The 1119688-nt window shown below is 42.4% G+C and overlaps 13 protein-coding genes, 5 long non-coding RNA genes and 2 other non-coding genes across 57 annotated transcripts; 13 read left to right on the top strand and 7 right to left on the bottom strand.

Annotated features, from left to right (window-relative positions):
* Positions 1-6311: 6311 nt before the first annotated feature.
* On the bottom strand, positions 6312-26492 carry LOC116445956. Its single transcript, XR_004240965.1, has 3 exons — positions 26420-26492; positions 16240-16397; positions 6312-14754 (listed from the first exon to the last, which is right to left on the bottom strand). It is a non-coding gene; the product is annotated as an uncharacterized LOC116445956 (long non-coding RNA).
* Positions 25379-52116, top strand: TMEM86A (transmembrane protein 86A). Of its 2 annotated transcripts, XM_032113145.1 has the most exons (4): positions 25379-25475; positions 26065-26208; positions 41903-42167; positions 46274-52116. In XM_032113145.1, the coding sequence occupies exons 2-4, from the start codon at positions 26188-26190 to the stop codon at positions 46699-46701; spliced, it is 714 nt and encodes a 237-aa protein (XP_031969036.1). In that variant the 5' UTR covers positions 25379-25475; positions 26065-26187; the 3' UTR covers positions 46702-52116. The 2 variants fall into 2 exon arrangements, with proteins under 2 accessions (XP_031969036.1, XP_031969037.1); XM_032113146.1 differs by lacking the exons at positions 25379-25475; positions 26065-26208 and adding an exon at positions 26397-26519.
* LOC116445955 lies at positions 35194-62468 on the bottom strand. The gene is made up of 2 exons (XR_004240964.1): positions 59638-62468; positions 35194-42464 (listed from the first exon to the last, which is right to left on the bottom strand). It is a non-coding gene; the product is annotated as an uncharacterized LOC116445955 (long non-coding RNA).
* On the top strand, positions 55890-65177 carry LOC116445957. The gene is made up of 2 exons (XR_004240966.1): positions 55890-55960; positions 62462-65177. It is a non-coding gene; the product is annotated as an uncharacterized LOC116445957 (long non-coding RNA).
* An 18425-nt stretch (positions 65178-83602) lies between these two features.
* On the bottom strand, positions 83603-161018 carry PTPN5 (protein tyrosine phosphatase non-receptor type 5). Of its 6 annotated transcripts, none has more exons than XM_032113138.1 (14): positions 160227-160405; positions 138414-138524; positions 116273-116454; positions 115226-115345; positions 113327-113410; positions 109507-109745; positions 106650-106839; positions 103444-103528; positions 100995-101074; positions 100365-100502; positions 96558-96668; positions 90949-91109; positions 88140-88253; positions 83603-85473 (listed from the first exon to the last, which is right to left on the bottom strand). In XM_032113138.1, the coding sequence occupies exons 2-14, from the start codon at positions 138511-138513 to the stop codon at positions 85380-85382; spliced, it is 1698 nt and encodes a 565-aa protein (XP_031969029.1). In that variant the 5' UTR covers positions 138514-138524; positions 160227-160405; the 3' UTR covers positions 83603-85379. The 6 variants fall into 6 exon arrangements, with proteins under 6 accessions (XP_031969029.1, XP_031969035.1, XP_031969031.1 ...); XM_032113140.1 differs by lacking the exon at positions 160227-160405 and adding an exon at positions 160899-161018 and having other exon boundaries at positions 85380-85473; XM_032113141.1 differs by lacking the exon at positions 160227-160405 and adding an exon at positions 160727-160790 and having other exon boundaries at positions 85380-85473.
* A 15130-nt stretch (positions 161019-176148) lies between these two features.
* Positions 176149-208294, bottom strand: LOC116445173. The gene is made up of 3 exons (XR_004240680.1): positions 207856-208294; positions 182870-184589; positions 176149-176418 (listed from the first exon to the last, which is right to left on the bottom strand). It is a non-coding gene; the product is annotated as an uncharacterized LOC116445173 (long non-coding RNA).
* A 49-nt stretch (positions 208295-208343) lies between these two features.
* Positions 208344-283505, top strand: PTPRJ (protein tyrosine phosphatase receptor type J). Of its 11 annotated transcripts, none has more exons than XM_032111461.1 (24): positions 208344-208504; positions 255941-255959; positions 257007-257147; positions 257911-258165; positions 258712-258975; positions 261351-261614; positions 263614-263710; positions 265167-265336; positions 266215-266478; positions 268746-269033; positions 269278-269412; positions 271975-272185; positions 272332-272447; positions 273018-273105; positions 274375-274416; positions 275254-275262; positions 275357-275444; positions 276551-276641; positions 277445-277518; positions 277667-277801; positions 278275-278394; positions 278748-278908; positions 279380-279515; positions 280226-283505. In XM_032111461.1, exons 1-24 carry the CDS (start codon positions 208436-208438, stop codon positions 280382-280384), a joined length of 3396 nt encoding a protein of 1131 aa, XP_031967352.1. In that variant the 5' UTR covers positions 208344-208435; the 3' UTR covers positions 280385-283505. The 11 variants fall into 11 exon arrangements, with proteins under 11 accessions (XP_031967352.1, XP_031967353.1, XP_031967355.1 ...); XM_032111462.1 differs by lacking the exon at positions 263614-263710 and adding an exon at positions 262212-262475 and having other exon boundaries at positions 265070-265211; positions 266354-266478; XM_032111456.1 differs by having other exon boundaries at positions 208345-208504; positions 263614-263874; positions 265070-265336.
* A 13232-nt stretch (positions 283506-296737) lies between these two features.
* OSBPL5 (oxysterol binding protein like 5) lies at positions 296738-499579 on the top strand. Of its 8 annotated transcripts, none has more exons than XM_032110746.1 (23): positions 296738-296759; positions 410443-410599; positions 416325-416398; positions 417451-417513; positions 426400-426480; positions 427138-427239; positions 428828-429031; positions 434745-434829; positions 454281-454452; positions 467127-467346; positions 475938-476122; positions 477466-477547; positions 478226-478324; positions 479205-479301; positions 480231-480329; positions 481533-481630; positions 483616-483705; positions 486365-486501; positions 489362-489547; positions 495150-495288; positions 496416-496533; positions 497130-497232; positions 498255-499579. In XM_032110746.1, the coding sequence occupies exons 1-23, from the start codon at positions 296745-296747 to the stop codon at positions 498388-498390; spliced, it is 2742 nt and encodes a 913-aa protein (XP_031966637.1). In that variant the 5' UTR covers positions 296738-296744; the 3' UTR covers positions 498391-499579. The 8 variants fall into 8 exon arrangements, with proteins under 8 accessions (XP_031966637.1, XP_031966640.1, XP_031966641.1 ...); XM_032110749.1 differs by lacking the exon at positions 296738-296759 and adding an exon at positions 334982-335374; XM_032110750.1 differs by lacking the exon at positions 296738-296759 and adding an exon at positions 335410-335472.
* A 108-nt stretch (positions 499580-499687) lies between these two features.
* Positions 499688-511512, top strand: LOC116444943 (tumor necrosis factor receptor superfamily member 23-like). Of its 2 annotated transcripts, XM_032110753.1 has the most exons (9): positions 499688-501214; positions 502515-502608; positions 503913-504044; positions 504191-504302; positions 504894-504967; positions 505625-505714; positions 506704-506738; positions 509960-510006; positions 510813-511512. In XM_032110753.1, exons 1-9 carry the CDS (start codon positions 501182-501184, stop codon positions 510829-510831), a joined length of 636 nt encoding a protein of 211 aa, XP_031966644.1. In that variant the 5' UTR covers positions 499688-501181; the 3' UTR covers positions 510832-511512. The 2 variants fall into 2 exon arrangements, with proteins under 2 accessions (XP_031966644.1, XP_031966645.1); XM_032110754.1 differs by lacking the exon at positions 506704-506738.
* A 148-nt stretch (positions 511513-511660) lies between these two features.
* On the top strand, positions 511661-546549 carry CARS1 (cysteinyl-tRNA synthetase 1). Of its 2 annotated transcripts, XM_032112500.1 has the most exons (23): positions 511733-511837; positions 516722-516967; positions 519817-519908; positions 520729-520817; positions 521113-521209; positions 521671-521769; positions 522722-522871; positions 524125-524265; positions 524994-525082; positions 525688-525809; positions 527670-527782; positions 528316-528444; positions 528654-528783; positions 529083-529186; positions 530202-530299; positions 531737-531926; positions 532418-532486; positions 536086-536167; positions 540584-540664; positions 541107-541174; positions 542524-542583; positions 543864-543947; positions 545045-546549. In XM_032112500.1, the coding sequence occupies exons 1-23, from the start codon at positions 511810-511812 to the stop codon at positions 545177-545179; spliced, it is 2496 nt and encodes an 831-aa protein (XP_031968391.1). In that variant the 5' UTR covers positions 511733-511809; the 3' UTR covers positions 545180-546549. The 2 variants fall into 2 exon arrangements, with proteins under 2 accessions (XP_031968393.1, XP_031968391.1); XM_032112502.1 differs by lacking the exon at positions 516722-516967 and having other exon boundaries at positions 511661-511837; positions 545045-545359.
* A 4274-nt stretch (positions 546550-550823) lies between these two features.
* On the top strand, positions 550824-579132 carry NAP1L4 (nucleosome assembly protein 1 like 4). Of its 4 annotated transcripts, XR_004240690.1 has the most exons (16): positions 550824-550931; positions 554793-554824; positions 555936-555997; positions 557429-557528; positions 558462-558603; positions 558706-558792; positions 560347-560466; positions 561050-561121; positions 564838-564977; positions 566906-567051; positions 568915-568937; positions 569569-569688; positions 569982-570011; positions 571242-571319; positions 572489-572526; positions 577850-579132. XR_004240690.1 is itself a non-coding variant. In XM_032111553.1 (15 exons), exons 1-15 carry the CDS (start codon positions 550839-550841, stop codon positions 577886-577888), a joined length of 1263 nt encoding a protein of 420 aa, XP_031967444.1. In that variant the 5' UTR covers positions 550824-550838; the 3' UTR covers positions 577889-579132. The 4 variants fall into 4 exon arrangements, 2 of the variants coding, with proteins under 2 accessions (XP_031967444.1, XP_031967445.1); XM_032111553.1 differs by lacking the exon at positions 572489-572526 and having other exon boundaries at positions 571263-571319; XM_032111554.1 differs by lacking the exon at positions 550824-550931 and having other exon boundaries at positions 571263-571319.
* On the top strand, positions 558999-559126 carry LOC116446230. Its single transcript, XR_004241096.1, has one exon. It is a non-coding gene; the product is annotated as a small nucleolar RNA SNORA54 (small nucleolar RNA).
* On the top strand, positions 562325-562444 carry LOC116446229. The gene has a single exon (XR_004241095.1). It is a non-coding gene; the product is annotated as a small nucleolar RNA SNORA54 (small nucleolar RNA).
* Positions 579133-596224: 17092 nt separating the features above from the next.
* Positions 596225-597713, top strand: PHLDA2 (pleckstrin homology like domain family A member 2). Its single transcript, XM_032112408.1, has 2 exons — positions 596225-596801; positions 597279-597713. The coding sequence occupies exon 1, from the start codon at positions 596370-596372 to the stop codon at positions 596766-596768; it is 399 nt and encodes a 132-aa protein (XP_031968299.1). The 5' UTR covers positions 596225-596369; the 3' UTR covers positions 596769-596801; positions 597279-597713.
* Positions 597714-599157: 1444 nt separating this feature from the next.
* On the bottom strand, positions 599158-669633 carry SLC22A18 (solute carrier family 22 member 18). Of its 2 annotated transcripts, XM_032112406.1 has the most exons (10): positions 658361-669615; positions 656878-656975; positions 654727-654872; positions 653454-653586; positions 623007-623122; positions 622453-622557; positions 617178-617278; positions 608274-608375; positions 604397-604517; positions 599158-599446 (listed from the first exon to the last, which is right to left on the bottom strand). In XM_032112406.1, the coding sequence occupies exons 1-10, from the start codon at positions 658532-658534 to the stop codon at positions 599259-599261; spliced, it is 1284 nt and encodes a 427-aa protein (XP_031968297.1). In that variant the 5' UTR covers positions 658535-669615; the 3' UTR covers positions 599158-599258. The 2 variants fall into 2 exon arrangements, with proteins under 2 accessions (XP_031968297.1, XP_031968298.1); XM_032112407.1 differs by lacking the exon at positions 608274-608375 and having other exon boundaries at positions 658361-669633.
* A 6178-nt stretch (positions 669634-675811) lies between these two features.
* Positions 675812-677536, top strand: CDKN1C (cyclin dependent kinase inhibitor 1C). Its single transcript, XM_032113211.1, has 3 exons — positions 675812-676488; positions 676581-676707; positions 676842-677536. The coding sequence occupies exons 1-2, from the start codon at positions 675849-675851 to the stop codon at positions 676700-676702; spliced, it is 762 nt and encodes a 253-aa protein (XP_031969102.1). The 5' UTR covers positions 675812-675848; the 3' UTR covers positions 676703-676707; positions 676842-677536.
* Positions 677537-712598: 35062 nt separating this feature from the next.
* KCNQ1 (potassium voltage-gated channel subfamily Q member 1) lies at positions 712599-1049420 on the bottom strand. Of its 5 annotated transcripts, none has more exons than XM_032112787.1 (18): positions 1048962-1049420; positions 1007183-1007273; positions 969414-969540; positions 967609-967687; positions 966582-966678; positions 965853-965993; positions 958830-958940; positions 956270-956365; positions 953937-954059; positions 952804-952945; positions 951482-951508; positions 949052-949117; positions 945767-945887; positions 823374-823449; positions 816788-816882; positions 816050-816096; positions 815178-815239; positions 712599-714680 (listed from the first exon to the last, which is right to left on the bottom strand). In XM_032112787.1, the coding sequence occupies exons 1-18, from the start codon at positions 1049357-1049359 to the stop codon at positions 714477-714479; spliced, it is 2103 nt and encodes a 700-aa protein (XP_031968678.1). In that variant the 5' UTR covers positions 1049360-1049420; the 3' UTR covers positions 712599-714476. The 5 variants fall into 5 exon arrangements, with proteins under 5 accessions (XP_031968678.1, XP_031968680.1, XP_031968683.1 ...); XM_032112789.1 differs by having other exon boundaries at positions 953943-954059; XM_032112792.1 differs by lacking the exon at positions 816788-816882.
* Positions 769961-777823, top strand: LOC116445796. Its single transcript, XR_004240882.1, has 2 exons — positions 769961-770193; positions 775940-777823. It is a non-coding gene; the product is annotated as an uncharacterized LOC116445796 (long non-coding RNA).
* A 22790-nt stretch (positions 1049421-1072210) lies between the features above and the next one.
* On the top strand, positions 1072211-1110157 carry TRPM5 (transient receptor potential cation channel subfamily M member 5). Its single transcript, XM_032112209.1, has 24 exons — positions 1072211-1072373; positions 1073343-1073523; positions 1074645-1074811; positions 1077566-1077746; positions 1080191-1080255; positions 1082076-1082267; positions 1083554-1083656; positions 1084525-1084643; positions 1085257-1085607; positions 1087679-1087810; positions 1089068-1089185; positions 1090683-1090828; positions 1091572-1091684; positions 1093061-1093156; positions 1095468-1095726; positions 1097215-1097333; positions 1097754-1097886; positions 1100326-1100500; positions 1102488-1102656; positions 1103345-1103523; positions 1103945-1104077; positions 1105991-1106063; positions 1106902-1106992; positions 1108034-1110157. Exons 1-24 carry the CDS (start codon positions 1072257-1072259, stop codon positions 1108132-1108134), a joined length of 3513 nt encoding a protein of 1170 aa, XP_031968100.1. The 5' UTR covers positions 1072211-1072256; the 3' UTR covers positions 1108135-1110157.
* Positions 1110158-1110353: 196 nt separating this feature from the next.
* On the bottom strand, positions 1110354-1114823 carry TSSC4 (tumor suppressing subtransferable candidate 4). Of its 5 annotated transcripts, none has more exons than XM_032112207.1 (4): positions 1114678-1114823; positions 1114202-1114328; positions 1113218-1113353; positions 1110354-1112246 (listed from the first exon to the last, which is right to left on the bottom strand). In XM_032112207.1, the coding sequence occupies exon 4, from the start codon at positions 1112156-1112158 to the stop codon at positions 1111118-1111120; it is 1041 nt and encodes a 346-aa protein (XP_031968098.1). In that variant the 5' UTR covers positions 1112159-1112246; positions 1113218-1113353; positions 1114202-1114328; positions 1114678-1114823; the 3' UTR covers positions 1110354-1111117. The 5 variants fall into 5 exon arrangements, with proteins under 5 accessions (XP_031968098.1, XP_031968094.1, XP_031968096.1 ...); XM_032112203.1 differs by having other exon boundaries at positions 1113281-1113353; XM_032112205.1 differs by having other exon boundaries at positions 1113281-1113353; positions 1114598-1114688.
* Between the last annotated feature and the right edge of the window lie 4865 nt (positions 1114824-1119688).

The following is a 1119688-nucleotide window of genomic DNA, read 5'->3' as shown; positions in this document are numbered from 1 at the left end:
ATCTACACCTTGAGAAAGCTGTTGCTAAGATCTAACCCAGATCTCTGTTGCTGACTGAGCCTTTTCAGCTGATGAGAAGACCTTAGTGTCCTCTCCTTCAGACATACAGCACACATATTTAGGGCCCTCCTACTAGGTCTCCCCTTTCTCTGGGATAAACCACTCCAATTCCTCCAATGCTTCTTCATAAAACCTCTAATTCTGTATTCTATCCCAAGCAGAATACAATACCCCAACTGAAGGTTTTCTAGCCCCAAGCATGACAGAAGAATGGCTTCATTTGCCTGGCAAACAATATTCCTTTTTATGTAGCTCCCAGTGCTATTTGCCGTTTTTGCAGTGGCATGGCTGATTCCTGTTTGGTTTGTAATCCATGCTAACCACCAAGAGAGTTTGTACAGTGATGCTATCAGACCAGTAATTCCACAACCTGCATTTGTGATGTTGGTAATTCTGCAGAGAGTGAAAGCCCATCCTTTTTACTTCCTTTCCCCCAACTGTAATTTGCCAAGTGTGTTGAGATCCTAGCCCTGTGCTCTAACACTTCCTGCCCCTCCCAGCCAGTGGGGCTGCCAAGAAAGTTGTCTGTTCTGCCATCCAAATTATTTTATGAAAATATCAGATTCATGATACTCCTGCAGAATTCTGCTTGCTGTGTCCAACCAAGTTAACAACATGCTCTTGTTAAATATTCCAGTCCAGTTTACAGCCAGTTCTGTACTCATCCATTTGTGTTTTTCTGGACTTGCTTGTGAGATGGATGGCCATGTAAGACAGTGTTAGGAGCCTTTCTAAAACCAAGAGCTGGAAATGAGCCTGCTTGACATAATTTATTCTAGGCAAAGTAATCTCTGTGACATAAATTTCTTTTCTAGGTACTTAAATGTGTCAGTGGAGGGAGAGGTTTAACTCCAGCACCTCATTGTTTAATGACTCAGCAGGTCACAAAACAGATACAGCTTCCTAGCACAGGAGTGCAAGCAAGAGAGAACTTGAATTCCTCTGTATGTGATCGAAAATTATTGTCATCTAAAATGACAAATCCAGAACAGTCACAAAATATCACTTTTACATTGCTCTGCACTGGGGACAGAAACAAACTGTCAAGAAACAAACTTCCCTAGTCATTAAAAGTGATTTCAAGTAGCTGTCTTGGATTCTTTTAGGACAATTTTCAGCTTTGTGCTTTAAACAAAGGCAATGAAACTTTTTAGTCCAGGCATAAGTGCAAACAAACACAGCTGCACCCCACCAAGCAGTTACCTGTGTTACACTGTGGCTGCCTGTGAACACTCAGCATGCCCCAAGGATAAACTGTACCATGAGAGTGAAGAAACAGGCCCTGTGGACCACCCATCAAATCAGAACTCTACCGATGAAAGTACTGACATCTTCCTGAAAAAATCCCCACACGAACAAAAAGGAGATCTGGCAGAAAGTGAGGATAATGATACTGAATAACATCAGCTGGTGGAATAGCTGTATTTGCCAAATATTCTCCCAATCAGAGAAGAAAGAAGGTTAAGAATGGAAAAAAACCCCCAAACCTGTTTAGCCTATTCAGTATTTAAGTTAACCAAAGTGTCTTTATTTTTTTGGCCTATTGCCAAAAATCCCAAAGGATAAGTGTATGGGAAATAGACAAAAATAACCCCTCTGTAATATGTAGCCATGCTGTTTTATGAGAATAACCTCCTTTCCAGAGATGCTAAAAAGAAGGCAATGAAAAAAAAACCACCATTGCAGTAAATGTGGAAAAAACAGTATTTAAATATTGAACAGCAGTCACATGCCCAGATATTATAGAGTTAATAGGAAAGCAAACAACACATGTAAGACAGACTGCAGAGCAGTAAGGGCTTTCCTCTGTGACAGGATTAGGCTGATTTTAGATTGCTGGAGAAACATGAGACATTGGGAAGAGCATCCCAGATGAGCAAACAGGTACTGAGAGACAACTGCCTCCGTTCAGAAGCTGTTTCCACCAGGTCCATCATTCAGTGCTGGCAAGCTCTCTGCCCTGGAAACTACCCTGAACCAACCCCTCTGCGTGCATTTCATCCGAGCTCCCAGCTAGGAGACCAACTGGAATGTAATCTCTGAGAAGTGGGTATTACAAGAGCATGGAAAGCCATCGTCAGCACTACTGAGCAGCTGCGAGTGCCACATGTCCATACAGAGATGTGCATATAGGCTGGCTGCGCAGCTGCTTTGGCAAGGTGTCCCCCTCTGTCCCCATCTCACATGGCAGGCAGCATTCCCTGAAGGATGTCGTGCAGAGTCACCGCCGGCTGCTCATCCACTCGCCAGCTCATATAAGCGGCGATAGGAGTTGGTTCCCTCGGCTGGGGAGAGGAGCAATAAATCAGAGGTAAGAACTGAAAACAAGGCTAGAAGTGCCCCCGTTGCAGCTGGGAAGTGAAGGCCCCGTCCCGTGGGGGCCGCTGTTGGGAGGGCGGGGGAGCTGCTGCCCCTTCCCGGCGCTCCCTGGCTGGGCTGGGCTGGGGACAGCAGGTGGCGGTCGCGTCCCTGGTACAGCGGCAGCTGGAGCCCGCACTGCGCGGGGATGCTGCACAATGGCGTGTTCAGAGCAGCATCTGTGACCCTCTGCTGGTGCCAGCCGTGGTTACTCACGTTGGCTGCTTCTCAGGCACTTCCGAACCGCTGAAAGGCTCAGCAGAGCCCTCCCCCGCAGCCTTCCAGGAGGAGAGCTTCCCACAGAACGCTGCTGAGAGATAAGTAAACAACAAAAAGAGCATCCCAAAGGTTTATCTATTTTATTCGAAGCTCTTCATAATCATACATGCCTGCGAAGCTGAGAAATGTGTCTTTGCCACATGCAGTTGCAGATGGTTGTGGCATCCGAAGCAGATCAAATGGATTGTACATTTTCTCATGTTGCTCGGAAGCCAAAATATCTTCTTTTCCAAACGCACAGAGAATTATTTGGATTTATTTCCCAGCTGAGAGCCTGATTTGAAAATCTACTTTGTTTTTGGAGAAGGGCTATGTAATTTCTGAAAGTTAGGCTCCTAAATGTTTTTACAGATCTCTACTATATTACACATGTAAATAAAAATAATATACAAAGCTGCCGAATGAAAGCAACCTAAAATAAGCTGTTTCTTGAAACTGTGCTCCTCTACGTATTGCACCCCTTCATCTCATCCTCTCCATGCCTTGAAGAAACTCATGCCCTGATGACCAAATATCCTCCAAGATTAACCCTGCACCTCCCTAGCAATCAGTGTTATCATGAGTGTTTTCTTTGCTTATGTTTGGCAAATGTAGCAGAGTTCAATGCAAAACCAGATAGAAGGGGAAGTTTATTTTATTTTAATCTGATTTCACACATACTGTCTCTCACAGACTGTTTTCACTCCTTCTTTCTTGTGTATGAGGATGGAGATGGTTGTGGCCATGCAGCCTCTGTGGTGCAAGTCAGGAGCCAAGGGAGTTCCAGCACGGGCAGTGCCTTCAGCGACCGGGTCCAGCTCCTGAACATGGCACACAGACCTGGATACTGATAACAGAGTCAATAGCCCCAAACCAGACAAAGTTAATGAATCAGGTCCAGGGGGCATTCAGGAGTAGCAGGAGAACAAGGGCACCAGAGACGAGCTTGACACAAAGCTGCAGCGTATGTCCTTTGTCCACCCAGGAGACGGGGCTGAGGACAAAGCTGCAGCCTAAGTCCAGGGTTCCCCTGGGAGTCATGGCTGGACTGGACACATGCTAGCTCCAGTATGGATGTGGGAGTCAGGACTGGGAAAAAACTGCCTCCAACATAGGTCTACAATCCACCCAGGAGGCAGCACTTGGTTTTCCAGGCCCCGCTGCCTTCAGAGGCTCCACATGCCATTCCTTTGCCCATTCATGGCGTTTCCCGATGATTTCACACTTCTATACCGCCATTCACACCCCATTCATACCAATTTAATATTTCAGTGTCAAATCCCTATGGCTGTGGTGCCACGCCAGAGGAGGACTCTTTACCTGCTCGGGTTGTAAACAATTCAATGCAAACTGCTTCAATCGTCATCGGGAAGGTCATCAAAAGCTGGTGCGGACTGAAAGCAGCAGTGTAAGACGCTACCTGTGTGAGGCAGACTGTAGCAAACAGGCTGCTGCCTCCTACGTGAGCTCTGTGTTTTGAGCGTAGCCCCCATATCGAGCGCTTCACAGTAGCGTAATCTCACACACAGTTTCCTCAGCAAGGTTCTCTGCAGGCCTGAGCTGTATTTACCGTGCAGTTAGCATAGTCAAAGATCGAGAGCGTTATATTTAAACCAATAAAATAGATTCCTGATTATCATCTCCTGGTAAGTCTGGCTTTGTGCAGTGTGCTGAGTCTCAGTGCAGGGGTTGTGGACTTAGAAATAAAGAGCATAAGGTCATTGGGAGCAAAATAGGTTCAGTTAAGCAAATGTAAGGGTATTTTCATTCCAATACACTCTCAGCAAATAATTTGGCTTAATATATTTAAGCTTTTATGAAATTTCTTGTTAGCTAAACTTATTTAACCTCTATTCGGCAGATATATCTCAGATTTCCTAGAAGGAGGTTGTAACTTGTGGAGCATATTGTACTAATTTGGTATAACTTTGAGAAATAAAAAACATGTGGCATTGTAATGAATAATATTATAATTTCTGACTTTCGTTCGAAAAACCTATCTCATTAACAGTACTACATTGAAATAGACCACCATCTTATCCCTGGCACAAAAATTCAAGGGAAAAGCAATCCATCTTATCAGAGCCTACCTTGGTAAATCTAATTCCATTCCAATAAATGAACAGTGCAAAGAGGATTGGAACTTACCAGGAAACACTGAACGAAAGGTCAGATTTGCAGCGAGCATAAATCAACATTCTTGCATGGCTTTAGTGATTTATGCCCATATATACTAGTCAAGAATCTGGCTCATTAACGACTGGATGAATTACGAATAGAGCATCAAGCAGCAGTTTGAGTCTTAGCACCTATTTCCTTGACTTGTTAGCTTAAATCAGATTCTAAATACTCTGAAGACTTTTTGTTCACTGTAGCTGAGGAGCAAGCTAGTGTGGAATTTGGTTAAATTCCCTCTCTTGAAAGCCCTCTTTTCAAGCAAGGTCTGTGCAGTGCTTCTAAACAGCTTGAGCAGAATGAATTGTTGTCAGCTTTTCCAATCCATACATTTCAGATTTTGAAATGTAGCCTTTAGGGCAACTTAAATAACGCAAAACCAGTTGATTGATTGTCCAAGGTTGCGATGACTTGGTGATGCTCAGCAGGAGATGATTTGGCGTTGCAGACTCACTCCCCTTTGAAGCACTCTACTCCAGATAGTGCTCTGTGAATGTTTAAAGAGCTGCAGCACACGGGAATTGGGCAGAGGAGGAGTACAGGGAGGAGCAAGCCCATGCTAGGATTTGTGCAGAATTGCAGGAGACCGAAAAATCATCTCAGAGGGTTTTACATCCGACATAGCTGTGCCAAGCTTTTCTTGGAGCAGGCATCCCACAAGCATTTGTGGATGGCCTAAGCCAGCACAGCTGCCGGGAGAAGAAACCTCTGCTCAGCCTGTATCTCTGGCTTATTTGTGCTGGCATCAGGATTTGTAGAATTGCGCAATAAAGCTGACTGGGAACCATCCAGCTGGAAACAAACCCAACAACAAGTTCGTTCCCCTGAGGCCACGGCTTTCAGCAGTGCAGCCAGACTTGTTCATTGAGCTCTGCTCTCCCAGCGGGCTGGAGAAGGAGGTTAAGGTCACTGCTTCGCAGAAGGACGCCTACCTGCCATTTTCCCTGTCAGATGGGCTCAAGTGCAGCTGGGACAATACATTCCAGGCCTGGAACACTTCCTTGGCCCGCAGTAGGGTGTGAGGGAGGAGGGAGAGGGACACGCAGGAGAGAAACCTGGGCCATAGGGAATCTCTGCTGATCGAAGACAGAGGAGATCATAGATCAAGCACTTCACCTTTGGGATCTTTGCCAGGCCCTGGCAAAGTCAAATTTGGTTTGCGAAACCCAAAAACTGCTCACAGGTTTTTTCCCCAGGGTATCGCCTGATGAATAATGAATGCTTTTGTGCTGTGCCATTCTCTCAATTTCCGTTGATTTACTAAAGTTGTCTGACTTAGACGGGTTTTGTTCTGTCACCTTGGTGTCTGTAGGCAGATCCTCTAAGAAAATCAAACTCTTGGATATCATTCACTGCCACAGGAAGTGCAAAATCACAGTGTTTACTGCATATTGCTAAAAGTGAAGAAAACCTCTGAAAAGAAACACCATTATTGATCAAAAAGGTCCTTTTAAACTTGCAAAAGTGCTCAAAAGTATTTTTATTGAAGCATTTGCAAGAACATGCGTATTTAGGAGCAGAATAGCCTAGTTGCAGGATTGTGCTATTTTATCTCAGAAACATAAAGGCAGATCTGTGGCTGGAAGGGAAACTGTGTGGAAAAGCAGCAGCCACTGCAACAAGCGGTGTTGATAAGCAAGCAGGAACTCCCTCATGGCATCCCTTGCCCGCCTGATCTTTTAGATGAATCAAATAGCAGAGGCCACTTCCACTTCCAGATGTAAAATCTCTCTTTCCTACAACCATAGGAGTTTTAGTCTTCATGTCTGTCTTAGCTAAATGCTCTTATTAATTCTGTTTCACTTGTATAAATTCCCTGGCAGTTTTCAGTTCAGTTAGTTAAATAAACCATAATTTCCTGCCTGAAATGTCAACTATTGTGGCCCAGGGTTCCCTAAGGGTCTCACTGCCTTTAGATCAGCTGCTTCACAATCTGAGCACATTCACCTCCTTCTTTAAAGCATTTTCTCTGCTTGTTTTTAACATGAGGACTTCCCCACACAGGAAATCCAAGTTTTAAAAGTAAAGATAATAGAGAAGTCATTCTCTTCAGCATCAAAGGGATTACAGGAAGCAGTGTAACTATGGCACTGAATTGTAGATTCAGCGAGAACCAGTTTATGTCACTGAAAGGAGACATCCTTTGGGATGATGGGGGGGTTTCAAATGGCTGAGGGACATTGCAAAGTTATGAGTCAATATTTGTACTCTCTCTTGGAAGTTGGAAGCCTCCACCATGTTACATCATCTATTTTGGCCTGTATTCCCAGGCTGCCTCCCTATATGGGTTTCTGGACCTCTGCTTTTTGATAAACAACTCCAAAGCCTTCTGAAGATCTTTGGACTTTCCTCTACAGGTGAGGAGGTCAGGGCTCCTTTATCAGGCAAACTGCTGACCCAACAACAAGGTGCAAATAGCTGCAGATTTTGAAGCTGCAGTCACAATCTTAACTCTTTTCTGAGAATTAGCATGCCAGAGGTGGGGAATGCATACCGTTCTTCCTGGTAAGTAACAGCTGAGGTAGTAATCTCTCCTATACATTGCAAATACTACTTAGCACTCAAATAGATAAATGCAGCTTTCTACCGAAGTGCTCCTGAAGGTGCTGCAGTGTTTGAGCAGTGGGGCAAAGGAACGGATCCCTTTTGGGTCGAATGCTAGAGAAATGCGGTGTCTGACATTGACTTTTCACTCTTAAAGCAGCTCCCAGTGTGGTTGTTAGCGCCGGGCTCAGCCGGGCTGCAGGTGCCCTCTCTCCCTGCCTCCCTTCGGATCCACACAACCTGAGCCTGGGAGCAAAGGCCACAGAGCTGCTGGCATGTTTTGAAATATGATACAGGCAGCAGCATTAATCCAAACATTGATGGCGGTTCTTACATAATGCAGTAGTGACACTGCACGCCAGGAGCACCAATATCTCTTTCTTAAACAGGGGAATGAGTGACTCTTGGACATTTTTCCGAATGCTCAGGTACACGAAGATTCCAGGCAAAGGCTGTCCTCCGGAGGGACCTGCGGAGTGCTTGGGGCCCGGGCCATAAAGCTGGGCAGCTCCCCATCCCCCTGTGTAGTAGGATAAGAAGGTCTTTCCCCCAGAGAAATCACCAGGCCTGGGTGTTGTCAGAATGGCCTCTCCCTGCTCCTCGCCCCCAGGTCCTTTCTTGAATGCGTTCAGTGATGAGCGTAGTGCAGACGAATTGTGATGGCTTGTTTATACGGTCAACATGTTCAGAATTAAAGGTCAAATCCCAAGGTCCTTAGTGAGGCAAAGCTCTTGGCCAGGTGTGTGTTTCACAACCTAGGCCACACTGGGTAACCAGTTTGTAGTGGGAAACCTCCCCGACTTCTGCAGTTACCTGAACAACACCTGACTTAAATTCTGTCACTGTAGAGGGTCCTGTCAGATGCAAAAAGATGACCTTCCTGATGCCTGCTCGGTATAAACTCTTGTCCCAAAGTTTTCCCAAAGCCCCCACAAAAGATCAAGCCACTGGATCTTCTAATTTATGCTTTTTGAATCTAAACCAATGAGAGTTCCTGATGAGCAGAGCAGAGGGTCCTCACAGGGCTGGGGAGCTCTCTGGGTCTGGCCATGCCTTCTCCTGCACTGCTCAGGGGAAGGGAGCTGTTGGTCTTTCTTTGCTGGTTTCTAGAAGAATTCAGTTTTCTCTACCTCACCCTAGCTGACTTCAATTTTATGTCACCTCCTGGCAGTTGTGAGCTGCTGTGATATTAAAGAAAACACACTCCAGTGACAACCTCTTTCTTTCCAAGCTTGAGTGTTAAAGAAGGTTTGCTTCTTCTTGAATTCTCCATGTCAAAAAAACCTCACCAAAATCCACTTAGAAGCCCTATCACTTTTGCTTGTAGAGAAAAAGATTTGAGGTCTTACATTGCTGTATAAATGAACATTATCAAATAAAAACTTGGTACTAGTTCTACTGGCATTGGAATTCAAGTCTGTGTCATGTGGGAGACTCGGCTTGAGGAATACCTGTAAGTACTTAGGGAAAATATTTATTTTTATTTGGAATAAAAGGAAAATTTTATGACCTGGCTTTGTTACAGAGAAATTTGTTACTGGAACTAAAACTGTGCTATGGACTTGCTATTGTCATCTCTTCTCATTCATCTTTTTACCTGAAACTTGAGGGAGAAAATCACTTACAACCAAGCTGGGCCATGTTCAAGCATTTGCTGATAATGCCTGGGGGAAATTCACAACTCTGACATTTAATGAGCACAGCCAATGGCTCTAAGAAGTTTGACTGGCTGCCAAATTGATATGTCTGTGTATCCCATCAGTGGCTGCTGTATCTCATTTGAGTTTGGGTGGTTTTTTCCCTCTGATCTCTGTTAAATTGATTTTTAGCCAGTTTGTTTGGCAATCGTGCTGAAGCACTGCAAAGTGGACACAAGATAGGAACAATGCTAAGCAACCAGATATAAAAAGACTGGAGCAATAAGAAAGCATATTTGTTTTTCACTGTTTAAATATGATTTACCAGCTGGGAAACCATCTTGCAGGATATACTGCAGTTCCATGAAACCAATCCAGAGCACAAACACATCACACAATGTGGTCTTCCAAACACACCTCCTGCAATACCCCTGCATGCAGGAAGCGATACAGCAGGAACAGATTAGGTGACAGTCACTGGAGACACACAGATGGGAACGAAGGACTGCCTAGGAGGACTGGGACATTATGAGACATAGATCAATTCTAGGTAGGGCTACATTTCGCCACGTGTAAGGGATCTCCATCCACCTGTCAGCAGCTGCTCTGAGATCCTGTGGTATCAGCAGAGCACTGGCAGACCCAGGTCAGAGCTGGATGAAGAGAGAGATGAGAAAAGTGCCAGGAAAGAGGTGATGAAGACAGGACTTCAGCTGATCACCTGGAGTATTGCATAAATGCCCCAAAATTAGGGGCTCTAAGTACAAAATTAAGACCCTAAATATCGGCAGCTAAAAACCTTAAAGCCCTGCTGTGGTGGATCATGACAGATATTGCATTGTTCACAACTGGAGCTGCAGAGCCTGGCCCTTCTCTGCTGTACTGTTGGGCTCCCCTACAGTAGCCAAAACCTTCTGCCTCCCCTCAGTGATGAGGGAGATGGGGACTGTCAGAGAGCGAGGAAACACAGGCTACCTTCTGCACCACTATTGATTTTACTGATGAAGCTTCTTGGACAAGTAACTTTAGCTCAACATCACTTAAAAAAATTCAGAGAAGCCCATTAATGGCAGAGGTCTCTGCTGCATCCCCTCCCTACTGCCTGGCATCCTTCCGGTCAGTAAGTCAACAGTAAATGTTGCCTTTCCTTGCCAAATCCAAACCCTTCATGCTTTTCATATGAAAGCTTCTCCTTTTCCTGGTCTGAGAAAGAGAATATACCAAGCAGAACAGTATAAATTGCATTACTAGGTGGGATAGCATCTCCCAGACCTGCCAGTCAGGAAACTGCTCCTAGTTACAGGATTAGAAAGTAGCTCCTGAAGCAGCAGGTCATTAATTGGCCTTGCTCTGGCCTCTCCTGCATCTGCTTTGACACATGTCCAAGATCAAACACCTCCACTGCCACTATTTTAGCCCTTCACTCCTTCAGCCTTTACCCCACCTCTTAAAGCTGTCCTGTCCCTCTTGTCCCAACACCCTTGCTCAGTAGCTGCTCTCCTGCCTCTTCCAGGCCACCTCTTCAGCTCAGCTATCCAGAGGAGAGCAAGGAGGGAGTCAGGAAAACACTGTCCCTGCCACAGCCAGTCCAACTGGAAAGATCCCTGGCTGCTCCCTGACCTGCCCCAGGGCAGTGACCTCTGCTCAGGGTTTGCAGACCCCACCTGGAGCTCCTCTGACCCAGCAAGGTGGGACAAACCCTGTACAACGCAGCCCTGGCTTCAAGGGCTTAGGTGAGGTTACTTCCACCATCACGGAGTTAACAGATCTTCTCCAGTGCTGTTTTATACCTGATGGTCAGAAAGTTTTAGGGATAAAAATGGCTATTTCCCCACTCTTGGAAAGGAGAGAATTTTTACTTTGCTTTGTAGGATTTATTTCTAGGCTCGTGACTTTGCAAGAAAAAGAATCGATCGAAATCGCATCATTCTGATTCCCATCACATCCTTTTTGTTCTTTTCCCTCTTGACTTTAGAGGCTGCTATTTTAATAACTGTTTGCAGTTGAAATCAATGCCATGCAACACTGAAAAGGCTGAAATCCTGGCTTTTCTGAGGGAAAATATTTCCCCACACATCCCTATGGGAGAGATCAGAGTTCAGCCATGTGTCCAGCAGCTCGGGATGATTCTTGGAGATGCTTCATCTTGTCTCCTTCCCCATGTTGCTCTGGACATGGTAATTCACAACAACAGCCTTCCATGCCTCCAGGAGTGTGATGAAGTACAGGGGCTTCAAAGAGCTGAGGTACAGGGGAATGTGGTGGTTAAAGGCTGCTGTGTGTTTTACATTTGTGTGGTCTATTTTTAGCAGCTGTGGTTGCTGTGTATTGCAGCCCTAAGCCACCTCTGAACTTACAGTCACAAATATGAAACCGAAAAACAAATTAATTGGATCCACAGACTGGCCAGAAAGGAATCCTCTCTCAATATTTATGGACTAAACAAACATAAACAACTGTAAACATGTCTTTTTGTTCTCTGTGGCTTAACACAGGCCTCATCTGCTGCTGATCCTTTGGCTGTACAGTAAAACATCCCAGCATCTGTGCTGTGAGTGGTTGTTGCTGGGACTTTAAGGGTTTTTAGGTCAGCCCCACAAAAATGTTAAGGCTGTTACAAAGCGCTAGGGCTGACTGCCAGGCTTTGCACCTCTTCTTTTGTGCTTGAACTCTTTTTTCACTTAAATCTTTGTTATGTCAGTGTACCTGTGCTGAAATTAGTTGCTTGAGCATAGTTGCTTGTGATTTGCATCAGTGAAAGTCAGAAGAGCATCAGTCCACTTGTGCTCTGTTTTCTTGGCCAGCTTGAAGGAGAGTCAACCCAAACCAACACACTTCTGTAGCTGGTGAAGCAATGCAGTATCTCATCTTACAGGTTGCTCTGTTCCTTTTGTTCTTTGCTGTCTGTGCATGCAGAGAGGCTTTTTCCCATGTTTGCTATTTGATTTTATGTTTTCTCCTGCCCAGTCTGACTGCCTTTGCTTTTCAGTTACTGTTTCTCAGAATGGTTCCAACCCCTCTCTTTTGCCATCTCAGAGGAAAGGCACAATTGCATTATTGTACTGAGTGAATGCATTTTCTCATACATGTAGCTGAATGGGAGATTATTTAAATATCTTAAACACTCTCCTAATTGGAATAATGACGTGCTAGGAATGGGAGTCTGAGGAGAATTTATATTCAGGCTCCAGAATTTCAGTGAATGAGTAATCAACACTCCATTACTTTCTACAAGGTTAAACAAATTTTTTTAAAAACAAATGGTTACTGTAAAAACACCATTTGACTGCACTAAAACAAACAAACAAACAAACAGAAACCCAAGTATGGGTATTCCTGGTGATCTTTAGATCACGTGAGAGCTTTGTGGATCCCTTGGCAAAGGAGAAGCTGACTTGAAATGCAGCTGGCTGGTGCCTCAGGGCTGCCCACCAGCCTCTGCCCTGTGCTTGCCCCATTCATCCTGTCACTACTCACCTTGTGCTATGCTGGTGCTGGTGTCAACACCAGCACTCCAAAGCCAATGCTCCGAGCCAGATCTGGGGGTGATTTGGGTTAAAAAATAACCCCGCAAAGTGTGTTTGCTTGTCTCTGCGTGAGTGTTTGAGAGGCTCCATTTCCCTGTGTGATTCATGGAAAGGCTGTACCAAGGTCTGTGCTGGCAGGAGGGCAGGCAGGAGCAAGGGGGAAACGGAGCAACCCCAGGGGAGAAAAATCTCTCTGACTGATATTGCTGCCAAATATTGTATCTTCTGAAGTCACTGCCTTAGACCAGAGCAGTCGCATTGGTGCCTGTAGCCTGTACTTTAGCAAGGCTGGCCTGTGGTTACATCTTTGCTTATTCTAATCAACAGGCTGGTCATTTTCTTGGCAGTTTATTGCTATTTATAGCAATAATATAGTCAATTATATGCAGTTACTCAGAAGTCAGTGTGTAGTGGTCCAATGTAATCTATTTTCTATATGAAATCTAATTTTCCTGTCATCCTGCATATTCACAATAATTACATAACACTCTTAATCATTTACCTAGAAGAGCCTTTAAGCAGTTCTGAGTGATTACACATTGTTCCCACTACTCTCTTTTGCATCCTCCAGTACTATTCTTTTCTTTTCACTATTTCTTTCCTGCCAATTGTTTCTGTAATTAATTTCATTGGGCTTGATCTGAAGCCCATGGAGGTGAATGCACAGACTGTCATTAACCTGAACAGGCTGCAGATAAGACCTCCTGTAAATGCTTTAATAGGCACAGGTCAATGACTTGAAATGCAGAACACCTGTTTTAATCTGTGTTTCTATTGCTGTTTCAGCTTGCTCCGTCAGGTATTTATGCAGAAATGCAAACTCTCCTAGGCACAACACTGGGAATTAGAAGTCTACACTACATTTATTACAGCAGTACTTAGAAATGCCAAGCACAGCACAGGTTGCCCTGTGCCTCACTCAAGCACCCAGCAAGAGACAGATGGAGAGAGACAAACAGGTTTGTGGCAGAACTGAGGCTTAAATCCAGGTAATGTTAGCTGCAAGTTTAATGTCTGTTCTCCTCCCTGCTCCCAGTTAGGCCTCTTGTTCTGCTGAGGCACAACAGCACATGTACCTGTGCAGGTGCAATATTCTCGAATCTTGTCTGCCTGACACAGGACACAGGAGGCAGAATATGAATCCGAAAGGAAGGGCTGACTCTTGGGTGTTTCCATCAACCCTGATGCCCTTTGCTTGCACAGCAGTAATTACGGACTCTGTCACAGACAGCATGAATGAGTCTTTCTAGTGTCTCCTTGATAAGAAGATGCTGGAAGAGATCATGTGCATGTCTCACAGAACTCTAACTTTCCTAATCCTTTTGCAATTCCACTTTTCAGCATTATCAGATGCACTGCAATACCCAGCCTTGGAGGAACGGCTTGAGCTGAAGGGACTTTTGCTGCCCAGTTTACAGATCTTGCTTGAAAGTAGCCACCTGTGACCAAGGGTAGTAAAAACATAAAAAATTCCAGCTCAACTTGGAGCAAATCCTTGTTCCCACTAATTACTTAAAACATGAGTGCTAGTGCACTGTCCCTGCTGGAAAATATACCACGCTCTCACGTTACGAGAATTAACTACAGAGTTAGTTTAACTGCTAAAAGAGTTGTATTTTTTTCACAGCAGCATCATGAACACACATGAGTTATTATGAGGTGAAAAACAGGCACTCAGCAGCAGACCCTGAAGTCAGCAGTTCTAGACAGACATCTGAGCTGACCTCAGCAAAACTACATTGTCGTCTTCTGACTGTTTCCACCTCATTAAAAAAAAAATAACATTAACCATCCAGAAGCTTTAAAAACTAAAAGCTTAAAAACCCCCCACCAAACCCTATTTTTAGAAATTAATATGTCTCAAATCTCTTCTTTAAGTTTCTCAAACATTTGTAATTCACCCATTGATCTAAATGCAGATTCAGTTATTTATGCTGGATTTATTGTACATTATGCTCTGGCCACTTGCTGACTCTCTCTCAGAGACTACATGAACTTTGGTGACAAACAGAGCTTCCTCTGTGCCAAACAGGAAAAATTTAAAACTATTTATCTGATATGACAGTATTGATAATAGCACAGAGAAGCACTTTGGACTTCTCCTAAAGGGCAGACTGATCTTCATTATCTTCTGTTTGCATTTGTTTTTGCTCCATGGAAGAAAGATTAGGAGACAGCCAGCTCAGCTTGGTGTTCTGCAAGAATATAGAAGATGATAACTGCAAGGATACATTACTTACTTGATCAGTAAGAGTGACTTTGGAATGCAGTCTAACTTGCTTTCTGAATAATTGTCTTAGACTTCAGTTCCCAAATGCTGCCTAACTCTCAATTGTCCAAATAAGGATTTTTAAATTACTTGCCTCCTACAGCTGATTAGTAATAGGGACAGAAATTTGTAGGCAACATCCAGATTTTCCTTTGTGAAATATTTTTCCTTCTTTCACTAAAAATCTTCAATTGTCTAAATAAAAATCCCAGTGTAGGCACCTCAGTTTTGCAGAAGGTGAGACACAGGACAAGCAAAAGGATGATGGAGATCACGCAGATTGTGCAAGTTGTATTGCATACTACAGTTGTATTCTTTCCTAAAATGAAAAGTGCTTGCTAGAAAGCAATCCTCTGGTAAGGCAGTCAGAGACAGTCAGGCCAAGAAGGGAATCACCAGTAACCAGATTTTTATGTTTCTCAGGGCCTGAAATTGTTTTTCAAAGACAGCAGTTAATGTCAGCTTTGCCTACTTCTGATCTTGTTCCTAACATTCCGCTGTATTTTGCCCACAGACAAATGTTTGAAGCTTGGAGATTTTTAAGGGATAGCTCTAGAGGAGCTGGAAAAAATCCCAAATGAGTTTAAAATATTTCCATACTTGACAGAACAAAATTAATGATTGAATTACCTCACATCCCCAAGTTCCTAGAACAGAGCCTTTACAGGGCAAACATGACCTTTATGGGGCAAACATTTCTCTGCCTGCTGTTGTGGGAGTGTGAGGTGTGTTGGGATGCAGTCCAGCAAGCCTGGTGCTAGCCTGGTGCTACCACCCTGCTGCTCAACCTAAAACCTCTTCTTGCCTTCACTCTCTGCTCTTGGCACCTGTGCTAAAGCCCTGGTGCAGATGGAAAGGGCAGGTGCCAGCACCAGCATTTCCCCTTCCCATCAGGACGCTCATGCCCTCTATTTGCAGCCCTTGTGCAGATGTGGGAACCACAAACTCTACAGTGCTTTGAAGTCTAATGGCTTGGTAGCACAGTGAGATGTTAAAAAGCCCACTGAGTCTGTTGGGAAAATCCTTGTCTTTGAGGCTGCTATCACAGGCATTTATGGTAAAGAAATGCTGGCCCAAATTCGAGGCTATGCCTTCCAGATTGGCAGCTGAAAACAGGTGAAGCAGAGGGGCAGCGTGGCTGACCAGGAGCTCTTCCCAAGCTTTGTACTGCAGCACCCAGAACATTCACAGACTGAAAAAAATGCTATTACAGGTAAGGGGGCAATGCTAATAAATTTCCTAAGCACCTCTCCAGTCTCTCCTTTCCTGGTGAGTTGGCATACTGGCAGTGTCTGAAAGGAACCAAACATGGATCCTGCCTCACTTCTCCTTTCTGAACATCCTTCTGATCAGAATGAGCAACGAGTGTCACCCCAAATGGCTGGATGGGTGTGTGTCTGTCTGCACTCACCTGCTGAAAATGGCCACCATGCGGTTCTGGCAGGAGGAGACTGGAGTCACCACGTTGGGAGCAGGAGTTCCCAGGCTGGGCCATGGTGTGACCAGCAGTGCTGAACTGCACTGCTGGCAAAGTTCACAGAGCCTGACAGCCCAGGAGGAGAGAAAACCCTAGGGGAGAGAAAGCAAAACAGAACAAAAATCACTGCAAGTGGAAGGGGTGTGCAAAAGCTTCCTTACGTGGGCTGGTAGCTGCTGCCTCATGCCTTCATCCAAGGGCACCTGGGGCTCAGAAAGTCCTTTCCACCACTGATTTTGTCCTCTCCAGCAGCCCCTGACTGTGTCATACAGGTTCCTGCCTGCCATGGAGACAGTGTGTTGGTCTTGGACAAGGGGCAGCCTCTGACATTTGGGCTGGGGATCATCCCTGTGCTCCAGAGTAGGGTCTGCACTATAACTCTGCACATGAGCAGGCGCCTCCCCATTGCAGTGGCACCTTCCCATGGGGACTCACTCACAGTTCTCCCTGGGCTTCTTGCAGGTTCTTAGCAGAGCTGTGGGCTGACACATCAAGTTGGAAGGGATGGTGGAAAGGCTTGAGAGGTCTAAGGAACCCAGCATGGCCACAGGATAACGGACCAGCAGTAAGTTTGTTGGAAAAATCAAGCCCAGCTGCTTACTTCTACTGGTTTTACTGAGTCAGATCTGGATGAGTTTGTAACATTCTGCTCCTCCATTTCCTTGTCTTAAACATGAACATTTTGTTTCAGGACATGAAAAGGGAGTGGGGTTTGGGTGCTGAAATTTCAGAAAGAACGAAACACAGTGCCTTGTCTTTCCAGTTCTTCATAATTACTTGGCTTTCTGGGTCTTCCCTGGGGGACTCTTCACTTCCTTCTGCCAATTGCATACAGAAATTAATTACTCTGATTCATATCCTGGACCCTGGCACCTGCTAATTAGGTGTCCATATGGGCCACAAGTGGGTATGTCTTACATAGGGCTTCCAGAACTCATCCCAGAAATGTAAAGTGAGGATTTTCTCCAGTGCCAAAGTTCACTCAAAAACTTCCCTCCCTCATTTCTCTACCTCAAGCTACTCATTGCCCTGCTCCTGGACCTCTCCAGCCCTAAAGGTTTTCTTTTTAGCATAGCAGAGCTCCACAGAGACTTACATGGGCACAATTACGAAATCAAGGAAAGAAGCAGGAACAGCGAGGAGACAAGTGTCTGTCCTCACTGAGCCTCTGCAAAGGACTTTTAGGTTCCAGTGCTGTCTCCTGGGCTCCTGTATCTAAGCTTTGGCAAGACTGTAGAGAACACAGCAATTCAAAGAATGTCTCTTAAGTGTTTAATGCTCTCAGGAGAACCTGTCTGAGCCATACACAATTTTATGGCACAGCCTGTGGCTGTTTCCAGTGGGCCACGGAATGCACGAGGGACAGACCACTCTGTGTTACTTTGACACTGGTTTTGGTTCCTCTCAAGCTATTCTGGGGGTCTTTCCTGCTGACTCAACAGCTCTTGGGATTCCTGTCTGTATCTGAGGAAAAACCAGTCGCTGATTCAGCTGTGGCTCTCTCAGGAAGAGGAACCTGAGTTTTGGTTTTGAGGAGGCAGGCCAGCCTCCAGGAGCCTTCGCCTGTTCCCAGGGGAACCCCAGAGCCAGGAATGAAGACAGAGCACAAGTTTTGGTTTCAATTCTCTTTTTAAAACTAGTGCCTTTTCAAAAACAAGTTGCCATAGTGACAGGGAACTGTGGCACCATTGTGAAGGTCCAAAAAGCCCCGGCTGGGTATTAGCCAGAAATTCAGTAGTGCGGCCAGCTCCGGAGCAGCCTTCCCTAGCCCCTGCTGTGCTCACAGCAGGGCTCTGCTTCAAACACCTTCCTGCCCACCAGCCACACTTTTAGCTGCCTGTGGGCTGTGCTACTCCTGAGCACTAGGGCTTAATCATAGGTGAAATGATGTTTGTCCAAAAAAGGAATATGCTTTGGTTGTGTTTAGCCCTTTCCTCTAATGGGAAAAGCCAGATTTGAAGACAGCTTTCAACCATTGTTTCCTTTTGCAGAATGGTGCAGAAACCATGAAATGTGCTCATGATCATCCATCAAGTCAGCAGAGGAGCCCAGCTGAAAGCTCAGGTCCTATTTAATGCTTCTTTATTGGAACATGCTGCCTCTCACCTTCCCTTTTGCTATCTGTCTTATGGGGTACTTCCACCCATGCTATAATCCAGACTTCCCAAAAGGGCCTAGGAACTCTCACACAACCATATTGTTGTCCTGGTCCTCACCACAACACGCAAGAAGTGTTCCAGAGAGAACATCCTCGCTGCTGGGCTCAGTGCCAGGTGGTGGAGGTGACAGACACCACCACTTCCTCACAGTGCTCTGTGGCCCTCATCCTTCGTTATCTGCTGGATTATATTGCAGTCTGTAGTATGCAAAGAAATAAAACCACAGCACTCTTACAAGTTAAGTCTCAGGTAAAGTTACAGGCACCTGCCAAGTGCTTGTGTTACCTGTGGCTTTTAGGTAACGTGCATCATGCATGTGTAGGAGGCAGAGAAAAGGGTAGTTGTGCTATTTGTACAGATCTCAGGAAGCCTTTCAGGAGGTCTGAACTTAACGTCTTTCCTCAGGAATAGCTGGGACCGTGGGCTTCAGTGAGGGTGTCTGTGTGCCATGCAGAGTGCAGAGCCAGCCTGCCAGGCGGGGTGAGGACGCCTGCCCAAGTGACACAGGGATGTAACAGCCCCGGCAGGAGCCACTGTGCATGTGGCAATTCCAGAACAGAACCCTGGCACTGAGGGCAGGGCACCAGCCTGACTCAAAGCATGCACCAGCCACCTCCTCCCACCCCAAACCAAGCACTATTATCCCTTTCAGTTTTATGAAAAACTATAATTTTTCTTAAACATTTAACAATCATTGTTCCCTTCCTACTCCTCCTATTTTTGCCTGTGTATCCATGCGACACTTTTGGAGCTGAGATCACACGCAAGAAAACAGAGTGAAAATGGCAACTAACGTAGTTTTTGAGAGAGAAGATGTTTGGCTTCCTGTTAAACCATTGGAAATGGCATACCCAAACAATAAATTGTCCTGGTGCAAGACCTTAATTCAGATGAAAAAGACCAAGTTCCATAGAAAAGAAAAAAGAGAGGCATGTTTGGACCAGTTCTTATGCCAGTATTTTCAGTGTAAGGGTAGATGTACTGCACCAAGCTAAGGGTTTGTCTATCCTAAGACTGCCAGTGCAGCCCCAGAAGAAGCCAAGAGGCCAGACATATTTGCTTTGTATTTCCCAGCTTCCAGCAACCAGCAGCTCAGGAAATTCATCAGACAGAGGTGAAACTGTGTCTATATTGGCAGGGCAAGCTGAATAAAATAAGAACTGTGTATGTCTTGAAAATTAATCATCAGGATTCACCAAAACTTGAGAAGCGCACCAGTCTGACTTGTGATTGTGAGTGAAGGTACTGTTTTAGGAAGGTACTTCCTGCAGGAGACAAATTTTTCCCTTGCTTCCTCAAGACCTTCAGTTGACCCCACTAAATTGTTAAAATTCCATTAGAAAGTGGCTGCTGGGAACATGTGCAATAAATAGCTGCTAAGATCAATGGCAGTCTTGCTGATTTAAAATCAATGTATTGCTTGCTGACAGTGCTGGCAGTGTTTTCCTCTGGGAAATGTAACAGCAATTGGCTTTAAATAAACATAGTGGTAAAAAACTTTATCTGAACTCATTAGTGACTCAGACTGATTTTAGAGTAATCCAGAAAATGCCTGTTGCCCACAGACAAGACTTGGAAGGGATGAGTGACTTTGGAGACTGCCATTTATGGTGGGCCACTGGAAAGCATCCTGGAACGGAGCAGAACTTCTGAAAATGCTCTCTGAAAATTAGATACTTAGGGTACCTAGACCATGGTCTCTGAAAGCCACCAGTCACTTTTGAAAACATGACATGAACAGCATCAGGTTACTATGGCTCTAATGACCACCATCCACCTTTTCCAGGCCAATTCCTTGTTCCCCTCCCAGCTTCTGGCTGGCCTTCATCCCATGTGACACCATGCATTCATGATGGAAATAAGCCTACCAAAACCTAAAGTGCCACCACAAGTTGGTCTCATCCTCCAACCACCAGCAAGCAGCTTTGGCCCGAGTTGGGATCCTCTCCCTCTTCTTCCTTAAACCTTCTCCCCCACCATAAGTTGATTGCTTTAATGAAAATAGGCATGAAAGCATTTGCCCTGCCTACATTCTGTTTTGTAACCTAATAATTTAATTGCATCATGCTTTTTCCTACAAATCATCTGATGATGATTCCCAGGACAAGCCTTTACCTCTTTTCCTGCATGTTTTAATACTTCAGCTATTACTACCTCCTGCTTGTAGATATCACTAAATCACAAGGGGATTGGTCACCAGATAAATCAGAGCTCTTTTTGGTGAGTTTCTAACCCGGTACCTGAGTAAGAAACAGAAACTGTAACCACATCAGAACTCTGCAGTCAATGCCTACAGACTGTCCAAAAGGCACAGGCAAGGACAGAGTGCAGGGTATTTGCCCGACATGTGAAAAAATAGATCAAACACACAGAACTATCTTTAAAAACCAGTGATCAAGAGGTTGAGAGCTTATAAGTAAAATTCAGGGGCAAGCCAACAAAGGAAACCTCATGTTTGGTCTTCCTGCAGGGCACCAGCGCAAGGGAAGCTGTTGATGAAGATTTTTACTTTGACCCCAGGAAATACTGTGCTCCCATGCTCTGATCCTGCTGGGGCACTCCTTGGTACCTCTTGGAAAAGCAGCACAGTAAGCTGTAAGCAATCCAGCCGACTCTTGGAGGGTGTTGAGGATGATTTCTTAATCCAGGTGACAAACAGCTTGACCAGAGGAGAATCATTACCAGTCCTGTTGCTTATCAACGGGGATCAGCTAATTAGAGAGGACAAAACTGGTGATAGATCGGACTGCAGCGATCCCGCCCTGGTGGAATTCACAGTCTTGAACACCTCTCCTGTGAAAAAAAGCTGAGGAAAGTTGGGTTTTTTCAGCTTGCAGAAGAGAAGGCTCTAGGGAGATATTACTGCTGCCCCTTAGTTTATAAGAAATATGGAGAAAGACTTTTTACTGAGGCCTGTAGTGATAAGAGAAAGGGCAGTGGTTTTAAACTGAAACAGAGTGGACTTAAATTGAATATACAGAAGTTTTTTTTTTTAATGATTAGAATGGTTTTGAACAGGTCCAGAGAAGTGGTGGACGCCCCAAGATGGGAAGTGTTTGAAGTCAGGAAGAATGGGCCTTTGAGCAACCTCATATAGTGGGAAGTTCCCTGCCCATGGCAGGGACTTTGGACTAGATGATCTTTAAAGGTCCCTCCCAACCCAAATCATTCTATGGTTCTATGATAAACTGTAAACATTTTAGATTTTGTGATTTACTTCCATGTTGTAGAATATAATATTTTTTTTTAAATGGAGACTGTTTTTCCTTCTCTATTAATGTTTTTTTATAAGATTATAATGTACTTGTTTTGATGGTGACTAGGATATAAACCAGTCACAAACAAGCAAACTCTCATAATGGACCTGCACTCTGGATCCTTCTTAGCTATACACATACTCATCCCTAGAAATACTAACTTTTCCATAAACATGGACACACACAGAGAGCATTTATTAAGTCCAAACAGCAAAGTGGTTTTAAGCCTGAGAAGAAAACTTTCAAATACAAAGCCTATAAATAGATATGTTGCCTTTCTGGTTCAGTAAATAGCCTGAAAAAGTGACTCTCAGGAGACATGAATTTGCAGTGTCCCCCCCTTTATTTCACTGAGATGTTAATTCTGCTGTCTAAATTTAATACTTTATTGTCAGTATGGAATTGCCATCACGAGGGAAGCAAAGGCACTTTCTGCATTTCTTTAGAGACCAGGAAATAAATCTGTACAGAAAGAAAACAGCCCAGTATCTCCTCACGTGAAGAAGAAAGCACCAGGTTACTTGACACGAAAAGCATCAGGAACTTGTGCAATGACTAGTACACAAACCACAAACAGGTCCAGACAAGTTTTGATATGACAAAATGGAAAGCCACACTGGATGTATCCTGCAGCAGCTGACATGGACACTGCTGCCCCAGGAACTGGGATGCTGTGTTTAGAGCAGCAGCAAGAAAACTGGCTCAGGAGCATCTCACAGAGATGAATTCAAATAAAACTTCTCCAGCCCTTAATAGTACACTTGTTTTCTGGTTCTTGAGTAGTTTAATTCCCAGTCACTTTTGTATTAATAGTAAATCTGAAAGTGCAAAACAAAGCACATGTCTCCATGACCCACTGACAGAGCCCATTCCCTCAGAGGGAGAGAAGACACGAGCCCTCATTCCAGAGGCACCTGAATGTGAGAAACGTTTTGCAGCTCTTCCAGCCATTGCTGGAGGTAGGACAACCTCCCTGCATAATAAAACACACTTCTCTTGCTGTCTTTTCTCCCCCTGCACACCACAAACATGGCCCAGCAGAAGTATTTTCAAGCACAAACATGCACAGAAATACTTAATGCTTTGTGTTGCTATACCAACCCCCATAAATTTATGCTCATGTAATTACTGCTCTCTGTTTGCCTACTGACAGTGAGTTAAAAATACACACACCCCCCAAATTAGAACTGGTTTCTATTTTTGTTCAATTCCTGAAGTTGATACAGAAGAAATGTTGTGATGAGCCACATGAGATCCCTCTTGCCTGCACTAGTCAGGACAGGAGACGGCAAACACTATCAATAGAAAAACCTCACCAAAAGCATGGCATGCACAGACCAAGACAAATTTGACTGTGTTATGATGGCATCAATCCTGTATCCCTTCTCCTTTCCTCATCTGATGCTTGGTGTTTCTACAGCAGAAATGGATTTGAGCTGGGTCTTTTCTATCAGAGCCTGCATTTTAAACAGAATGTAAAATCTTTCTGCAATAACCAAGTTCCTAGTTTATATTCAAAGGTACTCCTACCTTAGACTACATGTAAATATTTCTGTTATTTAGACAAAATGTAAAATGATATGCAAACCATTCTGTTCTATCCAAATTCCTAATTTATACTCCGAGGTGTCTCTCACTTACACGGAACTACTTACCATTGATGTAGCACTTATTTCTGTAGTAGAAATATGGACGTAGTCCATGAATAATCTTGCAAGTCACATGAAATTAATTTTAAATAAACAACAACAAATTTTCAGCTTATATCCAGTTTGTAAAATCTTTGTCATATGAGCCATGTCTTTATTACATACAAGTACCCTATTTGCCATTTAAGCTTCTGAGTCCCTATTTTTTGTGGAAGGAACTGTCTGGAAATCCCATAAGGCCAACCCCTTCCCAAGCAAAACTAATGAGACTGAGTTTCCCAGTGGCTGTTTGAGGTGGGGAAGTCAGGACATGCACACAGTTTCCCCTTCATTTCTGACAGGCTTCTCTGAGATAATAACATCGCACGAAAACCCCACCCTGAGCTGTTAATGTATTTTGAATGTTTTGTGTCAATGACACAGAGAAAGACCTTACATGTGAGACCAGGCAAAGCTTCAGCTGGCAGCCATTAGAGACAGAAACTGCATTAGAAATTAAAAAGCATTTATCTAAAGCTGCATTCTTCCCAATATCCTCTCACACTTTGGAGCAGAAGAGACAATACCAAATGCAAACATGCCCCTGCTCACTGCACAGCCCTGGATCATCACAGAGAGGCCAGGATAAGCAGATGAACAGTTTGGCTAGGGACCACAGAGCACTTTTTTTTTTTTTTAAGATATTGAAAAGCCAAGACACAATCAAGGTCCCAGAAGGATTTCCAAAAGCAATTAGGAGCCCAAGTTCTGTGAGTTCATTGGTCCTTCTGGAAATCCTGTATAGTAGCAAATGAACTGCATCACTGAACATCAAATACCTCTGTGCTCGTGCTGCTTCTGCTAGGGACCTTGATTTCAGAAGGGCAAGTCTTTATCATGAAAAGGTTAGAAATTTCTTCCCTTTAGTTCGCCTAGCTTCCCCCAAAATGGGAAAGCTACCCTCCTCTTGCTTACTGAAATTGTTACTGCCCTATGAACTATTTTAACTGAAATTGTAAGATCAGCACTCAATCCCTTGGCTGTGGCCACCCAGATCTTTGCTTTACAGAGAACAATTTGCTTTCATTTGATTGAGGTTTACCTGCCACAGATTTCACTGCAATGCCTCTCTGATCTGATAGTGCAGAGTTGCAGGGTCTTTTTTTTGGGCAGAATCCCTCTTGGGTTGGTAAGTGATGCAGAGGCTGCAGCATCCATCTTGGTGCCATCAGATGGTGGTGGGCCAAACGCTGCCCTTTCTATTTACACATCTCTACTGACAGGAATAGTGCTGCCTGTGTGGGACCTCAGGACTGCTGTTCATATGCATTTTGTCCTCAGAAACACCAATCTATTGCACAAAGACTGCAAAAGAATTGCACTGATTTTTTTTTTACTTTATAGAAGAAGGTGTTCCCTCAATGTGATAAATACTGAACGTGACTTTTGCTCAGGCTGCAAATAGCAAATTACTTAATCATCTACTATTTAAGTACCTGTTTGTTTTGTCATGAAGTGAAACCTGTGAGCAAGATCGTATTACATGTAAAGTGGCTTCCTGCATCCTTAAATATTAATCCTCAAGTAAAAACAAACTGAAGGTAGTCCCAGGGTCACTTTAGTAAGTCTGAACTGATGCACCCCACTCTCTCGTATCCCACATTAAATGTTCCTTGCCTTGTCTTTGTGCCAACACCAACATTTTTGCAGCCTCTGAACGACCTTGGCAGAAGGCTGGGGATGGGGATGTAAGGTGGGAGGGTCCCAGTCCTGGGAGGGCACAGGGGCCGTTACCAGCCACTGGCAGCAGGAACGCAGGAACAGGGCTGGAAAATACAGCCAGCCCTGCAAGGGAGAGGGTTTGCTAAGGACCTGTGGTCTTAGAATGGAGATGATGGGAAGCGTTGTGAAATTGTGAAATGAGAGAAGGCCCTGAAAAGCAAAATATATGGAAACATGGAGTGGTGGAGAGTGAAGGTGGAGGAGAAAGAGCGGAAGGCCGCAGAGGACTGTAAAAGAAATAGGGACGTGAAAGGAAGGGCAGGAGCAGGAGCGGCAGGCGTGAAGCCACAGGAAGGGAAGACAGAGGCCGGGACTGGGGCGTGCGGCCACAGGCAGGCGAGCAGGTATGCGGAGCGGGGAGCCGAGACGGGCGGGGCCTGGGAGAGAGCGAGGGGCAAGGGCTGCGCTGCCTCTCGCGCAGCGCCTGGTACCGGTGAAGTGCGGGAGCGAAGGACGCGGTCCCGCCCCGTGTGCCCGGCCCGGGGCTCCGCACCCGCGAGGCGCTGCGGGGCGGGAGCCCCCGGCGGCGGGCGCTGGACCGGCCCTAGCGCCCCTCGGCCGGGGGGGAACCCGCGCTGCTGAAGGGGCCGCCGGTGCCTTCGGGCAGCGCTGGCGCGGAGCAGCCCCGGAGCTCCCAGGGCTCGGCACAGCCCCGCTGCGGCCGCCCCCGGGGAGGGGATGCGGCCCGGCCCGGCCGCTGCCGGCTGCGAAGGGCGCTCGGCCAGGAGGCGGAGGCGCCGCTGACGCCGCCGGGGCCGAGCGAGGGGCGCATCCTCCCGACAGCGGGCCCGGGACCGCCGGGACCGCCCGCCCCGCTCCCCACCGCCCGCCCGGGGCGGGCCCGGGGCCGCCCCCTCCCTCTCCCCGCAGCGCATTCGCCGCGGGGGCCCCGCTCCAGTGACGTCAGCTCTGCCTAAAAAAGCGCCCCGGCAGGCAGGCAGGGCAGCGGGCTGGGCAGCGGCCACAGCGGCGACGGCCACAGCGGCGACAGCAGCAGCAGCAGCAGCAGCAGCAGCAGCAGCAGCAGCAGCAGCAGCAGCGCGCCCCGCCGCCGACATGGTGTCCCCCGTCACCGTGGTGAGTGCGGGCCGCGCGGCGGGCGGGGCGGCGGGGCCCGCGCCCCCTCCCACGGGCACTCGGTCGGTGTCCCCGCTCCCGGCCGGAGCCCTCCCGGCCGGTGCCCGGGCGCTGTTCCGCGGTGCTGTCCCCGAGTGCGGCGGGCGCTCCTCTCCTGCCGCCGTCGGGAGCGCGACCGCTGGCGGGTACCCCCGCCCCTCGCGATGCTCACCCCGGCCTCCCCCGGCAGCTGTTGCTCCAGCGGTGCGCCTGCCCGGGCGGTTCTCCGCCGCGTCCTCCTCTTGTCATGTGTGTTCTTAAAAACATCCACAGTACATCTGCTCTACGTGCACTGCATCTGCTCAGAGCGGCGCTGCCCCAGCTGCCCTGGGCTTGCGCCGCGGCAGCATCCTCCTGTCCCCGCGGCCTCCCTTGCCCTCCGGGCACCTCTGCCTCGCCATCCGGAGGTGGCTTTGCTGTCCAGGTCCTGGTTCGGGTTGAGGCATGTGTTGATCCCCGTGTGGGGCAGACCTTTCCATAGGTTGGGTGACCTCTCGCTGAGACCTCGTCTCGTCTGCAAGTCAGTCTGGCACTTCCACCACGTAAGGACATGAAATTGGGATTGATGTCACCTGCCTGTCTCATGGGGAGTCACGATGCTTAATTAACATAACCAGCAATAAGGTAGCAACTCACTGCTTTCCTGTCAGTAGGTGATGTGTGCAGCAGAACTCTTGGATTGATGGAATCAAGCTGGTAACTGAAGGAGCTGTGGCTTGTGCCAGTAATACAAGGAACTGCCCCTGCAGGTGAACAGGGGCTGTTTCAATGCTGAAAGAACTGCCAGAACAGCAGAGAAGCTGCACTGTTAGATACGCTGCTTTGCACTTCCCCTTTCTAGAAAGTGAGCGATTTGTTGGAATACCCCAGCAGCCATAACACATGCTGTAAGGATAACTGTTGGTGGGAAAGTTTCCTGGTGCTTTGCTGCAGCACTGAACACCTACTGCTGGTATCCTGGTTCCCTGTTGATCCATTCTCATCTTGTTTTGAAATACTTTGGTTAAGGGCCAGGCAATTGCATACTCTCTGGCAGGTGGAAATCTTGTCCTGATTTAACTCACAAAGCCGGCATTCAAAACTTTTGAATTGCTTTGCCAGTTCTGCACAGCAGGCTGTGTTGTCTGATAGTTCAGATCAATTTTCCCCCAGTTATTAACATGTACCTGGTAAGTTCATCAGCAGCCTGGGGACGACTTTTATCTCTAGAGACAGAGGGAAGTAGCTTGGAAATTATAACACTGTAGTGCCCAACATTTTTTTTTGATGCTTTTCCAAAATAGTTTAAAAGGTTTGGTATCTTTGTGCTTCTGTGCCATAAGCTAAGTTTGTCCTTCAGTAATGCTTTTGGTTATAGTGAATTGTGTATGTGTATCTTGGAAGTAAAATCTCATGTTGGGACAGTACTGGAATGGCTCAAAACCAGACAGGATTTGTTTCACAGCTTGCAGGAGGCAAGGATAGTGCATCAAGGTGGTCTTGCAGAGTGTTATTTCAACCAAGCTTTGAGGCAAATCACTAAAGCATGAGTACGTGTTGGGAAGGGTGTACAGAGTTCAGACTGGAAGGCTTTAGGAAGGTAACTTGGGAAGGAAAATGAAAAAAACCTCTTCTTTACTCACTTGCCCTTTTGACACGTAACAAAGCACATTTCTGCTCTGGCTGCATCCCTGACATGTGAACAATTTACTTCACTGAAGGCAACTAATGCAGGTGGAAGCTGTGGGGAGCTGGAGGGACAAGGAGACTGGAGCTATGATCAGAGCTGCAGCTGTTTGCCATTGCTGTGGAGGTGAGAGGGTGAGGGCGAATGATCCTGCACACAGCTCACAAAAAAAGATCTGGAAGCCTTCAGTGTTCTGAGGAGCATTTTTTTGCACATCTCTGTCAGTGGCTGTCATGTTGCTGTTCCTCTGAAGGAGGGCACCGTGCTGCTCCACGCAGGCTGTCCCGTGGCCTGGGAAGGGTGGCTGGAATCGGTGTCGTGCGGCAACCTGTGCTGCCTGTGAGCGTGGTGTGGCCTTTGCACAGATGGGGGTGAGGAGCAGGGTGGCTCTACAGCTGGTGGGCTCCCCTCCAGCAAGTCTTTGCTGAAGGGAGGGCAGTGGCCATCGGTCTGGCCACAGCCGGGTGCTCACCCTGGGGCCCAGCCCTTATCTCTGTGCTGCCCTGCCTTTGCTGCATAGATAGTCCAGGTCTTTGGAGCCAGCATGGATATTGCTGCCATGACATGATGGGAAGACTCTCTGGAGGGGCAGCACCTGAGGCATAATCAAATTAGCCAGAGGAATTGATTTTGTCTGTAGTGTATGTCCTCTCCCAGCACACTGCAGCATCAGCCTCAATGGGGAGAACACCAGAAGAGCATGTCTGAGAGTGACAGGATTTTTCTTCCTGTTCTCAAAGCGATGGCCTTTGTACAGTACTGCAGCAGGTAGCCCTGGCTGCTTACACACAGCCTGCTCTCCTGCATCTCCCCTCTTTCCTTCCTTAGGACACTCTTGTAACAAGAGTCAAAACCGCTGAGCTCCAAATCTGCTGTACAACTGATAGCTGGAAGGAACCACGCAAGGAGGCACGGTCCATGGAGAATAACGTGGGAGAGATCACAGCTATGACTGCTTGTTTGTGCCGGCTGCCAGGTGTGCATCATTGCCTGCAGGGCTTGGAATGTCTGCCTGGTGCCACGGCGAGACCACGGCATTGTGCAGAGCTTGTCAAGCTTGTGGTCTCCTGATGCTGCACAATTCATACGTGCTGAGCGGGGACCGTGCCTACAAATAAACAAGCCTGGTGCCAAAATACCTTTTAACATATTGTGCCAGGTCCTCAGCTGGGATAAAGCCCTGGAGTCCTGCTGATGTTAGTCTAGACTTGCATGGCGCTGGGCTGTGGCAGGGAAGATGCATTTGTCTGCCATCCTGTTGCATCTGGTGAGCGATGCTCACTCCGGTAGGAAGTCACCTTGGAGGGAAGCTTTCACTGCTTACACTGCTAGGCAAGCAGGAGCATCCTGTTTTAAAATTGTTCTTCTTGATACTGCTCTCATTAAGAGCTGTTTTTTCTGCATAAAGCCATGTGGGCTGAGAGCCTGCAGTTGGAGCACAATATTGATAACACAGCACATTTGCTTCATGAATATGTGAGGTTTAATTCCATTTTTGTTCAGTCATCACTGCTCCCACTGTAATAAAAGAGCACTTGTTAGTGATTTTTGTCCAGCTCCCCCCACACCCAACACTGTTGTCTAAGCAGTTTTTAGTGTGAGCTTGTTGGAGATAGCTCTTGCCCTAAGGACCTTTCTGCCCAGCAGGTACCATGATTGCGGGACCCACAAGTGTGTGGGAGATGAGCCTGGAGACATGCAGTCATTCTGATGTTTACGTAACGCTCCCTGCTCAAAGGGACCCTATTTAGTCCCTAAAGTTAGGGCTAAACTTAGTGTAGGGCTCCACAGCACTTTGAGGAAAACAGGGCATGGGAAATACAGATATTAATTGGCTGAGGGTAGGTCTCCTGGGGGGGCAGTTATAGATGTTATTGGTGTGTCTTTTAGAGCAAGATGAACTAGGGGCTCTCATCCCTACAACATTCCCTCTGCACCCGACTTGTACTTGAGCTAGCACAGCCCTATATGGGGGAGACAGGTGAAACACTCCTCGGGACAGATTATTGCCCAGAATCCATATCTTAACAATCCCTATCCCTTCCCTTTCCTTCTCTGGTGTATTTGCATCTTTAAACAGAGATAGCTGGGTTGGGAAAGGATACGATGTTTTGACTGCATGAAGGAAGTGGAGCCCTTGACCCTGTCCCTTCTGAGTGGGAAGCAGCAGCACCCTCCTGAGAGCAGCCTTTGTCAGCCCTCGGGGTAGATGCAGGACGTCACTGGGACAGAGTATAAAGGTGACTTGCAAAAACTGGGCAAAATACCTGAAAGGTGTGGTCTGGAAAGATATTCACCAGCAAGAAATATGGAATAGGGTTGGAGAACTGGGTGGGTATCATTTGTGTTTCTGAACAGGGTTCAAACCACACTGATCCAGATGGTATGGAAAGCTGATGTACATCATGTTGCTTAGAGACTCTGCACTATGGGCAATTGTAGCAGTAGTAGGTCTAAGCATAGTTTTAAACATTTATTATTAGAAAGGGTGCTCCATAATCCTCAAACTTCTGCTGAAAACAAGAAAGCCAGATCACATTGGAACTATTTCAGCCTTTGCTTCTTCAAGAGAGGATGTATTGTTTGCGCATTAATGAATGAAATGTTATCAACCACCTAAGTTAGAAGTAACTCTTACGGTTAATTTAACTTGTTCTCTGTTTATATGCAACGTTGTTGCTTTCATTGAAATTTCCCCCATTACTTAAATGCATCATAAACTGGGATTTTATTATGCAGGAGGCTTGTAGACATGCACATTTATATACTGCATAGACAGTTATGGAAATACGGCACTACTGTAAAAAACAAGCCAATGTAAATGAGTGATAGAAAATATTTCTAAACGTGAGCTCACTGAAGAAAGGGAGGGAATCATCACCTTAGGAAAGCTTAGCTGGATCTTAGTAACATTTATGTCAGTCCCACCTTTTGAGAGAAGTCTAAAAACTTTGGTCCTACTGAGCAAAAAGCTGTGCTTATTTATGCCAGCTAAAGCCCAGGCATAGTGTTACATGCCACGATTTATTTTCTCAGACTGAACTTGTGCATTCTTGCTGTGACATTGACATTCTTTGCTGTAGCTGTTGCTAGGGGAGGGTGGGCTAGCGGAGCCTGGAGAGTGCGGGCTTCTCTCACGCTCTTCCCAGTGCCAGGGAGGGAGCATTAAGCAGGCAGTGCTGATCACTGCTGCAGGCAGTGCTGTGGATTAAAGGCTTCATTAACCCAAGTATATCACTCAAGGCACACGCGCCTGTTGTTCAAAGCGTGCTTTGTGCGTTAAGACTGTGGGTCCAGCTCAGAAGTCTGTACTTACACATAATTCCTCTGAAAGGACAGAGATGCATTTCTTCCGTTCCCTTTTCCTGTCCAAGTATCTCTATCCAAATACACTGCGTGCGGCAGAACAGCCAAAGTTATCTTCTCTGTGGGTAACTTCATAGTGCTGAGGAAATAATAACTCCAGGGAAATTAGACTCTTAGAAAAAGATGGCATCAGGAACCCATCTTCTGCTAGCATATGGGAACTCTTGAACAGCAAAAAGATTATTAGTTACATAACTCCCCTCCTGGAGGCCTAAGTGGTTATTATATCAACACTTAATTTTTCTACTGTCCTTCATGTCACACAAAGCCCAGCAGATTTGTCATTACAACAGAGATGTAGATTTTGCTTACTGCAACATACACAAAATTAGGGTGATGGTTATTCCTTCTTCTAGCCTGCTTGTGCCCTTCCTATATCCATTTCTTATACTGCCATAATCTAAATAGCATTTCAGCTAATGACAGGTTTCTGTGTGACAGATGTGTCAGTCCAGAGCATCACTCCATGTAATGCTGGACGTGAACAAGTATCCAGGCGACACGGCACAGAAAACTATGTCTAGGAATTTACACACCACCAGAGCTGAAAGGCAGTAGATGGGCTGGGCAAGAGCTTTCCTGAAGATTTCAAGTGTGCTGGGGTGGGAAGGATTTCAGACACCAGCAGAGCCCAGGGGCTGACACCGCAGCCTGTGACTCAACAGTTGCACAGATCCAGTTTTGCTCTGGATAAATGCAACTTGCATCTCTTCTTGCGTTTAGTCAGTGTTGCAAGGCTGACTCTTGTATTGCAAATCTGCCTGTTAGTGAGGATGGTGGTTCTTTTGATTCACCTTGCTGTGATCCTATGGAAATGCCGTGTTTCTACCAGCAGGCTAGTCTTCTCCCAAACACTAATTCCTGTAGATTACTGCAAGACGTTCTTGCCAAAACTGAGGGAAGATGAGACAACCTGTGTTACCAAATTGGCCTTGAGGCTTTTGTTAAATTTGAATGAATGGTAAAGTTTCATGTCTTGCTTCTCACCAGATACCAATTTTGGAGGCAGATATGGCATCATTTGGCATCAGGCATTAAATTTCCTATTATGTATCAAAATGAGTGCATTTCTGCTGGTTGCAAGTAGCCTCTGATTGAATCATTGCTTGAGACTGAGAGAAGTTTGACATTAAGCCAGCTGCTCATTTTTCAGGACACTCTAGGCACACCAGACAGATCCTCAGATTTACGTGCTCCCATGGCTCCAGCAGAACTGGGCTGAGGCCATGGCTTGGCTACTGTATCCTTATTTGCTTGTGTCTTTTGGGTTTTTTAGGGCATGGATATTAGTGCTGACTTGTGCTCCATTGCAGGAGGAACTAAGCAAGTTTCATGGCTTTTCCCTACAACCCTGATATAAAAGGAGTGTGATGACAAGGTTATCACTTAATTGATATTTATGAAGTTTCCACATCACTTGGTTGCATCTCTGGATTTGCACCTTCAATATAAAGGGCATAACCCTGGTAAGCAGCTGCACACTCATATGTGAGTGTGGTCTGCATTTGTTCATGCAGCCTGATTACAGCAGGGGTTTTGCAAGTGAAAGCCTTGGTGTATCAGTGTGAGTCCTGGGAGTGCATGGGTTAGTGTTTGTGCAGGTTAGTGTTTGCACCTGCCCATTCCACATCTGTTGAGACTGGCTGGGAAGATCCAATTTGTCTTTAGGTAAGTTGTGTGTGATACTGACTTATCCAGGTCACAGAATCTTGACACAAGAATAGATATTGGAAATAAAATCTGTGGCTCTGCTGTCATCCTTTGACCTTAACACCTTCCTGTCTCATAAGCATATCGATCCCATGATAACATGAGGAGGGCTGCTGCTTTTTCGTAAGGTACCAGAGCAGCACCTCTCTAAATACACATCTTTATTGGGATGCATTGCTATTTTTCCCTTCTGATTTTCTTTAATATCAGTATTTCACAAGCTTTCAAGCTGCAGGACATGATACACAGGTAGAGTAGAGCTTTTCATTCAGTTTCCTGATAGGCATAAGACAAGTTGAGCAGTCCCTCCTGGGCTTCCCAGCACAGCCCCACTTGCTTTTGCTGGTATTATTGCAGCCCCTTGTGAGGATTCACACAGTGAAAGTCTCTTGTGCAGAGCCACCAGCTTTCCCAGTCACTGGCAGCTGCCTTCCCCTCCTGTTTCAGCTCTTCCTTCCTGTTCTTTTTGCAAAAGCCTCACCTCTGGCAGGTGTGCAGCAATCTGTTGTGTGAGCCAGAAAGGTGAGCTGCAAAAGTGCCTTTTGAATGCCTGAGGCGGTTTCACCCTGGGCATGTCTTTGGCAATGGCTGATAGGGCTGGTACAGCCTGTTGTGTGCCACCTGCCTTCTGGGCTACACTAATGGCTCTTTAGCTGTTCCTGCAAAGGGCTGTGGCAGCACCAGCTCCTGCAATGCCCTTCATTTAGACCCACATTATTCCCCACAGATTGTAGGTAAAAGGACATTTCTCTGCTGAAGAGGTTGGTTCTGGATGGAAGGGCCTCCCTTCCCTCACAAATACCAATCCCTGGTGGCAAAGCAGCATGGGGCAGGGTAGAGCTTTGCCGAGTGCCCATTTTCCCTGGGTAGACATTCTTCCATGCATCCCCCCTGCCACAGCGAAATGACAGTGGCTGGGGCCCTCCAACAAGTACATAAATGTTGCAGTGGTTTGTGGGGTGCAAATAGGGCTGGAGATGGGAGATGCAGGCAAAAGATGGACTTCAGCCCTGGGAACAAAGCACTGTCTATGCAGATCCCTCTCTGCTATTACCTGGAGATTCAGCCTGCCCTTGGTGCTGGCAAGGAAAGAACTGACAGCACTCCCTGGGGTATTTTATTTTGGGTCTGCACCAGAGACTGGAGAGAGGCTCCAGTTTTGCCACACAGCTCTGAGGCAGATGTCAGTGGGTGGCACTTGTCTGTAGCAATGGGCATTGTACGGGGGTGCTGCTTTTTGCTCTGGCTCTGTGCCTTGCAGCTCGCCTGTTGGGCTCACCTAACACTGCTTCTTCCTGGGCAACAGAAGTCTGCACTCCTTTCACAGAAAAGTGTGATATAAATAATGATGAGTCTCCTGAGAATGCGTGCTTGTGGTCTGGAAGCCCTCCCCAGGATAAGTTGTGCAGACTTTTCTGTAAGCTGTAGAATTCTTTTATCTGGATTCTAGTGTGACAGGCTAAATAATTGCCCCTTCCCATCCTGAGAGGAATTGCCTAGGACAGGTACCAACTGTGCATTTCAGGGTGCTGGCTGCCTGGCTTCTGAAATTCCCTGTGGCTTCGCAGCCTGCTCCTGATGTCCAGGGTAGCAGTTGGGATGTGGCTCCACCTGACCTCACTGAGGAAGGGTGTGTGCCCTTGCTGTGGCAGCACTGCAGCTCTGACAAGCAAAATGAAAAGACAGACCCATTGTGGTTCAGGTTTTTAAGCATTTGCAAGGGGTTCTTTTGTGAGTGTTACAGCAAAGGAAATGTTTGGAGAGGCTTGCTTTCTGCTACACAAAAGGGAAGATCTGGAATCTCAGGAGAGAAAAGCAGTCTTTGCTCTGAGATAAGATGCTGGCAGGCAAATACTATATTTTTGCTTTCATTTCTGAGAGCCATTGAGCTACCCTGAAAGCACTAGTCTCTGACAGCCCCTGCAGGCCTGAAGAGACTTTTGAGCTCTTGACTAGTTGAACATTGTTAGTCCTTGGCAGTGGCATGTTATTGACCATACTCTCTGAAACTGCTGACAGCTATAGGATTGCTACAGATGCGGGGTCAGTCATTAGTACTGCAGGTCAAGAAGAGGTTTTTAAAATAGCCCTGCTTGTGGTCGTGTGCCAGTTTGGTAGACAGGACAGATGACTGGTAATGGAAAAAAGAAAAACCACCCCCCAAAACCAAACCCCAGCAAAAATACGTACTTCCAAGCTGAGTCTTGAGTTCAGGGTGAAATGTATTTGTCTGCAATTTTTGTGAGTTAACATCAGCTAAAGAAAGGCTTCACCACCTTGAAGGCTTCCCTGCAGTCCCAGAAAGCCAAGGGCAGGTACCCTAGTGAGTTTGTAAGGTATTGGTGGGTGTAGCAGTATCTGACATCCTTGCCTGGCCTAATAGCAGTAGGTCCTGGGTAGTGCAGGAAGGTCCCAGAGACACTGTTGCATAGCTCATTAGCTGAGCTAACAGGATTCGTCTCTATCCGTACAGGAGATAACTTTATGGATACTGTAACTTCCTTAACTGCTGGAGGGAACACCGTGGTCCAGTGTCTCAAGAGAGCTTTGCGCAGTCACGGTTTAAAAGGCAAGAAGTAGGAGTGGGCTTCTCTTGCAATACGTGGCACAAGCTGTGCCCTGGTGCAGTGGGGTGATTTCCTTGGCTCCAGAACCACCTAAATCTACTTCAGGCTCCTGAGGGACTGTTCCCTACATTTCTAAAGCCTCCTGCAAGGAGTCTTTTGAGGGCGAGACCCCAGTTTCCCATTTGTGACTTTTTTACATACCGGGTGTCTGCAGATGCATATTTTTTATCTTACAGGTGTAGCAGCAGAGAGCTGCAATGTCCGAGAGCTCCCAGGTCACAGCGGCTGCTGAGCCAGCCTGGCCTCATCAGCTGCCCTGTGAGTGTGGTCAGTGTGACTGCTCAGCACCCAGCGTGTTTTGCATTCTTCTCCCTTAAGCATCTGAAGACAAGACGGGGCTGCTGTTGTACTTACACTGCAAGAGTGGTGTCTGCAATCTCGTGTTGCCGGCGCTGTCACAGCACGAGGAGCCTCGTTCATGTGCTCCCCGGCTCTCCTGGCACAAACCACCCCATTTTTGATGCTCAGCTGGGTGGCTGTGCCGTGCCCTGCGGTGCCCGGGCGTGCTGCCTCGCTGTGGGGAGTCAAGCTGCCATTCCACCTGGGAGAGGCTGGCACAGGCAAACATTGCCCTGCTGCCAGGCATATGCAGGGAAACTCGTGCTTCTCTCTGCATCTGAGGGGAAGTCGCTCGTCTGGAAGGTTTTAACCTCGGTGCTGACAGCTTTTCATCCCCTCCATTGTTAAACTGGAGATTAGGTTGAGTGTTAATGTAAATGCTAGTTGGGTAGCATTTTGGCTTGGTGGTGAAAATAAGTTTTGTTGTGGTTCTTGTTCCTGCATGCAGCTGTGTCTGGAGCAGCCCAGGGCTGTGCACAGGGGCCCTTGTTAGATGCCAGTTTGATTGATCCTCACCCACTGCCTGCTCCTCTGTGCCTCCACCAAAGGGTGACTTTTCTGTTGCCAAGAATTTGTGCAGCAATATAGCTGAGTTCACAATCCAAGAACTGTGAGGGCCTGTGCCAGTTTTTTAATTGTATTTTTCTGGCAAATAGCCATTGCTTGGTCTTAAGAAAAAGAAGTCAGGTATTTCTAGCTCTCAACCCTGTGTTTGTTGTGGAGCAAAGCTTGGAAGTACAGCTGGACCTTATTTTGCTTAACTGAGGTGGGGAAGAGAGTACCCAGGCTGCTGGAGTAGAGGGAGGAATGACAAAAACCAACAAATCAGCCCTATTTTGCAGGAGTTGAAGAGACCCTGGGGGCGGAAGAGCTGCCTTGGACACTCATGTGTCTGAGCTGGGAGGAGAGAATGGTCCTTTTGCAGGCTGGAAGTATTCAGACAGAGTCCTGTTATTTTGGCTTGTGCTGAACAACAGAGGCTCCTGTCAGACAAAACCATGATTTTTTGACCCCTTGCAAACAGGTCTGACTGAACAGTTGAGCATGAGCTGAGTTTCACTGCATTACCCCTGTGGGAGAAACAGAGGCCTTGAGTTGTGCTGGGGAGTGCCAGAAGCTGCAATAAAGACCTGGCAAAACTCATTGCATGGCATAAGCACGATGAAGACAGGATTATCAGCACACAAATTCTTCCAAAGGCAAATCATGTACCATCTTCTGGGTGATTTATTTGCTGTTTTACAAATCCATTTTAGATGTAGCCTCTACGATCTTGTTTCCACTTGTGGGGAGGAGGGTTCATCTATCACCCTGAATTTCCTGCAGCGTGTGGAGCCTGTTCAGGAGCCATCTGCCTTGGATGCTTGGCCCTTGGCATCTCCAGCATGAACATAAACCCTCTTATTAATTGCGAAGATACATTGCACTAACACAGTATTTCAGGCAGGTTGACTGGCTGGTTCAGTAACTCTTCGCCACCCTTCATAACCAGCACTTATTTTCAGTATTTTATTCAGGAGCAACTTGGGACATGTACAAGCCAGTACCTTCCTTGACAAATGGCAATAGGCAATCGGTTGTCCCCCTGGAGCATGTTTGCTCCTGCAGGAGAGCAGAGCTGGAGAGGCTTGCAGAGAGCCACGTATTCTGGACATTGAGAAACAGGGGCCATGGGATTGCAGTGGCAGCAAACATGGCAACAAAGCCAAATAAAAATTTATTGGCACACAGCTGGGGGTGAGAGCTATTGTCACAGTAGGGTAGAACCAAGGCAGGATCCATGATGCTGGATGCCAAAAGCCAGGAGGAGCAGCTCAGACACAAAATGGTGCAAGGCTGATGGGAGGGCTGGGTGGAGGACAACAGCCCAGCTTTTTTTGGCCAGCACACACAGTTGTGCTTGAGTGTTGCTCAGTGGAATAGCTGGGGTATTATTTTTACAGCACTTTTTCTGGAAAGCAGCATTTTGCAGCCCAGTGGGTGTGAGCCATATCCCCACAGCAGGTTGGCACACAGCTGGTGTCTGTATACTCATCTTCTGTGCAGGCTGATTTAGGGGACTTTGCAGAGGGAAGAGCATTAGTTGATACTCCACATTGTTTCCTGGGATCAGTGCAAGGCTTAGGAACAGTGACCTCTGTCCAACTTAAGCATTTTAATGCAACAAGCTTCTGATGTTCTTCTGTGCCTCAGGAGGAAGATGTCTCCCTCCCTGTGGCAGCTGGATTTGCTTTCCCACTTGTGACATAGATACAGACAATTGTCTCCAAAATGTTAAAGAAAATCAGGGCACTGTCTTATAAATGTCTCTGTGGATGGGGCTTATTCTGGAGTAGAGGAGCCAGGTGTAAATTTTGGCTTGGTTACGTACCTGCAGCAGTCAGCACAGGCTGTATGCAGCAGTATTTCAAACTGGAGCAGAATGAGTACAGACAAAACAAGAAGGGGTGCTGTAAACCTATGAACACCTAGGAAGGTGGATATCCAAGCCCTGAGCCTCCAGAGAGCTCCATGTGCCAGTACCATGTTCTGTTTGAAGATCACAGAATCACAGAATAGTTGAGATTGGAAGGGTCCTCTGGAGATCATCTGGCATCTTGGTGAGAGCCAAGACACAACTTCCTCCTAGTCTGCCCAAGTCTTGGAGGGTTTAATTGGATTTGGTTAGATACAGATAATTTAATAAATAATACTTCTACTGTAATTCTACAAATACAGAGATAGTGGCTTTACAGCAGTTTAAACTAACTTTAAATAAGTAACTTAGTAGTCATAGCAGTTAAGAAAAAGCCCTGAATTTTGCTCAGTTTAGAAATTCAAAACTTGGAAATACTGCCTTGTTATTGCACTCAAGATACTTTCTGTACTGCATTTCAGCACAGAGTAAATTAGCAGTGGCAGGAGAAAAGAATTGGGAAGAAAAATGCAATAGAATTTGTGACAAAATGGTGAAACCCAGCCTAAAGCCATGACAATCACACACATCAGCAAAAAGGATCTTGTCACCTCCATCAAGTGCTTCCTTTTCCAGCCCCATCTCACATTCTAACTCTGAGACACAGGGACAAAGGAAATGGGTGGTTTAATCCAATTTATCCACACAGCCAAGAAATAATGTTCCCTTCCCTGTGGTACAGGCCAATCCCGTCATGGATTATATGCTTGGCTTTCCTCAAGCCACAGCTTCCAGTCATGTTGGTACATGGTTTTCCAATACCAGTCTTGACTTGTCCTTCAGGTGGCAAATTGCCGCATCACCTCTTTCCAAGCCTCTGCCACATGACCAAATGGAGGACAATCTCCAGCCTCACCCTCTGGTTGCCTCAGTTTTTCTTGGAGGATTTTTCCAAAGTATTTCCAGTGCCACTCATGAGGCTCTCATCTTGGTCAGAGCCATAGAAGAGGCTCCAGTGAGCTGCAGCATTCAGTGATGGGCAAGGGCATGGCTGGGAATAACTCATGTGGAGTATACTTGGAGAAAAAAGTGTAAAGAAATAAAGTGTCAATGATTAGAGACCTGTAGCCCTTACAGAAGTATGAGGTCATTCTTACACGAGGGTTCTATAATTCTTATGCATGAAAAATTCCTCAATTATCATTAGGATGGAAATAATACAAACCATTATTCTAAAATAAAGCTTCTGGGCTTGCAAAATTCACATTCAGATAGTGAGAAAAGGTAATTTTAAGCTTACCAAGCAAATATAATAATTCTGCATAAGTGTGTACCTTAGCTTCAGTAAGGCAAGGTTCCTGGGGAAATGACAAGTGTAATTAAAACCATTAAAACCAAGCCTCATCATGTGTGCACACAGGGGAGGGCAAGCTGTGATGGTAATGGTAACTGCTCCTAGCAGATGTTTTTCTGTTAATATAAGTATTAAAATAAAGCTTCCCATGTTTATTAACCCAAATACCCTCCTGTATGCTTCTACGCACTCTCTCCCCTACAATACTTGATAGTTCGCAGGCAACCCCAGTACTGTGAGACTAGATGTGCTTCTATGACTTTTATTTCAAGTTCATTTCTTATTTGCTGCCAGAATTTTCCCAAGGAACGCAGACAAGGAGTAGTAAATGGTGATTAATTTAGACAGCCTAAGTAGAGGACTCATGACAGCTCCCCATGTAATACAAGAAAGTTAACAGCTTGCTGATGTCCTTTTGTTAGGGAATTGTGTAGCCTGGTTGTTTAATGGAGTGTTTAAAAATTGTGTTGGCAATAGCCTATGAATAATGTATGATGAAATACCTTACTGCCAAGAAACTGCTGATATGCTGGGGAAATTTCCATCAGATGTGAGAAAAATTTTGAAGGCACTGTCTTCTTGGGATGCCCTTTATTTATAGCCTCACTGCTTCAGAGATTGCATTCCCTTTGTAAATACTGCATGTGAAGATGCCCTCCATTGCCTCTGTCTCTGTCTTCCCACTCCACCTGACTCTGTGTGCTTGTGCCCGTAAAAGCTCTGGAATTTTTATGAGATTATGACCTGAGCACTGTAAGCATGGAATGTTTCCTGTGCAGTCTCCACCTGTTCTAGGTATCTGCATCAAGGCACCCTGCATCAAAGGAAGATGGACTCTGGTCATGGCAATGTCCCATGATGCAGGAAGCAAAAAAAGGATCAAGTTATTTGGGAAAAAACCAAAAGACCAGTTTGGACTTCACAGTGTGAAATCACTTTGGATGCCAATAAATTTTCCCGTGTCCTCCTCCACGGAGGCAGGAGGCCTCTGTGGGCTCTGGCCATGAGTAGTGGGAAGTCATTGTGATATGAAGCAAATAAATCTTGCTTGACCAAAGAAATGAGAGGACTGAGAGTGAACCCCTGCTTGCAGGGGAGCTCTGGGGGTTGCACTGCCTTAGGTGCAAGAGAAAACAGGCCGCCTGTAAGACGCCAGGACACAGCTCAGGCAGGCATGGAAACAGTTACAGTCTTTTCCTTTGCTCCTTGTTTTGGCCCTCAGCTCTTCTCCAGGGAGCAAATAAAATCATAGCTTTGTTTCTCATGTGGCATTTTCCCCACCTGCACTGAAATGCAGAAATGTGAGGAGGGCAAGTGAACACAATACGTATCACTGTGCAAAGTAGTCTCAGCTGAGTGTTTGTCAAGAGCAGACCCAGCTTGTGGAGTCTGTAGCTCTGTGCCCTGCCCCTGCTTCATGGCTTTGTTATGAGTAGCCAAGTGCTTGTGCTGCTTTTTTGTGTCTGTATTTACACAGTAGAGCCCTGAGTCAAAATATTTCCTGCAATATAGGTACTGTATTATTAGTGTAATGCTAGAACAAAGCCACATGTGGTTGATGTTGGTATTAGTCAGCTGAGGAAGTTACATCCTCACCTGGGAGGTTGATGTGTTGGGTTTTGAAGCTCGTGATGCCAACAGCAAGCCCCAGGCATGAGGCTACAGGGCAGGAGAAAGAATGGGTTAGGAGAGAGGTTGTATCCTCAGGGTGATCTGCAGCCGGCTAAGCAGGTGGATTTGTGAAAATGGGAGAGAAGATTTGTGCCTTTGCTGGCTTGTTTGCTGCTGGGATATATCTGGGCATGCAGTATTTCCACAGCTCCAGGAAAGGTGTATAAAAAGGGTTAGTCTAAACACATGATAGGTGACACGGAGCACCGGAGCAGTTTGACTGATGGCCTAAATATTTTCAGTGGAACAAATAAAGAGAAAAGGTATCTAAAACTTCTTCCAAATCCACCATCTAAAGCCCATCCTGCCAACCAAGAAGTGTTTTTAGCAGAGAGAGTCACAAAGGTCTAGGCAGAGGATCATGGTCAAGTTCAACCAGCATTTCTTGGGGTAGGAACACTGCCAGCTGACAGTATATGGAAGAGCAACTTTCAAAAGGAAGGAGACAGTTCTGTTATGAAGTTTATTCCAGTGATGCTTCTGATGATCCTATTAATTTATCTTTTTTCAATGTTTGTTTTCTTTAGGTGAAGAGCGAAGGCCCCAAACTGGTCCCCTTCTTTAAAGCCACTTGTGTCTATTTTGTCCTCTGGCTGCCAACTTCCAGCCCCTCCTGGTTCAGTGCCCTCATTAAATGTCTGCCCATCTTTTGCCTGTGGGTTTTCCTTCTGGCTCATGGAATTAACTTCTTAGTGTCACACCGGAGTGCCAGCCGCATCCTAGCGGGACTCATATTCTCGGCAGTAGGAGACGCCTTTCTCATCTGGCAGGAGCAAGGCTACTTCATTCATGGTGAGTACAGTGTCAGTCCTAAGGGGATGCCATGGAGCCCAGCTGTTACCCTCTTTATTTAGTAATGAGTTGCTGGGCCACATGTTTTGTTTATTCATGTACAGCTTAAGCCCTGGGCGCTGGGAAGCACTCACCCCTTGACTAAAATCCATCATGGTTAGAGGAATCACATAATGGATGAGTCTTTCTCTTGAGCTTCTCTTGAGGTTAGAGAGGTAATTGGGTCAGGTTTGGTTTCCTGGCATGTGTCACAGCATCTGGGCTGGCTGGAGTTGAGAAGGTGGCATGGCAGAATCCCTGGGGAAGAGAAGGAAATGCTCATGTCACTTGTCTGCTCCCATGAAGCTACAGGAAGTATTTACCTCCTATCTCTCTGCACGAGATCTGTCAGCCGTTTGCTGTAAGGATTGGGAATGGGACACCTTGTGCAAAGGTCCTCAGTGGAGAACAGGTGGAGAGGACATTTATGTTTTGATAGACAAGCCCATAGCCTGAGGGAGGCATTAAGTGGATGACAGAAACCAAAGCAGAAGAAATCTTGTCCTACTTGCATGTTCATCAGTGTGAATTATGCAGCCTGTTGTACAAGACATGTCTGTTTTGCAAAACATTTAAATGATGGTCAGTCAAGGACAAACCTTACCACAGTGGTCTGTCTTCTCTACAGAAAGATCCACATCTCTCAGAGCAAAACGAGCTTGGTTTATTTTGCTAGTTTGCAGACTGGAACATAATGATTCAGATTAATCATTTAAAGCCACGTTGAACCTGCCTGCAGCAATGCTCTCCCTGGCCTTGGACTGTCACAAGAAATCAGCAGCAGTTGAGTCCTTCACTGAACTGACTGGTGGGGTTCCTAAAGTTAATTTAACCAGCACAGGGATCTCACATAACACCCACCATGAACTGACTGCTGTGACTGTCCCACTGGAAAATGTGATGAGACGAGGGACTTTTTCTGACTTGTGCTGTTGTCAGCTCTGAAAGTCAAAGGCTTATTTTTTCCCCTCTCTCATGAGGTTAGTATTTAGTTTTATTCTGGGATTCCCACAAGCTCTTTCTTTATGAGAAGGAAGTGTGTGCAGTGCCAGATATGAAAGGCCAAATGCTCTGAATGTGGTTTTAATTCTTCCCGAAGGCTTATCCCCATCCCATTAAAAGTTTATGTAAAAATGTTTACTGATTTTGCTGGGGTTTGGATTAGACACTGAGGATTGGACCTATCTGGCTGAACCTCAGCCACGTTGCTGAGGAGCGCCAGCTTTCTCAAGGTGCCATCCCTTTTGTGCTGAGTGCTGACATTCCCACTGATGGGCCTCCTCCCAACAGGAGTACCTGGCTCAGTTGCCTCAGACCAACTGGTTTTGCCTCCTGGAGTTGCTCCTTAAGCTATGGCTTGGAAAACATTCAAGGCCCAGATCTCCCCATGACCATTTTCATATATGGACTGTTCTGCACTTCTCCATTCCTGTGTAGCTGATATATCTCAAAGTTCCATCTCCAGTTTACTGCTAGAGGAAGGTTAACCAGTCACAGCAATTCAGCATCTGTTTGATGTGTTTTAATCTGCAAATGAGTCAGATTTTCAACCCTAACCTCACAACTGAGAAGTTTTGCTTTGTGGGTTTAGACACATTTTTTCTTCCTATGGAGAAGAGAAGCTCTGTTGGAGCATTTTGAAAAAATCAGCCCACTGAGCTACTGCCTTCTGTAGGGAAGTGTTAAAATTTGTATTTCAGATATAAGCAGATAAAGTGCACTGCTCCACTTCATCCTTCACCTTGCCTGCAAAATGTATTTTCTCCTATTTAAAACTCATCAGGTTGCTGTTGCTGACAACAATATTTTTGACGTTGTCAGTTGTGAGAATTTGAAGTTTCAGGAGAGAAGAGGAAATACTAGATAAAAATGTACATTCTGTTCAATTTCTGCAGTTTTTGGACTGAAAAGGCTTGGAAACTGGGCTCATTTGAAAAGCTTTTGAGACAATGAGTTTATAAAAGGACGTTTGTTCATTACTTTATAGGGAAGCGAGAGCCTGGGAACCTACTCCTGGCACCCTTGACTTTTTTTCATTTTTGCTGTTTCAGTCCATTAATAACATGCTGTTTCCTGACTAGTGTCTTACTGCATGTAGAAGATACTTTACAGTGTTAATATCCACCTCCTTTGATAGCAGGCACTTAGAAACAATTTATGCATTTGGTGAAGAAGGCAGGGACTAGCAAAAAGGCCTTATTGCCAGCCTGAGGAAACCCAGGGGAAGAAAAGTGGACAGAGAGAAGGGCTGATCTCCGTGATGTGGTTGAGAGGACCAAGCTAAAGTCTGAGAAATGCAAGAGAAACGCACCCCCTTCCCCGTGCAGCCATCACAGATTTCCCAGGTCCTGTCTTGATTTGTGGGTGTTGAATGAGTAAACCTGGGAGCTGACTCCCTTTTTTGTGACCAGCCTCACCACATATCATGAAACTCCTCCTGCCTTTGCAGGTTTTGTTTGCCTGCTGCATCCTGTCCTCTCCTCCTCCTCCTCCTCCTCCTTGCTGCCAGATGCCTGCATGAAGGATAACACATTCTTCAGTTCCCTGTTGCAGAATGCTCCATATAATGCCATTGAAGGAAAAAACATTCCTTAGTGCTAGGGTGACATACCTTTCCTATCCTTACCACCTCCCTGGGCTCTAACCTATCCCGCACTATAACCATATAAAAAGCTCTTGTCCTAAGTCCCTTCTCAGTTTCTTCAGTGCTGTGCCCATGAAGTGCAATAGCTCTGTGAAACATCAGCTTCTCGTTGCCCTCTTTTGTGCTTCTCTTCTTTCCCCTTCACCCTGTCCATTTTCTCCAGCCTCACCCTGCAAAACAGATCCCCACCAGCCCCCTCCCTCCTGTGGATTTCCTTTGCATCCCACCATGGCTGAGCTCTCAGTGAGTGTCTGGTCTGGTCCTCCCCAAAGGCAGGGAGACACTTCCACTTCCTTGAGCTGCCTCAACACAAGAGCAGTTGGATGAAACAACGTCTTCCAGCTGCAGGTTTTTGTGACTGCCCTTTACACCAGTGCATCATGTGTTAAAAGTGAGCAAGTGTACTGCTGAAGGACTCAGCTTCCCAGATCCTTTTCTCCATTTCATGCTTTTGAGCTGCATGAAAACTTCCAGCTCCTCTAATAACCCTGCCAGGATAAAGCTGGAGAGCCTGCAGCTGCACCATGTGTGGGTCTGGGAACCAGAAGACCCAAGGAGCTGAGCTCTGTTTGTGGCCCATTATCTACAGTTGTCATGACAGCTTGGAGGCAGCAGCTGTACCAACACATTGGGACATATTTTTGTCAAATGGATTAGTGGCAAGTGCATAATATATGAGCAGCACCTTCCAACACCCACATCTGGCATTTCTCAGGGGTGTTGCACTTCAAAGGGAAGCCGGCATTTTATTTTCCCTGTTTGATTCCTGGTAAGGTTCATCTGAATCTTGCAAATAGCCATAAAATTGTTGGCAGATCACATTGGTGCGGTCTCTGAAATATGCCAGCTGCTTCTTTCCAGCTTAGGTTTCTCCCAGCTATGGGCAGAGATGGAGTAGAAGCCAGATTTAGTCCTTGAGTGCCTTTGGGTTTGTGGCTAAATACGGGCAGGCTTTGTGTCTGGGTTTGGAGGCATTAGTGTCTTTTGTCATGTTTTGTTCCTACACTGCTCTGATTCCAGTCTTCCTGTTCCACTCATGACCTATGAGCAAAACACTATGGATAGTTAGAGGGGGTGATTTTTGGTTTGCCTTGCTCCCAACCTTCCGCCCAAAACGGGAAGAGGAACTACCTGAAAAACAAGCTCAATTCCTTCTGCAGCAGTTTAGTTCACCCGGCCTCTCAGCAGAAAGGCTTTTATCACAGCAGAGCTGTACCTGGCTGTTGTGCTGGGGCTTTTATTTATGTTGGGGGCTTGGTGCTATCTCCATGTATGGATTTTCGTAATAAAATAGTCCTGAGTGGTCAGTGTGCTTCTCACTGGTAGTGTTAACGGGGTAACACTGCAAGGAATATCTTCTTCTGCTACTGACCGCCAGTCACTGTTGAAAGGTCACACTTTCTGTGTCACTGCCTCTCTCCAGGTCTGCTGATGTTCGCCATCACACACATCCTGTACTCTTCAGCCTTTGGCATGAAGCCTTTGGACCTCAAAGCCGGCTTGCTGATGGCCGTTGTTTCCAGCTCCTGCTATGCTTTCCTGTACTCCTACCTCTCGGGCCCGTTCACCTACCTGGTGGCCGTCTACATCGCCCTGATCGGCTTCATGGGCTGGCGGGCGATGGCGGGCGTGCAGCTGTGCAACGACCTGTGGACATGGACCAAGCTGTCGGCCTGCGTCGGCGCCATGCTCTTCATGGTGTCCGACCTCACCATCGCGCTCAACGAGTTCTGCTTCCCCGTGCCCTACTCGCGCTTCATCATCATGGCCACGTACTACGCAGCCCAAATGCTGATCGCGCTGTCGGCTGTGGAGACCAGAGATGAAGAGGACTTCAGGAAGAGGAGCTAGGCAGAGTGCCAATAGGCTGTGAACACATGGGTTATATCTCAGGTGCTGTAGCTGCATTCACCCCTGAGAGAGATCTCCATTTCTCTAGGCACACTGGTGATGTTGATTTTGCTTCTTTGAAGCATTACCTTTGGGAATTACTTTTTTTTTCAATGGCTTTCTCTGAATACAGCTTACTTCAGTGTGGAGTCCACATCAGAAAGCTTAGACTGCCCCTGCAGTAGTTACTCATTCAAATTTTCCTCCTTGGAAGTGCTGTACTACTGCATTTTACTTGTTAAGTCTTGAAATTGATGCCGAATATCTGGGAAGAGGAGGGCTGGTGGAAGGAGGTTTGGCCATGCATGGTGCTAAAAGGCTTGCTCTTGAGTGTAGGCAGACAGGCACAGATCTCTGCTAAAGTCATAGGTAAAAATTAATTTAACTGATGTTTGTCTCTTTTTGTGCATTACAAACTTAGTATGCAAACTGGAGCCATGGAGGGAGAGTAAAACCAGCATATCCAGCTGGGAGCTGAGCTCTGGAGTCAATGACAGTGTGTGGGTGCAGTACCCAGCAGAACCAGCATGAAAGTAGAACCCTAAGCTGAGGGCACAGGGCAAGAGGTGTGCTGGCAGTGCTGTGTGCTTTGACTGCAGTGATCACTGCTCCAGGGCAGGTCTCTAGGTGCAAGTCAGCATTGCTGCAGGTGGCAGAACTGTTGAGAGCAGGAGTTTGGTGGGATTTCAGGGACATCTTGGTAGCCAGGCCAGCGTGTTCCCCCTCGCCACATGCACACAGTTACACAGTGTCTGCAGCCACCAGTGAGATGTAATGGGCACACGAGGAACTTTGATTTTTACAGCAGAACTTACTCATTGTCTTAATGTATGCCCTTAGTGTGGCAGACAGGCGTCTAATCTTTATGCCTTTTTTCCCCAATGTCCTAACAAGTAATATTCCATGTACCCATTAAGTTTTAGTAGCACTTTCAGTAGTACTTTTTAGTACTGCTGCCTGCAGTATCTCAGATCTTTGTGTGAGCATTTCCTGTGATCAAGGCCCTGATTTTGGATGTAGTTTGCCTTGTTTTGCCAGCTGGTGGTAGACGATCCTCCTTTCACCACTTCTTTTTTTTTTAGAAAGCCCCTTTTCAGCAGAGCTTCCTGAAAAGCACTGTCCTTTGTGTTCAAAACGCCTGCCACTTCCTTCTCAAACTCACATGGACTCACATAGAACCCTGCTAGCTTTTCCCTTGTGTTGAGAGGTGCTGAGTGGGTCTCCTGCTCCTCTCCAGCCTCACCTGGAGTGCCTGGCAGGGAATAGGCATTGCCTCCCCATGAGTTCTCCATCAGTGCAAATGCAGCCAGTATTACAAAAATCGAGGTTAACCCCCCTGACCCCGTGGAGGCATCTGCTGCTTTTCAGACAGGGATCAGAAAGGTCAGCTGCATTATGGAGAGGGAAATCACTGTAGGTAGCACAGCCCCGTGTAATCCCTTCCCTTTAATGCTGTTATGTAATACTGTCAGTATTCATTCACTGGCACATCGGGGCCTGCCTGGAGTAAACAGCTAAGGGAATTTAGAGCCATAAACCATCTTCATTCATCAGCATTGCTTATCTCGTGGCCACAGATTGAACCCTGCAGTGTAGCTCTTTGCAGATGTCACCTGCTGTTACTCAGCTCAGCTGTTTGCAAATCTCCTCCTGCAACAGACTAACCCAGCTAAGAGGAACTCCAAGCATTTGGGGTGAACCCCACCATCCTCCCAGCATGTGAGCAAACGGCACACTGAAGTCTTTGAGTCACAGCTCCTTGGCATGGGTCAGTCCTGCACACTCAGTCCTTAGCTGGCAGTTCTTCAGAGGAATCCCCCACATCCTGAGCTTCCCTTTGCTTTGAGGGAAATGCTTGTGTGATAAAGTAAGCTTTATTTAACAGTCTTGAGTTTTGATTCTCTTTGTTTTCTCTCTAGAAATGAGTAGTCTTCAACTTCCTGAAAATAGCTGAGTTGCTTTTTTTGTCTGCTTTTTCTTCTTGGCTTGCTTTCTGTCCTGCTCTACCATCAGGCGCTGGCTACTTGCAGAATAGAGTCTTGATGTGTTATTAGGAGGCCTCTCCTCTCCACTGGCCATCAGAGGTGCAGTTTCTGGTGGCAGAGGTCTCTGGGTGGGACAGCAGAAACTTGTGCAGCCCAAATGGGCTGTTGTTCCCTTGCGATCCTGTAACAGGTCACCTGGAGTGACCTGGCTGGGACTTACTGGCCAGTCACACTGGCTCCATCTCTGCTCCATCCAAGGTGCTGCAACAGCTTCAGCCTTCCTGGGAATGAGGCAGAGCCCTCAGCATATGAAGAGGGTCCTGACTGGCTTGGAGGTTTGCCAGCAAAGGCTCTTAATCTTCAAAATCTCCCTCTGGCTCTGCATTCCTCTTTCTAATTCATATTACTTGAACGAGACCATTTTCCTGGAGGCTCTTTCCTGCTGGGAAGAGACCAGCTGCTGTGGACAGTGATCTGACACAATTTTGAGATGCCTAAATCCCGAGAAGCACTAAGCAGTTGCTGGCAGTCTGTTAAATAACTTTTCTTGGGATTAAAACTGTTCCCTCAACCCCAGCAAGGGTAATCTTCCCTCTGAAATAGAGCAAACAAGGGGTGCTCTTCATATGTAACAAATGGCGTTGCTGTCTGTGGCACTGCCTTTGTGGACCTTCCTGTTGCGTCTTTGCACTGTAAAACTGGGAGGTTTGATCAATTCTTCTCCTTTTCAGGAGTACAGTCCTTGAGAAGCCCCCAGTCTTTGGCTCAGCAACATTACAGAGGGAATGAAGCCTCCCAGGTGGTGTAGTGTTCCTGCCCCAGCAGGCAGCTCCTTTTGTTGCTAAGCCCAGAGGCTTTCTTTTCACACTGCTGTATCCAAACATCCTTCTGCAATCCCTGTCTGTGGTCACTTGAGCTTACACACGTGTCTGGTTTACTTTCTGTAGTTATCACCCAATTAGAGATCCTTTGGCTCTTTATTTGGACTTATAAAAGATGCAGCACGTTTACTTCAGCCTCTTTGCCTAGGCAGATCCTCCTTGCACAGAATTCCCAGGGAAGTCAAAGAAGCAGTGCTAATTGCAGCTTACTTTTAAATGCTAGTAATGCTTCTGCGCTGAGTCACAGCGTGGTGCTCATGAAGAAATGGCAGGTCAAGAAGAACAAAGCCAGGGGATTTTCACAGCTTTACTCTTACTCTGTTTGTGCTGACTACCTGGCTTCTTACTCCTCCATAGTGAAGCAACTGTAAGACTGATTGGTTTAAGAATTACTCTAACATGGCTTTTGAGTAGATTGCTGAGGGTTTCATATTGTATTCAGTGGAGGTAATTAATATATTTTTACACAAGTTTATAAAATTCCCAGGAGGAACTTTGCAGAGTTTATAGTGGCTCTTGAAAGTTTTCCAGTCCCGTAGTTTGACACTAACACCTGTATTTTCAGCTTGCTATTGTGGTATTTCTGGGAGCTGTTCTGGAAGAAGCAGATCAAAGCAAACAGCAACTGTAGAGCTCAGTGGGCAGGTGCCTCTTTGCTTGGTTTCTGGATATAGACAGGGGGTCTTTTAAGCAGAGGCATCATAACTGTGTTCTTGGAAGAGGATGGGAAGTTGCTGACTTCTCATGACAGAAATCCTCCTGGGTAATTCTCCTGCCTTTTATCCGTACTCACTCCTTTTGTGGCCTTTGGTAAGTCACTTAAATTTTCTGGGGCCAGGTCCATATCTGGTGTATGAGGGCCAGTGCTATGCCAACTTATCACAGCAGGGGACCAGGCCCTCACCCCATTCTAAAATGGATATATTAGCCCTTACCTGCCTCACAAGGATATTGTGAGGATTGATACTCATGCAGCATTCTGAAGATGTAAAATGCTATGTAAATCCTAAGTATTATCCAACTTTAATGTTAAAATTGCTTTTAGGGATCTGCGGGACTTCTCTTAAAGCATGGAATATGTGACTGCCCTTTAAATTTGCATCAGATAGAAAGAAAATGCAAAATATTTATTCATGCTGGTTAACAGGATGGGCTCAGCTACACTTGAACTCTAAGGAAGGTTTAGCTTAAAAATCGCAACTCTCTAATTTCAGTTTTGCAAATGGTTTTTAGGTCTTCTAAAAGCCTTGACCAAATTCTTAGATGCCAACCTTGCATCCAAATTTTGCAGTCTGGTCTTGTCCCTGACTGTTAGCAAGAGTAAATATAATCCAGGCAAAACAGAGTACCTCACAGTCTGCAGTGGCTGTTGAAAAAACTGGAACAGAAAATGAAGTCATTCTGTTCATCCTTCAGTCTGCAGAAGGTCAGATGGGTTTCGTGAGACAACTTTCAAAGGGATGTGTAATTTCTCTGTAAGTTTTACTGGCTTTAAAATCAGCAGAGAGGGAAAGCCTTGATAGAATCAATAAGGTCGGCACATCCTTCTTGAATTCCTTTCTTTTCACCCGAATTAAGGAAACAGTGGGTTTTGTAGCAAAGGAAGTGCTTGTACCACCAGTCCTATAGCCCAGAACAAAAGCTGATCCAGAAATATGGCACTCAACCATCACCATGTTCTCAACTAGGATAAAAATGCCACTGTTCACTGATCTAAATCTGGACCACAGCTAGAAACTACCTAGTTCTTGTAGCACTAGCTGCTGTACAAACACAAATGAAGGTAAGGAATTACACACCAAGGAATATGAGCTGTGTACATGTGAAATGGACCATAATTTTGAAGCAGCTGCAGTAAAATCTTAATATGAACTCAGAAGCAAACACAATGCAAATTTTTATGGTTTCTTTAAAATATTTGATGGGTTTTCATTTTCTTAGTTTGGAGAAAATTTTCTTAATATTATTTTATTTTTGCTCTTAGCGTAAAGAATAAAAATACACAACTCGAGACAGACTACAAGTGAAAAAAAGGTGGCCAGTTGGCAGGAATGCCAAAACTTCTGTGGCTTGTATTGTTTCTGTGGTGACACTATGCTGCTGTCAGGTGAGCTACTGGAGTGGTGTGATGGCTCAAAAGTGAGGCTGAAGCACAGGATGCAGGGGTTGAGCCACCAAGACTTCAGTGGGAGCATGACTGGGCCAATTTGGATCAGTCAAAAGATAGAGCATCAGGAAATAGACACCTTTTCCTGAGAGAAGAAAAGCAAGAAACCAAAACCAGCCCGTTGGGCGATGGTGCTGAATCACTACAAACATATTTATCTAGACCCTGCTAGTGCAGGTTCCTGCTGGACCAAGCCTTGCTCCTAATTCAGCTGGGGAGGCTTACTCCAAGCCTATGGTGCTAGCAGGGTCAGGCCAGCAGAACCTGAAGCTTTGTTAAATAAAACTCAAAAATCAGAAAGCAACAACAAAAACAAGAACCTAACCCCAAAACCACAAAAAAACAAGGAAGGAAAAAGCAAATGCCACTGGGTAAGTGGCAGTTCTGCCTGCCTGAGAATGCAGAGTGGCTGGTCTGTCCTGAACGCTAATCTCTATGTCTTGGACCCATGTGAGTCTCTTGCTCCAGCCCCTCTCCCACACATTCCAGGCAGAGTGCACTGAAAGATGTGACTGAAGCAGCTGCTCTCCTCTGGGGAGTCCAGCACTTTGCCATGTTTGAAAGTCTCTAGCACTTACTTTCTTTACTGTGATTGTAAAGGTCACCACATACAGTACAGCCAGTTGATCTGGGATCTTTTCTTAACACATTTTTATGCCGATTTTACTATTTTAATTCTTTGTTCGGAATGTATTTTTTTTTCTCATTTCTTCTATGTGTAACAGCAATTAAAAATATTAATTTACTGGGTATTTTTACTGTGAAAATACAATGTCTCCTTGCTCATTTTCTGTTTCTTTGACTGCTTCAGCACGGAATATGAGGCCTCTCTGTGGTGGGCAGCTTTGTGCCACTGTTACACTCTCCAGCATGATTTATGCTGGAAGTGCTCAGTGCCCACACAACCTGATTGTCACAGTCAGCCACAGCATTCCTACCTGGGGAACCCTGAAAAACACCCACATGCACCCCACAGAGCACATCCAACACAAACCAACCAGACACCTGGCTGGTGTTACACCAGCTCCCGGGTGCCCTGGGATGTCAGTCTCTGGAGCAAGCTTGCCCCTTGCTGCTCCAAGCCAGTCCCACATACAATGGCCATTTGTCCACACTTCCAGGGAGAAGGCAGCTCCAGAAGGACTGCTCCAGGAAGACTGCTCACTGCCAGGAAGTCCCAGACAAATGGCCAAATCTATCTCTCCCCCCTCGCCCCAGGAAAAATTTCCAGGAGGAAAGAAGTAGAGTAGTCTGCACATTTTTCTCTGGTTGGGGATCCAATGCCAGCTTCTTCAGCTGTTTGATGCAGTGGCACAGATATTTTTTTTTATTAATCCTGAACCAGGCCATCTGTCACCAGTGGAAGAGGTTTTAAGGATTTATAGCATAGAAACACAGTGTGTGTAAGTGCTCCCAGTCAGTTAAATGGATCTGCTTGCAGGCTTAATGGAAACTCCTTCATACTCCCCTTCTGAAGTGGTTCCTGATGTGAGAATTAATCAGTACCAGGCAGAAATACAACCAAATTATTTTCAAGGCAGCCTAAAGGGGTTAACAGGAGGCAAAAGCGGGCGATTATCTCCTCTTCCTTTTATTTGGTCTTTCACAATTCCTTTTAAAAACTTAGAGGCCTGCTGGGAGGAGCATCCTGTTTCCTCATACCTCCTTCCTAGCTCCAGATGGAACAAAAGTGACACAATATTCTCAAAGTGAATGTGTCTGAGTGGCTGGCCACTGCTGTATTTTTATTCCACAACTAGCTCGGAAGATTTCAGTCTACATTAAAAGACCCAGCACCAATGCATGTATATTTGTATTGATCTACTTGTCAGCCTGTTAAGTGTTTCAGGTACTCTGTAATCCCTTATCTAGGCTTGGCCACCAGCAGTGAAATTCCTGCACTTTCTGTGGCCAGCTCTTTCACAAAGTGACTCCCTCATTTGCAAAGCTGTATTTACTTTCTTGGTATTGTGAGGATTTAAGTATTTCAGATTTATGACTTACTTTGTGTTTATATACAATCTGACATAAGGAAGCCTAAAATATCTCAGAGCTCCTGCTGGGCTATCTGGACACAAGGAGGCAGAATCCAAGTCTCTTCTTGAGCTTGGAAGCAGGATTGTCTCCAGTCTTTGGCTCCTGTTATTGCCATTAAGATACATTAGCAGAGGATATTAGAAATATCACCTGTAACACCCTACTGTAAAAAATCATTTAGAGGGAAGGAAGATGGAAACACTGGAAGTGCCCCTGCTGAGCAGAAGCCCCACTCTACCACCTGGTCTAACTGACCTTCATAGAAGCCAAGGGCAGCTGCATTTTGAGTCACATGAAGACAAACTACACAGCCACAACAATGCTCTTCTGCATGCCAGACCAGGCACAGCTAGTTCCACTAATTATATCTTGTGTTTCAACTTCTGCAAACTTCCTGTCCTTGTGTCCATCTTTTTCTTAAGGAAAAGAAGAGGACTAAGAGCCATAATTAGTGCAGTCAACCCTATGTTTTCAGTGCAAGTCTCACAAAGTTATGGATAAAAAGCTTCATAAAATTTTTAAAGCTCTATAAGGCTTTCTACTGTATAAAGGAAAAGGTTGTCTGGTCGCAGTTTTTGTAGGAAGTGACAGTTAAGATTTAGAGAGTTCTCATTTTCATTCCCATTTCCCCTTGTTCACTTCAGCACTGTTCTGAATGGGTCTAATAGTCTTTGTGTTCTCTGAAACCTTCCCACTCCCAGCCTAAAGAAAATTACATTCACCCCTTCTGAGCTACAACAGCAGCAAAGCTGCTGCTGTGTTTCACTGAGGTGGTGAAATGTCCTATTTGTTTTTGCAAATATTAACAAAAGGGCTAAAACTGAAATACGTGGCTAAGCAGAAGAGTGCAATTAAAGAAGAGAAATAGAAGAGCATGTAAGTATTGGGTTTGCATGGCAAAGCTGTGATGGCAGGGGGGGATTGCAGGGGTGGTTTCTTTGAGAAGCTGCTGGAAGCTTCCCCTGTGTCTAACAGAACCAACAGGTCCAAGTGCTTCTGTGTCAACACTTTTTAAAGGGGAAAAAAATTGCAACAGCAGTTGCAACCTAAGAGAGGAGTTGAGAGCATGTGAGAGCAGAGGAAGGAGGGGCAAAGAGAAAGTGTGATGAACTGACCACAGCCCCCATTCCCCATCCACCTGCACCAGTGGGCAAAGGAGGTAAAGAATTCTGGAGTAAAGTTAAGCCCAGGAAGAAGGGAGAAGTAGGGGAAAGATGTTTTAAAATTTGGGAATTTACTTCTCCTTACCCTACTCTGATTTGATTGGTAATAAATTAAATTCCCAAAGTTGAGTGTGTTTTGCCTGTGACTTGGTGAGTGATCTCCCTGTCCTTACCTTGCTTTATAAGCCTTTGGTTAAATTTTCCCTCTCCTGTCCAACTATGGAGAGTAGTGATAAAATGGCTTTGGTCTGCACCAGATATCCAGCTGGGGTAAACCCACTGCAATATATTAAGAGGAATTGAGACAGAGGTTTAGTTCCTGTGGAATCATCACAGAAATCAGCTACTGCTGCACAGCTATTCCAATCAGCAGATTTGCTAAGCCCTTAGATCCGTCCTTACTCCTTTCCCCTAGGACAGCCTGTCACCAGGTAAAGACCACTGAAAGTCTCTGAAAATTGTCCCTAAAGAAAATCTTTTAAGTCCTGGTCTGAGGGGCTCCTGGCCTAACAAGAGTGCTTGTTTTCACATGAGGCATGGTGCCCTCCAGCCTACAGTGCCTCACTCCAGGCAGTAACTACCCCTCTTCCAGAACTAAAATTATCAAGAATAGGATTCCTAAAATAATAAAAATAAACCTGCAGTTAATATCTATTTGACATGAATACCTTATCTGCTAAAGTCAGTTTTACAATCTCTTATTCTGACTCCTGCTTTCCCACCTCACTCAGCTGCAAACAGAGGCAGCAGAGAGACCTTACCCAGAAACTGCCTGGGTCAAGATAGGGAGGAGCCCCAGGAGCCCTCAGACATAGGCTCCCACTGAGGAATCTGGGTATAAATCAGCACCTCACCTGTACAGTGCTTTTGCAAGCCTCATTCCTCAGCCAGGTCTGCTGTAAACAGGCCGCTTTGAGTAACTTTGAAGAGGTGTGTTCCTGCTGTAACTGTGCTCACCTCAACAAGCTCTGTGTGGGAAGGCAGAAGGTAAGGGCTATCCAGCAATCAGATCCTGAAGGGGATGGAGAGCTGCTCCTGTGCCCCCTTAGGCCTGTCTGCCTTCCCTGAACTGGGTGAGCAGCGCTGGCAGAATTCCTTGTGTCAGCCTGGCTGGCAAAAAGAAAAGGCTCCCACTGATTTTAGGGACGAGGAAGCTGCATTCCAGCTGTGGCTTCAGGAAGGAGTGTATCGGTGCATGGGAAGTGGGGCACACGGTAATGAGATGAATTATTAGAAAAATGGTAAAGAATTGCTTTCAGTCTTTTGGGTGGGCAGTTGCTGACTTCAGTGAAGAAGTGTATGGATTGTACACACAAAGACAGAGCAGTTCGAAAGTCAGAGCAGGAAACCCAATGTGTGCATCCTTTCCCTCTGCTGACCCCCTGTGAGCTATTTCCACCTTAGCAGAGAGAATCAAACCCTGGGTGGGATGTGTTTGTGTGCTCAGCAGTTGTCAGCAGGCTGTCCAGAAGTAATGAACTCCGACAAAAATAACCCTGAAAGATCTTTCCAAATATAGTCCCTCATTATTGGTGCTGTATCAGTTTCATTTCAAGCTGTGCCTGGCAGCCTCTCTCTCTTGTCGTCTTTAAGAAGACACTAACAGGCCTGAGGCATCAGGGCCTGTCTCTAAAAAGTGTTAGTAAAACTTCACCCTATGCACCTGGAAGTGTCCATGCTCACACCACCAATTCGAGCCAGCTGGAACCAAGCTCTGTGCTACAACCTGATTTAAAGCTTCATTTGGTTTAACAAAACAGGGAAGGGAGAGATGAAATGTCTGATTTTCTTGCTTTTTTTGTCTTGGAAACCTTACTAGCTGTCATACAATGCTGGCAAAACCCTTCTATTTTACAAAAGAAGAGAACAGATGTACCCAGTGCAGTGTCTGTGCAAAAAAAAATCACAAGGTTATTTTCAGAGTGCACCCATGGACTGCTTGGAAGTGCTAAGTATGCCATGGATGCAGAGCAAGCCTGGTTAGGGACTGAGAAATGGCCATGTTTGCTTCTGAGCCATTTAGGGAACTCATGAGGCCTGCTGGCCAAAATAAGCCATTTTTAAGGGATGCAAGACTACTTTAAAGCAACTGAAGATAAATCTCAGTGACTTTGAAGGAAGACAGATGCAGGCTGGTTTTTTGGATATGAAGGTAAGCTCTTACAAAGTGGCCCTTGCAGGTCCAGCCCCTACACACTGAGCAATCTCCTCCTCTGTGGACAAGGGTGAGAGCCAGACCGGCCCAGAGGAGTGTGATCCACAGTGCCAGTCCCAGCAAATGTGCTTGCCCTGGAAAATAGCAGGGTGTGAACTACACTCAGGCATGAAATCCGTGGTTACTCAGCCTAGAGTGAATCACCCCCAACAAATCCCAGTGGCTCCACATCTGACCTACCACAGATGATCAGCTTGCAGCTGCAAGTAGTAGAGGTCATAAGCAGGCAGGTGCTTCTTGTTGAGGCCACGACTTAGGCTTGGATGTGATGCTAACACTGCCGCTGTACTGGGGTCACTGGTGGTGGGGGCTGCTGATGAAAGCCCAGCTCAGGGCACCATTGCTATGACATGCTGTGGTTCCTCAGTGGGGCCATGAAGCAGGAAGCACAGTCCTTCCTGGGATACTCCATCTTGAAGTCAAAATGCAGCTGAGGACAGTCGCTATGGGCTGCTTCCCATTGCATACACAAACATGCAAACACAGGGCCAGCATCATCAACACAGAGAGTCTTCTCATGCATGAGTACAAATCTTAAAGAGCTTGGGTATGACATCTCATGACCTGGACCTTACTTCCCATCAGGGAAAACCCAGGGAGTAGGAAAAATGAGCAATACACCACATTTCTCTTGGCATCTGACCAGCATACCCGTCTCAACATGCAAACAAATGCAAACTGAAAAGCAAGAGGGGAAGGAACTGGAAATCTCATTCTCCCATTAATCTGCTATGCAACTGTAAGCAAGCAATTAATTTCTCTGTTTCTTGGTCTGTAACTAAGGTGTCAGACTTTTGCTCCACAGGGATGTATCGATGCCTTCTCTCACTAATGCCACTAAACTGTAAATTGCTTTCGGATATTTGGCTCCCGAAGCACTTTAGAAACGCATGATTAAATTACACCCAATTATAAACCAAAGCAGGTGATCTTGTAGAGGAAGGGATATTGCTCTGCTGCTGTTGCTCTGAGGCATTAATAGTCCACAAAATGCTCGGGGGAAATCAAGGAGAACTGCGTGTACAATTTAATTTCCAGTGTCCACTGCAAATCTTCCATTTTCAGCCTGTATTTAAACATATTTCTTCAAGTATTTAATACTGCTTGTTGCATTGACATGGGATCCCATCAGGTAAATCCCGTGGATTCTAAATGTAGCACTGTGTGGCAAAATTCATTCATGAAACTTCATTCTTAGATAAGAGCTTATCTCCTCATTCTTCTTCAGAGTTTTTCTACCATCTCTCAGGTTTATGCAAATAAACCCTGTGACTTGCCATTTATAATGGAGGACAAGAAATCAGTTCACATCTGTGTCTTGCTGGTCCTGCCTGAAGACAGGTAGGCTGTTATCAAAGGAATGTTCAGGGAACATAGTGCAAGGCACAGCCAACCTAACTTTCCTCCATTTACTACTCTCCTATGCTTGCCTACGTGCACAGAAGTTATGGAAGCCAGTTCAGACTCTGTAAAATCCAGGCCTACAGCACTTCCACAGCAGAACACAACTACAGCCACATAACTGGAAGTGCTCTTTCTCAGCTGCACACATAGCCAAAGTAACATACCTATGGTCTAATCGATCAGGAAAGGCTGTTTGGTAAATACCAATACACCATGTGACATCTCATTACTCCTTTTAGTGTACCACTCATTCTGTCCATTTAATGTGTAGCCCATTACTCTTAATGGGCTTAGAAGACTCATAGCAGCATGTGGAAAGGCTTCTGAAAAAATACATGCCTAATCTAGCAATATGTATTAATATATAATTTCTTTTCTATTACTACACCAGGCATAGGCCAAGCCAAAAAATTTGTCTTTGATCCCACCATTTAGAATCACTGCATTCTGCAATTCCCCAGACTGGGCAGAAGGATCACTTAGCATTTTGACTTGATGACCCATGTTCAGTTATGTTTGGGAGCACTAGTGATTAGACATCCATGTTATGATTAGGCATGTGTAGGAAGCAACTGCACAAGGAAGGTGACATTTACCTGACAGGATGACCTCTAAATGTTTAATTTAATGTGCTTTCAGGGACTTCTGGTCCAGAAAGACTGTCACACAGTCTCCTATGTGTCACAGATTTCTTTGCTTCTCATTTAGGGAACAAATCCTAGTTAGACTGGAAATGTGCTACAAGACAAATGACTTGTAACACCAATCTTCTGTTATGTGAAGACATGATAATATCAACTTTGTGCACACGGATGTCCTGAATTTTGATTTAAACAGCATCTGCATAAACTGCTATATAATGGGATACATACACATGTAGTTAAAGGAAGCCTGGTCCTGAAGAGATTGCCAACAAATGGACAGGATAGAACAGGAGGCATTCTTGTATCTAATCCCCACGTGGGCACCTGAGGTGCAAAGCAGATTAGTGACATACCCAAGGCCACACAGGGAGCCTGAGCTCAACCCTGAGTCTTGTGCTTACCTCTGTGTCTGGAGATGTTCCATTGCTCCTGAGAATCCAGAGGGTCAGTGTCTCCACTGTCATTGCAGACAATGACTCAGAAGAAGTATTTCCTCCCTGGGAGCAGGCCTGTGACACTGTATTTATTGCTGGAGACCTTCTCTGTGCCTGTGAACCACATGTCAGTACTGACATCACATTGCAGGACACCATAATAAGTCTCCTAGTTGTCTTCTGCATCTGAGCTGTGGTTTAGGGTCATGGTGTCTGGGACTCCTTCAGCCCGCTGCAGATTACTGGGTGGTCAGGGAAAGCTAAGATTTAATGAACCCATTTAAGTACTAGTTTATTCTGTTTGGCTCCCTCCCTCTGTCCTTTTCTAGGGCAAAAATGTTTCACTTCCAAAATCACTGTGTATCTAGGAAAGTACTTCTTTCCTTGATTTCTTCTACCTTGAGCAACCCAAGGGCCAATTTGTACTTTGTAATTACCTTCTGATGAAAAAACAAGGCTGTTAGTTTTGAAAAGCATTCTCTGAAAGGATGACAAGCACATAGGTCTGTAACCTCAGCAGACCATTACAGTAATAGGAGTTTCTCTAAGGAGCCAAGCCAGCCTGCCTCCACTTGGCTGGCACAGACCCACTGGCAACGGAAATGGTGTCACCAGACTGCTGAGGGGACAGACACTGTTGGATCAGTACTGTTATGGGGATTTTCCTGTTCAAATAATGGCATGAAAAACAAGGTAGCACTGGGAGTGTCTGGAGCAATAACTGCTTCACCCTTTCCCTCCACATTGGACAGAGTAAACAAAGCCCCAGCAGTACCATCCTTATTCCTTGACTCTGAGCCATGCTGCTTCCAGGCTTGGCTCAGCTAACATGAAGGAGGGAGTTGGGAAACACAATGACAAGAAGTAGGAAAGTCTTTTCTGACCAGGGAGTCTTTCTCCTCTTGAATGGAAACATTTTGGATTGCTCCTGGGGCGTTTTTTGGATAAAGGGTTGTATCATTGGAAACTTTTTGTTCTTTTTGTTTTGTTTCATTTTTAAGAAAAAAACCCCAGCCTTCCTCACCCTAGTATTGATGTAGAAGTTGTGTCTAATTTCCATCATCAGAAGAGAGCCTCCTGTCAGTACCCCAAGGTGATGGAGGTGCTCAAGTTTTCTCTATGCTGTACCTGCAGCTTGCAGGTGGATGTTGTAAACGATGTCTCTGCAACCCTTCTTGAGGATAATGTGGTACAGGTCAGAAACAAATCACTCGGTGCTGTGGATCAGGACTGGGAATAGTTCTTGTCCTCCCTCTTTTTGCCACACCACTGGTGGTGAGCACTGGCCAAAACAACTGCAATTATAAAATTCTGCTTCCTGCCTTGGGCAGCGTCAGAAACAAACCCCATCTTTGAGCACAACAGGGATGTCTGTGGCTACAGGAGCTACTTGAGCGTAATCAGCCCGTGAGAAAAATGTTTCAAGGACACCAGTCCTGGAGATTTCTTCAAGCTGCAAAGGCAATGGCAGGCTTTGTCCCCAGCAAAGTGCACACATCTGTCATGGCCTGGGAGATTCCACATAACCCCATGCTACAGTTCATTAGTTTGATCATCTTGAAAGCTGAGGGAAAACAGCTGGTGTGATACAGATCAACTTATACAATTTAAACTGAGAAGTACCTTCTTACAGCAGGGTTCATTCTGCAAGGTCATGTGGAGCCTGAGCTCATGTAGTAGTCCAGGCTTAAAAAAAAAAAAGGAAAGCACATAAATTGCTGTTAGTATCTACAGAAATGAGCTCAACATCCATGTCAATATAAATTGTACCTCAGACAGGACAGTGTTGGGACCTCAAGCATTGTCTTTACAACCCTAGGTCACTCAAGGTTTAATGAAGAATGATTTATCTTCACCTTACCTGAACTGTAGTTGCATGCTTGAAAAATTCTGCTTCTCATGGTGAATCACAGATCTTCCCCAATGTTTTATGGTTTGTTGAGCACTGATGCTCCCCCTGTGAAGGGCTGGGTTGTGCAGCTGAAACTTGTGTGCACAGAAGTCCCACATAGGCCTCTACCACCACAGGGAGGCCTATAAAAAGGCTTGCCATAAAAACAGTGAGCAGTTATGCAGGACTTTGTGAACCTGAAGTTCTGCATGAGTTTTCTCCAATAGTCAACTTTGAAACCAAAGTGACAGCTTGTGATAAAGGCCAAAGGATGACTCCAGGCTCTAAAACCCTGCAGGTGTATTTCACCAGATACCCAAGAAAACACTCATTGCAGGATTGCTGCTCTGGCAGGACATAACATGGAAGCTCACAGAAAAGATGTGCGAAGGCATGGTGCTGTCCCAGCACAAACCACCATGTGGCTCTTCAGCCTCACAGTCAGATCAAACCTGGGTGGGCAGGAATGAAAGAAAACAGGGAGAGAAAAAACGAAAAAGTAAGAGAGTGAGAGATTGCACAGAAAATTACAGCCATTCTTCAGCCTGTTGAGTCACCTCAGAGACTGGAAGAAGAATCCTTCAGGCCGTTTTAGCAGAAGGCAGTAAAGTGTAAGGGTTAAAATGTTGTCAGCTCTTCTCTTAAGCTGTGCAACCACAAGAGAAACATCAATGCAATCAACTGCTTACTGATGAGCACCTACTCAGGACAATTTCAGGTGAGGTGGATGGAACAGGAATATTTAAAGATAATGGAAAAAATGTGCCAAAAAAGTGTAGTTTACATATAATACATGAGTGAGAACAAAGGAAAGGGAAAGGCAGGTCTAATGACTCATTTGATGATTTTACTGTCCAAATCCTGCCATGAGCAGTTTTGTATAATGTCTCTTTCTTACAGGACTTCTCAAACTCTTCAGCACAGTACTGCATGTTGCCACCTCACACCAGAGAAGTTTGTCTGGAGCCTATGGTCTCTCTGGGATTTTTCGGTGTTTCCTTATTTGAAGATACAGTAACAAAGCCATGCTGCATGGATGGGTTATGTAGTTTCAAAGTGGAGATTGAGAAGAGAAATGATCAATATGAAAAACGGTCACCTGGATGTTGCTTTCTGAGACTTCCTCAGTCAAACCTGAATGTCCTTCTGCTCTACAGGAATAGGTGCTATATAACATGACTCATGAATCATCTGTTCCTGCTGGCCTTACTGCTACTGAGGACAGCCAGCACCATGCTTTGTCACCTGGGACTATCTTAGACAAAACGCTTGAATTTTCTAATTAATAATTAAGCAAACAAGCTCTAAACAATAAAGATTTAAATGCTTTTCTACCTCAATTAGTGAGGTATCTAGGGATTTCATGGCAGGTCATTCTCATTCATATCTTCATTCTCAAGACATAATTAGTGTACTTGAAGCATGACCTCTGCTAATATTACTTCAGCTTTAGGGGCCAGAATGCTGAGTGCTCACTGAGGGCCTGAAAGGATTATTATCCTGTCTCAGTAACACCACATATTTACAGCAAATGGCTGTTTCAAGCATGATGATTTATTTACTGTAGCATCAACTGTCCTAACCCATACTCGGACTACTGAATCCATGTTAGGAATCAGAGAATCTTCCAACAGTGACCTCTGTAACCACGTGAGGCGTGATGTGAGCAGTCATATGGTGGAACAAACAATTATTACACCATTATACCTGACACCCTCATTCAGGGGACATCTTAGCAAGAAGGATGGCAGAATGATTTAAATTTGGCTCAAGGACTGCACAACTTTGTGCTGCTCTCCATCTCCTCCCAGAATCTCTGAAAACTGAACAAAACCCAGCAGAGCTGTGATGATAAATGCTTTTTTTAGTGCAAGATGAATTTGATAAAACTTTGCAAAATGTGGTATATGTTAGAAACAAAAGAAAGTAACAGCTAACAGGTAGGACTTCCAGCTAGATGGATACTGCAGGCCTTACCTGAAGGTGGCATTGCTAGAATTCCTTCCTCTAACGACACTGCTTCTCCCATAACAGCTTCACTCATGGCTTGGGTTCAGAAGCAGTATTTGTCACTCCTGCAAGCTTCCCACACTGTAAGTGGTACTAGAGATAGGGACCTTGGTGCATTTTGTCCACTTTTTGGTGTCCTCAGCTCATGTCTCTAATGCATATCCTGACAGCACATCCCTCTGGTCTGGTTCCTGCCACGCTAAGCCAAGGCTGGAGCCGAAAAATCCACCACCTTCAGCAGTTCTGAAGGTTCTGTGACAGCAGGAGAGTCCACAGCTTGCAGATGTGAATGCAGAGCTAGTCCCATTTCAAGATGCCAACCGAACCTGCAGGGTATTGGGGTATAATAAGAGCCTTAATAAACAGAGCAAATTCTGTCCAGCAAAGCAATGTGGTTCCTAACATGGCACATAATGGAGACACTGTTTCAAGGTTGGCCATTTAAGAAAAACTCACTCTATCTGGCACAGAATCATCTGGGAGTCTGCTATGAGCACTGCCCACCACTCATTTTCCACACGTGTTTAGGAGAGGTGTTTGGCATTAAAGGTTTGCTTCTGTCTCTTGCTAGCTGGCTGGTGAGCTCGGCAGTACATTTCCTACAACCTGTTTTCTATGACTTTGAGTCCCTTGTGTCTCTTCTTGTTTAATAAATCCCTCCTACAGTCCTGTGGGAAGTAGCCAGGTGCTATCTGGACTGGGATTAGGGAACGTGCTTACTGACTTGCAAGATCCTATTAGTGTTCTTCAAGTTTATTTGCCAAAGATTACAGTATTCCTAATTAATAGTAATTTAAAAAAATACAGATCTTGCTTTCTGCTATTTAGCCCACTTTGCAGCAGCCCCCATAATACAGGAGAAGAGCAAAAGATGGACTGTTAAAAAAAGCCATGTTTTTAATCAAAAGAAGAGGGAGTTGTGTATCCAAATACAAGTCCTGCTTTGAAATTCTCAGCTAAAATGCAACAACCTTCCCCCTGGCACCAAAAAAGTCATGCAGTGCAGCATGCCATAACAAACTTGATGCTAATGGCTTTTATACAGGGCTCCCATTTGAGTGCAGGGGTCATAAGGAATATGGTGCATATGGACAGAGAGTATTCTCCTCTCCTAAGCCTAATGTGAGATAATGCAAGTCTTCAAATAGGAGAAGAACTGTAGCTCCAGGCTTTAAATTGGTTTTGTGTTGTCTTCTGATGTAAAGTAGCCTGAATGCTTTCCCATCTGAGTAACTATTTAACCTCGAGGCTTTTATCTACCACATAGAATTCTTTGGTTTTTTAGCTATACTGGCTTCCACGCTTGGCCATTTTTTTTTTCTGAATTTTGTGCAGCTACTAAGGCCCACTTCAGTATCTATTACAGGATTCCATCAATAGTTTAGGCTATTTATTGATGGCACCTGACAGTCTTTTGTTTGCAAAATGCTTTAGTCATATAGAGAAAGAAGTCTCTGCAACTGGCACTAAATAAAACCTGCCCATTTCAGCATTTCTGAGGCTGCTGTAATCCTTTGGAGTTTGTCTGGGGTATTGATCAGTTCAGAACTAGGCACAGATTCTTTACTACTAAAAATCCAATATTAAAATAAAAGAATGTAAGCAACTTTCATGAATCCCACGAGAGTTTTTTCTTCTTTTAAAAGGGTTGATGGGTGGCTGATGAGCATATGTAATGTCAAATTGTATTCTTTCTCATACATTAATGGCCTTTGGCAACCTGTATGTGAACCTTAAGTACTAAAGCTACCTACACCTCAGAGCACCTTCATCATGTTGATCTCTGCTATTTACAGATACTCAATTCCCCCCAGCTGGGAATCTCTGTCTCCTTGTTTTAATAGTTCCACTTCTAAGGCAAATAATACCACACTTCCGGGTGCTTATACTATAATTACATTTATAGCCAACAGTATTAAAACAGTATTAAGGCCTCTCCTAATCTTTAGTTGAGCTATTAATACAATGGAGTGGATTACATCGAACTCACATGCCCTCAGACATCATTCATAAATACATGGACCTGGACATTGCATACATGTTTAGGAAAACCAGACATTGAACAGTGGAAGAGACATATCGATGGGAGCCTTTGCAACAAGAGGTGTAGGGAATTCTGGGGACTCCAGGGCCTGCACAGTTCACAGCTCTCACAAAGAACTCATTCTGTATCCTCCAGAAAACCATACACTCTGGTACCTAGAGACACACGTGTTGTAAGTACCCAACTCTTTCTAATCCCACATAAAAGTATTCCCAAGGGATCACTGATTTAATTTTTTTATTGCTTTTGGACTGTGATAAACCAAGAAGATGAAAAGGAGAGAAAGAGAGAAGTAAAAGCCAAGAGATGGCTACAGTTGCTCATCACCCTCTGACTGAGGCTCAGTCTGTCCCTGTGCAGTGACTGGCAGCCCCCAGCCAATTCTCCCCAGTTTATACACTGAGCATGATAGTCTATGGTATAAGAATATCCCTCTGGCCACACTGGGCCAGCTGTCCTGGCCATGCTCCCTCCCAGCTTCTTGTGCACCTGCTCACTGGCAGAGCATAGGAAACTGAATGGTCCTTTAGTGGGAGAAAACACTACTTAGCTACAAAACCCAAAACATAGCGTTGTACTAGCCACTAAGAAGAAAACTAACTCTATCCCAGCTGAAACCAGGACAATAGTGTGAGTGATTGCAATTTAATTAATACGAAATCCCAACATTTTGGATGGTATAGAGGAAAGAATCCAAGAAAGAACCAAAATATTAACAGAAGAAGAGCAGCAATAGTCTCGTTAGTCAGATGCTGCTGCTGGTAGGAACACTCCCATGTGTTGCACAAGCTGTGCTAAGCATGGATCACATGGTTGCTATCTGATGGATACAACAAAATCAGCCACTTGTTCAAGTCAGTTCTGGTCTAATTCAGGAAAAAGCAGTCAAAATTAGGCACCCAAATCTGTAGGTGTGACTTTCAGAGGTGCCGAATGTTCTGCCCTCTCATTGTTGCTTTTGGTAACAAGCCACTCAAGCAACTTCTATGAGACACTTCTCTCAGAGGCTCTACACAGAAGAAAATCAAATTAGCAAAGAACAATCACAATTTATTGACTCCAAATTGTGTGCATGTGTGGTATTTGCGTGTATAAAGAAATATATGTATGTAGAGCAGGAAGCCAAGGAGGGTAACTCGTATGTTTAAATTTATCCATGGTCACAACACTTTTCCAAAAACTATTTCTTTGCCACCTACTTCCCTTGGTCACTTCAAATGTTTAAACATTTCAAATCTTGCACTTATTCTGAAAATGAGCTCTTTCTGCAGTGCATTACAGAGCAGCTCAGAAACATCTTCTCTAATCCATAGGATGTTTGGACAAAAAAGCAAAGCTTTAGATGAAAAATGATAAATATTAATACAAGCTGGTGATTATCTTTCTCAAGTGTTTCAATAGGCCAGACTCGCTTGTTTGCCTGGTATATTCTGTGATGCACTCTGGACTTGGGGAATGGGGACTATAAAACTGCTTTCATTCAGGATCAAATATAGGAACAAGAGGTATCACAGAATAGTTTGGGTTGGGATTTTTAAGCTCATCTAGTCCAATCCCCCTGCAATAAGCAGGGACAGCTTCAACTAGATCAGGTGCCTGAACTGTAACTCCCAGAAGACAGTTCAGCAGTGTTTTCTAACCAAATTAGTTTTACACAGAATGGTTCTGGTTGGAAGGAACCTTAAAGATCATCTCCTTCCAATCCTCTGCCGTGGGCAGGGACACCTTCCACTGGACCAGGTTGCTCAGAGCCCCATCCAACCTGGTCTGGAACACTTCCAGGGATGGGGCATCCACAACTTCTCTGGACAACCTGTGCCAGTGCCTCACCACCTTCACTGTATGGAATTTCTTCCTAATGTTAACCTAAACCTACCCTTGAAGCCATTGCCCCTTTTCCTCCTGCTACATCCCTCCCCAGACAAAGTGATTTTTCAGATTCAGCACAATGGCTCCACTCTTCTCTCACCAAGCTTTTGGTGGTAATGCAGTCATTGGCTTTCTCCAACACCACATTCTCTTCCTCTGTCTCCTCCACACTGTCCTTGATGTGACTTTGGGCCTTGGCTTTGCCTTGGAAGGGACCTCGCTGCTTGCAGTGCACTTGGTCTTCACAGGGATGCTGTGTTCAGGAAAAAGCTTGAGGAGAGATTCTTCAATAACTGGAGAATCTGGAAAGAACAGAAGACATTTGAAGGCTGGAGATGTCAAATATACCTTGACATCTATCCCGAGTTCCTAGAAAAAGTGGTCCAAAACTGGGCCCCTCATACACTCCTTCATGTTTTTACTATCAGAATTTGGTATTTTGTGGAAGTCTTTAGGGACATTCAAAATTTTGTCTTATGTTTTTGATCGTGTTTTGATTCAGCTGATTTAGTTCTGTTTCTTATACAGTGAGTCACCTGCCCTCCTTTAGTTGTTCACCTCAGCAGAAAAAGAGGGAGCTCTGGGAAATAGCAAATCCCAAAGCCCCTCACTTCCCCAGGACCTGGAGATTTGATTCCAGGCAGTTTCTCAGTTTTGTAAAGTACCAGAGGCAGCCCATTTTGCTATTCTTCCCTAAAGTCCCATGGAGATATGTACCTAAGATCATGACAAAGATAGAAGGATCAAAGTTAGGTACTGCTAGTAAAGAAAATTCTCTCTCATTTGTTACAGAGTAATATGGGGGCATGATAAGGACGTCTTGCACAGGATAATAAAACCCAAACCAAAACCAACAGGTTCCCAGTACCTGAAGGAAGCCTCAAGAAAGACGGGGAGATATTATTTACTAGGGCATGCAGTGTCAGGACAAGGGAGAAAGGCTTCAGACTGAAAGAGAGTAGGTTTATATTAGATATTAGGAAGAATTCTACACTGTGAGGGTGCTGAGGCACTGGCACAGGTTGCTCAGAGAAGCTGTGGATGCCCCATCCCTAGAAGTGTTCAAGGCCACAAGAAGGATGGGGCTTGGAGCAACCTGCTCTAGTGAAAGATTGGAACTAGATGATTTTTAAGGTCCCGTCCAGCCTGAGCCATTCTATGATTCTAAACATATTTGTTGGGTTTTTTTCTTTCTTTTATTTTTGTTACACAACATGTCGTTTTAGAAATCACAATTCTCTGCTGACATCCAGGAAAACAAACCCTCCCCATACCAAAGTTTTGCCGTGGATGTATTTTTACTGCAGCACAGGTCCGATAAATATTCAGAGTGGCAGACACAGCACCCGTACTCCTGCTTGTCCCGCCAGCGGTCTCATCCGCACTGCCCCGATCCAGCCGGCAAGAAGAGGCTTTTTGCCACGCCGAACGCCCATCTGGCGCCATCTGCCTGCCAAGAGACGCAGTTTTCTGCTTCTGTTCAGCATTTCGGAAAAGGTGTTTTGCTTGTTGCTCATGACAACAACGTCTGAAGCAAAGGCTCAGGCCAAAATTCTTGATCACTGACTTAGAGACTTAAAATCAACCAGTACGACTGTTCGATTTTCTCCCCTCGGGGAACAAAGAAGCAGAAGGAAGAGGTTTTGCTTGTGCACACAGATGAGCCTGTAAAACGCCAGGTGAGGAGACCTGGTGAAGCACAGATTCTGCAGGTGTTTGTGTACACCTGGTAAAGAACAGGAAGGACACGGGGTGGCTATGTCCACTGGCAACTCTGCCCCCCTGCTCCTCTCCCAGTCTGTCAGTGATGAGTCAGTGGATGGTTCCCTGCTTCACTATCCAAATCCTTTTCAAGCCCCTCACCTGACAAAAAGATTGAGGCAGGAAACAACGCACATTGCAAAGAACATAATTTCCAACCGTGTCCCTGAATCCTCTGATCAGAGTTTCCTGCCCTAAGATGTCTAAGCTGTCAGGATTTCTGGCTCCTTCTCTGGTAAATTGATCCACGGGCAAAATGAATTCAGTATTACGTGATCTGTGCATCTGCCTAGATGAGCCACATGGTATGTACTGAAGGGTGTGCATCACATGCAGAGGATACATTTACTGATTACTCTGGAAATCAGAGGCCAGGAGAGGGAGAAGGGTGGGTGGTGAGAAGCCAACCCTGTGGGAAAGAGTGCGAGCCTACAGGCTGAGAAAACGGGTGAGCAAATGTGACAGCATCTTCATAGGAGACTGCAAAGGAAAATTTTGACGAAGCCAAGGTCCAAAGCCAAACCTTAGTAAGACAAAGACAGTAGAAGTCTGGGAAAGATATAATCTGTTCTTGTCTGATCTGTCCATCTGTTTGTCCTTAGTTAGAAGCTCTTTATTAACACCAGGCCAAGTCCCATTACGGTTTTGCGGCCTTTCATTATACTGATCATCCCATGGGCATTTTACCTGTTTGCCTTCTTGAGCCATATTCCTTTTACCTCTGCATCATTCAGGACAACAGAGCTTGTCAGGATCCCCAGTTAAGAGTATGAACATCACACTCTTTATGATTGCAAATGTCACAGAATCATAGAATAGCTCAAGTCAGAATGGACCTATAAAGATCACCAATTTCAATTCTCTGCTCCTTGCAGGACTACCCAAAACTAAACTATATGACTAAACATCAACCAGACACTCCTTAAACTCTGACAGGTTTGGTACTGTGTCTCTGGAAAAAATCCCAATGGAAGCATATGAACAAAAAACTGTTCAGAATTGTCAGTTGAGCACTTCAAACACCAATGAGGTGTTTAACAGCAGGGAGATCTCCTAACAAAATGGACAGATCACAGGATGAAAGCGGTTTAGTAAATTGGAAGAAATCCTAGAAAGAAAAGGGGATGGAAAAAGGCTGTTCCTAAGTAGTTTTTACCCTCCTTTATGTGTGTTCACTGAAGGGAATGTAGCTATAGGAATCCAAAAGCTAAAGCAGAAAACTGCCCTTGGCACTGCTCCATTCCCACAGCTGGTCCAGAGGAGCTGTCACACCAGCCAAACACTTCCTCTACTGCCTGCACAATACTTGTATCTGAACCTGGACTCTGATGAGCAAAGAAGAATCAGTAACTAAGACACCAGACTACAATTCCACTGTGCACAGGAATCAGAGGCAGCTCAGACACATCTTCCAGGTTAGCTGTGCCACAGAAGTGGCTTCTGTCACAGAGGAGTGACCAGGGATGGCCCCCACCCTACATTGTCCCTTCAGACCATCCTGGCTGTGGCCTACAGAAGGCACTCAGAGACCAAGCCTGGTACCCATCCTGCAGGAGCCTGACACAGAAAATGCAGGACCAGCCTCACAGAGACACATGCCAGGGGTGGGCATTAGGGCAGATCCATCCTCCATGTGAGAAAATCTGTCTGCCCTCACAGCTGAGCTTCTTTTGGTGCCTAAAGTTTCCTTCCTACCATACCTACCAACAGAATGTTCAGAACTTTTTACTGAACCTGTGAAGGATACACTGCTGTCATTTTATCCTCCTCCCATGTAGTTCACTTCAAAATGGTCCTAAAATGCATTTAATGGAGAGCACCTGGGCACAGTTCAAAGCTGGTCCACATCAAACAGAAGTCATCACAAAGACTAACAGCCACTAAAATCCACACCCTAACTTTGAAATTCTCCTCCAGCCTATGCTGAGAGCACAAAGCTAAACTTTCCAACTTTTCTTCCTGGCTTTCTTAACAGCCGTGTGTGTATCTGTAAAGATCATAGACTTAAGTTTACAGCATCAATAATGCTACTGCAAAATTAATTAACAAAACAAATGTGATATTAAATATTTACCAGCCTCATGTTCTGCTGCTGGTCCTCAGCAGACTGCAGTCAAATGTCCCGTGGGTCACCTTAAAGAATCAGGATAAGAATTCATTAGGGCAACCCTGACTAAAATAAAACACATGATACATTTTACTAGCCTGGTTTAGGTTACAGGTGTTAAGGACTTAAATGGGAGATTTACTGCTTTATGCTTCTACCACTTCATACAGCAAAGGGAAGTCCTTCATTATTACTTTCATACTAGCAATAGGAGGTACAGACTAACAGCTTATTCCATGTTAAACAATAAAAAGACTGCAGATCAGTGTTATTTTACAAGTTTCCTAGGTGTTCCAGCAAAGCAGCACTGCTCCATTGGAGAGTTCACTGAAGAACAGTGTAAAGACTAAATATTCCTCCTCCTCTTCCTCTCTTGAGTCATCCACACTTACCTCCCACAGCTGCACTGGCACTGCTGTACTGCCCATCAAGATCACTGTCTTGTGTATCCTGTGATCACTGTGCAACCTCTCCAGTCACTCAGCTCAGCAGCATTAAATGGTAAGCTCTGCTCTCTTCCCTTCTTGCCTTATGGTGTACTCTGGACACTGCTCTATCAGTCATCCATCCTTCATCCCCTCCAGGGTGACACCTTCAGGAGTTGGCACACACTCCAGGCAAGCTTTTCCCTTCCTCTTCATTTGGGTGTTCTTGAGATTGCTGACAAACTGAATTGGAACCCCCAGGAAATGGGAAGGGATCAGCAAGAAAAAATGGCACATAGCAGAAGGTATGTTATAAATCAAAACAGGTGTCTTTGGAGGATATAACATGGGCTCCTGTGCAAGAGAGATTCCAGGCTTGGGACTTTACTTCCAGTGTGAAAAGGAGGTCTTGATGCTCCTTTGCTTGCCTGTCACACTAGCTTTACGAGACTGTGGATGCCAATTTAGTCAGCCCAGGCTCTGGGGTTTTGTGTTTTTGCTTTATGGATTTTGCAGCTCAAACCTTGCTGTCTCACATTTGATCCACCCACTATACAAAGATGTTTACTTTCCATCACTTATGATCAATGAAGAGCAGAGTGTTCTGTACTAGATCTCCAGTCTTAACACCTGAGTCTTTAAACTAATGGGGCTGAACTCCCTTAATTTTCACAGTGTGGGCCAATCCATCATTCATCATGAATCATCATTCACACTTACCATTTGACTCTTTCCCATTGAACTTCTAAAGGAAGCTTTGCACTTTCTTTGCTGGGGGGATTTCAAGCACTGCTGTCTGTTGTTCAGTTACTTTCAGTGGTTTCAGTTCTGTCAGGAGTTAGGGAGTATACCTGTTCATATACCAAAAAGACAAACATTCAGTCTGTTATTTTTAGTTCTTGATACTCAAATTCCTACTCTAAATAGCAAAATGTCAGCAAAATACTTTTGATTTCTCAAGTGGTAGCAGAAAGATCAATTCACTCCTTCAACTTCCATAAAAATTAAGTTAGCTACAGCTCATAATTCTCACTGAAAGTTGCATGTAATCCTACAAAGCTGATTATCAAAGACACACCACTTTTCTATTCAGTTCTCCTGTCCCAGCTCTGCTCTTTCTCTCCTTGTCATTGTAAAGTAAATGGTTTCAAGCAACTGCAGATGACATCTGCAAGCATACCTGGAACCATTTGACAGGTTGAAAGATGACTGCCATATTACTGCTTTACCTGTCAAGAATGCTGCAGTGCCTGGCACAGGATTGCTATTTGGTTAAGTAAGGTAATCTACCCCACAACCAAACAGCCTGTGCCCAGGCCCTGCCTAGGGCTTAATCAAAAAGCTAAGTATTATACTTAAAAGATGATGCTTATGGCAAAGCTCTTCTTGAAGAGATGGTCCTGCTGCAATAGAAGGTGAGGCAGCATTACTGTTACTCAGCACTGATTAAAAGCAAGTTTGCTGCATAAAATGTGGTTGGTTTTCTTTCAAAAAGCAGACACACATTTGGCTGGTCATAAGAAGCACATGCAGATGAAAAAAAAGATCATTCTCATTATGCCTAGGTCCATCCACTAGCTCCAAAGTGCTGCAACAGTGAGCAGATTTCACTTGCACTAAAAGGGCAGTGCCAAGGTGCATTTTATCATTCCCATCTTCTCTGCTAAAACTGGTCCAAATTCAGTAGTGACTCACAGCCCTTCCACACTGACGTCAGCAGAGAATTTGGCTTATTATGTGTAATAACCAGGCTTCAAACTGAAATCTGCTCTCTCTTGAAAGGTGTTTTCACATGGGCGCTGCGGTAATTGAGGGTTGGTTTATGACTTGGAGAAGTTAGATTTCTGTTCAAGCCTAAAAAGACCAGTGAATCATGAATGTTGCAGAGACACGTAAGAAAAGATAGTTACAGGTTGGGCCACCAGTTCTGACCCTCAAATGCTTGTCTGCAGCCGATGTTGACGTTATACAAAGAACCTCATGGGTCTGAGAACAAACATTCCTATCATTCACTGCACAACAGAGTTTCCTGTCAGCCACAGAAGACTGTAGGTGCCTAGGTCTGTCCCATTCCCACTGGAGATGCACGGCACATTTTTCAAACCTATATGCTTTGTGGTTTTTTTTTTCAGGGAATGCAGGGAACACAAAGGCTCTCCTCCATAATAAGCACGATGCTTGCACCTTTGAAGACACATCCTTCTTTTTGTGCGTGGGCTCAGAGGGGAAGAGCCATAAAACTCAAAGTCAGCAGGGGGTAGATTCTTCCATCCTGCTTCACCTCTCTCTATTTGCAGCTAATCTGCCCTTTGCCTAACTTTAAAATTCTTACAAGCTTGGTAGTTAGTAACTGACCTAGCAATAGTCAAGCCAGACCTCTAGAGCTTATCTTTAGTCATGATCAAGGACACTGTGCAGGTGGCATCAGTATAGCTACAGGACACTGCAGACTTGTAGTTATCTGTGTCATCTCAGGAGCAGCGTTCAGATTGGAAAGAGAAAAAAAAAAAACATGGAGAAACAGTAAGCAAAACCTTCCCAGTAGGCTGGGGTGGTAGGGAGTGGGTATGACAAATGTATTAGTGAATTCCTCTTTTTATTTGTGTTTACATTAGTGGTTTTTAATCACTAAAGAAATTGACCTGTTGAAAATCCAGAATCTCTGAGGGCAGAAATTTTAAGGCCAAATCCAATTCCCCCTCCTCCCTAAAGGTTCCTCACAGCCTTCCTAAAGCCCCCAAAACAGACAGAAGTCTTTCCACTGATAGTGATGTATTTTGGATCAGGTGCATTCTCAGCCTAAGGCAGAAAAATGAAGCCATCTTTCTTCTCAGAGACATCCTTTTATTCTGCACTGGAAGCGAGCATTGCCCCTGCACTGCATGAGGAAAACAGAGACCAGAGAAGGCTGAATGGAAACTCTTGCACTTAAGGCTCTGAAGTATGGTAGGAAAAGAAGAGTTTGACCTGGCCTGACTGGCAGATTTGCAAACAAAGGACTGCCTGAGAGAAGAGGTGAATTAGGGTGAACTAAGAATTAAGGAAAGAGGAGAGAGAGGGACAGAGCAAGGAAAGGAAAAGAACAGAAGAAGGGCAGTACTTTTGCAAACATGGGACATCACAAATTAAACAGGGATGAACTGGGATATGTGTCCTGAATAATACTATGAATTACTAAGATTTAGTATTGGTTTTACCTGAATGACACTTGAAGGAAGGACATTGACCTGTTGGAGTGAGTCCAGAGGAGGCCAACAAGTTATTTAGACAGATGGAGCACCTCTCCTGTGAGGAAAAGTTGAGGGAATTGGGATTGTTCAGCCTGGAGAAGAGAAGGGTTCAGGTTGACCTAATTGCGACCTTCCAGTACCTGAAGAGAGCCTACAGGAAAGATGAGGCAAGACTATTTACAAGGACAGTAATATAGTGACACGACAGGGGGGATTGGCTTCAAACTGAAAGAGAGCAGGTTTAGATTAGATATTAGGAAAAAAGTCTTTACTGTGAGGGTGCTGAGGCCCTGGCACAGGTTGCCCAGAGAAGCTGTGGGTGCCCTGTCCCTAGCAGTGTTCAAGGCCAGGCTGGATGGGGCTCTGAGTAACTTGGTCTAATGAAAAGTGTCCCTGCCCATGGCAGGGTGGTAGAATGAGATGATCTTTAAGGTCTCTTCCAATCCAGGCCATTCCATGATTCCATGACACAGAAGAGGCATTAGGGCCTCACTATGCTAAACACAAAACTAAGTAACAAAAATAACCCGCTCCCTCTTTTCTATGTTACATTTAGGGCTTAGTTTGCTTTTAACTTTAGCTCAGACTATTGCTTTGTCTCCTAAAGTTCAAGAAGAAACATCGGAGTTAATGAATGAATGAGTTAAATAAAGCCAGTTACTTACTTTCTCTGTTTGAGTTTATTTTAAATCATGGTTTCTTTTCCTGTCTGCTTTATGGAAGAGATTAGATTAACTTTGCTTTATTTTACTTACTGTACTTCTTACAACTTAACATCCATCACAGATACTACTCCAGAATGAAATTCTTTCATTAGCAGCTCTCTGCACATTGACAGGAATGATTTGTGGCTTTTTGCGATAATATATCTCAAAAAATAAAGACTCATATGATCTTTCTGTCACTTTATACAGTCACAGATCTATCATATGGGAGAGATTATAGATGACAGAAAGGCTTATTTACTTATGCATTAAAGGTCACATTCTTCCAGCCCCAGCCAAATCACTCAATGACGAGTTTTGCATAACAAGAACTGCTGCATTTAAATCAATAAGAACGAGTTTCCAGCAGCTAAAATGAACAGCAGCTTTCCCACTGATCTTACTGATCCATGAAAAAATCTCTAAAAACAGTGAAGATGGATATAGGTGCAGTTTGCACCTCTTTTTATTTGCCCCTCTTCTGGTTATGACAGAGTGTATTTCCTCGCATGAGGTGAGTGAATATACCTGAGAGCACCTGGAAATACAGTCAGTTATTGGCATTTACTAGCTAAAGGTCTTCCAGAAAAATATTTTTTACTCACCCTTAGGTGTTTTCAGTGGAGGTTTTTCTACAAATTCAGGAAGGCCTTCCCCAGCAAGGATCTCAAAGGAGCATGTCAGCATGCTACAAGACTCCAACAAGGCAGAAGACTTCCTGGAAAACAGTTCTTTGGTTGGGGAAAAAGTATGTTATTTAAGTGAACAGCAAGGTACTCTTTACAGGATTTATTTACCAGGAATGGGAAAGAGTAACCAGAAGCCCCAAAACACAAAGTTACACAGAAAACTGCTCGTCACCTAAAACTCCTGAGAGAGAAATGTTTGTGCAGCAGGAAGAGTGCTAGCTGTCTGTAGGAGGCTGCTGATCAACTCCTTGCTTTTTCCCTGGATTTCTGCAGGATTTTGGGTGAGTAATTTGCTCTCTCTATATATGTTTTGTCATCTAGACAATGAGAAAATGGGGCTGCCTTGCTGTGCAGGAGTGCTGTAAGGTGCTTTGATGTCAGATGTCATCCAAGAAGGCATCACAATGGGGTGTATCAAAAAGCCCATTAGAACTTCCTCCGTTCTGCACAAGCTGCATTAAACTCTTCAGTGTTGCTCATGCCCCATGTCTATGCAAATGTCCATAATTTAGGACAAATGTTTCTGCTGTGAACTGTTTAACTGCAGAAAGCTTCAAAGAGCTACATTTCTATCAAAAAGAAGCCGTTTAGTTTGGTTTAGTATTAACTAGTTGTTAAGTTCAAGTAAAACCAGCTTGGGGTTTTTTTCCAAAAACTGACCAGTAAGGAGCTGTCCCTGAATACTAATTTCTAAAGCTCCATGAAAACACCTCTCTGAAGCAGAGTTATTTTTCTGTGGTTAATAGCAAAATGTCTCCATTTTACACCAGGAAAATCAACAGAAAATTGACTACCAGCTTGAGTTATTTCAGCTTATTCATTTAGTCTATTTCACTGCACTTCTTTCTAATCAAGGACATCCCCAGCTCTCCTAAGTATATCACATACAGGGGGATTTGTGAATTCCATAAGGGCCTGTGCACACCTGTGCTCCCACTGGATGTGGCTGGGAACTGTGTCATTGTCCTCACTGCAGCGCCATGACAGTAGGAAGTCTGCTCTAAGCCAAGATAATCAAAGCAAGACAAAAAGTTTCTAATAAAAGGCTGATGCAGGAGCTGATGCAGTCTTGCAACAGCAGTGCTGGCCTGTGAGAAGAATAAAACTACACGCTCTCCCACTATGAGAACACAAAACTCACTGCACTGATGCATCCCACCTTTTGTCAGCTTGGTGTGCATCATCTGGGGAGGCCATGTGACCCTGCTGTAGGAAGAAGTTCTGTCACCAGATAACCTGTTTCCAGTGGCACCTCTGCTCTCTCTAGCTGTTCCAAGATTGGTCCATGTGCGGAGGGCAGTTTGGGGAAACTGGATTATTTGGTTGTAGTTCTTGAGGGATGAGTATTAGTCATCTAGCAACTGCAGCTCCCTAGTTCTGTGACAAGACAAATGCAGTAAGGAATTGTAGTCTCTGAGACAGTTGTTATGCTGCTGAAAGATCTTGGGGCAGAGGAAAATCAACCCAAAAGACTTTCCAAGATTTAGGGGCACAAATGATAAAGCTAGGGTTATGCATGGCAACCTAGAAGATACAGCCCACAGGAAAGATATGTTAAGACCACATGACCTTGAGACTTTGCTTTGTTGCCAGCAGGAATTACAGATATGCCAAAAGTGCTCTGCTTTGGGCATCCTCCCAAGGAGATAGATCCTTTTCCTTATCAGAATATACAAACCCTGATCTCCATGCTCAGCTGGCTTTTGCCTCCAGGCTGCCTGTATGATACACAAATGTTCTGTCTCCTTATGCCTGGTCTGCTCAAAGGTGTTCCCACCCCCTTTGCCACCCTCTCTCACTGTCCTGTTCCCACCCTGTCACTCCCCTGTACCAGGGGTCATTGGTGTTGGTGACAGGACTGATTTGAGCTGGTTAGGAAGAGATCAGATGTTACCCTATAATCCCAGAGGCCCTTGAAGAGAGTGTATCTTGCCCATAGCCATTATGGGGCAAATCCACAGCAGGAGCACCAAGTGCTAAAATGAGAAGGGATATAGGATGCTGCTTGGCTCACCTACTCCACTGCTCTCTATGTCTTCAGATTTGGATTTTCAAATCCTACAAAAGCTCACAGTGACATGGCTTAAAAATCAGCCAACCACCTTTACAGTTCCTCCTTTCACCTTAAAAATGGAATTCCCTTTACTTTGATTTCTTTTGCCTGATCAAAATTTTCATCCTTGGCCACAGACTTTTTTGAACATGAAAATTAGTTACGCTTCAGAGTGGTACTTTACAAGGTTCCTTTCTTGGGAAGGAAAGGAAAAGCAAAGCAGATATGAGTCTAAACGTGTTGGACTCGCACAGCCAATTTCCATCCTGCCTGACTACAGCCACAGAACACAAAGTATTATGACACTCTTGCCAATATATGTTTATGTAAATGTTACCTTTTTATCCCAGCTGATAAGGTCCTGGTCATTCCTACCAAGGGACAGGAGCTTTCACGACCATTACTGACCCTTCTGTGTCCCTCAGCTCACATGACTTTGTGCAGCTTGTTGCATTCCTAGGAAGATGCCAGGGTCCCTTTACACTGGACAAATACGGCTCTGAGTAGTTCAAAATTTAAATACATACTGGCCTCTTGTGGGCTGTGTTGTTACATCCTTTACACTGGCTTCAGCAGTCTCTCCTTCTTGGAATAACAGGACGACAAAACTTCAAGTATCATGCTAAAAGGAATAAACCTTCTGTGGGTCAAAAAGATACATTTTTATTTAAAAATAAATATTACCTCCCCAATCCCAGGTTTTCTCATGATTGATTTTGACACTGTTTCAAAACTTTGATCAAAGGCAGATGATGAAACAATTTACCAGGTTTTTTTTTTTTTTCATGCTAAAACCAAAATATGTGGGTCCAGGTTTCAAACAGTTAAACATTCAAAAAAATCCTGCTTTGATGTTTAAGTCATTCCCCAGTGTTGCTTTCACACCTCCAGGCTTTGGCTTTGTTTATTTTAAAATTGTACATGCAGCACTTTCTATCATTTCCAAGTCCAGCCAGTTCATTCAGTTACTCAAGCAGGGACTTGGTGCTTCAGAAAATCAGTTCACAACTTTAGATTAGAGGTCACTCTTTAATCAGCTCTCTTCTATTCCTTAATAAGTCTGAGATTCTGCCACACTTCTTCATATTCCCAATGGGAAGGGTACTTCTCAAGGAGGGAATGAATTACACATCTCAGCTCTTTTTTACTTTACTCATGTTAACCACAGCATTGCTGACATAGTGCAGGAGATTGTTTAGGTGGGTAAGGCCTATCCATTCTGCAGGACACAAACTACCTATCTTGCTTGCAACAAGATATAGTGGCAATAAACTGCTTAACTGACCACATTTGATTTGTGTTTGGAACAGAATGCTGTTACCTACTCCATATTTATGTTAAATTCAGTTGAAAAGGGAGTCTAGTGCAGGAAGCACTTGGGTTATGCTCTGCAAAACACAGGAACTGAGAAAACCAAAGAACATAAAAATCTAGCCAACTTCCACAGGCTGATGGGAATAGTTCTACGGGTAAACTCTGGAAAAAGCAATGGACACCCCAGCCTCCCATCCCCCTCCAGGAATATACCACATTTTCCTGATGACCTTTCGGTGATTTCTGCTAGTCTAGGAAAGAAAGAGCAAGGTGAAAAGTTTAACAAAAACCAAGAAAAAACAGTGCAGACGTTGAAACATTGTCAACTTTTCCAGAGAGCAAAAAATACCACATACAGACAGCCAAAATAAACATATGCTGTTTCACAGGCTAAAGAAGGAATCCAGCAAGACAGACACTCTCTGCTCCCCTGTCTGGAAGCTTGTGTTCTATTAACACAGATCAAATCAGAAGTGTGTGGAAATGGGACTGGTCCCATTGTGAAGTGGATAAGGTGTTGTTTATTGTTTCTTTAATAAATGTATGAAGAAACCAACCTTCACTTTTCTCTTCAGTATTCTACTTCAGGAACAAGAGCCCAATTTAGCTACAGAGAAACCTGTTTCTGGACTGGAACTTGTGTTTTCCCAAGAGAAAAACAGAACACTGCCAACACAATCCAATTCCTCCCACCTATCCTAACTGACACCCTGACCTTTGTGTTGCCTGAGTGTTTGCTTTCTGTATTCCTCACCACATCCTAAATAACAAGAAGACAACAGAGAATGTAGTAAAACTAATCACACATGGCTTTCCTTCTTTTGAGATAGAAGGAGTCAAAGCTAATTTACAAGAGGAGGATCCCATTGTGCATTATTAGTTTTGACTTAACTCCTGACAGTCTTCCTTGTGTCCACTTCAGAGGCAAAAAAGCTAAATATGCAAGGAGATCTATGTAGGATTTTTCCCCTCTGATCCCTGGAGAGAAATGTTGCCTTTGCCTTTTCAGAGGAAAGTTGCACCTGCTACTGGGACTAGGGGAGTTAAGGTCAGACATAATATGTTTGCTCAGGCAAACACAATGGTTTCTCAGTGGAGAAATGCCATTAGTAAGATGCACATAATGGCAGATTTCTACCCCCAAAATTCTGGGATGAAGACGTATGCAAAAGAGGTTTGAGTCCTCTGAAGAGAGTCTAGCAAGACAGGCTTTGCCCAAGGAAAGAGATGATTTCTGGAAAACATTGGCTATCAACATATTGGATTAAAAGAAGTGCAATACAGTGACCTATTTAACTCTATTTTAAGCATAAACAGCAGCAGGCAGGTAAGAGATAAAGAAGCAATAGGGAACACGAGTTGAGTAGCATGGTCCAGCAGAGAAAGGGCCAGGAATTGCAATACCTGAGTCCTTTGCCAGACTGTTTAAGCTTTATGTTCTCCAATGTTCAGAGCCATATTGCCAGCTCTAGTGCCAACATGGCTTTTAATTCTGAGTAAATAATTCAGTCTTTCTCTTCATTCAGCTTTGCTGTCATCTGAGTAAACCTGACACTGCTGCCCTGCTGGGGATTACATGGCCCACAAGCTTGGGCAGGTCTAATCATAACCCCTTCTGTGACTTTCACACCATGCCATGAGAATGCAGCATCTGTTGTATTCAGGTGCTGGAGCCTGATCTCTATCAGTGCTCAAAGGAGAGTGGATTCTTCTCTTTCCTTGCATGTAATTGAAGGATTTAACCTCTTTGTGAATATGTGAAATTCACTTTGAGACACTAGAAATCAATGCTTGTGTTGCCTAGAGCACGCAGTTCTTTGACTGCCTGTACCTTATGCACAAACCTGCAAATGCTGCTTTCATTCACATATTTCTTCTGTGCTTTTGAATGGAGCATTTTTTTTTAACTTGCAGGAAAAAAAGCTTCCTTGAGCTGCCCTACTTTATCCTAAGGTGACAGTCACTCTTGCAGACACTAGGAAATATGCATCTACAGACCTGGCAGAAGAAACAAGGTTATCTGCCAGGGACTTCAGAAAAAGTGTTTTGTTTTTTCTCCATAGCAAATTTATAAAGCATGACCATCTATGTGCAAGCTGCACGATTCCTCCACTGAAAAGACAGCAGAGAATTGACAAGAATCAAGGTCCAGCTTTGTTTTGTCTTCATTCTCAAGTCCATTTTGCAACTGAAAATTTACATGTTAATATTTTTCCACTGTAGACTAATTACAGAGGAAAAGTCCAGAATAAAGAGATACTTTTGAAAGTCTTGGAAGAAATGCAGTTCTATTCCCTACATGACTATTAGGTATTTGACATTTAAGAATAATTTGACCAAACCATCTTTATCTTGATCCTTCAGAGAGCGAGTTGTGCTTTATCTGGGGACAGCTCTTATGCTCAAGTGCAATCTTAGTTTTTGTTTTTACATAACTTTGATATCTGCTGATCTCGGACTACCTGCATGAGGACAGACTGTGCCATTAGTCTGTTACCATGACAGAAATAGAAACAGGATAAAACTGCTTAAGTGTGGTGACCATTGACCAAATGACCAGCAAACAACTGAGGCACTGAGCTAGGCTCTGACCTGTTCAAAGTGTGAAAAAGCTTATGAAACAGAAGACATCACAGTTGGTTCTAAATAAAATCATCTCATATTTGTTATATGCTTACCAACCTGCAGAGAGGAGTTCTGTCCTCTGAGAAACAACTGTGTTGTAGGTACTAATGCTGTGGTCTCTGGTACAAAGAGTCCTGGGCAGTGAGCAGGAGAGAGTGGATGAAGTATGCTTGGAATTTTCATTTAATAGAGAAAGTAAAAAGACAAGCCTAGCAAGAGACATAGCTTAGCTTAGTTCCTATTGTCAGCTCAGTTGCAAACACACTGATTACAGAAGCAGCAGCCCCACTCATCTCAAGTGCTTGCACACGGCCAGAGCTCCTTTCTGCTAATCTTAAACACTTCTTAAGACTCCCTCTGCTGCCAGAAGAGATGAGAACAGCTGATAAAAGGTCCTCCAGATCTCAAATTCTATTAAAAAAAAAAAGTAAAGAAAAAAAGAGAAAGAAATATGTTAATTATGATAAGGCTAAAGAGTAAATAGGAGGATTAGCTCAGAATCTGTTAGACAAAATAACGCTTCAAGAGGCATTTGAATATTTTGATCCTGACCAAGTGGTATTGCTCTTGCCTGGTATCAGGTGGCAGCAGTGCAGCCCTCACCACCAGACCATGCAATGAGGCTGACATGTGCTTTGTAGCAGTGAATTGATGCCAAACAACTTGATTTTATCAACAACCACACTCTCAGGACATTCCACACATGCAGAATGGGAGCGGACAGCTTGCCAGATTTCCGTCATTGGTGTAAACCATTCACTTCTACTCAAGTCAGTGAAGCACTGCCAACTAACACCTGCTGAGGATCTGTGCAAGGACCTCAAACTCTGCCTTAGAGCCCTTTATACCTTGTTTGCCATAGAGCTATTCTCCTCTAGAAAATCTCCTTGTGCAGGAGGCAACTTATACATTGAACTTACCTCCTATATGTAGACTGCTCTCAATCATCAAAAAATATTCTTTAGCAGATGCATGGGAAGCTGATGACAGAGCAAGTAATTTTAGTCACTGAGTCAGTTTTGACATGGAAGGGCACTGAAGAGCTGAAAAGTATTTATAGGGAGTTCCACTTTCAATGTTATTCAGAATATCAGTGGTTATTTTGCTATTTTTAAGGAGTGCTTAGATGGAATAGCGTTACCCCTTTGAAAAAGTTGGTAGCACAGAGGAGAATATAGCTATCAAGATTTACATAAAACTAACAGTCGTGTTATGCTCAAAAGCTTAAGTTTATTGCTCTCTTTAATGACTATCACCAGTATTTTAAAAAAGAATGCCAGTTCTTTCTGCTAGCTTCTCACTGAAGGAAATATTTTAAATACAGCAATAAAATCAAGTGGTTTAAAGATAACACATTTTGCCACACATTCATGCAAACCCTGCAGACAGGATTTTTACAGGTTCATGGATACAGAATAAACACAAAGATGTGTACTGAAATATTGGGAAACTTTCCCCACAGTGATGAAGTTGTAGGCGTAACATTTGAGGCCTTACCCTGCACCTGCTGACGTCAATGGCAAAACATCAGTGGGAGCAGGATCAGCCCTTATTGTTCTGAGTGCTGCTTTACCTTCTCCTGATTAGGAAGTGCAGTAAATTCGCAGAATCTTCTGCACTAATAGAAGCAGTGGGTTTTGGTTATTGTTACAAATAAAGAGAAGCAAGAATACTTTTAGTAGATCATCAGAGCTTCTATTCATGAAACACTCATCTTTCATGTTAAGAATTCTGTGTACCTCCATTTTTCTCTGCTCAGTGGAGCACTAAAACGTGTGCTTACCTCTAAGCATTAAACAAAAACTACAGTCTTCCCAGCCTGATTGAAGTCTAAACCAAAAAGCACAGGCAGCAGTCTGTATTACTGAAAAGGAAACGCTGCTGGACTGGACCAGTGGTTAGAATGGGCTAATGATTGTCTAAATTTGGTTCGAGGGCAAATTTGTCACAAAGAAGCCAACAAGTTCAAACTGATTTTTTTTTTAAAGCTGCCTATAGGATTTGCATTAATTTTCATAGGCACTGGACACATGGTTACCCTCAAAGCTTTGAAACAAGTATAAATTAATAGAATACAAGCGATTTTATTATTAGATTTTTAATAAAGATGAACTAAAAAAAATTCCTCACCTGATTTTGAATCTCAGATTTCAGGAGAAACCGTATTCAGATTGTGTCCTATGTAAAAGTAGAAACTATTTGCAGAAATACAATCTGGTTTTTTGCCAGATGACTAAGATGCCCAAATATTGACAAAGAAAAGGTAAAGCGTGAAGCATTTATGTTCAGATTAATGTCTACTCAGATTCACCCAGCTGTCATGATACTGGGGTACACTGCTGGTAAGAATTCGAGGCAAGAATTTGACTCATGTCGTTGAAATATCTTTTCCCCCTCAGTTCTGGTAACACTGGTAGTGGACTGCTTTAGAAAAAATGAACAAGCAAACATGATGTGTGACACATCATTTCAATGTGAATCTACTTGAGTCTTTCAATGCAGAGGCTCAGAAGGTTTACGATACACACAGTATTCGGTAATTTTATATGTAAAAACAATCAGAAAGAGGCAAAAATTTACTTTCAAGCTTAGTCAACATACGGCACATTTCAGCATGACAATTCAAAAAGTTTCACACTGTAGTTGGATATATTAGCAATGACCTTTTAAAAAATAGCAAACTGAAGACAGTGGATTTTTTTTCTGTTTTTTTTTTCTTGCTTTTGTAACAAATGAAGCTACTATTATTATTTACAGTATAAATATGCCTTTTTTGGTGAAGATTATGTCCTGTCACATATGTTTAAGACAAGGCGTACCTCAGCTCTTAAATGTCAATGCAAACAAGGGCATAAAAGCAATATCAAAGTAAAATATCTTTCCAGCTAAGACAGCTGGGTTACCATGTGTCTCTTATCATATCTGAAATATATCTGAACGCAGTCAAAAGTTCTCTGGGCTTTAGCCTTTAGGAGTATCATGAACACTTATTCTTCTGCTGCTCTAGAAAGCTGTTTTCCATACAAGCTCATGACATGATGAACAAATTGATACTGTTCACAAGTCTGGATCATTCCTCCCCTGAAAGGCAAGAAGAAAAGGGGAGGGAAACAGAAGTCTTATTACTTGCAAACACATGAGGAAGTAGCACAGCTAACATGAAGCTTGTGCTCCACACCAAAGGTCTATTCCAAAGCTTTCTGAAATGAGTGAGAAGTGCCCCTTGATTGCAACCAGCTTCAAGGCTGACCTCGAGCTCCATTTTCAAAGTCTCTGCTAAGCAGGGAACTGAGGGTAGTGGGAACAGGAATGGGCTCTACATACTTTCCCTGGCAGAGGCTCTCCTCCAGGAAAGCATCACCATCATCATTTACTCTCGTATTACCTGAGCACCTGTACTCCAAGAACCCTTCAGTGAAAAGCAATTCCCACCCCAAAGCCCTAGAGAGATAGATGGGAGCAGGGGAATAAAGAGGGGAAGTAGCTTATCCAGGAATTCACAGCTGCACTAGGGACTGAATTTGGGACCAAAGAGGGCCAGGCCAAGCCAGACCAGCCCAGACAACTGATGCAACTTTCCCATTCTGTAAGGACTCTTTCCTCTGTACCATCCCCCATGATGCTCCACAGAGCACTGAAATATATCTGTGTCAGCCTGTGACACACAAGGAACATTAGTCATATCTGACAACTTCTCCCCAAGCAATTCCATTACCAGTGGGGTTGTACCCTGAAGTTGTAGCAACAGAAACACCAGGGTGGCCATTGAGTTTCAGACCACAGGAAATTATTTTCCTTTTCTATCCCATTCCCTGCTATGTGGTGGCTTCCTCCCTTGCCACACATATGCACACCATGACATGTGCTTGCTGTCCAGGCTTTGGCACAGAATTATGTTTTCACCCCTATTTGCCAGAGAAACCTTTGAAATCTGAGTTGCATTGTGGGCAATGACAGCAAATGTCTCTCAGCACTGTGGGAAGGATGCAGGAATGATTACTTCCTCTCCTTAGTCATATTAGGTTATTTTAGGACCATCTGTTGGCCACTGATGCAAAGCCCAATGCACAGAACTTTTCCAAGGGATTTGTGAGGGAATGAAGGGGAAAACATATTTGTTCTCTCCATACCCATGGCAACCTCAAATGTGGTTCTCAGGGCTAATGTCAATCTCTCTGTTTCTGTGTGAAGCAGGGAGGTGCATTTCTTTACACTTCTGCTCTGGCCTGCCTCAGACCTTCTTTCCCTAAGTCCCTGGTGACTCCTTCCCATCCTAGACAGTAATATCAAGCAAGAGGAGGAGACACAGAGTCTTTCTTCCTATAGCAGCTTGGACATTGTCTCAACCTCTCATGATACTTTTGAAGTCTCCTGGAGATTTTGTGGGGGGGTTAGTGAAAATGAGAGCGGGTGGCAGCACGACTTCCAAGAGACTACAAGCCCCATTTTTCAGTCCTTGAAGAAATTAAGGTTTTTCTGTAGGAAGGATGGTGATCTGCTTTCCATCTTGAGTATTTTACCCCATGACATTTAAATGGCTTTTATCTATCCCATCCCACTCTTGAGAGCTACATGGCAGCTACAGAGGTTTTTGCAGTCTTCCTTTCCCCCCTTAAAGTGCCCTTTAAGTGCGATTTTCCTTCTTCAGAATCTTAAAGTGACTGCCAGTTCCCCTCTCCCTTCAAAGCTAGTATTTGCAATTGGCCTGCTGTATCACACACATTTGTAAGCAGGCGCCTTCAACCTTCATTTGTGTGGCGATTTTCCTGTGAAACACTAGTTACAGAGACAAGATATATCACACCCAGACAGATATTTCACTGGACCATGGATAATCAGCACTCACTATTCATATCCTAGTTTTCTTTTTCTCAAGATGCCTTTCCTCGTCTGGGCTAAAATCCACAGAAATAGCCAAATCTCTAAGCCCCTGCAGGTCCCTGTCTATCAGAGCCTCAGCAGGGCAGCAAGCATTTCATTTTTTGCCTCCCACTGAGCATAATTTCTTCTCTGACATAAAGTTCAGCGTGGGGTTGAGGTTCTTTTTTTTCCCTCAGAAAAATCTTTGGTATGTTTTTCGTGACATCTCTTCCCCCGACTACATTTATCATTATCATTAGAGAGAGCACTGAGACATGTTTTGATGGCACTTGAAACCAGTGGGAGAGGAAAAATAACATCTCTGGTACAAAATTCAAGTCTGTTTACTTCATAATCAAACTCAAGGTGGTGTGTTAAGAAATGCTTAACTGGAAACCATCGAATTTGTGGAGATTTTCACAGCTCCTTTCATATGTCTGCAAACACTCCAGGTTGTGCACTCTTCCTCCCCAAGCAATGTCTCTCCCACCATGGCTCACAGCTCCAGCATACAAGACCAGTTTTCATTACTCCTCCTGGGAGGAAAGTGATGATCTGTGGCTCTGAACTTAAGTACAGCAGATTTTTGAGCCTTTGCTTCTGTATGAACATGGGGCCAACTCCTCAGCTGGTAAGAGGTCAGCCCTTGTTGCATGGAGATGGGCAGCTGTGCAGACTTCAACGCCAGCTGTGAACCTAACTCCATTCTAGGGCTGTTCATTAAGGTTTACTGCTCAGGCAGAGATTACAAGTCAGAGGACCATTCTGTCTTGGCCTCCTCTTGGGTTTGTTCTTCCCCTCTTCCTATTTGTTTCTTCTTAAATAAGGGGAAATATTACCCTTTTTCTTTGTTTTTTTATTTCTGGAAAGGAAACGAGCTTTCTTACCTGTCTAACCGTAACTGGCAGGCTGTTCGCAAAATGTCAACTATGCCCTCATTCTTCAGCTGTTTACAGCAGACACTTGTGGCAATAAAGCAGCCAGTCCTCCCGATGCCTGCACTAAGGAAGGGAAAAGCAGAGAGAGGCAGCGGAGATGTCAGAAGGACTTTGGAACTTTCTTGTCAAGCAACTGCCACTAAACGCACAGACCCCATCACCCCTTTTGTCCCTCCGACCTCTGCAAGCTGAGTGCTTCCAGATGGATAGCCATAACTAGGAAAAGATAGTAACTTCAGTGGGATGACATGATTAAGTGTGAGCCCCTCACAGCAAACGGGTGAGCATTGCAGATACAGTGCTAGAAATGGACTACAGGAGACTGTTTGACCCAATATGTTGTTGAACCTCACACTGAACCATTGAAAAAAAGCAGTTAACTGTATTTCTTAGTAAGATTTGGTTTGATGGCAATCCTTGCTTTGATGGCAAACTTTGCTTTGAAATTCTCAATTCTAACAGCTTCTTTGAAAGTTATTTTCATTCACAGGTACAGTAAAAATCCCCAACCCTTGGTTAAATAATTAGAGCTAACAGCAGTATAATAAGTGTGATGCCATTTGCTGATCAGATCTACAATCAAGTAATTGGAATTAGAGCAGGATACAACAAATTCACTGTCAAAACAATTTCTTTAAATTTTCCTGAACTCATTTGTATCTGATACAGTCCTTGGTTAATGACGAGAACTGAGTTTGTTTTCAAAGGCACGGTGCTACAGAAACTGTGAATTCTTATCACCTAACAAACTACCAGCAAATGCTGGGAGCCCTTCTTATGCATAAAATAATTAAGTGAGCATACTCAGGAATAATTACTTGACACAACTACAAGAAATCCTGCTTTCATTCACAGTAATGCAAAACCACTGGCAACAAACATTTAAGCAACACCGGAGTTCATAGTTCACAGCTGCCCACAAGTCCTTCATCTTCCACTTGACCATAACCAAACAGACCATAGCACACAGCTCCTGACACTGTTTCCTGCCCAGAGACCTCAGAGTGTTTTGCAAAGGGAGGGAACAACACCCATTTTTAGATAAAGGAAACAGCACTTGTCCCAGGACAAGCTGCAGGTCTCTCAGTGGCTGAGACACCATCATAATCCCTCCAAGACTGCCCAAGGTGGCACATTATCCACATAGAACACTTTATAATCTTATCACCGTGTTTCTTAGTATTTTTTTTTTCAAATAAAAATGCCTCATTTCTCCCCAGATTAATACTGTGTCATGAAGATGACACCATACAAGAGGACAAAACAAATATGCAAAGCTGGAGTGACATGGTAACCAGCAGCAGATACTGTAGTGCTTCAAGGAGCTCCTAGGGAGTCACAAATTTCCATGGACAAAGAAGACAGTCTTACAAATAATTTCTTATTTTTATCTGGACTCTCCCCAATTTTTCAACATCTGTTTTAAAACACAGGCAGAAAAACTGGACATGTGGTATCACACAAGCATTTTAATAGTGATTACTCCATACTAGCTTATAGTCAGATCTTTGATGACACCAGGCTACCAGCCATTTTGTGCCAAGAGGCTCTTTAAAAACATTCTCATTGTATAATACCCATTTACTATGGCTTTTGGAGAGCAACCATCTGCTGTTTCCTAGAAAACATTATGCAAAATTAAGCAAAATTCTGTACAAAAATAAATTTGGCAAAAATGTATGTTATTGAAATTATGGAAGATTACCCTGGCAAGATAAACTGCATCTCTTACCAGGCTTTCTGCTATTTACCTGTAACAACTGTTTTGAGGACAGACTGTAGTTTCCAAATAATCACATTTAACCTTTCTAAACACTGGCAAAACAGGGCGTCCTTTTAGACCTCTGGAACTTCTCCAATTTTCCAAGAATAGCAATTCATCTATACTAGACTTTAATGGTTTACAGTGTAAGAACCAACTTTTTAAAAACACTTTTGGATGAAAATCAACCAGCATATCTGATTTAATAGTGGCTGCTGATGCTTAACACGCTCCCTAGTTAGTAGTGCAAAAGAACGTACTTCATCATGTCTACAAATGGTAAGTACATCATCCCACTTCTTTCTGAGGACAGAAGAGAAGTATCTATCCTCATCCATTTTTATTCTGCTCTGATTGATAATTACAATTTTCTAATCAGGCATCAAACCACTGTAGACTTTTCTCCTTCCACAGAAAAAGCTTTAATCTTTGCCAGGGATTTTTACTGATACTTCAGTTTTACTATCAGTTACATACATTTCCTGACTATTGATTAGTACTTGCTGTAATCAGCTTTGCCACTCTTTCATTTATGTGTTACATTTAAATTATTGTCTTTGGCCTAATAATGATTTAAAAAAAAAAAAGCAAAGAAGGGATCCACAAAACAGGGGGATTTGATGCTTAAAGTTGAATGCTATTATTTGTCTGCTTGCATGTGTCTTCCTATTCAATTTCACCTGAAGTATGTTAATCTTTGCTAACCTGGCCCTTAAAAGATAATTAAAGGCATATATTACTGGTAAGGCAAATGAAATGGAATTGTTCTTGCAAGCAACTGAGCCACCGCCAGCTCCTGTGTTTAACTCAATCTGTATCTGAATGCAACACTTGGTAATAGAAAATCATTGTCATTAAGGCTTTGAAGTCCCAAGCATATTTCAGAAGCAATTGGGCAAGACTGCGCATGTGTGACTGACGGCTGATATGGCAGTCTCTGCACTATGTCACTGTATGCAAAGAAGCCCTTAGAATTCAGACACAACATTCATTTACCTGCAGTGAACAATCACTGGGGCATTCTTCTCCTCTGCACTCTGCATGGCCTCTTCCACTTCCAGTACTAGCTGTAACAGAGGAGGGGCCTGGTCTGGTGTCTTCTGGTCTGGCCAAGATGTGTACCAGTAATGTTTCAGGTTTCTGACTTCTTCTCCTTTCTGCAATCCAGTTAAGACAAACACCACAAAAGTTTTACAAGAACTTCTCATTGTAAATTGATACTGAAACATGGCCTTCCTTTTAAGGCTGAGATGATTAAATCAATCTGCTGAAAAGACAACACAGCTGGGCACACACAGTCCAGGAGATTGCTGCAGAGCAGTGATGAGATCTTTTTGACACAGGTGGTGGAGGAGCCAACAAGAAGACCTTGTATTAAATACATGGTTGGGCATGTGATGTTTGGGGGCAGTGACCAAGAGACAGTGGAGGATCCTACACAGAAGAAACAAGGGCAGTAAGTAGGATACAAGCCTGAACTTTGGGAGAGATAACTTTGATTCCTTCAAGGACTTAATTGCAGGAATCTCCTGAGTTAGGGCTCTAGAATAGGGGATCCAAGACAGCTCATTAATATTCAAGCATCACTTCCCCCAAGATCAATTTTGGTGCATCCCTCTGGGTAAGAAATCATGCAAAGAGGGCAGGAGCCGTGCATGGATGAACAAGAAGCTTCTGGCAAAACTCAAGCACAAGAAGGAAGTTTATGGAATATGAAAAAAGGGACAGGGCACTTGGGAGGAATACAGGAATGCTGTCAAAGTGTGCAAAGATGAGACAAGAAAGGTTAAGACCCATTTGGAATTAAATCTGACAAGGGATGTCAAGGACAACAAGAAGGGTTTTCTTCAGTTGCATCAGTAACAAAAGGAAGAGCAGGGAAAATGTAGACCCTCTGCTGAATGAGGTGGGAGCCCTGGTGGTGGAGGATACAGAAAAGGCAAGAATTACTGAATGCCTTCTTTGTTTCAGTCTTCATTGCTAACACTGGCCCTCAGGAATCCCAGACCTTGAAGGCAAGAAATTCTGGAGAAAAAGACAACTTTCCTTCGGTTGATGAACGTGGGGTTACAAAGCATTTAGGTAAACCTGACACCTGCAAATCCATGGGCCACAATGGGATCTACCAATGAGTGCTGAGGGAGCAGGCAGATGCTACTGCTAAGCCACTCTCCATCATCTTGGAAAGATCATGGAGAACAGGAGAGATGCCTGAAGACTGAAGGAAAGCCAATGCCACTCCAGTCTTCAAAAAGAAGACAAGGAGGACCCAAGGGGCTACACACCAGTCAGCCTCAGTTCCATCCCTGGAAAGGCAATTAAACAGTTCACCCTGGATATCTCCTCTAAACATGCAGAGGAGAAGACTTATCTGGAGTATTCAGCATATATTTACCAAAGGGAAATCATGCTTGACCAATCTGAAGGGTTTCTATGATGGCATGACTGGCTGGGTGGATGAGGGGAGAGCAGGGACATTGTCTACCTTGACTTCAGCAGGGCTTTTGATCCTGTCTCCCATCACCTCCTCATGAAGCATAGGTTAGATGAGCGGACAGCGAGGTGGATTGAGAACTGGTTGAATGGGTTCAGATGGCTGTGATCAGCAGCAAAGAGTCCAGTTGAAGGCCTGTAGCCAGTGGCCTTCCCCTGGGATTAGTACTGGGTCCAGCACTGTTCAATTTACTCATCAGTGACCTGGATGAAGGGGCAGAGAGTACCCTCAGCACATTTTCTGATGATGATACAAAACTGGGAGGAGTGGCTGACACACTCAAAAGCTGTGCTGCCATTGCATGAGACCTGGGCAGGCTGGAGAGTTGGACATAGAGGAGCTGATGAAGTTCAACACAGGCAAGTGCAGAGTCCTGCACCTGGGGAAGAATAACCCCAGGCGCCAGTACAGTTGGGGGGCTGACCAGCTGGAAAGCAGCCTTGTGGAGAAGGACCTGGTGGACAACAAGCTGTCCATGAGCCAGCAGCACCCTTGTGGCCAAGGAGGCCTATGGTGTCCTGTGGTATCTTAAGAAAAGCAGGAGTCAGGTTGCAAGCAGTGATCCTGCCTCTCTAGCCAGCCTTAGAGAGGCCTCACCTGGAGTGCTCTGTCCAATTCTGGGCTCCCCAGCTTGAGAGAGACAAGACACTACTGGAGAGAATCCAGTGGAGGGCCATGAAGATGCTTAGGGCACTGCAGCACCTCAGAGGGAGCAGGGCCTGTTTAGCTTAGAGGAGAGACAACTGCGAGGGGACCTTATCAAAGTCTATAAGTATCTGAAGGGAGGGTGTCAAGAAGATGGGGCAAGACCCTTTTCAGTAGTGCCCAGCTACAGGACAAGGGCATTGGGCACAAACTGAGATACAGAAAGTTCCATCTGAATATGAGGAAAATAATTTTTGAGGGTGACACAGCACTGTAAGAGACCGCACAGAATGGTTGTGGAGTCTCCTTCTCTGAGATATTCAAAACTCACCTGGACATAATCCCATGCAACCTGCTTTAGGGGAACTCGTTTTAGCCGGCAGGTTGGACCAGATGATCTCTGGTGGTCCCTTCCAACCCCAACTATTATGTGAATGCTAAATGGAACAGAAATCCAAATCGGAAGCCACACAACACAGAAATCTGGACTTCAAATATCATGACTGCATTTCAGTAAACTGCCTTACAAAAAAAAACAAACCCAAAAACCAAAAAATTCCTCCCCCCGCAAAGTATTCTGCTCTTTTAGTGCCAAGAACTGTGTGCAAAACACTCCAGGCAGTCTGTTCCCTCTTGACAGATTCATTCAGCAAAGCCAGAGCTGTGCTTGTGACATAATTGCTTTCATAATGTATTTGACAGACAGAGAGCCAGGAGCCATATCTCTGTCTCTGATAGCTAGATAAATAGATGAGGAAGAGAGATGAGAGCTTATTTTTCTATCTCTTCTGACAGACAGACTTATATCGGTCTCCTGTCAATTCTATTCTTCTCTTAAACATGGTGAGAAATTCAGAGGCAATACAGAAGGTGGGAATTGTACCTAGCTGCAGTCCAGGTCTTTTTGAGAGACACAAATTCTGATTCTCTGTCTCAGCATGGTTATGAATATTGCAAATGTGCTGTTTCCTTTTTGGAGTGCCAAGTAGCACTGTGAGCTTCTGATTTTGGGTGTTCAAAGTGATATCCTTCTGTCTGGTTTCTAAAGGTGCAAAATAGTAACATGGCGCTCAGGGAACTGGCCTCACCCTTGCAGCCATTGCACAAGCCAGCTGGCACAGGGCAAAGTAAATGTTTTCAAAAGGTCCAAGAACAGAAGTGTTAGCTTCCACAACCCTCCCTTCAACACATGGCTGGCTGAGTTGAAGAGAGAGGAAAAAAAAAAAAAAGACAAATTTTGTTCCTTCTAAAGAACAAGGCACAAAAATCTGAAAATAGTTTGTCATCTATACTCCCAAGTCCCTCCCTATGCTTGTCAGTCACTGGATGCTAAGAGTGCTCTGTGGTTGTGCCATTTTCCATCCTTCTCTTTGGATGACAGAGCTTTTGCACAGCTTTACAGTGAACTAGACTGGGAAAGCAATCACATTAAATCTTTTTCCTTTCTTGCGATGGATTAATTTTTGGATAGATCAATCAGTTTCTCCCTTGGCTTGGCACACAGTCACAGACACTTGTGAGGGCACATGGGAGATGGCACAAGGGTCGGAACAAGAGAGCCGGACAAAGGGAGGCTCAGCTTCATTGAGATGCTGTTCCATCTTGTGCTGGGTTTAAAGTGCTCACTGAAGTGTAGCCATAGGATCCTTAAGGCTATGTCTAGCTCACTTCAGGAAGAGAGAGTCTTACTATCATAGCACAGAGTCTGGCCTTAGGTTATTTACCCTAGGGAGAAAATACTTTAAGAGAGCCTAACTAGTTTGTCATGAATAGCTCACTACAGTAAATCCGATCAACACTGCTCTGAAATGCAGTTGCTTTTGAATGTGTGACTATGTGTGAGTCACAGAAGTTATGAACGCCCAATTCTTAACTCAGTTGTGAGAAATTATAACAAAAATGTTGTCAATAACACTGAGAGAAAAGCAAAAGTCATCTGAAGAAAAACATGAATCACTACCTAAATCATTTAGTTGACAGCAACAGGAAACAGACAAAGTTCTACTGATGAACTCTGGATGCCTTTAGTTTTGCCTACGGTGCTAGAAGTTTTATGCTTCTGCTTAGAGAACCCTGACTTCTGTGGTTCTGTACACTTCTGCTTTGACTTGAACAAAATATTCTCTATTGATGGTTCCCTGAGACTGAGAAGGCTTGGGAAGAGCTAGGAGGAAGCAAGATTTAATTGACAGTTTGAAGTCTACCATCACATATGCTCTAGCTGAGATCCTGACTCAGTGGCTAGACACTGGCAGCTTTTTCTGAGAAAGGAAAACAAGCCATCCCTATAGCCTGAGCTTTTTCCAAATTCCCAGAACTTGCCAAATCTTGTCCCCTATACTGAGAGAAAAATGACAGTCTGCTCTGTAAAGCATGCAGTAATCATGTATTTGTGATCACTCCTGTTTAAGGGCAAACTGAAGCCAATTCATGGCTTTTCCAGTTTTCAGTACCAAGTCATTTAATATATGCATGGTTCAGAGCTGCTGCTCCACTATTGCGATTAAATGACAAAAGTACAGCTCTAGGGAATGGTAACTTAACAAATGGAGTCTTTATTTCATCTTTGGAACTCAGCAGTTCACATCCTGACATTTGCAGATGGGGGAAAGAGACATTGCCCCACTAGCACTGAAAACTAAACCATTGTCTAACTGAAAAGCAAAACCAGATGAGCTGCAAGTCTGTAACATGTAAATATTCTTCACTTCCCACTTGTCAGGGAGTATGATATTCTCCTTGCTGCCTTTGCCAAAAGCATGAGTGACAGACTTTCTACACTCTGAATCCAGACATAGGATGTCATATGCTGGCTTTCTGCCCATTAGCATATGGCTGAAGAGACTTGAAACTGGTTGGATAAAAGGAGAGTTTTTTCAGCCTGGAAAACAATTTTCATGTTATACTGAGGTCGGGGTAGATCTGGCAGATGAAAGATGTATGAAGATTATGTAAACAGACTGTTACTAAAACATGTAGCTTGATATTCTAGAACATAGCAATGAAAAGAGTTGTAAAATAGAACTCTGGGGCTTTGGATTACTTAAAAAATTAAACCAGTGCTAAAACTTTCTATTCACAAGATGACAGAATGGTTACTGGTATATCAAACTACACTTGCAAAGTAAGAAGCTCTCTGCGAGTTTCCATTTAATTCTAAATGATCAATGAACCCGGAGGACAAAGGCACAGAATGAGTCACTGGTTTCTTACCCAGTGAAGCCCCTACTACTACAGCTGGCCTGGTGGCTTTCAGACTGTACACATGCAGCCTAAACCTCTGACTGCTTATTTTCCTGCAGCCTTCATGCTGGTGAGCTGGGCAAAGCTATGACGACTTCAGTAACAAAAAGATGTATTTGTACAGCAGTACATTGTGCAGAAGCTTTCTACACAGCTCCCCCTGAACATCTGCATTTATAGGTTTAGACAGCTAAGCTACTGTGAGTACATTGGAATGATTTACCTTTAGGGTGATGAGCCTTAAACGGTAATCGTCTGCTTGTATGACTCTGTTAACTGTGATTTCTATTCCTTCATAGGTGACCTGTTCCTCTGGCCAATACTCTGTGCATTTCTGTGTGCAATATAAAACAAATCCAGTTAAGCAGGTATCGAGGGAGGTTCCGTTTTTTTCTCCTCTGAAACTGAATATAGCACATGCCCAGACAAATATGAATAAATTTTGTTTCTATAATAAGAACAAGTTTTCACTTACTAAACAGGGACCACATTTCAGCTGATTTTTGCTGCATCCATAATAGCCTGATTGCTTGATTAAAAATGCACAAATCAAGTAATTACTAACCAATGCTTTTAAATACACACATCCTTATTTATCTTTATGCAACTGATGTGCATTTTGAAGGTTCATTAGAGAGGCTGGTGGCAATGTGCTTGTGTTTTTAAATTAATTCTTTTCTTAAGATAATAATGATTAGTGTAATATACACTAGTTACCAATATATCTGTGCTGCATATATACTGATGTAGAAACACAAAGTATAGCTTTTCTATTTTTTATAAAGGCTCAATGTTCTCTGAATATAAAATGATCATTTGCATATGTTTTTGCACAAAATAACATGACTGGGGATGTTTGGGGAAATAGATTATGTATCAAAATCCACTTAAAATTGTCAGTGAGACTCTTTCAAAGCTAGGGAACTAAAAGGCAGCAATAGCTGTGAGAGAGATTGGACTACTACATTTGATTTTGCCAAAAACCAGTAAGAGATGCAGCCAGCACAACCTGACACTTAGAAACACAGAAACTATAGTCCATTTGCAGACCTACTTTGTGGTACTGATATACTAGAGATGAGCCAGTGAAAATCTGTAAGCACACCTATAAACTGTTGATTATCATACAGAAATCGGGTACTTCCTCAACAAAATGTGCATAAAGACATCAAATCATAATAAATGCCAGATAAGGCAGCAACAACTCTACTGATTAAAGATGTTCAACCTTAGCAATTAAGGGGTACTATTGCTTTTGATTCCTTTAGAGAGAACTTCCAAGGTTGCCTGCAAATAGAGCTGGGTTAGGAGAGGTTTCAGGTCAGCTGGGAGAGGAAAATGGTAAAACCAACAGTAGGAGAATCAGACAGCAAAACAGGACTTGCAGTAAACTGAATTGAAAGAAAGGCCCACATCTTTTCTGAGCCTGAAGAATTTAATGCTGGCTCTGACTGCACAGGCCACTGAACTAGGCCACTGAAGGAGAGCTAAAAAAGACGGTGGTTTTGTATGCAGTTTCTCTAAACTAATCAATATGCAAAGGCAGAGACAGGCATTTCAAGATGGTGCACAAATTAGTTCATGGGCAAGGAATGACGCGAATGAGGCAGTCTGAGGAAAAGGCTCCCTTGTGATAATGCAAGAAGCTATTTCATTATCACAGGGGAGTAGGTATCTGCTGTTCAACAAACCTCAGGAAAGATGATGCTTGTAAGATTCCTCTTTTACACAGCTGTACACAGTCTTGAAGGAAACAAGTTGAATCATTTTGCTCTCCCCCACCAAATGTAATTCCACTTGAGGAGAAAGACTAACAACAGAAAAGCACCTTGCATAGTTACTGAGTGAAAATTTTTGTGTGGGAGAATCAAGTGTTGTTCCATCTGCACAGTACATCAGTTAATAACCCACTGGGAGTGTGGCCCACCATGTCTCTGTAAAGTTTTTTATGCAGATTGTGTTTTTTCTTCTTCTACTCATAAACTGCAGAATCCACTGCAAAAATTGTTGAGAGTGCTATCAGCTATCAATAGCACAGACATTGCTCTGCTTAAAGGAGTAGAGTAAGATTGCCCACTCATTTCTGTGGGCTGTCTGTCAGTTCAGATTAGAAGTGACAGAGGGCTGAGGTGCAAAGCTTTTAATACTCACATCAGCGAAGTCATTGCACTGAGGAGAGACACAAAGCCTCTCTTACTAGCATCATTGCCGAACAAAACTTTTGGGTTTGAATCTATGTACTTTGAGTCCTGTTATTCATATATTAATATATGTGTTGCAGGTAAACGGCGTGAATATAGAAGACATTTACATGAAAGGACCCTGGATTTATGGCTGAGATTCCTGACACCATTAATTTTTTGGCACAATATGTACCAGAAAAGACTCAGCAGCTCTTGTGATATACAGGCCGTAGCAAGCTGCAGTTCTATAGTGCATCAGCACTGCAGTGCACTGCTTCCCAAGACTGACAAGAGGGGTGAAACACTTGGTCAATGCTGGTAAGAGGCAATTCAGACACAAAGGTTATTTTGCACTCCTGTTACACAATCTTGCTATGAAAACTATAGTGGAAGAACATATCACCAGATATGTCATTCAGGACCAGCATTTCCTCTGCGTCTTCTTTAAACCTCAAAGTCCTCAAAAAATTCTGGGGCACTGACTGTGTCATGACATTTTAATGTTGTATGTGCCAGAAACCGGCAACTTTGATTAATGAACAAGTTATTGCTTCAATGCTGCTGCTCAGATACAGGCAGATGCAAGTTTAAAACATTAGTGAAAACAAAACATTTAGATCAGCAACATACTCTGCTGTGCATCAGCAATGCCTTGACAGGACATGTCCAATGAGCCAGCTGTAATAACTGACCATTTTTAACTTGCAAAGTGTGATAATTCTGTGTCAGTCTTGTTCATGTCGTCTTTTCAGTGAAGTTCAAGGTTAAATTAATCTACTTTATAACTATGAAAAGCTAAAGGTTTGTGCACATGCATGATTATGGGCACTAAGCTTCCAGCTAGCAGATAAGCCATTATAACTCTGTCTATATGCTGGATGTATGCTCATATTCTTTGGCTTCTAAGCATCTAAAGCTTCTTCTCCAAAGCAAAATCCCTCACCTAAATTACTAATCCGTTCTCAAGGACAAGCCTGACATACGCTGCTGATGCAGCTTAAACTTTGGATATCTCCACTCAACCTTGCTGCTAGTGGTGAGGGAGGATGCAGAGTCCAACACATGACCAGACCACTTTCTCACATCCTACACTGCCATTAAAGGCACATGTGAGCTCAGCTACCTGTCTGTGAGCTGAAGCCCAGGCACAAAGTTCTTGCAACTCTGCTATGGGGGAAAGATTTCAGCAGGTAAGTAATGAACAGCTGGAGGGCTGCAGTATTATAAACTGCAAAAAAAAAAAAAAAAAAAATTCACTTAAGGTAGATTAGCACAAACACCACTACAGTTTAATTTCTGGAAGTAGGTGGCAAATATAAAATTTCAGCATCTTAATTTCAGTATCTCATACACATTCCCTAGCCACATTCAGGGAAAGGTCCTCAATATCCAAGTCAGTTCTAGCTGTTGATTATCATACAGAAATCGGGTACTTCCTCAACAAAATGCGCATAAAGACATCAAATCATAATAAATGCCAGATAAGGCAGCAACAACTCTACTGATTAAAGATGTTCAACCTTAGCAATTAAGGGGTACTATTGCTTTTGATTCCTTTAGAGAGAACTTCCAAGGTTGCCTGCAAATAGAGCTGGGTTAGGAGAGGTTTCAGGTCAGCTGGGAGAGGAAAATGGTAAAACCAACAGTAGGAGAATCAGACAGCAAAACAGGACTTGCAGTAAACTGAATTGAAAGAAAGGCCCACATCTTCTCTGAGCCTGAAGAATTTAATGCTGGCTCTGACTGCACAGGCCACTGAACTAACTTCTGTTTGCTGGCTTAGTGTCTGTGCTGAAAATATCTGCTGGAGTACGGATAAAAATACAGACTGGATGTAACAGCATTACCTCATTCATCTCTTCTATATTGGTAATCATGACAATGATGGGAGAGCGCTCCTGCCACACCATTCTCCAGAAGTCAGTGACAGTGTTAACTATCGGTCCCTGAGTAGCAATATATACCTTTTCCTGTCCTCCATAGCCCTGCCAACAAAACAACAAGAGATCAGTTTTAACAGGGATGTCCACCACAACCTTGCAGGTTCACCCTTTAAAACAGAGAGCTATCCTGGTTGAAATGCTGACTCCATGGCACCAGCTCTCCTCTCTGTCTCTCTCCTGCACACGTGCACATGGAGCGAAGGCACAGTACGGACTCAGGTAATTCCAGCAAAGAGTGTCCAACAGCCTTGAGGTGACTCTGGCTAGGTCATGAGCCTTATTCAGGCTGATTATCCACTGCCTTGGTTAGGCCAGCTGACAAGGAATTTGCATCAAGAACTGCAGAAGTATGTTTCTGTCTGGTCTGAATCTGTACAGGTGCACTTTGAGATTTGGGTTTCAGCTAATGTAAGCAGGAGAGAAGAGCAATCAGATCAGCTAGGATGCCTTTAAAAGCCAGGGTATGTTGCAATTCTGTTTACATTAACAGGCTGATAGAGGCCGGGCAGACACACTGGGCTACGGAGCTCTTACCCTGATGTAGTTAGCATTGATGTAAGAGCTGAGGGGGTCGTCCTGATCAGCTGAGGTAAGGCACACTCTGCTGTGAGGATCTGAAAGGTGTAAGGAGATAAGGAATAGTTTATCAGTTGCTCAGAGGAAAGAGACACACGAAACTATTTTGTACAGCGAGACATTTACATGCATTTGTGGCCATCACAGCAGATGTGAGTGGCCTTGGAAAGCCCCCATGTTAAAAGTTACCATTAAAAAAGGGAAAGGATGGTTGGGCTAATTTGCAGCCTTCTGACAGTTTCACCCACTCTCTGAAGCCTGACTTAATTGGTCCTGTTGCAGAGTCAGTGTCTCAGCATGACTCTGGAAAAACACTTTTCTGCTCCAGGAAATTATTTCTCCATCAGTTAGGTCAACAGACTCATTCTGGCTTCAAAGACATTAGAATATTTTTTGTGAAATGACGGCGAACAGCTTTTCTCCCAAAACACAAACATGCATTTCTTGCACCCAGGCAAGCCAGATGACAACAACTCTTTCCATGTTTCATCTTGCAATGAACCGAACTCCAAGATGTGCTATTACCAATTACAATGGTTATAGAGAAATTAAAGAATATTAACAGTCTCTTGCATTTTAAGTCACTTCAGTACTTGAGTCTCCTTCATTGAGGCTGTTTATGAAGCATTATTCTTGTTCTAGTAAGATGACAAAAGAAAACATTATTCCACTTAAGAAGTTCAGTCCAATTCCCACTGAAGTCAATGGCTGTTTCACTGATTTTAATGGGAACTGACACAGGCCCACGTTCATCCACTTTGACCAATGCTACCCAGTTTGTTACCATTGACAAGGAATACTGTCCTGACAGAGGCCTCAGCAAACAGCAACAGTGTATATCACCAAGATAATATTAAAAACAAACCACAGGTGCATTTTTGATTAAAAAATTCAGCTGGCTTAGAAAGCAGAATAAAATAAAATCTATGCAAAAATTGTGCTTTACCCAATATCATATTAAGGACTAAGCACACAGTAATTTTTACAGTGCTACAAACACAGACTCAGCATGAAATGCTGCCCTCAGACAGACCAGATTCATGTTTACTGGGATCTTTGCCTTTGAAGCATAAAGCAAATGTTTAGGTCTCCTTGCTACCCCTCTTTACTGCTAGCACCAAGCTCAGTGAGATGGAGGCAGTGGGATAAGAGTGAACACTCAGCCCTCACCTTCCCTCAGCAATATCAAGCCATCCTGTGGCCACAGCCAGGGACTAAAGTTGCTGAAAGTTCATTCAGAAAAAATACTACAATCATAATAAGGCCAGAATAAGGTTGTTAACCTTTAGAGAGATGGTTGGGTAGAAATCAGTTATGAGATGAAGAGGTCAAAGTGACAACAACGGGTGCTAGCATATACTCATATGGCTGAGATGAGGAGATACCAAATTCAGAATATACAGATCACTTAGAGATCTGGCACCTTGAGCATCTGAAATCAATATCCACTTTTACAATCTTCCCATTCCGGCAAAACCAGTGAATTAATACTTGAACAAATCACCTCAGCCATTAGCACAGCAAGAGTGAAAGGTGGTTAAATGCTTTTACACTTCTGGTCTGAGGTAGAGTACAAAGTCATCCAAAGAGTTGCACACATTGGGCTGCAGCTGCTGGAGTTTTAAGACATTAAAAAATTCTCTTTTGAAACCATTTCCAATCCAGATTCATTGACTGTTAGGTACAGCTGAGGACAGTTTTGACTTCACTGCACTTATATTTGCTAACCTGACATTGGATGTTTTGCATTTTGCAAAAGACTACTGTGGATGGTGGCACCATCTTCCAACATCAGCTTAGAGAGAGGAAAAAAAAAAAAGAGGTATGACATCCAATCATATCACTTTTCAAAGTATCTTAAAGTATGAGAGAGGGAAAAATGATGGCACTCGTAAAAATTTGTACCAAAATGTTTCTCAAAACTCCTACTCCTGCCTACAAATAAAGTTAGTGTAATAGAAAAGAAAAATACTTTTCTGTGTCATCTAAATGGCATCAGGCCAGTTCCTAATATTCTCAGTCTGCATTTGAAAAAACCTCAGGAAAATATGGTTGCTAGAATTTGGTCTTTCAAAAGGAATTTAATCAAAGAAATCGCTAAGTAACATCTGAATAAACACACCAAGTTCTTGGGTACAACTTTTAAGCAGCACCAAATGATGCAATTCTAATAACTAAAAAACCTACGTTTCCCTGAGGATCAGCAGCATTTTGGTTCTTCATGCTCTGTACCTCTTTGGAAATTTGATTTATGCTTTGAAGCCATGCTGCTGCTCCATAAACATGGCTTTTGGACAATACATCGTGGTGGCAGTACACTTCATGCACTCTGGAAAGGAAAATGTAAAGCCCTCCAGCATGTGGAATAAACCACCCTGCCTCAGTGACTTAAAAAGCAGAAACTTACTTGGGAGAATTGTTTTGTAGCGATTCTTACGCACTAAGCCTGGAATATCATATTCCTTTGGATCAACAAAGTTCATTGGAATTTCCTATTAAAAAAAAGAAAAACAGAAAACCCACGAAAACATAAGAGACAGTAGGTAGTATTATTAGATTCACAGGAGGTATAAAAAACCCCTAGCCCATTATGTCCTCCCTGCGAGGGAGGCAAAGTGACGAAGTCAGCTGGGACATATTGTACAGTACTTCTACCAACTTACCACCAAAGTATGATTGATGTTTCCTTTTACTGTCACTGGCTTTCTTTTCTGCAATCCTTCATGTGAAAAAGCTCCTAGTGACTAATTCATTGAGTAACACGCATGACACGTTCACTCCTAATATTATTAGAACTGAATTGCAAGTGTAGGCACAGAGCAATGCAAGAGGTGGAACGCAAGACACTGCTCCAAGAGGATGGACCTCAGCACCATCCCTTCTGACTCACATCGCTTCCTCTCTGAGGGTGGAAGTTAATAATTTGCTAGGGACTTGCACCAGCGACAAAGTATGACACACATTATGACAGGCTGGCGTGCTGACCTAACTCCATGGAGGTGGGGGAGCATCACTGCTTTGCTCACCGTGCTGTCAAACTCCATGGAAAAGGAAAGCAAAGGGGAATTCAGGGATTGCCTGCTCTCCTCATCGCTGATGCACAGAACACACAAAGATGGAGGGGCCTCCTGTTCTCCACTGCTCATCCCCTGCAAGAATCAGCCAACGCCAGGCAGGAACAAACAGGAACCTTCTGCCAGTTGGAGTCAGTGGGCAGGCGAAGAGAAGGGATGTGTTCACCAGGCTCAGCAGAGATAAGGCTCACGGGGACTGGCAGGCAGAGCTGGTCATCCCAGCTGCTGCACACTGGATTTGAGAGACCACTACAGGACTCGAGTAAGACAAGACTCACTCTGAGAAAAATTAAGATAGCAGAGCTATGGACTGTAGAAACATAAAATCATTAAGGCTGAAAATGACCTCTAAGGTCATTGAGTCCAACCTTTCACCTAGCACTTCCACATTCACCGCTAAGCCATGTCCCTAAGTGCCACATCCACATGTTTATGAACACTTTCAGGGATGGTGATTCCACCACTTCCTTGGGCAGCCTGTTCCAGTGCTTCACCCTTTCAGAGAATAATTTTTTCCTAATATCCAATCTAAACCTGCCCTGGAACAACTTGAGGTCAGTTCTGGAACCTTAGAAGGCTATCTCTGCTCTATCTCTTACAAAGCACTGAGCATACTGTTGGCTTTACTGAGGCAAATAAGGACACATTATTTGCTGAAGTAATTTCCTATCAATTTGGAGAACTGCATAGGAACAAAATTTTCATATTTTTCTCAATTGTTCCTTGGTATTTAGTCAACCCAAACTCTTCTTGAGCCAAGCTCCATGGGCTGTTTTTGGGTCTTAAGTCATTCACCATGCTAGCCAATTCTTGGTGAAATCAACAGGACTCCTGTCTGAGTAAAAACTTTAAATCTAGTAAGAATTTCAGGATTTAGCCCTGCAAACGTCCATTCTGACTTTTCTTCCAAAATGAAACAGCTACTTGCTTCATCAGGGATCTGGACTTTGAAATCCAAGTAGGTTAGACAGAGTGAAAATAGAGGATAAAGAGCTAGCTGGTGGTAACTGTTTCATAAAAAAAGAACTAGTTTACAAATTTTAATTACAGAAATGACATTTTGATTGCACAGAGTTTTGTGCTCTTTCAGGTTTCATTTAAAAATGAAAATAGCTTGGGATGCCTTGGCTGTTCTATGAACACCAGGACACCTAATTCAAAATCTCTCACAGAAATGAAACATATTTTTTTCCTACTTCAAACATTATTATCTTTGCTTGAAAGCTACAGTGTAGCTCAGAGACTGATTAAACTGTGTGTGGACTAGTTTAGCAGTCAGTTCAGACACCAAGTGAACATTCCCTCCCTAAAAGAGCAAGAGATGCTTTAAAGAATCAGGGCTTTGCCTACACAAAAGCTGCTTTCCTTCAACTTGTACTGCACTAAGTGAATTAAGGACCACAGATACCTCGTGTTCTGTTTTAAAACAGAGGCCCAGACTATCCCCTTCTTCTTGTAAAGTAAAAAAACCCCTGAAACTGCACAAGGAGGGAGGACAGCAAGTGATAATCAGTGTGTTAGTCTTTCCCTTTCAGACACTTAGAGGTCATGAAGAGGACAGGCTGAAAGGGCTGTAATGCTGCAAAACAATCTTCCTCCTGCTCTACTGAGATTTCATGCTTAAGAGAATATTTGACATGGCAGTATTAACTTCAGTAGCTTTTGATCACATGCTCTGAAACACCTCAGCATGCGAAGTCTGAGCCTTGGTTACCTCCCATCTTGAGCAGGAATCTACAGCCCTGACTAATACACATAATGCAGCCACTGCAGCATTTTGCATACTATTTTTTTTTTTTGTCAGGTATGATAAACATGACAATACCTATGACATGGAACTCAACCAATTAGGGAAGAAACTAAATAACATGCAAAGATTAAAAAAGCTAGGGTACTCACTACTCTAAAATGTATCTGACCTTTATCCTAACCTACGTAGAAATCAAATTTGCGACTGCTTGCTTCAGCTGTGTAAGTGTATTTTTTCCAAAATGAGGCAAAGAATCTTTTTGCCCAAGTATTAGCAGATACAGTGAGCCAAGGAAGCATTTTCAGAATCCTAAAAGCAACTGACAGAGAAGCTTACAACTAGTAAATTATTTTTGTGCAGAAACCCCCCCCAGTAATACATACTTTCTATAGCTCCTGCTGAATGACAGAGCCACACTGTGTTTCAGGTAACCTAAGAACATTTAGATTTGCAAAGTAGTTCCACATTAAGCATTCAACAGCAAAGAGGGTGGATTAGCACTAATTTCATCCCTAGGGCAGCTCCAGACACATTTCAAGAAGTTGTGCCTATAGCAAATGTGGCTTTTCTTCTATACTCTAGTGATTTTTTTTTTTTTTTTTTGTTAAAAACGTAATATATGTCAGCAAGGGACGACAAATTTGGGAATTGCATTAAATGCTTCACTGACAGAAGTGGAGTTTGCATGTACTACTTTTAGACCAGCAGAAAATAATACCAAGGTCTTCTATGGAGAGAAAACATCCCATTTTTATTGATGCTCCTAGAAGAGAGAGGTCAGACACTCACAAAGAACTCTGCCTGGAGTATGAAAGGATCCAGTGCCTTCTTGTGCAGCTCCTCCTCAGTAAGGATGTTCGATGCTGTCTGGAGGTATTCTCGGGCTGACTGTTCCCGTGGGGACATGACATAGCCAAAGCCTTGCTCAGAACAGCCTGGGGTGCACATATCCAGTGTGAGTGAAACATTTGAACCTCTCCTGCAAAACAGAGCGGCCAAAGTTTGCTTACAACAGACCCATCACTGTCAGCAATGACAAATGAAGAACTTCAGAAAGCCACCCAGCTGGTTCTATGGGGATATTTTGGTCAGTATCTGTAAGAAAATGGGTGATACTTCTTGAGTAGACAAGACCAGAAGATTATTTTGTGCACCGAAACATCCCCAGAGTAAGATCTTGGGATAAACTACCAGTTCAACGTTACTAAAGACAAGAAAAGCCAACCACTGCAGTGAATCGTTTTTCTATCTTAAAAGTGTTCTTTCCACAATTGTACATCATGAAAAATGTAAAATGAAGGTCCCGACGTTTTAACAGTTACATTAAAAGCAGAGATACTCTTTAGCGTAGAATTATTAGTGGGTTTACTCTAAGTCAGCCACACAATAAAACAAAGAAATCAAAATGCCTATTATTGAATAAAGTTTTAAAGCATTTCTGAGCTTCTGTTAATCTCACATATGATAGACAAAAGTAAGATTCAAAAGCCATCAGCGAATCTATATTTAAATATCTTTAACATAATAATAAAGCTACACAATATGATGATTACTAGGTAAAGGTTCTATACATCCACACAGTAAACCTATTTTTGATGAATCTCAGCTTGAAAAATCTAGTTAGAAGGTGTGTGCAGGAGCTATTAAAAACCCTGTAAGCACACAGGCACGGCCAGCTCAGAGAGGGGACAGAAGTCATTACTTGGATCACAGCCCTTTCCTGGACGCAAGGAGTTTGTCCAGAAGAATTTGCAGCCAGCCTCCTGCTATGGTTTACAGCCATGGGGAAATGCCACTAGTGGCAGGCATGGAATCTTTAGTGACGCCTTCCAAAGGATTTCGACCTTACCCTCCTTTGTGCTATTAAGCAGCTACCATATTTCTCCCCCAAAACACATGCATTTGACAACGATTGCTTTTGGTTCTTTCAAGGTGGAAGAGGCTACCTACATAAATAGTTCTTCAGCATGAGGAAATGAGATTATTTCTTCTTCAGCAACATAGAGTGGTGTTTGAATTTAGCTGCTGACCACCCTTTTAATTGCACAGGTGGCTAAAGAATGAGAGGGAAGTAAGACAGAGAACCAGAATGGATGCCAAAGAGGCATAGGTGGGTAATTTAACAAAACACCAAACAAAGGGAAAGTGACCAACGTGTAATGTAAATGAAGTTTGTCAGGGCACAGCTCAAACCTGAAATGATGTCTGTCTTCTCAAGGACACGTGTATGTTAAAAACTAGTTTGTATCTTAAGTGTACACTTTGTATCTAGTGTGAGAACTTCAAGCAATTGCTTTCATTCTTCCACTTCTTGTTATTTGACAGGTTTTTCATTGTAATTCATTACTTTAACCAATTGATTATTCCCCAAGTGATACTCCCCAATTCTCTTGATACAGTGAGTATCTTTCGTGTAGGCTAGCAGTCATCTGAGGAGAAATGTCACATCTTCAAAGTGACAGAAATGGAATGAAATCAGGGATAGTGAAGAACACAAATGACTCATGTATTTCAAGCCCCGTCTTGCCTATAAAGAAAAACCAACAGAACTCTGATAGCAGCAGCTTCAGGGATAAGCCCCAGAGGTTACTGTGATCTCATATAAAGGTAGAATAAAACAATAAAAGGTGTAAGATTTTAGGAAAATGTTATAACAAACCATTAAGTGAGAAAAAACATTCTAAGCTCACAGAGTGCAAATTGAAAGCCGCTTCTGTAACACTCCTTTTTACTGTGTCCTGAGGTGCTTTGGAAAGTCAGCATCGTATTCTTAAAATAGAAGTTCTGTCCTTTGTTTTAAGCTTTAGAGATGAGAATTAACTATGGTTAGCACTCCAATTAAGCTTGCAAACTGAGAAATAAAGAAAGGTGGTACTTTGCTATGCTGGGCCCTTCAGTAATTTCATTCTTATTCATAACATCATCACTTTTGCACAGTTTCTTTACAGGAATTCTATCAAGACCATTTTTCTATTTCACTAAGACAAAGAAAGGACACAAAACAGAAAAAGATTTTCTTTTCATCTTGAAACTGCCCTTTCCCAGCTGTGAATCTCTCTGAGATGCTCCTGACTTGCCTGAGAAACACCTCTTTTCAAGTTGCCCTTATGGTTCAAGCAGTGAACACCAGCTCACCCCAAAATTTCATTGCTGGGTTCATTTGAATCAAATTCATTTACTTCTGAATTAACTCTTTTATATATAATAAAATACTGAAGACTACCACTTTTTCTACAGTTTGCTTCCTCCAGCATGAGTGACAGGGAAAAAAACAAACCAACAAGACCCACCTCTTTCAGAAGTAAAAGCTTTCATTGCCCTATAGGGGAATTTCATGCTATGCAGTTGCTGTCTTGATGAATGGTGAGAGACTGATACAACACAAATAGATGTATTCAGTGTAAAGAAACGATGCTTTAGAAGAGCACTTGTTGACAGCTGTCTAAGAACTGTGTGTTGTTTAGCTTATGCACTTGTATTTATGACTGGACTGAAAACAGGACGGGAAATAAAGCAGGTGCTTGACTTTAAATCCGCATTTTAAAGTGACATACACAAAGGCAATGAAACTTCCTACTAGGCACAGAACTCCTAAACCCACCAAATCTGGGAGCAGACTTTTCCCTATTAGTCACATCTACCCTACCTTTCTTGCAAGCCCACGGATTTAACCGTCAGAGTAGCTGGGTCTGTCTCCGCTTTAATGTCCATTACGCAGTCAAAGACTGGAGTCTCTGGTACGGGATCCAAATCTAGGAAGTCATCCTCATTTTTATCCTCTGTCCACTCTGAGTACGTGAAGGAAGGCTGCCGGCTCACAGATTGGCGTCTGTCCTCTTGCAGCGGAAAGGGAGGGTCTGGTTGGGCTCTGAGTAGATGCCAAAACTGGAGGAAACAAACATTTAAAAAAGTTTCTGCTTGTAGCCAGCCCTTCCATACAGCCTAGGGCATGGGCCTTTAGGACAGCATCCCAGGCCTCTGCATTAGAATTGGAGAGTACTGAAGAGAACAGGAATGTTCCATGCAGGAGCAGCTTTGTGGTGCACGTTACAAGGATTCACATCTACCCATTCAAACCTGCTTTCAGTCACAGAGGTTTCCACAGAGCTGGCCAGGCTTAACTCAGGGATACAGCAGAAGTGGAATGTGCTTGTGACCATCATATGCAAGCCAATGTGATACCACTGTCCTTTTGTTCAGTTTCTTATCCTTCCCAGGCTTGTTTACAAAATAAAAGTCTGCTATTGTATTCTACAAATCATACCTCTCCTGATTTAATGGCTTTCCATCTGAAATTTACATACAGCTGTCTTGAGTACATATAATTGAGCTAAACATCTTTAATAACCTGGCACTGTATCCTGAATTTATGTATAAACCCATCACTTTTTAAAGAGGCCTAAATTTTGATGTACCTGATCCTGAGACTCAGAATGCCCATATCAGCTCCTGGCCAGGGGGAAAGACTGTGCTATAATCTAATTATCTGATTTAAATATGGTATAACATTAAATAATTAATCCTGGGAAGTTATAGGACACAAATGCAATATCAAAGTTTATATTACAAATTAACGAAAGGTTTGAAATTGCAGGAATATAAAAAATTTCTTTTTGTATCAGTTTGCACAGATGCTGCGGTAGACTAGATGATTTGGAAGTCACATCAGTAGAGTACAAATCCTCCACATAGACCTCAGTTAAAACCAGTTAAAAATTCCATCTCTGAATTCCAGGATCTGGAACCTTAGGCCAACTTCATCCATCTACCATAGAACTAGGAGCAATATCACTCAGGCTAATGCCATACAAACTATACTGCACTGTCATGCATCCCTTTGAGACTAAGAACAGGTCTTATTTTCCACAGTAAAAGCCCCTTCTGTCCTCTTCTTACATAGCTTTAAAATGCCCAGTTGAATTTAGAAAAGTGTCACTTTAAGAGGTCAAATTTCTCTTCCTAGGCTACTAAAGCACATTAGGAGGTCACACAGGACAGTGTCAATTTCAACATTGGGAAAGAACAGTTTGGTCACAAAGGCACTCCTCAAAGGAAAAGATCCCTTCAAGGTCTCTTCTAGGTAGCACATGGCTTAAAACCCATTTTAAGGGGAGAGGGGGAGATAGATCACTCAGCTGAGACAAAGGGGAAGATAAAGAAAACTGTCTTCATGCAACAATCTGTTGTCCACCAGGCTGGGACTGTAGAAACTCTGCCTGGTTCAATCACCATTTTCAATGTTCTGCCAGTGACTATGTTATACCAACTTCTGCAAATACTGATAAAAGCAGATTTTAGCAAACTGCAAAGCAGCACAACCTCAGGCATCTGAGAGTAAGGTAGCAAGGAGGCGGGAAGGGACAAGGCTCATGTCCTGTCTCTGAACAGTCTCTCCTTCCTAATCTCCATGTTAAAGAGAACATACTGGGCAAGACTGGTCAGAACTCACAGGACACTTCTTGTACTCTGCTGCCCAGCCACTTATCCAAAGAGCAGGGTGACACAGAGTGACATTCGTGCCTCTACTGCAGCTAGAAAACTCTTAGCACAGACCACAGGAATAGAAACCAGTGCAAGCTTGCCTACATGGAAACTGTTAGAAAACGTTTTTTTATACACAAGTTTTAACCAACACAAAAATGTGCAAAGTCTACCTTAATCTACACTGGTATTCATGTTCACTTGTAAGGAGTTCACATGCAAAGCTGTCCAAATAGAGATCAGAATTTTTGGCCACAGAAAGCTTTCATGTAATTTTACCTTCTCTGCTACGAATGGGTCAGCAATAAATGTTTTCATCCACTGAGAAATAGTTGAATATGCAAAAAAAATCACACCCCTGCTATTTAGATTTTCAGCCCAGAATGTCTTGCAGCAAGATCACCTGGAAAATTCTTAGATGGTTTTTTTTTTTCTTTAGCATTTGCTATTACAGAATTACCAGAAGTTTATTTTTGAGGACAAAATTAATCTGGATAAGGTACAGCAGCATCAAAAAAGCAGAAAATTGCATAAACCTGGCTAACTTTCTTGGCTACATCAGTGATCACAATAATGGAGGCATTAACTATAATTACTTTGCCTTGTGAATGGTTTTTAGAAAGTACATTTTTCCCGACATGTTAAACAGAAGATTTTGCCACTGTGCTGCCTCTGAGTGAACTTAACCATGGCACATAATATGGCATTACTTCCCAGCAGGGAGTGTGGCCAGCAAATCAAAGGATGTATTCCCCTCTCCTTGGCACTGATGAAACTGTACCTTGAATACTGTATACAGATTTGGTTCCTCCAGTTTAGGACAGATATGGAAAAACTGAAGTGGTCCCAGTAGAGGGTTGCAAAGGAGGTCAGGGGTGGAAAAAGGTAGAGGGAACTGGGCTTGTTCAACCTGTCAAAGAGGAAGCTGGAGTGATCTAACAGTGGCCTGCAACTACTGCAAGGGCAGCTCCAGGGATGCAGCCGACACCACAAGGGACAATGGCCACAAGAGCCTGCAGAAATTCAACTCGGACATTTATGTTTGTGAAATTTGGAGAAGACACTTGGAAAAGACTATTCCCCAAAAGTGCCATGCAGCTGTGGCACAGGCACACACAGAGATTATACATCTCCATTCCTGAAGGTTTTAAAAACCTGTATGGAAAAATTCATGGCTGACCATACTGAGTGTTGGCAACAGCCCTGCTGCTCCAAGCAGGATGTTCCATTAGCAATCTCTTCCCACCTACTGTCCCATGATTCTAGGATGTACTTCATTATACTTTGCATCACTCAAACAGCATGTGTGTAGCACAACTCCAACTTCCTGAGCTACCTGGGGTGCACCTCTGTAAGGACAGGAGGTGATGCTCTGCCTGCATGTTCAGTAGCTGCATTCCCACTCTAAGGGAACAGCATAGAGGGGTTTGAAAAGCCACATCCAATTAGAGCTCCCTGACAAGAAAGAGTTCTCCACAGCTCTCCCATCTACCACACAACTTTGTGCCAGTTACACAACCAATGGAGAAACACAATACACTGCTGCTCCCCAACAGCTGACAGCTAACTAGATTAATTGTAGTCATGCCACTTAAGCTTGTTCTGCAGCTGGGGCCTTGGCCTACATCTAACAGGACTTCACATTCAGAAGTACATTGGCACTCTGGAACAGCTCCTTCTGCCACTGACATCAATGGATGATGGTCCTGTTAATGGACCACATCCCTCCTACTTCAGAGCAAACAGTCTGCCCATCTGTGGATGGAAAGAATAAAAACCATCAGTGCAATCCCAAATTCATCAAGAAATTGAGTAAGATTGATTCCTCCACATAAAGCAAGGAGATAATTATATAGAAACAGCTCCAAAACCAGTGCTTTACAATCAACTTAGGCATAACACCAACAACTTTGGATGAATTAGACATCTTCTAAAAACTCACTGAAAAAGGGCGTGAACATAGTTTGTGCTGTATAACAACTTACCAGAGATCCTACAAATAGCAGTCCTAGAGAAGCCAAAGACAGCAGGATGTATGATACCACAACACTCCCAACTGTAGTCAGGCTCTGTGAGACAGCAGAATAGACAATGATTCATTTAGGGGCACAGTACAGTGTCTGCATGCATGTTCTTGGCAAAGTGTGCATTATGTCCCATGAAGATTTACTGATATCATACTCACCTGTGGAAAAGCTGCCATCACCACAAAAAAAAAAGCCAGGCTTTGGAGAAGACTGAAAGTGAAACCACCTCTAAGCCCCAGCATCTCAGAAGCTCCAAATCCCAGATTTCACTGCTAAGGCAAACAGGAATTCTGCTTCCTACCCTCACGCTTTGCCAAAGCTGAGATCTGAATCCACAATTCAATTTTGCAGACTGGATTAATGCTTCATTGCTACAGTCAGCGTGATTTTATACAGTGGCAAAGGGCTTTAAACAAAATTTAGTACTGTTCCTGGGTTTGGGGATCTTTAAATAGAATCCAGCCACAGAGGAGTTTTCTGTGTTTTCTATGCATTCAGTGAAACACCATCAGGTTAATTCACACCACTGGCAGTGGAATTAATTCTGATGTCTTATAGCTCAGCCTGTTCTCAGTAGTAGGTACAAAATTCAATTCTAATGGGCTTCAGTGAGCAAGGAATTTTACTCTGCTTTTCTCCTGCTAGTACAGCTAATGAGAAATTTGGAGTTAAGAGCTTCCATTTGCTTATTTTAACATCAGAAGATTTATTTGCCTATACTGTTTTCAAGTGTAAATTTGCACAATAAATAGTGCTATAATAAACAGTCCTCAAACATATGCATGAACATCTGCACAGAGTCATACTTGGGGTGTTCTTGTGGTGCATTCTAGGAAACAGTTTCCTCTGTGAAGGACAATTATTGTAAGTCAAAATTATACAAATCAGTGGTTTTCTGTAAGGAACAACAATTTGTTAATGATTGAGCCACTGCAAATAAGACACAGGCAATAGTCTTTGAAGAGCTCTGTGCATAATAAAGCCAACTGCAAAAGGGCAAAGAAAAAGTGCTTCTTTCAAGAAACCCCAAAAGAGCAGGTGACATGCAGCTCATAAACACTGATATGAGAAAACAGTCTCCACTGTACTTCAATCACAAGAGGCACTGAAACAGATTTTCTATTAGCACTGCAAAGCCTCTGCCTCAAAGATTATGTACAATGGATCTAAGCATCCTGATAGCAAATATATTTAATCTGATTTTTGAAAGTAGCTGTTCACCACTTAATTAAGGTTCTGTCCACACTAGAAAAATCTGCACTAGGTATAATTACCAGTAATTTATCAGATGAATCATTCTGGTATACATGTCATCATGTCATGGTGAGAAGCTAAGCAATTTTACTGGGGTAGCTCTGTAAATATAACTGAATCTGTGCACCTAGTACACTTGAAATACATTTACTGCACACAGATATGCTCTAAACACTCAACAAAAACAGATTTTTGAGACTATGGTATGATTAGCACCTTTTATGTGGGTTGATCTGTTCTTCCAGAATTTAAGCTTCTATTCATCATAAGAAATGAAGTTTCAGCTCTCCCCTTACTGTGGGCTAAACCTTAATGAGATGACTTCTTATTACTTTGTTTCATTTTCAATAATTTGCACATAATGGAAACTCTACTGTGCTGACCTAACATCATAGCCAAAAATTTAGCTCAATATCTCAAAGATAAAATATTCATCTATTTTCAGAACACTCCTCTACCATTTCAGGACATACCCACAGTGCAAAAGTCACTCTAATGCATGAAATAAATGTATACTATACTTTTAATCAGAAGAGACATTAGAAGCGCCACCGAAGGCTACTGACATCAGCTATATAACCAGAGAGCAGCACAGGGACTTACCTCCCCTTGATCTGAAAAAACCTGTTTAAATGGGGTAAGCAAGTAAGAGAGCAGGTCGAAGGCATTCTGAGCTGCTGGGATGGCCCCGTAAGTGCTGTACCACAGCATCATGCAGAGAAGCTGTGCAATCAATCAGAAAAGACGTAATTAGCATCTCTCATTATACACACATTCATTTTCATTTCAAGACTGCATAATTAACTAATTTAGTTAGCGCTGATTTCATGTTGATTATCGCTTTTGCTTTAAGAAGTCAGGTATTTTCTAGGCTGTAGCTTGACAGGAATAAAAAGACTGAAGGCTCCAAGCTCAGCCACTATTAACTAGATGTGCATCACTGAGTTACACAGGCTCCCTCCTACCCTCACTAGCAAAAGGGCTGCCCAGAAACAGCAAGTTGAGCAACACTGAAAGAGCAACATGCTCCTCTGACTTCTGAATTTTCGGGATTATTACTTTTAGATCCAAACTAGTAATTGCATGGATTTAGGATGTTATTAAAAACTCTTAAGGCCTCTCTCAAAGCTCTCACAAATAGCCATATTTCACATAGGCATCACCATAAATACACACACAACATACACACATGGAAACTTTTCATTTGAACCACTTAAGGGTGCTGCACACGCCACAGTTAGCATAAACCACAAGAGCAATGATTTTATACTTAACACGCTCACAGAGAGGTATAACCTCATCCCCAACTGTGAAGGGCGCACCACAGCTTTAAAGGATACACCTCCTGCTCCATTTGTTAACAACATGGGTCTTTACCCCCATACACATCAGCCACAGAAAATGGATTTGGTGGGATATCGGTCATTCAGCAAAGGAGGCATTTGCAGAGAGGCAGGAGATGGGATGGGAGTCTGGGACATCAAAAGGCAGGGGCTGCTCTCAAGGCAAAGCCGTGAGAGGTGGCTGCAGAAATGAGGACTGCACCTATGCCCACTGCTACATCTAGAGTGAATAAGGAGGAAACCTCCCAAGCCAGTGCAGCCTAAAAGAAGGGTCCCAGCATCCCAAAGCTATGGCAAGCTGCCTTACCAGTATCTGTGAGAGGACAAACAGATACATGCTGTCTCCAGGTATTAATCCATTCCACCGGGGAGGCCAACCGAGCACTGCCGTTTTCTGGGAGGCTTTCAGGGACTGCTCCTTCCTGTTCAGCTCTCCTTGCTGTCCTTCAGCTTCATCCACTGACTCCATAACAGCTGGACGGGAACAACCTTCACGTGAAAACGACATGTGCAGGGGATGAATGGGATGTGACCCCGCAGGCACCGCGGGGGCTGCAGGGCTATTGTTTTCCTGGAGACGATGGTTACCTCTCAGTTCCGCCTCAGCAAGCGCAGCTCAGGATTGTGAGCGTCACACTCTATTAGTGCAGCTTTATTCACCTGCCTTCGTCAGAAAAAAGTGAGTGTGGGCGGATAAATTATTTTCCCTTTCTTTCCGGAGGTGCCGATTCTGGGCTTTGTTGTTAACAAATTCTCATTTACATTGCTGCACTTTTTCATTTTTACTTTTTAAAAGAAGCTACCTGTGCTATTGCCTAGCTACACACTTCCCAGCTACATGATGGCAAAGAACCCATTTTCCGGAGGTGCCGATTCTGGGCTTTGTTGTTAACAAATTCTCATTTACATTGCTGCACTTTTTCATTTTTACTTTTTAAAAGAAGCTACCTGTGCTATTGCCTAGCTACACACTTCCCAGCTACATGATGGCAAAGAACCCATTTTGCCCCTTCCCGTCTCAATTTTTCTATTTCTTTTATTTGTCTGCTTTGTCTAGTTCGATTATAAATTTCTGAGGTAGAGACTGTTTCATGTTACGTGTCTGAATAGTGCTCAGGGGCTCTAGGTTTTAGCTGAGTGTCCTAAGGCACTAATAAAATAAACTTTATTCCAATAACCTACTTCTTGGATGAATTCATCCTCAAGAGCTATTTAATAATGTTGCAATGCTGTTCTGTTCAGTGGAAATAACCACTGGTGTGGCTAGTCCCTCAGAAACAGTGTTTTGAATAGAGTCTGTGTAGATATAAATTCATTTACAAGAGAAAAGGAGCGGAAGATCAGACTCACTGGGTGTAAGTACTACTGACTTACATCTTTGTACATGAGGAATGCCCCAAGGCTGCCCTGTGTACAACACTGTAGCCTTAAGTCTAAACCAGCCTCTTGTGTCCCAGGGAAAGGCCACATCATTGGTCCTTCCATGGTTTGTTGAGGAAAGGTTTCTATAAAACGTTCCTCTCAACAAACATTTCTCTACATATCTCACAATAGTAACTCTAAGTCAGATAAGCACCCATTAACTAGCCAGAGCTCTAATTAGGCAAATAAAATATATCTGTGTATCAGCTGAGGGTCTGGCCATAGTAAGAATTCATCTTTTAAGGCTGTTTTTTTAATGCTAGAACACAACCACTTGAAAACAGCACTTTTCCAAGAAAAGCAGGAAGTTTCTGGAATATAGCTCAAGAGATCATGGGAACTCTACCTCTCAGTCCTTAATGCTGAAAATTTTCAAGCTTTTAAACTGCTTCACGTCTCACTAGATTTGAACAAAAATTGAGAGGAAAACACTTGTTAATGATTGCCAATTTTTTCCTGCTATTTTTGTGGGATGTTTATGTTCTGTGTTTTGGAACAGGAATTTGAAATTTAGCAGGGACAGAATCTTCGTGTCAGAAACTATTTTTGTCATCCTCGCAGAGAGACATGTACCTGTGGCTGAGATCTAAAGCTTCAAAAATATCTACTTTCTTAGAGTTTATTATTGTTTGCTCCTGAAGTCTCTAACCTTCCATTTTCACTAAACATAGTTTAAGTTCTTCTTTTTCTTTATCTGCATTAAATAATGTACCTGTGTCCCTAAGAATGCTTAATGAACATATTTACTGTTTTTCCAAGTTCTGATGATTTCCTGTCTTGCATACTCCTCCCCAAAGCTCAAGATAAAATATACACAGTGAAAAACTAAAGCAACACTGGGAAGACAACCAGACCAAGAAATGCAAGGAGCCAAGGAATGCAGATTTCACGCTCAGCTTTCAACTGGTTTTTATAAGTCATAATTTTTCATATTTCAGATTTTTTTTAACTGACCAGGTAATGTATGCCTTATGTAGCAGGTAAACAGCATTTCTTTGTTTTGTACTTGTAACAGCCTGAGATTTTACAAGGTCATTTCTGGTTGGAAACAAACCCCTGACTATAATACAACGATGTGAAGGCCACTTAACTACATCTTCTGGAAAAAAGATGTCAAAGTTAGGGCACTGCCCTGTGTCTGTAACCATGGGGATCTGTGCCTCTCCACAGCCCAGAAGTCCAATTCCTGGAATTCCAGCGTTGTCTAATAACACCCGTACAATTGTAGGGGTCATATTCTCCTCCTAACAACTGCCCTGTATGAAGGACAATAGACCACTCTTACTTTCAATTATTTTCACTGCATAAGGTAGAGAGAGACCTGGTCTGTGGACATAGGAGCCCAGGATCCCAGCTCCGCTGAATTGACACTGTTATCAAGAGTTATTTTCCCTAACACAACAGAAGGCAAAAGGTGCAAGAACTAAAATAATGGGGAACTGGCTGAATCCATACATAAAAGTGAACAGATACATGTCTTGGATATACAAAGAGAAGGTCTAGTATTAACCAAAATCCACGCAAACTTTTCTCCTACAGATGCCAAAAGATTAGATTCTAACAAACATAATGATGCCCACCGAGGCTTCTGTATTGGTTTAACTATGCCAGCTTTACACAACACTTCAATTAGCACTCACACATCATTTTGCAATCCCATATTCCTGTATTGTTTGCCCTAATGGGCCCAGGATTCTTTCAGTTGCAGATGAGGTAATGAGTGAGACATCAGTGAAGCTTTCTCGTGTCAAGGTGAATGTGAAGGTCCTGAGAGAGCTGCATCCAGGAGTGAATTTAGCCTCTCCTCTGCTAGTGATTTGACTGACAGTGAAATGTAGCATCCATGTGATAGCCTCCTTATTTCCTGCATCATGGAGATGGGGATTCAAGTTCCATGAGTACTTCTGCTTTGGAACAAGACTACACTTGCTAGGAAAAAAAATCCTTTGGCAGAAGAATTAAAAGGTCTCTGACATCTGTAGCAGTCATATGGCTTGTGAAAGCAAGTTGAAATTTCAAAACAGCGCCATAAAGTTAACCTCATCCTTGCTGTTCAGGGAGAAGCACTTTCTGGATCATGCCAGGGATCCATTCATCCTGTATTCTTTCCTTAAGCAGTGCCACCAAAACAAGCTGCCAAAAATACACAGCACAGCACTGCATATTATTATATTATGGAATAATATATATAGGGAAACATCTTTCTTCACTCAGAAGGTAAAAGCTGGCTTCTTAACTGGCAATGCCCATTTTAAATTTCCTGCATCTCCATATCTTTTTTTTTCTGACTTCATGTGCGGGTACATAACAGGCACAAGAAAGAAAAAACACCTATATAACTCTCAGAAAAACAAGTGCTTAGAGTACTAGTCTTAGCTGAAACACTAAAAGGCACTGTAGCAATAATAAGCGAGTCAACAAAGCCTTACAGTAACAAACATGCCACGATCCCATCAAACCCTGCTGTGGGTGAGGCATTAGCAGCTCTGTAACTCAACTGATTCATACTTAAAGCCTTCAGAGAAAAACAAAAAACAACCTCTTAGAACCTCACATCCTGGCTGTATTTCCTAATGAAGTTAACATTTTAGAAGGAACTTGTGTCCTCTCTTGTGCATGGGTGCTAATGCTCAAGGAATTGGCACAGCTCCATTGGCAGACTTAATTTAACAATGTATTTTTGAGAGAAAGACTTATTCCTCAACAAAATTGTTTTTATAACAGAAAGAAAATGTACCCCAGCAGTGAAAAGACAGTGCTCATACAGTTATTAGACATTTATGCACATCCATCTTACTGTCCTTGTGGGAATTATGCTTCTGAGTTGGACGGTGCTGCCTCTTCACTGGGAAATACAGATTTTATTAATGGTGGATTCTACCTTCCAGACACACAAGACAGGAGAGCAAAAGGGGCCTCACCTGTTCTGCCAAGTCTCAAGCTGCAGCAGCCAACATACCACAGCAGCTCGGCTGCATTGCCCCTAATTGTTTTAGGTGTATTGAGGTACATTGCCCTCTGAACCTGTCCACATCTTCATGATGGTCGCATGTGGTGAGAATTTATAGGAATGGACCACAGTGTGGAAGCATCACAAAGTATGAACATGCCAGCAATACCTCACATCCATCAAGATTATCAGCATTTCAGACCAGAGTCTTAAGTCCATTTATGTCTTCTGCATCTTCAGATGTCCAAATGCAACTGCCTACTGAAATCTCAGCCTCTAATTTCCATCTAACTGCTAGGGAGAACTGCTACTGATGAAAGAGCAGTAGATGAAAGCACACTACTGTGATAGGTCTCAAGTACACTGCTTCTTTTGACGTGCACCTCAACTGTACATGCAGGACACAGCCCTTGGCAACGTAGTTCACAGATCTGGTCAAGACCTTGTTAAATACACACATTATAAGACATCCTGATCGCAGGCAAGTCCAGGTGTTGGAAAGACACATCAAAGCTGAATGAGCTGCCTCAGAGTGCACATGAACAAGAGGCAGCTTGTGCTAGAGGGTAAAAAGCCTGTCTATCCAAAGAATGGGGCTTTAGGAGAAAGGTATTGGCTAAGAAAACATTCTCTTTTTTGGTTGCCACTGCAGCATGACAAGGATGGAAACTGAATATTTAGCTTTCTTTTGGCCTGCAGTGGTATGGAAAGAAGGGGGTAAGAGGAAGGGGACCTCTCATACTTGCATGACAAGCATAACTTGTGTACTTAGGTTCTTCACTCTGCAGACTCAAACTTCTACCAAACTTCTTCATGAACAGCAACCTAATTTATTAAGTACTAAACATGACAGGAGCTGCATCATTACTGTTTACAGACAGATAAAATTCACCACCAAGGAAAGTCTGTTTCTTCTTGATTCTGTCTGCACTCCTGACTCATCTGATAAGTTATGTTGAAAATTTACACTAAAGATATAATGATCTGTGTTGAAAACTGGGGATGCTATTTGCTGTTACCCTAAGAATGCATCTCTCTCTCTCTCTAGCTCCTCCATTATTAATTTTTTTGACCTTTCTGATCATGACAACTGCTACTTTGCTTGATCCCTGACCCGCTCTGTTTACAAGAGTTCAATGAATTCATGTTTTCCAAATGGCTGAGTAAAACGCTGCTCAGGAGGAGAGCATCTAGGCCTCAAAAGTATCCAGATTAAAAGTTGCAAATTAAAACATCCCCAGATGCACCCCAGAACTACCTATTACTGACTGACTGGAGATGGAGGGGATTTACAACTATGTAATTGCCTCAGTACTTTCAATTCCACTCTGGATAAAGTCCAAGTTCTAGGTGCCAAGAGCTTGTGGTTGGTAGATCTTACATTTGTAATGCAAAACCACATCGAGAGCTACTTCAGAAAGTATCAGACAGCTTAATTCAAACACTAGCAACAAGCCAGGCAGATTCATGGGTCCCACTACATTTACCACTAAACACTGCAAGGCACCAAAGCAACCCTAAAATCACTTTGGTATCTAACTGGAAGCCAGTTAGATCCATCCTGTGGTCCTCTGTAGGACTGCAGACTGCAACTGCAGACATCAGACTCCTCTCTGTAACAGAATTTAAAGAAATAAGCCTGACATACCACCAATCTAAGTAAGAGGTCCAAGAAACTGGAGCTACCCTCTCTGACACATTAGGGAGGAATGGAAGATTCTTCACCAAGACTTGGCCTACACACCAGCAACGCAGGTGTCAGTCTCCTATGTTACTTAATCTGAGATGAATTTCAGCTTACAACTTCTAATGCTCTTAGTTTGCACTAAGTTTATTTACCCCAGTCTGTAAGAACAAGCTGAGCCAGGCAAGAGGCTGTGTGGGGAACAACTGAAATTTCTAACATTCAAGGATTCTATTCGGGAAAGCTGAATATTTTTGCTAGAAAGATCACACTGGAAATACCTGTGTTTCATTCACTCTGATTCATGGGTTGATATGCCCATCAATTCAGCTGCTCACAGCTCTCCAGAGACATTGTTTCAGGCTCTCTGAGATTCAAGAGAACACCACCTCATGCTTGTTTTTTTTGTGTGTGCGTGTTGGGGAAATTCAGTGACAATGATGCACACTATAGCTTTAAAATCGAGATTTTAGTAAGTACAGCCACTGATTTAAAATGTCTACCATTCTCTTGATTAGTCTATAGAGAAAAATCTACTTCGGTCCTCCATTCTCAAAGACAAACAGAATTGGTAATAAAATACCACAACTTTTTGCATCACTACAAAACTCCTTACGAAGGCTCTGCAATGGTCCCTCCCTAATCCTGAACAAGAAAGTTAATTTATCCTTGTGTGACAGAGGATAACCCACAAATACCAACTTTCCTTTGCACTTACTTGTGCATGAGTGGCATGTAGCATGGGGAAAGCCAGCAACCTCCTTCTGGGGAAGGCAAGCATTCTCTGTGGAGTTCTTTGATGGTGCAGAGAGGAAAAGGGGTGTCACCTACTCACCAGGAAAAGTACTGTAGACTTGCACTTCCCAAGCTCAGCTGGTGGAGTCTGGCTGCCACTTATGCCAAACTCCAATTACCAAAAGGGACAGACGCATCAAGAGAGAAAGAAAGGAAAGGGTAAAGTCATGCAGAATATCTGTGAGCGAGGCATGCAGAGAACTGAGGTCTACGTATTTCTAGCTGATGCTTCGCCCCTTTCACTGGCAACATTTCTAACAAACTTGAAGAAGAAACTTTCCTCTTTACTTGAAATAAGTTCTGCTGAAAATAACACGCAGTGCCTTTGCCATGCTGGGGGGCTGCACAGCTCCATCCGTAAAGGGCCTCTTCTCATCTCTGAGGGAACAGCAACCTGATGCCAGAGTGCGCAAGGAGAATAGTTGCCTTTCCACTCAGCAGCTCCCTGCTGAACTGCTGAGTCACATGTTTTCTCTGCATTCATTTCACACTGCTCCCACTCAGTCCACCTGCCACTTCATCTGGGATGGGTGGGAGGAGAGAAAGAGAGGTGAAGGCAGAAAAAATGTTCGTGTTCACCCAGGACCATTATTATGATACCGCGGGGTCACATATAAAAGCAAGCCTGCAAGCTGCTAGAGAGGGATGGAGAAGAGAAATATCAGACTGCAAGACAAGCTGCCTCCCCCTCTTCTTCAACAGGAGGAGACTGGCCATCACATAAGTTGCAAACCTCATCTGATTCCCAATCGGTCAATGATGTTAAGCGCTTGCTGGTAAGTTCTGTGAATCTCAGGCTACGGACAAGGCTCGTTGCTGTGATTTAGAAGAGCCTTCAAGTTGCTGTGATTTTTTCAACAGTCCAACAGCTACTGTGTTGTAATTGTCTGGCTGCCACAGGGAAGTGCCACAATGATAAGTGAAAATATCATCTGGATAGATTCCAGTTCCTAAGGGCATCTTCAGCTGAGTTGCTGCAGTGGAAATGTCTACCAGCTCCAACTTTCATCATTAAAGAAGATGAAGAGGAAATCCTAGCCATTTTATTGCAGGTTCCATAACGCTCAAGCCTAACAGGATCCATCTCCTACTACCTGTTAAATTCTTGTACAGAAAAGGGACTCTATTATCAACGGTGGGAAACATGTTTATCACGGTTACAGAGGGTCCAGATTACCCTTAGGATGGGCTGTACACATGGAAATAAACATTTAATTAAATTACCACAGTAGTATTTTTTCTGTGATTAGAATTCTGGGACAGTACATTTTATAAGTCATGAAAAAAGAAAATGCCCAGAAGTTTCCTAATTTATTAAATCAATTTCTGAAAAACTGCTTTTGAAACTAACTTTCAGACTATATGAGGACAACTGTGATTAATTTTCAGACTAATGTTTAACCCACAGCTACTGTTAGCAGAAAAACTGAGGGCTTGTTATGAGCTAAATAAGGATTTTGTTTTATTAAACCAAATTAATGATTCAAAAAAGAAGCCTGTTTTTCCCTGTGAGAAGGAATCTGTTCTTAGTTAATGTCTTACTTAGTTAATAGTCTTACTTTTTAGTGACTCTAGTACAAATCTCTGCAAATGTGCTTGCACTCTACAGATCTGAAATGCAAAGACAAAATCCAGTCTCAGAGGGTGAAGTGATACAGCATTAAAATGCCTTTCTATATCAACTTCCACTCCCCACCCCACAGAGTAGCTCACTGTGGTGTTGTTCAAGAAGTAGTTCAGGAAAAAAATGATAACTGCAGAGGAAAAGAAACATGGGAAAGAAAAAAGCAAAACTCACAATCTTCTCAAATTCCCCTGCCTCCATAGAGTCTTTTTTGTTCCAAATAATCAAAAGATTTGCAAAACACAATTTTAAAAGACAGGATGCTGGCCTACAAAGTCATCCCCTGGAGGGGGAAGGATGCAGCCTGACACCAGAGATTTTGTTTTACTGAAGGGTGGGTCTGGGGGACTTCATTTGATCTGTCACCAACCCCTTCCTTTCTGGAAGAAACCAAATGTTCCAGACAGCATTCCTCTCATACTAGGTTCCTACATACTGGTATTGGCTGCTTTACAATATACCTAACCCACCTAGTAGGAGAAGGTAATTTACCTGATCCTCACACCAAATCTCTAATCCACAACAGCTCATATGAAACAGACCTGCAAGGGAAAAGCAGCTCAGGATACCTCAGTTGACACCACTCTGAATTAGGTGTGAGCCTCACTCAGATGGGAGCAAGAAGAAAAAAATCCTCAGGCCCTCTGCTCTGGAAAGACAGCAAAGAGGAACTGCTAGGAGCCATCAGAAGCAGTAAGGGACTGTCAGATAAAGCAACCATATGGGAAGTATATGGGAGCTACTGTACCATCTGCAGGGTCTGGCAGGGTCTGACTGCCAGGGTCCTACACTCAATATAAACTGCTATGTCTCTACTAACAATGGGGAAGTTGCTCTTAATTCCCAATACAAGACTAGTTATGCCCTTGTCCACATCTAAATCATACTCCCACTACTAAATCAAATGCACAAATGGTTTATTCTTAATGGCTCTCCTAATGCTTACAGGTCTTAAACACAAGATGTGTTGTTGGGCAGTGTCATTTTTCCTTTTTCTCCTGTGAAACATCAAGTTAAATGAAATGCCATTTCTCAGGGCAGCTAGGGCCCCTCGAGGAGAGTTTGCTTCAAAATAAAATATTAAATATGGTGTCAAATTACAGCTCTTAAGCGAATGCAGACCCTCAGAGGGCAGAGACACTGAATATTAACTTCTATCACACCCACACATAATTAGCAATTGCACTCTTTCAATCAGGGCTCAATTCAAAGCTGCTTTGGTTTGATTTTGTCTTTTCTCCTTTCCTCTTAACCCTCTTACAGAAGGTCCATCCGATTACCACTGAATATTAGATACAATTTAAATTTTTCTTTTCATTAAAGAATAGATTTCTTTGTTATGCTGTTTTCTTCACTGAACATTTTCAAGTGCCTGGTGATAATTCGGGAGCTGCCTTGAGCTTTTATAAACAGACTACAAGTTCACTTCCAGTGGAGTTGGTTGTCCCAAATTAATCCCAGGCTGCAAATTCCCTTTAGCACTGAAAATGGAAATCCACAAAGCAGCTCTGTAATTCCACAGTTCAAGAGATAAAGGCCTAGACTGCCCATGCACAGGCCACACAGGCAGGGAGAACTGTCAGCAGCACAGTGATGCAGATCGAAGTGTACAGGTTTGAACTCTCTGAAACAGGATAACCAACTCTCCGCTCCCAAACCTTAATAATAATTTTTGTGCCTTTACACTTTAGCTATAGGATATACTTAAATGTCCCTGAGTGCATAATCAAAAAATGGCAATAATTTACAACCAGACAAACAGCCTCTTCAATAAAAGAGTGACTCTGACAATTAAAAGAAACAAACACATTCTGGTATCACACACTTTTGGAAGTGTTTACTATTCATACCACTATAATCTGAATTGGTGTTGTCACACTGCTATTGTTGGGAAAAAAACAAAAGGCATATTTCTTTTGTTAAATTAATAACTTCTACAGTCATAATGCTAATACCACTGTGTGTTTCTAATGTCTCCCCAGTGACTGGCCTGGCATTCTGTAGGTATTAGATCTGCTCTCATGAATGAATGGGTTTGCACCTTGAAGCAGAGGGGTGATTTGTTGGCTTCCTGCCAGGTTCAAATGGGAACATTTTGATGTCATTCATTTGGGGATAGCCTGCTTTACTAAGTGACTCAAATCTTATGCCCTGGAGCCTTCACAAAAAAACATTTAGGAAAGCCACTATCACATTCATTTCAAAGACAGTAAATTATATCAAGACCAGTCTCAACAATCATCTTCAGCCACAAACCTGATACATGCCCCAAGGGTATTATGCCAAGTATAAGCATTTTGCTTTCTTTCATGCATTTAAAAAGGCCATGCTTGCACTGCTCGGCTTCCTCAGAAAGCAATAGTATCCTTCAGACCCTCTAATTTAGGCTTTGAAATAAACACTTGTAGAGATAAGGGTGTGGACATCCATAGACAAGATCAATTTTATCTCTGTCTTAGAGCCCTATTTCCATCCAGGGCTACACCATTATGGGCCCTAATGGAAATCCTGAACAATTAAATATCATTGTTTCCAGTTCAGTGCTCTGCTACCTCTCTAACTGCAGTCCCTTCATGTTAGAGGCATGCTTAGATTACTGAAATGTCACAAGTATAAGAGTTTCAAGCTCTCCTTCTCCCTAGCTATCCACACAGGTGCATAAAAAGTGAACAATGCAAGTAAAAAGTGGTAACAGTCCTGCTTTTTAGTCTGTCTGGGTTCCTATACTGTGCTCATCAACATGGATACACAGCCTTAAATAGTAAACTAAAAAAGATGCAACAGCTTGCCTTCTCATCCTCTTCCCAGGGAGGGAACATGCACTGAGCAATGTTTTGTCTAGACAGATAAGCAGACATGCACAAGTTGTTACGGCTCTCTGTTGGAGAAGGTGACACAAAAAAAGCACACACTGGTGATGAGCTTTGCAATTATTCCGGGAGGATTTTGCATCACTTGTCTGCAGCCATGAGCTTCACTCTACAAAACAACCCGAAGAAACAAACCTCTCATGCTCACATGTATCCCAAGGCTCCACTCCACCTCACACCACACAGCCTCAGGCTGAGTTACCGTGGCAGGAGCTGACATTAATCAACAGGTCCCCACAGTGGTAAGCAAACACCATTTTGGATCCTGCATAAGCAGAGAATTTCTACTTCTAGCTCCAGAATGGGGTCACAGATAGATTTTCATTGTGTACTCCAGATAATGCTGCAGAAATGATGATGATCTGGGGTGGCATGGAAGCAGGCAGCGGTGCACTTGCATCTGTGGGAGGCACACCTCAAAACCTCCCATTGCTTCAGGTATAAAAGGTCTCATAGTATGTCCTATTCTGAGGATGAAAAGACAGTGATTTACCTCCTCAACTATGCAACACGAATTGGGACTATTCAAAAACATTGTCTCATCAGGTCTTGATTGAAGCATTTCTTTCTTTTCAGAAGCTCCTGATTTCATAACATTTATAATTCAGGTCACCACAAAGGCACCAAACATATTCTTATGGACTCCTAGCTGCCCCACAGTTTTGTATCCATGTTGAAACATGCTGTGTACATAACATATTTTGGAATATGAGTAGTCAATTCCTTCCCTTAGGATGCTCTTTATGAGGTGTGGGTGACAGTATGTGTCAATGGGAAGCAAGACTTCATCCACAGAGCTGTATTTCTGCTATGCTATCCAGAACACTTCATCTGCCTTAACAGGAGATGCCAAATGCCTCAGATCAAGTCTCCTCCCACACTTGACTTCAATATGAAGAATAAAGTACTGAGTAATCTTGTAAATCTCATTCTTAGCTTCTGAAGACCAGTGTGGCACTTTCAAACCATCCCACCTCTGTCTTCCTCCACATTACTTCAAGATTCTACTAAAAGAATTTTTTTTGCTTGCACCCCTCATCGCCCAATGCCAATTATGTACAACAAACCTGCTTGGTACTTTCCTGAAGGGTTTGTGTGGCAAGGCTTTGGTAGCAGGGTGTGGGGGGCTATGAGGATGGCTTCTTTGAGAAGCTTCCCCACGTCTGACAGTTCTAGTGCCAGCCAGCTGGCCAAGGCCAAGCACATCAGATGGTAGGAATGCCACTGGGATAATCTGTTTAAGAAGGAGAATAAAGTTGTGGCACAGAAGTAAATGTGGCCAGAGAAGAAAGGAGTGAGAATATGTGAAAGAAACAGCCCTGCAGACACCCGGATAAGTGCAGGAGGGGCAGTAGGTGCTTCAGGCACCAGAGCTGGGATTCCCCTGCAGCCCATGGAGGAGCAAAGATCTACCTGCAGCCTCTGGAGGACCCCATGCCAGAGCAGGTAGATGCCCAAAAGAAGGTTGTGACTCTGTGGTAAGCCCATGCTGGAGCAGGTTCCTGGCAGGGGGACCTGCAGACTTGGGAAGAGAGGAGCCTGTGCTGGAGCACCCCGTTCCTGAGGAAACACATCCGCTGGAAAGAACCCACACTGGAGCAGTTTGTGAAGGACTACAGCCCGTGCAAAGGACTCACGTTGGAGAAGTTAACGGAGGACTGCCTCCCATGAGAGGGAACCCATGATGGAGAAGGGGAAGAACTCTTTTTCCTAAGGAGGAAGCAGTGGCAGAAAAACCATGTGATGAACTGACCATAATCCCCATTCTCCATCTCCCTGAATCATTGAGAGAGAAGAGGTAGAGAATAAGGAATGAAGTTAAGACCAAGGAAGGAAGGGTAGGAGGAAGGTGTTTTTAAGATTTGTTTTACTTATCATTATCCTGCTCTGATTTTGATTGGCAATAAATTCAACTAATTTCCCTGAGTTTTGCATGTGACAGTAACTGGTGAGTGATCTGTCCTGGTCCTTAACTCATGAGCCGTTTGTTGTATTTTCTCTCCCTTACCCAGTTCAGAGGGGGGTGACAGAGCGGCTTTGGTGGGTGCCCGGCCTCCAGCAAAGGTCAAACCACCACAGTAGCATTAATTATACTGGGAAGATCATAAAAAGAATGGACAAGAGCTACATTTTACCCATGGCCCAGGTAGAAGCCCTGTGATCTACTTCCGATATGCTGAGCAGAGACACAAAAAGACAAAAGAGGAAACAGGGCAGTATCAAGTCCTATTTTTGAGGGGTAACTCAAAACATCATAGTTCATCCTTTCATCTCCGCAGATCTTGAAATGACCTTATCAGCTGAACAGACAATAGCATCCCCAAATCCATATGTGCATCCAATAGGAGTAGCACTTTAGTAGCATGTAAAAAAACCCCTAAAGAACAAAGGAAGCTTCACCTTAGAGCTGTTGCAAAAGTGTTCTTCCGTACAGAAAAATAACACATGCTCTTCACTGTGCTGGCAAAGGACATTCAGAACCTATCAGTACCAGTGAGCACACAGGATGCTAAATGGGGCCATTTTGAGAACGCCTGCACAAACCTGACAGAAAGAAAAATGACCTATTCTGAAAAATAGATCTGTATTTATCTTTGTCTCCCACAGAAGGCATTCAAAATGGAAGGCATTTAGTGTCTTTCAGGAGTGCCATCCCTCTTATCAAAAGGCTGCAAAATTGGTCAGATGAAACTTTTACCCGTTTCAGCAGGAATGTTGCCTGTGCAAGGAAGTTGGGGCCAAGACTTACAGTCTAACCAGCTTCCCTTCGGTTTCTGTAAGACATCTCTTTGACATACTCAGAGGGAAGGTAAAGGCATTCAAACTGTGAAAGACTCTGCAAAGCAGCTGCTTTGGACTGTCATTTGAAGGTCAGTCTCCAACACACAGTATTTATTTTCCTATTGTCAAACAACCTGAGCAGAAGGGACTTTTAACAGAATATGTTAGTTAATTGAATCTGGAACATTAATAGGTTTTTCACAACACTGTAGCATTTTTTTCTATGAAAAGCAATGAAAAAATGGTTCTATTTAAAAGTGGCAATAGCTGTAGTCTTTGAACATATGCTTAATGAATAAATCTGTTAGGAAAAAACCCTTGTGTGTATTGGAGGGGGGTAGTATGTTTGTTCTCACTTAAAGCGTGCCATGATGACAATCATCAACAGCAAATGGCATCTATTGTTGGGACTAAAAAAAATTTCATTTGGCCATTTAATTTCAGGTGAAATAGCTCTTTTCTTTTAAATAACACATTCTTTTAGCTAAGCAGTTGAGTTGAAAATAAAGCAATAGCAGATCCATGTCATTAAGGACACCTGATAAGCTCTTTGGGAGGTGCAAAGAGCCATAACACAGTAATATCCAGGCAGCTTACTGCCACATCATGGGGTGCAGCACACAGAAAGCCAACAGCCTACAGGGAAGAGGAATTCAGATCCCAGGGGGAGAACAGCCTAACAACCCAGTGCTACCACATATTGCAGTGGTGGGCGCGATCCCAAGGATGAAATTATATAGGATACAGCAAAACACAGGAACTGAGCAGAATAGACTCTGCAAAGCTTACATGACAACCAGAAACCTGTGATGAAAAACACATGAGAACAAACTGAACCTACTGCATTGCCATTTGCATGAGCAGGTGGATAAATCTAATAAGCTGGAAGATTTGTTTGTGAAATTAAAATGCCAATTCCATACACTGGGAAGCGTGAAAAATATCCACAGTCAAGCCAGAGCTGTCTGGGTATTTTTAAAGGAAGCTTGACAGATGTTGTGAAAATGTACTGCAAAAGAGTCAAACCTGTCAGTATTTACTCAACTCTTCTGTTGAAGAACTCCACGTTCCTCTCATGGAGCGCCCAAATCTCTCCTTTCTCCACTTAAACTGAGAGTTTAAGCTCCTCAGTTCCACTCTGAACGCTCCAGAGGAAGGTTCACAGAGGCAGATTCCCCTTCCCATTATTTTTTTAATAACATGCTTGACTATGACTCTCTTTTGACAACCCAGCCAGATCTCAGTTGGAAGGCTCACTTTGTGGGGAAAGAGCCATGGGGAACTCCCAAGTTACATTCAATCAAATCTCCCGGTGCAACACACTGCAGCTGGAAATCTAACAAATCTAATGGGTGACACCATACCATGATCACCTCTTCTTTGACAACTCCTCTCAGGTAGCAGGGTGGGGACACCCCTCCAGCCAAGCACAAGCCAATGCCTGCTCTCCATCAGTTTTTTAAAATTCTCAATCCTTGCAGTCCCTCCTCTCTCCTTTTAGAGTTTTTCTTGTGAAGATGCAGAGCAGGCCCAGATCTTAACAAAGATCAGACACCATGTGTAGGCGGAAAGAGATAAGAAGATTCACAAACAAAGCAAGTCTTAGGTTCCCAAGACTTCTTTCCCAAGAGAGAACAGTGATACAATGAAGAAAACCTTCCACCATTAAAACCTCCAATTCTTGAGATTGGTATTCCGCAACTACTCACCCCTTAATGCTATCCTTACTGAAATATTTTCTTTGTTGAGGTTTCTTGCATTTCCCTGATGCCATGATCATTTTTTGCGTTTTCTTTTATACCCCTTTTATATCTTTTTATAATTTCTGTATTCTTAGTGTTTTTTAGCCTATATTCTTACATGTATTTTGTCAAGCTAGGAGACTAAACATCTTAGAAGCCTCGTAGTTAGGGATCAGAAAGCCCCAGACCCCAAGGTCTTCTCCAGAACACATTTTGTAAACTAAGATAAAACCATCCAGGGGAAGGTTCCTTAGGGAGTGGGGCTCACTCGAGCCTCTCCCTGGGGAATCTTTGATAGATATGCTAATTAGTAAGACCTATAATGTTATACCAGATCTATTGGGGGGTGCATTGCGGTGTGCACTGGGGTGCATTCCACCTGGACGTGTGCACCTAAGGATCATGAAAATAAATACAGAGGTAAAACCCCTTTTTCCCTTCTAACCGTGTTTAATTCTTGATTTTAAGACCAGGAAAAGGCATCATCCCCATGGTGATGTCACTAGCAGGCACAAGGAAAGCATGAAACCTCAATCAGCAAACTAGTAGTAGGCAGAGGTCAAGAAACCATGATTTCCAGAGACAGTAGAGGTTTGAGATACAGTGACAACATCAGACTTCCAAAGGGTGGTTTGCTTCAGCTGAAAGAAGTTTATAAAACTGTTGCAGACAGACCACATAACACATCAGCAAGGTTCTGCTCTCAAAAATGACTAGTTGTCTTACCTGGCTGATTTTCAGCTAATTTCAGCTATGATATTAGTTTGTCTACTCATTAATCAGTTAGTCCACCAAAACAAACAGTGACCACGAGCTGTGCATATAATTCATTATGTAACAACATGTCCAGTTCAAAATACTGCACTGTTTTGGATCTCACATCCCTGAAACAGGCTCTTCAGTATTTTTGACTTATATAATGTGTGTTCTGTGGCATTAAACTGGGTCCCACAAAACCACTCATCATTTAAGCTAGACAAGGGACTAACAGTAGCAAGCGGAGAATGGAGTAGATAAAATACAGACGACAAAAGAAGGTGTATGTTTGGGAATAATGGAAAGGAGAATATCCGATAAAAGAGGAAAGAAGAAAAATAAATACAAGGCCATAGAAGAGAGGCCCACAGGAGGAGGAGGAGGAGTGTGAAAAGTCTGACAGAAGGACTGAGTGGAGACTAAAAACAGCATCTGGCAGTAGCTCAAATCAAACAAGGTAGCATATGCAAGAAGTACAGCATACTGAAAACTTCCTTCCTCTTGGGTATTAAATAACCTCAGAATTAGACAGAGAGTCTTCCCTTCCTTTCCTCTGAAATATCTTGCTCTAAACTCTGAAACAGAAAAAAAATCTATTTAAACTTTATGGTGATTGCCATTTCCCAATTACAACTGTGAGCTCTTACTGAAAATTTTCAGACATAAGGCTGCAGAAATCAGACACGGATTTTGATTCATTTTTCTAGTGGGAAACATGATGGTGGGTATCTCATGCCTAACAGACTTAGGGCATCAAGAAGCCAGATTTTCAAAAGCCCCAATCCCCCTAGACAGAGCCCGAGTTCTGCTGAAATAACTCTAATTTTTCTTCAAAAGATGGGCCTAAGTTTCATTGTCAAAGGCAGCTTAAAAATATGGATTACATTTCACGCTGACAGTGAGACAATACCGTGCAGTTGTTTTTGAAACTGAGACTGACATGGTTTTCAAACTGCTGCCTACCATGTGCTTTTGCTTCCTTTAATTGTGTCTGTGAATACAGCACACAAATGTGTCTGTTGTCACTCACAATTAAGAAAATACAGGTACAGTTGTGAGAACATCAAATACTACAAACTGGGCAGTGTGAGGACAGCCCAGCTCTCCAAATATTACACTGCAAGTGATGTTGATGGTATTTGCACCTGCACAAAACCTGAGAAAGTCCCACATGGGGAAGGGTTACAGTGCTGGCCAGCGCCTAATAGAGCTTCAATTCTGTCAGCTCTCACTGGGGTGGAACATGGCCTTACAGGCAGATGTGCCAAGCCAAGCAATGCAACTTCAAGGAATATCCCCCCACGCCCCACCTGTTTTCTGTCATGGTGCATAGGCTGCCACATCTACATCTGACTGCACAGCAGGAACAAACTACAACCACAGTCCTCCATCCTGTGACCATCTGGAGCTGGAATTTGCTGTTGCTCTCCTCAGGTCCATATGCCCATATTTCCTTCACCAGAACACAGGAAAACAAAGACAAAAAGTTGATGCCATCCAGACTTCATTCTCACAAAGAGCATGGGGTCAAATTCACCTTCTGTGACAGCCCCTATTGCTGAAGAAAAAGCTTAAAAGGTAGGAGCTACACACAGAGAGGCTTGAATAACAAGGAGAGAACTGTCCTAATATGAATTGTGAAAGAAGGATTGACAGAACAGCCCTGAATAACCTTGGAGGGGAGTGACAGCCCAGAGATACTATTTTGCTGCTTGTGTGGTAGTGGAGATACAGAAGAATGTACTTTTACCTTGGATTTGGGATCCCAATCTCCATAGGGACTGACAGAAACTGTTTTAAAAACCCCAAACTCTGTGGTCTACCTTTGAAATACAGCTGCCTACCTGCTAGAGGTCCTGAATCTTTCTGTATTAAGTATGCCCCAATGTCCTGTCAGTGTATGTTCATGATTCTCTATACATCTTTAAACTTTTCAAGTGATATTCTTGTATTAAGGTTCAAAGACTGAAACCCAGGAACATATCAGCAACTGATTCTGTTATCTTTTCATGCAGTATGCTCGAAAGGTATCAAAAAACTCCAACTTTACCTGGAACTTCATTGGAAAGCAAATAATCAGTTCCCTTAAATGCCTCATGAAATCCCAGTCTGAATAACAGAGTATTATCTGTGGTATTCACCAATAAGATGTCCTTGATATTGTGACTGCTGTGCTGGGCTAATGGAGCTGGCAGAGGAGTAAACATACATCAGGGGACACCATTAACAGGGCCAAGCCTTCAAATTACAAATGCCAGTTTACCAATTACCTTTACTTGGTGTGAAGCAAGATAACCATTTTATGCACAGCACAGAAGGAGAATGAAGAGCATCAGGTCAACTCACCACCTGTCCAGCTTGATAAAGGATCAAGTGTAAGAAGAATTAACAGGAAAAAAACCCAAAAACCTAAGAACTTATCCAGCCCTTAATAAAGATATGATAATACTGAAAGAAACTGTATTAGAACTAAATCAATAAGGACCATAGAACTAAAACTGGCACATGATAATTTACCAAATAGATGCTTGTCAAAAAGAATAGACTGAATTTTAATTTAACTCTTTATTGAAATCAGGGTCCCTGATAGATTCCTGTAGATAGTGTACCTTGGCACTGCAAACTGCCTCACCCTCATCATCTCTCAGATTCTTAAATGCCATTAAGACATGAACCAAGATTCTAATCAGTTTAATTTTCTACAGTATTTTGTGTACACACTGCAGAATAAACTTGCTTTAATAAAGGTTTAACTGAAAGGCTTCAACTTCAAACTGTCAACCCAAGTGCACACTCCTTCAAAAATAGCATTTTAATTTTGCTCATCTCCACAGACTCATGTGACCTCTTTTATCTGTATCCTGTTCTCCACCCTCACAAGAGCAGCTCTTGGCTCTGTGGTGCAGCTACAGCAAAACTTTTCAAGCCTCCAGAAACACCATCCAGTTTCATTTCACTCTCTATGTTTTTTGCTTCATGCGCTGTGTTGGACGTGAGCATGTGAACATGAGGCAGTTCTGTGAAATAAATAGACTTCTGGTTACTTAAAATGACCATTATTCAATCAAGTCCATCATTTTATGGTTTCACCATCCCTATTAATTGGCTGGCATAAACATATCCTAACAGTTTCCCAAGGAATTTTTCAGAATTTGAATCTGCCCTCCAACCTACCCTAATCAAACCACACCTTAGAAGTTTTTCATTAGCTCCTATGCCCTGCAATGAAAGCAGTATTTTCTCTGTATGACTGTTATTGATTGCTCAACTTAAGCACTACAACACTGAAGACCTTTGGACACATTCTACACAGCATTTTATGCAATACTGAAGTTTATTATTGTCTTTGTGACAGCTGAACAGAATGATATCTTTTTCTTTGCCAAATTTGAAACATGGACGGGTCTACAGTCCTATGCCAATGCCTGGAGAATGACTTTTACTTCAAATATTCATTGGAGCATCTTTCATCACATTAAAGACATGGATTTGAATTTTATACACCTGAGCCTTTCCTGAAATTAGCACTACTGATACTTTCTAAGTGCCTTTGCCTCTTGTGCCACAACCAGCCTGTTCAGCTACCTCAGACTGAGGCCTTTCCAGAGTACTTTTCAGCAAGCACACTTGCCAGGGGTAGCCTATAGACACAGAATTTCTTCCAGGGTACTTCAGCAATGCTTCCATGATGGCTCTATCAAGTTAACATGAAGGCAAGTGTGTGACCTTCAGCTCACATTCAGTTGGAAAGTTTTAGCACAGTCTTTTTGTTGGAACTATTCCACTTTGATGTCACATGATAAATGATTGTCGATCTTTTCTTTCTCCCCTCCCACACCAGGTTTTTCCGGGCTAAGCTTTTCTGCAAGGCAGAACTACCCACGCCTTATTTTGCAATGAAAACAAAACTGCTTGAAAAACTTCCCTTTGTATTGCCCACATATAAAGTGCAAGCCAGGAATCACTGCTGGATTAAAGACCTTTTCGATGAACAACCTGCAGGCTCTGTGCATGAACACGGGGTATTTTGGCCTCGAGATGAGAGAAGGGCAGTGTCAAAGCCTAAGCAAAGACACAAGGGAAAAAGTGAAGTCCCTTATAAACCAGGAAGGGGGAAAAGAATTAACAAAAGCATTATTATTCTACCAGAACCATTCACACATTTCGCCCCAAAAGCAGCCATATTGGTGGACAGGAAATAGAAATTGAAATGTGAAAGATCTCTGAATATACTCAGTAGCCCTAAGAACCATATACTGGATTTATAGCACATACATTTTTTCTTTTTAGCTATCCAGCTAAAAACAGAGGGGTTGTGGTTTCTGTGTTGGTGGGTGGAACCAATTTACTTTAACTCCATATTTTAACTATGTTTTACTACGAGTTTCAGTGAGGGGATAAATTTGATGAACATGGCAAAATGACTTCTGAATTCATTATTTTGTATAACCAGCAGAATGGTGCTCACATCTGGCTTTGAAATAAATATAGTCTGTGATGATAAGGGTCAGATAACATAAAATATCATGCTTTTATTTATGCCAAACTATCAAAAATAACTCCTTTGAGGCAAAATGTGTGTTTGCCATTTATTGTATGTTTGTACATGTCCTGACACAATGAGGCTTGCAATTATTCGGCACAACTACCCACCACATCAACAAAAAATTAAATAACATTAATGTTTCATGGCCTAGATTCAACACTGGCCTCAAAGGATCTGGACAATGTTGTAAAAAACACCAAAATGTGTAACACTAACATGGCTCCCTGAGCTTACAGAAAAGACAGCACCTCCCTTCTGCCATCAAATGAGTGGCAGGCATTGATTTTCAGCTGTCCAAAGCTGACCACTTATATCTAATCTGTAAAGATGATGGGAATGCCCAGAAAAAATAACTGTAGGTTACCTGAAGTTTTTCAGGATTCCTACATAAATAAGATTACAGCTCATAAAGGGCTTTTTACCAGTAAATTATACAGCATGTGGAATGAACTCCTTCGCCTTACAGCTTATTTGCATACAGAACATGTTTTTGCCCTTCAAATACCCCCTAATAAAGGTTTTCAGCATCCTCTTTTTGCAAGCTGGGCCTCCTTTGCAGCATGTTGTTGATATCAAAGGCCCACCCACGTCAGATGCATTGGCTCCTCCAGCATAAAAACAACCACAAACTGCAACAGTCTGCAAGAAGCTACCAAAGGCCAGGCCAAGTGCAGCATCAACTGCAACCAGTAAATAAATCAGGTAACCAAAAAAGCCAAAAAAGGTTTATCTACACTGGATGCATGCTCCAAGAGCCCTCACTATGCAGACAGGAGACACTTTCCTGTAAGAGACAGAGTATGTTTAGGAACAAGTCCAGAATGACTTGGAAACACCCACTTCCTCGATGATTAAAAAGAAAAATCATCATTCCTCAATGATTAAACAAAGCTAACTTACTTACTGTTTACCACAAATCAATTAAAAAGAAAAACCCACTTGAGACAGCTATGGATTGGATTTAAAAGGACTTCCTCAGGAGCTTGTTGGAGACAAAGGCTCAATCCTTTAGGCTTCCTTAGAAATCCAAGCTAGTCACAGACATCAAGCAGGCAATGGAGGTAAAATAGACTCTGAATGATGTAAGAACCACAACTAGGTTAAAATATATACTCCATCATGAAAAGATGTAGCAAAAACTACCTGCCATGCTCACTGGGCTTTGCAAAACACTTAAAACCTGAAAATTAGGACAAGTTCTGGAAGAGTGTATGGAGGTATTTTTCATCTGTACTGAAGTGACAGTATGATATATCTTATCTTCCTTGTCTTACTTACCATCTGACTTGCACTCAGCCCTTTCAGTCACATAGTAACTTGGTTCCAATGCCTGCTCCAGGACAGATGGTCCTCTGGGATTATCATTTACGTCCTTCATGCACTAGAATCCTGAAAAATAAAGGGAGAATCTAAGCTTTAACACTATCAGATGTCTAAGAACTATTCAGGGCTTTTACACACAGTTCTTCTTGACAATAAATTCTGAAAGACCGTGACAAGCTGCTCAACCATAAAGAAAGTGTCGACCCACTGATGTGTGGGGTGATGTGAAACATGGCAAGGAAATGAAGTATATTGCCATATTATTATTGATGAACTTGCTTTTGCTTATTACCTGCATAAAGGAACTGGAATCTACCAGAAGTCTTCCAGATATCTGAACGGTTTGTACCATAACATCTTTTAATATTTAAGGAAAAGGAGGTGATCCATGAACTAAACTCCCTTAGGAGCCATCTGCAGCATACAGAAAAAGCCTTCAGCGGAAATCATAATGCCCCTTTTCACTAAAATCTCAGAGAGGGCTTAAAGGTCTGAATACAAGACAAAACCCCTTATTTGTGAAGGACTGCTGAATGTGTCATACCTATCACACAGTGGCAATAACTGAACACTTAATTTGGGAACAGCCCGTCATAACCTCAGAGACCATGTGCCCAACATGCCACTCAAAGCATGGCAAAAACATGGGCAAAGAGGATCATGCAGGCACGTGGAAAGACATTCACCCCTAACAAACTGCAAGGACCTTTTCCTCCTTCACACATTCAGCTAAGGGAGGTGCCAGGGATGCCTTTTTTTGTCCAGATTATGAAGTACTCTGCCTTCATATCTTATGTGATTTGTGATCTACATCTAAAGGACCTTGCACTGTGAACATCAGGCCAGTTCATTCACAGCCTCTTCCCAAGTCCACAGAGACAAATAGAACTCTTTATATTGATGCCAATACACTGTGCCCCACAAACACAATCAAGAAGTCTCCTGAAGAACACGAGTTTAAAGGGCTAAACTCTGCAAGTGCCCTCTCCTACAGAGGTACTGCTGAAATCTTGGCTAGAAAATGATCTTTCTGAACAGGCTAATAAATCCAGGACTATTTAGATATGCAGACTTTACCTCTGTCACCGGGACATGAGATGATCACTGCATAGAGAGAAGCACATATGTATGTAACAGAAAAACATATTTAAAAGCAAGCCACATTCTTAGAAGACACTAGGATATAAGAAGACAGCATCCAGGTAAAAGCAAAACAGCACAATAATGTGTGAGGCACTCCTCAAAAAATCATCTCATCCAATATAACACATCTTAGCACTAAGCAATCCTCTGCTACCCAGGACAAGGGATTATTAAGGAATGAAACTGGCTGGAAAGGCCTGGATACATGTCTCTTTCCCTTAGAGTAGTACAAACATAGTAGATAAGTCCAAGAATAAGAATTACTGTCTGTATACAGAGTGTGTCTCAAAACCTAATCCAAAGTTATTCGTAAAACCAGAAAAAATAAGAATACGTCATACAGATGGTATTTATACTTTTATAGCCGCTTAGAAACACCTCTCCCTCCTTCCCAGGAAAATATGACAACCAATTCTTTACAGCTAGATGTTTTTATTAAGTTCATTTTCTGATGAGATTTCTTCAGACCAGGCTCAAAACCAGAAAAGATGTCTTGCAGGCAAGCCCTGAAGAAAGTCAACCTTCTTTTACAGAGCAAGTGCTGCTCAAAGCAACTAACAAACACCATAAAAAGATGGTGTGGATAGTTCTGAGTCTACCATCAGCACCCCCACTGCCCCTCAAACTTGTCAATGACATAATTGCCAGTTGTGTGCAACAGCTCCCAAGAAACAGGCGTCGCAATGCAGTCATGTCACTCCAGAACAGCAATGAGGTGCAGAACCAAGGAGTAACTGGATTTCGTAAGGGACTGCCACAGGATAAAAGGAATTGGTGTCTTTTGGCTCACTATTGAAGGCCAAATTATATCCCCAAACTGCACCAAGTGATCTAACAAAGGATGTTGTACTTCTCTATACAGATCTTTTGTCTTGACACGAAGGGCTCTGGTATCTGAACAGGTTGCCCCAGCAAGCAAAGCTTATTACTTCTGTTAAGTGGAAGTGTAATTAACTCTGCACGCTCTCAGTCCAATGCAAGCAAAAGACAAGAGCTAAAATTCAAGCCAGAAGTGGTTCACACTTTTGAAAAAGTAGACTTAGAATGTTTACATAGGGTTACTGTGGTTCAGCTGACACAAGGTAACCTGATCGCACCTAGCTTTTAGCACAGAGCTGGTTACAATGACAGTAGCCCCAAATGCTTTCTTTGACCTCCCTTAGTGTCTACAGCTCATCACAATATTCAAATGCTGGTATAAAACTGTTTTCTTTACACACAGTGAGCAAAGAACTTGGTATCACAACATTTCCAGAGAGGCCAAATGAATAAGAATTAATGCTGAAGCTCTATACTCTTCTATAAAGAGAGAGTGGCCTCTTCTTAAACTATGTTCTACTGTTGTAGACTGCATTCAGTGCAGATGCTTTGCCAGACTCCACACTTTATTCCTTTCTTTACACTGCCTCCAAACTCAAGCATTCCTCCTCTACTCCCTCTTTCCCCATCATGTAATTTAGGGGCAGGTGTAGTTTTACATTGTTGAAAGAAATACCCATCTATTGCCTAATATGCCCCATCTTTCTGTCTCTCCAACAGCAGATATTTTTCAAAGGAAAATGCCACTAAAGCAAGACAGGAATCACTCCTGCCTCTGAAAATGCATAAAGGCTTATTCTCAATTAACTTACACCTTGCAGTTATTATCAGTGCAAAAATGATGTGAAAACAATGCTAAGATTTGGCAGCATTTTACACCTACTGTACACTGATGAATGAACACTGATGAAGACATAATTCTATTTGCCCTTGACCACAAGGAAAACCTTCAAGGCCAATTAGTTTTACAGAAAGGAACTCACATTAAACAATAAAGGCAATACAACTGCATGACCTTCCTTTCAAAACTCCGTTGTGTCCTTTGTTATTCTGGGATGAGCAGCTAAAACCAGAGTTAGAGGACTACTCACTCGTGCAAAAGTGCCAGCAAAACCAGGCTCCAAGTTAAAAGAAGATTTTGGCACCTAACTTTGAGCTGTGTGAAACCCCTAGAGGATGTGTCTCAGAGGACTGAGAAGCAATTGCCCAATTTCTGGTAGCAAATACTCAGAAGCACATTCAGACTACTTCATGGAAGCAAGAGTGACTTTATCTTGTGATATGCACGAGGAAAATCCCATGTTTTTAAGCTACCACGTTAATTTTTGCTGGAAACAATGACATGGTCTGCCCAGACGCAAGTAAAAATTGTACACACAATTATCTGTATACATACCCTGGCTCTGACAGGATAACAAAGCAGTTTAATGTGCAGGAGCATCATCACAGAACAGTAATGTACACAAAATGATAAAATGGTTTATTGCTACTGATAATTTTCTCCCTCTTCTGGGAAGGACATAGCATCTATTCCAAAGCACACATCATTCAGGCAATCCGTAGTGATGCTGTAAGATGTTCCCTCACTCCATCCACAACCCCCAATCAGACAAGACTATTTGCCCAAAATGAGACTACATGGAGCCACACACTCTCCTTTTGTCCTTACATTCCCTTTTCTCTCTTGAGAACGGACAAACCGGGAGACAGGGCTAAGACTCCAGGGGCAGAGGAACAGAAACACGTTATTAAAAGAAGTGTGCACATAAGCAATTTCTGTCTTGGGATCTGAACACCAAGTTTAATTAACCACCTGGGTAGAGAGCACAGCTTATATAATGCAGACTATCTGTCGACTGCCATCCCAGTCATTCCACACAACCCCTTCTAACTGCTAGTCCACGTAAGAGCAATTTTTTACTGGCAAAACCAACATAACTGGGATGAGGGATCTGGATGCCAACTTGGAGAGACATCAAGAAAGAAGAAACAGGTTTTTAAAACAGAGTAAATATTATCCAGACTACTACATAGCTCTGTAAGGGAAATAGGGCTTTGTTCCTTCTCAAAAATTAGTTTTTCATCAGACATTCACTCAGTGCTAAATAGATACTGACAGATTCTGCCACTGTCCATGAGAACGTGTCCTGGAAAACATCTGAGGACTTCAGCTCTTCTCTACCTGTACTCCGGAAGTCTGCTTTCTGCAATACTGTATACTTAGGAGATGTCAATAATAAGCATGATAAACATGAAGAATTTTTAGCTCTGGGAACAACAGAGGTCTGTTCATTGAACGCCAGATCAGCTAGTTGTGAGGCCACAGAACTGTAACTTGGTGGTTTGAGAGTCTGTCTTTGGTTTCCTGTTTCTCCATTTTTTAAAGATTCAGCTCAAGAGACTGCCTACCATTCTGTGGTTGTAGAGTTCTTATCTCAGAGGATCCTTAATATTTCTTGGGGAATTTAAATAAGTCCACCTTATTGAACAGTTGAGGTTCACTTTGTGTTGCATTTAGCATGACCTAACCTTACACTGCTGCAGAAAGAGAGGGGTTTGCTTCATCCTGTTCAGTTTCCTCTACTGCATCCTATCCCCCAGTCTTAGCTATCTATGCAGCAACAAGGCTGCTGCTTCAGCTTGCAGAACTGACAGAAAACTAATTAATTGGGTGGGGTGTGGAATAGTCATCACTGAGGGAATGAAAAGGGGGCCCTCTTCAGTGGAAGCTCACTGCTAGATTAAATGCTAAAGTGAACTGCACTCTGCTTACAGGGATTTACAGGACTTCCCTGGGGGTTCAGCTCATTGTACATCCACATGTACATTGTAAAACTAAGGCTAAGCAAGTATCAACTCCTTTGTTACAGCATAATGATTTTTGTGAACACCTCCCACCAGTTTTACCCAAAAAAGAGTAATCAAAACTCAATCAGGGCAAAAATATTAATAAAAATTCAATACAAACCCAAACATTAAATACAAAACTTTAAAACAATATTCCCACTGCAAAAAAAAATATTCTCCCTTTCTTTAAAAAGCTATTTTCTAGCCACTAAATAAAGGTAAACTCAGAAAATTACACATGATATGCACAGCCATCCTAGAGAGCATTTATAGCAGTTACTTGAAATTCTGATGTCACTCACAACAGATATATCAGCCGGTAGTTCTAAAAACTTGATCGTATATTAAAAGCTATGACCAATATTGTTTTCTGTGCATAGAGATAAACATCCTGCTCAAAGATCTGAACTCCTATTTAAAAACAAAACCAAACATTAAGAATAAAAAGCAGCTGGTGTGGTTCTGAGACACATATTGGCTGCATTGCATATTCCCTGCCTACACTGGCAGTGTGGGAGCTGTTAGTCATCTAATGCGCATATTTGCTTGGCACGGTGCCTTTACTTTTGCATGCAGGAGAGAAAGATGATCACCCATTTATCGTATCCTTACATCTTCACTGCGTGCTCATCAGCCAGCATGACCAGGCCCTCCCAGTTCAAACTGCAGGCTGTTGGGAGGCAGTGTTCAAAGTGAAGCCCAAGGTCTGGGAGGTTGTTAAGCACATTTGTAAAGAAAAGGGCAACTTTTAAATTCATGCTGTTTAGGCATGTTCTCTGTTAGGACCTAACATGTTTATTTAAGAATAAGGACCTTTTATTAAATAGAGGCCTAATTTAGTTTTGTTTTCAACCCTGCCACAGATCCTTTTACTATTTTCAAGGGCATTAGAGGTTCTCAAGTTGGTTTGCTTTAACTGTCCTGCTCTGCCTCCATTCCGGAGGGGTCTGGAACAGAACCTAAATTTAGTTTTCAAGTAAGGCTGTCATAAAACTCCATCACCCAGACTACAGCAGGATCAGACACACCCCATCCTTTTGGAAACCCAATTTCATTTAAGCCCTACAAAACACATACAAGAAAAGTGTGTTTTTTAGTGTAGTGTTGATGGTGTAATCTGAAGAGTAAGGGTGCCTCAAAGTTGTCAGACTTTGAAGGAATAGCTCCAGGCATTTCCCTCCCGATGTCCTTAAATACTGCAAACTGGTATTTTACCATGAGATACTTCATGTTACAGCCTCCTTTGTATAGAATTAACAGAGCACCAAAGCACCTGCTTTCTGACATACAAGGGAAGAAGTGTTTTGAGTGGAGGTAGCTCAATGCCACTGCTTGGATATCTCAGTGGTGAAACCACACTGACTACTGCGCTTATGCCAAGGAGAAGTCTCACACTGCTCCACTCCACTGTAGAAACTGGCAAGGCCAGCCTTCAAGGCTAATCTGGGAGTACCTTGCAAGACCTCTCTAAACCCCTCGCTTATTCTAATTGCCTTCCGCAATATGGGCTGCCATGCCCTGGCTGGTTTGACCCAAATCTGCACAAGTTTAGATTCCTGAGGACTGCAGTGTACTGCAGTTACTTTGTTGGTGTAACGTCTGCTGACTGCACTCGAGTGTTCGTATCTAGCTGAAGGGAACAGCTTTTGACAAGCAGGAGTTCAGAACAGGTAAGATCTGGTCTGATCTAGTGGAGCTCTGTCTTTAAATTTGATGACAGTAAGAAGAAATATGTGGGAAGCATCCACAATAATCAACCATCTCAAGTTAATTAGCAATTAATTTAGTGAGCCACTAAAGTCTAGCGAAGATGAATCCTGGGAGATTCTGGTCACAGTTTCCCTGATGTAAATCTAGATTAACTCCTAGAGAGCACATCAATCTCCATGACAGTTACTTCAGATTTACACCCAGCTACTCTGAATTTGTGCACTTGTTTTCACAGCCGTGTGGGAGATCTGTCTCAACACAAATCAGCTCTGCTCTCATGCAGATTCTGCAAGGTACACAGAGTTACAGTTCTGTAAAAATCCAACCTTGATGAAACAGGAAAATTAAATTCTCCACTGGTGAAACCTAAGCCTCCCATATAACAGACGAAAACTCTGCTACAGAGCCTGCCACTACAAGTGGTCACAATAGCTTCCTTAGCTCTCAGTCTTCACACAGAAAGGATAATTCCCTCTCACTGGATGTCACAAAGCTCAACAGCAAGCATCAAAATTACTACATTCTTTTGCCGAGGACTATTAAGAATATCAGATCCACAGAGTCAGTTTTGAGTCCAGTCTTGCAACCCCAGCAAAATCCATACAATCTTTCAAGGTCATCTTTCTAAGAGGCCACAGAGAGCTTCTGGCCATTGGCACTGACACTTGTGATGCAGACCGCAGTTGCATCAGAGAAATTCGATATGAAAACGAGATATTATCCAGCCACATGGCCTGTCACCCTTTTACTAGTTTTACTCAGTTCTGCATCCACCTCTCTGCACAGCCACAACTTTCCCCTTTCTTTATCCATACATTAACCACTGATATAATGCCCCTTCTCACCCACATGAACCTCAATCCTAGTGGTACAGCCCTGGTCTTGGAATTCTAAGCAGATTCAGAGAAGGTGTATGCCTGCCTGTGTGCTTCCAGGTGAGCCAGAGTACAGATCACAAAAGTAACAAAGAGCAGAGGTGCATCACAGGCAACATACAAATGCAGGTACTTGAACTTGAATTCAGCATACGTCCAGAGAGCTCGTCAAATGGTTTGTGGAAACACGGAGAGATACTTAGAGGCACTTTCGCTAGATGGTTTAGGATCACATTAAGAACTTGTATCAAACTCATTCACGTGGGGATTTTATTTCTTTAAAAGGGACAGTTGTTTTTAGAGTGAAGCATTTTAAATGACCCACTAACTCATTTACTCTCTCTTAAAAAACCAAAGATTTTTATAAGAAATATTGGTTCTCACTTAAGCATTTAAATTAAGTGACTGGAAAGTATTTGACAAGAAACAAGCTGAAAACAAAGTGATAATTTTTAAGGGGGGTTGATCTTATAAAAGCTGATATTTTATCTAAGCAATTCTACACAAAATAATTTCTTCTACACAGGCCACTTTGGGTCTTACAGCTGGAGCTCCCCAAAACTATGTAACATTTATAAATTTTCCTACAGATACAAGTTATGTCACAGTATAAAAGGGTGAGTATTTAAACAATAACTATTCCAGACTGACTATGCCCATATATGAAGTTATGTAGAAAGTTGTTACACAAAAATGCTCTATGGACAGTGTGTAAATACTGCTGAACACTGCAGCATGCCACAATAAAAACAATCCAACACTTTAATGTGATGAATCAAAATAATCTCCCCTCCAGATGTAACAGGAACTTAGTAAATCCCATAGCACTCTACAATTCTTATCTCAACCTCCATAAAGTTATTGGAAAGAAATAAAGCTAGAATTACATACAAGTCTCAGGTGCCTTTCCTGAACTTAACTGAACTTCACCAATAGGTGAGATAGGAATTCAACTGCTTACAGATGGCTGGGCATAAATATCCTTCTTAATTTCTAGAAAAGTAAGTGGACTCAAAGAAATCTTTCTTTGTACTATTTCTCAAAGATCGCACCAGCTGACTCATCCTCCTGCCTAAAGTACAACATGAAAGTAAAGCAAAGCAAAAGAGAATTTCTCAAATTATCAGAACCAAAATTGCTTTCTATAGTAGCAGGAGATAGACTAAAAACAAAATTGGATGCCAATTCACAAACTGCCATTAAATTTCCAGGAAGCCAATCCACCAAGGAACATACTGCACCCTAGAGAGTCCTTAATGAATAGTGACACATTTGTAATAGGCTAGTTAAGGTTTTGCCAGCCTTTAGGTTTTAAATCCCTCCTATGTTAGCAAAACAAACCTGGAACATACTGAAAAATTATACCGAGGGTTCCAGTCCAGGAAGAGTGACTCTGGGAGGGAGGTGGGGAGAAAGTGTTAGTACCACAGTAGAATGGATTTCTACTGTTTTAATTTTAAAAATTAAAAAAAAAAAAATTTGGAAAAAAGGAGAAGCTTTGAACCATTGCAAGTTACAAAGGCAGAGAACATTTTGGCAGGCATTTAAGGCTGAATCCTGCAGGTAGTAAGTGCCCTTGAGTCTAATCTCAGTGGGACACGAGTTGACAGCATCCCTCCAAAGAATGAAGGATCCCCAGTGTCTGAGTACACATTTACATCCATGGGTCTTAAAGCACAAAGCTGTTTCTGTGGTCTGGATCACTGTCCATCTATATTTTCTCTGTTATTCTTGGATTAAAGAGCTTGATCTTTCTTGAATCACAGGGCTGATGACGTTTGCAGTCCAGAGCCTGGAAGATAAGCCCTATAAACTTGCAAACATGATGAAATATACAGCACATATAAGAGCTTTATGCACTGAATATAATTTGCGTTAGATGGAGCATTATTCTCCCCTTGATGTTTATATGGGGAGTATTTCACGGTATCTTGGCATTGTTTTTTTAACTAGAAGCTATATAGCATCTAATTTGGAGCCCCTACTGCTTCCAACCCCATCAGCTGGAACAGACTGCACACTTCTGACTTCCAGTTCTTGGAAATGGATTGCAATAGTGCAGAGGGGAAGAAGCATTAGACATGGTTAAGAGAATGGACAGACCAGACAGAGGCACTTCACAACCATCCAAATCTGCATTAAATCGTCTCAGTACTCAGGTAAGGCCAGTAGGGTTAAAAGTAAGGATGGTAAGCTGAAAGTAAAGCCAGTAAGTGCTTTCAGTACCAAATGGAGGTTCATCAATTAGCTGCCTCCACGCTTCACTGTCCTAAGTGCCTCTCAATGTCCTGTATCCTTCAATACTCCTGGTACCTTCACAGCTGAGCACGTGTACCCAAGAACTGCCTGCAGAATGCCTCAGGCCCCGGCTGCAGCCAGGTCTGTCCCACTTGTGAACCACAGCCCCAACAGTGGGGCATGCAAGGATCCCCCTTTTATCCTGCTCCATGCATTGTGGCTATGTGACAGGTGACAACAAACTGGTACCAGGACTCCAGGGCCGTGCCACAGCCTTCCCTGCTTGTCAGGACTCAGGAGCTCCCCACCCTGTCTGATGTAAGACTTCCCACAGTAGGACAGTATTGTCTTAATTTTACTTGATTTTGTTAAGTATTTGGACATTTCAAGCAACAAAAGGGCCATATATGCATGTACCTGAAACATGACTGCCCTTAACATATCCACATTTGGAAAGCTTATCCATTTACAATATTAAGACCCTGTAAGTCAACAAATCAACACTCATCCTGACTAGCAGTTGCTCAGGAGAAACCAGTGTCACTCAGAACCTTATCTTTCACAGACTATTGTCTCCCTAGCATAAACGATGGTGAGCCTCACCTTCTTGTATAAACCCCTTTTCTACAAACAGGTGGAGTTTAGTAGCATGGTAAATTAATCTTAAGGAGGATTCAATCAGAGAGAAGTCAGTGCTCTAAAAAGAGCACACAATGCTCTAAAAACAACAGTTTTCTTGTTTCCATTATTATAGCAAATGGCATCTTCCTGTTTGCTAAACAGCTGCTTTCTCAGGTTAGACTGACCCAGCAATCTTGGGGTGACACAATCTCTGAAGGGAGCAGAACTGCTTATCCCAAAAGGATGAATGCACTGTCTCAAACCATCAGGGTATCACTATTGTATCCATTTAGCCTACTGCTACCACAGCCTTAAAAATTAATGAGTTCTCCAGGGGATAGACAGACATAATGCTCAAAGCAAATGAAGCTGCTGCCAATACTGTTTTCCTCTTCCCTAGACACCACTTCAAACCAAAACAGAAGAGCAGATTTTGCCCCTCAGCTGAGTATCAGAATCCTTCCAGACAGAAAAAAATACCTATGCCTTTGTGGACAGGCCTTGAAATTTCCCTACTTGCCAGCCAACACCACATAATCTGACCTTGTTCCCTCTGCCATCCAAGTTCCACATGAAGAAAAACCAAGCTTCATTTTGGGGTAAATGTCTGAAGTTATCTTGGTCCAAATTTTGTGAAGATGCTAAACCTTGCTTAGAAATGATGACTCACATACAACTAAAAGGGGTGCTTACTTTCTCCAGCCCTGGAACTGACTTGATTTCTCACTTTTCCTTTTCTGTGCAGTAGTTAACAACATGTCCACAGATAGCAAAGTCATTTATGTAAGACCCCCTTCTTTGAGGAGCTATCTCACATAAAAGGGAACATCAGCAGATGGAGCTCTGCTTCTGCATCATACTCTTCAAATATGAAAGCCTGGTAGGTGCAGAGGGGGATTGGAACAATCACTCTCTCACCCTTTCCAGCTCTTGCTTTTCATGGCTCCACTGCAACAAAAGGCACAAAAGAGAAACAGCTTCTTCCGCCTTCCAATCCCTTTGCTTCCCCAAAACCATTCCCCGCATCAACCAGTGTCACTGAGTCTGCCAGAAAAAGGTTTAAGAATCCTCAGATAAAATGTGTTAAGCATCCAGAATTACCATCAATTAGCAGCTCCAAAACAATGCAATGAGGGATTAGCACAGCAGAGAAGCTCTGAAATTTACACTGATCTGAGGTCTGAGACCTGTTCTCAAACAACAGGAAAAAAATGCTTCTCTGGGGAAAAAGACCAATACCATGCAAATCACTATGACAAGCAAGCAAGGCTTTATCTAGCCTGACACATTAGCAAGATCGCAGATTTTTGCTCATCTCAACCCCTCATAACTTATGAAACATCAGCTCCTAAAATCATGCAGCAACCAAGGAAGAAAATTAGCAATTGCAACCAGGTAAATGCAATGCTTAAGTTCAGTATTCCGGGAAAAGGCCTAAAAATGGCTGGATGGATTAATGAGGCATTTTCCAGGATATCAGGATGATGTTTCCGAATACCTGCTGTGTTCTCAGAATCACAATGATGTCCATAGCAATCAGTTGCAGAGGAGGAACAAAAAAACCAGAAGCAAATTACTCTCATATATCCTGTGGTGGTGGGCCATCAGCTCATTTCAGCCTGCGATGAAGTCCCTTAACAACCAAGGGATTCCACAGCTCCTGGGGAAAAGCTGCTTCTTTCATATTTGGCAATATCACTATCAATCAGAAGCTGCTAATCTGACAGGATGTAGTGGACAAAGAGGGCAGTTTGTACTTCCCTGGTTTGAAACCTTTGTGGCAGAAGGTTACTCAGCTCTTTCTGAGAGGAAGAGAAATACAAAGCTACAGGAGCTGACACTTGGGCTGGAGAGGTGACGGACACAGATGGACAGGGTGGAAGCCATGCACAGAGCAGCAGAGATTGGTATCAGCTGGGAAAAAAAGAAGGAAGAAAAGCTTGTAGACAGATAGGAAACTCTATATTCCAAAAAGGAATAAACATCTGGTTTCAAGGACAGACAATAAATTGGCTTAGAGACCCTACCCTCAATTTCTGTTCAGCATCAACGACCAAGGGAGTAAGCTGAACGCCTTAATAAAGCAAATTCCCAAATGACAGCAGATACTATCCCAGCTAGCTTTGGACTGCCTTCTCTTCCCAGTGTAATCAGCAATCTCATAGGCACAGCTTTACAAATCCCAGGCCATTAGACTGTGACAGAACATAGTGAAGCCAGAGTTAGCATTAGCAGGACTTTGAAGCAAGCTTGCCAAGCAGAAGAGAATCTTTTTCTAAATCCTGGATGCATAGACAATAAGCTCTTCTGTCTAAACACTGGAACCAGCATCGTGCCTAAATCAGTATCTTACCACTGGCACCATTTTTTGGGGGGGTTAAAAATCCCCTTTATTAAAGTTAGTAAGTTTAATGTTAAAGTCATGCCCAGGGCTAACACAAAGCAACAGTTCTCAATTTAAACTAATATAATGTAATCTAATCTACTCATGGATAACAGACTGAAAAATTGATGTTCTGAGTTGCACAGACTACACTGCAGATAAAACATGGTTGCTTAATTGCTGGTTCATTATTTAGCATCACTACATAACTTTAGAGCACTGAATCTCCATTTGTGATCTGCTGCCCACTGGCAGCACACAAACCTGTGACCATGGCCAAAACTACATTCCAGATCTACAGCACTTCCAATCAGGAGTCTGAGGGGTTACAGTGCTAGAGAGCTCATAGGAAATTCAAAGGGATCATGTTTTTTCCTACTTGTAAACGATGCAAAAAGCTCAAAGGAGATAAAAGAGCAAATGGCAGTGCCTGCTTTGGGGACCCAGTTAAGAAATTAGGGATGATAGAAAATGTACATAGCATGGAGAATGTTACACGTGCTTGCAGTAATTTACCACAAAGAACAGAGCACCATCTGATAACATGGTTTAAAACAATAACTATCAGGCTAAAATACAGACAGCATTTGGGCACTCGGCTCCTTGTGTCTGTTGGTGCAAGTCAGGCATCATGCAAGTATGAGAGAAGTCCTCTTCTAATTTAAAGGAAAATAATAACTATTTTAATTACGTGACCATTCCAAACAGACTCTGAAGCGCAAAAGCAATCACCAGCACAATAAAATAGCCATTACATGCTTTTTAGTCACAGGATTTGTTACACTAATTCTTGAAGCTCCCAGCAGTTTCATAACAAAGTAGTCACATCTGCAGTTTCGCAGAAATTACCACGTCTGTGCCAACGTTTCATCTTACAAATGTTTGCAGGCTCCGATTTCCATGTTTAGAAGAGGAATGAAACAGGGCAACTACTTAAATTATTCCACCTCTCTGGCTTGCTATTCTGAGACTTAAGGAGCAGAGACTTTGGTCAGGGTAATGGAATGGTGGCAGCGATCTCCACTGGCAAGGGAGGCTCCTCTCCTGAAAGAGACAGCTTCAGCCAAGCCCCAGTCTGGTAACAGACACTGTTACTGATACTGAAAATGAGGGAACAGATGCTGTTGGAGTACCAAATGGAAGGCATTCTGGAAAAGAAAATAAACAAATCTAGCCATACTCAACCAGTCAAGGTACAGGAAGGAAGCAGCAAGTCTCTGTTCCTAAAAGTAAAAAGGACTCTGCAGAACCACCAGAAAAAAATGCACTGCCTGATAAATAAAATTAATTCCCTTCCTCAGAATCCCTGGATGATGCTAGGAAAAAAAATATTAAGCATACTTTATTTACCTGCATTAAAACACAAAACAAAACACACAAACCAATCCAAAATAAAAAAACAAACAGGCAAGTGTAATTCAGTGAACTGACAGTAAATTCAAAAGTGGTATCACATATCCAAGGAATGCTTCAAATAACATCTCTGGTAAAACAAATACTCTCTTAGGGAGGCTCAATCAAGATGCCTTGCTTGCTTCTAAGGGTCCTGACCTCAACATTGTGACCCAAATCTTGCAAGAGTGGAGAAAAATGAAACCTCAAGCCCATATAGATTCTCACTGCCATTAGCAGGCCTGCAATGGTCTGCCTTCCTTACCATTTTATGGGAGTATATGCCTGTATTTTAATTATCCCAAACTTTGGTCAATTCCAAGACACCAGTATGAGCTGCAAAATGAAACACATGGAATGCATCCAGGGAGATCCAGCAGCCTGCCTTTTGAGTAGGTAGCTAATCAACAGCTAATTGCAAGAACAGGTCTCCAGAGTGTTTGTGTTGAAAAGCTGCTGCTGTTTGTGTTAACACCACAGCTGCATGTGAAAACTGCCAACCTACAACCCACGGACTGCTTGTGACAACCCAAAGTTCAGAGACCAGCTGGGGTCAGTGAGCAGGTTCAATAGGCTGTTCTGCTCCCCTGGACTTCTCTCAACCAAAGAAGAAACTTCTCAAGTGCAGTTCTCCCCATCCCCTAACGTGCACTTAACCACTGTCATTTTATACAAGTGAAATAAGGCTGTGCTCTGGCTGGGAGGCAGGAATGGGGCTACAAAACCCACGGTAACTGTTGGTTTGGCCTTTAAAATCCTGCCTTCCCAAAGGACACAAAACTTGCTATACCCCAGTGGAGCCTTCCTCTTATCTTGCACCCATGAAGTGGTCACATCCACCTAAAAATGCCTGCAATGCTGTTGGATGCTAAAAATCTCCTGCCATTGAAACAGCAGGAAGAGAAAGAAGGTAATAATTGGAATGACCTGCTTTTACAGACTGCAAGTCATCTATTATGAAAATGGTTATTATTTATAGCAACTGAGAGATAAAATTCAGAACAAATACCCTCACTGTGCAAAATTCTGAGCTTCTTTCCCCCAGTGGTTTTGGTTATTCAACAATATCCAGAAGACTTCTTTACCAAATGCCAGTGTTTGTATTTTCTAACAAGCTCTAAGATACCATTAGAGGCTCATCACTGATGTTATGAACAGAGTATGGCTTCCCACTGAAGGGGAGTAGCAACTATCTAGAGGGGAAAAAAGGAAATGTTTGTCTCAGGGTAGATACCACAAGGATTGCTATTTTCTGGAGTGTGGAATTAGGGGGAAAAAAAAGATACAACCTCACCTTGAAAGTGATGTGTACTCTGGTCCAAATGAAGTCATCACCTAAATTTATCTAAGCCACCCTCACTAAGAGGTGAAATCAGAAGGGAATTAAGCAGTAACCTAAGTAGTATGCTATAGTTTCAAAATGAAAGGAGCTGTGCACAAATGTAGTATTAGTAAATACAAATAGTCCTGTTCAGTGTTTGAGAATGTGAAAGTTTCAAGTCTCTGCTTCTAAGAAAGCCAGAAGCAATACAGGTAGGTTGTTCAAAAAATTAATTAAATAAGTGAAGGTAAACAAAACATCCCAAATTATATCTCCTCAATAAAACCTTCTTTTATAAAAGATTTTCAATTTTAATTTCAATCACAATTTTAGAATATATTTTCTCACAAGCCAGACTGAATTTGTTGTAATACATCTTTTGACTCTTTTTTCAAATGAGTTCATAGGCTGATGTGGTCCCACAGTGCAAATATTCCACTGTCAATTACTTTCAGACATGAGAAACATAACTTAAACCTTGGGCACTATAAAGAAAATCTAAACTGCTAACTGATTTTCAACAAATAATTCACCTTTTTTTTGAAAGGACAATTTCCTTCAAGCATCTTGCTTGTTCCCTGATATCAAAAGCCCCCATTGTCCCATGTCTGCTCTTCCTTTGCCATTTATTTAAAACAATTTTATACTTTACTGACTTAAGTTTACAGACTAGTGCTATTCATACACCAATTTTCAACAGCTAATTCTTAATAGCACATAATGTGAGTTATCTTTATCTGTACCCCTTGCATTTTAATAAAGATGTACACATCTCCAGACACACAGAACTCGTGGGATCTAGGGACATTGGGATTTCTAGGTATAACTGTGATTTCATTAAACATGCATTGCAAGAAGTAACAAACCTTATTTATCACAGAATATTCTGAGTTGGAAGGGACGCACAAGGATAAAGTCCAACGTCACAAAGTCACTTTGCTGCACTAGCAACACAAGATACATCCTTACCTGAAGAAACACCTACAGCTGCAAATACAAAGTATTCCTTTAAACAGAAAATATTCTGTTCACTCAATATATACAGAACAAACAAAGGAGTGGATATCTAAGAGGATTTTTAACCTTAACTTCTCATATCGGGTTCACAGATGAAATTGTGTATCTTTGCCAAAGCACATGTACCTCAAAGATCTTTGTGCTCTTGCTACACCTCTACTTGCACTCTTAAAGGGCTCCTTTCATTGTCTTATTCTCCTTTAGGTTTAGATTTGATTTCACCAACTCCTGCAACAGTAATTCAAACCTAAGAGTCTGTCTACACAGGGCTACACACCAGAATAGCCATTCCAAATATTTAGGTGTATACATTTCCAGTTCACAGTCTGATTGTATAAGGGCCATGCATGTGTGGAAAATAAGTTTGGTACGCTAAATGTTAGTGAATTTCCATATGTAAATTAGCCCTCCATTTCCCAATTAAATAAATCCATCTCCCACATCTCTCAGGGTCACATAGGAATGAGAGACAGCATTTGATAACTGCCTACTTACAAACAGAAATGTATTTCACAAGATTCTTTCTGCATTTGTTGTTTTTTACTGTGAAATGAAGATGAAAGGAAATGGAAGACAGAGGTAAGATTCTTCCACTTTTTGAAATGGGAAAATCTTAGTCCACTGGACTTGCCCACTAAAATATCGAGTGATTTTTTTTCCCCCCAAAGTAGTGATCAGTCAGTTATCTGCCAAGAATTGTGTTGGGTTTGTATTTAATATTGTGGTTACAACTGTGGAATGTATTTCAGGGCATCATGTGCAGTCTTAGTGTCCTGGCCTCCCAACTTCCAACCTGTTCCCTACTGACAGGAGCCTACACTGCAAAAGGCCTCAACAATAAAAACAGATTTTGCAAGAGTATGGAAATCATTCATATGAGACATTTTGCATATTTCATTACATCAAGGACTTCATGACCTTTGTCAACTGCAGGTTTCAAAGAGCCTTCTACAAGTGAACCAACAGCTTTGGAACACACAGCTTCCAAACAGAGACTCCTTTGGAACCAGTTATGTCATACAGCTTACACCATCCATCTCCCTGATTTCCAAGCAGTTCAGGAAACAAAGGCATTCAGAACTGATGGGTGCAGATCACAGGTTCACCAGATAAATAAAATTTCTTCCTCTAATGTACCGTGCTTCAATCCACACTCACTTGTAGAGAAAACCTAATTGCTCCAGTCATATTAGTGGAACTGAACAGAAACAAACATATCTACACAGGTCCTGAAAGCAGTCTCTAACCCACTATTAAGTTTCTTCAGTGCGAAAACTTCCTGTAAAGTCAAGGACATCCAATTCTCCTTCAGACATACAATTTCAGACTAGACTACAGTGACATCTTATGCTGTCAGCGTCTGCCAGGAACTCTGGAGCTCTATCCTCCATCAGTTTCTTTAAGGAACATTCTTATCTTGCACAAAACTGCTGCCTTCAGAGTCCTGGGTGCTCATCAGCACTTTCAATGAAACATGATCTGCACACAACGAGGGGCGGAACAATTCTAGAGATACATGGACTACAACACTGAATGATTTTTAAAAAGCAGTGTAATTAAGACTAGCTGTGTCACAGCTTATGCAGCTTGATGAAGCAATGTATCCACACAGGCACCAGTTTAGATGGTGACGTGAGCTGTGGGTGTGGCAGTGGGCAAAACTAGCGAGGAGCAGGCTCTGCATACTGCTATAACTTGTGGTTGGTAACTTATCATTGAAGCTTTCAAAACCTGCCAGAAGCTCTGGCCCATCTGGAGGTACCAGGTTTGCACACACAGGATTATGAAGACAGTCATCATCCTAAACAAATGCATGTACATAAAATATATTACATGTCGTTTTCACTCTTGCTGGCACACACTGCTGTTTGAGCCCAGCCTCACATATTTAATTCTTTTATAAAAGATGGTCTAAATGGATTTATTATATACTGCAATAACTAAAGGTATTTATCTGAGGATGGATAATGGAGGTTACAATCTCCCTGTAACTTAAGCAAGTTGCTTACACCTGAAGGGTGAGTTTGTGTCAAAAACGAGTTCCTGTTAGCACATGCAATTGTGTCCACAGGACGGAATTGCTATAAAAATACAGAAAGTTGCACTGCCTAGCTGTTATACGCATACACACAGAAGTAAAAAACAGAATGAAACTGGTTATGATGCTGAATCACAAAGGAAACAAGAAACAAAATTTTTAGAGATCCAAGTCCTAAAAATACTAAATATTTTGGGCAGCTACTCATGACCCTAAACCAGGGTCAGACTGTTACTTTCTATTACAGCCATCTCTTAGAGCTGCAAACAAGGATCTGAGCCCAACTGAAGCAAGGTAGGAAAGGCTGCTCCTGCCCCAAACAGGTTAGGAGTCAGGTTACATGCAGCAGGTCACTAAACGAGGAAGGACCAAGTAAAAAAGATACAAACCAACAAAATACAACTTATTGTCATTCTTGCTGGTCACAGATCAGGGCTCTTACAACACAGGAGCTTGAATTTTATTTCTAAAATGTGAATTATTACCATACTAGCTCTTTAAAGTTGCTCAAAATCACAGGACAATTTGGTTCCATAGAATTGAGGAGTCTGACAAGACCATGAGCTCCATCATGAGATAAAAAATACTGTGACCTTCCAGAGATGTTCAAAACCCTTGCCCTTCTTGAGTATCATGGCATGCTCTCTATGTGGTAGCATGGATACACGCAGCACACACACACCCTGCATCTCTGCTGGCCTTATTCTGCTAAAGATGCTCTAGTGCAGTCGGTCTTTCAGTTCTTAAATTTCACTTGCATGTTCTCTTTGCAAGGAAGTCTCAAATATTCTCTAAAGTAGAAACACATTATCTCTGAAAACTCAAGATAAACTCTCTAAGCATCAGTTTAAACCAAGGCTGTATCATAGGTTTAATCTTGGGTCACATCAGTTACACTTTGCTGTGGCCTACACAGGGTAAGCACGGAACTGAAAAAGAACTGTGAGAGCACAATTCCCAGGGGATTCTGTCACGCACCTTTTAAAAAGCTACAAGTCAGAAAGGCTCTTCTACAAAAGCCTACAGGGCTCTAGTCTCCACTGCCTCTTCCACCTTTGGACTCAACATTCTACAGGACAGAGTGATCTGGGTAAGCAACTAACAACCCACCAAACCTAGGAAAAGTCCCTACCTTTCAGCAAGGGCTGGTTTGTGGACAATGGTGAGGTAAAGCCAAGCAAGTGGAATTCTTCAGTGCAGTTGGTTAAGCAAATTTACTCATTTTATTCCTGAAATGGAGATTTCCTACCTGTACATTACTACACTCCCTTTGTTGAACAAACTTAACTTCCCCGTCTCATCTCTTCTATTTACAAGCCCACACCAGAGCTGCATGGCTGACCTTTTTAGACAGAGGCAGAAAGAACAGATTATTTTTTTACTGTACTGCAAATCAGTGTAATTGCTCCTGCTGCAGCAACATCTGCCTTTCCAGATACTGAGAAGGCAGATACTGGAAAGCATCCTGCTACATAATGGAATTCTGAGATCCAGAAAACAAAATAAATGCTCATAAAAACTTCTTTGATCTTCTCCCCACCCCACACTTTTTTTTTAAAGCGTAAACCATGTAACAGAAAAAAACCAGAAAACAGCTTTTCCATTTTAAACCAGTTTAGGTGCTTAAAAGCTGTATGTGTTTATTTGCCTTTTGTGCTTTGCACTTATTCAATATTAATACCAAAAGATGCATGCTATAGGTGTTCAGATTTGCATTCTTTTTGTGTATTCTGCCATTTGCCACACTAAATTGTTACTAAATTGATGGTTTTGCTATTTAAAGGCTCGTGTTCTAGTTTTACATGCATGATATCCAGTTGGCAACTCTTTCTGCAGTAGAGTGACAAATATTTTAAAGCCCTTAAACTATAATACTGCTAAATAAGAAATAAAAAAAAAAAATCTAAAACCAACAGCACAATACCACAAAGAGTAATGCCTGTACAGTTATAACAAAAGGAATAAAGCAAGCAAATGTGATGTGCTCACCTTTCTGCACATACCTACTGAGAATGTTTGGACTCATTATATGCAAATGTAGAGTTAGAGTTCTAGTGTCCATTTTATCCACATTCAAGTCAACTGGCTAAATTTTCTCTCTCAATGGGCTCATACTGCACCCCTGAACAATCCTTGGCTTCAGATGCACAACACTAACTGAAATATATCAATGAGAACATTGGCAAAATCACTACATTCTGCTACTCCAAAGGAACAAGCTGTAAGTGCAGAGCAAGCAGTGAGAAAATTTACTTCAGCTATCCCACAGAGTAAAATTCAGCACTCTGTCATGTACCCCACAACTTGTGCCGAAATCAATGTGAGCTCTGGGTCTGCCTGAGATTTGAACTTGATCCATTAACTGCACAATTTATACAACAAGGAAGTTATTATCTCAAACTGACTAAGAAAACATTGTGATCAAACAAAAAAAATTGCTTCCTCGGTATATGCAACATTTTGGAAGTAAAAAAATAGTGGGTAATGCAGCCACATTTCTTCTGAATCTGCGATTTGTTGCACTAACACAAGCACGGAACCTGATCACCAGCTGTGAATCATTGCCAATCAGGCGGCAGCCAGAGGAGCTGGATCCGAACCTCGGCAACTTTGTAAATAACGCTGCAATAGCACGGCTTAACCTACTAAATTTGTTTTTCCTTTCTCACATAATGTAACAATCACAGTTTCACCAAAACGTAATTGCACAACAAGATAACCATACGTAAAGTTTGAAGAAAAAAATTTGCCTTAATTGCAAATGAGCTCACAGGGCACATGTGAATGCTCTTCTGTTCCATCCATAACTACAAAATCCAGCTGCACAGGTCTTCAGGTTCCGAGCACTTTATTGCCTACACCGGCAGCTCTCCAGCTCTCAGCACTGCCATCTAGGAGAGAGCGGCGGCGTACCGCGAGCCGCCTGGAACATCAGCTCCCAGGCAGCAGCATTCTCGGAAAGCATCGCAAAGCTGTTGCTGCTGCTAAAATTTTAACTGCAGCCGGCAGTTCACTACCGGCTGTGCCGGTTCGAGAGCAGCCTCCCCCACACCCCCCAGCCCTTCCCAAGCGAGGACCGCTAAGCGCATACACCAGCATTCGCTCCGCGTATCTCGGCGTTCCGTGGCGGGGAAAAACGGGGGAAATGCCCAGCCTTGTCCGCGCCCAGGCCCTGCGGGTGCGGAGCGGAGCGGGCGCCCCGGGAGTGCGAGCGGCGCCAGAGGAGCCGGGCTGTGGCCGCCCTCAGCGCTCCGCGGGGACTGCGCGGACACCGCGGGAGCGGGAAGGCACCGCCGGCTGCTCCCTCCGGCCCCTCGCCCGGCAGCCCCACCGTGCACTGGCCGGGCTGATGCGACTCGCCCACCTCCGAGCCCCGTCCTTCCCCGGGGGACCGGGCTGTCGCTGTTGCATCTCTCTGTGTGCAGCAGGACGAAAAGGGAAACGGCTGCAGGCAAAGCCGAGCAAGGGACGTGCCCTGCCCGCCGCCCCCGCCGCCGGCCGGAGGCGCAGCCCTCAGCTTGCAGCCGCCCCCCGCAGCCCCGGGAGCGGCCGCCGCAGCACGGCACAGCCTCGCCTTACCTCCCCGCCCCGGCTCCGGGGATGCGCCGCCGCTGCTGCCGTGCCCGCCCCCACCTGCACCGTCCCTCCCAGCCCGGCGCTCAGGTGCGGAGGGAGCACAAAGGCAGCGCTGCGGAGCGGTGGGGGGCAGCGGGCTCGCGTTGCACCAGAGCCCCGCTCCCGCCAGCCGCCCGCTCCCCTCCCCTGCCGGTACCGAGCGCCAGCCCACCTCGGCCCGCTGAGGGGCCGCCCTCCCGCCCAAAACCGTGCAACTTGCCCCAAGCCTCCCCTCGAAAGCCCCCTCACCAGCCCCCAGCGCTGCGGTTGGTGCCGGCACTACGGAGCACCCCTCATCCTGAGGAAGTTCCCCGGTCCTGCGGGGAGCTGAGGGGGACACGCCGCCCCACGTACCCCCCCGCAGCTGACACCCTCCGGCCTCGCCCCCCTCCGCCGTCCCGCCGCCCCGGCAGACACGTACGGGCAGCCCCCACAGCGGCGGGGGTACGGACCCTGCGCCCGGTGCTCGCCAGACAGGGCGGCCGCCGCCCCCCGCCCCGTCGCCGCTGGGTGCGTGTGCGTGGAGGGGGGGACAGGTGACGAGCGGCGGGAGAGAGCCGCTTCCCCGCGGTGGGAAGGTCTGTGGCGCAACACCGCTCCCGCCTTCCCCCCCACCCCGTCTCTGCAGATGCCCCCGGGAAGGGCTGCGAGGCTGGCAGCCGACAACAGCCGCCCCCTCCCCCGGGAAAGCTGCTCTGCCTCCTTCTCCCTCGCTCGCCTTCTTTTCAGCTCGGCCGCTTGACTGACAGGGAGCCTTCCAGCGGCCGCCCACGCGCGCTCCCGTTTCCCCTCAGTCGGAGAGGGAGATGGCGAAGGAGAATCATGAATGAAACAGCCGGGCAGCGAGCGGGAGCAGCTGGCCCGGCCCCCGGGAGCGCCGGGGCCGCTGCCGCAGTGATGCTCGGGGGCGGTGGGCTCCGCCGGCCGGCCCAGGTGGGCGGGGGGGCCGCAGGCGCTGTGGGGAGCCCCCGGTCCCTGTGGGCTGCCCCCGGTCGCTGTGGGCTCCTGAGGGAGGGGAGCCGGCGGCCGCTGACTGCCAGCGGCCCACCCCCGGCATCTCTGCTCGGAGGGAACTGAGAGGCCGCTTGAAGACACTGCGATGCCTCTGCTGGGTTTGTTCCCTCAGGGCAGAAGGTGGAAGGTTGATGCCTTCTGAAGCCGGAGACACGACTGTGGCCTTAGAGATGCCACAGGAACTGGTTAGTTCCTCATCTATAAACCCACTTCGCTCCACCAAATGCAATTCACTTTCTACTCATAAAAACCCAGCACCTAATACCTGAACTAGGACTCTTGTCCAGAAGAAATAGGAGGTAGGAAACTATCTCAAAGTTCACTTTAACCCCACTTGGTTTTCCCAGTGATTAGTTGATACTGTGGGGTAGCCTTGTAATCCTTTTTTTCTCTCAGATCAGTTGTCCCAAAAATGCTTGTGACTTGTTAAACACACACTTCACAATCTCTGGCTGGAGACCAGAGGTCCCAGTGCTTTGACATGACAGTTGTTGAGTTTTGTTTGTGGTGTTAGTTTTAGTAGCCTTACTGCACAGTCAAAGGATTAAATGTTCAGGTAGTGGGGGACTACAGAGTTAGTGAAGTTACCTCAGTATTCATTCAGTGAAGATCAGTAATTCCTTTAACTAATATTTTATGTATTTTCTTGATTTTATTCACTGGAATTCTTGATTTGAATACCCAAAAGTATTTATTTATTTATTTAAATCTCATACAATTTAAATTGAAAAGAACATTTTTCTGCTTCTGAATATGCATGGAATATTTTGTTATATGCTGGTACATACATTGCATGCTGCACTTGAGACATATCTGCATTTGCAGTTACATAATCAATAAACATGGGGTTTCGTCCCATGAATCTAGAATCGCATTCTGAGTTGTTTTAAACCAGTATGCCTCCACAAATTTAATGCCTGCCAGAAAATTTATACCAGCTAAAATTTTAGCCTCTGAATTTTAAAAAAAGCTGCTTTGGATTTCTGTGGGGAGAAGTGTCTTAGGAACTTGATTTATTAAATTTTGTGTTCCTGAAAACTGAGCACACAATAAAGCATTGTCAAGTCTTTTGCTGTAGAACAATGAATATATCATTATAATTTAGATAGGTCAGTGCAATCCTTCATGTATTTGTTTTATAAGGTTCTTATGTTTGTGGTAATAGTTCAACATGACTCACCTACAGTACATATCACTGCCACAGCTGTTGTAAACCTTCTTCTGAGTCAGAGAATGACTTTATGACCCAGAATTCTGGCAGTGAGTACTATCCTAGTGATTCTCCCAATTAAGAGAATTGTAAGTTGGTATCAGTGCAGAGTGAGTCAGTTTGATGTAAGGCAAAACTAAACTCATCAGTTACTACTTCTCTAGGTCAGTATCCTCTTCCCTTCCAAAAGTCAGTGTTATGAAAACCTGATATCACCTTGTGATGGGACCTCCTGTGAGAGTTCAGAAAGACTGCAGTGGACCATGGAATCAGTTCTCCTTATTCCCAAATGGTCCAAGCTACTGTACCAGCCATCTATTGCTCACTGCTGTGGGGTGCACAGTAGCTTTGCAGGGTTCCGGGGCTGGCAGCAGCAAAGAGCTGAGAGGCAGCAGGGCTTCTCTGCTTTGTTCTGAGAAATCATTTTGCTTCTTGGGTTTACCAAAGTGCAGGAGGTCTGACATTAAAACCACATGTGGTTCTTGGCAATTTTTCACTGAAAAACAACCCAAATCTGCCCGAACTGATTTTGAATAACAAAATTTGGGTACCGTGTACTCCACCAACTGTTCTCTGCAGAGAAAATGGTGGAATTGGTCAACCACCTACTTGCTGTTAGAATTGTGTCAGAAAAAAAAGGGCCATAATTTGGGGTTGGGTACATGGCAGGTTTGAAGTAGTGTGCAGAAGATGTAAATAATTTTTGGGCACCCACTGGTACAGCTATAGAGCAGAGGCTATTGGTGAATTTTGTATAAAAGTCTTACCTTGCCTAGAGTGAAGCACTTACACTGTACTGTGTCTGAGGCAGCTGTTAAGGATCCTGGTAAGGGTTAAGGTAGGAATAGCTGGGAATTTGTAACATTCGAAGTTGATGCGCTGCTGTATTTGTGTCCTTGTTAATAGTCTATGTCCATTTGATTTCATGGTCCAAAAAGAAATAGAAAAATCTAATCCCTATGGTTTCTAAATGACTTTGGGTTTTGTTTCCTGTTTGACCTGCTGGACATGAGACCCATATGACTTTGGCTGACCTGCTGGAAAGCAGCTCTGTGGAGAAGGACCTGGGGATCCTGGTGGACAACAAGCTGTCCATGACCCAGCAGTGTGTCCTTGTGGCCAAGAAGGCCAGTGGAGTCCTGGGGGGCATTAGGAAGAGCATTGCCAGCAGGTCAGGAAGGTGATCCTGTCCTTCTGCTCAGCCTTGGTGAGGCCATACTGTGCTGAGCTCTGGGCTCCTCACTACAACAGAGACATGGAGCTCCTGGAGTGGGTCCAGTGGAGGGCTACAAAGATGGTTAAGGGTCTGGAGCATCTCTCCTATGAGGAAAGTCTGAGGGAGCTGGGCCAGATCATTCTTAAGAAGAGATGACTGAGTGGGAACTTCTTTAATGTCTGTCAGTATCTGAAGGGAGGGTGTCAAGGGGATGGAGGCAGGCTTTTCCCAGTGGTGCCAAGCAATAGCACAAGAGGCAATGGGCAGAAACTGATGCACAGGAGGTTCCACCTGAACATGAGGAAGAACTTCTTTAAAGTGTGGGTGACTGAGCACAGGACCAGGTTGCCCAGAGAGGTTGTGGAGTCTCCCTCACTGGAGATACTCAGGAACAGTCTGTGCAATGTGCTCTGGGATGGCCCTGCTTGAGCAGGGAGGTTGGGCCAGATGACCCACAATGGCCCCTTCCAACCTGTCCCACTCTGGGATTCTGTGACTTAGTCTCCTATAGTATCCTTGCAGACAATTGGAGAGGTATGGAATAACAGTCAGGTGAAAAGTTGGCTGAGCCTGAGGGCTTGAGGGGTAGGGGTCAACAATTCAAAATTTTTCTGGTGACTTATTAGCAATGTCCCTCTGGGGCAGTTGTTGTTTAATATCAATGACCTACATGAGGGGACAGACTGTCCCCTCATTTCACAGCTGAAACCACATTGGGGCTGCTGTTCAGAGGGATGACAACCTGAATTATTCTATGGATTTAGGGGAAATCTTTACAGTTAGTCTTTGACAATGAGATTGTATGTATTCTGATTTTCCAAAAAAGGTGAAGGCAACGAAAAAGGAAGAACTGTGTGAAACCAGTGGGGTAAACCCATTGGATAGTAGGTACTGAAAAGGGGCTACAATAGAAATGTTATGGCCAGAATCTTTAGGAAGAGCCTGTGCAGTGGATTTTGGTTAGAGGAGGAAGAAAATGCATGTGAACCATCTGCAGGAAGTGAATTGGGTTGGTGTGTGTTATGATCCAGTTTTAAGGTTCTTAGAAGTGCCTCCGCCCAAATTAGGGTGCAAACAAGACCATATGCCAGTGACAATAGTAAGGGTTTTATTTGATGGTAAATATGAGAGAGAGAAAGAAAGAAAGAAGATAGGTGGGGGGACAGAAAGAGTGACAGGGACAGAATAAGGAAAATATCACCACTCTGTGGATCCCAATGATGTTGGCTGATCCTCTCCAGCTGGTCTCTTGGTGGCGAAGGTGCCCCCAGGAGGCACAGAGTCCCATGGGTGTACATGCTCAGGCTGGGTGGGCACGTCCGGCCATGGCCCCCTGGGGTGGGGTCAGTCTCTCACAGCAGACTCTGGGTCTGTTGCACCACGTGCAGCCCTGTGGGGCCAAGCCTCTCATGTAAATGTTCTGTGGTTGTGGTCTGTGGGGTTGGGGGTTCCACAGCTGGGCCAGTTTGTGCAATCAGAGGATGGGTGTTTATTGCCTCTCACCAGAGGCTGCACCAGGCACCCAAAACCTCCTCCTCCCCCCTCGGCTGGGGGGAGTCTGTGTAAACCTGGCTTCTGTGAGCTGTGCTCTCCCCCCATCCCAAACTCAACTGGGGATAGTTGCAGCTGGTGGCTTTGGCCTTTTGTGGATGCATAACTTTCCCTCAGCCTGAAGTGACTGAACAATGCATTTCCCTTTATCTAATCATCAGTTTGACTTTCAGTTCAAAGTCCCACTCTTCAGGGAAGCTTCTTCGGTTGTAGCTTCTTTATAATGAGCAAAACTTCATATCAGTGTTGAGGCATGAACTATTTTCAGTCTCTGACAGTGTGGAAACACAGGCAGAATGCAGGGAGCTTTTGTATGAAATGCTGCCTGCTTTGTTGGCCCCTTTGTTCTGTAGTACCTTCCATGTCTTTCCCTCTGACCAACTTTCTTATATCTGTATGCAGAATAAAAACCCAGAGTGCTTTACTGAAGTGAGCAGAGCCACGCCACATTTGTTTTGGTTAAATATGAAATTAAAACTAGAGGGTTGTTTTCATGCAGTAAACTTGGTAGGAGCATAAGGGAGAAATGCGACTTAAAATAGCATTTGGGAAATATATATAGCAAAATGAACAAACAATATGCAGTGAGTCATGTCCAGCGGTTCTTGCAGTAAAAGAAAGAGGATCTTCTCTGAGGAAACTATCTGGGAATGGCTTTTGCTTGTCTGAAGCTGGAGCTACCCTCTGGGTACAGAGTTTTGGCAGTGGGCAGCAGATTCCTTTGTGGGTGCAGAGCACTCTCTGGGCAGAGGTTATTGCAGGACTGGACCACAGACAATCATGCACTGAGAGACCCTGTATGGGCTAGCAGAGAAATCTTCTAGCACAGTTAAGTAAAAATGATTTAAAATCTGGTTTGTCTGGCAAATGGAGACCAAGAACTGCCATTTTACACATGGCCAAGGGCTATACTGGAGGATGTCCTAGGGACGTGACAAATGCCACTGTCGTGGGGCAATCTCTTACAACAGTTATCCTCTTACCTGCTGCTATGCAGACCTGTCTTATAAGCTGGTGGCACAGCTGCCCTGAAGCAAAACTGACTGTACCAAAGTGGAAGGCAGCAGCACAGGGCAGCTTTGCTTTTATGAACTTTGAAACCATGAAGGCAGATAGAATTGGCCAGGCTGGGTGGCAGCAGTTTGGCCGTCTCTATTAAATATAAAACTCAATACACAGCAGAGAGAAGGGGCTCTGATGACACTATTTCAGCTTTGTTCTCATGGTAACCATTATGTCATCAGGATACCATGGTTACTATAATACTACTTATATTTCAAATGTTAAAAAAGGCAGAAGGAGGAAAAAAAAACTTTTCCCAAAGTTGAGAAAGAGATGTGTTTATTCAGAATCAAGTAGTCACAAGGAAGAATTAACCAGCAGTTACTAATACTTCCTGGAAAAGCCATTTTGAAACCGTGAAGGATTGTTTTATTTAGTAATTACTATTTCTTACTGTTTCTGTTGCTGTCCCTGTCACCATATGGTGCATGTCCTGGGGTTTCCCTTCTCAGCTTTGTCACCAGCATCTATTTTGATAAATGCACACTGCAGAAGGTTAACACAGTCGTATTCAAAACTTTGGGAGCAAAATTTCTGCTTGAGTTATAAACCTCAATTTGCACAAAAGTCAGAAATAAAAAAAATCCAGAAGTATAAGATTGGGACTGTGAGGTTATCTCATTTCAGAGGTTTGAGCAAAGCAAAGGAAGTCTTGGCTTGGATGCTTTCAAGATGCCGAAGCATATGGCTCAGAGGAAATCAGAATGGCAGCTTGCTATTCCTTGTTTGAGGACAAAAAGTATACTGATGGCAGGATGCTTTCAGGGGATCAGGCCTGCAGACCTCTATAGCTACAGCATGAGAGACCTTTGCTGCAGGAGAGAACAAGAGCTCTGACACTGTGAGAATGTATGATTTTGAAAATGGTCTGATAATGAGAAGTGAAAGAGCTTTAGATCATTGTATGTGTGAATCTAAAAAGGAACTAAAATAAACAGACAATGCACATACTTCCAAAAGCAGCTGGTGTTTGTGGGACCGTTGGTGCTAGTGGCTGCTCAGCTTGAGACTGCTTACAGAAATCACTGGGTGTTCTATGCTTTGTCGGTGTCAGGTACTGGGAGGTAGTTTTGAGACAAAACCCACAAATGCATTGCATTTAAAATTTCAAAATCACTTTTTGGCACTCTTGAGAGTTCAGGACTGCTCAGTTGGGCAAGGCTGATTTTGAAATGGTTATTAAAAAAGATTAACAAAATATTAGGTATTAAGATTTGATGGGGAAATGTTAAAATCAAAGTAATTTTGTTAACTTATGTAATTGCCTGATCTTATCACCCGTATTGTTCTTCCTCTTCCCTCTGATATTTGTTATCACTGATTAAAGTATCTTTTTCTAAATTGGAAAGTAAATTTCTGAGGCCAGGACTGTAGTTTTCTATACCATCTCAACAGGGCTCAGTCATAACAAAGCAGGTGAGACTTACAAAATCATGAAACTACAGGAGCTGGATTTTAGATGGAATCTGAATTGAGCAGCATATTATCTCACATATATATTTTTTTATATATGTATATACTCACAGCAGTGAAAATGTGTTGTATTAGCCGATAAGAAAAAGCACTAATGGCTGCTGTGTAAACCTAACCATGAAGAAACCAACGAGATGTGTACAGTCAATTCTAAAATGTTGGCCTTTAATACACATCATCTTCCTGAAGAATTAAAGTACCCCACTTATCCCTAGATTGATTTCATCTCTCTGCAGGATCCCTCCTGTCCATATCTAGCATTGAAAACATTGTCTCTGCATGCATTTTCCCTTCTTGCTCTTGCATATTTTACATACAAATAGTCAAATCACAAAAGTTTTGGCAAAACCAACAGCAATCAGCAGCCAGACCTTCCTATAAACAAAAATCCATAGTCCAGCTTCAGCGATTTCTGGGGGGCAAAAGCACAAGTCTGAAAGGAAGGGATGATGCTGTAGCGAATATTGCTCTTGACTATAAAAATTTCCATGCCAGCAAACAGCTAGTGGTGTTTCTAGCAAATTCCCTCTCTCTAGATTAAACAATCAGCTGCCCTTTCTTAATGTTCACTGTAGCCTAGCTCATTTTGTACATCTGTTGTAGTCTTGCAAATATTAGTAAACAAGCCTTTCACAGCATGCCTTGCTGCTAAGCAGCACTGACAGACACTTGAGATAGCTGGAGTCTCTATAGCTGGGTAAAGCTAAAGATTTTTACCTGTTTATCTGTCTGATTTAATAATCCTCTTGAGGCAGAATCGAGAAAATTTATGTCCAAAATCATCCAAAAAATGCAAACAAGTACATTTGGTCCAAGAGCACCATAGAAAAATGTTCCATAGAAAGTATTTCTGACTCAAAATAGCCCTAGCAAGGTCAGAAATATTTGAGAATATGGGAATTCAGATAATTTGTTCAGAAAGTGATAATTTCTAAGTTTTCCATGTGTCTGTGATAAATGTTCTTTGCTACTGAAGTTCATTCATTGCCAGTATATAGCAGCAATTATAGTTGTACATAGAGATGTAAAGGATGTATATGAATAATGGGGACCTTGAGGGACGGCAGGCTAAAATACTGAACCAGGGAAATCAGATTCATCAGGGCCTTATGATCAATACCCTGAGCAGAGATAATTTCAGTATTGTATTTCTGTGAGATCACCACCATAGAAAATAACTCCTTGTGTTTTAATAGTATCTTGATGTCTTAGAAAAATGCCTTTAGTATATTGGTAAAAGACAATATTTTTCTCTGGTTTAATTAGGTTTCAGGGCATATAATCAGCTAAGAATTTTAATTTATACATCATGGCAGGTAATATAAAGACAAGATATATATACCCCTTTGCTGAAAATAACTTGATTAAGAAACCAAGGACCTACATATTATGTGCAGTCATCAGAAGTTGGCATATGCTCTGCAAGACTGCTTTGTCTGGCACCTGAAGCTGTTGTCAAGCTTTTTCTTTGAGTTATTCTAGTTGGTATTCGTTGCCAGTCTCGTTGTCACTTAGCTCTACTGAACTGCCAGCCGCAGCGCCCTTTCTTTCTGCCTGTTGTGACAAAGCCAGTTCACCAGGCACTGCTCTAAAGTTACTCCAAGCTGTGGCATAAGGGAACTTATGAATCAAGCTTTCCCCATTTGAAAAGTATTAATGATCAAGAATGACAATGAAAAAATCTAAGTAAGAAGAGCCTTATTGCTATTGTTTAACAGCCCTGTCTGCCATGCAATTTATTACCTCTCTATGTGCAACATATGAACATTGTTAAAGTGTATACACTGCGAGAAACATAGAATTTTAACTTTTTGTGATAACCACATGAGAAAGAAATAAGCCATTCCCATTATCCAGTGCTTGGGAAAGCACACCAGTTGGTGCATGTGACACAGTAGGAGTAGCTGACATGGGATCCATATGGCACTTGAGCATGGAATTCAGCAAGAGAAACTGAAAGGTCATCCAAACTTCAGCTGGAGAGAGAGCTTCATCTTAAGATTTAAAAAAATGGGTTACCTTTGGTCAACTGTTGTAGCACTACATACAGTGATATAACATCTATATCCCTACCCTGCATCTTTATCCATACTCAGTTGCTTTATCTTCTTAAAATGAAGCAGGGGCGGACTGTCACAGGCCTGAGTAGGAGGAGGCAAGAAGTAAATGGGTATTACGAAAGAAAGCAAGTGCACTTTCTCTGAGCTATGCAGCTTTGAGAATTACTGGTTGTGCTGGTTTTGGCTGGGATAGAGTTAACTTCTTCACAGTAATTGCTGTGGGGCTGTGTTTCAGATTTGTGCTGGAAAGAGTGTTGGTAATACAGGGACGTTTTTATTATTGCTGAGCAGGGCTTGCACAGAGCCAAGGCCTTTTTTTGCTTCTCAGCCCCTCCATCAGTGAGGAGGCTGGAAGAGCTCAAGAAGCTGGGAGGGGACACAGTCAGGACAGTTGACCCGAGGGACATTCCTCACCATATGGCATCAGGCTCAGTTATAAAGCTGGGCAAGAGGAAGGAATGGGGGGATGTTTGGAGTGATGGCGCTTGCCTTCCCCAGTCACTGTTACGTGTGGTGGATCCCGGCTGTGCATCCTGTGCTGAGCACCTGCCTGCCCTTGGGAAGGGGGGAATCCATTCCTTGCTTTGCTTTGCTTGCGCATGGGGCTTTTGCTTTACAAATTAAACTATCTTTTCCTCAATCCATGAGATTTCCCACTTTTACCCTTCTGATTCTCTCCCCCAACCTGCTGCGGGGGGAGTGAGGGAGTTACGTTTCATCTTTTCATCTATTTCCTATATAAAATAACATCACCAGAACAAAGCAATAGCCAAGCTTGGAACTGTGAGCCTTGGTCATTAGGGCCTCTTGCAAAGTGCTACTTTGTCCAGGGAAATTGGGCTTGGTTAATTGAAAATGGGCTGTTGAGAATGGTTTTGGTTTTACCTGGCTTGTTAATGCCCACCTGATGGCTTGGTACTGTAGGAGAAAAGGGAGGGATTCATTCCAGCACTGTACCTCCTAACTATAACTTGTTGAAAAGTCTCCCTCTGGCTGCAGTTGTCAAAGGGAGAAGCCTTAGTGACTGTCTCTGGGGGTGTAACTTGACTTTCCTGTAGTGCCACCTAGCTCCTATGATGACTTGGATAAATGGCCGAGAGTGAATCACTGGGTATCACTGTGCTCTCAGGCTTCACCAGAGAGGGCTCCAGGCACTGGGACTTCACTGAGAGTGGAGTGGATGGGATATGAGGGAAGAAAAGGGCCTCACAGCCTGAGGACTCTCTCTCATTCCTGGTCTGGAGGGTCAGGATGGAACATTGTGTGATGACACTGCAGTACTATTTTGTGTATTAGTGTCATTGAAGATTCAAATATATCAGCAAAATAATATATCAGAATGTTAACTGAAGCAATAGGCAAATTCCTTCTAAACCAAAATGATAGGTCAACACTACTAAGTATTTAAGTTTCTTGAATTCTTCAGAGCTCACTTTACTTCAACCTTTTGTAATTTATTTAAATTGTATGGCTGTGGACAAAGCTGTCTTACTGCCTCCTTGACCTCTTGCTCCAGGCCTAACTTTACAGGGGCTATTCTGAGCTCGTACCTGCATGTGTTTGAGTTAGTATAGAAAACAAACATGCTCCAAGGCCACACTCGTCCATGGCATAAGCCAGGGCAATTCCTTTTGAAGCTGGTGCAAGTTATGTCTACTAGTATCCAGAATGGACTAAGTCTTAAAAGGCCTCAAGTTTGATTTTTCTCTTTCCATATTCTTCATGTGACTGCCTAGAGCTGTTTGAATGCAAACAGATATCGGAACAGTTCAACAATCACGAAACAAAAGAGTTAATAACAAGTTCCTATTTATTTGCCAAAGTATCAACTGAAAGATCCCTTCCAGTTTCCCTTTCAATGTGATGGTGAGACAATTGCCTAAAGCAGCACTGAGGCATGACTAGACCCATATTTCAAAGTCAGTTCTATCTGAGATCCATTTTGCTTGTTAAATTCACAGTATTTTAGTCCCTTCATTTAAATGTCAATTCTGTGGACATTAACTCTTTTACAGCGTGGAAGTCCTGTCTATATTTATTGATGTAATGCCTCTGAGAGCAGGAGAGAAACAAAAGGTGACCTTTGGTTTCAATTTAATGCCACCCAGGACTCAAGTGACCCGGTGTCTCTCTTGTTGGTTCAGAGCAGTGACACACATCACTAATATATTGCAAACACACACAAAAGTGACACAAGAGATGCTCTTGCTTGTGGTATTACTCACTTCCTATTTCCAGCGTAAGAATGTGCTAGTAAAGAGTGTTACACAAACTATTGATACTGTTTTAACAAGAAATGTACTACAATGCATTGTAGGAGTATAGAGTGATACAATTTCCCTCTGTGGGTTGGAGAAAGTATTTTTTAAAGTGTTTGGATTACACAGACTACATAAAATTAGCCTAGTCGTTGCTAATTGCAGGTGTTCTAATGCCCACCTTCTCCTGTTATATGGTTTTATCATGGCTGGCATCATTATTTAATCATTTCAGCAATGGACAAAGAGTCAGAATTCCTGGCTCCTGAGAGTAATTTGGGTGATTTACTAGGTTTTTGTGTGCTTGGATCAGTCAGAGCTCAGTCTCTTTGTGCCTCCATCCCTCTGTCTAAAAGCAGAAGTATTATGCCTAGGATTCTTTCCCACTCTCTTCAGTAAAAGAGAAGATAAATGTAAACATTTTGTCCCATGTCAAAGTCTGGTGTTTGAAAATTCGCGTTTATCAGGAATTGGGCCAAACATAGTAATATTGATATGCTTTCCTTTCTGTGGGTTGAAAAGTTACAGTAAGTGCTGATTAGGAAATGGAGGCCTCAGATATTTCTGTAGTCCCAAAGTGAATTGGCTGTACTATGTTTCCTGAACTTCTGATTTTTTCATTTGAATTCAGTTTCACTTGTCTCTGGTTTTGACTTGTATCTGTGTCACCTGAGTAATTTGTGATTGTCATGACAACCCACTGGGTCTCCCTAAATTGCCTAAGCCCAGATGAGTCCCAGGGCACACTCTTGGTTGTCCTACCTTGTGCCCATTCAGAATTAACAGAAGAACTCAGCTGGGACTGAATTGAAAAAGCGCAAGACAGAGCTACTGAAGTTCACAGACAAATTAACATTGATGTGACTCGGAACCGTTCCAGTTTGGCTCAAAAACATGAAGTTTATTGGTGAGAAGGAGCAAAAGCCAGGGCTCTTGGCATCAGGAGACTGAAGCAATCTCCTCATCTACCATGTTCATGATAGTGGTGTCAGGGAGAAATCCAACAGAACGTGTGGCAGGACAAATGTAAGAATGCAAGATATACAAGAACAGTGTGTTATGAGTTTGGAAACCTGGGTGGGGTAAAATGGTTGTGCCTTATGAGGAAAAAAATAGTTAACGTAAAATTCCAGAAGCCTGTGATTCTGTCACAAGCATAAGTGGTTCATGATGCCTGAAGACAGACTATATTTTTATCTGGAAAATGCCTTTTGAAACCTAAGCCAATGACTTTAGCAAACTGTCCCCATCCCAAGGGACATCTGGTTACCAGTTTAGAGATGTTTAAATAGGTCTAATAAGAGCCTAAATTCAGTGAACTTTCCTGCTGTCCAAATATTTTCCAATATGTCAAACGCAGAGACCTTTCAAGAAGCTTGCTTAGAGTTACCAGAACTACAGAAACCAGCTTGGACCTTCTAGAAAACTAACATCTAAGGAAAATATGAATATAGGACATGATTTTTTAAGAAAATAATAGCATATTTTCTTGCAATACAAGGTTAGTTTTTGGCTGCCACTTCAACTTCTTTGCAGGAAGGCAAAGAATTGCACCTGGAATGGATGGGATTTCACTGAAATATTTGAAATTTGGTTCTCAGTTCCTACCTCCTGTCTGAGGGGGGCTGTAATCCTGCGTCTTGAGGCACTCTGAGCTCTCAGCTGCCCCTCCAGTGAGGCGTTCTAAACCTCCTGGTTGTTCTGCCTGCATCACCTCTGGCTCTGAAAGCCACTTAAGGTACTTCAGGAATGCTCTCTCAAGGCAGCTGTCACCTCCTGGGAGAAAAAAACAGCTTCCAGTGAATGGCACTGAATGATTAGAAAAGACTCAGAAGGAGAGCGGGGGGGAGGGGGGGGAAAGGCATTTGTCAATATTTTTTTGTCAGTTTGGTTTTCGGTTTTTGTTGTTGTTTTCATTAAAGTGTGTGGTTTCATCCTGTGTTTGAAGGATGTTGTACTGGATCAGAGCAGACACTGTGAAGGTGCTATATTTTATCACTGGTACATTTAGGAGCATGATCGAGAGCCAGTGGGGGATTTTTATGTGGAGTTATTGATACGTGTGACCAGCGATGAGCAGATTACTTCAGAAATTTTGAGAAGCTCTTCAGTTATCAAGTAATGTTAGTATGTGGTTTGTTTGTTTTGGTGGGGTTTTTGTTTGTTTGTTTGTTTTAATTTGCATAGGTAGACGACATTCTGGATGTTCTTGGGACCTGCTCTGTTTTGGTCAGACTGCTTGACCTGGGTACTTCTCCCATATATTTTTGAAGAATTCCAAAATCTGTTGTGATTGGAGAAGTTGGAAAATTCTAGGGTGTTTAGAAACATGACTGCTTCTTGATGCATGGGGTTTTTTTCACCCCAGAGGTCTGGATATTCTATTTCTTTTGTATTACTCTCTCAGTTTTGATGCAGGCTCTAAGCAAAGGCTACTACTGTGTAGGTCTACTGGTTTTATCTTCCTGTTATACTGTGCTTTTAAATAATCATCAGGAGTGCCTAGAGCACAGGATGGGCACCTTTCCCATCTGGTTTTATAAGCATAAATAAATACTTATAGAAAAGACAGCTGTGGCAGTTCCCCCTCTTCTCTGATAGATCTCTTTTCAAAGCTGTGGATCAAAAGAGCAGTGCAAATATTCAGCAGCAGGGACCATGACTCTTGAGTACTGGCACGGAAAAGTCACATGTGAACTTCTAAGCCTGCATAAGTAACCTTCCAAAATGCAGGTTGAAAAAATAATAAACACACTTATCTTGCCAGCAGGGAAAGAAAGCGCCTCCTGTCACTCAGAGCAACTCTCAGAGGCATTGCAGTCATATATGGAAGCTGAAGGAAGCCTGTGTGAGGCCCTCTACCTTCAGAAATGTGACAGAAATGCAAGTCTGCTTGCACTGAGACACTAGAAATGGCACTGCAAGAGACTCAAGAGATACAAATTAAAATTCCATCTCTGACGTAGACCTTTGGAGTGTATGAGCAAATTACCATGTCCCTCAGTTCCTTCTAGTAAGAAAAAAGGATGATAATAGTTTTTCTCTCTGTCTTGTATCAGAGCACCCAGACTGAGGCCATTTCTCACTAAATAGATGTATTGGAACCCAAACCCTCCTGGGGCAGCTAAGCAATAAATACAGAAGTAAAAATAGGTGTAAGAAGGTAAATAAATTATTTCTAACACCTTGAAATTAATGTGAGATGTGCTGTTACTGCTTTTACAAAGTAAATATGTAAAATTTGTCTTTTTATGAAGACAGGTGAGCTTTTATTGAACAGTATAAAATTTACTTGGGAGAAATGCAAGTAAACAGACTTGACTGTAAACAACTATTTTCCTCATATAAAACCAATGATGCAAGAGAGGATTTTTTAACTGCATATGCTCACAAAACAGCTCAAAAGCAGCTCATCCACTATCCCACCTTTAAGCCTAGTGGCAGATCAGTAAGGGGAATGATCAGAAACTCCTAAACTTTACTGTTGTGCTCTAAGTGTTGTTGTTTTTGTTTTCAAATCTCATTTCAGCCTCTCTTTGGGTGTCAAAGGATGATGTAACAAGATATCTGCTGCTGTCCTGAAACTACATCTCTGATTGGTAAAATTTACTTTGTTTCCTTGAAGTTGGTTACTAAAACTGGTGTTTTACAGTAGAGAATGTATCTCCTCTCCAGTCAATACTCGTCACTGACTTGGACTAAACAAGCCAGGTTCTTTGCTGTCTGGCTGTCCATCTGAAAAGAGCATGCCTTAAAAAACATTAATCTGCTTATGCAGGATTTTGCATGGACATCAATAAATGTGTGAGGCAGTACAGGACAACAGATAAGCAGACCGGTGTTTTAAGTGTGGAATCCCACGCCGAGTAAAGGGTTGTTTCCTATCCCGAATGACTGAGGAAAGGGGAGGGCAAAGGAAACTGCAGTAACTCCATAGCTCCATAGATGTCACCAGCTTTTCGCTCCAGCCTTCCCCAGACGTTTTGGTTCGTACCTATCTCCCTCCAGCCATTTATTCCATAGCCCCAGAGGGACTGTTTTTTGGATGATGAAGTACTGCAGAGTACAAATTAAGAGCTGCCAGCAGTGAGCTGTGCCTGGACAGGAGATACAAAATGGAAAATGTAAACAGTAACACAGTACTTTTGCAATTACATCTTAAGCAAACATACTTACTTAACAGGAGTCATAGAACACTGTGAACCTCTTTTTTAGATATTGAGAGCGAAATCATGATGGCATTTCCTCAGCTTTGTTTCAAATGATTTATGAAGGTTATTTGCAACATTTTGCCTCCTTCTGGAATTCTCAAGTAAAAATCCAAACCATGTAATTTCCGTTCACATAACACCCACAGCAGTTATGCACTGTTCTTTTGGAGTTGGGAACTTTCTGCAAAATGGCAAGGGCAGTTCCAAAAAGGAAAAAAAAAAATAGTACAGAAGGAGAAAGACCCCCTTACATCCTCACAGAGAATAACTTAGGTGCCAATTTCAGATAAGGAGCCAAAGGTGTGAAGATAGGACAAGGTGGAAGGGGAACAGAGAACAAGGAGAAGGATTTGCATGTTGAAATGAGATTTTTGGAGCATAAAGGAACCTCTTTAATTAACAGCTCAATCCGTATGAGAGATTGATTTGTTAGTTAAAGAGCAGCACTGCAAAGATTTCAGATTTGAGTCCCAAGTGGAGCAGCTGCCGCTGCACTGGAGAGGGTGGCTCTGCATTAGCTGTGCTACTGTCCCACCACACACGCCTTTGCCTGGTGATACTGGGGTCCGTTGTAGTCCTGCTTAGGGCTCTGAGCCCAGCTTCTCTCTATTACATCAGTGGGGAAAAGCTGTAAGTGATTCCTGTTGTGTTCATGGGAAGATGCGGATGGATTGAGGGCAGGATTATAGTACAGTGTTTGGCTGGAGGCATGGGGAGGAAGGCACCCTGATGTAGCAATGCTTTCAGGGAAACTCCTTTAGTCCTTGTAGGACAGGTATCTGCAAGGGGCTCTGCCAGCACAGCTAAAGCTTGGCCATGGCTCCTGGAGGCCAGCCCTGGCCAAACGGACTGTGGCCCAAAAGTGTACACTCACCAGCCCCAGCCAAGTGTTTTGACACAGGCTTCATTCAGTCCCTTGTGAGATTTATTTTCAAGACTGCCCCAAAGAGTGGTACTTTCCTGGCTTGAAGTTTAAGCAAGGCACAGGAGGCAGGATGGAGAGATCAGAGAGTGAGGTTAGGAGAGGTCATGGCAGGGCGGCAGTAGGGTCTGGCTGCTGGGGTCCTCGGGCCAGAGGTTTGTCCAAAAGATCACACAGCTGACTAGCTCATTCTCCTGGATTTTGAAGAAATTTCTCAGAGTAGTGGGGAGAAATGCTAAAAACCAACACATGCTTTCTTTAGGATTTCCATTTTTTAAATTTGTATCTTAAAATGTATTTAAAAGCTTTGTTAGTAAGTGATCCTCAGGAACTTGAAAATACATATTAGCTCAGCTGGTAGTGACCCTGCAGCACTCCACTGTTAATAAGTAATCAGCATTTTTCATACAATGCCTTTCTGCTTTAGATGGAGGACCATCCCCTAATTTGATATACAAGGCTATACTTCAGTGCAACATCACCACCAGTGCTATTGCTGTGAATTTACATTGGTGTAATAGCAAGTAGAATTTGTTCCTAAAAGAGAGGCAGTGAAAAATGAACATATACTATAATTTCCCAAGTGGTAGATTTTCATATTATTTATGTTCATTCAGGATTTGAATCTCAGAGATTGAATTAATTTCAGATCTCCTACCACCTGACCCAAAACAAAAACCAAACAGCTGTGTTTGTGACTGCTTGGTAATATATTTTTCCAGGAAAACACAGCTTAATCTGGGCTCTGCTGAAATAGCTGTCTGTTGTTTGTGCTTTACAAAACACACCAGTAACTGAAAAGAGAATGAGTATCTGCCTACCCCAGAAAATGTACCTTTTAACTTTGGTGCAGTGCAAGAGTGTGACAAAAATGGGTTTGGAACAAATTTTTAAATCCTGTTCAATGTAAAGAACGGAGATGGTAAAACTAGAAGAGTACTGTGAGGAAGTGCTTAGTTTGGTTTAGTGTTAAAACCACACTGTTCAAGAAAAGGGGCAGTGACCCAAGAGTGCAAATGTGCAGGCAGGAGTAGAAATTCTGAGAACAGAAGAGTCCACTTTCTGCAGCACTTTGTAAAATAGGGACCAAAACCAGGGGCTCATTCACCATATTGACCATAGCACATGACTTAATCCCTGAATGACATCAATTACGTGGATCTTTGTCTGAGCTCAAAATTTGAAAAACGAACTTGGGACTCAAAGCTGAGGTTTTGGAAGGAGTCAGCTTTTTCTGAACACCAGTACTGTCAGGCTGGGTCCTGTGGTGGCAGAGAGAAGTGTTTTGGCCTGCTCTAGTGCAGTCAGTCCTTTGGGGATTCAGCCTTGTCTGCCTGAGAGCAGTACAGAAGGTGTCTTTTATGCTGAGCTCTAAAGGTAGAAGGCAGCTGAGATCTCAAATAGCTTCAGCTGTTTTACATGGGGGGCAGAATGGCACGGTGGCTGGAAATGGAGCTTGTGGATGGACAGACACAAAGTGCTGTGCTCTCTTGCATATAGTTCAGTAAGGTATCTTGGGACTGCTCTGGGCCGCTGCTTTCTGAACAGAATAGTTCCTTTTTTTATCTGCAGTGATGCTTGGAGATGGAGATGGGCACATGTGTGAATGGGAAATTCACAAATATTCACATCCATCTATATATTTAAATGGCAGAAGAAAATAAGCTTTTCATCTCTTTTATTTCAAGAAACAGAGTTCTGGTCGATTCTTTTCATGAAACTTCCTAATGAGCAGAATATGAGACTATTACATACTTTTGTAATGAATAGATTATGTGGTTGAAAAAGAAAGCATTACTTCAATTAGTTATGCCAGTTGTGAATTATAACACAGTTTTAATTGAAGTAAAGGGAAATCCACATGAATATTCACTGCATTAATCAAGATGAGATGCCTTGCAATGAATACTGAATGAATAATAATGAAACAACAAGAATAAAATGTCACAGTTTAGAGATATTGTATCTCACCTCTTCCATGCACCAGACCGTCAGGATTAATTGAGCCAGCGCAAAACGTTATGGCTGGTGGCATGTTCATTGTTGTGAAAAGGAAATGAAAGTGTAGGTGCAATTTAGATCATTTATCAAAAGCTGGTTCGTCTGGAACTTTTTACAAAACTCAGCTGATGAAGTTTCTTGAATCAATTTTGCCAGTTTCTATTTACAGTAGCATGGACCCATCTTCATTGGATATTCTTGTACCACAGTTCATGCATGTGAGGACACAAAGACAAACATTTTGAAACTGTATTAATTGTTTGGAGAGAATGATATGTCTTTTTGATAAGAAATGTTTTTTAACTACCTCACAGGCTTTGCCATCTGGAAGAGCTGATGTGCAAAGGGATCTTTGAGACTGCTATTATATATTTTGAACTTTCAAAATTGTACTTTATTGCAGAGAGAGGAAAATTCTACCTCAACAATTTTTGTCCATCTCCTGAAATTTGGCTGGAATCGTAAGTGGGATTAACCAGCAGAAATGCAAGAATAAAACAGAAGAGTTGGGGTCACTGATTTTGCCTGTAAATTAAGCTTTATCCTGCTTATCCAAAATCAGAGCAAAGGTACTAATTCCAAAAAACAGGAAGATAATTAACTTCTATTATAACCACTTTAGATGAGCTAATATGAATTTCAAATTACATGATTACACCAGTAGATGAGTTATGAAAAAATTGAACTTTGAATTCTGCATTGCAAATACACCAGAAGCTTGGTCCACACACCCACTTGGGAAACAATAATGCAGGGCCCAGTTCTCCTCTTATAGACTCTGTTACAGATTAATAGAATTAAGAGCCAGATTAAATAGTATGTTCTCTAATCACAGATCTTAGGCTGCTGTCTTCACAATGAGCTTTGTGTGTCTCCCTAAAACACAGCCTGCACAAAGCAGGCATCCAGTTTGGGCTCAGAAACAAGAGAATCTGCTGCTTCCCCTGCTAGTCTGTTCCAATAGTTAGTCACTCTCACTCTTAAAAATGTGTTATTTATTTCCCATCTGGCAACCAGATATGGGAATGTATGTCAGAATAGCTCTGCTGACTTTAATCTGCTGCTCCTGATGAGAGGAGAAACAGGCTGGAGGTCTGTTTGCTCCTGATCCTGACTTGGAGAGCCCATTAGTGCTGCAGGTCTGAGTGCTTGGTGCCAGCTATTCCAGCCAGCAAGCTGGGATGTTCCTTACTGTCTTATTACTTTCTTCTGCTTGTTACACTAAGTGAGCATTTGTTCACTGAGTCAGCCCTTACATGACTGTTCTACCCACTCCTTTCCCCCCCTTTCTCTCCCAGCAGAGAATTGTTGCAAAGTACGGTGGTGCACAGTGCCTGACATTTCCACGAGCAGGGCAGGAGTTCATTCTGCCCATTCACAAGTTATTCTGACTCTTTGAAACACACATGTGCGTGTGCACACAAAACCACGAGCAAACCCACTCAGAATCTGTCTCAGAAATTCCTGCTGACAGCTGTCAGTTATCCCACACCGACGTAAGCTCCCTTTTGGTCTTTTAAAGGTCAAACCCATCCTGTTGCAGAGGATCAGGAAGTCAGTGCGTGACAAATCAGGCAGTTGCTAGAGAGTGATAAAATTTTCATTTTGGATCAATAATGATATATGACAGTGTCTAGGAAACAGTTTTAACACTTCTACTACAACATGATTTTGTAACGTCGCAGCTAATCTTGTAATGATATCGCCACCTGGTGCCTGCTGCATCGTATACCAAGCTGAAGGAAACGCAGCGTTGCTATGACAATTTCTGTGGCAGATGCTATGGGCTTCCTGTAAAATATTTGGCTCAAAACGCTCCTTGTGAGAGGGGCAGGATGGGCACAGCTGATACCAAAACGCTGGAGCCTGGGTATGTGACGATTTTGGAATATGGTGGTTGCCACCACAGTGCCATTTGTAAAGCCAGTGTAACCCTGTAGGGTACTGCAGGGTGGGTCTGCTGGGGGACACCGAGGTGGTGGCTGTGTCCCCTGTCAGCACTATGCAATGCAACGGGTGCTGCAGATCGGTGTACTGGCAATACCTGTTCACCTCTTCATCCCAGTGCCCAAGAAAATTTCTCTTTTTTGAATACTCTTCAAATGCTGAAGAGTTCCTTTTCATTTATATGGCTTTGGTGTTTAGCAAAACATTGAATCACTTATCAAGAGCCAGTTTCTGCTTCCCTTAAAGTGAGAAGTCCCACAAGGTTCGGAACCTAGGATTTATCCTTTGCTGTTTTGCACATATAATGAGGGCTGCAGGAGATAGACCTTCAGGACAGCACTGTAATCTCTAGATATGCTGGGCAGATGACACCTAGAGATCTGATTTTATTATATAATTTTATTTCATGGTTTAGCATCACCTCCTTGTGGGTTCAGTCCAGAGAAGACTCCATTTCCGTGCCCTAATATGCTGTGAATCCTGCATCCACACCAACTTGGCTGAAGGGGTCTGTGCTGCTGTGACAAGCAATTCTGTTCCTTCTGAGTCAAGGGAGTCCTGGAATGGCCTCTTCCTCACATCCTCTCTGCATATTGTCTTGGAGGGAGTACTTTTGGACAACACTGGGACACCATCCCATGCTTTGCTGAGCTACAGAGTTTCACAATTGCCTCACTGTGCAGAAGAGAACCAGGAACTTGGCCACGACCGTTTCCTAAGCTCCTTACATTGTGCTGTGGTTTGCAAGAGCTTTTCTGTCCTAGGCCAAGAAGGGGTGCCAGCTCACCCTTCTACCCCAAAATGCAGGCTTCAGGCAGGAGAAATGTTCCCCTGCATGCTGTTGCCACCAAAAGCACAGGTTGCATGAGGCCATATGATGTCAGGAGAAGGGTGAGCAGGGCAGTGGGGTTGGCTGAGCAGCACGGAAAGGTGCAGCAGCTAGGAAGCCTGGCAGAGCAAAAAGTCCTGGAGCACTATGACTATTTCTAGTGGATTTTCCTCTGCCAGGAAAGAATGAGTCAGACCAAGATATAGAAGGAAGAAGGTTGAACAGAGCAGTGAGGGCTAGAGGAGAGAGATTAAGTTGGGGCAGATGGCAAGCTCAGGGGTCACCTCAGAGAGGATCTGCTCCTGAAAACAGTGCTTGGTTCTTCACATTCCACTTTCCTTCACAGAGTATGGGGGAGGGCAGTAGCACCATCTACCCCCACCAAGACCTTTCCAGGATCTCCGTTGTCTGGCTGTCATACCAGCCATGGTCTGTCCATGGATGCAGGTAGACCTTGCTTCCAGGTGCTGACTGCCATGTTCCTAAAAATTTCTCTTCTTTTCCCATTCCCCATCATGCTCCATGTAGAGGGACTGCACTCCTGGGTTTGCACTATGCTGGGTGTGCAGGTACACTCTTACCTGTGTAGGTGGCCCCTACAAATATTAAGATAAGGTGAGGATCACCCGTGGACTCACCTCTGATCATTTCTTTGTGCTTTATCCTGGGTCCCTGCTCAGCACTTCCTCATTTCCTCGAGCATTCATTCTTCAGCACTCCATAGGCAACTCTGTCTCACCTGACAGGGCCTGGATTTATCCTGTTGGACATCTCTAGCCAGCTGGGGAACTAAGAATCAATGGCCCTATCTGGTCCCCCATCCGGAATTTTTGACGTATTAGGTATTTGCAGAATTGATTGACTTTGGAGCTGCTACGGTTGAGGAGCTTAGCCACCAGTCTTCCAATGAACAAACCAACACATCCAGCCAAACTTGAGCTTACATTCATCAGCCAAGTGAAGGGAATTAGGCACATTGACACCAGATGAGAATCCGGCCCTAAAATATCTGTAAGACAAAGAATGGAAAACACGGAAAGCTTTCATAGGTATTCCATTTAATGTTTTGTAAACTTTCCTGCTGTGTTGCTAGGGGGGTTTTAATATATCAACGTGTTTAAAATAGATCTCAGTGAGATGTTTGTAATTGGAACTAATTCTCCCTCCACCCTGAACTTCCTTATTGTTCCCGGCACCATTTCATCTCCCTCCTGTCTGTAAAAGACCCACTTCCTGCCCCTGTAGCAGTACTAGGAGCTGCACAAGGAATCCTTGTCTTAATGCACTTGGATGCTGACATTGCATTTTCAGCTAGCCAGGCTTCATCTGGAGAGTGGAGTTCTTGTGTTTCCTGATGTGAGTCAGTTGTGAGGAAAGTGTTTAACCTTTTTGTCAAAGGTTAAACATATAAAAGGGGAATGTGAAGCTCTTGTATTCCTGTTGTTGCCACATTAAAGAGAACAGCTTTCATGGCCAAGCTAAATCTTACTTTTCAGGGGGGATATTTCTTTCCGTATCCAATTCAAAGTTGCAGTTTACTGCACTTGTTAAGGAAAGTGTATGTTTGAACAGGACTATAAGACAAGGTCATTCATTAACTGTTTCCACTGTTTTTTTCATCTCTCTAGTCTCCTCTGCCTTTCTCAAAGGATTTGAAGAGACTTGGACAGGCATTTGTATGAAGTGAGCCAATTAGAATTTTTCAAAATGGTCCATTTGTATAAAATACAAAGATCTTCAAAGCAAAATAAATTGCAAGCATTCTTTAGCTTGAAAACAGAAGAATTTGTCACTTCTTTTTCTTATTGACATCATATTATTTTAATCCATCTGTCTCCACTGCTTGGCTGAGTATACTGGTTTCTTACCTATAATTATCAAGACTGATGACTTAGCTATGTTACCTACAATCACATACCTCTTTCCCCTGACTAAACAATTAATGGCATACTCTTGTCATGACCCAGAATACTCTGTCAAAGAGCTCATTCCAGTTTTACTCTATGTGTTGGCTGCTTCTGCCCTTTGTGAAGCATAGGAACACAAACCTATTTTTGTGGAGAGGTAATTCCCCAGGTGACCTGCTGGTTCTGCACCAACTGCCCCACTGATTATTTGTTGGTTGTCTTTATGGTTGGGTCTGAAATACCCCACTGTAATCAATTGACTATGATTATCCAACGAGTCTGAGAGAAAGCCAGGAACAGACTGAAGGTTTGCTCTTGAATATCTGTTGCTCAAGGCCCCCATTCTAGTGGATAATTAGAATGTTCTTCTCTGGTCTGGCTTCTTCTGCAGCTCTCTAGGATTGTGTCAAAAGCTCCACACAACAGTTTTTCTGGGCTGGAAAGATATAGTCTTGAAAGGGAAAAGAGAATAAACAAAAGAGAAAGGATAAAGAAAAATTAGAAACGTCACTCTCAAGGGAGTGTTCCTGACAATCTGTTAACTTTGCATTGGTGAGTTCATAACTACTTCCAAAAAAATGTCACAAACTCTTAGCAGAGCAGCTTGAACCTCTGCTGATGAATTGAAGGAAATTTGTTCTAAAGAAAATACATCAAATGAAGTTAACTCACAATACAGGATCAGCCAAAACCAACACCACAGAACAGGAATTCCTTCATTTTAACAATACCATAATCTCATTGCAGGCTGAGCAGTAACTTTAGAAACCGCACATGTAACACCTTCTCTTACAGTTAAAATTTGGCAGTAGTGACTTAAAAAAAAAATCCTAAAGCCAACCTCAATCTTCAGCCTGGATGCATTTGTTTCATTAAGAGGATTTATGAGTTAACCACTTACAAAATCCAATCAATGTAGTGTTAAGGTCCCTATGTTTTATTCCAGGCATATATGTAATGTGTTATTCAAAATACACTGCAGAATAGTTCAAAGCTGACACTGTGAGTGCTGCATGAACTGTGGAGGAGGGCTGATTTTCCACTGCTCTGTTATGTGCTTCATCACTGTAGTTCTGTCTCCTCCTGCAAGGCAAACTCGATCTGACTGTGCTTTCCCTAATTACATCGCTTCCATTGAAAGGACGAAAGCAACCACTGTGAATCATGCTGTCAAAAACCCAGGCACTACCTTCCATGGTTCTTCATTTACATTACAATTAAGAGCCTTTTCGTTCCAAAAACTAATTCCTTGCAAAGCTGGGGCAGAAGAGCTCTGTGTGAGGAAGGCCTGGGCTCCAGAATCGGTGGTGATACAAAGTTAAAGCAGACACAGCATAAAGCAGCTGCGTGGTCACTGCCACAGCTCCTGGCCTGCAGCAGTAGCTGTGACCTCCTCTGTTCCTGCGTGGAATGACTGTGAGAAGCAGACCTGGTTGCAGATCAGTAGGACAGAGACATGTCTCCTTGGGCACATGACAGCTCCTGCTGTTTGCCTGCTATAGAAGGAATTGCTGCACCAATTCCTGCAACTCCTGCACATGGCTTCTCTGGACTTCCTGCACCTCCCAGGCTCTGAGCCTCCAATGGAAGCATAGAATGGTTTGGGTTGGAAGGGACCTTCAAGAGCATCTCATTCCAACCCCCCTGCTATGGGCAGAGACATCTTTCACTAGACCAAGTAGCTCAGAGCTCCATCCAACCTGGCCTTGAATACTGCCAGAGATGGGGCATATATACCAGTAATCCAGGAATATCCCTGGGCTGGGATGTGTTCCATCTGACTGAATGTGGGAGTTAGGAGTGCAGTAACACCAGGTGCTGTATATTAATGGTTCAAGATGTTATGCAGATCTACAACAAAGATGCTGTGATATTAGCAGATCTTTTGGGCAAAGAGGAGCAGGAACAGGCTGTTTATTTGAGCAGGGATCTTTTCTCCCTTTCTTCCTCCCCACTCAGAGTTCTGTCCAATCAGATTCTCAGATATTGGATGAAAAACCCACTAAAACCCAAACAAGACAACTAAAAATGATTGCAAATATTTTTCTGGTTTGTAGAAACCTGGTTCAGGCATTTTGAAGATAAAAAGTTGCTAGAATGACAAAAAGTCATGGGGTTTATATTAGGGAAGGGGGTAAAAGGATGACAAAACCCACACCGTTATTTCCTTTAGGACAGGAGGCTTCACAGGGAGAGAAGCCTGTGTGAAATAAAGTGATTATTTCTGCTGCTGTCACTCTGAACAGTATGGGCAGTATCAGAGCCTCCACCTTCATTCAGCTTAAACAATAATTTAGCCTTTTCCTTCACAGCATCAGGATATCCTCCTGTGTTTAGCCACAGACTACCAAAACCCTGTGTGTATTTGTCAGTGGTGCAGAACTTTTTTCCATACAGACATAGGACAGGTTCCAATCCATTTCATCTAGAAAGATGAATTGGAATTGGATTTGAAATGAGAGAACCTGGGCTCATTTCCCAATTCTGCCATGTACATCTTGCAGTCTTAGGCAAATCTTAGCTCTGTCTGTTCTGAGCTATTTGGGGCAGGCACTTTCTCATTTGCTATGCATACATGAAGTGCTTAGCACAAAGGGGACTCCAACCACTCATGAGTAACCAGTGACAGATGGTTATAAGTTGTCAGTGTGACTAGCTATACCCACTCTGATAGTTTTTGCTAGCGATTTTCATCTTTTAAGAAATCTTGCCAGCAGGCCAAAACTGGAAGTATGTAAATGAAAAATTAAATGAAGGAGTCCATTTTCAAAATGTCTCTTTTCCAGATCTAAAACTCTGAAAAGACTTTCCACTGTAGGAGCTGAGACACATTGGACAAACTGGCAAAATCCTTCTAAAGCCAAATGTCAGCGCTGTGCTTACTTAAATCCATGGCAAGCTCATCTTTTTGACTTCCAGAAATGGCATAAAGAACTCTTTTGGACAGGTATTTAATCCTTAATCTCTTACTTGCATTCACTCAAATGAGCTTTTCACAATTAGGAGTTTCCCCGTTTGGCAGCACTTCTGCATTGTCACAGGCAGAGATGACATAATAAACTACTCTTACGCATATTCTGGAGCTCTTCTGAGCAAAAATAGTGGCCCTCAGCTTTAATCTTCGGAACTTCAGTGTAGCTATTCTGATGGCAGGGGTGAGCAGATCTGGCTAAGGCAGGAAACAGATGTATCCTCTTATTCTTAACATAAATTTTTGGGGGTTTATTTTTTGGTTAGTTGCACTCCTAATCTCACTTTTGATCGAGTGCAGAGGAAAAGAGTAATTAGTGAAGTATTAGTGTTATTATTATTTCCTGACATTAACTCTCCTGCTACTTGTCCATCCTTTTCTCAGGCCCAGCAAAATGGTGTGTGGCTTTAATAGCTGAAGAGCCTTTTTTATTGCTGGTCCCTCTCTGAGCTCTGAAGTTCACTGCCTTCACTCTGCTGAGCTATGTGGGTGGTAAGTGCCTTAGAACAGTATAGCCTAAGCAGGAAGTGGAATATGTTTTATTAGTGGAGTTTTTGTCATTGGAGAACTGTTTTCCAAATGCACTTTTTTTTATCTGCAAAGCAGATACAAATGTATTTTATAACAACTATCTTACTGTACAGCAATGTATAATAAATAATATCTATTACCATGACTGCTGTGATTTTAAAATTAATGAGTCAGTTTTTAACATGACTCCAAATAATGCATAGCTGCAATTTGGCTTAAGCCATCATTGAGGTGGCCAAGGCACAAAAAGAGAGGAGTTAATTTACCAAACATCCCAGACAGGAGCTGGCCCCTCATCCTCTGAAGGTGAGACCTACAATTAAGAACAGGGGGTTCATCCTGCCCATTGCTTTCCATGAGAATGAGTACCCCAGCATTTCTGACACCTCTCTACTTACCCTATTGCAAAAGGCATAATCATTTGTTGTGTAGCAGGCAGTACAAGCACATCCTTCCCTCCTAACATCTGGTCTGCATAGATACTCCAGGGACCATGAGGAGATGGAGAGTGGGAGTTTTTTTTCCTCTCCCCCTTTCACTCTTTTTTTCCCCCCCAGCTATTACATAATAGTTGATTTTTGGCAGCTGTAGTTATCCCTGGTGAAAAGTTTTTGTTCCCTAAGCAGTAATGATAGTACTTCAGACCATATTGCAAACATTCATGGAATTTTTTATACAAACCTGCTTCATGTGTACCTTTTTAGTTACTGTGGTATTGTTCTCAGTATAGCACAACTCTGCAGTGTAAGATACTTATAAAAAGATATCCCTCCTGTAATTTCATTTTCTTAAAAACCAGATATTTATTTTGAAGGCAAAATTTTCTGAGAAAGCCAAGCTTTATTTAAAGCATCTCTGTATTCAAGCAGAGATAATCATTCAAGAGGCAATCTAGTCTATTTTCACAAAACTCTTTAGATCTTTCATCATCATATTTAATTGGCTTTCCTTGTGCTCAGCTGCTTTTGATACATTTTTGACACCTCATTTAAAACCCACAATTACAGGTTAGAATCATTATGGCCACTGAGGCAAATTCAGTTCTGAGGCAAGTCGGTGAAAATCAAGGTAACAGAGCAATCACGCGTGCTTGCAACATAGCTGGATGTTTTCCTTGCAGCATCAGGGCCAGACACAAGCCCTCCTGACAGGCTGGGAGCTGTAGCCTGCATGTGGCAAAGTGGGACGTGCAGAGCTGTACAGCTGTCTGTACACAGTGCAGTAACTGCCCCCGGGTAGGGGGGTATTCCTCTCTCTCAGGCATGAGGATGAGCAGTGGTGAAACATGGAGGCTGAGGAGCAGCTGGAAAACAGCTACACACTATTGGATCGCTATCATTTCTTAGACTCTTGAACATGAAGGGAAACCACTCTCTTCCACCCTTGCATGCATTTTGTTACGCTCATTGCTCAGAGGCATATTGCAACTGCCTAGTTGGTCTTTTCAATCTCTCAGTCCCCAAGGAAACTTTGGATGGAGGGGAATAACAGCACAATATCAGGGCTGTCAAGGTTGGAAAAGACCTTAAAGATCGTAAACCCAGCTGTGGTTCACCACTAAACCATGTCCCCAAGTGCCACATCCACATGCTTTTGAACACTTCCAGGGATGACAACTCAACCATTTCCCTGGGTAGCCTGTTCCATTGCTTGATAACCTTTCTGGTGAATAAATTTTTCCTAATATCCAATCTTTATTTCCCCAGCATAACTTGAGGTCGTTTCCTCTCAACCTATCTTTTGTTACCTGGGAGAAGAAACTATTTTAATTTTTTTTTTTTTTAACACACCAATTTGCAAAGAAGCTTCCTTTAAGTGCTTCAGTATTAAATCAGCATTGTTTGTCCTATTTAATATTTCCATTGAAAACAAGGAAGAAGAAGAATGGGGATGCTGCATAGAACAACCTGCTGGCCATTGCTAGAAAATATAGCAACTTGTGTCATACGGGTCACAACCCCCTGCAGGCTGGGGGCAGAGTGGTTGGAAAAGCTGTCTGGTGGGAGAGTTCTCAACAGAAACTGTACAGTTAATCCAAGTATTTTAGTTTTGATTGCTAAACCAAATCCATCTACATTGATTCAGAGGACCCATTCAGAGAAACAGCCCATTTTTGCAGCCACAGTTTTGTGGAGCAACTCTGATCTTTTGGATGAGACACCTCTAAGAGCCAAAATTTTGGAGTTCAAAATGTGCTGGTTTGGTTGTTTGTTTTTTTTTTTTTTTTATGAGCTTGTAACAATCACAGCATGCTCAGTATTTTGAGGGTGTGACAACATGATGCAGATTGGAAAGGCCTCGTGTTACATCATCTTTGGTGATTGAAAGTAAAAATTCTTGAAGTGGGTGGAGAAAGAATTGTTACCGTTCCCTGCCACCCTGAAATGATAAATGCTTGGAAAACTCCCAGAATTATATTGAAGTGCCTAAAAAAGTAAATATTTATTCTGCACACAAATCTTTTCGATCTGTCAGTAGTTGAATTTGATTATTCTTCTGTTGGTTTCTATTATTTGACTGGGTGTTTGCAGACAGATGGCCTCTTATAGTGTTAATAAAAACAACTTATGTAGAATGACTGGGCTGTATAGTAATTGGGGAAATACTGAGGATTGGGAAAGAGAATAGCCTGCCAAAACCTAGTGTCTGTTTATACACATTTAATTCCTTCTTATAGCAGATGAAGCTTTTTCTCTTCAGATATGTTCAGTTACTCTGGTCAAGTAAGGCTAGGCTTTGAGATACTGAGGAATTGAGATTTGTATGTCAAACTCATCTTCCTGTCAATTTCAGTGGTCGAACAAAGAAAAGTGTATTTTTGAGTTTGATTTTAATAGCCAAAATTCCTGTACTTTTGAACTTGTGTCAGCAAATCTCTAAAATGCTATGAACTCCAAATGATGCAAGAAAAGCTGGGAAGGGGCTGAGCTGGGGATGGAGTTAACCAAAAGGCAACTGAATTTCTGTTCCCTAACAACGGGAGACCCCAGTCTCCCTTTTGCTTAGTACTGTAGCATCCATTCTGTTTGTTGAAAGTCTTTGTAATCACAACTGTCACCCACTCTTACATAGCAAAAATGCAAATAAGCAAAGTTTAACCAAGAATTAAACCAGATAAAACTTTGTTACAAAATCAGCACAGACATTTGGTGAACTTTATCAAGATGCAATGTTTTCAATTTGTTGAGGGTATATGATGTGAAAAAACCACCTCTGCTTTTGCTATAATGCCATAATTTCTCCCCCTCTTCCTTCTCTTCCCTTGGAAGAAAAATTTGACCATTTTTCTCTGTTTTAGGTTTTCAGGTAACTCAGGAATGAAATGGCAAAATTTAGCCTATAAGCATGAAGGATTCTGAAACATACTCATAGATGGCTGAGCTGCAGGAGGCGACCTAGAGAAGCCTCCCCAAATCTACTGTGGCAAAGGCTTCTATTACCTAGAAATGGGGGGAAACTGGAAGTCAGATTCTTCCCTCCTGATCACAGAGATTTGCAATGTGGCTGTCTACACCTGAGCTAATTTTCCACACATCCTTGAAAACCAATGCAGAGAAAGGAGGCACTTTTAGGATGGTGTCTGACCAGGCACTTCCATCAGATAGGCTGCACTGTGCCACCAAGTAGCCTTTTATGTCCGTGGACAGTTAAAGTAGCCTGCAGTGCCTCGTTCAGACACACTCGTCCCCATTACAGGTGCCTCTGCTTGGTCATCTGCATCCCACCCAGCTGCTTGCTGGTGCATGGTTGTTCTGAATACCACAGCATGCTGATGCTTGTGCTGGAGCAGACTGGGCTTTTCCCTCTTGGCTGTTGATGCTCAAGACAGAATGCATCCTGTGATGAAAGGAAATCATGCACAATGCAGTTCAAAGTAGCAAAACTGTTTGCTGAGCTGGCAGGAAATTTAATTTAGCACATGGGACTTTATGCTGCAAAGATTAAATATTCTTATTCAGATGAGAATGAAAACCTTGTGATTGCCTTATCAACTGAAACATGTGTAGGGCTTCCAGTAACCAAGCCATAAAAGCACTGATATACTTGTGCACTTTATAAAGGTCTTCCTAGTCCTTCCTCTTGTTCCTCTGAAAATGGTTTTGCTAAGAAGGGATGACTGCCTGTACTACTGGCATAACCTCACCCAGTTTGCAGTTTATCATGCTATTGATACCAGTTCAGCTCAACAGTGTCAAATGGGTGGGGTGCAGACAAGGGAATATGAGTTCAGGGCAGGCTGGTAAGTTCCCTCTTTCTTGCTCTTTAGTTCCTTTTCCCATAAAATCCCCCAGGCTTACATTAAATGATTCTGGTATTTAACAGCCTGATTTAACTTTTGAAGAAAGAAACATCTGTATTTTGCTTCTTCTCGAATTGTGTTCTTTCACACAGAAAAGTGTCAGTGCCAGGATCTAACCATGTAGATGCACTACAAACTCCTGTATTTTCACATCCTAGAATCCTGAGCTGCAGACTGGATGCTGCAGAAAACCTGCTGGCAAGACTCTGGGAAACCATTACTACATGCTTAGCATGGAGTTATTCTCTTCTCCTTTTCTTCCCGAGGCTGCTGCTACTGGTCATTGTCATTTAGAGGATATCAGACTAACAGGAGATTTGATGTCATCTTTGAGGCCTCACTTCCTGCAGAACACAAGCACCTGCCACAGTAGCGGAGCTGTCACTTATTCACTTGGTTGAGACCCGGTGTGGCCAGTCCTACCAAACTGGTCAAATCCCAAGTAACACAGCCCTGAGGTGGCACACCACGGTCCCTGGGATGGCAAGGCTGGGTGGCTTCGTGCTCAAATGCAGGGAGTCATCTGGGGGACAGTTCACCCGAGCAAGGCCAACACCAGCAATGCTCATGAGACTGAAGAGCAGCAGAGTTGAGCAGAAACAGAGCTCCCACTCACAGAAGTCCTCTCAGGGTCCTGTGACAAGTGTTGTGGGTGTCTGTGCTCCAAATCCTCTTCCTGCCACTACCAAAGTGTGTTGGAGTAAGAAGTCTGCTTATGTAGTAAGGACCTGCAGAATGCTGCTTCAGTAAAAGCTACCAGAGGAAGATAATACAGAATTTTCTTAGCAGCCTATTAAAAGAGAATATTAGTAATATTTATAAGAGTATTAAGAATAGCCATGTAATTTCCAGTTTTCACAAGAGCTCAAACCACTTTTAGGTGATTTATGAAGTCAGTCTGGCATCATTTTCCTGTCAGGAAGTTAGAGCAACTTTTGCAGGCAACATACAGAAAGCTGAGTGCTCTGCATTACAGTTCAGAAGATCAGGAGATCCCTTTGTTCAGGGATCCTGATGTTAAAAGAAGAAATTTCTTGTTTATGCGCTGCCTTGGCCTATTAGCCTTGGTTGTTACTAATAAAAGTTCTTTCAGAGCACTCTGAGTGATCAGATTCTTGAACATCTTTCTATAACCAGCAAAGCATTAGCTAGAACAAAAATAAAGAAGAAAAATAACCTCCTAAAGTCTGCCTTTCTACAGGTAATGCATCTTTGAGTATGAATTTCAAAGTGGGTAGAGAACACGCTTCTGCTTGGCATGGAAATAAATAGTGGAAATAAAAAACCAGGAAATATTCTTAGCTTATCAGTTCCATGGGTGTATTAGCAACTTAGATGAGAATAGTTTTCATGATGAAAAGTTAACTGTGCATGTTTCTGAACTGTTATTGCAAAATAAGAGGAAGGGGGAAGTTTAATAACTACTGTTTTGGGTTGGGCTCCTTTCTGTGCTTTTACATATCTTTTAACAGCTGTGGGCAGGGGACCATGGAGCAGACATGTTTCTGTTCTCAAATGGAAAAAAATAACCTTCAGAAATTTTCATTGGACAATATTCAAAAACTAAGAGCATTTAAATTTTTCCTCAGGCAAGAAGCTGTTTTACAAAAAGACAAATTGCAGGAACCACCCAAACAGACCAAAATTTTCAATAATTTTTTTTTTTAGGTTTGTTTTAACATAGTCTTCATTTTCACACTCCACCTATTGGGTGTGAATTCACCTAATTTCACAATTTTGGTGTGACCTATTTCACACCCAACTTATTAAACAGCACTGCATGAACAACTTTTAGATAATGAGAAAAATTGGTTAGTAAAATAATATTTTAGAGGAAGGTCAACATCTTGAAAATGTAGATGTTTAAAGTTACGTTAATAAATGTTTAGGTTTGGCCTCCTACAGAGGAATATTTTGCTTTTTCATAAGTTCTGGACATGTGCAAGTCCCACTGGAGATGAGAACAGGTGCTACTTTGAAAGTCAAATAACTTTTCTAGAAACTTATAGATGTATTCTGAGGTACAGATTTTCTTTCTAGAATGGGCAAATCAATGCTAGCTAAGCTCCTAATACATTTAAGCCTTCTAAAAATCTTTTCTCATGGACTCAGACTTTTAATATGCAAATTCAAAGTCTGCTTTGCTCAAGAGTCCACACTGTTGCTGTCTCTCCATGACAGCTGATGTCATGGTGGGAAATGTTTAGCAAAACTGTAGTGTAGGCAATGCCAGAGAGGCTCATTCTAGTGTTTTTGGGAAGCACTTCAAGGCAACAGTGCAGCAGAGCATTTAGTTTGTGTGTTATACTCAAGCCCAGATGCAGCCACATTGTCTTCAACAAATTGGGTAAATAATGCAAGTTAAAGAAAGAGCTGACAGAACTCTGCCAGATCAGAGGCTGACAGGGCAGACAGTCAGACTCTGGCCAAATGGAGCTTTTTTCCTATACAATGGGACCCTCTGCTCCAGCTTTGATTCTTTCTTTACCACCCTGTATCATACCACCTCTTCAGTTCCCAGAGCCTCCCCAGAAAGCATCAGATCTCTTTAGTGACTGAATTAGCTGTTTGTTTGCCCATGGCACTGTGCTGATGTTTTCCAAAGTCCTCTTTGGGAAGCTCTCCTTTGCATTATTTGGTGCCATATAAGGGTCTTAATTTTTACAAAGGTTACTTACAGACACTGGATTTTTTGCTAATTCTTGCTAATTTCATCTGGCTGGGGCTGACACCAACTCTCTGCCTTGCGTGACCTCTTGTGAAGAGGAAGCAAGATGATCCTTTTTTGTTTTTTTCACAACTGGTCTCTAGAGGAGAAATTCCCAATTCAAGCTGCAGTGCTCTGCAATGCAATTCCCTCCTGACGTCCTCTTCCAGCCTCTCTTTACTGTAAATTGCAAGGACTTCATTGAGCTGGAAGCCTCCCCTGGCATTGTACACGTAGCAGACAGCAGTATTTCCACACAGCTCCCTCCTGATCCAACTGTGGCTATGGAGACTCTGAATGGGGATGGTTGTGGAGACTTTAAATGGGCTGGAGACCTGTGGAGGATGGGTGCAGTTGCAAAAACTGCCCAAAGCAAGGAAGTCAGATGTGCAAGGGAGACCAACAGCAGCATCAGTGTCAGCACTTCTGAGTCATCTCCCTGTTGGAACCAAGCAGAATAGTGACACTGCCCAGCCAATGCCTTCCTTGCAAAGAAGTAATTTATTTTTCACCCTCTGTAAGATGAAGGTCTTCCTTTCTTTAAGCTCATGAAACCACCCTCTGTTTACTGAGTTCAGTTGCATTTAAGCAACTTGTGTGTGTCACATTGCAGACGAGTTCCTTGGTATTTATGCAATGGGAAAAAATTCAGATGAGTAAACTCGTGTTTTATGACTCAGCAGACATTGTCTCTGTTTCTGGCTCTCACACAATCTCTTTCTTCAACCTTGGGCAAGCTCCTTAAGCACTTACTGTGCCATCTCTAAACAACTTCCCTTATTGGTGTCTCCCCTTCTCTCCATCATCTCCTTATTGCAAATGTTATCCTACATATTTGTGTAGCACTTACCGGCAAAGAAACTTTGCTCCTCATAATCCCAAGGCATCAGTGGAATTAAGAGGAATATCTGAGTAATGAAACCACACCATTTCCTTATCCTTTAACATGTCCTCTGGATGTCTTCCAAAAATTGCCAAACTAGAAACTAGAGCACTAATAAGAATGTATCTCTTGTCACGTAGTTTGGCTAAAGGTTCCAGAAATAGGGAACTTTGGATGCTGAAAGACTCAGCACAGATGCTGTGCCGGCAGGGAACAAGGATGCAAAGGGAGAATTGGAGCCATGAGCTGCCTGGCAGCTACTGCAAAGAGCGAAGCTCTATTTATTCACTGTAACATTCTCTGTCTCATCTTCTTCCTGCCAGAGTGTTGTGCATAGGTGACGGAACCCAGAAAATACACTTTGTTACCTCCCCATATGCTTAGAGTTATCAGGAGATACTTTTCTCAGGGGTCTGCCTCCTGTAAGACATTCCCAGGCACAGATCAAGGAAAGGGAAAGTGAAATACTCCCTAAAGAGCTGCCTTTGCAGATGTTACAACATATGAGATACCATAAGGTACCTCTATACCTGTATCACCAGTAAGCACAGTACCACATAACTAAAAAGTTCTGAAGTCCAGGAAAAGCTGTCAGCAGCCACAGTAGTAGGTTTGAAGAAGAAATAAATGCCAAAGACAGGACTAAATGAGAACACCCTTCTCAATCAGTTTCAGATGGGCCCAGTTTTGCCACTCAGAGGCAGCTGGGCGGGACTGGTCTCTCTCGGCAGTACCCAAGGGCTTTATAAGCGTTTGCATGGCAGTAGCTCCCTGTTTGATCTGCTCTCCCAAGCAATATTTCTGTACCAAGACCTAGTGGATTCCTCAGCACTGCAATGTCTCCTGCAGCCTGAGGGAACTCCCGCAATCTCCCCATGGCAAGCTGCTAAGGTGTGTGGGATAATTCTGTTTAGGAGGTAGCCCAGGGTTAGGAGACAAGAGGATAGCACAGTCTTTCCAGAGTCCTGCTCCAGTTGGAGAGGGATTTCTGTGGTCTGTTATGAAGTGCTGGATGTTTACATTTTGCTTTTCCTGTCGGAAGAAATAGATCTGGCAAACAGCCAGCAAGCTATTTCTGGAAAACTACTTTCCTGGTAATTAAAAGCACCTGGGCAGACTTTCCTTGTCCAAACAGCACTGTCTGGTCAGGCCAGGCTTTTAGGGTCAGGGTTTCAGTCACTGAACAGCTTTAGCAGTGGCAGGAACTCAAAAATTCAAGGTGTTCCTTCTTTACCTCATGCATCTTGAATGTCGATTTGTGACCCAAGTTAAAGATGACAAAGGACTGAATGAAAGTCTGTGACCTCTAAAGTGTCAAAAGCTCCTCAAACCCCTTCTGGCTCTGCCAGGTGTTCAAAGATCATGAGAAGAACTTAGAAATCATGTGTTCTCTGCCCCACCCCTCCCACCTTCTGGGTTATGATTCTTTAGGGAACTTTTGGATCATTTTTCAGGATCCAACCATATTTCATCTTAAAAAAAGCTTAGAGTCTTTCCCGCTTGTGACGCAAATGCAAGTCCTTCTGCAAAGAAAAAACCCACTGTCATGAGGTTGGCAGCCAGACTCTTAAAGGTGGTGCTGCTGTAGTTGAAGTGAAATTAAATCAGAGAAATAGAGATGACTGCAATTATTTATAGTTGGCTGGAAGCAAGATCAGACTTCGCACTGCATTTAGGCCGCTGCTACTTCCTTACTAGCTGTACTAATCCATGAGTGTCTCCTAGAGAATGCATTGTGGCTATCTGCCGATGTCTGGGAAGGGCAGGGGGCCTGTCAGGGCCTCTTGAGAGCAAGGTTATCTGTTGGCTAAAGTTATCTTTCAGCGTATTCTCCCAGAGCCTAGGTGAGGCAGTAAAGCTCACGTGGCCAAAGCAAGTGCTGTAGCTAGTGGGATACCAAGAGGGAACATGGCCCACATTTGTGGATAAATGAGTTATAGAAGTAACAGGACGTGGATGACAGTCTTCTGTGTCCGGAGGAGGAGGGCTGAGGAACAAGGGGAGGCAAATTAGGGAATCTTCTTGGCAGTGACTCTCTAGAAAGGAATAGCACCACCAATTACTGCTAAATAAATTCCTCACCTCTTCTGTTTCTCTGCTAAAGCTCTTGCTTTTCTTGTGCCTATGCCCATCTCAACTTCTACCTCAGCCCATGCTTTTATACAACACCACATCAGAAAGGCCAGTGCATACAAGAAAGGGAGAGAGTTACTCCATCAAGTCTTTAATCCGCTAAAGAAAAATCTAAATTATTTCTCTTATCTATAAGGCTTGTTTAGAAAATCGAAACTTCTAATGAGCATGCAGACAGCAATCAAGATTAATTTTTCTGTATCTTAAGACCTGGGCAAGTTAAAACCTGAGGACCTCTTGAGAAGGAGAGCAGCAAATACAATTTTGATAGTTAATCAGAATCTCTTGGCTACTCAGATCAACATATTCATGGTTTTAACTTTAATTTTTGAATCATCTACCTTTAGACAAAGACTTGCTGCATCCTGGAGATACATACTCCTTGTAGAATCAGAACTGGCTTATAGACTAGGTAAGATTGATGCTGCAACAAATCATATAAATTGGGTCGCAGTTATCTCACCAAACCACATATTAATAGTAAAAGCAAGATCAAGTTCTGGTGAAGAAAGAATACGATTTCTAGAAGAGAAACTTAATCAGTTTTATTCCCCAGATTAATTAAGTATGCTGGATATAGGAAATGAATTAATTTTGAAAATGCTCCATTATAATTCCCTCTGATAATCACTGAGAAGCATAAGCACATCCTCCATTATCTCCTGCTTTCCTCAGCTACAGGGATTAGAAATCATTCAAAAGGGCACACAGGACGCCCACCTGCCTGGGACCCAGGCAAGGCTGGTCACATCGTTGCAGTAGATGGGCATGGTGAGTACTCTCATGACAATGATTGTTTTCCCTTCGTCTGTCATTAAGTGTCTCTCTTAGAGTGCATTAGCACAAAAAAGCCAGTGACTGGGAGTGAAGATCTTAGTCCTAGCAGAAAGCCTCAGCACTGCCTGCTTTGTCAAAGATGACAGCACAGTCTGACAGAAAACCCATGCAATGTGTTTATGGCCTCTCCTGCAGTGCTTGCAGCTGCAGAATGAGTCTTACCTCTGCTGAGTGCAGTAGCAACAATGCTCCTTCAACAAGAAAAAAACCCTACTTTCAAAGTTTTCTTCCTTTTGACCTCCTGATTTCATGTTTGGGACAGTTTGTTTTATTCCTTATCAGCTGCTTTAAATCTTTATTTCCTTGCTTTGGTGTCGCCTGGAGGTATGAGTTTTGTGGAGAAATAAGGCAATAATTTTCTGCTATGCCCTGATATCCGTTTCCCCCTCACTCTATTCTCTTCCTGTTTCCATTCTCACTGGACACTGTTATTTCTTGCCAAAAAAGAGAGGTTTTGCAGTGACACAGTTAATTTGAGCAACTGTACTGCTGTAGAACTACATATAGTATTGACCTGGAAGGAGTTATGTGCTTAATCTCTCAACTAGAAAAGAGGTGACAGGTACAGCTCCTCTGCCAGGCACTCCGGGGGACGAAAAGACTGCAAAGCCACATCACCTCTGGCAGAGAACATAGTTCATGGAGCCATCGCCCTTCTGCAAGGTGTGCCTTGGAATTACTCTGCTCTTCAGCAGTGAGTAAAGAGGACAAGTATAGAAAGTAACAAACGATTCCTTGTTTTCATAACCTGTAAAGCTGTTGCAACAACTTATATCTGTATGGATGCACTCTGGGAAGTTCAGGATCTTTCAGAAAAAGGAAGTTTTCCCTTTTGAGAGGACAGATTATTCACCCAACCTTTTAAGCTGTCAGCTGTAAAATTAACTTGGACTATTGCTGGTGAGTGCCTATTGAAGTAGATTGAATCTAATCCATCAGTTTTTAAAAGGACTTCTACCTTCCACAGAGATTGTTAGTTGTGGATGTGGCTTCCTTGCCCTTTGGACTCCTGTTTACTTGGGGAGCAGAAGCACTGTTCAGAACAGCCTGTTTAACTAAGGAATTGCAGGCGGAAGCAGTGCACACACAAACTAATAATCCTAAAAGCAATCTGCTGGTGCATCGATGTTCTCATGCAAGAAGGAAACGGGAACAGCAATAGCAATACTTCATTATTTGATATATGGTTTATTATTTCACTTACTAGAGTTTAGTGAACATTCACGTAAAAGCTTTTCCCAGTAGCATCGGGAGGCTGTACAGCACTGACTGGGTTCAAGTGGTAGATGGAAGGGAGGTTTAAAAATAGATATTTGAAAAAATGTTACCAAAACCCAGAAGCTGGGATTTTTGAAAAGCATGTATCAAGCTAGGCACTTGGCTCTCAATGAGAGTTGAAAGGCCAGCATAAGAATTTGGCCAGCTAAGCCTCAGCATGTCTTAAAGGATGTTTAGGGCTGTTGTGCCACAGTAAATAGCAGGCTGTTGCCAAAACATCATTTCCAGTCAGACAGGACAAGTAAACAAACAAAGATCAGAGCATATCACCAGGCATTAGAATTGCAAGTGCAGGGATGCAAATTCAGAGCCAGGGAGTTCAACCATGATAGCTGGGATGTGAACTGATAATTTTTGATGTCAGGTTTTGTCTTCTTCCCAGGCAAATGTCTTCCTAGCCTTCTTGCCATCTTGCTGTTTAAGCTAAGGGTCGCTGCCAAGCTGCTTGAAACCATCCCAATTCAACTACAGCAGTTTGAGCACAGTAAATAGGACCTGATACCCACCAAGAGAAGCCTTAAGATATCTTTCTGATGTACAATGATGGATCCAAGTATTTCAGGGATTCAGTCTCACCTCTTCCTTTTCTCCTTTTTGCTTCCTGTCATTTTTGTGTACCTTTGTAAAAAGATGTTTACCTTAAAGCAGGCATTTGTGCAGAAAAACACTGGTTATGTGTAAAACAGGCCAGTTGCATTCCAGCCAGTAGTTTTATTGCTCAGAAAACTGCTTCTCCCACTTTTATGGTATTGCCAAATATACATTGCCATGAAAACAGTCCATGCTTCAGTACCATCAGTTAAATGAGCACAAGATGATGTGCCTATATTTTAGGGGCAATCTCTGCAATGGACCAAAAGGTAAATGACCCTGAAGATGCTAATTGGTCTCCTAGGATGTCCATAAACAGTCCTTTCCTGATATGGTTGACATGCATCACACTTGGAAGACAACTGTACTTCTGCATCATTTCTCCACATTATTATTTATGGGGAGAAGCAGGGGGGGTAGGGTTAGAGTTGTGTTAATAAGCAAAAACACATTATAAAAGCCCAGCATTCAAACTGTGCTCTATCCTCCCACCACAATTTATAATGTCAAAAGAAAGGGAAAAGGATGCTGACTCATTTTGTCAAAGAATTTCAGTAGATTTAATTTTTAACCTTTTAATTTTTTCCTTCTTTAATGGATATCTGTCACCTTGGGATTTCAGTGGTCATCTGTGACTCTGGAACAACAATCCTTTGATGTGGAAATCTTGGTGCTGTTTAACCATCGATGTTTTCGCAAGTGGTGTCACAACCATGGTTTTTCTGACAAGTTTCCTAAGGTTTCATTGCTTAAAGGTGGCAGGATGTGTTGTAGAAGGTCATGGCAGATGGGACTTGAGGACAGCATGAGGTATCCAGCCACTCCCTTTTCTAATGCCCTTGACAGAGGTTGCCAGTCATGCACACACCTGCTGGTTTACAGGTGACAGGTGATTTCACTCATTCTCAAGGGCAGACTCAGCTGTCGTAATGTTTTGTAGCACCAAGTTATCTTGGTGTTATTTCATTTGGATTATATGGTATCATTTATGGGACTTAAATAGTAATTGAAAGTGATTCCGCTGAAGCTTTATACACTGACAAAAATGTATGGCTTTCTTTCCTGAGCTTGGAGACACGGACAAAAAACTTGGCAGGTGGAGAAGGGGAAATGTTTCTGCCAGCTTCTGGTATTTCCCAGAATCCTGCCAGTCACTGCTTCCTGGCTCTCTGTGCCACCTCAGAGCTCTAGCCGCTGTGTTGGGCAGCTGAGCTATGGCTGTACCTTTTGGTAATATGACAGGGACTACCTATCCTGAGCAGGGCTTTCCTCTTGCCCTTTCTGCAAGTCTGAGTAAGACTGATGGATATTTATTGTGCTAGAGCCCTTTGGAACCCATGACACTACTCCTGGCTGAAGCCAAGTGATTACATGGGACCTTGCATTGGTGAGACAAGCTGTAGGACCATGACTTCTTTCCTACTGGAACAGAGCCCACTCGTTCCTGCATAGAAGATGACCTGTTTAAAAGGCTGGTGGCTGTTTGAACTCAAATCACTTACAAAAATGTTCTGTTGTGTTAGAAGTAGCTCAGGTACTGTAGAATCATGCATATGCTGAGTTGGAAGGGACCCACAAGGATCCCAAGAAGTCCAGCTCCTGGCCCTGAACAAGAGAACTCCCAAAATCACACCATGTGCATTGTCCAAACTCTGTCAGGCTTGGTGCTGTGACCACTCCCATGGGGAGCCTGATCCAGTTCCCAACCACCCTCTAGGTGAAGAACCTTTCTCTAATATCCAACCTGAACCTCCCCTGACACAGCTTCAGGCCATTCCCTTTGGTCCTGTCACTGGGCACCACAGAGCAGAGATCAGAGTCTGCCCCTCCTCTTACCCTCACGAGGAAGTTGTAACTGCAGTGAGGTCTCCCCTTAGTCTCCTTCAGGCTGAATGGACCAAGTGACCTCAGCTGCTCCTCATACAGCTTCCCCTCCAGGCCCTTCACCATCTTCATAGCCCTTCTTTAGATGCTTTCTCATACCTTTATATCTTTCTTATATTGTAGCACTCAAAACTGCCCCCAGGACTCGAGGTGAGGCTGCACCCATGCAGAGCAGAGCAGGACAATCACCTCGCTTGACCTCACCTCCCTTGACAGGCTGCTGCTGCTTGCCTGAGGCATCCCAGGACACAGTTGGCCCTCGTGGCTGCCAGGGCAGCTGACTCAGTGCTTTGGAGCGTGCTAGTCTGTGGGGTTTTAATGCATATTTTCCCTTCAATTGCTATGTGAAAGATATCCTCCCACTCACCTGCATTCCCACACAAAGGAAGCTGGCCACTGAATGAACTTGAGGGATTGAAGGCGTTACCCACTTCCAAAAAGTCATTTTCAGCTATGGCACTTTAAAGTATTTTTGAAAGTTCCATTTAAAAAGAAAAAAAAAAGAACAAAAAAAATGTTTTCAGTTTTTCTTTGCTGGCCCCCACAGCAAAAATTTTCTTTTCCCCCTCATTCAAAATAAAATCATCTCAAACCTGGCCTGACCAGAACTCAGGTCAAGTTTCCTCTCATTGTAAGAAGTGACAGGTTTTCTTTGAATATCCTGTCTGTTTTACCCTCCATCTGAAAGATGGCTCTGCTAGCAGCTCAGTGCACCTTTAATTCCTTGTGATGAAAAAATAAATAGGTACTGTTTAGGACTTAAAATGCTACCAGTACCCCCTGCAGCAACAGGCTGTGGAGAGCTTGTACCAGCAGAAACCAGGTTAGAGCGACATCCAACATTTGAAACCTTCCTGCATCCCTCATGATGCTAGGACCATCCCCAGGTGAGGCATTTAACCACTTTGTTTTTTCACCAAAGCTGCTGCAGAGTTTAGTGTTGTTTTCCTCTGTTGCAATGTAAAAGGAACTTGTAGTTCTGCTTGAGAGTTGTTCCCAAAAGACTCATCTCTGGGTTTGGTGGCACACGGAAGCCTGGAGGACCCTTTTAGGGTCTGAAGTGGTGTAACTAAGAGCCAGAGCAATGTCAACCAGAAAGTGCACTTTCGGCTCCTGTAGCTCCAGGGCACTCAGCAGTGATGGACAGGACAGAATTTCATTTGGAATTCTGTGTGAGTCACAGAGGTCCCATAATGTCTGAATCTGAGGACTTGCAAGGGTTAAGCAAAGCCACAGCACCTCTTGGACCTCGGCCTGTAATCACAGCAGAGAGCTTCCTCCTTTGTGAATGACAATAGTAACATCCACTGTTACATGTTACCTGTTTTGCTGAGGTAGCGAGCCACATGCTAATACACTTGTTTCTTGATAAGCTATATCCTTATGCTTTGCACTGTTTTGAATGTAAACAGTAGCCAAGGAATGTGCTACTTTCCCTGTCAGTGATGAATCCATCCAACCCAGGACCCTGTGTCCAGCAGTGGCATTAGCAGATTCTGTTCAGGAAGAGCAAACAAACCTGACTGCTATCTGAGTACCATACCCAGCATCCAGACGTTACAGACTCATCTCTGCCTTCTCGCTGTTTATGGACATATTGTCCATGAATGTATCTACCCTCTTTTTGGAACTGCTCATACTATTTGCCTTTAAAACCTGCTGTGACTACATATTCCACAAGCTCATTGCCTGCCGTTTAAGAAAGCACTTTATTATAACTGTTAAATTGGATTTAGTGAACAAGTTTTTCATTCATCTTATTTCCAGGGAGCTTTCTCCTCTCTTAATTGAGAACTCTCAGCTTTTTAAGGCTGCCTTGATAAGACAGCTGCACTATCATCCACATTTCTTTACCTGCCCTTCTTGGTACATTCCCTCAGTCCATTTTGTCCCTCTTGCAATGCTGAGAGCTGTGACAAGCCTCAGTCAGGATGTGAGTGCACCTGCGTTTTGCACATGGGCAAAACCATGCTTTCTGCATTGTTCTCAACTCCCTTCCTGATGATGCTCAACAATTTGATGCTTCTTCTGGCTGACACTGCACATTGAGCTGATGAATGAAACCGGGAATTACTAATGAGAATATGCTATTGTGATCAAGGCTGGCTGTGGTATACAGTTAAATGTGGCCATTCTGATTTTTTTTTCTTTTTTAAACCATATTCTATTGGCAGTTTCAGTGAAAGACAAATATTACCAGCCAGGGTAACTACTCCAAATTGGACAGCTTTGGGTCACTGTATTTTCTCAGTCTCCCCTTTCTGCCCAGAGCATTAGTAGTGTTCTTCATGGTGTGAACTAGAGCACCCATAAGTAATACGCACATTCTTCCTGGATTTGTGTGCAGGGGCCCAACATGACTTAAACTTATGTCTCTTGTTCAAAAACTTGATCATAAGGATGTGGAATCACTTCTTTCTGACACTTCCATTTGAAGAGGTTTTATGACTCAGATGCACAAATTAACTTCCAGTGAGTTAAAAAGTAGAAGCTTTAGCCCAGAAGCAACACCTACCCAGTTTCATAAGCCTGTCACACATACAGCTTTAATAAGAGCCTGTAGAATAAACAAAACTCACCTATAGAAACAATTAGGCAGTAGCAGCTGTAATTCAGGGAATTTCCAGAAGATTAGTAACAAGCTGTGAAGAGCCTATGGCCTGAAATGCAACCTTGAGCCTCTAATTCCTAGGAAATTGCTTGTCTTGTGATGGTTATTGCTGCTGAGCAATTAGCACCTGGAAGAACTTTTAGAAATTTGGCTTTTAATTTCTCTTTTTCCATTTTCCAGTTCTGGCATGAATCACAGCTCCTTGACATCCATCTCTTCCTTGAGGTGTGCATGGGTAGCAGTGAACCAGAGCGTGCTTTAAAGGGCAGAAGCATTGATCGAAGGAAACAATCAGGTACACGTGTGATTCTTTCGCCATGGAACTCTCAAAATCTAATCAGAAAAGCTTTTTTGGAGCCCTCTTCCCAGAATTTTAAGCAGTCAGAAGGAGACAAATATTCCTAAATCTAATCAGAAAAGCTTTTTTGGAGCCCTCTTCCCCGAATTTTAAGCAGTCAGAAGGAGACAAATATTCCTTTAGAATCTGTACATAAAAAAAAAAGTTTGTTTGCTATCAGTTGTTTTCATTTTTTTCCTCCAATGAATCAAACAGAAATTGCATTTCTGTTTTATGTTACAAAATAATTACACTTTTTAGTGCCTGATGTTTCTAGGTACTTTTTTTCCTTTTCTTGTGACCACCTTCAGCATACATATCTTAGTTTATTCAGATGTCTATGAATCTTCATAGCTCACTCCTTCAGTGCAGACCCAGTTGGAAGCTGGATACTTCCAACACCCCAGAAATGTCTCTGGAAAGGAGTCAGTCCTTTCCTTGAGGTCTGGTAAGAGTCAGTCAGAGAGATACCCTGAAACAGCAATAAACCCATGATCTCTGTGTTCCAGTTTAACCCACTGTGCATAAATCCTGCTGATGGCATTAGTTATGGTTATAATTAAAGATATACTGTAGGGTAATTTTATGCTACAATCCTAGAAATACTCTGCTTAGAGATCTCTACAGGCAAATTTAATGCAGTTCTCTGCTATTTTGGATGCTCCAGAAATGAGACCAGATGTCCCAGAACTCCATAGGCCTCCTGGTTCAGGTACTTGACATACAAGCAGTCATATGACATACACTTGGCCACAAGTGTTAATGAGAAAGTAATTAATTACAGATTCCATGTAGCTCGTATTTGAAAAGCCCCACCAGTTTTACCAGATCCAGACAGATGTGGTGTGGTGAAAGGAGTTCAGCTTCCTATATTTTATATATATACATATATATATATTCCTACATATATATACAGTGATGTAGCTGCCCAGTTGCACTCTAGAGCAAAGAATTAACATAGCCTGAGAAATATAATGTCCCTTGCTTCTAAATTGGGTTCTGTGGCCTCTTAAATGAAGAAGAATGAGTGAACTTAAGAGTCCAAGGATATCTAGAGTCTGGAGATGACAACATCAGCTTGAAGATACTTAAAATTTTAACAGGTGAGAATCCCACTTCTTGCTTTCTCGGTGCATTTTAAATTCATTTATTTTTAAATTTAATTTTCTCTTTCAGGGCTGGTTGCCATTACTTTGGCATCAGTGAAAAGATTCCCACTGAATTTCAAGGACAACTGGATTAGTTACTAGGTTTTTGTACTGGAAAAGTATGCAATTAAAAAAAGCCACGCTGTTCCCACTGGGCTGGAGCCAAGGATGACCAAGTGTGTTCGCTCAAGTGCAGCTGTGGCACTTTAGGTGCAACCCAGACAGTGAAACCCAGTCTGGCGAGAAGCTGCAGTTTGGCAACTTAGACCCACTGGGGGTCTGCCCAGGCACAGGCAGCAGCAACAGGGAATTTATTTTATGAGTCAGAGCTGTAATTTCCAAATGGTAGGGTTTGATCTGCAGAAGTTATGTCAGCATAACAACTTCACAGCAGCCAGTGAGACTGCTGTCAGGTGAGTGGTTTACCAGGAGGAGTCTTCAGCTGGAAAACAATTCTCAGGTGCTTTGCACTGAATGGGAAGTGTAAAAAGTTTTATTAATGTTTTTTGTATAGTGTTTACTGCCTCATTTCAGTACTCCCTAACATCAACTCCCCCCCCCCCTTTTCTGAAGTAATTATCTATTTTCTACAAATCTTACTGATATGAAGGGATGCCTCTACACTGTCTAACTCCAGCTGCAGGTCTCAGCCTCCCTAACAAGGTATGTGTGTGCGCTTAGAGAATGACAGAATAGTTTGGGTTTGAAGGGAAGTTTAAAGGTGATCTAGTTCAGCTGCCCTGTGATAAGCAGGAACATCTCCAACTCCATCAGGTTACTAAGATCCCTGCCCAACATGTCCTTGAACATCTCCAGGGACAGTTCATCTACAACTGCCCTGGGCAACCTGTTCCAGTGATTCACCACCCTCACTGTAAAACTTTTCTTCCTTATATCTAGTCTGAATTGACCCTCTTTTAGTTTAGAACAATTCCCCCTTGTCCTACATCAGCAGGCCATGCTAAAAAGTCTGTCCCCATCTTTCTTACAAGCTCCCTTTAAGTATTGAGAGGTTCGAATATGGTCTCCCTGGAGCCTTCTCTTTTCCAGGCTGAACAACCCCAATGCCCTTATTCTTGTGAATTTTCCCATGAATTCCCGTGGAAATAGTTGCTTCTGTAATGCTATGCATATGTTTTGAGGGCTCAGAAAAGGCAGGGAAATTACAAACATGTGAGCTCAGAACTTCTGAGAAAATGAGGACTGCCAGTGTTTCCGTAATTAAAGATATGCTCTGTAAACTGTCCCTGCCTCCCCCTTTCCCTTATCCAAGATGAATGAAATGTGGAACACTTCACTGAGCCTGGGAAGTAAAGTAAGGTTATAAAAGTGATTGCGTTTGATGATCTCACGTCCCTTTTGATGACAGGGATAAAACATGTCCAAAACAGTGCCTGGAGCGGGACGGGACTCTTTTGAGGGACCGTTTGGGGTTGAAGAATGGTGCAACAAGCAAAGCCCCTCACAAACCCTCGCCGGGGTGGCCTCGCATGTGGCAGCGTTCACCTCTGGCCGGCGGCGGGCCGGGCAGCGGAGTCTCCGGGGCCAAGTTAAGCTCGCCTTACCCCTGACCCTTCTGCGGATCGCCCGCCCTCGAGCACCGTGCCAGGGCCGGGCGGGCGGCGGGGCGCGCCCCGTGGTGCCGCTCCCTCCGCGGGCGCGCACAGAGACCGGGAAACTTTCGGAGGGAGCCACTTCCTCGCCCGGCCCGGCGTGGCGGGGGGAGATGTCAGATGCCGGCAGGGGGAGAGGGAGGGGGGAAGGCGGGGAAGCGCCAGCCGCAGCCCCTCCGCCCGCTGCCAGACGGCCATTTAAGCCGCGGGCGAGGGGCCGGCGGGAGGAGGCGAGGAGCGGCGGCGCAGGAAGGTGACCGGCCTGGCTCTCCGGCAGCCGCTGCCCCGCTCGCCCCTCACCCCGCCCCGCGCAGGGCTTCCCCCGCGGCTCCGTCCCCCCGCCTCTCCTTAGGGCGGGGCGCGGGGGAGGGCCGGGCCGCCGGGCGGTGCGGGGCTGAGCCCGGCTATGTCTCCGGGGGCGGCGGCGTCGGGCTGAGCGGCCGTGCGCGCAGCGGGGAGCGCTCTCCGCCACCATGAGGCGGCTGCCGCTGCCCTGCCTCCTGCTGCTGCTGCCGCCGCTGCTGCTGCTTCTGCTGGCCGAGGTGAGACCGAGCTGCGGGGGGCGGGGGGCTGCAGCACCTGCCCCTGCCGCGGCTCGGCGGGGAGCCGGCGGGTCAGGTGTGCGGCCGGGCTCCGGCTTTGTCCCGCAGCGGCTCCGCCGGTGCCGCCCGCGGAGGGGAGGACAGAGGAAGCTGGAGGGCCGCGGCGTGGTCCGGCGGGAGCGTCGCTCATCTGGGGCGGGATCCCCCCGGTCTCCCCCTGCCCCCCGCCCGGCTGCAGGCGGGGGCTTTGCCGGGGCTTGACCCGGCAGCCGCGGGGATCCCTTTGGGGTACGAGGCTGCCTCGGTTGTTTTCGTGGGTAAAAGCTGCCCTGGGTACAACAGGGACGGCTCCCGTCTCCCCAGTGTTGTAGCCTGCCCTCCTCGTGTCGCTGCTGGTTAATTAGTAATAGGGTATTTGCGCATTGCCCGTGCCGGTGGTGCACATCACCCGCTGGATTACAGCCTTCGGGATCAGCGCGGAGTTTCCACGGGAAAATCCTGCCGTGGTGCGGAGCGAGCAGCCCTGGCAGTGCAGGGCAGCAGATCAGCAGGAGGCCTTGGCCAGCACACTTGGCTTTGAGGCCCCGCTCTGTTCCCACGTGTGTTGCAGGATGTTCTTCCAAGAACACCTTTCAGTGATGGAAATCAGAATTGCTTGCCAGGTGACCCAACTCATGGGTCATGAGCATGCTGGCACAGTCTCACCCTTGCTTCCCTCAGCTGATGGTGTTTTCAGTGTTCCTGTAGGAGAGTGTCATGACTGCTCTGAACTAATGTTTTGGGGCTTGCTGAACTTTTGCTTCTAGGTGTACCCGCTTGCCCTCTCTGCCTCAATGGTTTCTGCTCCAAAAGTGTGAATGTGTGTTGAATAGGAACCAACGTGCACAGTAATCTGTGGTGACAGATCTGCCTGAGAGCCGCAGAACAGAGCTGTACTGCTGCTTTACTTTTTTGACTACTTTTTCCTTACCTTGCATTGGCACCAGCTTGTGATTATAGCCCGTGACTGTTGTAAACCTTTCCTTCCTCCTCTTGTCTGTTTCATTTTGGGGTACCTTGCAGTGTTTTGTCATTTGATCTCTGTTTGTTGTTGTACCAAGCCTATGTTTAAAAATCTCTTCTGAAAAAGAGGTAAAACTGAATTGGCTAGTAAAGTACACCAGCCTTTTGGAAGAACACAGAGGAGGCCTGGACTGTCCTTGGGTACAGCCTTGCAGGATCTGCCTGCCATGACTTCTGCTGTTTGTAGTTTTTCTTCTCAAGCTGAGTATGAAATCCTCTGACTTAGTGATCTCTAATGTTCTCTAAGCCAGGCTCTTAATTGGTGTCTAGTACTAAAAACAGTGGATCCTCTCCCCAGTTATATGTAGTTATATTTATGCATTCATCATCTTGGGACCCAGCTGCGGACCCTCAAGTAGGTCTTGTTGTCCCTTGATGTTATCAGGGCTCCCATCAACAAGCTACAGGACACAGGTCAGATCTGCAGATCATGGTGTGGCTTGTAATTTTAGGTGGGAACTCTGCAGCTCATGGTGTCACTATTGAAACTGCAGAAGACAATATTCTTGATTGTGACTTAATTATGCCTGTGAATGTGAAGGCTGAGGCAAGGAAGTCTCAGTTCACCAGGCTTCTTAACCAGTGCTGATCAGCACCTGGTGGAGTTCTGAACATCAGGAGGACGTGCTTGAACCGCAGAGGGATGGGGCAAAAGGTCCTTTAGGATTCCTTCCTTAGAGGAGTGGGATGTAAACCAGGTACTCGCTGATGGTGTGATCCTGCAAATCATCCACTCACTTGAAATGACTAAATTTCACCATGACCACTTACATCAGGTAGGGGGGATAACTCGTGTTTCAAAAGGTCATTATGTTTCTATAGGCCATAAGCAATAAGGACGCACAATAAAGCCTTGCTTGGAGGCAATGCTTTAAGCACAGTAGTCTTGTTGCCCATTCCAGTGCTGTTCACATGGTCTTGCCCTCTAAAAATGAGGATGTTGTCTAACAGGGCATGGTTTTGCTCTTTGTGTTGGGTTCTTTGCATAGGTTCAGGCGGGTATTAGCGTTGGGCAGTGTTGTTTGAGGTGTGGTGCGTGCTCAGGTACAGGGTCATGGCCTGGCACTACCTGGGGAGCTATTCAGCTGGTGTAGGAAGGTGACAGCAGCTGGCAGGATTGCCATGTGGCATGAGCTGGGCTTCGTGTGGTGCCAGTCAGAACTATTGCCCTTGTCTGCAGTCTCCCAGCCAGCCCTGGAGTGGAAAGGCAGCGAGTGGGGTGGAAGTAGCTCCTGTCTGGGTCTGGCCCCCGTGTTGCCTTTCAGATGCCTGCGGGGTTGGAGAGGGGACAGCGCTCCTTACGCTGACACCATTGTCAGCCCAAACACGCTCAGGGACTGGGAAGCAGCCGGAGCTGTGGAACGGCTGTGTCATGGCAGCTCCTCAGTGGTGTGATGGGCACATGATCTTTCTGTGGTGTCTTTTACTCGAGGATAAGCATCTTGCTTCTGATGAATTACAATGTAGTGGGCAAGGTTGGAGTTGCTAAAAAACAAACCCTGCTGCCTGTTTTTTATTGAGAGTGATCATATTAGTGATATGACAAACAACATCTACTACTAAAAGAGCAACAGACGGTGTTTGTGTGCTTGCTTTGGTGCTTAGAATTACAAATGCCTTTTATGTGGACCTAATAGCTTGTTCTTACAGCTTATTCCATGCACAGAACTACTGATACTGTGTGAGTTGATTATACAGGATTATGACTTAATTACTGGTCTGAATTTCCAGCTGAGGAGTTTAAATGAAGAACCATCTTATCTCAAATGGGGGCTTGCCATGTGTGTATGTTGCATGTGAGATAATTTCTGCTATATATTGGTCATTATTGACCATCCTTGTTGAGTCTTCTCCTATAGAGTACACTAAGTTTAAATTTTAGTTTGTGGAATTATTCTGGGTAATCTTCAGTACATGCTGAAGAAAAAGTTAATAGTAATTTCCATTTAACTTTATTCTTTGGTAAGCCTCTAAATGGGCTGTATGTAGACCTGTCATAAAGTTTGAGAAATGTGAGGCTCCCTTGCTGCTTCTATACATGCACTTCTAGGGTAACCAGAGTGGCAATGGCCACTATTAAAAACACAGGTATGAGCATTGCTGATCTGGAGAACTGAGCAGGCCTGAACTTAGGCAGCATAGACCTGAAAGGGAAGCTGTAGCTGTGAACAGAGTTTGCTTGTGTCAGAGGAGCTTAGAAACTTTTCATCTGCCAGGCCAGGTTATTTTTATGTGATGACTGCTTTCGTTTTTGTTTAAAACTGCAACACAGGTTAATTTCCTGAGCTTCTTTATGTTCCTTACAAAACCCCACAACACAAGCACCTTCTGCAGTACTCAATGGAGGCTTTGTTTTCAGTGTGGCATGGATGTGCCTAGCGCTTCCTTAGAGGCATAGGCTGGCTGCACATTGCAGCACACTCACATGGTTTCCAATACTTTGAGTCTCCAGCCAGCAACACACAACAAAGTATCTTCTTCTGCATATTTGAGATCAGAATTCAGGCCCACAGTGGAAATGTTGTCTGTGCAAACAGCCACGCTATTATTAGTACTTCCTCAATTATGTGAGCTACATGCAAGTTTGTTGTTGAGAATTTTCATGGCATGTAATTTTTTTTTGGTTGGCATTTCTAAATACATGTGAAATTGCTGCTGTTTTAAAACCTTTGGTTGTTCATTGTGTAGGGCATAATCCATATAATTTTAATTTATGCATTTCTTTCTTTCTACTAGAATTACAGTGTATCATAGAGGGAGCATATCAACAGTGCTGGAGAGTGGTTGGGAACTTGGATGTTTGTAGGTGCAAAGCCTATCTATGACGTTTACTTGCCTGCTTGAAAGATTCTCGGTATGAGCAAAGGTGAGAGACACTACTGAACCAGTTGGTGGCTGCACATGTGGTTGTTAGCCTGGTGCTTTTAGTATGACTCCAAAATTTGAATGTAAGTAGTACCTTGAACATCATGAAAGGTTTCTGGAAGTGTAGGAGGAGCCAGCTGAATTTTCTCCAGCAGAAAGGGCCTACTGCTATGTAGGAATGGGTGAGTGAAAGAGCTTTGCCTTAAATGGAGTCATCAGTAGGAAATTAATTTTCATCAGGAGATGACTGTACAGGGGAGGACTTTAATTGGGAGGGGGGGAAGAAAATGAGGTGTAGGTGAACATGTGCTAATATGTAGTGTTAGAAAGCAAAGAGTATGGGGAGAGAGTGATCAAGCATCACAGGAAGAGAAGAACAAAACAGATGCACTGCTCTGGAAGGCTGCACCAAGGCTTTTCTCTACGTGCTTTCCAGCTGTTCCCAAAAGTATCTGCTCATAAACGGGCCTCCTGGGGCTATTAATCCAAAATTCCAGGAGAAAATCCAAGATTAAGTGGGAAAAGTATTTCTGTAATCTAACAAAAATGGACAGGTAAATGTGGTCCAACCAGAGCTGAATCAATAAACTCATGTCCTCATTTAGTTATCTTCTATGACCTTCATGGGCCTTTTCAGTAGAAAAGGCAGGGAAAGATATGTCCATATCTTTCCATAAATGTTGCTGGTATTTGGCCCATCACTGAATGTAGTTGAGGTTATTTTCTTACCATCATCAGGAAATTGGAAGAACCCCTTGATATTAGAAACCAAGCAGTCCACCCATCACTCTTTTCCTTCTGTGCTCTCTGTGAAGATAGCAAAGGCCATGTAGGAAAGCTTTGTTCTCCACCTGTAGAAATGTAATAGGAGAAAAGGTAACTGTGTCTCAGAATTGAAGCAATTGCACCTAGGAGGAAGAAGAAATGGCAGCTCTAAATGGAGGAAGGAGTGATGTTGGGCTATGCTGTGGCCCCAGCCCTGTGGGGTCGGTAACTGACCTTGGCTTTACCTGGTGCTCCAAACCCAGCTGGTATGTGTGGGGAAGAGGGCTAAGGCTGTGTTTGACATGAGTATGGCTTCGGGGGGGAGAAGGGACCCCTGTAAGGATCACCTTCAGACTCTGCTAGCCAGTGCCTGCAAGTCCTTTTCTCCAGTGCTGCCCATCTGCTTGTTCTGTTTCCTTTTCCTGTTCTTGTTGTACCTCCTGTTTGTTTGGTACACTTCTGACTTTGCTCATTCTTTTGTACAGTTTTAACCAAACTGAACAAGTAAAAGAAATACCTAGTATGTCACTGGGAAGTTCCTAATGCATGCAAAGGTTTTGTTGTGTTCTGCATGTGGGCTTCTGCTTTAGGGTTGAGAATGTGGGGGTTTTCTTTAAGTGTTGGGTTGGGTGTTTTGTTTATTGGAAGGGCTTAATGGCTTTTTGGTTGATTGGTCTGGCTTTGTGGTGTGCAGGAGAAGGCTGTCTACATACTGTAGCACTGATTTCTGTGTACTGTGCACCAAATGAGCCAGGGCTTGAGTATAAGGAAAAATTTGTGTGAACTTCAGCACCATTTTCCTCATTGAAGGTAAGAAATTTTTGCTCCTGAGACTGTAAAATCATAAAGACTTGAACATCAGGTGCAAAGCCTTATTGCAAATTACAGTCTGTCTCTTGTGGCCTGGTAAGCAGATGCAGTCTCTTAGCACTTCTGAGCCCCAAAGTGCTGGAGCCCTCTCTCCCATCATAGCCCAGGTGAGTGGAGAGATGTAAGTGCCTGGGAGCTTCCCTTTGTTAGGCCATTGTATTTGTATCTGCAACACACCTGGCTCTGTGATTAGGTGCATTCTCAGATTAATTCCTTACTTCCTTTTGGCACTAGTTAGATAGGGGTTTTTTTTTGGTGTCTGCCAGCTTGCAAGCAGTTGGGCTGAGCCTAGCCTGCAAGGGAGTGCTCCCCAAGGAGGGTTATTTGTGCAGACCAGCTTTGTGGAAATCCAGTCTGTCCTTGGTTGTTGAGCGATTGTAGCTTGGCATGGCTTTAAATGCATATTTAAAAGCCTCTGCTTCTGCTAGTTCAGCAGGATTTATTATTTTTTTTTAAATGGAGTGTGTCAAAATGAATCATTCCTGGATGTCTTGGTAGGTGGGTGGTAGGACAGGGAACTCTGCATGCCTGTAAGAAGACTCCTGGTCCAGTTTATGATGTTACACATCTTGCTCTGCTTGCTGGTGGTTTGTGTCTGCAGTGGTAGATTGCTCTGGAGGGTGTTTTTGCACAGGAATGCTGGTGACTTTTGTTTCTGCATTCCCCATCGTGGCGGAGCTTATACCGAACTTCGTCGTTATTTCCTCTTGTGCACTTGGATCCTAGTAAGTTAGAGCACTTTTAATCAGCTTCCTTGTTTATTTTCTTATATATACACATGAACAAGTCACTGCTGGCAAGTCTGTTTCCACATATCTGCTTTTGAGTCCTCACTTTCAAATTGTATTTTCTACCAGCTCTGTTTCTCGAAGTGAGAAGAGAGCCAAGCAAAGGATGCCAGCCATAGGACTGGTTTGTGAGTGCCACATTGACTCATGAGACAGCAGGATGCTACAAAGGATGGGGCAGCAGAGCTTAGTTTTGGGGCAGGCCAGCCTATATAAATAGCAAAGCATGGGACCAACCGTGGTATTACAGACTGCAAAAGCTTCCTGCTGCCTCCCTGTAGCTGTTGTTGTGCCTGCAGTATCAACAGTCCCTGTGGGTCAATGGAGCTTGCTTCTTTCTGCTGCCTTTCCTTCCCAGGGTGTCCTCATGCCCAGAGTGGCTCAGACAACTGATTCCCAGACTGTCCCCTTGAAACTTGGAACTTAATTTTCCTGAAGGTCCTGTGATACAGAAGGGGAAAATTTTGAGACTTTATTTTAAGTTACCTTCATCTGTCTGAAGTCTGAGTCAGGTTAAGGACAGGTGAATTGTTTCTGTGTGAATTCATAGTAAGAGAGGTCCCATCTTTGTCTTTATTTGTCAAAACTTGCTCTGCTGCTTGACTTTGTGTGTAAGGTGGCCTCTGTGCTTTGAAGTGGAAAGGGCAGGGTGGATGCTGGAGTGGAAGTAGACGAGGCATCCACCACCAGGGACATCTGGATTGGAAAGGTAACCAGTTTTGTGTGCTGGCAGGGATTTGGGGTAAATGACCTCTCTGAGACCAAGATGTGGTTTTGGCTGACAAAGAGAAGGGCTTCCATTGTTCCCTTCTGGGATGCAGGTGAAAGAAATGCACGTTAGCAGAAAGTAGAAGTGTGGAACCATCAAGAGAGATTGACTCAGCCTTGCTGGTGGTTTTAGTACAATAATAGATGTGCCATGGTTTCACTGTACTTTTTTAAACAATAAATGTGACTTTTTATGAAACACAATGTGAAGGAAAAGAGTAGGTGCCTGTGGCTGGCACCAAATTTACAGATGTAAAATTGTATTGTGTTAATAAGGGAGTTTAGGGTTTTCTTCATTCTGTGATCATGATCTCTGATTCTGCAGGAATTTTACATACTTATAAATACATCAAATTGAGGAGGAAATAAAATGGACAGCAGTAAATTGGTAGGGTCCTTTTAGATAATCAAATTCTGTTTTTCTTTATTTGCTTTTCTGTGGTGAAGGCAGATATGGGAACTCGAAAGTCTTCTTGACACTGCATGTTCTATAATTGCCCATTTATAACCAACTTTGGAATTGGGTCCATGGCTTTCCTGCTACATGAATTATATTTCCTAAATTCTGGTGTTCTTTTCATCTTCTTGCAGGGTCAGTTGCTTCTTCTAATACTAGGCCTGAAGTTCAATACCAATAAAAATGTCCTTTTTCTGGTCAATTCTGTTGTGATTTTTTTTTTGCTAAGTAGGCTGTGCCTGGTTAACTGAGGTCTTTGATGGTTTCGCCTTCTATGGATTTATACTTTTTGACTTTATAAAGGGGAAATGTGGGAATTGTAGCCGCAGTTTCCTTCCTACAGTCTTTGTAAATGTGTATCTTCAACAAAAAAAAAAAAGAAGTTCTTTCTTAGGGGAAGTTCATTATCTGTGGTTCAGTTTACATAGCTCTTTCAGGGGAATTCACCTCTAGTTCCGTGCAGCTGGGCACCGGGGAGAAATGAGCAGCCCAGCTTTGAGGTCAGGATCTGGCCTTTTTAGCTGGCACACTGGGCATATCACAGACACAGGCCTGGTGCTCTAAACTCAGAGTTTCCGACAGATTTTGTATCTGACAGCTGAGGAGAGGAGACCGACGTACTCTTACATGAGGTAAAGGAGTGGCATTAATATTTGCAGAATAAAAGCTTTGGGTTTTTTTGTTTTGTTGTTGTTGGTTTTTTTTAAATTTGTTTTGCATTTTTTCAAATGATAGACTCAGTTATTCTAATTAACCTTGGACTTGTTTTAAGACTTCTTACAACCAACTAAAAAACCCCTCACTTTATTGGTGCTATCAAATTGAACATGTTCACTTGAGTGATCAGGGATAAATTAAATGTATTTCCACATCCATTTTAAAATAATTGAAACTATCCCTAAGCACATGCAAAGCACTGGTAGATATTGGTATTGTGAATGTGTTAACTGAAATCCAATTTTAAGACATAATTATGGGAAAGGACAAGGCTATAAGATCTGGAAGTGGATCTGTTGGGCCTTTGTTCTGTAATCTCCATAACAATGCAGGTAATTGTATGTGTATGACAAATCTAAACAATACACTCCTTTGTCCCTATTAAAAAAAAGAAAACTTTCCTTTATCTATAACTTATCAAGGACTTGCATTTGGACATGTTAAAATTTTGGGGAGGTAGTTCCAGAGGAAAAAAAAACTAGCCAGTTAACAGAAACACAAAACCCCCGTTCTTTTATGTGTTGAATCCATTTGGAGACTGGCCTTTTTTCCAGCTTAACAGTTAGAGATGAAATATTGTTATAAAGTGTTTAGCTGTTTCTTCATAAGAAATTACTTTAATGGCCAAATCCTCCAGCACTGTTTTAGTGCATTTTTATCTTCTTGTTGTCTTTTTCTCCAATGATTTTTCACTATTGCTGAAGGGTAGCTGATCTAAAATATAAATGTCTTAATATATTTTTATGTGGATTTAAGACTATATAATGAAAGTGTAATTGCTTTTGAGCTTTTAGTGCGTGTGCCTGATTCCTCTGTGACACTCTTGTTTCTGATGTCTGCTGTGCTTTTGTAGTAAAACAGCCACATTAAAGAAGCTAATAATCAGCTCTCTATATTCATGAATTTGAAGGCCTAAAATGCTTGGAAAAAAAAGAGCTAAATCCTTAACTAACTTTATAACGTGCTTTAAAAAACCACCACACACCCAAACTAAAAAAGTCTTCCAACAAGCTATTATATCTTTTCATAATTAAAGGATATAATTAGTTTATTGTACTCTGAATTAAGCTGACTTTTTCTTTCTTGTCCATAATATTTTGCGGTGTCCTGCCACTGCTGATGAGGGTGCATGTGCTGAGCTTTAGCCAGCAGCAAATAGTTGCAGGTGGATGCAATATCTGGAACAGCCTTAGGCGATACTCATTTCCCAGTCCTACAAGACAGATCCACGGTATGTGGTTTAACTGGTATTTTTTCAACCATTGTCTTCTGACTCAGTCTTCGTAATTTTTACATGTATCTGTTCAACTATTTCCTGGTTCAGTGTGCGAAGCACAACACTGCAGGAGGAGTGAGCAGAAGGTCAGAGCTGCTATTTGTTTACTGCAGAGCAAGCTTTTCCCTCTCCACTGATAATGGAGTCTAGTTCTCTTTATGGTGAAATTGGTTAGGACTTCATCTAAGTGGTGCAGATAGTTCTCTTCTAAATTTTGAGCAAAGTTTGAGCAGCCGACAAAAAAAAAATTGGCCTTTTCACTCACTTGCACGGTTTTTGTTTCCAACTTGCAGGAAGGGACTGCTGTCCATCCAGCAGTTAAATCATTAAGTTAGTGACTGGGTGATTCACACAGAGCAGCTCCTGCTCCATCCTAGCAGAGCCATTGCCTGCCTGCAGTGCTGCTGCTGGACAGAAAGTAATTTCTGATAACCTTCACTGTGCCCCACAGGTTATGCTGCATGCAGAATTCTGTGCGGTGCATTTATGGTTTGGAAGCAGCATGTGCAGTGATTCTTGCTCTCCTTAAGTTTAGGGCTTCACAGTTTAGGGCTTCACAACACCACACTCAGTTGCTATTTTTAATTTATTTTCCATCTTCAAGCTAAGAAGAATACTAAGTTGTAATGCCCAGCTCTGCAAAAAACCTGTTGCTGCAGATTGAGTCTCCTGCAGTCTTGTTTCTGTAAATTGGCTGCCTTAGTTGCTTCTCTCTTGTAAATGATGTTTTTGTAATTGGAAAAAGGCAAGATGAAAAACAGGTATCTCATACGTAGACATTTATTCAGTCATTGCTACATGTGGTATTTGTCACTACTGTCTTCAGATTTCATCAAAATTCATTCCATGAATGTTAATCTGAGTTTTGCAGTGAGAACTGGTCAGCTGAACATTCTGTCTCCTCCTGTAGAAATGTGTGGAAAAGATGGGAGATAAGATAGTGCCAAACTTCAGTTTCCGGTCTGAACAAAGACCTCTTACTTTTGCTTTCCTGAAGTCAGACATTTGCTGTTTCATGCTCCAGCATAAAACACAGCACTGATGAAATCCTGCTGGAGTTTTGAAGATAAAGTTAATGACTGAGAAGTTTTCGGACTTGCAGTCGGTTGTTGTGTCAAGATTTGCTGGAGGACTTGGGAGCTGCTCACCTGCCACCCCTCGTATCTTTTTGCATTTTCCTCCCCTTTCTTGCACAGGTTGTGTTTTGTGACCTGGAGATTGTAAATGCCATGGGACATTGCATTTGTACGTGGCTACTACTAAGGAATCTTGTGGGGTTAGGATCTCTGGCAGTGACTTCAGAAAAGAAATCTTTCTCAGTCAGCAGGTGCATACAGGAAGTCAACATAGTGCCCCACCTCACCTGTCTCCACCAGGATTCACTTCTGCTCACGAACTGCATCAAAAATCAGAGCTGCAGGGGAAAAAAAAGCTTCCTTTATACAACTTCCTGTATTTGTGAATACAGGGTTCCTTTTTGGTCATGAATGGGTTATAAATCAGACAAAAGCGGGGTTGTGGGGTCTTGTCTCTTTCTTCTGTAAGTGAATTGGCTAATTCTTGGTGGGTTTGTAGATAGGAAAGGCATTCCTTACATCGGGCACAGATGGGGAAGGGGTTCTTGTGTGGTGAGATAGGCATTTACCTCTATACACAGGGCAGCCTGTGGTAAACCACTCAAGTGCTTGAGAAAAGCGAGTAGGAGTGTGAGTGAGGCTGTGCAAAACCTTGGCAGGCATTTAGTGGACAGTGAATATCACCCTGGATACGTGTCACGGAGCAAGTCCCCGTTCTGAAGCAGCTACTCACTGCAAGAGGCATTGCGATGCTGGGGAACAAACTGGACCTCTGAGCTTCTGAAGGGATGGCACATGGCTGTGCAGATCCTGCTAAAGATAACAACCATTATATTGAAAAGGTGCAAAAACCAGTATGCTGGTAAAATGTCTGCATTGTAAATGGCTTCCATCAGGCTGTTCTAGCCCCAGGCAGTGTGTGTTGTACGTAACTGAAACAAACCCATTTGTTGCACAGCAAATACTGCTTTTTTCTGACCAACAAAACCTACAGTTTGTTTCTGGATGTCCTGTAGGGCCGTGACTGGTCTGTGGTTTGTACGTGTTGGGTGGTGTTTGGAGAACTTTAACTTGAGGTGTTCCTGTCCTTGCTTTAATGCGGCAAAGAGAGCTGAACAAGAACTGTGTGTGGGTACAGCTGAGGATGACAAGTGTACAAGAGGCTACGTGAGCTTGGTGTAAGCACTCCATCTTGTCCATCTCTGTGGAACCAGAAGGAAAGTTTCTGATGAAAAGGAAGTAGGTTGTTGGGGGAGGATGATGAGTAAACACAGAGTGTACCTGAGGAGCAAGATTTCTGTAGCTTGTGTAAGCTAACAGCGTGCCTCAGCCACTGAAGCAGTGCCCAAGTATGTGCTTTTTTATTACCCAGAGCTGGATCCCATTCCCTCTGAAATGAAACCAACCCATCCACCTCCTTCTTAATTAGATCTTCTTGGGATGAGATATCCCTTCCTGAAATGAGAGGGAGGCCAAATTCACATGCACCCGCCACCCCCAGACCTTTGCACACTTGACAGCTGTGATAACATGGCACTATCCCCTCTAACTTGGATACTGTTTAAAAGTGATGGAAGGCATTTCTGGACAGCTATTGCTGAACCTGCAGGCTCTCTCTACACGAGATCACCAGCTGTGTGTTGCTGCTTGCAATGAGATGATGATGGTCAGTGTCTGCTGATGGTCAACCCGTGATGATCTGAGAGCGTAAGAGGAGTGAGCCTGTCTGGTTCATCTGCTGCACTACACAGTAGCGAAGTCTCCGGTCTAGGGTGGCCATTATTGAGGGGAGGATGTGACTGGTGTTACTGTTTGCTTCCATATATACACATATATATACACTTCAGGGTATTGCTCAAAGCTCCCTAGCTGGGAGTGGAGCTACCTTGCTTGATGTGAAAATGCATGGGAAGGCAGTCCCTGTTCTGAAATGCCCAAATGTGTGTTATTTTAAGCATGTATGTGTGTAAACACACAGTCTGAATTTAGGGATCATTTCTATGACTGCATAATCCATCTCTGAAAACCCAGGAAGTGTTGGAATTAAAGCTGCCCATTTGACTTTAATCTGCCCTTTTCCAAAGGATGGAGGCAGAGCCTAGAGTACTCATTCTTCTCCTGCTCTCCCCATGCTTGGCTGTCTTTGCTCAGTGGCAGCCCCCTCACGAGAAGCTTCAGCTCGCCTGGTTGCATTTTGGGATGTAGATAGAGGGTGTCCCAGGGCAGCTGCCCATACACAGCCTTGCTAAGAGGTCTGTTTGCCCCTCCTTCATTTTTTGATCAGCTTTCAAGCTGAGGTGAGAGCATTTTTTTCCCCCCATTGCTCCAGTTCTGCAAAAGCTCCAATAGGCAAAAGTCAATTAAGACTTTTTATTTTGATATCCTAGGTATTTCTGAAATACGTAAGCTTTTCCTAGCTACAGCACGGGCAGCCATAGCAAAGGAAGCACTAAATGGGTCAGGGAAAGTCCATTTTTTGTCGAACCATAAGGAAAAAAGGTCTTTAGGGTATTTAGCACTGGCACAGCAGTCTGTTTTCCACCTTTCTCAGTGTTTTGAAGCATTTTGGTTGCAACATTTCATAATTAAGTAAATATATATAGGCAGATTTGGCATGTAGTCTTAAAACTTTCCCTCCAAACTGAGGCACTTGGGGTAAGTTATGAAGAGGGATCTTCTGATAGGAAACCCCTGGGTAATGTCACATTACATCCTGTGAATTACCATTCAGATTTCTCATTAAACTAGTTGGCCTTGATTTTCAGAGCATCAGTGCCTGCCTCCCTGTCATACAGAACAGCTCTTTCTCCTGCTGCCTCCTGTCTTGCTGCAGATGTTCACCCCAAACCAAGCTCTGTGGTGTTGGATGCACAGTGTGGGAGAGCATCCTCAATTAGAGACACTGTGGTGGTGATGCTTTGGTGAAATCTCCAAGCACACCTGAGAGGCGCAGCCCCAACAGAGCTGGGACACAGCTCAGTGTCACAGCCTTTCCTGAATTCTTCCTTCTCTGAGCCAGATAATCCTGCTGCCACTTAAAGTGGGGGAAAGGTCCACCCATTCTGAGTTTCCTTAATGCAAGTGTGGATGGTCTTTCTCATAGCATTTCTCATACTTGTTTCTAAATCAAATATATCCCATTTTCTTAAGTCTTCTCTGTATATACATAATTGAAATTTGTCATTTTGATTGAAAATCCATCCTTAATGGCCCTGTCTTTCACACAGTTCCCTGTAATATGTTATTTTAGAAACCTGGCTATTTTCATATTTTAGCATTTTTATCAATATGAAACTTCAGAATATGATTTCTCTATTAAAAAGTCTCCTGCTAAAATTCAGCCCTGTTCTTTATAACTTTTTATCTCCCCCTTTCCTTTTCTGCCCACACCTCAAGTAAAATTTTAGATACGTAGGTGGAATGGGTTTCATTAATGGGGGGTAAACAGATAGTTACATGCAGTGATGATGGGGAGGAATAAGTGCCTGTGGTAGTCTGGTGCCAAAACGTTTTTTGCAGAACTCAGACTGTAGTTGCCTGTGGTCTATGGTGCAGCTTCCACCCCAATTTTATTTCATGCTTATATTCAATTTTGCATATACATGAATAGTTTGGTTTCATTTGTATTTATTTAGCTTGCCGAGGAGGAGGATGGTGTTTTAATTGAAAGCAAAGATTCCTGTGAACCGTACGCCTCACTTTTCAGTCAGCTCTAATTAAATTTCTTTTTCCTCCCTGTTTCCCCTTTGTGTGCATAAATGAGAACTTACGTGGGAGATCCCCATCACTGTTATTGTGTCACAGTGCTGTTTCGTGATCTCGTAGTTCCCTCTTGTTGATCAGACATGTTAACAAAGATTTATGATTTTAAGACACGTTTTTTATGTGGAAAGAGCTTACAGAGGGTTAAATATTGCTACTGTAGGTCCTTTGGCCAGTATTTCAATGTGTTGAGCCCCTGGGAATACTTCTGTTCTTAAATGTGGAGAAAAAGGCATGAGGGTCTGAAGTAACAGTGAGGTGATGACACACAGCTTGGACTTTCTGAATTTCAGTGCTGCTGTGTCATTGCAAGAGGACCCTACTGTTGTTCTTGCTGTCTGCCAAAAAGTCATTTTTAATACTACTCAGTTTTCGTCTAACTGTAAGATTATAGAATACCCTAAGTGGCATTAGCCAGTTCAATATATGTGTGTGTATATGTGTGTGTAAATATATATATATATAATTATATATCTATATATATGTATGCCCACACGTATATATTTGTAAATGTAGAACAGGAGAGAAGAAATGAGCCTTTACTGAGAAATAATTTATTTTGCTATTTAGTTTTGTTTGTTTAGTGTGAAGTATTGTTTGAAAGAGGCTAAAGGAAAAGGAACTGTGTTGAGATAAGCAGTAGGAGAATAAAAAAAAAAAGAAGACATGTACTTGGCTTAAATGATGTCCAGACTTACTGTGATATTTTCCAGGCACTAGTATTTTCCTTTTTTGCTAGGATTATAAACAGTTGGTTTTTGTTGAGTCTACAAAATAAAAAAGAACCACAGTATTAATACATTTAACTGTTCCTGAAGTATGCATTGGAGTGCTTTGTTTTACTCCTCCTTTGTGTTCTAAAGAGGAACCTTGCGACATCAGGTTTTAACTTCTACAACTGATTAAGGAACCATTAGCTTGACAAATAACCATGTGATGAATGGCAGGGGGAAAAATGGTGACTTGAATAGTGAAGTACTTGAATGGCTTCACCTTAGGCACTTACAAGGAATTTCATCAGTAGAACATGCCAGGATTGTTTCAGTAGCTCTTCTGTTTCTATTCGATCGATTCTGGGCATGATGTCTTTTCACAGGCATTTTGTGTAACCACATCTCAGTAACTGAAGGAAAAATCAAGGGTTTCTTCCAGCCCCAGCATCCCTGGTGTTGTTGGTGTGTCTGCCTGGTAAAAAGGGTCTGGCAGCTGGTGGGGACATTGTAGTGGTGTGTATTTGTGAGTGTGGGTTTGATGTGGGTGTCTGAGCCCAGCAGTCCCTTGCTAGGCTGACGTTTATCCAGTCCAGATCCTTCTCTGGTGTGAAGTTGACGTGTGGCAAATGCGTCCAAGCGTGGAGATGGAAAGATGGGATGAGTTGCCTGGGGTTCAGCAAGAGCGCTGAAGGTTTTCCTTGCCAAAATAGAACGTGCAGGCTCGCTTTCTATCCATTCCAGCTTGAGGGAACTTGAGTTTCTTTAATGCCCAGGCTTGTGCTTGTTTGGCTCGTAAGGCCTACAGCTCATTATGTCTTGGTTTAACAAGGTGTCATGTACGTTTGGACTCCAGGAGCCTGTTCTCTACAGCTTTTGGTCACATACCTCTTTGTCTGCTTTGTTTCCTGGATGACAGCGCTGTGAACTTCCCACTGCAAGCAATTCATTTCTGGAGAAAAGAGGGAATTAAGAAACATGTGATGGATTTTGTGCTTGCTATTGAGGATGTATTTTTCCTATGAAAATAGAATCGATGGAAATTTAAGTCACGGTCTGCTATGATGTGGTAGAAAATTACTTGTTTGTACTGATAGAGCTCTGAGAGGTTGTTTGCAGTGTCTGAATGTCTCCAGATACATAAATAATGTCATATTGTCATATCATGGTCTAGACATATGTTGCCTTCAAATAGGAAAAATACATAATACTGTTTATTTAAAAATCTCTCTTTTCAAAAGGCATGTGCCAAGAAGCAGTGTGCCAGGGAGTAAGTTCAGTTATAACCAGAGGGCTTTTTTTTTTTTTTTTAGCAGAATTGTTTGTGAATGAGCAATGGAGATAGTGACCTACAGGGTTTACGAAATGTGGGAATCTGCCTGTCTAGCCAGCGCTATAAATAAATGAGAAAGGCTTTTGAAAGATTTTTTGTCGGTTCAATATACATTATTTTGTTTCAGCAAGTCTCCTTTGCTTCACAGGCTCCATTCTGTATATGGTGCTATTTATAATCTGGGGTGGAGGAAGAGTCTCTGGGAGTGGGTGATTCACAGACACAAAATAGGGCCATAAACAATGTTAATACTGTGGCATAATCTGATAAAATCAGAAACTTGGACAAAGAGTGCAATGCTGTTCCTCACTAGGGCTGTTGTGTGGCAACTTTTTCTCCCTTTCTGCTGACCTTCTCTGACTTGCCAAAAATGCCCTCTAGTTTCGTTTTCCTAAGAGCCCAACACTGAGTTGCCAAAGGTTAACCTAAGAGCAGTGCTGTGGCTCAGCCTTCTGCAGGGAGACTCCATGCCTGACCCATGTGAAAGAGCGTGTGTCACCGCTGGTGTCCTGGGATGTGGCAGGGGAGTGTCCAAGGACTTCAGCAGCTCAGTGGCTGTCTCCTCTGCACCCTGGCCTGGCTGCAGAGAGCTTGTGTTCGTGGCCAAAGGTGGATCAGTGATTTTATCACGGGCTAGGAGTTGAGGTGATGAGTTACGGGTGTGTGTTCTCTCATGCTGCTCCTTTTGTGGGCTCTGGCAAAGAAAATGGGGTAGAAAATTTAGGAAAATCTGGAGTTTGCTTAGGACTATGCTGAGGGACAGAGGGCAGAGCAGACAGGAGCTGCTGGAGAACACTGAGGTGGTATTTTGGGTATGTGTCTTTACTGTACAGGTAGAGATAGCTTAACTACCTGCAGGAGTAATACGTGTGCTTCCTTGTGCGAAATGAAACACTGACAGAGTCCAGGATTTGTTACTGGAAAGAGGGTAAAGTAGAAGGATTGTGAGGAGCAAGGACATAATCATTGCTGCTTCTCTAAGGCAGTGGTTGGAGGCGTTATTTGAGCTGAACTTTGAGGCACAGCCTACATTATATGTGTGTACATTTTCTTCTAGGCTTTTACAGTTTGTTGGAGAGGAAGTGTTTTGTCAAACTTACCCAAGTACTGCATTGCAGAGCCCATCAGGGCTCGTAAGCGGGCTTGTGTGTCTACAGAACCATGGTGTGTCCAGCAAATCCCAATTCAGGGAGTCGCACAGGAGAGAGGAGTATCGCAAGACATGAAGAAAAAGATTGTAGCACAGGAATTAAAGATGAAATTTTCCTGTGCTGGTGGATGGGGATCCCAAAGTGCTTCCTGATCAGAAGCCTGTTAGAACAAAATCAGAAATGTACTTGTGGGTATTCAAGCCACAATAGAGATGAAAAGCACATCAAGTTAATAAAAAAAAAAGGGAAAAGAAGCTAGCCCAACCAAATGAAAATATACAGGCAGAAGTGTGCATCCAGAGTAGGCAGGAAAATTCTATCTTTTGCTTTCTCCTATTATGGGAGGGGTCATTGTTTCTTTTTCTAGTAAAAGAATCCTTTTTTTAAAATGTCTGTGGGAAAGGAGAATAGTCTGAATTGAGTCTTTGAGATGTTGTATTACAGAGAGTCACAGAAAATGTACTATGCAAATGACTATCTGCCTTATTAGATGCCTCAATAGAGTTCATTGTCTCAATATTGCTATTATTGGAGATGGATGGACACTACGTGATTTTACCATCAAGCTGAAAAACTTCAGTGTTACAGTCTCATTACGAGGGCAATAATAGTGCACTGACTTAAAGGAGAGAATTGAATTAAGGGAGTGAAAGGTCCATTGCTCTGTCCATTTTAGTTTGTCTTTTGTAGACTGTGCATCGTTTTAGGGGTCACAACAGGGGGGTTTGTGCTTCGTGGTCTTGGTTTTGTTCATGTTTCATTGCTAATAAAAAGAAAGCCATTTTATGGGGAGGAATCCTCCAGCACCTGCTGTGAGTTTGCTTGATTGGAGTTGTAGGAACGCTGGCGTTGAGGAATGGTGGTGGTGCTGGCATCCTTCTCAGGTGGGGGCTGACCTGTACCACCTCGGTGTCCTCATGGAGGAGGAGCATTATCAACTCCTTTGTTCCCTGATGTCAGGAGCTCTAGTCCTCAGCTGGCTTCTTACCTGTCTCACTGAGCCTCCCCTAGCCGTCACTAGAGCCTCGCACACTGCCTTGGGCAAAATCTAAATCCCGAGAACTGCTGGAGCCAAAATCTATCTGATGGCCAAGTCTGTGCATTGTCAGTCACCCTTATGCCTACTTTTGAGGCCTTGCATTGACAAGAATGCTTTCTTAGGTCAGGTGCTTGAAATGACAACTAACTGGTGTGTGTTTTGTGGTGTGTGTGTTTTTGCACAGCTTGCTGTGCTGGATCTGGCTACATTACAGTTTGGGAATTTCCAGATAAAACTCTGGCCCCAGGAGTGTGTGTTTGGTATCTCTTTGGCCCCATGGCAGTAGCTGGGATCCATCACTGAGTGGGGAGCCATCCTGCTGTTGTCCATGGTAGAATGCATCTCTTGAGTGATTTTGATGGTTCTGAACCTATCATTTGCTTCATTTGTTTCTTGGTATGGAGGGGGAAACAACGGAGTTTGTCTCTCTTTTATTGTCTGGTTAATATGTGTGGAAGTTAATGAGTAGCTAAAAGCAGCACAGGCAAATTGTGCTGTAACGCAGTAACCTTGCTCAGTGTTTGCTTTCCTTCCTTGACTTTTCAGTTGTGGAGGGGATGAGGAAGGCCTATTACTCATTAAACAAAAACAGTTCTTTACAGCCCCAAGCATTTCCCCCCAAATACCCAACTGCCTCCCCTTAGTCCTTGAAAGTAGCACCTGTTGTGCAGTCCTCTGTAATAGGAATTGTGATAACCGGGGATTGCAATGAATACACACTGTGTGAGCCACATTTCCTTACAAATCTTTATGAAATAAAACAAATTGCAGAGTAAGGTGTGCTCTACTCTTACTGTGTCATTCACCTTGGGGTGTGTGCTCTAGCTTTCAGTATTTCAGTGTTGCTTATTAACGTTTAGTAAACTTTCCTTACTTTTGGATGTATAAATATATACTCTATATTCTCCATTTCACTTTTTGCTTCAGTTTTCCACATTGGTCTTGAGAAGTTGGTTTAATACAATGTGTATATAGGAAGAAGAAATGAAGGTATTGGTGGCTGTTGTAAGGCTTTATGTTTTTGTAGAAGGGTTGGATCCATCTCAGAAAAATTACCTCTTCTGGGGGTTAAAAATGGTCACTTGGTGTAGTCTGTTGGGGAAGTCTGTTGTGTTCTTTTGGGGAAGGTTTAAATTAAATTATCTTAAATTCTTCTAGTACCTAATCCAGCAGATTTGGTGAAGTTGTAAAGCAGCAGCTCTTCTGCTTTTGTTTTTTTAATGACACTTTTCTACTGCTGTGACCCCGAATATGATTACTGCTGAAAGTTTTTTAAAAAACAACCCCAAAATGAGCATCCTTCCCCCTGGAGCTTTTGGCAGCACTTTGGCCAAGTCAATGTTTCATTTGCTCTGTGTTTCGGGTCACGTTGCATGTGGCAGACGCAAAACAGGGAAGGAAAAAGTACTGTAGGTAGCAATAAGATGTGTCTGTAAACCCACAGGTCTTCCTAGATTTCAGGAACTGTGCTTATCCCTAATAAATATCTTCAACTGATTAAAACCAGAGAAAAAAAATCTAATTAACAGTGCAACTTCAAAGTTAAAATTCTGGTGATGCTGAGCTCAGTGAATCGAGCTAACTCATTTTTTGCCTTTATCAATAGAGATAACTTAAGGGAATGTTGGAAGAAGGCTTAGAGTAGTACGATTTGTTTGGCATGTACAGCAACAGAAATTCTGATCTTCTCCTGCTGCTCATCAGAACAGCTCAGTGCACAGGTAGTGCATTGTTTTGCACTGAGCTATCTGTCTAATCTTTCAATGAATACGTGGCATTTTGTGTTGCTTGAATATATTCTGTGATTATACATAATAGGTTTTATTACATGCAGAAGAGCACACCTTAATAGTGGTTCTTGCAATTGTTTTGAACATCCTGACTTTTATGCAGCTTCCCTTTTTCTTGTATGAGTTCTTTATATTTTTTTATCTCACTTTATTGGAACGATAAGGAAAATATTCTCATTATTTCAGTAAGGAAAGCATATTACACATTCTTGACTGGCTGCATAGAGTTCAATTACCATTTTGTAAAACGGCACTTAGAGCTGTGAAGAGCTGCTGGGGCATTACTTCTCCCACCCTCTTTTACAGACTCCCTTGGACATCTCAGAAGGGCTTTAGCCACTTACTCTGTTCTTCCCCTTTGAATTTGTATTTTATTTTCAGCATCACCACCTGCCCCAGGTGAAAATTCTTCCTCTTCTAAAGGAAGATGGAAGATCTGGTTGTCTAGTGAAGTGAACCCTTATGCCTTTTGGTTGTTGATGATGGGAAGTGGAGTTGCAGCTTGTGACCACTTAACTCTTCTGACATCTCACTTGCCTGTTCCCTTTCTGTGCCAAAGGAAATTTTTTTTTTTTTGTGCTGCTGGCTTTGCATTTCTTCTGACTTAATTTTCTCTTTTTGCAAAGTTGGAGGTTTTTAATTCTTAACCTTGGTCCACTGGATCTTAGTAACGTTCTTGAGTCTCCTTGCCAAAGAAGCAGAAGTTTGGAAATAATGTCTAAAACAAGGAGGGGTAAATTACCTCACTTTGTCATTCCTACAGCTTGTACCCTCCATGTGGAGCACAAAAGGTGATTATCTGGCTGAGCCTTTTCTGGACCATGTAGTATTTATGTCAGGTGAATGCTGTAGATTCGTCTTTCAAAACACGTGTCGTGGCAAATAGAATTAATGTTTTGCACTGGTGGAAAGGGATAAATCCTTTGCATTTGCCAGCTTCCTTAAAGACCCTCCTGTATTGCTGTGGTTGGGTTGAAAGGACAATGGGCAGGAGCTGGTTTTGCCAGATGTGAGCAGAGTTCTCAGCAGAGTGGTTCCCTGGTTTCTGTTTCTGAGTGTTATTGGAGTGCAAATATATGTAATTTGCATGAACAGGCAAAATAAAGGGTGCTAAATTTCCTCCTACTTTCTTCAAGTTCTGCTATTTCAAGCTGCTGTATTTGTGTTCTCTACTAATATTATTGCACAGAGGAAGGAGAACAGTTTATTTAAAAACAAGTAATTCATGGCAGTTAATTTGTGCAGTATTTATAGTAATTACTTGAAGAACACATGGTACCTTTTCTGTTGTGAATAAATACTGTACTAACCTCTGCTAAGGAGCAGTGCAGGTTGTCTAATGAATTGCATCAGGGTTCCCAACTGGTTAATTCATTTCATTGTTGGTGCTGGCTGAAAGATGATTTGTTCCTGCTGTGTGAGAATAATCCCTCTGCAAGAGCCTTGTGCATCTCAGTCATGGCAATGATAAAGTAGTGTGCCTGGAATAGAGAGTGCCTTTGAAATCAGTCTTTCTAAAGGGGTGTTCTCATGTCCAGCAATGCACACTGTTAAGGCAGAAGGACCTTAATTGGTGTGGTTTTTCTAAAGGAGTCACTTGCCCGTCTCGTGTCTTTCAACTGGTTCACATGGGCCAAAGACAGGAAAGTGAGGCAAGCAGGCAGAGAACGAGTGGATTGTAGGAGAGGTGCTTTTGAGATTCCTGGTCAGAAAAGAACGTGCTTTCATTTTGTAGGCCACCAGTAGAGCTTTCACCAGGAAGAGCGATAGGCAAATGATTCTGTTTACTTATTTTACATAATTGAAATATGTCACCTCTGTGAAATGACTTGTTGGTGGAAGGTGAACGTTTTCCTGCCTCAAATGCTGTTGAGATGGGTAAGTGCTAGATCTTTATGTTTGAAAGAGGGTGAGGCCTTATGAAATAGCTGAGGCAATCTAATGTCCATCTACTTCCCCGTGTCACCCAGTGACGTGAGCTGCTCCCTTTCACTCTGCTGGCCTGTGTCTGACCTCGTGTTGGGCTGGGTGAGATAGCTAAATTAGCAGAAAGCTATTCCCATTGTTCTGGAAGAGAAGCTCTCTGCCAAATGAGCTGCTTAAACAGATTCGCTGTGCAGTCAGGTGGGTGACTGTGCCTCGGTGAGGGCAGCCTGAGGAGAGGAGGAATGGCCAGAGTTGGGTAGGGTCAGCTTCATTCTGCAGCAGTAGTAGTAAAAGTTATATTCATAGTATTTTAGTTTCTTATGCAGTGTCATCATCCACCTCTGTAAACCTCAAATCAAATGCCAATTTCAGAGCTAAATGTGTGAACCATTTTAATAGAGCAAATCAAAGCCCAGCGTGATGGAAATGGCAATATGCTCATGGTCGATGAGGTTGTTTCAACATTCAGTTTCTTCTACAGCTGCAAAGTCAAGAAGCTCCTCCAAGCATAAAAATCAGGTTTTTAAAAAATAATTTCTGAACCTGTTTTTTTTTTCAAAAAAACTGGAAATAATGTGGTGGCAATGTTGCACACCTCTGTGACAAAAGCAAGTTATCTCCTATCAGCCAAAACAAAATGAACTTACCAGCTTTTTCTGGAGACTTGTCTGCTACAAACCATGGGATATGAGAAGGAAAGCATTAGTATATGTCTGCCTTGCTGAACCTGAGGCTAGTGACAAAGGTTAATTTCTTAATTACTTAGGAATAACCCTCTTTTTATAAAAATATGCAGTGTAATATAGACTCTGTAATCTTGCCTTATGCCAATATTTCTGCCACTTCTAAGAGCAGTTTATCCACACTAATTTGAGTAGTTACTGCTTGTTAACACTATATGAAGGCAAAACACCTACTTTGCTGAAGATCTCCTCTAACTTTTCTGTCGTGTTCAATGGGTGCAGTTGGGCTTTATTTATTTCGCCATCAGCCTAGAAAATCCTCATGTTCAAGTACCCTAAAATAATTTTTGTCTGTCAACACATTATCTTTTGGAGTAGATACAGATGATTATGATAACACTAATTAAGCTGGGGAATCATTAACATTGGGTTGTGATAGATTATCCAGTATTTGGCATTTCTAAATCAAGCTGATTTTACCTTGAACTGATAATGTAGCTAAACCCCAAGGCATACACAGATTTTTGGGAAGAAACTTGCAGTTGAAGTCGAGCCTTGGTCCCCAAGGCATGTGTAGGTCTGTGACTCGCAGCGTTCCACCTGTAATGGTTGCAGTGAAGTATTTTGGTGTTTTGCTACAAAGTGCTGCAGCTTTGTGCAGTGTAAGGTTTGTCTTTTTTTCTTGAGTTGATTTGAGTCCTGTCTGCTTAGCAAAAGTTGGAAGGACTGGGATCCTTCAGTATCTTCCTATGCACTTTCTTGTTGCTGTTCGAAATTGCAGACTGGTTACTTAGAGTTCATGCAGAGGTCAGAACATGGGAATCTACTGGCAAATATTTTTTCTTCCTCCTCCAGTTTACATTAGGGAATTAATTTTTGTTTCTTAGTTGTTTATTTTAGCCAAAGGCTCTTATCTGTTTCCCCAAACACATTTTGTTTCATTTGAGGCTTAATATTCATACTGTTTAAGATGTTTATAACACTTTTTAACAAGAAAGGTGATTTTTAGACTTTTTTTGTAGTCATGCTGGTAAGGAATTACTTCTGGTCAGAAGATTGAGTCTAAAGCCTATTAGTTTTTACCAGGAAAAGCTCCAAGGCAGGCTGGAGTCCTCTCTACAGCTCTGGCAGTTTCAAGCTACTGTTGCCAGATGTTTTCACTTGTAAATGTTATGTCCATATGTGTGCAATCCACCTTTATTTTGTGTTTATCTGTACCTATGAACCAAGGTCTCAGTGAAAATGGTGATGTGAAAATAGATAGAAATACTGCAAACTTTAGTCAGTGCGATTTTTGTGCCTTTGAATTTTTCTTTTTGCCTCCATGTGGAACATGACACTTAATAACTGTTTCAACAGAAGTGGTAGGGAAAACCCACCATGGGTTTTGGGTCTTGTTTTCGTGGGAGTTGATTAAGGAGAGGTATTAGGTGAGGTGAACCTGGGGCTCTTTTTGTGGTGCAGTTTCCTCTCTGAAGTTGTTGCAGGTGGCTCGTGAGCTGGGACTCATGTAGGGGCTATACATGGGTCAGAGCGGTCTGGCAGATGGGATTCTCCTAAGAATTTGAAAGGTCCTTAGACAAAATTTGCGCTGGTAATTTATTACCTGCCTTGCCTGGCAGGGACTGGGTTGGTAGCTTGGCTCGGTGATGTTTTAAATTTCCACAGTGAAACTTGCCACTTGTCAGCTTGCCTGCATCCTGCACCTGAAAAAGAGCAGCAAAGCAGCAGAGCTTTGCAAGGGGAACCGTGTGGGTGGGCAGGAATTTGGACCTGGCTGCTGGAGCACCAGGCTGTTTGATAACAGCAATTGTAGGAGTGTTCTGTGTAATCAGGAATGGGAGGAAAGCTTCCCCCTTGTCTGTAGTCTCCTACAGAGAGAGGGGCTTGCTTCATTCACCCAGAGAGACCTCAGAATGCAGACCTGGTCCTTTTAGAGGGGATCAAAATAATAATCGCAGGTTGGAGTGAGAAGAACAAAGCTAAACAAAAGTTCTTTTCTCCCATTGTCACTTGGCACCTCTTCCTGCTCGAAGTGCTCAGCCAAAGCATTAGTACTGAGCTGCTGCAGAGAAGGGCTGTGTGCAGTTGTTCATAATATAAGCAGGCCTTTTTTATGCAGTTGTATGGATGTAGGTTACCTGTTTTAAGCTATTTGAGGTGGTGTTGACCATGTTTCATTGGAGTTTCTCCATGCAGAAAGTAAGCAGAGAATAAAATAGTCTATGCCCCATGTTTTTTAGGCTTCTGAAATAAAAGAGAATTTTTAAAAAGCAGCAAAACCCTCTCTTCTAAGTATACACAGATGAAAAAAGTTCTGATACAGGCAAGCTTAACACAAATCTAATGTTGAGGATCAGTTAGTCATACAAATGTTTGGATGTTTACCCACAACCAGGGAAGCAAACAGCAAACACAGTTCCCAGCTCTGCTGCAGCTCTTTCCTTATCTAACTTTTCCTCTTGTTTGCTGTTGCCTTATGGTGCTTTGGGAAGAAAGAGAGGGCTTGGCATTCCTTGGTGTATTTTGGGAATTCTTGTGCTGAAACTACTGGTGTTCTGTTCCATGTCATCTCTGTCACCCAGCCTCCTTTTTTTTCTTCTTTTTTCCCCTTTCTCCTCTGTCATTGCTGCTCTTAAATTCATAATTATTTTGAAAGTGCCGAGTTCCCATCCCCACTCCACAGCAGAGACAATGAAAAAGGCAGGAATGTTTCTAATGACCCATGAAATCAATAATCCTTGTAAGCAGTTGGTTGGGAAAATGAGTCACATGTCTTTATTTTGAATGTCTGGGGTGTTTCAGAAAGCAGGCAATAGGAGAAGGTCTGTCAAGACAGTACTTGCTGACACCCATGTGTGCATCAGAACCCAAGCAGCTGATCTGAGAAAATCTTTGGAAGCTGCCCTCAGATCTGTTCTTTAGTGTCTGTGAGGTTGCAGGAAGTCCCCACGATGTGCAGTAATTAGCCTTCAGCTTTTTCATTAGTGTGAAGTTTTCTTGTTCAGTGTCAAAGTCTTCCTAGAAGGCTTGTATGTTCAGGAAAGTGCTGCAAGCTCCATAATAGTTTTACAACTGGTGCATTGCCTGGCTTTCTTGCTGATCTTGGAGGTTGTCAGGGGAAAAAAAAAAAAACGAAAATGTTCAAAGTGCTGCTCCTGATGTTGTTTATTTCCCTAACTTGTCAAGGTTTGAAGGCATATTGATTTGTGGTTGCTGATTAGAGTGAACAAACAAAATTTAAGTTGTTAAATTGTAAGGTCAGAGCAATTAATATATATGGATGTATTTTCAGAGGCTTTTTTCGTATTTGCAAAGATAACAAGTTTTGCCCATTTCTGTACCAGCAGCGATAGAAATCTTGCTTAAATAAACTGAAATAAAATACAATGAAGCCTTTAAAAACAAAGCATGGAAGGAAGGGGCAGCAATTTATTGGCTCATTGTGTTGATGACATGCTAAATACACAACTTGAGAGGGCTTAGCTCAGGGTCTAGTTCAAAATCTTTTCATTTGCGTGTTACAGTGTCTGTGAGGAGAAAGAATTCTTATGTCTGGAGACTGTCTTGGAGATCTTAGTGCTAAAACCCAAACTTTATCTGGTTAAACACTGCTGAAACTGAAAGTTTTTAAAATAGTACTGGGTGGTTTTAACTGAAGCTACTTTGCGTAAGGATCTCCATGGCTAAGTAAGCGGCCATGGTCAGCAGGCCAGTTAAATATATTTCTGCTTAACACATTTGCTGCTGTGCTTATTTTGAGTAACCTCTTCTTCCTGCACTAGAACTGTAATATTTCTTCATGTAGTTTCTAACAATTTATGCTTCTGTAGGCAAGGAGATGAGAAGTGTTCCTAAAAGCAGCACAGTGGAACTGTTAAGTGACTTCAAATTGCAGATCTGAAGTAACTAATTAAAAAGCAAAGCAAAACAGAAAACCACAACCCAGTGAGGTTGGATAGAGTAACACTGGCAACTTGTCTGCGAACTCTGTAAATTTAATGTGCAAATCGCCAAGATACAGTAATGTAGAAACTGTTGCACCATTTGTAGCAGCCTTAAAGACCTTTATACTCAGGGCTATACCACAAATCCTGCATCTTTTTTATCATAGGGAAATGTTTTCCTTTCACTATGAGATGTTGCTGTATTGTGTTTCAAATAATATGTGTATTCTAAATCTTCATGTGTTAAACACAGGCTGCAAAGCGTTTTTAGATTTCAAAATTGAAAGTCATTTGATTTAGTCTGTTGCAAAAAGCCACTAAATTAGCAGAGCAAATAAAGAGGAAATAGTGTTGACAGGTTCCTTTTCCTTACCAAGATTATTAAAAATACTGGCTTGTAAAAAGGTCTGTGAGAAATGGTTATAAAATTCAGCAAGAGAACTTGTGAAAGAAAATCTTCATCTGTCCTCTTGGTTGTTACATGCAGCTGGTCAGCAACTGAATGGAAAACACTTCTACAATAAGCTCTAAATTATTGAGGAAATTAATTGTATTAAAGAATATACAGCTTTTGGGAAAGGGAAAACAGAAGCAATACTTGAGTATGACTAAACCCAGGGTCCCAGAATTTCGGGCACTTTATTCGTGGTGCAGTCTTGTATATGCACCTGGTTTCATTTGAACTTTTTTTTTTTTTTTTTTTTTTTTTTTTTTTGAATGATCAAATCATGTCTAACATTTTCATAGTTCTGTGGGCCAAATACTGGTTGCCTGCTGTGCCTGGTTCCTTATTCTGTCCAACAGAAACTTCACTAATTCCCATTCATCAGTTTGCTAAAAAACTGCCTGCATGTGTTTAGCACTGCACTTACTGCTTCTGTTCCTTTGGTTCTCAGGTGTCATAAGGGGGATTAAATGGTTCTAGTGTGTCATACTTTCAGCTGTTTTTTTATTTTATTATCGTGTTCCTTTGCTCCTTGCTCAGAGGGATAATGTATTGCCAGGTCCCAGTGGGTCAGGGTTGCTTTAAGGCAGGCTGGTACTTTAAACCAGACTTCTTGTTGCTACTCTCCAAAGATGTAACCCTTAGAATTACAGTCTCTGTGATGCTATGTTAAGTACTGAAAATGAGGATTAGAGATGCCCTTTGCAGAAGGATTCTAGAAAATGCCAGTTTTACATGGTTCCTCCTCTTACTTGCCCCTGAGAAACTCAGACTGGCTTTAAGAGCTCCTTTTGTCCCTGTAGCAGAAATGCTGCAGAGAGCTTTAAGGGAATTTTCAGTCATTTCTGCAGAAATACCCACAGTGAAGGGTTTTGGTGCCTAATCCAGTCATATCACAGCGGTGTTTAAGGGGTGATGTTTGCAGCAGTGTGAGGCTGAAGTAAGTGCACACTTCTGTTCTTGTGGCACTTGTTGAGACTTGGAGTTTGGCCCACAGGTCATCTTGCGAACGTGAGTTAGGATTTACATCACCTTTTATCTGTAAAATGAATGCTGACTTTTAAAAAATGCACTTTTAACTGCTGAATCCAAGCTTTACTTGGACTTGATTGTGTGGGAATCAAAGCCCTTGGCCAGGCCCCATCCACCCTCCTCGCCACTCTCCCCAGTTCAGAGCCGCTTCTGGCCAACTTCAAAGAATTCACTTCAGAGGCTTTCGGCAGACACAGAACAGCCAGGCTGAGGTTGGAGTTTCCAGCTTTGGCAGAGTGAGTGGAGCCTTGGCTTCTCGGGGAGCTCTCTTCTCTTTGCTGTTACTCACTCAAGGCACAGCTAAGTGTGAGGTGCTTTCATGGGGGCATGGAGGCTGCATTCACCCCTCACTTGAACTGTGCAGCAAGAGGGGAAAGTGCCCGTGAAAGGTAGGTACTTCCAGCTCTGGCAGAAAAAAGAACTTCAAATTCATCTATGGAGAGAGATTCCGTGTTGGTTCTCCACCTCCCCTTCAGCAGTAAGAAGTCTGGCTTTATAACTGAAGTCCAAGGTTTAATCCTGCCCTTAAGGGATCTACTTTTTCTGTTTTAGCAGTCTTATTGCAGCTCTTCTGATTCTTGTTAGTCTCCCAAAGATCTGGTTCCTTTTCTCAGCTTCCTGAGATCTTACTTCTTGGCAACTTCCTATAACTATAATAAAAATGTGCTCCACAGAAGTAGTGTGTATTGCCTGGAAATTTGCATTCTTTTTTATTTGGCAGTGGGGGGTCATCCTGGGTGTCAAATGTCCAGTTTCATGAGGGGACACTGTAGCTCCTGCTGGTGCAATTGCTCTGGAAACCTGGAGCAAGGTGGAGGCTGGGGCAGCCACATCCCTCTTGTGTTTGGGTGAATCCCTCTGCAGCAGGCTGGTCATGCAGAAAAATGTGCATCTTCCTGCCTTAACATCCTGAAACTCTGTATTGGCTTCTTGCAGGGGACCCCTCCCCCCTCCAAACCCCAGAGCTTGTGTTCTGTTAGCCATTGTTCTCAATTAAAAGCTGTCATGGCTTCAGGAGGAGGCACATAACAGTGGGGCTGGGAGAGCTGCCCATGGAAAATAAAATGGGTGGGGGGAGAGTACCTGGTACAACATTTTTGTGTGAGGTACTTGGTGTTCTTCAAAAGTAGATACAGAAATATGTCAAGTACAGCCCTTACCACCTTCTCCACGTCCCATTTTGAGTATTAATAGTTTTCTTTTAGACCATGGCCCTGAGATGGTGTGTGGTTTATGCTACACACTTGCCAGGCTATTTATATATTTGAAGCCTTGCTCTTGCTAGTCGGGGTTAGAACTGTGGGAAAATGCTAAAAGGTTTTTTTTTTCTTTCCCTATTATTTTAAAGCAACTGTCTGGCATATGGAGAAACAAGAGATCCTGAAAAAACAGAGGTTTGCTGCTTGTCAGAACATTAATCCAGAATCAATAACAGAAAAGATCTCAAATACTGATTTTTCTTTTTATTTGTGAGGAACGAGACAACTCTTAGAAAAATTAAAATAATTTATTAAAACAGAAAAATTGAAAAATTACAAAAATCAGTAAAATATTAAATTTTGGGATCCTAGTGGCTCAAAAGGGTATTCCCGGGAACGCAGGGATTAGAGATCTTTTGGCTTTTACAGCACTGGACCTCCGGTGGAAAACTTGCAGTGCTGGGCTGACTTTCAGCTAATCCGCAAGTCAGAGAAAAATTATTGAAAGCTCCTAAATAGGAGTAAGGCTTAAGTGCCCAGCACTGGCACCCACCACAGCTAAATCTGCAGTGGTCTGCTCCTGCTCTGAGGCTGACTCAGTATTTTATAGTGCCCTTGCTCCGCCCCAGTCCGCCCACGGACCGCCCATGGCACACCCCTTTGGTCCTAAGTGATTGGTGCTTCCCTTTTGACAGATTATCTCTGTCTACCAATAGCTCGTCGTTGTCAGGGGGGTAGTAGCAGCTGGAGTAAGAGTGGTAACATGCCCTCATTAAGATTCAGGTTGCCATGGAGCTTACTTACAGACCAGCGGCTAAAGGTCTAAAACTCGCTGTTGGCTGTTAGAAACTGGGGTTTGGAGCTGGTTCTGAGCAAAGTAGAAACCCTTAAAATAAATATTAAAATACATCCAACACATCTTAAAACATTTGCAAAAGTATACAGAGAATGAGAAAAACAACTCTTTTTAAAGTTGGAAGGGGAATTTTAACTGGAACACTTTTAACTAGGGGATTTTAACTGGAACTGGTGCAGATAAACTGCTTTGAACAAGTGAAAACACTAATAACAGAACTTGATATATGTACCTGGACTGATGGGTGAACATTAACACTCAAAGTTGTGTAACCCAAAATTAACTAATTAAAACACTTAATATGCAAAGACCAAGCTAATCAGGGAGTTCATGTATGACATTATTAAGGCATACAAATATTTTTTATACGTAAATAATAAATATATATATATAAATATTTCACCACATGCACTTCTTTCTGCATCAGCTGTTTTGAGAGTGGAAATTAGGAAATAAGACTCTTGATACTGCCAGGCACTGGGTGTCCTTCCAGTTAGAGCCATGAATGCCTGGAGTTCTCCACCCCAGCCTGGCATGTGCCACTGGCTAGGAGTTGTGTGCTGGAAGACATTATCAGACAGGAACTTTTGATTCATTTGTGTGCACATTAAAAAAAAAAAAAAGGGCAATTTTGGCTCCCATCATATCACTGAGATCTTTCATTGTCTTGATCTTGTTTTTAGAAGTCTTGAGGCTGAGTGGTGATTGAAAAAGCTGTGCCGCAGGGTGGAGGCTTTCCTCTGCCTCATCTCCTGTGCCAAGTGGCTGCTGCTGCGCTCGCTCAGGACTGGGAAGTGGGGCTGGGAAGAGGGTCCTGCCAGCTTGGCCAGGTGTCAGAGCAGCAGGTGGGAAAAGCAGTTCACAGAAGCTGTTCTATGGGAGAAGTGCAAACCTCAGTTCGACCTCAGGAGCTAACCTCTCTTTTATATTTAATTATTTACTTTTTATTATCATCGGTGGGGGCTAAATTTGCAGATTGATCGTAAAGATGCAAGAGATGGACACGCTTGGGTAAATGGGGCAGCACTTCCAGCTGATTGCAAGTTGTGTCCAAAGCCATACAGCTGGAAACATCCAGTCTCTTGAGTAATCACTGACGGGCATCCCTGCTGGGACTTAATTGCGTATAATGCCTCATGAAAGCTGTGTGGGTACTGAAAGAGTAGTTTTGTGTATGAATGGCCACTTTCTAGGTAAGAAGCTGCTGCTGCAACACAGTATTTTTTCTTCAGTAAAGGTTCCATAATAAAAGGAGCTGTTTGGGCCTAATTCAGAAGGCTGGAGTGCTGCAATTACAGCATATATTAGAACACAGATTCCCAAAATACCCCAGGCAGGAGAATCTTGTGTTGCTGTGCATACATGGTGTGAGTCAGAGTGTTGCATTATGATTTCACTGCTGCCACTTCATACTGTTGTCCTGCTTATAATTAAATTACTTTTAGGTCTAAGTTCCTGCTATTTTTGCCTATCAACAAAACTGGGATTAAATGTTTCAGATCCCTCCTTCCCCAGGGTTTTAATTTTTGTGGATGTGTTTTAGGTGTCTCTGTACAGGCTTGTTGAGTAGATTTAGTCCCACCCTGAGCAGCAGAAAGTAACGAATATCATTCTTACCACTGTGCTCTAACTGCATTTGAATAAGGGGTATGTACAGAGTGGCCTCTGAGAGAGGAATTTAATGCTGTTCCCCAAATTACTGCTATTTAGAGGGATTATGCAGAAAGCTAAACAGAAAGCAAAAAGAATAATTTATGTCATTAGTACTCTGCTGCCGCCCCACCCTGGAGTGCAAACAAATGCCTTTCCCCTGTGCTTCTTTTTAATGTTTATTTATTGTTTTTACAGGATTTTCTGCTCCCAGAGCTGTTGGCTTCTAGGTGCTAATAAAATATGAATGTGTCCCAGACTCACCCTCACAGAAGTGCACACAGTTCTGCAGTGGCCAGGGTTTTTTTTTGATTTTTTTTTTTTTAACAACATGAAAAGAAAACAAAAAATCGACATCTTTATTTTTGCATTCGGTGGCATAGATATGGGAAAATAACTTTTCCCCCCAAAAAAACATTTTCAAAGGGAAAAATTGTTGCAATTCAACCTTATAGTGGGGATGGGGGTGGAGGCTGGGAACAAGGGGAAGTCTTACAGCAACACAAACCCACAATTTGGGTAGTTTAGGGTAATTTGACTGTTTGGTGTGACCTCATGTTAGAGTGGTTTACCTTGGGCTTCTTTTTTGCCTGTGTGGTTTGTATTTAAACCCAGGAGCCCCAGGGGAAGGAGTAGAGGGGAAGGCAGTGGGAGAAAAGGGGCAGCCCATGTTTCTCCCAGTGGCACATCCCTTTATGTGCTTTGTTAAAGCTTTTTTTCTTCGTTAGGGCTTGACCTCGGGTCTGTCTCGGGCAGGAATGTGCTCCGAGCTTGGTGGTCATTCAGGACAACGGGGCACACGGTGAGGGCAGGTCTGAGCTGGGCTGGCGGCTCTTGCCCCATTCCCACTTTGTCCTTCCCTCTGTGGCCAGGCAGCGAGGAGATTCCAGCCTGGATCTGCTGTGTGCCAGCTGAGCGCTGTGACCATTTGGGTGTTGGGAACCACGTTCACCGTATTGTGGCTGAATGTGGCCCTTTGTTGCCTCGGCTTTTGTTCCCTGTGCTCAGCATCTGAACGTTTCTGTCAGGATCGAAATAGTTCCTTTCGATCTCCCGCCTTGGTTTCAATGCGAGTTGGAGGGGGTTGTCCTCGAGTGAACCCTTCTGTAAATTCAGCCCAAATTCATGAATAGTTTAGTCTTCCCTGAAACTGTTTCTTAATGAATAAATGATTGAGCAAGGGGAAAAAACCCGTTCTATCCAGAAGCAGCAATATTAAAATTTGCTGGGCCTGTTTCTTTATTATTGTATAGTCTTTAGGCTGTTATGAGCAGTGTGGATCCAGATCAGCTGATAAGCAAACCTGACTCCTGCAGTCAGGGGAAGGCTTTTATTTTACTGGGGTTTCTTTTGTTTTGTTTTGGGTTTTTTTGTTGTATTTTTTTTTTTAATAAGCCTGTAACTTTAAAAAGAGAGCCTTGCAGCAAAAGCTCTGGTACTGCAGTAGAAGGAACCAGCTCATATGGTAACACAAACAAGGTATCTATGAGGCAACATAAACCCTCTGTAATAAGAGAGGAAACTATTACACGTTTTAAACTTCTTATTCAAAGCTATTCTGTGTCTTGGGTGTCTGATCAGTGTTTGAAATGAAGGAGGAAGCTCTGGTGCTTTACTGTAAAGGTTTTTTCTGCAGAAGATCAGCTCAGTTGGAAGATGATGTTTTGGGTCTATTTTGGGTTGTGTAGCTATGCAGATACTGTTTCTGGGGTGACTGAGCCGCCATTTACACCCAGCTTTTCTGATAGCTGCTATAAATACACTCTATACTCTGTTGATGGAATTGCAATAAAATTTATACTAATGAACTGAATTAAAAATTTCAAGGGTTGAATATTATAGGGGATAAGAATTGATAGAGACATGAAGTGTTCCTATGATATGGGAGGGGTATGTGAAAGAACAGTGTAAGAGCTGAAAATGTTACTGTGATCATATTTGGAATGGGGGATCTTCATACAATCTATGTTGAAATGGGATAAGATGGTCATTAGGAAATATCTTTCAGGATGCAATTCTAGTTAAATCAGCATAAAGAGTAGAAAGAATAATGTTCTATCCTCTCCCTCAGTTTTTTCAGTCACCAGTCTCCAGTGTGGGCAGGTTGAATGTAGGGTATAAAGGATGTAATTCAGATGAGACAGTTTTGGTTAACCTGCAATATGAATGCTTTGAGTTATAAATACTATAACTGCAATTTGTTTTCTTTCATTTAAATAGGAAGGTTAAATTCTGATAAGTCATGTCATCTAACATAAGTTTTTTTGGAAATTGGCTAGGAAATATCCAGTGGTAGGTGTTGGATCAAAAAATTCACAGGTGTTGCCAGAGAATTTCCTGTTTAATTATTGTCTTTTATTGTAGTACTTGCTCCTTTCAGTGCAGGATTACCCCATGGCTGGCCTCTGTCAGTAAAAAGGTAATTCTTTTGGTTTCTTCTGTGCTTGGGTTGTCTCTGCTGGTGCTGCATTCCTGGCACCAGAGTGGTAATGTCTGAATGAATGAAAGCAGGTAACTTCATGTTCTTGCAGTCTGTAATAAAACATGGTTTTTGAAGTACATTCAGTGCAAAATTTTTTTCTTTTTTTTTCCTTTGGCAGCTCCAAAGCCTACCTTTTTGCTTCTTGTAGAAGGCTTCAATCTTGAAATGTTTCTAGAAACATATCTGTGATTTTAGAGCTAGCCCCAATAAGACATTCTAGTTGGTGTTGAGGATTTTTTTTTTGGTGGTTTTGTTCATGATGTTGTTCTGTTTTGGTTTTTAACCCATGATCTTGAGACACGAGTGATGCTGTGTCTTCCCTCTTACATGCAACAGTGTCCTGTATGATCAGAGCTCATCTTTGTGGTTACCTGCATCTGAACCCCCTGGGTGACAGTGCAAGAGCACATACTTGCTGGTCCCTCCTCTGTTTTCAAACAAGAAGGAAACTCCTTACTTATCCAAACACTTTTCAGTTTGTTTGGCTTACTTGTAAGGAATGTGCTTTGGTAAGTGTCTTTGGGAGGCAGAACAGGGACTGGGCTCTAAAACTTAGTCTGCATTTAACGTGGGCTCTGAACACAGACTTAGCAATGTGCAGTTGCTGTTAGAGGCAGCATAGATTTAAAAATCACTATGTGGCAGGGGAGAAAGTGCTGTAACAGTGGATTTTAAAAGATTCTGGGTCATGCAGACTGGATATATCAATAGAAAAGAAAAGGAGAAAATGTCTTGATAGAGATGTTCAGCCCTTAGGGGTTGTCTAGACATCTGCCATCTTGCCTTTTGGCATCTGGAGGCTCATGTGTCCCCAATACATGACAGGAAAAAAGTCTGTGGGTACATTTTCATTTCCATAGCTTGAATCAGGTGGTGGATCAGGCATCTTTCTAAACTAGGGCTTTGTGTGCACTAGTGTATTCAAGCTAATGTGTTTCTCAGTCCTTTGAAAAGTGTTTTAGCTTTTCAGGGGCAGTCTGGGTGTAGTGAACAGTGGTCTTTAGTCTGACTTGGCTTGGTGTGCCCTCGGTCTCATTTGTATGTGTCGTCTTAGCCGAGTCTTCCCTCTTGATGAAACTCTTCCTGGTAGTGTCTGCAGGATTCGTTCTCGCTGCTGCTGAAACACAGGGTGGAGGTGCTGCCATGCAGGCCAGGGATCAAACCCTGTGAGGGGGGTGGATCAAACTCCACTGTCAGCTCTCACCAATAAGGCAAACTGTTCCAAAGTGCTTTTTCTTGTTAGTTTGCTGCAGTTGAAGTGTAAGGAGGAATAAAGAAAGCAGTATCTCCTAGAGATGGGAGAAGCTGCCATAGCCTGTGAAGGATGCACTACTTTGTTCTGGTATATAGTCGTTCTTATAAATGTTTTACATTCTATATTCAAACCTGTTCTTCAGGTAGTTACGTTTTTGTCAGCATTATATAACTCTGTGACATTTTGACTATCTCTGTTAGAGACAGGAGAGGTGCAAAAGAATCCAGCTTGTGAATTACTCTCCACTAAACCCTTGTTGGAAGGTGGGGAAAGAGCCTGAGGCCACTAGAGGAGCAGTTCAGGGAAGGTGATGTGGAAGTAAAACCTCATCAGTTAAAAGGTACAAAGATAAAGAGGTTTTAGCAGCTGGAATGCAATTAACTTCCTCTTCACTCTTACCTGTCTCCCCTGCCTGCACATTTCGTGCAGGTGAACAGCCATGTGGTGGGTAGCAAAGGTCAGTTACTTGTGTCATCTGATACGAGGCTTTGACTTGTGACTCAGCAGCCCCAGTTCATGTGTAATTTTTATTGTGCAAAGTTTAAAGATCTATCAAAATCCCACCAGCAGTGTGGTGCAGAGCAGTTAAGTTTTGTGTTTTATATTGCTGTTTTACAGGTTGGCAAGCAGCAGTTTATAGATAGTTACCACTATGTATGTTATCCCCCTAATCTGAGGGAACTCCGGCTATTACATGAGCAGAGACAGTAAATGACTTAGCCTTCTGTGGCATGCACATAAAACATGATGCAAGGCAAGGATGACTTAGTTTCATCTTTGTCTTTGAGCTGGTTTAATGTGGCTTTAGTTTTTGAGTGTGAAAATGAAGCTTTGCCCCATGTGTGCGTGGTGAAAATGCATCCCAGTGAACTGAAGGGTTTCCCTTCTAACCTTCCCCAAAGCTCTTGCTCCAAACACAGACCCATTTACGTGGCTTTTCTGTTCAGAGCTTTGGTACTTGTCAGCCTTAAACACGCAGATAAGAAACTTAGAAGCATATTTTTAGCAGATAATTCAAAGTTCTGTTTGTGGACTAGGTGTGTTTTAATACAATACTCGAGCATTTTCATAGCCTTACTGGTTTGCAGAATTTTTGTTTGTTTTGGGTTTGGTTTTTTTGGGGAGGGGGCATTGGATTGGTGGTTTGTTTTTTTGTTTGTTTGTTTGGGGTTTTTTGGTTAGTTTTTTGGTGGGTTTTTTGTGCAAATAAATAATAGCAGTGAATGTGCTCTAGCTAGCTGGCTTTGGATATGTCCTTGTTTCCTCCCTGAATATGATAGAGCTGTTATGCCTTAGCTATTGCAAAGTATAAAAAATTAAACGCTAAACATCAGGCCAGAAAGAAATGTGTCTGTCTGGAAATCATGAAGTTCTTGTCCTTCAAGGTTTCCCAGGCAATTTGCAATGATGCAGGGAAACTTTTTCTATAGTTTAGCTCAAGGTTAGAAACCTTCTAGAGAAGTAGTGATATTTTTTCACTTTCCATGTTTGTGGTCTGTTGAAGGCAGAGAAGCAAAAGAGAACACATCTACTGTTACGAAGACACTGAACATATAATGTGGGTGAAATAAAATGAAATCTACTCTTGTGACTTTCAATTTGAATCAAATAATAATGAATTGAAGGAAGTGTTGATGTGTTGTTGAAGAGCAGCAAAAATGAAGCGGAAGGATGAGTTGTGATTGATTGTAGTACCTGCTGCTCATCTTTCACCCTGCCATTTTGTAGAGAGAGGCTAAAATACATTGAGGATACCTCAGGGACATCCCTCCATTTGAATTTCTAACTGTCCCAAATATGCTTTAAAAAATAATTAGACTAAAGGGGTTAGTAGCATAGGTAGGAAAAAGAGAAATACTGATGAAGCCCTCCCCTACCCCCAGTGTCTTCTGGAGAGTCAGTGCCTGACCACTATTAGTACTTTTTAATGTCGCACTTCTTTTTCTTAGCCGTAGTTGAGGCAATAATTGCTACTACAGACTTTGCCAAAGGGAGAACCTGCCAAAGTGCTTGGAGGTTGGTACTCCACTTGTTGCTGCTCCTTTCTGCTTTTCTATTAGGGCAACACTGTCAGATGCTGTGAAGGCCTGTGTGACACAATTATTCTTAATAGTGTACCTGTACTTCTAATAAAACTTCAAAGTGCATTTAACGTATTTTCTCAAGGCAGTCTGTGAAACAGAAGGCTGCCTGTATAAAATATGCATGGATGCGTCATCAGAAACAGAACTTGAGATGTTTTTTTAAAAATCTTGTGTGTTTAAAATTTGCAAGAACCATCCTCAAGTGGAGGGGGAATTTCTGATGAAATAGTTGTGCTTCATCGTTAAACTCACTGGGAGTGGATCTTCATTTAGTGGTAATAGAAGTTTGGGTAAATTTAATGAATTTTGTCTTTTCGTCTTTCACTTAATTGCAATTTTTAAAAGTTTTTTCAGTAATCTTTTATAAAAACTTTGGATTTGTCTGCCAAGACCATGCAATAGAAAGAGGTATGCTTTTGTGTTCTGGGTTGTAGTGTAGGTGGAAGAAAATCCATAAGTGCACGGAGGTAGCAGAAGCTGTGGGAAGCCACATCAGTGGTACTGTTGCTCTAAGCAAACAATGACCAAAATGTTGGGAAAATTGACACTCAGCTTTGAAGGCTTTCTAGGTTTGGTTTGGTTTCTTTTTTCAAGCGATATACATGGCTAAGCAAACGCTGCACAGTGATACAATGTGCAATTTATTTGGAATGAGCGTATTTCCAGACTGGTAATGAGTAACGTAAACATCTTCCTCTTAAGAGTTTGAAATGAGCTACTAGCTGATTTGTATCAGAGCTACGTCAAATATACAGATCAGCAGTAACTCCTTCATGTGTCTTGGAAGGAGAGAGAAGCCATGGATATTATTATTCTAGAATACAAAGTTTGCAGCTGGTCAGGCTGCTCTGTCAGTTTGATCTCGGGTTCTGACCCTGCGCCATCCAGCCCTTTTCCACCACAGCCAGTCCTCCCAGATGGCCATGAAGTTGACCTTTGAGAGACGTGCCTATTGACTGGTAAATGAGAGAGAGCCCATGTTGTTGTCGGTGAATAACTTCTCATGCAGCCTCAGTGTATTCACAGAGGCGAGTCTGGTGATGGGGTGATGGCGGAGCCAATTCTCATTCCTGTTTCTATTCAGCTTCTGTTCAAAGAGGAGGAAAAGAGAGACTCTACCAGAGCCCCAGATGAACTTAGTGGAGCTGTACAATGAGATCTTTTGTTCCCTCCCAGGAGTACTACTACATGTTTTGAACGCTTGCAGTCCATTTGTCTTTTGCTACAGTTTCAATTCATTAAAGGATTAAATGGGCTGACAGTTGGAGGCAAACCCCAAGGGTGTCCCTTGCAGCCCTGTGGTGCTGCGTGTGGAAACAGCATATGGGAAAACATTGTTTAATCAAATTGTTTGTGTTTGTGATAATCTGATCCTTGTAGATCAGCCAGATCTCTGGCTTATTTTGGAGCTGGAAAAGGTTTAACATCACATTTTTTGCTTGTAAGGCAATTTGCATTTGTTTTGAGGAAGTCGAGCTGCTTTGATTTTTAGGTCCCATCAAAAAATGTAGATTCACTATAAACCAGTGCAGGTGAAGATGTGATAGTTTTTAAATAAGCAGTGTGAAGAAAGTCTAAGGTCCAGCCAGTAATTTATTGCATGAAATTACTGTCCTTGTGACAGGTTTATGATGCTTGAAGATGCACTGAGCCTGCCCAAGCCAGCTCAGCATGGTGTCATTATCTCCCACAATCTGGATCTGAGGCGGTGCTGACATCTGCATCCACATTTTACACTCTTAATGTGGTCATCCTTAGCCTTGTGCTTTCCAAATGTCAGCTTCTATGGGAATTCAGGCATATTTCCCTGCTGTTTGTCACTTGGGCTGGAGTTAGATGGTTTTACTGGGGCCTCTAGTGGTCTCAAACTGCATTACTGAACCAAAGCAGCTGTTCGGGGATGGGAAGGATTGCCTCCCTCCCTTCGGATAGATTTACCCAGCTACAGGGCGAGGGCAGTGCCATACAGAAAATTTATTTGGATTCTAGTGGAGCATTTCACACGGAGTTAGAACTGAATGTGCTGAAGGAGCATAAATGAATGGCAATAAACAGCAACAGAGCGTGAAGGAGGAGATGAAGGTTAGCCTGAGAAGTCTGTGCTGGGCAGTGGTCACAGGCTGGTTTCTCCCAGCTGCACAACTCTCAGATTTTTAGATTAGGAAATTTTCAGGACCCCAATAAGGACAAAAAGATAAACTGTATTAAGAAAAGTGTAGAATTAAGGCAGGAAAGAGCAAAGCATTCATGTACCACCATCAAGACTGCCAGAAAAAAAAAAAGATTTTCTGTGTAACGAGACAGTTTTGAGCTCTGTGTGAGCAAGCTTGAAGGCTTTCACAAGCCATGGTTCTCCTGCCACCAGACAGGGTGTCATAGATCAAAAATTTGGTCCTTTTTGTCAGTATAAATAATCTTTCTTGATGTTGTCTTTGAGCTTTAGTGTAAGTTTTAAAATCCCTTTACAACTAGCTTCACTTGGAAAACTCTCAAACTAAATCCAGCTCAATGTTATTCTCCTTGTAAAGTATTTTTTAACGCTTCCCTGAGCAAAGACTCTGCAGAGTCCAAAGTGTCTGGCACAGGATAGTGAAATCTCCTTGTGATAAGAGAAACTTGAGAGTCCTGACTGCACTCAGCTAAGCAGATCTGAAATAGGGCTCTGTCAGGAAATGCTGCTCATTTTCGTGTCTGTGCTGCAAAGGCCAGGCAGCTGCTGGCTATGGTGAGCATTTTCCATGGTGCCTGGGTGGCCAGCCCTGCTGACTTGGCGACAGCGAGTGTTGTGTCATTGCCACCCGGGTATTTTTTTTTAAATTCCTTTCTCCTTTTTTTCATTGTATCCTACTTCTTCCAGGGTGTGCCTGAGTAATGACTCAGAGTGAAAAAATAGTGCTCTTGAGCTGCATGCAGGAATGCGGCTTGTTCACCTAAAATAAAAGTTGATGCTTCCTCAGTTTTGAAAAAAAAAAAAAAAAAAAGACTGGCAGTGTTAACTTGAAGTTCCTCTTAGAAGCTTTTTCTCAGTTCAAGCACTGCTCTTGCACATCCATCTGCAGTTCCACCCATGTCAGTAAGTGTCGTGGTTTAACCTCAGCCAGCAACCGAATACCACATCCAAAACATAGCCCCATACCAGCCACTCTGGAGAAAGTGAACTCTGCCCCAGGTGAAACCAGCACAATATGACATGGAACTTGAGTAGGATAACAATTTGGGGTTTAGTAAGTAGTTGTTTTAAGTGTCACTCCTTGCCATTGTCAGGTAAGCACACTGTTCCCTTTATGAAGTCGTTCAGCAGGATGGTCTCTGAAAAAGCATTACATGTACAACTTACTGGGTTATGTGAATTATTTAAGCTTTTCAGCCTTTCTTTGGTATGAAGTTTTGTTGTTTCCTCAGATGGAAGAATGATTCTACTGAACTCTGAGGTGGTCTGCAGCACCTAATGCTTGTAAGTAATGAGGACCTGGAGGTCTGGGTGAAACAGAGCTGCTACTGGCCTGCATGGAAACATTTTAAACTGAAGTTTGATCTGGAAGTCATTGGAATTAAGTCTAATGGTGTTCTCTGGGGTCAGTGGTGAAAGAGCTATCAGTTGCAATGCAGTCATGTTTGGGTTTTGGTGTCTATATTTTTCTCTTTATTTTGAATATGTTGCCCAGAAAACTCCTTGCTCCTAGGCTAGCCAGCTAAAAAGCAGATACAGGTAAAACTTGGAAGAATCATGAGAGGAAAAAAGAACTTTGTTCAGTATGTGTCATCACAAATTTTTATTTGGTGTCTCATCTTGGTTTTCTTAAAGGCTTTGTCTTCCACAGCGTTTTTAGCTCACTGGAGGTGCTGCACAGGCTGGAATGTCCTCATATATTTTCATAAAAGCCAGTGGAAAAAAAATTATATTTGGTCTCTTTTTGCAGAAAGGCTTGCTTCAGGGAAGTCAGAATTTAGAAATGTCAGGGGCAAAATATAAATACATGCAAAGTGGAAATAGTCTTTCCTCTCTCACATAACTGCATAACAGCTCAAAATAGCTTGTGCACAGTTGTGTATGGCTGTTTCAGTGTTCTGCACAGTTCCCTAATGCAACAGGGTGGCCTAGGAGGGTCCAGCCCCACCCAGTTCATAACAAGCACCAGCTCTTACTTCTTTTTTCTGAGTTCTGCATCTCCATCTGGGCCTGCGCAGGCTCATTAGCAGAGCTGCTCATTTACGGTTAAAAGAAGACTCCAAACATCTTGCAAAAACTTTGTGCTGTTTCTAAAATTAGAGCTTTTTTTCTCCAGGATAAACCCACTTATTGCAAACACTCTGCGAAATGGTGTTTTGTGTATGGGCTGTGAGTAACTGCATAAAATACCAGAGGGAAAACAGGTGGAACTGACACTTGCCACAGCCTATTTTCCATTTTCCATTGGAAGTGAATGCATTGTATTATTGAGATCATCTGGAGTTGATTTGAATGAAAAAAACCCAGAACTGTTGTGGACTACAGTTAAAGTGAATTTAGCAGAGTAAATATACACTAGAAAGGGGAAAAAAAGAAAACCAATCCCAAACTCTAGCACTGAATCCAGAAAGTAATCAATCTTCTGTAAAACTATGTAACATAATTAAATGTTAGCTTCTGACTTAGCCTCCTGTTGATTATTTCCTCCTTCAAGTAGTAAGGACCTGATACAGGAGGGCTGAGTATCCACAAATGCCACTGGAATTGGTAACTGAACTGTTATCTTAGCAGTCCTTCAGCACACAGGCTTTATCCACACTGTCTTTTTTCTTGTTGGACAATAAGCACAGGGGAAAACACCTGGTTTTCTTGGCTTGGCATATCTTTGTGTAAATTAAAGGCTGTCTGGAAGTGTTCAAGAGGTGTTTGGATGTGGCACTTGGGGATATGGTTTAGGGGTGATTATGGTGATGCTGGTTTGACAGTTGTACTGGACGATCTTGAAGGTCTCTTCCAACTTTGATGATTCTGTTTTGTAATAGTGTAATGATTTGCACCTGAAGTTTTATGCTTAAATGCAGAGAAATGCTTTGCAGTTGAAGATTTATGACATTTTATAAAGAAATTGGAAAATATGTTACCCAAGTGTATTTTGACTCATTTTCCAGTATGATATTTTTCCACCCCAAAACCTAGACGTTGTCCAGATAAGTCATGTTGCTTGAACTAGGTTCAAACAGGTTTAAGCACATAGTTCTATGCCCCAATTCAGGTGAGCTCATTCTTCCTGCCCACTGCTGTAAGCCTACAAACTTCATTAATTTGGAAATAATATGGAAATGAACGAGATGGAACAACCCTGAGATGGGTTTTAAGAGACAGAAACATTTCATCTTTCCAAACCCACCTTGTCTTCCTGCAGGACAACAGTCTCCAGCAGAAAGGTGTCACTCCCTGCTGATTTAGACTTTGCACTCCCAGGGAAGTGCAAAAATGTTCCCAGGTGAAATAGCAGGCAATGCCTTAAAAATCCTACAGAATCAGCAAGTATTGGAAAGCTGTATCAGTGTCTGGATGCAATACTTGGGCAATCCCATTTCCATTACTTCCCAGGCTTCCCAGTGGCATTCCTGAGTTTGATTTTCACTTACCTTGTCTGACCTTGAGTAAAAGCTTTCTGTGGGAATGCTTCCTGAGTAAGACTGTGCTAAGTACAAAACATCAGAGGTGATAGAGGGGTCTGTAAGTGGCCAGGCTACTGCATCTTTGCCGGTTAGTGTTTGTTGGCTGAGTGGTGGTGACTGACAGCATCAGCAAAGCCAAGCCTGGAGTCTTAAAACCATCACGATGGTGCTGTGTGGTGGCTTGTCCTGAAGCCCATAGTTATGCACGTGGGACAGCTAATGGTGGGTGAACATTGAGGGGGAAAAAAAAGTGTGAGAGCAGGGGCCCTGCCTAGTGGGGCAGTGATCCTAATTATGCCGCTGCTTTGGTGAAGGGGTGTTGAGAAGCAATTTGGAGACCGCTGTGACAGCTTGGTGATATTTTTGTGAAACTCCTCTAAACCTGAGAGGAGGGATGGGTGGAGAAGATAAGATCTGAAGGTACACACTTGAAAGATCATTAGCTTTGAGAAGGGTGCGATTAACTCCCTGGCTTTCTGCATCTGAGTCGCAAGGCACACACTGGTGAGCACACCAGAAACAGTAAGCAGCAACCTCAAGTGGTGTTCTTGGAAAGGATTTGTGGTTAAGGGTTTTTTTGGCTAAGATTTTTTTGGTTTGCTCACTTTGACTATTCAGCCAGCTTTTGGCCTTATATTTACATGAACCAAACCACATTGTTTTAAAAACTGGAGCAGGTAGGTTGGCTACTGTCCACAAGGGTTTTCCCCAGAGCGGGAACCCCAGCTTCATTAGAGGGCACAGTTTGGCAGCAGAGCCAAGCTGAGCTGAAGTCCTGCCCTGCTGTCTTCCTTGTGGCTCCCCCAGTCCATGTGTACAGCTGGCATGCTTTAAATCATGCTCGTGAAAATATCTTACTCTGGGTGATCAGATATCAGTGGGATTTGGTCCTCTCAGTCACTCGCTATTTTTGAAGAAGTTTTCCTGCAGTCATAATTCTTCCTGGATAAAATCACACATGAGACTAATACTAATTCCTCAATTAGGTAGGAACCCAGTGTGCACCTGAGGAGGATGGAGCTGAATTCAGCATGTATCACACACCACCAGCTCCTGGTCAGTAATAAACTGCTCACATAAGGAGCACAGGACAGACCTTGTGTGAGTGCAGATGAATTCCTCACCTCCTCTGGAACGTGCAGCCTTTGATCAAGCCCTAAGCATGGCTGTGTGACACGTGAAAAAATTTATTTGCCATAGCTGATGACAGTGATGGGTTTGTGTATACTTTTCTCTCCTGTTTCTCAGTTGAAATGGTCAGTATTTGGCATTTTGCTGTCTTTTCTTGGTTAGGGATGTTCCACCCCTACCCAAATTTCCACCGAAGTTAAAAAATTACCCAGCTGTATATATGAATAATAGGGATTTTTGTCATTGGAAAAGAAAAGCTGAGATGGCAGGCCTCGTGATATATTAAATGCAAACGCAAGGAGAATCAGGTGTTCAGTGCAAATATCCTCTGAAATCATAAACAAATGTTTTGTATAAATTCTCACTAAGGAATAACGTCAGGTTGGAGAACAGTTTGGTTCATGGCTGATGTTGAAAAATAGAGCATGGAATGACTGAGTCAGGCAAGCTGATGCTTGGGAATGGGATCATTTGTTTTGTGTGGCTTTGGGTTTCAGAAGGAGGCCTGCCTGCTGCTAGTGGGATGTGATTTTTTTGAAGTTGATTTGCACATAGGGATCTGGAAAGTCAGAAGGGTATTGTGAGGGAGTGTTGTCAGGGTGTGATAAGCAAGTGGAGTGATGGGATGCAGTTCATTAACCATGTGACAGGAATTTTAGTGTAACTTTCCTTTTTGAGGTTGTTTGAGCATCCTTAATAAAACCCCATGTGACCGTACAACCAAATTTCTATCAGCTTGGTCATTATGTGCCATTAGATCGGATGCCCATGGGACAGGAATCAACGTGTTCCTTGTTTGAGCTGGCAGGGAAGAAATGGGATGATAAAAAGGAGGGGTTCGGGGTACTTGATAGTGGCATACCCGTTTCACAGTCCTATAACATCTGTTGTTGCTGTTGCCTGGGAAGGATGCTGTGCCTCTAAACTCAAAATTTGTGGAGAAGATGAGAAAGTTCATTTTCAGGCAGTTCTACAGAAGAGAAAGTAACTGAAGGATGATGGGTTGTGAATGATGTCAGGCTCTGGAGTCTTTGTCTGTAGGGCTGCAGAAATCGCTGTAGCTTAGTCCTGTGGTATTTCTTGTTGATTTTGTTCTTCTTGTGAGTTCCCTTTCTTAATAAACATAACATCCTTTTGGCTCTGCTTGTAGATTGCCCTGCATTTCAGGGGATCTCACCTCTTGCTCACCATTCAGCAGCTGTTTCCACACAGCTTAGCTCTTCTGCTCTGGACCCTGCATGGTAGTGTGTTCCTGCCTTGAGTGGCTGTTTCCTTCTTGAGCTCTTCTTCCTCAGACACTTTGTGAAGGAATGCAGAACTATTCTTGACCTGGGTGCAGGCAAATATTTCCTCACTTCCTAAATAGCCTTGCAGTTTGGCTGAGCTCTCAAAAACTCAGGTTGAGGAGGAGCCTCACACTTGTAAGTAGGACATCTGCATCCGGTGCCACGTCTGTTGTGTGCTGCGTTGTCCCTAGGGCTGTGCTAGAGAAGACCAGGAATTAGGGCTTTGATGCTTACAAGGGCTTTTTTTGCCTAGGAAGAGTGCCCAAACTCTTCTTACTGTGGCACTGAGACCATCATGGGAATAAGATTTAATGGTATTTTCTGACTACTTTTTGAGGGTGTGTCTGCTTGGACCACCCATGACTGGTGCAAGGAGCTGCTGCTGGTGGAGCTCCTTGTGGCACCAGCAGCGTGACAGCTGGGGGAGTGAGTGACTTGGGATTCAAGCATTGCATCAGGGTGTTGTGAGATAGCTGCTTATTTTGAGTTAGCTCATGGAATTGCACAAACAGCTAAGAAATTGATTGTGGGTAGAGAAGACAGAAGTTCCAAGTGCTTTAAGTAAAAGACTGCTTCTTGCAGACCTCTTGCAGTCTGGGGCTTTTACTTCACTCCTGTAAGCAGCATTTTGTGGTGCCACCTGGAGAGACATGAATACGACAATTTATGGGCCAAATCTCACACCAACAGGAAGGGAAATGGCTATTTGGAAGTAAAGTACAAAGTCTGAAGACTAAAAATCATCCTCAAAGCAAAATTCTGGTGTGTTTGTCAGTATTACCAGCAGAGGAGTTTCAGGCTGCAGTTAAGTGGCAACTGCTGATATGTTATGGATGTGTGCACATGTGTAAACTGGATTTCAGAGCATGCATCGAGTGTTTTGAGCTTTGACTACCCTGAGTTCACTTCAGAAAATGTAAAACATTCTTTTGGGAGAAGTAGTAAGAAGGTTTATGCAGCAAAAGGATGAAAGGAAAAATCTTATTGATAAGAAAGACCTAACTGACATCTGCCATTTTTTTCTGAGATGGTACTAACTAAAGTGTGTTTTAACTAAGATCTTATAGATTTAGTTTATACATTTTTATGTGCAAAATAACCAGCTTATGTTATTCAAAATTTTTTTTTTGGTGATAAAATAAACTAGTTTTTTTTTAGAATGTGGAAACTAACATTTTACCAGCATGTTTAGAATTTTTTTCTCTACTAGTTTAGTGTGTTTTTGGTGTTATTTTTATGCCAGTAGAACTTTATGTATGACTCTTGCAGAGTGAAAAATGCGGGCTTTTTTAAAACAGATTTCTTCCCCCCTCATGTTAATTAAACCAGTCGTTATTTTATTTGAGCTTCCAGTAGTTTTAAAGTTTTAATTTCTGTTATTTGTTTTTGTTTTCCAGGTCAGATGTACAATTGCTTGTAAGTATTATTCTGTTGCTTGCTTTTTATTTTTTTGTATAACTCTCATTATCTTGATTTCTTTTAAGAAAGATCAAACAGTAAAAGCAAAGTATTTAAAAAAAAAGCTTCCTGGAAAGAATTTTTAGTAATAGGAGTTAAAAATGCATACTCAGTTATTTTAGTGACTGTAATACCTGCAGTGCACTTAAGGATATTTAAAGATATAAATCTGTACTGTAATCCCTTTGCTTTTCAGTTTGTAGAGAGTTCTGGTAAAATCAATTACAGGTGTAATGTGCTTAGAAAGATGGGAAAATACACTGAAAGGCAATAAAAACCAAACAAACCCCAAAACCAAAGAGCACACAAAGTGATGCTTTTAAAGAATTTCTGAAGTGAGTCTAGAACTGCTGCACTGGTCAAGATAACAAGTTTTCGTGTGGCAGAAATTTCTGAAAATGTGTGCAGTTAAGTTCTACCTTAATATTGAACATCAGGCTTACATGAGTTAGCCTTTAAATTCTAGGGTCTGAATCAACTGTTTCTATGCTTTGGGCTGTGCTACATCAGTGTGAATTTTCTGGCTCTAGGTATAGAGCCATGTCTCTTCTTTCCTTGTGGGAATGCACTGTGGGAATATGAGAGGGGAGGAGGGGAATATGCTGAGGGGAAGAGGCAAAATTGCTGTGCCAGGTTAAACAAAACTTCTGACAATAGATGAAGAAAACACACACAGACTGTGTCTGCAAGTTGGTTTAACTCATTTCAAACAAAACTGTACTGAAAAGAGCAGGTCATGATAGCTTTCATCCAAACCATATGTAGAGTCAGTGGATGGCTGAAATAATGTGGCAGTCACTTGAATCTAATTCAAATCATCTCACAGAAGTTAAGCGGTGAAACCAGGAAAAGTGGTAAAACCAGGAAATGTGCAGTGAGGCTTCTATAGAACTGGGAAAACAGAAGTGGCTGCGGGTCTGTGCGTGATATCAGTAACTGACTGTACTTCTGCAAATGGGAAGTCCAGAAATTTTGTAAAGACACAGTTTTGTGTTCTTCTTCCAGGCACTGAGGATTGCAGCTCAAAAAACGTAACTGCAGAACCAGCAACTAGTAGTAATGATGATTTATCAGTAATCTCTGCAAGTGGGAACAGAACCTCTGCAGGTGGAAGAGTGACCAGGGCTGTGTCTGATGGAACAAGAGGTGATCTAAGCACTGTAACATGTCCGTGGTTTGGAATGTGGCTGGGATGTGAATCTTCGGGGTGTTTTGCACTTCTATATTGTGATAGCATTTTAAGCCTGAGCTCTAGTTCAAAGGGCAAAGAGCATTGCAGGGGCATGGATCCAGCTGCTTTACTGCAGTAGAGAATGAGGCCGAGAAATGTGTCTGCACACCTGACTGGGAGTGCAGTTTCATACTGTGATTGGTGCATGGCCAGTAGTTTTATCCATGTTAGACTCGGGCTCCCTTCCCTGCTTGTTATGGCTTTTTAGGTTACAGCTTGACTGTGACATACAGGTTTGAAATGTGTAAGTGATGGGGTACAGCTGAAGTCCTCTGCCTAGTACAGAACACTGTGTCACATATCTGCAGGAGAGATGTGTGAATCTTGCAACTAAGAAAGGCTTCTCTCTTTGGGATATTCAGTTTAGGAAAAAAATGACAGTGGGTTGTGTGTTCCAACACACACTGCCTCAGCATGCTGCATAAAGCTCACAGCTGAGGCAGCACAGAAATCATTGCTGCACCTAGACAGCTGTGCTCCTTGAGATGAAGTGAAGCTTGAGGAATTGGAGTAGATGGCAGAGCTTGCAGGTGGGCCTTGCAGTAGAGAAAGATAGCTTGACTGTTTTCCCAGGCTGATTTCTGTTTTACAGAGACTGGGTGTGGCAGGGAGGAGGGTGCTGTATGCGTTTGTCAGCAAATATTCTTGTAGGTTAAAATTTTTTTTCTCTTTTTGTAGAACCCAGCCCAATTGGTAGTCTCACAGCAGAATACATTGGTGTGACTTCTGTCATCTTAACGTGGTCAGTGGATAACACTACTTCGAAACCTGAGAAGTCCAGGGTAGAGATTGTAAATGTGGCACCTGTGGAGATATTCAATGACACCAAAGCAGAAATTACAGAGTTAATCCCTGGGACGATGTACAGTTTCACTGTATATGCAGTGGTAAATGGTAATGACACAGAAGGAGTGTCCTTAAGCCTGTACACAAGTAAGTCATAGTTTCTTGCAGTTCTATTTCTCGTGGTCTGTACTTTTCTGTGCAGCTCAGGGGTCTGCCTGCATATGTGAAGACTGCAATTCAATGCTATTGTGTATAAGGCGTGATATTTTAGTCCTGGAGGCTGACCTGGACAGTATGCAGAGAATGGGATATTGCTGTAGAGCACAAACCTGATGATTTTGTTTTCTTGTTTTAAATTATCTTCCTCTCCATCCTGGTCTCTTCCCTGTGCACCTCTCTGGATTCCCAAGGGAGGCCCTGGAAATTCTGTCACAGTGATGGCCTGTGCTTCTCCTTTGGAATGTCAAAGGGAGATAAATGCTGCTCAGCATGGCTTGTCTTCAGTTCTCTCTTAGCTGCCCACTGGTGTAACAGCCTCCAGGAGTTCCTGGTGATGTTGTTGGGGTGCTCCTGCACTCTGGACCATGAGTGGTGTGAGGGAAGTGAAGCACTGGTGTGGCTGTGTTTCTTGTGTTCCATGTCTGTGAGCAGCTGTTCCTGCACGTTAACAAGTTGTTGCTTTGCCTTTCACAGAGCCCAGCTCGGTTGTTGATCTCGAGGCAGAATATGTTGGTGTGACTTCTGTCATCCTAAAATGGATGGTGAATGACAACGCTTCTGACTCCTACACGTACAGAATACAGTTTGTAAATGATACAAAGAGAAACCTGACATTCAATGACACCAAAGCAGAAATTACTGAGTTAATCCCTGGGACAATGTACAACTTCACAGTATTTGCTGTAGCAGCTGATGATAAGACAGAAGGAGAAGGAGTGTCCATAGACCTGTACACAAGTAAGTCACAGTTTCTTGCAACCGTATTCCTGGTGGACAGCTCAGAGCTCTGCACAGCTGCCTGAGGGCTAAAATGTAACGCTGTCGTGTATAGATGTGATGCCTTATTCCTGGAGCCTAATCTGGCATGTCCACTAAGCAATGGGGTCTTGAAGTGTGGAAGAAATACATCCTTGCTTTTAAAAAGAAAAAAACCAGGCAAACATAATCCACCTTGCTTCCTCTCCATCTTTGTTCTCGTATCACTTTGTGTGGGAGATAATTTCTTGTCGCAAGTAGTGAGCCAACTAGGAAAGATGCCCTCCTAGAGTTGCTGTTTGTGAGTAGAGTAGGACTCATGTGAGATGGTAGGTGGCTGACTTGGCTATGGTGATTAAATGACTGTGTTTCAAATTCACAGTGTAATGAATGAAAAGAGACAGCCGAGTTGCTACCCTGGACTCCAGGAGAGCAAAGTTTAAGCTATTCAGGGCACTACTTAGCAGCCTACCCTGGGAATCTGCTTTTGAGGGCTTAGGAGTCCACAAGTGATGTTCAGTAAAAACCACCTTTTAGGAGCACAGGAACAGGCAATTTCACTATGTCAAAAGTCAAGCAATGGGGCAGAAAACCAGCTTTGCTGAACAGGCAACTCCTTGTGGAGCTCAAGAGGAAGAGAAATTGTATGAGCTCTGAAAGTGAGGTCAGGCTTCTCAGGAGGATTACAGAGCTGTGGTTTGTCTATGCATGAAGAAGACACCAAGGGCCAGAGCCCAATCACAGTAGAAACTGGCCAATGCTGTTTCAGATAACAAGAAAGGCTTTTTGAAGCACATTAATAGCAAGAGGAGGTCTAAAGAAAACACTGGACTGATCCTTGTTGGTCACCTGCCTAATGGGGATGAAGAAAAAGCAGAGGTGTTCAGTGTGTATTTTGCCTCAGGTTTTGGTGATACCGATAAACCTTGGTCTGCCTGAGCCCCAGAGCTGGAGGCCCATGAGTGCTGGGCCAGTGGCTTCCACTTGTGGACACTGAAAGTGTGAGGGACCACCTGTATCAGCTGAATGTTCACAAGTCCATGAGGCCCGTTGGGATTCATCCCTGAGTATGGAAGGGTCCCACTGATGTTACAGCAGGACCCCTCTCCATCAGCTACCAAAGGCCTTGGGAGCCTGGAGAGGTCTCTGCCAGCCACTGTTACTCCTGTTTACCTGGAGGGTGGGAGGAAAGACCCAGGAACCTGCAGGCCTGTTAGACCAACCTCAGTTCCTGGAAAAATTATGGAGAAGATTGTACTGGGTACTGTCGAGAGGTGTTTAAAGAGCAATGCAGTCATCAGGTGCCATCGACATGGGTCACAAAGGGAAAGTCCCATTTAGCTAATTTGATCTCCTTCTGTGGGGAAGGGAGGGTGGTCAATGTATTTTTTCTGCATTTTAGTGAGATTTTTGGTCCTGTCCCTCACAGCATCCTTCTGCACAAGTTGTCCAGCTGTGGGATGAGGGGGTCCATGGTGTGCTGGGTGAGGAGCTGGCTGAAGGGCAGGGCTCACAGGGTTCCAGTGAGTGAGGCTGTGTCTGGCTGGTGAGTACTCACCAGTGCTGTCCTTAGGGTCCTCTGGGCTCCATCCTGGGGCTGCTCAAAGTATTTATCAAAGGTATGGATGCAGGAGTTGAATGTGTACTGGGTGCAATTCTGGGCCCCATGATTGAAGAAGGATGTAAAGGTCCTTGAATGCCTGCAGAGGAGGGCTGGAAGGCCTGTCCTGTGAGGAGCAGCTGAGGGCTTTGGGCTTATCTGGTTTGGAGAAAAGGAAGCTGAGGGGTGACCTCATTGCTCTCCTTGGCTTCCTGAGGAGGTGAAATGCAGAGGGTGGGGTTGATCTCTGGTGTCCAGGCATACGATGAGTGGGAGTAGTTCAAAGCTGCCTCAGGGGAGGTTTAGACTTGACCTTAGGAAGTATTTCTTTACTGACAGAGGGGTCAAACACTGGAATAGGCATCCTAGAGAGGTGGTCAGTGCCCCAAGCCTTTCTGTGTTTGAAACATCTGGACAATACTCTTAATAATGTGCTTTAATTTTTGGTGAGGCCTGAGGTGGTCAGGCAGTTGGACTAGGATAGTTCTAGGTTCCTTCTAAGTAAATATTCCATTCCACTCTATCACTTTCCTGCCCACCTCTGGATTCCCAAGGGAGGACGTGGGACTTCAGTCACTGTGATGGCCTGTGCTTATGTTTTGGGGTGTCAAAGGGAGATGAATGCCCCTCAGAATGACTTGTCTTCAGTTCTCTTTTAGCTGCCCAGTGAAGCACTGGTGTGGCTGTGTTTCTTGTGTTCCATGTCTGTGAGCAGCTGTTCCTGCACGTTAACAAGTTGTTGCTTTGCCTTTCACAGAGCCCAGCTCGGTTGTTGATCTCGAGGCAGAATATGTTGGTGTGACTTCTGTCATCTTAAAATGGGTGATGAATGACAACGCTTCTGACTCCTACACATACAGAATAGAGGTTGTAAATGATACAAAGAGAAACCTGACATTCAATGACACCAAAGCAGAAATTACTGAGTTAATCCCTGGGACAATGTACAACTTCACAGTATTTGCTGTAGCAGCTGATGATAAGACAGAAGGAGAAGGAGTGTCCATAGACCTGTACACAAGTAAGTCACAGTTTTTTGCATCCCTGTTGCTACTGGTCTATGTTTTGCTGTGCAGCACAGGGCTCTGCCCACCTGCCCAAGGGCTGTAATTTAATAGGAGCCTTACCTGGGCGAGATGCTAAGAATGAGTGGTTAATGTATGGAAGAAACATAGCCTTGATTTATTTCTTTACTTTTTAAACACCAAACTCCCTCTAACCCGCCCCCCTCCATGAAATGAAAAATCCTTCACAACAGCTAAACCAAAACCCGACCAATAAACCAAACTGAAATTGCCTGCATTGCCGACCATACTCATCCCTTTCCTGTCCATCTTTCTGGATTCCCTGTGAGCTCAGCTTCAGTGGTGACCAAAGCTTCTCCTTTGGAATGTCAAAGGGAGATAAATGCTGCTCAGCATGGTTTGTCTTCAGTTCTCTCTTAGCTGCCCACTGGTGTAACAGCCTCCAGGAGTTCCTGGTGATGTTGTTGGGGTGCTCCTGCACTCTGGACCATGAGTGGGGTGAGGGAAGTGAAGCACTGGCTGTGTTTCTTGTGTTCCATGTCTGTGAGCAGCTGTTCCTGCACGTTAACAAGTTGTTGCTTTGCCTTTCACAGAGCCCAGCTCGGTTGTTGATCTCGAGGCAGAATATGTTGGTGTGACTTCTGTCATCTTAAAATGGGTGATGAATGACAACGCTTCTGACTCCTACACATACAGAATAGAGGTTGTAAATGATACAAAGAGAAACCTGACATTCAATGACACCAAAGCAGAAATTACCGAGTTAATCCCTGGGACAATGTACAACTTCACAGTATTTGCTGTAGCAGCTGATAATGCCACAGAAGGAGAAAGAAGTTCCAGATACCTGTACACAAGTAAGGAAATGGTGCCTTGCAATTGCAAGTAACCATGTGTTTGTACCAAATCACTCTTCTTTCTTACTTTGGGTTTCCAACTTCATCCTATTTCTCGTTGTGATGTTGCTTTCTTTGCTCCAGGTGTCTGTGTGCATGAACGCAATGAAGTCTTGGCAAAGGGACTGAAATTGTCTCTGTGCTTGTATGTGCCCCCTATAAATCAGTTATTTCATCAGCATGTCTGCTCAAGACTATGTAGAGATCCAGCTGCTGCAATAGCATGACTTTTCCTTCAGACATTTGAGGGCTGAACAGACCCCTCACAACACTTCTGGGAGTGGGTTATCACAGCTCGTACCAAAAGCTGTGGTGTGCAGGGATATGGTACCAGGGTGACAGAGACTTTTTGTTCTTAAAGATTGGTTTGAGCTCCTTGCAGTCTGGGGCCTGAGGTTCCTGTGGGCTGTGACTGTCCCACTTCCTAGGGTTGCATTATCAAGTGTGGTGCCAGCCTTGTTGGCATTGTGCCAAAGAACCTTTTTCCCAGACCAGATAGATGGGATAGGAGGAGACTCTACTTTTGTGTGTAGCTCAGAAATGCAAAGAGAACAGGCAATGTCTCTACAAAGCAATTTAGAGGAGTGTGTCCTGGAGCTGCTACTGGGTCAATAAGCTTGTCTAAGCTGCCTGAGGTGAGTTCTATCTGTCTGGGGTTGATGCTGAGTCGGGCTTGCAGACACAGCCCCCTAAGGTGTGCCAGCTGTTGGACCTGCTCAAGCAGCCCATTTCTTTTTCCTGATATTGAGGAGAGTTCAGGCTGAAGTTCTCAAATTGAGACTCATGGGCACAATTTTGAGTTAACTGACCAAGATCAGCTCGCACTGTTTCCTTCCCTGATTTCCATCTGTTTCTCTGTCTGGAAAACCACTGTGGAAACAAGTAATTGTTGCATATGAAATGAAACAGAATATTTCCCAGAGCTCCTGTGATCATTCCAAAGATGCCTCAGCATGAATGCCTGAAACAGGGCACTGGTACAGTAGGAGTGATGCTTGGCTCCAAGTGGTGCTCATCCTGTGTGGAATAGGGAATCGTGGCTGTGGCTCTTCTTTCTGTATTTCTCTGTCTTGACAGGTTGTTGCTTTGCCTTTCACAGAGCCCAGCTCGGTTGTTGATCTCGAGGCAGAATATGTTGGTGTGACTTCTGTCATCCTAAAATGGATGATGAATGACAACGCTTCTGACTCCTACACATACAGAATAGAGGTTGTAAATGATACAAAGAGAAACCTGACATTCAATGACACCAAAGCAGAAATTACCAAGTTAATCCCTGGGACAATGTACAACTTCACAGTATTTGCTGTAGCAGCTGATAAGACAGAAGGAGAAGGAAGTTCCATAGACCTGTACACAAGTAAGTCACAGTTTTTTGCATCCCTGTTGCTGCTGGTCTGTGTTTTGCTGTGCAGCACAGGGCTCTGCACACCTGCCCAAGGGTTGTAATTTAAGACTCTTGCAGGCAGAGGTGATGATTCCATCCTGGAGCTGGAGATGGCCAATCTCCAAGCACAGGATGTTAGTGTAGAAGCAGAATTGCCCTGGTAGAAACCTGTTGGTAAAGTTTGCTCCAAGACTGTCAGCAAAGAGAAGAGACTTTTCACTGAGCACTGATCTCTTCCAAACTTGGGAGAGGGCATTGCATTTATTTCCTAGAGTATGGGGGCATGAGATTCTCATTTTAAGGGGGTCTCACAAAGAGCATATTGTTCTGAGTGAACTTGTGTGATTTGGAGGCCTATAGCTGCCATTGTGGTGCAGCCAGGAGAGAGATTCAGGCAGTGCTACATGAGGAGAACTCCTTTGGCCATCCAGCACCTTGCCACATTGAGTATTAAAAGTCTTGACATGTGGTGTTGGAGGGACCATTTTGGAGCTGGCTTGCAAGGCAGTAGCCCAGCCTGATCATTCCACATAATGCATTTGAAGGAAAATAGATGACTGTTCTTGTCATTTATGTTTTCCTGAAATGTACCTGCATGTATATTCCTAGCTGCACAGTCAATGCCCAAAAGTCTTACCTGTCTGTCTGTAATGGCTTTTGAACATGCAGAAAGAATAGGGTGCTGGAGAGAGGGTCTCCAGAGGGTCTGGAGATAGTCTCTCTTCCATGGGAATGAAGTGCAGGGCCTGAGGATTGGAGAAGCGTCTGGTTCATCACCTCTGTTCCCCTTCTAGTGATATTTTGTCTTCCTTATTTTTTGCTGTACAAAGTTGCACCACCAGTATCTTTTCCCTCCACTCTTCTCTTCTTCCTGCCTACTTTTTTGCATTGGCAATGAAACCCTGCAAGTGGTGGCACCGGGGTGGCCTATGCCCCTCTTGCCATTGCCTGTGAAAGGAAAATGAGTCATGCTTGAGATGGTTCATTCTCAATTTCCTGTTACCCACCTATTAATGCAAAAGCCTCCAGGAGTGCCTGGTGATGTTGTTGGGGTGCTCCTGCACTCTGGACCATGAGTGGTGTGAGGGAAGTGGCTGTGTTTCTTGTGTTCCATGTCTGTGAGCAGCTGTTCCTGCACATTAACAAGTTGTTGCTTTGCCTTTCACAGAGCCCAGCCCAGTTGTTGATCTTGAGGCAGAATATGTTGGTGTGACTTCTGTCATCCTAAAATGGATGGTGAATGACAACGCTTCTGACTCCTACATGTACAGAATACAGTTTGTAAATGATACAACAGTGTCACTCCTGACATTCAATGACACCAAAGCAGAAATTACTGAGTTAATCCCTGGGACAATGTACAACTTCACAGTATTTGCTGTAGCGGCTGATGATAAGACAGAAGGAGAAGGAGTGTCCATAGACCTGTACACAAGTAAGTCACAGTTTCTTGCATCCCTATTCCTCGTTGTCTGTGCTTTGCTGTGCAGCACAAGGCTCTGCCCACCTGCCCATGGGCTGAAATTTAATGGTGTTGCAGGCAGAGGTGCTGTGCTTTGCGTGCCTGCAGTCAGAGATGTTTGTGTGAAAGAGACATAGCCTTCTTAGAAAAACCAGAGTAAAACAAACACCTCAAAAACAATGATTGTTGAAGTTGGTTACCAAGGCCTGTGACACAAGGAGCTCTTTCAAAAAACTTCCTCTGGCCTGGGATTTGTGTGGGTGCATCTGTTGCCTTCACTTCTAGGGGGATCATGGCCTCAGGACATTCTTGTTAAGGGCTCCCATATAGAGATACTGTGATGTGGGGCCCTGTGGCTGGAGCAGAATGAACTTTAGATAACACTTGCTCAGGAGTGCATTCGTGGCACGACCTAGGCAAGCTGCTCCTTTGCCACCTTTCATAACCTCTATTCCTTTTTCAGTGATATTTGAAGTTCCTTACCTTTTGCTGTACACAGATAGACCGCCATGTTCTTTTTCCAGTCCCCCTACAACCTTTTATCTCTCCTAACCACACCTCTGAATTTCCAAGCAAAATCCTGGGAGCTCTGGCAATGTGATGATGTATTCTGCTTTAGAGTGTCAAAGGGAGACGAATGCCACTCAAGGCTACATTCCATCACTTCTGTCTTAGCTGCCCACTGGTGCAACTAAGGAGTCCAGGCGTGCCTGCTGATATTGTTGGGGTGCTCCTGCGCTCTGGACCATGAGTGGTGTGAGGGAAGTGAAGCACTGGCTGTGTTTCTTGTGTTCCATGTCTGTGAGCAGCTGTTCTTGCACGTTAACAAGTTGTTGCTTTGCCTTTCACAGAGCCCAGCTCGGTTGTTGATCTCGAGGCAGAATATGTTGGTGTGACTTCTGTCATCCTAAAATGGATGATGAATGATAACGCTTCTGACTCCTACACATACAGAATAGAGGTTGTAAATGATACAAAGAGAAACCTGACATTCAATGACACCAAAGCAGAAATTACCAAGTTAATCCCTGGGACAATGTACAACTTCACAGTATTTGCTGTAGCGGCTGATAATGCCACAGAAGGAGAAGGAAGTTCCATAGACCTGTACACAAGTAAGTCACAGTTTTTTGCATCCCTGTTGCTGCTGGTCTGTGTTTTGCTGTGCAGCACAGGGCTCTGCACACCTGCCCAGGGTTTGAAATACAATATTATGTTAGGCAGAAGTGCTGCACACAGCCTACCTGGAGTCAGCAGTGGTAATATGTGGAAGGGGGTTCTGTGCAAGGGGTTTTGTTGCCCTTTCCTCTGGGTGAGGCCCTCAGGTTCTTATTTGGATGGGCTCCCAGAGAGTGCACATTGTGCCTGGGGAACTTCCCCCTTTGGAGGGCCCATGGCTGTGGCTGGGCTTGGGCAGCTGATGCCTTTTTCTCTGGCCCTAAAAATACAAGTCAGACACAATTAGGGTAATAAAAGAGTACCTTTATATGAGGATCCTTAGGTGCACAAATTAGTCAGGTAGAAGTAGCCGAAGATGTACCCTGTGCGTGACGCGTGTACCATTTTTATAGATTCTGCAAATTAGTATATCTGATAAGAACCTCCAAATTAGGAACTCCCCTGGTAAAGTAATCCCCCCAATTCTAGTACTTTCTAAATTCTCCCCCCTCAGGATGAGTTCCAGGCTCTGTTTACAAAAGTATATATTAGAAAGCTGGTTTCAGCCTTGGTTTCTAAGGAGAACCAAGATAGGATAGGGATCCTGGAATTTATTTTGTCTTTCTGCCTAGGAAAATGTTGAAACTAAGCTACAATGCTACAAGTACATGTGTAAATGATACAGAGAATAGGTAAAAGAAAAAGGGTAAAAAACCCCAAACAGCATCACAGCACTGGGTGGTGTGGCTGTCAGCCCTGCTGCTTTGCTCAGCTCATCAGCAGACAGGAGATGGCTGAGTTGCTCCTGCATTCCTAGTGTTAGGCATTGTGACTATTTTCCTCCTTGTTGTGATCCTGTGCTGCCTTGTCCTTTCCTTTGTTCTGTCCCATTTTGACCGAGGTGAAATGAATCTGTCCCAGAGCTCCCGAGTAGGTTTTCTGAGGGGCTCTGGGATGAACTTGGAAAGTCACTGGTACTCTGAAAGTTCTGCTTGGCTACTCATAATGCTCAGTCTGTCTAAAACATGGAGCGTGGTTGTGCCTCTGCTTTTTTTGTCTGTCACAAAATACTCCTGAGTGTTTCTGGGGTCTCCTCATGACTTTCACAGAGCCTAGCTCTTTTGTCCATATCAGGGTGGAGTATGCTGGTCTCTGACTTTTCCCATGGAGCGCTGATGATACTTCATCTAACTATTCCTACAGGATAGAGTTCAAAAGTCATGACTCTTCTAGAAACCAGGCATCCATTGTCACCAGATGTCAGAGGTGTTGTTCCAGGGTTTGTCTGTAATCTCCTATAATTTCACCATATTTGTAGGAGTAACTGACAGTGTTACTGGAGAAAAATAAATATTTATAATATGCAGTAGGAGTAAGTCCCAGTCACTCACATCTATTTTTACTAAATCTGTTGCTTCTGGTAGACAATTGTGTACCTTAGTTTCTTAAAATAATACCCCTTCTAATAACAAAATAATTTAATACATGAGTCTATAACTCCTGTATTTGAAAGTACCCAATACTTCCCTTACCAAGAGAGGAAATAAATTTGGTGTGTGTTGTAATTCCAGATTTATAACTGTTTTGATCTTGAAGGCCAAGTTTTACAAGGTGTTTAGTTTAGAGGGACGTTTCTTCTGAGTGTTACTGCTACATTAGCTTTTTAAGTGTCTTTCTGTATCTGGTCATAAGGTTGCAGTTTTTATATCATGTCCTAGAAGACTCTCACCCAAACTGACTTGTTCTAGTTGCTGCTTTTAAGGATGGCTACTGTTGTGCTCTTAATGGACAGAGATTGTATTAATTTTCTTATTTGTTGGCCACTAAGAGTTTTACATAATTATGGAGGGATTTAGTGGCAGTCTACATACTATAAAAATGTTCTTGGGAGTAGTATGTTAAAGGATTGAACAGTATTTTGAAAACATTGCTGATCTTGATAGATACTCAGCCTAATTTTTGCCGGTAACCCTGTCTGTAGAGGAGTTAAAGAGCACAGAATAGGTCTGTGTACTTAGTGTGTGAAATAGTTGTCTTCCTCATAAGGTAACAAGTCCTTGTGTAGGCAGTAGGTGCCATGTAGGCATCTTTTTAAAAGGGGAAGGGAATACTGAAGTTTTACAAGCATTTATACACATAACATACAAATAGACAGCTTTTTCTATTGAGGACAAGGTTTGATTTCTTACTCCTCTTATTTTGTTATTCTTTTTTCTTTCGGCAGTAACTGTCTCAGTGAATTCCTTCCTGTGTGAACCAGTGGCCAAGCAGCCTTTCCTAATGCTGAAGTGGAAATGTCCTTTTGGTAACAACTCTGGCTTCAAAATCAAGATATCTAATACACATACTTCAAGGGAAGAGTTGGCTCCACCCTGCACAGTAGAAGGCTTTGAGCAAACCTTCCAAACAGCATCTTTAAATTTTTTCAGCACCTATAATGTTTCTATCATAACGCTTTCAAATGGCTCTGAAAGCTCTCCAGTGGACAAATTGTGTCACACCAGCATTTCTGGTAAGCATTAAGATCCAAGAAAGAAAAAGGACAAAAATACTAACTTCATGATTGCAGAATACCAGACTTGGTATGCACTACATTATCAGCCTGCAGATTATGAATAAAACACTACATTAATGCATAGTCTAACGTGATGCGCAGTAAATATACATTATGTGAACAGTGTCAGTTTCACAGCCTTTTCTTGTTTGGAAAACTTTTTATCAGTGCTTACTGAACTAAAAAATATTTTTGTTGATAGACCCACCTCCTCCAAGTGAAGTTCCTTCAGTCAAGGCTGTCAGTCACAGCTCACTGTCTGTTGAATTCTCTGATTTTGATTCACGGAATGGTCCATTAGAAGCCTACGCAGTAATGATTACAACAGAAGATCAGGGTAAGATGTTCATGATATTATCTTGTAGCTGAAACAATTTACCAGGTAGCATTATGTTTCACACTCTAAATAGGTGCTAAATGGATAGAGGAAAAGCAGACTCAGAATTTTCAATCACTTTTCTGAATTGTAAGGTAAATACCTTGCTTGCTTGAAGTCAGGTCACTCCTTGTTTTCAGAAGGCCCTATTTTCAGTCAGTCTTTTCCTGCCTGACTTATCTTTTTACATAAATCTCATATGTATTGCCCCTGTGCTATTCCCATCTTGATTTGCCAGTGATTCCCTTCCCCAAGATTGCATAGTATCCTTTCTTCTCCCACAGAATAATTTTCAGAGCAGCTAATAGAAGCAGCTTTGGAATATGGATTGTTTTTCCTCCTCCCTTCTTCAGCTGGAATATGCCTGCAGTAAGGTCTTAAAAGGAAAAAAGCTTTCTTCCTGATTTTACTCAAAACACTTTAACTAAGAGAGATGGGATGCGGATGGAAGGCTTAAAAATCATTGACAGCATTAATGGGAGTTAAATGCCTCAGAAAACTAGGGGGTAGCCTATCAGACTGGTCTATTTAAAGCATCAAAACTGGGAAATGTCTCTGATAGGTGAGTGTCTGGTAATAAGTCATTAAATTACGGAGCTTAGTTTTGCAGCATAGGTCCCGCTTGAACAACTTTTCATTTTTGCCAGTGCACTGGAGGAATAAGGCACCTGATGGAGACAGCTTCTGCTAAGTGGGAGTTGACATTCACGCTTATCCTTTGTTACAACACTGGAAATCCATTTTGCAGGATTTTGACTACAGATCTTCCTTCAGTGGTTCTCCATGCAATACACATCCAAGAAATGCATGTGTGTGTACATATATATGTGTATATATATGTTTCATCACATCAGTGCAGAAAATTCCTGTTTTTCCCATACCTACTTAGCTGCCTCTGAATTGCTGATTTGACTGTCAGTCTCTTGCATGCAGCTCTGCTTGTAACTTCAGCCAGTCCTGGTTAGTCACAAGGAGATTTGGTGCATTCTCCTGTGTGGTTTGGATTGTAATGTATTCAAGAAGGAGAACCTGGAGGATGTGACTGAGAGAAATAAGAGGAAGGTTGCCCACACTTAAAAATGTAGAGTGAGTGCTTTGATGGGAGCAGAAGACAGCCTCACAGCCAAGCATCGCTTCAGCTTTATCATGTTGAAATAGCACAAATATTCTTGAGAGTGGTGCTCTGTTCTAAAATAGACATGGTTACCTTTAGGATAGTCAGAGGGGACTTTATTCTGTTGTGTAAGGCATGGTGTCTAAGGCTGTTTGAAATGTTGTAGGGTGATATTCAAGGCATTCACAAGGAGCTGCAGGTATAATCAGGGATGTACATCCCGTTGGAATGGAAACTAGGGACAAGACAGGACAGAACACATCTCAGGTAGTATTGAACACCCATTTCTAGGCAGCTGAGTTAATTGCAACCTCATCTGCTTTTGATGAGACCAAGTTAGTGCTTTAGAAGAGTTGCCTTGCATCCTGTTGCTGCAGTGTTACAGTTGAGGAGAGCTTTGCTGCTGGTAATAGATCACCCCTTGTCTGCCCAGCTCCGGGAAACTTAGCAGAGCTTTTCCACCTTTCAGAGCCTCCTGCAAGGCTTCTTTTAAAGGTGAATTCAGTATTATACCCACTTTTAGAAGGAGCTTTTAGCTTTGTAAAGGGAGTCAGCAGAGAGCAAGGTATGCAAACTTCTGTCAATGAGATTCTCTGTTATCCCTCAACACTGGGAAGATTTGTCAGTTGGCTTGCTCTTGAGTTGTTGGACAAGTGGTAGGTTGACTTAGTTTATTACCTCTTAGGTTACATGTGTCTCAACTGTATAATTGCCTCAAGTTTCTAGGGCTCATTTGCTGTAACAACAGACACTGTAAGGTGGTGCTGTTCTGCAAATGGTGTCCTGTTGGTCGCTGCTCACTGTGGTAGCCTGTTCTTAGTGTTCTTAGAAACTCTTCTGGCCAGTGTTTTGTCCAGTGCTTGTCTATGTCAAGGAAAGGCAGAAATTACCTCTTTCATCTGTTACAGTTTAGGTGTGAGACTTCCTGTAGGATAGAACAGGGAACAAGGTCAGGACGAGTTTAGTGTCACCCTGAATGAGGCCTGCTGCTGTTTGAGTAGCACAATGTTGCCAAATACTGATTGTCTTTTTCTACACCATTTGCATTTTACTCTCTACATACAAGAATTGATAGAATGCATATGGATATAGCTGACTCGGCTGGTGAAGCCTGTCCATGAGGATGCCAGGTTCCAACACTCGTGTACCTTTATTCAAAAGCTCCACTATATACGGTAGAAGTAAAACCAAAAGCAAATTAAAACAAACAACACTGGGGAGAGGTAGTGCAGTAGATTGCACGGCAGTAGAAGAGGTTTCTTGAGATTATCTGTTGCTCTCAGCCTTTCATTTCAGGCAGTACTTGTGAAAGAATGACAACTGTGGTTAATGTGACCATCTCGGCTGCTGTGGCAATTGATACAAAATCAGGGGATGAATTGTATCTATGTTCTTATTTTATCCTGAAGGTCCTGACTCTTTGAAGTCTAAATTGAACAACACATACAGAGATTTCAAGAAGAAGAAGACAACTGCCTATGTTACATATGTCATAAAAACAGAGCAGGCAGAATCATCTTCTTCCCATTCCCAGAATGGTAAAAACATCATTAATGTTGGCAAGGGAAACACAATGTATGGCTATGAAAATGGACCGTTGATACCTCTTCGTTCATACAGGTATTTATTTCAAACCACTCTTTTGTTAAGTTTTCTGCTGTTGGAATCTAAAAGATCATCTAATGGAAAGATTACAGATCTTGCTAAAGGCTGTTAAAACCCTGTAATGAACCTGTTCTTATTTTTCTCTTGCTCCTTTTCAACAGGGCATGTGTTGCAGGTTTCACTAATATAACCTTTATGGCCAACATGATTGAAGGGGAAGATAGTTATGTATCATTTTCACCCTGTTCTGAACCGGTTTTACTACCCCAGGATCCAGGTATAGTTAATGTCAAATATAGGACTGGCGGCTTGGCACATACACAGCGTGTGGAGATTCCTTAATTATGGCAAGTTTCATAATATCAAAACACCTGTTGGTTTCCCTGTATGAACTGTTTCCTTCTAGCTTTGCAGTGGCACTGCTCTGTAAATTCATACCTTGTTAGTTCTGCGAGTGATCCCCTTTTTCCGTGTAAGAATCCCCTGCAGGAGTAGCCAAAAGCTGTGCTACTCGTGGCATGCTGAAAGGGATTGGATGACACAGTGAGACTTTGGTATAACAACAAGTAGAGGATAGCAACTGATGTTCTCACAGTTCTGTTAAACTGGAAGCAGGTGTATTGGCATGCAGATACTGGTCCTTTGATCCCAATTTTATATTAATTTAACATTCTCTAGTTATTATTCTTAATGGGGTGTCAATACTGGAACTGCCAAAGGACAGTAAAGACAAGATATTTAGTAGAGTGGAGCATGCTCTGTCACTGGCAAGGTTCTGCTGTAGCATGTTGATTCAGTTAGAAGTTACTGAAGAGGTAAATGAGTAATACTCATTCTCTTTTATCAGGTGTTATTGCTGGAGTGGTTATTGGATGCCTTTTGGCTATCTTTGCTGTAGTCGCTGTAGGGGGCTTCATATTCTGGAGAAGGAGAAGGTAATGTGTGTATTATTGTATTGGTTGTGTTGAGGAGCACCAGTGTTTCACTTGAGTATCTTTCTCCTAGAAAGGGCTCTCTCTGTCATGATGCCTGTCTGGCAAGATGTTTTAAAATACGCTGTATTAAAAATGTTGTTTGTATGTTACAGATTAGAGTTGAAGTATCAAACCAGTTGTTAAGTAACTTTAACCCCACTTAAAATGTAACAAATTAATGAGTTCAGAAGAGCTAAACAAAATAAATCTTAATTCAGGGAACAGAATTATAGAATCATAGAATGAGTTTGGTTGGAAGGGACCTTCACGATCATCCAGTTCCAACCCCACTGCCATGGGCATGGACACCTCCCACCAGACCAGGTTGCTCAGAGCTCCATCCAACCTGACCTTGAACACTTCCAGGGATGGGGCATTCACGACTTCTCTGGGCAACCTGTGGCAGTGCCTCATCATTCATGAATAGTGATGAAGTCATTCAGTCAGAAGTGAGCAAACGTCTCAAATTATTGTGCTAAAAGTAATTGGGTGTAATTGTACCTTAGATGGTTTGATTTTAAATTATCAATTAGTCATTCTTTTTAATTGCTTTATAGCCTGTCACATGAAACTTCTATTCTGGAATTTCCAGAAGCTGATGAGTTTGAGCTGGTCTCTGTTTCCAATCTTGCCCACATAATCTGGGATGTTAGAGTGCATGAAGGCTTTTTCCTGCTTCTCACCATGTAGTACATCTTTTCTCTGGAGTCAGCTGTAGGGCCCTTAGTCCAGTTTTCTCAGTTTCTTTGATTAACTGCTGTTATTTTCACAATTTTAACCAGTAGCTGTGTATCACCATGGGAAGAGCTTCCTTTAAAGCTAGGAACATTTCTTTCCATTCAGCTACTAGTGAATGACTGACATATATCACTGTTGAACACTTCCTGTAGGGATTCTGGGATTGGTATCAGTTCTCCTGAGGTATTAGCTAGTGGTGCAGATCCCTCAGGTGTGCATCTTCCACCAAAATACGTGCTTTGTGTCCAGACTTTAGTTCCAACAGAAAGAAGCAGTCCCGTTGGACATCATCACCAAAAGAAGGATGAAGTTGTTTTTCTGTATTCCAGACATAAAGTTTGCCTCAGGAGTTTGGGGTTTTTTTCACAGAATGAGAAGCTTTAAGAGAAATTGTTCTTAACAGGCAGAGGAAATAGGTGTCATAAGAAATCTCATACACGTTCCATTGAATTCTACTGTGAACCTATTGTGTTGTTTTCTTTCACCTTATAGGAAAGATAAAAGAAATAATGAAGTTTCCTTTTCTCCAATTAAGTAAGTCCATATCTTTTCTCATGTTGTTTTCTGAGCTCAAGTGATATTTGCAAAAATTAATTGGAACTCAGATATTTGCTTTCTGAGCAGTTTTGTAGAGAATTTTGAAGTATTAATTCCTCATGGAACTGAAGGACTCCAGCATGCAGGCTAAAAATAATCATGTTGATGGAGACTTCTAGAGCCACCACAGGGATTTGAGTGTTCTCTTCATGAATCACTATTAGACACACAAATGCTCCACATGGTTTTGAAAAACAGGATGTTTGAATGAAATACAGGCTTCATGCACATTGAGGGAACAATCCAAATTTTTCGTAATGTGCACAAAGGCAAAATATGTTCTGTGACCTGAATTCTTCTTTTTCTTAATGACTACTTTGTGCTGAGCCATTAATTCTGATCATGTTGTGACTGTAAAAGCTGACCATGGAGGGGGTAACCACAATGTATTGGAAGTCACAGGCACTGCAGCTGAGTCATGTTATTGGTTCTGGCACCAATTTTTGTGCTGTTGGAAAGCCGTGGCCAGAGCATCCCATGGAATCCCACCTCTGTAGACTTTGTTGACATAAAATACACCAGGGAATGGGGTCAATCCAATGGGAGTAAGCAGCTGAGTGGCACCTTGTGTGATGTTCCTCTCCTGAAGGATCCTGTTCTCTCCTTGATTTAACAGAGCAGTTAAATGCTATGCTTGGTATCCTGTCCCATGTAAATGCACCGTTTTGAGGCTGCAACTAACAGTCATGCTTTCAGTCTTAGATTCACATAATGAAAAATACAACTGCATGTGTCTAATGAGCCTTTTTTTCTTCCCCTCACCCTCTCCTGAAGAATCAAGAAGTAAGTAAAGCATACTTTCTAACACATTAACTGAATTAATTCATGGCTTATTTACCTAATACCAGTTGCTGACACATGGCTTTTCTCACTTTAGATCAAAAATGATTAAAGTGGAGAACTTTGAGTCATACTTTAAGAAGCAGCAAGCTGACTCCAACTGTGGTTTTGCTGAAGAGTATGAGGTATGTGCCCTCAGTGGAGAGAGAGCTTCATGACAAATGTTTTTGGAAAGACAAATCATCTTTCCTATGGAGCATGCACAAGGCTTACTGAAGGAGAAGAGAAGGGTCCTTTTTTATAAAGATGATTAAGCTGTATGTGTAGCCTTCCCTTCCCTTATGCAGCTCCAAATTTAGTTGAAGTGCCTCATAAATACTTCCTGTCCTGAATTATTATCTCTGCCTGTGGGCTTGTAGCATGGCCTGCTTGTCAGATCTCTCACCACAGACAGGTGTCTCGAATCCTTGCCCTAGTCATATATAGAGTTAGCCTAGGGGACACTATATAATTTCTCTGCACTTCAGTTTTCTCATCTTGGGTTGTTTTGGGGTTTTTTATACAAATCAAGACAGGTCTGTTGCTAATCTCACCGACTTCTCCAGTGTGTGGGTGTGATTTGCAAACCACATGTGTGAATAGCTCAGTCAGAGAAACAGCAATTATGATTCTCTTACTGACCATAAGAGTTTTTCTATGAAATGTGCTAAAGCTCAGTTGTGGTAAGGGCCAAAGGACAGGAAGGAAGTGTCAGGGAGGATTCTGTGATGTCATGTCTGCTGTTAAAGAATCTTATTCTTTTTCTCATCTCCTTGAAGCTATTAATTGACTTTCTTATTCAGATTCTGTCTCTCTGTACTTCACAGGCTGGTGCTCCACCTTGCCTTCCTCTCAGATTTTGCTTCCTTCAGTCGCTTCGTGCTATGTTTGCTCCTCTCTCCTTGCAATGTCTGCAGAGCTTATGCAGTAGTTCTCTGCCTTGGGGACAGAAGGAGCTGCCATTGAGATCAGTGTCTGCTTCCACAGAGCTCTTTCCAGGCTTTTAAAGTCCATCTGTGGGTTTTAAACATGCTGCTATTCCTACCTTCTGTATTAATCCCTTCTCTTATCAGATTTGCCACTGTCACCCTCCCACTCTGTAATAAGATGATTTTTATTGACATTTATCCCAGTGTAACATGCCTACTTTTACAGCACAGGACATGAGTGTTTGGACTATTTTCTGTTTGTCACGTTTCTGTATGATTGCTGAACCAGGACCAGGTGCTCATGAATCCTCTTTTTATTGCAGGAACTCAAGTCTGCTGGTGTTCATCAGCCCAAATTTGCTGCTGAACTTCCTGAGAACAGGGGGAAAAATAGATACAACAACGTCTTACCATGTGAGTTACTCTCTTTGGGTTTGCAACTCCTACTGGTTAAGTGAAAACCGTTGGGTTTGGCTAATCTGGATTTTAGTAGTACCCAGAGGTTTCAAATGTCGTTTTCCAAATGAATGAATTTGGACTGCTGCTTTCCTGAAGTCAGTGTATAAGCAAACCTGAAGGAGCCTTCCCTCAAGGATATTTCTTCAGAAAGCTTCTTTAAAGAACTTTCCCTTGACTTTAATTTTCCATTTGTGAGACAGATGCAATCCAGGCTGAAAGCACAAGAGGATAACAGTTGACCACAGACAAACAAATGTGCAGAGCTATGAGAAATATTAAGACCCTGCTGGCCAGCTTTGCAGATGAAGTAAGAGTCTAAGCCCTGTCAAGCTGCCAGTGGGCATCCCAATGTAGCAAGGTGTCAGAATTAATTGAAAAGTGAACAGTGACAGGTACTTAAGGATGCTTTGGAGGAAAAATATCAGCTGCCATGGTAGCAGGAGACAAATCACTTTTTTTGTATCTAGTAATTAAAACGGTAGTAAATTTTGTGTTGGATTAAAAATATATAAATGGGCAAAACCAAACTGTGTTTAAAACCAAAATAATCTGTGTTTCTAGAGTGTTTATCCTGGCCACTCCTTTTTCTGAAGGCTACTGCTATTTATGATTCCTAAAGTTATATTCTTATTCTTAAAATGCACGTTGTTCTAGAACACCTTTTACTTAGAAACCATGCATTTATAAATAAACAATATTTTGCTGAAAGGTTCTAGTTCTAAAATTCATAATTTTCTTTTCCTTTTTTCTTTCTGCAGATGATATTTCTCGTGTTAAACTTTCAAATCAAAGCTCTGGAACTGGTGATTATATTAATGCAAACTATATGCCTGTAAGTTGCTTTTTTAGCTGAAATTAAATATATTGTGAATTTTTTTGATTTAGGCATAAGAGCTCATGCTGATGTTTAAAATCAGCTTTTATTTCTCACTGATGTGTGGGTATATATATATTTATTTCTTTTGTTTTTTTCTTCCTAGGGCTATAACTCAAAGAAGGCATTTATTGCTGCACAGGGTCCGTTACCCAATACTATAGACGACTTCTGGCGAATGATTTGGGAAAAGAGTATCTACTCTATTGTTATGTTGACAAAATGTATGGAACAAGCCCGGGTATGTTGTTATCAGTACTGAATTGTCTCTTGAAGGCAGCTGCATCTCTTCTAATTTTGTTGTTACCTTAGTGGTTTGGAGACTGACGACTATCTTTTAACAACCATCCTCTTGGTGGAAGACTGTTTTCTAAATTAAAAAAGCAGTTTTCTTTTTTGTTGTTGTTGTTTTGTTTTGTTTTGGGGTTTTTTGGTTTTTGTTTTTGGTTTTTTTTGTTGGTTTTTTTTAGCTTTTTCCTCTTTTTATATCTGCTGACTACCAGAACAGATTGTCAGGAGGGTTGTGGAATTACACATTCATTTAGGGTGGGTTCTTCTCTCTAAAGAATGGTTTTGGTAGATCTTCTCTTGCCCTGGAATAGGCCTTGAGAAGGGTGACATGCTTTCTAGCCCTGCTTCAGGTGGTGTGTTACTTAAAAGTGAGTTGCTTCATTGCTGTGTGTGATGTGTCTAACTTTGTAACTCTCTTCTTAGACAAAATGTGAGCAGTACTGGCCAGACAAACAGCCCAAGAGCTATGGTGACATTATTGTGACAATGATCTCAGAAGTTGTCCTTCCGGAATGGACAATAAGGGACTTCACTGTAGAAAAGGTAAGGACTGCCTTGATTGTTGGTTGTTAGTGTGTAAATGACCTTGTGCTTATGCAGATAGCTGTAATATCTTCTGCACTGAACAGTTAGCCCCATCAGCAAATAAAATGCAGCAGATATGAGCTTGGAGTAAAGTAAAAGGAAATTATTTCAAAGTATTCTCTACCACAGCAGAAGGAAGAGGGAAACTGGAATGTCATTGGTCAAATCACTGCATAGTTTGTAACAGGCATCTTTGATGAAGCTGAGCTTGGCCTGTGTCAGGAAGCCCAACTGTTGCTCCTCTGAAGCCAGTTTTCATTGTCTTTTTTGTTGTTCTGTTGGTTGTTTTATTTTAATGTCTATTTCTGCAGTCCAACACCCCTGAGAGCCACATGGTGCGCCAGTTCCATTTCACCTCCTGGCCAGATCACGGAGTGCCAGAGACAACAGACCTTCTCATCAACTTCAGGCACCTTGTTCACGAGTACAACAGCCAGAATCCAATGGACTCTCCTACTCTGGTGCACTGCAGGTAGGAAGAAGGTGTTTCTGTCAGACACACTTTTGTCTCATGGGTTTTTTTACAGCCAGTTCTATTTCAGTGGGATTAAAACCAAAGTCTCTTTGCCTAAGGACATGGGCTATTTACCCTGCCATACTAAAACCTTGGCCCTGTGCTTCAGAAACTAGGAGTGCTGTGTAGATAGCAAAGGAAGTGATACAAAATGTCATTAGAACAGAGCATCTCTCCTAGCCTGGAAAACTGAGCTGGAAAAGTTGTCCTTTCAAGAGCTTATATATATAAAATCTTGTGCATGTGTAAGGCTGAGAAGCCTCTCTCGGTGTGGTGGTAAAGAGCCACCCCTTTGTGCTGCCAAGACTTCTATTACCCATGCTGCTGAAATAGTAGGAAGCATCATCCTGGCCTGACTGGCTTTTCAGGAGGCCAGCAGTGAGCAGGTGGTTGAGAGCAAGGACGAACAGCCTGTCGGTGTCATTGCAGCGCTGGCGTTGGGAGGACGGGGACGTTCATTGCCATCGACCGCCTGATCCAGCAGATGGAGATGGAGAGCACGGTGGATGTGTACGGGGTGGTGTACGATCTCCGCATGCACCGACCCCTCATGGTGCAGACTGAGGTGAGGCTCTCTCCCATCCAGCAGCACATTCCTCAAGTGTGCATAATCGTCCGGATGTAGTCTGAATTACAGGAAGATAAGATATTAAGGAGATAAAATTGTTCTTCATTTAACTTCCCTCCTTCCTGCCTCGTCCCCACAAAAGTAGTTGCAGCCAGGGACCATAGTGCATTCAAGCAATCTCCTTGCGGAGTACTTTGCAGGACTGGCATTTGCAGCTGGAAGGAATCAAATCCTGAAGCAGACTTTTTTGCAGACTTTTGTAGCCATGTGGGTTTTATCCTTTAGCTGTGAGCCAGAATTATGTGGAATCAAGTGGTCTCGGTGTGCATCTTTGCTTTTGTGTTCTGCAGGAATCCAAGTGTTCCTGCTGGAATTATCACTTTGATCCAGAAAGGTGTGTGGACTAACTCAAGCTGATTTGAAAAAGGGTGTAAAATCTCCATCATGCAAGTCTGTTGGGATAGCGTTAGGCATGACAGATCCTAGTTCTAGACAGCAAGACTTGATCCTCGTTTTCTTATGGGGGGCATTGATCAGATGACATCATGAGGTCCTTTCCAGCTCTATTTTCTATGAACTATACATAAAAGTTCTAAAACAAGCTCTGTGATAACAGTGCAGTAGCCAAACCTATATTCAGAAGCAGAATTACTTCCAAAATCAGGTATTTTTTAGAAATGCATTATGTTCTCTTTTTCTCCCATCAGGACCAGTACATCTTCCTAAACCAGTGTGTCATGGATATCATTAGATCCCAGAGAGAGAGGAAAACTGACCTTATCTACCAAAACGTGACAGCAATGGCAATCTATGAAAACTTCGCACCTGGGCCAGCCTTTGGGAAGGCCAATGGCTACCACACATAGCCCAGAAGGAGCCCAGTGCCTCCAGGAGGTGCTACCTGCCCATAGGAAAGGGAGGTGTTCGACTCGTGTTTTCTGGAATTGTGTGCAGTGTCTCATGTCTGGCTTCTCCAGTTCTGTCTGCATTCAAAGGTGTGATCTACAGGAGGAAAAACACAATGCTGGCAGGAGCTGCAGATTGATGTTAAAACAACCCAAACAACAAAACCCAAGCAAAACTTTTTAAAGTTAACAGCGGAATCTTGCTTTTTCTTGGGAATTTAACAGTACTGATAGGTGAAATAGCATTTGCAGTATGAACAGTGAACTAGAATTTAAATATTGAAATAATAACACAAGCTTTTTATTACAGTTTTATATGATTTCATTTACAGACACCAGGTTTGTGGGCTGTTTGAATATATTTAATTATAAGTTTCAGGAACATATTTTATCTACTGTATCTGGTTACTTAGTTAATAGATATGTGCCTCTGTGATCTATTTTTTTCTGTGTTCCTTTTTATTTAAAAGGGGAGTACAAATGGCTCCTTCAAATGGACATTTATACTTGGAAATTGTGCCTTTTCTAGTTGCTACTCTAGGAAAAAAAACAGCAGAGATTCTATTTTTGTACTGAAACTCTTAATGAGAACACAGATTTTTAAATAAGGCTTGTGTCAAACTTAACTGTAGTTGCACTGTTGGCAGGACTCTCCAGAAGTTTGGAGCTGAGCTTTGTTTTTGCATTTCACCACAAATATCCCCTGCCTTAATGTTTCGGTGCCTCTGCCAGAGGAAAAAGGAGTGTGGTCTGTCACTCCGAGCTTTAACTGTAGTTACAAACAGAGCAAGTGAATCTGTGAATGTGTGTGCGGGGGAGTGTGTGGGGGTGTGGATGAAGGACAGAATAGCTCCTCCCTGTTCCTGGCTGATATTCTGTTTTTATACAATTTATAATGATTTATTTAAAGGTGCAATATATGATTTACTGAATAATGCTCACTCTAATAGAGTTTTTCTCAGGTTGGTGTCTTTTTATCATTGTTGTTGTTTTTCCTCAAGTATATAAATCTGTGAAAATGTTGAAACTAAGGTTCCAAGTGTTGAAGCACTCCCAAACGGATCGAGTGGCTTTACCATTTCTACCAAAAGACGTTGCACAAAATTCTGCTGTAAAGACAAATTTCTTGGTTGTTTTAGCCATTCAAAACTGAGACACATCTTACCTGCCTGCATCTCACTGATCCAGTGTAATTGTTTGGTAATTATTTGCAATATACTGCTGCTTTTGTTTTGACTGATCCTTTTAGAAACAGAAGGAACAAGCAGAAATCCCCGGTTTGCTGATTTCACAAGTCAAGGATCAGATTGGATTTATTTTGCTGGTACATAACTGTTAGACTTAGGAAGGCATTACCAATGAAGGACTTACATAGCTTGGGGTGGGGGGAGGGTCTGTTTTTTGGGTTTTGGATTGTTGCACTGGTTGCATTGCAGATGAATATGAAGTTTATGAATAATGCTATAGAATAGCAATAAAGCAGGGAAAAAATCTTATGAAGGTTTAATAACCAGAGTCCCTGGAATTCTGCTGCTTTTTTGTTGTCGTCGTTTTGGCGGTTTTTTGTTTTAGTAGAGTTGTCAGGAAAAGCTACAGATGCTAGGAGTATATGTGGCTTTACAGTGGAACCTGGCAGCCTCACAGGTCCTCCAGTGTCAGCTGAAGGAGAACATAGGAATTCCTGGTGCACAACTGTAACTTTACAAATATCCTGAGGAATTTTTCACAACCTGGTGTGAAACTGTGGTGTGCTGCATAAGCAAAACTGGAGGAACAAACCACAGTGCACTTTCGGTTGGTAGGTTTTGGGGTTTGGTTTGGTTGTTTGTAGTTTGTTGGTTTTTTTTCTTTGTAGCAGCCACTTGTGGGTTCTTGAATATAATTTTGTTTCTCTTTCTCTGGAAATACTTTAAAAGACCCTCATCATGAGGTTGATGATCCTGCCCAGCTCCATCCAAACTGGCAGCCCAGAAAGTGGATCTCTCACCTGCATTCTTCCTAAGCTGCTGTCAGATGACAAAGATAAACCACTCGGACCAAACAGAACCATTCCAAAGGAACTGGGAGGGAGGAAAGTCTGCACTTTGCAGTCATATTATTTTCTTTAATTCTCTTACTCTTTCAGTTACTGCACATCTGTGCAGAGCACAGAGCCAGTATTCATTATTCCAGGTCTCCCAAGAACTTGCTGCCTTAGGGTGGCAAGTGCTCTTTTGCTCCAGAAGGCCCTTGTTTTGTATAGCATAGAGGAGAGGGAGATGAGTCTTCCATGCTACATCATGTTGTTTCTATTCTGTTGCAGCAGAACATCAGAAAACAAGCTAGGACAGTATGTGTTTCTGCCTAACCACTGCCCAGATCCTCTTACAGAAAACAGATGGATCTGTCCCATTATTTTGGTGTTGGAAGCAGGCATCAAATTCTCACTTGTGCCATCATCTAATGAGTATCCATTTTTAAAGAACTGTATGCAGGTGTTTTTTCAAAACTGATTCATTGTGAGAGGAGACTGAAGGTTGAAGTAAATGACCTGTTGATTCTGTGTATAGGTGGAAAAAGCTGGCAAGGCTTAAGCTGTTGTAAACATATGGTTGGGCATAGTGTCAGTGTGAATAAGGAGGACATTCCTTGTAGGATGTCTCTGCAGGAAGAGGAGGACTACAGGTAATGCTCCGCTACCTTGTGGATCTGTCTTGGTCAAGGTGACTTGAATTCCTGCAAATGTTTTCTGCCTGCCCTCTGATGTTCTCTGTGTTATAATTGCTGAGATCTGGTCTCTTTGGTCAGTGTTTTCTCTCACTGTTGCTTATTTAAAGCTGTCCACTGAAAGCTCCACTGTGTGACAATTGCCATCTCTTGCATTTCTGTTCTACCCTTTTTTCCCATTTGGGGCCTGCTTAAGAAGGGAAAAGTTGATGTGTTTCAAATAAGTGACTGTTGAATATCTTGAAATGATGTACAAATTTTATTGTTTTCATATTTGTTGTACAGGAAATTTCAGTACATGTCTGTAATATTTTTAATGGTTTGATTTGTTTTTAAAAATACAAAAATAACAATTAAAAAGCATCATCCCAGAGCACTTTTTGTCTTATTTTTCCTTTGTTGGGATTTTGTTTTGAATAAAATTAATTTGCTAAAATACCCATTTCATAAGGACTTCATAATGGAAAGTGGGCCCCCATCCTCTGGGGTGGCACTTGAGTCAGTTGTGTATTGCAGTCACTGGAGCTCCTTGGGAAGGTGTTAATCTGTCTTTCAGACTTCCCTGGCAGGCCCTGGGTCTGATATTACTGTGTCCTGGCAGTTGGTAGCTTCTCGAAATGAACAGCTTGATTCCAGGTAAAGAAACGGGGCCATCATCCAAGGTCCATCAAAAGATTTCCATTCACTGAAATAGCCTTGGGGGAGGACCAATGTTTCTAGGATTTCTTTGCTTCCAGAGAAACAAGAGTGAGGACTTTTTCATCTCTTTGTGTTGTCTGGAGGTGGTGATAGAAGGAGATGCAGAAATACCTTTGCGATGTTATAGCTGGCTGCTGGATTACAGATCACCTGTCTGTAGATGCATAGAAGATTATCTCAGTTAAGTCCCTTTCTCCTAAAATTATTTTGTTGCCATTCCTGACTGCCATCTGAATCACTCCTGAGGAGGATCACATGCCTGGAGTGTGATACTGGCACACAGCAGCTCTCCAGTTCATCACAGGGTGCTTACACTGGAGTAAATCTTGTGATCCTCCGTGGCAACTGCTGTGTTCTGTTTCTGAAACGCCTGCATGGTGAGATGGGAAGAGCCAAGTGTGATTGTCTTGTCATTACTCGGTGGGACTGTGTGCCAGCCACATGACGGTGGTCTTAGCCTTGTAATATTAGAACTTCAGGAAAGCCAGCTGTTTTGGCTGTCATTTGGAGCCTTTGTCTGTTTGGGTGGGTAGGGATGAACCTGAATATCTGGGAATCACATTCTGTACCTGGTCTTGTAATGTGTTAGTTCTACTGCCTTGGAGATTAGAGATGGAGGTCAGAGAGGAGAGGATGTAATGTTTCTGCCCTGTTCTGGGCTTAATAAATGGGATGTATCGATGCTGCCTGTGCATGCCCTTCCTGGATGGGTGTTATCAGGCAGCAAATGGAGTTTGGAGATGAATATGTGAGTGTTTTTGTGGAAAAGGGTCAGAAATGGGGGCTTGGGAGGGAAAAACACCTGAAAGCTTTGCACAGTATGCTATTCTGAAGCAAAAAGAGCGAACCAAGGACTTAACACCTCCTGGGTTTTCTGAGTAAAAACTAATTAAAAAATGCAGGTGTAATCACTATGGTCAAGTGGTGGAATGTGGGGCAAGCGAAGATCAAGAGTTTACTTGCTTCTGAGATGGGCAGGTACAGTGTTCTCCACTCTCCTGTACTCACCAGAAAAGTTACTGTACTTCCTTTCTTCTTTTACTGTGACACTGCTTCAGGGAGTCTCTTTCAGCACCTCACGTAAGAACTCATGGTGTTGAAAAACCTCTGCCTGCAAACTGTTCTGTTTTCAGCACTTTGCAAAGTGTTTTTGATGTTGGTACCAAACTGCCTCTCTCCAATCTTGTGCTTCATTCCATTTTCCTTACCCTTGGACTTGGCAAACTGCTTGCCCATGCCAGCCTCCTGCCTGCGAGGGAGGAGGAGGCAAATGAAGCAGAAAACCTGAGTTGGAAGCACCAGGAGGAGCTGCTTCCTGCCTGCCTTGTTAGCTGAAGGGAAGGAGCTGTTAGAACATATCACATGGGGGAGAAGCTGGGAGCCCTTCTCAAGCTATTTCTTAGATCTGAAGAAAAAGATTATGAATCCTGGCCTGTTTTTCTTTGTCCCCGTTACTTAGCAGAACAGAATTTATTCATTCAAATTGCTTTCCCTGGGTTTATTTCATTTTAAATTAATATACATAATTTCCTGACAGCCAAAAGCAACACTAGCAAATTATCCCCTCTTGCTGAGAAAAGATAGTCTAGTTTGATCCCAGGTGACTTACTTGAATTCATGTTTTATCTCCAACTTCCCAAGTAATCAGAGAAAAGCCAGATTGTTTGGAGCAATGTTCAAGGGTAGTGCTGGTGTCTTGTGGACATCCCTGGTATATTAATAGTGCTGACGAGGATTTCTAGGGACACACAAGAGCTGTGTGCTCAGTGTGTGAGGGACAGAGCGCTCTTCACACACAGTGCCAGTCTGTGCTCGTTTCAACACAGGGCAGGATGGACAGGAAATCAGGGATCCTCTCTAAGGGATTTCTAGACTTCTTTTATTTTTTTGTCTGGCAGATTTTTGATGTGGTGATTTCAGAGCTGGGAATATGCTATCAGAAGAAAACAGGTTTTATGATAATGATCTAATGTCAGCTCTGATTAAGGTATGTATCTATGTAAGAGGTGGTTGTTGTCAAGCCAGAAAGGAAATATATCCTGTTCATTTCTGGTTTAAGCCTCCAGATGGCACATGATACCGCTGGTCTTTCCAAGGAAAGCTTTCCCTGCCGGGCTGCTCCTTTTTCACTTCCTTCCCAGGTTCTGATAACCTCCCTCCTCTCCTTCTGCTGTTTCCCTTTCCTTCTCCTTGCCCATGCCGCTTGCTAAGCCCGGGCCGCTGTGCCTGTGTATGGCCGTCTGCCTGCTCCACAGGGATATGTAGAGTGTTATCCACCTGGCCAGGTGACTTTTTCAGAAACTCCTAAGCTCAGTAATAGCCTGATAATGCCAAATAATCCTTTGCTACCTTGGGAAGTGCTCTTACGCTTCAGTGTTGCTGACACCTCGGCATTTTCTGATGGTATGTGTATTCCAAGGTGTAAGGGCTCTGGCTGGCACCAGCCTGGAGCTGGTTATTCAGCATTACCAGCTGTGTGCTCATTTCCCAGGTTATCAGTCTGCTCCACAGCTGTTCCCAGCAATAACAGATTTATGGGATTGCTGAACACAGTGCAGATACATCAATAAAGACAGCAAACAGTGACGTGCTTGCTCGTACTACTCAATACGCTTAACAGTTAAAAGGCTGTTTCATTTAATGGATCTGTTTGTGTGTAACACTAAATGTGACTTTTCCCTGCCTTTTTTTACACAGGTCCTTGGGGAGATTTTAAATGTAGCTTTTAAAGCATCTGGCAACATCTGCTGAGTGATTTTGGCTTCCTCTGTCTCCCACTTGAAATACGGTGAGATTTCAATACAAAGCTCTAGTGATAGATCCATTTTTTACCAACGAGGCAGTAATGGAGATGGGTGTGTGAGGGAGCTCTAAATCTTCTGGAAGATCTATCTGCAACTGCCCAGCTGCTTACAAATCCTTCAGCCTTTGAGCAAGGAGTAAATCAAAACTAGAAATAACATTTCACATCAGAACTTCCCATGCTCGTGTATCAGCACTGGTCCTGTGGAAGACCTGCTCTGAGCAGGATTTGGCTGAGCTGAACAGCTCTCAGATGCTGCCTCCTGGCCTGAGTGATGCTCCCAGTGCTGATAGTGACAGGCCAGGTTGTCACGTGCTGAAGGAAAGCTGAGTTCTGGAGGCCACTTACCAAAATACAAAGAAAAATTTGTGACCAATATAGATCAGTCAAACCTTTAAACTCATTGTAATTTAATTATAAGCCAGGTCTAAAGCTACTGAATTGGTTTTCCTCTGCATGAGGATCTAAAGTGTGACTGAGATGCCAGAAAATACATTTCATATTGTTTGTTGCAATCAATATTTTCTTGTGTCAAGTCACTAGCATCACATTAGTAGCAATCATGTTATTTGTGTTAAGACACTTGATGTTGCCACTTGGTATTTTGAAAATGAGCTTTTCAAGGTTTTAGAAGGTGTTACCTTTAAAAAATGCCACTAAAGAAAGATTTGAACAGTTCCACCTGGCAAAAATCATTCTTGGGAATTTCTATTTTATTTATTCACCATTTGGACATATTTTTAAAGCAATTGAAGGTAAAGATGAACATGGCTGTTTCAATCAGCATTTAGAAAAGTATTCCAAGTTTGTTTCCTAAAATGTGTTTTTTAGTCAAAGGGACTGAAATACTGAGAAATCCAAAGAAAGCTCTGGTTCCTGTGACATGTGGAACACGACCTTATCTCTCCTCTCCCATTCTTGCAAGTCAGACAAGAGAGGAATGTAAGCATATGTAGAGCAGGCAGTTTGCATGGGGCCTTGGCAAACCAAGCTTTTTTCTCCCTCTCTCTTTCTCCCTCTCTCTTTCTCCCTCTCTCTTCCCCTCTTTCTCTCTCTCTCTTTTTCTTTGAAAAGGATGGGACAGAGAATAGGGAATCTGAATGTATGTAGATGTCAATCAGTAATATCCTTTTAAACTTCCTGCAGATGGTATTCTGAGCCATATAGAACTGAAGGCAAGTTCCCTAACTCCAACAGCTTTCCTATGTGTTGATTTTGGTATTTTATTTGTTGACCTATTTAAAGACCTGTATTTTTTATGCAGTATTTTCTTATCTGATTTATAATTTTGAGTTAGGACCTTATTCTGAAGAGCTGTAGAAAGTATATGCTCTGTCCTGAAAAGCATTGCACTGAGCCATCCATCACATATATTTAAGCTATCCACTTCCCATTTCACAGACAGAAGTTAGATATCTTTTTACTTTTAATTTTTTTTCCCTCTGGCTACATTATTCTATTGCAATGAAATTTTAAAAGTCAGCCTGAGGACGGCACAATGTTATTACCAAACCAGAGCCCTATAGCTCTCTCAAAGTCATTGGCTTTAAATGATATTAGGAGGACATGGAAGTATTAGTCTATGAACTACAGTCAGTTAGTTCCAGATGAAACATTGTTGTAGTTGCAATTTATTACATGAAGTGATCAATATGTTGTAAATGCTTTTACAAGGCAGAGCCAGAATCCCAGTGAAAACACAACCAGCAGCACCACAGTCTGCAGAGACTGCTCTCTGCACCCAGAAAAACCACAACACTGCAGTTTTTCTTGGGATTGAGCTTTTACTCAGTGAACATTTCAACTTCCAAGGACTTTGCCGTTTAGTTTATTTTGGAAAAGGCAGGATGACTCTGGAGGACTCAGGTGGCGGCTTTCTCTGGGCTGAGGACACAGCTGCCAAGGAGGGAAGGACCATTTCCTGATTAGAATTTGCAATGAATGATATGGCCAGAGGCAGGAGATAAACACAACCAGCTGAGGCATGAGACAGCAGTGTGGTGATCATGGTCACTCTAATAAGCAGCATTTGCAATTATCTACCACTTTTCAGACTTCTTAGGTACAAAATTTTTAGGAGACATTTGAAGGCAGTTTTGCAAACTTCTCAGAAGTAGTTCCTTTCAGCAAAATGGGTGGAGTAGGAATAAAATCAGAGGGCTTTGTAGGCAATTCAATGTTGGTATCATTAACCAAGACAAACAATCATCTTTGAAATACCCCAAAAAGAATTTGCAAAATGAGCTGATGTCTTTGCTAGCAGCTGCGTTGTGGGGGTGAATTGCTTTCCCAAAGCTGGGGGAAGCAGAAAGCACTCTTGCTGTGGTGGGGAAAACCTGTGTGTTTCATGGCAGGTGTATACTGCAAATATTGCAGACGTGAAGCTATGGTGCTGCTTCTTGTTTCACACAACGGAGAAAGGAAAAAGTAAGTAATTTCTGCAGAGTTGAATTCTTCCATTGCAAAAAATAAAACATCTCAATAGCCTGTGACTGTACCAGAAACCAACAGGCAAACAGCAGGGAGAGATTAGTGTAGAGCCTCTCATCAGCCTCCATAGGAAAGGCATTGTGTTCCAAGCTGACAGTGCCCTTTTAATTTTGCTGGTGTGTAAGGAAAATTCTTACATGCTAATAGTCAAATTATGATTTCCCATGATTGAAAGGCAGGAGCTACTAAGCATAACAAAGTGAGTTTCCCCTGCTCACTAGGACATCTGCCAGTACTGTGATCAAATCATGGCTTTCCTTGGCCCACAGTCAGGAGCAAACTGCTTATCCTTGATCAAAAGCACAGTCTGCTTGTGTGGAGATGCTTTAATTATTGGTGACAAATCTGACAAAAGCCTTTTGAAGTGACAGTCTCAGGATGCCTCAAGTGTTCACATATGGGGGAATCAATTGACTAATTACAGCAAGAAATAGCCTCAATGAAACTGAAACATGAGGTGGGGGTCTGAGCTGCACCGAGACACAGGCAGCAGGTGTGAGGGTGGCCAGGCAAGCAGGACCTGCCAGGGCTAAGGACTGTGGGTGGGGGACGAGACGTTTGGGATAGATCAGTTGCTGTAGGATGTGTCTGGCTTTATGATCTGGTTCTTGCTATGCAAAAGCAGCAGAGGGGCCAGCCCAAGAAGTTGCAGTGGACAGAGCAGTGTTTCACAGTCGTGTCTTGCAAAGGCTTTATCTCCCTCTCATGGGCCAGTCTCCAGCAACAGCCCCAGGCTCTCTGCACCAAGCAGAGCCACTGCACAGGAAACCAATTCCAGAGTGCTCTAAGGGATGGAAAAACCCAAAATATCTCTTACAGTTAAATGAAATGCCATCTTTTCCCCTAACTAAATTCACAGCAAAGGCAGAAAGCAAATGGAAAGGACAGTGTAGTTAGGGTCTTGTTACACTTGGGCAAATCCCCCCCATCCTGCAAGGTTTAGCTGTGAGGAAGGATTTGTGACTAGGCTGAGAATGCCTGCTCTCTCCAATCCTCCCCACTTCCTTGGTAAACCAAAACCAGGCAGGCATCCTGAACTGTGGCCACAGGCCTTCTGTCTGCTAACGGGTGTGGGGAGGACTCATTTCAAAGGGTGGAAGTCACGGCACCCAGATGGATTCCCCTTTGGCAGGAGATGAAAGCGTGTGGTTTCAGAACAAAGAGCTCGATTTTTGCATGTAGGAAATTAAGAGATCAGCTGAGCAATGTTATACAAGCTGGAGTGGAAGCCTTAAAAGTTACAAAAAGCACATTATACTTGATGCATTCACCAGTGGTGCTGACTGAGGCATTCTGTGCTAAATGAAGTTGCAATATAGTGCAGGTGAGGGCACTGGCCCAGGACAGCAGTGGTGACAGCATATTCTACCTCTTCTACACTGGGGGATATCACAGCTGCTAAAAAGAGGAAAAAAGTGCTCTGGTTTTGTAAAAACAAATCCATTTGTGGCTGTTTAGAAATGGGGGCTGGAATAAAATGCAAGCAATGGTATCTGGCACTTAAGTTACAGAAAGCAGTAATAATTTTGTACTTTTTCTCAGTTTGGCTGGACTTGCGTGCTGGGAGCTGACTTGGAAGGACTGGGCTGGCATCAAGTGTTTTCTTATGCTTCATGGCTCCCATGCATGATGATGAGAACACACCTGAGTCAAATCAAGATTCCCATGGCACTCGCGGTTGAGAACAGCTTTAAGATCCTGGCTCTCAGAAAAAGCTACTGTGCTGTATGTAATTCCTCATTCCACAGGTTTATAAATGCTCCTCACGCTGCCTCACCTCTCTTCCACCCCGGGCTGCTCTCAGGGCTGTTCCTCCCACTGTGTCCCTCACTTCTTGCTGCTGGTGAGAGTTGTGCTCTCACTGGAGGACGTTGTCCCGGAGGCAGCACCAGTTTCAGGGACAGGTCGGGCAGTGCATGGTGGTGTGGCTGGGGAGGAATCCATGGACTTGGGTGGATCTGTCATAGGGCAGCCCCTGGCCCCTCTCCCTGCAGTGGCCGCTCCTCTGCTGCCAGCACCTGGGCACCACACCAGGCATGGATCTTCTCCTGGCCACGCTGCCGCCAGCAGGCCCAGGCTGCTCGTCTGATCTGGCCACCACATCTACTCCACCCCGCTCCTGCCACTGCTGGGGACAGGACAGGCAAGGTCCCTGTGTAAGCTGGCACCCAGTGGGTGGGTCTGCCTTCTTCAGACATTTCCCTCCAGATAGAAAGGGACTGAAAATGGTGCTGGGAGAAACAGCGAGTCCCGTCCCAGGCGAGAGGGCCCTCAGGGCCCTGAGGTGGTTCCTCAGGGTTCCTGCCACTGTGGGGGCTGAGGAGAATTTGTTTCAAACCTCACTTTGGGGTTGCTGGTGCCCACCTTGGTGGCCACCCCACACTTTCAAGGGTTACACCGGGCTGCTCCCCAGCCCACGGCACCCGAGGGGCAGGAGGGTTGTTAAGGAGCCCCAGGGGAAATGATCTTTCTGTGCATCAGGAGCCAGGTTTAACGCAGTGCTCCTACGCCTTCCTGAGGTCTGAAGCAAACCGGCCAGTAAACACACGGATTTGGGGATCTCTGGCAGGAGCCAGCAATGTCCAGAGCTGGGCCAGGCTGCAGGCTCACACCTTGAGAGCTGGTGGTGATGGAGGACTTGAGTTGATGAATTGTGCCTGCTGGTCCTTGTGCACATGGAAGGAGAAAGAAGGTGAAGGTGGAGGGATTCATGAATAATTAAACTCTGAGACAGAGGAACATACATAATGCATGATAAATTAGTCCAAGTGCAGCAGAGAAAGCATGGGTAAAGTTTGTTTCAACAAGCAGAAAATGGGATGTGACAAGCTATTTACGCCAGAATGGCTGTTTGCTAAAATTTTTCATTTATTTATACAGATTTTCTCCCCATCACAGTTAGGGGTTGGCCTAGAGTGGGACAGAAATCAGCAACTGAGACGGAAAACAAGTTTGGTTCCTGCTGGGTCCCAGTCCAGCACCCTCCCTGCCTGGGAGATCTTCCTCCCTGCTTAGTGCTCTTCTTTCCTTTCTGATAATCTGATGCAATATTTCCTGCCTGGTCGCCTGGGCTGCAGTTTGACTGAGGCTAAGGCGGGTAGAGTAATGCTCTTAATTCCATGGAAACAGAGAGGCCCGTGTTGACTCACTCTAGCCTTTTCTGATCCCAGATTCCCTAAATGTTTTCTTTCTTCTAAACTGTATTTGCTGTTACAACATAAATTATTTATAAGATGTTACACTCGTTACAGATGGTAATGAGGCTGCCAAGCAGAGGGCATCAAGTCTATACTGCAAGTGTCAAACTGATTTAAGAGGGGTGTATGTGTAAATAAAAACCCAGTCCCTTCCTTTTCTTGAACAAACCCAGCAGGTCTGTTCAAATTCACTTTTCCCATAAATAACTCTAAAGGCCAAAAGCTGCATTATTAGACTTGCAGAGTTGCTTCATCTGAATCAGAGCTCTGAGCAACATGACTTGTTTCTTTCTTTCCCCAGCTGTGAATCACTTGAGGTCTCCTTTCCTGTGTTAATGAGTAAGTTAGGTATCTGTCATGATAGATCACAGGACACCATAGACAGAAGGTGTTTATTACAGATACCTGCCACGCAAACCCCCCAGCTTTGGCAGAGCTGGTTTCATCCCTTGTGCTCATCACAGGCTGCTCATGGAGTGGGACTGTGTGAAGTAGGACTGTGGAGCTGAGGACTGAAACACCAGTTCTTTGATCTTGTCTCTTCTTCCACATTCTGCTCACTCCAAAGCAGCCTTCCCCCTCAAAGCAAGGGCCACTGGGTGCTGTGCTTGCTGACCTGCCTGTTCCAAGAGAGGGTATCTCGCTTCTCACAGGGGGAGACAATTTGCAGGGAAATAATTTTCTGTTACTGTCTTGCAGGCTGCTTTTTTTGTACTCTAGGACCAATGCCTGCTTTCTGGTGCATATTGCACTTGGTTTTCTTCATGTTTCTGCAGTCCCAACAAGCAGGGACTGCTTAGACTTGAGGTGGCTGAAAAAACCGTCTAAGCTCTTCTGTTGTTTTATGATTTATTCATATATATGGCCTTTCATCACTCCTTGCTAGAAAAGGTGAAACTACAGAAAATCACAGCATCCTGCTGTCCTTTGTGATCAAAGTAGGTGTGAAGGGTTGAGTGTAAAGCAATTTTCTCCCAGAAATCAATACATTCTCTTTTAACACTGAGGTCATCTATATATTAAAAAATATAAGTATTAAAGAATCATGCAAATACTGGGCCCATAAAACATACAAAATCAGAAGACTGCTGTTAAAAGCTTAAGACTGTCCAGCCCCCTCACTGAGGAGACACAGATGCCAGCTGCATATCCAAATGCTGGAAGAGATGGGGAAGAGGGAAACAGCTTTTGATCTTGTGTTACGGAGAAGCCCAACACAGATTTAACAGCCTCAGCTCTAACTACAAAGATATGCTTCAGTTCCTGAAGTGTCATAGGCTTCCTGCATGCTGCTGGGCTGTCCTAGTAGTAAGAAAGTGATGTAGCTTTCCCAGAAGGAACACCCTAGTTCACAAAGTTCACAAAGGATAAATGTGCTAAAGAGAATAAAAATGGGCTATGGCCAGGCAGAGCACAAGCACACTACGGAAACTCCTCACTGAGCAGGTTCAGCAGATGAGCAGAGTTCTGCTTTTTTTGCCTTTTTTCTTTTTTTCCTTTTTTTGTGTAGGGTTTTTCCCCTTCAGCTGTTGCAATGACTCACTGATTTGCATGGCCACTCATGTTATGGATTCTGAAAAGCTTTGAGTTACACAACTGGCTTGATGAAATGCCCTGTCAGCTATCTCTAATTCAGCTAGATTTCTTTTCTTTCTCTTCCTTCTCCCTCCTAGTGCCTTAATCTAGATGAGCCTTGCCACTTTAAAGTGGGACACAGGAATATGAGAGAGAGAGAGAGAAAAGGAAAATTTCTGAACTCCCTGCCCTGTTCCAAATTAATTAGAGCCCAAACCACGTCAAATGTGTGTAGAAAGCAGCTTGGAAAATGTTCTCCATTACGGCATTTAAATCCTGAAACTAAAGTTTATGATGAGTGTTAAACCAAACCCTGCACCAGCACCCCTCTCTGCAGTTTGACCTCACTCCAAACACACAGGAGAGGAAAATGTATGTATTCACCAGGTTTTTAGCAGAATGTGCACAACTTCCAGCCTAAACCAACCCAATGCTTGCCAGTAGGATGGGACACCAGCACAGCTGCCTGGCTGACTGATTTTTTTTCTTTTCAGCTGTGTGAAAATGAAGATGTTCCTGGAGGCAGGCTGCTCTGGGAACCTGCTTGGCATCCCCCTCTTTCGTATGACCCTGGTGTGGGTCCTGGCCTGCTACTGGCTTTGTGCTCTCCTGCTCCCAAAGGTAAGGGGGCTCCTCACCTGCTGTCAAGTGTCCCTTGGTTTCCTTAAGCCAGCTGCTCCGAGGAAGTGTATGTCCAGCTTGGCTGCCTCTTTGCAGCCAGGGCACTGTTTTCTGAAGTCACTACTTGACGAACCCCTTTCCAAGCCCCAAGACCATATTTAAGGGAGCCCTCAGCATGTACTTGCCTTCAGGTTAGTGTGTGCTCCCTGCCCTGCACTACCCTTGAATGGGCAATATGGCAGCATACCATGGCTCCAAATGGAACCCTGTGTTTTCCAGAGATAGCAGAAGATCCCCAGCTGGAAGAAAAGGCTCTGTGAATTGATATGGGTCTATGCCAATTCACATCAAAGGAAAATCCAGATCATAAATGCTTGCACATGTGGCTTTTTGAGATCAGAGTACAAAGTTCAGGCTGCTGAATTTGGTTAGGCTGTGCCTCTGTGCAGCTTGATTTTAGCATACTGTGGCTCTCGAGGAGCCTCTTTTCCAGCTCCTCCAGTGTAACACTGCCTTCAGAGCTCTGGGGGAAACATCTTTGGCTTGTTGTCCTCCAAAGAGCTGTAGTACCAGCATGAAAGGAGAGGTTTCACATAAATATGTAAAAAGAGAGCAGAGGTGTCACATGAATATGTAAAAATATATCCATATAAACCAGGAGATTAAAGGCAATGGCACGTGAAAATGAAAACCAGTTATTGTTAATGACAGTCTTGCTGACCCGATTCTAATATCTAATCTATTCTAATTTCCAATCTTCATATTCTAATCTTTTTTTCGTTATCTTTTGTTTTTTCATTATGAATCTCTTCCCATTTCAAGGTGCAGTGTAGCTTTTTGCGAAGTCTTAACCCTCCAAAGGGCTGTCTGCACTACAGACCACTTTTTCCTCCAATACATGTAGGTGAGGATATGTAATGTTACTGGTGAAGATTGGATGGTGTTTGCTGTTCATTTGTGTCAGGAGACTGAAAGAAATGTTGCTGGGAACGTGGGATTTCACCAGGGGTGCCCTCAGTTGGGTGGCAACTCAGTTTTGCAGATAAAGCACCTTGGTGCAAAATTTCTGTAGAAACAAATTCAAATAGTTTTCACCTCAGAGAGGTTAGGAGAGGTAAATGCCAGCAAGGCAGTCAAATAGTATGCAGAGAGCACCTGTGCTTTTTCTCCACTAAGGTTCTGTGGCAAAGTTTGTCATCTGCTGTCAAAATATGTGTGTTCAGACTGATGACACATAGGCCTGCTCTTCTGCAGATTGTTGATTTACAAGTAAAGACCTCCAAAGGCCTTTCTTGACCTGCTAACATGCATAACTGCCACAAATGCCTTGTCACCTTCAGGATTTACCGTTGGTTAGATAACACATAGTAAGACTGATATTTTTTTTTTTTTCTGGACTGGCTTTTTGTTGTTTTTCTAAGGAAAGGCAAGCCCTAAGGATCCCCAGATGCCAGACAGCTCCGACTGCCACCTCTGTGAAGCCTTGTTGCACACTGGGATATTTTGCTGCTGCTGTAGCACTGGCAGGGTGAAATCAAGGGCTCCTCTGAATGGCAATGAGGTCCAGGACAAACACATGGGGCTGAGGACAGGATGGCTTCCCGCAGCCACTGCAGCAGGTCCAGCTCTGGAAGATAAAATAGGGGTAAGGTTTTCACAGTCTCCACATTGCCCACCATGAACTGTCTGTCTTTGAGTGAAGCAATGTTGTGTGAGCTAATTACTGAGTAATTCCCAGTGCCCCACAAAAAGCTAGGTCTGCTGTGGTGCCCCTCTAGCAGCATGAATCCATGGCTCCGAATGTCACCGTATTGCTTCCCAGCTCATGAGACACCTGCCTGACTGATTCCTTTACCCTTGTCAGTGTTCAGAATAGCTGTGCACCTATTTTAGCCAGGCAAGCCAAATGCAAGTTGCTTTTCATGCAGGGTGACTGTGTACAGCAGCACAGGCAGGGGGAAGCTGGATTTTTGGAGAGCAGACCCTTAGTACGGGGCAAGATGCTCGCCCGCACTCTGATGCTGATTTTCTCCTTTATTGGCTGCTCCTGAGGCTGCAGCCGGAGGAACGCTCTCCTGTGGAACGGCAGCTTTAGACAATTTTATTGGCTGATGAATCTGATCTTGCCTGGCCACCTTCCAGAAACACTGACTTGCCCGAGATGAGAGTGAGAGGAAGGTTGCTCTTCCTGGGGCTCTAAAGCAATTCTTTTGAGACCAACGTTACACCCATGCCTTGCTGCACGGTGAGTATAGAAAGACAGGTCCGTATGGCCACGTCTATATGCGTAAAGTGCTTTATGATCTAATTGCTGACACAATTAAATGTGCAGCTCCTGTGGACTGTGTCTCGTTTGCTGCTTAATTATGTGAAAATGTACTTGGTAAATGGCTCGCTGTCACAAAATGCTCGATTAACTGTTGCAATGATCTAAGTTGAAACACTGCATTTGTGTCCTACTCTGGTTATTTCCTGTGCTGCAACACATTGATTTAAGCTTTTAGCCATGAGAGAGCAAAACGCAGCTGCAAGATGTTGATATTAAAATGTTTCCTTTGGTTTTATTATTTTGCTAGTGGAAACTCAAAATACCAGAGCTGCTTGCTAATATTTGCTCAAGTCTTCTAAAAATCGCTGATTAATCTTGCCCTTTCTTTTTTAAGGGTAACTTCTGTGAAGTTCGATGCTATGGATCGTTTTGCAAGTTGTGCTTTGCCACAGAGCAAAAATAGGGCAGAGCAAAGGAAGGGAATGTCTTTAATGTATCCCCCAAAGTTTGTGGTGCTCAAAGTGGCAGGATACTGCATTGCACCTACATCAGTTGCAAACAACCCTTTAGATAAACATTTCTGAAGAGTCCCCAAAAATATTGCTACCTAAGGAATTGATGGTTGACCAGCAGCACTGGAACAGAATGAAGGAATGCAGCTTTTTAGACTGCAGCAGTCCTATAATATACAAAGATGCAGCTAATCCTGAGAGTGCGTCATACCTGCTGCTTCAAAAATGACACTAAAAACTGAGTTTCACTCTAACAACCTGCAATGCCCCTGATACTCAGCGGGGAGTTGGAGAATGTGTATTTTTGACAGCTTTGGGAAACAACATTTTATCACTGTACTTGATCAAAATACCTCTCTCTAATATTTCATAGGTTTTTTTTGTTAGGAGAGGTGGTGCAGGAAGTGGGGTGTCAGCGTTTTCTGCAAACAGATCCCTGCTGAACAAAGTGCAGGGACAATATAACTTCCCTACAGCTAAGATAATGTATTAAATTAAAGGTGATTAAAGCTATATACAGTCCCCAAAGATTTCCTAAGCTAGAGCTTTCCAAACTCTTGGGCTGTGTGCAGCACAACTGTTGATGGCAATGATGCTTTTCTTCATTCTTCTTCCTGAGGGCCAAGGGGGGAACCTGAGCAGCTTCATGACTTGCCTTGGCTGGCATAGCTTTGCAGTACCATACTGGCCTGGGATGCAATGGGTTCCTTAGGGAGCCAGAAGCCAATGGCATGGGGCTGGCTATAGCCTCTTGGAATCACCTGCACCGCAGCCGCCTTCCCAAGCTGTGTGGAAGTTATGTTTTGACTACTCTGGGAAGAGGACAGAGTGGGAGGGCCAAGTTTGTAGGTAGAGGAGAGACATGAGCATTGATTTGCAGCTGTAGTTGTAAGGAGGACTCTCCCCATCATGTCCAAGTGGGGAGGAGAGGTCTCACTTGGTGCAATTTCGTCTGTATTTCAGTTCAGGAGGAGATAACTTGTTGAACTGGCTCTCATGACAAGTGGAATGGCAATCCATGAAGCCATGTGGCCCTGTTATCACCTGTGGTTAAGGGAGTGAAGTAAGACTTTGTATTAATGAGAACTGATGCAGGAAATATGGTTTAGTATGACTTTTGTGCAATCGTGCCAGGTAGCATTGACAAACTTTGGTTCTGTGTCTCCTAAGCATTTGTTTTGTTGGCCTTGTAAATAGTCTAAATTGCTTTTTTGCTTGTTCCTGTGTTTCTGCACCACTCCTGCTCCTGTTCTTGCTGGCTGAGGCTTCCACGTGAGCCATGGGAAGCTGACATTCATACTCACTGGATTTCAAACATCCTTTCTAGAAACCACAGGCTCTGTCATTATATGGAAGATGAGGCCATTTTATACCTAGTTCTATGGATGTGTTTGTGATTTCCTGGGATTTTCTTGCAGAATCTGAATTAGAGATTATTTCAGGTTAAGATTTAACTTTAAAAAATGTGAAAAACAGTGTTGACATACCAACTCTGTACCTGTTCGTCCTCCTGGAGAAGTTTTTTGTATTAATGTCAGACATGCATCTGTGAAGTTGCAATCTGTGGCTGTTATAGTTGTAAGACTGGAAAAGAAGAAAAAGGGGAGGAAACTGTGCGTGAAGATGTGAATTTTGCTGGTTTTAGATTTAAATAGAAAGCACTGAAGGTAACCCATGGTAGAAATGGAGCTTTGCCACTTTGCAATTTATTTGGAGGGGAATGAGTGATCCTCTTGATTCTTCAAAAGGTCTTTCGAAACCCCGTTACCGATGTGCTGCTGGTGTGTTCCAGCAAAATAGTAACCCTGAAAGAGCTGGATACAGGCTGCTGACTTGTTTTTTCAGCCTTTGCCATCACTCCATGTGCCACAACAGGCAAAATGTTGGTGACTTCTGTCACTGTCAAACCAAAAGTAGTGGTGGCCTCGCTTTGGGCACTGGTGGAATGGATATCCAAGGAGTGCTCCTTGTGCCTGAGCTGCGTTGGTGATCTCTGAGCAGTCCCAGGGAAGCGAGGGTAGCCCAGGGCCCTGTGGCAGGGCAGGGGATGAGGCTCAGTCTCATGGGATGAATTGCCCTTTCCTGGCCTGCCCCTCAGCTTGTAGCAGTGGGAAGGCCATGACTGCAGCCAGCCTCAGAGCAGAATGGCAGACTTTTTCCTGTTCTGCTGTCAGTCCTCTGGGGTGGTGCTTTGCACTCCAATTGCCTCCTTCAGCCTTGTAAATGTGGCAAGTTTCTCAGTTTTCTTGGAGTAGATAAAAGATAACGGCATTTCTAGTCATTTTGCCTTGAGGGGAGAAAATGGAGAAAAGTAGAAAGAGGAGGTGACTAAAAATACATAAAGCTTGTGATCTTCATTAATGATTATATTTGGCAATTCCTCAGAAATGGATCCAAGAGATCCATTTCTTTGACTTTGAAAAGCATTTATCTGGAAATGTTTTGGTTTTAGCTCAAGACCTGAGTTAAGAAAGTGGAAATACATTGATATGTATTTTGACAGTTTAAAATAGCTTCTATGCAATGCTCTTACAGCATGTTCATTTAGAATGTGGACTTGCAAATTGCAGTCGTATTTTAAAACACTTGGAATTCAGAATGACATGTGAACTGTCTGCAGTGATTTTATTTTTATCTTTTTTGGGTTTGTTGGTTAGCTTGGATGTGAATTTGTATTTCTGTATATCTATATGAACATAATCCCATTAACATGTATGTAAGTAGGAAGCTGGTAGGCAATGTGCTTACATATAAACCAGCATATTATTGAGTCATAACATGAAATATTTACTATCGATATCCATGTGTAAACCTAATGTGCTGTGGATTCATGCTAGGAGTAATAAGGCAAGAAACTGTTTATGCTCTGTGGCATAGATAACCAGATCAAAAGTGGGAATGAGAACTGGAATTGTTCTTCCATTTCAATGTTCCAGCCTGACAAATGGTGCATCTTCTGCTACAGTAAGGCATTTATTTGCAGGGAATACAGAACCTAACATTTGATCTGGGCTTTCTGAGCAAAATATTGTCTTGAGTAAGGGAGTGGACCCTACCAGGAGGAGGTACCTTAGGTAGCTCAGTTTTCCATACTGAAGGGCTGGAGCATGTTGCACCCACCTCAGCAGCAGAGCCAGCAACCTCCTCACATTCCAAATCACACTGGATAAAACCAAGAAGGGTCTTTCCCCACTAGCAAATTTCATTCTTTCACAGAATATGTGAGGATGGTTTTTCCATGGTGCACCATCCAGATTCCAGGATGCCTGGCATGCAAAGACAGATAAAAACTAACCAGAGGAGAAATTTAGAAAGCAAAGCAAACAAAAATTAGAATTTCTTTGTGTGTGAAAAATATGCACCACCAAAAAACTCACCAGCCTGATACCCACATCCCTTGGAATAAAGACAACCTATTTACTTTTAATCACATTATTTATAATACCTTTTAGAAGCAAAACTGAAATCCATAGCCAGGACACCAGCTGGAGATATTCAGGAATATCTCCATGGAAATAACATCTTGGAAAGCAAAGCTTGCTGAAGTTTGCTCATTTTCATCTGCAGAGCAGTGCAGTCTGGGAGAAAACAGGAGCTAGGTGACAACCAGTCTCCCTGTTTCTACACCCACAGCCACAACAGATGGATGGGTGATAGGATCTTTCCAGAGCAGCTCATGTCCTCCCTTATGGTGTAGCTCTTGTAGCCACTTTGATCTTAGTGGGCAGCCACTGTTTGGGACCTTTCCAGGTGTTCCTACCACAAAATGATAATGATTATGCACAGCTCATGCCTTTAATGTAAACTGAAGTGTTTACAAAGCATGTGTGGATGTGCACTTCTACTTCCCCAAATACAAGAGATTTCCTCCCTTGCAGTTTTCATGTGAACCTTCCAGGGATAAGGAGATGCAGGATGGAAGCAAGGGGAAGGGAAAGCCTGTTGGACTCTCCTTGGGAAAATTTCATCAGTAAGACAGCAACCTGTGGCCACTTGTAACTGCAACACTGGCAGCACCCCCAGAGTAGTTTCAGCTTCTGGTTTGGCAGCAGCAAATGGCAAAACGGCACAAACTGACTCACCCATGACCCCATGTAAGCAAAGATTTGTGTCCCCTTAACCTTTTGCAAAAGATGGGCACAATATGAAAGCTTAAACCCTGAAGCAGATGGTGCATTTCTGTACCAAGCATCATGTCAAGTGTGTGATGAAATGTGGCTGGCTAAGTGTGTCCAGATGGGCATTGCTCCTTTGATGAAGAAACCATTAAAATGTGGCAATTTGTGGGAATCTAGGCTAAAATAGGCTCTCACACAGAGAGCTAGTACAAGGCACAAAGTTGAAAAAATTTCTTTCTACATAGGTAACTGAAATGGGGAGGGGGGAACTTTAAAAGATTGTGTAATCATTTAATTTGCTGCTTCATGGAACTCAGATATAAGACACTGAAAACAAGGAGGGATGTGACCTTTCAGCCAATACTGTAGTGCTAATATAGAAAATGTGTCCCCAACACACCTGGCTTCTCTTTCCAGCTGGCTTCTTAGGAAGGATTTTTGAGGAAAATGCCCTATATGATGTTACAGTCCTGTAATTTTCAGGCTAGGCTACAGAGGGATTATATACTTGTTATTTTGGTTTCCCTTGAGAGAGTTCTGCAATGTTTCATAAATCCAGATGACTAGTATAGATTTTAGGGAATATGTAATTTGCCACATGGAATATATGCTGGTCATTACCTCTGTTCTTAGAGGAGATGGTTGCTAACAAAAATGATGTCTGACAGGCTGTTCCTTACTGTGGAATGATCTGTCATCTCCTCAGGTTCTTGTAAATTGCTGTAGCTCAAGATTAGGGTAAAATGTTTAAAAGCTGTCAAAAGCAGCTTCAAAGCCTCTGACCTTCCAACATTTTAGAAGTGGTTTAGGAGCTTATGATACTGAATCCTGCAATCACTTTTGAAATGTTTTTCTCATCCATCTTCCTTGAATGAATATAAATGTCTTTATTTCCTACAAGTAAAAAGGGCCTAACTTTGGCCACAAAGAATTGCTGATCGTGAACTTGCTGAAATGTTATCTGTGAGGAGTAAAATTTGGAATTGACTTGTTGAACTGATAAGATTTGTTAGGATAGTCCCTGGTAAATGCCTCAACCTTTGTAATATAAAAGATTATGCTTGAAAATAAGCATGGGAGGAAAATGCACTTGTCTCAGGAAAAAAACCAGTGAACACTTGCCCTGTGCAGGGCCAGGAGTTGGACTCAATAATCTTTGTGGATCCCTTCCAGCTCAAGATAATCTATGATTCTATGATTCTGTGACTTGAATTATTTTCCAGAATCCATGATACAGGAAACAAGAATCTCGTCAAGCAGTTCTATCACAGCAGATTAATTAGGGTTTTATATTAAATGTTCCTGGTTGGTCTCCAAACCAAACCTCATTCCTCTTGTCCTTATTTAATATGGTGGATACCAAAGTTTAATATAAAAAAAAAAAAAGGAAGTATTTAGTCAACTGCTTATCCCCCTTTTATGGCACAAGGCTCTGGCTGGGTGAAAGGACAAGGAATGAAAACATGAATGGTTTGCATTCAAGCTTATGTCTCCTCTTGGCTCCAATACACGGGCATCACGCTTTCCATCAGGGTGTCACAGAAATGCCATGAAGACCCTATATGGAGGTGACTTCTACCTGAGAACCAAGGTAACAAACATGACCCAGTCAAGTGTGTGATAAATATAGACACCCACTGCAGTAACTTGCACCAACACAAGGTCCGAGTTGCAGGTAAGACACGTGGCTGTGTCTCAGCAGTCAGTCCCGGCTTCATGCTGCAGCTAAGCTGCACTGGCTCCCAGGTTATTGCATTTTTATGGTCCCAGGAAAAGTCCTGTCTGTGTGAAGTTTTGATAAAAGGTGGTCAGGTTTCTGCAAATGAAACTAAAAGGAAATTAATACTGAGTAATCTGGGAGATGTCTTTCTATTCAGGCTTTATTAATGATCATTTCTTTCTGTGGTTATTTACATACGTTTACAGAGCCCACCAGAGCTATTCCTTGCTTTGGTTTTGTCTCATAAAATTCCAAAGTACAGAGCTGTCATTCAGGGATGAAATGGTGTGATGTAATTTAGCTATAGGCAAGGTAGCTTAATTAACACTTACAGTCTGTCTTTAATAGGTGGGCTTAGGATATGCAATTTTGTCTTGCAGTAACTTTCAGTTTTCTTTTGCATCTTTCCTTCACCACTGTAGCTAGAAAAAGGGCTCATGTACTCTTCAGCTGTCATGTGACCTTGCAGCGCCACAGATGGACAGGGAATGCTCTGTTCAATAAAAATCAGGGTTTTCAGGGGAGGACTCAGCAAATTAACTGGGAGCCTGTTTTTCTGAAGGCTGATTTATGCCAATGGGGACCTCCTCATACAGTGTGAAGCAGCACTGCACTGATCTCAACAGAGTTACTTTGGTGGGGGTTAAAAACCTGGTCCCAAATGTGTGTGATTCTCTCATGCTGATGCAATTATCACCACTGTGCCTGGGGAAGGTTGTGCCTCTCTCTCTCTTCCTCTTCTCTCTTTATGGCCTGGCAACCCTACAAAGCACTGTTTGTCCCCTTTGTTTTTTGGAGGTTATCCTTGCTCACGTGGTGAGCTGTGTCTGTGGCTCGGTGTTGCTTGTTGTGTGAGCTTCGATGCCATGAGCTTGGCAGCAGAGACAGCACAGCAGCACTGGTTTTGCTGCAGCTTCACTGCCTCCAGTGGGACCCCAGGGCCTGGTTTGCCCAGCTTAGCCCAGGCTGCCATCGCACTGCACACTCTGCTTGCCTCAACATAGCAAAACCGCTTTCCTCACTGCAGCAAGGCGTATTGAGGTGGTAGGAGTTATCCTGGGATGTGCTTCCCTGCTGGCAGTGGCTTTACCATGGTATATTGAACTGGTTTGCTTCTTACATGTGGCAGCAGGAAAAGCCTGTCCCCATGCTGCTGCTCCTGCTCGGTTTATAATTTTAAAAGACATGGTCCGCTTGAGTAGCACTCCTTCTGTGTTTGTAGGTTAGACAGAAGTCCCTGTGGGTCAGCTTTACATCTTCAGCTGTAAATGTAGGTCAGCTGGCTGCCATGCAGTTTGTCCCTTATCCTTAAAAGCGCAGGTCCTCACACGCAGCTTCACAGTATGTTGCCTTTGCTGGTCTGTAAGGAAGCTCATTTTGCCAGCAGAGCGAGTGGTGCAGCTGCTCTCCTGACTCTGGCAGTCCTGCCAGCATGGGAGCAGAATATTTATCGGTCTTGGTGGAGCAGATGTGTAATGACAGCAATTTCTGCTGTTTCTGACACTTTCCTTTAGTAATGAGAAGTTGATATCAGGCCTGTTAATGAAATTAATTATCATAGGATGTGACAGCTGGTGCTTGTAAATCAAAGCAAGTGCTTCTGTGCCCAGGGTCTGTCTCTTCTGGTGCTAAACCTAAGATTTGTTCATTCCTGCATCCTAGAGTCCATCAGAGACCTGAAATCTGTGAAAGATTTTCAGGAGCTCACAAGGAGCCAGGTGGGATCGGTTACACTGTTGCTTCCTTCATGGCACGCATTTGGTTTACATATCCCTGCCTGCAGGCTCTAATCTTAGCTGTGACACTTAATATGCTTTGAATTTTTTTTAGCCCAGTTTCCTAGGAAGTTGAAGCTTATGCAATCCTTATGCAAAAGGAAAAGCCCTGAAAGGTTTCCTAAAAAGACAGCACAAACCAGCCCATGGGTTCATGAATTGGAAAACTTATGGTAAGTTGCACACAGAAGAAGGTGGCTGATGCAGAGCTTCTTTTGTCCATGGCTGCAGGGACCCTCCAGCTGCTTGTAGAACCATGCCAGGATATGAACTGGGGTTCTGGATGACCTCCAGAGGTCCCTTCTGAGCTCAACCATTCTGTGATTCTGTTGTCCATGAAGCACTAACATTTCAGCAAAATTCATCAGAGGGGGACAGCTCTCAAACGGAAACAGGTTATGACAAGTTTGAGAGGAAGGCTGTGGCACGTGGCGTGCGTGAGGTGGTTGGCGTGATTCTGCTTGGAATCACCAAGTTCATGATCCTCCTGAGCCTCTGGTGGTTGGTGGATACAGAAGGCAGTAAGTGGATACACTGGAGGAGCGAGGTATGGAAATACAAGAACTATTAGGTGGTCTGTGGGAAGATAAGGAGGTGCTGCATCAATGCACAGAATCTTTCTAGACTTGATCACTTCTGCTGGCAGGACTCCTTGTCTGCAGTGTTTAGAGAGAAGGAGATGCAGATGTTGCTGTGGTAGTTAACCAGGAAAGGAGTGTGGTCCCTTTTGTGTATCTTATATTTGCTTTCAACAAAGCAAATTTGTGGAGACATTGTCAGTGTGGCCAGCAAAGCAAATATAATCTGTCTGTAATGTTGTAATCCCTCTACTCAAACACAGGTTGCCAAATTTCTCAGGGCAGAGTTGTCTTTTTAACAAACTCAAACTCCTAAAAAAATGAAATTAATCTTTTCCCAATACTGGAATATCTTTATTATTGACACTTGATATATTACTGCTTTATTGAAATTAATTTATTTGGCTACCAGAAAAAGTAAAACAAATTCAGGAAAAACTAAGAAAAGGATTTTTTATTAATGAAATGTCTTGCATTTTTAAAAGAAAATATCATTGTATAGTAGATTATTGAGATTATATGAGATAATATGATTATATTTTTCCATTAAAAATTATTTGGTTTCATAGCTTCAAGAGAGGGATGTTACTTTATCCCGCTCATGAATATTCAGTTCACTCCTCTTTCTTTTTTTTTTTTAACTGCCTCCTCCTTCCTGAGCACAAAACAGAAATGCATAACCCTCCATGGGAAGCTGAAATACAAAATTCTACTGCAAAAAACCACTGCTAAATTGATGCCACTTTAATAAGCCATTTGCAGGGCCACTTCACTTAAAAGAAAAGAAACTCTTAAGGGCATCCTTGAGGTCATCCTGACCCGTTAGCTCTGAGTCAAGCTGTCCTTGTCCGCAAAGTAAGAGCAATATTTAAAGCCTTGAAAAAAAGCCACCTCGGACCGAGAGGCAGGACTTTGCCTGGCACCATTTGGTGGGTGCTGCCAAAGCCAGTCGAGTTCACCACCCAGTGGGTACCCAGCCCCGTGGAAGGTATCAATGACATCTCTTGGTCACTTGCAAGTGCCATTTCAGCTTCATTCGACTGTAAGTAAATACATGGTGCTCGCAGAGAAGTTAGTTTCCATTTTTCTGCAGCAGAGAATTGGCCTGTTTGGAATTTTAACCAATTTTCTTTCAAAAAATTACACAAGATAGGGTTTCATAAGGGAAACAATGTAGCACTAAATATGGATGGTCCCTTGCCTCCCCAGAAGAAAGAAAAGACATTTTTAATTTGACAATATAAGTAAAAAGCATCTATTTTTTTTCCTCATTTCCTTAACCATAAATAGCAAATATGCAAAACTAACTCTGTGTATGTTAGAAGTCATTTCCATGTGGTAAAGGAGGCATTTCTGGTCAGATGTTAGAGTACTGGCCCAGGGACATGACAGGGAAAGTCTGATCAAGGGCCAATGCTGAGAATATATCACCTGGAGGTGTGACAGGCTGCCCAGACTGCAGTGGAAGGCTGAGGCAAACCCATCCAGCTTGGCCCTGAGTTCCACATCGAAAAAATCACTGGCAGGATATGTTGCAGCTTTCTACTTTGATGCTCCTTGTTCTGCAAGCCTGGGATTTGTTCATCCTTTGTCCCTCATAGTGCAGGAGGATGTGGTTTGCCAAGCTCACCAGCTTCCTCTGAGAAGGGCATTTCTGTCCTGGCCATGGCTGGATGCAGAGTAAGGTTTCTCTGAGCTGCCAGAGCTGAAATGACTGGAGATGTGTTTTTGTATCTCCAGGGAGAGTCCCATTTATTGACCGTGTGCATCAGCTGGATCACATCCCCAGAATCTCTGGAAGGGAGAAGAAAATGGCACTCCCCTGAAGAGAGGATGACTGGTTTTGCATGCACAAGGATCAGTCAGGTGCAACACAAAAGGGTGCAGTGTATGTTCAGACCCTCCTGAGCAAAGAAATGTCAGAGGGTTCTTTTCTCGAAAGGGTCTGCAGAGAAATATTCCCCTAAAAATGCTTGGCTGGAAACACATTTGCTATTATAATCCACTCAATAGATGGGAACAAGATTGCATTCGGATTTTTAATGGATTTAGGCAGATTCAGAGCTGCAATCAGACTGTGACCTAACCAAATCATGTCTTCTTTGACTCCTCCAGTAGCTACCTGAGGTTGATTGGCTTTTGTTATAGAAGTCTATTTGGGCAGCAGTGAGGACGAGCAGGGAGTGCATGTTCAGTGAGCAGCAGGATCAGGGAGGAAAAGGCTTTTTCCTGTGGCTCCTGTAATGTCTTGAATGGTGATGGGGAAGGTGCCTGAGCTTTTATTGTTAGTGCAAATACATACATAGAGCAGGAACTGGGAGGAGGAAGGACCTGTCTGCTTTGCTGTCAGCTGAGGGCCAGGCTGCCAGCAGTGGATGTTGACAGCAGCTGCTACAAATCACTCTGTCAAGGTTTTGAAGGTGGAGGGAATGTGCTTTTAGAGGCAGGGCAGTGACCTGGAAGCAAGCAGCAAAAGCACTGGCAGCAGGTGACATGTAGGTCAGAGGCAGGGTGGATGCTGGGCCAGGGCTGTCTGGCTCAGCTGGAGGTGGGTGCAGGAAGAAAATGAGGTGTTTCTACCTGGCCACATCTCTGTGCTATGATGTAAGAAGAGGAGGGGGTTCTTCTCAGGCATTCGAACCAGCTGAGCTGTACCATGGGGAAAGTAGTCAGGTGCAGCTGGTTTTTGGAATATTCTCACCAAAGACTGCAGTTTGGGAGCTCTCTTGCCTCCTGCCAATGTGCTGGGAGGAGTTCCTTTCCCATGCCAGCTGACTGCAGCCTGTGGATATCGGCAGTGTATGTTGATGAGAGGATGCTGTGTAGGAACACCCAAATTGCTTCCCTGGGGCTGTTTCTGGGTACCAGGAGCAGTGCAACTGCCTTAGATCATCCCCGAATGGGCTAAATTAGCTTGCCTTACAAGAACAACATGGTGAGGTGGGGAACAGTACCTGGAGGCTGTGCTGCTGGTTGTGCTTGATTTACCTCACCCCTCTCTGCCCAGCTCTGCATCCTGCTGAGGGTTCTCTTATTGGACATGACAGCACACCAGAGGCTCTGCTGCCTGAGAGTCAGCACTGGGGGTGGAGGATAAGCAGATAAACGTAATCTTTACATGAAGGAGGCTAATCAATCACTGAAATAACTTACCAGTGCTTGTGGGGGACCCTTCACCTCTTACAATTGCTGAATAAAGATGATGTATGGGTTTTTAAAAATATAACAACATATGTATGAGTGAGTTCAGTGACATTTTCTGCCTTGTTCCAAACAAAAAGCCAGACCATGACCAATGATGATTTCTGGCCTCACAAAAATGACTCTATACATAATATACAGAGTTCTAATGAATATTAAAAGTATACTATTAGTTTTCTCTTGAAATATGTATACTCTTATGTCTGGATCCTTCTTTTGATACACAAATAGATTTAATAACAAGTTGATTCCTAATAGCTAGTGACCTTCATTTATTCTGGCATAAAACATCTAGTATTTGCCCAAGTGTTCCATAATCTTATAGAATTAAGAATGAAAAGCTGAAGGGAAGTCTTGGAGTCCAGAACTGCTACAGAACTGAGGACGCAATGTGAAAAAAATTGTATCCTTAATATTAGCAGAGTTGAGCATGACCAAGCATGAATTGCAGAAAGATCAGGATTTATGTAAATTAGGGGACTTTGCCTAGGAAGCCAAAATTCACTAAACAGTCTGGAGTACCTTCCTGGGGAAGGATTTCACCATGTTGCAGGGCTATTGGGTCTCCTGCTTCTTTTCCATACACCTGCTCATTACTCCCAAGTGTGGCACTCAGTGGAAAGAGCTATTTTTAAAGATAATAGGCTGTATTTTGCTAGGATGTATCTTTGTGTAGGTTACTAATGATTTCCAGGAGATAGCTCGCAAGGACTGCCCAGAGTAGTAGGATCTGGGTTTTTTGGCCTTTTGGTGTGTGCAGCTGCTGCTTTCCACATGCCTCAGCAAATGTGGGATTGGAACCAGGCTCCACTTTGGAGGGGACTGACACAGGAAGGAAGGCTACTTGCTGTGCCAGCCCACCCTGCAAAAGGAGCAGGAGGGCCAAAGGCATCAAATTTTGGGATTGGGCAAGATGCCCAGTCAGGAGCACAACTATTCATGGCCTTGGCTCTGCTGTATTTGTAGTCAAGGAATTTTATAAACACCTTATTCATGGTTAAGTGTGTTGTCTTGTTAGTGATAGCCTCATGTCATATCCCAAAGTAAAATGCCTTTATCAGGAGCTCTGTAAACGAAATTGCTCCTTTACATTAGACTTTTTTCCAGTGGTTGTGAATTCCTTGGAGATGCTTCGCTTTATTAACAAGAGGAGTGTGGGCTCTGCCAGAAGCCAAGAAGAAATAGGTTATGATTTCCGAAGGATAGGATTTCAAAAGCCCTTGCAGCTGCTAAGGTAGAGTTTAAACCTTTTCCTGCAAGTGCTGTGCTTGCCAGGCTGGCCGCTGGCCTAGGAATGTCAAACATCAGTTCTCACACACTAATTTTTTGCCTTGTGGCTTCCTGGGGTGTCCACAGAGGGAACATGCCACTCTGGGCTCAGATAGTGGTCCCAGTAAAGGTCCAAATACGCAAATTTAGGCCTACTGTAAGCTTTTTGCAAAAACTCTTATAAAACTCACCAAACGGAACTGTCAAGTGCTATAAGTATGAATTATTCTATTTAAATGATTTCCAATTACTTCAGGATTTAAGCCAGGCATAGATAAAGCCAGCAAAGTAGTGAAGTAAATTCAGAGAAATGGAGTTCAGTTATTTTTAATTTGGGCAACAGACCCCTTCTATCAAACAAAACACAATCCTCTCTTTAGTTGTTTCTGGACATGCCTAGAAGCACTAATATTTTTGCAGCTTGATTTTTAACTTCTTTTCACCTCATATTCCCTCTGCTTTGAAGAACAATGTACCCTTAGCCATGGCATTTAAACTTGCAACCCTCTTCTTTGGCCTCACACTAGAAATGTTTTTATTAGATAACATTTGTCAGTGTCATAGTTTACTTGAGAAAGTAAAAACTCATTGTGGTAGACTATAATCTCAACCCTGGTGTGACAGCATGTGCTCCATGGCCTTGAGCAGGGTCTGTGGAGGGAATGCAAGGAAAGATGGTCCCGGTTCACAGCAATCCTGAGATTGCAGCTGAGATATTGGCAACTCACAGAAGAGAGGATCCTGCCAAGGAGGTTTTATCACTGATTTTTCTTGGTGCCTATGCAGGATTGAATGGCTGGCTCTGGAGTAGGTAGGATGGGGTAGAGGGAAAAACCCTACCATGACTCCTATTGGGAAGTCCTCATGTCTTCTGAGATTACTGATTTAGAGACTGAATTTTGCTGTATCTGTAAGTCAATAGTGGGGCAAGAACTAACTTTTTTTTTTTCCCCCAGTATGTTACTGGAAAAGCCAGATTTGTCTCCTTGATGTGATTGTTTTTAGGATGGTGAAGAAGCCTTTGGTGTAAGGAGAATGATTTTCCAATGAAATACAGTCAGGTCATATACCCAGCTCCTTCTCAGCTGGCTGCCAGTCTGCACAGCAACGTGCCAGGCAGCGTTGTCTAGTGCCTTGCTGGTAAAAAAAGGCAATCAAACCAATTTCTGCATGCTCCCTTTTTGAGGAGTTGCTTTAAATCCCTTCAGTTAAACAAGGTCTTCTTGTAGAGATGTGAAATCTGGTGAACCTCTGCATGAAAACCTTAATATCCAGGATATAACTGTCCCTTTTAGTGAGATTTGTTGCAGACCAAATTAAATCACTGGAGGAAGTTCAGCTCACTTTCTGACAGCACTCCCTAACGAATCAGTGATTTTACACTTGAATATAACAAACACAACATTCTCAAAATGTTTGGCGTTAATGGGAATGTACTCCCATTGAAGTCAATCATAAAATGATCTTTGTTTTAATGAAAATAATTCTAAAATGCCATCTGAGAAAAGCCTTCCAGGCAAATTTTTAACTCTACAGAAGTTATTTTACCTTGTCAGACTATCTGAGAGACGTTTTTGTCTAACTTTAATTAGACTTCTGGTTGGTAGGAATCTTCCAAAAGTCAGTGAGAGTGAGCATTTCCAGAGGGCAAAACATTTTAGCCACCAGTGATGCCCTTTTTAAAACCAGATTAACTAATCTGTGATGGTTTGGGTTGCCATGCATTAACTGGAGTTTTTATGCTACTGACTACATGACTTTAGATATCTGTAGTTCACTCCAAAGATGTTTATTCTTTACTACATATGCTTAGGTGTTTATAAAAAAGGTTCAACTTAGTCAGTCTATCTCTGTCAATATGTGTGTAGACTTGGTTGCAGCTCATACTAGAGGTGAATTTAATTTAAAAAAATTCAGATTACGCATTCTTTAAAAGCCCTCACCTTGATCACTGCCAATTTTCTAGGCAATGAATGCAAATAATACTTTCATTTCTGTTTCCCTTACACGTTGCCTTTGCTATTCAGAGATTTTTCTCTTCACTACTTTTGTTTGTTTGCTTTCTCCTCTGTACTCCCAGGAAGCTGTAAGCTCTTGCAGGGCAGTGCTGGTTTAGAGCTTAGTGAAATCATGTCTCAGCCATGTTCATCTCAGACCTGTACTGCGATGTTGTGACTCTCTCTAGTGCCAGTAGGAGTCACACACCTCAGGTCTTGCATATTGTTTTGAAAACACTGGAGCAGCTTTAGTCTTTTAAGACATATTGTACTTCCTTAATTTCTTGGATGATTTCCATTTCTGAAAAATGTGCTAATTTCTCTGCGTTTAAACACTTGCCGTGGAGAGCAGCAGAAAGAAGCAATTTCCTGTCATTATTTTGTCATTTCCATTCTAGTCAGGGCTATAAGTGGATGAATCTTGTTCAGCAAAAAAAGCTATTTGAAAATCAGAAAACACTTTGAAAATTTGTGTTGATTTTGCAAATAATTCAGGGAAGAGGGGGGAAAAAGTCTTATTACAATAGACCCCAACTCTTCTTGACCAGTATATCCTTTCTTATCAGGCATTATTAGCTTGAAGTTACCTGTAGACCTGAGTAATTTTGTCTAGCCAGGGACATGTTTTTTAGTCTTCTTTCTTTTTTATTTATCTGCTTTGCATGGGAAACCCCTTATGCTTTGTTGGAATCTAGGGCTATGTAGAGTCACAAGATTGTTCTGCAGAGGGTACCCTGAGTGCCAGAGAAGTCATAGAGCCATGGAGAATGATTCCAGTGTATTCTGTTTTCCAGCTGGGCTGGCAGAAGAGCTGTGTTGCCATCCTGTGTTGTACTGCAAGACAACCATCTTCTTGGCTAAAACACAGCTCAGTGCTGGTGCAACCCTGGTGAAATGGCCAACGTGACTCAGAAAGGCTCAAGCTTTGTCCTGGAATGGCTTCCACAAACAGGAAGCCAACCCCCAAAGAAACACACTGATGTGCACACACCCACTGCTAATTTGGGCACAGTGAAAATCATCCTGACTCATCTATTGGCTTTCTCTGCCACTCTTTCTGGAGGATGAGGACTGCTGGTCCTATGGATGGTGTTTCTAACAGGCAAATCAAATGCTTCAAGCCTGCAGAAAAACTACTCACATCCCCTTCTCGCTACTAAAATTTCTACATAATCCTGACTGAAAAAAAGGTATGGTTCTGGAAATATATCTAGAGGTAGGCTCCAAGGGGAAGATTCATTATAGTTATTTTTATTCTTGTAATTAGATACCTGAGGGAGGGACAAAAATCTCTTTGTGAGAGTATAAAGTGCTTAGCAGTTAATGAAATGGAATCAATATCAGGAATGTTAAGTGACGAAGTTATGTTCTCCATTAATTTGCTTTGCACTCATTTATCTTGAACCTCTTAAAAGAGCTGGTGATTGAAAAGACATATGTCTTGAAAGCATAAGGATTTATTCCTGAAAAGCATCTATTGTTAACAGTCCCATGTGAGCACCATCTAATTGTATCCTTGGTAGCACTGGGGTCTCATTTATCTTTTCTTTTTGCACTTCCAAGGTTTAGTTACATTAATTTCTATTTGTGCTAGTCAATCTCAGTCAGGCAGGAAAAATGTTCCCTCTCTAAAAAGCTCTTTCAGGGAGAAAAGGGCTACAGGAAAAATGAGAGAGCTCTGTATTCTGGAGAGACATTTATCTCACGTCTAAGGCTGGCACAAAGCTTACAAATCTCCTAAATCCTCCCTTTAAGCCTTCCCAGCAGGGTCCTGACTCTGTACACTTCCAGGTGTGGGTTCCTTACTCAGCACTGTGTTTCACTGCATAAGGCATTTCTAGAAGATGTGGCTAGAAGAAAAGCCAGAAGAATTAATGTACAAAAGTAGTACCTTCCCTGTTTGTTTGCTTGTGGTTTTTAATCTCACCCCCACAACCTTCTAGAAGTCAGGTGGGGAATCTCTAAACAGGTGACAGCCAAAATCTCTATAAAGAGGGTGGCTTAAGGTAAGCTGTGATGGTGACCGTGGTGAGCTGATGCCCAAGAGAAATGTCCAGTAAAGATAAGAAAGGCACACAATTTGCAGGTGAAAGGCAGCATCTTAAACACAAAGCATTGCTCTCTTTTATATCCAGCACCTGCCTGCTTACTGGGCCCAGCCCTCAGCTGGTAGGCAAGGGTGGCTTCCTAGTGCATCCTCTGGTGCACTGCAGGCTTCAGAGAGCAAAGCTTTGTCCAGGCTTTGTGCTAGGCATTTCTGGAGTGTCTCTGATGGCTTGTCTCCTGTTTTTTATTCTATTTCTCTTCAGAGCTTTGTACTAGACTAGTCAGGATCCAGAAAAGGCTTTGCTTTTTTTATCCCACTCTTGGGATGAGGAGACAGGCCAGCAGCCTGCAGGCAGTTTCCCCTAACATTTATTGAAATCTTTCAGCTTCAACAGCTCCACATGTGCCAGTGCTGAACCATAAGCGCCAAACTAATTTTTTACAGGTGGATAAATGAGGTGCCTGAGTGTTTGCACATGTGCCCCATTTATTTCAACTGGCACTGTAACATATTAGCTCGAGCCATAGGCCCTAGCCCCATGTGAAAGAAAGTGAGGTGGAATAAATCAGTTCAAAGCACTGATGCTCCTGAGGCAGATTTATTCCAGCTAGCTGGAGATCAGGTAGTGCTAAAGCAGACTTCATGTAGCAGGGCAGTACAAGCCTGTCCAAGGCCCTGAATATCTAAGTACTCCGAGATTATTTCAAAGATTTTACTATGTGAAGGCTTACAGCTTCCAGAAAGAGGCAGGCTTTCCATCTGTACTCTTAAAGTCCCAGTGCAATGCCATACCTACCATAATTTTTCTTCCCTAAAATGAGGGATGGGACAAAACTAAGGGATATTTTCCCCTTTCTGTGGTGTTTTGGAGTGGTTTAGTTATGCATTATTAATGGTAGCCAATTAACCAAGATGGTTGCACATGCTGAGTTTCATCAAGGTTTAATGACAAATGCCATGGGCTAATCACTGTCTTGTTTGTGTTAATTGTTAACAATTGTGCTTCCACTATTACCCACTCATGCACACCACCCAAACTCACAAAGGTGTGTGCATCCTCCTTGCCCACCCAAGGTGGCTCCCCCCACCCACGGCATCTTCTCACTTCCTTTCATCTCCCAAGGCTGTTTTCTTTCCCTGCCCCTAATGCTGCTCCTAGGCCCTGCTGTGGGTGGCTGTGGAGGGTGCAGGCAGTAGTGGGAAATAGTGGCTTGCTGCTCTGGGAGGTGTCTTTGTGCTGGGCTGATTAACACCAAGCAGCTCCATGGTGTTCAGTCTAGCACAGAGAGAGAATAAAAAGGAAGTGCTCCCAGAGCCCAGTTTGACTCAGGAGAAGAGAAAGTGCATGAAAGGGGGTTTGAAGAGACTGTGGTCAGTGTGGGTCTTCAGCCAGTGTGGCATCAGCCAGATGTGTGAAGCTGGCATTGCTTTTAAAATAATATAGGCCTGAGGTGCTTACATTAGCCTTCCTTCCTTCCTCCCTGAATGATGTCAAGGGTAAGGAGACTTTTATTTAGCTTTTCAAAAAGAGGTAGACCGTGAATACAGGAAAGGTTTTGGTGTGTGAGGGTCCCTGTAGAAAATTCCAAGAGGATTTTCTGTGTTGGAAAATCACAAGTTGACTCTCTTGACGGAAGAATGGCAATGGGAAAACAAGGTGAAGATATGTAGCACTGGGTTGCCAAGAAACTTTCTGGCTTGCTGATTCTGTAAGTATCCCATTAGAAACTAGCTCTGAAACAAGCTGTGCATCTTTTTATGTTCTTGTCTTATAGGGCAATTTAAACATTGACTGATTATCTATTCTGCTATCCATAATGTTGGAATGAATTAGTGTGCTATTTTGTGTAGATAAAACCAGTGAAATTACCTTCCCCTTTTATTTTTTTAATGGAGATTTCTTAGATGTTGCTCGCAGATGTTCTTGTAACTCCCAGAATTTGGTGTTACTCTTCACTGAAATGAGCAATGTTAAGGCATAAGCCACCCCAAAATGGGGTGCTGTCTCAGCTTCTCTTAAACGAGAGTAAAACACACATTGAACTACTTCGCTGACTTGCAGTATTTATTATTTAGACATGCAACATCCACTCTGTTATGGGGTAACAATCTGAGAATACCAGGTCACCCTGAATAACTCTTAGCAATTACCAGCTGCTCCATTTATTTGTGGAAGCAGTTTGTGTAATTCATTAGGTATCTTTAATGTAATGCACAAAGTTTGCTGCATTTTAGCTTTTGTCCTAATAATTTTGACTGTATTTTGGGCTCTGACTCCCACAGAGTCATTTTCAGCTGATGGGAAACAGAGTAGGAAACAGGTGAAAAGACAAATTCTCTATCATAACACAGCACAATGTAATTTCTTTGTAAAAGATAACACCATTTGTTCTAACAGCTCGTTGGCAGTGGCAATTTACCTTCTACCCTGGAGTATCTGATTTTGACCTCCTACATGTCTTTGATACCACTGTAGTTTTAAGATTCTTAGGAGCATTTTGATTTAGGCACAAATGCAGCAATGTGATTAAATCAGGATGAAGCATCCACTTAAAGCTAATTATGTACTTAAATATGCTGCTGAAGATGACTTTCCTACTGATTTATGCAAAGGGAAAATTGAGTCAAAAATACATATGAAATAAGGCAGGTATCTTTTTTTTTTTTTTTTTGAGATACCATATCCTATCTCCTCTTTTTTCTATATCTCTGTGCTAAAAAACTATTTTATTTTTAAAGACTCGATAATGGTGTTTTCTGCAGCTATGCTGATGTCCTCAAATCTGTGCCAGTAAGTCAAATCTCCATATGCTTTCTATCTTTCCTTAGCAGTCTCACTAGACCTATAGTATCTGTTAAAGCGGTTTTGCTGCTAAAACTTCTATTTAGCTTTTTTGTTGTTGTTCTATCTTCTGGAAAGATTGATGTCGACAGAGACTATTAAACTTTAAATCTTTGGGTTCCTTTAGCCTTACAATTAGTGATGCTGGGACACTTGCTGCTGTCCTAGAGCTTCTGCAGGATGTGCCAAGCCTGCCAGAACTCAGAGAACTCTCTGCTCACCCCTTTAGGAGTGCAGCCTTGTCCTCTGCTTCACCACTCTGGAGTAACAAGGGAAGGCCAAAGCTTCTGGGCTTTCGCAGCACACTCCAATATTGGAGCATTTTACCTGTTTTCTACTGGTCTGATGTTTTCCAAAGCCCAAAGCCCGATCCAGTGTGGGCAGACTGGGGCATCTGTTTAGGCATGGCTAACTGGTACCATTTTCAATTAGATGGTGCTTCCAGCCTGTTCCTCCCTCTCTTGTTCCTAGGATCCCAGCCCTGCAGTCACCGTTGCTGTTGGAGGGAAGAGGCCCTCTTGCTGGCACTTGCAGTAGAGCACCTGAACAAAGCCCAGGGAACTATTTTTCTTTTCATTTCCAGGCATGGTGCTTTGCTGAGGATTTATCTGACTTTGTGGGTACTCCAAACTAGGAAATAACACCTTGTTGTTGTTGTATAAGGTGGGAAGTCTTTCCATATGGCAGGTTAACTTACAGTCCCTCACAATCTATAGCTATGGAGAAAACAAAGATAACTTGTGTCCAAGAAGACGTCCAGTGACTGGATTGCTGTGGTCAGGACAATTCATCTATCCATTATTTCAAAGTTTATTAAAAACACTGCTTTTCCTGATGAGTGGTGATAGTCAATGGCAAATACTAACCCAAAATCCATAATAGGCACTCTGGCATGCTGCTTGATACATCATGCCAAGTGTGATTATAATTCTACCCTGGTGCTTTGCTGCCATGCCCTTGAGCTACTCATTAATATTTGTGCAAAGAGTGCCTAAAACATGAACGTGCTTAAAACATGAGCGCACTAGAACACGTGTTGATAGCCAGATTATGTGCACCAGTGGCAGATGCTTCACTGAGGCCTGAGTGAGTGGAGGTAGCTCAATTTGGCTTTGCCTGGGCCAACATTTGGCCTCTCCAAGGCTGACACATCCCTGCAAGTGGGGCAGAGAGGCACATGGCATCCTGGGTACCTTGTGCAGGGTGCCCAGGGGAGAGGATGCTCCCCTTTAGTACAGCTACTGGGGACAGAAGTGTTTCCTTCCTGCACGTCTGGCCAGGCAGAAGACAGGGGATCCTTTCTGAGTCATATGCAACAAGAAGGCATAAGTTAGATTTGAAGGTGGAGATAGCAAAATTCAGGACAAGAGGCTCTGAAGCCAGAATATGGTGGGCTGGGAAGGTGCTCCCCAGCCCTTTCTCTGGAACACTGACCCATAGCTCCTGGTGAATCAGTGCTTCCAGAGGTATGAAGCAGGATGCAGCCTATGGCAAAGGTTGTGAGTAAGAGAGCTGTATAAAGAAAATGTGTAGAGTTCTTGAGGACAGCTGAGAGCAATTTTTTAAAGAGGTCAAATGTAAATCATGATGGTTTGCCTTGGAAACTTTCTACTGCCACAAGCTGCTTTCATGTGCATATTTAGAGAAACAAACGTAGTGTGTTGGGGCCTCAATTCGGGTCAGGCTGCCTCAATATCGTGAGTGAAGAGTAATCATAAGATCCTATCTCTTTAAAGTAGAAAAGCCAGAAAATCATCTTGCTGAGCCTTCTTGTTATCACAGAGGTTTACAATTTATGTGGTATTTGTCTTTTAACCCTGAAAAAATGGGTGACAGCAAATCGTGTTCAGATGTGCAGATAAGCTCTAATATACAGAAATAGACCAGTACTGAGAAAAACCTCTCTGGGGGCTCTAATTTATAGATTTGCATAAGAAAAAAATCCAGGCTTATGCCAGAATTCGTATTTGGGAATTTGTAAGAGGGGGATAATACCCTAGTTTGAAAGGGAAGTAGGGGAGTTTTGAGGGCAATATTCTCTCCACTGTCCAAACCAAGAGCCACAGCAAGAGGACAATTCCCAGATCTGTTCCCATCAATTTAGCAATACCTTATCTGCCTAGGAGCAAGCCTTAATTGATTCTGATTGAAGCAATTTACTTACCCAGTGGTGAAAACAGACATACAACCCTACCTACCCTTTGGAATTAGACACTTGGATCCCCAGGTGGCCAGGAAAGAAGCACATCAAGATGTGGACTCTTCTGGAGCCACAGGGTGAGCACAGAAATGGAGAGAACTCTCTCCTTTATTTTCAGCTTCGTGGCAGTGCACTTAGGAGCTCTTAACCCTGAGGCAAAGAGGTCAGCCTTTGGCTCCTGCAGAGAAGAAATGAAGGGATCCAATAGCACAGCAATTCTTTGGTCCTCTTTTCTTTTTAAGGTATGCATGATTCATGGGTTACATTAGCATCCCTCCAGCAGAAGCACATGGATCATTAATGCACCAGTCCAGAGGATACTGAGTGACTTCTTTCTGCTTTTGTCACAAATCACATTGTCTACCTTGCACACTGCCAGCTTTACCTGTGGCTCTCAGCACTCCCCATTTACAAGTAAGTTCTCTGTGCTCCAACATGTCATGTTAGATACACCTCCTGTACAAGGAAACCGCCTCCTGGGCAAAGAAACCCTACCACTTCAGGAAATGTGCACTGATGAAAGCAGTCAGTGTCCAGGAAGAGCTACACAGAGCAGCTTAACTTACACACTGGAGCAGATCACACTAACATAATTGCTGACCCTCTGCCTTTGCGCACAGAGCACAGCATCCATGTCACCACTGCAGTACTGCTGCCAGCTGCCCTGGGTGGAGACGATGCTCTTCTGGCTTATCTTTAGTTCAGGTCAGACAAAAGGATGTTGTGTGTCAAACTCGAAGACCATCTCAGATTTTAAGTATTTTTTTTCACTCGCTGTGTGTTCTCTTTGCAAAACAGTAGCTGCGAAACACATAAAGAACTGTTGCCCAAGATGCCTGTTGGACAGTAAAAAGCTATAGACTGATAAATAGGCCAGAGACAGGATGGAAATACAAAAAAGTACCAAATGGGTCATTAACTGAGCACAGTGTGATCAAAGGTACATTTATTTGCAACAGACTATGCACAGAGGAAAATTAGATGTTTCTGCTTGTCTGAGCGGCAGTAAATTTGCAGAGTAACACTGAATTCTGGGGCTGTACGTGTGTGAGCACCCAAGACCAGACCTCTTTGCTAAACATGCTCACTTTCTCAGCTAAGCTCTAGCCCCTTCAGTGAGTTAATACCCTACCTAGCAAAGCCTGCTTGTCTTCCCAGCACATTTCCCTGGGAGTGAATAAAAAGGTGTCTTTCCCCCTGCAGCTGAGGGAACCTCCCTATGTGCCCCTATCCTTTATGACTGGGGTTGCATGGGAGTGGGAATTGCAGTCCAGCCCTTTACAGTGCTGCCAGAGTGAAATAAAAGAGTTGTGTCCTGGAGTCCCACCACAGATCCGTATAAAACCTGCCCTCAAGCAAAGATAAGATCACTGTCACTAAAAATAAGATATTTCAATATAAACTTCCACCTTCATCCTTACTGCTCTTACAGGGAGGATCCAGCTGTTCAAGTGTGATTTTTTTCTCCTCAGTTAGCAATTTCAGGAAATCAAAGTACGTGTTGGGAGAAGTGAAAGCTTACAGATTTGTGGCCATCTGGGAGTCATCTCCTGCCCAGTCTCCAAAGAGCTCGTGCTTTTCAGGGCACTGCGTGCAGGCAGCTGTATTTGCATAGTGGTTTTTGTGGGCTAACCATTTCTCAACAACCAGCTTCCAAAAGTCTCACTTGATTCCTACTTAGAGGTAAAAAGAGCTGCAGAAAAACTAAGATTGGTTTGGTCTATTTTTGTCCCAGAAGGTGTCACTGAAGAGCCAGGAAAGGTGCAGGTTTAGTAATAGTTTTAACTGGGATCTTAACTGCAGCCACTCCAGGTGGAGTCTGGAGGTTAGAACCAATGTGGAGTCACACATTCCTGTGCCTACTGGGGACTGAAGATCTAGAGAATTCTGCATCACAGAATAAATACCCTGCAACTTGCAATGCTGTGTTGTTCCTCAACTAAGTCATCTTACATTCTCTAACAAAATGAAACCATTCCTGGGAGGTGGTGGTGGGAAGGGGTTCATGAGTCTGGAGGTGCTTTTTTATAACATACTTTTAAAGGATCATGTTCATCTTCTTGCTCTTTGCTCTACACCTATTGTGTCAACATTACATTATAAAGCACAATCATCATGCTTTTATTGTCTAGGTCTTTAGGCCTTTTCTTAAGAATAGGAGGAAGAGCTGGGATTTCCAATTGCTTTGCTATGATTTATCATGCATTATCAATAGACACAGAAGTAACACAAATCTGGCAATGATGTAAGAGGCCTCAAGCAGCTCGTACTGTGAATTCCACAAACAACAAGTTAAACACAGTAAGCTGGGTGTCCTTCTCTCCATTTGGAAAAGGTAGTTTGAGTTAGTGTTTTAAGTCTTTTCTCCAAGGTTAAGCATCTTAGGAGACTTGATCTGATACACAGAGCAGATACACAAAGGATACTCGCCTTCATGATGGGTATTGGAAAGGAATTCATCATCAATGTGGCCAGAGTAGGAAACCCTCTCAAAAGGATATTAAATGCTCTGCTTTTAGCCAGTCTCTTAACTACTGAAGATGAGGCTGTGATCTGATCTGGTGTGGGGGGTAAGATTATCCTACAACAGCCTACTGCAGGTTGTTGGTTCCCTCCCCAGAAACATCTGCTACTGTCTGAGGCAGGATAATGGACTAGATTATTGCATCCATGTTCCCATTCCTGGCCTTTAAAGAAAGTAATTGGAGGGTCTTAAAAAAAAAAAAAAGAGAGGGCTAGCTGATAAGTTGAGCTATATACTGATACATTTCTAGCCAGTTCTCTGCTCTTCAGGGTACTGATGTTGCAGATCTCCTCCTTTCCTCTAGTTTCCAATAGCATGTTCTCAGCTGAATTGGTTTGTCTTGCCTATAGATTAATACAGCGCAGCTTTTTGACATATTGTAGCTCTCTGAGGTAAAGAACAAAGGAGGGAGACTAAATTTTTCCCTGTCAGAGCTATGTCAGGTTCATTGCTCCAACAGACTTCCAAGGTTTGAATGAAAGAATATAAAAAAATGTCCCAAAGTCACTAAAAAGTCTGTCTTCTTATTTGATAAAAGCCACTCAAAGTTTCACTTAGTTGAAAATTCAAATATTTTTTCTGGCCTTCTCAGCACCAGATGAACCATACAGTGGCTGCAGGTACTTCTAATGGCAGTAATACCATAAGGTCATACGAATGTATAAGAAAAACTGTTACTTTGTTTCAATAAGAAGAAAATTAGCTGGAAACCTCACATTTTTAACAACATAATAGAGTGTACACAGTGACATTCTGCTAAAATGTTTGGTGTTCACATGGAGGGAGTAGAGCAGAGAAGACTTGCAGGTTTCAGTGCTGGAATTTTGCCATTTAATCTTTCCTCTGGCAGATCAGCATGGAGATTACCTAGCCTCTGTGCATTGTTATCCACAGAAATAAAACCTGTAAGAGTTTGTTCAGCCGTACTCCCCACTTTACTTATCCATTTTTTATTTCAGCTGCTAATCTGCTAAGGATTTCAGCCTTTAGCTCAGGGTTATCAGAATGGCATTGTGAGTGGATAACATCTGTTTCAGCTTTCATCCATCTAGAACACAAGCATTAATCACTAGAAATGGAGTGTGAAATGGAAAGAAAAGTTAAATGCACATTTGATTCTGAATGCTCTCGGAGAAAACGTCTTTCAGAACCTGACCAGAGGGAGAGTTTCACTGCACTATAGCTGGGTTTGCCAGTGCATCTTACATGAAAAGCTGGGCACGATCTGATAGAAATTCTGCTTATTTCAGTTTATCTTAGAGGCACAAACCTTGTCCTGTCTCATTTAAAAGAAATGTTAAAAAACAACTAACCCCAAAGCAGTGCATCTGTTTAGCTTAATTTGGTTGTGGTCATCAGTAAAGCTTCTCTTTCCAGGCTTTCTGTGCCCCAGCTCATACCTGGAGTCCTGAGCAGTTGCAGCCTTGTGCTGCAAATGGGTACCTGTGGCCATGCTTTCCTGGGGTGCTGAGGAATTTATAGCAAGGACTAGGAACAATCTTAGACCAAGACACACTGAGCTGACTCAATAGACCTTTTCCATCCTGAGTTTCTAGATTTTCACAGATGCTGTAAGAAACTGTGTTGATTTTTTACTGGTCTGGCACATGTAATGGGAGCTAGACTCTTAATTTTTAACTCTAAGAACGATGACCAGCCCTGCCTTGATGGGAGCAATTAGGCACGAGATACTGTGACCAGAGTTAATTTGGCTTGCTGCTGAGCATGTGTACTTCTCTGACAGTTGCATGGGAAATTTTTACAGCACTGGGCTGGATTTGCTCCATTTTTTGAGGATTTATGTGTGCCAGGTACCCTCTCTGCATTGGAGAACATGTTGGGTGTTGTGGTGGCTGTGGAAAGCTGGAGATGGAGGATGGCTATATTCAGACCTAACTGATGATACATTTTATATGAATCCCCTTTTGCAGAGATGGCTTCCAGCTTTGCTTCTGACATCACTATATGCTCAAAAAGCAGGCAGTAATTATTTTCTGAACCTCTCAGAGAAGGCTTCTCCCAGAATTCCTCCAAAACCACAGAATATAGTTCATCCACAGCAGTCAATACTACCTACTTCTGTCATTTTAAAACCTCTTTTTCATCAACAGACAGCAAGTTTGTCAAGGCATAACTTCTGTGCAGTGCAATGAATTCAGCAGATTACCTGTCCCTGTACCCTTTATCATTCTTTTCCCTTGTCATACTTTGAGACTAACTATTCTCAGCATCTTGATCTCTTGAAGTCCCTGAAGAAAGCCATTATAGCTCATTAAAAACATCCCAACAGCCCTTGCCCATCCATCAGATCAGAGCTATAGCCAGTTTCCAGATCCTAAGAGGGATGTCTCTCTGGGGACAAGAGAGAAACCTGTCAACAAGTGTATTATTTCTCTAGCATTTCAAAGCTGAGCCCTCCCCTAACCTTTTCATAAAAATTATGTCATTTGCTGCCCTCCCTCTGACTACCTTGCAGTTTAACTGTAGGTAGGCTTAAATATATTCATTTCATGCATAGCAGCAGCCAAGCTTGCTCTGTATTCTGGGAAGTGTTTCTGCAGTCCCTCTGGTCCTTTGATTTCCTTGTGTGCTTTGTTAAGAAGTGAAATAGTTAATGTTTACTGCATAACAGTCACAATACTTGTCAGCTGAGTTGGCATCTTTTCAAGTGAAGGCGAATGTCATGCAGCAGACATCAGTTCAGTCTCTCTTCAAACTCAGCTTATCAACATGGGATAGTTATAATAGAAAGGGAAAGACTTTGAACCTCTTTAATTAAACCAGCAGTAGTTCCCAGGAGGACATTTTGTGTCTAAAATCAAGGCCTGTCTTTTTTACTGTCTATTGCTGCATATTCTTTAAGCTATTCTGACAAGATCCCGTCTTCACCTAAAATCAGAATGTCCACCCTGGTCTAACATAAATCACCTCATTAGATCAGTATAACCAGGAAGAAACAACTGCACAGATAAGCTCACAGATATCTATTTATATTCATTTTGTGCTTAGAAAGATCCTTTCCCATTCTAACAGAAAATAATTTACAAGTGAGCTGAGAATCTGCCAGACACCTGCCAGACATCAAATCCTTTGTGTTTTCCGGAGCTGATTCCATTTACCTGTGCTTTGAGTAAGAATTAAGAGTCTGCCCTCTCCCCAGATAGTGCTCTCCTACCTTTCCATCCCCAGCCTCCCTCTACCAAGCAAGATTTTTTCTGTTACCAAAAAAAAAGAAAAAAAAAAAAAAAGAAAAAAAAAAAAAGAAAGGAGAGGGAAAGAGAAATTATTGGCTGGCCTTATGCTTTTAGGGTTATGTTATTTAGCATGTATCTTACTGCCCTTCTTATAAAAAAGACACGTAAAGACATTTCTTGCTTGGTTTTTCTTCTGCACAGGAAAAAGCCTAAACACAGAATATCACCTGACTGACTTTTTTCTTCCATAAACATAACTTTTCTTCTTTGTAGGTCTTTTTAGCTTTGAAAATACCATCCATTCTGAAAACCGGTGCTTTTAGAAACTCCCTGAGTCTTTTTAAGGGAAAATCTAATGAACTCACAGGAAAGCAACAGAGAAGGAGTCAGTGGCTTCAGTTTTTCTGTACAACAGTGGAAGTGCAATACTGAACTGAAATTAAATATTGTAATTTATATCAGAATAGGAGTAACTGCCATTCTAGACATGGTAGGTAAGACATGCACTGACATAAAGAGTATAAAATATAAGTAAGCAAAGTCTGTTGGGAAATATTTCATTCTGCACACAAAGAATTGTGAAGGCATAAAAGGTTTGCAAAGAGAAATTCAGTATCTGAGGCCAGAACTGGGACCTGGTCTGGTGAGGATGTTATTTTCCTCACTAGATCCTCCTTTCCTTCCTTTGGGTTCTATGTTTTGTACCAGCTTAGAGAATAGACTTCTTGAAACTACTTAGTATTCATCACAGATGACATCCTTGTAATTTTGTGAAAAGTAACATCTGTTCAGGGAGAAACTGTGTGTACATGTATAAGCAGGTTTCCAAGACATGTATTTCAGAGAAGAAGAGGAAAAAATTTTGCTCAAATATCCCTAAAAATTACCAGCCCATTCAACATAATCCAGTGACGCAGAGCAATCTTCCTGGGGAAAGAAAAGAATATGTGATGATGTCCAGACCCCCAGCTGACAAGTGATACTGCTCCTTTACAGATCTACTCCATTATGGGTTTGCTCCCTGACAAAAAGAATTTCCTGTCAGTGGCAAGAGCAATTTTTCAAAACCAATCTATATGCTGGACTTCCCTCTGGCTTTAACCAGCAGAGCCTTGCATCACTGTCACTGCTGATACAGGCATCCTATGAGCTTTCTGACTGGGTCCAGAACTGCTGACTTTCATCTGCTTTCACTGGACAGGTTGACAGAGCTGTGAGGAGCATGAAGTTTTGCTGCAGAAGCACAAGCTGGCTGAAACACTTGGCTCAGCTCTGATGAAAATAGGATGAACTTGAAGGTTTTAATATGACCCCACACTCAGGAACGTTTATTTGGATTCTGTTCTGCTTTAAAAAACTCTTTTCCCAAGGGTTACTTAAGGTACTTTTGAAAAGCACTATAAAGTTAGCTCACCATATTCAAATGTAATTATTTGTTTCACTCTGAGATCAGCTAAAGAGAATATTTTATTCTACTCATTATTCTGCTCTCTCCTTTGTAGCCAGTGGGAAGCAGGACAAGGATTAATTGCATGTCAGAGAGTCTCTTGTTCTGGGCAACAAGAGATCATTGATGGTCTTGAACTCTGGTTTCATTCCTATATACTTGATGATCATTACTGCTTTAACTGTACAAATATAAATACAATTAATAACACTGTCAACCAACACATTTCATACATTTGTGTATTTTTTGAAATTTCTTGGTCAATGTAACAACAGGTAGCATTTGTTGTTCAAAACCGTGGTATGCTTTTCACTGATTCCTTTTTTAAAAGACATCTGTTCTCAGAAGTTGGTCTTACTTTTAATGCCTGTATCTTTACCATGAGAATTCAAAGTGAAAGGCTGCTATGTTTAACATAGTTCATCTTCAAAACAGTGGCATGAAACCACCATGTGACAGTATCTGATTGAAGAAAGCAGCCTTTGGCCTCATGGCAAGGCTTGTACCCAGTGGAGGCTTGGGTGGAATGTGGGGCTACGGTGTTCCAGCTGTGGGACCTGCTTCCAGCAATGTCCCACACAGGTTAGCTGCTCCACACACCTGTTTTCCCCTGGGTGTGAACAGGGACAAATATCCTGACCCTCATAATCAGGTATAATTGAGGGAGCATAATGCAGAAGGGCTAAGCAGCATGTTCCAAGGCTCATGCAAACCTAAGGAGCCAGGTTTAGGTTACCAGTCAGTAGATAAGGTGACACGTTATCCTAAAATCTGTCTTTGCATTCAGGGTACTTTTTTCCATCAGTATCTCTTTCTTTTTCAGTCAGCAGTCTCTTAGTTTCTCAGATGTTGCTCTCTTTCTTTTTCAGACAGATCAGCAATGTGGTTTTGAGGCAAATATCCAGATTGTTTTTATTTGCTGCTCTTTGGTTCCTAGCCAGAGCAGTCTCAGAGTACATGCACCTGGAACCCCTTTCAGTGAATCAGCATGGGAAGATGTACTCTAGGAGCATGCCTAATTTGCTGTAGTTGTTGATGGATGCTGACTTGACAGGACCAGACTAAAGCTAGTCCAAAGTCAGTTCTCTGAAATGCAAATAGTGTGTGTGTTGCATCCTCACTACCAATTTCTTTGCCCTACAGATGTGCTCCTGCTTGCTAATGTATCAACAGCATGAGAAAGTCACACACACCACAGCAAGCGTGGTTTTACTGTATGTAGGGATCAGGAGACACGGTCACTGACAGGGGAACAATGAAGTTCATCAGTGCTGAAAACAGCTAGGACATAAATAATTTAATTTGCAAAATGGTGGAGCAAATATCTACAGTGCTCTGCAGCCACCATCAGGTCACCCATGTAGACGTCATCATTCCCAAGGTATTATCCCACTATTTCAGGACTCCAGTAGTAGCTAAATCACGCCATCCTCTGTAAGAGTACCTTCGTGTTTGGACTTCAACAGCACAGATCTAATCAGTGATGCTGGGATCAAACCAGGTCCTTTGTGGCATAAAAGGGATGGACAATTTGCTCTGGAACAAACCTTTGTGTGCTGTCCTTTTGGGCTCTAAATCAGAGCATGGTCTTTGATAGTGTTAGATCTGTGCTGGGGAAACATTTTTCATCCAGGCTTCAGTATTTTGTGTTTTATTTCTATAACTGTAACTTGTGACTGTAACACCGAACAGGTGTTTGAAGCAAAAGGAGAACAAAAAGCCTGGCACCCCTCTGTGCAGACAAGCCAGATGCCCTTCAGAAGTCGCAAAAAATATTATTGTACTTTGTCTTCCTGATCTCCTTCAAGCCCCTGTGGGAGTTCACCGGAGGCATCAGCAATAACAAAGAATCCTTAAAATGAATTGTAACAGCCAAGGAGACTTTTTTGCTTGATCACAAATGGAGCCAGAAGATGAATTTCAGAGAGGAGAGCAGGAAAGAAGCTGTGAGAAGTTCCATAATTTATTAGAGATGAGCTGGCTGCAAGAGTGAGTCAAGAGTCAGGCAAAATTAAAAGGGTCAACAATGAGAACCAACACATCCTGGGAAGCAACTGCAAGCTTGGGAATATGATACAGTGTTATTACAAAGCCACTAATAGAGCTGATTTGTGACTCTCTGGCCTGACCTCCAGATCAATAGTATACATCGAGTGTCAGGAACTAGATGCAATTATCTGTAAGTCAAAATGCCCCTCTCTGGAGAGAATGAAGTAGTAAACAAATTGGAATTCGGCTGTGATTTCCATCTGTCTAGATCCAGATCTATCTATGGACGGAGTATTGATCAGTCAATACATAACTAAATATGTGTGGAGAGATTGGTACTGGCCCATATGAAGATCTGTGTGTCTATGTTTATGAGTCTGATAGGAGAACCTTTTATAGAGATACATCAGTTGTATTGGGTTTGCATGGCCAAGCTTTTGGTAGCATGGGGGCTACAGAGGTGGCTTCTGGGAGAAGCTGCTGGAAGGTTTCCCCATGTCCAGAAGAGCCAGTCCCTGGCAATTCAGAGGCAGAAGTGCCGCTGGCCAAGGCTGGGCCAATTAGAAATGGTGGTAACACCTCTGTGATAGCATATTTTAGAAAAAGAGGGAAAAAAAGTGATTGCACAGTTGTAATTGTGACCAGAGAAGAGCAGGGTGAGAACATGTGAGAAGAACAACTCTGCAGACACCAAGGTCAGTGGAAAAGGAGGAGGAGGAGGTGCTCCTGGTGCCAGAGCTGAGATTCCTCTGCAGCCCATGGTAAAGACCATGGTGAAGCAGCTGTGCCTTGGCAGCTCATGGAGGTCCACAGAGATGCAGAGATCCCACTACACATCAGAGCAGGCGGATGCCTGAGAGGAGGCTATGACCCTGTGGGAGGCCCGTGGAGAGAGGAACCCACACTGGAGCATCTTCATGAAGGACCCCATGGAAGAGTGACCCACACTGCAGCAGTTTGGGGAGGACTGTTGCCCATGGGATGGACTCGTGTTGCAGCCATGCTAGAACTTAATTTATATACATATTTATATGGTCAGATTGAATGGGACTCTGATCAACCTGACATAGTTGAGGATGTCCCCGCTCACTGCAGGGGGGTTGGACTGGCTGACCTTTAAAGATCCTTCCCAACCCAAACTGTGCTATGACTCTACTCATGGATATGTTTACATATGCATCAATGTTTTTGTTTAATCCTTTGAGACTTTGTAACAGCTAGCTTGCTTTGTAATTAGCTTGAAATCTGACCAACAACAAGGGCTATTGGAATGTTTTTGAATACCAAATTGCTTTTATGTCATGTCTTATCGAGGGTTTTGAAATCTAGCCCAGATTTCACTGGACAATTTGTCAGATCCTGGATATCTCGGCTGCTTTCCAGATCGCTGCTAGCTGCAGAAGGAGCCCTGCTCAGCAGATCAGCTCAGCGTGTTGAGCTATTCTCCAGGATGATACTTGCAGTTAGTTACTGGCCAGGCCTATGGGAGCAAATCAACGGCAGCCAAACTCTTTGATTATTTTTTACACCAAAGCCGTAATGGCAGCATTCAGCTTAGTTTGCTGGCTTAGACATTTGGAGGAAAACAAAACAGGTCAATGGTGCTTGATGTGAACAGGCCTCAGCTGGACAGTAAGAAATTAAGAACTTGAGTAGTCACAACTAAACATCATTTGACTCCAGCTGCAGTAAGACCCGCATATGTGGAACAGTTTTACTTCCCAACACAGACCTTAATTTAGGATTCCTGAAGGAGACCCCTTGAGACAGAAGTTCACATGGGTGAGGCTGCAGGGTAGGGAAGGTAAGGTCTGCCCTAGAAGTCTTGTTTAAAAGATACCTAAGATCACAAATGATTTCTCTGGAATGAGGTCTGGGGTGAAGTAGTTGAAATGGTGGTGTATTCAGATTCCTGAAAAGCACACTTGAGGTTAAGTTTGTAGAAAGCAGGGCACCATCCAAGCATCTGATAGGCTGGATAGAGAAAATAAACCAGGTAAGAGTATCTGTGATCTTTTATCTTGCTACCGGCAGGTCTTTAAAGCTGCCTCCAAAGCCTCTGCTACAAGCTCCTGCTGGAAGCTTTTTCCTGAAAGTTCAAAATCTCATTTGCAGGATCATCAGAGCTGTGAGGGGCTCACAAGCGCTTTGGAGGCTTGGCCCAGGGGTTAAACTTCTAGTCAGATAGCCTCCTTGCTGCAACCCAAGCCCAAATGTGGGTATGTGAAAGCCTTCTGACCACAGTGTGTGGGTAAAGAAAGACTTGCAGGTTATTTACTTACTCCATCTTCTGCAGTGCTGTTCCAGGCAGGGATCACGGCACTAACATGGCCAACATCCATCATTCATAGAAATGTCTCCTCAGATGAGCTCAAGGCCTAGGGTCTATTGCAGACAGGAACAACACAGCAGAAAAGGAGATGGAATTAACAGCAGCAGGAGTTAAACAAGACCTTAGAATTGTGTTATCTGCCCGCCTCAGCACCAGACTGATAAGAAGGATAGGAGCTGGCCTCTGATACTGTATAGTGCATATATTAGCCAGGAGAAAAGTTCTTGCTAGCAAACCACTCAGGAAAAATTACCTCTGCTAACAGAGACAGAAAAAAACCAAAATGCCTCAGCCAGAAACATCATCTCAGTAGGGAACACACTAACAGACAGGAGCTACCACAGTAAACAAAAGCACAGTCTGCAGTATCAAAACATTGTGGCATCCTGCTCCTTTTGATGCTTGCCCACTGCCAGCTGCGAAGTCTTCACGCTGCTGCTTTTATGCTCTGCAATGTGACATGAAGCTCTTCACAAAGCAGATACTCCCTGTACCTCTTACTAGGTCCCAGCTTTCAGCACTAATCAGTCGCTGGAAATTTTCCTCTACCTTTTGCCACAAGAGGACTCCAGTCTCCAGTGGCTCCCGGGGACATGTTTGTGGTTTTTCTAACTAAGTTCTCCAGAGATCTGTTCCAGCAAACTAGCAATTAGGATCCTGGTTTAGCAGCAGCTCTGTTTTCCAAAATGTAAAATGAACAAACATGTTTTTTTCAGAGCTCTAAACAGACAGACTACTATTGGTTAATATTACTGTACCAAATATTACTGTATCCTGCAGCCGCAGGGAGGAGAGGAGAGAAGATCTAACAGGTAGCAATTGTGCAGCAAGATTGATTTCTTTAATTATTTTACAAACTCTTTTACAGACTTTTTTCTTCATAGTCTAATTGGACAAAGGATCAGTCACCCCCTGGGTGGACTGGCTAGAAATCCTAAACATCCATTGTCAAAATATTTTTCTACTGTACCATAAACATAGTTCTACAAGGTCGCAGGTGTTCATAGTTTATAGAACTTCTGCTAAGCTCTTCATGAGAGAGAAAAGTATCCCACGGGCTTAGAAAGAAGCAAGAAAATTCTTGCTAGCAGCATTTTTGTATCCACAGGTTAACAAGAAAGTCCTGCTCTGTCCAGATATGGCATTGAATGTTTTCGCTAAGGAACATTGCACTGGAAAACACTTGTGGGTAAAACTGATCTTTTCCTTATCATTAATTGTATACAGCTGTGTTGAAGCTTATGGCTAATCACAAAGACCCGTGTTTAATAACATTTTTTTAAACTCATTTGTTTTAAAGCTTCCTGCTTCTTATCTCACTATGTGCCATAAGCTCAAGGGCAAGTATCTTACAATGCTAACAACTGTTCATATGATGTCTGATTAATGTGGTTATGGCTGTAGAGCCAGTGTAAGTAATTATAATGATAGGAATATGATCCTCTCCATTTTCATTTTAATAGAGGCCAATAAATATATCTTGTGGCTTTAATGGTATTTAACCATTCTCTAGCCATGAACGGGAGCTTGTAGAACTATCGTAGATATGTTGTGAGATGCAGGAAAGCATAAAATGCAAGTCTGCTGGACTCTACAAAATGAATATGAGTTTATAGTTCACACAGGTGGGGTCTGAGCTCTGTTGGGGGAAAGAGGAGCTCATTCAGCAGTTGTGAAAGGTGGAGGATCTGAAAAGGAAGATGCACGGGAAAGCACTGCAACCATTTCCTAGGCAGGCTGCTGACCTGAGAGAACTGAGTGATGTCTGTTGCTGCAGCTCACCTCCCTGTCTGCATTTACCACAGTTTTTAGACAACACTGATACTGTGTTGTTGCACATCTCTAAGGGTTGTCATAAAAAGACAGGCGATAACTGCTTTCCAGTGTTCTGACTATCAAAGTCTTTGAGTTGCATTATTGGATTGTAAGGACTGGAGTAAACAGTTGAAACACCCTGACTTGACTCTCCCAGCACTAGAATTAAAGCTTACTGTGCTTTGCTGCTTTTGTCACCCTTGTTTATGATAGAGTTCAGACCAGTTTACAAGCCCTTTTAGGACAGAGCTATGTTGCTGTGGTGGGAACGTTAAGTGTTGCAAACACCGGCAAATGCCCAAAGGAAATAACACAGCTGCAACCCCCCTAAAAGGAACACTGATTTCTTGCAAAGGAGAGCTGAAGCCAGAAGGGTCCTCAGCTCTAACTGCAAGGTACATCCATCAGAGAGCTTTTGTCAAAGGGATATATCGTATCTGGGGGACACTGAAGAATTAGCTTTAAGCTAGGGAGCTCAGGTGGCGTTAGGACACAGCAAAGCTCACCCCAAGTGCAGGGCTGGGTTATGAGCTCTGTACTCCACATCTACCCACTCAGGGTTTTATGCACAGCTCAGGTGTATCTGCATGGACTGCAGACAGCACATAACCAGCAGATGTGTCCTCTGAATGCTTGTTAATGGAACAGACACTAGAGAGCTGTGAAAAATGGTCTTTAAAAATATTAGTGTTTGCCTTGTTTGGTCCCCCCATTTCTGTGGGGGACTTATAAAGGGGTAACAGGTCCAGGTCCCAGCTTTGACAGACAGACAGGCAAGTGATGGATTGCTCTAAACCAGAGTCAGAGGACCCATCTGGTGCAAGGCCTGAAGACACAGGAAATGCAAGTTCAGGACTCCCTGGACCGTAAGAAATGCTGTGGCTGCATGATGCAAAGCATCAGTCTGAGGTAAATTTTCTCTGGTGGTCCAGTTTACAGACAAAATATTGACAATTTAACTGACAAGCATTGCTCTGTGTATCCATGTCACTAATGCCACACGCACTGTCCTAGAGCACATAGGAAAACATAATGTATTATTATTTTTATGGGGGTCTCTAAGTTTTGACAGAAATAATTTTGGACGCTCAGTTTTTTATCAAATGAGTGGTGTGTGGCAATGTGGCAGTGAACAGAAGAAACACTAGTAATCATGGAATGACTGCCTGATAAGAAAATAATTTAGTAGAAATCTTTCACCAAAGCACTTTTAGAAGGGTTTTAAAAAAACGTTTAAAACGGAAATCCCTGGGAAGTGAACTCTAAGTCCCACTGAGGTTCATGTAGGATGCTAAAAACTGTAGATCTCTGTACCAAACTAGCTGAGAAGCCACGGTGGGACAAAGCCAGTCTGGAGACAGACAGCCGGACCAATGTCAAGTCCATGGTTTAGTTAGAAAGACATTTGTACCAGACAAGGTGCTGGCAAACTACCTGGCTGCATTTGAATGTTCCAACTCTAAAAGCAGAAGGGTAAAGGGAGTGGAGGACACAGAAAGGATCCCAGTGTGGCCTGGAACGGACAGGACAGGAGGCAGCAGGGAGAGTGAGAAGGCAGTATGAGGCAGGGGGAGCTGCTTTGCTCTCTAAGAGGGTGGCTCAACCTGGCAGTGCCCAGGATGATGAGATGCCTTGGCATCTCCATGCAGTGCCCTGCCCCATTGCACAGTACAGGCTTGCCCACAGGGTGAAGTTTTGGTGAGGATTAAGTCAAAATCCTGACTAACTTGAAGGAAGCTGGAATCATGACAACTCTCCACACCTTATGGATGATGGCAGAAATCACAACAAATACAGATGAACTTAAAATCACCTGCCCTATGCAAGTGATTCAGGGGCTTATTTACAGGGTAGAGAAGGGCTATGGTGACTCCTGAATAGCAGGGACAGCTTAGGGTGTGTGAGCTGTTCATAGTTTATGATCTGTTCATAGTTCTGCTTTGTACAAGAACTTCCAGGAAAGAGCAAAACTGGATGGTGACTTCTCCTTCCAGCACCATGCTCTACTCCTAGCTAGGTATAGTGCATTCTGCTCTATGTCCCACTGAGCTCATTAGGAGAAAATCATCTACCTCTACTGCATTAGGTAAATGGATATCAGTGGTGCAGGGTGAAGCCTTGTAGTCCGTGCATGGGCTGGAGTTGGCTGGAGGCAGTGAGCAAGAGAAATTGTGCCCTGGTCCAAGCTGAGCTTGCAGCTTTGGGTGAATTCAGGATTTTTCATTAAGATTTGGGAGACCTTTTCAAGTAATGAGTTGCTGGTTTTTAGCACTGGAAGCTGGCTTCCTGGGTAGTATGAGGAACATCAGAGCTAGTGGTCTTTGTCTTGGTTCAGAGGCTACACATACTAAAAAGAAAAAGGAGCTGGCTTTTTCTGTGAAGGGTGGGGTAGCAGAGCACTTCAGGCACATGATTTAAGGCTTCTGGTTTCAGGAGCACGAGTCTGAGCTTCATGCTGTATTTTGCACCAAAGCTTCAGCTGTACTTAGGTGATTCAGACTTTAGTGATGCAAATCAGACTCATGCTGCTCACATTATCCCTTCATGTGATTTCGGTTTCAGAAAGTTTGGGTGCCTTTTAACTCTGCTACCCCTTTTCCCATGGAGATGAAGGCGGTGTGAAGTCCTGCTTGGCTTCCTGTTTTTGGTCCAGTGCTGAACCGTGGGACTCACAGAGTGAAGGCGAGAGGAAGCAGCACTTAAATGCGTGTGGCTGGGTCGTTTTCTGCCGTGATGCTTTACCAGATACGCTGCTGCCTGTAAAGTCATGCCTCCCCCGAAGGGCAGGCGGGCTGCGGCCAGGGATGCGATGATTGGACTGTCCTCCTCGTCTGGAGGAGCTTAGGGGTCCGTGCTTGCCATGGGATTGATTTTTCGCTCTGGATGCACAGGCGAAGCTGGGAGCGTGCCCAGCTGCGTGTCAGGGCTGCATATTGCACGGGCGCCTTTGAGCCACGGCGTCGGCGTGTGGCTGGATGCTGAGACAAACTGCTCCTGCAGCTGCAGGGCTTCGCCGTGGTGATTCCCCCAGGTTGGCTTTTCTCCATTATCTTGCGCGTGGCGTCAGTGAACCCCAGGGATGGCTTGCTGCCTGCTGGCCGGGGGGTCCGCCTGATTCTTGTTTAGGAGGTTGGTGGTTTTGCTTTATTTACTCTGCCTTGGCTCCAGGCTCTCCCTGTGCCGAGGAGAAGAAAGAAACAAACTGCGGGGAGTGTGGGGGGGAATAACAAACTGAAGGGAGCCGAGCTCCGGCCGGGAGAGGCCGGGGAGCTCCCCGGGGGCGCTCCCGCGGGGAGCCGAGCACCGCGCCAGCTCCGCGCCGCGCCGATCCCGCCCGGATTTTGCACGTTTCCTTTCCTTTTTTTTTTCCCTCTCCGCTCCGTTTTTATTTTTTTCTCCCTCTATTTTTCTTCTCCATTCCCCCCTCTCTTCCCTCCCTCTCTCCCTAGCGTGGTTGGATCAGTCTTTTGGTATTTCCTGCCGCCGCCTCCCCCGAGCAGCTGTCCGGCCGCGGCCCGGCGCTGCGCGCTTTCCGTGCCGCCGGGGCAGCGAGCGGCTCGGCGGGGCCCACGCGTGTCCCCGCTCCCGTCCCACGCGTGTCCCGGCGATGCGGCGGCGGCGGCGGGGCGCGGCGTGCTGAGGGCGGCACCGCGCGGGGGCTCGGCCGCCCCGGCCAGGTAAGACGCGCCGGGCTTCCCCCCTGCCCCCAAAAGCCACGTCCTCCCCCGAACCCCCCAAAGCCATCCTCCCCGAAATACTCTATAAAAGCATATACCACTCCCCGCCCTAAATTATCCCAATAAATCCATTCCCCCGCCTCCCGTGCTAGCTGTTCTTCTTGTACCCCGCGCTGCCAGGTTGCCTGTTTTTAAGTATAACGTGGTACCCCAGCGTCGTCTTGCGAGCGGCGTGATTTTGGTGAGGGCCTGAGCGCTGGGAGGGTAACCCTGCCGCCTCTGCCCGTGCGTCGCCGTTTCTACGTGTGCCTTTTGGGGTTTGGCGATGGGAGCTGTGGGGTGACCCCCCTGCCCCCCGACATCTCGGCATGGCAGGGCTGGGGGGCCAGCAAGAGGCCGGTGTGGTGTGTGGATGGCGTGCTGTCAAGGAGACCTGATTTCTTTAGACATGTGGGAATATCTGGTAGGTGGAACGCATTTTTAATGTACTTCTTCCAGCATGGTGAGGAACTAGTAAGGAGACCGCACTGTTACTACTTGGCTACATTTAATTGACAATAGTAATTACCTTTCCTATAGGCGCTTTGACAGATACCACAGTGGAGACCAGAAGCATCGCTATCTAAAAACCAGATTTTGGAAAGCTTCGTTTGGAAATGCTTTTAGCTTGCACTAAGTGAAGCAAGGCAGCATTCCTAGAGAAATAAAAATATAAGCACGTGCAACTGTCTGCTGGATCAGAAACCGTATTTTTCAAGTGCTATGCAAACCTAAAGTGTTGTAGTGTGAAACAATTGTTTAACATAAGTGAGGGGGAAAGTTCTTTAAACTGTGTAGTCACCTCATTTCATCCAGCTGCAGCAGTATCTTTGTTGTCAAAATATTCCTTCCCCCTCCTTGCACTGATGTACGAGATAACAACAGTATTCAGCAATGTCTGTACAGCAGAGAACAGCCACTGCATTGGATGTGTCCCCAGCTGCCACCTTTCCTCCTTGGCAGCAAGTTTCCAAAGCGGTGTGAGTGGGGAGGGAGAGACAGAAGCCTCAAGCCAGGCTTTGTGTGTGGTAAGTTCTCTTGCCAGAAGAGAAGAATGGGTGTTCTCGGCTGGGCAGCTCCTAGTGGGATGGAAGGTGACCCTGGGAGTGTCCCCATCCCGGCCGGGCAAGCAGGGGGCAGCTGAGCTGGGCTGAAAGGGCGTGGGGGCAGCAAGGGAGTCAGTTTCAGCTCCAGGGGTTACTTTGTGGCACTATTGATGGAGGTACAGACAGCAGTTCTCTGATTCCAGGGAGAAAATGCAGGCCATAGTCCTGCCCACCGCCTATTTTGGTTTGAAGTGGACAAAGTGAACCTAAGGAATGATTTAATCATGGTGATGCATGAAAGTAACTGAAAGGCGGATTTACTGCTCTAATCTTTTCATGGTGCTTAATTTAATTTTCATGTGCTTTATTGCAAAACTGATTCATCAGGTGAGTGGGAGGGAGGCTTGTACAGTACAGGTGGTTCAGTTTCCATTGCTGGATTAGATATTTAGCAAGGTGCTTTCTTGGCTACAGCAGGAGCAAAATGGCTCTCTGATACAGTGCTGTGGTTTGGAACCCAGGATATCTCTAAGGAAAGGCCCTTCCTATAATCGGTAAAGTGCAGTGTTTGAAATCAGTGTGCCGTGCTCAGAGCAAAACTGAGACCCGACTAATTCTTACTATGTTCATAGATCGTAAAAATTTTGGTTACGCTAATCTGAATTGGGTTAGACTCACTTCATGTCCAAGAGAGCTGTTACCTGCTGGAGGCAATTGTGAGATTGTCAGTGTTGCCAGTGCTGAAGGTCTTTCAGTGCTGGATCTGGGGCTGAAGAGGTAAAAATGAAACTGCCCTGAAGTGTGTCAGCAGGGCCCTGCTGCTTCCGAGCTGCGGAGCACAGACCCGCCTGTGCAACTGCACAGGTTTGTGCTATTTGATCTCCTGTTTTATTTGGGGGAAAAGCTGCATTTAGTGTTTTTTCTCCTGACCTCCCTGCCTTTGGAGCATTAATAGCACAGTGTTTTCTCAACCAGAAAGGCTGCTCCTCACGCCTCCGCTCCTCAACATGAGATGTCTCTGGCAGCACATTGTAGGTGTTTGTGCATGCCTGCTGTGGTTACTAAGGTAAAGGAAACACAAGAAGCAGCTGAGGGAATGGGAACAATCCAAATGCCAAATACACACGAGTTTGGGCAGGAATGACGGTGACCTGCTCTGCCAGCATGTCTCAGTGTGGGTCTGGGCTTGCTCACTCCTCATGGAGGCTCCTGACTGTCATTGTGTTTATGCTGTGCTTTGGAGCACCAGGCGTCTGAGACAGAGCAAACTCCTCCCAGGTGCTGCTCAGCCCTCATTTTGGAGCTGTGTGGTTGTGGTGCATTTAATTGTACAGGGCTGTGTCCAAATCACAGGTTCTGCCTTCATCCCAGCTCCTCCCCACCACTGTGGCTCTTTCTGGTCATGCAATGAAGGAGGAAGGAGACAACCATCCTGAAAAACACCCTTTTGATAAGTAGCTGCTGAGCCTCTGTGGAGGACTAAGGAGCAGTGTACAAACTGCCCAGGTTTCCACATTTTTAAATTATTGAAATACTCTTTCTCTGCTCAAGGCGTGGGAGTGTTGTGCTTGCATCAGGTGGCTCCAGGAACTGTATATGCATCTGTGTAATACAAAAAGATCAAGGGACAAGAAGGGAATATTCTGCAAAATTGGAAGCAGCTAACAGCAGGCTAGTAAGAGTTACTTGTAAATGGTTTCTGTCCATCACAGAAGGGGAGTGATGTGAAAGGGGGATTTATTTTTTTTTTTAGGTTAGAATAGTCCGGCTGCTTGTGTGGTGGTGCTTTTTAATTTCTTTCAAGCTGCATAAAAACCATGGGCATATCCCTTGTTCTTTAGTCTCAGAGTTTATAGAGCTACAGTTGAAATTGTGCCATTTTTTCCTTTGCACTCCTTTCGGATTGAAGGATTTATATGTGTATAAATCAAAGTCTGAATTGAAAAGGCTCAGTTCTCCTCTTTGTTTAATAAACAGACAGCTGTATACCTGGGCTTTCTTTTTGCAATGTGTCACTGAGGTCTGTGCTCTGTTCCAATATCAATAACTTTACCGTGCTGGCAATCTTCTTGATAGTAGTTTTTCTATGTGTTTTGTTAAACTCCATGCCAAGCTTCAACTTACTGGGAATTGACTGCAGGGCTTTATGAGTTTGAGTGTTTTGGCAACCCAGTTTGCATGATTATAGCATCAGAGAAAAATTAACCTGCTAAAGGCAAGAGAGAAATACTCACATCCTTAATAAACTGGGACGTGTGCAGGTCTCCTTGGAGGGGGGGAGGGGGGGAATCAACATGGAGCCTGCCTGCTTCATCCTATCTGATCTGTCAGTGAATCAATCAATGTGAAATTGTACCCCCAAGGAATAATGTAATAGCTATTTTATGTGTATTCCCAAACTGGAATGCTACTGTAGTAGAGTCCTGAAGGGTGTGCTGTCTAAATCGATCAGCAGAGGCCGAGATAAAAGCAGACGTGCTGCTTATCTATCAGATGTGGCAGAGAGGCATCGAGGGATGAAATGTCTCGTTCTGTGTTGAGTGGAAAGCTTAAATGTGAACTTGGTCCTTCTGCATCCCAGCACTTCAGGCACAAAAGCTGTGTCCTGCTAGCTCTCCTTCAGTTTTCTCTCGGCAAAATCATGGGATTGCTCTAAAAAGCACTTTAATTGTCATGCTAATGAATTTTGTTCCAGACAACTGTTGTAGTGTCATTGTTCCTTCCGACCTGCAGTACTGCAGAAACAGCTTGGCTTTTGTTATCTGTGTTGTTTGATGCCAGTTAAGAGTGCAAAGCCTATGCTAGGATTGCTTTGTTGAATTGATTTGCTCTTTTCTCAGATAAAAATGATGGGGAATTCTCTCCACGCAGCAATATATAGCCATGTCCCAGTAAGGAGACGAAGGAAATTCTACTCCATTGCATGGTGTGGGTAACCGTTGATCATTGTGGGTAATCTTGGCAGAATGAAAAGAACAATTTAAATTTTTTTTTGTTATTGTTTTGATATTTTTGTACTTTCTCTTTTTGGTATGACTTCAGCATCAGGAGAGAATCACTTTTATGTAGTAGTAGGAGGTCACCAAGGCTTTTATACACTTTATCAAACATTGCACAGCTCATTCGGGGAGCTGCTGCTGGCTCATCTGTAAAACCCCTGAAATGTGAATGTGAAATTGCCACTGGAATTAATGCTCTGTCAGGGTGATTATTCTGGCAAGCTCCTGGCATGGATGCAAATAAATGAGATTTCCATTTTATAAGGTGAATCCTTCTGTCTTTTCTTGCTGTGTTGCCTCGAAAAAGAACCTCATGCACTGCTGTAAGCCTGACAGTTGCTGATGCAGTGAATTATTTTTTTTTCCCTTACCCTACTAAGGAAAGTAATCTGGATTTGCAGATCATTTCATGACCTTTTCTTTCATATGTGGGTCAAAGACAGTTCAGGTCTAAGCAATTTTTTTTTTTTTTGTAAATTTGTAAATCCTTACTTGGACTATGAAGGCTTTCAGTGAGCACTGAATGCACTGTACAAATTACAGCGCTAGTGGGCAAGGCAGTAATTTAAACTGCCTTCCATGGAGTTCTGTTATTGTCAGTCTAGAGCAGGACACAGGTGTGTTAGATATGAAATACACAGTCTTTGTATTTTACAGTTTCCTTTATAGTAGATTTCCTTCTTTCCATTTAACATCTGTCATTTGGCCCAGCCTCCTTGTCTTGCTCTGACTTTGTAACCTTTCTCATTGAAGAGGAGATCTAATTTGATAAGGATGTGTATAATCATGTATAAGATTGTTTTGTTTTGTTTTAATTCAGGTTCAGTGGATGCAAATGAGGCCCAATTTCTTGGTTGTTGAGGAGGTTTTTTGGGGTTGTGGGTTTTGGTTTGGTTTGGTTGTTTTGGGGTTTTTTTGACTGACGAGCCACCCAGGCTTTGTTGCCTGTAATCAAACTGCTGTTACTGCCTGAATTTCTCTCTGGACTCCAGGTCATGGGACGCACCTTGGCACACCTGCACTCATTTTTTAATACCTGCACTCATTTATTCATACACCTATGCATTGCAGTAGACTTGGGGAGCTCCACTTGTGGACAGGGCTGGAGGCTGTGTAAACCAAGCCTAGACTGTCAGGCATCTAACCTAGTTTTTCCCAAGCTGGTGTTCAAGTTCTGTCTTGTGGAATCCCTCAGCGTAGGTGCTGAAAGCTTTCTTTTCCAAGAGGGTGAGGTGTGCTGAGAAGCTGGGTGATCCCCTAGCCATGAGTATATCTGAGAAGTGTAGTGTAGGGTCTCTCATTTCTGAGTACCCTGAGAAGGTACATGGCCAGGGTGTGTCAATCACCTTTCCATGCCTTTTTCATCCTCTCTCTGCCTGGATTATGTGTTCTTTGGTCTTTGTTCAAGGTCTCTCATTGTAAATTCACACAATATTTAATGCAGCATTGTCTTGGATTCTGCTGGGCTGTTCTGCAATATAAATAAAAAGAACCTCATTATGTAAGCAAGATACTGAATAACTTGTCTAAATGAGCTAAGACAGTGGGTGCAACAGTGGCAGTTTTATTCTCTTTGAACAGGTGCATCCCCATGAGGAAATAAAAGGTAGGTAGGGACCAAGTTGAAAAATATTGAGCAACAACAGGCTGTGACTCAGAAGCAATTTAACCATATTAACCCCCACAGCACTAAAGGTTCCTTTTCCCAGAAATGCACAATATGCTGTTCTCTGCCATAAAGCTGTTGTTAGCTGACATCGCTGTGTTAACATAAGACTTACTGTTACCCACAAGATGCACAGTTAGCAGAGAGCAGTTCCAGTGCTGGCTGCTAATTATTGCTAATGTTCCCCCAGTTGTTGAAAAACAATATATTAAAGATGTCTCCTGCTTAATATTTTATGCCTGATGGCTGGTATGCTTATTTTGTGTTAAAAATAATGCTTCTAGTATCACTCCAAGTATTATCAAGCCAGCATTTGATTTATTTAGGAGAACACAGAACAACCATTTACCAAAAGGCTCTCTTGAGTACCTGTTGTAGATGCTCTGTGTTTTTATTTTTTTTCAGAGTGGCAGTGTGGAAATTTATGGCTTTTGGTTTTGTTTATCGTGACCCTCTCAAAGTCTGTGTGTTTTCCCATTGACTTCATGGCAGCCAAGTCTTTTTATCCTGTATGTCTCTTGCAGAAATCAGATTAATGATGCATCATTAGCCAGAGAGAGCTTTTGCTGAAAGCACACAAAGGCAATAATTTACCTTGTGATTTTATAAAATGCAGATTTTTTCCCCCTCATATTAGAAAAGAAAAGTGTTGGGGCGAAGGCAAGTGAACAGAGAATTGGTGCTCGAGTACTATCTCTGCACTGCGAGAGGGACGCTGCGATATCATTAATGAGATTCTCCCGTTTTCCCTTGGAGATGTGGTATTGAATTTAGGAATAGAATTTGAACAATTTTCCACTGAACATCTCACTTTTCTGCTCACTGAATAGCTACAAACCCTCATTGTTTAATAGCTAGCTTCACTTTTAACTGATAGAGTTTCATAGAGGTAAGATAATAGCTCTGAAAAAGTAAGACTTTTTCTAGACACTATTTAATTTACCATAATTATATTAAGTGCTAAATTGAAGGAGGCTTTTCTAGTTAAGATGAGGATAATGAATAGTTGTGCATTATTACCGTAGCCATGATGGGGGAAGGAAGAAGTGATTTAAGTTTTGCTCAAGACAGATAGAAAGAAAACCTGCCCCAATGTGGTCCTTAATAATTTATTTTCCCCTCTCTATTGCTGACTGCCAGGTTTTGCTAGAAGAGTTTTCTGCCCTTTGTACCTCAGGGATGCAGCAGTTCATGAAAGGAAACAGCAGGCACTCCAAGTGAAAATGACTGTGGAAATAGCGTGAAGAAGCAGATTGCACCCTCCAGCCAAGCCTGTAGCTACACAAGCAGGGGCACACCCAGCAAATGCCATTGCAGCTCTGAAGGCACTGCAGTGGAACATGGCTCCCCGGAGGCTCTGCTCCCTCCGTGCTTTGCCCACACTGCAGAGAAAGCCGTGGTTTGCTGCTCTTTTCTGCTTGGAGCAGGTTGCAACATCTTGAGTCCCTGGGCAGGTTGAGTGGGTGCACCCCAGCTCTCTGTGCCATCCGCCAGCACCCGCCTCTGCTGCTCTTCCCGTGCTGGAGCTGCGGCAGCTGGTGCTGTTGCTTCCCTCTGCCCCCCTTGTTTGAGAGCCTGAGCAGATCACAAGGTGTGCAGTTGTGTACCCCATGTAAAAACACACCAGCTCACTGTCTTGGCATATTTGATGCAACTGAGAATGGCTTCTTTTATGCCACTTTTAAGGTGGAGCTGCTGTAAGCACAACCTGCCTCTCCATATGGATGAAAGTGATTTATTTGGGGCAGGCTTTCACTGTGTCTTTGGAAGTTGATGCCGTCCAAGGGGAAAACCAAAATATGTTCCCTCATTTATTCACCTCTGTACCCTGGGGTCTGAGACACCACTTCTGTGCAGTATTTCTTGCTGTCCTGGTAGGGCTCCTGCTAAGTTGATCCACAGGGACTTATCCCATACAAGCATTTATCTCCTGGGAGTTGCACTCGGGCCGTGCTCTTACCTCTCAAAGTCTATCAAGAGTACATGTGATTGTATTTGACACTTGTGATCTGGGCTAGATGTGAACCCCTGGGGAAAGGCAGTGTGTGAATTATTTAATCTCTTGAGCATTCCAGGCCCCTGTATAAAAAGCATTAAGCAATATGGGGCTTTTTCTTGCTTTAAGAGAAGGGCTGTGTCAGCCTTGCTTAAACTCTCAGAAAGCTGAGTACTTTGAGCACTAAACTTCATACCATTGTTCCAAATTCACTGGAGTGCAATTACGGGGCACCAATGTAAGCAGTGTTTGCTCCCAGGTGGACCAGAAATATTCCTGATAAACCTTCTGTTTTCTTCCCTTCTTTCCCTCCTTCCCTTCTCCAGTATTTTGGTTCTTCTGGATTGAGACAGGTTGAGGCAATGCAAGTAGGATAATTTTGTGGTTAGGGCATTTGGCTTTGAAATCAGAAGATCAGTGTTAGTCCCTGCTTCCATCACAGACCTCCTGTAGCTGTGGGGAGATTGCTTGCACCTCTGTGCCTCTGTCTGCACCAGAAAAATAACAAAGTAAGTTTTGGGGTTGGGTTTTATTTATTTTCCTGTGTTGGCCTATAGGGCTCTGTTATGAGGGCACGGAGAGGGTCTGATCTCCTCTTGGGGCTATTTGGCATTGTCTGCTGGCTCAGATCCAGCCAGAGTATGCTTGTTTACTCTCTGGATAAAGCTACTAGGAAGCCTTCAGGTACAGCTTCTTTCTTTCTTTTTTTTTCACTACCATTCTTTTGTCATGCTTTTTGCTTTCATTTAACGTCAAAATTAAATGGTGAGTTAAGTAGTGTAGCTTTTAATAATGTGTAGAAAATGAGCTGAGCTGCACGCATAGATGGTGCCCATAGGAAGCCTGGAATTATTCCGTAGTGTTTTTAATGGGCAGTCCTACTGCGCTGTGAGCTGTTGGCTCCGTGAGGCTGTCTTAGATGAGGCTCCCAGTACTGTAAATATCTGAGCCACTTAGCTTTGAGTACCAGGAAACGAAACGGCACATGAAATAATAAAAAGGTTTATTTTACTGAAGTCTGCAAAACAGTATTTTCTTCAGGCTGTTTTGGAAGTGGACCTTAGAAGAGTTAAGTGGAGAAGAAATGCAGTGTTTGGGGCTAGAAATGTTTAACAAGCAGCACGAGCTGCCCGCCGCTGGCTGCTCTGCTGCTTGATTACAGCGCAGCGAGGTGCAGGGCTCGGGCGGCTGGAGAAAGGCTCTGCAACGCTTGGCATGGTCATCTCCTAAGGTGCTTATCTGGTGAGAAAGAGGACTCAGGTAGGAAGGCTGGAGTTTGCTTTCTGGACAATGCAGCTTTTCTTTGCATCCTGGATTTTAAAGCCAGATGTATCAGTCCTATCCCAGTCATTTCACTTTGCGTCTGCCAGGATTTTAGCCTGGGATTTCTTAAATCTAGTAATTTTTGGTTGAGTTACAGCATTTTTCCTAAGGCAGGTAGTGCCTTTAAATTTCTGTTGGTGATTCTTTTGTGCTCTTCAGAAATGTGTGCAAATGGTAGTTTTCTTTACAGTAAAAGATATGTGCTTTCTCTCTAAATCTGGCATTTTTCTACCTTCTTTTTTTCCAGCTGACATCTTTTCCCTCTAAGTGATTGCAGGCTATGATCAGGTGATCCCTTAAATGTCTTTGATTAGTTAAGTAGGTTGAACATCTTAAGTCTCATTGCAGTTGATTTAAGACTTGGAGACAGCCTTATGGTTTTTTGCTGGGTCCTTTCCAATTTTTCATGCTGCCATACTTCAGGTAAGAATGAAGATCGCATGTGTTATGTCAGCAGTCATCTTGCAGCTGTCACATACAAAAGTAAGGCTGCATTCTGGCTCTTGCTCTTTTTGTTCCTTCCCCCCTTGTTTATGCTTCCAGGAACTGAGCAAGCCCTGTTCACCCACGGTATTGCACTTGGCATGCAGACTCTGTTAGTTATCTATATTTCTTTATAAATCAGAGCTGGTTTGGAAAGCTAAGGTATGTGTCTGGACAGAGAGGAGGGGGTGTTTTGGTCTGGTGTGTGGCAACACAAGGTTATTTATCATAGATTGTGCTCTCCGCACTTTAATAATCTGCTGACATTTTGCCAGTAATAAAAAGGTCAAGGAAGAAAAGTTGCTTCCTACAAATCATGGCATTTGATTGTTCTTGTTATTAAACAGAGCATGGTTTCCTTGCAACAAAATTTCAGCCATCCCCAGCTTTGTAGAAGACGAATTACCAGCGGGTACAAATGTATAAAAATGAGAAAGCAGCTTTCTTTTGATACTGCTGGTCCCTATTCCAGTGATTTGTCCTTTCCTGTAGCAGGGTATGGGGAAGATGCAAGAAAAAAAGTGTCCCTTGGATGTTGAATATAGTAGCAGAAAGAAATTATTAGAAGTTGATGCTTGAAAAATGAGATATTAAGTTGATTTAAAAGGCCAAAGTCATCCCCATAGTCTAGGGTTCACAAAAAGTTACATATTCCTAATTTTTAGGAATGGCTTTCTGTGTCACCTATTAAGAATGCTGTGTTATGTCCAAAGCACAGTAATTCAGGGAAACACAACATTGTATCCTCTTTTTTTTTGTCCTTTTGCTACAAACTTCCCTATTGGTTTTTGTTCTCTGAGATGCCTCAGCTTGAAACTGCAGTGCTGTTTTTATTGTAACTCCACGTGGTGCTTTCTGATACAGAGATCACTCCGTTGGAGGCAAGGCTCTGGCTTAAATATAACAGTGGTGGTTGGGCACTGGATAAGCATCAGCAGTCAAGTTGGAGATGCTTGGACGCCATCCCTGATGGGGACCCTGCGTGGATGTGAGGGAGCTCAAAGGGAAAAGGTTACTGTTGGTGAGGGCAGCAGGCCCTGGGGGCAGGTTGGTGAGTGTTAGTGCTGTGAATTAGAGTCGTTTGTTAGTTTGCACAAGAAGCAGCAGAGCTGGTGTATTTTTTTTTTTTTTTTACAGAAAATGAACAAAAGTGTCTTGCAGGGGAGTGCCAGCTTGTTTCTCTTGTAGCAGGGCATTTGATGCTACCCTTCCCTAAAGCACCCCTGTAGATACCTAAGAATGCACGTCTAAAAAAGCTGAATTATAACAATTATATGGTCATGGTGGACAGAAGAATTATGTACTGCAGTTCTTGCTGCCAAATTCAAAATGAATTTGAATGTAAATCCTTTCAAAAAGGGGGTGTGTAGAAAGGTCTGTATTAGGGGGATACAGCTTTTGTAGTCTCTGTCAGAGAGAGTAAGTTTTTTAGGTTTTTAGTCTAATTACATGGAAGTCCAGTGGGCAGAAGCTGCATATTTAGCTACCCAGGAATTCAATATTACTATTAATTGGTGTTGGAAACAAGCCACATCCACCTGAAATAGATTTATTTCAAAAAAAATGCTGTTTTGCCATTTGAATTACTTCAGCCGGTTGAATTACTTCACTCTTGGGCAACTCGATGGGTTTTACTTTTTTACAGAGCCTTCTATATGTTGGTCCTGGCCATGTGTGATGCACTGTAAAATGCTGAAATGTGCTGGAGCTGGAACAATCCATTGGCTGTGAGGGGGCTAAAGGACCGTTTCCAGCTTCCTGCCATCCCAAGGAACATGGGGAATTGCATTCAGGCCTCCTTTTCTAGTTTTTTGTATTTAAATGTTTTAAAGGGTTGTGCAGGATAATGTAGTGTGTTTCTGTACTTGCTTTGTATCAAACAGACATGCTGCTCCTTTTCACCCAGCAGATGTGTGCAGAGTACCTAAGCAGACTTAAGAGAAAACCCCTAAGGGTTTGTATTTAGCACACAAACAACAAAATCTTCAGCTTTGCCTTTAAAGTAACTTTCTTAGGATGGCTTACGTCTGGAGCTCATTCTTTCCTCTCTATGCCCATTTCTACTGTAAGAAAGGATGCAGAAGGTTTCCCATGTGAAAGCATCCGGCGCTGCTCTGTTTGGGTTTGTGTACTCATCCTCCTGCTCTCTGGACTGTGTCTCTCACAGAATATAGTCATTTCCGCTCCTAAATTCTTTGTTTAATCAGCACTGGCAGGCTGAGAGATAAAGGTGGAAACTTTGAATGAGACTGGAGAAATGGTCCTAATTTTAGGAAGGTTTGAGTTGAACAGGAAGGGAGCAGGTGGGCAGGATGCTCTGGGGCAAACACAGGGTGTAATGTGCCTGTGTGCATGCAACAGTCATATCTTCCTTACAGGTCTGTTGAATGGATGTTACATTTCTCATTAATCAGACACCAGTGTTATCCTGGGAATTTCTGTGGCTTGTCTCCACCCCACTTAAAACTGGACTTAATGAGCAGCTTCTGGAAAGTGGGGGGGAAGAAGTACGTCATGCCTGCCACTGTTTCCGTTCACAGCTCATTTACTGGGCCTTTTCTTGATATATTCACTAGTTCTTCTCAGACTTTGGAAGGATTGTTTACAAAAGAAATTTATCAGGTGGTGTTTTTTCGTAAATGTAATTCAAGGAAATGTCTCCCACTGCTATTTAAAAACTAATACAAAATCAGACAGTTTTTTGCAGCTATCAGAGGCTATGTCAATGGCTACAGAAAACAGAGGGAGCCAAGGAAAAAAAGGCAGGGTAATACCATGGCATTTGAAACACTATTTTGTTTTCATTCAGATATTTTTAGCTAATGGTGATTTTTTTCCTTTATGTGAATTGATGTGTTGTGTCAGTGGTAGAAGCTGCCAGCGTAGATGTCTGTCCCAGGAAAGAGATACCAGTTGACATTGAATACATTCCAAGGGCTGCTGGATAAAATTATGTTAAGAAATGCTTCAGCAACTCTCCTCATTAGTAGTAATAAAATCCAGATTTAAAATTGCAGCCCCAGTTAAATCAAGGTTTAATTAGTCTTGCAACAACCCACAGCCTTTGCTTTATTTCCACACCTATCTTCCTGCAGCTTCAAACATCCTAGGTAGACATGTTGCTTTGCTTTGTTTGCTGCAGTCCTTCCCAGGAGAAGTGATCCAAATACTTTCAAAGACTGATCGATTGTTTCCAATATCTCCTTAGCTTGCAATGGATTTTTTCTTTTTGATTCTATATATCCATTTAAGTTCTGATCTAAATCCCACTGAAGTTATGTTGGTAGTGGGGGGACACTGGGGAACAGGCACAGGTGGATGATGGGAACAAGTAGGAAATCAAGCTCATGGGTTGTACTCATGGCTTGAATATGTAAAGGCATTATCTTCATACACATTTGGGCTTTCACTGTAGTCCAGTTTTTCTGAGCCTTGCACCTTTCACGGACTGACAGTGTGATGCAGTGTTGGGGACTTGCCATGTTTGTAGGTGAACCAGGACATGCCCTTTACTAGGTGTTCATGGATTTTCCGGTATTCCACACAACAGCTGCTCTACAAGTGTAAAATGATGCAAAATGTATGTAAAAACAGGGCAGAGGACCTTCCTGACTCTTCCAGGGCATGCAGAGCACAGGTACCTTGTGCTGAAACTTTTTTTTCCCATGAAGTTTTATTTGCCAAGCCCCCCAGCATGGTATGTATCCAGCACTGTCCCTTCTGGAGCAAGCAAAACTGGGAGCAGTTCTACAGCATCTTTAAAAAAAAAAAATAGCACTAGGGACACACACACAAAAAAATCCTATTCCTTGATGGATAAATGAAGACAGCCCCAGGACTGACATAATTTGTATGCTTTCCTTTTTCAGTGCTGTCGCTGGGGAAAATAACAGCATGCCTGCTTGCTGTCCAGAGATCTGCTGTGCCAAAGCAAATAGTTGGCAGCAAGTGGCAAGCAGAGAAGGCACCAAGGTATTTGATGGATGAGTGTTCCTCCCCCAAGCAGAGAGGAGCATTTGTGAGAAGCTAGTGATATACTGTGGTTGAAATGGCCCATTCACTGGATAAAATTCCCAATCAAGTTGCCCAGGAGAGACTTGAACAGCTGGTGTAGGAGCAGAAATCGCTATAGATAAATCAGGTTGGCATGTAAATGACTGTGGGCCCTGGACAGGCCCTGATACTGTTTTTTCTCTGTGGATGAAGTCAGGGAAGATTTCACTGGGTGATAACTGATGTTTGTTTCCCCCAGCTTCTTGCCTTCCTCTTACAGCTGCCTCAGTTCATTAGAAACAAGGTGCTCGGCCTGTTTCGCTACTGTTGAGATTTGGCATTGCAGCAGTGTCCCAAAGTCCTTACCCTGTCTGGTCAGGGCAAGGTGCTGCTCAGACAGCTCCCAGAGCTGGTGGTCTGGGACAGTAATAAGCTAGATGGAGAGCTGCAGCATCGCTGTGGGTGAGCGTGGCTGCTGAAGAGCTCTCCAGAAGTGGGAGCAGTTCCAGCTGGCTGTGAGGGTGGAGGCAGGCTCCTGTGTTATAATTACAAAGGCGGGTGTTTAATTGCTGCTGCCTGCTTCAGAGGTGTGCTGTAAATTAAGAAGGTGCTTTACAATAGCAGCATTTAACTTCTTCCTGTCATCTGCTTTTATTTTAGTTGATCTGGGCTGGGATTAATCACGGGAGGCTTTCTGAGCTCTGTAAATCCCTTGAAAGAGCATGGGCACTGGGTTCCTAACTGTCCTGGAGGTGACTTATGTTCCTAAGGCAGGAAAATCGGGCTCCTCTGCACATCTGTTTGTGCAAGCCCACTGTGTCCCACATATAAAATCCAGGGACTAGCTGAGCTGATGTGAGAGGAAGCTGGTCCATCTTCTTTGTGTTTCATAAACCGAGGAACATCCTGAGGCTACATGATTGCTGGATGTAAGGGAAGAGGAGGGAGTGTGCAGCTGGAGGGATGTGCAGTTCAGTGGGGCATTGAACTGCAGCCCTTTAAAAATTGCTGATGGGAGAGTGGGCAAAATAGTGTCCTATTTTGGGACTGCTAGCTATTCTTCCAGCTTTTTTTCCCCAAATTTAAATGAGACAAGAGACCAATTCAAGGCTGGAGAGACAGATTGCTTATGACTAGGTGTTCAAAATTAAAGCTCTAGTATGTGGGTATAGTCAAAATAGCTGTGACGATGCTTCTCAAAAAGTACCTTGCTCATCCATTTGTTAGCGATAATATTAAAGATTAAGGAAAATTTCGTCAGTCTTGGAGATCTCGAGGATGTTAGAAATTGTGAAACTCAGCTTAAAAATAGAAACTTTAAGGAGGGGGGTTAAGAAGCCTTCTTTACTGTTGAATTTTTAAAATTCTAGTTTATGTTCCACACACACTTCCAAGCTTTTTTTTTCCTCCAGCTAGAAAGGTGGGGCTTTTTTCAGGTTTTACTAACAAATAAACGTTTTTTTCAAAGCAGTCCCCTGAGGTTTAACAGGAAAAAAAATACTGTGAAATTGATTACAGAATGTCAAATCATGGCAGCCCGAGTTGAAACACAAAATAGAGCCAATATCTCTTTAGTATCCTCTTTTGCATACCCCAAAGTGTTAAAGTTTGTAAATAGCAGCTTTAGTGCCAGAGGAAGGCGTTTGTTTGAGCGCAGAACAAATTATATTGGACTTAAGTCCAAGATAGTACCATGGATGTATCACAGGCCTCCCCACTGGCACGTGAGCTGTGTGGATATGTGCAGATAAGAGCAGTGGATATAGGTTTGTCCATAGGAAGAGGTCAGTACTGGCACACTTACTTGTAACGTGGAGGCAAGGTAGCTGCGTGTGCCAGGTGCTCCTCCTGCCCTGCTGCGTTCCCAGGGGCAGGCAGAGTTCATAGCCATGTGCATAAACTGCACCTGGTGCTTGGAGCAGGGCGCTTGCAGGTGCTTTTTATACAACTCTGTGCCGTGCCTTCCTTCCTTGGCTGTAATTGGCAGGCTTCATTCAGGAGAAGGCTCTCGCCAGTTGGTGTGGTGGTAATTAAAGTCACTGTTGCATGTTATAATAGTGTGTGTTGTGTACTCTTTGGGGGAAGAAGGGAAAATAGGTGAGGAAATGGTACCTTTGAAGAAGAGGAGTGGTTGTGCCAATTATCCTGGATGAGCTGTTCAGTGACAGTTAATCCATGTGAGTGAAAACAAGTCCTCTGTGATGCTGTGCCAAGGTCAGGAATTTGAGCTCCGTTTGAAGAGTGAAAGTTACAGTCTTGCAGATTAGTGCTCCTTAGAAGAAAACATCTCTATTGAATAAATTGAAGCGGAGCTTTTCCCACTGTGTCATCCATATAATCTTCTCTCTTTGATGACCAGAAAAGGACAAGGGCAGAGTAGAGTTAAGACCCCCTTATATGAATTGTTCCACAACTCAGGGGCGTAACACAGTGGGTTTGTGAAACTTGTCTCAGAGTGAGTATGTCCACATTCATGCCTTTGCATGCAGGCTGCCAGGGGAGATCAAGCAATGTGTGCACTTGATTTTGCATGAGAACAGCTACTGTAAAGATACATTATCCTTTGCCATCCGTGGTGTCAACAGAGCTGAACTGATTTATACCACCTGGAGCTTCTGTTCAGTATGCTGCTGCATTTTTAGCAGGTGGAAAATGGTCATATTTAGAAAGGTGACTGACATGATTTCGTCTGTATTTTCTCATGTTGCAAACACGATTGAGTCAGGACTTAATATGTTGGGGGTTGAGCTACATTTGCAGTACTGTTCTAGTACCTGGTAATTTGGGGTATCTGGTTCACCCATATGACTCCCTCTATTGTGCAGAACAAGGTCACTTTCCTTTCTGTCTCTGCCTTCTGTTTATTTAACCAGACACTATCTTGTAAACATTTTGTTCAATATCTGTGACATCATTTTCAGTTCACTTCATATGTGGGTTATATGTGTTTGTCCGTGTCACCATGCCCACCTCTCCACCCTCTCATTGTTAGTGGATATGCTCTATAGGCTATCCAGAGATTGACATTTAATTTTAGTCTCTGAAAAATGATGCTATTGGTTCCATGATAGAGTGCAGTTTGTAGGGCATGTGATCTGTGATGCCAACCAAGGAGACGCCCCTTTATCTCACTACATTGACCTTGCTGATATGTAATGACACCCACTGTAGTATGTACTAGTACTGTTTATCCATAGCAGAGGATAAATACAGTACTTTCTGTATATAGCTTTTTTCTTTAATGTAGTAGTTTCGTATAAATGACACTGTTTTCATGCAGAGATTGCTATCTGCCTGCACAGACGGACACATTAGGCCTTGGATTTGGAATCTCATTGACTTCATTATCCACTTATATTGCTGTGCTTGAACAAACAAGTCCCCAGTAAATAAAATGGCATAATGTAATTTACACATGCCTCTCCTGGAAAGTGTGTGTATGGAAGGCAATTGTTAGGCCTTAAGGGTTGTTACCTCTGAGCATTAAGAGCTTGTTCATTCAAAGAACCAAATTGGATGGATTGGTCCTTGCTGCACCTCAGCACCATCAGTACCTCTAGTGCAGTGTGAAAGTAAACATTGAGGACCTGAATTCCTTTGGAAATGGCTCCCAGCAACTTCTTTCCTTATTGCTGATCCATCTAGGGAAAGTCATTACCATTTGACTCTTTTCTAACTTATCCATAAGTAATTTATCATTTTCTCTCAGTCTTGGGCTGTTTTTCCTTGCATGTTTGTGGCGATACTCCCTTCTGTCACTGAGGCACTGTAAGCTTAATTAGTATGTCCCAAAGGCACTGGAAAAGCTGAAGGGCTGTATTTGGTCAGGCGTAAAATACCATTGTCAGACAGTAGGATTTTTCAGTGGGAATACCCTACTGCTCACATATAATTGAAACCAGATTTTTCCAGAGCATCTGACTTGCATACTGGAGAGCTGCAAGTACAGACACACCCTGTAATTGCATAAATCAGAATGAATCTAAGGGGGACAAAGTCTATTGAAGTTATGTTTTGGAAGGCAGGATTGCTGTTAATATTTTGAGGTTTGGTGGTTTTTGAACTGTTTGTGAACAGAAAAGCTGCCATTGCTCTGAGAAATCTCTGTCCACGTTCCTGACAGGGGATAAGCTGAAGCAGTTTTGGGAATGGGGCTTGGGGCTCCCTTTGCTGCTTGCTGAACAGAGTCACTCACACCAAGACAAGCACCAGTGCTGTGTAGCATGCACCAAAGCCACCGGGGCAGAAGGGCAGTGCAAATCAGATAAAGCCAGTTCTTGAACAGCTTGAGCTCTATGCTTTTCTAAATCAGAACGTAAATGTCAAATTCCTTATAAATACCAGTCAGTGCACAGCTGCACTGACCTGGCATTGGTGTTCTGGTCTGCTGGGGGGGAGAGCAGGGTCCAGCTGTTCCCCCATGTGCCAGAAAGATGGAGAAATATTGTGGGTTTGCATCTCAAAAGCAATTATCTGCATTTCCCCCCAGCCTGAAGCAATGGATCACCCTCTTCTTAGCATGGTGAAGAATGTGTCTAGTCAGCGCTGGGGGAAATTCTGGAATAGTCCAGGAGTGCCAGGCATGCAGACACAATACCGGCATTGGCAAATCTGCGTGAATAGCTTTGGAGCGCTGTAATGTGGGCTGCAAATGGCAAGGCTGACTCCTCACACAGACCACAGATCCATCACTTTGAAATGTCAGGCTTTTGTCACCCAAAATAGTCTTTTGTCTTCTTTCCCCATGCATGATACACGGAATTTTTTCCCTTTTGCTTTGTGTCTTACAGTGTAACTGGAAAAGAGCCTGTGCAGTTCACACTGAGAAGCTCAGCTAGGAAGAAAGGCTCCTTCCTAATTGCTTGTTGACCAAAGAGATGCAGGCACAGCTGAGCTGTGGTCAAGGCAGGAAACCAAGAGCCAGCTCTTGGGACTGCTGGTAGAGCATTGTGATGTTCTGCCCTGCAATGCTGTGTCTGTACGGTCTGGGAGAGCCCCAAACCGAATTTTCCCTTTTCAGTGGCTAGAGTGACAGTCATGGCCCTGACTGTCAGATTGGCACTTTTGGTGACAGGATTGTGAGAGTGGTCTCTCTCCCTCCCGCTTACCTGCATGAGTCAGGCTTGTGTGGATCCTCTGTGAAAACACAGTATGTGGTGTTAGCAAGAGGCAGCTGTGATCCCCCTCAGTTTCTTGGCTGTGGTGATTTTCTGAGTCTTGATGAAATGTGGTGTGGTCCATATGTGAGTTCAAGTCTCAGAAGGGAAAGAAAAAGCAAGTTTCTATTTTTACACATATGCTTGTACCACCAGAATTATAGCACCTACTGAAGTGTAGTACATGCTCAAACTCTCATCTGGTTTTGAGGTTGAGGACTGTGCTGCACAATGAGCAGTGGGAGGGGTTTCAGGGTGTTCCCAGTAGCATTTTTGTTTCCAGATAAGGATTGTGCTTTGCAGATACAGTCTCCACTTGTGGAGTGACTTCCAGTTCCTGTGCTCTGTTTCATGTTGGGGAGCAGTTATGGAGTATGCAAACTGCATTGCCTTCAGATGAAACCAAGTTGTGTTTATGATAACCAGAAGAGATAGTCCAGAGCGAAACCTGTCCTGTAACTTGATTCCTTAATCTGGATGCATCTGCACTGTTGGTAATTACAGCTCATGAGTTTGGATCTTCATGTTTGGGAAAGGCATCAGCCCATCAGCAGCCTTGGAGAAATCAGGCTGGTGTTAGAGTCATCAGCCCATGTGCTGTGTGGGAGCCTGGAGGAGACGTGTTGTCTGAGGACCTTTCAAAACGAAGATTAAAAGGGCTGAAGTATTGTGGGTTATCACATTGCTCCTAAGGTTAGCCCCAGCAGAGTGGAACATATTTTTCATGTGGTTGCTGATGCTGTTGAGTTCTGACCAACAACTGTCAGAGCTCAGTTTCATTCTTGTGGGTCTTCTGTGCTCCAGGGCACACTGGGGGCTTTTGGCCTTCTCAAAACTGGAGTTCAGTATTTGTGTTTTTTCTTGCAGCTACACTTGATCTCCTAGGAGATGGTACTCTTGTGCTCTTTCAGCGCAGTTCTTACTTACAAATATCACAGAAGAAGCCCAGCATACTGAGAATTGTCTTGGCAGCAAAGTACATGAAGAGCACACTTTAATTTTTAAATTTAATCTCTAAATATGCTTTTCTCCTTTTAGATTTGGTATCTTTCCTATATAATTTAATTTCAGGTAAGAAAGGGTGGGTTGACAAGGGCTTAGTTTTTTGGTTTTGTTCTTACCTCACCATTCTTCTACTCTTCTTGGGTTAGCTTCACATGCACAAGCTGATTCTGTGGAAGGAGGTGTACAAACCCAACCACCTCTATGCTCCACATTGTTTGGTTCTTTTAAGGTTTGAACATAAATGCTTCTTCCCCTTTTACCAGGAGGCAGGGCATGAGCACTGTGTAACTCTGAGTGAGCAGCAGAGGAAAGTGGCTGTGTCCCTGTTCATGGCAGGCTATCCAGTGCTGAAGAGCACACCAGAGTAGCTTTTCCTGAGCAAGTTTGCAATGCCTTTCTTAGCACTGTCATGTCCCTTTTTCATATGCCACTGTCCCTTTCATGTAAATTGAGGAACTCCAGCAGCTCTCATTTCCAGCACGAGACGTGTGAAGGAAAGAGTGTATTTCTGGGAACATATTAAATAAAATCCCCACATCAAGCATAACTTCAGCGGAAGAAAAGAGGAGATTCCCTCCTTGCCCCATTGATGTAGGTTGTAATTGATTGGCTCTGTCACGTGTAAGGCTTGAAAAGTCTACTAAGAGTCTCTTAGGATGATCACAGTTGAATGTGACCAAGTTAATCATCCCATACTATCTTCTTATGCATCCTAACATTGCGTCAGAGGGTATGCCAGTGAAATTAGGGCCTCATTTTCTGAGACATATAAAAACCTGGAGCTATATCCCTAAGAATTCACATCTGGGGCCCCAGTCATATTTCCCCCCCTGCCCTAACACTATCACATCACTGGTGCCTTTGCAAAGCTCTCTGTTAATCAGGTGTAGGGTTGGAAAGTCTGCTTCCATGTATTGGTTTGGAGGAGGGAGTCACAATATCCAAAGGTGTGAGCAAAATTCTCCTACAAGTCCAAAAGAGAGGATCGTAACCAGAGTTCTGTTTTGGAGGAAGAGGACCAGCAGCAAGAGTACAATTACTGCTTGACTGTCTGTAGCATTAGCATTTATGTTGTGTTTTCTGCTTGGTCTTGGACAGGGAATTGTTTGCCATGTGAACTATTTGTTTATACCTTTCTAATACCAGGAAGTTTTGAATGTAAAAAAATACCATTATTTGAGTTGGCTCTGAACAACACTCCTAAAACCTTTAACGGACTCTGAAGGGGGGCAAGAGCTCAGTGGCTCACTGTTCCATCCCTCCTTTGCAGGAACATCCTCTGCAAGTGCTTCTCTCCATCAACTCTTAGGCTATTGCCCCTTCTGGTTACACAGAAACTGCACAGTCAGACCCCCAGGACATGGGGAAGGGTGTTAATGTCCCACATCTCACAGGACCTGTGGGATAAGCGGTTTTTTGTGGCAGAGTTGGGTAGGTGTTAGTGGAACAGCTCTGGCTGACCTCAATTCCAAAATCATCTTTTTGTGCTGCAGCTGTCTGCTGATAGAGTCCTTGTTGAAAAATGTCATATGGACCAGAGGCAGCTCACAAGTGTCATCTGAAAAGGTTATGTTTTACCAGCAGCTTGAGTTTCTTTGTTTTCATAATGTTGAGTGAACCTGTTTTAAATTTCACTGGGACAACCAGGGACACTGACTGATAACCTCAGAACACCCTGTAGCTGAATCTACACGAGCAAATTTACACAGAAAGTCTTGTCAGTGAACTCCTGAAGGGTAGAGATGGAGCTCCTCTTCAGCATGCTATATATTATGCAAATGATACTGCAAGTAATAGGGTGCTGTGAGGAAACATTCTGATCCTTTTTCCTTTAGTACGCTCATCTGGTTTTTTTTCTTTTAAATGGTTTTAATTTTTTAAAATTTTGGCAGCTAGCAAGTAGAAAGTTGTTGCTGTTGGGCTGGAGCAGACTGGTGTAGTCTAAGTTGTTGCTTGTTGACTTATCCTTGCACAACTCCCAGGAAAATGTACTGCAGGCTTTGCTCCATCTGGCTAAATGCCTCATCCTCTGTGAGGCACAAATTGAATTAAGAAACAAAGCTGTTTTCTACAGTCTGGCTGTTGCTACTCAGTCAGACACTGTTAGAAACCATTTTAAACATGGATCCCAAAGTTGATTTCATGTTAAGTACAAATAGGTGCTAGAAAGCAATATCTTTGTAGCCAAAGGTTGAAAATGGTTTTGATTTTTCCAATTGTCAGTGCCAGATTTGAAATACGAACATGCCCTATTGTTCCAAGCAGACTTGGTTGGTAATAAATACTTTCACATATAATTCAGGTGCCTGCATATTGGCAGTAGGATTCCTGGAGATCTTGGCTGACTTTCCAGCATTAAAACGTAGAAAATCAGAGTCTGAATTTTGCCAGGATACCTACCTAGCAAACAGCTCCAAGACAGGTGTGGGATAGGGCAACCCTAGCCTGGCGTTAGGGCCAGGTACTGGCAATAAAGACTCCTAAGCGCTATTTTAGCAGACGTATGGGTTTAAACAAAATAAAGTGAAGCTGTCAGCCCTTTCCCCAGTAACACTGGTGTCTTGAGGTCACTCCCCCAGGAGCCCAGAGGTGCATCTCTCAGCTGACCCAGTCTGCTTCTCCAGGCTAAGACGGATCTGTTGCAGTGGCAGGGTTTGTGGTCAGCTGCCAAGGCACCTACTGTGTGTCAAGGTGTGTCAATGGGAAAAGTCTCCCAGGAAGATACACAATAAAAATTGAATTCCCTCTCCCCTAAGGTCACACAATATGAAGCTGTCTACTGTGGAGCTCTGGGGGAAATGATTAATGGGAACCTTGGAAATCTAGAGTGTGTCAGGTGTATGAGCTGAAAGCTCTGACATCTCTACAGTTGCAGGCTAGAAGGAAGTGTGAGATAGCATGGCTGTTTTGGCCTCTCCTCTGTCATCTCCCAGCTCCTTTGCAGCTCAATCCAGTCTCAAGATGGATCCAGAATACAAATACAAGCTGGGAAATTTCAGAGCAAACAATGTTCTTCCCTGCATCCTTCTCTCTTATCTGCATCAGCTCTGTTAAATGAGGAGCAGAAATACTGAAATGCATTTAGTAATGACTTAGCTTCTTTATTTCTTTTCCTCCTCTGTTATTCTCAGAAATAGGCAGTGAGTGGTTGGATCATGGGGTTGCTATGGTAAGCTTTAAGATACACCTTTGATCATAGTTGGTAAGTGCCAGCCAGCATATTAATTCCAAGCAGTCCATATGCTTCCAGACCAAAATATCTCTCTTCTGCTACTCTTAATTTTGTTGAACACTTAGCCTGCTAGTTCACAGACTACTGTGTCTTACTGTGCTGCTCCAAGAAATCAGTTTGATATTGCCTTTTCTAATTGGAGTGGCAGGTGGCAGAATTACTGCCTGAAAGGAGGTTGTGACCAGGTGGGGGTCAGTCTTTTCTCCCAGGCAACCAGCGACAGGACAAGAGGACACAGTCTTAAACTGTGCAAAGGGAGGTTTAGGTTGGACAGTAGGAAGAAGTTCTTCATAGAAAGAGTGGTTGGGCATTGGAATGGGCTGCCCAGGGAGGTTGTGGAATCACTGTCCCTGGAGGTGTTTAATAAAAGATTGGATATGGCACTCAGTGCCATGGTCTGGTTGTCAAGGTGGTCTTTTGTCATGGGTTGGTCTGGATGATCTCAAAGATCTCTTCCAACCTAGTTGACTCTGTGATTCTGTGACCCTTCCTGCTCATGGACTCCAGCTACCTCAGCAAAACCCATCTATAACAATCCTGATTTCAGGTAATCTGCTGTAGATTTAGCTATTTCGTGGGAATTCTGGGTATGTTAAATGAGACACTGAGATTCCTCCCTTGAAAATCAGTAGCAGAACTCCTACTCCAGATGAAGGAGACAGGGTCACATGATTTTGCCCCAACAAGCACTCTACAGGAAGGTTGGCTGGGTGGTGGTTTTCTGGCCTTTGACTTCGCTTGTGCTACAGTGGATAAATGCCTCCTACCTACGAAAATATTTTGCTGTCCTGTGTGGTTTTATACGAATATAAGTGAAAAGCCAAGCGACAGGGAATGTGGTACTCAGTTCTTTTCTGTGATTTACGCTCTGGTTTATCCGGCAAGGCAGCCTACGTACCCGAGAGAACAATCTGAGTATCTGTGTGAGCAGAGATCAGATAGCAGGCTGCCTTGGCTTGCTGGGCTGCAGGGCTTAATCAGCTATTAGAAGATGATATTGGGAAATATAATTTACAAAGAGAGTCTGTTCAGAGAGTTTTGAGTCTTTTGTCAGTTCTAATAGAATATTCAAGAGGAAGTTCACTATTTCAGTCTAGTTCTTTTGGGTTCATTTTTGTGCGCTTCTTTTTCTGCCAAGCAATTGCCCACTGCAGCTGTTTGCTAGGACTTGCTTATTTAGGCTTCTTATTGTTATCCTGGCTAAAAAATTGTTATTTGCTTGCTGGTAATACCTAGAGCTTCTAATTTAGTGTCAAAGCTCTATTGTGATAGATGTTACACAGACCATTAGTTTATTAAAGATGGGTATTTGTTGTCTTAGGAATGTATGGGCTTGCTTTATGATAGCAAGAAGGGACAGAACAAGGTAGCACAGAGGCATGCCATATATCAGTGACAATCACACCAGCTTGTTTTGAAATGGCAAAGGTTCGTGCCTGTGAAAAAAAAAATGTAGCGGCTAGAAAATGTTGTTTTCCCCAGTAAAACAGCAATTATCAAATTGTTTTCATTTTCGTTGCCTCAGAGAATATTTGCAGTACTTTTGCAGCATAGAATGGGTTTTGCTACTATTTGCAGGACTACAGCCAATTTCACCAATCATTGGGCACAAGAGGTTTCTTTAAACAGAAATTGGGAAATTCTGGGTAAGGAATTTGCATGACAAACATTAGTCAAATATACACTCCTTTGAATTAAGACCTGGCCTGAGCCTCTTGTAAGTCCTTGCCTTGGTTTAGATCCTGCAAGCTTCCACATATTCCAGCACTTCTGCAGCATTTGGTGTGGCTCATGTTACTCCTACTTGGCTTAAGTCTGTTACAATTGTGTTACAAGAGGCAGCATTACAGACTTCAAAGGAATTTAATGGGTATTATTTTTGGATAAATCTGAGTATTTGTCATATGCTGAACTGGATGGTAGCATTAGCCAGGCTGGGGACTGGCTGGTTTTTGTGCAGCCCTACCGGGAAGGACCATAGAGTTACTGTGTGCAAAATGTTAAAGGTGAGCTGACATTGTGAGCATGGCAAACTATCTGCAGGAATGCACTATGAAGAGCTTTGACAGCAGATTGATATTTTCTTCTACCCTTTAGTGTCCTTTCAGTTCAAGGGGGTTGTGGAGTAGCTGATGGGGTCTGAACATGCTGAGCACATTCAGTGTGTGAGGGAAACGGTAGCAGTGAGTTTGAGACACTGAATTTCAGAGTACAGCAAAAGGAGAGGTGAATGTGTCCCAGCAAGCACAAAGTATGGGAATTTCCCCTCCTGTGGTAATGGAGAGTTTAAATGTTATCTTGCTGATCTTAAATGCCTTCTCAGCAACCCTGCCTCCAGTGGGATTTGTCCACCTAGGTCTGGTGCTGTCCTTGGAAGAAAATCAGCTTTTGCATAATCAGTTTCAATAGGAGGGTGCCTAAAGCTTGCGAGGTCAGGTGTGTTTTGTTTGTTGTCTTGTTTTGGGATGTATTTTTTTCCCCTTGTTTTTTTTTCTTTGGAACAACAGTGTATTTTTCCTGCCAGCAAGACATCTCTTCCACCTTGGAACTGTACAGCTTGCACTTCTGGTTTTTTTGCTGGCTCCTACGCTTGGCTTTCTGTTGCTGCTGCTGGCTGCTGCTGCTGGTGAGCTTATTTCAGAGATGTGCCAGGCTTAGCATTCAGATCCAAATTTAGGTCTCTCTGCCTTCAAACAGAACAGAAGGTCTACAGAAGTCATTTTTTAATGTGACAGTTCAGAATAGCTAATTGGCTTGTTGGCTGTGCATGAGACTGCACAGCATCCTTGGACCTGGCCATGCTGGGCACTTGACTTTTCTTCTTTTATGCCTTTATTACTTGCCATGGTGATGGCCTTAGGTGACAGCAGTCCCAGGGAAAAGTTGGGAACAGAAGCCTCCAGCCGGGCTTGATGTGGGACTAGACTTAATTTTACTTCTCAAGACTGTGTCACTTCATCCCACCCAGGCCTGTTTCCTTCCTTAACTTACTGGTTTCCTGATTAATTTTGTCTCTTCTTCATATTTCTAGTGACATGCTGGTGCTGCCTGGCAGGGAAAGATGTTTCCTGAGCAGAAGATGGCATGAAAGGGTGGAAGAGAGATAATTTCCCTAATGCAAGGTGGATTAGTGTATACCTTTGTAAGGACTGTAGCCAGCAGGGCTGTCTTAGCTCTCAGACTGTTTTGAGTAGCAGAATGGCTGGAGCTGGGAGCTGGGACATTTTTAGGAATCAGAGAGCTATTTCTGGCTTGTTTGGGTAGGAGGGGGTTGGAAGTTAATGGGCTGGTGAGAAACAATGTGGCATATAACTAATTGCAGCGCAAATATTGCCATATAAGTGTGTTAATTATCTTGGTTTAAAATTGACTGGAAGTTAACTACTTGGTATTTGAAGTCCTTTATGTCTTCAGGTTTAACATCTAGACTGTAAGGGAATTCACAGCTCTCAACAGCTGGCTAAAAGCACATTTTAAAAGGTGCCTGCAAGTTTGCAGTTACTTAACCTGCCCTATGTTGTTCTGTAGTACAGCTGTAGTAAATGTACAACTCCAGGAGTCTACTTGTAGGTGTGTCTGGTTACTGCATTTCTTTCCTCCTAGATTTTTAAGGAGCTGATATTTGAGTAAGCAAAAGCAGATCAAAGGTGTTGCGTTATCATTGGTTGCTTTGCTGATTACTCAAGCCTCCTTCACTCTTTCATTAAAAGGTTTTGAGCCCTCACAATATGCTGTGTTGTGCAAGAGCTGTGCCAGGTGAGCAGCACCCTGGGCCACAGCTGCCAACTGCATGCTGCACCTTCCTTTCCTTCCAAAATAGTCTGCATTTTAATGGAATTGTCTTCATTTTGACCTGGTACAGGTCTTGTGATGGGGTTTTATGTTGCTTTTTGAATGCAGAAGTTTAGCAAAAAAACCCAGTGAAATAAACTTTGAATCTTGCCTCACGTGGTGTGGATCTGTGGGAGGAAGTTGGTAGTAGGTACTTGAATAATTTCCAACATTGCATGTTAGTCTTGGGTGGAATTAAACTGCTCTAAAATGAGCTGCTGCCATGGGAACAAGGTATTAATGATTTCAGGGTACCGAAGAATGCTTAGTCAGGATTTGGGAGAATAGCCACCCAAACGGTTACTTCCTGTGTCTTCATTTCTTGTTTCTGCATCATGATATCCCTGCTTACAGCCTTAACATCAGTAAATGGGACATGGGAAGGAACTAAGGTTGCCTTTAGGACTCTCAGGCATTTCAGTGCAGTGATAAATGGCAGAAGTGACTCCTGAACTTGCCCTTCGTGAAGAATCTCTCCCTTTTGTTTTGACGCCGGCGGCTCTGTGCCACAATGATTGAGGTTGAGGATGCAGCTGTGGAAAGGAGCTGGGAGTGTGGCTGGTTTGTTGTTATCAGCAAGTGCCGTGTTGAGGGGGGATTTGAAGTAGGTCAGGTAAAGGAACTGAGGACTAGAGCTCTTCCCCTAAACCTCAGGCCCTTTAGCGAGGCGTGAAGGGTCAGGAGGGGGCTGTTGCTGGTCTCCAGGAATCCCTTAAGGGTAGTTCTTTGCAGAGGTACCTGGCATAAGGTTGCATGGATCTGGACCAAAATGTGTCGTCTTTATGCCATTAGCTCCATCCCCAGCCTAATTCAGCAGCAACCAGAGAACTGTATTTTTTCTGTTTTAGGGTTAAATATCTACTTGACTGACATTTCTATCCTCAATTCATTAAAATTAGAACTGCTCTGTAAGACCTCAGCCATTCATTAACCAACAAACCAGTGCTGATTTTAATTTCCATGGCTGCAATTGAATTTTGCCTAAAGATTATAGATACTTCTGTGATTGCCTTTCAGTAGGCTCACTGGTACTTCTACCACGCCACTGTTATTACTAGCAGGGACATACTAATGCCTTCCTGCTTAAACCTGTCTGAGAATCTATTAATGGGGTGGCCTACTTCCAAATTGCAAAGAGGAGCAAAAGCTCATCAGGCAGTGTAAATGGCGATAATTTCAGCAAATGCTTTCTGTGTAAGGAGATTGATGTTTTAAGTGTCCCAGCAAATTGGTAATAATGATCAGCAATTCTCCACCATTCTTCACAAAGGAACGGGTCTTTGAAAGAAGCAATTAAGTTCAGCCACCTTCTGGACCGAGCTAATGCAGGCTTCTCTCATTGTTCTGTAAGTTAACTATTAGACCTACAAGTCATGTTTAATGAGCTTTCTGCTTCCAGCCCAGCAAGGAGCCTGTAATGAAGCTGGGGAAATGTGACCAGCATTTATGGCAAGCGCCTGCTGCAGCTTTGAAATGACACTGGACAAAGCTGTGATTTCCTCGTAGTGGAAATGGATAAACCAGGAGATGAGCAATAATTCTGCAACATCTGCTGTTCTGTTGAGCTGTTTGCTCATCTTACAGGTAGTGACTGCAGAATGAATATCGGGTGGTTCCCTAATGCAATGTGTAGAAAGATTTTGGACTGGATTCTGTCTACATTCTGACTCTGTATTCATAGATGCAAGGAAGAGATTTAAATTGAAGGTAAAAATGAATGCAGAAGCTTCAGTGTAGGCATCCTTTAACTTTGCTGCAGGAGACGTTATTGGCATGTCTGTATATTGCAGTAACCTCTGAACAGTTTCGCCTGCCCAGCTGCAAGATGACAAAATTTAAAGCCCTTGACTGAAACCCAGGGACCAGATTTTGCATCTTGTGTTCTGCTTAACAGGAAAACTCAGTTTTCTGACTCAGTCTCCTCCTGAGCCTATGTAAACTTCTTGTACTCACAGTGTCCTTTCACAGGGTGACCCTGCCTGAGTGAAGAGCAGAGGTGCTGCTGGCTCATTTAGTAGATTAAAGGTCCTGCTTTGGAGGAGACACAAAGCAATCAGTCACTATCCACACTGATGCCAGTCATCCTTTTACAGACCTTTTCCCCCCTAAGTCAGGTGTTTTCCAGACTAATGGGTCCCAGACTATTCAGTCATTCCTTAGACTGACTTTTAATCATTCTTGCTGCCTTTCCGTGGGCATATTCCAGCTCTAATTTGTCTCGTCTGAGGTGAGAGGACCAGGGCTTCATGTAGAATTCAATGTGTGAATTAGCTGTGGATTTATAGTGCTGTCTTCCCTACTCCAGTGTGGGCTCCTAATGAACTTCACTGATGACCTCCTGACCGGGAGATGAATCTTTAGTTCTGTCCTATGTTTCCTAACCTTTAAATGATTCTTCTTCTATTCAGGAACTTCCCTTCTTATCCTGAAGGTTTTAGCTTTCAAGAACTTTAGATGAAGATTTTTATCACGACTCTTCTTGAAATCCAGATTATGTGAGGTAAATCACTTTTATTCACTTGGCTGCTGACATTTTGTGTGAACTCCAAGCGGCTGGAAAGGCAGAGCTCCCCTTACAGCAGCTGTATTGACTTTGCAAGACGCTTGTATTTAGCTGGGTATCTGTTGTCCTTTATTAAAGGCTTCACAAAGTTGCCAGATACAAACATTAGTCACAGAGGCCTTTGGTTCCCCAGATCCTTCCAAAATATTTTCTAAAGGCTGCATGTGTTTAATTTTTCAGTAACCCAGCTATCTCAACTATGTGTCCTAAAATTTTTATATGAACACCATCTAAGCCTGCTTTGTTATTGGTCTTTTTTCCTATTTGTACCAGAAGTCCTCCTATGATCATTGAAATTTCAGATAGACTCTGGAAAGGCTCCACTGTGAGAACCTCCCCAGTTTCTGTTTCTCTTGCAATGAGATCTATGTAGGTTTTAATGGGTATGGGTTTTGTTACTTACTTGAAACAGCTTTCAGATTAATTCCTGCTATAAAGAATATCAAGAGGCTAGCTATGTATCTTTCCCCTATTTGCACGTTTTATTTTAACATCAATTCTCATTAAAAGGAGAAGAAAACTCCCAGACAAACTTCTCACACTTGTAATGTTTCTTGTTCTGGCAAGGCAAAAGGATCTTTAGATTTGGAAAATTACATTTCTGACTCTTTACACAGATCAGTGGAAAGCAGTTGCTGATGTAAACAAGAATTACGCCCCGTAGTTTTTTTCTGGCAAGACAAAAATACTTTATGTAGAACTTAAAATGTTCATAAAAGTCTCTTCATTGCTCTAAATCTGAGTGGTCACATATAAAGAAAAATTCAGTGCTGCTGCTTCTTCATTCAAGTCAGCTCCTCTAGGTATGACTTATTTCTCTCCTGTGTTTACCCAGTTCCTTCTGATAAGACCATCTATCTTTCGATCATGATGGGCTTGAACTTTGTGCAGACAGGCTCAGAGCTCACATTGGCACTGTGAGGACAGTTTATAGCTTTTCACATTGATTTCTCTGTGCCGTAACAATTTATCAGCTTGTTTTCATCCCTTGGAGGTATGCAGAAATGCAAATGCTAACCTAGTTCTCTCAATTTCTAGAAGCAGCTGAAACCAATGAATTCTGTAAGGACCTAAATATCTTTTCATCTCAACTGTTGTAACATGGAGTCTTTGAAATGGTACCCAAATTGGGCAGTTAGCAGGCAGGTAAATGGCATTTCAGCACACAGGGCAATTTTTTTGCCTCTGTTCTTATTTCAAATTGCAGTGTTTTGGTTGGTATTTTTTACAGGTTCAAGCAGAATACATATTGAATTGCCAACACTAGTGGGAAAAACATGCTCAAGGCTTCCCAGCACCTGAGCTGCTTTGTCAATCAAGTCTCCTAGTTTGTTGTTGGACTTTTTGATAAATGTCTTCACTTCTCATGGTTTTTTTTTTTATTATGAGAGCTACAAGCCTGTATTTTCTTAAATAAAAGCTGATGTGACTCGTGTTCATGTTTCACATGGGAAAATACACTGAAACCCTTTAAATTGAAAATGAAAAGGCAAGTTTTCACAGCGAAGTAAATAGTACAGTAGAGACACCTTATTATTTTATGAATGCATTTATTATTATATAACTCCAATCTCTGAGCTTTTCAATAGGAAAAAGGAAATTTAGGATGTTCAGAGCTCAGTGCCTGAGCTGAGATGTCCTTTAGGCACTTGTGTGAAAGCTGTTGGCTTTCAGGAGTGAAGACTCTTGCAGTTGCTGTTGGAGTTGGTGAAACCTGTGGCTGCTCAGACCCTTGGAAACCAGGCTGGTTTCATTTGGGTGTGCAGCTGTGGAGTTGGATGTGTATATCTGACCATCACATTCTGGGTTTAGGGGCACAGTGTCGTCTGTGGCCTGGTCTGCCTTTCCACATTGTTTGAGTTCACCTGCGCCTTGGTCTCACATTTGCTGAAGCCACTGACAAAACTCCCTTTTATTTTTCCATGTTTCATGGTTGAGCTGTGCTAGATCCTTACTTGATTGTCTCTTACCATCTGGGGAAGATTATATGAAAAGGCAATTCCCAATAACTTTCCTGAAGTCCTCTTTGCTTTTAAAGATCATCACATTATATGTGTGAGGTATTAGCTGAGAGTTATTCGCTTTGATGTTGATTAGTGCAACAGAGGTTACTAGAGTGCTTTTTTTGTTACGTGCTTGTGTTTTTAAAATTTGGCAGGAGGTACTAGGAAGAAAGGTAGGTGTTCTGACTTGGGCATATGAACAGAAAGAAAATCAAAGCTAATTCAAATTCTCCAAGTTTCCTGTTTGGTGCAGTGTTTTATACCTCATGACAGAATACACTGAACACAAGAGCCCCAAACTGTGTGTGTATCAATAATGATATCCCAGAACTCTTCACGTGCTGAAGGCTATGGCTGCTGTCAGTTTTACATCCTGATTCAAGCAAGCAGCCCTGCTCTACAAACCCCTGGTGTACAGTTCAGTCTGTGTAGGCTGGATTGGCATCAGTATAAATTGAGTCTATGTAATCCTAAAATACTGCAATAAATACTTCAGAGGAGGTTGCTTCTCTAGATCCTTTTATGCTAGCATTTATGTGGTAGATATTTGGTTTCATTTCTTTTGTTCCACAAAGTTAGACATTCTTTTCATGTTATTCTTACATTTCTAATACAGGAATATTGGTAATATCTTGAATATTCAATAATATATATTGAATATATAGTCTTAATATATATTCTTAATTATTTTAGTTTTTCTTTTTTGGATACTGTATTCTTCTATTAAATGAACTAAAACTATGCTTAGACATTTCTGATAATGACTTCTGTATTTTCAGCTGAGGACATTTTGTTTTGAACCACTGGTCTCAAGATTTGTTTTCCCCATTTCCCCATCTCCTTTTCATCGGGTTTAAATGCAGTGTCATGATCATGATTCTCAGTCCCAAGCCTTCAATGTTCCCTCTTCTTGGTTTCAGTTTGATTAGCTATAGCAAGAATACTGCCTTGTAATTCGCCTCCAGATATATGGCTTTCTTTCACTGAGTAAATTCTCCTAGGAAATCCAACATGTAAATTGATTTCAGGGCATGAGCTGAAAAGATTTCACAGATGTGGAGTGGTCAAAGTTTTTCAAATGTCAGTCCTGATTTCAGGTTAGCTTATATCTTTGATATGCCACTTGAAACTGCTGGAGAAGATTCTGGCTTGCAAAATGTGGCTGCCGAGCTCTTTGAAAGTGGATTCTCTTGCATTCTCTCCACTGGGACGTCCAAGTTGCTTGGTGCTTTTCATCACTGATATAACAAAAATGACCCCTTCTTTTTTTCCTCAAACTGCAGAGTATAATTGGCTCTTAAACACTGGGAAAAGCTGTTAGCTGCATTCAGAGAAGTGTGAGGGCTGTTTCTCTTTCAAATTTGAAGCTTGTTTAAAACTAACTACTGAAAGCCCTAAGCATTTCCATATGTCTGTAAGCTCAGGTGCCTGTGGGATCTCTCTTACCCTTATCTAAAGGAGACACTGGTGCACTGCACTAGTGGATATGTGGCAGAGCTGTTACTCATAGACAAAGAAATAAAACTGCCTGTTACACATCCATCCATTCCATCTGTTGTGGAGAGATGCCAAATAGCATCAATATTTGGGGTGTAGGTTCATGTCACACTCAGATGATGTGAGGCCCAGTTGCCCCTCCATTGAACTTTTTCTGAACTGGCACCCATGCACATTAAAACGGGTCCTACAAAACTATCTTACTTGTTTTGGGAAGGTTAAACAGCCTGGATCAGCACACTGTGCCTGTCAGTGATGACACAAGAGGTCAGAGCTGTCTTCCCTCCCAGTGAGAAGCAAACCTTACCCCTCTTGGGAGCGCCTCACTGTTGAAGTTGTGCTATTGTGTGATGAAGCCAGCATCCCAGGGCCAAAGCCTCTGTCCTGGATTTGCATTCCCATCTTGGGATGCTTTGGATAGGGGCTCCATGGATGGCTGAAAGCTGGGGAGAGTGCATCAGGCCCACTCTTACAGTCTCTGCAGTCAGTTGGGTAGGAAGGTAGTTCAGATCAGTGACTGGCAGGTGTTTCTGAGCCATTGTCTGCAGGAGATGATTGCTGATTCAAAAAGAAGAGACCGAGGTGAGTATATTCCCATATAAAGAGTATATAAAGCCAATTTTCGTAAGAATGTGCCTAAATCTGAACCACATGCATTTACTCACCAGCCTTTCAGACCATCCTAGCTGTTTTGACATTCAATATTTAGAGGTAAAAATCCACCCCAACCTCTCTTTCATGTAAGTTCAGTAATTGCTGCAAATCATTCTGCATATAGTTTGGAATTGCAGTGTAGATGGTTCTGAAATGAGCCCCTGAAAATGCTATTAAATGAGGATGTGGGCAAGAATGAAACACCTTTGACCCTTTGAACTCCCCTGGGCTGTTTAAAATAGTGATTGGTATCGTCTCCTACACAGTCCAGTCATCTTCCTGTGTATTTTACTGAGCTGTATATTCTGGGCATTGATCGATGGTCTCTGGACAATCTTGTTACTGCAGTTGTAAAAGGTGCTACTCTCTGCCCCTGTATTTTCCTGGGGGTAATGGACCCATAACAAAAACAGCAGAAGGTAACATGCACTGGTAGCTGCAGTAAAAAATCCAGTATCTCAGCCTAAAATTACTTCTTAAGCTGCTCCAGGGAAATTCTTCAAAGCCGGGGCAGAGTCAGGGCTCCTGTTTAGGACAGAGGCACAGTTCCTCTGTTAGTGTTACATTCTCAGATATACCACTGTAAAGCTGATGGATTTTTCTTAAGCTGCCTTTTTCTGTTTTGACAAGGACTGGAGAAAAGCCAAAGTAGTATCTGCTCGGGCTTTCCCTCCCTTAGGTTTTTGGGAGCACAGGACCTGGAGGCTTCTCTTGTAATCCACAGTACAATTCCAGCTGATTTAAACAGACCCAGAACCAACGTCATGCTCTTGTCTCAGATAGTTGTCTTCCTAAGTTGTTGCTTTCCTTTCTCTGTCATATTAGACCTGGGGTAGATGATATTTTCCTTTAGGCCACAGTTCTGGGAACCAGGGGTTTGCCCAGAAAGGCAGCCTGAAAGTGCTAAAACATCTTGCATATCTTGTATCTCCTGTTTGAAAACCAGGAAGGAAATAAAAGAACAGAAAAAATACATTTTAAAATCCCATGGTGTGGTTTTGTTGGTTTTTGTTTGGTTGTTTTTTTAAGTTGGCCTCACGAGTTTCACAGTTTGACTCATGAGTATGTAGTGCTGTGTCTTAGCAGTTCTGTGAACATGCAGGAGTCTTGGCAGTCACGGGGAGTCATGATGAAGGACAAATACGGCCTCATAATTATTCTAGTCTCTCTGAACAAGGAAAATGCCTTAGTGTCTGAAACTGCATAGTTTCTAAGCTTCTGGGATGCTCCCCCTCTTGTCTTGTGACTTCTCCAGCAGGAACACAGAAAATGATGTTGACCATCCAGCTACATATTCCAGGCAGGTTCCTCTTGCTTAGTGCCAATATAGGGTGGTATCTGTTTCAAAAGCACTGTTGACACATGTATCCTTTGTCCTCAGCATGTTGGTGGTACTTCAAGATAGGAGAAATTCCTCTTTTGAAAGAACTTCTAGAGGAAACAGGAGCTGTGTTTTAGCACAGAAGCTCTGAACAATTTTGCTCGTCTGGAATAGGATGCTTAGCTTGATCCCTCAAGTTCTTGTTACTTCAGAAAGCAGAGTCGTGGCCAAGGATCTCAACAAAGAACTGTCAAGCCTGGGCTTGCTGTGAAATGATGTGGAGTTTCCTGACACAGAGCAGCTCTCCTACAGACTTCCCACATGCCCTGTACCTCAGGTTGTGGGGCTCCATTCCTTGGCTTGGTTTTGACAAGCATCCTCTCTTCTGTGGGTCTTACCCAGACAGTGTCTCTTTGAGGGGGAAGTCAGTAGCAATGCCTATAATTTGCTGCTTATAATTTGCTACTTATTGATTCTGGGGGTGGAGAGTGGTTTCAGGGCTCCATGTTAAGAATTTGCAGTTTAATAAACCAGGCATCATCTCGCCTCTTAAATCAGGACAAATTGTCTCAGTGCTGTCTTTTCAGGATAGTGTTGGCAGACGGGTTGGACACTCTGTGGCCTCTGCAGACTATGACAGCAGCACAAATCATGACCTAGAGGACAGTAATTGTAGCTAAATTATTCCCTTATTGCTTCCATCAGCAGCATTCTCCATGTCTCAGCCATGGCTTTTGTCTGACACCTATGCTACCCCTCTATTATGCTGAAAATCTGCCAGTCACATCTTTATGTATTATTTGTATTATTTTGCTTGCTGGAAGCCCCTTTCATGTACCAGCCAAGCAGCTTCACTCTCAGAATACCTATTTAAAACAAAAAACCAAACCCAAAACCCTCCATGGAAAGACCAGCTTTACGTTTAAAACAGATGCCTGTTTGTCAATTCAGACATAAAATAGGTAATAACTTGGCATCTTGCCAGTAGCTCCCGTTCCTCTGCCATGAATAATGAGATAATGTGTTTCAAATTAACTCTTAGTCTTACACTGGCAGATCCCAGGAGAAGAGTCCCCAAATGTGCTTGTAAAACATGGTTAATGTGGATCGATCTCTCCTTCTCTTCACAGAGACAATCGTGTTGAGTTCAGAGTTAAGTTCAGTAACTGGGAATAGGAGAGGAGAACAATTAAGAGCTGGGAGAAGATTTTTCTGGCTGTGATTTAAGGAGGGGTAACGGAGCAGATACTTCAGGCCAGATACAAGAGACTATTTCAGTTCTTTATTCTCGGTGGAATTAATGGGAAAGCCAATAAAACACAGACCTATTCTAATGAAATCAATGGCAAATAAGGAATGTAAATAGATTATTGAATATGATCCCTATGGTGGTTTACAAGGAAAACAGAAGAGAAAGTTCTGCTGTCCAAACTTGTCCTTATTGTGGTAACAAAAATGAGTATGTGAAAATGAACTGAGCAAATCGGAAGCAAAAAACTAGTTTCTCTTCTGAGCAAAAGGAAGCAGGATAAAAACTTTATTTTTGTTACTGGAAATCTCTTTGCTAAGTTTTAGGCAGGGAATAATGTTACTTGAACCAGGTAAAACCACATTCCAGATTCCAGAAAATGAGTCCTTAGCATTGAAATGCTGATGCAACGCTAAGTACAGTTTTATAAATAACACATTAATTAAAAAAAACCAAACCCGAATACGTTTAAACCAGTCCCAGTGGTCTGCATTAGATGAACTACAACTGGCAGAAGCAGAGATATTAAATCTTTAATCACTTTCACAAAGAGGAGGAGACCTCCAAAGATGTGCAGCTCTCTGACATGGAGTCACTTTTAGGAAATACTAATTTAAATTTGACTACCAAAGCCTTTTTGATCTTTCCAAATAGTTGTAACCAGGAGAATACTAAAAGGCCTTCTCTCTATGTAAATAGCTTGTCTCAAACTTTATGTGGATGTGATCTTAGCTGAGACAACCATCTTCTGTGTACATTGAAATACAGTGTGAGCTTTGGGAGAGAAGATGAATTTCAGTCAAAGATAAATATAAACAGTACATTTTGAGCTTTAGCAGAAGGTATTTCTGGTTGCAGCCTAATAGGCAGCTGTCTCTTGGTGCTTGCAGCATTGCTTTGGCTTCTGACGAATGGGTGAAGATGATGTGTTTGACATTTTTGTTGCAAATTTTAGAGTCCTGCTACTTTGAGCATCTCTGCATTTGTTGAGCCGTGCACGTGTATATTTGTGCTCCTTTTGAGGAGCAGGTGTCCTGCATTGAGACTATCCATCAGTCTTTGCAGGACAAGGACATAAATAATTTACATCACTTTAATTGATGGGGCTGTTGCAAAAGCATCTCTTCAAATACATTTACTTTGCTCACTGTTCCTGGTTTTAATGGACAAAACCTGTCATAATATAAGTGCAAGTATTCAGCAAATCAGGTTTTTCTTTGTCAAGTTGAGCATTTGTATTCAGCCTCAGCCACAAAACCTGACGGGGGGGAATGATGCCTTAGGTTTTAACTTCTATATTTTTCAAATTCTGTGCTGCTTAGTGTGTAACTCTGAAGTTTCTTGTGGCCTGTTAACTTCTGCTCTCTTGTGCTAGGTAGACATAACAAAACCTCTCCAGGCTTGCTCTTCAAGGACATCCAGACAGTCCTAGGCCCAAAAGTATAAACCAAAAGGCCTCTAAGGGGGGGTAAGCTTGGGGAAATTACATCATTAACTGAAGCTTTAATTGGATATGCAAATAAACCAAACCTATAAAAGTGTGAAGAACTCATGACCTGTCATCCATCTTGGGGTCCATTTTGAGAATAGCCTCTGACTCCCCAGGGGTACCTTTGAAGGCCTTTCAAATAAATACCTACCTTTATTCCCTTACTCCTGTCTAGTCTCTGTTTTTAGGTGGCCTCTCAAGGCATCAGTTCTGCTCATCTGGAATGTAAGCCACCTCTTGGAATGTGTGTAGTTAGCTCAGCTCCATGGATACTTGAATTCAGCCTAATTCCTGTGGAATGAGAAATTTAGTGGGAGACATAAGACACAGACCAAACCCCAATTGAAAAATATTGGACGTTTATCTCTGTAAGCTTCTTTAAGGTGCTTAAAACTGCATAAGTGGTGTTGATGGAGGGCAGTTCTGCAGGAGCCAGGCATTGTGAGCCATGCCAAATGATGGAGTTGGAAGTCTGGCTCACTAAAGCTGATAGTCACAAGTCCTGAGGGCACGTACTCATAGCTGCCTTGGAAACAAACAGCTGTTGTGGGACAATAAACCTTCTTGAACTTGAATAAGTGCTGGTACCTATCTTCATGTCTTCTTCTATTTAGGTGTGTGTGTATCCAGATACATATGTGGACATGTATCTATGCGTTTATATACTAAGAGAGGGAAGGGATGGAATATATTTCAATTAGGATATTTCATATTTGAATGTTTTTGAAAGAGTTGCATGTTAGAAGGAGCAGGAAGACAGGTTAGAGTTGGTAGCACTTGGAGCTAGGGGAGCGCACAGTTGCTTATTAGATGCAAACAATTTCAGGCTGTTGAAAAATGTGAAACGTAATTTTAATACTTCTGGGAAGATCACTGTGTTGGACTGTCTTGTTATTATGTACCTTGGCAGCAGACTCCATGAGATTGCTGGTGAGTGCTCTTACTAGTTTTAGATTTTTTTCTTGCAGAAGATGAACATGTAGGGAAAAGCAATCCCAGAGTACTGTCAGTTCATTGCTGTTGGCAAGTGGAGAGTTGGTCCTGATGCAGGACCAAAATGAAGTTGCTTTCAGTTTGGCATGAGACATGTGAAACAAATACACTGTTGTGCTGAATGAATGACATCTTCCTTTGGCACTTCATCCAAACCAAACCAAAAAGCCACATCATCAACTGGAAAGAAAATGCTTGCAGCCACAAAGGAAGCAGGGCACCAAAAGGGGTCTGTTTAATCATTTCATGTGTTGTTAATGGGAAAATACATAAAGCAAGTCATTTGCTGAAGCAAGCACTTTAAAGACTTTCACAAGCCAGGGGTTTTTAATGTTGTGTGAGTATTACTGCCCAGTAATTGGTGTCATAACTTTTACTGGTGACTGTCCTGCAGAGAAATTACAGTCTGTGCCTGAGAGATGCAGTGAGAGCTCTTGCCACAGGGAGTTTCATGTCATAGTCTGGACTTAATATAACATAGGCAGCAGAAGGTTAAAAGGACAGAAAGCAGAAAATATAATCTGGAGACTTGGGGCTGACAGTAGGGAGGGAACAATGACATCTCACAGCCAGATATATCTAAAGAGCTGAAGATAACTGGTTCATGAAATCAGTTAGTCACCTGGAGAGCTCCATAGCCAAAGTCTGGCCTCATAACAGTGTCTGTGATGGAAACATGGAAATCCTGAACTGGAACCTTACATTTGAAGTCTGTTAGGAGTTTTGAACATGCTGTGACTATTTTAGAATGTAATATGTACCACATACTGCCGTGGATGTCTGGTGTTCGCATTTCTCATTTGTCAGCTCACAGACTAATTTTCCCAGCTGTGTGGCAGCAAAACCACTTCTAGGCTCCAGGTCAGTTGGACTGGGTTTTTGTTAGCAAATGACATTGCTTGCACCAGTCCCAGCAGAGGTATTCTTGGTCGTTTGAAACACAAGGGCAATCTAATGTTTTTGTCTGCATGGTAATAACCTCCTTAGGCCTGACTCAAGGTACCAAAGGGTGCAAGACATGGGGTCACATGTATCTTACACAATACCTATGTGAGACGTATTTATGAAATTAGTTCACGTGATCAGCCACCTGGTGTTCTGCACTGAGCTTCTTGGTTGGATGTTCTTTGTGCTGCTGCCTGAGAAAAGTGGTTTGAAAGCCAGAGGAGTCCAAGGAAACTTTTCTTGGCTGGTCCTGCCCAAACTGGCATTGCTGTGTATAAGTTACAGCCCTCAGATATATATCACCATTTGATTTTTAGGGCTATTTCTGCTACACAGCAATCATAAACGCTTGCAAGGGGAAAAAATCCCCCAACAACCACATTATGAAGTAGGTTAACTTTTGTTTCAGCTGCTCTTTTCTTCTCAATGTCTTCCATCACTGCCAGGAACTTCTGTCTGAGGCAGTACATTGGAAAAGTTTAGGCTTTTGATTTCATATTACCGTTCTGGGTGAGCCATCGTGCATAAACCAGCAGTGATTTTTCACATTGACAGCACACAGATACTGTTTGTTTAGCTTACTCATTTTATGGGAGGCAAGGCTGAGGGAATGTCAGCTTGTTTTCTGAAATGCCAGCCTTCTCAGCCAAGAGCTCTCCCTTTGCTGTATGTTCAGGGCTGCTGTTGCGTTTGAGGGATGCCTCCTAGCTTGGGGTATTTTTGCATAATACCTCCCTAACAGCTGTTTACAAAAACCTGCTACTTTGCATAATTTTTGTATATTTTTTATCTCACTTATTAAAGACCAGCATTCATTATCTACATGAAAGGTACAGTTCATGTTTGCCTAAGTATGTTAAAATTGCAGAAAATAGCCCTGTGCTTCACTGTAAGAGGTGTTTCTCTGGTCAGTCCTGGTGTCTTCTGAACATGGAGAAATTCCCCTCAAGAAGAAGTGTTGGTTTCTGGGTTTTGTGTCTTAAAATAGTGTAGTGCAGAGTGTGGTTTTGGTTTTGCAGCTTCCTCTCTGTGTAGTTCCAAGCTGACAAGATGAAACTGAGAGTTTGAATATCTGGCTGTTTTCAAAATGCCAGTGCTATAATAGGGAGCATATGCTAAAAGAGTTGAAAAATGTAAGAGGACCTTTTACATGATTAAGTCCATTTCCTTACAGAGATATGACAGATTTCCATAAAGGTCGTTCCCCACCATTAAAGTGATACTGCAGTGATTAGAAACAAAACACTTTTCTTCCAGCTTTTCACATGCCTGCTCACACAAATAATTTTGGTGTTAAAGAAAACATTATAAAATAAGTGTTTGAACATTTGGGGATTTTTGAAGTGACCAAATGATGCTTTTCCCCTATTTATGTTTAAAATAATTAAGTAAATGAGTAATACAGAACACCTGTCTGTAAAAGTTTACATGGCCTTTAGCAAGGACAAGGTTCCTGGAACTGTTTGGTAGGAAGTTGTTTGAGTGGTGTGAGCTTTAAAAGAGAGCTACATCCCCAGGGGTGCAGCACGTTCTTGCTCTCTCCACATTGACAAGACTGTTGCAGATGGCAGAGGTTTGAATCCTGCATAGTCTGAATAGGAACGTGCACATAGCAGAGTTATCGAATCCTTTAGGTTGGAAAAGACCTTCAAATCATCAAGTGCAACCATTAACCCAGCACTGCCAAGTCTACCACTAAACCATGTCCCAAAGTGCCACATCTACACAACTTTTAAATACCTCCAGGGATGCTTGTTCAACCACTACTCTGGACAGCCTGTTCCAGTGCTTAACAACCCTTTTGGAGAATAATTTTTTTCCTAATATCAAATCTAAACCTCTCCTGGTACAACTTGAGGCAGTCGCTTCCTTGTCCTATGGCTTTTTACTTGGGACAAGAGGCCAGCCCCCACCTAAATACAGCCTCTTTTGAGGCAGCTGTAGAGAGTGTTAAGGTCTCCCCTGAGCCTCCTTTTCTCCAGGCCAAAGACCCCCAGCTCCCTCAGCCACTCCTCACAGGACTTGTGCTCCAGACCCTCCACCAGCTCCCATTGCCCTTCTCTGGACTCACTCCAGCACCTCAATGTCCTGCTTGTCCTGAGGAACCGAGAACTGGACACAGCACTCGAGGTGTGGCCTCACCAGTGCCGAGTACAGGGGGACAATCCCTGCCCTGGTGCTGCTGGCCACACGATTGCTGATCCAGGCCAGGATGCCCTTGGCCCTCTTGGCCACCTGGGCACTGCTGGCTCATGTTCAGCTGCTGTCACCAGCACCCCCAGCTCCTTTTCCCCTGGGCAGCTTCCCAGCCCCTCTGCCCCAGCCCGTAGCACTGCCTGGGGTGGTTGTGACCCAAGGACAGAACCAGTCACTTGGCCTTGTTGAACCTCCTACACTTGCCTGACTGCGGGAGCCCTCCATCCTCTCATCCAGCTCGTCGATGAAGGTATTAAACAGAACTGCCCCCAGTACTGAGCCCTGCTGAACATTACTTCAGACTGGCTGACAGCTGGATTTAACTCTATTCACCAACACTCTTTGGGCCTGGACACCCAGCCAGTTTTTTTCACAGTGAAGTGTCCAAGCCATGAGCAGCCAGTTTCTCCAGGAAAATGCCAAAGTCCAAACACAGCTGTACTTATTTCAGCCCTCACACACTCAAATGCCCCTGGATATGCTGTTGTGTGTATGTGAGAGCTGTTAGATAGACAGCTCTCATTGGCTCATACTTTGGAATCAGGTGCATATGGGAAGCTTACAGCGACTGGCCCCTCTTTTGCAAACATTTGCACAATTGAATAATTTCACCAGTGTAAAGAGGCCTATTAGGCAGGAAAGCACTTGAGGCTTTTCATTTTTTTAACTTGGGGTAGTTTTGATTTGAAAGACAGACTGAGGGGACTCCCTCCTTTGTCTTGGACACAGTCTGAATAGGATTCTTTGCTGTTATTTAATACTATTCTGGCAAGAGTGAAGGGAAAAAAAGAGTGTTTAATACATGCAGAGACCTGTAAATATAAATAATGTGTTAGATTCAGGTATAGGTGTAGATGGAACGAAGAGGAATGATCATAGAAATGAAATTACTCATCAGTGTAAAACCAGGAATGAAGAAAATATTTGGAGATTAATCCAAATTTAATCAGATCATCACTTTATGCTCTCTGGAAATGCTGTATCCTTGCTAGAACTCCCCTAAGGTGCAAACTGTCATACATCATTTCATATAGACAGATGATGGTATCTCCAGATACTGGGTTTCTGTAGGGGTTCTGCCCTTGCTTATCTCCATCTCCTTACTTGTATGTTGTTATACTATGGTTAATTGCACTGTAAGACATCAAAGGTGGGTTTTTTTCTAAAGCTTTTTTTCTGTCCTCAAAGCTGCTGCTAGCCATTTAAGGTTTTGTTTGTTTCCCTTTCACTGGGTGACTGCAAATTGAGAACTTCTTCCTAAGTGGTCCCTTTGAAAAATGCTGCTGTGATTCATGCCCCTTCCCATGCTCCAGCTGTGAAAAGCCCGCTGCTGCTTGTGGAATGACCTTGTAGGCACCATGCCAGTGAGAGTCCATTCTATACATTGTGATGGGAAAAGGTAATTAGAATTTAAGTTGGTGTATCAGCCTTCTGTGAGACTGAGTTTATAACTTCAGATTGGAGTGCTATGTCTTCAGGCTGATTATCTATTAATTTAAAAAACTTTATACCCATGAAGAGACAGCACTCTGGACTCAGTTCCCCATTTATTTGCAGGCAGATTCCTGTGCTAAAAGCAGGAACATATGCTTTTTCACTGCTTCTTCACTGGAGAGGTGGAAGGACAGATTGTGAGTCAGGTACTAGGAACCAGCTTCTGTTCCACTGAAATACAATAGGGGGTTTGCCACTGAGCTCAGAGTGAAAAGCATCAGGTCCTAGACTGTGTTCTTGAAGACTTAGTTCTGGTTGCATCTTGCCCTGTATCTCACTCCAGTGTCAGTTCTTAGTGTGCCAAGACCAGGGCCACGGTTGGCAACTGGAAAGGCTCAGCATGGAACATATGTCCCTGTTCCAACCTGTTGTGTGCTTCTGAGCTGTTTGTGCCTTGTGAGGATCTGCTGTCATGGGAACTGGGTTCAGCTGCCATGATTTTACTTTCCTTTGCGTGTGAAGTGGCTGCAGCAGCAGTGGTGGTATGAGAGGCTGGAAAACACACAGCTTGGCCAAATTTCAGTACTTTTCCATAGGAGCGGTGCTAGGATATATTTGCAAGCTCCAAGGGTGTGTGTGGGTCTCTGGGGAGGGTTTCAATACCAAGTTTTTCCAAGGGAAGGTCTCTGGCTAGCATGCAATTTACATTGTATCTCCATGTATTCATAGAAATCACTGATTATCTCTGGTTGAAATGTTCTTCAAACCAACCCTGAGGCAGTTGACCGAGATGCTGAATTTCAACACAAATAGTCTCAATTCAATTGAGTACAAGTCCTCTACTGGAAAGTGTTGAGTAAGTTTAATTATAAGCCACTGCAGTGGTGATAATAAGTGTGTCTAGCAGTGCCTGTAGTACTCTCATTCCTGGTGTAAATAAATTAGTCAGATCGAGCATTAGGAAAATCCATGTACTGTAAAGATGGTGAATTGTTGGAAGAGGCTGCAGAGGAAAAGCTGTGAAGTTTTCCTCACTGGAAGTTGTTAAGAGCATACTGGAGAAATACCTGCCAGTGCATGGCCTGAATGCACTCAGACTTGCTTCGGGCAGAGGCACGGGGAAGAAATACAATAGAGGACTGTTTGAGATCTCTTTCAGCCTGGGATGGAAGGAGAACGCATTCATGAGTTAATAACCATTTCACATAATTTTGTAATGTGTCTCTCACTTCTCCGTGCTGAATGTTGCCTTAAGTGGTAATTTGCTTTCTTTTGCATCCCCTTATCAAAAAGACACCATAGCTATAGTTAATTATGCAAGGAATGTATCAAGAGTCGATGCAGTGGCATTTCATAAATGTTACAGTGTTGCCTGCTGCTCCAAATTCTGCTCCTGGTCATGAGTAGCAAATCTTGAAAACCTCAAATTTGGAATTCTCCCCTTTCCTTGCAATATTATCATTTGCACTTCAGGCTTCCACGTGCAGCTGGAGCCAGGCTTGGCAGGGAGAATAAGGCAGCCTTGGCCCAGGTGCATCTCTATAAGGTATTTCAGTGGTAGAAAAAAGGGTAATTTGAATAGCTGTTCAGGAACCAGAATTGTGTAGCCAGAAGTAGCACTTACTTCCCGGAAAAGGGTATTTGTGAGTGGAATGGACAGGAGCTTCAGTGGGTATTTTGCCTTGCTGCTTGGAGCTGTCGGACTTCAATGTCTGCCCTAAGAGCAGAGGAATACCAGGGTCCTGCTGAGAGAGGCTGCTGCTTTGAGTTACTCTTGGCAGGAGCCTCTCCCCTTCAACTGAAAACAGAGACTAATTTCCTGATTTAGGAGACATAATTTGTTCTGAGAAGTTGGGCAATGTAAATACCAGCAACAAGGATCCTCCTGAAAGAGGAGAGCACTGCTGGAATACCTACCTGCTGGACATATATTTCCCTGGAATCTGCTGTAGGTGGGGCATGACTTGTGGCAAGCAGAAACCTGCTGTAGTTACTCTGGGGTTGAATTTGCTGTTACCTATTATCAAAAATAGACTCCTGTGTTCTGGTGTATAACTGGGTTTATTATCAGTCTCTTGTGTATTAGTACTGCTTATCTTTCCAAGGTCCTAGTCTGCTTCTAGCAGATATCTGCTTGGAAAGCCTGGGTGTCATTTTTGTTGATATTGCAGTCTCTCTGCAGGCCAGAACAATAGTCTTTTTACTCCTCAGCTCCCCTGCTGCTGAAGCTGAATGTCAGGGATTTGCAGAGCAGAGAGCCAGAGAAGAAGAGTGGGGCAGTCTGGGCTGCTGCTTGTTTTTCATCAGTTGTAATGCTATTCCTCCAGGCATAAGGTGCATCCCAAGTCTCTCTATTCCACTTGCAAATAGTTTCAACTCTTTTTCCAGTTTAAGGGGTTTTTTTCTAGGGTGAGGTCAGAAACCCAATGTGTTCATGTATTGCCCAACAGGAAGAGTGAAAGTTCCCACCCTACATGTTTGTACAGTTAAACACGGGCTAAAAAACAGAAATGCAGATGGTTTGGGGTTTTATTTTTAACTTCCATGTTATATCCACAAGACCACCAGATCTTTATGACAAGGTGCTTCATAGTCATGGGGATATTCAGCATCAGAGGTGACAGGTGGAGAGCTGGCCCTTCCCAAGTGTTGTACCACTTTAAGCTGTTCTGGAGCAAACAAAGCTGAAGTTCTCAGAATGGATGTGTGAGAGAAGCAGAAGAGAGGGAGATTTTTCTCCTTGTATTAGAAAGTTAAAGCAAAATGTTTGGTTTCACTTTTTCAGTTCATGCAGTTTTTTGAAACATCAGTACTATTATGCTCTTGAGAAATCTGGAGAGTGTTGCAGGAGTTAATTCAAAACCTTACTTTTGTCTTGCAGAGTAATTGGTTAGTAACAGACGTACTTAGGACAATATGTGCAAAAATGTTACTTTTCCGCAGAGTGATGGTGTTCAACCCCTCAGTGTCCTGTAAAAGCTTTTGTGGGCCTGTTCTTCTCTCAGACCATTTTAGGGAAGTATGCTGGGGAGTGGGTAAGTGGCTGCTTAGGGCAGGACCCAGGCTGTTGCTTGATGTGAGGACAGCAGAAGTATCAGCTCCGGGATGGGTTATTACTATTGCCCAGTGCCCATCTCAGATGTTTAAAACTGAGTTGGTATGTTCACCACAAACATGACAGTCTGTCATTGTTCAACCTGCTTTTGTGTGTTTGTGTCATTTAAATAGGGTAGAGCAGAGGACAGAGGAATTGTATTCCCTGCTTACCTAAAGACACCAAATGCATGTTGTACACAAGGTAGTAATCCACTTTTTCATTTTCTTTGGTGTAACATTACTTCTAAAGATAAGACATGCCTAATACATGAGTTGGTTCCCTACATGCCATTAGTCTCATACATGCCATAGAAGAAGGCCACCTCCTTGTGGTAACCAGGAAGGAACAGATGTTTTTATCACCTTTGGTCACTGTGAGTAGTGCCTTACTCATGATAACCACACATTTAGATCAGTCAGGCTATTTGTGCAGTACAGTGTTATTCGCTGTGTGGGAGATTATCAGAGGCTGGTCTCTATTAAAAAAAAAACCCAACAAGTTTTCTCTTGCACTAGAATGTTTCCAATGAGATCACCTCATTTAATTCTTGCATTAGAATGTTTCCAGTGGGATCACCTCCTTTATGCAGGGAACATTTGTAAAAATGACTCCCTGCTGAAATGAATTGTGATTTCAGCAGAGCAGTTGTGGCAATTTAGGAACAGCTCTACTTTAACTCATGTGCCTGGACTCAGGGTGCCCTGGAAAAGGAAACTGGGTAGATTTGACTGTGCACTGTGGTTCCAGCTTTCACCAAGGCAGGATCTAAACCTTGTTGCTTTGTGAAGACACTGGTGTATTCATCCTGAAATGTTTTTCTGCTTCTGGTGAAATGCTGTACCTACCTTGCATTTGATAAAGAAATAAATGATAACTGCCAATCTGTCTCTCCTTGGCAAAAGCTCCATTTGTAATTACTGTTTTATTTGCTTTGATGAAGATGCCTGGGCTTGTTAAGTCCTGCAGTGTTTGACTGAGCTGAGTGGTGGGATCAAGGAGAGTTGCTGTGAAATTTTTTTCTGCTTTGGTAAAAGTCAGCTCAGTGCACAGAGTTGGTGAGATGCCAGAGAGATGTGTTTTTCTGAAGCCTAAACTCTGTTTTGTGTGAATGTCATGTAAGGACTGTGAGATGAGTTCAAGGAGGAAGAGGGGAGCTCATTTCTCATAATGGAAATCCTTGCAAAGAATTTGTTTAAGACCAGGACAGGTAAAGGGAGTGGTATTCTTCAACTGAGTGTTCCGAGTGAGGGCTGGAATAGAGTGGATGTTGAATGAGTGTTAGAGACTGAATGTGTCCAACCTTGTACATGTGCATTTAGTCTTGCATGTTGCCTTCGATGTGGAGTTGTTAATTTTTTTTTTTCAACTTAGAATTAAAAACAAAACAGCTGGGGGATGTTTTCCCCCTCGTGTGGGTGTTGTTTCCCTGGTCCTGGCTGCTCTGAGAGGCACTGTTCATTGCCAAGGTCTGAGTGTGGTTTAAGGTTAATAGTTAGGATTAGGGGCTAGGATTAAGGGTTGGGTTAGATTTAGTCAGGGTTAGGCTTAGAGTTAGGGTTCACAAAGCTTAATTATGTCTCTCCACATACCATAAGCTCATCTGCACTATTATCTTGCTGATTAAATTGCAGTGATCTGTTTTGTTTATAAGCAAAAAAAGTGATATGTAAGAGTTGAGAGGCAGTAATTGGAATTTTCCAGTGCTTTTTAAGCAGGGAACTGTAGCACTAAGCTTTCTCCGTCTTGAACTTTCTCTTTTGTTAAAGGTAATGTATCTACATAGATATTTTTCCCTGTGAATGTTTTTTTAAATAGAAATTTTCCACTCATTGTCCATTAATATAATTTGGCACAAAGATAGGCTAATTGCATGGGCGGGCACAGTAGACAGAGATATAAATCTCTTCCAGTGACAGTGTCTTGAAATAGCAATCAGTTAAGATATCATCACTGCAGTGTTATATTGCAGATAGATTTTGCTGTCTTTCTGTGGGGGTAGAGTGTTGTATGGAACCCATACACGTGTTTGTGCAGATCCATGTGTTGCTATGTGTGTGGGTATGCACATGTGTGTTCTGTGTGTGCACTTGTGGATATTTAATGCTGTTGGATCCTTCTGTCACTGAACCATCAGGGTGTGGTGGATAGTACCATGTAAAGATCTGAGCAAAAAACAGCCTCTGCCTTTTTTAAATCCAGCTTCACCCATATTGTAACACTCTGCTGTTGGTGTCAGCTGTTTCCCACAGTGCTCAGGGGGGAGATGTGACCCTCCGAGGTCATGTTTAGCTATTCCAGGCCCATCTAACATCCCTGAAAATCCTGGGGTTGACCAGCTTTGAACTCAATATTTGAAGACAGATTTCAAGGGATTAAATGTACTCTTGGCTTGTTTTCTTTCTTGGTTTATTTTCACCAGCAGGTCCTCAGTTACCCACCTTCTTGCCTGTCCGCACAGGGAAGCACTTTGCTTGTCTCTCCTGTTGTCACACCCTAAACTGAGTAATGGCAGTCTGTCACCTCAGGCTCGCTGGAAAAGCTGTAAAATGCCAGACCAGAAGTGGCAGGCATGAGGTTTTGTGTTCTGCTTGTTGTGGTCACCTGCTGCTCAGTGCAGGGACCTGCAGAGAAAGGACATTTGTGTGGCTGTTCCTCTTCTGCCATGTTCCAGCTGTGGAATCACAGCTCACAATCTGTTTTTGTCTGGTTTTCCATTACTGGTGTATTCACTCTGTTTAATACAAGCAAAAATACTCCAGAAGCAAACCTGGCTCTGACATGTTAGTCCTGGCTCCCTGTCCTCTTGTGCTGATCTCTTCTTGCCCATGTTGCCATTGGGCCACCAATGGGACAAGTCTGGAGACTCAGCATCAGGGAATCTCTGAGTCACTGATGACACAGCTGCAGAAATTGATTTTCTTGGCAGAAGAGACTAAAACAGGCGTGGTTTTAGAGAAAAAAAATCCTTTGGTAGCCACATTACGTTGCCATTTAAAAAATGGCATGTTCTGTCAGAAACGCTGCTTCCAACCTTTCTTCCTTGCTTTGGATTTAGAAACACGCTCTTTGATGTGGAGAGCAGACTTGGGGCCATAGGTCCTTCCTTTGGGTGTCTACCCCTTCAAGGGAAAGGCTATTTTCTAAATCCAGGACTCAAGTCTGAGTGTCTTTACCAGAGTTAGCTGCTACATGTCCTCCTGTGCCTCCAGTGCATACAGCACCCTCCTGGGTGGAGTGCAGGCACTGGCTGTTCTCTAGGGCTGCGACTCATTCCCTCCTTGCTGTGCAGCTGCTCTGCTTAACCACGGCAGCACAGTTTAAACCAGAAGCCAATGCAACACATGATACCCAGCTATCTGTAGCATGACATGGTGTGTTAGCACTTCAAAGGCAGCCCAGAGCCTCGTGGTTGTCCTCTCAAACAGACCCTGCTGCCTGCTAAACATAAAAAGACATCGTGTAAATAGCCTCACTTGCATCAAAATCAGGTCACCAGCTGCAGATCTGGCTCCACATGTCTGGTGTGTTCTTTACCAGCAGAGATAATGGTATTTAAAGTGACTTTTACTGAGGTTTTTGACTCTCTGTTGTATTTTACTGCATCTGGCTCCATTACTGGCTTTCTTACCATTCCCATAACATCTTTTTCTTTTTGGGAGCTGTTGTAAATGCAGAACCTTGTCGAGCTGAAAGCATTAAAGCCAAGGGGTTCATGAAGAGCAGAACAGGCTGTTTCTGACTCTAGTTGCTTATAGCTGGATTCAAAGGAAGCTGACACATCAGTCACCTCATATCCAGTCCCATGGTTCTACCTTAATTTTAAGCTAGAGTACACAATGTTTGTCCATGTAAAAGGCCATAATGAAAACAAAGGTGTTGGAAGAAATCAGGTAATTTACTTTTTATGGGTGTTCCTTCCTTCCTGGTTTATTGAAACACCTCCAGACAATAAACTCATCTTTAAGTAGTTACAGCTAATGTAATTAATGTAAATTAAGCCTAATGAGCAGTTTAACATAAGTGCCCCACACATTCAATTTATGAGCACAGACTGCTGAAAAAAATGACCATTGAACAAGTTACTGGCATAGTCTGAAGTATGTGGGTCTTACTGTATAAAGTAGTATTAAAGTCATGTTAGGAGGCATCAGAATTTCTTCAGACATCCAAATTCTCTGACACAAAAGCACAAGCTTTTGAACATTTTGAAAGCTGAGTTTTTGAAAGTTTGGATAAATTTGCCTTTTGCTGGAATTTTAAAAATCTGAATAACTCTTACCAAGAAAAGCCTTTTTTGTGCCACTTCATCCTCAGTGGCCGTGTTTCTTTTCAGAAGTTGTCTGTCATGTGCTAATATAAAGAAGTACTTACAACAAAACATGTTGGCACCAAGCACTAAGTGTGAGTATGAAAATGTGTGAATCTGAAAATGGACCAGAGCTGTGGTTACAGTTACAATTTTTGCAGATGACTGATTTGATTTGGAAAAAAATCCTTCCAAAGCTGGGGTGACATGCTGGTTCATGGAAGCAGGCTGTCACTGCTGAGAGGGCAAGTTCATGATTTAACAAACAGCACTTTTTCATTTTCCCTTTTTAATCGCAGAAGTCAGTCAGAGTTCTTCTCCTGCAAGCTGGGCCACGAGGAAGAACAATTTCCTCTTCATCCTTTTTCTCACTGTATGTATGAAACTAAGGGGTGATTTTTTTCCTACCAGTTTTAGTAACTAAAGTCACAACAAACCATTCAGGATTGCACATAATAATGATGGCTCAGTTTGTTTAGAAAGTTTACTTTGCCCTGTAGCAGCCAGCACATGTTTCACCATATGGAGTTTTTCAGTCTCTTGCGCTCTGTAGCTGCTGGGAGCAGAGGACACTTGGGTGGGTGAGGAGCACTGCTGTCCTGCCTTCCCTCTGTGCTGGGAGCAGTGGACTCCAGGACTGGTCCCAGCAGCCTTTGTCCTGATTTTCAACAGACAGAGCACCCAGTTTGCCTGGTGCACTGACCTGTTTGCCCATGGCTTCCTGAACTCACTCAGCCATGGCCTTTTTCCTCCAGTTCTCAACTGGGCAGCTCTTGAGGCTGCCAGTCCTCCTTGTCTCTGTCCTGGCAGCAGCAAAACAAACTCTCTCCTGTTCTTCTCCTCTGCACATTTGCAGTCTGCCTTCAAGAAAAAGACTTCTCCTTGCAGCTTTTGTTTATTAAACTGAGGAAAAGAGCAACGCCCCAGACCCAAAGCCCTGACATTTCCTGGCAACATGGCAGTGATTCAGGCCTACTGTCGGCAGGCACAAATCCTGTCACCTCCTCACCATGTCATTTGGGAATATCATTACAATAGTGCACGTTTCACACAGCAGTATTTCCTCAGTGTCCTGGCCCTGGAAAACCTCCTGTTACTGGATACTCACCAAATTGTTAATGGAAAGTTTGGAAGCAGATGTGGCAAGATTTGTAAATACATGTTAGCTATCGTGCTTCTTCCTGGATGATGGGACCTCATCACAGATTTGGAGAAAGGCTTACATTTTCCCTTAGCTAGGGCTCATAGCGCAGACCTACTCGTACTTTCAAGCAGGCTTATTTCTCATAGCTGTGTTCCCAGAAACAGGCACAGAGAATGTAACAGAAGTATTCCCAAGATTAACCTGTTAGCCAGAAACATCCTGAGAAGAGTAATCTGCCTAGAGGGATGGGTGCTGAACATATTCTTGCTGCTACTATTAGGCTATTAAGTCCCCCTCTTCCTGCCATTTGAGACTTCTTTATTAGTTTCTAACAGCTTTTATTTTCTCATATGTTTCTGCCTGGCTTTTGTTGCACATCTCTTTGACTCCTGGGAACCTGATTTCTTTGAACTGCAAGAGAAATTGGCTGTAATTAACTCCCTTTTTTTTTTTTTAATAAAAAAAAGGTGTCTTCAAGTGTCTCTATGTAAATCTCCACAATGGTACCTCTTTAATCTGATCCTGTAATGCCTTGCATTTTTTTTTATTTTTCTACCTTGTTCCTACAGTATTTTACTGCTCAGATACAGTGGAGCCCCTGTGAAGGCAGGAAAATACAGCTCCTCTGAAAATCAGCTCTGTAGCGACACAGCATCACATTTGTTGATGGTGGTGGTGGCAGGGAAGTTCTGTGTTGGTTAATAGATGTGTTAATGCTATAAATTGGCCAGGTCTTGAATGTGTGTTCTCTCAGGGGACTGCCAGCACAGAAGAGCCTGCAGTCCCATTTTCAGACCAGGCTATGGGATCAGTGCTGAATCTATTTTTCTTCAGGAATGAAAGTGCTGTGATTTAAAAAGGTTGCTTTCTTTGCATGAGCTGGGTTGCTGTCAGTGGCAGTACTGCCAGGGAAAGGCAGCATCCTGTCAAAGCTGTGCTTTGCATAAAGCAGCAAGAATGCCTCAGTATGGTCAGTAACCCTCTTCCTATGGCCCTGTTAGTTTGCAGACAAAAAAGAATTATTTAGGCAAAAGATGCTCTTTAGCAAGTAGGACTGGTAGAAGTTTATTTGTTTTTGATGGCCTCTGTTTTATACCTGTGGTTTTCTTAATATATCTGAATGTTAAATAAAAACCATAGCAGCGATTTTAAATATAAAAATTTAGAGGCTTGAGATGAGTGGAATTAAGGAAGAGGCAGGAGATTGGTTTGGCTGCTGTATTGGTAAAGCCACTGGCACAACCTATAGAATTGGTTAAACCATAGAAATAAGCATGTCTTTCTGAAAAATTGAAATGTTAGCTTCTACACTTTAAAAAAAATTACTGTGCGGCAGGATAGGGAGCTGGTTAAGACTTGGCCCTGTTCACAGAGCATCTTGGAAGCAGTTAAAAAAAAAACAGATGAATTATTCTATTTGCTTAAAAAATAGGTTTAGTTTGTAAATAGCATGAGAAGGTGCAGCAAGAAGGATGTTGTAGGACTGTTTGAGAACAGTCTTATAGCAATTTAGAACTGAAAGGTTTTTCTTTATCAAAATTCTGGATATAAAATGGTTTCATCTGGTGCTTACTAGAAATGAAGGGCTTGCCTGTGTCATTCCAAAATGTGCAGTTATGGAAATGAGCAGTTAATGGGGAATCTGAAAGTGGTGAGAAAGCATGGCCAGGTGTATATCAGAAAGCAATTCTTCTTCCATCTCCTCCTCATTTTGCTTGATGGAAAAGCAACACTGTACAGCCTTTTCTATCACTCTGCAATCGCAAAAAAATTAAAAGCCCAAATCTCTTTCATGTCAATGATGTTTCAAGAGGATTCCAGGTCTAAAAGGAGAAAGAAAAACAAGTTGTTTTGCATTTATTTTCTTTGTTTTGTGGGGTTTTTTTAGAGCTAGAAATACACTGTGAAGATTGTACAATCAGGGAAAGGCCTGGGAGCTTCAGCTGTACTAAGCTCTCCGGGCCAGAACCACTGGAGAAGGCCTCATGGCATCTCCACACTGGCATGGCCAAAGGCTCCTGGGGCTGGAGGGCTGAGCAGGGTCATAGGGAGTCTTCCTCAGCAATGCCTGTGTCCTGCTGCCTGGCCAGAAGGGGGTTAAGGGCTGCTCACCTGCTCCATGATTCAGACAGATTCCAAGGAAGAAGGTGTGCCTTTCTGTGCAGGAAATCAGAAGACACAAAGGGAGATGCCTTTGCTACTTCAGCTGTAGGAAGAAGCTGTATTTTGTGTTACTTGGGCATTGTCTTTGACTGAGTAAGAAATGCCCAGAGGAAAAGGGCCAGTGAAGACTTTGTGGTGGGAATATACTGAGATTTCCTAGATTTTCCTAGACAGGTTAACAAGCTTTTCCAAATTTACAGTCTTTGGAAGCAGCTTTGCTGCTGGACCATGAGTTCCTGCATGGGAGTTGAACCTACTTGCATAATCCATGTCCCAGCTCAGTTGTTTTCTAGTTATGAATTGATCAGGTCATTGATTTATTGCAAGCATCAGAATTTGGAAGTATTTTAAGTGGGACAGTCTGTTCTAAGGACTGGTTTTGCGTTGTTAATTTAGTAATACAAAACTGCATGTGCTGCTTGGCCTTTCTCTAACAGCATTTAATAGTGCTCTTTCTGACTGTTGCATTCTTTTTTGAAGATCAAAAGTGTTTTGCCTGCTTTTAAAGAAAGCAACCAATTCAGCCAAACTTATAGAGAAAGTCACCTGGTATAAGCTTGGGGACCCAGACATGCTTTTCCATTTACAGGAAGGATGCTGTTACTTGGCAGAAATGGAGCATAAACAAAGAAAGAAACAGTGAGAATGTGATTACCAGGCACATGGAAAATAACTTCCAGGCAAGTCCCTTTAAGATCAAGAAGTGTTAAGACTGATCCTGTCCACACTGACCCCAGGCAGGTCACCACTGACCCAAGTCCAGCCAAGGGTACGAGCTGGCAAGAGGGCAAACACATACCAGTTTGCATAAATTAGTCCTGTTATGGCATTCATCCTGAGCTAGGCTGTGTAAGGAAGAGGTAGGACATCTTGGAAGCAGTTATAATAGCTTCCTTCTGGGAAGAAATTTGATGGTTTGCCATTGTTTTTCTGTGGCTGAGATGGCAGAGGTAGATGTGCCATTGTTCACAAATGATGCTGTGACAGTTCCCTGCTCTGGATTGTTGTGCCTTGCCTGGAGCCAGTGACTCTCATGGCTGCCAAGGGCAGACCATAGTCTAAAACTGTTTGTGAGGAGCCACCCAGTTGCTGTGATATTTAGTGGTTCAATACAGAGAAGGGGTTGCTCCCTCTTCATGGACCCGTTCAAAAGTTCTCCACCCTCTTTAAGAGGCAGTGAAAATGGTGAAGCTGTGAACCAAGGGAAACCAAGGGCTGCAGAGAGCATCAAATCTTTTTTCTGGACAAAACTGTTCCTAGCACCTCCTTGTCTCATGTGCCCTGAAAAATCCCCTCTGTTTTTACAACTAGGATGGCCTCAGGGTGTCCTTGTCAGACAGAAGCTGTGCATCTAACCCCTCATCTCAGTGGAGACCTCGGACCCTTTGCAGTGCTAGTTGCTTGTGAGCCCTTCTCTTCAAATTCATCCCAGTTTTTATTTTTGGTTCATAATACCCCACCCCAGAGGGCTTCTTTAAAAACTGTCTGAAAGCGAGAGAAACACTCTTGCAGTGAAGAGTCCCTGAGATTCTGAGACAGGCAGTAAAAAAATTTTACTTTCCACTCTTTCTTTTAATTACTTTCAGAATTTACTGCAGGGTTCCTCTGCCCTCTTAAATGAGGCTGGATATTTTTTGGGTTCTGTACATTCTGCATGGATCCTCTCCTGCTTAGTAACTCCAGTTTCTCTGGGGGCCCTGGTTCTCCCAGCCCCTCGTGGGAGAGGGGCTGTGGACCCCTGGCCTTGGCATCACTCCTTGCCGGACGCCTCACTGGGATTTATCACTTCCTCCAAGGTGGCGGCTTTAGAATCCCGGCAGTGTTTGTGCTGCCTGACACATGAGCATTGCCTCCCATGAGGATTTCATTAGTTTCCTGCTGCTGCAGTGTCTCTGATAGCTGAAGTATCTGATCCAATAAAAGTTCATGTCTCAGCAGATGCTGCGGCTTCAGCAAACAATGGTCTGTCAAGTGTAGAAGGTGGTGTTTGTGCATACATTTTAATTCTTGTTTGCACAGTACTTTTAAGGTGTAAAATACCTCAGAAATGCTGGCTTCTCATTGTAACTATTATCACTGTGGTCTTAATTTATTCATGAGAAATTAGTGCAAAAAGTGAGAGTTCTTCTGAAGTTCTTTAGTCACACCATGCCGGGTGTCTTGGAGGAATCTGGTCTGACACAAGTCTGCTCCAACACCCCAGTGCACACAGCAAGAGGAGTTGGAAACCATGTTTTAGTTAGAGAACTGTGGCTGAATTGTTATCATGGAAACATGTTGGAATGAGTGACCCAACTGGAACACTGCAATTGAGGGCTACAAGCTTTTCAGAAGAGATAGACTGGGAAGGGGCAGGAGCATTGCACTTTCGGTTAAGGAATGGATGGATTGTGAAGGGCTGCCTCTGGGAAACACCCACGAGCAGGTTGAGCTTGTGGGTAAAAGTCAAGGACCACACCAGCAAAAGACACCTCATGGGTGGGGTCTACTACAGGTGTCTGGCCAGGGGAAGCCCGTTGACGGGGCCTCTTGCCTCAGCTACAGGAAGCATCGCACTCACAAACTCTCATCCTGATGGGGGATTTCAACCATCCAGCTATCTGCTGGGAAAGCAATACAGAGCTGGCTGTAAGCAATCCAGGAGATTCCTGGAGTGCATCAAGGGTAAATTTCAGATCCAAGTATTAGACAAACCAATGAGGGAAGGAGCATTAGTGGACCTGCTGCTCACCAACACAAATGAGCCCATACAGGGGTTAAGATTGGAGGCAGCCTGGGCTGTAGTGGTGACCATGCCCTGGCTGAGTTTGTGATCTCAAGAAACATGGGTGTGGCAAAGAGCAAAGTCAGGACCCTGAACTTTAGAACAGTGAACTTCCAGCTGTTTAAAGAATTAGTGGATAAGATTCCATGGGAAACTGTCCTTGACTGACCAGAGCTGGCAACTCTTTAAGGCCACTTTTCTTAGAGCACATGACCTCTCCCTTCCAGTGTGTAAGAAATCAAGTAAGGCAGGCCAGAAACCAGCATGGCTGAGCAGGAACCTTCCTCTCAAGCTGATGACCAAGAAGAAAATGCACAGCTAGTGGAAGCAGGGTCCGATAACTGGGGAATGTACAGGGATACCGTTTGGATGTGTTGGGATGGGATCAGGAAAGGTAAAGCACAGATGAAATGGGACTTGGCAAGGGATGTGAAGAATAACTGTAAGGGATTCTTTAAGTACCATGGTCAGAAAAGAAGGGCCAGAGAGTGTGCCATCCCCCCACCCCCTCCAATAAAGGAGAAGGGAGAGTTGGTGTCAAGGGAGGGGATCCTGCCCATCTTCTCTCATGAGACCCCAACTGGAGTGCTGCATCCAGCTCTGGGGTCCTCAGCACAAGAAGGAGGTGGGTCTGCTGGAATGAGACCAAAGGAGAGCCATAATCATGGTCAGAGGAATGGAGCACCTCTCCTATGAGGACAGGCTGAGACAGCTGGAGTTGTTTAGCCTGGAGAAGAGAAGGCTCCAGGGAGACTTCGTTGTGATCTTCCAGTACTTAAATGGGGTTATAAAAGAGAGGGAGAGCAACGTTTTACATGGGCAGATAGTGATGGGACAAGGGAGAATTGTTTTAAACTGAAAGAGGAGAGACTTAGATTAGGCGTTAGAAAGAAATTCTTCACTGCGAGGGTGATAAGGCACAGGTTTCCCAGAGAAGTTGTGGATGTCCCATCCTTGGCAGTGCTCAAGGTCAGGCTGGATGGGGCTCTGGTTAACCTGGCCTAGTGGAAGTTCTATCTGTGGGTTTGGAACGAGATGATCTTTAACGTCACTTCCAACCCAAGCCATTGTATGGTTCTGATTTTATGAAGTCGGTGTAAAACTGTGTACAAAAAGACACTGACTGATACACTGCAGTGCGTGACACCAGCAGATAAAGATACTTTTGCAAAACTCTTCCTTTACTGTGATGAGGGCCAGGGAAGAGCACATCCTGGAGAGAGCAACAGCAAAACAAATAGCCTTGTGATCGAGCTCTGTCTGAGGTGTGTGTTCTGTGTTTATCTCTTAATTTAGCAGTATTGGGAAAACCCACAAAGGAAAAAATGTGGATATTTTCCAGATGCAGAGTGATTCAGGGCTGTAATTAGAAATGCTTGCCTACTGAAATATGTGTACAATTGCCACGGGATACTGTAACTAGCAACATCCATTGGATTGCTTTTAAAGCCAAAGCAGTAATACTGTCCTAGTGTACCTGAAGTCTGCACCAGTGCTTGGCAAACCTGCCACTGCATGGCAGGTTTAGGTTCTGTACAGCTTAGGAAATGATGCTTTTACTGCTCAGCTGCATCAGCTGAGAAATCTTTGTCAAACTCGTTTGTATCTGAGTCCCGTGCAGAGTGCACTGAGTGATTCCACTCTTACAAGGATTTACTTTATTCCTTTCAGTTTAATTACAGAAAAGAGTGAACTGGGAGGGTTTTGTTTGCTTCGATTTGGTTTTCTTTACTTTTGATTGCACAGGGATTCTGTGTGCTAAGAAGCCACTAAAAAGAAACAGAATGAGAGTGAGTGAGAGATTATGTGCGATAGGAATAGAGCCTGTCACAGAGCTGCAGATTGTTTATTGCTGCCGTGCTTTGAGAAGTGACAGCAACTGGCTGTAATTCTCCTGGTGCTGCCCAGCTGCTTTGATCAGCAGCGAAACTGTTAACAGTGCCTGACAATTAATTATTGTCGATGGGCATTGCAGTTTGAACTTCCCCTGCCAAACAGTAACAGATCACACCCGTTAGGGCTATTGTCTAAGGCTTTCTTTGGACATATCACTGGGTTGAATCACGTTGTGCTTCTTCTCAGGATTTTCTTCCTCAGCCACCGTGGTTAGAGAGTCGCCCTGGTTTTCTGAGCGAGAGCTGGGATCGCAGACAGGGTGCTGGCAGCGCGTGGGAGATGTGTTTGAGTGCCATGTGCCCCTGGAGCAGAGGCTGTGCGTGCGGGTGTCTTCTCTGCGTCCTGTGCTGATCTGCAGCTTGGAGCAGAGTAGCATCCAGGCGGGGATCAGAAAGCCCTCTGTGCATGTAGCAGGCGGTGAGGAGCTGGGGAAGGGCTGGGGGCTCTGAATGCAGGTGTCGCGTGGGAGAGAAGAGTGATTGCCGTCTGAGGCAGCGAGCATTGCGGTGAGTGTCCTTTTCCCCTTCCCCAAGACTGATCCCAACCTTCCTACTTTCTTGTAACTCTCTAAAATCCTCCCTTTGTGTAGGCTCTTTCTTTATGCCTTTCAGTTTCCCCCTTTTTTTTTTTTTACCTGACCTCCTCTTCTTCCCTCATCTCTTACTCCCCTCCTTTCAGTTTCCTCTTCTTTGTTTCCATCTCCCTGCCTCTGAGGCTGGACATGGTCTTATGCAATTGCAGTGGGCTCTCTGAACATTAGTAGCCTTATGCTTTGGGAACCTTTGACTGGCAGGAATTCTATCTAATGGACTTAAAAGTATCTGAACACCCTATTTGCATTTCTGCCTGTCTGCTCAAAACCACACCGGCACTCAGCTAGCTCCCTTGAGGCTTGAATTCTGATAGCAGCAGCTGTGGCAGTGGCATCCTGCAATTTGCTTCATCAGTTGACATTTTAAGGAATTTGGACTGATGTAACAAGGTTGGCCATTTTACTGCCCTCAGCTGCTAAATAAGTTGGGTATCTCCTCACCTACCTAAAAGGTTGGTATAACTGGTTTTGTTAGTGAGAGCCCACATGAAAGTGTGCCCCCTCCATATGTTTTTGTTGCTGTTGTTATTATTGTTATCCAGCAGTCTGTATTGATTTGCGGTATATTTTATTCAGCTAAACCCATGATCAGCCCAATTCTGCTCTGTGTCTAAATTGCTTGTAGAATTAGGAGTTTTAGCAGTGTTTTCGAGATCAGGAGCAAATTCTTTTCAAAATTAGGTCTTCCCTATGTAAACAACTTGTACTACCTTTTAACTGCTGTTCTGTAATATTGATACAACCCTCCCCTAGTGCGAATTCAGCTATGCCAGTATGAACATGCTTATACCAGTGTGGCTTGTTCCCCTGTGGGAAAGAAGAACCAGCTCTTCCAGTATAAAGCACTTTTATTTGGCTCTGGTTACATCCATGCTTTTGTTGTATCATCAGAAATACACCAGCAAATAATACTTGCAATTTAACATGGGTCAACTGGTACAAAATCACGTATAGAACAAGTCTTGGTCTGCAGACTACCTCAATAACTCTTTTGACAAGCAAGTGTTGAATATGCTGTGTATTTATAATCTTGTCTTTGTGACCAGAGGTACAGTGGAAAGGCTTGGTGTTACTGTCATTATGTTAAATATTAAGTATTATTCACAGTTAAGAAACTAAGAACTGGCCAGTGTGTTGGCTATAAAGTCATGACTGTGAGTCATGTGAGTCGTGGTTGTTGTTTATTTATAAATAAAGTACCCAAGATTTTATTCACTTCCAAACTGATTACTGACCATTGCTTTTATTTGCAGCCAATTGGCAATGTAGTGGCAGAGATGTAAATTCCAGTAATGCTTACTTGGATGTGCCTTTGAGCTGTCAGGGAAATAGACAGGTATTTTAGCAATGTCACAGAAATGGGTCCTGAAAATCCACTTGCACTGGGGAAATGCCTGGTGGGTGTGAAACACCTGTGGTCATCAACCTCAGTCATCAATAGGGCAAGGCAGTGTAGAGACCAACAGTACATAGTGAAACTTTGAAAAATTCCAATCAGACACTATAATCCTAAACATCATGGCTTATTGGTGGGGTTAATCTAGATGACCAGGACCTATCTTGTAGCAAGAAATGTGTAGGGAAGACTCTTGGTGTTTGCAGGCAAAGGAGAAATACATTTGCTATCAAAATCACTTTATATTCAGAGCTTTTTGGGAAGGCAGTACCACTGATAGACTAGGCTCTTCTGGGGAAGAACTGTCTTAATTGCACATGCCTGATGACAGATGTCTGGAAACATGGGACCTAACTAAAGCTTTTAGGTTCTCTTCTACCAGAAAAAGTAAGTGGGATCCTTTTCTTCTGCAAGGTAAGAGGTTATTTTAAGTTATTTCAAGGTGATAGTAACGTGAAGGAGTTTATGGAGGGGGGAGAAGCTGGTGCCATTAGGAAACTGCAAAGCTCTGTTAGAAGGAACGTGCTTTGGTGTGCTGCTTGTTGGCACAGTTACCGTGTCAGGTTGTTGAGGGAAGTAAATTTTCACAGAACCTAATAGTTTCCTCCTATGAGTTAGTGTCACCTCTGTCTCATTTAATTCCCACCTTTGCTTGTGGTGAGTGCCATTTCCATGCTGCATTTCTCAACTTCATTACCTCCAGACTGAGCACTGCCTGGGGAACAGCTTTCCAAACTGCAAGCAGCTTGTTTTGCAGAGCAAGGTGCAAATTTTCTCTGCTGTTTTTTCCCTGAGTTCTGTGACTCCCCACGTCTGCAGTGACGGTGGCAGAGGTGACTCCTGTGAGCAGGCTGGGTCTCTGCCTGCAGGCTGGGGCTGCAGCTGGGTGGTGCTGGGGCTGCCGGGGTGGCACAGGCAGGCAGCAGTTGGTAAAACTGGTGTATGGTCGTCAAGAGCAAGCAGCTGACCGTGAACAAATCTGCAGCTGGGTTGTAACCCAGCCTGGTGTCCAGCTTGCCCTGGTCTTTGCTGCCTCTTTCTAGGAGGAAAGTGATCTGTGGGAGTCCTTTTGCTGGGTTACATTACTTCTTTCCCTGAGCTGACTCATGGGTTTTGTCTGTTCTGTTTGCATCGGGTGGGAACTAAAGCTGTCAACAGCTGATCTTTCACCTTAAAGAGTCCAGCAACATTGGCAGTCCTGGAAGGAGAGGCAAAGACATCAGACAGGTCCTTGCCTGCATCTCTTGGCAGCATGGTTTGCAGTCAGGACAGTTCATGTGAGATTGACAGACAGAGGCAGTCCCAGCTTGGCCCCACTCCCACAGGAGTCTGCAGAATAGACTGGCGAGCAGTTTTGAAAAGCTCCTTTTTATCTGTCTCCTCGCCTTCACTTTTAACCAGATAGGAAATTGTTCATTATAAAAGGCCCAGTTGTCCTTACAGCAGTCTCATCACCCATGTCTGAGGTGATGCTGCACAGGAGAGAAGCTGTTAATATCTGTGTTTATACATTTCTCTAAAGATGAGGAGATGACTGCAGTGGAAGATTAGTTTTGCTGTGAAAGGCACTGAATGAGCCGACCTGATCGAGGGGAAGACATTAAAATGTTACGCTCTTTAGTTTTCTCTGCTTCACTCAGACATTAGCTGCTGTGGTCTGTTGCTGTTTAGCAAATATGTTTGGGTCCAAGTGCTGCTTGAGATGATAGAAGCCCAACATGCTTTTTGAGGCAGAGGCAATTATTTGTTATGTGTTTGTACAGCTCCTAACACTTTGGATTGCTGTGCCTCCTGATTGCTAATGGCTGAGCAATAGTGTTTGTTAGAGCAGTTGGTAATAGCAGCCTGTGTTTCTGCCCTGTAGGGGAATTTGGTACATGTGCACAACCATGGATGTTAAAGATTTTGTACCTTTTAGAGGCACCACGAAGTCTGTACAGACCATCTAGCCTTCTGCCATTTTAAGTGCTTCCTTACTTCGTTTCAGAGATATTTGTTTATTCTTTCCCCTGTTGCCCTCCCAAACTTTTCATATCTTTCCCATCTGGGCTCTTGCGTTTATAAACTCTTCTGTGTTTGGAGCTTGTAGGCAGCAACCACTTTGAAGCCTGCTTTTCTAACACAGACCAAATCCAGGGAAGCCAGGAAGCACCATGGGCTCTTGCCTCTGTTCTACGAGCTGGATGCTCAGCCCTGCACTCCCTGCTGTCAGTTAGCATCACCCTGCTAAGGAGGCCACAGAACTTCCCTGATTTACACAGCCTGGGGATCTGACAGAGTACAGATATTTTCATTCATTTTGGTTTGTTTGTCTTGAGAAGTCACAGTGTGGCAGCTCCAGCTCCTGTTGTGTGAGACTCACATTACTGAAGCCTATCACTTTTTTCCTGGTGTGGAGAAGAAGAGCTGGTCAGCCCTGAGAGGGCCTGGAGTCCAGCCTCATAAAAACTGTCACCTTTTAGCCCTTCTCTTTGTCACTTCCTTTCCATAGCAGAGAAAATGGAAGTGTTTCCTGCTACCTCCTGTCTCTCTGTGATAAATTGCTGTGTTCTGTATTGGAAAGCATTGTATAGCTACTCTTAGCACTGCGATAAAGAAAATGCTGTGAACTGGCTGTATTGTGTTTGGCTTCCTTTCAGACAAGGCCAGTCTGGACACTGAGGACCTGATCTTCCTTTTGGGCCAGACCTCAGCTCACATTTGTGTGGGAGGCAGGGATTTATGTTTGCTTAAAGCCACATTTGTTCTTTTGGCATGGAGCCATTGAAGGTCAGTGTGATCCATAAATCTATAGAAGCGGGGTCTGCAGGTGCCCCTTGTTCTCCATATCCTCCTTTGAGCTCTCTTCCCTGCCCCGTGGCAGTGCTGGAACTGGCATGGACATCCTTGTGTTGGTGTTGTGCTGCATGGTTAGCACTTCCCTTACCCTCCCCAGCTGGGAGCTCCCAGCTCTCCAGGCAGGGGTGGTTTTGATCCCCCCCTTGTATTTCCAGTTGCCCGTGCTTGTAACCAGGAGGGTTTGTAGCTGAGCTATACTGTTGTTTCAGTTTGGATTTTTTTTTTTTTTTTTTTTGCCTGGATCTTTCCATTCAGTGACAAAAAAAGCTGGTGTCAGTATAGGTTATCTTTAAAGTGATGAGAATAGCCCTATTCCTGAATTCCACAGCTTTTCAGATTTGTTGTCTTTTATCAAGAGCTGTATTGTTAGGTTTGCTCCCCACAGGCCTGGGAGTCCTGATTCTCCAGGGCTTTAGCTTATGGCTGATAACTCAGTTTCAGTCTTGCTTATGTCCAGCATGCTGCCCCTGGTAGTGGAACAATTATATGAGTAGCAGAGTAGTCACTGGCAAAAATACTGGGATAGTTTTAGTTGAACAGGTAAAAGGAGATGGGCAAAGACAAATACACTGTGAAATTTTTATGACGTGGGTGGGCTAATCCAGCTGTGTGCCTAAAATTCCCTCCGGCTGAATCAGAGGAAAGCCACAGTGCAAAGAGTTTATCCTGTCTGCTTGTTTTCACTGTGTGAGGTAAACTGGGAGAGAAGGAGGGACTGAGGTAGGCACAGAAAGGTTTTCATCCTGAGAACTGAGGCTGAGAGTGGGTTTCATCGTGCATGCTCAATCAGCCTTTGCATGGTTTGAGTCCTTTGGGGTCATTTAACACAGCATAAATCCCACCCTACACGCTCCTTGTGAGTTGTCTAGTTTTCCTCCTCCTGCAGAGATTTTTAATTAAAAATTTAGGACCAAAATAACTGCAGTACCGTCTTACAACTATTGTTGAAGGAAGAGCTGGATGCTCTCATCTGAGAAATAGGGTGGGGTTTATGCAAAGATACTCAGTATATTAATTTCCTGTAGAATTTCAGGGAGACTGGCTATATCAGAGGAAGTATAGGTGGATTCTAAATTTAAACCACTGTACAACAGATCTTGGTATACTACAGTGCCCAAAAGTCTGAAAAGCTGAACAGGGGCATATAAGGATCTCTTCAAAAATAGATGTACTTCCTTAAAATTTATTTGGTCATGTTTATTCAGCCCTCCTTATGAAGGCCCCTGAGATTTACAGATCCTGTCTGAATCTGATAGGAGGAACAAGAAAGTAGAGGAGTGGAAAATTCAGCATGATTGGAGCCCCACAGGATGTGGTCATTTCTCCATTGTTTGCCTGTTCTTCAGAAGTAGGGGAGCTGTTTAGCTATAATTTAGTAGGCTTGGGGTCAGAGCCACTGGGTGGAAATATAGTTTGTTATAGAAGATGTCAAGCTAGAAATACACTTATAATCTAAAATTCTTTGGGATAGTAGATGCTCATGGCATAATCTGGAAGTGAATCTTTGTGGTATTGAACAGCACTTGTTTTGTGTCTTGTAAGATGGTCTGTAAACATCCTTTCCTGCCATTACCTTTGCCTTACTGCTGTGTCAAAGTTCCCTGTGGAGCCCAAGCCTGGGAATGGCTCAACAGACTTGAGGTAGAAATTGATTTTGGTTTACTTTGTTACAAGGGGGCAGTATTTCACAAACAAGGCAATAATGTCAGAAGGACCCTATCAAGCATGAAAGCTGGTCTTCAAATTAGTTTGGTATTTCCTAGTAATTGTGTGGTGGGAATGTGGCCCCAAGGCGCAATCTTTTTAGACTTAATTGTATAAAGGCAGAGGTGGATATCATAGAAAGCCATCAGTGAGGCTTGTAGTCATCTGGGATTTTTAAAAATGTCATTAAAAGTAGAATCCTTCTGTTAAAAGGGAAAATGATCTCATTATGTGATTTAGATAGCAGGATGAGGCTGTAATGATGCTCTTTAATATGGTATTTTCAAAGAAAAATATCAAGGCAAGAACTGACCTTGAAGATGTAGCCTGCTTGCAAATGATGTAACTGCACTCCTGTCCAAAGCAAAGTGTTCTTTTCATGGCTTTAAATCTCCAATAGCCTTAGCTAAAGCAGCTAAGTTACTGTCTTATTTATGGTTCTGTGTACCTGATACCATATCTCACTGCCCTGAGTTTATCCCAAATCCTGTCAGCCCCTGCAGGAGTGGAGATGGCAGGTTCCATGAGGGACTGGGCTTCCTCTTCCCAAAGCCTGTCATGGTGAATCCATCAGGGTGGCCCTTACCAGAGCCTGGGGTCTCTCACCCTGGAGGTAGCTCTAGAAGAAATGGGTTATTAGAAAGCTGTTCTCTTAGATATTCAGTTACAGTTAAAAAGGATTGTGTGGGAGGTCATTGGAAGGTATTCCTAACAGCACACCTCGAAACTTCAGGGCATGAGGGGATGTGGGATAGCCATTCCCCAAGCAATATGAACTGTGTGAGTTATGGAGAATTACTGGAAAGCTCAATGTGTCAAAGGTGGATGTGGTTTACCATTATGTAATTCATTAATACTGTTCATGGGACTCAGAGACTTGCTCCAGAAATGCCCAGGACTGGAGATGTTGTGTTCACAGTGGGCCTCAAATGAAAACTGCCACTGGTGTATGAGCTGTCGATATCAATAACCACAACAAAAAGGAAGCAGAGCACTTCAAGTCTGCTTTTGAGGTGGTGAGTTTTTAGTTATATGTCCAGTATTTTCATCTTTGGGCCTAATATTATTTATATTGAAATTAATAAGTGAGTGCTTATTTCCTTAACTAGTACAAAGCTTTCAACACTGTTTTTTAGTGCCTAACCTTTTGTACCATGTCTCTGTGCCTGAGCCTCGTGCCCATGGATGTCAAAGGGAGTGTTGCCTTTTGGCTTGGATGTGCAGTGCCAAATCACTGTGTGCTGCCCAGGAGCTGTGCCCACACTTCCAGCACAAGCAGCAGGGATTCAAGGGTCATCTGTATTGCAAGTGAGGTGGCTTATATCTGCTTACCTGAACAAGCTTGAGCAAGTAGCAGGCGCCAGCATAGATTTCAGAATGAACTGGCCATGTGGTGCTCGTTTGATTTCTCAGATATCATTTCTAGCCTGCCTTGGATGCCTTCCTTGTAGCCCCACTCCAGTGACCTAGCTGAAGGGTAGTTTGTGTGCATGTGCCCAAGTTGTGCTTATACCTTGATTTTGCATTGAGTTCACTGCTGAGAAGCAACTGTGAATGCTTGTGTCATCCCTGTGAAACTTTCAATTAAAGATGCATGGAAGTATTTCTAGATGAACCGAAATTTAGAGACAGAGATCTGATTCCTGAGTTTGTCTCAAAGTGAATACTTACTGGAATTTCTTGGCTAGTTTGTTACGAAAATTGCATCAGGAGATGAGTTGTGATCTGTGATGGCACATTTCTTCCTATACACTGCACACGTGCTTCGTTGTACTTTATGTTTTGGTGGGGAGTCTTTGCTAATCTGAGTTTTGACTTTCTTTTCCTGCTCAAAAGAACGCTGATGAGAGATATCAGTAACAAATAATGGTAAGCTTTAAATAAAAATTCAGTAAGATGGATAAGGTGCTTGGTATATACTTAACAGGTGTGATTTATCTCTTCAGTTGAAAATATTAGAACATGGGATTAAAGGGCTGAAGAGGATTCCAAGCAAGCACTTTACCTTCCTGAATAGATTGGTGCTTCAAGAAAATGCCTTTGCATGAGCTATATTGAATTGAGATGCCTTCAGGAACTGGGGGCTAAAGGAGATTATGCAAAGTATGATTTACTGAAAATAAAGTGAGGGACTGAGATAAAAAGATCTGCAGGAAAGGGTCTCACTCCTATTTTTCACTGAATGCTGGAGACTTTATCATCCTTCTGGTAGTGTGGGTTAGACCTTCAATTCTGCATGCACCTGCCATTACCAGGGAAATAATTAATGTTGATGTACTAGTTGTAATTACAGCAAGTGAGGTATGATCTATGCAGTTAACACGGGGAAAGACCAGTGGAATGCTAAGTCAGGAGACGCTCCTCAGTGCTAGTGGGAAATTTAATATGCTTTGTTAAATTAATAGCCTTTGCATAACAATCAATTTATAGTTTAAAGGGCAGAGGAGGTAGATGTAAAAATCATTAAGCATTCATTTCAGCAACCCACTCGATATTCTTAGCTGGAAGAAATCGCCAGTGTAACGTTTCCTGAGTCAGTTGCAACTGTTTTAAGAAAAAAAGCAAACCACATGAGGATTGTGTAGGTAGTGCTTATTGCAGTGCCCTTTTCTAAGCCATAAGGTTGCAGTGATCCCTTTCCCAAACACTACATGACTTTACTGATGGGCTGGTGTTTGCTCACAGATGTTTATCCAAGCCAGAGATGATTCTGAAGATGAGGTTTTCCTACATGTCAAATAAAAACATTCTGCCCTATGTGACCCTACCTTGAAATTTCTTAGTCCTGTGTTAGATAGGGATCCCCAGCAGGAACGACTTGGGATGTCTTTTTCTCAGTGTAGGCATTCAGGGCCTGGTTTTGCCTGCAGTTGTTCTGTTTGTAGTCTTTGTACATAATGCTCACCGTAGAGAGAGATTAGTTGTAAGAAGATTATGCATCTGAGTGCTGCTGGTGTGCCTGAAGCTGGAAATGTTCTGGTGTATACAAAGAAAACATTAATCAAGACGTCTTACAGAGAATTAAGGGAGGAAATAGTTTTGTCTCCTGATTACTACGTGAGTTTCACTGCCCAGTGCAGGAAAAGGCAGGGAGAGAGGCAGGAGGTGATAGAAAGAGGTTGTTCTTCTGTTCTCAGAGAAAGCAAGGGCAGATTGCTGGGGTGGCTGTGGCAACTTCCACAAAAACAGCACAAGGGAGGCAGCTCCAAGGACTCTGCAGGACATGTGAGCTTTGAATTAGACTGTAGGAACAGACTAGCCATGCTCCTGAGCTTGCCAAAGCAGCTGAGAGAAATCTGTTGCATATAATCTTAACAAAGCCCATCCCTTGGTTGGAGATGGGTGTCTTCAGCAACCCACGTTACTTGATTTTCCAGCCTGGGCTGATTGGCAAGCTGAGTACTGCGGCATGCATAAAATCAGAGCGCTCTTGCAGTACAACCAGGGAGGAAAGGTCCCCTTGCCTGCACCACAGAGAAATAGCTGACCCTAAATAATTAAAGGAATAGAGAATAGCTGACACCTGCTGTGAAGCTCCATTGCTTCAGGTTCCAACTCACACCACAAGAGCCCAAAATATTCGGTGTCAGCTGCAATATGTGCATTTTGCCATTTCTCTAGTCAACAAACATGAATTAGGTAGAGAAAAACATTGCCTGCACAGCCACTTTTTACTGTATCAGGTTTCATTTAACTGTTAGTAGGGGGTTGGTTGTCCAATTATCTATCTTATTAATAGGCATTTTTGGGAATAGCTTTCAGAAACAGATTTCTCAGACTTCCTAAATTGATTGTGGTTCTTCAGCTGTTGTAAATCACCAGCACAGCACTGAACTAATAATTTACCCTTATTGAGGATCTGTGCTGCTGTTTTTCCTTATGAATACTTAGAACTGTAATCACTAGAAATGTATCTGCTAACAATTTGCCTTCTCATTTCATTCATGAAATTTTTACCTCCTCAGGGTTAATTGGATCAGGAAATGTCAGTATCTTTAGATCTAATTTTCCCTGTTGATGCAGGCTTTGGAGTGAATGACTGCTTTGAATACAAAACACAATTTAATTTAATTTCTGGGGAATACTTAGTGACCAGAAAAAGAGAAGGTTGTTGGAAGCAAGCTTTGAATAAATTAAGAGCCCCCCTTAACTAGCACAGCCTTCTTGACTATATAAAACCCCTAATTAACTATTTATAGAGAAGTACGTATTTCCAATCTATTTTAAAATGCTGGAAATGAGAGTAAGCAAACCAACCTACCCACAGGTTTTCAGAGGGTAAGGACAACATAATATCTGCACAGTGTTTAACTGTGTGGTAATTATATATCAGGAACTTTGAAAATTTAAAGAAGGAGCCAGGAAAATTCCATCCCCAGAAGCTTCAAGCCTGATGCTGAAAGTGACCACTATCTTCCCAGCAAGCACAAAAGGCCCAGGATGCAGAACAGCTGTGTGTGAAAGGCATCTCTGCAGCCACAGTGATCATCTTTACGTGTTTTAATCACTGCCTTCATCCAAAATGGGTCCAGTCCCAGAAGAGGAGAGCAGTGGCAGTTCCCATTTGCTTTAATAGCAGCCACGAGGTTTGCTGATAAAGTAACTTTTATTCTTGCCCCATTGCTCTGCGTTGGTTATTCCTGAAGCCACCTGGGAAGGGAAGTCCCACTGTGCTGTTGCACCCGTTAAATTCACCGCTTTCATTTGTCCTGTGCTCCGTGGGCGTTTGACATAGACTTCTCTTCTGCTGTATTTTGCGTTTTTAAAAGATAAAGAGGTCTCAAAGACAGGGTTAGTAAGAAATTTATTTCTTCCTGCTGAATTATTTATTCCTTTTCAAGCTCTGGTGAACAGCCTACATTTAACAGCCCATTACTGCTTAGAGAGCTGTCAACACAAAAGGAGCAATCCTGAAAAGTACTGTGTTTAGTGGCTCTATCAATACTCTCTGTATTACCTTTCCTTCATTTTTAGGATCAGGAGCACAGAATGGAAGGGCAGAAATTACCTGAGCTGCAAACTTCAGGGCACTTTAGTCTACCAAGGCTAACAATCAGGTAAATCCATGCAAGAGCTAGAATGAAGGCTTTTCATTATGAGGTTATTTTCCTAAGTGAGCTTATGGATTCTGCACCAGTTGGCATCTTCAAATCAAGACATGTTGTCTTTCTAGGACAATCTTCATCTCATCTGCTGGATTTGGAGGGAATGCAGTAGCAGTGGGTGACATTTCTTGCCTTGTGTTACATAAGTGATTTGGCGACAGAATGGCAATTTTTGGCCCTCTGCAATTCTGGCCCAATTTTGATTTTTACCTTCTCTCTATTCCATGAGCCCCCACAGAACTGGTTCCCATGAAGCATCTGCCATATCCTGAAGCAACCTCCAAAATACTGATTTAGAAGTAGATTTGGGTTTCAGAACAACAGTGTTGTCTTCAAATCAGCTGTGGAAGATTTGAGGCTCAAAATCACTCACAGTGATTTTGAAGAAGAGGTTTGTCTTCTGTTGTTGCTTATTTCTTACGAGATACATCAGCAGCACTAAATTTTTGTATGTTTTCTGGATTATTTGGGTGTGTAAAGAGCCCAGTTATGAAAAGCAGTGAATGCACCTCGCCCCTTCCTGTTACATCCCTTTGGAAAATTGTCCCTGGCATCTACTGTTCATCTTCCCCTACAGCTCTCATGAGCTTTATGTTATTTGAAGCCAGCTTGGGCAGTCAGACCTTTATGGACAGATATTACAAGTAGTTCTCTGAGTAAGTGAGCAATGAGGCCTCAATTTCTTATGGATTTGTGGCTTATGTTGGATTCACTGATGTTTGGTAATAGCTGGGTTCAGAGGACAGCTTTACAGTTTCCCTTCTTTCTTTAGCCACTGATATTTTAAGAAGATACAACTTTTAAGAAACTAATATTTTCAAGTTTTCTAATGCCTGTCGGAGCTCTGTGACTTTTTCAAATGGGACAAAAGGGATTGGGAGGGAGGATGAAACAGGGTTAGATACAGATGCAGACACACACACAGATGTCTTTTGGAAACCAAACCAAATATTTCAAGTTTATCATAGAATCTTAATAATGTGAACTGCATTTTCTCCCAAAAAGGAAAAAAATGTCTAATATATTAAGAAAACCCAAAATACAAAAGAAAAAAAGTTTGGTTTTGTGATTTTGTGCTACACAAGAGCCTGTCTGGATGAGGATCAAATGTATCTTATGTAGGTATCTTTGAAAAACAAGCCAGAAAACACCATACTGGTGGCACGGTGCGTTGCATGGTTGTGTGTGTGTGTGTGACAGACCCATTTCTGCTGCTGTTTCTTGGGGAGCTTCAGTCACTGGGTGCTTTCTGCCAAAAAGCACCAGTTAAGAGGAACTTACACTAATTGATCTGTGTGGTCAAAAAGAGATGAGCTGCTGCCACAAGTTTGTATGAAGATAGGTAAGAGAAGAGCCAGACCTGAGAAAAGTCTTTTTCCTTTGTTACTGGCTGTTCCCAGTTGAATAAGGCCTCCAGAATTTTTCTGCCATCAGGCTGATGGCTTAAGTAACTGTGGGAATGAGAGAGCATCAGCACAGTAATTCTGACAATTATTCTGTAGTTAAATAGTGTGAAATAATAAGTGAGCAAAACATTAGAATATTGGTCTCTCTGCTTCGTAAATATAGCAACAGTTGAAAGAAAATGTGTTTTAAGGTTTTGCTACTGACATCAGTGTGAGCTGGCTAGCAGTTTTTCACTGACACAGCTCATGGTATTCTGAGACAAAATGATGATGGACCCAGCCTTTCTGTTGCCTTGTCAGGGTGTAAGAGCTGATGGATGGATGGTTTATGTTTGTAACCTGTTCTTCAGCCTGCTTCTTCTGGGTGGGCCTGGGATTTCTGAACACCTTCCTGCACAACTGGCACAGCCTTGCCAGGTCACTGCTTTTTGGGGGAAAATATCCCACTCATCTGCTTTTGTTCTGAGCCACTTACGAGCAGTTCTAGAGGTAGAGAGTTGAGACTGCCTTTCTGGGAACAAGGACAAAAAATAGCTCACTGTTAGCATTCCAAACCCAGCTATTTAGACCTAGATTATTTTTAAATACTTTGCTTTCAGACACATAGCTGGCTGTATTTTCCTCCTCTCTCTCCTTATTTTTTCTGAAGTTACCGGTTAAGTTTTGTGTCTTCCCCGCCACCCCCCCTGCCCCCCCAGCTGTATGCAATCAAGAGTTTCTAAGCAAATAGAGGTTTATTTACATTGCTAAGTTAGGTATGGTACCTGCTGCCTCGGAGATGCTGCTGGCCACAGGGGGAACCTGGGGACGTTTTGAGCCTGGACGTGTTTGCGGAGCGCTTTCCTGGGCTGTTGAATTGACAGGAGGCAGGGCAGCAGCGAGTGGAAAGCTGCAGCCACCTCATTTCACCCAGCTGCATGACATGGCATCAGCCTGAAACACAGCCCTGCAGGAGGTGCCAGGCGAAGGCTCTGCCCGTGGCAGCCCCATCCAGCGTCCGTGTCCTGGAGCTCAGACAAAGCCTTTCCCCAGGAGTTGTGTGAAAGGGTTGCAGTGAAGTTCTGCTGCTGAGTGTGTGCTGTCTTACACTGCTTCACAGTGGGGCCATGCTGACACACAGGGCTTTTGGAGTTCTCGGAGAGCACTGCACAGACCTTGTTTCATCCTGCACGGATGATGCAGGCTCACAGGGGACACACATCCCCTTCAAATGGCAGCTGTGTAGCCCGAGGGAGCCCCATTTTTGGGTTAGCCCCACCTGCTACCCATTAGCCTGTTGTTGAATATTACAGACCCTCACACCTGATGTCTCAGGCATCCCATGGTGAGCTGGTTTCAGAAAGACCTGCTGCTCAAAGTGGTTTTGGTAACCCATGCACATTGCTGGAGTCCAGCCTGGTTTAGAGCAAATTAAGCTCTTGGGCACTGAGGCCTTCTCTTGGGGGAAAAAAGGAGCAGATTCTCTCTTGCCTTCTACACAGCAGCTAGTTTATAAAGCTGATGCAGCCTGCTGGGCAAATAAATTTTTAAAAATTACAAAACCTGAAACACTGGGCCTGTTATCTACAGGGATTGGCTGGGCAGGTGGAGCTACAGAGCCCAGATAAAACACAGGAGGGGAGTTTCTCAGTGGGACACATTCATGGCATCTGCTTATGTGGTGTCTTGGCCGTGAAGGCTGAGCTCCAAGAGGCCATGGAGGGTTCCCCATGAAACTGGGGCATTTGGGCAGCTCAAGTACAGCGGTGGACCTGGGAGCAGGAAGGGTAGCATAGGGTGTTCTAGCCTGTTATCAGCCCATTTCCCACCTGTGCCACCTTAGGAGCATGTTGGTCCTGCCCTCCCAAACTGCACTGTGACTCTGGGCAACCTTTTCTTCTTTGTTTTCCCAGTAGCCTAAAAGAGATGGGAAAACTTGGAGATGCTTTTCAGGAAATGTGTGCTATCCTTAAAGGATTTTCCTTACCTCAGTAGCTGTCCCCCAGAGAAGCAGCAGACCTTGTGGTGAGGGATGCCACCCAAAGGCTGGGTTAACACTTACTGCTCTCCAGAGCCCTGCCTCTGGCTGCACATGGGGAGAGAATAAAGCCTGTAACTTGGGAAGGAGACAGTCATAATATCTGTTTGTAAAGGGTAAGAAAGAACTGCTTGTTGGATGGGTATAAAAAACCCCTTTAATTCCAGCCAGGATGGTCTAATGCATTAGCCAAGCCTTGGTAAAGAGCAAAGTACCACCAGTACAGGGATGCAGGGAGGCTTTTGGGGACACAAATGCTGGTCTTTACCCTCACAGAGCAGCAATGGTTATCTTACTGATCAAACTGCAGGGCTGATCTTAATAGCATTTTAAAGAAACCAAAATCATTTCTATGTGTTGTAATAGGAAATAAGGGTGGGAGTAACTGGTGTGATCTCCTCTTGCTGCTCCCTGCAGCCAGTGCAGCTGGTCTTCCTCCACACAGCTCAGATTGACGATGATTTGTGCGGAGACAGTGTAACTCTGCTGGCACCAATGGAGTTGCATTTATGAGACTCAAAAGCCTTTAAAAAAAAGAGTTTCAGGCACTGTGTACTGAATGTTAGGCACTGAATGCACCCAGTGAGTAGCAGTTATCCTAATAGATCCTCGTAGGCAGGAAGATGTTATACTGCCTGGATTCACTGAGGAGCAGTGTCCTCTTCCCTACAGTTTACCAATACTGAGAGTCAGCAAATCAGTAATTGTAGCTTCAAACTAATGCCAGTTTTTTTCCCCTGCATAGCCTTCTGGCACTCTATAAAAAGATCTGCTACACTGCATAGGATTAGGTGGCTTTGAAGCAGTGGAGCCATGTAGGTGTGAAAACTTTGATTTCCTGTGTCTTGAAATGAACTGTAATTTCTATCTTTCTTTTTCAGAAAACCCCCACAGCTCATGCCATGAAGGAGGAGAACTTTCTTCGTCGCAGGTTCTCCCTCTGTCCGGCCTCGTCCACCCCTCAAAAGGTTGATCCTCGCAAGCTGACGCGCAATCTGTTCTTCGGGGCCGACAATGACATCTACCCACTCAGCCCAGGTTGGTTTCTGGTGTGTCAGTGCAGAAAGCAGTATGTCTTAGGTGCTTGACTGCAAGTAGGTATTTTAGCATGCTGCCAGGAAACAAAGAGAAACAAGAATGTGAAACAGAAAGTGAGAGAAGCTGCTGCAACACAGGTAGTACTGGATCCCAGACAGTGCTGCTTTCATGATGCTGTTGTTTTTCACTGGCATGGCATTAAGTGGGAATGGAGGGCATGAGAATTGGGGTTTGTAACTGTTTGAATGCTGCATGGCCTTACATTTATAAAATGACTATAGTGTTTTCAGGCACATCCACTTTAAGGCACTTGATGTGTTTTGCCCTAAGCATTGGACTTGCTTAAAATTTACTGTCCCCATTTGCAGATGTTTAATGGCAGGTTTCCCTGTTCAGATTTAGAGCCCAGGATAAATATTACAAGAGCAAAATTTCTGTGGTTAATGTTCTGTAAATATCTACAAGCACTACAAGTACCAGGAATCTTGACAGGTTGCAATGAATGGCAGACTGGCTTTAAGCATTCTCTTTACATCTTTGGGGTTTTGTTGTTTTTTTTTTTTTTAGCTTTGAATTTCCTAGCACCTTTCTTGAGGGGAAAAGAGCTCATTTTATTGTTTCAGAATTTGTTGCTCACAGTAAACATTGGAGTCTTTCCTTGATTGCAGTTTGCAGACAGTGCTGCCATTCCAGTCTGTAAACAAGTGCTTCAGGGGGCAGTCACAAATTTGTTGAGCTGTCATCTGCAGCTGCCATGTCAGTGCTAAGTAGTCAAACCTCACAGCACCTTCGTGAGGTTTCAAAACACTGATATCTGGAGAAAGAACATAGCATCTGTCAAAAGGTTTCAGTGCTCATATAGATGTAGCACCCAGCAGCCTCTATGGGCTTTGCAGATGTAGTACAAAACCAGGTCTGGGTTTCCTGAACTAATTGTTTTTAAGTGCAAAGGTTTCAAGGGACTCTGATTTTGCAGGTATTTTCTTTATGAGTGTCTGCTGTAAGGCAGTGGGGAGCCTATTTTCAGCAGTGCTGACTAATCCTGGCTGTCACTGAGGCTGGAAGCTTCAACAACCTTTCAGTAATCAAATTGAAAACAATTTAAAATGGGACACCTAAAATCTCATACATTTCAAACCTGGAGGGACTTCTGGACAGATGACTGCCCATAAATACAGTCTATACAAATGTGTGGGAAATAAATAACTCACTTCTGCTATCCTTGGGAGCTGAAGGGCTGATTTTCCAGCCTGTATTCACTTCCCCTTGCTTTGAGGTGATGGAGAGCCATGGCTTAGAGTTTGCCCAGTTCTTTCTTCAGTTCTTACCAGCATTTTCAATGCTAAAAAAGTTACTGACTCCCTCACAGTGGTCTTTCAGTGCTGTAATCTTTTAGAAACCAGGGAAAGTTGAGGGTTTCAGTGTGGAGGAGGTGGCTGGAAGAGTTTTCTCTTCCTCAGCTTCCCCCATCACCTTGTTTCTCCTTGATCCCTGCTGGCAGCCTTTGCTGGGCTCAGCAGAACAAGTGCCTTGAGCCACGTTGGCTCTTCTGTTCTGCTGCACAGTTCTCCCAGGAAACCTCCAGTACTGGTGTCAGTGAGGGCTGTAGCCCTCAGTATTGCAAAGGAAGAGCATAGGCCAAAGGATTTGTAAAGGAGAGAATATCCATTTCAACAAACAGAATTTACTCCTTCAGTCAGGGGATTTCTTGCAGGGAGTGTGGGGTTTTGTCTATCCTTAGTCCTCTTTTACTCCTTTCATTTCTTTTCCCATCCCCAAAGAGCTGCCTTGTCTCTTTGTTTTCCTCATATTTCCTGCAAGAAGGGCATGTTACTCTTCACGTTCAGTTGTCATTTCCTATGGCAGGATCTGCTTTCACTCCTTTGCTGCTGCTTCTGCCTTGTTTCCCCTGAACCGTGTGTGCTTCTTCCTCCCTTCTCCTGTTCCTCTGAACAATGCTGCTATCACCACAGATAAGCCACAGGTCTGTGTCCGTATGCTGCATCCAGTATTTCTCTTTCTCTATTTTTCTCTGTTGTTTTACATGAGCTTTCAGTTCTTGAGGCTTTTCCAGTGGTCTGTGTTTTGCTGCTTGAGCCCAGCAGGTTTTCTTTACATGAGCACTGGGCTGATTGTGTTGAGTGGGTGCAGTGGGCAGCAAAGCCCAGTGATTTCCTGCCCAGAATTCAGTGGCTTGTGATGTGGCTGGAGCTGCAGGTCTCACTGCACCATCACCTAGGATTCGCCCTCCAACAATGAAGATGTGCAAGTAAATACTTCAGAGAGGAGGGAGTGACAGACTTTACGCCTCAGGAGAGCTGTGCTATGGAGATTCAGTGCAGCAAGAGAATTTATTTTTTTTCAAAGGGAACATATGGGAAATGCAGAGGGCACTATCTGAAATAACACTTTGGACTTCTTGCCTCTTGCTTGCATACAAAAGTGCTAATGATTCTTGTAACTGAGAGAAAATTGAGTAAGATATTTTCTTTTTATAGGGACCTCACAAATTAGAGAGACATGAATTCTTATTCCTTGTTCATGTCCGTCTTTCACTTAGCCATGAGGAGAGAGAACCTTTCTCTGTTTTCTGTTTCAGAGGATAGGAAATTTATTGGGCAAGTAGCTAAAAAAATTTTTACAGAATTTCTCTTTCTGATTAGGCTGCAAGATCACACAGTCTTGAAATAAAAATTTAGATTAGCTTATCTGCATCCTAAGAGATGTACTTTCATGAATATGGCAATTTTCCTGTGAGGGATACATGGAACTACATTTCAGGTGTTCACATTGGGTCATGTGGCTGGTATTTACAGCAGAAATGGATTTTATTCACAATAGTTTTGTCACACATCAGAGCTTGTATTTCCTCTTGTAGTTTACCAGTCATGCTTGCTGTATTGTTCTTTATAAAAGGGAAAGGCAAATGCACTTGTAGGATTTATGCCAGGCTGAAAACCAAAGAGAAGGAATGGTTACTGTTCTGAAAATGAACTAAATATTTAGTTTTCCTGTGCATGACAATAATGGACAAAAAGTGGCAGTAATTCTACTCTGTAGCCACAAAACTGGAGTATTGGCAATCTTCTTCACAGTGTGATATAGGCTGTTTCCATAAGCACTGCTGATTCTCTTCCCAAAGTCTTTTTTGTTATTTGGTGCAGAACTTTTGGGCTACTTTGTGGACGACCCTTCTTTGTGTGCCCTGGTAGCAGTCAGCACTTCAAATTGCGAGAGATTCAGCTCTCTTTCTGCTGTGGGCATTGTGTTTTCTTGATCAGGGTGATAAGAGCTTCAGCTTCTATAGCCAGGTCATGTTTAGCTCCTTTTATGTTTTTCTGTGGTTTCCTATTTATTTTCTTGAGGTGGCTGTGTCTGTTGTGCTCTGGGTGAGACTCCTGCTTTTGGGCTTTCTGTGCACTTAACTGTGTGTTTTTGAGTTTTTGAGAAACTTCCACAATGTTCCTGTGAAGTTTGGTTTCCAAACAAGGGCTGGCCCCCTCCTTCTGCATGGCTGCAGCAGGTCTGCCTGAGACAGACTGCAAAGATAGCTCTCCTCTGAGAAACAGCCTTTCCCTCACCATATCCAGTAGATTTAATGAGTTTGGCATAAGAAACTAGGAGATGTTGCTTCATAAACATACCTAATGAAGCCTTGAAAATGATACAGTAAGAATGGACAGTTGTGTGTTCCTTTTTTTTCCATAATGCTCTGTGAGCAGGATGGTCCAGAACCTCAGGAACAGGGAAAATCTCATTGTTCAGGTGCAAATCCTTTTAACTGCATTTCTGAGAGAAGGCAGAAATGTCTCACATCCAGGCTTTTTGTGTGTCTACAAGCTTGGAGTTAAGCTTTCTTTAAGAAATTAGACAATAAAGAATGGATGTGAATTCTGTTATGCTAATAGACACCATTCCCTTGGAGCAGACAGCAGCTGATTCCCATTAACTTTACTTGAACTTTTAGACCATATGTTACTTTCCCATACATGCACAGAAAATACTTTTCATGGGAAACAAGTGCAGCAGCCACGTGGCTTTATGATTTTTTTCCATCCTCCTCTGCCTCTTTCAGGAAGAAGGGGGGTTATAGAGATGAAAATGCCATGAGAGAAAGAGAAAGTATGGAGACACAGATTCTAATCCATGCACAGCAGTGCTTATGGCCATCCCACTTGTCGTGGTAGCACAAAGGCACTGTCAAACCTCTGGCCACTGGGGATTTTTCTTTTTATTTTCTCCTGCCCACAAACATCAGGTTTCGGAGTGCATTATTTAGGGCTCAGTGTTTCCAAAGGAGGTGTGACAGCTGACAAAGTGGGTTAAGATATGGATCCCTTGTTGTTGCATCACCTTCCTGTGTGGGTCTTTCCTCCACTCCACTCCACCCCACTCCACGCCACGCCACACCATGCCACACCACGCCACTCCACTTCCCCACATGAGTGGTGCATGTGCTGTCCCTCTTCTCCCAGACCTCCTGTGGCAGCACAGGCTTGTGGCTGACTTTTCGAACAGAGCTGGCTTCTTAAATGGCTGTTCTGATAATTCCAGGAGGAATTACGGTTCTGACACATCTATGACAGCTTCTGCTGACTTCAGGAGAATCAGGGTTTTCCCTTGCCGGTCTTGGGTTTGATGGTGTTTCCAAGGCTGCCCCACGCAATGTTAGGAACATTTTCAACTGTTGCCATGTTTGCAGTGTGTTACAAATGGATTGTGTTTCACTGTCTTTGTGGTTCTTTACTGCATCCCATATTCTGAAGCTCTGATGGCCGGTGATTCTGAGAAGAAAATGACATTGTAATTGGTTAACAATGACTGTCTTGGCACTAAAAATCTAGTCTCATCAGATGCTATTTTTCGGCTTTTTTTTTAATAGAAGCTCTGTGCTTTCTTTTACTGGGAGGACATGATTACATTTGGCCAAAGGAACAGTATTTATCGTTACATTTTATTGCCTGGACTAGGACTGCACACACTCATGCTGGTATATAATATATGCAAGTTTAGGATATATGAGTAGTGAGGATATATTTCTACAGCAATTGGAAAATGTCATAGTACTCATTTACTGCTTGTAAATTTAAAATATTTCTTACTTTAACAAGTAACTTGATCAAAAGATGATCTTCTTCAAGTGTGTTGGGGTTTTTTATTTTGTTTTACTAATTATGCCTAAATACTCTTCTGTCTTCTGTAACATTTTGTGATCATGGTTATTATTTGTCCAACAAAGCATGCTATCAAGTGCATCAGTGTATAGTTGCCAGATACTGACCAAGGAGGATTGAATAGCTGCTTATTAACTGAATTGCATTTATTATTTGCACTGAACGAGGCATGGGGTATGTAAGGAAAGAGAAGACTGTGGTAATGTAATTAAAGACTGCATCATAATGCAGACACAGAAGGGAGTTGATTAAGGATGCAGAAGCAAACTTATCTCTGTTTTTTTCCAGCTTTCAAATGCTGGACTTTGCAACCAACATGCTGGTTTTCCATGGTGTTTTGAGACCTTACTTCTGAGAAGTCTTGTTGCCCAAGCATGAGGATCGAGGCTATTTCAAATTCTACACAGTCCCTCTCTGGGATCATGGTGTGCTTGCTTCTGCTCATGATAAATTCCCTTGTGTGCTGTTAGCAGTAGTCCTTCTGAGGCCGTGGTGAGCCATGGTTTTGCACAGCATTTTTCTGGTTTTGAATCACAATTTTTTTGTTGCAGGAAAAGACGTGGAAGGAAACAGCCCATCGTCATTGAAGGATGAGACACCACAGACTCCGAACTCCATTGGCAAGGTACTTTGGGATAGGGATCCATTCCCAGTCTTGCTTTCATTTTTCTCAGGATGTTATTTATCATTCTTACTCATTTTTTTAAAGTCATTGAGAAAGCCTCTCCCTCTGTTTCTGCAGGAATTGTGTGTGCATATTTTGAGGGGAAGAAAATGAGTGTTTTCTGCATGGTTGGGATGACAAGGAAGCCTACACTTTCCTCTGGCTTGATTTCACCTACCACAGAAGACCCTGGTTTACTTGGGCCTCATTAGGCAGTGTAATTAGATATGAATAATTATGGTTGAAAGGTTGACTTTGTCAGCAGAGGTGTCTCCTGCTGTTCCTGATCAGCAAGGCAATCATAAATCTTTTGCAATTGTTTTGCAAAAGAAAACTGTAGTATTTAGTGTAGAGTGCAGCATCTGAAACAGTGAGTTGAGAGCCTGGGAGAGAGCTCTGGGAATTGGTGTAACAGGAGAGGAAGACAAACTAATCAACATTTCCTGAACACAGCTTTTCCATCCAGCCTGTTAGGGAGAGGTAAAACTGGATCTAAAGCCTCTGGATCTCACTGCTCAAAACCTGCCTCTAGATCAAGAGTTACAGAGTGCCAGGGTTTGATTTCCTGTAGAGATGGAATCAACCTTATAAATGAGACCTGGCTTTGAGATTCATGTACAGCTTTTTTGGCTGCAGCTCCCTAACATGTTTCTGGAGGGTAGCTAGAAATAGAAATGAGACCAGTTAATAAATTTTTAACTAAATTTATTTTAAACTGTGAAGCTATAAAATGCAAGTGGCACCAGCTGAAATGAAAATATACCACAAAAGAAACAACTGCAGACAAGTGATTTCTTGTGAGACATGAAAATAATCTCTGCATCTTCCAGTACATTTTCTTGTGCTTGCCTGGAGCTTGCAGGTTGTTCTGCTGGGATGCCCTGGCAGAGGTCAGCACAGGGAGATGGTGATGAGAGGAGCTTCGGGAGTATGCGACAAGGACTTGTGTACATGTCCTCTGTTATTGCTGGAACCTGGCAAGCTGCAAACCAATCTTGGTTTTGCTTTTTCAGGCAGGTTCCTCAAGGAAAATCAGCCTCCCACTTATCCTGGCAGTGGAGAAGCCCAAGGACCAGGTAACTGCATCCAGGGCTGTGTTTTAAAGCTAGATGTTTTGCACGCCTTCAATGGAGTGGTGTTGAATTTCCAGTGACTTAGGAATATAAAGAAGGACCTTTGTCTAGACAGGACAGCTCAGAGCACTGAAATGCTGCCCAAAAGGGAGTTCGATTTCTGAGATGCAGGATGAATGCAGGAATAGGAATGTATTTATGAGATGTTTCTGGGTGAGAACGTGGCTCAGCTGTGTTTTCCCAGCCTCTGGGCCTTCCTTGCTGCTCAGTCTCTTACAGGTGCGCTTTTGAAAGGAGAAGCACCCATGGAAGATTTGGCTGCCCACCTCGATTTCTGCCATGCTTTGTGTGCACCTGGGAGCCATTGGTGGGCCTCCCCTAGACAGTGCCAAGAGCAATTGTCAAGAAGAGTTAAGAGGAAATGCACAGCACAAAACAACTGCATCAGATCTCTGAATCAAAAGAAATGGGGCTCTGAACCTGGACACGAGCTTTGCTTTCACTAACCCAAGCCTTTGGTTTTACAATAGTCAAAATTGCTCTGAAACACCAGTGGACTAAAAAGAGATATGAGGACACCAAAACACTGAACCTCAACTTGCCTACTCATTTGCAGTGTTGCAGGCAATTGCTTTGCCTGCCAGATGGGCCAGAGCTGGGTGTTTTTTTCCTGCCTGAATATTCTGCTTAGACACATGATGTTTGATTCTGAGAATTTCCACCTCACTGGACCTGTGCTGTAGCACCTGTCATTCTCAGTTCACTCTGCTTCACCTTGCTCTCCTCCAGCCATGTAACTTGCCTTCTGTCATGCTTTGCAGTGGCAGTGACAATAGGGAGTCCTTATTGTGAAACATCTTGTACCTTAAAAATCCAGGCAAAGTGGTGGTCTGTCTGTTTAATATGTAATTTTTCACGTCCACTCAGCTCTAATGCCATAAAATAAAGCCTTACTGTCAGCTTTCCAGAACTCTAAGTAGGGATCTGTCACACTATTTCAGTTTAAAAATAAGTAGTGATTCCACCTACTTGAACCAAAGGGAAAAGTGTGTGCTAATTGGGTCATATTTAGATTTCTGATAGCAGGGGGGATAATTCCTAGAAACTGGACTGTAGGGTATGCTGGTTTAATTAATGGATTAAAAAGCAAATGTTGTAGGTTACGGAGCCATGCCATGAACATTTGCCCTTCTTTTGGTACAGTGGATATGAAAAACCTTGCTGGAAATCAGTGTTCTTTCAGCAGCACTGTTTTGAGGTACCACAGCACATTAACTACTTTCACTCAACAATGAGAAGGAGAGGAAAGCCAGTCAAGTGATTCGATCCCTGGACTGGGGCTTGGGGAACTTCAAATTCCCAACTCTGCCTTGGATTCCCTGCATTGCCAAGGCAGATTAATTGTGTTTCTGTTTCACATCTTCATCAGTGAGGTGGAAACAGTTCTGCATTTCGTTCACACAGGCCATATGCACATTGCAGGCTGGAGCAGGCTGCAGGTTTCCCAGGTTAGCAGAGAGAATGTGAAGACTTCTAATGGCAACCACACTGCCCTGTGCTCATGAGTGGGCTGCTCTCTCTGAGGTGTGAGCACATCCCAGTTGTCCTATCTGTACAGACAGTCAAATATTTGATGCTGGAGGAACATTTGCTTTCAATGTGTTTGTGTGGTTCTTAGCACTATATATATATATATATATGTATTTGTAATTTTAGCTGTGGCTTCTTGACCCACATTTTATTGGAACGTATTTAAGGCACAGTTCAGATACATATTGTGTTGGTAGCTTTCCTGCAGCGCATTTTCTCCTATTCCATTTTTTAAGTGGAGTCTCTTTCATCTCCATTTTCAAAGGGAAAAAAATATTAGCTTATTTCAGATTGTTTCTCATATTAGTTTCTCTCTGTTTTAGAGCTCTTTAGCCTTGTTTTCTGGGATGAGGGCTCATAGCTGGGTGTGAAAGTATCACCAAACTGTCTCTAAGCCTCAGGCTTGTCTCTGCAGCCAGTTAGCACACACCTGATAGTGTGTGACAGGAGGTGACTTTCTTTTGTTTTGTGCCTCATTTGGTGCTGTTAGAGTCCTCTAAGGCACCCTGTATTGCAGTATGCAGTGCTGCAAGTTCTCTTTCTTCCTTTCCTGTGCTTACCTGTTAATACTACTGGCTGGAGGGCAGCTGGATTATCTTGATATGGATGCAGGGCCACAAAGAATTGAGGTGTATTTTAAGGGATATTCAGAAAAATCCTGAAACTGGAGCTCAGTGGTACTTCACTGGTTTCAGTCCCTTGCTAATGCTGCAATGAAGCCTATGAAATTGTAGGAGTGTGGCTGTTGCATGCAGTCATGTGATGTATTGGAGGGCAAAGCATTGTGAATGAGTTTTTCCACATGCCTGAATTGTTCAGGCCTTTATTGTGTGATTTGTAATCTGAAATACGGACGTAACTGACTGCTAGAAATTTATTTTAGCTGCACAGTGGTTTGAAACTGCACATACTGATCACTTGAGATTTAAGCTACAGTTCCCATACTGTCTCAAGCTCTCCCTGCTAGATCTATGAGTCATGCTCCTGACCTCTGAGGTAATTCCAGTCATGTTTACACTTGGGACTAACACAGAAGGTCATTCACAAATGTGGCAATTTACAAGGGTACCTTTTCCTCTGTTCTCCCTTAGTCAGAAAACCAAGAAACTGTTTTGCAGACAGACCCAGATATTGCAGGAATCACCTTGGAGAGACTCAGGAGTGAAACGTCCCCTGTGGGTGTTAAGTATGGCTTAATGTGAGATTCTGGCCCTTCCAGGTGGTGCTGTGCTCAACTGGCCCCTTGCTGTCTTTTCTTTACCATACTTCATGCTCTCCATGTTGTGAATGGAGTTATTTTGGAGCCAGTTGTCTCTGTGAAGAATTACAGTCATTTCCTGTGCCCTGGCTCAGTACACTTTGCTTCCTTGATTCCACATGCAGCACTTTAGGGTAGTCACAGTTGTCCGCAGTGGGCTCTGCAGCTGATTTCAACTGAGCAGAGATGTAGCCTGGAGTATCCTGGGAAAATCATGTTGAAGAGGGGTGGGATTTTGCACTGTGAAGTAGAAAACATGGAGCATCCCTAACTTGTGTAAGTACATACAAGCCCTGAAACAGCCGGGTGCCTCACAGAGGTGAATGTAGAGAGTAGTAACTCAAAATTGGTAGCTTTGGGTAAGCCACAGCAGTCCAACCATGTCATGTTGGGTCACTGGTGATCATAATTCCTTAGCCTAGTGTTTCTGATGAGGAAGGTGAAGGCAAATGGAGGTGCTGAAATTGAAATGATTTATTAAACGATTTAGCAAAACGTATTAAACTGCAGGCCCGGTTGTTTTTCATTGCTCACTTTGTTTGTTTGAGCTTAGCCTAGGGACAAAAGCTGTGCCTATAGCTGGAGGGGAAATAAAAACTGTGCTTCAGCTTTCTCTTGGCACTAAATCTGTGACAGTCATGTGAAACAGCATCTTTCTCAGTGTCCGACTTCCCATCTCTCCTGAAATGTTCTTTAAGTATTCTGACCTTGCAGAAGGAACTTCCCATGCAAGGCACACTTAAATGGTCAAATAGAAATCCTGTAAGAAATCCTGTGACTTTTTCTTTATTTACCATAATGTGATGCAATGGAGCCAAGGATTCCACTCAACACTGGTATAACTTGATATTTGAAGTTGCTTGGATGGCTGAATTTCACCAATTATTTTCCCCAGGTGTTGCTGTCAACTGTTTATTTGTACAGGCTTTCCAGTTTGTGCTAATCATTGTGCTACTTCAGAGTTGTAAACACAGTTGCTGTATCCTTGTAACATTGTTGAAATAAGAGGTATCTTTATGTTCATTTTTTTCCAACTGGAAAGTTTTAGTTGAAGATTATTCAGCTTGCTGAAAAGCAGGATATCAGTTGAAGGGTAATCTTTCCTACTGCAAAGCTTGTTTGCCAGTAAGAATCGTTTCACTGGCTCTACTGTGCTTTGGATGAGCTGTTAATTCACAACAAAAGTAAAAAGTTTTTTAAAAGAACTGCTTATAATAAAATGAAACCAAAATTGCTTAAATTTGGTTGGGATGTCTGTGAATATTCACAAGGAGTCTCAGTTGTAATGTCAAACCCAGCTTTTCCATAATTTTTATACTAAAAGAACTTCTGTTTCATTTCTTTTATTTCTGTGTGATCGAGATTTGTTGCAATTACATGTGGAAAAGATACTGGAGAAATTACATCTGATCCAGGACATGTCTCCCACTGCTTTTGTCAAGCATAACTTATGACCCCAGCTCCTTCTGTTCTGCCTTCAAATTCCCATCTGATCTTGTCTTTCTGTCGCTTGGATGCAAAGAAGACGAGAAGGCAACTTGTAAGCTGTCACTGCTGTTACCATGCACAGCACAGCTTGAGAATGACTTTATTGAAATGTTTCTGATTTGGAATAATTCTGGCTGTTGTGCAGCAAGGATTGCTTGTGCTAAGTAACAGGATATTCCTCTTGCTGTTGTCCTGGGCAGGGCTGGCATGATGATCAGCTGGCATCCCCCAGACTGGAGTTGATCACAGGCTGTTTTTCTGTGAAATGGTTTGGTTCCTCTTGGAAATGAAGTCACCAGAAAGACACTGGATCAGAATAGTGCTATTGTGAGGACTCTGCATGCTCTCTTACAAAGCCTGGCAGAAGTGTGAGGGTATTGTGTTGACTGCTAACAATCAGCAGTGAATCTCCGGAGCTCCATGACTGAGATGAAAGGGAACACAAACTGAACAGGGATAAAAAGTATGTTTTTGAGTACAGTACAGCCCATTGTCAGCATTGAGGTCATCACTCCTGTGAAAGGACAGATTTGATAAGAGAACTGAAAAGGGACAACAGTTTCTTCTCCCTGCAAGTGCTGCAGCATGCTCTGGTGAAAGTTTTTGGCAGATTAACAGACTTCCCTCCTTATGGGAACCACTATATGGAAAGCATACTTACTGCTTTCTTATTAGAATACTCCAGTGGGTTTTTCTTCCTTTAAAAAGAACATGAATTCCTTACTCTCCCATTGTACAAAGTCTCATCTGTGGCCAATATTGTTCACATGTTGCTGCAGAGAGCAGGGGCCAGATTCTGATCTCCTGCACAGGCATTATCCCAGCATCCTTGGAAGACTTGCTGTGATGACAAATGGCTTCTCTTAGTTTTCTGCCAGGCTGAGAAAGGCAGGGCAGTAGAAAGACATCATTAAATGTTCTTGATGTGTCTTAGCAATGTGAGACCCTGCTGTGTCTTGGGAACCTTTAGAGCTGATGGCCCAAATTTACTGAATCTTACGTATGCCAGAAGGTACAATCAAAACCATTAAGACAAATTAATGTAAAAACATGAAATCATATAACTTCAAGTCACTTAGCAGGTTAAACCTAGGGGAACTATCATTACCATCAGCAGCATGGGGACCTATGGTATGCTTAGATCCCATCTGTCCTGTGAAAAAGCAGGAACTTTAAACCCAGAAATGCAATGCTTTTCACTCTGTAGGCCTGGAGATCACCAGTTTCTTTGCCAGAAAACTCCTATTTAGGATCAGTGATGGTGCATCCTCAGATGCACAACAAGAGGCAAAGTTGGGAGGGAGAAGCAATCAGTCTGACTCGTTAAAAACTAACTGGGGAGCTGTCAAAAGTCCCAGGTCAGGCACATCTGAAAGCTTGTCCATGGCTCCTAGTTAAAATCATGGCTTGGTTACAGTAACATTTGCTCTCTTTTCATAAAGCATTTTGCAACCATCTCTGGGAGCTGTGGTATTGGTCACACATCTGGTAGGCATATCATCACAGTTTTTGGGACAGAGCAGCACAATTATTTATTTTCCCATGCCTAGAAATTCTTATATGGGCAGTGAGTACCTATGCTACTGCTTCTTTCTCATCCACTCTCAAGCCTGTCTTGGTGGCCACCATCCCTGTGGCTGTGTTTCCCCTTACAGGCCAAGTTCACAGATTCAGCATGACCAGGTGTAGCCCAAAGCCTGGGGGAGGGAGAGCCTGAAGGAAGCAGCACAGTGGTTCAGGAGCCACCGCAGCATCCTCCAGAGCTGTTCATCCAGCTCCTTCAATGAAGTGAAGTACCAGTTTGAAATGGTTTCAGACTGTGTTTACTGAGCTCCTACAGGCTGTGGTGGTGTCAGGGGCGATTATCCCTTCATCAGCTGTTTTGCACTGTGGTTTTATGGCATGCACAGCAGTATCGCCTGGAATTGGGCACCAGTGTCCTCGGTTGTGCAGTCAGCTCTCCCAAAGAGTCAGAATGTGTGTCTGTCTGTGTGAACATCCCAGGTTTGAAGTCTTGTGCTTGTTTAACTATTTTTAGCATGACCCAGAGAGACTCCGAGGAGGAGGCAGGTGGGCCTGGTAGAGCAGTGGAAGTGCCTCTGTCTGTGTCAGTGCTGGTTCCCCACAGGCAGCAGGTTTGCTGTTGGAAGCCTTTCTGAGTTCAGCTGCAAGCAAATCTCCCCAAGCCAAGGGAGCTTAGGGGCCAAAATTTCATTCTTTATGTAAGCGCTAAGGTGTAATTGTCTAGGTAACAAGCAGCTGTAGCTTGTTTTAATTAGTTAAGCAAAAAGTATTCTTTGCATTCTGATGCTTTGCAGGCACCTGAGCAGTATTTCCTGGAACCTTGGGAACATCTGTGGTTTTTCTGCCTCTCACACTGGCTAATGAGGAATAGTACGCAGTGTTTCTCTCTCTGTCTGATCTCTCCAGCCGGAAGGAGTAAAATTGCTGATAAACAATTGGCTCATAGTTGAGTCTCAAGGACAGGACATTCTTCCTGCTAATTGGGAGAAAGAGGAAGAATTCTTCTGACTGATTTCAGAGGGCACACATCTCGAATCATGAAAGCATAATCTCCTAATAATTCTGAAGGATTCTTGCTCAGAGATATTTAAGCACTTGGAAATGTTTCTTCATAAAAGAAGGCTTATAGCATATCTCCCAAATGTCTACTACTGCCCTTTGAAATGTGACAAAGGTGCTGTGGGCACAACTCTCTGCTCAGACATCACATCTGTGCAGTGGTCCCCACCATAAAGCTTCTGTTTTTACAGTGAAGTCCAAAGCACGAAATATGAATCAGAGACTGCATTGCAGGCAGAGGAGGCAGGCTTCACTTTCTGTGAAAACAAAAATGGCAAACACTGAATAGTTTTCAGGAGTCCAGGAGCTGGCCTTTTCTCTGAATGGATCCAAGTTGACTTGTGAACTAAACAGTCAGATCAGGGACCTCACTGGCCTTTGTGTGTCATCACAGAGTTTTCATTTCTCTGTTTTTAAAGTATCTCGTGTAGTTTCGGTTTTAGTGAGAGAGTACTACAAGGGTATCTGAGCACAAGTAATAGGTTCTACAATGACAGTGGCTCTGTTGCCAATTGCACCTTCTGCCCCTGATTTCTAATGCTGCATCATCTACAAGGAGTTTTGCTCAGTTGAGCAGGCACCCTTACCTCCCATTTTTGCTCCTGCCCCAGTATCCAGGGCGTAGTTGTTTGCTGTGATCTGGTCATCCATTTCTGTGCTTTTCTCTGAGTCATGTGAAAAGGACTGCCCTGGCTGTCATTAAACATTTTCCTGCTCACACTAACGTTCGGCATAGTTCATGGCTGTAGTAGCCTGAGAGGTTTGTGTGTCACTGGGAGGAAAAAAGGAAGTGGGTCTCTTGAAACTGAAGCTGCTGTAAAATTATTACATCAATTTGTGACATAAAGGAGAGAAAGTCTGAAAGCTCAGTGGGTTTGTTTCGCATCATGGCAGTGAATTTATACATGGGAAATATATTTTATGCATTTTTTCCTTAGTACAGCTCATTTTTGTGTCACACTCGTTAAATCAAGGTGGCCGAGGGCTGAGCTTTCTTTACAAAACTGTCATGTATGAGTGGGAAAGACAGTGCCTGACCCCAAAAGATCACAGTCTGAATGCATCAGACACATGAAAGGTTGGAAGGAAGAGAGGTACAGAGAGAGGAAATAACTTCCCCAAGGTCACATAAAAAGCAGAAGAGTCCAGACTGTACCATAATTCTGTCACCATTAAGCCTGCCCAGGTTTTGTACAATGTGCTGACAGAACACGTGGGGGTCCTCGTTGTGAGCTGGGCTCTGGAGAGCTGTACTTTCTAAACATCCTTTATTTTGGTAACAGTAATACTGTGATTATGCCTAATGAAAGTAAAGCATTTTTGCAGCCCATCAGCACGGTCATGAGCTCAGTCTGTAGCTTCTGAAAGTGAATTTAAACAGCACTGACACTATCAAACATGATTTGAAGTGACTGTGTATATTTGGTGTTTCACTTTGCAAGGCCAAGATGATTTCCTGTATTATCTGTAACATGATTAGGTCATTTCTTGCCCACCCATATTTTTGGACATTTCAGTCAGTGCAGCAGTCATTGCCAGTATCAAGTCTAGTTCTGAAAAATCTATAACAAATTCACCATGAGTTTTATTCTAGTAATTGAAATGCTTTCAGATCTGAAGAGAGTTGGGCAGTTTTCAAAGTTAGAAATAAGTTTTTGGTTTTCTGTTTTGTTTTGCTGTTTTGTTGGGGTTTTTGTTTCTGTTTTTTCTTAACCAAGATTAATGTCTGCATGGGAGAAATACAAAGAAAATTTGGTAGGGAATTTTCCATCCAGCCATGGGTATAAAAAGGAAGTTTGGCCTGCCCTGTAGATATGCATTTTGTGCACCTGCTTAGTGTTCCACTGCTGAAGTCTGCAATCAGCTCTTTCATGGATTCCTGAAAGTTATAAACAACACTTTATCAGAACATAACTTGAGCATCTTCATGTTAACACATTCCTATTTTCTTCTCTCCCTCTTTTTTTTAGATCGAATATAAGCTTTGCAATGGATCTGACAAAGAGTGTGTATCTCCCACAGCCAAATTCATGAAGAAGGAAACACTGAAGGTATGTGCAAAGCAGCCAGGTCAGCATCAGCTGACTTTCTTTTAAAAAACAAATGGTACCTTCCGAACAAGCCATTGGGAACAAGTCAGAGCCATTTCCCAAGACCCAGAGAAGCCTCTGAATCTTCTAGGAGTCATTGTAGGCCAAGGACATTTACAGGCTTTATATACAGGATTAGATTATATACTGCAAGCAGAACAGATCAGTGTAATTGTTTCACTGTGTTTGTATGTTCCAGAGCCATTAGGCACCTCAAGAGGATTGTAATCCTTCACTGCTCTTGTTAGGACAGGCTTGCCTAGGCAATCTGAGCAAATTTCAGCTTGAACACTTGCTTGTTTACCAAACCAAAAGTATAAATTAATGAAGTTAGATTTAGGCTCTTGAATTTGAGGGGTGAGGAGGACTGGGTATGCAGCCTCTTTCTGTTCCCTCCAAAGAAAAGACAAATTAGATTATATTTAGTGAAACTTCAGGAGCAAAGAAAATGCCTGTTCTCGTGTTATGGTTTTATTCTTCCTTGCGTTCATTTCTGGGGAACCTGTGCTGGGTCAAGTTCTTGCTGTGCTATACATAACTGTCCTTAATGCATTATGTTCTTTCCTCCCCAAAAGAGGCCATGATTACAGCTACTATATTTTCTCTGTTCTCAACCAGGTACAAAAAAAAAATTACAGACAGGAGAAGAAAAGAGCTACCAAACAACTCTTCAGTGCTCTGAAGGATCCCAGTGTGGTGATCACAGCAGACTGGCTGAAGGTATTTTATACAGATCATTTCTTCTGAGCCTGTGGGAAAAAATAAGTGAGAAGTAGTTGATGTGTCTGAGACTTATGCACTAGCCCTTTATTAAGTGAACGAAGACCGAATAATTTTGAGTTGAAGTTACTGTAAAGTTTTATTTAAATAACTTCTATGAAAGTGGATCTGTGGGAGGTATTTACTTTCCACCTTAACTCAATTGGTCTATTCCATGTCCTTAAGCAGCAACAAGGACTCAAAAAGTGCATAGTACAAAGGGAAGTGATGATGTTTCTCTCTTTATTCCTCTCTGAAAGACTCTGTTGGCCTCTTCCCATAAATGTGGTTTTGTACTGAAGAGGGAATAGACTGAGTAACAGCCTGAAAATGGGCAGATACAGCTTGTTCTATCGACAGTTGAATTTTCTGTTGTCACAGCACAGAATGAAACATATTGTACCTGATAACAACAGCAATTTCTCCTTGTGCACACACTTGGGTAGTGACAGCTTCTCATTGGAGTCCTGAAACTTCTGTGTGGCAAAGTAAATCTGGATTGACACTGAGAGATGAGCACTGTTTCTCTCCTCCTTTGGGGCCATTTAGTTTTTTCAAATAATAGTGAATTGGTTGAACCTTTTATATTGGCAAAACTTAATTTTCAAATGTTGCCGAACACATAGCTCTTAAGAAAAACAAAGTAACTTAAGGATCTCGTGAAACAATAGTTGCATTTGGCTAGTGGTAAAAACCTCCAACATTGTTCTGCAATTATTATTAGAAGCCAGAAAAGTGACATGCTTATGGTTTATTTGAGAAGTTAGATTGGCAGCAAAGTCTTCCTGTAGTGTTTACTGCTAATAAAAAATAAATATTGAGATTTTTTAAATACAAAGTACCTGTTGCGTGTTTGCTGTGACTGGAAATTTCTGGTGAGTTGCAAATAATGCTGGGCCACAAAAACAGAACACAGAAAAGACTTGAGGTTTGGCCTGTGCACACTGAAGGCAGGAAGACCTTAGGCAAAATCTAAACTTACTGAGAAACTTCTCCATCCTTTAAGCTGTTATCTTTAATATACTCTTACAAGATTTAATGTCTTCTATATAAGAGAGAGATGCATTGAGCTTGACAGAGAAGTAAACCAGCTGGAGACAGTACTTTTGAAAATGGGGTATTTGACAAAACCCATTAATAGCAGTGTTGTGCAGAACACTATTAAAATGACTTATAAGTCAAGTTAGGCTAGCTATAACATTTTTATATGCAATGTTCTAATTGGCATGTCCTCCGTGATTATTAACAGATCACTCTCATGTGGGCCAGCAGTGCTGATTGCATAAAAATTTAATCAAGCTGCTAACACTGAGCTAGTAATAAAAATATGAAGACTAAATTCTGATAGCCAGATTTCCAAGTTCTGGGATTTTGCTGTGAGATCCCTAGGGCTGTTCAGAGAACACCATGTCTTTTCCTTAGGAAATGTATCATGGTGCAGCCTTGGAATAAACACACTGGAAATACTGTATAAATACTGAATAAATGTTGGGTTTTTTCTAAGGAGCAACATAGATGCAACTTTTTGGTCTCTCCCCCTTTCCTCCAGATTCGTGGGACTCTGAAGAGCTGGACCAAACTGTGGTGTGTCCTGAAACCAGGAGTGCTGCTTATTTATAAGACGCCAAAGATCGGACAGTGGGTTGGGACAATCCTGCTCCATTCTTGTGAGCTGATCGAGAGACCCTCCAAAAAGGATGGCTTTTGCTTTAAACTCTTCCATCCTTTGGATCAATCCATCTGGGCTGTAAAGGTAACAATCCTGATGAGTCGAACAACTGCTTCTTGGTCACCAAATCTTCTGAGCACTGGTATTGCCTAGCACTGATGCTATTTAGTTATTCAGTTGCTGTTAGCAATGGTGAATTGACTGTATAAAAAGATTAAAGATACCAAAGCTTGATCATTGAATGACATCAAAGGGACATAGTCCTTGTGATTAGTTCCACAGATGTATCTTCTCAGAGTACAGATGCCTGTACAGACTGAGGAAAAAGGAAATGTGTTAGTGCAGGAAAAGAAGTTTAATACCTAGAAGCTATATCATGCCATGGCCTACATCTTTAAAAGGAGTTGAGGCATAGACACAGTCAACTAAATTCCCCAAAACAAGGACACACAAAGCACCAAGTGCTTCACACAATACCGGGAGATGGTTGGCAAAGTGACAAAAAAGCAGGTTTATAATTTGATTTTTTTTTTTCTAATGCCCCTGAGGTTTGGATTTGTTTGCAATGGACTTGGAACTCAGTGTTCTGCTCAAGCCTTGACTGCTGCACAGAAGTGTGACTTCAGATAGCCCTTATCATCTCTTCTTTGAAATGGAAATAGCAGGATTTTCTCCACTTCATTTTGTGTTATTCTTCAGGCTGAGACAATCCCTTCCTATACACACAGTGGCTCCTGCAGTGACCTCTGGATCTCCCTGTTACAAAAATGATTAACAGTTTTTCACACTTCTTGAAATAACTCCCCACAAATGTTAAAGAGCTGTATTCCTTTTTCTTCTTCCCTTTAAGAATAGGCAAAAAAAGAAAAAACATTATGTACTGCCTGTGTGCAAAGAGGAAGATCCCAGTACCTCCCGAGAGACACTAAGAGCCACATCTTTTGGATACCTGAAGACAAAGCTTAAATGTTGTTGTATTTGTTTTCCTGTCAAAACCAGTGACAAAACCAGAGTTATTGCAGACATAAATTCTCTAGGAGACATCATGAGTGTAAATAAGGCATTCTGAGCTCATGCCTTGCTGCAAGGTGGTCAGCAGAGGGAATGGAAATGGAAAGACTCACGAGAGAGCAGTGAAAACACTTGTCATGGAATCAGAAGTTCTGACAAAAGGGAGAAGCCCTGTGGGAGCAGATCAAGTAGACACACTCCTCCATGCAGTTAATTGAACAGTTTTAAACACAGCTATACAATCACTATAAAAAGCCTTTCCATTTTTAATAAGGTAGGAGGAGAGAATTAAAATTAACCTCAGCAACCAGGGGTGTGAGCTGCTGATTTTTGCCAACAGCTCAGCTCTGATTTGTGCCTAAATGCATTGCTTTTGCTTAAAGTTCCAAAGGTTTAATTGCTACCTTGCTTGTTATTCAGTTTTGAGAGTTTTGAGGCCTTTTAAATTCAGAGCATGCACCTAAGAATGTTGTTGATGATCTACTGTCTGTCAACAAAAACATTCCTTGTGACTTGACAGGTCAACTGAATTCTTCTGAGAAGCACAGTCAGAAGAGGTAGTGAAAAATAGAATCAAAAGTGCAGTCAGATACTGAAAGGCAGAGTTGCTGACAGATCTGAAGTGTTGCATTAGGATGCCCTTCCTTTGATGTGAGGCATCCCAAAGAAAGAGGAGGTTTTATTAGTATATGTATGTATTTAAATATGTATATCTAGTTCTTGTGTCTCTTGAGAAAAAATATGGTAGAAATAAGAATTAGTGTACTAAATGTGAAGGGAAAATGTTTGTGTACTAGAGGAAGTCCAAAGAGGTTTAAATTTTAAAGTCAAAGTAATATTCTAAGTCTCCTGAGACATACTTAGAAAGATACATTTGAGCTGCATAGTAGGATAGTCCCTGAAACCTGAGTTCAGCCTGGATTGTTGTGTGTGATAAATGCTTTCAGCCATGAGGTAAACACCAACATACACATCAGGAAGAAATCCACCAGTGAGCTGCTTGATGTCAAAGAGGCTGTCTGCACTCTGTCAACAGTTTAAGGCTGAAGCTGCTAAAAATACTGTTTTATTTTATGTCATTTCACAGCCTCCTTTTAAAGCAACTGGAGGAGAATTGACTGATCTACATTGGTTGTGTATAACTAGGCAAAGAAAGTCTGTTTCTCATGAAATACATATTCACCTGAGCTTAAGCAAAAAGCCCAAGTTGCTGTCCATCACAATAGAAATAAGATCTGGATAAACGCCTTTCCCTCTTGGCTAGAATGGCTTGTGAAATTTTCAGGGGTTATTCAAACTAGAGTTGGTGGTCCAGTTTTCACTCTCATCAGTGGATTTGCAGTTAACTCAGGGTAATTACTGAACACCTTTGTACATATTGGCCTGGCTGCCCAGCAGATGTTTGGAGCTAACTCTGGGGTTCAGACCTGGAACAAATGTGTGGTTCAGGCACTGCCATAGGCCTTTGTGGTAGCAGTAGCCAAATAAATTTGATGTGCAGGCATTTAACTTCAGTTAGAGCAGGGTGAGATTTTGGGGCACCTTTCAAGATAAGATGTAAGGCCATGGCTTGTAGTTGAAAGCTAAATACATGCACCAGGGTATTGTTTTTCTTATAAAGCTCTCTGGGGTCTAGAGCTATCTTAGAAGCATATTGCTGAGGGAAAGAGTTCTTTATTCTACACTGCTTCCCTGGCTTTTTGAGACTTTCAGCCTGAAACTCCTTTGCAGTGTACATGGATTAGACCTTTTATCTATTTGTTCCATTCAGGCCCTTGTAAACCCAAGACCAAAACCGTCAAGGTCCCAAAATCAGCCAGAACTGCAAGCAGCAGTAAGAAAAGCTTCCCCCACATGCCCCAAATGCTGCTGCAGAGGCACTTTGTCCAATGTGTGAAGGCAGTCTGATCCCACACTGCTCCTGGGAAGAGACATTTTGCCAAGATGGCTGCAGGAGACTGGGGAATGCCAACCTACTAATTCATGTGAGGGTATGGGTGGCTGTCCTCTTGCTTCACAGAGGGAGTGTAGGGCTATCAGCTGGCAGGGTTTGCCTGCCTGTCCCAAAAAGTGTCCTGGAATAGGTCGTATTTCCCTTCAAGCTTGCTCAGAAGCTGGCTGAACAGCATGGTGTGGGAGGGCTTTCATTATCTGCAGCCTGTTCTGACATTTATTTAGAACAATAAGTAAGTTGGGGTCAGACCCACTGCATCTGGGAAAATACATAATTTGAATTTTGTTGGTTTGTAAGAACTTTGAGTCATTCCTTTTAAAGAAAAAGTCCTTGTTCTGGGCTTTTCCAGTTGTTTATTCCATTCCAGAAGACAACACAGTTTGTTTCATCTTCATCCTTACAGTTATCCACAACACTGTTAGTGAGATTTTTTCCCCCCATTTAAGCTTTGTTTATGACTCTCCAAGATGTCATGTCATACTATCTAAAACTGTCAGTCCTCTCCATTTTTCAAAACCTAATCACCCCCTGTTTGATTATGCCTTTTGAGTCTCAAATCAGTTGTAAAGACAGGAACAATCTAAAGGTGATCCTTTCTTAGTTGTACTGCACAGGGGCTGCAGCTGGGCTCTGGGTGCTGGTGCAGCTAGGATAACACTCACTTTTTGTGAGAGATGGTCACTGGCATGGTGCTCAAAGGCTGGGAGACAGTGCATTGTACTGTGCAGATACAGAACATCATTTGATCTGTGCAGATGTTGGTTTTATTTTTATGGCCCACTTCCTTTTTTTTTTCTGTGGGAAATGGCCCCCTCCATGGGTGAACATGCCTTACTACTGAATATGTTTCCTTGACAGGGGGACCTGGCCGCTTCTTGAGTTTATCCACGTGGCTAAATGCCTGTTAAAATCTTGTGTTAATCTTCTTCCCATCTCCCCCCTTTTTTAAAATGCTCTGTATCTGTGCCATTAGGTTGTGGGGTTTTCCTCAAGCAGAGCAAATATCTACCTCTGCACTGAAAACACAAGTAATGGTGTTATCAATAGTTCTCCAACACCCTGCTCAGCTGCAAGATACTGAAAGGAAAAATGCCATGGGGAATGATGCTTCATTGCATTAATGTCACTAGTAATGTCTTGAGCTGCTCTGCTCTGGTTTGCTAATCAAATCTCAACTTTGCCAGTCCTGACTATTAAGCCTGTAAACAGTCTTAATTTTGTGAACCTCTTGTGGGAGGGCGGAGAGGAAAAAGAAAGTGAGTAACAAGGATCCCAGTTTCTCCTGGCATCAGAGAAACCCTGCAGATGTGAAGGCAAGAAGCTTGACTGGAGACTGTTGTCTTCTCAATGCTGCGTCTTCGTACACTCAGATACAATTTGATCCTTTTCCTACTCTTAATTCTGTCCAAATTTTGGTTTTCTGAGTATAACTTAAAAATCCAGATAAAATCACTATTTAACTTTGAGGCACTTATGTACTGGAGCAGTTTTCAGTGGCAGTCACAGTTCCACGCTTATCAACTGGGAGGGAGAAATCCTTCTTTCAAGGAATGTGGTTGGATACTATAAAGGCCCATGTAAGGGAGGAAATTAATACTCAAACTGCAAAAATCTGCCTACAGATTTTCAGCATTGTCTGGTATTCTCTAGAAAGTCAAGGAAGTTTGTATTGGAGCATCCTGGAGAAAACCGCTTGCTCCCCCCCTGCAGGCAACATAGTGGTCATGCCAGTATTGGTGATGTCTTCTGCCCTGCTTCTATTTCTGACATAATGTCTGCATGTTTGAAAAAGGATCTGCTTTTGTGTTATTTGTTACAAAGTGAGGAAGAGAAGGAGCTGGAGGAGGCTGAGTCACTTTGAAAATGCAATGGAGGAGGAGGGATTTCTATTTATTTCAGTCAGGTTATGGCATGAAATCCATACCATGAAGAGTATGAAGCTGTGCTTACTGCATACAGGAACTGCTTTTTCTTAGCATCTTCTGGAGTTCAGAAGAGAAGGAAACAGAGAGGAGATCAAGGAGGGAGCCTGTGGTTCTGCTCAAAGAAGTGCCTCATCCAGGATGGACTTTGCTTCCCTGGGCATCATTTCTGGAGGGTCATGCTGAAAGGATGGTGGCAGGATGTTTACAAGACACTTATTTTTTGGCCACGGTTTCTAAACTAAAGGCAAATGAGCAAAGCCTGGAGTGGCTGTCACCTCAGGCACCACGGCATAAGGGTTCTCTGGATTTAAAGGTGAAGGACTGCAACCCAGCAGCATGTGCCCATGCTGGGGGACCTTTGGTCCTCAGTCTGTGGTTTTCCCTTTCTTCACCTTTCCCACAGACTCAGGATGAAGGTTCCCCTTTTTTTATTCCTTCCAGGAGAGCTGCTGTTGCCTCTCTGCTTGAGGCAATCACAGCACAAGGTGTGGCTCTGCTGCTTTTGTGGTGGTGTGTGAAGGGTGTTTCATTGTGAGTGTGTCAGGCTGTGGGCAGACCCCAGGAGCACCTCATGGACCAGTCCCTTCAGGTGTTGCTCACAGGTTTGACTGATTTTGTCCCAAGTGACAGCGATAAGATCCTTCCATTCCTGCAGATCTGAATAAACATAGTAGGTTTTGGGCTGAGCATAGGTTAGATCAAGCCCCATTTGCATAGGAGCTCATTACTGCCTCGGAGCTGCAGCAGCAGTATCATGATTACTAATGAGTCTCTCCAAATTACTCCATGTGCTCCTGCCTTCTTTCCTATCACAACCATGCACACTCTGCCTGGGAAGGGTGGAAAGACATTGAAAGTCCATTGCAGCTTCCGTGCCTTACATCTTTCTGTCTGTGTGCATTTCCAGGGACCAAAGGGAGAAAATGTTGGTTCGATCACTCAGCCTCTTCCCAGCAGCTACTTGATTTTCAGAGCAGCCTCCGAATCAGATGGTAAGTTTTGGGGTTTGTTTGCTTTCTTCAGATAGCATACTTTCTGCTAGTTAAGAAGATAGGTTGATGCAAAAAAAAAAATGGTGGCTTGCCCAGCTTGAAATACTGCTCTTAGCAATGATCAGAATAGGTCAAGCAGACTCCTGGCAGATTTCACTGCCCTCACTGAACAGCCACCTCTCTGGCCATATGTATGGAAGAAGGACTTAGGCTTCCGATTGAGGAAAAACACCAAGTCAGTATAAACTAAAGGGTGGAAGGAGCTGATCCCAAAACTGCGGTGAGAGGGGTGCTTAACTGTTTCTTCAGTTCAGCAGAGACTTTAGTGTGTTATCTGCCTACATCTTAGACTAGGGAGGGATCTGTTGGAGGAAAGTGGTGTGGCAATATTAAAGAGCTGTCGGTACATGTCTTTCAGCCATCTGAATTTTCCTGTAAACAATTTGTGCTGTGGTTTTCAGTCTAGCAGGCCCAGATGCTGGTGACTCCACATGTCAAATACTGTTCTGGGAATTCACAAAATTATGGAAAGTAAATTTAGGTCAATATATAACAGACACGCCAGCTTGCTATGTGGGAATCTCTGTAAGTTACTTTAGCAGACCTAAAATATCAGTGATTCATAAGTAGAAAAGAAGATTAAAAACATGTTTTCATTCCATTTGACCTTCAGACTAATTTTTTTTTTCATAGCAAATTAACCCAGGCTGTTCATTTTATGGGTATTTTTCACCTACCCCACCAAGGAGGCTCGCGTATTCCCATATGCTCCTTTGGGTCTCATCTACAGTAACTGTAGGGACATAAGGACTTCTTATGGAGCAAAATGAGCTTTGAAAGTAATGTCCTTCTGGTCCAGTGATTAGGTTTTACATTTTCCTAAGGGCTGGAAACGAGACAATGCAAATGCACCTTTGATATGACACTTAGAATAGGAGAGAACCTTCTTTCATTACAGACTTCTGTGCTGTTTTCCTCCTGCTGTGAAAAGAGGACAGTTCATGGTGAGGGACACCATCTTGACACTGAAAACTGCTTGCAGATGTCAGTTGTACTAGTTTGAAAATAAACTAGTGGGAGGCACCAAGTCAGAATAACAATTTCATAGGGAAATAAAAGAAAAAGAAATAAAGGCAGAAAACACTGGTTCAAACTGACAAGAGTCAGGATACAACCTGACACCCTGTTAGTCAGGGTGGTGGTGCCAGTCCAATAAAATGGTGGCTGCAGTCCTCCTGAAGTGGTGGATGTGGTTCTGTCGAAGCAGTGATCCTGCAGAAAGGGCCTGCTCTTCCTCAGAAGGTCCAGTGGTGGCTATGTAGCTCCTGTCCTCTGGAAATCCAGTGGAAGGGTTGTCTCTGGTGTTCAGAATCTCAGATTGCTTCCATCCGGTGAATAGGCTCCTGAAGTCCCTTCAAGAGGATCGGTCAGATTATCATTCCTATACCGTCTGGAGTTCTGTGCGAGAGAGACTGGAGCAGCGTTGACTCTAGATGAGCTTCTTGTGGTAGTTGTCCCTCATTTTAGTTCAGGTACCCTGGCTGCTAAGGAGGCAGTGGGTTTTCCATCCCACTTACTCATGTCTTCTCCATGTTCCTGAAGGAAAAACCAGAGATTACCTCGTGGGGTGTATCCTCTCTCCCTGGTTTGGGGACACCTGCTCCTAATGGCAGAGACTCTTGTTGGTTCTGGTGAGATGTGGTAAATCTCTTCCTTCAGTTACTTTTTTAATTTCTGATGGCCTTCTTCAATCAAGCTCCGGACTTGCTCAGCCAGCCTTGTTTCCACAGACGAGACATGGGTGTGAAATGGGGTTGTGACGGTGTCCTTGTAAATCCTCAGTTTGTTCACCAAGACGCCCACCCTGTCCTCGCCTTCCCTCCATTGCAGCATTGCCAGGTAACGGGAGTACATCTCTGGTCCAAGGTGTGCAAACTCCAACCACATCTGTGAGGTGCACTGGACACCATGCGGGCTCTTAGGAAATCTCTCGTCTTCTGAGAAAATGGTCTCCAGCACAGCCAATTCCCTCAGGCACCGGATACCTTGTTCCATTGTGCTCCATTTTCCTTGGTGCACCTGGAGGTCTTCTTTACAAAGGTACCTGTCCCTTACACTTGTCAGCAGTCGCTGCCAGAGGCTGAGGGTTTCTTGGGTTCTCCCGATCCCCTGGTCAATGACCACATCCCGGGATAGAGATCCCAGTTGCCTGGCCTCACTTCCGTCCAGAATGGTGTCATTGGCTGCAACGTCCCAGATGCGGAGCAGCCAGGTCAGGATAGACTCGTTCTGGAATTCCCTCTGCAGGTTGCGCAGCTCACCCAGGGATAGCGACTGAGTGATGACCTCTGGCTCTGCCTCTTCTGCTGGGTGCGAAGGTCCTGCTGCATCCTTGTCAGTCACTATGCAGACTGATTTGCTTTTTGATTTCTTCTTCTGCACGGGGGCAACTGCAATTGGTTTAGGCTGTTCTGGTTCAGTGACGGTTTGTGTGGAGATGCTGACAGCGCCTTTGGTTCCTTTCTCCTCTGTGACAGTCTGTGTAGACATGGTGTTTGTTGTTCTGATCTTTTTTTCTCTCTCATCCTGAGGATGCTGTGCCATAGCTCTGATTCAAAGCATGGTGTACATGGTGCAGGCTGTACAGAGAAGACAAAGCAGAACTAACAGCAAGACTATACTTTCTTTGGCATCCAGAGAGAACTCAAGATCTTCAAAAACTGCAAAATATCTTCAAACTGCTGTGTCAGGCCTGAAAGGCTGGAAAAAACCCATTCTTTTATCCTCCCCCAGTGGCTGAGTGTGATTGTTGAGGCCCCAGATGTAGCAGCCTAGAATAGGACAAGCAGACAAAGTTGAGTATATTTAGCAGCAGGGGAGGTCCCGGGTGCAGGGGAACCAGCCAGAGTCACAACACGAACACCAATGCGATTTGAGCGTTGTGCTCCGCTTTATTGTTTTTCTTACACCAACTTATACTTTGCAAAGATACATGCCCTATTCCCACGAGACAGCCTCTAAGCAGTGGGGGAGCCGACCGCTGTATACCTTTTCCCAAGGCTGTTCAAGGCTGCCGGCTAGTAGGTGTCTTGCAAGCCTATCTTCAGCCTGGGGCCCTGTCAGGGGCACTTCTGAACAACCCTGGGTTTCCCAAACTGCCCAGACTGTCCTGAGGTATCATATGCCCCTGTTCCACAAGGAATTCCTCTACCCATCCCCCAATTTCTTTTTGGGCAACCCAGGCCTGGTTGATGATCTTTCGCAGCCCCGCTTTAAGGCAAGAAAAAATACACCGAAATACTATTAAGCCTAGTATAACTACAAATAGCAATCGGCAGCCTTCTACTACCAAGGTACGCAGCCATCTGGTGATACCCAGACCCTTAAGCCAATCTCCAATAGGGTCGTCTGTCTCCTGAAGGTTGTGTAGGCCCCTCTGGAGGTCCGAGAGGTGCTTGTGAATTGAGACAGAATGGTCAGAAAGATTCATACAGCACATACCCTGGAACTCTTCACAGCTGTGGCCGTGAGCTAATAGTAGAAAATCAATGGCTGCCCGATTTTGTAATACTGCATGCCTAACACTAGTAACATCTGCACTTAGCTTGTCAAGCATCTGCGAAGTTATGTTTAACTCATCCCTCGCCCAGCAAGCAAGTTTTTGTAAAATTGGGTGAGCCCTGGCTGCTGAAGGACCAGGTAAAAACATAGATGCTAGCCAAATTATAGCACGACTCCAAAAGACAGGCTCTTCATTTCTTTTACATTTGAGCTCATGGATTGAACGCCGCACCCTGGTTTTAGTGCGGTGGGTGATATTTAAGAGTTGATGCAGGCCTGGATGGAACAGGGTGAGTTTCCCTAAGTAGCACGAACCCCCATGTGGGCTGGCAGGAACTCCATTCCACGCACGGTCCCTGCATATTAAGAACGTACCACTGGGGAGGTGTTTCAGGGCTTGACTCATGAGGTTGATTCAGGGGTAAATTACTTCGGACTCGTGGTTTCTCAGAAACCTGTCTGCAAGAGGGTCAACAGTGGCCCAAAGGCGCTTATTAACATTTAATTGACTGGTAGTGGGAGGCTTGAATGTCATGTAACCATCCCCAGTCTGGTTTGTGGAACCCAGTAGATCTAACTCTTCTGGTGTCCCCATGGTGACACTGATGCTTTTCAAGAATGCACCTTGCCAGCAGGCACGCTGCTGCACAGGCTTGAGTCCGATCAGCCCTGAACACTTGCCATTGTTTGTGGCATTCCCTATCAGGGAGCTGTTGTCTAGCATCCCTCGGAAGTCTTGCGGGTTAAAATATGGGACCCCGATTAAACAGGTGCAAAATGGGTCCCCTGGTGTGGCCAGGCTCAAACACATGGAGTCTTGCCCCGTTAATTCAGCTAGGGTGACCAACATGTTTTGTCTCTTTCGGATGGCTGTCAACATTGTGTGGGACCCGGTTAGGATGCTTATGAGAAGCAAACCTCTCAGAATGTTTGCGGGCCCAGTGCTGCTTTGTCACTTCCCAGCGCTCGGGGGCCACCACATGCTGCAGCGGAACATGAGAATGCTCACCCTAACACTGCAACACTCCGTACTGCCTTCACTTGATCTAAATGGGCAGACAACCGATCAAAGATGTCCGCCAATGCCCTTGTCTCAAGACAGTGAAAAACACTTCCCCACTCTACCTCTGAGTCTGGTGCTATATGCAAGAATTTACACAATTCCCCTTCTTGGCTCCACCTTCGGAGAGGGTTCCCCGACACCCACCACAAGTCACTAGCAACCACCCAGGGCAGTTGTTACATTTGCCACAGAGTCTTGCTATTTCTCCTGCTACAGAGAGTGGTGGATCTTGGCAAGTTCTCAGCCCCCTCACTCAGCCGCGGCTGCAGCCTCTCCCAAGGCTTCCCAGGATGAGGATTCCAGAATTCCAGCTGATGAAGTCGTGGCATCACTTTCCTCAGGAGCCGATGCTGACTGCGCCTTCTTGCTTCGGGGTCCTGTATGCGTCGCACAGCACCACTTGCTGGGCACCCACAACGGTCCCTCTGGGGAGGAAACACACATATATCCTGGACCGTTAAATAGCACTGGGCTGGGACCCTCCCACAAACCCATTCGAGCGTTACGGTACGACACACTTATTCCTGGAAGGGCCCGCTCGATTCCCCTACGAACTGTCTGATGATGGATTGCCACTGGAGGCTCCTCCCTATCCCCGGCCAGAGAGAGGAAGTTCAACGTAAACAGCACCTTGCTTAACCGCTTACTTGGTTCCATCTCTCCCCCTTTCTGTCGGCTCAGATATTCTTTTAGTGTACGATGGGCTCTCTCTACCACTGCCTGACCGGTGGGCGAGTGTGGGATCCCTGTGATATGTTCTACCCCCCACTGCTGCATAAATTTTTCTAGGCAACTGCTAGTGAATGCTGGCCCATTGTCCGTTTTGATCTTTTTGGGTACCCCCATTACTGCAAAGCACAAGAGCAGATGCCGCTCCACATGCAGTGCCTTCTCTCCTGTTTGAGCGGTAGCCCACAGGAAGTGTGAAAAAGTGTCAATTGTTACATGGACATAGCGCTGTCGACTGAACTCAGGGACATGAGTGATGTCCTTTTGCCAGAGTTCGAGGGCTTTCAGACCCTTGGGGTTAACTCCCACCCCCAACCCCGGGCCATGATGGCTACAGCGGGGACAAGCCTGTACTATGCCTTTAGCTTCTATGAGCAGGATCCTAAACTGTCTCTGCAGGGATTTTGCGTTTTGGTGGAACAAATCATGGCTACATCTGGCTTGCTCAAAAGTGCTCGCGGGCAGGGGATGCACTATGGGGGCACAGCTCACCGCCTAGTCTGCATGGGCATTGCCCTTTCCCAGCCCGATGTTCCACTGGTGGCTTCGAACGTGCAGGATACAGTAGGGATGTGTCTGTTGTTGCAGGGTGTGCCACAATGTAATGAGCAGTCTGCCCAGATGTTTGTTGTTGGTATGCTGGATTTCTTCATCATGGATCCGTTGGGCTACTCCAACGACATATAGGGAATCACTGACTACATTCACCGGTTCCTTCGACCACTGTTGCAAGGCCCATATCACGGCGTGCAGTTCGAGTGTTTGCAAGCTGTCGGCCAGTTCTCCTGCTATGACATGAGTCTTCCAGTGGTCATTCTCTTTCCATGCACAGGCGGCCCACTTTGTCTTCCTCCCCGCATCCGTGAACACTGTGCGCCCTAGTACTGGCCGTTCTACATTCAGCAGGCGGTCCAGCCACTCATAGCGCCCCAGCAACTGCGCCAGCCTTCCCTGTGGGTACTTGTTATGGACCACACCGGTGAATCCGAGCAGAGCTTCTTGCAGTGCCTCCGCATGGCGCAGCATCCACTCCAAGTCCCCTGTCTGGACTGGTATACTGATGTCCTCTGCCTCCCTCTGGTCACGACTCTTTCGGATTAAAAGCGCCACCATCTCTACCCTGGACTGCAGTCTGAAGCATGGCTGAGTTGGCAGGAAGATCCATTCGAGAATCCGGATGTCCTCCCCCTTTATCTTTTGCCATTGGTGGATGATGGCATGTGAACCTGCTGCGCTGATCAGGGTGATGAGGATGGCGAGTAGGACTCCTTCTTCTCTGTGCGATACCCATGTGTGCCGCAGCTTAGCTGCGACCTTGGCGAGAGCTGCTGCTTGGTCCGGGGAGCATTCCCGAGGTTCAGCAGCATTCGTCCCGTGCAGCCATGGCAGGAAGGGGGTGAGGTCGGCATTCGTGATTCCCGTGACCCCGCGGACCCATTGCAGATCTCCTAACAGCCGTTGTGCATCATGGAGGGTGGAGATTTCTGTGTGTAGCTTGATCTTTTGGGGCCTAATTTGCGAGTCTGATATGTGCCAGCCCAGGTACTTCCATGGTGCAGTCTGCTGGATCTTCTGGGGGGCGATCTCTAATCCAATCTTATGTAGGTGTTCTCTGACCCATTGCATCTCTTGGTCTGAGAACTCTGTAGCAGTAGCTATCAGGATGTCATCCATGTAATGGTAGATGAGTGCTTCTGCGTAGCATCGTCGAATCGGACGTAGTGCCCAGTCAACATATAGCTGACACAGCGTGGGGGAATTTTTCATTCTCTGGGGTAGAACAACCCACTCATAGTGCTTAGTAGGCTCACTGCGATTCTTAGTGGGCACTGTAAAGGCAAAACGTTCTGTGTCCTTTGGAGGCAGTGGGATTGTAAAAAAACAGTCTTTTAAGTCAATTGCAGTGATTTGCCATCCCGCTGGGATCATTGTAGGAGCCGGTAGCCCAGGTTGCAGCGCCCCCATAGTTTGCATGCGTGCGTTTGCTTGGTGAAGGTCATGAAGGAGGCGCCGTTTTCCTGACTTCTTCGGGATCACAACGATGGGGGTGTTCCATGGGCTGACCGACAGCTTGATGTGTCCTGCCGCTAGCTGTTCTGCAACAGGCTGTTCTACTGTCTTCAGCCTTTTGTCTGTTACCGGCCACTGCTCAACCCAAACAGGCTCATCTGTTAACCAGGTGAGAGCCTGTATGGGTGGCTGATTGGCAGCGGCCATCAGCATAAATGCTGGTCCGTGGTGAGCACAAGGCCTAGCTGTGCAAGGATGTCACATCCAATCAGGCCTTGTAGGGTGTGAGGCAACTTCGTAACGTAGGGGCGACACACAATATCTTGATTGTTCTCAAACTCTAAGGTAATTGGGGTTGCACTTACATGGGGGATTTGTGTTCCTCCCACCCCTACCAGCATGGCTGCTGGTTTTTCCAGTCCCCAACCAGGTGGCCATACCGCCTGGTTAATTATGGTAACGTCAGCCTCTGTGTCAAAAAGCGGCTGTATTTTGATGGCTTCTGCCCCCCTTCGCAGGATTACTTGCCGCTGAGGTCTCTGGGTCAGGTTCAATGTCCAAAACACGTCGAACCCAGAGGACCCAAAACCGTGGTCTCAGCGGACATTGTTGCTGGTCCCCCCGTTGGTCATTAGGGGAATGGGGACGATTTGGGCAATGCGACTGCCCTGCGGGATAGTTACGGGTGGTTGCAGCGTGTAAGCTATGATCTTCATTTCGCTGGTGTAGTCGGCATCGATGACTGCAGGGAGCACCACTACTCCCTGCCGGCTGGTTGATGACTGCCCCACAAGTAGGCCACCCAAACGAGGGCCGTCTGATGACAGGGGGCCCTTGGCTGTGGTCGGGATCAGGGTGACCTGGCGGTCCATCAGCGTGACTTCTATTGAGGTTGCCACGTCCACGCCAAGGTTCCCTCGGGTGGCGGGCTGGTTCTGGTGAAGGAAACCACCAGGGTTGAACTTGACTCGTGGCTCTCTGGGGCGCTCAATTGTGTCTTGGCGTGAGACCCCACTGTGCTACACTGGCCATTTCCTGCACGGTGGCATGCTATGGTGGCATGGTTGCCAGAATTGCAGCGGTGGCACCACACTGGTTTCTGGCAAGTGCACCTCAGGTACCCCTCTTCACCGCAGCGGAAACAGGCTACTCTGCCCATCCAGGGACCAGGCGGTGGGCCAGCAGCCTTCGTCCCCTTCTGTCCTTGCACCCCTTTGGTCATTGCTGCGGCGATGACTTGTCCCTGTTTGTGCAGGACATCCTGCAGTGTTGCAGTAAAAGCGGCTGTTTGCGATGACTGCTTCACAGGACTAGTGCGCACGAGCATCTCGGCTACTCCTACTCCCTGGGGCAGCGTGGCAAGAATCACCTTAGTTTGCTTATTAGCATTTTCAAAAGCAAGGGTCTGGAACATTTGCTCTTGGAGCTCTTCAGAAAGCTCCGTTGCATCCTTCAAGGCTGCTGACAGACGGTCGATGAACTGACCAAATGGCTCAGACAGCCCCTGTCGGATCATTGCAAACGGAGGTGACTTCTTATCAGGTACTGATAACATGGCTTTGTGAGCAAGAGTCTGTGACAACTGGTGAATGACTGTGGGCATGGTCAGCTGTGTCACCATCGCTCCATAAGCCCCGCTCCCAGTTAGCATGTCAGCTTGGATCGCATACAGTCGGTCTTGCGTGTCACCTTGGTGTTTGCTAGCTTCTTCTTGTGCTAGCTGCTTCCATGTTCGCTCCCAGAGCAGGAACTGTGAAGGGGTTAACAACAACTGTGCGATGCTGATGCAGTCATTAGGACACAGGACATCTGCTGTAAAGATAAACTGCAGAATGCTTCGGGCAGCTTCAGACCGCAAGCCATATGTGGTGACTGTTTGCTTGGCTTGCTGCAAGAGCTTCCAGTCATGGGGTTCTCACTTTGCAGTGTCCCCTTGTATCAGTACAGGACAGGCAAGGGCATCCACTGTGTGCCAGTCACCCTCGATGACTGCGTCATGGACAACCCCATTCCATCTCCTTGGCAATGGATCAGTCCTCCCGTCAGGGCTGATATAGATGATGGCTGCACCTCCCCTCACAAGAAGGGAAGGGCTGCAGGCACTGTGCCCGATTCTCCTGATGGGAACGTGGGAGTTCTGATGGCTATCTTGACTGGTGGGGCCGAAGGACGCCAGGGTGCTGATGGTGTAGTATCACAGGCCTTGGTCTCCAGTGCGTCCTGCCGTGTAGATAATTCAGCAAGCTTTTTGATTACTTCATGCATCATCTCTTGGTGGTTCTCTTCCTCTTGGGGCTGACCCCCAGCAGCCCTGGCTGGCTCTGGCTCTACAGGCGATGAAACCGCAGAGGCTGCGTCGTTGTCAGACGCTGATCCGCTGTCCGGCAGAGGGGCGCACCGCGCCGCCGCTTTCGGCCAGGCGCCAGGACCGCTCGTTTCTCCATTGCCTGCCTGTGCCCTGCCCCCTGGGTCTGGCGCTGGAACTTCCGCCTTCACAGCCATTTCTCCCTCAGACTTTGGAGGGGTAACTTCCTTCCCCGCCGAGTCCAGCAACTCCCGCAACGAACGTATGGGTGCCGCTGTGCCCTTAATCGGTCTTCCCGCGGTCAGCCCGAAGAACCGTACAACCCTGGACTCCACCCTGGTCTCTGGCCACCACTTCGTAAGACTCCCATCTGTTTCCTTCCCGGAGCCACCACCCCCTAAAGCTTCCATGGTGGCCGCAGGCGCTGTCCTCTCTGCTTTCATCCCTGCAAGAGTGCTAGCTATGGCTCTTCAGGTTAAGCCAAGAGCTTTAGCTTCTTTAGTTTCCTTTCCACCCTCAATCGTGGACAGCCACAATTCATTCCCAACTTCCCACCACGCTTCAGTTGAAAACAAAAGCGAAGTGTATCTCAATAATCCATGTTCCCGGGCCCACGTAACGAGGGCGTTAAGATCTCGGTCTTTCACAATCTGGCCTCTCTTAGACAGAATACTGGCCAGGAGTCGATTCCCCGCCTCGACTTCTATAGCTTCTCACTCTGTGGGCATTCGCTCGGCTGCGCGAACTGTGGTCTCTGGCCACTCCAGCTTTGAGGCTTAGCCCCCGGCTTTACTCGGCTTTGGGGCTTATTCTCTGGCCTTTTACTCGGCTTTGAGACCAGGCCCCTGGCTTTACTTGGCTTTGGGGCCACCTGCTCTGACTCCCCAGGATCCACCGCACCGATACGATGAATTCAGAATCTTACTGCGTTTAAGCCAACCTGCATGTAGCAAAACTCATTCGGGTCCCTGCCGTTCAGATGCCAGGTTTAGCCGGGGGGGGGGGGGGGGGGGGCCCGGGTGCAGGGGAACCAGCCAGAGTCACGACATGAACACCAATGCGATTTGAGCGTTGTGCTCTGATTTATTGTTTTCTTACACCAACTTATACTTTGCAAAGATACACACCCTATTCCCACAAGACAGCCTCTAAGCAGTGGGGGAGTGGACCGCTGTATACCTTTTCCCAAGGCTGTTCAAGGCTGCCGGCTAGTAGGTGTCTTGCAAGCCTATCTTCAACCTGGGGCCCTGTCAGGGGCACTTCTGCAACAACCCTGGGTTTCCCAAACTGCCCAGACTGTCCTGAGGTATCATATGCCCCTGTTCCACAAGGAATTCCTCCACAAGTATATATTCTGAATTATGGTCATTGCCTCGGAGGTTATCATGCAGGGGGCATAATAGACTAATAAAGCAAATTTTATACCACACCCTGGTCTACACAGGAGCATTACAATTGGCAGATAGTTCCCCATGTGCAGAAAAATATAGAGAGCTAGGTACAAGACCCATGTAAGCATGTTGCGCATCATAGTGAGTAGGTGGCTTCTACAATACAAAATTGTGATTCTGACTTTTCTCAGCACCCAGCCCCACAATGGGCGCCAAAAATATGTACTAGTTTGAAAACAAACTAGTGGGAGGCACCAAGTCAGAATAACAATTTCATAGGGAAATAAAAGAAAAAGAAATAAAGGCAGAAAACACTGGTTCAAACTGACAAGAGTCAGGATACAACCTGACACCCTGTTAGTCAGGGTGGTGGTGCCAGTCCAATAAAATGGTGGCTGCAGTCCTCCTGAAGTGGTGGATGTGGTTCTGTCAAAGCAGTGATCCTGCAGAAAGGGCCTGCTCTTCCTCAGAAGGTCCAGTGGTGGCTATGTAGCTCCTGTCCTCTGGAAATCCAGTGGAAGGGTTGTCTCTGGTGTTCAGAATCTCAGATTATATCCAGGATGGGATGCTTGGTTCCTCCCTCTGGGTGGAGCATCTCACAATGGGATGATGAGTCATGAGGCAAAGTGTTGATTAGGCTCATTAACAGAAGATAGTCCGGAGGGAGTTATCTATGAGTCATGCGGCAGGACAATGATGGGCCATTAACAGAAAGATAGTCTGGGGGGAGGAGGCAAGGAAACACTGCCCCACCTGATTTCAACAGCTCATGAGGATGGTAATAGAATACACTGCAACCCAGGACATCAGTGTAGTGAAATGATATGAAAATAAGCAGAAGTTATATAGACCCATAGAAAAACATCTATTTCCTAAAATATTATGATTTTGTAGCTTATTTGTGTAGAGGAATACAGTATTCTAACCTGGCTCCAAATATCACCTGTCTAGAAAGGGATAGATTGATGCAACGATCTCCTCTGGGGAAAAAAAAAGTGCTGTGGGATAGAGCTGCTAAATTAGAGGCATTTCAAGCCTTAGTTATACAGACAGCCTGCAGAACAGCTATACAGAACAATCCCACAGAGTTCTTAGGCAACCAAATAGCTTCAACAACCATCTGTCAATCCAGGTTTTATAAAATCTTATTTCTTTAGAGATCCATGCACTTGTCTTTCCACTAATTTAATTATTAATTATTAAACCATAGAGCCAGCCTGGGAAAGAGATCTGTGGCTGAGCTTCTACTCTCTTTTTACAATGTCTGCCACAGGCCAGTTACATGGAGTAGAAGAGATTTAGATTTGTTCTAACTAATCTTACCCATAAAGGCTCCTAAGGTAGCAATAGTCCCAAGAGATCGTAGGAGGTAAGACTTTTCTAGCTGTGATCTCTCTGTCTGGGTTGTACAACACATGCTGGAAAAGCACCAAAGGGACCATACCTGGCACATGAGAATTTTACGTGTTGAAATGCCTGTGGGAAGTTTTCTGTCCAGTTAATTATTACATGTCTGCGGTGTCATAAGAGCTTAAAAAGTGAACACATTTTGAAACCCAAGATGTTGGCCAAGATTCCTGGGAAGCATGCAGTGGTCAGGCAGATCAAAACAGAGTTACTTTGGGGTTAGTGTGATTTTCCTTTACTTTGGTGCTTCTCTCCAGTAGAGAATCGTCTCCTAATATTAGATGGAAAGCTAATGTGGTCAAGGGAAGGAGTTACTGAGATGCCTCTCAATCAAATATCCTAAATGTGTATACATAAAGTAACTAGGGCCTCTTGTTCAAGACAAGTTATAAACTCTTGAACAGCACCAGCAGTGCCCTGGAGCCACCTGCCCAGGTTGGAATGCCCACATTATGCCTGGTAGATTCTGAATCTGATGAGGTGATCATGACAGCCAAAGCTTTGGGATCTGTCCATTTAGCAGTGGACATTGCAAAAAAAAATTGATACTGTATTGCACCAGAAATATTAGCATGAAAAGTGGTGTACTTTTCAGCTGAACGCAAGTATTTGACTTCACAGCCGAGGTTAGTGAGCTGTGGGAAGTGGTCATACTTTGTGTAAGAAGGGCAGGATGTGAATCTCCAGACAAGAGGGAAGAACAGCTCCCTCCCAAACACATGTCCTGACAAATGGCCAAACACATGGGTGTCACACTTGGAGATGAGTGATTTAGAAATAGTATGTCACTAGGTCATGTAAACATATGCAAACAAGGACACAAGGAATAGAAACTTCTACATTTAAAGAATTCTGTATAAACTGCAGCAAGGGCTTGTACTTTGCAGTTAATACAGCTTGATTTTAAGCTCGGAAGACACGACTGAAATGGTTGTAGGCTGTTACATTGCTTCACCTGTTGTGAAGATGCATCTCCAGGAGGGTGTGCCTGAGTTTGTTTCATTTTTTTAACATGCTGGACAAACCTAGAAGATGCAAGAGAGACAGGAGATTGAGGTAAAATGAGCTAAGCCTGCTGAGGGGGGCAGGTGGAATCTGGGCCCTTGTGTATATATTTGTAGTGTGTTCACATCTCCCCATAGCGCAATATTGTGTGAATCTACAGCGTCTCTAAAGGAGGTGTCCTTGCTGTGTTTTTAACACTGTCTCCCATGTTAGTAGTGGAAAATGAACAACTAAGCATTTGGCAAATATAACTAACTCGTGGAGGCCTCTGACTTGCTGGGGAATATTGAGTTGCAGCATATGTTAGATGTACAGTTCGGCCATCCAGGCAGCTACATCACGATCAGCAGCTACATGGCCTACTTCTTCTCTCAGCATTTCAAAATCCCTTTTTGCCCCTCTGCTGTACCATCTGTGACAGACTGCTGGTAGGATTTAAAATCCTGACTTCTGGACAATCTGCAGAACCACTGCCCAGCTACAGCAGATTTCACATTCGCAGACTAGAACAGCAGTCTGCGTTTTGAGGTGTTTTAAACATCAACCTCTGGAAAGGTCATGTCAGCCTACAGGGCTCAACCTGTACAAGTGCAGGGACTTTCTTTCTTAGCAGTTTCAAAAAAGAAGACTGCTTTTTCTAAACCAGTCGCTATGCGTGCATTTCAGATTTATGCTGAGGAGTGACTCAGAATTAATAGTTTCAATCTGTCCCAAGCTTCCTGCCCAGACCATTCTGGAGCTGCTCCTGAGATCTAATTGGTGCATCCTAAGCATTTTAAGTCACCTGCTTAGCTCTCACAGTGAGGATCTCCACTTTGCCATGGGCACTGCTACCGCAGGGCGTATTCTAACGGAATTCAAAGTGGTAGATTACTAAGGGTTAAAAGCTTAACAGTGGAATTGTAAAGCACATTTACATTTTACTCCCTATGTCTGTCCTCTCCTTCAGGTATGCTCTGGGGAGGCTCCATTGCCTAACATGGATGGAGTTGTGTGGAAATCCTGACGGTCTGGCTTACAGGGTTGTTGTTTCTTTTCTAGGCATCTGGCCCTTCCCCCCAAACTGATGCTCTCATCTGGGGAGGAAATTAGGTTACTGAAATAAGCGTCACGCACAGAAGCAAAGAACCACAAGGAAGATTGCAATTTGAAACCAAGTTAACAATGAGATATATCTCTGGATCCTGGCAGCTCTGGAGAAAATAGAAGTTTTCTTTTTAGCTTTATGTCTGCGTTTCTTATTCCTTAGACCTTTCACAGCAGTTTAAAATCCAGGCTTTTGCAGCAAGATTTCATTAAGTTCACTGCATAAATTGCACCTGAAGCTAATTGAGAGCTCACATCCTTGCATCTTGAGAGCCAAAGTGTGAGAAATCATGCACGCAGGCACCCAAGTGGTACAGCAAAATAAGCAGTCAGCTGAACACGATGACCTTAATGTTCACTGGCTAAACCAAATCAGCCTCTTCCTCACGATTCCTGATTTGTGTGCACTTGAGCAAGAATTCATCATTTCCAGGTGACAGTCTACTTCAGGTTGATTTTTAAAAGCATCTATCTTGTAAGTGTGAGGCATGAGGCCAAAGCTGAATGACTAATAATTCAAGAAGAATAATATTCCCATAGTGATGCCTCTCTGGGAGGAATGTGTGGTTTCTCGGCATGAGCCTTTTGAAGTCTTAATTGGCAAGAGATTCATCCCAGGTGTTCTGCAGCTACAGGAATGCAGTGGAAAAGAAGTATAGTCCCAGACTGGTATTTCTGTGTGTAACGGTGTGATTCCATCTAGAGCAGATTTTTCTTTCTGGTGAGTGCTGAGAGAACATTGGCTGTGTCCTCCATGACCAGCTGCTGCAAAATGTGGCAGATAGACTTGGCACATCAGATTATGAGTTATTCTAGGTGAGTGCAAAGAATTTCAAAACTGAATAGCTGAGTGTTTTCAGTGCTGCCTGTTTTTGTCCTGTGAGGTATTTTTTTAATTTTACATCTCTTCAAAGACTAGGACAGACTCAAGTTTTTCTTTGAACTGAACCTAGGTTAGCAGGATAAGCACCTTCTGTTTTGATTATTTATTTTTTCCGAGATGGAGAAGAAATTATTTTTGTCTCTTGGTTTTAGTAGTTCTTTTTGTCTGTGAAAAAAAAAGGAGTTGGTGCAAGCACATGCCTGCTCCTATTCAGCCTTGCAGTCTCCAGGTTTCTTCATGGTGCATGTGTCCTGCTGACCCAGGAAGTGTCCTGCAAGGAGCCATAGTGATTCCCATTTGCACAGCTGTATTGCAGGAGCCATCTGAAAGCATGTGCAGGACAACCAAGAGCCCAGCCAGTGTGGGTTTGGGGAAGGCAGGTCCTGCTTGGCGAACCTGATCTCCTTCTATGACAAGGTGACCTGCTTAGTGGGTGAGCACTAGAACAGTCTGCCCAGGGAAGTGGCTGAGTCACCATGTGGATGTGACACTTAGGGACATGGTTTAGTGGTGGACTTGGCAGTCCTTGGTTAACAGCTGGACTTGATGATCTTAGAGGTCTTTTCAAACATAAACAATTCTCTGTTTTATATATTTTGATTGGAGAAGAGCCTAAAAGCCTGTGGGAAGATTCTGCCACAGGCTGACAATATATTTCTGGGTTTCTCTTCACAATTAAAACAAATGCTTGGTTTAAGCCACAGTGTGTGAAAAATTATAACTGATTACATTCTTTGCATTGCAGCTTTAAACATCTCAAACCTTCTAAAAGAATATTATTGTAACCTTTTTTTTGCTTCCTTCATATACACCCTTTTGGGCTGCCATTCCTCTCTGATGGAACCCACATCTTACATTCTTTCCTGATCTAATTACCCTGTATACAAAAAACCTACTTGAGTCACCCACTCAAAATTAGAACATGTGAGAATTGAGTTAGCCATGAAGCCTTCATGCAGTACCGTGACTGTAGGTGACAGCCTTTAATTACATGACCATATTCGTTTCTCCCCTTCTGCAGTTCCTGAGGGACTGAGTAGACTTGTCAGGTAAGCAATTAAGTAATCCAAATGCTAGCATTTTTGTATCATCTTCACAATCCAGAAGAATACGACTCAATAGAAAGGTCACGCAGATGTAAAAACATTACATAAAGGCCTTTAGCAAGGAAACAGGTTTATCTTGTGTGCAATCCCTGAAATGGAGAGGGTGTAATTTTATGGTGTTATGCTGCAATTAACACACCATTGACTTGCAGAGAATGTAACCTTTTATTTGCAGAGGGAAGCCCGTATTTTACATGTGGATTAGTGACATATGTTTGTTTGGATTCACAGCACCACCTGATGGCTGAGGGCCCATTTCTGGTTTACATTCCTTTGGCTCAATTTCTGTTAGAAATGAAAAACAAGGGTGTACACTGATGCCATTTCTGTTTGCTGCAGGGCCCATGGAATGCTGACTGCTGATGCACAGATAGTTCCTCTAATGCTTTATGTATCAGCCTGGGACTATTAAAATGAATATTTAATGTTTTGGGGTTTTTTAATTTAAGCTCCTTGAATAAGTGTTCAGAAAAGAATCAAGTTTCTCATACCACCTCCCAGAGAGTTATCTAAAGAGATGGAAACCCTAGGTATATTGTGTAGAAATTTCCTCTGGTGACGTGGTGAACCCCAAAGTTTTGACCAAGCCTGTAAGATCGTGTCAGTACCGGTGAACATCCATGGCAGCGGGGTGGAGGTAAAGAGCTGCCCATGGGTCATGGCCAGCATGGGCTGCTCTGCCTACATCCCCAGGGAGGGCTGGGCTGCAGGGGAACAGTAAGGGGGATGTCTGAGGGAGACTTGGGGCCTCCCTTGCCTCAGCCGTCGTAGGATAATGAGTGTATGTGAGAGCTGCAGAGCACTGAGGAGATGACCTCGGTGCTGCCTCAAAGGGCTCATGCTGCTACAAATCAACCTACCTGTCAAAGCACCTGATTTTAGCAGCCTATTTAATATAAAAATATCTTGACACATGCAGCATTTCCAAATGTCAAATCATGCAGCTCTCACTCCATGGAACTGCAAGAGAAAAGCAAATTTAAAGGCAGAGGAGAGTCAAGGCAGGGAGCCTGAGCAGGAGTGTGCTCCCTTGCGTGGCACAGCCTGAAACAGATTTGGATAGTGGTGGGTTTGGGGGAGAAGGGATGTGTAGGAGGAGGTGGATTTTTGCTCAGTGCAGCCATTAACTCAAATGGGTTATCCATGCAAATCCTCCACATAGAGAGAAGGGAATAAATCTCTGTCTGTAAAGCCTTAATGCAAGAATATTTGTTAAATACCAAATAGTGCGAAATCAATTCCAACAGCATTCAACCTTTCTAATCTTTTATTAACCATTATTTGTGGTGTTATTATTAAATCATAAGCTGATGCTGAAGGAATTTGTGGGATGAAATTAGAATAAATGACTGGCGCTCTGCAGTGTTTGTAGCTAAGTGTTCAAGTGCAATTCTTCAAAGATCTGAGGTATTTTTATTTCACTGATTGAAGCTTTGTATCAAAGCAAGCACTGAAAGCCACTCAAGTTGTATATAAATATTTCTTTATATACATGTTCTAGGGGGTTTTTTGTAAACTCTCATTGATCTTATAGAGACAAATTTTGGTCATATTGAAGTTGATGGGAATTCTGCCCAAGAGAGCAGCAGGACCCAGTGAGATTTATGCATGTGCTTGATGCTAGGTGATAGAAAAGAATCTACTGGAAAATTTTGCCAAATGGGTCCAGGAATGAATGTAGTCCAGGGAAACCCTGTTTGTAGCACTTGCCATTGCTAGAGCAAAATCCTTTGTTTCCTTCACTGCCTCTCAATCACACTTCTGATTATTGCAAAATGTGTTCTGAGAAGTGTAATGAAGAGCTCTGTTTTACAAGCTTGAAATTAGAGGATGACTCCCTTGATACTTCAATTCTCGAATGTTCAGCCAATTTGCATGTGCCCTGGCCTCATTAATGACTACACTACAGAAGCAGGCTATTTTCAGGTGTTTCCAGGAGTACAGCAGCTCCAGCACTGTGGTGGTCGGGCTTTTGCACGCAGCTTTGTAGCCTTGTCTGGATTATTGCAAAAGGAGCCGAGGGTCAGTTTTGTTTCCTGTGCTTTTCATTTGCTGTCTGTCTGTGGGCCCTGTGCAGGCCATAATGTATTCCAGTGTGGCTGTGCACAGGAACTGCAGTTTATCTTGGCTCTGTGCCACGGTTATAGTTTCTGCAAAATCAACCCTTCGGGTAAAGATTTTTTTTGTGGCAAGAAAAAATAATGCCCCACCCAGATTATATGATGGACGAGGCAGAGAGACGGAATGGGAAAAAAAAAAAAAGCCAAGAAAGAGGGAAAATGAACAGCCTGGCAACTTTCTCTTCTCAATCACTCTGTCACATATTGACCGTCCTGGATCTCGATTGGAATGATGGTTACTGCAGCACTACACCCAGCGAGGGACCCCTGAGCAGGCTGTGGTTCAGTGATCTCAAAGTAAGCAGGGACCTCTCCCGTGTGGCTCAGTGCCCTGGTATCTCCCTGCCATTGGGAAGTGCATGAGGTGGGAATGCCAAGTGCTGAATGTGTTTTGGGGAGTGCATTACTTGCAGATATGAGATGCTGGGTGGTGTGGAATCACCGTACCCATACACATTCCCTGCATCTCAGACTAAATCAGAAAGGGGCAATGGGATGTGAACAAGTTGTGGGAGATCAGAAGGAGATGTTATTAGGGAAGAGGGCGTTGGGGTGAGCTTCCGATTGTATCACCCATGCAGATGTATTACTCATGCAGCCACTAAAACACACCATTCCTGGCAAGATAAAATAGAGATTATGTATAGGAAAAATATATTCTGCACAGTGACTTCCTGAATTATAATGCTAATGAGCTTTACTCCAGGCAAGAAACTTTTGAGAAGCAATGCATGAATTGTGTTATTTACTCTGCTATGCTTAAATAATTCCTTTTGTTTCCACAGGCCGATGCTGGCTGGATGCTTTGGAGCTTGCCCTGCGTTGTTCCAGCCTCTTCCGGCTCAGTGCCTCCAAGCAGGGAAAGGATGGAGACGTGAACTGCTCGAGTGATTCTGCACATGTGGGGCTCAACCACCTCTTGCACACCAGTGCTATGTCAGACCAGGATTTCTTCCAGTAAGATGGGGCTATTACTCCTTAATGCAGAGAGAGGTGTCAATTATGGCTCAAGCTTTAGCGTAATCTAGCCAGAGTCCGCTGAGGAAATCTGTTTAAAAGCCAGCATGTGTGTTCTGCTGCTGCATCCCTCACTCATATATGGGCTTGGTGTTGCCACCTAATGCTTGAACACACGGGCTAGGGGAAATCTCAGCTGTGTTTATTTGTACATAAAGAACTTTCTTCTGTTCCCTGCTTGGGCCAAAATGGTGTCTGGCGATGCCAGCATGAAAAATGCCTTGCCTGAGTAAAGATTGCAGGATCTAGCTGCTGCAGTTACAAAGATACAGTCACTAACAATGTCTGTGTGTTGCTAGCACATATGGCTCTGAGTCGGATGTATTTTTTAATAATGTGTACTCTTCCCCAGTAATACTGTGTCATAGTCAGCAGAGTGCATACACTGCATCCTTAGTTTATAATTACTTTCTTTCTCTATAGGGGTTTTGAGTGGCGTCCAATTTCTTCCTTGATGAATCAGAACAATTTTTACATAAGGGAAAAAGTCCCCACAGCCTCCTTTCTATTCATATTCCTGGTGTTACTGCAGCATTTTGGAACATCAAAGCTCTCTACACATTAAACAGCCCCAGGCCTTTCTGTTGCTTATAGCTGAATAAGCAACTTCATATGTCTTCCTGGTGTAGACATTTGGCCTTTGGAGTGAAAACTGGGAGAGGTACTGTCTATTTCTAGTTCTGCTGATTGGAATTTGACTTTCAGAGTTCACAGCAATGCACCATCGGTTATGCAGTTTCTAGGGTAGCAATTCTTGCAGTCTGCAAAGATGATGCCTTGCAGAGCAGGACCTCACCATTAAGAGGTTTTCTTGGTCTCTGTTGTAACAGCAGCTGGGGTCTGAGTCCTCTTCAGAGTGTGAAGGTATCTCTGGCCCCATGGGACCAAAGGGGTGCAGCATTTCAATCTGCCCTTTGGCCTGATAGGTTCTGGTATTCCCAGCATGTGTTCTCCAGTCCAGGAGAAGAACACCGGTTCGGGTTTATATCTAGAGTTTGAAGAAGAGCTTTACTGAAGAGCAGTTGTTCTGGTTTGGCCAAATTTAGAAATATATCCTCTGAGAGAAGGCAGGTCACTATCCCTCCCCTACCAGGTTTGGGAAAAATAAATTTTCCTCGAAGGAAAGTGAAGGAGATAAAAACTATTTCTTTAACAAACACATGGGAAAAGGATAATAATGTGTCCTGGGTTGCAGTGTATTCTATTACCATCCTCATGAGCTGTTGAAATCAGGTGGGGCAGTGTTTCCTTGCCTCCTCCCCCCAGACTATCTTGCTGTTAATTGCCCATCATTGTCCTGCTGCATGACTCAGAGATAACTCCCTCCGGACTATCTTCTGTTAATGAGCCTAATCAACACTTTGCCTCATGACTCATTACCCCATTGTGAGATGCTCCACCCAGAGGGAGGAACCAAGCATCCCATCCTGGATATAATCTGAGATTCTGAACACCAGAGACAACCCTTCCACTGGATTTCCAGAGGACAGGAGCTACATAGCAACCACTGGACCTTCTGAGGAAGAGCAGACCCTTTTCTACAGGATCACTGCTTCAGAGGACTGCAGCCACCATTCTACCAAACTGCTACCACCACCTGGACTAACAGGGAGTCAGGTTGTATCTTGACTGTGTCAGTTCGAACCAGTGTTTTCTTTCCTTTTTTCCTTTTCTTTAATTTCCCCATTAAATTGATATTCTGACTTGGTGCCTCCCACTGGTTTGTTTTCAAACTAGTACATATTTTTGGCGCCCATTGTGGGGCTTGCTCTGAGAGAAAGTCAGAATTACAACTTTGTATTAACAGAAACCTATTCACCATGGTGCTCAGCTCGTTTACATGGGTACTGTATCTTGCTCTCTATATTTTTCCTCACATGGGGAACTGCCTGCCTGTTGTATTACTCCTGTTAAAACCAGGGAATGGTATGAGAATTGCTTTAATGGTTTATTATGTCTATAGCATAATAACCTGTGAGGCGATGAATACCATTCGGAATATATACTCAGTTTTGTTTGGCTGTCCTAGTCTGGGCTCCTATGTCTGGGATCTCCTCAACAATCACACCTAGCCCCTGGGGAAGGATTAAAGAATGTTTTTTTCCAGCCTTTCAGGCCTGACACAGCAGTTTTTGAAAATACTGAATTCCCTCTGGATGTCAAAGACGGCATAAACTTGCTGTTAGTTCTGCTTTGTCTTCTCTGTACAGCCTGTACTGTGTACACCATGCTTAGAATCAGAGCTATGGCACAGCATCCTCAGGATGAGGGAGGGAAAAAGAGCAGAGCAACAAACACCATGTCTACACAGACTGTCACAAAGAAGAAAGAAACCAAACACAAAATAACTGTGTCAATCTCTACACAGACTGACACAGAGGAGAAAGAGACCAAATGCAAAACAACAGGGTCCATGTCTACACAGACTGTCACAGAGGAGAAAGGAACCAAAGGTGCTGTCAGCATCTCCACACAAACCGTCACTGAACCAGAACAGCCTAAACCAATTGCAGTTGCCCCCGTGCAGAAGAAGAAATCAAAAAGCAAATCAGTCCACATAGTGACTGACGAGGATGCAGCAGGACCTTCGCACCCAGCAGAAGAGGCAGAGCCAGAGATCATCACTCAGTCGCTATCCCTGGGTGAGCTGCGCAACCTGCAGAGGGAATTCACCCGCCAGACAAATGAGTCTATCCTGACCTGGCTGCTCTGCATCTGGGACGCTGCAGCCAATGACACCATTCTGGATGGAAGTGAGGCCAGGCAACTGGGATCTCTGTCCCGGGATGTGGTCATTGACCAGGGGATCGGGAGAACCCAAGAAACTCGCAGCCTCTGGCGGCGACTGCTGACAAGTGTAAGGGACAGGTACCTTTGTAAAGAAGACCTCCAGGTGCACCAAGGAAAATGGAGCACAATGGAACGAGGTATCTGGTGCCTGAGGGAATTGGCTGTGCTGGAGACCATTTTCTCAGAAGACGAGAGATTTCCTAAGAGCCCAGATGGTATCCAGTGCACCTCACAGATGTGGTTGGAGTTCGCACACCTTGGACCAGAGATGTACTCCCGTTACCTGGCAACGCTGCAATGGAGGGAAGGCGAGGACAGGGTGGGCGTCTTGGTGAACAAACTGAGGATTTACAAGGACACCATCACAATCCCGTTTCACACCCATGTCTCGTCCGTGGAAACAAGGCTGGCTGAGCAAGTCCGGAGCTTGATTGAAGAAGGCCATCAGAAACTGAAAAAGGAACTTAAGGAAGAGATTTACCACATCTCACCAGAACCAACAAGAGTCTCTGCCATTAGGAGCAGGTGTTCCCCAACCAGGGAGAGAGGATACACCCCACGAGGTAATCTCTGGTTTTTCCTTCAGAACATGGAGAAGACATGAGTAAGTGGGATGGAAAACCCACCTCCTCCTTAGCAGCCAGGGCACGTGAACTAAAAAGAGGGACAACTACTACAAGAAGCTCATCTAGAGTCAACGCTGCTCCAGTCTCTCTCACACAGAACTCCAGACGGTATAGGAATGATAATCTGACCGATCCTCTTGAAGGGACTTCAGGAGCATATTCACCAGAAGGGAGCAACATGTACCATGACCAGGAATAGAGAGGCCCTGCCTCTAGCCAGGTAGAGGAGAGGGATAATCGGGTCTTTTGGGCTGTGTGGACCCAATGGCCTGGCACATCTGACCCACAAAAATACATGGCTTTGGTTGATACCGGTGCTCAATGCACTCTGATGCCATCAAGGTATGTGGGAGCAGAACCCATTTCTATTTCTGGGGTGACAGGAGGATCCCAGCAGCTGACTGTACTGGAAACTGAAGTGAGTTTAACTGGGAATGAGTGGCAGAAACACCCCATCGTGACTGGCCCGGAGGCCCCGTGCATTCTCGGCATAGACTATCTCAGAAATGAATATTTCAAGGACCCAAAATGACATCGTTGGGCTTTTGGGATAGCTGCTGTGGAGACAGAAGATATCAGACAACTGAGTACATTGCCTGGCCTCTCAGATGACCCCTCTGCCGTGGGACTGCTAAGAGCCGAAGAACAACAAGTGCCAATCGCCACAGAACAGTGCACCGCTGGCAATACCGCACCGACAAAGACTCTGTGGTTCCCATCCATGAGATGATTCGCAAACTGGAGAGCCAAGGGGTGGTCAGCAAGGCCCATTCACCTTTCAACAGCCCTATATGGTCAGTGCATAAGTCCAGCGGAGAATGGAGACTGATGGTGGATTACCGTGGCCTGAATGAGGTCACGCCACCATTGAGCGCTGCCGTGCTGAACATGTTGGAACTTCAGTAGAAGCTGGAGTCCAAAGCAGTGAAGTGGTACTCCACTGTTGACATTGCCAATGCCTTCTTCTCCATTCCTTTGGCAGCAGAATGCAGGCCCCAGTTTGCTTTCACCTGGAGGGGTGTGCAATACACCTGGAACCGACTGCCCCAGGGATGGAAGCACAGTCCCACCATTTGCCGTGGACTGATCCAGACTGCATTGGAAAAGGGTGAGGCTCCAGAACATCTGCAATACATCGACGACATCATCGTGTGGGGAAACACAGCAAAGGAAGTATTTGAGAAAGGAGAGAAAATCATCCAGATTCTCCTGGAAGCCGGCTTTGCCATCAAAAGGAGCAAAGTCAAGGGACCTGCCCGAGTGATCCAATTCCTGGGAGTAAAGTGGCAAGATGGACAACATCAGATTCCCACTGAGGTCATCAATAAGATCACAGCAATGTCTCCACCAACCAGCAAGAAGGAAACACAAGCTTTCCTAGGCGCCATAGGTTTTTGGAGAATGCACATTCCCGAGTACAGCCAGATCATGAGCCCTCTCTACCTGGTTACCCGCAAGAAGAACGATTTCCACTGAGGCCCTGAACAGCAGCAAGCCTTCACCCCAGATCAAGCAGGAAATCGCTCATGCAGTAGCCCTTGGCCCAGTCAGGATAGGACCAGAGGTGAAGAACGTGCTCTACTCTGCAGCCGGGAACAATGGTCTGTCCTGGAGCCTCTGGCAGAAGGTGCCTGGTGAGACTTGGGGCTGACCACTGGAATTCTGGAGCTGAAGCTACAGAGGGTCTGAAGCCAACTACACTCCCACAGAGAAGGAAATCTTGGTCGCCTATGAAGGAGTCCAAGCTGCCTCAGAGGTAATCGGCACTGAAGCACAGCTGCTTCTGGCACCCCGACTACTGGTGCTGGGTTGGATGCTCAAGGGAAAGGTTCCTTCCATGCATCATGCCACTGACACTACATGGAGCAAATGGATCGCCCTCATCACACAGCATGCCCGTATTGGAAACCCGAATCGCCCTGGGGTTCTGGAAATTATAATGAACTGGCCTGAAGGTGAGACTTTTGGATTATTTTCTGAAGAAGAGGAAGAGCAAGTGACTCGTGCTGAGGAAGCCCCACCATATAATGAGCTACCGGAGACTGAAAGACGTTATGGCCTCTTCACTGGTGGTTCCTGCCGAATTGTAGGCGCTAACCAGAAGTGGAAAGCTGCAGTATGGAGCCCCACACAACAAGTTGCTCAAGCTACTGAGGGACAAGGTGGATCGAGTCAGGTTGCAGAGCTTAAAGCCATCCAGCTGGCTTTGGATATTGCTGAACGAGAGAAGTGGCCGAGGCTCTATCTCTACACCGACTTGTGGATGGTAGCTAATGCTTTGTGGGGATGGCTGGATCACTGGAGAAAGGCCAACTGGCAGCGCAGAGGGAAACCCATCTGGGCTGCTCGAGATTTGGCAGGACATTGCCGCCCGAGTAGAGAAGCTGACCGTGAAGGTTCGACACGTGGATGCGCACGTACCCAAGAGTCGGGCTAATGAAGAACATCGCAACAACGAGCAGGTGGACCGAGCTGCCATGGTGAAAGTATCTCAGGTGGATCTGGACTGGCAGCACAAGGGAGAATTATTCCTAGCTCATTGGGCCCATGATGCCTCTGGTTATCAGGGGAGAGATGCAACATACCGATGGGCTCGTGACCGAGGGGTGGACCTTACCATGGACAGCATCTCACAGGTCATCCACAGTTGTGAGACCTGTGCTGCAATCAAACAGGCCAAGCGGGTGAAGCCTCTGTGGTATGGTGGACGATGGTCAAAGTACAGGTATGGGGAAGCCTGGCAAGTTGACTACATCACCCTTCCCCAAACCTGCCAAGGCAAGCACTACGTGTTGACCATGGTTGAAGCAACCACTGGATGGCTGGAGACCTACCCTGTGCCTCATGCTACAGCCCAGAACACCATCCTGGGCCTGGAAAAGCAAGTCCTGTGGAGACATGGCACCCCCGACAGGATCGAGTCAGACAACGGGACTCATTTTAAGAACAGCCTCATCAACACCTGGGCCAGAGAACACGGTATCGAATGGATATATCATATTCCTTATCATGCACCAGCTGCCGGAAAAGTTGAACGCTGCAATGGACTACTTAAAACCACCCTAAAGGCACTTGGTGGGGGGACCCTCAAAAATTGGGAAGTGAACTTGGCAAAGGCCACCTGGATGGTCAATACCCAAGGGTCCATCAGTCGAGCTGGTCCCGCCGAGTCTGAACCCTTGCACACAGTGGATGGAGATAGAGTCCCTGTGGTACACCTGAGAGGTATTTTTAGGAAAGACTGTTTGGATTAATCCCACCTCAGGCAAAGGCAAACCCATCCGTGGGATTGTCTTTGCTCAAGGACCTGGTTGCACTTGGTGGGTAATGCAGAAAGATGGGGAAACACGTTGCGTACCATAAGGAGACTTAATCTTAGGTGAGAACTGTGTGTAGGGTTTCAGTGTACATATATATGTATGTGTGTGTGTGTGTGTGTGTGTATGTGTAGAGTTTAAGGAAGGTATTGATTTGGGATGATGTAGATGATAATAGAATAAGGGGTGGATAATGTCCTGGGTTGCAGTGTATTCTATTACCATCCTCATGAGCTGTTGAAACCAGGTGGGTCAGTGTTTCCTTGCCTCCTCCCCCCAGACTATCTTTCTGTTAATGGCCCATCGTTGTCCTGCTGCATGACTCATAGATAACTCCCTCCGGACTATCTTCTGTTAATGAGCCTAATCAACACTTGGCCTCATGACTCATCATCCCATTGTGAGATGCTCCACCCAGAGGGAGGAACCAAGTATCCCATCCTGGATATAATCTGAGATTCTGAACACCAGAGACAACCCTTCCACTGGATTTCCAGAGGACAGGAGCTACATAGCCACCACTGGACCTTCTGAGGAAGAGCAGACCCTTTTCTACAGGATCACTGCTTCAGAGGACTGCAGCCACCATTCTACCAAACTGTTACCACCACCCTGACTAACAGGGAGTCAGGTTGTATCTTGACTGTGTCAGTTCGAACCAGTGTTTTCTTTTATTTTTTTCCTTTTCTTTAATTTCCCCATTAAATTGTTATTCTGACTTGGTGCCTCCCACTGGTTTGTTTTCAAACTAGTACATAATGCTAAATAATAAAATTTCGCTATGGGGAAAAAACCTGGGAAAGTGTTAGAGTCCTCCCTTTGGTCTCCTCGGAGCTGGGACTTGGCCCAGGGCCAGGCCCTGTGTACTCAGTGGAAAGTCCTCCCGATGTGTTCCGGATATTGAAGCAGTCCAGCAGAAAAGGGAGAAAATCCAAAATTCTAGGGAAGGAAAAAAGTTCAACTCTCTCTCCAGAGAAAAAGAAACTGAAAAACTGGCCAAAAGAAAGTGAAAAACCTGCCAAAAACCTGACTGGAAAAAAACCGCAAGCCAGGTGCTTCCTCACTCCCCCACGGTGGCTGGGAAAAAAAGTCACTATCTCTGTGTGGCCTTGAACAAGCTGCAAACTGCTTTGAAAACGTTTTGCTCAATTTTTCTTTCCCCCTCTCAGGCTCAGTTTAATTTCTGAGCATAGGGCAGCAATATGGGATACACATCATAAAGTCACCCCAAGACAGCAGTGGGGGAAGAGAAGGAAATCTAATGTCTCACCACATCGTGTGCCCTAGTACTTGTGCAAATGCATCTGTTGCTCATGGGCTTGTTTCATACTTTCCTTATGCCTGGGAGCTCACTGTGATAACGAATTTAAGAATGCAGTGGACTTGTTTTTTGGCTGATGGATGTGCATACAGAAATATACATAATATTAAAATGGAGCCTGTGGCACTGAGGACACTCAGGCAAACTCATGGCTGCTGTAAGGTGATGCAGAAGATAGGGTTAAAACTATAGTAAAGTATTTCCTCAGAATATGATGCGTGAATGATGCTTAAGTGATGCCTCTATTTTGCCTCTTAGTTGTCCAGCATTAAAAGCCCCCTTGAAATATGGGGCTCAGCAGTAGTAGCACACATGGCAGAGTTTTCACCAGGACCGAGTACCCAAAAGTGCAACCAGATTTTTCTTACAGGCTCAAATTTAAGCTGGGTCTGGTTCAAGCTGGGCGTTCAGCGTCTGGACATCTGGACAGATGACTCCTTTCTGAGTCCTGCCATGGTTCTGAATGTGTACCCAAACTCCCCAGTGCTTAAAACCCAGGGGAGTTGGAGGGTTGCAGGACAGGAGGATGACTTGCTGTCATCCCTGGAGGAATAAAGAATATTTAAATAAGGGAGAATGCAAACCCCAAACTGTGCAAGTGCTGAGCAAAGAATTTTTGGTTTGCCAGTGACAGTGGCTTCCTCACAGGAATTCAATCATTCTAATTAAATGTTTTCCTACGGGGAATCTTACCAATTAAATTGGCATGCAGTTGTTAGGGGGCCAGTTAATTACATTTAACTCTATCTTCAAATTAGCCAAACCACTCTGTCAAGAACAGAATAAGAAAGGGAAGATGATGGATATTATAGGGAGAACAAAACCCCTTGGGAGCTGCAAAGGCGGATTTTCTGTTGAGCATTTGTCTGCTGGCTGCTTTGCTCCTTTCCTGCTGGGAAACAAATCAAGATTATACAGTGATTTCAAAATCCATGTCTTTAGCAGCATATAAAAATGAGAGAGAGAACTGTGTGAGTGAATCAAAGGTTAAAGTACTGTGTAAATCAGTGATTTTAGACAAGAGACTTTTAGGGCACCAGGCACTCTTCTTTTTAATATGCAGTTGTATTTCTTGTGGCTTCCATGTCTTATCTCCAGCAGCCCTAGGAATCTGGGTGGTTACTTGTTTGACAAGAACCAAAGTTTCTTCTTTGCTTTGTGTAGAAGAGTATCAAACCCTTTGTGGTATCACACCCAAAGAAGTCCTGGTCACCAACTGATGTTTCCAGGAATGCCACTTAGGGAATAAAGCACTGCTGTAAGAGAACTTTAACATGATGAAACAGTAAATCAGTTATGAAAAATGCCAGGTTACCCATGTTCATGGTGGAAATCCAGTGTTGACTTGTGGCATAGTTATTTCCCCCCAGCTTTTGGAGTCTGGTCCAAATCTCATTGGAAGTCCCTGGGAAGTCTTTACATTGATTTGTTGGCCAAGCTCATGGCATGGCTTTTGTTTTTAGCATATCATATGTATACAGTGGTGATTCTCTTTGGAGGAAGAGCCTGGCTGCACTTCAGCATCTCATATTTGATCCTCAGAATGAGAAGCATCTTGTTTTCCGTTTGGTTCCCCAGAGTGGTTCCATGGCTCTGGATGTAATAAATCTTGCCTTGTTTCTGGTGGTGGATAATCAGTGTGCAGTTGATGGGAATTTGAAATGAATCTGGTTTCCCTCTTGGACTAAATCTGAAATCCTTAAAAAATACTGGTGGGGGCAGAAGGATGGTGGTGGTGGTGCTGAGAGAAAACTAAGAAAAGAGTCATTTACTCAACTGAAACTTCAAATATTTCCCAAATGTGAGGCAAGTGACACTGAAAAACCCTTGCTCTTCTTACAAATGTGAAATAGAAACAAGTGCTACTTCTCAGCCATGATCCAAAAGCCTTACAATGAACTGTTCTTTCCAGCATTTTTACCCGATGGAGAAGACTTTTACTAGGTAAAGGGAGCAAAGCAACCACAGACAACACTCACATATTTAACTGACCATTGAAAAATTAAGAAATAGATGAGGTATTTAAATGATCAACACTAATATTTTCCTGGATCTACCATCCAGGGAACAACTGTGGTGAGGAACTGTGGGATAATCTCTCCAGACAGCTCTCGCCTCATCTTTTTTCTGCTTTATTATTTTAAATTAATGTATGTGTGATCTGTGCCTCCAGTGTATTTGGTTATCAGTCATTATATTTGCTGCTTGCTGGCTGAAAAAGAGAAGTAACATCCTGGCACTAGAACAATGAAGACACAATGTCTGATAGCAAATTATTAGTGCTGGCCATTGACTCTGATTTATGATCTTAGTTTTATTGCACAGTATAACTGTAAATTAAAAAACCTTGTGGTTTGTATATATAAACACTGTATATATCGATATATATAGATATATATGTATATATATATCCCCCCGTATGACAGCCGGTGAGGGGTCAGTAGCTCTGACCAAGGAAGTTGTGACCGGTCTGGAGAGATGGTCCCTGAGGCCCGGTATCTTCCCTCAGCTGCTGGCTAGGAGGGCCCGTGCAGAAGCTGTCAGCTCTTTAGTGATTGTCAGCTCGTGATTTCAGCTCAGCTCTGCAGGGCAGCCTCCAGGCCAGACCAGGGAGAGACGAGAGGCCCGTGTAGCTGTTCCACACGAGGTAGCTTTATTAGTCTGGCGAAGGGGAGCCAGGGACAAGCATCTCTCTGCCCTCGCAGGGGCAGGGGGCTTGCTTTATAGGGATACAGGGGGTGGGTGTCAGAGGGTAAAGGCCAATGGGCTACAAAGGATCTGCATAGGGTCTCCCAGAGGATTCTGGGTCTGTCTTCTTCTTGCCGTAACTGAAAAAGTGGTTGCCTTTCCAGGGGAGTTCTGCTGGGAGATTGCTCAATCTCCTTATTTCAGCAGATGTCCCTCCAGAGCAGTGAGTGGGCATACCCTACACCCCCCATATGCAGACATACATATATTTACAAATGGAATTAAAAGAAAGATTTTCTACAGACATACATATACTTACAAATGGAATTAAAAGAAAGATTTTCTAAAAGCACAGAAAGATGTAAGATGACGCTTCCAAAAGAACTCTAGGAACTGGGCTCTGCCAGAAACTGAGCTGTGGCTGTCACAATGTGGTTTACTTGGCAAGCTAAAAATCATGAGCTTATTTCAGTGCATAGTTGGAATTTGAGATCTTCTGAAAAGCTGATGCCAGTCCTGTGTTCTGATTCTTCTGTTAGTTTTTTTTTTTTTTTTAACTTTAATCTGGCTCTACCTATCAATACCTAATTATCTTTTAAAAATAGAGAATAATGAGGGTGGGAACTTTCCGCATTCATCTGTAGTAAAAATTGGAACATGCCCAGAATGGTCTGGCAAAATGCCCATCATGGAGAGCCTTGAGAGAACATCCCATGGACTGAGCAATCTTGGAGAGAAAGATGGACTACAGGAAGTAACAAAACTCTTCAAGGCTCAGGGCCTGTTTAGATCCTCTGAAACCCTTTGTATAGGTGGGAATCTTTTTTTATTGCTCTATCCAAGAGCGATTTTTCATGAGGTCTCAGTTAAGAAATTTTCAGAGGAAAGACAAGCTGAAAAGCTCAGCAAGTGAGAGTTAGGCCAGCCATGGAAGAGGTGATGTGTGTGCAGACATGTATGAATAAAGAAAACTGTTTCCTGTGATAAATATCACTTGAAAAAAGTGCATTTAGTGAACAGTTTTCAGCACCTGACCTCTGGCCCATGTAATCGTGTTTGCCATCTGCCAAATGAATCACATCTGCTTTTTCAAATGGAGATGCTGTAGGTTACTTGAGAGAGAATTTTTGGCATTCTGTAAAGTCTGGGTCACTGAGCATGAAGCTTGTTACACCTTCCATGCTTTCCCTTAGATGCTGGTATAACTTGGGCATTCTTCTTAAATGTAATTGTCCAGTCCATGCTTTCAACTCAGTTCTTCCACACAGCATCATCTGGGGGAAGCATATTCCACAGGTTAGTCTGGTGGATGAGGGAGGGGTATGTGTGTGTGAAAAGACTTGCTTCTATTGATTTTTGAATTTGTCTTTTCTAGTGTAGGGCTGACTTAAGACCATCCTCTGTTGAAATAAAATAGCAATAGCACTGAAAAGAAAAGGTATCCCATAATGTCATATTTTTCATATGTGCTGCAATCCACTGATTGGCTTCTGTAAAGGGAAAAATCTCTCCTGATGGATACTTCGGTTCTCTAATCAGCAGTGTAGAGTTGTTGGAGTGCCCTTGCTCTGTATCCCTCCGGTCTGTGGGCTCCCATCCGGAGCCAGCAGCAGTGCTGTGTAAGGGTGGGTAAATGGAGTGGAGCTGTGTGGCATGTTTTGAAAAGTGCAGTTTGGAGGGGAAGGTTTTGATGGGAAATATCTCATTCTTTCTGTGATAAAACCCTTGTTATTCAGGAAATCAATGTCTGAGACTGTCCTGGGCTGCACACCCTATTCTGAGTCCTGGGAGTGTTTTTACTGTGTTTAAATAGCCTTAAGCAATGTGGCTTTGTAAATCAAACTGAAGCAAGTAATGAACTGTCTGTTGCAGGTTGAATGAATCAGCCCTGGAGAACAACCACCATTTGGAAAATGATGCTTTTTCAGACAAGTCAGAGAGGGACAACATAGAGGAGTCAGAGAATGAAGCACATGAGAACAGCCGGAAGACAAATGAAAGCGAGAGTGATCAGTCAGAAATACAGGGAGAGGTCTCTCCAGGAAGGAAGGGGACCACTTATATTGAGCAGGTCTATGAAGAATTTGGGGAGGTAAGAAAAAAAAATCTTGATTGCTGCCTGTTCCTGTTAAAATGTATCTGTTCGTAGTATTTGTCATTCAGCCTTTTAGCTGTGTGGCAGGTAACAGCCAACTTCATGAGTTCTGGTGTTTTACAGATAAATCAAAGCACAGTTTTCTGCTAAATTACATTGTGTTATCATGTGCTTTAATAATTCTGCATTATGAACAGCAGCTCTGTTACTGTGCTTTGGTGTGTTTCCAGCATCAGTGATTGCTTTAACCAGTTACTGCATTAAAGATCTGCACAGCACTGGCACATTTGTGGAGCCAGCGGGAGGGGGGATTATTATCCTGAGCATGTGTCCTGGACAATTAGGGTACTCAGCCCTTGTGTGATACAAAATACGACACTTTCCTTTTTTTATTATGCATGGAACATCCTTTTTTTTGTGTCTGAATGGAGCATTTGAGCCACTTGATTGCTAAATGTCGGTTGCTTATCAGAAAGCCATTTCTCATGACATTTAACAGCAGGAGGATGCATTTCTGTTCCACATAAGAGCCTTGTTAGCTGGATGTCACTGTGACACCTCCGAGGAAGGCAGTGATAGAGAGCTGGGGAAACCAAGTGTGCTGTGTGAGAATCAGTCTGAGCAGGCAGCAGAGGAACTCCGCTCTGAGCACTCACTTGCCCATGGCTTTGAACAAGGAAGCTGATGTTTTGTCTTTGCTTCAAAGAAATGCACTGCTAGAAAGCTATTTTTTTTCTTAGAGTCACAGACTCAGAATCATTTAGATTGTAAAAGACCCTTTAGATCAACACGTTCAACTACTAACCCAGCACTGCCAAGTCCACCACTAAACCATGTCCCTCTACATCTACATGGCTTTTAAGTTCCTTCCGTTATGGTGACTCCATCACCATCTGTTCCAGGCCAGTTCCAATGCCTGACGATTCTTTCAGTGGAGAAATTTTTGCTAATATCCAATCTAAACTTCCCCTGGTGTAACTTGAGGCCACTTCCTCTTCTCCTATCACTTGAGAAGACACCAACGCTCACCTCTCTGCAACCTCCTTTGAGGTAGTTCTAGAGTGATAAGGTCTTCCCTCAGCCTCATTTTCTTCAGGCCAAACCACCTAAGTTCCCTCAGCTGCTCCTCACAGGACTCGTGCTCCAGACCCTTCACGAGCCTCTTATGCTCTTCTTTCAATGTTTTCCTGAAAGTGTACTACTAATATTGACCAAAAAAAATATAGTCAAATATATCCTAATTACACCCAACTTCTCTTTTGTGCCTTTTTCCTCTCAAATCCCCTTGCAGCCACACAGCAAATTATAAATGGGTTCAAATGGGGGATTTTGAATATAAATGTGCAACTAAGCAGCAGCAAAATGAAAGCAAACTTAATTTTTATCAGCTACTTATTCTGAAATGACCTTTTTCCACATGAAAAGCTTGTCCTAGAAGCATTGGTATGGCAGGCTGATACACAAACCTTACAGGCTACACTGATGTGTGTATGTGGGTGTGTGTGAGAGAAAGAGAGAGATCTCTGCAGTTTTACATTAAAATAAGAAAAAAATGCACTACAAAGCAAGTGGAAAAGACTGCGTTTCTGTTGTAGAGTGACACTATGTGTAGCATTAAATAAGGCTCTCTGTAGTGTGTCTGCTCAGGCACTGGTAGCATCCAATGGGTTTCCAAAAAGAATTGCCATGTCACCTTGGCCGTTAGGTGTTTTGTAAGATTTCTTCAAGAGATGGGGCTATCATCACCTGGCCATACAGGTAGGACTGGTTTTTGTCTCTGAATTCACTGGTGAAAGGAATGTAGATAAAAAGAGGTTTTGTGCAATGATGTAGCTCCTCTGGGTGGACATGTATCAAGGTAAACACATGCCAATAGTAATGTCAGTCTGTCAGTCGTCCTCTTAAATTGAAACTGCCCGTGGGTGTGCAATTTGGGTGTCACAGGACAACGATCACTAGCTGGCACTGTTAAATTTTCAGCTTGGCTTTGAGGGCTCATCTGAAAGGTATGCACGTGGGTAGGTGCACCTCTGTGGTTTTGGAAGGTGTTTGTGCATTTGGCCAGTTGCAGTTTTGCCTTGTTTGTGGTTGGAATGTGAAGGCAGAGAAAGGTGTCAGAAGAACTTTGAGATTGCAAAAGTTGCCTAGAACACAAAATAGACACTTCAGTAGGTAGATTGATAACAGAAGAATCCCCCATTTTTTCCAAGCTTTTAGTTTTAACAAGTTATAAAAAGGGTTATTTGAAATTATTTGAGGTTGTTCACATCTTCCTGCACCTGTTTTTGCTCATCCCTTGTGCAGTGATTCATTCTGAGTAACACTTTGTCTAGCAATTTCAATGTGGCATTAATATATATTGACAATACATGCACACTTGAGAACCTGGATAAATAAAGAGAGTTCTGACAGACCCATGTGCATTGTAAGCCCTAGCTGATGCTGTGGTATTCCATTTCTCCTTGGAGGTTCAAGGCGTGTATTGCATCAGACTGTCAAAAGAAGAATGGTACAAAAATGGAAAAGCAATTAAAGTAACAGAGCTTTGTTGTTCCTCAGTTTGAAATTCCGTCAGCCTGAAAGCCCTGTAGGACTGGTAAATTCGCTGTGACTGTAGGGCTGATTGGGAGCCAACATGGTGGCAATGCTCAGGTGGTGAAAATGAATGTTTAGTGATTTACACCACCTGAAAATCCTGTTGTGATATGCTATGCCCTCTCCCAAACCAAAGTCCATTCCAAAAGTGGATCTGTGCCCTTTTTCTCATAGAAATCTCTTGCCTAAAATCAGTAGAATGTCTAAGTATTCTCTTTCCCTGTTAAACTATGAAGCCTAGGATACATTAAAATGGCATTTGTATTTGAAAATTTAGTTTAATTTACCTTCTCTGGTGGCTTGAAAGGCCCATTCCTCCATGTTGCACATCTCGTGGACCCATTGAATGCATAGGAACTACACAGGGCTGAAACCACAGCATGATCCCTGGCTTTTTTTACCTACACTTCTGCTGCAAAGGGCTCTGAGCAGCACTGGCAGGTGCTGGAGTTTTTGTGCCTCTCACCTGGCAGTGGGCCTTTGCCATATTGATACACCAGTTTGTGTTGTCTAGAACTTGGAGGACTGCTTCTATTCTCTGTTGATTACTTGTTTACCTCCTACGTTTTTTTGCATATATCCTAGTGAATCTTACAGTCTCTCATTTGCAGAGAATGGGATTGAGAGGAGCTTCTTCTGTAACGCAGTACTTGTGCTCGAGGCATGAGCTCTGGCGTGCCCCAGGTCAGAGAGAGTCCAGCTGCGTTACTTCTGCGCGTCGCTGAAGCAACTTCAGCATCAGGAAAAGAGCTGCTGGCTGAGTTAGCTAGCTGGCTTCTTTGCAGAGGGAACACGGCAGGAGCAGATGGTATTGGCTCACGTTAGCTCAGAGACAAAGGAAGAGAGAGGCTGTTCTGGTCTGACTCCTAACAGGTTCATTGTTAGAAGTTTCGCAACCTGAACAAGCTCCGAAGGGATGGAATGCGATGGGAGCCTCCCCCGAGGCTTGTCCTCAGTTTTATAGGGAATTTGAAAACCATGGTGGAAGGCGAAAACAACCAATGAGTTACACGCTGGGGGAGGATACAATTTAACAAGAACCACTGGGGTAAACCGAGAGGCAGGAGTTATACCAGAACCAGTGAACAACCGAGTAACCGAGAATTTTCCTGAACCGGGGGAGGCGGCTTGTACCCGGGCACCGCCCGGGGGGGTGCAGCTTAGGCTTCTGAGCCGCCCCTCGACCCACCCTCTGAGTCTGCCTCTTCGGGAAACTTGATCCAGGGAATGGGCTGGGATTGATTGGCATCACGCTGCCCCAGCCCCACAGTGGGAGGGGTCACTGCAACATCTCCTGCTTTTTTATTACCTTGAAATGAGGGGGAAGGCTTAAGGGATTTCAAAACCAAACACTTAAAAATGGGAAGGGCTAATAAAATTACCAACTCCATAAAGAAACCCCATACAATGTCCTTGATCATGGAAGGAATCCAGCTGCTGGAGCTCCCGGTGCACAGGAGGAGCTGCAGCAGCAGGTGGGACAGCAGCAGGTAGGATGTCATCATGCAGTCAAGGGTGGTAACTTTAGGAAAAGTGTAACACAAATAAAATGAATACAAATATAATTAACTTAAATAACAATTACTCCCTTGGACTCCCCTCTTTCAAAACAAATCTGAGGGGTCATTTTGGGAAGGCAGACACATTTTAAGGAGACTGGGAGGTGGAGGGTTCGTTTTTCAGGCCTGGAGGAGGAGTCTTTTTTCCAGGTGGCTTGGTTTTTCTTCTTTTCCAGGCTGTGGCAGCTTCTTTTGTTTGCTTGGCATCCACAGGTGGTCTCAAAAAGGGTTTGATGCACTTCCCAGGGATCCATCTTGGACTCTCTGGGGTGGAAACACATCCGTAGCCTCTACCCCAGGTGACTAGGGGGTACAGGCCACGTATTTGTAAAGTATCAGGGTCTTTTATTAGGACCTCAGGTCTCTCAGTGAGTTTATGTTTGGCAGAGTTTGTGAGGTGTCTCAGGATAGGAGGATCAGGTTCTTCATAGGAACAGTTTAAAAAGTTCAAAGTGAACAACTCTTTGGAAAGTCTTATGATGGGGGCAGTGATCTCATTGCCGCCTTTTTGTTGTTCAAGCAGTCTTTTTAGTGTTTGATGCTTTCTTTCTACTATGGCTTGGCCTGTGAGCAAGTGAGGGATACCAGTGATGTGATCCACACCCCACTGACTCATGAATGTTTTTAACTCTGCAGAGGTGTACGCTGGGCCATTGTCAGTTTTTATTTTATTTGGTGTCCCCAACACAGCGAAAGCCTGTACTAGGTGGTTGATGACATCTTTGGCCCTCTCCCCACGGTGGGCTGAGGCAAAGGTTGCTCCAGAAAAGGTATCCACAGAAACATGAATATATTTCTGGCAGCCAAATTGGGGGAAGTGGGTGACATCTGTTTGCCATACCTCACAACTGCCTAGGCCTCGGGGGTTAACCACTTGACCTAATGATGGAAGCTGATGTTTTTGGCAGTTGGGGCATGTGGCCACAATGGCTTTCGCTTGGTCTCTAGTGAGGTGGAACATTCAAATGAGGGCTGGAGCATTCTGATGGAACATTGCATGGCTCAACTGGGCTTGCTGGAATCTGTTAGGCAGGTTCACTAACTCGATGGGCATAGCTAGGGCATCTGCTCTCCTGTTCCCTTCAGCAATAAATCCTGGCAGGTCAGTGTGTGATCTCATATGCATGTCATAGAATGGGTGCTTTCGGTGGGAGATCAGTTGAACCAATTTCAAAAGCAAATTGTGAATTTTTGGGTTTGCAACCTCCTTTAGTAAGGTTCTCTCTGCACTGGAAACTACACCTGCTACATAGGCCGAATCAGTTATCAAATTAAATGATTCACTGAACTGCTCAAATGCTCTGACCATGGCTGCAAGTTCTGCCACTCGTGGGGATCCTTCAACTACCTGCACATCAGACTCCCACTTCTGAGTGCAGGGATCCTTCCATGTGATGACAGACTTGCAGGAACGACCAGAGCCATCTGAAAAGATTGTCAAGGCATTTAATAGTTTTCTGCTTTGAATTTCTTTTGGAATCAGTTTGAAGACCAAAGTAAACAGTCTGTGTTTTGGATGGTGTATAGAAATTTGGCCTGTGTAGCTGTCTAGGGCCTATTGGAGGTGCTCGTTGTTTTGAAGGAGGTTATCAAGTGAGTCGGTTGTCAGTGGTAGGTAGATGCATGTAAAGTCAGACCCTGCAAGGGTGCGGAGGCGGGATCCAGCTTTCATCCAACTGAGCCATGAGGTCCTGTGGCATTGTGATACTTTTGGATGGCTGGTGTGAGAGGAAAACCCACTCGATGATTAACAGGGGATCACTCTGCACCTCATCCCACTGAAATACCAGCCCTTAAAGGTATGGCATTTCCCCTAACACAATAAATTGAAAAGGCAGACCTGGGGCGCAGCAGTGTGCCTGCCGGGACGACAGTGCTTCCTGTACCTTACAGATGGACTGTCTCACCTCCTCTGTTAGATGCCTGGGTGATGTGAGGTCATCTTTCCCTTGCAGAAGGTTGAACGGAGGAGTGATATCTTCTGTCGTCAGCCCTAGGAGCGGCATCACCCAATTTATGGACCTGCAGAGCTGATGGAGTTCCTGCAAGGTCTTAGGGTTATCATTAATTTTGACTTGTTGGGGAACCACAGTCTGTTCATGGATTTTCAGTCCAAGGTATTGAAATGGAGAGGTTTTCTGGACCTTTTCAGCCTGGATTTCAAATTCATTTTCCTCTAAGGCCTCGATTACCTTCCCCAATGTCCAGTCTAAATAGGATTGGTTAGGAACACACACCAAAACATCGTCCACATAGTGGAGCACTATTGCCTTTGCTGCTAACTTTCTGATAGGGGACAGAATGTGAGCGACATACCACTGGCAGATGGTGGGGGAGTTTTTCATGCCTTGCGGCAAAACTCGCCACTGGTAGCACTGCATGGGAGCTTTTCAGGTGATGGAAGGGACCGAGAAGGCAAACTGGGGTGCATCGTCTGGGTGTAGTGGGATCTGGAAGAAACAGTCTTTAATATCAATGACTGCTACCTTCCACTGCCTGGGGAGCATGGAGGGTGAACGCATTCCAGGCTGCAGGGGTTCCATGTCCTCTGTGACTGCATTTATTTTCTGCAAGTCCTGTGGGAGGTGCCACTTGTCTTTCCCTGGCTTTTTGATTACAAATACCAGGGAGTTCCAAGGGCTGTTACATGGTTCGATATTTCCTTTTTTCAAGTGCTCCTCCACAAGTGCGGTGAGCACCTTTAATTTGTCATTTTTCAAAGGCCACTGATCCATCCAGATATGTTTGTCAGAGATCCAATTTAATTTCTGGAGGGGGCCCTCCGCAGTGGCCTTTACTAAAAATTTTGGGGTTGAGATGGAATTTCAACTTGAGCCCCTCACTGGGACATGAGATCTCTGCCCCACAATGTAAATCCAGAGTCAATTACAAAAGGACGGACTGATGCAATCTGTCTCTCTGGATCCTCAATTTGGCCAACTGCCCTGCTTCTCTGGGCAGATATAGATCCCGCCACACCCGTCACGATACCTTCTGCCAGCTGCAGCTCCCAGTGTGACGGCCAATTGTGGGAAGAAATGACTGTCACGTCTGCTCCTGTGTCCATCATTCCTGCCAGGCTGATGTCTGAGCCTTGGCAAGACAGTCTGCAATTAAGCATGGGTTTGTCGTTCCCAGCTACCTCAGCCCAGAAGACAGAGGGGTTGTAGTCCTGTGGTGGACTACTGGGCATGAGAATAGCTTGGGCTACAACTTGGTTAGCAGCAAGAAAATAGGGAGGGTTAACACACTGGATGTTGACAGTAAAGAACCCTTGTGGCCCCACTTGAACAATTTCTGGTGTAACACAAATGTCAGCTGGTGAATATACAACATCTTTTAACACAAATAATATACAGTCTCTCAGATTCTCGCAACTCATGACAATTCTCTGGGGTGTCACCAAGTCCATTTGGGTTGCAGTGGTCGTGGTAACCATTTTTCTGGTGGCAGTTTTATGATTTGTTCCCCCGCATGGCTCTGCCACTCCATGCAGTCCTGTCAATTTTTTGGCTGCATCCCATCGGTGGCAGGTGATGATACTTGCCCTGGGGAGACAGCTTGGAAACCCTGATTAATTGGAGCCGGGGCTTGGCAGTTTTGGGCCAAGTGCCCTGGTTTGCCACACCTGTGGCACACCCAGTTAGCATCTCTATTGCCCTGAGATGCTGTTGCATCTGCAGCGGCTGCTGTTCCTATTAAGTTTTTCCCTGTTCTTAAATTTGGCTGATGAATTGGCACCAATGTTGTGCAAGCACGAGTCATTTGACTTAAGGTCAGTGGAGGTTCGAATGGAAGACCCAAAATCACTCTTTTACAAGCATCATTGGCATTAGTTCTTGTGATTTTCATTATAATATGCTCTCTTGTTTTCGGATCTTCCACTTGTCTTTCCACTACAAGCCTCAGGTTATCTACAAAATCAATAAAAATCAACCCACCCTCTGAGTCTGCCTCTTTGGGAAACTCAATCCAGGGGATGGGCTGGGATTGATTGGCATCACGCTGCCCCAGCTCCGCAGTGGGCTGGGTCACCACAACACTTCTGTGCATCCACCAGGCCATGGGGATGCTGTAACAGCCCTGGGCATGTCCACACCTCCTGAGGGCCGGCAGAGCAAAGTCCCCTTGGCTGGTGTTGGTCCATGTTGGCCCATCACAAGGCAGTGGCTCAGGAAGGAGCACAACAGAGCTGTGCTCTCTGCCTCATGCCAACTTTCACAGACACGCGGGGCTTCCTGCACCACTCACTTCATTGCTTTGGGGATTCATTCCTACTGAGACATCGCTGATGTCTCTCTGCAGTGGTGTAAGAGAGCATTCGCCCTTGTGCCAGGGCCTGGCGTGCGTGGGTGAGCTCAGACCCCCCAGAGAAATGCACCCACAAGGAATGGTTTTCCTGTTTCTGCCCTGAAGTTCCCTTTGCCTCTGTAGACAGGGGAGTCATCTCAGACAGAAACCGTCTCTGAGGAGAACAAGAGCCTGATGTGGATCCTGCTGAAGCAGCTGCGGCCCGGCATGGACCTGTCACGGGTGGTGCTGCCCACCTTCATCCTGGAGCCACGCTCATTCCTTAACAAACTCTCCGACTACTACTACCATGCCGACCTGCTCTCCCAGTAAGCAGCACTCTGGGTGTGCCTCACCTGGGCACTTTCCTTGTATTTGTGAAAATATTTCTTTGTGTGCCAGAAAGGCTGCCAAATAATACTGAGGTCGCTGGCTTCAACACAGATTAAGCCAGGCACCAGCTGCAGTGACTCTTTACAGATAGACTGCTGCCAGTGAGGGCCAAGGAGGAAAAGGTTAAACTCCAGACAAACCCACCTTTGCACATGGACATGTTTGTCACTGTTGGCTGGAACTGATTGGAATTCAGCCAATGCCTTGGAGTTTTGCAGGACAGAGCTGTGCCACTTCCCGGTGTACTTGTGTGCACAGGGAAAAGGACAGAGAGCAACCAAAATTGTCAAGCACTTCTGCTCCCCAGAGCAATATAATTATGATGGTTGATAAAGAAATACAAAGCATCTTTTAAAACCGTTGATGAGAGATGCCTGCTGGGAGCAGCAGAGTAGAAAATAGGAGATGTTACGCTTTCAGATAGGACCTGCCTTCTCAATGAGATATGCCTGGTGGATTGTAAAACCAGTGTATTCTAATAGCAGCACTAGTTCCTCATTTTTATTCCATTTTCTCTGGATAATTACAGAATCATGGTATTTTCAAGCCTTGTTTGTCGTATTTATACCATCTGAAGTTAAAGAAATAGTTCTTCTCAGTGCTGAGATGTAAGAACACTTCAAGAAGTTTGGAGGTTTTGTGAAAAATTTGTTCAATTTGTGGTTTGGATGATCCTTCTGAATGAATTTTGCAATAACTTACCAAAGTTGATTTTTAGATCTGAGTAAGTGGTTGGAAATACCAGGAATTGCCTGTGGTTTTGTTTACTTCCTGCTTCATCTTTGAGCATTGTTTGAGGAACTGGCTGAGATGACCTTTTGAAGTCCCTTCCAACCTGAAGTATTGCATGCGATCTCAAAGTACCAATAGAGCTCATGTAGCACATCAGCTTTAAAGACCTTTTATGAAAGAGAAAAACCAAGGAAAAAAAAAAGTATTTTATTTTGGTGGTATAAGTTTGTTTTTTTGACTCACTGTTCTACTAGCTGTGCTACAATGCTAGTGTGAGTGGCAATCCCATATTAACCCACTCAAATGTTCAATCAAACCTGATACACTCCAGTAATTTTATTAGTCTTTTTGCGGAAGTGCGGGACAAGGGGTGCCACTTTTTAACATTTTGTGTTGTGTGACTGGGAGACACCGTTTTCACTGGCAGCAGCACAGAGGTTACTTCCCTTCAGTTGTGGGGAAATACAATTGAAATTGGTGTTATACTGGTAAGAAATTAATGTGATGTGCGACCAGTATAAAGAACATTTTATGCTCTCTTCTGCAGGGCCGTCCTTGAAGATGATGCCTACACTCGAATGAAGCAAGTTTTGAGGTGGTATCTGTCCGGCTTCTATAAGAAGCCAAAGGTAAAGTGAAGCATGAAGTTGGGATTGTAATGGACATTGAAATCTTCTGCTATGGTTTTGTTTAACTACTCTATTGCCTCTCCTTTGAGACTTTACCTCTTTTATTGCTCAGAAGACTTTGACCATTACTTTTAAAACTGGGGTTGCACTTGGTTTCAGAGCATTTGGTTATTTTTTCCCTATTTAATGAATGCAAAATAGTGGCAATCAACCTCAGAGCCTTTGCAGTGGATAGTTAGAAAGCAAAACTGGTCATCAACAAGTAACATGCCCTGGGATGCAAGATTCTTCCCTTTGCTGAGAGCAGGTCTCCTTTCTCTTTTCAGGCCGATTAGCACCACTGTGCCATGTCCCCACATCAGTATGCACTGATGTGGAGACATGCTATGTAGAGTAGCAGCAGTAATAAAGTTCAATCATCTTGTTAGGCTTTGACTGGGCAGTGTTAAATATTAAATTGGTGAGAATAACAGATTAATCCATGGCTCAGATTAAAAATTAGATTAGATTAGATTAGATTAGATTAGAAGGATATGTGACTAATTCTTCAGTTTTTATTCTTGTGATTGACTTTGTCTAAAACATTAGAGGAAAAATTATTATATTGTTTTGTGGCCATCTGTAGCATTGGATTGCAAATCTTCATTTGTAGCAGGTTTTGATTACTTGGTTTTTCAGGGAATAAAAAAGCCATACAACCCTATTCTGGGAGAGACATTTCGCTGCTGTTGGTTTCACCCTCAGACGAACAGTCACACATTTTACATAGCAGAACAGGTAAGTTGCTTTGGATGCTCAGGTGTTGCAAACACCAACCTGCTTGCACCTCTATGCATAGAAACACTCGTCTCACCCTAGGAGAGGAACCTGGAGCTCTGTGTAAACAGTCAGAGCAGAACATGGGGTAACTGCACGGCTGCTGATCTTTTTTCTTTTCAGATGCACGGAAATTTTGTGAGGTTTGCTGGGCACTCAAGAGTATAAAAGCAGGTCTCCCATATACAATATCAGCTTCTTCAATAAAGACCTTTTCCATGGGATTCTCCCCTACTGTTTTCTTCTTGTTAATAAATGGGGGTTGTGTTGCCTCTGTCAAAAAGGGCATAAAACATACAACAAATTCCTTCCATCTTTTATTGCTAAACTTTCTATGATGATTTTAATAGGAGTAAATAGAGGGCTTATCTCTATGTCTTTGTGATTAAACAGAGGACAGAGCTCATAAGTTAACTGGCCTGACAAATTACAGTTTTGAGTTTTACAGTGTTAGTAAAGGGATCTGAGAACTGTGTTGTCTTTTGTAGAGGGACTCCCTGTTTCACATACATTTTGCCCTATTTAATCAGATAATTCTAGCTTTGGTAAAATTTTTATTTCAGCCACTGCATGCATTTCATGGAGGTTATTCAAATGCTGCACTAAAGTTCTGCACTGTTCATGTATTGTCTTGAAAACCTTACACTCTACCTGTTGGCCTAAAAGTGATCTCACACGCACAAGCTCAAGAAAATACAGGGTGGGGAAGAAAGATTAGATGTATAAAGCTCTCATACGTAATGGTGTCATGTATCATGTTCCCCCCCTTTAGTGTGCATCCCCCTCCTCTGCTTGGCCTGTGCAGACTGCTCTAAATGACCTTTGCCTGTTTTTATCCTAGGTGTCCCATCACCCACCAGTGTCAGCTTTTCACGTCAGCAATAGGAAGGATGGATTCTGCATTACTGGCAGCATTCTAGCTAGGTCCAAGTTCTATGGTAAGGCATTGAGTCTAGGCCTCTGCCAGGTAATGTTGTGGCATCCATTTTGGTTTGCTTTTCAATCATTTCTGGGTGTATTGAGGGTTAGGAACAAAGAAATGGTTGACAAATCTATCGCCAGGATAGCCTGATTCCTTGTCTTGGCTCTCCTGAGTCTTCCCCATTTCCACCATTTCAGTGTGACACCACTCTGATGTTAAATAAAAAATCAGATAGAAAGATTGAGAGCTTTAAAAATATGTTTTTCATAAGGCAAAGGCTCATAAGAATGCGTGGGCTTGTCAGTAAGCACTGGCTCATGGATGAGTCACTTTATAGCTCTGTGAACACCCCAGCCAACAAACGCAAAAGCCTCTGAATACATTTAAGCCTTTATCTGGCTGCCAGACTCTTGAGAGTTGAACCCCAGAGCTTCAAAATGCCCTCCACTCTTTTGATATCAATGGAAACAGCACAACTCCAGGCTCTGAAACAGCGTTGCTATTTGAAATATTTTTTTTGTGTAGACAAACATTTTTTAATTACTATCCTCTGCTAAGAGTGTTTGCTGACACACTTTTAGATAGTCTTTGCTGTCCTGCTGGCAATTTCATTTGTTATTTGGGATCATCCACAACTAGAAAAGTTGTGAGAACAGGAGGACCTGAGAAATTGCTTAGCTCCCAACTAATGACCTGTTTAATCTACTGCTATTTCTGCAAGAGGGGCTAAGTGCCAGAGCAAGTAAGAGCAGTACAGAAGAGTTTGTTACAACTGTCTGCCTCCCGCTGTGCATGGTTTGCAGGGTCCTGAATTACGAGCATTTCACATCTCTTCTTTCATTAGCAACCTACATTTAAATGGAAATGCATTTTCTAAAGTAGGAGGAGGGACCAAGTATAATGTGCATTTTTTAAGGTGTATATATTTGTTTTTTTAAATTCTAGGCAATTCACTTTCTGCGCTGCTGGATGGGAAAGCAAAGCTTATGTTTCTAAACAGAGGGGAAGACTATATAATCACTATGCCATATGCCCACTGTAAAGGTAAGGTAGGACTCTTCAAATAGGAAGCAAACAGAGTAACAAAATGGTGTCTTCCTGTCTAACTTTGCACTGGCTCTCCCCTCTCAAGTAGCTGACACCACAGGGACTGGTAACTCTGGAGAGCTCCACACCAGTCATAGCGCTCAGCAGGAGATGGATAATCCTCGCTGAAGTCTTTCTGGTTTATCTGTGCGTAGCCCAGGAGAGAATTATGTCCATCAATGTTAGTTTTCACGCTATGCAGAAACAGAAAAATACTGGGTACATGCACTGCAGATAAAGTGAAGATGGAAAGAATAAGACTACATTTCTGAGCTTCTGAGGATAACAAGTTTTTCTTGTGTTAACACTGAAATTGTTTGATACATTTTCTGGCTTTTTGAAAATAAAGGAAATTCCTGACTTCTCTTGCCATTTCTTTGTTACTCTAATCATTGTATTTCTCAGTGTATGAGCTGCCTCAGTGAGGCTGACACCTGCTGCTGTGTGGCTTTGCTCTGTGGAGCCAGTGTGTGCTGAGGTTGAGGCATGGCTGCTGATTCACTGCTTCTCAGGAAGCATTGCACCACAGAGATAAAATCAGCAGTTGAATCCAATTTTGGGGTTTAAATATTTTTTAACTTGGCACATTGACCTCTAAGCTTATGTTTAGAAGGGCCTGGGTACCTGAGAACAGTAACCTCATAATATCATGCCCTCTGAGAAGTATTCCTGTGCTTAAATCTTTTTCTTACAAATTTTTCTTTTTCTGCAAATGACCTCTTCAGCAAATGGTAAACATCTCTGAGCAGTCCCCTGCATGACCTCTAGTCTCCCAGATTCTGGTGAATCTATTACAGCTTCTCTCTTCTTCAGTCACCCTGAGAGACCTGGCTGGGTCTGTTTAAGCACTAGTATGAATGAGGTTGCTAGGCACAACTTTCCCTATCTTTCCTGGCCTGCTTTCAGCTTGCCACAGGTGCACTAACAGCACCTGTCAGTCAAGCTATTTCCTAGCTGGTGTTATAAATGGGGAATATGGGCTGAGGGTGAGATCCTTCATGCTTATAGTAAACAGCCATTTCCTAGAAACCTCCAGTTCTGTCTTTTCAAAACTTTAAGCCAAGTAATGAATTTCACAGTGTGTTGGCAAGACCCAGGTTGACTTGAGACAGCAGGTTTCTTCCATTGGGGCCTCTCTTAAGCCTGTTTTTTCTCTTTCAGGACTTTTATATGGTACCATGACAATGGAGCTTGGAGGGAAAGTTACCATTGACTGTGAGAAAACTAACCACAGGGCAGAACTGGAATTCAAACTAAAGGTAAGAGACATTGTGGCCCCCATTTTGAGTGGGTCTCAGGCTTGACCCTGCATCCCAGGCAGGGTTTGACCATACACACCAGATCAGTTCTATACCAGCAATATATGTCAGCACCAGGGTGGGACCTGCCTGGAGAGAAGGTATCACCCTGTAGTCAGTTCTGCCTTGTGCAATTCAAAATGACCTCAGAAAGCCTTAGTTTTGCATGACTTTTTCACTATCAGTGGCTACTGGCCTAATTTTGTTCCAAAATTTTGGCAACAACTGCATGGCTTCTATTTTGGCAGGGACCATTAGTTTTGCTTGTGAAATACAGTGAGTGTACAAAGTATTTTGAGACAAGTTAGGGCGTGGGTCTTTGGGGTAGCTCTCCAGCAGCCATCACACCTGTACTCTTACCTTGCAGGTGTTATGGTGAGCTGCACCTTGTGTTTCTCAGGGCTACAGGACCTTGCCCTGATGGCAAGGTGAGAGCCCATTGTCAGGCAGGTAACTCTAAGTGCCTGTCACACTGTCAAGTCTTGCACTGACTTGTTCATGTAGCTGGTCCCTCCCCTAGAAAGCCTGATGATGCAAGTTTGTGGTCTGCAGACAAAATGGGAGACATCTTTGAGCATTCCTGTTATTAGATGTGTTAAAGTTTGGGAGGGAAAGTGGCAACTTGTAACTTTTCTTGGGCAGTTAAGTTGCTTTTTAAGGAGCATCCATTTCCCTTCTGCTCCAACAGTTTCTTGCCTGAGCATAAAATGAAAGAACGAGAACTAAGAGACTGCAGGACTTCAGAGCTGCAGCCTTAGCCAACAAAAATGTGAGAGATCACTGGAATTAGGGGAATCTTTTGCAAGCTGTGAGTTTTTTGAGGGCAGTTATATTTTTCTGTCTTTATTTGCCCTTACAAAGGGAACTCTTGCTCCATGGACTTCCCTGATGTTTGCACATGCTTGTCTTTAAAACCTGTTCTTCCCATAGGCCTGGTGTACTGGGTTATGGCCAGTGAGATATTTCCCTGATTTGGGGGAATTGCATCTCAAACCTGCAAACACTTCAGAGCTTAAAGTGCTTCCTTTTTGGCTTGAAAACAGTATACTTCATACAAATGTGTCTCAGCAAGTCCCCATGACTTAATTACATACTCTGCTTCCATCATTTCCTTGCTATTTTTAGTAGAATTGTGAGAAGGTAAACACCGTAACTTTGTTTTTAATTTGGCTATGTATCAGTACAATTTGGCTATGTACCAATCTGTGCTGGGTTGCACAGATTGATGCTTGAGATAAGTGCAATTATTTTATCCATGGGTGTTGTGTGAAATTTGGGTTTATATTGTTATTTAATACACATACACACACACACACACACACAAAAAGTTTCTCTGCACAAATGTTATTAGAAAGTGCCTGCTAAAATGTCTGAAGAGATGTGTTCTTGTGAATAGAAGAGCTGCTCACATTTTCACTGGTGTTTTCTGTGTTTGGCATCCAGGAGATGGGTGGAATTTTCCATTGTTCTGGGACTTTTTCCTTGACTCTGGTTTGTGGGGGGCTTTTTTGCTGCTAACAAGAGCTTCTTCACACACGGCCACACTGCTTTTGCTGTCCCATAAGCAGGAAGAGTCACCACTAGTGCTGCTCCTTTTCTTGGGACAAGGCTGCAAACTGTAATATGATTCTGGACAGTGGGAAGGAGTTGCCCACATACACTTATCCTGATATCTGGCTGACAATAAATAAGGATATTTCTAATAAAGATGAGGTCTTGCACTCCTGAGTGTTAATACACCTCAAGGCTTATCTCTTTATCTGCAACTACAGTGTTTGTGGTATTACAAGAGGACACAATGTGAAAGTTAAAATCCATGTTCAGTTGTGCTTTAACCACAGAAATAGTGGAAGTCAAGCACTTTCTTCCTTCCTATTGCATCACTGTTTGGCTCCCTTCCAGTCCTCAGTTTGACTACATTTTCTCTTTCTCTTCTCCCCTGGCAGCCCTTCTTCGGTGGCAGCACGAGCATTAATCAGATCTCGGGGAAGATTAAATGTGGAGAAGAACTGCTAGCGAGTCTCAGTGGACACTGGGTAACATTTGTTAATTGAAGTTGCTGACCGGTTATGTGCCTATAGCTGCAGGGTTCGGGGGAGGACTGGCAGCTCAGTCAGTCCTGCCAGCCCCAGGGCATGCAGGTGAGACAGCCTGGGCCACACCTCTCAAGTACTTCCCCACATCATTTATGCTTCAGCTGTCACAACCATCGTACACTATGAGTAATGATGCACTCCCAGAGCCTGCGGCGAAGCTGGGAATTAGGAATGTCTCCATCAAAGCCAATGGTTCTGTATTTAGGGTCTGAGGCGTAGGACAAGCACTGATGGCAGGAGATAGAGTGTGTATTAGGTGTGATTGCCAAGATCATGAGGCTTACTTTTGTCTGGTGTGTTCAGTATTTCCCCAGTTAGATCAGGATCAGGGAAGAACTTAGAGGGTCTTGAATTCATTATTTTCACAGCAAACCTTTATGGTAGAAGACAGTTGCTACCCTGTTCATCAGTTGAAGGACAGAGACAGAGATTTGGTGAGGGTGCTGTCTGTCTGGGCAGCTCAGAACAGCCAGCAGAGCACCTGGCACCTTTGTGCACCCAGTATACACAAGCGATTCACTCAAAGCCACCCTCAAGCCAAAATCCAGCAAGAAAAAAGTTGCACAGTGAATGATGTAGTCTAATTTTGTTTGGAACTCCCGGTACCTGAAACAAAAGCAGTGAGCCCTAGCTTTGGGCTGGACACCTAGGCATTTCCCTCAGCAACATTTGGACGTCTACACCATCATTACAGTTGGCCTGTGCTCCCTTTCCAGTCTATAGAAATTGCCACTTCTGAGACAAGATTTGTCTCATCCTGAAGGAGGTATTTAGAGTAGGCCACGTGAAATGTCCCTGGATAAAGCCCTTTCTATACTGAAGTCCTAACCACAGTGTAGCCTTGGTACTGGACTCATCCTATCAGGCAATCTGTCATTTTACATGAAAAGCTAATGACCATTTTGAAATTGGGAGATTTGTCCTTTTTACATGTACAAGGGATTTGCTCCTTTCTGAGCTCCCTGTCCTGCAGGATGAGCCCTGTCAGTGGTGAGTTGTGCTGGGCTGTGGAGTACCTTGTCTGCAGTGGGTCCTGCCAACACCACCCATGAGAGCCCCTAATCCAGGGGCCCTGCTGAGCCACATGATTTTGTGTGCTCAGCTCCCAGCCTTCTGCTTATACACTTCTCCCTGGTTCTTTGTCGTGGTTGTTTGTGGTGCACAAAACTGTAGTGATGTATAAAAGAAGCTAAATGGCTTTGGAAGGGTGGCTCCCTAAGTCAGTGCTTGCAGCTGTGTGCTGTGAACAGAGGAGCTGCCATGCAGCAGTAAGGATGGTGTTGGTTCTCTTCCGTCCCCACTGGGAGTATTGGCCTGCTCTCGTGGCTTTTCTCTGACACCATCCAGTTTCCTGACAGAAATCCTTGCATCTGAAAGGTAAATCCTCTGCCTCAGGACCTGAAAACCCACCTGAATAAAGAAGGGAAGCAAATCACAATGCTTTTCAGTCCTAGGATCACAACAGCAGCTGAGTGCTTGTATACGTGCTTCTTTGAGATGCATGTAGTGGTGCTTGATAATGCCTGCCTTCCTCGTCCTATCCACACTGGGGGTCTCTTGGGGACCTGGGATCAGTCCTAGAACTAGCATACTGGGACATGACAGAGGAAGTCCTGAGGGAGACTTTGAGGAGGAGTGAGAGTTTCTCAGGGTTAAAGGCATTTCACAGCTGAAGATGTGATGACTTTGAGCGACAGTTCAGGGAACAGGGCAGGGGGAGAAATGGAGCCGATGGGATGCAAAGAAGTTAGGCAGCTACAGGCAAAGCCAATAGCCATGACCTGAATAAGACTTACCTGATACTCATACGGTGACCAGGCAGCTGAATGGCACCAATGCACTGCTCAGCAGCTGTGACCATCAGATTCATTCCACTCGCAGTCAGTGTCAGGCTCTTCACTCTGTAAACTTCCTTCTCTGGCTCCATGGCATTGCTGCTCTGTGAGCAAGGCTGGGAAGCAGATTAGCAGAGCAGGGACACAGCAATAATGTCTAGCCAGCCTCAGATCGGCTGGTAGTTGGTTGCCAATTAAATTGGCAAGGAGTAAGGATTGAAGACCGTTGGCATTTTGAAGTGCTAAATGAAATTTGGGAGCAAGAATAGAAAAACCTGAAACATACACACAAAAAAAAAAAAAAAAAAATTGGAAGAGATCTCACCTTTAGCTTTCCTTTCTAGGAGATGGAATTTCAGTAGGCTCTGTATGAAATTTCAGCATTGAGGAACAGAAGAAATATTGAAAAAGGATCTGGGTATCTTGTTTATATATGCTGGGTGGTAGCTGGGAGAAACAGTGGTGGACGAAGAGCATCTTACGGCTTCTGTGGGCACTCAGGTCTGGGGACAAGACTTAACAGAAGGAACCAGGTCCCTTTCTACTCTGATTAATGATCAATTCAGCCACTGTTTCTGGCAATGCCTTGCCTCATTCATTTCAGAAACTTTCAGGCAGTGAGATTTTATTGGATAGAGGAAAGAAGCCTCCTAACCAACGGGTATCCCTTATCAACATGCAGGAGCAGCTTTGATTTGTCAGGATTAATTTCTGCCTTGGGTTTCTGATTGTCATTAACCTTTCCATTTAATTTTCCTTCTCAGGATGGGGAAGTGCATATAAATGAATTGAAAAATGGGAACACAGAAATGTTCTGGAACCCGACCAGCGAAGTGAGAAGGCAGAGACTGAAGCGCCACATTGTGCTGTTTGAGGAGCAGACAGACTTTGAGTCAGAGAGGTAGGGAGCTTGGGGAACATCTCACTGTTGCTTCTCTGCTGGGAGCAAGGTTCTGATCAGCAGGGCTCCTCCAATTCCTCAGCACAGTCCTAGAAAGGCAGTGACCTGCTTTGTCAGCACATATTACCCAGCCATTTACCTGTTTCTTTCCAGGCTATTGACTGGAGTATTGCCATGAAGTACAGCTCTGAAATAGACCTGGGCTGAGAAATAGTGGAGGCTACATTTTATCTGCTTAAAATAACAGTTCCACCTGGACTCCAGAGATCACCGTAACTGCTGGAGTATTTCATGAAAGGGCAGGATGTCATCCTGAGGTTGGATATCTTGTTAAGAAGGGTTATTTCAACCACAAGCTCTTAAAGTAGATGTAGAAATTGTGGGAAGTCCTGGCATCTGCAGAGCCGTACTTTGAACCACATAACAGGATTTTATGAATTAATGTAATTAAAGAGATATTTAACCCTGCCTCATAATCTCAGCTGAGATCTCCAATGAAGTCTGCACCGGGCTTTGTACAGTGATCTAGGTTACCAGAAATGTAGTTCTGACTCATGATTCAGTGTCCTGATTTGACCCTGGTCAGATACCAGGTACCCTTGGAAGTTGCTCACTCATTCCCCTCTGCAGCTGGACAGAGGAGAGAAAATTTAATGAAAGGTTCGTGAGTTAAGGACTGAGAGAAAATACTCATCAATTACCATTGATGGCAAACTACCTCCGTAGCATCCCTGTTGCCAAATAGCAGGTTGTACAAACCCAATACATTTAGGAAAATAAAGGAATGATTAATGCACACTGAACAACTGTTGACCAAGAGCATTATGTTTTGAGCAAAGTTATGTGGATGTGGCTTTAAACAACCTAGGTGTGCTTCCTCAGCACTGTACTCAGCCAGCCCCAGCTGACATCCTGAGCCAACACATGCAGTTGCTGCCTGGCTCTGCATTACATTGTCCACTTCTCCATGAACATCTGATTTTGGTGTTGGATCACATCGCACTAAAAAGATTCCCCTTTTTATAAAGGTAAATAAAGAGATTGCATGATAATAAAAACACATGAAGCTTTAGTTTGTTCTGGACAGCAGTGGGCATTATGGGCAATAAAGTCTGTATTTGTAATTTACAGAGAAGATTTGTTAACTCTGCAGAGCAGGGCAGACCACAGTGCGTTTATCTATTCATCTACAGAAGAAGATTCTTTTAAAGGAGAATCTTGGTCTTGTTGGCAAAGAATCTCCAGTTCTGTGTTTACCAGAGTTAGCCACCAGAGCTGACTCACTTTGCTGACTCACTATTTGTCAGAGATAAATAATTCTACATGTATCCAAAGGAAGGAGGCGAAGGGGAGAGTTACAGAGATCCATAACAGACATTCCAAGCTCCTTATTCTGCTGACAGTTGCATGAATAAATTCCCATCTAATCCAGGTTATATTCTGCCTGAATTGCTTAGTCTTTCCTGCAGTGCTGAAAATCACCTATTTTTGCAATTGCTGGAGAATCTCTGAAGCTCATACCATCATGCAGCTCACTGTAGAGGGTCTCATTGTCTGACACATGCAGTGCTTGATGGAGTAATTTGCCCTTGTCAGACAGTTCTGTGCTGTCCCTCTAAGGTTCTTGGAATTAGAGGACTCACTCACTACACTGCTGCATTCCTTAGGACAGGCTTTACACCACCACAGTGTTTTCTGAGGCTGTGATTTTGCTCCTCCCTCCTGCATCCCCATCAATGAGTTTCCTTCCTTTGTTTCTGGGAGAAAAGGTTCATATTGAGAAATATAGGAGTGACTTGTTAAAAATCAAAGGGAAGGAAGGCATTGCTTTCCATTCAGTGAATTATCTAAGAGGCTGCATTTTTGGAAGTGCTATGTTATTGTATGGTGATAGAAATATAATGAAAGCTTCAGGATCACTTTTAAATTAAGAGCTTCACCGCAAGCTCCAAATTAAATGCAGTAATTAATTCATCTTTTAAATCGCGGACGGGTGTTTTGAGGAGCTGGGAATACTGGAACAGCCTGGATCTCCTGTGCACATTCTAAGCACTAAAGCATACAGTAATGTTTTAGGAGGGCTAGCTGCTAGTCTCAGAAGTATTTCCAATCTGAAATGATGATTAAAGTGCCCTGATTAGAGGAACTATGGAGAGGCTGATCACAGCTTGCTACAGTAAAAAAAAAGGTATTGATTTTTCTCTGGATAAAGGCAGATCCTGTCCCCAGGGCAGATAGTGAGAGTAGATTACATGACAGATCGGGTATCCTTTGGCAGCTGCAAACACATACGAGTGAAAACCTGTGTTGGTGCTTGCAGCTTGTGAGCATGAGGACATGTTGTTGTTTGTGGATTGAATTCGCTTCCTACAGACCTAGTTGCTAATCCCATATAGGAGTACAACATTGTATGTGAAATTGCAAGATGTGCACATGAATTCATTTTCCAGAGCTTCTGAACTTTAAATATAAAGCCTTTGTTTTGGGGATAGACATTGACACAAAGGCTTCTAAACAGAAATGCCTGAAAAGATGAGAAACAGAACAGATTCTCCATCAATCACCTCTAAAGCGGCCACAGATCTCAATGAGTTGAACACAACTTCCTTATGACACACACAGACGGCACCGAGGAATGATTACTGTGGGTGATGTTATCTAAGAGAAGATTACTTCAGCAGGTCACTAATAAGAGCATTCACTGTTGCCATTCTCAGTTCCTTTAACTTACAAGCTAAAACAGAGGCTGAGCAATCCTGATACAGTTCCACAGACCCAACAAGTTTCTGCTCTAAAGTTCCATCTGGCAAAATACTGTCGGTTCTAATGTAGTTCAACTTCCTTCCTGGTTTATTCCTAGGCTTTGGCAGCACGTTACCAGTGCAATAAACAAAGGTGACCAACACAAGGCGACGCAGGAAAAGTTTGTGCTGGAAGAGGAGCAGAGGAATGCTGCCCGGGAGCGGAGGGAAAGCGGCACGGAATGGAAACCGCTGCTGTTCCAGCACGATGCTGGGACCAACGAATGGCGCTACAAATACGAGGAGTGAGTGCTGGGCTTGGGGTTCCCAACAGACCTCGCTGCCCGAGTCCCCAGGGATGCATGCAGGGCTACAGATGTGTAACTGGAGCCCTGCTGTTCCCCAAAACTATGTCTGGAGCTTGCCCTCTTTCCAGCTCCATGTCATCTCTAGAATACATATTCATGATACTAGTTGGAAACAGCTGGAAACGATGGCTTGGCAATGGAAAATCCACTGTGCTGTTGATGTAAATCCCTATTGCTGCAATTAAGTGTGGAGTCATTTAGAAGTGATTTTCTGCACTGTTCAGAGTTAACAACTGTGCTCTCCTCCCCCGGGCAAGAAGGGTGAAGCCTCTGGAGACTGAACCCCCTTACTTATTGCAAGGAACTGTGAATGTGCAGGGAAGTATCTGTTAGTCCTGTCACTGCATCTGGAAACTCTGGTTACCCTCAGGGACAATTGCCTACCCTGATGTATTACCGAAGGCCTGGGCCCTAGGGTATATCACCGTGCCCCGCAGCCATAGGGAGAAGGAGGAGAGAAGATCCAGCAGGCAGGAATTGTGCAGCAAGATTGATTTATTTAATTATTTTACAAACTCTTTTATAGACTTTTTTCTTCATAGTCTAATTGGACAAAGGATCAGCCACCCCTTGGGGTGATTGGCTAAAATCCTAAAACATCCATTGTCAAAATATTTTCTACTATACCATAAACAAGACTTTTCAAGGTTGCAGGTGGCTTGGTTGTTTACATAACTCTGCTACCTCTTCTGTGAGAGAGAAAAGTCTCTCACGGACTTAGAAAATAGCAAGAAAATCCTCGCTAGCAGCATTTTTGCATCTACAATTCCCCCTTTTTGTTTGATAACAACTCTACTATTAATCCTAAATAGAAATTTACATCAGTTATTAATTCTAAATGTGTCTTTAGGGCTTTAACTATCTGACTCCATAACAAGAAATTTAAAGTTCAGTCTCTGCTTGTGGAAGGATCATCCCAGTCTCTGCTTGTAGAAGGACCATCTGCCTGATGGTTGACATCCTGGTCATCATCAGAAGAGTCATTAGGCTGATGATCTACATTCTGGTCACCATTTGGATGGTTTGCGTTCTGGTCATCATTTGGAGGTTGCCTGTTCTGCCTCTGGTGCCGTAGGTCAGGGCGAATGCATTTTGAAGGTAGCCACTGTACTCCAGTATCTGTGGAAACGCAAGCATACCCACGACCCCAAACGATAAGCTCATGAGGGCCTTCCCATTGGTTAGTGAGTAAATTCCGTACCCAGACTTTTACCCGGGGCAGTTGTCTCTCGCCTGCAGACTGCAATGAGAGAAAATTATTCAGAATAACAGGATTATTTGAATTTTGTGGTACTGTAAGGTGATTAATTGTATACAAAGCTTTTGCTAGTCGGCTTCAGTAACCAAATTCAAAGGTTCCTGTGAGAATCATTGAGAAGCCAAGATAACAGCCCTTAATTCAACTAACTCAGCAGAGCCTGACTCAGATTGGTGTGTTAATCAACCACCTCAAAGGCAGTGTAGGATACTGTGCGCCCCTACGCACAGTGACTCCTGCTAAAAATTTGTCCCAATCCGTACGCCCCAAGCTGCCAACACATCCCGTCCCCAAAGGTTAAGGGAAGTGGTAGCAACATAAGGCCTAATTGTAGCTGGGTGCCCCTCTGAGTCCTTCAGCACCACAGGCCGTTCACTTAGATAGCTCTGTGTGGTTCCTCCTAATCCTGCGGTGGCCGATCCCACCGGGGCTAAAGGCCATGAGGGAGGCCACGCAGAGAAGGATATGATAGTTACATCAGCACCCGTATCAATCAAACCTCGAAGCTGAGTCCGGGATGGACGGGTGTTCGGCAGGACCAGGGTACATGTCCTCTGTGGCCTTTGGTCAGAGATGTCTGCAGTCCAGAAGGCCTGCAGAAGTCCCGTAGATCCACTGCCGTTATCTTCGTGAGTTTGTTGTTCTATCCTGGGGACACAAGACTTAAAAGGCACCAATTTAGCAAGGCAGATCTTTTCAGGAATAGTTACAGGGGGTTTTTGCGTGGAGACCATAGCGCAAATCTGACCTTTAAAGTCAGCGTCAATAACTCCTGGGTGCACTAAGATTCCTTGATGGGCAACGTCAGGTTTTCCCACCAGCATTGCACTGGATCCCTGGGCTAAGGGTCCATATGCATCCAAGGGAACCTTATAAATACCGCTGGAGTCTAAGACGACTGCGGCTGCGGTGTGGATGTCAAACCCGTCTGATCCCTGGGTGCCGTCTGATCCCTGGGTGCCGTCTCTAGGGTGGCTGGGTAGGCCTGTGCCTGTACCTGTGCCACTCTCTGGGGGAGCGACTGCATCGGAGAGCAATTCCCCCTCCTTGCACCCCGGCGGAAGTTTCCCGGCAACGGCCGACCATCGGCATGAGTCTGGGATCTACAGTAGCCCGTGCAATGCCCTGGCCTGCCACACCTCTTGCACTGGGGGATTGGTGTGTTCTCTTTCTGGTTTGGCTTAGGCCGCTTCCGTTTTTTCGCCTGTTTTGGTTGCTTTGGTTCACGACCAGAAGATGTGTGAACAGGCTGCAGGAACGCAGCCAAAGCAGGCCTTTTCTGGTTCCCAGATCCCACCTTAGCGCAGGCTTCGACCATGTCTGTTACCTCAGGATCCCCTGGTAAGGCATCTATGATTTTTCTGCACTCTTTATTTGCATTATCTCTCACTAACTGCCTTAACAACATCTGTCTTAATTCGTCATCCTCAACCTGCTTCTCGAGAAGCAGCGACTTTCTCTACAAAAGGGAGGAATGACTCTGATTTGCCTTGAACTACTTCAGTATATCGTTTTCTGGGCACAGACACTCTATGGTTTTCAACAGGGCAGCCATGCTGACCTGTTGTGCTTGCTGCAGGATGCTAGAGGGCAAGTTACCCTGTAGACTGGAATCAGAGAAGGGACCAGTCCCCATCAAAGCATCCACTCCTGCTGTCTGTCTAGGATCAGCAGCAGGGAGCTGCATATTCCCTAATGCAGCCTTGTCGGCCAGTTTTCTCCAGGTTTTCTCAAAAACTGTAAATTGTACAGGTTGAAATAGAATTTGACCTAAGTGTCTGATATCAAATGGAGAAAGCAAATCAGTATTTATCACCCTTATTATCTGTATAACCTCAGCAGAGCCTAGCCCACATGGTGCGACCTTGGATTGCAGGTCCTGGGCAACTTTCCAAGCAATTACCTCATGCTTATCACGTTCGCCTGAATTTGGCAGAGCCTTATACACTGGGAAAGCATGGATCTCCCCTTGTGGGGAATCACTACCATCCTGAACTTCTGGCACAGCCTGTGGATGAAGTTTAACAGCTTCCCGGTTATGCCCACAATCCTCAGATCTATTTGGCATTCCAAGTGTTTCCAATAACCTCCAGTCACCCTCCTCCAATACTCGCATCTTAACTGACTCTAAGAAGCGACTGTCGTGGGTCGGACGCACTGTTACTGTGCAGTCCTGAAAGGTCCAAGGGCGAGACCGGCGCAGCGTTTTTTCTTCGCCGCGCGGTTACAGCCGCCTGACGACCTGGGGCCAGAACGTCATCTGCCTCGCTTCCCGATGATGAGTCATCAGGCAAAGGCAACTCTGAGGTGCTGGGAGTGAACAGAGATGGACGGAGAGGGGCCGAACTTTGGCCAAGTTTGCTAGAGCCAGAACAGACAGCACCGACTGCAGTTGGCTGCACTGCACTTTGAACAGCAGCCTCTTTATGGGATGCTGTCTCGGCCAGTCCTGACCGAACCGGTGCTGGAGCTGCTGCCGCCGTCTCTGGGACAACAGCTGCGCCCGGCGCTGCGCTTGTCTCTTGCTCTGTGGCAGCGTTCGGCGCCATCTCTGGCCCATGCGCTGCAGCCGCGTCCAGCGCCGCCGCTGGCCCTTGCTCCGCGGCCACGCTCGGCGCTGCTGCCGAAACCGCTGCTGTTTCTCGCTCCCCGGCCACGTTCGGCGCTGCTTCCGAAACCGCTGCTGTTTCTCGCTCCCCGGCCACGTTCGGCGCCGCCACCGCTTCCAGGTTTTCCCGCGGTAGTGCTACTTCTGGGTTCGCCGCTGGCCGCGCCGCTTCCTGGTTTGGAGCTGTGTCTCCCGCGGGCGGCGCGGGCGGTGCGGGCAGCGCGGGTCCAGCGCACCCTGCGCTGCAGGGTGCCTCTGGCATCCGCAGCAGCTGCTCTAGCAAGCTGAGCAGGTCCTCCAGCTTTCAGGATATGTTCGGTAACTGTCAGCAAAGGCAGGTGCTGTATTAAAAGGTCGATGGCTCGGTTCTGCAGCGATGCAGAACAGTCCAGCGCCAAGGAGGGCAGCGGACCACACCCAGGCAGTCTCGGCGCACTCACGCCTGGCGCTACGCCCGCTAAGAAGTTGGATCCAGGTGCATACGCAACCGGGCTAGGAGCCGCTCTGGGGGTCCAATTCACTAAGCCACTAATTCGCGGCCCTGGAAAAGCCGTGGCCGCCGCCGAGCTGAGCAGCAAGGCATACTGCATGCCCTCCTGCTGCCCCGACACCCCCGCCTGTGCCGGCGCGGGGTCCCTGCGGGCCGCGGAGTCCTGCGATTGTGCAGGGTGAGCCGGCGCAAGCTCTGCCTGTGGAGCCGGGGGCGTTTTTCCAAATCCACCATCATTTGCCCCAGAAGCCCGGTCAGCAGGGTCCTCCTCGGACATTCCTCCGTCACTTATCACCAAAATAGGTGAGCCAGCTCTGCTGCTACAGTCAAGGTCGGTCAGCAGAATAAATAACGAACGCCAGGTTTGGTATAATTCTAACGCTGATGGGTCCCCAGACGGGAGCTCGTGTCGGACAGCCAAGTTCCTGCCATAAGGCAAAGTCCAGGGCAGTATTTCTGTCCATGGAAATCCCTTTTAAAGTAGTCCAGTCTAATAATTCCCGAACTGAGTTTTCAGGAATGGAGGTGTGCAATATGCTAAACGCACCTTTCCAGACCAGTACGACAGCGTCGTTCGGTGAGCCGCTGTTCGCCATTTCTCAGTCCTGTCGGACCTCCCGGTCCCGGGGGGTAAAGGAACAGCGTACCTCTACAGGAATTCGGCTTGGCTCGCAGCAGCAGGACACGTCAGAGAGTGCAGATCACGTCAGGCAGCACCAAGTATTACCGCAGGCCTGGGCCCTAGGGTATATCACCATGCCCCGCAGCCATAGGGAGAAGGAGGAGAGAAGATCCAGCAGGCAGGAATTGTGCAGCAAGATTGATTTATTTAATTATTTTACAAACTCTTTTATAGACTTTTTTCTCCATAGTCTAATTGGACAAAGGATCAGCCACCCCTTGGGGTGATTGGCTAAAATCCTAAAACATCCATTGTGAAAATATTTTCTACTATACCACAAACAAGACTTTTCAAGGTTGCAGGTGTTTGGTTGTTTATATACTCTGCTACCTCTTCTGTGAGAGAGAAAAGTATCTCAAGGACTTAGAAAATAGCAAGAAAATCCTCGCTAGCAGCATTTTTGTATCTACACTGATGCATGTGGAATTATTGTATTGGTCTTAACACACCTAATGTGGGATTCTTGCTTTTCTGATGATTTTTTTCCTTTGGTCTCAAAAGTCTAAGACCTTGGGATCCTTTGAACGACATTGCCCAATTTGAGAAGGATGGAATACTTCAGACAATGGAAAGACACTTATCCACGAGGATGTCAAACCACAAAGCAACATGCATAAACAATCAAATTACACGGCACAAGGTAAAAAGCATGTTTTGGGGAATATAGTATTCTTTATGATTGTTTGTTTGCAGCCCTTTTCTACAGCATTTTCCTGTAAGCACAGCTGAAAGGTTTGTTTTAGGCAAATACAGCTTGTGACCATAGACCTGCAGTATTATACCATCATTAAATCTAATTAATTATAATTATTGATTGATGTATTCTATCCATTTTGGCATTTTTCTTCCACCTAATGTTAGTGGCAGACTCTTACACTGAGTTTTGCACATGACGGAGCTGAACTTCACTGTTCAGTGTTTCCAAAGCAGAAAACTTCCCATGGGTTTTGGAGTACTCAACTGAGATCCCATGACTTCAGTTTCAGTCTTGCCATCAACCTTTATCACTCACTCAGACAAGAAATGTCTTTCCATCCTTTCTCTTAAACAGAGGTACTTCCCTATTTCACTACTTTCATCTTTAGAGTGATACATAGCATTCATAATACATTTTGCAAATACAGAGCTCCTAAACTAGCTAAGAATAACCTATATTATGCTGAAAAACTTGCATCTTATTATGTACATAGAGTTTTCTTTTATAATACCCCATATCTGATCATCTCTGATTCAGTGGGGCAGTTGAGATTGGTAACTGCTTTTCAGACCCTCTAGTGAGAAGTTTGAATCATTGTGTTTTGTTTACTCAGCTGAAAGGGAGGGAGAAACTTTCCAAAGTGCATCAAGAAATTAGGCATAAAAGTTCTGTGATGTTTAGATCCTTCATTCACCTACTGAAAAATCTTCGCTGAGGAATTTGATTCTAATTCTTTCTTCTTTTCAACCTTTCTCTTACATACCTGGTTGAGCTGGGTATGCAACCCAGCAAAGGAACTATAAGGTTCATCCACAGTATGTGTCAGTTAAAGCTAGAAGAAGAATAATTTGGATAGGTGTCTTAAGAATGTTTTCATTTGAGGAAATGCTTCTGTATGAGGAGCATGTGTAATATCTTTAAGTAGCTGCCAGAGTCCAGCTACTAGGAGTCGCTGAGAAAGCAATCAAACTTCACAATCTCGCACATATTTCCCTGAATTGTTTTGTTTCAAGCACACGAGTCTTCAATTTGATGGAGACTGAGTCTCTTTTAATCCCTCTTTTATACAGAGATCTGCCAAAGACTGCAGGCGCCGCAAAACCAGTGACCAGCCGTCCAACCACAGCCAGAACACAGAGAGCAGCTGTTCAACGCCAGAGTCAGTGCAGGAGCTCTCAGATGATGATGGCAAGTATTTGGGTATCACTGGGTCAGGCTTTAATGTTCTGCCCTTGGTACTTTATTCCTTGAACCAGCCCTGGGACGTTTCCCGGCCTAATTAATAGCATGGGCCAACAGCCCACAGGCAGCACAGAGAATGTTCTGCTTTTCTATTCTCTGTATGTGCTGCTTCTGTTTCTGCCTTAGACAAGGACTTCCCAGCTTCTGGCAAAATTGGAAAAATACACTGACATTCCAGTCAACAGATAGGAAACAGGCTTTGTTTCTTTCTCTTTTTTCTGGCTTTGTTCGAGGTGACCTTGAATGTTTGAGAGAGTGGGGCAGGTGTGAGTACTCTTCTCTCCTCCCCTCAGCTGGGAAGCATTGTTTCCTTAGAGCTGACTGAGAAGCACCCTGAGCCAGAGTCAAAGAACCTGTTACAGTGGTCTGAGTCTTCTGAATGGAAGATTTTGTTCCCTGTCTCCTCCTCCCCATGTTTCCTTCTGAAAGTGTCCCCCCAGCAGTGACAATTAGATCACAGGTACCCACTTGCTGTGTTGTGTTTCATCACACCTTCGGAATGGTGTTGCAAAACATAATTGTTCTTCAATACTTTTCCACAGGGTTTGAAAGCCTGTGCGCTCAATGTGGGAAAGAAATGAATCACCTGAAAGAAATTCACTCAGCTGTCTTATCACTACAGAAAGCCCAGCAGGACATACACAGGTAACCATTTTCTGTCATGAAATCTGTGACTTTAATGGGCTAAAGATAACTTGTGGCATTTAACTCCTCACTGTGCCCTTTGGAGTGTCTCTATGAGCTCAGGAGTTGTTACAGTTCAAGTTGTTGCAGTTAAAATAACCACTTAACACACCAGAAAGACAAACCCATGCTCTACTTGAAACAGTGAGGAGGAAATCTCTTCCTCTTAAGACTCTCTTTGTGGGCAAAAAGCATCACCTCAGGATGTTACACAATTCAAGGTACTCCTGACTGAAAAACAGCTGTAGAAGTTGAGAGGGGCTGGGCCAGGTCCTGGCTAAGAATAAATCTCTGCCAGGCAAGAACGTTTGAGGTCTCTCTTCTGGTAGAGCATGTCAGGAACTTCCTCAGTTTGCTGTAGAGATGCAGGGGTATGGTCTGAAAAACTGGGCTCCATGGTGAAAAGCACTAAACTCCATTGTTTAGTATAAATTGCTTGTTGCCATCTGAGGGAAGCAGCAACCACACCTGCTGCTGACAGAGGGCTTTGCTCTGCAGACTCCTGTGGGTAGGTATTAACTGCTACACCTGCTCCAGGGAGCCCAGCTGATTCCTCTCTGTGTAAGGAGTATTATCCAACCGTCCTAAGTCTTCAGTGAGGTGGGATCACATATGAGGCCCACCGTTTCTGGATGCCAGAGTCACTGGTTTTAGCTTCACTGCAGCTCCTGGGGGTGTCCAGGGCAGGCCCTTGTATTTGGGAAGGTTAGGGCATAGGTTAAACTCATAGGTTTATGAGTGAGTGCTGGATGAAGAGATTTCTTGGAGTTTGTGCCCTTCCCATGCCAACCAGCTGCAGCCAGAAGCACTAGCCTTCCTGTTAGAAAGAGGGAGGTAGAGTCTGTGGGGGCACACTGCTCTACCCATGAGGATGTCACTGAAGTACAGGGATCCCTCCTGGTGTGGAAGTTCTGGATATGCACACACATGTGAATGCACACCTCTCTCCAGCACACAAGTAATCACATTGCTTTCTTTTGCAGAAACCTCAGTGCTCTGAACAAAAAGTCCTTCCACAGGAAGGCCTCTTCTGAAAGCTTCCTCCTGGACTCTCGCTTTTGGTTTCTCCTCTGCATCTTTCTTACATGTCAACTCTTCATTAATTATGTCTTCAAATAAAAACAATACGTTTGGCAGCAATAATGATCACTGGCTGCAGGAGGGGGCCACTCGCGCAAGGAGCCCAGCGAGGCACCAAAGCACTTTAGAACCAACATGGCAGAGGTGGAAGGAAGTGGAAAAACGAGGTTAAAAAGGGACCTAGGAACCTGCAAAACTTCGTTCCTGCAGATTATGTCATTTTTGCCTTTTACATGTACATCTTCAAGGACCTCTTAACCTGTATGGGCCTTAATGCTGAAGCCAAATGTAGCTTTAATTGTGCAATTTGTTTCCTATGTTTTGTCATTTTCTGATGCAATTAATAATTACCCAGCAGTATTGGTAACCCCAAAATGGTAATCACCTCAACATTTTGGAAAAGTCATGGTGGCCTGGGTCATAACTCCGGGAGTAAGGGAGAGCAGTTGGGGAGGAACTGATGTTCACGGTTGCCTGTCCGGCTGCCTTTAATTACATGAGGGAGAGCAGCTGGTCCAAAAAATCTAGCTCTGGGATATTAAGTCATGATCTGTTTTGTCAGAATGGGACCTCAGGATGTGTTTTATTTTCCATTCCACGGAAACTGTAAATATGCACAACTTCCTATAGCCATTCTTCTTTAGGAAATGGGAAGCATTCAGTGAAAGCTCATCATTTGGTTATGGAGCTGACTGGCGTCCTGGGTCTGGCCCATCGAGTGTGATGTCAGACATGCCTGTTTGTAAAACCTGGTCACTTACTATTACTGTTATTATTTGCTATATGGCTGTTTTATAATATCACACACTAGCATTGTAGAGAGAAATCCACTGCCCCAGCATAGGTGAGAAGGATGGGAGCGATGTGGGTCTACGTGTGTTCGGTCTTAGGCACGTTTATTGTCAAAGGTCAGGAAAGAGGGAGGGTTTTGCCACTGCGTTGTTCAACCCTGTTAATAGTCTTCCTATTTTACACCATTTTTTAAAGATTTGCAATATTTTCTGTAGACTGCAGATAATACTAAGCCTTTCTTTTCTGGCCTGAAGTAGTTCCAAGTGGTAAGTACTGCTATATATACAGCCTTAAAATACTTAGTGGTGGTGCCAGTCTGGGCTATCTTTCAATGTAAATGTTTCCAAATTTTTAAGTACATTCCTTGTCATATTCCCCAGTTAGGGGAAACCTGTTTGTGCTTGATATGTTGAAATAAAACTACACACAACTTTCAGTGGCAGTCTATCTGAAAAATTATTTTTGGGTTTGTGTCTGATAGTATTTTACAAGTAAATCACTCTACAGGGGAAAAGCTACAGGAAATGACCTCCAAGAATCTCAGACACAGGCCATAAGATAGAACAGCAATAGCAGTTTTGAAACCCCTCTGGCTGAAATTGTGTCTTCTAATTACAGTAACTTCTTCAGAAGGAGAAATGGTTCCCTTGATTTTCACTGTTGTACATGCAAACGTACAAACTTGTCTTGGACTTAGGAAACCTTTATATCAAGGAGGTGACTTGATGATAGTGAATAGATTGTTCCATGGAGAGAACCGCAGCTCTCTGATGTGAACAGGCAGGGCAAGAGCTGGCATCTGGAAGCCAGCATTCAGGAAACTGATCACAAACAGCTGTTTTATTAGCAAAAGTCTCCAGAAAAACAAAGTGTTCTTCACCCTTGAGGAAACGTCCTTGAAGAATATGAACATTATTGATCCAGATTGGGTGCCTTTTTAAAGAACAACACCCTAGTCACTCTGTCTGAGGAAGTCTGACCTGTGCCACATGTGGTGTAAAACTTAGTGAGAGGGGGTCACCTGTGCCTGCCAGGCTGTGCCAAGTCCCGTGTGCACCCTCAAAGTGTTTGCTCCTAAAGTAGTGCAAACACATCCACCAATCTCCTTTGAATGCTTCAGCAAGTCAGCACATCTCTGGCCTGTCAGCACAGCCTTCCTCATCACACTTACCCTGCTTTGGGACCATGTGTTTGAGTTATGGATAGGAGCCTCTCCACTTCTGTAGGGCTATTTACATCCCTTGTGTGCAACTGTATCCCGGCTTTGGGAAATGGTTACCAAACAACAGATAAAAACCCAAACAACCCAAGCCCATCTGAACCAAAGAGGAGCAGCGCTGAGCAGGAAGACTTCAGTAGGTGTGAATGTGAGTGCTTGAAATTGTTTGGATTGTTTCTGTTTTACCGAACTATGCATCCACAAGTATTTCACTGGGACTGGTTACTGCAGGTAAGTAAAATAAACAGTTACCACAAGAGCAGCTGTTCAGTGAAAGAAACTGTGTCAAGCTACACAAAATGATGAAGCATCAGCAGAGAAGAGTTTCAACATTTAGGGCTGCTGCCACAGGGCATGAAAAAGTAATCCAAAAAGGAACAGCCTTGTATTAATTCTAATCCAATTTCAACATCTGGAGGTGAATATTCCTACATGCCAGTTACATGCGCATGGGAAATGAAAAGTATTCTTGAGGAAAATCATGGCCAGAAATGTTATTTCTCTGGGAGGAATAACTGCTGAGGAGAAAGCTGAGGACCCTTTTAGGGCTTTAGAAAACCCAGTTATGCACTTCGTTTGCACAATGTCAGAAAAATTCTCCTTCTACCCTTTCCCTCTGCTTTTTGTGATCGGGCAGCCCTTCAGCATACGACGTTTGACTGAAGATGAGAATCGGGGGATTGATTTATTAACGCGGTTTCTGATAGGGTTGGTAAAAAATCCCGGAAACCGCCCGTGCCCCGCCCTCCCACGAGCATTGTAAAAAGCTGCGGGACGGGAGCGCTGGGTAGAGCGAGTGGTGCGGAGCTGGGCGTCGTCATGGGACTCGGGCGAGTGGCGGGGCTGCTGCTGGTGAGTGCCGGGGGGGACTGGCCGGGGCTGCTGCTGGTGAGTGCCGGGGGGGACCCTGGCCGGGGCTGCCATCTGCAGGTACGGGCTTGCCCGCCGCGAGTGGCAGCCGGCAGTTGTCCGCAGCCAGAGCTCAAACCCCACCTTTTGAGGGAGGGGGGGAAAAAGTCTCCCTCCGTCTCTAGTGTGAAAGAGCCCTTTGAGTTTTTCTACCCTTCTCTTCTTCCAGAGTCTTTAGTAACTTGTCCGAACTTTTTGTTCGTGTTTGGTATTTCGAGGGACTTGGTGCCGTGGGCGTGAGTGCAGCGACCTGACAGGATGGGAGCAAGTAGCGTGTCCCCGAATCACTTCCTAGCGCACTCGCTGCCACCCTTCTTTCTCTCCCCTAAAAGAAAAAAAAAAAATTACAAGTCAGAAGTGAGTTCTTTAATAGTCCTCATGCCATTTAACTGTGAAGCTGGGAGTTTTCTCAACTCCCCGTAGTTACGGGGAAGACTTCCAGTCCACCGGGGAGAGAGTTGAAAGAGCGGGACCCTCTTGGTTTTAGCTTAGAAGTTGCCCGCTGGTGGCAATTAGTGACGGGGAGCTCGGCGGCCATCCCTTCCACTCCTCCCGCTTTTGTTCTCCCGTGTGAGTCTTGTGAGGGATGGACTTGGGTGTCCCGGGACTGAGCCTGCGCTCGGCTCTGTGGAAGCGCCTGAGCTACCGGTGCTGGCTACGCGGGAGCCCTGCCCGGAGTGCACGGCCCGCACGTTTCTTCCTGTTTAAAAAAAAAAAAAAAAAAAAAAAAAAAAAGCAACCAAAAAACCTATTCGCAATGCTTCTGTAGCATTGCTGATGACTCAGCTTGTCTTCTGCTTAAGACTAGAGCCAGTGAAAAATGCTGGATGAATCTGTGGGGCATTTCCTCAATTTTGCAGGGGCAAGACTAGCACTGATTCCAATGAATTAAAAAGATGAGAGAAGGGAGAAACTAATCCCTTGCACACCGCAGAAACTTTGTCGTCTGCAGTTCAACTGCAGTGAACTAGCAGAAAGAAAACAGAAGTTTATATGGAGGCAAGGATGTGCGGCAATAGTTGCCTAAAACCCATCAGCAGCTGCACGGTGCTGCCTTAACCCCAGCTTTGTGATGGCAATTACTGCTGTGAGCAGCACTTAGCAGAAATTAGTTTGGATTTCCTCTGTGGCTTCCTGTAAACTTCAGAATGTGTTTCCAAGTCTTCACAAGTTAATCTCCCCTAGATAATTATCGTGTCCTAGGAGGATGAATCCCTCAAATGCCTGCTTGCCTCTGCTGTAGGTGGCGCTACTGACAATGCTTAGAGCCCGAGCAGAGAACTGTGGGGAAACAGAGTACTTGCATGAGGATCGCTGCTGTGTATTTTGTCCAGCAGGTAAGACTTTGAGCAGTTACAGCTCATAGCTATTGTTTTTTTACATTGCATCCATGAAAGTGTAAGCCTGGTTGGAGCTGTAAAGACTTGGCTCCATTTTGAAGTGAGAACCCCTTAATGCTTAAGTGATGACTGAGATTTGGCATCAAGCCAAGAAGACTCTGCTTGTGGTTTAGGAGAAAAACCTTCGAAGTCAAGTGATTTAATTAACATAAAGAATGGGCCTAGGGGAATTCTGATATTTCTGTGTCCATAGCCAAAACTTTAGTTTGGTTTTGTTCTCCCCTCCTTGCTCAGCGTGTGCAGTTAACAGGTTTTGCACCAAGAAGAAACCTGTCCTTAGTATCAGAAGCTTATTGGTGCATTTAGGTGGAATTCAAAGGAGAAAAGAGTTTATTGAAAGCAATCCTCCCTGTGCTTGCCAGGGAGAATTGAAGTAATTTCTTCAGCAATGGTGCTATCCATGTGGCTCCCTCCCTGAGTGACTGCAATGGGTGATCCTCATGCCTGTGTGTCCCAGAAGAGGCCTTGCTGGATGCCTCGTTTTGCACCGCTCCTTGTCTGAGTGGCAAATTGTGAATGTGCATCCTGACTCTCCTGTGCTGTTTGGTTCATGTGGCATGGGATTGATTTGCAAGGAAGGGTTGAACTCTTCCCAGAAATTTTTGTTGTAATATCCTATTTTAGACCTTTTGATATGTGGTGCTGGCTTGCCAAAATGGGATGCAGAAAAGACTCCATTACTGGAATAAGTAGTAAAGTATGTATGTTTATTCCGGCGCTAGGATGCACAGCTGCTCCAAAATCGTGCATACCAACAGCTGCTTTCAATTTAGTACATATCAGGTTACAAACCCCATATTCACTGGGTTTCCCAATATGCCTATGCATATTCATTACCCAGCCTTGCCTAGTATTACAATGAGCCCAAAAGTTATGTAACATCCACATTGCAGGGATCTCCCAGATAAAGTAAGAGTCTTCCTCCTGAACTTTTCACCTTGCTTCCCTGTACATGCTCTTTATATCTCTGGCCCAAGTCCAAACTTCAAGGCTGGTTTAAGTTAGTTTTAGGTTTGAAAACAGGATCTTTGGTCAAGATTCCTTCCCTTTATCAATAGTTTTCTATCTTCTCATCCTGCTTTGGTAGGCATAATAAGTGTTGAGCCAACTGTATGTGTCGTTTTTAACAAACAGCTTCTTAATAAATCATTTAACCTCTGCTTTCCCCCCTACCCTGATTCACTTTGTCTGTTAAAAATTCCCCTGAGATTGCTGCTGCTGACAGTTCTCTTCTTCCACAGGTACTTTTGTCGCTAATCACTGCAGTGCTTCGCATTCGAGAGGAAAATGTGACTCTTGCAAGGAAGGAGAAGGTTTTACTGCCCATGAGAATGGCTTGGAGGAATGCTTGCATTGCAGACACTGCAAAGAGGGTACCAAGCACAACTCTGATGAAACCATAACCATTTCCCCCTTTTTAATGTGGAAAACCTGGTCCACACTGGGCGTATTGAACTTAAAAATAAATTGCCTTTATGGCCTGAGTATAACTTTTGCACTTGCTAACTTTTATTTTTAGGTCAGATGATTGCGAGACCCTGTACTCTGACACAGAATGCTGAATGCCGGTGCAAGCGAGGGTATTTCTGTGCTGATGAGGGCTGTGAAATATGTCGGAGACACAGTCAAATGTAAGTTTGAGAATAAGTGACTGTTTTCCTTCTAGGGAATGTTAGAGCTGTGGCCCAATCTGTGCCAATAGCTCATGCATGCCATCAGGCTGTAAATAATTGCTCTGAAGCCAAATGGCATTATTCATGCATTTAAATTTCAGGTATCAAGATCTGTAAAGTTGAGACCTAGAAAGATGTGGACTTGGGTATCATTTGGCTTGTTGCTTAGGGCTGTAAACTTGCATATTTTGTGTCTTCAGGTTGGTATTTCCCCAGATGCACACTTGAATGAGCTTTCTAGCACCCAGCTCAAAATTTTAGGATGTAGAACTGCCTGTTGAAGGAACTAACTGTGCATGAATAATGCTTCTACTCTGTGGGTTTTTTTTTTCCTCCCCCACTTAGAAGCTAGCATACATAAATTTTATCTGCTTTGCTTTTATTTTATCTTGTAGTATTATCTTGGATGGCTTAAAGGTGCACTTCTATCCAAGTTTATGCATGTTCCATTTATGACTCTAAGCTCTGTCTGAAAAAGAATCAGCCCTGGACAGAGCTACATGTTGCTCTGGAAACCTAGATACAACCTTGTGTTACCATCTACTTCAGGCAACCAGACAGGGAAGAAATCACACCGAATTGCAGCGATACTACAGACCCAGGATGTGGATTACCCAGCCAAGGTCTGGTACGCAAATCCCACTCATCTTGGTTTGTTGGATCTGTGGCTTCGGGCTAATAATACCAGAGCACTTTGTAAAACACTGGTTTCAACTGCTGTAACATATTTAACAGCAGCTGCATTTTAATCTGGGAGTTACTTGCTAAAGACAAGCTCTGAAGGGACAAACCACCTTAACTTTCACTTGGTGAAAAGATACATGTGTTGCCAGGGTTCTTAAAGTTGCAACGGTGACACGGGTGAAAGTTATGGATAGTGCAAAGATGTTTTCTATGCATGAGAAGCTGTGCCTTGAGTAGCTTCCTCTTCTGCCAGGCCAGAGGAAGAGGGAACTCACACTTTCCATGCTACAGCACCCAAAGCTTGCTACCATCTTTTGCATGCTTGTTTCCCCTTAAGTGTCTCTCCAGAAAACCTTGTAGAAGTTGCATTGCAGCTCTATGCAGAATTCCCTGCTGCCTTTGGGATAACGATGTGCAGTGCAAACAAGTTACTCCTATGTTCAGGGCAGCTGAGAGTCCCAGTGCCTTTTCCAGGACAAGCTATCTGGGTTGTCATATTAGTTCTGGGCTTAGGTATTTCCCTAGGACAGCAAGGAATATCTTTTTGGGGGACTGTTTCAATACTAATTTTATTTTTTTTTTTCCTCCCTTTGCAGGGAAGGGAGCTCTTGTTTTGGTTATTCTCATGGTATTTGGTTTGTTTTTGCTACTGGCTTTCATTCTGAAAAAGCTGAAGTGTGATAAAGGTAACTGCTTGATTATTATTCATGAAATTTGCTTTCCAAAACTAGGCAAAGCATGCACTAGGGCTATCCCTGGGTTTTGTGCTGCCTTACAGGGGAACCTGTTTAAGTTCTAGTTCATTTAGTATGGAATTGAATTTAACAAGTCTAGTAAAATGAAGAGTAGTTTGTTTGGTAAATAAAATGCGTAAACCTTAACTTTGAGCTTTCTTATCTTGCTGACAGATGCTTTTGCTTCAAAGCAAGATTATAATGAGGTCCTTAAAAATTACTTTTCCAATCTGCTTGCCTTGTATTGGCAAAGAGGAAAAACCTGTGTGTGGGTTCAGATGCATGGGGCAAAAAGTAGCAACTAATTAGATCACTAATTACTTTCACTGTGTTTGGCTGTGGAGATTTTTTTCCCTACAAATTGTTGCACTTCAGTAATTTGAACCTCTTAATGTGAATGTTAGGTTGGTAAGTCCTGTGTGAATTTATTATTAAGTGGAAACGGAGCTGTTTTCCTTGGAAACCTCTATTTTCACTACTGTGTATCAAAGTATTTTTGTTACTAGTGTAGTTAAAATAATACTGAAAAGTATTCTGCATTTTAAATGCTAAGTTTGTTTAAATCATGTCTTACTGATTGTAGTGCAGTAAAGACAACTTCTGCCTTTTTTTCTGTATTGCGATAGCCCACAAAAATGCTGAGAATCATAAAAGCTGGAGTGGAGGAGGTTGCAAGAGTGACTTAAACCAAACTGCATCCTATGGTCTGCATTTTACTAAGCAGCACTCTCCTCTCTATGAAGGCACAGCATTTTTTGTTGATGGTGAAAGAGGGTAGTATTGTGGTGAAATGTATGACAGGTCAAAGAAACTAAATGGCTTGTAAAAGCTTTGACTTCTGCTCCAAAGGTTTCTATTGCATATAAGTCTTGTGTGAATTCAGCCATGTTTAAGTTGCTGCAATTCCTTTAAGTTTCTTAGACACTTATTTTGGTTTTCAGCTGCCTCAACTGATAAAGATGCAGAGGGAGGTCTAGTAAGTATGTGATAGATCAAGTGTTTCATCTCAGTCTAATTGCTCACAGCCTAATTGTACCTGATACACAGCCCTCAATGCTTGTCTCACTGTAGACCACTGCTAGGATGTGTTCCTGTGATGCAACAAGTTGTGATTCATACAAGGTCAGATATTGATTAGCAAGTGCCTGATGCATTCAATAGCTGCATGTGTCTGCTGCAGTTGGCCTTTTCAATACTTGGAAACATTTCAGAGCCTGTGACCAGGATGCTTTGGAAGTGGGGAAAAAACTTGGACTAGTGGCAAGCTTTCACTTCAGACTGTCTCCAAGTGGTACCTTGATCCAATTAATATCTTTTTTGCTGCTTCACACGTGTATTCCCCAACTGATGTCAGCTATGGTTTACTTCCATAGTGGTGTTTGAGCTCCCATTGCATTTTGATTACAAATTATTTGTTCATAAGACTACTCCTGTGATTGAATCTTCCTGGCCTTGGGCTCATGTCACAAGCTACAGACCAGGACCTGACAGTCTAAATTCTTGGTCCTAAGCAGTCCTGTAAGATGGGGATTTGGGGCTCAGACTGTGCCAGTTCCAAAGTATATCCCTAAAAAAGGGTTTATCCAGCTGAGACTGGCTGCTGGCACATGTTGCACCTTAAAGCTGGGCATACCCTGGCATCCTGTAGTCAAACACTGTTTCAGAACCTTTCTGTTTGAGTCTGACAAAAACCTATTGCTAGCCTGGCATTTTGCAAGAGAAATATAAAACTGGATGAGGTAAATACAAGCTGGCTTTAGCTTCTCTAATTAGAAGCTACACTCCTACCAGCACTGCGAGGCAAAAATGAGCTCAGTCTTAGTTTTACAGTTAATGACACAACAAATGTTTGTCTTGATGAGGGTCTAGGAGAAACATCCAGACTGTTCTTACAATGTGTGTACAGCACTTTTTTTCTCCCTGGAGCTTCTCTTGCCCCTCACCAATGCACTTCCCACCCAGTGTGTGAGCTCTTGTCAAATGTTACTAATTAAACATTTTGAGTAATTAAATGCATTTTAATTATGTCAAAAATACTTGAAGACTGAAGAAACATAATTGAAAGATATGTTCAAAGTATCACCCTAACTCTGCTCTTATCTTTTTTAAGGTCTATAAGTGGCTCAAATATGTGAAACACCCCAGTTTTTTTGTTGGGTTGTGTCTCCCTTCACACCCTGGCCAGCTTTGCAGCACTTCATCTATTTGTAGAAGCTGATGAAGAAAAATGACAAAAAAACTGGTCAAAATGCTGTAGCATAGGAATAGGCAAATATAACATCTCTTTAATTTGAATAAAATGGTTGTAGAATGATGCAGTTACAAATTGGTGCACAGACCACTTGTATCTCATGTAAGAGCCGTCACAGGCAGGTGCAAAGTCTGCACTTGCAGTGCTCAGGCTGCTGTGAGAGCTTAATTGCTAAGGAGAGTTACCCTGATGCAGTCCTGAGCCTGGACAGTTTGGCACCAACACACTTTCCCTTCCAGAGAACCTATGATTCATACTCCTCTAAGAAAAACCCACTTGAATAGCTGATGCTGGATTTTGAAAAAACGTGTCAGCCATGCTCTGCTCTTTCAGTCATTTGGTTTCCTGTTTAAGAATTATCCTGTATAAATAAGATCAACTTCTTTAATGTGTTTATACCCTTAAACAGAAAGTGTTCTCAGTGAGAACGATGTACAACTACATGTGTGATATGTGGGGTGGCTCTCCCTCACATCCCTGCTTATGCATGTTGGTCACATGGTGGTGTCACCTGTGGGTCCCTGACCCTGTGCAAGCAGAAAGTATGCTGGCTTATACTTACAAAGGGACTGTACCTTAAACGATACAAGTCTCAGGGGCAGAACAGTAGCTCCTCATCCTCATTTTCCACATGTAAAAAAATATTCCTAAAGCTTGCCAGCTGTAGCACTAGCTGTTAAGCTAGACATGCTACTCTGCTTTGTGTTTGTGCTGTTCATGCTGAGGTCATGCTGTACTCCCTGGCTATGCCTGTATAATGAATTGACAGTGTTAAAAATGAAGCAGCCTTCCTCAGTGGTTTCCCTCTTTGTCCCCTCACAAAAGCTATACAATGTACATGGGTACTCTTGGGCTTCTTTCAACTGATTATAGCTTGTGAATCTGCCAGGAAAGTCAATCCAGCCAAAGCAAGCCCAGGGTAGTGCATTTACATGGAGCTGACATGCAATAGTTCTGAGAGCATCAGCCTTGATACAGCGATAGGCTTGGGGCCCCTGGTGCTGTTAAGTCAGCTCAGGTGCAGCAAGGCAATTTAATCCCCTGCTGTCTTAGGAGGGGTGCATATCTTCTGTACCTAGAGAGGAGCAAGCAGTAATCTGTATCAGTGAGAACAGAAGGAAAAGATTCCTGCAGTTGTTGTGGAGGTAACTTGTGAGCCTTGCCCTGCAGTCCAGGGGGAGCAGAACAGCCAGCGAGGTGGAGAGCCAGGCTCTGAAACCATTTCAAGTCTAATTCTGTAAAGGCTGTAACTTTGCCAAATTATCAGTTCTCCTTTTATTTCTCTGACATCTGGTGACTTCAAGTATTTCCTTTTCTTCCTCCAGAAGAAAATAGTGGAAAATAGTGTGGTTTCTGAGCAGGGCACCATCCTGTGCAGGGGCTGGAAGTGCTGTTATGACAGTGTGGTTGAGGAGGATTTTGTCCTCATTGCCAGCAAAACCTGTTCAGAATTCTGCTTTTCAGCAGAATGCCCCACCTACTGTTCTGAGTGGAACTCCAGCAAATTGTAAGATAAGTGTTAATGTGTGAAATTATAATTGTGTTTTCCCTAATATACTTATCTCTTTAGTTGAGTTCTTAGCTATTCCTAGAGCTTTCAGGCAAAACAATAGAGGAAACTTTGCCTTAAAGATGTAATAGAAAGTATGGGAATTGAGAGCTTGGGGGGGAAAAAAAACTTCAATTCTTCATTTAATTTACTCTGCCACTTTCATCTGACAGAAGCTACTCTTTCATGATAGCAGCAAATGTTGCCTTGGAGCCAGTAGTGTGTTTGTCTTACCATGCAATTTTCTTTACTCAAATACTTTGAGATCTGCTCTGAAATTTGCCCCCCTCCCCATTCTGGTGTGTGTGCTGTAAAAGCAAGCTGTCAAATAGGTAAAAAATAGTTGTGAGTGAAGCACCCTGATTTGTTGGAGTAATGGTCCAACTTTTTATTACAGGTACAAGAACCAAAGTGTCAGATAATTGTTAAAGATCTCTCAAAAGGGTAAGTGTTCCATAAATTGGCAGTACTTGGAATGTGGCTTTTTTTCCTGTTGACTTTAGTCTACTCAAGGAACAGTAAAAAGAGGCTAAGGAATACTGCTTAGAGCTAGAAGGCTTTCAGTTTATTGTAAAATCAGGATTATTGCTGCATTTGAGAGAAGCTGTAATCCCTGTGGTGAACTGTTCTACTTTGGAGCATAACTTTTCTGCATGGGGAGTATAGTGCAGTCATGATTTCAAGAGTAAGAATGGTACAATTTTTTAAAAAAATGTTTTAAAACAAGTCTGCATTGCAGCAGTGTACTCTGCTTTACTGAGTGAGCTGTAGGTCAGAGCGGGAGATCTCTCTGTCAAATGTCCCCTCACGTGGAAGATCACATCAAACATCCATACGTGCACCTGTACTCAGCAAATTGTTGTGCTGGATGTTCAAGTGATGGGTTTTGCTCGTGGTGGTCTTGGTGTGGCAAACCTATGCCAGCAGCATAGTTAAGTGGTTAAAACTTCCTCTTCAGTAGCCCTGCCAAGGTAATGTGCCAGCCAATGAAGCCTTCCTCAAAACCACCTTTGCTGGATGGTGTCTTGCCTTAGGAGACCACTTCTGAGACATGTGCACCAATACCTTTAGCTGCTTCCAAGACCTCTTAGTAGAAAACTTGTTTGTCCTGCTGCTTCTTAGGTGCCAAACCCTGCCTTGCTGCTGCTGTTTGGTCTGTGCAGGTATTGGCTGAAAATTAAGGGGAAAGCACGTATGTGAGCTATGGAAACCCATCCAAGCTAATGTGTGTCGTGTGTTTCTTCTTGCAGAACTGAGAGATACCTTTGATGTCTTCATAAAGGAAGTACCTCCACATCAGTGGAAGCGGCTTATGAAAACTTGTCTACAGAAAAATGCTATTGATACAATTATTTCTAGATTTCCTGATAACAGAGAAGAACAATCCTATCAGATGCTTCTCATCTGGAAAAACACACTGGGAAAGAAATAATGTATTATTAATTTACTTGATGCGTTGAGGCATATAGATGCCAAGGCTTATTACAATGTACAAGAGACTTTAAAAAGTAATAACATAATAAGTTAAGTAGAAGCTGAAGATTAATATTTATGGGGTTTATGGGGTTTTGTAAAAATATTCCTGTTTACATACATGTGTCTTCAAATTTCCTTTAAATGAATGTATGGAGTTGACACCCTCCTCACTTCATGCAAAGAGCCAGAAGGGCTGTAATGCCTGGGTTGTTTACAGGTTCTCATGACCTTCCTCCCTTTCAGTTGTGAAGTACTAACCTCTGGTGCTATATGCCCACTTGGGAGCCAGGAGCTCGTGCATCCCTTAGTGTGGCGGTGCTATGCTGTCCTAACCTGGGTGGTGGGGACCAAGAGTCCACTGCTGTTTTTGAGAGTACTGTTATGCTTTGGTTTATGAAACGATTTGGTTTTGTATCCGACTGCTCAGCACCGTTATGTTTGGAGCACAGCAATAAAAGCGTGATTGAGACGGAAGCTGGCTCTGGGACTTTGTTCTGGCGGCGGCGGCGTCTCCGTCCTTGGAGCTGCGTAAGGGAAGGCGGGCGAGCGGCGGCCCCGGGAGCCGGGCCTGCTTGGCACGGCGCTGCTGTCCCGGGCCGGCCGCGGCGCTCCGGGCGCTCAGCCCCGGCCGGGCCGGGCCGTGAGGCGCTGCCCGTTGCCCGGGTGACGCGGCCCGTCGGAAGTAGCGTAGAGCGGGCGGGGCGAGGCTTCCGGACGCGCTGTTGCATCAGCTCGGGAGCGAGGGCAGGCAGAGGCAGCAGCAGCGCCGGGATGGCAGCAGCCGCCAGCGCCGAGCACGGTAGGTCGGCGAGCGGCGCCGCGGGCCCCCCACGGGGCCGGGCCGGGGGACGGCCGGGGTTGTCACGGCTCGGCGGGGGCCGGGGTCGCGGCCTCGCCGCTGTCACGGCGGTAGCGGGGCGGGGGCGGCCCGGCTCGCCTCCTCTGAGCGTCCCCTGGGATCCTTCGGGCGCGCCCGGGGGCCCCCGGCGCCGCAGAGCCCCGGTGGGTGCGCGTCCCGCGGGATGCGGCTCGCGGTGTGCCGCGCGTGGAAAGGCTGATGTTGGCATTCGGCGATTTGTGGAAAAAATTCGGAGCTGCTCGTTACCAAGTCTGGGAACAGCTGTTTCCCGGCTCGCTGGGTGCCGGGAGAGGCTGGGTGCGCTCGGTCCGTGCTCTGCCCAGCGCGCTGTCCGTGCTTTTCACCTGTCTCTGTGTCTCCCGTACTGCCTTTCCCAAGCCATCAGTGTTCTCCCCTGAACTCACGCCTGAACTTTTGGACTTCTACGGACATTTTCTGTGGTCGTGTTTTAATGATGGGTTGTACTGCTCGCTTCCATATGGAAGGAGGGCTGGGGTAGCACTATAATTTTTGGCACTACTGTAGGAAATGGAAACTTGGAATACCAGTCATGCAAGTATGAAATACCATTACGGTATGTAAAGGGTTGGAAATTTCTGTCATTCCAGTTAAGGATCTGTAAATACAAATATTTTTGCTCCCCTCTTTTTTTGTTACCGAATGTTACTTTGCTCTTTATTCATCACAAGTAGTATTCCCGCTAAAGTGAAACATTTCTTGTTGTCAAGGGATTGGCTTTTTCAGAAGTCTTTTCAGTATCTTGGGGGGAAAAAACCCAACAAAGGCTCAGTTCAGGTGCACTTTAAGAAACTCTTTAGTTACTCTTTGTTAGGGTGGGGCTTTTTTTACTGAAATTGCAGTTGTTACATTTAGTTTCGGTTCAGGAAAAGTGGAAGTGAAACTTTCAGGACTCAAGTCACTAGGATTGACAAGCTCTTCCTTGGTGTGGGATACTCCAGTCTTAAAAATCCCAGCTCATCTAAATAAGCTTCTTGCTCCTCATGTGTGCGTCTTGATAAGTCCTTTGTTTTTCTGTTTCTCTGTATGCAGTGTTTGGCATTAGCTGGAGTCACAGCATTGGTTTGGTTCTTGTGAAGTGTTTATGGAAAAGGGGAATTCATCTTGGCTGAGCAGATAGTTGGGATTCCTTTCAAAGGTACCAGAGTGGCCAGCCAGGATGATAAATGGCCAGTTTGGAGCTGTATTAATAATGTTACATTTGTGTTTTCTGGGTTGCCTTAAATTTGTGAGAACAAAGTTGGAAGAGAAATTACATTTCAAAATGTTCAGAAATGGGTAAGATTTCTTTTTGGAGAATGCCTCTGCAGAATTCCCAGAACATTTACATTGTCATCTAATTATGACTGACAAGGTTAGCAGGTTCAGGGAAGCCCAGGAAATATAATTTTTCCCTGAAGCAAAGTAACTCCCTGGTTTTGTGTCAGCTAGCTTACTGCCTACTTTATGGCTTTTCTGTGCTTACTTTGCTGTCAACACCTTCAAGGAACAGAGGTTTTCATTTTCAAGTTAATAAAAGTGAAATTTTTCCATGAAATTTGATATTGTGGGGTTATGTGTCTTGATTAAACTTCAAAAGTTATTTTATGTGCAAATAAAAAGGTAGAAGCAGTCCTGTGCCTTTGAGTCTGTGTGTTGCTGCAGTCTCTCAGACAAGTTCCCAGTGTCCTTTAGTAGTCTCTGAAGCACTCTGTGCATGGAAAGAAGAATGTGTGACAATTATATCACCCAGAGAGATTGTACACCAGCAGTTATTGTAAGAGAACTGGATTAATTAATGTCTACAGTGGAATTTTTTTGAAACAACTTTTTAATGTTACGTTGTTAACTTTAATTCTTCTGGTTTTCCAAGGTTACTTTGCTACCTCTCCAATACTTGTGCTCAGTGCGTGTTTCCTCTTGTGTGATACGATATCTATGGATCATTCTGTTCACATGAGTTAAAATTCAGTGTTATGCAACAGCTCTGTAGTAATCCCATGTTTCTGCTGCCAAGGAGACACTTCCTAATGCAATTGATTAGGAACAACTGTAGTCTTTCTGGTTTGGGAGTGGAAAAAAATTGCAGTCAGAGAGAAGGGCAATTCCTTAGCCTGTTTTCCTAAAGCAACAAGGGAAACAGGTCAGATGTACATATATCCATTGGCCCTTTTCCCTTAATACTTTCTGAATCCATTGACTGGTATTAATTAATCAATTAATTTGACAGTGGGCAGCTGTGTCTTGCAGACCATTGGCAGGCTGAGCAAAGACGGGCTGGAGCTGTGCAGGAAAATGGGGATACTGAAGTGTATGGGAAGATGGGATGCAGCACTTAGGAGGTACCAGGAAATATTTCAGTGGGAGTGTTTAATAAATTGAAGGCATTTCAAGAAGGGAGGGGAACTGAGGATGCAGAATGGAAATCACAGAAAGCTAGATTCTGTAGATTTACTATTCTTCTTTTAGTCGTGATATCCATTAAATTGGAGCAGACTTTTATGTAGATAGCTGTCACTGATTCTTTTTGCTTGAAAAAAAGTGGTGCATTGCTGCACTGCCTTCCAAAAGACAGTGTTATCATAGTCATTTGCTCAGCACAGGCTGAGTCCCCATGTGGGACACTGGGAATGGGGCCTGCCAAACATTACAACTTCAGATATTAATGTCCGTGCCAAGATTGCTCAAAAAGTTTTTGGTTGTTAAGCTAATCAGCACTGAGCTGGCACTGACATTCACAGGTGGTGTTTGCCATCTCTCCTTGCCAAAATTAGCTGGTATGAGTGCTGTCATATTTATTGTATTTGTGTGTAAGTTTGGCCAACTTCCCTTTTAGATTGGTTTGCAGATGTGGTTGGAAAGCACTTATATTGTTTCAGATACACTGACTTACTTCCCATTAGCAGCCTGATGTGTGAATAATGGTCATAATAACCATAATAATACTCTGCAAATTGAGGGTTGCTTTTCCTTGCAAAAGATCTTTTCTTTGAGATACAGTTTCATTTCTGCCCAGATCATTCTGGTAATACCTTTTTTTTTTTCCTTCTCCTTCATATGATTCATGTATACAAAATTCATATTCAAGGAAGACTTATGTCTTAGGTTTCCACAGTTAATGAACATAACTATTTCAAACTATTTTGTGTGTATAAACATGTGAAGTTCTGTGATGATAAACATCGGTAAATATTTAGAAGCCTGGAAAGATTATAGTAAAATGAACTGTGTGGGCTGAAGCTGAATCCCATTCAGCTGTGTAAGGCAAGCCCGTAAGGTCAAGTTATGAACCATTATTTCCTTGGTATCCCTTATTTGTATTGAGCAATTACATGGATTGGCCTTGAGAAGGATTTATACTTTACATGAATCTGTCTTTGCTTTTGTGTATAAAATTTAAATATCTTTTGTGAACTTTGATTTTTTAAATTTTTTTTTAAATCGTTGACTTTTTTTATTAGTTCTCCTGATGTGCCACTCTATCTCATTTATACCCCAAAGAGTTGAATACAAACATGCTTGATATCTAGCTGCCACTTCCCTGTCATCCTCAGTTGCTGTTGGATATTTTAATAATTGATTTACATATAGAAAGTGGCTCATAAAGTTTTAACTGATGATGTTTGGAAAACCTTTTCAATTGTGCAGTCCCTCACATCCTCTCCTAGCCTTTACTCCCTCATCTCCTTTCATTCCTGCCTTTCCAAAAGCAGTGTTCTGTGAGCACCTCCATGCTTTGGGAACTCCTTGTGCAGGAGATACTCATGCCAGTGTGAGAAGTGACTCTTCTGGCTGTGGTCTCTGTTGGGGTTTGGGAGCAGGGACAGGTGCTCTCCTGCTGCCTCTCTCACTTTACTGACCTTGGCTCAAATTACCTTGCTGGCTGACTGCCTAAGCAGGATGTCATGTTCATGTTTATTACAGTACTTTGAACATGAATGGAACTACAAACATTGAATCATTGTAGGAAAATGTGAATGCTGGCTTTGCCTAATGCAGTGCTAGCCCAGTGCCATAACCTCATAGTGCTTTGTACCCACTGGCTTGCACAGGGCGTGCTCTTACTGTGAGCATCCCCACCAACTCCCAGAGCCTTGTTGGTGCTTCCTCTGTGTCCCCATGTTTGTCAAGATGAGACATAACTGAACCTGCCTTGCCTATATACCAAAGAAATCATGGAATTAAAAAGTTGTGAGAGAGGAGCATGATCTGATATCCTTTCTGTTCATGTTTGTAGATCTTACTAATTTTAAGTATTATTTGTGTGCCTGAGGAGAGAAAGGGGCATGGGAGAAGTATGGGAATATACAGCAGCAGCTGAAGTTTTGAGTTTCTAGAGCAAGTAGGAGGAACTAAGCATGGTGCTGGGAGCCTGCTTGCAGGCAACAGCCCTGCAAAGATGTAACTACGTGCTCAAGTTCAGTAGACAAATTCACAGCCTTTCCACGGTGTATAAAATGAATCATAGTTAAATATTGGTGGGATGAGTGTTTTAGCAGCATGGAAAACAGTGACGGATTAGGTTTGCTCTATGTGAAGGGCTTTCTCCGATTATAGTAGATTATATTTCCTCATGAAAAAGACCTGTGTTCTTGTCCTTATTACTCTTTGAAAGATGTCTTCAAAAACTTATGGCAGCATGAACATAATCCTGTCAATAGGAAATACACAGTTATGTGGTAGGTTGTATTAAATACAATTTTCTCAAATTTCTTACCAGTTGCCAGATCTAATTTACAGGGGGAGATGTATATTATAAGGATATATTTTGGTCATGGGATCTCCTTCTTTTAATGCTGACCAAATGTCCTGTGCCTCTCTTTACAGCTTCCAGCTACAGTTTTATTCTGAGCATTAGTGAAGAGGAAGCCAGGGTGAAGGCTCTGAACGAGTACCTGAGCACTCGTAGTTATATCCAGGGGTTCACATTTTCACATGCAGATGTGGAGGTGTTCAGAAAGTTTTCGGGGCCACCTGTGGACCAGTATATCCATGTTGTCCGGTGGTACAGACACATAGAAGCAATCTATGATGGCAGCAGTGAAAAAAATGAGCCTTGTAAACTTCAAACAAGTGAGTAATATGAAACTGGCGGGCAGGTTATAGACTAGCTGACATTGTATTGGTTTTTATTGCTGAGAATTCCCAGAAGTTCCCTTTCATACTCTCTTGCACGCCTTAAAATTTACGGTATCAATTTGTATTCAAAGTCATAACATTATTCTTGCATACAGTTATTGTGTAATTGATAGATCCTGACCTATTTGGATGTAAAAGCTGTTATCAATTTTTTTTTAATGTTAAAATTCCTCAGTGTACAGAATTCAATTATGTGTATTTTCTTTAAAAAGCTGGCTCTCTTCTGGTTTGTAAAAAAAAGTGTGGGTTTGGGCTTTTTCCTGGAAGCACCAAGATTTGCTCAGTCCACTTTTTGCCTTTCAAGGTTAACGAAATAGTTGTTGTATAATATACAAATTCACCATAAAATAAACTGAATACTTCCTCTTACGATTGTTATTAACCCTGAACTTCACAAAGAATATTTGAGGTTCTTTTTTAACCCTCATAAATTTGGCGTGCTGATGATTTGAGGAAGTATTAACTGGTTAATCTAGGTCATTGTGTAAGCATGGGCAGGCATTTTTGGGAGCTGTGTCACTCTCCTGAGGTGTTTCCCAATGAGCTAGTCTAATTTTACAGTGAGATCCTTGCTCAGGGAGTCATGAAATAATGAATAATAACAACACAGAGCTGTTGTATAGTGCTTGCAATACTTACAAATGTATGCATGTCTGTCATTCTTGCTGATGGTTGTTGACTAGTATTACTCCAATGCCATCTTCTCACAACTTCTTACCATTTGTGTTCTCAGTTCCTAACAGACCAGCAGTTGAAATCAGACTGCTGTAGGTCCTGTGTGTGTTGTGTGTGCCTGCAAGTGTTAGTGCTGGTTGTTATTTCCTTCCAGCAGAGAAGGGATGTCAGCTGCACCCCTGGCTCTGTAGTAGATTTATCCACTAACTACAGATTGTCTGTAGATTTCCATGGATCAGGGTGGAGCCATAAGAGAAAAGGTTTCCATTTTCCTGACCATGAAATCTTTACTGTTATGTCTCTCTTTCTGAAGGGTTATATCTGCATGATTGGTGCCTATGTTTCAGGAGTCCTGGAATGGTGTTCTGCAGTGTTCACTATGAAAGTAACACACGAATCTGCCATACTTCTTAGACCTTGAATACTTAATTGTTGTTCTTTTTGGTGTACCAGAAAACTCCATGGTGGATTAGAGCAAATGAACTTCAGTTCAACCAGGGAAAAGGCTGTAGGCTGGCAGAGGTGTATTTGAACAGACTAACCAATATTTTACCAGCCTTTTACTATGCCCTTGGCATCTGTATAGTGGATAAAAAGTGACACCTAACTTGGAAGCTGAGAAATATGGGATGCAGTATCTGGGTTTTTCCTTATGTTCGTGTGGTTGTAACTGAAGAAAGCTTTACAGATTTATCTTTTATTAGACTAACCCACACAGGCTTCTTTCCCCGAGGGAAGCGTTGGCCACAATTAAGCATGCCAGAGTAATCTTTGTAAATCAAAGAGTAAACAAATCCATACCTTGGTGTATGACCTGTTATGGAGAGACTGCTCTTGAACTTGAGGTGTTCTGTTTAGGAGTACCTCATGCAATGAAATGTTTAGAATGGACACATATTTCCATGGCTTCATAGCATGGAGATTAAATGCAGTCCCTTTGTGAGGCAGAGTACTACAGTTAATATATTTTTTTCTTATTTAGGCAGTTACTTAAAAAAGCAAGATGAAGAGATTAATTTTTTTATACCGTGAATGTTTACATTACTTGAAGGTTTTCAGCCAAAAATATGCATATAAAGATATTGAGAGAAACAGAGTTAATGAAGAGCACCCTGAGACACAGGATCAGAAAGGCAATTTTTTTGTCAAAGCAAATAGTTTGTATAGTTTTTAATTGCAGTTAAAATGCATACCATGAGAATTCCTAAAGACAGTGCTGTGTGTATTAAGCTGGCAAACTTGCTGTATTTTTGAATGTCCTGGTTTGCTTTCATTCCTAGTTAATGTGATAATTGGTTTAACATCATTACAGCTGTAAGCAGCCCAGTGCACAGCAAACTACAACTCATGCCCATACTTCTCTTTGAAAAAACCCCATGAGTTTAACAACTGTGTTGCTTCTTAAAAATTTAGGAGAAAACAAATGCAATAATGTTGTCACTAATATTACCCTGGGCTTTATCTACTTTCCTTAATGGCAAAATGTAGGTTCTTGCTGAAGTGGAGCATATTTGTGGTAAACTAGTGTGTTCAGAAATGCCTTGTGTACGTAATAAAAATGCATGATAAAAAGCTGAGGTTGTTTCTAAGCCTTTCTGTCTCCTCTCCCTCTCACCCTGAGTGCACATACTCTGTCAATATTGGCTGTAGACACCACCTCTGGACTCTGGAGATATTTTGCAAATTCTGTGTGAGATCTGTGATGTGCCATCACAGTAAAATCAGTGGCGTTGCAGAAAGCCCAGGACTGCCATAACACTTCATTAATGATTCATTGAATTTCAAAACTCTTGGTAATACTTTGCCTGAATTGCATGCTCTTACTTTTGTACCCTCTTCCTCACTGCTACTTGGATCAAAAGCTAATTGGAATGGCAAGTTAGAGAGTAGAAAATAAGCTAGATTGAAATAATTTACTTTGGTTTTGGTGGCTTTGTAGGAGGCTCTAACAGGAGTAGCTGGATTACTAGGATTGAAGCTGCTTTCTCCATTTAGATGTGGGGTTTTTTTCTTCTGAAATAATGATGTGATGAGGAGAAAATGCTATATTGCAAATATGTTTGTGGAAAGTGTCTTTTCAGTTTTCTTTAAACTACTTTTTCTCCTAGGTAAAGGCAAACGTGTGCAGCCCCCCTGGTCTCCCCCTGAGGGGACAAAACATTCTAGGCTCTGCCTCTACAACAGCCTGACTCGCAGTAAGGTGAGTAAATGAAAGTGGAGATTTCCCTAGAAACGTAAATAGAGCAGTCATCAAATGCTTGTTTCTGAAGTGTTTGTCCTGTCAATAGTCAGGTCTCTGGGTTGTATTCTGTGGAATATTAACAAGCAGGGGCGGAAACTCTGTGCCAGTCAAGTGCATTTGCTGGGCAGGTGTAATACTACGTAAACTAAGTACATGTACACTACACGTGTGTGACTCTTTGTGCATATTGCATAATATTCAGTTCCCAGTTTCAAGTTGTCATGCAAAATAGCCAGACATTCAACTGTAATACACATAAGTGTTGGCAGTGTGAGCAGAATAAAATCACAGTTTCTTTATTCAAATATTGCCTGTGTAAAAAAAGTCTCACCAATTATAGTTGAAATATAAAAAGTGTAAAACTTCTTGTGGTCTTGTTTGAAAGTCCTTTGGGAAAGAGGAAATATTAAGAATATCAATGTATCATGGGATGTAGTATTCAAGTATCTGTGAACTGATTATAGTGTGTAATCCTTTTCAGTGCAAAAGAAAGCTTTTACTAACAGTTTGAATAGTGCCCTGCCTAGTCCAAATCCTTGTAACCTGATACCTTGATTGATAAGAATGCATAGAACATAAGCAGCCACACCCCATTATCTCTCTTACAGGATAAAGCTAGTGGTGGTCTTTACTTACAGTAAAATTGAGAATGGAATAACTATTTGTTTTTTGTAATTATAATCCATATTTTCATGTTTTAATCTCCAAATGGGGTGTTACTGGCCCAAGGTCATGTCTTTAATTTCTTCTGACCACTGTACCTTCCCTTTCAATTTAGGAAATATTTCAGCCTCAGAATGGAAGAAAGGTCTTGTGGTATTGCTGTGGTCCAACAGTTTATGATGCTTCTCACATGGGACATGCCAGGTACTGCATTCCTTACTTTGACATAGGTGATAACAATGCCTAGTGGAAGCAAAAGACTATTAGTAAAAGGTATTCTTTAGAGGAGCGTTTTACTAGAAAATGGTCTCTTTCAACTCAATGCTTGCAATTTAAGATTAAAAGCATGTTATAGTATTTTATCATTGTGGGATTAAAAACTAGTAGATGGGGGCAAAGTAAAACTGCTGCACAGTTACTGACTGAGGTTAAAATTATTTGATACAGATATATGATACAAGTGTTCACTAAAAACACCCCTGTATCTTTTTGGTTTTAGGTCCTACATCTCATTTGATATCCTGAGAAGAATCTTGAGGGATTATTTTAAATACGACGTTTTCTATTGTATGAATATTACAGATATTGATGATAAGGTAAGGGGTTTTTTTAAATTGCCATCTAAAATACTCTACTTTTAGAATGGAAGTCAGAGAGTCACATGTAATTGCCACTTGATAAGCCAAGATAAATCTTACACTTATTAACTGAGATGTACATTTTGTACACAAAGGCATTGTTTTTCTCAATTTTTTAGCACTCCTATGGTAGCAAACCCTATATTGTTGTATATTAATGTATATTGTCACAAATAATGAAGTCTAAGTATTTACAAAGATAATTTATTTTATTTGCCCGTTGAGATAATTAATTGACTCTGTTGAGGCAGTCGATCAACTGTGTATGGTGTGTTTAATTTGTCTTCTTATATGTAATTCTTGTAGCTTGTTGAATTTATAGAGATTCTGAAATGCCTTTTGTACATAATAGATTTTATCTGCTCTCTGTATAACTACGTGTCACTTCACAAAAATATTTCCCTGTTTCTGTTTTGCAGATCATCAAGAGAGCAAGACAAAATTACCTTTTTGAAAGATATAGAGAGAACAAATCAACCCCAGATCAGCTACTTCAAGATGTTAGAACTGCCTCAGAGGTGGGTGTGGTAATCTCTGCTTGTGTTTTAGGTTCTCATTCAATAATGTACGAAAGCATCTAAAAAATGCCTCAGATTTTGCTACCTCTGTAAACTTTCTGCTTGTTTTAGTTTTGGTGCCACACACATTAGAATTGTTATTTGAACTGCACATCACTTTGGTTTTTACATTGTTTTAGAATTGACAAATTCTTTAAAAGACATTCCTGATTTCTGTGATCTTAGCACTTATTTGTGAGTGCATGTATTGCTCAAACAGCATTTGGAGGTTTGTGTGTTAGAATTCAAACTTTAAAAATAATCCTTTATAAGAGTTTTTAAACAATGGTATATCCATAATCTTTTAGAGCTTGGGAGGTTTCCCTTTTGTACCATTGATGACTTTGGAAAGAAAAGGCTCGAAAGCTTTAAGGATTAATAAATTGTGTATTCAGGACTGAAGGTGAGGGAAGGTGATTCTCTGGTAATTTTTAGAACTACATATCACAAAGAGATTATCATTTTAATGAATTGAATACAGGCCTGGGAATAGGAGGCCTGGAAATTTTGCCCAACTATCTTTGCCTGACATAGTCTCTAAACATTGCATTTAATCTCTCTCTGTTTCACATTAAAGCTTGTCCTTTTCAAATTCATGGTAATCAGCTGTGTAATTAAGGTGATCAGCTGCACAGAAAATGAAAACAACAGTAATTGTGATGATAATGTAGTAATTTATGAAGTCTTTCTGAAAAAATTAATTTGGATGCAAACTAAAATCTTGTGATTGCACCTTTATTTCTGTTGAGGAGCATGTTTCATGTTTCAGTAGTTGAAGTCAAAGCTTTTTCTATGGCATAATGTCTTATCCATCACTAGCAAGGTACTGTGTGGCTAAGATAATATTCTGTGTATGGAGCATAGTGCTACTGTACTGCAGCTGGCTTTCTAATTTTTTTATTTTTAATTGTAGCCCTTTTCAGCTAAACTAAATGAAACAACAGACCCAGATAAAAAGCAAATGTTGGAAAGAATCCAAAATGCAGTGAAGTCTGCTTTTGACCCTCTGCAAGAAGCTGTGCAAGCAAAGCTCCCTGCTGAAGAGATCAACAGATGTCATGAGGTATGTTTGAGCTCCTCTTTATGTTTTATATTTGGCTTTTAATTGTTAGGAGGTTTAAAGATAGTATGTAGCTTGTAGTGATTCCCTGAAACATTATGGAACCTTTTATTCATAAAAAGAGGAAGAGTGCAGCTGAGAATGTTTTAGTACTTCACATTCAGTACAGGAAATTTGATTCTTCAATTCAACTACAGAGTTTTTGGATGCTGTTTTTAGCAATTACTTTTTTTTTCCTCCCACTGTGATAATTGTTCAGTTTTTACCTTTCCAGTGAGGATTTTGCTCTTGCATGTACTTAGACTTTCTCTTTGACTTTTTTGTCTTGAGGAATTAGTTTCATTATAGGTTACTGAGCATGCATTTCCAACACTCCAATACTGATGGCAGTTTTCTACACAAGTGTTTCTGTCTCTGATCAGGGAAGAAAGTACCTCCCACAAAGTTTTGATCAGGATTACTTTTATTAAAGACAATTACATTTAGTGACAAATAATCATGTTGACTTTATTGGGCTTTGGTTCTGTCCCAGTAACCAAGTCAGTCAATGTAACTAGTGTCTTTTAGTAAATGATTTCCATGTCCATTTTCATTTCTCTTGCTTTCAGATTATTTGTGGTAAGTACTGTGGGGTATGTATGGGTATGTGCTCCCTTCTTGAGAAGACACTGTCTCTAAATTATGGGGTCTTTTTAAAAGGCCCATCTATTCTAGTAAGAAGTGCCTTTATAAGAGTATATACTGACCTAATGGAATTTTAAAAACAACTAAACTCTAAGCAATCACACCTTCTACATTATATCTCAGTGTAAGAAATTGTAATCTTTTAATGTAAGACTAAAAGGTATCCTTGCTGATGTTCAAATTAGTCTTTAGGACACTTTTTAGCAATGTGCATAATAAGGCTTCTGTTAGATTATCCAATAGCAGTGGGGGAACAGATGATGTGATATAACTGCAGGTCCTGTCTGATGTTTACAGCATAAGTTCCAGCTGCCTGTTTAAGTGATCAGCATCAAAACAGATATCACATATCAGTTTATCTTCCTTGCTCTGGTTTTTTCATCTATATTTATGAAGGGCAGTATGATGAAAATGTGGTAGAAACATGGAGTACTCTGTACTCATAACTAAGTGTCTCATTGCAAAGGTCTTATTCCTTAAGCAGACCTCTCTCTGTTCAGAATAAGATCTTCCTGCAGAATTTAAACAGGGCAAGTCTTTGATCAGTTGCTCTTATCATTATTGTTTTCTAGACACTGTTGGAAGAAGCCAAAGATTTGCTGTCTGACTGGTTGGACACAAAATTTGGCAGTCAGGTGACTGACAATTCCATATTCTCAAAGCTCCCCAAATTCTGGGAAGGGGAATTTCATAAAGATATGGAAGCACTCAACGTAAGTAAATGAACTGTTTTCTGTTCTAAAAATGTATGTTCTATGCCCTACAGTACTCAGAATACAATTTAGCTCCTTAATAGCTTTCAAGAACCTCATATTTTAACCTCACTGATAAAGTATTTCCTTTAATTTGAATAGGTAGATGTTAAATTAGCACCTGCTCTGTTTTCATCCCCACAATCTTAAATCCGTTGTGGTTGTTGCACGTCACTTACTTGGTGATCAGGTTTGATGTGTGCTCTCCATGCCATCCCCGTGGTGTAACATGGGCAAATAATCATAGACTGATCCAGAAATTTGAGCTGGAATCTGTTGGCTGCACAAGAGATCCCTGCCAACCTCAGCATTGGTCTGACTACTTAAGAGGCTTCAGCCACTAAGAAATTATGTGATGATAACCATCAAGAAGAGATTTGTCTGTTACAGATGAAATGCTGTGTCACAGGCAGTGGTTCAGGTCAGTGAAGGTTGATTTATTTACCTGCAAATCAGAGGGACTTATTGCCTCTTCTGTCAGAAGTGCTGCCATCCCCTTAAAAGCTGAGGAAAAAGTGGCCACAGCACATTGTTTCAGAGCAGAAAGCTTGAGGTAGGAGTGTTAGATTTTATTATCACTTGCTTTTGAGCAAATCTGTAACCAATAAATAACACATATATTTAGTACATATTTGCATGTGTGTATATATACATATATGTATATATATAATTCTACTTTTTATCTCTAGGTTTTACCTCCAGATGTTTTAACACGGGTTAGTGAATATGTGCCAGAAATTGTGGATTTTGTGAAGAAGATTGTGGATAATGGTTATGGGTAAGTTAGCTGCTGGGTGCCAGAATAATTGCTTTCAGCACTTAACTGTGAGCTGTTTTCTCTGTTTTCATATATGATAGTAGTCTTTGCTAGAAGCAGTTTTTCATCAAATAAAGACATTTCAGATTTCTTTGCAAAAGAGCTGTTATTTCTCACCTGATGTGCTTCTTATGATGTCCTGTAGGGTGAAATCCTTGTTCATTAAAATAAAGTCAAAGTCCCATCTGCTTGAACTGTGTTTGATTCCTGGTCTTCATCAAAAATTGTCAAACATTGACACTTGACAGTTAGAAGTCGGTTGTAAATAACATAAACTTTAAAAAATGGTAATTCTTGTGACTTGTACCTGGTATCTCACCTCTTAAAAACTTAACAATAGCTGTTGCTTTCTCTTTGATCAATTTTATTGTAACTTCTAATAATTTCTCCAAAGTCTTCATATGGTAAGGCCTTAAAAATTGGACTCACCAAAGTCATCTTTACAATACTGAGCAGTACCATACTGTGAGTGGAGTTACTAGAGAACTTATGACAGTGATATTGGGGATAAAATTCAGTTAAGTTGTGGAAGAAAAATAGCTAAATAATGATCTTTAACTTTTCAGGTATGTGTCCAATGGATCTGTATACTTTGATACTATGAAGTTTGATGCCAGTGAAAAACACTCCTATGCTAAGTTGGTGCCTGAAGCTGTAGGTGATCAGAAGGCTCTTCAGGAGGGTGAAGGTAAAGATTGGCTTAAGTTGCTGAAGAAACTGATGATGTGCTGGTCTCTTCAATTGATTTCACTGATGTTTGGATCAGTCACAGTCAGAGCTTAATGATTTACCTGCTGCACTTCCTTTACCAATTTCTTTGCCAAAGTTTTGTGGCTTGAGCCAGTACTTTCCTGAAAGTTTTAAATTGGAAAATACGAAGAAATATTATTAATCCTAGGGTGGTTTTGGGTTGCTCTTTATTTGTTTGTGGGGTTTTTTGGGTCAGAATTGTGAATAGCTCAGTCATTGGGCCATAGCTCAGTTTTTTGCCCCTTCATCGGGCTCAAAGTAAGAGCAAAGACTTGAAGCTGGGTCTTCCACATGCCAGGCAAAAGTTCTCCACATCAGGCTGGGTTATTTCATGACAAATATTTGGGTTCTTCTTCCATACTGAGAACTCTTTTTTTACTTTGTAAACTTGTTGTGTTGAACTAAATCCAAATAGAGATTTTTTTAAATTGAGCTATAGCAGAAGTTTGACTTAAAATGCTCAGTAAATGAGATTCATTAGTTATCTTCTCCTAGAGTTGTACAATTTTAGCACATCATGCCGAAAGTCTATAAAAAGAATATTAAAAGGTTTTAATATAATACCCATAGCAGGTGAAGTCAGGACACTCGTACAGTAGGTGAATTTAGCAGTATCTGAGAGATGGTGCTTTAAATGGGTATGGGTTTTTTTTCCTTTATTCAAATTCTTATAGCTGAAATCTTCTATGTGAAATAAAAGGTGCTAGCTTAAACTACCATATTTGTGGAACATGAATATATAATTTCCACCACATAACCAGTCACTTTTGTTGAATAGTTGTGTCCTTTTGCAAACAGGAGCTGATGCTGAGTGATTAATGTAACTAACCAAGAGTATGCAGGTACCAAGTGATTGCTTGGTCAGCTTCGCTCCTTTGACTCATTTGTGATGATTTTTGTTACTCTGACAGATAATGTAATTTTCACTGTTACAAGCAGCAGAAATGCTTAGCTTTGAAAGTTGCAATTAATGTAAATAAAAGCAAAATACATCTAGATTTAAAGTGTATAATGTACTATATTCTAGGCAGTTGAGATTGCAAATAACCTATACAGCAGAACTAATTGAGAAGTTTAACTTTGACAGTCTTGTCTTGGATTTTTATGCTGTAGGGAGTATTGTTGACCACTTTTAGTCTTGGACAGTAGTGCAGAAATGGTAAATTCCTTGTGTTTCAAGATGTTACAACAAAAGGGCCACCTAAATTATCATGAGGAGCTAACAGCAAATAATGATAGCACATCTCTGATGGTAACACAACAGTAAATGTAGCTATTGAACAAGTACCAACCATTCTGTGCAACAACTGAGATTAGGGGAAGAAATATTGTATGAGACTGTGATTGTGTGTGCAGATGAAGACAATCATAGTCTCAATTTAGATCCATCTAACTTTGGAAGGAATTGAATCTGCAGTCTTACTTATCCCTGAGTATGGGGCTTTTTCTTTCTGTATTTCTTTTTCTGTAACTGCAATATTGGAGTTGTGCCTGCTGACAGAATGTAGACGAATCTCATGTCAAAATTTAGAAAGCAGTGCAACTGATACTTGTCAGATACTTGTCAGCCAAGCAGTAACCAAAACACAAAGGATTATCAAAGTTAATAATGAGGATTTTTGTGGGTTCAGTGATTTGGGGGTTTGTGTTTTGGGGTTTTTTAACTTTTTTTTTTTGTGGTTTGTTTGTTTTGGTTTTTTTTAAATTTTTTTTTAAGATTCTCTTTATGTGAGATACAGCAAGGCAAATCAGTAATGCTGGTGTAAAATGTATACATTTGCATTTAATCTTTTGAAAGGTGACCTGAGCATCTCAGCTGATCGCTTAAGTGAGAAGCGTTCTCCAAATGATTTTGCCTTATGGAAGTCCTCCAAGCCAGGAGAGCCCTCATGGGACTCTCCATGGGGAAAGGTAAGGACATTATAATCAGGATTTGGATTTTCTACACTTATTTAAATAGCACAGTTACACAAGTTTTTTGGCCTCATGTCATTTTAACAATGTATAAATTGTGGAGGTTCTGTATTCAGTCGTAAGATTCTGTGGGTAATGTTCATTTAATAATCTAGAATGTGTCTACCAGTCTGATACTTTTTAAGCAGAAGTTTGCATGCAGGCTCAGCATGGCTGTTACTGGTTGTTTGTCCTCTATTTATTGACAGGCTTTATCTGCAGTAAATTCTGTTTCCTTTTTTTTCCCCTTGTGGTCAAAAATATTAATGTAGCTTTTAAAAGAAGATTAAGCAAGATAATCACAACATTACAGATGTATTGCCAGGCTGGTTTTTAAATGCAACACTTTCCTTTTGGGAAGCTGTGGCTGAGAATCTTTTTCTCCTAGTAACAGCATATCCCATTTCCTCAGGTGTGTAACTGAGGGCATGAGACAGAGGCAGAAGAGGAAGACAGTTACTAGTAACCAAGTAATGCCTTTTTGTTAACAGGGTCGTCCAGGTTGGCACATTGAATGCTCTGCGATGGCTGGATCCCTTCTGGGAGAGTCGATGGACATTCATGGAGGAGGCTTTGATCTCCGGTTTCCTCACCATGACAATGAACTGGCACAGTCTGAGGTGAATGAAGTGACCTTTCTGCAGTGATAAAGCAACATGCTTTGCTTTGACTGCAACTTACACAAGTCCATAATTCAGTTTTTAAAACTTGATGTGTGTTTTGTGTAAGCACAAGTTTTGGTTTTCAGGATTTTATTCTCTAAGTTTTCTTGCTTCATGATACAGATGTAAACAGTGTTGGGTCTTTGGGTTTTGGTTTTTTCCTGCAGGCGTATTTTGAAAATGATCACTGGGTTCGGTATTTTCTGCATACTGGTCACTTAACAATTGCTGGCTGTAAAATGTCCAAATCTTTGAAGAATTTCATTACCATAAAAGATGCACTGAAGAAACATACAGGTAAAAATTATTTTGGAATAGGAATGCTTTTGATGTACTTTTAGTGGTGACTGTGATAATTTTTTTTATTCAGGGTAACTTCAGGCATCTTTCTTCTTCGATAACTTTAGAACAGCTTCCTTGTTCTTTTGATCCTTGTTGGTATTTATCTGTATGGATAATAGTGGGTTTGCTTTCTTGGTAGGTGTACTGATAGTAAGAACTTTAAAGATTATGTTCTGAGCCACTGTAGTATTGGAGTCCATGAAAATGCTTTAGCTTATGATAACTTTCCTTCTTTATTTTGAAATTCCTACTAGCACGACAGTTACGGCTGGCTTTCCTCATGCACTCTTGGAAGGATACACTGGATTATTCAAATAATACCATGGAGTCAGCTATTCAGTATGAGAAGTTTATGAATGTAAGTAAGTTTTCCATTCCTTCTCCAGCTCTCTAAACTTTGTGTTGCCATATATGTTTCAAGGAATAAAACTCCAAGGATATGTAGGCCGTATTCCCAGACTGTACTTGCCTTCTGAATTCATCAGGTGGGATGTCACAGTGTTTATTTAGCTACCATTGAACACTCAAGTCTTGTAAATTCTGTGGACTGTTACATTTCTCTGCAGCTGGGTGTTCTCTCCAAGTTTTGACATCTCTGAGTAGCTTGGCACTTACACACAAGATCAGTTTCTCAGTTGAACTTGCTCATGGAACTCAGTTCAACAGAGACTTTGTAACATTTCTACCAGGTCAGACTCTACACAAATGTAGCCAAAGGGGAAGAATGAGTATTGTTCCCACTTCCTCTCCTCACCACAAACATTGAGCATTTGCCTCTATGCCTTGCAGGTATGTGAGAGGTCAGGCAGAGTTCCTGTCCCTGGTTAGTTTGGAGCCATAATTTAAACTCACATTTCCCACAAGGACACTGTACAGCATTTTGAGATTGTTGATACTGGTCTCTCCAACTGAAGCTATTCTGCTTTTTATGTAAAATGTTTGGTTTGGGCCGCAGATTAGGTTAAAATGACTTTTTACTGAGTTGGATGCCCATTTAAAACAGATGCTTGCTATAAAGCCATTTTATTCTTCAGCTTCCATTGCTAGCAACACACTTTAAAATCTGCCATAAGAACTGTTGCCTGAACTTTTTTAAGAGGTTTTTTTTGTATGAGCAGTTTGGTGTTAGAATATTGTAGGGTATTATGTAGTAACAGAGCAAGAGATAAAAATGAATTGCAGTCCAACTGTGATTTACAAAGTTATTCGAAATGTGTGGGTTTTATTGTCTTGACAGACTTTCAATAGATCCTGGCTGAAACATTGTTGAACCCATAAAGTTTAGGAGTCTCATTAAGAAATAATGCCCTTTCATAGTAAGTATTGGTTATGTGTAATTGAAACTGATTTCTGGCTCTATTCTTCTTTTACAGGAATTCTTTTTAAATGTGAAGGATATTCTTCGAGCTCCCACTGATGTGACAGGCCAGTTTCAGAAATGGGAAAACCAAGAGGTAGAGCTGAACAAAAAGTGAGTGGAGCATTCCTCCTTCTCTCTGAATAGCCATTGTGTAGCTCCATGTTTATTTCTTTTTTCTTTACAAAATCATTTACAATGTGTATAGTGATATTTATGTCTGTAGAATTTCCACTTAATATCCCAAGTCTTTAAAAGCAATCAGTTTAATCTTGGGGCAGCTTTATGAGGTATAGATGAAATGGTTGATTTCCCTTTTGTTTATGTTAAGTACACTGGCATGCCTCATTGCCATGTTTGTGAAAGGAAAGAGAACTTTTCTGTTAGATAGCTGTCATTTTCTTCACTACTTGAAATCTTGTCTTCTCTCTGAGAAGTGACCAATAATTCCCAGTGGTTACAACAGGAAAAACAGAATTTTGCACATTTCAAAGTGTAGTGAGCAATCTGAGACAAGCAGAAGTTAAATGACCTGACTAAAACCACAACAGATCAGACTGCCAGTGTTTGAAAATGTGTTGTTGAGACAGTGATATCAATTTTGCTTTTATAACTACCATTATTATTTTTAATGCAAACAGCTTCCTATATGACTTCTGTTTTTTCTGAAATTTAAAATAGAAGCATCTTACATTACAGTATTAAAGTTCAGTTCACTATTGTGGTCACGAATGTTACTATTGGAGGACTAAGTGTAGATGTTTCTGTGTAGTGATATCCTCTGAAAATTTTATCTTCAACTTGAGATTGGTAAACATAACCCCTTTTTTAAAAAGGGGGGAAATAGTAAGAAATAGAGAGGTCAAAAGGGAGGGATAAAGAAGTGGGAGGAATAGAAGACATGCTTCGTGGATATTTGGTTTTGTCTCCTTTCTTCTACACTTTCTTTTTTCTTGGAAAAAGTACACTGCTTGAAACCAGAAGGCCTTTGTGTGATGAAATGGTACCTAATATACAGTATTATTTATTATACCTACTACCATGTCACTAACATGACAAAGGTTTGCATGATTTTATTCCTTGTATCTACTTGTAATATCTTCATAACAATTCACGTTGTGGTAAGTTAATTGGTGCTCCTTCCTGGAATGATACTAAACAGAGGGCTTGGTTGGTACACAGGGATAGGAGTGCAAAACTGTAAAAAAAAAAAAAAAAAAAAGCACAAGAAGATACTAAATAAGCAATTTATACTGCTTTAAAAACTAAACTTGCATGAAAAGGCCAGTTGCTGAAAAAGTGTTTGATGTAATTTGTTTGGATAGTTGTTGCCAATTAGATTATCCTGCCTGCCTTTGTCCATAGCAGCAAAACAGCAGTGTCACGATAATGCCTTTTTTTCTTGTTCATCTGTTTTTCCTTCAAATATAAACTATGACCAACAAAAAATTACCTTACTTTTACATCCCCTTTCTCTTCTAACAGGGACTCTTCAGAGTATGTTTCAGGTTTTTTGGCATGAGTAGTTAAAAAGAATCTTTTTCTTCTTAGTTTTTACGAGAAGAAGGAAGCAATTCATGAAGCACTGTGTGACAATATTGACACCCGCTCTGTCTTAGAAGAAATGCGCTCGCTAGTCAGCCAGAGTAATTCCTACATTGCTGCAAAGAAATCTTCCAGACAGATGCCAAACAGACTGCTTTTAGAAAACATCAGCTCCTATCTCACTCAAATGCTAAAGGTATGTAACAGCAAGGAGTAATGCTGTTATTGCACTGTGCAGTTATAACTTGTATTTTCAAGGATGGAGGGATCTGTACAGTCTTTGTTTAAATCTTAGAGGAGACTAGAGATCTTCCACACATCCCCCAGCCAAAACAACCCCAAACTGCAGCATGTGCTGCACCAGGAACAATTTTGAGTCCTCCATGTTACGTTAATGTTTTCAGCTAATGTTCTGTTGAATAGTGGAGAGCCCCTAAGGATACATGCAAGGAAAATTAGATAGTAGAAAAAAAATGAAGTCAGAATGAGAATTCTGACTGCATTAAAGATAAATCTGAAAGCCAATGCTTTGTATGGTGTATCAATTACAAATCAAAACATCATCTTGTTGGAGTTGTGAATTCTGGCTTAAATGAGAACTATTCAAAGGCCTAGTATATGTGATTTTACTTAGTTTTCACATACCTGAGAATTGATGTATACAATCTTTTCTTTTTACCTGACCAGATTTTCGGTGCCATAGAAAGTGATGAAGCAATTGGTTTTCCTGTTGGAGGGAATAGTCAAAACATAAATGTAAGTGAAGGACAAAATACACTACACAAAATTACTGTGTCCTTTGAAAGCTTAGGTTAAAGTGATGACATTACTGATAGGTAGCTGAATTACGTTCTTTTTGCTTTTAGCTTTTCAATCTGATGTAATTAATTGGCTTAGGAAGCAGGATTTTTCTTTTACAAGAGTTGGGGTTTCTGTAGGTTGTTTGATTTAATGACAGACAAATTGTATAGCAACCAGAAAAAGAATTATCTTGTCTTCTGAATGATGAGTCTGTTTCATAAACCACATGTGAACTACAGGCAGCACATGCTGCAGTCTAAAGGCTCATTACAAGTATTTGTATGCTAAGTAGTTTCAAAAATATAATTATACAGATTAAACTTCTTTGTGGTACACCAAAAACCAGCCTGGAGGCAGCTGGAGTTTTATCCACATTTCAATCTCTTCTTCTGCTCTCATTTGCAGCCACAGTTTTTATGTGGCTTTCAAAGGCTGTTTTGCTTTAGTCACCCAGCAGTTCTGCTGCGATGCAGAATTTTTCTGGAAATACCTGAGAGGCACCTGATGAAAGTGCTGATGGGCTCTGGAATAACTGGAACATTTTCTGGTGCAGGCAGGAGAAATAACTCCATGTGAAAGCCATCAACACTTTGTTCGTGCCAAAAATCTCTTGTGGCCACATCAGTGCTGTTTTTCAAGTATTTTTCTGCATTTAAAGGTGTGACCATGCACCTTTCTGCTCCTCCTTAAAAGGACTAAATGAAACATTTCTGGTGTAACAAAAAAGCTCAACTTTTTATTCATCAAAGGAATTGGCAAGCTTGCTTGTGGTTGAAGAATGGGAATGAACACTCATCTGATAATTGCCCATGCAAATACTTACATTAGTGTGCTGTGGAAATTCTTATTAATTATATAATAAGGAAGATGTTCAGTATTGCCTACAAAGCCCATCAACAGTGATTTTTAATTTGGCTCAGAATTATTTTGAATTTCAGAAGAAAGGAAGCACTCTAACACCTACCTTTTTAGGGAAAATGAAAATTAAATTTGTATTTAGCACTTCAAGCAGTGTTTCCAATAGATATGCTTTATGGAAGGATTGGTGATAGCTTGAAGCGAAGTCCTTTCACTCCTTGAAAATAACACTGCCAAGGGTGGTGGAGTGAGAAGAATTTTGTGCAGAAAAAATAAAAATCCCGTGCTAACACATGTTGTTCTCCACAAAAATTGGAGTTGTTATCCATGTGCAACAAGCCAGTGATTACACACTCAAGAGAGACATGGATTATTTGTTTCAGAGTTGTGCAGGCCTGGGTACTCAGTGGTATTCCACAAATCAAGCACACCAACTATCAAAACTTTTTACTTACTTAAACATTTTAGCAAACAAAGGAACTAGTGTTTATTGGCTACGAGTTACATAATTCTCTTATTAATTAGTATTCTATCCTCTCTTGGTTAATAATTTTCTTGCTTCCCATGCTAATTAGTCTGCATGCTCAGTCTTTCTGTTCTTTTGAGCCAGTGGGTTTCTTGGGTTGGTGGTCCCTGAGCTGGTGGTTGGAATTACCTTTTACCCCGTGGGAGCTGATTCCAGCACAGTTGATGAGTTGGCTTTATGAGTTTTTCCCTTATCTTGGGAGTTCTGCCAAGTGTCCATGTGGCCCATAAATTCTTTGTGGCATTCTTAGTGTCCACTGTCAGTGGTCCATCCTTCTTCCCAAGTTTTGTTAGCCTCCCCTAAGGTCTGAGATCATTGTAGCATGTCCAGTCCTAAACCTTAACAAGGCAATTCTACCAACAAGTAGTTTGTTTTTCTGACACCTGGGCATCACTTAGAGCTTGCTTGTTAGCTGCTCTCTGTTTCAGGGATTAAATCTCCCTTCTTGTTGATTAGGCTTGAAAGGATACAAAGATCAAACATTAAAGAACATCCTTTCTGAAGGAAATTTTACATATTCCACGTTTTGCAACACTGTTAGCACAGTTGTCAGAAGAATCTTGTGCTAACATCTCTTACACAGAAGAAGCTTTTGTTTTTATCATCCAGGTCATTACTGGTGTTAAGCATTATAATATAAAAATGCATAATATCACAAGTGTTTTGGCTGTTTCATTAAATATTATACTGTCTTTCAGTCCTCCATGCAGATACTTATTTTTCTTAGCAAAAATTAAAAGAGGTGAACTTCCAAGGTTCAAAAACTTCTCATTACAGAAGGCTGTGGGTGAGGCCAGTTGTTTCTTTTTTTAGATTGGAGATGAAAGAACCAATAGGGTCAATATTGCCAAAAAAGGCATAATCCTTTTCAAAAGCTCTGAAAGAACAACTAGCTTAGTTACCATGGGTCAGTAATTTACTTGAAAAGTGGATATAAGAGATTTGAAGTCAGAAAACCTCAGTTCCATAATATCATTTTCCAAATGAATTCAGCATTTCTCTCAAGTTAGTTATTCTGGAAATAAAAACCTTTCATCTTGAAATGACTGATAAAGCAATGACAGTGCCTGCTTTCCCAACACCACTTTATTTGCATGAAGAGGTAGTTTCAGTGCAGAGAGAGAGTGGAGATGAGACTGTTCCTCGCTTTCCAGAGTCTGTTCCTTGGGCCAAACTTGTCAGCACGGCTTCTGATTATGAAGCTGATTGCACAGTGTTCACATTTATAAAATGTTTTAACAGACCTCCCCAGTTCTTTTCATAGGGGCACTTTTAGAGCATGACAGACTATCTTGTCCCTTAATTGCACAGAAATTTGTCATGGAGATTTAACAGACAGGAAAGACGCGGAAATTGTAGAGGAGAAAAGTTTGCAACTTTTTTTCTCTCCCTCGCCCTCCAGAGTAATGAAACTTTTAATTTAGCCTTTCCCCTGAGGGCCTGGCTTTTCTTCTTGGGTTTCCAGAGAAGTGTTGGCAGATGGCTCTGATCTGTTGTTTTTGTAGCTGTTCACTAACTGCTTGCTGCTGCTATTCACTGCCATTGAGACCAGATTCACAGGACTTTTTCTCTGAGATTTCATGACCAATGTTTACTTACACCTGAAATAATTCAACAGTAATCTTTCCCCACTTTTTGTGGGAGAGGCAATTGTGTGAGGATTATAGACATTTTCACTGTACTGGAAATACAGGAAATTAGCATAAACTGAAATCTCAGGAGCAGATCTGTGTCCTAACATCAGTTTCGCCTGGTATTATTATCATGGTATAATGGCATTATTATTATAAAGAGCTGGGCCTAAGACAACACAGTACATGAAGGAGCAAATTCATCTGAGTGCTGTTTTTATCCCTGCACTGCATTATAGTTAGTTAGCTGGACTGTAGCATAACCCTATGGAAATGATGGATCTAACTGAAAAGAGGTGAAGAAGGGATGGGGAGAGGCTGAACTTTGCAAGCTGATTTTATCTGCACAAAAGGAAAATTGACAGCTAATGCAAATTATTGTCTATCCTTTGACATCAATAGAGCAATGACAATTTTTATTGATACAGATCTGCCCTGAGGGTCAAGTTCTATCCAACAGTACATAAATATGAAGTGGGAAGGGACATGTTTTATATCTAAATGATGATTAGCTAACTGTGGAAATAATGATCCTGCAGATTGAGTCTACAGTGATGCCATACCTCCAAGTTCTTTCTGAGTTCAGAGAAGGAGTGCGACAAATCGCCAGAGAGAAGAAAGGTGAGAGTTCACTTTTTCCTGTACTGTTTTCCTGTACTGAGACTTGTAGGTCATAGGAACCAAACTGGGGGAGACGATGGAGGTGTGGGTGTGAGGCAGCTGACAGTCTCTCCTTGCTTAGGGAATAAAAGTAAGGCATCTTTGAATTTGAATTTTTGGATCTCTGCTGCCTCTCTCTTTAATTTGGGACTCTTTTGCAGGCTACTAAGCTAATTTTAATTTCTTAAAGAATCTAAAAGTTCTGGAATGACGAGGTGTAGCTGCTGTTTTTCTAGGTTAGGGCACTCCTGCTTTCTAGATATGAAAGTACCCATGATCTCCTCCCCTGGGAGTTTGCATTCTCTTAAAAGTGTAGATTGCTACACAATAATAGTGTCTGCGTTTAAATAGCCCAAGATGTTCACTGTTATTTGTTAGCATAGTTGGAATCGTAGCTCCCCTGATGGTAATTGGAGTGCTCTCTTTGGAGAATTCATCTGGGAGTTGGCTAGAAGTTGTTTCAGGTGCTTTTTTTAATCCCTCTGAAAAGCTTTGATCATGCTGTGTGTGTTGGCAGCAGAACTATAGAGTGTTAAAAAGGTTGTTCCATTAAGCTTTCTTTGATTTTACTGGTATTTCCTAATGGAGGAGCTCCACTGTTTTTTTGCTGTTCCCTGTGGAATTTTGCATGTCTTCAATATGTGTTTAATTCTTGTTTTCTTAAAACTTTGACACTGGGATTTGTACTTGAAGGCAAAACAGGGCATTTTAAATTTTTTTACATATAAGTAACCCATATATTACATAGATGCATAAAATTACTTGTAGTGTCTGGTAACCTATTCAGCTGGAAAAAACTCTGGACTCTCATTCTGCTACTGTTTGGAGTCCTGAAGCTAATAAGTTTACATTAAAAGCACAAAACTGTATTTCCTAATGTGGCTACTCTGCTATTATTGTCAGACTCTTATAGGCCTAATTGATGCTGAGAAATAGGCTTATTAGTAAATAAGTAAATATTTTCTGTAACTTGAATTAATTCAAGAGGTTCGTGTATATATCCTCAGCCAAAAAATGTGAGCTTTAGTCTTTTGGTATTTAACATAAATACTTGTTTTATATGAAGCTTCTTTTTTCCTTGCTTTCTGATGGTTGAGCTAAATTGATCCTTGCTTTTAGCAGTGGTAAGGTTTAAATATCATGGGGCTTCTTGTAGATCTTTTTTAGAATGCACTTGGCTCTAGACTGTTTACTGGCACTTGAATTTCCTGCTTGAAAGGCAGTGATTTTTTGCCTGGAATATACTGGACAGTAAGAATTAAACTGGATCTAGTTGCTGCTTGATTGGGGCATACAGCACTCTGCAATTTGACCGGGGAGGCACGTTTCTTTTAAACTATTTGATATATGGAAGCTGAGTGGTGGTTGGCAGGACCTGCCCTGACGTGCTACAGATTTGTTTCCCTTTACCCATTAAATTCTTGCCTGCAGGAAGCATTAAATTACTGTAAAAGTTGTTCTGATTAGTGGCTGGGGATATTGCCTCTGCATGGCTCTAGGCAAAGGGAGTTTCCCCATCACAGCCTGTGCTGGCAGGGTTGTGTTAAATATTAGTTAAAATAATCTGTATTGCTTTAAGTATTCTCAGAGGTTAAATAAAAAGTATGTGGCTCTGTAAAACCTGCAGAGTATTACAAATGTCCCCATCCATATACATGTACTTTGAAAATGTACCTACAAAACATTTCACAGAATAGCCATTTTTAAGGCTGTGTTTTTAGTAAGAATTGAAATATATATACTCTGCAAAAATGTTACCATCATCCAGAATGGGTAGCATTCAAACACATTAGTAAAATAAATTGCCTATTTTATAAGGTTATTACTTTTCAAACTGGACATCTGCACTGATCATTTGCATCTGAGTCTTAATTTATGAACCTACCTAGCAATGATGGTCAACAGACAAAGCAAAACACTGTGCTGGCTGCACAGGGGAAAGAAATGCAGAAAACCTCTGCCAAATGTGTCAATGACTGGTTGGTCAGAGCATCTCTGTCTTGCACATCGTGACGTTTCACTTGGGTAGCTGACCAACTAAAGACTCCTGTATACTTGTCTCTGCAAGGATACACAGTGGAGATGATCTGTGGCCCAGTGCAGCTCCCAGTGCTTGGGAAGAATTCTTATTAGCAACATATTGTTATTCAGATATTTAAACAAGAGCAAGTCCTTCAGGTTTTGATTACCAGCCTCAGGAGACCTGCTTAAATTGACTACCCCATGGTAAAGGTGTCCATGTCTGAACTCTGCCTGCATCTTCATTTCCTGCCAGTGGTGCTGGTGGCATATGGCATCTTGTTCTAAGCTGCTTCTAGGACACAGTGCCCTCTGCACCTTCTGCCCTCTTCCAAATATGTCATTAGCTGGCCAGAATTGGGACAAGCTCTCTCATTGTAGCATTGCCTGCTCTTGTCTTTTGCTGCCAGTCTTTACATTCAGCATTCTCCAGATGCTTTTCAAGCTCTCTTTTTCCTCCCCATCACAGTGTTCCCATTCACAACATCTCAACATCTGTTTCACATCTGATACTCTTTGGCTTGAAATTCACAGAATATATGAAGAGATGTCTGGGAAATAGTCACAGGCCAAAGGAGTGCCCATCTGCTGGGATGTTCATGGGCACTGGTGATAAGGCATTTTCCTGCTGGTTTCCTGGTCACTGTCCTCAGTGAGACTAGCCTCCTAGTGTCTTGAGGCAGCCCATAAACAACGCCCTTCCCAATCCTAAACATCTTTGCTCTGGAGGTACCACATGCAAAGAGCAGGCACATTTCAGCCTTAAGAAGCGCCATGCTGATTCCTTTGGATGACAGGATTGATCAGAGGATGTGTCCTCTCATAAATAATATGTTTCATTATACGTTTCTCATTGGTGGATTTCTTCTTCTTCAGCTTCCAATTATTCTTGATTTTAGATAAATAAACATCTGTAATTGTGCAGATGCTGTTTTAGTGAATAAGCAGTAGGTGTTTCTGATATGATATGTCTTGATATGATATGTGTAATTCCTTTGCCTAGGTTAGAGCCAACACCTTTTAGTGTCAACAGCCAGTGAGGTAATCTTACCCCTGGTTTATCTTAATGGCTTATTTAGAGTTGCATCAAACATGGCTGTGGTTCACTGTGTGTAACTGCTCTGGATCAGGAGAAACAACAACTCTTTTTATGGCAGACAAAAGAGGTTCTGTACACTGCAGTGGTTTCCTATGCAAAGAGAGAGCCACAGAACACAACCATGCACTGAAACAGGGTGTTCCTTTTTATACTTTTAGGATAGTCAGTGCTCTGTTCACTTGCAGCTCTCTGAGAATTGTGGAAGAGATGAAGGCTCAGGGATGGTACTTGTATCTAGCAGAATGTGCAGTGGTTAGGAAACTGCCTGGATGGAAACTTCCACTGCCTGAAATAATACCTTTGAGACCCTGAGTACTTCTTAGGTTTAACCAGCTAAGAATTGCTGAAAGGGAGAACACTTGTTTATTACAAGCACATCTAACCCAAGTATCTGTCTTGTCACACTTGGTTAAGTGTTCCTCCCAAATATCAGACTGCCTATAAAAAATGCCACTGAATTCACAACAACATTCTGGGTCTCCTTGATGCATTTAGTTCCTCTTAACTGTTCTGCTGCTTCTCAGCTGATACAATTTCTCATCCAAAAAATTACCTGTATGAAGATTTGTTTTCCCCTTAAGAGCTGATTGCATATATTTCAGCTAAATCTTAAGTTCTTAACCATTTGCTGTCTTCAATGGTTCTTTGATAAGTTTGCAAGGGAAAAAAATATTAGCCATGATGTCCTGATAACCATGCAGAAAGGCAAACCAAAATTCTCCGTTCTGCTGCAACTAGATTGTTTGAAATAAAAAGAGGATGTTGGGATTACAGTTCCTCTGACAAATGTGTGTGTAGTTATCAAATCAACAAAGTCATAGTCCTTCAAAGGGCACTGTTAGGTTTAGCACAGGATATGTTAATTTGTGGTTTTTCTAAAACTAGGTTTTTAACCTTTCTTATTGCACATCCTACAGCAACCATTAGGATCTTCCTGAGTCATGTACCCTTCCACCATACCCTGGCAGAACTTCTGCATCATTTCTGAATTGCCTTGGATTTTCTTTCTGTTCCCCTTCAGGAACAGTGAGGATATCTTAGAAGAAATTTGTGATTTTCAAGTCCCTGCAAAGAAACATGCTGCTTCTCTGTGTAGCTGAAATAAGGCAGGATTTACTTTAGTTATCACTTTAAAGACCTTTCTCTCTGTGTGTGAGAGAGTGGCAATTTCTTAATTGCACTGAAGTAACTATGTAGCTGCATAAAAGTGTACCTCGGCCACATCTGACTTCCCTAAAAGCATTTTTCATGCTCTGTAGTAACTGAAGTGCTGCAGTTGAGTGACGCTCTTCGGGATGACATCCTGCCTGAACTTGGAGTTCGACTTGAAGATCATGAAGGTACTCAGTTATCTCTTGAAACTTTGTAGCAGCTGTTTTTATAACCCTGCTGTTTTCCTGAGAAGTGGGAAAACAAACTGTCAAAACTAATCTGGAATAATTCAATAAATTTAAGGACTGCAAAGCTGTAGCCTATCAACTGTGCACCATGTATGTATTTCATATATACTATATATAATGGCACATAATATGTACCATATATAATGGTGTATATATGTATGAATATATAATGTAGAACTGGATATATGCATGTACAGAATAAAAAAAAATGCACTGCAATATTTTTCATCTTTTCATATAGCACCTAACTTCTTAGTCACTTTTGAGTAGTCACTGAGTGGTAGTTGCGTTCAGCATGCAAAAAGCAAACAGTTATCACAGGGTGAACACATTTACCTTTGACTAATTAAGAAACTAATCCATCTCATTTTGCTTTCTTTAGGACTTCCAACCGTGGTTAAATTAGTGGATAAGGACACATTGTTGAAAGAAAGAGAAGAAAAGAAAAAGGTTACTATTTTAAGCATCCTATATTTTTAAAATTAAGAGTAATGTGTTAGCTATGGATACTTCTACATTTCTTTGATAATACATAAGAAAAATAATAGCAGCCTAGCAACAAGGAAAATGGCATAAGAGAATTGATACAAAAATTTAAGTGTGTTGAAAAAAAGAATTTTTCAAAACAGCTTCTTGAAAACTTTGTATGGGACCTAGAGAATACCTCTAAGATTTTTTATGTTTGCTTTTAAAGATCTGTATATAATTAAGGGATGTTAAGTATTGCATTCAAACTGTCTTTTCTCTCTGGAAGAACAATTCCAATGAGAAGCTAATTCAGACTTCTTTTGTTTGTACAAATGAAGTCAACATTTTCCACAGAACTAGTTTGTATTCATCTCATATGTGAGGAAAAAATGTACTGGCTAAATCTTAAATAATATAGTGTGGATTAGTGAGACATCCAGGATGTGGGGGAAAGAAGTCATGTTACTATAGAAAGCTTGTGAATTCTAATTCACATGTCCAAGGTCTGTACAGAAACCCTGCTTTTGGCACTTCCTAGCATTAATGTTTGACTTTGTGATATTTAAGAGTAACACTTCATATGTCTGTCTTCAGTTTTACCAAATAGTAAAATTCTATCATGACTAGAAACACTTGGAAGATTTTCCAACATTTCTCATTCCATGTTGATGTTTTTTAGAAAAGGGAGAAGTAAAAAGTTGTTTTAGCCAACTCCAGGTGTTTTCATCAGAATGACATTTGAAGGCAGTTTGCTTATAGCTGCTGGGTAGGACCTGCAGCCAGAGTCCCTTTTCCCTGGAAACAGTGTTATGTTCAGCACTGGCAGAACCCTTGGAGAACTGACAGGTCTCTCCTGGGCAAGTGCAAGATGGGATTTTTAGCAAGTTGGCTAAATTTGGATAGTTGTTTCCCTAGGAACATCAAGTGATACAACTGCTGCTTGAGAAAGTGTGATGTCTTCACAGTTTGAGGCAAGAGCTTAAAATATCACTGAAATACAGTCTTTTTTAAAAACTCATTTGCAAAACATTTTTCCCCCTAAAATGACAGGACAATTTCTTTTAGGTATTCTTTTATAGGTATCCACTTTGCATGCAAAATGCATTCTGAACAGTTAAAACTGGTTTAGCTGTGAATAAAAGCAAATGAAATCAAAGTCATACAGTGGGAAGTATCAGACAATCCTAATTATAAGGCATGGTGGGTTTGCTGCAGGTCATGCTGCCAGTTCTGTCTGTAATTAGATATCCAGGGGAGCTGGCTCAGGTTTGTAGAAAACAGCTAAATGAAATAGTGCATTACCTTTTACTCACTAACACTGCCTCTCACAGATAGAAGAAGAGAAAAAAAGGAAGAAAGAAGAAGCAGCAAGGAAAAAACAACAGCAGGAAGTAAGTAGCCTCATTCTGAAGGAAGGTGGTAGGTAGCAATAGTCACATGCAGGAAAGAACACATTAGAACACAGGCTCTCTGCCCAGCCTTAACCAGGTCTCCATTTCTTTTTTTTGTGTACAATTTCCTGCTCAGAATGACGTTGGCTTGCAGTTCAGATTTGGACTTTCAATTCTTATAGAGAAACCATTTTTGAAAACACAACTAAAGCCTGCAATAACTTACTACAGAAGAACTTGTAGCACTTAATTTCAGTCTATAAACAGTATTACTTCCTTAATTGACAAAGTCATATCTTACGTGCTTGTTACCGTTAGAGAAGATTTTGCTTGTGTCATTTATTATTTTATTTCCTTTCTAGTATCATAGGTATATGTAAAAGGGTTTCTTTTTCTCCTTTGTTTTTTCTTTTTCTATGTTAGAAATCCCCTATTCCTTATGATTGAGCAGTGAAATGTTTTACTTCTATGGCCGGAATTCAGATAGCTCAAAGGTTTTGGGCTTTGGATGGGGAGTAGGCAGACAGAGGAGGTAAACTCATAAGAGAAAATATTGTTTGCCATGCTGATGACTTTAACAGTACAGGAAATACATCCTGTGTTAAAAGAGGAAGAAAGCTTTTAGAGAGCACCATGTACGGAGATAAAACAAGATAAATAGCCTTTATCATCCACAAATTCCAAGTACCTTCTTTCATTCTTTCAAAAAGGTGATTCCCTTGCCTTGGGCAAAAATTACATGGAAAAGATTCTGAGATGTGCTTGTTTACAGATAAGGGAGAGTTCAGTTTATTTTCGGTGCAATTACTGCATCTGATTCTTCTGTGACCTGCATAGAAACCTTTGCTTCCCAGCAGGAAGGTTGATAAAGGTAGTTCCCTTTGCAGTGAGTTAATTGCTGAATATTCTTTACTCGTAGCAACTATTCACTTTGTGTCGACTAAGGAACCAAATTGGCAAGAAGCAGATGTAGTTTTTGGAGTATATAAGCAAATTATTTTGAGTTTCTGCAATGTATCTGTTTTATAAAGTGGTTCTCTGCAGGTTTAAACCATTTTTTCCCCCAGACAAGCACAGCTAAGACCTACTGAGTCTTCAGTAGAAGAAGTGAGGAACTTCCTTCCTAGTGAGGAACACCTCACTCCAAGTTTCTTTTCACATAATAAACAATTATGAATTAAGTGCTCTTTGATTTTGAAATTATAATCTATTTCTCCTTTTGCATATGTGACAGGTTGTCAGTAATTAACTGTGATGTTAATGCATGTTTTATATTACAGGCAGCAAAACTGGAAAAAATGAAGATTTCACCACATGAAATGTTTAAATTGGAAGTTGACAAATACTCCATGTTTGATGAACATGTAAGAGACTTTTCTTCATATAGGAAGAGGTTTTCCTTCCCCAGTTGTACATACTTATTTGTATATATTTATAGCAATCTTGTTCCAAACCTCCAGTGCAGTGCTATTAATGTGGCGAGAGGAGGGAAGGAGAGAAAGAAAAGGTGATATATGAATTTTATTGTGCACTGTGGAGTAAGGTCTCTGTTAACCATCATTTCAAGGGTATTTTCCTTCTACATTCCTTTGTACATTCATTGTACACTTCCTTTGGCTCCTCTGATTGCAAAGCAAAGTATATATTGTGGGTAGGAATGTGAATGATGTTCATTCACAGATTTGTTACTCTGGTGCAAGGCAGGGTATTCATTTCCAAGTACAAACTCCCCGACTCAGCCAAAACTGATGTTTTTTGGAGAGGTCCTGTGTTTCCTGTTCACTTCTGCCCACTGTTTTGCTCACTCCTGGCAAAGGATTTCTGAAGGGGCTGTATGCATAACTTTGCTCTTGATTGCTCCCTTTGGAGATAAAAGTGTTACTTGGAAAACATAAAAGCACTGTTTCTTCAATACCTGATTTGGGGCATTGATCCTGCTTCTGCCTCTCCCCTTCACCTGCACAAATTCAGGCCCTGGGGGCAAATCAGAATGGAGAGCATAAATACTGGAAAATACCCCTTCAAGCCAAAGAGAATGTCCATAAAAATGCTGATCATACTTTCTCCATCAAGAGCATAAATCTCTTACTGCTTTTGCTTTAAGCCTTCAATTCAGTCTGCTGGTATGATTAAAAGATTATTTTAACCATCTGTTCAGGAATTAGTCATTATTCTCTTAACTAAAACCATCTAGAAGTTAGTGGTCTAAGCTTCCCTTACATGGTACAGGACAGAAGATAAATACACCCTTATGCCCCTTCTTTAACTAAGAAGGGAACACACAGAAATAGTCCAAGTTAGCTGTCAAACTTCTAGGTGACTAAAATTAGCCAAGATACACCCCTTCCTGACAGCCTGTCATTATTACATTATCTCCCTTTCTTATTAAAACATGATTTCATAAAGAACAAAAGCAGTCCAAGAATTTATCTTAAATACTCTTTCTTTCTTAATATTTCAGGGATTTCCCACCCATGATACAGAAGGCAAAGAACTTAGCAAAGGACAAATTAAGAAGCTAAAGAAACTTTATGAAACCCAAGAAAAGCTACACAAGGAGTATCTACAAATGGTTCAGAATGGAAGTGCAAATTGAAAACAACGGGACTTTTTATTTAGAAGGCGAGTGCTGGGCTCCCATTGAAGAAGTGAGCATATACTGATGCTCAAATTTCTGTTTACACTTTCTATTACGTGCAAAGCAAAATTCCTGTTTACGTGGGTTAATAATGTCATCTGGAAATGCAATAAAAATCCATCATTAGAAAAAAGCCAACCTGTAAGAAGTTTCTTCTCAACAGTAGCAACAGTGGTTGCCAGTTCTGTTTGTGAAGGTGCTGCTCAGTCAGCAAATCCACATAAGGATTCCTGTTCATTCTAGCTGTCCAGGCTTTGGTTAATTTGTCCTGCGAACTGATCTCTATCTAAGAGCCAGTGTTACAGTCAGAAAAATTTACTGCTAAGTGGGAGCTGAGTAATTTGCCCCACAGTAAGAACAGTATTTTCCAGATGACTTTAGTATCTTTACATAAGCAGGAAAAGTGGGTAGTTCCACTATGATACTTATTCTAGCTGCTGTTATTAAAAACTCACATAAGTATACCCAGAACACTTTGCATAGTAGAAGTTAACAGTCCCTTTGTTGAAAAAGGGAACAGATCATCAACCTGCAGTTGCAGTCAAGTGGGTAAGTACAAGGCAAATGCACCTGCATTGAACAAACAGGTGGGAAAGACATGAAGGGCTGATGGCAGAGGTGGTGTATTCTTGGAGCTATCCCTTCAAGGAAACAGGAGCCCTGCCAAAGTACCTGATTACCCAAAGTACTCCGTACCTAATTACCAGTTCAGAGCCATGGGGAATTAACAGAGGGTTTCCAACTGAAATACAGTTGTGGATTAGTTGCAGTTAGGGAATACAGCTAGACATGGCTCTGTATTCAGGACTGATGTTTTTAACATGATGATTTAACCCTGAGATAATAACCTTTCTAATGTAGTATGGTCATATTATATCTGCAGGGAGAGCTCTTTGTTGCCTAACAATGCATTTCACTGGCAGAAGCTACTAAATGAACTAAAGTTCATGAAATTCTAAAAAATATCTCACCTACTTTGCAGCTGCCCAGAACAACCAAGTGTCTGATTTGCAGAATGATATTCATTGAATATTCTCAAGGTGACTTGCAGAAATGACACCTCTGCTCTCTCAACTCTTAGGTTCCTGCTACAATCATCAGACTGTTCCTTTCCTTAATGAAGAGTTAAAACATCTTTGCTTTTCCTTCATATTTTTGTATTTATATTCCTCCTTCTGAAGAATGAACCCATTATTTGGAGTAACAGAAAGGTCTAGTAGGGTTTTTTTTTTCTAATTTGCCTGTATTTGCCTTTGAAAACATACATAATGTTAAGGTCAGTAAAGCACATGCATCTTGTGTGCAGAAAATAAAATCTGTTGTGAAGTACAATTTGTATGTGAACTCTCTGCAGTGGGGGAGAATACTGACCTTCTCTTTATTCCACAACCATCTTTTTGAAATGTGGTTTACAGAGCTTTTCCTTTAGCTTGCTATTACTAATTCAATTAATTTTGCATTCAGTATTTGATTATTCTGCTAATTTCTAATCAGTTATGTAAATGCATGTTTAAACTGCACAATGATACTTTAAGCAGCCAGCCACAGCCATGAGGGCAACTTCTTCATCCTTTGGTTTGGGAAGAGAAAAGGTTCAATTACATTTTTTGCAGCATTTTAGATCCTAACTCCCTTCAGAATTATCAGCTCATCATTTTCTTCCCAGCATGCTCCCTGAAGATGCATGTGCATTCATGGTATCTTTGAAAGGCTGGGACATGCCTATGCTGCTTCTGAAGCTGCTACCTAATGTCAAATAGTGACAGGAATTTGCATACAGAAATTCTTTTTGGTGGTCTGGGTTAGCACTTACTTAAGGTTAGTTAGTATTTAACTATGGAGAAGATGCTGTTGATCCGTTGCTGTCCTGGACTGTAGCTTATGGCATCTCCATGATAACATCCTGCCTTTTGCCCCCCCATGTTGTTTCTTTCTCTTCCTGCTATGTTTTTAGTAGAACCTAATCCAATTCCGTTACTTACCTACTATATCAATGTAAACGAATTTTTTTTAATGCCCTTTTTCCTTCCTAAATGTTTCATTTTCTTTCTGGGACAACTCTCCTTGCATGGATCTTGGGAGCATTTCAGACTCACATTTTCCAAAGGTTATTTTGCAGTCTTTCTGTATGCTTCCCACATGCACACACTGCTTCCTCCCTCCCTCCTTCCCTCCCTCTCCCCCTCCCTCCCTCAGTATTTTTTTTAAATTCAGTATGCATAAAATCCTGGTGAAGGAAAACTTGGTAGCAAACAAAGAATGTTGCAGCCAGGCTTGGATGCACACTGCTTAAGATGACTTTGTCAGTGTGGGTGTGCCAATTGATCTGTGGGATTACTGAATTGCACAGACAATACCTATTCCCTGGCAATCCCTCAAGGTGCCACTTAAGTGAATTCCATTGCATTTGCTTTGTGAGAGAGACCTGGCAAGCAGGAGAAGGGAATGCAATAGCAATGGTCTGCAGTGTCTTAGTCATCTGTCTCACTCAGCCAGAAAAAGGGACAGACTACACAGTATTTCAATTTTTTGTTGGTTTTGTTTGGTTTTTTTTAAGGTCGTATATGCATACACACTCTCAGAGAAGCCAGCCTGAAATAGGATTTTCTAAGCATTATGAAAATGAAAATCCTCATAGCAAAATCTTAGAATTTTAAAATATTTTAGTTTCCTGGAACAGAGACCTCATCTTGCTTATACAATATGGAGCTTTTAATTTCCCACCTATCAAAGAATTTATTCAGAGATGGCAAGGGAAGATAAAAGAGTGGTGTTTCTGTTTTTAATTGTACCCTTGGCTGAAGGCCAAACTTGGCAGCAGCAAATTTTAATTGTCTCTTGCTCAGAGTGTGCCTTTCAGCCTTTCTGATGTGAATATTGCCATTAATGTCAACTGTGAATACTGCGCCACTCAAGAGAACAAACTCCTCCCATCACTCATTTTGTTCAGATCCTGGTAGAAAAATCTGTGACTTGTTCAGTGTGAACTTGATGCCACCAATCTTTTCGAAGACTTTCAACTGATGAGTGCTGATTACATTTGTGATACTCTCTTTGACCTGTTTATCCTAACATTTTTATTTGCTGTCTGCTGTTGCACAAAGGCACGGATGCGTTTTAAGCATGCAAATAAGCAATTCCCTGCCACATACAGGACATAGCTTAAAATGTAGAAAAAGAAGTTGAAGGTAAGTTTAAGCATTTTCAGCTGGTGGTAGTTGTTGGGCCAACTTTAGCTGCCTCTTTAATTACACAACTTCTACCACACAAATATGGGAAGGAATTTTACTCCACTCTGTGATTTCACAAGGCAATTTCTATATGTACCACATGCATAGTACTTAACGTGCCTTGAGACAGAACAGATTAATTAAGAAGCACATCAGCTATTTAGTGCCAAGACTCTGCTTAGCAATGATCAAACTTCTTCCTCCCCTGCAGGAAAAGTCATTGCCAGACTAAGTCTTACATGTCACATTAGGCTGTGAATGTCTGGCATTTCACCCAGTGAGAGCAGTTTCCATTAATACCCACCCAAGGGCAGAAGACACAGACAGTTTAATGCTAGTTACAGATCTCAGCTTAAGCTTGCTCTCCAGTGTCAAGTGCATCTGTCTGGCAGCTCTGGCACAATCCCTTTCCTCGGTTTTGGTTCTCCAAGCTCTTGTATGTGAGGCTGGGTGCTTAAATCGAGCCAGGGTGATGCAGCAGATATCTGTTTGCAGCTCTCTGCAGGGTAGCAGCACCTGACAGCAAGATGACTCCACAGATTGTGCTTTATCCACAGTCCTGAAGTGTAACACTGTGCTACAAGAGGTTAGACAGCAGTCAGCGAAAATCCTTCATTGATCATGGGAGATTTAATGCCTTTGGAGAGGGATACTAAAAATCCAGAGGTGTAAGGTGATTGAAATGTGTGTTTACCTTGATATACAAACACAGAAAGGTGCAGCTAGATCTCACAGTCAGGCAAAACCTCTCTTACATCTTTGTAGGAGACAAAGTTTGGAGTTTGTACTCAGCATCTGAGTGGCTTTTAACAAAATGGTGATTGACAGAAAAATCTTAAAAAATACTTGATAGGTCTGAGCCAGCAGCAAGCACAAAAGTGTGGAGTAGGAATACCTTCAAATAAACCCTTCTTTCAGAGTTCATTATGCTCTTCTTTGGAACACTGAGAATCAGGCATAGCCACTACCATGAATAAAGTTGCCCCAAAATTAAGGATTAATGGAAATATGAGAAGGCTGTTAACCTGCTGATGTTACAGAAAGGACTGGGTTGGAGAAACAGGGAAAGGGAGCTGGAAGCAAAGTAAAGGGGAACCTTCCACTGAACATGTCCTCTGGCCCACGAAGTCTGCTTGTTTGTGCAACTGGCTATGACATTCCTGCAGTTCTTTCAAAATTGTTTCATTTTTAATTACAGTATTGGTATCTATTTAGTCAAAGATTCCTTAGTTATTCCTGTAATTTAAATTCCTATCACAAATGACTTAATCCAACATTAATATATTGACTAGTCGTTAATTTATAAAGTGTTGCTCTCATTGCTTCCAAACACTAGTTGTTACAGAAATCCGAGCTGCAGACCTGGAGAAAACCTTTTTTTCGAACAAGGGAATTCCCTGACAGGAGAAAAGGGTTAGAGATTTTTTTCCTATTGAGTGAAAGATGACAAACTCTGGAAGTGGCTCCAGGTGCTGAAATTGCCCAGTTCCTCACACCAATGCTTGCAGACTGCCATGCACGCACAATGTGGGCTGACAGTGGGATTTTCTTGGCTTGCTTTAACAGGGAATTGTGTCCGAGCAGAAGATGGGCACTGCCGCATCCACCTTCGCTGCAGAGGAGCTGTAAAGCAGCACCACGTTTCACAGGCCAGGCACGGTGCCTCAGAAACTGCGTGGCTAATCTCCCAGCATGAATAATCTTAATGACAAATTGCAATTACTGAGGCATGGAGGGATCTCATTGTGATCGCTGAGATACGATGGGATAGCCCACATGGCTGGAATGTTGTCATGGATGGCTGTGTACTTTCGAGGACAGGTCAGAGAGGCGAGGTGGTGGAGTTGCTTGAGCTCTACCCAGGGAGAGATGAATGAGTTGAGAGTTTAGGATGAGAATTAAGGGCGGATACGGTGACCCTGTTGTGGGTGTTTGGGACCGGCGCCCAGACCAGGAGGAGGAGGTTGATGAGGCAGCTGGAAACAGCCTCATGGTCACAGGCCCTGGTTCTCCTGTGGGGCTCCAGCCACCCTGATATTTGTTGGAGGGACAGCACGGCCCGGCACACATAGTCCAGGAAGTTCCTGCAGATTACTGAAGATAACTTTTTGATGGAAGTTGGAGGACCAAGGAGGAAAGGGGTGTTGCTGTCACTTTAAGGTCGCGGGCACGCGCCGCCCCCCCCCAGCCCCGCCCCGCCCCTCATCACGAGCTCGCCCCGCGCGCGCTCGAGGCCCCGCGCGCCCCCCGCCCGCGCTCTCTGATTGGCCGAGCGCCGCGCCGCCGGACAGTCAACATGGCCCGCGTGCGGCGTGGCGGCCGCGGCGCCGCCGGGGCCAATCAGCGGCGCCCTTGCTGAGGGAGGGGCCGGCGCCGCGGCCAATGGGATGCGGCTTTGTTGGCGGCGGCGCTGCCCGAGCGAGGAGGCTGCGAGGAGCCCGGCGGCGCTGCGGCCTCTGCGGCGTGAGGGGCGCGGGCAGGTGAGGGCGGGCGGCCCCGGGCTCTGGGCCCTGCGTCCCCGGCACCCGGCGGGGACGGCGGACGGAATGAACCGGGCGCCGCCGCTGCGGCGCGGGACTGGGGATTCTGTCTGGGCCCGCTCAGGGGCGGAGCACGGCGGCGGCCGCAGCCGCCCAACCGAAGGGGTTTGCGCGCGGCCCGCCGCGGCCCCTTTTTAAGGCCGGTTCGAGAAGTTCGGGCCCGCGGAAGGGGTCCCGCTTTGCTCCATGCCTGGCGGCGGGGAACGCGGGGGTTCCGGCCGCATGTATGGCCGCGCTTTCCTGGCAGCGCGCCCGCCCTGTCCCCGCCCTCCCGGGGGAGCGGGGGAGGAGGCGGGCGGGAGAGCTGTTGGTGGCCAGCGGTGCCTCCGGCGCTCTCACGCCGCCGTGCTCTGGTTGAGTCAAGGCTTTCGTCGCTTGGCTAGGGTGCGATGCGTTTGCCTGGCCTCAGCCACGGTGTTGTGTTCCCGCAGCGTGGCGGGCGAGTCGGGGGGCTCGGGTTTGCGTTTCGAGTTCCTTGTCTCTCAGTTGAGGGCTTGTTTGAAATTTTCTCTGCTGCTGCGATTGTTTACTACACATAATACTGGTGCCCGTAGGATTTGCTAGGCTCCCTTCCCGTAACATCTGCTCACGAAGCTTCAAAATATAAAGGTAGAGAAGCGATTGTGGGAGTTACAGGTGAAAACAGAATCGCTAGGAAAATTTTTATGAGGTCCTCTCTTAACAAAATAGTGTTCCTATAAGAAAACTTCCGAGGTGAGCCTAAGTATTGCTGATGTTCGGGACTTGTCGAACAGGTTAATTAGCTTCTTCCTTAACTATTTTGTTATGATCGCTTCTTACTATCATTACAGAAAGTATCAGACTGTTACGTTTGTGGCTTCCCACGGGGTTACATCCCAGTGCCTCTGAAACGGAAGTTGCAACTTTCCCTTCTGATTTGTTGTAGTTACGAAGAACACTTAACAGCTGTGGGCGGGAGCCTTTCAGTTTCCTGTTTTGTATTTTAGTTGTGTTTAGAAGGTTTGTGCAAGGCAGAGAAGATTTATTCTGTGTACACTTCTGAGTACGTCTTGCCAGTGTCTAGATTTTTCCTTTGTGTCCTTCAGGATATCGTCCTTTTAATGCACTCTTTCTATCCTAGTGTGCATTGAGTTTACAGTTTCCTGCAGTTTTAAATGACGATGGTGTCTGATAGTTGTGCCAGACAAGTTGCAGCAGTAGCAACAACAGCAGCGGGACAGGGGCTTGATCTGCTCTCCTCTATCCCCAAAGCTTCATCTGCATGAGTCATTTGAAAACGGAGAACTGTCCAGAAGAAATGAGGCACTAATTTGGCCTCTTACTGGTGGTAATAATAATGATGCCTTCTGCTGTTATTTCCTTGGGTTCTGGTTGCTTTTTCATGTCTTTATTGGCTGAAAACTGAGCTCACTTGCTTGGAAGGTAACGAAGATGATGGACAGGAAGGCTCAGTGCTTTGGTACTGTTCTTCTTCAACTGGTGTGCCCTTTATCTCTAAAATTACCTTTGTCTCCCCTCTGCTGCCCTCACCAGCTTGTCTTGAACAGTTTTGTTCGTGACTCCGTGGCACTGAAGTCAGTGCAAGACAGCTGGAATGCAACTGGGAATCACAAGCTGTCTTCTAAGGAAGTTTCTTCTATTTCTTTATTTATATACTTCTTTTTACTTTCTAGTTGCCAAAGGCACAACTCTAGGGAGTGAAACAAGACTTGAAGTATGTATTTGCATCAGGGAATGGTGTCTTTTTTTCTTTTTTCTTTTTTTTGTTGTTTCTTGTTACTTGGGTGAATGGCTTTTGTCAGAACATGCCCAATTCTTGTCTGTTCCAGTGGAGATGAATTCAACTGCTATTAAAACATTATTCCATGTTTTCCAAACACGAACGAGGATCTTGTCTTCCATCAGCAGGCTTGAGAAGTAGTTCCCTGCAGGAAATACAGCACAACCAGCTGAGCACAAAAATTTATATGTGGAGCAGAGTCTTTTCCATTAGCTCTGTCTCTGGGCCTAGGTTGGAAGCCACAAGTCTTTGAGGATAATTTTTAAGTAATGCGAGTCCTCATTTTTAGTTGCTTGCTGTTGCCTCCTCTAATAGTGACTAGGATCATGTAACTTGTTGGCTGAGCTCTGATATTAGGTCAATTTGCTCTTTTTTACCTTTTTAATTGTATCTTTTTTTCCCCTGTCTTCTCTTGCCAAGGAAGGAAAGGTTCATTTGTGCTCCTTTCTTTATTTCTTCACCTGTAACATTGTAAAAATCTTCTGTTTTGCTCTAGCAGGTGATTGCTGGCATTGCCACTTTCTCTTGTTATGTTTAGGGCAAGAGGAAGAGTTTGGAGGTAAATCTGCCTGAGCTGGTGGAACACCTACTCTGCCAGAAGCCCCTTTTGTTTGTTCCTGGGCTTAAACTGTAGGGTGGGCTCCTAGGCTTATTTGGGAGATGTGAACAACCTCCTGTGGAATAACCTGAAGTACGCTGTTAGTGCTGTCAAAAATTACCAAAGCTTTTCACCTCTGTTTGAAATGGTTGTGAAAGTGTTGCTTTTGCAGCTTAGAGCAGGATTCAGCATTTTCCAGATGGGAGAGTGCATGCAATCTCTGGGCTGCCGCTCAAGTTGGCATTAGCACTTAGGTTCTTCTTTGGTAGCCCTCTATTGGAAACCGGGCCTGAGATCAGACTGTTTGGCCTTCACAGAACCAGAGAAATCAGACCTGTCAACTCTGACAAGTGATTGAAGCTACTTTTTGTTCTGTATTTGACTTGCAGACTAATGTCTTCTTTCGTGAAAGCTTGGTAGTGGAAAATACTGCCTGTGCTTCTGAATGGTAGGGAGTGATTACTGGAATTTGTGATCAGCTGTTTAAAATGGGGGTAAAAACCCCCAATTTGTGTTACTCAAATACATGTACGGGCTTGGCTGTTTCAACCCAGAAAACAAAGAACAGCAGAATAAGTTAGACAATCTGGCTCCCTCTGGTTTCTCAGGAGAGCTAATTTAGATTTTGGGGGTTGGGGTAGCTGTGCTAAACTTGGTTCCAATCATTGTTAATAATGAGATTTTAACTTCTCTCTTTCCTCTTGGCTTTCTGACTCCTGATAAATAAATTCAAGGCAAATCTTTATACAGGGGATTATGCCTTCCTAGCTACTGTCAAAACCCCTTCTCTTGATGAATAATTTTCTTCTCTTCAATGTTTTTTTTCTCTTTATCTAGCAACAGTTTTAGGCACATTGTAGAGCATCAGAAGCAGCTACTCACAAAAATAACCTTGATTAGACAGACAAGTGAAACATATTTTTCTGCTTCGGTGATAAAAGAGTCATTTGGAAGTTATTGTAATTCATTTGAACTTCCACTGTTTATAGCTCAAGTATGCTATATAAGCAGAGATGAAAAATTCATTATTTACTGTGATACTGTCAAGGAATTAGAAAATAATGCATTTCTGTCTTCCTCTTTGGCTTATTTTTTTTGATAGAATGCAGAGCTAATCTAGGAAACTGTGGCACTTATCTTCAGACCGAAGACCCGCGACTGTGCAGAAATGCATTAGTATCTGGAGTATATAACAGAAGAAATAAGTTCTAGGAGGGTTAAACCACCTGACAGACTGTTCAAAAACTTTTTAGTTTGAGTTGGGTATTGTGGTAGCTATTTAGTTTACTGTGAGGGATTATGCATAATGAATTTCTTAGCAAAACCAGCAGCTGTTAATTTGTATTGAGGTTTTAAACAGTGACCTGTTCTATTTTCATCTTCTGTTGAGGTAAACAAATTACTGTTCAAGTATTTTTAAACACTACTTTTCAACTTGCAGGTGGATACAGGCACACAGATGGCAGATAACAGGTATGTTGGACTGTTTTCCTGAAATTAAATCAAGGTAGTTAGAGCCAGCTGTATATCTGGTCTTCTGCAGGAGAGGTTTTTGTTTGTTTTTGTTTTAACCTGTGAAGAGTGGCTTACTAAACTTGGATAAGAATAAAATGGTAATGTTTTTCTAAATGCTCTAAAGAACTGAAGAGCCTCAGTCTTTCTCTAATCTGTGTAATTTAAGCATGCAAAAGGCACCTTTTTTTTCTAGTTTAGGTAGTATTTTTTGAACATACAGTATTTTTATGCAGCTGCTGCAAATCCGTATGTGCTGCTGCTCTTCTGAGTCTTGCAGTGCTGGATAAGCTGGTCTGTCCGGTACCTGATAATACCCATTTGTATATGTGATATCTCTTCTGGTTTTGTGTGTGAGTTAGGGTTAATTTCAGCAATATCCAGTGTTCATTTTGTGACCTCTAAACTGGCAGGGAGCACAGGGAAAGCTGGCTGGCTGTTGACTCATGCTGGGCCCTCTCCCTCCAGCACATGAAGTGTGATGGAAGACGTTGTGGCAGGGAGATGGGGAGGACATCTCTACTCTCTTTTAGAGTAGAAGAGAATTTTTTAATCAAAACAGCTTGTTAGAGAAGTTGGAAACAGAGCTTTTATCTCTTTGTTCGTCTTCCTTTCATACCTGCGTACTTTCTTAGGTTTTTCTTCGTCACGCTAAAAGTGTCTCATATTCTCATTTGTGAATAATAACATTTTCCTGTGCAGAGTGAATGGCCACATGATTCACAGACTGAATCATACACATGAATGGCCACCCATTGACCTAATGAGATGAATTTATCTCTCAAAGGTTTTTGTTGTGGGCTTGTTATGTTTTGTTTTGAGGTTGGTTTGTTTCTTTTTTTTTGGCCTTACCTTTCCTTGCCATTGCATCCTATTCATCTTTGGAGATCTAGTTTCATATCCAAACCTTTGAGTTTTCACAAGCTTGAAGACATAAATATGTCTTTTATTGGCATACTTGTCTATATAACATGTATGTAGTAAATTGAAAATTCAGAATAACTTCTTCTTAAATGTTAACATTTTTGTAATGTGATGCTATTTTAATATGTTACCTTTTTAATTCTTTTAGTAAAACAGAAGATACTGCTTCAGATTCCCTGGAGGCTGCTAAAAATGCAAGCAACAAAAAAGGTAAGAAATGCATAGTAGTAGGTAACGTTACAGAAGTGGAATAAGCCTTTGCAGTTAAAGCTGAACATTTATTCACAGCTGTAAGCAAAACAATGGTTTTTAGGCTGTTCACTTTCTGATGTTTTCCATATTTATTGCAGCCAAAACCAGAGTGAAGGCTGTATTTTTGCATGTGTTGTGACTGTGATGCTTTACCATTGCACAAAATGTCCCACTAGACAGTTGGAATAAGGCCTGCAAAGGCTGGCTTGTAACAATGTGTATTTGTCATAATTATCAAAATGAACTGTTCTCTTTGGATGCTAGTTTTTTAGTGTCTTGTTTCTCAGAAAATGCATCTTTATAATATGTCCTCTTGGAAGTTTTTGTTCTCCAGTAGCAAGGTTACAGATGACTGTTGAATAGTGTTTTTCAAATTAATACTTCTGTGTGCAGAAAAGCTACAGTTCCATTGTTTCTCCAAATACTCAAATTTGTGAATTATAGCGAAATGTGGTCACTGGATGTTCTTTAGGTCTCCTTCGTTACCTATTTCTTTTTTTTTAAGAAATGCTTTGTAACTGGCAATTGGAAATCACATGAGAACTGTTAGGCACCATTGAATACTTCTTACAGTCAAGTTGGATTGATAAAAAACAACAACAAAACCCCAAATAAATGAGAAAAACAAAGCAACACACAAGCATATAAAAGCTTCACAATGTTAGTTCTATGCAATTTATCAGCCTCTTAATGTCTGGGGAGAAGAGCACTGAGAAAGAAGGGAAAGATGTGAAAAGCAAAGGTCTTCCCACCATGACACCATGTGTGGTTATTAGTAAGGGTTTTTTAACTCCTAACCAGAAGCATTTTAGATTTGACCTCCTGAAAAATAGTCTTCTGTGAAGTGTTGTGATGACTGGGGAGTCTTACAGATTGTAAAATCATAATGATGTAAAAAATCAGTAGTTGCCAAGGTTACAGTGCTATGCTGCTTTATTGTCCAGTACACAAAGTAGCTGGCAGGGTTTTCGGGAGTCACGCTAACTGGAAGACATGTCTTGGAAGTGGAATTCAGTGGTTCTCCTCTTGCAAATTTATATGTGGGTTTTAAGGTGCAGCTAATATAGAGGGAGGATAGAGAAACTCTGGTTTGCACTTTCTCACATAAAGGGAAAACAGGAAATTTGCTTGTGTTGGCAATGTACTACTTGCTTGTAAAAGCAACAGATAGATTTGCAAAGAGAAAAATGCTTTTTCTATCATTATCCAACTTTATATTCCTGAAATCTGGTCCTGAAGTAATTGTTTGTGTTATTAGTTAACTACAGTGGTGTTATTTGAAGTGTGAAAATAATGAGTATTTTTACTGTGACTGCTGTAAGACACAGTATGACAAACGTGCTATAAATCTATGCAAATTTGTTTGAATGTGGTTTTCTGTCTTCATAGAAAAGCTGGCAGACCAAGTGATGCAAAATCCACAGGTCCTTGCAGCTCTTCAGGAACGTCTTGACAACACATCACTTACTCCTTCAAGTTACATTGAAACGTAAGTACTGAGCATGATAAAATTCTTGCAAGACTGAAAGCATAATAGAATATTATTACTGTGTAATTGAGGTAGGAAATTAGAATAAATGATTCACTAAGAAAAATGGTTTACTTAACCCATGATTCACAGTGGCTTACTTTTGGAAGGAAGAGTGAAGTTTTAGCTTATGCAAACTTGCAAACAAAATTTTGTGCAGTTCAGTATTTTCTGTGGCCATTATTGTTTTGGATAGGAATAACTCCCCTCCCCTCCTTTGTTTCCCTCTCTGACCCTTACTCTGACAGGGCATGTGCTGCATTGATTGGTGATTTCTGTAAGATTGCTGTCCAGGATGTAATGGAAAGTTCAGGACCTGTATATCCCTAGTTTGAAGCTTAGTTTTATATTGACTGTAAAGTAGACTTAAATATTGCCTTTAATAAATACTTATGCTTTTATTTCTTGACTGAGAATAGCTGGCTGTAGACCTCTTTTTAGAAAAAACATAAGTTCTATCAAGCGTTCTTTTTACATAACTGCATCTAAGTGTTCGATAATCTAAAGTGCAGATGGGCAGTGTGTTCTTTCAGAGTGTGACCTGTGATTCAAAGCTTTCCCTGTAGAATGCACAGTTCTCAGTTTTCATAGATGGATCAATACAAATCTAGTCTCAGAGTTTAGGTGTAAACAAAGGTATTCATTTCTGATCTCTGAACTACATGGGGAGGGTAGTGGTCCCAGGAAATGGAACAGAAGATAACACCTTTGAGAACAACTTGGGTAGGAGAGGATTCTTTCAACTTTTTGAAATAGGTTTTGGAGAAACATGTATATTTGACATAAGCCTTTTATTTAAAAATTGCACATAGTTGTAAGCAGCTTATTTTGCAGTAATATGTGAAATAATGGTGAGGCAACTAACTTTAAACCTTAAATAATGTTGGTTTTTAGTTTTCCAAAAGCAGTGATAAGAAGAATTGATGCCTTGAAAAAGCTCCAGGTGAAATGTGCCCATATAGAAGCTAAATTCTATGAAGAAGTACATGATTTAGAGAGAAAATATGCAGCACTCTATCAACCTCTTTTTGATAAGGTGGGAAAACTATGTATATAATTTTTCTTTGTTCCTGTCAGTTCTGGTTGCATATACATAGTTTCACATCTTCAATTACATTCTTTGTTTTTTTTAACACAGAGAAGAGAGTTTATTAATGGGGAAGCTGAACCCACAGATGCAGAGTCAGAATGGCACAGTGAAAATGAGGAAGAAGAAAAACTGGCTGTGAGTACAAGCTGGGTCATAAACTATGGATATCTCAGGTTGTCAGAGTTAAATTCCTGTTCTTGCCATTGAAAGACTTAACTTTTGTGTCAGTGATATGTTCTTGTGATGAAGACACTGTTATGTCCAGTGAAAGCTTCTAAACTTTTAGTTCAGTCTTTTTTCAAAAAATCTGTGGCTTGAGGGAATCGAGGAGTTGCCTTTGTTGGCACTGTTCGTAACCTGTTAACAGCACCTTCCTGCTAATGGGTTCCATTCCAGTGCTACATGAAACCCCAAGATAATAAAAGGCTGGTTGTTTCTCTGCCTGTCCCCATTATTTTGGGGGACATCATCAGCTTTCATTTTCATGAATACAGGTGAGACACTTGGCACACAGTCACAGAGCTAATATAATGTGTGCTGGCTGGTGGATTCCTACTTGTCTATTGAGTAGGAGCTGTCTAGATTTAGGAGGCATAATACAGTCTGTAGGCTGCCTGTTACTTTCCCAGCATCATTTCTGGAGATGTGTGCTCAGGCTTTGTCTCAGGAAAGCGACCTACTTAGAAAACTGTTTGCCATTCTGTCAGGTTTTCTTTGCTTTTTTCCTTAGCCTGATTTCTTCTGGTTTTTTGTGTTGTTTTTTTTTTTTTTTTTTTGGATGCTGTTCTGTATTCAAAGTGAATTGTTCTCTTTGTTTTTACTGATCTCCTGAGATGTAGCATGACACAGTACTCCATGTGCATGAGAAAAAACTGTTCCTTAGGCTCTGCGTAAATACAGCATTGACAGGCCAAATTCCACACAATAAAACCAGAAAAATGTCTGGATGGGAAGTAAACTGCAGCTTCATATTCTTGGCTTGTCATAACCCAAGTAACTGCCAAAACCATCTTAAATATCTGCTGCTATCTAGTGGTGTAAAAGGAAAGGTGCAATACAACTAATTGACACTCCCGATTTCCAGGGTTGTTTGGGATTGAGAAATGACTGAGTCATTCTTCTGTTTTATAACATTTGACATGAGTTATGTGGAGGGCATCCTATTTCCCAAAAGAGTAATAATCGGACACAGCATAATAATGAAAAATACCCATGAAAGACAACTTTACAAGTATTCTGCAAAATTGGGAAGCTGAAACAGCATTTCAGAGGGCAGTGTTAAATTTTAAATTTTTAGATTAAATGCTGTAGATGGCTTCTGGAGCTACAGAAAGGCGATTAATAGAAAAATAGGCATTTATATTTTTTTCTCTTTATAGAAAGATAGAAAGTGTTTTAATTATTTCTGTTTGTCAAATCAGTGAAGCAGACACTTGATCTACTTAGTCTTCATATAGAAGAATTTCAAATGAATTGAAAGTAAATCCAAATTAAATGTGTATATGTTTAGTTGCATAAATAAATCTTGTATCTCTTAACTTGATTTACAGAGGCAAAAAAAGTAGATTTCAAATGTTCCTTAAGCACAGTTTCAGAGATGGCAATTGTTTTATACTTCTGTCTCTGTTTATTGAATATACTAAAAAGTCACAATTTAATTTCTTGGCTGTTTCTGTATTTCTTTCCCAGGGAGACCTGAAAAATGCAGTGGTAATAGACGAAAAAGCAGAAGAGACAAATGTCAAAGGAATTCCAGACTTCTGGTTTACTATCTTTAGGAATGTAGATATGCTAAGTGAATTAGTACAAGTAAGTTTCTGCTCTGAAATGAGCAACTTCTGTTGTGTTAAATTAATTGCTGCTTTTCCCATTAGTAGTCAATCGATTCTCGTGGAATATGTGTGATACACCAAATCTTCTGAGTCTTTGGAATCCCTGAAGATGCTTGAAAGGCTAATGATGGACAAGCATTTTTAGTTTAGTCCATAAAGGATTATTTTTGCAAGGATGTTATAGGAATACCCATGGATTGGTTGAATTAATGTTAAATAGCTTAGGTAGTTATGCCTGCACTTGTATTAATTGCTTTTAATGCTGTTCAAGAGGAATTCCCTGGAGTGTGTCTTCCTGTGAATCTCACTGGCAATAAATACCCTGAATGAAGTTACTGTATTTTCAGTAATACATCCTGGCAGCATTGTTTACTGAAGACAAGGCCTAATGATTGAGAATTTGGCACATAGTGTTTGCAGCTATGATTAAGAAATTTAGATCCAGATCTTTACTTCAGCTGAAATTGTTGAATTAGTTACAGACTTTGGTTTTTGCTTGGGAAGAGGCTGTTGTTCTAAATATTGCCTGCTGAATTGGATTTTACTTCTTTTTTGCTTAGGAATATGATGAACCTATCTTGAAACATCTGCAGGATATTAAAGTTAAGTTTTCTGAACCAGGACAGCCTATGGTGAGTTTTCTTGGCTTGTTTCTCATGAAGATTGTAGTAATGAAGTGAACAGCATTCCAAAATATTCATTCAGCTCTCTTTGGCTGTATCGTGTGTGTGAGCTTTCTTTCTAAGGTAGTATTTTCATGCTTTGCCTTGTAAAGATTTATCTTCAGCTTTCCTGACTCTTTGCTCTTTCATTCTTAGCCTGGACAGCTCTGACATTACTGTAGGTTGTAGATTAAAATTCTGGCCCAATTCTGTCTAGTTTTTTGCTTTCTTTTTCTCTCTCAAATTCAAGTGTAGCTGCTCTTAGTAATACAATTACATCGCTGTTTTTGATTTGAAAGTGAATTGTGGGTAAAATTCTGGGTATCAAATATTTTATCAAATGAGGAGATGTGACTTGGTAATACTAATCAAAGACAATTATTATGAATACTGTACCTGTTGAAAAGAATAGAAAATAGATAGAATTTTGAAAGTGTATCTAATGAGTATTTCTTAAAGTACAACTTTAATTTTGGAAATTGTTTTCTTGTTTAAGTTCAATGTACAGAAACAGACTCTGTGGTTGTTGAAAAGAAGTTGTTCTGCTGCTTATACAATTTATGCAGACTATACTTATTCCTTCAATTGTCTTTGATGGGGAGGCAGGGAGAATGATGGAATTGGAGCCTACACATACTTTCTTTAAATTTTATCATTGTGGCTTTTTTCTTATATTTGGTATTTTTTGTTTTGCCTTATGGAGTTATGGTCTTCTGACAATGTCTGATATAAATGCAAGACAAGCTTCATTGAACAGTCCCATAAGAAAGATGGAAGTACTTTCTCAGAATAGCTTTTAAAGGTTAATAAAAAGTTGGTTTGGGGTTTTTTGTGTTTTGTTTTTTAGTCCTTACTGTTTTCTTCTACTAGTCCAGAAACTCAAGCTGATAATAGGCAAGAAAGTAGTATGGCTGAGGAAAACTGAGAATTAAGTTTCTAAATACTGCTGGGGCTTAAGGAGAGGATATGAGTTTTATGAAGAAAATGAATTGTCTAAGCACAAAGTAAAGTATTCTAAGAAGCTGGCTGTTTTTATCTTGAAGCATATCTATTCAGTGGCATCTGGATGAGATGGGGATAGGTTTTTTTGCCTATCATTTTTATGCTCTCATTCAGCTTTGTTTTACAGTACCTTAAGTTGGAGAACTCTTGAAACAAGGGATTTATCTGGTCTTGCACTGTTCGTAACCTTTTGACAGCATTTTTCTGTCAATGGTTCCATTCCAGTGCTACATTAAATCCAGAAATGGAAGGCTGACAAATTCCATGTCCCTTCTGTATTTGGAGACAAAGGATGTGTTCCTAACTGCTTGAGTAAAACCTGTTCTGCAGCTGTGTGACTGTCTTATCTGCAATTCTCTGTAGAAAATTGGGGCAGCAGTGGTAGCTTTGTACTGTAAGAACTTCACATAACCAGAGTGTCACAGATGCACTAATTCTGCTAGGAATTAGGTTTTGCTGCTAAAGAAATACATGATAATTAGGAATTTTCTGATTTACTGTTCACCCAAAACAATTAACTGTAGTTATGGTACTCCAAAAGTGGATTTACCTGACTTAAGTTAAAGTGCTTCAAAGTCCTGTTTGTTATGGCCTGCACATAGAAACTTTTATCTGCGTGAAGCATAAGTGATTCCATTGCTATTTGCTTTTACTTATTTATTATCATATGGATAAACTTACATGTATTTTATAATTATAATTTCTATTTACGTACATATTTGGACATCAGGATTCTTAGCTAGCATATTCAGATCTGGATGGTGCATCTGGGTATAACTTAAATAGCTTAAAGAAGAGAAGTTTTGTTTTTTTGAACTTCCTGAGGACATAGCTGATAAAAAAAACCCCAGAGGTGTCCAAATAAAGAGTGCTGGAAAGGTCATTGCAAGACTTCAAATACTATGTGAAGCTTGAAGCCTCTTGTTTCTTAATTAGCAGGTATACAATGAAATGCTGAAATGCAGTCTGTGCAGATATTTTTGTCTTGCTAGCCCTTGGGATCCTGCATGCGAAGTAGTGCCACTGGTTGGTTATTTATAGCCCCAGTGATGGTTTATGGGATTATTTGGGTATGGTGTTCGTCACTGGTAGTGGATAAGCTAAGTTTGTAGCTCTTCCCCTGAGCATGTTTGCCAGAGAGAGATTAGTCTTTGCTGAAGGCAGCCTCCAAACCATACAGCTGTCTTGAATTGCTTTAAAGGGGAGTAAAGCTGAAATAGGCAATATGAAGTCAAACACAGATATTCCAGTGTAGTGCTGGGTGCCAGTGGCTTCCTGTCCTTAAACAGCGAGCACGGGGGTGGGGAAGGCTGCTGTTGCCATTGGTCTCCATCACTCCTTGACCACTCTCTTTGCAGATTTGAGTCATGTGAGGAGATTCATGGAGTCTTAGGAAGATTAAGGGGCCTTTGGGAGATGAGTGAGAGATAAATATCTTTGATGAACAAGCTGTTGTCCCGAGTTATTTATCTTGTCTGCGCATGAATAGCCTTGAAAAAGAGGATGGCAAGGCATCCTCCTTGGTGATAACAGACAGTTTTCTGGCCTGAGTGTGAAGAATGCCTGGGGAAGTATATTCAGGGCCAGTCTTTTGGCAGCTATGTAGTCTGTTTTGTGTGCAGATTAGGGCTAATTCTTGAGGCATATTACTGGGGGAGTAAATAAAATATTTAAGGTAACTGTTACACATGCTGTGGCTGGGCAGTGATGTTGGGAGCTTTGGCTTTCAGTCCTTCCAGTGTGCTGAACTGACCCGCTGGCTTTTTCCCCTTCAAGTCACTAAATCAATGCTGCCAAAAACCTTTATCCTTTATTGTTTTCCCTGTTCCAAGACAGCTTGAGTTTTGGTTTACTTTAAAAAGTTCACAGTTGGTTCTGAGTGCAAAGAGAGCATGGTGCAAGCAGTTTAGAAAGCTTTACAGATCTGAAAATTGATGCATTGTGGATGCTGTGGTTTTCTGTAACTGGAGCCTTTTGTTCTCCATGTAAGAAACTGAATCTCTGCAGACAATTTTTGGGTGCCAGAGGAAGTTCAAACATAAATAGAAACACCTGCTTCAGGCTGTAACCTGTTGAGACATGTTGGTTATAGGATTCAGTTTATAAAGTCAGTGTTCTTTTGCAGAATTTCCTATTATCAAATGGAAAAAACCCCTCTGGTTCCTGGTGGAGTGTACCATTTAAATAGACTCCTGCAACCTAAATTGTGCTTTAATTGGATATAAAATCTGATTCACTCTCTTAAGATCATGGTATTGATCAGACTTGGGGGAGCAGTGGAACCACTTGGTATTGTTCTGATGTTAAAATGACTTCAGAATAACAACTTCTTCATCCCTAGTGCAAGGATGATGAGAGGCTTCCATAGGAAATGAAATCAAGACTTCTCTCAAAATACTTATTTCTAAGGTTGCTTTTAAGACAGCAGTTCTATATGTGAAGGTGAATGAAATGTACTAATTACCTGTTTAAATCTAAGCCAAGGTTGTTGTAGCTTCTTGCTACATTTGAAATTCATTGACATTCTTAATTTCCTGCTTCTGCTGTAATTTGAAATATGTTTGCCATCAAATCATCAAATTATCTTTTTTTTTTTTTTGTATTTTCAGAGTTTGATTAATGATAATTATGCTGATGCACTATTTCATAGATGAAAGTTAGTGGTAACATAAAATTTCTTCCAGTCTTTCTCATTAGAGTTCCACTTTGGGCCCAATGACTACTTCTCTAACTCAGTTCTGACGAAAACATACAAGATGAAGTCGGAGCCAGACAAGACAGATCCCTTTTCATTTGAAGGACCTGAAATAGTTGATTGTGAGGGGTAAGGAAAACTCAAACTCAAAAAAGCTTCTGAAGTAAAAATGTGTTTTTTTTTTTTTTTTTTTTTTTTTTGCTTACTGTGATAATAATTAGTGAAGATAAAATTGTTACTGACTTCAAAACTGGGAATGTTTGTAGGGATAGTGATGATGTTAGCCTCAGCATGCAGAAGTAACAGATGCATAGATGGAGATGTATTTTAACATAGTGTACATTTTAAATTGGACACCTTTCAAATTTAACAGCTTTCTAATTGAGGTAACAAACCTTTTATTTCCAGATAACTGGGTAAATTATTTTTAGTCATTACTTTTCAGACTACTCCCCTCTTTAGTAAGTGGCCTTAGACTCTCTTGGATTCTTATCATCTCCTCAGCAATTTTTATTCCAGCAGGAATTGATTTATTATTATCAGGCAGGAATAGGTCATATGTATCATGTACTCTTTCAGCTTGTTTTGAGGCTGGAACATAAAGACCATGCAGTTTGATTCTGGCAGCTGTGGCTAATGCAGCAAATTCTTTGAATTTTATTTTTACTGTTTTTGCAAAACATGTTCAGAAAACAGCTGTGGATGGTAAATTCTCATGTCTGTCCTGAAAGTCTGTTGAACACCACATTAGAGTTTTTTGGGAGTGAAAGAATCATTCCATCTAATCTAACCCTTTCTCTTCCCATCCGTGAACTTTGCTCTATAACCAAATTTCAATGCCACACCAGAGCAGAGCTGGCACAAATGAAAAATGGCTTTTGTACTCTATTTTTCTCAGCATCTAAGTATTCTTTTCTGTTGGTGATTATTTGGGTTTTGGGGTTTTTTTTCTATTCCTTCAAGGATGTGTTTTGGTGGGTTTTTTGGGGGTTTTCTAACTCACGCTTAAGAAATGCCAAATACTTGGTTTTTTGAATGCATGCTGACAACCTCAAAACTTCTTGACTTTTAGTGCTACATTGAATTGAGCATTCACCTGCAGTGAGGCAAAAAGTCTGCTTGGATGTTTAGTGAAAGTTGTGCCTAAATAACAGACTACTCCATTTTGAAGAAAACTTAATTCATTATAGCAAAATATTTTCTGTTAAAGTATTACAAAGGAATGCTTTCTTAGGTTGCTGATTTGTCAGAACTTTGATTTCAGTTGATGTTTCCTGATGAAGGTATTAGATATGGTACAAGTAGAGCAGGAAAATGTTTCTGTGACTTGTTACACAGGTTAAGTGTAAAACTGGTGACTGGCCATCTGTCTATAGGACAAGATATTTTTGAGGCACTTAAGGGTTACTGTGACACTGTTATTTCCATTACAGGTGAATTAGCTGTGTTTGCCCCTCACTCTTTGCTATGTGCAGTTTTGGGTAAAACTTAGTTGAATGGAGACAGACTTTTTATTGAGTGTCAGTTTGTACAGCAGCAGAATGGAACTGAGATTAGGCTCTTTTCAGCTTGATGTGCTTGGCTGCCAAATCAATCTAAGCACTGCTCTTTGGAGAGCTCAGACACTGCTCTCCCTGGTCACTCTTTGGACACTCATTTTTAGGGTAACTGGACACTTCCTTGACCTGTAGTGAGTTGTTTCCTAATGCGTTGTTTCCTAATGGTCTGACTGGTGTGATTTTTTCTGAAACAGTTTAATCCTGTCCTTGGTGGCAGAAGTCCAGTTGTTCGGCCAAAGAGGTATTGAATTATGAGTAGAGTGGGGACAGTGATTACTCTGCCGAGACAAACTTGTATAGCATTTTCATTTAGGGAAATATTTGATATGTCCAAATATCCATCATCTGTAGGCCTATGATCCACTTCATATCTTGTCAAGTAGCTTTATCTAGAGAGTGATAAGCCATCTTGGCCTTGATGTTGCTGCTCTGCTGCTCAGTTCCTTCTTTTCCGTGGTGCCTTGTGTTAAAATGCTGTTTCTCACATGCTGTCTCTAGGTGTACTATTGACTGGAAAAAAGGAAAAAATGTCACGGTTAAAACAATCAAGAAGAAACAGAAACACAAGGGCCGAGGCACAGTTCGGACAATTACTAAACAAGTACCTAACGATTCATTTTTTAACTTCTTCAGCCCAATAAAGGGTAAGCTTAGAAATTAAGAATTTAGGATCCTTAAAATAGGTTGTGTTTTGCTTATATGTATTTGTATTTATGTGGCTTAAACATTCAAACTATTTATGCTGCTGCATTGTAAACTGTCTGCTTACTAGAGGAGGATTGCAAACTCTTGCCCATCCAGATTATTTTGTTCTGATGTTATTCTGTAGAATTTGGCCAGTAGGTATGCAGGGTAAACAGGATTCATAGTATGAAAAGAGTCTCATGTAGACTCTCTTAAAGAAGTTAACACGTTTTACCACAGGATGGCTCCATGCATCAGTTTGATCAGTTTCTAACATGCAAAAGAAATGTATTCCACTGTTGGTCAAGTTACAGCATAGCAGTTTGATCGAAACCTCTGGGTCAAGTGACAGAACTTCCTGTAGTTTCTTCTGTGATTAATTAGGGTTTCCTGATACTCCACATGGAATTTTGTTATTTTCCTTGTCTGATGTTAGATGTGTACTCACATATTAAACAATTCAGATGGATTCCAAAACCATTTTTTTTTTCTTGGTACATCTTTCATCATCCTCTTCTGCGAACATAGATGAAGGAAGTAGTTTATTTTGTGGACTAAAGGGGCCCTACAAGAAAGGTGGTGAGGGACTTTTTGCAAGGGCATGTAGTGACAGGACAAGAGGAATGGCTTTATCCCAAAAGAGGGCAGGTTTAGGTTAGATAGTAGGAAGAAATTCTTGACTGTGGAAGTGGTGAGACACTGGAACAGCTTGCCCAGAGAAGTTACGTATACCCCATTCTTGGAAGTGTTCAAGACTGGATGGGGTTTTCAGCAACCTGGTCTCATGAAACATCTCCCTGCTCATGGCAGAGGGGTTGAAACTAAGTCATCCTTAAGGTCCCTTCCAGCCCAAACCATTGTGTGATTCCAGAGTTGTACTGAACAGAGTGGTTCTTGATTCTGTTGTGGGCTGTTATGAACTAGCTGTCCCTCCTAATTACCACTGCAAATCCTCATGTACATGGGGTAAGAAACACAGGATGATATGTATTTCCAAAGTTGGAGGTGGTTTGGTACAGAAACACCCTTTAAATTTTGTTGGTGCTTTGAGGAAGGGATGGAGATTTGTCTCCTGTTGTTATATTGTTCTTTTAAATACTTAAAGGGTACACTTCGGAATTAATTGTATGAGATAAGACACTGACATCTGCTGGCAGTTGACACTTGCATTTTCAACTTGAGAACAGACTAAACCAAATGATCACTTTTACAGTAGATCCCATGGTAGTGTAGAGAAGAGAAATACATTTTGATTTGTGTTGGGGTTTTTTGCATTGATTTGTTTTTTTTATTGTTGGTTAGTTGGTTGGTTTTGTCTTTAAACAAACAAAACACCCACCCTGTTCCATGCTGGTTACGGTACTGAGCCTCCTCTCAACGATGCTTTGCAGATTCTTGTCAAAATGTTCATCTGCTTGGTGCTAATAACTGTTTTGGGGGAGAGGAGACGATCTGTAGTGCTGTAGCCACATGAAGTTACTGTAATTACAGTATTTATATAGAAACTAAATATGTTGATCCACATGCCCTCCGAGCCCATCCTTGTAGAAAGAGTATTTCCTGTGCAAAAATCTTTGATGTACAAATGGCAGCTTTGGTGCTCTAACTACAACATATGAAATTCTTAAAAGTACAGTTTCTAGGTTTAACTTAATACTAATCTGAATTGTCATTATAGTTTTAATAGTTACCTTGTGAAGCCTTTATAACCTCAGTGTTTTCTGGTATGAGAAGGTCTTTATACTGTGTTTTGTCATCTTGAATGTTGAGGTGGGTGATACTATACAGGCTTTTCTTAAATTTGTTGTCTTTTCTTTTTGCAGTATCTGGTGATGGAGAGTCATTGGTAAGTTTTTGAAATGGCACAATTGTGCTTTGCCACATCCTTTTTGCCAAGTCACTGTATAGTGACTATAGAGTTCTTTTATCAAGTACTGTGTATTATTATTGTTATTTTTGCTTTTGACTAAACTGGGCTTCACCTTGATAAAGTGAAAGGATACTGTCGACTTCTCCAAGTAATCCGTTGACAGTTCACTGTTAGCCGACTTGCTGATCCAAGACATCTCCAGTGGTTGCTGTTGGCAAGGTCATTATTTTCCCTGCCCACGCAGCACTCCTGCATGGCTGGTACCTGACTTCTTTAAAAATCAGTCTGGAGCATTCTGAACAGTTCTGTAATGTCAGATGCCAGAGCCAGCCAAGTCTTTGAGCTTTTAATAGAAGGTGCCTGAGCAGGACAGTAATGTGTGTATAGAAAGTAGGAAACTTGTACAGAAAATCTCAATTCTGCAAATCTAGATTTAGACTTCAGATTTTATTGTTACAAAGTTAAGTATACTGAAAGTACCTGTGACCTCAAGGTTGATAATGACAGGGTGATGTTTTCCCAAACCTGTTAGGTTGAAATATTTTCATCTGCTTCTGTGTAGCACATCACATTTGCAATAGAAAACTCAAACTGACTTGCCTTACAGGATGAAGACTCAGAATTCACTTTAGCAGCAGATTTTGAAATTGGACACTTCTTCCGTGAAAGGATAGTCCCTCGTGCTGTGCTGTATTTCACTGGGGAAGCTATAGAGGATGATGATAACGTATGTATGCAATTAGCATTTTGTTTAGTAGTCAGCACATAGACAGAAAAATTCTCCTCCTTTGCTGATTAGACTAGTGGGAAGTATTAATAACATGAGAATAACAAAAAAAACCCTGAAGAGATTCCTGTTACTTGGGGACAGGAAAGAACCATTCAACTTGCTGTAAGTTGTTAATCTACACCTGAAAGGGGTTTTGTTTCAGTTAGTGTTTGAACATGCTACGCATATTACTGCAGAAGTTTTTATGCAAATACCAGCAGAGCTAATTAAACCTTGGGTTTGTTTTTCAGTTTGAAGAAGATGAAGAAGGTGAAGAGGAGGTGAGATGCACACTGTATTTTTTATAGATAACTGATTACCTATTCTATTCCAGCACCAGGAATAGTTCCTATATGGAGCAGAAAACAGTTGTTCATAAATGCCCTTGTGCATGGTACTTCTTTACAAAAGAGTTCAGCATTCATGACTTGCAAAAGTGTGGCTGGTTTTTCCTCTTCAGAAAAGTACTTTCTGCAAGAGCATTTATCCATGTTTTTTCTAGTATTTTGAAAGCTGCTTTCTGATGAGTCAAAAATTATAGACAAGGGTTTTTTTCTAGAGTGCTGCATCATAAGTATCTGTTCCTTAGGTGGTAGTGGAATTCAGCTGTCAGCTTTTAGTTGTCATAAGCTTGAAGACTGGGTCTTACTAAATATAAAGTAAAAAGGGGAAGTGTGTAACTGCTCAGTATAAAAGCTCAATTTAGGCTGGAATTTCTCGTATACTAAGAGCTCTGGTCTGTTTGCAGTAGTGTTGCATGAATACAAACACACTGTGAAAGGCTTTGCACAAAATCTCTAAATGTTACCACACTTAAATGAACTAATACCCTTTGCATTTTTTGCTTAACTGCTTTTACTGTGCTGTTCTCGCTAATTTGTCAAAGGTACAGCCCTGGCTGTCAGGTTCACCACACCAGAGTACATCAGAAGTTGTCAAGCTGCTGATCTGATGTGAGCTAGCAGCCTTCAGCATGCAGTCTCTTTTTTCTCTGTGCTTAGGCTGTTAAGTGGCTAAACGTTTTCATATTTTTATTTTTTAAGCTGGGTATTGATAGAAGTGTGTATGTGTATTTTTTCATCAGTCTCCAGTGCCAGATGTTATCACTTGGATGTGGTTGTGTGTAAAACTGAGTGCAAAAATCCTGCACAGGAATGCATAGCCTGTCCACAGTAATCTAAATAAACGCTCTTTGGAGGGAGACCGAAACAAAGAACAAAATCAGACATATATACCTATTACCAGAATAAAATTCCAAATAATTTGTTAGGTAGAAGTTTTAAAATTGCTGTGGGACTGCAGCAGCAGCTTACACAGGAAGGCTGCCTTAAGACATAGTGAAACCTTTATATAATCTTTTGAAGATTTTGCATTTAAAACTTGGAATTCTTTTAAATCAGCCCGATGTTGACATCTGAAACACTCTGGAATACAGTGATAACTTAATCTGCTACTTTGCTTTTTATCCATTACAAAAAGTTGCACTTTTAACCTGTTTTAATTTCTGTTAGTTTATCTCTATTTTGTCATAGGAGTTGGAGGGGGAAGAGGAGGGAGAAGAGGAGGAAGATGCAGAGAGTGATCCTAAGGTAAGGACTTTGTATGCTTAGTCATAACACAGACTGTAATTATGAGCAGTGTAGCTAAGGGTATAATAGTTTGTGAAGAGATCAATAAATATTTTGAAACTCCCAAAAACACCCTAACTTCTGACTCTGCAGTGTTTTCATTATCTTCAGCACTCAAATTGCTCTTAAAAAAGAAGTTAATGTTTCTGTCAGTTGAGAAAATGTAGGTTTTGACTTCCAACAACCTGCACTAAGATAATTTCCAAACTGTGTGCCTCTGCATCTTAATGGCATCTCTGTGTAGTGCTGATATATAGTTTTCCTTTAGAAAGGTCATATTCATATGTTCTTTGGCTGGACTTCAAGTTAGAATTAGTCTGACAAATCTCAACTAGCTTGTTTGTTTATTTTCTTTTCCTTAGAATTGTTCTTTATCGTTGTCCTGATGGCTGCAGGTTAGACTCCACGTCTGTACTTGGTTAGAAATCAAAAAAAAAAATCAGTCCTCAACTTTGAATTTTAAATTTTATGATACCTGGCTTAAAATTCAGCCTTGAAGGGTTAGTGTTCCTTCTGACAGGTATTTCTCAGTTCTTCAGTCATGGTAAACACTTATATTTGGTGAAGCTGGCATAGTGATGACAGACTTGTGTTCATTTAGTTCTTAAAACATCAGCTTTCAATTTTTTATAAAGACAGATGAACAAATGAAAGGCATGCAAAACTGCTTGATCTTTGGATGAAAGTCTTAACAGCAGCTTGACATGTCATTCTTCTGGTGTAGTTTTATGCACATCATCGTATCATTAGTAAATGCTTTTTGTCACTATCAAGCATCAAGTTTGGTTTTCTTTAATGATAAATTCTGTATACTAAAGAAAGTCTGTCTTGTACAAAGATCGATCAAACAGGGTTAGATGGGCAGAAATCAATATTCTGACTGCTCTGTAGGATCAAGATGCAGTGGTGTACCTGTTATGGGAAAAAGTTGGACAGCTGAGAAACAGTGCTAGTTCTATATCAACATATGTTTGTGTGAAGTATCAAATATGCTTCTAGAGGATCTGGTATTCTGTAGGGAAAAAAAGTTTAAGTTATCTTGGAAGGTTATGGTTGTTGCCTCCTGTATTATTTTGTACATTTCACTTTTCATCCATGCTGACAGTTCCTTTCAATTTTTTCCCATTTAGGTGTAATATAAGTCTGTTTATCATTCATACATTTCTAGGTAAGGTGGAATTCCATTCATACGTAACTTCCAAGAGTCCCATTTGTAGTCATGCAATGTGGTTTGTTTTCTAGGGTTTTCTGTTTTGTTTTGTTTTTTTTTTCCTTGTATGGGGAAAAGAAATGGGGGAATGGTGACTTCAGAGTTTAGGTTTTATTAGTAAAAAATAGAAAGAAATGGGTGTAGAGATGAGTGCCTTTAAATAATATAATTAAAGTAGATTTTTCAGAATGACACTCTGCCTTCCTGGCACACTTTCTGTTTTGCCTTTGTAGCAATCAAACTGTATTTCATATACACATGATAAAAGATACTGAGACTTGTCAGACTTCATTTTTCCTTGTTTCTGGTTTGGTGTTGCATCTCTTTACTGTTTCTAATGCACTTGCAAATTATTTCTTAAATATCTTCTCTGCTCTTCTTAAAATCTTGTAACATCAGCTTACTTAGTATGACTTTTCCAGCATCTTATTTATGCTGCCTGATAAAGGCAGGCAGTCACTCTTAGAAGCCTTTTCTTGATCTCATGATTCTGCACAGATATTGTTCTTCTGCTCATCTGTCTCTTTATTTAAAAGAAGAAAGGAAAAGTTCTTTGTTGGATACTGTCATCTTTCACCTTCCATCCCATTCCTCACAGAGAACAATGCCTGCAACAGCCTCCATACTTCTTTCCCCCACCTGCCCTTCCCCCAACCCCCCCCACATTTAGGCTTCTGTCCTTTTATTTTAATTATTTAGAAGAAGCTATAATCCTTCCAGCTCATTCCCTCTGCATAGATAATGCCCTTCTTTGCCTTTGTTAAACTCAAAATGGAGCTGTGCTTCTGTGTTGGTTTTTGGTGCGGGTGGTTCACCTGCAGTAGCAGAACATCCGTTTGTCACAGTGGCTTGTCTGTTGTCCTGCTGCAGTCTCTCACACAGCTGTGTTCCCTCCCTATGGTTAAAAATTGTCAGCCACTGGCTCCAGTTTTTCAAGTCAACTTGGAATTCTTTTATTTTGTCCTTTGACATTCATACCCCAGGTCCTGTTTTCTATTCTTTCTCCTGCTCATGCCATTTTCTGGTCCTGTTTCTCCTTGTTCCTTGCCTTTCTTTGCCTTTTAGTTCCCACCCCCTGCTATTCTTACCTAGAATAGTTTTCTTTTTCACGTACACAAAAATAATTGGTCTGTTTTCCTTTCAAATCCAGTTTCTCCTTTTCAGTCATTTCCATACTACCTCCTCCTTTATTGTTGTAGTACATTTGCTGCATGTCAACACTTTCTGCTTTGTTAACTTTTCCTCCTTCCTTCCTGTGAGTTTTAAGTACATTTGAGTTGTTCAGATACAACCAGATCATTATCATCTCTTACACAAAGCACTTGTGCCATATATAAGTTGTGGCTTTGGATGACTGAGCAGTCAGATGATTTGAAGTAGCTTCAGAAGTTGCTACAAAACTGGACAATGTAGTTTGTTTTGTCTACTGTATTTTTCTATGTGCTTGCATATCACATTCCTTTAGCTGCCTTTATTTCACCTTACTGAGGCTGTGCTTAAATTGAGAAGTAGCTGACAGGGTAATGCAGAGTGCTGGTTTGAATCATGAGCAAAAGAGCTGCTGTGTGTGAGACTGCATGGGCTTCAAGGAGCTTTGTCTTCTGAGTTATAGTGGCAGGACCTGTCAGCAGCAAATTCATTTCCAGAACCAGTTGTGGAAGAAGGCAGTTTAGGTTAGGGTTAGGGTTGCTTACTTAACTCCAGTTAGCTCTGGGTTTACATCCTGTGTATATATTTGATATCCTTGCTTTTTCTCATTCAGTAACATAGAATAGGAAATAAAGATAAGGTTCAGCTTTAGGTCCTATGATTGGACTATTTCATTAAAGTTGTTTCAGAAGGGCTTTCTACCTTCTCCACTGGAAAGGACATCAGGTTTAGTGCCTGCTGCCTGCTTTGTTCCCGCTGTTGGCAGCAGAGTTCTTGGGCGGTCAGATGAGATCTTGATGATCTGCCTGTTCCTGCATGGCTACTTTAGCAGATGGAAAGCTTCCCAAAAACTAAATTGGAAAAGTAAGGAGATAGAGACTTGATTGCTCTTTGAATCACCTAGGAATGTATCTTGCCTAGTGTGTATAAACACTGAATACTAATAGAAATTCAGTGTTTTCTTCAGCAGGCTCTGTTTTGAAAAACAAAATTGCTAAAATAAGTGGTATTGGTATTTTGGACTTGCATCCCCATCCTCTAGGATACCAGCTTAACTGGATGAGTAGACATGGTGGGGTTTGTGTAGGAAAGTCATGAAAGCAGTATTAACTCAGACCTGTTTTTCTTCTGTTTTAGCCCTCTGTTCTTGCAAATTTTAGGGGAAATTTTTAATTCTGAGCAAGTGATGCAATAAATGAGTGGCAGTAACAAAAAGCTTTATATTGATTTTTGTTAGCAAAAGAGAAAAAATAGGGGGAGTCTCACTCAGCTTGTTCATATCCACTAGAATGGCATCTCAAACTGAAATTAAAGGCCCAGAGTAGTTTAAACTCCTTGCACAGAATAAGTAAATATGAAATACTTTAAAGTTATAAAAATTTTAAAATTCTACCAATTTTAAGATGAACTTAAGTCTGTTTATGGTTACTGTAGAGAATCTGTTTACAACAAGAAGAATTCTTGTCTCTGTAGCCCTGGTAGTGATCTTCAGTATGTGTGTTTACTGTTAAATTTATTTTAAAATAAGATGCAATTCCTCCTTGTCTTTGCCAGTTGAAGTCTCTTTGGTCTTTATTGCCTGGCTGATGCACTTCACTACCTTTCTAAGATACCATGGGGAATTAATTTAGGGAAGTAGAGTATAAATGGAAATCTTGCCGGGATGGGGTGATAAATGGCACAGGGGCTAAGGCAGATCAGTGATAGTGATTGGTTGACCCAGTGTCACCAAGTCTGGGCTCTGCAGGGAGATCAGGCTCAGGCTTTAAAGCCCAGCCTGAGGGAGTGTGGATGTCAGCTCTCCATCACACTCACAGCTTGGGGTCTGGCCCCCTGATACCAGAGCTAGCAGAGGCCAGAGATGAGTTTCAGTGTGCATTGTGCCTGCTGGAGCAGCTGTAACTGGAAGGGAGTTGTGGTCTCTTTGTGCTGGTGTCCTCTGGGATTAGGCTGTGAGATGCTTTGCATGAGGCTGAAGGTAGCTGTAGGCAGCGTGGAGCTCATGTGCTGGCTTCCTCAGAAAGGGCCGTGCTGTGTGTTAGAATGGTGGGAGAATATGGGTTATGTTGGAGTCTGGGTCTGAAATACTGCCTTGATACTTAGGGCCTGCTTAAACATTTTGTTTGGCCAACACAGATACACCCTCAAGTGTAAGCTAAAAATAGCATAAAATAGCCATATTTGTCTCAAAATCCTCCAGTAGCTGACTCAGATCCGGGAACCCCTCAAACTGTATTTATTTTTTTTTTATCTGAGAGCAGTAATCAACACTGAAAGGTCCTTAAAAAGGAACTTTGTGATCTCTGTGACTCAGTTTTTACAGGATAAACAGTTACATGCAATAAATATGTTTTAAGTGTTTACAGAAATAAGGAAAAGATAATGAAGTTTATTAGAAAATATAACAAGTGTTTTGGTTGATCATTAAAATTTGGCGGAAATGGTTGCAGTGGTCAACCTATGTGTGCCTTGATCTAAATATACCAGGTGACTAGGAAGGAAGGAGGGAGATGGAAAGATTTTTAAGTGCGTTTTAAATAGCATTTTAAATAGTTTGTTATTTTATCGTGGCTCTTATCCAGAATGCAGGGAGGGAGAGGAAGTGATGCTTCACACTGCTCTGGGCATGTTTAAATACCAAGCAGTTAAAAGAAAAATACAGACCTTTAGAAAACTTTTGGTAACATGCTGCTGGGTTTTGCCTGCCCCTAAAAAAACAAATAGCATGCAATGTACTACCAGTGGCAGTTAAATTTTAATTCAAGAGCAAGAATGCTAATTTTGTGTTCTGTGCAAACATATCCCTTTTCCTGTATTTAGTCCCCAATCAGTGCAGTTTAATTCACATCAATGTTACTTGGAACTTCAGGCAGATGAGAGAGAACAAAGGTAAAGTTAGCCAGGTTGCTGGGGGAGGAATACCACAAGGAGGAAATCTGAATGGTCTCAGACACATCTGTGCATTTGGCCTTAATCCTGACTTGCAGTGGGAATGATAGTGACCACTCTGACCCTAAAGCAGTTTAGGTGAGGAACAGAAAAATATCCTGGATTTAGTGCAGATTATCAAGGGCAAACTTCATGATAAGGAAGTTTAAATTAGTTGCACCTATTCTTCCTCACTAGAGGCAAAATGCGTCAGTTGTCTTAGCTCTTGGTTACTTGATGTATACTGAACTTTGGCATGAGTACATCTTTTATAACACATAAACCTCCTCTTTAGGATAGTAACTAAGAAACATCTTACTTTGCATGAGTGATGTTCTGGGTGTTGTGTTTTATACCTATATTTTTCTTTATTAGAGTTCAGCAGGATTCTGTTACTGCTGTTTGTGTATAATAAACTATATTAAGAATGATAAGGGGAGAAGCAAAGTGGAAATTCACTGAATAAATTCTGCTTTCTAAGAATGCTGTTTTACATTGCAAAAAAAAGCAAGAAGTGCAGTGTAAATCTGAAGTTTTTAGCTGTTTGAGTACTTGTTCTCATTCCCAAATACACTTCCTTTTGCCAAAGGGGAAGTTGTTTTACTACCTAATGAAGGTGTTTCTACTTTTACATATTCAGATTAACATATGGAGTTCTTGCCCAGTGTTAAATTGTTGAATAGTTACCTGCTGGTGATGCAGAACCTAGCAGAAATCAACACATTAATTACATTTTTATCACCTTAGCAGAAAGGGCAAGGCTCCTAAGGAAAAACTCAGACGTGCTACAGAATAAGCAGCCTGCCTTCCTCCCTCCTCAGAGCTGGAGGAGGTGGCAGCTGGTTGTTAAAATTGTTTAAGAGGGCTGGAAGTCAAATAGAGCCTGTGGTTGGGGGGAGTAGGTGGTGGTTTGCTTTCTTGTTTGTGTGAACCTTGGTCTACAGGATGCAGTGTTAACAGCACAAAAGAAGATTAAAAATTACGGGGTACCAAGCAGCTGGGGGCAAGGGGAAACCCAGTAAATGTGGTGACTCTGTTGGACCTTTATAATGTAGCTTGAGTTTGCATGTAGCATTTTTGTACATGCTAGTGATATCTAGTTAATTCAGAACTGCATAGCCAGTTTCTGTTTATTTGTTGGAGTGTTTTCTTTTATGCCAATTTGATTTTTAACTGGTTATTTTCTTTTTTTCCTTTTATACAGAAAGAGTCCAGCCAACCTGCTGAATGCAAACAACAGTAATAAGGAAATACCACTTGGAAGTGATATTTGAACAACTTGTAACAAATAGTTGGATACCTGGCCTGCAGTTCAGGATATTTTATTGCTGCAGCACAATCTTATTAACAATGCTTAAAATTAATTTGTTTTAAAATGCATGATTTTCACTAACTTTATTGCTTAACATGTACAGTGGCAACTTCAATGCATTTGGGAAATCTGAGGTTTAAATAAAGCACACTCTACAGCCGTTGGTACACTGTAGCTCAGTATGTCAATAGGCCTTTAGAGCCTTTTGCCCTACGCATAGGGGAATAGTCCAGACTACCATGTGAGGATTATCCATTTTCTTGTTAAACATTGAAAATCGTGGAATAGCAATGTGCTGAGAAGCTAAAGTAAATGGATTACATGTATGGTAGCTGAAACAGATAGAGCAATATGACTTTTTTGCTAGTTCCCTCCCCCCTTTTTTAATGTTTCTCGCAACCTACAAATTGAACTAGTGCTTGAGCAGCTTTAAATGTCATATTTATTATCTCAGTACAACCAGTTGAGTTGAAGTAATTTTACTTCATTGAAGAGGGTGTCATATTTGAGACTTAGTTGTTCATCTTACTATTTATTTATTCATGTTTGTAAGTACTTTGACAGAATTAGTGCTTTTTAATAGTTTTTAATATACTTGAAAAATCTTCTTCCTCTTTTGCATACAATATGGGTACTTGTAAAACAGGTAATTCAAAGTGGTCTCAATGTAGTAGTCTAGACAGAAGAAACAAACTCACATCAAAATGACAACTCTTCTGGATGAAGATCAAAATGCAAAGGCCAAACTGTTGCTGTTGGTGGAAGTGGGTTGCAGCCAAAGAACCAGACAATTTCCAGTAGTCTTATTGCTTAGTGTCCAGCATGAAAGGACCTTTCACTATGAACACGGAAACTTATCAGAGTGAATCAGTTCAATAAATCTGAAGTTTGGGTGTCTTACTTGCAACACTGAAATTATTCCATTCCACAATTTGTTTTATTTAAAGTTCTGAAGTCTTCAAAACTACCTTTTGTTGTTGTGTGGCACTTAAGGTACACATTTCTAGTTTCAGCATCCATTGCCAACCTCTGGCAGCAGTTGAATAGCAGCTGTATCAACACTGTGACCAGGCATGTAGAGTGCTCCAGCCTTACCTTACACATTTGTAACTTAATACAGTGTTTTCAATTTGTACAGAATAGATAGAATATTCTATTAAAGTTGTGAAACATGATTGGTGGTGCCTGTCTGGTCCCTAATGCTTCCCAGGAGAAATGCACATCTCGTTGTGAATGGTGGAGTGTTTAACACAGCACATTCCAGCTGTTTGGCCATACAGCTCCTGGCTCAACATCTGCCTTTGCCAAAAGCCAAAACAGGAGCCCTTGTAAATACTGCAGTGCACAGTTCTTTGATGTAAATCAGAACAAACTTGCTCAATTTGCAAGCAAACAGTCTGGCATCTTTTGTAGGAGTTGGGGTTTTTAGGGAGGCAGCATCATTACAAGATTCCACGTGATCCGTGCACTTTGGTCAGGGATTGAATGAGGTGCTGGGGGCCAAACAGGTTTATGAATGGGAAAGTACTCCCACATCTGACCTCAGAGTCAGAAAATGTAACACTAATGCTCAGGTGCCATAGTGTTAAGGCAGGAATGAGGAAAGAAGGCAGAAATAGGGATAGGTTCTGGGCTTTATTTTAAAAATGAGATTTTGTAACCTGCTGCTCTGACTATGGCAGGCAAGGAGAGCAGTGTGAAGACATGTCTTACAAGGGCGGGAATAACGAATGGAGCTTACCCATGCACAGACTGGCTCAGCACAGTGTCAGGGACTTCAAATAGCGAGATTTGACCTGGTTTGTTTCTCTTTATATTGGAAGAAACTGAATAATAGTTCCCCATCCTCGAGCAGTACTTTCCTCTATATGGTTAAAGGGGAGTGCTACTACCTGGAGATAAACATCTGCAAATTAGCACACCAAAGTAATTTATGCGCATGAATCCTGAAAGGCTGACTTTAATTTTGAGAAAACGGGAAATTCCAGAACATGTGGAGCAAATGTGCCAGCATCTAGGGAGCCAAATGAGATGGGTGGGTAATGAAGCTGCCTAGCAAGATGTTCATCCTAGGGAAAGCGATGGGAAAACTGAGCTGGGATTCATTCAAGCAGAGTTAATGCTGGTTGACACAGCCTAACAGAAAACAGATCTTGTCAAAACCCAGCCGTGCTCTTCCCCTTGAAGATCTCACTGATAAGGGCAGAGATGAGCAATTCTTAGACTTCTCTGTTTTCACTTACAGACTTTGTCTACAGGAAACAAACTGGTACCTGTACAGCTCCTTCCTCTAACAGAACAGAGTATGAAGAACTGATGAGGTGGTGGGCAGAATGTCATGGCCAGATAAATCCAGGCTGGATGGTAAATACAAGGAGTGTGGGTGTGCAAAAAACCCACAAGTTATTGTTTGAATGGAAGGGGGTTTTTTTAATATTGGTGTGTTTTGAAGACTGGGCCTTGAGACAAATACACGAACTCCCCATGCAGAGCTAGTGGGAATTTTTTTAAATGGTGAAGTGATAGTGAAAAGTCTATGTGCATCCATGCCTGATTGCCATCTCAGCACCCTGATAAAAACCCTGAAGTTCAGTCCATGGGAACATGCTTTGGTGATGCAGCCTTCATGTTGGTGGCTTCTCATTTGATGGAGGAAAAAATGCCAGTTCTGGGCCTGAAAGTTGAAGCAGCTGGTGGAAACACTCCAAGAGAAATTCATCTGGCATGTTGCCTGCTCAGGATGCAGCATGATTAACAGCCTCTCAGTGCCTGGGTTGTCTAGGAAGAGAGCCTTGGAGGTACTGTCCTGCTGCCCTATCTGATACAGGAACAAATGGCAAATAGTCTGCTGCCAGCTGAAACTCAGGGACAGCCTGTGGTTTCTCAGGAGTCTTCAAGCACAGCATCAGTACCTTCCTGAAAGTTTGGTATTTGGGATAACAGCTCTCAGTTCAATTTCAGTATGTTCAGTTATTTGGGGTTTGTTATTTGGTTAGGAGTTGTGGTAAGTGGAAAAATTAAGATGGTCTCTGTATGTTTCCACTCTCCTCATTAAACAAGCTTTTCCTGTTTTAAAATAAAGGAGACTTGTAATAGATTCACGCTCAGTTAAATGCTGCCTTGCCGGCAGTTCCTCAAGCAAATGAGGTCTTGCTGGGAAGCCAGCTCAGCACAGCGCAGTCCAGAGGAGCCCCACACTGCAGAGGGACATGTAAGAAGAGGTCAGACTAGTTCAGCACAAGGAAATTGCTTGCTCCCTGTGAGCTCGGTGATGCAGAGGTGAGTTCAAGATGTGACACGCAGCCCGGCTGCCTGACGTTGCACTGAGGTACCACAACCTCATGAAATTGTGCTTGAAATGTGCACCTCTTTCTGAAGCATCTTTGCTCCAGCCCTGCTGGACACAGTTCTAGCTCAGCAAACAGCCTTTCCAGTTGAGCCTACAGGAAAGATGCAGAGGGACTATTTACAAGACATAGAACAAGAGACAGTGGCTTCAAACTGAAAGAGCAGGTTTAGATTAGCTATAAGGAGAAAATTCCTTACTGTGAGGGTGCTGAGGCATTGCAACAGGTTGCCCAGAGAAATTGTGGATGTCCCATCCCTGGCAGTGTTCAAGGCCAGGTTGGATGGGGCTCTGAGTAACCTGGTCTAGTGCTCATGGCAGGGGCTTGGAATGAGATGGTCCTTAAAGTCCCTTCAAACCCAAACCATTCTGAGTCTATGATAAATGGCAATGTATAAAAAAAAAAGAGTGCTGCATTCATGCTTCTTTATCCTCTGCCTCCTCTCAAGGATAGATACCTATATTATTCTCCAATTATAGTCCATGGGGAGCTGTGTCAATATCTGTTCAGGACTCCTCCCCTGGAGCTGAAGTCCTCACAGTTTTTACCTTTGTTTTCCATGTTTTTCACTACAAATCTGTGTGCAAACAGCTCTGTTGCAGTAGCTGCGACCTGTGCATGGAAGAACCTTCATTCTCCCTGTCCCAAATGGTTTACAGTCATCACACTAATAGCAGGAAGATTTTTTTTTCCATTTGCTCATATTGCTGTCCTAAATACCACCAGCCTCTCACAGTCCAGGGCCATGAATCCTAAACAATAGATGCCCTAAGTCACTCTGGTTTTGACAAGCATCCAAGAAAAAGAAAAGGGGGGGAAAAGAAAAAAAAAAAATCCAAGCCTGTGCACTGTTAATGAGGCATCATGTGAATGAAGACTGAGCAGTTTGTCAAGTGCCAGCTTTTGTTTCCAGACTGGCTTTCCTCTCTGCTTGTTCACCTCACCATTACACAAGCGAAAACGCTCGCTCCACCCAGCAGTGCTCGCCTCTTGCACAAGCTGCCTTACCCTCTGGATTTTACCGTGGGAATTTGGACACCGTGTGGGGATGCCAAACCAGGTTAATACAACCCAGTGAGCCTGTGCTGCAGTTGCCAGCTCTGCTCCTCACAGCCTCCTGCCTTCTGTGAGCTTCCCTGGTAACAGTCCCCCACTGCAAAAAGGATCCCTCCCAGCAAAGCTTCCTTTCCCAAAAGAGCATCGCCACTGATGCTGTGGCCTCTTGCTGGCTCACCCCTGCGTCCCTGCTTGCCCCCAGCATCTGCAAGGTGGACATAACCCATACTAGACCCACCCCAGGTTGAGAAAAAGGGCTGAAGAGAATGGAAACAGTAAGAAAATGAATTTACTCATTATTCATCATGACCCAAAGGGTGGAACAAAAAAAATAATAATTTGCCCCTGTTTGGGGCAGAAACCAAACAGCAATGGATGGTCTGGTCTATCATTGATGCAAATAATTTGCACTCACAAATAGTGAGCTGTTAAACTGATCTTTCTACAAAGTAAATTCACTCTGGTTTTCAAATCCACCTTTTAGGGATAAAGGAGAACTTGCTTAGGTGTTTGCAGCAATGTCTATTTGATCAGCTCTGTTAAGGTCACACTCAGAAGGAGGTTGGGTTTTTTTTTTTTGCTTTTTTTTACTTAACCCAACTATCTGGTCTTCCTTTTTCCTTTTCATGCTCCTGACTTAAGGCACATTCCAAACTCTTTGATTTGCCTGAACAGAAAGAGCGTGAGAGAAGGAAGGTTGGGTGAAAAGTGAGTATTGGAGCTCCTACCAAAGCCAACTGCTGAAGTCGGCAATGGGATATAACTTGCATGGGGAGTTACAGCACTTGCTGTAGAGGTCATGCAGAGCTCCTGCACACAAGGGAATAGTTCAAGGCGTTTTGATGCAGAGAAAAAACAATTAAGATATAACTGCTGCTGACATTCCCCTGAGCTGTTTCATCTCTTACTGCTTCAAAAAAGCAGGGAAAAACAAATTATGTACTTTCAATCTGAGATTTATATAGGATGAATTGTTGCTTAGCCTATGAAAAGATCAAAAAGGAGATCTTTGAAGACAGATTGCCTACAAAGAACACTGGACTGTTATTACACCAAAAAAAAAAGACAGAGGTTAATAAGCACAGTTCAGGTCAAAACGTAGGCAAGTGCGTGTGTGCAACAAAGCGTTTGCAAGGGCTGCTTGCTCAGGCGTTTCAGAGGCGCGCAGCACGAGGGTAAATCACGGAGCCGGCATCTGGAGCAGCAGCACTGCAGCATTCCACGGGTGTTCTGCTCTGCACTCGGAGACTTGGCGGAGCTGCTTTGGCTGGAAACTCCTGCGGTCACAAAGATGGTTTGGCTGGTGTTGGGATCTCCCAGCCAAGGAGAAGAAGGGACAGAGCCCTCATTCCCTCCACTCCCAGCTTTATCTTGTGCCTTCTGGGGAACAGGTGTTTCGGTCCCTTTCCCCCAGTGAGGCCGAAGAGGCTGCAAATAAATACCCTGGGACTGAACCCCTGGGAACTGATTGCTGTTATGGCTGGGGACAGCGAAGGAGCAGCACTCTGAACATTCACCCCACCTTGCAGCGTGAGGTCAGCACCATTCCCAAACCAAGCAGCAGTGGGGATCACCTTTGTGGGTGCTCCTGGCCCTGGCAAAGAGCCGGCCATGACTTTGAAACATCCCTGGGAGATGGAGACCAAAATACAGAGCTGCAGTAGTCATCCAGCTCCAGCAAGCCCCTGGCACAGCTTGGCACAAGGAATGCTGCCCCTCAGTCTTGTTCTCCACCCCTCATCCCCCTGAGCATCTCCTTCCTCCACACCTGGCGTCCTCTGCGGGTGCCGGGCAGGAGGAGACAGAGGAGACAGAGGAAGGAGAGGAGGCAGCCCGACCTCCCTTTCCCACCGCGATGTGCGGCAGCCTCTCCCGGCACCCAGCCCGACCAGTACGCGGGGTTTGCTGGGTGCGAGGCACCCGCCAGCACCATCCCACTGCGGGTCCGATTTCAAAGCCAGCCCTGATGAAGACGTTGGGGGAAGGCAGAGCAAACAGACACCGTAATTGCGGTGTGCGCTTTCTCATCTCCGCGGCAAGTTGCAAAATGTGCCGCCTCCTCCCTTGTCAGCCGGGCTTTAATTGGCTTTAATGAAGAGGCAATTACATGATTTCAATTTTTAATTAAAGGGGGTGGTGGTGCAGGGGAGGGGGGACCGACCCCCTTCGAGTTTGTCAGTGGCACAAAGGGAGATCTCTGGGTATGGGGTGCAGTAGTGTTTTCGGGGGGCTCCTCCCTCATCCCCCTGGGCTGGGAGGTCTTCATGGGGGCTGACTGGCGGGAGCAGATGGAAGCCAGATGCCTCCCAGCCACGCTGCTGGCAGTTGTAGATCTTGCCCCCGCACCCCCAGGCAAGCTGCAATCAGCTTTTCTTTTTTTTTTTTTTTCATTTTTCTTTTTTTTTTCTTTTGTGTCAGAGCCAGCAGATCAAAGGGGCAGCAAATAGCTTAAAACAAAACAAAAAAAACCAACAAAAACCCAACCCCAAAAAGCCCTCCGAAGCCAAACCAAGCCCTCCCCACATACTGCACCAGCCAGAAACGCCTCCTGGATAAAGTAGTGGGTGCTTGTTGGCAGGAGGAGCTGCAGGGATGGCATGAGTGTCTGAAAGCTAAAGCAGAGCCACAATTGGGAGCTGGTTTTATATTTTATTTTATTTTATTTTATTTTATTTCATTTTTTTATTTTATGCCAAGCAGTTGGCAGCTGCCCTGTGATAGGAACACCTTCCCTATGACCCCACACAGTGAGCACCAAGGTGGGACTGACCCACCCAGCTCACGTGTTCATTTTTCCTGTAGACACCACCTTGTCTGTCTGTCCTAAAGCATGACTGGAGAGGGAAAAATGGAGGCACATGGTAGAAATCTGCCTTGGGAAGCAGGGATAATTGCAGGGCCCTAGATGCCAGCTGAGTCTCTCTGTTTTATTGCTCTCTCTGGCAGCCAGGAAGCCGGAGCTTTGGCCTTGACTTGGTTCCATGTGCTGGGATGTCCTTCCTCATCGTGTTTCAATAAAACGTAATCGCTTTATGACCCTCTTGACAGAGATAAAAAATCATTAAGACAAAAAGCTGGCGGCTCTGCGGCTGCACTGCGCCCTCAGCGCTCCCTCTGCCCCAACCACCGCTGCCAGGCTTGCCCTTGGCTTGCAGGGCCAGGTGGCCCCAGGACCACCGAGCTGCTGGCTGGGCATGGCCGGGCTGCCCAAGGCCATCGGTGCCCACAGACCAGCGGCCACAGGCAGGCAGGTGGCCAGGGCTGCCCTATGGCCACTTCGCAGAGTGTGGCTCCACGGAGGGCAAGGGCAAAAGAAAAGGGAAGAAAAGGGAAAGGGGGCAAGGTCCAAGGGCCTTGTGAGCAAGGATCAGTTCACCTGCTGGCAGATATAGCTGGAGCTGGCTGGCGGCTGCTGCGTGGGCAGGCTGTCACCCCTGCTGCCGGCCAGCCGCCCTAGCCCCGTGCCAGATGGGAGAACAAGGTCGCCTTTACCCAGGGAGAAGTTAAACCTGCCCTTTTAAACACCCGGGTGGGAGCTGGGACAGTCAGCACTGAGCCAGCAGCCTCCTCCCTTTGAAGGTCGGGGCTAAGATTCCGCTGCAGGCTCCCTGCCAGCCCCCTACAAGCACAAACCTCCTCCCTGCCTTCCCACTTCCTTTGCCCTGGGGTCCCAGACGCTTGACAAAAGCTCATTGCCCAGCAATCATCCATCACAGCCTGGTTTGTGGAGGGGACTCTTTTACAGTGACCCACAACCTGTTATCTCCCAGAGAAATGCAGTCTGCTCCCACGGGGACAGCTGCTTCTCCATCCCAGTACCCAGCTTTCTCACGAGATGAAGGCCTTTTCCTCTTTTCTTCCCTCATTACTGCTGGATGAGAAATCACTTGATCCAAGATGACATGCAGCAACTGCTTGTGGAGAATGAAAATAAACCCGCCTTCCTGCAGTTCAGGCTGGGGAACAGGGTGCTGGGTGCCAGCAGCGCTGAGCAGCTGCCCTTCCCTTGGGGCAGGCCATCCTCATCCTCATCTGTGAGCAGCCATCATCATTACAGCCTGGCTTCACACCATGAGAGGAGCAGCAGATGCAGCGAGTGAGGCACCAAAGGGCCATAAGTGGTGGAATAGCTGTGGCTAAAGGGGATCTCTGGGTGCAGGTGTGGTTGTGCTTCCCCTGCCCCTAGTCAACACTCAAAGAGTTTGCCCATGGAGGAGGCAACCAGCCCTTGACAGGCAAGTGAAACAGGAGCAGCTGTGAGTCACCAAAGATAAAGGTCGAGCTCTTTATCAGCCGTGGGAGAGGCTGTAGGCTGAGTGTGCTGCAAAGAAGTGTGCTCAGAGGCCAGCCAGAGCCAAAAATCCCAGTGCCATGGACACCTCCGCCCAGGGCACCAGCCCAGGGGGTGCTGCTTTTCTTCTTCCAGTGCCCATTTCCCGGCAGTATCCAGTGGTGATGATGGGTTTCAGTGGTGCCATGGGCCAAGTGGCGCTGACAGGGTGGTTAAATGGGTGGTTAAATGAGCTGTGGGTGCTGCAGCACCCACACGGCTCCCACAGCGCGCTCGGCTGTTGTCACACATTGCTGGAGTGGCCACAGATAAGTCCTGTCCTTCATGGCAGGAAGAAAGGAGATGAACTCACTGAAATCAAACATTTTTCCTCCTGCTCTCACATAGCTTCTCACTTCAAGGTCTCATGAGGAAAGTTAAGGCTGGAGATGTGCCTGTGGGAGTCCAAACAGGCTTTTAGAAGGCCTTGGCAATGACAGGGGGCTGGCAGTGTCTGTGTTGGAAACTCCAGCCTCGTTTTCCAGTATTTTGGCCAAATGTGTGATTTGCTATTTGTGTCCTTTGCTTACTGCTCTTGCACAGCAGGCACAGTCACGGCCACACACCTCCCTTCTGGAGCCGCCCTGCCCGTGGCCCCTCCGGCCACTCACAGCCCACCAGGGCTTCTGCTGCAGCCACGGATCCTGCAGTTCTCACCAAGGCTTTCCAATTATGGGAAATGTGTCCGGTTCCATGCCTGACTCCTGCTCCAGTAAGGCTGGAAGAATGACTTAGTCATCCTGGCTGCCTGCCAAGCCTGTTAACTCGTTTTGCTCTGTTTGGAGGTAATTTCCGGGCTCCAAAGGCCAGCATGGCTCCACACTTCAAATGTCTGGTAGTCGATAAATGGACTGAGGAAACAAGGAATTTAAAGCAGTTTATCCCTGCTGTAGCAACCCTGGTTACAACACCTCCAGAGAAGCTCAGATAAACCCATCGTGGGTGGTAAACGGCAGTCAGGGCCACCGTCCTTGGCGGAAGAAAAGACCCCTCTTCTAAAGGACACCGGTAATTTGGGATTAATAGCTAAACTTTTGTGATATTTGCCCCAGCCAGCTCTCAGTGATTACCCCACAGGAAAGGGGTTTCTGTGTTTTAAGCTATCACACAGCATTAGAAAGGTCCTGAGTTTTCAGATCAATGCAAATAACTTCCCCCCCTGCAGCTGTACCAGACACTGGAGAGCCCCACTGAGCTGACAGAGGACGTGCAAAGGAGAAAGTATGGGATCCAGGTTCCAGGGAAAACCCCTGGGAATGGAGAACAAAGCTGCCCACAGTAAAGCAGCAGAATGCTCTTGGCTGAGCATAACATCTCTGTCCTGCTCCCTCTTGATCCTCTGTGCCATGACTGCCTCCCCCTAGCTCATCATTCAGGAGCTTTACCCTGGGTGCTGGCTGTCCTGCCTCCAGGGAAATCTATTTTTGGCTTGTCCCTGGGAGCAGAGCCTGGCCAAGGTTAAGTGCCAAGCACCTTCATTTCCTCCTCTTAACTGCCTCCCTGCTTTATCACAAACTTTCTCGCTTCATCTTTTTTTCCACTCGTAAAGGCTGCAGTCACTGGGCTCCCACACTGCCCTGGGCCACCAGGCCACCAGGCTCAAACCCATCTCCTAAAACGCTGCCTTTTTGCTCCCTCCACAAAACACACGGAGGTTTCTTCAAACCCATTTCTCCCTGCCACCAAATTGTAGTTTCTCTAACAGAGCAGAAAAGAAATATCCAATCCTCAGCTTTTTAAGGCTTAGGATTTCCCTTTCACACCTCCCGGCTCAGCCAAGCGGCACAGGGGCCACCAGGAAGAGAATGACAGCATCACTGATGCTTGCCCAGCCCCAGCCCCAGCTCTCAGCATGGTGGGACACGCCGTGAGCTACTCATTGCAAATATTTGCCCAGGTGGGGGCCAGGTGTTTGAGCATGAGGTGGGCTGAGTAACCAGCAGGAAAGAAGAAAGTTTGACTTTTACATTTTAGCCCCATTGGCAAATACTAACTTGAGGAGCAAGCAGACTGCTGCTATCCCCCGCTGCATGAACCACGAGGAAAAGGACAGGTACAAATTGGGAGCCACATGGAGTTTATAAGCACTGACGTCCACAGCTCAGGACTGCTGAACTCACCCCAAACCCTTTTATTTGGTGGTTGGAGTGGGGAAACAAATCAGCAACAGGTTAGACCTGGGAAAACCAGTCAGAACTGGAAATATACACATTGCTGATTCCTGTTCCCCATTCTATCCCATGGTTTTAGGATTTTTTTTTTCTCTCCCATGGCTTTCAGATTTTACTGAAAGACCTGAAGCTGATGCCTAGAGAGTATTTTTGGCATTTTAATCCACCATATCAGACACCCATTTCCTCCAGCCTTCCTGAGCACTGCCAGCCAGGCAACAGGGCATCCTCAGCTCCCACTGGCTGCACCAGCAGAGACCTGGCCCTGGGCACAGGTTTAGTGGGGGAGCAGCAGGGTAATGGTAGCAGGTAAAGATCACAGCAGTGGAAACACTGGCAAGGAGGTAAAAGCCTCGGGAGAGGACAGACAGAAAAAAATCCTAAACCCTCATCAATCCGCTTCCCTTCACACCTGCCACAGTGCAGCGTCCTGGCTTCAGAAAGAAAAATTGGCAGCCAAAGCACAAGGTGAAACACAGCTCTACCACCTGGCCTGCCACACACACCCCAGCTGTCCAGGAGGGAAGGGATGCTCTTTCCCCTTCAGCTACTTCCCACAGCCCAGCCCTGGCCACTGCTGGGAATGATGCACTGGAGGAGTTTGTGATGGCTTCCCAGCCCTCCTGGAGACAGGAAACATCCCAGAGCTGGACAGTACCATGACCTTATATTCCCCCCAACTCCCTAAAGTTTGCTCATGTTGTGGTTAGGCAGTCCTGTGATCCTTTTCAGTGTTTACTCTAAAAGTTTATACACAGTTTAAAAAAAAAATAGACAAAAATCCGAATGTGGGGGCAGCAGGATGCGCCGAGCTGGGAGCTCAATCCTGTGCTGTCAGGACAGCCACGTGAGGACACAGGTCACGCTGACGCCTGTGTGCCACAGGACATCCCGGCACTTGTCAGCGCTGGACCTGCCACAGCCTCCACACACGCATAAAGACGGGACAAAGCCGGGTAACAGTCACTTCCCGGATCTTGGCAGACTTCGAAAGGACAGGTAATGTGGAGCAGTGACCTTCAGTATGTATGTCAGCATTTTCTGCAAGGCTTGGCCCTTTGCAATCTCTGTTAAAAGCCACTGCTGTAGCACAGCAGGGTAATAAAATCTGGCTGGCAGCAGGCAGGCAATGTCAGGCTGAATGGCATGAGCTGAAACCACCAGGGCCTTCCTATGCAAAGAGCTCATCAGTGTTAGCCCAGGCTGAGGTCTCAGACGTTTGTCACTGCTGCTGAAAAATAAAGATATTCCAAATATTTGTCCCAACAGACTTGGTATGGGAAGTTTGCTTCAGCGGGGGAATGTCCCATCATTTTAAAATTCTGAGCTGTAGTGTAAACCATCTCCTGAGCTCACTGGACATGGGAAAATGTTGATGGCATTCAGAGGGGTCAGTAAATTACCTCATAGTTCAGGGCAGTGCTTGGCAAGCCACTGGCTGAGCTTTCCAGTCCCTTGGCAGAAGTGGAAGTACTGAGTCACCGTGGGTCCCACGGCAGCCAGGCTATGGGACTCTCTCCTCCCCACTGACATCTCAGGGTATTCATGGATCCACCATGATGCTCAGCAAGCTGCTTTGTGAAGATGATTGTGAGAACCGGCTGTATCGAGGTCTACCAGCATCTAAACAGCAGTCCTGGACCAAGCCCAGCCTGTGGGGTCAACACCTTCCTCACCTGCATGAAGATGCATCCAGGCTCCTCCAAGCCAGGTCAAGCTACACAAGGACCTTGCAGCAACTCTCTACCTGTTGTACTTCTGCCAAATGGGCTTGAAATTGGACCAAGAGGCTCAAAGATACATGTGTTAGGAGGGGGACCAACACCTCAAAAGACCAGATAACACAAGACTTCTTTTCTCATTTTTATTTTTAGTAACCAGACTAGACATGTACACATTGTCCCAGAGTGGGGAACACACGACACACGCAGTCATGCCCAGGCTGCTGGGAAGAGAGAGCAAAACAGCCCCTCTCCCCCCAGTTTTTAATCCCAGTATAGAACTTAAGGGCCTGGAGTCCTCCTAAGCAGGTTTGATTTGGCACATTCCCACCCTTATTTGGCTGTCTGCTGCCGAGCACAGCCAAGGACTGGCTTATGGGAAATGACATCTTTTCTTCCCAGCCCCTCACAACTGCTCCATGACTGTCTGCAGCAGTTTACAACATGTAATGGTAACACACTGAGTCAGTGGGATGAGACATTTCAAGCTTCTCAGGAAAAAAGAGTCTTAGTCAGATATAAATATTAGTAAATTGAGCAAGCTGGGCTACGTGCTATTGCTGATTAATCCATGGATTGTGTATGGTACAAAAAAAAAAGAATCTCACAGATTGAGCAAAGAGGCTTCCTCTGCTGCCCTTGTTTAAATTAACCCAGAAGCTCCATCCCTGCTGCATATCATTTACTGTAATCACCTAACAAACAGCCTTGGTGGCCTTCCTCCCCATGGCTGAGACCTTTCCAAGTGAACTGCCCCTAAGAGAAGAGCTTCTTCACCTGAGCTTTGCCATCTTGGAGCGACTTACCTGAGCTCCCTCTGCATTTATGGAAAGACCTGAACACCCCCAAGGGAGACTGAGCCCCCTCATGGGGCATCTCCATTATGGGCAGCTGGCCCTGATGTGCTCCACACCCTTCCAGGAGCTGCTGCCTGCAGAGGGACTGGCACCCACCAGAGGAGTTTGGAGGGGCCCAATGGCACCAGTTTGTCCCAAGACATTTCTGAAGGAATAATAAGGAACTATAACCAAAAACTTCCCAGATATACTCTGGAACAGTCTAATAAAAAAAACCAAAAAAACCCAAACCCCAAACATTTTAAGGAGTATAAAGATGTGAAAAAATGGAATAAAATGGGAAAAACATGAAAAATCTCCACTCATCACAGACCTTCCCCAGTAACAACCCTCACTTTTAGTTTACAGCTATTTAGGGTTTTTTGAGTAGAAGTTTCCTAGGAGACCCAGTGGTCACTATAGTGAGCTCCAGCTAAAAGTGCCTGTGGATACAGCTACGCCCTAATGTAAACATGGAGGGCAGCAATTTACAATGCAAGACCATATGTTTCTCTGTTACTAATCGACTTCAGCTGCCAGGATTACAATGTCAGTCCTGTAAACCAGCTTTTTCCCCTACAGATGTCATGTTGAAATCATTATAATAAAAGCAATTTTACAGCCTTCAATCTCCACTTCCCTCTGCTGCTGAGAAGCCTGCATTAAAGCTGGCAAAATTAGGCGTTCTTCTCCAGGGACAGACCCCTGGGAGAGGAGATGCACAGCTCCAGGATTACAGAGGGACAATGGGAATAAACCCAAGACAGCTGCAGGAATGCCAGTACCCTGCAATGGCTGATAGCTGCAGCTTGAGCTCCTGCATCTTTTGGGAGGGAGATGCAATGTTGGGGCCAGCTGGAAACCTCAGCAGGATAAATGCATGGCTAAATCCCACAAAAAGGCCAGCAGGTCCCACCAATGGGCATGTGGGGAAAGTTGCTGCACAGTTAAATTGAGAAAAACCCATTTTTTTTGCGTTTTTCCTTAGTGTGATCCCTCTCCATCCTTATCCTTGACCTTAAAACATGGGCTGCTGCTGGCAGTGCCTGCATGGCTGCTGTGCTTTGTTACCATGACTCACGTAGCTAAGGCAACCCGATGTTGCCAGGAGCAGGGTACATGATGCCTCATCCTCGGAAATGATGATCAAATCCCTCCTCTGGAGCAGGCACTCACTTCAGAGACATGTGTCATGGCAAAGCCATTGATGCAGCCTGCAAGAGCTGGCACCACCAGCCCATCCACGAGGCTCAGTGTGGCCATCCCATCCTACACCTGTAAAAAAATCCCTATACACAGCACACATACACATGTAAACACATTCCCCTCAGCAGCCAGTGCTGTTCCCTTCTCCTGCGCGGGGCATGAAGCCACACCTCCATGCCAAATTGCCACGTAGGCTTTTAAAAATGCCCCTAGTAGATTGGAAATGGATTTGGGGCAAAGCAGGGGGTGGCGGCAGCACCCCTGGCGAGCGTGGGAAGAGGGACATGGCCATGTGGGACGAGGCTCCTGTGACTGAATGTCAGCCCATTTCCCATCACCTTCCCCTGCTTCACATGCCCCACTGCGTTATTTCCCCCCTCTTTCTACGAACAGAGACAAATCCCCACATTTTTCAGATTCCTGAAGATGTCTTGTATTTGGGGGGCAAGGAAGGGTCGGTGCTTGATGATTTTATATCAAAGGCAGCCGTGGTGGTTGTGTTTGGGAGCTCACACACTGTCAAGGCACAGCCACAGTGATGTGCTGGGCTGCAAGAAAAAAATCCCTTCTCTTTCTCTCACTGGTAACACAACTAAACCCAAACCAAAGGGAGTGACAGATTCCTCCCAGCTGCCAGCCCCAGCTTGGAGAGAGACAGCAGCAGCACCTGAGCTGCAATCACCCAGAGCTCCCATTAGCTGCAGCTTGCTCACAGCCCTTAATGATCAAAGCCTTCCAGTACCTACACATCCTCACACCACCCTGTGACACTTGTCCCAAGCTTCGGTGCCAGGGTATGATGCAGGGCTGCACCAAATCTCTTACCCCTCTCCCCAGGTGCTGAGATGAAATCAGCACCCTGCTGTCAGCTCTTCACCTAAGGTATTAACCCTTGTTATTTAAAAAATAGGGTAATATAAATATTTTTTCTTTCCTCAGGCAAAACTAACGCTATATACTTGTATCAGCAGTGACCAGCTATCATGGCATGCATTAGGATTAGGGCTGTGCTACTTACTTGTAAGCAATTGCCACGTTTCCTGGACCAGATTGCTCTGAGCTCCTTGCAGCTCTCTGTTCTTTCCTGAGAAATGTTCCTGTAGGAGATTGCTCGTGATTCGGCTCTGCTGCCCATTTTATATTCAGTTACAGTCACCTTTGCTTTCTGTCTCAGTGAGTGTAATTAAATTTTAAAATCTACTTTACAGAATTTCTGCATGGTCACAATGGCAGAGACCTAAAATTCTGGTACTTTAATGTACTGGACTTCCTTTTTATTCTTTTATCCACTTAACTAACCCACCTTAAGTAAAAAAGTGGAGCCTTCGTACAATGGATGTATGTTCAAAAGTAGGGTTCCTGTTCTGCTAGAACCTAACTTTCCCCACTGTGAGCAATATTTTCACTTTTTTTTTCCTTTTCTTTTTTTTTCCTAGCAGTTTTCTAATTTGGCCAGCATTAAAGCAAGTTTACTGAGGTGACAGCTGAGGGAGGCTTTAAATATTTCAAAATGATGGATAAATGCACAAGAAAAATCACTCAGATGAAAGCAAAAGCAGTAAAACAGAGAAAAAAGTGGGCTGCTGACCCTGCATCTACAAATACAAGTTTCATTTAAAAGGAAATTCAGGTTCTTTTACTGGAACTTTTGAAGCAAGGTGTGCATAAACATGCCAAGTCCTGCAGCCTTTCCACACCAGGAGCCTTCTTCCAGATGTTCCTTGTATGCTCCTGACTTGCTGCCTGTTTTGTTTTTTTTTTGTTGTTCTTTTTGAAGTGGTGTCCCATTTCCTGTGCATAAAGACCATTCCCTGTTTCATTTTGGGGCCAAATTAAAAATATCCTAATGATTTCTGCTTAACATCCAGCTCTGCTCCTTGTTGGCTCCAGCTCCCTTATTCTTACAGGGCCTTTTGGTCAGAAAGTTGTTTAACAGAGCAGACCAGCATCTGCCCTGGAAATGTAGATGTGCAGCCTAATTGTAAATTAGTCTGGGCTGGTCCCCTCACTGAAACGAAATAAATCACACTGAAAAGTGAGATACAGTGTTGGCTCCCAGGGAAAAGCCTGCAGCTCTTCACATGCCAGGGCACAGCTCCACATATGTTCTGCAGCCTCTCCCCTACCCCACAAGCAGTGACGGCCACCATGGTCTTCCCAGAACAATTCCCAGCCCATCCCTCCCTGAAAAGCTCAGCCAAACCATTCCTGCCTCATTCATCAACCCCGGGAGCATCACACAGCCCCCACCTATTTTCTGACCCTCCCCACAGATGTGCACGCTGCCGTGAATTATCAAAGCGTGGCCCCATACTCCAGCGGATGAGTGATTCGCAGCGGAAATGGGTTTGGCTCTAGCTCTGATTAGTTCCCGGGAAATGGGCTTCTGACCCTGCCGACGTCCCTGGGAACGCTGCCAACCTCTTCAAAGGGGCCAGGCCTTGCTTTGTAAGCTCACCTCTGGGGTTGGGCTTGCAAACACCTATAGAGGTGCCGGTCATTCAGGGAAGGCGGTGAAGGAGAACAGGGCTCAAAGTCCAAAGGGTGATGCTGCACATGGTACATACCTGAGCAAATACTGCTGGAGAGACAGCGTGAGCAAGTGCATTAAGCACAGCAATGGCTGGGAAGCTGGATCAGCCTTGTGTCAACTGTCGTGAAGGAATGACAAAATGAAAGGTGTCCAAGAGGAAGGGTCTGCAGGCTCACACGTGCCTCTTAAATATCACCTCCAGCTGCCACAGCCTTTACTGACTTCCCCATGGCGCCAGTCAGTGGCCAGGCTATAACTGTGGTGCCTTCCCTGGAGGAGGGAGTGGGCTAGGGGAAAGAAAATGGGATAAATCCAGTGATTGAAGGGGATAAAAATAAGGGGGAACAGTGTTAATGCAAAACTGGAGAGGTGGGTTGCCCTGAGGAAAGGACAAAGGAAGGGCTGATGGTGATGGTGCAGAGCTGGCAGGAGGCAGGGCCTCAAATGAAGCTGGTGGGCTTGGTCAGACCCTGGCTGAGTCTCTTGGGGTGACCAGGGGCTGGACTCAGACCGGATGCCCATGGGAGATGGCAGAAACCCACCACAGGCGAGGCTTGGACCCCCCTGCCCCAGGTGGAGATGATACCAGGGCAGATCCAATGCTGTGAAGATGCCCAGATCCAGCCCCCTAGGAACAGGGTTTTGGGAGCATCGTGTACCCCAGTGGGGATCTGAGAAGTGGCAGGGAGTGCTCAGAGGGGCAAGATGAGGGCTGTCTCAGATCACAGTGGCCCCATGCTCACCGTGGGCGAGGGGTATCCCTGACGAGCAGAGAAAACATGGGTGGGGAGGGGAGTGGACAGACAGGATTGGGGTCCCCCCATGCGGTGGCCGCTGTGCCCCTGCGCACGGCAGCAGCGGAGACGGGGCCCTCCAGGAGGCAATTCCTGGGGGAGGCACCCCCTCCCCACACCCGGCCCACCCGGGGCAGCCCCCAGAACCCTCCCCACGTTTCCCGGGGGACCCCCCCCGCCGGCCCCATCCCCGCAGCCCCGGGCGGCAGCGGGCGGGGAGCGCGGGCCGGGGGGCGGGCGGGAGGCGGGGCGGGAGGGGGCGGCGGGCCGGGCTCCCCGGGGGAGGCACCGGAAGGCGCCCGGCGCTGATTCATTGCAATAAATTGTTCCCATCGCGCCTGGGCTCGGTCATCGCCGCTCGAGCAGCAGTCGGAGCAACAGCCGGAGCAACAGCCGGAGCCACCGCCGGGAAGCGAGGATGAAGATGCAAGCCGAGGTGATCCGCGAGGGCGAGCTGGAGAAGCGGAGCGACAGCCTTTTCCAGCTGTGGAAGAAGAAGCTGGTGGTGCTGACCAAGGACAGCCTCAGTCTCTTCCCCGACGGGCACAAGCGGGCCAAGGGCAAGGAGCTGGGCTTCGGCTCCATCCTCAAGGTGGACTGCGTGGAGCGCACGGGCAAGTACATCTACTTCACCATCGTCACCAAAGACCGCAAGGAGATTGACTTTCGGTGTCCGGACCAGAGCTGCTGGAACGCCTCCATCACCATGGCCCTCATCGACTTCCAGAACAAGCGGGCCATCCAGGACTTCAAGAGCCGCCAGGAGATGGAGCAGGCGGCGGGCACCCAGGAGCGGCGGCTGGCCCGGGCGCCCTGAGCGCCGCCGCCCGCCCGGCCGGCCCGGCCCCAGGTGAGCCCGCCCGGCCCCTCGGCGCTGCTGCCGTGCCTCTTCGTGGGCTTTTCCTTCGATCTTTTTAAATTATTTTACTCCCCTGCGCCCGCTTCGGGCAGCCGGACGGGCCCCGTTCTGGCCGGAGGGACCCCCGGCCGCGCCCCGAAGCCGGGCCGTGCTGCCCGGCCGCGCCAGCGCGGGGCTTTCGGGGAGCGCTGCCTTGGCCCGAGCCATCGCAGCGGCTTTGGCCCCCTTTCCCATGCATCGCGGGGAATTTCTGCTGGCAGCCGGACTTCTGCAGTGTGCTGAGAGGACGGCGTGGGGGTGGCGGGGAATAAGAAATGGCACTTGGCAGTGCTTTCCTCACAGAATCTGCTAAAAAACAATCTGAAAATAAATGCTTCGTGCTTACTCTCCCTTTAAAGCCCCCCATTTTTTTTCTGTGCCTCTCTGTCCTGCTTGTTTAACTAACCCACTTTCTCTTGGTACTTTTAGAGCATACCACTGGATGATAAACCAGATCGAGTGTCTTGGACTGAAATGGGACAGGGTACCAATGAAGGAAAGCAAAGAAGAGAGCTGGAAGCAGCTTGGTTTTCTCCAAGTCCGTTGTGGCTGCTGAGCAAAGAGCCCTGAGCTTTGCCTGAGATGCATAAAGAAAAACCAAAGACTTTTCGTACAGGACTTCTAGCAAAGCGTCCACGTGTTCTGAGTGGCACAGCTTTGTGAACTATTATCTTCTATTTATGAGATGCAAGGAAGATTCAACACTGACTGGTGGTGTTAAACACAGTTTAAATTATTTGTAGTATCTATATTTGTATTTATTTTGTTGAATGTCTTTCAGCAGTTACTGGTCTTAATATTGCTTTTGCATTAATGTGTCCATTCCAAATAAATTACTTGAAATGTTCACTTTTTATTACTGTACTCTGGGCTGCAGTAACTTTTGTTGAGGCATATCTTTGGACATGGCAGTGGTGAAGTGGCTTAAAAAGAGTGGGTAAGGCTTGGCTTTTTGGTGCCCTAGACTGGGCAGTGGGAGGTGGAGAAAGCCCAGATAACCTGTTTGTGTTTGACCTCGTCTCCCGACCAGGGAGAGAAAAGGTGTTGAGGTTCAGTTCTGGTCAGTGGTGGAGATAGAAAAGCCTACCACAGCTTGCTTAAGTGCTCCTCTAGAAGCTCTTTCCCATAAAATTGAGTAACGGCAGCTGCAGAAGGCGCAGGAGCTCCCTGCCACAGGAAAATGCTGCCCTTTGCGAATGCTCTGCGTCCTCCCCCAGCCCCCATAGCTTAGTGGTGTGCTAAGGCACAAAACTGGATTCTTGGTTTCGAAATAAGAGCGCCAACGCTCCATGGATTCCTCAGCTTTGTAGCAAAGCAAGCTGAACTCGCTCTCCTCTCTTCCTTCACCTCTCCAGTCTCTAGCCAGAGTTAAATTTCTCCAGGATAACTGAAGAAAAGGAGGCAGGCTCTTTTCCTATAACACCCGGACCAAGAAGCGTGGAGAAAAAAATTTGCTGATTTTTTTGGATCAAAGTACTGAAGTTTTCTTTTGTGAGGCTTAATTCTCACTAACTGACCTGGGCTTCCTCAAGAGCAATGCTGCAGCACACGACTCGACTCCCGCAGTCAGGACTGTGAGTGTAGCAGGCAAAATACTTGCTCCAAACTCGGTCATTTCCAATAGGTAATTTCCCCTTCCCAATATCAGCGCAATTCTTGCAGGAGACTGCACTAGAGGAAGTTAGAAAGTATGCAATTGCATAAGCCTGTAGTAAGAGCAAGAGAGACTTAGTACAGGAAGGGGGAAAAAACCTGGAAGGAGGGTTGGCCCAGTTTCTGGAGGCAGCAGGGAGGCTCTGGCACTGCAGCCTGGTGCGTCGGGGCTTTGCATCCTCCTTGCTCGTTGCTGGCAGCTTGTGCAGAGGCAGGGTTGCACATGACTGAGCTGTGGATGTAGCAAACCTCTGGCCACAGCACCTGAAAGCCTTTGGCCTCCATGCCCTCTCTAACCTGAGAATGCTGGAGGTGCATTTAATGCAGCAAAACAATGCTCAAAAGCAGATGTGTTTTACCCCCCATTTTTTCTTGGTACAATTTCAGGGCGGTGAAATAAAAGGCCAAACCAGAGCAAAGCCACTGGCTCCTAATCCCTCCAGTTTCAGTGAATCCAAGCAGGAATGCTGCCTGACAACAGCTGAGGGTCTGGGGCTGTTGCCTGCCATGACAGCCACTGCTGCAGAGGGGGGGAATTGGGGGGAACCTGATAGCTCCGGGGGTCCCATGGCCCCCAGTTGCTCCTGTGTGGCTCCAAGACCTTTGCAAACTGATCTGTCCCTTACTCTAGATGGAAATGTTGACAAAATACAAGGATTGTTCAAATTATTTTATTCTAGGTTTACGGAATCAAAAATAAAACTCAAGAATTCATTTACTTGGAAAAAATAAGGGGGTTACTTTCTTGCAACTGTATTATTGGCTTTTCATCTCTCCCAGTGGGATTTTACTCCTTAAGAGGTAAACAAACAAACCTAAATTGACCATTAGCTGTAAATATCCGAAGGAGGAGACTCCAAATTGTTTATATAAAACTCCACCAATGGTTGGACCCACCGTCCGGGTCAAGGGCTGCACTGAGGCGCAAATCCCAAGCATGGCACCTAGGAGAGATGGCAGAGACACACAGGGTGAGAGCAAGTCCTGGCATGGAAAAGCAGAGAAGAGCACACGGGATCCCCTTCATCCCTGATGCTGCTCCCCTGCAGTAGTAGCAAATCACTTCAAATAATTTCTTGCATTAATTTATAGCGGTCCAATTAGGGTTTGTTCTGGTTAGGGACTCCTGCAGGCGTGGGGATCAGTTTCCACCACGAGCCAGCTCAGCTGTTCCCTGAGTGGTCTGGGCAATCACAGCACTGCCCAAAAGGCAAGTGGGTGCTCACCACTGCCGTCACCAGCGTCCAGGGATGCCTTTGGCACCAGAGCATGCTGCTGCACATCACACCCATCAGGGCTGGTAACTACTGCATGGGATTAGGGATGGAGAGGTGATTTTTAGGGTCATGTTTGAGCCTTCCTAGCAAATCACACAGATTCTTCCAATCTCCTAATTACCTGAGTGGGCCCTGTTCCACCCAAGCTACTACTGCCATTTATTCTCTAGTGTGAAATAGAGAAACAGCTCTCTAGCAGGAGTGAGAGGGTTGAGGCTAACTAGGTCTTTAAGAATAAATAAATAAAACTATAGATAAAGACAGAACCCCCTCGAGATATTCCCCCATCCCCCTTTGCAAAAAGAGCGGATATTTCCATTTGGATGGATATGCGAGCCCTTCGCCCAGCTGGGCTGGTTCCCCCTCCAGCAGCCCTCACATTTGCATCCTTAACAGGAACCCGGTGGATGGGGAAGCACCTTCAGTTTGGCAAAGGCAAGGTTTTTTTCCATGTGCAGATGGATGGCCAGGACATCCCCTGGGACACAAGGCTGTCCCACGCACACCCAGTATGCTCTTTTGTCCTGCAGTCTTTGTTCAGGACAGCTGTCATGTTCAGAGGAGCAGAAAACACCCAGCCAGCCAGAAAATCATTAGCCCCCAACACTGGAGGAACAGCAAGCTGGCAGCATATTCAATAAACTTGTGCCCAGCTCTGAAATGATGTTTGCAATAATTTTTTTGCTATCAGTATGATTATTTGGGCTGCTGGCATCAGTTTTCCACTAAGACACACGCTGAGGTGTTGTCGCCACGCACCTGGGAAGGATGAGGAGAATGCTGTCCTGTATGCAAGAAGATAGGGAGCTGAATGCAATATTTAACGTGGGCAGCCACGGGGAAATGATCCCCAAGCTCCCAGAGAGAACAGGCAGCCAGGTGTTCGCGTAATGCTGGGCAGCGACTGCTGGGCTTTTATCAGCATGCTTAAAATACTTGTGCAATGAGCCCAAGCCAAGGGTGTAACCATGTGGAGAGGGAAATCTCCCGGGAAGCGCTGCCGAGCTCTCCTCCCGCGCATGGGAACACAAAGGCCATGGGTGGGACCTTGCCTTGACCCTTTGCCAATGGGAACCATCCCACAACCACCAAACTCTCTGGGCAGGTTTTGCAATTATTTTTTCCCCTCTAGGTATTTGAATTAAACTAATTACTACGTGCAATTGCCAAACTGGCTCTTATGATTGAGGAGGCACTTTTTTCCCTTTCCTTTTTTTTTTTTTCTGGAACAGAAATCCATCGTCTTAAAAGGCCGGGCTCTCCCTCTGCACTTCTCCAACATGTTGCTGAGAACGATAATTTCTGTTTAATGGGCTTAAATTAGATCCCTCGTGTCAGACACCCCCAGGCTTTGGGACATTGTAAATCTCAGCTCTGCATCATGGCCGTGGCTCTGTGGCAAAGCTGCACATGTGATGGATCTCATTTAAGGCAAGACCTTTAACTGGGACAAGTCAACGCATCAGCAGAAAATTTCCTGCGTTGCTTCGCGCAGCTCAGCCAACGCACATGCTCACCTTCTTTGCCATAGCCACCCCACCTTCTGCATCTTCCCTGATCTTTTTTCTCCCTCTCCAGCTTTTTTCCCTTCCTTTTCCCCATACCTGGCATGACCTGTGCCGGCTGGGAGCCCATCCTCCCCTCCCACCCCAGCTCTCCTCTGCTCCCGCAGGTTTCAGGGCTGGGTGCTGGCAGCTCTCCAAGACGGGCGACTCCTTTCCAGCTCACATCCTGTTGCCTCGCTCAGATGATGGTGCTGGCCCAGATCAGCCACACGCCCATGGGGCAATCGGGTGTAACCATTAGGTCACTGTCGCCAGCGGGTGCCTTTGAACCTGCAAAGCTCGAGCAAAGCTGAGGGGTTCAGTGCCCCGAGCCCCGCCTGGCTGCGAATTCTCCTCCCCAGGTTCTGACGCACAAATAAAATCAGGACACACGGGCCCGTTACGCATGGAGGCTCTGCTGGGCTTCCTGCCTCCCTCCCCCGGGAGCAGGGGGGATCTGTGCAGGAACAAGACCTCCATTCTTGGGGAAGGACCAGGGTTGACAAGGAGTGCTTTTGTGAATGCAACTCCCCCTGGGCTCGGGGCTGCCCTCCCACCAGCTCACGCGTCCAGCTGAACAGCACGTACATGTGGGGCTGAATTTTCTCTTCCTGCCTTTGAAGATGAAGAGAAGGAAAAAAACCAATCAAACGGAAACTAATTAAATCATTTCTGCTACCTTTGCTTCTGCGCAAAGCCTGAGCCATAAGCAAAGAGCAAGCGCCAAACTCATCAGACTTGGACGGAAGCGACCTTGGATCGGATCTAAAGCAGGCTGATGGGTGCAAGGGATGGTGCTCTGCCACCTCCCACTGCTCGCTTTCCAAGACGCCTATTTAAAATGCAAGGTGACTCAGTGTCTAGCAAGGGCGGACAGGCTACACTCCTGCAACGCCCCATTCATCCCAGCCCCGTGCTGAGATGGACACCTGAGCTCAGCCCAAACTCCAGCTCCTTCAGAAAGCCTTTTCCTGACCGGAAGAAAAACCTCCACGGGTTCTGCAGGCTGGAAGCTGACAAAAACATCAGGAAAAGACAGCAGCAAGGCTCAAAAGTGATCCTTCCAAAGGCAAATTCTCAATGTGTGATTTCCTTGCATCAACTAAAAGTTGTTGCAAGTGAGTGCCAAGGTTTTTGACACAGCGACAGCAAAGCTTTTCCATGAAACCAGATTTCCATGCTCACAGTGAGGGTTTCTAATGTGCCACCTAAAAACTCTCTTTGCAGAGCCGGTCTCGGGCTCGCAGAGGAAGGAGCAGCCTTTAGGCTGCTGTATGGGTGGAGCAGCCTTTGCGGGGTGCCACCCACGGCCAGGGATGGATGGCAGGCATTTTAATAGCTGCATTTCTCTGCGAGACACCCACACCATCACTGCTGCAGCTGCTGTGGAAAGGCTGCCTGCCGGCTCTGCTGTGTCAGGCATTCCTGCCTTCGCCCCGGCCCCTGCCCGGGTACATCCAAAACAAGCACAAGACCATTAGATGTCTCTTCCCCCAGAAAAGTTGCAAGGAAAAAGCACAGTTTGAAAAGTGAGGGCCAGGGAGGAGTGGCAGAGACAAGGTTTTCCCCCAGTGCCACAGTGCTCTGTGCCAGAGCGTCTCTCTGTGGTATACCCAGTTTTGAGCCAGCTGTAACTCTGCATTTGTAGTAGCACTTGGCGTGACATCAGCCCAGGATGGACGGGCAGGGGGAAGCCCTCGGTAGCCCATGGCATCCCCTGATGACCTGCAACCTGCTCCTGAGCATCTGCACAGCTCTGCAGACTGCCTCCATCCTGCCGAGGCACAGGCTGGCCCAACAACATATGCAAGCAGGGAGCAGGGTGAGGCAACTAAACCCATTTTCCTCTCTGACCAAAGCTTGCCTCCAGGCTCCAAAAGCTAATGCTCTGATTTTCCTCACAAAATCCCTTTGAGAAGAGCCTGGATGATTTCCAGCTTGGTTGTGCGTCCCAAAGCTGCTTGGTGCCCTTCCCCCCTGGTTCTCCCTCACATGAACATTGCTCCAAGTCATGAAGCAGCAAATTTTCTTCCTGGCTGAGCAGAGGAGCTGAGACTCTTCCCAGGGAGGTGAAGACTGGGGCTAAGTGGTTCTCCCAGGTAGAAATATCCCACTCAAAAATCACAGGCTCCCAGCATTTGTAGGAGATGCAGTGGGTCCTCTACAAATAAACTACTGAAGTGATTTTCAGAAAAGCTCTTCACCCAGAAGCATCTCAAAAGTGCTTTATAAACTTCACTAATGGGTTGTGCAAACTACAGCTCGCATTCTTGGTAGGGTCTGCACAGAGGTATCTCCTCAGGCAGCTGCTACGGAAGATGAAGGGTGCAGACTGGCATCCCAGACAGCCTCAGCTAAAGCAGAGACACTCTTGGGTGCCTGCTCTGGGAGCAAACCCTGAAAGGGCTTGAGCAAAAGACATCAAACTGGGTTAAGCCAGCTCCATCCTGCCACAAACTCAGCCAGGCTCCCATGACAATAATGTAGGCATATTTCCTTCATCAACAAAACTAAAGCCCCAGGTATAAAGATTTAAGTGTCTACCACTGCTGTCTTGCATGGAGAAATACAGGAATTCTGACTGAAACAAGGCCAAAACAGAGAGAGAGGGGCAATTACTGCATCAGGCAAAGCATGTGTGCAAAGAGTAATCCAGAATCCCCTCCTGATGGCCTATGTTAAAAGGTGTGTACAAGCAGCCCTCTCTGTCACTGTCACAGTGGAAGAGCAGTGTTTTTTGGTTTTTTTGACATACCTTGGCTTTCCATGGAAAGGAGAGAGAGTTTGGGAAAGCCTTCCCTTTCGGTGCCCACCACTGTGAAGGTCGGCAGGCAGCACAGGACTGGAAGCACTGGATCGTGGGATGCTTGCTCAAGGTTGTTCAAGTCCATCCTGTATTAGCCCCACCAGTCTCTGTTCACCTGCTCTGCTGACACCCCCTGCATGCCCAGCCAGATCTGGGCGGTCACCAGGAGTGTGCCCCAGTGCTCCACAGCTGTGGTGGGAGCTGGGAAGTGCCCAATGGACTCAAAACTGAGAAAATGCCAGTCTGATCGTTTTTGGTGAGTCTTACCTGTGTCAGAGGAGGGCACAGCCTTGGTGAGGATGCTGTCGGTGATGGTGGCCAGCATGCTGAAGGCAAACACCAGCGGCACCGCAATGATGCAGTAGTGCCACACGGTCCTCATCAGGGCCTAGGGGACAGGACACAACGGACCACAGATCATTAGAGGGCACAAACTGTGACTTTGTGGCAAGAAACCACCTGGAAGAAAATCATGAGTCAAGCCCATGACTTGGGTAAACTGTGGGAGCCACAAATGATACATGGCGGTGCGGCTTTGGCCGTTGCGGGGTCTTTCACAGCCTGCCATTTGTCTGCAGTGAATTATTCCAAGCATGTGGAGCAAACGATACCCTACAATCTGGCAGCACATTTCCCCGGCACTGCTGGGGGTATTTTTAGTGTCTGGGAATTAGTGACGTCCCTGCACCCTTCCCTCTGTCTTCTGTCCAACTCCTGAGGAAATGTTGAACAGCAGATGTGTGTGGTGTACTTCAGGAAGCTTCCATTACTTATACAAAACAGCCTAGAGAAGGCTTTTTGGTTCATTATCATAAATAATTAAAACTAAACTGAGCCTGTCAAAATAAATGAGCACGGTGTATTATGTAACACCGTACCTTTGGGATTTCTAATCCTGTTCTGCTGCTTCCCCGCTAATAAATTCACCGAATTCAGTAATCTGGAATAGGTCTTCTGGCCATGAGTGCACATTAGCGAGCATAATTAGGGAGAGTAATGATTTTGTTATTGCACATATTCTTAGCAGAGACATCCCTCCAGCTGTTTAATGCTGAAACAAAAGCGGTGAGGCTCCCTAAGCTGTAGGGCTGGAGTAGCTCCCGGCTCATTCATAAGCCCTGCTGGTCAAATGAATGGATTTCTCTGGGGCATGGAAAGGAAATTCCCCCTTTATTGCAAGTCTCCTGCCCTAACCCATGTCTCAAGGTGAGTTATTGTGGCTGGAAAACATTTCTGTCACTGGTTTAGCCAGAAGTTTCATTCTCTGGGGTTCTCTGTCCTAAGATCTGGTCCCTGCCTCTTGGCTACAGAAGATGGAGGAGCCCAGAAACATTGCTCACTAATGACTTGGAAATGTTGAGGTTTATTCCTAGTTCCCCTCTAGAGTCACACACAGCCAGGTTTTTCTCCTCAAAGGGGCTCTTCGCCTGGATTTTGGTTAAGATCTAGGCACTTCTGATTAAGGAACCAGAGAACAAAGACAGAGGAACAGGTATTTGGTACATAAACAAAAGGAAGGAGAGTAATTCCTTGCTAGGGCAAATGTCATTGCAGGACAACATTGTGGAGCTCATAGAAAAAATCAGTTTTAAAGTTTTAATCCCTCCTGCTTTGTACAGACTCCTTCATGGGCTGGAGCAAGCGAGCAGAAAAGAGCAGAGGCATGTCTGTGTCTCCTGTGAAACAAGGGGAAATGGCTCCTCACTTCCCTGGGGCTGAGGGAGAACAGAGCCAGGCAGAGCCCAGTCTTTCCTCTCCTCAGCTGCTGGGTAGTGAGTAGTTTTTTTGAGGTGAGCAGATCTGAAAGCATTTTTTAGGTGAGAGGCAGAACCAGGAGCCTCAGCAGACAACTGAAAAAGCAAATGCCTGGGAAATGCAGGCAGCAAGGCAGGATGAGGCACAGCCGTGCCTTCAGACAAAGGGAAAAACTTCCCCATCACAACTGCCAAGCCCTCCTACTACAGCCCTGCCTACGCTCTCCCAGCTCACATCTGCAGATCAGACACTGGTTCTTCCCTCCTCTCCTCATCCAGGTGTTATTGCTGAGCTCCCAGCCCACCCCTTCCCTTCTCCAGCTGCCTGTTGCTGGGATTATCCTGCAGCCTCTTCCCAGCTGCAGTGCTGTCTGTCTGCTGCTGCTTGTGCCAGCCTTCCAAAAACGCTTCAGCCCACCTCCCCTCCCAGTGACATCAGGATGAGTTCTGGAGTGTCTTTTCTTAACAGCTAGCTTTTCTCCTCACTTCTATCCTTCGGGGAGGGGAACTGCTGCATTTGGAGGCCACATGCTGCAAGGGCACAGCAGGTGGGATACTCCTCCACCAGCAGCTGTGCAGGATTAAAAGCTTCACCCAGTAACTTCTGCATTTGGGGCTGCTGCTGTGACAGCACTCCTCCCCACCGAGACAGAAAGCCACCCCAGAAGCGGATGTTTTCCTGGCAGCCACTTGGACAGAGCATTTTTAACAAGGCATCCCAGGCAAAGAGGATCGCAGCTGCATTTGCCTATGAATAGTTCTTGTGGGAAGTCACTGCTGACCCTTGTCCCCAGGCCCGTGCTGTCAGGATGTCCACAGCCCTCCGGGCTTGGCATAATTGCCAGCTCTAAGATGATTTCCCTTCCTGGCTCCTCGTTCTCCTCCTGTGCAGCCAATGTGAGCCTTCCTGCCCTGGGACATGTGGGCTGCCCCGTGTGCCCCTCCACTTCCATCAAGGCTTTCTCTCCTACCTCCACCTGACTCCAGCCCTCCCTGGAGGTCAGTGACCCCTCAGTGCACAGAAAACATATAATTCATCTTGCTGCTCTGCCTGATTCCCATGGGACCAGACTTCAGCACAAGGATTCAGTCCCTGCCCTGTACCAGTCAGGGGTGCTCAGCTCTCCAGATGGGCCAGGTCCGCCTTAGTCCCACCTAATTACTCCCACAAATGACCCAAAACCAGTGGGGAGACCTTTAAAGTCCTTCCCAGGCCATGCTCAGAAGCATCAAGCTCTGTGCAGATGTCCCATGTTAAGGGAGCATATTGATTTCAGCCAAAACAGCATGCCACCAACTGGAAGAGACCCTTCCCAAGCATCCTACACCTGACAGAATCCCCGTGAGCCTCCAAAATCCCAGGCAGAGGGACCACGCTCCATCTGCAGAGCCAACCCTTGGTCGGCATGCATCCTCCCTTCCCAGCCTCATCTCAGACACGATTTAGCCTCAGATTAGCTAAGGTGTGTAGGTGCCTCATCTCATCCATGTAGCTGGGAACCACAAACCTCAACACCCTCCAGGACTTGGCCCTGACCTCCCCACGGCTGCGGTAGTGGGAATGGCACTCATCCTACTTGCAGCAGTGGGAGCTCCAGTGTCTTGGCAGCAAGACTCGAGGCCAAATCCTGCAGGGAATGTTGAAAGGCTGATGCAGCTCAGTTGTCCTTTGGGTCCACTGGGGACTGTGAGCACCTTTCCTCCATCCCCATGGCCTGGGCAGAGCTGTCAGTGCCCTGAACATGGCTTATCTGAGCAAACACTGTTCTCAGCAGAGCTGCCTACATCCACTCGCTTTTCCAATTACTGTTTGAGGTTGGCATCAACCGTTGCCCACGCGGACACAACCAGCAACAGCTAACATCACTTATCCCAAAATGGAGGAACAAAATTATTGCCTTGCTACCTCCTTCCCCAAATACTCTTATGTTGGGGGATTAGACCAAAATAAAGCCCCAGAAGGAGAGCACACAACCTCCGCTGTCTCACTGCAATATACAACGGCAATGATTTTTCCCCACCGTAATCTTCATTTACTTTCTGGGTAGTTCAGGAAATGCAGTCATTGACAAGACCAGGCCAGGATTTCTGTGCAAATCCGGTGACTCAGGAGGGACTTAGCGAGTTTCTGTGCAAGATTAATATATTTTTTAATCCCCATAACTATTACTCACACGGCTCTTTATCACGGTTTGGCGCAATGCTGACGTTGAGCGCAGCTCTGTTTGCACAGAGGCCCAGGAGAGTTGGTTTTCCCTGCCCCAAAGACCACCCGAGAGAGCCAGAGGTGGAATTTCCAGGGGCAGAGCTCACAGCCAGGTCTCACAGACCTCATGTCACTGGTTGTGACGTTATTAAGGGCCTCGTGGGTGATTTCACACCCGCCTTACCATGCCTAGGCCCACGCCGGCAAAGACGAGGACGCTGAGTCTGAGCAGGGTCATCTCTGTGCAGTGACTAGCGAGTTTCCCAACAACCAAACCCTGGACAACCTGGCAAAGAAGCACATAAGCACCATAAGCCTGATATTTACCATCATTTAAACAAACTCAAAAGAGAACTTTCTTCAAAGAAACAGGTTCTTCCATCAGGGTTTTTTTGACAAAAAAGGACCTCACTACCACAGTAAATGATTGGAAGGTGTGATCCATTATTTCAAGCATTTTGCCTTCTAGAGAGAGTTCCATCCCATCAGCTGGAAGTCTTAGTGTGTATGCCTGAGTTTACCATCACTGCCTACTCAGCAACAGTGACTGAAACTTTCTAAAAATGCTTGCAGATACAAATGATCTTTTCTAACCTATGATGTGTTTGTGAAATACAGTTAATACCACGGTCTTCATTCTTGGCAAGTCCTCCCAAAGAAAAACTGTACATTTGTAGAGCAGAGGAGGAAAATGTCTGTACCTTCTCTTGCCATTATTTTAAACCATAAATATACAAATTGGGTGGTTCATAATTTTTAGGCAGGAAACAAGTATGACGGAGATGCTAATATCCAGTCCCAGCAGTACACGCAGATGTAAAGGATGGGGAACTGGTTCTACAGATTTTAAATAAAAACTGGGGGGGAAGGGGAGGGAAGGAAGAGCAAAATATTAAAATCCGAGAAATTATTTGACTTTTCCAGCACGTTGCAGAGCAAGGATTCCCTCTTTTATTTATCTGTTCAGCATCTCCCATACTTCAGGTGATGCTGGCCCAAGTGGACACAGGAGGAGAGAGGCTGGAAGAGATCATGGTAAAAACAAAATCTGACTGACTGCAAGGGACAGATAGGAATCTACTGAGCTTTCCCTGCCTTGAAAGGGTTTGTTTGATCCAAATGAAAACCTCTCTGACTTGAAAGAAGAACTCTAGTTCAAAATGCTTTATTGGGTGTCTTTGGTGGGCTTCATTTCTGTGGCAGTCCATCCTGGAGAAAACTTCAGTGGTCTGCTTGGACCGGGAATGACACTACACTACACTCAGCCTTGCTGTGTTAATCCTGAGGCAGAAACCCAAACTCAGCTGAAAGGAAATGAGTGCAAAATAAATGAGAAAGCAAGTTATTAAGCAGAAAGGAAATGTTAATCTATCATAAACAGTCCAGGAAAAACAACCCAATTTAATTACTAAAGCAAATTAAAAAAAAAAAAAGAGAGAGAAAAAAACCCCAAACCAAAAAGCAAATAGTAAGAGAGTGAAAATGAAGTTGACATAAAGAACAATAGCTACAGAATGAAAATATTTCCAACAGTATACAACTGAATGGAAACCCATCAAAATTCAACCCTTCCCTTTGCTTCAGAGCACAAAGGATTTTTGACACGAGGGCACGTCACACCAGGAAGACATTCTGGCTCCTGCCTCCTTTTTGTCATTGTCCCTGCCTCTGGCCAGGGCTCGAGATCTTGGCTCACGTGTGCCCAGCTGTGGCGTGACACTGGCACAGGCTCTGTGTGTCCTTCCCAGGTCATGTCACCTGCCAAGCGGCCTCTGGGACACTGGCGGACTTGCTGTGGCACGAGGCTTGGACAGTGCCTAGGGTGACCTGAGTCATCCTGACCAAAAGCCCTGCTGTGGCCACGAGAGGAGGCTGATGCCAGGCCCAGCAGCTCCTACTCTGGGGGTGGGTGGGGAAGCTGCTGAGTAATGCTTCATTAAGCTGAGTGCTCCAAAAAGGGAGAATTGTCATTAACTTTTTGCAACTCCCCAGTCCCTCCTACTGGCTCTCCCCAGCCAGGGCTGTGCTGAGTCACATGGGATGGGGGCTGAGCCTTGTCCCAGGGCATGGATTGACTCAAGGGTGGCATCACCTGAACCCCAGTTCAGCTCTGCTGAGCCATTGGAGAAGAGGAAACATTTCCCAATTTGCCCAGACTTGAATGATGTATTTAATTGGGATGCACCGTGCAGGCACAGCCCTGTCCCTGCCCTTCTTTGAGTCATTAGGGTATATCATCAGCAACATCCCTGGTGCGATGGCCATGGGAGCGGCATTCCCAAAAATGTTGCCGTCACTGCACACGAGCCCCTGCGTGAAGGCAACAAGCACCACTGCAGCAGAGGCAGGCTCTGAGCAGGCAGGACCTGGAGATGTGCAGGATGAGCTGTCCCCTGAGCGAGCAGAGCAGAGGGATGGTCCTTGTGCCAATGCTGGCATTCCCCATGGGCTTTCCCATAGCTTGGGCTGTGGCAATAAAAGCACAAAGTAAAACATCACTGCTGAATCAACTAGCTTGGCAAGGAGACTATTTCCAAGGACAGGCATGAGCTCAAGTCACCTGCTTTCCCCTTGGGTCTGGGCAGCAATCCTTGGGTTGTACAGACGGTAGTTCCCCACCATGGGCTACCTGGGCTGCCTGCCTTCCTCCCTCCCCAGCACAGGCACTGCTGATCCAGCCATTAGTCCCAGGCAGGCAAGGCCCATCATCCTGATTTTGGACGCAGAGCCTTGATTTAGGTGCTGGATAACGTTTCCAGTCACCAGGAGCTCTGACCTCACTTTCCAGTCTGAATTTAGACCTGAAAACCCATTTACTTCCAGCCTGCAATTGTCCCTGGGTGCAGAGCCCCTGAGTTTGCATGAGCAGCAACCGCCTGCGCAGGCACATGTGGGAAGGTGAAAGTGAAAGGCGGTTCATGTGCACTCTCCCATGTAAGATTTTGGACACGTGCTGCCTTTACCAGCAGGTAGCAGGGACAACCCAGATGACCTGGCTATCACCGCTCCCATGGACAAGCTCTGGTAGCTGATAAATGGCATTTATCCTTATTTTTATTCTTACTGGTATGTTCTGGGCTTTTCCTTGCACATAAACTCCCCTTGAGATCGACTGCAATGGGCTTTCCCCTCCTGCATTTCATTTTGCCTGGATGGTGCTTGCCTTTGTAACCTGACCTCCTTTGAAGTCGGGGAAGAGCCAGTGTACCTGGCTGGAATGCCTTCTGTCATCAATAAACAAAAGAGAGAGGAAATTGTTTGCAAGTGAAATAACAGGCACTGCCTGTGGCTGTGTACACATGTCACAGGAAAAAACCAACTCATCCTTTTTTCTCTCCCCCCTCTCCTTCTTTAAAGGCAAATAAGTCTCCCAATAAATGCGTAAGGACAGCCAAATCTCTATTCATCATTTTCTAGATTCACCAAGCTGGGGATTTGTTACATTAGTCCAGCAAATCACATGGAAAGATACTCTCTGCCTCTATCATTGCATTTGGTTCTGGGAAAGCAGCAGCTCCCATTCGCTCAGAAAGGCCAATTACCCATTTGACTGTTAACCTCTAACAAATTTGAGGAACCCCTTACAAGATGGAAAAGATTGTTTCTGTTTGAAGGTCCAAGGGGCTAGTTTTCAGAAGACTTTTGAAGTACTAGCCTTACTGCACGGAGCTGCTGCTGAGCTGACTGGCACCTGCAAGAAGCTGGCCTCACCTGTGGAGGTTAGAAGAGTTATGCAGATGCTCAGCTGGTCCTCTGCGCTCAGAGACACGGGACTGTTTCTAAAGATTCTTCCATCAGCACCAATTGAAAGCTTGACAGAGCCCAGCAACAATAAGTTCCCTTTCACCCGACAGCTTGGAAGTGAAAAGCTGTGAGAAGGTCGGAAAGGCAGACACAGCAGGCTCGATAAGCTGGTACAGCCTCGTAGAGAAGATGCAGGGCCCCATCCCTAGCACAGATAGCATGATTCACATCAGAAGCAGCCTCCCACGCCCTGGACCCGTATCTCGCCTTTGAAATGGTGCCGGCTGGCAGTTCCCAGGCGAGCGCCGGCTGGGGAGGGACGCGCGGGTGGGCACCGGCTGGGGCAGAGCACGGGGGTCAGCACAAACCACAGGGCTTCTCTGGACGGGCTGAACGTGGTGCAAAGCCCTGGCTGGGGGAAAAGGGAGCTGTTTTACTGACACAGCGATGCCAAAATCACTTGAGGAGTTCAGGTCTTGTGGAGGAGCAGGAGGGCGGTGGGACTGGAAGGAGGGCTGATGGTGAGGACCAAACTGCTGAAGGCAGCACTTTGCCAAACGGGGAAGAGGATGGTGTGTTTTGCAAACTCCAGCCTAATCACTTTCTTTCCCCCTCCAACCCACCCCCCTCCACACATATAAATCCTTCAAAGCAAGGAAACTGGAGAACTTTCTGTTTGTTGTTGCAAGGTCCTTTCACAAAGTGGGTTTTCCCCCTAGGCATACCTGGCTGTAATTAAAACCCTGGCTCTTTAATCATCTCTTTTGCTGTGCAGGGGAAAAAAAAGCGAGAGGGACAGACTGGTGATAAGATGATACGCAATGTAAATCTCTCCTCCAGGAATCTCTCTCATCTTTTCAGGATCACTCCGTACCAACTTGTCCCTCCAGAAGCTGCACAGCTAGAGGTGGAGTTTGTATAACAATACAAATTTAAATGCAGTAAATAGAACAGATGTCTTATGATTTCTTGATCCTCAGGGTTATAAATATCTAGCCCTTTGTCCCACCCAGAGTTTTGTTTGGTGCATTTTGCTTTGGGTTTTTTTTTTTTTTGGAGAAAACGTTCTTAAAGGAAAGTTTCCCCCACCCCCTACTGTGGTTTGAAATCTAAGCATCAGATGTGACTTGAGATACAGCCAGGGACTCCAGGTATTTCACTTGCCTAATCCTCCAGCAGCACTTTCCAAGCCACATACTACACCTGGAAGGTCTCCATGCTATCACACTTGCAAACTCCAAAAAAACAAAAGGAATCTAGGCTCATTTCTGCCCATTACACGAGATTAAATTATTTTAAACCAGTATGAAATTCATTCTTCTCTGGAGGGAGATTGAATGGCATTTCACACTCCCAGGCATTCACTATGAGGGAAATTTCATTCGCATGGCTTCTCAGATGAGAGGACTCTGGAAGCCCAGCCCTGGAGGACAGAGGGATTGTGTCCCTGACAGGCTCTCATACCTCTTGCCTGGAGACCTATCAGTGATCAGATAAAGATGCTTCAAGCACATCGTGAGCAAGGGAATCTCTGCAGTGCAGGCTGCCTGGTGCAGAGGCAGCTCTCCTGCTGTCTGCCTTCCTCTCCTCATTTTGTTATCTCCCATACGACTTCTCTTCAGCTGGCACAGTCCCAGCTCATCAGACGGCCCCACACTTTCAGGGTGCATCAAGAATCCCTGCAGACACCTGGACTGCTTGAGTAACCCCCATGTGCTATTTTCATTTCCCCATCAGTCTGTTCCAGCCTTGGTCATATTCCATTTTCTAAGCCACAACTCTGTTTCCTCATCAGACAATTCTTTGTCTCAATGCTGTCCCACTGCCTCCCCTTTTCTGACCTTGCCTGGCTCTGTCCTGACCCAGACCTTCCTTCCCACCCTCACTGCACTTTCCCATATCCCCTGCTATTAGATGATGCTCACCACATGATGAGATGAGGCTGAGGAGCTCTGGATGTGATCCCTTGGGTGATGGCTGAATTAGTGGTGTGCCTAAACTAACATCCTCCATCTGCAAAGAGGGAAAACCCCTCACCTCCTGCAGGGTCTGTGATTCTGTGCTGATTCCCCATGCAAAGAGCTGTTTGAGATAGCAATGACAAAGGACTTCAGTTGCCTACTTAAAATTAGGAGGACTGACTCAAAGCCTCTCAAAATCTCCTCTCTAGGTACTCTGCAGCTGGCTTGAATGAGAGGAATAAGAAGAAACAGATTCTTACAGTGCATTGGCCACTTCTCACCACAGCAGGTCAAATGAGGTTGGGAAGCTGAAAAACTACATTAAGCAATTGGAGCATAATATCCTTGGGGTGGGAGAGGAAGGCAGGAAGACACCATCACTGTTTGAGTCCTCCTGGAACTGCTGATCGGGCTGGGAAAGGGAGTGCAACATTGCCTTCTGTAAGAGGAATATGTTAGTTTTGAGAATATTTAATTTAAAAAATAAAAACTACAATAACACAAAGAAATAATTTTCCCCTTAATTTCTTTGATGTCCCCTTCCAGCTATAAAAGTCCTTAAATGCTACCTTTTTTCAAGTCCCAGAAGAGATACAAACATGGGGGACAGGTTTCCTCTAACAGGAGGGCTCAGGGCAAGTCCAAGAGGATGGGAAAATCCTTACAATGATTTACAGAAAGGCAAACTAAGGAATAAAAAAAAAAAATCAAAGCTGAGGATCTGGTTGATGAAATAATTTGAAAATTATATTATATTCCTTATGAATAAAGCTATAATTTACTCAGTGAAGTGGGGAAGCCAGTCAGCAGATATTAATCATCATTCACCTACTCAGATTGGTGGAATTCACTTGCACCTTAATCTGCATTTGTATCTCAGCAGTATCAATTCGCTGTACTGCAGAAACAAATGCATCTGAAATGCCAGCTTAGGCAGCAGGAAGGCACACAAGCAGCTCTGGGGCTCAGCAGGACAGAGCCAGCACACTTCTATTCCCTGCATGCTACAGCAACCCAAACAGAAGGCAGCCATAAAACGTTAACCCCGACACCATCCTCAAGAGATATCTGTGAGTGGAGACCTGAAAGTAAAGACACAAATTCTAATGTTTTAAAATAATTTAAATTGGAAGAGTTTAATTTGGTCCACTTGAGGATCTTGTCCTGCATAAACCAGAGTAGAGTTTAGGACTGCCAGTGATAAAGGGGAGAGAAGAAGTGACAAAGCAGAAAACAGTGCTTTGCAAGCTCTCAGGTGAGATGGCTTTGCTGTTGCCAAAAATCAGGTCTGCTGGGCTTTTAAAAAATTGAGCGTTTTTTCCCCTTTCAATTTTGGGGTTCTGATAGCAAACCTCAAAGTGCCAACATGAAGAAGTTTGTACCCTATGACCATTTCACTCCTGTATTTCTGATGTCCGCAGCCATGCACTGTGAATAGGAATAGCAACATGGATAGAAACTACATGGACAGATGAAAGAAAACTGCCTGGCTGATAAAAGCCAGTTTCTGTGCCAAATGTCCCAAGGCAAAGACTCCCCAGAAGAGTAGATACTTCACCTGAGACTGCAGGCCCCTGCTGGGTTGAACTGTGGCAATAGGCATGATTGGCTTCTGTGGGATGCAACTCTTTGACTCTGGGAAGGGTCAGGTCCCTGGTTAGCACTGGCATCTGATTATCCATTAGGAAGCAGAGTGGATGCTGTAATTCCCGTATCTTCCAGGGCTGTGTCTCTATGTGGGGTGCCCCAGCACAGCAGAGGAGGTAACCTTATCTACAGCAGTTTCAACCAAACTAAGCCAGGGAACAATAGCAGTGAAGGCAGACAGATATTCCAGACAGAACAGCAGTGTCCTCAAGACAGATATCCTGGACCTAACAGCAGCATCCAGGCTCCATCTAGCAACACAAAGCCACTCCTTACAAGAGCTATTCCTGCCCATGTTACCCAACTCTGAACAACCACAGCCATGCTGCAACTCCAAATTTTATTTCAGTGTAGACACATGTAACAGGAGTTTATCTGGTGTTTCTTAAGTTAAACGCCCAGATGTGGGGAGTCCTTCTGCATTCAAATGGGGAAGAAGATATCAGACAGTGGCTTGGTCCCTCTAAAACCTGAGTCATTCCTGCAGACCCTGGTCTAGCAGGCAGCATACAAGGCTAACATAGGGAAAGCCTCTGAAAGCAGTGGAGTTTGGGTCAGAAGCTTGCTTTGGAAAGCAGCTGCTGATCTCCCCACTTTTTACACTGTTTCCATACTGTGGACTGGCAAACTGGTCTTCTTTCCAATGAGGCTGAATGGGACTGCATCCAGCTGGTTGGAGATGTTCACAGGACCAAGTCCAAAGCCACCCTCACAGGAGGGACATAGCAAAGGCACCATCTCCTCAGCTCCAGCCAGTTTACTCTGCAGAATCCAGTTGCTGATGTACAGCCGCTCTACCAAGATGCCCAGATTTGGTGAGACCAGGCCAGAGCCCAAGTGACTGACAACACCATGCCAAATCCAAATCATAAGGGAAGCAACTTAAGCTGCCATTCCCCAAATGAGAAGCTCCTCCAGATCCCACAGGAACTCTGCAGCAATATCCAGGAAATGAAGAGGATTTAATAACAAGACCACTCTCTTTTCAGGATATTGCTTAATTCGCATTCCTACCTTGGGGCTTGGTCATAACCATCTGCTGCTCTTTCTGCAAAATCATTAAGCCTCTTCCTCCAAAAGGAACACTCTGCTATAACACATCCCTGGACATTTTTGACCCTGTTACTGCCTAGTTCAGCTGACTTTTCCCTTTTATCTATTTTGGTAGTCTCTTAACTGTGTTCCATCACCCACCTTTCTGTGCTTTGTTGTTTTTTTGTTTGGTTTTTTTTTTTTCTTTTCTGGAAATCACAAGCTTGCTGTGCTTGTTTCCATGCAGCAGAAACAAGTTCTTCTACACTGAAGGGATCTGTGAAAACACCAGTAAGATTGTCTGCTTTCCTGAGTGTACAGGGTGCTACTATATAAATGTAAATCAACTAACCTGCACCAGGCAAAACCTCAGCCAAGGAAGGCACTTTAGCTTCAATGTAAGTTTTGTTAAAACACCCAGGACATATCAGTCCAAGGAAATTTTAGCTCTACAGCTTAAAGATCCACAAAGAGGGAAAAGGGGAAGAAAGCTTTCAGGACATTCCTTGCCCCAAATTCTTCCCATTCCAAAACCAGAATAAATTTGGAGTCACTTCTCTTTCTGAAGCCAAATGCCATATGGCAGAGCTAGGATTTGCCTGTCAACAATGCACCTGGATTTGGAAGAGCATGTGTCCAAAAGGTAGTGAACTATGTAGCAGTGTGGCAAGCTAATCTAAAAGAGGGACTTGCACTTCACTTACCATTTGAAGGACACCAAAATATGACATCAGATATCCAGACTCCACTGCTTCCAAGCCAAAGAAATCCATTGAGATGATGGAAAACATAATCATGAACAAACCTGGAGGGAGGGTTAATGCAAAGAATACATCAATATACTTGCACTGCCTGTAATAGCCCAAATCCTGCTCCCAGTCACCACCAGTCCAAGTCAGCAGCTCTCCCTGGGTTTGCCAGCACTGGGTATAAACACGAGCAGAATCCTATCCAAAGTCATTGTAGTAATTTAATCTTTAAATGTTAACTTTTTTATCCCCCTTACTTTCATCTTTAAATAATGTGACTATGTAGGCTGTAGTTTCAGCTGTTAATTATAAACTGGTAAATATTTGTATCACCAAAGCCAGGCTAACCATTAAGACGGCAAGAAAACATTTGTTCAGACAAGACTGTAACCATAAAAATAATCTGATTGGATTCCTCACCCCTTTTGCCTGACTTCAGATATTCACCATGGGGAACAGCCCAGTGACATCAGCCAAAGTGCAGTGGTTTCACTGCACACCTCAGCAACGATGTCGGTGGCACATGAAAAACCTCTTGTGGGGACTGATAGCGATGTCAACACAAGCAGTCAGGAAAGTATGGACAGAAAGAGCGCAGACCAGCTCTGCTTTTCAACTGAGGCAATTTTTGGAAAGTGTAACAGAGAACGTCCACTCAATCTCAAATGAAAATACAATAGTGTGCACTTCCCTCACTGTCAAACACACACAAATACAGGCATGCTCACACATGCTCCCATCCTACACAGAGAGCCATCAAATTAAAAATATTATGTCAAAACACTGCACTTCAATTGTGGTGTGGGGTAAGAGTCTGCTGCTTCCCCTAGTGTCTTGTGCACCTGAGACGGATCAAGACAATAGGAAATTTGGGCTCTCTGCATATGAAGAACCCCACAATGCGCCTGTTGGAGATCACTGATCCTTCTGGGACAGAAGAAGAGCCCAGATGACCTTTAGCAGTCCTGACTTTCCTTGTAAGAGGCTCTGAGTTACAAAGACTGGGTAAAAAGGGAGCTGCGTTCCTCTCCTTCCTGAAAAATACAGAATCCAAGAGGCAATGTGTGAGGACTGAGAAGACAACTGATGGCCTGGCAAAGTGACATGGCATGGGAAGGGTTTGCCAGCTTTTCCTGGAAGGATGAAGAGAGTGATTCCAGATTGCTGGTTCAAATGCTGAAGGGGACCCGCTCCTGAACAAACAAGCACAACTCCACTGCATCCAGCAGCCCAACCCCAGCACTACAAGTGCAGCACCTGCAGCAAGGAGAACCTCCCTCCAAGCACCTAAAGCCTTTTCCTGGAGGCAGCACTGCCATCCCACCCAGGACCTGCCACAAAGCCTTCCTGAACCCTACTGGAGACATGTCCTACTCCTTAACAGGAGTAGCTGCAACCCAGCTAGATGGAGTTGGGAGAGAGGGACGTGGAGAAGGTGCTTGGGAGCTGGGGCTCATGAAGGTCTATGGCTTCCCCACACCCCTCCATGGACAGTACCCGTCGTTACCCAGTTACTTTGAAATTGTTCTCAGCTCAAGCCAGCTTAAGGTAACATGCAAATACCAGTTATTTACTCACAACACCCAAATCAGGCAACACGGTTGCACATGTTTATAAAAGACACACGTGATGAAATGAAAGAAAAACCACACTTGGTTTCACTTGTAGGAAGATTAGATCGAAGCAGGCGCTTGCCCTTCATCCTGCACCCCACTGCAGGTACCACCTAGGAGGGGCTCAGCCTTCCTACATACCTGATGCTTCTTCCTGGTACTTCGCTCCAGCTTCTACAGCTCCTCTCCCCTTTGAAGTCCCTCATCAAGTTAAGGCAGATTTGGATCTTTCTCCTCCAAACAAGCTGCTTGCTTTCAGAGCAGGGGAGTAGGCTCTGCTCTTTAATTAAGAGTTACACATTGCATGGCTCCCCTGGAGATGCAAAGGTCTCCTTTTTAGATGGGTGTCACCCCTGTGCCTGCATGGTCTCTTAAAGCTACCTGGAGGAGGGAGACCCTTTTGACCCTCTCCTTTCAGCAGCTAAGGGGGTCTCTCCCACTGGTAACACATTTCTTGATGAAACCCACAAGGCAAGCCCCAGATTGAACTAAAAAAGATGTTATACTCATTGAAACAAGCATTTCTTACAAAGATCTCAGCAGGTTCCCAGCTGAGTAGGCTGCAGGTCAGCTGAGTGCAGCCACATAAATAATGATAACCCTCAGTCTACACTGAGAGGCTCAGCGTGAAAAAAAATGGAAATGGCATAAAATACCCTCAGAAACCTCGCCTTTTTTGAGGAGGTCTAAGAAAGAAGTGAACTCTTTAGAAAACCTGGCATCAGTGGGATGAATAACAAGGATTATGCAGCAGAAGGCAGGGAAATGATTTGTGAGATGCAGGAATGATGAGAAAAAGCACCAAGGAGAATCAGGAGTGCAAACCCTATTTAAAAAACCCAAAAACCACGATGTGACATGTCTGAAAGCAGCCTGTGGTTTTGGAGGGCCAGCTTAGCAATCCTTACTGCAAGATGGTGTGAGAAGGCAAGCACAGCCTCTGGGAGCTCATCCCAGCCCTCCTACGCTGGACTGGAAACGTGATGGGATGCAGACCCATAAGGCTCACTGCAAAACCCTGCTCCACATGTGAAAGAAAATCCTTTAAAAAATGGGATGCAGGTGCTAAAGCAATCATGTCAAAACCAGATTTTCCAAAGGGATTAGGCAGCCAAAGATTCACACAAGCAGCTATTTTTCAGTATTTTCAAGGCCCTGGTGATTTCTTGTCAATGAGAGTTACGTTTGATATTTTTATCTTCTTGTTTTTCTTTCTGTCCCTTATCTACCACAAAGTAATGAGGCTCTGTTTTCCCAGGTCAGCTGAGAAGGTAACTCGGCTGTGCTGGAGCTGTCTGCTGCCTGTCCAATCCCTGGCAGCTCCTTTCCTGCAAGAGGCACAGAGCCCACATCCCTGCTTTTGTGCAACAGAGGGAGGAGGTTCCCAGCCCTGCAGCCCTCCTGGGGAGGTTCTTTCAGTCTCAAACAAGCTAATTTTAGACAACAATGAGATCCATAAGGGACAAAAGATTTTCTTTGCTGTATATCACAAACTTGTTTACAAAGTAAATAGAGAACAGTCTGTAATTTGGGCAATCTAATTAATTATACAGTTGCAGCCTGGAGATGAAAGGTAAATGAGCTCATGAGGAGCTCAGCCTCCAGCTGTGAGCTGCAGAGAGTTAGTGATGGCCAGAACCCCTTTCAGCTGCCATCAGTTGGTCAGTGATCTGAAGAGAAGAGAGGCCTGCAAAGAGAAGTCAGTAGGATTTTAATCATTCCTCACTGTGGTGTGAGTGCTACAGCAGGAATGCCTCAAGTGAACCATCTCCTACCCTTACAGAAATACTCCCAGGCATTCAGTGACAGACTGTTAGCCTGCCTTAAATCCCAGTTTTACTGCCTCCATCCTCTTTGCCTAGGAATTGCCTTGCAGTTTTGGGCAGGAGATGTTTTTTTCGGTTGGGTGAGCATTTTTGCTTTGCACAGAGAAAGAATGGATTCTGTAACAGGCAGGAATTTGCATTTCGGCAGGAATGACTAAAGCAAAGTGCATTTTGCCTGGCCTTTGGAAGAAAGAGAGCACACAGGAAATTACTGTGCAGAGCTCATATGGATCCAGTCTCAGGCATTTTTAACAGAGAAATGAATGCTGCTTTAAGTTGAGAAATGAGCCAGAATCAGCTAAGAAAACCCTCTTAAAACATCTCTCCCATTCTGTGAAATGCTGTCCTTTTATAGAGTACAGTTTTTGGAGTACAGTTTTAAAAGTTTATCTTCTTAAGAACCAAAAAAATCGCACTATTAGGTCAAGCCAGCAGTGGTTTGAGACTGAATCCTGTCTCCAGTGGCAGGGGTAGGACCAACTGGCATTAGTGATCTCTGCCAGTACCACCTACACACAAGGAAAAAAAAAAATCAGAAATCCTTTACTTCCCTGCATGTTATTCTACAACTCCAGTAGGACTTGTTCCCCCAGAGACATAGCAAGGAATAACAGATGAGCCTGACCAAGCCCAGGAAAGCCATCCCCTTCCGACTCAGCCACACTCCATAGCCAAATTTACTTTCATTTCTAAACTGAATTTACAAAGTTGACAAATTATAATTTGATTTTTAAATCATGCTTCATGTTATTTAAACTTCAAGGGCTTCTCCAGACAAAACTGAATTGAAAAAGATGCAAAGTCTAAAAGCTAGGGTGCCTTAAGTCCCCTCTTAGGATCCCTGTTTGTAAGGGAAGTGTCTTAGTTTTTTCAGATGCACGATACACAGGTGTTATGATGTGCACAAAACTCAGTTCTTGAAATCATCATCAAGAGAAACTGCATTTTTGGGTTTGACTGGGAGAAGGGCCATGAAGCCTTTGTGTGTGGAAGGGCAGGGAACATCACCTTGTCCTTACACATCACTGACAAGGGTGACATGCAGCTTGTCTCTAGTCAAGTATGTGGGGAAAGAAGCTAGAGGGTAGGCAAAACTGAAGATTATTAAATTATGGCCAAGGATATGTAGTCAGGCAAATAGGGAGATCTGGACCATGCCAGGACAGCAACTGACTCAGAGGAAGCAGGGAAACAGATGGGTTTTGGAAGGATTTGAGGTAGCAGCAGGTTCCTACCATGACACAAAAAACCCCAGCAAAACATATGAGGAAGAGAAGAAAAAGCACCACCATGAATGTGCAAGGGAAGGAACATGCTGTGGCTCCCCTGGGTGCAGCCCGACCCTCTCATCCATCAATAATTTTTAGTTGTTGGGAAAAAGGTTAGGATACACGTACAACTTAAAGTCACTAAGTAAAATCAGGAAGGACCTCAGTTCCTCTGGCAGAGGACAAATGATTTTCTTCTGCTCTGAAGAGCTTACAGCCCTAAGAGTAGTGACAGACAAGAGGCAAAAACATTTGCAGTGAGGGGGATGGAGAAATTAAGTGATTTGCCAAAACTCCTAGATGCAGCCTATGACAAGTAGTGTGTTTGACATTAAGACCCAGGGTTTTGATCCCTTGTAGCTGAGACTACCTGAAAATATCCAACATGAAGTTAGGAGGTGAATCCTCACTGCTCTGTGATCAAAAGCAATGTGCTTTCAGTAACTTGAGACAAGCCTGGTCTACAGTGTAAGTCATCCTATTTTAAATACATCAGCAATCATGGGTAATGGGTGAGATTTACCTATGGGAAGTCCAGCAAAGACCTTGACTATGAAAACTTCCATTACTCCTGGAAACTTCATCAGGCGCAGGATTTCTCTGATGCTAAACAAGCTGCCAGATGTTCCTGCAGAAGATGATATATGGGTTTATACTCTGTTTATACAGGTTAAGGGTAGAAAGCAAGAAACTCAGAGACTCTGCTCAGGTTCACCACCCAAAAGCCACATCTCAGGAGGCTGGGAGCTGGTGCCACATCTGCATGCGGAGGAACCCTCTGAGACAGTGGGGTTGCCTCCCCTGTCAGACCAAACTAACCCCCAGCAAGGGGTCCACAATCACCTTTTCTGAGACACAAGTCTGGGCTGGAGGACTGCAATTCTACACGGCAGAGTGATCTATATATTTGGAATAATACTCTTCTGTAAGCACAGCTTAGACATTGAAGTGCCAGCATCTCGAGGTTGGGACCTCTTTGTCCTTAAATGTAGCCCCAAGGTCCTTCAGCAGTTCTTGCAGCATGTCAATCCCCTGTCCCTTTTCATGTACTATTTATCAGAACCACCATATACGTACTGTTCTCTGGCACATGATGGTCTGACTTTGGTTTAGTCTGCGAAGGGATCCAAACCATTGCTATCAGGGTGTTGATGAGACTTCCCACCAGCCCAACATACGCAGGAGAATAAATGCTGCAAACAGAAAAAATACAGGTAACTGGATAAATACTATAAACAAGATATTTATGCCTCCATCCTGCAAAGGCTTGGGCATTTGGATGAGGAACAATTCCTCTTGAAGTCACAGTACATAAGGCATTAAAAGAACTCACATCCTTTCATGGAGGGTTTGGATATGACCACAGTAAGAAATTTCACCAAAAGATGGATATTGCCATCAAGATAGTTTATAATTTTTATTAATAATAGCGTATTATACAATGTTTTTAAATCCTAAGTGTCAGGGGAAAAAGAGCTCTTTCGGTTTAATGAAGCTTAGAAATCTTCCCACAGAAAGCACAGCATCTGCTTATTAGAATCCATCTAATCCCCATCTAATCCCCAATTTCATTCATCTAAGTAATCATCTCACTCCTTGAAATTTCTCAGTGAAATCAAATGAAGCTAGGGAAAGTGAAGAAAGTACTCCAGATGATTAAGGACGGTAGAATACGGCCTACAAGCAGAACTAAACCCATCAGAGACACGATACCATTTGAAAAGGAGGCATTAAAAATAAAAAACATGATTACAAAACTTTCTGAGAAGGTAAACAGCATTTTGACTGATGCACTTACTTTTCTCCACAGGTGCCCAAAACCAAACCAATACCCCTTCAACTGTCCCTCAGAGCCCCAGACAGAAGTGGGGCCACATCCTTGGATGTAGGCACAGTGAACAGCAGCTATTAACTATAGTTGTACAATCATAAAATGGAACAATTACAACTTATCTAAAAAACACAAACACAAAAAGTCAATAGAGCCCGTAATTAGTCCTCAATTATCACTATCCTCTTAAAAAAGGAGATTAGGAAATGACTCCTCCTAGTCTTTAAGGGTATGTGGGAAGATTCCACTCTACAGGGCTTTAATTTCGACAAACACAGTAGAGCAAAGTCCAGTGCTGGAAGACTGAAACTGAGGAAAGTCGAGCTGAAAACACAGAGAAGCTTGTTTTAACAGCGAGAGCAATTATCCACTAAACCAGCTCATTAAAAGTCTCCTCCATCATGAGAACCCAGTTAGTTGTAGGGTTTCCTAAAACATGTGCTTAAAACCAACCACAGCAAGCAAGTTTGGGGTGGGAATGCCCAGCAGAAACACCAAAGGCTGGTGTCATGGAGAGCAAAAAACAAAGTGACCACCATGGTGCCTTGAAGGCACCAAAATTTAAGCATTTTGGACTTCAGAAAAGTAATGCCTGGATTTCACCAGAGAGGGCTTTGGAATTGTGCAGACTTGGACGTGACTGTGCCATCCCTGCATTTTCAGCAACCTGTGCTGCCAAAAACAAGATGTAAAAGTGAGCTGCGAGCCCCCAGCTGATGCTCCCTGTGAGCTTGCTGACGAGAGACCGCTGATATTCTGACTTTTTACTGCTGATTTCCTTGTCAGACTACGGTGTATGTTTTTCATGGAATAACCAGCAGCACTAATTGTAAAAGCCTCAAGTTTCCTCCATGCTAGACAAAGGCACAGTCTGAATAATTTCTGGAGTATTATTTAAGTCACAGAGCAAGACAGTCAAGGATTGAGATGCAAACAAGCAAGAAAAGCATCAAAGAACAAATATAAATATATATATACACACACACGCATATTCCTGCTAACAGTAACAGCAAAAATCCCAGCTGAATATTTTAATTCTCATTAATTATTATTAAAACAACAAAGCCAGATAATATCTTACTGCAAAAGGACTTAGCACAGTAATTTAGACCTGCTGCCTTCTATCCACCAAGCTGCTTCACTAATTAACTCAGACCACAAAATTAGTCATTTACTGGATCATTACTTTTCATTTTTAGTGCAGCAGATTGCCACTTTCTAAATTAAAATTATATGCCAAGCAGTTCCCAAACTACTGAAATGAAATTTATGGACAAAAATTTTTATCCGAGACATCCAGAATTTCTGCTTTGCCTTGCGACATAAAGTAAATTTATTAAGAAAATAAAAAGGATAAAATAACCCAAAATAAGTAGCTGCAGCTGGCTAAATGTGCAGGGGTTTTATGGTTTGTTTTTTTTTGTTTGTTTTTTGTTTTTTTGGTTGGTTGTTTTTTTTTTCCTGGCAGCTTCTATATTTCAAGCTTTCATTCTGATATGTAAAAAACACATCTCAAAATTTTTCATCAGCCAGAAAAACTTCCTTTCCAGTTCTACTTTCTCCTGAGGTAGTCCAGAATACCACATACAAATGTAAACATGTTTTACTCTTTAAATCCAAGAAGAACTACAGCAAGCAATGATGGAAGGATCCCTCTGCAAAACTATAAGCAAACAATGCCCTGTGCTTACTTCACTGCAAGCACAGAACCGTTAATTCACTCCTGTGAAAGCGAGAGGAGAACCTTGACAATTTACATATTTGGGAAAACTTGGCCTTGATAAAATGGCTTTGTGGAATTTTGTACTGCCAGTTGCTGGAATCAGAGAAATCCAGTAAAATATGGAGCTCAAAACTGTGTTTCCCAGACAAGCCTGAAGCATTCAAAGTCATCTGAAAATCCCTCTTCCTAAGCACATCTTTCTGTAAGTGCTCCATCTTTTTCCACACATGAAGCACTGTTGTTCCTTGATGGAAAGGTGAGGAAGGTACAGCCTCCAGGTAGCTGCTCTGCTGTCTCATCCTTCAGCAGGGCCGAATGCTGAAATTTGACATAACTCACCTGTGTCCAGGAAACCACCTTTTGCATTTGTTTGTTGGCTCATTGAAGAGAGATGAAGTGAAACCAAGGGAGCTGGTGGTAGAAATGCTTTGCTGGGTTAGGAGCTCCTGCTGAACAAGAGCTGGCTCGTGGTCACTCGACCGTTTTTTTATTTTAAAATTCAGACATGAACTCCCAGCTCTGCTGATATCAGCCAGAATCCTTTTGCATTCAGTTTTGTCTGTCTGGCTTATCAGGAGGAAGCTTCACCAGGAAGGGATGCAATGGCACTATTAAGATAAATGAAGTACATCAAGCAGATTGCTCCCGTGGGACCTTTTCCCATCCTCTTCACCTTCCTGCTCTCCCCCTCATCCCTCCTGGCTGTCCACAAAGCAGCCATGTGGAACCAGAGTGAGCCCTGCCAAACCCAGCAGCAGATTTCCTGAGCAGGGCGGAAGAACAAAGGCTGCGGGCAGGACTAATACAATTAAATTAAAGGGAGCAAAAGGGCACAGCAGCTTTGGCAGCTGAATTCATTGTATGGCCTCTTCCAGCTTCTTGTTGATTAATGAGAGATTAAGGGCCTTTACTGTCCTGGGCTTTATGGTCAGAATAACTTGGGTAACTTTATCTGTGTACTTCAGCATGTTATTTATAATTCCTCTGCTTTTTAATCTGTAGCGAGAGCCCCTTCCTGACATTTGTCAGCAGCCTCCTTGGTCTTCCCTGGGGATTTCTGCTAGCAAAGCCCCTCTCAGCTGTCAGCTAAGACCACAGCTGCCCACTATTCTTTTTGTGTTTTCAGTCTTGCCATGAAACAGAGGAATAAAGCACATTTTCCTATCCTGCATGGGACTGATGTGTGCCAAGATCCTGCTTTCAGGAGGATGCAAAGATTTTGGCTGTAGGGGGAAAACACTTGAATCTAGGACTAGGAGGAACTAGGCTCAAGGAGGACTAGTTTTTGCCAACATGACTAACTGCAGCTTGTCCTGACTTAAAACTTTCAGAGAAACAGGAAGAGAACATGAGCAGAGGGACCTGGAGGCCAGGAATCCGTAACATCAGCCAAGCACTGCTTCACAACCTACAAAAGCCTCTCCTTTTCACTTTCCTGAAGCCAATAGGTAAAATGTGGTGGATGCATTAAAAGCATCCTTTTAAAGAGTTCTAAATGGTTTCAAAAAGTGGGATGGCCACGTGCCACAGGACCCATGGTGTGGCATGTAGGCATGTTGGTAGCCTGTGGCTATGGAAAACGGACGAGAGGCTGACAGCTAGGATTACCCATCTGGAAACTCCATCCTTAATGCTGGTGGGAAAGCAGAACTGATGCTGAAACCACTAATAGAAATGTACTGGTAAACAGATTAACCCCCAAGAAATCCTAGGATCCAAAGCCAGCTGGAGGAGGGTTGCATTTCTTCCCATCTAACTCTTAGCCAGCCCCTGTATTTACTGGCAGGTAAATCCCAACCTTCACTACACCTCCCAAGGGCAGCAAAGTGAGGAGCTACTCCATGTTCCTTCACAACCTGCTCCCATCAGGGTCAATTAGTATGAGCCAAATGAATGCAACCAGAGTTCAATTTCTGAATCAAGACATGACAGTAACACAGCAAGGGCTCACAGAGGCTCTCCAGCTCCTGTCACACGCCCCTGAAGTCAGAGGTGGCACATGTGAAGCATCCGAATAACCTGGCAAACTTTACAGCAAATGCAGCTCGTGGAAAGCAGGACCTGGCCAAACGAGCACGTGTGGGTGTATATGGGTACACACATATGTACAAATACATGTGCAGAGCATTTCCCAGTAGCTTTGAAGCAATGCTTTCAGCAAAACTTCCATGAAAAACTCAATGCCACAAAGGCATGTGCAGCATGTGGGCATCAGGCAGTGGACCAGGAGCAGGAGAGAGGCCACTGGCCAGGCATTTGCAGGCATGTTCCCAGCTCACAGAGAGGGAGCCTGAGCAGAATCCCAGCTGGTACCTGCCAGCCACCACCCTCAGGCAGCGCCGAGCAGGGATTGGGCACTGGAACCTCCTGCTTCCACCAAGGGCAGCTACAACAAACCAAGAGGGGACACAGTTTTGGGCTCCAGCCCAAATTCCAGTTCTTGCCCAGCTGCAATTCCCATCTTTGATTTCCTGCCTGAAAAGCCTGGGACAGACCATGGAGGCAGGTACCTAGGGGTTGCTGCCAGCCAGGAGGCTGCATTCAGGCTGCATGTGCCACGAGATGGTATCAGTGGCTTCCCCATTAGCATTCCAGCCACAGAGCCCGGCTCTGCAAAGCCCAGGAGAAGAACACACGCGTGTAATTGCACAATTAAACGTTGCGTCAATACGGCGATTCTTTCGAGAAGGAGGCAGCTCCCAGTGATTCCCTGGGGATTAAAGGATCAATGTGTATTTCAGCAGTGAATGGGATTGTGTTTGTTTTCTTTCTCTTTTTCTTAATAAAGTCAAAGTTGAACATGGAGACAGCACAGATTGTTTTTTAGTGACTCACTCCTACTTCAAAACTGTGCTGCATAAAGCCGGCATTCATAGTCGGCCCAGATTCCTTAAACAGCTCTGAGAGGACTCTCAAAATATTTCTTTGATTGCAGTTTGGCCACACTATCCCCTCATACCCTTAGAGGGGCAGCTATGGGTGAAAAAAAGCTGGTGAGTTAAAAAGAAAAGCAAAGCAAAAAACTGAAGTGAAAAAAAGAATGTTCAGGTGAAATCATTATGCCAAACCCTGGGCTCTGGTAATCAGGTCTGTAAGAAACTGAGCAATGACCACTGTGTTCCTGGTAACTTAGTGATATATAAACTTACTGCATAACTTATTGTAAATTAGTGATAGTTTTGTTCAAGGAACTCTGTTTTACTGCCTTACTGAATGCATTTCATCTCTGACCCATTGTGGTCTGGTCCATACTGTGGAGATTCTGCCTAAAGACAAAAAAACCAAAACCAAAAACCAACTGAAAACACCCCTAAGAAACCCAAGCACAAAATTTCACCAAGCCTTCTTAAAAAACAAAACCCACAAAAGCCTCAACCAAAAAAAGACTTATTGAGCGTACAGAATTTTCCCACATTTCCTAGGATGTTCATGCCAATGTACAGAGCTAGTCCGGCTTCCCCAGCCCAGGGCAAGAAACAGCACAATAACACACATAAACTCAGACAACCCAGTGCTCAGCAGACTTCAAGGCAGCACTACGGAAGAAGGACCACCCATCACATTATCCATGCCTTTGAGAGGAAAACAAAACTTCCCCAAGTCTTCCTTTCTACAGCTCCTACTCCTGTGCCCATGGAAAGAAACATCACACAAAGACATGGATAAGTGTCTTCTGTCTCTTGACACAGAACACAAAACTTGAGTGGATAGCCACCCCCTCCCATGCATCACCAGGAAAAGGGGGGAGTTCATCATCCTGATGGAACTGGAAACCATGACCAAAAAGGGAGTTCTTTTTGCCATATATGCTTTAGATGAGGAGCAGCAGACATTGGCTGCCACTGCTTCAGGCAGAGCAGGAGGCTTTTTTTCACTATGATGAGCTTGACATCATTGCAGGCTGCTCATGGAGGGAGTGAGACTTCACATCCACACCCTCAAGAGAGCCCCTCACAGGGTGAGAATGAGTCACCCGCAGACAAGTGCTCATTCAACTGCTTATTTCTAGTGGCAGCCACATCTGGAAAATTCGTGTGGTGCGGAAGGAAAAAAATATGAAGAGGAGTATGGGCAGCCTCCATGACCTGCTTCCATCAGAACTGAGTGAGGGAGGGATGCTGAAGATTGGTACTGGTGCATTAACAGGGCAAAGAGCCAGGAGTGCAACCACAGCAGTACATCAGAGCTGCCGTGTGCTGGGGACATCAGAAATGGGGCAGGGACAGGACTTCACAGCCATCCCAAGCCATTGGAGCCACCTGTGGATTAACTTCCCTTAAAGGACATTCACTCCTGTGTGTGTCTCTGACCCAGCCCAAGGAAGGTTGCTGGTGGGGCTTGACACTCACCCTTGAAGAAAAAACACTAGGTCAATGCAGGGCACTGAATAAAAAGAGTTGGGCTTCTTCCATGGGGAAAATCCTCCTTTGGCAGAGCTCCCTAGGTACACAGTGCTCTGTGTGAATGCATAAGGCTGGCTGTCCATCAGGGGCTCTGCAGCAACAAAGGGATCTGTCCCTGCCGAGTGCCTGCTGCAGAGACAATCCCAGCAATGAAAAGCAGCTGGAAGGAGCCAGCCCCTGCCCCGGCTCAGGCACGGCAGCTCCCGCTGCCGGAGCATGAAGGAGATCCTTGTGGCAGGATGCTAATTCCCAGGCAGCTGGAGCAGCCTGGCCGTACCAGACTGTTGTGCTGCCTGATCCAGCACAGCTCTTCTGCGGAACTCGCCTAATTGCCGGAAGAGGGATATCAGTTACGCTTCAATAAGATGTGGGCGGATTTGCATGCTTGGCCCATAATCTGCTGCTAATTTCAAGTATCATTTAGTCTTGCGTGCTCTTTTTTTGGTAAAACACCCTATTTCCAAATACTGCACTTTCGTAATTCAAAGCTTCACTTGTATGTGTGATTATTGCTCTTCCCTATTGCACGGCATAGACAATCCCACTGGCATCTCGGTTCACTGAACACCTGCACATTTACATGAATTTATAACAAATGGGGGAATAAGATGCATTCTCCAAAAGATTTTAGCCAGCTTAGGCATTGCTTGCCTCACACTTATATACAGTATCACCCTGTGTGCCTAGAAATGGAGAAGTCTAGACAAGGACCAAGTATGATCTGCACTCCCTGAATGGGGGCTTGCAACACCTGGCTTTGATCCCAGCAGTGCTAATATTGGATGAGCTGGGACAAGCCAAGATAGGCATCAGAAAGTACGTGTTGGTGGTCAGTGCTCACATCAGAGGCATCTTGGTGAGGCTGGGACATGTGCTCTTCAACCTATCTGTGAACAATCTGGCACAGCAGTGAAGTATGATGTTTTCCTGAGCATATGCTACTAGAAGAGTACTGGGAAAAGAACATCCAGTGGGGAATTGCATATGGCCCTCACAGGGCTGAGGGATTGGGCAATAGCATGGCAGCTGAAAGTCAATGCAGATTAGATTTAAAGTTAGATTAGATGCTCGCAGGCTAAACAAGTCTTAAATTCATACATGAAATTACAGTTTCTGAACAGCTTGTTTTTACTCAGGCATGAGACTTTTGGACTATCGTGGACTATTCCACAAAACCATCAGCTAATCAAACATTAGAGATTGCCATGAAAGAAACAGCGAATGAACACAGAACTTCATTAGACCATTCCATAACCCTCTGGTTCACCACTACTTTGAGTAGTGCATGGAATCCTGGTGCCCTCCCCTCAGAGAGGTGTCTAAGGAGTAGGACAGGCTCAGAGGATGGCAACAAGGACAATTCATGGTAACTGGTTTTATGCCTGAGGAGGCTGAGAGCCTTCATCCCAGGAAGGAGATGATCAAGGGACGTCTAATAAAGTTGGAGCAGGCAGGCAGGATGTGACATGGTCATTTCCACCACAAAAACTGTGAAGCACCAAACAAAACTGTCAGAGACTGACTCAAAAGAAAGAGAAAGGCCTAATCCTTCTTGCAACATGTAGATGGTCAGTGGAGTTTGTTGCTTATGTTGTTGTGGAAGCAAAAGGTTTGGATAGGTACAAGGAGAGATTAGATAAGCACTGAGAAGAATGATGCACTGAAAGTTGCTAAAGCATCATGAATCATATTCATTCATTCATGTCAGGAAATCCCCTGAGCTGAAAATAGTTGGAGGCTGGAAAAGTAATCAGAGAAGTATTATGCAAGTTTGTCCAACTCTTGCTCTTCACTAGGATTCTTACTGTGATTTTTGTCAGAGAAGGGGTAAGGATACCAGATCACATTGAGATGCAAATGCAATTTCCTTCTCTACACTGGGGATCAAAACCGTGTCTCCCACCACCATGTCACAAGCCGGATAGGCACATCTTTGCTCATTCCCTGGAAAATGCTGCTTTTTTTTCTGCAACCCTTAAACATTCTAGAGAATAAATAAGAATAACGAGAACTCTCAACTTTATGTTTGGGAGGACATGCAGTTGGGAAAGGGTAATGCCACATTTCAGTCCAAGAAATGTTCATCTACCTTATCAAGTGACTGTTTAATATAACACAAAGGTGCAGTCTCCCATCTCTTGACCTTTTTCTTGAATACACCAAAGAAAGTAATATAAAATTGTATTACAAACTAATAGTTTTTTGGGGTTCTCCCCCACCTTCTCCTTCATGGTGGAGCTTTGTTCCCTAACAGGTAGCAAAGCCTTTAAGTATTTTCTTTTAATTGCTTTATTAAGCAACAAAAACTACTCTTCCAAGCTCAGAATGTGGTAAATTATTAAAATGCTCAGTTCGGGTGTGTCACTGGGTAAGGACTCCCACACACAGACTGGTTGAAGGTGAGCTTGCTAGACTACTCAGTGACTCACCACCAAACACATCGTTAATTATATGTTACAGCATGTCTGACTTCATAGAGTACTGTAGGTGGTGTGAAATAATCTTTGAATGAGTTCAAGCTTTTTCCAGCTTTTATGAGGTTACAATGCTTCAGACTCCAGAAGACTCAGCTAGGCAGGAAACTGTTAAGGATTTGCTATAGTAACCTGAGCTGCACTCGCAGCACATCAAGTCTCGACTCACAGCAGTGGCTTTGGAAGATCTGCAAGCTTGGCATCGGTTGGAGTTGTTACCTCTCACCTATCATGATGCACTCACTCACTCACTCAAAGCTGGCTCAAAGCAGTGTGTGGGTAGAGCTGAATTTTGCTGCCCAAGGATGAGGGGTGGGGTCTGGGTAGTTCCTGTGAGGGGAAGGGGTAGGATTTGGCTGGCAAAGAAAGCACTAAGAGAGTTCTGGCAAGCCACTGCCTTTTTTGCTGGCGCTAAGGAGTGAGGCAGTGACTGCTACTTCCAAGAGGACCTCACCCACTATCCAAAAGCAGACACAGACACCAGATGCTCTGGCTTTCTGCAAAGACTGTGCCTTCTCAACACTCTGGCAACTAGACAACAGGACTGTAGGCAGATAGTCTGATGCTGCAGGTAACAACCTATTTTGCCAAACTTGGAGGGGCCTGAGCATCAGCCCACCAAAGGACTCTAGCTTCTGCCTCTGTCAGTCCCTTTTGCAAGCCGGGCTCTGGTTATGCTACTGCAGTGACCCCTGAGAGTGACCCTTGTGTCACACAAAAGCAAGGAGTCCCTCTGCACCCCACACCCACAGGCTTTGAGGTAAGTAAGTAGAGAAGTCATTGGCTAGCCAAGTCTGACACTTAAAATTCATCTCTTACCAGGACCGTGCTCATGTGAATGACATTTTTAAGCTACGTAATCCCTGGCAAAACAAGCTAATTCTTTACCTTGAGGTAAGTAACTGTAAATGCAGCATCCTACCAGAGGTATGGCACAGACTGATCTTGCCTCAGAACAAGTAGTGGCAGCCAACACCTCCTTCCTCAAGGTGTGAAAAACGTTGCCATGCTTAATGAAGGGCCCCAGCATTTTTGTCTAGCAAGACCTTTTAATGAAATAGGACACATTAAGACTAATTTTGTATGGGAAGCAGTGTTGAAACACTAATACCCAAAAGTCACAAATAAGGCATTTCATGGGTCAGGTGGGAGACTTTCCAGCATCCCACTGCAACCTCTCTGGTTGCACAACAGGCCACTTGAAACCAATCCTTTCTCCAGCAAAGACAGAGCCTGAGGGCTGTGGGGCAGCTGATTTGATGTCTTGAAGAGTTTGACCCCAGAAGGAGGCATCTGGATGAGATGAGTGAGTCACTCCATTTCAATAATGGGCGAAACCATTAATTGAAGGTGCACAGTTTGCTTGTTTGGGCAGGCTTCGTATGCCCTAACCAGGAGTGGTCTCACTGCTGCTGTATTTACTGAACTCCTCCAATTAAGTACTTTGTTTCCCTCATCCATAATGACAATGGTTTCTGCATGTTAAATATATTCAGAAAGGAGGTTGCTCTGTGTTTCGCATTTGCAAATTGTAGTAGCTTTCTCCTCTACAAGTTAGTAGGAGAAACACTAGCCAAGGAATGGCTAAGAAACTTTGCACTGAGTGATGTATTCTCAACTACTTTGTTTAGCACAGTAGAAAATTATTTGGGTTAAAAAGCAAATTCAATATTAACTAAAGTTGCTTGCATGTTTTGGAGCAATGAATTGAATGCAAATTTAATGGATTTCATACCAGTCAAACATAATTGCAGACGCTTCTATGCATCCTATGCGTGTTTCAGTGGACTCCAGCATTGCCAAAGCCCTGAACAAGAGCATCCTTTAACCACAGACCTGCTGCAGCAGTTGCATCTTGAGCTCTGCCTCACACACCTTTGCTCTCAGTTGGAGGAACTCCCCTTAGGGAGAGAAAGCACTCAGTTCTTTCTTCACACCACATTTCATCTTGGCCCCACTACAGAGACCACCTACAGGGATGCCAGTTAGCATCAGCTGCATTATGCTGAACTGGTATTTGTGGGTGCTCTCAGTGGGAACCACATCTTAGGCAGCCTCACGGACAGCTCTCCACCCAGCCACTCGCTTACGGCACAAGCCCGCTCTGCTCACCACCAAATGGCAGCAGCAGCAAGCTACCCCATGGACTTGTAGGGAAAACTGTGAGCAGAATGTCTACTGTATTTTTAGTTGCATTTAATTGCAAATTAGCAGTTGGAAATAAGGAGGGGTGAGCAAGGTGTGAGCTGCCAGCTGTCTGCAGAGGAGTTTGGAAACCTCCGATTACCCATTGCTGTAGCCATGTGGGGAGAAGCGCTGGCCCGCTGCACTGCTGGGGTTTGCTGTGGCTGGAAGATTTACATTTCAAGCCATCTGGTGGTGCAAGAGCCAGAGGCCACACACTTCTTTGGCAGGACATCCTAGGGAACACCTGTATTCCAGGTGCTATGAAGGCAGCAAGGGGCCATGTTATTTAGTGGCCGGCAGTAATGATAATTTTAGGCTGGTGTTTGTGGTATCCTGAAGCCTTGCAGAAGCTGGCTGCTTTCAGTGCACCAAAGACATCCACTTAGACAAACTTATTGATTAGGAAATTGTTTACCTTGAGACTGTCGGGTTTTTTTCTTTTCAATGCACAGGGGAAAAAATTATATCTTCATTTCACATCAATTTTATTTTCAGCAGGGCAAAGCCATGGAAACAAGGACTTCAGAGTGCTGCCAAGTCTGTTGGACATACATCTGTACACACCAGGGAAATACTGGGATGTCCAAAGTACACAAATCCCCAGACCTGTGTCTGCATCAGTCCTTGTAAGAGTCTTGTTACAAAGTTTTCCTTTCTTACCGGCAGAAACAGACCTAATGCAGGGGCAGCTGAAAAACCTCACACTTTAAATATAACAATTTATCTTCATAACATCCCTGTGGGTAGTGGTGGTGCAAACACCCCGGATGTACTCACAGGGAAATGAAGCACAGAAAACCTGAGTGCCCTAGTAAGATCCCATACAGACCATGGTGGAAAATAAAAAGCCTTAAATATCAGGTATCTCACATGTAAGTTTAGTGCTCAGACCAGAGTACCACGATTTTCCTCTTCTCTTTCTTTTCCCTGGATCTCCCAAAAGCCATTTTCTTCCCCAGCCATAACAGTGATGCAATGGGAACCCGCAGCTTGCTGTGTCTTGCAGCACCCTGACAACACAACAGCAGCACCTACATATTACACCACCACTGATGAGAGATGCACACACATGTAGATTTTTGAAATGTGGGACATCCCTATTACTGTTTCAAGAATTCCTCCCCAGGAGCCTTGACGTTGTACACGGGTGTCAGCTGGCCCAGCTCCATGAGAACCAGCTGCCCTAGGAACAGGCTTCACCCTGGGGACACATCCTAGAGCCCTGACTCAATTTAAGCACGAATTTGAGTCAGTGGAAACTTGTCTGAGGAAGGACTGAGCAAAAACCACAGGATGAGAGTAAAACAAGCAATGCAGATCCTGAGAAATTAGTAAGAAAAGCTGTGATCCTGGCTGCAGCAGGAGGTATAATGGAAAAGGGGCTGGAAAAGATCGACTGCAGGCACTATGGAAAAGATGAAAGTCAGTAAAAGCTGAAAATGGTTTAAGATCATGCCCAACATCAGCAGTGTAGATGCGATGGCTGCCAATCCCCATCAAAATGGCAGCACCCAATCCAAAGATCCCAGCCAGAGCACAAGGATAGGGATTAGCAGCAGGAAAGGACTTGAAATTCACTGCTCTTCAATAAATTATCAGAGAGCAGCAGTTGAGTAAATAGGTGGTATGAGCTTGGTACCAACATCTTTACCTTTAATCCCTGCTTCAGATCAAGTCTAGCAGTGGTCTCCGACAAAGGCAATTTTTAAAAATTAAATTACACAAACTGAGCACAACTTATTGTATTTACAGACATAGCCAACAAACCCTACAACTACACTGTGATATCGTAAAAGCAAAGTACCATGGAATTTGAAGGCTCTAGGGATGTTCTTTGTGGGTTTTTTTAAATCTGGTTAATACATGCCTTTAACTTCTTCCCCAGACCTACTTCTTGTAAAATCCAAACATAACCAAAAGAGAAGAGAGTATTCAAAGATCACTAACCATGTGGAAAAAATTATCCCAGAGGGAATATAAAAGCCATCTGCCTTGGACTCCCCCTGTACTCATCCCACAGATGTGAACAGTGAGAGATGGATGCTCTGGTGGCAAATCCTGGTCCCGCTGGCATCAAAAGAAACCGCACATCCAGACGGCCAAAGAGCTGGTTTTGCTAGGAGCAAATTAGCCCCGAGGCTAGCCAAGACATTATCGGCTGGAAAGTCCCAGTCATGAGTGCTAGCTGCAAGGGGCAAAAGAAAAAAAAAAGAAACAGGGAAAGATCAGGCAGGACAAGCCTGAACATGTTCTGTTTGTCCTTCCTATGTTACAATTATATCCTCATTCCTCGGTGCAAAAGGCAGTTCAAAGACACAATAAATCCCTTTCTAGTCTTACGCTCCTCAGGAACGTCATGGAAATGGAGCTGAAGTGGTTCCCAGAGATAAGGTGACAAAATAAAATTAAACCCTTCCCTACAGCGACACTTTGGTAAAATATCAGCAGAGAAATAGAGGCACCATTGAGACAGAGCCTATGGCATTCATCTGAGGAAACAGGACTGACCTTAGAGGTTTCAAGCTGATCGATTTAATGTTCTGCTCCTCACACTCTGCAGCTGTTCCTTTCTTTGCATTGCCTCTAAGGCTCACACTAACTTCATTTCATGGGCTGGATTTTATTGTAAGGAAACATGATTCCCTTTTGGATTACATCTTAATAAATGCTTCAGTTTAGATCCCAAGAAATTTGGGCTAAAGCACTATAGACCAAGGATGGCTTTAGAGCAGGCAAAGCCTGAGGGACCAGTTAAAGCAGCCACCAAACAGGAGATTTTCAAAGGTTTTCTTTCATCCCTTCAGGCCAATGAAGGGGACAAAGAAAAGAAACAGAGCTAAAAGACAAGGCAGGAAGCATACTCAAGATGGACCTGGGAGGTCTCCAAGGGTGTTCCCACCTTGTGCTGTCCGTCACAAACCAAACGAAGCAAAACCAAAGGCACAGGGCATAATGATGCCACAGGGAGCAATTAAGCGGCAAGGGGAAAATACTTGGATCTTCAACTAAAAACATGCACTAAACAGCAAAACATTTGATAGCTGCAAATGTAGACATGGATGGAACAGACAGAACTAAAAGGCTCCATCATCTAGTACCAAACCACACAGAAACTATCAAGCACTTGTGCTGGAAGGTTGCAATAAAGTGAAACAACAGTGTCTTTAAAAATAATTTCTTAATCTACTTCACACCAAGACTTTGATAGAGTACGGAACTCACGCTGCCCATCATTCCAGCTCTGGGCTCTCATTGCTGACAAACATTCATGTTACTGTTACAAACTTCAACCTCACACAGGACAGACACCTTTTTTGACCATAACTGGGCTGCATGAGATTTTAATTACCCTATTGAAAAGCCATTAATATTTCAGACTGAGTCATTTTGTGTACACTGGATGTTTCCTGCCTTTCACTACGTCAGGGAATTTCTTTCCCCCCCTACAGCCCTGAGGAAAGGGGCACATGGCTGAAGGAGTCAGCGGTCATGAATAATCAGGGAGGGACTTCTCCAGAACAGGGCAGCAATGTGAAAAAGTCCTTCTTCTGGGACGACATTTGCATGACTGAGGGATGACATAATAATTCCGCAAACAAAAAAGGCTTTATACCCACATGGTGGCTTTCAAAACCTCTCTGCACTTAGTCCTTCCCTTCTGTATAGTAGCATCGCATTTTGGAGGCAGGAATTTAAGCCCCATCTCTGCAGCCATGGTTTTATCTCATTCTTTCTGGCTAACGCAATCCTACAACTCACATTAACAATGCCATTTTATGGGGCACAGCATATCACTAGACTACTGAAGGGATTTATTTCTGCTCTGATAGGAGGGCACAAGAGGCAGGCAGAGCCCAGGGTGAGAGACCTGTTGGGGTAAGAGAAACATCAACATACAGGTGAAGGCAAGGCCAGAGACCGGACACCAGCGTGCAGTGATGGAGCAGAAAGAGAAGATGGAAATGGTATTGCTAGAGAGTGAAAAAGAAGCAGCACACCAAGATCACGCCCCTGCCCACCCCACCCCCCAAAAAAAGAAAAAACCCAAGCCCCGTTAGACACTTGGGAGCTGCTGAAAGAGCTGCACTGAAAAGGAGGTGCTGAAGTGCAGCCAGAGGAGCTGCATGCCAGGGCACATCCTTGCGAAGGCACTGTGTGTGCCGCCAGGGCACCAAACTGGTGCTGGAAACCCAGCCAGGGTGTAAACACATGGTGCAGATTATCAGACTGAAGCAGAGCTATTGTTTCACTTCCAGCATGGGCTGTTTGCCAGATATGGACCTCTGCTGAGAGATAACCGAAACGCATTTGAAATTCTGGAGAAAACCCTTTGTTTTGGAGGTAACTTGTTTTTAAGAAGAGGGCTCAGCAGTGATCTAAGGAGTAAGAATCCCCCTCCCACCCCCCCATAAAAGTGTCTGGGGACTTTCAGTGCAGTGAAGCAGGCACTACAGGAAGGATGGATGCTGGACCAAGGCCAGCCTCCCAAGCCTAAGGGGATTCGCTCAGGCCGCCGGGAGCGGGGAAGCCGTTTCTCACCAGTATAGGAAGTCAAGTGCTTGGCAACAAGGGAGGCAGCTCTCCCACAACTCCAGTTACGCAAACAGCTGCCTTCTGCTGGGTTTCAACATGCTTCACTGCTCCAAAAATAATTTCCTGCTTGATTTGATACCATTAGCAGGAGCACAGAGCGCAGCGTGAGCGATTGTGCCGCTCCACACTACAGTGGCTGTAAGTAGCCACTGGCTTCCAGAAAAAGCCCTGATTCCTGTTTTTGGCAGAGGGGCCTGATTGCGCAGGAGGGAAGGTAAGCAGGGTGATAGCATAAGCCTCTCTTCCTCTGTGAGGGGTTTTGACGCAAGCCTGGACAAAAGTACCTGTCACCTTCATCCTTTCAGGCCCCTTTTCCAGAGCTGACATTTCCCAGCCCTTGCAGCTTGTAACACTCATGGCATGTAACCAACACTCAGCAGCCAGGCAGGGATCAACGCCAACATAAAGTTCAACGACAAAGTCACTGCTTGCTGGGTGATTAGGAGCTGTGCTGCTCCTGGGCAAAGTTGCTGGAGTTCTCCCAAGCACAAGCATCAAGAAGCTACCCTCATGCCTTCTTGCATTCCCCAGTGGATGACTATGTCCACTCTGGAGGCTGTTGGAGTAATACCAGTCCAGCCCAGTGCTTTGGGAACAGCAGCACTTTCCATTCCTAGCTGGACTGGAATTTGGATATCAAATTTTACCCTAAGGTGCATCTGATTTCCTGTTCCCTATTCCCAGCCCATTGATCTGCATGCCCCTTTCCAAGGGTCTGCCTTGGGGGGACTCCTCCAGAGGCCTACATCAGACTTGGAAACCTTGAATAGTGCAGAAAGTTAAAGATTCCAAGGCCCACCACATCAGCACCGCTCTCCATGGCCTATGTAACACCAGCAGCACAGCACACCAACCTTCCCAGCTCATGGCCCTACACAGCAGGGAGCTGGTACCTTCCAGGTGAAGCGCAAGTCACATTCAGCAAAGAGATGAAGCAGCAAAGTAAAACTCAGTGAGCTGCAAAGCAGGATTCAGAGGCGGAGAGCAAGACCAGAGAAATCAATGTATTTTAAGGTCATCCTCTTACACTCTGAAACCAAAACTCTGCAATGGCCCATGTTTATGCTTTTACTTTTTAAACCCAAAGAGACTGTGAGGGATGATTCCATCTGCTCGGTACCACACAAGCCGTACCAACCTTGTCTTCCACAGTCATTCTTTGAGCCACACGATGGCTTATGAAAGATGTCCCTTGGCCATGACTGGAAGAGTAAAATGGGTGATGAACACACCACTGCTTTTGGGGAGCTTCTACAGAAACGAACTTTGGAAGATAAAGCCATAAAAAGAGAAGAAGGGTCCCCTCAGCCATCCTGCACAGGACGTAACTGCAGGATGACACCCCAGCTTTCACACACAAGACAAAATATGCATCTAAGCTGACCCAAATTCCAGGTGGGGCCTCTCCTGTCACCGGCACAATAAAAGGGAATAACCCTGCAAAGAAGATGACTCCTCAGCTGCTAGAGGTCCTGAGCTGGGCGGCAGGACAACTCAACTGACCCATGTCTGCAGCAGCTGCTGCTCCCACAGCCCGGGGGAGTGCAGATAAGCAGCAGTTCAGCTTTTCCAGACATAGCACAATTCCTGTTTACAGCCTCTGGGCTTGTCTTTTCAAAAGACGGAGCTAAGTGTCTATTCTTGCAGGAAACCAGGTGTGTAAACAGTTCAATTAATATATCCAGCAAACCGTGCTCTAGCATAGCAAAGAGGGCTAGTGGAGGCAAGCCAAGAGCACAGGAGCCAAGGAAGGAAAATACTTTTAAAGAATATGCCTAATTAGAGATGGGCCTAGGCCAAAAGTTCATATTTGAACACCTGGAATAGCCCAGGGGAGCAGAACGGTAACCTGAACCCAGATCCGCATTTTGTAACTCTCTCCTCTCCCAAATGAGGTAAAATGCAGCCCCAAACCCAGCCCACAGTTTGAGCTACAGGTTTCCAACAGCCAAAGTCTGGAGATCTGGGTTTCTACTTTCAGCCTGGTTTTGGCCCAGTCATTGTGCTCAGCTGCTGGTGCCCTTTGCTCCTCTCAACCCACACCACCCAGTGCCCTTTTGTGGGCCCACTCTGCTCCACTCAAGAGCTGGCTGTTGTTCCCTGGCATCCCCATTTGCTCCAGCAGCCATGGCATCCTCAGCACCGTGACCAAGCCCAGCTTGTCACTGCACTCTCTTCTCCCTGCCCTCGCAGGCAACAGCTCCTGGTCAAAGCAAGAAGCCTGCCCTAACTCAAAGCCAAGTGGCTCCACTCATGCCTGTGAGACAAACATTGGCAGCAACCCCCAGTTTTGTGCCAAATCTGCAGATTTAGGGCTTGTTTTGAAGGGTACAACCTCCATGCAAGGCAAAGCCCCCCATGCCCTTTATGAGTGCTTGCAGAAGAAGCAGATTCCCTTTTCTCCCCTACAGCTCAGCTTTCAAGAACAGAAAACTAAACTTCTCCCACACCTTAGCAACTCTTTTGACTGTAGATTTTCTTTATAGCAGAATCACATTTGACAAATAAAGGTCAGCCTGATCCCCATAAAATCACCCTGTCACAGGCACGTCACGCATTTCAGACAGCTTTCAAGGCTGACTAAACATTTACTTTTGGATGGCTCATGTCCAAAGTCCAGAAATAGATCCCATTCCCCAGTAAAAGAGTGCCTGAGTGTGCCATCATGGCTTCACTGCCCTGTCACAGCGTGCCATTTGCATTCCTGTGCCTTCCCCCTCACTTGGTGCCACCACTGAGCTCCCTGCAGAGAAGTGAGGCCTTATCTCCCAGCTGGATTATTCTTGGTAGGTATTTGTCACTCATTTTTCCATCATCTGACCTCGGGTCCTGTTAGGCTGAGGTAAGTGACTAATGCAGCGCAGGGCTCTGGATTGCTTTCCCAGTGGGCACCTGGCCTCTCACCAGCACAGTTGGAGAAGAACAAATGGGATTTGCTCACACTGGATGATGCAATATTCAAGGAAGAGTTTGTGTTTTGAAAGACCTTGAAACAATTCAGCCCCATTGCTATTCAGAAAAGTTTTGCACCTTGGATGTACTCCTGTAGCTATTACAAATTCTTCCCTGCCGCAGCTGAACCTTCATCTCCAAGAAATAAAACAATAAAAAAAAATACTAATCTGACTTCATACAAAAGTACAGGAAAAAATTTACATAATCCTTCAAGGGCCAAGAGACTCTGTCTGCAAAGTGCTTGCCACACAGCACCCAGGCAAAATCAAAATGATGCAATTTTTGGTAGGGTGTACAGATTACAATCAGGCAATTACACATCCCAGACCGTGTAATCACATGCAATGAGAACACATGTGGGTGTTGCAAGGTGTGAGCCTGGTGTCACCAACCACAGGCTCCTCCAGTTACCCAAAAGCAGTCATTCAACAAATGCTTTAAAAATTTCTTTTCTAATCAATAGGTCCTTCGAGAAGATGGCCTCTTTCTGTCATGAAAAGTAATTCCTGAAAGACTGGGAAACCACCAGGAGTGCACTGGAAAACATTAGCCAGAAGAATTGATCTATCATCTGCCTCATATCCAACTGTGCCTGGACAGCTGGAAAGGGGAGGGAAAGAAACCCATCACACACAACACAGAATCTGTTATACAGCTTTATATCAGAAAAGAGCCTCTCCAAGCTTCTGTAGGAAGTAAGTTTAAACATCTGATGCATGAACATCCTCAGCTTTAATAACCATTACTGTCTTTCATCTCCCCTTTTTTTAAAGTCTCAGAACAGCACTTAAGACTCTGGCCTCCTGTAAGCGTTGCTCAGATGCTCCCCAGATGGCTTTTCCAAGGGGATTTCTAATTGTTCAGGGTCTTTTAAAGAAATATCCTGCAGGAATCTTTTAGGTTTCTGGGGCTTTCCTTCCTTCCTCTACAAATTTCTTTACCCAGAGCTTGATTTAAAACCAAAGTCAAAGGAAACACTTACAATGACTTCAATATGTCTCAGATCACATACCCTGGGGTAAAAGAGAATTGAACCAAATCCCATAAAAGTAAAAAATGGTGCAGATTTCAAAGGGATTCGCAGTGAAGTTTTGTAAAGAAGTAATTAGACTAAAAGTTTTAGCCGAGAATATCATGGAATAAAGGAACATTTAGTGAGACTGAGAAAGTTAATAGTGCATATAGACCACAATGAATTGGACATACAATCCCCCTCTCCTCAAAGAAAAATAAATTAAAATTGAAGCAACAGTTGCTGTAATAACAGCTAAACAAGGAAATCTCTGATTCTCAAAAATTCTCACAGTTTTCAGATCCTGAACTACCTTGAAGGGATCAGACTTCCAAAAGTGCTAAATTCCTATCTGCTGAAAATCCACATTAGACATCCCCAAGTGGGAGACATAGAAAATCACAGTCATTTCTGGAAAGGCTGGTGACTGCTTCTGCATAAGAGGGCAGCTAAAGAGGAGAGTTGAGCCCCTTACATGATGATGAAGCAAAGTAAATAATTCCAATGAACATATAAGGCTTTTGTGTCTCTCAGGCCACCCAAGCCATCTCCCAAGCAATAGTTAATAGCAAGACATGCTACTCTTCCAAATCTGCTGCTCCATATCCCCCCAAGTGGGATACAACCCCATAAGACCTTGTCCTGCCACCTGCAAATGCTGACTGGGCAAACTGGGAGTGTTCCAGCGTGTGCTGTGGCACAGACACACTGCTAGCTCAACACACACTGCTGAGCCCTGTGCACTAATGGACTCTCACCATGGTGTCTGGCCTCTCGGATCCCACCATGAGCACTGCCCTCCTCTTGGATCAGCATCTCGGCTTGCCAGCAGTGCTTATGGTAATTTCCTGCACCGCATGGCATAGCACAGGGCTCAGCCCAAGCAGTCAGGAGTGTGTAATCTGAATGCTACAGAGAACATTTGATAGAATCACAGAATGACTTGGGCTGGAAGGCACCTTAAAGATCACCTAGTTCCAACCCCCTGCCATGGGCAGGGACACATCCTACTAGATCAGGTTGTTTAGAGCTCCATCCAACCTGGTCTCGAACACCTCCCAGGGTTGGGGCACCCACAACACCTGTGCCAGTGTCTCACCATTCTCACAGTAAAGAATTTACTTCGAATATCTAATCTAAGCCTGCCCTCTTTGAGTTTAAAGCCATTACCTCTTGTCCTGTCACTACATGCCCTTGTAAAAAGTCCCTCTCCATCTTTCTTATAGAGCCCCTTTATGCACTAGAAGATGCTCTAAGGTGTCCCCAGAGCCTCCTCTTCTCTAGGCTGAAAACCACCAACTGTCTCAAGTGTGTTCATAGGAGAGGTGCTACAGCCCTCTGACCATCCTTGTGGCCCTCCTCTGGATTCACTCCAACAGGTCAACATCCTTCTTATGCTTGGGCCTCCAGAGCTGGATGCAGCACTCCAGGTGGTCCTGAGAGTTGAATAGAGGGGCAGAATCCTCTCCCTCAACCTGCTGGCCACACTGCTCTTGATGCAGCCCAGGACACAGTTGGCCTTTTGGGCTGCAAGCATGCTGGGTCATGTTGAGCTTCATCTTCCATAGCAGAAGATTCATTCTCCCAGTTCCTGCTTTTGCCTTCTTGGCACTGACTTTGGCAGTGTGGCTGGGGCACTTGCCAGTGAAGACGGAGGCAAAAACATCATTGATGCCTCAGCCTTCTCCATATCCCATGTAAGCAGGTCTACTGTTTCCTTCTGGAGAGGATCCACATTTTCCACCATCATCCTGTTATCAACCACATGCCTATAAGCAGCTTTTCTTGTTGCCCTCACTGTCATTGGTCACATTTAATTCCATCAGTGCTTTTGTTGATCCCTGGCTACTTCGACAATCTCTCTGTATTCCTCCCAGGTTACCTGTCCTTGCTTCTACCCTCCGAAGGCTTCCCTGAGGCATCCTCTGTTTGAGTTTCTCCAGGAGCTGCTTGTTCTTCCATGCATTTTTTCCTGACAGCTTTGTTGGGATACACCTCTCCTAAGCTTGGAGAAGATGAACCTTGAGTATCAACCAGCTTGCTTGGACCCCTCTTCCCTCCAGGGCTTTATCCCATGGTACTTTACCAAGCAAATAGATCCCTGAAGTGACCAAAGTCTTTTCTCCTGAAGTCCAGGGCAGAAAGCTTGCTCTGCACCCTCCTTGCTGCACTAAGGATCTCAAACTCCACCATTCCATGGTTACTGCAGCCAAGGCTGTCCCTGAGCTTCACCTTCCCCACCAGCCTTTCCTTGCTGAAAACAAGGTCCAGCATAACACCCCTCCTCATTGGCTCCTGTATTACTTGGAGCAGGAAGTTCTCTCCTCCTGCATTGCTTATGCCCAGCTATGCTGTCCCTCCTAGGACCAGAGCTTGTGAACATGAGGCCACTCCTATCTGAATAGAGGGTGTCAGTTGCTCAGTCTTCCTGGTTGGATGGCCTACAGCAGACCCAGACTACAATGTCACTTGTCTTGTCCTCCCTTTAATCCTGACCCATAAATTCTTGGTCATCTCTTCATCCATCCCCAGGCAGAGCTCCACACACTGGCTCCATGCACTCCAGCTGCTCACTGACAGAGAGGACTCTGAGGAGCACCAAGAAGTTTCTGATGCTGGAAATACCTTCTTGCTGGGCTGCACTATCCCATGGTTTATCAGGTGGAAGAGACAAGCCCCAACAAGTGCCAGGGGTAGCCTGGAGATGGCCATTCAGCAACTCCTTTGCCCTCTGGCCGCATTCACTGCCCGGATGCTTCACATACCTTTGGCTCTGGTGGTGTGGCTGTGAGCAGGGTTTCATAAGGAGACTGTGAGGAAACAAAAACCCTGGGTGGGGCTACAGAAGCTAGTGTAGGTCATGAGAAGGTCACACCCATTTAATTTCATTCTAAACACCCCATTCAAGCAGTCTGGCCTTCACCTTGGCCCACAAGTGAACTGGCACCTCATGACAATGGGGTGTTTCGTCTCTCCAGCCACCCAGCAACCTCCTGCTCATGCCACCAATCCAGCAGCAATAGCCAAGAAAAGCACTGGGAATGGCTTAAAAGCCAAGCCCAAAGTCTTCCAAAAGGGCTGCTTTTCCACCCATCCTTTACAGCAGTCATATTTCAGGCAAAGCAGCAGCAGTGGGTGTGCTGTTCCCTTCTTCCCCTGTGGCACATGAAGGTCTCTTTTGGAAACATTCCTTCCTTGCAGCCCAAGCCCCTTGGTGCCCTAATCTTACTGCCCCACGTGACAGAATACACCTAAAATCACTGAATCTGTTTCCTGCAGAGCTTCACTCCTCATCTCCCTAACTCCAGGAGTCTTAACTCCTCCCAGTCCACCCTTCACATGCCACATCCGCACATTTCCGTTCATCCTGACCTTCCCTCCCTCCCTTGTCTGATAGTCCTTCCCACACAAGCACCACATCCTTCCTGCCCCAGCCTCACCACAAAGCTGGGTTTGTTCACTGAAGCAGATCAGAATGAAACATAAGCATGACCCTTTGAATCAAAAGGATTAGGAGAAGTAAAGGAGAGAGCTGCCCATTTGAATATGTACAAACACGAAGGGAGGAAGTTAGGGCCACCTCAGGTTGCACTGAAGGTCCCTCTGCTAGGTCTTGCTGGCCTCAGCCCTGTGCTTCAGCCCACAGCCCCTGGGACTCTCCCATGACAAAAAAAAAAGCTGGCACTGGCTCTTTTCAAACAACTAAGAAAAAAAAAAGGAAAAAAAAAGAGAAACGAGGCCCCCAGAATGGGATGGTAATTGGGCTGACAAAGACTCTGCTTGCCTAGGACACCAGGGGATGAAAAAGAGCGTACATCCAGGGAAAGTGGGATGTATTCCCTCAAGGTAGTAGATATGTGCATGAGCATACATCGTGATAGAGGAAGTCTGCATCCCAAAGGCTGTATAATCTAAATAGCAATATTGTGAATGTATTGGATGAGGGAAGGAAACGCTACCTCATTGCCCTGTATTATGCATGAGGAACAGCAGTGCAGAAAGATGGGATAACTTACTCGCATCACGGGAAAATCACAGCAGAGCCAAGTCCCAAATCCCAATTCAGGGACCTAACCACAGGCTATTCTGTGCTTCCTATTTTCTGTTAACAAAGAAAACAGTATTCTCCTGGATTTCAATCCCCAGTGATACTGCTGGATTTGCTGCCCAGTTGTGAAATATTCCAGGAGTGGGAAGAGCAGATGAAGCTCTAGTGAGTCACGAGCAGACACTGCCTCATTGTGCAACCTGCGCTGTGAGGGTCACATTCAGCCCTCCAACTCGACCTCTGCTAGCAGGGCTGGACCCAAAATACCTTGTGCCTTTTTATAAAATTCCAGTCTTGGTTTCTTTGTGGATTTTTTCCCCCCACTTTTTACTTATTCCTTGGGGCTGTTAAGCCAGGTTTAACAAGAAAAATCAGCCACCACCTCTGCACAGCCTCGCAGGGACTCAGCTAAGGACAAACCAGGCAGGGCCCTGTGCTGCACAGAAACCCAGGGCTTTCAAAGCATCAGGAGAGGGGAGCAGCGTTCAAACATCCATAATTGTTTAGCAGAGCTGACTCCACAAACACACACGCTTTTGATTGTGATCTGGCAACCACGCACACAAACCAGGGTTTCGCTCACCCACCGCCCCCTCACTTTCTGACTCCAGGCATGGGGTGGCAAGGCAGGGCAGCCTCCCCCAGTGCACAGGCATGATGAAAGCTGGAAAAGGCAGCAGGGTAATTTCCTTAGCTACCCTGGAGATATCCTTCCCCCTCTGCCTTTTATTTTCTATCTGCCTGTTTGCTTGGGTAACTGCTGTCAGTCCATGGAGGGACACCAGGCAAATCCTGCCAGGAGTCCCTCTTCCCATGGCTCTGGTGCAAGCCAATTCCCAGCAGCCTCCAAACCTCAGCTCTCTGTAAGCAGCACAAGCCAGTCACAGGAGGAAGCTCTGGATACTTTTTTTTTTCTAAAATATCTTTTCACCATAGTTACTTTGGGAAAATGAAGCAGCTAGCCCCTAAAGGTAGAGATGCCAGGAAGAAGGAGGGTGCTTTGAGGAGAAGGGGCAGGTGGCCATCCCGTGTGAGCCAGCACAGTCACACTCTGAGCCCTCCCACCAAAATCCCTGCAGAAGGATACGTGGGAATGAGGGTTTTGAAGGAAAATGGAGACTACACCTGATAAGGCTGAGGAAGGGGCTGCCAACAGGCCCCCCACTAGCTCAACCCAAGCCTAGCCCTCCTCAGCCACACCCCATAGCCTTGAGGGCAGCCACAAGGCACGGGCTCTCCCTCCCACGAGCTGCTGGCTCCTGTCCTAAATCCCACTCTTCCTCCCTTGGGAAAGGGCCCCACCTACGGGTGAAGGACCACGGAGGAGCTCTTGGCCCCATCATCACCTCCCTCCACTGGAGTTCAGACCAGGGGTTATAGGGAGAGCACAGAAGAACCAGGTTTGCTGAAGATGGGCTAAGGGGGAAAAAGGGCACCTTTGCAGTGGTGGCATCATCTCCCAGCAGGTACATAGCAGAAAGCCAGGGGACCCAAACCGAAAAATTGGTGGCCTAGATGCAGGAGGCAGGTTAGAGACTTGCAGGAAGGAAGAGCTGGGAAAGAGCTTAGTGCAGACCTATCTGTTATATGAATGCAGCACAGACAGAAAACTACTCAGGGCCTGCATCCTGGTGACTTCTGGTAAGTTCACAATCCAGCATCAAACTCCAGGACGCTGACCACAGGTACAATGTGCTGATAGCCAGAAATAATGTTCTGGGACTTGGGCGTCAAGCAAGAAAAAGCTTAGGAAGCAGACTGTACCCTGAGCCACTTCAGAACAGCTTCATGAGGAGGAGGTAAACGATGCTGCAGAAGCACTTGTACCTCTCTGCCAACAACAGAGACTGAACATCAAATTTAGATGTAGCTATCTCCACTGTAGATGTCTAAGATTAGGTGAACTCCACCCAAACTGCGCTGAGGCATTTCTTAGATTCAAGAATAGGTTAAACAAGTCATCAGAACGAGAAAACTCTGGTGCTAGGAATAGACGACAGAAGCCCTAGACCTGACTTCTGAACAAGCAAGTTGTTGAGGGATGATATGCATGATCCTCTATCACAGACTTTACAGATAAACTTTGGGGCCATGGCTTCCAAATTAAGATAGCTGCCATGCAGAGTAAGTGATAAGAAAAACCCTTTAGATTCTGTTTTGTTTTTTCAGAGAAGGCCACAACTGAGGCCCTCTGCACCTTCCCCAAACCATCAGCTCCTTGAAAAAACCAGCCCATTTGCACTTCTGTCCCCAGTTCTCCCAGGGCACCACAGAGCTCAACCAGCAGTGACAGTCCATGCTGCAGAACACGGATGACTTGCTAGCAAGCAGACTCCATCTCTCTTTCTCCCAAGTGCCTTGATACAAAGGACAAAGCAATGCCTGTACAAGCGTCACCAGTCCTTGATGCTTGGCTGATCAGCATCATCCCAGGCAGAGAAGCATCACAGTTTTTGCTGGAAGGGAGCAGGAGCAGCTCCCAGAAGCAGAATGCCCTGCTTTGTCCCGAAAGGGAACACAACCCTCTCACCCTTTGCCATGCTCCCACTCGCCTTCCCAGCTCCCAACCTTCAGTCCTTTCAACACCCACAGTTTTTCCACTCTGCCGTGAAGCGATGAGAAATTCCCGGCCAGAGGACATTGTTCAAATGGGTTTTTAAAAAAATAAAATGCAATTCCCTACTCCAGGCAAACAAGTTCCTTCTTTTCCCCATGAGGAAGAAGGATAGTAGCACAGCCGGGGGAAAAAAAAATCCCAGCAAACTATTCCCAAAGCCTGCTGTAATCAAAAGAATAATTGCTCCAAGAGATTTAAGCCTACAGCTGAGTCACTAAAATGAAGAAACATCTCCGTGTCCATAGAAAGCAAACAATTCCTGGGTCATGCAGCAGAGATTCTCTACAGCCTTGTTAGAAGGAAAGCAAAAAGCAGCCAAATGCAATTAATCATAGTCCCAGAAGAAAGGATGAAATCTCTGTAATTAGCTACCTAGACCCATCTTTCCACTTGAAAACTAATCCAGCTGCCTTCTTTCACCTTTCACCCACAGGACTGCCACTAAAGTCTGCTGCAAATACCAAATCACCTCTCTCCAGGGGTGCACCCACCTGCAGCAAGTGGCCCCACAATGGCTTTGCAGAAAATGTACGGGGAGGGAGAACCTCTGCAGAGTGCAAACAGAACTCCTTTTCTCAGTCACCCTTTGTGGATGAGCTGTTAGGGAGTTTGCACTCTCCAAGAACCTGTGTAGACCTCAGCTGAACTACAGGAGTTCTTTTCAAGATAGGTATTTTATATCCACAATCCTGACCCAACTGATCAATTACCAGAAAACATCAATTAAAAAAGGCATACAAACATGAAAACACTTTCCAAATGGTTAAGATTACAACTGCTTGTGTTAATAAATTGGCTTATACCTCATCCTCAGGTGGTGAAATTTGCCTGACCATCAAAGTTTTGGAAAACACGGGGGGGGAAACGTAGCACTTTAGAGAGAAGAAGAGGAAGGGCTGGAGCTGGCGGTTACAGCTTAACAGCGGAGGTCAGGATCTAACATCCAAAAAATCCTATGCAAATCAGAACAAGACATTCAACTTCCCCAGGGCTCCCTTAATAAGTAAGAGTTGACAAATATTATTCCAACAATGAAAACAAGAACAGACCAGCTCTTTAGGTCAAATACATCAATGGTAAATACAATACAGAAGAATAATACCAAAATTACATCAGCTGAGCAACTGAGACTGATTTCTACTCCCTCTCTTGTATACAAAGCACTGCTAACATACGAATAACGCGGCCAACAACAGACAGGGAACGCTGGCCAGCTTTGTGGTGAGGGAAAGCAAAGAACACAGAGTGGACAGAAATCTCCAGCTTTGCTCTTCCATGATACAGCAGAACCGCTTCTTTTCAATGGAAGGTGATTGGGTCATTCTTCTGGGGAAGAAAAAAAATGGAAGTGATTACGCAGCTCTAAGTACAGCTGGAGCCTTCCTGTACAAATGTGGGAAACAGGGAGGGAGGATTAACATCCAGGCTGTGGGATACAGCAACAAGGCCAAGGAGCCTCGGGCGTGTCCATAATGCAACACCCACTCCTTTCCCTCCAGGTCGGTGCCGCAGACACAGCCAGAGGCGATGGCGATGCTCTGGGGGCTGTTTGGTGGCACAGAGCTTTTGTCAGCTCAGTTCCTGCTCTCCACCGATATCAGCCAAAACACTAAAGCCAGGTGGGTTGTTCCTCTAATCTTTCCACTGGAATCGGGCAGAGGAGCTAAGCACAGTGGGGTTTGGCTGCAGCAAAGGTCGCTACCAAACACCGGAGCGGCTTTCTCAGCCTGAAGCTACTGTATCAACCCTCTCTGTGCATCGGGGTGCTCAGGCGGGCCCTGCCAGCACGGTAGAGCTCGTCCCTTGCTAATAGAAACGTCTATCGTCCTTCCAGGGGGATGCACAGATCCTCACGGAATGAAACAGATGCTGCTGGCGGACAGGCTGCTTTCCCCAGTCCTGCCGTAGGTAGGACTGAAGAGCAGCCCCAAATCCACTGCGACGGGCTGCTCGGCTGCCAGGCAGGAACAGCGAGCCGGAGCTGCCCTCCGCAGGATGCAAAGGAAACAACCCCCTGCATGGGAAAGCAAAGAGTTAGGTCGTTTTCCACCTGCAGCTGCCTTACTTTCCCACAATTACGGACAAGGTTCACTTTTCTCTGCGTTACGCTGCAGACACAAAGTTTAAGGTCCAGAAGCTTTCAAAGGGAGCGGGGAGTCTGGGAGCCTCCTGTTGTCTGACAGCACCAAGCCCTAACACCCAAAAGCTAGGCTGCCGTCAAGCAAATGCCTCTGACTAATTAAATGAAACAGGAGATTGCCTCCCAATGCCGGTTTTCTATAAACCTGTGACTGATGCACACGCTGAAACTGAAACCCCATAAATTTTTGCTAGATAACAATGCTGCTTCTATGTTGATGTTTAAATATGGGCATATAACCAAAGCTGAGAACTGAGGTAACCTTTACTTTCAGTTAACACATAAAAGTCTACGATCACTGTATTTGATTAAAAAAAAATACGTATTAAAACCTGCACTCAGCCAGCAACGTCTACAAATACTTTTAAATGCTGATCAGTTAATGTTATGTATGCCTCCAATTTTAATTTTATGTAACCATGTAACTACAAAATGAATCTTCCTGGCCAGCCTTGTGTCACTTGTCCAACACAGCCAAGGTACAGCAGCCAACAGGTTTCAGGGCTGCTCCCTAAGGCTGCAAGGTTAAAGTGTTCTACTCCATTAACCTATGAAAGGATTTCACACACAAAATAGCATTGCTGCAGCACCAGAATGCACAATGGGGTTTAGAGAGCAACACATGGCACCCCACATCATAATCCAGCGTGCCCTGTGCAAAACACCCAGGGGATCAGGGTCACCATACACAGTCCACAGAGCTTATGGTACTAGGACAAGGATGAGAGGGATTTTTACCCTCTATCCTATTCTGTAGAGTTATTTTAACCTGAATCTGCAGAAGCAAGTATCCATAATAAAAAGAAGTAGAGCAAAACAAAAGTTTGAAAGTTCACAAGGGATTTTTTTTCCCCCACCAGAGCACTGCTAGGGAATCCTGCAAGGAGATTACAGCCACATGCACTTCACTGCCTGCAAAATTCTCTGGCACACCATACCTTTTGAGCATTTCTTTGCTATTGCACATTATAAGAGAAGGTAGCAGCCTGCTATGATGTGCCAGGCTGTGGAAGGGTAACATGGAATTGTCAGGTGTGTGCTTCATCTTGCTGTGACAGGGCTAGACCTCCTCACTCTCTTCCCCCACTGTCCCAAGCTTGCCTTCTTGTATCCCAAGATCTTGTCCTATACTGAGCATCCCCCAAGGACTCAATTTTCTCTACAAGCTTCACAGTGCTCCTGATTTCCATTTCTCAGTTGTACAACACCATTTCTTAAAAGCAGGCTATGCCCTGTGTGCTGCTTTTCATCACACTCTGCTCCAAAGATAAGACATTCAGGAGAAGGACAGAATCCACCTCTCAATTCAGCTTGTTTTAAAATATATTTAAATAGGAGAAGGTGAGATTTTCAACAAGATCTCCTTGAAAACAGTGGGAGCATTCTTTGTAGCAGCATGGAAAGCAAAATTTTGAGTTCTGGTATGGTCCTCTACTGCCACCAGGAGTAAGATACCAAAAGCTGTAGGGCAGCAAAATATCTCTTACCCAGCTCCCTCAATGGTTGCAACAAAATCAATATCAAACAGGTGAGCCACTCACCCGAGTTTGGTGGAGAGAACACCTCCCAGGGCAGAACCAGCAATGATGCCCACTCCAAAGCAAAGGCCCAGCTTCCCCAAAGCACCAGCACGCTGGGAAGGAGTAGTCATATCTGTAATAACCTTCTGAGCACCTGCAGGGGGGAAAAAATATCCCTTAAAAGAAGCTTGCCACGGGGTCTGAGCAGATGCTCCAGCAGTTCCTATGGCTTTATTGCTAAGCCATTAAGAGCTTTTTGTTGTTGTTGTTTTTTGGGGGTTTCTTTCCCCAATTAAAACTTTTCTGGGTTGGTTTCTGGCCACAGACAGTTTCCCCAGCTCATAATTTTCATACTCTGCATGGAAGAGAACCTCTAAACAATGGCCCTCCCCTCTGGAAGCTCCACAGGCCATCAGTTTTGAACATAACAGCCTGATCAGCAGAGATTATCAGCTACACTGGGACACTCCATCAGTTTAATGTGGAGACACAAATCCCTTTGGGAGTACCTGGTGGTGGTGGCGTGGGGGAGAGTTACAGAGACCAGGTTTCTGTTGGACTCGATGATCTTAAAGGTCTTTTCCAACCCAATCATTCTATACAGATCTTTATGCCACAGAAAGAGTGCCCACCACAAAATGGTCCTTTCAATCCCAGGGCACATGCTCATGCACATCACTGAGTGGAATTGGTTCAGCCCATCAGTCATGAGAAACAGAACCATTCAAACCACTCAAGTAAACCACTTCAGAAGTGGCAAGAAGCATTATTGAGTCCTCTTGCATGAGTTACATGGACTTCTAGTAGCTGAAGTTTATGTCTTTTACATGAAATATATAGGAAAACAGAACCAGCCAAAACAGAACAGCTTAGTGGGTAATGGAAGGTATTTTTGTAATAATGTTTTACCTTTTACCAGTATGCTCATTTTACCAGGAGAAAGGGAAAAGCTTTCCTGTAAAAAAAGCTTTCCTGAAGGCATCTGAGAAGTCTGGGATAACACTGCTGTCAGCAAGTGACTTTTACCCATGTCTGGATGGTCAAGGCCAAACAATTTCCTCAAGATTATATAGGAAGATGGGCCTGGAACTACAGACTACTAAGCACTGCTTTCCATAGCCAATCCACCTGCTGCTTCATGTTCCCACCATCTAATCCCTGAGGACCAGTACCCTGAGATCTCCTGCCTTCCTTCATGTTGTTGAACTGTTGACTTCCGCTGAAACAAGCAAGAAGCGGGGGAATCAGGCAGTAAAAGCAATTTGGAAAGCTACTCATCCCTGACTGACCTTACCTGGGATCCCATGCATGAACACTCCTGGCAGCCTGGAGAGGAAGAGGAGGGGGATGCTGGTGGAGAGGGACATAAGCAGGAAGAAGACACTTCCAGATGCACAGGAGAGGATTAAGGCTGCTCGGGCACCAAATTGATCTGCAAACCTGGTACAGAAATGGCACAAGGTTGTTGTGTTTCTGTTTAGGTTTAAAAAAACCCCAAAGACTTCATAATAGTATATCAGTTTTGCTTCTATTTAAGGGGAAAAAACAACACCACAACTAAACAGACTAACAAACAACAACAAACCCCCCAAGCCCCAAAACACAAACAAGCGAAAAGCCCAGCTGGATCAGGTTTTGACCCAGCTCCAACTCTTTGCTGTAATTCAAGTCCAAGATGCTTAAAAAGCTGAAGTTGGACAAAGTCTGAGAGTGCCACAGAAAGGGCTCTGAGCAACAGGGGCTAAGATGGCCATAAAACAGGCCTTAGATAGAGTTTCTCAGGGTAATTCCTCCACTTGACTGAAGCTACGTATTACAGCTGGCAGAGGAACATTACCTTGCATAGCAATTAGTTGTGCTTACACTAAGAGGAACAGCTCCCTAAAAATGCCATGTTTGCTCTACAAACAGAGCTAAGCTTAAGTAATTAAAAGGTTTTGTGTTGAGGGAGAGGTACAGGTCAAAACTTTGCTGTTTACATGTAAGCCAGGGAAGTTTACATTTGCTGTTTGTAACCTAAAGACCACAAATCATTACATTGTTGGTGTGGGAAATTTTTTTTTTTTTTTGTTATTTAAGGGTAAAGACAGTGCTTTATGTTCTCATGTCGGTTTAGCAGCATCAAGCAAGAACCCAAACAACTGAGCTAAGCAACACATTCTCTCCAATTCCCCTTTCTTCCTATTTTCTATTTAATTTACCCTTACACTGATATCAAAGCAGTCTCATGTCTAGAAAAATCCTTTTTATCTCAAACCTACACTGCAAATTTTGGCTTTAATCTGGCAATAGACACCTTCAGTCCCAGACAGATTCTGGTTTGCCTTTTTCCTTCCCTTCAGCAGTGATTCTGGGTATTAGTGAATGACATGCACAGAGGAGAACCAGATTGCAGGTGGCACCAGATCCAGGACAGAAATACTACTCTAGGTTTGTGTATTAATAGAAAAAGCATTAAAAGTGGGCCCTTTTCACCATCTCCATTTTTAGGAACACATTTTCTTCCAAGCAGTACTGCAGAATTAAATGTTGGTGGTTTTTTTTTTTAATTTGTCCAAGGGCTGAGATCAGATGCTCAAAGCACCACACCCCATGTACCAGAGGGTCCTGTAGAGCTCCCAATCTACGTCATCCAGAAAAGTCAATTCCATGCACAAAAACTGAAGCACACACCAGCACTCTATCCATTTATTAATTTGTTAACCAGTAGCAAGATTAAGAAGAGAAGTTAGATTTGCTCAGTCTCATTTTAGTTTTCTGTCACTGAATTACACATCTTTTTCAGGGTTTTATTTTTCCTGGTCTTTACGGATGCATTCTCCCACCACTCAAATTTTTTAGGGCTATTTACATGTCATTAGGAACAGGAAAGTCTGTTCCATGGGGTAAAGAGACAGAAAACCCTAGTCTTTTCCACTCTTTTCTTATTTTGATAGCTGAGTTTATAGATAATCTTAAAAGATTCTTAGATGTTCTTAAATGTCCATGCAAGTCTAAATTCATATTCAACATGGATGCAGATTCAGCTGAAGAAATGACACAGCATTCAATTATTTTCATTGACAGCTCTACTTAACATCAATAAAGACCCTCCTTTTTTTTGGTTTCCCAGTCACAAGACACTTCTAAGGTTACAAATGGCTGTAAAATAGTTGCAGGATTAAGCTGTTAGGACCTGGGCTCTGAGGGCTCTGGTGGTTTAAGCCCATTCCCAGGATATTGTTACACTTAAATGTGTGTCATTAAAATGTAGCTAAGTTAATATAAAGGCTGCTTCTATGCTGCAGTATTTCTAATAATAGCATTTATTTTTCCCTTGCTCATTATGAAATCCTCAAACATTTCAACAGAACCACAATCAAGAACTAAATGATTTTTATGAAAGTGTAAAAATGCCTGGCCTTTTTCAGCTATGTAAAGGGTCATGAGAAACATTCTCACTTACCTTCCAAAAATGTAACCTCCCACGAGCTGGAGGACACCGAAGATTGTCTGGAGGTAGCCAAACCCCACTGAATCCAAACCTAGGCTCTTTGCCAAGTACTAAAAAACAAACAAACAAACCCCAAAACCAAACCCAACAAATAAATTGAAAAGAAGCATGTTATATTTATGAATAAACATATTAATGTCTGTGTGGAGAAGATCACAGCTCCAAACAATGACTTCCGTCAGCTCCCCACCCCTATAGATGAAATCTTCATCAGGCCAGACACTGGTTGGTTAATAAAGACCAAATGTCTCTGTCCCATACCCTGAAGGACAGGGGGATGTGATCAAAACCATCAATTTTGCACCAGGTGACAAGTCTGTATCACCATTTACCTTTGCAGTTCAACACAGCTGCACATATTCAGCAACTGCTAAGGGGGATGAGGGAAGTTTTAAGTGCCTTCCTGCCTCCAGACCCTGCACCTGAAGCAGCCCAAGCATCCTTTGGGAGATGACTATGGAAAAGTCTTGGAACTGTTGTTTAATCAAGCAAGCCAGAATCAATACAAGATGAGCAAATATTGCCTTTACTGGATGGTACACCCACAGCCTGAGATTGCAAAAAACACTGATGCACACCTTGAAGAGCCACAATACTTTGGAGTTTTTAATTTAAATGCTTTATATTCAAGGGACAGCTATTTCTGATTCATCTTTTTGTTGTGTCATGTTTTTGTTTAGCCTGGAGGTGCAGGGAGACCTTATCTCTGTCTACAACCACCTGAAAGGGATTTGTAGCCAGGTCAGGTCAGTCTCTTCTCACAAGTAACTAGCAATAGGACAAGAGGAAATGACCTCAAGCTGTGCCAGGGATGGTTTAGATTGGATATTGCAAAATGTTTCTGCAGTGAGGGGATTGTCAAGCACTGGAACACAGTGCCCAGGGAAGTGGTGGAATCACCATCACTGGAGGTATCATAAAATGTGTAGATGTGGCACTTAGGGACAGTGTTAGGTTTCTGATTGGACTCAATGATCTTAAGGGTCTTTTCCAACTAAAAGTCCTCACTCATTCTATAAAATCAGACAGAAGAGTCCAGTAAGTGAGAAGCAATGAATCCCACTGAGCTGGTTAATTACACACTCAGAAAAACCCACCTTTGATCTGAAACCTCTGCTTCCTGATAGCTGCTGGTTGGGTCACTCTCACAGTCCAAGCAAGAAGACACAAATTACATCAGCTTCACCCAGAGCCCTCAGGCCAGGAAAGGGCTCTTGGTGCTACTACAGCCCATGTAATAAAGCAGCTTTTATGGCCTAGGTGTACCCTGGAGAGAGACACAGCCTGCCTGCTCGGTAAGGATACCAAGTATTCCTTTCCGCTTCAAGAATACCATTCCTCTTTCCTGCTAGAAGCTATCTTCTGACTTTGCTGGAAAACTACAGAGCCTGGCATTGAAGGAGATGTGCTGTGAAGCAAGAGAACCCATACTCACAGGCATGACTCCCATCTGCATGAAGAGAAAGGTCAGGTCTAGGGCTGCAATCACATAGGCAACACGGATCACTTGTCCCCTCTTGGCCTCTCCTAAGTAGCCATTCTTCCCCAGGGTCTCATTCCTCGTTCCTGAGGCTTCTTCCTCACCTTCAGAGCTGGTTTTTGCATTCATAATGCTCACAGCACAATGACTTGTTGCAGGACAGGCTGGGAAACGACACGAAGGCACTTCCTAGCTGAGAATGTGAAGCGTAGATAAGGCGCAGGAGTTGTGTGCACAGTTCAAAGCTTACAGTGTGAAAGGTGCTGAGCCAGCATGCCGTGGATTTAATGTTTCTTTCTGTCTTTTCTCCTCTTCCCTTTGCTTACTTGCTAGGCAGGATCAAAAATAACCATGCATCAAACCACAGATCTGGTTCTTCAGCCTTGTCCCAGGTGGGCTCACTGCCCCAAGCACCATCACAACAAAGATCACCTGGAGTGTCCCAGGGAAGTGAAAGTGAACATTGCCCCAAACAAGAGCACGTGATAAGCTCTTCAACTCTTTTAACTGTTTCACTTCCTTCACTTCTATTGCCTCTGGTGGCTCAGGAGAGATGACTGTTTTAATTCTTTATTAAAGGCACTTTGCTTTTACTTTTGGAGGTTGCAAGTGAAGCTTACAGCAGAACAGCTATTTCCAATTCCAGAAGGTTTATACAGATCCCAGAACAAACACAAGTCTTATATGCAGTCAGACCCCCTCTCACCAACACCTTTACTTGAGCCATTTTCCATCCTTTACCAGGTGCTGCAAATTTATAGTAATTCTGAGCTAGCAAATGTTCACATGTGACTCCACTCAGACTACAGATTTCCAGCCAAGGTCAAAAACATTAAAAAAAAAAAAAAAAAAGGTATTAAATCCACACAAATCATGAGGCTGACTGCCGACTGGGGAATGAAATAAATAAGACTTATTTGGCCTTTGGGAGTTTTGTTATTTGCGTGCTTGTTTACTTAGGGTTTTATTTGTTAGTCTGCTTGCTTGTTTGCTTGGGGGTTTATTTGTTTGTTTTCTCACTCGTTGAAGCCTGGAAGTCTGGTTGAGGATTATCTTTATTTTGAAGAGAAAAAGAAGGCAGAGATTCCAATGCTCTGACTTTGTACAATTATAGAACTTTTGGAAGGAAGGGAACTGGAGATCTCATCCACCCTGCTGCTTGAACACATCAGTTCAACTGTAGCTTTTTCTAGGCAAGCTTTGAAAATCTCCAAGAAAAGAGATTTGCCCCTTCTCTAAGTATCTGGGAAAGAAGTTTTTCCTACTGCCCAATCTGAATTTCTTGCGCTGCCGCTTGACCATGTCATTCAGTTCCCCTAATTTAGTAACACCTCTGCTCAGAAACAGAGTCTTGACTCGCCATGAAGGCTGACACAGACACATCAACACAGAGACACACACAGATGTCTGCTGGCTTGGGTCTGGAGTGGTTGTCAGAGCTCTAGGATTCCAACCAAGCCCGGGGAGAGTGAACTGTAAGATCTCTGGGCACACCTTTTTGCTCAACATATCACCACTGAGCTCTGGGATTTGCTGAAGGCTGCCAGGCTCCACCTCCTGGCAAAGGAGGGAGAAGTCTAAAGGTTAAATCTCTCACAAGGGTTGGGTACCATATCACTGGAGATTGCACAGAAACAACCCTTCACAAACGCAGAGCATGAGTGAAAAAAGCACCTTTAAAAATGACTTTCCTACAGCAATACTGGCACTCAAGCAGATCCAGCTCACAAGATGCCAGAATCTGTATTTGTTACTGAGCAAGGACGATTACCCAGCATGTATCCCAGCTTAGCAAAGGATCAGTGCTCAACATTTGGTTCATCTCAGAGCAAAACAATGGATTCGCCTGCACTTTGAATGTCCTTCACTACAGTACCAATATCATCACTCCCTGGTTTGTGCTGGATAGACACAGTGCACAAATTATCATTGAATAGAAGAGTAAAATTAATGACAGAACTCTGTTTATGGATGTTTCAGGACAACCAAAAAAGAGACTCATACAAATGCAATGTAAAACAGTGCTTACAGGAAACCTTCCTGCCTGGGACTGTTTTGACTGGTGAGTTTGTCTCAGCAGCAACTGAAAACAGATCCCAGCAAGGCGACCGGGGAAGCAACGACTTGCAGATGCAGCCACTCTCCACCAGATAGGAGCCTCGTCCTGCCAGTGCAAACAGCTAGCCAGCCACATGCTCTCCCTTGGATTTGGCTTCTTTTTACTGGCATTGACAAGGGAAGTGGAGTGAAAAACCACAGAGTTTAATTTCCAGCCTCTGGGGCAAAAGGCACAGTTCTAAAAAGCAGGAAGCTAAACTTGGTGCCTGATGTGGAGAGGTCCGTGGAGAATAAGCTCTGATCGTCAGTTCCTGTACACCCCTGGATGACTCAGCACCCAAGCCTGCTCCTTAGCATCCCAGATCAGGCTGCAAGTAAGGAAGTGCCCTGGGCCCAGCTAGGTGATCCTCTTCTAGCCGTAGTCTCCTCGGGCAGGATAATTTCTCTCCCCATCCCAGCACTTTGACCCACACAGGACAAAGGCAAGAAGGTGGCAGTTTTAAGCCATCTTTGCAAGTCATGAGCCAGGTCATGTCCATGCTGCCCTGGCCCCAAGGATGCAGGGATGAGCTGTATTCTCCAAACCTGGCCAAGATGCTGGCAGCCTCAAAGCATCTCAGTATCCTCTTGCAAGGTCTTCTGCACAGGAACTGGGACTTCCCTGACTTTCAGCACCTGATTTTTAGACTCTTGCCCCATGAATCAGTCGGTCTAAGGGCTGAATGTGGCAGCAGGAGCACTGATGGAAATATAGCCAGTGTGAACGACACAAGGCAGATTCTCCTCCTCCCCTGAGTGAGAAGTCTGACTGAAAATGTCTGCAGGAGCCTAAGTATGATGAAGATTAACCCTGTTCCCAGCTATGCTCTGCTGAACATCACGTTTGCAGCCATGCAGCTCGGGGCCAGCTCATTTATACCTGTAGTGATAATGCACCACTAATGACAGATGGCATAAGCTGGCACTGCCCTTTTATCTAAAGGCTCCTTCTGGCTCAGTTATAGCCTACACCATGGGTAGCACTCAGTCACAGACAAGCCATCTTTGAAACACAAAATTAATTTTGAAACTGGGGAGGAAAGGTTATGAAGAGGAAATGAATTTTCTTGGGTAGGATAAATAAACTTTGAATAGACATATATTTCAGGGAGACTACCATGAAAACAAGCAAGGAGATAAATATCTTGTGGTAAAATTGCAGATCAGTCCATTAGTTATGCATTAAGCCTGGACACTTATTCTCAGCAATTTTGGAGTATTTATAGTTGCCCTTCCTGGTATATCTTTCCTGAGCCCTATTTATCTGGTGATCCCTGAAAAAAATAGAGCAGGAAACCTGAGAACATCTTTTAAAATCATAAAGGCTCACTGTTTATGTTACTTGGGCAGATTTTTTTTTTTTAAATTACTGGAATGGGAAGCAAGGCTAGCACATGCATAGGGAAGGAAAATCCACCCACATCAATAGCGCAAGTTGAAAATGTTGGTTGGAAAATGATAAACTGGGGGGAAATAAATCTCAAATCCTTCGCTGACCTTGTATTTTTTCAGAGAGGGAGCCTGATATGATCTGGAGGAATACAAGGTCCCCTGGGTGGGAGTCTGCAGAGGGTCAAAACAAGCTTTACAGCCTCAAAAGAACCTTGAAGAGGGATGAAAATGCAAATGTATTACCCAGAAATGAGGGGCATCTCTCAGGCCTCAATCCTCTACAAATTTAAACTGGTCGGTCTCTTCAGCTACACAAAAAATCAGTGGGATAAAGCAAATCCTGCTCCAACATAGATCAGTCACAAATCCCTGCCCTTGTGGGTACGCATCCATAGCCATGGCAAGCATGACAGCTGGCTGGGAATGCCAGGGAGGGAATCACTGCCTCTTGTTGCCAGCAAAACCTTCATTTCTCCTTGCAAAGAGAAACAGCACCTCTGTGTGCTGTGTACTGGGGGTGCCAGGAGGGACATGAGGTGCGAGATGAATCATTATGAACATACCTCATCTCCCTGCCCAAGAAGCAGCAGAGATAACCCTTCCTCTCTTTGGAAGAGCATTGAGAGGCCACCTCACCAAAAACAGTGAGGCAGGCAGACATTCAGACAAGGAGAGACATAACAACCCTTCACAGAGACACAGTCCTCAGGGAGCCATTGTCCTGGGGATGTTTCTTAAACTCTGTAATATGAGAAAGGAAATGGAAGAATTATCTCAGAGTGATTCCTCAATAGTGGGAATGCTGAATGGCTGTAATGAGGGAAACTGCTTAACACCAGCCATGGTAGGTGGTAATCATCAAATCTGCAGGATCTGGCCTGATCCCTCTCTTTCCCCGACCCCAAGACCAAGGGAATGGGCCTCATTTGTATTCTGGTGAAAGATTTATACAGTTAAGCAAATAAGAGCATAGATGGCCTGGTATTGCCAAAATTGTATCCCAAGTTTGTTGACTGATTTATTCCTTTGTCTAATTGTGTCCATGAAAAAAGCAGCTCACTAATGAACGGAAAAAGACTTCACATGGCCAGCAAAAAAAACCCAACCAAACCAGCCATGTTTAGTTTAAAAAATAGCACAGTCTTCAGGGATTTTCATAAAAACTGCAGAGACAGTCCAAATTGACAATGAAATCAGATTCCTGGTGGCTGCTGTATTTTTTTGGCTTTTTCTATGTGTGTATTAAATAGCAAAAAGCAATTATTTATAATTCGTTTTTATAAAAATGCTGGTGTATTTATTATGCCTAGCAAATTATTTTGTGAAATGGAAAAGCCTATTGTTCATTCTCTTGGTAAAGCCTTTGTTACTTAGCATATTAAACTGCAAATCACATTTCATCTGAAAGGTCCCTTCCAACACAAAGCATTCTGTGATTCTATGAAATATGGCTGGTTATTATTAACTTTTTAATGGTAAACTCCCAAAGCTCCAACTAATATTGAGGCCCTGTTTGGTGCCCTATAAACACAAAAAGAGGTTGAGACTCAGAAGAGGGAAAAGTATTAAATCCTCCTTGTCTTGCAGATGGGATTCTAACAGACAGAGGGGTTTAATGACTTCCCTGAAAACAGAGGAAGTCTGTGGAAGAGGCTGGAGTCAGATTCAATCATCCTTTGGTTCCCTTGTTTAACCACAGGGCAGTTTCTTCTAATATTCTGGAAAAATTAAAAGAGAACATTTCTGAATATTGGAATTTGACAACAGAACATGCAGATGAGACAGAGACTGTGTCAATTGTAAAAGAGTTTTGGAAAAATCCTGTGGCCTGAATTCAGGAGAGTTACACCAAAAATAACATGACCAAATAGGAAGAAAAACTCAGTTCTTTGTACCCATCCAGTCTCCTGGACTCCAGCAGGACCTCACCAGGGCAGGAGTCTCCTGTGCCTGCTCACACTGAGTGCCACCTTGTGTAGGATGATTTCAGCTCAGCCAGAGAACTCACCTCTGGATCATCTCCCTACCCAGAATCTCCCGAGCAAACAGAAACCCCTCAAGTTTCAATGAGCTGTTGCCATGCAGTGCAGAAGGGCTGCTGGGCTGCTTCTCCTTCAAGCAGGGACATCAAAAAACAGCAAATGCCTCCAGTCTGTTATGCCAGAACATTGAAGAATCAGCAAGAATTAGATGACCCTTAGTGAAAGCCCAGGTCTGCTGCATGACCTCGCTGCTGGGCAAATGATTGTCTCCCCTGGACTTGACATTCTTCTTCCACAAGCCACACTTGTTTTAAGAAGTGTGACCTGTCCATCTGTGTAGGAAACTGTGATGAAGGTCTGGTTATTCCATCAGCTGCTGAGCAGGGTCCAGGCAAAGCTCCACACACTAATAAGCCGTGGTGACAGCGCAGAATCAATGAATGCTTCTGCTGCCTCTGTGGTTGTGTCTTCAGCTTCCTGGCATGTTGGCATGCCCAGTCTTCAGACAACTCGCTGCTGGATAATGGATGGAGCCCTGGGCTCCAAGATACACACAGTGCATTGGGAGTCCAAGGTTCACAGCCAAAGAATATGCTAGAAGTGACAAATCCAGATGCACACACAAATAGAGCCTCATACTTTGCCTGCAACGTGCAATATTTCATTCAGCTGGTATTGCGCAGCCACCTCCTGGAATTGCAGCAATGTCTGGAATGCAAAAGCTGTTTATCATTTAAATAACATTTAGGCCGTTATAATTTATATGAGAATTGTGACTGATTGGGGCTGTATGGAGCTTCTTGTTGTGGTTTGCTGTAGGAATGCTGCAGATTTCCTCTGCACACATTACATTCTGCACACAATGGGAGTCCCAGACATTTTCAGCTAGTCTCAAGCTTCTGCCTTTACCAAAACATTTTCCTGTGTCAGAATCAAACAATTGCCTGATTTATAAATCTCAAGCATTCAGGAGACCACCAGCAACACAATGTAACAAGAATCTCTCTGTCATTCAGCCTTCCAACAAAGCTACACACAGCACAAACAAAACACGGATGTGTATCCAGTGTTCCTGCTAGCGCGTGTTTCTGTATAGAGCAACTAGAAAAGGGCAAAGCATGTGTCTGTAAAACCTTGCACATCCCAGATACAGCTTCCCTGCACACAAGGGTAAGCCAAATCCTTGCCCAGCCTTGCATGGAACTAACATAGCATGTAGTGGAAAGAGGACAGCTGACCCCATGGCTTCATCCCCTACATGAGTGGGGGATAAACCGGTGTTGCAGATATTTGCTGCCTATGGCTGGAAGAAACAGAGGTATCCAGGGTCATGCATGGCTGGATTTGTCAGCAGCTTGAAAGTGGTGAAATGTGCAAACATGACTACACAACCCCTGATCTAGCTGGGCTCTAAATGACTTAAAAAGCCTCATCCAAGGTCCTTATTCTTCTCCCCCTAAGCAAAACACCTCATTTCAGATGAAGGCTTGAATGGTCTTGTAAGGTCAGACCAAATCCTGGAGTTCACACTGTTGCAAGTTGGAACTGAGCATGCACCCCTGCCTGTCAGTCAACTGAACCAGGAAAACCAAAGTTTTCAAAGCTCTGGAAGACACCAGTCCCTGGAGGTATCCTCTCTGCCAGCTAGGTGGTCTGCATCCCCTGCATAAGCAATAAAGGCTGTAGCCAAGGCTACTTGGGGAGAACTACTACCATCTTGATTTTAGTTAGGAATACAAGAGCAATGACAGTCCTACAAAAGCTGGGGTTTTTGTTCAAACCACCAAAAGGCTTTGGAGATGCTTCATTGTTTCCTTCTGGCCTGCCCATCCAACCTCTGCTTGAATTTACCTGAGACAAAAAGAAATCAAACCACCTTTGCTGAAAGTGGGAATTCCTCATGGACTCCTTAGCACTGAGATTGTAGGGGGAACCCACTAAAGGCTCTTGAAGGGTATATGATGAATCTTCACAGTGGTTTGGGGAAAATTTTCAAGGTAATTCAGCAAAACCAATGTTGAACACTGAATACAACTCTAGCATGGACAGATAGATGAGAGTGGAAAAGTTTAGAAGACACATCCCTATGCTCAACCTACTCTACCATATACTTAAATCCCACTTCAAATATATCTGAAATTTTGCTGTAAGAAGCCAGAATATGCATGGTACCACTCAATTATCTTCTTTCCAATTTCAACCTCTATAGGCATGGCCTTCCTTCAGAACAAAGGATGAGGATGTGTTTCTAACATGTTGCAGGTATGTCTGACACAAGAAAACACCAAACCTGCTCAATTGTTCTCTCTTGAAAGCTCATTTCTCATAATAATTCTTCAGAATTATTTTGGAACAACACCAGGACCTGTGAATTAAATTTATCTCTCTTTGTAAAGAATCAGAGCAAACGTTGCACACTGTTAGGATCCAATCCTGGCATCACGACATGAGTGGCACACACAGATTTTCCCAAGACAAAATCCCTAAGAGCTATTTGTTTTTAAAAATTATTTCAAAATACTTTTAAAGCTTATCCCAAGATGATCACAGGCTCACAACCCAGAAATCAAGGAAGTTCTACAAATTTTTAGATTAGCTCTGTAAAACTGCCCCAGGGAGGGTGCTGGGAAGTAATTCCCCAACTTCCAACCTTGACTGGGTCCTGAAGGCTCCTGTTAAAACCGACACCAATCTACTCAGCAGGTCTGCCCAGCCTCTCTCCTCACTAACTTCAAAACAATAAGGATTTATTCCTTTTATTTATTGCCCAGTACAGCCAGGGGAGTAGTGGGTTATGTTCCTTCTGAGCCTCATCAATCAAGCTGCCAAATTCAGCCATCTCTGCACAGGTGAAGCAACAACCACCACAAATCCACTGGAGGTGCCCTCAGAAGCTGCAGGATTGCTGGGGCAGGTCAGAGGCAAATCTTGCTTAATGGCTGTGGTGCATGAAAAGAAAATACTCTAGACTAAATTTGCAGCCTCGTGGTTAAAAAAGAAAAAAAGAAAGAAAGAAAAAAAAAAGAGCACCATTCTTCCATCTGCAAAGCAAGTGCATTTGATTTAGAAAGCAATGAGATTCCGTAAACATAACACCTCCAGATACATTTCTTTCCTTCCAGAGCAAACTCACAACCATTTGGCCACTGTCAGCTTAAATGATTTCACCTGGTTTCTATTTTCTCTTTGAATACCAACGATGACCAGCTGACTCACTTTTACTTTGAGAAGTACAAAATCTGGATTACTTGGCTTCAGACTGAAACCCTGACCCCAGTTCACTGGGAATTTTGCCTCTGATTTCCATGCTGCCAGGATTTAACTTTCAAGTCTTTCATCCAGCTCCTCTTCTGCTTTTACTGTTAGGAAAACATTTGTTTCAGATCCACGTGGTCATGACTATGTTTGAGAATGTGTCTCATGGTTCACACTAGAAGAATTTGGTCCATGTAATTTTGAAATGCCTTCACATGCACGCTCACTGGGGGGCAGTGAGATATCTACTATCTTGCACAGCATCAGGGTGTGTCTTTAATTGCACCTTTTTGGAATTAAAGTTTAATTGAGAATGAAGTACAAATTCATCTCTTTGTGCCTGATTGTCCTGTCCTAAAGTCTAAAATTCATCCTACTTGAAACAGAACCAGGCACCTGGAGCTCAGTGCCCTACACACTTGTTTTAGCAATAGCTCCTAAAACAAGTTTCAGAGCCACTGCTAAGGGCAACTTTTAAGGCCACAGAATAACCTGATGATTTTTCAACCTGGTCATAGCACAGGAAAAAACTTGACTTTCTCCTGGCCTCCACCGTCCACCAAAGGACATTACAACCACATGTAATCAGAGTATTTAGTAACATTTCCAACCATGACCTCAGGAAACAGGTCCTTCCAGCCTCTGTGCAAAACTCAAGATCCGTCTCATTAAGCAATAGCTGTGTCAGTGGGTGTACTGCAAATCATTAGAGAAAGCCTTTAGGCCAGTGTTACCTGTGGTCTTCCACCTCTTCTGCTCTGTTAGGGGACGTGGCAATTGTTTTCTCTTTGGATCTGTGGGATGCTGAAGACTAATGGGATGTGTACTGAGTGCTGTTGTGGATGGCACATATGTATCCCTAGATGCTGCCCCACGTATAACATAGGCTGAGCTCCCAGCAATGAGTCACAGCACCAATTGTTCTGCATTGTATAAACGTGCTTGTGGTGCGCTGCTGGATCCAGGTACAATTAACTCCCCACCTGATTGTGGGCATGGCAGCCCTATTATGGTTAAACTGCTGTAAAATGAATGTGATGGACTTCCCCAAGGGAGCTCATTGAACCACTCCCTCTGCAGCTTCACCACTGGCTGGGCAATGTTTGGTCCACATTCAATGCTCGCAGCAAAATTAATGCTATGATTCTAGCAGAGAGATTACAAGGTGATTGTTTTTCTAGGTTAAGAAAAAAATAAAATTTTAGTGCTGCGTCTTCAGAAAGTTACTACCCTAAAAGCAAATTTAAAGCTGTAGGCGAGAAGATAAATTAATCAAAGAATACAAACAAGAAGCTGAGGGGTGAGGAGGGAGGAAAGATTATCTCATCATGCTGCGTCATTGCAGGATATCTCAACACCCCATCAAAGGGAATGGAGGGAGCAAGCCCTGAGGGAGAGGCAGATAAGAAGAGGGAATCCAGCTTGGGGTGCAAGAGAAGGAACAGCCAGATCCCACAGCACTGTATTACTTTGCCAACCGCTCACGGAGAGGGAACCTGCCGCAGGAAAATGTACAAGAGAAAAAACTCCTGAGACTCCTCAAGACGTGCCAGGCCTCCATGAAGCCAGACAAGTGTCTCAAGGTCTGCATCCTCTACAACTGTATCTGCTTGTCTTGACTGCCAGGATTAGAGCTGCCATTGAGCAAAGTCACTATCTGTCATATTTGAGAAGTGGCAGTTTGGCAAAGTTCCTGGTGACTGAAAAAGGGGAAACAAAATGCTCACTTCTGAAAAGGAGAAAAAGGAATTTGGCTAGAAAGTGTTGGTAACACACCAGTGTTTTGGCTACTGCTGAGCAGCACTGGCACAGCATCAGCGCTGTCCTGGGAGGGGACAAAACCAGGCCACCGACCCAAATTAACCAAAGGGATATTCCATACCTTATGATGTCAGATGCCATTCACAGGGACCTCGACAGGCTGGAGAGGTGGGACTGTGTGAACCTCCTGAAGTTCAACAAGGCCAAGCGCCAGGTCCTGCATGTGTGTCAGGGCAATCCCAAGCACACATTCAGACTGGGCAGAGAATGTATTGAGAGCAGCCCTGGCGAGAAGGACTTGAGGGCATTGGTAAATGAGAAGCTCAGCATGACCTGACCATGTGCTCTTGCAGCCCAAAAGCCAGCAGCATCCTGGGCTGCATCAAGAGCAGCATGGGCAGCAGGTCAAAGGATGGGATTCTGCTGCTCTATTCCACTTCCATGAGACCCCACCTGGAGAGCTGCATCCAGCTCTGGGGCTCCCAAAATAAGGACGTGGACTTGTTGGAGTGAGTCCAGAGGAGGCCCACGAAGATGATCAGAGGGCTGGAGCACTTCTCCTATGGCGACACACTGGGACAGTTAGAACAGCTAGGACCTTAGAACAGCCTTCCAGTACCTAAAAAGGGCCTAAAGGAAAGATAGGAAGGGATTCTTTATAGGGAGTGTAGTGACAGAATGAGGGCTAACTGTTCTAAACCAAAATACCTATTTAGAATAGATATTACGAATAATTTCTTTACTGTGAGGGTGGTGAGGCACTGGCACAGGTTGCCCAGAGAAGTTGTGGATGCCCCATCCCCAGAAATGTTCAAGGCCAGGCTGGATGGGGCTCTGAGCAACCTGGTCTAGTGGAAGGTGTCCCTGCCCATGGCAGGGGGATTGGAACAAGATAATCTTTAATGTCCCTTGCCATGCAAGCCATTCTATGATTCAATGATAGCTAAGTTACACCTCAACCCTAATTTTTCACAAAGTAAAGTGAGTGTATTCTTCTACTAATAAATCTTGTCAAAGAATCACACAAACTTGGAGCAACTTGAAAAATCTCTAGGATGGTGGTTATAGCTGTGATGTATTTCCTTACTCTAGAAGCACTGTGCACACCGTATGGATTTAAAATCCGCACCTTCCATAACCTGGTCCCCCTTGAGCTTCCCAGGGCTGTCTGCAGGCTGGTGGCCCGGAGAGCAGTGTCCCCAGCAAACTATGCCCTTGAGAGATCTCTGTGGGGAAGCAGAGAGCCTGTTACCAAGTACAGCCCAGCCCGGAGCTCCCTTACACGGTGAAGAGCATCTCAGGCCTCTGGGTCACCCGCAGCCACCCCCGGGGACCGGATGACGGGACAGCACGCCGACAAGCCAGGGGGGCTGCGGGGTGCGGGAAGACAAGGGCTGCCGATGCGGGGAAGGTGGGGCGGCGGCGGGGCGAGGCCGCGCTCCCCGGGGCGAGCGGGGGAGCGGGGCGGGCGAGCGCCCGGCGCTCCGGGTCGGCCGACATTAGAGGGCACCATTGCCCCGCGCATCGCCGCATCCATCCGCGGCCGGACAGGGGCTCCGGCTGGCGGCGAGGGACAGAGAGCTGCGGGACGGGGAGGGACGAGGTGCCGGCACGGCCCCAGCGCTGATCGCCCCGGTCGGCTTTCCGCCAGCGCCGCACGGGCTGGGGCGAGTAAAACTTGGATTGGCTACTCTCCCTTCACACTGTTTTTAAGGTCTTCATCGTCAGGATTCTTCAGACACCCTCCACTTCTCGAGTGTGTGTTGCTTTCAAAGTCAGATTTCAAGGCTTTTATAGGGCTTTGGGGAAGTTTTTCATACACTTTAGGTTTTGTTCCCTCTAGGCATGTGCTAGGATCCATATGAAGATGCCTCTGGTGCACTTACTGCTGCTCTCGGGCTTGCTTTTGGACCAGGCACCTCCCCTCTGCAACAGGCCAGGCCATGAATGATCTGCTTCAGGACTCGTGCTAGACTACCAGCAGTAAAAGACCTGTTTACCTAAGAAACATGAAACCAAAAATAAAACCTGTGTAATGGCCCCTTCACCCCTACCTCCCTCTACATAAAGTACAAATAACCTATGAAAAGCTACTCCAAAAATAATATTACCATGGATCAAGATGAAAGGTGAGGAGAATGTCAAAACAAGCAAAATGCAAACCTCTCATTTAATGCAAAGAGTGTCAATGAACAGGACCTGTAAGCGTAGAGCATGACTTTGACAGGAATTACACCAACAGAAAAGCAGGGAATATAAATAAACGGAGTATTTAACTACTGCTCAAATGTAACTACACAGACAGTAAGCAAAGAAGAGCCACCCTCCACAGGTACGTACTGCGAGCTCAAAATGCTGCTTGGTACCTGCCATTCCCAACCTGCTTTCCAAGTTAACAGCACAGCACCCTGCAAATGAGTTGGGCTTCCAGACAGGATGAAGGGCCAGATGGTGAGTGGAGTTCATCTAGTAAAACGACATGATGGAAAGAGCAAAAGAGGGGTGTGAAGAGAGAATGCAATGGCCCCTGGTGCTCTGGCAGGTCCATCAATAGATTAGGCTAAATTCACTGCTACCTTTGTGCTACCCTAATGATGCACAGCAGCTGGACAGCAAGGCTGGCACTTCTATTAACAACCAAGAACAGAAAGAATAATAAAAAAGAAAATTAAAGAAAATTAAATGAAAAGAAGCAATTTTTTTCTGAGATATTAGCTTATGCTTTTTGGTTTTTTGAGAACACAACAAAAAGCAATTCAAACCAAATTAAAACTGTCAGAATTTTTCAGGGTTCTGTTCAGATTGCCTTTCCCCATTTTAACCCCTGATCTAGTGTGGTTTTGCCTAGCTATCAAATCTAATAATTTGACATTTTATGACCTTGTCAAGAAATGGAAAATTCTGAGTCTATACCAGTTTGAATAATTTGAATTGTCACTTTGGTGGTAGAAAAGCCTCAGTGAGGATTTGAGTAGTCTGTCCTAACTTGAACCTTAATTGTAATCAGTTTATTTAAGCAGGATTCCAAAGTACCAAGCAAAATTGCCACTGGTATAAATGCAAATTGCTTATGATCATATGCATAGTAAAAGAGAAGTGCAAAGGAGATAAAGCACCAATGTCGATTGGTCTGTGCCTCTGCTAAAGCAATTATGGGATATAACACATTCTGAAATGAAGCAATCACGTGTGGATCACACAACATTTGAAGAATCCCGAGTTAAACATTGCTTAGCATAGATGACAACTGTATACTAAAGGAAAAGAGAAGAGAGCAAAGCACAAACCTCCCAGCCTCAAGAGCCCAACAACAGGTTTGCTTGTCTGGCAGCATGCCAAGGACAATCCCTGCAGGAGAAGTTCACTCCATGACTTGCCAAAAGACAGAGGAGTGCTCTTCCATGGCACCATATCATGGGCACTGTTTGCCTCTATACATAAGCATCTCACTAAACCCTCTCCTCCGAATAAGTTAACCTGGAGCTGCACAACAGCCAGCCCCATCAGCATGACAGCACTGAGAATCTCTCTTTTGTTACCTCCATAACTTCTTATCAAATCTCCTTGGTTACTCCTTGCTCAGTTTACAGTGCAAGGACCTCTCTTCCCCTGTCTGCCAAGCCATCAGACTCAGCCCTGGCTCTGACAACCTGGACCCTTTCCAAACAGGAATAGTCAAATGCAATAAACTTCCTGAAATTGCAATCCCTTTGCAATGATACACAGGCCATAAAGGAGTTTGCTTTTCCCTCCCCTCACCCTTTTGAAACAGAGCAGCCAGCAGGAATACACAATAGGTAAAGTCATTATGTTTTCTGACATAAGCAGATATGACTTGGATGTTTCGAGCAAAAATGTTTCATTCTTATGGGGCATTGTTCTAACCATAGCAGTAATTACTCTGCTCAGTGTTCTGGAGCAGGAATTTCTACAGAAGCTAATAGGCTTGGTGGTAGGAGCTCTTGGGTAAGATTTTGTAGCTCATGTTAGGCAAACTGCTGGTTTAGAGGATCATAACCTACTCCTCTGTCCTGAGAGTTCACAGATTCACTAAATTAAAAACATCTCTCTGTGCATGCAGTATTTCCTCCTCAAATGGGCTGCATGTTCTCTATCTCCACACACAAAAAACCAGACACTGCTAGAACTGGCAGCTTGTGAGCAGAAAGTACCCAGGACTGTCCCCACCAGCTAAAACCTAAACGTATATTGGGACAAAAAAACCCCAGTCAAAGCATTAGGGAGAATTAACAGTGAGGAAGCTGAACTAAAAAGCAGGGCTGGTAACCTCAAACCTGATCTGCTTTACCTCCCAGGTGAGCTGGAAGTGAAGTGGCCTCAAACACAAAGCAACCCCTGATCGTTGGAACCATCGTTCCTTGCGTCCCTCAAGCACTGCGTAAATATTGGCTCACCTCTGGAAAGGGTTTGGAAGGACAACGACCTGGATTTTGCAGAGGGCACGCCCACATCTTGCAAATAGCAGGGGATCTTGCTCATTCAGCTTTCATGGCAGGAATGTCTAAAACAGAGGAGGCAGAACACAGGAAAGGCCTCGCCGGCACGGGGGAAGAACGGCAGCAGGTTCGCGAGGACTCCTCACAAAGAGCCCCTGTCTGCAGGGACCTGGCCATTGCCTTTCGGCTCGAGTCTTGAATAGAGGGCACTTTTCCAGCAGGTTTCTTGGGGAACTCAAAGCATTTTCTCTGCATAGCACATTTATTCCTAAAACCACCCCAACCTACATCCTGAGAGATGCGTTTGATGGCTGCTGAGAGAAGTCCCCAGGTGAACACTGTGCCATGTTCACCATGTTCTCCAACCATCCCAACTTGTGAGACCCACCTCTCCTGGCTCAACCTGTGCCTAACTGATGCTCACCTCCTGCTTTTTAAGATGATGTGCTCTTAGTGATGAGGAACTCAGAGAGCCTTTTCATGACCTGCTCCCTAAATCATATCCTTGGGGCCAAGAGACCCCCATATGGCTACCTTCAAGGGCCATTTTGGGACAGAAAGGACAGTGGGGTAATAGCCACCCAAAACAGCCACATGGGTAGGTTGTCCAACTCACCTGGGAAACTGAGAATGGCTGTTGAGAACATAACATCTGAGCAGGCATCTTTGAAAGAAAAAAGTCTTCACATTTCCTAAAACACCAGTGCTTCCACCATTAGTGAAATGAAAGTGGTCTGTCTGTACCACTGGTCAGCAAAGTCTTCTGCCAGGTGTGATGCCATGCCTGCCCAGGAAACAAGTGGGGATCTGCACCCTGAAGGCACTTGCTGCCTCTTCTTCTCTCAATCACGAAGCTACAGACCCTTCCCACTGAGCACCCCACCTGTGCTCACAAACATCAGGAAATGACTTCAGGAGATCAAACCTGTCACGGCATCTCATTGCTCAGAAGCCTGAGCATGGATAGATCCTTCCTGTGCAGTGAGCCAGGCTCCAACATTCTCCCTGCCAGCAGCAGCCAACCCTGGGTCCATGGGTCCAAACCCATGGGCACTGCTGGTACCTCCTGGTGTGGGCAGACTTTGGAAGCACCACTGAAGGTGCAGCACCTGGGAGGTGGCGGGAGCTGTCCCAGCTGCCACAGGCTCCTCGCTGGCATGGCAAGTGCAGGAGTGAGGGTCCCCAGCCGGAGGGCTGCTCTGTCACAGACATGGGCTGAATGTGGAAACACCACATTCAAAGACTTACTTTGGTGCACCTGGCAAGGCCTTTCCATGCATGCAAAGACAAATGCTCCTCTTCTTGAAGCTGATCTACCTATGGGGCCTAAAGCTGTGACCCCTCCAGCTCTACAGTAAGCTGGCACCTGAGGCAGTCTCTGCAGAGCCAGCACATTCTAGGAATTAATATTAATTTTATTCCCTTTAGGGAATAAAACGATCCAAGTTGTCTTTGCTCAAGGGTTTGAAGTTCCCAAAGGCAAGAGCCATAGGGACACGAGGAGTGAGGGGGTTCCCAAACACACTACACGAAAGAGGTTCATCTTTCCCCTTGTTGTCTGCAGAGGAAAAAATAATTGCCATGATGACCCTCTGAGACATGCATCAACAGTGTGATGATGTTCTGGGACGAATTTTAGCATGGTGTCAGTTATGCTCCCCCTTCTTTTCCTTTCATACTCCTCCATCCCAAAACAACAAAAGGCAATGATTGCAGTGACCTGCAGAAAATGTAAAGCACAAGCCAGCTGATCCCTGGCAAGACAATAGCGAGATTAGTTCATCTGCAGTGAACAAACACGTATTATGCGGGTTTTAAAGTTAGGAGAGGAAAATGCTGTGGTTTTCATGTACTTCTATTCACTAAGGCTGCAAGTTATTATTTCCATGCAGCTGAGAAGCCCTATTTTTAAAATTAGCCTTCAGCTTGTTTTGAAATCTGCAAGCATCTCGCTTTGTTTTGCAGCAGTGTAATAAAAATCCCCGAGCCAGAAACGATCCCGTTTTCCTCCACACGCATCATCTCCCCCGCCCCAAGCCCCCGCGCTCCACGGATGCTGAGAAACTCCTGGCGACACTCCTCGAGAAGAAACAAAATCCCAACCAAACAAAATAATAGTAAGAATAATAGTAAAAACACTCCCACACGCACCCTTAACGCGGAAAAGGCAACACGGAGCGGGGGGGGGGGAAACAACCCAGAAAGTGGCCGGGTTCCAAGCGGCAGCGGAGCCGAGGCCGGCGGCAGACAAAAGGAGCGGGCCCGGCAGCGGGTGGGGAGCGCGGCGGCCGCCCCCCGGGGCCGGGCCAGCGCCGGGGCCGCCCCCGGTCCCCGGCGGGGCCGGGCCCGGCCAGTGCGGGCCAATGCGGCCGGCGGCGGCGCGGCGCTGCCCGGCGCAGCCAATGGAGGACGCGGGCAGAAGCCCTGCCGCCGGGGGCCGGGGGGCGGCGGGGGGGGGCCCCGCCAATCGCGGCGGGCTGGCGGCAGGGAAACACTATTATGCTAATGGTGTTTTGCTCGCACTCGCGGGGAGCGGGGTTTAAAAGGCAGGGCCGGGGGGCAGGGGCTCAAAGGCGGGAGGCAGGGCCGGTGGGAGCGCGAGCGGCAAGCGGACGGGACGGCAGGAGAGGAGCGGCGGGGGGGGCACCGACGCCTTCCCGGCCCGCCGCGTCCTGCCTGGCGGCGATGTCCAACGTGCACCTCTCCGGCGCCGCTGCCCTGGAGCGCCTCTCTGCCCGGCGAGCCCTGGCCGGGCACGGCCGCAGCCCCGTCTGCAGGAGTCTCTTCGGGCCGGTGGACCACGAGGAGCTGGGCCGGGAGCTGCGGGATCGCCTGCGGGAGATGGGGGAGGACGACCAGCGCCGCTGGGACTACAACTTCCAAACCGACACGCCGCTGCCGGGGCCCGGCCGCCTGCGCTGGGAGGAGGTGGAGGCCGGCGCCGTGCCCGCTTTCTACCGGGAGACTCTGCAGGTGGGACGGTGCCGCGTCCCCCTCCTCCGGGCGCCCCCTTCCCCGCCGCCGCCGCCGCCCGCCGCCGGCAAGGGGCCCGGGGGCCGCCTGAGCCGGGAGAACCGCGCCGCGCCCCGCCGCCGCGGCATGCGGCTCCGCCGGAGGGGCCCGACCGCCCGCATCACAGGTGCGTGGGGAGCCGGGGGGCGCGGGGGACGGGGGGCGTCCCGCCGCCGCAGTGGCTGACGGACCCCTCTTTTCTCTCCGTCCCCCATCCAGATTTCTTCGCGAGGAGAAAAAGGCCGGCGGAGCCCAAGGCAGCGGCGGAGCGCCCCGCCGGCTGTCCGCCGCCCCCCGCCGCCGTGCCGGCTGAGCAGACCCCCCGCAAGCGGCTCCGGTGAGCCAGGTGAGACGCGCCCCGGGAGCGGGCGAGGGTATCTGGGCGCTTTCTGCGGCGCTTAGTTATTTCCTATACCACGACCAATTTTTTTTTCCCTTGCTTATTTTTTTTTTCCTCCTCCTCCTTTTTGTTCTTCCCAGACTTTTGCACTACTGCACCCACGGGAGAGGCGCGCCGCCTCGGGAGGCGCAACGCCCCGGAGGCGCGGGGGGCCGGGGCGGGCGGCGCGGCGAGCCGGGACCCCCCCGCGCGTGCCCGGCCTGGGAGCGGGAGCCGGAGCGGAGCCGCAGCGCCGGCCGCGCACGGAGCAGTGTTATCGTACAACAGTGCAATGTATGACGTTCTGTATAGAAATGTATTATGCCTAATGTGAGTACACTGGCCAGAAGTGTAAAGCTTTAAAAGTCATTTATAAGAAATGTTTAATCTCTGCTGAGCTCTCAGTGCAAAAAAAAAAAAAAAAAAAAAAAAGGAAAAATTAAAAAAACAAGTGTATATTTGTACAAAACTTTTTTTAAGAGTTATACTAACTTATATTTTCTATTTATGTCAGAAACGTGGATAACTTCGACATCCAATAGTCTTTTTTTTTTTTTTCTTTTGGTTAAGCCAAAGGGCACTATATTTGCTTTTGTTATTCACAAAATGTAAATTTATTTTTATAGTGGAAATTTTTTTTTTTTTTTGCATTCACAAGATGTAGCTACGAATCAAAATATTTTTTAGACTTTACTTGAAGACAAATCTGTTTCAATGGATCCTGAGCCGGTCTGTACCACTGCCATTGCAAATAATGCCACAACTTCAATAATAAAATCAAAAGTCAGGAAACGGCCGCAAGCCTGCTTGGTGTGTGCTGGAGGGGAAGTCCGGGGGGTGGGGGGTGGCAGGCACAGCCCCGGCGGCTTGGGCGGGGGAGCCAAGCCCAGCTCTGCGTCTCTCGGTGGAGGGGGTCCTCCCTCGCCGCGGGGCCACGGACACCCCCGCAATACGACCCCCGCCACGGGCAGAGCGCTTCTCCCACCGCCCCGCCGCGAAAAGCTGGCGGAGGGTTCGGAGGGGAGAGGGGGGCATCTTCCCTTAAAAACAAGTTCAAACTGCTGAGCGCTGCTGGAGTTAACTGCGCCTGAGGGGAGCACACGCCCTTCATCACACCCTGACTTCGGCCTTTCGGCACGTTGTAATGGTTACTTTTAGTAACCTTTCTTCCCAGGGCTGTATCTGTCCCCCCTCGAGGAGCCCCCCCCTCACCCCCATCGGGGCTGGGGCCGCTGCCTCCCTCTCTTGGGGACGGCCTCGGGGGGTGACTGGTGCAGCGGGTCAGCACGGGTGGGGACGCCCCTGTCGTGGCTGTGCAGACCTTCCCCCTTCCCCCCTGCCTTTCGGCCGCGGGCCCTCACTCCCCAGCCTGGAGCCCAGAGCCCTGGCTACTGCAGGGAAGCACTTCCTGGTACCTCTTGCCCAGCAATGATTTACAGGACAAACAACAGTTCTGGGAAAGGCAGCAGTTTCAGCTCGCCCTAAAAGACGTAAAAAGCAAAACAATACACACACACACGAACCCTCCCACCAGCCAAAATAGCCAGCGTTTTGACAGTGCTTTGGTGACAGTGCTGTCACAACCATGAAGCCGCAGCACTTGGCGACATCACCTCCTCCCCGTGGCCTGAGGGCAGGTTAAAGCCGTGGGATCTGCACGCAGCCCCCGGGGGCCGGGGCGCACGCCCTGCTCTGGGCCCCAACCCTGCGCTGCCCGGCAAAGGGGGACAGACCAGGTCTGGTGCTGGCTGCAGGTGCTGCAGTACTGGGATGCTGGAGAGTACAGCTGGGGAGGAGGACCAGGCTCCCAGAGCCGTGGGGACTGACTGGACTGATTTATGTCTTTCCGACTCCACCTCTCAACCTTGCACCTCTGAAATGCTGTACCCCCACACTGGACCCAGCAGCTGGGGGGGGACCAGGAGGGCGTCACTCCTGGCTTTCTGATCTCTAGCTGATACACTTCCACGGAGGGGGGAGGGAGACTGAGAGAGTAAGGCTCAGGGTGAATAGGCTCAAGGTTTACCCACATCGTCTTCCCCTGTCACAGCGCTCCTCTCTGCCCCCCTTTATCCCCCAACCTCTCCCCCCGCTGTCACGGCCGCCAAACGCTCCTGGCTGTAAAAGTAACATTGATTACCTCCAGCTCCGTGATCGCTTAATCAGAACGGGATTATTTTACACGCCCGCATCAGTGGCCGCTGACTCAATACGATTTTCCCCTGCTTTGAAAAGAAAAATAGCTTTTCCCTTTCCTTATGAAAGCCAACAATACCCGGAGTGAGGCAGCTGGATCCTCCAGGATTTATGGGCTTTTCTCTCGCTTTCATGAAAGCAGGTGCCTTTGGGACCTCCATTGTCCCAGCCCGCAACTAATAATAGGACTTTTTGCAATGAAAGATCCCTGCTCCGAGCTCCCAAATACCTCGGCCGGAGGAGCCACGAGGTGTGCCCAGCCTGGCTCAGGAGGAAAGCCCTCACCGCGGGGACAGTTCAGGCACGGGGCTCTAAAGCAAATAATTCCAGCTCATGGGCACTGCCCTAGAGCAGCCGTCGGGTTGGCAGCCCGCAGCAGGGAGGGCCGCGTCCCGCAGCCCCCTGGGCTCCGGCTCCCGGGAGGGCCGGGGGTGCGGGAAGGTGTGCGGCCGCCCCCGCGCCCTGCCCCACCCAGCCCGGCCGGCCCTGCTCGCCCCGGCACAAAGCACACTGCCCCTATTCTTTCGGCCTTTGTAGCCATATGGCAAATCCATGTAGACACAGCCAACATCCATTTATTCAGGCACATAATGTCCCGCAACAGGGAACAATTGGAACTTTGTTTGCTTCTATTATTGATGCGAATGGGCGACAGAGAGAGAGAGAGAGAGAAAAAAAATCATTTAACTATAAGAGATATCCAGCTAATTATGAACCATATGTGCCTATAGTTTCAAAGCAATCCAATGAAGTTCATTTTAAATCTAGACTACTTTATTAGTACGGAAGACAGATGTCTCAACAGTACATGCATCAGAGGAAACCATGTAAAGAAGTTCTTGAAATATTTAACTAGGACTCATTCATTGTCAGAGGGGCTTTAAAGTGCCCTTTATCATGAGAATGCATAGGCAGAAGCAGAGGGAGGCTGCTGGTTGTTACTGCCAACCCACTTACCCCTTAGCGCTAAATCCCAAATTCCACTTTGGATTTGACGACAGGAATATTTTTGGAAAGGATTCAAAATATCAGGGGTCTTGAAGGACCGAGCTTGCTGCTCATTACAGCTACAAAAAGTCAGGTCATTATTTGAGCTGCCTTAATCCCAGACTGAAACCAGCTACGCAATTAGAGGAATAATCTACTCCAAAATCACCACCGCTCCCTCTCCCAAGGAGCAGGGCCGTGCATTTGGAGCACAGCTACTGCAGTTCCTTCTCTGCCCCAAGAGAGACCTAGAGAGGGGCGTTAACAATGCTGGACCTCCAGAAATTTTTCATACAAGCATCTCTCGATATGAGTCCGTGGTGGGTGCCTAAAGGGAAAAGGCTCTGAAGGAAGCCTGGAAGGGAAACTTGGCGTGAGGAAGTCTTTCAGCTTTTTTTTTTTTTTTTTTTTTTTAGGGAATGCAATTATCAGCAAACAATCTTGGCAAAAAGGTATCTTTATGAGCTCAGCAACATCTACCAGTAATTAAGCCACTTCAGTTAAATGAATGCAACATATGGTTGACACTGGGAATCATTCTCCTTCTTAGCCACAACTTTTCCTTCTGGGCCAAAACTTGTTCTATTATCACTTAAAATAAACAAAAAGCTGCTTTCCAGCTCTTCAGCAAATATTTGTTACTAATGAGCAGGAGGTGTACGTAACAGGATGGGGAAAAAAACCCATCATTTTTAAAGAATAATTTCTTATGTTTTGATACAGAAATAAAAAAATCACTTGCAATGAGTTGTGATTGCTTGGTAGGATGGCTGCACAGGGAGATTCATGTGAAGGATCCACAAAGAGAGATGCAAATTGGATTGACCATTTTTAAGCAAAGAAACAGATATGAAGAGTAGTAGCATATATGCAAATATATATATACACAAGAAATAATTATTCACAGAGTATAAAATAATTCATCAGGGAACAGGATTTTTTTCAAGCCACATTGTCAACCATCACTACAGGATAAAATTAGAATGGTTTTCCAATGTCTTCCCCTCCTATACCTTTTCAGAAATGTTACTCTTGACAATCATTTTTGGAACAGAGCGAGTCAAAACACAAACCAAAAATCTTCACCTAAGACCAAAGGATGGGATTATGTCTGACTCACAGAGGATGGAAAAGAATTAAGTATTTTCCCCACATATACACAATATCTAATATTGAAGACCACACAATCTTTTTTGGTGTCAGTGGTGAAATTCCCAATGGAAAGTTCTTTGTGTTTTGGTTTATTCAGTTGTTTTTTAAACCAAGGGGGATTTTTAGGCATGTGTTTCCAAGAAACCTTTGTTGGGACAGATTTTTTGGGGAAAAAGAGAGAATGAAAGATGGTAAAACAGTTAGATGAGCTATACAGAATGTAAAAGCCCTGAAACAGGCCCTGCTGAATCAAAAAATAGCCCTGAAACAGGCCCTGCTGAATTAAGAAATGACTCAAACTCTTTTAAACACAGAACTAACTAAATTTCAGAGCCACTTTCCACAATCCACATGGCCAAGCCTCTGCTCCAGGAAAACCAGTGGCTTCACATCTACATCTGTGGTGTTGGGTGGGTGCCATTTTGCAGGGAGAGGGAACAGGAGGATCAGGAGGCAGTGCCAAAAACCACCTAGGGTGGGGATAACAAGGCATGGGTGGAGCAGAAGCACAGCTGGGGTACACTGGAAGAGGCTGGGCAGAGGACACAAAACTCCACCAAGGGAAGGAGAGAAGGGAGCAGGTCACAACATTTATAGCCTGTACATTCCTCCAGAGGCTGCCTAGCCCCAACACATCTCTGCTATCAGCAAACACCCATGACACTCGTCCAGTAACATCCCATCCCTCCCCTCAACTCATCTACACATGGGTGCTGACAATAATCTCCTCCTTTTTGTCCCTGTGTCCCAGGTCAGTGTGGGATCTAAAAATGCCCCAGGCCTGCTGAGGAGTCACTAGGTTTCATTCACATCATCACACGACTACTCACTCTCCCCTACCAGATTTTCTTTAGCCTACTTGATGCTCCCTGTCACACACATTACACTTGTATTACACGGAGAAGGAGGTTTGGAGGTGCCTAAGCTGTCTGTACAATTTCAGCCCAGATCTTTTGTTCCCAGTGCATTTTCACGGCCATGCACACCATTCCTTCCCCCGGGGATACACACAGTACCCAATTCACCCAATGCTTCACCTTGCCGCATGAATCTGGGCCATGCGGCAAAGGTGAAACTTCCAGATAAACTCCTGCCAGAGAAAGTAAAGCAAGAGCCTAAAGGATACCTTCATGTTTAATCCAATGCCAACACTTGAATACAGGCTTTTATTCTTCAGAGAACAGTTGGCTCCTCCTGACCTGTTCCTGCAACAGAGGCTTTGTGCAGTTCGGGACCAGGTGCTTCAAGTTTTCATGAGCAGCCACTAATTGTGCCCAGGTTTGTTGGGCAGCTAATACTAGCTGCTGGGGTCTGACTTCTGAAAGTGCTGAGCATCCACAGCTGCAGCCAGGGTCACTGAGTGGCTGGCTCTGCATGTGGTTTTGGCCAGCTGAAGCCCATGCTTTGAAAAGGAACAGCCATGGGGTACCTTGGACCAACGCTCCAAATTAATTATTAGCTCCTATTTCTTGGTATTTACCTCCCCATCATTAAACAGGGATAATATCACTCATCACTTATATTTTAATCCATTAATATTTGGAAAGTGATGGGTTACTACCGTGAGCAGCACTGTATAAATCTGGTGGGGACATTAATAATGTCTTTGAGCAGGGTTTGAATAGTGCCCAGTTAATAAGATGTAGCACCGTCCATTGAACGTCGAGAAAAACAAAATTGAGCAACTGCTCATTAAAGCGAGCACCGTTCACTCTGTGCACTCAATGCGATCATTTAATTAAAAGATTTTATCATCATGCACAGACACAAGGGGGCAGAGCCAAGGCCCTGTCTTCCCTCATCCTCACCTGCTCCGCATCAATCACACCAGAGTATTCTTGGATGTAATCTACAATAAGAATCTAAAAAACATTCAATTTTTTTTTCCCAAGCCCCTGCACTAACAGAAATCACTGCCTGAGCTTTGACAAGTCTTTTCACCTTTTTATCCCTGTCTGTCACCCCTTGGTCCCACCCTTACCCTGCTGACCGTTTGCCAGACTCCTGCAGGTGCAGCCACTTGGCCCCAGCCTGTGGTCTCCACCATCGTTGACATCACAGCAAGCCTCGGAAATCACCTCTGCACCTGGCTAAGAGGTGGGGGGAAGGAGAAGAGTTTTTCAGAGCAGGAAGATGCTTTGTTTGGGGCTGGTTTTGAGTGATATTGGATTAGAGGAACATGAGTACGCAGCTCCTCTTGCATGCTGTTCTCTGCCGGGGCTGGTGGCAATAAACGTGCAAACCAGCCACCTCAAAAACCAACAAATGATACCAAAACCACCCTTCTCCAAGAATACACCTCCACCACTGCCTCTGTTTTTACATGAAAGTACTGAGGAAAAGTCCCTGTTTGGGTCACATCAAGCAGTCTTATACTGGGAACTGAGATCTAGAGCAATTTGCTCTGGAAAACAATGAGCATGAATTAAGTTGTTTTCATACATTTGGTAATTGGTTTAGGAAAGCCAGCTTTTCTTAGGATCTTCAGTCAAGATGTTTTCAAACATGGATCTAGTTAACATCACTTCAGTTTTGCTGGTGCTGTACAGCACTCCTGACTGGTGATCCCAAAAGCTTTGGATTTTTCTGTTGTTTGTTTTTGTTTTTCTCTCACCCAGATGAGTGAGCAGGACTGGGAGTGTTGGCACCTGGTTCTCTATTTTATTCTGCACATCAGGAGGCAAAACCTGTTTCTCTTTCCCGATGACTGGGGGACTCCAGACACATATCCCTCCAAAGGAAGAAGCCTGTCTTTTGTGCCAAGAACAAACCTTTAGGAGCTGCTATGACCAGGCTTTTCTGCTTGGAGAGCTGTACGAGAGGGTGCAGTGGTACCCACACCTCTGCCTTCCTAGACTCTCACCCTTCCTCTCCAAAACATACAGGATTTCCACACCACCCTATGCAGTACGAGGGAGGAACCCGGGGAATGCAGCAGGTTACTGGATGTTACGGGGGAACACACATTTAATTTGAGCTGAGATGGCAAAAGACTGCCTGACGCAAAATCTGCTCCCCTGACAAATTGCACGTTCCCCCTGCAGCGCCCAGCCCATGAGCGGTGGAGCAGGGCAGGGCAGGGGGGAAAGGCGGGACACGCCGAAGCTGGAAGTGGGATCCCTTTCTCCGCACAACTGCAGGGCTGGGCGCTCCCCTGAGAAACAGCCCGGCACAGCCTTTCTGCTGCGTAAATAAAATAAAAGCAGCCGTCCGTGTTTGCTCTCGGGTGTGCAGCGCAGCCCCAAGCAGCAGCAGTCACCTCTGCAGGGGGACACAACAGGAGATTTGGGGATCATTTCCATAACAATAGCTGTTAGCAAACACCCATAAAACACAGCGGGCAAAGACACCTTATCAGAGGGAGTTAGCTGCGAATTAAAAGACGTGCTTGTTGGTTTGGGTTTTGTGCCCGTCTGCAGGATTTCGAGGACTTGGTGCAAAAGTTCTCTTTAACCATACTAAATTAAAAATAATAATCCTAGTTTCACTTGAAGGCTCTTAACAAGCAGAGAGAAAATACAGGATTTATATATGAAGCTTGATCTATGTTCACTGAACTATTCTATCAGAGGAAGGACAACGGGGAGTGGGGGCGGAGGGGAGGAAAAGAAAAAGGAAGAGAATAAAACTTTCCCAATTATCATATTTCCCTGAAATTCAGCTGTGCAGAACCAGAATAATTACAGATTTAGCAGAAATATTGCAAAATTTCGGCACGGAAGGGGCTTTTTCTTGACCCTGCGGACTATAATGGGAGATAAAGAGATTGACCATTTTGGGAGGAGGATGCCTTCATTTCTCGACGTGACTGTAGATTATTTCGGCTTCAGGAGACAAGAATGTCCCTTTAACATCTGACCTGGCCTTTATTTAAGAGCAGCACTTCACGGTTCAGGAAAGACAGACAATTTTCTAATTCCCAGCTCTGCTGGAGGCTGAGGCAGCAACTTCCAGACAGGACACCTGCTAACACTAGAGAAATGGCATTATTATGTCTACAAGTTTACAAATCTGAGGATCAAAAAGCCTTTGCTTCTGCTGCTACTCCACAGGCCAAGGACGGCGACTTCTTCAAAACAGAGTTTCACAGAGTTTTTTCTTCCCCCCTCCAAGAAATGGTTTCTTTTCACTTTGAGCAGATCGGTTTCCACGTGAAAAAGTCAATAGTCAAAGAGTTTCCTAAGTTTCATTGGTGTGTAGCAGAAAGGGGATTAGACCTGGGGCCTTTTTACTGGCAAGCCTTTAAGCAAATAAATGTTCTTGAATTCTTAGAGAAACAAACCTAACTTAAACAAAAATCCAGAATATATGGGATTTGCCCCTCCCAACACAAATTTAAGAGAGAGAGAGAGAGAGAGAGAGAGAAAGAAATAATTACTAAAGATTTAAGGGATACTAGGGTTAAATCTTTTTTCTACTGTAATTTTGCTTTTATTTTTGCTAGTTAATCCAAAGAGAATGGCTGCTTCCACATATTCACAATGATCTATTAATAGTAACTAGTGTAATGCAATATCAGAAATAATAGAATAATTAGGGTAATGCAATATAATAAATAAATATTAGAACAATGCAATAATTCATTTTTAACAGTCCAATTGTGATTTCCCAGCACTGAGAGAGGCAAAAAGCAGAGGGCATGCACATTCCCCACCTTCCCTCAGAGTCCTACCTGGTAGGCAAAGGCACTGCTTAATTCCTTCACACCTAAAAGTCCCAAAGCTGAAGCTGTGGTTTTTCTCTTGGGACACAGTCAGTCACAGATGATAATGATTTTTTTTTAAAGGGTGTTTTTCTTAAGGTCCAAAAATCACAATAGGCAGGTCATTCAAAACCCAAATATTCAAAGTGTGTGTATATATATATATAAATTTGTACTGACAGCCAGCTGCTGCTGCAGGGCTGTTCCCCCAGCCTGCACACACAGATCCAGGTGTCTGTGCCAGCCATTTGCAAGCCATGGATAACACCTGGATCAGTGTGTGCAGGCTGGCTTTAATTAAGCCAGAAATCTAAGGAGAACTCAAGCAATGCAGTTGGTTAACATGATCCAACATCAGCAAGTAAACGTCAGCATCTTGCTATAACAAAACAAATCATATGGGAAAAATCAAGGTTTGTGACTGCACAGAAAATGATAAGCTGTCTGTTAAGCTTGCCTCTCTGCACAACTAAATAGTTTTAAAGCTTTTCAGACATTAATTTCCTTTTTCCACCATGTACCTTTGTCAGCCCAGATTGCAACGCTCACCTGCCAAGCTACTACAGCTCTGTGAAGGTGCCACCTTTGATTTCACTATGAGCCATCCCACAGCTCTGCCTCTGCACACCCCCAGCCTTGGTCCATCTGAAAATCTTGGTGGTGCCTTAAACCACATCCAACCCCACCAGCAACTGGGGCAGATCCTTGGGCCTTTCCTACTGCTGAGGGATTTGCTACAGAGCACAGTTCCAAACCCAGTGCCACCCAAAATGCAGAAGTGCCTTAAAATTCTTGTCTGGCTGACCTGCCTTGAACAAGGCTCCTTCTAGCTGAAAATTCAGGAGCCAAACCCACCCCAGGGGCAAAATCACCCTGCCATTGGGTGAACAAGAGCAGCACAACCTCCTCTCTTTCCCCCCAGGTTACAAAGCCGTGAGTAGGGCGTTTAAATACCCACAAAAAGGAGAAGCCCAAGCCCAGGGCTTACCCCGTGCTGCAGCAGCCGGCTGCCACCATGCAGTGGGACACGATAACTTGCGTCGTGATAAAAAGGACGTGAGAAGGGCTTTGGGTTTCATCTTGTGCAGTTGCTGCGAGCACTGTGTACCTGTCTTTAAAGTGAGAAAAAAACCCCACTTTTGCTCTTTTGGCATTGTTTTGCTCATTGAGAGCAAGTATTTAAGCGCGACCATTTTTAAGGCATTTCAAAGGTCACGGACCCCATTCGAGGACAAGTTCATCCTGCTGAAACTGAGTGACACCTCCGAAGAAGAGGGCACACCTCTCTCAGCATCTCTTGCCGACCCATTTCGGTGGCTCTCCCGTCTCCACCACACGTTTGGAGGTAGCCGGGTTCCCCCAGAGGGTTTTAAATGCTGTGGTGCCAGCGGCTGCCCTCGTGTACCCTGCAGTCCCCACCCTCACACACTCAGACCTGTGGTGGCACCCGCTGCCCACCGCCCATCAAGACCAACGCTTGCCTTTTCGAAAGAAAGTTTCAAAAAGAGGGAAAACATTTATTTTCACAGCATTTATATTTGCATTCATAAACATTCATATACATTTATATTCATAAGGCAAATCCAGCCTTATGACCCCACCGATGGCAAGATGCTATCTATGGGAATCAAGAAGATGAATTTTCCCTGGAATCTTGCCTAGATTCAGGCGAAATCCACTCTGCCTCTCGCCCTAAATCGCTTGCCCCAGCTCAGGAAAGAGAGGAATTTGCCTTTTTGCTGGGAGGAAAGCGGCGGGGAAGGAGGAGAGCTTTAAAGGGAGGGAGGGAGGAGGCCGAGCTCATGCACGGATTTTAATCTGATCACTTCCCTGTCAAGCTAATCCCTGCCTGACTCAGATCGGACTTTTAGAAACGTGCCTGGAAAACAAAAAGCAAACCTCATTTGAATGAAGCACACACTCCGCAGCCCCCATCTGCAAAGGGCTGCAATTAAATGCAAAAAAAAAAAAAAAAAAAAAAAAAAAAAAAAAAACAAAAAAATAAAAAAAAACAAAAACAAAAAAAAAAAACAAAAAAGGGGCGGGGGGCGGGGGGGGGGGGGGGAGAGAAAATTAGCATTTTCCGCGGCCATCTGGCATGAGGAGCAGGCGATGGGGAACAAAAGGAGATTTAGGCAAAGGGGAGAGGCGAGTGTGCCATGGCATTGACCTGCAAATGAGCCTTTGTGAGCGAATTAAAGCTTCCCGGACCCCCCGGGACACCCCAAAACAGGCACCATTACAAACCATCCGGACAAAAACCCACTCATCAAAATTGTCTGCGTTTGAAGGGAGGGGGGAGAGGCCATTTAAATCTGCACCTTCCCTGCCCCCACCCGCAGTAATAGGCGGTTAATAGGGGCTTGGCGGGGGGAGTCGGCCCCCTGCGCCCCCGACCCTACAGCCCGCGCCGACGGTATAACCGGGAGGACACCTTAGAAACGTGGCTCGTCCATAAAACCCACCCGACACGTTATTTATAGCCCTAATCCTAAACAATAGGGAAGAAATAAAAAAAAGAGGGGGGCATTTGGTGATATATCAGCTTCCAGATGCTGTTTATTTAATTCGAGGGGAGGGGGGTAAAGGGTTGTTCCAAAGTAGATTTCTAAAGCAATTATTAATAATTTTTTTTTTTTTTTAATGGAGATGATAAAGCGGAAAGGGATAATCAGGGATGCCATGGCCCAAAAAGAAGTAGAAAACTGTGCGGGTTAGAGTTTTTATCTCCTACCCCCCCTTCCCCCATGACTCTTGCCTTTAAACTGGGAAAGCTTGAGGATTTGGAAGTGAAAGCAAAGATTTTGGCCTGGGGTAGATACATGAAAAGGGAGGGCAGGGGGGAAGCCATCTCCCCCCATCCCCTCTCCAGAAAGGGAATAAGGACTAAAGTCGGGGGCCAGCTGGGGGAAACTTGTAAATGAAACGTGTTTCTTTTATGGTCCTCCCCCCCCGGGGGACAGCCCCATTATAACCCACCAGCTATATAGACTCAGCTGCCGCCTCCCCGGCCCGCGGCAGGTACGCGGGGGAGGAGCGGCCCGGGGGGCTGCAGCCGGCCGGACCCTCCGCCCGGGCCGGGCCGGGGCTGCCGGCCATGGCTGGATGGGCGAGCAGGGGCTTGTGCAGAGCTGGACGTGCATGTGTGTGAGCATGCACGGCTGTAGATGCGCGGCTGTAGGTGCGCGCGTGTGCGGGGCCGCGCGTGTGCCCGCGCCCCGCTGCAGGTGAGCGCGCTCCCCGCGGGCTGAGGGGGGACCGGCGCTCGCAGCCCCCCAGGTGCCGCTCCCCCGGGGTTTGTTTGCAGTCAATATTCATGTGTTTCTGTCACCGGGGCGGCTCTTTTCACAGTGATCAGCCGGGCAGAAGGCTGAATGACAGGAGACTCGTGGCTCGGCTGCTCTGGGGAGGGGGGAGGGATGGATTCCAGCCGCCCGACCCGCTGCCGTTGCGGGGTTTTGGGGGGGCCCAGCCCCTGGGGGAGGGGTTGCCCGGCTGGAGGCCGTGGTCCTGCCCTGGGTGGGCACAAGGCAGCGGCGCTGGGCACTGGGCACCGGGTGCCTCCCGCTGCGAGCAAACAGCTGTAGTTTCGGGGGACCCTCCCCACCACAAACACCCCCCCCCCCACACACACACATAGCCTGTGGGCTAACAGGGCAATGGGCCTGGTTGGTCACCCTCCATACCGGGTGCCGGGGATGGCCCGGGGGTGACCCGTGGGTACCCAGGGATGGGGTCCTCCATGGGGGCTGGAGGCTCGTGGGGTCCCACAGAGCCACAGTGCAGAGGGAAACCCCAGGATGGCCGTGAGCCGGCTGCCCTGAGCAGGTGGGGTGGCAGCAGGGCTGCAGGGTGGGCTACCAAAACATCTTTGTTTTTTCTGCCCACTGAGCATCTGGGGACCAGCAGCAGCCTGCACCTCACCCCCCCCCCCCCCGATGCTCAGGGCACCACAGTGCTGTGAGTGGCAATGCTCCTTTGGGGGTGCACAGCTCTCCTTGACCCCCAGGGTAATTCCAGGCTGTGCTGGCAGCGAGGGGCAAGGGCAGGAGCTGTGCCCCAGCTGGGCATGGTGGGGGCTGCCCACCAAAGTGGTGTGGGTGAGCCCTGCGATGCAGGAGCTGCGTTTTGCTCCCTCCTGCTTGCCCAGACGCCTTCCCCTCGCCTCACAGCGCTGCTCTGTGTGTGCATGTTTTGTTTGGTTTTGTTTTTTTAAAAGTCCACAAACTTTTCTGTGCAACTTGTGGGGAGCGAATCAGTATGAGGGAGCACCCTTCTCATTGAAACTGGAGGTGAATAAATTATGAACAGGCGAAAATTGGAACAATGTCTCTGAGCGAGTGTTTTCTAGAGAGTTACTATTCCAGGCTTTGAAATCAATTGATACATAATTAGATTCCTCAAGAGAGGACAAACAAGGGCTGCCATTCACCCCCTCCTTCTCCCACATGCATCCCAAAGAGAGACCGGAGGCTTTAGCAGAAACCAGACAGCCAGCATTCTCCAGTACTAAAAACATATTCTGGCTTTGGGTGTTCATTTAACAAACAGATCCTTGAACCTTGCTTCTGTTTTCAGTTTATTTCGACCATGTTTCTTTGTGTTCAGTTCATTAAAACATGTCTCTTTTGAGATCTATTTTTACATTTCAAGAATCCAGTATTGTACTTCTGCGGTGGCAGATGGCCCTAGACATCCAAGCATAAGCTCTTTCCTGCTTTTTTCCCCCTCTTTCTTAGGTCCTTTCTGCGCTGCACTTGAAGCTGTGAGCAGCAACCATCCCTTTTTGCAAGGTCTGGGGCTGGCTCTCAATTCAGCACAGGGTTCTAACATGTTACAATCCCTGCTGTGCCCTCGAGGTGTATTTTAAGCACAGCGGATGCTACTGTCTGTAAAATAAGAGCCCTCCACAGCTGGATAGATCCTCATCACACGGGTGGCATGCAGGCTAATTTTGCGTCTTTGCCTCATATTTGCCTCTCATTAATGTTCTCTGGTCCCCCAAATGAATTTATTAGTGGTTAAGGTTGAGTTTCTTTCTTGAGGGAGACAGAAAATACGGATTTGGTTTTGTAAGAGACAGGAAAAAGCACGCGATGATTAGAAAAAAGATCGTAAAGGTTATTGAACCAAGCAGCAGCACCCGTAGCCAAGTGGGCCACCTAATTGAAGGCAATGGTTTGGCTCCTCTGGCTACCCTTGTGATTGATGTACTAGCCACAACCACTTCCAAACCTGGTATCAAACATGGATCAGAGTGCTGCAGCCATGTGCATAGTTTTTGTCACATATCAATAGGACTAAAAAGACCTGTACCAGCAACAAGAAAAGAAAAGCCTGCCTGAGCTGCTGTAGACCCAATCTTAGGTAAGGCACCAGTACTACAGCCTACAATAAGCTGTGTGTCTTGAAGACATTACAAACAGAATAACAAATTTCTACATCTTGTTAAGTCACGGGATCTTTAGAAGAGGGTAAGGTAAATCTGGCATATGTATTATTTGGATGCGTAGGCACAGGTAAATCTATGTCCTCTCTAGTAAAAGGATAGAAAGGCTGAGAGGTTTTCCTCCAAAGATATTTGTTGGTGCGATAATCAAAGCAGAAGTGCTCAAACATACATCTAAGAGGAGGCTATTTTCTCTGTGTTTGCTGCATAGGTGGTATCTATTTATATCTGCATGTATCTATGTGGCTACTTCAGTATCTGATTTTATGTGGTTCACCGTCTTACCTGATTTGTGCAACAGCCTAGGGCAGAGCCAGCTGGAAGATCTTGGTCAGTGCAGGTGAGACTGCTTTTTGCTGCTCCATGGACACTGCCGAAACACACTGACACAGTCTGCTCCCTGATGGGAAAAGGAGCAATTCCAGAAGCACACAGTGCTACCTACCTCTGCAGGGCAATGCTCTTCCTTGATGCCTACTCCTGCATCCCACCCTTGACCAGAGCAGCCACTGTGGCCTGGAATAGGTGAACAGGCTGCAGGCTGGTTTGCTGCCTCAAGCAGTCCCTCGCTTAAAGTAATTGCCCACCTCGTGTCCTGAGACAGTCCTGTCTACTGGCAAACTCTGAAGAATCATATGGATTTGACTTAGTCTCGGAGGTTTTTTTTCCACCCTCCAGCCTTAGTACAGAAATCCCAGCATACATATTTATGCCTTTTGGATGGATTTGGACAGGACATTAATATGTATACAGCTCAGTGGAACAAGTTTCCATCCCTGCAATTCCTCTTGTGTTGCTGGCCCACAGCATGGAGTGAGTGCAGCTGGGACCACCAGGGACTCCTGGCAGAGGGTACGAAATGCTTTGGCCCCACCAGGGGAATTAGAGAGAGGATGGCACAGCAGCAGGACTTGTACTGGCAATCACAGACTCCTCCAGGATGAGCCTGTTTCAGGTTTGCCTTGTGTCTGCCTCCAAGGAGCCCCAGGTTTCTGAGAGTGCACAGGAGAGGAACGACACAAGCTTCTTCCTTTCCCCTTCACATGGTTCCCCTCTATATTCTTCTGATGGGACTGCACTCAGAAATGAGAAGTGGCAGAAGAAATCACTGTGTTAGAAGGCATTGCCACCTCACTAAACACTTGGGACTTCTGCAAGCCAGAAACCATTCTCTTTACCTCCTTTTGACTGCCTAATCCCTCCAAATTCAGAAGGTGCAGTTGAAGACAGTTTGGGAGTGAAACAGCCTGGATGGAGGGGAACTTTGGCAGCTGCAAGCCAAGTCTTAGAGAGGTCAGAGAAAGACAGTAAGAACACAAAAGTAGAGAGCAGAAATATTCAGAGGGCACTGCCTGAATATTTGAGGCTTGTCAGGAAAGGAAAGAAGAAGAAGAAAAAAAGCTCTGCAGATCTAAGCTTGATTAGTCTTAATCCTCCTCAAAAATCCCCAGGTCCTTCCAACACTTGCTTTCTTCCCCTTCCCCATCATCCTTGCCATTGCTTGTCTCAGTGATTTGCTTGAAAATGTATTAGACAACTCCAGATCTTTCACTGTTAGGAGCATGAAAATAGAGGATAGGTACAATTATCCACTATGCAACACTCCCACAGTTAGCCCAGTCCTCTAGAGAGACCTGCCAGATAATGGCTTTTGAGAGGAGCTTAGAGACATCTGGAGTAGCCATTTTCCCTCATTGTACATGGAAAATAAAGATTAGCTAGGGCACGGGGAGGGGGGGCTAAGAATATAATGAAGGGCAATGGACAAACCGATGTCACATTGCCCATCTGTGTGACTGGCTTCAGGTCTACTCCTGCAAAATGGTTTGTGCAGACTCCCCTGAAACCCATGGATTCCTGTGAAGGTGGAGGAGCTCCCCATTGGTTTATGAGTCTGGGGTCTCACATCACAGGCTCTTTGGGGTGGATTTTGTCTATAAAGCAGCTGGTCCTTTCTGAGTGGCAGATGCAGAAATAACTTTTTTTTTTTTTTAAATGAGTAAGTCTTTTCAAGAGTTTTCTTTTCTTTGTATGACCTGGTTTTCTTTTTAAATTTTGATCATTTTCATGCAAAAGACTTATTCCAACCAATTCTGCATCAAGGGCCACTGGAGTTTGGGACAGAGCTCAGTTGTCACTCTGGGCTGCATGTCCCATGGGACTTTGAAAGCTCCAGCACTTGTAATCAGAGATGCTCACGGGGACTGCAGAGGTGATGGTCACGTTTAAAGCCTCAATAGCATACTGAGGATGACATTCCTAGATATGGTGTCTGCTTAGAAAGGTATCTGTGGATTTGGTAGTGTGGCTAGACAAGAGATGCTCTGGAGGACAAAGCCAAAACTCACAACCCTTAGGTGCAGTGTCAGCCCCGCAGCAGGAACTGCCCAAACCACGTTACAACGTAAAACGATGCAAAAATCGCATTCGCGCCGGGATGGGGAAAGGGCGAGACGGGGCGGTTTGCGAAATACCTTCCTTTTCCCCGAACACCCCCGGCGGGGCCGGGAGCGGGGCCGGGAGCGGGGCCGGGAGCGGGGCCGCAACAGCACCGCGTCGTGTGCGCTCCCTCTGCTGGCCCCGCCGCGCCCCCGCACCCCGGGAGGGGACAGACCCTCCCCAGGGTCCCCGCCGCTCCTCCGCGGCAAACGGGAGCGCAGAGCGCGCCCGGGCAATTCCTCCCGGCAAGGATGAACATCCCCAGCGCAGACCCCGCTGGGCTGCTGCTGGAGCGGCCAGTGTGGCAGCCAAAGGTGGAGGAGGATGGGAGCCGTGCGGACACACTCCCTGCATCCCCCGCATCCAGGCATTCAAGGAAAAAAAAGATCGTTTGAGCCATTTTCCAAAATCTGCATTGCAATGGACTCACACAGACACGACGCCGCCCAAAACCGCTGAGCATCCACCTGGAAAAAGAGAGCAGAGCAACAAACGTGTAAGGTTGCACCATGTCTTACTGCAATCTCACCTCCCAGTTTTGGGGGATAAACTTAAAGGCAGTGAGGGGAGGACAAGCAGAGGCACTGACAACATTTTCTCATGTGCTGCTGTGTTTCTGGGCGAAGAGGTGCGTGAGGAGTCTCACTTCCGCTCCTGTCGTGAAGACCTTAACCTTGAGCAAGAAATGAGGCTGCTACTCTAGACTCTTCACACAGGGCTGTGGCGATAACCCGTGCAGTCCCTGGTTACAAGGGAAGAGGTACAGGCAGAAAAGGGGCAACAAAGAAAAAGTCTATTTGGAACAGAGACACCTCTCCAAAGCCACCCACCTAAAGGAGCTAAAGTCACCTTTTCAAACCCATTGTGAGGCTTAACACAGCAGGTTTTACCAATACCTGCATGATGCTAAGGGGTGTGTAAAGGGGCAGCTGATCATGCTGGAGTGAGAAAACAGAAATCTCTGTATTGCTCCTCTTCTCACAGTAGCTGGACTTCTCAAACAGGGTGGTTGTCACTGGAACAGCTTGTATCTGACACCTTTCTAATGCAGCACTTCAGAACCACCCTGCTTTTGAGATAAAGGGAGCAAATTGCATTGACTTTACAATTACCAGTTGAGATCCTCAGGTGCACTTCCAAAACCTTGACGGTTTTGTCTGCCTTTCTAGACCAATGAAAGCAATAATAAAGTTCTGACTCATTTGATATTTATCCATGTGGTTGGGCTAGAAGGTTTGATTTCTTAAAACTTAATTTCTATTTCACTGAAACATATTCCTGTATTTCATATGTGAATTAAGAAAGTTTTGACCCTTGTTGCCATCCTGCTTCCCACCTGCTCCATTCTTCCTAAACTCCTCCAAACCCAGACTCCAATCTGACTGCTGCAATTAGAATAGAAATCACAGAGCAAGTGTTTTAATTGGCCGCAGAGCACACGGTACATTTAAATCTCTAGTGATAACGCAGAGAATATAATGAGTAACCCTGATGATTTTTAAGACAAGTACGTACAGTTTTCATTTTATTGCACAAAAACACCTGCAGTGATTTAAAAATGAGGGTAATGCTTTTTCACAATAGCCAGGTGAGTGATGGCAAAATTAAAGTACTTAAATGTTGATTTTTGGATAGATTTTTAAAGCTCCTAGTGTCGTGTTAGATAATGTTTCATTAATAACTGATGTATGTGTAATTTGGCCAAAGAAAGGTGGCAGAGTTGTTCCAGGAGCAAGATCTACCATTATGCAAAATCAAATGCAGTATTTTTAAGAGGAGTACTTAGTAAAAAGAAGAGGTAACAAAACATACAGAATCCCAGAGTGACAAGTGGACAAAAAGGGACAGGAGTAGCACTCAGAGGAGATGAGGCTCAAATCTTAACAAATGCTGTTTGAATAAACACATTAGAGGTCCAAAAAAATATAGGACAACTAGTGAGACCAACACTAAGAGTATAAAGAGAAAAAAAAAAGGGTTTATGAAAATAGTGAAGAACTAAAGGGCAGGATTGTGACTGTACTAGGGAAATATTGTTTCCTCATGGTGGAGATCTCAACTGGTCTGTAGTTTGGGCTGGCTGGTGCTTTGCTCTTGCCAGAATCCACCTTCAGGAGAGTTTAGGCTGGGTTCATTGAAACATGAGGACCTTACATTGCTGATTAGGTATGGGAAACTTGCCTTAACATATTTTTGTGCAGTTGAGTGTGGAAAAGAAGGAAAACTAAGCAGATGAAATTGCAGTGAATGGATCTGTGAGAGGGGGAGCATTGCCAGGGTAAGTGGGGAGCCCTGAGATGGAGAAGGAGCACACAGGTGGATAGATTTGGGATCAAGACATTGCACTGTGAAGAAGGATATGCTAAAAACCTGGCCCAGTCTGATCTGCCTTGGCTCCTTCCTAGAGGACCCTGAGCTGAGCAACTGCTGAGACCCCAAGAGCTGAAATTCTTCTCCACCAGTAGCATCTATACACCTGCCAAATGGGACCTTGCATGGCTCCCCTATGCAGTATACCTTGTTAAACCCTAGCAGTGTACTGGAGGGTAACATCACAGATGATGGGGCTTTTATGGCAGCTCAGGACATGTTTTCTGCTCTTGATCTTCTCCTGATAAACAGCATAGAGGAGGCTTGTTACAGTGTGGATACTGCAACATGCGTATCAATCAACGAGGCCTGTGGAAAAGAATATATATGGACCGATTCTTGATAGATGTTTCAGAGATGTTTATTTCTCCAGCCCCATGGCCGGGGCTCTGCCGAGGAACTCTCTCAATCACGGGACCCGAGGGTCCTTGCCCACGCAGGAGAACACAAAACAACCAATGGGGAACGAGGCTGACCAGGGGCAGGGAAACCCCGTGTCTCCCCCCCAGGGCCCCTCTCCCAGGACCACATGGCAGGGGGGAAGGGACCCCAGCATTTCACCCATTTATTTTTAACAAAAAGAATTTAAAACTTAACATTGAAAACAACTGGATAAACATGAGATAACCAGGACAGTTTCAAAACAAAACAAGCCACCTTCCTGAGTCTTTAAATGTCCAAACAGATTCTCTGGAACATCTTAAGGCTGACAGAAGGAAGACATGACTCTCTGAGCATGCTTTGCGGGGAAACTGAGGCAGGAGAGGGTTTAATTTCTTCTCTCCCCTTTTCATCCCCCACTCGGCATTGGAGAGGAGTTGTAGGGAAAGGGAATTGTATAGGGAAGCCATGGGGTGAAAAATGGATTAGCAATAAACTGGGGATGGGGTAAACTTAGGAAAGGGTTCATATTGGGTATAGGGTAAAAGGGGAAAGTAGGTTGTGGGTAGGGAAGCTGCTGGGATGGATATTGTTTATAATTTTGTGGATAACAGCTGCCTTTGACTGGAATACCTCCAGGCCCAGTAACATTTGCTGCTTGTAAACCCTTCTTTCCTTGCGCTATATCTAACTGTACAACTTCCTCATCTCCTACACTTTGCAGGTAATTTTTAGGGCTATTCCTTTTAATGGCAGTTCTATGGATGAATAAATCTTCCCCTGTATCATCTCGTGTTATAAATCCATAGTTGTTTTTGACATTGTACCATTTCACAGTTCCTGTGATTTTCGCTGCTTCAACTCCTCCTATCCCGTGCTTGCGTGTTCGCCATGGCTGCTGGTCCCGCGTGGCCGCCGCCTCGCCGACTCCGACATCTCGGCCGGGCCCCCGCGTTGCGGCTGCTCCGCGCCCTCCGAGCGGCGCTGCTCCGGCGCGTGTCCGGGCTCTGCGCGGCCCCGCGTTGCCATCGCCGCCGGCCCCGCACCCTGTGAGTGGTTCTGCTCCGCCAACTCCACACTGCTTTGAGAACGGCCCCGTTTCGGCGCTGCGCGGCTTCTCGTGTCGCTGTGGAAACCGCCGCTTCTCCCTCCACAGAGCTCTCCGAGCCGTGTGCTCAGAGCGGGCTTCCACGCCGACCCCCGGTTCCTGGCTGCTCGTGGGGGCCGCCCCTCTGCTGCACGTGGCCCACGGCACCCACAGCGCCTGCGGCGTCGCTCCCTCACTCGCGGTCGCGCAGCCAGGGACCCCAAGTCAGGGATGGGGTCCGCGATACGGTGCGCGCTCCCGAGGGGGCCGGGCACATCCAGTGCAGGCACCTCCGCCGGCACGGCTGCAGTCATGTGCTCCTGGGATGGCGGCCGCGTGGTCTTGGGCATAGGATTATGGCCATCCTCTGCTCTAGGGGTAATGGGACCATACAAATGCTCCCGAAGAGCTTCACTGATTACAAGGGATGCACGGAGAGGTTCTATCACTAATGCATGTTTTGTTTGATCCCTTACATCATCCCAGATCTCATACCAAAACCACCCGTGATTAATTCCAGTAGTTCCAGGAGGATTAATATCAAAAAGTAAGTCTCGAGAAATATAAAAGAAATTTTTGAAAAGCCAGTTAAAAAAATGTTCTAGATCTCCCGGAACAAATACTTTCTTGTTTTGTTTTTCAAGGATTCCTTTAATTTCTAGACACATTTCTTTCTGTGACTCAGAGAGCCACATTTCCCATGATTCTTCCATAGTCCAGAGAGAATATCCAAACCAAGGCGAAAAGAGAGAGATCTAGAGTGGTTTTTACTCATGAATTTTCTGTCCTTAGGGATCTGTGTCTCCCCAGCATCTCTACCATTTGTTACAGTGCAGATACTGCAACACGTGTATCAATCAGCAAGGCCCATGGAAAAGAAATATCTACGGACCGATTCTTGATAGATGTTTCAGAGATGTTTATTTCTCCAGCCACATGGCCGGGGCTCTGCTGAGGAACTGTTCAATCATGGGACCCGAGGGTCCTTGCCCGTGCAGGGGAACACAAAACAACCAGTGGGGAACGAGGCTGACCAGGGGCAGGGAAACTCCGTGTCTCCCCCCAGGGCCCCTCTCCCAGGACCACATGGCAGGGGGAGGGCCCCAACAGAGGTTTCTCTACTAGAGGCAAACCTAGTTAGCTAATAACTCCAAAACATACCCCAAAAAACCCCCAAAAAATCCCCAGACTAAAAAAACCAACCAAAACAAAAAAAACCCCACTATCCTAAGCTTTCCTTACTTGTGTTTAACAGAGAAAGGAGATGATGAATCGTTTTGTTGACTCCTCTATAGAGAAACACAGAAAAATTAAAACATCACCCCTAAATAGGTGCCCCTCCATCCTTCTTGGGAACACACTGGTAGCACTACCCACCCAGGACGTGGTCTTTTCCAAGGCTCTCTGCTGAGGGAATTAGGTAACAAGGGTAGCAAAGAGCCAGCAGGGAGAAGTTTTATTCATGGGTGTACTCCTGCTTGGCTGTCCCACACCTGTGAACATCATGGATCTGGCAGACGGCACAGCAGTGCTCAGAGGCTGCAAGATGAAATCAGTTATGTGCCAGGTGCATACAAACCAGGTTTTATCCACTTCCAGGATGCTTTGTAATCTGATCACACTTCCCAGCCTCACCCCCTCAAATAAAGAGCTAAAAAGCTCCTTTTTGTAACAAAGAAACCCAGAAACTTCTGGATAATCCAATGTGTTCAGAAGCTGCGACTCAGAAAACAAATCACCAGATCATCATTGGTGAAGTAATGGCAAAGCTGCTGTTTTAGGCCACTGTCTTCCCTATTCACAGCCTAAGTACCATTCATTTCAAGCCACAGTGTGATATCTAGCAGCAAATTGCTGTGGCAGGCTGGTTTCCTGGGAGACATCCACCTTCATCCTGCAGTCTGTGTAACCAGGAGAGTGCTAAGCCTGGCTCAGCTCCCACTGCACCCCCTAACAGTATTTTCACCAGCTCCAGCAGGAGGTAGTCAGGCCTGGAGGAACAGTGCATTTATGCAATCTCAATGAATCCTCATTTCAATGATGGCAAAAATTGCCTTCTTATTTGACCTGAGAGCAGTGAATCTACCAGAGAGGAGGCACAAGGCAGCTGGAGGAAAAACAGTCGTCGTTTTGCAATACAAACATGTTGGTAATCCCTAACTTGCTATCCTAACCTTTAAGGCAGGGTAAAGCTGGAAGTGCCACCAATATTCCCAAGTCCATAGGGAACTACCAGCTGGATAGTCCCCATCTGGTGTTTTCTCAGCACGCTTGGGAAATGCCAACATTTTGCCTATGTTTGAGATGAGTATGTGACAAAAAGTCCATCTCTTATATTTGGATTTGTAAAATGTCTGAAGTGGAATCTTTTCAGGTGAAAAAAGAGCTGCTGAGAGGAGCCATTGGCATCCACCTCACCCTTTGTGGAAGACAGGAATGATGCAGTCACTGACCCTGCTGCATAAAGTTTTGAAGAAATACAAATTTCTCTCCTGATAAACCTGCATTTTTCCATGCAAAACTGGCTTTGAAGGAATCTACCCCTATCAGCTGCTTACTTGTCAACTTCTCAAGAACCCAAAACAGTATTAGTCCATAAAACATTTTCTTGTGCTCTTGTCCTGATGACAAAAGCTTAGAAGAAGAGGGACTGGACACTTCTATTTTGAGTCCAGTTCAGTTGCTGGATCATTCTTCTGAACATGTGAAAGGACATTAACCAACACGGAAATAAGAATTTCTAACAGATAGTTTTGTCCAGTTGGAAATTGTATGGTTTTGTATGATTTTCCCCCCTCCTAAATATAAGCCATTTTCTCCCACAGAGATAATGGACAACAGTCTGACCCCTCCTGGCAATTACTGTTTTCCTTTAGAGAGGTTTTGAAGGCTGGAGCCTGATCCATTCACCATCAGCTGCTGGATTTTATACTGTATTAAATGTTTTCTTTAGCAGAGATGTTATTTACACAAGCTTTATTGGCACAGGGAAACTGTTGCCATACATTTCAGACTAAAAACAGTTTCCAAGAATCATCCCTTCAAGTAATTTTGCTGCTAGAACAGTCTTGTATAGCTGTCTTCCCTCATGCTCCCTTTCAAAAACTCATGTTGCTGTAACCCATCCCAAACTGTGATGCACTTCAGACCTGTCCAGGGCGTTTATCTCACAGTGCATGTGATCTGTGTCTGCTCCCTTCATAAAAATCCTTTCCGTTCCTGGAATTGTGATACAGACTCCACCCTTTCCTGGAATACCTGTCTTGGTAGGCTTATCCAACAAACTTTAAATAAATGCTGTCATTTTGATTACTAACTTACTCCTCCCCAGCAGAGCAAATTCCATCCCTTTTTCAGTTGTTTTACTTTTTTAGGTGTATGGGTTACCTTGTCATAACTTGTTTAGTTACTGACAACTCGCCACAACCAGAGCAAAACCATCCTTCTCCTCTTGGGTATATTAAGCCAGGCTTTTGACCAGTATTTTAGGCAAAACAAGCACTGAACAGCTTCTGCAGGCCAAGGGCAGGAGGATGAAGAGATTGGGAGTTCAGCAGGGGGCTGCACTCCTCCTGCAAGCAAAATGTCCCCCAACCTCTATCTCACACTGCACTGGTAAACATAGCTACACTAAATACAAAAATCCAAGTTAAAACAGTTTGAAGGCTTTTAAAATCCAGAATAGATTTAATTCTTGATGTTTGATTTCCAGTTTTGGCTGCATGCTTTCTAAACAATAGAAAACACTTGTTCTGCATGTCTCCCTTTCTACTCATTTATCTCCTTGCCTGGACCACACAGGTCTAGAATCCCTTGGCCCAGATTCCTCCCTTGACCCTAGAAAGACTTTTTACAAGTTACAGAATTCAGGCTCTTGTTTTTCCCCTGTAGGTTACATGGTGGTGTTACAGTGTGAGCACCAACACCACCACAGTCCAGCAGCAGAAACACACGTGTCATAAAGAGTTATTTACTACTTACCAAACATTTCCTCTCCCTGTCTCCTCCTTCCCCCCATCTGCTGCTCATTTTCTTATCCAGCCTGGCTCATATCTTGCAAATGGCATCCCATTTGGTGGGACACACACTCAGAGTCAAGCCAGACACGTTTGCCCAGTCACGCAGACTTTACAAAAGCATCCATAGTGATGCAATAATATAATAATTAAAAATAGTGTTTACAAGCTAAATCCAAAGCTACCATGGTGGGAGGGGAGCTGATGCCAATAATCTGCATGTGACAATGTGTAATTAAAGAGTAAGAGGATGATGGTTGCAGCTGTGGAGTTGACAAGGCTGATGCAATTCAGGCTGTTGATTTTCTTTCCACAGACCTAGAAACAAGGCTTTGGAGAAACTGTCCCGTTTTTCAGGACTCTCTGGTGGTTCTGCAGAAATGTCCTCCATTAAATGCCACAAGAATGTCCCCTACAGATCCCCTCTTGCAGATAACTGTTGCACACAGGTTCTCACAGCATCTGTGTGGGCTTTGAAGGACCTAAACATGACACCTGGCACATGGATAGCAGGGACTAGAGAGTGATCAACCGTGGCGTAAACTAGAGATCAGAACCAGGCCCGGAGCGCAGCTGGAAACGGTGCCAGTGGCATTTCTGTGCTATTTTACAGACTGTAGATGCTGTTTTGTGCAGACATTGTCTGTAGTAAAACACACACAAACTGCGTATTACAAATGTTGCTGGATTTAAAAGTTTCCTGGAGAAGCAGCGCAAGTTTGCAAATCCAGAAAGAGTATTACTGGGACTTGTTGAAGTGCTCAGTATAAACTGTAACACACAAGCCATTAAAATGAGGATATTTGGCATTCAGAGTCACACATATGGGTCTTTCAAAACCATTCTTCTTGTTTGGCAGCTCCTACGGTCCTTGAATGATGCACAACCTCCTTTTATATATTCCTGTAAGATGTTTCTGCAAAGTTGGCATTTTTTAAAACAAATTGTGGAGGAGAAATCTGACTAAGAAACACAGATCTAGTCTAAAGGAAACTTTGGAAAACTACTTCATTTGCATGATTACTTTTGCAAATCCTAGCTGATATCTGTGCTTTGTGCTTGGTTTTTCGTTTGGCTGCTTCCAGACGTGCAGATCTGGAAGCCTACTTGTTCGAAGCAGCCCTGAGCCAGGCTTTGCAAGTGAAATGTCAGCGCTGTCCGAGGCTGGGGACACTTTCTGTGCTGATAAGCAACTCCTCTGAGTGGCCAAACTGATCCATCTCCCGCTCTGACAGTGCCATTGTCTAACCTGACTGTTGAGCGAGGCTTTAAGGCTAAGCAAAGGATAAAACCCTACAATTGACCATGTCCAATGACTGCCTCCATCATGTGACATTTCCTCCACCTACATAAAGGCATAATTGACACTTTGGACCTTGCAGATGTTTTGCAATTCATTTGGTTCCCACAAAGATACCAGAAAGTGAGTCTCGTGAACTGGCAATACTGTGTTTTCCTCTGAACACGTTCTTATCTCTAAAAGGTATTTAGATGCAAATTGCATCATGTCTCTCAGCCAGGCTTGTTTTGTTTTGCTTTTTCCTCTAAAGAGACTATGCCATGATTTTTTTTTTAAAGTATGAAAGTATTCAGATGTTCCTGGAAAAACTGAGTACCTTTGACTTCTTAGATCACATCCAAACGGCGGTATATTCCTCTGCCCTCTGCCCATGGCACTCTGCTTTATGCTTCTTAATTTAATTTGCTTTTCTGACTTTTCAGTGATCCTTTCCAAAGGGAAATCTCTTTGCTAAGAGGCCATTTGCTATGCTGTCAATGAAACAGATTATATGAAATACTGGTTGGCTTCATCTGGCTCTTGGAGGTTTGGACAAAGGCAGAGCAGCATGGTCAAGTGTGGCCCTCAAACAGTACAGAGATATCTTAGTAAAATCCTAGAAAAATGATCACTTTCTCATGTAATTGACCAAAGCTTTATACTCTGTGGCTTGTCCTTCCTCTATGTAAAATGGGAAAGATGAAGGTTCCCTCCTGGTTCAGCTGAGATTTTTCCTGTAAGCAGCCTTTGCTTTCACAGATGGAGACGCCTTGGGCTTTCTTTTCACTCCCATTTGCTCCTAATTAGGTCCCCTAAAGTGACAAGACAGAAAAGGCAGGGATATTGCAATATGTAGTATCTGCCTGGCTCACCTTCCTCACTCTGGATTGATCAGAGTTGAGAAAATGGCACTTCCTCTTTTCCACAAGGGAAATAAAACCAGCTCCTTTGGACAAACCCTTCTAGGCTGAAGTCTGCAGGCAAGAACTTCTTCTAGAAATGAAGTGAGTTCTCCTCATCTGCTTCCATACTACATGTGTCACTTGCCTTCACTTTTCTTTAAATAGCGATCAAAAATTACATATATATAAATATAGACATATATATAATGTTTCCTTCTCTGGTGATGGTAAGATAATGCCTAAGTCAGACAAATTGCTGGGCTCAGCAAAGAGTAACTGGTTGAGATCTATGGCCTATGATCTGTGCATCATGCAGAAGTTCAGACCAGATAATCTAATGGGCTCTTCTGCCTTTAAAACTGATGAAATACTGGAGAGGGAGAGATGTCCTGAGTCACGAGGACCAGTTCCCTGCCTTTGCAGGCAATCACAAGCTATCATTTCTTTCGTAAATTGATTAAGTCACATCTTAAAGCTCGGAGGTTTGGCTCCCAATATTTTCACTGGAGTGCTATTGCAGAAAGCCCCTTCTCTGATGTTTAGAAATCTTCAAAAATCTGTTTGTGGACAACTTACATATTTTTTCTCATGGCAACATTGCCCTTTGGGTGAAACAGCAAATCTCCTTCCTGTATGTTTATGGAAACCAACCTTAGCCTTTAGATGCCCTTAATTCCTCTGACCACCCTTGTTACCCTTTTTCTGCTCCATGCCACTTTCAGGAAAGACTCATCCAGCTCAAGTAACCAGACTGCTATACAGTGCTCCAGTTGAAGGCTTGGCAGCTTTCACAGTTCCTAAAGAAATACCTCACCTTGTACCACATGAAGGGAAAGACACCTTTTGCAGGAGGGGATGGCCTGCTCTGGTTCACTTTCATTTATTCTCATGCCCTGATGCTGGAGAGATGCTGAGGCACCCCAGGGCTGCAGCACCCCATCCCTGAAGCTGGGACAGTGGAGGTAGGAGGGCTGTGAGAAGTGGAAAAAGGCTGCACAACTGAGCCCCCTTTTGCAGTCTGTGTGACAGACCTGGGTGTATGGACTTTCCCTGAGCATCCACAGACACCTGAAGCCCAGGTGCTTCTCCCACACCTTCCCAGCTGGCCCTGCCTGGTTGGCTAAGTGGAGGGTTTTGCATCTACAGAGATAACACAGAAGCCTCTGCTGGAGCAAATTGCTGACTACTTTCAACACTTAAGACATGAAAATAGGAACTCCGTCCTCTCTTTCTCACTGTTGAATGCTGCCAAGCAAAACACAGCTAAGCAAGGCTTGCCCACAATCAGCTCTCTCTCCTCCTGCACCTGCACCCTGGTGTGGTCTGTTTTGTGATCACATGCCATCTCAAGCAGGTGATGAAGCAAATGCACTTACCATGGCACAACTCACGAGCAGGTCAGGGGCAGAACATGTTGCAACTCAAAACTGAATTTCATTAGAATATTTAAAACCAGGCTCAAGGTTGCATCTTGTTGTTATTTTCTGCCACCAGCTCTGAGATCTACAAAAAAGATGTTGTTTCATGAGGGGAAAACCCAAAATTTTTTTCCTCCTTTCCTCACAGTACATCTGAAACATTTTAGGCAAATAATTAAAAAATTGACTTTAAGGTCATATATCTGTATTTTACAAGTGTTACTTTGAAAGTAAAATCTCTATTTATAAATGTGTGAAAATAATGTATCAGACTTGACGTTACAGCAAACTTATCACAATATCAATATATATAGTTTTTATTATTTCATACATGTATATAGAACCTCTCTTAACTGTTATTGCTGGTTCTCTAATACTTGACCTGAACCTGAGATGCAATGCAGTATTTTAAAGTTACTCATACCTTGACTAAGGCCTGCAGTAAGGCAAATTTTTCTTAGACATCAGTGGTACTTTCTTAGTTGTGTATTTTTAATGTTTAAACCTCATGCTTGATGTTTTACATTTTTGGCCAGGTGTTTTTATTTCCTTGAACAGTCTACTTCATGCAGATAGATGAAGAATTTGGGGGGATTTTTTCTGGTTGTGACAATTACAGATATGTGAGGAAGGTAACACTGCTGGTATAATTGTTCTGTAACAGAGTAAATAATTCAGTGGGGCACGTGCCTTTTATTGGTGGAGAAAACATCTACTTTTTCATTTTGCTGATTTCAGCTTTCCGAAACAGAATTTTAGAGTACTGTGCACAGTGCTTGGTCATGGTTATAACCCAGGCTTCAGCTCTTTAAATAAGTGGAGAATAGGAGCACTCAAACCCCAAACTTGCTTTAAAACAAACCCCACAGAAAATTAAAAGGAAGCTGAACCCTTTTTTTTTCTTTCCCCCAATCCCAAATAGTTTCCCACAAGGAAACATCCAGGGACCTCCAGTCAATGAACAGAGCTACTTCTTCAGAGCTGACTTCTCTACAGGGGCTTTAAGCTTTTTTTGGGTCTGGATTAAAAGATGTGAGCACCTAAAAAAACCTGAAACAGAGAAATAAATAAAGTCACCTCAGTGCTTCACGGATACCCTGCATTTGCAAATGCTTGTCCAACCACAACCTAAATAATTCAAACCATCGTCATCAGGCAGCAGCACAGCTCTCCTCAGTAGGCACTTGCCTTATCACTCTACAGCAGATGCTTCAGTCAACCATTGGATATTGAAAACATAAATAATGAAACAAAATTTGGAGACAATGGTTTCTGGGCCGGGGACAAAATACTGATGGATATTGTCAGTCTCGGTGTAACCAAGCAGCAAAAGCTCAAGTGACAACAATAGGGAGGAGAAGAATAGGGACAAGTGAGGAGCCCAGAATCTCAATAAGGCCTGGAGCTGCACATGCTGCTGTTACCCTAGAAACTAACCTCTCCCCTGAAGAGGTTTGCTGGGGCATTGTCCGGGGGACACAAGATGTGTCATACACCAGATGGTCGTGTGCTGTATAACTCAGTTATCTGAGCGCTGGAGTGCAGGAATGCACGCTGCCGAGCGCTCCGGAGGGCCGCCCAGGGCACCATCTGTTCTTTCAGACCCAAGGCACTGCTTTGGCGTTGGCTTTTTCTTTTTTTTTTCTCCTTCCAAGAAAGGAGAGGAAAACAAAATTTAAATGATTCACCATTCAGCAGGGAAGGGAGAGAGAGGAAAAAAAAAAGCAGCTTAATACAGTTGCCATATCTTGCTTTCATTTAGCTAATTTTATCCCTGGGTTTTATGTCAGGTGAATTGCTTTTTTACGCCTGGGAGAGCAGCAATTATTTCTCTCTCAGGAGTCTATCATTTATAAATAAAACCCCTTTGAGACCTCATCGGTCATTTACCATCTGAAAACCCCCAAATGCTTTTAGCCATATGTTCTCCAAAGTCTACTCTCTCCTCCCCAGAGCTCCCTGCAAAGGTTTCGGCAATGCAGGGGAAAGAGCATTTTTCTTTTCCAGGAATTGTTCTCCCCTTTGGCTGGGAAGGGGGGAAGGAGGAAAACAAAAAGTCAGAGTTGAAGCAGCAGTGTGAAGGAGTGGCGGAGGAAGGAAATGCTAATCACGGGCTGTGCCGTGCCAAGGAGAGGGGCAGGCACCGGGAAACATCCCGGGGCTCCAGCTCCAGTGCCACCAGAGCCAGCCAAAAGCCTTCCTGCCTTCTGCTGGCTTTGGACTGAGACCTGGGTCAAGTTGTGGAAGTGGGAACACCAGATGGAAATTAAGGTTCAGGACACTTCAGGGTACTTCAAAGGTGTATTAAGGCACTTAATACGTTTGGGTGCAAGAAGATCAAGCCAGGGCAGTAAAAATGATGCTCAGGCTGCAAGAAACAGGGACTGAAATGTGTGTGCTCGGGGCAGTACATTTTGCTTAATGACAAGACCTGTCTTTTGGTGCATCTTTCTGCTCCCCTGCTTCTGGTTTCTATCTTGCAGCTGCAGAGTATTCTCCCACTTCTCAGCACAGGAGAGAAAATAAATGGAAAATAAAGTACTGGCTTGATTGCCAATGAAATAACAGGGAAACATTCGCAACCATTTAAGCAAAGGCAGTATTTCAGATCTGCTCTCTAATGGCTGCAAGTGAGCACACATGGTGATGGCTGTGAGTCTGCAGCTTCTGCAGCACAGGCAGGGGAGGGATTCAGCAGGGGAAGCACATCTTCTGTCATTCAAGCCTTACAAGACAAGTTATGATTAAAAAGATGTTGTAGCTTGCAGAAGACTCCCTGGTGCAGCTGTGACCAGTCTTCATGGGGGTAACTCTTACCTGATCGTTCCCAAAAGCGATCTGAAGGACATGCATCCCTCTGCCAATCAAACCCACATAGAGTGTTTCAATGAACAGAAGGAACTAGGAAAAGGGACGCAACCAAAGCAAATTTGGGGGCAGCCTAACAGCTGAAGATGCAAAAGGAGTAAAACCTGAATCACATTTATGTTTAGGTTCCATGTATAGACAGCCCAGTTAAAAACCCAATTAGGCGACCATTAGGACTAAAAAATTACTAGGCAATGCTTAAACAACAGACCATAGTACCTCACAAACTGCTTGCAACCCTAATCCTTCACACGTGGTTATCATTCTTACAGCATTGGTACTGCTCGTATCAACTCTAACCTATTCATTTTTAAAAATTAATGATCAATATAATCCTAAGGACATTACATATAGCAGAACTGAAAACTGAATTTATTTCCTCAGCTTCTTTTTTTTATTTATTTCCCTGTAAGATTGCCTGCACAGAAAACAGCAGTGATGAATTTCAGCATAGCTGGCTTTAAAGGTTGTGTGAAACGCACAGGCACTGGGGGCTTGGTGTGTGATGCTCTCAGACTTGGGAAATTACAGCAAGAAAATCTCTATAGATTTGTCTGCACATCCCTGCTGGGAATTCAGCCCTCTCTGATCCAAGACAGTTCACTGAGGGCTGCCTAGCCCATTTTCTGCACCTGGCTGAGAGATTGACCAGCAACTCTATGGGGTCGTGGAAGCTTTATTCCCTTTGTTCCATGGGTGTCTGCCATGGAGAGCCAAGCTTGGATTAACTGAGCCTAAATCCCTGGGCAGCCTACCAGGGCAACGCTAGCTCTGAAACAAACGTAGCTCCAAGATGTTTTCAAGATTGGCTTTATGGATCAGCTCTTCTTAGGTGCAAATCCACAGGCAGAGAGCACAATGCCTCATGTCAGATCCCCGGGAATTCTCTCCCCAGAGGCAGCAGTTGCCAGCTCATGCGGGAGTGATGTGAACTTGGGCAGTGCCATTCTTTTGGGGCAGCCCTTCCCCAGCAGTGCTCCCCTGCCAGCGATGCAGACAATCTCTCTCTGGACACCACGCTGTGTTACAGTAACATACATGGACACGGTTCATAATGTGCCCATCTGGCACCTGCGTGTTCTTCGTTGCAGCATCGAGCATTTTGATGTTTTAACTCACTGTCATTGGAAGCAATGTGAGGAAAAAGCTATTTTCCAGGATCTTTCAATAGCTGATCCAAAGGCAAGGTGCATCACGCCTTGCAGGAGCCAACAACTCCCACGAACATGTCTCCTGCATGTCTTCTCCTCACCTCAGGAGTTAGCAGTGGTCTTCTACTCCAAAGTGAGGGGTTACATTTCTTCCAGACCTCTGTGTTTGGGCAGGGAGAGAGAGGACTTTCAGCCCAGTTCCTGTGAAAACAAGGTTAATGCACTCATGCTGTGTTTGTTTTGCCTCCCCCTAATAACTTTTGAACCTGTTGGCCTTGTTCAATTCAACTTGACAGAAGGATAGAGGTCTAGAAAATAATTAAATTCTCGTAAGTTTTGTGAAAATAGGCACTGATGTAGAAGACAGAGGGGCCTGGTGTCAATGTCCTCACTGAGTAAAGGCTGAACATGAACGCACATCTCGTTGGGCATCAGGGGAACAACACAGAAAACAAACCTGCAATCACAAAAGAAAAGCTCCAGCTGAAATTCACACTTCTTAGACATCAAAGTCAGACCACAGACAAGACCAAAAAAACCAGCATTCACAGAAGTCCTTGCTAGTTTCAATGTAACACCTTCTGGCTATTCCATGGGATCGAAAACTTGTTGGGATGTAGCTAAGTGTCACCTCCACTTTGTACTGGCATAACAACCTGCTGCCTTCATCACAGCTGCTGCTGCTGCTGCTCAGGAGACCCACGACACAAAACCTTACAGAAGCTATTTTAAATGAAACTGGAGGGCCTTTTAAAGGCCTTTGCTCTGTGTTGTGTGTGTGCAGTAGGTAAAGAAATTCCCATCACAGAAGTGGAATGAAATACCTCTAATCGTTGTGGCTTGAAAACGCAAGTGGCATGCAGGAATATTAGAAACCAATGATTTGAAAACAAATGGGAAGCAGAAACTTGTGAATTCACATGGTTTTGTGGCTCTGTGACCATGAAGAAAGCAACACTGCCTACACAACTGAGCCCAGCTTCCACTGAAAGGCCATGGAAAGGCATCTTTACTGCACATTTTCAACTTCCATAGGCTTACACTGAGCTGCGTGGACTGAGCAGTCCCACTGCAGGCAATACCCAACTCCAAGCCAACATAAATCAAGTGCACAAGTACATTTTCATAGGAGCTGCATCAAACCTTCAATCTTTTTCCTTTTCTTCTCAATGCCTCTCTTCTTCCCCAACCACCACCCCAGCAGTAAAACCCATCTCAGCAGGGCACATGAATATTAGCTTAAAACTGTTTTTACCTTTTCTCCTTTAAACTCCTAGAAAAGAAAATCTTCCCGTGTTTTACTTTTTCATTTTTCAAAAAGCAGCTTGTTTCTTGCCCAGATCTTTACAGCTCAGCGGCCTGGAATATTTCCACCTTCCTCAGAACTGATAGGTGCTAAGTCAGCCCAGAGGTTATCTGCTAGCAACAACCAACCTCAATTTGCTGTGGTGAAATGTCTGTTTAATCCACTGACATCCAAAGATATCTGCCTTAGCTACAAGTATGAGCATAGCAGTGGCCCATTGTGTTATTTGAAATGAACCTCCTTTAAAGCAGAAGAGTGAAAATGAGTGATGGCCAGGCTTCTGATCTCCTTTTGTAAGATACTGTGTGGAAGATGACCTAAAACCCAGCCTCCTCTAACTGTTAGTTTGGCAGCAGGCACTTCCAACTGAAACTCCTTGGGCTCGGAATAATTAAGGGTTTGCCTGTAGCAGGACTCCAGGGTGGGTAATTATTTATCTGAGAGTGGTACCTCCAGTCCCCAGAGGGCAGGTCCCTTTGTGTAGGCACTGAGCAAACACACAGAAAGGGGCCCTCCCTGTCCTGAGGAATTTGTGGTCCAAACAAACAAGTGAGCTGAGTGCAGGAGAGGGGGCAGCAGATGTGGCCAAGCAGGTGAAATGACTCGCCCTGAGGTCACACTGTAGATTAACGCTGATGCCAGGCAGTGCTTCTGTCTCTTGAATCCCACCACATTCCCCTCACCACGAGCCCAGGCTTTTGCTCATGGACTAAACCTCCTGCCCTGCACAAATCCTCTCCACCTTCTGTGAATCTTCCTTTCTACGAACTTGCACATCCTCTGCCTCTGCTGTGGGCTGAGGCAGGGTGAGATTTCATCCCCTCCTTCAGTTGGGCAGCCCCATGTTTTGCCTCCTCCCCTTTTCCCTGGCTTCCTACCTTCTGTATCTGGCATACATCAGGCACCCCCCTGCTAGGCTAGGGAAGCTGAGCAAGCTAACATTTTTTTAGATTACTTTTTTTTTAACTGACCTATATTATTTTTAGACAGGGATGAGGGTCTAGGCCTAACTTACACTAGTCTTAAAATGCAAACTGCTATTAAGCTGCTCTAAGAAAGAGGCTTCTTTTGCAGACTCAGATATATTTATTTTAACACAGTTCACAAAAACGGGGTAGAACTTTAAAGTCAAACCTTACACTTTCCTTTGCTCCCCTTCAAGATATTAACAAACATTTCATACCCACTTAAAAAAACCCACACTTTGGACAGTTTGACTGAACAGCAGACACAAGCAAAAGGGTTTTAGCAGAAACACATACTCACTGCATGCTGCTTTACTTCAGGCTGCTCCAGCACTGGACTGCTCAGCTCATCTTCCCTCTGCTGCTGTCCCACAGTGCTCTGTGCAAGAAAGATGCTGAGGCACCTGCTTCCAGGAGAAGTCATTGAGGTATGAAGCCCCAGCAGGGCAGATAATTCCAGTCAGTCCTCCAAGCAGAGAGGTCAGATCTGTCTCTGGTGAGCCCTTGGGGATGGCTGGCTCCAGGCAGCTGTGTGGCAAATTTGGATGGCTCATTTTATAATATCCCTCTTCAACAGGGAAAATCAATCATCTTCTTTTCCTTAGGATGAGGTGGATTATCAGGTTCAAAGTAGCAGATCTGAGAGCTTTGTACTTTCTGAAAGGATCAGCTGGACTCAGCTGAGGAATCACTGACCTCACAACTGGCCACCTGCCTCAAAAACCTGTAAAATCCGGTGATTCCGATGATTCTGTTAATGGAGACTTTCAGATGGTTATAGACCAACTGACTAGAAAGGGAAATTATGTTTTGCATTAAGTGTTTACTGTGCCAGACTGTTATCACCAAGATTAGATGTCAAACAGAGAATGGAGGGATGGTCTTGGGAACAAACAGGCAGGAATGGACACATTTTCTGCTTAAAACAATGCCTCTAGAAATGCACAGACCTGTCTGCTTCCAGCCAGGGCCACATGACACAACTTTCTCTCCAAAGCCATCCCAGCTGATGAAAGTCCAGATTTTCTTTTATTTCGTTAGTGAAGTACCAGCAGAAGTTTTACAGGCCTGCATTGCAAATAAAGGCATCAGTACACTGTACTGTGGGATAAGAGAGAAAAGAAAAGAAAAGCCAGCAGCTTTCTTGTGTGTATCAAGTGTCTGGATTTTAGAATAACCAAAAGACATGGCACTCTTGTCCTGTGTTTTATTAGGAAATTAACAGGCTGATTGATAACCTGAAATTACAAAGTCAATCTCATTTAAAAAATGTTCAAAATCATGAGAATAATTTTGATTTCTACGAAAACATAATGCCCAAATACAATTCTTCTTTTTGCCTGTAAATTTCTACACCTTTAACATTTATCTACTGTACAACAGAGAGGCTGGATAATTGTAACAGAATCTGTAAAGTTAAATACAGGATACTTTCTCTGCAGTCCAAGTGGAAGAGATGAAATGTTGGAAAGAAAGCCCAGAATGTGAGCAGCACTGTGAGAAGGTTCCCTGTGATCTCATTCACTATGCATCAGTTTTTCAGATTGCTCAGAGATATTACAGACTGGTAGTATTAACTGCTCTGCCAAGGTATGAGGCTTTAGGGCATCCACCAGGAGAGGGAGACCACTGTGAGGTGCAGGGCCTGCAGGGAGGGGAACAGGGTGCACTGGCTGTGTAGGATGCTCAAAGTGCAAGAGCTGATAAATCCATCTACATCTCTCTTTCCCCCAGCAGTATGAGCTACCACAACCACCACGTTGGACTGAAGAGCTCTTCCTGAGGCTGTCAGCTTTAAAGACTGACATGATTCAGGCACTGACTCTCGGCAAGGGCTTAGTAATTTCAGCCTTAGTAATCAAAACCCAACTCCTGCTCACATTGTGTGTGTGAGAACTCACTCTGAGCCAACACTGTTGGTTTCATTGCAGTCATCATGTGGGGCAGTGAGCTTCAGCCCCATGGGCTGTGGCTGAGGCCCTCAATTCTCTAAATAAAGAGCTGGCATTTGTCAATACCAACGCACTCTTGTTGGGAGTTGAGTTTCTCAAGACATCATTCATGGAAACATTAAAATTGTCATATGTGCTGTCTGGATGGGAGATGCTTTCCTGAATCGAAGCCTCGATTCCTGTAAGGATTATGGATGTTCTGTAAGTGGCCAGCTCAAGCGCTTAACCAGTGAAGTCCAGCCACTTCAGCCTCTTGTATTATTCTTGGCCTCTGTAAGCTAAAAAGCAGTACATTTAAGAAGTAGAAAGCCTTCCTTTTAAAATGCTATGTCAGGACAAGTACATTCAGACCACTGTGTTTTCTATTTATATATAAATTCTTTGGCAACAATTTTCTAGAAAGCAGAATGATTTTTTGCTATATAATACTTTATTGTCCCCCCATGAAAAACTGATATCTTAGAAAATCTATAGCACTTTCCACTATAAACAGTATTGTTCCAGATTAAGGATTAGTTCCTCCCTGAAGAAAAACAGATTTTAAAAATCTGGTCATTATCTGATAACTGTTTATATAGTAACACTAAAATAAAACAGAAAAAGAAAATCATTCAGTATGTGGTTTGTTATTGTCTAGAATGTTAGTGTGTGTTTATACAATAAAAACAACATAAGTTATCCTAGTTTGTTTTAAAAACCTTAGTAGCAGAAATAAATTGCTATCTGCAGATTCATAAACAGAATGCATTTTTTTCCATCTAAGTTCAAGTATTATTAGAATATTATTATTATTGTTATTATTATTATTATTATTACAGGAGCTCTAAATCCTTGCCATTTTGCCTGTCTTTACATCATTTTGGTCTTTTTGAGAAATAACAAGTTGAAAATATTTGTTCAGGAACAAAATCAACACAGAGCTTCCAGAAGTTTTGCCTGGTGGAAGACAGCCTGGCATTCCTTTGGCTACTGTGGGTAACTTTAGAAGAGTGGTGTAGATACAGCAGTTGCACAATTTCTTGGTTGGCTGATGAACTTCATTTCTCCCAGGTTCTCAACACTCAGTCCCATTTAGAGGAGTAAGGCAGGAAGAACCCAACCCAGACTCGCACCACATCAGGATATGTCGTCTTCATTTCTTCCCGGTACTGTCAGCTGCTCATAGGTGGGCAGGGTGTTGTTGGGGAGGAAAAGCTCTGAACCGACGTTGTGGTTGCCTCTCTGAGATGATCTGTTGTTGCCCTGATCCCCCTGCTGACGGGAAACCAGATGATGCAGCATGTCTGTGATGAGGTTCAGCTTCTGGTCCATTTGTGTAACCTACAGAGGCGAAGGGGAGAGGTGTTTAGTAACAGCATGCAAGGAGATTGCAACAAACCAGCTAATAAACCTGTAATATTAATCAGGATCACAACAACCTCGGTGAAGATACCACAGATTCACAGCTCATCGAACAGATCCTTAGAAATGTAATGCAATAGGTCAGGGTTGAATGAGGACAAGCTTGTTAATACTCACCTCTGGTATGTGCTTTGACACCCATTTCATATCTGGGCGAACACATGACAAATGGGATTTTAAAGGGATGTGCTGGAATAGAGAACTAAGTCCCAGAACCGAGTTTCTGTGGGTTTTGGTTGGGGTTTTCTTTTTATTATTGTGTCCATTTAAAAAAAAAAAAACCATGATAAACTTCTAGCATGCTTAAATGCCTTAATAATACCAATATGCTCTAGTGAATAACTGCTTGATTTGCAGCGATCTAATCTACTCTTAATCTAGGACTGAGTGATGCACTTTGTTACATTTGGGCTCAAATAACAGCTCAGGCCACAAAATGCCCATAGGTTTTTTTGCTGCCATGAGTGAATAGCAGCTGGGAGTGGGACATGAGTCAGTTTTATGCTCTCAAAACCCAGTGACACAGCATTCCCTAGGATTGCCATTTGAATGACGTGATCCCCAGCAAGACAGAAACCAAGAATTCCAAGATGGCTGAAAATCAATTTCTTGACTGGGGGACTCCAGGGGTTCAGCCTCTATCCAAAATGCTCATTTTCTTCTTTAGACAGAAGCTCCTTAAATTATTTAATTTCTCTCTCTTTTTCCCCCTTTTTTCTGCTCTTTCTTCTACTCTTTAGGAGAAAATACAATGAAAAATCTGATACCTAAGAGAGGTTAGGTTATGGCTGGTTTTTTGGCATATATTTGTGGTACTCAGAGGAAAATTGAGAATTCTAGGAGCACCACAAATCCAGTCTCTGGTTTCTTGTATCTCCCAGTCAAGAAGTAGCCACTGTCACCCCTTTTCTGTGGCATTGGGAGCCTCCTATCTGCACTGAATCTGAAGTACTGAGCAAGATATCTGAAGGGGAAGATGGGCACTTCCAACTTCAAAGTCCTGCCCACTCTTTAACCCTTGGCACGGCAAAAGCATTGAAGTTGGGCAGTAAGACTCTGCTTTATGGCCTCCTACTCCCTTCTTCCAGCATAATAAAAAGGCCTCAATTGTCATTGCAGTCTCTGACCCATTGATCCACAGGGATCCTAGAACACTGAGTAAATTCTAGGCAAAAAGATGTAATACATTTTAGAAAGGGAAAAGAAAGCAAGCAGAAAAAAAACCCGTGGTAGGAATAAATTGTTGCCTAAAATATCTGTTAGAAAGTAGTGAAAAGCACATAAAACTGCCAGAGAGAGCATGAGTGGGAGCAATTTATATGTGCCTGGCTCTCATCCAAGTATCACACAGGACAGCAAAAGACAGTAAGGCTGAGCAGAACATCAACAAACCTGAAGGATTTCAGCAGAGGCTAAAATGTTTTTCCACCATAGAGAAAATGCTGGTTTTTTTCAAACACTTTGTACAACTGGTAGGGAAGCAGATACAGTGATTTAAAAATATGAGGTGCCAGAGATTTATACTTTGCAGCTGGTTTTGAAAACATGAGGCGAAGCACCCTAGATGGTACATGAAACACTAGTAATTCTGGATGGAAATGGCTGTTGAAAGATGAGATTCTACAAAATGAGGAAGCTGAAGAACAGATAAGTTCAAGATTTCTACAAGGAAATACAGACGGAAAACTGAGCAGATCATCAGGTTTTCATTTCATCACTATTTATTCCCTCCCTTAAAAAAGGACACATTTTGCCCAAATGGTGCCCATTACAGATGGCAAACTCGTGATGCTCCAAGTGTCACAGTACAAACCAGTGGCAGTGAAACCTACAAAAATACCTCATTCCTGCATCCCCCACTGCCCAGGTAACATTTGCTTTGAGACAACTGTGCTGGAAGGACTGCAGTGAAAGCCTGCAGACAAACAGCTATCTTCAGAGTCTGAAGGACAACTCTTCCTTCTACAAGAAGTATCTTTTTGCTGACTATTCTAAACGAACTGGGGGATTTTTTATATGTATATATTCCTTAATTTGTGATTCCAGGCAGGGATTACCAGAGGAAACACAGACTGGAGATATATCTGGAAAATGTGCATTCATGAAACTCTTGCAGTGATGAAGTATTGAACATGACAGTAGGTTGGACAGAGATCTGGATAGTCCTTCAACAGCTGTGCATCTTGGTGATGAAGTACTGGGGAGAAGCGAGAAGTGAATATTCTTGCTGGGAAATAAACTCCCAGAGATAATTGTCTAATTTCTTCTAGGCAGCAAGGTCTGGCTGCTGCAGCTGTGGAGTGCTGGAGGCCCACAGAAGCAGAGGCAGAAGCTAATTGCTATTGAACTGAGCCATAGGAGATTAAAAGTAAAGACCTTCGTTGTCCATGCTCCTGCTCGTTGGGGTAGGGCTCTAAAGCCACAAAGCTTTTGTGGAGGGGGGTTCAGCAAGCTGGTTGTGTTTAGCTGTTGTTTAGTCAGTTTTGCTTTCCATTTCCCAGGGGGTTCTGTACCCGTGAAGGGCTTGCTCCAAGACACACTGAACTCAGTGGTAGATTTTGGCAGTCACAGACTCCCAGTGACTTCAGTGGGCTCTGTGCCAATCTTGGACTGAATTGTCAGTCCCAAAGAGTAACATATTCTTTGGATACTACAAGAGAAGAAGAGTCTGGATTTCTGTACATGGACCTTCTGCTTCTTGGGGCTCTATCAGAAAAGATGACATTTGCAAATGAGGCAGCAGTGGGACAATGGGCCCCCATCCTTGATTCTGCCAAAGCAGTATCTGCTTAAAGTATGAGATATTTTAAAGAGAGAAGTAAAAGCCACCAGAAGGCAACTTCTACTGTCATCACAGGTCTCTGATGTACCAGAAAAAGAGTCTTGCTGGTGAACAGCCTAGTTTATTATCATGCCCAATCTGCCTGTCATCATCCAAACACACATCCTGAAATACATCATTCACTTGTTTGCTGCAGAGATAATTGTACCCACTAGAAAAATGTCATTGTGTGCAATACCCTTTTTATTAAGCCAGCTTTACGCACTTAGCATGGAGAAATGTATCATCTCCCCTGAATCATACTTTCAAACACATTTACTTGATTAGAAATTAGCTCTGATGCCAGAACGAATAAAAGTAAAGCAAACAGAAGAAATGCTGATGTTGCTCTAATCTTAACCACTTTGAACAACTCTGATCTCTCTACTTAAAACAGCAAACATTGTTAATTACACAGAAAAATAACTCAGAGTGATTTGTTTCCTTTAGGAAAAACTAAGTAAGTTCTTTGTAGCTGATTTATGTTTCATTAGAAGCATGATGTTTGATGATCAGATTCTTTATATGCAAATAATTTCCTTTGTATTTCACAGTTGTTGGGAAGAGGAAGCAGTGTTTGAGACTTCAGAAATGACACACCACAGTTATTCCTAAGTCTTACCGAAATACTGTATGAATAAAAAATTTTTCCATCCTCTGAGTTAAGTTTAAAAAAAAATAAAAATTCAAGGATCATAGATTGAGCACAGATGGAGAGAAGATTTAAACACGTTTTGAATGTAGCTCTTAGAAATGAATAAAATCCCATCCATGCAGTGCACTGAGAAAAAACCAACCCAAAACCAAATAGTTCTTCATAACAGCTGAAAGGTTAGCACACAAATCTTAAATGGCACATCATGAGGCAAAGTTATAACACGCTGTTATAATAGTGTCTTTCCATCTTTCCTGCAGGCTCCCTTCAGGTACTGGAAGGCCACAAGTAGGTCACTCCAAAGGCTTTTCTTTTCCAGGCTGAACAATCCCAGTTCTTGTAGACTTAGTGACATGCATTTATAAAGGTAATAATATTTGTAAAAGGATCAAAGGCATTCCAGGAGGTGCTACTGAACAAGACAGAGACTGTTCTCGCTGAGAGAACAAAATAATTTTCAATTAAAATTGTCTATTATTTTTATCTATTAAAATTCCACAAATCTTCATGCTATATTAACTTGAAACACTTTGTAATTTTAAGCTTTCATAACAAGTTCATGGTATGATCTGGAACATACTATGTAACGATGAATTTATTTCCTTGCTTTTAAAAACAAAAACAAACAAAACAAAACGAAACACAACACAGAAGCCTGGTTGTCTCCAGGGACAGATGGGTAATGGTCTCTTTTAAGCTCAGCAGTAATGGAGAACTAAAGGGTAGCACTTTGGAGACCTACTCCCAAAACTAATTATAGGAATTTACCAGGAAAAGGCAATGACAGACACAATTACAGACCCGGGTGGAACAGTATTTTCAGCCACGGAAAGCTGAAGGACAAAACTTTGAATTTGGCATAATTTCGGCCACAAAGACCACAAATTATTAATAGGTTATTCCAAATATTCCTCCATGCTCTGGAGAGATCAAGGTTGATTAATGCTGTAGATTAAAGCTGTCTCATCTGCCCTTCATTCTCATCCTCAGAGATTTTAGAAATAAATATTAAGGGTAAAAATCATATTCCCTTCGAACAGAATGGTGTTTTATAATGACCTATGTTCTTAACATGGTTGTGTGATTAAACAGATTATTTGTCCATAATGAAGAGAATTTTTATCAGTGCATTGCTCACTCAGTGGGTTTTGGGGGGCTGTCCTTGTTCTCAGTAAAGGGAGCCAAGCATGAAGCTGCTAAAGGAGAAGAGGGAAACCAGGATGCAAGCAACGCTTGGCTGAATGAAAATGTGATAAAGGAAAATTTCATCTGCTTTTACAACATTAAACTCCCAAGTCTGCTGCCCTGACTTAAGTAGCATTCATTCCTGAGGGTGCAGCATTTCAGCTCAAAGTGAACTAACTCTTAAAGGCACTTTTTCAAAATAACCAGAGAGGATTGGGGAGACCTTAATGTATTTATCACTCCTGGTGGCCTGCTGGTAAGGAGGATCCTGTTGCTCTGCAGTGTAGCAAACTTCTAGGGGAAAAAAAATGATGCTTTCTTTGAACATCTCTCCATATTGTATCAAATCCCTAATGTGTTTGCTGTTCAATACCACACTCAGTAATAAGCTAGCTTTATCTTTCATAAAAACACACAAAGAAGTCCTTTCTGCCAACAAAATCATCACCAGGCACACCAGTGACTCAGCTGGAGAGAAGATGAAAGGCAAAAAACATTCCAGAACTTAAGATACCTGTTAATGGCAATGTTATGAAGGAATGTATCAGTATCCAGTGGTACTTAACAACAGTGAGTCTGTTCCAGAAGAAAATGTGTGGTTATAAATCACGTTTGTCTTTGGTGGGATTCTTCCTATTTAAGTTCTTCAGAATATTTGAGGAAGCTTCAGAGAGCAGCTTCCCTGGCTCCTCTTCTTGCTGACATCTCAACATTTCTAAAAGTAAATGCTTTATTTTGGAGGGGCCTGCGGACAGGGACAGGTGCAATGTTAGGAGTGGCTTTCTAGAGGAGCTCAGGGATAGGTATGGGAATCTTCCCACAGAATTTATTTTAAAATTTCTCTGTAACAGTGTCAGGAGAGACCAACCATTTCAGTATTATTAAAGAAAGTCTCTTTCTTCAGGTGCATGATTCTTCAAAAATCATGGAATGTGTCTTCCTGCCATTTGCAACACCCAAGATCCCAGATTCTTGCAAAACCCCCTATCAGAACTTCTGGCTTCGATGTGTTTTATTTTGTTGCCTGAGATGAGGCAGCAGTTTTGCTGGAGGCTTTATTCCCACCACTGAGGTGTTTAAAGAAGAATGTAATCTGCATGAAGGAAGATTTCTTCTGCAGACTGTCTGTACTTTCTCTTGAGAGCTGGCCAAAGAAGAAAGTATGTCTGTGGTGTCCAGGGGAAGAAGAAGTGGAGCCAGTGAAAAAACACTCTACTGTAAGATTGATCATTGCTCGGAAAACATGAGAGCTGAGCTTCTGAGGAACAAAATTACCAGGTTTTGAAGGTTACATGGACAAGTCTCTCTCTAGTCAATGAAAATATTATATGAATGCTGTAACCACTGTCTTAACTGACATATAAAATGGGTAACTTTCAGACAAAAAGCATCTTTGGAAAGACAAGCACTTGCTACACCCTGAGTTCTAAAATCAGTTCTCTTGCATAAAGCTATCAGTGACAATCTCTGCTTTGAGATACTAAAAATTGTCCTGTTTTTTCAATAAACTGAGACTGCTGATGCTCTCATCTTGTTGCGTATTTTTATAGTAAAATATTTATCTTACACTTCTCAAAAGCATAAAAAACCACTTATTTTTTGTAGTAAGAGCCCTTGAACAGCTGCTGAAAACTCACCATTGATTAGGGTGTGCTGCTTGTGCATTCAACAGAGGGTGATGACCCTGGGGAGAAAATTCTGAGTCGCTGAGTCAGGATCAGAGCTCAGCAACAACCAGGATTTATAAACCAGTTGCTGGCTCCAGCAACTTCTGATTCTCCAGAAGTTATCTTCATATCAGTGAACTATTACGAAGGGCTTGACTTGTACAGTAAATTCCAAGTGTACTGTCTAGAATCTCAGTTTTGTCACACATTTTTTTAAAAATTGTTTTGTGAATTAAAACAAACGGGCAACACCAGCATGTGGCCATTTGATTACTGACTGCAACACTTGTGGCACTTTAAAGTAATTTTGGTTTGTTTGAAGAAATTTTTCCTGGTTGTGCAACACAAGATCTTGGGTAGCAAATGCTCAAGCTATAGGAAATGGGAGAAATTACACGGTTGATTTATGCATTCGTTCTTTCCACTAGGATTGGGAAAGCAATTTTGATAAGCAAGTAACTAAACTGCAGAGAATTATTTTCCTTTTCCAAATGTTCCTTTTCTCCAAGAAAAGCATGTTTTTCTGAAAGCTTCCTCAGAGTTTCTGGAAATATGACATCTCTGGTTAATTATTCACTCAGCTGCACTTCTTTCATGATTCTTAGAAGAGCGTAGGCTACAACTATAATGCCATTTTTCAGATTAGGTGTCTCCCTGAATTATATTTGAACCCGATGGTAGAAAGAGACATGCTCTGATGGGGTCAAAACCAAAAAACTGATATGAAAAAGCCACTTCAGTAATATATGATGGAATAAATAATATAAAATACAGCAGACCAAATACAGAATATTAGCAGCATGTTATCAAAACTATCTCTTCTATGATACCGCCACTTTTCCCTACAAAGAAACAAGTGGCAACAACGGAAGTTGTGCTTATGTAAGAGAGCAATTCCTTTATAAAAGGAATAAAAATTATGAGGAATAAGTAGAAATCAAAAGTTACAAACAAGTTGGTTTTTTTTTTTACAGGTCACCTTCATAAGATTATTTGTCTATAACTTGCTGCTTGACTAACAGAAGCAAGGTAAGATGAATACAAACCACTCCTTCTAACAAGGACGTTGGTTAGGGTTTTTTTGCTGGCAAATGGGAGAATTAAACTACAGGAGAGTGAAATGGATTTGGTCATGGACTGTTAGAGAGTACAAGACCTCGAAAAGTGGAAAGATTTTGGGACAGTACTTCTTTTAAGCATTTTTTTTTTCTGGGTTCAGACTGGAAGAGGGGAAATTGGGGCTAGGTATAAGGAAGAAATTCTTTGTTGTGAGGCTGGTGAGGCATTGGAATGTGTTGCCCAGAGAAATTACAGATGCCTCATCTGTGGAAGTGTTTGAGGCCAGGTTGGATGGGCCTCTGAACAACCTGGTCTAGTGGAAGGTGTCCCCAGGGCAGGGGGCTGGAACTGGATGATCTTTAAGGTCCCTTCCAACCCAGACCATTCTATGATTTTATGATTCTTTTAGAAGTGGAAAGGATTCAGAAAGGCTTGAGGGTAAAAATGTTGGAAAGGGATGACCTAAAAATGCTAGTAAGTCAAGACAGAAATGAGGACAATGATGGATGTGGCTGCAGGAGATGGTCAGAAGCAGAGACTGGAAACAGCTGCCACTTGAGAAGAGAGAGCAGAGAACTGTGGTCTCGGTTCAGCGCTTTTGTTGCTGTTATTAACAACTTGCAAAAATATTTGGCTTGTTTAAAGCACCCAAACTGCTGGAAATCAGCTTTTCCTGAGAGCCTTTCCTTAGCTCTAGGTGTAGTTTTGGGCCACAAGGCCCTGCTGCTTGCTCACCACTCCCCAGGCTCCCAGGCCAGTCCTGCTGGCCTCCCAGCTCTCAGTCCATGCCCAGATGTGTGCAACGCTCGCAGATCTATCTGGCATCCAGAAGGCTATAGCCAAGCAGTTAAAATTTGTGGTTGACTCTTGTTTTAGATAAATCAGACGAGACTTAAAACACATGGAAATTTTTAAGTTAGAACAGCATCCAAAATCTACAGTCTTTGGCCCAGCACTGCCTCAGGATACAGCTTTTTTTTTTTTCTCTAAAATATTACAAAGGTCAGATTTTTTTTTTTTTAACCCTTTCCTCTAAATTAACAGTGTATCAGTAGATAAACAAGGGAGCTTGGAATATTTTTCTCTCCTTGCACGAAGCCAGGAAAGTGAAGTTGAGGGTCTTGCCTCTAAATATAACTTTTATCAGAAACTACTAAAGATGATCAAATCCCCCTATCCTATTAACTGAATTCTCTGATATTTTCAAGAATTAGCTTATCTTCATTAACTATAGCCCCACCTTCAGGAAACAGTATCTCTTTGACCAGACACAACTTTCCTCTGTCTCTGTTTAAAAATAAGTCATGAGTTGGCAAGAAGGGAGGGGATTCTTTCTTTACAAGTGAATCAATGATACCAGAAGGATTAGAAGTTAATGTATCTACAAAAATTGCTGGATATCTATCCAGCACCATAATCATAAACAGCTTCTTAAATTATGCTTAAATTGAAATCCATCCTTATGGAGGATGGGAAACAGGCGTGAGATAACCAGAAATACAGTGGAAATACAGATCAAAGAAACCAGGAAAAAAAAGCCCCTTATCTTTGTGCAATAGTTTGCATAGAGTTCTAGAATAAATGGCAGTCATGTGCAGGGCCAAGAGGTGGACTCTGATGACCCTTAGGGGTCCCTTCCAACTCAGGATATTCTATGATTCCAGGATTAGTGCATCTACAGCACTGTGCAAGCCAAGGTGCACCTAAGCACAGCAGGTAAATCCTGTTATTGCCAGCACAATGTGAGGGAAACTGAGGCAGTACAGTCAGTGACCCACCTTCAGATACAACAAACGTTCTTAAGGTCAGCTTGGATGAGCTCTAAAAAAACCTTAAAAATATTTTCCCTGTCCTGGGCACATCTTCCAATCTCAAGGAAAACTTCAGAGCACATCTCTGGTTTTTATTATTGAGACAGAAGGTTGAAGAACAGGTTGCTTTCCCATTCTCAATCACATTCTTGTTCGGCAAAACGTTTCTCCGCGGGGTCCTTGAGGCTGAGCACCCCGGTACCTGTCTGCAGAGTAAAGAAAGGCTCTCTGTTTAGCCAACAGGCACTTGTACTTCAGATGCTTCAGTCCCACAGATGTGAAGAAAACTCCCCGTGGTTCTTGCCTCTGGAGGACCCTTTCTGCTGGCTTAACTGTGGCAGTACAGCCTCTGAATATCACTCCATATTTTTCTTGTCAGAAGTTTGGCTGTCAGACAACAGCTTTCCCCTAGCTGTAGATTCCCGTTCCCGGTGTGGAACAGTGGCATATTTACAACACTTTAAAAAGTGAAGAGTACAAGACCCAACTGGCATAAAAATATGTCCAAAACTCTTCTTCACAACAAAATAAACCCCAAATCAACCCAACCCCCAATGTTCCCCTCCCCCCATTAAAGAAAACAAAAGTGACTAATCTTGACCTCTCTCCAAAGGGGAATGTTTTGCTTCTTGAATCCTTGGCTCTGGCTCTCATATGATACTGGGACTATGACTAATAACCTCTTGCCAGAGTACTGCTGATAATTTCACCATTGAGTAGCTGTTCTCATTCTGGGCCATCATAGTATGCACTTAAGTTGCCAAGATTTTATTTTAAAAAAAACGAAGAATAAGATATACACTCATAATCCCCAGTGTTAGAAATACATTTTTCAGCTTTAACTGTAAGGTTTTGCCTGACAATTTTTCCTCCTTCCTCCAAACTGTTCTTTTTCAGATGCCTGCTACGAAATGGTTCCCTTTTTCCTTTCTTTCCCTCAAACACTTTTTCTAATTCAAAGCAGATTTGAGACTGCTGCTCTTTTTAAAGCAAATCTGCCATGTATCATGTCGTGTTAGGTCAGCACTGCTTATGTTATGTTTCGCACTTCAGCCAAATGAGGCATCTATGCTGCTTTTCAAAGGGAATAAAGCCAGACTAGGTGCAGTGGCCTTTATGGCTGGAATAGATCCACAGGTTATGGATCTGATCTCATGGCATGGCACAGGGAAGGACACCATTATCTGCCTTTTTTGCTTAAAAAGTTAAAAACCAAGATAACTTCAACTGTTATCTCAAAAAAAGTGTTTTCTTTTGCCAGCTTCCTTTTCAGCATCCATAATCTACTAATTATTTGTAATTTGATAGTTACTATATGGGCAAAAAAGGGCATAAACCCCTTTGTACCTACAATGAGCTTAAAAAATTAATCACCATATGATGACTTCTGCAGCAATCAAAAATGGAAGGGGAAAAAGAGTGGGGGAGAGAAAAGGAGAGAAGCAATTACAACAACAGTGAGTTTTGAGTGAGTTTTCCCTGAGGGCTGCTGGTAATTAAACTAACGGCAACATGAATCTCTGTTTGATGTGGTCATGAATTTGTTTTCAAAAGAAAAATCTTTAAAAAGATTCTTTCAAGAGAAATTTTTAGAGAACAAGCTCAGCATGAATAATTAGACCAGAAATACTTTGATAAATATTATGATGGAGAAGTCATTTATGGGCCATGGCATCTGAAGGTTAGAAATCCTGGTGATAAATAAGGTGGCAAGTTTGCACCCATTTTGAACACACAAAACCAGGGCTGTGTTCTTGTTTGCTTGAGCCTGCTCCTCAGAAAGGAGGCGGCCTCTTGTTTTGCCATTGCATTAAGCTTTACAAAGACACAGATGCAAGACAGAAAATTTCAGTGGGAAAGCTCAGTGGAACGAAAGAAAACCACACACAATTCCAAAGGCACTTTTCATTCCCAGGGGCTGCACAGAGATCAGAGGTGAAATTCAGTGGTGATAAAAAGTCTGTGAGCCCACTCTACTCCCCCAGCCTTTCCAACCATCATTCAATTCTGCTGAAATCATATCCCTGGAAATATCTCCTTCAGAATCCTCTAAAAATAAAACCACTTGCATTTTGTAGAAATTTAAGCATCCAGCAAACCCCACTGAAATCCAGAGAAGATGCAGGTGCTCACCCTCTAAAATCAACTTGGACATCCTCAAACCACATTTCATTCGTTTACTGAGCGCTTCAAAAAGTGGAGGCAGATACAATCAATCACAAGCCAGCAAATAACCAACGAGTGAAGGAGAATGTAATATATTTACCAGAGGAAACCCATGTTTACAAGGAAAAGAAACCGCTTGTTGGCTGTCATGGTATTATTCATAAAGGCAAACTAGGAGATCTTATGGATACCAGGAGCAAAACTACAACAAAGGCAACCAACTGCTAATGAAGAAGGGTTTTCAGTCAAATTTCATGGGTCATACAAAGTCATTACCATGCCTGCAGGAGTTCAACAGCTCTGCCAGTTGAATTTGGGGGGGACAAAGTGGTTATTTTGTTACGCATTTTGTAGTTTTAGACATTTTTCTTTAAATTTCCAGTTCTGAAGCCAACCAGCTATGCAAGAATATCAGCTTCAATTTCCAGAGTTAGCTTCTGACCAACTTTATTGCAGAGGAAACCTTGAAAAGAAGGTCTTCTGTATACACCAAGGTCTCAGAAAGTAGATTTTAAAGACCTGTATCTGTTCCCTTTTTTCCCTACTGCTTAAATACAACCTTACAGTGTTAAACCAATTTCCCAACACTTTGGAGGCTTTATACATTTTGAAAACTAAGAGACAGATCATTTGGCAGCTACTGGTAACAAGTTCTGCATGGGTTAACTTTCCCAATTGCTCCCACTGCAGGTTTCCCTCAGGTTTTGAGTCAGTTAAAATATCAAGGCTCTTTTCCATAACATTTTAAGCTATAATGTCTTCAAAAGTAAGCAAACGTTTCTGATAAAATAACATGCGTGAAAAATGTAATGGATGACAAAGGTAACAAAAAATCCTTAGTGCTTTTCTTTGTCAGTAACTTCTTCTAGGAATACAGCCAGGCTGGGCATTTGTTTGGACTGGTAAACCATGACTCAAAAGTGGATCTCTTGGCAGCATAAGCAACTGCTCAGTGATGGAAGCAAAAAGCTCACAATCTTTCCTAGCTGATTAATCATTTTGACAGGCCTTCTGAAGACTAAATGATCTGCCCAGCTCCAGATGTTAGATGTGCATCCACCTCTTATTCTTCTGGTTCTTAGGCAGTAGCCTGAATTGTTCATTCTCAAGATAATAATGACCATTTACTGTTCAAAACTAAAAAGGGCTTTGGGCTTTGTAATATTATATTATGATAGAGGAGGCTACTGAACAAGATCACACAGCACTAGAGTCTAGACATGATGAAATGCTAGAAGACTCTTCAGGCAGAGGTGGTGACAGTCTTGAGCACAAAGCTTTGTGATGTTTCCCTTCTCCATTTCCACCTCCTACCAGAACTGTTATCAATTGCACAAAGGCGGAGCAGGAACACGTGGCTGGCTCTCTCTCATCACGCCCCTGCCATCGAGGGCTGCACTAACCCCCGTTAAATCAACAACAAAATGTAGCTTCTCAGTGATGGGAGGCAGCATCTGTTTCACAGCACAGGGTAACGCTCCTCAGCATTTACAGACAGGAACAAAAAGCAGCAACACAGTGAAAGCAGGGCAGAACGTCACGGTGGCAGAGAGAAGGTACTGAACCCTGTCTGAGACAGCCAGAGAGTGCTACGGGATCTTCAGTGGCTGCAAGTCATGAGAGACACCACTTTAATTGTCATGTAAAGGGTCATCCTCCACAGAGGGACCAAGTCTGTCTTGGGCATCTGCCAGGAAGGACTTCACTGACAGTGGCACTCCAGGAAGGGAACACCAGAGAATCAGCACCCCGTGTCTGAAGCAAGCTGAGCCTGCTCCTCCTGGAGGTTGATCACTGGTGTTCACATAGGCCACACCATGCTTTACTTGGAAGATCTGGGTATCACCACAAAAACTGGTTTAGCTGCAGGCATTTCCTATTTCCCCTTGGCATATTTTCCTTAAATGAGTGAAAGAAGTTACGCTGAAGTAATTTATTTTCTTTTTTCTGCTAATCTCTTTTGTTAAGTAGTATTTTTGCCCCAGCTCAATGGAGAGAGTAATCAATTACACAGGAGAAATTAATTCACCCCTAATCACACAACCTTTGAAAAAAAGTTGTCCTATAGTACCTACTAAGGACTTTACAGATCAAAATGCTAACATAGTTCTGAATTAATAAAGATTTTTTCATCCATTTTCATGGATGGCTTTATGTGATTTGACTAACAGCTTTAGCTGTGACACATCTGCTCTGAAATGTGAAAGGGCTTTACTTCAGTCTCAAACATCACAGCTCCTTTCAGGTGTAAGATGCTGCTGTTTATAGTACCTGAATTGTTGATTTATATTTTTATGGAATCATAGAATGTCCTGGGTTGGAAGGGACCCTAAATATCATCTAGTTCCAATACCCCTACCATGAGCAGAGACACCTTCCTCTAGACCAGGCTGCTCAGAGCCTCATCCAGCCTGGACTTGAACAATACCAGGGCCATCAAGAAATAAACTTCTCAAGTTCTTTCTAAGTTTTAAGATAAATCCAGAACAGCAGTGGGAATAACAAAAATTATAAAAATAACCAAGTGCTTCTGTTTTCATTTTTGACCTCCAAGCCTCAGAATGCTCTATCACACACAGTATTCATGGCTGAGGAAATGGAAACAATAGAAAGTGAAATGACTTGCCTCAGGTTTCTGCAGAAAACGATGTCAGAGCCAGGAATGGCACCCACACCACCTGAAACCCTGACAATAACCACACCAATGCATCTTTCTAGCATGGACATGGACTGTCATGATGACACAAGTGTCTGACACTGCCTTTTAAAAGCTGATTTTCAGAGAGGACAGAGGAGGTCTGGTTGCACTTACTCCTCTCTGGCTCAGGGAGCACTCACAGTGCACACGGTCAAGTGAGTAGACCATGTGCGACCAGCTCTGATATGCATTATTTATACAACAGTTCTACTGACTTAAAAACTAATGAATCCACAGCCTGCAGATGATGTGCAGACACACAGACACATCATCACAAATATAACTTTATCTTGATTCTTTGTGTTTTTTCCCCCTGCTGCTGCACAACAGAGCATCTAGTACAATAGCAAAATAAGCCTCTGGCTAAAGCGTAATCTTGCTTAAATCACAGCCTTTCTCCAAGGCAACTGACACACAGAAGTAAGTGCCATTTTCCAGGGAACCATTTCTACAGGAATATTTCACACAGAGGAAACGCTGTCAAGCTTGTTTGCAACGCAGTGCTGCAAAATGCTCCACACTTCCCTTACTCTCTGAGTGCCCTCGACTCCTGGTGAGCTTTTCACTGAGGAAGATCCATGTATTTGGATAGAAGTGAAACACATAGTCTGTAACTTTGCACAATACAAGTGAAAGCACAATACAAGAGGTCAAAACGAGGTTTCTCTCCTTATGTATTGTAATTATGGTCTGTTTATAATTCTACAGTTAATTTAGGGCTTGTATGTCCCTGCTGGACAAAGCAGCTTGCCCTGTGTGGAAAAGGACATTATCTCAATCTTTGCAGACTGTCCCTGAGCCTACAAACGCTTTTGTTAGTACAGTGAACACCTGTACTAATTACGCACTTCACTCACTCAGGGGTCACTGCTCATGGCAAAGGTTTTAAATCAGCCACCCCAGGAGACAGACATCATTATATTTCTGGAGCAGTCATTCCAGTGCTGCAAAACTGGGCAACCCTGGAAACAGATTCACACTCTGAAGCCTCTAAAGGTGAAAGACTGAGATACCCCATTGCTGGACACAGAATATTGGAATGAACAGAGAAAATGAAGAGAGTAATCAGAAACTGTTGTTGAAATCTTAAGTTTAGCAATATTTTTAGTGATTCTGTGATTCTTCTGACTTCCATGTAAATAATATTTTTTTCCCATCCCTCACTGTATACCAATACCTGACTCAGCAAGACTTGTAAGCACGTGAGAAGTGTAAAATAACTTAATTTTGTTCACTTTGTGATTATCACGTGCTATTTATGCACCTACAGTTATGCTGGAACTCAGATGCCAAGGTCAGCATTCATTTCTTTCATGGATGTAGCTCCCCATGAAGTCGTGTTCAGTTCTTCTCAGCGAGTCCCAGTTCACACTGATGCTAATCAGTGCTGGTACTTCCCTCAGCTCAATATGCAAAACTTGCAGAATCAATGGCATATTATGTGAAAACCAGCATCTAAGTGGCTGTAGGGGGCAGAGGTATCTGCATTTTACATTACTCTTCTCCTAATCACTGCATGTAAAAGCTGTCAGCAGGTTTGTCACTGGGAAATTGCAGAGCAGAAGGTTACTTTGGGTAGGTGCTGCCTTCAACTAAACACACCCAAGGTGTCATGCTGTCCTCAGTATACAAGTAACAGCATCTACCCAAGGCAAGGAGCACTGGGGGCTTGGGCAGAGCTCTCCATCCAGGTTTTTGCAGATGCTCTGCACCCCCGTGCCATAAATGGGGCAAATAAAAGGGAAGCAGAGGCAGGATTTGTTCAGAAATAGCAAAGAACAGGAGCCAGGGCAGAAAAATAATGGAGCCAGGGCAGAGAAGGAATCCTTGAAGTATTTGGCATTTTCACAACTGCTTCCTATGTGAATGCTAAAAAGGTTTTCAAGGATGCAAATGACCAAATATACAAATTCTTCCTAAAGTGCCTAGGAACTCTAACACTCAAGCTAAGGGCAACGAATCAATATATTTCCTATCAAATTAACTCCTAACTCTTTAATCTGTACTTCATCTTTACAAGCGCACAGCATAAATTTTCATGGACATGTAGATGCAAATTTTTTCTTCCATTTGTGCGACCCTTTTCAGTCAGATTCATTAGGCAACGTTAGAAAAACAATAATGCCTTGAGCTCTGTGTACTGCATGAACCTCTCTCTCCCCCTCCGCTGACTCAGGAACGGGACATGTTTTGCAACAATGTCGCCTAAATATACAATAGTCCCAGTTCACTCCTCTTTCACTCCAGAGTAAATGAGGAGTAAACTTATTGATGTCAATGGGATTAAGGTAATATAAATGCCCTGAAAAGATGGATCACAGTTAGCACTCAGAAGAGCACACTCTAAAGGTTTGTCCACTTGCACGCAACATATCCCCTACAGTAATAGAATATAGTAAATGACACATATCACTGCAAAGAACTCCTGTGACTAAATGGTGCATTGTGTAAGGCAGACCTTTCTTCAGTGCACAGAGACAGCCTTTTCTTTTACTTCTTAAAACCCAACCCTGTCATGCAAATTCTAGCCAAGCCTTCACTGTTCTGTTATTTAAATTTCTTAAACCTTCACAGCTTCATAGAAAACATACTATTAAAAAAAAAAATCCAACTTTAACAGAAAACACCAAACTTGGCAGGGTGTATTCAGACAAACTATAGTTTTGGAAAAGAAATTGCAAGGTTTCTAGCATACACTGTAAAAGTAATGAAAACCAAAAGGTTATCTGAAGTGTAATTTAAAGAAATGTGTTTGCATTGTATTCAGATAAAACAATCCTGAGGCCATGTGTAGAAGTCCTGGACTGCAGGACAGTAATGAGTTTGTGAATCAGGACTGTAAATTCCCTTGCTGCGAATGTGGGAGCCATCAGGAGCACACAGGATTGAGTCAGCAGTTACCAAGGCACACACATACAGCACAGGCCACTCAAGTCTCCAAACTGCCATTTATCATTTCCTGACAGAACAGTTTCTTGGCAAGCCTCCTTTAAAAACAATTTTTTTCCAAAACAACCAACCATTCCAGCAGGCTATGAATACCACTGTAATTTGGTCTATTTTTCATATCAAGTAGACTATAGGCTCTGGTTTTCAGTTAATTAAAGAAACCTTCTTTTCAGATTTCCAAACGTTGCTTGCAGCAGGGTAGAACCCACAGTGAGCCAGCCCTAAAACAGTGCCAGTTGCAGACTGAACTGTATGGAAATGGAAGGAAAACCCCCTGAAACATAAATAAACCCAGGGTTTGAAGTTGCAAAGCCCAGCTTACACAACACCAAATTTAGTTGCCCTGCCAAACTGTTAAATTTGGTCTCAGATGAAAATTGCTGTCTTGGGCTTGACTGTGTTTCATTCTCCTAAATGTGTCTTGGCTCTGAGCTGTCTGCCAGAATTTGAACTCCATATGTTGTTGTCGTTGTTATTATTCCTACTACACACTAACAGCACTTTAGGAGCCTTGTCTGAGGTCCGCACACACACACACAGAAACAGCCCTTGCCTTGAAAAATGCATGATCTAAAGAGATGAGATAAAAACAAGGGGTGGGACAGGGATCAGATTTTCATTCCTGTTTTATACATATGCAACTGAGATACGGAGGGATTAAGTGTCTTTCCTGTGCTCACACATGAAGTATCTGGGGCTAAACCTAGGAACTGAACCAATGTTTTTCAGTTCAAATCAACTTCATCTTCCTTCATTAACCTTTTACTTACTAACTACAAGTCTATTCCAACCTGTGTTTATAAGCTGAAATCTCAGATGCATTCAGCCTTTAGGCACACAGGCTCCAAGCACAGGAAGGGAACAGCACCCCTCTAACCTCTTGCAAGAATATATATGCTCATATAGCAGTAGTTACTCAGGAACTTAGTACTTGAAGCTTTAGAAAAATCCAACTCAGGAAATAAAGTCCCATATTTTGATTTCCTATTTGGTGAGGGAAGCCTGGATTCTGCTGTTTCTCTGCAGAGTCCTCTGTGCAAGCAACCACAGAAACAACAAACTGTGCCATGCTTCAGGGAAAAAGTAAATAATTACTTAAGGGATTTCTCTAAACATCTGACCTGCAGCTCACACATTCTTACTAAAAAAAGGGAAAGGAAAGAAAAGAGTAGTTATGCATGTTTTAGTAAAGAACTTTGTCTTCAGAAGAGTTTTGTCAGGCTTGGTGCTGTGACCATTTAGCTGGGGAGCCTGGTGCAGTGCCCAAACACCCCCTGGGTGAAGAACCGTTTCCTGATGTCCCACTTGAATTCCCTCTGATGCAGCTTCATTCCATTTCCTTGTGTTCTGACACTGGTGGCCAGAGAGGTGATCAGCACCTCCTCATCTGCTGCCCCCCTTGCCCTAAGAATGGGTGATTTTAGAGGCTCTTACTTTCATCAGATAAAAAGTCAAGGTTTTGTTTTGTTGTTGGTTGGTTGTTCTGTTTGGGTTTTTTTTAACAGAAAAAATAAATGTACCTGAGATTCAACTTCCAGGTGAATTTCAAGTCTTCATTCCAAAACACAGATATAGGAGAGCATCACAAAACACTTACTAGGCTTAAAAATAACCACAATAATATGCACAAAATTATGCATTTCTTCCTATCTTACTGCTTGGAATGGCTGAAGCTTTTCAGCTGAAACATTCCTATGAATTTTAGTCTGAGATGCCCAAAATGGAAAACTTCAGGTCAGGTGGCTAAATATGCACACAATTAAAAAGAAGTCTTATAGTGGGCAATGTCTTACAAAGTTTTGGTAAGGCTCCAAAGCACTCCTGATGGCCAAAACCAAGAGGTGTGTATGTATAATAAATCCCAAAATACAGTTAATGGAAGATAAACTGTGCTTCACTACTTGGCTTCTACACCACACTTTTGGTTACTTTTACAGAAAAAAGGGCTGCCATTACTTGCCTTGGTCAGAAAACAGAATTTCTGTTGTATGGGAAACTATGGAATATCACATTTTTTTTAACCTCTAAAAATACTGAGATATTTCAAGGAATGGAATTGGCAAACTATTTTAAGTTGGAAACAGATAAATGGCTTTAGTTTAATAATGAATGTTGACAGTACTGAAACATTTAATTAAAAAAGTAAAAACTCTATCACTATTCCAAAGGGCCTGAAAGGAATAGAAAGACAACAAAACAGACTCAGTGCAGCCTTTCAATGTCCTTGGATCAAAAAGCTGATCACAACGAAAAAGCCTACATCAATGATTCCAAGAAGGTTTGATGGAAAATGTTATCCAAGTAGTCTTCTTCACATAAGACAACACAGAGGTTTGTAATGGAACTTATTTTCCCAAAAAGGCTGATTTTTGCCACCTCTAAAATAAAGTGTTTAGGACTTCTTACTATTTGAATAACATCCCCTCTCCATGACAAAGCCCAGCCATTTCTCAGTCCTTACCTGCCACCAGTTTGCCCTCCTGAGATGTTGCCCCAAGTGCCTGCACACTGGGGAAGCACTTTGGAGAGACCTCTGAAGAAGGCTTTGAGGCTATCAATTCTAAAATACTTTATAAAACTCCAGAATTTTGTTTCTCTAAGTGGCTCCAACTAGCTCTTTCCAGCAGAAATCCCTGAGGAGACAAATTTGTCTTCCCTGTACAGAACTGCAACTGCTAATTCTGCAGAGTAATAAGATTGCCAAAAACCTTTGTATGGTTTTTGGGTGGCTGAAGTGCACATTTCTATCTCCAGCTTTGTTCAAGGTGAATAGGTAGCTCTACCTGGGAGTCTTACATGCAGACTGTGTTTTGGGATCAGTCTGTGAAAATACAATGGGATGGAGGTCCTCTTAAGCTAGCCAGACATTTGCCATTGACTTTAAAAGCAGCAGAAGCGCAGTCAAGAATAATTATTTTTTATCAACAGCACCCTTACTTTAGGATTACTCCCAGGAGCATTCAGGTCAGGGCTGGCCCTGGGAGTGCTTCAATCTGCACAGTCAATTAGTGTCAGTGCTATTCTACTTTTTCAAATTTTGACTAAAAAAAGTGTCTCCAAGACTTTTAGTTGTAGAAATGGATGGAAAATATAAATCCATCCAATGATTAGAGGTGAAAATTTTCCATTAATCTCTGGTCTTACTCAGTTTCAGTGATACAAGAAACCATCTTGACCCTATAGCCCAATTTGTTAAGCCAGTTCTTGTATACATTGATCTGATTACCAGGGAAAATACAGAGGGAAAAGAAAACAGTAAGAGCTGGTCATGTGGTTTTGTGAGACATGGATCAAAAATCTCAGCCCTGGTTGTCTCTTGAGGATGGCAAGAAACTTGGGTTTATGAAGGATAGCCCTGCTGAGGAAGACTGCAGAGAGATCCGTAGGCTGCACAAGGAAACTCCATGCTCCATGCCGCACCTGGCAACACCAGTGGAGAATCTCAACCGCTCCTGACAAGACCAATGTACCACCAGAAACACCATGTAAAAGGAATTTAACACAGGCAAGGAAGATGCCAAGGATCACTGTTTGGAAAATCCTGCTGCACAGGGTAATTCTGGAAAACATGGAGGGGCATTGCCCTTTGAAGGAACCTTGCTCCTTCAGGGAGGGTTCCAGCATCTTCTGGGCGCTTCCCAGGAATACTTGCCCCTCGAGTTGCATTCAAAGAGTTCATAAGGATAACACCTTTTTCCTGGAAATCAGGGTGTGCCTGCTAACTGTCTGAAATGCTTTCTTAATGAAACCTTTACCTCTGCTTCCAGCAGGACTCTTGTACCAGGCCGCTGACCTGGCTGCTGGAAACCCTCCTCAACCATCCACAGGATCTCCCTCTTTGGCTATAAAGATTTCTATATAATTTTTTAAATCCTGTTTTCTAGACAGGCTCTCTAGTCTGTGTAATCATGACACTGCTTCTGATATGAATGGTTCTCCTTGCCACCAACCTCCTCCCTGCCTTTCCCCCAAAATAAAAAATCCTGGTTGAAAACCAAAACAAATAGTAGATTTTTATCATGCAGAATTTGTTAATAATACTTTCCCTGAAATAGTTCCCAGGCCTTTTATAATGCTCAAATAAAAGCCCAAACATTTACAGCCAGCACTTTAAGCCAACTAATAATTTATTTGAGCCATACTGAAAAGCTCAAGAGGGATTTTGAATGAAAAATCCAGTGAATAAACTGATAGCCAAATACTGCCTTGGAGTCCCGCCACTGTAATACACAGGATGCACAGAGCTCTGTTGGTGACAGAGACATACACTGAAAAACAGTCAATGAGATGATAGTTAAGTCTTGTCAATCTGAAGCAGAAAAGATAATGCCTTTGAGCAAACCATGAGCTTCAATATTTCCCAACTTCAGTGGCACACAGATGATTAGGTGTTAAACTCCTACTGCCTTAAAAACTTTAAGAAAAAAAAAAAGGTATTTAATCATTTGACAGTAAGATAAGAAAGGCAAAAACTCTGCTTTCAGAACTTCATGGGAAACTTAATACATGGAAAATTCCCAAAGATTCTACTGAGTGTTACAGAATCTGCATGTACAGACCAGGATTAAAGCTCACAGAATTAGATAAAAGGCGGAATTTTTTTAAAGTCACTTCAAAACTATAAAATTGCTTTGAAGTGTCTAAGCCAAGCTGATTTTCAGGACTCATCTGCCATCTTGCCAAATGTAAAATAAAATATATATCAAGAAGTAAAGGATTTTAAGGCATGTAAATAAACGATCTTCTCAAGTTATTAGTTTGCAATGTGAACTTAAGAACATGAAAAAATTTATTCTGTAACCGTAAAAGTGCTTCCTTCCTCCTTTTGTTTTGTCTCAGATTTTTCACCCTATTTCATAGCTGAAAGAAAATGAATTCATATAAGAGTAGCAACATGAAAAAATAGTCTTCACAATTTACTGCACAGTAGTTTGTTTCCAATATTGCAATAGATGGGAGTTTGAAGCACCCTGTGGCTTTGGCTGGAGCAAGAGCACTGGTTTAGCCTTGATTTGAACCTGCTGTTTACAACACACTGTAAGCCCTTCCCATATGGCTGACTTTTAGTGAGGTTTATGTGAAAAAAAATCCCACTGCCAACCGAACGCAGGAAAAAGGAAAATACTTTGCATGTGTAGATTTATTTTTACAATTGCTTTGGAGTGCAAAATGAATGAATTTATATTACAGAAAACGTACATTTTACTCTGACAAAATGATTGTGCTGCTCTTTTGCTTGTTATTTGGCTTGCATGTAACACACAAAAGATGTGGGAAGTTCCAGCTGCAGCCTCTGAAGAGACTGGATGTCCAGACTGCTGTGGTTTTTGCAGCTTTCCTGAACTGGGCTCCTGGTGCCCTTTAAACATTTTGCCCCATTAACCACCTTGGGGATATTCTGTGCATGTGACTACGCGCATGAGTGTATTTAATTGATTGTTTCACCTTCTGAACTACTCAGAGATCTGGAAATTACTTTCAACGAGCAAACAAACCATTGGAATAATCTCTGGAACTTATCTCAACCTCTGGAGAGTCCAACGTTGAGCTAAATACACCAGGAAGCCTGGATTTGTATTTCAGCACTTCTGTTTCCAGCTACAACCCAGAATCAGGGATGAAATTCAAGAGGAAAAACAACTCATAGCTAGAAACAACTCAAAGCTAATTTAGCAAGGCTCACTTGGATAGCATTTCATGTGTCCCAACTGTCCCTTTGCTGCACACGCTTAAGCCCTAACCAAGACTTATGGCTGCAAGCAAATGTGAGCACTGAGAACATCCCTCATCCCCTTCAATGGCATTTCTCAGGGAGCAGGGGGACAAGCACAGAGATACGTCTTGGTGATGCCTGGGCTCTAGAGCCCACTCCATCTCACAGCTGCAAAACAAGCCAAAGAAGAAAGATGCTGTCATAATTAAAGGTATACAGCATGGGTTCATGAGATTTGGGTCTTGAGTGGATTGTTTGACAGAGAGAGCTCTGAAGTATGTAAAGAATTTAATTACTAGTCCCATGGTTTCTCTTCCATTTTTCATCCCTAGCTGTGCACGTTTTCGCTGTTGCCACAGCTCCCGAAGTATAACGCACCTCTCTGACTCATAGTGACACTGTCATGGACACAAATGCATCTTCACACAAGGCCAACAGACTCCAACCAGCTACAGAGCTGTGAGGAGAACAGATTTACAGTTGTGGAAGTGGAGCTGAGCCTCCCAAATAGAAATGAAGGGGATGCAAACTTCTGAACTTTGGGGAAGTTTAAATCTGTCTTTTCTCAACTCACAGCACTCTGACTCAATACTCATCTCAATGTCTCACTGCAGATTGGGGAGACAGGGAATAATATTTTTATTATTTCCATTCTACAGATGGCCGAGCTGAAGCACTGCAAGGTTTATTGACTTAGAGTTGCACAGCATGCTTGAATGGAAGCAGAACCCCAGCTGGCCTGATTCCCACTCCTGGGCTTTTAGCAGTTACACTCTCCTGTATTTGCTCCTTTTAACATCTGATTATTTTACTGCTCTAATCAGCTCCCCATTTTATACTCAAATTATTTCCTTAGGTTACATTAAACCTGTTTGTCACATTACCCAGACAAGACTCTAGATATTTTTTTTCAGCTATGCATGGGCAGAAATTCAGGTTTTTTTGTTTAAATGCAAACATGCACAGGGTCAGTGAAAGGATCCAGACTCTGAGAAATTATTCCTCTGCTCATTTTCATGTTCACAACATGAATTACATTAAGAGCAGAAATTAGTCATTAGCGTCTCCCTGTGTTTGGTGAAAAACTAATAAAACATCACATTTTAAACGCTTGTTACTGCATACTTTTGTTAGCATATCACCTCTCGCAGCACCAATGACTAAACAACTGACATAGCTGGATCTTGGCTGAGGCTGCTACAGAACAGCAGGAACACTGGTGAAGCATCTTCCAAAAGTGAGCTATTTATCTGGCCAGGGAGATTTTTTCCCCCCCTTTCTCTCTCTCTTTCTGTGCGCGCTCATGAACCTGACCCAACACGTTTCCAGAAGAGACTCTGCGGTTGTTGTTGCCAGACAATGCCTGCAATCATTTTTCTCCAGCCGCACATCCAAACTACGGGGAGGGCGGGGGGGTGGGGGGGGGGAGGAAGAGAGAAAAGCTCTTTTGTTTGGAAGTGTGAAGAGCTCTGTCGAAACATGTCTCTTCAGGGTAGTTTTAAGTTGCAGAACTGATAAGAAAAAAAGTCCAACATAATGATTTCCTTCTGCTTGCTGTGCCTACCCTCTGAGCACTCCCCTCTGCTTCTGGTGCCCATTAGGAATGAGATAACTCATGAAGAAAAGACCCTCCCTGTAGGAATACATCCACTACACCTTTTTTTTCCCCTAGTTTTTCATAGAATCATAGAACCATTTTGGTTGGAAGATGACCTCTAAGATCATCGAGTCCAACAGAAACCTGGTCTCTGTAATTCTCCCCCACACCATCACCAAACCCCAAAGGGGTTTCTGTCTCCACATTAAATTGATGGAGTGTCCCAATGTAGCTTACAATCTCTGCTGATCAGGCTGTTGTGTTCAAAACTGATGGACTGTGGGGCTCCCAGAGGGGAGAGCCAGTGCTTATTTGGAGGCTCTCTTCCATGCAAAATATGAAACTTATGAGCTGGGGAAGCTGCCTCTGGCCAGAACCCAGTCCAGGGAAGTTTTAAGTGAAAAAAAAAAAAAGTCTCTTAATGGCTTAGCAATAAAACCATGGGATCTGCTAGAGCATCTGACAGTCAGAGAGAGTTAGTTAATTCATGATTTAACTTGGTACACAAAATTGAAGGGAAGGCATCATGCATTGGCTTAAAGTAGGCAGGAAAAGTGGTATGTAAGAAATGATGGAGCATCCAGCAGAGAAAACTCTTGATTGTAAGGTGAGCAGGAAAACAAGCCAAACTCTTCTTTTCACACTAATTAATTAAATAAATAATATTCCTGCCAAAAAGTTGCCAACCGCCTTCAAACTGAAGAGCAACGTGTTCACACTGGATTAGCCCAGGAACGTAGCAGTTCCTGTCCATTCCTGCTTACAGATTTTTCAATTTTTTTTTTTTTTTAATAGATTAAAAAGGTGCCTTTGCTTTGGAAAGAATTTTTTAATGTGTGACTACTGTAATGCAGAATACAGCAGTCTGCTTAATCTTTTTATGAAAGATGAACAAAATAGATTGGTCTTTGTTCAAGTTTGTTCTATAAACAAGCTGGACTTAATCCTTTCAATAACAATCCCTGAATCTGTTCATACCCTTTAGACATTCTTCCAAGGAAAAAATACATACCTAATTTCCAAGGTACCCATGCTTTTAATCTGGATCCTGCTATGCTAGGCTACTCTGTTACATCAGGTTCCTTTTCTCTTTAAGACATACCAGAAGAGAAGAAAAACAAAAAAAACCCAAACAATCAGAGGAAAACTACAGTTAGCTTGGGGAAAAAGGGAATTTTCCAGTTTAAATGGATGTGCAGCCAATAATAAGCATAAACTGTTTACACAATGAGCGTCATCATTTTACCGTGCCTCTGCCAGGTTGCACTGTCTCACTGTCTAAAACTGAAATTCAGTGTGCACGTGTGTTACTCTGTCTCTCTGGTGAGGTAAAAGAAGAGTATGTTCAGATCTTCTCTGCTCGTTACCTCAAGGAGAGAGTTTTGCAGTTCTACATGGCTAAAACTGGGTATGAGGTAGTCTTCAGCATTCCTCATGTGGTAGGGAGGAAAATATACCTAGAAAATATATCTCTCACCAATCCTAATCCAATTAATCAGTTACTTCTGTGGATTAGTAATGTAAGGAAAAACAGGCAGGCTGAGATAGGGCCGCATACACAAAATTGTCTACCATATAAAGAAGAAACTTCACACATTCTTCCTTCATAAAATATGTCCCAACAGTCTGGGGCCATCTGGAAATTCACATACTCCTTTTGAAAAGCTTTTACTTTCATTTTCTTCAAAATTACTAACAATTCTTATGTGCCTTTTTTTTTTCTTTCCCAACATGCTAAAAAACCCATCCAAAACCCAGAAAAATATTTCAGGGCTTTAAGAAACAGCCACATACAACTTCAGGGGCTTTTTTTTTGACATGTGATGCACACAGACCTTCCTCCACAGAGACCATGATGGTAACAAGGACCTTTGGCACTGATCACAGAATCATAGATTAGTTTGGGTTGGAAGGGACATTAAAGATCATCCACTTCCAACCCCCTGCCATGGGCAGGAAACCTTCCACTAGACCAGGTTACTCCAGGGCCCCATCCAGCCTGGCCTTGAACACTGCCAGGGATGGGGCATCCAAGGTTTCTCTGGACAACCTGTTCCAGTGTCTCACAGCAAACATTTTCTCCCTAATATCTAATCCAAACCTACTCTCTGTCAGTTTGAAGCCACTCCCTCTTGTCCTGTCACTACATGCTCTTGTTAAATAGTCCCTCTTTCTTGTGGGCTCTTTCTAGGTTCTGGATGGCCATAATTAGGTCTCCCCGGAGCCTTCTTCCAGGCTGAGAAATCCCAACTCTCTCAGCTTTTCCTCATAGGAGAGGTGCTCCATCCCTGTAATCATCTTGGTGGCCTCCTCTGCACTTGCTCCAGGAGGTTGATGTTCTTTCTGTGCTGGGGACCTCAGAGCTGGATGCAGTGCTCCAGAGGGGTCTCAGCAGAACAGAGTAGAGGGGCAGAGGAGTTGAGGGGAAGAGTCCCCTCCCTCACCCTGCTGCCCACAGTGCTTTGGATGCAGCCCAGGTACAACTCGCTTTTTGGGCTGCAAGTGCACATTGCTGGCTCATGTTCAGCTGGAGCCAAAGGAATGCACCAGTTTCTAATGCTGCTGATAGCAGCTTCCTGTTCACATCTTCTGTAAAGAATATAAGCAAGGATTAATGTCCCTATCCCTTTATGCTGATCCAGTGAGCAGGTCAGACAGTATGCAGCTGACAACATTTCTTGAGGGTGGGGAAGATTGCTTTTGTTTCCACACACAGCCCAGGGTCCTGGCTTCTGACCAGACCTCCCTCCTGTGACATCTCTTGGGCCAGCAGACTCCTTGCTTACCTAGATATGAGTCAGAGGTGAGCAGAACTCAACTAGAGATCAATATTTTCTTATTCTTAAGTTTTCTGGGAAAAATTGCTCAACAGCTTTGTATATCGGGCTCTGCAGATGTATCAGCATGCTGCTGTTTTTACACAACATGCCATGATAAATCATTGATCCCAAACTAGCTTCTGTCCTTCACAGAAGTTTCCTGTTCTGAAAGCCCTCCTGTGCTTGATAGGTTCATCAGCTGCTGCAGAGATTGTGAATAAACTGTTCTTTATTTATGATGTGCTGTTCACTTCTCTGGACATGTGTCCTGCTTAGTTTTACAGCTGCAGAAATCCTTCAGCAAACAGATTCCTGTTTAATCATAGCACAGGACAAGAGAGTCAGAAAATACTGCAACTCCAGGAGCAGAGAAGTGACTGATACAGGGGCTGAGTCCTGAGGCTTATAGACTGTATACCACTCCAAACAATGCTCATGTATTTCACACCAAATACTGCCTTCGACATAGATGTCATGAACAAGCCACTTTGCAAATTTTTGCATTAACTAAATGCAACAGTGGGAAAGAACACTGTAAGTTCCCTGCTCACGTAACTAATGGCTAGACATTATGAAGGGAGTTATTCAGATAAGTAATAGCCCCCAGCTAATCTTTTCCTGAAACCATACAGAAGGCAATAACCTCGTACAAGCCCGAGCATGCTGTCCCTTCCACTTACATCTTCAACTTGCCTGACGGTAAATTTATTTTTCCTTTAATCAAAGAACCCCTGACTGACACTTTCATAGGGTCTAATCCAGCTTCCAGTGAAGTCAATGGAAATTGAACTGTAGCCCTGCAACACTTAGAGAAGGAAATTAAAATTAATAATTGAAACCCCCATGTAGGCAGAAAACTTTGCAGTGAGTAGATCTATTAAGCGATGTAACAGGCCCACACAACAAGGTATATAATTTCTAAAGGACAGAGAGACAAGTTCAGAAATTGTTCTGGTTCCACACAATAGCTCAAACCAAAGGCACATTTACTTTCATCTTAGTTAAAAGACACAGAGGAAAACCCCTTCTTAATCATAAGTAAGTAATTACAAGATGCTGTCAGTGACAAATATTTTAGATTTCAAATACTTTCTTAAAAGTTAATTTCACAAGTATGACTATGTGTCAAAACCTAAGTTTCTTTTGAACTTAGTTTCTTATAACTGCAATGACCTCTTATTTTGGCAGGCCTGTTTCCAACAGCAGTAAACCTGGAGAAGCTGAAGAAGTCACAGAAAATGTGCTGTATGGAAAGACAGTGTGAATGTACACTGGAGGAGTCCTTTACACACTTACACCACATGCATGAGCAACAACAACCATTATAACCACGTGGATTATATATTCATTATCACAGTTTCAGGAAAGACCAACCTGATCAGGACTTAAGGTGTGCTAGACTCCATACTAAAAAGGGAAAGAGAACAAGGGAAAACAGAGACCCTGCTTCAGGTGTCTTCTAGTCCAAGTATTATAGGGTGACTACAAATGGGGGGACAAGAAGGACAATAGGCAGCATGATGGGTACTTTATCCTGGCAGGAGTTTTACAGAAGGATCTGAAAAAGCAGAAAACCTTTAAGGTAGTTATGGAGACCCACTCTGAGCAGGTACACACATATATATGTGTGTGTATATATATTACAGTGTGTGGGATGAAGTACAAATGTTCTTCTCTAGGAAGCAGGTGGTGCAAGACGGTGTGAGCGATGAAGCAAAGGCAAGGTGACAGATGAAGGAGATAGATCATGAAAGATCTTTAAAATTAATCTAAGTGCCATACTCTCAGTATGATGGTGAAAGTGTTAGAAGGATGCAAAGAGAATGATGAAACCTCAAAGCTGAGGGCTCAGAAACTTGGAAAAAGCAACAGATACTTCAGTGAACTAAGGCAGGGTGAAATTATTACATTTATCATCAGATAAAATAATGTTGCAGTAATGGAAACTTTGATGGCAACAGCCTAAACAAGTTTTAATATTAATTAAGAACAATAATTAATATGGTTTTACCCAAGTGAAAACAAAATGCTATTTCCAAAACACTATATCCACTGAGTAATTGGTGTGACAGCAGAAAATTGTGTCCTCACAATTCAACAAAATAAGAACATTTCAGAAAAGGTATCAAGCTTTTGAAGAAGTTACTCTGTCTTGCTTGGAAGTGGATAGGCTGAGTATGCCTTTAGCATCATGGAAGAGAAGTCATATGAGTTTCTATGCTATTACTCAATTTTGCAGTATTAAGTTCTGTATTATAAAAACATTCTCTTTAAAGATTACAAATTCTGGCATCCTGTGTCTATACCTCATGCTACAAATGTTTACAATTACAGCTGTATTTACTTCTCCTCTTTTTTTTTTTTTCCCCTTACAGTGAAGCTGATTTATGTTAGCACTGACAATAAAACTTAAAAAGAAAAATAAAATTTTCATCATCTTTCGTTTATCCAGTTTGTGATGGCTATTAGTAAGGGAGATGAAAGCATGAAAGAATCACCCATGGATTCTTCATAATGAATTGGATTTTAATAGGAAATGGCACAGGTACTCTCTAGTAACCCGAAAGCTCAGTTGTAAAAGATTTGAAGCTCTGAAGAAGATTTCACCATCTCCTTCACGGCTTGTGCTTTGTGACAGGTTTAAGCAGAGTCTTTAAAATCATCTATACCTGTGTTTCAGGACAACATATTCCATAAGAAAGACTGGATTTAATACATGACAGGGAATTAGTATTGTCCTTTAAAGGCACGTTTTAACAAATATTTGTATCCACATGTAAGTATTTAATGTTTAAAGAAATATCTATTTTACATTAAAAAGGTTACAAAATGTGTCCTTTTTTATACTTAGGAAACACCAACAGTCAAACCAAATTAACTGAGAAAGCTCTACAGATGAAATAGCTATCAAAAAAACCCAAACACAGTGTTTTTGAAATGTAGAACAAATTTCATCCATCCAAACTTTACAAACTAGCAAATAAGTTATGGAGACTCACAGATCCCATAAAGCCTTACTTTTCAATTCTAAGAAACATTTCTTGTCCCATGTACTCAACTTCTTAACAAACGCACCCAGAGGTGTTGCATGTTCTTATTCTATATATATTAATAAGTATTACATATGTTAAACATAGATCAACAAATCTACAGTTCCAAATGTTGCAGAGTGCATGCTTTTAGGAAATTACTTGGTTTGCACACTATTGAGGACACTGAAAGATTCATGCATCAAATGAAAATATGGTGGATTCTACTCGGTACATCATCCATGTGTTCTGAATCTGACACAGTTCAGCACCTCTGGGGCAGTGCTATATGAGTTGTCTGTATACTCGCAAAGTTGTATAAAAAAGAGTGAATGATTTGCCAAGCCCAAATTGGAACATAACCTACTTCTGAATGACCCAGCATTTGAGAGCGTAAAGCCGTGCCCTCAGTAACCCCAAATTTAACTAAAAAGAGGCCGATATTATGACTTACAACACAAGCCATGCTACTTCTTGCATGGTGGAACTCGTTTTAAAATGGAGATTACCTTGAAGTAACCTCTGTTCCTTTTACAAGATCGTGTTTCCAGCCACATTGGCCACTATAGTTCACATGGAAAACCAGCACTGGAACAGTAAGTGAAGCTTTGAAAATCTGTGTGACTACTTGCAGGGTAACACACCATAGTTTGAACAGGCTGTTTTCTGTGCCCTATGTAACAACACTTGACCATTAATATGGACAATTCACATAATTATCTACCCTGTTACCCAAGAAATCCAACCTACTGTTAGTTTGAGTTTCTATCCCTTTATCACCTGAAAAAAATTGATTGTGGTGCATCCTGCAAGTTCCTACTGTAAAACATAGCACAGTAAAGTATCATAGATCTTTACACCAGAGACTAAAGCAAACTTTGGAGCTGAGCAACACAGACATTTCTTGAATTTAGGGCTCTAGAGTCAAATGTTACTCACAGTTCTTAACTACATCATATCTCAACCGATTCCCAAATTCTGAGAGAGTTCAAGCCCTAGTCTGGGTTGTCACCAATTCATACTTTAAAAAAGAGCATTTATTAAAATCACTGAAGATCTCTCCTCTGACTTCAATGAATTTTGAGTCAGACCTATAATCCATCAATCTCTGGTCTTCCCCCTAATCACAAAATTACCTGCAGGAATACATTTTTGCATTACAGGCCTCTGTTTAGCAGAGCACTGGCATGGCTCCACAAAGCTCACCTCAGAAATTATACAAGTTCTTACCTTTTTCCATCCTTTTATGTTAGAAGAGAAACACATTACTGAGTTCATGGCCCTCAGAGTAAGAGCTATGACATGCACAAAACAACAGTGTATTTACTTTTGGTATTGTAGATACTTTGAATGTTAGACTGTGAGAGAGACTGGGAGTGGGAGAGGGGAAGAGAAAAAACTTCCAGTGGTCTGAAATACATGAAGAAATACAATATTAAGAATGGACTCTGAAAGTTAGTGTCTAGTCATTGTGGAAAAGTCTAAAGGTTATGTATTTACAGGGATTTTAAAAAAAAAAAAAGGTTCTCTTTTGAAGCTTTGGGGTTTTTTTTTTTGAATCTGTGAAAAGCTGGATTTGACAATCAGTCAGTCAATACAAGTGAATTGAGTTTCTGAAGTCAAATAGGCTGTGTTGGCACTGCACCATTTTTATGCAATAAACCATTACCAAATCTGTCACATTACATGTCACAAACCAAAAGCCAAAGCAAACCCTTGGGTGAAAGTGACTTTTCTTCAGTTGTGTTTTGTGCTAAGCTTCTCCTCCTTTCTTGGAATGTCAGTAAAGCCTTATAAACATACAAGAGCAGAAAGACTTGCAATTAATTACTGGGAAATGGGGATCTGCATCATTAATTCTTTTAATGGCAAGAACATACTAAATGCTTTCCTACACCTCCTATGAACATATAACAACAGCCAATTGCACCACAACAGACAGGCACTATAACTTATTTTGGAGGATTTCATTCCTGTTTATCTGTCTCTCAAGACTCCTGCTTTGGGGGCTGGAAAACAGTGCTCTGTTATCTTTATATTACTCAACAATTTAGTTTTCATTTCACCTGTTTCTTCCTGGAGTTACAGCTGCAGGCTCACAAAACTGCCTGAGCCTGAAGAGATAAAAATCAAAAAAATCAAAACCCAAAACAAACAACTCCCCCATCTTTGCCTCATTCTGAAATATCTGTTTGATAATAATGCAAATAAAGGGAGATAAATGTCTCCCATGAATAAATTTTTTCTTTTCTCTCTGTGCAAATACTGGCAGTAGTGACAGATTTTATTAAACTGTGTTTTACAAAATTCAGTGAACAAAGTGACTTGGGCATCATTGCAGCTGAAGGTTTTGAGTCTTTTCATAGAATCATAAAGACTGGAAAAGGTCTTCAAGATTATTGAATCTAAATTTTGACCAAGGCCCTCAAGATCATTGAATCTAAGTTTTGACCTAACACCATTGTATCAACTACACTATGGCACTCACATCCAGTCCTTTCTTGAACATTTCCAGGGATGGTGACTCCACCACTTCCCTTGGCAGCCTGTTCCAACCCCTGACAACCCTTTCAGTGAAGAAATACAGTTAATAAGCATGCTTTCCTCTAGGCAAGAAGGAACAGATGCGAAATCCTCTTCCTTCTGCTCCTGAAGAAATGCCAGATCCGAGGTAGGAAATGAGCTCAGTTCTGCACCGGCATGCTCCACGTAAGTCCAGACACTAACCTCCTTTGTGACTGCACTGCCTGAAGTTGAAAAGTTTCATTTCAACCATAGTAGCCATTCCAGTTGTCATAAAATTCAGGGCACTGACTCATTCAAGCAACCGATGGCAGTTCCTTGCGGCAACATATGGCTCTTGGTTTTGGAAAGGAAATTTTAACATTATGACCCTCATGAGGGAAATCAGTCTGGCAGTCGAGAGCACCATTTCCTATCATTATGGGGTTAAGGACATACTAAGTGGGTCTCATGATCTATAGAAATCATTAAGTGGACATAGACATAAACATAGTAGTAATGAAATACTTTTGGTGGAAATGTGACAGCTCCAAGACACCCTGTGTTTCCGCACTGATTATGATCTTGGAAAGAAACATCTGCTTGTCAAAGAAACCTCTTCCAAGAAAAGTGGAATAAAAGGTTATAAATAATTTAGTAATTCAGTGGTTTGATTAACACAACAATCACCATCACCAGTCATTGCCCCACCTGGTATGTCAGATGAAAGGTCAAACACAGTAGTTTCATAACTAAATGTAAACTTCCCAGAATCAATTTGTTTCAGTTCTTTTGGATATGACACAATTTCCAACAAATAATGGGGAATTACTAAAGAGAAGCCAAGAGCAATTTGACTTATAGCGGGGTATATTTTAAAACTTTCAGTGTAAAGAAATAATCAAATTCATAAGATTTCTGAATATTTCATCCTGACAGAATTAAATCCTGGAGCAGCGGTGTATACTTGCTTGCTGCTTGCATTCCCTGTCCAGCTGGATGATTCCCTTTCTCCAGGAGAGTCCTGGGAGGTGCAGAAAGTTGGTACACCTGATTATACCATTATAGGGAAGTGCTGTGTGGAGGAAGCACAACCAAAATCTAATTATTATCTGTGGAGCAAACAGCTCCATTAGCTGCTGCTGCAGCTGAGGGTGGAGGAAGCTGCCTGATGGCTGCTCCTGTGATGCCCCAAGCTCCATGGCACAAAGAACCTTCATACAGCTGCCTTTCCACACTTTCAGCCAGATCAGAGGAAGAACCAGCCCCAAAGGAGAAGTGCTGACTGGTTAAACATCACAACAGATGTTACAGGAGTTATTTAAAAACAAGAGTAATTAGAGGACACACAAAGACAATAAGAAATTATGCTGCTTTCAGAAGAAGCTGGGCAGCAAATGGCTTTCCTATCTGTTCAGGACACCAAATATTTTTTCTGTTTTCCTTTCTGCTGAGAACAACCTCAAAACCTTTCAAATTCGTGAATGTAAAGCCAGAGAGAGAATCTCAATCCCTTTCTCCCTGGGACAGCAGAGTCTACTGGTGAGGAAATTATCAAGTAGTGGGGAAGCCAGGCCCCATCTGTGCTCTGTGCAGTACCACCAAAGAACCAACCTTTTTAAATCCCAGGTGATGGCCCCAGTTATCGTGACATTACCTAGTGGCACAAGCTTGTCTTTGTGCAAAACTTTTGCTGGAGCAGAGATTTGAACCACAGCCTTCTCCAGTGCATGAGAACAGTACTGGCTCCTCTTAAGAGGTGAGATGAGGAGGTCACTTGCTTTCTGTTTTTCCAGGAATTCCAATCTGGGCCCTTGAATCATCTTCCCAATAAAGCTTTGTCAAAACTGGCAAGCTCTTGATCTTTTTTTTCCTCCTTATTTTCAGTTTTTACTAACTTACACTCTTCTAAGGAAGAAAAATCAACAATATGTTGCTGGAAAGTTTTTAAATGACTCCTGTTACAAAGCATGGCAGTGCCAAAGCCAGGAGCAGGACCTGGGGAGGCTGGTGAACGGTCACAGCTCTAATCACTCAGCTGTGTGCTTTCCTACTACTAATTTGTCATAGGAGAACAGATGGTGATGATGGTGCATGGGGCCGATTCTTACACCTCTTTAACATTTACAACTTGTATTGCAACAGCATCTTTGGGACCTCAGGAAGCCTGGGGCCCTGTAATGTTAGGCACTGTCCAAACAGAGAGTAAGATACAGCCTCTGCTCTTAGGAGCTTCCTGAGAGACTAAATAGACCAGACAGATAAAGGGGGGAGAAAAAGCAGAGAAGTGATTTGCCCAAGGTCACATAGGAAGAACTTGCAGAGCTCAGAGTAGGTCTCAGATCACAGGTCAGTGTATTTCCACTTGTCCAAATCCTGTCTGCGAACAAACAGCTGTGACCATTAAATCACTTGCTGAGCCTTCAACAACTTCAGCGCAACTCACTGCTTCGGGACTACTCCGTGCATGTTTTCCTATAAAGACACCAGGAGGAGTTCACCAGCATGGCACGGATGGGTGTCTTTGCCGCTGTCCTCACTGAGGACATAAACAATCCCAGGGAAGCAGAAAAATGCTGTGCAAAAGGTGGGTTTTTTTCACATCAGAACAGCTTTGGATAGAAAGTTACATTATAATACACTGACACGGAGGACTAGAGAAAATGCCTGCTTCCAGCAGACCCCAAATACTGTATAAACTCATCTGGCCAAAGGCTGAGGCACCGTTTGCCTTGTGTTTTGCTCTTACACCAGATTCACTGGAGAGGTCAAATGCACTTTAACCCTTTCTATATCACGCATTCATAAAAATACTCAGCAGATGCAGGAGTGTGTGCACAAAGCTTCCATCTTTTAAAGATTAAAAGAATTGTTTTACAATTAAGGCATTATTTTTCATGTGGAATAACTGACCTGTAATCTGATGTGAAGCCACAAATTCCAAACTGCAAGGATGTCCATTGTATTCCGGGATACATGTGTTCTACTCAGGCTGACAAAAATTATTATTTTACATCAGAATTTTAGTAAAGGTCATTTAACCACTGCTTTTCCAGAACCTCATGAAAAATTACATATATTCTAATGAACTCAAGTGTAGTTCAGATGTTTCACTGGAGGCTTGCTCTGTTCCATGCTGCTCAGTGCTGCAGACAGAGCAGTCAGCTGGATGGATTTCCTTTCTGATCAATCTGTCCTCTCTCATGTTGCAAGATAAAAAGGGACCTGAGGAATGGTGGCACCAAGGCCTGGACTTATCCTACCTAGAAATGGAATTGGTTTAGATGCCCATGGTGGTCAACAACCTGACAAAACAAGACACAGATATGCCCACTCTCTCTCTCTCTCACTCTTCAGAGTGAGCTTCCTGAATCTGGGAATCAGGGGTTGTTTCTTCATCTGCAAGTGAGGCAGTGCAAGTGAGGAAGATCTCTGCAGCAGAGCTGCTGGTGAGGCACAGCCACCATCATCACCACGTTTCTCTGGAGCTGGGTTAGCTCCAGACCAGCTCTGCTCTGGACCCAAGGAGGGAATGCCACGCCTTAAGGGCAGGAGTGTGCTAAGTGCACTCCTGGAGCATATATGCACAGTTTGATTTCATTCATAACTCTCCCATGTTCCAAGACTGCTCTCAACAAAAACAAAACTGTAATAAATGGGGATTGTCAGATGATTGTTTCAAAAGTGCATTCCTGCTCTGAGCTAAAGCACCAAGGCAACCAGTGAGACCTACACTACACTAGAGCCATTAATTTTTAAAAACCAAACAATATCAAGTAATTTAGCACTCAAATTGACAGTAGGTTTTTGCTAAAAGCAAAAAGCAAACAAAATCCAAATTCTTAATATCCTTAGGAGTGTTTTCATCACTCATTTAATTGACTTTCTCCCTAGAGCTTTTGCAATCCCACTGCAGTAAATTGTGAAGCAGGAAAGAGGATCTTCACTATAATAAAGTCTGACAAGTTAAATTCTCCTAAACTCAGCAAGCAGAAAAAACTTAGACAAGATTTAAACCAACTGTATTAACCCAGGATATGACAAGAACAAAACACCCCAGTTATGGGTACTGGTAGCATGTCTTGTTGGGAAGTTTATGTCTCCATGTCACTATACATTGGACTGCTCACCCTAACGTTCCACTCAGCATGTCAAAAGCAACAGCAAGAGTTTACAAAAGACCTTTGGCTCTCAGTTAACAGAATTTTATTTCTTCTACATTTTGCCAGTTAGTGTTGCAATCCTTGCAATGTATTAGGCTATCATTAGACATTCCTGAATTCTTTTAAAAAGGACTGTTGTTGGCACTTGCTAGAAGGCAGCAAGACCCTTCTCTTCATGTAAGGACACTGCCACACATGTAGTGCAACTGCTGCACTTTCAGGCTGAGCATTCACCCTGTGCTCCACCTTGGGTGTACTTTTGGAGCACTTGGGTACCTCTAGTAATGCAGAAAATGAGTGGTTGTGCATTGAGCAGCTTTTCCTGGAGCAAAATATTAAAGATACATATTTTAATCTATAAATTTTTATGCAGCTAGGAGAAAAAGGGGAGGAAGACCATATTCCGTAACTGCTTGCAGACCAAAAGGCAGCTGGCATCTGAGTTCTAGCAAGAAATGTTGAGCAGATTGTGGGTGCTGGCTATGGGGGCATTTTCTTGCTGGCATGGAAGCTGGGTGTTGATTCAGTGCTGGCAAAAGCTTTCCTCTGCACCCACAGAAGTTAAATCCTCTATCACCTCTCAACAAGTACATTATGACAGCAGAAGGCGTTTTTTATCTAGCTGATGACAAGGAAGCCTGTGAGGCTTTTTGAGGACCAGAGTTAAAGAAACACAACCTGATAATGCCTTCTCTTTCTCTAGGGTGATCCTTACCTTCACTTAATCTTGTTTGGGGAGTGGCCGAGATACCATGGTGAGCTGGCAGGGAGCTGTGCAGAGCTCCTCTGAGTGGGAGCAGGGAGGGCATGGGCGGGCAGGATGTCAGATGGGAGGCACCGCTCACAGACCGTGTCCAAATGACTTTACTTCCATCCTGTGCCACTGACACAAGGAAAGTGCCAGTATGGATTTTATATTTTCAGAATTTATGACATGCCTTTTTCAATTTAGGGAGGCAACAAAGAGATAGAGGAGAACCATCCTTTGTGATAAAGCATGGCAAGTCTCTCCAAAAGCAGTCACCTTGTGCTGGCTTAGAGAATACCTGGCAGACTGGCTGACATTTACATTAGAACATATAAAAAGTGACTGCAGGGTTGAATTTGATACATGCACACACATACCACTCTGGGAGCTGTGCTTCTGTGTCCACTGCTGTTGGGACCCAGTGAAACTACTTTCTGCAATATGTGGTTTAACTCAACAACAAGAAAGACAGACCTTGCAGGGGCAGAGCTGGGCCCAAGAGAAAGATCATGTGGCAAAATGCTGCCTAAAGGAACAAATCAGCCAACAGAAGATGAGATTAGTTTTAGTTTCTTCTGCTACAGTTTAATGTTTTCACCATACGTCCTTGGGTGATGTAAGAGATCAACTTGTATTTCAGGTGCAAAATTTCAGTATAACTTTCTGGCAAAAAATTGGGAAAAAGTTGTAATTAAAACTGTTGTAATTAAAAATTGATGCCTACAGGGAAATTTAGTTATTTGTCAAATTCAGCACTGAGGGATACAGCCTTTGTGTAAATCTGCTTTGGTTTGGTTTGTGGGCTGAGGGCTGGGTGTCCCTTGTTTCAGTTTGAGATTTTGACCCACAAACCACGGGGGAGCTGGATTTTCCTCATGTTGCCATGTGAATCCAGAAATCAGCTCCAGTCTGAGTGCAAGAGGGCCCAGTTTTGCTGAGCAGCCTGGAGAACAGTCGCAAAATTTTCCACACACCTGGACTGAGCTTTGATTCTGTAACAAAGCTGATAGCTGGCCAAGTTTCTCCTGGCTTTGTTGCTGGGCTTTTTGCACAGATCTGTTATTCACTGCATTATTTTTTTTCTTTCAAAACTGAACCATTAGGGAAAAAAGGTTTGTGGAGGGGGAGGAGAGAACGTAAAAGAAACCAGAGAGTGTGTTTGCCTGCAACAGGGAGATGCAGCACTGAAGCAATCGGTATTACTGCACGCACCGGCAGCCACAAACAGGCTGAGAGCTTCAAATGTAGGACAGCTCAGGGGAAGGGAGAAAAGAAAAGGGAAAAAAAGGAAAAAAAGATAGAAGACAGCAGGAGTGCTGTTTGTGTTGGCTGGTTAGCACTCAATCCCCACCTGCATTTGATTCTGCTCAGTCTCTGGACTCCTCCCCTCACTTTGGAGTCATAGCAATACAGGAAGGCAGGAGGGGAAGGGAGACAGAACACTTTGTACTAGCAGCCAGACCACTGTTTAACTTCTTCAGCCAAAAACCAAATATGAATATGGAAAGATTTTATGGTGAAATATATCAACAGATTGAGGCAGTTCTGAAAATCCTTCTAGAGTTGCTCATTCAAGGTTTTCAACCTGCAGACTTTTCTTGTGATTAATCCCAGTGTTTGTTTTGTAGTAGTAGTACTAAGTATTTACCAAGTGATGTGAACTGTCAGTTCTGCCATAGAGAATTCTGTCTGCTGGGAGTATTTTGTGGCCTTCATAATTTGCACTTATATCCAGCCCTTGTTGCTTTTCCAGTTTCACTACGGTTTGAAAATGAAACCCAGAAAATAACCCCTGTGCTTACTAGCAAAGAAGCCTGGGTGTTGAGCAGTAGGAATACAGCAGCCGTGAGCATTTCAAAATGCACAGAGCAAGGAAAAGTTCTGTTGCAACCTATACTTCCCTATGCATGGTAAAAATTAAATCACTCCTTTATTTACTTACAAAAATTATTTTATGTCAGACTGCTTTTGCAGATATTCTCCCTCTAAATTCAGAGTATATTTTAGCAGCCCAAATGCTGTGCACAGGCCTTAAGCGTGCTGAACCTGGCAATATGCCCCCAAATTAGACCGTGCTGAACAGACAGAACAACAGGAATCTTCCTCCCTTGTGCCGTAAGAGATCTCAGAAATAAAAGTTCTCTTTTTTTAATTGGAGATGCTTCACATAAAGAGACATCAGAAAGTAAACTCCTGATAGCACCTGATGGTGCTATAGCAAGCACTTCTTGTGAACCAGTAAGTCTGAGAAACTGACAAAACCATCTAGAGAATAACAAAGTGCCTCTGCATCCACAGGCATCACATCCCTGAAATATCCTGATGTCTTCTAAACCCTTGGAGATGGTTAACCAGCATCAACTTTCCATCTCACCCAGAAAAAATTACAATTGGAAAGCTTGAGCAAAACAGATTCGGAAATGTAAAAAGCAGTTTTCATTTTGTACAAAAGTCTGACACTGTACGTGACACTTGAAAGCAATTGCTTAAAAACTGTTGAAAGTGAATATCTAAATAGATATTCTACTACAACTTTTCAGCCATCCTGTGTATTATAATTGTTAATTAAATTAATTAAAGCGTTTTCATTATTTTATTCAGACGTGAGAGAGGGAATGGCACTCTTCATTGGAAGCTGCAATGTTAAATGCTAAACATTTGGAAAGGGGGAAACACAACATTAAGGTAAGAGTTAAACGAAAGCAAAAAGTTATAGGAGGAAGCATTAAGACCAATTCAACATGCCTTTCTCATTCCCATCTCCTCCTGCTTACCAGCACAGGGAAGATTGCAAACAGAGGGGTTAGGAACCACAAAAAACACTCCTGATCTCTGAGTCACTCCTGAGTCTCACAGAGAAGTGTTGCAGAATATTGCTATATGTACTGTATTGTTATCCTTAAGGTAACATCACTGGCAAGGTGGATTTCCACCCAAATACCATGGATTTTTTTTCCCGTGTCATTTTAGTCCTCTCCAGCAAATGATCTTTCTGAAAGTGTCAACACAGATGTGTATTTTAGAGCCAGTCATACTGATGCTTTTTATAGTCAGCCGAGAGAAACAGGCAGCTTGATTGTAGTCCACACGATTTGTTTTAGATGTCTGGTTTAGGATGAGATGCATCATGCTCTAGATACGAATTTTCTTCCCCCCAGTCCACCTCCCAAAAACACTGAGTCTAGACTGCTAAGATCAGAGATCAACACTTAGAGTAAAATACCCAAAGACTCAAGATGAGTCACCTTCCCTCGGGCTTGAACCCACTGCCCTGCTGCAGTGAATGAGATTCTGCCACTGACTCTGATGAAACCAGTATCACACTTATCATTGCTCTGTCTCCATTTCAGCCCCACTGCCACACCATGCCACATCACAGTCACCAGACCAAGAATCAACAACCTTTGGAGGCTGGGCTTTTCCATTTGGGAAGATAAGCTCCCTTATCATCCTAACGGGAACAAGGATAAGCTGCTAGGGGTAACAACTTGCCTTGGCTAAAGCAGTGGTTCCAACAGACCTGGACCTCAAAGGGAGGCAACAATAGGGGGTCAATGCCAAGGTTAAAACATCACAGGTCTCAAAAACAATTATCCAAACCTTTACATCTCAGCTGAAACTGAAAAAGCTTATGGTGGTCATCCCTTTTCTTCCCTGTTACCGGAACACTCACCAATACTACTTTCTAATATCTCCAAGAATCTGGCTTTTGGTAGTTCTTTAACTGGAGCAGATTAAATGCAGCAGTGAAAGACACAAATGTGGACAGCCATTTTTGTGACAGCTTGAAGACACATGAAGACAGTGTAATTTTTCTCCAACTAAAATATCTATTCTTATTCTCCCCAAAATTCATTATCAAAGCTTTTGTGGATGGGATTGAATGTAAGAAATTTGTGTAGACTGAAGTCTAAGGAAAAACCTAAGGAGAGTTGTAAGAAGAAAAAATGGCTTTCTAATGAAAAAGTTTGACACAGTATTCAGGAAAGAAAAGTTATGGGATCACAGTAATTCAACATTTTCAGTCAAAATTTCATGGCCTTTCACTCAGTTAATTATGCTTTAAATTGCCCTAGATGGTGCCAGAAGCAGTCTTAGAAGTAGAAGAAAGGATGATAATAACACCAGTTTGGTTTTGTGGAGCCTTCGTAGCTGGGTGGCACCTAAATAAAAACATCTAAAGTGCCAGAAGCCAATTTGCGGTTTGGTTTTGGATTCATTTACAATTTGGTTTGGTTTTCCAACAGATCTAAGTATGATTGGGGTAGGGTATGAGAACACAGAACCCTCTTATTTCTGTGAGGTGAGCAAGGCTTATGTTTCACCATCACTGATTTGTGGTTAGCCTCTTCTTTTGGCTATTAAATTGAATCGAGATTACAGAACTGCTGTTTGCCCAAGGCACTGCTAGAGTCAAAGATGCTCTGCAAATGTACACATCCAGGCTTGTGCAGATGTGACTGCAGAATCAGGCCCAGAATTTGGATAGCCTTTAAGCGTAGAACAGAATATAGTGACGTTTACTAAAATACAAGACTAGTACCTTAAGTAAGTGCTGACTGTGTTAACAAGGAGAAGTCATTCAAAATACCCTTTTAAGTCTTCCACAACAAAGTGGTTTCAGTGCACAGCTTTCTATCAAGAATTTGCAGGTAATGAAATCGGGGGGAGTACTGACAGCTATACGAGCATTTAAGCCGTAAGCATTTATAAGAGGCTTAAATGAGGAAAATTAAAATTAGAATGGCGTAACAGAGTTAAGTTTAAAACATTTTGACAATGTTTTAAATATGAATAAGATCCTTATGATTTATGAAATCCCTTAAGATGACTGGAGTATGAAAAATGACATGATAACAACATGCCTGGTTCTAGGGTTTCTTTATGCTGGAAGCCATACGTGTAGGGGCACATACCAACTTTCTAAAAACATAACTAGGTCAGGTTACACAATTCTCAGAAGAAGAGAGGAAGTAGCTATTTTTTATTGTATTTAGATCTGCTTTGATTGTCCTTGTGCTGCATCTTCTTCCATCTTTCTATTTAAACTGAGGACTCCAACAGGTCTTTTGACAAGGCAAGGTCTTTGGCAAGAACCTGAACCTTGATACTTTTTTTTTGTTTCAAAATACATGTGTAGGGATACATGTGAGAGAGCATCATTTCTATGTTTTAACACACGCACGCAGACAACTTACTGCATGTTCATGGTCTCAAGTTTCCCAGATAGTCTTTTTCTAAATATCTTAAGGACAACCACAGGATTGAAACCAAGTTTCAAAGAAGGATCACAGAATTTATTAAGGGAGAGAGGATGCATCCTGTGATAGGAAAATAGGAGAAGTTGACTTGTTTAGCCTCATAAAGGAAAGGCAAAGGAAAGATATCATGGCCCTGTGTAACTGTGACCATAGAGCATTAAGATCAAATTGCAATAAACTGGTTATGAATAAATGTAGTTGAAGTTAGAAAAAGGTTTTTAGCTGTCTGAAGAGTGAAATTCTGTAAGCTGCTTACACAAGGCTCATGGTGACAGGTTGCCTAAATGGCTTTCAGATGGATTTTGAGGGGATTAGGGAAGGGAATGATTAATTTATACAGAGAAATGCCCAGAAAGTGTGTTCTGATGCAGATCTGTAGGTATCCAGCATATTGGTACATACAAGGGACTTTGAAAGGGGAATGTATCTGTTTGTAGTGCAGTTACACCAAACTAACTTCAAGCTAACTTCATGCCTTGTGAAGAATTAATCACCCTGCTGCCCTTGTTTGTGATATTTTCCTTCCTCTGCTGAACAACTGGATACTGCAGTAAGATGCAGGCACACTCATGCTTCAAGGCATTACATTCCCTTCAGCATCTAGTTGGCACTCCCCACTGCCACTCACAGAACAGCACAAACTTTTCTGTCAGGTCATACTGGCAAGTCCTTTACTGGGTTTCCCTATTTCCTCAGAAGCAATGGTTATTAGTCAGCTTTCTCTCCACCTGGGAGCTGTATTTCGCACACAATCTCGTTTTGCAATACCCTTGATCTCTCCTGTTATGCTCCTATGGCACATTATAGAATGACTTCTGACCTTCCACTATAAATATGTATTTTTAAAGGCTAATAAGTAGTATTTTGTGTGCTGTGATTGCAGGAATGAAAGATCCGTGAACTGGGCATCTGTCTCATGGTTGCAGCTGTGGGAGATCAGTCGCAAAGGCAGAAGGTGGCTCTTTCTAGCCTGATGCTTCTAAATACAAACTATTATAAAAGACCTGCATGCTCATGAACACAGGGACTGGAAAAAAAAGTCAACAGACAAGTTCTTTTTGGCTTGGGTAGCATTTGATAATTGCATTTGAGAAAACAGTTGAAAACAGGTTTAGCATGGATTCATCAGAATTAAGTAGAACATTCAGTTCCTTCCTCACTTTGGCCTCTCAGAGGGCAATTTTCATCCCAGACATTTCAGAGCCTCAGTTTTGAAATGCAAATAAAGGGAGATAAAACAGACAGCTATCTGGCAGGCAAGAAATACAAATGGAACAGCGATAGGAAGTAGAAGAAGGTGAGAGAAGTCTGGTTTGGGAAGAGAAGAAATGAGATTGGAACTGCAGTACCCTGAGGTATGGAAAAGCCAGGAGGGCTCTGGCATTTTGTGATGTAACTCTAGTACAAAAATACCCTTTCTGAATCTTCAAAGAACCAGAGAAGCTGCAACTAGTTATATTCAGAGATACGCTTTGAAACAGGTATGTTCATTTTAGTGTTAGAAGAAAGCAACTGAGAGATTTTCCTACCGAGACACGAAAAACCCACCCAAAGCAACAATCAGAACTCAGAACCTTTTTCTCTCAATCCCATATTTACTCCTCTAGTGGACACTGTTTAATAAGAGCAGATGCACAGTAAATGCTAAAAACCACCTTTCCTCTTTTTTTCTTTTAAGAGGCAAGACCCATGAACATCTGTATTCCAGGGAAACATCACCCCTGAACAATTTCTGCAGCACACATTTATGTCTCTTGGGATGAGAACTTGCTGAAGCTCTGGGTAGGCATTATGAGGGTTTCCCTCTCTGTGACAGCACACTGTCATTGCCATCAATAAACCATCCATGGAGCTGCCACATGTACAACAGTGCCTTCTGCCTTCAGAGCACCACCTTGCCATCCTCATCTCTTTTGAGGGGAATTGGGTTGGATACAATGGTCAATCCTTTCTCTGTGCTTCACTTTCTAGCTTAAAACCCAGAATAGTGACCACCTAACTGCACTGTGGAAGGAGATGTGTAGAATGTATTAACAGGGAAAGAAAAATGAAAGAAAAAGCTTGCAGATTCCCCAGGTATTAGGGTGGAAATGGAGTGGATGCTAACTTGGTTACAGCTCTTTAATGACTGAATAAATGGCAGTAATGAGGCAGTTCCAAGGTTTATCAGATGACTGCATTCATTTGCTCTAAATATCATATTTAGTGATTTGTGCTGATTCGTCAGTTTGTGGGATTAGTTACAGTTCATTGTAAGTTCTAACTGTATTTCCATGTATTGTGTTAAGACCTGATTCAAGAGTAGTTTTATTTGATAAAAACCAGATGTTCTTAAAAGAAACTCTCTCCTTCACAGTACAAAACATTATTCTTAGCAATTGTATGTACCTTACAAAATTAATAAGCACAGCATCTCCCTGCGTGACATATGACATTATTATATTTTTCCCTGTTGAGGGACTTTTAAGCTGTTGGGGTCATGACCCCTGTGCCTTATGAGAAATGGAGAAGCACATGGTTCCAATTTTATCTTCAACCCTGCCCTGCTGCTGACATGTATGTTTACAATATGGTTCATCTGTTGACCCTTCACTCACATTTAAAATATTAGCTAACATTTTTTGGTCCCAATCTCAATGGTGCATGGCGATTAGCTTTTAAGACCAGTTGTTTTCTTTATTGCCTTTTGACATGCACATCTTATCTGAAAGCCCTTGACTGTTTTTCTAATTTGAAAACACCACCAGCCATGAAACCAACTCCAGTTTGTCTGGATGCTTCTGCTCTCATTATGACGCTGGGCACTTCCGATCTTTAAATACACAATATCGCCCCACTTGCTGAGGAGATGGGAAACATCCTGCACTGCTTTGAGAGATCCCTGAGGAGCTGCCTGGCTCTAAGCCTGCTCTTGGCCGCCCTTCAGTCCTGGGCTGAGGTGGGTCAGGGTGAGCTCAGCCTGACGCTTCTCCTGGGGAACATGGCCTGTCCCCCAGGCTCTCCTGCACGAGACTCCCTGGAGGCAGCAGCTGGATCACACTACAGGCGAGTCAAGAAGAAAACTCTTCCAGAGAAACCAGCCCTTTTCCCAGTCAGGGCTGGGTGCTGAAAGAACACACTTTCACTTTTCAGCATGAAGAGAAAGAAAGAACAATCAGCTAAAACTGACTTTTTGAAAGGGGGGGGGGGGGGGGGGTCTAAAAATTGATAAAGCCGCTTATTCTCCACTCCATTTTCCCTTACATCAAAAGAAAGGTGAAGGAAAAAGGAAAGAAGTGGAGGAGGAGGTATCTCATTTTAATTTCTTTTTAATACAGGGAAAATTTGAACTGGAAAAATAAGAAGTATTTTCCTTTTAAGTTAAATGACAGACAATTTAGAAAGATGCCTTTAGGACTTGAATTTTTTCAAGTTTTTCTTCCCTTGTTTTAAATGATATTTTAAAATTTTGAATAACAACATAAAATGTGCTCTGATAGAATGACTGTGAAAAGAAAAAAGAGCACTTTCACTTATACAAAAGAAAATTATTTACTTGTTTTTTTTCACCCTACTGTATTAAATGATACCTTATTGAGTGAGCTCATATATGCCTTAACTTAACTGCATAATAGGGCATCACATTCCTCGTTGCACAGTTCAAAATATTTTCATAATTCTGAAGCTTGGCACTCTCAGTTTTCCTATAATCCACTGTCCCAGGAGATATTTTCAATGTGCTTATTGATGTATTTGGCTTCCCATAAAAATTCTGTAAATAACTCCCAGGCTTGAAATGTACCAAGCCTTTTATGCTGCTAGAGACCTTCAGAAGTGTTAATGCCTCCTTTTCAGGGAGTGAGAGCACGGTCTCTTTTCAGTGGTTGTTATGAGAAGATATTTCAGTGACAACCAGGCAGGTTCAGGATCACTGTTTCCTGGAGGAAGGGATATGGATATTGCAGGCTCTGAAAACAACTACTTCCTTCGGGTTTCAACCCTCATATGTGTCCTCAAAAACCTCGAGAAAGGCCGAATAATGACAGAGAGAAAAATCCTTCTGACATCTGTAGGCTAGAGCCATTGCTTTGTTCTGTGGAATGAACTGGCAGAGAACGCTGAAGCGAGATGCTGTCCTTCCCCTTATGAGCACAGAAGTGCACCTCGACACCACAGAGACATTGCTGTGTACAGCTATAAGCTCAGGATAACTGCAGAGAGATTTCCTGTTCTCTGTGTTTGGGTAACCCCATGCACTCCCAGGTAATTTGGCTACACACATATACAAATATCCACATATATATTTGTTTAATAGCAAACTGATGTATTCCCAAGCTATCTTGTGAGAGTCCAGTCCATAAATAATCCTGTTAAAGTGTTGAGGTCTTTGCTGTTCACAGGGAGTTGATATCAGCTGGAGAACCAGACCCTAAAATTGTCTTCCTTCGTCACTCCTATAATTCCTTTAATCTTCTTCCTTTTTTTTTTTTTTTTTTCCTTTTCATTTTTCTTGATGGCTCCAGTTCCAGAACAGCAGATATTGGCCAAGAGACTTGGCAACCCTGTGTCTCAGGAGCTGATGCCAATGGCAGTTGGGGGTGCAGCACTGGTGTTCAGCATAATTGGCTCTTTTCCTCTGGGTAATAAAGACATCATACTGCTTCTGCCCTCCCATCCCCATAACCTCTGATCCGGGATGTGAAGTCTCTGGAAATGAAACATGGAGTATCTCACTGCTGCATAAAATCAATCAAAGCCAGTGCCACCAGGGAGGCTGTTACTTGCCATGTTGGCAATTCACTAATCGCCTCCATTATCACTCTGGCAAGGAGGACAGATGGATGCAGCACTCCTGAGGTATCTGCAAACTGTGGTCCATTTCCACATACAACTACTTCTAAGAACTTCTAACATAGCCCATCTTTTCTTATTTGCATCTTTGATTCATGCAGGATTTAAAACTGTATCATTAGCCTGTTGGATCTGTGCCAGTTAGGCATGACAAAGCTGCATTTTCCCCTTCAATAGTTGTGTGCAAGTCAGGTTTTGAAGGGAAAAAACCAAACCATAAATTCACCAGCTCAAAATTATACCGTAGCTTATTAATATGTCATTTTAGGAGGTTGGATTTCCTGCCTTCATCTCCACCAATACATAGCAGTGCAAGTAGAGTACTCGAAGCTTTCTTACTGCCTGCTTGCCCACAATTCCTATAACCTTGTGACAATGAAGAGCAGAGAGACTTGCTTCACAACACTATCAGTAATGGTCAAATAATTAGAACATGGCCATGCAATTATTCTCTACGTCCTTAAAAAAACGCTCAGCAGCAGTCAGGCGTAGTGATCAAACAGCAAAGCCTTTCATACTGTACCTTTTCCATGATTTCTGACCTCACTGTGGAAATACTCGTATTTTATCAATAAAGGAAAAGACAAAAATTTTTTCCAATGTGACAACTTTTGCAACATGACAATGAATGACTTAGTACAAGAAAATCTATTATGTCTCAGCATCAGCTTTCTCCTATTTGCTTTCCACCCCACTCCCACAACCATAATTTAATGGATGTTTTACTTTTCGTGCAACAGTTTACAACGCTGACACCACTTCCTAGAACAGTTCTTGGGATCGTGCAACTTTAAATTATGGAATACAGAAAAATGACACCACCGGCTACTTCTCCTTCTTGGTGCTAGATCTTTGCTCTGGATCCGATACAAATCCTTATTTTTTGGTGCCTGGAAGAAGAACAGATTTTTAACCTTCTCCTAACAACCTGAGCATGCAAGTCACCACCTAGGGTCCTGCAAGACCATTGAGGGCCTTCACAGATGGCTAAGATATAGAAGGAAAGGCTGATGTACATGAAAGCTATCACTTCTGTCCTGTGAACAAGGCTACCACCATGCCTGGTAGACCGGGGTAGTTTGCAAAATGTCAAAGAGAGTTGTCTGCATAAACTGAGTAAAGACATTACACAAGAAAGCTTCCTGTTCAGTCAATACATAAAGGGTTAAGACTTGTCATTCTGTTTTTCATGCACTTTTGACAACTTCTCATTACTACAAGCCTCCTCTCTGCTCCCACTGCCAGTCAAGAAGAGGATGTACATGACTCCTAAAAGCTGCTGACCTACTTAATTGCCTCTTGGCCATGGCTGAAAAGTACTTCGGCCTGAGGTACTGAGCTAAGATCAATACAAATACCAGAGGTTCAGCCACATTGCTCCATCCTGTGCAAGAGCATTGAAATGTATTTGACCCTCCAAATCAATTAAACTTGATTATTTCTGATTCCTCTGACACATGTGGTATCCTCACCATTACTTCAGCGCTTCTGACCTGCTCCAGCTCACCGTTCCTCCTCCTCTCCCTGCCTGATTTTCAACTGATATTCTGTCTGTGAAGGGACCCTCTCTTTACTTTATTTTGTAAAAACTTAGTGAGAAGAGGGCTGGGCCTTGAGGTACTACCATAACTCAAATATTATGATTACTATTAATAACAACATGAGCAACAAGAATAGGCATATATGTCACATTAATATCAGAAGCACTGTGTTGACAGCTTCACTTATGCAGAGGTAAACACTGATGTTTAAAACCATAAAAAGCAAGGCAACGTCAAGTGTACACTGACTTAAAAGAAGCTTTAACTGTTACAGCACTGTGGAAGACATAACAAGAAATGCTTCAGATACTACATACATACAGATTCATGCACACATGTATTTCATCCATTATTGTGTAAGTGATTTTCACACAAATCCTTTGCTGAAGTTCAGAAAACCATTGAGTTTTCTGTTTACTCAGATAAAAGTTACAAAACAGTAACTCTACTGAGGGTGATTTCAGCAGAGAAAGGAACTCTACAAAGAAAAAAGCACTTTTAAATTCTAACTGTAGCAGATGTTGTTTTGGTCATTTCTAGCTGGCTGTGAAGTTAGAGCCTCAGAACTGTGGTTTCATATGTGGTTCAAGCATTGGCTGCATTTATGCTAGGAGAAAAAAAAAGGATTGTTGCATGCAGGATCTGGCATGCATTGTTCAAAAAAAAAAAACCAAACAAAAACCCAAACCGTGTCTGTCTTCAATTATTTTCCATTACAGCATTGTCTGCATATAATTGCTCCATGTTTTCCATTAAGGAGTGCCAAATAAATGAGTATGTTCGAGTATAGGATGTAGAAATTCCACTGGTGATCCTGCCCTGTATCAGTAAATAAGATGAAACACAATCCCCCTTGACCCGTGTGACATTTTCATACAATTAATCTGTGTTTTTCAAGTGTCCAGCATTATTTACCATATGTTCCATCAACAGCTGAGACAGGGGACTCAGAGAAAATCCAGGCAATGCAAAGTTAGACAGTGCCTTCAAAGAGGTCTTAACTGAGGCCAAATGGTCAAATGCCTTGTAAATGGGCTGTTGCCAGAACATGCAAACAGGAATTTTGTCTTTTTGGTCTTGTTTCTAACATTTGAGAGATCTACATATCATAGAGTATTTTTTGTGTATGTAAGTAAAGCACTTTCACAGGTTTCCACAAAGATCAGGCCCCCCACAGCGATTTTGTTGCTCCCCAAAATCATCCTTTTTATCATTCGTCTTTCTGCAACAGGCTTTGTCTGCTTCTACATTCTGGCTACATGGATCAGACTCATTAGGCTGGGGACAAGAGGAGGCCCCAGGAGCTGACACCTGGGGATCCCTAGCAGCCTCCCATCTGAGCAGGGCTTGGGCATCCCTTCCCAGAAGCAGAAGGCATGCGGGAGCAGTGCACACCAGGAAGCAGACATTGCCAAACAAGATGCAGGGTCATTTCTAAGAGGTAAGGATCCAGGAGGCACATTGTCATTTGCCAGCTGTTAATGTCCTCCTGCACACAGCAGGTCCTGGGCTCAGCTCAGCTACAGTGAAGGTTTGTCTTTTTGCACCAGTACTTATCAACACCTTTAATCAGAAAAAATAGTACGGGGCCCAGAATAATTCCATTGTACAGCAGGAGTTAATATAACTGGCCTATAGCACACATGTGGCTACTTCTGCCAAGGGGTCTCAGTAAGCAAATTGGTCAGGTTTGGCAGTTCATAAATAAGCTGTAATTATCCACTGGAAACAGCATAATTACACTGTAACTACAACACAGCATTACCATTGCCTTATTAGTCTGTCCAAGCTACTGAGATATATACATCTAAACAAAATAAATCCATGATCTTCACATTGCTGAGGCTGTGCTACTGCCTCCTTTCCCTTTTCCTCATCAGTGCACTGCCCCCACCCCAGCAGTGCTAGCTGTAAACTCGAGACTGCACACTCTTGGGTATAGCCAGCTGTGCTGCTAGAGGGGAAATCTGAGCATATGCACACTCCAAAATGAAACTCAAATAACAGCAGAGAAAACAAAACAAAGCTGCTTGTGTAAGAGAAAACACAGTCACACTCTTTCACATTAATGAGGGAATGATGCCCAAGTGGAGTCTGACACTGTCACAGGAACATCTGCAGAAGAAGTTTTTAAAAGGTCAAGAAGTTATGATATGCAATGGAAAAATATTCAACTGCTATCTGAGCTATTCTTAATTGAACTTGACAGAAGACGTGTGCACTGACACTACAAGGATATTCAGAAACTGAAGCTGGATCAGCTTCCTAACGGAGCAAGAGAGAAATATATCAACTGTTAAAGAGGTTGAACTTTCACTGGAACGGTTGGTTTTTTTTTTAAAAACATGATGAGATGAGGAACAAAAGCAATTACAGCACACATTGAACAGAATACATTTTAAGTACAACTGCTAATTCTTACTCATTTTGAGGGGACAAACTACTTTTTTTGAGGGGACAAAAACAAAAATACAAAATAAATGGAGTTTTTAACCTAGTTAATGATTGTAGCTGATTATTTGGTTAATACAAGTAATTGATTTTTTTGTTCAGACTACATCCAAAAAACAAGTGATTAGCCTGAAAGCAAAAAGCCATTGTGCTAAGAGAGCAGACTTTTTTTGTTACCAGTACAACAGCTTTCTGTGTGCTGTGGGCTTCTTCAGGCAGGGTAACTGCCTTCTATGCCTTTAAGTAACTCCTAATGGGCTCCTGATGCTGACTGAATCCTAGAAAAAAGAAACTACACAGCCTCCCATCCTCCTCTCATAAAACAAACAAACAAACAAACACCCCAAAAAACCATATGTGTATATATATATAAAAATCTACTTGATCACAAGAATCTACTTCAAAAACACTCACCCTGCAAAATGGAACCAAGTCCTATTCTCCTGCCCATTTCACATACAGCTTGCATCTAGTTAGCAGCTAATACCACATTCCTTAAATATTTTCCTCTCCAGAAAGAAGACACCTCCAGCATCAACTTTCTTTAGCCCATACCATAGTGAAGTAGCCTTTCCCAGAGCTTTTAATTCTACCTCAAATACTGTATTCTGTGAGCAATCTTTCCCACTAGAGAGGAAAACTACTGGCACTGCTCAGCATGTGGGGATGCATGCCAAGTGCCTGGTATGCTTGGTACTGCCTTTGGTGGTAGGTGCTTGCACCTGCACAGTCTTGTAATAATTTATTCTGAGAAAGGGGTAAAATTTGGATGTAGTCTGAACAAAGAGTAAAACTGTGGTCTAATTGAAGTTAAAGGAATGTTTTCTTTAAGTTAATTTACTTACATTTGGATTGCCCAGTCCCAAAACGGGAATAACAGAAATCAAAGGGTGGAAGTGTGACTGACACGTTTTGCAAAACAGCACATGCAAATGAGTCTGACTGAAATGCAGAAGGGGTTCCACAAGCAGCATTCCCTAACATGTCTGAGCTCAAACCTGATCTTCAGAATATGGGATTGGAAAAAAAGAAGTAAGGAACTATGTAATCCATAGTGACCTAAAGAAGAGTAAGAACAAAAGCCCCAAGTTTCCCACAGTAGGTGGGACAGAAGGGAAGTAAAACATGTGCTTCCTTTTACCCCTAGCTCTACCAGTACCTTTCCATGTCTTTTCTGCATGTAGGAACTGCATGTGTAACTGGGAAGTAATAATTTTCTACTGCATGCCTTTTCAGCAGCTGTTAGGACATCTGGGTAGAAACCCATCTGGTGCTTAGCACAGCAAACACCACCATGAACTTTCAAAGTCCCCTTCCTTTTGCACAGTTACATGAACATGAAACAACAGCAAGGCTCTGACATAAGTTCTGCTTCCAGGATGGGAGGTGGGGGGAAAATAAGGAAGATTTTTCAACATGGAGCTTCAGAAAACATCCTGACTCCCTTCAAAGTCTCAGGGACAAACTTTTGACTCCCCAAAGACAGCAGCATCTCCAAAGAAGTATATAGAGTTTGATTTCATCCCATCCCATCCCTTCCTGGGTATTTTTCCATTAGGGTTTTGCACAGAGCCTGCGGGATTAGGGAAGTGCCAGCTCTGAGTCTGTCAAGTTCTGGTTCTGTTTTCAGTAGTTATATATATTGTGCTCTGTGTTGAATTAAAACTACAGTAAAAGTCCTCTCACTTGTTACTGTATTTGTGTAACACTCAAATTAGATGGGAAGAGTTATTTGGGAGAAACTAATCCAATGCACATCCACAACCACATCAGGTTTTAATATAGCAGCGATCTGCTAAAACACTGCATGGTCAAGTGGGGAAATTCAGCCAGATATGTGTTACTCAATGTCAAAGACGGGCAGAAATGGTGCTTCTGACTTATCAACTCCCCTACTGCACAGGACAACAACAAGAATTCATAAAAATAAGTGTGAAAATCTTCTCGGTAGGATGATAGCTTAACATGATTTTGTCCTTCAAATGATTCATTTGCTCCCTTCACATTCACGGTGGAAGTCCTGGCATCGGAGAGGTGAAATGTTAGGAGGCAGATGGGATATGCAAGAGCTACAGATGTGTGTCACTAGAAGAAGGAGGATCCTGTTTCAGGTTCCTGAGCTGTGAAAGAGCCATGGTTAGAAGACATGAAGAGGAGTTTATAGGTTTCTTGGTATATTTTGGCCCTTCATTTTCTGTGTATGTGTAGCCTGGCCTATATAATTTAGATGAGGTGCAGAGTACCATGGAACTAGTGCTACAAGAGACGCTTCTAACAAAGGATCTGTTAATCAATTTACTATTTTAAGCTAAAAAAAGATTTGCTCCTTTTTTTTCAAGAGCAATGTGGATTGCCTTGTGTACACACAAATGATTTGCATTGCCCTCACAGGAGTCAGGTATGAGGTGTTAAAAAATTATCCTTAATATTTACATAATATCTATTACAATAATTTTTGATGTTTCAATTGGTACTTAATTACCTTTCATCTTTCATCATTCATAAGGAAGTGGAATGGAAAATCTACCTCAACCCTGGAGGCATGGATACATGAGTTGCAAGGAAAAACAACCTCAAAAGGGGGTTCTTCCATAAAAATTGCTGCTCATTTGGGCCAAAGGGCATGACACTGGATGGGTACATTGCATCCCCTACCATGCACCAGCCTGTGGGAAAATGGAATGATATAATGGACTGTTAAAGACTACACTGAGAGCAATGGGTGTTGGGACATTCAAACATTGGGATACACATTTAGGGAAAGCCACCTGCTCAGTCAACACTAGGGAATCTGCCAGTTGGGCTGGCCATGCCCGGCTCAATTTATTACATACTAAAGTGCCCTGTAGGGCACATAAAAAATATGCTGGGGAGGACAGGCTGGGTTATTCCTGTCAGGCAAAGGCAAACCCAACCATGGGATTGCTTTTGCTCAGGGACCCGGATGCATGTCGTGGGTGATGCAGCAGGATGGGGAAGTCTGATACGTTCTTTCAGGGGATTTGATTCTGGGAGGGAATAGCCAATGATTTGAATTGTATGATGTTAATTCTATATAATAATATATGTAATCCCTACTATGGTTGCTACATGCAGTATCAACAGCATTACAGTCACAATTGCCCAGATTAATGAAGAATGAAATTTGAAATAATAGAACCACATAAGCACAAAGGTGATGGAACCAGAAGTGGCTTCAGCGTGCAACGATCCAACACCACAGACCAGTTCTCCTGCCCTTTGGGCTGCTATGACAGAGGGATCCCAAAGTCTTTGACTAAATAAACTCAATGGACATCTTAAAGGTATAGCACATAGACAAAGGGAACAATACCTGTGTGCATATATCCAAAGGCAGGGAAGGATGCAGGGGAAAGTGTGGGCCTGGGCATGACATAAATGGTATAGAATAAGGGATGGGTGCTGTGTTGGTTTCAGTTGGGATAGAGTTAATTTTCTTCCTAGTAGCTGTTATAGTGCTGTGTTTGGGATTTAGGAGGAGAATAATGTTGACACACTAATGTTTTAGTTGTTGCTAAGCAGTGTTTGCACTAGGTCAAGCACTTTTCAGCTTCCCGCACCACTCCACCAGCGAGCAGGCTGCAAGGCATAAGAAGCTGAGAGGAGACACAGCCAGGACAGCTGACCCAAGTGGCCAAAGGGATATTCCATACCACTGAATGTCAGCCCAGTGAATAAACTGGGGGAAGTTGGCTGGGAGGACCCAATCACTGCTTGGGAACTGGCTGGACAGCAGTCGGCAGGTGGTGAGCAACTGCACTGAGCATCACTTGTTCTGTATATTCTATTATTATTACTATTATTATTGTTGTTATTATTATTAGTTATTCCATTTCAACTGTCTCACTCTCAGCTTGTGGATTTCACTTTTTTTCCCCCAATGCTCTCCCCCATCCCACTGGGGTTGGGGGGTGAGTGAGTGAATAGAATTTGATGGGGGGCATGTTCAGAGTCCCACACAGCTGGTTGCTACAAGGGACATGGGATCTGTTAATCCAGTTTTGAGTTCAGCTATGTTAAACAATTGACTGTTTTAAGCTACAAAATATTTGCTACTTTTTTCAAGATTGCCTTGTGTACACACGCTGGATTTGCACTGCACTCCCAGAAGTCAAGAATGCAATTTTAAAATATTATCCTTCATATTTACATAATATCAACATTTTTTGATGTTCAAATTGGTACTAAATTACCTTTCATTAACAAGCTGTTCACTACAAGCAGTAAAGAACAGAAATACAAATCGAAGTTGGAAGTTGCAGATGATTTGGGGAAAGTCCATAAATTTTAAAACTGAAACTGAACTGCAAAAATTAGGAACATACATGAGCTGAGCTTTGGTTCAACCAGAAGATTGATAAAGACTGAGGGGTGTTTGCATTGGCAGTTATGAGTTGAGGATTTCTGGGGACTGGTACACTTGTAAATTTGGATCAGAACTTCAGTAAATTACTGACATACATAAATACATACATATATTCTGTCTAAACAGTAACAACTCCAACCAGAAAAAGCCTTTTGGCAGATCAATACTGGGAGGGTTTTGTTTTTAGAAAGAGAGAATTAAAACAAGGACTGCCCAGGACTACATTATGCCCTGAAGCTCTGACTGTATTTATTTCTCATGTTATGTAGTTTATCGGGATCTTATCCATGGAATAGTTTGCTAAATTAACAGCTCAAACAAAATAGATTGCATTAAGTGCTGTGGGTCAGGGGAAAATTAATTCCAAAGTTTTAAACTCCCAAGCCCAAATCCTGCACTTACATTACTGTGGATTTACGCCAGTGCAAATGAGAGAAGAATTTGGCCCCTGACCTTTTCCAAGCAGGTCATTATAGTTGAAATAGTAACTGATCTTAGAAAAACATTTTTGCTGCGAGGTATTTATTTCTGTATAAAGGTTTATGGAACATCATATTCTTTGCCCTTTAAGACTGATACTCGCATATGTAAACACCACTGGGCCATAGCTTCATCCAGCCTCTCTAAATCTGGCTAAAACAATGGAAATATCTTCTGAAACCATTGTGGGTTATATCCAAGATAGTTAAAAACATCTGACTGCAACCGCAAATATGCTGGTATTTGGTTGTGCTATAAAAACATTTTTATGTCAAATACAACTGGGACTAATACAGTAAACTACAAGTATGGTTAACCCTTGGAATGAACCACATTTAGTCACTTGAAAGTTAAGGTAGTCTGCACCGATTACATTTTCTTATGAAGAGCATAAAATGAATGTAGGGTATAAAAAACTAATTACTAGTATTAATAGAGTAATTGGCACTTATAAAGCACCTTCCATGCTGTACTATAAACATACCAGCAATGTGATAAACTCCTGCAGCTACTAGCTCTCCTAAGTGCTCAAGATAAAACTGAGCCCAAATGCTGCTTGTTAAGTGAATAAACTTGTGCCCCCTTTCCCCTCCACACCTACATGTGCTCAACTGCACACACACACACACAAGGAACCATTTCAATGCTCACCAAACCTGGTGTTTTCAGAGGGTTCTAATCAGTGCTTAGAAAAGCACGAATGAGGAAAGAAAGGGAAAACTGAGTTAGGTGGGGCTGCAAGGGGAGTGTTTAGCTGGCACAGAATGGTATTACACAGAAAGGCAGGTTGGACACTTGGTTACTACAAAAAAAATCCCCAAAACCAAAAAAACATTTAAATAGAAGTAATTGAGAAATTTTGCTGAGAAAAAAGTTTTCCAAGTAAGTGGTGCTCCAGGGCAAGACAGAATAGTACTGAGTATAGTGCAGGGCCTTGGATTTTCTGCCTGGGCCCTTGTGACAGAGCTGCTCAGTCCACCATCATCTGTTCAATACACAAATAATGGAAATGTTTGTGGTGCATGTGTAAAATGTGTTTGTAAAACAATGTATATCGTTAAATAAAATTGGTATCTGAGAGTTAAACTTATATAAATATGTAATGTAAAATAACAAGCTAAGACATGCTCAGGAACCCATGCACCATTATATATAAATGGACTCAAGAACTGGAAATTCTACATCTCATAAAATCCCTTTTGGACAGAGGCTGCTGACAAGTCCTGCTGTGGTGATAAAGAAGATACTACCCCTAACTGCCCCCTCTGGTGCTGCTACTGGACTTACAGCAAAATAGGCAGAAGGGAGCACTGTGCCACTCCAGGGACATTTGCCTGTCAGTACAGGCACCATGGCTCAAAGCCCTGATCCTTCCTCAGGGCAGATTCTCAAACACTTGATTAAGCAGGGCTTCCACCCTTGTGCCATGTCACTGTTTCAGAAATCTACATTTGTTCTGTACTATATGAGTAAAATATTTATTATGTATGTTTGTTTCATTCTCTGTGCCATTGCTAATTCTTCTCTGCACAGCATCTGGGTAATGAGTGGAAGCTTTCATCTACAGGGACTCCTCATCTCTTCCCTGAGTGGTAACAGCTAATTCAGTGCAAGCCTTGTATAAGGCAAGAAGGTTTCTCTCTGTACGTGTTGCTTCCCATTTACTTACACTGAATTTCATCAGCCAGTGTCCTGCACACAACTAGTTTTAAATGCCATCAGCTAGAATAATCTTGGACCACTAGCAAATACTGTCAGCTCACTGTTGTGCAGATCACTCATGAATACGTTGAACAGCTTAAGCTCCAGGCCAGATCCCTGTGGGAATACACCACTACCACCCTAGCCATTCACTCACAGCCATTATTTCCCATCTTTCAAATCCATGGGGAATCCATCCAACTGTTCTCAGAGTGTTTAAGAGCCCTTCAGCAGGGAACTCGTCAAGCCCCTCTGGCAATCCATACCCAGCATTTCAAATAGGTCACTCTTGTCCATGTGAGTAGGGGCTCCTGTATGTTCAATAATTACACCATTCCCCGACTGGAAAGTCATTACAATATTGTTTCCTACTATAATATAAATGTCAGTTTTACACTTCTAAAATAAATAAACAAGGCTGCTATGGATTTCAGCAGTAGTCATTTTACAGTTATGTGTAGAAACAGTGCAAATAAGATAACCTTCTCCAGCTGCTGGATAATCCAAACCTGCCTAAGTTTCCTTGACCTTCACTACAAAGTCATTGTCAACTTATTTCAATTAATTTACAAATATTAGTGCCATCTGTTTTTGTAGGAAGCAGCCAGTGTTTTTTATTTGTTCATTCACTGCAAACCTCTTTATCCTCACGGTCTAACTACTTGCATAATTTTAATAAGACCATATATATGATGTGGCTGAATACACTAAATACTGACAGCAGCTCATCCAAGCAGGTACACAAGCAGGTTCCTCACTTGACTGCTATCCCCATCCAGCCACAGACCAAGTCTCACTGACTTTCTTGCATATCTCTGCCTGTGAAGACTGTGGACAACATCCAAACTTGGACCTGATCCTACTCCATTCCATTCAAGAGCAGTGTTTTCAACAGTACTACAGAAATATAAATGCAGATCTGGGAAACTTGTCAGCTGCTCAGCTACAACTCTCAGCACCTTTCAGAGCTAAGCCAACATCTTAACAGTCATGCAATGAACCTGTACGCTAATAATTCAAGTTGCCATATCTGGAAAGATTAAAAGCAAGCACAGTTAATTGCTACTTAGCTTAGCTCAACATTCAGCCTTTTCCTTCCATAACAATATTGTGATCAGATGGTGAGCACTGAGCTCCTGTCTTAGATTGATGGTCAATATCCACCACAGCAAGATAAAAAATAACATCCCTTAACGTACTTCATCATTAAGCACCCTTTTAAAATGAGCTGCCAGCATTGTTAAACTTCCCAACTCTTTGATATCAGATTGGTCAATCCTTATTTTCCAGGTGGATAAAGTAGAACAGACCCAATGAAAAATGTTCTGTTCTCAGTTCACCTTTTGGTTTATCAATAACTACAACTGCATTTGTTAGTCAAGAATATGAACCTCTGGTTTAATACACAATATCGAAGAACCAAAGTTATCCTCTACAAAATGAACAACAGAATTTTAGTAGCTTGTTACAGTGATGAATTTGCTTGCTTCATGTTTTGAGTATTTAAACTTAGATTTATATATTCCAGTATAGAAAAGCTTTGTGAACTAGGTAAGAAAGCATAATGGGTATCTTACTTTTTGATATCAATGAAATAGAGAAGCAGCCTTAATCATGTAACTCCTCTGATCTTCATAATTGAGACCATTCCATTTGTACTGTATCTCATATGTAACCGATGAAAGAAAATGTGTGGGAGTAAATGTGTGGGAGGTGAATTTACTTGTTTTTCAGAGCTGTAACAGCAGCTGGTCAGCAGGTTCAGTCCAGTCCTTTCTAGTCAAAGTAGCTCAGAACCAGTCAGATTTAGATCTTTTATTAGGAGAGGTTTGGGAGGAAGTGCAAATTGTTATTCAAAAGCAGACAGCTGGAGAGCAGGAAAAGTGGGGAGCAGCCGTGAACCATTAATATGCACTTGCTAGTCTGATTACCAATGAGAAAGGAGTGGGACATGTTGTGTCTCTTTATCTACATATATTTTGGTATTTATATACACCCTACTGTATCTATATATGCTTGTTTTAAGAAAGGGACAAATTTTGCCAAAATAAAAATCCTGCCAAGTTCTGATGAGAAGTTCACCCCCTTCCTGCTCCTCTTCCTTCCCTCGAACGGACACTGCCAGCACACTAGTGCTGAGCAACAGCTGAGAGAGGGACAAAGAAAGCACAATACAACCTCAGCGTAACAGCAGTCAAGCACTCAGACACAGGAGTGACCCCCTCAATAAATACCCTTCTGGCTTCCAGAGGAGAAATTAGGAGGATGAGTTAGCACAGCTGAGCTCATGTACATGGAGGACAGCACCATGTATCTCTGTAGGAACGGAAAGAGCACAGCAAAAGCCCTCTCTGCACTCATCTGATTGCCAAATGTCTTAGTTGTGCAGGGGCACCTTTGGTTTTTTCCCAGGCAGAGGGTAGGAAGCCCACAGCCTTCTGCTGCACCTGAAGAGAACTTAAAAGCAGACTGTGATTTTCAAAGCTGAAGGTAATTTGTCCTGTATTATCTCTAGGCTGCCTTCTTGGAGAACATGTACAGAAAATAAACTGCACAGTGGAGGAATACCTTTCATGCCTTCCATATTGGAGCACACAAAGACTCCAAAGATTTTTTTAATTCAGTTCATCCACACTCTCAAACCTTTAGGCAGTGGGGAGTAAGCTATTTATCTTTTGGTTTCTTGTAAGGAATTCACACTAGACTCGCTGCTAAATCATTTTCCCTGTACTACTAGTACAGGAAATTAACTATAAATGAACTATGAAAACAAATCATTCTGCTGCAATTTTCCACTGATATTACTTTACAGTTTTAGTACATTTAGGAAAAGCAATATAGATTCAAAAAAAGAGTTACAACTTATTTATATACTGATCCTTAAATTATGCTCTTTCCTCTTTTAACAGGCCCTACTTATAAGATATTTCTTGCTTATTCTGCAGAGCTATACTGAAGCTGGAACCATCCTTATGACTATGCCATCATAGCATGGTTTCACAGTTGACACTGAAGATAATTTCATTCTGAGACCACTGTTTACTGAAATCTGTGGCGGAGGAGATAAAAGTCAGTTTCTTGTATTCTTTACTATAAAGCAAACAGCTTCTGATGTTTATATAAATGGTGATATTGAGATATTCTGTACTTTTTCAGTAGTTGCTTTTTTTTTTCATCATTTCCTCCCTGTGCAAACACTACTGTATTTCTTTCAGAAGATTAAACACCAAGGATTTATGCCTTCATTAAGGTCCACGTTTTTCACCCGTTTGAAGAAATAAGAGATGGTGTGCTTTAAATACGGTCTATGCAGTTTGCTCTGAAAATGTTTTTTAGGCAACACACAGGGGCAATTGTGGAGAAGCTCTACAGTTTGGGGGGGGGGGGGGGGGGAATCTACTCCACACTGTTTGAAACTCCCTTGATAAAGTCTTACACCAACAGACTGTCAAATTATTTGACACAGAAAATCTGCTGAGAGGTATTTATTGAAATACGGTAACTAAGAGTATGTATACTGCAAGTTGGGGGGTTTTAATACATATTTACAGGGCAAAGAAATTAGAAATTACAATGCTCTGAGCTAAACACAATTAGCAAAACATGAATTGTGTCCCACTGTAATGTGTTTATTTTAAGAAATATAAATAATTTAGCTAATCAGTGATGTGCGTTCACAACAGGGCCGGGTTCTGAAACACTAATTGGGAGCTGGTGGACAGCAAACTGAGTGTCTGAGCAAGGGCAAGTCTCCTGTGCTGCAAAAAGCAGGCAGTAAACATCTTGTTCTCCACATTTTACAGCAGATGAGCCATGTGGAAATGAGGTTTTCCACCACTACAGATTGTAGGCAACAGTCATATCCATCAATTTTAATGCAGTTTACCATTTAAATAGCCAGGGCCAAAATCTACAGTAAGGATTTGAAGTCTTTATAGGCTGAGTGGGAGTAGAGGGTGCTCCTGTTTTATTTGTAGCAGTACAGCGGTAGGTGTTAGAAGTGAAGAAATCAATTTTCTTTTGTCATGAAAAACATGTAAATCTACAAATTGAAATCTCAGTTCAGAAGGAGTTTTCTCTGAGAAATCTTGAACCAGATGTTTTTGTGTAAAGTCCCAGCTTCACTGAATTCAGTGGATAAAATACCAGTTCCTTCACTAGAGGCACCATTTCACTTTTTGTTCGAATTTCTTCCAAATTAGCATTTCCCTACAGAAAATATTTAAAGCAACTCTTCCCCCCCCCCTTTTTTTTTTTAAATTTCCCCCCTCCCCAATAGGAATCACTTTTTTTGCCAGAAGCACTTTGGTCAGACCTACAAAGGAGCTGCAGACAGAAGCCATGAACAGATGTCCTCTTTGGGACCCTGCTGTGAGCTGGAAGGGGTTACTACTCTCAGCTGCTCAGCACCATTCCATGCTCTCCTCATTAAGGATCACCCCCACTGATGTGCTCATTGAACAGTTTGTACGAACACTTCCTACATGGCGCAGCTTCAGGCTGAGCCTCTTATCTTGGTACAGACCAATGATGAGGAAAACAAATGGAGCTGAATTTTGCTCAAAACAAACGAGGGAGCTCCTACAAAAGTGGTGTGAGTAGACGGAGAGGGCAGCAGCCTTTGGCAGGGGCACTACAGCAAGCAGCTAAAGACTGGACCTTTTTCTGGTGGCATGGCGGGGTTTGGAGAAGTCTGTCCATGGCTCAAACTAGCAGTTCCTCCAGTATGTAATGGATGCAGAGTTACCCAGACATCAGCAGGGATCTGGCTCCAAGTTGTTCAACTAAAAGGGCATTTCTCCCCAGAGTAGGAGCACAGACATTGCAAGCTACTAACGAATTACAGAAAACAGCTACCCAACCTGCAGTTCAATAAGAATCATAAGTAAACTAATGACATTGTAACTTTCCTACAAAAACATATTCTTGTAGATTCCTGAGCATCAGCATCCTCTGACTACTTTATAACTCTTGGGTGTATCTTGGCCCGTGAAATCTGCCTGATGTGCTGGAACCCAACTGCCCCCACCAGACAAGCAAACAAGCAAACCTCCATGGCCATGCAACTCTTTCAGGAATTAAGAAACATTCACAGGGGCTCTCACGTCTTCCTAACGACAACAAACAGTTAGTCAAGTTACCTTTGTTAAGCAAACCAATTTTCATTGCTTTCACTTAAACGGCCTTAAAATAGAATTCTTGCCTGCTTTATTTTGTCAGATGCAAAGAAAACTGAGAAACTGTATCCATTGTTCCTTAAAAGAGCTTATTAGTGAAACAAAGACCTTTTTTTTCCAGTGAGTGCTGTTTGTGCAGTTACTTCATGACATTTATTTGGATTCCATCCCAGGGGAAAAAGGCCAAATTCAGTTTCAGCATTTGCCTACTTCAGCATAAACAGTCATTAGTTAACAGATCTTTTTTGGCGGTCTTTATGTAGCCTCCAACATCAAAGCACGTGATATCCATGAAATAATCAAAGCAACATATGTACACTGAAGCACTGTACGTACATTATTTTTCAGTAGCCTAGCAATCCTCAGAAATTTGAAGAGGTTCTCCTAGGCCTTGAGCCAAAGCCCTTGGAAGCTGATGCTTTTTTTTTTCCCCTTTGACTTCAATAGATGCCGAGTCTGGTTGTCAGATAATCACTGCAATGTTAATGGCAAACTACTTTCCATTTTTGTATTAATTTCCTGCTCAAGGAAGATACAGGACCGAAAGCACTGGAGAATAAAATCATTTGCCCTGTTTCTACACAGGGCAGAGGAAGCCTGGGTAAGAGCAGCCAGATCCCCCCTTAGGGCTTCACTGATTCATCCATGGAAGAGTGAGTGGATACTTCCTTTGCCACAGCTTTTCCCCTTATGAAGGGCAGTACAAAAACCTGGAAAAATCATGATGTTTTTTGTGCTGTGTCCACTAGAATTGGGAACAAGGACAATTTATTTTTTCCTCTAATGCTAAGCTGCTGGCAGTCATTTCTCCTCTAGGTGCAAGTTTTTAGGGAAATGCTGGCTATTTCAATGCTGGCTGTCTCATACCTGACTTTGCCACCCATTTTTCTATCTCCTGCCACATTATTGGCACTGCCTATACTTTCAGGTCTTGTCTAACATCACAGTTCTTCTCCAGGTCCTTCAAGGTAAAAAAAAAAAAAATCCAACCAAAACTAACAAAGTAATGCATTTGCCAACCCCTCCTAACATGAACAAGTGACATTATATGACATGAGTCAGGGGGGATAATCTTTTCCTGCTGTTAGCAGCAGAGAGTCCTTCTGCTCTGGCTCTGCATTTGGTCTTGGGCACTGCTGAGATCTGGCTTTTGAACAACACAGAGGCGCATCTATAAAGCAGCAGGCCAGCAGGTCAAGGGAGGTGATCCTGTCCCTCTGCTCTGCTCTGGTGAGACCCCACCTGCAGTGCTGCATCCAGCTCTGGGGTCCCCATCTGGGAAGGACATGGACCTGTTGGAATGAGTCCAGAGCAGGTCCCACCAAGATGATCAGAGGGCTGGAGTACCTCTCCTGTGAGAAAAGGCTGAGAGAATTAGGATTATTCAGCCTGGAGAAGAAAAGGCTTTGGGGTGACCTAATTGTGGCCTTGCAGAGAGACTATTTACAAGAGCATGTAGGGAGAGAATGAGGAGAAATGGCTTCAAGCTGAAAAAGAGTAAGTTTAGGCTAGATATTAGGGAGAAATTATTTGCTCTGAGAGTGGTGAGACACTGGCACAGGTTGCCCAGACAAGTTGTGGATGACCCATCCCTGGCAGTGTTCAAGGTCAGGTTGGATGGGGCTCTGAGCAACCTGGCCTAGTGGAAGGTGTTCCTGCCCATGGCAGGGGTTTGGAACTGGATGATCTTTAAGGTCCCTTTCTACCCTGGCCATTCTATAATTCTATGATTCTATGAAAAGTTCACTGTCTGAAATGGCTGTGAATATATGGCCTGATTTGATGAAATGAAGTCTGTTTTAATGAAAGAAATTTGCAATGTGTACTGCCAAAGAGGCACAGCAGACAAGTTTTGTCGAAGCTGAAAGAGGTGGTGGAGTTGGCTTGGGAGGAACATAGATACTTCTGGAGAGTGAAACTTAAAACTAAACCCCCATAAGAAGCGACTGTAAGTAGTTTATTGCTAGCTGAGTAAAACCAGAATGCTGAAAAAGAGTATGAGGGAGCAGGAGAGTAAGTGCATGGGTAAAAGACTGCAACAGGGTTTAAATTTTACAAGAAGCAACTGATGGAATAAAGACAGTATTCAAAAATATACAAAATTCATGAAGGTCCAACAGTAAAACATAATTAATTTTAAAATAAAATAAATTTGAGACATACTTGAAGGTTGAAAATAAAATGAATTCAGTGGAACTATTAAAGGCAAGATCCAAAGCCCATTGAAGTTGGTGGGAAGACAATCACCGACTCCTACAGTGCTGGACCAGGACCAAAGAGAACAACAAAGAAATTTCCAATGACTGAAAAAGTATCAAGAAAATCTCAGTGGTTTCTTCACATCTGTGTTTGATAACAAAGGACACTGGTGACATTCATGAAGGATGCATTTCTGGGTACTAATGAGGACAAAGTAAAGGAATCTGTGAAGTAACCAAGGCCAGGAACAAAAGAAAGACAGACAATAAGTAGTAATGGATTATACCCATAGATGAAGCACAGCATTTTTGGAGTTCCTCTGTGCAGTGTATAATTTTTCCTGTCATGTTGAGGAAAGTCTTAGCAATTGGTACTCTAGAGCATCTCCGAGCACACTGGGCACCTAATAATGGAATGTCAGTTGCTAAAAATCAAATAGAAGGCTAGTATTTTTAATTAATTTCTCTTTTAAAAGGACTTCTACATATTTAGGCCAAATATTAGTAAATGAAATTGACATTTTCAGCTATTACTTTTAGAAACACTCCCTCCACAAAAAACAAGCCATGACATGATTTGCAATGAGACACAAAGTATTTGGACTTAAAGTCTGGACTTTCTCTTGTTTCTGGTTACTTTTATAAACAAAAAAAGAAGTCATACCAACAATAAGCAAGCCAAAATATTTCTGAATATGAAATACCATGTATACTGCTCATAGAGCACACTCACTGGATTTAAATATGTCATTATCAGAGCTTAGGCATGTCTGAACAAAATACTCGGTATCGTTGTGTATGAACATGCCCACTGGCAATCCATGGTTCTTTGTCTCAACACATCCTCAGGAATTGCACTGAACTGGAGAAGTGTAATTTTCTAGGCTATCACCTTAATCACTCTTTCTTGTGTGCTGGGCTATTCCTCTCTTCCTGCAGGACACTGAAAGCAAAAGTCTGGAGTGGTGAATAACTGGGGGTTAACTGCAAGTTTCTAAGAGTGTTTTGTAAACTATTTTGCTGTTAATTTTTTTTTACTTGCCATGCCTGTTCCAGATGGAGAAGTTGGGGAAGACAGGACAGACCCCAGAAAAGCTGAATATGCACTGCAGTGGAAGAAATAAAGTGGCATTTGCAAAGTCAGATGCTAAGGCTATTTAGGAGAAAACCTTCAGTATGTTCTTCCTTTGGGTAATGCAGAGAAAAGCAGACCATGCAGAGACGGAAACATGCAGAGCTACTCCATGAGCCCAAACTGGCTGCAATTCTTCCATCAGTCAGTCCCTGTGAAATCTTCTATAATCTCATGACCCAGCTGTGAACTGTTCCCTTAAAAAGCAATTCCTCTGGATATTGGGTTTCTGATTATCCAAGAGAGCCACATGCAAACAGAAGACCTGCAATACATATTTCAGGTGCTATTGAAATGCAAATACATAAAAGGTATACTCTTTCTACTTCTCCCAGAGACACATATTTCAAACAGTTTCATTTGCAATGCAATTTTATTATGGGAAAATATTGTGCTCTAAAGTTAGAAAGAGGTAGTTTACTCTTAAAGGTCTACAGACTTTATCCTGATTTCTGCCCACTAAGAACCAGGAAGACTTTAGACCTCTGTGGCTGCACAGACAGGATTGCAAAAATGCCCTGCAGTACAAGCTCCTACACTTCAGTCTGAGCTGCTTTAAATGTCCAAAAAGATGTAGCCTCTGGCTCTCCATCGTTTCCTCTGGGAGACAAGTTCTATTATGTCAGAGCTTTTCTCCCTTGTTCTGTAATACATAGCCCCTACTGATTTTTAATGATATAAACCACAACAGATGGCTGGCAGAGCATTGTGGTAAGTTAATAGCAACTCTTGCAGGCATTTAGAAGCTTAAAAAATCTTGGAAGAATCCTCTAGTGTGCATTGTAACTAAAAGAAAAGGGAACCACAGAGATAACATTAGAGAGATATTTTTGTCCTACTTGAAATGTAGGACCTGTCACTGGTACCAGAAAAACTAAGAAAGATTTCATTAATAAACTGAGAGTCAAGGAAAACCTCTCCCTACACATAAGCTTTTGGCCTGCTTTCACAAAAAACTCACAAAACCAAAACAAACCTCCCCTTCCTACCATATTTTGTATATGCTGCTCTTTCAAGGAAAGGCAGAGTAGCAGGTGGTGTTTCATGGTGTCACACGTCGTATCTGAAATTCCTGAGGGAACCTCCCAGTGTGGGATTTCAAAAGGGAGCACCAGCCCAGTGTCCATTACTGACTAGCTGACTGTGCAGATTTGGCAGGTGCCAGGTACAGGTGTGGGGCTGGATGCCTGACTGAAGAGGCACATCACTCAATTTGACCTCGAGACAAAAGCTTCCAAAACATTTGCCCTGTAGAGGTGAAGTTCAACGTCTCTGAAATCCTTCTCTTGAACTCTGACATTAACCTCTGAAAGGTATTTTAGTGTTCCACTCCGACTGACTACAATAGCATTTAAATACCTCTCAGTACCTGCCCGACATGAACAACAGCTACTTGCTTGAATAATTTAAAACCCGATCCCAAGCACCATTTATGCCTTTTTGTCTTCCCAGCTATCCCCAGATCCTGATATTTCACTTTCATTAGACCACAGCTACCAAAAACCACGCACAGCTTTTGCAAACCCCTTCCCCTTTGCTGCTCACGTTCCCTGGCTGTGAAGGAGGACAGTGATGTGTGACGTGCTTTGGCTGACGATGCCCCAGCTCCGCCAACAACCGCCACTGCCCTGGCTCAGCCCGCTGCAGGGAATGCTATGGGATTTCTTACACGGAAAACAAACAGTGCCCCCGAGCTGTGCCCTGATCCCCAGAGCGATGCTGGCGAAACTCGTAACGCCAAAGCTCGAGCGAAGGGAGCTCGAGGCTGAGTTTTTGTCATGGCTTGCATTGTGTAACATTGGGGTCTGGAGAGCTGCTGATTTCTGAGCAAGAGGGTACTAAATAGAATTGTACAGCTTAAGAGCCAGGGGATGAGGACTTCTGTGAGATTTTGATGAATACACATTAGGGCTCAGACTATAAATAAGTCACTTTGGAGGACTGGTATGTACACACACTCGTGTAACATTCCTGTTGATTTTATTTCCTGCAATTATGGCATCTGGGTGAAATGACTGCTCCCAGTTATGAGGTGGGGACTGGCTTGGCCAAGCACCCTCTCCAAGGTGGCAGCTCTCCTTCCCTCAGGCTTGGCACACAAAAAGGGATGGGCTAAATGGCTAACCTCAAGCACACGGACGTTTAAAAAAAAAAACCACTTCAATACTTTAGTACTTTCAAAAGTTCACAGGGTTTATAAAAGGAAATATGAAATGCTTGTCTATATTTAGGCCACTTATATAGGGCTGCATTTACTTTGTAAATCTATCACCTCTCTTTTTTTCCCCCCAGTCCTCTCCATTCAAGCCAGGGGCCTTTCATTTTTTCCTTTATAGACTTAAAAGCACTGTTTTGGTGTCTGGCATAGTCTTCTGGCACTTCATCCTACCTTAAAGTTTTGGTAGGGGAAGCTGGAAGGATTTCCGTGTAGAAAAGCAAGAAAGTTCCTTCCTATAAATATCTCCTTTTAAATTCAAAATTTCAGAAAAGTAGCAAAACTTGTTACATATGGGTTTAGATCCCAGGTCCACACCACAGGCTGGAAGACCACTGGGTCTGAACCTTCTCCTTGGAGCCTCTTCTTTCCCAAGTTAACAGCTGGGCTAAAAGAACAGAGATGAGTGGGTAAAGCTGGTGTACCTGTATACTTTGATAGAGATTTGCTCCTTCTTTTGTGTTTGCTGAACACAAAAATCTAGGTCATGGAGGAATACCAAATCAAACAGCAAACAAGTTGGCAAGGGAATCCAGAAACGACCACACCAGGGAAAAAAGGAACTTTTTAACTTTAACACACTTATCATTTGGTTTTATGACTTTTCTTCTTCCTGGGGACACCCAAGTGTGGACAAAACACTTGTTTTGGGAGAGATTTGAAACAGTGATGGATCAGTAAATACATAGGACTGAATATAAAGTATGTTATAGTGCTTTTCCAAAAGATGCCTGAATTTTTATATGTTCAGCTTCGAGATTTATTTTAAGTAGTTGAATTAAACGGGAATTTTGCCAGTGACATCTGACTGACTACGGACTGACCACAGCTTTTGTCACACGTTATTAAAGACCAAGTTTCTGAAGAATGGTTTTGTGTGCCTTTCAACATGCACGTAGCCTAAAGGAGTTTCCTTGTACTGTTACTGCATTCCTTTTTGCCACTGCCTTCTAACAATTTCCTGTTTATCTAAAAATTTTTGGAGAATATGTACTGAGTATCTCTGAATCTTCCTAGAGCTCTGACTGACAAATCTACAGGGAAGTCTGAAACCATCCAGGACTCCATGCGAGTTACACACCAGCTGAGAAGTTTCTTTGTGTCTTGCTATTGCCAAGTGTAGGTGCAGTGCTACAAAATATTTAGTCTCTTTCACTTTTATGTTCATCTAATAGATGCCAGCACCCATTTACTCTTAATCTAAAAATAAAACTCATTCACCCACCACAAAAGTATTCTTCACTATTATCATGATGTAAAATGCCTTTGCCTTCAGAAACTCTGAGCTGCTGCTGAATGTAGTGGTATAGTTTTAAAGCTAGCTTATGAAGAATGAACAGCAGCCAGTATTTAGCTTTATTTTAGTTTTAGCAAGGAAAGTGTTGTTTTCTTGGTTGCACAGACAGGCAAAGGGAAGAAAAGGGAGGTCATCCTCCTAGAGAGTCAAGACATGCTTGGCACACTGCAAAGCAAGGCTCTTCTATAAGAAGATAAAATAACAATGCTGCAAGTACGGAGTAACATTCATTTTTCCCATTTTAAACAAGAAAGTGAACTGCATCAAGCTAGGATATGGGTGAATAAAAATAATTTTTTTTCAATAACATGCAAAAATCACTCAGGTAAATTAAAAATCTTTCAGAACTAAGGATTATTCTGGTCAGAGAAACTGTGAGCTGAGGCAGCCTTTGTGGAGCAAACTCAGCATCGCCACCTGAAGCTAGATTTAACAGAAACACAACCTCTGCACGCGGTAGGTAGAGCCAGCCTTAGTTTCTTGAGTGGTCTCTTTGATGTAACTAATTGTATGCTGTATTTTACAATTCAGAATAACATGGTGGCCAGTTGGCTCTTTGATGAGGTATTATTCATAAGCAAATCGGGAGGTTACTGTGAGTACGTGCTGCGTGTGGCTGAGGTTAAACACACCAAAACAACTGTTCTGGTTTCTAATTTGAGCAACACAGCAATTACTTCTCTCTGACCTACCTGGAAACCAAACAGAAGAGTTCATCCCCTCTTTTTATTGACCAGACAAGTTTAGTCACACATTTTACTTACCCTATCATCACCACATAATTGCTTACAAATCTTCAAAATTAGCCTGATACTCTGACAGACTTAATATGGAAATGTTAACAGAAATACATTATAGAGTTGCTGTCTTCATCCAAACTAAACGAAACATAACCTCACTTTAGGGTCTTCATATTCCCTTAATGTTAATGCAAAATTGCTTTTCAAAACAAGCTTTTATTCAATTGACTGCTATATTTTTTGAGTGCAGGATGAGCAGGAGCAATCCAGGAGGCAGGTGATCCTGCATTCAGAACCTGATCTAGGGGCTGGTAACTATACGCTGCAGATAGGCAGGATGCCAAAGAAACCAAAATTCACTTATTCCAGAGTCCTGAAAAATCCCATTTTCTAAGGAACGGCAAGATTGTGAAAACTAGCGGGTAGTATGGAAGGCAAGGAGAGCAGAAAGAACTAAAGCATACCCTTGGGTGAGAAGATCACCACAACCTCTACCCTTTTGATGAGCCTTGCTTATTCATTTAGTGACATCTGGGTCAGTGAACCCTTACTACCTCTGGTCTTTGCTCTTGCTGTTATGATAAATACTGAGCCCATTATTGTGAATAGTTTTGTGAATGACAGACACCTGTGGGCAATACACTCATGAAAACCTATGCTTGTTTTCAAGAATGCACTGCCCACAGGGACACGTATAGGTTTGGCCCACTTCGCAGCACTTGCTGCTAAATGCAGAAAAAAAGGTAATTCGGTTTCTAGCATGCACATTACTTGTCTGTTCCTGAAATAAACAGTGCGATGTCAAGGTATGCAACTCTGATGTCCCAAGCCTGGAGCTTGGAAAGGACCCAGAGATATTGAAGGACCCCTTCTTGAGATACTCTTCCCTCAGAAAGCAGGCTGGCATTGTTTCTAGCACTCTCACTCACTACTCCCTTCAAGTTCTAACCCTTCTACAAGCAACATCACTCCAGAAAGTGACCAGCAGACTGACCTGATGTACCACATGGGCTCCATGATGTTGGCCCTGGAACAAATGCGACCTCTTCAAACTGCAGTTATCAGCTGTGGGGGCCAGGAAAAACAGAGTTTTCTCTACTGCAACCTGTCCAGGCTTGCCCAAAGTGGATGTGTGCCAGAGGCTGTCTGCTGAGTGCTAACGGAGGGTGAATTTTGTGGAAGCCAGTGTTTCATTTTAAACTTGGAGTTGGCACTTCCAATGCAAAGCAGAGATCTCATCATGGCCTGTGAGGTGGTGCCCAGATCCCAGTCTCTCATACACACTTCTGCTTTCAGTGGCCATTAACAAGCCAAATCCTTTGGACTTCTTCGGAAATCCAAAGCCGTAACGCACAGAATGACATCTATTGCCTATTTCTGACCATATTTTCTGCCATTGTATGACTTGCTTCCAGCCTAACAGTACCTGTGTTAAATCCTGTTCACCCTGGAGTTCACACACTATGGTGAACTCCCTATGGTGTGGATATTGTCCAAAGGTCTTCCCATAAAAGACACTCACTGCAGTGTGTCTTGCTGGTAAAAACAGTGAACTGTGTTACCATCTGACCAATTGCTGATATGCAGATCTGATTTTCCTGGCATTTAGTGAATTTAAGCGTTCTGGGCACAGCATCAACATTCTGGCAATTTTCTTACACTTTGGGTTTCTCAAGGACAAAAGGAGAAGAATACAGAAACTGTTTCATAGACAGCGTCACTTTGGATTCAATTCTGCTAGTTCAGATGGCATTAACACAACCAATAAAACAGGAACCCTTTTCATATTGGTATTCCAGTACAGGTTTTTGTTTTTGTAGCATTATTTTCATCCTGTGTCAGACAAAAATTCACTGCAATTCTGAAATGCTGAAAATATTTTCAGAGGATTTGATTAAACAAAAAACCCCAAGCCAAACAGAAAATAAAATCCACACAAAGATAAATAAGACAGCATTCCTCATGGTAGACTTGGCAGTGCTGGGTTAATGATTGGACTTGATGATCTTAAAGGTCTTTTCTAACCCTAAATGATCCTGTGGTTCTATGAAGCAAAAACCTTGTTTACCTAGACATGCAGAGCTGAAGCTTTACAATCTAAGGGAATGTCTGCATCTTTTAAAGCCTCTCTTCTAAACATCCTTTTCTAATACTGTCAAAACGCAAAACAGACCCCAATTTTTAAATTAACTTGTCAGCATTTGTGAGATGCTAAGCTAAAGAGAAAAATACAGAAGCTGTATGTGGCCACATACACAGATTTTGTATATTCATGATGTTTTCTTTTGCTATGTTTACAACCTCAGTCCTTCACTCCTCGAAACCACAAGAGAGATACACCTGTAGCAACTCAGAGCCTGGAAATCAAGCCTTTAAAAATCAACTTCAATTAACGTGCCTCCGTGTCACCTGATGTACCTTGGAGGTGAAAAAAGTGGATATGAAAGTGTGTTTGTTTTCCTTTGCCATGCCTTGCAATAAGAAATTTCATTCAATATTTATCCAAGGATTTCAGTAGTAAGTAGAGAGTTTGTGGCAATCCAGTGAATGTTTTCACAGCGCTGTTGTTACTGCAGTTGTAAAGTTTCACTTATGATTGAATGTTCAGGGCTGGTAAAACCCTGTGTCTCTTTACTGCTCACAGATGTGTCAGAAAAAAATTTACTAAATGCCTGTTTTTTATTAGTGCTCTGCTGATCCTTTTTCTGTGGACATTCCAAAATGCAAGTTAAATCTGATGGTGAATGTATCTTCCAGATATTCACATTGAAGAGCGTAATTCATGTAACATAAAACATACTACCATAACAAAGCTGTAAGATTTAAAAACAGATTTTTTTTGGAAGCAAGATGTAATTTCATCCCTCACAAATGTTCTCAATTCAATTATTGAAATAAATATATACATGTATGTATATATATGGTTTTTATATATTTACTTTATAAAAATATATGCAGGTAAATGTAGCTATCTGCAAAAGGTACCCATAGGTTCTGCCAGCTGGATGCAGATGTAGCTACCTGACTATGAAGGAGTGTATCACAGATTTTTCATAGACATTGAAGTCTATTTTGGCACTTTGTTCTTTCATTTAATCTGAATCATCTACGTAGTAACTCCTGGTATTTCTCGGTATCAGAGACAAATCTCAGAATGCCTCGTATATCCAGCGTAAACAGTCCTTTGGTGGTACAAGCTGCCAGGAATTCTCTGGAAGTCAAAGATCAAACACACACTGACTGTTCAAGGTCCTATTTTTATAAACACTGGTGACCAATGAATACTGTGAATTTCTTTTCCTCTTTCAGGCTGATAACACACCTTTTTGGATAATAAGTTTTAGAAGGATATCAGAGCCTGCCATCCCCTCCTGAAGGATACCAGAGTCTATTCCACCAGTGACACAGGGATATCACATTGGTTCACACGTGTTGGGTTTTTTAATCCCCTTACAACTTCTGTGGCCAACTGCACAGAACAGATACAACTGGGTACATATTTCTTTTCTGCAAACAGATTAGGCAGGAATGAAAGGCACTTTTTAGATAATCAGAGAGAAGAAATTATTGGCACCTTGCAAGACCAACTCATCTATTACACATACACTGGTAGAAAAATGATTTAAACAGTCAGTACAAGTCCTTGGGCTCTTAATTTTTTATATAATTGAGATGATGTAACTCTGCACAAAAAGTTGCAATGTGTTTCATCTAATTAAGTACACGTAAGACTGAAACTAAAAAAATGCCATTACCTCCATTCAGACTGGAAAGCACATTAGATGTACCACAGAGCAATGCTACAACCGACATCTTAATTTTATAACTTTACTTTTCTTTTGTGAACGTACAGTCAGTTATTTACATTACCAAAATGGATTTTTCTGTGATGTATGACTAATAAACACTGATGCTCAAGCACCTGCAAAAGAAATGTCGCTGCTTTGTAGTCTCTGCCACGAACATTTCACCTTCTATCATCTGAAATGATCTCAAATTCTTCTCATCAAAGTACGTCTTACTGAGGCAAGGAGCCTACTTCAGTACATTAAACACATGTTGTAACATCCACTCTATTTAATCTTCCTGCCTTTCCCCTCTGAAAAGGATGCCGTCATGCTTATACCGTTCCTTTGCGCAACTCCTGCCACAAAGCCAACCATGTCTTCCACACAAGCTTTTGCCTTTGTTGTGGTTCACTGTCTTTTAAAATTATCTTTTCAGCTGCACTGGAATTAGTCATCATCCATCATGCCATGAACCCAAAATGCAGATTTAATGAAAACAAAGTCTAATTTTATAGGTTTTGTTCAATGGAAGCAAATCTGTTTTATGCTGGTGTTGTTGCTAACCAGATGACAATGCAGATTCTAAACATCTACTGAGGTGCCAGAGGGGGAGAAAAGTAGCATCTCCCTCCAACTCTCACGAAGACCTTCTGTGTTGGGGTTACAGGAAGAAAGTAATGCTAACTATACTGAGGTAAACATCATTTTTATAATGATAGCACAAGACAGAGCTGTCTTATCATATTGAGTCTCTGTGATGGAGTACCTGCTTCTTTCAGAGTGCACTTGCTTTCCTGCAATGAAACCAGTTCTGAAACACATCAACTGTTACGAGATGAGATCCACCATACACAAAAGAAGTACTGCAGCAGTTCAGTATTAACTAGTTTTGACACAAATTACATGTGGCATACACCATCTGGCTTCAAAAAAAAAAAGGCAGACAAGGCAAGGAATAGGCAGGGAGACTCCACTGCCTTTCGTGACTGAGTAGGATCAGAGAAAAGCAAGCTTGAGCAGCAGAGATTTGCTGCAGGTAATGGTATCAGGGTATAAAAAATGGCAGCTGTCAGAGAGATCCTGAACTTATTTCAAAAGGCTCAGAAACAGGAGGACCTTTGCTAATTAAATATTCTATAAAGCAAAGAAAATGTACAGGACAAACAATAAATCACACAGCTCCTTAGAAGTGATTGCGTTTTGAAAAAAAAAAAAAAATCAAACCCTGGTGATCTTTATGTAAGGCAAAATATTTCAAAGTGAGTATTCTGTGCAAAGCCATATGCAGAAAGTGTTTCTGTGTCGTGTAAGCTTCATAGAGTTCTTCTGTTCTCTGCTCTGTGCCTCTGGGATCCTGTCTGGCACCGTTTGACCTCCAAGGAGCTCTAATGAAAAGCACATCAAGCCCAAGTGAGGGACTTTTTGATGTTAGCACTGCACATCACCAAAGAAACCAATGCTTTTCAAGTGGTGTTGCACCTCCTCCAGTAAAAGCAGCTTGTCCTCAAGACAGCAGTGCAAGGGTTTGAAAATGCAGCATCTAACTCTTGCAGCTCTCACACTTGCACAGAAAAGGTTTTAAGTCCCATCATGACAGTTCCCACAGGAAAAGAGACTATCATTGCATTTATCTTGCAGGCAAAATGCACATCGGCCCCAAACAAAAAGTGCCACAGTGTCTTATCTGAATCCTTTCTGAATGAGTAAAACAGACACTGTCAGGATTCTCTTTCTGGGATTGGCAAGACATTATACGATGTCCACCTGGAGCAGCAGAGCTGTCCTTGGCAAAAGCAGTTCTGATGGTCAACTCCCCCCATCATCTTACACAGACCATGCTCTTTGGCTGAAATATATTCACCTTAATGCACCTGACCAACCAGCCCTACAGCACACAAACCCCTAAGCACAGAAATTCATAGGATCAACCTGATGGCCTGGGAGAATGAAGTTGTGCCTTCCCAACTGCAATTAGATAAGGCAGCAGTTCATCTGCACATGCCAGCACAAACTTAGCTGACCTCTGGACACGTTCTAAATGGCACTTGAGCACCAGGCAGACTTGCCTGGTCAACAGAATTTTAGACTGATCCCTCAAATGAATATTAAGTGCTTTAACAAAAATGTACTTTTACAAATATGAAATATACATTGCAAAATGTGATTTCACATTTTTTTTTTTTTTTCTGATGGGGGAAGTACCCTATTAAAACTTCCTGGGACAAAATTCTCAAATAGCTTTAGAAAAACAAGTAAACCTCACTTAAATGATGGAAAATGTAATGAGACATTTAAAATCAGTGATCAGTTCCCCTCAGAGCTGAATACAAGCACTGAAATTTACTGACTTTATAGGTGCTACTATCCTGAAGTGTAACATTGCCTAACTTGCTACTTGTGATCCTACTTCTGATCTTAGAAGCAAGGTCACGATCCTACAACCTTAAAGTTAATTGCCAGTTTTTCTACACACTTTGATGTGAACTGAAGTAGGGCTCAAAGCAATCATGGATATACTTAAGCTCCTTTAAATCACAGTGACTACGGGAAGGGGAAGACGGCAGAAGCAATGCCCTTGGAAACACCCTGTAAAAATGGAAAATCTCCCTTCCTGAAGCAACTCCCATTCTCTGTGTATCTGGAGACTTTGTCAGCAGTTAGTAAATTAGCTGTACTTTTTCTCCCATCTTTCTCTTCTGACTCTTAAGACAGCTATAAAAGATCAGAGGTTGAGCTATGAAAATGTTAATGCAATAATATTCAGTGGAAAATACTGAGCATCATACTCAGTATGTATTTAACAAAACTATTTTTGATGGACAAGGAATTACTACATTTAGGGAAAAAACCAAAACCAACTCATTATCCAGAGAACAGATGGGAGAAATGCCAGATTACGTACAAGCACACAGACGAGCGCTTTCATTGGAAAACAGTTGAAAGAGATGTCATGGTTGGCTTAGGAAGAAGTGACAAATATTGATATAATCACATTAAATGCAGAATTTCCCATTTCATGTCCGTAATTATTACTGTTTTCTTTTCAATTTTTAGTATTTCAAGTCTTTGTGGGTTGTACCTTTTGGAAGAAGCTGCTGAAGGAACCTCATATTTTCAGTAAAATAGGGATTTCATTTTAAATTAAAGACTTTCAGTATTCAAAGGTAAAGTTCACAATAATTTAGCTCATTAGTTGTTTTCCCCCCATAGTTTTTGTAAACTTACACTGTTTGCACATAACCAAACAACTTAACTCTACAACATTTCCATAAATTTGATGCACCTGGATTGGGACAACCTCAAGCTCAAATACAGGCTGGGTGGAGAATGGATTGAGACAAGCTCTGGGGAAAAAGACTCACAGGTGTTGGTGGATGAAAAGCACAGTATGGCCCAGCAGTGCATGGTTGCAGCCCAGAATGCCAGCTATATCCTGGGCTGTATCCAAAGGATTGTGGCCAGCAGGATAAGGGAGGTGATTTTGTCCCTCTACTTCATTCTTCTGGGACCCCATGTGGAGTGCTGCATCCAGCTCTGGGGCCTCCAACACAAGAATGACGTGGACCCGTCGGAGCAGATCCAGAGGGAAGCCACTGAGTTGATCAGAGGGGCTGAAGCACCTCCCCTGTGAAGACAGGCTGAGAGAGCTGGGGTTGTTCAGCCTGGAGGAGGCTCCAGGAAGACCTTACAGCACCACCCTGATGCCTAAAATTCATCTTACTTTGAAGCTTACACACCCTGAAAGAGTGACTTTCTTACTTCCGTAATGGATTTCTTTCTAAGCAGACTTCACAATTATTTTCATCATAAGGGATCTGGTCCTAAGACTAAAACGTGACAAAACTTTTTCATTACGTAAAATAAGAGAAAAATTACACATGGACGTACCTTGCAGACATCTCAAAAGCACTTCCAGCTTTAATCATACCCCATTCTCATTAATCTGTACTGACACGTGAGATTTATCAGTGACTTCCTAAATCCTATACAACAGTGCTGACTGGTGAAAAGGAGTAAAGGACTGGCAAGAAATCTCATGAGTCCTGCATAAATGAACAGGACACAGGAGACTACTGCTTTTTACCAGTGAACGCTATAAGATGTAATGTATTGGCACATGAAGTGAAGTTGTTTAGCCCTCATTTCATTGCAGTGACCTGATCTTTGGGAATCTGATGTTTTTGTCCTGGCAAATTGTCTGGTCCTTATCACCAGAGATAAGAAAGTTAAAAATTTCTAGACATCCATGGATTTTAGGGCATGTGGTTAGGGTCCTCTGCTTTCACACGCTAAGCAGGATTTATACATACAGGGACAAAAGGCCACAGCAGTTGTGATTCCACTCTCCTTGTAAAAGCTGGGAGCTTTTTTAAAACAGTAAAGTCAGAGTTGTTTTTAAAGTTAGGAAAAAAACAAAACCAAAACTAACTGCAAATGAGGAGCTTTGTTCAACAAGTTACTCAAGCAGAACATAAATCTGAAGCAATAGGACTTCCATCTGAAGTGGACAGTAATCATTTATACTTACACATGACATACTTAACTACCTTGATGAATTGAAGCCAAGTGTGCAACATTCAATTTGGGAATAGTCTCTTTCAAACAAAATGTTTTTAAATGAGCAAAAAACCTTGAAATGTACTACACCTTAAGCTAGCACTTCCAGAGAAAGCAACCTGCTGCAGTGAAGGCCAGTGGCGTCGGGTGGGTTAAAGCAGCATAAACAAACAGGTGTGTAACTGTTCACTTGTGCTTTGGCCCGACTTGTAAGCAAAAGCCAAGCAACTCTATAATCCTGATGTCCACTCTCTACCTTTGTTAAGTTTTGCCATTCACATGCATTTTATTTTTTTTCATGTTTCAGGGAAGTATGTAAAGAAGAGCATCTTTCCATTAGATTAAGGGTTAAATACAGCTATTGCTGTCCAGTTCTTGGTGCTTTTCAGAGCCAGTTCCAGAAACTTACTGCCTTTTTCTTGAGCCTGCTTGTAATCATATTGAGATTAATGAGACTAACACATGAGAAGTTGGAGTGAAAACCATCCTGAAAACAGCTGACTGATTCTTAAGCACCAGTGCATTGCATTATCCTTAATTCCAGAGGGTTGGAAACAATGGCACAGGGTCTAGTTGGAGGCCTGTCACTAGTGGTGTCCTCCAAGGCTCAATACTGGTCCAGTCTTGTGTAACTTATTCATCAATGACCTGGATGAAGGGGCAGGTGACTGAGCACAGGACCAGGTTGCCCAGAGAGGTTGTGGAGTCTCCCTCACTGGAGATACTCAAGAACAGTCTGGATGCAATCCTGTGCAATGTGCTCTGGGATGGCCCTGCTTGAGCAGGGAGGTTGGGCCAGATGTCCCACTGTGGTCCCTTCCAACCTGACCCATTCTGGGATTCTGTGAATGCTGAGGAAAGGGCCTGGCAATTTTACTCAGCTGAATTGTTGTAAAAGTGCCCACAACAGTAGCTCACGGCAAGTTTGCCTTTATCTCTTTTATGTCCTGGCTTCCCTTTGCTTTTTAATTTGCACTGTAGCTCACCCTCCTCTGCAGAAGCTGTCTGGCTGATTACAAGCAGGCACAAGGACCCTGGCAGAGAGTTTGTTGTGCTTAGGACAGAGATGTGCTGTCTGAAACAGTCCAAGAGGGCCAGGACAGATTCAAGGGACTCACAGCTGCATTTATTTACTTTTTCCTACCCAAACCAAATTCACACTTAGATAGAAATGTGTATGCACACACACACTCTTACTAGAGAATTGTTTTTTCATCTCACTAAAACTTCCTGATTTTTGAGCTTTCCTGGAATTACACCCCTATTAACCCAGTGCAGCAAATTGCTTGTTCACTGATAAGTAATTTCACCTCACCAACAGTGCATTTATAGAAGAAGAAATTATTACAGGACTGAAAAGTCAGACCAGAAAACTCACCTTCTATGCTCATAAAATCAAGGCCTTAAGAGGGCATCACACTTCCTCATTCAGTTAGCATTTGACACGTGCTTAATTGTAAAAGGTTTTATAATCATCATCGAAATGTACATTTAAAAGTGCAGAATGGGTCAGATGTTCTCTCAGATAATAAGAAAAGTTGTAACAAATACATTAGGAGTTGTATAGTCTATCCCATGCTTCCTGTGAGATGATAACTCTTCAGTAGTTCTGCCAAAGTACAACCCTTGGGCCTGATTTTCTTAATGCTGAATATCAAAGCTTTTTTGAAACCTCAGACAAATTAATTGCCTTTTCTTAGAGCAATGTCAACAAAAAATGAATTTCCGTCCAAAAAAAAGGAAAAAAAGACTTTTTAGGAACAACTCTGGCCCTCCATCTTCTGAAGCAGAAAACTTAATTCTGGTAAGAGAAGATTTTGGACAAAGGATGTGATTTCTTGCTAATTATGTAAAATCCACAGTATTACTGTTTGGAAAATGACAGATTTTACCTTCCCAATACAGAGATGCCAGCAGTGAATATCCCTTAGCAGTCATTTAGCCCACGCTCCCAAGCAGCAAAATCCCAGCACTTTCACTTTCTATGATATTCAGGCCTGGTAGGGGTGATGCTGAGATTGAGATCAACACAAATGAGTGCAGGAGTCTTTCCCAGCACTGCCAATTAATCCTGTCTTAGCCCAGACAACGCAGAAAAAAACCTCCCTTTCAAATGTAAACAAGAAAAAAAACAAGAGAAAAAAGACTGGAGTGGGAAGCACCTGGGAAAAAGTTACGGCTGAGGTGAGTTTGAGAACTGCAGGGAAGTGAGATAATAAACGTGAGTGAAGGCTGAAGAGAGTAAAGGAAATCAACTTATAGGCTTCAGAAAAAAAAGTCTGGGAAAAAATCATTGAAGACTATAGAGTAAAAGACAAGAAATCTGCAAATTATTTTCCTTTTCAGATCCTGCTTTATCCACTGCCAAAACTGTAGATGCAATTTGAATTTTTGGTTTTTGTTTTCTCTACCCAGTTTAAGGACGTACACAGCCACATTAGCATCCAAATATATCAATACTGCAAATGAGATAGTCCAGTTCTTAACCTTTATTGCAGAAATTTTCCTCATTCCCTCTAGCCCATGCAGTTTACATCTGCTCCTGTTGTATTCCAAGCGAGGTGCATCACAGATCTATGTAAGAATGTTACTGTATTCTCTTTACTGAAGTCTTTAAGGTGCATTTAATGCACTTTGTGACCAGGAATAATTCCACAGTATGAAAGAACTCAGCGTTTTTCCTAATGCTGCTGTGTCAAGCAAGCTATGCAAAATAAACCCTTATCCAAACAGAAAGGCAGAATTATAATCAGTCATGGTAATCAACCAAGGACTTTCCTTATCCAACAAAAGAATTTTATTAGTCACTCATATCCTATAAGAATTTCTTTAGGAAAAACAGAGAACCCCAAATCTAGGCATGCCTAGATATTAACTGCAATAGTCTTTGCAAAATTAAAAAGGAAATGTTTCTTCAATGGGTGGTATTAAATTATTTCCTTGAAAAGTCTATTAAGATCCTGGACAACATCATAGTAGGAAGTGACATAATGGAAGAAAAGGTCCGGCCTGTGGTGCCTGCACATGATATGCTGTGGGACTTGTCCCCAAAGGAAGAATTTGGAGCTAAGCATGGGATAGCCTGGATGTAGCCTGGCTATTCCCACACATCTCTGTCAACAGCAGGAATGCCTCACCAGTACTTTCCATCCCCCTTGTGATCATGTGCATTTATCCCTCCTGTTGGGCATCATTTATCATTAACCTGGTGACTCTGCACCGACTGTCTACGAGATGAAATAAAATACCAATATGAAAATAAAGAAGCTGTTTATGTGCTTTGACTTCTTTTTATTTATGCATTCACAAACTAGAAGAAAAGATTGAGAGCCTGAACTGTGTGACTGTTCCTGATCTCAACTGGACCCAAGCATAATCCACAGGCTGCTTTCTAGGAACTGGTGTAATACAGTGTGTAGCTCAATATTGGCAGCATTTCATTATGTTACTGCCTCAGAACAGAAAAAAGGGTAGCTTGCTCTAGACAAATCAAAGACTGGGGGGGGCCTATCAAAACTAGAAAAATAGAAAACCAACCTCAGAAACATTCAGATAAAGGTTGAAGATACAAATCTCATGAGTTCCACATTTGTGCAGTTTTTTTGAGGATTTTTGCCCAAGAAGAGAACAGCGATAAGAAACAGATGAAGGACAAATTATTTACAAGTCAAGGCATGGCAGAGCTTCTTTAATTCCTGGGGGACAGAGGGAAAGGTAGAAAGAGGGTATCAAGAATGATACAACAGGAAACCAACATTTTAATGCGAATTCTGCTATATGCAGATGAAAAGCCTTTTTTTCCTTCAGTTTGAAAAAGCCATGTCTTTCAAACATAGCAGAAACTCTTTTCTGATAACAAATAATTTTATTATAGTTATTGCATATGTGAATCCAGAGCTGCTTCTCTAATACCATTGTATGTGCTTTATTGAGACAAGTTATATCATTGCAGAACCAGAATTACTTGCCTCTTTCCCTCCCAGGGAACTCCTCCTAGCAAGGCATTTGCAACACAGGATCAATATAATTAATTTCATTCATTTCCCAGGGCTGTTCTGACTAGAACAGTTTTGATATTTGTAGAGACACTAAATTTGCAACCAGAGATGTAGGTAGATACATTACTGCTGAATAAACATCACTCAAGTGCAAAGAAAAACAGGATGAATTCTAGAATTGGGCCAGAATTCCCTGCTATAAATACGTATATTAAGTGTGTGTATATCTAAGAAACTGCTGACACAGCACTGTGGAAAGCACTGCTAGAGGGCTTTCTGCTGCTGCCAACAATGTCATCATAAATCAGAAGGATTCTCAGGAGCAGCTCTGTGGTTAACCTACGTGAGGATACTGAACAACAGCCCATTGTTGCCAGAAAAAGACTATTTGACACCACTTGGCATCACCTCACACACTTAGTGAACCAGACTTTATACCTATTTCTTGCTTAGCTTAAGCAGAGAACAAAAAAAAGTAATTAGTATTCCATAAAAATCACAACAAAACAGGCACCAGTCAATATCAGGAAAACCCAGTGCTCTCTCCCTGATGTTGAGCACTTCTCCAGCCCATTTGTTTAAAGACAAATATTTGAACAGCTTTGTATCAGATGTACCTTTAGAAGACCAGAAACTGAGAGGGAAAAGAGCATGAGAAATGCTTACTTCTGGAAAAGTTTCATTGCAAGAACTACCATCTATGGAGGCCCCTGCAAAAAACCAGCTCACAATGGACCCACTTGTACTGTGAGCAAAAGCAGAAAACTGCCTCACAGAGTCTAAACCAGGCAGTTTTAAAGACTCCTCACAGAGACACCTGGCAATTGCTGCTCCCCACTGCACAATGCAGCAGCCTTGGGTTCGCCCCACCTTCCCTGCAGAAGCTGCCTTGAGGACAGAGACTTCCTGAGCTGCCTGGAAAGGGATGGTAGTGCTGTGGTTCAGCGTGCCTAAGATGACATGAAATTAATTCAGGCCTCAGCCTCATGGCTTCACCAAAACCAAGGTCCCACAAATGCTCCAAAAATACTGGGGCCTTCATAATTTTTCTAAATGAACCATCATTGCTTTGGTGATGTTTTCTGAGAAATATGATGCTCGGGTACAGTTTTCTAATGTTTGCTTCATGTTTCTAAACATGAAGTTTTCTAATGTTTTAAAGCTACATACTGAAAGTGGCAAAGTTTAGACTACTGTGCTGGTGGAGTTAACTTGCTGATATTCAAGGATGGACTTATACACATCGAGACAATTTGCAAACTTCCCTAAACCATGTGGAACGATGGTCAAAATCAGATTCCTAACATTTTCTTTTCTTTGTGATGGAATTTTTTCTGTGAATTACTGCAAAAGAAAAGAATCAGATAGCATGCCACTGGAAAGGCTACAGTGCACCAACAGATAAATGAGCAAACCAAACAAGAGATGCATTTCCTCACTAATTTGATGAAATCAGGAAAATGAGATTATAAAAACACAAAGCTTCACTGCTGCAGCTCTCATAATGCTGTCAAGTCTGTTGTTACTTGAACTCAGTATTTCTAAGAGCCTGTTTCTTGTCTTTCTGTCTTTTTTTTTTCTGCCTGAGAACCCTGGAGTAATGTATGAATATGATTTACTAATTGTATAGGGCCACCTTCAGCATCAGGAAGAAGGGAGCAAGGTGAATCCTCTGTTTGCAGGAATGGCTATTTAAGATTCCTAATCCTCAAACTCCAAGTGTGTTGTGCATTTGCTCCCAGAACAACAGTGTACCAAGATATTTTGCATGAGATACCATTCTCCATGGGTATGCATGTGAAGAGCCAAAGCACACAGGACTCACTGGGAAGGAAATGAAGACATGAGTAGCTCTCACCTCCTCTGATTTCCCAAGAGCCAGAGAACTTCATAAGGATTATCAGATTTGTGGGAATTTTTTCGCTGTTTAGTATTTTCTGAAGTTTTGTTTTGTTTTCTCAAGGGTGGTTATTTTGGCCCTCTGAGGGTTTTATGAATTTTTCCTGCTCAACACTGTCTTGAGACAACTCACTGCTGGGATCTTAAAGACCCCAAACTGATTTCATTGTTGAAAGAGCCATTCACCCTGCAGCCTTCATGTACCTTGCCTGGTTACCTTCTGACCGAGTACAGATCTCTCTTTATACAGGAAACTTGAGACTCCATGGCCCTGTTCCAGGGGCTAAACAAAAAGAGGTTGTAAACTTTAACCAATCTGCCTCCCTACAACTAGCTACAGAGACTCATTTTCTGAAATCAAATCCTCTCGTCTGGACACAAAACACACTTCTGGAACAACTTTACGTCTAGTGACTACCCTGAACCAAACCCAAGCTATCCTCCTCTTCTTGCCTCTGGTAACCAAGGATAACTTCAGAAAGTCTTTGACAGAAGCAGTCAAACCTGAACACTCAGGGAAAGCATCAGCACCAGCAGTCACAGGAAATAGACAAATCTAAGGTAAAAAGGAAGAAGATAAAAAATGGGTGCAACATACCATGGTAACATTCCTATGGTAGGGAAAAGCCCTTTCCTCAGAGTTGAGAAAGAACAAATCATTGAGAAAATAGGGAAACTTTTGATCACAGCCATTTTTCAATATTGTGTTTAAGAGCTGTTGGTTATTGATGCATAGGAAATAGTTAGAGATGGCAAAAAAAATGCATGCACAAGAAGTTCTCATTTGTAATGGATCTCTAGCAAAAAAACGCCAGTAACAGCTCACTCACTCTCTCTCACTTCGTATTCAGAAGTTATTCTTCCTCAGCCTCATCCCTAATAGCACAGATAGGTAGCATTTACCAATTTCATACAATGAATAGGAAACAGGAACAGAAAGGTCCCTTTGCAGTTGAAGCTGGGTCTTCTGTTTGTACTTGAATGGAGCCCCATCCATGATTATCCATTTCATGCTATTATCATGAGGTTAATTACACCATTATCCTAAATTACAGATTGTTTGAGAACCTTGTTGAACTCTACTCTTCCTGTTTTCATAGAGATTAGCAAGGGTAGCTTTAGCTTTTCAGGTGCCCAACATCCTCACTGTGAAAAGCAGCTGCCTCTCCAGCCCTGTATAGGCAACAAGGCATCACATTCCTTTCCAGAGCAGAGGTGGGGGTTGACTTTTCAGTGATGCTGAGCCCCCACAGTGTCTGCCAGCACCTCTGAAAACCAGGCTATTGGGACATGAAGCGGAGAGTAACAGAACTAGATCCTTCCTATCTTACTTTTACTTCCCTGAGCAGCACAAAAATTGGAAATCAACATGGAATAAATTGTGACCATTAGACAATTCTCTCAGACTAAGCATCAGAGCACATGCATGGCTTTTCGGGTGTTTCATGGAAGACCATCATTTATTTCTCACTGTCCTGAGTAACCCAGTCACTTAAGCATACTACCAGAGAACCAAAACCATGGTAGAAAAAAGCTGCTAATGAAACACCTGGACAATCTTGCCAGAAAAGCCTCAAAACATTCCCCACAATCACGAAGTTTCTTTTTGCTTTTTTTCTTTCCCCAGTAACCTTCTTTGTTCTTAAACATCTATAGCTGTTGGAAAGAATATTATCAATCTAAAAACAAAGAATGTGTTTGTTGTTGTGTTTTTCTTTAAAAAAAAAAAAAAAAAAGTCCTCTATATCCAGTGGAGCTTTTTGATTCTGTGCCCAGATACCGACATTACAAAACATTAGACAAAATTATAGGTACACAGCGTGCCAAGAAAATCAACTCAGCGTGGCTTGCCCAGGCTCTTTGAAAGAAGGCATGCACACTGTGTCACTATTATGATTTAAAATAGCTGGGCCTCCAGAGCCAGCGCACTACTGTAGCACAGCTCAAGGTGCCTGCAGATGCCTGTAGCAGCAAGCCAAGTGATTAGCTTCAGCACTGCCATGAAAGCACCACTTTGATTCCTGTTCAATGTGTATCTCGCAGCTTCATTTGAGTACAAAACAAACCTCTGAAGAAATGAAAGAAAGCTTGGGAGGGGGGAGGAAATAAACCGAGCCTTTTACACTAAACCTCATTATTATTTACTACGGAGTGCAAATTTCTTGAGTTCAATGGAGAGGGGGATTTTCTACAGCAAAGGAGAAGAAAATGGCATTTCTCATTGTAAAGGGACTTCTGCTTCTTTTGGGTATCAAATGGGTCACAAAAGCTTGCAATTGCCTGAGCCCAAGGTTTGCTAGAGGCAAACAAGAGTCTGTATGTACACGCACATGGATCACCCTGCCAGAGAGAGCCCTCTCAAATGCTTTCCATGTTACCTTCTCCCTTCTGCATCGCTGAGAATCGGGACAACGCCCAGGGAGGTTTTGGATGTGCTCTGACACTTCCCCAGACAAATTTTTTTGAAACTGGAAAGGATTTTTTTATTTGTTGGCATCAGTTGTTGGGTTTTTTTACAATGCCCTCCAGCTGCTCTGGGATCCAGGTTAGAATCAAGGTTCAAGCTGCTGCAAGTTCAGAGATGTCACAGGGTCCAATTCACATGTTCACCAGCACAGCTAGGAGATGCACTCTGGGCCCAGCTCCCTCAGCCTCATGGGAGGCTGAAGGAGGGAAGATCCCCATTCCATAAGTTATTGCCTGATTATTGCCAGCTCAGCTCAGCTAATACAATTTCATCCTTAATTAAATCTCTAACTAAACCAGTCTCTGCCCTTACCTTCATACCACCATCAATTTGTACTAACTTTCTTAGATAATTTCAAAGAGGTATCTAGCTGTCCCTTAAACTAATGTGTACAATACTCTTCCAAGAGTTTCCTTAATGCTTTGCTAACTAAAATATTGGTCCTGTTCCTACACTTTTCCACCCATGTCCTAAAATGAAAGCACTTCTGAGTGTGACCAGTATGTACCTACTCTGCAGACATCCCTTAAGTTACTCAAAATACTCACTTTTATTGTGAATGAATAATAGACTTGTAAGAATTTTTTACCAGAAGGAATCTCAATTTAAAGTTTACCTGCCTGCCTTTTCCAAGGTTAGCAATAACTTCCTCCAGAAGAAACAGTGATCAAAACATCACACAAAATTTTTGATACAGTACTGTATATGTAGCAATTATGTTCTTCTGAACTTACATTTAACACAATTTACCTCTAGTAACTCATCACTACAATCATACTACAAAAATGAACGAATCCACATTTTTCTATGACAATTTCTGAAGTTCTTTACTGTTTTTTACAGTTCTCCTTGCTACCTACCTACTAGCAATTTATCTAGCATAGAAAATACCTGTTTCATTACTGCTGTATTTACATTGGTTTTATGTTTAAAAGCCTATGCATCTATACCACACAAATCTTCTGCTCTAGAATACTGTTTAATTGTTTGTCATTGATAATATCCAAAATCCCAGCACTAATGAAAATCCCATCTACATGCATGAAAAGGCTGGAGTTCTGAGAGCTTTCAGCCTAGATAAGCATCCCAGGCTTTACTCAGGAGCTGGAGCTGAAATGTCTGAAGATGCCTTTTTAAGGTTACAATACAGGTCAAAGCTGAGAGGGAGATGCAGGGCAGCTGGAGAGAAAAATTAACTTGAATTATTATCAAGTGAGAGCTGGATTAATTCCATTACATTATGATGCTCCTGCACTGCAAAGAGGCCATAGATCCCAAAGACTTTAACTCTCTGAGTGCATCTCTGTGTCTCTGAAGACAGAACAATTAATCTTTTCTTAAGTTTTTCTGCTGCACTTATAAGGCTAACCCTCATTTGCTTCACAGCTATTGATCAGCACAAGCCTCTCTCAGGAAGGGTGCGTGAAGAGTAGAGATGGGGAACTTCACTGCATCAAAATTTAGGTCAGTTGTTTTTAGGGTTTTGTTTCACAGTATAATTTACACTCCTCTAACATGTAGCTCTTTGAAAAATGTAAGTGTAGCAGTCACTGATGTATCTTAATGAATCTGCTTGTGTCCTAATTTAATTGTACCATCAGATATGCCGTACAGAAATACTGATCTTCTACTGTGGCTTTCCTACTCTCATCTCACAGCCCTTCCAGTGGCAGTGGAAAGAAAGGATGCCAACCCTGTAGCCATCAAAATAACTGAAGCACTGACCTTGGTCAGTAGCCATCTCAGGACTGAACAGGGACAAAAATTAGAGAAAAAAAAGGAAATTATTTATTTGGACTTGGACAAAAGAAAATGCATCAGTCTGGGCTCTCTTCATTTACCACAACTAATCGTGACCAAAAAACCCCACTCCAAACCACCAACAAAAATAGTTCTCATTTTGCTTCAGGTCTGGTGTGATGTTCTTTAACTGTTTTTTTACTGAAACTACATAGCCAGCACACAGAAAACAAAATGAAGGTGACCTTGTTTGTAGGAATCACTGTCCGTTCCATTCTCAAGTGAAGCACGACCAACTGATAATCCTCCTCCTCCCCTTTCTCTCTGCAAAGGAAGTCACTTTCCACTGAATTCTTTTCTAGCTACCATGAGGTTCATAAATTCCTCCGCACAGAGATTCAGAAGGCTGGGATTCAAAACCAGCTTTGTCAACTGCTGTCTTAGAGCAGCTTTTGAATGACCCATCCATTGTGAGCATTGTGCCAAGCCAGCTACAGTCAAAAGTGTGCTGCAAAGGCAGCTGGGCCAATGCTGCCCATGCTAAATCCAGAAACAGCTGGATGTTTGCAGAGCATCATGCCCACACCAATAAGCCACACGTGGATGCAGTGCCACCCAAATGCTGCTAGATGGATCCCTAGGCCCCAGGCCAATGTGCCTGCAGGGCGTTGTGCTGTATGAACTCTGGGCTGTAGCAGAAACCACAGCTCTTTTGCATCAGTGAAAAGGCACTGCGTTCCTCCCCACTCACTTCTGATACCAAAATTCTCCTGAGAGATTATGGTGAAATCTCTGTGGGACTGGCTGGTTGACCTCAAAGCTTGGCCAAAATTCCCTTCTGTAATGTGGAGCAAACACAGAGGCAGAGGATCTGTGATTGTGGCTCAGCCAGTCTCTTTTTGAGAAGAAGCAAAACTTCCCTTGCCCATTTCCTTTCTAAGGTGCTCTGCTGTAAAACTCCTCTGGTTGAAGCTCTCTAGAAGCTTGGGACAGAAGCAGAATAAAGGCTTTCTTCAGTACCCTGACAACCCCAGCACGCCATCACTGACACTCATGGCACAACTGGAAAGTTTCCAGACAACTTCAGCTATGATGAAGCAAGGACCCCATCTCCATTCAAGTTAACATTTTGAATATATTTTACTCTTGGGGTTTTTGTTTTGACTGCCTCATTTGGCAGGATTATCCTACATGATAGTCAAGCCAAGTCAGATGTCTCTGTTGCCAGCATTAACTAGAGTGGCACAACTGATGCTCACACATCCCTCTACCCTGGGACGGATAAGCTATGACAACCAGAGACAAAGAACTGTCTGAAGAATCTGCCCAAAGTGCAAGTGAACAGGAGGAAAATCATACACAAGTGGTGGCCGCACCATGAAATGATAAAGCAGAAAAAGGACAGCCGAGGCAGGGCAAAGAGCCAAAGCACACTGGGATTGGCAGACATGTACAAACACAGACAGAGATGTAGATGTAGCTCCTGTTGTCAACATATATTTTTATAGGCATAATTTTAGAATACTTAACAAGGCCATACACATTTTCGGTTTGGAAACACAATCTATTTGTTCACTCTTTTTCTATGGCCGGACAAAGGGCAGTATTTATTAGGTGAAGTGTCTGACAAAGCCTTTAGCGCTGTTAATCACACCAGCTTCCTTGATATATTAAGCCTATTAAGACTTAACTAGATAAAGATGCACATGTTACTAAGTGAATCACCTTCTATCTGTCTAATGGAAACCAAGTGTTGATTTAAGTGGAGTCATCTGTTTAAAAAGGAGAGAGAAAGAAATTGAAATAAACCCAAGATTAACAGATGTCACAGAAGGGTCAATGACGAGCAATGTTGGATCCAAGACTTTTAAAATAGAAACTTACATGAATATTTGAACTCACTTGAATATTTCTCTCTGCTTGACTGTGAAAATACAGCATTTAATATAATTTGTTTATCTTTCAAAATTACATGCATAATTATCTATATGTATGACAGTTTTTGTGTCATGTAAGCAAGTTTAGTCCTCTCCTAGGTTCCCGGGCGACAAAATGATGTTAGTAGATTAATTTCTAGATGATTTAAAATGCACTGTCTAAAATAGACCCAGTACATTTATATTGGCTGGGTTGGTGTGGTTTATGTGTTTATATATGCTGTTCTTAAGTACTGGATGGTTTTAGTATTAACGGGCTATGATTATGTTGAACCCTGCACTGGCCAATATAACTATTCAGAACTAGAGGGGTGTTTAAACACAACAACAAAAAGGAATGCTGATTTGTGGTTAAGTCCCAGACATGGCTTAAGTTGAATTCCTGGCTGTGCCACAGATGCCACTGTGATACCTCAGGCAAGTCACTTCCTGCACGTTAGCTGTAAAAGCTAAACCTTCCCTTCTCTAAGCTAAAGCTAAGTTCCCTTCTCTATTTTGTGTGGTTAACCTGTCAGAGCAGGAGCTTTCATGCCATGACGGAAATAACAAAGCTGCTACAGAGGTGCATCCAAAGGGAAGCAGCCAATCAGACTGTTACACCCATGGCATACAAGGTCAATCACACTGTGCCGGGTGGGGCTGCTGGATGGAGCCACCAAGTGGAGCATCACTTAGTTTGGGACAGAAAGAGAGTCTGTGACATGGATTCACAGCCCTGTGCTAACTGCTGAAACAGTGGGATACTTTGAAAACATGTAAGATGATGTTGTAATCGTATTTGCTCTAGATTTTTATAGATTTCTTTTTTCTCATGCAAATCTTAACTTTCTTGTTGAAAGGTGAGTTGTAGTTTTGGGACAACCCCAGTGGATAGGACACAAGAACAGAGAAGGATCTGAGAAAACTGTATTTGCCATTTTGGTTTCCTGAGCCCTAGGAGTGGTAGGTATATTTTGAACCATGTGTTCATATTCTACTTTCATTGACTGCCTGTTTTCCTTCTTATCTTCCCTCTGACTCCCATAGCTCTAAGTAGGAGTCAGAGAGCAAAGACTTCTTCTCCTATTTCTCTTTCTGGTCCAGTTTTGGTGTGCAATTTTTAGCTGAGGGTGGGGAGGGGTGGGGGGGAACAGGAGGACCAGATAAGGTATCAGAAGGTATGGACATTGTGTAAGAAAGGGAGTATACCTCCCTTTACTCTTCCAAGAGCTGAATAGATTCCAACTCTGAAAAGACTGCAGCCTGAATAGAGTCCTTTCAGCTCCATCCACTTCTCCTCCCTAATACTCAACTGCAAATGAAAATAAAGTATTTTAATTCCAGCGAGATCACTCTAAAAACAGACCTTTGACAAGGAAAAATTTCAACTTTGTTGCATCTAATTTCAGTAAAGGTTCATCCCAGTGTATCAAACCCAAAACTTGCCATTTATGTTGGGCTGTTTTTTGGTTGCTCATCTGCAACACCACCCACCCACCCCCAGAAAAAAAAAAAAAAAAAAAAAAGGCAGAGATTATCTTATGGTCATTTCTTTTCCTTTAACCTATAAGAAAGACAAATAAAAGTTGTCTGTGCAGCATGCTGTGCACACGTGTTGTTCACTTAAATCCCTTTTCTCTGATCCGCTCTACAGGGCATTTAGTCCATACAACTGTTCCACATTCTCCCTCAGCATATGCACCATGCATTTCCACTCCACATCAAATGTAAACAGTCTCTGCACAAGAATGATGGAGGCTAAGTTTCAAATCTTGCTTGGGTTTATCTCTGAATGCCAGACAAAACAGGCTTTATGTGGTTTGACAAAAGATCGAGTCATCCCCATTTGCAGATCTTACATCCACTTGCATACCTACTCAAATATAAACACCGCCAGCAGATCCCCAAACCAGAAACTAATCTGAAGATTGTTTAAAAGATTGTTAACTGGTAAGGCATTATTTAATTCCTCCAATCCCCCCCACTCCCCAATTTCCTAGATTTTATAGGATATATTGCATGTTAGCTGAAAGTCCTCTGGGATTTCTGCTCTTAATAAGCAAGCAGACATCTGTGTGGATCATAAGCACACACCCATTGCCAGTGTTTTTATATATATGTATACATATATATATATATATGTAACACTTTGAATTGTAGATAGAGAGATATATATGTGTATATATATGTAACACTTTGAATTTGTAAAGGTTTACACTCTGCCCTCAGCATTATGATTCCCAACTGCTGTCTACATCCACAAGCACTAGAAATTTGCAGTAAAATCTATCACAACTCACTTAAACAGGAATTCTTCTCTTCAGGAGCATTTTTTTTGCCTTTTTACTTTTCATAAAATCTGTAGAGGAGTATCACAGACGACTCATGCAAATGAGTCACCAGAGCTTAATTAGTCATTGCTTTTGAGTACTAGTGTAGCCACTGGATGCTAGCGTGAACTACCCTCAGCCAGTCTTCTTGAGAATAAAGATCATATTTTGTATCACTTCATTTTTCAGTGCTGAAGAAGTGTACACTCTCATTTCCTGTAAATAAGCCAATGAGCTGCAGTATTCTCACTATCTGTGGATTTATGTTCAATACTAGCTTTTTTTTTTTTTTGATGTAATCCCATTTACTCTGATCCAAGAGCTGACACTTCAGAAACAGACCACAAAACACCACAAGCGCTTGTAACACTGCTCTGTAGGCCAGGCAACTATACCTAAGCTACTGTACCTAGGAACTCTCCTACAGGTTATAGATAGCACTTAACATAGTATATATTAAACCATTTCAAAATTTATGCAAAAATTGGTTGGCAGCAATAGGATCTAATGTTATTCAAACAGATAAAATTAGTGCTAACAAATGGATGCAGGTGAAGGCCACTCCAAAGACCTTGCAGTCCTCAAGGTATGGCTCTGCCAACACTCCCATGGAGGTTCTCTAGACAGGCACAGGGGGCTGCTTACATGGCCTTTGTAAACAGATCAGATCCAAGGCACGGCACAGCAGTGTTCCATGAGGCTGTGTGGGTGACCAAATTCAATAGCAAGCAGATGTGTATAAAGCCTAGCATAAAACAGGTATATTGAACAAGACCTAAGTTTCTCTGCCCCAGTTACCTTGCTTCTAGTGCAAGGCTTGTAGCAGAGTCTCAAGAAAAAAGTGTAAGAAAGTACATATGCATAAAATCATGGTTTTCCTTTTTTTTTTTTTTACCAACTCATCGCTGACTACTGTTTAAAGTACTTGCTAAACTGGAGTTTACATACAGACATCTTGTTTAATAACCCTCTAGTGAGCCTTTCTCCATGGCTTCGCCTAATCTCTCTCTCAGTTTGTTTCTAGTCTAGCTACTGAAGCTTCTGGCAGCAGTGAATCCAACAAGTAATTATTTTTTGTTTTCATTTTTCACTCTGTATGCCTGATAATTTTATTTTGCTGTAGCTGGCAAGATGGGAAGTATAGGACACTGGACACAGAAATCTGTCGTTTTTTATTGTTTACCTACTGAAATATTATCAGATTGGTGAGAGAGAAGCTATTAAAACTGTAAGGCTGCCTAACGACCCAGATTGTTGAAGGATGTGCTTAGTTGTAGCCCAATTTACAGAAAATGGGCATCCTCCATCACAAAGTTCAGCACGGAAATTGCTTCCGTATGCTTGTACTTCGGCATCTGGAAAAAGACTAAGGATTAAATTAATAGGCATACTTAATCTTCCATATGCCTCAATATTCCTCCACATCCCCCAGGTTATTACTTCTGCATTACTGCAAGAACTACATACAAGATGAGTAACTGCTTGGTGGTGTTTGTTATGATTTTTATTGATTTCACATATCTTTTAAAATTTCCAGCCAAACCCACAGCTTTTACACAGAACCCACAGTTCTGTTTCTCAGTATTGGGAAGGCAAATCCTCACAGACCTACTGCAGAAGCTGCCAGTATTCAACACCTGAAATTCCTAATGCATGTTCAGCCTGCAAAGTGCTGAATATTTTCATGCCAGACACTTTCTAAAGCCATCTCTCCAAGTGATGGTTTCAACCCTGCTTTCCAGCACTGGCCAGACTGTGGGGTTCTTTGTCAGTCTTTTACCATCAATATCTATTTAAATAAATTCAATTAATCAATTTATATCCAATTAAAAAGAAAGCTGAAATGTGCAACAAGGGCATCATCAGTCAAGGGCTTTTCTGAAGTTTTCACTAATTGCTCTGCTACCCTAGGAAGCACAGTAACTGTTCCCAGGCTACAGAATGACACTAAAAACAGAAGAAAAATCCGCCAAGGTTTGATCCTGTGTTAGATAATGCAGTTGTTTCACATGAAACTGGAAAACTGGCCACACATGAAGAATTATTTTTGGTGAACAAGCTATCAACATGAAACTGGTATTTTTGAACTTGGGAAGATGTAGATGAGATAACACTTTTCTAAGTAAAAGGTTAAACTATCGAATGTGTGCTGGTAGGATTGTAAATATGGAGCATCAAAGAATGAGACAGAAATAGGTACAGATCTATATTTTCATTTATGACAGAAATGCTATCATAAAAGTAACATATCCATGGTGCTGAGCAAGAGTATGTCACAACAACCAAAAGAAGAAGTTCTCTCAAAGGCACACAACTTTAATAAATCTTAATACTTCTGCCTACCACAATAAGGGAAAGCTAAAATGTTGGCTTCTCAGGTCAAAGGAATGACCTGTCACCTTCAACGGTCTCTGCAGCATGTCCTAAACTTTTCTGCATTGGATGGGCTGGGAGTTCATTATTAGAAATGGCATGATTACAATTTGCCTTATGATACAATAAAATAGCAGATTTATTCACATTACAGTGAGATTCCTCTGCAATGTATAGCTCAAGTTCATATATTTTTAAGGAAATCAGTAAGATAAATGAATCAGATATGAAACCTTTTGCAATAGGGAACTGTTAGTTGACTAGAAAGCAAGAGTGGAAAAGAGCAAGAATCAAGTCAGAAACTGGACCTAGACTTATCAATGGTCATTCTGTTCATTGGAACTGTTTTCAACATGGTTCCAGTCAAACTGCTTTCTAACACATGTGTGGGCAACATAAATGCTCTGGTGAAACAATTACAGAAAATTATTTAGCTAGAAGAAAATGTCATACCATATATATAAATGTTGTAAGATACAGTCTTCATCATTTTTGAAAGCCAACTCAAAGAAGCCTTTGCATTTATTTCTCTTTAAAAGTTACATAGTTGGCACTCACTGCAAAAAATATATCCTATATTTATCATATCCTTACAATTTAACTGACCTCTATATGTTTAGCATTCACAGACATGGTAGATGGAAGACAGAAAACCAAATCAGCATAACCAGAACTGAAAAGGCCTGTGAGAAGTACACTGCCTTCCAGCTTTGGTTTCCAAGATCAGTTCATATTTCCACTAGTCAACTCAACAAGCACAGCAGCACCTATTTTAGGTTAGGTGTTTTCATGTAAAAGATCTGTTTTTAATTGATTTTAAAAGTGGTGCTATCTGCTTTCCAAGTAAATCTGAAAAAATTCAATGATCTCTATGTTGCTCTCTGGGTTAGTACTGGTTAGAAAATAAGGGTTCACCTTCTCAGCTGTAAGTCCTAATTTTAAAATAACAGAAAGAGAGCATAATGTCTACTGCTCAGAATGGTTTTTAACATTTTTTTGTAAATCTGGGTTGTGCTGTTCTGCTCTGGGAGGTCCACAGGCAGGACCTACAGACATCTGGGGCAGTCTGATTTGTAGGGACAACAGGAAGAGTCCAGGGACTGGCCACTTTTAGCCTTCACTGCATAGTCTAGATGGTTTTGTGCAGTGCCCATATTGAAGTCTGAATTTCCTTAGCACAGCCAAGCAGAAAGCCTGGTTGATTACTTGAGAAGTGCAAACTGCGCCTGTTATAGCTAAATTAATGGTTGGCAAAAAGCTGAAAAAGAACAGATTAATGTGAAAATTAAAAAGCTAGCATTGCAGTCATTTATAGCCAAGCTGAAGTTAGTGCAGTGAAAAGAAAATAGGAGGGCAGGACACAGAATTTCCCAAGTGCACTGTGGGCTTGCTCCTGGCTGGAGCTGCTGGGCACACCCAGCATTAAGCCCCTGGCAGGCAGCACTTGCGGTGTGAGGATGAGGAGTGCCGTGTGAGGAGGAAGGGCACTGTGCACACACAGCTGGGCCCATCTGGAAAAACTGTTTTTGATTTTGAGCTTGGTAGCAAGCCAGCTGTGGCCAGGTTCCTTGAGGGGAGGCTGAATAGTCACTCACAGATGTTTCAAGGATAAAAAGAGAAGGCTAGTCACCGCAAATAAATTGATTTGCTGCTGTAATCCTGCTCAACAACATTCCCTGAGGTATCTACATGCACACTCTGGGACCATTGGCACTTGGCAGGGTGTGTGAGCCCCGCCTGGGTGCTGCACTCCTGCTGTTACATTCCCGCTGGACCACAGCTGGCTGAGTGGGCTGTGGGCAGCCCCCTGCACCCAGCATGGCAAGACACCTTTAGGAGAGCACAGCATTTGCCACCCTCAGCTTGGTAAGCAACAGAGAACAATGCAAAGTCAAAATACGCTGTGATTACATGTTGGATCGTGGTTTCTTTTCACGAAGGCCTCTCAGGCTGTGCAGTTTCTAGTTACATTCACAAAACCACCTTTTCAGTGTCTTGCCAAAATTACAACATTCAGCAGGAAGGAATCTGCAGGAAGGTTCTTGCAAGTGTGATTCATCCCTTTGGCTTTTGCATGTTAGGAAACAACCTTTAGGTTCAGGATCACAAACTGCGTAAATCACAAGGTCAAAGTTTCTCTCAGTGCACAAGATGAACAGACTACAGGACTCTCCCTTAAATGAGCATGTTCCTAAGTTTACAGAAGGAAACACAACATTTTGCTGATGTCAATACTTGAAAATTCAGGCTTTTGCTGCGAAGAACCATAATTCCTCCTCTGACTTACAGGAGATTTTTCAATTGCACAAGAGGTGTTCAGATGTTGACACTAGCCTGCAGCACTGAAAATCTCTCCTCCTGAAGTCCAAGACTGAAAACTAATTCACAAACCAAATGAGATGAAACTGTTTAAAATATTTTGTCACCTTAAAAACCATCTAATATCCTTAATACAGTGCTTTGCTCAGGAAGGATTTAACTGTACGTTGAAAGCATACCAAGCAACATGTACTTTATGGGAAAGAGAGGGCCAATCTCTGAGAGCAAAAACACCAAAAAATTAGCTTTGGCCACCATCTACAGCTGCAGCAAAAATGTGATTCTAGTGTTGCCAGTGTGTTTTTATGTTAACCACTGTTTGCTGAGTCCAACTGAAATCCTCTATTTTTAGCCTTTCAGCTACTTTCAGATAAAATTCCTGCAGATAGGACTAGCTGTATAGGGCAGATAACATACAGCTCTGAAACCACAGATGACCTCATGCAACTGCAAAGAAAGAAGGGTCTGTTACTTAAAACAAGGCTAAAATTTAACCCAGCTATACTAAAATTATACAGGGAGTGTTTTACAGTCCCATTACAAGACATAAAAACCCAGTCACTATAAATTCACGGTGTACTTATTTGTAAGGATGTTAAAAAGAGTAATTAATAACCCCCAAACAGCTTATCTCTGAGCCTGTACAACACCAAGGCTTTCCCAGGCTCGCTGGAGATTTTACAAATAGCACTGAGAAGCTGCTTTAGCTGCCATTTGAGAATTATTTGTCCACACTGAAAAGTCATTGCTCTTTGTCACAAGTCACAAGACATTTTCTAGTGTTCCACACTTTTAGTTGACATTATGGAGAGAAAATAAATAAACGTAATCCAAACTTTCTGGAAAGGGCTTCCATGTGTAAGAACACATATTAACCACAGATGTGAGGGAGCACTGCACAGTGATTCTTTTTTGTGCTAAATGCACTCTACCTTCCTCTCTTCTACTTCAGTCTCCCTGTGTGTCCCCCCATATACCAAAAGAAACCTGTTTCCCTTAAAACACAGTTATTTCCAGGAGACTGCAGTCCTGAGTACTATCATTCAAGTTTATGGAAGTATTTAAGGAGGAATATGTAAGAAACGGGCACATTAATACAGATCAGGGTGCTAGTTTGTAACCCTTGGGATGTATTGATCACACCTCTTTTAGTTTGCCAAGTATTTGCTGGATGTTTCTTCAGAACAAAACCTTCATAAGGTTACCACATTTTCCAGTAGTGGAAGAAACACTCTGAAAGCTCTTTTCCTCAGGAAAAAGCTTCAATCCTTAATAACGAAAGAACAGGTCAGATATATGATTGAAATAATCTTCAAGAAAAGAAATGCTTTCACTCCCTCACCAAATCACTCTAAGAGATCAGTAAAAGATTCAAACTGTTATTCTTAACTCCTCCTTTCTTTCTTAAATACCAGCATAGGCAAACCTGTATTTTTTAACAATGACACAACCTCTACCTGTCATCTATTTTTTCAAGCATAGCTAGCATTGAAATAAAGGGTTACAAAGCACTTAACTGTTAATTTGGGATTATAGAACAAGTCTGATTTTTTTGGATTCACATCACTTGGAAGGAGAAACTCCATTTATCATAAGGAATGAAAACCAGGATGGAACAAGGTTTGCTATTTCCCTCTCTGAGGAATTGTAGGTGGACTTATGTAAACAACAGAGCAACGATCAAAGGCAAATCTTAGGCACCATAATATGCTGAGGTATTAAAGGAACAGAGCCTTTTATCTGTTGGGGAGGAAGGAAGTAAAGCATTGAGATATATGTAATATATACAATTAAAAATAAAAAACCCCAAGCAAGTCCCAAAAGAGACTGAAATCAATTAAATTCCGGTTCTTTTCTTATTCTGTTAAAATGATGAGAACCAAAAACGCAATCTGCGACAAAACTTACGCTCCATCACCTGGAAAAGCCAGGCATTCAACTCTCTTTTAAGTCGAATTTTCCTTCACATCCTATGAAACAAGCACTGTTTGGTCACAAACCATGTCCTCATTCACTGCCTGTTCAACTGAGGCTTACCTTGTCCTCCACTCTGTTCAGCCTGGCACCAATCGTGTTATTTCCTCGATCTTTGCTTTTCTCTGTGGAACAAGAAACATTTTCAAATTAATATATGGTGGTATAACAAAATAGCAGCAAACCACAACAGGGTGTGTTTAACTAGCCCACCAACACCATGTAACTGAACACCCTTACCAGGCTGATAGATCCATTCCTTAAAAGTAGTTTTTTGTTTCTTTTAATAGTACTGGCCCACACCAGGGCTTTTAATAGCCCTGAGTTTAGGGCATTTTTAATCTTAGTTTTATGCTTTAACCATGGAAAGCAAAAATGTTCCCAATTAAGTTAATGTTTTAATTGCCATTTAAAAACAATCTGCCAGTATGCAAAGGACTCTACAGACAACTTGAATAACACATTTGGTAACATTTTATCTTTTTTTCCCCACTATAAAACATATAGAAAGATGAATTTTCAGATGACATAAACAGAGAGTTTTCATTAGCCACACTTGTCACAAACTTAGTGCTTTGTGCTCCTTTTCCAGCCTCTTTTCAAAGCTATCAAAGATCTATGTGAATATTACCAATTTCACAGGAACTCTGTAATCTTACCACACCAATTTATTGAAAATATGGTGAGTCTCAGAAAGACTAGGGCCAACATTTTGAAAACTTCAGTGAAAGTTGGCGCTTTAAGAATCTAAATAACAACAACCCTCATTTAAAAGTGTTGATGACTAGATATTATTGGCAATGCTTAATCTTCAGAGCACAACCAGTTGGCACTGTTTAAAAATTTGGCAATAAAATGAAGTATTTTAACAAGTATTTTCCATTAATTATACGTTCATCAGATTCGTTTTAGACACATCATTTGCATTAACTTACCTGAGACAGAGATAAAAAGAGATGGCTTTCCTATGGACTGGTCCAACCTATAAAACAAAAAGAAAACATTTTTGTTTTTTATCAGTCTGAACCAGCCTCTTCACTCTCCCTAGCTGAAGCAGGGAGGCCTCTTCACAAACAAACAAAGTGAAGTTCAGACAATTCTGGTTTGTCCTGTAAGTGAAGCAGTTGCTTTATTGAGAGTAGCTCAAGAGTAGCTTGAAATTAAAAGTATAGTAACAAAATGGGATTTGACTTAGATTGCTCTATAGCTTCTTTAACCACTGCAAAGTTTTACCATGCCCATCACTTTTCCACATGATCAGCATTGATTTGTCTTTTCCTTGTTCTTCTGCAGCTTTCTTGTTGCATCTGTCATCTCTTAGTTTGCTCTTACATGCAATACTACCAGAGCAGGTGAGAATATTGCACTCTCCAGGTATGACACAGCCCCTAACATATAGGGATTGCAGTCTATAGTCACAGCTAGCAGGGACTGAGGTAATACATGTAAGTCCCAATCATCAGATTTCTAAGCTTTTTTGCCTTTTCCTCCCTGTGTGAAAAAGAAACTTTACACAAATGCCATTTCATATTCCCTAACTTTGCACAGTCCTGCCAATATGGCACCTTTACCCCTGTCAGTTTTTTATCCGTAGACCCCAATCACTGCCCAATTTACAAACATCCTTCTGCTGCTGTTTACAGGTACACCAAGGCTGGGCTTCACTGATGTACCTCCTCTGTAGCTCCTTGATTCGCACCATCAGGTTGAGGTGGCCCTGGGAATATTGCTCAATAACATCTCGGACATCATAGGGCTTTCTGGCTTGCTGTAAAGTAAGAGACAAAAAACATGCCTTTTAGTCAAAAGGATGGAGGAATGGTCAGTGGCGATGGAGATGTTTTTGAAGAGTAAACAGTAAGTTCTTTTAACACTGTGTAAACATATGAGTTATTTTGATTGTTGCCATGATCACACATTTTTGGTGGAATAATTCTGACAGTTCTCATTTCATCCACTTTTTTCTTACTGCAGGTCTGTATGCCTTTCAAGAGATAATCCACTGAACCTGAGCTCAAAAGAGCTTGGAGCCAAAAATGTTTATCTGGCACTTTGCTCAGCAGTCTGTGCACACTCCAGTTTTTTCTAGAAGTAAGGTTCATATTCCTTGGCCACTGAAAAATAAAGAGGTCGTGCACATGCACAAACCCCTGTTCTCAGTCAGCAGTTGAGGTTCACAGTTCAGGTCTTACCATGGGAAGTTAAAACACAGTCCTAAATGAAGGTGCATGACTGATTTCCTCTTCCTGAAAGACTGGCTGAGCTTTCAAAACTGCTGGGAAACACTGGTGCAAGAAATGCCCTGTGTCTGTAATTTGCACCTCATATATGGAAAGGACTTAATTTGACCTATTAGTAATAAAACAAGTTTTGTGTAGTATTAAAGGCAATAGCATCAACCTATAAACACCAAGACTAACTGCAAAGCAAGTTAATGAACGTGTTGAAGGGCAGCAACAAATTTAAGATACCTTTAATATAGAGTCCAATCCATGCCAGAACTGGGGTTCCCAGCACAGAAAAGACATGGACCTGTTAGAATGAGACCAGAGGAGGCCACAAAGATGATCAGAGGGCTGGAGCACCTCTGCTATAGACAGGCTGAGAGAGTTCTGTTGGTCAACCCGGAGAAGAGAAGGCTCCAGGGAGACCTCACTGAGGCCTTTCAGTATTTGAAGGGGGCTTTTAAAAAAGATGGGGACACATTTTTTACAAGGGCCTGTAGTGATAGCAGAAAGGGGAAATGGCTTCAAGCTGAAAGAGGGCAGGTTCAGATTAAATATTAGGAAGAAGTTCTTTAGTGTGAAAGTGGTGAGACACGGGTTGCCCAGAGAAAATGTGGATGCTCCGTCCCTGGAAACGTTCAGGGTGAGGTTGGGAGGGGCCCTGAGCAACCTGATTGGGTGAAGATGTCCTTGCTCATGGCAGGGGCTTTGCACTAGATGGCCTTTAACAGTCCGTCCCAACCCAAACTATTCTATGATTTCTGACTCATTCATTATGCTGTTTATAGAAACTCCACAGATAATTTTCAAGGTTTTGTAAAACCCTTGGTAACGCTGAGTTACAACTTCTCCTTTCTTGCACCTTTTGAGAACAAGGAAAAGAGTTTTCAGTGGTAGCTTCGACGACACCAGAACTTGGATCCCTTTTGAAGTCTCAGAAGTATTTTGTCACCTGTAGTTCAAAAGCAGATGTCTCTGCACTGCTTTATCTTATTTCCCAAACTTCAGGATTTCCTTTATTCCATGCCATAAATACCTTTTTTTTCTAAGCCAAAGGAAAGTGAGATACAATACAAAAAACAGTGGTATCTTTATGCAGTCCTCTGCACCTGCCTGGGAAGTAGCACCCACATTTCAGGAATAACATTGCTTCATCAAACAAATTACATTTCAGTCTCCCAGATTCCCCAAGTGAACTGCAAGCCTTGGGTGAATGTGAGATACTCTCTAGTGGAAGGCTGAGCAGGACTGGGAATTGCTTCAATCTAACCAAGAAGCACAGAAGAATTCCCAAGCATCCCAACTGCTTACACACACAAAAACCATAACTGACATCCACAAGGAAAGAAATATGAATCAGCCATGGCACAAGCCCGTAAATCTTTCCATGGACTAGTACTGTAAACATGGTGATATTAAGAAAAAAAAGAATTCTTGGTTTCTTTCTGTTCTATAAATAAGGGAAGATGTTCAGTGAGAATAAAGATGCAGAGCTTTCCCTTGCCACCCTCATGCTCTGCCACGGGAGCCTGACAGTAGTGTAGGTATTTCCCTGCCTGTTTTTCATTTACAGGGCTGTTTCTTTCTCTTTAAAACAAGAACTGAAAACCAAGAGTAAATAGAATTTATGAATGAAGACAAATTTCTAAGTATGACTGGGTATTTAATAGTCAGTACTGATTTTTCTGTAACTACTTGATATTGAAAGCTGATCTTCCATGAGAAAATATTCTTGATGTTGACCATATCATAATTTTTTAAAAAGAAAAAAACCCTGCAGCAGGCAACAAATGAGTATGGAAAAGACAAAAGCAGAAGCCAGTCCCACAGCTTTCCTTAACTGCTTCTCTTCCTTACTTTTGGTCCTCTGCTAATTAACCAAAACTCATGGCAAAACTCTTAAATAAGTTAAAATTTCCCCCATCATAAATGAAAGTTTGTAAAAGGTACAAAAGCCAATGCCAAATATTAAATGTACACCGCTGGCTGTGGCTGTTGTTGTTCCCTAGTAACTGCACGGGTAGGGAGGCAGACCTGGGAAAGGGAGAGGGGAATCCAGGAAAGGGGAATTTCCGGGAAATGGAACCAAGTAACAGTCAAATAAAATGGATAGAACAACCCGTGAAGCACAGAGCACTGAAATACATAATTTAGTAGAGCACAGTACAGAGATTAGAAAAGATTACACACACAATTCATATGAATCACGTAATATGATGAACTACAAGACTAGAAATGCAAGATTTTCCAGGGAAATTGTAACAAATCAGGCAACAGTTACGTCAGCAGTAGAACTGCAACCTGTATTTTGAATTTATGTTACATATAAAATATTTGCCATGGTAAAAATCAAACCACAAGTTAAAAAGCTATTTTAGAAGGAAATTAACTTACTCAATTGGAAGAATTTACGTGGAAAGAAAATCTTTAAAGTTTTCAAAATGAAAATGGGAAATCAGAACAAATTCCTGGTCTTTGTGTATCACAGTTGTATCCATGTACGTAAGTTTTAAGACTTCTAGAAACTTTCATGTTCAGAAAACAAAGGTTATTTGCTCATTAATCAGTAAGATAACCGAGTATAGTGATTTTCTTTCTGAAATTCAGTTGTAGTATTAGATTTTGTCAAAAACATCTGCTTTATAACTAATACATGAAATTCTTTTTTGGTAGGTAGGGTGAATGAAGTCTAGAAAAGCATTCATTTTTAAGTCTGCTTTCCCTATAACCTACAAAATCCTTCCTTAACCACAAGTCATTCACCTTCACTGATGCACAGGACTTGTGCTGAATGTGATCTTTTGTATAGAATTTGAAACAGTCCTACAGACTTTACGAGAACATAAACGCATCCATAAAAAAGGTATTAATTTTTTATAATATTGTGCTGGGTTCATGGTTATACATGGGCATCATCATAAGAGCTATATTTAAACCTGGACTTTGAAACACAGCCTAAATTTCTCTCCTTCTTTTTAAAGAGGAAATGATACTTCACAAAGACTTGCTTTTCATGTCCTTTGAAAATCTTTGTATCCCTGTTTAGCTTTTCTTTATTTGTTTTATTTATTTATTTATTTTTAAACAGGAAAGCTTTGCTTTCTAACTGGCTTTTGTCCTTCTGATGCCATCACCCCCTGTTATTAGCTGAGCTCTTTAAAAAATATATCTAGTCAAATTTAGGCCTACAGGTGTGTCCTGCAAACAGCTGGTATAGTTTAAGAACCATGCTGGGTTCATGCTGGGACCTATTTTGCAAAATTTTCCTCTTCCTCTCCTTCTTCCTATGCTGCCCTACTCAAAAGCTTCACAGGCATCTCTAAAAAATACTCCTGTAAAGTGCTGTCCTTCCTCAGTGTTCCAGCTAATTTTAAGCATGAATAGCCCAGAGCACTTCAGATAAAATTTGGTTGTGGGTTTGTTCTGGTTTTTTTTCAATAGCTACGGAAAGAAAATATCTGAATTTTCTTTTTTTTTGGAACATACATTTCACATAAACATAAAGCTTAGAAATCAAATATCTACCAGAAGACAGCTGTGCAGACCTCTGAAATGCTGAAAGATACATTTTTAAAATGCAGCTTCTGCTTTACCTTATTTTCAGATATTACATTAGTCTGCTTATTAGGAACAGTACAGTCATTACTTGGCACATGTCGAAGCAATTTAATTTCTTAAGATTATTTTATGTGCATGGAACAGATTTACAACACACTTTGATGAAAGAATAATGACAGTGGTTATCTCTTAATTACAGAAGAGATTTTCAAAAGCACCTTGCGGCTTGAATTTCAAGGTGACTTTGTGCACTAAGTTACTTGGGTGCTTTAGAAAACTATACCTTTGGTGCTCTCCAAATTTTTAAGCTGGATCATAAACCTGCATACAAAAACTGTGGAGAAGTATGAGATATTGCCCTACATTCCTATTGGAGATTCTGCTTCTGAAGGAACAGCAGCGTATCACTTGTACACAGGGGTGACTTGAGATCCACCCCACTTCAGCCAAATGACATCTTCAGTTCTTTAGCAGCAGCTAATACTGGTTATTCAGGAAGAAGGAAGACTGCTAAAGACAGATGAGAGACAACCTTGTTGGGGAGTTTTGCAGATGGCCAGGACTGGGCCTTTTGCAGATGCGAAAGTGAGAGTACAACTGAGAAGCCCGATTAGCAACCGAGATACTGAGCACAAACAAGTTTTAAGTATGAACTCAATAGTCCCATTCTATTCAGTCAAATGCTTTTTCAGCTTCTATCAAATCATCTGCCGCAGGGGACTTTGGTTTATTTGCCAGGTGGATAATGTTGCACGCAGTGTTCAGGCATTTTCAAAATCTGTTTCTGACAAATACCACTTGGGAGGTAGATATAGAACGTGTGGATTTCTTGTTACTGAGCAGTTTAGTTAATACCATGGCAAATATTTTATGATCTAAATTTATGAGAGCAATGATTCAGTAATTACCACAGAGCAAAGGATCACAATCAAGTTTTAGAATGAAAATAAATTAGATTTTAATGGAACAGGCCACATTTAGGCAATTATTCACACAACAGCAGCAGACACATGACTGGAATGGGCCACATCTCTTGCCAAGTTTCAAGTGCTGACCAGCAAGTGCTAAGAAACTTCTCAACAAAATGACTATAAATATTAATTTCAAGTAGTTGAGACATTGTGCCTTTCTTAATTTTAGTTTAATAATGATAATAAAAGGTGAAATGTGCTAGAAGAGTTTTTGAAAGCACTCTTTTCAAGAAAACTCTAGACATGGGAGATTTCAGCCTCAATGGTGACAGACTGAATACATTATACATAACTAACGCAATTTTCTGAAAAGCTCAGGCAACCTTAGTCATAAATTAACTCAAGAATTTAAGTAAAAATGAAAATATGCAAAGTAGAAATGTGTTAAAGAATTCAGGCAGTGCTTCTAAATTTTACAAGGAAATCAAAATCGTGGGTTTGAAGTAGCAGAAGACATTGCCTTACAGATATACTGGACTGTCAATTGAAAATCATCATCATCAACATCTTTTTGATTATAAGTTTTGTGGCCTTCACATTTGAAGGAGAAATTACATTCTCCCTTTTTTGGAGGGTCTAGATTAGAGGTGGGATAGCTTTCTGGCCTATTGTAAGCAGTAGTAGTGAGGTCATGTGTGAAAATGGATGTAGGCAGTTAAGACTCTCTCATCCTTTGCATTTTCAGTTGTGAAGCCTGTTCTCTGAAGATTGACCCTTATAAATTAATTTTAAGTAAAGTAATATATTTATTACCTATATATAAATGTATTCATCTGGTTTAAATCAAGCTGAAGGCTGTTGACACGTGTTTTTACTGGATTAATGAAATTGATTTTTAGAAAGTGTGCAGTCAGAATTTTTTATTCAGACCAGGAAACAAGGTTAATTAGCTACTGTTAAATGCTTATGGCATCACAAGACCACAGCAAGTGGAGCGGCACACAGGAAATGTGTCATTGAGGGCCAGAGTAGGAAAGATAATTGATATCTCACTAACTGGGAAGGAGGTCTCCTACCATGCAGAGGGGAGAAAGGAGAAGAAATGAGAAACCTTCCAATACACTAACAAATTTCCACCTCAGTTTCTTATCAGGACTTCATTATCATTGAGTAAGGGACAGAAACAAGGCTGAGGTAGTATTTTAATCTCTAATCCTACTGACTCGGCATGAAAGCAGCACACAGCTCAGAATTAATGGAGACATACGAGAATGTTTGCACTGCCAGAAAGAGACAGCGATAACAGAGGGCTAAGGGTCAAGTCCATTAGCAGAAAATAACATTTTAATTCAGACTGCATTTCAGGAGTTTAGCCTATTTCCAGTGCATCCACAGTTGACTAACCTGCCATGAAACAACCACCCTATTGAAGGAGGGAGAGAATAGTGGGTGTAGCTCACCATTACTGAAATGAATTGTGTTAGTCTCTCTTAAATTTCTAAAAGAAACAATGGATCAGAATAAAAGGGTTTATTTAGAAAAGGAGCTTTCTATTCACAACTCACCTGGAACTTTTTTTTTGCCACAAAATACTGCATCCTCCGAATCACCTTGATTGCAGCACGGTGGTGCTCCCTCAGCCTGTGGGAAAAAGGAGGAGAGTAAGGGGGGGAAAGAGCATCTCCATCCAGACAGTAAATATAACAGTCTGCAGAAAATCCTTCACCAACACATCAGTGTGCAGTGTAAGTAGTTGCCATCCAGCCTGGGAGCACAACACACCATTCTGCTGACCTTCCTCACCTTTCAAGAAGGCTCTGAAAATCCAGGGTTTTATCTGACCCACGCTAGGTTTGCACACATTTCAGAGCTAAAAGAAGTGTCCACATAACTTCCTTCTGTCTCTAAGCAAACCACCATGCATACCTCCCAGTTTCATTTCCACAAAAGAACCCCCAAACTCCCAAGTTCATGCATATCCAGCCATGAACGGCTTTTATACAGTCACTCCAGAAATCCATCTTTTAGGTTTTTTTGGTTTGTTTGGTTTTTTTGTGGTGTTCACCCCACAATTTCTGCATTACATGTTTCTTCACTTAATGAATCCTGTTTTTTTCCAAGGAATTATTTAAAAAAAAAACACTTGAAAGATTTTTGGTTTGTTGCCTGCTAAACAATCCGAATGGTCTTGTGGTTGCTGGATATAACATCTACATACATATTTATCCCCAAACTGAACTATAACTTAATACAATGAACTATAACTTAATACAATGACAAAATAATCTGACAGGTCTTTAAAAAATATATCCCCCTCTTTGTGCATATGCATATGGTCTGAAAAGAGAATAAAAAGAAAATAATTTGCTCATTGTACTTTCAAATGACAGATTTTCATAGAACCTGACATTATTTTTCAAAGAGTGCCTTAAGACCAACAGGTACTTCAAATTTTTCAAAGCTTGCAAAAAATAATGCATCTTCCTTCTTAACATTAAAATACCATCTCAAACATGAAGCCAATTATTCAGATTGCTCGTTCTATTACTCTTACCAAGATGCACTTGAATGACATTACAGCACCACCTTTATTTCCTTTTTAACTGCATGAACATCAAGTGTTTCTAACTCTCATCCCAAACAGACTTCTACTGATGGCTTTGGGGAGCAGCTGTAAAAGCAGAGTTAGATGTTCCAGATGTTTTATCTTTATAAGCTTATTATTAGTAATACTGATAGACCTGCATATTGAGATGTCACTTTGCAGTGCTTTCTGTTTCTGCTGAAGATGACAGCATTCATACTCACTAAGGAACAGAGAAGTCATATTTAAGTTCTGTAAAAGTTTATACAAGTCTGTGTCTTTAGTAGGATATAGCCTGGTATCACCCAAGCCTCTTCAGCTAAACATAACCTGGAATTTTTATGAGTGTTCAGGTGTTCCCTCAGGATAGATCTCCCCCAGCAAAAAAATGTTCTGCATGTGCAAATGGTGGATGCCTGTTGTCTGAATAGGTGTAGCTGGGGTGTTCCCCTTCTGAAAACTCACCCTTTTTTAAGCAGAAAAACCGCTTTCTGCAAAGCCAGAAACAGAACCAAAAAGAGCCATCATTTCCTACTTCTAGCTATTGCCTCTTGGGTGAGTTCTTTCTGTTATAGAAATTGTTCAGATTTAGCAATGATAGAAAAGATTACTTTCTCCAGAAACAGCATAAAAAGCACTGCGTTTCAAGCTAATAATATACAGCTTTTCACCACAGGTCTACAGATTTTTATGCCTCTAAGTTATTTATATAAATTGTCTGCACCTCAAAAATTATACACCAAACCTGCAGTTGGATCTGCATAGGAAGTCCTTTCCCTCTTAACACCTTCCTGAGGTGTCTTGGAGGCACTGTCTCCAGGTCCCTGTTCCCACAGATCTGACTGCAACATCACGGTTCGAGTTACAAAAGTGGAAATTTGCTACTCCTGACTGGAATGGCCGTGTGCTTGGATCAATTCCCAGTGGACAGAGTTAGCCTAATGCTACTTCAGGAAACCCCTGTTCTGTGAGCCTGTGCTGCATCATTCTGCTGCTAGGGACTTGGACGACTTCCCCAAAACCCAAAGGAAATAGAGTGTTTGGGCTTTTAAGTTCTGCTTCACAGAGATGGGAGCCAAAAAGGTAAACACGGTTTAATTTTCTAGTAAATATCAAAGGTATGATATCATGCAGCTATACATCCTATACATAAAAGCACACAAAAACATCTTTTGACAAATAGAAATATATTTGAATTGCCATAAAACTGCTTGTAGTATTTTGGTTTAGGCCTCATTTCCTCTGGGGTGTTCTTCACAGTCCATTATTTCTGAGTAAACCATTTTTCTTTGGGACAGCCAGTCACCAGTAGAGCACACCAAATCCTTCATTCTCTATCTAGAGGACAAGCCCCATCCATAAGCAAGGCAGGCAGATAATAAAAATGATATTTGCCATTCAGTGAAATAACAAAGCTACACCAGCAAAATGATTTTCCAATGCACCTATTCACCATCAATCATTTTTCAGTGCTAACATGAACTACCATGCCAGGAGGGAAAGTTAATATTCTCATTTTAATCCTTCCCATTTTCAGCTCCAGTAGGAATGCTTACAGTGAGCTTGTTTCTGCTTATGCTGTAAAATGTAATTCTGCGCAACAGGCTGTCCTGATTCCTCAAGATTAAATGCTTCTGCGATGAGAGAAGGGAATAAAGGATTTAATTAGTAGCCAAGGTTATGATTCACGGTTGTTTGATCTCTTTGGCAAACTGGTAACAAATGCTTTAGTAAATTGAGAGCTTAATCATTAACTGGTGATATTTGTTTGTTCAGCCACTTGTGACATCTCTGAATTTTGGTTACAGAGGGACTGTCTGCAACCTCTGGGCACATGGAGCATGCTTAGACATCAGATGGGCACTCAATACCTTACCGCCCTCACTTCTGTGAATACTTTATTTTTTTTAGGAGTGTGGCTGGAAATGACCTCACCTGAGTGTGCTGCCAGAGTGCAGCACCTCACCTTCCTGGTGTGTCCATCCCCACACCCTTTGGAGAAGCACCGCTGTGCACAGTGAGTCTCCGCCAGCAGCGTGGAAGGGATTTTCAGGGACTGCTGGGATACTCCAGAGAGCCTGCCTGCTTCAGTGTGGCTGCGTGAGCTAAGCTCTCTTGCAACTGCAATCCCTCATTTTCAGATGTTTAGTTTTGCCTGACTTTGGGGGAAAGCTTGTTGGATAAGTGCATTAGCAACAGGGTCAGCAGGCACAGCTTTTGCCCTTTTGGCAACAAAGCTATTTTCCTCTCTGGAGCATTCATCAGGCTTTGAGCCTCATCATCCCCATGCCCATTAATATCATAACTGAAATCTGAGGGAACTTGCCAAACACCACTTGACTTGCTCTAATAACCAGCAGCATGTCACCTTAAACAGTAATATACATAGCATGCCTTTAAAATCAATCTGAAGATTAACATTTCTGATACAGGACAACTTCTCAGCCTGCACCCTTCTGAAGAAAAACTGCCAATAGCTTTCACTGGCTACCAGTAATTTTTTTCTCAATATGAACAGGACATCAAGATCACCTTGAATATAACACATACTATGTGGCATTTCTCATGGACTTAAACTCACAGAATTAGGTCCTGAAGCCACCAAGGAATCTACAGCATTGTTATAACCCTTAGGAATCCAGATGGATGAAGAAGGATGTAACAATTCAAAAACAGAAGACCAGCCGAGTTGTAATAGGACCAATAGATTCATACAAACCTACGTTATTTGCAGGCATAAACTAGGTCTGCTTTGTACTTGCACTTAAAAATGACCTGCTGTGGATGCAGGGGCTATTCAAAGCACAAGAAATGAGGATAAAAAAACCCTGGCAACAAAATACTATGGATTGAGCACCCACGTTAAAAAAGAAAGCCTGGCAGAATTAAGTGACTAGAAATCCTTAGTTTTTCCTGCCTCCTTTAGTTGTTAAGATAAATAACCTGCAACCAGGCACTTGGAGGAAACCTGATCTCTTCATCAGTCCATCAGAAATCTGAACTGGAATTTCACTTAAATTGGAAAACAAGCATGATGAAGTACTTTATGTAATTCAACTGACATTCCCATTTGGTTGGAAAGTTGTTATACATCAATAAATGCTCTGAACTGTTGCAATTCAGATTTTTGTACATTTGACTACATATTGTTCATTTTTCACAACACAATGAGCCCAAACCTCAGTAGGTTTCCGAAGCTGTGGCTCATTCCCCAGTCCCACACTCACTGACAGCCGCCAGTGAATGTCACTGTTCAGCCAGCACTCGCCTGCCCTCTTCCTGGCAGGGAACCTGCAGGGCCACCCCAGAAGAATGCTCTGGGACAAAGGCTAAAACCTTTTGGTTGCAAAAACTGTGTGGCTTGATGAAAAAGGAAGTAAGCAGGTGTGTGGTTTGGTTGCTCTATGATTCAAAAAAAATAAAAAACTTTGTTTAAAATTAAGTTTTACAAGATTAATCCCCATGCTCAAATAGAGTTATTTCAATAAAGAGTAAGAAAGGAAAAGCAATTACTAATTAGAAATACTTATTGTCCTTATAAAGCTGCTAAATTTTATATGAAACCCTTAGTAAATCCCTTAGAAGTTTGTTCCCCTTTTCATCTCCGGAAGGTGTTCTACATATTGGTTTAGTGTTAACAGAAATATTAAAGCAACAGGGCAGGGAAAAGGTGGTGCTAATTTCCTATTTATAACACTTGCCTTTTTGTTCTTGTGCAGAACATTTCATTATCAGGACCGTAATGTTTGGCACAGGCCTCCCAACGAACGTGGACGCTGATATTATCGGAGCTAAAAGGTCAATGCTGTCTATTCAGAATGAGTTTAATAAAAATGAAAACTCAGTTGGAGAGAGCCACAGATTTTTAATATCTTTTACAAAATGCCCATTTCTCAGTAAACCTAACACTAATTTGAAGTTAAACTCAGTTTTTAAAACCTATTTAAATTCTCTGCAGACATCTTAAATTTCTGACTTGGGACAGGGTAAAGTATTAAGAAAGAAGTCTGAAGTTGGTTGGTCTGAAGTTTTTGGCAGTAATCATTATTTAGATTTGAGCTTTATCTTTAATGCATCAGTTTTTAATCATATGTTGTGCATGTGAACTGAAATACTCTTTTCCATTCCGGAACTGAAAAACATTCCTTGTCACAGAATCTGGTGGATGAGATTCAGAGTAACTACATTAAACCATTTCATTAGTGCATTTAAGTCTAATGAAATCTTCCATCCTTAGTCCTCCAGGCACTTTAGGTATAGAATTTGCTGCGGCTCAAGGTTATTCTGTCATTCCCTGCCCATTCCCAGATGGGAATCTCTCTGTATCGAGCAACACTTTAGAATTTGCTGTAAATTAGAAGAGATTAGGTTGCATCGCTGTGTATTCTGAAATAGGAAATGCTTGATCGCCATACCCAGGGATAAAATCAGAATCACTGATTATTTACAATATTGTCGACTACCCAGTTTCTCCTTTTGTTTGTTGCTAGTTTAGCAACTGTTGTTTGACATCATTATGATCAGTTTACTGGGGGCTCTCTACACATAGCCTGGCCCATATATGACTTGCAAAAACTATCTTAAGGATAAACCGGTAAAAGCTGCCCAGAAGCATTAGAAAAGTATGATGACATTTGAAGAGCAAACCAGCTACAAAACTGAAGTTTCATTAAATGGTCTTAGTTTACACAGAATCATAGAATGGTTTGGGTTGTAAGGGACCTTAAAGATCATCTCATTACAACCCCCTGCTGTGGATAGGGACACCTCCCCCTAGACCAGGTATCTCAGAGCTCCTTCCAACCTGGCCTTGACCATTCCCAGGGATGGGGCATCCACAGATCCTCCGGGCAACCTATTCCAGTGCCTCAACACCCCCATAGTAAAGAATTTCTTCCTGATACCTCACCTAAACTCACTCTGTTAGTTTGAAGCCATTTCCCCTTGATCTATCACTGCTTGCCCTTGTAAATAATGTTCTTCCTGTAGGCTTTCAGGTACTGGAATTTACATAAATGCTCCCATAACATTTTCAGTGTAAGCAAAGTTAGAAACCAGTGACAAGACAAATGAAAACTGGACGAATTCATCGATCCCCCATGGTCCTCACCACTGGGCTCTTCAAAGGTTTAAATGCAATAGAACTACAGAAATAATAGATACACATAGAACAAGAAGAATCACAAACAGCAGGTAGGATAGATTTAAAAAATTTCTTTGGTCTTAGCATTCAAAGGCGTTTTAGTAATTACTGGCAAACAACCTGTTTATGAAAGATCTAGATCTGCTGAACTCCTGTTCGTGCTTGTAAACTAGTTATGAATGGGTAAGATTTCATCAAATGAATTTGTTCATCTAAGCACTGAATAATTCAACAACAATACCTAATTATTTCTATGAAGACATCTGATGAATAATTTCTATAGAATAGTAAGTTTCAAGGGTTTAATTTTAAAAATAAAAGTTTCTTTGACTTAAACGCATGTCTTATAATGTAATTTATGTTCCCCACCTAAGGGAATGCAGGGGCTCACTTCCACAGGAGTATCAGTGATTCTAAATTAAAAAATTGCTCTGCTAGGGTAATGTCAAATTCAGGCTTTTGGTGAACCCTTCAGCCACTAAACAATTTGATTATTTACTAATTGTGAACATTAGCCCATGGGCAATTAGCTTAAGTTGAATTAACATTTGTACTCTTCTTTCCCCGCTATTTAATTTCCCAACTACATGTGGTTGGTCTTTTTTTTAAATTTAAAATATGTAATTTTAAAACCACAGCCATCTTTTAATGGATTTGTATTTATTTTACAGCTTTCATGTCTCCCTTCTCAAAAGTCATGGGTTTAACTGAGAAATCCTTTCATGTAGTTATAGCAATCCTCTATTTTCTACACACAGTCTGACTTAGCCTGATTTGGCTTGCAGATTTTTAACAGACATACAAAAAACGACAAGTTTAAAAAGTAACATCTCCTTTGGGGGGGATTTTGATGTTTTAAACAAAAACAAACAAAAAATGGTTTTCAACTAAACCTAAGGGGATCCAGAATAGCTAAACAGCGTAAGATTTTGGAGCATCACACTTAAATTTGTTCAACTTTCCTTGGGGGAAATGGTCTAATATGCACTATATCTAGAACCAAGACAAATTGCTGTAGCTAGAATGAAGATCAGCAGTAGGTTTTCACAACTATTGGCAAGCGGGGGCAACAGATGTAGCATTAGAGATTTCCTTTGTGGTCTGCCCACAGTGATGGCAGCTAAGAACACAGCCCTTACTAGAATAATAATATTCTTACTAGAATAGTTTGTACTGAAATCAGGCAAGAGCATGAGATTTCTTGCACATCCTAAATCGCCTTTGCTGCATAATTTCACAATTGCATTTTAACTTATGCCTGTTACCAGGACATGATGAGCTGCACAAAGAACATGGGGAAAAAAAAAAAAAATAGGAAGACAAAATTATCTTTGGAAGTGACTGAAAAACCACATAAAGAAAGCAGGAAAAATATACAAGCCAGTTCCCATTTTGTTAGAATAGATTATTGTTTCCCAGCTTTGGTGATGTCATTATCAAATACCAATTAATACTGATGTCCATATCAAATCACAGAGAACCTTTATTCAGCTCTTCACTCTCTGCATCTCACTGACTTAGAAGGCTGTTGCTTTTTCACACGGTTTCAAGGCCAAGCAATTTGAAAGTAGTGAGACACAAATGAGATCACAGATAAGTAAATAATAATGTACAGCACTCTTACAGACACAGTCTGACACATTAAACTCCTTTTCTAAAGAAGCTGAATTCAGAACACAACAGAGCTTCTTGTTCAGTGCACACAGGAAGCCATGGATATTATTATTTTGCCTCCTCTGGCTAAAAGCAATCTTTTCAGATTAAAAATAATATATTTTTTGCAGAGCTTGCAATTTATAGCTCTGAATTATAAAAGGAAATGCAGGGGTACACTTGGAGGCACTAGGAAGAAATAACCATATTTCCTCTGGCTACTTGCCTCTCTATTGTTTTCCTATTAAACTTACAATAACCTTTGAATATTTAACTGGCTGATGTTACACTACTTCATTATGCTCGAGAAGTTGCTCACACTACACAGTAGCTCTTTGCTGTACTCATTGTAGGGAACTACAAGACCTCTGCAAACTCACGGCTGTGTTTGACTTTTCTATTTGGCTTAAATTCCATTGCTCAGAATTTACCCCAGATACAACCTATACACAAAAATATCTAATGCTGAATATGAGATGTTAAAGCATCAAAACCCATCGAGATTTCTCAACTATTTGTTTCTATCCTCAATCATTTGTTTCTACTCTACATAACACATGCTAATTTAATGTATGCTGTATCTCACATCTTAATTAGGACACATCATGTACCACTACTGCTGCCATCCCATTTAACCTTTTGTTTTGAGACAAAAGAAATAAGCTTTCATTGGGTCAACTACTGACGCAGTTCATAGGGGATCCATGGAAGATCAAAGCAATATTGCATTATTTAAACCTCATACGATGACTTTAGCCAAAACCCCCTTCAGTTTTTTCCCACACCTCAGTGATATGTGTATTTTCAATAATGGTGAATAGATGTAAAAGCACTGTCTCTTCTTTGTAAAACCAACCATGGGCAAGAGGTTAGAGTCACGTATACATCTTCCCAAGTTCAACTACTCTACCAAGGCAAAGCTGAGAGAGCATCTCAGCTGTTTAACACACATGAAAGTCATTGCGTGGTCGTGACTGAAGAAATGAAGCAGGTCTCCTGTTGCAGAGACAGGAATTACAACAGGAAAAATATCTGAAAGGAAAAGGCCATTGATGTGAATAGCAATATTTAAATAATTACCAAAATCAGGGATGATACTATTTCAGAAGTCCTAACATCTTCCATGTGGTTTTTTATTACAGAGGTGATTGGCGAATTCTCCTGCTGCTCAGTAATGAAAAGGAGAAGGTGGAAGTTGCTGCTGTGAAGCTCTTTCTAAGCACTGTATTCTGAAATTAAACTGTATCCAAACCCCCCCACCATTGCCACAGAAATCCACTGAACAACATGAAGCCAAACTCTGCTCTCGTTTTCCCCACGGGACAACAGAAGGGACTGGGAGCTGATGGACTGTTAGGTCACCTTGGCTCCTGGCCTACCATCTCTGTAGGGGCTCTGGATGTTACTTATGCACAGTGATATAAGTGTCTTCTCACAGCTGCACTTTTTACTGGGTGTAGCCTCCAAAAATAAACTGATAGAAGACTGCAAATGCAAGGATGTTACTGCGGTTTGTGCAAGCTGCAATGAAAAGCATGGCAAACAGTGAAAGATGGCATTAGGACAAGGGGATTTCACCTCCCTTGTCGAAGCCATCACTTCAGGGAAAAAAGGCAGTTAAAAAGGCAGTTAAAAATGTAGTTCAAAACTGCAATTTTTGCAACTGGAAGCATTCTCCGGGATTTGTTATTTTACAATGGTGGAGAAACACATGGGATTTCAACTTGTGGAGAACAGCCTTTCCCTATAAATCACAGAGTGTAATCTGAAACCTAGAAACAGCACAGGGGCTCACATTTATGGATTTAAAACAGATGAAGAGCAAGCATGCTCTTAACCCTTTCCCCATAATTTCTTCCCAGTACAAAATAAAACGAATATAAAAATACTGAACAGAAATTAACTTGGCAAAAATCAAGATTAATACAATTTTGTAAACACTGAATAGTTTAGACTTCCCTAAGGACACAAACACAGAATTGTGCTAAAGCAAAGCACTGTAAAACTGTTAGAGCATAATCCAGTCTCTGGACTGTTCTTTCATCAACTTTTATTTAAGCAGTTTATCTTACTGAGATTAGGATCTCTCCTATAGAGCAAGACCTGGCAAACACAGGCCTCTGGTTTTGAATATCAGGCTATATTTCACTGGGAAAGAAGTAACTAGCAGCCTGTCATCTCACCATAATGTTATAAACTCCTTAATCGGGCAATAAGAGAACTAATACTAACACATTAGCAATAATTTCTCTTCAAAAATATGTAAGAACATTAAGATGACATATTGTTTATTTATTGTTTCTTAAGATCCCCAATCATTTCTATATCAGTTTAGCCTCTCTTTGGGTCACTGGACAAAAAAACTCCAAACCCAACAAAGCCTGTTCCAACTTGAATCCTAAGACATGCCCTTCTTCTTGATTTTTTTTTTTTTTTTTAATTTAAATAAAAACCCCACAGTGTAAAAGAATGGACTGGAATATCAGCATTGTCAAAATGCATTAGTCCATACCTTGTCAGAGTCAGAGTTCCAGTACTTCCAGAAATTCACTCACACATGTAACACAATGGTGTGACTAAAACCAGAAATGGGCCTGGATTGAAATAAAGTATGATGGCATGTCATGTTAAATCTCTACCCAGTGTAATATTTTAGAGAAAACTCTAAACCAACCATCCCAGTTTACAGGAGAAAAGGAAAAATAATTTTAAGCTTACTGCAAGATCACTCATCTGCACACACAGTGTTTGCCTGTGGTAATTCAAGCTCTGTCCCTTTATTGGCTGCAGTTCAGTGAAGTGGTACTTTTGTCCATGTCTCCCGATGAAAAGCCATGGTGTCTCTAGACTTCACTGAAAAGGTTGCAATTGATAGAAAAAAAAAAAAAAACAACCTCTAAAGTGGCAATGATGGGCACCTGAATATTTTTCAAGTGAAGAAATAGATACCTGAGAGCATTAGAAAAATGCATCATGAAAAAATAATTCAGTCTTAGCAACTGGGCATGTTGTGGAGCATCCAAAAAATGCAGTCATGGCTAGAATCTTGTGCTACAATAATCAGAGGGGCAACCTGAAAAAATCTGAGCTCTTTTGAAAAATCTTGCTAAAGCTCTTTATGTAATTGTAGTTGCAAAGAAAGACTTGGGGAAAACAGAGAGTGTAAGACAGAAATTATGCTACTAGCCCAATTCTGTCTTATGACATACATTTGGTATGTCAAATCTTGTGTTAGCACATCTCCATAGCCGGAAGAGTCACGTTTTGTTTTAAACCATTTCAAACCAAAGACCGGTTTTTCACAAATGCATACTTGTTGAAAAATTTAAGATAGACCATCCATAGCTCCACCTTCATCCTTTTATCACTAAAGCTTCTTCAAGATACTGTCCAATTTCAAGTAGATCCCACCTTCCTTCAGTTTATTTGTGCAGATGCTCAGATCCAGACCTCATCTGTGTCTCTTGTGAACCCATAATGATGTTGGTATACAAATACCATTGGGATTTCCAAATATGTGTATCAGCCCATCTAACTAAGTTGGGATGGATACGCGGTTCTGAAAAATCTCATGAGACTATCTAAATGACTGTGGCAATCTGACCTATTCCATATGTAAGCAGATATACAAATTCTGAGTAAGAAGGAAGAGGTACTTTGCATCTTGAAAGCCACTAAAATTAGGGACTGCATCACATTTACTGAATTATGTATTCCAAACGGATGGATAAACCCTTCTTTAAAGCACATCCAGGAAAAAATTCCTGCCTAAATATAACCAGGTTGCTCTAAAATCCCCATCTTGCCACAGTGGGTGCAGGACTACATGCATGAAGTCAAGGGGAGAATACAGGCCTGAAGCTACACACTGGCTTAGCACACCAAGGCATCAGTAGAAACATGGAAAATTTGTACATACAAGAAGACATTTAAGACAGCAAATGCAGATTATATATTGGGAGGATTCTAGATACACACTTATTAATTAGGTTCATGTCTTTTGTGTGGAAAAATCTGACCTGAAAGATCCGAGTTCTCCTGTTCAATCTAATAGTTAAAGAATACAGTTATTACTAGTGCAAAAAGGCAGGGAATTTTATGAGCTGATATGCTGGAGACAGAAACTGGCTGGGACAAACTTCTCTGGTATGTGAACTCCGTTTCTTTCTGTGGCTTCAAAGCACAAGCACAACTCAACAATGTATTTTTTTTACTAGAAGTATTCTCTGGTAAGTTAGATATGGAAAGCAGAATATGTTTTAATTACTTTTCCCCCTCTTAATTAAGAAACCACTAACAAGCCCAGCTGTATGTTTCAATTTAATTTCTGTTACATATACAAAAATATTTTTCTTAATATTCCTACTTCATTGTGTAAATATGTGATGATGTGTACAGAACGATTAACAGTTGAATACTTTGTTAGAAATATCAGATTACTTTGTAACTTTACAGTCTTGCAACACACATTTTTGCAAAGCAGTAATTCCTCTGTAAGGGTTGAGCATCAGCTCAATTACACTCACTGTAGGGAACAGAAATGCCTTGATCCTGGCCAGTTTTAGGTGGGCTTTATTTATTCTAGAAATACTAGATTTTCCCTTTTTTTGGTGTGTAAAATAGATGCACACATAGCTCTCACTCTCAAGTGTCTTTTCTACAAAAGATGTAGAATCAGGAGGAGTTAGCCAAACCTTCAGCTGGTTCAAATCAGAACTCCACTGATTTAATTAGACAATCCTGAAAGTCTTACTTAGAAGAGCACTGTATCAGGCCCTCCTGTCCTCTTTTCTCTCCATATGCCTGTGAGCCAGCTCTTTTCCCTACCCACCTTCCTTCACATTAGCTCTTGGCCTCTCTCTCCTCCTCTGACTCTCCTACAGTTACCTTTTTGCTACTTTATGTTTTCTGGATCTGTCCCAGAGTTCCTCCTCTCTCTTGTATCAGTCAAAAGTTATTTATCCCCATTTTCACAGCCCTTCATAGATTACTGTGACTTCAGCCATCAAATCTCACAGCTGTCTTCACGCTATGTACCACCACTCAATAATCACGCAAACATCTCTCCACATTTCGTTTCTTGTTGCCTTCTACCAACCAATTCTGCAGCAGAATCTTTTCCTATTTCTTCTTACTCTTTGGTTCCACATCTTTTTCTTGACAACTGAACACAATTTAGAGAATATAATCCATCTTGAGGAGCACAAGTGCTGAAGAGGAACATGGTAAAATTAGGCTTTCAATGTAGCTATTGGTTTTGCAACCATGCTTTCTGTGTTAAACTAGTGATACAGATGCCTTAAAACCAAGCAAAAACTTGTTCTTTCAAACTTTTGCAAGACCAGAGTTGTTTTGGAAGAAAAGGACTTATCAAACCTAATTAGCCCTTCCTAGTAAGCACTTTGCAGATACACTGCAGTACAAGGCTTATCAAGAAAAGGACTTATCAAACCTAATTAGCCCTTCCTAGTAAGCACTTTGCAGATACACTGCAGTACAAGGCCATACATTATTCCATTTCTGACTGATTATTTCATAAAAATATCTATTTGTCTAAGCTAACATACATAGTTACTAACATACATAGTAATAAATGTCTATGAAAAGCAAATTGCAAACAAGACCTGGGGAAAAAAGGAATAAAATTTGATTTTTGAGAAGGTATTTTAAGGTGATGAGAAGGTGAGGAGACTTTCAATAGACATCGCAGTGACGCCTCACTGAAAATCTTCTAAGAATGTGGGGAAGTACGAAACAGAAAAAGTACACTGAAAATCAGTAATACTTTTCTACCAGCTACTTTTACACTTTGCCTTTACATCCATGAGTTCTTCACAGTCCAAGAGCAGAGAGGAGAGCAGGCTAAGCATATGCAGAAGAACTTAAACAAAACTAGCCTCACTTGTGGTCTAGAGCTCCACAGAGTGTTTATCAGCACTGGAGGTACTAATGCCACCCTCGTATCAAGAGCAAAGAGCTGACTTGACAGTTCACACTGTTCAGGTCCTTAATTTCGGTCTTCATTAGTAAGCCCTACTCACTTTGGGGACTGAAAAACATTTAGGAGCTTTGAAACAATACTAAAAAGAGTAGGCATAGCCTTACCGTGCCCCTGGAAGAGCTTTTTGTTCGGCTTTAGTGCTGCCTTCCTCCCTGCCTACGAGAAGGCCAGCCAAGGGTACTCCATCTCTGGATGGTGTGGTTTCAGCTAAACCAGGCTCTGAGGCTGTATTTGCTCTTCCCCCCTCACATGCTCTTTTCATTCATATTATTTTCCTCTCCTTCCAGTTTATGAAAGCATGCTCTTACACCAGGTCAATCTACTGAGAGCTTAATGAGAGCCTGAACAACATCACAGGTATTTGTGCAAACAGGTAATTATCTAGGCTCTTCCCCGTTCAGAAGTGCAGGTGATATTCTTCCTCCTCCCCTGCTTTCTTTTCCCCTACATGTTTTTATTACTCAATTTTTGCAAGGCTTTTAGAATACAGAAGACAAAACATCCATTAGAAGAAAATTAAAGTTGCCTCTTCACCCAGCACTTCTGAGTTAGTATTGATTTTCCCGGAATTTGCTGATGAACCATTTGTGTAACCTGAATTCCATTTTAAAATCCTATGAAATAGCCTGTGGTAAACAACTGCCAGGTTGTAAGAGTAAATGTCACATTAAAATATGTTACAAGTAGTGACAACCTGATATTTATTGGGCTGCAAGTCTGCAAGCCCCTTTTTGGCCTTGAGGTGTCTGATCCTGTGAGAAGTTGTGGGTTAATGGGATAATCAAACAATTAATACAGTTGTAGATTTTCTCTTTCTTTGCAGGTTCTTGGAGTAGCTCGGCTTATTAAGATATAGCCTTTGGAGGATTTTGTGTGTTAAGATATTTGGATCAGGAAAAAACTTGGAAGTTGGGGAGTATTTATAGCCAGACTTTGAATTGTAATGTCAGCAATCAGTTTACAGACATTTTGCTTTGTGGAAGAACTGGTCAGATTTACAACTTTTCCACAGGCAAGTATAAAATGCATTAATTACTCATTGCTTATTATTATTTTCTTATCATTGATAGGATATTTTCTTACCATTGATGGTGGACTTGGCAGTGTTGGGTTAGTGGCTGAACTCGATGAATTTAATGGTCTCTTCCAGCAAAAATGATTCACTGATCATGTTTTCAATTACATAACAGTCTGGTCAGAATGCAAGGAAAACCAAGCTGATAAACTGCTTAAAAATTCAACCAAACCCAGACAAATCGCAAACAAGTTCGAGTGACTACAGCCAGAGAGACTCCATCCTGGAGTGCTGTAATGGAAAGCTCTTAAAAATCTGTGTTTGTTTGCTGGTTTATGCAAAAATGCTGAGCCAGGCACAGCCAGCTCCTTGTGGGCAGAAAATGCCAGATGACTGTGCACGACACGGAGACTCTGTGGTGCATTTCAGGGGTCAGGGACTCAGCGATGACTTTTTTCAAGCCAGGGCTGATGTCTGCTGGGAAGCAGCTCTGGAGCTGTGACTGCAGCTCATGCCATGGGCAATTTACCCCTGCAGCAATGCCAATGAGAGACCTATGAAAAGTTATGACCTATGAAAAGTTATGGCCTATGAAAAGTTACGTCTCTTAAGAACAGCAGAGCTTAACGTGCAAGGCAAATGTGCTTACTGCACATGCCTGAGAATTTCAGCCTCTAGCACTTTTTGGTAGCACTGGGTTGTTTTAAACACACTAAATAAATTCCTAAAGAAACAAACAGACAACTAAAAACACTTAGGGAAACCCTTCCAATTCCTCATCTATCTCAGAGTTGCCCTATATCGATAAAAGTCTGGTCTTTAACTGAAACATAAATCGTTTCACTTTATCTCAGACCAAACCAGAAACAAATGGTTTGGTCTTCAGAAAACTCGTGGAATTTTACATTTAAAGAGTCTTATATATCTTTTCATCACTAATTATTTCTGTTTGCAAGTCAAGACATAAAGCACCAATGATAAAATGCCACAATAAGGAACACTTTTGTAGAGATTCCAGTCTGAATTGGAAGCAGGAAAAAACAAACAAACAAACAAACAATCAGTCCAAAATCTTTTCCCTCAAGACTTTCATGACCCAGTTTGAAAGCCCAGGAGATTTGGATGAGTCTGAGAGGCCCCACATGAGGCAATTTTTGCTCAATTCTCTGAATGTTTATCCAGTGCTATTTTATTAAGAAGACTAAGATGACATTGCTCTCTAGAACAGATTATCAAATAGGTCTTGTGTTGTAACTAGATGGCCTCTGCCTATGTTTAAATACAAGTCTAAATACACCTAAGAATACTTTCTATTTTAAAAGTTTAAATGTGACCCTCTTTTGAACAGTATTTACATGTGTTGTCTGTGTGTATATACACAAACCAGACAAAACAGAGTAACAACAGATAAAAATTATTTATATTTGTATAATTAGAAGACTAAATTGAATTTGTGATTTTTTTTCACACAGTTCCTTTTTTCCCCCAGAGGTATGGAAGGTCCTGAAATGTTTTATCCTAGACAGCAGCCTGTACTGATACCTGTAGGTGCTGCTTTCCAGGGACACATTGATACCAAGCTATTGGGACAATTACTTGTTTGCAGTCAGGTCTAAAATAAAGACCAAATAAAATCCTAAATGATCACATCAGAATGTTTTCCTGAATCTGGGCTGAAATGAATGCAGTTACAATGCATATTAGTGACCAGCAACTGCAGAATTTCTGAACAATACTTGCACCTTAAGATTCACATCCAAAAAATTAAAGTGCTAACTGGCTACAGACAGTATTTTCTAGTACAAAGAGGTGTCCCAAACCTTTTTTTATTCTAATACTCAAAACTATTAAAGCAAAGCACTATAAATTTCATCTTAAATGCAGTAATAAATATTTCTTATATAGTTATGGACGCATCACAAATTACGCTATGTCCAAACTATCTGGACAGTCCTTTACCATATTGACTTCTCATGAAATAAGTATATCTAATAAGGCTAAAACCCCCATCTGGTTTCCAAAAGACAGCTTTTTATTATTTTGAATTTCATAAATATGAACTTCTAGATAAAAAATGGAATCTCACTTCCTTTCACATTAATCAGCACACCACAAAATGTTTTATCAGTAGCAATAGCACAACCCTCACTGCTTTAACAGAAAAAATAGCTTTAATTTCTGCCTGTGTGTGTATATGAATAAGTATATATTTGCTTGCTTTTTATTAGAGTGCTTCTACTGAATCACAGAGTTAGTATTCTTTATCAGGTAAGGAGAATATTATAGTAGTTGGTTGGAGGAAAAAGAAAAGGAATAAAAAAAGGAGGAAATACTGTATCCCCTAAATGAGGTCAGGCCCTTCCAAGTTTGTTGGTTTTTGCAAGAATTTTATATATCATATATAAGCTTCAAGACGCTTTTCCACTTTAAAACATGCAGATCTGCATCTAACTTGAAGGCTCGAAGGCCAGAAGCCCAAGCACCCTCTTAAAGTCAGTGGCAATTCAGAAAATTTTCGTGAGATAGCTAAAAGAACTGCTATGAATCCACTGGAATAAAAAAAATCTGCCCTATTGTGTGTTACTCATGTGTGTTACTCGGTTACTAAGACAGCCTTAAATAAAAACATGTGGATTATATAATAACATATAATTGTTTAGTTTTTGTAATGTACCCTCACCTAAGTAGATAATTGGCAACGAGGACTGAACATGAGAACTTTTGACCTGAAATTACTTGGTTTTTTTCTGAATTCAACAGGAACATGCTCTCTGTTCTCTCAACACTTTGAAACAATTTACTATGGTTATGGGGTTTTTTTATTTAAAAGATATGCTTAGAGAAGATTGAATAGGTCTTGGAAGCTGAGGGAAGATATCCAACACAGTGGTACCTATCTTTAAACAGGAAAAATTACAACACAGATGCTGGCATTGACAGCACTCAAATCAATATTCAGGAAGTATCACACATATAATCACCTGTCAGTGAAAAAGAACCAAGAGAATGTCAAGGAAATGTCATTTCTGCTTTGCTTTTCTCACACACATCTGTTTCTCTCACACATTTACTAAAGGTGAATGCTCAAATATGCATTCACACCAGTTCTTCAAGAGAACATAAAAGGCAGAGAAGACATAATACAAGGGGATGTGCCCTAAAATTGTTACTCATCTTTATCCATTTGTGGAGAGCTGTCCTTTCACAAGGGTTAGCACGGATCTGTGATGGGGTAAAATCCTGGCCTGCTGAAGTCAATAAAAGTTTTGCTATTGATGTCACTGGGTTGGAATTTCTTCTATTATCTTTAGACACCTGGACAGCTGCCTGAACATCTGCTGAGGTTGTCTCTAAAACGTCAAAGTGCAGTTTCTTACAAATGCTCTGATCTGCTGGTGAGGACAACTTCATCCTGTTAAAGAGTACTTACAAATTAAGGGTTCGTTACAAGTTGCCATGCCTAACTTGTTTGGTAGATTTATTATGGAGCTCTCTCACTTGAGAAAACATAATCAAATATTTTCTTGCTTCCCAGAACCACATTTTTCCAGACCCACCCCCATCAAAACATGGTGTAGTAAACAATTTTTCCAAGGGTATACAGAAAGCCTGTGGCAAAGCTAAAAATTCAGAGTCCTATGAAATGTGAAATTATTTGAACATTTTTTTTTTTTTTAAGTACCAATCAAAAATGAGAATATGAGGGAAAAAAATGAGGGAGGTATATACAGGTAAACTAACATTTTTCAAGTCCAACATTTCCTAGAAGCACAATGAATTAAAGTGCAAGGCAAACACTGTACATGCACAAACATAAGCCAGGTTACTTCCCAATTTATGATCATATATGCATACATCAAAATATTTTGATATCTCTGCTTATACAGGCACAAAGAACAAACGAAGGTCTGCCTATGAATGGCAACATTTATGTGACCATTTATAGCACAGTGACACAAAAAGAACACAAAATCTATATTAAAACAGAAGAGAGTTTAGAGAGATTTCTCTACAGCTGCTAAGTATTAACAATGCTTTTCACATTTCATTTCTGTCTCTCACTTTTTGTATTTAATGTAGTCTTCCTAAGCTTTCCAATTATACAGATTTCCATTTAAATTTGCTATTCTGTGCAAAAAACAAATGCATTTTCTAAAAATGACTGTTTTTATAAAAATGGGGCCATTAGCAGGAACCCAGCCTCACCAGGCTCACTGATGTTAAAAATAAATTAATGGTACAGTCTAAGTTCATTAGTCCAAAGCACAATTGCCTGATATATGCGTGGCATTAAGCACTGGTTGCATGTTCTTGCTATGTTGATGTTCAGGGAGACTTAACAGTACCTGCCTGTCTCAAGCGTATGTGCCCTGAGAAAAGTTTTCATTCTTTTAATATTTCACTTTATCTCCAATCACTTTAAACAACTTGCACTGAGCTAATATGAGTAATTTGACAGAACACTTTCAGAAATACAGCAAGAAACATCCATCCCTGCTACAAGACTGTTCAGTGCTTCAGCAGGGCACAAGGCCCCTCCACCTCCCTCCACACCCTTGAAATACCCTTTTCCCCAGACTGTGCAATGCACTTGCTTGAATAAGCACAAGACATCACAACAGCAACAAAATATACAACACTGGTTAAAACTCTGGCATTAAGGTTAACCAAGTACATTCAGGGTCTGAAGAAAGATCTTGCCCAAGAAGCGTGGGAGAGGAATAGCTAGGAAGGCCGAGGAACATAAGTTAAAACCTTTTGTAGATGGTCATACTGTCAGTATGTTGGAATCAGACATGTAAAAAAAGATGCAGCCAGGTGACTTCCCTGCTCTCAGCATTAAAATGTGGCTCCCAATACGAAGAGTAAGACGTTAGTATTCATTTCATATTATATTGTACATGTACATTGAATTTTTAACTTCAACTTATTTGGACTCCTTTGTTACCTAAATAGGAACAGTTGTTCAAATTTCCCACACATGCAAACTTGACGTTTATATGAGAATGAGTCTCTCCGGGAGTCAGAAACAGAAAATATTCTAATTTAACTAAAAAGAGCTTGCAGTGACAATTCCATGCTGCTATGAGTATATGGACACTTCCACTGAGTGTACTGGGCAATACCCCACATGAGGTAAAACACCCTTGAAAGATTCTGCAGCAATGAGGCCAGAGGTTTTTTTCCTTCTCATAAACCAGATACAGATCACCAAAAGACTGTTTTGGGAAAAAAGATATTAAACAGAGGACTAATACATTAATTTTGCAGAATTTGATGTTAACCAAAAGACTGTGGACTGGGCTGAGGTACAAACTTTCAGCCTGGTAATATTTATAGAGTGAAGTTAATACTTAAAAATACAGTGATAAAATACAAAACACACAAAGCCCATGCAAGGAGACCCTCCAGATAAAGAGGCAGTCCAAGATGGCACATTTTTACTTAAGGTGCTTTTCAAATTTAGTATTTCTCCAATATAATTCTGTCCCCAAGTACTGAGGTCTTGTAATGTCCAAAGCACTTCAAGACAAAATTTACAGCTTCTTGGGAAATGCTGGTGTAAGTATCAACAGCACAGTGCAAGCATTAATACAGAGAAGTGAAATAGTCCTGACCATTTTAAATTCAGATCAAACCTTGGCTGCAAGCTCACTTCCAAAGTGTAATGTAGCAATTTCCTATTAAAATGCCACACTATTAAAGCTGTTTACCAGATTTAGAGAAACCTGATGTATTAGAAAATACAAATAAAATCCCATTATTCTTGCAATGAGTAATTAGCCATATTTTCAGCTTTGCCTTCAGCATATGGCTGCCACTGGAAGGTAGAATTCAAGCAAAAGAAAGCAAGACTTTACTTTTGTCCTGTTTAATTTGCCAAGCAATTCTGCTTCTTGTGAATTCAGTAACATACTACAGCCTTCGTGAACAGTAATCATTGGAAGTATTAGGAAACAGAAGCTAAGGATTAACCTTGCATTAAAACTACTGTTGACCTTATAAGAGTGATTATTTATTAGTCTGTGAAAATCATGACATAACCTCACAGCTCATATAACTATTCAGGTGTATTATAAAAATAAATAAATACCATCCTTCTCTCACCACCAACAGCACTACGCTTGAAATCACTTGCACTTGAAGTTTTAATATTGATGTTTAACAGATCAACACAAATACATCATTCAGATTATTGCTAAGATTAAAAGGTTTATCAGTAAATTTAATAATTGCTGCTTGAATAAAAAAAGGCCCACCAAGAAAAAGAAAGACTCTGGCTCGCTTTGTATTTAAGCTGAATAAAAAATTTTGTCTAGAACACAGAGAGTTAAAAAGCAACTACTTGGTCATACTCAGTTGTTTGTGCAGCACCAAATTTAAATCCAAGAGAGATTATGAGAAAATTTGCTGCAGGCTGTCAGACCTCATTAAGTTAATGGAACTGGTAAATTGGCACATTTCCAGCACATTGTAGAAAGAAAAGCGCTTTCAGCTCAAGAGTGAAGGAGATCTAGTTTCGGTTTGGCAGCTAAAGGAGATTATTAGCCATAAATAATGGCTGCACTGAGATGACTTATATGGGATTGCTTGACCAAAATGAAGTCGAAGAGACAAAAAAACATTAACATTTTGAAACAAATGATACAGTCTCTTTGTTGGATGGAATCTAGAACAGCTTTGTAGACATTTTCCTTTTAAAGCCTTACTATTTACAAAATCATCTAAAAGTCTTTTTAACAAGCTTAGCTACTACTGAACTCATTAACAGAGAGAAAATTCTTCTCTTTGTTGAACCTTTGAATCTTTTTAAAAGATGTTATGAACCAGCGCTTCAGTGGGAGCTGGTGATGTGCTGTGATGTCCTAATATATTAGTTATATTATTATATAACTAATGTTATTTTATTGTATTATTTTGGTCTAAATTACTGTGTCATGTTTTCAGAGGCAGGACAGCAGAAGGGTATCAGTACCCATGCAGGGCATGAAGCAGAAATCAGTGGACTTGGGAGATGTTGGTTTCCTGAGCCACCAGAAAAGACAAAATGCGGAAGAATGTGAAAGAGAGGGAGAGAGAGAGAGAGAGAGAGAGAGAGAAAGGAATTTCTCTTAGGACAATAAGATCTTAATTTTCTTATATTTACATTTCTTGCATATTTCTTACATCAAATTTCTAAACGGTAAACCATCCTAAATGGTGAACTAAAGAAGATGAGATTATCCTCTGAATTTATACCAATAAACCCAAATTCTGGGGCTTACTTAGATACTGAGATCTGTGAAGTTTGAGATTTCAAATATCCCTATGGCCAGGAACTGGTTCTATTCATTTACTTATCTGATTTGAAGTTGACTGGGTATTTTTTCCATTCTTCTATGGTGAGGTTTTTGGAAACAGGTGCTGATTCACAGCACTTACTAAAAAACTGCGCAAAGCCTGATTCCTTCTGCATAAAATGAGAACAGGAATTCTACTGTTTACTTAATTCATTCTTTCTTTGTCCTCTTATTGTCGCTCTGGAACACATTTTGAAGGAAAATGAGGCCAGTTTCTATGTGTATTTTGGCCTTGGCTCCTTTGTCAAGCAGTCGGTTGGTGCAGGGTGCACGTGTGCCCGTGGGGAGGTTTGGTAAGAGCACCTGTCACCTTGCAGACTGGATTAACATCCCATAGACCCCTTGTCAGCACTGCACTGGAGTGACATTTACTTCTCAGCAACTCAGTTCCAAATTGAATCCAACCACCTTTGCTCATGATACAGCCGATTTCCCCAGGCACCCAGGCACAGTGGGTACAGAGGCACTTCAATATCTGTACGTGTCTGCTTTTACTTTAGATTTACTGGTGAGTGACTACTGAATTCTGCCAAAGAAAGTAAACATCAGGGTCCCTCCCTATGAATGAAAGCTTTATTATGCTCTAAAAAATTTCTGCACAGAAAAGGCTGCCTCCAACAACCAGCTGAGCTACGTGAAAAAACAACAAAAAACCTCCCCCAAAAACATTTATGTGGTAACACACAGTGCTTTCACCAGGGATCTTAGGGAGGAATACATCAGAATGTAGGAACACTAGCCATGTTCTGATGCTGCAGTGCCAGTTTGAAGAGTTAGGCATACTAGAACAACCTTAATTCACTTCATCCCTCACACAGTGGGTAGAAATTCAGCATCTAACACTTACACTCTCTCCCACCCCCAAAATATCCAACCTGAAATCACTTCTTATTTTTAATACTGCTCAAGAGTAGCTTACCTCCTCTAGACAATAAAATTCAGCATATGAGTGTTTCTGCAGGAATACTCACTAGGAAAATTTATGACTAAGCTACTCTGAAACGGAATACCAGCATTCCTGCATGAAGTCCTCTCTATGAAAGGATAAATGAAAATCAGAGCTAAATAGTTTATCCAAGTGTTCTGTTTGTATAGAAAACTAAATTGACTGTTCCTTTTCTAAGCACAGAGGCCAAAGAGAAGGCATATAGAAATAGCTATCATCTACTCACCTATCCCAAAAAATCTGCTTTGAACACTTAACCCTTTTATCCCCACACACAAAGAAGTGAAGAATGACTGACCACAGTTTCAACTTAATGTTAAATGCCAATTTAATACTTAAACAACTAAGTAATAAAACTGCATGCAAATACAAACAGGCAATTTCTCCTAATGTTTCTTTTAATAATGCAGAAGAAATATTTTTTCACTTGCAACTTTCAAAGCATGCAAATAGACTTAACTCTCTCTCATTACAAGATTATATGCTTTATGTACTACCGATTTATAACCAAATATCTCATTAATATGGCCAAGAAGTGCAAACAGGATCCTGGTCAGCAAATACACCCCAAGAGACCTGAAGCACTAAGTACTTTCTGATATCATTCTCTAGACACCTAAGGTAAATGAAACCTCAGTGCATTTCAGATTGTGGAGTCCAGTCAATCACATCTTTTAACTGAACTGTTCTGAACCCTTACAGATCAAATATTAAATACAGGCCAATTGCCTAACCAGCTGAATGTTATAAACCTTGACAGGAGTGAGGACCACTCATACTTCTCATGATAAAGTTACATCACTGTTTTACATGGATACTATAAGCCAAAATGTAAACCTACGCCCGAAGGCAGGAGTCTCCTAATGAAGGTAAGGAGTAAAAACAGCACAAGAAAGGAGGGAGCAGAGACAGACAGTTCTTCTCTATGAGGTTGGTGAGACACTGGCACAGGTTGCCCAGAGAAGCTGTGGATGCCCCATTCTTTGAAGTGTTCAGGGCCAGGTTGGATGGGGCTCTGAGCAAGTAGAAGGTGTCCCTGGCCACAGCAGGGGGGCTGAGATGATGTTTAAAGGTCCCTTCCAACCCAAACTATTTTATGACTCAATGACAACTGATTGCTACTTGAGCCAAGGGAAAACAATGATTCTATGATTCTAAGATACTTGAGCACATGAATAGACCTACTAGAAAGAGACTTGGTTATATAGTTCGTTTCTTGGAGGAAATAAGTTTAAAATAGCCTGAATAAAGGGTCCTATTTTGACTGCAAGATATTCCAGAAATACCATAATTCAAAGAAGTAATATTGCTGCTTCAATATGTGCTGGTTTTTTGTAGAGCTGAAAGTGACAGTATACTGAATTTTATAGATCAAACTATAACCTTACATACAGCAGCACTACACACCACAATGTATCCTGTACCTTCCTGCTTGGACTTATTAACAGGGCGTGTTTTGGCCACTTGTCTACTGTAATTACATTGATTTCCATAGAGGTTTCACCCACTTCCAGCTGTTAACCATGAACTTTTTTGTTCTTAATGTACGCCAAACCAGACAGAAGCCAAAATTACTTGTTTGCTATCAGTCTTTTGGGTGCATATCAAGATTGACACGCCAAAGATACAGTCATTAAAGTCCTCATCCTTGTTCATTATGACCGTGACAAAGAAACAATAAGATTCTATGGTAAAGTTAGTTTCAAAATGGTCTCATTCAGACACAAATTGCTAATCAATTCTTTTTTATCTGACCTTGTGTATAAATGATACATTGCTTCAAACATACCTGGCTGTACATCTGTAACACTGTCTGCATCCTAGAACTGCACATGCAGGCTTTAGTTTTCAATCAGTACCAGATACACAATGTTTTTTAAAGCTAAGTGGCTATAAGAAGATGTATTTGGCATGCCTTTCTAGTTTCAGTTTAATTTCAAGTATCTCTAAGCACATACTCCTAACCATTCATTCCTGAAAGGAAGTTCCTTATTTTTAGTTTCTATAAAAGCTCTCCTCCACCTCACCCAGCTTCTGCAATGCAGTATATGCATCCCTTTGAAAATGTCTGTATTTGTCTGTAATTTATTGTTTTGTATGTATTATTTTTTGTAAATAGTTACAATCTTTCACTCTTAGGCTATTAAATGTATATAATATTTATAAAGGATTTTTTTCACTCTGCAGTATTTATGAGTAACTACCTCCTTCACAGAACTCATTCCTGCACAGAACTTAATTTTTGCCATTGAAATTAATTTTTTGAGCTATTCAGGATTAAAGAGAGGTCAATAAACCAATTACTTCGGGCAACGGTGCAAAATCAGTACTAGTAAAGTAATTAATGCCCTTTTCATTGTTTCCACATCATGGTGTGTTAATAAATTGGGCTTTTGTCACTATCCAGTAATTTCTTTACAACAAATTTCTTCATTCCAATCCATCTTTTTTTATGGCTCCCTGTTAATACTTTAAAATACCAGACTAATTAGGTTTGCATTTCAACTGTTAAGTCACAAGCTCCATTTTCACCTCTGTTCAGACTCTCTATTTTCTGATATTCCTAATGAGGCAATACTTTTATTTAAAGGGTGTGATCCTTTAAAGAATTTCTAGTGGCTTATTAGTTATGTGAAGAGGATCTTTCAGGAGTTCCCACGTATATCGCTTAAGCACAGCACAGCGGCACACACATTAGCCATGAACGCAGGCACGCCATTAAATCCAGGACCTCCTATAACCTGCAGTTCATCTTTTTACAGGATCAGCCTGTTTGCCACTGCAGCACTTTAATTACTCCCTTCCCTTGTATGATATTTTGAGTCATTTCATGCATTTGAAACGTGCTCGCTTGGCCATGGCACGAGTTAAGCATCTTCCTTACCACCAGGAAAGGTGAAGACAAAAAGCAGGACTAGGCAATGTCATCACCCAGGATGACTGCTGGACAGAAAAGAGGGCTTTCCCAGTATTTCTACTGGGTTCTGTATCTTCCGAGGATACCATCAGGAAATACGCAACTCAGTAGGGAAGCCATGTCACAGACAGCAATTCACCCAAGTATTTCATGGCCACCCACATGAAAAAGGTGCCTCCTCTGTAAAACTCAACTTAATCTCTTTCCTGTCAGGAACAGGAAAATGAGAAAAGACAGTGATTTCTCTTCTGCAATGTGACCTGATGTGAATTTTTATTCTGAAAGGGACAGAAGTTAATAGCTTCAGCATCTTCCTTTGAAAAGGAAATCGCAACAGTAGGAGGAGCCCTTTTGCTGAAAACAACTGCAAAACTAAAAATCTTTTAAGGACATGTTCTTCCTGGGGGGTTAAAAAAAAGAAAATTCTGAATTCTTTCACCAGTAGTAGCTGCTACTACTGAGATTTACAGAGAGAAAAGCAAGGTCAAGCTATGCTGGTTTTGGCTGGTGTAGAGTTAATTTTCTTCATAGTAGCCAATATGGGCTGTGTTTCGGATTTGTGCTGGAAACTGTTGGTAATACAGGGACGTTTTTATTATTGCTGAGCAGGGCTTGCACAGAGCCAAGGCCTTTTTTTGCTTCTCAGCCCCTCCATCAGTGAGGAGGCTGGAAGAGCTCAAGAAGCTGGGAGGGGACACAGTCAGGACAGTTGACCCGAGGGACATTCCTCACCATATGGCATCAGGCTCAGTTATAAAGCTGGGCAAGAGGAAGGAATGGGGGGATGTTTGGAGTGATGGCGCTTGCCTTCCCCAGTCACTGTTACGTGTGGTGGATCCCGGCTGTGCATCCTGTGCTGAACACCTGCCTGCCCTTGGGAAGGGGGGAATCCATTCCTTGCTTTGCTTTGCTTGCGCATGGGGCTTTTGCTTTACAAATTAAACTGTCTTTATTCCAACCAACAAGTTTTCCCACTTTTACTGTTCTGATTCTCTCCCGCATCCCACTGTGGAGGAAGTGAAGGAGTGGCTGCGTGAGGTTGGCTACACCCTGGAGGAACGAGAAACCTCACTTCAAGCAGGGAGCAGGTCAGCTAACCCAACCAGAGAATAACTAAGCTTTCTCCAGTCCCTGAAGAAAACTCAAGGATCTCTGCAATCCAGGCCCGTGGAAGGAAAAGTACTCTCCATGGCAGCATCATGAGCAGAATCAATGGTCAGTATCACTGTACCTCAAATGCTTCTCATGCTTCGGAAATGTGTTTGGAATTAGTCCTCCATCCTCAGATGCTGAGGTCCTACACATTGACATAAGTGCTGTGGTGAGTTAACATACAGGTAACACTGAGATCTGACCACGTACTTCAAACCATTCTGAAGCCAACAAGAATTATGCCTGTACCTTAAATGTAACTTGTGCTTTTCTGGTCCTTCTCTGATTTCTGAGTTGCTTGCGGTGAAGAGGAGGAAGGGGTAAGAGCCAAGCATGCCAAACACAGCCTACATCACCACCTCTGCTTCACTCAGAGGTGAATGAAGTCATTAACTTGAAAATCTGGACTTGGAAGAAGTTTGAAACCACTTACAACCTCCAGAATTCCACCTGGGAGATAATTTGCCAAGGTGCTAAGTGGAGACAGAGCCAAAGTTCCTGGTTCAGCCAACCCAGCTGTATGGCAGGAGCCTCCTGCCAAGAACGTGAAGGTACAGAATTGTGAAGTCAGATATAAGACTGAGCAATTCTCACAATCGTATACCCAATTTAAATCCCTGCACTGATATTTGTAAAAGGCCTTGAAGATGAAAAGTACTACACACAATAAGCCCTGAGTAAAATCATTAAAACCAACAATTCATGAAAAGAGATTAATTATGCTATTACTGTTTGCACATGTGAATTTTCCATAAAAATAGAAATCTGGGCCCCAGTTCAACCAAGCATTTTAACATATGTCTGACTGTTAAGTACACGAGTAGTCTCATTTCAGTTAATGAGACCATTCCTGCTTAAAAGCTAGGCATGTGCTCCACTACCTGTGGCCATGGCATTAGAGATACAGGCACAAAGAGACAGGTACCACCTCTTTAAGCATCTTGACCTCAGATAGTGACGTGTTTTCTTATCTCAGAAGCATGTAACTACCTAGATAAAAGTCCCTGCCCAGAAATGTGACCTACATGCCTAAAAGTCTGCCACATGGATGTGCCAGCACGTCCTGCTAATGTCCCACAGCTAGGTATCTACAGATCTCTCCAAAGGTGCCTAGTGTTAAGGACATGACTACTTGATGAAACCTTGTCCAGACCTTGGCTTTGAAATGCTACTATTGACTCCTACCACTTGCTGAGCACCTAAAGCCAAATTTCCCTCTTCCTTTTCCCAGCTTTGCATAGTACAAACAAAACTGTATGGAGATGACTCCGGTTCTACAACTGCCCTTAAAGCTTTTACCACTCTATTGAGTTTAAAAGCCACAGAGGGATAGGGTTAAATACCAGTAAAATTCAGAGGAAGAATGAAAACAACAGTGAAAAATTGTTCTCAAGTTTTTCAAATAAAAGATGTCAGCATATCCAATTCTGAGTGAATACTGCTCTTTAAGGAAACTCACAGAAACAAAAAAATTCTCCAGACAATGTATTTCAGAAATTTCCATAGCAAATAGTGTTCTTGCAGTTCCTTTATTGTATATCCTTTTTACTGACTGGAAAGCACAGCTACTACTATCTCCACTTACCTCACTTCTTTAGATTGAGGATGAAACATAACAGTGACCAGAACTTTATGCCTTACTTTATAGTTCATGTTTCTGAACATTTATTAATTTTATGCTCTTCATTCTTTAAAGGATTCCTTAGGCTCCTCTTGAACTATTGTCTTTAAAAGTTAATTCCAGGTGGAAAACAAACCACTAAGCAAAAAGAGCTCAAGACTTCTTTTTTCTTTTTTAAACTCTGAACAATGCACAATAACTACCCCTTCCTGTAGTCACAATTATTGCAGAGACCAGAAGGAGGTTCTTCTAATTGATTTCTATGCAATTTCCATCTTGAGAAAGAGACCTTACAACTGAATTTTCCTTCCTGGAATGGCTTATGGATTAGGTACTGGCACATGGACTCATTAAAAGAGAATCAAAGGAAATTTCTCAGAAAAAGAGACCCCTCTCTTCCCTGTTTTAGTAATGCATGTATTATTCTGCGATACACAAAAACTCTCAGACACCTATTAGTCCATCTACTGAAGTAGATACTCTACTCCTAGAGATTAAATACATTCTATATTTTCAGATCAATATAGCAGCAATTTTTTCAGTGAAAATAAAACCTATACCAATATTGAAATTTAGAAGTCAGAACTTTTCTTTACTGCTTGAAGAATATCTGTTTTGCTTTGCAAGTACTCATCAAGTGACGCAACTGAGAGCACCTAAAAACCTTCAAGAAACAACAATAGAGGAAAGAGGGCAATTCTGGATTCTGGCAGACAGAGAACATCTTTTTAGGTAAAGAAACTTTGCACCTGGTGCCCTCTTTAAAAAAAAAAAAGGTAATTTATTTGGAAATGAACACCACTTTGAAAGAAAAAACTAGATAAAATGAATACTAGAGAGAAAGCGAATCACTAGTCTTTTTGGAATAAGAACAATAGGTCTCTTTAATTACAGATATTTTATACAGAACTTAATCAAATGCTATGTAACGTAAAAAAGAGTGAAGTACAGAAACTAGCAGGAAACTCGTGAATGCTGCATTTAACAGCCACGTGAAATACCTTTATTACTCGATGTCCCGTTGCATAAAACCCACTGGTTTTTCTTCCTACATGTAATAATATCCACTTGCTAATTTACTCTGTTTAGACATTCTCTTACATGCACACATACAAAAACACACACGTGTAGATACACTCCTTATAGCCAGCGCTGTGAGAACTCTCCATCTGGTCTGCAAACTGTAGAATTTCCTTTCCCATCTATCTCAGAAATATAGTCCCATGACCCACGGGTCACCATCTGCTCAGTTACACTGGCACAATGCCTAGTATGCTTGAGGTAATGCCACCATCCTTTCCTCCAATTGTAAACTCCCAACAAGGCAGACATCTACCATAATGTTTGCACACAATGAGGCAGCTCCCAGTGAGATTATAGTTAAGACACCACAGAAATTCCCTTCATCTACAGTAGCCTAGGATGTGGGAATGACCAAAGACACATGCAGTCTCTCTTGATCAAAGGTCATTCTAAGGAACAAAGCAGTCAGTGCTGATGTGTCCAAGATAGCATAATATAACACACACACATAATTGTGTCCAGCATGTGTGGTTCCCCCCCAGTTCCTCTCTTAATGATCTTTGCTTCACTCAGTATTCATTTGCGTACAATCTCCTATTCTCAGGATGCCCTAGAGCAGAACAAATTATACTAAACATAAGTGAAATCAAACAAAGTTTTCATTGAGTACCATTCATAACATTTACAAACAAGTCTCTTGTGTTAAGTTTCTCAGAAATAATTGGCAGGTTCAGTTTTACACCACTAGATTTTCTTCTTTTTTTTTTTTTAATTTTTTTTTTGTTGTTGTTTTTAAAGGTGTACCTATAATAAAGTAACAAAGGAAATCTCACGTGACTTATTTATTAAGAATAAAGGTCACAGAAAATGAAAAAAATTTTTGTATCATAAAAATCGGTAGATAGGAACAAATATAAAATTTAACCAAATTAGAAAGTATGTGTGGAAAGAAGTTCTCACTTTTTTTCAAGTGTTATTATATATTAAAAAACCCCTTAGGAATGGATGTACTCTGGCTTATGCAGCAGACATTACAGGTGAAAGTATTCTTTTACAGTGCTCCAATAGTTTAAGTACAGAGTAACAGAAAAGCACATTTGAAATTTACCTCGCTATTGTACTTTCCTTTTCAGTCCCACTACAAGGAAACACTCCATCAATTTTTGTTACACACTTCTCTGTGCCTCACTAGCTAGCAAGTGTTCTGAAGCAACAAGCCAAAAGCCCGCTGGCAGAACAAAACCAAAACAGGCCTTTTTCTACAAACTGGTGCCATTTGTAGCATGTGCTTCTCCCTAAGCCATCATTTCAACTTCATTACTCAACTGCCTAACACTTTATTCAGGTAACATTACACTGGAAGAGTAATTTCAGCAACATTATGCTTATTAATCTTAAAAAATGCCAAAGCTAAAAATAAAATGCAAACAGTGTGAGAATCCAGGCAGGGTTACGACAGTATTTCTCAGGGGATCAAAATGTCATTACGTTCACTCCTTAGAGGGAATTTTCTCCTCCACCCCTCAATCTTGCCAGAGGAGAGGTCAGACCTCTGGCAGGCTGTGTGTGTGCTCATGGGCCAACATAGGTGTTTTCCTCAGTACCACTACACACACTGATGGGGATGAGGCAAAGCCTCATGGGTTTTTGCCTGAATTCAGCACACACAACTCAAGCGAGTTTGGGTGAAAAGAAATGCACATTGAGGAGATTGCTAGCAACTCTCTTCCTTTTTAACTGTAGGAAAATGATCTTGTCATCAGAACAATACAGAAACTCCGGTCCTTCTTGAAGCATTCCTTGACAGCACTAAAAAGTAGCATCAGTGATTTAACCCATGCTTATCCACATCCCACAGAGGAAAACACCTTCTTTCTTTCTTTCTAACTGGGACTTAGACAGAGAAAGCAACTTAAAGTTGCACTGTCAGATGAGGCTCCTGAGATTCATGGCATGTTCATCTCCGGGAGGTAGATTCCAGCTTGTGGCACAGTGCACAAAGCTGCCTACAATAACCTGTTTCTAAGCAAGGTGAGTACTAATTAGATTGACTACTTTTGATAACCCAACTAAATATGCACTAACTTGGTGTCTTAATGTCTTCAAAATGATCTAAATTCAGAAGAAGCAGAAACAAAGATTATTAGGGAGAGCTGGAGCTGGCGATGGTAAGGATGTGTGTGTCATTTCTACATACACATATATGAGAATCATCAAACATCAAGGAATGGGGAAGAATTTTCTTAGCTGGAAAATAGCTGTAAGGAAATCATTTGACTCCTAGAACCTTTTTCTTTTTCTGTATTTGGAGGTAACTCTTGATTTTGCTGTTTAAGATCCATATTATTTCTCAGCCTCTGGTAGTGCTCCTGCATGTGACCAGACTATATTTTCTTTTCTTTGTGCTAATTTGCAAATTCTCCTTACTAAATTTTAAATTAAGGGATGGTTATGGCAATGACTGGCTGCAATTTTCCTGATTGTTTCCTGCACTGATATTTAATATTCAACATCCAGCTGTCAGAAAACATAATAGGAAAACAGTCTGAGTAGATACAACCAAGGACTTCACATGGGATATAAAATATCTTGGATACACTCCTGTGTGTCTCAGATAAAAGCATACTGTAACCATATTAACATTAAGCAGGTATTCACAGCAATTGCTATAGGAAATTAACTTGGAAAAACTGAAATTGCATGGTAAGGTTGTGACAAACCCTCTGAGAAGAACTGGGAAGGAACCAGACATTTACTTCAGAGCGTGACATGGATCTGCATTCTTGCATATGTGCTGGTTCCACACCACGCTCCCTGCCCCAGGGGACATCGTGACTTGACCTTGCTGTGCATTTCTCTGAAAGTTTGTTACAGAATTAACTGGTTAAAAGAAAGGTGATCATACAGAGCAGAAAGAGGGTTGAAAGATGAATTTTATTTTTTCCTGGCTCAGTGTGTTTATTTTTTTGCCTTGGTTAGACCATTCCAGTAATGTCGTTGGAATATAAATGTAATCCACAAGTATGAGACTAGACTGAGTGCTGATTAATTTAAGTGTCTTAAATCCATAGCTTCGTGTATGAGCTAAGCTTGGGTCAGAAATGCCAAATTAAATAGTGGCACAACTCTTAAGAAATAACTTGTGACTTGGACAATCCATAAGGAATCAATAACAAATTAAAACCAGTCAGTAGCAGTGAACTGAATAAATGAGTCATTCTTCCCAAAACAAACCTAATAGTAAAGTTCATTTGTCTATCAGGAAATTAGTGCTGTATTTTTGAAAGGTGCTAAATTACTTTTTAGAGATATCATAAAGCTGATATTGAAAACCAGAACAGTTAAAAGACAGCTTTCCAAAATACTTCACTCTTTCTTAATAGGTAAAAGTACCATGTTTGTGCTTAGTATTTCAGTCTTCACAAACAGGTAGAAAATCCTTTTGTTTCACTTTTGAAATGTTTACACAGCACAGGTTTCCCAAAACACCTTCTGGAAAAGTTTCTAAAGGATTTGGGAAAGATTATAAAATAATGTTATTCAGGATTAGTTCAGAAGCAGTAACTAAGCCCAGAACAGCACTGGAAAATGGGCAAAACGTAAAAGATTTGTTATGTAGTGTTAGTTAAAAATATAGTTTCATAAGCATCAGAGCTAACAATTTTGAAATTTTCCAGGAATTCTAGGAATTGTGACTAAGTATGAAATTGTTGTTCAGACTTAGGACTTCGGTATTGGCTTATTCCATGTCAAAATAACATTTAACTTATTTTAAATGCATACATATTCAAAAGGCTGGTAGCATGAAAAAAAGATCAAAGATTTAATTATTTAAAGAATTATTAAAGGATTTTAACAGCAAGCCTGCGCTAACAAACTGTGCCTTAATTGAGATTAGTTGTATTCTCCCTTTGCAAAAAATTCTGATTCATGCATCTAAAAACACCTTTCACAATTAAAAAATCTCTTGGTTTGCTGGCAGTAAGGTTACTAGGAATCATTCAGTGAGCTTTGAGCCAGATCCTAACTCCTGAATTATATTTCAAGTATGGTAATGGATTAAGCAAAACCTTTTCTTATTCTGTCAAAAGACCAGTTCATGTAAAACTGACCAAGAACTTCTATTCTATTGGATGTTTAAGTATTTCCTCATATCCTTTCATGGTATTACACCTAGAGAACAACCTATTTGCTCTACCACAACTGTTAAGAGCTGGGCAGGTGGATGCAACCAAAGATCCAGCCCCAGTGCTCAATCCCCAGCACAAAAATGGCAAGCTATTCAGCAATTAGCATCATGAAATATACTGCAAAGTGTCCCATTATGCAACCACTGGCTTTTCCCTCCAACACCCCAGTCTATTTCTTCTTACTATAGCCTGAGAAGATTCTAAATATGTTTACACAAAAGAATTTGCTCAGTAGAAAACACTGGCTTTCCAATGCTATATTTTTTTCTCCCAGTACTCCATTGAAAACTTTCTATAAATAATTTTTTCCTCCAATTAACATGTGTTATAAGACCAGCAGAAAGATCATAAATTATTGTTGCTGTAGGCTTTTCAGTGTAATTTATTACTGAAAAGTCATGAGCACTGCTTTGGAAAGGCCAGCCTGTGAATCTGTAAACCTAGGAAATTAAGAACTAAGCTGGTCTCTTTACCCTGAGGTCAATTAGAAATGACACCAGCAGACTTCTTGGTGACCTGGGGAGATTTATAGCTTACCATGCTAGGCCTGTGGTTCAGCCAGAAGATTAAGATCAGAACAGCACCTGGAAGACTGTCATCAGTTAAGACAGGCTGGACCAATGGCTCCAGGCTAAAATGTGCACAGGAAAAGAGGTCATGTCAAGTAGCCTTTGTTTTTACCAGGGCTAAGGCACATGTGGAAGGGTTTGAGAGAGAGCTGGCCTAACAAAGGTCTAACTTAGGGGCATTGGACTGTCTTGTAACAGGAACAAAGGCAGCAAGTTGTCAAGGCACTCTGACTTCTCTCATTACTAAAAGTCACCTCCGAAGATATTTGCTACTTGACGAGGCTTCGTGTGATTTGCAGATCTTGTTCTCTACTGCTTTTCCTTTGTTATTTTTACAAGTGCAACCATTAGCTACAGAATGCCTCACATCATAAACTCTCACGATTTAGGAAAAAAATTTGATCACTCTGCTGTGTGAATCTTATAAGAAAACAAAAATGGCTGTGTCTTTTAGCCACTCATAAATGTTTTATAATTTGGTAAGAACAACAGCCTACAAGGTCGAAGTTCAGGTCTGTAGTAGTCAACAAGATCCTTGCAAGACAATAAAAGGGAAAGCTAGCCTTTGTTTTACAACAACTTTGGAAACAACTTCACCAAGGCAGTGGAAGCTTTCAGACTTTCCATTGTATTCAAGTCATTTGTGCAAGTTGCCCTTATTACAGCTTTTGATAAATGATGTTTGCAGTGGAAAAGTTGTTTAGGGTTTCTGAGCATTGTGAGCATTTAGATCCATGTCAGGTACTCAACAGGATGTATGGAAGAGCACACAGCTCAGAAAGCAATTGTCATTTTCTCAAGTAACCACCATTCAGGCTCAAAGAAGTATTTCCTAATTTCTTCTACCGCATGTAGGTCCAGGTTGGAGGACAATTAGATAAGAGGAGAACAGATCATAGTCTTTGGGTTCTCAGTGACACACGGTCTTTAAAATGGGAATAAAAGAGACATCTATCTCATTGTTGCAAGGCCTTATTAATGCTCAGAATCCTATTTATAAGCTGGGTAACTGAAACTCCTGGACAAGTCACTACTGACATTTGTTACTTCTGAGAACTCAGTACAAAAGGGAAGTTGTCTCCATTTTTCTTCTATCTTTCACAGTATAAAATTAAGCAAAAAAAAATTCCAAAAGTGGCATAGCTGAGGATTTACTAACCCAGCCATGGTGTTTCTCAGTTTGTTATCCTCTGTTGGTTTATAAAGTCACAGGCAATAACTCTAGATGTGAATCTGAACATTAAGACATATTACTTATCTACCAGATTAAAACACATCTTACAACACATCATGTGCCCAGAAAATGAACCCCAACCTTCTATATCCAGCTTCAGCTTTGTAGATGTCCATTCACAGCCTGCCATTTTTTGTGCACAAAGTTTCTCATTTCTGCTTCAAAACTTGAGGTTCTTTGGGGTCTCTTTGATGTCCTTAGAATCAAAGAATAGTTTGCTCAATTAAAAAAACCTGAGAGGCTTTCCTACCCTTCCCTCACCTTCTCTCTTGGAAGGAGAGCCAGTGCATGCCACAAATACTTAAGATCAACCTAAGCACTGCAAAGCACTGGCATTTTGAAATGGGCGTCTGACAAGTCTCTCTAAGGTTCCATACATGCAAATGAATGTCCTATTTATAGAAATAATACTAAATAACCATCTGTTTATTATTTATTACTATTTAGAACTGACTGAGAGGAAAAAACATACTGGAAAAGTCAAGAAAAATGCAGGTGTGACAGTGTGAGCAGGCTCCAAGTGTTTATATGCAGTAGCTTTTCCAGCTGTTTAATTAGACAAACATCTGATAACAATTCTGGAATACCAGACACAAGCACAGAGTGTAGGGCTTTTCTTGTTGTTTATTTGCATCAACTGAGACCATCACAAGTCTCTTCCGCCCATCTTTACAATGATCTGTTCAATATGGACTTAAACTGCACACAGAATATTACTTTTTCCACAAAACTTGATGTTCCTCACAGGGTATTAAATCCCTCCTCAGTAACCACAGTCAGTATAAAGTTTAAATGTTTATAAATGTTTCAAGCTGTCACATCTTTGTCCTCCATGAGATTGGAGAAGGAATAAAATCAAACAGCTCTTCTCCTCAGGCAACTTTTCCCAAGTGATGCAGTCCAGAGACTGGCTTGTTGGCATTTGTTATGATAATCAACTTTCCATAGCTTTTACCAAGGCATAATCCTTAGTATATGTTTAACCAATGCAGATAGATTTTCAAGTCACACAACATAAAACAAGTGCACAGGGTGTTATGCATCATCAAGAACACAGTGGATAATGTTCAGTTATCCACTTCTTTTCTACTCCAATTCCATCCCCTTGGATGCTCTCAGCTCTTATTTGAATGACCCCAGTGTTTCAGTCTTAATAACCTTCACAGCAGTCCATTCCAAACATTTATTACTCCTGGGTTAAAAAGCATTGCTCAGCTACATCTGTTCTTAATTTGATTTTGCAGAAGTTTTTTTTTTCTCCTTTTTTTTTTTTTTTTTAAAATGCACTATTTCCAATGGAAAAAAATATACCTAAAAGCTCTACTTAGGGAAAAAACTACACAGTATGTAGGAGGGTGTGGCAAGCATGCCTTTTGTCAGAAAGCTGAATTAATGGACACTGGCTAATATTTAGAGCTTGTGGGCTTTCTTGCCACAGAAAAATCTGTCATTTTTGGGAACATCCTTCACTCAAAATTTGAAATATATATACACACACAAAGGAAAAAGTTCCTGCTGAGAATCCCACTGTTGCTCTTATTTAAGCATGTGATGAACAAGGTATCTTGGACACATTCAGCTCTTTTTCCTTCCACACATACCACAGACAGCATGTGGCAGACAGGCCCAGTACTGCACAGATACCAGGGTAGGCAGGGATCCTGCAGCTCCAACCACTGTGGGCTTCAGGCAGCTACACAGGACATTAGCAATGCTGGGAAACCTGAGGAAAATTAATTTCTGTGAAGCTGCATTAATAAAACTGTCCTGTGCTGTGATATCCCAAATGTGGTTTGTATAGGCCAGCTTTGCTCATACTTTCTCTTTTGATGCACAAGCTGTGCTCATCGCTGTCTTGGGGATTGGACAAGTCTGATCAACTCAAGAGGGCTGTGAATCCTAGAATGGCCTGGGCTGGAAGGGACCATAAAAAACATCTGGTTCCAACCCCCTGCCATGGGCAGGGACACCTTCCACTGAACCAGGTTACTCAGAGCCCCATCCAATTTAGCCTTGAACACTTCCAGGGATGGGGCATCCACAACTTCTGCAGGCAACCTGTGCCAGTGCCTCACCACCCTCACAGTAAAGAATTCTTTCCCAATATCTACTCTAAACCTAAACATTCTCTTTTAGTTTGAAGCCATCCCCCCTTGTCCTGTCACTATATGCTCTTGTAAATAGTCTCTCTCCATCTTTTCTGTAAGGTCCCTGCAGGTCTGGAAGGCCACAATTAGGTCCCCCAAAGCCTTCTCTTTTCCAGACAGGACAGTGACAACTCTCTCAGCCTTTCCTCATAGGAGAGGTGCTCCATCCCTCTAACAAACTTGGTGGTCTCCTCTGGACTCACTCCAGCAGGTCCATGCCCTTCCTGTGCCAGGACCCCAGAGCTGGATGCAGTGCTCTAGGGGGGGTCTCAGCAGAGCAGAGGGACAGAATCCACTCCCTAGACTTGCTGCCCACACCTTTTTAGATGCAGCCCAGGATGCCACTGGATTTCTGGGAGGCAAATACACATTGCTGGGTGATGTCCAGTGCTCCTTTGCTCATGGGTTGTCTGCAATTAGATGGGGGTTTTTTTTGGTGTGGGCAGGACTGTATCAAAGACAACCATCGGACATGTTCACATGTTGAGAGATGTAAGTTAAGAAAACTGCTCCTAGCATGTTCCCCCTGATAATATGGGTTGAGGGGGAAAAAAACCAAAATCAAATACAAAACTCCTGCTAAGCTCCCAAGCAAAACCAGAAGAGTCACACAGGCATATTTTCTATTCCATTTCACATATCGTGATTAGCAACAGCTTCTGCTTTCCTCTGAGGCACTCCTTGAGGGACCACTTTTCCATGCTTCACAGAGCAAAGACGACTCTGCCCCACCGAGAGGTAACTTTCATAAAGCTCACATCAATCGACAGCAGCAGCAGCAGCAAAGCAAACCATGCTCCATCTTGCTTCAGTGCCCTTCTGGCACTGCTCTGACTGCAGCTCAGACAGTAAACAGTAGTGTGTTTGTGTGCAAATAGCATTCTCCTGAATGATGTCTGCACCTGTGTAAACTGACATCACTATCTTTTTTTCAAATTCAGTTTATTTAAGGAGTTCACAAGAGACACCTGTTCCATGCACAGGCACAAATGACATTCAATGAGCTGAAAAAAAGAGTGTGTGTGTGTGGGGAGGTGCTGAGGGGTGAAGGGCAAAAGCGACTTGCAGGGCTGTATCCACAAGCGTGTTTGTATCTCCTGGTCCTACAACAAACAGCTGTTCCTGCTTTCATTTCTGGCCTTCCTGGTCCAAGCTGGTATTAGCAAAATAAAATACAACTAACACTGAATTTTCAGTACTGGCTTATTAAAGAGAGAACCTAAGTAAATACTGGGGAGGAATAAAAGAGAAGGGCTGGAGCAAGCAAAAAAAAAAAACAACCTGGCCCCTGCCTCATCTCTGAGAATGGCACCCAAACACTATAAAATCAAGGTGGCAAAAGATTTAGCCTAAAAGCTTATACAGGAGCTTCTACAGCATTTTCCTGCTTAGCTCTCAGCCTTTTAAGGCTGGCACAGGGCTGTCTTTGGGGTGTTTTGGTTTGGGTTTTTTTTATGCATTTTAGTTCTGGTTTTTTTTCTTTAAGAAAGGGCATAGTAGGCTTTGAAGGTTGTTCTGTAAGGATACCACTCCTGTTTGGGACATCTGCCCCACATACAATAAAACACAACAAGCCTATTTCTACCTTAGAGGGAATGGTGAGACAGAAGGTGCTCACATCCTATCTGACTGAAAGCATTTTAAAGAAACCTATATTGATATTCACTTGTCAACTGGCACATTCTCTCTTACTGAAGTAACAGTTTCAAAAGGATTAGAAATGCATTTCTGAAACTCACTGTTTCAGTAATGTAATGTTGCTTTAATATAAAGAAAGCTATTTTGAGGAAAGTTGGATGGCAAGGACAAAGACTTCCCAGCTTCTCTTATCTCAGTGGGTAAAAGCCAGGGACCACTGCTGCAGGAGTGCAGTGAACACCCCCATAGAGAAACTTAAGCGTCAGACAGACAACCAGAAGTACTACGGCAAAAAATAATTAAAACTTAAACTTAGCAAGCTGGAACAAGACAACAGAATGCTGGAAATCAATGATTTTGAAACACATCACGATTTTGACAACTGATATAAGACCCACAAAGTAGCAGAGCTTGATTTTCTGTGTACAGCCATTATAACACACCTGTCACAACAGTCAAATTTTGGGGAGAAAATGAATTCATGGCTTTAGACAAAAGAAGCCTCCCTGCCTAAAGAACAGCCTTGCTCATTTCAGTGAAATAAAGATGGAAACCAGATTTTCACCGTATCATGACTGTGCATCCCTAAAACACCAAAAACTTTTGTCTTTCCTCTATCAACAAATTGCACATTTCATATCAACACTTCAAAATTTTTCAAAAATTAACTTAGAGAATATCATCACCTTAAGTAGGGCAAATGCAACAAAAGATAACCAGAAGTTTGTTTTAAAGGCAATCAAATGTACCTATTTTAATCAGAAAAGCACACAAGACCTTACACCTCATTAACTCTCTACTACATCCCTTCTTTGCTGATAAAAAGTGTTTTCCTGAGCAAAACTTCACTAGTGTTTAAACACTGAGTTTTACTTCAGTGGAATTTGAATCTTCTAATTTTACAAGGAATTTTCAGCCGGGATTAACGACTCATATCTTCTTGATGTTTCAGTATCACTCCAGTGTCACACCCTAGACCTTTCCAGAGACTCATAAACCTCGGTGCTGTTCCCAATCCCAATCCACCAGTCTCCATGTCAATAATGATGGGAGGCAGACACACAGCTACTTCTTAATCCCTGGGAAGACTACATGATAAAAACAGTGACACAGAAAACACTGAGGTTTAATGGAGAAGACCCTCAAATAACTTCATAGCATTATAGAAGTGCTAAAAAAATAAGCATAAACATGTAAGTGTGAAGCATGTTTTTTTCACAGAACCACAGAATAGCTGAGGCGGGAAGGGATCTTTGGGGAATTTTCTAGTCTAACCTTGCTGCTCAAAGCTGGGCCAGCTGGAGGGTTTTGAATAGCTCTAAGGAGGGAGACTCTCACAACCAGCCTGGGTAATCACTCTGTGTTTGAGCAAGTAAAAGTATTTTTTCTTGTGTTTCAACAAAATTTTCTGTCTTCCTGACAATTATTTATGGCCATAAAAATAGAACAAAATATAGTAGAGCAGGGCAATTGTTCTGTGTGAAAAAAAATAACCCCTTGTAATTTGTCTATAGGTCTGTGCCGACAGCATTTAACTGCAATACCAACATGCAACTTAAGTAAGAGTCTGGAACCAACAATTCACTCACAACTTCTATGTTACTGAGCAGTTTATAGCAGAGAAAAAGCCCAAGCAGACTAACTGCTTTTTATTCTAGGCCTCCATTCTCAGTGACACAGCTCTTTCTGCATGCTATATTCAGCTGGCTGTAGATGCTCCTGGAAATTGAAGACAAAGTTCCTTTCCTTTGTGGCAAAGTCAAGACTTTGACACTTTTGCAGTAATTTGATTTTATTTAGATTTTTTTTTTTTTAACATGCAGAATTGCCAAAGTCAAGTCCAGTTCTACAGAAACTGCCCATCTCCCTCCTGAGGATATTCAATTCTCTGAGATGGCAGTTTGGGAACACCATGATTCTTAGCACTCTCGTCTCTCTATTTCACCCACAAACCCTTTTGTGCCCTGTCAATTTGAACACAGTTTATTGGGAAGTTCAATCTAACACAGATGTTTGCTGACAGAAATTTTACAGGTGATGACAACACTCCATTAACTCAGTGTGTATGATGCTAGTTTTTGTGCGTCTCTGAGAAATCTTACTGTATGCTCCTGACCCTGTATCCTCATCTACTACTGTGCAAGGCCTTTCTGCTGAAGCAAAACACAAAAACAATGTTTGTATTAGTTACAGGGATTTACTTACCCATATATTTCTTCTTAGAGTGTGAAACAGACATGTTATGTGACGGTTTGTGAAATAAACTGCTAGTCTGACAGCCAGATTAAACATAAGAGCACTTGTATGCTTATAGATGCAGAACTAGACAGCTGGAGAGGATTTACAAAATCACTTAAGCAAGCCAGGGTCCTAAGTTTTCTCTGGTATTTCCCAGATACAATCAGCTTTAGAGTGACTCTGCATGACAGTTTGGTCTTACCTTGTATTTTGTGACTGTAACACTGAGGCTAAAGAAGGCAGCAACTTGTTAGTAAGGGAATTCAGATCTGGGGCTGGACCAGCCCCCCAGTACCTGCTCTGCCCAAAGATTTAGGCTGTAAGGGGCATGCAGCACTTTTTAACACAAAAGCCTCCTTCCTTAACTATCTCAATTCAGCTTGATAAATTAAAAATGTTTATTGCTAAACTGTCTGAACTATTATGGCCTATTTTTGTCTAATGTGAGGAACATACGCCTAATTCCAAAACCAACACAGTTACTTCTCTTCCATGGCACATCCTCTCTATCACAGTAAGTTCCTATTCCTATTCCTCCTCCTCCTTTCATCTCCCCCTGAAATTTCCTTATCACTGCAACAAGACACAGCATACTACGATCGGGTAATGGCACTTTGATTGCTCGTGGGACAAGGCCAGACAGCTCCTAAGGCAAGTCATTATGAGACTGCAATACACACCAAGGCAAGTTTCACTGATGAAATGGATGATGGAAAGCAACACAGTGAAATGAAAGCAGAGATACTAATTTAAAGCTGTCATGTGAGGCAGCCAGGAATCCTGCAGTGCGCAAGAGAACATGCTTCTCACTGCGGCTTGGAACCCTTAAACGCAGGGATGGCGAGGCAGAAGAAATAGTGAGAAATCACCCTTATCCCCTTAAAATAAAAGGTCTACCAACCACACATTCACCTCAGTCTCATGGAAGTGGACTTCAAGAAATGCAGCTTCTTGAAGAGTATTAATCCCCCCCCCCCAAAACAACAAAAGGTGCAGGAAATTCAGGTTCTGATGAACATAAATCTTGGTTCTAAATAGAGCACACCTGCTTAATGGTTTAAGGTTTAACTTTCACTGAAAATTTCCTTGATTAAACATTATTGAATTTATTTTAAATTTCATTATAGTATTTCAAGGGTGCAACATTATAAATATCGTTTATTGACCATTATCCTCTCACACGAAGACAGAAGTTCTTCAATATACACAAAGAGATTCTCTCACAACTCTTTCACAATTTCAAAAATTACATGTCAGTTACGAAAAAAAATTGCTTCACATGCCTGGAGAAGGTCAAATAACTTGCTCTCACACCAAGCTCTTTTCCTCCAGTCACCACAAATTCAGTAAATCAAAGTTGATGGAAAACTCTCAGAAGAAGAAATCCTAGTTCCTATTCTTTACCTAAGTGTGATGACACTTGCAGGATTTTTTAAACCTTGATAGTGATGTGACAAGAAACCTGGCAACTCACACTCATGGTTCTGCCCTTCCTCCAGGCTTGCTGTAGTAAAAATTTTTTTAATGAATAAATCCCCACTAAAATATCTCTAGTGACCCCTGATTTCAGAATTAGATCTTTAGGGGGGGAAGAAAACAAAAAGGTGAAAATTATCAATAAAATAAGAAGAACTGGAAGTTCCGTTTCTAAACATGTGCAGGTCACTTTTTGGATCCAACTATTGAGAATGCAGACATGCAACATGTGAGAATTTACTTGGCAAGGAAGACTCCATGTATCAATTAACAATTTTGCACCTCTTAAGCGGTAAACATAGCGGTCATTTCACAATTCCTAACTCACTATGACTGCCCCATTTAAATTAAATATATCCCCAAATCCTGCCTCAGGAAATAAGTTGTGAGTTCAGTTAGTTTCTGAACAGCTTAAATATATCATTAGTATGAAAATGATCCCTTTTTACGAGGTGCTGTTATTTCATAGGATATACTCAATGTTTGGGAATGTGTACATCATATACTGAAATTATGTACAACCTATAATGAAACACATATAAAATTGCAGTAGCACCAGGAGCACCACCACTGCAGTTAAGATTCTGACAGACTCTCCTTTATAAACTTATATTTTAATCATACAGAATTTTAAGATGAAATCTGAGAAAAACCACCAAACCAAACCCAAACCTTTGGAGGACACAAGCTACAATTTGTGTTTTCTTCACACAGAAGAAAAGAAATGGAAACAAAATACATAGCCTTATTCTAAGATGCAATTCCTTTGCAGATTAGATTTCCCGTTGCTGGATTTGAAGGGGGGGGAAAGGGGGGGGGGAAGAGATTAAATTGCTTGGTCCCTTCCTCCCCTTGCCCACTGCCATCAGTGAAACTCAGCAAATTTACCATCTGCCATAAACAAAAGCCTGGTTGTTGCTGTGCTTCCTTGAGAGAAGACCTTGTAGGTAAGTGTGACTATAATTCCCTATAACTCAAAAAGCAAAAGTTTAATGTTTCTGTGCTTCAGTAGATCAGGTGAGATAAGCAATTCAATCAACCAAAAGAATGGTTATGAATATTCTTAAATTGATGAGGGCAGGGTATGTGTACGAGTATAAAAATAAAAATCACAGCACATATACATCCTAAAATTGAAGATTCTGAGTAACTATTTGATTAATTATACAGGATGCTAAGTACATAATCTAAGGTGGGGAAGGACAAAGAATGTTGAGAAGGTGTCTGCATGCCTGCAGGTATAGATGTTTCTCCTTTCACAGCACCATCACACACCCATCTGCCCCATTATTTTCAAAGACACCTTAACCAAATCATATAGAGGTTGCATCCTATAATGCTAGCACAAAAGTTAACTCAGAAAATAAGCAACTACTTTGGGAAAATGATAGACAATCTGTTGGGAAAAGGTTAGTGAAAAATAACTCCAAAGGAGATTTTTGTGTATTGACTTCAATAAATGCATTTTCTCCAGAAACATGTAACCTGAAAAAACCCACTCTTGCTTGTCTGATGTCAAAACCAAAACTATTTATGCCTTCTACATTAGAGAAATTGTTCATGCCTACGTAAAGATTGCCCACATGGTGTTTCCAAGGTCAGTAATTTGCATGGAATTTGCATCAGAACTGAACAATGCCTGTGGCAAAAAGAGACTGCTTTTCCCCTATTTTATGAGGAAGTTACAATATTCAAAATATTTTTTTCCAAGTTGAGCCAAAGAGATTTTACACCATCCTGTTCCAGATAACACTTCTGTGGATTTTATAGGAATCTGCTTATGTACCACGGCAGCAGGCATATGTCGCACAAACTCCAGGGCTTCACGTCAGGATTTGGTAAGAAGTTAGGCAGCAGAATCACATTCCATCTACTCATATATTTTTCAAGAACCAGATTTTCTGTCTTTTACTCAACCAGAAATCAGCCATCAGGGACAAAGGCCCGCAATTAAGAAACCTCTTAAAGTCCTACCATGTATACAAAAGCAAGTACGTGCTTAAACCTTTTGCTGAACCAGCTGAGTGGAGTCAAGCAGGAGACACTGCATTTACATAGCAAGAACTCTCCTAAGAGCAAGACCTACATTGCTCATTTACTCAAGAAGTTTACTAAAATATATTTACCCATATGAGCCACAAAGTGAAATACTTAATGTACTTTCTAATTCAAAACAGGAGCAATCTACAAGTCTTAAAATTTGGGGAGAGGGAGAGTCTAGCCTCACGTGTTGTAAACAATTAGATTATTTTCAGAAAAAGAGTACCTTTCAAAATTAGACCTATGTTATATCACCCTTCCTCAATAACAATCCTAATTTTAATAATTTGTTCTTACAAAATGTTCTGTAATAGAAATTCATATTTCCAAATATAAATCCCTACTTGTCTTGCCCATTTATAAGCTGATTTTCAGAGACTTGAAATGAAAAATGCTAAATAATTACATGCCACCTAGAAACATATTTGAAGTGTTGAATTAAACCATGTTACACTCTGATGTAAAGTTGCTTACAAGACTCAGAAGATTTCCAGAATCTGGATGCTAGTGTTTTTTCCCAACTGTTTCTCTTTTGATTATAATACTTACACAGCACTCGCCATAAGCAAAAATAAATAAACCGTTGTGTTTACTGCTCTCCACAGCTTTTGAAGCAGGGAAAAGCCTGTTTCTCATGTTGTAAAAGGATAAAGAGGGCCTACATCAAACCAGTTCTAGCCGACAAGGACATCCGGGAAAAACTTAGTCCTGAGCAATGTTCCCCTTGATGGCATTACATCCAGCTGGGCTCCCTGTATCGCTTATAGGTGGGGAAGGCTCAGCCACACTCCCCAGAACGGAGGTGATGAAACAACCCAAATGTCTGCTGGGGAGAATGGGTGTGTTCTCCTATGCTCCACAAAGAGAAGCTGTCATGCTCCTGCTCGGTATTAACAATAAAAGCAGAAATTAATCACTGGTCCATTGATCTAACAAGGGAAATCCTTAGATTTTCTAACGTCCCAAAATAATATTCAATTGACAAATATTGACAAATTCTGCCGGGTTTCAAACAGTGTAAGAAACTGCAGAGGCCAACAGGTAATTCTCCTTCTAGAGCTCTCAATATTACAGATGCTCTTGCAAGTTCCACCACTGGTGATTTTCAGCCCCTTAAATGCATGCTCAGGCTGTATTTCACAAGGAGGAGACCAGACCCTGTGCCAGAATATGAAGCAAAGAATTCTAAAAAGGAACTGTGGATAATCTGAAAACACAGCCAAAAAGTTTCAGGAGAAAAAAAAAAAAAAAAACAACACAACAAAGAACAAATCAAAACATGTCTTAGATACTAATATGTCAACAATGCCTGAATGGTATCATATAAAAATATGATACTGCCCTAAAAATCTAAAACCAGGTCTAGTATTTCACCGCAAAAATTAATGCAACAAGTCGTATGATGTTGCACTTTTAAGGCAAACTTGCTTTTCATTTTTGGGCTACTGGACAAAGCTATTTCTACACCCAAAGGTAAAATCCAATAATCTATCAGTGTTTTTTTCCTGCTCTTTTTCACTGTGGTCTACAAAGCGCCCTGGAAGAGCACCAAAAGCAATGTTTGCCCTGATTGCTGCACTTCTCTATGTTCTGCACTCTGCAATTATTTAGATGGTTAAAAAAAAAGGAGAGGCAGAACAACTGTGAAAGGCATTGTGCAACCGCAGCTGACTTCATGTTAACCCCTGTTCCTGGGTTCCACCCTCGGGTCAAATGCCTATGAGTCAGTGTCTAGCACAGATGAATGATGTCATACTCACACCACCTCTTTAGCAAGAAAATGTGGTGGAGCCTTTCATTGCTGATCTTAAGAGACCCTGGGTTACTAAATGAAGTTCCCAAGATAAAAAAAGAATAGGCCTGAACTTAAAAAGAGAGGAAATGAGCACATCACTCCAACAACTTTGAAATGGATTCTAAGAAAAAGACTGTGATGGGTCATATGCAGTAAAAATGACCAACAGGATGCATGTGTTAAATGTTAAAAAAAGATTTGCAATATCCAAAAAGCTAGCAAACACCCTTGTTATGTCCCTACATAATTGTATCATCTATCCATTCTAATACAAGCAAACAAACTAAAACAAAATTAAACAGGGCAATGGATGTGATCTCTCTCAGGTGTCAAGCAATGATAGATCAGATATGTAAGGAATAATTTGATTTCAGTGAAACTTGAACAGAGTACACGTGTGTGGACTTAAGGAGACAGTTCCATATTGTTTCAATACACTGGAATGTGTAATAATCAGTTTGAATGCAGTGCAGTTCTTTGGTTAAGGAAAAATTATCTTTGAGATGAGAATCTTGTGGTGCAGAATTACTGCACCTGAAACCATCAAGTAATTAATCACCATTTGAAACACAGGAAAATATAGAAGTGAGAAAGAAGTGGAGTGAGTAAGCACACAATAAAATGCACTCCTAGATGAAAAATGCATAAAATGACTCAGGAAATACTGAAGATGGTATTAGATCGAGCTCAATAAGACAGTAAACATGTTACACAGTGCCTCTCTGGTTGTGAATGTGTATGAGGGCTGGTATGACTTGTCTTTGCAGGAATTGAGATCTGGAGAGAAGGACATCATAATTTCCTCGACTCCAAAAGTGGTTTCCCCAGGGAAGGAGAAAAAAAAAGTCTTGAGAGGGAACCTTCGTATCATGACTTTAAAAAGCCTGCCTGAGATTGCAGAAGTATGGATTTAACAGAGTTCTTATTAAACAGATCCAAGATGATCCAGATGCACATGGAAAGAAACAGCAGCAACTGATCACTTTCTGAAACACTGTGAGAGTAGGACAGGGTTTTTACTGTTCTCTAAATGTAAAAATCTATATTATTTCCAAAATTTACTTTAAAATAACGTGACAGCTTCACAGAATCACGTAATACTCTGAGTTGGAAGGAATCCACTAGGACCATCAAAGCCCACCTCCTGGCCCAGCACCAGACAACCCAAAAGTCACACCACTGCCTGAGAGCATTGTCCAAATGCTTCTTGAGCTCTGTCAGGCTTGCTGCTGTGACCACTGCCCTGGGGAGCCTGTTCCAGTGCCCAGCCATCCTCTCGGTGAAAAACCTTTCCCTAATATCAACATAAACCTCCCCTGACATGGCTTCAAGCCATCCCCTCAGGAAGTTTGTGTAGGTACTGGCTGGTGCCTTCCTGCAGCTCTAGCAAGGGTTAATGTAACTTTGGTTAGGGATACTCTCAGGATGCTTCCTCTCTCAGCGTGAAGAAATATCTTGTCTTCTCTTTTACTCTATGCTTCGCATTTTGAAATCAAACAAACATTAAACCAGACCAGTGTTCAAACAAACCATCTTTCAGAGGAATTCTAGTAGGAGTGAAATGCATAAAACTAGGAATATATTGTATCAAATTCCCTTTCTGTTTGAGAATGTTGGCAGCTAATAAATTAAAATATACACATATATAAAGGTCTGCCCTTATTTACATTTTCCTTTCTTTTTTGTTCAGCTGCCATTTTTTGGCCTGTAGAAAACAATCCTCTTTTTTCAAGTTGGATTCCACTGTAACAATGGTCTTTATTGGTAGTCCTCCCTCTCACCCTACACCCACAAATCGTGATACAAAACTTCTCAAAAATCAATCTACACTTGAGCTAACACAGGCCTGTTGTCTGCTTTTTTCACTCTTGTCTGTATTCATACTATTTTTTTCCCTCAAAACCCCCATCAATTGCTTCAAAGAAGAAAATACATATAATTTGCCTGGATTTCCCTTCTCTATTCCCACTGTCATGACAATTCCTATCCCTTGTTTTCCTATCCACCTTCAGTAGGTCTGTGGCTATATGGTCTTTACTTCTACAGCTCCTTCAATTGGCTCTAGCCTGTCATTCTGATCAGAGATCTTTCAGTCTTGTATGTGAACTGAAAGCCTTCCTTCATCCTTCAAACAGGTTAGTATTTATGCTAGACCCTCATTTTCAACATCCTTGAGCTCACTGTCTTCAACAAGCCTTGGTGACAACCAAAATCCAAGGTCTTGGTCTTTTCTAATAAACAGAGAAAGGTGATTTAGAAAGCAAGGTTTTAAGTAAAAACGAGCAGGATGCAGCTCAACCTCCACAGTACAGAAAGTGGTCCCAGATAAACCGTCTCTAACCTATGTGTGTATTGTGTATATGTGTGTTGTATGTAAATAAAAACTAAGTAACTGTTGTGGTTGCTGGACCACATTATTGTCTTTTTAAGGTGACTAATAACAGATGAAAAACATTAAGGTCACATAATGCAAGTTATTACTCTAGTCTAAATCACTCAGACCATTTAATTTTTATGTGCACTTTTTGCACAGCGTAAAGAATCCTCTTTCCTCCCTCCAGTGCTGTACCTCTGTGCAAAGACAAGATCAAGAGAGGAGTAAGTGCATGGGCTATTTAAAGACATGCTTCCCTACTCATGTCTAATTTTAATATAATGCCAAGGAATCTGAGTGTGCAAAAATTCATTACTAATGAAATGACACTATAATCAATAATATTTTTTTCTGTATCAGCTTAAGTTTGTTAACACAACATAATGTAAAAGCTCTGTATTTGACTTAAAAATATTATTAATGGTAATTTATTATGCATAAGAAAATGAGCACAAATTCAGTTCCATTAGAAAAGATCTCTATTTCCAGAAGTAAATATGAAGATCTGAGGTAGCAGAATTTCTGGTGCAGGTTCTGTGGTAACTTTGTCTTTTCCCCCAACTTTATGCGTACCTTATGCTTCCACTTCTTGAAAATCTAAATTATAACCATTGACTAGCAAGGAAAGGAAGGGTTTCAGGCTTGCTTCTTTATTCTTAAATCAGAGAAGCATGAATAAGAAAAAACTATGCTGTGTTCAGTTCATACTTTCAGTTCCTAAGTATTCCGTAATCTGCAAGTGCTTCAGTGCACAGCTCAACTGAAACAACTCAAAATAGCCTAACAACAATAATGGAAAGTTACTACACCAAAATACTGTTAGGTCTCTGGGACCAAATACCCACCTTTGAGAAGAGCAGATGCTGTAGTTATTTTTAAGGTCTATCAAATGTGATGCTCTTGGATGATTTTGGTATTGGTAAGATACCTGGGGCACCTGGTGCTCTTTACCCTCAGCAACTGCATAAAACACTTTGAGAGGGCTTGTTCAGTCTTACTCAAAAAAAAAAAAAAAAAGAGAGTTTAGCACGGTTGTCTTAATCTTAGTGCACCTCTCAGATCAACTACAAAACCCAGCTAGCAGCTCTAGTGCTCAGCTGCTTTTCTGTAAGCTGCAGATGAGGGTCAGACCGAACAATTCCACTCCCTTTTTGCTGCACCTTGGTAGCACTGAACTCTTCAAGCTCCGAAATCGTTAATGGGCACTTTGGACCTCATAGGAAGCCAGAAACTGCAATGCTGGTTTAGAGGCAGACAGGGATGTATAAATAAGGCTATTGTTTCTACAGAATAGAACTTCAATATTGTTTTATGGTAGTTAGAGTATAATAGGCTATTGTTTCTATGAATAGGTTCTCCCGAGCACCAATCAACACCTTATCGTTAACATTAACCACTGGGATATCTTCTCCAAGATCAAACAAACACTTCTTGAGAACTCAAACTTTGACTTCAGAAAACTTTCTGTGTAGTAATAACAGATTAGATTTAAATATCAGCAGCTACATCCTTATTCAATGAATCTTATTTTAGTGATTAAACGTTACACAAGGCTATCCGAAAAGGTTTAGGAGGATTGTGAGCAAATGTACCAAAAAAAAAAAAAAAAAAAGAAAAAGAAAAAGAAAAAAAAAAAAAAAGAAGAAAAGAAAAAAGAAAAAAATCCACCTATCAAAAGTCTATGTTAGGCAAGGTATCTTTGGTTCTGCTCTTAACATCTGGCATATGGAACCATAATCCCACTCCAATATGGTAAAATTTTTAGAATTGCTCTGATTAACAGTATCAGCAAATAAAAATATTATTTTATGCATATACCAAGTGATTCAAATTTACTATATTTGTAAATATGTTTTAAACCTATTTTACTTTTAGAAAGAGGAATGGGATTATAGAACAACTTAGTCTGCAGGGTAGCCAGAACCAGATACTCCAAAGGAAGAAATCCGGCTTCCAGGAAGTTTTGACAAAACAATTCCCAAGAGCTCAAATACTTCAAGAATAAACAGTTGTCTGCAAACTGGTATTCCTTAAAGCACGAGTATTTAGTCTTGGGATTTTTAAAAAATACTGATTCAGTAATTCCAAACCCTTTTTACTGACATGTATTTCCAATTCAGCTCAATACTCTTCTCAGATGGTACAGTGCTCTATTCTTCTTAAAGTACAAGTTACTCTCTCATGCACGATGCAAAGCTTGATAGTAATTTGGTCATGTTGCATTATGATTTACAGTTTCTGTAATCGACACACAAAAACTTCTATTGCACATGTTGTGGTGCTTGGATTTATCCCTTAAAGTAATCATTGGTGTAATACTGCTTACTGCTTGCATCCACTTTTTTTTTTTTTTCCTGTAGCATGAAGGTTAGTGACAAGTACTTCCAAAGAGTTATTTTTAGAAGTAATAATTTTGTTCCTCTGTCTTTCATTATTCTGCACTGAGTTGTTTGTTTTGGTTTTTTTCCATTCAATGCAATACAAAATTAGTAGGAAAGAGTAAGTCTGTATTAATAACAGTTGCATCTCCTTGCAGAGGTAGAACACCTACTCCCAACCTAATCCAACTCTGTTCCTTTTAACCATCTCAGCTAAACAAAATGTGTTTTGCTACAGGTAAAGGGATATTTACCATTAATGCTGGTTTCTGTACTGTCCTTGAGACTATGGGAAGCCGACATGTATTAGAGAGAGCCCAGCTCTGCCCCCCACTGTGTTAAAAGCCTCTCACCTCATATAAAAGATAGCAGCTGCCCTGGCTGGTCACCAGGGCACTTTGAAGCACACAGGTCACAGGAGGACAGGGCACAAAAGGCTGCCTTCCAAACAGCCCTGTCCAGGATCCTGGGTATAGCCAGGGCTCACCCAAGCACAGCACCAGCAGAGATTCCTCCTATCAGCCAACTTTTGCACAAGGAACACTGCAGGCTTCACCACTCCAATTGCATGCAGAGGGGAGAAAATAATTAAATAGTCCCTAACATCATTCCAAGGACACACTTTGAACTGATTCAAGGCAATTGGGATAGTTACAAGTTCAATTCTATCACAATAAAATCCAGGTATCTTGATTTTGCTGAGTTTTCTTCTTGAACAGTTTTTCCACATCAGTACCCTCAGGTAACAGCCCCCCCCCCCCCCCCCATTTTGTATTTGGGGGTTTTTGTGTCTGAGGGTACCTGGACACCAACTGCACAAAACATGACTTAGACTTCTTTTGGAAATATCTTTTCCTGCGGCAACAGTAGCAAAATCCTTTCAACAAATATTTAGTACTTCTGCTTGTAGCAACAGAATGCAAAATAACTTGTAGTCCCCCATACTTTCCCATAGAAATGAAATATTTTGAAAAATTCTTGAAACTACAAGCATAGTGATGTTTAAGCCAGAGAAGAACAAACTTTCTAGTAGAAAACAGTTCATACAGTATTTAATTTCTGCAATATGTAATAAATGCTTAGAAATGAACATTTTTATGCACCTGAAAGACAAACTCATTTAAGGGGCTTATGCTACTACTCAAATCAGCCACAATTCCTTATTTTGCAGTGGTTCAGCAGACTCCACAGAGGGCTGGGCTGACTAGGACTGTAAGTCTCCCTCTGAGTTTTCTTTCCAAAGGTTAGTTTTGAGATTCAGCTTTTTTTCAGTTTTATGAACCTGACCAAATACACTGTGCACATGAAAAATGAGCAGCATTTTCAGGTCTGCTACACATGGTATACTGCTTAAAATGTAAAGGAAAGAATAAAAAAGAGGATCAGCTGCAAAGTGAAAATGAGGTTGAGTTGCTTAGAAAAAAAAATTACTTAAACAAGCATCAAATAGGGCAGGGAAACAACACTGATGAGAACTATATAAAGCAATGGCCTATAAGCAACACAGGATAAGCTCTGACAGTCAAATCTTACAGACTAGTTGATGCTATGGTAAGGAAAAATAAGGTGTGGGAATGGAATATTCTGTAAAAAAAAAAAGGAACCTGTTATGAACAAACCATCACACTTCAAGTTTAGGCAGTTTCTGCATTTTGTTTTGGCTAACAGAAGGAACAGCTCCACAGGACACAACTACTTATTTAGAAGCTGCCTTAAACTTTTAAAGCTCTCGAAATTTAAAAAAGAAAATTCTTCTCCGCCCCACATTGACATGGAAGCCTCCAGTCCCAGGTCTATCAGTTTCTTGCTAATGTTTCATTTGCACCTTAGAAAACTGGGTGAGGTGATAGCAGCTGTCCAGCTAGAAGCTGGCCAGGATCCTTTAGAGAATACACCGAACAAACTGAGGTAAAATTTCTCCTTCACAGGATGGGCTTGTATATGACAATCCAAGAGTCTCCTATCATTCTGTAAGTCTTGGCTTTCTCCTCCTTCAGAAGGATGAGGAGGGAAGTGCCATGGGTCAGCAAAACACGGGACAAAACAAGTAACAAACTATCCAATCTAAAAAGCTCTCAGGTAGGATAGGAGACCATGCAGAATTTTTTAAGTTTTCTGACAGAAAAACTTTTAACCTCATCATGATGTCACATGAAGTTTTGCTTTTGCTGAAAGTACATTTTCCACTGACAAAAATGTAGCTGGAAGTTTCCAACAAGATCATTTTTAGGATGCATGCCAGCACAATTTGATGTCCATGATGTCATTTGGGTTGATTAGTCCAAATGTGTCAAACAAAACTGAAAATGAATCCAGTCTCCAGAAAAAAGTGTCAGTTGCCTCCTGTAGCTAAGTCAGACCAATGTTTATAACAAAACAAACCCACCATATGCCTCATGTAGTTAAGACAGTAAATAAGGGTACTTGGAGCTCTGAAATTTCTCACTGGCTCCTTCACATACTTATGCATACATTACATTGCAGTGCCAAGAACTTAGTAAAGTGGTTCTTTCCTTTTTTGAGACATCATTCTCAATCCACAGAACATTTTTTTTCTTTTCTACTACCTGTTATCCACATAAAAATGAGCATAAAAAATCAGCAGTCCTGCTCCCTCAGAATCTGGACCAAAGATACTTGGTTTATTACCAGTATGTTTGTATGGAAATATTTGCCTCAGCCAGTCACTAAATCCACCAAGATTTTAAGTAAAAACCTCATTCAAAAGACATCATATCACCCAGCTCCCATGATGGCAATGAGGTATTTATGCTTGTTTTCATTTCTCCTCAGCTGCCAAGAAGTATTTTGTGCTGAAAGTTTACAGAAACTAACACACATTCCTGCTGGAGAACTTCGGAGCTTCAGGGCAGCAAATCCACCAAGAAGCACCTTGCACCCAAACACATTTGAATATGAATTGAAGTAATCAACTATTTTTCTCTCATTCTCCTCAGGCTTCTCTAAATTGTGAGAAACTGGTTATTAGGGACACATGTCTCTAAGATCATGGAATAAATTTCCATTTCTGGAATTGCCAAGTGAGCCAATTTATCTCAGAAGAAAGCTGAAAGAAGCAACGCCAATAGTTTTGGGATTAATGCAGATCAAGTTGTCCACAGTCAGGTAAAATGGCAACTATTTATTGTTATCTCGTCGTCTGAACTTACAGCAGAAGGTGGTTTCCAAGTTTCAGCCATGCAGTGGAAGCTAAAGGTGACTCATGTTTGGAGTATGCACCAAGAAGTACAGACTGCACCCTTCCACAACGAGGAGCATTTTTCATACTACTAAATCACCATTACAATTATTTTATAAACCTTAACTGCATTTATACATGAGTATGAAGATAGTCCAAACACTTGAGAACACTTGATGGTTCACATAGTACCTGTTACTGAAGCAAAGAGGGTAACAGGATTAAAACCTTACAGAAGGAACATTCTGACTGAAGGAATGACTTAAGGTGATATTTTTATGTTGAAGTTCCAGACACGGCATTTAGCTCTGCCTCTGTTGAAAACCACCTCTGACATTTATACAGCTTGTAAGCTGTCAAAATTGCACTTAATGCTTCACTCAATAATGAGACCTGAAGCAACATAGTGCCTTTTCCTACACATCAGACCGAGGCTTAAGCAGCATGGATTTTAGAGGCAAGCACAGAGGCATGTAATGCTATTTTAGGCACTTCTGTAATATCCAAGACACCTGCGTGGGGTTATGCAGATGTAACATCAGACCCATGCCCTTCTGGATGGGTAGATCAAACAAGAAAAGTTAAGTCACCAAAAATGGCACTAGGTGTTGACAACTGAATCTGTTCCATCAGAGTCTGCTTCTACAAACCCACTGAGACTATTATTAAATTCCCTGAAGCGTAGTAAATCCTGATCTGAGTTTTGCTTTTAAAACCTGAAGAGATTTCCATGAGGATGATTGGCTGCGGCTCAGAGAAAGCTTGCTGCACCTATTTATGGGCTAAAAGGAGATAGCAGTTTTGAAAGTATTTTGCCACTGCCTGCAAGGCTGAAAGGCAGCTTGCTTTAACTCTATATGCCTTGCTATTTTCTGCAGGGTTATTGTTAAATACAGTTCTTAAAGAGCTGACTTTGTAAAAGTAGTTGGGCTTGCTGTGGGCCTAAATTGGAAGGCTTTAGTGTTGTGTGACACTGGACAGTCATACAGTCCTCTCCTTATGTAGCAGCAGAGGAAAGGAGGAACAGGGGCTGAAGCAGAGAATACATTGAAATGCGCCTGATAACTGGAAGGAAGTTGAAAATGCTGGCAGCAATGGCTTCCTTAATTTTGAAGAAACTAAACCAGCAGTGTATGAAAAATATGGAACAAAGTTTATTTTTAAGGGAAAGCAGCACACATACTTTATTCACAAAGCACCCATGCTTTCTGCACGATGCCAAGTCCCTCATTAGCATCAGTATACCCCCGTGAAAGGGTCAAAGCCCACGCATTTTAGTGTGACCAAACCCTTCTCAGTTTCTCCTCTTTGGGAAGAGATTACAGGACCCTGGCTGTAAAGAAAGGGGGAGGGTCTCTTGAAACAATGGGAAAATGGACAGTCCAGGTAAGGAATGACCATATCAGACAGTGGTGGGGTCTGTACAGAGGGAAAGCAGGGAGGTGTTAAGTGAAAGGGCGTAGCAGCCCTGTGAAACGTGAAGGGAGCCTGCTGACAGTGCGTGTGTGTATAGGCCAGCTCTACCCTGACACAAGGACTTGCCAGGGTATCTGCTTACCTTTCATCTTGCAAAATCCTAGCTGAGCTTTGTTTGAGGTGCCCTGGCTCCCTGCTTGGGCACTGCTCTGCCTTTGGTCTAGTTAAAAAACCGAGGAGTTTTTCTGAAGATGATGGCTCATTTCACATAGCATATAGAATGCCCTCTGTTACAGGAGCTTTCTGGAGGTGCCTCAAGCCTATCCAAGATCTTTGATCAGAAGAGAAAGTTTGTGCCTAAAACTGAAGGTTGAGGCTGTGTCAGCTTGCAAGCCTGCTGCAGGCTCCTACAGCTTTGAACCACTTTGGATTGATTGCACGAGCCTGTCAAAACAACAGCTGTCAACCTTATCGGAACTTCCTGCTACTGTACCTGGCCATGGATTTTTTTTCACGCATTAGATTCGGTTTTGTCCTTTTTCTGTAAGCACTCTTGAAGGCAGAAACCATTACACCAATTTCACGCTTACAGTTGCTCTTGGGTCAAAACCATTTCATAGCAAACAATTCTCAGTGGAAATATCACTTCAGGAATAGAACCACACAATAGATAGACATCTAAGTGACATCACTTGCATCTATTGGAATGCCAATTTCTGGGAGGAAAAAAGAGAGTTCTCACAATAACAACAAATTCTAAGTGCTTTTACAGATGTTGGCTAATTCCCCATTTTGCCTGAAGAAACCAAAAATCGGAATATTGTTTTCCTGGTATTTGACAGCATCAACTTAAAAAGGAGCCAGAAAGGGGCAGAAAGGACTGTACACCAGTCCCTTTGCACACAACACTAATCACACTTGACATGTTTGTTTAGAGACCTACTTGTATACTTCAGAGCTTGGCTATGCATACTTTCAAAAGTCTGAAGAATAATTATTTGCCCACGGTACACGCGACGTGGCAGCATGACCTGGTAAAACGCAGATATATTTTGTACCTCTGTGCTTGTTCCAGGCCAGGCTACTCTTTGCCACAAATGCTTCGAATGAGGACATAGCCTTTCATATCCTTTTAGTTACACAAACAGGAGTTTCTATTTCCTTGTTTATCCTCAATGAAAGGGTGAGCAGTCAAGTCAAGCATTGGGCAATGCAGCAGATGTGCACAAAGCACCCATCTGACAATGGCCAGGGTTCCCACTGAGACTTTTGAGTAGAGAATAATTGTACTTTCTTTTGGCATGAACCGAGGGTACAAAATCACATTTACGTGTGCAAGCCTTTGCCCTCTCAACGTGTGTTCTCAGCTGCATTTGAGTAGCTGGCAAAGGTCAGTTTGATTTTCAGTCCTAAAAGCAAATAATGACAGTAAGAATATGGCAGATAGTAAAATTTTAAAATAAAGCACTTTCTCTCCCTCCAACCACAAGTAGGTTTTATTAATTAGGGTTTGCAGGATTCACAGGAAAAAATATTAGAAATATCACTCAGTAATAAACAGGCTCAGGTTTTTCAAAACAGAGAAAAGACAAACCAAAACAACAAGCAAAGAAAGCTGATACTGCACAGAATTACTCTTTTACACTGTAATTTTCAAAAACCTCATAAATTGACATAAAAATCAGAATTTAGTCTCAGGCTATGTGATGCCTTCTTGTAAGGACTCTTCCTCCGTTTTTTTTGACATTATTTACCTTCCTGCATCTCAATTATCTCTAAGCATAAAAAACTCAAAAAAAATCTCCATCTGTTATGTTGCCTAGCCCCTTTTTCCTTTCTATTTTACTCCTTCCTTGATCTTCCTTTTTTTGTCTTACCTGCCTTTCCCAATCCATGAATTCTCTACTACCCCTTCCCATTTGGAGTACTTAGCTTTTTACCATTCATTAACAGCACTACACATTTTACCTGAATCTCACCTCTTGAAATGGAACTGAGTATTTTGATTTTCTGTATAAGAAATTCAGCTGCAAACCAAGAACCAAAAACCCTCAAAAGAAAACCACCAACTACTCTGCAGATAACTGTACACACAGCACTCTGGAAATAACAAATCCTAAATTCCTAACATATTTATGACACAGCAAAGAGTTCATCCTTCAAGCTAAATGTGTGTGCTACTTGGACATCTGAGTAGCTATAGATTCAAATGCAGTATTCAATCAGAAACAAAACTAAATTTGTGTGAGTTCTACAGTACCTAGAATAAGACCAGTTTATTTGCCTTAAAACTAATAGCAAAAATGAACCTGTTTTTCATACCTTTACAAAAACACAGAACTTCTAACTTCCAGCTGTATACTTAATTTTTGTGCTGTTTTGATTTCTCATAATAATAACATTTTTGAGAAGACAGTAGCATATATCCATCAGACTGAATTTTTTTACTTGGCAAGGCCTGGTTACATACAGCCTTACCAAAACAGAAAGCCATAGAGTACTTATAGGTTCATACAACACAACAAACCCAAAACAGAGAGACAAACATTTCTTGAAGAGTAGATGAGAAGACAGTTAGAGCAAAACTCCTTGACCATCCAGCTCCTATACTCTCCCTGCAAACTTCCTTAAAGGTCACAAATTAGATCTCTGAGGCCAATCTACCAGTTTTCTGTCCTTTTAGTAAAGAACGTCCAAGCCTTTAATAACAGGATTTTGCCTTGTCTCAGTACTAAATTGAAGGTATCTCATCCAGCATTTCTCCTGCATGAGACTCTTCCCCTGTTCCCAAAGTAACATGCTGCCCCAGACTACCCTCACCTACTTCTTTCCTGTGTTGTTAATGCTGGAACTGTGCCTGCACAAATGCAAGCAGTGCTCAGTGGGACATGCAGCAGCACCACCTCGTCATTTCAAATGATTTCTAACTGAGACTGCAACTATTTTAAGCTCACTTGTAAAGGGTGTGACTTGCAGGGACACTTAATTCATTAGGCAAACATTCAGCGTAAAGCCCCAAACAAAGCAAGTATTGGGGTACCTTTGCTTTGTCTGTTTTAATTTTCAGGGCTCCCTCTGGCTCTGGGCACAACCACACCAATATTTTCCAGGAGAGCTGTTCTGACACCAAGGTGCACTGATTGTGCATGTCCCCTGCTCCCAAATAACCCAGCACGGGCCATTCTATGAGCATGGCAGTTTAAGGGTTAAGCTTCAGAGGGCACAGAACAGCACCAGCTCCGTCCCTGAGCCCTGAGAGATCCTGGCATGGAGAGGGCAGTGCTGCCTGCCCAGTCCTGGCCACCATCACAGGCATGTCACTGTTTGCCACCACAAGGCAGGAGATCCCCCTTCTTCCCCCCATCATTTTCTAAGCCCTGTCTAGGTACAAAGGCAGTAAACAGAACCTTGCTGGGCTGGCAGGGCTGAGACTGGCTCTTTGCAGCTGCTCCCGCAGTGTCAGACCTCATGGACTGCAAAATTAACTGAGCGTCCCCCCAAGCCATCTCTTGCCAAATCTGTAATTTGCCAGGTGCAAATTCCTTGGCATTTACAAGTCCAAGTACTATATTTTGGTCTTATCTGGAAAAGCAGGGGCAGGAACAATAGGCAAATGTTACTAAATCGGTCACATAATTGGGGACTGGGGGGAAGGAGTAGGATCAGCCAAACCACAACTGTACAGAATAATGTGCCTTCTTGAACAGCCCATAAGGTCTGATGGAGAGAGAGATCCATATGGATAAATGTATCCTACATTTGCATGTTGCTTTAAGACAGAAAAAGACGTGCACTCAAGAGAGACAGACAGAAAGACAGCAGTAACCATTAAAACTCTCAGCTACTGAAATGCTTCTGGCGATTTCTATCCTTTGACAAAATTCGCCAAGCAGGGTGTTATGAAGCTGGTGTATTTATAAATTCAGGCAATGAATAAGGAAACTCAAATGTGAGTTAGATACACCATGTATTTAAGGCAAAAACAACTCACAAAGACAGGGAAACCAAAGCTGATGGAAGCTGAACTGAAGTTGAATTAAGAGTGAACTCAAAGCCTCACAGCATGGGATGGTTTATTAGCAGCCTGAAGACAAAGGCCACAAAGCAGTTTTACTCCCTTAGAGAGAGGAGCCCTATTATGGAGCCTTTCAACTCTCCAAGAATTGCCTTTTAACTCTCCCTCCACAGTAGGACAAACAGGGGAAAGAAATTAGTCTTGGATGATGTTAGCTGTTTTGTAACTTGTAGTGCTAGTCCCACTGGAGCTCTTCTGACTCCTGTCAGATTTATCCTCTTGACATTCAAAATGAATTAACCTAAGGTATCTTTTCATAAGTAATAACAATAAAAAAAAACCAAAAAAAACCCTCAATACACATAGCGTTTTCTCCCTCTGCCTCAAAAAAAATGGGGATTAGTTAGATGACCAAATGATATTTCCTGGACTTTGTAGTAATCTCTCCTCGACTGTTAGCGCTACTTTTAAAGCAAATGCTATATGTTAACACAGAATCTGCATAATCAACTACATCATAGTGTCACCTACCTACAGCATAAAAACGTAAAAAATTCCAAACCCTCCCCCCCCTTTTTTTTTTTAGCGATCTCTAAGTCACTGAGCCTGAAACACTATCAATAGTAAAATGCATTGATAACATTCAGTGCATCAGTACATCCAACTCAGCTCCAATTAGTGTGTTCATGCCAAGAGAAAAATCTGTTATTTTTTAAACCATTTAAGAAGAACTCGGTCAAATTACGCAACCTTACTTTGGCTATCTGGTGCCGCTTACTGAAGAGAATTTTCTTTAGATGTGCCAAATTCTGTCTTCCTGAAAATATGTCATCCTTATGTCTTTTACTCTGATGACTAACACACAACTAAATTATATCAACTGTTGTTTTGTGTCATTTTCTTACTGTAGGATTGTTTGGAAAAAAGCAATGGGATAAGTTGAGCATCAGTTCAGAGCAAAAATAACAAATATATATATATTTTATTTTTGCTCCTGTAAGAAATGGATATACCTTATAAAGTGGTGTATTTCAGGAGTGAATTTGCTTCATCTAAGCAGGTGGTGCTTCAAGCATACTTTGGCCCACACCACATGGAAAAATACATTTACTGCTGTGGAAGACAAATTTGCACGTCAGAGGGCAAAGAAAATCCACATGACTCAGCTGCAACATAATGATCTTGTAAAGAACTTGAATCTGCTCTCACAAGACACAATTTCATGATCCTATGTCTCTGGCCACGGGCTGGAATATCCCACATGAGGGGCCACATTGCTTTAGGAATATTTGCAACAAATCCCTGTAATACTAGAACACATATTTCAACTCTAGGGTACCAACTAAACATCTCAAAACAACCAGGTGTTTTTTCACATTGCCACAATAGATTCTCATGGGGCTGACATGCAGCAAAAAATAATCTGACACCATGAAAAGCCTTCAGAGGCAGGGCTATCTGATCAACTTTCCAACTTCCATCATGCTCTTGTTTTTACAGCATGCCAGCACACGTACAAATGATAACTGAGAAAATAGTCAGAGCGGATTTTTTCCACGTGATTAACAACTACTGGATTCAAGTAACTAACCCGCTGCTCAATGCCCTAAACATCTAAGGTATCAAGATGAGTTCTAGCTCAAGACAAGCATTTCTTACTCAAAAGAGGACCAGAAATGTTTAAGCACTGAGCAAATATACAGTGAATTTATATTTTAATAATGAATTCCCGGCATTTCAAATGTCCAAATTTGAGGCGTCTGTTGCAAGAGACATCCTGAATTGCTACACTTTCACTATAATAAGGCGGTCTAGTCGGAGTTTTGTCCGCAGTGCTGGAAGAAGGCTTGACGAAGAACAGAAATTGGAACAGCACAGAAAAATGTGAACGAGGGGAGAACGGAGAAAAGAAAACCCTCACTTGCAAGTGTTGTTTCACATTTAACAAGAATTGTGCTAGAGGAAGAGCTAATACAAACTTGTCATCACAACCATTCATATGAAAAAAACATGAAAAAGCAAAAACAAAAAAAAGAGATGCTATTTTCTGAACCTTCAAGGCACAAATTGCAACTGTATTGAACCGCTGAGGATTTAAAGCAAGAACACCCACTAGAAAGGACTCTCTGAGATTAAGGCACTATAAGATGAACAGGTGAAACAAATCCTATGGAGTAGTCCATGGGAGTATTTAGGGCTACAGAGCTCGCCCCACACCTTTTGGGTTTTGCTAGCAGGGTATGAAATTTTTTTTCCAGCAACATCTCCTCTCAGTCTCTGATCTGTTGCCCCTGTCAATGCACCTGTTCACACAGTTTTTTTCCAGCAGCTCCACAAAAAAATCAAGGACCAGTTTTGCTGGTTAGAAGCCCTGTTTATGTTAACTTCAAGGTTTACACTAACAATTACTGATCAAGTCTGACACTCATAGTTTACAGAAGCGTTTCTGCATTACTTTGCTGATACCTTTTCACATGCATCCATACTGTTATTTCAAAGCACGCAGAATAATCTTTTTAACAGTCTCTGTTGAACGGCTGAGCACATACTTCATGTTTTGATCTGGATTCATGGTATAAAGTGTAGCAAAACACTGAAAACTGTGCTATTCATTTGGTCATGTACAAAAACACCCTCCAAATCATCTGTATGAGAAGTAGAGAGTTTTAAAAATTGATTTAATTTCTTAAAATGTGGGGTCTCCCATTTTTATGACTTACTATAATTGCTTCTCTCTTCAAACTGGTGATTTTGTCTAGTAATGTAGCAGTGGAACTGATCAGTTAAATGAAGCATGAACTGCAGCCTGCAGAGAGCTGGATTAAAAACTGCTGAGTTTTCAACATGATCCTTAATCAGAAAGCATTTCTTTTAGAGGAAAGAAAATGTAAAACATAGGGGGCAGGGAGAAAAGGGGTAGGGACAGGATAACGGTGTTCTTTTAAAATAGCAATGCATTTTAATTTTTATATAATACATAAACCCACAGCACCACTATTCATAAACATGTACTTCCATTAATAATTATTTAAGACTACAGTCATGGCTTAATTCTGGCTTTTTATAATGTTCATACTACAACTTGTCACACAGGGTGCTCCCAAGAGCTTTACAAGAAAAATAATTTAACAGGAGTAGCAGCCTTAGCCTGTTTTTACCCATTCTAATTATAGTCATCATACACACTCACAGATGTGACGTCATGAGATGCTAAATTCACAATGTGTATTTTAGTTTTGGATGGCCCTGGAATGAATAACCTTAAAGGATCAGGAGGCATCTGTAAACTGTGCCTTTTGCACAGAGATGAATAAAGTCCATTTCTTGAATAGCTGGCAGAGAGCAAAGAATGGTACAAGGAATGAAACGAAGAATAAAAGAGAGAGGAAATGTCATGTTGCTTGCCCACAAGTGCTGCCAAATGGACAAACTTGAAGAGCAATCCATTTCCCCAGTTAATGCTGACGCCATTTTCACTACTCCTGAGCTCCTTTTGTTAATCCTGTGCCTTTCAAGGTTCATTAACCCTGTTTACACAGAAAACTTGGGTCAGTCTGACATGCTAACAAAGTGCACCTCTGTCTGCACATACATATATACACTTCAGGTTCTTCTTAACAAACTTTCCAACTGAAAAAGCCCAAACATCTGGAATGTATGGGTTTTGTTTTTTTCCTCGCTTCATATTAAAAAAAAAAAAAAATCTAGCAAACAGAGCACTTAGTTTTACAGAGAGCACTAAGCAGGAAGCATGAATCAACAAGAAACTTTCCACTACGCTAATTCTTGGTCCCTTCCTTCTCTAAGGTCTTAGAGCAGCAGCATGTTACTCCAACAGAATGGCAGCTACATGTGGGCCAGAACACTACCTGATCCAAGGGGGCCCTTGAGCACAGTATTAAGTCCAAAGACCAGTGCAATCCCAAAGTAAACACTGAGCTGCAATTTGCTGGTTTACTTGGGGCAGAAACGGGATGCTGCAGCAATTTTCAAGTTTCACGCTCCTAAACCAGTACTGGTATCTGGACTAATTGCTTTGAACATCTCTTATTTAATACAAGTATGTGAAAGCCTGAGATTACCTCAAACAAAACCCTGATGTGGAACTTAAAAGAGATTTCTCCCTCATGGGCTGTACTGCACCACATGTAATCCTGTTTACTGTAAGGGCACTTGGCTGGTGCCTTCCACCACACCTGGAAGAGCTTCATGGACATTTGATGAGAGCACTGTGGCACAAAGAGAAAGAGATGCAGCCCTGGTCTAAACAGACTTTAAATTGCAGATCTTAACACTTGTGGCTAGTCTACCTCTCAGGAAGCACCATGAAAAAAAGGGGATACAAAGCAGCTCCCTAAGCAGAGAAGCAACTTTCCCTATAAAGCAGAAAGGTAGCACTGCCTTTTCACTTGAAAGTCAGAACATTTTTCATTCATTTTCCTGACAGAATTGTCCTTTTTTTACACAGAGACTGGAAGCAACCTGACTGATAGCTCAATCCATATGTCTGCAGCACTCTTACGAGCCTGTCTGGTGACACCCAAAACCTAGCCTGCACAACACACATTTGATAGAGCTACAAATTAGAGATTCCTAATGCAAGCTTTTGTAAACCAAAATTCCAGTTTTATGAGATTTGCAGGCTTCTTCGTGTGGGAAAATAACCTTACCATGATCTTAAACAACCCAAAGGCTGCTGAACAAGAGCTGGGTCTCAGGAGTTCTGCGGCCAAATGTTGCACACACACGGTGTCCCACGGAAAGTACCAGGTACTTTTTTGGAAGTCCATTTCCCACTGCTGATTCAATAGTCCACAGTAATACACAGAACAAGTGTGCCTGAACATTAGCACAGCAACAACCTCAGTGTTTATTCAGCAAGTCTCCTACAATGAATTACCTCAGCCCCGTAAGGAGGCTATTGGTAGTCTGCAGAAAGGTATTTGAAGCATCCACAGAAACCCCATTTACAACTTTGCAATAATGCTGCCTGTATGTCTTGATCTTGCCGAAGTTCACTTCTGCTTATGGGAGGAAAACTGCAGTCAAATGCTTCTTAGCCAGCTCGATTAAGACAAAGAGAGAAAAGAACAGGACACTGATAGGCAAATCAGGTACAATGCTGCTCCACATTAGCCTTGTTTTAATTAAGTCGGCTATGATCTCACGGCAGGATAATTTTTTAATGTTGGTGTTTAGGAGAAAGGCTTACATTGAAGGCTGTTTTGGCTGCCTTTAGTTAAGAATGTGATTCATGCGAGTGGGAGAGAACAATGCAGCAAAATCTACATTTTTGTATACACAAAGAAAATAGGGGATTTGTACGCCAGAGAAAAAAGTAAAAAATTGAGCATACATCTTTTGCTGACTTACACTGTAAGGAAATTGGCTACAGGAAGCAACAGCTTGTCCCAGCAGAACCATCACTATTCATACAGCAGTAGGCCCATCTGAGTATTCACGTGTCACATGCATTTAGTCCTTGTTTAAACATCTCTCCGCCATCTGAACCCTGCACATTTCACTGCTCTGAATTAACAATAGTACACCGAGCTGTGTGTTTACATTTGCAAACATAAAAATAACACTGACCTGGAATGTGAGTTTTTAAAAAAAACTAACATTGTCTGAAATTCTTAACAATCACTATAGAGCCTTTCATTCTTTACAGAAAATCTCTTCATAGAGAAATTCTGAATATTTTGTTACTGAGGCTCATTTGTTTCTAATAAGAACAGGTAATCTAATGGTTTCTCAAAGAATGTGTTTTAAACTCTGAATCTTCTTATGTAATCTGCTTTCAAGGCAATAACAGACCTCTTCAAATAGCTAAGCTGTCCAATGAGCAGTAGATCTCCGCTGATAACTTACACAAGTGAATTGGATAAATGCATTAAGACAGTTTACAGTTAAGTAGAATGTAAGCATTGAGTTGCACTGGCCTGAAACTCCTGGTTGTAATGAATTTCCATGAACCTATTTAACACGGGGGGGGAAAAAAATCACCTCATTATAAAAACCAAGTGTTCACTGTAAGGCAAACAGCATAATAGCCAATATTATTCTGTCACTTAGAATTTCTTGCCTTAATTTTTAAACACAATCAGATTAAAAACCGATAGGCAAAAGACCTTAAAGCAGTAATCATCTCTCTCAAGCTACTTTCCTAGTAAAGATGCTCTTGAACTGTTCAGACTAGTCTCTTTGAGTTGTATTGAAAATTGCTATTTTGCCATACATTTGTCTTGTTTTGAATCATAATATCTGGGAAAAACAATAGATATCCCCTCCCCGCCTTATCTAGCATACAGCTTTCAAGACCAGCTGGGACTTAAATGGTGGGGGGTTTTTTCAGAACAATACTTTTGATAAAAATATATAGACTGTCCCTTAATAACACAGGAAACTTAAGTCATGTTTTCAGAAATGACTTAAGAACTTGCTAGATTAAAGGACTGTCTACACATGGAATTATTTAGTAATGACTGCTCAAGAACAGCTATTCCCGAATAATTCCAGACACACTTATTCCAGAATAAAGTTGCCTTATTTTGGTCTAATTTAGCCCATCAAAGTGTGTTAAGCTAAACAGAAACAAGAGTGTCAGCACATGGAGTTATTCAAGTCTCGCTGCTCCTAAATAATTCCATGTGTGGACAAGTGCTTGTGAGAGCTGAAGTTCAGCTCTGTTATCCCCAGCCACGTTATCTGTGCTCTCAAAGCGAACACATGGCACTCTGTGGTACACGTACTGCTGCTCATTCTGCTGCTTTTCTTATTTCTGTCCAACGAAAAAAAAAATCTTTTTAAATTCAATGTTCATTGTTGAACGTGAGCTAAACAATTACACAGCCACTCAAATACAATTCTTCTAGAGATTAAGTAAACTTTGTCATATTTTGCTTTCTGAACAAACCAGTCTTTATATTGGCTATTGTTCTTGTAAAGTGATTGTCCACAAAAATGCCACCTCTTTATAAGGTAGTAGAAACAGTTGAAAGTAGTTGGGATTTGGTTTTCCTGAGATGGAACTAATATGGGCCAACTGCTGAATTGACATTTGGATAAATGTTGTGTTTTGTTTCAGGTAATAAAATCAAGAATTTGTTCATTTTGTTAAAGAGATTAACTACTGTGTAACCAATCACAGCACACACTAAAAAAATCACATTTTCAGCAAGGCACAAATCTGTCAAAGGGTGCAATTATTACCAAAAAATTTTCACAAATCCCTATAATTATTGGACTTAACAGCAACATGTTAAGCCTGGCTGGAATATGGAATTAGTTGCCTCTAGTTCCAAAGTTCAAATACAAAGTGGTAAGAAGTGAAATGGGTTTTGAGAGTCCTACAGCACCCAGTGGACCAAGTCACAAAATCACAAGGAAAAACCCTTTGCTGGAATATCAGAGGTAGAGCAGATGCCCTTGAGTGCATCCCTGAAACTCCTGACACCTGCACTGGACTCTGGCCATTGTTTTTAGTGACATTTTCCTTGACCACGTGAAGAGGTAGACTACAAAATTATATCTATTATATTCCCTATAATGTTCTTTGTAATAAACCCAGAGTGACAGAATTAGTGTTTCATCTAACTGGATCACTGTTTTGTAGTAAGAGAAAATCTCATAAGGGGATAAAGACCTTACAGACAGAAAAACCTCAAACACTGCCAGTTTTGTAACAATTTTTATCTGAAATTGAAATCAACCACTAGTTTATTTCACTGTGAAGGTTTACAACGAAAGTGCTAAAAAAGTACATGTTTCGAGGGTCCCTACACATAATCTTTTATTGCTGAGACATGCTCAGAAACCAAAAAGCACATAGTATGACTAGTCCTTCCTTTAGTGTTATCATCTAGGCTTAAACTGAGCGTTCACTCCCAGCTTTTGTGCCACAGCCCTGGAAACCCGAGTTCACAGAGGGGACCACTCATTCTAGAAGCGATTTGTTTTCTCCTACTCATGAACTGTGACATCCTTTCTGTATTTGCTTCACACTCTCCAACCCTTATGATGAATAGAGAATGATTAATTACTTCAAGGCCCTTTCCACAAGTGAATATAAATACTTTAGAAATATCAATACATTTAGCTTCAAAACATTCCTGGCAGCCGGCTGGTATGACAACACTCCCACTTTGCAGATCAAACTAGAAAGGCTGTGTGGTTGTGGCCAAAACCAGTGACTAACTTTACCTCTGTAAAAGCTGTTTTTTACCTTTCATTTTCCATGCTCTGATTGGCCTGAGGACAACTGCAGATACTTCAGATAATTCTACTGGACTCAGCACCAGGACCTATTAAACATCTATGCTGTGCCCCTTAGCGTGTCTTTGCAGCATCTTTCATAGTATCACCTAACAGAATATCTGCATTTTTGGTAGTGAATATGGAGAATTAATTGCAGTTAAAAATCACATGGCACTTGATAGAGTCGAGTACAGCTCCCATCAATTTCAACCTCTCTCAAATTCAGATCTTTAGATCTCATATTCACCCTCCAGAAAATGGGAGTGTTTTATATTCGAAATAGTTCAGATCACAAAAGAATTCAGTAATAGAGACAAGATAAAAAGCCGTGAGTGCTCCCCTGAGGAACTGGAATATCAGTGTTTAACTTTTTACCTTAGCATTACCCTAGCACCAAAAAATGAGTGTAAAAATGTTATAAAAACCACATGCACAATTTTTGTTATGAAATCTGATAACGGGTGGTGTTTCCAAAAGGTTAATTAAGCTTACACAAGAAGATATCAGGAAAAATGTGATGGCATTATAGGCACTATTTTTGGAGAAATCGTGTAAAGAAAGTGTCAGATAACAAGTACAGAGCTAATTTTTTTCCAGTTAGCATTGTGACTTAATACACACTTTCTAAAAGCTGAGCAAACATAAGATAAAGGAGTAACTGAGGGGATTTCCACAAAATGCAAGTCTGTATTTACCTATTCAATCTAGGTATTCATTTAAAATAGACTTCTACAGTGCAATGTGCCATTAATACATAGCTAATTTAAACCTGCTGTTGGATCTGTGCTTAGAATTAAACATCTTATACACCAGATTTTTTACTCTGTCACTGTTGCCACTGAATCAAAAAAGGATCCAGTTTAGTGACTCACAATGCTTTTCTAAAATGAAATACTTTTGCAATCTTTCACAATTTAATGAAATCTAGTCATATCAGACTTGCTTAACCTGTTCTTTAGTACAACTACCATTAAGGTGTTAAAAAAGTGCATTTGGCTCTCTGCTTCAGAGATCTGGGTCTGGATTTTACACTAATGATTTGTTGAGGGTTTTTTTTTCTCCAGTGCAGGGCACTTACTCTGAATAGATGCCTATAAAAACAAAGATGAATTTACATTATCCGCCTCAGTTATAAATCAGAACTACCTCCTCAACTTAAGCTTTGAGTAAATTCCAAGAGATAATCTTTGAATAAACTGCCAAGATTTTCCTATGGCATCATTCAGAAAAAAAGTCAGTGATGGACAATTTTGACTTAAAAACTTCCATGGGCCACTGTGGCACAGAAGTATCCAAGCCAAAGGACGCTTTGCTAAACCTAAGGGGAAAAAAAAAGAGACAAAAATGAGTCTCGAGTCTCCCCACTTTTGTATCTCGAATGAAGTCAGGACTAAACCCAAAACCTCGAACCACACAAAAGAGAATTTTCAATATTAGGTATGTCCATTCCATTAGTGAAAGCTCATCTATCACAGAATCCTGGCCCATCATGAAATAAAACATGCTTATTTTACAAATGGAATACAATCAAAAGAGAGAAATTCAATCATCCTAAAAAGAAAATGAGAAAAAGACCTCGTGATCTAAATTTTCAGGTAAGTGTCTCAAACCCAGATGTTGGTAGTGATGTCCCCAGTTCATAGGTTGTTTTTAAAAGGCCCAAGTAACTTTATTTAGGAGCCAAGCATATGTGAATCCTACAGGTGTGAGGAAAACCTAATTTTTATCAGTCAGATTATTTTTATTCAGTATCAACAAAGAAGTTTAACTATCTGACTCTCCAGGTAGAAATCACTGGCTCTCTAATTTATTTCCTGGAAGTTCTAGGTAGTACTTCCAAGTTTTACCCTTTGAACACCCAAACAGATCATCTTACTGCAAAAAATGGCAACATCGATGCTTCTTATATTGTTTACTCTGTTCTTTTATGATTCCTCTCCAATTAGTCTAAGAACAGCTCACCACCCCACCTCTCACCCTACTACATCCATGGAAAAAACCTTCTCATTCTCAGTCCACTCCATGGAAAATTTGGCCTGTTCTCAACACTCCACCTCATGAAAACATGTCCCTTCTCCCCTTTCCAACACCACCATGTCTTACTCTGTAGCTTTCAGGGAGGAAAACTTTGTGCAACATGGCCATCTATCAATGTTTAAATGCATGAAGTTTTTTATATTGTTCTCAAACAATATTATTTTTAAAAGGCTTAAAAACTTCTGCTGTCCTTAGAAAAGTACAAAAACATAGAAAGGAACACAACTTTGTTAAAATACCGGATTTTCAAAGCTGAAGTTACGTGCGCAGGAAAGCCAGATCTGTAAAAACTGGTTTTAAAAGTTAGCAGTGTCATGTCACTCTTCCTCCTTTTTTAAAGTCCCTGCCTTTTCTCCTAGTGAGCAAGCACACCTTTCTCGCATGTGTTACAGGTCTTGCTGGTACAATTAACTGAAATTAGCATGCCAACGACTAAAAATTAAGTCTAAAAATTAAGTCTAAAATTTAGGTGTTAAGTGATTAATTTTTAGACATCAACAGAAGTCTAATGGAATATCCCTCGACTTAATCCACTCAAGTAAATTCAACACTGATTTTTAGGTTAAAACGAAGAGAACAATCAAAAGAATCAGCAGGTAAACGCTTCTATCAGAGTTTCACAAGTGGGAACTCATCTGCTCTGTATTTAAATTAGAGAAGAACACTGATCTCAGCAATGGACTTCTATCAGTTTGGAAGCAGACAAGTTATACAGAACATTGAAAGAGAAAGAATGTCAGAGAGAAATGTATACATTAAGCACATTTAAAAAAATTTGAATCTAATACAGTGCCCAAATTTCACCTTTATTTTCAAACATACAAGGCTACATACATCATTCACTCTAGTTACCTTCAAATATATAATAAAATCAAATTTCCACCTCAGCTGCTACCCTTCAAGCTCCCCTTCAGAATCCAAAGAAATGCAGAATGAAAGCACATGACTCACCCCCACTGCTAGCAAAACTGCTTAGCATGTATATATTAAATCAGAGTCCTCTGCATTACCTCTTCTGTCAGATATGGTTTGGGTTTGCTAGGGTGGGTTTTTTAGCATATAAAACATGCCATAAATTCTTACTTAATCTACTGAGTGTATCTATGATTTACCAACAGTTCAAACAAAAACTAACATGAGGGTGAATTAAAAGTGTAACTATTTTATTTCATTATTTTCCCTGTAAGTATAACAACCACTGGATTTAGAAGCAGTTAGCTGAAGTATCACTCAAGTTCCACAGCCAAAACTAAAGGCATTATCTTTGGAGTCAATGAAGTCTGCAGCTGCTGGAATCTGGAATGGAATGCATCTTTTCATTAGGCTGGTGCCAAATTAGAAATGCCTGCTCATCCAAATGAACCATGAATGCAGTACTTTAGAAATATCTGCTCTTCGCATGTAACTCAGCATGCTAGAGAATGTGACAAGCCTAGCAACACTCCATCTCTGGCACTTGCTGGGGAATGAAAAATGTCACTGCCAGAGTCCTTGACTGAGCCCTCACACTGTCCTGTCCCAGAGGTGCAAGAGCAAACTGAAACTCAGCCTCCACTTGCAGCTCCATGCTGCTGCTCAAAATAGAACATTTTATTGTTTAGATGAATTGCACGGAGAGACCATAAAGCCCCAGATAACTGAAACCAGAGCTGGAAACCACAGTAAGAACCATCAGGCCGTAACCCTGCTTAATTAAAGAGCATGGAAACATGACTTGCTGATCATCATGGCACAAACCAATCCTCCTCAGCCAGTACACTGATGCTGCTGTAACACCTTAAGCCTCTACCTGCTCCTCTTTTCTCTCTCTCTGAGCATGTTAGCTCTAAACCACAAGCTGCAGAAGGATTCAAAGTATCTAATTAGGATGCTATCCTCCCCAAATAGACTAGAACTTGCTGCCCCTGTTAGCATTTTATGCAAGCAGAGAAGGATTCAGCAAGTCCAGGTACCCTTACACAGGAAGAGAGAGACAGGCAGCAACTTGCTGAAAAAATAAGGGGAGGAAATGAAGTGAATCATAGAACAGTTTGGGTTGGAAGGGACCTTAAAGATCATCTTGTTCCAACGCCTCTGCCATGGGCAGGGACACTTTTCATTAGACCGGGTTACTCAGAGCCCCATCCAGCCTGGCCTTGAACACTGCCAGGGATGGGGCATCCACAGCTTCCCTGGGCAACCTGTGCCAGTGCCTCATCACCCTCACAGTAAAGAATTTCTTTCTAATATCTAATCTAAACCTGCCCTCTTCTTTGCCTCTCAGCCAATGTTCAATATATATTTCCCATGAACATTTTATAGCATTGAACTTTAAAAGCTTCTAAGCACAGTGATCTCAAAGACTGCTCTGGGGAGATGATTCCAAAGGCTAAGTGCCCTTATGTAAAAGCCCTTCTGAAGTCCCAAATTACAAAAAAAAACCCTTTAATTTTTATCATGTACATCTCAGTGGATCAAAACTTGGGAGTATGTATGCTCTGGACTGTATCCATGTAGCTACAATAAATTAAAAATAAAAGGGTTACTTAACCCACACTTGCTTGCATGCAAACTCTGCTGATATTTTACTGATTATATCTAGACTTATTATTAAGTATTAGTCACAGAGTACGGTTAAATTTCTCTGACACTTGCACATATAAAATACTCTCATTATCTGATGCAAGAAACTGTAAGGGCCAGAGCATGCAAACTTCTATTACACAGAGTCACAGTGTTTATTATCACAAGCACTCCCACTGAATGTCACAATTCATAATATTAATTTAAAAAGAAAGTGCAACATTAGTGAACATTACAGCCACTTTGACAATGTTCATTTGCAACAAAAATTCGTTAGAAAAAGTCTGGCCTTTGAACAACTAAGTCTTTAGCAATCTTTTGTTATTGCATAGATAGATATATATATAGATATATATATATGACAATTTATAGTAGGCAAAAAAATCTTAAAATTTGTTCAGTTGTTCTCAGAATGACTGAAAATCAATTTTACATGGTGCGCCACACTGCTTAGGGGGAAAATAGCGAAAATAAGGGCAAGGAACCTGCCAGCACTTTCAACAAACACCTACAATAAAAGTCAAACAAATATTTACATAGCTATGGTTGACAGAACTAAGACAATCATGGCCTTCTCTCAAATCCAACCTTGAAAGCTGTTCACATGTTTCATGTCACAGCCAGCTTCAAATAGCAAACCCTATTGATGTTACTTTTCCCTAATATTTTAAGTGTTTATTGCAAAGAGGAATTAAAGGAGAATTCGTTACGATCCTTTCTTTGATTTTACACACACATACACACAGTGATAAATGAATTTGTTGAATCATTAAGGTTGGAAAAAACCTCCAAGATCACCAGTCCAATCTTTGACTGATCACCATCTTGTCAACTAGACCAGAGCAGTAAGTTCTGTCCAGATGAAAGTTGCCCACCAGTATCTCTTAATGGCAACAACGAGCAAAAAGTTGTCAGTATTATAACTGACAAAATCTTATGCTAACCGGAACCAACAAAAATACTGGATATTGCCAAAGAAACAAGGCATGCAACCACTAAAGATGGAACTGGAAAGAAAAGACCTAACAAAAATTTGAACAAAAAACCCAAAACACAGAAAACAAACAAACAAATCAAACCCAAAACACTGGTTTGTTGCCAACACTGAACTAAGGAGTCAGTGCACCTGCAGTCTGTCATGTTGGAGTTAAGGGCACTCTAAACAAGCCCTCCGTTGCTGTCAGGAGACCCAGAGACAGTTTAGGAAATAAATATTCTTTCCATTTGGGAAGGAGGTATTTTGTACATGAACATGCACACAGAAATACTGCTCCTGTTATTCCCATAGAGCTTCAATGAGTGCTAAAGCATAGAAAGATGGCCCCAACGTGCAGAAGATACGTCCCCCCTGTACCACAGTCCAGAGGAATCTGTCCTTCTGGACTTTGGCCATGGAGTGAAACCCCAAAACTGCCCAGAAAGGCAGGCACAAAAATTCTGTTCTCAATACAAAGTGAGGCACTTCAGAATTTGCCACAGGGTACCTACAGCATGAGTCTAAAATAAGGAAAAACAATTACAAATGTAATGAATTAGCTTTAAATTCTGCTCTTCATGACTCTTCAGCTTTTGCTAGTTCATTATCCTAATGATAGTTATTACATCTCATAACTACTATTACCAATAAAACACCACATATTGCTATTTAAATATTAAATGAATAAGAAATTGACTACTTGAATTAGATATGTATGAGATTTAGGAGGTGACAAATCTTAGCTTTTTTATCGCCGTAAACTCAGCCAGAATTCAAGAGATATTAGTTCATTTATGTCCCATAAGTTTTACCCTTAGGCATAGAATTATTATAATATACATCATTCCAATCAACTATGAGCTATAAAGACATTACAGAAAAGAAGTTACAGTCTATACAAATATATAATAGCTCCACTAGGCATAAAGATTAGATCCACATGCAACTTTACTAAATGTTTCAAATGTTACATCACTAATTATATGATACTGTCACTTCTGGTAAACCACAGATGTAACATGAAAAATATTCAGCTTGGTCTCATGTAGATCTTATCACAATGTGCAGGTTCCAAAAAAAACTGAACCAACCCTTTTGATCTCTGCACTGTATTAGCTGTTAGCTTAAGAGCAAGCTTGCTGAGCTGAGGAATTTTTGCAAGACTTGCTTCAAATCTCCACATGACAGAGGCAAGAGGTTGAACTTAAAATATGAAATCCTAACTTTCATTTAAATCACATATTGTAGCATTTATGTAAATCATCAAGGTTAGCTTATGTTTTTGATATTTGATACAATGTCCCTTAGAGAAGTTCTTGTCTCTCTCATTCCTCTGGATTTTCCATAAACAAAAGCAAAGTTCAGTTCAACAGCTTGCTGTCATGCAACTAGCTTAAAATTAAATCTTCTCCAAAAGTTTCAAAATTCAGCAGCCAAAAAAGCACTACATCAAAACATAGCATTAGAAAAACCTGCAGGTACACATGATACTGAATTTGTTGTACCTCCCTCAAATAAGAAAGGTCAAAACCTCATCTAGGTTAGTATTTCATTCCTCTGTGTGCCAGCACCATTGGCTTCCAAAGTTTCATTTAAAATGTGCATGAATGAGGTTTCAATGGACAACAGGATCTCACCTGGACATGGCAGGCCCCGAAGCAGAAGCTAATCCAGCACATGGAACCTGGCTGCCAAGTGGGGACAGGGACAGAGACAGATGGAGAAATAAAAAATGTGACATAACAAGATGGAAGAAAGGGCCTGGAGGGGAAGCTGTATGAGGAGCAGCTGAAGTCACTTGGTCCATTCAGCCTGAAGGAGACTAAGGGGAGACCTCACTGCAGTTACAACTTCCTCGTGAGGGTAAGAGGAGGGGCAGACTCTGATCTCTGCTCTGTGGTGCCCAGTGACAGGACCAAAGGGAATGGCCTGAAGCTCTGTCAGGGGAGGTTCAGGTTGGATACCAGGAGGAAATCATCGCAACAGCCATCCCCTCAGCCAGGACACCACACCCTACACATCACTAACTTGGATCTAATATGGTGACAGAGCAGCTTCATTCTGGCCGAACCTGAGCTTTCCTGAGCCAAGGGTTAACGGGGAAAAATGGGATTCTGTCTTTCTCACATCTAATACCTAGAGTGGAAATTCTCTCTCCCTCATAGCTAGCAGACATTTCCCCATGAGTTCAGCAGTGCCAGAATGGTGTAAGGAGGTTTTCATCTCCTTGGCCACTGGCTGTAAACACGTACAGGGGAAGAACAGTAAAAAGAACCCATAAAGCAGGGTGCTACTATTTTCTTCTATCCTGGAGAATAAAGTAAACAAAATTAAACAGTTACTCTATTTGGGGTCTTCAACCCTTTTGTAAAACAAAGCAAAGAGGAATAGTGCCAAGCTGTTGGCCAGGCAGCTCAAAAACTCTCCTGAGAACAGTAATCTCTAGAAGAAACAACCACGGGCAGTTTTGCAAGGCCAAGCTGATTTTTGCCAGGGGTTTAATAACTGTGCTATGTCTTCTGCAGCAATGAGAAGAATAAACTCAAGGAAAGAAAAATCTCAAAAAAAATATTGAGAAATAAAAAGCTGCACAACAGCAGGCAAAGAAGCAATCAGATTTAGAAGAGATTTATGAAGTTTCCTCTCTTCTTCTTTTCCTGCAATCTACATTAATCAGGGGTCCTGTCTCTTTTTGGGACCTTGGTGAAGATGAGGTGAAACCAAAGATGTTTAATGAAGTCTGAAACGAGGCATGAAATTGAACCCATTGTTTGATTCTGTGTTGCCTTTGCTTTCATAAGCAAGGCAGTCCTTGAAGCCTGGGTGGTACACCAGCATTCATTGAGAGACTGCTGAAGGGAAATGTATTTTGCTTTTGGATATTGTTCTCTTTCCTTTTTATCATTTCAGCTGACCAACTTAATTATATACATCATGTAAACTGGTTGTAGAGATGAAGAAGTAGATACATAATTAGGATAAGGAGCTAAGGACAAAAAAATGCCGCATTTCCATAACCTGATAGTAAAATTGGGGTAAGAATGTAAACAAATAAAGGTTAGCCAGGAAGAAACTCACCACAAAGTGATATAGAATAGAAAAATTTTAAATGCACTGAAATATGCTGAAATTATCTTTTTAAAAGTGAGTTTTTATGTCTTTAAAATAATACTCTGGTATAAAATCTTAAAAAAGAGAACTCACAACCTTCCATTTGCCTAAGACTTTACTTGATTTTTAAAGATACTGATATGGTAGACCTGGAGCCATTCTGAAGTCATTTTTATGTCAACCTTAATGTCAGGATTAATAACCATACGATGGGACTAACAGCAGGAACCTGATATGGCTCTGGATTTTGGCATATTTTGCCATTTTAAAAAGAACTGTGAGGTAAGGAAGGTGAGGACAGAGCAAAATTGGATGGGAGCAGACTCGTAGCTTTCTGCTGCAGTGCCTGGAGTTAGCCCTGCAATACTGTGATAGGACAGTAAACCTTATATAAGGAGGATGCATACATTTAAAAGCAGCAAAAATTATTCATTTAAACCCTTTTGTTCCCATTTTTGCCACTTTCATCTAAGCAATCCTAATCCCACTACACGTTGCCAGCAGGAAAGCTCACCTTGATTTCTGCTTCCAGTTGAACCTTTTGGGGAAGCATAGATGATACACAGGGTAGAGAGTCCCTGAATCTGATAGAACACACTCCAGGAACAAGGACCACCTGCATTTCTAGGATTTTAGCAACCCAGTCACACAATCCCCCATTAACTGCTTCAAGAGCTATGCAAGTATCAGGCTGGTTCCTGCTGCTCAAATTCCCGTTGGAAGGCAGCTCCAGAACTGACTTTCTTGTAGTTGGATTTTTCCCCCCTTCCTCCCTCAATTAATTTGTGGCTAGCTGACACCCATTTGTGTCAGTTTTGTTAGCAGTTCCCTCTAAAAGCCTCGTAGCTGTTGGTTGTTTTGCCTACCTATTATCAACAGAACACTGCTACTGGTTGATCTTTTTGACATATTCTTTAGGTTTAAGTCCTAACAGCTAAAAGCACCTCCTCTACTTCTGGCTGAAAATCAGGCAAGAGGTGTGTACAGTTCAGTTCACTGTATAAACCACAGGGGACTGATTACTGCCCTGCTAGAAAAAATAAATGTGGTAGAGCTTTGGATAAAAACAGCAGCAGCAGCAGCAAAGTCAACTGTTTGAGAATGTTTCAAACCAGTTTCCTATCCCTGTTTAGCCACAGAGTACACACATCAGGGTATGCATCAGGTATGTAAGAAATGCATGTTATGTTCACACTGGCTTTTTTCTTTTTAATGTATATATTTACATTAAGTGAGTACATGTGGGTGTACACACACATATATTTTTCCATGAATTTTTCCTGTTAGAAGTCCTGCATATTCATGCATGCAAATGCAGCAAATTTTCCCATGGATCACAGCGGTTAAATTTGTAGAACTTGAGTATTGCATGTTTGCATGCATATGAAAGAAAAACAGAGAAACACAGCAGGAACTGGCATCTCCCACACAAATGATGTGTTGTGTGTATTAACAAATGAACAGCACGCTCCTGAGGGAGTTAAAGTACGTGGACCAGAAGTTCCCTTCCTTGCCAATTTATTTCAAATATTTCACTAGATGTTCTTGCTGCAAAGAGCACACGCGTGTATTTAATGTCCAATCAAATATCTTCAGTTTTCAAAGTCTGTGTTCTATTTTTAGAAAAATAGTACACTCTAGAGAAATAAACAGAACATTAAAAATTAATTACGCCACGTTCTGTGGCAGCGTATCATGCACACACCTTTGATTAGCTGATGTAAGTTAAATATATCAAAAAGGCTATATTATGGTTGTAATTAATTCATAACAATGGATTTGAATAGTTACCCAAAGCAATGGCAGTCACAACTGAATGTAATAAAGCAATTCCAAAAGTAATTTGCATGCATAGTTTATAAAAGTCCTAGAACTCTTTTAAACATATTTCTTTGATTATAAACAGCTGACATACAACAGTATATTCAATTTTTCCAGCCATACGTCCAAAAAAAATATTACATCCATAGCATAGGGTGAACTAAGTCATACTATAAACACAGGCTTTGTGTGCAATCTTAGCAAATCAAAGACCAGCTGATTTTAAGAAACTAAAATATATCACTGCATATAAAAAAGGCTCAATATGCAAAAAGTTAATCACAAAATTTCCCAAGCAAGTTCAGTTACACCAGCTTTCTTTAAATTATGTGCCTAGCTAGGTTTTGTGAGACAGTGACACATAAAATATACACAGAAGTACCAGTGCTAAGACTCCACTTTGTCCACTGTCCTCTCCTCAGAAGAGGACTGCTCCCTAAAGGACCAGCCCTTGAGAAAAGCACTCCTGAAACAGATCCACTGCAACTCCAAAGTTTTTTGAAAACATTCTCTTAGGTGTCAGAATACATACATTTGCCACTGAAGCCAAAAGACAGTAAGCTTGTTTTTGCAATATGTTTTGAAATTCAATGTAATGTTAAACTTAATCTAAAGTCAGCCTTTCTAATGTTCCCTTACCAAACTAATGACATGAATTAAATAAGCACATATGGCTGAGCAGGTAGAGAAAGACTGCATTTTCTTGCAGCTTTTGATCCTTAAAGCAGCATAATATCAGTGACTTCTGCATCGTGTCCAAACACATGGTGAGTACCATTTGTATGCAAGGGTTTTAAAAAATTTCAGTGTCTATTAACACTGAAGAATACTTTCTTCCACTAATAGTTTTTGTGAAGTTTTGTAGGCAGCACAGGCACTACTTGAGCGTGAGCATGGACAGCAGAAAGTGACCCCAGATCTCTGCTGTCTTTGAAAGTGATACAGCTAAGACACACTTCAACAGAGTATCAGGTTCACACTTCAAGGGGCTCATGGAAGTGCACGGGGCAGATCCTCAGCTAGTGAACAGATTCAAGAGCTGAGTGAAAGATAATCTTTCTGTTCTGTGAAAACATAGATGATTTCAGAAATTGTTCCCATCCCAGAAGATGGGGGGCAGGGAGGAAAAAGAATCAAAAGAGGATTTTCAAATAAAAATGTAACAACGCTCCAGTTTTGGTCAATCAAAGCACTTTAAAAGTTGGTTTGCAAATTCCAAGATAGGTTAGCTTGTACTTCATTACAAAGTGTTGCCTGAACATGAAAGATCTCTTTATTAAAAAAAAATCATCTCGACAGGGACTTTTTAACTATCTCAGATCTTTTTTTCCTCATTTTTTTAGTGCAGCCATAGATCAAAACAGACTGTGTTGTAAAAGCTTTTTTGAAGAAGAGCCAGTTTCTTTTGTGACAGCTCTCCCCTCAGAAATTCACAATAAATTGCTGACTAGTGTAATGATAGAACTTTCCTGTGAAAATTTTCCCAAATCTATAGCTGAAGCTAATCTTCATCAAGAGGCATCCACAAGCAAGCCAAAAGCCACTGAGTAATTTAAATGATGTTCTGTGAGCAGTAGGGGATTATCATTATTGCCAGGAGGAAAAGACATGTTCTTTCCTGGAAAGTCCTGACCGAGTTTCTTAAGAGACCTTGGTACTGAGAAGTCTAGACCTCAGACTAAGCCCATGGGATTGTCTTTGTCGGGGCTTTTTCAACACGGAATGTGTGATTTTAAATGATTTGGGTGGTTTTACAAATAATCCCTCCCCAAATTGCACAGATTCTGAAGAACATGCAAGCAGATGGTAAGGGACAACTCTAGGATTTCACACTACTGAGGAAGGAAGCTGAAGGTGCAGGATGAGGCCTGAGATGAGAGCAGCCCTCATGGAACACAAGGATGAACAGGAGATAATGAGTCGGTGTTAAAGCTCATAAGAGGATGAGAGCAACAGTACAGTTCTGTGCCTAAGCTGAAAACCCATCTGATGCTGTTATGAAGAATGTAGAGACATTAGAGAAGCTTGAAAGCAACAGCCCAATATTCACCAGGGCCTGTACTCACAACAAGCTAAATAATCTCACTAGAAAGTAAGTCCCTGTACAGATAAATAACTGTACAGCACTGCCTACTGTGAGGTAAGAAGAACATTTTAACTGACAATATCTCAGGGATTAGGGGTTCAACAAGTAGCAGTTACACTGGCCCACCCAACAAAACCCTTGTAGCAGGGATCAACAGTCCTTGACCATGCATGAACTCACCAGACTTGTTCAGTGTTATCTACTGAATGAGGCAGGGAATTACAGAAGAAGAGAAAGTCTAATTACATTAATCAGAATACATACCCTTGAGACAAGGGTATATATTCATCCAAGAAAACTCAATTTCCTCTTTATTTCCATGACACTGAGCACAACATTTCAGTACAATATTTGGGTTACAGCCCTAAATTGTGAATGCACAAACTGAGACACCTGGGATCTACTACAGACCTCCAAGTGGAAGTCAGCAGGACTTGTAGGTCTCAACTCTTGCAGTAAGAAAGTGTAATTTAGGGGAAGTCTTAAATGGACGTTAAAATATCTTGAATTTTAAGTCTTCATTTCTTTGATACACTCTGTTATTTCTGAAAGAACTCTTCCTGCTGGGGTGACAATATTAATGGAGATAAAACTGATAATGCATAGAGAGTGATGAGGCCTACAACACAGAATGAGGGTACATGCTCTGGATTCAGTGTATACTGAATGCTCATGATAATCAACATTAAGCAGCTGTCCCTCCTAATCAAGTCCTGATTCTCAAAAGCACTGAAATCTGTGCATCAAACTTCTCATCACCAGTGCTCAGCCTTAAATGAGCTTTTGCACTCAACCTCAGACCTCCCACCTGCCCCTACACAAGCCACAGAAAATACAACAGCCTCTGGATGTCACCAAGATCTCTGCCTTTTCAGCTTCAGATCATGAGCCCAGCACCTCCCTCAACACTGTGCCTCACCAGGCAGCACCATTTCTACAGATTTGCATCTGTTTTGAAAATACAGCTGGTAAGAAAATAATAGTCACTGACACCAGGTAACTGTCAGGCAGAATATATGTTCTTTTCTCAACGAAGTCACCTGAGCAATAAAAAAATAGCTCTTGAGCTAGAAAGCCATCAAAAGAAGGTCTAGGGAACAGCCTGCTCACAGAATCTTTGCAAAAATCCACCAAGCATTTCTCAAGTATACTGTCTCTAGGTACTTTGACTTGTCTAACTTGTCTGTTTCTCTTTTCATTTAATTATTTTCTTTCTGTTTACAGTTTTGATAGAGTTTTAGCTGCACATTTTCTTTGAAAATTGCAGGCAAAGAAGGAACCAGATGAAGCATAACCCTTAATAACCCATTTCTTTTATGGGTTTAATAAACCCCAACACAAGTTACATCCGGACAGCGTATTTTTTTAGCATCTGGCAGAGAGGCACATATTTAAGAGATGGTCTCTGTGCCTGAATGAAACTTGGAAGAGAACAAGTCACCATTCACTGCAGAGATGATCTACACAGTTGTGTGCCTGGCTGGCATTCATGGGATTGTCCTATAAACATTTCTGACATGCTGTTGTTTGCTAAGCCAAGCTCTCAGGGTGACAGGCAAATATTTTTTGACCTAACCAAATTGTCCTAAAAAAAGTTACATCATAATTAATGCTGTCTTTTGATGACTTCTTTTAGCTACTTGGCTGAAATGAATTTTGTGTCACTATAGAAGCAATATGATGCTTAAAGGGACACTTACTTGAGAGTCAAAAGTACCTGATAAATTTTCTCCAAAACCATCATACTTAAAAAAAATCAAAACATATAAGAATATATTTATTCCACCAACACCACCCCAAAAAAATATAAAACCCAAATGAACCTGAGAAAAACTATAAAAGGGTCTCACTGGAATCAAGATGAAAATATTACTGAGTTTAGCAGTGGTTTAAAAACTGCAGTTCAAATGTCTACTCTAGGCATATATGCTACTGCTTTCAAACCAATTACTAAAACCTACTTGGAGAGGAATTATGCTAAATATTTTATTACTTTATAAAGCATAAATATGCAAACTTCTATACTCTAGACTAGGAAAAACTGAAACAGACCATTTCTGAAAAATACATGATAGAACAAAGACAACACCTTCTGTATTTGTGTGTTAGCTGGGTCGTGGTGTTGGTGTTTCCCTGTGTTGGGAAAGCCTTTTGCAACAGTGTGAAGTCATATTTCAATACAGAAATATGTATGGCATATTAACAAAGCCTGTTTGATATACTCTCTGCATGAAAATTTGAGAAACTCAATCTCTGGGCTCAGCTTACAGCTTTTGATTACTTTTCAGAAAGCTTTTTCAGTTTAAAATTTTATAAAACAAAGTGAATGCTGAAAGCAAAAGAATAAATCATATTAAACACTGTAGCCCTAGGGCACTCTTACCTACTCTTGCTATAGGGAAATATACTTGGTTTCTGCTGCAGATGATCTGTGATGTCCCTTCTAAGCTTTATTATGAAGCTGATAAATGACTCGCCAGAAACATGGTGAAAGCTTTTGGAATTCATTGTGCTATGGAAAACAAATTAGAAACTTAACATGTTGCATGAGGGATTACCCTTCACAGCATGGCCTTTACAATGTGAAACTAATTATTGCAGGGAAGATTTATGGTGTTTACAGTCAAGAATTCAGGGTCACTTTGACCAAATTCATGTAACTTTAGACCTCAGGCTTGTCTGACTCTAAACAGAATGACGACTCCAACAAATTTAAAGATAGAAATAAGGCATTTTGTTTTCTTTTCCCCTACTGATTTGCTTAGCAAGAAGCTGCAAAATAGGAGCTAAATAATTCTAGCTTTAGGTATTTACTCTGATCATTTTTTCTTTCTGAATAGGCAGATAATGCAGCATGTCAGAAAAATCTGTTTTAATTTTGGTTAATTTCACAGGAATCCACTAGAGTGTCAGACCTGGGAACCCTCCAAGTGTTTTCACACAATCACTCAATGATCAAAACACGTGCTACTGATCTGAAAATATGGCTGGCTGCATAATGAAGAGGACAAGCTGTTGATCTTAAGTGAATCATTAAAAGTGACTTAAATTCACAGAACCATTTAAAAAGTCAATAGTAAAACACAGTATCTAACACAGAAATTGGTTTATCCTAAGTTATAAAGTGAAACAAACACTTAAGAGACTAGCAAGTGATTTGTGTGTCAAGAAGTTTCTTTCCAGTAGATAAATATTTTTAAGCACGAGACTTAACACATTCTATTTTGTTCTTAAGATTTACCCAACGTTTTCTATGCCATCTACTGACTCTGAAAATTATTATTGCTTTGCCAATGGCATAACTCCTAGTTCATGAGGACACCTTGAACATACTTGAAACAAACGTCTTGTACTTAAGAGCATCTGTAACATCCTGCTGTAGATGACCTACCACATATTTTTCCCAGACCCTTGAAAATTCAGAAAAGTATTTAAGCTTGCACTTCATTTCAGTGATACAGTAGCTCCTTTACCATTATTTAAGCAGATTCTTAAGTTTTACTGAACTCAGGCTGTGGCTACATCCAGTGGGGTATTTTTAACCTCTGGGAACACACATGGGAGTTAAGCAGCTGGGTGAGTAACACTAATGGCAATAGATAACTTTGATTGCAGTTATGCTTCCAGCCACATTACAAACTTAACAATTTCTGGTGAAAGCAGATAACCTCTGGAAGTGAAATGCAAGCAAACCTACCAAAATTAGGATCACCATGCTCAGACGCAGTGTTGTACCTTGCTGCTGTTGATATGAAAATACATCACTCCAACAAAGACTGGAATCAGTCAAACACTCTGGCTTCTCTCTATCCAGAAGACATGAAGGAAAGTGAATCTCTCAGACCAAAGAGCTGATGCATAGCTAATCCAATTCAATTAACTGTGTGTCTAATAACATTTCCCCTTTAAAATACAATTTACAGTGTTTTTCTTGGAAAACACTAGCTCATAGTTTTAGCAATGGCCTAAGCATGACCCGAGCTTTTCCTGTAGCATTACCAGGAGGTGATACCCACTAAGTAAGGAATTTTGAGGAAAGCTGGTCCAAACCAAGAACAAAAGACTGACTCCAAAAGCAACACACAGAGAAGAGTTACAATGGGGCCATACTGTTACATTCCTTAAAGCGATATTAAAGGCCTGCCAACTCTGTAACTCAGCATATGTTACAAGCTTATAGTAACAATTATACCACGATAAGTTTTGTTTATCATAACTCAGAGCCATGCTGTTGCAGGCTGTCTGGAACTTTATTTTTGGTTATAATTTCTTATTTATCACCAGCAATGACACAGGAGTAAAGGAAACGACTTTCAGATTCCTGCATAGGTTTGCAATATTGACAGTATACACATTCGTTTAGAAACCAAAATATTCAACAGGTGGTGACGCCCTTTTTACAGTTTTTATTTGTATCATCCACTTTCAACAAAAAAAGAATGACCCATATGTATTGTTTGTTACCATATTAATAGCTAATGAGAAACAGAGAAATCAAGGGGAAATACGTTTTAAGAGGTCCTGTACAAATCAGTGCTATGGGGACAGCACAGCAGTGACATTAACAGCAATCAATTCTTTCATAAGAAGTGTGGGGCAGAGAGACAGGAAAAGTCCAGGGATTTGAGACTGACCAGAGATGCCAAAATGATTTGCTGAGAAATGAGAGAATAACTAAATTTGTGGGAAGACAGATGAAAGGAAAGAGTGCAGTCTAGGGCTTGTAGATTCTTTAGGACAAGACACAGGAGGACAGGAGCTCTGCAGTGGGAAGGAAGTCTAGATTAAGGTAGGAAGTCTACTTCAAGAAATTTAGAAGAAATGTGGTGGCTTGGAGCCTCATACATGTAGCTAAAAAAGTGCTGCCTCTCCCAACACACACATTTTGTGTCCTGCTTTGAATGTTAGGGAATATGGTGGCCTGATCCAGATGTATCCTAGGTCTCTAAACAAACACTTCAATGACTCTGTGAACTGAAAGTTGGAAGAACCCTAGCTCTCTATCACTTGTGCTGAACTTCACGTTGACGTGTATAAGATTTAGTCACTACTAGAAATATCCCTGATTATGTAATTTTGACTTGTCTACTTCAATGAATTGAATAATTTAATTTTATATAAAAATGCTACACAGCCATTTCTTAAGGAGAGTGCATCTGCTGCAGGTAGATTCTAGCACATATTTAAAAATAATCCCAAATTTGTATTAATTTTAGAATAGCTGTCAAAGTTTTGTTCAAGAAGTTCATTAATTATGCATGCAAGTGCAACATCTAATTTAACCAGACAGTACTCCACAGTCCTGAAATGGAAACACTTCTTATACTTTAAATGCTTTCATAAGGAAATAGTGTTATCAAGTTATTCTTGCTATTCTCAAAACACTCAGAACTAAAATAGAACTGCATTTTAAATACAACCAGAGTCATGAGTAATGTATTCGAACAATTTTTTAATATATAAAAAAAATTTAATTTAAATTACAAAGCACATAAGAAATTAAAAATCCGAAAACTGCTGCACACAAATGAAGTGTTTGAAGGAACACTATTCTTAGCTTACCAATTGAAACAAGTATTTCATAAAAGAAACCTCCTAGAATGAGGCTCTTCTGAGGGAGGTGTTCCAATGCATTCTGAACACACTGAAAGTTCAAGAGATTCAAGACCCTCTCTCTTAGTATGTACGAATATTCCTCAGTTGTTCAGCCTCTAAAACAAGGACAGTGGAAGAACTAATGCTGTAACACTTTCTGATGAAAAAAGCCATAAATCAAAGTGTCAGTCTCATGCAGTTTCCCCCTTATTATTTGCAAAACTTATTAAGCAGCACAAACTTAATATTTCAAAGAAGTAATTTCTGTTCAAAATTATCAACCCTTCCCCCCCCCTCCATGTGCACATACAATTAAAATTATACTTGCAAATATAATGTCAGTAAACCTGACAGGCCACATACTGGCTACTCCTACTTTGCATGGCATCACACATTTAGGTTATGAATCACCAAAGTCAGGTTGATGAACAAGCATCGTGTTGTTCATCTGAGAACCAGACACTTTGTAGCAAATTTCCTATTTGAATGGAAGGAACAATGCTGGCAGAAGGCCCAGAACTGCTCACACCACAAAAGGAACAATGTGACAACAGCATGGCAGGTTTATGATAAATATTTCAGAAATGTGTCTTTTAGCAAGAAGGGATTAACATAGACCTTGGGGATAAAAATATTCCCAGTAGCGTCTAGTTGGCATCTCTTTTATGCAAAATGAAAAGCACAGCACAGAGGGTCATTTCCGTTTATTTGAATGCAAATTCATGACCATTAGAATAAAAATAAATTTTAATTAATTTTATGGTCTTCCACTGGGAAAATCTGAAGAAAATTGTGTCATTTAATTTGTTCTTCTGAAAAGCAGACCTGCATTTTTTATTTCCCAGGATTTTAAATGTACATCCAGTGCCAATGAGGACGAAGGAAAATCGCCTTGATAGGCTATGGGTAAAAGGTTCACCATTCCTGTTTCATTTCTATATATAATTTAGCAGTTTTCACTCAAATGGGGAACAGGGGTTATGCAGAAAAAACTAAAGCACAGAGGAACCTTGCAACAAACCCAAAATGCACTCCATTTAAGTCTGTTTCGCTAGTCACCATAACAAACCTGTGTCCCCAAGTAATAAATAACCTCCTCAATAAAACAACAGATAAAAGAATCTTTGCCATATTCAAGTACAGTAAAACAAGGTGCTGTCAAAGCTGTCAATGCCTCTGTGCGTGTGGAGCAAACATTGCTTCATGTGTGTCCCCTCTGTCCAGCTGGTAATGAACACGAGATTGTGCTCTTTGGCTGTACATCAAGATCAGCTGACTGAAAAGTAACGCCAGCACAGACCACGTCTAGTTACAGTCTGGAGCAGGTGTACTGAACATGCAATACTGCATATGCAATACAGATTTTTTTTTTTTTCCTTTCTAGAAAATGAAGGCCCTGTACTGCTCACTCAGGCTCACAATGGCTTTAAAACTCACTAAACATCTCTGTCAGCATTTCAAAGGTCTCACATGAAAAGTACAGCCTAAGAGGCTGTCCTTGACAGTAAAGTTGCACTTGAAACAAAATTGCAAATCTCCAGTTTGGCTTTTTGCTTTTCTCTGTAATATTTGAAGTCAACTTTCACTCAGTGTAAGGCAAGGTGAAAAAGAGAGTGTAAGCTGGTAAACAGCTTGCTCTGAGAAAAGCACTCATGTTTTGGTAACTATGATGCTTTACACAGAAGTTCTTAGAACAATATTTATTAATAACGCTATGATTTCCAAAATTTACTCTGGTAATATATATTTTAGTACACACTGTTTTAAGGCAACATTCAGAGTAAGGAATTTTGTTACTTCCCTGCATGGGGGAGAAGAAGGATTGGTCTTTATAAGGAAAAAAAAAAAGTATTTTAATATAAGCTGTTGCTATCCAGAGAGGTTCAAGCACTATTAGCTGTTAAGACACTGAACACCACCTACACGCTGGTCTCTGTTGTTCAGATAAAGAAAATACTGTAGAGTGGTTTTTGTGTTTTGGACTACTTTGTGAACCACAGCTTCAGGTGCTTCTTTTTTGGCTAGCTCTACATACAGTTTTAGGCTTTTGGACTGTCCCTACAAATGCAAAAATGTTGATTCTTCATGCACAGGAAGACTGAGCTCAACTAAGAAATATCTATGTATGTATAAGGTATACAAGTCCAAATGCACTTGACATTCCATTTTGAAACTAGAGATAAAAAGACATGTTATTATAGTCAGGGTAGCGAGGAGTATATACAAGAGCAATATGCATTCTGTTAAAAAAAAAAAGACAAGGACAGTAACACAAAACAACTCAGTGTTAACCCACTGCTACATTATTCAAGACCAGTCACCTTTGATCACACGGACATTGGTTGCAGTATTTAGTTTATACAGCTTGACTCAACTGTCGCTATTACAGAAACCTATCGAGCTCAAATATATACACACTTTATGCAGCATGGTGATATTGGGAACATGCCAAATGTTAGCATTTATTACTAAACCTGGGCAAAGCTCTTCATTTAACTTGTCATAAGGATAGCTCTTCTTGCTGAGCACTGGAACTATTTGCCCTTGCCTAATATCCTCCTCCATGAATGCGCCAATGACTCCATGCGACACGTGAAATATGACTGAAGCTTGCACTCTTTCTAAGTTAGCTGTTTCTTCTTTTAGTTACTTGTTTTTCTACACATGACGGGGTTATTAATTTTTTAAGCTCTATATTTAGACATACAATTCCATTACAACCCTATGAAAGTGCACAATACAGTAGGAGAAGGTGCTGGTTTGACAGGAAAGTGTGATCCAGACCTTTACCTAAATTTACTCAGCTATTGATTGTAAGAGAATTATGCCTGTTACATCAAGATAAGCTTGATCTGTGTGCAAAACAGAAGCAGTACACCAGAAAAGCCACTAGGTAGAAGCTCACTTCACCACCAGGTGAAATCAGGTACTTATTAACCCAAGCAGAGCACCTGAAATGGAGAAGTTGACAGAGCACATCCCTGTAACTCAGGAGCCAATGTAACTCTTGGCAAGTCTTTTTTGCTCTTTTGCCAACCAACACCACTTGCCCATTGATCAGTGTTTAAGGCATTCTTGTTCCCTTCTGTCACCACTCAAAAACGCCTAGTGGGTCAATGGAGACATGCCCAAACTCAAACCAGTGAAGAAACAAGAGGGGTTTTTTCTATTTCTTGGCTATTGACACCCAAAACATCACAGAAACAACATGACTTATAGCCCCTGCAGGAAAGCTGCTTGCTGTGTTTATGAAAATACATATTAACTATGGACATGAGTACAGCACTGCACAAACAAAATGTCATTACCCACCTTGATTGTATTGTTGAAGCAAGAGCTATAACAACAATACATTACCTGCTTTCATCTACCTTACATCCCAAAAATAACACATTTCACAACTGATCATTTTAAGTGTGTATTGCAAGCACAGTATTACTGGTTCTGCTGATCTGTGCCTATATACAAAGGGTCAGATTCATTTTTTTTGTACCACTGGTCTATGTGTTGAAGAGAATGCTCAACAGAAGAAACCCTGCGTTTGTACTATGCAGGAGTAAACAGGTTTGGAACGTGACTTTGAGAGTAACCACTCATATCAAAGTGATCACTTCATTATGCAAAATTCATCTAACCCCCTCAGCAAAAAAAAAAAAACCAGTAACACAAGCCCAAAATATTTAGGAGATGCTTGGCTCTGTATGCGCTTGTAATCTTTTCTTCCTTAACGTGAATCATGGTGGGAAAGCAATCTCTTCATTTCTTCAGATTTCGCTACTCTGAAGTGCTTGGCCACACCAAAACACATTATTGTACAACATCCCAGTCACATAACCACAGAAACCAACTGCCATGACCTGAAAACAGGTCTGCGTATTTGTGGAAGACTGTCCTTTATACAGCAATAAAGCAATTATACAGTAATGAAAGATGTAAATCCGATTCAATACATGGAATATTAGTAATTTTTATCTGCCTTTGTTTTGTACAAGATCCTAACAGTATTTACACTGACAGGAAACAAACGCAGGAACAAGAGAACAAACACAGACTTTATCACCAGGATTATCTAAGTGAGAATTTATTTCTATAAACTATCTCCAGTTCCAAACTAATCTGGAATAAGGATGGAGACTTAGTGCAGAGAGTGAAAACTCTATAAAATGAAGACATGTGAATGCATCACTGGAAAGGCACAGGATCAGAAGTCAGTGTGAGAATAGTGAAGAAGCACATAGCTGATTTATGTCAGGATTTCAGCCTCCTGGATAAGAACAGCACTGACATATTCTGTGGATAAAGCACTTCCAGAATGGTTTACTAGGCAAAAGAAACCCATCTGTGGCACAAACTGCAATTAAAATCTTCTAATACTAAACCATCTAGACTCAGTATGGTCAATGCACAGGGAAGGAAGGACAAGAGGTAACAAATGCCTTGATGATCAGTGAGCATTGCTGAACTCTAGATTATGGGCAAGGCAAGCAAACACAATGAACCTTCATGGATGCAGCAGGTGAAGTACTGCAATATACAGACTATTTGCCATGGCTTAAACAGAGGTTTGACTATTCCAGTAGCTTAAAGTGCGAAGATAAAAATAAGACACTTTCTGAGCAGCTGATTTGCTGCTAAAACAAGTTACATAGGAAAAGTAATGATGCAATTGATGATTCACTGATATTTTTTATTTCAAATATATAAAAAGTATATTTATACTAAAAAAATATTCCTTTTATATTTTCTGAAATACTTTCTATTTTTAAAACAAGAAAGGCAAAACAAAGTATCTAGCAATTGGATATCAGAGAATGACTAGTGAGCTGCTCCAAATGCAAGGAACTCTTTGTCACACATTGTCAGCAAGTATCTCTCTCCCCAGGCTAACACTTGGAGGGGTTTTTTATGTGCTACTGTATTCCATGCATCCTAGGATGGGGTTTGCCCTCTTGGCTACAAGGGCACACACTGCTGACTGCTATTGAGCATCCCCAGATCCCTTTCTGCAGAGCTACTCTCCAGCTACCCCTTCCCCAACTGATACTTACGCCCAGTGGTACTCCATCCCAGGTGCAAAACCTGGCATTTGACTTGTGGAATTTCATCCCATTAATCATTGCAAAATCATTGTGTAATTAATTGTTGCCAAATGCCCCAATCTATCTAGATCCTTCTGCAAGGCTTACTGTCCCTCAAGAGAGTCCACAGCACCTTCCAATTCGGTGTCATCACCAAACTTGCTAATGGTGCATTCAACTCCTGCATCCATACCTTTGATAAATACTTTGAGCAGCCCCAGGATGGAGCCCAGAGGACCTTAAGGACAGCACTGGTGAGTACTCACCAGCCAGACACAGCCCCACTCACTGGAACCCTGTGAGCCCTGCCCTTCAGCCAGCTCCTCACCCAGCACACCATGGACCCCCTCATCCCACAGCTGGACAACTTGTGCAGAAGGATGCTGTGAGGGACAGGACCAAAAATCTCACTAAAATGCAGAAAAAATACATTGACCACCCTCCCTTCCCCATAGGAGGAGATCAAATTAGCTAAATGGGACTTTCCCTTTGTGACCCATGTCGATGGCACCTGATGACTGCATTGCTCTTTAAACACCTCTCGACAGTACCCAGTACAATCTTCTCCATAATTTTTCCAGGAACTGAGGTTGGTCTAACAGGCCTGCAGGTTCCTGGGTCTTTCCTCCCACCCTCCAGGTAAACAGGAGTAACAGTGGCTGGCAGAGACCTCTCCAGGCTCCCAAGGCCTTTGGTAGCTGATGGAGAGGGGTCCTGCTGTAACATCAGTGGGACCCTTCCATACTCAGGGATGAATCCCAACGGGCCCCATGGACTTGTGAACATTCAGCTGATACAGGTGGTCCCTCACACTTTCAGTGTCCACAAGTGGAAGCCACTGGCCCAGCACTCATGGGCCTCCAGCTCTGGGGCTCAGGCAGACCAAGGTTTATCGGTATCACCAAAACCTGAGGCAAAATACACACTGAACACCTCTGCTTTTTCTTCATCCCCATTAGGCAGGTGACCAACAAGGATCAGTCCAGTGTTTTCTTTAGACCTCCTCTTGCTATTAATGTGCTTCAAAAAGCCTTTCTTGTTATCTGAAACAGCATTGGCCAGTTTCTACTGTGATTGAGCTCTGGCCCTTGGTGTCTTCTTCATGCATAGACAAACCACAGCTCTGTAATCCTCCTGAGAAGCCTGACCTCACTTTCAGAGATAGCCCAAGCTATAAGTCATTACCCAGACCCAGGAGTTACACAGCTATTAATATGAACTGTACAGACTAGTGTTTTCCCAGGAAGTCAAATCAAAGTTGCAACACCAGTCTTCCAACTTCTCACTCTCTTCCAAACAAAACGAAAGCTAGAAGCCATTTGATTTTTTGCAAAATTCAGTATTAAAAAAGAAATCGAGCATTTCTGAAGACATCATGCTAAATGGAAGAAAGGACACTGACAATAAAAAGCTTGTTCTTTGAAAGAAAATAGTAAAAGGATCTAACACTAACTCACTGCTTGTTGCCAGCTGAATTTAAACAAAAGACAGGCCCAAAAATAAGTGTCAAACCTATACATCCTCTCAACCTGGGAAAGGAGAGTTTAAGATTTGGATCCAAATCCTGCAACAAAAGCCCATCTCCAATTAAAATGAATTAGATTTAAGAAAGAGAAGATAATAAATATATAACTTTGACTCCTGTGGTGACAGGGGCCTGTGGGCCAAATTCTTGCTGAGGGCAAATTTCTACGGTCAAGCTATAAGGCTATAAAAATAAGGGTTTATAATAAAAGTACTTACAGATGCTTAACTCCAGCAGTGCTTTCAGAGACTCCTGTAACAAATGCTACCTTGAAAAGACAAGATCCACAGTCTGTTCACCGTGTTTAATTGCAATGCTGATTCAACCTTTATCTTCCCAAAGAAGCAACAGGGCATTGCTATCAATTCTGGCATCTCAGATGGAGTACATTCCAGCAATTCTGCAATGTTCTATTTACAAAGCAGCTACAAGAAGCTTTCTGAACTGTTCTTTTCCCATGTAAAGATAATCTATTTAAAGCATACATGAGTATAAATGAGCACTTGTAAAGTCAACTAACTAAATCAAGCACAACAATTCCGCAAGAGGTACTGGATAAACACATAGCAAAAAAAGGAAAGGAAAAGGTTCATCCAAAGACATTTCAGAATACGGAGTGTAACACTTTTTATAAGTCTAACTTTGGAAGACAAAGCTTTTCATTTTGTAATGAGACACATTGTTAATAGCAGACTGGAGAGACAACGGTAATAAAAATGAGGCACTACAATACAACCTTGAAGATTATCCACAGCTGCCAGGAAGTTTCTAATTAAGATGAGCCACCTCGCCTAGTAATTGGAGGAGAGGCAGCAGGGACACATTATCACATCGGCCTTCCAACTCCAGGGCTCTTATCAGCCCCTCATTCTCTCTTACAACTCCACAATTATCTCTTCCTAACTCCTTCTCTACCAAGGAAACACAATGCTGGGTCTATATTAGGCACAGAGGTGTGTATTTTAAAAAGACCAATCACAGCCTAAGGAAGCCAGAGCTGTGGTTTCAAGAGTATTTTAAAGGAGTTCTCCTAGAAAGCAGCTACAAAATAAGACTGCAGACATCTTTATCTATTCGCAATCATGCCACATGGTGCAAAAGGGTACCTCCAAAGGCTGAGCTGCCAGGCCAGGGCCAGCTATACATCCATGCAATTTGCACAGGCAAGAGGCATTCACGGGAGCTAATGCAAGCACTGTGAATCCTATTCCTGTGTCTGTTACTTTAGATCTGTATTGGAGATCTATCAGACTCCACAGAATCATCTCCCACGTTGCATTCTCCTGAAGCTGGGCACTGAACATAACACAGTTTGGTAACTGCACTTGGGTCTCTTTGTCCCTGTGTCCTAGATACAGCAAGGGTTTGATGGTTTGGGGTATCTGCTGGATTCCCACTGAGTTAATAGCAGTGCCAACAAATGTTTGTTTTACCCCTTCTTTCTTCGTTTCTTCCATACCTTGGGTCAGAGATGCTGCAGTCTATACACATCTGCCAAAACTGGGAATATGCAAATCAGTCAGTTCTACGGCTCTTTAGAGCTATCAGGCTATTGTAAAGGGGCTGCAATCCCTTTTAATACCTGGAACAAAACTAAACAGTCCAATGCGGAATGCAAAAAAACCCCAAAAACCACAACAAACCAAACCACTCCTGCCTGCAGCTTCATGTGTCTCCTGTATTTCAGTGTACACTGTTACCTTTAAAATAAATAAACAGCATAGGCTACACAGATGAGCCAGAAGCTGCTACAAACACGGGGCTGAATTTCACCACAAACTTTTACACAGTTACAAGGGAAAAACTCCAGGTTGACAAACACTCAATTGGTTTTGGGAGGTTTTTTTGTTGTTTGCGGGGGGGGGGGGGGGGGGGGGGGGGGGGGGGGTGTTTGTTTCTCTGTTGTTGTGTGGTTTGGGGTTTTTTTGTGAAAAAATTGTACGCAGTAACACTGTTTCTTAAATAGCATAATTATAAGATTTACAGGTGCCTGAACTGTGTAAACTCCCAAGGACAGCAATGGGAATTGTTTAGCTTAAGTTCCTAGAGATTTGTCTTGCAGTAATGGTTTGAACTTAAGCAAAGTTAAATTTAGTTTACAGAGCATCAGAAAATTTCCTAAGAGTAAAATATACTAGACTGTGAAACAATCTCTTAGGGAAACTTGAGTCAGATAAAAATGGACACCAGAGGAAAATACAGTTGGATACAATCCTGCATTGGCAAGAGTATCATCCAAGATGATCTAAAGGGTTTTCTTCCTTCTTTGATTTCTGTTAAGTGTGAATTGTTCATAAAGTGGCTGCAGTGGAATATGCTAAAATATTCAAGAGCCACAGTAGCCACACTGGCTGTTAGTTGTTCCCTTTCAGCTTTCCACAGCCTTCTTCCTACCCAGTATAAGAGTACCCTTTAAGCAGCCCGAAAGGAGCAGAGCCTTTTGGCGAGGCTGCGACGTCACCCTTTGAAAGCCAGTGCACCCTGGAGTCACCGCATCCTACCGGGAACACACACTTTGAACTTTTCAGCAACTCTGAACACCTACTGCGTCTCTGCTTGGTCTCTTGTAGTAGGATTAACACAAGTATGTGTGACAGGAAAAGCGGCTTTGATTTACTTGTCTTCAATTCAACGGTCAGTGCACCAGTTCTGAACTGCTCAGACTGTGAACTAGCAGAGCTCTAGTTCAGAATAACTTGCAGAAGTTAATTATTTTGTAAGCATCACAGAGGGGTTTTGGTTGATTTAAAGGCAGCATTTGAATTAAGCCTGAATTTTTATCTTTTCCAAACAACAACAAAAAAGACAAAACCCAGCAAACTTGGTTTTTCCTTTGCAATAACAGCATTCTTAATCTCCACTAAACCAGGTGCACACTGTACATCACACTGTCTCCTTCATGGAGAAGGGTTCACCAGGGTTATGAGACATTCAAGGCAGCAAATTGTTTATTCTGCTCTGCTTCCAGAACTGACTAAAATACTAGGTCAAAGCAGTAGTCTCAGCTCAGAAAAGTATTCAAGAATGTGCTTAATCCTAAGCATGTCAACAATCCGTTAACTTTAATTAGATTTCAGGAGATGCATAAGTTGTTTGCTCAGTAAGGATATGATCTGTAATATGCTTAACCTTAAACATACACTTATATACCCTACAAAATGTACATACCACTTCAGAAATTAACCCAGAAAGAATTAAGAATGTAAATACTACCAAAACGTATGTAAATGTGCCACAGAGAAAATCTTTTAATGGAAATAAGATTTTCAAAATAATATCCATTCCTACTTGAGGATGCTGTTTTGAAAAGCCCTTGCATGTGCTGAAAAAGTTCAAGCACTGGAGCAGGCACAGGTGACTCAACAATTCTTTCGCAGTCAGAGGAAAGAGAGAGAAGCAGTAAAACAGTTCAGGTACGGCTCTCTACCTGAGGCCACAATATACAATTCTACTACAAAATAAATTGTAAACATCATTGTTCATCAAAATGCACAGTAAAGTAGTCCAGGACAGTTTTTGGCATTGCTGTCAGCTATTTCTCAGAGTTTAATGTACTTTGATAATCTCTACAATAGTTTTCCACTAGCAGAAACTAACAGGATAGTAAAAACAGGTATTCTCCTTAAAATTAAAAAAGGGCATCATTCACAATTTCCTATCCTGAGACATTCATTCTATAGTTTTTAAGGAAAATTCTAATCAAATTTTGTTTAAAAGATTACTTTATATTTGCTAAATTAAGATTTTAACTAAAAGGCTAAAAACAAGCTCCTTTTCATCATTATCTTGATTATTTTTTTCACATTTCAAATGAACGTTTATATTAAATTTCTTTGAGTTTAATTTTATATCTTCATTTTCAAGTGCTGGAAAGCTCTGCATTGCTTAGCTACTGGAATGAACACTGTGCATGGTCAGTACTGCATTGCTAACTTCTCATGTAACTTTGCATTTAGCTGATACGCATAATTTACCAAATATCTCCTATCAAGAGCGCTTTTTTTAAAACATACCAATTTAACACTATTGTTAGCTTAGAATACCATTTAAGTATCATGAGAACAAATGAAACTGCAATTGCTGTAAATTTTAAGCAAGTTGTGGCAAACTGGTACTGGAAGAGTTACTAAGAATAAAACCTGTACTTAAATCATATATGTTCCTAATTTAGCATGAAGTGCTTACTTTATTGATGCTCTGTTGAATAGAGACATATCTTTGAACTGCCCTGTTCTGAGGCTTCTATGCACTCCAAAGCATGTGCCTGCTTTGCGTGGAATTACACCATGCTAGGTCCTGACTCAGAAAACTGGACGTGCCAGATGTTTCTTGTGTCCCTAAGGAGAGTATATGAAGCTTTTTATTTTGGTCTGTGCCTTTATATCCAGCTTTCTGCTGGCTGGTTTCTAAGAAACACATCCATAAAGCATACCTGCACTTCTACCACACTAATCAGCCCTCCCTTCCTTGCAGCACCATTTATTGTTTAGTGACAGCTGTTGGGTTGTTTTCTGGCACGTTCAATTTCAATCCCAGCTTTGGTACTGGAGGAATTCTCAGTGCACTGCTTTCAGGTCGGTTTAAAAAACATAATCCCAAACTCACAGATCCTGTTTAGATTAGCAGCATTTCCACTCAGGCACCAGGTTCTGACTGTGCCATCACACACAGAGCAGAGCAGTGACTAAAGACAGTGCTGGCACATAAGGATACAGCTCGGGACAAATCCTGGAAACAAAACAACGCTAAAAATTCTGCATAAAATCTAAGGCCTGCTCAAATTTCTGGCAAGACCCCCTCTGACTTCCATGAAGCCAGGAACTACCCACCTCCTCTCTCACAACAAAGGAATGCTGCCACTGAATACGGATTTAAATGTTGCCTGCACTGCAGCACACAAAACACACCTCACTGCTTCGCGGCACTGAGCTACCAACTCCCAGGGCTGCCCGCTCTGCTGAGGCCACAGATGCTGCTGAACTAAACCCAAGGCAAACAAGTGTCAGCCAGACTTTTCTTTTCTCCTTCCTTTCCCTGAGTGCTCTATTCAAAACACGGTGGGGAAAGGAGAGGGGGCGGAGGCACAGATTATGTTTCAAATGAAAATAAATGCAGTTGTTCTTAAACCAGTCTCCAGCTGCCATTTGTCATCTTCTCGAGGACACAATACAGGTTGTCACTACTTAGAGCCACAGACTGCCAGCTAAGAAGAGTTGAAGGACAGGAATACACAGGTAACACTACTGAGATACAGAAAAGCTGAGTGTGGGAAGCCTATATCAGCCACCTGCACCATGCAGTCAGAATTTCCTAAGTGTTTTTTAGTTAAATTACATTAATGAACCAAAATAAGAAAAGCTGAGAAGAGCAGGGAGAAATAAAGAAAAGACTGCCAAAAAACATACCCACTAAAACTGAAGACACAAAAATTAATTATAATTTTTTGCACATTTTTTTAGAATGAATTGGTAAAAAAAAAAAAAAACAACTTTAAAAGCTCCTTACGGCCATTTTTTAAAAAGACAGTCTGTGTTAAATACAGTATTTCTCAGTGGACTACTTCTACCAGATTTTACTCTAGTGTGTAATGCTGATCATCTCACTCCTGGTCCAAGATTGCTGACTTCCCATCAATGCTTATCGCTAGGATTATCATCTTTAGGAACTACAGAAATTATTGTATAATAAGTAATGGCCAATGAATCAGGCATGACTTCACCACTGAATTATGCAGCTTCCCTCACAGTTGCCTACACTCACAGAACCTTAAAGATTAGATGGTTTAGCAATAGAATTTAGAAGTGTCCTTGGTAATGAAAGACACATTCGGGAAATTAAAAAGTTTTTAAGCTATTACTTTAGTTAGTTTCAAATCCCAGAGTAAGGAATGGAAAAAGCAGCAGCTTTTCTCTCTGAAAATAAAATTAACAGATTCTTGCTTCTTTTTTTTTAACCGAACTCCCTAACTGGAGTTGCATTATTTATAGTCAAATTGCTTTCAAGGCCACAACACATATGAGAAATGCTACGAAAGCTGACAGCAATATGGATCTGCACTTTGTAAAAGAGGATCTGTGGTTACATCTTTAACAATTCTAGTGAAAGAAAAAAAAAGGAAGCAATTTGGTGAAAATGCCAACGTGCAATTCCACATATCCACATAGGCCTGATTTTCCACACAATGTTCCGGCTGCCGAGCTAATGCTTCAGCCAAAGCTGATGGCACAAGGTACAGCTACACAGGCACATAAACAAAAACATAAACACACAAATTAATTACCTTGAATTCTTTAGAAACAATCATCACTGTTTGCAGAGCCTATACATAAATGCCCCACCACAAATGCAAGTTGCAAAGGGACTCTGTTTTCATCATAGATTAATATTAAAGGATAAACAGTGTTCCTTTGGGGAAGATTTTAAAAAGAAATGGGTGATTATATATTAAGTGTTTTGCACTACTGTTTTTCTCTTTTGTGAACTCTGCTTTGGCTGGTTTGCCATTTTAGGGAGTAAGGGGAAACCAGATGAACATAAACTGATTTGAAAGTTTGCATCTGTAAACTTCGGAGACAGCCTGAGGGAGGTGGTGATAATTCAGTATCTTGTAATAGCAGGCGGCACAGAGATCAAAGAGAAGGAAGACTTGGCTGAAACTAACTATGACTGCTTGACTGTGTGAGGTACTAGTAAAAATAAATTATTTTTTATGCCTAAGGAACACTGTCTGAACTGCAGCCCTGTACACCTTCCACTTTTTTGGGCTTTGTCACAGCCACAGTGCAGTAAGAGCCTCCTGCTGACACTACATGTCTTTGATAAATAGATGGAGTAGATGCAAAGGTTTGACATGGCTACACTTGCACAGCCTTTTACTTGAAAATACAGTTTTTGTACAACTAAAATTTGGGTTTTGTTTTTTCTAACAGCAGAAAGCTAGGAAATGATTGAAACTCAAGCTCCTTGCAGTACAGGTAGAAACCATCTCACTGTGTAACACAGTGATTTGTTCAGATGCACCACCTCAGCATCTGGACTGAAGTCTCAGTACAGAATACTGACTTCTTATAAAAAGCCAAAGCAGACCACGTCACAAAATCTGTGTTTCATTTGCGTGGGATTTTTTTATGATGTTCATTAATTATGCCAGACTGCAAGCCTCTGGGTGTGATTTTGTCTCTGGGATGACTCTGGAGGCTGACTGACCTGTACACAAAGACACTATTTCTTTCTGTGAGCCTAAGACAATTGTACATCTAGTACTGAACATGGTTATCCAAATGCTACTTAAAATACTGTTGTGCAATTTTTTCAGAGTATCTATTGCCAAAGAGTAACTAGAGTACTTGACTTCAGATTTCTATCTACGCCCTATCACAACAGCAAAACAGCAAGTGATCCAACCCAGAGGCTGATGTTTCTTGAGCTTAGAGAATACAAATTCAGATAGAATACATGGCACTCACGATGCTCATTTCATTTCACACAGGGATTATGCAGCTCCTTTTTATTATGAAGTATCCAAAAAGATTAAGATCTGTCTTGAGCTGCTCTCTTCATTTTATACACCTCAATGCATTGCACAATGGTGCTGTTAGGACAGACAGGTCTTGGAATGATCCAAGGGTGTCAAACAGATGTGGAAATGGCTTTAGACTTAATTCATATCCAGCTTGTTATGGGTGTGAGCCCAGGGGAAAAAAAATAGTGTTTTCTTATCTATAAGCTACAGATCATTTGATACTCTAAATCCCACTTAAGGTAGGGCTTAAATCCTATGCAAGCCAACAGCTGCCTAACTTTAAGCAAACACATCAAAGCATTTTGCTGAACTATGGCTTTGGAAAACAATGCAAGGCCCACTGTGGATCTTGTCTACCTGGACTTCAGTAAAGCCTTTGGTACGTCTCCCATGGCATTCTCCTGGAGAAGCTGGGAGCCCCTCAGTCAGTCTGCAGGCACACCAGCCTGGGTGGGAGTGTTGATCTGCTGGAGGGCAGGAAGGCTCTGCAGAGGGATCTGGACAGGCTGGATCCACGGGCTGAGGCCGATGGTGTGAGGTCCAACAAGGCCAAGTGACTGGTTCTGTCCTTGGGTCACAACCACCCCAGGCAGTGCTACGGGCTGGGGCAGAGGGGCTGGGAAGCTGCCCAGGGGAAAAGGAGCTGGGGGTGCTGGTGACAGCAGCTGAACATGAGCCAGCAGTGCCCAGGTGGCCAAGAGGGCCAAGGGCATCCGGGCCTGGATCAGCAATCGTGTGGCCAGCAGCACCAGGGCAGGGATTGTCCCCCTGTACTCGGCACTGCTGAGGCCACACCTCGAATCCTGTGCTCAGTTTTGGGCCCCGCACTGCAAGAAAGACCTTGAGGGGCTGGAGCAAGTCCAGAGAAGGGCAGTGGAAGTAGGGGAAGGGTCTAGAAAATGTCCTATGAGGAGTGGCTCAGGCAGCTGGGGATGTTTAGCCTGGAGAAAAGGAGGCTCAGGCCTCATCTCATCACTTTCTAAAACTGCCTGAAAGGAGGGCACAACCAGGTGTGTACTGGCCTCTTCTCCCAGGTACCAGGTGACTGGGCAAGAGGACATGGCCTCAAAGCTGTGCCAGGGGAGGTTCAGGTTGGACATCAGGAAGAAATTCTTCACTGAAAGCACGGTTAAGCATTGGAATGGGTCGCCCAGGGAAGTGCTGGAGTCACCATCCCTGGAAGTGTTCAAGAAATAACTGTACATGGCACTTAGTGCTATGGTTTAGTTGGCATGGTAGTAATTGGTCTAAGGTTGGACTTAATGATCTTGGAAATCTTTTCCAACCTTAAGGATTCCATGACCTCAATAAGTGAAAAAGATCCAGAAAATATTTCCTCCCCTAAAAATAAATGGAAGTATGACAGAGGCAGAAGTGACATCATCTTATACTTGTGCCAGTTACGGCCTAGGTGCTGAAACGAAAAACCCACTAAAAATATCTATGAAAAAGTGATACCACATTACGTTTATATTTTCGGAAAAAGAATGCAAAGAGGGTTATTCATCCTGTATCAAGACATCCAACATTGTTACTGTCAGTTAAACCATTTGCAATTCAGATTACACCACCACCCTGAGGTTCCACACAAAAAAAAAGAAAAAAAAAATCTTTTCAATTAAAAAGAATTTACTAATTAATTTGCTGACAAATAGGTTCTTTAAAAAAACATTTACTGTTCTTACCAAGATTTTTCAATATTATGCTGAAGAAAGATTGCATGTTTCAGATCAGTAAGGCTTTTCACTGCCCCCCTTTTTCTGTCTGTCTCAAAGATGCTGATTAATCTAAGTTACTACATATCAGTTTTAATTGTGAATGTTTTCAAGCCCATGTCTGCCTTGCATCTGCATTCCCCTTTAATATATAAATATTACCACTGTGTATAAAGCACTGAAAAACACATCACAGAAAAGAATAGCCTGTGTTGTATATATACGGCAGACAAACAAAATTCCATGGAAAAACACACACTGTAAACATCAATGCCTTCCCATTGAGGACAGCTGCTGTAACACAATCCAGGGTGCCTGCTGCCAGGATTTTCCACATGAGTGCATCTTCTTTTAACCGCTGCTCAAACACTGGCTGAAAGAGGAGCTGCTAGACTGAACATGTGTCTGCGCTCGGACGACAAATACACGGCACAGCACTGGAATGCAGAGCAAACCTCGGGATTTGGGCGGGAAACAAGCTACCCGCTGCCTACCTTTGGGCCGACTCCACAAACACTTCTGCTCTGGCTTTCAGAAAAGCATTATATACCTCCCAGAGAGAAATAAGCGAGTGTGTTTGTGAGCATGCACGCAAGGCACAGAGGTTTTAAGTAGAAATTATCAATAAATTAATCACAATTCATGACAGCAGTGCAAAATATACATCTCCTGTTGCAGCCAAGTAGAAAGGAAGGACAAACCTAGCGGACACGTTTTTTCTAGATTAAATAAAATAGATATTGCCAGAAAATTTCAAAGACATAAAATGCTGGGGGGAGGAGGTCAGCATAGGTCACTGCAGAAAATCTCTTCATAACATTAACAAAATGCAAACCAAGTCATAGATAAGATAGAAAACAGAATCAGGTTTCCCTGCACAAAAGGCACCTCAGCTGCCAAAAGTACAAGAGCAATTAAGGAGCACAAATCACCTTAAAAGCAGAGAGGAATAAATGGTGTAGAAAAAGGGAAGTGCTCACTTGAATTAATGAGTTTGTAAATTAACATACACACACATTTATCCATACACACACCCCCAGCCTTGCACGCTGTCAGGGTAAAGCGTCCTCACTAGACCAGGCTGAGGGGTCTGCTAGGCTCTGGGCTCAGATGTCCTCCAGTTTATCCCAGCTCAAACAGCCAAGCTGATGGTTTTTCCCTTGACTTCTGCTGCATAATTCCTGCTACACCACTGCAAAAATGGAAGCCTTTTGCCCAAATTTCCCAGGCAATAAAACAACCACTGCTGATTCTTGACATATTTCTTATGAGATAAGCTCACAAACATTACAGATTCAAAATTCTAGGTATTTACCAGCCAAAGCAGACACAAAGTTATAGTAAAAATTGTTTTAACTGGTAAAATAACAAAGGTTTCTTGCATAGATGAGAATACTCCAGGACACCAGAACCCTCCTCCCTCTCCAAAGCCATCAGCTGCTCTGGTATCCTCTCTCTGGGTGACAAAAGTAAACAAAAACATGAGCTGTGTGAGAGAGAAAGATTATATACAGATCAAGAGAAAGGATTCAAGAAAAAACTTGAAGGATTGAACCTTCAGGGATTTGTGGGAACACCTTCAAAATTTTAAGCGTACTTCTAACTTTATGGAAGGGCTTAAAACTACGTGTAGCCAAAGGGCTAAGAAAACAAATGGTTAAAAAGAGATGCTGATATTTCCTTAAGTGTTGTGATTCAGCAGGGCCTAACTCACAATTTATGACCTTTTCGAGGCTGGCAATGCTATGATTACTCAACCTGGCTCATAGTTGGCAGACACAGTCCAAACAAGAGAATTGGAGAATCTCAGTTCTAATCCCTGATCATTTACAGGGATTCAGCTGGATCTGATTCAGCAACACATGCAAGCACATGCTGTATGTTAAACAAAACGTTACCTCCACTGAAGCCATTAACACTCAGAAAGCACTCAAAGTGCATGCTTAACCAATTACTTAAACTGGGGGGGCTACATGTTCAGAAGACAGCTACTCCCAAAAGCGGTGTATTCTTCCTTTGGCTTAACTGCCAACTCAGCTGAGAGTGTCTGGTGTTTTGTGGGAAGCATGGGATGGTCAAGACCAGAATTGCTGTCCAATAAAATGCATGATACAATACTCAGTTGAAGCAATAAATAGAATTATCAGTGCAGCTACAAGGGCAGAAGAAGCAGAAAGAACAGCCAGGCAGCTTTCTGCAACCTTAGAACCACCCTTTTGGTTCCACCATACCTTGGTCTCAGAAAACGCTTCCCAAAAACTTTCAATTGTAGCATACCTTTAGGATATTGACTAAGTCTAGTGGCTCCAGCCTTGGCATGATTTAGTCCTGTAGCCTCTCAGCTACAACCAAGCTTGGGGATTTTTTTTGAAAAAGAAACCCAAAACAAACCACAAAAAAACCCTGTTCACAATCTTAACAGAAGCCAGGAGGAACTCTACATTATTCTTAAGCCTCTTTTGGCTATAAATGGCATCATAGCATAGGTTCAGTTAAGAAATGCATGAGCTGTGAGATCTGTTTTAGAAATCTTGATGAAATTTCATTTAAGGAAGAAAACTAAATGGAACTATGATGTTGAAAAATGAAAAATCTGAATACAGGAAATGGATAAAGGATATAACATAGAATAGAGTAAGCACAAGATGTGAAGTCACCAATTCCATATATATCAGCAGTTGAACACCCCTTGCAATACTAAAAATCTACAGCTTTCCTTTATGTTGGAGTTGCCAGGTAAACACCAGTACTTTCAAACACAGAATCAGGTAAAGTTGAGCATTAAAAAGCCCCCACTTTCTGGATCTCTTAGAACATCACCTAAGAAAATGGAAGAGCCTCAAACAGGAAAGTAGCAAGAAGCAAATACGTGTATGGGACCATATTCATTCTTCTGTGAAGCCACACCATTTAGAGACCAAATTCCTTCTGAATTTCACAGAAAAATGTGAACCCCTGCCTACAAAGGTAAAGGGATCATGGCATACTTTCCTGTGAGGAGGACCAGTGAAGTCTGCATCCCTGTAAATGAATATCCACAACATCAGCCAGAGACGAGAAGGTAGCTGGCGGGGGGAAAGCTCAGCATGAGCACACCAAGGGTCAGACATGGCTATGCACAATCAGACATTTAATGAATTTCTGCAGACAGCTGCTTACATAACTGTCAAGCTGTCCTACCAGCCCTTCAAAGGCACTGAGGCATTTCCCCTCCTTTAAGGAGGGAAAGAAAAACCCACTCTAAAAGATAAGAAAAGCAAAACTCTTAGGCTGCAATAGTCGCAATTACTTATAATAGCTTATGACTACATGGATTAAGCTTTAATTATTACACTGATGCCATTTGTCTACTATTGGATGTGTGGAGAAACCAGTTCTAACTTGTCAGATACGATGGACTCATGTTTCCTAATGTTTAAAGAGTTATATTTTGCCCTTGCCTTTTGCCAACAGTATATTTCCCCAATTAAAGGAAGTTATTTTATACTATTTTAAACAAAGGTTAAAGAAATTTGCCGTAGGAACAAACTTCCTGAGTTTCATTATCCAGAGCTTTAAAATGACTGGCAAGCTTCACTTTTGAGTCATATAAGTTAATTGATGACACCATAATCAGGAGGAGTAATGCTAGTCTAATCAGGTATTCTTTCTTCCTGGTAAATACAATCCAGGATACCCTCAGGGATTCTGCTAAGCACAGATGTAGAGAAAAGCACACAGAAAGAGAGGACAGGAACACATTTTTCAACATGTCTTTTCCCCTTATTCAGCTGTCGAAGAGAACAAACGCATTGTCCAATGGGGATTATAAATGAGCCTCTGCCCAAGTTAAAACTGAACTTCTGAAAATATACATGCTACCACTTTGATTCTCATCCTTCAGCTATTGGCAACTTTTATCCTATAGCAAAAATTCACAAGAGAAAAAGGTAGATGTAGATTATTTTTAAAAATACAAGACAGATTATGATATTATATACTTTGTCTTTCTGGTGAGAAAAAGGGACAAAAGGACAAATTAATCCAGCCACCAATTTATCCATGGATTTGTCAAGTCCCACGACAAGCTGATGAAAAAACCTTTAACTATTTCCATTTGATAAAAAAGGTAGTTTAACAATCTTACAGAAAGGTTCCTAAGAACATCTTCACCTACCTTTAATAAACCAAGACTGATTAGCACACTCTGCAGCTTACTTCCGTGCCCATAAGGCAGCAGCACTTTCCCTCTCATGAATGCATCAAAACCAGAGCTCAGATGCAACAGCGTAGAGGAACAAGTATTGGAGAAGAGTCAGTGATGGACTACTACAAAATTCTTATCAGATGTAATTTCAAGAAAAAAAAATTGTTCAGCCTTCATGTACTCCTCACTTGTTTTGTCCTTTAATGGAGATAAGTAAAACATACTGACTGCTGTCAGAAAAATTAATTACTTCAACTGATGCTTTAAGCCTTACATTGTCAAAGAACTGCTGCAGTACCTTTCTCCCCATCTGGCCCAAACAGAGCTGTTATATGTACTTTTCCCCTCTATTATCTGGGGTAGAATATACATGATTTCACATTGGAAGCAGACAGATGCTCAAGTGGAAATACCTAGTTCAAGGTTAGTGTAATCTCACTAGTTTGGCCTTGAGTGAGAGTGAAGTATTCATTCCCTGAATTGAAACGTCCATCAAACTGTCAGATGAAATCAATCTGAACCTACCTGTCAAGAAGAACAGAAAAATTACCAGGAGGACAGGGGTTGTCTCCTGGAGTCAGTCATTCAATTGCTGTAAAGATACTGGCTTCCCACAAGAAGTGCAAACACAGTTGAGAAAGCCTGTCACAGCCATCTCCCTCACAATTTCATTGCTCACATGGAGTATACTGGCATCTTTACTTACGTAGGGCTTCACTTCATTAAATTAGAGGCATTTCCCAGCTCTCAACTTTGGTAACATCTCATCCTCTCTCTAGTGAAAGAAATAGTTTTATGCACAGGAGAATTTACAAAACCTCGTTGTTTAGATCCCTTTGTGGGTTGTAAGACTTTCACTTCAGTGGAGGAACCACCTGTGAGCTTTCCCTCTTCCTTCTCTCCTACACAACTGCTTAGTTAATGAAATTGAGTATCATTTAGACTTAACTCCTATGAAATTAAGGTAAGGCCAGACAACAAGGTCCAAAGTCATCTGGGGATGGGCGACATGGAGACAACAGGATCACATAACCCAATGCAGCAGCGTATGCACATCTACCCAATTTTTTCTTGTTGATCCAACCTAGCGAAGGAAGTTAAAATAAGGGAATTCATGAAGGACAAATAATCTGATTCTTTTTATTCTTTCATGGCAGCAAAGTATGTAATATCTGATGAAACTAATATTCAGCCCCCCAAAAAATATATAGCAAAATGCTATGAGCCATGATAAGGAAACATTAAAAAATGCAACTTCCCAAGTACCATAATTTTCCAAGGAAAAGCCCACTTTCTACAATAATGACCTCAAGTGAGACACACTAGGAGATGGCAACATAAACTTCAGGATTATCACCCCTCTGAGTCACTTACACCCTGTTTATATCCAGTTGAGGACTCCGTGGTTCCATTGCTATTTATAACATTTTGCCTCATCTTTCAAGGGTTTTTCCTTTTTCTTTTAATAGTTTCCAGAAACCAGGGAGATTCTGACATGCTAAAGTGACAGAATGCTATAGGTAACCTTGTTCAGCAGCAGAATACTAAAGGTCTATCAGCTTTTAAATATGTGTGTTCTCTTTTAACAGAAAACAGATTCCAAACTTAAGAGTTAGATAACATGTTAAGTTGTTAATTTCTTTTCCACCCTGCATTCTCTTCTGAGACCTATTCTCACCATGGACCTGTGTTTGAAACTTGTGTGCAAAGCTGTGCTCAAGACCTATGCTGCAAGACTTGCTCATAATGTGTCATGACAGATTAGGAATAAAATCACTTTAAAACTATAATTCTGGAGCCCTGTGCTCATGCAACTTCACCTGCAAGGCAAATCAAACAGTTTCAAATTCCTACTGGGAGTAGTTGGATCATTCAAACACAAAGCAGAGTCACTGAGGGAAAACACTATCACTTATCTGGCCAACTTTAAGTTTTAATGCTTCCCAAGAAGCCCTGATCACAGTAATTGTACTGAATCTTCAGTAATTTTATTGAACATCACCCAACTGGCTGTTAGGAGTGCAAGCAGCAGGCATTAGAAGGAGGGAAATAAAGCTTCCTGAGAACTATCCCATCTCATGTCCAAAACAAATTTGGAGTCATCTCCTACTCAATCTCTCTCAGAGATCAGCAACTTTTAAACCAAGCACACTTTCCAACTAAAATCCTTTGTATCTAGAGTTTTTAAAAGGTATGTTATGTTTAGATTTCCTCTTATTCCACAATCCTGAGGTGATATTAACACTTGAGTGAGATGTCTGTAGGTGAGACAAGTGTGGAAAGTACTGCAGTCATCTCATCTAACACTGACATTATCACATACATACATAGATAAGTATTTTTAACCTTTAAGACTGAAACAGTTTATCATACACACTTAGATTTTTTTCCCCTTCAAAATAAGGATTACAAGTAAATCTTTTCTAAATTCTGGCAAACACTCTATTTGGGGAATCAGTGAAACCTGTTGAAATGTAAGACTTCACTCATGCCACCCTACAATGCTAATTTAGTCACCCAATTGCCTATTAACCCATAGTTGAGTAACTCCAAAGTAGGGAAAATTTCATATATAACATGACTGCCCCCTTGTGCCGAACTAGATCCCCTCCCATTAGAAGGGTGACTTCTCACATCTCTAACTTGTATCTCTTGTCTTAATATGAAAAAAAACCCCACTAAAAACTCACTAATCTAGTTTATTGAGTACGAAACTAGAGCCCTACAATTCCTGAAACTATGACAAAACAAAATGTAAGGTAGGGATGATAGAAAGCAATTTTGGAAAAGAGCAGTGCACAATTCCAAAGTGATAGGATCTTAAATCACTGTCAGGTTTATTAACAACATAAGGTTATAAAAAAAGAAAAAAAAAAAAAAAACAACAGCTTTTTTCCTCTCAAAGGGTGTTTTCCTTATGCAGTCTCTTTTTTCACAGAATGACCTGGGTTGAAGGGATCTTAAAGGTCATCTACTTCCAAAGCCTTGCCACGGACAGGGACACCTTTCACTAGACCAGATTACTCAGAGCCCCATCCAACCTGGCCTTGAACACTCCCAGGGATGGGGCACCCACAGCTTCTCTGGGCAACCTGTGCCAGTGCCTCAGCACCCTCACAGTAAAGAATTTCTTCCTAGTATCTGATCTAAATCTCTCCTCTTTCAATTTGAAGCCATTGCCCCATCCTGTCACTACATATCCTTGTAAAAAGTCTCTCTCTTTCCTGTAGGCTCTCTTCAGGTGTTGGAAGGCTGCAATTAGGTGACCCCAAAGCCTTTTCTTTTCCAGGGTGAATAATCCCAGTTCTCTCAGTCTTTCCTCATAGAAGAGGTGCTCCATCCCTCTAATTACCTTGGTGGCCCTGTAGTTCAGTTATGAAACCAATTACATGAAGTCAAATAGCAGGACTGAGCTCGCTGGGTCAGATACCCAGTGTGACTCACTGGCAGCTCTGAACACAGAAGCCTGGGTTTAACATGTGAAACAAACTGTACTACCACGGGAAAACTCCCAAAGGACCTCAGAGGTCCAAGTGGGGACACAGACATACACAGGACAAACATTTACTTTTCAGATTATTTGGATAGAAACCTAGGAGCTAAGACATGGCAAAGTTAATTTCCTGGGACTTACTACTTCTGAACATACATCCACATAGTTCCTAGAGAAGCACAAAGGTGTCTTGAATGCAGCATCACAGATGTAGTATCAGAAAAAGAAGCAGCCATCAAGCAAACTGTAATTATTTAGTCTGAAATAAACCAATTTGCCAACAGAATTAAAGGCATCACATTCCAAACATAAACATATCCAGTGGTATCACCAAGATCAGCCAACTTTTCTCCCATATCCTCAGCTCATTTCCTCCTTCTGTCGCTGCTGATATGGCTATTCCTGTTCACCGAACCTTACATCCTTCAATTACTCTCTTTCCTCCTCTCTCATTCTCCCACAGCATCCCCAAGACTTGCACCCTTCCTCTCCAACCCTCCCCAAACCCAATTCATTCCAGCATTAGTAGTGCTCCAGCATTTCAGTCAGCTGACCAGAGGAAGCACAGATGGGTTAAGGGTAACCCAGGAACTAAGGTACAGCTTTCTGACTCATTTTGTTTTCCTACTATCAAAACTCTTTCCTCCTCTTCTTTCAGTCTCTGTACCAGACCTGTCACTACTGCCATGTGCACTTTGAATGTTTTCTCCATCAAAGTGTAACTCTGTAGAGCTATCAATCTCCTTTCTCCACTGCCTGTTTTATATATTCTGCAGTCTACACAAATGCCTTGCCTAATCAGGTAGGAACTGAACTCAAAACTTGCAATTCAGATGTGAATATTCTCAGATTTCAGACTCTTGGCTTGTTTTTATCCTTTCCTCCCTTCCTCTCTTTTTTGCTGCTGTTGTTATCCTTAGATCTTGCTGATACAGAGACACCTTGCATGCATAAAAAAAGTTACTAACAAACAACAGACTCCTGCCATCCAAATATTTTTAAATATTTAAACATTCTTCTCTCAGGGGATCTGCAAACTATACTGACTACAGATCCATTAGGTATGATTTATATTGAACTGTTTTTGTGAGAAGTTCATACCTTTAAACTGTGCTTCCCTCAGAGAAAGAGTTCCTAGTTGTACCCCGTCTCAGATGTGCCATTGGTGGTAATACTGCAAGGCCTATAGTACAGATTATTTGCCAGTTCATAACTCACAGCAAAAGCCTGAAAGCAAAGCTTTCAGACAAAAAGACAGAAACAATTAAGAGCTCTAATAATCTGATCCTGCTGTTCGCAGCACACAGTCATTTAAAATTATTCATGTGTTTCAATATGGAAGTGATTTAACATAATTTAGCAAACCTGAAACCTACATTAAGATGTAATAATGATGAATGGATGAGACCCAGCACATACACTTACAGAAAACCTCAGAGTCCTGCCGAGTAGAGGAAGTACCCCAAAAACCCTGGCAGGTGCCCCCATGTGGGTGGTCTGAAAAAAAAACCAAACCAAAAAACTAACCACCCACAAAACCCTCACAAAATTCAAAATTAGCATCTGAAATTTTTACATAGGCAAGACTGGGTTAGGTTTCTAAAATAAAAAGCACATGGACTGAGAACACTTTCTAAATTCACTGAAGAATAAATACTGTGGTTGCATCCCCCCATTATTTATTATCCCAGCAGCCAATTTAGGACTCAAACACAGCTATTTCTTGTCTTCTACCTTCCGGTTCCTGGCATAGGCTCCATATACACCAACCACAGTGCAAATCCTCTAGGACAAAGCACACATGCAAATCTTTACCTTTCCTTCAAAATAAAGACATTTTCTCACAAAGCTTAAAAAGTGTGAAGTACTAAGAAATTAAAAAAACAAGAATAATGACTGCCATTTCAGCTTTTTAGTGTATTTATCACAGTTAGAACACGGATGAAGTTTTGTAACATCTGTTTAATTTGGTACCTGACTTCCTGTTCCTGTTGCATTACTTACTTATTCTATGCAATGGATAATAACAAGAACCATTAAATGTTGCCCAATTTAAAAACAGCAAAGAGTATAGGGTGGAAAGACAAAATAGATACTTTTTCTTTCACACTGTACAAAGGAATATTGTGATATTTTGGGGTTCTATCATCAAATAGAAATGAAGAACTATTTTTTAAATACCAGAATTTCTTTAATAAAATAATCTCCTTTAAAAAAATAAAGTTGTTGGTTCACAATTTGTTTGTTTGCATTTATTAAAAAAAAAAATCTAATTACATACATACTGGTGTCAGCTCTGGTATGACTTTGGTATCTATGAGCTGTTCTCAAATTATAGACAGTGCCTAAATAAGTATTGATTAGGAAAAAAATAGATACAAGGGCTTAACTGATTTTTCAATTAAAAGCTGCACTACATGGGAAAAAAATCAAGTCATGAGGACAGTTCAAGTACTTTTCACTACGTACATATTAAAGGTTTCAACAAAGTGAACTTACTGTCAGACACAGACACACAAGTAATTTCAAGTAATGCAAGATCCAGCTTTCTGTTCACTGCCCTTCATATTTGTTCTGAAATGACCACAAAACATTTCTGCCATCACCTGGTGTTTTCCATACACAGACTGGATTATGGAATTGGCCTCCTTGAAAGTGCCATCTCTAAAAAAATCACTGCAGCTACAAAATGCAGCTTCACAACCTCTCACTAACCACGACTCATGTAATGAATGTTACATTTCTGCTGTGCTCTGCTCACTTCACCAGCTCTCTGCAGGACATTGTGTCACACTGAACATTCTCTGCCTCTGTTTCCAAGGCTGCAATTTTTAGGGTCCCAAAATTCCTGAAAGATCTAGTCCCTGGGAGCCACACCACTCTCAACAACTCCCCTTTTCAGGAACAGCCGCATCTCTGTACAGTGACTCTTGGCTGCGCAGGAGATGGGGCTTGGCTGTGGGACAGGCCCCTGACCAAAAAGGGCACAAAGACAGACAAACAACAACAGTTACCACTTTCTGATGCATTTCTCTTTTGACACTATACTCTGCATTTTACCTGTGGAGAAAAAGGGGAGAAAATGAACACAAACACATCCATTTTCCTTGGGAAAGACAGACATAGAGGAGCAACTGGCCGTAGTGATGACAAGCTTCTGCATTTATTTTTATCCCAAAAAGCACTCAGTAACCACAGAACTGAGTGGGATACAGGAACCCGAGAAAAACACAGACCAAAACACAACCACGGGCAATAGGTCAGTGCTTAGCTTTAGTTTGCTAAGAGGCTGACAACTAGTCTAAGATATTTAAGGTATTTTGTCTGCAAGACAGTGAAAATACTTTAAGCTTCTCCCAGCTGAACTTCCTGCTGGAAGTAAAACAAAACATATAGTTCTACACATGGGGATTACAAAAAGCCCCCGGGACCCTGAGTGAAATCACAACTATAGCCAGTCCTTGAAGACACATGAAAACAAATTTCAGTCAACAGTTCCATGATCTCCTATGGGCTCTCTATCCAGGGCAAGTGCCAAGGCCATGCAATGCTGCATTTCACACATCCAGCATCCAGGATGACGCAGAGAGATCCCCACTTTACACCTCTGCTATGGATCTGGCAAACATTTAAACCAAAACCTTCCATTGCAGCAAGCTTTGCTACATCAGTAGAGTGTTAATCACACTTGGCCATGTTTTTAGCTTTGGAAAAAATCATCAATAGTGATCAGAAACAGCAGCTGCAGAAGAAAAGTCTTTAATGTGTCAGTGTTGTAATAGAATTTCCAGAGAAACACAGCAAGAGGAAAATGCTACATTTAGTCTGAACTGGGCACTGGTCATACTGGGAGCAGCATTTGCTTATGAAAAAAACCTGCAACAATTTCTTTGTAAAATACTGTGAAATGAAGTCAATAAGAAAAACATATTGATAATAAAGCAATTTTCAGGTCACTTACACCCACAGAATGTACATCATGCAATTTCCTGTACAATTATAGTATTATGCCAGGTAAACTAACCCATTTACACCTCTTGGAATTGTTTCCCTGTGCATTAACACTTTACAGAAAGGTATTTTCTTTTAGCATTGCAGTTCTGGTGCACTATTCAGCAATATTTACACAAGCTGTTGATGTCCATTTTTCCAACAAAGTGCACTTTATGAAAAAAGATGCTCTAACAAGACCTTATTAAAATTAGTGATCCAAGTATTAAAGCACAAAGATCACATGTGCTATTGGCTTTAAATACCATAATGTTCCATGCCTGGACTTGATAGCTGAGCCTGGAACTAGATGATTAGGTCAAAAATCCATTAGATGAACTATTTCCTTGTTAGGCAGTGTTGGTTTCCAACTCTGCCCCAAGCACAGACACTGATATTTGTGACGACACTCACATCCACAGCCATCGTCTCACTAAAGAATTTTTTTTTTTTGTTGTTTTTACAAACACTAACGTTTTGACCAGTATCAGAATAATAATTTTGCTAAAACTGCTCATTTACTAGTTTGTATCTGCACATGGAATAAAACTCAGTGGTCAGCTATGCCTCTTGGCTGGCACACACTGACCTTGACAGGCATTCCTAAAACCTCATGCTGATACCAGGCTGACTCCTGCTGGAAAGCCGTGATGTTGAATCCAGGTGTGTTTGCTACACAGATTTAGCACAGTCTCTGCAGCATCTGTGGGCATAGTGCTGCCCATAGATTTTGGAGTATTCCAATCTAAATGGTACTTACAAATACTAAATTTCACAACTTTGTAACTTTGTTACCCTATTAGTAAAAAACTATTACTTTCTGCATAACCTAAACACTAAAAAGAATTAAGCATATCCTGTTTATTGGATAAAATAACACCCAACAAAAGTGCACATATTATAAATTAATCAAGTTTTTAACTTCTTTTGGTGTATCCAACATATCTAAACAAAAAGTAAAGCCATTCTCCATCCTCATAACAGAAAATATTTATTTATGCCTTGAATTTTAATTCTGGAATTAACTCAAGATGATGATAAATTTAACCTTCTTTAGTAATAGAAAAAAGTGGGATATTTTAATTGTCTCTCCCATCCAATAAAAATTAAAAGAAAAGAAAGGTTTTGCACTTATCATTCTGCATGATGCCCAAAGTAAACAATGATAAAAGTTAGTAAGTGGGGAGTTGCTTGTTGTTTTTACAACATAGGAGCCCTGTACTTCTGAATCACTAAGCAGCTGGAGTCTGGTTTAATTACTTAACATCAATCAAGATGTAAACCAGCACTTGGAGACCAAGGAATGCAACGTTCATCTGCAACACAAAAGAAATAGCTCAGCTATCTTAGCTTCTGCCTAGACGTTTTGTATACCAGAAAAAGTCAACACATTACTTTTATACCATGTCAGTATCATAAAATAGCCAAACAGTAATTTTGCACTGCACTTGAGTACATCAGTGACAATTTGCAGCAAGGGAGAAAAGAGCATGAGAGTATTATTTCATGCAGGTTTGCAACCTCCAACACAGAAGGTATTTGTCCAGTACTGACTTCTGCCAAGTAGCAGCACCAGTATATGACAGCACTCCCCTCTTCAATAAAAAAAAATAGATAGAAAGTTAACATAATAAAAAGAGGAAATGTGAAATTGCAAACTCTAGGTTCCTGCCTGATTTTTTTCATCTTGTTAATTCTTTGATACAATCCTTTGATTGTGATTTTGCTCATATTAAGAACAGAGCACAGTAATGCTGCAGCTTGATGGAGCGCTACAGCCTTTTACAGGATCAAAGGGAATCTAATTATCCCTTCTGGTCTTCAGAGCTATAGACATGAACTGCACACTCTATCTAATCTATGAAAAAAGCAACCACCCACCACAGTACACAAGAACTTCTCCCTGAGATAAAAGAGGCAAGTAACCACATGGGACAGATGTTCGCCACACCACTCACTGCACTGTCAGAAGCTGCTCAGTTACTACAGCGTCGAGGGTGAAATAAGACACCATGAAGAACTGCCCAAGTCTTCAGAACATCTCAGGTTAATCCACAGATAAAAATAAATATTGTACACAACTGCCTGTACTACGAAGACAGTCAGTCCACTTTGGCCAGCTCTGCCGTGGACATTGCATGCAGAACACAGGAACACTGTGTGTGCTGGGATCCCACCGATTCGATATCATACGAACACCAACAGTCCCCAGCTCAAACAGCTTCCAGGTGAGCCATAGGATGGCAGAATAAATATATCCAGATGCAACAGCACCTGGCAATGTCACATTTGTCTCAGCACAGCAGTTGCTACGGTACTTTCCAGGTGCAGGGAAGAGTTTATAGGGATTTTTAATCCACACATCCAAGCTATTAGCTCGTTGCTACAGTGGATATGCCATAGCTAATTTTGGCAGTACCCCTAGATAGCATCAATATTCATAAGCCAGAAATAAAGTTCTTATAAACCATGATGAACACACTAAAATATCCATTTGCCTTTCAACATTTAAGAGAGAAGTTTGCTGATGTCCTGCTCTACTGCAGCTACCCCAGCTCTTGAGTTGCAGACAAGCTCTGCAGCCCTCTACAACTGGGACTAACAGCAGACTAATACTTTCTCACATCAGAGATGCTTTGAGTCCTCCCTGATGACTATACTGCATTCATCACTGCTCATACAAGGGGTTAGCCATTTTTAGGGCTGGACTGCCACAGCTCTTTTGCTCTCCCATACACCCAGCAACAAGAAATCAGAATGCGATCATGACACTGAAATCATTAGAGTGGCTTGATTTACAATGATTCTGGAGTCTTTGGCTGAAAAAGGAACTTTTCTGACTTCTTGTTAAACCAGATTTAGGGACATCTCATATCCTTAAGTGTCTCCCTGCAGCTGAATAGATGAAACAATCAGATTCCTGATACATCCAGAGTTCTAGGTCAATTTCTATGGCCAAGTTTATTGTAAATTTGTAACAAAACCAGAGGATTTAATAATGCTATTCCATGCCAAAGGGAGTAACTGAGGGAAATAGTCCTTTCCTTTTCAGTAAACAATTAAATCAGCAGACTGTAAGCAGAATTCCTAAGGGAGCTTGATGACACACTGAAATATGCTGAATGAAAGAGGATGCTGCCCAGTGTACAGCAAGCACCGAAGCCTTTCCTGTTGCAAGTCAAGTAAATGACTGGAATAATGGCACGTGACAGTAACCAGCAATGACTGAACATTAAGCTCTGGTCTTAACTCAAGCATGTTCTTACATAGCTGCTATCACTGCTGTTCTTCTAACGTGCCCTGTCATTAATGATAAAATGGACCCCATGGAAGTCATGGTTTAAGTGTTGTTAACAGCATTTCAGAGGGAATTCTTGTGACAGCAGAAGTCAGCTCTTCCATCTGGCCCATTTGAGAGCAAAACTGAAATATTTGCTCAGACTTCAGAGGATCATTTTGGTATAGAAGAAGATAAAAGCAGGACTCTTTTACAATATGAGCTAGCAAATCAAAGCAAATAGGGATTCCACTCACTGATAATCCAAAAGAAAAGAGACAGTTATAAGACAAACACAGCACTGTTTGTTCTAGGCAATGTGCTTGTATCTCTTGCCAACAAACTATATACTGGTAATTAAAACACAGAACACTTCGTAAAAATATAAAAGTAAAGACAAAGGAAACATCATTTCCTACAAAAGCCAGTGGTAACTGCAGCACCATGGACACTGCACTCAGTGTTTACAAGCACACTTTATTTCAAATATTTCAAAGTGATCAAAAGCATCCATTTCAACCATTCAGAAACATCCAACTGTTATCATGTCCTCTTGATCTGGAAATTATTAAAAAGCCCTTAATATGCTTGCTTAATTATTACATCTATTACGCTGTTTAACAAGGGTTTATTTTTAAAAACACCTCCACCACTGGAGTCTCCCTCTTACTCCTAATACAATCTCTAAAAGGCTCTGTTCCACATTCAAGATGTTGATGGAGAGAGTAGTGAAAATGAAGCTGATGTCATGACACAGAATTTTTTCAGTATGGAAATACACTTAATAACAAAGGGAACTGCTTTTCGTTTTTAATGCAAAGCTTTTCTTTAAGCATAAGCTCACTGTATAAAATCTAAGAGCACATCAGTATGTCACTGCAGGAAAGCAATTATTCTATATGTATATAGACAAACCCAATGCTGAACTAGTTAAATGCATTTTCATCACCCCAGTTATGAGGTACATGAAACATCTGGGGAAGAGTCATTAAGACATCAAGAATTATTGTTATTTTGCTACAGACAATAACAGGATCACAAGTATGCCATGTTAGCTGGTGCTTACACCCAGAAATACATGCAGTCAGCTAGATCCATACTAATGCTGAAATTAAGCAATTACACAAACAGAGGGCAAGAGCCTCTTGGTAACTGAGGCTCAGCCACAAGTAGCATCGATTTTCCACTGCTTTAAAATGCAAATAAAACGAAAGAGCCAACACAGTGAAACAGGGAACAGGAGACAATCTGGGAACACACAGATTAGAGAGAAATAAACCAGTGAGAAGTCCAGAGGAAAGGGGTGGTATTGCTGCAGTCCAGTTTTCTATTTCACTTTTACAACACAACAGACCACAGCAAGCATTAAACCGAAGGGACAAGTTCTATCACAAACAACACACTGCATACTGCATTCTTTAAACTGTTATAGATCATTTTACAGGTTGTCCTGTTTGAACATCAGGCCTTAATGTCCTTTAATTATTATTTTTGTTTCCTCAAAGGGGTGCTGATAGTGGTCAACTGATATAGTAATCTTTCTTAATGAAAGATTTCCCATTAGCAACTCCACAGAAGTAGGGCTACATTAAATACAACATTTATTTCATCATTTATAGATTTTAAATAGAGTCAGACATATGTCCACAAAAAAACCCTCACAGCTGCATTTTTATTATTGGACACAGAACCAGTCCTATTAAACTAAGTGAGAATATGCACCTACATTTACCGAAAGAGAACAAATTTTTGCATAAACAAGCAGGCCTAGAAGCCTTAAGCCCTTTATCACAAGGGTTGAAAGTTGTCATTTACTTTCCAGGACAAGTGAGGTAAAAGAACAGCCTCACTGGTTTTTAAACTGCAAGGATGCCAAGTGTTTGCTTTTCAGTACCACAGCAGGTACCCCACTCTTCTGACATATTTGTACTATCTGTCAAAAGGAAGTATTTCTCATACTGTCAACTAAAAGCCACTTTCTAGTTGTATGTCTCAACTTAACTGTGTAAAATTTACTCATGTATTCATGACTTCCAAAAATTAGTGTTTATTCTGGAGTCACCTTTCTGATGGATAAGTTAATGCACGTGTTGCAACAAATATATAACTGGCCAGGAAATAGTTCCACGAATCCCAAATCCATGCATCCTCAGGTCAAGTGTTTTCCATTATGCTTCCAATTCTGAAAATGTCTTCATGTTTCTGTTTCTCTGATAGAGTATGTATTGCTTTTAAGACCTGAAACTAGATATATTCGCACTTAATTTGACTAGTCTACACTATATATAGCTGGTGCTATAATTTTGTTAAGTACTTGGGTTTAGACTTTGCATGGTTGCTTATTTCCTCATCAAGAAATCTGGAGTGATCATATTTTTTATATGTGATGGCTTTAAGGAAATAAAATGCTTCACAACTGGGCACATCAGAACAAACTAATTCATCTTAGGTTTCCTCAGGCACAGCATAACTTTCAAGCTTGAATTAAAAACACATACAGACATGGACCTGAAATGAGCAGCCACTTATTAAACAGAAACTTATTATGTGGCTTTGCACACAGAGCTGTTATCTGAAGTGCAATCCTAAATTTGACCCTAAATTCTATGCCCACATGTGTAACAGGCAAGTCCCAGTAACATCTGTAACTAGCTCATAAATTTTTGTTCCCTAGGACTTTGAAATGAAGCATTTGTCTGAATAACTCAGGGAAATGTACTGGTCTTCAGCATCCAGGAATATCGATAATCCAACTGACATCACAAAACACAGTATTTTCACTAACTTTTTGCCAAACCCTTATATCTATAGGCTGATCTGACACTGTTTAAGGCCTTTTAATTAACTGCATACAAAGTAAATGCACTTCCAAGTGAACAGTTCTCAGGATGTACATTTTGGGTACCCATGTTTCAAAGACACACATTTAAATTAATATTTTATCCAGTTTTACATTTAATCCAATTTACTCAGTTTTGAATCTAAACCTAAAGTCTTAAAAGAACCAATGAATTCCATTTTCTTCCACCCTAGCAGAGACTCAGTTCAAGCCACGGGGGACACATTTTGTACCACCCCATCACTCATGACTTAGAGCAATCCAGGGAAATTTCAACAAGGTTACAACCAAAAATTAAGGGAGTAAAAGAGAACTATATAAGTTACTAAAAGCCTAGAGTGTTCATTTGGTAAAGGTCTTCATCTGAAACACACTACTTATATTCTAAGGTCTCCCACAAATAGTTAATAGGAAAAAAAAAAAATCTCAGTTGCTACACAAATTGGACTAAGAGATAATAGAGTGACTTGTGAAATGTATCAATAACAAATAACTAAACAATTCCCAAACCCAGAAAGAATAATGGAAACACTTAGCACCCAAGCTTATTAAAAAAAACCAAAAAAACAAAAAAACCTTGCAATGTTGAGGCAAAATAAAGTTTTTTTAAAAAGCTACATAGAGAAAACATCTAGATCTGGTTTTGTTGCTCCATTGTTCTTTTCTAAGGCTTGAGGAAATTCATTACTTCCTCCTCCTGCTTGTTCCACTAAGAAATCTTCCAGAATACAAGTCTCCTAAATCCTCTGCCTACAGACAGACGTACACGTTGGTGAACCAGATGAAAATGTAAATACCTTTGTTTGGGAAGAGGGAAGACTCCACACAAACCTCTTTTTTTTTTTTTTCTTCAATAAATGCCCTTCCAAAACGGCTCTAAAAAGAATGTTTGCACTTCTCTGCAAATTATATTGTATAGGAGGAAGGCCTGGAAATTGGCAGCAGGCATTTCTGCATGTTTTATACCTCAGAAATACAAGCATGCCAAGAATTTTTATCTGTGGTTTCACTGCAGAAATCCTCAGGTTTTTAGAGGAGATTAAATTGTTTCATTCCTCTGCTAGAGGATATACTGGCACACATCTACTATGGCAAATAACAAACATTTTTCAGGATTTTGAATTAAACAATGACGGAAGATTTGTTTTTAAAGGCATTTAAAGAAAAATCTGCTGCAACTCTCATTTTTTTTAGAATAACCTGAGAACCTGAAGATAACATTTTAGCATAAAAGACAAGTGGAAAACCTTTCAGAAGGCGAAATACCAAAAAAAACAAAAAAACAAACCCTCACAAACCTTCAGGCCTATTTCAGGTAATTTTTTTAATATACAACAAAGCAATAATAATGATCAAACAGAACTTTTCTTCCAATGTAGAACATAATTTGACCATTAGAGAAGGTGCTGCTGAAATGGAGAGACCAAGTATCATTTAAAATTTGCACTTTACAGCTATTCCACTGGAAAATGTTGGAGGGAGTGATGGAACTCTCACCAGGCAAGTACTCCCACACACTGCCTCTCCACGTAAAAATCTTGAGGCTATCAGCCACCAGCTGCCCAGAGATGTGAGCTAAAAACTAAAGCCTTGTGTCCCAGCCAAGTGAACTTGCCTTTAGGTCAGCACAAAGATTTACTGGCACTCAAACAGGATACAGCAACCTCAAGGTGAAAAGCGTTTGACGCAAATATCTGAGATATTTGAGCCCTATCAGCTCCTCCCACCTGAACTGCCTTCTCTTGTCTAAGTCAACAAATGCACAGGTCAACAGCCTGGACTTACTGTGAGATGTGAGTTATTGGGGTCAGCAGTGTCTCACCCTCCAGGTCAAGCTCATCGGCAAAGCTGCTGGTCCTGATGAAGGGTCCTGTGTTCACGTCTAGAAACGCCGGGCTCTTTTTGACTGGGAAAAAAACATGCAGAGAGCAGTTCAAGCAATAGCATTTGACTGCTGCTCATCTGGACCCCTGAAATACTGTGTATTTCAAAAGAATATTGAAAATAAAAATTGCTACCAAAATGGCACGTACTGCAGACTTCAAGAAAAGCAAAATTTTAACTCTTCTTCTGCACAAAGCATTTCAACTTCTGGTGAAGATTTAAAACCAGTATGTTGTTCTTTTTTTTGTTCGTACTCCTGATACACTAGAATGTTCAGAATCTATATGACAGAGAGCTTCATGCATTATTAAATTTCTTGTACTGCAACAATTCCGTTGTGAATGGACCACTGCTCTACAGCAATAGTACATGAGTGCAACTCAGTGACAAGAACAGTTCCTTTTTAAATCATCTCTGCTTCATGCTTCAGTTCATAATAGATTCTGAGGTGTAATTGCTGTCACCAAGATCAAGAAACAAGCCCCAGCTCTAAACGGGAGCCCAGGCATTTTCCTGGTGAGCAGTTAGCTCCTGTCACACTGTCTGACACAGTTTGATGGTTCCCTCTCAAACTAAGGCACGAGGCCACCTCATCCTTGGGCTCAGACGCAGGACAGGTGGCAAGATCTCCAGTTCATCCAAGATGAGGTCCTTTCTGGGAAGGTTGATTCACAAAACTTCTGATATTGAAAGTTTTACTAGCAAAGTTACTTGCATATCATCACTTTCATGAATCCAAGGAATTAGGGAGTGTTACAGTTTTAATTTTTAAACTCAGGCTGTGAAGTCCTGTCAGATACTAACTTTCAGTGTTTTTTCCAACACGAACCTAAAATTTGTTAGAGAAGCCGCAACATTTGCATATAAATAAAACCACTGGTGTGGTTTACATGACTGTAAATAAATTTAAAGAAAATAAAACTTGGTAACATTCCATATAAATCACAGGTAATTGTGACAACTCCATAGAAACCTCTGTCTGTCCAACCAGCAGGAATATTCAATAAAATAATTATAACGTAGCAATTTATGAAAAATCTATTATATGAAATAAAATACTTTATAATATAGCAGTAAATAACGCCCTGCCAGAATGCCACACAAAACCTAAAGGAATACAGCAGAAATAGATTAAATATACTACTTAAATGTAGCCGATATTTTCTGAGAATAGAAGTGGGGATACCTGGAAACAATTATTTCCTTTTAATGCAACCATTCTACTCAGGTAATTAGATATTTTCATATGGCAGAAACGGATTTGAATTAAAAAAAAAAAAAAGCCAATCATAAGAAAAAGTAGTATTTCATCATTAAGCACATGGCTGTCCAAAACTACAAAAGGAAAGTCTCTGCAGTCCAGAAGTTGTAACAGGAAAGGATGACCTCTGAAATTACCATTTTAAATAAATAAATAAATAGATAGAGAGATAAATAAGACAACTGCTAGGAAATACATTTATTACAAACAGAAGCCACTTGCAGCACTTAAAATGAAAAAATGAAAATTTTGTAGTAAGTTTTAGCAGGCATTAGCTTCTATTTTTGGTTTTAGTATCATACAAATATTATAGTATCATACTATTAGTCACTTTGCTGTAGCCATCATTCAGAAGAGTGGCTGTGAAACAAGTAAAGTAATTCCAGATAGAGATGTGCAGTGAAATGTCTTTCAAACAGACTTCTCTGGGCTTTCACTAAACTAATTTTCACTGTTTTCATTTCTACAAGACATAAACGAAACTTTCTCAGTTTCTAGCAAATAAGGACTCACATGTTTTTGTCTTCCTGATAGCAAGTGATAAAAACTGCTGAACCTAAAGCCCTGCAAAGTGTTTGCTGAACACTGACTAAACTGTGCTCATGAGAGACACAGTTCACACCATACACAAGTGGATCTGCAGAAACAGCGATTCTTGGATCAGTCACAGCTATTGCTTTTCAGCTTCGTGGGAGGGGAAAGGAGGACTGGCACAACGAAAAAAAACCCAGAAGTCAAGACTGGGCCTCAGCCGATTTGAAAGAACTCTTACCTGAGCACACAGAGATGAGGGGCTGATTAGTATTTGATCAAGTATGAGGCAAAAATGGTATATCCTTCCCTCTGTTTTAGAAATTTCTGAGATCATAACTAAGAAAAAGAGCATGGCCTTAATGAGAGCTTCTCTGCCTCAAAGTGCCTTGAAACAGGGCTCAAGCAGAACACCAGGGAGTTCATTTTTTTTACTTAAAAAAATAAATTCATAGCCATTAAACTTTGGCCAAGTCTTTCTTACAAAGTAGTGTTAAAAAAAATATTAAAAAAAGACACAACATTTCTAAATATGAAGGTTAAAGAGAAAAAAAAGAGAAAGCTTTAGATATTAATTTTCAATGTATAATAATGAGTGAAAAGAAACAGGAAACAGGTATATCAAGAAATGTTTGCTATCATTCAGGGGATCCTCAGCTTTATTTTCTCTATTTTTTATGGGTAGCAGCACAACTATGGTAACAGGCACAACTATTCAACTGATAATGCTGACCAAGTACTACTTTGAAATGGCACAAAATAACCCCCCCCCCACAAAATGAGAACCCCTGCTTTAAAACAGAAGTTCTGAACTTTCTGGAAACACTCAGGGTTGGGTGGGGCTCTGCTCTTCTGGGGTTGAAGACATCCCTGCTCATTGCAGGATTAGAAGCTTTTAAAGGTCCTTTCCAAAACAAACCATTCTACAATTCCATGATTTTTCAATCAAGGATTATAAAGAAAATAACAAGAAATTGCTGATTTTTTTCTGTATTACCAAGACAACAATTTTATATACAATATAACATTTATGTAGATGTTTTTCTGATAGTGGACTACTTGGCTAGAAAGACAGAAAATAGTTACACTTCCTCTTTTGTAAGCACTTTAAAGTATTCCTTTCATGGAAAAATCTGAGTTTTAATTTTTGCATTTAGAAAACACCTCCGGTATTTCTCAGAAAATCTCTTTTTATTTTATTTAAACATCTGCAATTTACAACCTGAACAACTTCCAAACTCAAAATTTTACCAAAGCACCTATGCTCTTTTTTGAAACCAGCTCTATAATTGTTTTGTGCCACAGCAGACAACTCCAGACAGAGCATTGCAAAGATTTAGTAACTAACAAAGGTGATGAAACATGATGGAAAAATGAAATATTATGAGCTTTACCTGGAGAGGAAGGAGCGCTGGAAGACTGCTGGTCTGCGGAAAAGGATGGCCAGGAGCGCTGACAATCTGAGTCAGAGTGAAGATGCACATGAAACAGAGATAGGAGAGGAGAAAAAAAAAAAAAAACAAAAGAAAAATAAAAAAAAAAAAAAAGAGAAAGAAGCTCCAGACAGACAGCTGAGGAGATGCAGACATACCTAAAATTTAGTATGTTCTACCTGACACAAAATTAAAAATACTGTGGAAAATGGTCTGTATGAAACCGTACTAGAGTGCATTCCGTGCTGGCAGAATGTTCAGTCAGCACGGGGGAGGCATCACTGCTTCTCCAAGCTCATTCTTCATGGCACTGTCAATTGCTGCAAGACTTTCCTCCCTACAGGCCAGTCTCTGTTTGCCCCTTTCCTCCAGACTTTCCCTAGGTGTCCAAGCTCCCACGGGTCAGACTTCTCTTGCTCTCGTTCACACTGTTCACAGAGCAGCTCTCTCCTGGTCAGATTCCAGTGCTTTCAGCTGGACAGGGCAGCTCTGACACCCACGTTTGAAGCTTCCAAACACACCCCATAAAACGTTTCTGAAGCTGCCCACTTCGATCATTTAAACCAAGTGCCTGCCTCAAGCTGAATTTCTTGGGGAAACGTTTCAGGCAAGCAAGAGGAGTCAGTGATAAGAAATAGTCTCAGCAAAACAGTCTTTACATTATGTTTAGTTCTTTTGAATAGCATTATGCTATTAATAACTATTTCATCAAGAACTGCCTGTGAATTCACACATTTGGACAGTGATATTTTTCAGAAGTGGTGCCTTACTTTTATGCAATGAGAAAAACTCATAAAATAAAAATGTATTGGAGTAAAAAAATCAGGAAAATACCCTCATTTTGCAAGTGTTCTCTCAGTGCTATGCACATGTCCTGGTTCCAGCCAGGACAGGGTTAATTTTTACAGTAGCCAGGACAGGCCACGGCTCCTGGGTTTTTGCTGAACTGATGATGCCAGGAGAAAGAAAGGAATGAGACAAAGCTGCAAATCTCTGGTTGCACAAAGATACTGGCAGGGAAGCCAGATAAGGGATCCAGGAGTGTGAAGACTGAAATGTAAGTGGGCAGCCCAAAAATTTACCGAATGTGGGAAAGCAGCATATAGATATGTTACTAGAGCCTTTCTGAAGGCCAAATTGAAGTTGAATGAATATCCTTTATCTTTGTACTTTCTAGTTTCCTGCTTCTGAGCTTTTGACTTGGCAGCTCCGGTTTTCTGTGTAGGTAATCTTTCACACAGCATGTTAAACAACCCTCTCTCCTCTTTCTTTGAGCTGCTGTGAGAACAGTGTTAGGTAACCTCTCAGGTCCACCGAGCTCAGGCTGCCTGGCTGGGAAATAGAAACTAAATCTATGATGGCTGGTAAAGCTCCTCTGATATTTCCCCAAGATCAAGGAATTTCTTGTTCATATAAAACAGGTGATTTGTTTGGTGGCTCTTGCCGCTCTCCTGATCTTGTTCCACCATGTCCATCCCCAACAGAGGTGCACCTCTTGGAGCTGTGGAAACTGAGAAAATCAAGGATTGATCAGGGGGAGACAAGGAGATTCAGTTTGGGTTTGTTGTTTTAACACTTTAATTACACCTGTGTTCCATGTGGGTTCAGGGTGAAACTGAACCTTGCATTTTCAGTCAATTTAATCCGAGCCTGAGCATCCTTACACTCAATCACTGGAAAGAAGCCTCTGTTGTCTGCAGTGGCTTCAGAGCAGAAAACTTACAGGTGGCTCATAGCACTCTCACTAAATCACAGAAGTCTTTTGCCCAGACCTAACTCTAATCCTACAGTCTTTGGGGAACAATCAATTGTTAAGAAAGTGCCTAAGCAAGCACATTAGAAACATCACAAGACTGCATGGCTGATTAAGTGATCACAGAATCCAGACAAACAGTAAAATAAATTATTTAATTTATGGGTCCCCATCTGTTCACAAGTATCTACAGCACATTTTTACAGGAACAGATGCATGTACTTCAGAATGCTCAACACTGGGGGGCCAAATCTGAAAGCTTTCTTCCATCTTAATGTAGTTATGTAGAAATTAATTTGCATCATATTCTTAGATAACCACTGAATGAATTACAATTTATTAATAAGAAAATTATCTTTTTCTATTGGTTATATACACCTGAGAAATTTTCCTCAAGTAAAAAAACCATTAGAGGTCATCTACTTATATAAATGAGTGCTCACTTTCCTCTTTGTAATGAGACTGGGTGCAATTGTGATTACAAGTGTGAGAATGTGCATTTTTTGTCTGCCTAGATCTCCTTGGCTGCAAAAGACTTCTTAGAAATTATATGGCACTAGACACACATGAAAAGCACAGCAAACATTACACTGTCATAAGCTGGCATGCCATACATAGAATTACTTTCCTCAACTTACCAAGCAATTTTAACATTCCTCTTTGTCCTGTATACTTGTAACAGTTTAGAGAGCAGAACAGATAAAAAAGAAAAAAGATAAGTGTCAGAAGAAATTAGAGGAAAATCCTTTTCCTGAAAGCTATAGAGCTGATTTTTGAAAAGCAGTAGTAGGCTGCAGCCAAATTGTGTTGTCCTTAATCAGCTTAGAAATTTAGTGATAAAAGGTGGGACTTTACGACTCTAAGTATTTTTTCTGTCATTTGATTGTTTTGAAGAAAGGTGTCTGTACTCAAATTCTGAGACACAAACTAAGCTCAGTACTTGTCCACCTTTTAGCAGCTATGTCATTTCTACCACCAGATGCAATTTGCAACCATTCCTCAGCAGAGGCCAATAAAGAGTGGAAGAGCATGAATGATGCACAACAATACAACACAAGCACACCAGAAAAGCACAAAGAAGGTGAGACTTTCTGCTTGAACTAAAATATGCCCAATTCCAGTCCATGTTGCTGTCTTATTTTAAAGCCCATTAAATTTATTCATGTCAGCCAAATTTTTGAAGAGAAAAAACAGAAGTACTTAAAGAATCTATAATCAATAAAACACAACTTAAACTTTGCTCTCGTTGCCAAAATTTGAGCAATACACATTAAAAACTTCCAATAAAAGTACATTTGTAAAAACGCCACATTGTAAATTCAGAGTTATATGGGAAGTTCATTACAGCAAAAGAAAATACAAATAAGCTATTAATCATAAGGTGATTATCAATGTCCTGTCTTCTTTTTCCTCATACTGTACCATTTTGTACAGTGATATTTAATATAGATGGATCCACATTTACCTTAAGTACTTCTGCTTTCAAAACTTGATTCACAGCCTACTCCACTGAGCAGATGGCACGAGCACATGATGGTTTCATGTAGCAGACTAAGTTTGGTGCAGCCAAGGCACACCAATCCTTTTTGGTTCACATACAAGCACAATAGTAACACATCCTGGGTAAATCACACATGGAAAAGCTGACAGCTAATCCCTGTAATTTCAATCAGTTGCAGAACTGGGGAATGTATGCACCAGCCTAAGAGTCACTAGCTCTTCCAGAAGGCAGAAATGAGAAACAATTTAGTTTGTCTGCAGTAAAGCACGCTCATTAAAGCAACGGTTAAACCTCACCCAGACAAGCCAGCAACCCAAGGCAAAAAGCAAAGTATTCTCACTTCAGAATGACAAGAGCTTGTTCTGTCCTTCTCTCCTACAGACACTAGAAAGGACCTGTGTGCAAATCTAATCATAGAACTCATCACAGTTACTGGCATTTCATAATGGAGTTTCTTACCAGAATTTTCAAATGGTTCAAAACTGAATTCAGATTTCCTGTCCTCTGTCACGTGCTCGTAAGTGATGTGTGGTATAGCCAGCATCCTATCTGGAGAAGAAGGCCCATTGTCCTTGTCTAACTTAAATTTCTTCTTTTTAACCTAAAAAAACCCATATAAATTAAATTACTCAAACCAAGTCACACTGAGTTGTCTCTTCAGTGATGTCTTCAATAATAATGCAGTCCCCAATGAGCTATAACCAATTAAAAGAGTGCCTGACCAATTATATTTTCACGATCCTACACCGTGTTTCTCATTATATTGCCCCTCCATCCTGCCAAAACTGGCTAATCATTAGATTTCTGCACATTGTCATTTCCAAATCCCTTGCCTGCAGTAAAAAAAAAAAAAAATCTGCTAGTTATATAAGCTTATATAAATCAAACTATTCTAGAATATCTTTACCATTTTATGGATGCAATAAATCACACCTTCAGCACAAAGCCAATGGATATATTCCTACTGAACTCAGATGAACCTTGGAGATACAAGGGAAGATTTTTGCACAACATCCTCTCCTGGTGTACTACATAATCTAAAGATTCTGACAAAGGGGATTTTTTGCTGTATTTTAAACAAAGAAATTCTGAACTTACGGAATCCTTTGATACGACAATATTACTGTATCTAGGCACAAGATGGCTTTATCATGAAAGCTTAGAAAATCCCAAAAACAACAGCTGAGAGAAGTAGCAGTTTTGTTGGTTTTCATTTGTTTCATTTTTGGTTTTTTTAACCAATTAAAAGTTACTATTTTGGAAGTGGTGATTTTTTTATTTTTTCCTTTTTTTTATAGTTTTCCAAACAACAACGGTAAGTAACTGACTGATGTGCCTGAGTTAGGTCATTATTACTCTTTTCCAAACCCCTAGATCCATTTAAAAAGTCAAGCTTGGGGAAATGAAGTAGATCAACTTATAGTTTATAACGTTTGTATACTGAAACTGTCGAAACTGAAACGTAAATAAAAATGCAAAACCAAGTAATAATCCGTAAAACAAGCACAACAAATCATCTCTAGATAGTAAAAAAGCTCAATCTAATTAAAAATTTTAAAATTACTATAATGGGAAACATTAGTTACTGATACCATCACCGATTTCTTTGGTTTTGGACTGGGTGACAGCAAATGGTAATTCCGGGCAGGTTTTCGAATGTATATTTTCCATGTAGAAGAGTCTGGGTTTTCTGCAGCATAGCATCTCCATGCAGTCTGGAACAAATGTTTCGAGCAACAGAATAATTAATCAATCAGATTAGTAGCTCACTGTACAGCACAGTAACTTCTAAGTACTATGTCAGTCATTCTTTATTAAATCGTATTCTTGAATTTGCCCTCTGGAAACATAAACTTAGCAGGGTTTAGAGCCCTTATTTAGTAAATAGAAACCACATAGTTAGAACTGGGAAACCACACAGAAAGATCAGTCCTTTCAAGTGCAACTTTTGTTCTCGGTAGCAACAAACAAATGATGAAAGAGAACTCTAGACTGGACTCAAAAAAAGGTTCAAATGTCATGTTCTGCCCCTGTTTCCTACCTGACTTTAAGCATTTTGCCTATTGCATATTGTGTTACAGGCTCCTACTCAGAAAAAGACAAAAATTATTCTTCCATGCCTCACAAAAATACTATCAGAGATTAAAAAAAGTAATTGCATTGTGGTCAGTAGGACTATATTCATATGAAGAAATGAAATTGAGAGCATAACAGAACGGTACCAGTGGTTAACCAGGAGCCAAAACCCAAACCCAATCCTCCCTCTTGCCAACCACCAATGATTAAAGTCCCATGTTCTAAGACAAAAGGGAGGAAAAGCAGGGCTAGGAAACAAGACCAACAAGAAACAAAGCATTCTCTCTTAACTGTGTAAATATATCAGAAGTAATTAATAACGAGTGTCCAAATTAAAATGGCAGATCCTCACTTACTACGTGAAGAAAGGACACACTTATACACAAACAGAATCTAAAGCAGGGAAGGCCAGAAAACCCTAGATGAAAGAAACAAAGCAAGGCTGAGTGAGAGAGGAAAACAGACAGCAGTTGGAAAGTAAAGGATCAGACAATCACCATATAAATCCCTCCATGATTAACAGAATAGTGGAAGAAACAAATGGCCTCTAAAAGAAACCAAGAAGGAGCACAGGGAAAGAAAATCACTCATCTGAGCCATTCTCTTGTCTTGTACCTATTTTGTAAACATCTTGGTTTAAGAGCAATCTTTTTATCAATTATTTGTAGAGCACTTACTACACTGGGATTTCAGAAGCCTGAGACTACTAGGAAATAATAGTCACAACCATTAGGAACAGGTACTCAGCGACTCCTTGTCCATCCTCCACTCCTCCTTATCATTTCAGGTGGAGCCAAGCACAGCATTCTGGACATGCAGTCTCAGGCTTCCCAATAATTTAGTGTTCATTTCCCGAAAGAATCAGTGGGAACAGTAAAAACACCCATTCTTTACAAAACCATACCATATGAGTCTCAAGATTTTTACCTAATCTCTGGCTATAACCAGGGTCTTTTTCACATTAACTCTGGGACTGTTCAGTTTCAAGCATAAACTTTACAGTTAGCTACTGTTTCCATAAAGATCCTGACCTGGAAATCCACATTCACTCATGAAGCTAGAGAAATAAGTCATACAAGAATGCAAAAATGATATGGTGTACATCAAGTTTCCTTTTAAATTTGATCTCTGTGCTTCTAAAGCTACGTACAGATACTGAGTAGAGGGAGGAAAGGCTGGAAAAACCTGGAATCAAACAATGTTAATACTTCGCCAGGGTACTGTGCTGGCTCCAATGAAGTAAAGGATAAAATCCCCTTGACCATACTGATACTGAACTGCAACTGCATTTATAACAGCGGGATTGATATTTTCCTGCCTGTTAGATATCCTACACGAAAAGAATGATTTCACAGAACGCCAGTGGTTCCCAGTCACCGATTCTAGAGCTGAAATGTCCAAATGAGAGTTTCCTATTTAAGATTCTGATTTATTTCTCTTAAATTTGAGATTAAGAATTTAGTTGTCCCAACTGAAGCATATTTGACATAGGTCTTTACAATGTATTTTTTAAAAGCACAATTCTACATAAAGCCTCCTCTTTGTTTTTTTCATTATTGCAAGCATAACATTTCACAACATTTTCCCTGGGTAAATTGCTTAACGATTACAGGATAACTTTCAGTTTTGATTTTAACCAGCTGAATTAAACAGTTTACACTGATTTAGGAGTGTACTTTCTGCTCATCAGCTTACATTAAGGACTGGATTTCCAAAACTTGCATCTGTAACTCCTGTACAATTTTTAATGGGAATCAGGAAGGGAAAAACTGCCAACAGCTTGGGAAAAAAACAAACCCCAGCATAAATGGAAAGAAATGACAGTATGCAATATGCAAGAACTCAGTACCTGTATGAGTGAGGCAGCAGCTGGAATTTGACGGTTGAAATGCTTCTGTCTTTGTTTCTGTTGTACCTTTAGGGCAAAGCCTGAACCAAGAATTCCCTGTGGAAAAAAAGAAAGCAAGCACACCTTTTTTTTTCCCCCCTAGAGTGGAGGGAAAGAACCACACATAAAATTGCCAAATTATGTTGTATTAATAAAATTCTATTCAGCATCATAAACCTCAACTAATTATTTAGAGGAAATGACTTAATACAGTGAAATTTTTAGTCCCAGTTATTATTACTTTCTGCAGCAATCTGTGAATGCTATCATGCCCTGATGCAAAGCCTGCTGGACACAGATCTGAAAGAGGAAACAGAAATTATATTTCATACCCTCTAAAAGTCTCACAAATGCTTGTGTAGGGGAACAATAGAATAGGGGAAAAAAATCAACCTGATGGGCTAAACATTTTTATGACAAATAAAGCTTTGGCAGGGCATGAGGTAAGTCAATAGATCTTTTAACTGTGGTATGGTAATTTCTATTTCCATATGTTAATCCATGGTGGGAGTGAGGAAAGAGAATAAAGAAGAGAAGAAGGCATATTTTAAAATGGTCAGCTGAGCTGAACACAAAGCCAGCTAATTCACTCTCAGGACAAGGGACATGGACTAATGGCACTGGATGGTGTGAAACCCAAACTAGACTTCCAGTGTATTATAGCTGTGAAACCCAAATTTAAGTAAGGAGTAAGCCATTTATGTGGTCATTTGCACAGCTACAGACATATTTAACACAAGTTTTACTAAAAGGCAAAAATGAAGTATTTTATAAATCAGCTTACATGATTACACTTACTCAAGGAAAGCATAAATTTTTTTCTACATATAGTAGAAGGCATCAGAGCAGCCAGGGATCTTGGCTCAACTTCTAAGAACTGTATTAATCATCAAATATTTTGAAAGGAACATGAAATGCCCTTCCTATTATGTTCATTTAGTAAAGATCAAAGAGGCGATGATGCTCAAACACCACATATTTGGGAAATGAGGGATCACTGCCTGATCCAGAACCCACACCAGTTGTGTTTAGCCACTACAATTACTTTTGGCTGTGATCTCAGCCAGATCCTCTTACTTAAAACGCCAACAAGACAGCCTGCAATAGAGCTTCAAACCTTGAATTCCCCCTTGGGCCAACTCACAGGAACAACTTCATTCAGTAAAGAAAATCCCACTAATAAAGGGGTGATTGTTGTTGTTCTACTTCAACAAAGATTAGGGAAATCTGACAGGTAAACATAAAGCATGGCTGTGAAGGTACGGCTGCTACACAATCATATATGAAACAGTTTTGCTGGCATTCAAGTCTGGTTAAGAAAACCACCAAAACGACACCTCAGTCTTCAGTCAAAAAAGTAGTTTTTGGCATTTTCTATATGGATCATTTCACTTACCGGATTTCTCTTCTAAAATAAAAGTGGGAGAGATTAGAACGAGAAGGGGGAAACATATGCTTTAAAGGAAAACTGATGCTGAACAGCTTAAAAAAACAACACCTAACTATCCTCCTCTGCAAAAGGTTATGTACCTTTAAAGTAGGCAACTAATTTTAAAAGGTCACTGGATTTTTAGTAGCTACTATTTCAGGCTGTGAAGAATTTTTTTGATGATACTGACATAAAACTATTCTTCTCTCTTCTGTACTATCCCCACCACTTCTCTGTTACAACTACACAAACATCTGCTAACACAACTGCTTGTGTCACTGATCTGAATAAATAAATAAATAAATGTTTCAGGTAGCACACACATTTGAACAGCACAATTCAGGTGCACTGCTAAATTTGTGAAAAACATACCCTCAACTATCCTTGGCACTGAGTATTTGGGTTTTCAAACCACAGTCCAAGTCTTGCTGATTTTGAATTTACCCTTGGTACTCAAGTGCCTTGTCCCTTGTTTGAAAGCACTTGGAAACCTGTTTTCAGTGCAAACAAAGTGCCACAACAGCTTTAAATAAGTCAGGTCTAGGTGACGTTTGAAAACGGGACTTTGGCCATGGACAGATACTAATTTTGCAAAGAACTGCATCAGTATTCCCGGCTGCTGATTGGTGTCTTCCTGCCAGTGACACCTTTTCGGAAGCTTTTCTAGAAGAAGAATGTGCCTGAGAATTCTCCAGTTCACCTTGGACCTAATCAGTTCAGTAAACTATGAGTGAATGCCTTAAAAAAAACAAAAGATTGCTAAATCACTGAGTCCAGAAGTAACTAGCAATCATTTTCTTCACACTTCTGAGATAGGCAGAAAAAAGTACTTGGAATTAAACATCTCTTTCTCAAATACAAATCTTTCTCAAATCTAGTGTTGCATACTAAAACCAACTCACATTTACTTAGCTACTTCTAGAAGCTCTTTTGTTTCTACAACCTTCATAAATCCCAGCTACAATACAGAAGTTTAATACAAAGCTTACATAACACCAGATTACATGAAAGGTTAAAGAATCAATAACAAAAGTTCTCCCTCATGACTAATGAATCAACATCGAATTGTCGCAGAAGTACAAGATAACCTACCGCAGGCAGTGCAAAAAATGAGATTGCAAACACTGAAAAACAAGATGCAATTGTCTTTCCTATCCAGGTCTGTGGCACTTTATCTCCATAGCCAATAGTTGTAACAGTCACCTGCAAAGAGAAATACAGAGGGCATTACAGCAAGTAATGGCACTTTGGGGTTGTTGCTCTCTCTCTTCCTTTTTTATTTATTTCAAAGAAGCATTAGCTGCATCCCCAACTCTCCCACTGTCAGCCCGTGTGACACTAAGGAAGGTAATTCTTCCCTCCAGGTTTGCTTCCCCACCTAATACTGGATGGAAAAACATACAGGAAATCGAATTACAACAAAATATGTGTTTAAAATCTTGCAAGTAAAACCATTCATTTAAGTCTTCATGGCTGAGGCAACTGTGCAGCATATGAAGTTACTGGGACAGGGGTTGCCTGCCCACACCACACTTTCCTTAGGGAAAGGCTGCCAACAGTTCTGAACCGGTGATTTTGTTTATGGGCAGGAGATGTTTGCTGAGAATGTTACAGGGCTGTTGCATGGAAAGAGCACACACATACTCTAACCAGGCACTGTGACTGGCATGAAGCGTTCTAGAGATAACGCTGGTATAAATAGCAAGAGGAGCTGAAAATTTTCCACGTAGCAAAGACCCTGAAAACAGCCTAATGAATCACCAATTCATATAAAACACTGAGAGCAGGAACAGATAATTTAAAGCACACATGCAGGAAACATCTGTTGAGTTTGCCTCTCAGAACCCTGAAGTAAAGATTACTACCACAGTGATGTAGCATAACAAGGCTTAATAAGTCATTATTTGCATGAGCTCGAGGAAAGAACGCATTTGTTTGAAGCAGAAGGATACATCTGGCATCTGAGAGCAATTTAAATTCACCTATGTCACCAGCTATTTCTGAATTTGTAAATTAGAGAGATTTTTATCTGTGACTTTGAGGAAGGCTAACCAAATCAGAGCATGGGAAACCACATGGAGCTCTCAAGCAGCTGAAGCACAGCTCAGTTGTTGGCTGTTCAGACTTTCTTCTGACATTATGGGCTTCAGCTGCCTGGGACACAGATGCTGGTCCCACAGTCACACACAGGCCACCCCCACCATGTCCTGAACTGTCCACCCTCTAAGCAAAGTCATTACATGCCAGTCAGACACACAACCAAAGGGGCAGCTTGAGGTGGTGATGCTTATGGCAAGTTTCTTTCTGGTTGCTGATACTCAAAACATCCAAGTAGTTTTAAATTTTTAATATAAGTTTTTAAAATGTGGCCTTTTTCCAAAACTGTTTCAAACCCTACAGAAGCATTCGAAGGGTTTGTTAACTACCCAAGTGCCTTGGCCTGTATTCCTGAAATTGTTAATAAATTCAGGTCCTTAATTCAGGACCTGATCAGGGATGGAAGGGTGATGTTATCTCCTTACCTACATAGGAGTGTGGCTTAAAAAAAAAAAATCCTAAAGCCTAATTACAATTTCACTTTCAAAAATATGGAATAAAAAAGGAAATATCAGTATGAGAAAAGTTATGGCCTCCAGTACCTTCTTACAGCAAAGATTATGAGAGAAAACAAAGGTTTATGCCTCTGTTTTTGAAAAATGTATAAATCCTTGTAAGTGAAAAATGTTATCAAGTATTTTGTGTTACAGGCTTAAAATCATGTTGAAATACACACAGTAACTGGAAATGTGAAAAGAAATAGGTGCTTCTGAGCTGACCAAAGTATAACCAAACAAGAATCCATATACATCAAAGTATTTGTCTCCCCTTTCCCACCACATCCCTGCCCATTCTTTCTGAATTGGTTTACACAAATCATCAGTAACACAGAAAAAGTATTTCCTGTGATGTTTTTTTAGGGGTTTTTTTAAATAAAACATTTTGGAAATTGAGTTGCAAATCAAAGTGTGCATTTAAGTTAACTTTTTCCTCTGCCCACATAACTCTCAACCATCTACAAATGCATTGTATTCTGAAATTACATTTTCTTTTTCCCCCAAAATATATGTTGAAACCTTACATGCCAAGTTTCTGCCCTAAATAATTCTTTACAGACAGATTATAATTCCCTAAAGAGCACAATACTAATTTTACAGCTGTAAAATAGGATATTACAATGGAAATACTGACTCAACTTCTACTATAGCATAGTAACATGTTGGCATAATGAAATTAAATTGATACAAGAGTTCACACATTAAATTTCATTGAAAAGCAGCCTGTAAAACAATTGCTTTAATTAGGAACAAAATCATATTCATCCATTGACTATTTTAGAACTTTGATCTGATGAATGTCACCACAGACTTTGGTATTAAGACTAATGTCGTTCCTATTAAATATGCATCAAAAGTCTGAAGGGGAGGAATATGAAGCAAAAACCCACACAGAAAGAAGAAATAGTAGTGTTCATCAGCACTGAGTAGGAAAAGGATTTTATTTTAGGTTATATCGGGCCAAAGTGTGCACAGGAATCTAATCAGGTAAGTAAGGATGATCTGTCCATAAAATCCTGTGTACCTTGGAAAATTTGCATAGTTCAACAGCTGCAAAATACAAGGATCCCTAGATGTAACAATACCTACATCTGTACTTCACGAGTAACAGTTTTAAAACGTTATTTCACATCTACCCCACAAGACTTCACTGAACGAGAACAAAATATAGTTGGAACTACTCACAGAATTAAAGCTCAGAGATGAGAAGGCAGCTGCAAAACTAAGAGATGCCTAGCAAAAAGCATTTAAAAATATCTTCATCTTTCAACCCCTGCTCCAACAACTCCTAAGATAATCAACTCACCCACAAAAACCCAAACACATAATCCCCAAAAGCAGAATTAAAAAAAAGGATGTTAACAGGTATATAGTCGGTATACGTGACTTGTAAACCACATAGAAACTAACAACGACATGTCACCTTCTGTCAAACATTGAAGTCAGCTCTTAACAGCTTTTTTAATTGAGAAGAGGGAGGAAAAAGGGTTCTGAATAACACAAGATCTGCAAGATCCCTTTTCATGAAGCTGTTTTTTAAGATTTATGTGCAACTCTTTTATAGATTGTCAGACTACTTTTAATTTAGCAAGTTTTATGCATGTGCAGTTTTGAATGGTATTTCCTGTCGTTTTTTAGCAAAGTTTTCCCTCAGCTTTGATTTTCAATTTACATTTTGCACATACTGATGGGCTTTGCTAAATAGGACATGGTTTTATGTATGCTTAGGAGTCAGCAAACTTGTAAATGTTTTGTTGCCTTTGGTCCTTAGTGAAAAAGCCTGTCTTCTAAGCTGCAATAATTAAAGTAACAGGAAATCTGTAAGTAAAGCTGTTATTTGTAGAAAACTGCTTGATTCAATTCAAAGCAAAAGGCACAGAGAAATATCCGTGCATGGCTATATTCAATAATTGCTTTTGGAAACAGCATTCATGATCAAAGAGACTGTTAGCAAAGTTTTCCTGAAGCATGTTTGCTTCAATGTTAAGGTTGGAAATCGTGTATTCAGTGCACATCAAAAGAAGAGCTCCTCTCAGTTGCTCTGAGATGAGATTGAAATGAATGCTGAAGGGAGAGAGGAAGGGGAAGACAAAACCAACAACAACAAAAGCCCACAAACACTAAAACCCACAGAATCCCCAGACAGAGAGCAGGTAATGCTTTCTGAAGGTGGTCATCTCCAACAGATTCAATGAGGACATTTACCACATTTTTTTAAGCATCTTTTAAAAAATACGTATTTTTTATGAATTCTTGGTTTTATTGGTCCTGAATCTACATTAGGTCTTTAAAACTGTCAGTCTGGATATGAAGACAACATAAGCAGACTAATTTTGAATACTGGCACTGGGGAACTGAAAGATTCATCACATTACATTTATTTTACTTGCTAACACTAAAGCTGTTTTTGAAAGACGTACAGATATCCTGCCACTGGCAGAATTGATACAACTTGCACTGCATTCAAAACCAGCAATAATACAGACAACTTCTTTATTATGCCATAAGGTAACCTTAGGTTTCTTCAAGAAGCCCATAACTAATGGCAAATAGCAACAGTCCAGAGTTCTCAAGGAAATTCAAATAAAGCCCAGGAGGCCAATTTACATATGAAAACGGAAAAGCAATATAGACTTATAAATAACAACAATGACAATGAAGAACATTTAATTACAAGTTATGCACCCTAGGGGTGAGCATACAGTCAGCAAAGCACAGCAATATGAAAGTACCCAACTCCAGATGCAGTTTAGCTGTGGTAACACAGAGCTTATATATGGTTTCCTTCAGCTATATTACATATTCTGTTAGCGCTGCCCAAAGAACTTGTTTAGCAGTGTACACATACACTGAGATAACAAAAAAGTGTAGTGCTGGAGAGTGAGCAAAGGGGTGTGAAAACACTGCCAAGGACTTTTTGAAGCATTCTCTGCTATGTCAGGTAAGTACACTTTCAGAGAAGTGAGATCACTTATTGATGATGGTGCCTGAGACAGGAGCTGTGAATTACCCTCTTCTGCAGGTTCAGCTCAAAACAGGTTTTCATTTGTGGTGTTTATGTGATTCAGAAAATTCTGGCTAAACATAACTGAAACTTTTGAGACCTATCACTTGAGAAGGTTTTTGTGTGAGTTTGAGATCTTTATTAGGAAGAATCCTTGTGACCTCACAGCTATTCATGGAATCATAGAACGGTTTGGGTTGGAAGGAACCTTAAAGACCACCTAGTTCCAACCCCTGGAGATGGGCAGGAACTCCCTCCACTAGACCAGGCTGCTCAGAGCCCCAATCCAACCTGGCCTTGAACACTGCCAGGGATGGGGCATTCACAGCTTCTATGGGCTAACCTCTTCTCTGTCCTAACTTTACAGGGCTTTTTCCTAGTAGAAAGCATGAAGAATATTATACTATCAAGACATCAAAAATGGATGGACCTGAATCCATCTCAGCTTTGTTCTGTAAAAGCTTTTTAGCAGCTAGTAGGAGTGTATTAGAAGCAGAACATGACACCTAACTCTGCTTTTAATAATAAAGAAATTACATTATGTGTTCATTGAATGCAGTCTCACACTTCATATGGCATGCTGTAACACAATAGAAGCTATAACAGAGAAGAAATATCATCATAATTAAATGTATTGATTAAATAAGTTTATTGTAATTAGGAAGACAAAATAACTGACACGCCTATTAACTGAACAATAATTCCCTGAAAGGAGAATATTTCAATATCCTGACAGATCGCGTTGCTTCTATGGGAGGTTTTACTGTATTTTCAGTAAGCCAATCTGGTCTGTCACATACTCAATTTTTAATGGCAACACCAATGACAGCATGTGTTTTTAAATGCAGCTACATCTGCCACTGTTAATTACTGAGTCATCTGACCACTGTAGTGGAAAATAAAAATGCCATAATGACATGAAAGCATTGAAAAAGCTACTTGACAGAAAGCCACTTGCTTGTGCTACACAGTAAGTCTTCTGGTCCTAAGAAAGCCTGTATTTAATCATGGCAGACAGCAAGAAGAAAGAATTCTGCAGCAGATCATAGCAGCAAAACAATACAACAAAACAAAACCTGTTGTATTCAAAAAGGGCTACATATGCATTTCAGCACCAGCAGACCTGCAATAGATTTGCTCATCAATAGATCTTTCCTTCCTGAAACAGCAAGTGGTAGTTTGTGAAGAGAAGACTGTATAAGCACACACAGGTAGATGTTTATTAAAAATATTTCTTAATAAATATTCTTAAATACGTGTATGTATTTTATTAGTGAAATGGAGGTGTTAGTCCTATCATTCTTAAACAGAAGACTTACTAGTTGTCTTATTTTTAACAAAAAAAAGAGAAAAACAATGCCTTTAGATTTAAAAATCTCTAGAAGATCAGCAGATTTTGAAAGTGCAAGTATGTTATCAGTGATGCCCATGCATTTCAAAGATCTGCAGCACTTACTGATGACAGTTTGTTTGATTAAGCTAATAGAATTAAAGCAGATAAAAAGTACAAATGCTTGAATGCTAATGATAAGGAAAAATATCTTCCAAAAAGTACCTTTCTTTGAACTGCCATAGGAAAAGGAAACAGGAACGATTACAGATGGGAAATGCCAGAACAAAACAGCCAACCTAGTACTTGTCTATCATGTGAGAATGAAAGAGGGAATAGTCAGTAGCAGAAGCATCAAAATTGAAATGTTTACAAAAATACAATCCCAGAAGAGATGCTACACTAGTAAGTACATATAATAAACAGAGAGACAACTGTCACTAGCAATACAAAGAAGGGAGAACTTTACTAGAACTAAAGATAACATCTACACCACAGTTGTGGTAGCACCTTAGGAAAAGCTGAGAAATCTCTAAACAAGATGGTGTGTTGACACAGCACAGACAAATGCTGTGTGAAGACACTATGTGGCTCCCAAAGCAATATAACCACCTTAGAAGAGTCTTGTGCCCAGATTTCCTAAATGTCTGAGATCCTTCTTGCTCCAGAATTAGTCCATTCTGAATAAACTGGGAATTACTGTCACAGCCCAAATTGCAAAACATAGTTAACTGTTTCAAGGAAAAAAAACCCAACCCAACAAAAACATGGACAAAGAAACTCTGAACACAACACTACCCCCCCACAAAAAAAAAAAAACCCCAACCAAACAAAACAACTTAGCCCTGATTTAGCAAGACTCTTACCACCTTAGACAGTTGAACACTATCATGGAAAAAGGTAGCAAGAAGTAATCACTGTACCAGTAAGGAAGACAGGATAAATAAATGGAACACGTGTTTCTACATTTTTTTATATGTAATTTGCTCTCTTTAGATCACATAAGACTGTAAACACCAAATAAAACTACTAATCTTTTATAGTATTTTTGTACTGTCACAGAATTACAAAACCAGAAAGTGTATTGAAGCAGTAAGAAGCCACTTCAAAATGCTGTTCTTACTCCATGCTTGCTTGAATTTTATTCCACATTGGACAGTGTTAACATATGAAATTGCTATACTTACTACTCCCCACCACAGGGCATCTGCATAGCTGCCAAATTCTGTTTCTCCAGAATCATTTACAGCATCTTTTTCAGCCAGGTACACAAAATAAGAGGAAAAAATCAGGCCCAAAAATCCAATGTACAGTGTAGTTATCAGTTCCTGCAAAGAGAGTCAAAATAATAGCATTATGGTCTCATTGAGATACCTAAATTGACTAACACCGATGGGTTATTAAGGATAACTGGAAGAGGAGAATGCAACTTCAGCAAATAATACACACTGACACTGAGTGTTGGCTGTGCAAATCAACAAAAATCCATTGAGCTCCCTGGTGACAAAATTTATAGTGCTGATGGCTTGGTCCAGCACTCACACTGCCAACACTGAGTCAAAACAACCTCTTCAGTTGCACACAGGACTCATTAACCTTCTGGCCACCAAAAAGTAGTTGGGTAACTTTTTCAAACAGTGCCAAATCCAAAAACAACCCTGGAATTTAGGTACATATTTTAGGAAATATTCAGACTAGTTCTCAGAAGTCTCATTTTCTGTTGTTAAGTCCAACTACATGTCAAAATTTGCCGAAGTGGCAGCGAATATAAGGCAGAACAACCGCTCTTTGTTAAAATAAATGACTACCTGCCTCCACACTAAATGTAAGTGACATCAGCAGCATGGTTGCATGCATGCTGTTATGAATATAAAGGCTTTGGCATCAGCTGTGCCATTCCAACTGCTCAAACTCACCTGTCTGTGAATGAACACCACTGATCCCAGCAGCCTCCAGGTACCGCCCTGACGGTCCACATGCAGCATCCGTAAAATCTGCAGGAAACGGATGCCCCTGGAACACCATTTTCAAATTAATGAGAGACTAAAGACACAAGAGAAGAAACAGAGGTGGAGAAGGGAAGTCTGGTCCAAAGGACCATGTTAAGAGACACATAGTATTTTATGTTAGACTTAGCAGCCTGTGTCTTTTCACTCCGTTCGCCCATCTTTCTTCTTGTTTGTTATGAAGACAGCCTGGGGATATTGTCCAAGGGAAGGACTGACCTTTGTACACATGGCTAGTAAGGATAACCAAAAGATTCAGGAATTTTGGACACAAACTGTAAATGCTCCAGGAATTGTTCATCAACTCATATTTGACCTGCTCACCAGGATGGGAAACAAAATACAGAACCAGCTAACTAAGATCTGATTTCCTTATTTTTGAGGAATTTCATAGGCAATTTGAACCAGACAGTCAAATAATATTTTAAAATATTCTTTTTATGGGAGTCACTGCAATCCTGGAGCATGGCTGCAGCCAGTGTGAAGAGCGAAGCACACTGCCACATATTCATCCAAGAAAACCAAGTAGTGTGACCTTCCTGAGCACAAGGTGGATTCAGTCCATCAGGAATTCACAACCACAGACGTTTTATGAAAAGGCAGCTTGAAGATATCAGATATGAAGCATCAAAGTGTTGCTATAAAACCAAGCTAAGAAACTAAACCAGGACTTGGGTAGAACCCACCTAGTTGGGGAAAGGCGGAAGGAGAATGAGCTTCTCTGTCTCCACTAGCCAAAAAACCACTACAATAAAATTTTATTTCCCCTCCACTTCATAGGATCACCCACACAATTGGTGATCTGCTCAATTACATGACACTGGACAGTGACTCATTTTCTCCTGCAAGAGTTGAAATAGGAGGTAAATTAAAATAAAAAAAGACGAAACCCCACCTTGCTCAGACAGCACTACTTCCTTTTATTGCATATAATTACCTGATAGCCGAGGTTGCAAAGACTTGACCTTTAGAGCCCACACAAAGAACTATCATGGAAGCAACAACTACAATTAAATCTGGAAAATAAAAGCCAATTGAAGAAAATTAGTTAGCAGCATCTTGCAATACTTCTGCAAGACTACTAGAACCAAAGACAAATATTACTTTAACATTCTGAACAGTCACTCCTAATTGAAAGTTTTGTTTATATATCAAGAGATGTCTACTGTGGCATGTGAAGAAAATTTCATCATGTGATGGAATGGTTTTACTGGGGTGGGTCCAAGCTGGCCACAGTCTAAACAAATGAGGAGTTACCATCAAGCAGCCTGGAATCCTTATTAGCTATAACCCAGGAGGAATTTCAGCAGTTTCCATCTGTTCTCTCTTATCCAATTCTTATTTTATCTTCTGTGCTTAGACAGGATTTTAATTGACAGATTTGGAGGTTTATTTCATATATAAGAAAATTAACTTACTATCACTTTATCTGTCCAGGTCTAAAAGGGAGAGAAAAATGGAATTAGTGTATGAGTCTAATTTAGTTTAAGTCAGTCAGAACTGTACTCTGAATCTACATGCCTCAGGCCTAGTAAATTTTGGAAAGGAACTCTGTATTTTGGAGAATTAAATAGTTCTTGATCCATATCTGAGAAAGCGGAACTTTGTTTTGCTTTTCAGACTGAATTAATTTGGATGATGTTTCAGAACACTTAGTGTTCTAGGACTTGAGAGAAATGGATCATGGCCAGAGTGCAAAGATGCAGTCAAAGTCTTTTTGTAGCTGCAGTCACACCTGAAATACAGTTGCTATTTTTATACATATATATATATGGATGGATGCACAGAGGAGCTAAACCAAACTATTTTGTAATTGTAAAAATACTCAGGTACAAAATTTTGTAATGTACATTCAGCAAAACTGTAGATAGTTTATGAAAACCTGTGTTCTGTACTCAACAATAATGTTTCTGAGGAGTGGGAAAATCTACGTCACAGAACAAGAGTTACTATTCTTCCATAACAATACTCCTCTTCCAAAATCAGGTTTATTTAGTCCATTTATATTTCAAGTACTTAAGTACAGGGCAAGGGTCTTTACACAGTTCTCTCAATACTGGCTAACAAAATACAGATTGATTTTGGATTATGTTTCTTTTGGTGAAACTGTTAAATGAATGACAAGAATCCTAAAAAAACAGTGATTAGTGACATATATGGAATATTTGGATGTAATTTCCAAGAACTCTGAAGTCATTTTAGGAAGCCAGTTGAATCCCAAGGGAATTCAGGTGTCCAGCTCCAAATGCATCACTGAAAACCATATTTTAATTCGACTGAAACACAAAGCAACTACAGTGCCATCTATTGCACTCTACCACGCAGTACACAGCTCAATTAGAGTGCAAAATAAACTCATAATAAACTATTCAAATGGCTGCTGAGGGGAGAAAAAAAAAAGCTGTTCAGTGTCTTTAAAAAAATATAATTGTAGAACTTGTACAGTGTCTGGGATCCTCAGGTCACAGGAGACAGGACAGTCAAGACTTACTCCTGGCAAAGCTTATGATCACTTCTGAAAAAAAACCCAGGCTGCTCTTCTGGAAAAACAAACCAAGCTACATTTGTTCTCAAGTGACAGCGCCATGAATTCCTGAAAGGAAATTCAGATCTACATTCACGTTAATGACAAGAGCTCTCGCTCTAACTTGGCTTCAAGTGCTGCAGAAATCCAACTTCTAAAAACTTTTAGGACAAGTTTTACTTATCGTTTACATCAACTTTGCAAGCTTGCATACTCACCAATGATTGAAATAGGCTTCCTAGCAAAACGAAGCCTTCCCCATATTCCAACGTATTTACTGCGGCACCCTGCTGACCACAGCCGAACCACATACTCTGTTCCAAAGAATACCACTAATACAATTTCCTAAAAGAAACACACAGGGAACGAGGTTAATTCTCTACTCTGTGTATGTCTTTCATCTCTTTTCAGAATGTATTAGAATGTGATAAATAAAATGTAAAATTAGGACGGTGACAAATACATCAACTATACCAAAAATGAGCTGACCTAAAATAGAAAAACCTGTAAGAGTAGGGAAAGAAAATATTAGGAGCAAACTGAAATGCTCTGATTACATGCAGTTTGGCTTGTCTACATGTACTAAAACTGAAAACCATTCTGTGCAATTCATTTGGTCTAATTCAAACAAAAGGTTTCCTGACTGAGCCAAACAAAACAAGCCGAGTCTGTATTTAGAAGATGAGCATTTTGCTAGCTTAGTTCATTTTGGGAAGAGGTGTGCTTCACACACCATTTACCAGATCAGCTCAACTTCCCCCTTGTTTACACTTTTTCATTCTTCCTTTAAGCTCACATGGATTGAAAAAAGATTTCTAGTATCCATCATCAATATGACAGTCTCCAGGTGCACTGAAGACAAAGTGAGTTCTCCAGCACACCTTTCCCATCCTCTTGTCAGCGTTTAGGGACTTCAGCAGAAACAGAGATCTAGTCCTGCAACACTGCTGGTACCAAGCTACTTATGAACTACTCACCGATACTAAGCTGTGACTTTAGAAACGCCTCCAAGGTGACAGATGTCAAAGACACCTGATATTCTTGCTGATTGGACAGTTGGTACAGTTAGGTCCTATTTGGAACATCATCAATGTGCAGATAATCCTTGGGTTTTCTACAGACCAGATGAGCATGGCATAGCCAGCATAGTTTCTTTGAGTATCAGGGAGCTGCAATTCTTCCTTATTGGCAACTCAATTAATAAATGGTCACATTCTCCATCAGAGCCAACAACAAAATCTACTTATTGAAATGGTAAGAGTGGCTTGTCACTGAAAACACACAACACGTGGCATAAAGTAAGAGTACAGCTAAGTAATCAATCTCAAGATGTCACGGTTACACAGGTTAATGCAGATTAAGAGAACGAGCTCCCTATTTCAAAGTGTGATTTCACGTAAAGAGCAACTGCAGAGAACAACCTGTGCTGTTGAACATTTTATCCAGCCCTCTCACATGTCCACAGGGTTCACTGCTGTTTTGCATAACAAATTGGCAAATGGGACTCAACATAGTACCTACGATTATATTCTTAATTAACTGAAATAACCAGGACACAGCCCTAGTCTAGGCAAGATGAACAGGAGTCATATTATCACCTTCAAAAATGCATGGGACATGCATACTGAGCAAAATAATATGTCTGTATTCAGCAAAAATAGTGGGGAAAGGGTTAGGCTTCAGTTGACTTCACTGTAATATTTTTGCGGCTCTGAAACATCTTGATGGCATAAAAAACCTGTTCATCTCAGGGCACGAAAGTGTTGAAGTTCAACTCTGTGACACTTCTAGAAAAGCTGGTAGAACATGAGCCAGGACTCTTTCCCTTAATTTTGACATCTCATAACCTATGCTAGATGTCAGATGCAGTAGAACAGCTATCACAATTGTTTATAGTCACTTGTATTCAAGGCAGATTTTCAAGATAATATGGAACTATTTAGAGCATTGGTTGTAATAAACATAAAGCTCAGGCTCTTCAACCCAGCCATGAATCTCTTTTACAACTTCCTTTTGAAAGCACCCACCACAACTCTCCACCGTTTTTTTTTTTTTTATTGGACTATTTTAAAATATTTTCCAATAAAATAAAGATGTAATGAACATCATAAATTGAAAGAAATGGCATCTGCACCAGATGTTTTAAGGAAAGACGGTGTCTTATGACAGAAGCTTCAAATGCAATGAACCTCCCCCTTTGTCCAGTCTAATGTCATTTATGAGCCAATAGTGAATGGGAAAATTGTGAGCTCTGCTTGACATGAGGTGCTCTTGCTCAAAGAAAATAGAGCACCAGAGGCAATCTTTTCTGATCAGGTGATTGTATTCCTTTCACACACGGTCAATAAACTGCAGAGGACTAGTACGCCTCCCTTCATCACTACCACGGAGGAAATTCCCTTAACAAAAGACAATTCCAACCATACAGAGAGGAAAAACTATCCTTCATTCAAAACAGCTCATCTGAGGAAGGGATGCATGGTTTCACATCGTATGTGACAGCACAGATAATACTGTTCAGATACCCCCAAAAGCAATTACTAAAAGCAAAAGAAGAAGGAAAAAAAAATTACCTTGGTAAGCAAAGAAAAACCCAGAGAAGTTGTTAATGTTTTAGCACAATGGAACCACAAACAGCACTTGTGACCAGGCTTCGTGGCCCTGCCGGGATCACAGTTCCAGTTTTACAGCAGGAAGGTAGGAAGAGAAAGCCTGGATTGTGCTTTAAAGGAGCGAGTGTTCTCCACGCAGGAAATTTGCATGGGAGCTGCTGTGCGTATGTTTCCTAAAGCCCCTCCATGGTTCATTGGCTAACAGGCACACCGGCAAGTATGCAAATGGGGGCTGTCCCACAGACAATGCGACAGACACGCAGTCAATGGTTACTGTCACCCAGCTCTTTGCGTGACATGCAGACAAGCTCAGAGAACACTGATTGTCCTATAGACTCCGGCGACTGGAGGGAACGACCAGTCGGCTTACACCAAGACACATTTTTCACTCCTGACGTTTTGATAAAGGCTTATTGACCTAAATGAGACCCAAGTTATTCAGGGAACATCGGGGGTGAAAGTGCACAAGCTGTTCTTCATGGTCATACACAAAAACGCCAGGTATCCATTAGCAACTGGCAAATTCCCCCTCCCCTGCCCGTGGCTGTGTGACAGACAAAAGTGTTTTTAATATCTTGTGTTGCATAAATCTAATAAGCAGTCTCCTGGGGGGTGGGGGAGGCTGATGAATTTCTGTCTGTATACTCTTATATTAGTGGCCCGAAACTTGTAGACAATAAAAAAAAAAGTACATTAGAAAATTATGCTTTCCTGAGCTACTAAAACATTCCCTCTATTTTCCTGATTAACAGCTTAACATGAAATTTATGTGTTAAGAAGAAAATAACTGCCTGAAAAACACGAGTGAGCATGGGAATTAAAGCTCAGTGGTGGAGTTTTCTTGGTTAAAATTGCATACATACAAGAACTACACTGTGCAAGGACGCATTCAACCCAATGTAACTTAATAGCAGTCTCCTTTCTACAAGGTGAAAAGAGAAATACAACAGTGAGATTAAAAACTTTTATGGTATAAAGAGCCCTCTAAGATGGGACAGTCATGTACATTCATACTACGGCCATAAAGGGGCTGTCTTACTCAAGAGAAAATACCTGTTTTCCCTTTAATTATCGATTTCTAGCTGGTACCCTCACTTCTTCCATCCTTCCTGCTCAGCTCAGGTATATGCATAGTGCCATTTTCATGCCTTCTCAGCCACATAATCCCACCATAGCCAAAGTAACATATGGCATAACTTAATCACCTGGCTACAGTACAGCTCTCACCACCTGATGAAGGAACTTAGGCAGGATCAATAAAAACATAGTTGCCTGAAAAAATACCCATGCTATATTACAGTCCATACCTCCAGAGTTCCCAGGGTATTTTGCTAATAAATACATCTTGAAAAGCCCTTCTTTACTACTCAATCCCCACTGGATAGAAAGAGCTACAGCAGTCCTATGATGGGAGGCATCCAATATCTGCATTGTGAAATAAACTACAGTAGTAACTCCAAAATGAATGACAGGGTCCTGAAACTTAACTGAAGGAGATGTTTTTAAAGCAATTAGCTTAATAGCTTGGGGGGCAGGAGGGAACCAAAAAAACCTGACAAAAAGTGGATCATGACACCACAACAACAGCTATTTAGCAGATACAGAAATTGTCACTGGAGGCTGAGAAAACATCTCTATAGAGAGTATTTTGCCTAAGACTCTGCCTGTAGACCTCAAAACTGTAATTGGTCATGGAATCACAGACATTCAGGCAACCATTCGATGTGGGAGGGCTAGATGATGTCATCTGAAATCTGTTATGAACAAAAATGCCTTTAAGACTCTACATTTTTTCAAGGCACTCCATAAATGTAAGAAAGGTGAAACATGTTTTAGGAGGAAGAAGGCAAAGCATACCATTACGTTATTCTGATTGGCTATAGAAGACCCAAAACAGAAGACCACATACAGCTTATTTCATCTCCCACAGAGGTGTCTGCCCTAAGAGGAAGGAGAGATGACAGGCACAGGAAGACAAGAGGCACTGGTGAAGGGGAAAGCCTTAAGACACATAAACACAAACCTCTTGTACTGAAGAATTTCCTCCCATCTCAACATTTTACTGGGAATACAACTCCTACCCATGTCTGCCATATCACAAGCTTTATTACATTACCCTCTTCGGAGGGAGAAATCACATTATTCCCACAATTCCATCAAATCTGGATTCAAGGATGATAAAATTCCCATGGATTTCTTTAAACAATGAAATAATTTCTCACGTATCTTATATAGGGATTGCATGCCAACCACCATTACTTCAGTTGTAGGATTCCTGTGGCACTACTTCCACTGAAACCTATTTTTTAGCCAAGGCAATGGAATATTTCTGCTACAGAGCAGTAAATGGGAACAGTAACCTCCTCACAGTCTAAGGCAGCAGTAGTGGAGTGAGGACACAGCCATAAGCTTTCTTCAGAAGTCATGACAAGCAGGTCTCTGAAGGAGCCAAGAGAGAGGACAAGAGATCTGCTGATGCTAAAGTGGCAAATAGGACACTTGCCATCAGTCAAGGGCTGTGTAGCTGGATTGGGAAACAAACAGGCTAAGCATCTTCATGAGCAGGGATACAGCATCTCTCTACTCCTCAAAGGTCAGAACCAGCAGGAATATGTCTCATATAGAGCAATCACAGACTCACGGAACAGTTTGAATTGGCGATCACCTAGCTCCAACCCCCCTTTCCGCAAGATCTGATTACTCAAAGCCCCATCCAACCTGCCCTTGAACTTGCAGGGATGGGGAATCCACTTCTCTGGGCAAACTGTTCCAGTGCCTCACCACCCTCACAGTAAAGAATTTATTCCTAATATCTGATCTAAACTTGCCCCTTTCAGTTTGAAGCCATTCCCCCTGTCCTGTCCCCTTGTATAAAGGCCTCTCCAGCCTTCTTGTGGCCCCCTTTAGGTACTGGAAGGTGCTGTAAGGTCTTCCCAGAGCCTTCCCTTCTCCAGGCCGAACAATCCCGGCACTCAGTCTGTCTTTAGAGGAGAGGTGCTCCAGCCCTCTGATCGTCTTTGTGGCAATGAGTTGCATTTACACTGACAGAAGGGCAGCACACAAAACCTGAACACTACAAGGCTACACAGTAATTCAGAGAGAGCTGGAGTCCACTTCTCAGCACACTGTTCACCTGACACATCAGGGCTTGCAAAACGGTTCAGACAGCACTTCTGTATAGCCTGAGCAGGGTATGCAAATCAACAGCAGCAAAGGCAACTGTTGCTTCTAATCTCACCCACTTTGTATAGAGAGGCCCCTCTTTGTTCTATTGAAAAAGGCAGGATTTTTTCTGAAAGCTGTACTGTGCTTTCTAAGATACATAGAACAGCAAAATCAGATGGCCTAGGCAAGCACACAAAGACTCAATAAAGTAAAAATCCCAACTTGATGAAGTACAGATCAAAAATAAAAAGACAAATGGTTTCTCATATATATAAACACTTACTGAGCAACAGCAAGTCTCAAAAACGCTATTTAGGACTGGAGATTTTCTTCCCCCTACTTAACCTCCTCACTTCCAAAGAGCTTCTAAATTACATCTTTTCAGAGGGAAACAAATAATGCTATGGTTCTTTCTAAATGTTTAAAGCCAAAACCCTTGGTGTTCCTTTCTTTCAAAAGCCTGGTTTCGTTTGGTAAAAATTTTTATCTAGCAAATTTGGCACCAAATGATTAAACAGACTACAGAAAACAAAAACCGTGGTATCAGTGTTAGATTTCTACCTCCAGAGGCCCATAATTAATCCCAAGTTACTGGACATCACTAAAGCTCCCTTATTAATGTTTTTAATTAAGATGAAATAATGTTTCCATTAGTATTCATGTTCTGAAAAAAAAGGGATGCTTACTAGAGCTAGAACAGAGCTAGAACAGTTGATGGTGATGAAGCTTTTTTATTTTCCCTTAATCAGTGCTGAGAGCACAGAACAATAGCACTGCGACCATTAAAGAATACTGCAGGCCTGCAGTTTTGGGTTGAGATTTTTCCAAAGGCTCCAAGCAACTAAATCCTATTGAATTTCAATAGGAGTCAGCCACCTAACTCCCTTAGGTGCATTTAAAAAGCCTTTCGCTGATTTCCTTCACTCTCTTCTCACTAGAGGTTTCAGCCAAACCCAAACGCTGGCAGTTGAACTTTTTCCACCAGCCCCAAAAGGCCTCAGATGTCAGAGGTGTAACTTTGCACGTGAAGGCACGGTCTCGGAGCACAGCTGTCTTAGAACAACTTTCCACACTGTCACCCCTGCACAAGTCTCTTCCTAATGCAGTTGTCTTTAGCTTTTGAACTTGGCTGCTGATGATATCCACCAGGAATTTGCAGGCGTGAATGGAGCTGGGCTTGCACATTTAGTTTAGAGCACTCGTTTCAATGTGGAGCTCTCCCCCATCACAAAGTATGCTCAAGTAGTAGACTTCAAACCCAAAGTATTTGGCAAGAGAGGGGAAGTGTCAATATGCTAACCCTGATGCAAAAACGATTAAAAATCCCTACTCCTTTCTGTTTATTTCTTGAACCTCTTATTCAGGGCTTCATAAGAGTCTCTAGAAGGAATTCATTCAGGACCCTCTCTTTCAAAGTGAAAAATGCTCTGGCTTCTACCCAGTGCAGCACATGCTTAATTTTATATCTCACTGAATTCAAAGGAACTATTCACCTACACTTTAGATGAAGCACACATACACACAGTTCACAAATATGCAAACTCATTCATTACTACATACAATATGCTAATACGAGTAGAAGGAACTGCTACAGACTACTTTAAAAAAAAAAAAAAATCAGTGTAAGCCAAGCAAGTCTGTATTTCTGTGTTACAGAGAACTGTCATAACAACACTATTTACACAGTGGCTACTTTCCCTGATCTGAGCATTTTCATTCTGTCAAGTATCTTGTTGCATGCTTTTTATGAAACAACCTTTCTCACTCCTTTTTTAAAAAGCTACTTCATACCCACCATGCCCTGCACCAAGTAGCTCGTAAGTCTTGCCTTTGCTCCACAGCCAACATGGAATTTATTGAGGGACCTCAGGAAGAGACTGTATGCCTGTTGTTTTCCAGCTACAAATGACAGGGCAATAAAAGCCACTGTGTCTCCCAGCAAAGCATATCTCCTTTATACCCTTAAACTATCACTTTACAACACTACTACATTCTGAAAGAAAATAAATATTGCACACTCTTATCTGTAAGCAGAGCCACACAAAAGGAAGAATTTGGCCATGATCCACCTAGCTTAACCTGCAGTAGCTCCACTTTGTATAGTTAAAAGGGAATATAAGGGTAGATGGCATTTTTAAGATGTAATAGTTAAGTTCTGGTCACATGCTTTAAAATATGATAACAGCAACACTTGAAATCTGGTGGTTTCAGACATAATGTACTTTTTTTGTTGTTTGAGGCCATATTGTGATAGCATCCAGGAAGCATCAACACATTTTAAAACAAAAACTAGAAGGAGCATTGATAAAAAAATATTTTTGTTCCAGTGGTTTTGAAAACCCACTGCTTGCCACCCACACAAATGCTCCCAGACAAGAAGCACTGTGGATGGAAGTACAGCTGGATATGCACCGTGACATCGTGGGGCCCCCACATCTAGATCCCATGAGCTATTTATGGCCTATTCCAACAACTTGTTCCTGCAAAAGCAGATACAGAGTATGTGGAAGAGCAGCTCTTTCTGATGAAGTTCTAACTTCTTACCTGTCTGGTGTAGGCAAAACATCTCCCCCAGGCCCAGCCCTCCCTCTAAGAAGTGAGTTATGGAATGATCCTGTGTGCCTAGATAGTCTTGCTTCAGGATTTGCAACTCTAGCCTTCCTGCTCCTCTACGTGGTTTTCGGCTTTATGGGACTTTTTCCAGGATATGATGTAATTTCCACAAGTAAGAAGAGTGAGAGGTCACCAAAAGCAGGACATGATTTCTACATTGACTCATGATATCCTCTTTTCCTAGAAGCAGCATGTTTTCAAAATTCATCCTCCAAAAGTAGGATTTCTGGCCTGAGCAATGACCATGCTCTTCAATATGAGTTTAAAAAGAAATAAATTTCAAGTGACTAACATTGGTTTCAACTTCCTCCAGTTTAAAAAAAAAAGGAAAAAAAGGAAACTTTATTTTTGTCTGGACCGGCAGGACAAAGTTCCAGTATAAAGACATCAAATTCTGAAACAAAATCCTTTCGCACACCTGGGTGACCATCACGCAATTACCACTATCAGGCTCAGTACTGATAAGGGTTCAAGTGGCATATTTCTGTTTGACATTCCCCATAAACACAACCTGCTTTTGCCTCAACAGACTTGAGCTCTCTCCCAGGCCTGCTCCAGGGAATACACATCATGCTCTTCCACACAGCTGCAAAAACAGTCACACACTAAACCTGCAGTCCAGGCACTTAATACTCCTCACAGGAAAACACATGTGCTAGTTTAAGCTAATAAAAACCCTCTCAGATGCCATATGTACACAGCCCATTCAGTCAGCATTTTACAGTTGCCTCTAAAATTTGTGAAGGAGGAGAGGAGAGTTATTTGACATGCAAAATAAACGTAACTGAAGGCAACAAAGTCAGCATTTTCAGCTAAGTGGCAAATACATTTCACATACTGAAGGCAAGTAGCTTCCTCCTGGCGCCAATTTCCTGCGCCCGTTCCAACCGGCGAGCACTAAACAGTCGTGGCTATCATTCAGCGCATCAGGATTAGAGCATTCCAAAATGGGAACTTAATTTATACCAACCAAAGCACATGATCAACTCTGTGCAAACTCTCTCCAAAGCTTTGATAGTGTTCCAAAGAGACCAAACTAAACTCACATTTGCAAAATGAAGATATAAGCCAGATCTCTCTGAAGTTGCATACCCCATTAACCAAGCTACCGTTATGTGCAAAGACTTATATTTTTACATGAATTCATGTTTCTATCAGTTTGGGGTCCAACATAAATAAATGGTGCAGAGGCCGCTCTTTCCAGAATTCAAAGTTACTAAAGGAGAACTGCAGCTCTGTGAAACTCCACTCACTATCACCTTTCCTCTGCTCCCTTTACAAATAAAGGACAAGTGCACTATTCATTGCTGGAAGAAAAAAATTCTTTAAAAAGCCATGGCCTTCTCAGTAGCAGCTGGTCTGAGCTTCAAGACATCAAATACCTCAGGAAACTAATGGGCATTATATGGAATGAATTAAAAAAAAACCCAGAAACAAGACAAAACAAAAAAGAAATAACAAGCAAAACAAGCAAACCACCAAGCTGGTACTTGGCAGAATTCAGCAACACTGTACCCCAAAACTCTTTGGAAGAGGAGGGACCTTGTAAAAGCAATGCCTAGGACATGTCAAGCATAAACTCAAGACTCTGCACAATACCAAGCAACAGTCACCCAACCAGAAGAATCCCCTCTGCAGAGCAGTACTTGAAGAGTTAAAAACAATCGCAACCTAAAGTAATGGGCACAAGGAGCCTGGTTTAAGATAGACGAGCTTCTTCTGTGCTGGAACATTGGGCAAGGAAGGTCAGACTTTAAAATACACATTTACACTTTAAAATACATATTATTACAAGAACCAAAGCATTGGTTATGCACTATAAATGCATTAACGTATCAGAACATCCAGCTGGTAGGACTAGAGCAGAACTTCATATTACTGCACTCATTTTTCTAACTTGAGGCATATCTGTTCTTTATATGAACAACACTTCCAGGTGAATAATCGACGGATTTTTTTCTAGGCATAGCAGAATTTTCTAGGCCCTTCTCTTTGATCTGAGATTTACTGTTGCTTAAATTAGTAATTAAACTACATGTATCTTTGTAAATCCACATTTTCCAAAGAATTTTTCCCAGTAAGTGATGAAGGAAATGCCAGTCTTATTCCACAGTTAGATGAATTTTGCCAATAATTTTAAAAACTTTTCTTGCTTTGTGGTTTGGAATTTTTTTTAATGTCAAAAGATCATCCAATGTTTTAGCCTATGCCTTACATCTTCTCTGCAGTTTTCAATGCTTTCTCTTTTAAAAAATTGATTTTTGTATGCCCTGCTTAAGCCTCTTAAGATCCCATTAGATGTTAGATGTGATATCAACAAAAAACCTTAAATCTAATCTGCACACCAAAAGCCTTACTGGCAAATCGGAGAGCCAGGATTACCCACAGGAATCAAAAATGCTCATCCCACACAAAAAGATGTGTTCAGCAGCAATGGAACTAGCGAAAACTCACACTTGTAGCAGTTATCTTACAGAAGTGAAGCTAGAGCTATATTAAAGAAAGGTGACTCCTTGCTTTAAAAACACTCAACCTCAGTATTTACTAACCCACAATGCAAACCACCACTCTGTGGGACTGGTAACTGAAATATGTGACGTTCTTCACATCACACCATTACTGAGAGGTGATAATGTTTTTTCCACTGTAAAAAGTTCCTTTATAGCAGTATTTTCTCAGTATGAAAAATAAATAATTACCAAGCAAAGTTATTTTCTAAGACTAAGTGAGAAGAAGAAAAAAAGGGACAGTCCTGATGAACAACCACCAAACACTTGACACATGAATAGTGCACATAAAGCTAAAAAAGCTCTGCTAAAAACAACTTTAATGACAACCTCGTGTTTCCCCTTTCCCCAACACATAACACATTAACACTTAACTTTATCAATCATGAGTACTTGTTCAGGGTTTCATTCGTAACAATTACATTACACTAGAAATGCACATAAAGGACTGCCTCGTGCACAATGTGCATTTCCTCATCAGCTGGATGGCCAAAGGAAACCTACTAGATATGAAAGTGTGGTAAAGCTGAGTCCCATAACAGGGTATTTGAATACGTATAAGCTATTGCACTTAGCATAGCAAAGCTGATGACATGAGTGCATGTTTTTAGCAAGCCCATCAATAAAGCCTTCCTCATTAGAAATCTGCCCCTAGCATGTAATATCAGAGAATTTTGCTATCATGTACCACATTACTTGTCCCAAATGGCACGCTGACAAAGAAAGAAACATTGTGCCTATTAAAACATCAAGCTTTACAGTGCCCTAAAAGCAGTAGAAACTCTCTGGTAATCCTTTATGTGGTTTCACATCTTTTGAGTAATAGTAATGTGTATTTCATGCTATGAAGACATGGACTATGTTCATCTTGGGTGCTGAATTACTCTGAAAAACACTGTGAAAGCCCTCTTTTTAGACACTTTGTGAATCAATTGCAGGCTCATGGAATTGAATTTGATTACTTTTTCGCTGTAAAACGACAGCAAGCAATGGTGGTGGCAGAATGAGCAAGCAGTTCTCAGCTCAACACCAAGAAGTTACCACTGCGCAACTCCTCGCACAAACAAGATGAGCAATCATCTTTGTTTCAATATTAAGTGTAACATTAAACATGGATTCATACTTTTTTAAACATGGAGAACAGGGTGAATAAGCTTGGGGAGGGGGAATCCATTGCAAACTGGAGGTATTTGTGTACTAACTGGCTACTGCAGTGATGTTTTCCACAAAAATTCCAGCCACATTAGTTTTGGCAGCAATTAAAGAGTACTTCTGGAATCCTTAACAACATTCAAGGAGCGCCTTTTAATTTCACTTCATGTTCTGTAGTCCTTTCTACTCTTTAAAGCAGGGAAAGCAGGGTGTTTTTTTCAATCTTCAACTTGTTTTACTGTTAAAATAAAGACAAAGATGATTCAGTCAGAGCTCAGGCTCAAAGGAACCCCACTGAAGTACTTACTCCTCTTTGGGGGCCAAGAAGCTCCTCTTTTGCTCAGGTTTGCTCTTACTGCTGCTCAGTACATTGTGCAACTCTGCCTGTGAGCCAACACAATCATAGGACCCAATGATAAAAGAAGCTATTCAGAGTTTTGGCAGAAAGAGTACTTTGACATTTTGTTTCAGGATTAGACTTCAGCCTGAGGCTTTAACACTAAGCTGCCCATGGTACCTCACACAGATCTGATTTCTGACACCTCTTCACTCTATAACAATTTATTCTTGAATATCCCCATCCAAGTCAATGGGATGACCACTGAAGCAAGCTGCAATCCATAACAGACAAGCACAGTTGAACCTATCTGTTGAGAAGGCAAGATTACACCCTTACACCACTTACGTCTGAGTACTGAGCCACGTAATCAACAATTTATGCTTCCTGAAAGGAAAACGCAGACAAAAGCCAGCATGTAGCCAGGCATCAGAATTGCAATTGTACCATATTCCAAACACCAGCTAAACTCTTAATAAACCTCTGCAATCACATGTGATGTGTTTTCAAGCATGTTCCTAACTATGAAACAATTATACAAGCAACATTAATATTTATACTGATTAACTAAATTAGCATTAACTGCTGGGCTAGGAAGTGATCTCATGGGGACTGAAAACTCCAAGTACTTGAAAAAGGTAAAAATGCATACCTTTTTCTCCAGTTAAGGGAGAGAAATAAGGACGTACAAAGGGAAATCCATCTCAAGTGCCCTAGGCACCTTGAGATGTAAGCAGCTATGATTTCAGGAGTACCTAATTTTTTCCATGAAGGGACAGCATATGTGACTTGTCTTATACTACCTAACCTAATAGACAGTTAAAAGCTGCAAAAAACCCCAGTCATCCTAGAAGAACTGCTCTGAACTCAGCTTGGATCAACAGCATAAAAACCAGAGGAAATCTGCTGAGGAAATTTACTATCAGTTCTTGCTTGAGAGAGATGTTTGTGTGGGGTTTCTATTTTTGGGCTGGTCTCCCTAGAGAGGTCCATGTGATTACCTTGTCTACCTCCGGTTTCCCTCTCCAAACTCCCAAATCCATGAGTTGATCTGGAGAGATCAGAAGACCAGGCATGTCAGAGGAGATTTAAGCTTCCTGAAAGTGTTGTGAAAATAAGGAGCCCAGTGGAAAAGAAATACCCTCTCTATACCCTGAGAGGAAAGATTTCATGTTAATAAGCACACTGACCGGAATTCCCTAATTTTTATCAACATCCAGCTTCATGAAGACATACTGTAAGTTTCAGCCAAAGCCATTTAGCTTCAAAAGAACAAACAAACAAAATGCAGAAAGGCAAACAGCCACCCACCTCAAGAACCCCAAGCACCCTCGCATCTTAAGTATTTCTATAATAACATAATTTTTCTCTGATTAAGTAGGATTTTTTCTTATTGATTGCTGTAGCCAGAAATTTAAAACTATGAAACCAAGAGGTTTATTTTTCAGTTTCAAGGACAGTTCATTTGCCATGAAACTCAGTATGAAGTCCAGAGTGGAAAGGAGACTTCCTTCATGCCATCTTTACCACCACTCACCCACATGCTACTTCACATCATTACATGACTGTTTCCAGGTAGGAAAGAAGAGCATTTTGGGGAAAAAAAATCTGACGCCCACTTTCAAATAACTCCACAGAGAGATATAATTCTCGGTTCATCAGAGCATGAGCTCAGCAGACAAAGAAAACCAAAGAATCTTCATTCAATAAGGTACATGCATTCATCAGGTAGTCAGTCACTACTTGAATCAACTCAGATTGATTAAACTTCTTTCATTAACTGATTTCAGCTCATCTGGTTTATTAACATCTATATAACCCACCTGGGGCCCTCGAACATCTGCTGCACTTGTCTGATCCGGGAAGCTCAGGCCCCTTTGTTTATTATAAGCATTTCTCAGATTTCTGTTAAGGCCTTTAGATGCCCTTTAGATCTTTCTTAAGAACCACGGCAGCTAGCAGCTCTTATTCTCCATAAAATCATTTATTACTGTTATCCAGCAAAACTGAACACACTTCTCTCATTCAACCTCACATGCTCAAACAGCAATCATGGGTAGGGTTCTCAAAGACTGACAGCTCTGCTGGCCTTCCATAAACAGAGACATACGGTTCAGGCTTATGCCTGTCCACACATTTTCATTTTCTAGATCATGATGGCCACAACAACCCACTGAGTTCAAATGTTTGTAACCAGGAGTAGATGTCAGTAGCAGGTAGGGGTGGTGGAAGATTAAGCATTTCTTTGTGCCCCCCACATGTAGGATGTTCGTCTTGGGCCTCTTCAAAGACTTTTTTTCCTGTGTATTACTTGCCCAGAAAAGCTATCATCCACTACATTCATTTATTGGCATATGAAAAATATGCAATGATGTTCTAATGTGCAAATGGAAAAAAAAGTTTCCATTCTTTAATTTCCTCCAAATTTCTGAGTGTCACACATATAGTATGAATCGATAAATGTTACTGTAAACAGGAAAAAAACAACAGCCAGCATACCCAACAACCATATCCTCAATATAGTTTCTGCCTATTGGATGCAGAATTTGTTCCACAAAAATCAGTTGGGAATTTTCCTGTATTGTATGCAAGATTATGATCTGTAATTTACTTAATTGATGCTAAATAGCTCAAGACTTTGACACATATTCAACAGTTATTTTGAGGTTTATTTGTAGCTGCATAACTGTTCATAATATTCCTTTTGAAAATATTTAAGAGCTAATTGACCCAAGATTTTGGGGGAGGGTAGTGAACTTTTTTTAGAGTACAGGCCGTAGGATGCTAGCACACACATTATCTCACACTATATAGAGCTTCACTAAGATGAAAGGCTTAGAGGGCTAACTGTATAATAAAAAGAGCTCTTGTAAGCGAAAGAAATAAATATTTAGAGAGAGAAAATGATCTTTGAATTTGTAAAACCCACCTCACACTGAAGAATCACCTCGTATCAGACAGAAACATCACCACAGGGAAGAGCGGGGGGTGGGGTAATGGGCACAAGCAATAGTCTTCCTTGCAAAAATATTTATCTTAAAGTAGCTAGATAATCTTTGACTTTCAAAACTGCTGAACCAGTTGGTTCTATCTCATGTTCAGCATCATGCTATTAAACCAAGTCAGAAGTTTCTGTGGTTACTATCAGATGAAATAAGCTAATTTCCCCAGAGAATTGGCTACACTGACCAGATGTCTTTAGCCAGCTACTCCCCAGATCGAGCAGGAGCAGCACATGCAATGCCTGCTCTGTTACTATGGAGACAGGTTTTCCCATCCACTCTGCAGCCGGGCTTATAGTAGCTACCAGCTGTTGTCTCGACTTGTGCTCCATCAGGAGAGACTGAGGAAAGAAAGTGGGAGACATAGGGCTGAGCTTCTCCCAGCCCCAGACCTCATAAACTTTAACCGCAGCTTCCAGCCACCCTCAATCTTCCCAGCCGCTGCTTGGGCTCGTTGCTATTGTTTAAAGCCGCCTCCGCTGCTTCCTCCGCTGGTTTTGCAGCCTCGGAATAGGTCAGTAGCAGCCCGCAGCTCATGGCTCTAACGTGTTCAATTGCTGGGCTGCAAACTTAAGGATTCCCCAACACGCGCTTCCAGCCCAACATTCCCATCAGAATGGTTTATGAGCTTAAATTTAAATCTCCAGCAGAAACCCATTTCAGGTTCCTGACATTATCCTCGCTCCGTACTTTCAAAGAAAAACTTTGTGGATTAATGGCTCCCTATCCATCCTGCAAGGCTGGTTAATGCCTTCAATCCCCACTGCTTTTTAACTCCTGTGGAACTTTAATCCTTCTCTGACCATGCTGATGAGCTGCAGAGAAACAACGCTGGTCAGGATTTTCATTCTTGCATTTTCTTTTTGAATGCAGCCAAGTTCAAATGTCTAATTATAACATTGCAGAGTTAACGATCAATTTAACAAAGGCTTTAGAGTATCTTTGAAGTCATAACAACAAGCCAAAGGGGGGTTTAAAACGTTAACTGCACAGGGAGCCTAGGTAGAGAGCTTTCTTAGGATTATCTCTCTCCCTTAACAAAGTTGAGTCATTTCAGAATACTTCAGCAACCCCATGGCTCGATCTGGTTGCCACATAGCACAGAGCTCCAGCTAGTGTTTATTTTATAGCTCTGAGCAGCACCGATCATTACCCTATTAATTCAAGCATGTTTAATTCAATGTCCTTCAACTACTCAGTCATGCCTATTTGTAACTCTTAAGCAACTCCAGAAAGGTACAGCTTGTCACCACATTTATACCTAACAGGCACTAATCGCCGAGGTTAGATATACAATGTAAGTAGGGTATATATAAGGACAGTTAGAAGTGAGATTCACTGAAACATATGATATGCAGCCTCTGCTGCTTTGGCTTGAGGCACACTTTTCTCCACTTACTGCACAGGCTGAGTTTGCCTTCAGATGTACATAACTCCTGCTGATGTCAGTGTGCTATAAATACACATCAGAGGACACACTCTGACCTGTTTACTTTTTAATCTGACATATGTAGCCACTCATATTTTGTATATATTAAGCACCACTGCCACGCTGAATCAGCACATGCAGAAATAACAATAAGGGCATGCTCAGCCTACAGCAGGATAAAGAGAGCAGCCAGACTCCTCCTTGCTTTCCTGTCACAGCAGCCCTACCAGTCAGCATCACCAGAGAGTTTTACAGGGACTTTTTGTGGCCCCAGCTCAGGTATCAGACAAGGGTGAAGCTGAAAGGCATTAATGTGCCTTAAAGGTTAAGTGAGGAGTTAGGATAACAAAGGAATTACAGATGAGGGGGCAGCCATTCCTGGTCCTCCAAGATAAGCTAAGGGGGGAAAAAAACTCCAAAATCTCAGGCTGCCCACGAGATCCCTACCAACACTTTCCTTTGCACTCTGCAGAAGAACAGGGCTGGACATGTTTCCTGTTTTAAATTACAAGTGGGGAAAATGTCTCTCCTTCTTGCTGTGGACAGTTTGTAGTGCTGGGCACTCCAAGAGGAACGTTTCAGGAGTTTAACCAATCAATGTAACAGCCACCCTGTGGCTTGTGCTGAGGGACAGGCCTGTAATGAAGAACTCACAGGCACATAGCGACTTAAATGTGGGGCTTTGTCAACAAAAAACATTCACACACCTTTTTTCCTTAGTGCTGCAGTTACAGACAATGTATGTTGACATGTAGGATAAGTAAAAGCTGGAAAACTGCATCAGCAAAAATCAATGTTTCCTCTCTAAATCAGGCGGTGCAATCGGATTTCCTTTCAGATCTTCTGAGAGATTGTATCTTTTTGCTTTCTTCATTTAAACACAATTTCCCTAGACCTTATCTACATGGCAATTTCCACTTCATGGTGAGTTTGTTCATTACATTCAGGTAGCCGCCCCCACAGCCCTGCCATAGCAAAGGATTACAGATGCTTGAGACTAAAGATCACTTAAGTTCTGACAAAACGTAAGCAATAAAGAAGGGAAAGCAGTCAGTCTGCATGATGCTAAAAAAGGCTTTCAACGAACCCCTGAGTACATCACTGCTGCAACAAGACCATGGACCTGGCTTCCCATTTTGGGAGGGTTTTCACTTAAACTCCAAATGCTAGTCTTTCCAGAGATGATCATGGCACATATATTCCACAGAAGTAAAGGGATAAGTTTTTTGTTCTATTTCAAAGCAATTTTGCTAGAAGAATCACATGATGAAATGGTATTCAGACATTACATCACAACCATGCCTATCCTTCTTTCAAAGTGCACAACACAGACATTGTACTGCAGTGGCAGTACGGAACTGTGTATATTTAATAAAATACAGCTACATCCAACAAAGGAGAATGAGGTATCAAATCTGTTTGCTTCATCATGCTTTGAAAGCACAAGACTTCATTTAAATATGAAAAACAAGCAAGCTCATTAGCTCTTCTGAGACGGTTTAGGACCCTGAAATCACGGGGTGCATCACAAGGCACAACACTTATGGTAATACAACTACACAACAGCTACAAATAAGCATTACACTCTGATACAAAGTCTTCATTTCACTATGAAGTGCTTCAGCCGTTTAGCAACCCGTATCCTATCTTACAAACTGATGTTAGCACTAGGAGCAAAATTTGCACACCTGGGAAAAAAGCTGGATTCTTTTAAGCATAAGCTGTCAGAGAGATGGTGGTGACAAGACATCTGTTAACTGACACACACATCAGAAAGATTCGCCCATGCTTTCTAGAGATTTTAGAAACTTGTGCTTCATTTCAGAAATACAATTAGGCTTGCATTCATTTCATCTCATTTTCTGCTCTTAGCTGAAACCCCCATGGCTCCATCCATAAATCTGTGCAGGAGAGGGGCATCTGCAAAAAACACACTGAGGCCCCACCTTTGACATCTCAGCCTCACGTTAGATGGCATGCACTCATACTTGAGCTTCAAGCTAAAGCAGCACTCAGGTTCCTGAAAGCTGTGAAGTACAAACAAAAAAACCCCAAACAGGTCACACCAAGAAAGAGCTTTGCCATACTACTGTGAGGTAAAGGCACTGATTTTCTGCCAGGTGCAAGAGCAGGGATAAAAAAAAAGAGAGTATGCCAATTTTTCATAGGCCATAGAATTCTCATTCTATGGCATTAAGTTAATCTGAGACCAACAAAAGTTCAAACCAATGATCCAGACTGTGAACAACTGCAGATGCCAAGGAGCCACTGCAGATGACTGTCTCCCACCTCTTATGGCAACACATCACACCCAGAAGAAGACCAGGTGAATCTTTGGCTCCAAAGATACTCAAGAGAAACCATCTCACAGATTCTGCTTCAAAGGGGTTTTTTTTCAGAAAGAACCACCACAGGGCAACTCAACACCTTACAGTCCCTTCTCACATTTATACAGCTCAGGTCTTGAACACTCAAAAAAGTCAGAGAGATTCTTCATTTTTAGGCATTATGTTTTGTGGTGCAGCACACATTTAAAAGCTGCTACTGCTAACTTGTCACTTTTCGTGCCAATTCATCAAGTAGTTTGTTTCTAGCAGATCATAGCTTAAGTTTTTGGCACAAGAAAGCTCCTTAACCTATTTGTATGACAGCAAAGGTCTCCCTATGCTTAAAATCAACAGTTACGTCTTTCTCTGTCCAAAAGGCACCCTGTTTTGAATAACAATCACTGAGGACCTTACAACTGCAGTGGATGTGACAAGCAACATGACAGTATCTCACAAATACTAGGAGGACAAGCCACAGTACGAGGCTCTTGTAGCTGAAGTCTTTAATATTCCCCTGCAGAAGGTTGCAGTGTACAGGTGCTTGAGACACTATAAACACTATCCAAAGCTGAAATCTCTATCCAAACAGGAATAAGTAGCTAGGTTCAATATCCATACAAAACATTAGGCAATGTCATCATTTCTCTAGAACTTTTCCTTAAATTGTTTGGTTATGTACCTAAATGATGTATTTATTACCAAATGTGTTTTTAAATGCACTTACTAAAAGACATATACATTGCACTACTGTAATTCTTGATTAATCACCAGTTTCTAAAACATGCATACTACTTTTAAAATCCACCTGTTTTGATTCATCTAATGCCATGCACTACAGCAAGACAGAAATAAAACATGTTATTTAAAGCTTTCCATAACAGTGCATTTGTCAACAATACTTGATCAAAGCATTTGCTTTGACTGTGCCATATTTATTTAACTACTACTGCTTATTTTAGCCCATATAAAGAGTTCTGAAGAACATAACCTCAGTAGATGCCAGAAGAATGTAGCTTTTAAACATAACCTTACAGTCAAAGAGCAAAACCAAGCTCTAACAACATAAGCAAGCAAAATTCTCTCATGTACACAAACCTTTCCTATGTGATTTTTTTTTTCTTTTTTGAAAGATTCAGTGGCAAAACTGGGATCTAAGTGTTTTCCCTTATAAATAATTCAGAAGGCAGTAAAAAAACTCATGCATGGTTGTTGCTATTTGGCAAAAGCTATTTGAGTACATTTGAAGTTTTTACTTTAGTTTTTATTACCAGAAAATCAAGCATTTCACATCAGAGTAGGTTTTCCTGGCTTCTGTGTGGCTTGTTTTCTTGAGGTCAAGTTTTTTGAAGAGGGGTTGGTTTGGTTTTTCATATGGTGTTTATCTGTACACCAGAATCACATTCCCACACTTCAAGGTGTTTTCTGACTTTATTACATAACCTATAGGGGTGGTTTGACCCTGGCTGGACACCAGGTGTCCATCAAAGCCACTCTATCACTCCCTCAGTTGGTCAGGGAGAGAAAAATCTAACAGAAGATTCATGGGTTGAGATAAGGACAGAGAGAGATCAATCAAACCAGTTACTGTATTGGGCAAAACAGAGTCCACTTGGGGAAATTAGTTTGATTTATTACCAATCAAATTAGAGCAGGATAATGAGAAACAAAACCAAACCTTGAAACACTTTCCAGTCACCCCTCCCTTCTTCCAAGGCTAAACTCACTCCAAAATTTTCTGCTGCCTCCCTGCCAGAGGGGCTGGGGAAAAAGGAATGGGGGCTATGGTCAATTCATCACACATTGTTTCTGTCCTTTTACACATTTTTTATGTAGAAGGATGAAAACACAGTTCTTTACTCTGAATTGGCAGTAATGCTGCTCCAAAATCAGAGAGTAGCAATAGTTTGGTGAACTCCACAGCTCCACAAAAGGCCACAACCTTACTTCAATTGCACTGAAAAATAGAACCATTAGGTACCAAACCTGGATTTAAGAACCCTTCCCATGTAGGGAATCAACATCTATAGCTCATCTTTTGAATTATAAGTAAAACCTTTGCTAAACTTAACAACAGTGCAGCAGATACTGACATTTAGGGCTTACAAATGCATTTTCAGGTCTGGTCCACATATATTCATGGTACAGCAGGCAGGGAGGATTACAACAAAATGAGCTAAAAATGCTGCTTTTCAACAGACTTCAAGGTTTGTCGTGTTTTACAGGGTTTCCATTGCTAATAATCAGTCTGTCCCTGCCAGCAGAGTTAATTACACAAGATGAACACAGAATTCACAGTGCAGGACTACTGAATGTTTCAAAGATCTGAAAGGTGCTCCAAATGTCAGGTGATGACAATCACACATGAGACTTTCAGGGACAGTTCCCAACCCACAGAGGGAGTCAAGCTGTTTAGGCTCATGAGGGTAACCTCTCCAAACAGCACCTGCATCAAGCCTGCTCTTAGTGCCAATCCAAGCAGTGGCACCACAGGGAGGGAAATTGGAACAAATACAACCCATCATTCTTCAAAGCAAATCCTGAAAGAAAGAGTTTAATGTAGCTTTTCCAGGCCACTCTACTAGCAGTGTCTCTCTCCTTTGGACTCACATTAAAATGAAGTTTTGTACAATTCCACCTCACCCGTAAGTGGTGGTCCAGGAGTCAAAAGCAAGCTCACAAATATTTTTGTTTCTTCTAGACAAAAACAAATCTCCTCAAACCAGACTGCAAAGAGCAAAGGTCTTTGCAAACATAGTAAATGCCTTCAGCTACTTAAAATACAATGTTTATTTTACTTCAAAGATTTTTAGACTAAATTACCTTCTAGCAAAAAAGTGCAAGCAAAATACCTTGGTCTCTTTTTCTTTCCCAACCTCTTAAAACATGCCAGTTGGTCTAGGCCTACATATCACAGGCTAACATAAATAAGTGCATCTTTCATGAAATTTATTCCACAAACAGGAGCTAGACCACTCACTAGACAGATGCAGCAGCTATGTTTTAAACATTCTGGCATCCCTTTTCACCCCTGTTTCCGTTTCCCTGCACCTTCCTTTTGATCGGGCCCCACCCTAGAAGTCAGTCATCTTCCCTGGGGGAGGAAGGATGTACTGGCACAGCTCAGCTCTGCCAGATGTTTTGAGGGAAGTTTCATTCCCCTGCTGCTACTTGTTCAAGAGACAGAGGAGGTACTGCTCCGGGCTAAGCTTCCTGCTCATTGGCTCTAGTTGAGCTTTGCAGCTTCTGAATTAATACCTAAAATAAGAAGCCAATTCAGAAGAAAACAGAAGGAGGGCATATGAGAAGAGATACCCTGTTTATTTGATGGTTTGGACTTCCATCCATTACCAACAGGTAATTTGTGAGGTACAAAATGAGCACAGATCTGGGGAAGTGTCCTTCAGTCAGTGTCCTTCAGTCAGTCCAGCCACCTACTGCTTTTATCCTTCAATACTTAAGTCTCCATATTATGTTTGGGCCCAAACCACAAAGGGGCCCTCATTTACAGCCAACTCCCAGGCACCACAAGGAGCACATGAAATAAGTGCAGCAATCACAGAAGCATGCTCTTGGAAGCTCACAGGAAGCCCAGGATGGAGATGTGTGAATTTTTCTCTTGCTCAAAGGCAGCTTGCCTGCTTTCCTCCAAGGTCTTCTCCAGCTAAGAAAGCATGAAAAAAGTACAGGTACATTCCTAGAAAAGCCTGAGAGCCATAAAGGCTCTACAGGAGAGAGAAGGCAGATTGCAAATTTTAGTAACACTTAGTACATTAACTATTACAGATTTTTCTTTCAAGAACTGACTTTGTCAGGGAGGGTGAGAACCCAGCCGTAGACTCTAATGCTTGTTCTTTGTCTTTGCTGCCATCACATCTTCTCTTTCCATACTTTGGCCTTTCTTTTTTACATCATTAAAGGAGACTGGAGAACTGCTTTTGTTGGAACTGGCCCATGAAATAAAAAGCTATATATTCATCTCAGAGACAAGCTCAAACGTAATCCCACAACTTCCTGCTTTATTATCATTTTCCTGACTTTTGAGGTGAAGACAATGAATCCAGTAGTCTGGCACAGTTTAACATGTGATACAGTTTAAGCAAAATTTCTCTTGGGAAAAGGCTTGTCTGGTGACATTGGCAGAACCAGTGACTGACCCCTAGGGAAGTGGGACAGTCATACACAGATGGGAAATAGCTAGGGAGGGACTACATGGAAGCACTGAGACATTAGACCCTACCTCGTGGCTGAAAACTCAAGTGCGAGGTCCAGATGCTAAAGTCGGAATGTGTTAGCATCACTGTTAGGGAACTGACACTGAGTGACAGATAGACCATATTACATAAAGTTCAATTTCTGGCCGCCCACAATGGCTCCTAATTCAAACAAAGGCCTGATAAGCTACTGACAATAAATAAATCAAAGTAAAAAGCACACTGCTTTGAAACTTTAGCCTTATAGCCGGGAACATTACAGTAAGCTCATTTGTAAAAAAAGAACTGCTTGATTTCGACCTAATACTACTTTACCAAAGCAACTGAAAATTATTGATTTCCTCTGTTATGAATTGAGATGAATAAAAACCTAAGAGATTACAAATAAGAAGCCTTCTTTGTTCTGTCTATCACTTCCGCTATGCTGGTCAGTCAGATGCCATTGTTTTTCCTCCTGGTCCCATGGCACGTGAAAGGTATCTAACTGGGAAAGAAAACAAATGAAGAGATAGAAACAAAAATATTTTCCAGAATTTTTACTGATTGTTTTCAGCCTTATGTCTAGGACTAATAACAAGTAAGAAAACCAGTAGCAGTTCTAAAGAATTCCCCATACTGGTTCAATTTTCATTTTTGTTTTAAAATGTTCACAATACCTTGTGTCCTGGAGCCCTTTAAGATAAGGGTTGGGATTAAAATTTATATACAAGTGATTAGAAGACATTTAAATTTTAAAAAGCTGACAGGCAAGCAAAGTTGTACTGTGCATGAGAGCCTAGATGAACATTCAGGAAGGCAATACAAGCTCCCCCAAGTTTTAATTGACATTGGCTTTCTGTGTGTTTGAATTCTCTATGCCTTGTAGACTGCTTCAGTCAGTAATGATTTTTAAGTTCAAGCTAGGGAAAGAATGACAGAAGACACAGTTACACAATGAAATTTGCAATTCATTAAGACATTATAATATTCAGGAAGTCCCTGTTCGAAGGGGTAATGGATAAACAGAAGTGACACTTCATCCCTCATCCAAGCCACCTGATATTTCTTCCTCCACCTCTTACGCCTTTGCACAAAAGGTTTCACTGACAGCATCATCACCTTGTGCCAACTCTCTAAAGCATAGTTTTGCTAAGTGAAAAAGCTCTAACTCAACATCTCCCTTAAACAGTAGGAAAAATTAAATACCTATTAGCAACTTCATCAATGCCTCAACCAAATTGGGGAGCAAGGAGAAAGAAACAGCTGTTTCAAGGACCAGACAACTCAGGTTACTCAGGTAACTGTCATCAGAAAGATGTTTCTCCTGCTTGCCTCCTTGTTCTCTCCATAGCACCAAGACTATTTGTGATGCTGTCCTGCACTTTTATGCCGTTCTATGATCCAAAAGGCATGGCAGCAGAATCTCCCGCTTCTCACCTGCTATTTTCCAGACATTCACCCTACCAGATGTAAATAGCAATGATTCACACATTTGTGGGAAATCTACAGAAACTACAGAGCTGAGGAGTTGTTACATTTAAAAGACTGCTACCCGACTCTACTTAATAGAGACTTAAAGTGCCAGAGAATATTTTTCTGAGTAATCATTGATTCCCTCTTCCTAACAAAAAGCACTAGCAATGCTGCAGGGAGAAAGTAACCAAAAGAAAACTTTTTACCTTCTATATTTACAAACACTAGTCTCTTCTTTCCAAGTGAAAGCTAGTTACAGACACAAAACCAGAAGAAATCAGCAGTTTAAGTACAGATCACAGAATCATAGAATGGTTTGGGTTGGAACGGATGTTAAAGATCATCTCATTCCAATCTACCTGCGATGGGCAGGAACACCTTCCACTAGACCAGGTTGCTCAGAGCCCCATTCAACCTGGCTTTGAAGACTCCCAAGGATGGGGCATCCACAATTTCTATGGGCAACCCATTTAAGTGCCTCACCACCCTCACAGTAAAGAACTTCTTCCTAATATCCAATCTAAACCTACTCTCCTTCAGTTTGAGGCCATTCCACCATGTCCTGTCACTACATGCTCTTGTAAATAGTCTCTGTCCATCTTTGCTGTAGGCTTCCTTCAAGGCCACAATTAGGTCACCTTGAAGCCTTCTTTTTTCCAGGCTGAACAAAACTAGTTCTCTCAGCTTTTCCTCATAGGGAAGGTGCTCAATCCTTCTGATCATCTTCTTGGACTCGTTCCAACAGATCCATGCCCTTCCTCTGCTGGGGACCCCAAAGCTGGATGCAGCACTGCAGGTGAGCTCTCACCAGCGCAGAGTAGAGGGGCAGTATCCCCTCCCTTGACCTGCTGGCCACACTGCTTTGGATGCAGCCCAGAGCACAGCTGCAAGTGCTCATTACACATCTGTGAAGATATGACTTGGTTTTAAAGACAGAAACACCCCTGCACATAACCTACAAAATAAATGAAGTTGCCTGGGATGTGAAAGCTAACAGTCCCTTGTGTCTGAACACTTAGAAATCAGAGTTTAGATGCTTTCCAAAAGTCAAACCAACTAATGAAACAGGAGATTGTCTTAATCAGAATTTCTCTTAAGTTCTTTACTAGCATTTCAGTACCATGGTTTGTTGACCTTGAGAAAGTAAAGATTGACAGACTGCCTGCTTGTTTTGGGAATTGTTTGACAGAATGGACACATTTTTGTGTGACTTGATGCATGCCTGAGCTTCTCATCTCTGACTCTCATTGGCCATTAACCTGGCATAATCAATTAAGAAGAGAAAAGGAAATTTCACATTATTGCTATACTACTTGAAAGCATTTTTTCTACATCGTAGCATGGAGTTTCCTAGTTCTGTTACCAAAATATAAATATTGGTCTCTGTTCACAAAGTTATTAATTTTAATTACTGCTGCAAACGTCTACTGCTTAAAAGGTCTACAAGATCCCAGATCTATTCCCTCCACCTTACCCACTGTATCACAAATGTATTTGTAAGCACATACCATTGTAAAGTTGACTTCCATAAAGTCAGAACACTACCCCTAATTTTCTTGATTTTTTTTTTCCTTGCAGATGAGATAGCAACTCCCTAAGCCAGCTCAGAATTAGGAGCAAGGGGAGAATTATTTCTTTACATCCTTTTTAACTCTATTTGTTTTAAAAAGGTGCATGACTCATGGTGGTTAAATATTTAACTGTTTTACTAATGAGCTGACTCCTAACATGCAAGTATGAAAACACGTGTCATTGCTCCTGCAAAATCCCACTCATATCCAAGGAGCTTTTTAAAATTTTTATATCCATATATATTAATATATATAGAAACACACATGCTAGAAATCTGTAAGGTAAATTGCTGTTTTGAGACTATTCTACACACATATTTAGTATTCTGTGTAGACATATGTTGGGGGGAGTAGGGTTTGGTTATGTGGGTTTTGGTTTTTTTTATCAAAACAATTGCAGTGATTCAACCCCAAATGTGCCTGTTATTGTCTTAATAATAACAATGACATAATAGTACAATTATACCCTGTGGGACTGGGCTACACTGACATGTGCAACCACGTGCCCACCATCACTTCAAAGACGGAAAGAGATTGAAGATACTACCCCACCCTGCTGCTCATTCCTGCACTTCTCATCTTGGAGATTACCACCCACAAAGCCGAACAACGGTAACCTGTTGTGGAAGTGCTCTTTGCCCTCTTTGTTACAACCACATTAAGTTTAACCCTCTTTGGTGGCAAAAACATGAAGGGTTTCTGGAGCAGCTGGGCACTGCAGCAGGCTGTGAAAGTGAACACAGTACAGTCCAACTCTGGGCACTGGTACATCCCATGGAGGGGCTGCAGCAAAGAGCTCACAGATGAGTGATTCTTAAGCTCTTCCAGAGAGACATGCTTCTGCATGTTCTACACCCTGCCTGTTCTAGCTGGGTTTGAACTAAATAGCTTTTGTTTGTAGAGATGGCCTAGCTGCCAACTCGGGTTCAATAACCAGCCCTGGATTATGGTAGGCAGGCCTAGACCTGTAGGATAAATTTAATCTCAGCCAAGCTGGCCTCAATCAGCAGTCAAGCTGTCCTGCAGCAAAACAGATGAAAAGTAAACATAAAATGCTACTTAATTAATTATTCAGTCAAATCAATACATGAGAGACACAAACTTCAGTGTGTAAAATCAGGGCCAAAATCTCAGCTTTTGTGGGGCAAAAAAAAAATCCCAACCCAAACCCTTCACAGTTCTAAGTTAAGAAATTAGATGAGAAGTTAAATACATTTTCTTTTTCAGTGTTGTGACTGCTGAGGCCCATCACAGAACCAGAATGCTTGGAGCAGGCCAAAGCTGGGACTTCTGGAAGTCGTGTTTTCTCTGCCTCAGTGCCTGGCTGTGCAAGAGCCCACTCAGAACTTCCTTCCCCTCACCTCTTCAACCACTTTGGCTTTTAAGGCTGCAAGGTCTGTGAGGCTAGGAGCTACCTTTTAGAGCACGTGGCTCCCCACTCTGCTAGGTGTACTTGATCTTACAGGCAGGGCCTTTAGAATGGGCTGTAATGGAAACAACAATAATGTCCTTTCTCAAAAAAATAACACACGAGTCTGCTTGTAAATTGTGTTGCAGATAAAGTTTCCATCACACTTTTAACTATCAAAAGCTAACAAATCTTACTCTACAGTTCCACAAACAGTTTAAGCCAGCACTGTTGCCAAAAGAAGCAATCTCATCTGGCCAAAGAAAAGGTTAATTTGAACCCATCTGGGTTCTCCAAGGCAATTGACAACATAGCTGCATAAATGCTTGTGTTGGCAGAAGGAATGGAGCAGCAGGATCATTTCTTCAGGTGGCAGTGCCAGTTTATGTAGGCTGAAACCCTCTCTTGAAAGTACAGCCTGGGTTCTCTGAAGGATTTATCTCACAACTTAAGAGTGGAAAAGCTACGGATCACCCAATTTTACACATAAAACTGCTAATATTCACCTCCCAAGAATGCTGCGAGGTTAAGCACTTTCGTGTTTGGAAGGCATTACAGAACTAAGATTAGTAAATATTTAATTTTCTCTCCTCCCCTTCCCCCAGCTTTGGCCACTAAGTATAACTCATTCTGAGCTCCATATACTAAATCAATGACTTGGAGCAGCTCCTAGAAGGTAGCTGTCAAGCTCCCTGCCTGTGGGCCAGATGGAGGTCAGTCATCATACGCACGCAATCCGATTTAGAACTGTTCTGCAATACTGCAGCCAAAACAGCATCTAAATGCATTGCACCCACCCGTGCTGCAGGGAACCATGGAATAGACAAATTACCTCTACAGCAGACATCCTTTCTCACCTTGATCTGGGGAACAGCTGCAGAGGAATAAAGGATGAGTAAATCAACTCCTTTTGCATGCGTTCCACGTGTAAACGCATCCTGTCAAGCTGACAGAAACAACAACAAAAAGGAGTGTTTCTGAAATGTACCTTAATAAGGATGTTAACAACATGCTGGAGGAAAAAAGAGGTCAGCCTCAGTGTCATTAGCATAAAGGAAACCATCAAAGTGAAGCAGCACATAGCTTGCTTTCACAGACTGGGTGTGAAAACAGGCATTTTGGTTATTTTGTTAGTACTTCAAAGTCCGGCTGTTTCTGAGAGCTAATAACAGCTCTTGGTTCCCCATCACCTTAAAAATATGGTCATGGTCAATGGGGTAGGTGGAAATATCTGATGTAAATGATGCACTAAGGTACAGGTCCCTGAAATCAGTGATCAACAGGGATAGCTGAGCAGTGCAGAGGTTTTAGGACATTTATCCTAATATTTCGTCCCTAGAGGCAACTCAGAAGCCTACAGAACTTGCTCTGCTGCAGAGTCTCTGACTGCTGTGGCTACCAGGGCACATGGGCACCCATCCTTGTTTGCTCCCAAGGCACAGGACATGCCACGAACACGGAAGAGAAAATGCAGTACGTGGCAGCTCTCTGGGCTATCAAGACTTCTCCAGCAGCTCAGTTCAAACAGCATGTTCTGAGCTCCACAATTAAACTAATTTATTTTATAAGCTAAGATAAAGTGTAAATGCCCATGCTAAGTACTACTAGCCACTGAATCAACAGCTCTAATAAATTTTCACAAGGCCTTTCTGATTACTGAGATAAAGTAGAATTGGGCCCCACAGTACAACAGGAGCAATCCTAGAAACTCTTTGTGCAAGACAAGTTTAACACAACTCACGCTTCAGTCATGATGACATTTTTTATATTACCAAAATAAAAGTAAATTAGATAAAAATACATTTAAAACATTAAATGTGAGATAAATACAGTTTGCAGTTACATAAATCAAACTCATACTTCCTAGGTTACCCCTAAGTACAAGCAGACTCTGTTGAAGAAATCTTTCCCATTACATCCTGATCCTGTTAATATTTATGCACACAGGAAGCTCCACTGAAGTCATGATGACGACTCATACACACAAAGTTAAACACACTGCACAACTGCAAGTCTCATGCCATAAAAACTTCACTTATAAATGTAGAACGTAATTTAGTTGCCTCTGCCCATATACATTTAAAAGGAAAAACAACCACCATACAGTCCAGCCTTTTTCCCCCCCTCGTCTAAAGCCATGGAGTAAACTCTCAATAGGGCAGAACTGCCAGAGGCTCTACTCAATACAAATGAAATCCAGCTAGAAGTATTTTGTTTTCAAATCATTGCTGAAAAAAGAAATGTTTTATATAAAAATATATTTGCAAAGAAGCATATATATAGACACCTATGAAGAAAGAAGACTATTCTCCCTATGCTGTTTTTCTCTATCTGAGCACCAAGTCAGATATTTGTCACTTTTTTCACGGCCTAGCAAATTTCTAGCAGGATATTCATTTACTCATTCCCCTTCCAAGAGCAGTTAGCACTCAGTGCTGAGATGCACTTTCCTCCTGTCACACACAGGAGTCAAGAAACAAAATAACGAAGCTTTTTAGAAAACAAACTCAAAGAATTTAGTTTAGAAACTGCCAAGGAAAAGAAAGGCACCAAGAAATCAAATTGATTTTGGGTTTTTAGCCAGTTAATTGAACCCATTTAACACAACATCGCAAAATAAAGTTGTTAATGCATTCAATTTAAGTTATTTTCTCCCTACTAACTCCTGGAACCTCCAGACTTCTAAGGAACTGGCACTCAGTGCTTTTCTGCACTACAATTACACCACACCTGCAGAGTTTATTCCAGTTTTGCCTACCAAGGGCCACTTAAAGCCATTCAAGGAGCCACCAGCTAGTGACAGCTGGCAAATTCAAACCTGTCTCAGTAGTCTATCATATGTAATCAATTGCAAATAGAACTTCAACAGACTCATCCCATTATTTCCTAGCTAATTCCCCCTGGGAAAACAAGCCAGCAAGCTTCCACTTTGAACCATGAAACTAGTTTTGCCCCTGTCTCTCCTCCCAGCTTCTCCCTTTCCCCTCCCCTCTGCCTCAGTTTGCTGCAGCGTTTCAGTTTTTCGGCTTGATATCCGTTATGTTATGTCAGCTGTTACATTACGCTTAAAACAATAGACTCCAGCTGGCTGAGGTCAGATGTGAAAACAAGGACCTAACAAAGCCAGAGACCCTCCAGTTATACTGAAATTGAGATACACACTGAATGTAGCACTTAATGACAAACTACTTTCCAGACATTTGGGCAAAGCATAAAGGAAACACCTGTCGCTGCAAACATTACACACTAATCCAGATAAACTCTAAATTTAAAAATCTTTCTTTTCACTGCTTGGCTATACCGTGCACCAGTATTCCACAGTTTTAAATTCTTTTTCCAAGATGGAATTTGTATTACTCCGCTTGTTTACTAAAATAATAAATAACTAGAAATACGTATCATTTCAAAGAAAATACGTATACTATGTTTCTTTTGGAGTTTACCAAGCAAATGTTTCAAGTCTGACATGGATTTACACCCCAGAAAAGTTGAGTCAAACTTTAACCCTTAAGTAGGAAGCTTGACGAAAGTGAGTAATAAATACAACTGTGACTGAAACATGCCTTTTTCAGTGATGGCATTTTCTTAGCTGCACCTTTGAACAAAATTTATTAGAATGTACCTATTCTTAAAAATAAAGAAACAAACCACTGGTCTGCTGTATGACTTATGAGAGCAAACACGAGCTCTTGAGAACAGGTGAAAAACTAATAACTCCAGAGAACATATCCCCTACTTATCAAAACCCTACAAACAATTTAAAAGCAATGTTTCCTGAAAACTTTCACATTACTGCATTTCTCATATACGACAATCTGGGATGCTTGCTCTGTGCCAAAGGATAACGTGGCACCCTGCTCATTTCTGTCTCCGGCAAAGACCCCCGCGCTGCCAGGGAGGGAGATCACCATGTCAGATCATGTGGGCCACCAAGCAGCCAGCAGACGGCACCAATCCATCGCCAATAGCTTGTGCTGGCCCACAATCTGTCACCAGCCCCACCCTGAGCTCCAGGAAGGTTGCTCTTCCCAGAGCCTGTCTTAGTCTTCAGAGTCTGAGTCCCAACAAATGCCTGGTACTTCTCATCCCAATGGGGATAAATGTTGAATTCTGATTCCTTCATGCACAGTGATGTAGTTGCAGACTTTATTTTAAATGACAGTGTTCTGTTATGCCACCACACAACTCCAGGTACAGAAATCCCAGGAAAAGGATTTTTCTTTTCCAAGTTCTTAGGAAAGGCAGAAACAGAAGTAATCAATTTTCTACATCCAAGCCACTCCATTGCAGCAGACTAAAACAAGAATTCAAACCCACGGTGTTTGGACCTTCTAGATTAAATGTATGGGATACATGTAAAAAGAGGTGTGGGATTTTTCCATAAAAATTGCTGCTTATTCTTGTCACATACATCTAAAGGTCATTCTTGGTGGTAACTTTAGAGAAATTTAGACAAATAAACTTTTTATTTTATCCCAGCTGAATAGGAAACAACTAACAATACCAAGAGCATACCTGGCAGGGCATAACACATTGGAAGTCTTTCCATGTATTAACGAGTCTAAAAACTTTTTCCTTTCTCCTCCATGCAAACACTTGCCCAATTCATTTCACCGAAAGCTTTAATTGTTCTCTTTCTTTTTTTCTAGAAGCCATCCACATGATGAGCAATAAAGTAGACCAAACAGCATGAATTTTGTGGCTACCACCATGAAGTTGCCAGAGTTTGCTCTGGCACCAATGTTTACACGGCCCTTTTCTCTCATCTCTCTCTCCACAAATTATCGTTGCTAATTACTCGTATAAAATTCCCCAAGCCCATGTGAAAAAACATTTCTTTATTAAGAGTTCACTTCTTCCAAAATGTATTTTTATCTAGTTCAGGACACCGTCCAAGGTCAGAACCAGCCACCCAGGAGAGCACAGCGCGGTGTAATGCTGCCCTCTGCAGATTTTAAGGGGAAGCTCCAGCGCCCTTCTACATGTGTTTGATTTTTAGCACAAGTCGAAACAAAACCAGCTCATCTCTCCCTTACTGGTCTTAGCATGCTTTCATTCCATATCACCTCTTCATTCCTCCCTTGCATTCCTCCTTAACTCAGATTTCATCTACACCAAACCAGAGCAAGAGGCTTGTCTTTAATTTTTTTTTTTTTTTGTAATAAAAAAGCAACTATTTCATGAATTTGGTTCAGCTGTCCCTAACAGACAGCCTTATTTCCACTTTAGAAGCATCTGATTTGGCTCCCTTTGACCTGCTCAGAATGGACATAAAGCAGAATTTAAGCATGTTCATGCAACCTTCTGAACCAAATGAATTAAATCCTTTTAACATCACATTTACATTAAACACATAACTCTCCTCTGCAGGCCAGGGGAGTTGACAAGGGATTGCTTTGAGAACAGCTGGAACAAGTTAAGATCTTACTACCAGCAACATTTCAAACCAAGGCAGCTGATTTTGCAGTGAGGCGGATTAGAAGCACTCACGTTATCTGCCAGCACAGCTCAGCCATAAACATCACAATCAGGGGCTGAAGTGCAGCCAGAAACACCTGGGTACAGATTCAGGGCAAGATCCCTGTTCCAGCTGCTCCTTATACTGTTACTGATTTTAATTTCTAATCATGTTTTCTGAGCCTTCAAATCACTCACAGCTGGCCTTGTTCCTACAAACTAAAATGTAAAGAAGCCAGCTTTGACTGAAAGCTGGGATTCTCCACTTCAGCTGTCAGTGGAGTGACAGAAAGGAAAGGCTGCAGTGAGTGACTCCCTGGACAGGTCTTTCTGCAGGTCCAACAAAGGAAAAGCATTAAAGACCATAAATCCACTAGACACATCTTCTACACCAGCTGGCCTCACTTTGGGTCAGACCAGGGGACATTGCTGAGATTACAAAGACAAATTTTTCTCTTTCTCAGCTACAGTTGTTCAGAGTCTGTAGACTAGATCAGTCTGTAGAGCTATCACCAGGCATCCTTTACAGATATTAAATCCATTTAATTTTCCAAAAGGATGAAAAATGCACCAATGCAGATTGTGAGTCTGTATTCTGGCCTTCTTAAGCAAGGAAGATAATCAGGACAGAAAAATGCTGGAACTCCTTTGAACTGTGCATTCTCTGTGCTTCAGAAGCAAAAGCTGTAGGTATTTTCCTTTTTCTTTCTCACAAGACCCACAGAACACTCCAGCAAACAAAAACCAAGGTTTCTACTCAGAACAAAACATTATATTTAAAAAAAAGCAATATAAACTACATTTCCTATGGGCCTGGACTCTGTGCCAGTTTCTCATAATTGTATGAATAATTTCAATGCTAATAAAGTAAATGCTAATAAACCAAAACCGTTGCCTTTTTATCTCCATTTGTATCTTTTAAAGTTTAAATATTGTTTAATCTCTTCAGTAAGAAGTATGCTAAAGTAGAAAATGAACTCAAAACAAAGCTGGAAAGAGCTTATACCTTCATTATAAAAATACAGCCTTTTTTTTTTTCTTTTTATTTGGTTGGAATCAATATTGAAATGAGATTCCTACCAGAAAATAGCTTTTTCAGGCACACTAAATATCCCTTGGTTCAGCAGAATATTTAATCCTCTTGGATCAGGCACTTGGATTTTCTTAGATCATGCTGAGATAACAGCATTCTGCTGTGTTCTGGCACCATAAAACCCTTGCTTATGAAAATAAAAGAAAAATATGGCCTCTCTGGGAACATACATCTCTGCACTACTTTTTTCCATAGTTTAGACATTGTAGTCTCAAAATCAATTTTTACACAGATATACCACATTCTCTTTATGAGTCATGGCAAAAGCTCTCCCGCACCACTATTTTACACGGGCCAAGTGTACACAGGACTCTTCAAAATGATGATGCCTTCACAGTCTTGGCTCAGACTCCAGCTCACGCTGGGCAAGTGCCAACGACTAACTGGAGTCAAACCCCTCCGACAGCACCATCTAGTGAAAAAAAGAGAAAATAAACACATGCAAATTTAAACAGTTTTCACTGCATTCTGGAAACGAACAAAAGGCCAATTCTCTCCTAATCTCCCATTACAACTGCATTTAGGTATAGCTTTCATCAAGGCTCTTTGCCTTGTGAAGTGTGGTGACAAGTAGAGAAAGATTCAGCAGCTAATTGTAAGCTTTTTGTCTAAATCTGGAACACCACTTGGAACACATATAAACTTGCCCTTGTTTATTTTTCCAATGTTAAGCTTGCGTTTTTCTTGCTTTTATGAGAAATAGAAGTGGTTTTTAATGCTTTAAAATTATTGATAGCATAACATCATCTGTTTTGTGCTGTGGGAGGTGGTATTTTAAGACAAGCAGCTCCAGAATAAAATCAAAATAATATATACATATAATATCAACAACTTTTTTAGCTTTTATTTTCATATTATTGTAATATCTTGTAGGACTATATTAGTGAAGCATGAAATTCTTTTTCATGAGAACGAAGCTGAATGTGCCCTATCTGTAACTTCAATGTGACTAGGCTCGCTGCTTTCAAAAAGACTACCTGCTGAAATTATGTAGGTGCTCAGACCTTTTACAGGGTCAGAACCAAATACTTTGGCTATTTGGAGGAAATAAAGCAGTATAGCTATTAATTGTGAGTGCTTTAAATGGTCTTGTTTAATTAGTTTTCCAGTCAGGAGGAACAGATTCATTTCTTTTCCCAATACGTATCTTCAATGCCATGCAACTCAGGTTTCATGGGATTACTTGAGGTCTCTAAGCACAGACTCTAAATGGCCAAAGTTTCTCCATTTTCACTGCCCAGTTAAGCCCAAGATGAAGCCATCTTCAGGATTCCCATACTCCTGGCAGGTTGCTGGTACACTGCTGCTCCTTTGACCTCTCTCTCACTTAGTGTTAATTTGTTCATCAAGTTGCTTGCCCTCCTTTGCTCACTGACAATGACAATGTTACCCACTTGAATTGTCTGGCTCCAAATAAAAATCATATTGTCATTATTATCATTTAATTATTGTCAAATAATTAAAAATCCTTCTATAGACACAAAAAAGACATTAACTCCTGCCACAGAGCAGTAGAAAGAGTGCTCTCCTAAGCTTTCATTCCTCCTTACAGCACCACTTGGTTTGGAAACTTGCACTCTGTCTTTTCCTGTTTTGTGTCTTAATCCCTACATGCTGTTACACTTTATTTTACTTCCTTCCATTTGCAGTCTCCTTCAACCAGCCCTCTGTGATTAAATCCCCTCTAAGAATTCAGTTACATCTATTTCCAACAACTTGTAATGCTATCCTAAAGTCAAAGAAAAATCTCTTAAGGAATAAGAAACAATAGAAAATTTCACTAGGTAGATGCCAGCAGGAATGAGAGTCTGACATTTGTATTTGTGTTTCAAGATGCCACAACTCCTTGGAACACAACTCCCACTGAAACTGCACAGAGCAGAGAGCACATTGGCCCATCTACTGCTTTGGACTGATGGCTCCCCATAATACCCACAGGTTTCATCAAAGTTACCACAGTTAATCCTTTAAGAAAACAGTATCAGACTGTGCCAATACCAAACAAACAGACAACTGCTTATTTCCCATAAAAACCATGACAGCAGCACTTCAATTTTAGGAATTAACCACAGTTTTTTTCACTATGTAGAACAAGAACACTGATACACCATTCACTGATTCTCTCACTACTTAGGGAGCAAGATAAAACAGAACAGTAGAAATACACAATCCATTACACACTGTGTGTAATCCTGAATGCTTTGCATGCACCTTACACTGCCTGTATTACCCAGATACAGACAACACACGCTGCACACAGGATGAACAAACAAAAACAAGCTCCATGGTTTCACAGGGTGGGGACAGGGAATGAAACCTTACTAGTTATGTTGCCACTAGAAGTTGTTTCACCAAGACAACACACATGTAAAATATTATGATATATTGCAAAAATGAGTGAGACATTACCAGAAGTTAAATTCATCACAGACACTGGCAGAAGTTACGGATTAAAAACCCTACTAGTTATGGAGTGAAGAACCCAAAACAACTTAAATACGTACAAAAAGGAACTCCAAACCAAAAAAAAAAAAAAAAAAAAAAGGTACTAAATGCAGATATCAATGTATGGATCCTCTTAGCTGGCACTAACTCTTATGTAACTCTTACGTTACACCTAAGAGTTCAAACAGCTTACAAGTTAGTTAAAAATAATATACCAGGAATGAAGGCACTTCATATAGAAATAGTGTGACTGACACTAAATTTAACATGCTATATTCTTATTCTTACAGCATTCATATTAGGTATAGAACCTCAGCAAAATTAATAGATAAATAGAAAAAAATTATTATAACTGATGGGGGTCTTCAGTGAGCTTTTTCATGTTAATAGCAGTAATATACATAATAATATTACTGGAGCATTGCTACAATACCTGTTTTGAACAAATATTTAAAATTCCTAGCTATCATTTTCTCAGTAGAGTGCCAGTGTTTCCACAAGTTAAATAATGGTATTTACAAATACAAAGAAATCAATGATTTAGCAGGGGATAATCCCACTAGCAAGGTACAACAAATTAATAAAATTTTGCACGTTTAAAATCGTGCCTCTCCAACCTCAAAACTAAGGCTCTCCAATGAAACTGGAGCTGGCAGGACAATAACACTCCTGAAGCATTTGTTGATACAATTATGTTGCAGCACTGGTGTACTATAAACATGGTGACTGCATTTTCTCTGCTGAAGGGAAAGAGTGTAAGACAGGTAGAGCAAGTTATCTTGAAGTCAATGAACATACAGGAGTTCTCCACTTTTGAAACAAAGGTGGATATGACATCAACTAAATGAAAGGACTTCCACTTACTTTATTCCCCTGCTATGGCCAGGTGTCTGGTCCTCAGCATGGCTGAAAAAAGGATTAACCCAAGCAATAGGAGGGATTCAAGTTTAATTAGAATAGCTGTTATGTACTGGACACACCACAGATGTCCTCAGTATAAGGCCACAGAGGGGACCACTTCATTTTTGGGCTACCATGACTTTTGGCATTTCTGTGGCTTTAGAGACTCATGAGAGGAAAGCAGAAAAGTCTGTTGTCGATGAAATCATAAGGAACATTCTGCTTGATATGGTGTTAGCTCAGGAGATCAGAATTTGCACATTAAGAACAAACACACATCAATCATATTCATGTCCACATACATACCATCCAAAATAACGTCCCTGTAGCAAGAGCTGCATACTGCTCAATTGTAGAAAGCACGCTGAAGATAAGGCATATCAGCACAATAAGGAAGCTGTAAATAAAAAGAAATCAAAAAATGAAAATAATGTAATGCAGTGTAAAAAGAACCTATAGGGAGAACAGATAATTATGCCATCACAAATCGTCTGTTTACACTGAAATGTCATTGGTTTTGGATTATCCCAAAACACAGCTGGTAACTTTTGCATGATCCTGCTTCCTGTTGCATAGTTTATTTCTCTTCAGACACTAAGGTTTTGGGTTGGATATTATCAAGTGAAACCACATGGTAACACTAGCTTTAGCCTACCTCTAAGACTTGCTGTTTCCGGGCCCCTCATGAAAACATCATTCCTTGCTTTTTCCCATTGTAAGGATTACTATGGTTGAATCACCACACAATCCCCAAACATATTTCAGATATATGCCTTTTTGCTGTTCCAAAGTCCAATAAACTGAAAAAAAAAAAAAATCACAGCTAAGCCAAAGTTTAACAGGCTCTGCCTATACTGTCTTTTGTAACTGCTTCCTAAAAGGGCCCAAATAAATGAACTTTGACATTTGGCATTTGAAACACAACCTAGGTCTGATTCCACCTAGTTCCAAACCTGTGCTGTGGGCAGAGTCACCTACCACTAAACCAAGTTACTCAGAGCCCCATCCAAACTGGCCTTGAACACTGCCAGGGATGGGACATCCACAGCTTCTATGGGCAACCTGTGCAGTGCCTCACCATACTCACAAGAATCTTTTTCCTAATATCTAATATCCTAATATCTCTTTCAGTATGAAGCCATCCCCCTTGTCCTGTCACTACATGCCATGTCCCTCTCCCATCTTTCTTGTGGGCTTCCTTCAGGCACCGGAAGGCCACAATTAGGTCACCCCAAAGCCTTCTCTTTTCTAGGCTGAACAATGCAAATTCTCTTAGACTTTCCTCATAGGGGAGATGCTCCATCCCTCTGATCATCTCAGTGCCCCTCCTCTGGACTCACTCCAGCAGGTCCATGTCCTTCCTGTGCTGGGACCCCAGAGCTGGATGCAGCACTGCAGGTGGGGTCTCACCAGAGCAGCATCCCCTCCACAGCCTGCTGCCCATGGTGCTTTTGATGCAGCCCAGGATGCCATTGGCTTTTGGGGCTGCAAACACACACTTGTCTTTAGGGAGGGGGTCCTGGTTCCCAGTACAAGATCTGGGACAGCCACCAGGGAGTTGCAGGAAACAGCCCAACTGTCTGTAACCTCCCAGAAATCCTCTTTCCCCATCTCGGGAGCAAGGCTGCCCAGCCCTGCAGCCTCTGCCTTCAAACCTCTTCCCTGAGCAGCTTCAGCTGCGCCCACCACCCACAGGACTGCTGCTTCCCCTAAAGGAACATAATCCATTTGGGAAGAAAATAATTTAAGATCCAAACTGGATGCTATCGACTACACACTAGGCATAGGCAGCTTCCAGTTCCCAAAGAACTGCATGTTTCTTTTAAAAACATGACATCAGCAATCAACAAGACTGAAAACATCCACTTGTTAAACACAAAGTTAGTTGCTAGGGCTGTTTCTGTTTCAACAATTCTGTTGAGACAAGCAAAACCAATCCTTTGCACTCAGCTGAAACTTGCTTCAAAATCCAGTAACTAAATCACCCACCCTGGTAGAGATCTCTAAAACAGTCAACCATTTTTTTAACTCAAAAAAACCCACAACAAAAAAGAATTGAGGTAATGAATAACACTGAACTCAAGAGAAGTATTAAACCAGAACATCAGATTGGCATAACTCAGCTGAGGTTGTGCAAATGAAGGTAGAGGCTCTGGATAAGTGAGCACTTATTTGGGTCAATCTTTTGAAAGACCAAGTACTCAAGAAAAGAAAACTGAGTTAAGGTTGACATGTGCTACACTGCTCAATGATTGCTTTGAGATACAGTCTGTGCAGGTCCAAAGCACACATAGAAACATGATGCCAGAATCGCAGAACCATTAAGGTTGGAAAAGACCTCTCAGATCAAATCTGACCTTTGAGATTGTACTACCAAATAGTGGAGAAAAAGTTTGTAGGTAATCAGGCACAAAAATCAAATACATAATGAAATTAAGTTAATAGGATAGAGATTATCATGTATCAATAAAAGAATCCATATAAAAATATACTTTTACCTAAGCAAAATATAAGTATGTGGGTGTTTGATTAATCTCTAAAGTCTTCTCATTTTACCCTGTATCTCTACATTTGACATTCTTAAGCACAAGTAAGCTGTGCAGACAGGGCAGAGAACACAAAAGTGAGTCAGTCACTTGAAACATAACATAAATGTTCCTTAAGTGTCCAGCCCTTCTGTCTGCAATATTCTCACAATTGCGTAAGAAAAATACACATGACAATGTGAACATAAATGGGTTCAGTTGCACAGAGATAGCTGAGGCTCTCTGGATACAAAGTCCAACATACACAGAATTACCAGTTCAAAGCAAACGATGAGTTGCAAGGGATGAGCAGTACCAATTCATATTTACTAGATCCCTTGATAGTAGTAGACATGTTAGAAAGTTTAACTCAGCCAACACATGAAACCACAAGAGGGCAACAAAGCAAAGACTATTCCATTTCTGTCCTTTTCCTAAACTAACACAAAGTTGAAAAGTGACAAAAAGATAAACTTAAGGTCAATCATTTGCCAAATCTCTTTGCTTTTTCCTATTGGGGAAATTGATGGCTGACATAAGAACTGCATCAAGTGCCATTCACCCCACTACCTACTTTTACTGGTTTTCATGTACATGGACCCATTCCAGTCTTACCAATTAATTTTTTTTTCACCCCCAGAAAAGCTCTTTAATTCACTGCTGTGCTCTTTACAGGCTGATGCATGAGACACCTTCATAACCACAAATACACACTATGCCAATCAAAATAAAGATGTTTGGTCAGATGCTGCTGCTTCTTGTGTGTTTCTTTGGCATGAGAGAGATGACACGCACAAGGTGCCAGTGCCAGCACCACAGCTGAGCTACTCACCCTGTTACACTGGCATTGCTATTTTGCTTAGATCAATTGCACATAAGGAACAGAAGGTGCAAAATTAAGACATTAAACAAAAATACATTATGTCCTCCTCTGCCATAAGCCTACTGTTTGCTGCCTTCCAACACTCAGCTCTTAGCCTGTTTTTGTTTTGGTATTAGTGGCTCCCTCCTCCACCTCTGAAGTATAAGAAGGGAGTTAGGCACCAGTAAAATAGAGAACAGGAAGTTTGGCACTTTTTTTTTTCTTTCTCTTTTTTGACAGTTATCTCCTCTTTCTTCAGCCAGAAGTGGAACACAGATCCTCAGCTACTGCCTAGGCAGCAGACAAGTCCACAGGAGTTAGTTACGAACAACAGTTGCAGGGACAGACTCTGCCTCAAACTTGAATTTGCTCATGCCAAAATCATCCTGGGACAACTCAACTGGCCAGCCTCAGAAAAGCAAACAATTCAATTTTCACAAAATAACCTTATGACTCTTAATATCACTTTACTGTGATTGCTATTACTACATTTTCCAAAAAAAATTGCTTGTCTTGATACAGATGCTAAGCATGTAAACTCTTCATCCAGCCAGCAAGTATCAGGCAAACTAATGGGCAACTGACTCCACTCCAGTATAGTACATTTTTCCTCTAAAGGAGCCACAGTCAGTAGAACACTGGAATCTGCTGAACTCTAGCAGTCAGACAAGGCTTCATCTCCTGGAAACCAGTCTTATCTCCTGAAACCCACTTCTTGTTTACCCTCTATGCACAAATGTGACCATCTTCAAGAAAGGAAGCAGAGTGATGAGTTCAGGCTCTCATCAGCTCTGATCTCACTCTGTTACTGTGGGGCCAAGCAAGCATTAGAGATGAGAAGATAGCCTGTGAAGTTTTTCAAATTGTCTCTCCCAGCTTACAAAGTAGCATCTGCTTGCATATAGATAAGTCACAGATACTGCATCAGAAGAAGCATTAAAAAATAGCTTTGTGGTTAAGTCACATCTAACAGTGCTATGCTTTTTTGACACCAAGAATTTTGCAAGTGGCTGATCATCTCTGTACTTGTTGACGTGAAACCACACCACCACTGTCAAAGCAGCGGGGACATTACAAAGCAGCAGATGTTTTCTGTCATGGACTCAGTTTTTGGTAGACTAGTCCAAGGAAACCTGTGTCCTCTCAGACAGCACTATTCTACTCGAAGCCAGTTTCTCTGGTTGTCTTTGCAACTCAGTTTTCCCAGGCACAGCATACCTGGTGGAGCCAGACCCAGAAGTGGAGCTCTTGGCGTGCATGAAACAACACCAGCGTGCAGCACTCCAGTCACACTTTGAGCTCACGCACATTCCAAGCCTGTAAATAGATTTGGGATGTGTGTCTGTGCTACAGTACCCTCTAGTAAGAACAGCATGAGCACAGACACAGGTGTATAGAGGGTTACACGAGGCAGTGTCTGCACAGGTGCGTGTATGTGGGCAAACATTTAATAAATAATAGATTTTGTCTAGCTTCATTGTGTCAGTCAGACAATTCATGCAATCTTTTGTCTCAAACAGGTTTGAGAAGCCAGAGCACTTCCACAAAAGAATCATTCAGCAGACAAGGGAACACGGCCAGCCAACATATGTGGTGTATTCAGCAACAGATAGGAAATATATTAAGAGCTAAAGGTAGATTTAATATTCTCTGACTGTTCTAGGATATATTTTGACTTACGGAACAGACCTACGGCTTTTTCCCTGACCTCAGTGGCAGCTGCAGGAATTTGACATATTATAGGTAGCTATCAGTACTCTGCAGCCTTCAGCCTTAAGCTGATGAGTTTTTTCTATATTTAACTATGATTTTTGAACATTAGCATGTCTTTTTTGTGGGTTGAAACAATGTGTAGAATGATCAAAGGAACAATAAACCACTTACTGAGAGATAACCATGCTCATTTAGTGAATGTCACAGGTAGGAGAACTGATAAAGGTTTATAAAATATGTCCAGTGATATGACCAGGAACATTTTTAAAAAGGTGCATGAGACACGCTGGAAGTACTTACCAGATTAATACAGTCTCATGCACATGCAGCTGTTATCATCAAAAACAGCACTAAAATGTGGGTAGATTTCATTCCTTCTTGCAGTGTTTCTTACACCCTCCCAGTGGGAATCTTTCCATAAACCAGGAAAAGTTTGTCATTAGGCTATAAACTGAGCTGAAACCTTAAAAACACTTAATAGAGGAGAAGGGACATGCAAAGTTCAGCTCAATTTATATGAACTTGAGCTCTAACCAGCCTGGAAGACAGACAGTTTTTCCTTGTTCAATGTCATTTACAAGCTACCGTAAGTCTGGGGTTTTTAACCATTTTTATTCATTACAGCTATCAATCTTGAAGGTATCCAACTATCAGTGCCCTTGCATACAGAGAATATCATTTTAGCTGGTAACTGCTGGATCTGTGCTCTTTTTTTGTTTGGCATGAGTTGCAGTTCATCCTCTGTCTACTGGAGAAAATGACTGTAACTAAAAAAGAAATACTCTTAAAAGAAAGAAAAGGTCTTTTGTGTGCTTCTATATGCTTAACACTCTACCTAAGGCCCCTCCTTGAAGCTCTGCCCTTATTTTTACACAACTTGATTGTCTGTCTTTGAATGCACAGCTGTGTTCAGTAACATACATGACCAGTCATCTATCCTATAACTCAAGGGTGGTTTTGTTTTGTGGGATTTTGTTAGTTTGAGGGTTTTTCCTACAGAGTAAATAACTTGTTTTTGCCATTTAAGCTTCTAACTGTGACAGGTTTCATAAGTAAATGAAGTAATATAAAGTTTAACCTCCTCTAAGCACAGAGCTTTACAAGGACTGGAAGAACGACATTGAGAATGAACAACACAAATGTGCGGATTAAATTTGGGCAGATTCTTATCTCGAACATCGTAATTTGTAAACTATAATGCTGCTGCATATCCAGTTCACATTAGTTCATTAAAACATATGACAGCATCATTATTTCATCTTTCATCCCCACGGCTTATACATACTGACACTTTTCAGACTGTGAACTCAAAGGTCAACGGTATCAGAAAAGGACATTTCCATGCAGCTTTCCAGGTTACAAACAGAATTACTGCAATGAGGTTTTAGACAGACAAGTTCAGGTAAGAGACACACTGAAGATGCTTTCATTTTGTCATACATTCTGCTGCATTCCATGCCAGCAAAGTAACTCCTTACTTAATTTACATCAGGAAAATCCCCATGAAAAACTTCAACAAGTTTCTATTTCTACAAGTCAACATAAATCCCTGACTACCTCACACAGTACTGCATAGTCCTTTCCCCAGACCAAACAAGAAAACATTCAGAACTAACCCATATCAAGTAATTCTTACTGCAGTGAGGCACCAGGTCTTTGTTCTTTCACTCAAGGTATTTTGGGACTACTTGAGAAAAAAAAAAAAAAAAAAACCTAAGAAAAGGTAATAGAAGGGGAACAGGTAGAACTTGTAAAATAAAGGACAGCTGACAATAAGAGAAGAAAGAAGTCTATGAACATAAACAGCATTGCTAGGAAGCTAATACAGGATGGTAATTTATTTTATGGGATCATCATCAAAGTATAGTGTCAAGTACAAATACCAACCAGTGCTTTTAAAGGTGAGAAACTCAGGGCTGTTTTTTAAAAAAGAAGCAGGATTTCACCAGGCAGAGAAAACTTCCATCCTTAATGAAATTCACGCAAGTAAATACCCAGTATGTGTAGGTCTTATGCTGAACCCTTCAGCAAGTCTAAACTGAATACTCAGAAGACACTAATCCTGTCATGACTATGGAATACCAGAGCATAGTGCCAGGCTACTAACAGAAAGCTAAATAAGAATTTAATTATCCAGCTGGTGGACACCAGAGGTCCTCCATCACTTACTCCATTAAAAATAGAAGTTTGTTTATAAGAGAATGGTCTACTGAAGGTACATTGTTAGAAAGAAGGAGCCCTGTACTCAATTCCTCTTTGCCCATATCTTAAGCCAACTTTAACACTTCTAATAATGCACTAATTTTGTCAACTACAGTAGCTGTTCATGCATTAGCATGAAAAAAGGAGAAAAATCACTGTAGGATTTAAGGAGTTAGGAGACCAGCAACCTACACAAACCATACCTGAAGACAACAAGTTTGAAAAAGAACAAATACACAAGAAAATATCTTAGGGCCAATAAAAAAAAAATTAAAAGTAGGGGTCTAAATCTCTGGCCATGCAGGCTCTTTGCATGGTTTTCTTCTAAGGATTTGTCTTCTCTTCTTCTGTTTTGTTTTTGAGGCAGGGGAAGGAAGGAGGGGTACAGCCCCTCCCCATCTTCCAGCTTCTCTGAGGCAGGAGGATGCCCAGCAGAAGGGGAAGTACACTTGCATTCATGCAGAGAAGCATGATTCCCTCCAGGAACGGGCTACAGCAGTTTCCTGTCCAACACACGCTTCCTCTCTGTTACGTCCAACACAGGTCAAGCTCGTAGACAGGTCACTGTTCTCAGCTGTCACTTGCCATCAAAAACCCTTCAACAGACCAAGTGTGAATGCTCTGTTTGTGTCAGCTGAGGCCTATCAGATGGAGCTTCCTGTTAATATGTATTTGTTCCAACTCCTAAGGCAAAGTATAGTTGGAGCTTCCTGAAGGAAACAATGCCATCATTTTTAACCAGCTCCATGACTCCTTGTCAAAGAAACGCTGTCTTCTGGCTCCCGCGTGAGAAAGCAGCTTTATTGTATAAGAAAGATCGTATACAATACAGGCTAGTCTGATACTACGAAAAATAGGTTAACTATACAGCTAAACAGGCAAGGCTTCTCTCACACTTACCTGGCTCTCCTGGGAGGTCAAAGTCTGTAAAAATGATTTAAATTACAGGCAGTGTACCAAAGCACAAAGCACACAATGAATCAAAAGTAATTTAGGATACAGCACCAGAATTATTGCAGGAAAGGCCTGTAAGGTCTTGGCAAAGGGTATGATTGCAGTAGAAATGCAAACCAGACGTCAAGATGCTTCAAGAGGAAAGGTTAACTACTCACAAAAAGCACAGTTATTGCATCCTGCAACGAGGTATTAGTTCCTTTGAGAACAGGCATTGATTAAGAGGACAAAGATGATAGGTACTGTGCAAGAAAGCGGAAAATGAGTATGCTACATTTAAAACAAGTGCATGACCAAGAGATGTGAACCACTGCACTGCAGAAAATCTATCAGCACTCCCCAGATAGTTCACAACAAGCTTCCAATGTGCCTCATCATTAACATGAAACCCCAACACAGCAACATGACAGCCATGGAAGGGGTGAGTCCACACATGCAGTAAAAGGGCATCACCCAATACTAGAAATCAAAAGAATTTTTGCAGTTTTCTCTACATCAGGCTTAACTAGGGAAAAACATGTCATTTTTTATCAGCCAGTTCTGGAGTTGTGTTTTTTTAATGGGGGAAGAAGAAAAACGTCCTAGTAACTGAGTACCACAATACAAGTAAAACTTGTTTTGTAGTTGGAGTTTTATACAGTTGGTCTGTAATTTAGTATCCAAATATTAAAAGAAAATTACTAAAAGTTCTCAGACTATAAAGCGCAGCTTCTGAAAAATTGCCAAGACTAGACTGTTCCTCTGCTTTGCTGTTATCAAACCTAAATTAAATAAATCTTTCTAAATAAAATACTCTTTATTAGAACAAATACTTTCAATAATTACTTTCCTTAATACATAACATTTCTTTAAACAAGTAACAACATTTACTTCCGATGGTTTCACCCGTTTGGCCTGGCTGAACACTACTTTGTTAGCTTCATCTGACAAAGCAATTCAAGAGCTCTATGTATTACCTGGCTTTTTGGTTGGGTTTTTTTTTTTTTTTTCCCTTCTATTGACTTTCATCACAGCAGTACTGCTACAAATCACTCTGCCTCCCCCACTAAAGATCAGAGAACATTGTATTGTGACCTCGAAGGCACATGCATCTTATCATGCTGCAGAAAACTGGACTTGGTCAACCTTTCAGCTCACAGACTTCTTCTTTAGGGAGCAGCTCCTGGACACTGCAGGTAGCCAAGTAATTAAGTATCCAGCCCCAAAGAAGCAAAACAAGGTAGAAGAAAGGAAACATTGCCTCCACACCAAAGAAGAAGGGCACTATCCCACAATCTTGTACACCTGATGTACTAGTGCATGGAAAGTTGGATGCTAATTGTATGGCAGTACCAATCAGGGCTACGGTTCTAAATGTTTCCTTCATAAAGAAATACCCACATTTCTAGCTCTCTAAAAGCCCCTCCACGACAGGGAAGCAATATTAACATTTTTGACAGCATCCTTTATTCTTCAATTGTTAACAGAGTGAAAAAGTGCAAGGGACTAAAAATCAACAGATAGATAAATATACAAATGGGGGAGAAGTAATAATAGATTGAGCTACTGACCTGGACAGATACTTAATGTGATTTATTCCAAATGCCACAAAAGTGGTACCAGACCTGAGCAACTCTGGCCTACGTCCTCACCTGATCCCCCCAAATGCCTTTTTGAGCTCCTTTCTGCTAGAACCACCGTGTCTGAAAGGCACTTTCATCCATGCTGGCAAGTAAGATGAAGACCGTGAGAAAGATCTGAAGCTGGGATAAGTGCTCTCACCAGGGTTTCCATTATGACCCTCTGCCTTAATTATTTAAAGGTATAGTTGACAGATGCTTTCACAGAAATCAGTCTTGTCATCGTCTTTTGAGCTTTTCCCCATTCAGCTCTCAGCTGCACTTTTCTAGGGGCACTGGGGGGAGAAACATGGCACCCTTAATGTATTATAGCTTAGAAACAAGGAAGAGAAACTACATAACAGGTTAACATTCCTAAGATGAAAGCAGAGGAATTTAGCAAGCAGACATATTTCCATTTCTAGGGGGGAAAAAGTATTTGCTGAGGGAAAGATGTGATGCTTGAAAGCTATGGCAACTTGACTTCTTAGTTTGCTTTAAGCATGATGGAAAGTTCAAGTGCCCCTGGAAGAAAAGAATGAAGAGAGTCTAGAAAGCCACAGGCAGCTTTTAATTTTATGGTGACAGAGCCTTTCTGTAAATATAAAAATCTCTATAAATACATGCCATGAAATACAGGAATGCTCAATACACCATTTCCTCAAAAAAGCCTAAACAGATTAAGTTTCCAAAGTGAAATCCACACTATGCTTAAAGGGCTTTAGCTTTGTGCCCTCACCACCCAATAGACAGTTTTCCAGGCTGAAAATTATGAGGAAAATTATTTCCATTATTCCAGCAGTCAAGTTAGCTGTTTGTGGAAATTCCAGTTGTCTATCACAAGGCTAAAAATTCTACCGTATCACTTGAACTCACCTGCCCTGTATCAAACAAGGCAGCATTAAGAGAAAATGGTTTAAGAAAGTTATAACCAGTTCTGAGGCCTGCATCCAAGAGGCATTTCAAGGTGGTTTAGTGATCAAAACACATTTGAAAATGGGACTTCAAACTTGAGCACTCAACTAGCCAAGAAGTTCCTTGTAAGAGAAGTTAAGACAAAGTAGTAACAGATGTTAGATGCTTCATACACCAAACCTTACAGGAAGGGCTCCTAATCAGGAATACAGTGGCTCTACGTAACATTAAAAAAATATAATCAACTATTAATTGGACAACCAACTCTGCTGTGGGTAACAGCGCCCAGGTGCCAGACACACGCTTCATTTTTCACCTGCCCACACGCTTCCAACTCTAAAAGCCATGAGGCATCTAAACATTTCTGGGAATGGTCTTTTGATGCTGCAGGAAAAAGAAATCCTATTTATCTTGTAGTGAAATCTCAGATTCTGTTAGGTAATTTCCAGAACAAGGATTTATCACAATTCATTAGTGAAAAAGACTTGAGAGATGGTAACATTTTGTGGCACATCTGAAGGCCACAGCCTCAGGAGGGGAAAGCTACCACAGTACCAGAATTCTGATGTATCATTGCAGGACAGCATGAGGAAGCAGAAGTCCAGTGCCTGAGAGCACACTGCATCACCTGCTATTCCAGTGTTAATACAGACATAAAACTACTTGTGTTACAGCTCTTACTAGGGCATTCAAACTGTACGTAACAAGTGCTTGCTAACAGCATGCAATAGATGCCTGAAAACAGTGACAGAAGTCAGAAAAAGGCAAAACAATTGTTTTGCACATTAACTTGAATAATAAATTAAATTCCAGTTAATTATTAATGTTGCAAGGCCCAACATTATACGTAACAGCTTGAATATTAAATAGTTTCAATTACATGGAGGAAAGCACACAATACATCTACAACATTAAGGTATCAAAAATATTAAGTTACACAAATTTAGGAATCAAAAGAATTCCAGAACTCCACCTCCTTTAGGTTTTATAAATAGCAGAAAAATTTAGGGCATTAAACCATAATACATATATCTTCTGCATAGTCCTTTCTGAAAGTGCCAATATTTCTGTGTATGTATTTAGTTTCATTTGTGGTGCTGTGCAATGAACGATAATAAACATAAACTCATAACACATAAAGCTAAGTACAAGGGAGCAAGGCTTGATGAGAAGCAGACCTTGAAGGGCTCTCTTCTGGAAGTCATCATTTCATGGCTAAACTACCAGGAAATATTAAATGATGACTTTCTGTCAAAGTTCAGTGCCCTTGAGATTAAGCTGCCATTTCAAGTGAATGTTTAGAACGTGTCTAAAATGTATTGATATGATCCGCCAACATATTAACAACATCCGTTCGAGTAACATATGACCTCATGGCAAAATTATACTGTAAGGTACTACTCCTGGCCCTGAACCACCAGTCAGTTTGAAGGGGTATTAACAACATTCCAGCAGCATCCAAAAACCTAAGGAAATCATGGGGTCAAGTCCAGCCACCTGTGACACTGCCGTAATGTATGTCCTTCCACCTACACAACTGGCTGCCAGCCTCAATGCTCAATAAGAAACTCTCTCATAGTCATTTGCTTCTTGGGGTCTACTAATTCTAGCAGCTTACTTTTCAGTCATGGGAATTTATGGTTTAGGAGCACATCCTGTAGATTCTGGTAGCACTGCACTGACAGAAAAAAGCAAAGCTGGAAGATGCAGAGGAAACACCATGGAATTACCCATCAAGAACACTGAACTTTCTGCTTTGCTTCTTAAAAAACAAGGATTTGTACAGTTACAACAAAAACTAGTAGATGCAGTCTAAAATTTTGAAGGCACTTCTGAAAGTGCATCATAATTAAACCATTACACTTCACATGCATCAAGTAATCCATAAAATCTTTCAGTGTAAGGATCAGATTTGCAGGTGTGTTCTTCATCCAGGAACTTGGCCATTATTCTTTTTAATAGATTTTTAAGTTAAAGCACTGATCCCTTTTGAACATGTAGTTCAAGTTACAGATACTAATTGTTCCTGACCAATCAATCCCTAGTGAATTTATAAACTACAAAGTTAGTCAAGTAGAAGATTCAGGATCCTTATTCTGTGCTGACAAATTTCACAGAATCTAAAAAGAGGCAAAAATTGTGATATGGAGGACATACTAGTCACCTTGCAAGTCACAAGACAAATAAAAGAAAATGACACAAGATAAAAATAGTTTACCTCCCTTTTGAAACTGCATCTTTAATGAAACATTTACTTCTTATTTCCAAATTATGCTAGAAACAGGCTTGCCCAGATTAAAGCACAACTTCATTTTTAATGGAATTTTTTCCAGAACAAGATAAGTCCTATGGAGTTCAGAATTTCAGGCCTGACCATTAAGAGGTTTTTTTTCTTGGGGGAAAAAAAGCCTAATTTCCTTGAAGTCTTCAGTACTAATTGCAGACAGAGGGGTCAGAGGGATCACATCACTCCTTCTGTTTATCAATGTTAAGACCCAATCTGCAATGATTAATATTGTTTTTAAAGATGCAAAGCACTTCAAAAGCTGCAGAAGACTGAGGAACACCAAAGTCATCAGTGCAGTGTAAGCCTGAAGGACACAGTTTGATTACAGCCATTACTGAAACGGCACCTGTGCCATTGGAGAATACTTTTCTCTGCAGTTTCACCTTCGTCAGTACAAACAAAAGCATTGTTCTACTTGGAAAGTCTTTGGCAGCAGAATGGGGAAAATAACAAATTATCTCTAATGTGCACAGCACATAACATTTGTTTCATAATCTGATGGAGCAAATTAATTTCTTGACCAGCCGACAGGATATGCTTAATTAAAAGAGAAAAAAAAAAAAAAATGTGTGGAAGGGAGCTTTCTTAATCTATGTACTCCCTTTTTTCCTTCTCCAAGGAATTGCTGGGCAGATTCCTGCTCTCTGCAGTCTGCATGTGACTTTCACCTGAAGCAACCCTGAACGTCAGAAACTCAGAACCAGTGAAATCCTCTTGCTTTAATGCTTCTTAGATACTGTTTATTATTTTTTTAATGTTTCTTAGATAAATACAGTAGATGGTGACACACATTTTGACTATCTGCTGCTCAAAGGGCCACAACCATAAAAAAAAAGGAAGGAAAAAAGTAAATACCAAGGTGTCTATCCCATAAAACAATCAATTTTTGAAACAACAGTTAGCACCACTGGTCTCAAAATTTAAAAATGGACCTGAGGACTACCAGTTTATAAAGTTTTCCAGATTTCCTTTTATATACTATTTCTCATTCCTCAACAAATACCAAAATCATGTCATGTTACTCTGAAATATCCTAATCAATTTTTAATTGGGAAGAAAGATGTAATTTCACATCATTCATCTTTGACACAGACTTATGGGAAAAGAGTATTCGTAATAAAAAAACCCCTATTTTTCATATGACTCTGGCTCCAGACCTACATTTGAGCTCAGAACAATCTAGTACTGCAGATCCATAAAAAGTGGTGCACACCAGCAAACAAAATATTTGCATTTGAGCACTGAACTCCCTCATAATATAGACTTCAACACAAAAAATCAAAACCAAAATAAACCAAAGAAAAACCCCACAAGTATTCTGAACAGTGAGAAGCTTCATTATCTGAAACAACAGTCTCTGAACTTTTAGAAGTGATCTATGAAGGTTTTGTGCCTTGCTCAAGTTGGCAGAGATGTTTCTCATTCACCTCAGCCACTTAAGCATAAGTTAAAACAGTATTATGACTCCCACAGCAGAGAGTTCCAGAAACAGGCTCCTTTCTAACCAATTAAAATCCCCTGTTTAAAAGGCTATTTTTTTTTTCCTGAGACTGACTCCTTTACCTAAAAGTAAATCGTCAGATAAATTGCTGCTGCTCCCTACCACCATTAAGAGACAGGAGCACAGGAACAGTTTGGGGATGGAAAGTGCCTTCAGTCAAGCATTCCTAAGAGTCCGGGGGGAAAAAAAAGGTTCACTGCAGAAACAAATTATGTCTGCCTGGAGAAACACAGCTGTGGGAGAATCGAGGCTCCTGAGGGAAGACTCCAGCAGATGGCCCCAAAGCAACAGCCAGGCTCAGCACAGCCCTTCCCAGCAGCTTTCTGTACACCCAGCAACGGCAACCTGAACCCCAACTCCGGTTAGGTCTGCTGGTACTGATGCATTTAAGAACTCGCAGTTGTTTTATCAGAATGAGTAAAAGCTCTATTTAATTTTGCTAGTTAGTCAAGAACATAAATTAAGACACAAAACTAAATCTGGTCAAAAGTTGTGATCACTTAGACGTCTATTTTTAAAGTTGATTTTTTCTAAGGACAATATTTCTATTTTTTATGGTTACAGAGCTGCACAGCTTTTCAAAAGCGCCTTCCATTGTGATTAAAAAACTTCAAATCATTGTAGAAAGTATTTTAGGCAGACATTTCCAGTGTATTTTAGGAAGACATTTTCCAGTGATATAAAGTCAGAAAAACGGTAGAGCACATATTTGATTACATGTCATTACTCACACACTTCCAAACTTAGGTGTGTCAAAGCCCTTTTAAGAAACTTAGGTATGATTTCCCCTACAAGAACATTTAAAAAGCACATGCTCAAAAAGCAATGATTTCTGGTTAAAAATTACTGCATTCTGAAATGGGACTTTCAGGCCTCACATGCAAATGTCTTCCTTGAATCTATTCCTTCAGAAAATGTTCCACTAATCACAACTGAAAAGTCAAACTGGCCTTCCTCTGTATGCAGGAAGGTGTGCTTGGACCAAGGAGATGTGCTGATTAATGAACTTGCTGTCTAAGTTAATAAAAAGATAAAAAGAAATAAGATTCTCACTTTTCAATTTTGTAAGTGAGACAACGGGATAAAGAGATCAGATCATAGAATCATAGGATTGTTTGGGTTGGAAGGAACCTTAAACATCATCCAGTTCCAACCCCCTGCCATGGGCAGGAGCACCCTCCACTAGACCAGGCTGCTCAGAGCCCCATGCAGCCTGGTCTTGAACACTGCCAGGGATGGGCATCCATAACTTCTCTGGGCACAAGATTTAAAGAAAAACAGCAGTACCTAGTTCTCTTAGTCTGCTTCTGCCTTAAATTCTACCACCCTCTTATTCGCCAGCTATGAACTTGTCATGCATTAAAGTCCGAGACTTAAAAATTATGTTACAAACCAAGAAGTTAAAGTTCTGCACAACTTCTACCCCAATATTCTTCCTGATCTCACACAGCTCCCTTGCTCTTCCAGACTGACCGTAACTGAAAGCATATTCCATGCTATGTATTGCAAGTCTGCAGGCACAGACCATGTGCTTTGGTCAGGTTAACAATCAAAAAGAGAAAAGAAGTGGACACCAGCTACTTTCTACTTCCTAAGTGCATGCAAACTTCCCCTGCAGTGACCCATGGAGCACTTATCATCTTCATTTGCTAGCAAAGAAAAATGAACAGCAGGGAGATTAGGTGACTTGTACAAGGTCATGTAGCACACGTGATGCAGAGCTGAAGATAGATCCCCAAGGATCCGGCTTCCACAAGCAAGTTTCACACAGCTGGGCCCGCTCTTTGCACTGAAGAAGCCAGCAGGCAAGGGGAGAGCAGCCTCCTACCTTTGCCCAGTGTGACCTACATTTAAGTCAGCACCCCTGAGCCATTCCCCAATTCCAGTACAGCCACCACCAAGCCCAGGCATGGACACTGCAGATGTTGGCAGAGCAGAAGGGACAAAGCTCCTGCATGCCAAAAAATCCAGCACACTCACCAGCTTGCTGGCCACCTCCCCTGGTGCCCAATGCTGAGCACCCTGCTGGTCAGCCAGCTCAAGGGGGAAGGTCTGAAAAACTGGGACCACTGTCAAGAAAGACCCTGACCCAATCCATACACATCCCTAGTGCTCTCTTGTCTTCTAAGGAAAGGCTCCATAGGGGGAGGGCAACCTCTGCATACCCCACCTCAGCAAAGGGGAGACATCCTGCCTGAGGGCCAGGGGCATGGAGGACGTGGGATGAAGACTGAAATTGCTTTGGCCATGCCAAAGGTTCTCACCTTCATTTTTAACACCCATCTCTGTATTTTCCTGTCATGACAAACTACGTAGGTGCTTAAGTAGTAAGAAATTTGCATCTTGTAGAGGAAGTTTACAGAGAGTCACTCACAATCATGGGGAAAAATTATTCGTTTGATAATTTCACTTGAAGGAGGGAAAGGAGAAAGAAAAGTTGTAAGAGTACCTAAGTTGGCCTTGTGGCATTGAGAAAATTACAGAGTGGATAAGGTGAAGGCCTTAAAAACCAAAGTCATCTAGGTTATACCTGAGACTAACTCAAAGGGAGAGACCACTGGTAATGATAACTGAACACAAAAAGGGCAAAATCATCCAATTTAAAAAAAAACCCCGAGGAACAATGGGCTTTATAGCAGCAGCATGTATGTTTACAAGCAGAGCAAGGCTGCATTTATCAAAGATAAAACAAAGTAGTAACTCAAATACAAGATGGTAATAACTTATCTAAGTTTCATGTGCCAAAAGAGACCCAGAAATACTAAAAAAATAAGAATCTGTGTTGAAGATAAAACCCCGTGTAACTATCTGGAGCATTAGAGAAGAATCACTCCTATCAAAGACAAGTGTGTAGCACTGTAGCCAGCTGATTTTTTGCTTTATAAATACGCTGAGATTTAGCTAACAAAGGGTTGAAATGCACCATTCTTTGAAGAAGCTGTTTCTATTCCAGTGACTTCCCAAATACCAAGAGTGTGTTAATTATGCACACAATTTTGCACACAAGCCCATTGTTTGATTCAGGATTTTGTGTAAGGAGAGATCTCTACTTCCACATACGTGAGGAGTTACACCACTGCAGTGGGCACACACACAGATCCCTTTGCACCGCTCAGTCTCTGCAGCGGGACAAGTCCTCACATGAGCATTCTGGACTGAGATAAATTAATTTCTTCCTATTGTAAGGCAGCAAACATCTGCTGAGGCTTCATTTGCTTATTACAAACCTGTGTGACCTTTTGAATGTTATGATGGGCAAATCTTCCAGTATTTCCTTCTGGCTTTGTTAACATTGACCGAGTTGTGGAACTTGGCAATGAGGAAATGAACATTCGAGCAGTGATCAAGCCCAAAGACATCCAGAGTGCCAAGATCTTCAGAGCTGTATTAGGCACACAATAAATCAAAGTGTGAGCATGAAATATCAAAGATGTTTTACTTCATGCAAAGGACAGGAAGATTTGGGTTTCCAATTTTACATCGGGGGAAAGGGAACAAAGGAGAGAATCTAAAGCTATGACACCAGTGCAGATATTTTACCCAAGTCAGCAATAAAACCATCTTTAACCCAAAGCAGTACAAATACAGATTCACAGGTATTAGTGCACACCAAACAAAGAGAGTGACTTGAAATCATTTCAGTGTATATAGCATTCTAAGTTGTTACCACATCATGTAGCATCAATACAGAACAATTAGCCACTACCTTGTCATCACTCAGAATGATTTTTAAAGCTAAATTAGTTATCTGTTTAAGAACAGAAGAAAAGCAGGATTAAGAGCTTTATCCATACAATTTGTTCCATCAAAGATTAAGCTCTATAGGAAATTACTTTATACCACTAAATTTATGTTAAAACTTACAGATCAGTGTTCCAAGTCAAAACTTATCTTTTCTCAGCTACACACCTCCAGTCTTAGAAGGTGAAAGACACCTTGGTTTGTGGAACTCCACAGAGCCGGAATGGGAAACGACAGCATAGCTATATGCGGGCACACACTTCCCTTAGAAGCTGTGGGATCATTTTATTCTCTGCAATCACAGAATATTCTTGAAATTTTACCTCGTGGTCCATTGTCACATCACGACATCACCCTCAACACACTAGCTATCAGCAGCCTTGGAAACTAGACAGGGTCAGGCCCAGTTACTGCTTGGACAGGAGACAGCTTGAGAACATCAGGTGCCATAGGCTCCCAAAGCTTGGCTAGAGTTGGCACTTAGATGCAATGCCAAGGGCATCCAGAAGAGCTTCTGCTGCTACATCAGTAGCAAAAGACTAAAAAAGGGAAACACAGGCTTATTGCTCAATGGAGTGGGGGATTTGACGGCATAGAGACAGATAAGCCAATGCACACAATGCCCTCTTAGCCTCACTCTACCAGCAACATCTCCCTGACCTCTGTGCTTGGAAGCAAGGTTCAAGGAGGAGATACACTACCAGGAAGAAAACCAGACAGAGTTAGGGATGACTTGAGAGAAGTCATCCTATACCAGGACATGGGACCAGACACATTGTGTCTGAGGGTGCTGAGAGAGATGGTCTATGTCACTGTGATTTGTCACTCAGGTAGAGTCCCCCTGACAGCTGGAAAGAGATAAACGTCACACCCATCTTCAAAACAGCCAAAACAAAAGAATACAGCAGAGACTTTTCTCTATGCTACAGCTGAAAAAGTCACAGCCTACACCCCTATTTTCAGCGTCCTGCTGTAGCTAAGACTGCCACAAACTGTGCTCAATCAACTTCACTGGAAGTTCACCCACAAAAGTACATCCACCAAGCCACAGATATGAGGGCAAGAAGCCAACAATGGAGCAATCAGGAAAAAGGAAATCCCTTGCATCATCTGTCTGAAACCCTCTGGAAACTGACTCTTCAAGATATAAAGTTCACAGCATACTTTCTAAAGAAATGCAAGCAAAAAAGATTCACGAGTTTCCTGGGCTTTGATCCAGAATAGACTCGAACATCCTTGTCTGTTCATACAGTTGTTGTATAGAGTTCAGAGGAAGATTTAAGTGAGAGGTAAAAATTTTCCACACTAAGGACAGGCAGCCCCTTCCTCATCCTTCTCCAACTTGTCCTGCTTAATCTTCTCATTTCTAAAGGAATGAAATCCTGTTGTTTCGTATTTCTGGGGTGACATGGTACAGAACAGAATTCCATGAATCCAAAAATCAGGGAGAAAGATACAACAGCTACTCCCTTCAAATCAGACATCTGAAGGAATCCTGTGAGTGACTTATCAGTCACCACGCAAGCCAGAAGATGGTCAGCCTGAATGATCCCTGTTAGCATTCTGCAGCTTCTAACATTTTTTTTAGCATGAAAGATGCAGAGGATTCAGGGTGCAAGACTGATGATGTCAGTCAGGTCCCACAGAATCCTAGCAGTCTTTTCCCACAGATTTTGGGATTTGGTAAAGGAAATTTATTTCCACCAGGAGAGAAATCCCTGCATGAATGAGTCCATTAGATTTAGTATGAGAATAAAGTCACTGGTTCTTTTACTTCTGTCCACAACCCTGACACAAATACAGTGTGGAAGTGATAGTCACTCCCTTGTTCTTCCTGTGTGAAACAGTCTTTGTAGGTCCTCATAGGGACCAGAAAAGAAAAAATATGCATTAATTTTGTAGGAAGCAGCTTGATATTTTTCTTAAAATAATTTTCCTCATCATTTGTTGATGGCAACCCATCACAATAATTGCCACCCTGAAACTTAAGAGGGAGGAAAAAAGTAAAAAAAGAAAAAATATACTTAAAAATGAGATCATACTTCAGACTAAAGAGAAGAAAGTCAATATAACGTGCTGTAACCAGCAGGCCTCACAAAGTGTCTGAGATTAAACAGGACAGACTTGACAGGTAACTTGCAGGGGTTAAAAAAATTGCATCGAGAATTTCCCAACTACCAGTTATTCTTCCAGAGAAGATCAGCCTGGTTACTGTCAGGCCACAAACGTTCCAACACACACTCCTTTGGCAGCAGATGCTACCTAAAGATCTTAAAGAGTAGCTCAGTTTCCAGACTTCCATGGACTGCCCCTGTCACATTTTGAGATATTCCACCACACACTGTGATCAAATCCTCAAATCCTATCCCAAGAGACTTACAGCTTTTCCCAAAAAGCTGTGGAATTTAAATTCTGTCTGTGCCATAACTTTAGGGGGAAAAGGTTGGTGATAATGTTCTTTTCTCCCTCACTCATTTTCTAGTCTTCTAAACTCACTTTTTTCCTTTTTTTTCTCCTGATCTGTTACTGCTGCAAAAGGAACAACATGGAAAAAGGCAAGCATGGAAGAATGTCCAATTCAAAATATTTTTCATGCCCCATGAAAATACAAAAAAAAAAAAAAAAGAGAAACAGAATTTTTCAAGAAGAGAATACTCAACAGGGGGATATTTTGAGGTTTTCGGTGTGTCTTGAATTTTAATGAGCTCTCTAACAGCATATTTTAGAGTTGGGTAGTCTTCAAGAAGGGTTAAATAAATGCCGACAAAGTCCAAGGGGGTACCCACAAATGATCATTGTTTGGTATCTCTGGAAGAAATACCCAGTATACCTGGGAATTAATGCAACTTTTGGGCAATTAAAAAAAAATTCATCTAGCTTTGTCTCTTTGATATGCTGTTGTTTATTCAGTCTCTCAAGCTGTCTTCATTGCAGTTTTGATTCTAGGTCGAAGAACTCATGGGCTTAAAGCGAGTTCCTCTTTTACACAATTGATCAGCTGCAAAGACACTGTGTACACAGTGGCTGGGAGAAGAATGGGCTCAGGTACACACCGATCCACCGTGGTCACAAACTGGCAAAGACAGCAACCATGGATCACTCCACAGCACACTGGCAGCTGCAGTCGGCTCTGAGGTCTTCAGATGCAAATGGCAGAGAGCTCACCATACTTACAAGGGGCAAAGGATATCAAAAAAACCCTCCAAGCTCACAGAGTAACACAAGAGCACGTCCATTTGCAGAATGCCACACATCTTCTCCTCCCAGGTGTGTTGACAGCACTCCACAACAATCCAGGCTGATGAGCACACACCAGATGAACAGCCCGTCCGATCCCCACGTGCTATTGTTCACGCACAGGACCTCGTCCTTGCTCGGTTTAAAAACACAGCATGGGAACTCTGGACGCAAACAGCCTTTGTTCCTTCGTCATGACATTTGCAACATTAAGTCATTAACAGTAAATACGTGAAGTGCAGCAGGTAACATTGTTTCCCCTAGATGCCTACAGCGCTTTCTAACTTGTGTTTTATCTGAATGGCTTTTTACCAGCGGCTCCCAAATTAAGCAAGGAAGCAAGTCCAACACATTCAAGGTCACTGTTTGCATGTCCGATTACATTGATGGTTATAACTGTTGTGGTTTTCCACCCTGAGAGGGCAGGAAACTAAAGGTCTTCTGGGTAATCAAATGCACATGTAGAAACAATAAAATACACCCATAAAATGATGAGTGCCAAGCTTATTAATGCAGCCTGCCCTGCCAGGAATGGCAGCTAGTTCTAAGTGTTCTTAGACACCTTTTGCCTCTTTTTTTCTGTTTGTTTCTTTCTTTTTGGTAGTTTTCTTGGCTTCTTGGTGGGCTTTTTTAAGTGCTACAGGGGTGCAAATGATCAATGTCCCTAGATGCCACCACAGCAAAAAGGAGAAAAAAAGACATCTGAAATTATTTTCAATGTGATACTGCTATCTGCAGGCACTGCATTCTTTACTCATTCCTGGAATATTGTGTTTAACACAACGACAGATGAATAATGTCATTTCTGCCTAACACTTGTTAAACAAAAGGTGTTACCAACAGGTTATTCTGAAAAACTGGTGTGCCAAATCGAGCAGAGAAAAGCAGAGCATCTTTGAAGGACAGTTTATCCATTTGTCACATAGCTGCCTTCACAAAATACCATCTCATTGTTGCTGTCATCTGAAAAGACACTTAGAAACTACAATAAATTATTTGCAACCACAGAGAATGGCAAGAAAGCACGGGGACTCCACTGAACTAGACATACTTCAAGCACATCCAGATTAGAAAGACATGCTCTCCTTTGAGGAACTCCGAAGTCTAAGAAAAGAAACAACCACAAAAAAGAAGGAAATAGGGAATTGCAAAGCAACACCATGCTATTTGCTAGGGATTGGTGGGATTTCTGTGCCATCAGGTCCTCTTCTAGGCATCACAGAACAAAATACATAACAAGGGACTTGGACACTAAGGTAGGCTTGGGAAGAAAACATTTAACATCCCACTTGCGTCAAGAAAAATTGACTATCTGTGACCACCCCTCAAAAAAGTTCCAAATATATTAAAAAAAAAAAAAAAGAAAAAAAAAACCCACACCAGAAAAAGTCTTTCTGTAGATTTTCGTCTTTTTGAGGATTGGGTTTTGTTGGTTAATTTATTTTGATCATTATCTGAAAGATACTAGAATTGAACTTGAACGCATACCCAAATGTCTTCAAAGAGATGAGCACAAGTATGTACAACTTACCTAAGGATGATTTTCAATTGTTGAACAATTTTCCTTTGGCTTTTCAACCATTAGCATGCATTTATTTTATGTTGCACATTTCATTAATAGAGAGAAAATTTCACAATTGCTTAAACTGAGCAGATTGTTCTAGAAGGTCTCATCACAAGACAAAAGCTGCTAGAAAGAAAAATGGATGCCAAAAATAGAAAACAAAAGGTAAGCAAAACTTGATTTAGCTTCTCTGGCTCTGGTTTTATGTTATTCTAGAAAAATAATTTTTAAAAACTCTAACATTTTGAGTCAGCAAAACTGTCTTTACAGGAGCCTCAATAGAGTGTTCTGGTTCTAAACACCTGAAGAATACCAAACCATAGCCATTCAGCCTAGATTATTTTAATACAAGTTTTTCTTCGTCCCTCCAATTTTCTCACCTTAGCTACTGTACTACTTTAAACTAGATTTAAACACAAATGTTTCCCACTGTCTCAAACAAATGTGAAAAATAAATTATAGCTGAAGATTACATGATGACAGGTAACCTTGAAGGTTTCAACTGTCAAGATTTAAGTCAACAATGTCAATGATTTCATTCTCAGTGCAGCTTGGCAAGAAAAATCACTATGTGGCAAAATCAGAACCCTCTAGATACTTAGTATATGCACTAGAGAAGCCATTAATAACTAAAACATTTAGTTACTTTCCTGTATTAGCTGTAATGCTGAGCAGTGAATACAAAGGCAAGGACTTTAGGCATTTGGCTTGTTTTAAGCTTCATTTTTTTTCCTCTTTAGTATTTTAGCTTTGTTGGGTTTTTTTACGTTATTCAGGATGGTTTTATCTCCCAAACTCCTAAGTGCACAGATATCTTTAACTGCCAGCAAAACTGTGTTGTCTAAGCAGCAATGAAAATGTCACCCACAGCTTATAAAAATCAATTAGAAAATCTGTCCAGTATGCACAACATATTATTTATACTCTAGATACAAAAGTACAACTACTTCTTTAAGTTCATTTGTTACCACCACCTGAAGCCTTGCTGACCCAAAAGCACACCAAAAACCAAACCCCTGGCCATTCTTTGCATTAGGCACCACAAAGGATCTGATCTTTGCCTCAACTGACACATTCTCAAGCAAAAAATTTGGAAAATATTCCTGATTTAATAGTATTTCATATTCATGTTGAGTTCCAAACCCATTTTTAGTCTGACCCAAAAGGAAACACATTGCTTTCCTCCGTTTCTGGGCACTTTCTTTCAAACAAAGCAAAGAACAGGTTCACAACAGGGACTCAAACACTGTTTACAGACAGCAAATTTAAGCTTAGGAAGCTTTGTGTAATGGGAGAGAACGGGAGGTGATGATCAACCTATTAAGAGTTCCACTGCAATTGCATGCATATGCAAATCTATCTGCCAGAAACTTATAGCACCGAATTCAAGCTGAGTCAAGAAAACCCTCTGCCAGCCAGCAAAAAGTTAGCCATGTGCCATTCTGAGCACACAGAACACACACAATGCCCAGTCACCAGCAAATAAATGAACAGTCACCGTACTATAGGGGCACAGACGTTTTAAAGGGATGTGAGAGAATGTACAGGCAAAAATTAATGATGGGTTCTGGGCTTCTTTAAGGTCAACCTTGGCAAAATATTTTTCTTGGAGGAGGAATTAGTTTGATTTTTGGGGCCTCTTATTTACTGAAACTTTAGACTTACCAGAGAGATGGCTCCTGCCAGCTGCCTGAAAACTGCATAGTAATAGATTCATAAAAGCCTTCTTCACACACTTGAAATCACAGCTTTTAAATGGCTCAGGAGCTAGAGGATTATAGAAGAATGCAGACAGCAGTCTTTAGGTGTGGTAGCTCCATTCAGCAAACACCAAGGAGGCTTTCCAAACTTTTACACCCCTGCCTCAGCCTCTAATCACACACTAGAGACTTTCTATGCTGTGGAAACACATAAGGGGATGGTAAAGGAAGAACGATAAGTGCTTCCCAGTGTGTTACTGCAGCTATCTGGCCAACAGTGCTTTGAGAGCTTGGAGTGCTCTTCATTAATAACCTACCTGTTGGGTTAATTTCATCACCACACTGATAACTTATCTGTTTAACTTCACTGCTTTAGCTGGTACTATACAAACCTCTGCTCCTTCTTCACTCTGTATTTCTCCTCCTGTTTTTCCTAACAATCAGAGAAAATGTGCACTTGGCAGGCCCTTGACTCACAGGTCAAGATGATGAAAAACAAGTGAGAGTGCATCTCACCAGAGAATAAAGTATGCTTAAGTACTCTCTGAATGAACACTTATACAGCAATTTTTTTATTACTTTTTTTAAGTACTTGGCATTTCAAATATTGTATTACACTGAAATCAGCAAGACTTCCACCTACAGAGAAGAATTAAAACTGAAATACAAGTTAAAACAGAAAGAAAAAAAAAATCTCTAGAAGCAAAACAGATTGTCCTTCATAACTCCCTGGAAGAGCTCAGAAGCAGAGTTTCTCAGAAGCCCCATCCTGGTGGTTGGGCTATTGGGCTGCAGGGCTACACATTGCCCAGGACTGGGGCTTCAACTCCCTGGGCTGAGTTGAACCAAACAAGGTTCCTTTCATAACCACCCACCACTAATATCTTTTAGTTGCTTATGATACCTTCCATTCCATGCACTGTTTTGAAAGGATGCATCCCAGCCTTAAAGATAGTTCTGCTTGAGGCCAGCAAAAGAAGAGCAATTACTGTGGAGGCTGTCTCGTGTTACACTGCATCAGAAGACTCCAGCAGGATCCCTATTTTTTATTGTTTGCATTGCCCGAGTACCTAGCAGCCTCCACCATGCAGCAGTGTGGTTTTTTGCTAAGCACTGCACACACACACACAAAAAAGCAACCTGACAGTACAATTGTTTAAAAGATAGCTGTGCTCAAAGCAGATTACAGAATATCTAATATCATTGCAGGCCTGAAAGACTGGGTGCCTTTCAGTAGGTGCCAACATTCACCCAAGTATTCAAAATAGGTATTCATAGCTATGTGCACCATACCTTCTGCAGAGCTCATATTCCTTGAATTCCCAACAAGTCTCCTGGCTAACAAGGCTGGGTGTGTAGATGCATTTGTATTACACACTGAGTTTAAGGAGAGTTTTTCCAATCCAGAAAAGGGGATGCATTACGTATTAAAGTTTGCTCTTCAGAATTTATTTCCACACCAGAGCTTACAAGCAATTCAAAAAGCATTTGGTTGTCAAGCTGCTCACAGTACAGAATTACTGCACTGGTTATTTTATGGTAATTGCACAGCAGAGATCTGGCAACTTTATTAAAAAGCCACTTCCGTATCATGAGTAACAGGAACTCCTTGCTGTAGACAAAACTGCAAATCCATTCCCTGGCTGGAATTGTGAATGCTTAGAAAGATTTTTTTTCTTGAAAGGTAAACATTTCTTATTTCATGAGAAAAAGAAAAGCTAACAAATATGAGGAAACAGTAAAGAAAAATCAAGGCAAGAAGTGAAAAACTCCACACCTTCCATCCATCTAAGCAAAGGCAGCAGCATAGTAACACCACCAGGATACTCTGAATTAAAAGACTTGAACTGGTGACCACTTGAAAATCGACTGATTCCAGCTCCTGCTCCTGTTTAATCACACACAAGTAGCCAGCCAGCAGTAGCTTGGCTATGCATTACTCCAGCAGGAGTGTTCCTCTCAATAAGCTAACTATAGACACATCGATAGCTCAGCATTTCATAAGCCAAGGCAGTTTCAACTATGAAATTCCTCATGCAGGAGGAAAAAGAAAAAAAAAAAAAAAGAAAAAGACAAAACCAACACAAATCCTGGCAACTGGCAACTGGCAACAAGGAAAAGCAATTTCCTTCCACTTCAAGTGTGGACAGACTAACACAGAAAGTAAACAACTGCTCTAGCTTCTCATTGCTGCTTTTCCTAATCTAATACACAACTGCTCTCCCAAGAGTCTAAAGAAGTTCAGACACACACACAAAATAGAGAAACAAAAATGCTGAAGAAAAAAGAATTTCAAATGAAGACAGATACACATACAACAATAACAAAAATAGAAAAATTGTCCTTTTTTTGCTACTTCACCTACCAGAAGTGTAGGAGTTTCTAGGAGAGGCAATGGTATCTATTCTCTACATTTACATGGGGGCCACCAAAATGAGGATGCCCTTTTATCAGTTCTTGTAAGTGCCACCAGGACTGTTCTACATATTATTTTTGTTCCCCTTCCCCAATTTCTTTGGCAATAAGACAGTTGCGAACAAAATACCCATCAAAACAAGGGGCTTCCTTGACCATCTTAACAAAAGGATGAAAAATTAAATGCAAACAGCCACAGTCACACTCCTAGAATCGGTTATTTCTGGTCAAGTCTCATTTCAAGACTTTCAAGCTGCTACAGAAAGCAAGTTAATTCAGGCCTCATTCCAAGTCAGCTAGGGACATTCCAACGTACCTTCTGTAGCCATGTGTGAAAACCACAGCAGAGACAGACGGGATACACCTGCTACTTAAGGAGTAGACCTGAGATCAGAGAAGTAGTTCCCATTGCAGCTACTCCTGATTAACTAAGTGCTGTCAATCTGCTCCGTGGCAGCTGCCATAAAATACACTTTTTTAAATATCAGCTTCTTATTTTAAAGTTGCAGTTCCAGAGTAATTTGCAAGCTAAAATCCAAGGAATTTTCTTACTACTGTTTTTTTTTTAAAGTAGCTCAGATGCACTTTTAATTGCATTTAAAATGATTTCTTCACATCTCAAAAACCTGCATGTCTACCAGTTTGTACTGATACTGTTGTAGACCACCATGGAACCTAATGCCTGCTCAAATCCAGCAGGCTGACTTCAAAAACAAAATCTCACAGCCAAAGCCATCTACAAATGTTGATGCAACTGTTTGAAGTGATTTTATCTCTGGCCCAGTTCCCTAAAGGTGGCATGAATTTTAGCTAAGAGTGTGTGCCACGAATACAGGACCATTCACTGAACACTAACTCTCAAGTTTTTCTATTTTTAGTATAAGTGCATAAGCACTACTGCAACGTTTAAAAATGCAATCTAACAGGATTAGGCAACACAGAACCTAGTTTCAAAAGCAATGAACTATTGTTGAAAAACAATATAGCAGCATCTATACTACTAAACCCCAACTTTCTAAAATTCAACATCTTCACATTGTCCTATGCACCTCCAGTCAATCTGTTCTTAACATTCCATTTTGCATTTCTTTACCTGTTGGATTCAATTGTCCTGACTGAGTTCTTCCTGAAAACAAAGGATTTCTGCTGAATTTAATTTTGCATTCAGCAGAATGTTGCTCACCAGAAACATCTCTGCAACACTGTCAGAGTTGCTAACACAAGATGACATTAAACAAACGGCAGCCCTCCACTGCACAGCAATTAAAATTGATAAGCAGCCTGTGTTCTTCAGGACTTCTTTTCAAGTCAAACAGAAAGCTCTGGAATTGCCAGCCACTGGAGATTTTTATGGCTTTGCTTTTTATGAATGCACAGCCTAGCAGGCGATAAGCGCTTTTGTGCACTTGGCTGGTGTTTGCCCATGATCACGACTGTTGATGGGGGTTTATTGGTGTGAAAGATGCCAACGCCACCCCAAGGACAGACTGGGACATTCCAGCACTTGTCAGAGAGGTGCCAATTTGCCCCTAAATCAAACATGCCACAGCAGTGCTGATAACAGCTTTAGACGTGGGTGCCAGAGGAGAGAGCACTCAGATTGTGTTATTTACCACATCTAGAACAAACAGCCTCCAACTTCCATTGAACTTGTGACTCAGGGGGTAAGAAGGCTAAAAACCTTATTTATGATAGAGTTGTCAGCCAGTCCCTGATGCCACTGCATTCACACTTATCCAAGGGTGCTGAAAGCAAAGCGCTCCAAGGTACCAGAGCAGTACTGGGGGTAAACTCAGAAGCACGGACTGGCTACCTATGTGTACTGTCACTTCATCCTAGAGGCCATCAATATTCCCACAGCACTAGATGATGTAAGGACGCACAAGGCATGAACATCCCTGCTCTAGAAGGTCATGCACAGCACATCGCAGCGTACCTACCCAATTAGGTGCAGTCACAACCTCTGTCAGGCTTTGGTCCCAGCGCCAGCTAGGATTGTTGGTGCCTACCTATGCTAATAAGCCCTTTGCCAGCACAGGCACAACCCTGCACTGCTGCAGCTATCGAGCTTTTGGGCCAAAAGCAGCTCACACCCCATCAGCTGGGACAAGTGCAGGGCCTGCACATGCATTCCCTCTGCCTCCATGCTTAACACAGCTTTATCCAGGCTGATCTAGCAGGCACAGCACAGTCATAATCCACATCTAGGTCTAGGAGTGCAGTGGAGACGCATCCTTAAAAACTATCTGGATTAGTATAAAATATGGTAGAGATATGAAGTGGAGAGAAGGTTACAGCCAGTAAATCTCACTGTTTCATTCAGGCCCATGGGATGTTGATGCAGCTTGTCTTGTCCACTCCTCTTCTATAAAGTGAGACAAGGCAGCCAGTAACACTCATTTGGAGGGGTTGTGAGGAAGAAGTGAATTTACAGGTGGGCATTCTTCCTTACTGTCTAGGCTATTTTCCTCCGTTTCATTCCATGAGTTCAAACTTATTTCAGCTCATTACTAGAAAGCAGTCATTTTACACTTCAGGAAAGAAAGCGCACATTGCCTGGCTTTGCCGTGACTATTTATCTTCCCTGCATTGCAATAGCAGTGCTGTTCCTACAACTATCCTGTAAAATACATTTCCTTCTTCCCTAAATTTATCACAAGATAAGGAAAAGTGAAGGAACTACTTCCATTACCATGCCATAGTCTAACCATATTAGGAAAACCACTTATTCAAAGCAGCGTTCAATTACTAAATACCTTTTAAAAGACATGCCCTATAATACCAGTTTTATTTTACAAGGTATTGAATCAGGGGGATGGGGAAGCAGAGATCAAATGATTTACTAAGAATTGCTTTGTTAGAAGCAATGCATACTGCTTGCCCAACACTTATTGTGCCTACCAAAGCAGGATGAGAAGATATGAGACTATTGATAAGGCGAAGGAATCTTGACCAAAGATCCTGGTTTTAACCTAAAGCTAACTCAAACCAGTCTTGAAGTTTGGACTTAGCCCAGGGGTATAAAGAGCATGCGCAGGGAAGAAAGGTGAAAAGTTCAGGATGAGGAAGACCCTTTACTTCATCTGCGGAAGACTCCTATTTCATCCTGGAGACCCCTGCCCACGACCACCAGACAACACTGCGCAAGCACAACGCAGATATAAGTGACTTTTGGGCTCATTGTAATACGAGGCGAGGCTGGGCGGGGCTAGGCAATGAATATGTATAGGTGTATTGGGAAACTTAATGAATATTGAACTTGTAACCCCATAAATACCAAGCTGAACGCAGCTGTGGGTACGCATGGCTTTGGAGGAATTATCCCCTTGGCGTCCCAGCGCTGGAATAAACATACCTACTTTACTACTTATTCTGGTAGTGGAGTCTTTCCCGCTCATCAGTATGTGCTAATCTCAGCGGTGAAGACAAATTTTATTCTGGTTAATCATTTGCTGGCTATGGGATGCTTACTTCAACTGAGTTAATTTCTCCCTTCAGTTTCTGTCCTAAACTTGCACACATTTCCCACGGCTTTGGTATTTGACAGCCACTGGTGACTCAAATCCAACAGAATACAAAGTCTCTTCTACACACCAAAATGCCTGAGACACAGGGAGGGTGGGGAGCGGGCAAAAGAGGCACCATATGAAAAGAACAGTGACAATGAAGTCTGCTTCAAACTAACAGATGTGTTTGAGGGGGATGGAGAGAGACCGCAATTCCAAGGAACACACAGCACTTCACTTTAGCAATCAGACAGAAGCATCATCAGATTGCATTTGTTACAGGGAAGTGGAGGAAGCTAAAGATACACATGGCTGAGGGTTTTGAACAGCTTACATTGACTGCTAGCACACATTACATAAACAGACTGATTTCCTCCAAGTTCTTAAAAACAGTTTGGTTACTTACCAAGTCATTTCCAGCAGAATTCCTCAAGAAAAGAATCCCATAGTATTTTGCATATATTGTTTCAATAACAACACAGATCATATACAGGTTTCCTGAAACAAGTGATGTTTCTTTCAAGAGAAATAAACATCTGATATAAAAATTTCCTCAGAAAAAGCAGACAGCCTCAGCAGAAGCTAACAGCTAGCACCAAAATCTGCTTGAATGCTATCTTCACCCTTTCATGTAAGAAGTATAAGCAGGTGTCCCTTTACTCCTACAGATACAATCCACTGAAAATTTCTAGAGATTATGCTCTCTCATAGTACATCACATTTTTGCAGTCAGTTCAATTTCTCTGTTTCACTTTACAGTGAGACTTGATGGATGAATAATGTTTTCTATTAAAGCCACACAACAAAAGACTACCACAGAAGTCATGAAGAGATAACCTCTGCTTGAAAACCAGAGTGCAATAAGCAATTCACACTCCCAAGAAGGGTCACCATCAACAAAGTACACCTACAGCCTTGCATGTGCTGCAAAACCTGCAGGATGTCAAAGCCCTGCTTCTCCCTCATTCTTGAAGCATTTTTCTCATTTCTATGGTTCGAATATGTAGTAGCCCAAATAAGACCATGTCAGAAAATTAAATAAAATCTACAAAGAGCTGTGCTGAATGAACAGAACGATGAAGGCACACAATTGACATGACTGTGCAACACTCAGATATCTGTGCCTGGCATACTTTACACGCTGGTGAAACAGGATGCTCAGACAGCTTAGTGCTCGGGTGCTGGATGACCTGTTGACATAGAAAACATCAAGTGAGCAGGTTTATTTTGCGTGACGTGCTGAGATAACCAATTATCAATACTTTCCAGGTCGCAGCTAAGACAACAGCATACAATCACATGAAGTTTACTCACACTACAATAAAGCAATACACGTTTAGTTCTTTACTCATTGTCAGGTTTGACCACATTTTAGTGTCTTCTAAGACAGGGGTGAAAAACACACAGCCTCAACTAGATTTATATTAGGGAAAAAAAATAGGACCTTATTTGCTGAAGTTTGTAAAGACCAGATAAAGCCACTGTACAGAATACAAAGACCACTGCTTCTTAACAGGATCAGCGCAGGACATTCTCTACTTCTTGAAGCCACAGGATGGAAGATCTTTGCTCTTGTCTCTTCCCCTATCTCCACTGCCCTGCACAAATAATTGGGCACAGGCATTTGAAGGGTGTAAGAATGAGATTAGCAGCAGCAACCATTTCCTGCATTCATTCTCCTTTGCTCTACTTGTCAACATCCGCACAAGAGATGAGGGACCTTTACTTCAGCTCTGGTGCCCTCCAGCTTATCGTGGAAAAGAAGGCTCTAGTCAATTCCAGCTCATTTTTAGATGACGTGGGGAAGGTGATAGCTGCTGCAGGAACAAACATTCTCTGGAGGCAATTCCTTACTCTGCAGAAATAAAATATATTCCCAAGGACCTCAGCCTTTGTTGTACAAGGGATGAGCAAGAGCTCTGTAATCCTTGCCTCTGCTATTAAACCTGGTGTCTTTGGAGAGAATCCAAGGAAGTTACCTGGTGGGTGATTTACATTCTGTCCTCAAACTGTGACCCAATTTTCTGTACTATCCTACCCACATTAAAAATATGCAATATTAGCACTGCAATGAAAAAATATTGTAAAAAACTGAAATAATTTAGAAGTATCCCTGAGATTTCAGGAATTCATTGTAGGTTTGCAGAGGAAACCAACAACTTCTGAGCACTGGATTTCTACACATCTAAGCTTGCCCAGTCTCCTCGTGTCAGCTCCAGCTGTCTGACAGTGAGCAGCTTATTGCAAGGGTGACCACACTCTGGTCTAAACAAAGGGGACACGCCTGTGTTCTTGCCCAGCCTAAAACACATGCACATAGGGAGCAACAAAGGGAAGACCACTAGTTTTTAGAAATCTACAACAAAACCTCTGGCGAGATGGTAAAAAACCTGCATGCAAATGTTATGTGATTTAACATATTTACTACAGACAAGAGACAACAGTCACCTAGACAAAGTAAAAGTTCATATAGAATTAGCACTGTAAGATGCTTAGTGTTTCAGGAAAAAAAAAATAGCCTTATTATAAATAAAATAATTTTAAATTATTTCTACACATCCTGTGCACAATGCCTGGCAAGCAGTTTTAATTGCCCTAATTTCAGAGATGAGTATATGCAAGTTTTTCTCTTTACTAGTTGGTCCTTACCTTTTGTCTTTACTAATTGCTCCCACTAGAAAGCAAATAGCTGTTCACACAGCTAAGTTAAACACATGATGATAAATTCTTAAGAATCAAACCAAGTATTACTCCAACAAATGTATTATATTTCCTATTATTGCAAAAGAAAATGTCTGCTCTATTTTGGGGGGATGTGTTAAGAGTAAAATTAATAGATTATGATCAAGAGCACAACTTGTTAGGATAAACAAAGTTATTTTCTACTATTTCAAGATCTTAGTTCACTAAGAACAGTATATTTCTCATTTGAAGTAAATACTAGTGTAGTTATACAACAAAGAATTTACTTTTTAAATAACCTCAGCAGAATGCAAACAGGGATTTTACAGTTAAGAGTGAAAAATCCAGTTTTCTATTAAAAGTGTGACAAAATTGTGTTGTCAAATGAGGTCTCATAGGTCCACTGGCATTAGAAAAACACATGTAAGATGTATGTTCCTACTGAGAGCTTTAATACAAAATTCAAAGATCCACAGCAATATTTGTAGAAGCAGAAGAAACTTAAAAGGATCCAGAAGCCCTGTCCTAGGCTTATTTTGACTTTGGTTAACATTTTTCATAAAATATTAAATCATCACATTAATTGTGAAGAACACATGAGAGAAAACAAAAATACGTATTCTGGGCACCTTGCTAAGAGTATCTAAAGGCCACCTAAGAACCTGCAGTATAATTTCCTATTTCTGGCAGTTTATCACTTTCAAAATGATAAAATTCCAAGGCTGCAGACTTGGTGCTTGATTTATTCCTTACAAAAAGTACCAGACTTTTTTTTTCTTAACCTCAAAAGAGATTCAGTCAGTTTTGAGCAAATGTGTGTTCGTTATCTCACTCATCTGGCAGTTCTGACACTAAAGCAATTCAGAGAAAAAAAAACCTGGCTTTTGTCATAGTGGTTGTACTAAGCTTTAGTAAATCATTGGCTTCCCCTGTGCCTATGTTTTATTGTAATGTTTCCAGATTGCACGTTTTCTGTTGTAAAGTGTGGTTATTAAGGAGAGAAACTACCATTTAGGAAATGTGGGACAGTATTTCAGGGGTTTGTGGTGTTTTGTTGTTGTTTTGGGGGTTTTGATTGCGTTGTGGCGTTGGAGGTTTTTTTTAATTTTAAACTACTCACACTACACTTACACACTTACTCAGGCCCTGCTTTGCACTGTGTGCAATTTCCTACAGCTCCTTGAACATAGAAAATAGCTGTTATTTTACTATTCTATACCATGAAGTAGGGAAAAGATGAAGAAAGTCCATATATCCTCAAAAACTGGTCATGCCAGGCAAGGGAAAAGCTCACACCAAGCACCTCTCTGGTCCTCCAGGTATGCAGAGTCTGGAAGCCAGAGAAAACTCTTGATTTAGAGCAGCTTTAGAATCTTCTGTACCAAAAAAAAAAAAAAAAGAAAAACTGTCCAGAAACACACAGTAAAATTAATATTAAATTTGATTACTAAAGCATTGAATACTCCCAGTGTTACTATAGACAGAGAGATAAATATACTCTCACATATATATCTTCCTAGTAGGGGGTAAAAATACATCAGCTACTCCTGTAGCAGAGCCTTGCAAATGCCTGTGCTCTCCCATTACCATGACTGGTATTATAATGGTTCTCACAGACCATTATGCCAGATGAAGCATGACTGCATGAGAAGGGTTAGTACCTCACCTAAAAACTTGCCAGTCTCTGCATTCTGCTGTAACTCAGCCTCCCCAGCAGGTTTATTTGCATCTGGCAACTCTCCAAGACATTTGAAACACGCTGGACCTCTTGTCGGCAGGCAGAAAACACCTTGCCCCCAACAAGACACTATTTTCCATCTGGAACTGAATGAGCAAGTGTTCACAGCTTTTGTGTTCAGCCACTAATGCACATCAAACAATCTATTAACACACCAAATTAGTGAGGTACTGCCAAGTTTAAAGTCAGCTAAGCACTGTGCCTGTGCACAGCTCCCTACAGCATATGTTGGCACCGTTGTTTGTAACACATCCAGCGCTCAGGCATTTGGAGCTCAGCCTAATTAGTTCCCTGCAATTGAATCTCAACTCTAGCCTTGATTCAGCTGCAATGAAAGTTTTGAAAGAGGCCTATCTACACAGCCTTGCACGTTTTTTCCCTGGCACTTGAGGAGCCAGGGCAAGGAAGTGTGCCAGAATTGCCCAATCAACCATTTGACAGAGACACAGAAATGTGAAAACTGCACTTACTGGTTTTCTTAAGATCATTAATCTGCAACTTTTAAAGGTAGGATAATTCTTTTCCTTGGAGGAAAGCAAACATGAGAGAAGGACTAGAAATACCATACTGGAAGACTGATAGGAAAAGAGAGAAGGCCTATCCCAGGAAAGCCTGCCCAAATTGAAAAAAATGCATAATGTATGCATTTCATACATTTCACAGCTCTTTATTTCTCCACTGCACACAACCTGTCTTCACTGAGCATTAGTGTTTGCCACTTTACAGCCTCCTGCTTCCATTGGCTATTAGAAAACCTAAACATCAATACAAAGTCTTTTTCCTCCCCACAGAACTTCCTTGACTCCATGAATTTTTTTTCAAGTAGCCAACCATATCCAACTACGCATTTCAGAAGAGAAATTGGATTTTCCCAATTATTGCTAGAGGCACCTTCAAAAGGGTTTTTAGTTAGAAGATACCTAGCTTTTCACCTACCTTCCCATTCATCAATCAAAATACATTTCCACAATAGTTTTCATACAGCAATCACTGAATGTGACAAATAATGCAAAGATGGTGGTTTAATTTTGATTAAACCAGGCATTATCTACTAGTGTTGGCATTGAGAGGATCTGGTTTCTCATGCTGCTTTTCTTTCTGATGACAGTCAATTACTAAGGAAACTTGGATAATTTTTAAATTATTATTCTTAGCCAATTACACAGCTATTTGTATCTGCATTTTTTAACCTAAGAACTTCTACTGTCCCACTGGGACAAAGAAATGGGGACCCCTTCTGATCTCTAACTACACTGCCACTCAAGGTCTTCATGGCACAAACTTGGACTGGTCTAAGTCACAAGACAGCCAGACAGCACACAGCAAAAATGGAACTTCTGACAAGTTACAGACTGGGAAACAGGGCAAGAGTGGGAAGCTCTGTTCTGGCCAACCCAAAAAATACTATTTCAATCACACAGGTCACAAAGAAGCACCTGCTCACAATACTGTAGCTAAGGGGCTGCACTGCAGCATGCAGAGAATAAGGAGGGAACAACAAAACCCTTATGTCACTTCTCAGTCTCACCTGCAACCAAAAACCTGCCAAGAGCCCAAGCTTCAGTACCTGGCTGATCAGCAAACAGGGCTGCTCCTGCAGCAGCAACTCCTAAACGTGAGCACACTGTCTTAAACGCACAACCAGCTATGGCAATGGGCAGGCAAATGATCTTCCCTCCTTTCTGGGAAAACTTAAAGTCGGCTTTCCAAGCCCTTTTCCTCTCAGATAAAACTGTTACCAAGTCCATTGACAGACACACAGTGTTAGGTTGCAATGATGCTCCCTCTGCTGCAAATTGGCCTCAACTAAACTACCTCAGTCTTAATGAGACACAAAAAGCTAAACCTGGGTATTCCTGCTATTGACAGCAGCAAAAAGAATATGACCATGATGAAATCGTATTTCTTTCTTTCCACTTAGAAAAGCCATGCTTACTTTGGAAGATTTATGTCTCCATTTTTAAAAACAGAAGTAATAATCTGGAAATGTGATTTCAAGCCACAAAAATCTCTAAACATACAAATGTTCGTGTCAAAACCACAGCACTTTGGTTTGCAACTCTTTTCAGTCTCAAAGAATAGTGTGTGCTTACACATGACTTATTATTTTATGGATCTTTTTTCCTCAACAGTTTACACAACAAGTATGAACCAGTAGGTTTGCAAGTATGTTTGCAGAACATCTGGAAATATGGCAAAACCAGGATTTTAAGTTATGCTTTTTTCTCACAATGTAATGTATGTAAAGAGCCCTGTGTAAACACTGAATTGCCTTTAATAATTGATTACTGTGAGTCCTGATTCAGGCAGCTGGAATATTCTATCTACCCTCATTTCCTATCTTTTGTGCACACACATGCAGCCATGCTTCTGAGAGTTCGCCTGCTTCCAGAGACGAGTTTTCCAAATCCCAACCACTGGCCAGTGCAAGCTTATGTAAACAAGTCAGGATTCGAACAAACTCAATGACAATCATTGCTGATTAAACCAAACTTATACAAAGGCAAAGTAAATTGAACCAGGTACAGGCATGCAAAGATAAGATAGAAGCTGATTATCTTACATGGCAACAAAGGAAAGCTGCGACAATAGAACAAACCAATGGTCCATCAGTTTCCAAACTGTTCCCTCTGCTTACAGCCAACACTTCAAAGAACGCAGGGAGTCAACACTGCCAAAAGTCATTATTAGCCATACCAAGAACAAGAGAAATCAGTTCATAACTTCAGTTTCTTTAGGCACATTTTAAGATGCTTATTTTACAATTAAGAGGGTGAGAAAAAGCTCTTCCCTTGAGCACTTAAATCTAAAATAATTATTTTTAACATCTGCCAACTTCACTTATTCTTTACAGTCATTTCCAACACTGGGACAGCACCCAAAGATTTCAGCAGGACACTGTGAGGGCAGAATTTAAGTTTCTTTTTCCACCTGTCCTCACAGAGGCTGAAAACCTGATTTGTTAAGGCTGCAGAACATTTCACCTCTCAAAGCCGCTCTCTCAAGGTGCACTGCTATGGTAAGTGTGATAAGATGCCCTAGCCTGGAAGGTCACAGAGAACAGTGGCGCTCAGTCATTCCCTCACTCTGACAGCCAAGGCGGATTTGGTGGCTCTGGCAGGACATTGCCATCCATACAGCCGTGCCACAGGGCGAGCTCTTGCCTGCAAAGTCCGAGTCTCCAAGCAACTACCAACTGTGTTTGCAGAAGCCATACATGTAAATCCTCAGCCATCGAGCACAATTTACTTGCCCTGGTAAAATTATGTGTATGTATACTGCATGCTTCATCTATTTAAATGACATTTATTACAAAATCAAACCAAGTCAAGTAGCTGAACTAAGAGGTTCTATCATCTCTGCTAGTACTTCTAGGCAGGTTTTTTTGAGTCATAAATTAACAGCTGATTAGCTGTTCCTTCTCCCCACAGAGGCTATTTCCCCAGGCTTCAAAAATCTAGTATAAATGACGCACAGCAATTCATTTCCTGTTCTGCTCACTTGAGATGTTTCTCCTCTTTGGTGTGAGCTAATAAGAAAAATTCTTAGAAAAGACCTGTCTAGAATTCAATTGATTTAATCAGCGACTGGGGTGTCAAATTACTCTGGAAAACTGAAAACACCAGCAAGAGAGAGAATATACATTTTGCATAGTGGAAAACAGGTATTTCAGACACCTTTTGAAAGAAATAATTCAGGAAGAAAACAGGTCATTGGCCTCATCTGTGCAAGACAACCAGATTCCATCTTTTAAGTCGAGGGTACATGAGGGCTGTATTTTGCTGTCCTTTGCTGCTCACCAGAACATACAGCAACCAAAACAATATGAAACAAACATACCAACCTAGAATCTGCAGATTAAAGCTTGGTGTTCAACTTCTCTTTCCTAAATATACAATATAAAACCGAGGGAAATCAATCCTGAGTATCAGTTCTTAGCTATTAGTATTCTACATACCACTGAATAAGATTCCTGAGCAGGAAAAGGGTGTGACAGGCAATCAGTAGATGTAGCTCTTATCGCTTGATAAACAGTGTTTTAACAACCAGCCAGAGATACAGGTCCAGAGCAAGTTACACGGACTATTCCAGCAGTTGTTCCTAATTGTAATAATTCCAGCATGTAATTAACAACACAGCCACACACTCCACACCATGCAGGAAAGACAAAATTAAGCCTCCAGTGCTTGTTGCTGCCATCACTGGGCTAGATCTTGGTCAAGGCTCTCTACTCAGCTTAGGTCTTTAAGCCCCGATTTAACACCACTCCCGTTTCCTTTCCTTCCCCTCTAAACATTGAGGGCAGCGACCGAGACCTGAAAGCCCCCGGAATAAAGCAGAAGGCAGACAGCAGAGGGAGTCAAAAAGACAACAGGCAAACCAGTTCAGTTTCTTGAACTCGTTTGGGCAGGAGAGACAAACACCAGGGTCCTTGCACACCCCAAGGTAAAACGCAGCTCAGTGTTCTATGAGTGACTTGTTTGTATGCTGACAATAGAACAACCAATTGCTTCCTCCAGTGGGAAAGAACATGCACACCTCTCCGTGTGTGTCCTATGACTCCAAGTCCTTCCCAACTCTGCACCTCATCTCTTGTAACCAACTGTCTGCACAAAGCAGGTCCCGTGCCTCCTCCCGAGGAGACGCTGGGACACAACAGCTTCTCTGAATCAGACAAATCTGCCTTGTCAGTTAATTTTAGCAACAAACTTCTGCTCCGGAGCAACTATTCATCTGCCAATACTCAGCACCTGGCTGGCAGGGATTGTACTCCAAACAGAGCATTCCTTGGCGCAGCAGAAAGTTGTTTTGGGAGCTCAGAAAGAGAGTAGGAGAAGTACGGGCCAAAGATCAGTAACTTAAACCATGATTTAACGGGCACAAAAGCTTATGTTCCACAAAAAGAAGGAGAAAGTGGGATGGCTGAGAACAGTAAAGCCTCAATTCCCTCTGCTGGTGGGAATTAGAGTGAGGCTGCCTAAACGGTACTTGCAGATTGCTTTGCAAGAAACACACAAGGGTGTCAGTACCCTCTTCTGTCTCTTCAGCGCCCTGAGGAATTTGAACAACGCTTAGTATGAGGCTTGAGAATATTTACTGCCACTGTCATTCGTCTTTACATCAGAAGAGTTCTGGAAAGAGGGGAAATGCTGGGGCTAACGCTTACACCATGGGTGTGTCTTGTGGGGAAAGACAGGCAATAACTTATACATCACAAAATGTTAATTCTTGCACAGGTAGGATTAATCCACACTGCTAACACTCGCAAAAAAAAAAAAAAAAAAAGTTAATACTCTGGCTTGAACCTTAGGTAGAAAAAGGAATATAACCTTGTTTTTTGTTTTTCAGAGTTTTCCTAGACTCGCTGTTAAGATTCAGAGAAGATTAGTTAAGATATTGAACACAGTTTACTGCCCCTTCTATACATAATTTGAGATACCTGAAAGGTCAGAAACCATAAGAGATGGCTGCCTAAAACGCCTTTTGAGGGGGAAAAAAAAGGAGCTCCGATTCCTGAAAGTGTTTTACGTTGTTCAACCACAGCTATTAGGCACTTCATAATTATGGCCATTACTCATTTTCTCATCTGATGGCATTATAACACTAAAGAGAATGCAGCCCACAATTATCTCAGCAGTTGCACACAGTCATCCCCCAATTACATACACTCAGAGGACAGCTGTTTCCCCTCCACTAAAATAAAGTTGGTACCACTTAACCTGAGGACCTTAACACTCAGAAACTTCAAGTATGGAATAGAAGCACAAAATCCTGAAGTGACTTTAGATAGCAGCTACTTAGAAATAGAACTTAAAATCAGAATACAATAACAAAATCATAAAAACTGACTTTGGCGTCTTTTGTCTTAGGATTTTGACCACAAAATGCCTTTCCCTCTAGCTGTTGGAACAAGCATGCATATGTGTAATGGATATATGTACACGTGTGTGTTTGTGCATGAATACAACAAACACACACCACATTCCTACCTGACCTTCTTACCTACATTTAACACACGCCAATTGCCCAAGGGTCACACAAGCCTTCAGCAACACCTCGATGGAAAGGCAACGATTTCTCACGGAGGCGCTTGTTGGGATGCTCATGCACCGCAGACCTACCACTTGCTGGCTTAGGTTTGACACTGCACTCCACAGACAGCATTATAGACAAAGCAACTTTCAACCTGCCCACAGTTAAACAACACGCTCCAAACACCATCTCCTTCCTGTCGTAATGGGTAGCACACGGAGTTAAAGCCAGGGGCAATAAAAGGGGCGAGGAAAAGGAGCATCACCTGTTTCTCATCCTCCCCTGACACGGCTGCAACACTGATAATCGATAGCACCTGTTCAAGTAGAAACTGCTGCTGTGCAGTGAGCATCGGCATCACACAGATGTCACTGCATATGAAAGCAGGAGTCATGCATCAAAAATTAATAAAGAATGGATGACACTGCTGCCTACTTCATTTCCACGTTCAGTATGAACAACTTATTTCAACTCCCCAGATAGCCTTCTGAAGAAAATTGCCTGAAACCAGCTCCTGTTCTATCTGATAGCTACACCTTAGGGCTCCTGACCTGAGATACAGCATTTCTCTTAACTAAAAAGGGAAACTTTCCCCCGGAGGGTGACTTTTGTTTTACTTCACACCTGTGGGGAAAAAAAACCCGCAAACCACCCACAGCCCAAAAGAACCCTATCTGCACGATGTCCAATCCCGGAGCACCGGGCTGGTCTGGAAGGCTCCGGCCGCCGGGGCTGCCTCTGTGCCGCCTCCGGGGGGAGGACGAGCGGGGCGCGGGGAGGGGCCCGGCGGCAGCGGCTCCTCAGGCTGCGGCTGAGGGCGGCCCCGGCGTCCCCGGCACCGCTGGGGCAGCGCTCCAGCGGCGGTAACGGGAGCGCGGAGCAGGTGCCCGGCGGCAGCGGGGCGCTACTCACACGGTGAAGTGGTACACGAAGCACTTCCATCCCGTGGGCCGCTCTAAGAAGTTGTAGACCCTGCCCTGGACGCTGCTGCGGCTCAGCAGGGGCTTGCGGAGGCTGTAGATGGAGACGCGGGGGTCCAGGCTGACGGGGGGCCGCGGGCAGTCGCCGCTCACCACCACCACCTCGCTCCGCAGGCGCGGCGCCCGCTCCCGCTCCGGCGCGGGGCTGCACCCCGCGGGCGCCTGCCCGCCCTGCGCGCCCGGCAGCGGGGCGTAGTGGGCGTTCGGGGTGCTCTCGGCCAGCTCCAGCGCCGCCGCCTTCTTGCCGGGTGTCATGCTGCCTCTCCTGGGCAGCGACAGCCGGCCCAGGCTGCGGCTCTTGGGCTCGCCCGGCGGGGAGCTGGAGGACATGGCTGGGGCGGCGCGGCGATGCCCCGGGAGCTGCGGGCAGCGCCGGGCGCCCCGTCCCGCCGCCGACACCGCTGGCCCGGCCCCCGCGGGGCGGCCCCGGCCGGGAAAGGTGCGGGGAAGCGGGGGCGGGCCCGGGCACAGTCCCGGTGCGGCCCAGCGGGAGGCGCTGCCCCAGGCCGGCACCTGCGGGAGCTCCGCGTGGCGCTTGGACCCTCTCCGTGTCACGCTCAAAAGTGTCACTGTCCTCATTGCTGACCTTCGCCTGCATCACCTGTGCCCTTGTCACCGGTATGGCTGCGTGGAGGTGGCCTCGCACCTGTGTGAGGAGCTGCCAGGGCAGAGAGCAGCCTTCCAGCAACCCAGAAGCCCAGCAGGCCTTCTGCCTTCTTTCTCAGCCACTCCGGTGTTCCCCAGGACTATGGCATTGGGTGGCTTGAGATTCTCGGGTACAACCCCTTACTTCAGATTTAGGACCTCCAAAGCTTTCGGGACCTGCTGCTCCATTCCTTTTTGCAGAATTTTAGCACCTGGGAGCAGCAGAGCTCTGCCAGAGTCAGAATCCTCCAAGAGGCTCTTTTTTAAATGAGTAACAAGAAATACGAGCCCAAACAACAGGTCTTGCAGTCCTTCGTGTTATTGTAACCAAAGGGATTGAATAGGTGAGGAACGGGGAAAACTGTAGAACACAGCAAACACAGTGCTGTGGAACTGCATCCTCTACAAGCTGGGTCCCTCACCAGTAGCATTTTGGTTTTTGTGGAAGGTTGCATATGTTTGGCCATTAAGAACAGGTCATTTTGAGGCCGTGGATAACTCCTGTGTGGTGGAGTAAGTTATGACTTCCTTAACTGTGGTGTGAATCGATTTGTCATGGCTTTTTGCACCAATTAGTTAACGATTTCTATTCCCAGAGCGAAAGGGAAGGTGCTCTTTGATCTGAACTGATGGGGTTTTTCTTCCAGCTCAAAATAGAACAGCACTAGTAAGTGCTATGTTGAGTTCATGGTTGATTCTGGTACTCGGACAAGAATGTTACAGGGAGATAAGGTGCTAAATAAAGTTAAATAAAAACAACCCTGCTAATTGCAGTTCCATTCAAATGTCAGGCTGCACGAATTGTAGGGGAACAGGGCAAGATCCTTCACTAGTGTAAACAAGAAAGACAGGTGGACTCTTGTACTGATTTACACCCGGGAGGGATCTGGCTCCATCTTAGGGATAAAAAAACAGAAGTGTTAAAATGAGACTTCGCAGAACTTGTTTCTAAACCAACAATGTCCTAACCTGGCTTTCCCCTGCTCCACAAGAGCATGAAAAACAAACCAGCTTAATAAAAGCAGCATTTCAAAGGAAAATTTTCCTCTATCTGGTCAAAATAGAGCCCGGTTTGTCTATTTTGAGCAACTGTTCTTTCTTGCAGCAAGCCTGCAAGAAAAATGGCTAATGGAAGAAAGAATGTCATCGCTACCCTTGAAGGCTCACTGTTTGAGGGCCAGCCTGATAAAGTCTTGATATCAAAGTTAACAAATGTGTTTCTTTATATAAGTGTTCCACTTTGTTTTATAGACCAACATAACATTGTCTGGCTTATACAGAGCCGTATCCTGGAGCCAGCTGCAAAACATAACCTACAGAGTTCAGCCAAACAAGAGGCTGTAGGTTCATATGTAAATGATGTTGCTCTTCATAAAACTTCTCAAAATCTTTAAAAAGTATTGTGGCATAATGTTGCTACTTATCCACTGATTAACAAAACGGAGAATAGAAACTCCACTCTATCTGAACCTAAGAAAATGGAATTTCTGTATTACTTACGCAGTTTCCTTGCAAAAGAAAAGTTAGGTATTATATACTTAAATGGCTAAGAAGGGAAGAAAATTAATAAGATCTAAATTTGATCTTCAGTGTTCCATGAAAAACTGTTCCAAGCAACCAAAGTTTATTTCAATAAATGTTTTACTGCAAAACAAAATAAGTCTCAAATATATTCCATGGCCTAATATATTGAATTGTTTTTCAGAACAGAAATATTTTCATAAGGCTTTAGGTTGGAATTCCAGTGTTGGCTAAACCTTTCAAAAATCATCACAAATAAAGGAATTTTAAAGTATTTCAAATTAGTATTTAGGTACTACCTAAACACTTTTACCCTGGAGTCAAGAATTAATAAAAATCTACATTTTAAATGTGTTACTGATAAATGATAACATTTATTCTATATAGCAAAAATCATTTTGTTAGATGATTGCCAGCTAGTTCAAGGTGCTGAATGGTAAAACATGTCAGGCATAAGTGCAAGCATGAGCATACTTGAATAAAAGTGTCACTACTTGGTGATGAGAATGCAGGGAATAATCACCTTTAATGTATATTAAGTTACCAAAACCATATTATAATTTGCATCATTTTCAAGATGAGTACTTTAATGTGGAAATAGAAATTCCCATTTTTCCCCTTCTTAAGTAACCATGTCTTGATCTTAATTGTGTTTATTTTACAAAACAACCGAATTATGTAAGTGGAAGAAGAGAAAAAAATCCAGAGAGTGTGCTGTATGCATGAAAGAGTTAAAAATGGGAAGAGGAGGGAGATGAATGTTCAAATATATTTATGGAGCCGGGTATCTAGCCTTTGATAGTGAAGAGAGTAGGAAGATACACTGAATAAAGAGGACATGGGTTTTAAATATTAAGGTGGAACTACTCTGCTGGATTTTTTCTTAAAATAATAATAATTTAATCTACTTTGAGTATTTACAGAATTGCAGTGAAGTGAGTAACAACCAGGATATTTTAATTCACAGCTTGCAAGTACTGTTTTAAATCTTTATGTCTTTAGAAGGACTGTGATTCTGAACATGAGATGTCATAAGTCACTATAGTATGATGATAATACACCAATGAAGCTGATGGTAAAGCTCCCAATTCTAGTCATTTAATTGCAGCAAGACTAATAAATTATTTCTGAAAGCCCCACCGTTGAGCTACAGTAAATAAAAAATGTTTGTACCATCCTGAAGCTCTGTTTCTGTTATCCTGTACCAAATTATGGCTGATATTATGCATGCAGTGTCAGATATGCTCATTACTTGTTATATTTTCACTTTGTGCCTGCCAGAATGCTATGCAAGATCACACTGCTAAATCACTGATGAATGTTTACAAGCAGGAATTGCTGCAGCCAGTTAGAGACACCTTGATCTTTTGCCTGATTACTTCCCTGTGGAAGCTAAGACTCAAACAAGCAGTTTGTATCTGAATGTTCTCTGTCTTCTGAAAGCCTTTAACACTTAGGTTGCGCTTACAGGTTGTGCCAGTTCTCCTCTGGCATGGAAATCATCTTGTTTGCTGTTAGATTACTTTGTGGGATGGTTTTTGTTTGAATTAGGTTTGAGGGTTTTTTTCAATACCGCTTCCATTTCTGCCCAGCTACAGTAGGGGACATGTTAAATAACAGTTTTCAAGGACAGGAAAGCGAGAGTTGTGTTGTCTCAATTTTTAAATTCTTTTTCTCGAATTAGAGCAAATATTTTGTTGTGTTCTGTTTCCTGGAGAATCCACATTTGAACTGAGTCAGTAGATCATTATAAAAACACAGTCAATTATGAAGGTAAATGTCACTCAGTACTGAACTAAGAATCCTATATTTTTTATATATTTTCATATAGCCATGCATGAGGAAAACTTTTGAAATATTCTCTATCAATTAAAAAATTCTGCTCACAGACTCATCATAACTTTAAAAACATTCCTAATAAAAGCTACAAAACTACTAAGTACTTAGACCTCAGACACAAAGAACAGTTTGAAAACACAACAATAATGTGTTGGACAAATAAACCTCAGCTGTAAGATTCAAAACAAAAGCAAGTGGGAATAAACATCAGGGTTTGCTTCACTTTTTAAATCCTGGGAAGACTATAGCTTAGCCAATTCAGCAGGGAGATGGGGAGATATAGGTAAATTTTCATCCATTCATCAAGTTTCAATTAAGAACAATTTTCTGAGTACATGTAGACATTTTCCATTGGACACCTTGATAATCTTATTTGCCATTATTTTTAACTAATCCAAATCTATTAATATACAACTCAGATGCTTTTATGTAATTATCTTTAGGTTTTAAATTTAAGCAAAATCTTTGTTACAGGCTCTTGAATACATCCATGTTTCTCATGTATAAATCCAGCAGGTTTTCCCTGTTGGCAGGCAGTGCTAGTCAAACAACTTAGCACAGCAGGAGAAACTCCAGATGCAGAAAGTGTAATGTATTTGGAGCTGCAGCATGCCCCAAAACACTGACCATCAACTTCTTCCTTGCAGTGAACTTCCCCCAGTTTTCTTGGTCAGTAAGATCCACAGTTGCCTTGGCATTGCTCTACCTGCAGTTTGGGTTAACCATGGCTATCTGGGCTTCCTGGGAGTCAACAAAAGCAGTGGTATCATCATGAAGTATGAGGGAAGAATGTCTAGGGAATGTGACACCCTTGCCAATCATTCAAAAAGCCCCACAGTACAGTGCTGGTAGTTAGGAGAAGTGCTGCTGTGAAAGACTCAGGGCATGTTCATCCTTAAGAATTACAGAGATCACAGCAGCCTGGTTGATGGGCAAAGTATGTCCTGGGTCATATCCTCAGTAAATTGTTTCCTGAAAACTGGATAATACAGCCTCAGCTATTCTGAAATGCTGCCTTCAGTGGCAATTAAATATCGACAGATAGAATGGGATGTGGGAAAACAAAATGAAACCCATGTTCCTCCACTTGAAACAACTTCATGAAGGAGGAGAAATCTAACCAGTTAGTTGTTAATCAATCATAAGTCAGAGATCACATTAATTAATCACTTCTTAGTAGACTAATCACTGTCAAAAAAGACACACTTCAACAGGTGTTTATGCAGTCTGCTTTTCTGTCAGTCACTTTCAAGACAAGTGGAGCAGATGGAAAAGAGCAGATAGTATTCTGTTCAGAAAGTTTAAAGTGTCCTTTAATTCCCTCCCTTCTTTACTGTGGGGTTATTTTTAACTGTGGATGCAGTATGTTCAGGAATCTGGGCAGCAGAGAGAAATAACGCTGCAGGAGATAGTGAGTGGCACGCACCAGATATCCTGCGTATGGAGGCTATGCAGTCCTGCTGACAACCCTGATTAGCATTATCTGTTTGAATGCTAGCCGAGTGGCATGGTTATGCCTACATTTATATTATGTGTTTACATTGTTTCGTGGGATTTTAAAGCATATTGGTGCTTTTCTGGGAAAGAATGTTACTGTCCACCAACGCTCAGGTTTGAAGCCCTAAAGTGAAGAAAGTCTCTGAGAATATATTTAGGCTTGTCCCTCACAGTTTTTTTGTTTTGTTTTCAAACACATTGGGAACTCTGAGCTATTGATCTCTACCCTCTGGATGCAGCTATCCGGTAAATTCCTTATTCACCTCACTGTCTACTCATTGAATCAGTCTCCAATTTAGAAAGAAGGATGTTGGGGGGGACCATGCCAAAGGCTTGACAGATATCCAGATAAATGACATTCCTTCATGTCAAATGATATCCTTGTATCCCTTCCCTTGTCCACTGGTGTGGGCACTCCATCACAGAAGGCCATTAGGTTGGTCAGGCAGGATTAGCCCTGGGTGAAGCCATGCTGACTGTCTCAAACACCTCCCTGTTCTTCACCTGCCTTAGCATTGCTTCTATGAGGATCTGTTCCAGGATCTTCCCAAGCACAAAGGTGAGGAAAACAGGTCCTCCCAGGGTCCTCCTTCCTACTCTTTTTAAAGATGGGTGCAATATTTCCCTTTCTCCAGGCACATGACACTTCACCTGACAGCCAGGACTTTTCGAGTATCACAGAGAGTGGCTTGGCAACTGCATCAGCCAATTCCCTCAGGACTCTGCGATGCACCTCATTGGGTCCCATGGACTTTTGTACATTCAGGTTCCTCAGGTGGTCATGAACCTGTTCTTTATTACAGTTCGAGGGACTTTGCTCCCCCAGTCCCCATCCTGATGTCCATCCACTCCAGAGCTGTAAGAAAAGAGGTTACCATTGAAGACTGAGGTAAAAACCTTAGTAGACTCTTCATTTTTCTTGTTAAGGAACATTAATTTATAGGAAATGCCAGTACCAGCCAACTGGAATTTTGGTTTCTGTCAATAAAGATCAGAATTTTTTCGACAATGTTAGCCTGTTCTATGTGCTCTTGTTGCTGGCTGACCGAGATCTTCCATGTGTGAGTCTGAAGAATTCAGGTCCTAAATGTTTACTTGTTCAGCAGGGGGACTTCAGGGTAGAGCCCTTGAAGGGCTCATGGGCAAAAAGAAAAAAAAAAGCGGTGCTAGAATTGTGACTGTGCTGCTCTGGTGCCTCACAGTTTGGAAACATCCCTCTCAACACTTCCTTCCCGCTCCCCACCTCTTTGTAAATCTTAAAAAAAGTGGCAGTAGGAAAAATAAAAATGTAAAACTTGTGAAAGCCTGATAAAACTAAGAGGGGATACCTTTAGGAGACCTTGTGCCAGATACACTTGTGTACCCATGCACGTGTAACCTCTCCAGTCTGTTTCAGCAGCTGCCCGTAGTGTCTTGTCCTCCTGAGTTCTTTAATGTAGTTAAATTTTCAGCAATTTTTGTCACTGAAGAGGATTCTTTTAGGCATTACTCCAAAAGAGAAAACTAAAGAGGCTGACAAAATCCTGCAACATTCATTTTCATCATTAAGGCAGATGTGGTGTATTTTAATCTCAGGAGCACGTGAGACTCAGCAGGCATTTGCTTGCTCACACAATGCCACACAAGATTCAGTGTGCACATTCTTACACAGGCCAGCAGTCACTCTGAGGGCACGGTGACTAACAACATTCTCCAAATGAAGAGATTGCTACATCATCTTCTTGCATCAAAAGCAAATTCTCCTCCTCACATTAGTCACAAACCTTCTCTTTGTTAGGCTAAAATCAGTATCAAGTAACACTATTGAGTAAGCTCCAAAAGAATTAACTGAAATTCTGAAATACCCCCCAAATTTTTGCCCCATAGTTGCTTATGGAGGGAACTACTCTTAATGAAAGGAAGTCCTGGTATTTCAGGAAGGGTTTCACTCTCAGCAGCTGAGAAAGAAATCACTAGCTATCGCCAAATCTCTTCCTGGTCCAGGAACACTTCCTGCACGTTAATCTGTAACGTATAATATCCCACTTTACGTGTGTGGAATGACATGGGACAGATAATCATTCTTCTTCAGCAGGACCCACTTGGCAACCCACTTTTGATGTCAAGCATCATCAGTCTGACAGTTAAGCCTGCAGCTGAATGTGTCTTTTAATTGCAGGTAGTTCACTGGAAAACTTCAGTGGGAGGTTATACAAGTGCAATGAAGGAATTTAATGCTAACTCTGTGGCAGAAGCAAAGGTTTTTGAAACAATAATGCATCAAAAAGCTTTCTAACGGCTCAAAAAAAACCCAACCACACAACAAAGAATAATAGAAAAGGTACTAGCAATGTCTCCTACCTACCACTACACCTTTTCTCAACGAGTAACCTCTCAAGGCAAACAAATTGGAAATTATAAAACTCAGTGGATAGACCACAGGAGACCTGTGCAACAATCAGCTCTGCCAAACTGGAATTTCAGGTTGCTTTCATCTCACAAAATAAGTGTTTTCATTTCACTAGGACCGTTCTAAAAGGTAAAGCTAAACAATGCAATGTAATTCAGTCTTGCAAAAATTCTTTTAACCTGTTCCATAATTGTGATTTAATGCCAAATTCTAGAGACATGCCTGACCTTTCTCTAATTGGGTTAATTGCAATTCTTATCTCTGTGTCCTCATCTCCAGTGTCTCAAAAGCACAGTTGCTCTGCAGGATTTCGTGTTTTACAGTGGAGATGCTAAAGCTGAAGCTTGCTGAGCTTGCGGAGCCCCAAAACTTTGTGCGTGAGGAACACCACAGCTCTCTCCGTATTTTTGCGGAAGTGAAAAAGGGAACATTAGAGCACCCTTGTCATTGCTCTGATTGATGGCTAATTACAAATCCAGTGACCCAAGCAGCAGCATAACTACTTTTTAGAGACCATTTGCATGCATGGCAAGGCATTAACATTTGTTAATTGGGCTATTAAACTGCTGTTAAAATTTGACATTCCTTGAGGGCTCTGCTAAAGTATCGCTCAGTGGGAAAATAAGCTTACTGATTTCAGACTGTCTGCACCACATTCAAATCATATTCTTCTCAGAAACTCTGGGAAGAGTGACTTCGTTTGCTTTGTACAGCCCAAAAGAACAATCCATAACCTTACTGCTAAATTACAAGCCTCTTCGAAGCAGGTGTGCTAACCTCACCAAGTCAGTGAAGAGGAAACAGCCCACCAAACTCATATCCTCCCAGCAGAAAAGTTGCTTTTTCTTGACAGAATTTACAAAATAATTAGTTAATTTATGTTTCCTGTTATTTCAGACCTCATAATAAACAAACTCTTTGGTCTGCAAAGCTTTTTTGTTTTTGTTTAAAGGCACCTAATACTGCAAATGTTTTTGTGGAGTCTGTCTTTGTATATTCTATTCCTGGAGGTCCCTCTAGTGGCTGAAGTGTCAAGATTATCTGGTTGCTTAAAAGGCAACAGGTGTTTTACCTCATTGTTTTGGTAGATATTTCTCGTAATAGACATAAAGATTTTCCTAACATGTATAATTCCTCCTACTAAATAAATGGCAAATTAAATAAAAATATTTTTCACATTAAGAAAAGGAAAGACTAATTGGACTAACTTGATACATTACCCGTATTTGCATAATGAATAATAAGAATTATCAAAGAGAGGATCAAATACCTGTAAATATATTGAATTTAAGAAAGTATTTTCAGTCCTCCATCAAAGAGGAAAGTTCCAGTCTCTACCCTTGGACTTGAATGACCAGAGTTCAGCACCCAGTTCTCCCACAGACTTCCTGTGTGACCTCTGGTGTGTCATTGTTCTTATTTGTGCCTCAGGTTCTCAGTTTGTAAATGGGACAATAGCACTGTCCTCCTTTGTAGCCGTGATGATAAATGAGGTTGCAGGTTAAGCACTCGGATTTGCTGGGGAAGAAGAGAAGCAGAAACAGTCACTATAAAGGTAGGGGTGCTTTGTAACACTGCACAAAATTCTGGAGACCAGACAGAACTAAGAACACTGGATTTTTTAATAAAGACGTCATATTTTGAATGGAAACACGAACTTGAATGCATGCTTAAATTGTTGGTGGTGCGATGCAGAGATTCTTCCTCTTCCTTGCATTTTCTCTTGATGAAACTTCACCATGTGAACAAACTTGGAAAGGGACATAACCTGGGTTACCAGCTACATAGTAAAAGACTTCAGTGTCACTGATAACACCGGTTTTTTAAGTTACAGGCCAGCCATTGCACACAAAAACCGCCCAAACACAGCCCATCACCACATCAGTGGCTGGTTTTAATAATCAGAGGGGAAAAAATGGGAATCTGCTGAGGATGCAGAAACTCAGATTTTATGTTAGAAGGCACAGTTCAACGCAATGAACATTCCAATGAAAGTTCCACCCCATAAGATAAAGGAATGTTAGTAAGAATTCATTGCACATGCACTGGCAGGGTGAGCAAGGCAGTGGAAAGAGCTGAATAAACAGTGTCATGAATTTGCAGGTGCAGTCAGCAGCTTGCAAAATTTTTAATCTCAGGCATCTGTAAGATAGTAATCAATTATGAATCTTCATACTGAAGCATAATTTCCCTCTTAGCAGATTGGCATTGAGGTTGGAAGGCTACCAGGAAGGGAGATAGATGTACAGGTGTGATGACAGGTCAGAGTGGCCAGCAAGTCTTGCTGGGATTCTCCAGAAAAGTTAATGGAACTGTCTAGGAAATGGGTTAATAATAAACACACCTGTTTTGAGCGGAAGGGAGAACGTGCAAATAGAAGTTAACCTGACAGAATACTGGTGTTTAAATAGTACTTAAAAAGATAAAGACATACAGGATTTCAACAGAACCACTTGCAGAGTGTAATAGGCCAGGAGGGACCAAGATGGTCTTAATCAGGGTCTGGTACAGTTTAGCCTCAGACCCAGTGTTGCTCCTTAACTGTAGATTAAACTAAGCAAACCACTCATGTCTGAGTTGGAGGGAAACTTCTGCTTGGGCTGTGACTTTCACAGTCCCAGCATCTACTGCTTTCTGACAAAACATTACTCAAGCCCGGACAAAAGTAGCCAGTAACTTCAACACTTTCAGTGAACATTTCTTTATTAAGGTCCTGCTTCATTTCAGGGTTTTATGCTTCAAGCTACTGTCACTGCTGTAACAAAGATCAAAGACTTTTTATGACTGTGATGTTATGGAATTTAACATGGTTGTATTCCTAGAAATATAAGTGTTAACAGAAACATGGATAGTTAAAAAAATACTGACATATAGATGTACAAAGGAAACTTCTAAGCAATCCAAAATAATTATGTGGGTCATTATGAGAGAACCAAAATCTGCTCTTCTCTTGAACAGATAGAATTTGGATATGTGACTGGTTTATGTCATTTCATAGTCTAATCAAAGGGATGTATCAGAATTACATTTTCTAAATGTTTTAGAAACAAAAGCACAAAGGAATGCATAGTCACAGAAGAAAGGTGAATTTAAAGCCTATGAAAAATCTGTTTTAAGGACAGGGAATATTTATGGCATATATCAACTCATGCAAGAAAACCCAAAGCCCCACTACAAACATATAGGAACCATACCCCTTATTTTCATATTGAAGGACAAAAATATTTGAAGAAACATATTACTATAATCATGAAAGAGTTGGGCATATCTTTGACTTCTTCAAAGCAGCTTTTATTCACAGCCATCAACTGAGCTGCAATAATTTATACCAAATGTGGTCTGTTATATATCAAGAAAGGCCCACAGGTAAGTTACCTAAGGAAGCATCATGATGTAACATTTTTACTCTAAATACAAAACAAATCCTTAAAAAAATTCATTTTTAAGGCTGAGATCCTGTGCACCAAAATTTAAAGTTATCAGTGAGGATGAGTGGACAGTTGCTTTGGAAACCTAAATTATTGAGAGAGCACCTTGACTACAAATCTGTGCTTTGGGAAATTTGTTAAAGATTTCTGTAGCTTGGGAAAGCACATGACTCTTCTCAAAGGGAGTGAAGGATTAGTTATTGATGCAGTTACTCAACATCCAAGTTATTGCAAAAATTTGAAAAGTTAATTTAGAAAATGCATTCACAGTTAAGTCCACACCTGCTTGTTTGTTCCTGATACCTCTATGCTCCACTACTGCTGGAGAGAAGTGCTAATTATTTGCATCTCCATCCATTCCACAGAGCTTATTTCCATCCCAGAGAAGACCTATTGCTACCATTCTACACCAGCAACGTTTACTTTCATTGTCACAGGGACCAGTGTGCTGAGTACACTGGCAACATCTTCATCTTCCTGAACAGGAAAAGGGAACAGCAGCAAATAAAAGCCACCTCAGTGCATCTCCAGCCCTGCAGGTGGATGGCCTTGCCTGTTGCAAAGGACAGCCAGCAGGTAGGATCATGAAATATTCCATATATGTTAAGAGATGCTTGTGATTCACCTGAGATCATCACTTAGTCTACACATTTTCTTTCCCCTGCATCATCTGCCAGTAATCCTCAGTGATATAAACCAATCATTGCCACTCTCTCTTCCCCTGAATAATGAAGTCTATGTAAAACTTTAAGAATTTCTGTATCAGTAATTTCATAAACTGTGTGTTGCTGTCCTTTGTCTGTGATCACTTTCAGCAGTGGTTTTTTCTGTTCAGTACTTTGGTTTTCTTAGATAAATGGTAGCTGACTTACTGTATTTGCCCTGCTCTTCAATTAGACAGCAGCAGCATTCCCCTACTGCACTCTCCACTCTTTAGACAACTTTTTAGCTTGCACTAGGAATAATCTTCACAGACTCATGCATTTAGCTGATCCTTGCATGCTATTTAGGCCTGGCTTGAGCAGACTGCAGAACTATTACAGTCAGGCAGCCATCTACTATACAGCTCTTTCTGAGGCAGCAAAGTGCAGAGGTGGACCCCTGACCTCTGCTTTCTGCACTGTAGGTTCCTACTCTGTGGGATTCTTCCACCAGCCCCACGATTTTAGGATGTGAATATGCACTAACAACTTTTCTTTGTGCTGCTCTGCCTTCTTCTTTCATGTATTTGCTGTTCTCATCCTCAGCCCTTGAAGACAATTCCCAGCAGTATCTTGGGGTGCAGATGACACCTTCGGTTCTGTGTCTAATATTTGATTTTCTAAACTTTTCCTGTAAATTTTATTTTGCAAGATTGCATTCAGAACAGCTGATTATATAAATGCTGGATGAGAGAATTAAGGTAGAAAAAGCCCTCTTTATTCGATGGTTTCTGATAAAAGGCAGTCAACTCTGTGTAAAAATTCTATATTCAGACAGGATCACAGGGAACACAGCCAGAAATGCTGACAAACCAGAGTTTGGCTAAATTTATGCTTAACTCTTCATCTTCACCTGGGAAATCATCTTCTCGCAGTGAATTTTGAAAAATAAAGTCAGTAAATGATAAAGGTGAAAATCATCCTGGTCTGTGGTAAATTATTTCAACTCTGCATATTTTTTTTTTTTTGTTCTAAGGGGCAGCTCAAGGGAACTACCTGTGTCAATAAAATTAGGTACCTGTATTCTCAGAGTACTAAGTCTACTGTCTTCAAAACAGGCTTTTTTAAGACCTTCATAGAAGTAAACAATATCTGGCAATAAGTACCACCCCAGATGAGTATGTAACCTACTTCAATTTTATATTTAGTATTATGCAGCTACATATGTTTTAGTTTCATCAGTATTAGAATCATAGTCAATGTGGAATAGGGTGGAGGATATTGATAGCAATTGTGGAAATTACACATTTCTATAGCTACTTTTAAACTTTGTATTAATTTGCATTAACTTTGCATAATTCCATACGGTTCTAGTTTTCAGTTGTTTTATGAGAGGTGTGGCAAGTGAGAAAGTGACTTTTTAATCTTTTCTAGGCTTGCATTCTGTCATTAGCTGGAAGTTACATGCTCATCTTTGTGGATTTTGCTCTTTTTTTTTAAACAAATGTAAAGAGCACTGTTATATCCTCAATACATTGCTCCACACTCTTGTAATTGCAAGAACTTTACCACAACTGTGTTGTCATTCAACTTTATAGCAGAAATACTGATAGGAATTCTGTTAAATTTCACACATGAGCACCTCTGACACTGTAGTAAATATGGAAGTGCTGTTCTCAGCTCTTGACTCCTGGATAGCCCCACACTGTGACATAACCTATGAGATGGCTTATGGATCTATCAGCAAGTGTGGAACCTTTTAAATTCCAGGAATAAAAAGCTTACTGGTCAGAGTGGCCAGTTGAAGCTTCTCTCTGCTTGCCTGAGGAAACCTGTGACAGCACCAGAAAGTACCTGTGTAAGTACAGTCTGGTTTTATATCATTATTAAGGGTGTTTTAGTCGATCGTGATCATATGGGTTGCTTGGAGTAACTGGGAATTTTTAAAAATCTTTTTGCATCAGCTAAAAATTCATCACCCCTTTTACCTGCAACATCTAAAGTATTCCATTGCCTAGAGAAGATCCTTGCCTGTGTGACAAGTGTAAGAGTAAGGCATGCCATTAAAACTTGTTCCTGTGTAGCATCTGCTTTCAAGATCTTTAACTAAATGGCTGTGATGATGAAACAGAACCCTGCACTTCCAGAAGCAATGGCATCTCTCTATCCACCTCTCTGTGGAGTTCCAGCTATAGAAACTGGACTGACATTGTATTTTTTTGGTTTGGTTTTTTCTCTCATCACAGCACCTTGGACGTACAGGTATTTTACATGGACAAAACCTGCCCCTCCAAACCCTAACCCTCCCCAACACTGTTATACACTGTAGAAATAGAGAGGAAAAAAAGCATAGTGAGTTTGACAGACTTTGAATCCTTGTACCAGCACACACCCCTTGTTGAGCTGTAGGAAGAGACGTTCTTGTGTTTCCCAAACACGTCAGAATAAGGAAGGTCTCTCTTTCTCTTATGCACTGAAGCAGTCCTTAAAAGCCGTAGGTCAAGCATTTTAATCTCTATGCCAAATTTAGACAGTTTTTTGTGCCTTGAAGTTGTATAAACTCCTGGTTCATTTGGATCAGATTCAAACCTATCTGATAAGTAACCCGAGGAGGAGAGCCAAAGAGCAAATTGGCTGTGATTTGCTGCACCTGTGGGTTAAAAATCAGTACTATCCAGAGGAAAAAAGAAAGAGCAGGCTTCTTGTAGAGGGAAACAGACATATACTTAAAATCTAGGGTTGGCAGGCTTGCTATATGCAGGGACCCCAAATTTCTGGGGGAAAAAAAAATCAAAAAAATACATTATATTGCCTTCAGGGGGTCTGATTTCTAAAGGTGCAACACAGCCCAGTGAACTCAGGTGCTTAAGTCCAAGGTTTTCTGCAAGTCACAGGCACATCCAAACACAACTTCAGTTTTGCAGTTAATGGCAAAGACAGACAGCAGTTCATGTCTAATGAAGGAAAAACTTAGAACAGTTGATGAACCATTTTGCCAATACCATTTTTGCACAATGTACTAAGTTCAGAACTGTGTCTGCAGTTTTGTAATATTTAAGAAACAAAGCAATCTAAGTTATTTTCCTAAAGTTTTGAATACTCAAAGTATATTTTTATATGGCTTATGCAAAAGAGTGTCTTGGTTTTGAATAAACTTTCCCTTCAAGCTTACAAAATTTGCCTGAAGCACTGAGCAAGCAGTTGTTAACATGAGACCATGAAAGTAGCCACACAAGGAAACACAGCAAAGGGTTTTTTCCCACTGTAAGAACAGATTTTTCTATAAAAAAATGCATGTCTACAGGCATGAAATTGAAAAAAAAAATTGCACAGATGACAAACTGGAAAAGACGTAAAGATTATTTTAGCATAGTTAAAGTAAAGATTGGTATGAGCTTAATGCTAGGAGCTAATTTTGTGAAGCCAGCTGTTGGCATCAAGAGAAACATTTGTGAACTTTTGCAGATTGTACAAGTATGATATATTAAGATCCTAACAAGCTGATCTGGGGAAAACCACCCTAAGTTATTTTAAGTCTTTCCATTTCCCAAATGGCAGTCCTTTCTATTTTCTAATATTTTGGCTTTGAGTTCTGTTTTTGTGTCCTTTGCTTTCAGCAGTATTTATTTACCCATGTCCATGTCCAATCCAGTTTAAACTAAAATTTTCAGTTGTGGTTTTGTCTGCCTTGTCTGTACATTGCCCTTCCTGAAGCACTTGTTTTGAACTGGAACTATCCCAAATTTCTTGTATTTCCTTTCAGTATGAACTATGGCTGTGGTTTCTCAACACATTATTTCCAGAGAGTTGTGTAGCATGCTGTACACCACATTAGTGAACTGATTTTGCCGAAAAATGACCTGGCAAAAATGAGTTCTTTTTTATGCGAACTCAGTCTGATTCACTGTGAGGCCACACAAGGAGCTGTGCTGGCACAGCTTCAAAGTAACATGCCATGCTGTGGGAACAGAGCTGGGAAGGTCCAGGAGTATTTGAAGCCGGTGTCAACCTGCCCACACACCCTATATACAACGTGCTATGCAAGCACTGCCAATTCCTTTCTTTTCATCGAACAGCTTGCTGTGTGTTGTCTCTCATCAGATCCATCTGCTCCTTACATTGTTTACTTCCCTGATGTCTACATATCCCTTTTATCACCTCTCCACCCTCTCAGGTTTTCTCCCCAGAATAAATCCACTTGTATGAAATTCGCTGGCTGACATCCAAATGCAAATTTCTGCAGATTCACTAAAAGTACATTATTCAAACTGCCTCTGGTCCTCTTCACTTTGTTAAGCAAATGAAGACAGAAACAAAAAGACCGAGTACCTATATTTGCATTAGCATTTTGCACATTCATTTGTTAAACACTCGGTGCTAACCCTACCCCAACCAAAGCACTACCCACTCTCCTAGAAAACAACGGGAAGACTCCCTCGAACAGTTGGTTTGCTTCCCATCCTTGTGTCCTGGCAATTACAGGAAGGATCCAGAGCCATACCCTAGAAATGTTCAAACAAAGCCTACACTCCTTCAGTAACAAGACTCTCTTCTCACACATCTATTTATATCTTGCTTTTGTTGGTGGGGATTTTTAAATCATTTTTTCCCCTCTTCATTCTGTTGTTCCGATTTTTGACTGTGCAGATACAGATACAGTAAAGAGGAATTACTTGATATAACCTTCTTTAGCAACTGCTGTTCTAGAAAGGAAACTGTCAGCTGTGATGTTTTTAAAAGCTTCTAGTGGGGCCAATTCACATAAATATACCTGGAAACTTAACCCCCTTCTGTTTTACTAGGACACTTCTATGCTTCATTTCTCCCCATGATTTTAATTCAAGTTCCTTATTTCCTGTCAGGCCCTGTGTCTGCAAACTCATAAAACCTCTGGTTACTGAACACATTCTCAAGGCTGCTGACCTGAACTAGCCTCTCTCTGTCTGTGCTAGTCAAAGTATGGAGAAGCCGTCCCACAGGTTGTTTTTGGGTCCCTCCAGCTCTCATCTCTGGCAGTTAATGGCTTTTGTTAGCTCTCCTGTCTGAACGTGAGAGAAGTGTGGCATACTATAGTTCAAGTTGCACTTGTCTTGACAGTCGTGCTTCTTTTGTTCCCTTTTTCTATTTGTGCCATTCTCAGAGATGTATTTGCTACAGGCATGACAAAGCCCTGTGCAGGACAGCTGGCCATGATTTCTGCTGGTGTATTTCACCACCCCCAGGTCTTTATGCTTTATTTAGCAATTCCTTGGCAATCATGGCAGATGATTCTGCTTTCTCATTAGGCTGTGATGCAGAAACATTTCATGCATTCTTACCAGAATTTGAATGTACTAATTCCTGACAAACATTTTCCAAAGCTGCAACATAAATATAAGTAAGATAACGTTTGTAATTGCACACACACGTACGTACATCAGTTTCTCACACAGATATGTGTGCATTTATTTTCCATAGCAAATACTTTTTTTTGTTTGTTTCATATTATATTTTTATATTCCCACAACAGTTATAGGTATTTTTCCCTTTCTGGATTCTAGTTAGTGCATTCTTACATCTCTGTTTCTCCACTGCATTGAACCCTGATTACTGGTTTTGTTTCTTCACACTTAAATGTACACACCAGTTAAAGTCCATCCAATTCACTTTTAAAGCACATGCTGAAATTGAATATGAAATTTGCAGTCTTTACTGTGCCCTTCACTTCTTTGGTAGTCTTTATTCTGATCCCCTACATCTGCTTTGTTCTTCATATTTAGTATGTTTTAATTCAAAAAAGGAATGAAAATGCGTCTACTACTGAAAGCAAATAATTCCATTACACTGTTGTTGGCACGGGCCCAGTAAACTCCCTGATGCAGTCTTCCTGGAGTGAGTACTTGCACTAAAGTCAGCAGGAGCATTTCCATTGGAAAAGTTGCATAGGTGTATATGAATCTCAAAGACCAGAGCTGTAGATGCATATCCAGCTCTTGGGGTTTAAGGTCAGGTTCTTTAGGTTACAACATAGAGATGCCATCGCAATCAAGAGCTGCTGTCTGGTTGCTTTCCTTGTACCCTACTCAGCAGAGTAAGGGTTTCATTCTTTCCAAGGAAGTCTTTCTCAGAGTGTGGTCACTACTGTACCCCTGCACAGCCTTGACACCATTCTTCCCTTGAGCCTGTTCCTTGATGTCCTAACCACAAATACAAACAACAAATCTTTCCTATCATCCTTTTTCACTGGTAGACTATAAAATTCTCTTTTTCCTTCCCTGCATTCTTCCCTGCTTTTGATAACACAATTCTAATTTGTACAAGCTTCCCTTCTCTTTTAGCACAAGGTCTCTGCTGCTGTTGTTGCTCCGGCTTGAACCTTCTTCAGCTGGTCCGTAATTCCCCTGAAGCCTGGCACCCAAATCCAAACATGATATTGCAGCTAAAGCTGTTCTGATGAACAGCTGAGTGACTTCACACAGACTGTTCATGCTGTCCTAGGTGTCATTTCTCTCTTGCAAGGACAGCACAGCATTACTCACGTCTGCTCTGCCTATAACCCTCAGATCCTTCCCAACAGGGCTGCAGTTCAGCAAAAGCAATCCTGTTACATATGTTGGGAGCTGACTGTTCCTGCTCAAGTGAAGTTCATTGTATTGATCTCCTCTGCATTTTCCCCCTTACTATTCACTTCAATTAGTGAGCCCTCTCTTTTTCTGACCAATAGTTGAGGCTTACTTTTGTTAGGATTGCTGGCTTACCCTGCAACAGTAAGGAGACAGGAACTGATGTAGTTCTCTTTTGCGCCACATGAAAGCATACTTGAAAGTTTATGAATCAATAGATTTGCCTCATCTGCCACTGAAGCTAAGGGGAGGGGGGACTTTGTGACCGGTTTAACATCAACAGTGCTGGGCCGACTGTATTACTATATTTAATCATTTCACCTACATATTCAAATGTACACCTTGAGTGGGTGAAGGAATCTGATGTGATTAAGAGTCAGGGTGTGTCCCAGCCTGCTGATCAGCATACAAGTATGAAGGAGAATTCCTAGTACTTCTAAGTCCTGAGAGCTAATGACTGCCACACGCCTACTCTCTTAATGGACCCATTGCCCTTGAAGACAACAACTGAGGTCAAACCATCCCTTGACTGGGCCCATTTTCAAAAGACATGTTTGAAAGCATCAAATTTGACCTCTCTTCCTTCCATGGACACAGACTAATCCTGGTTAAAATCTAAAGGAAGGGCGAAGCAGACCCACATTCTTCCCACCCCTCTGAGGTGAACAATCTGTCCTGTGTTACCACACAAGGAAGTAGAGATGCACATTCACGGTGGATTAGGTGGCAGTGGCAATAGGTGGAAAGAGACAGTGGAAAGCTGAGGGATACAGTGAGAGAAGCTGTAGGAGAAAAGGAGGCTGGGGAGAGAAGGCATGGCAGAGAGGGGAGAGGAAGCAGAGACAGGAGGGAGAAAAGTCCAGAAAGGAAGGAACATAGGAGTCAAAATGTTTCCCTGTGGTTCTGATCTCAACACTTTTTATGGAGAAATCCTTCAGAAAGGGATCTCTGCAAGGATTCTCCTTGTGAAGCTTCCTTAGAGCCATCACAACTGCCCCCTGACAATTTCCTACGTCCCAGAAATCTCAGATGCTGAAATCAGAAGTTAGGACCATCCAAAAGGAAGGACTAAAGAGCATTAGGACCTGCAAGCTCCAGCATCACTGGTTTATACAATGGTACAACTCTTACAGCTCCTGTTTATGAGGTTAAAGAAATAATGATTCATGAGACTGGCTGACACCTGGAATGATTTAACCAGGCCATGCTTAATGTGAATGACATTGACTCACATTTCCAGATGTAGGTGGAACTGGCAATTGTCTTTTCCTCATAATTGTCTTAACTTGCTTTGCTAGTTAGAAATAGTTTTCTAGGTTGTATTTCAAATCCGGTAATCATTAGAGGTACATTCTTTCCATAGATGTTTGTATTTGTAGTCAATGGAACATCTAGGACAGAATTTGACCTACAAACTTAGATATGTAGCAGCAGCCTAGGCAGAAATATACGTACTCAAGTCTGAACCAGAACTAAAGTAAGATTGCTTGATGTATACACAAAATTTAAAATATGAATGCACATTTTGGGGCCGGCAGGATTTTTGTGTTTTGTTTTTTTCCCCTCACCTCTGAAGTGTTTCTGATCTCTTGCCTTTAAGTAACCTTTTTAAATTAATGCAAATTTAATGCAACAGCGTTCTCTTAGATAAGGCAGGGGGAAAGCCTTTAAATAATAGGATAAAAGAAATGTTGGAAATTTCTAAAAAGTTCAATCAAAAATAGTCTATGGAAAGGGAGAAAATTATTATGTCATCCCCCATTGGTTTTCATCCAAAAAGTGCTTACACTCTCCTCCTCCTTCTGCCTGTATGTCTATTCTTTCCCAAGGCACAGGCTCATCCCAGACCCTTGCAAGTAAACCACAGTCCGTGACGTTGCCGTGACGTAAGCTGGCCACGGCTGAGCTGACTGCAGGGGTATGTCATGACTTCCACCACAGAGATTTGACCCAATTACTGTGACCTGACACACTTGCAATCTAGTACAGCTTCAAGTCTCAAAGCAACAGCCCCCGAAACCACTGGAGACTCATGTGAAAGCTGAAACCAAACTGAATGAGACAGAATTAAACCCAGGAGAAAGGCATTCTGAAAAACCATAATTATATCACATAGTTTGTTGATACATGCTTACTTTGCTTGTTAGAGGACTTTGGGTGAGATATGCACATGCTTTTTAAGAACAGAAGTGTTGACAATCCAGGAGGAAATGACAGAGCTGATTATATCCTGCTCTGAACACACATCGGGGACATAACGCAATCCGTGTGCTGACGGGTGAGTGTGTAGTGAAGCTGCACTGCAGAGCAAAGTGGCGGCAAGGTGAAGTGCAGCCCCTGAGCAGATCCCTGCAGTGTTGGCTGATTCTGCCCCTAACAGGGAGGGGTTACACTGCAGAAGCTGAGACAGCTTATAGAGGGTGGTAAGGAAACATCAAATGCGGTCAGTCTGTGCTTAAAAACCACATCTACACATCTTATGAACCGGGTTTCTTCTGGTGATTTTGCAGTGTTCATAATAGAACAGAATCACAGAATCCCAAAATGGGTCAGGTTGGAAGGGACCACCATGGGTCATCTGGCCCAACCTCCCTGCTCAAGCAGGGCCATCCCAGAGCACATTGCACAGGATTGCATCCGGACTGTTCCTGAGTATCTCCAGTGAGGGAGACTCCACAACCTCTCTGGGCAACCTGGTCCTGTGCTCAGTCACCTGCACAGTAAAGAAGTTCTTCCTCATGTAACTGCCAGTTAACAGGTATTTTCCTCACTTTCCAGCCTCATAAAAGCTTGTGAACAAAAGTTCTCTTTGTGCATCTTACCTGTTTTTGTCTCCTGTTGTTCATTACCACTGAGAACCAGAATTCCTAAACTAAAAATCAATTAATGTGCTAGTCATGGATAACCACATGAGAGAATTTTGCAAACCATGATCTAGAATGGGCTTAAAGTGAACCACTTAAGCACAAATTTACCATTGGATTATTTCGTAAATTGCTGTCTATTTCAAGTTCATTGCTTGTGTGTAGTTATAAATAAATGCAATGGATGGTGACTACATGTACCCTGGAAATTCAGTCCTGAATAGTTTTTTCTAATTGAATCCTTTGTTCTGTCAGCAAGTTTCAGGAAGTGATTTCTACATAAATAATAGTAAGTAGTAAATAACGTGTTATTATTACTCTGATTAATTGTTTTTTCCCCAGAATATTCTTTTCAATGCTCTTAGGAGAGAAAGCTGGTTCTCCTGTGGAAAAGTGAACTCAGACAAAAACGTGGGCTACCACTGTTGATGATCCAAAATAAGTTCTTTTCAGTAAGACTCTTAACCAGACTAGTCTGTTATCTCGGTGTTCACAATAAACACTCTGTTCTCTCCAGAAGTGAGCAGCATGCAGGCAGGGAGAACGAGAAGATGCATCTCTAAAGCAGTGATCTCTGACAGGAGCTGGGGGGTGGATTTAAAGGTGTGACATAGCTGTAGGAGAAGCAAATCATGAGAGGGCCCATAGCCAATGTTCAGAGGCAGATCGTAGGAAAAAGGCAACTCCAAACAACGTTTTCACAGCAAACAGAAAAGAAGAGAAGAGAATACAGAAGCAGCAGTGGTGAAGCAGCCAGGATACAGGCTCCCAAGAGACTTCCCAGCCCAAGGGAACAGCTGGGGGGCTTGCTCCCTCTACTGGAGCATCCTAAGAGACCCACAAGAGACTTGCTAGTTTGACCCACTCTCAATCCCACAGCAGATCTCTTGGACTAGGAAATAAAAAATTAATGCAGTGTTGATTACAATTGCTGGCTTAGTGTCACGAGGATTTTTTTTAAAGACTGACTATGTAGTTCAACATGCAGCTGAAGGCAGAGGGGAGAGAGCTGTTTCATTGCTTTTGTTTTGAAAAGAATCAAAATAAGGCATGCAAGCTTAAATCTGTATTTTTCACATCATAATTCTGTCAGTTCAGCCAAAATGGAACATAGGAAAAGCCGGTAGACCTTTCCAGTGTATCATGTAATGCAGAAGAGCAACTTTTGCCATATGACCTTTGCTCCAGGACAGCCTGGCCTTAAATACTTGGGCTTACAAATAAACAGCCTATTCCTAAAGGAAGCAGAGAGTAAACCTCTCCTAAAACATCTCCAGACAAACACAACGTCATCACTTGGTTATTTAGCATTCATGTCAGGTAAGGTAAGTCAGAGCAGCAGGAGGCACAGTGACAGCAAGAAACCATGACTCAGACACTCACTGACACTGCTCCACTCTTGCTGGAAAGAGTTGGTAGCTGACACTCCTCTTTCTCTTTTGTAGAACCAGGGTCACCTTTGGGCTCTGAGATTGCAGGATCCTGCACCTTGCAACTCCGCTTTCTGTCTGCTGAAAGAGAGTTCAGGAAGCCTTATTTCTTCATACCTTAAGTTACATAGTGTTGGTGTGGAATCTGCCTTCTTCTGTATACAGCATCTGACATTTGGTACAAAGACCTCCAATTTTAGCTAAACCTTACAGGTATGATAGTAAAAAAGTAGTGTTTGACTAAAAACTCATCTAGATATATTTAAATGGATTTTGTGGCCCCTCCAGTTTAAATGGCTTCTCAGTTGCCAGCTTTCTGTCATCTCAGTGAACATCTTGGTCCACTGGTGCTCAATCACCTTGTGAGCTCAATGGAGGAAATGGAAACCAAGCTCTGCAGCAGTGACAAAGAGGACGCTTTCAAAAGAGAACTACCATACTGCATAGGAGAAATAGACTTCACAGCTTCTGGGAAGAAACATGGAAAGGTATGGGCTCTGAGGAGTTTTAACCCTTTAACACCACTGTTGTTCAGCTGTTACTTCTTAGCAGTAAATGCAGAGACTGCCATAGTGAGGATCAATGTGCCACACTGTGAGGCACCACATTGTACCCCAAGTAGGGACCATGCCTTCCTGAACATGAATGGGGTTTAAAATATAGGCTTTTAATATACAGAAATCAATCACTTGATTTGCAATTACATGATACAAGTACAGGTGGACACTTTTCCCTTTAAAATAAAAATCAGTTATATGCCCTGCTTCCTTCATTTTGCATCCTTTGTCTGTTTTAACCTGTCAAAACTTAATCACTATGGATTTTTACATTTTAAACATACTTCTGAGCTGTTTCAAGGTTTTCCTTAAAGTTCTCTCTCTGTTCTGCTGATATGCAGAGAGGGATGTATATGGACAAACCCACCTCCTCACTACTCCCCTGCACACATTAGTGCTAGAGCATAAGGAATTCCTAGGAATTCCTGAAATCTGCCTCAAGATTTTGTTTCATCATAAAGTCTTAAGCACAAAGCCAAAATATATACAGAACTGGAAGAAGCAATAGATTCATGTAACGTGTCCTTGAAAAACAGACATAAAACCAGGCAAATATTTCAGCTTCTGCAGAAACAAAAAACACCTACAAAAATTGTTGGCTTTTCTAGACTGCCCTGAAACTGAAGGCAGTTCAAGAGGAAGCTCTAAGGGAGAGTGTGATTCATCAGTCTGCAACACAGAACTAACCCATGGAATGGATCCAATTAGTGAGATGGCAATTATACAGAAGTCTGCTAAATTCATTCAAGTATTTAGTTCTCTGTCAACTCTTGCTCAAATAATCTTCTCTTAAATATCCAAGTTGATGATCATTTCCCTCTGTATTTACCATGAACAGACTCTTTACTGTATCTTTCTGTCCTATTGTTATTCATTGGGTTTTTCTTGTGTTTGCTGAAGTTTATGAAGGTCCCGAGTACCATTCACCCTGGAATTATATTTGAAGTTATGCTCAACAAATGGAAGCTACCTGCTCCCAATTTGGTTGTCTCTTTAGTAGGGGAAGAAGAAAATTTCCAGATGAAGCCTTGGCTACGGGAAACCTTAAAGAAAGGACTTATAAAGGCAGCTCAAAGCACAGGTGAGTGCTTTAGGCTTTAAAGAAGGAATTCATGTTCCTGATGGATTCTCACACCTAGACCCCAGTGATCTGGTAATGACAACGGGCCTGGTCACAGGATTATTTTTGAAAATTCAATACTTTGCTGAATGAAACCTAAAACCTGCATGTAAATACATTTGAAAATGAAAGATACTGTATTATAGTAGCAAAAATAAGTTCTTTTAAAGCAAATTACGTAACCATTTCTGAAGTGTAAAATGACCTGATATTTTTCCCTCAGAGGTGACACTAGAAAGATAGCATCAAAATGGGACAAAATACAATTGTCTCTCTTTTGTGCCATAACAAAATAATTCTGAAGAGAGCAGAGCAATTTGACTTCAACAAGAGTGAACTTAGGTAAAAAATAAAAATTCTTGTTTTCTCCATTCTCACCTGCAAAATAAAGTGAAAATATCTGTGAGCATTTCACAGCAAGCTCTTGGTTTGTGTTCACTGTTCCAGACAAGCTCATGACAGTTTTGCTTTTTGTAATGAGACAGCCCAGTACCAGAGCTCTTTTTGGTACTTTTGTGCCACACAGATATTCTCTCTCCATCTGCCTTCTGTACTTCAGACTAGGCAGCATCAAGATCCCCAGTTTCTTTATGTTACATATTTGAAAAAGGCCAGCTTGCTGTTTACCCAGTGTTCTCCAAATTCCTTCTCACCATAACAATACTGCTGTAAATTGTATTATCCTGAAGTATTCACTCTCCACATACACAAGAACAAGAGAAAGAACTCCAGATTATGCAGGTTATGCCCGAGCTCTTCTGCCAAGACGTGATTGCACGGGACTGTTTAGGCCTCAGTTCAAGTCAACAACTTCCCTGACTCTGTCCCTTTGCTCTTCCTCGTACAACACTCAGACCTGCCTGGTACGGGGATGTTTCTGCTCATGTGTAGACAGTGAGTGACTCCAGAGTGGACACAGCATTCTTGACGAGCACATTTACATCAGAGTAAAGATGGCAATGTTGCCACTTTATCTATCTAAAAAAACCCCTTAAATACAGTGCTGTAACTAATGTTACTTGACACACAAACATATTCAAATACAAATAAATGACCTCACCGGTTTTTAAAAATAATTTCAGGTGCCTGGATTTTCACCAGTGCTCTGCGTGTAGGAGTAACAAGACACTTAGTGCAAGCAGTCCGAGATCTTGCACTGGCTAGTACCTCATCCAAAGTAAGCGTGGTTGCCATAGGAATAACTTCACTCAGGAAAATCCAGCACAGAGAAATTCTGGAAAACACAAAGGTATTTTTCACTTATTCTATTGTTTGCATATTAGCCGCACCTTTACAAAATTTGCAAGCAGTTGGCGGAACAACTTTGATATAACTTTGAACAAGCAAACAAACAAAAAAACAACAGAAAAAAGTGGGGTTTAAGCCGTGTTTTGGGAGGAAAGAGAAATGAAGATGAAGGTTTGTTGGATGGTTCTGCGCCCTCCGCGCCCGGTGCCGCTGGCAGCAGTTCCGCACACGCCCAGCGGGTGGCAGCATTAGGCATCAGCGCCGCGAGCAGCGCAGGGATGAACGTCGGGAAAATATCCCGGAATAATTGTCCACTTGCTGTAGAAGCACTTACTCCTAGATATAGCATAAATGCTGTAAAAAGCATATTTTCTCTTATGGGACACCAGACATAAATATTCCAGGACAAATTTTCCTTAAGTAACCGCTGAATTGGTGTCTAATATGCAAAAACGTGCTCAGTACAACAGGTCAAAAATACCAGCCATGAATGGTTTCACCTAGTTATTGAAAGCTCTCTGGGTTTCTAAATTTGGGTCAAAGCAGTCGAAGTCCTTGGGAAGAAAACAAAAGCAGTGCATCAACAGATTAAAAACCTCACCCAACAAAACTGTTGCTGAAAGTGTTGCTGCTGAATGGAAATAGAAGTGGAGAGAAAAAAAACATAGCATTTCCCTCTTGTCGCTGGATATACAGTCTGTCCTAAGCAGGATATTATAACAATAAAATAGGTGTGTAATGACAACGAATGACAGTTTCTCTGCATTATTTTACTTCCCTGCAGAAGCTAAGAAACAAATGACAAAGACAGCCCTTTGAATTTGCACCTAGTTGTTCTCTCAGAGGGGCCTGGAAGTATCAGCTAGAAGCTGAGAGACTGCCAGACCATATCAGCAATTTATGGTCATTGATCTTTCCTTTTTCTTTTTTTTTTTTTTTTTTTTTTTGCCAGTGGCAGCTACCTGTGTGCTCTTCCAGGTGGGACTCTTTAGCTGGAAGACTTTAACCTATTTGTGTAGCACCTGGTCCGAAAGGGCCTCAAAGGAAAGAATTCGGTTCACCATGTTTGTGAATTTTGTTCAGGAAAGTTGCTTTGGCAAATGCAAACTATTTCACCTCCCTCCTGGGCTAAGGGATCAAAATGCATCTGGATCTTTCCCTATCAGCAGCTACAAAACAAGTGCACTCTCTTTTCGTTTTCTCCCCCTCAACTAAAACCCAAACTCTTTGTCAAGGAATACTTTGCAAAGAGCGTTCCTGACCCTTTGACTTCTGGCACAGCTTCCACGCAAAGATATTTTGGATTTTAGTCAGTAACTTTAAGACAAAGGAACTACAGACAGGGATGTTGATCTAAACCCAACTCTCTTTATACTTGGCACTAGCACAAGCAGCTTGTTGTAGAAAATAGAGCTAACAATCCACACTAGCAAGGAGAAAAACAAGCCCTGAAATCAATGGATCCCTCCCATCTCTTCTGTGTTGATGGTATGCTTTAAACATCATTGAAAGACCACTTCCACATTTTCAGAGAATAAATAGAAAAATCCCCAAAGGCCTTTTTCAATTGGTTGTTGTGCCTCTGGGTCCTAATCAAAGGCCAGATCTTTGGTGAGGAGGCTTAATGTTACGTGGCAGCAGAACAGAGGCTCACCCTCTGTCAAAACAAAATCTGAAGGAAATCAATTATGTCAAGAAGCTTTCCCCAAGGAATGAGAGACAGGGAGAAGAAAGCAAAAGAAATTTGTGGCACTTGCTGTTCTTAAGAAACATGCAAGTTTACTGCTTTTTAGTGGGAGGAAAACGCGATACACAGTGACAACTGCCAAGCTGACAGTCCGAGTTTTGCTCAGCAACACTGCAGGAACTGGAAAAGAGGCATGATGGAAGGAAATGCAGATTTTAAACACTTATTTTAATCCGACTTACTTGCAAGAGGACAATGATTGTGAAAATGAAAAAGAATAATCAAGCATTTACAGCCTGGAATGATATATCAAAGTGGATGTGCAACAGTGGGAAAGAAAGATGTATTAAGAAAGAAAGGGGATTTGAAAAAGTGTGTGTATGGAAGCCCTTATGTAGTGCAATATTTAGAACAAAAGACTGTAGCAGGCATTCTGTTTTACCTAGAGGATTAGTTTATGCAAAAAAACTCATTAATAAAAAACTTAAAGTATAACACCCCTCACCCAAAACAAAAGAGGATTCCCCTTTCTAAAATCTGTCTGCCACTCACTCCTTTAGAATGCAATTTCCAAACTGAGAATAACCATTGATTTCATATAACCTTGTCAATTGAGTAAAGCTGTGTTTAAATTGATAAGGACATGGAGCAGGCTAACTCATTTACTGGCCTAAACATGGACAAAACAGTACTGAAATGAATACTTTGCCCCTCTTTACACCAGCTGAGGCTTCACATCTCCATACACAATTATCAGGTCTCACGGCCCCTTTCCATTTGTCCAACAAACATTTCCAAAACCTACATTCCAGAGAAGATGATTGATATCACTATATTTTGCAGAGGCTAAGGGGGAAACTTCAGGTACTCCAGCTATCAGTCCTGCCAGATCTGGCCGCTTCCAGAAGGAATAGATTTTCCTTCTTCACCCTATTTTAAGAGCCTATCCAAGTGTCTCCCAGGTGGTGTGCTGTGTCAGGGTGCAGACAGCACAGAAGGGGAGACGAAGGACATTAAACACGGGCTGGGCTTTGCAGAGAGCACTGACATTTCCCCTCCTCTCCCTAGAGTGAAAGTCTTGTACACTACCAGTCAGATGACAACATCCAAGGCCCACCATATTCCTTGGACCACAACCATTCCCATTTTATTTTGGTGGAGCACACAACGGCAGACGAGCCCGATGGAACCACCAAGCTACGCTTCACCTTGGAAAAGTACATCTCAGAGCAGCGCACGGGATATGGGGGTAAGCAGGTTCTATGCAGGCATCTCATCTGAATGATACTGATAGCACAGCGGGCCCTGGCCTTATCAAAGGTAACTGCACTTCTCAAATTGGACAGCTGCCTACACAGGCAAGAGCAAGTCAACACATCTGTCATTATGTAAGAGGCAGGACGACAGTAACTTCTGAAGTTGAGAAAGCTGCTCTTTGAACCAAAAATCTGGACTTTTATTGCATCTCCTTAAACGTAGCTCAAGGCTGATCTTCAAAGCATAGCTCAAATTGCCTTAAAAGACAACATATGGAAAATAAATCCAGCTTCAAGTGCCTTAACCAGTGGTTCTAAGAGATTGATAGTCATTGTTGTATACTTATATCCCCTCTTGCACACAGGGTCTTGAATTGCTCCCACACTGGAAGAAAAGATTTGTTCCAAAACCCTCTGAAATATTTTAAGCCATATTTGTTTCAGGATAAAATCTTATCCTGGGTAAACACCGTAGCATCTAATGTCCATGTGAATCTCTGTGACCTTTTTTTATAATAAGAACTGAGTATTGGGCCGATCTCCTACTGCTATTCGTGGAAAGAACTCAGTTGTCAAGTTAATACACTTACTTTTACCTTTGCTTTGTTTGTGTAATACCTGCAGTGCTAGCTCAGCTGAAACAGGAGAGAGAGCTCACTTGTTCACAGCTGTGTGCATCAGTGGAATATCCACTTGCACAGCCCATAGGGTGGTTGCACAGAGGCATCTGAGAGCACAAATGTGGCTGAAGAATCCTTACCTGGTGACTCGGATGGGAAAGACCACAGGCAGGCTTTAAGGGTAGCCTGAGGCTGCAGTGCTGAGAATTACAAAGCAGCCTCTTTCTGCTTGCAAACCAAATCTGATTGAACAAATCTCAGGGGAACACAATTCTGACAAAGAATGTTGATTCATGTGACAAATATTTTGCTGGAACATACTGAATTCAGTGTTATCTTCTATAAACAAACCCAATGTCATTCATTTAAGCTCATTTATGAACAAGCTGAGCAAAGCCATGGGACTTTTCTGAAGTAACACACTTTAATAAGGTCATGTGGAATTTCCCTGTTAAAAAAAACACCTAGAAGCCTTTCAGGGGAAACTTTTTATGTACTGAATATTCTTTGCCATTGAGGACTTTCCAGATTAACAGCATAAAGTCAGAATCCACCTGACCCTCCTATGGCTAAATTTTTTCTAAATCTATGGTAAATGAAGAATATTTGTAGCCTTAACCATACCTTGAGGAACCTGTAGTCACGGAGGTCACTCTTCAGAGAGCATCACATTAGAGAGGTGTGACAATGCTGTTGCCATTAACTTAAACAAATTAAGTTTCTTGCCAAGCACGTCCTGGCTACAGCTCAGTCCAACCTTATCTCTGTAGTCATCCCAAAAGAGATACAACAAATAGCAAGTAGAGATCTGTACTGAGTTCTGGGAGATCTACAAAGGTAAACATCAAAAAATTGATTGAATTAAATGCCTTTCATCTTCCAGTTGAGAGGCATTCACCTCACGACAATCATGTTTTGATTGAGCTCCTTCAGGCCAATCTATGGTCACCTTTGGATTACAGAGTTCAGCATTTACAGTTAAAACCATCCAAAACTATGTGGCCCCCTGGGAGGATGGCTTAGGACAGGGATCCTGACCTCATTTCTTCCCCTGATGCCATGACACGTTAAGTATTTCATTAGCATTTCTTTTAAAAGTATCAGATTGTGTTATTATTAATCACCTCACAAGGCTGTGCTGAATGAAGCTTTAAGCTGTTTAAGCAGAGTAATAAACAGTATATGGTTCCTCTCAGCTCGTATCGGACTCATCTCATCCTACCCAGTCTACATGGTCGGCCTCTTCATATTCTTAAACCCTCCTTTCCTAAGGCTTTTCTCCTGGATTCCACTCTCCCTTCCAGCATGTGTTAGGTACATGCATGACACCCAGGGCCAACGGAGAGCTTTGCACCCCTAACTGTGTCTTACTGTCACTACTGGTAGATGCCTCTCTGGAAACCCACCAACCTTGTGCTGCACCCTAATGCAGCGCCATTGCTCCCCAGCCTGACAACCTTGCAGCAAATAAGTAACTTTAAAAGTCAGCAGCAGCGTGACACACAGAGGTGCCAACATCCATATTTTGCAGCTGAGGTGTGCTGAGGTGAGAACAGCCTGGACTCCTTAGCAGGGATCACACAAAGTGTCCAAGGCAAAGGTGCCTTTGTCCTGAATCCTAGGCCAGGACTCTGTCTGCTGGGGCACAGTGTTATTCTCTTCTTTTGCCACATCCTTCTGGAACTGCCTGCCTTCTGCAGGTTCATGTAGACACCAAAACAGCACATTAGAGGAGAAGTATTTTCAAGGGGTCAGAAAAACATCAATACTTTTGTGAAAGCTGTTACTTTTTAAAAATTAAGCCATCTATTTCACAGGAACGGGTAGCATTGAGATCCCTGTGCTTTGCTTACTGGTAAATGGAGGACCAGGCACACTTGAGGTAAGAAGATGTTTTCAACTTTAGAAAAAGAAATTACTGGTGCCAAGTAATTAATGGAAAATTTGGCTGGATGACAAACACATCTCTTGGCACTTTACATAAAGTAAAAATTCGCATCTATAAGATGTGTTCTGAGTTCTGTTAATAAATAAATAATTAAATTTGCCAGTATTTGTTTGGGAGAAATATTTCCTTTTGAATAGGCACCAGCTGATCATTAAAACTTCCATTGCCAGCTTGTCCAGTAGGAAGAAAGAATCCGAAACCAAAACAAACCCACGGAAGCCAGCTCCAGATCTAGGGAAACAGAAATACTGTGTTATTACTTGAGAACACTCACACAAAAAAAGAGATGAATCTTTCAGTGCTGTTCAGCAACAATGACACAACTGTCTGTCCCAGAGCTCAGAGGAAGCACAAGACCAGGTTTGCTGGACATGCCATTTAAAATGGAGTGTCCTGCTTCCACTAAGCAAAAGTACATTGTAGGATTGAAGACTGGAGTGTTGTCTGATAATAATCCCAAATCTTCTTCAGCAAAGGATCAGTTTTGATTTTTTTCCTGAGTAGTTCTACAACTTAAAGAACCTGTTAACAAGGAGACACTCTTTGATTTCTATTCTATTTTACTTTTCTTTTTTATAATACTCGCAGTCTAGAATACCTTTAGAGAGACAAAATTTAACTATAATTTAAAGTTTCCAAGTGACGGGACTGTGACATGCCAGCTGGTAACCCCTTTCAGAATAATGACTCCTTTCTGGGGATATTTTCTAGTTTCAGTTTCTTGTATCTTGTCATAACTTTTGTCAGCTGGACTAAAACACACACTCGTATTAGAAGTCTCACTGTTTAAACAAAGATTATGTCACCTCAGGAGCTTTCTTTCATGAGAAGCTAAATATTGCAGTGTTTCTTGTATCTTTGGTTTAGAAAAATCCCATGTTATGACATATAAATCCTCTTTTCAAAGTCTTGCAGAACAGTGTGACTGGAAGATCAAAAGTGACAGGCTGGGGTTGCTCTAAACTGACATGTGCTGGGAATGGATAACTGGCCACACTGTTTTAGAATATCAATTTCTTAAATGGATTTCTTAAAATGGATAATACACACCAAAGACTATGAACAGTTTAAAAAAAAACCCTCAATACCTAAACTAAAGAAAAAAACCCCTGCATCACAACTGAATCAATACAGTCTTGTGTAACTCCAGAGGAAGAAATAGACTGGCAGCAAATAGACATTGTTGCAATTATGCCATGGCCTCCGCTTTCCTCTCTCAGCAACCTGCCTGACTCATTCTAATTGCACAAATAATAGAGTTAGTAGCCTTTAACTCTTGTTGTTGCTATGATTCAGTGTTTTTTATTTTCCTGTAGCCCAGTGTTGTATTTCCCCAGTCAAATTCCTTATTTTCAGAACTTAGTGCCAGGTTTAGGAGACAGAAAAAAAATCCTATACAAAAAATCCTGCTGATAATTTCTGTACAAGGTTACTCTTGCACTTGACTATGCTGAAGCAGAGACTTTGGGGGGAAAAAAAAAGTCAGGGTCAAAGAAATTTTATGCATTGTTTCTCCAAATCAGGTTGCTTAGCTACTCAGCAGATGTGTCATGAAATAAAATATAGTCAGAGGCCTATACATGGATGACCTGCTACAGAATTCGAAAAATCCTAATAGCTTACAGGAGTCTGGACTGATTCCATAGTGAATCTGATTTAGGTACACATTTATTCCTAGTTTGCTAGAAGTCCTTCTTTTGAATAACATTTTCTTTCCACTTATGATTTCTAAAAACGTCCTATTTTAACTACAGAGAATTTGCAGCGGTTTGGAAAATTCTGCTCCCTGGCTTATCTTAGCAGGGTCTGGAGGTACAGCTGACATCTTGGCTGCATTCGTGAATGACCCACAGCTCATCGTGCCAGAAGCTGTTGAAAAGCAATTTAAGGAGAAATTCCCTGCAGAGGGCTTCTCATGGAAGGACATTCTCCAGTGGACAGTGACAGTGAGCTCCTATGTCTGATAAGTCATCGTGCTCACAAAGCTCTCTCCTAACACCCGTAGCTTTGACAGCCCCTTCAGTACAGGTTTGGCAAGAAGCTGCTCAGAAGTTTTGGGAACTCCAGTGCTTTGAGACTTGTGTCATCGAGTGCCTCTCTAGCATTAAAAATCTAGTGGTCATCTGAGCATGCAAACTACTTTGTTGTCCCAGTAATTCAGCTGAACACTTAGGGCTCTGTCCTTCCTCACTTACTTCCTCAAGTAACAGCCAGCACCCAGGAACCCCACAGTCCTTCTGTAGGACATGAAGCATTATTTATATCCACAGCTGTGGAGCTTGTGCAGCTGTGGCAGAAGAGACCTAATTCATGATCTACAGCTGTTAAATGGAAACCTAGTTGTGGATAAGCATGAATAAATTAAATAGAATGGAGCATGTTTAGAAATCATCCTATCTATTGTCAGTTACTTGTTCTTTAAGTATTATTGTTCTTAAAACAGAAAGACAAAACTCTTTGTCTTGAGGTACCCTTGCATAAGCCTTTTAGAAACAAAAAGCCACTTTGAGATTGTCCTTGTGTGAAGAGCACTGGGTGCCTCCAAGATAAACCAAGTCCTGACCTGGCCCACTACTTACTCTTTGCATTCCCTGCCGTAATCCTCAGCTCTAAAAGTTCCACATACTAACTCCATTAGGAAGAACTTTGCCAGATCACTGACAAAAGGGGATGAAAGGCATCTAGAAGCAATATTGCCACATGCTCACAAAGTCTCAGAGCAGCTGCACTGCGAGAAAGAAAACTCAATAAATAGAGAAGCAGAAGGAAAGAGAAGACTACTGCATATATCAATACTTGAGGACTTTTACTCAGAGAAGAGTTAGAGACTATGCTTTTAAATAAACAACTCAGCAAAACTTAAATGTCAAAGCAGGATGAGGTAAAATGAAACTAGTGGTGTGCTGGCTATAACGTGACTTTGAGTCAAATAAGAATGTAAGTTAAGGAAGGATCTTTTAATTAAAGCACTATTCTGGTTCTCAGGATATCCCAGTTCTGTTCCTCCTATCCTGGTAGACAACTTTGGAAAAGGCAGTAACTCCCTCCTTGCCTTAGGAGTTATTTATATATGGGAAACTAATAATATTTGCCTTCTTGCCAAACCTCAGCTTTACAATTAGAACATGAGTTTTTGGGAAATACTGTACGGGTGATTCCCACTGGGTTCTTGGGCACTAATGTATATCCAAAGCACAATGTGTAAAACCACTTTTGTTTCAACTCCAAATAGATTCAGAACATTATTTCACACCAGCATCTTCTAACTCTGCACAACTTTGAGCAAGATGGTTCAGAAGATCTAGACACAGTCATTTTAAAAGCTTTAGTAAAAGGTAAGAGAAACACAATGCATTTAATGTTTGTCTTATTTGACTTCTATGCCATAAAAATAATTCCTCTTTTTCCAGTGCAAGTTCAGTTGACTGTTGGATCGGATTTCATTTCTGATTAACTGCTCTTTTGTTTGTTTATTGACAATTTAACTGTGGCAGTTACCGTAGCTCTTGTAAACTTCCTTTAAACTAGTGTTTGCTTTTTAATCTCATGCTATTGTATAGTACTATTTTAGTCACTCCTTTATTACACTACTTGCTTCTCTTAGTAACAGAGGCTACAGAAGAACTGAAATATATTGGAGCACTATATTATTCCAATTACAAACCATTAAAAAAACCCCCAAGAAACAAAACCAAAACCTACAAGTAGACCAAAATTGCCTTTGTTTCAGAAACAATCTATTTCTCCTATATGAAATCTCCACTGTTATCTTCTGAAAGAAGACATTACTTGTGCTGCCACCTATTTCAGTTTCTGTTAACTTAATGGTTTGTGTTAGCTTAAACTTAGGAAGGGAGAAAAAAAAAAGACATCCTGTTCTTGATGCGCTAATGGACACAAGGCAAAAACAACAGCCAGCCCTGTCCCCTGCTTTCTGCAGGCCAATGTCCCTCTTAACATCCAACAGCCATTTAAACGTAATGCTTTTAATAGAGGCTTCATCTAGAAAAAAACTAACATTTTTGAACATTAATGTTTCTTAATTTAGGGAAACGTTGCTGTGAAGAGTTCCTGGTTAAGCAACCCACAGATCTGTGATGGCTGAAGGAGAACTTGCATTGCTAATCAAAGAACCAATACAATATTAAATTAAACATAACCCTAAAGTACTGACTTTATTTGCATTTTCTATTTTTTTTCCAGCCTGTAAAAGTCAGAGTCAGGAGGCTCAGGAATATCTGGATGAACTGAAGCTGGCAGTGGCCTGGAATAGAGTCGACATTGCTAAAAGCGAAATATTCAATGGTGACGTGGAGTGGAAGGTACCAGGTTTTTTTGCCTTAGAGGACACTTGGTGTATAATGCAATGTGTACAGGACACTGGAGCATCCCAAAAGGTGGCTTCAGTTTTTAACACTACCTGCACACTCTACTGAGAGATTGGGCAGCAGTAGTTTGCTTTCTGAGGCTGTTTGTCTTTTTGGTCCCCTATAAGATAATGCCTAAAGACAGAGGAATAACTCAGTGGTCATCATCTCTTTCTTGAGCTCTTTGAGACCAACAATCTTTCTTCCCTTCTGTATAGACCTTTAGAGCAAACAGACCAAAGCTTACAAAGCACAAGAAGCAGGCAGATGTTACTGTTAGAAGGTGGCATGAAGAATGGCGGGTACCAGTGCGGTGGGTACCTCACATCAAGTCCTACAGCATGCAGTTTGTGTTGGTGTTTTAACATTAATGATGGCATGGACATTTTGTCAGAGGGAAATGAAGAGCCTTCCACCTCTTTCTCACTGTACTCACTGTTGACTGGTGGAAGACAAAACGTGCATGTCCTCGTGTTAAATCCTACCTCTCTCATCACCCATCCATGATTACCTCCAAAAATTTCTTTTTTTGTTTTGTTTTGTTTTTTTTTCCCCTTCGTCAATCTAGTCCTGTGACCTGGAGGAAGTGATGATGGATGCTCTGGTCAATGACAAACCAGAATTTGTAAAATTATTTATTGACAATGGGGCAAACATAAATGAATTCCTGACCTACAGTCGTCTGCAGAGACTCTACTGTTCCATTTCTCAGAAATGTCTCCTCTATGAACTTCTCCTGAAGAAACATGAAGAAAGCAAACTGACCTTGGCAGGGCTCACTGGTCAGCAGCAAAATGAGCAGAAGGAGGTGTGCCCCCTCTTCACTCTCAGTGAGGTCTCTAGAGTTCTCAAGGACTTTCTTCATGATGCATGCAAAGGTTTCTATCAAGAGCTCAGGCATGGAGGCAAGAAGAAATCTGTGAGTCACAACTTTGCATTGTAGTTCTGCTCCCCTCCAACTCAGAATCTGAACAATTTTAAGTAGGTCTAGCCTTTGGGGTAGGGCAGGGAACAGATTCAGTGAAAGATGTATGAAAGAAATACAAAGTAATAAGATTTACATTTACGAAGGAGTAATTAGACATAAAAATAGTGGTCTGCATTTCTCACACAGAACTTCAAGCAGAAAGTACTTGAAAGGCAGGATTTTCTAGGAGAAAGAAAAGCAGGCAATGGATGTTTTCAATCCCAGGTCTGAAAATGGTGATCTTTGTACATGAAACTATTCTCAGATTTACACTCTGTATGAGTAGACTGGATATTCAGTAATATGCAGTATCTGATATTTGCCCTTAGATCATTATAGTCTTGTTATTGAGTGACAGAACACATAGTAAGAAATAGGAACAATTGTGTGAAGTGGCCGTGGAAAGCACACTGGCCAACATATGACAAGGACAATATGTGATGGGGGGAATGGAATGTCTATAATCCACAGTGGTACAATGGCTACATCATCATTTTTGCATTTTGACAGTGTATTTAACATTAAAACTCCTAAGTACCAAAGTTCTTGCAAAAGCATTGAAAATAATTTTGGGCACAAGGTTTCAAAACAAAGACGTATAAAGAAATTTCATTAAGGTTTAGTTTAAGACAAACGAAACAATTAAGCCTTTTGGTATTTGCCAAGTTCTAATTTCACCTTAAAACTGTTAAAACTGTAAGCTAATTTAAAAAATGTTATTCAAGACATTAAATAACTTTTGCTTTGATAAAGCCTAGCTAAATTAATTAGTAGTATGAAAAGTTAAGTTTGAATCTACTCAGGATTTCTTCGTTCACAAGGACAGACAACTTGAGACTATACCTCTGAAATCACTAAGCAGACTCCAGACTTACAAATTTGCCAGAAATAAAAAGTTGCCCCCAAAATCTCACTTCACTTTACTGGCATTTGGCAGCAAGTCAGCTAAAGACTGGTGCTGTAGATAAGGCCCAATTCAGATATCAGATCCTTCTGCCTACCAGCTTTTCCCATTTTAAAGCTTCTTCCCATGGCTGCTTCCCAACAGAGGCTGAATCCCATTATCATTGGCAACAGAAAGAGCATCACAGTACTGGGATACCACTGTCACTGCTGCCAAACTGTGTGTCATTTTTCAAGTTAGGAACTAGTGGTTACAAAGACAGATGAGAATTTTAGGATATCTTTGTCTCCTGCAAGGCTTTCAGGGCAATTTAGTTGATTCAATAGCTCACCACAATCTGAAGAAGCACCCCCCTCATCCCCCAAAAGTGCCATTAAAATAAATTTGAACAGAATCCCATAATTTCAATTATAAAAGATATATTCTCATAGAAACCTGTTTAATTAAAAATAAATCTGCTCTGGCTGCTTCTAACCAACACAATAGATACAAAGGCACTTTTTAAATATACTTAAAACTCAGAATTTGACCTAAGTGGCTACACTTCCTCTGGACAATTTTTTTATCAAGTGTTAAAGGAATAAGCAGTGTTCTACTTAAACTGCTCCCTGCATGAGGGAAAGGTTTCTCAAAGGAAAGACTAAAAAAGGGGTATTGATGTACTATATTCTTGTCGTGTACAGGGCCTTGGCAAGATTTATTTCTGATGAAATAAAATGCCCTTTGTTCCCTTTTCTCTGAAGCCATGTCCTTTGTGGCAGTCAAGCAGAGTCTGATATAATTGAAGGCAAGCTCAGACTAGTTAATCACAGGTTTGTCTTGTCTGATATTACACACCAGTGGTGAAACCCAAGCCTTAATAAAGTCAATGAAAACTTCAGCACTGGCTTCAACGGAGTCACTGTTTCATCCAGAATGTTCTCACACATATTGGGTTATATCGGGGACACAAGGATCCTTTAACTCAGTACAGAATGAGCCTATTACCTTTTAGTCCTACAGAAAAGAAAAGTCAAAGAAATATGAAGTAGCTGGCGAGGCCGAGAGTAGCTTAGATCACGTCATTTTCATGAAACGAGACTGCAAATCAGGTTTTAAACTCTACAAACCATATTTCAGGATAAAACGAACACCAAGCGATTACCTGGGCCCTTGGACATGAACCAGAAAAGCGAAAATCCTTGGAGGGATTTGTTTGTATGGGCAGTACTTCAAAACCGGCACAAGATGGCAAACTATTTCTGGGCTATGGTAAGCTCCGAGCTGCAGCTGCTTCAGGTGAAGTATTGGCATATTTCAAGTTTACGAGATGTTTTTTTGCTCAGCCTTGCAGCTCAGATGACAGATAGGTTTGTTTCCAAAACACGAGAGGTGGCATTTATAGGGCCTTTCATCTCTGCGTGGCTCCTGCCCGCAGGGGCCGGGGGGAGAGCAGGAGCAGGTGTAAATCAGCCCGGGCTGAAGCTCCGCTCCCTGCCCTCCCCTCGCTGCTCCCGATGACTCACAGCTCCCAGGCGCAGCGTTTGTGCCTCCTACAATCGCCAATTGTTTGGCTCCGAGCGTGACGGGAGGCAAGACGGAGCAATGCAGCATCTTTAGCTTACGTGCTCGACGCGTAGCGAGCAGCATTGCGCTGTCCGGGGCTGAGCTTCGAGCTGGCATAAACGGCTCCTGTTTCACAACCCAGCCCTGTCCCCTGCATCTGGGAGCCCCCCTGCCCCCACAGAGACAGCCAGCTCTCAGGCTGCATCCCTGACCGCCCCGAGGAGAGCATCTGGCCCGGGGGGAGCCCCGGGGAGGGACGAGGCGCAGCACGGCTCCGCGGGCTGTGAGTGTGGGGTGTGTGCGTGCGGACACATCAGCACCTTGCAGGGCCCGTGTTTGTGCAGCCCCGTGACCGCGAGGCACGTCCCTGCTCTGGGCCCTTGTTGTGCCTCTGCCAGCTGTGCTCCCTCCTTTCTCCTACATCTCCGTGCAGGGGCGCAGCACAGCCATGCCGGAGGTGTCTCGACACGATGAGACTGTGTTGCTCTATTTCCACAGCACATTATTCTCCTTCCAGTCTTTGACCCCAGATCAGGCGCCTCTAAGAGACTGGACCCAGAAGTCTCCAGCCTTACAAGGCACAAGAACTACCGATAAAGAATCATAGAATAGTTTGGGTTGGAAGTGACCTTAAAGATCATCCAGCTCTAATCCCCCTGCGATGGGCCGGTACACCCCCCACTAGACAGGTTTGCTCGGTGCCCCACCCAGCCTGGCCTCGAACACCCCCAGGGATGGGGCATCCACAATATGTGGGTTTAATTCTCAAATATCATCAAAGCTATCATTTAGATCAGCATTTTGGAGTTTCAACGCTGTATTCGAGGGAGGATTTTTCTTAAAAGGGAAGACGCGCATGAACTTTTTGTTGTTGCTGTTAGATGTGTTGCATAGTGGAGTCTTCCCCCATTCAGAAATGCCCTCCAGTGGAGGGTGACAGCAGCACCCCTTTCAATTCTACAGGGTCAGGAGGGTGTAGCTTCAGCTCTGGCAGCCTGCAAGATCCTTAAAGAGATGTCCCGCCTGGAGACGAAAGCAGCCTGTATCGTGAAAGAGGCCAAGTATGAGCAGCTCGCTGTTGGTAAGTAATGGCACTTTTTGAATGGCATTGAAACTTTAAGAAGGAACTGCCATTGGAAGGCAAGCAAGTGAAAAAAATACTGTTTCAGTTGTAAAAGGTCAGCTGTCATGAATAATTTAACAGCCTTGCAGCACAGGCAGTCCCAAACATTCAGATACGGCAGAAAGATTTAAAACCCACTCGTTTTGGAAAAATCAGTGTTCCAAGACTGGCCCCCTGGGTTGCATGGAAACTTTCCTGCTGCTTGTTGGTATTTTAATTGTCTGATCTTAGTACAAGGTATGTTAGAGTGATGTGGAAGATGGAATAACCAAAACACTTCCAGGCTCACAGCAGCCTGCTTTCCCTGCAATATCAAGCTTGCTCTGTAAGGGCCACTAGAGCAACAAGTTTTAAGTTTTGTCATTGCTGCTAAAAATAATTTGAGATTACCTCACCCAGAAGAGGGCCAAGTGCACAGCAAACTGCAGCGAGGCTCAGACTGGTTTCGCAGCAGACAAGCCGCCCCTCCCTACAGCAGTCAGATCCCAGCATCTGCAATGCTGGAATGCCGAACCTCTCCCCTTTGCTTGGTTTAGAAACAGATGTCTGCACACAAGCTTCTCTGCTGATCTGACTTCAGTTCAATCCGTACCTTCACTGATGTGAGGAGAGGGCTTTAAAATGCACCCCACATGGAAACAAATGCAGAGGCTCCTCTCCCTTTGGAGATAGTTCATCAAGCAGCTGAAGGCTACATTATTTACACACTGATCACATTTTGTTGCTACATTATTTACACACTGATCACATTTTGTTGCTACATTATTTACACACTGATCACGTTTTCCCTTCTTCTCACAGGGCCATTATTATTTACAAAAATTAAAAATCAGGTTCTCATATATTCACAGGGCTCAAGTAATTCAGTCAATGGAATTATGGGACCTAATCCAATACACAGAAGTTCTGCTTATTGGCTTTGAGAAATATTAGATCAGATCCTCAGTTTTAATTCCTGGCCTGGATTATGTAAAGCAAACTTTCTTTAAGAATGATAAATACCACATCAACTAGAAAAGATGTCTGTATATCATGTTATTTTAAGTGCACTTGATCCTTTCACCCAGCCTCACAGTGTAACAAGGTGTAGGCTGGCTTTGGAAAGGTACTGAGATAATCAAGTGAATCAATAGAATGGAACAGACACAAGAAGTCAGATCTTGTCTAATGAGAATTTTTTTTTTTTTTTGGGCTGTTTAAATTTATCCTAGTTTCTAAGCTCCAGGACCAGTTTCTCTGGAAACAACTACGCCATAACACTCCACCAAGCCTAATGTTATTTTATGTCCAGTAGCTCTGTCTTAAAATGAAGGATTTGTTGTCTACAAGACAAAGCTGAGCTGCTCATCTTTAGTCTGTTCAGGAGAGCGAGGACAGCATGACAACTCATCCTTCAAAGTCTAAGAGGATCACCCAAGAGATACATTTTTTGTCTGTGTTTCCTTCTTATGGCAGAATTGTTTAGTGAATGCTACCACAACAGTGAGGAGAGAGCATTTGCTCTGTTGGTGAGGAAAAATCAGCACTGGAGCAAAACCACATGCCTTCAGCTGGCCACAGAAGCAGATGCAAAGTCTTTCTTTGCACATGATGGTGTCCAGGTAAGTTTTACATGTCCCCAGGGTCTTAAGTTGGACACAGGAGAGGATAGCACAGGAACCGAACAACCGCATGAAATGTATTCCCCTGAGAGCCATTCTTCAGAGAAAGGACTCTTCTCTCCCCCTAGCAACAGACGAAGAGGACATTATACCGTGTCCTTGCCAAAGCAGCCCAGCTCCCCCTTTCCCCACCCTCTCATCCAGCTGGCACACAGACCAGTGTGCTGAGGAGAAGGTTTAGCCTTAATCCATCGTGTGCATTTTGCTTTTTATTCCTTCCTTGCTCAAAGAGAAGCATCAGAAAAGCACTGTAAATCTGCCTGGGGCTAAATGAAGCTGCTCCAAGATGCGGGACAACTCCTTGTTCAGATTCAAGAGAGAGCTCACTGATAAAAGTTAAATGAAAATACTATTCAGCTTTGCTCTCACAACCTGAGTTCTCTCTGCATACACAAAGCTAAATTAAGAGTGATGCTACTTTTATCTCCCAGTGCCTGACTTGGGCTTCCTTAGTACTGCAGATGTTGTTTAACTCCATTTGGCTTGCTGTTCTTTCCACTGGTCTCTGCATAACTCCTTGCATACGCAACATCTGCAGAAGGACACACAGAGAACCTGTTTGCTCTGAAGGTGTGAGGTTTCCAGAGCTTTCACTGTCTTAGGAGTCACTGAACATAGGTGCACTTCATCTGCAAGTACGTTTTTGTGATATCAAAGCCATCTCTTCTCTTCTTGACTTGCAGGCCTTCCTGACAAAAATCTGGTGGGGAGACATGTCTACAAGCACACAGATCCTCAAGTTAATCTGTGGATTCTGGTGTCCTTTCCTAATCTACACTAATTTAATATCATTCAGGTACAAACATAGCTAATTGGGGCAAGCAATAAGTAAGTGATGGAAAATAGGCCATAAAAAAATATTCCGACTCAAAATTTCTCCCTGAAGTGATTAAAACAGTAACATCACCTAATATCACCTAACCAAATCAGTTTTCTATGGGGCTGAGGGATTTGTGTGTCCTGTGCTAGTGCCTGTTGCCACACTTAAAAGATCAATGCCACGGTTTCAGAGAGATCATTCTATTTTGCACAATCCCCAGAAAAGCCTATTGGAATTCTGTCAGCTCCAGATTCTACACAGCAATGTGTAGAATTTCTTCAGCTGTAGCACCATTTGTTTCTAGATTTGGAGATGCCAGGCTCAAACTTCATTATCCTGTCCAAGGAAAACAGCCATCACGAAGCAGTGTTATCAGCCACAAGCCTTAATAACCATAAGTCAAGCTTAAAAACATAGGACTGACATTAAATGATCAGTCAATCAGAATCAGTTAAGATTTTCAAATTCAGTGCCTTACAACCTTGGGTTTTCTTGAAAAAAACCCCATGCACAATAAATCCCAACAAAACGGAACAAAAAACCCCACACCACAAAAACCAACGAAATAAAAAAAATAAACAGAAAAGAAAAAAAAAGAGCAGCCAAGCTGCTCAGACGGTCATAAAAACTGAAGATCTGAAACTTTAGGAAAACCTCATAACATCCATAGAATCGTATACAAATCATCAGAATTGGCAATATGAAATGACATGTTATTATGAAATACATGTTTCTTAACTCTTAAACTACATAAAAAGCAAGAGGAAGACTTGTTTGGCAATGCTGACTTAAGATTTTCCTTCTGCCAGTATCACCAAAGATGACTTTCTGGCTGCCAGATTCACAAATTCATTCAATGTGACATTTCAGCAAAGCTTTCATGGAAAGGTTTAAATTATTATACATAAAGTAATCCTTTCCAAATTTCCTTTTGTTGCCTCCTTTCCCTGGAAATGCAAGAACTGACACGTCCCCTACTGCTTCTGGCATTTCCCCTCTTAATTGCTACTAAGAGTAACTAGGAATAGAGCATTGGGCTCAGTTTTCTAAGACTGAGTGAGGGATTTATTTCTGCTCAAATCATAAGCAGTTTGAGGAAACTGAGCATCCTGCTCCATTTTTGTGAGGCATGCCAATTACCACTTCTCTGAATTTTGTGGGTGACTTCAGGCTCCTCCTTTAAAATAAACAGAATTTGTAAAGACAAACCCCAACAATTTTGCATTTTTTGGTAGCTCCCCAGCAGATCAGGTCCAAGATAAATACATCCTAGCAGTTCTGTATCAATGCCAGTTTAGGAATGAAAAATGGCTAAGCATCATCTTTGAACTCATGCATTTATTCTCTTACAGTGAGGAAACACAATCAGAGAATGAGCCAGAGCCATTTAGAGAGCTGGACAGTTTGGATTCAGAGAGGACTCTGTTTTTATCCAAGGAAAAAGATGGGTAAGTTTAAAACCATCAGTTAATGTCACTTTTATGACAACAGTCAAAGAACAGGACACTTCTTGTGGATTAGTGACCAGTTAATGATCTAAGGAGCAGCTGAAGGGCAAGAAAGTCATTACTCCTCAGGAAGTGCTATGCCCTCTGATTACTGCTGTTGTTGCTCTCTTAAAGGAATATAGAAAATAAACAGGGACATAGCATTGCTTTAGGGAGACACCACTTAACTTTTTCTGAGCAGGTAATTTCTACAGACCAAGGAGTTTACTTGGGAATCAAATAGGAGTTCCTGACATTCCCATCAGCTCACGATGACCGATGAACACTGGATTTTAGGAAGTTATCAGATTACTGAGCTGAGCAGAAAGAAGGTTCTCAGCAAAACCTTACATCACTGCATACTTTCCTACAATGGTGCACTTGCACCCATCAGTACCAGGGAGTTTTATGTTAAGTCAGCTTCTCATGCTCCTAATTTATGTTTTAACAGATGAGCCCTGAGGAACCTTATGAGTTAGAGGGAGCACCACACAAATGGATAATGGAGCAGAAAGGTTTTGTCAGTTACTTGTGGTCAATCACAGATCTGTGATTCAGAACAGAATCCCCCCCTACACCTCTACCACACACTCATCACCAAAACCTGGGAGACCACAAGGACTTAAGTCGGGATAAGTAGACTTTTGATTGGCACAAAGTCCTCTTAGTGGCTAAATTGTGCTAAATAGCCACTTAGCTTTTCCACGATTTAAAGAGAACTTCAGAATATGTGACCAGTGGTAGAGAGGAAGCATCATCTGCAGTATGAAGTCCTGGACCAAGTCAGAGTTATTAGGTTCTATTTTTACCTCTGGCATTTAACTGCTGGTATATTGGAGAAAATCATTAGTTCTTCTCTCTCCCCCCTAACCTATAAAATAGGTGTAAAAGCATCTGCCTCTTGGGAGCTATTTGTAAGCAATATCATAAAGCACTTCCTGAGTGCAGCATGATTTGGTCATTACATTGTGTGTTCCAATTGCTGTTATCCTAGCAATTTATTTTAACAAAGAGGCTCTCTCCCTCCCAGATCTATTTCAGCATCTTACAGTAAAGCTGCAATTATCTGTTTATGATATTAGCCTGTTACCATGGGAATGTATCTCATGATGTCATAAATTGAGAGGTAGTACAGAATCAGGCATATAGAAAAGATTGGCCGTGAAGAGAAATTTTTCCTTGTAACAAATGTATTTAATAATTAGCAAGATCGTCAGAGGAAATTAAAAACTATTAAAGAGTCATTGTTTATTTTCTGTGAGGTGAAATTGAAGACATACCCTAGTGTGCACATCCTTTGTCGGAGATCACACTTCTCAGAGTCAGAATCACAAAATTAAAGATCCAATAACATCCGTAGCTCACACAGGAAAGCATTTTATGTGGAAACAAATCCTCACACAAAGATCAAATTGCTATCAAACTTGCATTTTATGCACAGGATAATTTCCATTGCCAATAGATACCACTTCATGTTCCAAAACACAGCAAAACAGTTGTAGATGTACAGGTCAGGTTTCCCTTCAGTTACCAAAATACTTGTGTCATTCCACGACACTCAAAGACTACGGCAGTACATAATTTATGAGATCAACTCTTTTTGCTAAAAGGCTTCTATATTGCCTTTTTTTTTTTTTTTTTTTTTTTTTGCAAATTGCTCTAATTTAATCACAAAGGGCAGGATGCCAGTTCTGCAAAGGAGTAAGGTATTCTTCAGTAGGTCTATCAGATTCCAGCAAGGATAATCAAGAATCACAGGCTTAGTATGATCCAGCACTTAGAGAGTGGGTCAGAAGTTTAAAGTCACAGCAACAACAAGAACTTCCACAGACAAACACTGCAAGAAGATTTTAGAGCCAAAATAATTAAGAGCTGACTCACAAAAATTCATTGGCCATTTTCTTTTCTTTGCTATTATTTAGGTTTATAAAGAGCAATTACCCTTCCCCCTCCCCTTTCCTTGTGCATTTGCACTCCACGCGGGAACCCAATGAAATTACAAATAAAATTAATACAACTTAACTGAAATAACAAAAACGTGCACATAATTTTGATGTGACTTTGTTTTTCAAAACCTTTTTTTTTTTTGGTTTTAAATATTTCTGCTATGGTAATGTGATTGCTCTGACTTCTACAGCCTTCCCCCTTGGCCAGCCCCAGCATCTGCCTGTTACTATCTTACAAGAAGCTTTATATAGAATAATATTGAGCCTATTCCCATGAACTAATTTTAGGAGATTGTCACCAAGTATGTATTCTTTTTGGTTTGCAGAGGAAATGACACACTGGAAAAACAGAACCCTTCTGCAAACACAGCATGGGCGACATTCATGTTTACCCGGTGGAGAAAATTCTGGAGTGCCCCTGTAACTGTATTTATGGGGAATGTTATCATGTACTTTGCTTTTCTCTTTCTATTTACTTATGTCCTTTTACTGGACTTTAAACCACCTCCACCTCAGGGTCCATCTGTTAAAGAAATTGTACTCTACTTCTGGGTGTTTACCCTTGTCTTGGAAGAGATCCGACAGGTGAGTAACCTGCATCACCTTAAAAACAACACGGTAAAACCTGCAGCAATATTTTCAATAGATTTACAATCTGTATAACTGGACAAGCTTGGAGATTTCAAGTGTCAGGTGCACAGGTGAACAACACAGAACTTACCTTATCCAAAACATCTCACCTCTCTCTCCCAGAGCAAGCTCTTCCTCCACCATATAAACCTACAACTCTACTTCTGTTTTCCCATCCTACTCCAGCCTTAGCCAAGTAAGTGGGCTGCTAGCATTCAGATATTCTTCGCTTTGTAAAGTCCCACTCTGGTTTCACTCCCCAGAACTAGATCCTCCCACCACAAGTAATGTAAGTTGGAAGTTATATTCTACACCTGGAAACATAGCAGACAGCTCTACATCCTTTTAGGAGATTCTTCCCTGCTGGGGACCGTTTAAAAAAACCACAAGTAAATGAATTCAGGTTATTTGTGCCTTTTCCTAAAATACTTTTCAACTCAAAATATTAGCAGATCTCTTTTGGGTTTTCTTTTCTTAAAAAAAACCAACCATACAAAACCACCAACCCCCAAAACCCCTTCTCCATTAGTCTCCCATTACTAGTTTTGGAATGCCCTCAGTTTAAAAACTGAAATAATAACAGTGGTGCAAGTGTGCTGCCAACTGTGGATGCATAAAGCTCTTCCCTTTAGGCACAAAAAAAAGCAGTTACAATCATTTGCTCTGGAAGAACTTGTAGGCATTCATTACTTAAGCAACAGAGACAAGGAAGTTTGTCACCATGTATTTGAAATTATGCAGCAAGGCCATAACCAGAGGATGACATGGAAAACATCTGGATCAAAGAACATTTCATTATAACCTGTAAAACATGAAGACTGCCAGGCTAAAACCCAATTAAGAAAGCCAACTCCCTGCCTACATAATCAAATGTGCCTTTACTGACAATTCCAGTGCACAAATGCCAAATCTGCTCATGCTGTTTAGATAGCAATGCCTAGAAACTGAACTCTGACTGGAAGCTGCATTAACAGCTCCAATGCTGACAAAAATCACAGAATGCTTGTGCTGGAAGGGACTTTAAAAGTCATCTAGTTCCAAGCCCCTGCCATGCCCAGCTTTCCCCAGGCCAGGTTGCTCAAAGCCCCACCCAATCTGGCCTTGAACTCTTCCAGGGATGGGGCATCCACAACTTCACTGGGCAACCTGTTCCAGTGCCTCACAACCCTCACAGTGAGGAATTTCTTCTGTAAAAATTTTAAATCAGGCCTCAAAAATTCCACAAAAATAAAGATTTTTTTTTCTCTTTTATCTAACTTTTGTGTTTTAAAATGGTAAACTGAGCTTATGTTTCCAAGCTTTCTTTTTTTCCTTCTTATACTAGGAATTTGTTTTTTCTCTTTGCAACGAGACAGAAAAAGGAAACAGGTATTATGTTAAAACTCAGAAGGTAATAGTGAAAGTGGAGACAGATCAATACCAATGATTATTTCTCTTTTTCAGAGTTTCTATACAGAGGAAGACACAAATTTAATGAAAAAATTTAAACTGTATGTGGAGGATAACTGGAATAAATGTGATATGGTGACCATCTTTCTCTTCATAATTGGGGTAACCTGCAGGTATATATTTACTCCATGTGAAGTGGTCAGCATCAGTAGAAAGGGCTATGTACATCAACTGACAGCTGAGTTTCATGTGCTTGAGAAGACAGGCTCTAACATTCATTTTTACAAGCTTTGAGACATGTTTCTGCAGTAGGAGCCTCTAAAATTCTGTGGAAATCATGAAAGTTGCTCCAGAGACCAAAAAAAGACATATTGGTACATTCAAACGCATGTACTGAAAAGCTCTTATTTTTTAATTTGTTTTTTGGAAATCCTTTTTACTCAAGGTATCTTTTTTTTTTTTAATTTGTTAATAAATCTCCTTGAAGCCGAGAGAGAAAACAGTGTTCCTCCATCTTTTGGCTATTTCTCATCACTGTACAGACATTAGCAGTACTTGTTGAGAGCTGATATTTCATTCCATGTGTTCTGCAGGATGCTGAACTCAACTTTTCAAGCTGGCCGTACAATACTCGCCATTGATTTTATGGTGTTTACACTTAGACTTATCCATATTTTCGCAATTCACAAACAACTTGGACCAAAGATCATAATCGTGGAAAGGATGGTAAGTGTGCAGTCTGTCTCAGATAAATACTTGTGCCTTCTAACAAATGGAGAGTAGGAAATCTTGTCTTTAGAAAGGAAATAACTTTATAATCTGTCTTTATTTTTACATTTTTAAGGCTTGTCATTTTGCATATTCCTGCATTTTATTATAAGATGCAATGTTTGAAATAGATCCTTCCAAAGAGCTCTGTAGTGCATTAAGTTGGTCCCAATTTAATAATCCTTGTACCTCACCTAATAATTTATCCTCAGATCTGGCACATGAAGAGCAGTCTTTGCCTTTACTGCTATTCCTCCTACTTCCTAAGCTGTGTGCATCCAAGGCAAAGACCTCAGGCAGACAACAGGCCACATACAGAAGAGCTGGGCTTCCAATGAATGACTTGGGGAAACAAATTATGGTTTTTGCAGCAAGTGCAGAAAAAAAAAAAAAAAAAAAATCAGTGAAAAAAGATAGTTACAAGTTTCCTACACGAGCTACTCTTACTTGTACATTTTAGCTCCAGTTACAATGAAAATGTATCAATACTTTGTGAGCAGATGTTGGAAGATGTTGATAAAATATTTTTATTTATTACCGCTCTCCTGCAGGAAATGAGACATTGGGATTACAGTTACTGTGCTTGGGTATGTGTTGGTATGTCGAAATAGCTTTTTATTTAGGCAAGTTAATCCTCTAGGTCTATTAGCCCATGCTAACTGATTAATAGAGTTCATCAAATTGTCATTACTATTACAGAATCTACAAATATTTGATTTGTGACTCACAGCAGAACTCAGTAAAAGCTCTACAGTCTAAACAAGCGTATCCATTGAATAAACATAACTACCAAGCTATTTGGATTTGTCTACAAATGCAATAACTGGAACTCTAACATGACATTTGGTTGGACTAGCAAAAGGGTAAATGGCAAATAAATATTTGTTCTTGTTCGTTATCTAGCTTATGGCATTAGCAAACTTCTATTGTAAGAGCACAAGTCAGATGTACAGCTCCTAACCCTTCCTTTGCTGCATGCCAAGCCAAACGAGGGCCTTGGACGAGTACTACCTGTGTCCACTCTGCTGGCACCTGATGTCCTGCAAGATAACACAAGGACTGGGAAGATGCAAAGAAGAATATAAACAGCAGCCTAGACAAAAGCCTAACACAGGACTTTTCATCTTCCCCCCACCCAAGCCAACACGATGCCTCAGCTTTGGTAGTTCAGTGCTGAACCTCGCATCAAATGAAGGAACAGGGAAGGTCACTTCAGTAAATGGAACCTGCTTGAAAGGTTCGAGGCGGTTCAAGCAGGACCATCTCCCTTACTTAACAGAGAAGCAATCCCAGATGGCCTCTTACTGTCTTTCTCCTTTATAGCCTTGCAACAGAGTTGCTGAAACTGGTCTGGTAACCACTAAAATGCCAGAACAATGCTCATTCCCAGAACAGTGCTCATTCCCAAAGAGACTGCAGCCTGGAAAAAAAATACTTCCAGACTTGTCACCGCTCTCCCATCACCGTGATACCCTTACAGCCCTGCAGCATTCCTAAATTTTAGATCATTCAGAAAACAAAACAGATTGATGAAAGTCAGACATCAGCTCTGTCTTGCCTGGCTTAGAGATGATGTTTCTTATCAGAACTCCAAGTAACATCCTGCAGGTCTGAAATGCTTATGCTTTTGGGTAACTGTACAATCCAATAATCTAATTGAAATGAATCTACAGTCCCTAATGAACTCTGTCAGATTAGATGGGGAGAGGATGAAGTGTTCCTCTTCCACCAGGGAAAAATTATTGCACTTGAAATGCATATTAGATTTTTTTTTTTTTTTTAAGTAAGTGTTTTAGGATTCAATTACTTCTGCTTCTGTAGAGAAACATAATGTTTAAAAGCAGGAAGCCCCGAAGAGAATCCTTCAGATGCATCACTTAGCTTGAAAACTGAAGACAGAAGCAACCTGATCCTTGCAGTCTTCACTGCCTGCTGTATTAGTGGCTCAGTATTCATCAATGAGCACTGACTGCTACCAGGATTCTCTGCTGCAGCAGAACTCTTGTAATTCACAGTAAAGCAGGCCATGGTACTGAGATATCTCACAGAAAATATGCACTTAAAAGGAGCAATGAGAGTCGCTTAAAAGATAAAATGTGTATCATTTAAAAATGTTTGATGATTGGAAAGCAAGATTTTAATTTAAATTGTGCCTTTATCTAAATGAACTACCAAAGAAGAGTGCTTACTAGAGGGCCAAGGACAATATGGTAACAGGAAGGTCAGGCAAGGAATTCTGTGCATGGAGCTATATCCTATTCCACCTCCTTTAACCTAAACAAGCTTGTAAAGAGACAGAATTATTTGAGCCATATTCATACAGAAAGACTACTGTTCCTTGACTATGCAATCACAGTCACTACCCCTCCTTTTCTCCCCTCCCCCTCTCTTTTGTAGATGAAGGATGTTTTTTTCTTTCTATTTTTCTTGAGCGTGTGGCTCATTGCCTACGGTGTGACAACCCAAGCTCTGCTTCATCCCGATGACAGCCGAGTGGAATGGATATTCAGAAGGGTTCTTTATCGTCCCTACCTTCAGATATTTGGCCAGATTCCACTGGATGAAATAGACAGTGAGGAAATTTCTTTCTCCCTAACTTGGCCATTTTTGAATGCACACGTCTGATTAGAGTGTGGAATTCCTTCCAAGTATTTCCCTTTTTTTGTTTTTTTTAAATCTTTGTCCTACGGGCCAAAGCTTACACGTTACTATCACACAAATAGTGTATTTGCAAAGAGATAATGGGCATTGTGGAGTTACATTAGAGCATAAGGGCTGGCCCTATTTAGATAAGCTCTCAGAAACACTCACACAAGGATTTGGTTTTAAAGGCTGGCATACTTGCTTTCACTTCGACTCATTTCCATTCAGTTTAACCTAGACCTTGTGTAAACTCAAATAATAAATCACAGCTCCTCCATACATTTTGGCAGTAGTTTAATGTGACAGTGTTAAAGCAGTACCACTCTGCCCATAAGCAAACATTTTTTAGAATAAATACTATTCTAGAGCATTTATTTACTCTGGAGATAAGCAATTACTAGCTTTATTTGATTTGGGCAGCTTTATGTGCAGCATTGCAAACAAATCAACATAAAAATAATCACAGGACACTAAAATAATTAGACATAAAAGTTCAAAGGCAAGGTTTCTGATAGGTAAGCAGGTAAAATACAGAATAGGTCTCCTCCCAAAGAAGTCTGAAGTAACACCACAGCATTTAGCCAGAGAAAACAGTGCTAAATGTCACTGGCAATAATGAAGTGGGATTCAAACTCAGAGTAAAATAAAATGGAACCAAAAAACGTGCCATAGACACAAACAAACCAGTAAGCATTCTCTCATGTTCAGTCTGCTTAATAATAAAAAAACCCCCACATCTTAGAAAAACCAAAAAAGCCTGAATGACACATGAGAGAGGAGAGTGATTCATGTCCATTTTAAATGCCTGTGGTGTAAGCCTGCACAGCACAATCAATCACCCTTATTTCCATTAAAGTAATTGGAAAGAAACAAATATTTCTGGAATAGGATTCAACTCATTTGCCAAAAAGTCAGATGTAGCACTCCCTAGAAAGGTGTGTTTCTCTCCTTTGAAACTCCAGTGGGTGTCTCCACCTGGGTAAATAACCGGTTAAAAGAAACAGAGAAAAAAAAAGAACCAATTACATGGGCAACTTCCAGAAGGGATTAATTTGTCCTAGTGCCCTCTGGGGCTTATTTCTGTTTAACATCTTTATGAAATACATGGAAAGGGAGAGGGGTAATGAAGAGGACAAAATTTGCTGACAAAACTACATCACTGGGCCACAAAGACAAAAACTGACACCTAAGAGAGGCAGAGGAGCCTCATGAGTGCTGGATCATCAAATGAAATTCGGCATAGATAAGTACAAGGTAGTGCCCTTGATGAAAGCAATCCCAGCTTGGTGAGCTTTGATATAACCATGTGCTCTAATGAATGTAACCATGGGGTTATCTGTGGCACTGGGGAAAAGGATTATTAGGGGAAAAATGGAGGAAAAAAAAGTAAATATCATTATGCTACTCTAAACTTGTGGGTTTAATTCATAGCTGGAGACAGAATACAGAACTAGACCTGTCTGATGCAGCAGAACCAGCTGTTCTTCCTAACCTCCATTGCAAGCTCAGACACACAAAGCACTTTAAATTTAGAACAAGGAACCCCATTCCCAATTTTTACTGAGTTTTCTCCCTAACCCACACACCAGGCATGAGGACACAAGAATGTGGGGGAACTCAGAGGTGGTTTGATTTTGAGAACTCAAAACTAGTCATAAAAGGATACAGCCCTTTCAATACAATCCCTTTTTGGTGAACATTACCACAAAGCCAGCTGTGACAGCCATCCTGACTCTGAATGAGCAGCCAAGTTGTGGAAGTCTGCAGTGTCCTAGGGCTGCAAATATCTTGCACAACAGTGCAATGTGTTTTCAGGTACACAATCGTGCACATGATTATACTTTCACAAAATCAAATAAAGAAACATGGCATTAGGATTTCTCATAACTATTCTTTTCCTTCATCTTCCTTCGCAGCATCACGAACGTATCCCAGGAACTGCACCTTTAACCCACTGCAGATCCTGCAGCAGAACACCCCATCCTGCCCTAACAGCTATGCCAACTGGCTCGTCATACTCCTGCTGGTCATCTTCCTACTCGTCACAAATGTCCTCCTTATGAACCTCCTGATTGCTATGTTCAGGCAAGAGTGATTTCACTAAGTATCACGACAGAGGCTGCAAAGGTTTAAGTGGATGCCCACATTTACTACCTCACTGCTGGCTATTCCTTTTGGAATACACTTATAATTTTCCTAATGAATATTACTTGGGGACTGATAGGCAGAACTCTGATTATATAGCTCTTAAGTTCTCATCATCTTTACTCTAGCCACATTGGAGACAAGGAGAAAAGGAGCCTCTTTTACTGCTAAAAATTCAATTAAACATGCACAGAAGGGTCTGAGGCCCTGGCTGCGCTGCATCACAAATCTGCAGGTGCACAGCAGCCATAAACTTGGCAGACTTTACAGTGGATGATTTGCACATCAGGGAAATGCTTGTTGTCAACACAGCTAATAATGATTCATTTGGTTGAAGAACTGATGTGGCATGTTTGCTGATCTTTCCTGAGCAAAGTAGAATTACCTCTCTTTAAAAAAAACCCAAGAAACCAAACAAAACAAATGTATCTTTTAATATTTGAAGACTGCAACTGCAATTATAGTAATATCTAAGAATTTGCACAAATTTTAGATTAAATTAACACTACTTGGTGACCTCGCTGTTCCTTTTTTAAAAGTAAAAACAGGACTAAATTTTGTTATATTCATCTTTAGCTTGTTGTGGTGAAAGGAGTTACATACTTTTATTCCTCCCCCCAAATTACAGTTACACTTTTCAAGTTGTCCAGGGCAATACAGACATCTTCTGGAAAGTGCAGCGCTACAACCTGATTGTGGAATACCATGGCCGGCCTGCCTTAGCACCTCCATTTATCATTATCAACCACATAACTCTGGTTCTCAGAAGACTCTTCAACAAAATGGAGCACAAGAAAAAACACCTGGGTGAGTTGTTAACAAATGTGATCAGCAACTGGAGAGCCTGACTCTCTCCTAGGAGATGGTGCATACATGAAACAGAAGAACAAGTCAGATTTCCTTAAGCCAAGAGTCACAATTAATTTTTAACAAAGAGTGCCAGGAGAGTACAAGTGAAAAATTAAGGTTTATAATGTAAAATATAAACAGTTTCCCACAGCATCTTGATGCATCATAGTTACTACAACAAAGGTGGCAATATAAAACAGGTTAAAGGAATTTGATTCCTGAAGATTTAACAGTTGATAGGCTTAACAAATAGTTACTTCATTTGCTCCGGAATTTTAGCAATTATTAACCCTAAAAACAATCTTCCTTTAGCATATCAACCTTTCACTACTAGTATCAGAGCAAAGGGAGTAAAATACAATTCTTATTTTTTCCACAGAAAGAGATCTTCCAGTGGGCCTCGATCAAAAAATCATAACATGGGAGCTGGTGCAAAAAGAACATTATCTTGTAAACCTTGAGCAAGAAAAGAAAGCAAGCAATGAAGAAAGGCTGAAGGCTACATCTAATAAGTATGTTATTCTGACCCACAATAAGAGTAACTTGCAAGCCCTCAGCTTTCCATGAGTTCAACACTGAAGTGCTTGTAAAGCTTATATAAAGGGTCCAACTGGAATGCAGTTAGGAAATACATAGTCCATGAAAAAATGTGAGGCCAGCATCACTACAATGTTAGAGGAGTTTTTGTCACTCTTGAAGTATGTACAATTATAGACCTGCAAGTTCCAGCCAAATCTGTGGCCAAGCTCAATGAAAATCTTATTAATGGAGAAAACAGTGGAAAAACAGTTCATTTGCTATACTGCAGCACACGTAATTTCATCCCCTGTAGGAATACAACACAGACTTCTGAATGGAAGGCTAAGATACCTTGAATTATAGATGCAGAAGAACAAATATTTATGACTTTATGGCATGGGACTGAGTCTCCATTTGTGTACTTCTCTGTATTTCCCCTAGGAATACCACTTCAATTTGTTTAGTCTGCTAAAGAATAAGTCCTAAATTCAGAGGTTCAAACCTTTAAGTGAGACTCAAAGTAGTATATGCAGGGAGAACAGAAACATCTAAGACAGCAAAGCAGTGTTTAAAGAAGCTTTTAACACCTGTTCCAGCTGTTTTCTCTTACAATAAAACAGACTTCAAATAGAGGTGCAATGGGTGTGAAAGTTACCATAATAAGTAAGTTCCATGGAAATGTTCCTGTGCTGTCTGCTTTCTTTCAAAACAAACCTCCATCTCTCCAACTCACAGAATAGCTGGAGACCAGAACAGCATACTTATGTTCTTGGAAAATACTCTTCTCCCTCTAATTCACATACACCCTTAATTCATCATAATTTAGAATGATTATATAGGTTTAAACTTTATTCTCATAAGCAGATCACTGACAAACCCTTGGAGTGAGTGCTTAATTGTTGAGACCATGCAATAGAGACATGTGCAATTGCTTCCAAACAAAGGGCACTATATCCTTTATATAATATGGAATAAAGGTGATATATCATAGGTGAAGTTACTGGAGGGGAAAAGTGAGAATCCATCTGGCTTCACAGTATTTCAGGTATAGCAGAGCCAGAAGACAACTGGAAGAGATTCAAATGAACACCACTAACCCCATGGTTTTTATCTTTGCTCTTAGGTGGTAGTAGTATGTTTTTGAAATCTTACGAAACCCCCAGAAAAGTGATTCTTTGAATTTTGTTTGCATTGAACCAATCTCAAAATGCATTAGACCCACCCAGCAGCAGGGTTTTCACATAGGTGAGATTGGAACGTAGCCTGTTAGAGGGAAACTCTGAAATAGCAGCTAGGAGAAACCAGAGAAGGATTTGCCAAGCCTGTGAGGAATCAGATGCTAAGAATAAGGAACTGATGGGGGAACAGTTGACAAATGCAGAAAGCGTGGGGGTAACTCAGTAATTTGAAGGCACTATATGGAAGGTCCTTAAGCAATCCCTTTGGGCTGCATGAAAAAGGGATTTGACTGTCAAGCCAGTTTCCAGAAATGAAAGCTTGCATAAATTTTAAGTGGCTTATCTCTTTTGTGGCCTCAGTTCTCACACCACGATCAGTTTCCTTTGGATACAGGTGGGAGAGACAAGTGGGTGAAATGACAAAGCTGCTCCTTTCTGCTGCCCTTGATTTCCACAGCAGCTGGGGCTAAATGGCCCTCACCAGAAGCTGAATGGCTGCCCTGATCTGTCATTTGTGAGTCCCTGGGCAACAGGTGCATGAGAATGTTCCAGAGATGCTGTTTTGCCTCAAAAATTTTCATGGGAACACCTCAAAAAGACAAAGCTTTCAGGGGACTGTGGGATGTCTGAGCAGCACAGAAGTGCAGTGAAGTTACACGTGCTTTGTGTTTTATGACTTCTTCTAAGGCCTCTCCTTTTTGCTCAAGGTGTCTGCTTTGTTTCCACAGGGTGGATAACTTGTCTAAGTATTTTAGTGGGTTGAAAGAACAAGAAAAACGGTTTAAAGTTCTGGAAGCCCAGGTAAGTAGTATTTTCTAGGCATTTATATCAGCTTTAGAATTCACCATCTTTCCCTCATTTAATGGTGGTTTGGCAGACCCTACTTAGGGATACAGGGAAGGAGAAACGGATCTGTATTATGGTTTCACTTTCCTTATTGCTTTCTGTCTGGTGATGTACATATGGAAAGGAACATTTCTGAACTCTTGTAGAAAGGAGAAAAGCAAATACAACATTCCTTGCTCAATTTGGTTGTTTACTCGAGAAGTATTTATTTCCTTTGTTAAGGATACCTCTGGAATGAAATGCTTCATCTTCCCCCCTCCACTCTTGTCCTTCTCTTAATCTTTTCTTTTTTTACACTGTCAGCTTGGAAAATACTCACATTCTGTCTGATCTGACCTAATCTTCCTGTACATCAGTTTTTCTAATTTTCTTAAGATACCAGGTACCAACATCTCAAAGGGAAGTGTCCAGCAAACAGTTATGAAATCCAAATAATAGCAGGAAACTCTGTCTTGAGATTTTGATGACAAACCCTTGAAACATAAACAAACAACATTTCTTACACAGTCTGAAAATGCATTACCACCTGCTTTGTAGCACAACTCTTATTGTTTTCTTTATCTCTATGACTCTCCAGTATAATTTTGGCCTCGCTGAAAGTTCTTTATCTTAATACTCCCGCTACAGTTTCCTGCTCCCTTCTTATCCTTTTTATGGCTTCCTGATAAAAAAGTCAGGCTATAGAGGTCCAACAGAAACACACAAGGAATGATTTAGTAAGTTTGTGCCAGCTTGAGGTAATGCAATATACTCGCAAAAAAGGGCAGGTATTTAATCACTACCTATTTTGTAGATTTGCTACTGTACAGCTGTTATCTCCTCCATGGCAGAGGTTTTAACCAAAACCAACCTCTTGTGCACTCAACCAGCTCCAAACTATATATGTAAGTACTGAAAACAATCACAGAAAAGCTAATTAATACAGCTGAACAATGTAGTTAAAAAAATGCAAGGCAGAGAAAAAAAAAAAAAAGATTGGAAAATAACCCAATAAGGAGATACCGAGAGGTAATAATGGGAATATAAAGAACAGAATATTCTTACTTCAGAATGAAAAAATTACCTTTTGCAAAGTACATTTAAAAGCTTTGGGGCAAGGACTGTCACTTAGGGTGAGTTAGAACAATCTTACCCAGTTCAAGCACATAAACAAGTATCTATTTGCAACAGAGATGGCCTTAGGGGTTTCTTGAGTCCATGAGATAATCCTACTGAAGTACTACAAAAATATTTAAAATGCATAACAATAATCCTTAAAAATAAAAATTGAGCAATTCTCCTACCTTGTTTTAATTAACAGAATTAATTTGCCTTCAGAGCTGCAGCTATTTCTGTCAGTTAAGAATGTTGTCTTGTGTCCCAGGGCTCCACCATTTGGAGTTTAGAGACAGGAACAAGCTATTTCTCAGCCACTGCAGGATAGCCAACACAATAAAAATTTTGGATATCCTTCTTAATGACCTATTTCAATATCTACCTATTGCTATCTATTACACAAAATTGCCTCCAAAACCCATAAACTGAGCATATACATACTACATGGAAAAAAGATGCAGCTGGAATACTCAACAAAGTTGTGACAAGACAGAACCTCAAATCACTCAGATTTGAGCTAACCTCAAGCTCTATTTAATTCTATTGGAAGTTTATAAAACACTTATGTGAGCTGCTTCATTATCAGTATTCCCATAAAAAAACTCCATCCCATAGCAGGCTTCCCAGATATTTTAATACTAACTGCATAAAAATCAGAAATTTAAAAAGCTGAAAAATAAGCCTGTGTTTATCACTTACTGAGCAAATGCAAAGTAATACAATCTACACTGTCTTTTTTTCAACATTTTAAAGTTTCTTAAGCAATTACTACTATGTGCCCCTTGTCCTAAGGCTTTTAAATGAGCACATGACTTTTCCAATCCTATTAGGTGTGAAGAGTGCCAACACAGAAGCGCCTTTGCCACAAAGAAGCGAAAGAGAAGAGCGTGCAGATCAGTCTGAGACTGACATTGAATACATTGATAATTAAATTCTATTCTATTTCTTCACATTACACCTTTAGTCCTACTGAACTACTAGAGAAGTAAAATCCTAGTCTCATGAAGGCCTCAGGGCAAGCTCTGTATGCTAAGCACTATCAGTCCTTGACATTACTGAGGACTTCTTGGTCTTTCTTTCCTGCAGCTCCTCAGTCCTTTCTCCAAAACCATTCCATAAACAGCACTAAAAGCTTTCTCCTCCAGGGTGGCTCTATCACCTTATTTTCTAAATACCATTTGTTCTCCAGATACCACACCCTCAATCCACCATCATCACTGCCAAATTCCACATTTCTCTGATCAAGGGAGCCTCCCTTTGGAAGGGCCATCGTTTACGCACTGAAAAACAAGCTCCTTCCTTGGCCAAGAAATCAAGCTTGTACTCCTGAGCTGCTTAGAAAAGGAAATCAAGAAATAGTTTCCACAGGAAAGGGCCTGAACACTGAACCATTACAATCCATACAGTTCCTACAACTCTCAAACAATTGCACTCACCAGCTTCTCTTCCCACACTGGCTCCTGGGAGGCATTCCTTTGCTGGTATTCCTTCTTGAAAGCTCCTTACTCAGCCTCACAGACTCGAATCACCTGGGTTTTGTTGTTCCCGTGCCCCATCACAGCTGCTGCCAGTTTCCTGCGGGAAAGGAGCCTTTGCCTCCATGTATCACACCACATGGAATGCCTCCTTTACACCTAAACATCTGATTTCATTTTACTTTTCTTTCTCAAAGGTCAGGGGCGAAAAAAAAATCACTTAAGAGACTTTAAAACAAGAGTGTGTACTAAGAAATATCCTGCAGACTAGGAATTTGGGCTGTTTGTGGCTTTTTCCATTACTTGAACTGGCTTGTACATTTTTAGCATACAAAAGCTCGCTGGCTTTATTAGAATTTTGCAAGATACTCCACTAAAATATCAATAGCATCCTCTAAGGGGAAATGTCTTTGGAATAATATAAACAGCATCAGAAGGGGGAAGTATTGGGCTGTGTCTGACACTGATAAGCTTCAGCTGCATTTCCTTACACATATAATATTGTCTCTATGCAATGTAATTGTAGATTGCACAAAAGCTTTCTGTTACCAGAGGTGGAAAAAAAAATAAATCTCAGCTCTGACCAAAATGAGCCTTTTATTAACAGATATTAATCTTGTTAAGATGGCTTCATGAAAGAGGCATTTGTCCAGTTATTCAGCTCTGCCCCAGGCCTGTGAGTCCATTAGCAGCAATTGAATTTTGGTAGTCCTACCTGTTCCTCACCCTGGGCAAGCAGAACTCATAAACCCAGTAAGTTTGTACTGAGCTGCATTTCTTTGTTAGGATGTAATAGACATCTCACAACCAGCGCTCCCTGCGCTTGGCAGCAGCTTCCACTTTGAAATGGCTACTATTTTCATCGTGATCAGCACTCTAATTATCCACTGGAACCCAGAATCTATCCATTTGGACTTGCTATCTCCCACTCACATGCACTGGAGCAACCAATGTATTTACCAATGACCCATTAACTAATGTGATCCAAGTGCACGCTCAGGAGAAAAGACATTCTGCTCTGAAAATTAAAAGGTGAGCTTCAAAATAAGGAGCATAACTGCTCCTTTTACAGTGCTTTCTGCATCTTCTGCCAAATGATGCATCTGTTCAAACACAAAGCCCAAGTGAGTTGGGCCTTCCAGTTAATTATTGTTAAGATGGACTCCCCTCCAGAAGTCACCCCCTCAAACACCCTTCAGAGTTTGAGCAAGCACAGTCTACCAAGAAATATCACAAATTCTTAAGAATTAATCTTCCACTATGCAGTTATAAATACTACCCTTGGGATTGGTTCATTTAGAATACTGGCAAAAAAAAAGTCAGTTCACACTGACCTGAACTAGAGTTTCAAATCGTATAACCTTTCAAAGAATTTAATCTTTCAACCTTATTTATTAAATTTACTAACACTGTGGAAAAAACCTACTATAGTTGACATTCCTTATAATGTGATTCATTGTATGAGATGACTCATCCTAGGAGGGGATAATACATTGTAAAATGATTGAAAATGTTAAAAATGTGAGGTTTAGAACCTGTAAGACTTGAGGGAGAAGTTAACAAGATGGCAAACTTAGAGTAACACTCTAAAAGGTTTTCAAGACAGTTTTCAAATCAAATAAAGTATTTGGTAAAACTCTACAACTGCATTACTCAACATGGTTCAGAGATTAAATCAAGTTACAACTGAAAGTTTATTGTATCACACAAAACAAAAAAGTATCCAGTTCTGGTATCAGTATCTCATTCCTACAAATTCCCCCAATCCACACACAATCAATACAGAAGCAGCACCTCCAGGAAAGGACAAACAAAGGTGCAGGTCAAGGATCATCACATCATATAACTGGGCACTGTTGTGCTTTCACCCTCAATGGCAATGAGAGAAGGATGTTTTTACACAAAAAAGTTAAAGGGTTTCCTTCCTGGGACAGGGCCAGGAGAAATCACATCTAGTGGAAGACTAGGTTTTACTTTCATTGTTTAAAAATCTCCACATAATGAGCTCATCACCTTTTCTCCAGGATTCTGCAGAATTTGGGAACAACTCCAAAATGTGGAGTTACTAGGAAGCCCTGCAGCCTTTTACCTAACACTTCTGTTTCTTTGGATACTTCAGCCCTAGAGCAAGACCCAGGGAGCTGCTCAAGCAAACAAACCACACCTTATGCTCTCCTGCCAGGATGCAACTATCCTGTGCCCATGGACTTCTCATAAACAGAAAGTCTGGAGTTTATTTTAGATAGCTTAATTTCTAACAGTATAAAATGTTCTTGGTGGCTCTGACACAAACTGTTGGACAAAAAGCTATCACATGGTTTTCAGACCAGAAAAAAGAAAAAAAAAAAGCTACCACATGGTTTTCAGACCAGAAAAAAAGGAAAAAAAAAGAGAAAAAAAATGAACAAGTCCTGGGATGTCTCCAATGTGCTTCATCCTTCAGGACTCTTCCTCCTCCCCTTCATCGTCTAGTTTAGGTCGGAAATTTTTCCTGCTCTTCTTCTTACTGCAGTGGAATCCAACTGTTCCCACTGATGGCTCTTCAACTGCACCCCTAAACCTTGCCTCAAGTTTATATTCTGTGTTCTGGTCCCCCTCCATCATGCACTCCTCCTCCTCTGCTGCCTTTCCACTGTCACTGTCTAAGTGCCCCAGCTCTACCTTATCTTCTTCCCTCAAGTCATCAGTCTTCTTAAGAGATTTTCCTTTCAGATCTGTCTTCATCTGCTTCTTATCATCCTCTCCTGTTGATGTTTTCTTTTCCAGTCCGTCAACACCTCTTTTAGTTGGTTTGGTGAAGACAATCCTCCCAGCTCCGCAGCTGGAAGGGTCCTGGTTGAAGGATGGGGTGTAGCTATCTTGAGTAGCCGAGCTCTGTTGCTCCCCTCTTTTCTTCAAACCACCTAAAAATTCCAGGGCCACTGCCCTGTTAGTCTTGTCACTGGACTCTGAAACTCCCTCTAGGCTGTATTTGGTCCAGCGCTCTGGGTGTGCCACGTAGTCAGGCACCGCAGGAGAGGTTTTGGGAGCCTGCACTGGTCTGGCTTGCTTTCCCATGTTTTCTGGGACCACGGTACCTGAAACTGTGGTGGGAGGCAATGGACGCTTAAACCTCCCATCAACAACATTATCTTCAGGCATTGAGGGCACAGACAGCTTGGCCGCCTCTTCCAGGCAGTCAAAAATGCTCTGGCTACGGAGAGAGAACATAGAACTCATGCCCCTCAGATGGAATGGCTGGACAGGAGATCTGCGACCGCTGTTTGAAGAGTCAGGGGTCTCCCCTGATCTGAAATCCCCTTCATCCACACATGGCTCCTTGGGAGATATTGTATCAACTTCTGCTTCACCCGCCAGCCCCAAGTCATCAGAGTCAGAATCGCTGAGCGACACCGTGTCTGAGGGCAGAGCTCCTTCGTAGTCTCTGGCACCATCATCCACTATCCCCAGAAAAGGTTCACCCGCCTCCTGGTCTCCCATCTTCGAGCTGTCACTCCACCGAGGTCTTTGATGTAGGCCCAGGAACAATTCTAAATACAGTTTTCCAAATGCCCAGCGAGTTTAGTGCCTAGAATACAAAGGAGCATAAAAACTTAGCTGTGAAATGAGAACCAAGCATGAGACCATCACTCTGTGTCATGAAAAATAATTACAACCGCAGAATAACAGTTCGCTGTGCTTTAGGGATTCCCAAGCAATTTTGCTTCAAATGAAAACATTATTTAAGGAATGAATGCATGTTACAATTAAAGATTTACAGGAGACTGAATACAAGAATATGAAGTAATTGAAAGTAGTGCTACCAAATTTCATTACAGATTACGGCAGGTCTAATTACTAAAAGATGAATACAAAGCTCTTGAGTAAATCTGAATCCTCCAAAGCTTATACATCTTCCAAGAGACAGCAAAGACCTCTGCATATTACACCCTGTGTTTATTCACACTGTAAAAATCCACTTTCTCACTTTGACTGGGCCATTACAATCCTTATTGCATTGCACTGGACCTGCTGTCACAACAGCCATCACGTTCTGCCTGTTATCAAGGACACTATCACCGATCCAGGTCAGTGGCAGAAAACCCACAAAAATATCAGGGCCACTGTTTCAAGTCTGCTTTAATGTGGCATAAAGTACCAGCTCCACTCCTTCCTTTGGCTTTAAGCTCTCGTGTCATCGCTAGAGTCCAGGAATCAGAAAATGAGCCAGCTCAAGAAATCAATCCCATTGGACTATGAAAACTGATCACATGTGCCGTGCTTGCACATGAAAATGAGGAGAGGTTGCAACCACAAGCCTGCAAGAGCTGGCCCTTCAGTCAGTAAATGACAGCGTGATTTGAAGCCTGACTTTCAGGAGCAGCTGGAATACCTGACAGTGCCACCTGCTTGGAGGGAACCTTGCTGAACTCAGGTGGTCAATGATCACGCTACCACTTGCTGGGCAACTGGAAAGAGAGCTGGCATACACACATTTTGGTTCAGCTCACATGAATTATAGAAACAGTTCTAACATATTATTAGAATAAGCTTGACTACCTAATTATAGCCTCTTCTGAAACGATGCAGTAAACAGACATGGAAAGTCTGTTAGTCACTCACTTTCTCTTGAGACTGAGTCAGCTTCCCCTCCTGAGGGTCAGTTAAAGACACCAAAGATCTCAGCACTTCCACCCTAGAAAACAAACATTTCCATCACAATACTGGAAATGTAGTTTTAAAAATAATTCCGTCCCCCTGAATCATCCAAAGCTGCAGAACTGGGTTCTAAATCTGACACAAACTCATGGTGGTGTAAAAGTCCACAGATATTACTGAATTTTTGGCAGAAGAACAGCACACAACCTAATAAGGCAGGCACCACTATATTTACCCAGTCTCCACATTCACACTGCCAACTTTATCCTGCACAACGGAAGAGAGGTTTTAAAAAAATTCAAGCTGTAATTTGCACGTGCAGAAATCCAGTACTTAATAAACATTATTAAATGCAGCTAAGAAGATACCAAAATAATAGTTATGCATTGCAAACATTAAGTACTGCTAACTATTCAGACCATGGGTAGCGCAGACTTCTGTATTCAAAGAAAAGTCATGTTCAGAGCTAGGGACAGATTTTCATGAAGCATAAAACACAGAGAAACTTCTGAGGAACCCAACACACAGAGTGCTATGTTCCATGTCATGTTTGGCTGCCTTTGACAAAAAGGATCTGACGGCTGCTTTTGAAACCACTGCCCTCCGTGTAACCCCTAGCGGGTAATAATCTTCTTAAAATGACAGTCTTCTGCTTAGTTTGGGAACACATGAAAAGTGTCAACTACAACTCAGAAGAGGCCTTGAAGTGCACAGTTAAATAAAATAGCTGTCTTCAGGTGTCAATAAAAGTGTTCATCACGGGAATCTCGTATCTGAGGGCACTTATGACAGAAAGGAGAAATTTTGCTCCTGAGGAGACGTTTTAGCCTTAACAAGGCCAATAGCCAAACATGCTGGCCCTTACAGCACACCAGACTCACCCACAGGTTTGTCAGGGTGACATGATCACAGCACGACTCGGCAAGGATGACGTCTGCCCGGATGGGAAGGTCCCCAGTGGGCTCCTCCATTCTGCTGTCGCCCAAACAGGCTCTGTGCGTCTTCCCACAGCCTATGAGGAGGACGGAGACCTCAGTCACCCCAAACCACGGCCACAGGCCTGCTCTCATAGCACGGAGAGCACCGCACCAAAGCCCACACAGCCACTCGGGACAGGGATCCGCAGGCGCCCGCGCCAAGGAACAGGGAAGAGGAACAGGGATGAGAGCAGCGGCCCCTGGGCAGTAGGGGAGAGGAAGGTCACGGTGCAGCCCCAGCTGTGCCGCCCGTCCGCCCCGGGCCCAGGGCCCTTCCCGGCCCGGGATGCTGCTGGATACGAACCGCCCGCACCACACGCGCCCCTCGCTGGCCTCTGCACCCCGGCCGCCGCCAGCCTCCCGAGGAAGGGGGAGTCCCCGTACCCCGACACCGCGCGGCCCCAACAACTTCCACAGCAGCCGCCCGCCTTGCCCGCCTCTGCCTCCGCCTCTCCGCCCACAGCCCGCGGCGCGCCGGGACACCGAGTCCCTGCCAGGCTGCACGGAGCGGACAAAACGGCGGCGGGACCACAACTCCCGGCGATGGGAGCGGCGCGGAAGGGCCCGGCGCCCCCGCCCCTCCCCGCTCCGCCTCTCTCGGCGCTCCTGGGAGTTGTAGGCGGCCGCCTTCGCTCGGCGGGGGACATTTTGCGAGCCGGGCCGTGGGGCGAAGCGGGGCTGAGCGGCGGGACTACAGCTCCCAGGGCGCACCGCAGCGCCGACATTTCGCAGTTTGTGCGGGGCTGCCCTCGGGGCTCGGCGGTGGGCCGGGTGCGGGGCTCGGTGCGGAGCTCGGTGCGGAGCTCGCCCGTGGCCCCCGGAGAGCCGCGGTGGCACCCTGAGGGGCAGGCACCGCACCGCCGCCGCCCTCCGCAGTCGCAGTCTGGGAAAAAGACCCGTGTCACAGCTTTTGTTCTCATCGGAAAAGCACGGCGTGGCCACCACGAACACATCCGAAGATTTTTGGGTTTTTTGTTTTGTTTTGGTCCTTTTTTTTTCTCTCCTTACGTGTTTATTCTCAAACCGGAAAGCCCCAAGTCGCTTGAGGCATAAAACTACTATCCATCCATCCAAAAAAAAAAAAAAAAAAAAAAAAAAAAAAAAAAAAAAAAAGTTTCCATTTTCCGCCCCAGAAGAACATTTTTTGCGCGTGTGTCAAGAAGTGGAGCTCTGAAAATGTTTTATTTGCGCTGGCCAAAGAGGCTCGATTTTTGGTTTTTTCCCCTTATTTCAGCAAAAAGTTCAAATTTTCAGCGCAAATACATTTCCCAAGAGGCTTCAGTATTCAGCTTGTTTTCCCTATGTTTAGGAAAAATGGTTTGCTGTGCTGGGGGGTTGTGCCAGACAATGTTGTGGCTGCAGAGGCTTCACTGGTTCCCTTCAAGCTGGGCCTCACCGTGACTCACCCGTAATATAAACTGCAGCCACTTCATATGCATCCTCAGTTTTTAAACACGTACTTTTGCCTGCTGGAGTGTTGCTAATTACAGTAATTTATGACACGAGGTCTGTGTTCAGAATATACTTGGCAGCAGTGATGAGGTTATTGCAAATGTCTTCCGTCTAGCTGGAGTCATGCTGTTGTTTTAGAACAGCTCTAGAGGTGTTTCCCCATTTGGTGATCCTATTTTTTTTTATGTATGTGCATATGGTAGTGCGGTCAGAGGCATTCAAATGGGTATCCAGATGGAGGGAGGAAAGGAAAACATGAATCTTATAGTAGGTGAAGCAGGAATAGAAAGGAGGCGAGCAGTAAATGGGCAGACAAAAGGAAGAGTAAACCTGGGTAAAGGCTGCCAGTGCTGTGTAATATGGTCTAGGGTGCTGGGGACACAGCAAGAGAGAGTCTCTGAGCGTAGTAAGGAGCAGGCAGGAAAAAGGATGTGGAGTAAGCAGTGGCGTGTCCCATTTCTGTAAGAGTGGAGACGGGCAAGGTACATAGACTGGTACAGACAATGGCACTGTCTTGTTTTGAACCTTGGTTCTTTGTTAGATCAGGGGCTCAAAGGGGCAGGAGAGGGCAACATCACCTCCACTGCCTCTATCACCTTTGGATGTGGGTGCCTTCAGGGACAAGCCCTAATTCTCCATTTCCAGAGGCTCCAAGTTCTCACTTTTTGCCTGGATGCTGTGTGTATTGATGACTAAAGAACCTGAATGTACTCTTTTTGTCCTTCCTGGTTTTTTATTCATGATCCTGAAATTAGCTCAGCTGGTTAGAGCATGGTGCTAGTAACACCAAGGTTGTGGCTTTGATCGCCATACAGGCCATTTACCTAAGAGTTGGACTCAATGATCCTTGTGGATCCCTTCCAACTCAGATTGTTCTGTGAATCTGTGAGATTTAGTACTGCACACTGTGGAGAACTGAGGCTGAGCTGCTTATTCTCTGGTGGCTGAGGACAAGGCAGCTTGCAGCAGTGGATATGCTGGTGTGTTGGGATTTTCACTATTGCTTGGCGACAGCTGAAATAAAAATAATGAGTCAGAGTCTGAAGACCAACAGATGGTAAAGTGTTTTCCCCTTGCTGGCCTGAACTGAGGTGGCTTGAAGAGGGGGCTGGAAGGTGGATCTGAGCTGCAGCACAGGCCATCGTCCAAGTGAGCGGGCTGTATCCAGCGTGCAGGCTCCGAGGGGCTGCTCATTTGCAGAGATGGCTCCATGTGTCTGCAGGAAGCCAGTGCGTCCCTGTGTGTGGGGGTGGCATGTGAAAACGCACAGCAGCCTCAGCCCTGCCACAGACGCCTTGTGCTCCTTTCCTGCAAATAAATCTGTCGTTTGGCCCCATCCAGTAACTGTTTCTGCTGCTCCCTAGCAGGCTCCTGCTGCTGCTCCTGCACTCGGAGCCTGGGGTAGGTGCCTGGGGCAGGGACCGCTGGCCCCTCTCCTCTCAGCTATAGGAAAGCAGCAGGCCATTTCCCAGCAGCCACCCAGATCCTGCAAGCCAGATGGAGCAATAAAATGCATTTTTCAATGTCTCCTGCATCTGGAAGGAGTATGGAGGTTACTCAGATGTGGCCACATGCAGCTAATGCTGGAGCTCTTGAGGGGAAGTGGGGAGGGAAAAGAGTATTTTTCTGCAGGCAAAAAGGAAAAGCAGAGTCATGACCACTGCAACCTTCTCTGCTGGGAGAAGGCAGTCATACCAAGCCAGACTGGTACAGCCTGAAGGAAATAAATGAGTTGTCCTCTCCCATTTGCCAGAATGAAATCCTACAAATGGCCTTGAAATCCCCTGTAGGGTGGGTTTTCAGAATTCAGTGCTTGATACCACCTCTCTCCTACATCGAGCTTCACTTATCTGTTTTACTTTGTACTTTCATTTGGTCCTGCAAGCAGATTAAGGTTTATTCCAGTGCTGTTTACCCATGTTGGTGCTATTTTCCCCTGAGGTAACTACATAAAATTAGTTCCTATGGAGTGAGTTTTAATGCAGGCAGGCTATGAAGGTCTTTATCAACTCTGTTCTTCACAATGTTATTGCCAGCCTATAGAGGACCTGCAGGGAGACACCACAACCCCTTTTTTTGTTAGAAACATTGCATGTGTGGGAGGGAACTGAAGTCCTTTATGAGCAAAATTAATACTCTCTGCAATTACTTCAATTTTTTAAAAGAAACAAAACCGGTTGGGGGTGTCTGCTCATTTTGATTTAACTACAGAATATTTGTACTAAGAAAACCCTTCTCCCAGTCTTGCTGCTTTTTCCTATCACTGCCCTAAAGTGCCTGATACTAATGCATAATGAAAGGCTAAAAAAGGTCACTGGAACCAGCTGAGGGCCTTGAAGTTAACATTAACAAAAAAGTCCCACAGAACCCTGAAACTCCCCAGACCTCTTGTTCCAACAAGACCTCTGGGAGCTCCATCAACCAATGCTGAGCCTTGCATTAACAGCATGAATCCTTGCTGGAGGAAATCTCAGCAGTTTGCTTGCAGTCAGCAGGCAGAGTGTTGTGTGCATGCCATCTTGCCTGGCCTAACACCAACACCTCTCAGTACTCAGCAAAGCTGTGTTCTGGCATGAGGGAATGCCCTAGCAAAGCAGGGCCAAGAAACACTCAAAAAAAAGAAAAAAAAGGAAAAGGTGTGATTAAACTGTAATTAGAAGTGTTACTTGCAACCATTGGCACTTGAGCTGGGTCATCTAAATCCAGTGAGAAACACCAGGCAGTCTGCAGTAGTTGCAAAGTTCATATACCCTCTAATGTGGCTGCAAGTGTGAAAACAACGTGGGTTTCGGTTATGCAGCAGTTTTAGCACCTGGGAGATGTTTTCTGTTTGCTCCAGGTCCGTGGGCACTGAAGTGAAAGCATCGGGCCGCCAGAGGTCAGCTGAAGGGGTTGCACCGAACAGCACTTCTGCGTCCTCCTGCTGAGCTTATGCCCTGTGCAAGGCAATGTGATGCTTCCCAGGCCGAAACTGAGAAGTGGTCAGGCAAGAATATGCAGCTTCTATCTAGCTCAGGTGCACAGGTGGTACTTATGGGACTTGGGTTCCTAGCCTGTGTCTACCACCTCATCAAGAGCTGGTCAGGTAGGTAATTGTTTCCCTCTCCCCTTCAGCACCCACTGGTGGCAGGTGTTTCCTCTCTGGGGCTGTAATTCCACTGGTGCAGCCATAGTTCCCAGCCCTACCACAGCCCTGACAGTGAATGAGATTGTTGAAATAGGCACCTTTTTTCCTCTCCTACCTGGAAGGGCCATGCTGTCATGCCCAGCAAAGGAAACAGTGGTTCAGAGCAGGAATGTGAGCACAGCCACTAACACACCCTTCATCCCTGAGCCCGGCAAGCGGAGCTGGCAGGCAGAGGGAGTGTGTGGCCAGATCCAGCAGTGAGGGTGCTTTCCTCTGCAGGAACCTCCACCATAAACAGCTCTGGCATGGGAGAGCTGGGTTTATTCCCTCCTGTGAGAATATTGCAGCTCTTGGTTACAGCTTCGACAACCTCTGATTAGGGAATGGCATAAGCAATTTATGCATGTTAATCACAGCTGTCTTAGTACGAGACAATTAGGCTCATTGCTACTTAGAAAACAAACAGCCCAGAAGAAGCTTATGAAACAGAGCTTGCCAAAGCAAAAAAATGCCTCCCAAACTTCTCATTAGAAATACTCTAGGAGGTTTTAAAAAGAAAAAATAAACCAGTTTGGGAGGAAGGAGGAAAAGAATTTCCACTGGAAAAAATCCCGGCTTGGTCTAGTTTAGAAAAATTCCTGCTTGTATTTTTAATTCCTGAAAAATCTTGTTTCACAAGAAAAAAAAAAAGATTCCACAGTCACATTCCTAGGCAGCGGAATTCCACAGTAAGGTCTCCAGTGGCTTTCCAGGTCCTTCAGACCTCTGGAGAAAAATGTTAAAGAGAAGTGAAAGCCAGGGTTGTCTGTGCAATAT

Source organism: Corvus moneduloides, chromosome 6, assembly GCF_009650955.1.
Source record: "Corvus moneduloides isolate bCorMon1 chromosome 6, bCorMon1.pri, whole genome shotgun sequence".
NCBI lineage: Eukaryota > Metazoa > Chordata > Aves > Passeriformes > Corvidae > Corvus > Corvus moneduloides.
This window is presented reverse-complemented; position numbering and strand designations above follow the sequence as displayed.

What these genes read in the sequence shown, in the direction of transcription:
- LOC116444943 (XM_032110753.1), top strand. Translation starts at nt 501,182, where the DNA reads ATGGGACTCGGGCGAGTGGCGGGGCTGCTGCTG. An exon ending in ATGTGGATTACCCAGCCAAG is followed by an intron (nt 504,968 to 505,624) that starts GTCTGGTACGCA and finishes CTCCCTTTGCAG; the next exon opens with GGAAGGGAGCTCTTGTTTTG. An exon ending in AAAGCTGAAGTGTGATAAAG is followed by an intron (nt 505,715 to 506,703) that starts GTAACTGCTTGA and finishes TTTGGTTTTCAG; the next exon opens with CTGCCTCAACTGATAAAGAT.
- TMEM86A (XM_032113146.1), top strand. Translation starts at nt 26,412, where the DNA reads ATGCTCACCCCGGCCTCCCCCGGCAGCTGTTGCTCCAGCGGTGCGCCT. An exon ending in TGTTCTTAAAAACATCCACA is followed by an intron (nt 26,520 to 41,902) that starts GTACATCTGCTC and finishes TGTTTTCTTTAG; the next exon opens with GTGAAGAGCGAAGGCCCCAA. An exon ending in GCAAGGCTACTTCATTCATG is followed by an intron (nt 42,168 to 46,273) that starts GTGAGTACAGTG and finishes GCCTCTCTCCAG; the next exon opens with GTCTGCTGATGTTCGCCATC.
- PHLDA2 (XM_032112408.1), top strand. Translation starts at nt 596,370, where the DNA reads ATGAAGATGCAAGCCGAGGTGATCCGCGAGGGCGAGCTGGAGAAGCGG.
- NAP1L4 (XM_032111553.1), top strand. Translation starts at nt 550,839, where the DNA reads ATGCGGCTTTGTTGGCGGCGGCGCTGCCCGAGCGAGGAGGCTGCGAGG. An exon ending in CTGAACCAGGACAGCCTATG is followed by an intron (nt 561,122 to 564,837) that starts GTGAGTTTTCTT and finishes AATTTCTTCCAG; the next exon opens with TCTTTCTCATTAGAGTTCCA. An exon ending in CTGGTGATGGAGAGTCATTG is followed by an intron (nt 568,938 to 569,568) that starts GTAAGTTTTTGA and finishes CTTGCCTTACAG; the next exon opens with GATGAAGACTCAGAATTCAC.
- SLC22A18 (XM_032112406.1), bottom strand. Translation starts at nt 658,534, where the DNA reads ATGAATGCAAAAACCAGCTCTGAAGGTGAGGAAGAAGCCTCAGGAACG. An exon ending in CCATCATGTGCCAGAGAACA is followed by an intron (nt 622,558 to 623,006) that starts GTACGTATATGG and finishes CATCTTCTGCAG; the next exon opens with GAACATCTGGCAGCTTGTTT. An exon ending in CTTTGCTGGACTTCCCATAG is followed by an intron (nt 617,279 to 622,452) that starts GTAAATCTCACC and finishes CCCTCCCTCCAG; the next exon opens with GTTTGTTCATGATTATGTTT.
- OSBPL5 (XM_032110745.1), top strand. Translation starts at nt 336,433, where the DNA reads ATGGCGTGCTGTCAAGGAGACCTGATTTCTTTAGACATGTGGGAATAT. An exon ending in TAGACATGTGGGAATATCTG is followed by an intron (nt 336,484 to 410,442) that starts GTAGGTGGAACG and finishes TTTCTTTTTCAG; the next exon opens with AAAACCCCCACAGCTCATGC. An exon ending in CATTTTACATAGCAGAACAG is followed by an intron (nt 478,325 to 479,204) that starts GTAAGTTGCTTT and finishes TTTTTATCCTAG; the next exon opens with GTGTCCCATCACCCACCAGT.
- TRPM5 (XM_032112209.1), top strand. Translation starts at nt 1,072,257, where the DNA reads ATGGAGGAAATGGAAACCAAGCTCTGCAGCAGTGACAAAGAGGACGCT. An exon ending in TCATAATCGTGGAAAGGATG is followed by an intron (nt 1,097,887 to 1,100,325) that starts GTAAGTGTGCAG and finishes TCTCTTTTGTAG; the next exon opens with ATGAAGGATGTTTTTTTCTT. An exon ending in CTGAAGGCTACATCTAATAA is followed by an intron (nt 1,104,078 to 1,105,990) that starts GTATGTTATTCT and finishes TTGTTTCCACAG; the next exon opens with GGTGGATAACTTGTCTAAGT.
- CARS1 (XM_032112500.1), top strand. Translation starts at nt 511,810, where the DNA reads ATGGCAGCAGCCGCCAGCGCCGAGCACG. An exon ending in AGATCAACAGATGTCATGAG is followed by an intron (nt 522,872 to 524,124) that starts GTATGTTTGAGC and finishes ATTGTTTTCTAG; the next exon opens with ACACTGTTGGAAGAAGCCAA. An exon ending in GGGACTCTCCATGGGGAAAG is followed by an intron (nt 527,783 to 528,315) that starts GTAAGGACATTA and finishes TTTTGTTAACAG; the next exon opens with GGTCGTCCAGGTTGGCACAT.
- PTPRJ (XM_032111455.1), top strand. Translation starts at nt 208,436, where the DNA reads ATGAGGCGGCTGCCGCTGCCCTGCCTCCTGCTGCTGCTGCCGCCGCTG. An exon ending in TTCCAGATACCTGTACACAA is followed by an intron (nt 262,476 to 265,069) that starts GTAAGGAAATGG and finishes TGCCTTTCACAG; the next exon opens with AGCCCAGCCCAGTTGTTGAT. An exon ending in GGGACTTCACTGTAGAAAAG is followed by an intron (nt 278,395 to 278,747) that starts GTAAGGACTGCC and finishes CTATTTCTGCAG; the next exon opens with TCCAACACCCCTGAGAGCCA.
- KCNQ1 (XM_032112787.1), bottom strand. Translation starts at nt 1,049,359, where the DNA reads ATGTCCTCCAGCTCCCCGCCGGGCGAGCCCAAGAGCCGCAGCCTGGGC. An exon ending in GAAGCCTATTTCAATCATTG is followed by an intron (nt 967,688 to 969,413) that starts GTGAGTATGCAA and finishes TTTATTTTCCAG; the next exon opens with ATTTAATTGTAGTTGTTGCT. An exon ending in ATCAAGGAGCTACAGAGGAG is followed by an intron (nt 816,097 to 816,787) that starts GTACATCAGTGA and finishes TTTGTTTTATAG; the next exon opens with GTTGGACCAGTCCATAGGAA.
- PTPN5 (XM_032113140.1), bottom strand. Translation starts at nt 138,513, where the DNA reads ATGAAGGACGTAAATGATAATCCCAGAGGACCATCTGTCCTGGAGCAG. An exon ending in TCCGTGGGCTTGCAAGAAAG is followed by an intron (nt 106,840 to 109,506) that starts GTAGGGTAGATG and finishes TCTGTTTTGCAG; the next exon opens with GAGAGGTTCAAATGTTTCAC. An exon ending in CCAGTGATTGTTCACTGCAG is followed by an intron (nt 88,254 to 90,948) that starts GTAAATGAATGT and finishes TCCCTTCCTTAG; the next exon opens with TGCAGGCATCGGGAGGACTG.
- TSSC4 (XM_032112207.1), bottom strand. Translation starts at nt 1,112,158, where the DNA reads ATGGGAGACCAGGAGGCGGGTGAACCTTTTCTGGGGATAGTGGATGAT.
- CDKN1C (XM_032113211.1), top strand. Translation starts at nt 675,849, where the DNA reads ATGCTAATGGTGTTTTGCTCGCACTCGCGGGGAGCGGGGTTTAAAAGG. An exon ending in CCCGACCGCCCGCATCACAG is followed by an intron (nt 676,489 to 676,580) that starts GTGCGTGGGGAG and finishes TCCCCCATCCAG; the next exon opens with ATTTCTTCGCGAGGAGAAAA.